Source organism: Lepidochelys olivacea, assembly GCF_965140295.1.
Source record: "Lepidochelys olivacea isolate rLepOli2 genome assembly, chromosome: 6".
Taxonomy (NCBI): domain Eukaryota; kingdom Metazoa; phylum Chordata; order Testudines; family Cheloniidae; genus Lepidochelys; species Lepidochelys olivacea.
This window is the reverse complement of record NC_140416.1, coordinates 43,792,762-44,946,194: the sequence shown is the minus strand read 5'-3', so window position 1 is coordinate 44,946,194 and position 1,153,433 is coordinate 43,792,762. Positions and strand designations below refer to the sequence as shown.

General features: G+C 41.2%; 8 protein-coding genes and 3 long non-coding RNA genes across 15 annotated transcripts; 3 read left to right on the top strand and 8 right to left on the bottom strand.

Annotated features, from left to right (window-relative positions):
* Positions 1–120,410: 120,410 nt before the first annotated feature.
* On the bottom strand, positions 120,411–177,470 carry TPCN2 (two pore segment channel 2). Of its 2 annotated transcripts, XM_084632344.1 has the most exons (25): positions 177,208–177,470; positions 170,808–170,872; positions 170,061–170,137; positions 169,261–169,438; positions 164,330–164,446; positions 160,458–160,564; positions 157,364–157,436; positions 156,269–156,368; positions 155,789–155,854; positions 154,640–154,704; positions 149,733–149,830; positions 149,253–149,334; positions 143,392–143,478; positions 141,869–141,988; positions 141,366–141,425; positions 141,154–141,282; positions 139,650–139,699; positions 134,390–134,489; positions 129,590–129,661; positions 127,525–127,598; positions 126,936–127,026; positions 126,748–126,830; positions 125,660–125,741; positions 123,866–123,951; positions 120,411–123,184 (listed from the first exon to the last, which is right to left on the bottom strand). In XM_084632344.1, the coding sequence occupies exons 1-25, from the start codon at positions 177,338–177,340 to the stop codon at positions 123,106–123,108; spliced, it is 2,274 nt and encodes a 757-aa protein (XP_084488470.1). In that variant the 5' UTR covers positions 177,341–177,470; the 3' UTR covers positions 120,411–123,105. The 2 variants fall into 2 exon arrangements, with proteins under 2 accessions (XP_084488470.1, XP_084488471.1); XM_084632345.1 differs by lacking the exon at positions 177,208–177,470 and having other exon boundaries at positions 170,050–170,137; positions 170,808–170,870.
* An 8,370-nt stretch (positions 177,471–185,840) lies between these two features.
* On the bottom strand, positions 185,841–214,055 carry NADSYN1 (NAD synthetase 1). Of its 2 annotated transcripts, XM_084631099.1 has the most exons (21): positions 213,871–214,055; positions 212,607–212,667; positions 211,976–212,092; positions 209,922–209,975; positions 209,395–209,484; positions 208,764–208,815; positions 207,932–208,020; positions 203,319–203,436; positions 202,057–202,188; positions 201,197–201,271; positions 200,870–200,994; positions 198,340–198,388; positions 196,610–196,712; positions 195,211–195,379; positions 194,659–194,794; positions 194,296–194,402; positions 192,147–192,278; positions 191,034–191,103; positions 190,071–190,199; positions 188,859–189,035; positions 185,841–186,394 (listed from the first exon to the last, which is right to left on the bottom strand). In XM_084631099.1, exons 1-21 carry the CDS (start codon positions 213,953–213,955, stop codon positions 186,341–186,343), a joined length of 2,124 nt encoding a protein of 707 aa, XP_084487225.1. In that variant the 5' UTR covers positions 213,956–214,055; the 3' UTR covers positions 185,841–186,340. The 2 variants fall into 2 exon arrangements, with proteins under 2 accessions (XP_084487225.1, XP_084487226.1); XM_084631100.1 differs by lacking the exon at positions 202,057–202,188.
* A 3,561-nt stretch (positions 214,056–217,616) lies between these two features.
* Positions 217,617–246,715, top strand: DHCR7 (7-dehydrocholesterol reductase). Its single transcript, XM_084632289.1, has 8 exons — positions 217,617–217,722; positions 232,543–232,643; positions 233,949–234,171; positions 236,064–236,154; positions 236,729–236,942; positions 237,323–237,527; positions 242,716–242,847; positions 245,158–246,715. Exons 2-8 carry the CDS (start codon positions 232,549–232,551, stop codon positions 245,620–245,622), a joined length of 1,425 nt encoding a protein of 474 aa, XP_084488415.1. The 5' UTR covers positions 217,617–217,722; positions 232,543–232,548; the 3' UTR covers positions 245,623–246,715.
* Positions 246,716–269,262: 22,547 nt separating this feature from the next.
* Positions 269,263–291,692, top strand: ZDHHC13 (zDHHC palmitoyltransferase 13). Its single transcript, XM_084631957.1, has 17 exons — positions 269,263–269,396; positions 271,021–271,157; positions 271,621–271,743; positions 273,095–273,172; positions 274,585–274,729; positions 276,244–276,308; positions 278,036–278,198; positions 279,140–279,265; positions 280,382–280,515; positions 281,383–281,492; positions 284,371–284,489; positions 285,543–285,605; positions 285,989–286,082; positions 286,979–287,062; positions 288,898–289,055; positions 290,516–290,613; positions 291,390–291,692. The coding sequence occupies exons 1-17, from the start codon at positions 269,355–269,357 to the stop codon at positions 291,526–291,528; spliced, it is 1,878 nt and encodes a 625-aa protein (XP_084488083.1). The 5' UTR covers positions 269,263–269,354; the 3' UTR covers positions 291,529–291,692.
* Positions 291,693–292,693: 1,001 nt separating this feature from the next.
* Positions 292,694–318,285, bottom strand: CSRP3 (cysteine and glycine rich protein 3). The gene is made up of 6 exons (XM_084631214.1): positions 318,149–318,285; positions 307,613–307,744; positions 297,078–297,246; positions 295,524–295,656; positions 294,520–294,613; positions 292,694–293,463 (listed from the first exon to the last, which is right to left on the bottom strand). Exons 2-6 carry the CDS (start codon positions 307,722–307,724, stop codon positions 293,390–293,392), a joined length of 582 nt encoding a protein of 193 aa, XP_084487340.1. The 5' UTR covers positions 307,725–307,744; positions 318,149–318,285; the 3' UTR covers positions 292,694–293,389.
* Positions 318,286–328,490: 10,205 nt separating this feature from the next.
* Positions 328,491–348,735, bottom strand: E2F8 (E2F transcription factor 8). 2 transcript variants are annotated; one of them, XM_084630756.1, is made up of 14 exons: positions 348,616–348,735; positions 347,943–348,075; positions 345,468–345,740; positions 344,869–345,025; positions 343,928–344,230; positions 343,501–343,662; positions 340,403–340,540; positions 339,970–340,182; positions 338,385–338,472; positions 337,589–338,114; positions 335,266–335,484; positions 332,057–332,189; positions 331,199–331,590; positions 328,491–329,123 (listed from the first exon to the last, which is right to left on the bottom strand). In XM_084630756.1, exons 2-14 carry the CDS (start codon positions 348,021–348,023, stop codon positions 328,935–328,937), a joined length of 2,874 nt encoding a protein of 957 aa, XP_084486882.1. In that variant the 5' UTR covers positions 348,024–348,075; positions 348,616–348,735; the 3' UTR covers positions 328,491–328,934. The 2 variants fall into 2 exon arrangements, with proteins under 2 accessions (XP_084486882.1, XP_084486883.1); XM_084630757.1 differs by lacking the exon at positions 348,616–348,735 and having other exon boundaries at positions 338,385–338,469; positions 347,943–348,321.
* A 59,631-nt stretch (positions 348,736–408,366) lies between these two features.
* NAV2 (neuron navigator 2) lies at positions 408,367–1,079,663 on the top strand. The gene is made up of 38 exons (XM_084631659.1): positions 408,367–408,682; positions 841,516–841,633; positions 851,787–851,839; positions 881,519–881,591; positions 889,361–889,628; positions 896,245–896,402; positions 931,708–932,815; positions 936,454–936,566; positions 940,798–940,906; positions 942,744–943,133; positions 966,097–966,219; positions 1,005,980–1,006,118; positions 1,012,801–1,013,092; positions 1,014,043–1,014,745; positions 1,021,010–1,021,477; positions 1,022,214–1,022,279; positions 1,023,847–1,023,891; positions 1,027,540–1,027,700; positions 1,031,719–1,031,907; positions 1,034,147–1,034,199; positions 1,035,779–1,035,802; positions 1,035,924–1,035,998; positions 1,050,842–1,050,925; positions 1,051,759–1,051,870; positions 1,052,573–1,052,718; positions 1,055,224–1,055,396; positions 1,058,787–1,058,940; positions 1,060,320–1,060,479; positions 1,060,970–1,061,070; positions 1,063,339–1,063,434; positions 1,063,840–1,064,008; positions 1,066,444–1,066,679; positions 1,067,702–1,067,856; positions 1,068,388–1,068,459; positions 1,068,724–1,068,920; positions 1,069,360–1,069,478; positions 1,074,639–1,074,842; positions 1,076,047–1,079,663. The coding sequence occupies exons 1-38, from the start codon at positions 408,608–408,610 to the stop codon at positions 1,076,170–1,076,172; spliced, it is 7,107 nt and encodes a 2,368-aa protein (XP_084487785.1). The 5' UTR covers positions 408,367–408,607; the 3' UTR covers positions 1,076,173–1,079,663.
* LOC311521591 lies at positions 659,029–666,665 on the bottom strand. 2 transcript variants are annotated; one of them, XR_014711924.1, is made up of 3 exons: positions 666,498–666,665; positions 663,862–664,064; positions 659,029–659,587 (listed from the first exon to the last, which is right to left on the bottom strand). It is a non-coding gene; the product is annotated as an uncharacterized lncRNA (long non-coding RNA). The 2 variants fall into 2 exon arrangements; XR_014711925.1 differs by lacking the exon at positions 659,029–659,587 and adding an exon at positions 661,991–662,201.
* On the bottom strand, positions 857,714–882,809 carry LOC311522387. Its single transcript, XR_014712112.1, has 4 exons — positions 882,691–882,809; positions 877,501–877,668; positions 860,188–860,249; positions 857,714–859,323 (listed from the first exon to the last, which is right to left on the bottom strand). It is a non-coding gene; the product is annotated as an uncharacterized lncRNA (long non-coding RNA).
* Positions 951,626–972,012, bottom strand: LOC311522388. The gene is made up of 3 exons (XR_014712113.1): positions 971,900–972,012; positions 954,216–954,364; positions 951,626–951,898 (listed from the first exon to the last, which is right to left on the bottom strand). It is a non-coding gene; the product is annotated as an uncharacterized lncRNA (long non-coding RNA).
* Positions 1,079,664–1,108,454: 28,791 nt separating the features above from the next.
* Positions 1,108,455–1,114,348, bottom strand: DBX1 (developing brain homeobox 1). Its single transcript, XM_084630536.1, has 4 exons — positions 1,113,880–1,114,348; positions 1,113,179–1,113,280; positions 1,110,931–1,111,133; positions 1,108,455–1,109,834 (listed from the first exon to the last, which is right to left on the bottom strand). Exons 1-4 carry the CDS (start codon positions 1,114,247–1,114,249, stop codon positions 1,109,457–1,109,459), a joined length of 1,053 nt encoding a protein of 350 aa, XP_084486662.1. The 5' UTR covers positions 1,114,250–1,114,348; the 3' UTR covers positions 1,108,455–1,109,456.
* Positions 1,114,349–1,153,433: the final 39,085 nt, after the last annotated feature.

Genomic DNA, 1,153,433 nt, shown 5'->3' with positions numbered 1-1,153,433 from the left:
AGCACCTTACAAGGAGGTAAGTACCAATTATTCCCCACAGAGCAATTTCTCCTGCACAGAGCAACGTAGTGACTCACCCAAAATCACTCTGAACCAGTGGCAGAGCCTGGAATAGAATCCAGTTCCCTGCTGTAGGCCCCCGTGCTTCTTTTAAAGACTATTTTCAGTTCTCCATCCCCCTCGGTTCTCTCAGCTGCAGCACTCACCCTCTTTCGACGCAGAACTTAAATATTCTTTTGCAGCTAATCCTCTTCATGAGGTTCACTGTCATGTTCTTTCTACTTAATTCCTCAGGAAGTAACAATCATTTTCTTAAATATTTTACAATGCTGAGCTGTGCACAGCCACTGCTCCTTTTGGCAACCATTTTCAGCAACTACCAACAGAACAAAGTCAGAGGAAATTGTTTTCTTCTCCCCCCATTCCTACCCCCACTGGGTTTGTTAAGGACAAACTTTCATGCTCTTGCCTTTTTATAGCTGATAAATGTACTGGCTATAGATCCCACAATGGGAGAAGGAAATGCAAACAAGTTTGCCAAGAGAAAGCATGTATGGGGGGTAGGGGGGAATGTTAAAGGAACAAAATGAAAGGGAACTAAATGGGATGCAAGAAAATAGGACGGCAAGTTGATGGCACTGGAAAATCCACATGCTTTCCACAGTTCCCCTTCTTCTTATTCTGGACGTTAGAGACCAAATCCTGCCCACTTTAGAAAATAAATTTGTTCTGAGACTAATTACTGGAATTTAGAAATAGGCCAAGGAAGCTGGCTTGCAAAAGCTTGGTTCATTTGGTTTTGCAAGCCCAAATCAGACCTTGGTTCCAATTCTTCTAAACCACCAAACCTCCTGATTTTATCTAATCTCTCCCAGAAAATACTACCTGTTGCCAGCCCTCATTGACTTCAAGGAGGCGCTTGCTTCAAAAATTATACCAACCATTTGGAGAAGTCAGTCATAAGAAAAGCTCAGCTTTCATGGTCATTTGTTGCCTCTTCAAGGGGCCAAAATAAAGCACAAAATAAAAAGGAATAGCCCATTGTTTAACAACCTTCTGAGTTTCTCCCCTTCCTTCCTATACCCAGGAAGGAATGACAATGAATTGTAGTAGCTTACATCTGTCTATAGCCTTTCATTTCATGCACAGAGACCTAAATTCAGCAAGATTCTAAGCAGGTACCTAACTTTTGCAAGAGCTGGAATGCCAAGAGTCAATGCGACTATTCATGTACCAGAAGATAGGCACAAGCTTAAATAACTTGCTGAATTCATGCCAGACTGCCCCTCCAATTCTGGTCTAGCAAGCCACTACTTTCTTCTCATTCTAATCAATCCTTAAGACTCTCTTTTTCTACAATGTTCATAAGAAATAAGTCAGCAAAATTAATTATTTTAAGAAAACTTTTTAGTTGAACCACCAAGTTGTGTATACCTGAAATAAGCAGTTGTGTGATATTATTGCCATAAAGACTCTCTTTTACTTCATCCCTTCCCTACTATTTGTTACTCCCACTTGTAGCATCATGTTTAAAATTAGATTGTAAAATCTTTGGAGCAGGAATCTTTGCCTTTATATTAGCTCTGCAAAGCACAAATACATATATGAGCACTTTAAAAAGTAATAATAATTCCATGTGTCCCAAAACACCTTTGCAAACAATACACAGAACTAAAATACACTCACTGTTGAGATGCAGCCATCTCTGGGGTGGAACACAGCAGCTGTTAATGGAGAACAAATAGTTTGGGACAAAAAGCAAAGAAGAAACCCTTTATTTGAATGAAGCTACAGAAAGAATTTTTGGTAATCACAATTTATTTACTGAAGCTGAAATTTGGCTGGGACACCCAAACTCTTGCCGCCACCGCCCCCTCCCCCTCCCCCTCCAAAAGGGCCATGGGGTCTTTAATGCATACCAATGGTCAGGTCTTAATTTTATGACTCTTAAAATAAAAACCACCATTCTGAAAGTGAAATCAAAATGAAAACCAAACAGATAAGAATGACCGTTCCTACCTTCTCATGGGTAACGTAATTAATCAGTTAATAAACAAACTAGTATGTGGAACTGTGTGTAACAAAATATTCATTTTGATCTTAGCTCAGATTTATATTATCCTTGAGACACACACCAGTTACACATATGCATTTAGAAAGAAATAGTAAGTACAGTAAATCTCAGACATAAAGAAGATTTTTATAGAAGGGGGACAGTTGAAAACTGATACCACATTTAAAAAGAGGCACAGTGGTTGTGTCTGAAAGCTATACTGTACCATTTTGTTACCTGACAAAAACGCAAAATTATCCAGGTAGCGTCTGTCTCCCCACAAAAAATAGATTGGTAATGGGATATTGAGGCTTTCAATTCTAGGTCACCAATTTAAATGAGCACCAACCACATTGCTAGTGACCAACTGTTCTTGTTCCCATCTGACAGCTCTTCACTAGCCTACATGAAATGAGTTGTAAGTCTCTGTTTTGTTCCTAATGGACAGGCGTTCACAACACACACAAAAACATCATTACATTTGGCACTAACCGGAGTCCTTACTGGCAGTCAAAAAGGAAGACAATGGATGGAATTGGCATGAAAACTGAAAAACTCTCTCATCCCTACAGATGGTCACAGGTCACGAGTGAGGCACATTTGTGGGACAGGGTAAAAGCTTGCACTAAGCTTGGGCTGGAACTGTTGTGTCTCTCTGAAAATACAACATATCTGAGGAAAAATCACCTAATACAGAGTTATTCACTTGGAGGTAGAAAATCTTAGTGTAATAGTGTCCAACATATTAAACATCAATTAGCAATGTGAAAAGGCAGGGAAGGAAAAAGGACAACAGTTTGACTGTTACACAGCAAGGAGTAGACAGGAAAGAGTGGATATCCCATGCCATGTAGCAGGGTGGAAATGGTTCATCTGCACATGGCTTTAATGCAAACACACCTGCAATTATGCATTCACTATTGGTCAATTCATCACCAAAAAGATCATGTCGTGCTAGAAGTTGCTCAGAGAAGAACAAAAATGATCAGAAAGCTGGAATAATTAATTTTAAAAGATTAAAAGGGCTAAATTTGCAACGCTTGATTTGATGGATACTTAATTATTTGAATAACTAATTGAATAACTACAGTAATAGCATTTACAAATGTTTGAAAAATATAAACAGCATGAAGGAAAAGCAGTAATTTAGGATGGTATACGGGGGGAGAGTATAACTAGGAGTAAGAGGATAAAATTAAGAAAGGGAAAAATTAGACTGAATTTTCAGAAAATTATATGACAGTGGAATCTATTAAGCTGTAATATAATCTCACATGGAAATAGGTAGTTACGCCATAGATTGAGGGTAACATTTTCAAAAGCACCTCAGTGATTTAGGACCCCAAGTCCCATTTTCAAAACTGAGTTAGGTTTGACTACAATGGGAGTTAGGAGCCTAGGTACTTCTGAAAATCCCATTAGGTGCCTATCTGCATCTTTAGCCACATAAATGTCTCTAAAAATGTGGTCCCTGGCCCTTAGACTCTTTTGAAAATTTCACCCTTAGGGCTGGATTCACAAGAGGACTTAAGTGCCTAACTGCCATTTTAGGAACCTAAATCCAGAATCAGGCCATATTGGGCTTCACAAAGCCTCCACTCAGCTGCCCCTGAACTCTGTAGATACCTAAATGTGCTTGGCACCTAAATTTTTGCAGTCAGTTCCCCAGGGACCTATGCTTATGCTTCTGAGCATGAACAACATGCAGCCCCATGTGAGGCATCCGGACACCTAAGTCCCAAAGCGCAGCACAAAAAGATAGACAATGCTCTGCCTAACTTGCTTGTGGGGACAAATGGGGTAGGCATGATCAGAGAAGCCTACACAAAATGCCAAGGCAAGAGGAAGAGGCATTCCCTCATAACTTTTAGTGATTAGGGTACGCACCTGGAATGTGGGAGACCACCAGCTCAAGTCCACCCCCCGATGCTTGCTCTGTCTCTGGCCCAGTGATTCTTTCTTTATCTACAGTGGATCAGCTTCAGTGTTGGGCCAGAGAGAGAAAGAGCTAGCAAGCAAGCATTAGAGCACTCACCTGAAAGGTGGCAGACTCAGGATCCAGGTCCTCTTCTCCAATTACTTTTTAAAATTATTTATGCACAGTGGAACAGCTTCAACAGGAGAGACTGAGGGAACCCCACATCAGAAACTCCCACACCCCAGTTGTTAGGGCAAGTGCCTCAGAGGTGACATGTTCCAGTTCAAATCCCTTCTCCCATTTAGGCATCTCCTACATCACAGGTGGTTACCCTAACCACTGGGCTAAGAGTTATGAGGGAAGTCCACCTCCTCACTTAAACAGCAAATGTGCCTATCCAAGAGAATGCTTGCAGCTGAGAAGGAGGTATCATGTTCCTCTGTATCTCATATGGACTGGCTACAGAGCTTGCTTATATACACCAGATGTGTTCATCATAAAATCTTTTAATACTCTGCCAGGTATGGCTATGGTTAGCTTTAAATAAGGTATTTTACATACAGCACCACCTAGTGATTGAACAGTATAATACAGTTTACGATGGCAGCCAGACTTTGGCGCCCTCTCCAAGACAGGGGCAGGCCTTAATACACACACTCCTGGCTTGGCAGCTCCCATTGGCTATTTTAGGCAAGGCGCTGCTCAGCATGCTGGCTTTGGTGAATCCCTTTCTGAGGCACCTATTTCTTCTTCTTTGTTGCATATGGAGCCTAGGTGCCAAACTCAGGTCTTGGTGAATCTCAGTGATTCTCTAGACACTTTGAAGATATTGAGTGTTGCCACACCTATCATCATACCTAAGGGCTTGACTCCACAAACAATTGGTTTGCAGCATGCTGGAAGGTGAATCTACCCAACTCTCGCCTTCTGCAGACTCATTGTCTGTGTGGACCCTGCTGATGCACATTAACAGTTTGTGATTCATAGATTCCAAGGCCAGAGAGGACTATTGTGATCATCTAGTCTGACCTCCTGTATTACACAGGCCAGAGAACTTCCCCAAAATAATTCCTATTATGCATCCTTCAGAAAAACATCCAAATTTGATCTAAAAATTTTCAGTGATAGAGAATCCACCATAACCCTTGATAAATTGCTCCAATGGTTAATTATTTTCACCATTAAAAATTTATCTTATTTCCAGTCTGAATTTGTTTAGCTTCAGCTTCCAGCCATTGGCTTATGTTACACATTTCTCTGCTAGATTGAAGAGCACATTGTTAAATATTTGTTCCCCGTGTAGGTTCTTATAAACTGTGATCAAGTCATCCTTATCCGTCTATTTATTAAGCTGAATAGATCTAGCTGCTTGTGTCTATCACTATAAGGCATGTTTTCTAATCCTTTAATCATTCTCATGGCTCTTCTCCGAACCTTCTCCAATTTGTTAACTTCCTTCTAGAATTGTGGGCACCAGAACTGGACACAGTATTTCAGCAGCAATCACACCAGAGCCAAATACAGAGGTAAAATAATCTCTCTACTCTTACTCGAGATTCCCCTCTCTCCTTACTCGAGATTCATGCATTCCAGGATAGCATTAGTTCTTCTGGACACAGCTCATGTTCAGCTGATTATTCACCACAATGCCCAAATCTTTTTCAGAGTCACCGCTTCCCAGGATAGGGTCCATCATCCTTTAAGTATGATATACGTTATTTGTTCCTAGATGCATACATTTAGCCTATTAAAACACATACTGTTTGCTTGCACTCAGTTTATTAAGCGATCTGGATTACTATGATTTAGCAACCTGTCTTCCTTCATTATTTACCATTCTCCCAATTTGTGTCATCTGCACACTTTATCAGTGATGATTTTATGCTTTCTTGAAAGTCATTGTTAAAAATGTTAAATAGTGTAGGGTCAAAAACTGATCCCTGCAGGATCCCACTGGAAACACACCCACTCGTTGACCATTTTTAATCTATTTAATGTTGCCATGTTAATTTTGTACTGTTCTAGGGGTTGGGGGTTTTTTTTGTTTTGTTTTTTTTACTCAAAATGTCATGCTGCACCAAATCAAAGATCTAAGTATCGTATGTCAACACTATTACCTTTATCAACCAAACTTGTAATCCCATCAAAAAAAGATATCAAGTTAGTCTGAGAGGATCTATTTTCCATAAACCCATGTTAATTGGCATTAATTACATTATCATCCTTTAATTCTTTATTAATTGAGTTCTGTATCAGCCACTCCATTATCTGGCCTAGGCTTGATGTCAGGCTGATAGGCCTACAATTACCCAGGTCATCCTGTTTAGCCTTTTTAATAATTGGCACAATATTTGCTTTCTTCTAGTCTTCTGGAACTTCCCCAGTGCTCCATGTCTTCTTGAAAATCAACATTAATGGCCCAACAAGCTCTTTAGCCAGCTCTACTGGGACTGTTGGATGCAAGTTATCTGGGTCTCCTAATTTAAAAATGTCTAACTCTAATAACTTCTGTTTAACATCCTCCAGAGACCATAGGGGAATGAAAAGAGTCTTATAACCATATGATGAGACTAGATTATCTGTTTTTATCCAAATATAGAACAGATATATTTATTGAACTCTTCTTTTTTTTTTGAATTATTACTCATAATTCTATCATTTCCATCTAATAATTAATCAACAGCATCATCAGGATCCTTTTTGTTCTAATATATTTTTTAAATTCCGTATTGTCCTTATCTCTTCTGGCCATAGATTTCTCCTGGTGTCCTTTTGCTTCCCTTATCAGTTTTCTACAATTCTTAACTTCTGATTTATATTCATGACTATCAACTTCCCCTTTCTTCCATTTGTAATATATATAGATATTACAAATATAGAGAGATATTACAAATGGAAGAAAGGGGAAGTTGATAGTCATGAATATAAATCAGAAGTTGGAAATTGTAGGAAATTGATAAGGGAAGCAAAGGGACACTAGGAGAAATCTATGTCCAGAAGAGATGAGGACAATATATAAAATATAGCTGCCTTCACTTTACCTCTAAACCAGGTTAGTTTTTTAACCAGTATGGCCTTCTTACTCTGTTGTGGAATTGTGACATTGGGAGCATCTAGTAAGTTGTTCTTAAATGATTCCAACTGTCATTCACATTTTTCTGGTTAAATTCTTTCTCCAGCTGTTCTATCTTAATTCATTTTGATCTAGTCCTATTTCAAAGAAGACTAAATCAAAGTGTATTATCAAACTGTTAATGCACATCAGTAGGGTCCAAACAGTCAGTCTCCAACAAGTTAGTTGCCACAAAGTAATTGTTTGTGTAGACAAGCCCTAAGTCTCTTTGTGACTGTAGCCCTAACTGCCTACAACAGTTTTGAAAATGGGACTTAGGGACAGATTTTCATAGGCGCCTAAATATTCAGATAGGTACCTAGTTGGATTTTCAAAAGTGCCTAAGTAGGTTAGAACTTAGGGCAAGATTTGTAATGGTATGTAGGTGCCTAAAGATTAAGTCCCAAAGGGAGTTAGGCACCTAGGTGATTTTGAAAACCCCATTAGGAACCTATCCTCATCTGAATACCCTTAAAAATCCAGCTGAAATCAATAAGATTTAGGTGCTTAACCTGATTAGGCACTTTTGAAAATCCCACTGGATGCCTATCTGCATCTTTAGATCCCTGAATACCTTTGAAAATCTGGCCCTCAGATGAAAATTTTACTCTGAAGCTTTTAACTCTAAACTAGACAGCACTCGGTAGTATATTGTAGGGACCAACCTGCACAGGCAGGGGAATGGACTAGATGACCTAACATTGTAGTTATTATCAATTTCCAATTTATTTTATTCTATGAAAACAATTAGACTCATCTACAGACTTCATTTTCTATTGCTGTCAATTTGACACTTTCATGAGCCCTAAATTCATTTAAAAAAGAAGAAAAAATATCTTGTGAATGCTTGATATAGAAGAGAGTTACAGATCATCACACAAAGTAAAATTATGCAGGTCTGAAAAGTGAGAGCAGAAGAAAATTCAAATTGTGTCCATGCAGGTTTAAGGAAGAAAAATGTGGTCCAGTTTTCCTTGATGGGTTTGAGAGATATTCTTGTACTTTAGGCTTTAGTACATTATTCCTTAGCGGTGTTTCCACCCTTGTTGTTAAAGCCTGCTTCCTGAGAATGCCAGATTTAAATTTAAACTCAATCCTCTAGACACCTTTTTCATTTTCCATGGTGTCATTGTTTTTGTTCTGTACTATTAGTTGCATGACTCGAAATTAACAATTTATCATGCTGCCCAGCTAAGAAAAAATGTGGCTGTACAATGGAAAATGTTGCAGAAGGTTTCACTTTTGTAGCCAGACTGTATCTAAAATCAGCTTTCAAGCTAGGGTCAGCCCTTTATTTATCTGTTTCAAGAAAAGAAAAACAACTTGGCAAGAATCTGTTAACTACTGGGGCAAAGACAAGTCAGTTACCAACAATCTGCAAGGGCATCCAAGTGTTCCCAGATATAGCCATCATTGGTACTTACATATGTAACTTACATTTATGTATCACACTGCTTGGCCTAAAGGATTCCAAAGAACTATGTGAAAATATTTAAAGAAATCACTTTACCCACCACTGAAACGTTGACAGCTCATGGATGGACCGTGGCAGTTCTTTAGTAGTTCAACTGCACAAACTCTTAGGACATTGAGGAATACTGTATTCAGTTTAAATTTCCTGGGGAATTTAGGAATGCACAGTATAGAATTGCAAGGATCTCCTCCCCATCTCTAAAGCTGCAGTAACCTTCATAAGCCAGCAAAGAGAGAAAGAGATTCTAGATCCATTCACAACTACTGTTGGGAAGAACTGAGAGAGGTTTACAAGTGAGCTTTCTTTTCACCCCCAAATAGGTACTACAGTCCCCAACAGCAGACTGAGCACAGATTCCCTCCACTATTCATCAGGCCCAGCCTTGCCTATAAGCAAAGTTTGCACATGTGATGCTGAAAGGTTACCACACCCTTTGTGCTGTGTAACTCAAGCCCTGGACTGGCCTGTTAAACATTAATAACATGCTCAGCTATGAAATATCTGTAGATATCAGTCCAAATGTGCATCATTTTTTTCCCTCCCAAATCCAGGTTTGCTGTGCTGAGCTTTGTGTGACTTCCTATAACACTGTGACCCTACATTGTAAATACTGAAGAATGAAGGTGAGGTTGAGCCATGTGGACAAACATCTGCATCCGCTCACTGCTTCACAAGAGAAATCACCGCAAGCAAAGTAGCCTGAGGACAGAGAATAAAAAAAAGAATGTGAAATATTTCTTCAGCTCTGATTTCTGAATTTAGAGCATCCTTCTAACATTCAAAGGCCGAGTTCGCTTTGTATAGGACATCTACAGGAGGCCATAAGACAACTTACACTATGCTAAATACGTTTCCTTCCAGACTGAAGAGCAGAACCTTTGACGTAACAGACATTTCAGGGTGAACAGTGTATGCTCTCTCATCATCCCTTTGCACATTCCATATATGCCCATATCTCCACTCCCCAAGATTTCCACCCAAGCAGAAAATTTTCACTTTGACTTCCCCTATATTCTAAAATCTTATATATTAGTTCAATTCTCAGTATTTAAATAGAAATTCTTAAATTACCCAGGATAAAGAAGCAGATATTTCACAAATATCTTATCATTGTGTGCTATATGTACACACACATACATACAGCGAGATAAGTATGCATGTATATACACACACATTTACAGTTAAAGACATACACATTTTTGTAGTCACACACACATAAATATATACCACATACACAACAGTGAAATCCATGTGATAAATTACAGAACCTGTGGTAATTTGAATTGATCATGCATCTTGACCATCTCATCTGTGTTTAGCCCACTAATCTGTCTTGTTCCAGATTTATTCTAACGTTTCAACCTCTCAGCGCAGCAGTTTCAAACAGCCACCATTTTTAAAGAAAATTAACAAAATATTTCAGTTTTTTCTATCTCACTGTGGATTTTCCACACACCCCAACTCCTCCTTCCCCACCCCCCGCCAAAAAAGTTACACTAGCCCACAACCCAGGCCAAGCAATAAGCAATTTTGGACCAGTGACAGTTTAAGGTCTGATCTTTCACAATGCTTCAAGGGTATCAAGCTGGAAATTTGCCCTTCCTAGTGGGATATACAATGCTTGCATGTAGTCCAGACAGGTCATTAGACATCATATTTTAAAATCATATTATTATGTATACAAAATGTATTTCAAGTCACTTTTTGATATATGTTGAATACATTACCTTTAATTTTTCTCTCTTTCTGCACATTTGGTTTTATGATACCTAGGGCCTACTCGGCTTTACAGGTGGAGCCATAAAAGAAATCGTGCCACATGTACTGAAAATCTCTAAAAAAAAATTCTAAAATAGCTGTTCTGCAAAATATGTGGCATATATAGAATGCACGATGGTGCGGAATAAAGGTTTTATTCATTTTTTGTGATGCCATGGATATTTATGACTTTGCCACTTATGAGTAACATGAATACTCAAATTCATGCTGCTAAACCCTTAATACAACACAATCCTGTATTCTACATATATTGGAGCGCGTGCACGCGTGTAACACTTCTGTGTTTTGGTGACTTAGAATTGAAATGTGTTTTAAGGAGAGAGTTGTACACAGAGATAGCAGTTGTTTGACACATTTAGAGGGCATGAGAGTCCAAGGAATGAAATGTGGAAAAAGGGAGTCTTGGGCAGAGCATAGACAGTGGAATAGAATAAGGAACACAGACAGATGCAGGTGGGAATGGTGGTGTATAGCTGGGAATGGTATCGTGTAGAGTCTTAAAGTAAAGACAAGAAGTTTGAATATGATGTGGAAGGTGAGGGGCAGCTCCCCTACATATGCCCCCTTTGAACATATACAGTCCATTTTGGTGAAATGTTTGATTCATGCCATATGGATGATTTTAGGTATTGAAAGTTTACGTATTGATGTTGTAGGAAATATACTGATATCTGCTTTTCTTTTGTTACTCTTGGCAAGAAATATTTGTGTTTGATTCCAATCAGTTTCCAATATTTCAATAGTAGGTAATGACTGAACTATATGATAATGTGCCTATATTACAGCATGAAATACAGTCATGATCAGACCTGCTGAATGAAAACCAAGCAAGCAGTCACATCTATTAAATAGTTAATGCTCAAGTACAGAAGTTTGATTATAGGTTAGGAGTAATGTAATCTAGGCAGGTGGAAAATCAAGTATGCATTATATCTGTACAGATGGCTAACAGTCAGGGAAGGAAGTATTTCATTTCTGTTAACTCAACCCATTAATTAAAGTATAATTTTTTTTTAAAAAGTCTCAGCCAATTCCTCTATTTTTGGCCTGAAAACTAAGGGATTATCTCACTTGTGACATTTATCCCATAAGGAGCTTTATGGTAGACATGGGACAGTTCTGAAATACTTGGCCTCATCTGGGTACCTAGGACTACTCCTAAAGATGTTATACTGCCCACAAAGAGCAATTTACAATTATTCTCCTCTTCCAACCAAAATTACTTGAAAGAATTCTGGTGTGTAAAAGCAACAAATGACCCTTTCTTAGTTATTCATTTAGCAGTTAGGCTTGAAGTCACTCATACCATTATCCTTACCCAGTCATGATCATTTCATATGCACAAACCAGTGACTCACATTTGTATCATATCAGTCTGGAAATGGAAAGATATTTATTTTGCAATCTCACTAACGCTCCATTTCTATCCCTATTTAGGGAAGAACTTAACCACATGCTGAATTTAAACATTTCTATCAATGCATGTGTTTAAGTGCTTTCCTGAAACAGAGCCTAAGTAATGTGTTAACCATAGGAAACAATGGTTCAGTGTCAGTGTCCTTTTAATACACACAAACATTGTTAAGGAGGTTGGATTATTTTGTGATCACCATAAATTTAAAAGATCTGAATACTTCCCTGACACACTTCTGCATTAGTAACTTTACAATAGATACTAATCGATCAGTCTCCATCAAGATGAATTTCAGTGCAACAGTAGAATATTTCCTGGGTGGAAAAAGTAAGCTGATAAAGTACATGTACTGTTTATAGTAAATTCTTCCCACTCCAGTGTGCATCCAGAAGAAATGACTAATGTATTATATACAGCAGCATCTAGATCAATGCATTGCATACATATCCTCAGCTGGTATAACCAAATATTTCACTGGACATGCTCCAATTTACTCTATGAGGATCTGGCTCAGTAGTACCTTCTGTAGGTGGTATGAACAGTTTGGAACATGCTATCATTCACAGATAGCACTAATCATCCACTAAATTACATGCACACATACAACATGGCAGGACATTTTGATCAAAACACAGCCCAACCCCGCCTTTAACTAAGGATACTCTACTGGTTGACTATATCGCAACAGGGCCAGCCATTAGAAGGCTGAGACACACGTACACACTATCCAGTATTTCACAGGCATTTTCTGGTAAGTACAGTAGCATGTTTGGGAGACTCATTCAGGTCAGGTTTCAGAGTAACAGCCGTGTTAGTCTGTATTCGCAAAAAGAAAAGGAGTACTTAGAGACTAACCAATTTATTTGAGCATAAGCTTTTGTGAGCTACAGCTCACTTCATCGATGCATACTGTGGAAAGTTTAGAAGATCTTTTTATACATGCTTTATGTGTATAAAAAGATCTTCTACACTTTCCTCAGTATGCATCCGATGAAGTGAACTGTAGCTCACAAAAACTTATGCTCAAATAAATTGGTTAGTCTCTAAGGTGCCACAAGTACTCCTTTTCATTTAGGTCACACATTCCCTGTTCATTCTGTCTGTAATCTCTTGATATGTTTGAACCATACATAATGGAATTTGTAAGAGATCTAAGTGTTGGAAGCTTTGGAATTGTGTGTGTTTTAAATGACTTTCCCACATGTTATGGCAAACACAGAAAAATAGACTGGCAGGATTTTGTCAGATGTCTATTTCACTAAATTTTAGGGCTTTGTATAAATGTCTGATCTGCCTTAAGGATCACTACAAAAAGGACATCCTTGGCTAGGGTAATATACCCTTTTTCACTATTCTCTCTCAGTTTATGTAGTTATACTAGCCTGAGATTAAGCACAATCCAAATCAACCAAAACTTTATCCATTGTGTTTGGCACGGGTCCTCACATGATTCAGTTATATTTATTATCTAATTATTGTTGTTATTATTATTATGGATTGCTGTAGTGAGCCAAGCATATAAAGAGATGTGAGGTGAAATCCTGGCTCTATTGAAGTTGCTAAGACTTTTGTCAGGACTTCAGTGGGGCCAGGATCTCACCAATGGTCCCTGTCTTAAAGAGCCTTCAATACAAGCAATTCATGGTAGAACATTGGCGGGGAGGGGGGAAGTGTCAGCAGACACAGCATCAGTATGGGGTGTCTACTCATAGGTATTGTGCAGCACAGTTGATTATTTGTTCCATAAATGACAAAAGAAAAAAGGGTAAAAGGAAACTTGGTTGCCATGAAATTAGTCACCTAAATCCAAACTACATAAATAAATGACTCAATTTTCAGTGCAGCAGAACACCGACATGTCCCAATGACTTCAATTAGAATACTAGGCGCTCAGTGCTTCTGAAAATCATGCTACTTATTTAGGTAGCAAAGTATAGGTTTAAGTGCTTCACCTCAAGTTTGAAAATTTTGGTCTCCAACCTCTCTGTGCCTCCGTTTCCCCATCTATCAGCTGGGATAATACACTGGGCATCCCTTTAGTTTTACCTTTTCCTGGCCCAAATAGGAATTTAGGAGCCTAATCTAGGCATCCAGGCTTCCAGATCTTAGCCTAACTGACTTGCCTAGCCAGCAAATCAGTGACCTAGAGGGAACAGATCCTAAGAGTTCTGAATCCCTTTCCCCTAGTCACACTGATAGTTGAGAAGCACCTATTCCCAGCCATGTAATAAACAGCATATATTTCACACAAGCCATGTTTCTTTGGGGAGAGATGAGGGGGGAAGAAATAAAGCTCTGCATCTCTCTGATTGTTCAGTTAATACGTTTTAAAATAGAAGAGAGGAAGGAACATGAAGAGCCATCAGTGAATAACCCCAAACCTCCGGCGCTGAACTGTTCATCATGGTCTGAACTTGCCTATTGTGGCTGCACTAAAATTTATTGAAGTCTAGCATGTGCTCACTTTTTCCTGTCCAAAATGAACTGAAAGGGCACTTCACATCTGTCCCTCCAAGAAAAAAAAGTGTGCTTATTTGGCAAACTTTGTTTAAAAATCTGTTTCTTCCAAAGATTTGTCCTTTGGTTGGTTTTTTGTGTGTGCATGTTGTTGCTTTTCCCCTCCATAGTACCTCTCTTTTCCCATCTGTTGACCTCACTTTAGCACTTAGTTTCCCACTTACTTTGCCAAAAATGTATAAAACTTGGGGCGTCTGCTCCGATCTCTTTGTGACTTGTAACTGTATCATTAAACTGACATTTGCTCCATTATAAAGAAGTCCTTGTAACTTTAATTAGACTCTTCTGCTCCATTTGTTCTTGTGCAGTAGCAAGTGTGAAGTAATGTCTCCAAATGGAAATGATAGGGAATGGTCTTGATTAACAGGTTGTGTGAAGTGCCAGAAAGCTGGGTAGAATTTCTCCCAGTAACTACATCTGTTTTTTCCTCAGACAAGATCCTCCCCACGCAAAATAATAACTTTAGTTATCATACATAGCTACGGAGGCCACCTCTACCGTCTCCCATTCATAGAGTCATAGATATTTAGGTCAGAAGGGACCATTATCATCTAGTCTGATCTCCTGCACAACGCAGGCCACATTCAAGCACTCCTAGAACGTTTATATTCTCCCGGCAACAACCTTCCAAAAAGTAGTAGAACAGCAGGCAGGGAAAGCATTCCCTTCAGTCTCAGGACTCTAGCCATGGATCTGGGGAAAATGGCAACTCAGCCGTAACTCATATTTTCATGTGCATATGGCAGTTATTTCCAGCTTCTCCTACTACTCTGTCAGTGATTTATCATTATTATATGCTATTTACTCATCAAAAGATGGATTTAAAAAGCAAAGAATCAAACAGAGGGTTTTCATCTTCATCATCTGGTTGCTGGTGTCACCCCATTGTCCCCTTTACCTCAAGGGGACAAGTGCATAGAAAAAGAACCTATATCAATGGCAGCACTAGTCAAGTTTTGACTGGACAAGCTTCGGAACTAGAACAGAAAGTGGGACTGAAGTAGACAAATGCCATTGGTACCAGACTCAGAAAGAAGACTAGCAAGATCAGAATAATCCCAGTGTGCTGATAGTTTACACCTGAACCACAGGAAAAAAAGGAAGGGGTGAGAAGGTAAAAATGGAAATGATAGGGAATGGTCTTGATTAACAGGTTGTGTGAAGAGCTAGAAAACTGGGTAGAATTTCTCTCCGTAACTACATCAGTTTTTTCCTCATATAAGATCCTCCCCATGCAAAATAATATTACTTTAGTTATCATACATAGCTACAGAGGCCACCTCTACCATCTCCCATCTACCCAGAAGGTTAAAAAAAAAGTTCACTAGAGCTTCATCCAGACTTCAGAAATAACTAAGATCACCAGCTCTGCCATTTTCACGGCTTTGAATGCTACAGTAACTACAAAAGACACAGTGTGCTGCCATTTCTACCCACAGCTGAGTCATGAAAGTGAGAAAGGGTACAAAAAGTCTTAATTTTACTAATCAAAGAAGATTTTCTACTCATTGTTATTGATAGTTTTGATTGTCATAGTCGAAGGGACTTCATGATTTCTCAAGTGGCGACAACTATCTGCCAGATTGGTGGAGACCTCAGCATCAGGACGTGAGCGTCTGACATTTTTTTTAATTGGCGGCACACTCAAAACTCAGTGAAGTAGTCAGCTATTTGGGTACTCGGGGGATGCAGAACTGACCCATATTGGTACCTTAATTATCAATTATGCTAACTCATGGCATATGTCTCTAGACTTCCACTAGGGTCTTTTAAAGAAGTTATGAAAAATAGGTAAAGCAAACTAATGAATGTTTACACCTCCAAAATGCGTTAGCTGAAATCCCTTACCAGAAACAATTAATGAAACTGTTTAACCACTGAGTGAAAGGTAAAGTCCCTTTATGGATTAAAAAAATCTGTTCTAGAGATAGAAAGCAAAGAGTGTGAACACATAGTTAATATTCTCTCTGCAAAATATCATCCATAAAGATCTTCAAGAATGAGTTGGCAGAAATCAGCTTGAACTTGAACCACTTTTCATAGCACAAAAGTAGTGGGGATACACTAGAGATTATGTAGCATCCCAACTAGTGTTCTAGAAAGACATCACTGATGGTTTTTGTTTAACAGTTTCTGGATTCTCTCTGTTTCTATTACCATATCTCCTTTGAGATCAGGTGTTTACATCACAAGCTGTTCAAATTACAGTGCTTTACAAAGCTGTCTCGGCACCCGGCTAGAGGTGTTTCTAAGTGGGAACCCAGAAACAAAGGAAACCAAAATTAAAGGACACTTCTGAAAGCTTTGATCTTATTGACTTCCCTGAGGTCACACAGGAAGTCCATGGTAGACCTGGATAAAGAAAGCAGATCTCCCAGTTCCCAGTCCAGTGCCTAAGCCATAATATTGTGTTTTGATGTTGAAAAAATAATTTTCCCAGTAGCTCCCAAAGTTTAAGTGCTGTACACATCCAGAAGGTAGAGTACCTGCCCAGAAGAGTTTACATTTTAAAATGACAAAATATAAAAATAAACTGGCCAGGCCTGACAGGCCACATCCTGCAGAGAATTCCTCTGGGCAGTGGAAATTCTCCATCGGCCATCTCTGGTTGTTTTATGGCTTATGCAGCACAAAGTGGCCACAGCAGATCAGGGACTCCAGTTCTGCAGTCCTACAACTGAGAATCTCAAAGCACTATATCAACATTAATGAACTGAGGATCACAGTGTTCAAAAGTTAGCTAATGATTCTCAGTGCCTCATTTTGGGGATTCACATCTCAAGTTCAAAACCCCTACACTTCCCCAGTTGCGGTACCCAAAAAAGTGGCTACTTTTGAAAATGTGCCCGGGAATACTGAAGTAAAGATGTGACTGGAACCCAGATCAGCTTTGTCTCACTTTGCCTCTTAGCCACAAAGCCAGTTTTCCTTGCTAATTTGTTTTTTTTTTTTTAAAACAAATAAAGGGATGTCTCAGCTCTAATTTGAACGTGAAGCATGATCACATCATGATTTCATTTTTTCCCTACATTTCTCACACACATAAGCCATACTTTTTTGGTTCATTTATTAACATACCAGTGTCAATTTTCCCATTTTACACTTCTATAAGGACTAATATCCAGGCAACTACTCAGAGACTGAGAAACAAGAGCTTTCAGTTCATATGTGCCTCTTCCTTCAGAGTTGCCTTTCACCACCAAAGAAAATCCCAAACAATAACAAACCAAAAAGCCTAAACTTTTGGCTGGGTTTCCAGCAACTAATTTTATCTGTCATGAGCTGCTATTTTCTGTCTGAGAAATGAATTGTTCCTAACTTTAAAAAAAAAAAAAAAAAAAAAGAAAGGAAAAGATGCAAAATATACTCAAAGCAACATCTGTGTTGTCTGATTTTATTAAAGCATTTTGTCTTTGTTACCCAGAAATAACAAAATACCAAGCCCTTCCCATCAGTATTCATGATGTCTGTCTTTTCATACAAAACCCTCTGAAAGAAAATTCCCCCTGGAAAAAAATACTTTATAAAAAAAGCAGATTGTGAGACAGATGATTGTATTGTTTAATCAAATTTCCATCTGAAAACTCTTCTCCTAGAGTTAGAGTTGGCTCGACCAGTTAGGCACGGGCACAGTGAGGCACGTGGAAGTATAAAATAGCAGCTCCTCCATTTTATTATCTCCCCTGAGTTTTGCAATTGGCAAATGAAAAAGAAACTGAGGAACAAAGGTACCGGACATAAATTAAGCCCCAGCTTTTAAAGTTCAAACTGAATTTTCTTTATTTTTCTACAGCTGTCAGATAAGCAGGGTAAAATCATTAATGCATGTTTAATGTATAAAAACTCATAATGTTCAGTAATACGACCTCCATTGGAGACATTAGTTCAGGCCAGTGCACTTGGAGGAAGTCGAGTGTGGAAATGTGGAATTGGGCCAGTGACCCCTACCAGTGCCTGTCATATCTGCTGAAAGCAAACTTGTCAAATATATAAGGGGCAGAAGGAGGACAAGTGTATCCTTAAACCAGGGAGCAAGCGGCAAAGCAAAGATGTCCATAATTTATTCACTTTTGTCTGTTGTTCAGTAATGGCCTGAGCAATCCCAAGAACAAAACGTCTGGTTATGGTCAACCTTTCAACCCTGTCCAGCCTGTGGTCCTTTCCTTTCATAAAATCCCCAAAGCTGGCAAGTGCACTCTTACTGTATGTAAACATTTTTTGAAACTTTGATCATAAAACTATGATATGTGCTTTGCTGTTATCATCTCTTGAAATGTACTCTGTCAAGCAGAAGGGGGGGGGGGTATTTCCAGGACTGCAAGCCTGATATAGGAAAGAGAGAAAAACTATTTAATAATAATTATGGAGCTGTTGTTCATAATGTTACTTTAAGATATTACACCCAAAGAATTGAAAACATCTGTTTTATTTCTTAACCACTAGATTTCATTCACTTTATGTATGTCACTCTACTTTGGCCATGAAATGGAATTAGTCTGTAGCCAGGAATTAGTCTCTACTCAGGTTCATTTTCTAGTTTCCATGCACTAGTACAATGAGGCAGGGGCAGGGAATGTGAAAATCCAGTAGGGTTATGTCACTTCAATATTACCAAGAAAATAATTATGTTATTGATCATCATTTATAGACAAAAATTCATGAAAACATGTCCATTAATATGTTTTGTGAAATTTTTTAAAAAGCTACCTAAAGGTGGCCCTTTAATTTTTACCACAAGTTTTCCCAGCATGATGATAAAAGATTTTCTTTTAATTTATCATTCTATTAATTGTATTTTATTGGAACCTAAAATCTATATTCAAAGTACTCTTCTGGAATTAGCCTGCCTCAAGTAAGAGCAACCAGACTGCAGTGTAACACTTGCTGCTGAGTTCACATTGTCGCTGCATTCACAGGTGTGCGATGCGCAGACTTCTGAGAGCTCAGCCCATGGTTCTAAATGATGCAATAAGCTCAATTCTATTATTTCTTTCCCAGGGAATCGTGGGAGAACTTTTTTCTTCTTTTCTGGGCTCACAGGGGACAAGTGAGAATCTATTGGAGGATTAGCCGTACTCAAATGACACTAACTTACATCCACATTTCAGAGTGGTCATATCCGCAGCTGATGAGTTATGCTCACCTGAGTTTTAACCCATACGTCCTCTCAAGCCAACTAATTCAAGTTAAAAGCACTACCATACTTGAGTTAAGGGGTTTTGTGTGTGGACAGAACTCAAGTTAGGAGCAACACCTTATTTATGATGTGAGTTAACTTTTCAGTGAAGACAAGCTCTCTGAATATGACTGATAAACTATCATTACCACAGAATGATTTTATCTAGCATAAGAATTACAAAGAATTTCATATACACATAAATGAAATTTAACAGGAGGTCTGAACAACAAGAGGCATGGCCACAAGCTAATAATCTTACTATGTCTGGAGACATTTAAATCTCTCATATTTCAGAAAAGAATACTCAACTGGAGCTCACTGAACTGGAGCTCACAAGAAGGGATACTCCATATGAATTCAAAAAGCCAAATGCAGAAGAAGGGATACTCCATATGAATTCAAAAAGCCAAATGCAGAGGTTGCACCTGCTTACGCCATGTCTCAGTTTAGCTGATGTTTTCAAACACAGAGTTCCTGCGTGAACAGAAGCTTCGTCACTAACTTCAACTGGACTCATTGGGAATAGATGTAGGCATATCACATGCATTCATTTCACAAGGAAAAGTATCTCACCTATGCTGCTCAGCTTCATCAAATTCAGCAATGCACCCTTTCTACAATAGTCATATGGTGACATTGCCACTTGTATCTGGCATCCAATTCTCCACAAGCCAATTCCTATACTTTTTTTTGGCAGCATGTGTCATCTTGCTATACATGGTGTCCAATGAAGGATGAGAAAAGAAGAGGTTAGTTCTCCAATCAGACAATATGAATTTTTAGGAAAATTTTGGCAAAATAATTAACAATCAATTACTGAAAATACATATTTTCAAATGTAAATTCCTATGCCAGGCAATGTGGAATGTGGTTTTTTTGGCTTTCACACCAGTTGCCTCCTTGAGGCCCATTGCAAGGAAATCTGACAGCTCAGCTTCACATATGTGGGATGATTTCCAGGATACAGGCAATGAGCAGTGAAGTGGCCCTTCACCTTTTGCCTTCATCTCTGAGAAGCCTGGTAGTAACCCTATAAGGAGACAAGGAGTGTATTAGAAGATGTTAATGGACCAGTTACCAAACGCTTGTTTCTAAAACCTTATTATAGGCAGGACTTGTAGTACCACCTATTAAGGTTGCCTGAAACTTCCCATTATAAGACCCTTTTACAGTGACTTATAATTTTGCCAAGCTTTAACCATTTGGCCTGAAATTTTCTATGCCAAGTGTTTGCCTCAGGCTGTTTATTTGGAAGGTTTGCACCAAAGCTGTTTAGCCCAGTCTAAGAATGAGGCTAAGGGAAAATACATAGTTTTACCCATGTTAAGAAATGTTAAAAAAATTCTGGTGATTTTTCTTTGAATAACTCTAGCATCTCCATGTTTTTGAGTAGGGCATGATATTTGGCAGGGAGTTAGCCTTACTATCAAGGATGTGCTCTTTCTGTTCCTGTGGAAATCTGCCCAAATTTGGCCAAGTTTCAAGACTGAGAGCCTTTGAAAAAAATATCAGTTTGCTCATGCTCAGTAGAGACTTCTTAAATTTTGATAGCTAAAATCTCTGAAGATTTCATCCTCACTGAGCTTCTCACAGTTCCTAGTGCTGACCAGATTGTCCATGCTCCATCACTAAAGGATGACTGAGCATGCTCCAGCCCAGGACTAGAGGAGCCAAGCTAAACTTCTCCTGTAATGTCGACTCCTTACTGCTCCATAGTGGGATGTTCCCAGGTGCTAGGACTGAGAGCGAGGTGCCGGTCTCTCCTCTGTTCTCAGTGATCCTACTTCACCCCAACCTGCTGGGCCCAGGCAACTTGAAAGAGGAAGCCTCCCAACTCAAATGTAGAGGAGACAAGAGCTCAACCAGAGGGTGGTGTGGGGAGGATTTTGGAACAAGACTCCTGGTAAGAATGAGACTGGGAGGAAGAAGCAGGAAAGGAGATATTGTGACTGGGAGCCAAGGGAGGAAACTGACACTGTTTGGGCAAGGAGACTGGGACTGAGAGCATAAGTGGGTGACCTGAAAGGAAGGCTGGAAATGGTAAAGCAAGGGCACTGAGACTGGGAGCCAGGATGGACCAAGGGGAGTCTGTGACTGGAGGGACAAGGGGGCTGGGACTGGGATCTGAGGTGGGTGGTGGGGAGGCTGGAACCAGTTGAACAGGAAGACTAGGACTGGGAGCCAGTGGGAGTGGGGAGAGAGAGATCAGATGAGGACCTGCAAGGTTAAAACTGGGACTGGATGGGCAAGGAGACAGGATGAAAAGTTGGGGCGCGGGGGGGTGGGGGGGACTGGGACTAGCTAAACAAGAAGACGGGAAGGATGGCGGGGAAGACTTGGAACTGAGTCTGGGACTTGGATAGGGAGCACCGAGGGGCAGAGTAGGACAGGTTGGGCAAGGAGAATGAGAATGGGATGAGAAACCAGGGTGAGGAAGAGACAGGACTGACAAAGACAGATTGGAGGGTATGGGAAAGAAGGTATCAAGCCTGGTGAGGAGCAGGCAGAAAGGGAGCACTCTCCGCTCCAGAGCCAGGAATATTACCCGAGACTTATGACTCTCACCACTAACTCTGCTTTCAGCAAATATCTGTGAAACCCAGTGGCAAAGTGTGTGTCCCATCCCCTTCTAGTGCTAGGTCACATAGGGGATGACAACCTACTATTGCTATCAGTTACTCCCATAGCACAAGTAGCAGAGGTCATGGTGGAATTTCTGTTCAGTCAGTTTGTTTTTTAAACAAAGTAGGAAATTACACACAAACCCCTACATTAATAGTACAGTCGGGTTGAAAAGTCAAGCACTCAAAAGTTAGGAAATGCCAGGATTTTTTTCAGAAAAAGAAATCAAAAGTTTTGGTTTGACATATTAAAAACAAAGTATTTCAACTCAAAATTACTTTTCATTTCAAATTTTACCTCAAATTTATTTGAAAAAAAGTTTTTTAAAAATGAAATGAAAGGTTTTGTTTGAACCAAAACAGGTTTTGGTTTTTTTCCAATTCACCAAAAAAAATTCAAAAGAAATGTATTTTGGGTTAAACTGAAACAATGTTTTCTTCAATTTTTCGTTCAGCAACCAAACAAACAAAATCAGTTATTTGCACAGCTCTAGTCATGACGACAGTCTTGGTCGTTCCTTCCCCCAACACTCCCACAGATTTCTCCATTACAAAGCTCAGCTATTCAGGCTGTGGGCAAGAAGGAATATCTGGCCCAATAACTTTCATGAGAGTTGTGTGGCTCATCTCTCCAGAGGTCTTTAGTTGTGTCATCCAAGGACGTCAAGGTGCTTTACAAAAATTAATTAAGCTTTGCTACACGCGTCAGCTTACCCCCACTATACCAGTAGGGAAACTGAGGTACAGAATAGTAAAGTTATTTGCCCAAGGTTACTGGATATGTCTACACTGCAGCAGGGAGGTATGATTCCAAGCACAGACAGACAGACCCATGATAGCATATCACTGTGGACATTGAGGCGGGGCAGCAGCTCTGGCTAGCCACCTGAGCTCACAGCCAAGGAGAAAGGTAGACGTGGACTTCGGTGGCTAGCCCAAAGTACCTGTACTGCAACATCCACACTGCTATTTTTAGTACATTAGCTCAAGCTAAGCTAGCATGAGTCTGTCTACCCATGTTGGGAATCACACCTCCCAGCTGCAGTGCAGACATACCCAAAGTAGTGCAGACATACCCAATGGGAGTAGAAATCAGGACTTTGTGGTGTTTAGATGCTGCTTGTAATTATTAGAACTGGGAGCACTGGCTGTTGGGAGTCTGAAATGACAGGAAACAGGAAGGCGGCGGGGGAGCAAGGGGGAGGTTGAGGAGGCAGAGTGAGAGCTACCGAGGATGCAGCAGCAGCAGCTTGGTAAAGAGGTTTCCACTTTAAAAATGAAGTCCTGTTGAAGTTTGTTAGTACCTTGCATGGTTGCTACAGAGTTGTGATTCTCAGGCCCTGTTCTAACCAATAAAGATAACGTGTCCTTGAAATTATAGGAATTCATGTTCTTTTAGATGCTGATTTTAAATATTTAAGCACTTCGTTAAAATTGATCTTTAAACATCGTAAAGCATAGAGGTGACTCCCATTATATTCCCAGCCTGCAGAATAGTGATTGAATTATGTCTCCTCTACCCCACCTACCAATTCTAACCAGAAAACTTTTTGTTTGGGTTTTCTGGTGGCTTATTTCCACAAGAAACATTGGCACCATTTGGAATTAACATGCAAGAATTCACCTGGCCTGCAGGTTTTCTGTACTTGTCTGCAGAACACAAGGATCAGTCTGCCCTAGCACAGCATATGGTGTCAGAGAGGTAGCAGATTAGGAGTATGGTGCTGATGGATGAACAACAACATAGAACCACAGCAGCCTTAAGGCTACAGTAACTGCAGTGGCTTCTACAGAGTAGCCAGACATATGTATGGACTACTACTCCCACCACAAAATTCCCCTCCATAAAGAGCTTATTGGACACTTATCGAGAAATACTGCATTTAATGCAAATACATATTTCACCCAAGTCTTTGGGTTTAAACAACAGCAAGATCTGTAATTTTGCCTTTTTTGTTGATTTTATGGCTTGAGTTCTATTATTTGGTGTAACTAACCTAATTTTTAAATGTATATCAATTTGAAATTTCCAAGTTCTGTTCATGGACAGTCTTATTTTTCAGTTGTATCTACAATGAAAATATAGACAGGAATTTCTATCTCAAAAATCATTTCAGCAATGCAATTGACTTTATTAACATTTATAATCTCTTTACCCATCTCGCTCAGGAGTCCTCTCTTTTTCTTCACACAATATCACCATTGTTAGCCAAAGAGCCTTCTTCTATGCAGCTCATGCTGTTTGGAAAAATCCATGAGTGGGATTATCAAAGCTGCTTACAAGGTCCAATTCCCATTTTAATGACAACTGGGCACCCAAGTCCTTTAGGTCACTTTGAAAATCAGCCTCCTGTTTTTAATCAATTAATATCTAATCTGAATAGGTATCTTTTTCTCCCTGGGCAACACCTCTCAATTTTTCTGTTTGCTTCCGTTCTTCCTTTCTGTAATCACACTATTTAACACACTAGAGCATTTTGGAATAGTTTGTATGAAAGCAGCTATAGCAAATAAACTTGTTTCTCATTGACTTCCAATTATCACATGAAATTTGTTAATTTCCATATGGCTGATCTGGTCAATCTGCCAATTTTGCCATTTTTGTGAATAAATAATTTGAAATTTACAAGAATAAATTCTATGAGCCAAAAAGTAGAACTAAAGAATATGTATAACAGAAGCAGATGTACCTATTATAGTATTACCCAAGATCTAGACAGGAGACAGCATGGATAAAATTAATACATTAATAAATTAATTTGAATATGCTTGACTTTAGTTTTTTAGCATCACTCATGTTATTTTTTGAGAGTAAAAACAAAATTCAAACTTTATCATGTCAAACTTGCTAAGCTGTGGTCATACCATCAGAAACTCTGCATTCCCACAGCTATAAAAATAATTAAGATGATGTTACATATTTACAAACATAGCTGGCAGCAGTTTTTAACTCAGAGGCAGTAACCTCTTACGATGTAAAATTCATCACTAAAACTAACTGATATATTCTGTAGCAAACTTTAATTGGTTTTCTGAGTGACATTTTAACACAATAATGCCAGGATCAATAGCTGCTGTCCAGCCTGTATTAGCAGAGTAAACATTAAGTTCTTATGTTACTTTCAGAAAGTACAAAAGTTACTTTAACTTGAAGCCATATGGCCTGGAGACATGTTGATATATCTCAGCAATAAAGGGTTATATTACAGAAGGACTGTGTAGAGGAGATCAGAAAGGCTAGGTTGGCTCCTTGACCAGTGTCACATCACTGAACTCCATATAAAGAGTCTGAACAAAGTGACATGAACTCATCTGTGACCACTGTCTAGAAGCTGAGACCTTTAACAATGGCAGCACCTGCCAGATCCCCATTCTTCTCCCCAATAAAGTTACCAACAGCCCCCTCACTGTTCTGTCATGTGCCTGGCACAAGGCCCCTATTGTTACGATCCACTCTCACTCCAATAATTTCTCCTCTAAATGACACTGCAACACCACAGGTCATTTCAAGGAGACTGAAAAGAAAGATTTTGCATCTGTTTTGAGTTTTAGGCACCAGGGGGGTGGAAAAAAGGGGGGTGAGGGGATTCAAAACCCCTTGATAGCTGGCAAATGGTAATAGCAAAATGTCTCTATTGTTTGTGTCTGAACAAACAACCATACTACATGAGAGTTTTTATTGTCCTCAAGGCAATCTGCCACAAATGTTCCCCTTTGCCCATACTCTACAAAGAAGAATAAAAAAAACCCACCACAATAGTCACAGTTAGAAAATCTTAGTGAGAGTTTAATGACCAGCTACCAACTAATGGCTGGTGGCTAACATATGGCAGCACTTGGGCCCTTCACATATTGATTAAAAATAATTTGAAACGTAACGTCAAGTTTGTTTGACAAGGTTCCAGTTTCTCAGCAGCCACTTAACGGTTATAAAACGAAAGGGGGAAGGCTTAAATACTAACCCAAGGCACAGCAGTTACAAATTCATTGTCACATTACATAATTTAGTGTATTACATTCACCCAAGGTTAAAGCCAACATTTCTTCCCCCACCCCCTCACATTGTAAGATTTGCTGATTTGGAAACAGCAAAGCAGCTCCATGCAAACTGCAAACTGTTAAAAGATTATTTTCATTATACACAAAAGTTGGTTGTAATAAAACAAACAGAGTATTTTATTTTATTCACACAAAATCAATGAATGCTACAGCACAATTCTATTCTTATCTCCCCCACCCCCGACCACTGCTGCCATATTTATACACATCTTTGTGTCTTTTTCTGGCTTGATAAATGTTAGACGCTTGGGCATTTCAGATAATAGTTTTTACTGAATGGATTTAAACAAAGTCTAACTGGATTACTTTTTATTTGCTTTCAAAAACAGCCACATGCACTCTAGAAAATAGATCAGATAATAGCATATAGATTACAGTATCTGTGTCCACCAAGAATCAGATGTTCAGCCAAATATAGTCAAATTAAACAATTTGCAAAAGTAGCAAAAAAGTTTTGGCATTGTGTTCTGAATGCCAGTAATTTGAAAGTGAAACAAGTCAAAGCCACAAAATGAGGATCTGGACCAAGGTTCAGATTCTGAACCTGGCCAAAATTTGGGAAGCGACATCACCTAATGGATAGCACACTGTACTGGGAATCAGGAGCTCTGCATTCTATTACTGGTTTGATCATTGACTTGCTGAGTGAACTTGAGCAAGTCACTTCACTGCTCTTTACCTCTATTTCCCTTCCCACCCTTTATCTGTCATGTATGTTTCGACGGTAAGTTCCAGGACTGTTTCTTACCATGTGTTTGTACTCTGCTCAGCAATGGGACTCCAACCTTTTGTCAGCTCTAGGCACTACTGTAATACAAATAATAAAGTGTTCAAAGCAGAGGTGTTGGTTGAGATCCATCTTTCTTTTGTATTACAAAGGCAGAATTTCAAATGGTTGGTGGTATAAAGATGACTACCTGTCAGACTGGGAAATGTTGAGCCCAACTACTCCACTGGATACAGGGTGCAATGAGCACTTAGATGTGAACCCTGAGCTCAGTACGCAACCCTAATAGTGTGCCCGGAGCTGGACCGATGCCCAGCATTTGCCCTTTAAAAGACCTTTATTTGGATTGTAAACTATTTAGGCTGTAGGTTGGAAGAATCATTTTGTGATTACAGTGGTTTTCTCAGTTGCTTCAAACAATAAAGAAAACAACAACAAAAGTGACCTGCAAAGGATTTTAATGGGTTTAATATGATTGCTTAAACGCATTTTTTGTTATGAAATATTTTTTATTCACAGGGCTTTTCTATGCTGCCCATCACTATAGTATCTGAGGGCCAGATTTTCAAAGGTATTTTGGCACCTAAAGATACATGAGCACATGTGGCCACAAGTGCCTGAGGAGATTAGGTCCCTATCTCCCATTGAAATCAATGGGTGTTAGATACCTAAACCAACATCATTGTCTTTAAAATTCCCACTTAGCGACTAACTACATTTTTAGATGCCCAAAGACCTTTGAAAATGTGGCCCAGAGTGCCTAACATTCAGGAGTTTATCCTCACAATGCTCCTGTGTGGCAACGACGCATTATTGTTGCATTTTAACCATGGGAAACGGAGACACAATGAGAGTCTTGTCCAAGGTCACATAGGAAAGTCTGTCAGCAGCAGGATTAGAACTGAGATCTTCTTGCTTCCAGTTCAAAGCCGTAACCATAAGCTCATCCTTCCTTTCAAACAGTTGTTTTTATTTATTTTAAATGAAAAGAGTGGTAGGAAGGGGTTCTGCTTGTTTTACTTTAGAAATATTAGGAATGTCAGCTCTGGTCTTCCCTGGTTTTTGACATCCTTCTCTGAGGACATCTTTCTCTCTTACTGTGCATTCTCACCCTTGAGTTGATGGGGAGGAGTGCTGAGAACCTTTAAATACAAATAAACCATTGAGTTTATAACAACCTGACTGAAAATCTTTTGCCCCCTCTCTGGACTTTTGCAGTTCACCTTTGGAGTGCAGCTAGAATAAACTGCCACACACACAATAAGCTAAGAAAAATGGATCTCTCAGTCTCCATTCAAGCCATAGATTATTTTAGGATCTGATTCTGTCCTGTAAAGAAGCCAAAAGCCTCCAGTCACTGGCAGTTTCCTTTAAAGCAACATTTCTCTTTCCTTGGAGAAATGTAAATACGAGTTTCTTTGATAATTAAGCAATCTATCAAGTTCTGTATTGATGTGAGGAAAAGCAGGAGAGGTTTTCATGTCAGGCAGGAGGTCCAAACATTTTGGGCATTCTGAAAAATTGAAAAATAAATTGCTTTGGGTCAAACCAAAAACAAATTAAAAAAAAAATAAATTCAGCAAATTGAAAAAAATTCATTTAAAACTTGAAACAAAACAATTCTTTTTTATTTTGATCATTTTTCATGTTTTTTTTAAATTTTCGACTAAAATAATCAAACCATTTCTTTCTGAAAATATCAAAACCAAACATTTCAGTTTTTTTAGAATATTTGAACAGTTGTTGAGGTTATTTTGTTTGTTTTTTTGTGGGGCAGCTTTGGGGGGGTTACTGAAACAAATTCAGCAAAATCAGCACAAATCGGCAAAATGCCACAGAATCTGCTTTTTTCACCAAAAAAAAGTTTTGTTTGAAAAGTTTTGCTCAGCTCTACTCAAAATACCCTTTGCATTACAGTAACTAAAGTAAGGGGCAGATATACAATGTTCTCCTCTCAATACACTTGGGTAATGCCTCTGAACATCAGTGGGTGTTGCATGCACACATTCTGAAAGATGAGTATTCTCCAGAGAATTTCTGCAGTTAAAATTAAGATGTTCTGCCTGGAAAGAAGAACATACAGCTCTAAACTGCATTTGGGGCTATTCTCTTCTATTCAGGTTCTTATATTAGGCTCAGCATCATGGTACCTGAATGCTTTATCATAGCAAGTATTTCTCAGGGAAAAAAGACTGATTAAAGGAGCCATCACTTGAAATAGCCGCAGCTGAACAGGACATGTCAGGCGGAATCACGCATGGTGCTGAGTGTCCCCAGGACAATGTTCTTATTGATTCAGTGGGATCTAGGGGTGCTGAGCACTTTCCAGGCTGGTGGCCATTAGGAGCTGAGGACCCTCAGCCCTTGCATTATTGCTGCCATTTGTAAAACTGCTTCTACCATAGATACTTTATGGCCACCTAGGGGTTGGGGTTTTTTTAACAACATGTCAAGTGGAGGGCTGTTGACCTGAACTCTGCTATCTTTCTTAGCAATCTGATTAACATATGGACACACTCTGCCTCACTAAAAACAGGAAATCAATTTGAAAGGCAAGACAAATATTATTTGCTTTCTTCCCATCTGCTGTGATATGTGAACACGCCTGCCTTCAGCAGTGATACAGGATTATTGATTTAGGATATTTATAGTGCATGTGCTGTTATCAGCACAGTTATCAAAGGGCTGTAGGAAGCAGAGTTTGACCCTACAGGCTATTTAAATATGCAGTCACTTTAAAAAATGTCAGATTTTCTGATTCAAGGTGACAGCAATACTATTTCATGTCATGCCTAAAGATACCATTTCCTGTTTTGCCTTCTACTTCTGTTTGATTGCAAGTCAAATTAAATGTAATTTTAAAAGGTCTCTCCTGCCCATACAGTGACCCCAATGCACTTCCAAGCTACTGCTTTGACCTTTTGTCTCTGCAATAAGGTGGCTTTCACAGCTTGTACACAGTGGGGTGTCTTGCATTTCTAGAAGCAGTGCAGAAAACCAGAAGGATGCCTTGCTCTACAACTCTACTCTAAGGTGCCACAAGTACTCCTTTTCCTTTTACTCTACGACAAACTGCATGGCTGTCTCTTAAACAGACAATGTAAAAAAGACACTTTGAGGCGGCCATGTACATCCAGCTAACTACAGAGAGATAGCCCTGTATTTCCCAGCAGCATCCTGGGCTGTAATGTGCATCAAATGCAAAGCACTGCAATACAATTCAAACAATAATTTTCTTAACACAGCCGCAATCCAACAAACCCTTGCTCATGTGAGCAGTTCTTACTCACCTGAGCAGTCCTTTTAAAAAATCAACAGGACTACTCAAGTGAGCAAGCACTACTCATTAGAGTAAGGATTACAGAATTACCCTCTCATCTGTCACTTTGAGCCATGTTAATTGACTGCTTTGAGCATGCAGAATCCCACTGACCTCACAGGGGGGCTTTGCATAGGCTGAAGATCTGCCCACATGGATCAGACTGTGGTTTTACCAAGTTTCATGATTTTAACGTGCATCTCATTGATGTTAGTTATTTTTCCTTAAAGCTCCAGCTCCTGAAGTCAAGTGCTTAATTAAGAATCTAAACTTCCCTTTTTTATTTGAAATACCCAGAAGGCATAGTTCTAGTCCTCATATTTGCAGAGAAAAACTTGAAAAGATGAAGCCTAAAGGGTAAAAAACCAGAAGGGAAATGAAAAGAACCCAAAATGTATTATTTTTCATTTTTAAAGGTAAACTCCTGATTTTGGAGGGTCTGACTTATGGATTCCATAATTAAAAAAAAGCATAACAGCTCTTCAAGCAAAATCATAGGCCACATGAGCAGGTAAATGAAAACCAGTGCCAAAAGGAAACACTAAGTACACATGGAACACATAATGGATATGTAACTAACCATACCAGGACCTACAATACACACACATACACAAAAATTCCTTTCAATCACATAAAACTAAAAGGAAAACAAAAATCTCCAATTCTTATTAAAAATAATGCCAGATATTATTATATAATAGTAGTAACAGTATTGCTAGGTCTTAGAGGCCTCCATCACGATTGTTATTGGGTTTTCACAGTACCAGGCGTAGACGCAGACACTGTCCCTGCCTCAAAGAGTTTGCAGTCTAAGATGACTCCCTGGAGAGAGTCTGCATCCTCCCCCTTCAGCAGCCTGCCCAGACTGACTTGGGCTGCTTCCTTTTATACTCTGCCTCCAGGCTGAGCATGCCCAGCAGAGTCAGAGGGGTGGGGCTTCCTCAGCCTGCAAAGCACAGCTAACCCTTTCGGGGCTGGTGCGAGGTAGGTACACCCCATCACACTTTCCAGGAGTGGCTAAAGGCCTACCCCCCTAATTTATACATCCTTCATTCACATCCCACTGCTTGTCCCTCACACCCCATAATTCAGGAAATGTAGATGTAGATCTTCATAATATGATACTTCTCCTTTCATACATTCTTTGATGAGCAGTTAAATAGATAATATTGGCATTTGACCATCATTACTGCCATATGAATTAATACCACTTGAAATAATTCAGGTAATTTTAACTCAAAGTTATTGTTTCAGGATCTTTGCAAACTCAGGCAGACATTTCTACATTGATTCCCCTCATTTTATGTTTTGAAAATTTTCTCTTCAACCATAACATCTAGAGACAGTTTTTTAAAATGAAAGCTGGGAGGCTGGAAAACAGTTAAGACGTATGCCTGTGACTCCCCCATATAATCCTTCTTACCCTCCCTCCCCCAGGAGGCATGTCCCCTACTTTGGGATATATAACTATAAATCAATAACTCTTCAGACATTCAACAAATACTTCTGAATATTGAACACATTTGAGAAAATCCTAAGTTGTTGGAAGACAAATCAAAACCCCAAAAGAAGATAAATTAATTGAATAAACAATTTTTAAAGCATTATTTGCCCACCTATAGTCATAAGCTCTTGATGAAGTGTGTAAATAATATACATACTGTATTCTTGCCAGCAAGTTAAAGAAGTATGGGCTGGATGAATGGACTATAAGGTGGATAGAAAGTTGGCTAGATTGTCGGGCTTAACGGGTAGTGATCAATGGCTCCATATCTAGTTGGCAGCCGGTATCAAGTGGAGTGCTCCAAGGGTCTGTCTTCGGGCCGGTTTTGTTCAATATCTTCATAAATGATCTGGAGGATGGTGTGGATTGCACCCTCAACAAGTTTGCAGATGACACTAAACTGGGAGGAGTGGTAGATATGCTGGAGGGTAGGGATAGGCTACAGAGGGCCCTAGACAAATTAGAGGATTGGGCCAAAAGAAATCTGATGAGGTTCAACAAGGACAAGTGCAGAGTCCTGCACTTAGGACGGAAGAATCCCATGCACCTCTACAGACTAGGGACTGAATGACTAGGCAGCAGTTCTGCAGAAAAGGACCTAGGGGTTACAGTGGACGAGAAGCTGGATATTAGTCAACAGTGTGCCCTTGTTGCCAAGAAGGCCAATGGCATTTTGGGATGTATAAGTAGGGGCATTGCCAGCAGATCAAGGGACGTGATCGTTCCCCTCTATTTGACATTGGTGAGGCCTCATCTGGAGTACTGTGTCCAGTTTTGGGCCCCACACTACAAGAAGGATGTGGAAAAATTGGAAAACGTCCAGCGGAGGGCAACAAAAATGATTAGGGGACTGGAACACATGACTTATGAGGAGCGGCTGAGGGAACTGGGATTGTTTAGTCTGCGGAAGAGAAGAATGAGGGGGAATTTGATAGCTACTTTCAACTACCTGAAAGAGGGTTCCAAAGAGGATGGATCTAGACTGTTTTCAGTGGTAGCAGATGACAGAACAAGGAATAATGGTCTCAAGTTGCAGTGGGGGAGGTTTAGGTTGGATATTAGGAAAAACTTTTTCACTAGAAGGGTGGTGAAACACTGGAATGCGTTACCTAGGGAGGTGGTGGAATCTCCTTCCTTATAAGTTTTTAAGGTCAGGCTTGACAAAGCCCTGGCTGGGCTGATTTAGTTGGGGACTGGTCCTGCTTTGAGCAGGGGGTTGGACTAGATGACCTCCTGAGGTCCCTTCCAACCCTGATATTCTATGAGTCTATGAAATATTGCACATGGTTTGGACACTAGACTGGGACTCAGGAGATCTGTCTACAATAGCCTTCCTGTGTCAAATCAAGTCATTTGGTTTGTCTGTGACAGAGTTTCCCATTTTTACAAATGTGAATAACAAGTTTCTCACCTTACAGAGGTGTTGTGCAGAAGAACCCATAGGGGCTGGTTCATCCCAGCATCGTCACAGTGAGAGACAGGCAACTTGTGCTTCTCCAATTAAAAGTCACCCAAGGGCCTGTAGTAATGACCTCTTTTGGGAGCTGATGAATAGCCAGCAAAAAACTGGAGGAATCAGCTCTGCCAGGGGCACTCCCATGGGGAAACAACGAGGCTTATGCCTGACCGATAGCTCCTTTGCATGAGCTTAGTTGGCCAAAAGGGCTGAAGGGAAATGTTGAACAAGGCCTTTAAAGTTTGTGAGTGCCACAAGGTGAGCTAGCCCTTTAAGGGATTTGGTGCAGCCCCAGCTGTGCTTTGTCAAGTGGTCCCAGATGATGGGTTTAGGCTTAGGATGGTGGTTGAATCAGGCATTACATCTCGGGGTAGGGCTTCTTATTACAGGGACCTTGGTCCCTCAGAGAAGGAAGGCTTCTGTAGAAGACCAGGGTGTCATAAATGTAAAGGGAAGGGTAAACCCCTTTAAAATCCCTCCTGGCCAGAGGAAAAAATCCTCTCACCTGTAAAGGGTTAAGAAGCTAAAGGTAACCTCGCTGGCACCTGACCAAAATGACCAATGAGGAGACAAGATACTTTCAAAAGCTGGGAGGAGGGAGAGAAACAAAGGGTCTGTGTCTGTTGGTATGCTGCTTTGCCGGGGATAGAACAGGAATGGAGTCTTAGAACTTTTAGTAAGTAATCTAGCTAGGTATGCGTTAGATTGATTTCTTTAAATGGCTGAGCAAAGAACTGTGCTGAATAGAATGACTATTTCTGTCTGTGTGTCTTTTCTGTAACTTAAGGTTTTGCCTAGAGGGATTCTCTATGTTTTGAATCTAATTACCCTGTAAGGTACCTACCATCCTGATTTTACAGGGGTGATTCCTTTACTCCTATTTACTTCTATTTCTATTAAAAGTCTTCTTGTAAGAAAACTGAATGCTTTTTCATTGTTCTCAGATCCAAGGGTTTGGGTCTGTGGTCACCTATGCAAATTGGTGAGGATTTTTACCAAACCTTTCCCAGGAAGTGGGGTGCAAGGATTGGGAGGATTTTGGGGGGAAAGACGTGCCCAAACTACGTTTCCCAGTAAACCCAGTTAGAGTTTGGTGGTGGCAGTGGTTATTCCAAGGACAAAGGATAAATTAATTTGTACCTTGGGGAAGTTTTAACCTAAGCTGGTAAAAGTAAGCTTAGGAGGTTTTCATGCAGGTCCCCACATCTGTACCCTAGAGTTCAGAGTGGGGGAGGAACCTTGACATAGGGGCTAGGAAGAGCCTAGGGGAGGTCTCTCCAGAGAAGCCCAGAATCTGCAATAGGGTCTGCAGAGCTCCTCTGGTAAGAAGGATCTGGAGAGCTGAGACCTGGAGCGTGATACATTTATGCATGGGTAACTGGGAAAGAGACAGACCTGCAGGGAGGCTCCTGCGGGCGATCCTGAAGGGCCCAGAATCAGAGAGAGGACTGGGCGAGGAGCTCTCTCTATACCACCCAGATGTAAAGGTCGAGCTGGAGCAAACTCAGTGATGGGCAAAGGCAGGAGCAGAAGCTCTCCATAGCTGCCAGAGAGAGAGTCTGGCTGTAGCTACCTGTGGTAAGGGACAGGAGCAACAGTCTTAAGAGGGAAGAGGCTTGAGGAAACTCCAGGCAGCAGGACCTGGGTTTTAGAAAGAACTACAGAGCCCAGCAAGGAGTGAAAAAACTATGGAGTAGGGGAAGAGACTTATTTTGGTTTAAGATGACATTTGAATTGTGATGTTTTAATATACTAACCCCAGGAATTTATTATTTGTTATTTGACTTGGGAGCGGCTGGGTGCAGTTTTTAAGAATTCCAAGAAGGGGAATCTAATGCAACAGCAGAGTACAAAGCCAAACCAGGTAAATATTATCATGGAAACCTCCTCTCCAATCCCCTCGTCCCAACTGGAAGCAGCATGTAATAGGAAATCCTGACATCTGGAAAAGCACATCTGGTATCCATAATGTTTGCAAGTTAGACAAGGGTTCGTATCAGCCTTTTACACCAAATTCTTCTCAACTTCCTCATTTTACGTGTCATCTTTTCAAGGTGTGTACATCTCTCCCCTGTTTATACCCTTCAGCCACATGAATTATAACAGTCACCCTGACAGCTTTTGCACAGTGACGCTTTCTGGAGGATATGCCTATTGCTTGTGAAAACTGTGTTCTGTAAAGCAGGATACATTATCCTTCCCAGTAGTTCAGATGTATATTGTGAATGAGAATATCCAGTTATAATAGCTCATACTAATAAAAAAAAAAGAGTATTGGAAGGTAGATAAATGATTCAGAGCATAAGCCAATCTCTAACAATTAGTGGTAGGAGCTAGATTACCTCACATTCACTTGCATGAGGTTTCTTGCATGTTCCTTTGCAGCATCTTATGCTGGCCACTGTCGGAGACAGGACGCTGAACCAGATGGACCTCAGGTCTGATCCACTACGGCAATTCCAGTGTTATTCTGAAGCAAGAGAAGGAGCATTATTCATCCCTGGAGTAAGTGCTCAAAAGAAAGGAAAGTGTGTCTATACTGTAATGGTGTTTCATAAAACAATCTGACACACAATAAAAAAATGTTATCATGGCCCTACCACTGAAATACATTCCTCTGGTCCTCCACATCCTCTGGACCTTTCCTACCTCCAAGTCCATCCCTCCTTACAAAACACATCTCCCACCAATCATAGGCTCTCAGATACTACAGCAATGAGGACCACTTGAGTACCTAGATAATATTAAATCTTTTACTCACCCTGATTTTTTTTTGCCTTCTATCCCTATCCCCTTTTTTATGTTGTCTGTTTAGCTTGCAAGACCTCACCACAGAGAACATATTTTATGCAACTGACAGACAATTACAAACACATTGTTTAGGCTGTACAAATAACTAACAAATAAAATGATAACCATAGAAACTGTATCTTCCTCTGTGTTCCGTACAGCCACCAAGCATGCTGCGGGAACTCACTCCATAATAAATTATGGTGGGCCAACTCCTAGAGACATTACTCAGATTTTCCTCAGTTCTTGCTCAGGCAAACGCCCATTAATACCAAGGACTGAGTAGAATCCCAGAAAGAATCTCCATATTCAGCCCAACCAGAATTAACAGTACCTATGTGCTGAATATTTGGGATATTTTGGGGTTGATCTGCAGCGTTTCTATTTATTTGTGCTGAAGACACTGAAGTTATGTAATGCTGTTGAATGATGCATAGAGCCCCAAACTGACCAAACATGTGCTGCCTACCCTTTAAACCCACGTAATTCTCCTCACAAATTACCTTGAAGTATCAGTGTCCTGAAGTTTCAAGAAATACCAGAGATACTTTCCCTGACTCAATGTGTGTTCCTTGTTCAGACAGAGGGCATTTCACAGGAGTCAGTGGAACAGAAACATAAACAAACCTCTGTGCCCTAGTTAGGCCTCTGAACAGGAATGCCAAACACCTCCTCCTGCTCGCTGACACTGATACCTGCATCCCCATGGGTTACTGCCGGTGGCTGCAGCTTTTAATCACATGCTGGGCCGCCAATGATTTATCACCCTTTAATAGTTTTTCTGTTGAAGATTCCCAGTTGGCGGTTCAGCCCTCCTAGCGCAGCATTGCTCTGGGAGCTTCAAAACCAAAGCAGGAAAATATACTATAAGTGTGGAAGGGGGATTTAATGCTATTTATGAAAAATATCTGTCACTCACAGACATTTTCAGGAAATAATTAGTGGCACCATAACTGTCCTTCGGGGTTATTCAGGGGCTATAAAGCTAAATATTTTAATTCTTGTCTAATACTCACAATAGTGAGCCTCGATAACTATTGCTTACTGCACCGCACATTTAAAAAAATCCAGTGGATCCTGCTAATGGAGAACCCCCATTTACAGTGAAGTCCCAAATTGTTTCGGTGGATTTTCATTCCAACTATAGTGAACAGAAACTCTGCTCATGGGGCAAATCTTGATTCTGTCCAAGAGGACCAAGTCTGGCTCATAGTGAAGCACTGATACAGCTCTTTTCATCCACTGAACTCATAGGTGAGTATTGTTACTCCTATTTTACCAATGGAGAGCCATCACAATAGAGGCTGAGATTCCACAGTTTCTCCATGTTTTTAGAATCAGAAATAATTACGCTAACTGTATCACATTATTTGTGGGAAATACAGATGATGCAAGGGTGACTATTGTGCCATCCACATTCAGTTCTTTCACAGGATTCTGCCTGTTACTTTTGTGATAACATAATGAAATGTCATATTCTCCGAGGCATGCTTGACTAATAACCACCCTCTTTTAGTAGCTGCCCCTTACCTCTGCTCCTTTGCTATGGAAACCACTGAAGAAAGTAACGGCATACAGTATATGCTGCTCTCAGTTTAAACCTGAAGAGGGAAGAAATCAGACACATCAGGAGGCAGAACACTAAATGAAAATATACATACATCATTTTTTTATGAAGATGGGAGAAATAAGGGGTACCATGAGTCTCTAACCTAAGCCCACAGGATTACATTGCAAGGCCAGCTAGGAAAACTACAGCTGATACCCCGCAAACAGGGGCTGCAGCCATTGACTCAGCAGACTAGCAGCAGACTACTGACTGGACATCTCTTAGCACAAAGCTTCCTGTTCCTGCCACGCCACCTTATCTGAATAGCTGGTTTGTAGGTCTGCTGCTGATCAGACCCCTGAGAGCAAGTTCCTGTCTTCTTTCCTGGCTCCCGTTCCTTGTTCCTATTACCATGCCTTGTTGCTGCTTCCTTGCCCGAATTCCATTTACTGACTCCAGCTTGACCCTTGGCTTTACTCCTGGTTATGACTTTGGTGTGACTTCTGACTCTGGCTGTGACCCTTGGTGTGATGCCTGACCCTGCCTCTACTCTGGGCCCCAGCCACTAGGTCGGACCTCCCGCATTATGGGCTCTGCCCCTCACTGAGTCAATACACTTTGACCCCTCTTTGACTCAACTTCCCATTCTGTAAAACTGGGATAAAAATTATACCTATCAACCTCCCAGGGCTGAGGGGAGTCTAAACTTGATAATTTGTGCTAACACCACATTTGGGATCCTCATATGGAAGATTCTAAAGAGTGCAAAGTATTCTTGTTATGTGAAACTGTATTCTTGTCCTTATAGTAGGCTCTATGGCCTTGATTTCAGAGGTGTTGAGTATCCACAGTGTTAATTAAAGTGATGTGGGGTTCAGGGTGATCACCACCTCTGAACATCAGGGTCTACACATTATAGAAGACCCCAACTGCGTTCCTGCTTAGCAAAATACATATCTGTCTTACAGAGGTGTTGTGAGACGTAATAAGTTACAGTCTGTAGAGCAGTTTGAAAATGGCCAAGTACTATATGAGTGCTGTACAAACGTTGTTAAATCCTCACAACACTGCTGTGGAGAACCACCCCCATTTTACAGATAGGTGAACAGACATACAATAAGTAATTTACCTAAGGCCACCCAGTAAGTCCACGTCCAACCCTGGATTAGAATTTGGGAGTGCCTGGTTCCCAGTCTCCTACTCAGTTATCTCGATCACAGTGCTTCACTGATGTGATCAATCAATTCACAGGCCATTAAAGGGGGAGAAGTTGAATAATTATGTTGGATAGATGCACTTATCTGCTTATACACAGAGAATCAATGGCATTTTGGTACACTGGCATAGTAGCATGAGGGCCCTGAGTGAGAACAGGTGTCAAGCAAATATGTACATATAAGAACAAGAATAGATCATAACCCTAACAAAGCAAATGCCTTTTCCTTACAGTTTTACTGCTCATCATAGACTGAGATGGAAGTGCTAAAAACTTAAGTTAATACACAAGAGGCTTGTTTATTGTATTGTACGGACCAAGGAAGAATTTCCTGCACATGACGCCAAAAGTGCACAAAAATTCCTCCTAAGTCTGTGGAGAGCATTGAACAGACTATCCTCTGTATTAGCTTATTCCTCGCATATCTGTGTTTCAAATTTTAACACAGCTGTGGAAAAAACAAGATGCCAACAATCTTGCCAATTGGGCACTTGAATATCAAGGAAGAGGGGAAGATTGGTTAGGGGATGAGTTTGCTGGGGGAAATTCTAGTGTCAGACTTAAATGATATCACTCTGTGCTGTCTCCATCACGATTTTCCAGAACAGGATTATAGTGATGACAGATTCCATTCCAAAACTCCCAGGCAGCTCTTTACATAGATGTTAGCAGAACAAAAGCATTACATGAGATTTCCTCTCTCCCTCAAACAGCATTTGATGTTCTTTAATCCTCACCTTGGGAAAAGCATTCAAGAGCCATATGGGCTTGCTGAAATCACACAGGATGTCTTGTCTCAGAGCTAAACCTTATGAATTAAGAATCGGGGGAAGTAGGGGGAGTAGATTGTGTCTTCAAATCAATTGCTTTCCTTCCAGGAGGAGGGCATGTACACACTCCATGCAGGTGCAATCAGAAGATTCTCTAAACCAGACCACACATGTAACTTAGGATCTGCCCATTAGGAGAAAAAAAATTGATAAACTCTGGCTGATTTTCTTAGGTGATCTTTTGAGATCATTCTACCTGGGAATCAGAAAGAAATGTTGCACTGACTCTTATGATATGCTGCTCTTTGCCTATGAGTCCTGCATGGATTTCCTATTGCGCTACCTGAACTCCAAAAACCATGCCAAACAAATGTATTTTAAAATTTTTCTACCTCAGTTTTGAGATTTTTTAAAACTTCTTTCCTTTAGAAGAAGAGAGAAATTCTAAGTAGGAGAGACTTTATTCATTTTGAAATAAGAATGGGCTGTTGATGAATTGGAAATTATTACCATATTGAACGTAAGCTAAGATTAAAAAAGAGAAATATTAAAAACTTATTTTATTTCATCTTTGAAAAAGTGCTCAGCTTATACAGAATTGTGACTACAGCTGGTCAAAAAATCAGCAAATATTATTTGAAATTTTGATGAAAATGTTCATTCAAAAAAATCAAAATTTGAACCAGATCTAATTGTAACTAGAATTGACTGAGTTATTCATAGTAATTTCAAATAATTTAGTCTCCTTTTCTTGTTGTGACACCAGACATCAATTTTTATTAATTTGTTATAAGTAATTCACTGAATGTTTTATGTAAACATACTCCAGTTTATGAATTGCTTGCCAACTATGTCACCTCAAAGATTGTCTCCCGTAGTCACTATTCAAAATCTGACGTATCATCTAAGACACGGTATTGTTCACTCTCCTTTGGATGACTGCCAAATGGACTAACAGCTTTCAAGACAGCCACATGAAAATTTCCACCTTGTATTCTGGTGTAATAAAGGTTAGGTAAAGTAGGCAAATTCGTGCACACTAATTTTGAAAACATGACAAAAACCACCAAAAAATGCCACCACCAGTTCAGTTTCTAGTTACCATTTTAAATTTTGCCTTTAAAATATGATGCCTGAAGATAAAGATACAAACCTCTCTCTCTCCTCCTCCTCCTCCTCACTAATGTCCCTCTCTATTGGCATTCATGTAACAGAAAATGAATAAAGCTCAGCAGGTGTTGTTGCAAAGAACCCTCCACATTTGCCATTTCTTAAAGCCAGAGGCCCACAAGGGCAGCCTTGTGGGGCATTATCCAAGTAGTTCTCATTGCTCCTGGTATTGCAGTTGAAAGTTTAGATTTCTCACAAAGCTTGCGCTTAGCTCTTTTCACCAATGAATGCTTATTATTCGAGATAGAACCAAATTGCACCACTCAGTTAGGGACTCAGATTCAAATACCTCCAAAGTTTAGATCCTGGGTTTGGTTCAAGCCCACCTCTGCTTCTTACTGTTCATCACTCCCCTTGTTTATGTCAGTTTTTATACTCTTGTTTTGCTTCAAAAAGTTGTAAATGAGTCTTAATTTATGGTATTGCTATTATTATGCAGTCTACCCCGCATTGACTCAGATTTTTTTGGACACCTTTTTTGTTGTTCCTATGACATCTCAGCTCTCTAAAATCCATCAGAGTGGACAGCATACCCATAATTCCTTACAAAGGTCAAGGTAGCAAGGAACATATACTGCTAGAGAAAAGTTTGGTACTTTTAAATGCAAGCAAAGCATTGTAGTGAAAAAGCACTGGCATTAATAGGCATGTCATTGGAAGCAAAAACAGTTTCACATCTTTGGAAGCAGACAAATGACATGGCTATCTTTTTTCTTCTTGATGTCCTCATATAACTGGTCTTGAGCTGGGAACTTTGCATTCCAGCAGGAGCCTGGATTAAAGAGCTAGAACAACAGTAAGCCATCAATCTTTAGGCTATCTATCCTATCTACAACCATTTGTATCAGCTATTAGCTGTGTCGTAACTCTAAATCTCAGCTAAAGAGATCATCTTTCAAAGAGAAAAACATTCATTAGATCTTTTCATTCATTCCCTCTTTTCCTTTGCTAATTCCCATCTATTATTCCCTCAGTGCCTGCAATAAAATCCCATGCTCATTTGTTCAGTCATATTTATTTACTATGTTACTCAATGTCAGAAGGAAGAGAGCTCACTACTTTTTTTCTCCTAATGTGGTTGCCTACAGAATGGCTTCAAATGTGAATTTACGAAGCATTGCAGCTCATAATTAAATGCTTAGTGATGCATGCAGTGCAAGCACATAATCACTCTCGGCTTGATTCTCATTGACACTAAGGCCCTTTTACACTGTTCTGGCAGTGCAATTGGAGTGGCTCTACATTTACACCCACTTTCAGGACCCTTTTACACTGCCAAAGCGGTTTGTAATTTATCCAAAGCTCTCATTTAGTGTGCTCTGGTGAAGAATTCTCCTGCTGAGCTGGTAAGGCTAACAACAGAATTTATATTACGCCTTTCTTCTTAGCATCTTAATGTGCATTAAAGGCAGACTTCTCAGACGCACCCGTGTGATTTAGGAGCAGTCAGTCAATCAATAAGACCTGTGCTGCTCAGTCTCATAGGCACTTCTGAAAAATCCCACTCTAAGTACTTCCGTGGTTCTTATTACTGTAGCATCTGAATGCTTCACACTCTTTAATCAACACAAATCCCCTGTAAGGTAGGGAAGTGCTATTATTAGGGCCCTACCATATTCATGGCCATGAAAAATGCATCATGGACCGTGAAATCTTCTTTTGTGTACTTTTACTCTATAGTATACAAATTTCATGGGGGGGACCAGGTTTTTTAAAAGGAGGGGTCACAATGTTATGGGGGGGGGGTCGCAGTATTGCCACTCTTACTTCTGCACTGCCCTCAGAGCTGCGTGTCTAGAGAGCGGTGGCTGCTGGCCAAGGACCCAGCTCCGAAGGCAGCAGCACAGAAGTAAGGGTGGCAATATTATACCATGCCACCCTTACTTCTGCACTGCTGCTGGCGACAATGCTGCCTTCAGAGCTGGGCTCCCGGCCAGCAGCCATCGCTCTCCAGCCTCCCAGCTCTCAAGGCAGTGCCACCGCCAGCAGCAGTGCAAAAAAAAAAAAAAGGGTGGCAATACCGCAACCCCCTGCCCCTCACAACAAGTTTGTGACCCGCCCCCCCACCATCACCACACAACCCACCTTTGGATCAGGACCCCTACAGGTACAACACTGTGAAATTTCAGATTTAAATATCTGAAATCATGAAATTTGTGTTTTTTCAAATCCTATGACCATGAAATTCACCAAAATGGACCGTGAATTTGGTAGGACCCTAGCTATTATCCCCTATTTTATGGATGATGAGCTGGTGCACAGAGAAACAAAGTGATTTGCCAAAGGTCACACAGATAGAGAAGTGAACCTAGGTCTCACCAGTTCCAGGCTACCACTCTTCCTCCACCACCATATAAGTATTAGTGAGCCTTACAATATTCTGCATGGCACGGAAATATCCCCATTTTACAAATGGGTAAGCTGAGGTACAAAGCAAAAAAATAGATGCCTAAAGTTAGGTTCAGAAACCCACATTTGAACATCTAAATGGGAGATTTAATTTTCAAAAGCACTGACCGCTTCGCAGCCCCCACAGAAAAAACTGATTGTGATTTCTGGGAGTGTTTTCTAATGACTTATAAAATGAACCCAACTTTTTCAAGTCAATTGGAGCTGCTGCTTGCTTGGCACTTTTGAAAATCAAGGCACACATTTAGGTGCCTAAATTTGGATTTAAGAGCCAAACATTAAGTACCCAGTTTTTAACATCTTGGTCTACATGACTTGATCAAAGTCACAGAAAAACAACAACACAGGAGTTGGAAGCGATAACTGACTAGAAAACATTCCCCGAAATCATAAGAAGCATGAATAATTTTGTATAAAGAACTCTAGTTAGCATTTTTTTAAAGGAGGTCTTATGTGTGATTGAAATATTAAACACGGATCTATTCACATCCCTTGATATTCAAATATGCTAATACGGACCAATTACTGCTATTTAATGGTTCTTCCTCTAAAATAATCATAATTTGACATTAGAGCACTGAGAAAGCTAAAAAGGATTTTAAGAGTTGGAAAATGATTTTTATTTCCAGCCTGGTCTGAGTACTGTACATTCGTTGTAATTCTGAATGCAATGTGACCTGTGAAACTGGCAGCTCTTCCACCCATAACATCTTAGAGCTGTTTGTAGTGGATATTTTAATTGCCTGATGACATAATTATTCAGAAATCTATGATTTTAACAATGTGCTTGCTTCATATATTAAGCAAAAAGTATGTTTAAATAACACAAAGAGCCAGACTTAAGTCCAACAAAGCCAAGAAAATTAAAGCAAAGGAAGCTATTCCCCATCACCCGTTAATACACTCCAATAATCCACACACTTCTGCCTAGGCATTACAGGGACATGCCCATCATATACAAGACATAGGCATCATGATTGAATTCCTGGTTCCATTAACGTCAATGGGAGTTTTGTCATTGGCTTCAGTGGGACCAGAATTTACACCATGTCACAAGACAATGGGGGAGTAGTAGCCTTGGGGCTGAATATCCTTCCATCATATTATTTTTAAACTGTTTATATTTGTATTTTATAATTTATTATTGTTTGAAATAAATAGTTTGAACAAAGGAACACAGAGGATTTGAGATCTATACATAGATATTTAAGGCCAGAAGGGACCATTATAATCATATAGTTTGATCTGCATAATAAAAGTAATAGAATTTTATCCAACACACCCTGCAGTGGAGGAAACTATTTTTCTATATTCCTATATATCTACAACGGTGGACTGCTTGTAAGAGTGCTTCAGCCTCTGGATTAGAGCTGGTCAGGAATCCTTCAACAAATTGTTTTTCATCAAAACATGCTGATTAGTTGAAACCAAAACTGCTCGTGAAACAGGGTCAGGTTTGACAGATTTCCCAACTCGACAAAATGTCCAGAAAAAACATTTTTAAATTGTCAAAACATTATGTTTTGACTTTTTGAAAATAATAAATTCTGATTTTCCAGGTTCAAAATTTCTTTTCTTTTTGAAGTTTAAACTAATTGGACTGGGAAAAAAGGCTAAAGAAGAAATGTTGGAATCTAAGTAAAACATTTTGAAATTATTGAAATAAAATGTTTTAGTTGACCCAAACCAAAAAAGAATTGTTTGGTCAATTTGCAAATATTTTTTAGATTGATTTTTTTTGTCCCAATTCAAGATAGGAATAAAATGTCAAACTCTCAAAAATATTCAAAGCACAGAAAAAGTTTCTCACTCAGATCTAATCTGGATTAGCTGTCAGTTGGCTTCCAGATGCAGTTTAAGATGCGGATTTTGATGTACAAAGACCCGGTTGGTTTGGAATTTCCCTACTTGAGAGACTGCCTTTTCTCCCTGTGCCATACTGCCCAAAGCTGCAATTAAGGGAGGCAATGGAATTCCCTGAGTTTATGAGAGAGGGAATTACTGACAGGGCTTTCTCCAGAAAGCCCCTCAATTTCGGAATTAACTCATTTTCACCTCCGACATGCTCATGGATTGAAATAACCCAAATGTGTTGACCTTCAGTGCACATCACAAAGCATTTTTTTTTTTTTTTGGATAGATGGATGGATGGTTCAGGAGGACTGATGTGTTTGGTGGACAGAGGGGGGGGTATTTTTGGGGTGTTATTTGTTATGTTTTGTTGTAGCTCTTTTTGTTGGGATCATCCACCCTTTTCCTAAGCTTTTTACTATATTGTATTGACCTGTATTTGCAATTTCTTATCAGGGCATCTAGATTAGGTATCTCTATATGGAAAGTTAAAATGAAATCTATAGAAAAATCTTTGGCTGCACAATCCATTACAAACTGAATATCTCCCACAGGATTTGGGGCCATTTTTAATGGCTTCTGAATAAGTACATAAAATCATTTGCATGTGCAAATGGAATTTCTCATTGTTTTTATTTACATAACACCCTAAATATGCATTGCAGATACAAGAATACCGAACCATGTGTGCTCTGAATCCATTTGTGCACTCAAATGACTATACACACAAAATTGTGCAGGCAAATTTGGTGTCCAGGTTGAGGTGCTATTGGAAATATGGCCATTAATATTAAATAAATGCATAATCAGGATAGTTATCTCTATATACAAGTTGAGCAATATCTTCTGATGGTGCAAATCTCTAGTCAATGAAACTACACTGATTTACCTCAGCTGAGGATCTAACCTGTAATATCTGTATACTGACTATTATTAAAAAGGACCCCATTCCTACAAAGGGACTTCAGTAGGACTCCATTGTGGAGAAGGAGCTACATTCCTGATCTTTGCAGGATCAGAGATCATGGTTTGTAAGTGGCAACTGACACTTAATTATAACAACACTAGTAGGTGTCACTATAATTTATCCCATTGTTGGGATGTCCTCCCTGTGCCTGTGACTCCCCATGGGTATGGTCTTGTTTACTGGCTCAGTAGCCTCTCTCTCTCTCTCTCTCTCTCACACACACACACACACTCACACACACACACACACACACACACACAATGTATACCACACTCTTATAAAACCAGGGGATAGCCGAACTCCTTGAAATATGGAATGTGCATTAGCAAATGTGGTCCATAAAATTTCAAAGCCTAAGACCTTTTCACAGCCTGACATATTTTACCATTTAGCTTTCCACATTCCTGCCGTAACCCAATACAGGCATTGCAGGCTGAATGATAAACAGAGACTCCTTCAGGAAACGTTGAGAAAGCAGAGGGTCAGAATGTTACACTAGCCCAAACTATTCCACAGGTGATTGTTAAAGCTGCATAGCCCATTTTCTCTACTCTGCAGAGGAAAGGTAGAAAATATAAGCATCAGACAGAACAAGTAGTAACAATATATCCCCTTTAATGGGCCGTCTCTACCCTTGAATACCATCTTTTAAAGAAAGTAAAAATATTTGTGCTACTTTCTAGCCCAAGAGAAAAATAGAAGAGGAGCTAAGCTTTTAGATTAGTCATGCACAAGCTTTTTTTTCCATTGTTTTTGCTTTAGACACACCAGTAAATTTCACTGTAAAACTTGCCGCTAGTACTGTATGCAATCCAGGAAAAGTGTGAAAAGATATTTATGCTTGTTGATTCATTTGGATTTCTTTGATGCGTGCACTTACGGAACATGGCTCATAGTACTTTGCAGAGTTCCAAACTGCAAACAGTGTGAATAGGAGTGCTCCAAAATCCAAAGCCTTCTTGTAGCAGGGGAATATCAAGCAGGGGTAGAGAGGTTATTTTACATCTGTATTTGACACTGGTGCAACCACTGCTGGAATATTATGTCCAGTTCTGCTGTCCCCAATTCAAGAAGGATGTTGATAAATTGAAGAGGGTTCAGGAAAAATCATGAGAATGAATTAGGGATTGAAAAACCTGCTTTATAGTGATATTCTCAAGGAGCTCAATCTATTTAGTTTATCAAAGAGAAGACAAGGAGTGATTTGATAATAGCCTATCAGTCTCTACAGGGGGAACTGAAACTTGATAATGGATGGTTCTTTAAGCTAGCAGACAAAGATATTCAAGATCCAACAGCTGGAACTTGAAGCTAGACAAATTCAAACTAGAAATAAGGCACAAATAAGGTGATGGTAATTAACCATTAGAACAATGTAACAAGGCTTGTAGTGGATTCTCCACCACTGGAATTTTAAAATAAAGATATGCTTTAGTTCAAACAGGAATTAATTCATGGAAATCTGACAGTGGTCCCTTCTGGCTTTATAATATGCGAATCAATGAAAAGCCAGCATGTACTCACAGAGCCAGATCCTGGACTATCTCCAAGCAGCACACAGAACAGCTCAGCCAATTTAGATGTACACCACATTTACTCCCCTGGATCTCAGGGCTGGCCAGACCCCCACATAAAGTGGAGTAGCTTCGGAGTTGTTCGACTTGATATCAGCTACCAATAGCATCCAGGAATTGCTGGGGGTGCCCCTACCACATGCCCTCATCTCCAGCCAGGTTGCCTGTGTGGCATCAGAACTGTAATGGCAGCCATGTGACACCAAAGGGTTTCCCTGAGCTTCAAGAACTTGTCACTGGCTGGATCCAACAGACCAGTGCACAGTATCTTCAGCACAGCCAAGAGCCAGGGCCATGACGACGAATGCTGGGCCTTCGCAGCAGCACGCGAACATAAAATACAAATATGCATCAAAAAAAAATTTGAGACAAAAAGGTGCACCGTATCCTGCACATGGCAAGGTTAGGCATAACCTTGTAATTCTGTTAGATAGAATAGATAGAAATAGAATAGAATAGATAGAAAGCCCTGGCTGGGATGATTTAATTGGGTATCGGCCCTGCTTTGAGCAGGGGGCTGGACTAGATGACCTCCTGAGATCCCTTCCAACTCTGATATTCTATGATTCTATGATACATATTAGAGCCAGGGAAACGATTTGTAATCATTTACTTGATTAACATTGCCTTTTTTCCTTGTTCTCAACTAATTCATTAATAAACTTTGATCTAGTGTGCATTATTCAAAATTAAATGTGTCCATTATGCAAAATTATTTGACAAACTCTTTGTAAATCATATTTCAGCCCATGGGATTTTTGCAATTGAACCGTGCCTTCACCTACACACTATTCGTTATAACTGCTGTATGACTGGTTAGCTAAGTCATACTCCCTTGTTTCTGCTCCCCAAACACGCAACTACATTGTATAAACAAGAAGAAAAACACCAGAGATTTTAAAATGGCTGTGCAGACATTTCCAGCATGAACCTTTGTACAAACACGTATTTGCATGAGTATTCAGGAGACCAGCAATGTATATTTTTGCAACCAAACAACATTGTTGCAAATGTTTGCAGGAAATGACTAAAAAGTCAATGTCAGCTAGAGAAATAGTCACCTTTTCTCCAGTATTCATTCCGCTCGCTCTCTCTCACACCCACCCACATACACCCCAGAGGCATACAGTAAAAGTGACACATTACATGATGTGAGGTTTCACCTCAGATGTACTGTCAGATAGGTTCAGACAACTCTCATTGAAACCAATTGGCACAGCGCATGCTTATTTGAGGGCAGAATTTGACTCAACGAGAACAGCAGCAACTGTTAATAATCAAGATAGATTGTGGCATCTTTTTAACTTGGTGTGCTTAAAAATAAGTTGTCCGTGTATGGCAAATAAGTATAAGCCAAAATTCTTCACATAACTACACCATGTGCCATCCCACTGAAGCCAATGAGGTGGGATCAGAGTAGGCTAGTACAGAATTTTGGCATAGAGCACACACCACAGACACAAATACATGCCAATTTCATTTTTAAAATTTTGCAAACCACACTCCATATATAACAAAATGAAGGGAATGGAAGGAATGAGTATGATCCCTCTTCCAGAAATACTTTTAGAGGCTTTCTTCTGGATCAGGAGTAATTCTGTTGAAGTCAGTGTAAACAAGAGAAGAATCAGATCTTGTGTGTGTGATGGCATAAAATGCAGTCTGCTGTACATTATATTGCTCCTGATAGAATTAAATATCAAGAAGTAAGAGACAAATTCTTCCATGTCAATGGTGCCACTCAGGTGAGAAGCATTAACCTGCTACAGATTCTGCAAGAATTTACTTGGATTTCCTACTATGCTATAAATAATGCCACCCGTAGAACTGTGGAGTTTGAATGCAAACACTCGCCTTTGAGTTAATCAAGCAAAAGAAAATTAGAGATCATTCTACCTTCCCACACATTAGGCTAGATTGTGTCTATAGATGATGAGGCTCATGGATGCCTAATGCTATACAGCCTATGGAATGATGCCCTGTTCTCTTCATTCCCTATGAATAGGGCCCTACCAAATTCACAGTCCTTTTGGTCAATTTCACAGTCACTGGATTTTTAAAATAATAAATTTAATCATTTCAGCTATTTAAATCTGAAATTTCATGGTGTTGTAATTGTAGGGGCCCTGACCCAAAAAAGAGTTGTTGGGGGGGGGGTGTTACAAGGTTATTTTAAGGGGGGTTGCAGTACTGCTACCCTTATTTCAGAGCTGGGCATCTGGAGAGCGGCGGCTGCTGGCCAGGAGTCCAGCTCTGAAGGCAGAGTCACCACCAGCACCAGCGCAGAAGTAAGGATGGCATGGTATGGTATTGCCACCCTTCTGCACTGCTGCCTGCAAGCTGGGCCCTCAATCAGCAACCGCCACTTTCCAGCCGCCCAGCTCTGAAGGCAGCAGCACAGAAGTAAAGGTGGCATGGTATGGTATTTCCACCCTTCTGCACTGCTGCTGGCGGGGCGCTGCCTTCAGAGCTGGGCGCCAGGCCAACAGCCCCGGCTCTTGAGCTGCCCAGCTCTGAAGGCAGAACAGAAGTAAGGGTGGCAACACCATGTTCCCCCTAAAATAATGCAATCCCCCTGCAACTCTCTCTTGGGTCAGGATTCCCAATTTGAGAAACGCTGGTCTCCCCTGTGAAATCTGTATAATATAAGAGAAAAGCATACAAAAGACCAGATTTCACCAGGGGAGACCAGAATTCACAGTCAGTGATGCGTCTTTCATAGCCGTGAATTTGGTAGGGCCCTATCTATGAAGCATCTGGCACTGGTCACTGTTGGAAGACAGGATATTGGCTAGATGGTCCATTTATCTGACCCAATATGGCCGCTCTTATGTTCTTATGCTGGATATGTTCTTTAGAGCTGCGCAAAAAAAAATTTTTTTTTTTGCTTCACTTGTCAATTCAAAAAAAATTATTTCAGATTGACTCAGAAGGAAAATGCTTTTGAATTTTTGGGCAAACCAAAAAAATAAAAAATAAATCATTTCAGGTTGAACAATAATATTTTGTTCAACCCAAAATGAATTTTATTTCATTTCTAAGATTTTTTATACTCATTTAATTAAAAAAAAATAAAATTGAAATAAATTTCTAACCAAAAAGTTATTTCAAATAAAAAAAAATTTTGTTTCAAAAAATGTCAAAATGAAACATTTTAACTTTTTGCAATTTTTTTTCAGGGTTTTATTGTTGTGTTTGGTTTTGGTTGTTTTGGTTTGGAGGTTTGGAGGGAGGTTTAGTGAAAGAATTCAGCAAATTTGACCCAAATTCACAGAATTTTGATGCAAATCTGCAACTTTTGGTAAAAAATGTTTCATCTGAAAAATTTTGCCCAGCTCTAGCACTCTTCCTCAGTGGCAGCTTGTAGGGGCACCATGACTTTGGGAATATAGGTAGTACATGCACAGTCAGCATATTCTTACCCCATTAGAGCCTGCAACTTACTTATCTTTTACCCACTTATCAATTTGGCTTCTAGAACTGCTGACACTGAACTTTTGCCTTGTCTCTCCACAGAGGCACAAGAAAAGGTGAGGTATCTCCTTGTGCTTCCTGTGTACACCCACCCAGAGCTAGTCATAATCTAGCTCAGGGAGAGTATGTCACTGCTAGAATTTTAGACTAGCTCTCTTACATTCTAATAGTAGACTAACAGAGGCTATAAGCTCTAATACTACTACAGGTAATAAAGATTCTCCATTACCTCATATATGAGGTTCCACTGTTTTTGGAGCTGTAGTCTTTGTCGGAGAGAGACTCCACATATACATCTCACTTTATTTATATATAGTATCCAGTACAGCAGGCCCCGATCTTGATTGAGGCCTCTAGGGGCTGCTGTAATACAAAAAATTATCAAGAATATAGGCTCCTACATGGAAGAGATCTTGGGAGGATGGACAATTGCCCAGCAGTATTCTGGGAATTCTCCAAGATGAAAAATGTGATAGGACCATAGTCCTGCCCATACCCGCCAGAGTCTGCAAATCATTGGTATCAAAGACAGCTGATACAGACCTTAAAAGGATCTGTATGGAATGATAATCATATTTTATCATCCTGCAGATAAGACCACAATAGATAACACCTACATGTGACTTCACCACTGGCAAATGATAGTACATGCTCCACAGACTTCAATAGAATTGGACTGGCTTACACCAGTAGGAATTTTTTCTCTGTTTTGTCCCAGGAGGCCTGTCCCTTGAACTATTATTCACTTTTTGAACTCAGCCTCAAACCTAAAGCCTTCCCTCTACAAAATGACATCAACAGTAAGTCTCAGAAGACATCAGCAAAGAACTTTTAAATTCTCATAATTGAAGAAACACATAGTGGGGAAAATTCACCTCTGGCTATGATTCCTATCAGGTAACACCATTAGATTGGCTCTGTTTCTATATCTTGATGGTGGGTTTTTGTGTGTGCACACGTTTTTCTTTTTGGAGAATAGCATTAATATTTGTGGTACTGAAGCACACTCACAATAGGTGGCTTTTGCAGTAATCAAATGCCTCAAATTTGCCTTGGAATTTAATCCTCAGCAAGAGACATTTAAATGCCTCAAATAATCTTGTGACATGATTAATATGCCTTAAATATAGCTAATGGCAGCAGGCAAAACTGACACAAAGTTGTATTCACAGCCAATCTCCATCAGTGAGTGAAGTGTATGTGACTTTAAATACTGTAGGCAGTGCTACCATGGGGAGCTTCAACTGCTTAATGAGGTCAACTGACAAGCATTATTCTGAAGCAGGAAACTGAGATAGAAAGAAGAGCCAAAGTTGGAAAGAGAGGTTGAACAGCATCATCAAGGGCACGCTCCCTTTGTGCTTGAAAACAACGAATTTGGACATCTGTGCACTGCCAGACATGGTGTACAGAGCAGGAACGTGAGTAGTCAGTGAAGCATGGGAAAATGCAGTGTGTGTCTGGTTGGTGTCATACTCAAGACAGAGGAACAAATAAACTAACAGAGAGTAGCCCTGCAAAGTCAGGTGAAAGGTATTCCACGGAGTTGCAAGAACCAAAAGACAATACAGAAAGAGAACTGGTTTCAGAGTAGCAGCCATGTTAGTCTGTATCCACAAAAAGAAAAGGAGGACTTGTGGCACCTTAGAGACTAACAAATTTATTTGAGCATAAGCTTTCGTGAGCTACAGCTCACTTCATCAGATGCATTCAGTGGAAAATACTGTGGGGAGATTTATATACACAGAGAACATGAAACAATGGGTGTTACCATACACACTGTAGGACGACAGTGATCAGGTAAGGTGAGCTACTACCAGCAGGAGAGCGGGGGGAGGAGGGAAACCTTTTGTAGTGATAATCAAGGTGGGCCATTTCCAGCAGTTGACAAGAACGTCTGAGGAACAGTGGTGGTGGTGGGGGGGGGAATAAACAAGGGGAAATAGTTTTTATGGCTGATTTAGAACAACGCTTCCTCACCTCTCGTCCCCTAATGCCCCTACTCGCGCTACATTGATGACATCTTCATCATCTGGACCCATGGAAAAGAAGCCCTTGAGGAATTCCACCAGGATTTCAACAATTACCATCCCACCATCAACCTCAGCCTGGACCAGTCCGCACAAGAGATCCACTTCCTGGACACTATGGTGCTAATAAGCGATGGTCACATAAGCACCACCCTATACCAGAAAGCTACTGACCGCTATGCCTACCTACATGCCTCCAGCTTTCATCCAGACCACACCACATGATCCATTGTCTACAGCCAAGTTCTACGATACAACCGCATTTGCTCCAACCCCTCAGACAGAGACAAACAACTACAAGATCTCTATCAAGCATTCTTACAACTGCAATACCCACCTGCTGAAGTGAAGAAACACATTGACAGAGCCAGAAGAGTACCCAGAAGTTACCTACTACAGAACAGGCCCAACAAAGAAAATAACAGAACACCACTAGCCATCATCTTCAGCCCCCAACTAAAACCTCTCCATCGCATCATCAAAGATCTACAACCTATCCTGAAAGACGACCCATCACTCTCACAGATCTTGGGAGACAGACTAGTCCTTGCTTACGGACAGCCCCCCAACCTGAAGCAAATACTCACCAGCAACTACACACCACACAACAGAACCACTAACCCAGGAACCTATCCTTGCAACAAAGCCCGTTGCCAACTGTGTCCACATATCTATTCAGGAGACACCATCATAGGGCCTAAGCACATCAGCCACACTGCCAGAGGCTCGTTCACCTGCACATCTACCAATGTGATATATGCCATCATGTGCTAGCAATGCCCCTCTGCCATGTACATTGGCCAAACTGGACAGTCTCTATGTAAAAGAATAAATGGACACAAATCAGACGTCAAGAATTATAACATTCAAAAACCAGTTGGAGAACACTTCAATCTCTCTGGTCACTCGATTACAGACCTAAAAGTGGCAATTCTTCAACAAAAAAAACTTCAGAAACAGACTCCAAGGAGTGACTGCTGAATTGGAATTAATTTGCAAACTGGATACAATTAACTTAGGCTTGAATAAAGACTGGGAATGGATGGGTCATTACACAAAGTAAAACTATTTCCCCATGTTTTTCTCCGCCCCTCCACCCCCACCGTTCCTCAGATGTTCTTGTCAACTGCTTGAAATGGCCCACCTTGATTATCACTACAAAAAGGTTTCCCTCCTCCCCGCAGCTCTCCTGCTGGTGATAGCTCACCTTACTTGATCACTCTCATTACAGTGTGTATGGTAACATCCATTGTTTCATGTTCTCTGGGTATATAAATCTCCCCACTGTATTTTCCACTGAATGCATCCGATGAAGTGAGCTGTAGCTCACGAAAGCTTATGCTCGAATAAATTTGTTAGTCCTTTTCTTTTTTTAGAAAGAGAACTGTCACTTTATTTTAGCATTGCATGAGGCAATATCAGTACATCTTTCCAGGAGATCTTAGCAGAACCTCATTCCCATAGGTCTTCCTCACAGCTCCCTCTTACTAGCTTTTGCAGCTTCTTCGCCCTCTCTCCTAACTACAGTCATTCCTCCTTCAAGAGCAAGCCAGATATTATTTAACAATGTTATTTTTCCTCTTTCTTTGTTTGTCCAGGTGGCTCTGGATTTTCTATAGTGCTGACCTGTGGCCATGCAGGCATTTAAATTCTGCTATTTATTATTTTTTAAATAAAAGCTAATTGACCCTCTTCCCAAAGAGATGCTGGCCAAGCCATTGTTTTGGTTGGTAAAGAACCATGTTCAGGCGCAAGCTAAGAGTTCCTCACACTTTGGCTCAGCAGAGGATGGAAGTACTCATTACAGGTCTAACAACTTCAAGGCCAAATTCAGACCTTCGTAACACCAGGGTTAATCCAAAGTAACTCTATTGACTTCAGCAAAATTACTCCAAGTATAAAAGAGAAAAATGTGGCCCACACTGTTCAAGTAGACAGCCAGCTCTCTCTTAAAGCAGCACTTCTCAGTTGGTTCAAGAGTGTAGTAGACACAAACATCTCTCGACTGTCCTTCATTAAGGCCTGATCCAAAGCCCACTGAAGTCAATAGAAAGATTGCCATTTACTTCAGTGGACTTTGGATCAGGCCCTATATGCTTTAATTTACCCGAATTTACCCTATATGCTTTAATTTACCCGGTCAGCTTCATGCTGACCATATGTTTTCCTACATTTGATGGAGGCTGGGGGAGGGAGCCTTGTGAATTATTTAGAATGGAAATGCTGAATTGTGTAGTGGAGATTATTAAAAATGTTGTGTATGTTGAAGTAATTCAACTTGTATTCCTTCAAGCTTCCCTGTAAAGGATTCATTGCTTGCTTTGGCCTTCTTTTCATGAGTGAGCTAAGGTACTCAGCACCCCTGAAAACCAGGCATTAGCCTGGACACACAAAATCTGAGGAAAACACCTTTGGAAATTCAGACCCACATGACTTGGTCCAGTTCACACAGCATGTTAGCAGCATAGCATGGAACAGACTCAAGGAATCCTGACTTTAGCTAAGGACCTGACTGTAATCAGTAACACAATATCTTGAACCCAAGAAGCCTAGCTCACACCAAAGACAACATTACCTCACCAAGTGTTCTTTAAAGGGACAATCATAGCTCAAAAATTGCAAAACAGTGGTCTGATCTCCTGCACAAGGAGACTCAATGGTGGTTCCCAACTATGATTGGGGAAGTGAATGGAAAGATGGGAAAGAGGAAGTAAATAGGATGAAATTCAATAAGGACAAATGCAAAGTACTCCATTTAGGAAGGAAGAAACAATCAGTTGCACTTGCACATATACAAAATGGGAAATGACTGCCTAGGAAGGAGTACTGCGGAAAGGGATCTGGGGGTCATAGTGGACCACAAGCTAAATATGAGTCAACAATGTAACGCTGTTGCAAAAAAAGCGAACATCCTTCTGGGATGTATTAGCAAGAGTGTTGTAAGCAAGATATGAGAAGTAATTCTTCTGCTCTACTCCGCACTGACTAAGCAAGCCTCAACTAGAGTATTGTGTCCAATTCTGGAAGGATGTGAACAAATTGGAGAGAGTCCAGAGAAGAGCACCAAAATGATTAAAGGTCTAGAAAACATGACCTATGAGGGAAGATTGAAAAAATTAGGTTTGTTTAGTCTGGAAAAGAGAAGACAGAGGGGACATGATAACAGTTTTCAAATACATGAAAGGTTGTTACAAGGAGGAGGAAGAAAAATTGTTTTTCTTAACCTCCGAGGATAGGACAAGAAGCAATGGGCTTAAATTAAATTGCAGCAAGGGAGGTTTAGGTTGGACATTAGGAAAAACTTCCTAACTCTCAGGGTGGTTAAGCACTGGAATAAATTGCCTAGGGAGATTGTGGAATCTCCATCATTGGAGATTTTTAAGAGCAGATTAGACAAACACCTGTCAGGAATGGTCTAGAATACTTTGTCCTGCCACAAGTGCCGGGGACTGGACTAGATGACCTCTCGGGGTCCCTTCCAGTTCTATGATTCTGGTGCCAGAGGCCTCCAGCCACTAAAAAACTATATCTGTAGCATAGATTTTATTTTAAAAGTCACTGTTCACAGCATTGTCAATGCTTGTCTGAACAAAGGTGGGTTAGGTAATATCTTTTATTGGACCAACTTCTGTTGGTGAGAGAGACAAGCTTTTGAGCTACACAGAGCTCTTCTTCAAGTCTGGGCACATACAGACTGATGAGAGGTAACTCCAGGGTTTTTTTTCCCCCTCTTTTCAAGCACAGTTGGCAGTTGATCCTGCTCATGGTCAGTTGCTTGGCAACAAAACAAGTTTCTCTGGCTACAGAATAAATATTCCACATCTGAAATATTTGAGAAAAAACAGTTTTCCCTGACTACATTCCATAGTACTTGGGCCACAGGGTTTCCCAAAATAACCTAAAATGTTAGTTAAAGGGGGATAATCACTCTGAGGCAGAGACAAATATGTCCCCCTATGCAGTTTTCATGTCCTTAAAATAATGTGTTAAATCTACTTTGTGATTTGGAGAATGTATAAAGTAGTTTAACTGGCTAGGAATGAATTAGCTAACTGGATCCCTTGCCTTTTTAAACATAGGTGTGGTGGGAGGCATTTTGCAGGGCCAGAAAATCTGGAACTTGCTATATTCAATCCTATATGGGTGCCAAAAAAAGCACTTCTAGAGAGAGAACAAGCGAGCATAGGCATAAGATCAAATATCTCATGAACCACCAGAGCCAGAAAGGGATGCCACTGGAAAATGGGGATTCCTGGATCTGGCTTTGGTATATAAAACATTCATTTAAAGCCATATCAGGGGAAAAGGTATCAACTCATAAATTCTCATCATTCTAATTACCATCGTGCTTTCTTTTTTCACGACTGCAGTGAAGACATCATTTAGTGAAAAACACAGCAGATAGAATCCAGTTCTTCCCACCCTTTGAAAGCACCATTCTCATAGGCCAGTTACACACTAAATAATTGCTGCTAAAATAACATGGGAACATTTTGCTGGAGAGATGTTTAGTTGCCAGAGCCATACAAAGGGTCCTAGCTGGAGATATCAATCTCTGCATTTTGCTAATTGTTGATCTGGGGAGATTATTCACAAGAAAAAAAGCAAAGGAGGAGCAACACCCATCAGTAAGAAGTGGGGGGAAATCTGACTAAGTTGTGGAATGACTACAGGAAAGAGGGATTTATATTACCCACCAATTAATGATCTATCTACTTATTTATTTTTTATTATGATGACCTAGAAAAAATGTCAGTTATTCAGGGGTTCTTGGAGTTAACAGAAGAAAGAGATAGGGTTTCATGTATTATGACTAATTTGAGATGCTGGGTAGGATTTGCAGAAGTGCCTAAGTCTCATTTTTAAAAGGCACTTAGGACTCCTTGAGAATCAATAGGATTTAAGAGCCTAAGTCACATTTGAAAGTGGAATTTAGACTCCTAAGGCACTAAAGCACTTTTGAAAATTTTACCCTTACCCTTTTTTGTATCATTCCCTTTCAGCAGACCACACTACTCTTTCATCATCATCATCATGTTCCTATTATGCCTCTGGCGTTTAGGGCAGTGATGAAGCTCCTCCACTCCTAGGGTAACCAGATATCCTGATTTTATAGGGACAGTCCCAATATTCAAGGCTTTGCCTTATATAGGTGCCTATTACCCCCCACCCCCACCCCATCCCGATTTTTCACACTTGCTGTCTGGTCACCCTATCCACTCCTGTCTGTTTCTGGCAAGTCTTTCAATGGTTCCCCAGCTGTGCCCCAGGTTTTTCAGCTTGGCTTCCACAGCTCTTCGCCATGTTTTCGGGTGGCCTCATTTTCGCGTGCCTTCAGGTGTCCATCTTATTGCTACTCTGGTGATGGAATCAGTTTCCATCCGAAGCACACAATGAACCCATCTCCAACATCTCCTGGCAATGATAGTGCTCAGATCTTCTTGGCTGCACTGTGTCAATAGATCTTGGTTTGAGATTGTTCTGGCCAAAAGATACAGAGGATTTTTCTGAGGCAGGTTGTATGGAATGAAGACAGTTTGGACATGTCATACTTTCTCATTCCCCAGCATTCTGCACTATAAAGTAGTGTTGAAAGTACGCAGCTCTGATAAATCTTGAATTTGGTTTTGGTGTTGTGTTCTGACGATTTCCAGACTGTATTTAAGCTCCTGAAGGTGTTCCTGGCTTTACTGATTTTGTCCCGGATGTCCTGGCTTGTTCCACCATCCTGGCTGATGATGCTGCCCAAGTATGTGAATGTTACTACATTGGTGAGAACATAATCCTCTATCTGTACTAGTGAAGGTGAGTCATGATATCTGTCTTATTGCAGTTGATTTTCAGCCCAATTTGCTGGCTGAATGCATTGAGTCTTTACTCACTATTCTTTAGCTACTTTTATTTTCATATTGTCACAAATATACAAGGACCTGTACAATGGGGGAACCCCAGTCACAGTTTCCTGCCTCAGAGAATTTACAATACATTTAGCAATGTAAGTGTGCGGGACTCACCCCTGCGGCGTCTCCTGCTGGTGTCCTGAGAATTAGCTCTACTTCCAGCCTTGGAGTGCCCTCTGCAGGCCGGTGTCCTGCTTATGCCAGGCCCCCATGTACCTCCCGGACCTGGTGCCCCTTGTACGCTGGGGTGCTGCCCCCAGCAATAATCCCTCACTTGCAGGGTCTCCTTTCACCGGGGGACCCCCTACCTCCTATCCCTACCTCCCCTCAGTCGTAGGCTACTGCCAGTCACCAGCTAGCTCCCACGCCCTGGGGCAGACTGCAGTATAAGCCACTCATCACAGGCAAGGTTGGGTTTGGACCTGCTGCCTCTGTTTAACCTTGGGCTGTCCCCTGAAACCTCAGTACCTGTTGGGCCTAATACTAGGCTGCAGCCTGGGGCTTTCCTGACTGGAGCTCCCCAGGCCCTTCCCCAGCCCTGCTCCAATCTAGGTACTTTGCTTAGGTCCCTGCAGCCAGGTCCCTCCCTCTCAGAAGCTAGAGAGAGTCTCTTGAGCTTCAGCCCAGCAGCCCCTTTATAAGGTCAGCTGAGTCTGCTTGGGGTGTGGCCACATCTGAGGCTGCCTCCGAATCAGCCCAGCCAAAGGCTTCCAGCCCCAGCCCTCTCCAAGGGCTGGCTTTTAACCCCTTTGGTCCAGGAGCGGGTGACCACCCCACTACAGGCATCTTCCCAGATACACCATACTAGCTCCCTTCAATCACCATTTCCAGGACACATTCACAGTGCTCAAAATGGGGAGAGAAAGGATGATGATTGTTTATGTCAACTGTGCACAACTTTTTTCAACGGGCAGCAGTAAGATGTGGAAAGTAGGGGGAAAAAGAATGACAGCCCTAAATCAAGCACTTCTCAACTACCTCTGAAGCAGCTTTTTCCAACTGGGCAAGAGCCATTGCATCTCCATCAGTCAGACAGGAGAAGGGTTTGAAGGGGCTGATAAAACAAAGACAGATTTTTGTGTTCTTCACTGGCTATGGACCTCATTTGCCCATGGATCAAAAAGACTAATCAGGGGATGCCACTATTTCCCACAAGATAATTCCCCCTTTTCATAGCTAATAACAATGATCCTTATCTAGAACAATACAGAGAGACATATGCATGTGCGTGCACACACACAATGCTCAGAAAATACTATTAAGAGTGCAAAAAGTCAAGCACTCCAAATTTAGGAAATGTGAAAATTAAGGTAAGCTATATAACCATAATTCACCCCTCTTGTGCTTATCTGTTATTGTACAGTCTTTAATTACATGATCACATATTATTTTTTCCACAGGACCCCTACCTATGCAGCTGTTGTGGCCTGCACAGGATGTGCCATGTTTATCTTTCTCCCAGAGGATACAAGCGACTTCGTACAAACAAAGTGCAAGCTGATCTTCATATTGAAAGGAAAGGTTAAAGGACTAGAGACCCAAGTATCACTCCTGCGTTGCAACAGAGAAAATGAAGGCTTTCTGGATAGAAGTCAGCGTCTGGTACTGCAGGCACAGCATGCTGAAGAATCCGAGAGGGCAGTGCAGAACAGGGAAGAAAATTGGCAGCATGTGACCTCCAGAAGACGAAAGAGGAGAACCCATGTACCCGCAATGCAGATAGAGGAAAGAAACCATTTTCAGACTCTCTGCACAGGTACTACGGAGGAGAATCGTTTGGAAGAGTCATCTGAGGGAAGGGATTGGAAGGAGACCCCATTGACCAGAAGGCATGGGATGCATTGTCCTAGGGATGGGGGTTCCATGACCACCACTCCCAAGTGGAGGAGATGGGTGATGTGGTTGGGGACTCCCTCCTAAGGGGGAAGGAGTCATCCATCTGTCGTCCAGCCTGGGAAACTTGAGAAGTCTGCTGCTTACCTGGAGCTAGAATTCAGGATGTGACAGAGTGTCTGCTGAGACTGATCAAGCCCTCGGACTGCTATCTCTTCCCACTTCTCCATGTGGGCACCAATGATACTGCCAAGAATTACCTTGAGTGGGTCACTGCAGACTATGTGGCTCTGGGAAGAAGGATAAAGGAGTTTAAGGCACAAGTCGTGTTCTTGTCCATCCTCTCTTGAAGGAAAAGGCCTCGGTAGGGACCATCGAATTGTGGAAGTAAATGCATGGTTACACAGGTGGTGTCAGAGAGAGGGCTTTGGATTCTTCGACCATGGGATGGCTGTTCCAGGAAGAAGAATTGCTAGGAAGAGATGGGGTACACCTAATGAACAGAGGGAAGAGCATCTTAACCTCGTGAGGAGGGCTTTAAACTAGGTTCTCTGGGGGATGGAGACCTAAGCCCTGAGGTAAGTGGGGAAGTGGGATACTGGGAGGAAACATAGGAGGAGGGTGCAACAGGAGGCCTCTGATTCATACTGAGAAAGTAGCACAATCGGCTAGTTATCTTAGGTGCCAGAACACAAACACAAGCAGCCTGGGAAACAAGCAGGAAGAATTGGAAGTCCTGGCACAGTCAAGGAACGATGATATGATTGGAATAAAAGAGACATGGTGGAGTAACTCACATGAGTGCAGCACTGTCATGGCTGGATATAAACTGTTCAGGAAGGACAGGCAGCAGAGAAAAGGTGGAGGAGTTGCACGGTATGTAAGAGAGCAGTATGATTGCTCAGAGCTCCAGTATGAAACTGGAGAAAAGCCTGTTGAGAGTCTTTGGGTTAAGTTTAGAGGTGAGAGCAACAAAGGTGGTGTCGTGGTGGGTGTCTGATATAGACCACTAGATCAGGAAGATGAGGTAGACGAGGCCTTCTTCAGACAACTAACAGAAGTTTCCAGATCACAGGCCCTGGTTCTCATGGAGGACTTCAATCACCCTTACATCTGATGGGAGAGCAATACAGCAGTGCACAGACAATCCAGGAAGTTTTCGGAGAGTTTTGGGGACAACTTCCTGGTGCAAGTGCTGGAGGAACCAACTAGTGCCGTACTCAGGGAAGAATTGGTAGGGGAAGTAGAATTGGGTGGCAACCTGGGCAGCAGTGACCATGAAATGGTCAAGTTCAGGCAGGATCCTGACAATAGGAAGAAAGGAGAGCAGCAGAATACGGACCCTGGACTTCAGAAAAGCAGACTTTGACTCCGTCAGGGAACTGATGGTCAGAATCCCCTCAGAGGCTAATATGAGGGGTAAAGGAGTCCAGGAGAGCTGGCTGTATTTTAAATAAGCCTTATTGAGGGCATAGGAACAAACCAAACCATTCTGATGTGCAGAAAGAATAGCAAATATGGCAGGTGACCAGCGTGGTTTAACAGTGAAATCTTCCGTGAGCTTAAACACAAAAAGGAAGCTTACAAGAAGAGGAAACTTGGACAGATGACTAAGGAGCAGTATAACAAATATTGCTCGAGCATGCAGGGATGTAATCAGGAAGGCCAAAGCACAATTGGAGTTGCAGCTAGCAAGGGATGTGAAGGGTAATAAGAAGGGTTTCTACAGGTATGTTAGCAACAAAAAGGTCAGGGAAAGTGTGGGACCCTTACCGAATGGTGAAGCAACCTAGTGACAGATGATGTGGAAAAAGATGAAGTACTCAATGCTTTTTTTCGCTTGGTCTTCACAAACAAGGTCAGCGCCCAGACTGCTGCACTGGGAAGCACAGTATGGGGATGAGGTGAGCAGCCCTCTGTGGTGAAAGAACAGGTTAAAGACTATTTAGAAAAGCTGGACATGCACAAGTGTATGGGGCCAGATGCGATGCAGGGATTTGGCTGATGTGATTGCAGAGCCATTGGCCATTATCTTTGAAAATTCGTGGCGATCAGGGGAGGTCCCAGATGATTGGAAAAAGGCAAATATAGCGCCCATCTTTAAAAAAGAGAAGAAAGAGAATCCAGAGAACTACAGACCAGTCAGCCTCACCTCTGTCCCCAGAAAAATCATGGAGATGGTCCTCAAGGAGCCCATTTTGAAGCACTTGGAGGAGAGGAAGGTAATCAGAAACAGTCAATATGGATTCACCAAGGGCAAGTCATGCCTGACCAACCTAATTGCCTTCTATGATGAGATAACTGGCTCTGTGGATATGGGGAAACCGGTGGACCTGATATACCTTGACTTTAGCAAAGCTTTTGATATGGTCTCCTGCAGTATTCTTGCCAGCAAGTTAAAGAAGTATGGATTGGATGAATGGCTAGATTGTCAAGCTCAACGGCTAGTGATCAACAGTTCAATGTCTAGTTGGTAGCCGGTATCAAGTGGAGTGCCCCAGGGGTTGGTCTTGGAGCTGGTTTTGTTCAACATCTTCATTAATGATCTGGATGATGGGATGGATTGCATCCTCATCAAGTTTGCAGATGACACTAAGCTGTGGGGAGAGGTAGATACGCTGGAGGGTAAGGATGGGTCTAGAGTGACCTAGACAAATTGGAGGATTGGGCCAAAAGAAATCTGATGAGGTTCAACAAGGACAAGTGCAGAGTCCGAGAAGCTGGATATGAGTCAACAGTGTGCCCTTGTTGCCAAGAAGACTAATGGCATTTTGGGCTTTATAAGTAGGAGCATTGCCAGCAGATCGAGGGACGAGATCATTCCCCTCTATTCAGCATTGGTGAGGCTTCATCTGGAGTACTGTGTCCAGTTTGGGCCTCACACTACAAGAAGGATGTGGAAAAATTGGAGAGAGTCCAGCGGAGGGCAACAAAAATTATTAGGGGACTGGGGCATATGACTTATGAGGAGAGGCGGAAGGAACTGGGCTTATTTAGTCGGTAGAAGAGAAGAGTAAGGGGGGATTTGATAGCAGCTTTCAACTACCTGAAGGGGGGTTGCAAAGGGGCTGGAGCTAGGCTGTTCTCAGTGGTGGCAGATGACAGAACAAGAAGCAATGGTCTCAAGTTGCAGTTGGGGAGGTCTAGGTTGGATATCAGGAAACACTATTTCACTAGGAGGGTGGTGAAGCACTGGAATGAGTTCCTAGGGAGGTGGCAGAATCTCCATCCTTAGAGGTTTTTAAGGCCCAGTTTGACAAAGCCCTGGCTGGGATGATTTAGTTGGGGTTGGTCCTGCTTTGAGCAGAGGGTTGGACTAGATGATCTCTTGAGGTCTCTTCCAACCCTAATTTTCTTCTATGATTCTTCTTCTTCTGCCTCATTCAGTACACAGGATGGATGGTGCTTGCTTAGTGAGCAGCTATTCAAAAGTTTCTTTTCTCCTCTCATTCAATGTGTAGCCCAATGTCTTATTTGCCGTACTCTATTATACTCTAAGCCCTGCTCTGGCCAAATTTGGGCACATTTTCACAGAAACAGCAAAAGGCACATCACTGACACACAGGCCACTCCTCTACCAAATTTTAATTCCCTGCTCCAAAGCACTGGGACACTAAAACTTTTAACAAAGTTTGCCAGATTTTATTTTCACATGGACATAATATATTTTTCCACAGGATTTTTCTATGACCCATTTTGGCTGAAATTTTCATAAAAGTCAGATACCCATAATAGAAAATTGCAGCCCAGTTAAAGTTTGTCAAACCTATAAGCAATGGAAAGCATAGTCTCATAATGGGTACTGTCGGGCAACCTTAATAAGAGGTGGTGCTGCTAGTACCATCTATAATTGGAGACAAAAGGCCATATTCTGATCTCAGTTTACTTTGGTGTAAATCCAGAAAAACAACTGAAGTCTATGGAGTTACTCCAGGTTTTCACCAGCATAACCGAGATCAGAATTTGGCCCTTTAATTGTCCAACAGCTTGATGACTAAGGGAACATAGATAGATTCTAGTGATGTTTTCCAGTTCCCTAGTAATGTGCCTTCATATATGAACTAGGGTAACAACCCTAGTCAGTTGCCCAGTTTCTCCTCAGCCATAGTTCATGATTTGGCAGTTCATTGTAAGCAATTGGCGGACCAGCCACTGGACCCCCAGCTGTTCAGATTCCTTCTGTGAGAGTCAACATAATTGTATCCCTGCTTATGTCTTCAGCTTTTCCTCTCTGTTGTTTGTTAAAATGGACCTACCTAAAGTAATTAGACCACCTGCTGCATCGCCAGATTCATTTAAGGGAGCCCTGCTGTAGTTTGGTTTAAATGGTTTGACAGCAATTGTGTAAATGGATCCCATTGTAATGACATTGCAACATTAAACTGTAGATTTATTTTAATCAATAAATATAATTACATGCTCATCAGAGCACAAGTATGAGCTTATCTGTAATTAGTTTTCCTTACCATAATTTAGCCCATAATGCCAACTTTGTGCACATTGCAGAATGTTGGACAGAAATTACATTTGCAGCAGACTGAATATTTACAATTAATTCAATTTTACAGTTCATAAACTTTTAGAGCCCTGGAAAAATATTCCACAATATTAGTAACGGAAGTTTAAAGCAGATGCCCAAGTTAGACCAAATTTGTTTGAAATTACATAACCGCAAATCCAGAGAAAAAAAGTTCTTTGATGTAAATGAATCTACTCCTGATTTACACCAACATAACTGAAAGCAGAACTTGGCCCTTCATCTGTAACATCCACCACCTGAACAAATCCTAGTAATCTTTTTTTGCAGAACTATGTGTGGCATTACAGTGCAAATGAGGGGCAGGGTTTGTTGCCTTAAGGTGTAAAAATATTAACAACATACTTTGTATTTAAATGTGAACTCTTAACCAAGGATCTCAAAACTCTTTATAAAAACTCTCACAAATTGCCCTAACGCCCCTCTCCCTGCCATGAGACAGGATTATACCCCTTTTACAGATGGGAAAACTCAGGCATGGAAAGGTCCAGTGATTTACTCTGTTACTGATTTATGTGACCTGGCATAAGAAAAAGAACCCAGGCACATTGACTCCCATTCCTTGCTCCAATCACTGATTAAAACAACAAAGCATAACTTTATAATTGCAACAAAATATAAAGTTATGTAATGGAAAGTGTAGAAGTAATTCTACAACTATGCATAATATGGGCCTATTATAGTCTGAATATGTAGCATTATGGAGGTTGAAGAAACTACATCACTCAGTGAAATATCTTTACTGATTTCTTACACTGGTTTTACTGTAATTTAAGGCATGGCTTAGTATATGGTTATCATATTTGTCACTCTGCAATACAAAATGTTAGAAAACACACTCATGATACTTTATTGGTATTTTTGTTTCTTTCCATCCATCTCTGTTTTCTTATCTTGAAGACTTAAGTACTGTGGACCCAGTGATTAACTTTAAGCACATGCTTAAATCCCACTGAAATCAATGGGATTTAAGCACCTTCTTAAATGCTGTGCTGAATAGGGATTAATTTGAATATGTGCTGAAGTGCTTTCCAATCAAGGCTATTAAATTCTCATTGAAATAAGGACTATAGGGATGGGTTTTAAACAGAGTACCACTAACTGCCAAGTTTCAAGTATTCTCTGCATCTTTCAATCCAATATCATTAAATATGCTGGTAATCGGAAAATAACTTGCCAGTTACTAGCTATATTTTTTTAAAAATAGGTTTATTGAATATTTTCCAGCAGAAAACAAATATACAATAAAATAAAAGGAATAAGAGGGCAATAAGATGAATCACTTAAGCTTTTTATAATTCTTCACTGAGTAAATCAGAATTACAGATACTTTTTGGCATGATTTTGCAAGGCGTTGAGCACCCTCAGTTCCCACCAACTTTGACAGCACCTGAGGCCACTCAGCAGTTCAAAGGACTAGGTCCTTTCTCCATATCTCAAAGAGAGCAAAAATTAATATGGGGCCAGATGCTGCTACACAATGGTGTTAGCTGCTGCCTTGAATAGTCTTGTTGACTTCAGTAGGACGACTTGAGAAGAAGATGCTACCAAACATGAGTATGGGTGTCAGAATCTGGCCCTTAACAGAGTAACACTTAATATATAAAAAAGCCCCTCCAAAATTATTTGAACAATTGATTCTGGCTTCTACAGCAGAGCCCACTTTTGAGAATAGGCAGGTGGAGAGGGGCTGTGTGCAAGATCTCTGAGGCACCCTGTATGAGCCAACCTGGGGAGCATATACCAGAATGGGAGCTGAAACAGCCTTTTAAAAAGAGTGCTCCCAAATGCACCAACTCTGCTCCCTTGACCAGTATGGTACAGCAGTTAAGACCATTGCCCTGACCTATCTCACCTCCTTTGGATTGCTCAGCATGACTGTCAGCACTGGACAACTTCAACCCGACCAAAATAGAAATACAAAGGCCTAGACTGTGGTAACCGCTTATCTTGGTGCACGAAGAGAGAGAGTGAGTGAGTGTGTTGCTGGGAAGCAGAATATGGGAGAGCTCATGGTTCCCTGATCACTTTGAACACCCATAGTGTGGTGGTAGTCACAGTTTCACAGTGACTGTATAAATGAGATGTCTGTCCCTATAGAAAGGTCCTATAGAATTCTCCAGGGATGAAACCAATAAGGTTCCACAGAAACTGAATAGGATTCTATTTAAATTACTCTAAGACATGCACGGGCTGAAATGGTGGAAAAGCAGCATCATTTGCCCCATAACCTCAGCCATGCAGAACACAGTGCCATCCACAGCCTCAGAAACAACTCTGACATCATAATCAAAAAAGCTGACAAAGGAGGTGCTGTCGTCATCATGAATAGGTCGGAATATGAACAGGAGGCTGCTAGGCAGCTCTCCAACACCACATTCTACAAGCCATTACCCTTTGATCCTACTGAGGGTTACCAAAAGAAACTACACCATCTGCTCAAGAAACTCCCTGAAAAAGCACAAGAGCAAATCCGCACAGATGCACCCCTAGAACCCTGAACAGGGGTATTCTATCTGCTACTCAAGATCCATAAACCTGGAAATCCTGGATGCCCCATCATCTCAGGCATTGGCATCCTGACAGCAGGATTGTCTGGCTATGTAGACTCCATCCTCAGGCCCTACGCTACCAGCACTCCCAGCTATCTTCGAGACACCACTGACTTCCTGAGGAAACTACAATCCATCGGTGATCTTCCTGAAAACACCATCCTAGCCACTATGAATGTGGAAGCCCTCTACACCAACATTCCACATAAAGATAGACTACAAGCCATCAGGAACAGTATCCCTGATAATGCCACGGCAAACCTGGTGGCTGAACTTTGTGACTTTGTCCTCACCCATACTATTTCACATTTGGGGACAATGTATACCTTCAAATCAGCGGCACTGCCATGGGTACCCGCACGGCCGCACAGTATGCCAACATTTTTATGGCTGACTTAGAACAACGCTTCCTCACCTCTCATCCCCTAATGCGCCCCTACTCTACTTGCGCTACATTGATGACATCTTCATCATCTGGACCCATGGAAAAGAAGCCCTTGAGGAATTCCACCATGATTTCAACAATTTCCATCCCACCATCAAACTCAGCTTGGACCAGCCCGCACAAGAGATGCGCTTCCTGGACACGACGGTGCTAATAAGCGATGGTCACATGAACTCCACCATATATCGGAAACCAACTGACCGCTATGCCTACCTAAATGCTTCCAGCTTTCATTCAGACCACACCACACGATTCATTGTATACAGCCAAGCTCTACAATACAACTGCATTTGCTCCAACCCCTCAGACAGAGACAAACACCTACAAGCAACCATACACCACACAACAAAAACACTAACACAGGAACCTATCCTTGCAACAAAGCCCGTTGCCAACTGTGTCCACATATCTATTCAGGAGGCACCATCATAGGGCCTAATCACATCAGCCACACTATTAGAGGCTCGTTCACCCGCACATCTACCAATGTGATATATGCCGTCATGTGCCAGCAATGCCCCTCTGCCATGTACATTGGCCAAACTGGACAGTCTCTACATAAAAGAATAAATGGACACAAATCAGACGTCAAGAATTATAACATTCAAAAACCAGTTGGAGAACACTTCAATCTCTCTGGTCACTCGATTACAGACCTAAAAGTCGCAATATTACAACAAAAGTCGCAATATTGCAACAAAAAAACTTCTAAAACAGATTCCAACAGGAGACTGCTGAATTGGAATTAATTTGCAAACTGGATACCATTAAATCAGGCTTGAATAAAGACTGGGAGTGGATGGATCATTACACAAAGTAAAACTATTTCCCCATGTTTATTTTTCCCCCTACTGTTCCTCAAACGTTCTTGTCAACTGCTGGAAATGGCCCATCTTGATTATCACTACAAAAGGTTTTTTTTCTCTCCTTCTGGTAAACTGATCACTCTCGTTACAGTGTGTATGGTAATACCTATTGTTTCATGTTCTCTGTATATATAAAATTGTCCTACTGTATTTTCCACTGAATGCATCCAATGAAGTGGGCTGTAGCCCACGAAAGCTTATGCTCAAATAAATTTGTTAGTCTCTAAGATGCCACAAGTCCTCCTGCTCTTTTTGCGGATACAGACTAACACAGCTGCTACTCTGAAATCTAAGCACCTAGAGCAGGGGTCCCCAATGTGGTGCCCGCTGGGGCATTTTTGTGTGCCCGCAGGACACCCCACTGCCGAAATGCCGCCAAGAAGTGTAGCTGTTTCCCGGCGGCATTTCGGCAGTGACGCTACTTCCTGCTGCTGCTTTTCGGCGGCGGCATTCTGGCAGCGGGCTGTCCTGCACCTGCCAGTCTTCTGAGAATAGCAACATGCTATTCCCACAAAAAAGGTTGGGGACCATTGACCTAGAGAATCTAATAGAGAAGGATACCCTTTCTATAGAGTTTTTGAAACATTGTGTAGAATTCTGTAGTCGCATTTAATTCTTTATCCAATTCTTTAGGAGGCCCAAAAACTATAACAAGGTGATCAATCTCTACTAAGCTCTGTAGGAATGTTGCCTACGGTCAATGGACAGTTTCGGCACAGAAGGAAGCAGAGCAGGATAGTGCCAAACACTGGCTGCAGTGTGTTTTTAATGGGAGTGAAATTCATGTCACCCATGCAAAGCCCAAATAAAAGGATTTAGCAGAGGAGCACCTCTACAGCCAGGCCACCATCACTACTACAGGCTATTGGCTACATTCAACTGGGCTGAATAGTTTGGGGTCAGTAGTCCTGTAGAATGTGGAAACCCACCATCCACACCTTCTGCCAATCAATAAATTCACCCACAACTCTTTCGTCAAAATCATTTAAGAGAATGATTAGGTACTATAACATTGTAATCTAACAACATCCTGCTGACCCTCTGTATTTACATCAGTCCACAGAAGTCAGTGAGAGAGTTTTGCCTGTGTTGGCATAAAGTCCAAAACCAGATTGATAGTCCTATTCATGTAATATAGTCCCATACACTAAAACTAGACCTACTGAAGTCAATTCATTATTTGTGGAGTAAAGTGCTATTCAATGGCAGTAAAGGTATCAGAATCCGGCCCCATAATGTCAATCCCACATGCTGACCTTTTCCCCATATTAACAAATATCACAGGCATTAATCTAAAACCTCTATCACAAAACCTCTCATTAAATTGATAGTTTAAGTGATTAATTTAAAATAGATGTAACCACAATCCTAAAAGATAAATTAAATACTTAAAATAACTGAAAAAGTGTAGGAAATGAAATTAGAGGAAGCCTCATTTTTAAAACAGACACACTCACTTAAAAAAAAAAGTCACACTTCTATCAAAACATTTTTTAACCTCCTTTTGTTACGGATAACACCTGAGATCACTGTAACTGAAATAAAAAAAATAATATGGACTGATGTATTTTCTTCAGTTTGCTTTCTTTGTGTGTACGTCAGCACATTGTGTATAGTCAGTTTCACTGTTTCTCTCTAGGGTCAGTCAGTAGGTTTCCCTAGTTGCTAGTGTAGATTTTTCACACAACAACAAAGGAGAGAAATATTTCAAAAAATAGGAAACACAAAAATGGGCAGGGGGACTTGGGTAGGTGTAGAAACTACTTTTAATTTGTTTTTTACTGACTAGATTTCAAGTTGACCACGTGTCTTTAAATAGCAGGGACTCTCTTTCTCAGGCTGGTCACCCAGCAGCAATAGAACAGAACGTGAGCATGAACTATGAAGCCAGTTGACCTGGCGTTTCCTTTTCATCACATTGTAGGGGGAGGACAATCCCCTGGGTCTGCATTATAGGAGATCTGAAAAGACCACGAATTAAAGTTGCTGATTCGTGGTTACCGATGACACAGCCTATGATGGTAATGTGAGTTATACAAGGGTGAAAGACATTCTGTATGGGTGTACTATGGTTTTCCCGAGGCTGAACTCGGATATCACCATAAATGCCATCAAGAGATATGGAAGTCAGTCTATGAAGTGGCAGCATCCACTTTTATTTACCACAATGAACCAACCCAGGATTTTTTTTTTTTAATTAAGGTGGCCTTGCCAAGGACAACCTGCATTTTAGGTTCTCACATGGGAAAATATTGTTTTCCTAATTTTACTGTAGATAAAATATAGATATGTTGATTTGGATTAATTTGTGATACACACAGGGCCGGCTCTAGGTTTTTTGCCGCCCCAAGCAAAAAATTTGCCCCTCCAAGCGCCGAGAGAGCGCAACTGACCAAGTTAAAAAAAAAAAAAGAAAAAGGAAAAAAAGGGGTGGCCGGAATGATGCCACCCCTAGAATTGTGCCGCCGCAAGCATGTGCTTGCTTTGCTGGTGCCTAGAGCCAGTTCTGGATCCACATATGTTATATGCTCTCTCCCAAAGAAAGGCTAAACTGCCTTTAACAGTCGTAACCAGGAAAATCTGGGGGTTTAGTCCTGGCTGGGCCACTGATTTACCAATATCCTGGGACCAACACAGCTACAAAAACACTCCACAAAATGAAGGAAAAGGAAGCAAAACTTAACAGCGACATCTACTTCCAGAGCAAATTCAAGAAATAAAACATCATCCCTAGAGATCTCACCATATATAAGCCTCTGACCACGCCATATAATTCCAAATATGCTAAACAGCTCTACAGATACACTTCGGAGAAACTGAGAAGCCCAGATCTGAAGAACTCTGTGTGGCTCAAAAGCTTCTCTTTCTCACCAACCGAAGTTGGTTCAATAAAAGTTGGTCCAGATATTTGTCCACCCACCTTGTTTCTTTCAAAATCCTGGATGTCCTGACCAAGTGAAAAATCCAATTGGAGGTTGAAAATAAAATCCAGTCTCCTGTCTCACTTTCCATATTGAGCCAAGCATACATAACCAGGAAAATCTGGGGTTTCAATCCTGACTGGACCACTGATTTACCACGTGATCTTAGCCAAGTAATTTAATTCCTCTTTGTATATTATCTGCATTTTAAATATCGGAAAACTAACCTACCTCATGGAGGTGTCATGGAGATTAATAAACCCTGTGCACTGTGCTTTGAAGATATGAAGTGTCACATATTAAATGCCCAGTTGCCTGCCTGGCTGCGCTTGCTGGAGTTGGCCTACAACTGTTGGATGTGTAGTGATGATTTCCACTGAATAGGTTATTCAAGTTACTAACTTGGTGGGGTGGTATTCAGCTCACTTTATTACTCAGATAAGTCATTTGATGACTAATGGCAACATTCATCAAATAACATTTTCATTCTACCAGCTCCGGGCACAGTTGAATCAGAGGAGCTAGAAAAGGAACTCAGCAATGAGTGAGCTAGGCAGGTAGACATGTTACTTCTGCTGTTCAGTCACATACACATGGATGCTGAGGCGGGAGGCTAGTCTTCATATTCATCCGGACACTGGTCAGTTGCTGCATGCAGGCAGTCATTGCAGCTGGCATTTTTAAGAGCAGATCAGCAGATCAGCCAGAAGGCAGCAAGCCATTACATTTCACTTATTAATATACGCCATTGGCTGCCCTGGGCTGCTCAACAATAGGATTTCTTTCAGCTCATCCAGATCATTTAATTGGCAAACATCCACAAGCCTGTTCCAGATGCAACTTAGTGACCTACTTTTATAAGAAGTCAGTTGAGTTAGTTTTTCCCTCTGTAAGTGTGAGACCTCCTGAAAAATCCTCACTGAACTCTTGTCTAGAGAAGGTCATTCAGCCAGGGAAAGAGCCACCTCTGATCCTAAAGGTAAAATCTAGTTCCATTCTGTGAAACTGTCCAGTCCTCTCCGTTGTCAATTCAAATGTATTCAAGCGCTTTCGAGAACCCTATTCCTTTTCTGTCTTGTCAGGAAATCTTCGGGACAGTTTATAATCTAAATAAGCACTGAGACAGGACCATAAAATGAATCGTATTAATATAATTATAACCACTAAAATCATCAAAAGGCTGGATTCCATATTTAAACTAAAATAATGAGGTAATGTGAAAAAAATACTCTGGGTGATCTAATTATATAATGCAGCATTCAGTGCTGTGTGGCCAGCCCAGCAATTCCTGTTACATTCCAATCAAAGTGATCTCACTAGCATGTGAGAGAAGAGTCCAGCTGACAGATTTGGGACATGTAACGTACTATTTAGTCAAGAGGCCCCATGTGCTATTCATAAAGAATTAACAACTCTTATATTGACAATGACAGTATTGTCAGAAGACCTTTGGAAGGAAAAAAAATCTCCATAAACTCCATCTCTGTGAAGTTGGACTTTTTTTTTTGCCCCTTTTTTCCAATGCTGATGTAATCTCCAAACATCTCCAGCAGCAGCTGCTCAGCGAAACCGGGCACCTTCTCCCTAGGCTCTTTCAGCAGCACACGCAGCACTTTCCAGTTCCCTCAAGACAATCAGGGCCTTTCTTTCACCAATTAGCTATCACTTCAAGAGCCCCGCGCTGTCCAACAGGCTCTTAAGAATGGTCTTTGCAGGAAACAACACTGGAGAGGATTTTTTGCCTAGACAAATTAAAAGGGGAAGAAGGGAGAATGAGGGGAAAAAAACCACAACAAATCAGAGCATAGAAGCTGTCCAAAATGCATTGCTCAATTAGTACATCAACAAATGCAAAAGCGTCCTCAAGACCAAGCCCAGAGCAAGGCACACACACACACAAAAATGCTCACACTCTCTTTAGGAGATAGTTTGCTTAGTCCAGTGTGTTAAGCAGGTTTCACAGAAAGGATTCTTGTTATAGTAAGTCTCTGAGTTCTAAGAATTAAAAGGGAAAGAAACCCCTAGAAGATTATGTTATGTCTCCCTATTCAGCTTGCAGCATTATTTGCAGCTGACATGATAGGAAGGAACTTGGTTTTGCTCACTTTAAACATAGATGGATTGACAAAATGTGTAATTACTGGAACTGCTAGAATCTTATTTGAACCAGGCACAATTAGCAGGATTCTTTCACCAGAAGTTGTGCTTTCCATGTAAAAGGGAGATTAAGGTCTGATTCAGAGCCTTAAAGTTGCGGGAAACGTAGAACTTCAGTTCTTTTTCTTTTAAATTAGAGAACAGGCCTGAACCAGAACCTTCTTATTATGTATTATTTATATTACAGTAGTGCGTAGAGGTCCTGACTGAGACCAGGACCGCATTTGACGAGGCAGTGTGCAAACACATAGTGAGAGCCAGTCTCTGTCCTCAAAAGTTTACCATCTAAGGCCCAATTCAGGACAAAAAGAAAAGGAGTACTTGTGGCACCTTAGAGACTAACCAATTTATTTGAGCATAAGCTTTTGTGAGCTACAGCTCACTTTTTTCTTTTTGCGAATACAGACTAACACGGCTGTTACTCTGAAACAATTCAGGACAGTATCCCTGTTCAGAAAGAGTACTTGAGCATGTGCTTAAGTGCTGTCCTGAATAAGGATGAACTTAAGCAACTGCACTTAAGTGCTTTCCTGAATTGAGACCAATAGGCAAGAGACACAAATGGTGGCAAGGGGGGGGGGGCAAAAGGCAAAGACAAGCAAAGTGACTTGGCCAAGGTCACAAAACCGTGCAATGGCAGGTCAAGAATAGCATGCACATCTGCCGACTCCCAGCCCAGCACGCCATGCATTAAACAACTTTGCACCCCAAAATTACCAGTCCAAATGTTGTGGTTCAAAATTGCTCTGACCAAGAGAACCTTGTGAGATCCAGCACATTATGTTTCCACACGGACAGTGAACAGCAGCAGGTAACCACAGACATGGCATAACTGTACACACACTTAGACATGCAATCATTTTGCAGAGAGAAACCTCAGTCTAGTCACTGTTATACCTACAGTACATCAAGAGCAAAGCTTCAGGCTCTGTAAACTTGTTTTGTAATGGCTCAGTGACATTAGTGCTCTAAGAGGGTCCAGGAGTTCATTCTCAGTAGCGGGGGGGGGAGGGGGGATAAGAAAAATGTTCCCTTACCTACCCTGGGGGCTTTTTAAAGGGAGTGAGAAGGTATAGGAACTGATCAGATTGCTTAAAACAAAGAAACCCTGATGAATTACCCTGGTATGCATTTATATAGGAATGTGAGCCAATTGAAATTCCTATGCAAGGAAATTCTCAGCCAAAGGATGAAAAAGAATAATCAGGATTAAGAAGGAATCTTTGTAGAGATGCATAGAATAAGGCATATTTTATATATACAAACTTCAAAGGGAGCTGACTTTAACGGGACTTGTTCTTGCAGGTAGTTCATATAACACAAGGTAGATTTTTCTTTAAAAAATGCAAGGAACTGCAGAGAACAAAAATATTTTGGCTAGTGCTGCATAATTCACTTCCATACAGGTGATATTTTAATTATGATAAATAATATCTTCATTGTAGATTGATGGGTAAAAAATAGCTGAAAAATCGTTGTGTCAGAAGATCTCAGGTCTAATCCCAGCTGTGCCACTGCCTCATTCTTTGACCTTAGGCAAGTAATGCTTGCCTGGGCCTCACTCACCCTACCTGAAAAATTAGGCTAATGATACTTACCCTCCTTCAGAAAGGTGTAAATCTGCGCCACTGCTTCCTTTGGGTGAAATTCCCAACAACCCAAATAAATGAATCCTTTGTGTCAACTACTTTTCATTAACGGGGAGCTAATCCTGAAGTCCTTTCTCAGGCAGAATTCTCGAGAATGGACTGCTGGATTTTATTCACTGAGTTCGAGCCTGGGACTGCATTTTCCATTTCTAGGTCATCAGACCCATCTCAAGTTGCTAATGACCAAGAATCACTCTCTTCTGATGACCATTTAAGAGTTATGCAAAATGAATTGTTAAGTCTCATTCCAGCCCCTAGTGAACAGGTGTCCCCTCACACACGCACACAAACACAACTGGTTCTAATCTAGGCCTTGTTGGCTCCTCAGCAGAGATGTCAAAAACAGAACAGACAGAGAGACTGCACAACAACTTCTGCCTGGAGCAGGGGTCCCTTTGGGACAGGCTGAGGCATAGTGCTGGGTAAGTGTGCACTATTGCTGCCTGGTCAATACCTGTGCTGTGGATAAACAGAAGATTCTGTATGCCAGAGCGTTGGCACCTTTCGTTCATTCTATATTTATTCACACAAAGGAATTCTACATTTTAATTGCTGAAGAGGAAAAGAAAAAGGCTTTCCTGATAGTAGTATAGGCCCTCAGAGTAAGGTTACACAACAAGAAGATTAATGGTATGGCATAAGCAAGATAATTCCATATTCCAAATGAAAACTTTATATGGGTAAACTGCATAAAATAGGGTTTAACATGGATGATGATTCCTCTTCCTCTGTAAAGTGCTTTGAGATGCACTGATGAAAAGCACTAGATAAGTGCTAGGTATTATTATTTGAAATTTTCCATGCATCTCTGATAGGACAATTTTTCCCTAGTGCTGGCATCATTTTCAATAACTTACCTTTTCAAACAGTCTGCTCTGTATCATACATGAAAACGGTATTCAGTCATTCTCTCTGGCCATTGCTGATCAGTTAAATCATTCTTCAGCTGATCATCTCTGCAGAGATTAAATAGCACAAAAGAATAATGCCCCTAAATAGATGGGTAATATTTATTTGTCCATTTTCACTTGACTGACATCTCCACCATTTTCTTGCCACAGATATTTAGTGCAAATCTTTAACTCTAAACTATTTCCCAAGACAAATTCAGCATTGACTATTTCAGACAGCATTTAGCTTAAAACTATCATTCAGTAACTGAGCGTCTTGATAATTGATGGTACCTGTGGAAGCAATAAAGTTCCAAACCTATGAATTATGCATCATTAGTGACCTTCCAAATGCAATGGTAAAAATGCATATTTCCTGTATTACTTTTCTGAATCCAACTACACTATTATTTCCTAAGCAGAGTTCCACCACATTGCTAAAATAGTCAGTGAGGTTACATAAGCAATAAGCAGGTACAGCAGGTAATAACTGGTATAACAGCTGGTGGCTGCTGTAGTCATTTCTATGAAATATACAGAGACATAACATGAATTATGATTAGAAAATAGGATATTTGACTTACTTGATATATCACACATTCAAGAATGGTGATATTGCAAAGGGAAACCTGCACAATTCAGCATGGCTAACACATTTCATCATAAGAAAAAGCCCCAGGACCAACACTTATTACTTAGCATGGCACGTCCGCTGTAGTTATCACAGTGGAAAGGTAAAGGAATCTCATTTCAGTTTACTTATGTAAAGTCTCTTGCACAAAGTACTCTACGTCAGATTGAAAACAGTGTGACCTTTTAAAAGAGCAACATTAAAAACTAGCTCAAGGTATTTATCTTTAGAGGACAAAATCTGACATGCAAAGTCAACTCGTTCAAAATCTTGTGATTATATGTACATACCAAGTTCTTTCAGTGTTGTACAGGGTCACAATACCTTTCCTATTGCTTTTCCACTGTAATGGATCTCGTAGAAAATACATGGTAGGGAACAATATATTAACATCATCAGGAGCCAAATTAGGTGCATTAATTTTTCCCGTCTCTAAATCAGATGATTAGAGAGAAGAGTGGGGAGAGGATTACAGTCCTTACCTTAGTATATTATTTATTATTTTGACCGTGCCACCAGTATTCTTGGAACTATACTGATGAATTTTAAAATGAGGTCCCTGTCTTAAGGTAGATCAAAGATACAAGGAAAGAACAACAGACATGAACAGTATAGGAAGAACAATAGCAAACAAAACAGAGAGAAGGGACTCGGAGGAATTGAAAGGACTAAACTGAGAAATCTACCTTTAAAAGAGATTTTCTGAAGCAATTGGCAGTTTAACGGATTTGGGGATACCTTAAAAACTTGGACTGTATTTTCACATTTGCCTGTTGCTACAAGGTATTATGCTAAAAGAAAAGGAGTACTTGTGGCACCTTAGAGACTAACCAATTTATTTGAGCATAAGCTTTCGTGAGCTACAAAAATTTTCTTTTTGCGAATACAGACTAACACAGCTGTTACTCTGAAACATGGTATTATGCTGCATATTATTCCTTGGAGTTCGTAGAATTTGCTTTTTTCTAAGTGTGGCTGAAATGCAATCCATAAGCAACAAATTGGACTTCTAAGCCAGAATCAGAACATGTCAGGCATGTGCAATGATATTTAATTAATAATATATTAATAAATGAAAAGGACAGCAGAGTCTATACAAAGAAGCTCTAGTGCTGAATGAGGATGAAAATACAAAAATATTTAGGCAACCTGAGGAAAACAAGCCTCAGGTAAATACTAATACAGTTGGACCTATACATCAGCTCTACTGTAATGATCATTCAGTACTGTACAAGCAATTTATTAAGCATTATAACGTCCCATGAGGTAGGTATTATTATGTCCATTTTTCTTAAGGGTCTGAGAGGTTAAGTAACTTGCCCAAGTTTACACAGTAATTTAATTATAAACCAAGTATGCCTTTTTTTTTCTCACTTACACCAGTTTTACACTTGTGTAATTCTATTGTCTTTAATAGTTACTCGGGATTTCCACCAATGTAAGTGAAATCAGACTCAGGGTATGTCTTCACTACCTGCTGGATTGGCAGGCAGCAATCGATCCAGTGGGAATCGATTTATTGTGTCTAGTCTAGATGCGATAAATCAACCCCCCGAGCACTCTCCCATCAACTCTTGTACTCCACCACCACGAGAGGCGCAGGCAGAGTCGACGGGGGAGCGGCAGCAGTCAACTCACTGCAGCGAAGACACCACAGAAAGTCGATCTAAGTACATCGACTTCAGCTATGTTATTCATGTAGCTGAAGTTGCATAACTTAGATCGATTCCCCTCCTCCCCACCCCCCAGTGTAGACAAGGGCTCAGGCTTTAAGGGTCTGATACAAAGCCCATTAAAGTGGATAGGAGACTGTCCAGTAACCTCAAGTGGCTTTGGATGATGCCCTAAGTCTGTCATTTCCCAGTCCTGTGCTTTCATCACTAGACCACACTTTTTCCCTAGTGAATTCATTGTGTTGCATGTCCTTGGGAGATTAGAACATGTAAGGAATGGGCTACTACATACTACATTTCATCTAGTCTAATCCTAAAGAATGCCTTTTTTTTTTTTTTCAAAACGATATCTGGTCAAAATCTAACTCTGGTTCACCGTTAAATTTCAATTTCCAGTTTATCACTTTGTCTTTATCCCACCCTAGAAAGCTTTGACAGCATAAGTCTGAAGTTACGTCTACCAGGAGGAGATAAGCATGGAACAACTGCAGATTCCACAGTGTTTCTAGCGTGCTGCAAAAATTGCTGTTATAAAGTTTGCATGTGGTAAGGAAAGGTCATAAAACACATTGTGAGCAAAAATTCTGAATTTCGTTTTGCCAGAATGTTCACAGTAAACCAGAATGTTTGGGGAAAATGGGAACCAATTTCACACACACAGACACACAGTAAAATGTCGTCAATGAGTAAGTTGTCTATATTCTGTTAGAGTGGGGGAAGGACCGTGAAATTTTCCACATTGCAATGGAACGGCTCCCAATTTTGTTTCCTCATTGCAAAATAAAGTGCCATTGGTTTCAAGGTATAATCAAGATTTCTTCCATAAACTTTAAACTTGGAAATTTTGTAAGGGTCTCTGAAACTTTAAAGGTGGAGGATCAAAAGTGTGGCCCAGTTCAGCAAAGTGTTTAATAAACACTTTATGCAATGTTAAGTATATGCGTAACCCCACTGATGTCAACAGGACATAATACCACAAGAATGATAAATAAATTATCAAATTTACCATAACTACAATGAATCACAAGCAAATATAGACTGGAGGTGGGATCCTCAAAAGCAGCTAAGTGAGTTAGGGGCACAAGTCTCATTCTCATTTCAAGGGAACTTTTGTGCCTAAGTCTCTTGTGTGTTTCTGAAAATCTCACCCTCAATACTTATTGGAATATTTCTGAAAGCTATTTTTTTTTTAACAGATTGGCAAACAAAAATATTTATACACAGATCTGAACAGCCATGAACTTTGGGGTGCTCTTTGTTTTGGACCCAAATTCTGAACCATGCCCATTTCTCTATGAGAGGCTGAAGAAGATTTACAGATTCAGACAATCATAGATTATGGAACAGTTCCAAAATTTTGAAGCTTGACTATATTTCTAATTTTTGTTCTATATATCCATCTCCCTTTCCTCTGATTGTACATAATAGCTTTCATAGCACATTGACTTACACTGGGATTTGCCAAAAATTTTATCATCCATTTCAGACAACACACTAGTGGAGAAAGAATTGTATGTTTATTATGATTCATTATATCTTTACTAATACAAAAAGAAAAGGAGTACTTGTGGCACCTTAGAGACTTAGTCTCTAAGGTGCCACAAGTACTCCTTTTCTTTTTGCGAATACAGACTAACACGGCTGCTACTCTGAAACCTTTACTAATACAGTTCACTTCACTGTGCCCCAGCCACCCAAATCATGATGAATTTAATTCATTTCCTTATTACAAAGGAAGACAACACCCAATGGAACAAAAAGGTTTTGGTAAGGAAAATTCAACATATGATATGGTTTTCTTTGAATAGATTTTTCATTCTATTAACAGACAATCCTGATTATTTTTAACATCTCTCTGAAGAAAGAAAGAAAGAAAGAAAGAAAGAAAGAAAGAAAGAAAGAAAGAAAGAAAGAAAGAAAGAAAGAAAGAAAGAAAGAAAGAAAGAAAGAAAGAAAGAAAGAAAGAAAGAAAGAAAGAAAGAAAGAAAGAAAGAAAGAAAGAAAGAAAGAAAGAAAGAAAGAATCCATTTGAAAAAAAATACACTGCTGGATTACAAGAGTTGAAAGCTGGTATGTAACTTTGCTCCGGGTGATCAAACTGCTAATCAGGAATGCTGTCAGGAACAGAATGGAATTCCAAATAAATTAGCCATGTCCAAGAAACCAATACAACACAGGATTAAGGCTTACAAAGAAAACAAATTTATTCAGCCTACTTTATCAGAATTCTTAATAATGTCTATTACGTTTTCTCATCTCAGTCAGAGATCTTCCATTGGAATAGTTTGGAGAAAGAAAAAAATGGGTCACACTTCATAAATCATATTTGTACGAGGTCTTTTAAAACTACTATAGAGAGCTACACACACACAATGATTATATTTGTATGTACATAAACAAACATGTACACATACACATTAGACAGTTATTAGTGAATCCAGCTACTGTGGAGCTTTGTATATTTATTTTATTTCTTCCAAATTATTTCAAAAGCACCTGCCAAAGCACAAGGCACTTTGACAAAAATTTACACACCAGAAGGAAAAAGACAAACTGCAATGACTTGTCCATCCAAACCAAGCCCAAATAGCAGAATATACATCACCCAGTTAAACAATCAACCCTAAAATAATTCTCTCACCACCCCATATTTCCCACATCTAGAAAAGAAGAGGAGAAAATCTGATGTTCATATGCAACTCCACACACAAACTGAATGAGAACAAACTTGTGGTTGAGGACTCAAATTATCTCTGGTCTATTCTCAACTCTGACACAGTCTTCCAGCGTGACCTTGGACAAGTCTCTTGTGCCATAATCATGGAAACACTTGCATGTGTGCTTAAATTTTAGCACATGACCAGTCCCTTAATCTCTCTGTGACTCAGTTCCCCATCTGTAAAATGGAGATCGTAATACCATCCTACCTAATAAGGAGTTAAAGAGCAAATTATCAGTATTTACAAGGTGCTCTGATACTACACTAATGGAGGCTATAAAAGTATTCAGAAGGTCACGTTAACCAGAATCTATCTGTGCACAGTGAAAGACAAAAGCTGACTTGACTACAGAAAATTCCTCTGTATTCACAAAGATACTATAACTCCAGATCATTTTACTTATTTATTTTGATGCGTTTCAAAAAGTGTCCCTCCACAGCCTGAGAGCACATACAAAGTTTACAATCTAAAATCCACTGGAACTTAAACTGAAAGCAATACAGCAGGCATTTAATATGTCTGTTCAATAGGACCTGAAAACCATGTGCTGGAGAAAGCTTCCCTTGATAAGATTCAATCACCAAACTGAAAGGAGCACTGGGGTGATTTCCCTGCCTCTTCTGGACTCATTCATTCTGTGGACACTGCCCAAGATGGCTTAACCCTGGTGCCAGAATTTCTTATGCTCAACTTTTTCATACCTTTGTCATGTTCAGAGCATCAGGTTTTTGTTCTAGAACTCACTCCCAGTGCTTCCCTTCCTCTCTGTTCCAAAACCAAACACATTAAATGCTGCCCCATCCCATCAATATAACAGTATATTCCTCAGGAACAAAGTTTAAACATTTCCAGCAAACTGCACCTTGATCTAAGATTCTTTGCCAAGTACGTTTGCCTCCCTATGAGAAAATGTTTGTATAAATGGGAGAACAAATGAAGAGAGTCTTTGGTCCCTAACCTCTCTTCTCTGTAAGTATGTGCCTCCCCTACACAGAGGCTAAGGGGGAAGAGTTTTGTGAGACCTCTCATTAAAATATTAGAAACACATCACTGGAATGGAACTTCTTATACCCTAAGGTCTCAAACCAGCAAATATTTATATACTTGTTGTACTGTAATGTGCATGTGTGTAAGTGTTAGCAGGATTGGGACCTTGGATTTCTGTATTTTCATATTCATTCTGAATGAATGACGGCTGATGATACTAGCAGTTAGGAGCACCCCTCCGCTGTACTTCTTATAGTTGTGGAAAAAACTGCATACAGCATGATAAGACTCAAGTCATATGCTGGGTTAAAACAAGAAACAGCCAGCCTTATGAAATGGTGTCATAAATCATACTTTGACCAGCAAGGCTCTTCTGTTGGGTCTCTGAAAAAAGAATATACTTGAATTACTTTTCAACTGTTTTTGCTTTAAAAAAAAAGAAACCACAAAATACAAGTAGGTGAAAGGTAACTGTATCACTTTACAGACACAAGCTACCCTCTGATTACAACTAATTAAGATACTCAGTGGCCTAAAAACAATACTTTTTTTTAATCAATGAACCCAGACTGCATTCACAGCTTTCTGCTGTGACAAATGCCCTTTGAAAGAGTTAATAGGCAAAGATTTGTACTGGCAATGAATAGGGCTACCTTTAATTGATCCAAGAGCCTTAGAGAGGTGTCTTATAGCACGATGATGTATTTGGGTTGCAGATAGGCCAAAATAAGCATAAAGAAAATCTGTAAGACCATGGGACCTTTTATATTTCAATGAGGGGGGAGGACTGCTGTGGTGGTGGTGAGGAATAGGATGGAGTTATCTTTGTGTTGAGGCATTTGAAATAGATAAAACAACAAGAATTTTGAGAGGAAAGGAAAGGAAGTGATCAGGCCATAATTCTGAGAATAAATGTCAGGATGCTCAAGAAATATACAAAACAAGGATTCTTCAGGGGGAAAAAAAAAAAAAAAGAGGAGATGACCTAATGGTATAAAGAAACATTGATTAAAGAAATACCCTGAGGGGAAAAGATATTCCATCCATTTTAACAAGCACTGCATGGCCTGCATTCCCTCTCAACTTCAGTGAGTAAAAAAGATTCACGTCTGGAGAAGATGCAGTCACATGGATCCATTTATAATTTTTTCCCTTCCTTCTTTATTAATCTTTTACATGTTTTTGTTAAAGATGAACAGGAAATTTGCAAATAAAGTGCCTCCCTAAACTAAATGAGGAGAGCTAATATCAAGTGATCCCCCTTGGATAGTCAGAAAAGAAGGAAGATGAATGCAGTTTCATGAGCAAAACAAAATCAATCTACTTGTAAAAGTTCTTTCTGGGTCTGATTGTAAGTTAATATTATGTAATAATTATGGAGAAACTAGAGTCTCCTCATATTCAAACTAACTTTCCATTTTAAGCCTTATTCTGGCAGCATCCCACTTCATTTACCATAGGTGTGAACTTCTGCCAGGCTGGAATTTTTCTGGAAAGTTTGAGGTAAATCTGACATGGAAATTCCTGGGCTAACAACTCCATTAAGATGGAATTACAATTGTAAATACATCATCAATAACAAAGGAGGAAAAGAGCTTAATAGAATATTGCTTTTAAAAAAACAGATATTTGAAAACTAGGAAAGAATTATTCTAAGGTTAGCCTTTGAATAAAATAGAAATGCAAAAGTAAGATACATAAAACAACATTGTCTTCCCCACCTGTCTACCCACACCGACTCTGTTCACCAGCCTATTCAACTCAAGTTCTTAACCATCCTCCTCACTATTGCGCCTGAGTGCTTTCCAGCAGCACTCTGACAATTGGAGCACCATAAAGATAAGGACTGAGACCTTGGACTTGACTCAATATTCTCTGGGAATCCAGTGTAGCAAGTGGAAGACAAGTCTGATATGCTCCTTGTATTGCTAAGGAGGTGCACTGAAACATTATGCAACATTGACAAAATGAGCCATATAACTCCCTAACACTGTTCCCTACTCATCATATATATGTATGCAGCACCGACCTCTTACATCTATGCCACTTACTCAATCAGATACTAACCTCCAGTATTCACTCCATTCAGAAGGCAGCAACACCTATGGCTAGACACAGAGAAGGAGGAGAAGAATCTTGTTGCTACTTGTAACCTGTAAAGGGAAGAATAAATTGGATTTGGTCCTATTTTATTTCTTTCTGATGCATTAGGGAGGCCAGAATATTGTGCTGTAATTAGGTTTGTTTTAAAGCAAAGATTTTTTTTTAGGGGAAGGGGTCTGCTTTTTTTATCCATTACTAATGCAGATCTGATACATCATGGAAGATACTGTAGAAGTCTGCAGAACCAGTAGGACTGAGTTCCCAGTACCAAGATACTACAAACTGAGCAACTCAGAGGGGAAGTGATTTTTTTTTTATTAACTGGTATAAAATTCTTTGGATTTTTGTTTGTTTTTGTCAACACCTGAACTCCTGAGAAGCATCCTGCCCTCCTGTGAGCACTATGGGTACTAGCTGTCCTTATGCAAACTTTAGCAAAAAAGTAGTCAGAAATTACCATCTCTCATCTAGTCACGCACAAATGTAGAAGCTGGGACAGTCACTTACACTACCTTGAGCTACAGGTAAACTCCTTTTCCCTGCAAGTTTCCTATAAACAACCACTGTATAATACAAATATAGAGAGTCTTCATAAGACATCCAGGTTTTTGCTGAGGTCTTTAAGATTAGCTGATTTTTGTAGTGAGAAAATCGGATGACCTTTTTTTTAAGCATACTGTTTTTAGCATACATATTTTCCAAAATATCTTGATACAACAACATACACCTTAATTGAAAACAATGGGCCAGACTCTGCTATCACAGCCACTACTGCCAGGGACAAGGGAAAACAGCCAACAGTGCCTGCCATGTCTACAGATCCCACGATTCCCAGGGTGGCTGGTGGGACTTCATAGACAGCTCTGGGAGAGTCTCACCAGCAAAACACAGCCTCTTCAAAGCTGCCCAACCTGCGCTCCTCTGTAGCTGAAGCAGATTTGGAGGGAAGAAGGGCATCTACCAGAGGAAATCGAATGATGGTAGATCAGCTGAAGGAAAAGAGTTACTTCTAAGATGTATGCTTGGGAGCTTATTGACATATTATCCTGTCCCTTTTTCCTATGTTGCTGGAATTCCATACTGAAACAACTCTCATGATCACCATGGCAGCCTCTGCCATAAACTTTTCTCCAAAAAATGACATAATCAGCCAGTTTGTGGGAAACGTGTATTGTCCTGGCTCATACATACCACTGCCTCCCTTGTGGTTGGCCTACAGAAAATAAAGGCCCAAATTCAAATCTTGTACGCAGGTACAACTCCACAGAAGTCCACATTTAGATGCCTCTATGGCCAAAATCAGGAGGGTGTGATGGAGCTTCTTAAATCACGCCCAAAATGTATATATAGATCACATTACACACACCAGTGGAATGCATCCCACCTGGGTTAGCATCCAATTGCTGTTTAACAAGGCACACCAAGACTACACATGACAGTTAAGGATAGGAAGTGAAGGAGATTACTGCATCCAACTGAAATTACACAGGGAATATATGCAGCTATATTCCTAAAGCTGCCAACATTGCATTATGAGCTAAATTAATGAGCCCTGGCAGCACTGCAGAGCAACTCTGTTTGCTACATTCGACTATATTTTTACTCTGTGTGTCAAATGGACTGATACTGTCATTATGTTTATCATGAATGTCTCTCTCTCTCAGCTCTTATATGATCCCCATCACCACAGCATCTTCACTTCTCTCATATATTAATGAATTTATCCTCACAACACTCCTGGGAGATAGATACACGTAGTCCCCACTTTACAAATGGAGAACTGAAGCACAGAGCGGTTTAAATGACTTACCAAAGATGAGACAGGAAGCCTGTAGCAGATCTGCGAATTAAACCCAGATTGGCTGATTCCCAGTCCAGTGTTTTAACCACAAGACCATCCTTCCCCACATAACCTGTGTCAATATTTCACAACTGCCTCTAACAATGACCAGTTACAAACAAACACTCCTTAATAATAATTAGCATTTACTCACCAAAGCACTATACAAATATTAACAGGCTAATCTTCACAACCCTGCCCTTCTGAGGTATTATCATCCCTAATTTGGGGGGTGGGGAATGCAGGCCTGAGCAAAAGAGGTTAAGTGAACTTTCCAAGGCCAAAGAGGGAGTCCACATCAGAGCCAGGATTATAACTCAGTAGTTCCTGGCTCCCAATGCAGTGCTCAGTCCAGTCCTCTTGCAATTTATTTATGAACTGAAGGCATTCATCTGCATTTCACAATCGCTTGTTTTTAAAATTAATCCCACATGAGCGCTAGCCCAAAGCTAGTTCAGTCTATGGTAAGAAACTTGCTGTTTAATTGTATTAATCATTCTCCTTCACTTGAAAGGGACCCATTTCCAGAATCCTTAGACAGCCTAAATATATGTGAGGGGACAAAGACCCACAATGAGCGGTAAAGGTAGAGGAGGCAGAAGAGGTTTTCATTCTGTTGTATAAACAGCAACAGGCCAAACTGTGCTCTGAGTTACACTGTTGCGAATGCTGCCTGACTCCAATGTCTTCAATGGAGCCACTCCAATTTTACACATATCCCAACCAATAAGTAACTGGGCATCACCAATTCCCACAGCCTTCAGTGGGGGCCCTGAGAGAGCAGAATTTGATCCTTTATCTAAGAATCTGTTTCATGATTCAACATTTTTTATGTACATTGTTTAAAGGAGCGGGATGGCAGCAAGTCATGGGGAGATGGAGGGAAATTTCCTTCCCTCCATGAGTAACCGTTGAGAGGTAGGTTAAATCGCTTTGGGCATGCACTCAAATTCAGTTTTGTGCCAGTTCCCGCCAGGGGTTGCTTTGCTGTCACCCTGAATTGGATGGCTCATCCTCATCTTTCTCCCAAAGACAGCTATGCAATAGAAGCATGACAGACTGCCTGGGAGAAATGGAAAGAGAATCAAGTAATTAACTTATATGGGTAAAATATGAAATAAGCAGAGGGAGCCCTTAAGTTGGGAGAGAGATAAATTTGCTATACATGCAGCTCTAAGGCTGGGGAGGAAAGGAGCAGGAATTTGGACCTTCCCAGTATGTGGATTGCAGCACTGAGACAGCAGTGAGTCTAAACAAGGCTGGAGTTAGCATTCAGAGCACACAGTGCAGCAGAGTATGGGAAAGGGATAGAGCAGCCCAAAGAGCTGGCGCCACTAACTGACGAGCAGAGCGCAAGTGATAAAGATTTACTGCGAGAGAGGAGGAAACAGTCCGCTGGCCCGATTAGAGCTGTGAATACAGAGTTGTTCAGGGAGGATTTTGCAGCTGACTGATCACAGGCTGTCGGAGCAGGCCCCGGACAACAGCTGCAAGGCTTGCTGGGCTGCAAAAACAAAGGGCGCCTAGCACGGTGCAAAGAAAGAGTTGACAGGTTGTTGTTAGCAGTGGCAAATGTGTGAGGTATGTCAGTGTGTGCGAGACGGGGTGGGTTGAGTTGGTGGCAAGGAAGTAGGGCAAGAAGCACAGGCCATGCTCAGAAAACCGGGAGGCGAAACAGACTTGGTCAAAGTGTTTTCCTAAAATCAGGCCAGTATTTGTAAGGAGGGCAATCACAAGGTCTGTTTACCACTGCCAAGATAAATTAGCCCATCGTCTCATTTATAGGACGAATCCGGTGGCACAGACTGTAAGGTGCATGGGCACTAAAGGGACTAATTAGACAATTCCGGCAAATCTGAATTAAGAGCCCCCTTTTCTTTCTTTGAAAGTTGGAAAGTATTTTCCAGGACTCTAGTCAGATGGTTTAGTGCTTCCCCCCACCCCCTCCTCCTTTTCTTTCTTCCATCCTAAGAAAAAAGCTTGTGCGACTGCTCCCAAGACATAATGGTTTGGTCTCTTTCCTACCCTAAACCCTGCTGGTGTTTACATCGTATAAAAGATGGGCCCAAACCAAAACCCTAGATTCTGGGGGCATTTGGCTCCTAGTCCTGATAAAAGCTTTGCAGCTGGTCCCTCCTGTTATAATGTGAACATCCTGGGCTTTGAGAAAGTTCAGAGCTGAATTCTGTATTATTCATCCATCAAAGCACAACAGACGAAGGCCAGATTTTCAAAAGCACCCATTTTGCCTGTACAACTCTCTGCTTCCTGGAGCTCTTGTCCACCTAATTTGTGAACGCAGTATAGGCACCTCTGTCTGACATCGGGCTTCTATTATCACGAGAGGTGAAAATGCTAGAGGTCGTGAACCACAGAAACTGTAAGATGGCGAAACCTTCTTTCTGCCTCATATGTGGGACATTTAAAGCTGGATTCTTGAAAACTGACATTTTATTCTGATCACTGTGATGACAAAAAGCAACAAACACTGCTGAGCCAATGGTGGAGCTGTCAGCACCCACCCACTATATTACAGTGATCGCTATTAAAATGTTTTGCAAATAGATAATGTTGCCACAATATTCACAGTGCACTGAGAATACCATAAATATCGCAGCAACATTCAATATATGTAAGTAGTAAAAGTCAGCTTTTTCATCACCAATACATTCACTAAGTTATAGGCTCTGTATTTTTTGCATGCAGTATTTAACAATATTACATACCAAATAATAAGAGTCACTAAGACTGCAATGCCCTTTAGTTCAAATTTATTATACATACAAGCCCTATTCTGGATTTCCTCTTCTCAAAGATTTGAGGGAGCCAGTTATTCCAGCCCCAGTAGATAGTGCTTAGTAAACAGTAAGGGGAATTCAGAACAAGAGACATTTCAAGGCTTCTAACACACAGCTCCATTCTCCCAAAATGTCAAAAATACCAGTGTGCAGAATACTCCATCTAGGGGCAGAAATTTCATCCAAAGTTTCCTTAGCCTTTGCTTTGACATGTGTTAACCTCATTCTAGCAGGACTGAGTGCATGAGAAATAATCAGACATTTCACAGAGGCTCCAAAAAATTCTTCTTCAGTACAAGCCTATAGTAGCGTTTTGTTTGGGTTTTTTAAATACACAGTTCTCAGTTTAGACACACACAAAAAGCCACAGAGGATTTCCTCTAATTTAGGAAGATGACAGACAAACACTTTTATGTCTACCAACAAATGGATTCTATTTTAAACTACAACAATTTATCCTTGTGGATTAATAATCCACCTTGTGTATATGGTGAGAAATTTTAGCTGAACTAGAGGCTGGTTCAACTGCAAAGAATAATGACAAGCATGATGGACAATTTAGGTAACTACATTACTGGGCACAACCCTGCTGCTGCTCTGCAGTCAAAACGTGGTTTGAATCAGACTTCAAAGGGAGCAGTATTGAATTCATGGCCTCGGCATGTTTTTGGACAGGAATGGCTTTGTGGACTTGGATAGTCCAACATAATGCAATATTCCAATTTAGTATTAGCATATATACGTTATTCAATAAATACCAGCAGTGTCCAATGCATTTGAGTGCAATATGCACTGTAGTGATACAGAAGAACAATGTTTGACAGTGCAGAATATTGATATTTATGCAATTGTGTTAATTTGTATTCTTTTTTGGGGAGAAAATACGACAACAACTATATCTAGCTTTTTAGGTAGTATTTATTTTCAATTCAAAAGTTCACTTTCAGATGGCAACTTTGCATGAATTTCCTTGAGTGAGCAGTGGGTTACATTTTGCCTGTGACATTTCAGCTTTCCATCATACTGTATCTTGTTCTTTGTCTCTTCCTTCTCCAGCGCAGGGGAGCTGGTTCTGAAACCAGTGTAATCTTCTTGAAAGGAATCAAATTACTTCCTAAAGTCACTCTTCCAAACTCCTGTGCAAACAGCCTGTTTGGTCACCTACATTCTGCATGCTCAGCCTACTCAACTGCAAACTTCATACATTAATGCAAAGGTTCGAAATTTCTAGACACCACTTCAATTTTTCAAATAGCAATCCAATTACCGAGCAAATTGGCACAAAGTGCCTAGTTACATAGTGACTTGGCACTGCCTCCACTTGCTGCTGGCAATGATGAATGTGTTCCCCTTAGCCCTCCTCCTCTATCTGCTCCAGCCTCAGAGCCAATACCAGTGACCACATAAGGAGAGTGCCTGGCAGCTGCAAGACTAGGTGCCAAGAGACAGATTGTATTTTGTAGCAGCAGGATCTGGGTCTGCAACTGGCTTCCTGGCTAGTCTTTTGTAAGACCTTTTCCATGGCCTCTAGGCTGGCTTTAACTGAGCCTGTAGAAATGCCTGTGTGGAGCTGGTATAGAAGTGGGTAGTCAAAGGTTTAATTTGGTTTCAAAGTGATATGAGTGTACATTGCCTTTCTCTCTACTCCCCTGCAATTATCATCCTGTGGTAGCTATGAGGAATTGCAGTATTCAAAGAGCCAGGAAGTTAGCCCCAAATGTTCAAGGTGTAGGGGAGCAATTTGCTGACCCTTCTACAAACTCATTACATAGTATGAAAGTAGCAAGGTTATAGAGAAGGTTGCAGTAGATATATTCTGTTCAGGATCTTGTCTACACTGGAACTTATTCTGGAATAAATAGTCTTGATTAATATCCTGTGTGGACGCTCTTATTCTGGAATAAGAGTGCCTTATTCCAATTTACTTTAATCACCTCTGGATGATGATATTCCAGATAATGCACTCAGGAATAAAAATATCCACACATGGAGCTAATAAGGAATAGTTAATCTTTAAAATTCACACACTACCTTATTCTGGATTATTTTTCATGTTTAAACAACCCTTATACTCTCCCCTATCACCATGGTATCTGAGCATCTTTCAGTAATGCATTAAACATCATGATTACTATTTGTCATGTGTGGTACTTTCCATCTCTGTCTCTTCCTGTATATATATTTAAACTATCTTTCTTTATTTTTAAACTTACATTTTCTGACATTTACCTTTTTTTTTTTTTTTAAATGGTCCTTGGGGCCAAATTATCTCAGCACACAAGTATATTTCTTTGGCCTGTTTCAGAAGCCATTTTTAAAGTATTTAAATGTGGAAGATGAGGTTTTTTTCAGAGAAGGATTTTTTCCCACCTATACCTTTTGTGCTCTGGCTAGTTAAGAAATGACTTTTCTAAAACAAAATAAATAAATACCCAACCCCAGGGATGCATTCTGAACCTAATCAGACAAACAGGCTATTGCGAAGAAAACAACAGCCAGTCACTCCTTTTTTGGAACCCCACCCCAAGCATACCATGAAACTACTGGAGAGAATCAGAGTCATTTGACCAGCAGCTTTCCGATGCGGATGGTAGTCTCGAAAATATCTGTGTGGACTCTGAACAGCACATGCTAGAATATCTTGCAGGGCTCACTCACTTGGACTTTACCTATGAATACAGTTGTTTGTTACTGATGGAATTTCTCATATCCTTCTGTATTCTCCTTTTGCATGGTATGCTGTTGTCAGACACTGAAGTTACTTAGTATCAGATTTAATCTGTTACACTATGACCATGGCATTATATTCAAAAGTTGGTAGATGCTCTATGTCCAACATCAAAGAGCTCTAATAATTGCACTGTAAAGGCTCAACTGGGCAGCCATTGCTCATGTTGGTATGCACTTACATAATTATTCTGAAAGAGTCAATAAGACTACTCATATGACATGAACACAGGTTGCATAAGAGAGCCCTAACATCAGTGGAATGTGGAATCTCAAGCAGCATGTTAGGGTTTCAGGAATCACCATCAAGGCTGCTGTACCCCCTCCCCCAACCCAAAATCTAAGCCTTTCATCCCCTTGTTAATAATGTCCATCATTCTATTTTGACACATTGTGATGCAAAGATGTGACATTGTTTTGCTGCAGTGCAGCATCTGCAATTAATTCAGGACTATAATTGTCTTGCTGGGCGTGGCTTGGATCCACGAGAACTGGAACTGTCCTTAAAAATTCAAGAGGAATGGAGAAGGGTTTTGGGGGTGCTTCCAGTCAGCCCTAATTCCATAGGCAGATCAGGAACAAAATGATTTTGGTGGACTGGCTGTGCTCTGTGATCCCCTCAGCTGGAACAGTGAGCACAAGTGGAAATGAAACTAGCCATTTAAACCCTAACCAGCAACGCATGTAAGCATGCGCTTAACTTTATACATGTGAATATCACCACGGCGCAATTAGTCACATGCTTACAATGCTTAAGTGCTTTGCCAGACTGGGGCCATAACCCAGGGATACAACCAGTAAAGGAACATATAGGCAGAGCTTTTCAGTGATGGTCACACTGAGTTCCTTGCTTGAAAATGAATTTTTAAAAGGTCATTCCAAAATGAAACACAAATATCCTCCTCTGATTGCCACTCATCCGCCTGCAGGTGTATCATTTTGCCAGCAGCCCTTAGTTTACTGCAATTCTTAGAATTCAGAGTGAGATGAAGCACTTGTGCTCAGTTACAAAAATTAGTTAAAATCTGGCAATCTGTTCCCTTTTCTCTTTTTGCCTTGCCTCTTCATTTGCTTTCATTGAAGATGTTGGTCAACGTTGTTCACATATAACAACCACCATTAATGACCGTTTGACAAATAAGAGGAAGGAAGGAGAGAAAGTGGGAAGAAAGTCAACGGGACAGGAATATGGGATGCTTTGTTGTCTATGGGGATGGCCACTAGCCCTATGTTGTCTGCTTCGGTCATAATGCAATCAGTGCATCACTGTGCCACTGCCAAAAAATGCACCAGGGATCAAAAGGTTAAGGCACCAGCTAAATCCACTGCCAGGAGTGCAATTCTATAACCACAGCTAAGGGTCTGATCCGAACCCCACCACTGCAGTCAATGGAAGTCTCCACTCAGTGGACTTGAATCAGACCCCTTATCCACTACCAGGAGTGTAATGGGATGGTGCCAACTAATTCCACTACCAGGAATGTAATGCCATGGCACTGCCTCTGTAAATCCAGCACAGGTGCCAAGCACATATACTTGTAAAATGCTTACTATTTTATATTTGCAATATCAAGACATCCTGTTCAAGATGAACTATTAAGGAGCTTATGGTTCCATTCTCCCCAGCATATTATAAAGACAGCTCTTTGCCAGACAGCAGTCACATGTCCTAGAGGTGCCAAGCTGGCAAAGATCTTCTCCCAGCATTTGACATCTAAACTCCTGGCAAGCTCCTCAGCAGTTGTGCTGGCAGCTTTTGCATCTGTCATGTGGTGAGGCTACTGATAGCATATCAGGAGCCTTCATCCTCTGGGCACCATTTCACTTTAACACCTGTCTGACTCAGAGGAATGTGTGCACTCAGAGAGTAAGATCTCAACACAAATCCTTCCAGAGGCCCAGAGCACATGCTCCATTTGTTACTGAAAGAGGTTATTTCCACAGACCCACAAATGCTTTTCTTTACAGATCTGTATACAGCCCTTAAAGGGACCCACATCCTGCTAAACATTCCACATGTGTTGGACGTTTGCTTTGTGGACTAAAATTCATAGCCTTTTTTTTACCTAATGAATTCTCATATTTTACTATGCTCACATAAAGCCATTTCTTTGTGACTCAGGCCTTTCTGGTTTGTGACATTTTAACTACTTACAAATGTTTGGTACAGATGAAAGGAAATGATTATTTCCAGGTCACCATGCAGTAATACTTTTTGATGGGCACCATAATTCCAATTAAACTGAGGAATAAGGGACAAAAAACCCAAACATTTAAGATGCCATTCAAGCAAGATATGTTTCAAAAGAAAAAATATGTCACTTACCATATGGCACAAAACATCATCAAAGTAGGTAGATAAAGAAATTGAAAGGCCTTTCTCCTTTAGGAGCAGGTTTAAACTCCAGTTATTATGAGGAGATGCACACTATGAATATATTACCACACTTCACCCTCCTCACACTATGCACCCCCTCTGTAAATACATTAGTTTTTCATGTCATAGGTTCAAATTAGACTTGGGCCATGAATGCAATGAGCAAAAATCTCAATCCACTCCCTAAAAGGTACTTGTCCAAATCACAGCTACCACTGCAAATCTGGCAGAGACAGCACTGTGTTCTAAACAAAGGCCAAGAACCGCAATAGTAGAAATGTGGCAGGTCTGGGTTGAGGTGTTCTGGGAAACTTGCATAGTATCTATCTGAAACTGTGCCTGTCCAAAAGCAATACAATCAGTCTTTCACTTGCATAAACAACAACATCCACTGATTCATCCGGTGACTAGTCTCAAAGTGTCAGAAATTATCTTTGGATCAGATAATCTTTAAAGCCTGTGAAATGAATGCAGTTCCTGCAGTTCAGTTACCAGCACAGGTTCATAATCACAAAAGAACGGCTATTGTTTGTTCAAATAGGAAGGACTAGCATACCCACCTGATCTATTTAAGATTTTACGAGAGAGAGAGCCAGGATTTCTGAGTCCCAGCAGTACTGCCCTCTTGTCATGGTCCAATCATAGATCCAGGCCCCATTGTGCCAGAAGCTATACAAAGATATCACAAATAGGGTTCCTTCACTTTGACCTTGAACAAGTGCCTATTCCTCGGTTCCCCATCTGGGTTGGGAGTCTTTAATGAAGGTTTGTAAAAGTGCTTTGAGATCTTCAGATGTCAGGTGATATAAGTGCAAACATGACAACTATCAGAATTTGCCTGGGGACACTGACTGTCCAGGTTAAAAGGAATTTTAAAGTCAATTGTACAGGGGCTAGTGAGGAGGGCTGAAATTATTCTAATGTTGCAAAGAGACTTGTTTTCAAGCAAACTACTAAAGAAGGACTTTCTTTCCTCTTCAATCCCCAAACTTACACTGTCTGAAGCACAGGACAGGGAAATGGACCATGACATGTTTAAGGTCCATCTTGCAACCCATCATGGCTAGAAATTGGAGCTTGATAGCACTGGAAGGAGATATTCCCAATCTTTCAGTAGGTCACACAGCAACTAAGCCTTGAAAGGTATCAAACCTTACAATCATGACACTGTTAGCTATACAAAAGTTATTTCAGGCTATTTTTAAGAGGTTTCTGTAAATATATTATTTACAATTTCTCTTTCTCTCTGAGGCCTGGAGAAGTAGGACTTATTGCTACTGAAGCACCTGCCTTTTGGAGGGAGATGGAAAACAGTCCCATGCAAATTCATAACACTGTCTAGCAGCATTCCTAATACAGTATTTCTGTAGCATATGTGGCATGTACAGAACATATGAGGGCTTTGCATAAGGATTTTATTGGCACATATAACTTACTGTGGCTTCACCACAATAATGGGGTCATCTCAGACTCATGCCAAGAAAACCTTTCTATCACACCATACCATCATTTATTTTCTTTCTCTGTATATACACAGACACACACACACACACAGGCAAATTCCTAATTATTTAACAAATGAATGAGCTGAATCTGTTAAATTAGTTTTCCTTTAACAAGATATTCTGAGAACAGGGCATTGGATGCTACTCCGGGCAAATAAATTTGGAACAATCAAGTACTGAATTTCAGGCTGACAAAAATTAATAGCTGGGACTAAGGACCTGCTTCTGAAAGGTGTCTGGCACCTTCTTTCCTCAAGGATTTGATACTCAGCACCTCCTACGATCAGGCCCAACTCCCACAAAAGTCTCATTCAGATTGGATCCCTGAAGGAACGTAATGGACAGAGAAAGTGATATGGTCTGAATTGTGTACAAGATCACAGAATAGAGAAAGAGAAATTGTAGGTGTGAAACAGAAAAACCTCCACTTATAATTTTGCATACACAAATCTTTGAATCCTAATACAGCCCTGCCAGCTGTTAGTTTATCATAATGCATTTCTCATCACTAAACACGTAAAATTTACCCAAACTCCTTATTAAGATCCCAACTCTTAAAGTTAATGAACTTCACTGATTTTATGTTCTCATTTCAATAATCATTTAAAGGTTAAGTGACTATGAAAGTTGATTACCCCCTCGTTATATTTTTATTGTTTGGGGGTTTGTTTGTTGTTTTTTTAAACAGCAATAGTTATCGTGCCATGACGCAAGGGTAAAATACTGTTTAAAAGGGCTGCTGACTCTGGCCAATTTATATGCTAATTTCAGAAATGAGTCTTCCTACATTAAATAAGGAGCTAAGGAATGTTCCAAAGGTCTAGATGGACCACACCATTAACAGATTGGGTAAATCAACGTTAATACTGCCCACAGGACATTACACCGTGTGAACTTTCTTCACTGCATTCACTTTACTAATTTTAGTTCCACGTGGTTCTTCAGCTGACTTGCCAAAATATAAGCTACTCCAACTTCTAAAGCCTGCCTGTGCCCATCTTGACCTTGGACTTGTCTTTAATATTAACCTTGAAGGAAAAATTAAATGGTCACTTTTTTTTCTTTTATTAAGGGTACATTTATAAATGGTTTATAAAGGGTTAATAAATGATTAATAGATGCTGAAATACATTAATAGTATTTGTTATGGATGGATATAAGCCACGATTATTAGCAATCTATTGACTTGTTAGACTAACAATTGACTAACCTATTAAAACATCTATTAGGTTGGATGTAGGACCTAAAATTCTAGACCCATAACCCCATGGGTGGGAAGATCATGAAGGACAAATCAAGTATTTTCAAGCCACTTGTCTGAGTGCTGAAAACTCCTCCAGGCCATTCATTAACAGTTAGCAAACTCCCCAGAAGTCATTATTGCTTTAAAGGACAACTCGTATTTGGCCTCAAATGTAGATTTTGGAAAAACAAGTTTTTTGTAAAATCTGAGAACAACAAATATTTCTCTGTGTGTTTTTTTTCTTTAATTCCAACCAAAACAGTTTCAAAAGTTTCCCTACATTGTTTACAGAACTGAGAACCCCACAGTGAAACGGACATCACTAAGTTTCACCATCCAGGCAGAGAAAAATAAAAATAAATAAATAAAGATAGCATAAAGTAGCAAGAAGTAAATTGTATTTTTAAATTTCTGTTTTAATACTCTATAATATTATTAGTAACTAGGTAAAACAAACTGTTTTTACAACACATGATTTAAGATGACAGTGACCTTGTAATTTGGAATGCTAAATTGTTATGGAATAAATTATTGCTAATTGTAGTTTTTTGGATTTTATTGATCCAGATTAATCTTCAGAACCTTTGCTGCACCTTCTTCATTAACACTAAATGATAAGTTATGATCTCCCTTCACCAGTCTATCAACTGTGTGGATTCCTCAGTGCTCTGAGACGCTATTATATTATAACGATTGTTTTTCCTCAAATAGCGCTAATCATAGGAGATTCTGGTTGGCAAGGAGGTTGGCTTTGCTTTTGACCGTATCTTCCAGTCAAGTGATCTCGAAGTTAATGTAACAAAATGGGTGTCCAAAATAGCCACAGAGTTAAAAAAAAAATCAGTGAATTATAAGAAAGCACAAGAGTACTTAGGCATTCTCTTGTGCCCATTGAAGGCTCATTCAATTCCAAGAAACAGGATAAGACTTTTCTTTATAGAATTGGTGCAGAAATTTACCTCTCTACTGATCACAATGCTATGCCCTAATTGCATTATAGGAGTTATCCTCTCTCAGAAAAATATATCATGAAGAAAAGCCTTAAGGGAAACAAAACACACAAAAGCAGAATTTGGTCCCAACTGTGCAACAGCTAAAATATTACATACAGCCAAGAACATGCCTTGCTATACATCAGATAATTCAGTCAAATGAATACTGATAATGATCAATGATGGTAAGTTGGCAGCAAGTCTTCTGGAAAAATTCCAAACTTTACCTTCAAGCTACAGGAATGTGATCTTTGGCAGGGAAAGGTACATTGTTTCAGTGCTGTGGGAAAATGCTTAATGCTCAAACATTTCCTTAAAATGAGATTACAATGAAACATTAGAGGTTGCATTATTAAAGATAATCAACTTTGCTGGCTGGATGAAAAAAATGCCAAACCCATCTCTCCATCCCCAATCTGCAGAACAAATCTAGTATTTCATGCCTTCATGTTTTATCTGAGTGCTGGATAGGAGATATTTACTGAGAGGAGAATAGGCCCTTGTGAGTTTTGGTTTTTGAAACTCAAGAAAATTCCCAAATTACCTGTTTTTTCCCCAAATGAAGGAAAAAGCAATTAAAAACACTTGTGACACAGTCAGACGATAACACTGATGAGATATTGAAAGCATTAACCTTGTACAGCCTTAAACTGTTACTGAATGAAGAAAAACATCCAGTAAATAAACAGTTATAGGTGGACATCATATGATGACACACACAAAAATTAACAAGTTTTTTGAGCTCAAGTTGCTGCTAAACTCAGGAAATCTGGGTTAGTTTAATATTCTTAGGGTGAAATCCTTGCCCCACTGAAGTCACTAGCAAAACTCCCATTGACTTCAATAAAACCAGGATTTCACCCCAACACTTTGGGGTGTTTTGCCATTGACATGTTGATTGTAAGGACTTTTGCCATTGATTTCACTGGGCCAAAATTTCACCTTGACCAGCAGCGAATGAGAGTGTTGAGGAAGGGATGCACTTTTGACAACTATGATTAGATGTGTTGGACCTCTCAGATATTATTTATTCTGTCTTTGCGAGTTTTACAGGGTGAAGATATTAAAGATTTAATACGCATGCTACAATGATGCATGGCACAGTCAACAGCTAGAAAGATGATGTTGTGACATTCCCCTCTGGTGGTATCTGGACCAGTGATCTGATAGGTCACCCCAATCCTTGACTCTGGGAGCCAGCCTTACCCTGCTCAGCTGTGAGAACCCCCACTCCTGGGCCGGGCCGTTTACGCACAGCCTCTGGCATGCAAGTAGCTGGGAGCAGCTTACAACCGAATGACACTAGCCAATATCTCCAGTCCCAGAAACAACCTTAGGAACCTGCGTCTTGCAGTGTTCAGTTATGCCTGCTGGATGCTGCAGGCTTACATAAGTTCAACAATGTAACAAAGAAATTGATAGGTACCAGGCTTGTTATCCCAAGGGCAGCCTCTGACACACTTCAAACCAAATGCACTGCTTCAGGTAGAATAAACAGATTTATTAACTATAAAGCTAGATTTTAAGTGATTATAAGTCAAAGCATAACAAGTCAGATTTGGTCAAATGAAATAAAAGCAAAACGCTTTCTAAGCTGATCTTAACACTTTCAATGCCCTTACAAACTTAGATGCTTCTCACCACAGGCTGACTGGTTGCCCCTCAGCCAGGTTCTCCCTTTGATCAGCCCTTCAGTCACTTGGTGGTGATGTCTGTAGATGGAGGTGGGAGAGAGAGAGCATTGCAAATGTCTCTCCCTTTTATCATGTCCTTTCTTCCCTCTGGGCTTTGCTCCCACCCCTTCAGAGTCAGGTGAGCATTACCTCATCGCAGTTCCAAACTGACCAAAGGAAGGGGGGTGACTCTCTCAAGGGTCTAACAGATTCTTTTGTTGCTGCCTAAGCCAGCGTCCATTGTTCCTATGAGGCTGGGCTGGGCTTGTCCCATCTATGCCCTGATGAGGTGTGAACTGCCTCTCTGTTCTTGGAGAGTTTTTGCAGGGGCTTGCTTTAAGCCATGAACCTATCAACTATTTTCAGCCTCATAACTATATACATGAAATTATAACCTATAACCTTACTATAACATTACTGTAACAATTACTATAACATCAGTATAACAACCATGCTCAGTGCATCATGAGCCTTCCGAAGACACCCAACATGACAAACTTTGCATTGGATACCACACAATCATTTTATAAAGATGAACATGGGGGTGAAGGGTGTTCCCCTGAGGTACAGAGCATCACAGATGTGTTCACCTAGAAATCAGGAAAATAGTAACATGCAATTCACAAGAAGCGAAGAATGAATTACGCTACCTTTGCTGCAGTTAAACTCTCTCTAAAATGGAAATAATCCTACTTGAAAACAACTTAACCACTTTGCTAATGAAATCCTTAAAAGAAATGAATTATATACATGCAAAATATAATATGAAATATACTACCACTACCTTTGAAAATATTATAAAAAAGGATAGATGCTTTTCTAAGGAACATTAGTCAATGTATTTATATTTTCATTAATTATACAGTTGCAATAGCAAGTCTTGGTGGCATGTGTGTTTTTATTAAAGACTTGCTCATTTTTATCAGCTCAGGGAATCATAGGTATTGGGTCAGATCCTTAACGACTATACATCAATGTAGCTCCATTGAACACTGATTTACACCTTCCCACATTCACCCATTCGCCACACAGAGATGTCTGGATAAACTTCAAAATGAAGAAGGGTTTTAAAGTGGGAAAGCACTCCACTCCTCCAAAATTGCTAGATTCTAATGAGAAATGTCATATTTGGACATAATAGAATTCCAAGAATCCAAAAGATTCAGCCAAACTAGCTGTTTTTAGGATGACTGGAAGACAAATTTGAAAATCCAATTTAAAAAGTTTTCTATAATTTTTTTAAAAAGTGTTAAATCTTTAAATAATTTTTTACCATTAACATTAATTTTGTTTGCACGGTAATTTGGGATTGTAAAGAGCTATCTGATGGGTACATTGCCAACTTGTTTTATTCTTCCATGAAGTTTGAACCCGTGAAGTCCACTACTATTTTCACATTTCATCAATGGTCTGATCTAAAGCCCACTGAAGTCAGAGGGAGTATTTCTATTGGCCTCAATGGACTGAAGATCAGGGACCAAATCTGTCCATGATCTGTAGAATTAACTAAAAGCCCCTAGCAGCAAGTCTCAGAGCCCAGGTCAAATGACTCAGGCTCACAGGGCTCGGGCTGCTGGGCTCAAAATCGCAGTGTAGACATTCCTGCTTGAGCTGGAGGCTGGGTTTCAAGACCCTTCCCCCTTGCTTGGTTTCAGAGCCCAGGCTTCAGCCTGAGCAGGAATGCCTACACTGCTATTTTTAGCCCTGCAATCCAACCCTGCAAGCCCAAGTCAACTGACCCAGCACCATGGGTTTTTCTTTGCAGTGTAGACATACCCTAAGAAATCCAAAGGTGTCAGATGCCACCAGCTCTGTACATTGTGCATAAGCTCACTGAGTAATACAAGTGACATGATAAATTTATGGCTGCTTTTATTCTGCCTTTGTCTCCTTCTCCCTCTCTCTGCTTTTTGCCTTCTATCCTGCAGCTCCCTTGACTAAAACATCGAACTAGCATCCCCTCCACCTCCTAACTTCATGCTCAGTGTGACAGCCTATGTTTCATGTAGGAAGCATATTACACCATTGCTCCAAGAGCTGCACTGGCTTTGAACATTAACAGCTTGGGTCCTTGATGCCTCAGCGATTGCCTTTCCCCATGTATTACCATGACAGTTGCAATCCTCTGAGACACTTGAGCTAATACCTCTTCCATACAATTTAAATCACAAAGGAGCAGGACAAGGTGTAGTTGGTGGGGGGCAATTTGCTTCCTGCCTAGGTTTTCCAGAGTCTGAATCTGTTGACCTTTGGTTCACACTGCAAGGCCCCATTTGTTCTCCGGGGCTTTTTCTGGATGAGAAGGAAATATTAGGTTGTTGGTTGAGAATTTGTGGAATATGAAGAGCCTACTATTGTTCATAGAGTTTTATTGAATAGTTGTTTTAATTGAGGTGTTTATACAGGATGAACTCCTACTTGCTTGGGATGAGTGCATACATCTAAGAAAACAAAATAATATCATACCATGCCTTATCTGAAGTATTCTGCTGTGCCCTGTCTTGTCTGACTTAGTCTGTAAGCTCTTCAGGGCAGGGAACGTCTTACTGCTTGTTTATAAATTGTGGTGTTAATTTACAGCATTATTATAATAATCTTCTACAATAATACATGGAGATAACACAATGGAATCATTTTACAGACACCTTTTTTAAATAGTTTCCAGAGAGAACTGTTTTTCTTAATGTATGAATTTTAAGTTAGGCCTCCCAACCAGACCAAAATCCAAAACCCTCTAGCAAACTGCATCTCCTCTGTCGCATTGCTTATAGCTTTTGGGCCAGTAAGACAGCAGAGAGAGAAGCTAAATGAAATCCATTCAGACACTGAGTTTCCAGCCATTAAGAAGGCAGCTTCAACACCTACAGTGGTGGTGCATATAAAGTACTCAGCTGAACACTTCCTCACAGTAAAAACGGTGGGCAGCCATAAATTGAGATCTTTATTGTATCTTATACACTGTAGAGCTATATTTGTGTGTTCTCCTTAATCCTGTAATACATTACCTTTCTATGATGGGTACAGCATCTGCATTCTTCAGTATGTACAAATAGAAAGGTTTTAAAGGTGAACACAAAGAAAAAAGGGGCAGGGGGAGGGAGATTCTTTCCTGCCTTTTTTTTCCGTATCATATATAAGTGTGACCTAAAAGTTTTGTTTGCTTTTAAAAATAAATCCAGTAGACATACAAGTTAGAAGTATAAGCTTCTAACTTCCAGCTACAAGATGGAGGATCTCATTATCCAAGATTTCCAAACATTGGCAAAGTCCTCCAGCAAAGAGAGAGACTTGATATTTATAATGCATAACAAGTGCTGGTGTTGTCTTTCTACTTCCTAAAGATGCAAAGGGCACAAATGTTCTTGCCTCTCAAAAGACTCAGCTCTATAAAGTAGAAAACTTCACACTAGACTCAGTTCAAAATATGAGTAGAAGTTGGGAACTGAAACTAGCAAATGCTGGTCATAATCACAAATCCACCTCAAAACTTGATTCTCTCTAATGGAGACGCAATCCAGGACTGTAACACCTGGGGCAACAAACAGGATTAGGTACACTGGCAAGCTAGCTCAGTAGCTAGGGAAATTTAAACAAGTTCAGCTGACATTTGTTACATATGCTTTGCCTAGACCTCCCTCTAAAGCCTAATCTACTTGAGGAAAATTATCTGGGATATCTTATTCTGTAATAATCAATGTAGTTGTCACCATGTCAGTCCCAGGACATCAGAGACAAGGTGGGTGAGATCATGTCTTTTATTGGACCAAATTTATCAGTGAGAAAGACAAACTTTTGAGCGTACACAGAGCTCTTATTGTGTGAGGAAGAATCTATAAACTATTCCACAGTAGCTATTCCAGATTAGCTTCACATACAGACCCTATTCCGGAATAAAAATCACTTTATTCCAGAATTATTACTCCACTCTCAAAGCTGATTCCACAACAGCTATGCCAGACAATTTTCCTGTGTAGACAAGGCCTTAGTAGTCCTTTCCCTGTTAATGACTTGTCCATTTGAAATTATGCAATAAAAGTTTATACAAATCAAATCCCTGATTGGCTGACTTCCTTCCCCTCTCCCTGCCTGCTTGCTCAGGAGTGGGAGCCACAGCAGGGACACAGTACCTGCTTATCCCACTGCCCCAGGAACCTAAAGCGCTGAGGCCATGTAGGAACAAGGAGGTGCGTGCACATATGGGAGTGGGGGTGGGAAAGAGAGGTTCTTACTCTTCCTCAGGCTTCTCTCAGCACATAGGCCATGCTGAAATCTTGTCCTAGAATATGAGATTGTTCCCAGCTACCTGCATTAAAATGATGCCGAGCTACAATCCTTTTAGCTTAACCCTGTAGGAGCTTTAATACTCGCAACACAAACTGATAAATGCTTTGCTGCCATCCAATGACTTTTCTTGGTATTGCCCATTTCTTAAGCCTCCCCCACTTCCGTAACTGGCCAGGTAAGACCTTCTCTCAAGTTAATTAAAAGACAGTGCTCACAGCTGGAGGCATTTTGCATACTTGCAGTGACTTGGACTGCATGGCACATTGCAGCCTCTCTTCACCTGTATGCAAATACGTCTGTTCTTTCTATCAATCTGCCAACAGAAGGAAGACTTCATCTGAATCCCCTGTCACAAAAACAGCATTGTACTCTGGCAGTTAATTTTTACTGGTTTACAATGTACTTACTTTACACAAGAGATAATGCCAGCTAACCACAGCAAACCTTGCACACAGCTGTTATGCTTTATAGTTTGATCAAAGCATTGATTTCGCAGTATTATGTCAATGCCAGACACACTGATTCCCTCACTGTTTTCACTTAGGCCCTGTTCAGTTTCCTTCTTTGGTTTCTTTACAAAGCACAACTTGTTTGAGTCCTTATTACTGCACCTAAATTAAGTTGGCAATGTTATATGAATACAAGTAATACCCCATCAGATATAAGGGACAAAAGGAAACCACCACTGGTTGAATCTTGGGATTAACCCCACCTCCAATCATTTTTAACGGCAGTCTTCAAAAGTTGTTGTGAAACAGTTTAACAGTCCAGCTTTGTTAATAATAAAAATCACATAGAAAATTAAGAGTACTCATGAAAAATATATTTTAAAGGAATCTAAGTAAATGGCAAAGAAATGCTATTGTAATACATATGTATCTTAATACATAGGTATACACATAGAGAAAGTGAACCAACAAGTTATTCCAATGTGAAGTAATTTTCTTTTTACAAGGTTTGTGGCATGTTTGTAAAATGCAGACATGTATATCTGCTCAAATTAGTGGACTTTAAAATGTACAAAGTTATATATTGAATTCTTGGAAAACAGTTTTCAATTGTCAAAAGTGAATTATGATTTTCGGGGTCTCTGTTTTTGGCTGCTCAGCTTGAGACACATTTAAGGGGCTTGATTCTCAGAGGGTGGGTGCTCAAGAGCTGAGTAGCCTCACGTTGAGTATCCAAAACCTGATGCAACAAAAATCTGTTATTTTGGAAAGTTTAGGCCAGTACATTTAAATAGAGCCTAAAAGGGCTTAGTTCATCTTTAAGCAGATTTTTCATGACTGCTGTTTTCAGTAGCACCTAAAATATGCTGGCAATTTCCCAATGTAAAAGAGAGCCCGGGTCCCTAGAGTGCTCGCTGTGTTTTTCCCAAAAGTGTGAATTAAAATCTATACCCATAAAAAACAAAATAAAATTGCTCGTTTCTCTAAAACTATCCATAAAAGGTGTGAAGAACGTTTACTCTTTTATCTGTGATGCTAATACCTTAGATTCTTGAAAGTGAAGATTGTTTTGAAGTCTCATTTACTTTTCAGAGTTTATACTGTTTGTTTACATTTTACTCAGCTAGGGCTATGTCTGGACTACAGTTTATGCCAGCATAATTTATGTCACTCAGGGGAGGTGAACTGATCACCCCCAAAGTAAAGTTACACCAACACAAGTGCCGGTGTGGACAGCTCTATGTTGGTGGGAAAGCTGTCTCTCGTCAGCTTAGAGTGGCTACATTAGAGAGTTTACCGCAGCGCAACTCCATCAGTGCAGCTACGTTGCTGAACACTCTCTAGTGTAGCCGTGCTCCTAGGATATTGAAACTATACTGGGCTGTTGATTGTGGGGTTCATTTTTTGGTTTTTATGCTGCAAGCACAAATGCAGTATTTGGGCTAGAAATGCTTCAGCAGAAACAGACACTTCGTACTGATATTTTTTTGAACTGTGTGAAAACATTTCTATTAAGATTTGGCTTTGTAAAACTTTAAATCTTGTGTTACACTGAACTTCAGTTTGGACCTCAGCACTTAACAGTGTTGACAGCATTCCGTTAAGCGTATTCAGATGGACTGATCAAACAGCCTAATAGCAGCGGAATACACTGCTTGTGGAGGGTCTAAGCTGGGGTCTGAAACACTCTCTGCGGACAACATGCACAGGGAAGTGAAATCTTGACTACCCCACGAGTATAAAATCATGAGCCAGAATCCAAAAAATCCTAAAATTGGAAAATCCTAAGATTTGGTGTGTACTGTGTCTTCCAATTTCTCATTTCTCCTTGCCTATCTCCAGCATGTGTGGACAACTAGGGTTGAAATTCAGCCTTGAAATACACACAAAAATGTTCACACACAAATGCTGGTCCTGGCTCACACAACCCCCTGATCCCCCTAGCAGGCTGCTGCACCTACCTACTCCTCTGGCAGGCTCTCACAGCAGTTTCATCTGTCTGCAGGACAGCATCCTCTAGTGGCCAAAAAAGGAAACATTCCTGAGCCTCCTGATTTCTTGCAAAAACCTCCCATGCTCTCAAAAAAGGCCTGAAATTGCTCAACACTGGAAATGGGTCAGTCCCTCATGAGCAGCCTCTTCCACCCAGTCATTGATGGGCCCCAAAGGTCAGCATGCCCAGCTCTCCTTGCGCAGACAGTCAGTCATGCACTGAGCACACCTTTAAGGGAGGAAGCATGAGCAATGTTGGAAATAAATACACCAACGTAGAACTGACAGAAAATTCAGACACGTTTGGTGGGGACCTCACATCACAAGCTTGGACTGATCTCTTCTCAAGGAGTTTTATGAGACTCAGGCCATCTGGGTTCAATGCCCAGTTCAGCCACAGACTTCCTGTGTGACCTTGGGTAAATCAACTCATTTCCTGTGCTTCAATTCCCTATCTATAAAATGGGAATAATCATCCTTCCCTTTCTTTTGTCTATTTAGACCAGCATCATTTTACACATACCTGGCACAGGCGCAAGTGACAAGACATGGTGCAAGGCAGATGAGAATCAGGCCCAGGAACAAAATAATCCTAACGAGGGCAGGCATTTATCCCTATTTTACAGGTGGGGACACTGAGGAATTGATTTGCCAAAGGCCATAGAAAATCAGTAACAGAGCAGGGTTGAAATGCTTGAGCGCATGGCTCCCAGTTCTGAGCTCTTAAAAGAAGCAGTTGACTCTAGATAAGGAAATTAGAACAGTGAGATTAAGACACACTGAGAACAGCTGCTCTTATTGGAGTAAATGGCCTCTTTGTGTTGCCACTGCATACTTTTCATCCTCACGGGACACGATCACACCCTTTCCGACTCTTACATGATGGCACCAGTTCTGGGGACAACTTCACAACGATGACGGAGATTCCAACTTTATGGCTGCAATGGGTGGTAATTGGCATGAACTAGGTGATACAGTGTACAACTCTGCAAGTACTATATCAGGAGTTTCTTCTATAAAATGGGCTCTTTCCTGACAGCTGTATTTGCACTAACATTATAGTAACCATTCAAAACAGAGCTAAGATAGTAATGTTATATAGCTAGGGGGAAAGTATGCAAAAGTCCCCCTTATACATACATCAGTGGTTCTTAACCTTCTCCATGTAGCAGTTACATGGAACCTTTTCCCATCTAGCCAGGACTTAACCAGGACCTCCCTCCCATTTAGCAGGGTGGTGATGGCCCTCCGAACTCTGCCCCAACATCTGTTCACGACTCCTGGGTGAGAACCTATGTAACACACCAGAGTGCATAAAGCAGAAATCCCATGTATGAAATAGAGGGATGGAACTGAACAAATAGACAGAACTGAATGTCACACACCAGGGTAGATGGTATTACATAGTGGTTAGAAAAGAACCAGAAAGCAGAAACAGAGTTGTGGTTGAGAGACAAACCCAGGAGCAGTCAAAGCCAGGATTCAGAGGACAATAGAGACTAAGCTGGAGCAGGAACAGACGCAGGACTGAGCAAGGACTGGTACAGGAAATGGGAAGCAGGACTGGTGCAGCTGCAGACATAGAATGCATCACGCAGCTACTGTGCTGCTGTTGCAGTTAGGCTTAAATGATGATCTGCTGGCTCTTCTGTCCAGTCAGGGAGCAGAGTCACTTAATGAGAGCTCATTGGACCTAGCCAAGCTCATCGGGATTCCAGGCGACAGCACCTGGACTCCGGAGCCAGCTGAATTCCTGACAGTACCGCTCCTTAGCGCCCAACCCAAGGACTGCTCCTAGGGGCCCTGGCTTCTTGGGGTATCTGTGGTGAAATTCCCATAGGTCAAAATCATTATTGCTCTTCTGACCTGTGCCCCTTCAGTCTATGAGATATTTTCCCCTGACCTGTCAGGAATCAAAGAACTGATGGACTTCATATTCCTCATACTCCTGGACTATTACTCGGGGGGGGGGGTGTGGAGATGTGTCTACCCAGTCAGGAAAAGGGTCATCACTGAGGCTTGAGAAAGGAAATATGAAAGACAGGGTGAATCTTGAGGGATTCTGGAAGTTCAAGTTTGAATTCCACTGGGTTTACTTTCTCAGTGATCCAAAAGGACCCACATACTGATCATAGAATATCAGGGTTGGAAGGGACCTCAGGAGGTCATCTAGTCCAACCCACTGCTCAAAGCAGGACCAATCCCCAATTTTTGCCCCAGATCCCTAAATGACCCCCTCAAGGATTGAACTCACAACCCTGGGTTTAGCAGGCCAGTGCTCAAACCACTGAGCTATCCCTCCCCCTGATGATCAAGCTTGGCAGAAGGGTGGTCCATTCTCAAGTTCTGGGTCAAGAGCCAAACTTTATCCCCTACGGCAAGGCTAGGGGCAGCTTGTGTCTTGTGGTCCATGTAATACTTACTGCTAAAGAGTCTTATAAGCAAGTGCTCTTTGAGCACCTGATGTATTTATTGAAGGTGGAAGACCAAGTCCATAGCTGCCAAGATAGTAGAAGTCTTCTGGTAGGTCCAGATAAAACCAGGAGTGAAAACCAAAATTTGCAAAGAATGGAATCTGTTGAGCTGACGCATGGGATGAATTGTTGTATGCAAACTCAGCCAAACACAGCAATGGAAGTCAATCATCCTGATGACAATTCAGAAAACAGCAGAGGTACTGCTCCAAGGTCTGACTGACTCTTTCAGGTTGGCCACCTGTCTGCAGATGGTATGCTGTTGAAATGAGGCGCTTGGTACAAAGAATATAGAGAAATTCCTGAGAAATTAATTGGGGCCCTCAATCTGAAATTATGCGTGTCTGCATGCCGTGATACCAGAAGATGGGCACCAGGAAGACACGTGCAATTTTATGGGCAGACAGAATGACACAGTAGAGAATAATATGGGCCATCTTTGTCAGGAGGTCCACCACAGTCAGGATAACGGAGTATCTTTGGGAGCACGATAACTCCCCAATGAAGTCCACAGAGAAGGTGAATCATGGGTATGGAAGTGCTGAAGGAGGCCCATTGTCCTTGCTCACGGTTTCTTCATGCAGGCGCAGAGGTTGCACAACCTAACATTGTTTTTAAGAACAATTCCTAAGATTGGCCACCAGAAGTACCTAGTAATCAGATTTTAGTTTTTAAATTGGCCAAAATGTCCCACCATGAGTGAGTCATGGCACTACCTTAGCACCTGGAGCCCAGAGCTGCCCTCTAAAATGTAGAGGTGATCCCCACAATAGAGGAAATCTTGTTGCAGGCAGAACCTTGCATCTGAGGAAACATTGGTGGTTCTTACAGCCCATGAGATGTGGGCTGCAAATGGACCACCTGGGAGAAGAGAATGGATAGTACTTGTCAGATGACCACTGATGATTCCACAGACAAAGTGGGAGGGTTTAAACATGGCAGTTTTCCTGCTCCACTTCAAAGTACTCGTCCTTGCAGGACGAGGCATCTGCTTTCTTAGTCCCTGGACATAACTGTGAAGTCAAATCAAAAGAGGAAAAAGGCCCATCGAATCGGACATTGGTTTTGCCATATTGTTTAGAGATGTTTCAAATTCTTGTGATATGTCCAAACTTAGACAGGGGCTTCAGCCCCTTCAAGAAGATAATGCCATTCCTCAAAAAGCAGCCCTGATGGCCAGGAGCTCCCTATCCCATAAGTCATAATTTTCCTCTGCAGGAGTCAGTTTCCAAGAGAAGGCAGCACAGGGATGGAGCAACTGGTAAGGACCTGTGAATTGTGAAAGAACAATGCCTACCGTAAAGTCCAAAGGGTCAATCTCAACTATGAAGACCTTTGTGGGGTCCAGCTGAGTCAAAATGGGGCTGAAGTGAATGCCTTTTTCCAAGCAGCCAAAAGCCACTTGTATGTCAATGGACCAGCTGACCTTAGCCTCCTTTTTGAGTAGGAACATGAGAGGAGTGACAAGGTTGAAGAAGCCTTTGATGAAACACCAGGAAAAATTTGCAAACCCGAGGAACCACTGCACCCCACGTACATTCAAGGGCACCTATCACTCAGTGATAGACCACCAACAAGGCTATTGCCATGGCAAATCCTGCCAGAGAGATAACATGGCCCAGAAATTCCACTGTATCCTTGCTAAAATTTGTGTTTCGCATAAAGTTGATTTTGGTGAAGCCAATCAAAAACTATACAAACATATGGTCATGGAGCTCTTGATTCTTGGAAAAAATGAGAATTATCATGTAAGTAGAAGATCACAAATTGGTTGCGGATATCTCTGAAGACATCATTCATAAAATGCTGGAGGGTAGCTGGGGAGTTACGTAGGCCAAACACCATGAACAGGTATTCAAAATGGCCATATCTCATTTAAAATGCTGTTTTCCATTCATCCTCCTGCTGGATTCTGACCAGATTGTATACTCCATGCAGGTCTACCTTTGTGAAGACCTAACCGAACAGAGTCTTTCCATGAGTTTTTGAGTGGAAGGGGTATTGATTGTGGACAGTGATCTTGTTGGGGGCTCAATAATAGACACAAGGTCAGAGCAAGCCTCTTTCTTAGCCAGGAAGAAGATAGGTGCCCCCACTAGGGAAGTTGAAGGGGTGGATGAACCCCTTCTTCAGATTTTCCACCAGATATTCCGAGGACTTGCACTTTGATTCAGATAGGCTGTAAGTGCATCCAAAAGAAACCTCCATTCCTGGTTGGAGATCAATGGGGTAATCATAACGACGGTGAGGTAGTAGAACGTCCACTTTCTGTTTGTCAGATACCTTGAGATATTCCCTGTATTGGCAGGAATTTTGGGCACTGCTGATGAACCCACACTTTGCAGCTCTGTATCCTTCAGAGGCTGGAGCAAGCACCTCACAAAGCTTGATCAGTCTTGGCTGGCAAGCCATGCTCGTTGGCACCACAGGGAACAGAAGAGCATAGACCATGATTGTCAGTGGATTCAGGGGTCATGGGTGACAAGCCAGGGCACACGAAGGACAACCTGCAAATGCGGAGTATGGATAACCCGATGATGTCTTGACAACCACCAAGGGTTATGACCTCCAAGAGTCCTGTTTGATGTGTGATGGGACCTGGAGAAAGGACTGTCAATAGCCTCAATGAGCTCAGGAAAATCCTTGTAGAAGATTAGGATCTGATGCCTCCTAAAGTTCTGGTCAATGAAATTGTTAGAGGCACTCAAATTTATCAAGGCTTCTAAGTGAATATCGGGTAGGGTAGAATGCCAGAGATGAAGAGTGGTAGTGTTCAGAAAAGATGTTGCTAAGTTTCTGGTGGATGGGCAGTGGCACGCTTCACTATGGGGAGGAGTGGGGAATTGGCCTGACCCAACCCTCCTGGCATTTCCCAACCCAGGGATTGGCCAGCTCTGGGCCGGGCATCCTGCTGCAACATGCCTGGGCATTCCACATTACAGGCACAACCTTAACACCTCGCAATGGTTCTTTTCATCAGAGAGATGGGGCCAGACTCCGTCGACTGGCATCAGTTCAGGATCTGGTAAGACAGCTGAGGCTCTGGGAGATGGAGTTCTGACTGTCAGAAGTTGGGGAACACACCTTTTTTGGGGTCCACTTAGTTAGCCAGTCATCAATCCTAATGCAAAGATCAATTAAAGCTCTCAAGTTAGGCAGATGTCCCACCTGTTCTAGTTCATTTTTGAGTCATTGAGACCCTGCCCAAAGTGGTGTCACTGTGAAGCTCAATCCAGTGGCTGTCTGCGACCAGACATGGAAATTCAGCTGCATACTTAGCAATGGACTGGGGACCCTGTCAGAGGGCATGGAGAGCAGCTTCTGCAGTACATTCCCAATTAGGGTCAAGACAGATACCCGCCATTGCCTGTACAAAGTTCTCAAAATGTTCAAGGAAAGGATTGGACATCTCCAGCAGCAGGGACACCCATTTCAGGGTCACTCCACAGAGCAGACTCATTATTAATCCCACTCAGGACTGATCCATGTGGTACACCTGTGGCTGCAACATAAACAGGAGACAGCACTGATTAAAGAACCCATGACACTAGACACAGTCCCCACCGAACATATTGAGTAAGAGCATGGGGGGAGGGATAGCTCAGTGGTTTGAGCATTGGCCTGCTAAACCCAGGGTTGTGAGTTCAATCCTTGAGGGGGCCATTTAGGGATCTGGGCCAAAAATTGGGGATTGGTCCTGCTTTGAGCAGGGGGTTGGACTAGATGATCTCCTGAGGTCCCTTCCAACCCTGATATTCTATGATTCTATGATTCTATGTTGGACTCGTGGGATGTGGATGCAAGAGTTGGGGGAACAGGAGCTACTGTCTGGGCTTTTACCTGCACCTGAAGGACTACATTCTGACCACACAGCATGGTAACCTGAGCCCGCAATTCCTGCATGAGCCCAACAACTTCCGAGAGGGTGAGTTGGGTTCCTACCAGGACCCTTCCAGAGGGGATTTCCATGCCACCGGATGATGTCCCTTCTTATCTTTCAGTGGGCTGCTCAAACTGTCACACACCAGGATTTAGGTGGTGCAATCTAGGTTTTGGAAAAGGAGTCAGGCCTAGAGGTCTGAGCAGAGCCAGAAGGAGGAACTGGAGTTGTGGTCAGGAGACAAGCCAGTGGTTGGAGCCAGGAGTTGGCCATTCAGAAGAACGTAGAGACTAGGGATGGAGCGGGAATAGGTGGGGGTTGGAGCAAGGACCAATGCAGGAAACAGGCCTTGAGCAGCTGCTATGCTGCTGTTGCTATGAGGCTTAAATGATGATCTGCTGTCTCTGCTGTCCAATCAGGAAGCACAGCCACTTAGTGAGCGCTCATTGGGCCCAGCACTGGGTTGCCAGGCACCTGTGCCTGGAGCCAGCTGAGTTCCTGTCACTGAAGACCTCTAAATGTTGGAGAAGTTCAAATCTTAATTTCACAGCAGTGTCATACTACGATACGAGCCCCACCAAATCATGCTGAAAGCTTTAGAAAATTTGATTCTGGATCTAAACTCTCAGCTACACTTCACTTTCCAACATCACCACACAATTAGGTAGTACAGGAGCCTATTTTACAGATCCCAGGAGGACTACATTAAAGTCACTCAAGAGACTAAACAAGAAGCAGGGATTTTTGAAAATGTCTCAGACAAAGGTTTAACAGGCACTGTGGAGGGTCTCAAACATGCAGCTGTTTCAAATGTGAGCCTAAATTAACAGTGCAGTGCTTGATGGCAGTAGATATTACAACAAGAATGGAGGCAGGAGGAAGGGCCAGTGTACAAAGGAAGGATAAACACAAGGGAAAAGGCCTTTGAAAATTTTTAAAAGTGTTCTCTATTAGCCTATGTAATCTACCTAAGAGAAGCCCCAGAGAGCAAGTTAACTTCAAACCTCATTTACAGCATGTGAGCAATTTTATTGCTCAAGAAAAAGCACATTAGACATTTATGATCTCATTTTATTAAATACTCCTATTCATGATGATCATCATTGGGCCTGCGTGTGTGTTTAATATAAAAAAAGCCAAGAAGGTGTATTATATTTGGTATTAATAAGGTTAAACGCTCACCTGGATGACAGGTGGTGTTGGGGCCACATGCCTGGGTTATGGATTAACCAACTGCTATCAGACAACCAGGGTCTGTCATCCAAACCTAAAGCAAGCAAGGCAGGTGCTTTTCCTGCTGATCCAGCCAGGGGTGCCGATTGAATTACATTAGGAAAGAATAGCTTTGCGTTTTCATGAAATTTGATTAAAGAAAGAGAGAGAGGTGGCACCTTGCACAACATGGTGAAGTTTAAAGGACAATCTGCTCTTCTTATGACCCCTTCTGTTGGCTACTTTGATCTGAGTTTTATTGTCTGGGTTTAACACCTTCCCTGTAAAATTAAAGTTGAAGTTCTTTAGAGTTGTTTTTCTATAGCAGCCGATTGTTCAAGTCTTTTAATAGGAACCATCAATTATCCAGGATGCTGGAAACTAAATACATGTAGTTTTGGTGAAATATAAGATTATTCTCAACAGTATTAAAACAGGTACGAGAGGCCACATTAAAGACTCAGGTTTTGTTTTCTAAGACCATTACTTAATAAAATGAGCACTGGCAACAGCTCAGCACATTAGATTTGGAACCAATTCAACCCAAAACACAGAAAAGAAACTTAAGCAAAATAATACAGGTTAGACTGGCTCTCCTGCTCACCTCAATAGGATCTTTATTATAGAGAACCCTGCCATACTGACATGGCCCAATGCTGCAGCAGTTCGATGCCATAGCATTACAGATTTGCACCACAATTCTCGATAGAACAAAATCAGACTCCTCTTCAGGAGTGTAACAGAACCCACTCTGTCGACCATAAGCCTGCGGTAACACCAGAAGCAATTATGATCATGTAGTGTGACATTCTGCATTACACAGGCCTTAGAATTTCACTCAGTAGTTCCTGCATCCAGCCCAACATAAATGTGGTTGAATTAGAGCATATATTTTAGAAAGATATCCAATCTGGTGTATTGCCCTCACTGTTAACATGCATCTTATTTCTAGTTTGAACTTTGCTGATTTCAACTTCCAGCCATGGGATCTTGTTATGTTTATGTCTGCTAGATTCTGCAGAAGAATTCAACAATTTGGATGCAAGCCCTGAGCACACACAGAGGCACAGAGCCACAGTTTCCATTGATTGACTTCAATTTGCAATTGTAGGTGCTCAGCACTTCTGAAAAAAAATCAGATCCTTTGCTTTTATGTCCCAGGTGTTAGAATATGAAAGCTATATTTTAAAAATGTAACACAATATCAACCGAATGAAGTGCAGATGAGCCTGGCCCACATCCTGTAGAAGTGGATCTAAAGGTTCCTAAAGCGAGTGTGTGGGCTGGGGATGAGAGTAGACTGACAAGTATTTGTGTTGGGTGGTATTCAACCTTCAGTTTTTGTGTATTCTTAATACAGTATTTGCACAAATGACTGAATCTTGGATATGCGCTAAGTTATAGGAGATGGGGATCTGGTGTGCCAATCCCAGCCCATCTGCAGTCAAAAGCCTAAATGCTTGTAAATCAGATGGTAAATCTTTAAAATGCTCCCTTTGGTAGAACAGACACAACTAGTTTGGAGGTTCCAAGATATTTATTCCAGATTTCCTTCTACTCCTCTACCCTGATATGACGCAACCCGATATAACACAAATTCGGGTATATCAGAGTAAAGGGAGGCACTCTGGGGTGTGGGGCTGTGCACTCCGGCAGATCATCAGCAAGTTCGATATAACACAGTTTCACCTATAACGCGGTAAGATTTTTTGGCTCCCGAGGACCGCGTTATAATCGGGCTAGCGGTGTATTGTCTAAAAACCAAGCTTCGTCGTGGGAAGGACTTAAAATAGAACAAAATGCTACACAAAAACAAATGAGAGTAACATGGAAGACTTAAGGATGCATAGTGGCAAAATTATGAACCACTTAAGATGGAAATGTCAACATCTTTTTACAACATAACACCTGAAATTCACAGGTATAGTCAAGAAAGAAAGAGGCCTCTCTCCTGGATTAAGGCTGTGAACTGGGACTCTGGGTTCGATTCCTAGCTCTCCCATGGATTTTCAATGTCATCCTGGGCAGACCACCAAATATCTTGGATGATCCTCTGCAAAAGAGGGATAGTAATACATTCCTACCTCACAGGGATGTTTTGAGGAAAATCCAGAAGTAGCTGGGAAGTGCTGCAATATTACTGTGAAGGGGGCCATCCAAGTATCCACACAGAACAAAGCCAAGACCTCTGCTAGCTCACTGCAATATAGAGGACCCAGTATTTTTTAAGAAAATGTTTAATATTGAGCTTTTAAAAAAAATAAAAGTAACAGGACAGCCTGGGACCTGTCTTTGTGCATTTGCTGTTTTAAGTTACAAAAATTCATGTCTCAAATTCAGAGCAAACTTTTTAATACGCTTGGTATGAAAATTTCAAAGTTTAAAATTGGATATAAGAGTCCACTCTAATAAACTTCATGAAAACCTGAGATTCTGACAAGTCCAATTTAATAAAACCACCGACAACCCTGATTTCTTGCCAGCTTGTTTCTTCTAGCATTTGCAAGAATGTAACTTTAGGATTGCTGTATTGTCTGTCTCACTGAAACCACAGAACTGAAATCTAAATGGCTCTGGAATGTTTTCGAGCCTGTGTGTTTCATTTGTACTTTCAAGTAAATATTTTTGTTGGTTGGAATCATAATTGTGAGCAATAGCAGACATTTTGATTTTCCCCCGTAGTAAGTAACATGGGTAATTCATGACATAGCATAAGTTCCATCTTTGGCAGCCACATGCATGCCCAGTGGTGGCAACTGCACACCATCATTTTCCCCCAGGAATGCAATAGGTTATTAGCCCACTAAGGCACTTTTTAAAAAACCCACACACTTATTATACCTAGCAACTACATTTTATACTCAGTCTTGAAATTCTTCACATACTCTGCAAAGGAGGTAATTATAGGTGGCCATTTAAACAGTTTGCTACATACATCACTATATATTTAGTCTTAAAAACAAATAAAGTCTCTTAGGCTTGTGTTTTCTGAACATTTTCCCTAGCTTCATGTTGGGAAAACAACAGCTCTGCAGACACAGAGAATAATTCTGGCACATTCTCCCTGTAGATTGGAGTGTAAGGCTAGGCTTGTGGTTAAGGATGTCAGGAGATCTGGGATCTATTCCCACCTCAGCCACAGACTTCCCATGTGACCTTGGGCTAATTACTTAGGGCTTGTCTACACTGGCAATGTTAAAGCGCTGCCGCAGCTCTCCCAGCTCTCTAAATGTAGCTCTCCCAGCGCTCTAAAAAAAAAAAAAAAAAAAAAACCAACCACCTCCACAAGGGGCGCAGCTACCAGCGCTGGTGCACTGTCTACACTGGCGATTTACAGCGCTGAAACTTGCTGCGCTCAGGCGGGTGTTTTTTCACACCTGAGTGAGAAAGTTGCAGCGCTGTAAAGTGCCAGTGTAGACAAGGCCTTAATCTCTCATGCCTCACGTTATCTGTAACATGGGGGAAATAGCTTACAGGGATGTTGTGACGCTCAACTAATGATTGTGAAACATGCTAGTCTAGATTTTCACAAATGACTAACGATTTTGAGTGCCTCAACTTTTGGGCGCTCAACTTGAGAGACTATAAATGGGGAGTGATTTTCAGAGGCTATATGCACAGCACTTACTGAAAATCAGGTCCCCAGTCTAAGGTATCTCAAGCCAGGCCTCCAAAATTGTTAGTCACTCTTAAAAATCTTGGCTGTTAAGATCAGCAGGTGGAAAAAATGTTTTATTTAAACCCTTACTAAAAAAAAACTATAATATTCTACAGTTATGATCCAAAACATCATACATTACATTACTGTTCGTGATTTATGTATCTTTTTTCATACGTATTAACCGAAAAACATAGAAAATTTGCACATAATTAAAAAAAGCTTTAAGGGTAAAATTTTCAAAAATGCCTATGTGACTAATTTTCAGGAGTGTCTCAGGTTCCTAAGTGCTTAGTTCTCATTTCCGGTTTAGGAAACACAGTTTTATCCTAAATCTTAATTTGGTTATTGTCATCAAATGCCTGTTGATTTTTGTAGGGTTTCCGTTGTGTACAAATATGGACATTTCACGTTAGAAAAAACAATCATCAATAAATTGGTGAGCCAATGAACAATTGGGAGAGTGGGTTGGGGGAGGAGAAGACAAAACAGAAAAACTATTCAAAACAAATTTGCAGAATAACCCAACTACACACAACAGGATTAAGGAAGGATGTGAGAAAATGACCATTTAGGGCACACCCATTGCTCTTGACAGTTGGTGTATAAGGTTTATGTGTAACTTTGTGAAATATGAGATAGAAACAAAAGTAAATGACTTACCAGTTAATGCTTGCTTTGTTTATAGCAGTTAGGATTTCATTCAGCAATAACCAGGAAAATTAAATGTTGAATTAAGATGCTCAGAGTGGAAATATGCACAAAGCCCCATCTACTTCCCCCCACGCCATCCCCCACACACTATCCCATTCACATACATCCCAAATCCTCCTCCTCAGAGTTACAGGTTTACACTGAAAGCTTGAAAGTGTTTGCCTAGGAATGCAGATATAGGACCTGAGCCAATGCCCTTTAAATCAATCGGAATGCCCCCCACCAATTTCAACAGGCTTTGAATTGGGCCCACATACAGTCAAGTTAAGATGGTAAAACCCTATGAAAAGTAGAAGAGCAGGTTGACACATTCTACTTTTATTTTGGGTGGTTGGTTGGTTTTCATAAAAAGTAAAGATGCAGGTGAGGCAGGTGGAATACTTGAAACAGTTTCTATTTCAGCAGTTTTCAAATTTTTGAGCTGAGCCCCTCTTTGAGTTTCAATTTTTGGTTGCCTCCCCCAACCCAGACAAAAACAGACATATGCAAAGGCAACCCAGACAAAAACAGACACATGCAAAGGTAAGACTGATGGCCTACTCATACACCTAACAGAGACCTTAACATAGCTTTAATTAAATTATGTACACCTGCAAGTTTCAAATACACAGATACTTACCAATGGCACAGCCAAGGCTTCCGTGGCAGCCGGACTACTTTTACCTTGCAGCCAGACTGCACTGCTAGGGCAGGGCCAATACCTGCCCCTCTGCCCCTGCCCACTCGTGTTTTCAGGGTGGGGCAACTGTCTCTGGGGGTGGAGCCAGTGTTGGATGCAAAGACTGCCGGGAGCGGAAATCGGCAGCCATGGCAGATGTTGCCATGGACCCACAGGCTGAGCGGCCTGCTGAGGTGAGTCGGGGTGGAGGTGGCACTCCCTCCCCCGCGGAGCCTGGCCCAGGTCCCACCTCGCTTGTCCCCCGCCCAAAAGTTCTTCCACACCCCCTAAGGGGGTATGTCCCACAGTTTGAAAACCTCTGCTCTATCTGGATTAAGGAATTTTAAACCGTAGTATCAGCTTCTAAAACCATAACAGTATGCACAGCTGCCAGCACATGTGGTCTATCAGCAAGTGAAAAGATAAACCCTGTAATTTACACAGGATAAAAGATAGCACATAAGTGTTTAAGCCAACCTGACCTTGCAGTTTGGGGATAACTAATGGATACTGGGAATCATTTTTAATATTGCTCTAAAAACCTAGAAAATAAATGCTCGCCAAAAGCAGCAAGCTGTGCAGCTGAAAAAAATTTACACACAGCAACACAGTACAGATATTAATAAAAATGTGGAGAAACTATAAAGTCCGTTTCCCCCATCTCAATCAATCCCTTATGATTTTACCTGCTAATGGTAGGCTTTTCTCTATGCATTGTAACATGTGCATAGTAACGGGAATTATACTGCCTGTCTCATTTGCAGCTCTGAACAGAATCTCTTTTATACATGTCTCCATAGTGCAGTGTGCTTGTGCTGTCTCCTACTGAATGGAGTCAGAACTTCTCAGCTTTATTCCCTAAACTCTGATACTGCAATAGCTGCATAGATGTTTTTCCTTAAGCTGAAGTGGGAGGGGCTACTGATTTTGGAACAGGAAGATCTGGGGTACAATCCTGCTGTCACTAAAGCTTTTTAGTGTGGCAAAAGCAAGCGAAGTAATCACATGTCAAAGTTCTCCCTTGGTCATGGATTTGTTACAATGGAGCTGATGAATTTTTTTATTTTTTTTTTTGCCATTTCCACAGAACAGCTTTGTACTTACTAGAAAGCAAACAAGAAGAAAAAAAATCTGAAGATAGAAAACCAAATTTGTTGCTGTATTTACATATGAGAATCCAAACTATGGTTTTAATACATTTTTCCAAAGCTTTCAAATGGTCATTTCTTCCAGGTGTGTGTCTGTGTCTCATCTACCCACCCTTAACAAGAATAACCACCTATGTCCAGGTTATGCAACACAGCATAAATAGAAATTCTATATAGGTTCGAGCCAAAGAAGTGCTGAGCACTCAACTCTTACTGAAATCAATGGGAGTGGAAGGTGCTCAACATGTCATGGGAAGAGCTCAGCCCTTCAGATGATCAAACCACACATGAGGTTCTTCAACATTTAGAACACGTAAATGGAAGAAAGGAATAAAAAGGACATTTTTACCAATTAAGCCTTCTGTTTTACTTCTATTCAAGTCTCTGTGCATTTAAAGCATAAGAGTTGTATCACACAGTAATTTACCTCTTACAGTACAATTTATATTAGACACGCTATTTCCTGTATGTAGTTCTGCATTACATTCCCAGTCCAATATATAAACAAACAAACAAGCACTAAAATAGACTGTTCTCTGCACATCTGTCCATGTGCAAGGATTGCATACAAGAGACATGATTTATGAAGATTATACAAATATCACACCAAGTTATGCTACTTTGGTAAACAATGGAACATAATGGCCAAATAAAACATGAAGAGCCAAAATAGAACATCCCAAGCATACAGGAACGGACAGGCTCACTTGGCAGGATGAACATACATAATTCACCAAGTATACAGAGTATAGAAACAAGACGGAGTTAAAGGAATTATGAGTTATGAGGAGAGGCTGAGGGAGCTGGGATTGTTTAGCCTGCAGAAGAGAAGAATGAGGGGGGATTTGATAGCTGCTTTCAACTACCTGAAAGGGGGTTCCAAAGAGGATGGCTCTAGACTGTTCTCAATGGTAGCAGATGACAGAACGAGGAGTAATGGTCTCAAGTTGCAGTGGGGGAGGTTTAGATTGGATATTAGGAAAAACTTTTTCACTAAGAGGGTGGTGAAACACTGGAATGCGTTACCTAGGGAGGTGGTAGAATCTCCTTCCTTAGAAGTTTTTAAGGTCAGGCTTGACAAAGCCCTGGCTGGGATGATTTAACTGGGAATTGGTCCTGCTTCGAGCAGGGGGTTGGACTAGATGACCTTCAGGGGTCCCTTCCAACCCTGATATTCTATGATTCTATGAATGCTTAATGCGGTTAAAGAGTGATAACCAAGAGTAACTGGCTTACACTAAAATAAGAAAAAATTAGGCTAACTTCCTACTGATGAGATGCATCAGATAGTGGAAGCTGTTCAACTGTGCGAGTGTCTTGCTGTGGAACTGTATTGGAAAAAAAGCTAGAAAATAGGGAACAATCCTGTGTTGATTCCAAGGTGATGGACTAGATGACCTAATAGGCCCTTCCCCCCATCTCTGACGTCTATGATACAATAAATGTTTAACCAGAACTGGGGAAAACAGCTAGCACAAAGGATATGATCTTGCATGATTCTAAGCACCCTCAAGCTTCCATGGACTACAGTGAGAAATGAGGCAGCCCAGTACCTTGCAGGATTTGTCCCATCCAGCTCAAAAAAAAAAAAATGATTTTGGTACCACATACTATCCTAAATCCACTCCCCTGAATTAAAAATCAATTTATTATATACAGGTATAGATTATAAGGGGGAAGCCTGAACATTACTGCCTGCTCCCCATCCACCCAAGGTGGATACATGGCTATATTTTGCACAGGATTTCCACTAAAATTCTTGCAAAAGTAAACAAATTGTGGCTCAATATGAATCCAGGGAAAACAAGACTTGTCAGAATGCAAAAAGGAAGAGCTCATTTTCAAAACAACATGAGCATATTTTCTCTGAAGTAGAGCTTAATTATTCCAGATTGTAAAACAAGGGCACGTTTGTTCCATCCAAAATTATACTGACCTTGATAATGTTATCAATATAATGCAATCACCACATGGGCACAGCCCTTAACACCGGCCAAAAAAAGGAAACTGTGATACAGACTATCTCCACCTTCGACCTGAACTTTTGAACAGGATTGTACAATTATGAACATTTAGTAAATAAAAGAATGCTGGCATCATATTTCAATAAAAATAGTGTTTCGATCTCCCTTATTACAAAAAGGCTGAGAATCTAGAGCATGACTCTGCCTAATTCATTCAAGAATTTCAAAGCACGGTCCTTGGCACACACTGAATGCCAGAATAGGCAGTTCCATTATTTATGGTACAAAAAAGCAGCAAGCATAGTGGTTAGAAGTGTTTGCATTAAAGTGCACTGTCATTTTAATACTCTCTTCCTTCTTAAAAAAAAAATGAAATAAAATGGTCTACAACTCCTTGTCCTGACACTTAAAAAAATAACAGCTGCATATTCCCATAAAATGACTAAAATCAAGTCACATTAGAAGAATTTAATGTTTTTTTTAAAAAAGGAGCAGATTATTTAAAAAAAAAAAAAAGTTCTCCCTGCAGTTCTCTGCATTGTAGGTGGTGTTCAAGAGTAAAATCAAAATGCCAACTAAAATGTTACATGCTTTCCTGTAAGCTTTCAGGTTAACAGCACTTTACAGAAAATACATTCAATTTCACTGCAATAATCAGTCCTCCAGCTGACAACCTTATTGCAAAAAAAGGCATAAATAAACTGGTCCTCCCACCAATCTGTCATCTACACAGTTGCAGGTGTGGATGCTGGTGCAGTTTTTCCATCAGCTCTTCCTCTGTAGGTTCTTCCAAAACATCCCTACAAAGAAAAAAGCATAAGTTGCTTAGGGCAGCAAAGGGGATTTTTCAACATTTTTTTACTGAGATATAACATCCTTATTTCAAGACTGAAGAAGAGAATTACAATTACAACAGGCTGATGCTTCCTAATGATGCATCCAGTTCCAAGTGATCCATCCTTCTACACTACAGACGTGTCATAGAAACCAGCAGCTGTTTTCCCATAAGGAGAAGGAAAGCAATTTCCTGCATGCAGTACAACATAACTGAGGTCAATGGATGTGCTTTCCTGAAAAAAAACTTGTCAAATGAGAACATGCTCCCAGTGAAGCCATTGCACATTAAATCTGTACCACAAGTTCTACTTATGCAACACGATCAACTCTCCACCCACAGTCGAACACAAAGCCAAGAATGTGGATTGTTTTACCCTTCCCACCCAGAGTAGTCCTTCATTATTAGCACCTCTTCTCCCAGCATCATATTATGGAATGTTCCAAAAGGTTAGGCTATTAAGCCAGGGCAGGGCAGGCATAGGTAAAGCACTTTCAGGACTGCTCCCGGCTAATAGCTAAAAGATTTGTACTCTTACTCACCAGGCTTGAAGCAAACCCTGTTCCCACCTGTAACGCTGTCTTTGAAAAGGAGATTAGCATCCTTAAAAATAGGCTATTATCCACCTAGTCCTAATGTGACTCACCTGAACATTAATTCCACCGTTGTCTGGTATTCAATTTCTGAGAGAGACTGCCGATGGGAGTGACGGTCCCACTTGTGAATAAAGTTCTGGAATTGGAAGGAGAAAGAAAATAAAAGGCTAGTTTTAGCATCTTTAGACATAACGTTTTATATTTTCCCCGTGGTTTAGTTTTTATAAATCCCCCTAAAGCCCAGAACAGAAATGTTCTTCGAGCCAGTTATACATATATATGAGGTACATAATAATAAACCAAAATACCAAATAATAAAAATATTCCTTCTGCACTTCACTGAATTAACTTAACACTTCAACACAACGCTTCGAGGTAAATCACTGTTTACGTTTCTGTGCCTGAAACAGGGATGAGTACCTTGCTCATGGTCACACAGTGAGATGGTGGAGGTAAAAATAGAGCAGAGGGACTAAAGGACTCCTGGGTTCAATACACTGTACAAACTGCATTCCCTGATTTAAACATCCACATTTTTAAAATGTCCCTACTAGCGTTCACCTGCTTAGGTTCCCCCCGGCTAAAAAGCAATTTCTTTGACTTACTTCAAGTTAAAATGTCACAGCTTTATCAAAGAAGGAATGATTTTCGGGCTTGTCTCTTTGCTTGCTTTGATTTACACAATGACAAGAGGTAGATGGACAACTCATGCAGAAACAAAGTTTCCTGCCACACAGTGCCACATCCAAGCCATTACACCAGATCTATGCCCCAAATCCGCAGAAAAAAAGTCAATGGATCTCTCTGCTGGGCTGGTCCCCAAGGGTAGAATACCTTCCCGTACGCTCGCAGATAAGGCTCAGACTTGATGTTGGCACTCCAGAGTCTATTTTGTAGCTATTTAGCCTTCCAGAAAGGATGCAGAGGCAAGTACTGGTAAAGCTGCAAGCTTGTCATGACAATATTTTTATATACTGATTTCAGCACCATCTTTAAAACCTGCTTCATCATCACCATGCTTTAGAAGGCAACCTCTTTAAATCAGGCCAGCCTCTCTGGACTTGACCTCAGTGCCTCTTCAGGAGTGGAAAATCATGGCACAGCCTCTTCAAACGAGGAATAGCTTTTTCTGGAATCCTATAGAGCCAGCTCTCTCTGCAATGGGCATGGCCACCACAAACCTGCAGCCTAGGTGATTAGTACTAGAGACACACAGTACAGTACAGTACAGCACACAGGCAAGTCTGTGGCTCTTATATAGTAAATAAGAACACCGTACATTTATACCCTTGAAAGCTGTTTACAAACTGAAATCATTCAGCACCAATAAAATGCAAACCAGCTCTGGGGCAGATAGTGATGACCAACCAGCAAATAGTATATCATACAACAAGGGAGCATGAAAAATGCAGTCCAAAAGACTCTAGGAAAAATACTTACTCTTGCAGTGAGTGCTCTGGAGTCTTTAACATCTACACAAAGTAAGCGGGACTTTGGTTTGTATGACCCCATCCAGAAAATACACCCTCCAGCTTAATACAGTTCTCGTGTGCCAAGGGTGACCAGACATACACAAGAATAGTTGGGACAATTCATGCTAATAATAACTGTTCTCTTTTCATTCCCATTAGAGGATATTGGATGGACAATATTCTCTAAAGTTAATTAAATTATGTCCATAATTACTCTTATCACTAGATGTCCTCTTACACCTGGACAGGCTTTGGATTTATTCCATCACTGAGTGCTCAACTTCACATAATGGCAAAAACTCTACTTCCAATAGATCTGCATAAAAATTCTCACACCTTTCAAGAATCTACAGATAAAACTCATTCCCTTACCTCCAGAAGTAAGGCTACGAACAAATTGACCCAAATGACAGAGGAAATTAGCCACCAGGCTACAAAATAGACCTTTGACCACCTGGAGAAGGAGGATATTAAAAAGACAAAAAATAAAGATGTGTACGATATTATGAGACTAACAATTCCACCTTATAATGAAAATGATTATCCAATGCCTCCATCCCTTAAAAAGCCATGAAAGTTCATAGCTGTGGACTTACATTTTTCCCTGTGAAAAGCTGCACCATTTTCATAAATAAAACAGTTGTCTGGGAGAAACCATTTGTTAAGTTTGGATCTCAATCAGTTGAGAGATAAATGTACTGTCCTTCATCAGAATCCATCCCCAACCACCCCTCACACAAACACACACTGATATCACATCAATTTCTGAGTCTGAATTCTGAAAATGAAATATGAAGTGAAATCTTGGTTCTACCAAAGTCAATGGCAAATCTACCACGGTATAGCGCATTGTGCTTTAACCAATTGGGACACCAAAGGAAGGGAAAATTAACTTAAAGAAAAATCAAGATTCTTAAACTTTACCTATGTTTATTTAATGCAAATGAAAGATGCTAGACTGACACCACACGAGACTGAACACCTCCGTTTATCCACAGAACTGATACAGCAGCAACACAAGCTTCCCCACAGCGATCTACCAACACATCTCAAGGTTGGCCATGAAGGAGCAAAGGTGGGTGAAGCAAACTCATATGGAGTCCAATCTCCATGGTCAATTCAATTCTGGGTCAAGTCAACTGCCAACAAAGATTCCAAATTATTGCTAAATGTGATGCCCACTGGACATTGGACTGAGACTATGAATTTACATAGACAAATAAACAGCTGTCCATTAAGTGACAAGCTTTGGTTACTAGATACTTGGGTGGATTTGAAGAGACGCAACTCGGGATAGCAGCTGGCAGGCAGTAATTTCATATGTAATTCCTGTTCCCAGATCATAAGAAGTGAACTCTGTCTATAGTTTCTGCCCATTTACTTTGAAGAACTATGTTGAATAGAACACAGGATAATACCCCCAATGGAGGGTCTCCTTAGGTACCAGTTTTATTACTTACGGACTTGAGTATCTTGAAAATGCATCCAGGAAAACTTGCCAATTGTTCACCACCATGATATCCCAGAGAGTTACTACCGCAGCCTAAGCAACAAGATGAAACAGAGGTTGAGTGGTTATTGCACTAACTGTCACTATTTAGACATCTTCAGAAAACACAGAACATATTCCACTAGCAACCAGACTCACAGCAAAGTCATCAAAGTTGTTTGGCCAATACTCCAACTGCTCGTAGGTCCCACACTGCAAGGTGCTGTTACCAGATGTTGCATTGACAACACTACAATGAAATTAGAGTGCAATGTTATTATAACATGCTAGACACTGTTCTATAGGTAGAATGCTTCCATTGAGTTGAGTACCTTCTCACAGGCAGAAAGGGAGCTCTAGTTAGAGAGAAAGCAGAAAAGGGGTCTGAAATTTCCAAGATGGGGATGAGCATTCCTGGAGACTCAAAACAGTGATGGGAAGTTGGAAGGATAGAATAGTGAGCAGGGGAGGAAAACCTGCAAGATTTAAGAGGTTAGTGACAGACTGGAGAGAAAGGAAGAGAAAGATAAGGAGGGAAAATCAAGGGGCTCACAGTAAGAAAGTCAAAGATTCTTGGCCCACCACAAATTAAAAATTATACTATAATAGTGAGGAGTGTACAGAAGAGGAGACTGAGGATGGAGGTACTTATCAAAGAGTTCAGGGAGATAAGAACAGAGGTATACAGTGGGGTTTAAAAAACCAAGAGGATCTTTCCAAATACTGAACATTTAGAGTAAAGCCTTACCTGATATTTCCCATAGGAACAACAGCACCTTTAAATAGCACTATGCCAGTTATAGCAAACGCATAGAAAACCACCTGGAAAGGAATACACATTAACATTAGTCACTAAAATACTCAAAAACTAACTTAGGGTGTTGTAAGGTAAGCTACTCAGAGACCATTCAATGTTAAAAAGAATACAATCAACTTAAAACTCATGGAGTAACGGAGGTAACGGAATTTGTTTAAAACAATGCCATGGGTTATTAAAAGTGAAAACTTTTTAAAGCACACTTATTTTTCACTCTATGCTGTATGCTTTCTCTCTATAGTCCATTCAGTGGGGAATTGTTAAAAAAAAACTGATGAAGTCACTTTTCTTTATGAAAAGTTTCACCTTCTGGTTCTCAGTGTGGTGATGGCTGAACTGCAAACACTACACAGGAGTGGCGGTTAAAAACAATTTCTATTGCGATTTTTAAAAAGTTATGGGAAGATTGCTGTTGGACTTAGGTTTCCTAAAAGCAAGCTTCTACCAAACCTAAGCTATGGCCAAATTTAAATCAGCTATTTATATTTAATCAGAAACCTCTGTAAAAGCACCGCTGTAATCGTGCTAAAGTTAAATTTTCAAAAGTGTTTCAGTGACTTAGGAGCATAATTCCCATTTTGAAAAAGGACCAGCTCCCACTGATTATCAATGAGCACTATGTGCCTTTTGAAAATGGGACTTATGTTTTGAAATCACTCATGTACTTTTGAAAATTTTACCTTATGTCAGGAGTTGCCCTAGAAATAACCTTCAGAGAGTTGTCAACGCTTTACAATTCTTACTGAAGAAAGCATCACTTGCTACTAGGCTGGCTTGAGACAACATGAGCTTTCTAGTGAAAATGCCAGGATAATTTCAGTTCTCATGTTTCTATATTGTTATTTAAAAAGTCCCAGGAAGGAAAAGGATATTCTACTTTGAGCTACACACAAGAGGATTTTAAACATGTTGGATCCAGTTGATGCTACACATCCACAGTCTGCCACTAGGTGGGGCATCTGGCTTAGCAATAATCAATCAGTTTTATTCCCTGTAACACCAGCTATGAAATTAACTCTAATATATACAGTAAACACTCAAAAGAGAAACGGGCCAAAAAATAATTAACATGATACTAACAGTATATGTTGCAGACTAACGTTGGAAAAAATAAGTCTCAACTCAACAACAAATGTAATAAGACCTCATCATCCAAGGAGATCAACTGAGCATCCTCAACTCCAACTTAAACAAAAATATTTGAAATTAATGATGGTTGAGGGTGCTCAGCCTATCGCAAGATCGGTCTCAGACTGTAAGCTCCTTAGGGCAGAGACTGCGTGTATCTCTGGCCGAGAGCATGCGACCTGCTTGCACACTCTAGCGCAACCAGGGACAGCTGCTGGTGAACCTGGTGCCAGCCCCAGTGGGCAGGGCTGGGGACACTACGGTCATGCTGGAGGAGCTGCCCGGGCTGGACGTTGGCTCCTGTGAACCGAGGCCTGACGTGCTGCTGCTTTCACCGCTGTGGTTCCTGGTAGAGCCCTGCAACTCCACAGATATCCGCTTTATATCCACAGATATAAACTTTGTATCTGCGCAGGGCTCTAGTTGGTTAGGGTGGTTTTTAATGTGGATAACGTATATTTCCTTAACCTTCTTCTTGGACATGGCTGAACTGTTTCAGCTGAAACTTAAAAAAAAATTAAAAAGCCTGAGGCAGAAACCCAGGACAGGAAATTTCAGCCTGAATGCTTAAAGTTTTGTAAAGTTATAAGTAACTGAACAGAGGGTCTTATAATGGAAAGTTGCTACCAGCTCCACATATAATAATCAGCTAGTTTGTTGATCCCATAAGGAAGGGTTGCACTGCTAGGGGGCAGGATAAACACTTGGAAGCAAATATCTGATGTGCTGTTTCATGAAAATTAGTCATGTAGTTTCTGCTATTGTTAGTGGGGACAATGCATGTACCTTCGCTGGTTTACTCTGTTGAAAGTGTACCCTAGACTGCAGCATATTACAGAAAGACTGACAATCTCGAATTGTAACTCACCACCAGCAGCCCTGCAAAGGCTCTTAAGTTTTTCACCAGATCCAGCAATGTACTGGCAACCAAAGCCATGAACTAAAACAAAACACAGAATTCTTATCAATATTTTATTATACATTTTTTAAGCCCCATTAATCTATTGTAACTAAAATGATATAGAATGATGGCAGGCTGGGAAAATGAAGTGCAGTTAAATACTTTGCACTTCTACTACAGCATCTAGTACAGTGAGGTCCTGACTCATGCCTGGGACTCCTAGCTGCTACGATAATATAAATAATAGTAATTTTCATCCACGGATCTCACAGATTAATAGATTCATAGATATTAAGGTCAGAAGGGACCATTATGATCATCTAGTCTGACCTCCTGCACAATGCAGGCCACAGAATCTCTCCCACCCACTCCTGCGATAAACCTCTCACCTATGTCTGAGCTACTGAAGTCCTCTCATCATGGTTTAAAGACTTCAAAGTGCAGAGAATCCTCCAGCAAGTGACCCATGCCCCATGCTACAGAGGAAGGCGAAAAATCCCCAGGGCCTCTTCCAATCTGCCCTGGAGGAAAATTCCTTCCCAACTCCAAATATGGAGATCAGCTGAACCCTGAGCATATGGGCAAGATTCACCAGCCAGATACACAGGAAAGAATTCTCTGTAGTAACTCAGATCCCACCCCATCTAACATCCCATTACAGGCCATTGGGCCTATTTACCATGAATATTTAAAGATCAATTAATTGCCAAAATCATGTTATCCCATCATACCATCTCCTCCATAAATTTATCCAGTTTAATCTTGAAGCCAGAAAGGTCTTTTGTCCCCACTGCTTCCCTTGGAAGGCTATTCCAGAACTTTACTCCTCTGATGGTTAGAAACCTTCATCTAATTTCAAGTCTAAACTTCCCGATGGCCAGTTTATATCCATTTGTTCTTGTGTCCACATTGGTACTGAGCTTAAATAATTCCTCTCCCTCTCCGGTATTTATCCCTCTGATATAGAGAGCAATCATATCTCCCCTCAACCTTCTTTTGGTTAGGCTAAACAAGCCAAGCTCCTTGAATCTCCTTTCATAAGACAGGTTTTCCATTCCTCAGATCATCCTAGTAACCCTTCTCTGTACCTATTCCAGTTTGAATTCATCCTTCTTAAACACGGGAGACCAGAACTGCACACAGTATTCCAGATGAGGTCTCGCCAGTGCCTTGTATAACGGTACTAACACCTCCTTATCTCTATTGGAAATACCTCGCCTGATGCATCCCAAGACCGTATTAGCTTTTTTCACGGCCACATCACGTTGGCGGCTCATAGTCATCCTGAGGTCAACCAATACTCCAAGGTCCTTCTCCTCCTCCATTACTTCTAATTGATGCGTCCCCAGCTTATAACTAAAATTCTTGTTATTAATCCCTAAATGCATGACCTCACATTTCTCACTATTAAATTTCATCCTATTACTATTACACCAGTTTACAAGGTCATCCAGATCCTCCTGTATGATATCCCAGTCCTTCTCTAAACTGGCAATACCTCCCAGCTTTGCATCATCTGCAAACTTTATTCGTGCACTCCCACTTTTTGTGCCAAGGTCAGTAATAAAAAGATTAAATAAGATTGGTTCCAAAACCGATCACTGAGGAACTCCACTGGTAACCTCCCTCCAACCTGACAGTTCACCTTTCAGTAGGACCCATTGTAGTCTCCCCTTTAACCAATTCCTTATCCACCTTTCAATTTTCATATTGATCCCCATCTTTTCCAATTTAACTAATAATTCCCCATGTGGCACTGTATCAAATGCCTTACTGAAATCTAGGTAAATTAGATCCACTGCGTTTCCTTTGTCTAAAAAAATCTGTTACTTTCTCAGAAAAGGAGATCAGGTTGGTTTGGCACGATCTACATTTTGTAAAACCATGTTGTATTTTGTCCCATTTACCATTGACCTCAATGTCCTTAACTACTTTCTCCTTCAAAATGTTTTCCAAGACCTTGCAGACTACAGAGGTCAAACTAACAGGCCTGTAGTTACCCGGATAACGTTTTTTTCCTTTCTTAAAAATGGGAACTATGTTAGCAATTCTCCAGTCATACAGTACAATCTCCACATACTAAGTACAGTTAATGAATGAAGTCATATACTCTTGTGAGGTGGATGCTATTACAATAGTCCTGTCACAGTTTCACAGTGACTGCACCTGTATTCCCCCTCTGTGGTCCTTCCAGGGTATCTACTTAAAGCTTTCAAGCTCCCAGCCATCACCTGTCTTCAGCAGAGACCCTTGTCTTTCTCCCTCCTGACTGGGGGTTCCACAGCTCCTTGGGTTTCACGGTGATATCCCCAGCAAACCAGATTGCCTTAACAGGCCAGTATCTGCACTTTGCTTTTTCTCTGAAGTGTACTGCCAGTTATGTTACCACACAGCTCCATCTAAGTAAACACACCTATTCTTAAGGTAAACAGACTACAGAGAAAACATACTGAATCAATAAAAGAACCTATACACATGCGAAAAACCCTACCATAGGTCGCCCCAGCTCCAGCCAAGGGCAGCCACAACTGGGTCCCCCCCATTCCCTTGGACTGGGCAGAACAGCCGTTTCTTTAAATGGCTTGGACATGTGATCTCGGCCTTCATTAACAGGTAAATAAGCAAACAAACACCAATTCAGGGCAAAACTTCAAAAGGCTGGGGTTTTGCATAACCAGAGTTGTGGAATTTGCATTAACCTCTCCCTAGCGAATCTGAAGAAAATCCACTTAACATTTATTGTCCCAAAAGTCCACACTTGTCTGGCACATTTTCAATAGTCTTTTGTACTCCCAGGAGTTACACAGGTTACCTCTCCCCCCCACTCCAAAGAGTTTTAGACAATCCCAGCCCAGAATAATACATAAATTTCATAACCAAGGATACTGCAGGAAATTGTCATTTCTGTCAAAATTACAGACTGGGAAACTGAGGCAAACACCTTAAGTGACTTACCCAAAGTCAGACGGTGACCGTAGGTGAGCCAGGAATGGAGCCCACAACTCCCAACTCTTGGTCCCATGTCTAAACCATTAGACCACACTTCCTCACTTTCCAGTTTGCACTTCACCCTGACATTAGCTAAACATTTGTTTTACTGAACTGGGATGCAAGTACAAAATAGTCTCCACAGCAGCTGTCATGCAAAGGCTCCAGGGATCTCCCAGCCTAGGCAGCCAGACAGACCTCACCCAATTCTGAATAGGGTAATGTCTCTCTTGGAACTACCTAAGCCTGCTTTCTTCCCAGGTGCAGTCTACAGTCTGGTACTAGCTCAGCATACCATATGGGTATGACAAGCAACAAGGCTGAGCCAGATTGTTCCCTGGCTGATCTGTCCCTCATATGAACTCACCACTGCTATAAGCAGCTTCACTATTTCCAGGTGTACAGCTCCAAATATTGGCTGTTTTTGCCTTTCTACAGCAGGCTCGTTTGCTATGCACTACCCTCTGTTGTCCAGGACCAAAGCTTTGAACTGACCAGAGTGCTGAGAGAATTAGAAGGACTCAATGTTAGAGCAACACTATATCATCATCAATGGTTAATCCTGGCATCACTTGATACAAACCTGAAATAAGAGAGACAACGTGGGTGAGGTATTATCTTTTATTGGCCCAACTTCTGTTGGAGAGAGAAAAGCTTTTGAGCCACACAGAGCTCTTCTTCAGCTCGGAGTACCTTTCCCAGACCTGAAGAGCTCAGTGTGGCTCAAAAGCTAGCCTCTGTCACTGACAGAAGTTGGTCCAACAAAAGAAATTACCTCACCCACCTTGTCTCTCTAATATCCTGGGACCCATACAGCTACAGAGTCACTGCAAGCCAGAAATAAGTAAGATTTGCACTTTTAATGGAAAAATTTCCATATACTGAATCAGCTCTTTGAACCTGAGGTGAAATTGGGCCTGGGTTGTAAGTAAGTAGGGTTGGGTATGAGGATATGGGAAGTAATTTCAGTTACAAGGATCAGTGCACAGGCATTTCACCTTTGCGAATCTGCGTTCAAATCCTGACCTAGACTGCAAGTGAAAACAAAGTGATTGTCTCATCTAGGTTGCTGTTTATATGGGGATTTTGTCGTTCATACAAGGCCCTCAAACACCGGGTCTGTTAAAGAAATTAGGTGGGGGAGCCAACATAGCACCTAGAAACTATTATAAATTCCTCATTGGAGTTGTATCCACTCAGGTGCTCAAGAGTGGGAACATAAGGCAAAAGGTCACTTATAGGGTACATATACAATGCAGCTGGAATTTCCACCTCGGGTAAACATGTGTGCACTAGCATTCATCCAACTAGCGTGCTAAAAATAGCACTGTGGCCACCGCAACTTGGGTGGCAGCTCGGGCAGCTGCCCTAGTACAGAGCGAGGCTCTCTCACAGGACTGTACTTGAGTTACTAGCCCATGCTGCCACAGCTACACTCAGGTCCAGATTAATCAATGGGCAACTCTGTGAACTTGCAAAGGCCCCCATCTTAGGCAGGGCCCCCGATCGCTGGCATAAAAAGAGATGGGCGACTGGTGGCTGCGGGTCCACATCCAAACCACCAGATCATTGTATATAGCCCGCCCCCACATCACTCCACATGCTGGAAGGGGACTGAGAGTGAGGAGTTTCCAAGTTGTAAACCCAACTCAGATGCCTCTTCAATGCAATCAAATCCATCCGCGATGAAAAGGGTTATTATTCTGAGAAGGTTCTAGGAAGTTTTATAATTGGACTAGTCGAGAATTCAGGAAGTGGGAAAAAGCAAGGTACACGCACCTTCATGTTCGGGATAATCCGCAGAAATCTGAATACGATTAGCATATTCACCAGGCGCACCATATCCCACAGAGACAGCAACCCCATTATTTCAGGTCTCCTACAAAAGACACATGAATAATGCAACAAATTAGAACAACTAGTGACATAAAAAAAAAACCAACAGAGAAGCAACTGATGATAATTTTTTATTTGTTCTTCACAAATTTTGCTCAGCATTTGTGGGTTAATAATTTTTAGAAAAAGGAAGTTCTATTTCATCATGTACAACCTCTTTATAAACCTAATGCTGACAGTTACAGGGCTGAGAATTTACCTGGCAGGAGTCTCAGCCACAGGAAATATTAATGACTGAGGAGGAAGGAGATCCACCGATAGCTGCCATCACTTAAGCTACAATTTTAAATGTGGACATGACATAAAAGCATCTCCAGCTGTTTCAATGTGTATTGAAATGCCTGGTCAACTGATCTTGTTTCTACCAGACAGCCCTTCTCCTGTCTCCTCAAAGGAGATTTGACTTTGTGTAGTTTGAATCCTCTGGATGGAAGTGAAAGAAACAGGTTGGATGCAAGTCCCTTAGGAAACCCGAACCTGCCAAGGAGTATGCTGCATCCATGCTGAGCCCAGCTACTACTAACTCGTGAGGGAAGAGAGAAGCTAGAGTCACGGCACTGCACTTCATTACTGACAGACTGGCAGAATGCTCTACCCAGTTAGATTCCTTTTCTAAAGTCCATGTTAAAAATGTGTGTAGATAGCAAGCAGACCTCATAGGATATTTCAATTAAAATACTCCAAGAAACACATTCAAACTCTTCTTCTATTTTCAGTGATAATTCCTTACTCATAAGGATTTCTTTTTATCCTTCCAAGTAGTAACTGACTTTCACAGTTGATGAATGGCAATGAAAAATATGAAGAGTGCTCTGCATATAATAGATCCCAGAGTAGGATAGTGCAGTTGCAGAGGGATGTGCATTATTGGCTACTAATACATTAATATAATTGGTTTTGCTGCACTCAGGCTTCAAACTACACACTAAATTCATACATCCTACCATGCCTTATTGCTTAACTAAAACAGCATTCTGCGCATTACAGGGTCACATTTGAAAACTCAGTGCTAATAATAGTTGGCTTTTACATTGGAACAGTATGTGCTTCTGTTGCTGGGAGGGGAAAAAGGCTACTAGAAAATGGAAAACTCTCCAACAAATAAGTGAAAATTCCAAAGCCATGATTCAGGTAGCAAAGATACTCAATCCAAATCCTACAGCAAGAACTAAGAAATACCAGCACAGAAGGCATATTCTGGAAATATTTTAATACACTTCCAGTTATGTCTACACTGTGATAAAAAACCAGCAGCACCAAGTCTCAGAGCCTTGGTCAGCTGACTCAGGCTCACAGGACTCAGGCTGTGGGGCTATAAAACTGCAGTGTACATGTTCAGGCTCAGGCTGGAGCCAGGGGTCTGAGACCCCCAAGAGCGGCGAGGGTCCCAGAGCCTGGGCTCCAACCTGAGATCGAACATCTACACTGCAATTTTATATTCTCTTACCCCTAGTCAGCTGACCACCTGGGCCAGCCATGGCCACGCCATAGGTTTTTTATTGCAATGTAGATATACCCATGCAGACCCAACAATCAGCTAACACACTGTAACGGACATCTCAAGATTCATTCTGATCCACCTGGGTTGCATTTTCTTTGGGGCAGGGACATTCCTTTCACCTGGTGGTGGGTGGGTGTGTTAGTGCCAAACACAATAGAGCCTCAGATCCCTGACTTGTGCCTGTGGATGCTATTGCAATACAAATAGGATATCAAATAATTAGCACTGTCAAACGATTAAAAAAATTAATCGCTATTAATTGCACTGTTAAACAATAACAGAATACCATTTATTTAAATATTTTTGGATGTTTTCTACATTTTCAAATATATGGATTTCAATTACAACACAATACAAAGTATACAATGCTCACTTTATATTTTTTTTTTATTACAAGTATCTGTACTGTAAAAAAACAAAAGGAATAGTATTAGGTGAATTGAAAGATACAAGTACTGTAGTGCAATCACTTTCTCATGAAAGTTGAACTTACAAATTTAGAATTATGTACCAAAAAATAAACCTACATTCAAATATAAAACAATGTAAATTTTTAGAGCCTGCAAGTCAACTCAGTCCTACTTCTTGTTCAGAAAAATTCTCAGCCAAACAAGTTTGTTGACAGCAGGAGATAATGCTGCCCGCTTCTTGTTTACAATGTCATCTGAAAGTGACAACAGGCATTCTCCTGGCACTGCTGTAGCCAGCGTCGCAAGATATTTAGGTGCCAGATGCGCTAAAGATTCATATGTCCCTTCATGCTTCAACCACCATTCCAGAGGACATGCGTGCATGCTGATAACGGGTTCTGCTCAATAACAATACAAAGCAGAGCGGACCGACGCATGTTCATTTTCACTATTCGAGTCAGATGCCACCAGCAGAAGGTTGATTTTCTTTTTTGGTGGTTCATGTTCTGAAGTTTCCGCATTGGAGTGTTGCTCTTTTAAGACTTCTGAAAGCATGCTCCACACCTCATCCCTCTCAGATTTTGGAAGGCACTGCAGATTCTTAAACCTTGGGTCAAGTGCTGTAGTTATTGTTAGAAATCTCACATTGGTACCTTTGTTGCATTTTGTCAAATCTGCAGTGAAAGTGTTCTTAAAATGAATATCATGTGCTGGGTCATCATCTGAAACTGCTATAACATGAAATACATGGCAGAATGCGGGTAAAACAGAGCAGGGGACATACAATTCTCCCCCAAGGAGTTCAGTCACAAATTGAATTAACGCATTTCTTTTTAACAAGTGTCATCAGCATGGAAGCATGTCCTCTGGAATGGTGGCCGAAGCATGAAGGGGCATACTAATGTTTAGCATATCTGGCCCGTAAATACCTTGCAATGCTGACTACAAAAGTGCCGTGCAAATGCCTGTTTTCACTTTCTGGTGAAGTAAATAAGAAGAGGGCAGCAGCATCTCCTGTAAATGTAAACCAACATGCTTATCTTAGTGATTGGCTGAACAAGAAGTAGGACTGGGTGGACTTGTAGGCTCTAGAGTTTTATATTGTTTTGGTTTTGAGTGCAGTTATGTAACAAAAAATACCTATCTACATTTGTAAGTTGCCCTTTCATGACAGAGATTACACTACAGTACTCGTATGAGGTAAATTAAAAAATACTATTTCTTTTGTTTATCATTTTTACAGTGCAAATATTTATAATAAAAATATACACTTTGATTTCAATTACAACACAGAATATAATATACATGAAAATGTAGAAAAATATCCAAAATATTTAATAAATTTCAACTGGTAATCTATGGTTTACCAGTGCGATTAAACCTGTGATTAATCGCGATACATTTTTTTTATCACGATTAATTTTTTTGAGTTAATCACGTGAGAGTTAACTGCAATTAATTGACAGCCCTACAAATAACAATGATGTGCATTCACAAATCAAGGGGCAAAATTAAGCCCAAATTTATCACATGCATTTGTGTGGGAAATTCATTAAATTCAGATTTCAGAGTAACAGGCATGTTAGTCTGTCTTTGCAAAAAGAAAAGGAGTACTTGTGGCACCTTAGAGACTAACCAATTTATTTGAGCATGAGCTTTCGTGAGCTACAGCTCACTTCATCGGATGCATACCGTGGAAACTGCAGAAGACATTATATACACACAGAGACCATGAAACAATACCCCCTCCCACCCCACTGTCCTGCTGGTAATAGCTTATCTAAAGTGATAATAAAGTTGGGCCATTTCTAGCACAAATCCAGGTTCTCTCACCCTCTGCCCCGCCCCCCCACACACACACACACAAACTCACTCTCCTGCTGGTAATAGCCCATCCAAAGTGACCACTCTCTTCACAATGTGTATGATAATCAAGGTGGGTCATTTCCAGCACAAATCCAGGTTCTCTCACTCCCTCACCATGCTCAAATAAATTGGTTAGTCTCTAAGGTGCCACAAGTACTCCATTAAATTCAGAGAAGCCACTGTACATAGCCTGTTCACAGCTATTAATATGCTTCTGACAGAGTTTATTCAATCATCACGTTTAACTCCGATATGTCATTTGAAAGGCATTCCAAACCAAACAGTTTTTCTAGCTCTGACAGCTAATTACCAGTTACCTAATGCCACTCAAAGACTGCTATACGAAATAAGACTCTGAAAATACCTACACTAAAGTGGGATAAAATTCATATGAAAATTTCTTTTAAAAGTTGGCCCTTCAACTCAGAGGGAAGTAAGTAAGTGCCGGAGTCCATTAAAAATGACTGTCACAATAAGATGGAGACAGACTATTTTTCCAAAAGTAAGCGGAAGCAGATCACAAGTATGACTGTTTAAAGCAAGAGTCAGCTGCAGTAGCATGCAATTTTTAAAGGAGCATCTATGATTTTTTTCTTCTACTTAAGCGAAGAGAGTCACTGAACAGTCTTAGCTCATGAGCCATGAGAAGCAAAGAGCAGTAATTACACCACTGCTTGGTTACTGTGTGCATATATTTTAAAAATCTTTTACTCCAACAGATGAGAGATAAGAGAAATTCTGTATCTACATCAACTTATTTCTACAACAAAAGTCAAACTTAAAGCTACAGTGAAAGTTGTGATAAGAGTCTACACAGTTAGGTTTAACTGTAGCCTGTTACAGAAACAGAACAAGGTTAGCACCAGTTAATGTTTGCACTACATTAAATTTCATTTCATACACTTTTTAGAAAACCGCTAAAAAGGGACACAAGCTATTTCTCCAAATCTACTCTGCTTTCATTCTAAGCCAGCCCTCAAGGTACATATATTCATCCTTCTATCAGAACAGCAGAATAGCTTTTTCAAATTCTGTCAGAGATCGAACAGAACAGTATTCTCCCAATTCTCTGTATTGCCTGACCTCTAGTGACTGCAGAAGTGAATTATTGAAGCTGCTTTTAACAGGTTTGGCACCTTATGCTAGGTAGCGTTGTTTTGGGGTTTTGTTTAGTAGGTCTGGCAAGTTAAGCAGCTATATGTACACAAATACCTAATGTGTATCATGTTTATAAATAGTTGTCCCTGGATACTGTACCAATGAGAGTACATGTGAGCCATGCAATTTTTGACCAGGATCTTTTAAGTCCCAACACCTTATGCTACAATTTTCAGAAGAGCTATAAATGCTTATGAAGAATACATACCAGCCTGGATGAGGAAATCCATACACAGCAAAAGTTGAGACCTCCAAAACCTTTTATTACAAAAGAAAAGAAGCAAAACTGCAGCAACTCTGATGTTTGTTTTGTGAATTAAAGTCTCAAGAACTTTGACCTCAAAAAAAAAAACCTCAAACTTCTTCCAAACCGACAGTGACAGCAGTTTTAGTCAGTAATTTGACTTGCTATAAAGCTAGGTAATTGTCAGTTTCAGCTAGCAGATCACAAAATTACTCCTGCCTCCCCACCCAAGTCCAGTGGTGGGAAGTAAACCTTACTTCTTGTACAGAAATAAGTTAAAGTGCATGCAGGGATTTTGTTTAGGCATAGGACTTAGCAGCAGACAGACCAGCAGTTTCAGAGCTGCAATAATAGTTTCAGAGAAACTAATTCTATGGAATCCAAGTTGAAATAGCAAGTTTTAGAATTTAGAATAAATTAGAATTTTTCACCTAATCTTTGAGAATACCATTTGTGAAACAACTTTGAAAATATAAACAAAACAAGGTTTTTACTACTGTTCTACTAAGAGATCTTATAGAGTATTGAGAATTGGAGGTTTTCAGAGGTGCCTAAGAAAGGTGCCCACATTCTATTGTATTTAAATGGAATTTATGCCCCAACGTCCTTCAGCACCCCAGTCTGGGTGATTACAAAGGGCAACTGAAAAATGTTCTCCATTTAAATCCAGTGTGCATGAACAATTCTCCTCCCCCCACATTAAACTGGAAAAGGCTTCTTGTTTTAAAGCCAGAAGTTTAAACACCAACCTGTTGGCCTCTTGGGCAAAAACTATCTAAACAAACATACTTTGCTAGCTGGGCAAAAAGCAAAAGGTGGCTCTTAAGTGGGTACAGAATACCAAATTTAGATCTGGTCTAAGAAAGTGTAAATCCTTGTATTACACAAGGCTTGAATCTGGTCTCAGCTGTCCAGCGAATTCCCTTCTTTCATCAAATAACTATAAGAATGATTAGTCTGCTACTCCCCACCCAAATGGTAAGGTTACTACAGATTATGTAAAATGCAATACCTCCTCTCATTGTTATTTTTGTTTGAGAGACTTGAGCTTTTCAGATTTAACACGGAGGAGACTGCATATGGAGAAGCTCACAACTCCAAATATCTATCCAAAATGAGCGGTAAAATATATCTATTGATATCCTGGAATATCAATATGGTTTGAGTGTATATAAATATGTAGATCTCATCACTGAAGGGTAAATTTTTGACCTAGTGAAAGCTACATGCCAACCAGTAGTAGTGAAAAATGCTTCCACAATGTTGTATCTCAGAACAATGCAGAACCTTTAGCGGACAAGGATCAAGACAAAAATTTAATTTCAATATGAAAATGTATTGATCAGTTTCTCACATATGCCAAGACTGTATAAATCATTATCTCTCTGACTCAAACAAATAATGTTGACATTAGAGCTGGGTCATCCTAGAAACTCACTTTCAAGAACTTAGTTACCCAGGAACTTACCAGCAGAATAACAGTCAGAAATCCATCAAATCTATTGCTTGGGTACGATATGTATCTTTTAAATCCCATTGCCAGTATTTTCAGCAGCATTTCCAGCAGATAGTACAGGATAAAAAAACAATTTATAGCCTAAAAGGTGTAAAATGAAGAACATCCTTAGAATTAAGCTTTGAGAAGCAACAGCAACCACATAAGACATTGATACTTCTTACCCCCAAGAAGTAGTCATCCCGTTCAGAAAGCTGCTTATCTGCATCCATTACCAAGATGACCTGGAAAAACAAAAAACCTCTGGTGAATCAACAGTTGGCTGCTGTACCCTAGAGAGCAAAAATGCACCACATCAAATCAAGACTAGCTCCCCGCCCTGGCCCTGAGATAGTAGGGCACTTTAAACACTAGGGAAAAAAAAATACAATTGCTTATTCACTTCTCTGTGCCTCAGCTTCTCCATCTGTAAAATGGGGGGCAATGATATTGATCTCCTTTGTAAAGCACTTTGAGATCTACTAATTAGAAGTACTATGCAAGAGCTAGTTATTATTATACTCTGCAGACTCCTTTCCAAACAGAGAAATTATTCCTTAGTTTTAAATATTCTGGGCAAGATTAAACAATGCATAATAGAGACCTCTACACAACGTGGTGGTAGGAATACAGAGTAATGTACAAAACTAAATCCTGTTCTGTTTTTGATGCAAAAATCAATACTTACACAGATAGAAACAATGTTTGCTAGTGCTACAACGTTCCCTAAGTAGCCAAAGAAGTGATGGCCAAAAGCAAACTGCACTTTCTGCAGAAAAGGAGACTGGTACTCTGGTGTGGGAGGATGCTGAAAAGAGAAGAACAGTCATTTTTGAGATTCAGAGTCTAAATCCTTTGTTAGAAGGAGTAGGGAGAAAGGCCCAATTTAAGAGAAAAATAAAGTATAAACTCAGCCCCAGTGTAAGCAGGGAGCAAAACTCCACTGAGCTCAAATTTCAGAGACATTGCATACGTTTATGGCAGGACTGAATTTGTTCCTAAAACCCAGTCTATACATAAAGTTGTATCAGTTTAACTAAAGGTGTGATTTTTTAAACCAGTTCAGTCATATTGGTGCCAAAAACCATGTGAATGCTGTTATTTTGGTTTAGGAAAAGTTTGTTTTGATTTACTTTATGTTGATTAGGAATCTGTTTAACCTAAACCAAAGTAAGCTCACCTTAAACCGAAATACGAGTGTCCAGACAAGGGTTTGCACCAGAGTTTATAATGAGTTTTTAAAACCAGTTTAAGTTAAAATCAATGCAGCTGGGTGCAGACAAGCTTTAAGCCCAGTAAAACTTTGACTTCATTCAAGAACTGGGAGGCAAGACTTCTATTGAAGAAGGCTTTGACATCATCCTCCAAAAGATAAACATATGGGGACAATGAATTGCCTTAAAATGGGACTCTCTCACGGTGGTAAAACTTTTTAAATGCCTCACACATTTCATCACAAACCTATTTACCATGTGTGTTTTTTGTTAGTTCCCCTACGTATTTCTAATGATCAAAAATGGTGCACCATTTGCTCATCTTCTTGTTAATCCTCCCTGGAAACAATAATTATAAATTTGCAGTACTGTTCCTTTCTAGTGTATTTATTGGTCTAGAGACCAACTGCTGAGGAGACTGAATAAATGCTCTTTGATGTAATGCTATTGACAGATTATTTTTTTAAAATGTGAAATGGTTTAATTCTTCTAGCACAGTCCAGTCACTTAAACATAAAGTTTATACGTGGTAGTTTACATTTCCCCAAAAGTTTGTTTGTAAGTTAGCTGTTCTCTCTTATAAGTGCTGGAAATGCAAAGTCTCTCTCCAAATCATCTTCCATTTGCTTATTACTAATCATATCTTCTAATATAGGAAAATTTACACCCATTTTGCTTAGTCGAATCACTTAAGAATTCCAAAGATAAGAAGTATTACAAACATTTTTGTTTGGCTTTTATTTGGATATGTTTTTTGGGGGGGATGCATTTAATGTTTTAAAAGTGACCATCTGACTGAAAATCAATGGAATCTGCCACTATAAAAACCATTTACAAATAACACAGTGAACACACCATGTAATCGATGACTCTTCACCGCTCCATATATATGTACTGTCTGCTCAATTTCATGTCTTCACAGCCAAAGCTTGCTATTTACTGTTGTGCAGAACTGCACAGATTAACAGTGCTATATAAATAATGGTCATGCACATACCTGTTTAACAGGATCTTTGTCGAGTTCATCAAAGAGTTTCTGAAACAGGGCAGCTGACAGTATGCCATGAGGGCATGACCGAACTGTCTTTACATACAAGAGAAACACAAATCAACATCTGTGTTTAATAGATCTGCAGGGAGGGCAGATGCCTGAAGACTATATCAGTACTTAGGGAGGCAGCAGGCTCCAGTAGGCAAGGCACTGGATTAGGAGCAGTGGTGGATTAGCCACTGCGCCCATGCCCAGGGGCTCTGGCCACCAAGTAGGTGGGGAAGAGGAAGCTCCCAAGCCCAACCCCGCTCCACGGCAGCAGCTACAAGATGGAGAAATCTCCACTCCAGCGGCCCCCAACCCCGTCCCTGGAAGCAGCCACAGGATGGGGGAAGCCTCCTCCTGCCTCCATTGGCCTCCAACCTGGTCCCTGACAGAAGCCCCAAGATGTTGGAATCTCCCCACCCCAGCAGCCCCTGACCCAGTCCCCGGCAGACGCTGCAGGGCAGTGGGAGAAGTCCCCACCCTCCAGCATCTCCCCCCCTCATCCCTGTCAGAAGCTGCAGGGCAGCAGGGCAAACCCCCATGCCCAACCTGCTGTCCAGCAGTAGTGCCGGGCGCGCAGGAAGGGAGAAGCCCTAGCACCCCGACCCTGGTCCCCTGCAGAAGCGCGGGGAGGTGTGTGGGTGGCAGAAGAAGCCCCAGCACCCAGACCCCCGCTGCGGCCCTGAGACTGGAGGAGCTCTCACTCCCTGCTGCAGTCCCCATGCCGTGGCGTGAGGACAGAGCTTCTCTGGTCTTGTGGCCACAGTGCGGGGGTGGGGGGGGAGGGGGGGAGAAAGGAGCAAAAGGGGTTGCGGGACTGCAGTGGTGAGGGCAGAAGGGGTGGGGCTATTGGCGGGGCCACAGGCAGAAGAGGAGTGGAGCCGCAGACAGAAGGGGTAGGGAGGGGCCCCCCACTGAGGGGTGAATTAATTATGACAACAGGAGAGCTCTCTCCCTTTGGCGTAGAGCGGCTACACTAGAGATCTTACAGTGGTGCAGCTACACTGGTACAGCTGTGCCGCTGTAAGCTCTCTAGTATAGACATAGCCTTAGACCAGTAGTTCTCAACCTGCAACCTGCTTGCGACCCAACCAGCACACAGCTGTGCAGCCCATGTGACATCCTCAGGGCCATACAGGTAGCGTATATATTGTTTGGATGCATCCCACATAACACACAGAGAGCTGCATATGCAGCCCGCAATGGTAAACAGGTTGAGAACCACTGCCTTCAACTCTGAACTTTCAAAACACAGGTGTCTAAAACACTTAACCAATAGTGTGATTGACTTTGATGCTGACCTCCCATTTGAATGAGTTGGTTGACTATGGATACCTTCTGTCCTATATTCCCCCACGTACTCCTGCTCTGAGTAACTGAGACTAGAATGGACAACCAAGGGAAACAAAATATATATACTTTTTTTTTTAAAACAACCTCCATTTCATTTCATTGTGACATCTGGCTCCTGCTGCTCTTTAACTAAACCTACTTCAAGAGTCTTTAATTTGGTTTTATGTAGAGTTTAATACACATATGTTCATATACAACGTACTTTCCTAAGATGTCACATGCAATACCTGTTGCAAAAGTGTGTCCCTAGAAAAGGCTGTGACACTGACAGAAAAGCCAACTTGGTATGACCCATTACATTTCAACGCCTCTTGTTAAACTGTTATCAAGACAATCTACTTGTATGTGAATTTCAAAGAGATGTACTAAACCGGCAATCATTAGCCCATTCATTTGTAGTAATGGGAATCAAGGGTAGATGCTAAGTGTACTTGTTTATCTATATATTGTAAGAAATTTAACAAAGTCACCAGATTAGCTTGTAGAGGCTACTTCCCTTTCATGTCTTACTTGTTTTATATTATGCATGTGGATGGTTTAGTTTAACCTTAAGATCAAAGATGTAAGATACAGCAGATTAACTATGCTATATATCTTTTAACTATGCAAAAGAAAAATGCTGCTTTTAACCATCCTAATTTAAATGAAACAAGCACAGAAACAGTTTCCTTACCTTGTCAAATCTTTTTTTTTTTTTAAACTTTCCCTTTATTTGTTTAGTAGTTTACGTGTAACACAATACTGTACAGTATTTACTTTTTTTTTTTGGTCTCTACTGCTGCCTGATTGCGTAACTCTAGTTCCAAATGAGGCCTGTGGCTGACCTGTCAGTTCATAACTCTGGAGTTCATAACACTGAGGTTTTACTATACTGCAGGAAACTAATAATATTATCTATATTGTCTTCAACTGAATTATCTATGCTATGATGAAGTACCAGCTAATTGCCTTAATTGAATGAAATATGTAACTAGTTTACCTGTGTATGCCTATGGAATAGAAGATTAGCTACAAAGCAACAATCTGCACTGCCTAGTCTATCTTGGGAGGTCTTGCTGTGACGAGAGGCTCGCCTGCCATCTCAGATCTGCTTAAAAAACTTTAACATGGAAGGTCTAAGCCAAGGGTCTCAAACTCAAATGACCACAAGGGCCACATGAGGACTAGTGCATTGGCCTGAGGGCCACATCACTGACACCCCACCCCCGCTGACCCCAGCCCCGCCCCCACTCCACCCCTTCTATGAGGCCCCGCCCCTGCCCCTTCCCACCCCTTCCTGTCCCCCTTTCAACCTCTTCCCTAAAGTCCCCACCCCAACTCTGCCCCCTACCTGCCCCCAGGGGGTGCAGGTGGTGTGCAGGGTATGGCAGGGGCTAAGGGCAGGGAGTTGGGATGTGAGATGCAGGAGGGGTGAGGGGTGCGGCAGGGGGCTCAGGGCAGGGAGTACAGGAGGTGTGCAGGGTGCGGCAGGGGGCTCAGGGCAGGGAGTACAGGAGGTGTGCAGGGTGCAGCAGGGGGCTCAGGGCAGGGAGTACAGGAGGTGTGCAGGGTGCGGCAGGGGGCTCAGGGCAGGGAGTACAGGAGATGTGCAGGGTGCGGCAGGGCGCTCAGGGCAGGGAGTTGGAGTAGAGGGTGCAGGAGGGGTTCGGGGTGCAGGCTCCGGCCTGGCGCCACTTACCGAGAGCGGCTCCAGGGTGGCAGCGGTGCACACCGGAGCCAGGGAAGGTTCCCTTCCTGCCCTGGCCCAGCTCCACTCTGCTCCGCTCCAGGAAGCGGCCAGAACCACATCCCTGGGGGTGGGGGGAGAAGCTCCATGTGCTGCTCTTGCCGCTCCTCCAGGTACCTCCCCCGAAGCTCCCATTGGCCGCAGTTCCCTGGTCCTGGCCAATGGGAGATGTGGGGGGGGGGGTGCCTGGAAGCAACAGCAACACACAGAGAGCCCTCTCCCCCCCCCCCCGGCCAGGTCCGCAGGGACATGGTTCCGGCCACTTCAGGGAGCGGCGCGGGGCTCGTGGCACCACGGGGGGCAATCCCACCAGCCAGATCCGGCCCATGGGCTGTAGTTTGCCCACCCCTGGCCTGGAGGTAGGCAGAGGGGTGGATGCGGCCCTTGGTCTCAGCCATAAGACTGAGGTCTCCAGGTTTACCCTGGAAAGACTTTTACAACTCAGCAGCCTCACCATCTCTGGTATGAAACTGACCTAAGGACTTTACATATATCTGTATGTATATTGATCTTTTAACCACTGCAACTCTCTTCTTTCTTTTTCCTTTTATTTTTAAACCTTTAGTCTTTTAGTTACTGAAGGACTGGCATTTGCGTGAATACTGGATAAGATCTGAGACTCATACTGACCTGGGGATAAGTGTTCCGTCCTTTGGGATTGGTGAACATCACATAGGGCGAATCAAGCTTTCAGTAAACCCTCACTATATTAGACTTGCCTGTCTAAATGGGGACCAAGGGCTGGACTTCTTAAAGGGGACTGTATACAGCTTCTTGTTAACCAATGTGGTGTTACAGAAGCTGTTTTGTTACTGGCTTGGTGAATCTAATTATAGAATAAACGACCAGTTCTGGGGATTGTCTGCCCTATTTCTTGCAGTCTGCCCATTCTCAGCATGGCCCATCCAGGCACCCAGTCACAAAAGCATTACCAGGTAACATTGTTAAGGATGTTGTGACAATGCCTGTGACAGAATACATGCACTGCTGGTTTGTTAAGACCATCACTGGATCAGAGTTTACGTCTTCCACTCTTAAAAAATGGCGTTTGAACTGTGACAGAAGTCAGGCCTTTACAGAGTAGATTTTCAACTTCATTGCTTAAACTTAAGCCTCCAACAAGCCTTACTAATGCCAAAAAGGAGCTAACCATGGGCATGCTATCACCTATAGTTTAGCCCTGGTTCTCCTTAGGGCATTTCAAATGCTAGAAGAAAATACTGTAGAAAGCCATGTTTAGCACATCTAGGTTTGCTCTTCTCCTAGAGCTAAAATGTGCTTTGAGGCATTCAAATGAGCAAGTCTGACACTAGGACAGTGTCATTACTTTCACTGACCCATCATTATCTTTCACTGACCTTTGCTTTCTCTGTCCCTTCACATGGGAGAGACAACACTAACTCCTCCCTCCCTGCCCACTACACTGAAGAGTGCATAACTGTAAAGGAGCGGACTCACCCCTGCGGCACCTCCTGCTGGTCGTCCTTGGGAATTAGCTCTTTTCCAGACTGGAGCGCCCTCTGCAGGCCGGTGATCTGCACAGCTCTGGCCCCCGTGTCCCTCACAGACCCTGGTGCCCCTTTCTCTGGGGTTCTGCCCCCTGGCAGTACCCCCACACTCTGCCTCTGGGTCTCCCCTTCCTGGGGAACCCCCAACCCACTATCCCTACCTTGCCTCAGTCTGGGCTACTGCCAGTCATCACCAAGCCCCCGCTTCCTGGGGCAGACTGCAGTGTAAAGACCACTCATCATAGGAAAGGGAGTTCAGACCTGTTGCCTTCCTCTAACTCCCAGTACCTCTATGGGCCTTGGACCAGGCCCTACAGCCTGGGGAGTTGCCAGCCTGGAGCATCCCTGCTCAGCCTTCTCCTTCCCCAGCACTGCACCACCCTCAGTATCCTGTCAGGCAGGAGCCAGGCCCTGCTCTCTCCCAGACTGGAGAGAGACTCCTTGGGCCTCTGGCTCACAGCCTTTTTATACAGGCCAGCTGGGGCCTGACTGGGGCGTGGCCCAGCTGCTTCCCCAATCAGCCATCCCCAGCCACAGCCCTCTCCAGGGCTGCTTTTAACCCCTTCTGTTTTAGGAGCAGTGTAGCCACCCCGCTGCAGTAACCCTAACATCTGGTCATGGCTTCAGAGAAGATTTGAGAGCCACATTACACTGAGAATCATCTGCTCAACTGGTCTAGTTACCATTTTTACACAGCTGCCCTTTTCCATTATAAAATCCTAAAAAACTGATATTATAAGACAGGGTTTTAAAAAAAGAATTTGCAACAAAAATGTTTCATGAAAACAAAATAGACCAATACTAAGAAGTGACTGAATGGCTCTGGGGGGATGTAATGAGAAATGACACCTTCTACCCTCAGTCACTGGTTCAAATAGAGTTTGCCAGCAGTGACCAAAAGTTGTTTTTATCACTAGCTGCTCACTAACCTATTAGAGAAATGAGTCTGGTGGTCCAAGACCAGCTGAGAGCAGGCTGGACCGTTTCCACAACACCATTCAGAGTTTCAGCAAGAAGGCCAAGAAATAAATGGTCTTGCAGCCTGACCTGACCTCTGCTCTCACACTCAGAGGGGATTCCGATATTGGCAGGGCAGTGGGAAGAAGCTTCTGTTGATGTGACCATTCTCAGACCTGCTCTGTGGTTAAACAGAAGACTTCAGTCTCCAGGGCTATCAGGCCAGAATCTTTAACAAGCACAGACATGAATGTAATCAAACAAAATCAGATTCCTACCCTCAAGATGGCTTGCTTGCAGCAAAAATCCATTTCAACTTTTTGAAGCACTTGTAGTAAGGTATTAACATTGACACACAATCTGTTTAAAAATAAAATTAAAAAAAAAAAAAGACAATTAACTCTGACAGACATCCTGAAACATAATCTGTCTCTCCTGCCTCTCATGAAGGCACCATCAAACTGCTGCTCTTAACTCCAGCCCAGTGCTTATTTGTTAAAGCAATTACAACAGATATGGAAGATTAGGTGTGAAAGCAAGAACCAGCTTCCATCCTCCCCCACCTGTAATACAGACACAAATGAGAGCCTCAGAACTGTGTTTAAATGATATGGCTATAATATAATAGGGGGCGGGAGAGGAGGCAGCAGGAAAACCAACCCATTAAATAAACAGATGGAGCAGTAACAGACACAACTGGAGGAAAAATATTGCTCTCTTCCCTGACAGCAACATCCACTGTGGCATTCTTCACTTACTCATTTGTACTGACAGGACACTCTTTCAGGGAGCACAGGACTTCGAATGCAGCCCGGATTCCTAAACGTCTCCTCAAGAGCGAGGACTGAACCGATTTCTATACAGTGAAAACAACACAGAGGAGAGAAGTTACCTTTCAGTAGCTATTACAGAGGCAACTCATGTAGCTGAAGTGAAGAGTGGCCTGAGTCATAGCCCATATCAAACCAAAGCAAACTGCAAGCCTCAACAAGAGCCATTTCAGTTCAGTTAAGGGTTTCAGGAAGGGCAGGTCACCCACTCTCTGCCAATTCCCCCACCACTAGCCACCAGCAGTCCATCTACAGGGACAAACTGTATATTTGCTCTGCAGTTGAAAGAGTAACTTTAAAAAGTTTCAGAGGCTGAGATCAGTAGAGTCCAAGAGAAGACATATTGTTAGGAGAGAGTAAGACGACATACGAGTCCTGCTATTGCTAGGAGAGAGCAAGAAGACAGGGTACAGAGGAGAAGAATGCCACCCAATCTCCCTACAGGACCAAGACTTCTGGCCAGAAAACACACTGGCCTTCTGGCATCCCCAGAAATCATGGATCGTTTTGGAGATTTCCTACCCCCTCTTCCTTGGAATAGGGCAGTAAAAGTAAAAGGGAGAGAAAATGGGGGACCGTCTGAGTTCACATAAAAATCCAGGGCCTGATTTTAAAGCCCTGGCCTCCATTAGTGTGAGCACACTTTTGGAGGAACTAACCCCAGAATGTGCAGGTGATGAGTGGTATTAGAGTATCCAAAAGCATAAATGTGCACCACCATCCATGTAGAAGAGCAGGGTCAGTTAAGATCCCACAAAAAGCAGGCCCCCAGCCATTTTTGTCTTATCTGTACTTTTTTACATAAGACTTTTTCACACGAGTGACCATCACGGTCAGTGCGTGCATTTCTCCACTATCTTTCTGCAGGCCAAACTGCGACAGGTGGGGAGTGGTGAGCAGGAAAGGAATATGCATGGTATTTCCCCACTTTTTGTATCTGTCACATTCACAGACCCCTTCCCGCACGGAAAGTCCAAGATTGCACCCCAAAGAGCGCACATTGCCTCCAAAGGGGTGTGGGAGCCTGGGAGCAATATCCCCTCTGTACAGGTTCCTGGAGTGAGCGGGGTATCGCAGGGAGTATACTGCACTCCACAAGGGGCAAAGAAGCAGAAACATTCCCACTGTGCACTTCTGAGCTCCAGGAAGAATTCAGCAGGGCTATGTCTAAATGATAGGATTGTGCCTATGGGAGGAGAGATCATGATCTGAGGAAGAAATATCGAGGAAGCATGGGCAATACAATGGCCCACTCAACCACCTCATATAAAGAGGCACTCACCTCACATGGGAGCTCCTCCTGCAGTTATAAAGAAAAATAACTGAGAGGGTGGGTAGGGGAAAGAGGAAGCAGAATGAATGCTGTGGGAGATTCCAAGAACTGATCTTAGTCACTTCCAGCCTGTGATTTCTTGTTCATTCTTCCTTCTCCTCAACCCCACAGTGCCCACTCAGAGTATTCTTAATTAATGGCCTAGAATTGGCAGCCTCTTTCCCCCTAAAAGAGTAATATACATCAAAATACAATAAATCAGTCCCAGGAAAAGCTCTTCTATGGTAACGAAAGCAAGAACCCAGGTTAATTCAGAGACACTGGAAAACCCATCTTCCAAGATCTATGCTCAAGAAGGTGGTGGTAGCAGTTTTAAATAGGGCTGTAGATTAATCGCAGCCAACTCACGCGATTAACTCAAAAAAATTAATTGCGATTCATCGCAGTTTTAAATCGCACTGTTAAATAATAGAATGCCAATTGAAATTTATTAAATACTTTGGATGCTTTTCTACATTTTAATATATATTGTATTCTGTGTTGCACCTGCAATCAAAGTGTGTATTATTTTTTATTACAAATATTTTCACTGTAAAAATGATAAAAGAAATAGTATTTTTCAGTTCACCTCATATGAGTACTGTAGTGCAATCTCTGTCACGAAAGAACTTACAAATGTAAATTTTTTTTTGTTACATAACTGCACTCAAAAACAAAACAATGTAAAACTTCAGAGCCTACAAGTCCACTAAGTCCTACCTCTTATTCAGCCAATCACTAAAACAAACAAGTTTGTTTACATTTACAGAAGATAATGCTGCCCTCTTCTTACTTATGAAGTCATCAGAAAGTGAGAACAGGCATTTGCATGGCACTTCTGTAGCTGGCACTACAAGGTACTTATGTGCCAGATATGATAAAGATTCGTATACCCCTTCATGTTTTGGGTACCATTCCAGAGGACATGCTTCCATGCTGATGACGACCGTTAAAAAAAAAAAATAACGCGTTAATTAAATTTGTGACTGAACTCCTTGGGGGAGAATTGTATGTCCCCTGCTCAGTTTTACCCACATCCTGCCATATATTTCATGTTACAGCAGTCTCAGATGATGACCCAGCATGTGCTGTTCATTTTAAGAACACTTTCACTGCAGATTTCACAAAATGCAAAGAAGGTACCAATGTGAGATTTCTAAAGATAGCTACAGCACTTGACCCAAGGTTTAAGAATCTGAAGTGCCTTCCAAAATCTCAGCAGGATGAGGTGTGGAGCATGCTTTCAGAAGTCGTAAAAGAGCAACATTTCGATGCAGAAACTACAGAACCCGAACCACCAAAAAAGAAAATCAACTTTCTGCTGGTGGCATCTAACTCAGATAATGAAAATCAACATGCGTCGGTCCACACTGTTTTGGACTGTCATCGCGCACAACCCATCAACAGCATGGATGCATGTCCCCTGGAATGGTGGTTGAAGCATGAAGGGAAATATGAATCTTTAGTGCATCTGGCATGTAAAAATCTTGCAACATCAGATGACATTGTAAAGAAGAAGTGGGCACCATTGTCTCCTGCAAATGTAAACAAAACTTGTTTGTCTGAGTGATTGGCTGAACAAGAAGTAGGACTGAGTGGACTTGCAGGCTCTGAAGTGTTACATTGTTTTATTCTTGAATGCAGGTTTTTTGTACATAATTCTACATTTGTAAGTTCAACTTTCATGACTGCACCACAGTACTTGTATTAGGTGAATTGAAAAATACTGGTTTTTTTACAGTACAAGTACTTGTAATAAAAATAAATATAAAATGAGCACTGTATACTTTGTATTGTGTTGTAATTGAAATCAATATATTTGAAAATGTAGAAAACATCCAAAAATATTTAAATTAATGGTATTCTATTATTAACAGTGCGATTAATCGCGATTAATTTTTTTAATCGCTTGACAGTCCTAGTTTTAAGATAAGGTAAGAACTTCTCTCTCCAATGTCACCAGTGTTGAACAGTCCCAAGACTACCTACATTGCAAATCAGGCATCCTCACTTACTGTTGAAAGTTATTCAGCTGGAAAGGCAATGAGTGTAAAAACCCATGTACAATCCTGTTTGAGGGAGAGCCTTTCCCAATTCCTCTCACAGACTCACTCTTACCCATAGCTCTCTCTCAGCCTACCAAGGACCAGATGTGGTACAATGTGCAAGAGACTCAAAAATCAGGGACACTAACATGTCAAATGCTGTGGGATTCATTCCTTTATAGTGTTAACCTCTTCCTGTATCCACTGTTTCAGGATTTTTCATTTCTGAAGTAGCACTCATAGCACTTCCTGCTGAAGCGATCCAAGCTCACCTCCAGTGGAGGGCAACAGTGACACACATAAGGTAAAGCTCATCTGGGCAGGAGACAAAGCATGCTCAGCGGTCAGTCCAAGACTGTGCAACAAACTCCCCCAGGAGCTAAGGACCATTACAAGTCTCACTATCTCCTGCTCCATGGGCAAGGTATGTTTCTTTGACCTGCCTTCTCCAATATAAACACTGAGCAGCATGTACATTTTAAAGCAAACCAAAACAAAGCACTACACTGAACACACAACTCTCTCCTAGAGGAGAGGATAAGAGAGAACAATCCCCACGTTGCTTAATGCACTACTGAAAGGTACTCAGGTACTATGGGGCAGAGGAGTTAAAGTGTACAACTGATTCTTTATATGTCATAGACTCCTTTTATTTGAATTTAAGTATCCATGGATATATCTGCAGCTCAGGCAGTAACTTGCTTTAACACCTCCCCCACCCAAATGAATAAATGGTAGCAAAGGGGGAATGAAGATTCAGCAACAAGCCAAAGTAATGTCTCCTTCTAATTTACTGGCTAGTCACTTCCACAGAACTCAAGTTCTGCAGCAAGTTCAGTGGTTTGCACTTTAAAAAATTACAGCACATGCCACAATACGGTCTAAGCATAAAATAAAAATGAAACAGAGAGAAAAGGTTCTTTTTACAGGCAGAAGTTATAGCAACACGATTTGTAGCGAGGACCAGTCACCACTTCTGACTTGAGGATTTCACATGCTGTACCATGCAGGAGGAATATATAACAGTGATTTTTTTATTATTGTTATTTTTATCTATTAAAATAGCACCTAAATGCCCCAACCGAGAGATGGGACCTATTGTGCTAGGTACCATAAACAGTAATACACCTAGGCCTGAGCCACATAGTTTTTGTTCTGATATAGCTATTTTGGTTGGGGTGTAGATTTTTTACAATAGTTAAATCAGTACAAATTCTAGTGCAAGAACACAATTAAACTGGGTTATAGCTTACTCCACTTCCCATACAGGAAGAAGGTATACTAGTATAAACGCCTTTATACTATTGTAACTGTGTCCCCAATCAAAGAGGTTGTGCCGCTTTGACAATACAAGGTAATTTCAAACTCCACTCCCATGCATTTCAGACTTAGAGTTATCTTGAGAAGCTGTATGTTTATGGCTCACCAATAGCGTGATTAGCACATATCAGCACACAAAAAAGGCATGTTTTACTCACCAGAAGGTATCCTCGAAACTGATTGTATATTATCGCTGTCAGCAAGTTCATCAGAAACAAGTTTCCTTAAAGAAAAGACATACATATAGTGAGATCCGCTGGACATTTAGTTCACTTTCTTTGAATCATATCATGTTTGCCTGACTAAGCCACACAATGAATAATTTGGACCTAGACAGAGTCATTTTTGGTGAAATAACAGTCCTATAGAATTCGAATATTGCTAACTCATAAAACAGGACCTACAACAACACTTTTACAATAGCCACTAAGAGAGAAATCAAACTTAACATTTCTATAGTTCACTCAAGTATATTCCTTAAGTAATAAGCAGAGCTATAACAGGAAGTCAGGTTTTAAAACAGAAGTATTTGTAAATGCAGAAACTAATGAAGACTTTTCAACTGAATAGAACTTTACATCTTAAAACTTTGATAGAAAAAAATAAGAATTAAATTACAACGTTTGTGTATGTTGCACAGTAAACTGGTAAAGTGAATCTAAAATTCAACACAATTAGCTTCCTCACAACAAATATCTGATTCTTGCCCTCCCCACCAGCCCAACTAATACAATTTGCCAATAGTTTGTATGTATGGTTCTACATAAGTTTGAACTAACAACTGGTCATGGACTAACCTACCTAAAAATGAGTAAAATTGCTGTAAACATCTTTCATGAAAACTATACTTCAAGATACTTCAGAGAGGTAAATAAAACTGCAGCGTTTAAGTAAAAAGAAACACAAAGAAAGACTATTGTGGTTATAAATCCCAGAAAAAAATTAAAACAACAGCTTTTCCAAACTCCAATTCTAAGGTTCCTCTGTCAAGGTGTGGTAAAATGATTAACGAGTAACTTAGCACTCTACAGGCTAGTCTACACTAGAAGTGCTGCAGCTGTGCCACTGTAGCATGTCTGGTGAAGATGCTCTTTGCCGAGGGGAGAGCTCTAATAAAAATCACCTCCATGAGAGACGTTAGCTATGTCAGCGGGAGAAGCTCTCATGCCGATATAGCGCTGTCCATATCAGCACTTAGCTCAATGTAACTTATGTCACTTATTCACACCGCTGAGCGACATAAGTTATACCAACATAAGTGGTAGTGTGTACAAACCCGAAGTTACTGAAGAGAACAGGTGACTTACCCAACACAGTGAAGAGTATGAAGAAGATAGAATAGGCTCGATTCTTAGAATATGCAGGAATCATCACTGTATAAAAGTTTTAAAACAACTGGGAGTTAGTAACGTTGTGTCTGAAAGAAACAAACACTTAAAATCCTGATCTAGTATCGGTGGAGACCAAGGGACAGATTATCTGGGGTAAATGTCATAGCTTAAATCAATGAAATTATGACAGTTTAAATTGTTTCAATGGGGGCAGAAGTTGGAGAAATCTTTAAAGGCTTTAAAGAGTTAAAAAGGACACAAATTTGGAGCAGTCCATGCAGTTTCCTCACTAACTGCAGAAGGAGCCATTATACGGAAGAATAGTACGAATATTTAGGATCATTTGATAGTGGTCAGGCAGTAAATTAAGGAGAGCAATGGAATCCATTCCATCAACTATTTTATATTGTTAATAAGAGAGAGGAGATGAGAATGACTTTGGAATGGATTGCTCACCGTCAGGGTTATTTGCAGTAGTCAGCAGCACCAGCAGTGAAGTCAGTGAATCTGGCAAATTGTGAAAATATCCCACCCATTCCTTGTCCTGCTGCTTATCCTAGACACAGAGATCCATATTTTTACCAAAGCAACACTAAGGTGTCAACAAGCCTCTGTCTTGCCAGGGAAAATCAGTTAAGAATCACTCAAGAACACTTTTCACTGCTTGATACAATACAGACAGCCAAGTCTACCAAGAGAGCTGTGAGAGTAGTGTAGAAAATGTAGGCAACTTATATGCAAGGTTCTAATACAATCAAATCAGTTATGCTGCTGTAGCGCCTTCAGGCAGACATCTGACTGATTAACAATCATTAAAACATAACAAAGAACAGTTAAAAACAAGCAAGATGTAGAAGTGTTAATACAGGATTTAGGTCTTCCTAAAGGCTATGGACATGGGAGGGAAGACAGGTAGGTCGGTCGGCCAGTTGGTCTCTCTCTCTCTCTCTCTCGATATATATATATATACACACACACACACACACACGGCCCTGTTTCCATGTTGTGATTTTAGGGCCTTTACTACACTAGCCTTTCTGTTCCTACTTTAAAATTCTCACCTGTGCTAATACCAGCACAACTTTATCAACTGTAACACTGGAAGCTCCTGCATGGATAAGGCTGCTGGCATTTTTACCACCATGTCAGCCAGGATAGCTATAAACAGAACTAGGCAAAGGGATAAAAAAAAAAAATGCAGTAGGGAGGTTAGTGTAGTCACAGCTCAGAAATAAAGACAAAGTTCAGTTTTGGAGACATAGCATTTAGAGATGGAGAAAGAAGAGACTGTAAAACTGGTTTGGAAATGACCTTCCAATGCATTCTTAAATATATAGTACAGTAATCATTAGATTGAGTACATTTTGTAATTCAGTTTCTAAAACCAACCCTCCTGTAAGAGATTATAAATTCATCCCAAGAGTTCTGGCAAAGAAGGCTGGGGAACGGGTTTCTCTGGCTTAGTCATACAACCAACATATGCAACAGCCACTCAGGCCAGAAAAAATAATATTGGGATTTGTCACAGCATAAATGTTAATTATTAGTTACCTTTGATCGAGCAAACAGCAGCATACCAAACATGGTAAAGAGACATAAGTGAACAGCTAGCAGCAGAACAACGCTATCAGAGAGAAAATATATATGTCGACATCAGTTTTTTGCTAAAACACTAGAGGATGCAGTCCTAAACAAAAACAATGTTTTTAAAAAAAGCTAGAGCAAAGTAGTTAAACAAATCATACAGGCCTTATTCGGAACAGCATCCCAATTCAGGACCCGTAAGCATGTGTCATTGACTTTAATCAAAACTGACTGCAGGACTGAAGTCAATGGGACTTAAGTATGCATCTAAATGCTTTCCAAAATCAGGGTCATAGTCTTCTGTCACCGAATTATGAGGATTGTTTCTATAGCATTAGGCCTTATGACCTCCTTTGGCAAAAATATATAGTCTTAGTGGGTTTGTATAGATCTTTGATTCTAAGATTAATATGCCCTGTCTGAATCAAAGAGATGTGACGGGATATAGCAAAGTCTATATACCATACACACGCATGTGCAGGAACAAGTCTCTTTAAAAAAGCATCATGCCGTTTGATTGCACCCCTTACTTTGTTTTCTAGTTAAAGGCTTCTAATAAGAACATACAAATCAATATCTGTACTGATAATGCTCCCCCAAGAATGAAAATACTGAAGTAAAGCACCCTGCAATAAATGCATCAAAGGAGAAGGTAGCCTAATGGTTTGAGTTCATAATTGGGACCCAAGAATTCCCTATGTTCTACTCACAGCTCTGAAACAGATTCTCTCAGGGGTCCTGGACAAGACACTTAACCAGTTGATGTCTGATTCCCCTAATGCAAGGGGGTTATGAGGATTAATGTACATAGTTGTGACGCATGGCTAGAAAGGGTTAAACATCCTGCAAAATAAATAACCCTCAAAAGACATGTGGGGAGATAATGTTTGTGTTTTTGTGTATTTACATATGTATGAGTAGGGTCAACAATGTAATCAACAGTCCCTGTCTATGCTGTATTCTGATATCATTTAAATGAATTGTAAACATGGGATGTCTCAGTATTCATCTGTCTTTGAAAAGCACTGTGAATGATGGAGGAACAAGCAAATGGCCTTATGTTAATTCATATAGCTAAGTACTGGTGATGGACCTCCTTCAAAGTCCTTTTGTTCCCCGAAGAACTCCCAACTTGTCAAAGAGGACATGAAATTGTATAAAAGATCCTTGGGTCCTGATTCTGTCATCTCAGATCTGCATAAGCTTCTTCGGGGGAAGTTTAAGTTGCAAGATTGAGGTCCCAGTTATGCTGGTACGCCCTGAATATGAGATTTGGACATTGGACGATGACCCATGAACTGAATTCTAAAGGAACTCTTTGCAACTACAAAGCTCACCATCCCTGCTGTGAATCTGAACCTCAATGAGTTGAACTCATGTCTGTATGTATACTGATCTTTTAACCATACTCTCTCTCTCTTGTTTTTTAGTAAATTTTAGTTTAGTTAATAAGAATTGGCTGTAGCATGTATTTGGGTAAGATCTGAAACATTCATTAACCTAGGAGGTAATGTGTCCGGTACTTTGGGATTGGTAGAACCTTTTCTTTTATATGATGAAATAAGATTTACAGAAATTTTCATTATATTTGACATGGGTACCTGGATGGAGACCAGAGGCTGGATCACTTTAAGGGAACTGTGTTGTTTGGACTTCTGAGTAACCCGTAAGGTAATAAAGAAGCTGTTTTATGCTGGCTTGGTAAATCTAAGTATTGGAATAGCCACCAGCTTTATGGGGATTGTCTGTCCCATTCTTTCCATTTCCCTCTAATTGAGTGACCACAGCTGGCTCCCCACTAGGACCCCAGTCACAATAGTACTTTCAGTATAAAAAGATCTGTATGAGTACCAAGTATTATATAAAAGTGTGAGAGACAAACACGTTCACATGCACAAATCATCACTACTGCTACTTGTTTTATAGGCACCACATGCTTGCTGGCAAGACTTAAAATAGACAAGTGATCTGATACTGAGAAGTGATCATACCCACAACTCTCAGGATAAGGTACACAATCACCAGGCCTCAAGCTCCCAGAAAGGAAGTGAAACTTTGAGAGCCTTTGGCCATTGTGATGGGAAGCATAGTAACATGCATAGTTAAAACAAGCAACCAACCTAACGAACCCTAAAAGCCTACCAAAACAAAACATTCCACTGCTCATGCCTCTCCCCCAGGAAGAGGAAGAGAAAACAAACAACACATGATAGTTGCAGATTTAGGCCTTGTCTACACTACAAAATTAAGGCGACCTAAGATGGGTCGACGTACAACCACTGCAATAATTACTGCAATGGTTCATGTCCACTCTACACCCCCTCTGTTGGTGGTGCATGTCTTCACTAGGAGCGCTTCCATCGACTTAACTGTGTGGGGCATTGTGGGGCACTGAAAGCTGGAGCACACACACACACCCTTGCCAGGGTAGAAGGTTCCAACTATGACCCCCATGCAGGGCTGACAGCTGGGACTGTTAACCCTGGGGTATGGGGGCTCCAGCTGTAAGCCATGTGTGGGGCTGATAGCCAACAGGCAAAGTAAGTAACACAGTGTCTACACAGACACTGTGTCACCCTAACTACATCAACCTAAGCACTACGCCCCTCGCGGAGGTAGAGCTATTAGGTCGGTGTAGTGGGTGACTTAAATCAGCGGGAGCAACGTTGTAGTCTAGACACCTACAGAGTTAGGTCGACCTAACTCTGTAGTGTAGACCAACCCCTAGTCACATAACTTAATGCACTACTGGAAGGCACTCAAATACTACGTTGATAAGCGCAGTATGAGAAACTATACAGAACAGAATTAGCTCACCTCACCACTTGGGTAACATTTAAGTTACTGCATAGATAATTTTCCCAGCTATAGGTAGGCCACAGCCTGCTCCTGTAAGGGATTTTCTTTCATCCGCTCAGTGGCTAATCATTTACCTAGCTGGTCTCTCTCAACATAGAACCTGTCCAGACTCCACACTCCCAGAATAATGAGACTACCTAAAAAGCATGTTCAGGTACAAGGCTGCAACAGATCTGAGGGAAATTACTGTGCTGTTACCTACCTTGCCATTTCTGGCAGAGTGCTGTTGATGCATTTTAATGTCTTTTTCATCATAGAGGAGTTCTGAAGGAGAAAGAAGGGCCGGAGAATTCGTCTTATTCTTACAGTCTGTGAAAATAAAATAGTGGATTTGGTATTGAGCCCTACAAAGTTTCACACAGCAGACACCACTAATTTTTTAGGCATTTTTGTCAGAAAAGATGAAGAAAAAGATGGGTTTCCAGAAATAATGACACTTCATAAAAGGAATTTTTATTATGCAACAGCTAAACCCAGTCCAAAGTTCAGACAATAAATGAAGGCGATTAGAATACTTTGTACTTCTAAAGCCCCTTGTACACAAGGATCTCAGTGTGTTTTACAAACACTCATGAATTAGTCTTCCATCATCTTGTAAGGCACCTATTGATCATTCATTTCATTTTACAGCCAGGTAAACTGAGGCTCACAAAGGTTAAGGGTGGAATTTTCAAAGCAGCTAATACATAACCTGCTCCAGGACACAGAGTGAATCAGTGGCTGAGCATGCTATTACCCTGGATTTTTGACTCAGTCCCTTGTTCTAACCATTAGTTGTCAAACCCTTACCAAGTATATGATTTTACAAAGCTTTATTCTGCAAGCAAAAGGCAACTTGTATTGCACACAGGGGAAAGCAACTTACAAAAATCTAGTGTTTTTTTTAAATCAGCCTTTATGTAAATATTTTTTTAAACAAATTCTTTAATTTTTTTAAAGTGATCCTCAAAAGGGAAAATAGTTTTGTCATTTGATTTTTTTTATTATATATGAACACAGTAACTTTTCATGCTGTATTTATCTTTTACTTCTGCTTCCCCTCTCCCCTACAGACCTTTTTTAGGTTAGAAATATAAAGTCTTTACTTCTCTGATTTTGCTGAAGGACTCCTTAGGCCACTGAAAAATCATCAGGATCACTACAAGGATGAGGGATGGAGGTAAACGTACCATTTTAGACACACACGGTTTTCTTTAGTTTACAGACAGTTGGGTCCAGGATTTGTACATTAGGGTGCATCGGGTTTTCCCAAAAAGCTTTTCTATACACAAAAACTATACCATTTTAACTATACCTATATAGTGAAAGTAGTACAAGCCCACCACCACCGAAGATTGGATGCAGCTATATTGGTATAAAGGAGCTTATCCCAGTACAGCTCATTCCCATAAAAGGAGGAGAATAGGTTATAATACGATAGAGCACTACTGTGCAGATTTAACTCTTTCAGTAGAAAAATCACAAAATGTACAAAAACTATGTACAGACCAGGCCTAAATATTAACAATGGTTTGGATTCAGAAGCAGTTGCTAGCCAATATAGAGACTAACTTGCATTAACTTGATGCAGCAACAAAACAAGACATTTACCTCATTCCCTCAACCAGGGTTTTGGTCTGATGCCTTTTTTGTTGTTATTATTATTGTATTTAAACCTGCTTCAAAAGTATGCAGCATTGGTACCAGCATATTAGCAAGACAAGGTGGATGAGGTAATATCTTTTATTGGACCAACTTCTGTTGGTGAGACACACAGAGCTCTTCTTCAGGTCTGGGAAACGTACTCCGAGGCTATGTCTACACTACGCAGATTTTAGCAACATAGCTGTGCCACTAAAAGACGCACAGTGTAGCTGCTGTTTGTCAGTAGGAGAGCGCTCTCCTGCCGACAAAGCGTTGTTCACACCAACGCTTGTCATCAACTTTTGTCTTTCGGGGTGGTGGTATTTTTTTAACACCTCTGAACGACAAAAGTTTTGTCTCTCACTTTCCAGTGTATACAAAGCCTGAGTGCCACAGCTAAATACAAAGTGGAACAGATTGTTTAGCATAAGTAGTTAACACGTATTTCAAGGGTCCATTCAAGATGAAGTGACCTGTTAACACCCCTCTTGTCACAGGAGGGGACGGGGGGGGGGGGCTGTTAGTGGGTTACAGATTGTTGTAATAAGTCATAATTCCAGTGTCTTTATTAAGTCCATTAAAAGAACGAGGAGCACTTGTGGCACCTTAGAGACTAACAAATTTATTTGAGCCTAAGCTTTTGAGGGCTAAAGCCCACTTCATCAGATGCATGCAGTGGAAAATACAGTAGGAAGATATATATACAGAGAACATGAAAAAATGGAGGTTGCCATACCAACTCTAACGAGAGTAATCAATTAAGATGGGCTATTATCAGCAGGAAGAAAAAAACTTTTTGTAGTGATAATCAGGATGGCCCATTTCAAACAGTTGACAAGAAGGCTGAGTAACAGTAGGGGGAAAATTAATTTCTAGTGTCTAGCAAAGTTATGAATTTAAGCTCCCAAGCTTGTCTTTTGAAAGTGTTGTGCAAGTTTCCTCTGAAGATGGGGTTTGATGAGTCAGATATAGAACTCACACACAAAAAATGATAAAGGACAAAAAACACTATCACCCACGGGTGAACACTCCTCACAGAATGATTACTCCATATCTGAACTCTCAATCCTCATCCTCAAAGTAAACTTGCACAACATCTTCAAAAGAAGAGCTTTCATTCATAACTTTGCTAGACACTAGAAATCACAAACTTAATAAACACATTGGATTTATAGTTTACTATAACAATCTGTAACCCACTAATCCCCTCTTTTTTAGTCCTATGATTGCAGCTAACTGGCACTTCACCTTGGTCTCTTACAATATGGGTAAACTATTTATGCTAAACAATCTGTTCCATCATGTATTTAGCTGTGACATTCTGATTACCTTTCCCAGACCTGAAGAAGAGCTCTGTGTAGCTCAAAAGCTTATCTCTTTCATGAAGAGAAATTGGTCCAATAGAAGATATTACTTCACCCACCTTGTCTCTCAGGTAAAACATAAAAAAAGAAGCTAGCTGGGACAGCAGAACACTCCTGCTTCATATGCAAGTTCAGCTGTTATGTCCATTCAACATTAAAAATTCTTTCTTTGCCACTGCACCAGTATCCTAGTCACTAAAATATGCATTACAAAATTGTGAGGCTAACAGTTTGACACTAACAGTGCCAACTGCATTCAACCCCTGGCTACTCCTGCAAATGACCTGAAGCAAGGTTTACATGCTTTGCTGGGGGTGGGTGAGTCGTGTTTGACAATGGCTTTGGCACAGGAATCTGCATTAACACAAAATGCAAAACTCCAACCTCATTCTCTTCCTGTACATTTGAATATTTTGTAATCACTGATTGATGATGATTCAGTGCGAGTGACTTGCAGCCAGGGGAGCTGTTGCACAGTGGAGGAAGATGAGTGAAAAGCTAGGTTACTATCATTAGGATATGTGTGTTTAGAAGCATATCACAAGATTTATCATCATATTGCTCTTGTAAAGTCACATGGTTAAAATGACTGCAACTCCCTCTGAAAACGCAAGATTTGGCACTATATTTATCTCGACATTTTGAAATGGAGTGCTGGCCATGGGCAGCTACCCTCCGTAAATCCTACACAGTTAAATTCAATGGAAAATTCTGTCCTCTCCCTCCTGCAAAATGAAATTTCTGCTAATGGCCAGATTCTTTTCTATTCCATTCAAATTATCACAAAGACTACTTATACTGGCAAAGCTTTATTTAATTTTACAGAAAGCATTACATCCTTTATTGAGAAACTCAAATTAAGAGTCCCTAAAGACTAGCTTTGCTACAGCAGGTGTTTCCTAATGTCTCATTATGTTCACTCCAGCAGCAAACACAAGACAATAAAAGCAAGACTCCCCACCCTGCACTGAAATTTTTAGGCACCACACAGTCCAGGCCCTCCTAACTGCCTTCCCTGCAGTAATTCCCTCCCTGCCACAAGCCTGCTGATAGTTTGGGGAGGGATGGAGGTAAAAACAATTCTTACCTCTGTACAAGAAAAGCTCAGTGACACAGTCCAGTCGATAAGGGAAACCACCAGTGTCAGGATATAAGCCAGCAGCCATTTCGTTTTCTGAAATTCTTCCCAACCAATTAAATAACTCTGGAAGGCAAACAAAATTTAAACATCTGTTAAACCATAACAAGTTGAGTAGGGGCTAAACTGAAAAGGAAACTGATCCAAATACACTGTCAAAGATGTGTTATTTTTAAGGGTATGTCTACACTGGCAGAGTTACAGCGCCGCTCAGAGAGCACTGAAGGGAAACTGCTGTTGCGTGTTAATGCTGTCAGCTGCCTGCACAATAGCAAGTTCACACTTGTGGTGCTTGCAGCAGTATTCGGAGCGGTGCACTCTGGGCAGCTATCCCACAGAGCTTCTCTTCCTCTTCTGCCACTAAGAGTTCTGGGAAGGCGGAGGGGATCGCAGGGCAACCTGGGACCTGTACCAATGCCCTGTGATGCATTGCTTCACATCCCAGCAATCCCTGTGCTTCCGTCCGCATTTGGCACATTCTTTCAACAGTTTGTGTACTGCACGCTCTGCCTCTTTGGTCTGCAGGAATGGATCCCGCACTGTTTATCAATATGCTGCTCACTCTCACTAACAGCAGTGAAATATCTTCCATAATGAATACAGCCTGTGGAAAATGTGGGGACAGGAATGATTATAAGGCCCCCCCCCAGTGCTGGCTCTCCCCAAGAGCCACGTGCCCCACATACAGTATGGTCCTGGAACACTGATTTCCCCTGCCCCAACTCTCCATTTTGGAAGTCTTGTGGCTCATGTGTGCTTGTCTGGGGTCAGCCAGTTAGTGACAGGTTTGAGAATAGTGGCCGTGTTTTAAATCATTGGTCTGTGTGTTGCAAATAATACTACTTCTGTAAAATGTTGCATTTTGGCTTCACAGATGTGACCTGGGGAGCCCAGCCTCCCTCTGTTATCGCCAGCTGAATGGCTGCGCAGAATTAGAAAGTGGCCATGAAGAACTAAGGAGGACTTGCTGCATGATGTCATGATGCACTCCGCAGCCGAAAAACAAGAATTGAAGGAGTGGCAGGACACCGAGAAGAGGGACAGAAAGGAGAATGTGGCGCGCCAGAACGAAGCCACGGAGCAGCTCTTACACATTATGGAGCGCCAAGCAGACATGCTCCAGGAGCCACTAACACTGCAAACTGAGTAGCTCCGCACCCGCCCTCCCCGGCAGCTGTTGTTGCAAAACTCTTTCCCATGCGCCCCCCAGACACTGCCAACACACCTCTTATCAACCTCCTGGCTCCAGTCTGTACTCGCTGCATTCAACTCCTGCCCCGTCACAGTCCAGCCTTGCGGACTCCCAGTACCCACTGCACTCAACACCCGTCCCTCTGCAGTTTAGCCCTGCTGAAGTACAGTACCTGCTGCACTGTACTCCAAAGGAGAGGCTGGATATGATACCTGGACATACACAAATCTTTAACCATCCTGGGACCCAACCTACTGCTGGGACCCTCCCTTCCCCCTTCCCCCTCAGTGGTAATGTGTTTTTTGTTTCTCTCTCCTCTGGCTGTTGTTTTTTTAATAAAATAATTCTTTTGGTTTGAAAGTAATCTTTATTACATTAATTGAAAGCAAATAGAGCCCTGCAAAGCAACAGGCAATTTTCTTACACCTTCAAAGTGCATCATCTACACCAATCACAATCGTCTCCTAGCATTACAAGCACTGCATTCCCGAGCATAGCAACAAATATTAGTGGCTTTCAGCTTCAGATTGCTGCCTCAAGGCATCCCTGATCTTTATGGCCCACACGCAACCCTCTAATAGCTCTGGTCTCTGGATGTTCAAATTCAGCCTCCAGGCACTGAACCTCAGCGGTCCAGCCCTGAGTGAAACTTTCACCCTTCCCTTCACAAATATTATGGAGCGTACAGCATGCAGCTATAAGCATAGGAATATTGTCATCGGCCAGGTCCAGCTTCCCATAGAGGCAGCACCAGCAGGACTTTAAACAGCCAAAAGCACACTCAACACCCATTCTGCACTTGCTCAGCCTGTTGAACCACTCCTTGCTGCTGTCAAGGTGCCCCATGCATGGCTTCATAAGCCACAGCATTAAGGGGTAGACAGGGTCTCCCAGGATCACAATGGGCATTTTGACTTCCCCTAGGGTGATCTTCTGGTCCAGAAAGAAAGTTCCTGCTTGCAGCTTCCTGAACAGCTCAGTGTTCCAAAAGATCCGTGCATTGTGCACCTTTCAGGACCAGCCTGAGTTAATGTCCACGAAACACCCACGGTGATCTACAAGCACCTGGAGAACTATTGAGAAATACCCTTTATGATTAATGTACTCAGTGGCTAGGTGGTCTGGCTAGGTGCCAGAACTGGAATATGCGTGCCATCTATCACCCCTCTGCAGTTAGGGAAGCCCATTTGTAAGCCATCCACAATGAAACGCATGTTCCCCAGAGTCATGGTTTTTCGGAGCAGGATGCGATTAATGGCCCTGCATACTTCCATCAACATGAGTCCAACGGTCGACTTTCCCACTCCGAACTGGTTAGCGACCGATTGGTAGCAGTCTGGAGTAGCCAGTTTCCACAGTGCAATCACCATGCGCTTCTCCAACGACGGGGGGGCTCTCATTTTCATGTCCTTGCGCCACAGGGCTGGGGTGAGCTCATCACACAGGCCCATGAATGTGGCTTTCCTCATCCGAAAGTTCTGCAGCCATTGCTCATCATCCCAAACGTGCATGACGATGTGATCCCACCACTCAGTGCTTATTTTCCAAGCCCAAAAGAAGCCTTCCACTGTGGTCAGCACCTCCATGAATGCCACAAGCAATCTCGTGTCGTAACTGTTATGCGTTGCGAGATCAATGTCGCACTCTTCTTGCCTTTATAGTTTAGGGAATAACTTGGTGAGCAGAAAATCACGGGAGGGTCTTCTCCAAGACTGCGGCTTCCGCCCTGACCCTTATGCAGCTCGCCTGTGTGCAGCAATGGTGTCCCCCCAGGCCCCCAGTGACAGCAGAGTGGTGCAGGAAAGTTACCCTTAATGGGGCAAAAAACAAAGCAGCTCTGCCAAAGAACCTGCAGCAGCGGATTGCCCAGTATCTCCATGAGAGTTTCATGGAGATCTCTGAGGCAGATTCCCAGGAAGTGAGGGAGTCAATCAACACCCTGTTCCACCACTCAGATTAGGCATGTGGTGGTACGCGCATCATACCGACACAAGCCTGCTTTCTGCAACCCTCCTGCCCCCAACAACTCGCTTCAGCGATTCCCAAATCAAAGCCACTTACCAGGGGCCTCCTCTCCTGTTTGTGCTTCGCCAAGATCCGACAGCTGTGACTGCCTAGCCTCCTGAGGGGTAGAGAAGAGCTCTGGGCTGCATGCATCTCTGACCTCCAAGTCGTCCTCTGCCTCTGGGTCCCCCTCCCTCTCCACATCCTCGTCCAAGATTTCCTCCTCCTGGTTCGGTCCACTCTCGACTGGCAGGCGAGCCACTGAAGTATGCACAGTGGCCTTCGCAGTGGAGGTGGAGTCGTCACCAAGTACTGCGTCCAGCTTTTTGTAGAACCGGCAGCTCATGGGCGCAGCACCGGAGTGGCGACTTGCCTCCCGCGCCTTGTGGTAGGCGTTCTGCAGCTCCTTCACTTTGACCCTGCACTGCAGTGTGTCCCAGTCATGACCCCTTTCTGCCATGCACTGTGAAATCTGTCAGTAGGTGTCATAATTCCTACGGCTGGGGTGCAGCTGGGACTGAACAGCCTCCTCTCCCCAAATGCTGATGGGGAGCTTGGCATTGCTCCAAGCGGGGGATCGCCTGGTGCATGGAGCAGGCTTGCTCACCTGGAAAGATGCACTGAGACCACTGCACGCATCACTGAGCAAACAGGAAGGGGACTTTCAAAATTCCCAAGGAATTTACGAAGTGGGGATGACAGTTGGTCACCTGACGGCAGGGCAGTAGAGTTCAAACCGATGGCCAGAGAGGCGAGAACAGGCATTGTGGGACGCCTCCCAAAGGCCAATCACAGCACTGTAATTGACCAGGGTGTCTACACTGGCACCGTGGTGCTGTATCCCCGGCGCAGAAAACTGTATACCTCTCATCGGGGTGGTTTGTTTAGAGCACTGCAACTGCGCAGTTTCTGCTCACTCAGTGGCTTGGCAGTGTGTACACCATGGGAGTTACAACGCAGAAATCTGCTTTACTGCACAGAAACTTGCCAGTGTAGACAAAGCCTCAGTCTTTGTTGCAAATATTTCCCACGGAATGTGGCAAACACACCTTACACTGAATCCTAGAATTCTTCTACTAGCGGAGCTAAGTAAGAGTCAACAGAAGTTGCAGGTGCTCCTCACCTCTTTGAGTAAACCATATATATATACACACACACACACACACACGGTAAATATCTGTGTAGTGATCAAAATGCTGATCCTTCAAAAATAGGAAGCACTTAAGGGTTCAAACTTCAGAAATTAGTCTGAATCTGAGAAAACTGGATCATTTAGGGCCCAATTCTACAACCCGAACAAAAATAGCAAGAATACCTGGCCAAATAAGGTCAGCCAGATCTGGCCCTTAGCAACACAATTATCAATTTATTTATTGTCAGTGAACAGCTGTCTGAATTTAAGGAAATATGGTTGTATTTCTTGGAAATGTATGACTAGTATCTCCCTAATTTTGAAGTGTTTTTGCACTGTTTTTATACATCAATGTGAAGTTGCATTTTTTCCAAAATTTAAGATATAAACACCACAAATTCAAAAACTGCAAACCTCAATATCCTTTCAAATCACACCATCTCCCAAAATATAAAGGAGGGACAGACACATCACTTTGACCGAGTCTACCATAAATATGCTGAGCAAGCACACATGCTTCTTACATACTGTACAGACCATGACTCTGCTCACCTTCCCAGAGACGTCAGCTATAAAGACGAGGAAACAAAGCAGCTCTATACTTTCAGTCAGGCCACAAGGAGGCTCCCAGGCTGTGCCGCGATATCGTACATCCGACGTGATCGTGAGCGAAGAAGGGGTTTCAATGAAAGCCAGAGCCAGGATTAGAGTAATGGTGAGACTCAAAACCCTGGAAGGGTGGGGAACATAAAGACAGGAATTAAAGGGTGCAGACACCAATGACAAAATTAAATGAGATCAGAAGGATATCAAATTTCATAATGGTATTAAGCTTAATGCATATAATGGACACCATCTGAAAGCACTATATCACACCTCTAAGCAGTACAGGACTTTTGTCTGCATTTAGAATAAAAAGGCTGGCCTCAAACCAAATACCACAGCTTGGAAAATGTTGGACTTTTAATAGCACCCACTGGAAAAGAGATGAGCTAGAAGACACACAGTTGCTGCTGCTTAATTAAATGCTAATAACAAATACAAGTTTGAATAACTGTAGTGTATGATCCTGCAAACCCTTAATTCCTGCAAACAGTCTTTACTCATGTGACTAGCCCCACGGAATTCTATAGAGCTATCTGCAGGAGTAAGAGTTTACAATACTTCTTACTGTCCATTCTCATCACTTGCACATTTATTCTTCATTTTGATTTGCTGAAAAAGTTTGTTTGGGAATAAAACAACAAGTATTATATTAGCTACTCAAACTAACAAAAAAGAAAGACAAGAAGTCATTTCAAAACCCACTGCTAAATGAGAGAGACAAAAAGAGCAGAATACCAAGTTCTCACCACTGGCAAATTTTTGAATAGTACCATCGATAAAGCCACAGCGATTTGGAGTCCACTCGGTGGTTTATGGAACGATACTGGAGGCAGGAGACAAAGCACAGAAAAGTAATTCAGACACTGCATTTGGTCTATACCTCAAAGAGGGAGAAAAAGCTATTTAAAACCTAATTTGAGACACTTTCAGCATAGAGGCAACGAAAAAAGAAAAATTACTGTTCATGTAAAGTGAAGTCCACCAATGACTACCCCTTAGCTTGCATACATGTGAAGAAAAAATGATATGGGAAAGAAATTGCTTTTATAAAGACCTCTTCATCCAAGGACCTCAAGACATGTTACTCTCATAAATTATACCTCAGCACCTATAGGAGGTAGACATCATTACTGCCATATATAGCTCAGTTAATTGAGGCACAGAGAGGCTAATTACCTTGCCTAAACCCGTGCAATTAGCCAATAACTGAGCAGGAAATAAAACTCAAGAGTTCTGACAGTAGTCTCCTGCTCTATTCATTAAACTCTCACCAAGTATAATTATTACCCTCACTTATTTAGCGTTCCTTCAATCAAAGTTTGTTCAAAATACCCTAAGTAAAGTAAATGTGGAATAAACAGATTCTGAAAATAAGAGCTAGCCTAAGAGCTGTGACTTCCATGACCTCCATGACTAAATTGTAGCCTTAATTTTAACATGTAACAAATACGCAGCACTGTAGGCACAGTAAGAAAGAAACAAATTCTATTTACCTGTATTGCATCTTCAATAAATACTACAGCTTGGTTTATGTAAAGATCATGGGCAGCTCCAGCAGCTGTGAGGTTAAAAGAAACAGTGGTCATTTATGTTACCTGGGCAATGCCTGCCGCACCAATTATTAATTATTATTTATGGTAGCAACTAGGCATCCCCATCACGGTCCAAGACCCCAGTGTGTTAGGTGCTGTACAAAACACAAAACAAAAAGATAATCTGTGCCACAAAGAGTTTACAATATAGGTATAAGACAAGAGACAACAACGGAAAGGGGAGCACACAAAAATCAGATAATATAAGTCAGCACAATATGCAGAGGTCTAAGCACACCAACTTGCTTACCATGGTCAAATTTTATCGTGTTTTTGAATGTGGATTATGAAGAGATGAAGCTTCCTTTCCTATCTTATAGACACTACCTTAACTGAGTGAATATGAAATAAAGAAATCTACTTTTCTTTTCACACTTCACTACAGAATCTGTGAGTAAACCCAGCGTAAACACAGACTAGTCTATATATACTCAATTTCACTTTCAGGTCCTCCTGTAGCTTGTTTCTAAAATGAAGTGGTTGGGTTACAAGATTCACAGGTCATTTGTTTCAGGAAGAGAGGGCAGGAAAAGAGCAACCTTTCCCCATCAAAATGTCAAAAGATATCATATAAAAATAAACTTTTACAAAACCAAAGGCCAATAGAAAGGTTTCCAAAACTTAAATTTGGAAAAAAATTTGTCCGAACGGTGTCCCTACAATCCCCCATCTCCTGCAAAGAACAATGCCTCTCAACTTAACAAGGCCTAAATGTGGAATGCAATGTGTGGCAGTGTGGCAACGTGAGGTATACAAAAAAATTATTAATTCAGGAAATTTAAAATGCTTTGTCAGTCTTTAGACAGTTCTTTAGAGTAAATAGCTCTTTCTATAACCTTTTCATTATTTCTGATGTAAACATTTTCAACAAGGGGGCATAAAATTTGTGTGGACCATTGGTAACCCTGGGGCCAAAATGAACAATACTGCTCAAAATAAAGTATAAAAATCAGAGATATGTAGGGCTGGAAGGGACATCATTTAAGTCCAGCCCCTTAAGCTGAGGCAAGACCAAGTAAACCTACACCATCCCTGACAAGTGTTTATCTAATCTGTTCTGATGGGGATTCCACAACCTCTGTTGGCACTTAACTACCCTTATAGTTGGAAAGTTTTTCCTAATACCTAACATAAATCACCCTTGCTGCAGATTAAGCCCATTACAGTTCTTCTTGTCCAACCTTTAGTGGACATGGGGAACAACTGATCCCCATCCTCCTTGTGACACTCAATGTATCTGAAGACTTATCAGGTCCCCCAAGTCAGTCTTCTTTTCTTAAGACAAACATACCCAATTTTTTTTTTAACCTTTCCACCTAGGTTTGGTTTTCTAAACCTTTTATCATTTTTGTTGCTCTCCTCTGGACTCTCCAATTTGTCCTCATCTTTCCTAAAGTGAAGCACCTAGAACTGGGCATAGTACTCTAGCAGAGGCCTCACCAGTTGCTGTGTAGAGCAGGACAATTACCTCCCATATCTTACATAGTTAAGAGTCTGCAGGAAACCATAAAAAATAGGTAGTCATGGCTTTAAAAATCTGGGAGATAAATTGTTTATAATACACTTGCTATTTGAACCCTCACTTACTCTGTAGGAATAATCTCAGTCCCTATTAATGTTACATACTCCCCCACACATGTGGTATAAGAATAAGATTCTTACATTTACACTGCACCTTTCACAACAAAGGACGGACACCAACATCTATCACAAACTATACACAGAGATTCACTGAAAATCAGCCATGTGTTGGCAATGATGGTCACCATCAGCTGAACACTCCCATTCCCCCCACAACAGTATGGGGAATGGGAGAGGACATTATGGCCAAGAACACAAGGATAACCCCTCTTTCAAAAAGAACTTTAATGTCTATGCAAGCAGACAGGATTTCTATTTGCAAAGTCTATTCAAAAGACACACACATCCACGGCTTCTCTATAAAGGGAAATTTACTGGCATTACTATTGTTAATTATTTTTATTACCAGTCTCTGGAAGCCCAAGTCCTGGGCCAGTACCCTATTGTGCTAGGCACTGTAAAAACACAGAACATACTGGCATAGCTTTACTGCTATAGTTATAATTCCCCATTTGGACACTCTTATTCAGAGTAATAGTGGCCTTTTTTCAGTTTACTTGATGTTGCTAAATTATGTTGATAATTGTATCATGCCAGTAAGTTGCCCCATGTAGACATTAAGCTCTGAGTAACTTACATAGCACTCAGTGTCAGGATTTCTTTGTCAGGATTTGAGTATTTGATTCCCAGAAGCCTACTGTTTTGCTGACAAAGACATCCCCTCCAGTGCAAGGGCTCATAGAGAGGTTAATCAGAGAAAAGGAAAAGTGAAATAAATCCTGTTGGAATGATTTCTAAGTGACTGACTCTTACCTAGTTGTTATTACAGGCACAAAGGGCTGCATTTCCAGTCAGCAAAAATCAGAGATAAAGAAAATCAGAACAATTCCTATTTAATAGAGTCTCAGCCAAATTCCTTTTTGGTAGCATCTATAGTCCAACACAACTTCAGTCTGTTATGCAGATTTACATTTTTTAAAAAGATAAATAGCTTCAAAATTCTAGGCCTGACCTTGATCCCACTGAACTCAATGGAATGGTGCCACAGATTGAAATGGGAGAAGGACTGGGTCCTCTCTTTTTATATCTACCCGCAGCTTTTATTACTACATCCACCAGGGCAGGATCCAAAACAAGGGAAAAACTGACAGCAAGTAATGAAGTAAAATAAAGCATCACTACATAACCGTTATATTATCATGGCAATGTAGGACTGCAAGAGACCTTGATAGGTCATCTAGACCAGAACCCTTCACCAAGGCAGGACTAAGTATTATCTAGACAGGTTAGACAAATGCTTGTCAGGGTTTGTTCTTAAAAATCTCCAATAACAGAGATTCCACAACCATTCTAGGTGATTTGTTCTTGTGTTTAAATACATTGACAGTTAGGAGGCTTTTCCTAATGTCTAACCTAAATCTCCCTTGCTGCAATTTAAGCCCATTATGAAATTATCAATCCAAAATTAATTAACAAAGTCTGCAGTAAGTTATATATACAGCAAGAGTGAAGAATGAGCACTTCCACCTTTATTTTGACTATATGCCTTTGGCATCAAGGAATCTTTGATTGCCCCAGTAATTAATCCAGTAAAGGGAATCAGAAACAGTCCATGCCTGTGGGGGAGGAGGAGAAGTCTCTCCCTCAGAGAGCAAATGATGACGGGGCTCAGAGACGCACATAATACACGCTAGTAACAGGTTCTAGAGCCTGAATTTAAAAAGAGAAGATGCCATCTCCCCTGACGTTCCTATAGCCGACAGAAGTTCAGTACCAGCACCTCCAAACTATCCCTGCAGGACATAGCAGTCAAGGAGGCTGACTGGGACGTTATGAGAAAAAAATTGATCCCATAGGTAGTATAGCTTTGCCCACATCCCTGGTTCAAAAGCATAACGCATCACTAAGCAATATGCACCACTGAATTGAATTCCCAGATGACTGATTTGAATAGCATTCAATTTCCTAAGAGGTTAGCAAACAATTTAAAACTGTCACCGCATATTTGTGTGTATCAACCACATCTTTTTTAAACAGACCCTGACATCACCCATGAAGACAAATGCAACAGAGATTAAATTGCTTTACAAAAAAACAGAGGCTGCTTTCAAACTGCAGAAAAGGCCTTCAGTAGTCTTATCTTTTTAAATCTTAGATTCCCCATTTAAGTGACCACAGAATAATAATGCCAAAGTTGATTACAGGAATACTGTCAGGAACTGGGGAAAAAGGGAGGAACAGTTAGGATGGGATTTTTAAAAGCACCCAGCACTGACTTAATTCTGCTCCCAGAGATTTCAGTGGGAGTAGTGTTAAGCCAATGCTGAGCACTTTGGAAAAATCCCACCCTTAGGTTTTATATTAAAATAAATGTGTTTGCAGTTCTAGTAAAGATAATTTGTGTGTGATTTATGCACTACCGAGAATGCGCTACTCAAAGGCCTAGTCTACACTCAAAATGAGGTAGACATAGCTACAGCGCTCCGGGGTGTGAAAAAAATCACACCCCATAGCACCATAGCTATGCCAACATAACATCCAGTGTAGGCACAGCTAGGTCAATGGAAGAATTCTTCCATCAGCCTAGTTACAGCCATTCAGAGAGATGGATTACCTACAGTGCCCAAAAAAAACCCTTCCGTTGATGTAGGAAGCATCTACACAACGGCGCTACAGAGCCATAGCTGTAGCAACACAGCTATAGCGCCCAGAGCATAGACATGATTGGGCCCAATTATTCTACCCTTATAGTGAGCAGTATTTAACACGAGTAGTCACACAATGGAAGAAGTCAGAAAAATGACTAGACAAGACACCCTCTCACAAATAATCTAAAAAAGAAGACATCAGTGGCTGGGACATGTGCTGAGAATCGAAAGAGAACACTTACCAAATACCATCCTTGAATGGATGTCAGCAAACACAAGAAGAAAGAGAGGAAGATCATGAATAACATGGAAATGAACAGTTCTGAATGACATCAAGCACCTCAACATGAAATGGGAAGATTTGGAGAGAAGGGCAATTGACAGGCAAGAATGGCAAATGTGGGTAACCCAATGTACAGCAAAGCATGGGATGGACTGAGATCTAAGATCTACGTCACACAATGATGAGTAATTGACAGGTTTCAGAGTAACAGCCGTGTTAGTCTGTATTCGCAAAAAGAAAAGGAGTACTTGTGGCACCTTAGAGACTAACGAGTGCTACTAAGTTCAACACAAAATTGGGCTCTTAGAAACAAGTATGTAAAGTGCCTTGCAATATAAGGCTGGGATTTTCAAAAGAAGCCTAAGGGAGTTAGGTGCTCGATTCCTACTGAAATTTGATAAGAGTTGTAGAGTTAGCCACCCAACTCTTGTTGAATTTCAAATAGGAAATAAGCACCTCCCTCCCTTTGGCTCCTTTGAAAATCCCAGCCTAAAGACAGTGTGAAGTTTAGTTTATACAATTTTCCATGACACCTTCCCTTTAACATAAAGACGTCTTAAGCGCCCACTTAAGACGTCTACATCTCTTGTGGGGGGGGGGGGGCGGAGCATTTAGCCCTTAACATAAAATAAATTCTGAAAGAAAACACCATGATGCAGGAGTGGATGATTGAAAACACGTTAAACCTCAAGTCTTCTTGTTTTTGTTCACTCATTATCCCCAGTCAGCTAGACTCATCCAAAACAAGTAAGTAAATAAATCAGTGGCATGGTGAAGGTAAGTAATGCAATGTGACAAATCAAATTGAAATCCACATGCCAGCTATGTATATACACTATCAGTCTATGGGCATTAAACCTGATACACCAAGGCTTGTCTACACTGGGAAATTGACAGAACTATCTTATTCCAGGACAACTAATTTGGAATAGCTCCCTGTGTGGACATCCTATTTAGGAATAAACAATCACTTTATTCTGGAATAAACAGTGCACTTCCAAAGCACAGCAATCTGTTCCAGAATCAAATCACCTTTATTCCAGAACAGACTGTCCAGATGGGGAGCTACTCCAGTGCACTTTATTCCACCATCAACTACTTCATCAGTTTCCCCCTGCAGACAAGCCCTCAGTCTAGAATGATTACGGGCATCACTCTATTGGCCCTGAATCTTTGCTCTGCAGCTGCCACCCACCCTAGTGTCACCAAGGCCGAGGTCCTGCAGGCACTAGTCCATATGCTATAAGCACCGCCCAGCAGGCGCTGAAGTCCATGTTCTATGGGTTTTTCATAGGCAATACCCCCAGGCACTGAGATCGCTGATCTAAGGGGTCTTTTAAGCACCATGCTCTAGATGTTCCAGCTCCCCCACACACCCACGGGCGGCAGTGCCTACGCTCTATGGGGCAAAACCCACCTACTATGCAAAAAAGAACAGGAGGACTTGTGGCACCTTAGAGACTAACCCATTTATTTGAGCATAAGCTTTCGTGAGCTACAGCTCACTCCATCGGATGCATTCAGTGGAAAATACGAAAGCTCATGCTCAAATAAATGGGTTAGTCTCTAAGGTGCCACAAGCCCTCCTGTTCTTTTAGCGAATACAGACTCACACGGCTGCTACTCTGAAACCTGCTACCTACTATGGACTCCCCTACAGGCGCTTATACAGGTGCCACTTTACAGAGCCCACTCCCTGGGTACGCCGGGAACGCCCCATAATCTCCCTGCCCCTCTGCGAGGCACCAGCCCGTGGCACCATGCCCGAGGCTCCCCGGGCGCCACTCACCGTCCTCGACGGTGCAGGAGGCCGCGGGATCGGGGCAGTCGCCGGCCCCGAAGGTTCCCCTGTGCGGGTGGCCGCGGCCCGCTGTCCGGGCAGGCAGCAGGGGCTCCTTCTCGGTGCCAGCTCCCTCCAACATGGACAGCGGCGGCTGCGCCAGGCGCTCCCCGGCAACACTTCCCGGCCGCGGCCGCCCGGCTCATAGGGAGAAGGAAGGCGGCAGCAGGGCCCACCCCGCCGGGGCTGGTCTGGGGCTCTGCCCCGGGAGAGCCGGCTCCGCCCGCTACACGTGACCCGGCCGCCGGCGGGAGGAGGAGCCGCCTGACCCCAGCCCGGCCGCCTCTTGCGGAACTGCAGTGCAGCGGCCCGGCCTGCGGGAGCGGCTGGCGGGCGCTCGAGGGGGACTCGCGGGGACTGGTAGCAGGGGCTCCGGTGTGCGAGGGGCTGGGGCTCCGAGGGGTCCTGGGTGCAGTGGGGTGCGGGATCTGCCAGGGAAAGCGGGGCATAGTAGGGAGGCTGGGTCTCGTGGCTGCTGTGACGCCCTGGAGCCCCTCTTCCTGACTGACTCCCAGCTGTCACCAGCGTGATCACTGCTGTACCAGGCTCTCTCCCTCAGCTGGTGCAGGGGAGTCAGGACATAGGTGATAAACATTTCATCTGTCCACAGGAGAGTATCCCACAGTCACTCCTGCGGCCTTGGTTCACACTCTCTGATAGTGATTGTCAGCCTACAGAAAAAGACAATTCCCTTGTCTCTGCTCTGGGCCCAAATTAAAGCAAAAAACCTCCAACTACTTGGAAAACTGCTTACCCAGCCCAAAGAAAAAAAAAAATTTCTTTTCAAACCTGTGCTCCTTGTAAAACAAAAAAAAAATCAAAATCCTAAAAAAACCCTGCCACTTTTGTCAAGGTTCCTCCCCCACTCTGAACTCTAGGGTACAGATGTGGGGACCTGCATGAAAAACCTCCTAAGCTTATCTTTACCAGCTTAGGTCAAAACTTCCCCAAGGTACAAAATATTACCCCCGTTATCCTTGGAATGGCCGCTACCACCACCAAACTAATACTGGTTACTGGGGAAGAGCTGTTTGGACGCGTCCTTCCCCCCAAAATACTTCCCAAAACCTTGCACCCCACTTCCTGGACAAGGTTTGGTAAAAAGCCTCACCAATTTGCCTAGGTGACTACAGACCCAGACCCTTGGATCTTAAGAACCATGAACAATCCTCCCAACACTTGCACCCCCCCTTTCCTGGGAAATGTTGGATAAAAAGCCTCACCAATTTGCATAGGTGACCACAGACCCAAACCCTTGGATCTGAGAACAATGAAAAAGCATTCAGTGTTTTACAAGAAGACTTTTAATAAAAAATAGAAGTAAATAGAAATAAAGAAATCCCCCCTGTAAAATCAGGATGGCATATATCTTACAGGGTAATTAGATTCAAAAACATAGAGAACCCCTCTAGGCAAAACCTTAAGTTACAAAAAAGATACACAGACAGAAATAGTTATTCTATTCAGCACAATTCTTTTCTCAGCCATTTAAAGAAATCATAATCTAACACATACCTAGCTAGATTACTTACTAAAAGTTCTAAGACTCCATTCCTGTTCTGTCCCCGGCCAAGACGACTACAGACAGACTAAACCCAGGGTTGTCAGTTCAATCCTTGAGGGGGCCATTTAGGGATCTGGGGCAAAAATTGGGGATTGGCCCTGCTTTGAGCAGGGGGTTGGACTAGATGATCTCCTGAGGTCCCTTCCAACCCTGATATTCTATGATTTAGCAGATGACATCAGTTTTTTTTTTTTTTTTCTATAAATCTCCTAAGGCGCTGGAGCCTACACTGCTAACACATCATCGTTACTGTGATTATTGTCTGTAAATCGCAACACTATAGCCACAGCTACACAAGACAGAAAATCAGGATCCAATTTTTAAAAAATCTGCTTAACTGGAGAGTACAAATCAATTTCCTGGCGTAGTTCTGGTGCCATTGGTCTCTCCAAACCACTGTATAGCTAGACAGCACAGTAATTCATTTGCCCTAAATATGGCCCAGATCCTCAAAGGTATTTAGGCACTATTGGGGACTTAAGTGCCTAAATATTTGAGGATCTAGACCTCTGTGAAAGCCTTTGGCTAATATTTGATACTTGGCGTTAGGCCAACTTCTTTAGAGTAGAATCCAATAATATGAGGTAAGAGTGGCCTTACTGTACACTGAGTGACCACAGGTAGAATTAAGAACCTCATTTATTAACTGTCATATCATCCATAACATTTTTTCCAGAGGACTGAGCACTGGATTGGGAGTTGGAAGGTCCTGTCTCTGCCATCTACTCACTGTATAGGTTTGGCCAAGTCATTTCACCTTCTGTCTCAATTGGTACTGTCTAAAATGAAGATATGCACACCCTTCACAGGGGTGTTCTGAGAATTAGTGACAGTTGGTTGTGTGAAGTGCTTTGAACATGTAAAGCACAATATACATTATTATTAGTATTACAGTATCACCCAAAATTCCCAATCAGGATCAGGACCACAGAGTACTGTACAAACACATAGGATGACACAGTCCCTGCCCTGAAGAGTGTATGCTCATTATTATTATAAAATGTTTTGAAGCATGTACTGTACTTACCTGCAACATTGTTTTTAGAAACGAACAATCTATGGAAGCCAAGGAGTTCACTGGAAATTGCACTTTCCATCAAAACCTCTCTTTATTTTCATGGAAGCAAGTATTTTCCACCAGGCTGTGTGATTCAGAATAATTAAACATTCCATTCTCACTCCTCATCCACAGGTTGCATCAGATTTCCCTTCTATTGTATGCCTTTAAAGTTCTAGGTGACTTTGTAGGATTACACAGTTTTTTGTTGTAATTCTTTCCTGTGCAGTTTGGAAAGGGTAAAATATAGTGTGAACTATAGTAAAATTATCCATGGGCAATATGTCCAGTGTAATGAAATTAACAGTATGTCTCATCTGAACAAGGTTCTATGCCTCTCTAGATGCTGACTCAGTATAGTTCTGATGGACTCTATAATGTATCTCCAAGATTTAAAACAGAGATTGAGAGACTTTAATTTGTAGAAATATAGGTAAATTTGTGATATAAAAGAATTGAAAGATCAGCAAAGAACTGATTTTACATAAACAAAATATAGTATTTAAGAGAAATCTTCCAGCTGTATGAGAATGTTGGGGGAAATGACTACATATAGCCATGATATTTTTAGGATGGAATGTTAGTATGAATCCGTGTAGTCACAGCTGATACTCAATTCATTTTACAACCTGCCCATTTTTCTAAATCTATATGCCCTCCATATTCATGTTCAGATGTCTACTATGGTAAGCAAAGATGACAGAAGCATTACCTAGAGGAATGCTCATCTGACAGATTTAGGGGAAATTTTTGTATACGTTTCATGGTTCAGTATCTTCAAACTGTGATTTGAATTTTTCTGATAATGTATTAATGTTTGCAGTGTTGTAGCCATGTTGGTCCCAGGATAATAGAGCGACAAGGTGAGTGAGGTAATATCTTTTATTGAACCAACGTCTCATCGTGAAAGAGACAAGCTTGTGAGCTTACACAGAGCTCTTCAGGTCTGGGAAGGGTACTCAGAGTGTCACAGCTAAATAAATGAAGTGGACATTTAACACCCTTGCAGTAGTAGTCCTACTTCACCTTGAATGGTCCATTCTCTTATGCTTAACAATCTGTTCAACCTTGTATTTAGCTGTGACACTCTGGGTAGCTCTACACTGCAGTTACACACCTGTGTCTGGCCCATGTCAGCTGACAGGCTGCAGGCCTATAAAATTTCAGTGTAGGCCTTCAGGCTTGGCCTCGAGCCCAGGCTTTGAAACCATCATGGCTCCAGCCTGAGCCCAGACAGCCATACTGCAATTTTAGAGATCTGCAATCTGAATCAGCTGATGTGAGTGTTCAATTGCAGTGAAGACATATACAGAGTGCTTAGTTCTTCCTAACTGGTTTTTGAAAAATGCAATGTTAAAAATATTCTTCCACTGAAATTAACTGATGGTCTGAGATCATCCTTAGTGGACAGGTACTACTATTGTAATTGGTACTGGGGCTGGCAGTTTCAACTCAGTCTCAATGCCCATGTAGTCCTTGTTATCTCCCTAACCTTGGAAGCAATTCCATCAGGACAGAATTGAGGTATATCTGCAGAGAAGTAAGGGAAAGCTTGCAATGTCACTATGTGCTGCACTTAGTTAGTGGAACAACTTCAGTCTCTAGCATTATCTTGCCACTATTTTTCACCATCTCAAATGTTCACTTAAAATTGTTTGGGATGGTTTATTTGCTTTAACAAAGAAAAACTTTTCCACTATTTAAATGTTTTCAATTTTTAAAGCCTACTTTGATATGTCGGACAGCATCAAAAAATTTTAAGCCAAAATCCTACTGTGAGAAGTAGCTTTTTCATCCTCAATGGTACTTATATAGCTATTTGTGTGGGAGCATCATTGAACTGTCAATACATTTTTGAGATGTAATTGTTTTGCTCATTTTGTTTTTAAAATGTAAGTTACTGCCTTATGAAAAAAAAACCCTTTCTAAAGCTGACTGAAATTTGTGTAATCATTTAGGCCATTTTCTTTTTAAGATTGAGCAACAAATTATGTGATTGTATTACTGAATAACAGTTCAGCTATAGTGCATGTTGGGCAACAAAGATCTCTTCTGTTGTAGAAGTCAGTGTTCCAACTGCAAAGTACTTATAGTTAGAAACAGTAACTTTTCAGAAATATATTCTCTAGCTTAATGAAAGCTGTTCCTGAACCAAACCTTGATGTATGCTCAGATCTGAACTCAGATGTCATTTTTTCACATCACCTGTTTTTATAATGGGACAGCCAAAATCCTTGACCTGGACACAGTCCCAAACTCAAAAATTAAAGTAGACCTATATACCTCAAAAAGAAAAGGAGGATTTGTGGCACCTTAGAGACTAACAATTGTATTTGAGCATAAGTTTTTGTGAGCTACAGCTCACTTCATCCGATGAAGCTCACAAAAGCTTATGCTCAAATACATTTGTTAGTCTCTAGGGTGCCACAAGTCCTCCTTTTCTTTTTGCAAATACAGACTAACACGGCTGCTACTCTGCAACCTGTATACCTCAATTTCCCACCCAGTGTGCTGGTTTCTAACAGCCATTGGTTTGATGCTGCAGTCATTATTGAGGTTCAGAGTCTCATTAACTTCAATAGTAACCACACCTCTGCTCCAGGCATTCTACCAGGTTTGTTCTGTGTTTGTTCAGCCTCAGCAATGATCCCTAATGAGTCCAAGAGGAGATGTGGTTGATTTCATAGGAGGAGAGAGAGAGAGAGAGAGACAGACACTTATCAAAGGAGCAGGTCTGCAAGAGTAAATAGGCAGGAAAGATAAAACTGCAGACAATCAATTAGTCTGAACACTCAATTACTAAACACCCAATGGTGATAATGGGATTGTGACATCTGAGGTGAGTTGCCAACTCTCCCCCTTTTCTTTCTCTTTTCTCTCCACCACAATCAGCTCACAACAAGTCCAGGCCAGCCAGAACTTGAACTCAACTATTAGAAATGACGACATGGTGCTAACATGCCATTTATTTAAAAAAAAAAAAATTAGAAAAAAAAATTCTTAGTGGAATTTTGAAAGATGTTATCTTTTTCTGTTTAATTTGACATTTCACCAGGGGGAAAATGAGTTGGCATACTTTGGCACTAGAAACACAGCATTATCCCACACTGATTATGGGCCAGAACTGGCTCTCATTAGGTTTTTCCATTGACTTCCAAAGGAGCAGCCGCAGGCCTAACACTTTTCTCCACCTGTTTCTTAAACATTGGAAATAACTACGTGACATTCCCTTTGGTGAGTTACTGATAGAGTGATCATGATTAACTTGACATTTGCCAACAGCTGACCACAGTTATTTCCCTTTACAACAGAGGGGGAAATGGTGCTATGGCTAACAGCACTGAGGGCTAACTGTTGGTAAATACTGAAGTAAGGGTGTCTGCTGAAAAGGCAACACGGAGAGAATTTCAAAAACAAATGTTAAAATGATAAATCTGATTGGTTCAACCAGCAGCTGACTATGGTGTGGTAGGGGATGGTCATGTGCAGTGTGTGCATGCCACAATGGAAACACAAGAACAGTCTGACAGTCATCTTAATTGTTAAGTGTTTAAAACGCTCAGTAGTATAGGAGTAGTAGCAGAAAGTCTGCCTGCCTGCTAGTATTCAGTTATGTGATTCTGGCTGTTCTTGCTCTCTCTTTTGTAAGTTGGAAACACACTGAGGACCCCTGCAGCCAACAGCCCTTCCTTGTTCCTTTTTTCCTATGATTGTCAAAAGTGGCAGGAAACAATAGCTTTGGCAAAAGAGTGAAAGGAGAAGAGCTCTCATTTCTGACTGAGGTTCCTGGCCATATGAAAACGAAAACGCAAAGTTAGATCAGAACATTTGTTTTTAAATTCTGCTGCTTCTGGCTCACCGAGAGTCAAGTGTTATACCTGCAGAGGCAGCTATATCCAAACCAGATTTCTCCCCTAGAGGGAGGGTAGGTGGCAGTAGTGCTCACCCTCATGTCCCACCCTGATACCAAATGGAACCGTCTACCACCTGTGGAGGGTGAGGAACCCCGGTGGGCCAGCCTCAATTCCACCCTGGGCCTACGGCCCGCCAGGGATATTGGTTAGCAGCTCCCCCATGGAGCCATGAACACAGGCACGTACCTGTTACGGTTCACCCTCATCTGTGACGCCTGCCCCTTTTGCAACGTGAGGGAGAATCTGGCATATGCTTATCTTGAATGCACCAGGTTGCAGCCCCTGTTGAGGTTCTGGCTTGACTTTTCCCCACACCTGTTTATATTCGCACACCCTGTCTGTGGCTCCACAAACTCACAAGACCTCCTCGTCAACCTCCTCCTGGAACTGGCCAAAGTGGCTGTCTTCAACACCAGGAGGAGGATGCTAGATGAGGGGGTGCTCTGCAACTGCGGGGCCTATTTCTGCTCCTCCCTGGTCACATGCATCCAGGCAGAGTTCCTCTGGGTCTGCTGGTGCTCTAGACAGCTTCGAGGAGCAGGGGTTCTCTGCTTTGTGTGCCCCTCTGGATCCCTGGTTTTGAACCTGTGACCTTCACTCCTGACCCTGTTATTCATTTGTTGTCCCCCATATTCAGTAGGTTCCCGGGTCCAGTGGTCGCTCCTGCAAGACTGGGGGAGGGGCCTTTAGATGTGGATGGGCTTGTGCCCACCCACCTCCCAGGATTACAATAAGGACACCTGACTCTGAATGGGGAAGTCAGCTTTAGACTCCAACCAGGATTTTATGGGACCCTTGCCAAAAGGCTGACCAGCCTCCCCTACTCCTGCTGTCTCCATGAATAGCTTCACCCTCTTTTGGGGCTGCAAGAAGCAGGGAATGGTGGGAAACTTGCCCTGTGTCCATCCACCACCTTGCCTGCAGTATATTTCAACAGCAGAAATCCAGACATGATTTAGAATTCCCTACTGTAACATCACAACATTGTTATGCTCAGAGCTGGACAAAGGCCCTAATAAAAGGGCATCATACGTAACTTCAGTGAATGCAAGTAAGAAGTGGCTAAACATTAAGGCAACAGGTTAAAAGGGTAACATATGACAGTAAGACTCTTGCCTTCATTCCCTTTGTGTTTGTCTACAAGTTAGGACACATTTCTGAGATGGTGAAGCTTAAAATAAGCGAAGAGCAAGAGGAAAGTGGGTAAGGCAACCTTACTGAATGCTAAGGGGAAGCTGGTTCTATAGCCATCTCTCCTATGCTCATTCTGTCCCCAACTGTTTTACAGAGTAGCAAGCTCAGTTTCAATAACATAATGACTACACAGGCAAGTAAAAGCAGCCATTATTCACTCACTGATGACAGTGCATGCTCAGTCTTGGACAGTAGCACTAGGTTAAGTGGGAACAGAAATGTTAGCCAGAACACCAGGCTTATCCCCATCTCTTTTCAAAAAGTGCCAGGCACTGAGCGAACATTTTACATGTCACATATACCAAAGCTTTCTTTATAAATCATAAAGAAGGAAAAAAGGGTACAAGCCAAATTTTATATGCAGCTCACCTTTAAATAATGTTTTACAGATAATAGTAGAGTACCTTTTATCTGAGGATCTCAGAGCACATTCAGCATTATATCAACTAGGCAGTATCCCTATTTTAGGAATGAGGAAACTGAAACTCACAGAGATTAAAGTGAATTTCAAAGTTTACACAGCAAGAAGATGGCAAAGCCAGAAACAGACCTTAGGGGTGCTGATCTGGGCCTCATTAGAAACTACTCATGTATGTACAATTTGGCCAGTACTCAAATACGTTGTTGAATTAGGATCTTACTCTGCTGTTCCAATCACTAAAGCAGACAAGTTATTTTTTATTTACATAGAATTAACTATGTTAAGAACAGAGCCAATTAGCATTATAAAAATGCGAATTTATTACACAATAAAATGAAAATTTATTTTTTTCACAGCAGCATGTGCCAGCGACTAAAAAGATTTTTGCTTTCAGTTCAACATGTTAGATAAAAATCACATGCAGACCATTCATTAGGCCCAATCAAATTTTATATGTGCACACATATTTCCACACAAAAGCACTGAGCTGGGTTTCTATGATTGCAGGGGTCATATCACTTGTTATTTCCAAATATTCAGACAATCTTCAGGTATATGTGAAAATACTAATGAATCACGAATGATTAATCATCCAAAAATTAAAACACAAAAGTCCAACCTTCATTTTTACATTTTAAAAGTTTCAGCCAAGACCATCTGAATTTTGTGACCAATCACACACCATGAACAACAAATAGTGAATAGCTGAAGCAAACCAAACCATTCAGAATCATGAATAATACAGCTTGAAACTTATTTGTCCAAACTAATTTGGGTTTGATTAATTACAAATATAACTGGTAACAAAAAGATAGACCAGCTCTATAGTCTGTTCAAACACTGGAACCGTGCTGATCTTCAGAATATACTCTATCCTTGAATGTTGTGTTTGTAGACCCATATTAAGTCAGTAGTATAAGAGTGGAGAGTAGTCAGTCCACATCTTCAAGTACAGGCTTCCCTTCTTTCCTTTCTAGATTGGAAACCTGTAATTAAACAAGGTACAGAAGTAAAAACAAATTTGCATTTAATTTCTGCTGTTAAATTTAGATTCTCACAAGGAATTGGGGTAGTCAACAATGAACAGAGGAACAATAAGCCATAGGTCAGATTTTCAGCTGTGCCCAATAAAAAAAGCAGAGAAAGGCAGATGCAAAGGATTTGCATCCACCTTCAGTCCCTGGTCCTTCCGACAGTTCTGTATCAGCCCATGCCATGCCCCAATCACCTCACAGCTGCTCTAAATTATGCCAGCTGCTCAAGACCCCAGGGGCCATTTTGGAAGCCAGGTAGTAGTAGTGTGCAGAAGAGCTCTGGACACACAGCCTTCTTCCCAAGACAGAAGGGAGGCATCATAGCTGCACCACCTGGGAATTCCCTCACACTGGTAGATCTACCAGGGCGACAGCCCCTTTGTGCTGGACGATGAAACAAGCCATAACTGCAGGTCTGGCAAATCTGAATAAAACCATTGCCTCAAGCTCTTTCCAATTAACATCATCTTATCTCTGGACTTTGTGCTACAAATACAGGAACACAACAGTCAACACATGACATTGTCCTGAAGGATGATTCTCTTAGGAATTACAGCTGCCTGGCCTGCGAGTGCAGAGTTTCCAGGCCAAGGGAAACCCTTAGTGCACTCGCTTCCCAAAATAGACCAGCCTTGCCTTGCAGTATTACATCTGCACCACACTTGGTTCTAAGAGGTTAATAGAGCCCTTGGGAGGCTGCATCAGAGAAGGGCTGAAGGGAGCAGCCAATCAGGGCCAAGCAGGCCCATATGACAAGGGAACTGCAGGGCCCAGAAAGGCAGTTCTCTACGGGGAACCCAGGGAGGAAGGACTGTGTACCTGGAGGGCTGAGAGAACTGCCAGCACCCTAGACTGGGCTAGGGGAGCGAGAGAGAGCTCCTGGCTAGCTGCTGAGGTTTGCAGGTGGAGGGCCTGAGGTAAGGATAAAGAGGATGCTGTGGCCACGAGGAAGTGGCCAGATAATATACTGCAGTAGCCACTAAAGGAAGTGGCTGAACAGTGGACTGCAGGTCCCCCGGAAGGGGGAAGCACAGAGTACAGCATGGCCAGAGGGTTGTGCCACTAAAGAGGACGCCGCGGTCCTTGTAGAGACGTGGGTCCTAGAACAGGCGTCACAGTGGCAAGGCACCACCAGAGGAGGGTGCACTGGTGAAGAGAGCTAATCCCCAGGACAGTCAGCAGGAGGTACCACAGTGCGGAGTGATCCCTGTTACATGCTCTTATTTTTGAGTCTTCTGAAAAACTTTCTGAAACAGTCACCAGCACAGGCTGCTGCTGTAACCTACTGGATAAACAAAAATATAAGGAATGGATTTTTTTTTTAAACTGGCCCCCCTCTTTGCACACAGTTTGCAATGGCAAATACCTGCAGGCCCAAGTAATATCACAGGAAGCATATGCCAATACACTGGGTCATTACAAGTCTAAATGATATTCACTGTGCCCATAAATATTTACAGGCACAAAGAGAGAGGCCAGATTTTTATAGTCTGTTCCTACAGAAATATCCAATCCAGCTCCCACTGAAGCCAAAAGGAGTTTTGCCCTACACTTTAATGGGAAAAGGCCCAAAATTATGAGTTGTGGGGTGGGGCTAAAAAGGGAATGCAGCATATGGTACCTTTTATCCTAGGTTTCCAGAGAGTCAGATACTATTATAGCATGCCTAACATTTCATAGAGATGGGAATTAATATTTTATTGCATATGTAAACATATTCTTAAAAGCAACTGAAATTTAAAATCTTTGGCAGTGAAAACTCCCATGTGTTAAAATTCCTCGGCCAAGCACTTTTATGGTAAAAAAAAATGTAAGGTGCCACAAGTACTCCTTTTCTTAATGTTAAGGTTGTGACTGAAGCCCCCAAAAAGCCAACCAAACCATAGTTACAGCTACCACTTGATCCTTTACACACCTCACAGTGGCCAGTCTAAAAACAGTTGCCATATCCAAGCATGCAAGGTCAAATTAATCCCCAGTGTAACTCCACTGACTTCAAGGTTCAAAGAGGGGATTGCTGTAAAGGAAGATGGGCAGACACCTTCACTCTGAATTTCCCAGCTCTTACTGAATTTGTCACACCATTTTAGGTCCCAATCCTGCAATGAGGTCCGTGTAGATGGACTCCTGTTACTGTGTGCTGGCCCGTTGCTCTGAATGGGCATAGAGTTCATAAGCATAGACCAGTGGTCCCCAAACTTTTCACAGTTGTGTCTCCCCTTCATCCTGTCTCTTCTTCCCCATCTTACCCCCTGGGAGCTGTGGCAAGGCTATGGAGTGGGGATACCTGGACAGAGGTAAGATCTCCTAAGAATTAGATCATAGGAATCTATGTCTATGTAGACATACTGGAACTGGGCTTATCATATCACAAATGATTTAAAATAAACCTAGAGCAGAAGTGAACCATGCATACCTGTTTATCTATAGACCTGAACTGCCAGGACCAGGTAGAGTTGTAAAGAAAAGGTCTCAAGTCAAATCGGTTGTCCTCAGGACTGTAGTTTTCAGCATGATAGGCAGGTGTGAGGGTGGTCATTTTATGTCTGTTAATTGAGTACATCCTGAAAAAATGCTTAACCTTGGATGCCACCTGGTGTACAAAACACATAGTTTCAGGTCAACTGAAATTTCTCAGAACTGAAACACAATTCTAGATGAGCAAGTTACTCTGGAGTGAGCTAATTCACAAATCCAAATGTATATATATCAGTTAGCACTACTAATGTCTGTTACCACAGAGGAAGTGAGGCATGTAATATGCATTTAAAGTATCAGAATGCACAAAAGTGTCACAATGAAACACATCTATACTATTTTGCTGTAAATGTTTCTTATAAGGGAGAAGATGGATATCCCAGGGGTTGGGACACTGGCCTGCATAGGAGACCCAAATTTTATTCCCTGCTCTGCCACAGACTTCCTGTGTGACCTTGGGCAAGTCACTTAGCTTTTCTTTGCCTCAGCTTCCCATCTGTAAAATGGGAATAATAGGACTTTCCTACCTCACAGAGGTCCCAGAAAGGGCACTGCCAGGATAAAAGCAAGTGCCCATTGAAATGTCATGGAAATGACACCTCTCCAACCAACTCTGTCACAGGATATATGGATGTAGATTTCTTTTAGGTGTTTTGAAAATCAAGAGCCACCTTCTCTCTTACAATATATTCATGGCACATCCATTAGCTTCAATGGGGGCACAGATCAGGGAAGGCAGAATTTGGCCATGCATGTATAGATCTAAAACTAAACAAACAGTTCCCTTCAGAATACCTAAGTGTTGATCTAACAGTCTGCAGTATAGACAAAAGGCTGGAATCACTCTAGGATCTGTGCCAGCTTGTACAAGCAGAAGAACGTCTTCTGGGAAACAGAAAACAGCAAAATGTAACACAGAGAGTGGGCAGTGAGCGTGTGATCAGTGTCGGTGGACAGGTTTCCAGAGAGAGATTTCTCTTGAAATTTGGTCTTTTCTCCTTTAACATGTTATGACCTCTCTAGGGTATTTCTAAATACAAGAGACTGATTAAGCTGTTCCTCTTAAGTTATGAAAACTACATGTGATCTTTTTCCAAGCGTAAATTCTGTTAATGGAGGATTTTAAACGCAAGATTTTTTTAATTTTTACCTCTCTTGGGGTACAGATCTCCTTCCACATATTGATCAGCTTACAAAACATGCTGTAAGGTCCAGCCTTGGCCATCTTCCTTAGTTTTCCATAGACTGAGAGCTCAGTGTATGTCATCCCCATATCTTCCTGAAATCACACACACAAAAAGGGCACTGAAAATGTATAACATGAGTCAGAATGAATTATTTTAGAGGAGACTATAATACATTCAGTTAATCAGAGAAATACTAAATTGAAAAACCAATCTCCATTTAAAATTAGGACTGCAATGGAATTTCTGAATTGTTGTATGGGAATATATTGCATCTAGCTAGCAAGAGCACTTCTTGAAAAAAAGGATTTTTCCTTCTGTGGTATTTGAACACAGGCTTCATATCAGCAAGCTAAACCTAGATGTTGGCCTTCTGCTTGAAAACAAGAAACTAAATTGTGCCGTGACTTACCTTCCACCGTCCTAGAAACACAGTACAGTTCCCTAGAATTTAGACCAGCCTTGATTTCAATGGTGTTCATAAGTTTGAACAGTGATCTCATATGCAACTAAATAAATAAAATGAGGAAACAAAGTTCTGGGGCCAATATTTCCAAAAGTGACTAGTGACTTTGAGAGACTCCCATTTTTGGGGGGCCTTGAGGGGCCTTAAAGGGAACTGATTTGCAGAAAGGACTATGCCCTCACCCTCTCAAATACAGGCCCCTTACAGATATCTTGAGTGGAGCACCAAAACTCAAGGCATCCAAAAACACCAGTTACTTTTGAAACTCTTGGCCTGTATAAACAAGTCTGCTGCCAGATATTAATGTTTACAGAGCTGTTTTGTGGAATGGCTTATGAGACCATTCAAAGGGAGAGAAACTTATCTTGGTCATAGTCCGGCGATGCTGCCCCTCTCCACTACTGAACAAAATACAAGTTGTGAATAAGGCTTACCAGAGCTTTTTAAAGTCACTGCCCATTACCTCATCAGTTTGAGACACTTGTCCATCCGCAAGGGGCTCTAACTCTGCAGTTGGTGGAGCGGACATAATACTGTGTAGGAAAAAGCATTCATTCAAACCAATCACGTTAGCTGCTAAACATCAAGTGCTTTATTTAAGTCCATTTCGGGAGCACAACCTGCAAAATGACTGTGAAAAGAAAATGGGACATCTACTAGACTACTGCTATTTGTGCCAAAAGCTCTCCCAGGTGCACAGGGTGATGCCTATAGTAAAATCACAGTCATCATATATTTGCCTGAATCAAATCGGAGTATAAATGGAATAAGGACCTCAGGATTCAAGCACAGCAACAATCAGTTATGCAACTGAAGTTTTCAATAGTTTGTGCTACATTCACAGAAACAGCAAACAGTCTTGCATCCATCTAAATCCCTGTCCAGGCTAAGGCTGAAAAAGAGCTTAGCCTTGCCTACAATGAGTTTTTGCCAAGAGTCTCTCACGGTTGAAGCTCCCCTGATGGTAACAACATTGGGAAAGCTATTATAGAACAGCTCCTGAAGCTGACCACATTAACACCGTCCCATTTAAATAACATCGTGTAAAAACTTAGGCCGTCACGGCAGCATTGTCTCCACTAGCACCCCCAATGGTGTTACGACCAGTTGGCGTTAGCAATGATAGAAGAAAAGTTGCCAAAAAATAAACCCTAGTGTAGACACAGCCCTAGTAGCAATCATGTTTAAATATAGTTGCTAGAACATTTATGACACAACTTCCTTGACAAATATTCACTTGGATGTATTTTGCAAGAACCATCATATATCCTTGTTTTAAAGCTATGCTAAAGACAAAAGAGATTTGGTACGTATAGATGGCCAATATTAATAGTGCTACTAGGCTGCCTGGGTTTCAGAGAAAAATCTCTGTCCACACTGATAAGGAAAAATGTACTAGCTGCAACCACATTTAAACACGGAAGTTATTATTATTTATCACATGTATTACAGTGGCATCAGAGATTCAGAATTGGGGTTCCTTTATGTTACAGATGAGCACACACTGTAGGAGAGGAAGAGGAGTATGGATGCTAGCACAGTTTCACCAGTCATGAATCATTACTTTACCACTCACCTTCTGAGTGCTGTAAGCTGGAAGTTTTCCATACAATACTGTATGAAATTTCTCAAGTCAGTCTTGCTGATTCCACCAATAGGATTTATATCAGCACTGGAGCAATCGTACTTAGTCAAGTATCCGTGAAGACTGAAAGAGAATAAGGAACTTTATATAACAACCAAAATCCTAGAAATAGGGCCTTTTATGTTTTCATGTGTATTTATAAGGCTATCCGTTTTTTAAAGTCATTGGGACATTAAGAGGTAAACTGATTAATGTTCGGACGTGGTAGTGCTACTCTAATGATCATTAGGTCTCTGGCAGGGAGGTGATAATATTTTAATACCTACTGCAACCGCAGTTAGCATTGTATGTATTAATAAAATAATAAAATAAAAACAAAATGAAGACTGTATTTTCTGAAGCAATGTAGGCTGACTGCCTCCCAGGACTAGCACTTCTTAGGGCCCTTCCCTCTTGACGTCTCAACTTTCCTGGATAATCCAACCACTCAGAGACTCACCTGATCTCACCTTCTTGGGAAATCAGTGGGGTAAGTAATTTACAGGCTACTCTGTGGAGAGGCAAGATGGTCCAGTGAAGAGGACACTGAACTAGAACTTGGGAGCTGTGGGCTCCACCTCTGAGCTTCACCATGACTTTGGGAAAGTCTCTATGCCTCTGTCTGGACTGTAAACTCTCTGGGCAGGGATAGTTTCAATGCACAGTGTGTCTGTACAGAGCCTGGACTAAAGGGGCCCTGATCTTGGTTGGGGTCTCTAATGTCTACACTGCAACATAGGCCTATGCTTGAGCCCAGGCTTAAGCCAATGCCTCCTTGTGTCTGCACTCCAATTACACTGACCCAGGGTCCCAGGACTCTGCAGAGCTCTAGGGTCAAAGCTCTAGTCAAACCAGGACCAGGGTCCAAGCCCTATTGCTTCGCAGTGTAGATGCAGGGCTGCTCGACTTGGGTCCTGGAACTCATCCAAAAGTATCCCACAATTCCATGGGACAACTTCCTTAGTCCTCTCTATCCCAACAATCTGTAGTCCACGCTACTGAAAAGGGAAGCCACTCCCTGCTACCCTTAGCGAACAGTAGCAGCTCAGGTCAGCATTAACCCATTCTCTTCTGATCACCCATCTACAAGCATACCATCAGAGAGCCTCCTGGGTTTGCAATGGGTTTGGTGGGCTATTCCTGTAACAACAACCCCTCAATTCTCCAGCATGTAAAACATGCAGGGCAGGCAGTAAAGTTTTCCCACAGTGCAGCACAGTCCTAGTACTAGAGTGGCCACATTTTAGGAGACTTTGGGATATGGTAACTTTGACTCAGGTCTGCGCACTGCAATGTGGATGCCCGAGCCCTAGGTTAGAGCATAGGGTAGACAAGTCTTAATATAGGGTTTAAATACAATGTAGACACTTAAGCCCAGGGTTCTGTAACACAAGTCAGCTAACGTGAGTCCCACTAACCCTGGGCTTACTTAAATATGTCTGACTGTTGGTTTGTATTACACTGCAGTGTATTCACGCCCAACTCCCACATTTACAACTTGAGGATCTGCAAACTGTAAATCTAACTGTGATGCCTCCACCAACCAATGAAGCAGGGCATTTCACACAAAAACAACTAAAATACTGCCTTACTTACCTCAATAGCAACTAAAATCCCACCTTTTCAGGCTCCCATGGTCACAGGTCACCTTTGTCCTTTGTGATGCCCCACCATACTATGACCAAGCTACTAAACTTGGTCCTGATTTTTTAAAATATATGGCATGGCTTCCAAAGTTGTTGGGGGTTTTTTGTTTGTTTGTTTTTTAAGTCTCTAATAACAAAGTCATCAAAAGACACAAAATATTAGTGTCACTTTTGTTTTCTATTTACTATATGGGTCACCTTCGCTACAGAAGGTTGCTGAGAAAGGAACAGCTGTTCTTTTTATCAAATGACTGCACCAATTCTCAAATGGGCATCTAAAAAATGTCGACTGATTTGGTTCAGTTCATAGTTTCATTGATTCCAGTACACTCATTTTATTCTTAAATTAAGTATATTTCCTGGGGCATTGGTATATACTGGCATCCAGTGGAGTTACAAAAGACTGCAGTGAATTTGACTCCCGATGACTTAATAGATTTCCAATATTCGCCCACCTTTCGTCCACATTGGCTGATCCGAGCACTAGAAGCCCGCCAGACATCCCGCGAGCCCAGTGACTCAGCTGAGCAAACAAGTAGGCAAGGACCATTCTTATTCTAGCCTACAAATCAAATTGAGAAATAAAGCAGATTTACAAAGCAAACTACTTTCTCCTTCATAACACAGAATTCAAAGTCAAATTAAAATATCCACTAATAACTACGATGAGCCCAGTATACTTCAGAACTAAGCCACATGTAGAACTGCAGTCTCTACAGGTGACTAGTGAACACCACAACCCAGTGTCACTGAATCCCCAAATGTTAGTATAAGAAGGATTATGTGGGCTGAATCCTTTGGGGAAAACAAAAGCATACCTGCACATTCTGTAGTGCCAGATTTTCCCTGCTGCTCCCTCCACAGACACGAAACTGGGGAGATCTGCCCATCACCATACTGAAAATCCCCACAATGGCTTTCACTGCCACATCTATGTTTAGATTTATATGATAGCTGAGAAGATTACAAGCACAAGTAAATCACTTTGCATGCTTCGGACTAGGTAAAACAGTATAAAACAAATGATTTTAACTTTGTCTTCCTTATGTGAAGAAAATAAGCAATCCCTCAATTCTCTAGCATGTAAATCAAGGACAAAGGGGTAAGGCACTAAAGCCTGCCACCACCTAATATCTGGCTTCTAGACTTGGGGAGCCTGGAGCACAGACTTTTCAAGTTCAGTTGATTGGTTTCCATGTTCTTCCCCAAATGTTTCTAATGCCCACCCCCACACATACACTCAGGTATTAAGGCTGTAATATTCTACTTACCACCCTTATTACTCAGATACTGGTCTTTTAGAAAACCTGAAGCTGTATATGAAATCTTAACTGCAACATTATTTAATCCAAGCATTTCTTATTCTATACCTGCCTATTTGTTCAGCCAACAATTTGGCCCTATCGTATGTATCCTGGGAGGAGTTCTCGCTAGCCATGTAACAAGTGGTGAAGATATGTCCACAGAATTCCTGGGAATCCTCAGGAGTGTAGGTCTCATCATTCACTATCCTACGTACGTCGGCCAGCACATCTTGATCTGCAGGAAATCCAGTAAAAGGAGAAAGGAGATGAACCATCACAAATACCTTGTACTACTGCTAATTATATTTTGCTCTTCCACAGCATGAATCATTAGAGAATTTCAAAGCACTTTACAATCATAAAGGAACTAAGCCTCACAACAGCCCTTCACAAAATAAGGTAACACTTCATTTGCTTGCATTTCAAACGTTCTCAATTCCATCAAAGAGAATTATTGAGTTTGCTGCTGGTTTTGCGTCTATAAATATAAAAAAGTTTTGTCCCATGTATTACAAAGAGGCTTCTTAAAGGATGAAATGCTAATCCAATACAAAGGACTAGCTCTAAGTTTATGAACTATTTCAACACAATTTCAGGGCTTAACTTTCCTTAAGCACATGTGTGAGACTTAAGCGCTGCTTAAGAACTGTGCTGGCCGATGTACACAGTTGAATTTCACCCAAAATGAATAAACTCTCCCACAATAAACTGGAACACCAGACCCAAACATCCCAAAGTTTGGATAGTAAATCCAAAGAATAATCCAGATCCATGGCTGTGTATTCTATGCACTGCCCATAAGTGAAGACATGCACTACACATGTAGCTACACACGGCAGTGACAGGCCCTGGCAGTGGAAGGCGGTGGGGCAAGGCTCTGGTAGCTCCCCTCTGCCAGAGCCCTTCCCTGCTGTCATCTCCTGCTGAAGCCCATCTTCCCTGCTGCTCTTCCCCCTTCTCTCCCCCCACTGCAGCTTTACACTATGGCAGGGAAAGGTTCTGGCAGCAGGGAGGCAGTGGGACACTACACTGTTAAAAATAGCAGTGTTGACGTGGGAGGCACTACTTGGGCACATAGAGAGTCAAGGTTCAGGCATGCTGGGCGCTCTATTCTATTCACCTAAGCCATGCCTCACTATTTACACTGCTATTTATGCCCCCGCTAGCAGGCATGCTGCATGTGTACTCCACACGCCATAAGTGTAGACATAGCCTGAGTTTCATAGCTGACCAAACCCCATAAATACAATTTGGGGGATCTTTGAAATCTGGATCCACATTTTGGCTGGGTTTCTCAAAAGGCATCTAAGACACTCCACTGAAAAGGTAGGGCCTGATCTCTGATTAAGCACATAACCAGTATGTTGCACCTTATGTACTGTACTAATGGCTAATATTCATTTACCTCTAACCATTAGCAAGTTTGATTACTTTGACAAGGACACACACACACACCCCAACTTACTTCCATTCTTGACTGCAAGGCAAACCTGGCGACACATGGAGTACACAATGCAAGCTGTAGCAGAGCTGTCAATTCCACCACTAAGTGGTAGGAGAAATCCTGCCTTAAACAGCAAACAATGGAAAAGCTGTGAGAACTGCCATTGTAAAAACATATTTTACCCTTCAGAAACAATATTTTGAGCCTATTCCTGCGTCCTCCCTCAGGTGAGTTATGCATGCTCCAGCCAGCAGGGCCAGCCAATTCTGGTAGTACTTCATTGGAAAACAGATCTAGCAAAGCATTTCACACCCTTATCACTTTGCATTGGCTAACCAAGCCAAGTCTCAGGTTAAACCCTTTACTCTGATGGCTAGAAAAAGCTGCTGAACAGGTCCTCACTCTCTAGTGTGGTTAAGGAAAGCTAATTAAGAAGGATGGAGTTCTTAGCGTCCAATCCACTCTGTTTAATTTGGATCATTGCTTAATGTGATCCTCTGCTTATTTCAAAACATGATCTTTGGAATCAAACTGCTAGTATGTGTTTCAGAGTAGCAGCCGTGTTAGTCTGTATTTGCAAAAAGAAAAGGAGGACTTGTGGCACCTTAGAGACTGTTTGGCACTTTTCTTTGTCCATCTACTTAAAATGGCTTTTGAGAAGCTGGAAGGTGCTTTTACCATTCCTGAGAAGGAATGGTAAAAGCAGTTACCTTGTAATGGATGCTGTATGTTTTCTTTATAGTTATGGACCTCCTATTTTTAGAGAGCTGTAACTGGCTAGTACTTTTTCCTGTGTCTCTGTAGGCTCTCAACTACTACTGAGATTTCATCTGTGTGCGCGTTAGCAATGGTTGAATAGGTTGCAGATGCAATAAACTGGTGGTGTGGGTTAAATCTTAAATCCACTGTCCTATTCATCAATAGTTTATATGATAGTCACCCTCCATTTTCATGTTACAGGGAAAGCATGAGTAATACACTTATCCCCATAACAGCCATAATGGGCCCAGTCTTACTCCCATAGAAGTCAATATGAGTATTCTACTGGATTTCAATGGATGCAGGAGCAAGCCCAGAACTGGCATGAATACAAGCAACACAATTCAGTACTTGTGTGATAGGATTGCATTCATGTTGCTGTTGATTTTTTTTTTTTTTTTGCTTAGGGTTAGGGATGAAAAGAGGGCCCAAAACCAAGCAGAAGCAAAAGAAAAAAATCAACAGCAATATGAATACACAAAGAAAACAGATTCATGAATGAAGCTCTTAGAAGGAATTTCTCTTGAGGGATCCTAAACAATCTGGCCAGATTCAGTGCTGATTTACACCCTACACAATTCCATTGAGTTTAATCAGATTGCAAGGGTGTAAGTCAGCAATGAAACTGGTGTATTGTTTCTGAGGACAGTGTAGAAAGGATGCCATTTTTTATCATGCCATTAAAAGTATGTTGCTTGCAGGAAACTGGAGCACCAACTTAGGTTACCAAAAAAAAAAAAACCCCCCAAAAAACCCACTTTGTCAATTTTTTTTGTTTTGTTATTGAATTTAAAGAAAGCAGGACTGAGCACTAACAGATTTGAAGAGAACAGTTAGACATACCTTGAATAAGTGCTTTAAGCTTGAACTGAAGATACTAGTGAAAAGTCTCCCAGAATAATCTTGCTCTAAAGAGATCTAGGTAGAGGCAAGCTACCTATACTGTTCTTATGGTTAAAACATAGAAAGACAATGTTGAAAAGAGTTCTTACCTGCTCACTGCGTCTTAAGTAGTCCCAAAGCCAACATGCAGGGCCAAGGCTGAAAGTTACAAAATACAAATATTAAGGCTGTCAAGAGATTAAAAAAATTAACCATGATTAACCGTGCTATTAAACAATAATAGAATACCATTTATTTAAATATTTTGGATGTCTTCTACATTTTCAAAAATATCTATTTCAATTACAACACAGAATACGAAGTGTATATTGCTCACTTATATCTATTTTTAATTACAAATATTGCACTGTAAAAAAACAAAAGAAATAGTATTTTTCAATTCCCCCATTAAAGTATTGTAGTTGAACTTAGAAATGTAGAATTATGTACAAAAAAACTGCATTCAAAAAGAAAACAATGTAAAACTTTAGACCCTACAAGTCCACTCTGTCCTACTTCACATTCAGCCAATCGCTCAGACAAACAAGCGTGTTTACATTTGCAGGAGATAATGCTTTTCGCTTCTTACAATGTCACCTGAAAGTAAGAACAGGCATTCGCATGGCATTGTCATAGCCGGCGTCACAAGATATTTACTTGCCAGATGCTCTAAAGATTCATATATCCCTTCATGCTTCAACCACCATTCCAATCCAAAGCAGTGTGGACCGACATATGTTCATTTTCATCGTCTGAGTCAGATGCCACCAGCAGAAGTCTGATTTTCTTTTTTGGTGGTTCGGATTCTGTAGTTTCTGCATTGGCATGTTGCTCTTTTAAGACTTCTGAAAGCATGCTCCTCACCTCATCCCTCTCAGATTTTGAAAGGCACTTTAGATTCTGAAACCCTGGGTCCAGTGTTGTAGCTATCTTTACATTGGTACCTTCTTTGCATAAATCTCACATTGGTACCTTCTTTGCATTTTGTCAAATCTGCAGTGAAAGTGTTCTTAAGAACATAAGAACGGCCATACTGGGTCAGACCAAAGGTCCATCTAGCCCAGTATCCTGTCTACTGACAGTGGCCAATGCCAGGTGCCCCAGAGGGAGTGAACCTAACAGATAATGATCTAGTGATCTCTCTCTCCTGCCATCCATCTCCACCCTCTGACAAACAGAGCTAGGGACACCATTCCTTACCCAATGAACAACATGCTGGGTCATCATCCAAGACTGCTACAATATGAAATACATGGCAAAATGTGGGTAAAACAGAGCAGGAGACATACAATTCTCCCTCAAGGAGTTCAGTCACAAATTTAATTAACGCATTATTTTTTTAACGCGCGTCATCAGCATGGAAGCATGTCCTCCGGAATGGTGGCCGAAGCATGAAGGGGCATATGAATGTTTAGCACAGGAGTGGCTAATCTGAGCCTGAGAAGGAGCCAGAATTTACCAATGTACATTGCCAAAGAGCCACAGTAATATGTCAGCAGCCACCCCCATCCGCTAACCCCTTCCAGCCCCCAGCGCCTCCCGCCCACCAGCAGCCCTGCCAATCGACGCCTCCCACTCCCTCCCACCCGCTGCAATCAGCTGTTTTGCAGTGCGCAGGAGGCTCTGGTGCGGAGCAGGGAGGAGCGAGAGCATGACAGGCTCGGGGGAAGAGGCAGGGACTTTGGGAGAAGGGGTGGAGTGGTGGCAGGACCTGGGGCAGAGCAGGGGGTTGAGCAATGAGCACCCCACACCACACTGGAAAATTAGCATCTGTAGCTCCAACCTTTGAGTCAGCGATTATGCAAGGAGGTGCATATTAACCTCTGAAGAACCGCATGTGGCTCCGGAGCCACAGATTGACCACCCCTTGTTTAGCATATCTGACATGTAAATACTTGCAATGCGGGCTACAAAAGTGCCATGCGAATAGCTGTTCTCACTTTCAAGTGACACTGTAAGTAAAACACAGGCAGCATTATCTCCTGTAAATGTACACAAACTTGTTTGTCTTAGCCACTGGCTGAACGTGAAGTAGGACTGAGTGGACTTATAGGCTCTAAAGTTTTACATTGTTTTGTTTTTGAATGCAGTTATGTAACAAAAAAAAATCTACATTTGTAAGTTGCACTTTCACGATAAAGAGATCGCACTACACTACTTGTATGAGGGTAGTTGAAAAATACTATTTTATCATTTTAAGAGTGCAAATATTTGTAATAAAAATAAAATATAGTGAGCACTATACACTTTGTATTCTGTTGTAATTGAAATAAATATATTTGAAAATGTAGAAAAACATCCAAAAATATGTAATACATTTCAATTGGTATTCTATTGCAATTAATCGCGATTAACTTTTTTAATCGCGATTAATTTTTTGAATTAATCACGTGAGTTAACTGCGATTAATCAACAGCCCTAATAAATATTCCAGAACAGTTATAAGATAAGAACTATTTCATATTTAAAAATCCATCTTTATTGATCTCCTTTGTTTAGACACTTCTCCACTAGAAGATGGTCGCACACCATCAAGAAATAATTTTAGTCTCCAAATTTTTTTAACCTTACCAATAAACTATGCAACAGACTATATTTTTATTTTGAGTAAATTCATTTCCCCACCTCATTTATGCCTACCAGATTTCTTCCTCAGGACTATGATATCTCCACTGGATTGGCTCACAGGTAGGTACACATATATCATCAGAACACGACAGAGCAAAATTCACTTTTATTCTGGGATAGGAATTCACTTTGCTTGCCTAATTAATAGAATAGAACATTTGGGAAGTCATCAGTTTTAATGTAGCATTTATCTATAAAAGCATGTTCCCAGATAATACTGGAATACTGCAGAAACCAAAGTATTTCAACAGTCTCTTTCAATAATTGAAAATGTGTTGACTCAATGACTTATTGAAATTCATCAAAGAGCACAAGTTCACACATTTGAAGAATGCTTACCTCTAGGTTACGACATGAAATTTCTGCCCTATAACTTCGAACATCTTCCAAATCCAGTGTAGCAACCAAGACTTCCTGGGGAAAGGCATTTAAAATTAGACCTCTGACACAGGTACAGAATGGCTTTTCAAACCCAAATATATGGTACAAAGAACTGTTTAAAAAGGGATACAGCCATTTCCACTGCAGATATTTCCTGCTCAATCTACTCATGAGTGAAGGACCAGTGACTTCAATAGGATTCCTCACATGAATTAAATAAGAACAATTTATACTGAATGCACTGGACAAATAGACTATCCCACAATCTCTACATGAGAAAGTTCATACTGACTTAACAAATTTCTTGTTTGCATAAGGGTTTGCAAAATTAAGCCTATAATTATTACATTCTAATTGACACCTGTGTGTCCAACTGCTTAAATAAGCACATATAAACCAACAAGGCCTGCTCCTCAGCACAATATCCAAACCTCCAGGCCTCATCTACATGAGGCTTTTCAGAAATTCTTCCCCTCCTGCAGCTCCATCACTGCAGACAAAAAAAGAAGTGCTGGTGTGGATTGGGGGCAGGCAATTATTTTACCAATATGACATCTAGACCCCCTTAGAGCAGGGTTGGATAACTTGGTAAAAAGGTACTTGCTTGGTCTACATTAGGGCATCCAGCCAACCTAGCACCAATGGAATTGAACCTGTGCTAGACCAATGGCGGGAGAATTTCTGAAAAGCCTCAGCATAGAAGCAGTCCCACTGACTTCACCTTGCAACAAGGTCTGAGAAAAGGATAGCAATGCTAGGCTGAGGGAGACCAAGGAGTGAAATGAATCTCACAGTGTCAGTCAGCCTGAATTTATTACCACATCATTCAGTGAAAACTGGGATCCTTGAGCAATAGTGTCTCCATTCATAGAAATCATGGCACAACCATCATAGTACAGACGATCACCATCACAGCCTTTCTGATTGGCTAAGACATAAATCCCACCATTCTAAGAAGAAAAAAATGTATTATATTTTTTCCCAAAATATAACAGTTTGAAAACTATGGAATGTTAAAAGGCAAAACTACTGGTTTCTTTTGACACCCCCCCCCCAAGTCCACTCTCCATCTTTACACTGTGGCTAATTTAGGGACCATTCCTTCCTTTTCATTTGAAAAAAGTGCTCAGCACTTTGTAGGGCCCTGTGAAAACAAATAATACAACACACTGGCTACATATGTTACATCTCCCTCAGATGGCTGTTACCGCCAGATGGAGTTGCCCCTTTAGTTCAAGTAGTAGAGGCCTATACTTTAGAACTGAAATTCAAAATTCAGGATGTGGGGGTGTTACAAAAACAACAATTCTTTATAACAGAGGGCTTGGCAAAATGAGGAAGAAATTATGTTTGGATGTCTTGGGGCACAGCTGACATTGTTAAGCAAGCAAAGCATGTTAAATTACTATGAAGAGACAGTCATACACATACCAATCACTTTTCATGGCTTAGCTTGCCATTCATGGGTTTGTTTCCCCCTCACCCCAATCTCTATTAAAAACAAATCTAGTTTTTGCCTAATGACTGAATATGTATTTTTTCTTTTAAAATAAGGTGAGTTTTAGATATAAAAAAATGCAAAACATCTTAACATCTTTATTTTTAAAAAATAATTTCCTTGAGAAAAAATCATCATCTTGCTCATCTCCACCGCAGTTATAAACCTCTGAAGGCAAAAAGACAAGGTGCGGTGGCATAAAGTGGATAAAACATTTCATGCTTTCAACAGTAAAATAATTAGTCACTTTGAATGGTGGTTTTGTCTCTTTATTGTTATAGTTTTTTGTTTGTTTGTTTTTTTAAAAAAGGAACCAAGATAGAGAAGAATCAAAGGTGCCCAATCTTTGGATCTCACATCCCTGGGGCTTGGTTTAATTAAATACATCCTGGTTTAAGATTTTGCTGACTCTCCTTTGTAGATTATATGAAAAGAAGAGGACGACAGATTCAGCTTTCCAATGCCATCAAGCTTAATTACTAGCACAGGCGCAAAACACTATGCCCTGTCAGAGTAGAGGAGACTACCCTGAAAAACTGGGCTAAGTAATGAAAAGATGAGTTGGTCTTTAAAAAGACCTACCTTTGCTGTTGCAGAATTTACCACATTCACACGGGTGTGAGCTTTCCGCAGCACATGGTGACTCCCTGACGAATTAGTGAAGATCTCCACCCCATCAAGCCCCATTTCAATATGAGGGCTGTAAAAATAAACGACAGTACAATACTCATCTGGCATTTCCTCTGTGTCACTTAAAATTAGTGGCAACTAATGACAACTCTTTGCCATGCCTAGAGTAGTCCACTGCCAGTTTAATATGTGTCTTGGTTAGTTCAAATAATGGAAATATTTGCTAAAGCATCATATTTATTTCCCTGCATAGCACTATTCCTTTGTCATGGATGGACTGGTTCCCAGGGAAAAGGAGGGGCTTTGATCATCAAATGCCATCCTTCTAATTCAAAGGAAGTCACCTGTTCCTATATCTGAATATCTTGATCCCAGCGAAGCAAAAAGATAAGATGATCCTTCTTTGAGACGAAAGAAGATTTCTAACATTGAGGGAATTAAAGCATTCCTCCAAGGTCCATAGGTCTCCTCTCTCCTTCTCAGCAAACCGCACAACACAAATAGATCGACTACAGTCACATGACATGGAAATGAGAAAACGAGCATGTTGCATTTTTTAAAAAATTATTTTATAGGAAATTGGTTGAAAATATACTGATATTAAAAGGACAATCAAACACATCTGAAAATTTTGCACCTTCTATAGCTACAAGGAACAAAGGATGACTAGAACTGAAAGAGTTTAGAGAAACATTTACATTTTTTTTTCCTATTTGTTTAATTTATGCATCTGACAGCATTTTGTATTATAGTCAGTTTCACTGTTTCCCCTGCATGTCAATTAGTTCTCCAGTCCTGCCTGCTAATCTGAAAAGACCTGGACCCTAGGTAGTTTCTCCCTTATAAAGAATTTTAAACCTCTACAGGAGAACAGAAAAAACTCTTATAAAAAAGTCTAAGGAATTTAAAAATTAAAACAACAGAATTCAGGACACACTATTTAAAGGGCACTTAACTGTGCACTGGAATTCACTTTCCCCATAAGCAGGAAAGAAATTTCCAGAGCTTCAACTGAATACCCTTTAAATAGTATGTCTTGAATTTTGCATGTCCTGAGTTAGCTTCAGCTATTTCGCTATGCACTGCCTGCACTATTAAATTTAAAAAAAATAAAACTGATCATTAAAAATGAATAAAACCTAAATTAAAGAGTGAATAATACACCTGTAGGTGAGTGTGCAAGTGATATCATGAGGGAGGTAAAATTCTGCAGTGTGGAAATTAGTTAGGTTCTCTGAATATGGTACAATGATTGGGAGTCTCCTTTGCAGATAAGTGGCCTGATAGTGATCTCACTTACACCACTGTGATGTTAAAGAATTTCTCTTGATTTACACCAATGTAAGTAACACCACTATCAGGCTCATCATTCGAGTGTGACATTCTATACCTTGGGGGAATGTGCTGTAACCCTCATATTCCTCATTTTCATATAATCGTGATCTTACGTATAAAGCATGCCTTGTAAGGTATCAGGGGAAAGGTTATCTGCTGCTCAATACATTTCTCTATCCATATATGTATATCATTAATTCATATGAAGTTATGAGAATTTTGTTGTATGGTGGTCACTAAAGCATGCTGTAAGTTGGGGAATCAGCCAGACATTAGCTCCCCAGAGGCAACAGCAAGGAAAGTAACCAACGCCCAGGTGCGGTGTCAAGCAAGGGAGCTACGATGCAATGACTCAACTGCATGAGGCCACACCAGGGGAATTGATCAACCTTGCTTGAAGAGACTAAGGGCATGGCTACACTGGAAACTTTCAAAGCGCTACTGTGGGAGCGCTCCCGCAGCAGCGCTTTGAAGTGTGAGTGTGGTCGCGCACGAGCGCTGGGAGAATACTCTCCCAGCGCTCCTGGTAATCCACCTCCACAAGGCGATTAGCTCAGAGCCTGTCCACACTAGCGCTTTAAAGCACTCAGATGTGCTGCACTCAGGGGGGTCATTTTTCACACCCGTGAGCCAGCAACTTAGAGCGCTATAAAATGTAAGCGTAGACAAGCTCTTATGCTCACCTAACTCTGGGGGGAGTGAAAGGGAGCAGCAAAGCCAAGAGGGAGGAAAGGACATGATAAAAGGGAGAGGCATTTGCCATGCTGCTCTCTCTCTTCCACCTACATCTACAGACACCACCAAGCGACTGAAGCGCTGATCAAAGGGGAGAGCCTGGCTGAAGAGCAGCCAGCCTATGGTGAGAACCATCTAAGTTTGTAAGGACACTGAAAGGGTTAAGAACAGCATTAAGAATGCGTTTTGCTTTTATTTTATTTATTATTTATTCTGACTTCTTATGCTTTGATTTATAATCACTTTAAATCTATCTTCATAGTTAATAAATCTGTTTATTCTACCTGAAGCAGTGCATTTGTTTTGAAGCGTGTCAGAGACTCCCCTTGGGAGAACAAGCCTGGTACATATCAATTTCTTTGTTAAACTGACTCACTCATATAAGCTTGCAGCGTCCAGCAGGCATAACTGGACGCTGCAAGACGGAGGTTCCTATGGTTGTTTCTGGGACTGGAGATATTAGCTAGTGATATTCACTTGCAAGTAGCTTGGAGCAGCTTACATGCCAGAGGCTGTGCATGAACAGCCCAGGACTGGGGGTTCTCACAGCAAAGCAGGGTAAGGCTGGCTCCCAGAGTCAAGGATTGGAGTGACCTAGCAGATCACCGGTCTAGATAACACCAGGTGGGAATGTTGCAATGAGTATCTTTCCTAATTCTTCAAAAGACACACAAAACCATAGTGGAAAAGTTTGGTTCCATATGTATTATCCTGGAAGACACTGTAGTACAATGAAACTCCTGATACATAAACTGGTTAATTAAAACTCTCAGGTTTATCTGTCATCCCAAGGAGTGACTTGGGCACACAGAGTTCTCAACACTGAAACTGTAATACATAAAGACAACAAAATTCTTTGTCCCATTTACTTAGACCCCTCCCCCACATGCATTTCTTGCTCCTTGTTATGTTTTGATAATCCAAATTATGCCGGTACTGTCTGAAAGATATTTTTTCATAGAAGAACATTAACTGAGCTTTGCAGAGGCATCTCTCCTTCTGGCAGCTTCAGGACATGTTTCATCCTGTTTTTCATTCATCTCTTTGTCTTCATAGAATCATAGAATATCAGGGTTGGAAAGGACCTCAGGAAGTCATCTAGTCCAACCCCATGCTCAAAGCAGGACCAATCCCCAACTAAATCATCCTAGCCAGGGCTTTGTCAAGCCTGACCTTAAAAACCTCTAAGGAAGGAGATTCCACCACCTCCCAAGGTAACCCATTCTAGTGCTTCACCACCCTCCTAGTGAAAAAGTTTTTCCTAATATCTAACCTAAACCTCCTCCACTGCAACTTGAGACCATTGCTTCTTGTTCTGTCATCTGCCACCACTGAGAACAGTCTAGATCCATCCTCCTTGGAACCCCCTTTCAGGTAGTTGAAAGCTGCTATCAAATCCCCCCTCATTCTTCTCTTCTGCAGACTAAATAATCCCAGTTCCCTCAGCCTCTCCTCATAAGTCATGTGCTCCAGCCCCCTAATCATTTTTGTTGCCCTCCACTGGACTCTTTCCAATTTTTTCCACATCCTTCTTGAAGTGTGGGGACCAAAACTGGACTCCAGATGAAGCCTCACCAGTGCCGAATAGAGGGGAATGATTACATCCCTCGATCTGCTGGCAATGCTCCTACTTATGTAGCTCAAAATGCCATTATCCTTCTTGGCAACAAGGGCACACTGTTGACTCATATCTAGCTTCTCGTCCACTGTAACCCCTAGGTCCTTTTCTACAGAACTGCTGCATAGCCACTCGGTCTGTAGTGGTGCATGGGATTCTTCCATCCTAAGTGCAGGACTCTGCACTCGTCCTAAGTGCAGGACTCTGCACTCATCAGATTTCTTTTGGTCCAATCCTCTAGTTTGTCTAGGTCCCTCTGTATCCTATCCCTACCCTCCAGCATATATATACCACTCCTCCCAGTTTAGTGTCATCTGAAAACTTGCTGAGGGTGCAATCCACGCCATCCTCCAGATCATTAATGAAGATATTGAAGAAAACCAGACCCAGGCACTCTGCTTGATACCGGCTGCCAATTAGACATGGAGCCATTGATCACTACCCATTAAGCCCAATGATCTAGCCAGCTTTCTACCCACCTTATAGTCCATTCATCCAGCCCATACTACTTTAACTTGCTGGCAAGAATACCATGGGAGACCGTATCAAAAGCTTTGCTAAAGTCAAGGAATAACATGTCCACTGCTTTCCCCTCATCCACAGAGCCAGTTATCTCATCATAGAAGGCAATTAGATTAGTCAGGCATGACTTGCCCTTGGTGAATCCATGCTTACTGTTCCTGATCACTTTCCTCTCCTCTAAGTGCTTCAGAACTGATTCCTTGAGGACCTGCTCCGTGATTTTTCCAGGGACTGAGGTGAGGCTGACTGGCCTATAGTTCCCTGGATCCTCCTCCTTCCCTTTTTTAAAGATGGGCACTACATTAGCTTTTTTCCAATCATCCGGGCCTTCCCCGATCACCATGAGTTTTCTTACCTTTTTGGTGCCCACAGCTCTTCACAGATTTCACTCCCGAGGCATGTATCTTTGGTTGCTAGCACTGCATCACCAAAGGGAACAGTTTCCTGAGGTAAACAGAGAACACAGACATGCATGTTTAACAGGGGGCATTGCCTTATAGGAGTTAAAAAATTAATCCCCAAAAAATAAAAATATTGAACTACATAAAATTAGTATCAAAGCAAAAGCACAATGCACATTCTCTAATCTCAAACTGATTTTACTTCGAGATAGGCCCAAACTGAAAAATCCAGATCAGGTTCTTACCTCTCCCAGAGTTCCAGTGGTGTTAGGAGCTAGGGTTTTGGTTCAGGCCCATCTCTTTTTAATTAAAGATCCTGGAAAACAGGGGTAGCCCATGCAGTTCTAGAAGCCACCCTCAGATTTAACATAAAGGTGCGGCAATAAGTCAGAGCTGTCTACTTAGATCAAGATGGAGCACTTTGTGCTGTAACATGCAACTGTTGCAGGTTGCACCTGTGCATGAAGCAAGGGGAAAAAGCTGTTCTATTTTGGGAAATTCAGGTATGATCCTCCAGCTCCTGGTAAGCAGCCAAAGTGATCCTCTGTTGGGCAAACTTTGGACCCTCTTGCCTTGCCGCAGAACATTAACATTTAAGTAAATAAGACTAAATTATTCACTCATTCTCACAAATAACTCAAACTTCACTGAAACCACTGAATTTGCACTATTGTGACTGACAGCTGAATTTGGCCTAACAGTTTTTACTGTCATTAAGTTCTTTTTTATTAAGTTATGCCTAGTTGACACTAAAACAAAATCAGAAAACACATTCCTTAAACTCACCTGTCCTGTCACCTCCTGTATCATCCTGGGGAGAAAATATTCTTCCACAAACCTAAAACAATTATACAAATCAGCAATGCTCAGAAATAAATTTTCTGCTTGAACTCAATGCTACAGTCAATGCTAACCTGATGTTTCATAGAATTCGTCAGAAGGGACCATTATATCAATGCATGTGGATTGTGCCGCAAGGCGGCCAGAAATCCATGCTCCATTCTTGAGGTAGAATCTTCTGTAAACATCTAGAGAAGATACCCAGCTGGAGGTGGGTTTAGATCCCTAAACAGGCTGGGGACCCTTCCAACCCTAGACTCCACGGAAACGATTCTGCTTGGTTTGAAGGCAGTCAGGGGAAGTGGTATGGAGGGGAAGGACACTGCCACATTGGCAGCAGATTCTCTATTCTTTAAAGAGCCTCCCCTCCATGCATGGCTGTATGGGATACAAGTTTAGTCCTATTTAAAGAGCTTTCTAAATGAAATACCATTAGGTGGCTTAAATGAATTTCCCTTGCTGCTGAACCTGCAGTAGAAATAATGAATTGGCATGGGGATTTCAATCCCTTTGCTGTAACTGCAATGGCAAATCCATGCTTTTTAGCAGCCTCAGTAGTACATTGTACACAGCCCACCGTGCTCTGCTCCATGGGGTAAACCATCGAAGTTCCCTGTAATTTCCTGTATTTGCCAGTATCATCTTTGGCCTGATCAGAAGAATTTTCCTTTTAAAAAAAAAAAGGTGGGAGAGAGGGTTTAAGTACTTACACTGTAACAAAGGCAAATGAGTATTAATAAATGCCAAGTTTCTATTTATTTTTTCAGTATGTTTACTTTGCATATTTGACAGCAATTTATATACAGTCATTTTCACTGTTTCCCCTTGCATAGTCGGCCTGTTTCAGCTTCCTCTCTTGGCTTCGTAGGTCCATCACACAGCAGTGGGAATCTTTGATATTTACATTAAGAAGTAAGACGTGATTGTAAATAGAAAGTTCACAAAAATTGCCCATCTCTTTGAAATTAACAGGTATGAAGCTGGTGTTGCCCCTTTAAATATAAATGTGTTCACATATGATTTGTTTTCGATTGATAACTATATACAAAGAAGTTAACCTAACCTGTGACTATAAAAGGTATTATCTAGATAAGAAATACATACTTGTTTAAAAAGATCACTCTACAGTTGTAGCGAACATTTCTGCACATAACAGGCCTGTACAAAAAAAAGAATCAGTGTTACCTGAAGCTAAGTTTATTAAATAAAACAAGCTGATTATTGAAAAACACTCCAATTAAAAATATCTACCACATTCCAGGAGATCTGCTGCACATGTGATATATATTTTAGCATCCTTTGCCACATTTGACTGGTGTGGAATCTCCAGCGGTGTCAACAGAGTAGAAAAGCTGACCTTATATATTTAATTTTAAAATGATGCAATTCAGAACCACTTAACCTAATACAGCACATAATTGAAAACATTTTCCCTAATGTCAATGTAAGGTTGCTTCTACTCATGAAAGTAGTTTCTCTGTGATAGCTAGTTAGGATCATAAAGCCCTTGACATATATTTATAAATAGAGCCTCAACATTCCTGGGATAGATGCAAGTATTAATCCCATTGGACAGATGGGTAAACTGAGATACAGAAAGGTTGAAAGAATTGTATATGATCACACAATGAGTCCATGATCACCTAGAAATAGAACCCAGACTTTCCGTTTCCCAAGAGTATGCTCTAAATCCTAGTGATCCTTCCACTCAAATCTCTTTAAAAAAAGAATCATCAGAAATCTCTTTTTTCCTTCTGGATACAAACAGGGTCGTTTCACTATTTTTAAGTTTGAAAAATAAAAACCCCAGATTTTTATTTTTTACTTTCATACTACAGCTCTTCCCATGTAAAAACTTCATGTGCAGGAGCAAAGCTCCTGGTACTGTGTAGGATTCATACAGGGTTCATGCGCTTGGCAACATTCAGGGCACACCCGGAGTGTTGTATAGGAGCTGTGCACACACACCTCCTCTCAAGGGCATGAACCTTGGAATCTCGCCCAGATGACATGAACCGTGGGAAGCCTCCCAGGACTGGGCTCAAGGCCCGAGAGCAAGGAATGCGGTAGATAGAAATTGGTAAATAAGAATGTTAAACAAAGCCAGTGTATTCCTTTTATCTGTTGGAGAATGTAATGCGTGGGGGGAGAGAAAAGAATAAAGGAGAGAGTGGAAAGCTGACAGGCAGAAGTCCGTTGGCGGACCAGCCTGTTTGCTTGCTTAAAGCTTTGTGCTGTCTTGTCATTGAACCGCAACAGTACTGGACAACAACATTAAATACAGAGGATAAGTTTTCAAAAGTGCCTTTGTGACTCAGGAGCCAAGTCCCATTTTTAAAATAACTTAGGCACTTTGAAGCCTAAATCACTTTTAAAAGTGGGGCTTAGGAGTCTAAGTCATTAAGGCACTATTGAAAAATTTTCCTATCTATACCTACAACTAAGGTCAACTAGCTACATCATTTAGGGCTATGAAAAATTTCACATCCCATTCAATGTAGTTAGGTCAACCTAACCGTCACTGTATACCCTTCCTTCGACCAAGCTACCACCTCTTGATAGGGTGGATTTACTAAAGCAACTGAAAACCCCTTTCTGTTGATGTATTAAGTGTCTATGCTACAGTGCTAAGCAATGCTATGACTGGGCCACTGTAGCTCTAGAGTCCTTACTATCCAGTAGTGCAGGGGTGGCCAACCTGTGGCTCCAGAGCCGCACACGGCTCTTCAGAAGGGAATATGCGGCTCCTTGTCTAGGCACCGACTCCGGGGCTGGAGCTACAGGCGCCAACTTTCCAATGTGCTGGGGGGTGCTCACTGCTCAACCCCTGGCTCTGCCACAGGCCCTGCCCCCACTCCACCCCTTTCCATCCTCTTCCCTGAGCCTGCCGTGCCCTCACTCCTTCCCCTTCCCTCCCAGGGCCTCCTGCATGCCACGAAACAGCTGATCAGGAGGTACGGGGAGGGAGGGGGAGGCGCTGATTGGTGGGGCTGTGGGTGGGTGGGAGGCGCTAGGAGCAGGGGCGGGAGCTAGTGACATATAAATTCTGGCTCCTTCTCAGGATCAAGCTGGCCACCCCTGCAGCAGTGTCTGCTCAGGCACCCAGGTCACCTTTTTCCCGTGCAGCTGCCTCTTCACAATAAGTACACAACACTTACATTCCCACATCACAGATGATGTCTTGAGTGGCAGGAGATTCCAAAAGCTTTGCCAGAACTTCAAATGAATGTAAGAGTGTATCGGACTCATAATAGTGATCTGAACAGCCATAGCCACTGTGTACAAAAAGTTACAAAGCAAAAAATTCAGATGAGATCAGTAAGCCACTGCCACTTAAAATAAATAAAAACAACTCTCAAACAGATGGAGATTACACAGAGTACAAACAAACTATATAGTTTACCATTTACATTGACAGCATTTAAAATTCTACAGTATTGTTGTTGAAGTATTCTTTTTCACAAAAAAATAACATGGTTTAAACTAAGAACAGAACTGAACATTACATTTACCATCTGGAATTTTCATTATAATACACTTAATAATTGATGCCACTGTGAGTTGTAAAACGAAGGACCCAATCCTGCACCCTTCACTACCATTAATACATTTTTGCTCATAAAGCCAACCCTGGGGTTTAAACTGCAATTTGCATACTATTACACAGAGTATTCTGCATTACGATTTGTTCTTGACCATTCATTGTTGTTTAGTTATTCTGTTGATGAGCAATATACACTTCTCCCCCTTGAAAAGATACCAAATATACAGGAATTAAGATGGTCTCACCAAATTTCAAGCTCTGGTCCAAGTCTGTATCTTGCTCCTTTGTATTTTGCTATTTCAATACCTATAAAATGGTTGGGTGGGGGGGGGGGGGAGAAGATGAGTCCATTCTAAACAGAAAACATTAAATGGTAATCTAACCTGTCAGCGTGCGGAGGGGATCCCAGTATTGGACATAAAGTCTCAGGTTGGTTTTAATAGTCTCCATCCATATAACAGTGTCATCCTGTAATCTTTTAGTCCTTTTGAAGTGTCACTATCCCTTTTGGCTCAAGTTTATTTAGAGGCAGATTTTTCAGAAGAGCTCAGTTTCCATTTAGCACCTTAACAAAATGGCCAGATTTTCAAAAGTGCTTAGCAATAACCATTCATTTACATATCTAACTGGGAGCAGAGCTCTTTTGAAAATCTAGCCATTAGAGCCTTATAATGACAAAAGGAAGCTAAGAAAAAAGGAAATGGGTCAGAAGGGGCTGTACAAACTGACGCAGTGGTTCGGTGCAGTGACTTCTACACACGTGAGGCTGCAGCAGCTCCTCCTCACAACTATACCATACTGGGAGAGCTCCACAGGTGCAAGAACAAGGAAACAGGCCTTGCACAACAGATCAACTCCTGGAAAAGCAGGGCTGAAAATCTACTGTGCGAACACTGATGCTGGCTTGACCACTGAGAGCTTCAGCTGCCTCTGTGCACTGCCACAAAGGAGGGCATCATAGAAGCAATCTCTGAGCTGCTCAGAAAGGGTCCTTTCTGCCTGGTCAGGAAGGGACTGGGCTTTTATCTTCACTCTTCTCCTTCCAAGCAGCACCCTCCTCTTTTCCCCCCATTCTTCCTTTCCCACTTTGAGCCAGAGTGGGTCAGCTGGCAGGACAATCTTAGGCTTTCCAGGTCCTCAGAGCAGTTCCTGGTGTCACTTTCCCATGGCTCTCTTCCCTGTCATGGGAAAGGGACACAGGGAGCCACACTGGGGACCAAAAAGCCTAAAACTGTCGGCTGACCCACTCTGGCTCAAAAAAAAAAATAATCCCATTTTAATTCAATCAGGGCAACAACATCACCCCCTGCGCTGAGTTTAGCTGGACACCAGTGGGGCTCAAGAGTTCATGGACCGCCTGCATGGGGCTCAGTTCTCTAGTCACCACCCACTTTGCACCAGCTGCAGCCCCAAGAGGTTGAGAGAAATCTCCCGCCCCCAAGGCCAGGGAGCCACCGCTTCCCCGCTAGGTGATGGCTGAAGCCTTGCCCCTAACGTGCCCCCACTTGCTTTTTAAAATCCGTGCCAAATTGCCATCAAAATCTAGAGCCCACTGGTTGAGGGCGCAGGTAGCCACTGTCACGGTCCTGCCCATGGCTGCAGCTCCGCCCGGGGCGCCGCTCCTCCCCTGCAGCTGGCCGCACGCGAAGCGGCTCCAGCCCGGCCAGCAGCAACACACTGCACCAGCCCCAAGCGCTTCCGGCGGGGCTGACGTTTTCCTTCCTGCCTTCCCTCCTCCCCCCAGATCAGAGCACAGCCTCCAAGGGGCCCTGTCAGGCTTCTCTTCCCCGGCTGCTCGCGTCAGTTTCCAGCTCTCATGCCCTAGCAGCAGGCTGCAATGTTTGGGAAGGGATCTAAACGCCGCAAGGGATTCCAAGCTCATTGTATCGGGAGGGGCGGGAGTGTTCATGAAAACGTTTGTATTCATAGTAGGTTTTAGTAAATTTTTTTTAAAATGACCCATTCCCACTGCTTTGGGTCTAAACTATCTTAGGGGGCCCCTTTAAAACAAGCAGGCTTTTGCTTGATTTACCAATCCATGTAATATTTGGAGTTGTGCCATTCATTCAGTGTATACAAGGTTCTGTTATAGAGCTTTTCAACTGAAAAAGCTTATGTTTTGTTATTTAAAATATAAGGTGTAAGGCACCTAAATGCTTTAGTGGTGGCCACTGACATTTACATTTCTAACAAATAAAATGAAGGTGAAAGATTGAAAATACTAAATCTAATCCTGCTCCCATTGTAATCAAAGACAGAAGTCCTCTTTGACTTCAGTGGGAACGGGATTGGGTCCATTTTTTCTTTTGTGTGCCCTCTGATTGGTGCTGAACATACCCAATTCTCACTAAGTTAAGTGGCAGTTGATATGGGTGTTCAGAAGATCACAGAATTATTAAACTTAATTGTACTCCCATCTCACACCTTGCTCTATGAAGTTTCTCACCCAGACAGTTTACATGACCAATTATTAGGTATTAAAGTGGTTTGTGCAATAGCACCTTATTGAAGAATGCAGCCAAAATCCTGAGTGCGACTTCTTCTCCTGCTAGAATCTTTATTCATGTGTTAACTATTTCTCAGCTATTGTAATTCCCTCACATAGGGGCTCCCTGAGTCCACTGGGCCCAGAACACTGACAATACTACTCCATTGTCTTGTCCTTTAGCTTCTTTAATAGAGATGAACCCAAAGCAAAACCTAAGATCCAAAGGCTCCAGATTTTGGGAGCAATTCAAGATTCCAGAAGTTTGGGGCTTAGGCCCAGACTAATTTTGTTGCTTCTAATCAGTCTCTCAGTCCAGTTGCCCTCTAGGTTTTCAAAGCCCCCACAGATCTCATTATCATCCTCTCTTCTACAGTTGGGGGTCACTCTGAGGGCTTGTCTACATGGTAGGGTAATGCACTGTATGGGGGAGTGGTTTCTAAAATGCACTAATGTGTTGTGCATTAATTGATCTGTGTAGACCCTGCTGGTGTGTACTGAAGGTTCCATAGTATGTTGAAGTGCACTAGGGAAGTTTTTGTGTGCATCAGCAGGGTCTGCACAGATCAATTAATGTGCAACTCATTAGTGTGCTTTAGGAATCACACCCTTGTAGAGTGCATTGCCCCCACCCCATAGATAAGCCCTACATTGTGCTGTCCCATCTATCACTTCTGTCCTCTTAAAACCTTTGCGCCTTTCAGTGCTTTTTCCTCTGACCGCTATTTACATTGAATCAAGCCCTTAAGGTAGCCATTGTATTGTAATGTGCCAACTCTGTGGATGGTAGGATTGTAGTGGCCATCAGCTGAGCCGTCAAATCTGGAAGCAGCATCATTATTTATTTCAAAAGTATAAACTATGATTTTTTTAGGTATGGACTGATTATAAAGTTATGTTAGTTTCATAGTTACAGTCCAGTGAAAAAATGGTATAGTTTGGTGTGGTTTATGTTTTCATCTCACCCTTCATTTGATATGGAAGTAATCTCTCCTGGTTCCCTAGCTGAGTGACCTTCTGAACACAACTTAGTTTGTAGTGGAAAAGACAGTGTAGTGAGTCAGTGTGCTGTAGTCAATTACATAGGTCAGGAGAGAGGGAGTCAGGGAACTGAGGTCTAATTGACTCTGCCTCTCCTTGTTATGTGACTTTGAAAAGTCACTTCACTTCTGTTTCCTCTCTCTCTTTTGTCAATTTAGATTCTGATCTAAACTCTTTGAGGCAGGGACATTCTCTATGTGTTTGTACAGCCCCTAGCACACATACGTTCAGTTGGAACCTATACATGTTACTGTAATAATAGCAACAATAATAATAGCAATGTAAACATTATTTTAAAAATATTTTACATTTATATGATGGTATCCATTCCCAAAGAATCCTAAAGCACTTTATAAATTACATACAAACAGTGTTGCCAAACCCAAGCACTCAAAAATCATGAATTGTGCCCCCAAAATCATTAGATTTCTGTAAAAATCATAAGATTTTTTAAAATTAATAATTTGGAGATCTTCATATTTGCCTTCTGAGGCTGAAAACTCTTCAGGTCACATTTTCAGACTTTTCTCTGCAACTATAAAGGCTAGAAACTTACTAGGGTTTTTAATGAAAGCTGAGAATCTCATGCAATCACTTTAATTCAGAAGTTGTGACTTTAAGAAAAACACCAGATGTCACAGGGCTCATGATACAATTGCAAAAGTAGCAACACTGAAACTGCACCACTGAAATGCAGCCAGTTCTAGGGTGGAGGGCAACAACCAACTAGCACAAAGTATGCTGCACAACTGAGTGATTATGGGCAGTGGAAATTTTGGCCAGCTAGACTGGGATTTATGCTATGGGATCTTTAATCCACACAGAGCAGACACATCCTTGGATTTTGAGGGTTTGTTTAAATAATTCTGAATCAAATCTGCTATCCAGTAGAATACGGTAAAATACTTTGCAGGTTGAAAGAACATAGCAGCTTGCAAGGGACTCAGTGAAGCACAAAATGTCACGGATGAACACAGAAAACAGCAGCTTCCCTAGTCACCGATCTCTTATATGTGAAGATCAGCATTTTCAAAATGTCCATTAATGTTGGGCACCAGTTGGGTGCCCAGATTTAATGAACACTTCATAAAATGTAGGACTTAGTCTCTCTGTGATTCAACTGGTTAATAACACCAATGTAGTTTTATGTTACTTTTTTATTCATCATTAAGTGTCTTGTGAGACTTTTTTAATTGTTTGTAAATCACAGTGAGATTCTCAGATGGAAGGTGCTATAGATGTGCAAAGTATGATGACTTCAGAAATTAAATGGATTATTCCTGTAATCATTAACTTAAAATTTGCACCACAATGCGCAGGCAAAGATCTCTTCTGCAGTCATAAATGGCACAGACACAAATGCACTACTTCGAACTAACCTTAAGACTGCAAGTGATAGAGTGCTCAGATTAAAAGATAAATAGTTCATTTTTTATCTATCTACGTACGTGCTGGAACCCGGAGTGCTGAGGGTGCTGCTGGGATAGGGTTTACAATGTGGTTCAATGGCTCCCAGCAGTCCCCCCCATCCCCCCGCTATACAAATTGTTCCAGCATCCCTGTCTGTCTAGATTTTTTTCTGTAAAATATTCATAGGGTGGTGGTTGTCATGGTTATTTCATGAGCTCGCTGGTGGTTTGAAACAGTTGCACCAATCCAGCTGTGTAGCACCATGTGATGTTTGAGAGAACATGCAGGTGATTGGACACTAAGCTTTAATATGTAATTCCTGAGGGAGTGGCAAAGACTAAAAAGAACTTTAACCAGCCTGAAGTAGCCTGTTTTGTTGGTACTTTTAAGAGTTCAGCTGGGTGGAACCACAAGCAAAGAAGGGGGTAAGGAATATTTATATTATAATCGGGTTTCTAATTAGAATTGAAACTTAGATTTGAAACAGATCAGAGTCAATAAGTAAATCAGATAATCAGTTATATAAATCCTGTCTTAAGCAACAGTATGCATATACGTGTTGCAAAATGTATTACAAGAGGTTCATAACGATAATGGATAGAATATGGTTAGAAAACATGGACAAAAATGAAAATTTGACCACCAAAAAACGATTTTTGTTGTGATTTCCTCAATTTCTGTCTTAGATCCAGTTTTCTGACCTGCGCTAGAAATGGGGTAGCTGTGGTCCTTTATAATGTGACCATTTTGCATTGCTGTTTATTTCTGAATTGGTGGCAGTCTGCTCCATATTGTGAGGCTGTTTTTGCAGCTTCCTTTCTCTGCCTTGCCTTTTAACAACATCTTCCAATTCTGATAGAGAATTACAGCTTTTTTTTTTTTTTGTAAAGCAGATATTCTGTTTGCAGAGTTAAATAAAGCAATTTGAGCAATACAGCAAGGGAATAAGAGACCTTTCTTACCCAACTGGTGTTGGAAAAGATGTGCTACCTGATCTTAGATTTCTACAGGAAAATTGGAAGAACATATGTTTATGCAACTTCTGTTTTAAATGTATATTCAAACTGATCACTGTGTAAAACAAGCTTCATGCTTGCAGGAACTATTTGATTCTTGATCTGTTAAAGACTTATCTGCACATACACTGTATGGTTTTTGTTGTTAAATATTATGTTCGAACCCATATTGGTCCTTAGGAGGGAAGGGAAAATAGCATTTAGCAAGACAGAGTGAAAGAAACTGGAAGATTAAACTGTTGTGTAATAAACAGACAAGCTTTATGTAGGGGTGTTCTTTTGTGGGGGGAGGGTTGTTGTATGACATGCTAAACAATTCCTCTGCTTAATACATACAAGACTGGTGGCAAGTAACAATGGTTTCGCTAATCATGGTTTTTAGTTAAACATCCATGATCCATTAATCTTTATTGAATGAGTCTCTTGCATACAGCTGCTATTTTCTTTCAACACGCAAAATAGTTTATAGTATTCTATAGGAGAGCTGATGTGAGTCAGGATTCATTTAAAAACAAAATCAATAAATAACTAAGGTTCTGTCTTATTTTTGTGAATTAAAGATCCCATCACACTTCATGCAAATGTCCTTTGTCAAAATTTCTCCCCCCTCTGTTTTGCAGCATTTTTTTTTTTTTTTTGTGACCTTTGTTGAAGGCTTCCGGCCATTCCAGAGGTGGTTGCATTTCAGTGGTGCTGTACGTCTTTTATAAAGCACTCTGATGAGATGGGTCTGAAGCAAACTTACAATCCTGAACCACAATGAAAACCACATTAACTATCAATATTTAAAATGACTTACATATTTTTTACTCTACGATCTTTGTGCAATTCTCCTAATACAAAATCACAGTTTGTGCTTATATAATAGATAGAGTAATTCTTTATAAAGATGAAAAATATTTTCAGCTTCTGGACATAGGAATATGATCACTGTAGCCCAGCTCTGACTGACAAAACTTAGGCCTTGGCTACATTTGCGAGTTACAGCACAATGAAGGAGCCCTGGGCACACTAGCTCACTCCCCGTCCACACTGGCAAGGCAGATAGAGCACTCTGACTCTGCGGCTACAGCGCTGCTGGTACTCCACCTCGGCAAATAACGGAATAACGTTTGCTGCACCCCCGCTGGAGCGCTGCGGCGCCAGTGTGGACGCCCTGGTCCTATTGTGCGCTCTGATCGGCCTCCATAAGTGTCCCACAATGCCTGTGCTAGCCACTCTGGTCATCACTTTGAACTCTACTGCCCTGCCCTCAGGTGACCAACCGTCAGATCCGCCCTTTACATTCTCTGGGAATTTTGAAAAATCCCTTCCTGTCATATGTGTTACTTGAGTCGATATCATCGGAGCCCTCACTGTCACTTTGGATCGTAAGGAATAACTCGATTGCCAAATGTGATGCGTTGGCGAGACTCGTCAGCATACTCCTCAGCAGTTCAGGCTCCATTCCCGCAGACCAGAAGGGAAGACAGAGCACGCAGTACAAAAAACGTTGAAAGATGGCGCCAAACGTGAACAGAAGCAAAGGGAATGCTGGGATGCAAAACAATGCATCACGGGGCGTTGGGACAGGACCCAGAATACCCCACACTCCCCGCCCCCTTCCCACAAGCCACGGTGCCAGAATGGGAAGAGGTGCTCTGTGGGATAGCTACCCATAATGCACCACTCCCAATGCTGCTGCAAGTGCCGCAAATGTGGCCACGTCAGTGCGCTTGCAGCTGTCAGTGTGGACAGACTGCAGCGTTTTCCCTACTGCGTTCTACAAAGGCGGGTTTAACTCACAGCGCTCTACATCTGCAAGTGTAGCCATGCCCTTAATATCATCGCATCTTTAAAAGCTGATGCTGTCTTTCCAAAGGGGAACAATGAGCCAGTAGCCACTCTAGTCACACCTCCTTTTAAGAATTTGATTGGATGTAAGAAGTGGTCACAGAGGAAACAGCACTAAAAGGAACTAAAATTTAGAAGGTTTTCTGAGGAGGGGAAGTATCCACTAGAGCAGAGTTTGCAATAGATAAGGTTGCATAATTTTAAAAGTCTGCCCCCCAACACACACACAGGTACTACACAGATACCTGGATGGGAAAGATTTCAGAGTAGCAGCCATGTTAATCTGTATTCGCAAAAAGAAAAGGAGTACTTGTGGCACCTTAGAGACTAACCAATTTATCTGAGCATAAGCTTTGGTGAGCTACAGCTCACTTCATCGGATGCATTTATCCGATGAAGTGAGCTGTAGCTCACAAAAGCTTATGTTCAGATAAATTTGTTAGTCTCTAAGGTGCCACAAGTACTCCTTTTCTGGATGGGAAAGTGGATAGAAAGAGGCCTATGCAGAAACTTTAAACACCAAAACCAAGTGGATCGGGATACCTGATAGGAAACCTCAGAGATTATAGGTGGGCTTGATCCCATAAGTTTAGATCCAAATGAAAGTGAAATGAAATTTTCCATGAATTCCTCCCCCACTGTGGTTTCTGGATTGTGAGTTTTACTTCAGACCCATCTCTGGTTAAGATGCTGAAGGATGCGTCAGAGAAGTAGCATGTTCACAATGTTCAGGACGCACTGAAGTTCAGAGAGAGAGTTTCAGGAAGTCCCTAGATGAAGGAATTTAAATAGCTAAGAAGCATTTAAGATGAGAATGAAGATTCCAGCACAAACGAGAGTCATAATCAAGAACAATTAGCAGTTTTTTGTGCAATATTAACTTGATTAATTACCTTTGCAGCCTTGGAACTAGTTAGGTAAACTGTGTGTTGGACAGTTTCTGGAGCAGTAGAGATTTCCTAACTCATTATTAGCGTGGCTGGCTGCCTGTCGAGTGAGTGTTTGTTCGTTTTTGTTTTGTTGTGTTTGTTTTTATTACCAGAGTTTGGTTGAAAATGTGGGACTTGTCTACATGGGAAAGTGAATTTAAATCCATATTGTTATATCTGTAAACCCCAGCCAAGTAGACACTTATTCCAGTGTAAGTAGGCTTGGCAGAATTAGATTTTAATTGTTTTATGATTTAAATGGTTAATGTAGGTGTTTTATAATTTAATTTAAATGGTTAATATAGGTGTATGTTTTAAAGCATTTTTATATTTTTATTTATTTAAATTTTCAAAGTTGTGGGAAATTGCAGTTTTGCTGATGAAGGTGTAAGTAAGGAGTATGGGGCCCATTGGGAGCGTTAAATCAACAATTACCCCTTTACATATATAGAAGAAAGTTTAGGTGAGCAACACCCAGACAGCTAACTCCTCCGGACAAAGGTATTTATGAACTGACATCTTGTGACAATGCTAGCTGTAGTAGCAACCTAGTCACTGACATTTCTGCAGCACAGAGAAGCCTGCAGGCTTATTTAGAAGCAATTAACCAGCTTCGGGGAGGAGGACATTACAGGGTGGTAATTGCTAGGCTAATAACAAGACCGTTCACTCAATAACAGGGCAGATACATATTTGGGGGAGAGAAAGTCATGGAGAGTTAGGGTGACCAGATAGGCACCTGTCCTGATGCTATATGAGAAAAAGCCCCGAATATCAAGACTGTCCCTATAACATCGGGACATCTGGTCATATAAGAATGGCCACACTGGGTCAGACCAAAGGTCCATCCAGGCCAGTACCGTGTCTGCTGACAGTGGCCAATGCCAGGTGCCCCAGAGGGAGTGAACCTAACAGGAAATGATCAAGTGATCTCTCTCCTGCCATCTCTCTCCACCCTCTGACAAACACAGAGGCTAGGGACACCATTCCTAACTCATCCTGGCTAATAGCCATTGGAGAGTTCAGAAGGTGAGCTGAGGAGAAGAAGGAAGCTGTGTGGAAATCTCTTCTAACTGTATACTTTTCATATGATTTGTTATGTGTTGAAACTGAAGGTTAAATACATGGGTGCTGGAAAGGAAACAGCCTGAGAGACCACGAAAACAGGCTAAGCAGCGCTGCTCACTTGGGTAGCTGAAGAAGCACCTTGTGGCACTTCTACAACTAGAAATGTCAACCTGACATTTCGCTAGTGCTAACAGGAGTCCTAATGAGATTCAGAGTAACAGCTGTGTTAGTCTGTATTCACAAAAAGAAAAGGAGTACTTGTGGCACCTTAGAGACTAACCAATTTATTTGAGCATAAGCTTTTGTGGGCTACAGCCCACTTCATCGGATGCTGTAGCTCACGAAAGCTTATGCTCAAATAAATTGGTTAGTCTCTAAGGTGCCACAAGTACTCCTTTTCTTTTTGCTAATGAGATTGTTTTTTTTTTTCCCCCTGGTGTTGCAAGCTGGGCATGTGTGGAGAGGGAGATGGTGTTATCCAGGCTGTTACTCTGGAGAAGTAAATGTGATTTTTGTTTGTTTGTCTTGTTTTTAATTCTGCTTGGTAATAGATTACAGCTTGATTAGTTGGGACCTTTTCTGTGTTTCTGAATGAATAGAGATTGTTGCCAGCACCCAGTGCCGAGAGGCTAAACAACAGCTGGAGTTGGTTCGCTACCCGGTGTGATTACACCCAATAATCACAACAGGGTGGAGAAGCAGAAAAGTTTATTTGCAGCTGCAAAAAGGTACAGGGAGAATAGAATCTCAGATCCTGCACACAGAGCAGGAAGTTACACAGGCTTTTATACATCCTTTTTCCCAGCATACTTATCCAATAGCAAGCTGCCCCAAGTATCCATGTAGCCAGCCAATCCAGTTCCCAGCTAGTTCCCTTGTTCTCTATCATTTGTTAAACCATACATAAAGCTGCTTTATTCAGCATTGTTCTTCCATATCTGCCCTGTTTGGCCTTGCTTAGTTTCAGGCAGTCTGACGCTGCAACATGTTGCAGATCCTCCGCATAACTGCTGCGAGTGCCTCCAGGCGGGGGGGCCAAGGACACTTGGGCCTAGTACGCAGAGCTGCTGCGAGTGCCTCCAGGCGGGGGTGGGGGGGGCGCTAAGGACACTTGGGCCTAGTGCGAGGGGGCTTCATCGACACTCATGGTCTTCCATCCCCTCGAGTTACCTAGTGGCCATGCCCCAGTGTCCCCAACAACTCCCTCCTTTGAGAACACTCAACAACCTTGGCTTCGAGTTTTCTCACTTGAGCTACTTATTTCTTTACAATAGGACTTTGCATAAGTACTTTGTGATAGCTCTGAAGAGAATGACATATTAACTTTTGCAAAAGAGCCCTAACACATGATACTCCACAGCATAATACCAGTAATACAAGCAATACAGGAAAGAGAAGTTTCAATAACAGGCTAAATAAACCACCAAGTGAAAACAACAAACCCCAGCCTGAAAACAAGGCTTGCAATTAACCAGTTTCGGGGAGGAGGACATCACTGAGTGGTAAACCACCAAGCCAAAACGACAAATCCCAGCCTGAAAACAAGGTTTGCAATTTAGAAGCAATTAACCAGTTTCGGGGAGGAGGACATTACTTACAATTGCTCTCTGGGGCAGTATAGGCAACCTGTGCTCCGGCATGGGCCTTAGCCTATACCACCTTTTCATAGATCTCATAACTGCTATCATTTACATATACACAACATCGGGGCCCGACGAGGGCACAAACCCCTCCTTGGGATGCCAAGAGATAGTCCAAAGCCAGCCTGTTTTGGAGGGAAAACATCCTGAGCTGCTGTACCTCTTTATTTAATGTTTTTACTGCTGATCCTAAATCGCTAACCGAGTCCTCTAACTCTAAGGCCACTTTCTCAAGTACCATTTGCAGCCTTACAGTATAGCGGCCTATGCATGCCATGGCTGGCCCGGTAAACAGTGGCGCTATTCCCAGTACAGAGCACCCTACAAGCTTCTCGGTCGTGAGGGAATTCTTCATATTGCCCTCCAATGCCGTAGTCAGTCGCCGCAGGGTCTTTTCTCGTGACTCAACAGAGGTGTCTCGGGCATTTCTAATCTTTCCTTTGGGCAGTGTGGCAGTTATTGACAGATGAGGAACTCCATGAGCTATATAACAGCTACCTGTCCAGTTGGCTGGCAGCACCTTGTAAGCCTTTCGGCCACATACAAAATAGTGACCCTGTAGGGCCCAGTAAGGACCGTTTCTTAAGGGGATTCCTGGGATATTTAAGGCTGCTTTGGCTGCTTTTCCAAACAGTTCATATGCCCCTAAGGGGGCATCCTATCCTCCTGATTGGGTACAAGTGGGGGCGTTTCTAATTGTGCCGTTCAAATTACACTCACCATAGGGACCACTACAAACCCACCATTGGCTTGCTACATTGGAGATATTAACTGGATGGCAAGTTATATTTCCAAATCTTTCTTTTGTGGTAAGATTATTTGTAAGAGTTTCCCTAAAAGGGGAGGAACCATTACACCCACACTGCTGTCTTCCCCTTTTGGTCTTTATCCAATACCCATCAGCCCACTGTGTAATAACACAGGAGCTTTTTCCCACAGGACGCCCATAGTGATCAGATTGGTTTCGGGTAAAACATAACACTCCCTCAGTGAGTACTGCAACTGAATACTCCTGGTCCTGATAGGTGGCTTGCTGTAAAGAGGTCTTATTTCAGAACGGCGAGTCCGTTCTTTCCTACTCTTTGGTGGCGGCTAATTCTGCTAGGGTCAGGGGCAGCATGTCAAGGGGCATTCCCGTTTTGGGGGACAGTGGAGTTGGAGCACATACCCAGCAATCAGTCTGGTTTGTTAAAGTAGCAACATGGTGTGCAAGCGAAACAAAGGAGTTATGCTCCCGATATGCACAGTTTGGAAATACCAATTCAGAGAATAACAATGTTACCCAATTAATTATCGCCAGAGTCTTTTTAACCCAGGGTCTCCAGTACCTGGGTGGGCCCATTTTAGCGTAAAGGTGCCCACTATTTGTGTCTTTTAAATAGTAGCTTTAGCCCAAGATCGTCACTAGATGAGGAGTCAGCAGATTGGACGGTCCACTGTTCTGCTGACGAGGGGGCGGGTACTGCCTTCAGACGAGAGTGATGGATCCAGTTCTTGTGTCCCTCGATCTTTGCTGCTGTATGGGAGATCAGCAGGACGGTATAGGGTCCTTTCCATTTTTCCTGGAGAGGCTCGTCTTTCCAGGTACGAACAAGCACGGAGTCACCGGGCTGTAAGGAGTGGACGGGAGAGTCCAAGGGGAGAGGCTGGGAATCCTTAGTATACCTGTGAAGAGACAAGAGAACAGCAGACAGGGAACACATATACTGTGACAAAAAACCATTACCCAGCTTCCATTCCCCTGACAGAACCGGGGTGCCATTCATAGGCCATGCCCTTCCAAACATAATTTCAAAGGGACTAAGCCCTAATCTACCCTTAGGGAGAACGCGGATATGAAGTAGGACGAGGGGCGAAGCATCAGGCTATCGCAGTGAGGCTTCTTGGCACACTTTTGAGAGATGCCGTTTAAGGGTCTGATTGGTACGCTCCACTACCCCACTGGCTTGCAGTCTCCAGGGCGTATGGAGTTTCCAGGGGATCTGTAAGGCATGTGAGATGCTTAGAATGATTTTTGATGTGAAGTGTGTCCCGTTGTCAAATTCCATCCACAAGGGGAGTCCAAAGCGAGGAATGATCTCCTTAACAAACTTGAGGGCCACTGTTCTGGCAGTGCAGTTACGGTATGGGAAGGCTTCTGGCCATCCGCTGAACCGATCCACTATGACAAGGAGATATTTGAACCCTTGGGTCCGGGGAAACTCAGTAAAGTCTATTTGCCACACTTGTCCGGGGCCCGGAGTGGGTTCTAGGGCAGCTGGTGGCACAGGATGTCCCGGTCGGGGGTTATTCTTTTGGCAGACTAAGCAGTCTGCTTGTACCTGGGCAGCCAGGGGTCGGAGTCCGGAAGTGATAAAGTATTTTCCCTTTAGCTGGATAAGTGCTTCCCTGCCAGCATGAGTGGTTTGATGTAGTTTCTGCAGCACTGGCCGGATCAGGCCCTTTGGTAAGAGGACCTTCCCTTCCGGGGAATGGAGCCATCCCTCCTTTTCCCGGAGACCAAGTTTGTCAGTTAGCTGTCTCTCCTCCCCAGAGTACTGAGGGGTGGAAGCTCCCCTACTGATGGGATAAGGGCATGCATATGGACGTTTTCAGTCTGAGGGGATGGCAGGGTGGCAGCATGCTTAGCCTCTCTATCTGCCCGGACGTTACCTCTGGCCACATCTTGATCTTCCCTTTGATGGGCTTTACAGTGTACCACCGCCACTTCCGAGGGAAGTTGTATGGCTTCTAGGAGCCGGAGGATTTGGGGCCCATACTTGACTGGGGAGCCTTGGGCTGTCAGCATTCCTCTTTGCTTCCATAGGCCAGCATGAGCATGCAGCACACCAAAAGCATACTTTGAATCAGTAAAAATGTTGACCCGCTTTCCTTTTGACCGTTCAAGTGCACGGGTCAGGGCTGTTAGTTCGGCAAGCTGGGCAGAGGTCCCAGCAGGCAAACCTTCAGCTTCCACAGTGTCATGGAGGGTCACAACAGCATAACCCGCCCTCCTTTGCCCATCTATTACAGTACTGCTACCATCAGTGTACCACTCATAATCTGCATTTGGGAGGGGTACATCCTTTAAATCCAGACGGCTGGAGTACTGGACATCTATGATCTCTAAACAGTCATGTTTCTGTTCCTCTGTTTCTGGCAAGAGGGTGGCTGGGTTAAGGGAGGGGCAAGACTGTAAGGTGACTTCAGAGTTCTCTAACAACTTAGCCTGATACCGAGCAATCCGAGCCTGGGTGAGCCGAAGCCCTCCCTTTGCATCCAATAAGGCTCGGACCATATGGGGAGTATAGATTTGCATAATCCCTCCCAATGTTAGCTTCTCGGCTTCCTCAAGCACTAGGGCAGTAGCTGCGACCACCCGTAAACATGCCGGCCAACCCTTTGCAATCTGGTCCAGTTGCTTAGAAAAATAAGCCACGGGACGTCTCCATGTTCCTAACAGCTGTGTGAGCACTCCTAGGGCCACCCCCTTTCGTTCATGTACATACAACTGAAACAGCTTACAGAGATCCAGCAGGCCCAGAGCTGGTGCTTCCATCAATTTTCTTTTCAGGATTTTAAATGCCCTGTCAGCCTCTGGGGTCCAATAGAAGGGGTCATGATCTGCTCCTTTTACACAGTCGTACAGGAGTTTAGCCCACAGTCCAAACTCTGGGATCCATATCCTGCAAAAGCCTGCCATACCCGGAAATGCCCTGAGCCGCTTACGATTACTTGGGGTAGGAACTTGACAGATACCTTCCTTTCTTTCGCTTGAAAGCTGACGCTCCCCTTGCCTTATGTGAAACCCGAGGTACTGTACCTCTGGGAGGGCGATTTGAGCCTTACTCCATGCTACCCGATATCCCCAGAGTCCAATAAAATTCAGGAGGCTCACGGTGGCTTTAAGGCAGGGGGTTTGGCCCACAGTGGCAATTAACAAATCATCTACATACTGCAGAAGGAGGGTCTCCTCATTATCCCACTCCTCTAGGTGCCTGGCCAAAGAGGGTGGGGGAGTTTTTAAATCCCTGGGCCAACACTGTCCAGCAAAGTTGCTTTTTAACCCTTTTGCGGTCCTCCCACTCAAAGGAGAAAATCTCCTGTGACGGGGTGGCAACTGGGATGGTAAAGAAAGCATCTTCCAGAGTGAGGACTGAAAAATGGGTATACTGTCCCCCTATAGAAGCCAATAAGGTATACGGGTTAGGGACAAGAGGGTGCAAAGTCTTAACCCGTTCATTGACTGCCCTTAGGTCCTGTACCAGCCGATACGTGCCATTAGGCTTCTGTACGGGTAGAATGGGAGTGTTCCAGGCTGACTGACATTCCCGGAGAATACCATACATTAGGAATCGATCTATAGTTTCCTGTAAACCTTCTCTGGCTTCCCTCTTGATTGGATACTGTTTTACTTGCACTGGGCCTTTCCCTGGTATGAGCTGAATAGTAACGGGGGTCTGGTGGGTGGCCTTTCCTGGAATCCCTGATGCCCACACGAGGGGGTATACCTGGTCTTCCCACAGGCTCCATTCTGGGGCTTGCGTGGCTGAGGGCTCAACTGCAAGGGTCATGATCCATGCATTCTCAGGGGTAAGGTAAGCGTTATTTCATCCTCAGTAAAATGCAGGGTCGCACCAAGGCAACAAAGCAGATCCCGTCCCAGCAGAGGTGTAGGACGCTCAGGGAGGTATACCAGCTTGTGGGATATAGTTCTGTTTCCCAAAGTGCATTCCGCTGGGGCATACACTGGGCACTTGGTGTCTTTGCCTGTGGCTCCTACCACAGTAAGGGAATCTGCTACTGGCAACTGAAGGGGTCGATTTACAGCAGTTCATGCCGCGCCAGAGTCCACTAAAAAATCTATTTATGAGCTTCCCACCCGCATCTTTACTCGGGGTTCCGGGGGTAGGGTGATCCGTCTCCCCTGACACCCCTATTCCTGCTCCGCCATCACCATCATAGAGGCACTCCCCTTTTCTTTCCTCTTTGGGCACTCATTTTTCCAGTGTCCCTCTTGTCGACACAAGGCACACTGGTTGCGACCCAGTCGTCTCTCCTGCGTGCCCGGACGTTCGTGTCCACGGCCCCTTCCTCCCCGGCCACTTCTCTTAGTACCGGCCTGTACCGCTGTTACCATCAGTCTCACTTGCTTTCTCTCCTTCTCTGTCTCTCTCAGACTATAAGCTCGGTTTGCAGTCTCTATGATTTGTGCCATGGTCATGTCCATTAAATCCTCCTTTTTTTGTAACTTTCTCTTAATATCAGGGGCTGCTCTGCTTGTAAAAATTCCCTTAATAATTGACTCAGTTGCCTGATCATCAGGGTCTGCATTAGTGTTCTGTCAAATTGTGTCCCGAATACGCTGTAGAAAGGCCCCAGGGCTTTCTTTTAAATCCTGCATTACTTCATATGGCTTTGCCCAATTATTATGTCGGACAGCCGAGTGACGAAGTCCATGCAAAAGCAACTCCTTATAGGAGGTAAGGCGGGTCATATCCCCATGATCATTTGGATCCCACCTGGGGTCTGCTCGGGGGACTTTAATACGATCCCGGCCGTACCGTCTCTGCGCCTCTTCCCTTGCCTTGGACACAACCTGTTGTCTTTCAACCTCAGACAATAGGGTTCGCAGGAGGATGTTACAGTCATCCCAGTCCGGCTTGTGACTACTGAGGCACCCCTCAAAGACTGATATAAACCTGCTTGGGTTGGTGGAAAACTCTCCTGCCTGTGCTTTGAAAGCAGCCAAATCCACAGGATTAAAGGGCACATGAGTATAAACCTGCATAGTCGTGGCCGGACACCTGTCCGATCCAGACCGGGCGACTTTAGTTTCGGTGATTAAGGGGTATAGGCCAACCATTGGGGACTTACAAGGTGTGGGTGTAGGGGCCGAAGGGGACACCGGCTCTGCCATTTCAGTGGAGGTGGGGGTCTGGGGACTAACATTAGCTGCTACCGAGCCAGTTGGAGTCAGATTACAGTGCTGTAAAATATCTGGTCGAGTACATAAAGTCAGAAACAAATGCGCATACATATGTTCGTTCCATTTCCTTGTTCTCTGACAGAACAGGAGTAACTGAAGGATCGTGTTGTAATTAATTGACCCTCCTGGTGGCCACTACTCCTGGTCCTCTAGTTGATATTGAGGTCAGTCAACTGTACAGAATCGTTTTAATTGGCTCTTAGTCATCGGATCTGCACCAAATACCTTCCAGTTTGCTAGAATACATTCTAGGGGCATACACCATGCCCTAACCCCCGAGCTCTGTCCCTGTCCCATACCTACAGGGTAACTCTGGGCGTCCCCAGGTTCCAACAGAGCATACAATCCGGATTTCAAAAGGTTCCTACCTTATCCAAGGGACCGGTTCCTCACCGTCGTCCGCAGCTGCTCCGCCCCTATGTCCAAGGGACCGGTTCCTCATCGTCGTCCACAGATGCTTCTCCACTATATGGCGTTGCACCGTTGTGCCCTCCGGGGTCGATCAAATCGCATCTCCTCTGAGGCCCCCGATGAACTCACCGGTGCGCGCTGGGCGTTGGTTCTCACCGCAATCCTCAACCTCTAGGAGGGGTCCGGGCAAGACTAAATTGCAGCCTCGTCGCCCACCCAGGGACGCCAAAAGCTGTTGCCGGCACCCAGTGCCGAGAGGCTAAACAACAGCTGAGGTTGGTTCGCTACCCAGTGTGCTACACCCAATAATCACAACGGGGTGGAGAAGCAGAAAAGTTTATTTGCAGCTGCAAAAAGGTACAGGGAGAATAGAATCTCAAATCCTGCACCCAGAGCAGGAAGTTACACAGGCTTTTATACATCCTTTCTTCAGCATACTTATCCAATAGCAAGCTGCCCTAAGTATCCATATAGCCAGCCAATCCAGTTCCCAGCTAGTTCCCTTGTTCTCTGTATCATTTGTTAAACCATACACAAAGCTGCTTTATTCAGCATTGTTCTTCCATATCTGCCCTGTTTCGCCTTGCTTAGTTTCAGGCAGTCTGACTCTGCAACGTATTGTTGCAGATCCTCAGCATAACTGCTGTGAGTGCCTTCAGGCAGGGGGGGCCAAAGACACTTGGGCCTAGTACGCAGAGCTGCTGCGAGTGCCTCCAGGCAGGAGGGGAGGGGGCCAAGGACACTTGGGCCTAGTGCGAGGGGGCTTCATCGACACTCGTGGTCTTCCACCCCTCGAGTCACCTAGTGGCCATGCCCCAGTGTCCCCAACAGAGATGACACTGAAGGTGAGGAGACTCTATTAAAGAGGAGGTTGGCTGGAAAGCTGGTGTAGCCCACTGGCTCCTAGCAAGGTCTCAGTTGGGCAAGGGGTATGTGCCACTTGTTGTATCCTTGGGGGCAGCAGTTTTAAGAAGAAATCACTTGACACACAGAGAGCTGTGAGCCATGAAAGCAGCCATTTATTTTCCACACACTGAACTAACCAAACCAGCCAAAACTGGCTGGGCTATCCCTTAATAAGCTAACTCGATTGCCATAGCAACAACAATGTGCAATTACCACAACACCACTACTTTGAAAAATGGTGTTTGAATACATGAGCGGTGACTTGCACAGGAAAACACACTGGGTTTGTCCACTTTGGATGCTCTCTTTTTGATGACCAAAGGTCTGAAAACTTGTTTTTTGAGGCTGGGGTAAACGGGGGGGAAGGGTAACTACTACATGCAATTGTCTTCCAAGGATGACTCTGTGGTTGACTGGAGGGCTATTATAACGTTCTGCTAGTACAAAGGAAATGAAACCTGAGCACCTGAGAAGGTAAAGGATCATTAGGGTCTGGCTACACTAGAAATGTTACAATGGAGCCACTGTAGTGCTGTGGTGTAGACACTACAGTGATGGAAGGGGTAATCACTGTAATAAATCTACTTCTCCAGGAGGCGGTAGCTAGGTCAACAGAAAATTCTTCCATCAACCTAGCACTGTCTATGCTGGGGCATAGATTGGTTTAATTACATCTTTCATGGGTGTGAATTTTTCAAACTCCTGAGTGATGTAGCTAGGACAACATAAATTTTAGTGTAGATCAGCCATAGTGCTTGAAACTCTGGCATTGTATTAGGTGTGACTATAAAACCTCAAACAACTATTTAACTTTTGTTAAATGCCTGACATACTTGTGAGATGGTGTGATTTGTTTGTTTTAAATAAAGACTCAATCTCACCCCTTCAGGCTATGCCTATACTGCAAAGAAAGTGTGTTCTTTAACTCAGGTTAAAATAGCAGTGAAGACATTGCTTTGCTTTTAACAAAGGCTAGCAACTCGATTTAAAGCCTAGAGGGGAAATGATGGTTGAACTCACAAAGAGACTAGATATCAGGGTAAAGAAAAGCAAGCAGGATAAACCTCTTTGGTTGGGACGGGTGGAGGGAGGCAGAACCATTTCAGGCAATCTCTGCAAGGCACTAAAAAAACCCAAGTGTGTGTGTGTGTCGGAGGTGGTGGGCAGTTAAGGTACAATCCCAATCTAATTTTCCCTTTGCAGGTCATCTTTAACAATGTTCCCAGGTATTATACAGTGTTAATAAAAATTTTGGATTGGGCAATAAGTTTTACAGGGCCCTTTGGCATCAACAATATCTTAGGTTACAATCTTATATGCAGGAAAATGTAAGGTTTTTTTGTTTGTTTTTAATCAGAGTCCAGATGCCTGATACAGTTCAAGATTATCAAAAATGTAATGTATAAAGGATAATGCAAAACTCATTGTTGGGGGGACCAGATGGTATAACGTAATGTAAACCTCTTTCATGTAGGATCCAATGGCAGCCTTTCCTGAAGGAAAATCTGAAGAAAGGAAACATCAGAACATCCCAAATGGTTCTGGAGCATCTCAAGGCCAATGGGGAAGAGCCTGGTGAGAGAGGCTTGTCACTCTGACTGAACAGACTCAAAATGTGATACTAACCCAATATTCAAAAGACTAGGGCCCCTCAGTAAACAAAGGCTGCACCAGCCTTCAATTTAGACTTGCAGTATGAATGATCTAAACACAACATATCTGAAGTACAGCTCGACTTCAGACTTGCTATTGGGAGTTATTAGATGGTTTATATCCTTCGGCCCGCCCACCCTAAGGGAGTCTTTGTGGGTTACCCTACCAGTTCATCACAGCTTCAGCTCAGAACAAGCAAACTCATAACAAGTATTGTCCAGATCAGGGGTCTTTGATCTGGAGTGTCCAGAAGCAGGTAATTTAATATACAGTGGGTCTCTCTCCCAAGGGTGTATCTTCAAAAAGTTGGCTTTGGAAGGGAGAATTTGTATTTCCCTCACTTTGAGGTACTTCCTTGGAAATCCGCTTCACACACATTGTTCCAGAAAAGACTGTTGAACTTCCTCATCCCTCCTGAAGACTGCATTAATCTTGTGCTCTGGCTAAAGAAGTTACATACAATCTCACAATAGGACATAAACATTTGTGTTTCTCCTACAAGGTACCCTGGAGGTATTAACCCTAATTCAGTAAGGTTTAACTTAATTCAATAAATTCATTCAGGATATTGTCAGTCTGTCATAGTGCCCACCTTATAACTTTTAGCCTAGTGGTTTCCACCCTCACCCTGGGATGTGGGAGCCCCGTGTTCAATTTCCATCCCACCCCCTCTGCCAGAGTGGGAGAAGTGAGTGACCCCTGTTCAAATCCTCGGTGAGTGCTCTGACCACTGAGCTACGGAATGTGCTAATGTAGGTTTCTCCAATTAAAGCTGTTTCATTGTGGATTAAATAATTAGACCTCAAACCACCTTTTTGGGATGGAAAGTTGTGAACTGGGCACAGAGACACAAAAATGACTTGCCCAAGGTCACACAGCGAGTCTGTGGTAGAATCAGGAATTTGAAGCTGAGTCTCCTATGTTTCAGCCCAGTGCCTTAAAACACAAGCCCAGCCTTCATCTCCTGGGCTTGGCAACAAATAGCTACTTCCTAGAGAGCACTTCACAAACTATACAACCTCTCCCTGCTTGCTCTCTTCAGACTTCTGTTTTTACCATAGTAGTTTCCGTGCTGTATACTTTTGCTAATGTGCAAATGAACTTATGCTTTACAAAGCAGTACATTTTAGTGTAACTGACAAACTCTAAAATTGAAACTCAATGGGAACAGACCCACTGTGTCAATGCAAAATTCCCTTCAGAAGATAACCCATGTCTCTGTTACAGGGAAGTAGACTGGTTTTCCTTGGCCAGCGTCCTCTTCCTCCTTACGTTTTCTCCATTCATCGTATATTACTTTATAATGTCATGTGATCAGTACCATTGCTCTCTGACGGACCCCATCATTGATGTGCTCATGGGGAATTCCCATCTCTCTGACATCTGGAACAAGACACCCTCCCTGAGCTGGAAAGCTGCTAACATCTATATATTTTGGGTCACTTTCCAGGTAAATCTTTCAGTTTCTGTATTACAGACTGAAGTCAGATAATTACTCCACATATTTGATCTAGGTATGTGTTGCTTATCTCCTTTCATGACTAATTTTCTAGTGAACCCTATTATGTGAAAAGGATATAAGAAGTAAATTAACAATCTTAAATGAATATAGTTTCTGACATCCAAATAGATCTTAAGCACTTGGCAAAGTGTAATGCACATTAGTAATGCACATGTAATGCACATTATCACTTATGCCACACATGTGATGGAAGCCTTCTATAATAGGGCACCATTCCTCCCCAATCTCATTCCACACCCTGTGGAACACTGGGGTCAGTACTGACTGACTCAGGGGGAAGGATGACATCAAGTGAATCACTAACATCACTTCCTGCAGAATGTGAATTTTTAAAAAAACAGAATATCTCATCCAAGTTCAGACTCAGCCCCTCTGTCAAGAACTGCCAAGATCACAGCTTGAAGCGTTATGACTGCAAGGCAATGTAATGCGCTCTGATGGGGGTTACACAAGATAACTAGGTGATGGCAGGTGGATTTAAATCAAGGCGATTTAAATCACCAAGTGGAATCAGTCTAAAGCATTGATTTTAATCAACTTCTCCATTTGTACTTCAGTTATCTTGTAAAGAAAGGTGCGTTCTCTTTGATGAAACCATTATAACATGTTGATTTACAACTAAATAGAGCTTTTCATTAGATTTGGTACACTTTTTTGCTACTTAGGACGGTACATTGTAACATACATTTACTGAAACAATTATATAGCTTAATAGTTTGATTGTTAATTGTACATTTTTACTATGTTAGCTAATGGTGAATGATATATTGGTTATTTACTAGCCAATTCATTCTTTGCTTATGATTTGTGTCAAGCTGCATTAGGATGGTAACTGGAATTTAATGAAGCACACAAAACAGCATATACATTTTACTTTTTTTTTTTAAAACAACCTGAAATATTTTGGATACATAAACTTCTCTTATCAAAACATGTTTTACATTTACAACTACAGTATAGTAAGGTTAGGCCCTAACATATGTTGTATTAAGTTCAGATTTTATTTTAACAGGTCTATTTTAAAAAAAGAAAAACTTACTGTCATTTAAATAACAAAACCAAAAATCTGATTTTAAATAAAAAATCAATTTTTATTTTTTTTTTCCAAAAAAATCAATTTTTATCCAGCAGGCCAGGTGAAGTGAGCTTAAAGGGTCACAGATAAGTTAAAAATCAAGCTTCACAATTTTGTGCATTACCCAGAGTTCTCACTTGGGCATAATCCCAGTAGTTTCTATAGCTGTATAAGTAAAGGCTAAGTAAATATTTCAGGATTTGGCTGTTGTGGTAGTAGACTATTGCTATGTTTAGATTACTAAAATTGAGCTGCTTTTACATCTAATATACTTGTAATGTTGTATGCAGTTCTTTCTTTCTCTCTTTATTGTACTTTATTTTCTCATCTTCTTCAGTGAAAGTAGGTTAGTTTCAGCTTTGCTTATAGTCAGCTCCTAATCACTTCAGGTTCTTATCCATTAACACATGATTGCAAATACTGAAGGAAAATATTTATTTAAAAATATTCTTCCAATTTTTTCCTCTAATTTCCTGGAAACATTTCTATTGTATTAGCTTTTATAAAATATTATTTAGGATAAATTTGATATAGTTTTAATTGTATACGAAAATTCAATTCTGTAAGGAATTCTGGTTTATGACATTTAAAGTGAATTGGCCTTTTGGTGGGTCTGCATATCTGCATTTTCAATGTTGGGGTCTTTTACAAGTTAATATTTATGCACAGTTTGTGTGTGTGTATAGGTATTCGATATTTTATGCCCTGCCAATTATTTATTACTCTTACATTCTTTGCAATGTAGGTGATGTTATATATATTAGTTCCTGATTTCTGCCACAAGTTTCTACCTGGATATGTAGGAGGAGTACAAGAAGGCGCTCTGACCCCTGCTGGTAAGGGTTTTGTTTTTTCCCTTAGCACATACAATGTGTATTTCCTTTTAAATGACAGTTCCTCCATTAGATCTCTTACCTGCTATAGTTAATTGAATTTTCCAAATATATATCTGGATTATTGTAGAAGTGGGAAATATAGACGAACACTCCCATAATGTACTTTAGAGAATTAGATTGTGTGAAAACTACATACTTCCTTCTGTTCACTGGGATTTTACCTTGAGCTATTTAACTTCAGTTAAGAAACATGTTTCCCTGCCCACCCCCCTTCCCCTTTCTGAAGTAAAGAGCAGGCCTAGGCAGCTATGTTGATGACTACACTAGAGTGTCATCAGGTCTTCATTCATTTGAAGGATGGAAGCCACAATAAGACTTGAGTGTTTGGGAGAAGGAGATCTTTCAGTGCTTCAGGATGAGCAAAGAGGCCAATGGAAAGACTCGTTTTCATAATGGGCAATGGATTTGCACTCCTGGATAGGGCTACGCCCAGAGCTAATAAAAGGCATGTTCCCTTTATACCTAATTCATGCAGTATCACAGAATGTTGAACAATTTACCTCTTCCTCTTTAGGCACAGTAAATAAATATGAAATCAATGGACTTCAAGCCTGGATCATTACCCATGCTCTCTGGTTTGCAAATGCTCACTACTTCCATTGGTTCTCACCCACCATCATTTTTGACAACTGGATTCCTCTCCTATGGTGTGCTAATATTCTGGGATACGCAGCTTCCACATTTGCAATGATTAAAAGCTACTTTTTCCCCAGTAACCCCAATGACTGGTATGTTGCTGTTAATACTCATATAGTACAGTGTTATGGAGAACTTTGACATGTGAACATTGAATCTTCTTCAGTACAGTGATAAGAATGCATTTTTGACTAATATCTTAATCTGGCTAGAAAATGGTATGACTGGTCAAAAGAAATATCAAAACTAAACTAGGAAGATCTTAGAGGCAGAACTTACCTTTATATTACCTTCATCGGATCAACTTGTATCATCTTAATAATTACTTGGTTTTATATATTAACACACCTTCAGTTCACAAAATGACAGTAGTTCATGTATTGGAAAATTAACTGAAACCTATATTCAAACTTAATTTGCTACTGTTGCATGTGAATGTATTACCTCTACAATTTTTTTTATACCTTTTTAGCAAATTCACTGGCAATTTATTTTATGACTATATGATGGGGATTGAATTTAACCCTCGAATAGGGAAGTGGTTTGATTTCAAGCTATTCTTCAATGGCCGGCCTGGTATTGTAGCCTGGACTCTAATTAACCTCTCCTACGCTGCCAAACAACAGGAACTGTATGGTCAGGTGACCAACTCAATGATCCTAGTCAATGTCCTACAGGTAAGTCTAGAATGGTGGAATTAAACCTGGTTGAAAACTATGGATATTAAAATAGACTAAATTCTCATGATAAAATTGAATGCACAGTTATTTCTTGTTGACATAGAATAACCTTGGCCATGATCATGCTTTGGGACCTGCTAGCATGGGCTTTTACACTCATGCAGAGTCCCACAGAAGTCAGTGGCACAACCGTGTCCACATCTGCAGAGCTTGATGCAGGATCAGGGACCTATTTAATCTAAGAAATACATTTGTCTTTCAGTCTGTATTCTAGAAACAGGCCTGATACTGTTTCCTTTGGACGCTGACGGAATTCCACTTGACTTCAATGGGATCAAGATTGGGGCTACATGTCCCTTCCCCCGCCCCTTTTCCCCCCTAAAACCACTGTTTTAGGCTCCATGCTGAGACAGTGGAGACACTGCACCTTCCCAGCATGGAGCCTAAAACAGTGGCAGTGGCTGCTAAAAAGATTTGTTAGTTAAATGTTTCTGTGTAGATGTTTACGCCTGTGGAACTGCAAAATCCCTTTAAAAAGAACAGGAGTACTTGTGGCACCTTAGAGACTAACAAATATATTTGAGCGTAAGCTTTCGTGGGCTACAGCTCACTTCATTGGATGCATAGAATGGAACATATAGTAAGAAGATAGATAGATAGACATAGATATACATACAGAGAACATGAAAAAGTGGAGTAAGAGGCTAATTAAGATGAGCTATTATAAGCAGGAGAAAAAAAACTTTTGTAGTGATAATCAAGATGGCCCATTTAGACAGCTGACAAGAAGGTGTGAGGATACTTAACATGGGGAAATAGATTCTTGGCGTGACTCCTTGTATCCAAATGATTAACTCATATTTTTTAAAAATATTCTCTGCTTTGTTTATAATCTAGGAGCCAAAAAAAAAAACTCAAGACTTCCAGATTTATAATGTATTTTTTGTTTAATCAAGAAAAGCACACTTTTTTTGGTAAATAAGGTTAATAATTTGGATTTATTGAATGAAGACTGATATTGACTGATAACAGCTAGAATCCCAGCCTTGTGCAGGCACAGAACTTTTTCAATTTAAAAAAAACTTGTTATCATTTTCAGCCATGTGGCACCAAAGATGTTAGAATGGCTTGGGAGCCTAAAATCATCACATGACTTTTTGAGTAAGCTAGCTAGTGATAAAATAGATGTTTCTAGGGGTTTGAATCATAGAATATCAGAGTTGGAAGGGACCTCAGGAGGTCATCTAGTCCAACCCCCTGCTCAAAGCAGGACCAATCCCCAACTAAATCATCCCAGCCAGAGCTCTGTCAAGCCTGACCTTAAAAACCTCTAAGGAAGGAGATTCTACCACCTCCCTAGTTAACGCGTTCCAGTGTTTCACCACCCTCCTAGTGAAAAAGTTTTTCCTAATATCCAACCTAAACCTCCCCCACTGCAACTTGAGACCTTTACTCCTTGTCCTGTCCTCTTCTACCACTGAGAATAGTCTAGAACCTTCCTCTTTGGAACCACCTCTCAGGTAGTTGAAAGCAGCTATCAAATCCCCCCTCATTCTTCTCTTCTGCAGACGAAACAATCCCAGTTCCCTCAGCCTCTCCTCATAAGTCATGTGTTCCAGACCCCTAATCATTTTTGTTGCCCTTCGCTGGACTCTCTCCAATTTATCCACATTCTTCTTGTAGTGCGGGGCCCAAAACTGGACACAGTACTCTAGATGAGGCCTCACCAATGTCGAATAGAGGGGAACGATCACGTCCCTCTATCTGCTGGCTGTGCCCCTACTTATACATCCCAAAATGCCATTGGCCTTCTTGGCAAGAAGGGCACACTGTTGACTCATATCCAGCTTCTCGTCCACTGTCACCCCTAGGTCCTTTTCTGCAGAACTGCTGCCTAGCCATTCGGTCCCTAGTCTGTAGCGGTGCATTGGGTTCTTCCGTCCTAAGTGCAGGACTCTGCACTTATCCTTGTTGAACCTCATTGAACCTCATCAGATTTCTTTTGGCCCAGTCCTCCAATTTGTCTAGGTCCCTCTGTATCCTATCCCTGCCCTCCAGCGAATCTACCACTCCTCCCAGTTTAGTATCATCCCCAAATTTGCTGAGAGTGCAATCCACACAATCCTCCAGATCATTTATGAAGATCTTGAACAAAACTGGCCCCAGGACCGACCCTTGGGGCACTCCAATTGATACCGGCTGCCAACTAGACATGGAGCCATTGATCACTACCCGTTGAGCCCGACAATCTAGCCAACTTTCTACCCACCTTATAGTGCATTCACCCAGCCCATACTTCTTTAACTTGCTGACAAGAATACTGTGGGAGACCGTGTCAAAAGCTTTGCTAAAGTCAAGAAACAATACATCCACTGCTTTCCCTTCATCCACAGAACCAGTAATCACATCATAGAAGGCGATTAGATTAGTCAGGCATGACCTTCCCTTGGTGAATCCATGCTGACTGTTCCTGATCACTTTCCTCTCATGTAAGTACTTCAGGATTGATTCCTTGAGAACCTGCTCCATGATTTTTCTGGGGACTGAGGTGAGACTGACTGGCCTGTAGTTCCCAGGATCCTCCTTCTTCCCTTTTTTAAAGATTGGCACTACATTAACCTTTTTCCAGTCATCCGGGACTTCCCCCATTTGCCATGAGTTTTCAAAGATAATGGCCAATGGCTCTGCAATCACAGCCGCCAATTCCTTTAGCACTCTCGGATGCAACGCATCCGGCCCCATGGACTTGTGCACGTCCAGCTTTTCTAAGTAGTCCCTAACCACTTCTTTCTCCACAGAGGGCTGGCCACCTACTCCCCATGCTGTGATGCCCAGTGCAGCAGTCTGGGAGCTGACCTTGTTCGTGAAGACAGAGGCAAAAAAAGCATTGAGTACATTAGCTTTTTCCACATCCTCTGTCACTAGGTTGCCTCCCTCATTAAGTAAGGGGCCCACACTTTCCTTGGCTTTCTTCTTGTTGCCAACATACCTGAAGAAACCCTTCTTGTTACTCTTAACATCTCTTGCTAGCTGCAGCTCCAGGTGTGATTTGGCCCTCCTGATTTCATTCCTACATGCCTGAGCAATATTTTTATACTCTTCCCTGGTTATTTGACCAATCTTCCACTTCTTGTAAGCTTCTTTTTTATGTTTAAGATCCGCAAGGATTTCACCGTTAAGCCAAGCTGGTCGCCTGCCATATTTACTATTCTTTCGACACATCGGGATGGTTTGTCCCTGTAACCTCAATAGGGATTCCTTGAAATACAGCCAGCTCTCCTGGACTCCTTTCCCCTTCATGTTATTCCCCCAGGGAATCCTACCCATCAGTTCCCTGAAGGAGTCAAAGTCTGCTTTCCTGAAGTTCAGGGTCCATATTCTGCTGCTTACCTTTCTTCCCTGTGTCAGGATCCTGAACTATTCGACATTGGTGAGGCCTCATCTGGAGTACTGTGTCCAGTTTTGGGCCCCACACTACAAGAAGGATGTGGATAAATTGGAGAGAGTCCAGCGAAGGGCAACAAAAATGATTAGGGGTCTGGAACACATGAGTTATGAGGAGAGGCTGAGGGAACTGGGATTGTTTAGTCTGCAGAAGAGAAGAATGAGGGGGGATTTGATAACTGCTTTCAACTACCTGAGAGGTAGTTCCAGAGAGGATGGTTCTAGACTATTCTCAGTGGTGGAAGAGGACAGGACAAGGAGTAATGGTCTCAAGTTGCAGTGGGGGAGGTTTAGGTTGGATATTAGGAAAAACTTTTTCACTAGGAGGGTGGTGAAACACTGGAATGCGTTGCCTAGGGAGGTGGTGGAATCTCCTTCCTTAGAAGTTTTTAAGGTCAGGCTTGACAAAGCCCTGGCTGGGATGATTTAATTGGGTATGGGTCCTGCTTTTGAGCAGGGGGTTGGACTAGATGACCTCCTGAGGTCCCTTCCAACCCTGATATTCTATGATTCTATGAACTCAACGAACTCATGGAAGAGGAGTAGGTAGAAACTGGAACAGAGGAGCGACAAAGGCATGAGGTTGACCAAAATAAAGGAGGGGGCAGATGAGCATGTAGCAAAAGAGAACGGCCAGGAGACTAAGGGCAGGTCTACACTACCGCACTACATCGGCGCAGCTTCACCAATGCAGCTGTGCCGCTGTAGCGCGTCTGGTGAAGACGCACTATGCTGACGGGAGAGTGCTCTCCCATTGACATAATTACTCCACCTCAATGAGAGGCAGAAGCTGTGTCGGTGGAAGAGCGTCTCCCTCCAACATAGCGCTAGCGTGGACATCGATATACATCGCTCGGAGGGGGTGGCTTATTCATACCCCTGAGTGACGTAACTTACATCGACTTAAGCAGTAGTGTAGACAAGCCCTGAGGCTTTGAAAGCTGTTGGTCCTGTGAATCAAGACCACTGGACCAGAGCAGTTTATTCTGGTCCATTTCGGGGAATAAGGAGATGGGCTAAAGACCAGGAAGTCACTCCATCTCCTGTTGTGGCTGCTGGCAGTCCTGCTGTGACCAGGATATGTTGAAATCTCTGTTAGGCAAAAGCTGACAAACTAGATAGATTAAGGATCTAACTTAAAACAACACAAACAAAGTCAAAGACTAACATTCATATGTGTCTTGAAGTGCACCACTGTGCCTTTGTGTACATTACATTAGCACTGGATCTCACGATCAGATGATCAACATTACCTAGGTACAGTGAAAAGAAAAGGAGGACTTGTGGCACCTTAGAGACTAACCAATTTATTTGAGCATAAGCTTTCGTGAACTACAGCTCACTTCATCGGATGCATGGTGAGATGCCTAAAGGGTGTCTGTGGGTTTAAGCTGGTTTTGTTTGCCTGCCACATTCCATTCCACAGCAGGGCCGTGCTGTTACTATTGTCTGTCTAGAATGGGTTGGCCCTAATAAGTAATAAGCTAGGAATTTTAGCATTGGTTTAGCAGTCACCTTGAAAGTACTGAATTCAAATTATACGTGTACGCATTACTACAATTGTGGTAATACTTAAAAAAAAATACTCTGTTTTGCCAATGTAAAAATGCAGAAAGGTTCTCAGGCTGTTGCCACAAGATAAAACCAGCAGCCTGATCCTAGTACAGTGAGACTGGGTGACTACGACAGATGTTTTAATAGCAACAGAGCATTGTTCTAAGCATAAGACATTTATTTCCAGGGTATTTATGTATTGGACTTCTTCTGGAATGAAGCTTGGTATTTGAAAACTATTGATATCTGTCATGATCATTTTGGATGGTACCTGGGCTGGGGAGATTGCGTTTGGCTGCCTTACCTCTACACTCTGCAGGTAAAAATACAATTGTATTGAGAATAGCATTTGCATGGAAGCAGAACAAGTTAAAAGTAAATATAGAAATCCTAAAAATGTGTTTCCCTAGCAGCATGACTAGCATCCTAAATAACTGGCTTCTAAGTAAACTTAGTTGAGTAATGTAATAGATAGTTAACAATAGTGGTTCCAACCATTCCTTTGTTAGATGTATTGTGACACAACAGGATACAATCCAGATTAATGAGTAGCTGTGTCACCCCTGCCCGGTAACCTGGGGTGCTCTTTACAATGCCTTGCTGCTCACAAACAGTCTCCAGCATGTAATTTACTCCCAGCTATGACTTGGGTCTTACTAGACTTAAAAATTACCACAAGGTAACCCCAACATGTTCCTAGTCCCAGATCTTCCCCCAGAAATGTATGTCCTGTACTGGACAGTACAGATATATTGAGCCTGTTATTCCTTTAAGGGAATAATATGCATGCACACAAATTGTTACCCCAAATGGCATTTCCCAGACACTTCAACTTTGAACACACTGGATTAGATAAAACAAGTGTATTAAGTTAATTAACTACAGAGAGAAAGAGAGATTTTGAGTACAAATAATGAGGCATAAGAGTCAGAAATAGTTACAGGAAAAATTAAGATAAAATGCCTCCTGATGCCTTACTTAACTTTGCTTTAAATCTAATGTAGTTTGTTTTCTCACCACATGCTTTCAGCAGTCTCACTGATCAAACTCTTTAGGTCAGGACGCCTCCCACAGAGCCCACGATGAGCAGAGGGAGAGAGAGGGTGCCTTGGGATGTTTGTCCCTTCTTTTTATAATTTGTCACCCTCTTGGAAAAACATTTCCAGCTGAGACCCAGGAGCCAGAGTCTGTGTGGAAGGATATTCCCTGCTTTTTTCCCCACCTGTTTGAACTTCCTTGTCTTCCCTTCCCGCTTGAGGACTCTATTTACTGCTTAAATGCAAATTAAGCCACACACATTTCTTTGTTTAGGACAGACCTGTTTGCCAGCTTTTGCTTGGGCAGGGCTGTGGGGTTTGAAACATGTTAATAACAACAACACACAGGGGTATCTTATAACTTTACATGCAATGTTCCCACACATATTTTAACAGGACAGTGCTGACCAGTAAATTATGAGTTTTCACATGGTACCTTACAAGGCACACTTTGAACAAAGGTGATTACAATAGTGTGTAGGGTGTGGATACAGGGGTGTATTCTGTCACACCCCTACATTGGGATGATTTAGTGCAGGGGTGGGCAAACTTTTTGGCCCAAAGGCCACATCTGGGAATAGAAATTGTATGGTGGGCCATGAATGCTCACAAAATTGGGGTTGGGGTGCGGGAGGGGGTGAGGCTTTGATTGAGGGGTGTGGGCTCCAGGGTGGGGCCATAAATGAGGAGTTCAGGGTGGGGGGGGTGAGGGCTCCGGCTGGGGTGTACGGGCTTTGGGCTGGGGATGAGGAGTTTGGGGTGTAGGATGGTGCTCTGGGCTGGGACGAAGGGTTTGGAGGGCGGGAGAGGGAATCAGGGCTGGGGCAGGGGGTTGGGGCATGGGGAGAGGCACTTACCTCAAGCGGCTCCCAGAAGCAGCAGCATGTCCCTTTTCTGGTTCCTATGTGTAGGCGCAGCCAGGCGGCTCTGGGTCCCGCCCCGTCCGCAGGCACCGCCCCTGCAGCTCCCATTGGAGCACCGGAGCGGGCCATTGGAGGGCGTAGGAGCTGGAGGGGGGCCATGCTGCGGCTTCTGGGAGCTGCATGGAGCAGGCCCTGACTCTGCGCCCCAGCTGGAGCGCCGGAGCAGGGCAAGCCCTAGACCCCACCAGCAGGAGTTCGCAGGCCGGCTTAAAATGGCTCATGGGCCGTAGTTTCCCACCCCTGATTTAGTGGATAAGGGCCCTGCTGTGTCTTATTATTTCTGGGGTGTGAAGATCACTGGTACCATCCAAGATTGAGCTGAATGCCATGATAGCAGAGTACAGCAGGCAGGCTGCTTGCTGCTTGAGCCTTTAATGCTGTTCATATGAGTTGTTCCTACAGCCACCTACAATGCCATCACAGTGAGAGAAATGGGTGGTTTTCTAAGAACCACCTGTGGCTTTACCTGGAGAGATGGCCATACATTTGTAGCGTGGGTCTGGGTCTTGCAAGTTTCCCTGCTCTCACTGATCCTCTCCTCTACCTGGGTCCCCATTTGCTTAGAGAAGTAGTCTAGCATCCTCCAGGCAAAGGGGGTGCCACTCAGCTTGGAGGAAACATTTGTTTACAGAAATTCACTGAACCCTCTAACTCTTCCTCACTCCACAGGGTTTATATTTGGTTTACCATCCTGTACAGCTCTCAAAAGCTAATGCAGTTGGGATCCTGCTTTTGGGGCTGGTTGGCTATTATATCTTCAGGATGACCAACCACCAAAAAGATCTCTTCCGTCGCACAGATGGGCACTGTAAGATCTGGGGTAAGAAGCCAGAATATATTGAATGCTCCTACACGTCATTGGATGGGACTAAATACTACAGCAAGCTGATGATTTCAGGATTCTGGGGAGTGGCGCGACATTTTAACTACACAGGTGACCTGATGGGCTCCCTGGCATACTGCTTGACTTGTGGCTTTGGGCACATCCTGCCGTATTTCTACATCATTTACATGACCATTCTGCTGACCCACCGCTGCATCAGGGATGAACACCGTTGCTCCAGCAAATACGGCAAGGAGTGGAAGCGCTACACTACTGCAGTTCCTTACCGACTAATACCAGGGGTATTTTAAGACTGAGAGTTCCAGACAAAACATATCCCTTTTGGAAGACAGCAGTGTTCACACACTCTGCTTGACACCAGCAAAAACTGTTTCCAGTTTTCTGTAAAACATCTTGTGGGGGAGAAAGCGTGGTTTGAAGAATAACTCTTCACCTTCTAATGTAACGTGTTCCCAGTAGCTATTTAGAACATGGTAGCACTAAAATGGCCAGGTCTCCAAATAAAACAGAAATTAAAGATTGAAGAACTTTTGTTATAATCTAGCTCCTGAAATGTTCTTTCCCACACTGTGTATCTTTACATGAAAAGGATGAAGGCATGTGTCGGGGGGTGAGGAATATTGGGCAAGATCCTCAGCAGTTATAGACAGACATCGCTGGAATTAGGCCTACAGAGACACCAATATGCAGCAGTGGAAGGTGTAGCCCGGATGTTCCCATTTTAGTCTGGCACAGTTTGCTTGCAATGTGAATTAGTGTCTAAACATATATTTGATAATGGGAAACAGTTTTTTTTCCACTGCAGGTGAAAGACTTGAATATTTATCACTTGTGACCAAAATCATATCTGTAAGTGGACACGACAGTGGAGGATTCAGGATGAAAGGGGGGGGGGGGAAATGCTATTAAATACATTTTTAAAACAATGGATATGTTCCCCCTCCTCCCCCCCGCCCTGACTTTCTGAGCATCCCCTCCTCCATTGGACTACCTCTTACTGCATGAACAATGTCATCCACTATGGACTAGAGCTGTTCAAAGAGAGTGGATACAGTCCTTGCCCTAACCAGTATATGCCCTAGAAAAGGCAAAGACAGATACATTATGCAAGCAAAAGTGAACAAGCCAATAAGCATATGTTTTGTCAGATAAACCTGTGGTGGTTGCATGTACATTAAATACTAAGTTCTCCACTTACATGAACAGTTAACTCATACAGTAAACAAACAAATACATGACTTAGTCAACTAGGTTCTTGAAAGCATCATAAAATAATCTTGGTGAGGGATTTAAATGAGGAGACGGTGGCTTTGCAATCTGGTGTAGAGGAGAGACTGCAATAGTAATGCAAAAGTGATAATAAAAATTATTGTGAAATATTAAGTCATTAAACTTGCCTGTGCTTTTACTGATGTTTACAGTGGGAGGTGGGGTTGCTCCATAGCCGCCACGGTAGGGCCAAGCTTGGTATTATGGGCACTCCCTGCCTTAGCCCATAAATTTTAGGCCATCCGCTGGGCATAAGGTAAGCTTGGCATCAGTCTAAACACTTGAGTAACAAAACTCAGAACTGGATGTCAATGCCTTTAAATGAAGAAAACAATCAACTGAAAGTGCTTAGTTTCAGCATTTAAAGGCAAGGCCCTGGCCTGGGTCAAGGCTAGCACTGAGCCACTCCTCCTCTCTCACCCAACTCTGCTACTGAGAAGAGGCAGTCAAGTGTTCTTAACTGGCCCGCTAGCTCTTGATCTGTCAGTATTTCCTCTAGGCCTATTTTCTCTAGGACTACCTTGTTGGTAGCCTGATTCAATTTTCCTTGATGAGGGAGTATTAGGGCAATGATACCTCTAGCAAGGGGCAAAGACAACTTGAAAGACCCCCATCACACCCTCCCACCCACAGAATGACCCCCAGGGCCCAATCTCAGCCCCTTATCCTGGGAAAAGAAGTCTGCATTCTGCTACTGAGAACCCTGTTAGTGTCTCACAGGAAAGGCACATAGTTGCAGTGCCAAATACCACCGAATAATGTGAGAATTCATGTCCTTCATCACTTGCAACCATTTAATGGGAGTATTGTTTGTTATTAGGGAGCCTCTAAGGGTATGTCTACACTATGAAATTAGGTCGAATTTATAGAAGTCGGTTTTTTAGAAATCATTTTTATATAGTTGATTGTGTGTGTCTCCACACAAAATGCTCTAAGTGCATTAAGTGTATTAACTCGTCAGAGTGCTTCTACAGTATCAAGGCTAGCGTCGACTTCTGGAGCATTGTACTGTGAGTAGCTATCCCACAGTTCCCGCAGTCTCAACTGCCCATTGGAATTCTGGGTTGAGATCCCAATGCCGAATGGGGCAAAAACATTGTCGCGGGTGGTTCTGCGTACATGTTGTCAGGCCCTCCCTCTGTGAAAGCAACGGCAGACAATCGTTTCGCGCCTTTTTTTCTGGCCATACCACGGCAAGCATGGAACCCACTCAGCTCACTGTCACTGTATGTCTCCTGGGTGCTGGCAGACACGGTACTGCATTGCTACACAGCAGCAGTTCATTGTCTTGTGGCAGCAGATGGTGCAATGGGCCTGATAACCATTGTCATCATGTCCTAGGTGCTCTTGGCCGCCTCGGTAAGGTCGGTCAGGAGCACCTGGGCAGACATGGACAGAGGGACTGAAACAGAAGAGACTAACCAGGTCATTCTCTTTAGTCTTGCCGGCAGTCGTATTGTACCATCTTCTGGCGAGCAGCCAGGAGATGAGGATGGCTAGCAGTCCTACTGCACCATCTGCTGCCAGCCAAAGATGTAAAAGATAGATGGAGTGGATCAAAACAAGAAATAGATCAGATTTGTTTTGTACTCATTTGCTCTCCCCTCCCTCCCTCCGTGAAATCAACGGCCAACAATCATTTTGGTGAGGTCTGTCGGGTACCTTGAAAAGTTTAATGGAGATTCAGTGTTGGATCATATTAAAGAAGTTCTGTATTAAAATCACAAATGAGTTTGATTCCCCATAGTTCAAATTCCAGGGTATTACTAATTAAGAGGTCTCTTGGTTTTTGGTACTGTTTCTCTCCCTCTATGTGTGAAACTTGCAAGCTGCTAATTGTGTTAGTACATTCTAAGACAGAGTCTGTTCTCAAAGCAATTCACAGAGAGAGAGACTCAAAGCAATACTCTAACAACAGAAACAGCACCCAGAGACTCTCCGCCCTTTTGTTGTATTAACAATTGTGATTAAAATAGAGATAGAGGATGTATGTGGATGGATGCTTGGTGTGGATAATAACTGAATGATCAGGGAGGTGCCAGCCTAAGAATCCAGTGTCCATCGGCTGAAGAAGGCGTCAAGTGGAAATAACCAGAGGACCCCACCCAGAGGGCAGACTGGAATCCACCCAACAGCCTCAAGAATGGGAGAACCAAAGAACAAGATAACATCTTGGAGCCGTCAGGAATGTGCTATCTGCTGATTGATTCAGCAACAGCATGATGAAGCAATTCCCATAGACTGGCATAGGAAGAAATTCCTATAAAAATAGACTCTAAAAAGTGAGAACTTTGGGGTCTGATTCTGCAAACCAACTTCCAGGAGCATCAGATGAGCATCTGACAAGGCCCTGCTCCCTCCTCATGTCCAGGCCACCTGGCCAGTGGCTTGGCATGAGCAACTCTAAGGCTGGTAACTATGATAACAACCTTGCAGAACCTGTGTGTGTGTGTATGAATGAATGAATGAATGTGAGAATAAATTTGAGATTGAATGGAATGTTATAACTATAACTAACTGCTTACTATGATTCTTTCTGTATTCACAATAAATGTGGTATTTTGCCTTTTTCCCTTTAATAAGATCCTGCTGGTTTTTATTTTATTGGTACAACATCAGTCCTGCCTGGAATAGTGGGGGGAGGGATAGCTCAGTGGATTGAGCATTGGCCTGCTAAATCCAGGGTTTTGTGCTCAAACCTTGAGGGGGCCCATTCTGTATGACAGTTGTTTTTGTTTCTCCTTGATGTAAAGCCACCCCCTTTGTTGATTTTAATTCCCTGTAAGCCAACCCTGTAAGCCATGTCGTTAGTCACCCCTCCCTCCGTTAGAGCAATGGCAGACAATCGTTCCGTGCCTTTTTTTCTTGCAGACGCCATACCACGGCAAGCATGGAGCCTGCTGAGATCACTTTGGCAATTAGGAGCACATTAAACACTACGTGCATTATCCAGCAGTATATGCAGCACCAGAACCTGACAAAGCGAAACTAGGCGAGTAGGCGACGTCAGCGTGGTGACAAGAATGATAAGGACATGGACACAGACTTCTCTCAAAGCACAGGCCCTGGCAATGTGGGCATCATGGTGCTAATGGGGCATGTTTATGCCGTGGAATGCCAATTCTGGGCCCGGGAAACAAGCACAGACTGGTGGGACCGCATAGTGTTACAGGTCTGGGACGATTCCCAGTGGCTGCAAAACTTTCACATGCGTAAGGGCACTTTCATGGAACTTTGTGACTTGCTTTGCCCTACCCTGAAGCACCAGAATACCAAGATGAGAGCAGCCCTCACAGTTGAGAAGCGAGTGGCAATAGCCCTGTGGAAGCTTGCAATGCCAGACAGCTACCTGTCAGTCAGGAATCAATTTGGAGTGGGCAAATCTGCTGTGGGGGCTGTGTGATGCAAGTAGCCAATGCAATCAAAGATCTGCTGATATCAAGGGTAGTGAGTCTGGGAAATGTGCAGGTCATAGTGGATGGCTTTGCTGCAATGGGATTCCCTAACTGTGGTGGGGCCATAGACGGAACCCATATCCCTATCTTGGCACCGGAGCACCAAGCCGACGAGTACATAAACCGCAAGGGGTACTTTTCAATAGTGCTGCAAGCACTGATGGATCACAAGGGACGTTTCACCAACATCAATGTGGGATGGCCGGGAAAGGTACATGACGCTCGCATCTTCAGGAACTCTGGTCTGTTTCAAAAGCTGCAGGAAGGGACTTTATTCCCAGAGCAGAAAATAACCGTTGGGGATGCTGAAATGCCTATAGTTATCCTTGGGGACCCAGCCTACCCCTTAATGCCATGGCTCATGAAGCCATACACAGGCAGCCTGGACAGTAGTCAGGAGCTGTTCAACTACAGACTGAGCAAGTGCAGAATGGTGGTAAAATGTGCATTTGGACATTTAAAAGCACGCTGGCGCAGTTTACTGACTAGCTTAGACCTCAGCGAAACCAATATTCCCATTGTTATAACTGCTTGCTGTGCGCTCCACGATCTCTGTGAGAGTAAGGGGGAGACATTTATGGCGGGGTGGAAGGTTGAGGCAAATCGTCTGGCCGCTGGTTACGCGCAGCCAGACACCAGGGCGTTTAGAAGAGCACCAGAGGGCGCGGTGCACATCAGAGAAGCTTTGAAAACCAGTTTCATGACTGGCCAGGCTACGGTGTGAAAGTTCTGTTTGTTTCTCCTTGATGAACCCCCTGCCCCTTGGTTCACTCTACTTCCCTGTAAGTTAACCACCCTCCCCTCCCCCTCTTCAATCACCGCTTGCAGAGGCAATAAAGTCATTGTTGCCTCACATTCATGCATTCTTTCTTAATGCATCACACAAATAGGGGGATAACTGCCAAGGTAGCCAGGGAGGGGTGGTAGTGGAGGAGGGAAGGACAAGGCCACACTGCATTTCAAAACTTATTGAATGCCAGCCTTCTGTTGCTTGGGCAATCCTCTGGGTGGAGTGGCTGGGTGGCCAGAGGCCCCCCCACCGCATTCTTGGGCGTCTGGGTGAGGAGGCTATGGAACTTGGGGAAGAGGGCAGTTGGTTACACAGGGGCTGTAGTAGCAGTCTGTGCTCCAGCTGCCTTTCCTGCAGCTCAACCATATGCTGGAGCATATTAGTTTGATCCTCCAGCAGCCTCAGCATTGAATCCTGCCTCCTCTCATCACGCTACCGCCACCTATCATCTTCAGTCCACCACTTACTCTCTTCAGCCCGCCACTTCTCCTTGCATTCATTTTGTGCTTTCCTGCACTCTGACATTGTCTGCCTCCATGCATTCGTCTGTGCTCTGTCAGTGTGGGAGGACAGCATGAGGTCAGAGAACATTTCATTGCGAGTGCGTTTTGTTTGCCTTCTAATCTTCGCTCGCCTCTGGGAAGGAGAAGATCCTGTGATCCTTGAAACACATGCAGCTGGTGGAGAAAAAAAAATGGACAGTGGTGTTTAAAAAGACACATTTTATAGAACAATGGGTACACTCTTTCACAGTAAACCTTGCTGTTAACATTACACACATAGCACATGTGCTTTCGTTACAAGTCGCATTTTGCCAGCGTGTGGATAACCCCTCCCCCCACCACGTGGCTAACAGTGGGAAACATTTCTGTTCAGCCACAGGCAAACAGCGTAGCAGGAACAGGCACCTCTGAATGTCCCCTTAAGAAAAGCACCCTAGTTCAACCAGGTGACCATGAATGATATCACTCTCTTGAGGATAACACAGAGAGATAAAGAACGGATGTTGTTTGAACGCCAGCAAACATACGCTGCAATGCTTTTTTCTGCAATGATTCCCGACTACATGCTACTGGCCCGGCGTGGTAAAGTGTCCTACCATGGTGGACGGAATAAGGCTGCCCTCCCCAGAAACCTTTTGCAAAAGCTTTGGGAGTACATCCAAGAGAGCTTTATGAAGATGTCCCTGGAGGATTTCCGCTCCATCCCCAGACACATTAACAGACTTTTCCAGTAGTTGTATTGGCCGTGAATGCCAGGTCAAATTAATCATTAAACACACTTGCTTTTAAACCATGTATACTATTTAAAAAGGTACACTCACCAGAGGTCCCTTCTCCACCTGGCAGGTCTGGGAGGCAGCCTTGGGTGGGTTTGGGGGGTACTGGCTGTAGGTCCAGGGTGAGAAACAGTTTCTGGCTGTCGGGAAAACCGGTTTCTCCGCTTGCTTGCTGTGAGCTATCTACAACCTCATCATCATCATCTTCCTTGACCCCAAAACCTGCTTCCGTGTTGCCTCCCTCTCCATTGACAGAGTCAGAGCACACGGTTGGGGTAGTGGTGGGTTGACCCCCTAAAATGGCATGCAGCTCATCATAGAAGCACCCCCTTGGCAGTGCCTGGGCCCTTGATCGCTCTTGCAGCTTCCCCCTCTAACCAGAGACCAGCCCCTCACAGCTAACCAGCTCCACCCCCATCATGCCCCCACAAGCCATGGGTGGCAGCACCTGCTGCTGTTCTCCCTGCAGCTCCTGGCTTTGCAGCTAGCCGTGCAGGGAGAAGTAAGGGGGCTAAAACACAGTCCTCCTAGCACCTTTGTATAAGTGAGAAGTGGGGAAGCCCCTAGAAGTCATGAAGGGGCAAAAGCTCCTCCATAATTTGAGCACCAGGGACAATCAGAGGAAGGGAAGGTATTGTCAGCAAAACCATTTAAGCTCCAATTTGCTGAGTCCTTTCTGAATACTTGTTAATCAAGCTCTGTTGGATCAAGTTTTGCCTGTCTAAGGGTTTTCTATAGCATCTCTCACCACAGTGTCTAAACACTTGTCATCTGCCTCTCTCGTCTTTTGATCCACGTTCTGTCACCATTAGTCTCACTGAGTAATACTTAACTCTGCAGACAGTCCCATTGCCCCAGCAGCAATACTTACACTGGCAGTTACTCACATGAGTAATTCCACTGCAGTGAATAGGATCATTTATGTAAGGGTTTCACAACCTGTCCCACATTAAGGTGGTACTTATTATAGAACTGTTAGATTCTGGTTCTTCCTTCCCTCCCCATCAGTTTTCCTGATGGATTTTATTTACCTTCCACTTTATGGTCAGTGCTTAATTTGTAATGAAAGAGCTGCTGGAGCTGAAGCAATTTTTTTTTACTTTCATATCTGACACAGCAAGCCAAGAGGTGCTGGGGCTATGAACTGCCAAGTTTAGAGGTGCCGGGCTTAGCCCTGGCAAGCTCTGGCACAAATTAAGCACTGCTTATGGTACATAGATAAGAGCTTGCACACTTACTTAGTTACCTGTACACATGGATCTGTATAGCTACATTTGGCTAACCTAACTAATTCCAGTCAGGTTGATATTTCTCAAGAGCATATGACTCTTAGAGAAATATGAAAGAGATGTCTTAAAATACATAGTCAAAAGGGATGCTGTAAGCAAACGTTATTTGACTAACATATCGGTGTTTAAAGCTGAAACTTTTAAAAAGTTAATGATTTTTTGGCATTTCTCTCAGACTGAGCAATGTCACTGTTGGTGGGTAGCAGTCACTGCAGGGGAATGTGTGTGACGTTGTATTCCAGTGGACACAAACAAATATAGGTTTTGGAGGAAGCCTCTGTAAAAAAAAAGTTGGCCCCAAGATTGTTTTTTGTTAATGGCGAGCAAGCAGTGTTCCCTTTTCACCTGGAGAAATATACCCCTGTAGTATTCCAAAGAGAAATCAGGAACTGGATCAGTATATGCATAAAATGGTTTTGATTTATGTTGAGATGAAAATAAAACTATAGTGACAATGCTTCTGATAATTACCTGGAGTGAAAAGAATCTTATGTTTACCAAATATTAAGTGACTAGCACAACAATTTAATATACTGACTTCTATGGGACTATTCACTATGCGTTAAGACAAGCGTCTGTGCAGAACCGGGGCATAGCTGGCTAACATTGTTTCAGACTGTCTTATCCCAGGAGGTCAACTATTTTTTCCTAATAATATTAATAGAACGATTGCATGTACTTTTTGCAGTTCATCAATATCCATTTTATAAGTAGGGGAGGGGAAGGGAGGTCTTCTCATGGACCCTAGATTAAGAGATTAGAGGAAGAAAAGTACCCATCTGCCAACAGCAGGTTTCTAAAGCAGGAGAAACAGCTTTAATTCAAAATTCTCACACTGAGTATTACCTTACTCTGTAAGTAGGTCACTTGATTTCAAAGGGGCTATTTGTAGTATCAGATACTATTCAGCATGAGAAAGGGTATCACATTGTAGCCCTTAGAGAATAATTACAATTCAATACGATTTCTTTAGATCAGACTTTGCTGACTTGAACTCAAGATTGGGGCATTCTGTACATAGTTTACGTTTTAAATGTTATAAAAATGTACAATTATATCATAAAATCTGTATCTCAAAGCAGCATAGAGACTAGTGTGAAGCATTGTGTTTGGAATATAATGTGACTGATTATTTTAAGGCATTCTATTTATCCAATACAGTCCATGGATTTGATTCAATTCTATTGGTAAAGTGTAGTCCAAATTACAGCATGGCATTTCACACTCTTGTCACTTGGTGGCAGCCAAAAACATTTTCTGCTGTAAGTTAGCATGCACAGTTGTGATCATGTGCTGCTACCATCTAACCCATAGACAGGGTTGCCAGAAAAAATACATTATCAGAGTGAGTTATAGGTGGCCTGTACAAGAAAATAAAATTGGGTTGGTACTTTTTATTTTTCTACAGGGAAGGCCTGAACGGTGTTTGTCAAAAAAACAAAACAAAACAAAAAACGCTGCTTGTTTTTCACATGACAAATGCAGGTCTTCCCTATCCTATGGCAACTGGAGAATCAATTAAATTATGAAGGGATATTTAGCTTGAGTGTTTTTTCTCTCTCATTTTTTTGTTTTTAAAAAGCATGAGAGAGTTTACAATACTTATCATCTGAGAGTTAAGGTTTAAAAAAATCTAAGGTCTTACTTTTACACTATAAAGCCCAAATAAAAAAGCCCAAGTTTAGTCTAAAATAAATGTACAGTATTGGTCACCCCATCTCTAAAAAGGTGTTGCAGAACTAGAGGGGGGTTCAAAGATGGATGAAAAGAATGATCAAAGTCATATGAAGAGAGACTGAAAAGACTGGGAGTGCTTAGCTCAGAAAGGAGACACATAAGAAGGGACATGATAATGTGGTTGAGAGAAAGTAGATGAGGAACTTCCACTCTCCCTGTTTCATAACACAAGAACCGGAAAGCATGCAACGAAATTAAAAGGTGAGAACTGAAAACTGATCAAAGGAAATACATTTCCACATAGCATGTGATTAAACTGTGGAACTCACGGCACAAGAAGTTGTTGAGGCCAATTTAACAAGATTCAAAAAGGGAGTAGAAATTTATATGGATATCTAGAACACCCAAAGTAATAATTAATTATAACAAAAATGTTGGAAAAGATACTATAACTTGTGCTTTACAGTTTAAAAAACAATCTCTAACTATCAGGATGAGACCTATGGTTCGGGGTAGGTTGTCCCACATCTGCTAATGCAGGATTCTTATGCCTTCTTCTGAAGCACCTGTACTGGCCACTGTTGGAAACAAGACACTGGACTAGATGGACTTCTGTCAGACCTAGTCTGTCAATTCCTATTTTTAAAAAATAATTCTTTGCAAGACACCTTTTGGGCATGAGTCAAGCAGCAGTAATAGCCAATATTACCTGCTTTTGTTAGAAAATTGAATTATTCTTTTAGTCTCTTTCCCAGAAGCCAGGGCCCTTCTTTCTGAATATTGCACATGTATGTATGACTGGAAATATGAAAGATTTTTATGTTAATGTCTGAACAGCATTTTAAAGTTGAGTCTTTATATAAGGGCTCAGTGCACTTGTGGATTGATACCAGATACTTCAGTCCTACTCCCAATATTAAATGCCATATGGTTGCTCAGGCCACTAGAGAGAGAATTTTTTGTTTGTTTTGTTGTGTTTTCTTCTTAGGTACAGTGGAACAAGTTGTGTGCTTCTGGGACAAATGTAAGGCCATTGCCCTCTGTGTTTCTCCCTGCACCTCAACCCTCCTCTTTTGCAGCATCACTCACTGAGTGTAAATGCAATGAGGTGCCTGTCTACATTAGAGAAATTGGCACTGGTGTAATTACACAGATGTAGTTCAAAATCTTGATATACATAAGCTTCATTGATGTAAAGTAGAGCTTACAACAGTGCAACTTTATCCAGTATCCAGTATTTCTCTAATGTGGACAGGGCCTTTGATTTTGTTTCCCTCTGTTTAAAAAAAAGATGTTTGACCTCATCGATTTCTTTACCTTTTTATTCAATGCTTCTTATGTGTATTGAAACTTTGTGAATGATAATAAGGAATTTGAAAATACTGAGGAAAATCTACATTATTTGTTCTCTCATTTATTAACCCAGTGACCTTTTAAAGCTTTTTTTCCCCCAAAGCAACTAATGCTGTCTGTTAAGAAACAGTACCAGTTCTCTGTTTTGGAGTATTTATTGTGTCATTCACCAATATGGAATGCTCAAAAGCTCCCATTTTTAGAGATTTTACTGAGCACAGAATTTGGCCCATAGTTTTTAGGATAATCTCACAAGATCCTGAAACGTGAAGTTTTGAAGACTGCAAAGATAGGAAAATTTCTGCTGAATGTAAGTCCTGAAGGGCTGGCAACCATTTTATAGGTGGTGTTCATATGTCTGAGCTTTATACTAGTTTTGATTCATAAATGTGACTTTTTTTTCTTTTGTAGGTTCTGTCAGTCTTGCATACTAGGAGGTATGACCTAACCAGACCAGGATGAGCAAGTCTTCTTCACAGGACACAGATTGTTGGGGGAAAATACAGTACTGATCTCACAAAATGGAAACTAACTCAAATGTAAAAATGAAATAATGGTGGATAGCAGGTTTTTGTGGTGGGGGTTGCATGTGATTGTTAGTGGTATTGGACCCCCAGTTCAGCAGAGCAGGTAAACACATGCTTAAGTTGACTCTTATTCATCAAAACACTTGTGAGGTCAAAGCCCATTCAAGCCAATTGAAAGACTACCATTTACTTCAATGTGCTTTGGATGAGGCCCTTAACCAGATGCTTTAAACATGTGCTGAAGTCCCCACTGATTCCAGTGGAACATCAACCCATGCTTAAAACTAAAGCATCTACTGACATGGTTTGCTGACCAAGGATGGACTTGTGAATCTGGACCTGAGAGAGAAGATAATGCACTGGGTTAGGGAAACATATTTATCTGTTCAAAATCTGCAACAGGTTAATTATATGTTATGCAATGAGTTGAATCATTTATAAGAAAAATGCAGGTGCAATAAGGAAAATGCAACGTGTGGTGAAATGCTGGCCCCATTGAAGTCAATGGGAGCTTTGCCATTGACTTAGCAGGGTCAGCATTTCACCCATAGCAAATAACATGACCTTATTAGGTGGAATGTTGTCAGAATGACACAAAGCATCTTGAAATGTGACTGTCCTTTTTCAACAAAGCAATGAGAAGTAACTGTCTTGGTTTCTGGAAAATACGTTCTTACGCTAATTCCAAGTAATATTTGGCTGTGTAGTGGTTTATTTCCTTTTCAAAAGCTGCAGGTCATGTACAAATGAGCCTTTTCCACTTCGAGTCATATATAAACAAGGCTTTTCCTCTTCAAGGTAATAGATGATTTTAGTTCTGAGGAAGATGTTCTGATATTGCAATGTAACTTATATCTGTTATGTTTAGAATCCTACTGTCTAGTTACCTACTACATTAATTACTAGATTTTTTTTTTATTGGAATGGCACATCCTTTCTTTAGTGATTTGCTGAAGTGTACCTGGACCATCGCTTGATTATTCTCATGAAATATTTTTCCATTCATGTTTTTGACTGAGTGTGCATTAGATTTTTTTAAATGTTTTAATGTGAAAGTAGCCAATTCACATAAAAATAAAACAGGAATAGGAAATCACCCCAAATAAAAATGGCAAAAATGTGTTTACAATGTAATAACTCTTGCACAGCTCTAGTTGTAAGGTTTGTATTATCTCAGTCATCAGGCAAGTATCCTGACTCCTGAGGGTAAAGGGTTAATTCCCTCCAAGCAAGTGATGTCATAAATAATTGTCAAAACAGTAGGCTGCAGCACAAATTTGTCAGTCATTGCTATCAAATGAAGAAGAGCAATAACATCAAAACCAATAAGGAGAATCCAGCCAAAGAGAAAAAAAAAACAACTTATGGTAGCTGAGGAAAATCAAACTTAAAAGTATGTCACAGTTGCTTTGTTGTTTGCTTGTCAAAAAATTGACAAGTCCCACTACCTTGTGTGTCACTAATGATCAAAGCACTAATGGCAGCTGAAATGGCCATGGGGATCAAATGATCAAAGCAGCTGAAATGGCCATGGCAAATAGGTCTAGTATCAACTTTGCCAGCATGTTACAGTAAATGTGTTTAACCCAGTATATAAAATAGCAGTATACAGTAAATCAAAGCCAAAAATAAATGTATTAATTAAAACAAGTGTCTGGAGCTTAACAATAGAACAGCTAGAAACTGGCATTCTTTTTATAAAAGGTGCAAAAATTCAAGCTTGGGTTAATTAATGCCAGTAAAGGTACAAAGAGACAAGATGGGTGAGGTAATATCTTTTATTGGACTAACTTCTGTTGGTGACAGAGACAAAAAGATAGTACCTCACCCACTTTGTCTCTCTAATATCCTGGGACTGATACAGCTACAACAACACTGCATATAGTAAAGGTACAAACAAATTAATGGCTATGGCCAATATACACTTCATAGATGGAATACCTGTTGAAATCACTGAGAGTTTAATATGCTGAGGGATTGCAGGATCATGCTCCAATTTGTAGAATACAAAGGTAGCAGATCATCAGCATTCTGTACTTCCAGGTCCAAATTCTGCCTTCCACACCACAGTAGGGTTACATGTATGGATATGAGGACAGGATGTGGCTTTTGCTGTTTACTGCAGTGATTTAGTTTATAGCTGACATGTTCTACTGGAGTTTGAGTTGCTTGATCTCAGCACTAATGTTGCCATTAATGCTAACTGCCTCGGAAACATGGCTCTTTCCCCTCAATGAGTTTACTTGCATTGCAGCAAAAAAATGTCCACAGGCTTAGGAACACTTTCCTCGCCACAAATATGTCAGTTCTTCTGAGATATGTGGTGTTATTATTTAAAACTTCATTTTTTAATTCTATATTCACTCAGTGTTTCTTTACCCCGGTGCCTCATTCCTATATCTTATCCTTTTTTTAAAAAACACATTTCCAAGTTTTACAGCCTGGGTCGCTCAGCTACAGTGAAGTAGCTCCCTAGTTTCTTTGCCATTCTTTAATAGTTCTTTGGTAGACAACATCATCATTCTGCACTGAGAGAACAGGAGTACTTGTGGCACCTTAGAGACTAACCAATTTATTTGAGCATGAGCTTTCGTGAGCTACAGCTCACTTCATCGGATGCATACCGTGGAAACTGCAGAAGACATTATATACACACAGAGACCATGAAACAATACCTCCTCCCACCCCACTGTTTCATTCAGGAGGTTCTGGCCAACTCCCCTGGACAAGCCAGTTGGCAATATGCCTACCTTTCCACAGCACATTAGCTGAGCTATTTAATAACTGTGCCCTGCCCTGCTTGTCTAGAGTCCATGAATACACACCTGTTTTTGTACTATGAGTTGTTTCAGCAGCAAGCTCCATCTACTAACACCTGACAAGATCATGAGGAATAATTTGTTTTTCATGCTGTCCTAATATAAGGAAAAGGAAACTGGGGAGAGCAAACATTCTGAGACCACATTTGCATAGTATTTCAGGAATCAGTAGACTTACCTTGGATGAATGAACGTCTTTAAATTAAACATTTTTCTCAGTGCTTGTTTCTTTGTTGTAGTCTTCTTTAAGACAGTTGGAAAATCTGGCTGTAGATCACATGTACAGGCAATCTGTACTGGGTAGTTCTCTTAAGTAGCTGGTAGTACAGTGGTTATAATGGGAGACAGAGTTAGGATTCTTGGTTTATATTATTTGAATTTTTCCCACTGACTCACTTATGATCTGGAGATAGTCATCTAATGTATCTGTACCTCAGTTTCCTCCAGCTGCACATTACCTATCACAAAGATGTTGTAAGCAGAGATGGGCAAAGAATGTAAAGAAAGTATTTAAACGTTCTTTAGTCTAGAACCCACGAGTCACTCTGAGAATGGATGTACAACCCCTTTCATTTGCTTTCATGAACATTCATGCAATCCAAATTTTATTTTCACGGGAAAAAAGATCATCAATCCTTAAACTAATATGTTTTGACATTGGTAATGTTCCATCAGCTAACTCGAAAGCTCCTTGAGAAACGCAGAGTTGCAAAGATGTTTTGGGCAAAGGAGCTGGAAGGACAAAAGTTTATCCAAATAAAATGAGCTCTAGCAGTACATTTTGAGCTCCTCAGGGAAAGACACATTATAAGTGTAAAGTATTATACATATCATGCCCCATAAAGCAGACATTAAAGCCATTAAAGGAAAATGGAAAGCACATTATACAGTGTGTCACTATAGTTAAATACTTTTTATTACTTTTTAAATTATAATTTTCAAGTGATTTAATGTTTTTTTCTACACTTTCTACTTCTCATTTACTCAGTGAAGTGTATGCAAAATGCTACCTCAAAGCTGCCTAAGACCTGAATATGTGCCTTACCTTTTTCTAATCAAAATGAATAGTCACAGGCATTGGCACTTATACAAAAATTAGGGAGAGGTTGATTTTAGTTTTTAAATGCTATTCTCTTCGGGCTATTTCTCTTGAAGATTTCACTGTGGTTGTGGGCTTCTCATTCTAGGGAGAGTTGAATTCACTCTTGCAAACACTTAAACACTTTGAGTAAATGTACTCACACATGTCATCTGTGGTGAGCTGGAGCCGGTTCGCACCGGTTCACTAGAATCGGTTGTTAAATTTAGAAGCCCTTTTAGAACTGGTTGTCCAGCAAGGGAGAACTGGTTTTAAAAGGGCTTCTAAATTTAACAACTGGCCAAAAGTGGCGACTTAGGTGCCGACTCCTTGGGTGCTCCAGCCCTGGAGCACCCACAGGGAAAATTTGATGGGTGCAGAGTACCCACTGGCAGCTCCCCGCCCCGCCCCACGCCCAGCCCCAGCTCACCTCTGCTCCGCCTCCATCCCTGAACGTGCCGCTGCAAGTAACCTGGGGGGGGGGGCGCAGCAGGGGAACCGCTCCCCACCCCAGCTCACCTCCGCCTCCTGGGCCTGAGCGCGAAGCCACCGCCTGCTTCTCAGCCCCCTGGCTTCCCGCATGAACAGCTGATTCGCAGGAAGCCAGGGGCGGAGAAGCAGAGAAGGGTGGCACATTCAGGGGAGGAGGCAGCGCAGAGGTGAGGTGAGCTGGGGTTGGGCACGGGGCGGGGAGCTGCCGGTGCGTGCTCTGCACCCACCAAATTTTCCCCATGGGTGCTCCAGCCTTGGAGCACCCACGGAGTCGGTGCCTAAGGCGCCACTTTTGATGTAATTGGTGAGGGGAGCAGCCGCTCCCCCTGCTCCCCCTGTAGCTACGCTCCCCCACCCCTAGGAGCCAGAGGGACCTGCCAGATGCTTCCTGGGAGCTGCCCCAGGTAAGTACTGCCGAGACTCCCCAACTCTCCCCCCAGCAGGTCCCTCTGGCTCTTAGGGGTGGGGTGGGCACCCACTACGGTGGCCCACGAGACTCTCCTGCCCAGTTCTGGGGACAGCCAGGTGACAGGGGAGGGGGGTGGATGGGGCAGGGGTTGGGAGGGCATCAAGGAACACAGGAGGTTGGATGGGCAGGAGTCCCTGGGTGGTGGGGGTGGGCCACGACCCTCTTGTGGGGTGAGGAGGGAACCGGTAGTTAAGATTTTGGCAGCTCATCAATGCATGTCATCCTATTGAAATCATAGCTTAAGTAGTTGCAGGACCAGATCAGTAGCAAACAGTTTCTGAACTGCATTTCCTCACCCAGGTCAATGAGTTCCTTTTGTGAAACTGTCTCTTGGACATGAGATGACTTAGCAAGAGCTTGTTTCACAACAGATGGTTGCAGGGTGTGCATACTGCAAAATACTTCAAAAGTGTTTTGAATTCACACTAAAACATGATCCTTTCATCCAGCTGCATATTGGGATTTAGGCAGGATTAAGAAAAGCATAAGAATAAATGCAAAAAAATATATGGCTATGGGAGACAGGGAGATTATGCTTTTTTTAGGGGTGGGTATCCTTTAAAAATGTATGGTGACATGCAGCAGGAATTACTATACTACTTTACAACCTGCAGTAGAAATAGGTTGCTAGTGATCCAAATGAGCTGTGGACAAACTGTATTAAATAACATAATGTGATTACAAGATAGCAGGGGGTTGTATTTGTAGTATCTAGTATAAAATGTAAGGTTTCAGAGTAACAGCCGTGTTAGTCTGTAGTCGCAAAAAGAAAAGGAGTACTTGTGGCACTTTAGAGACTAACCAATTTATTTGAGCATAAGCTTTCCATGCATCTGATGAAGTGAGCTGTAGCTCATGAAAGCTTATGCTCAAATAAATTGGTTAGTCTCTAAGGTGCCACAAGTACTCCTTTTCTTTTTATAAAATGTAAGATACTCCTGAAACAGTATAATGGTATAACTGGGCATTTATGATTAAATCTAAGGTACTTTGCTATCAGAGGATGAAAGAAAGGGGATGGCAAGAGATGGAGTATCTCTGTGCACATTAAGAGGTTAAGATTGTGTTTCCATGCTAAAATATTATTATTCAGTGATTTAATTCAGTGAATTTAAACTTCAGTGATAACAATTTTCTCTGAGATTAACACTGACAATAACTTCATGACAAGAGAAAATTATATTTTAAATTATGCACATGCAAACTTTATAAATCAGCAGATCCAGACAACTTGCATCCAAGAGTTTTAAAAGAGTTGTTTGAGGAGCTTGCTGTACCGTTAATGCTGATTTTCAATGTCCTCGAACTTTGCGAAAGTTCCAGAAGACAGGAAGAAAGCTAAAATTGTGACAATTTTTAAAAAAGAGTCAATTGGATGACCTGCATAATTACAGGCCTGTCAGCCTGACATTGATCACAGGTAAGATAATGGAGCGGCTGATATTGGACTCAATTAATAAAGAATTAAAGGAGGACACTGTAATTAAAATAGATCTGTAATAAATTGATATCTTTTTTTGATGACATTGCAAGTTTGGTTGATAATGGTAATAGTGTTGATGTAACCTAGTTAGACTTCTGTAAGGAATTTGAGTTGGTATTGCACAACATTTTGGTTAAAAAACTAGAATGATACAAAATTTACATGGGACACATTAAATGGATTAATAAGTGACTAACTGATAGGTCTCAAAATGTAATTGTAAATAGAGAATCAGCACTAAGTGGATGTGTTTCCAGTGGGGTCGTGAAGGGATCAGTTCTTTGTCCTACCCTAGTTAACATTTTTATCAATGACCTGGAAGAAAATATAACGTCATCACTGATAAAATTTGCAGATGACACAAAAATTGGGGGCATGGTAAATAATGAAGAGGACAGGTCATTGATTCAGAGTGAGCTGGATTGCTTGGTAAACTGGGTGCAAGCAAACAGGACTGGGGCTCTATCCTGGGTGACTTTGAAAAAGCAGTGACTTTGAAAAAGGTTTGGGGGTCGGTGGATAATCAGCTGAACAGGAGCTCCCAATATGACACTGTAGCCAAAAGAATTAATGAAATCCTGAGATGAATAAACAGGGGAATCTCAAGTAGGAGAAGAGAGGTTATTTTACTTCTATATTTAGCACTGGTGCAACTACTCCTGCAATACTGTGTCCAGTTCTGGAACCCATAATTCAAAAAGGATGTTCACAAATTGGAAAGGGTTCAAAGAATGATTAACAAATAATAAAACATGTCGTATAGTGCTAGCCTCAAACTAATTAGCTTAACAAAGAGAAGGTTAAGGGGTGACTTGGTTACAGCCTATCAGTATCTGCATGTGGAACATACATTTGATAATGGGCTCTTCAATCTAGCAGAGAAAGGTATAACATGAACCAAAAGACCGGAAATAAGGTGTAAATTTTTGACAGTGAGGATACTTAATCATTGGAACAATTTACAAAGATCATGGTGGACGCCTCATCACTGACAAAAATGGATATTTTTCTCTGAAAGACATACTCTAGGATTTATTTTGGAGAAGTTCTATGGCGGTGGTACCCAAACTTTTCCTGTCACGCTCCCCCTTACCAGGAATGGAATCTGTCCGCACTCCCCATTCATTACAGCACAGATGGCTCAGCAGAGGAGCTTGGGCTGAAGGTGAGTTGGCGGCAGAAGCGGGGGTGTGGGAGGAGCTGGGGCCAGAGGTGGAGCTGACCTGGGGGGCAGAAAGGGAATGACAGCAAAGCTGGTCTGGGGGGCGGAGCGGAGCTGCACCTGGGGCTGGAGCTGGGCTAGAGGCAGAGCAGGGCTGGGTGGTGCTCCCTCCTTTCCCCCCAGTGTGGGCTAGCCCACTGCGCACCCTACAGTTTGGGGACCACTGCTCTAGGGTCTGTGTTATATAGGAGGTCAGACTAGATCAGGGGTTCTCAAACTTCTTTTCGTGGACCACTTGAAAATTGCTGAGGGTCTTGGCGGACCACTTCATGATCTTTCCAAATGCTGTTTGTACCACTAGCTAACTATTGTAAAGCGCTTTGGATAAAAGTGCTATATAAAAACACCCTTAATAATAATTAACATTTTTTTGTTCTACAAATAAAAGCACACAACTCATATTTTAATATCCATAATCTTACCTTTCTAATGTGATGGATGTGCCCTCTCTCCTCCACAGCAGGAGCCCCTGAGCTGGGGTTTGGAAGGAGGGGGGGTCTTTCCCCCACCACAGTAGTCACAGAGCTGAGGCTGGGAAGGAGGGCTGTCTCTCCCCGGCAGCTGCAGCCCTAGAGCTGGGGAAAGTCACCTCTTTCTCTGGCTGCTGCAGTTCTGCACATCCCAAATTCCCCCCAATCTTCTCACCCCACTGCCGCCTCCCATCTACCACCTATTCCCCCCAAGGCCACGCCTGCGCAGCTCCACTAATTAGGTGGGTGGCCCTTCGTTCTCTCGTGTGCGGCTGCCCAGGTGCGCACCTTAGAGGGAACTATCCATGGACTACCTGAATGGAGCTCGCAAGCCACTGGTGGTCCACGGACCACAGTCTGAGAACCTCAGGACTAGATGATCACAAGGTTCCCCTCTGGACTTGGAATCTATGAATTTATGAAAATGAAAGTTTATTGCCTTCATGAACCAAGACATTTGTTACCCAAATTAAAGACAAGGCCACAAAAAGTCTTGCCAAATCAGTCATCTTCAATGCGAAGGAAAACAAAAATAACATAGATAAATTCAGGGACAAGAAATGTTTTACTTTCTTGTATTCAGTTCTAAATGTGCAATAAAAAGATTACAATGCTGCACAATTCAGCCTTGGCTATTGTCCTAAGGGTTTTATTAAAGTCCATTCTGAGGTTACTTGGCTCACTGACACTGTTAGGTAATGCTTGTTGATCAAACAATCCTAGGGAAATCAGTATGCGCTGTGCTGGCTAAAGATCACCAATGTAAAACTTAGGTTTAAGAGGTAATGTCCAAATGCAGCAGCTGCCTGAAGACAAAATTTGCTAATTTCTTCCTCAGAGAACTCTGCATTAACCTAAACAGGATCAGAATTTGGCCTTAAATGAAAAGCTAGCCTGTAGAAATTGGGAAAAGCCATTTTTGTCCTGATAATATCTTTGAGGTTTCTCATAGATGCTAAAAACTATGAGATACAGATTGGTAAGTAGGATGTAAACATTTTGTTGATTTTAAATGTAAAAATAGCCAACATTGCTATAATAATCCATTGCTGATTCTATCTGTTTTGCAAGGTCATCATGAGATCGAGGATTTGTGCATAGATTTAGATAAAATAACACAGAGAACCCCCCCACTTCCATTTAACTTTCACCCCAACATCCACTGGAACCCAAATCAAACCTTATTTTGAGATTATAAAAATCTAATTTATTTTCTCTTTCACCTTAATTTCTGTACACCTGCATTTGTGGGTGTCCTCTGACACTGAAATACCAGAATACTGTGGAAAAAAAAGGTTGTTTTTGTGGTATTTCTGACATGACCAGAAGCAGGAATTATCACACAAAAGCCTGTTCTCAAGAGCTTCCAATATGATTTTTGTACCCAAGAGTCAGATACTCCAGAGGTGTTCATCCAAACCAAACTTCTGAACCTTTTATTGAGCAGAGTTGCTCCTCATATCTCACAAATATATTATATAGAAGTTATGCAAAAGAAAAGATACGCTATGTGTATTAACTTGTCAACTAGCGTTTGTATTTGCTTTCATTCTGTAGCATCTTGATCACTGGCCAAACAGTTATTTACCTCTTGTAGGCTTACGCTAGCTACACTGACTTCTCTCCATAGAACAGTGGCAAAACAAGTAGCAGCATCCTAGGAATATAATAAGTACCTTACCTTGAGTCATTTACAGTGATCTGCCATCAATGTTGTTTGAACCAGGTTCAAAAACACTTTGTTCTAGACTAATTCCAAATGACTTGTGAAGGAAATAATCTCTATTAGCGTCCAGCAGTAAACAAACTACTGCTTGGTAGTAACCATGGAGTGCAGCAGGAGAACATTAAAGGCCTTGTCAGCTTTTGAAAACATCATTGCTTCCACACACTGTCACTTCCTTTGGCCCTATCATCTGCAAAGAGAAAGGTGGAAGGACCAGATTTTTTAATGCTGATTTAATGTTTTAACCAAGGTGTGGTACTACTTTGGTACCTAGGATTATTATTAACTGAACTTGTTCACAGTCAGCCACCCCCTGCCATTTAATGTTCTCTGAGACCAATAAATGTAGCAGAGAAGTCAGTCTGAATTTGCTCCCTGACACTGACTTCAATGAGAGCAGGATAGGGCCCTGTGTAATATTAATATATACAACAGATATTACATTAGGTAGATAAGACTACTGCCTAAGAAAAGAAAAATGAACTTCCAATCACAACTGGGGGCAGATTAAAATTGGTGACCTAGAGCGCACTCAAACTAAGTGGGATCTGAGGCAGGGGTTTATTTAAAGTGGGAAATTTCCTACCCTGCTTCTAAACACATTCCCTGGTTCTAAACATTACAATAATATCCCAACTCAGGAATGGATTTATTCTCACTTTTACTAATTTTTCTGTGGTTTGCAATGTTGTTTGCTAGATGCATTACAATATGCCATTTAGCTTCATCTGAAAGTCAGATTCAAAAATTTTATCTGGCTTTTCACCTCTAAGAATTTCTCAAATAAATCAGATTAATTCCCCTTACTAACATAATTAGCATATAGAAGAACATTCTAGCAGCAGTGACTGGTGAGTGTGGACCCACAGTAGTGACTTTTACATTTGTGTCTTATGAATAACTTATGACCAACAGGCTGATTGTCATGACACTGACCAGTAAAATATTAGCTATCCATAATACAAATGTAGTTTTTCAAAATCACAAAGACATACTTTAAGAAAAAGAGACTCTGTTAGCCATTCACAGACAGAAATGTCACACTGCATAGCATAAACTGTTGTACAGCCAGACACACATACATCTAAGACATTTCATAGTGGTGATATTCTGATAAGTGTTCAACTTAGACTTTGACATCTTTTTTCATTTCTCTGTTAAAATATTATCAATAGCTTGCGTTGTCATTTTGACCCTACATTTGCCAATATACTATGTGTTTTGTTGAACCCTGTCACTTATATTTCTGATGCTAGTTGGTCTGGTGTTTTCTTCAGTAGAAGGAAAGCCAGGACTCCTGCGTTCTGATCCTAGCGCTGTCACTAACTCACTATGTGATTTTGGGAAAGCGATTGAATTCCCTGTGCCTGTTTCCTCATTTGAAAAATGAGAATAATAAATAGGAAAACTGTGAAGCACAATTAATTATTTATAATGCAATTTCAGATCTTTGGATAAAAGATTATATCAAAGTACAATATGTTAATAATAATGATAAAATTCAGTAAATGCAATTAATTTAAAACATAATGCACATTCACTGAGCCTCCCTTTTCAGGGTTTGTCCTGATTTTACACAGGCAATCCTATGAGCTGCAAACATAATCCCAGAATAATTCTGGAGTCATCAAATGACACCACCTTTCAACTTTGAGCTGCTGTGTTGTGATGTACAGATGTGACAGGATCATATTTTGATGCATCTTCATCATGCAACAGCCCTCGTATGCGTGATAACATATGTAATTCCATTGTATTGTCATAGTGTAAAGGAATACTGACCTCACACAATACATTGATGTGGCTTCATCATGGTGTCTTCCTCTGCAGCATGATGCCATTGCCATGCAACTTGAGAACACTGTAGCGTGTTGTGGCATGATGATGTTTCAAAGTAACATAACTTTGTGACAGTTTGTTAAATTTTTTTATATGGATTAGGGCCATAACAACCTTTGGATGGAACTGTTCAACATTCCAATACAATGTGAAGCCTGGATGAAACTTTTCACTGTGCTCTGCATCGTCGTGATGGTGTACCAATACTATGCGTGGGAAATATTTATGTGATGGGGTGATGTTGTAGACGAGACATGATACTTTAATGGGGTGTGCTGACATTGTGAGGCAAGTCATATGTGGCACAACAGACATTCTGCTACGTGGGTGACACCGGAGAACCACATGACAGGGATGACGTGGGGGAGCCACACCTCGGAGAATATACATGGTTGTCCTGGGAACGTGACATGTGGGCACCCCAAGGGTGAGGGGCGACATGAGGATGCCAGGTGTGGGGCTGGGGTTATGTCTGGGTGGGCCCTGAGCTTGCTGTGGGTTTTGACTTGTGGGTGCCACGCATGAGGGGGGTCTGACATCTGGCTTCCACGAACATAGCGGGGCAACCCGGGCCCCATGACCGACCGCACCGCCCGTGCGTGGGGACAGTGACCGCGCTTCAGGCCCCGCCCACACAGGGACAGCTCCCAGCCCCGCCCACCCCAGGGAAACTCCTCCCGTGATTGGCTGCGCCGCGGGACCGGCCGGTAACCAGGAAGCGGGAGCCGGAAGCTGGAGGCGGCCGGGGGCACGGAGAGTCCTGGCCCGTGTCCTGAGCAGCCGGCATGGAGGGCGGCGGCGGCGGCGGCGGCGGGGCCGGCCCTGCGGTGAGGGGCGGGGTCTCCACACTGGCTCGGCTACGGAGAGGAGCCGCTGTGGCGCGAAGGGGTGGCCGGGGATGGAGGAGAGGCCTTGGAGCGGCCTGGGGGTCCGCGGGATGGGCGCGCGGTGCCGCTGGGGAGTGGAGGCCCTTCCCCTCCCCGTTCCCACCCCACCGGGGGCGGGGGAGGTGCTGGCTTGGTTTCCCCCCCCCCCCAGCCCCGAGGCTTTGGTTCCCCTCGGTACGGACAGCGCTGGGGGGCTCATGTCAGCCGTGGGTGAGGGGGCAGGCCGATCTGCTGTCCCTTTCCCGGCCGGAATGAGGGTTCACGAGAGACAGGCACCTGTCTGCCTGTCCCGGTACTGCTTTGTACCCACCTCCTGAATACAGTCACGGCACATCGGCCCTAGCACTATTCTGGATGTGCTGGTGGTCAGTTGGAGAGGAGGTAGCGATGGTGTGTTCCGTGTTGCTCCCCGCCCCTTGCCTTTCTGGAAGCTTTTTTTTGTTTTCCGTCCCAGCCTCTTCCCCTCCCTCCCCCCCCCCCCATTTCACTCAGTAGTTCAGGTAAAAGGCTGAGAGAACCAACAAGTGGCCTCAGTCCTTGCAGGGAAGTTCACAGGAGTTTGGAATGTGTGTGTTATCTTGGAGCAGCGTGAAGATGGATGAGAGTAGGGATGCACCTGGAAAGAAAATATTGTACAGCTAATGAAAAATATCATCCTAGCCAATCCCAAAGATGGACAGTTGTAATGAAAAGTATTGTGGGTTAGCAACCCCTTACTCACTGAGGACTGACAAACAGATCATGCTGTGAATAATAACTTTTTCCTTCTTGAAGCAGATTTAACCATATTTTCAAACAACTAAATGTTTACACACCAAAATTAAAGTGATCCAATTTTCAGGGTCCTACAGGTGCTCAGCAGCTGTGGAAATCAGGTCACTGTTATTTAGGTGCCTAAATATGTATTTAACTGCCGAAGTGGAGGCACCTAAGTTTCAAAATCTTAGCCTGTTTGTGCAGGAATATTCTCCAATTATGGAAATACAATCTTCTTTGGAAGAAAAAACAGCAACTGATTTTCACAAAAGGTTTTAGGAAGGGAAATGAATAAATAAATATACTTGTCACTTTCATTAGGAAATGAGTACAATATATTATAATATTTTTATAACTGTGTTTTTGCATGTTTGTTGATTGGTTCTTGTGCATGACAACACAAAGTTATACCCTGTTTGTATAAACTTTGAAACCATTGTTATAGAGTAGCTTTATTATAAACAAATCTCTTTTTTTGCTTAGACATAATCTTGCAAGGTGCTGAGTGCCCTGTAGATTTGAACCCAGAGTACCTGAAACTGTATTCTTTGTGTGGTGCTACTCACTCCAAAATGTTATTGGCTCCATTGAGAGCTTTGGACACCCAAGAAATGCAGAATTAATGTCTTAATTGATGAACATTAGTGATGTCTTTTTAAATTTATTTATGTGTTTATATTGACATAGTGTTCCCCTCACCCCCTGGTGTGTTGGGTGCTTTCTACTTAGATAAGAGACAGACCCTTCCCCAAAGAGTGTTGAATTGAAATAATATTTATTGATAAATATTTTCATTGTTAACCCACAGTGTAAACATCACAGCCATGGCCCCCATCAACCTCAAGCACAGAATTGGCATAGCATCCATAAAGATCAATCAAAAATACAAGCAGCATTTCCACTTGTGGAGGACTACAGTAGCTGTGATATTGTCAAAGCTACACAGTAAGTCAGTTGTGTATTCTATGCTATATTAAATAAGGGAATTTGTGAACATTGTTTAAATTTAAAGCTATTTGTAATATTTATTTCTTAACAGATCAGAATATATGATTCCCCCCCAACCCCGTTAAATAATATCAGAAAACGAACTGTAAAACCATGCTCTACAATGTTTTTTAATCATAAGCAATATAAAAATAGCTGTAGCTAAACCAGATCAGTTTCAGTTGGTGTAAGGTTGTGTGTGTCAACTAATTTAAGGTTCAGTCCAGCACCTACCCTTGCTCAGGAAAGATTTCTACTGAACACAACTGGAAATTTTGCCTGAGTAGGAACTGCTGGATCAGGCCCTTAATGGGAGATTTTTATTATTATTATTTATTATTATTTTTTGAATATGTGAAAACCTTTAAATTAGAAAATACTAAAGAATCACAACTAAAACTGAATATTTTTCTTACCTGAGATATGGCATATTGGAGCGGTGCAAGGAATTGGTGGAAGCAGGATATGATGTCAGACAACCAGACAAAGAAAATGTGACACTTCTTCATTGGGCAGCAATAAACAACAGACTGGATCTTGTAAAGTAAGCTGTAGTGTCTGTGTCCAAATGATCATATAGTTGTAAATAAATAACTTAGGCAGTATATTTTTCTTGTCTTTCATGTTCTCTTCTGTTATATTTCATAACAAGTGAAACCAATAGCATATACTGTTTTAATAATATAAAATACACCTACCTATATCCAGTCTGCATAGGTTATGCCACTGAAATGGTATAGTATTACTATTCACTTTCTTTTAATGTGAATTTGTGAAATACATGAAATCCAGTATGTTTCTGAACACCCAGGTTTCAGGTGCAAAATAAAATTTTAAAATCTTTATTTGAAATGAACATCTCCAAATTTTTATCTGTCAATAGCTATTTCAGATAGGAGTTCTTACTTTCTGGAACTTCTAGGTGCTTCCCTGGAATAGCAGAGAAAGAGGCCAATTGAAACCAATTCTTTCTAAATAGTAAAATAGAGAATTACCGCTCAACTTTCAACACAGATTTCACATCTTGGGGTCCAATGCTGCTGAAGTCCATAGAAATGGAGGGTGCTCAGTGCCTTGCAGGATTTAACCCATGATATGCAATTTTAAATACATATATTTCTATCCTTTTGCTATCTCTAAGGGCTTGGCTACGTGGTGCATAAGGACGTACCAGCGAGGGTGTAAATTCTAGTGCACACCAGCATATTGCGCACTAACTGACCAATGTGAACCCTGTTGATGTGCACTAAAAATTCCCTTCTGCAGTTAACATAGTCCTGTTTGTTTGAATCAGGACTACATCAGTGCACTCTAGGGAACTTTTAGTGCGTACCAGCAGTGTCAACCTGAGCCAGTTAATGCATGACATGCTGGTGTACGTTAGAATGTACACATCTCGGGTCTGCACTAACACGCCATGTAGACAAGCCCTAAAAGATGAAATCCATGCAGACGAACAGCTGTTGACTTCAGTGGGGCTTAGCACAAATGTGGGAGTCCACTCACATGAAGCAGCGTGAAGGACTGAAACCTAAGGATCCAATCCAGCAAATACTTAAGCATTTGCTTGATTTCACTATCAAGAACGCGCAGGGCAGATTTTAATCGGGGGAAGGAGGTCTAGTTAGTGTGGAGCTAATAAATTGCATAGCTTACAAATTTCAGTAGTGTAGTGCTTGATGTCATAAGTGCATTGCTAATTACTGTATTTCTTTAAATGCAGCATCTTTTTCCAAACAGCAGTTGTTACAGTAAAAGTATCTGTGTGTTTGCCTGTCCAGTGAAAGTATCATTATTACAACAATAATCATTAATAGGGCAGTCTGTTCTCTAGGTATTAGTTTTTCATGTATCTCTTATTTACTCAACCATTTTATTTTATTGCTGTTACACAGGTTTTATATTTCCAAAGGTGCAGTAGTGGATCAACTAGGTGGAGATTTAAATTCAACTCCACTTCACTGGGCCATTAGGTATGGTACTTATAGATGCCAGTTATACTTCTGTCGATATTAAATAATACAATACGTCTGCTGTTTGTTTATTAGTTAGTATCTTCATCCTGGTTAGTTCTGCATTTCTTTTATTTAGGAACAAAGAGTTTGTAGCTTGTATGTGTATATTAGCACTCAAACCTGTTGTCAGATACCCAGGTTCATACCGTTGTGGAGCTTGAAAAATAAGTTACTATTTAGTTACGTATTTTAATCATGTACATCCATGTTTTGGGCCTATGCTATGGATGGAGCAATACTTAATATTCAGAACTTGTGTCTGAGGTAACAGGCTAACAGGCAAAAAGGATTTTTTAATTCCTATTATCTTAATAATATGACTGAAAATTCCTCTTAAGGAATGCCTGTTAAGACACAGGCCAATGCTTCTGAAAGCAAGTTAGCTGGCCAAGTTATAGCCAAGACCACCCAGGATGCAACATGGCTAACTAATACTGTTTCAAATGTGTTAGCTGGATTTAAGGGAGTAGCCCAGGCTTGAACTTGACCAATTTAGCACGTATTAAAGGCACTGTGCTGTGTCTATACCAGACTTCTAAAAATGTGTGAGTTATTGTTAGCTAAATCAGTTGGGTTTAACATAATATAAGAACGTACCCTTTTTGCCCATCAAGACAGGACTTCAGTAAGCTGGTCAGGAAAGGAAATGGAGTGCTTGTCTACACAGGAAAATTAACTGAAATAGCTCTCTGTGTGGATACTCATTCTGGAATAAGAGTATCTTTTGCTGGTTTAGCTTAATCCATTTTGAAATAAATGTGTCAAAACCGGGAGCTATTCCTGAATAGCTGTTTCACTTTAAATTCATATCCTACCTTAATCTGAAATAACTTTCAAATTATATTAGACTAGCCCTTAGTACAATTTATAGTAGCTCAAACTTGTGGTCAAAAGTTAGATTTCCCATATCCAGAGATATGATTCTGGTTTAAATAACCAAATTGAAATGTTCCATAGATGCGTTAAGTACAAATGAATGAGAATAAAGTATCAATGATTGTGTAAGCAAAAGATATAGACTTCTTGGAGTGACTTATACATTGTATTCATATAAAAGGGTTGTTTTAATTCACTTTTATTAACAATATTAATTGAAATGCCAGCATTTTCCACACAGACAGCAAAGTAAATATTCAGCACTGTTCCAAAGGTTAATTTTAATCATTGGTTAAAAATACTTTTAGAACATTGTCTCAATTAAACTTAACAAGTTTCTTTAAAGCTTTCCCTGGGGTTTTCCACGTTATTGGATAGTCAGTCTGTCAGTCTCAAAGATTCTTTTAGTATGAATTTGAATAGAGGTCTTTCATAACTTCTTGTTGTGTCTACATGTTAAAGAGTTCTGAAAAAGATTTTGTATTTCTTTTCAGGCAAGGGCATTTATCTATGGTAATACTGTTGTTAAATTGTGGAGCAGATCCCACTCTTATTGATGGTGAAGGGTACAGCAGCATTCACTTAGCAGTGGTCTTTCAGCATATGCCCATAATAGCTTATCTCATATCAAAAGGCCAGGTATGTTTTAGTTATGCAGCAGATATCCCAAATGTTGTTTCCTATCTAGTTGTCTTTTGCTAATACATTTTATCGATATTGGTTTTTGTTTTTTAAATGAAAAAAAAACTTTATTGACAAGCAGTTTTTAAGCAAATATTCACTATGCCACAAGTTCAAAGAGATACACAGTAATGCCTTTCCTGCTTTTTTACCTCTTCCTGTCTTTTTAGAAGTAAAAATAAATTAGCAATCCTGTCCAGTATTACGCAAACCTATAGTGCAATATGAATAACTGGCTTTTAAGTGCAATAACTGACCGTATATTCCTGAAACACATCCTAGAAGATAGTATTTCATTATTCAGTTAATAACTGGAACTCTGTGTAACAGTCTGTTATTTGAAGCTCACAAAACACATGATCAACCTGACTCTGTATTTTTCGTCATCTCTCAACTCTTTTTAAAACTTCGCCATTAGACACCTGTGGCAAGCTAAATTTAAAGGTAGAAATGAGACAGTGTAATGTGTGTCAGAGAATTTTTTTTGCTGGATAACATTGTGATCAGACCAGCTGTGTCATGCAGGACTGCCTAGAAAACTTTGGTCCCAATCCTGCAAGCCCTTAAATGTGTGTAACTTAGCTCGTGTGAGTAGTCACACTGAAGTTAATATGTTTAATCTTGTGAGTAAAATTAGGCATGTGTATAAGTGCTTGCAGTATTGGACCCTTTGCTTAGATAATATTTTGCAATAAGATTATACAGTTTGATAAACATTTTCTCTCTATTCTAGAGCCCATTGTAGTAAAATAATTGTAACCTGTGGAGTCTAGGTATAGATGGTATATGCCACAAACATGCTTAAGAAGACTCTTCTGCTACCTCAATTGCTATGGGAATCTTCTAGCAATTAAAAAAAATCCCTTTGATTCAATCTACATTATACTTCATTTTTGTACATGAACCTTAATTCTAGCTTTCAAATTGTGAATGTGTAATTCTGGTAGGCCTACCTGTGTGTGAGAAGGGAGAAAATAGCACAGGGAAAGAGATCAGTGAACAAGAGGTAGAAAATTGGTTATTTCCTTATTTGCTATAGCTGACTTCCTTTTGTATACTGATTACTAGTTCACCTCCTTCCCCCCTCCCCCAACCTCTCCTGATAAAAGGGAAAAAATAATCTCTTTTTCCCTTCCAAAATATACTGATGTGGTAAAGCTATTTTAACTTATAGAATTAGATAGGCATAGGCAGAAAACTAGTAAAGAATTTTCTCTTTAATTATTCTTGTTGGAATATACCTACCTGTACTAAAAGAAACTACATACAAGAATTGAGAGAAAGGAAGAGGAAAGGAATTCCTTCTAAAGTGAGTTCCAGGTTCTCAGCTGGTGTAAATTGGCCTAGCTTTCACTAACTTTAGTAGAATTATGTCAGTTTGCACCAGCTGAGCATCTGGCAGAGTATATTTTATTTTCTGAAATCTACGAATAATTCTATATCTAATAATCTCAATATCTTTTCATACTCAGAGTGTAGACACAACAGATTTCAGCGGACAAACACCTCTTATGCTGTCAGCACAGAAAGTAATTGGGTAAGTAATGGATAACTAAAAAGTTACCAATCCTCTTGCACCAAGATAACTCATAGGCTTTTTAGAATAATGAAATACATCTCTTTTAATCAGAGGCTACAAATGCCAAAAATTTCATCCCAGAACAAATTCTTTCAGCTGATTGGTAGAGCCTTTTAAAAAAAAAAAAAAAGTGGGGGGCGGGCTTTGAGGTATCATGGAAGTAGTGTGTCCATAAATACAACGTGTGAGCACCTCTATGAATCTGTATTCATTTCTTATTTATGAAGACTCCTACAGTCAGTGGAGCCTTGTCTATGCTAGAAAAAAATTTGTTAAGTCTTTTCTACACTAATGCGACTGCATTAGTACTGGTGGTCTTCAAATGTCAGCACCTATAAACCATCTCCCAGAATCCAGAAAAATAGGTGAAAGTGGGATCACAGTAGGAAAAAGGCAGAGCCCAAGGCTAGTACAAAATCAATTTGATACTCTGGAAAGCTATACATATAGCTCATACTTACCAGCATTCAAACAGTGAGGCATTCCATCCATTTGTCACATACTTGGGAGTAAAACTTGACAGTGGTTTGATATATCAGCCTCCTCTTCAACACCTAAAAATGAAGATCTCTTCCCCTACCTCCTTGATCCGAAAACTCTAGGAAACCTCCTGGGGAGCAGATCCTTCAGTCCTTTCTACATCGTTATTGTCCCTAGTGTTTGCTCCAGCTGAATACCTGTCGAACATGCAGCCACCACAGTCAGCTTGTTGATACTCCTGCTATTAGCTGTTTGAACTATACTCTGACCTCCAGACTGTATGTGCTAGTGCACATAGCTCCACCAGACCTTCCACAAGGTGTGATTACTGTTTGCTCTGCCTGGAGAGCTGTGACACATGAAACCAACTGAATACGTCTCCAGCTGATTGATTGCCCTGTCCTCAGATAGGAAACAATGCACAGTGCCAACTCAAAGGCCTGCTCATATTCAGGGCAGAAATCCCACTCCTGGGGACTGGAAAGATCATCCATGGTGTCACACTCAACACCCCTTTGCTACAGCATCTCACCTGCTTCTGGACAAGAGAATGACTGGCCTTTTTCCATACACAGATGATGCCACCAGGGAGCAGAAAACTATGTCCTTGCAGAGTGGAAGCATTGGTGGGAAATTTACTTACACACTAAATAAATTTGAGAGTCCACTGCTGCATCTGCTTCCTTGTCCACTTGACCGCAGATTCAGGACCAGGCTCAACAAGGCTACTCTCTGGCTTGTCCAGAGTTGCCATACCTGTACACTGGCTTAACTTGGTTTCATCCCCATGCTGTGCTTGTGGGACAGCATTGCAGACAACAACACATGGTGGAGGAATACTCAGCCTGACATCTCAAGGGTGGTTTACAATTTCTAGCCTCCCCTGATACAGAGGTCTTCCTCTGGTTGTGAAATCTGGACATGAAGCTTTGACATTTGCATACGAGAGAAGTACGTGGCAGCGTATTTTGGAGAAATAACTACTGGGAAGTCATGAATTCTAATCCTGATTCTGTTACTGACTAGCTGCATAACCTGGGCAGGTCACTAACAACTGTATCCATCTTTGTTCCCACCCTAAAATGAGGATAGACACATGATGATGTGAAGATTAATTTAGTTTATAAAGTGTTTTAAAAATGTGTTTAATCTAAGTTGTCTTCTGTTTGCTAACTGGTCTGTATATCCTGTTTATTTTCATCTAGACCAGAACCCACCGGATTTCTTTTAAAGTTTAATCCCTCTCTCAGTGCTGTAGACAAAATTCAGAAGAATACTGCATTGCATTGGGCAGTTACAGCAGGAAATGTTAATGCTGTAGAGCTACTTCTGGATGCTAGATCTAATTTGGACATCAAAAATGTCAAGGTACAATTTTTTTTAAATTCCATTTCATTTTGTGTAGTACAACAATGTGAAACTACTTCAGAAAGCAATCTGAGGGCTCTGTCTAATCCTGTTTCAGGTAATTGGGACCTTGATGTCCGTTATAATGGGAATCTGAATACAGCCATAACAGTTGGCATTCGTATTCAGTTTTTCTAAAATGTAGATGGGGATTTGTTTGTGTGGTGCAGAGGTTGAATACACACATTCATGGCTATGTTACTTCAACAAACACCCATGTCCTTTTATCCTAGGCAAGCCACTTTATATTTCTGCCTCATTTTTCTGATCTATAGAATGTGGATAATAATACCTACCTCAGAGGGAAATTGTGAGGAATAGGTACTAAGGCAGAGATTTTCAAAAGTGACTAGTGATTTTTTGAGTGTCCACTCTGAGACCCTTAAAGGGACCTGATTTTCAAAAGTGCTGGACATCTTCCCTCTGAAAACACAAACCCCTTTTAAGATGGCCACACTGCTCTTTTTCACATGCTATCTTGAGCAGAACTAGTGCATGTCTGCCTACCCACACTGGGAAGCATATGATATCTTCTTTCATTTTCATGTGAGAATCCTATAATACCATCCTTATTTATACTTTTTTTTTGTCTTGCCCTTGTGGTTGGGAATGTAAAATTTCTTTACTTTGACTTTGCTAGAACTTCAGATTATTGCATCTCCTCAGAGACAGTACAATTGATAATTCAGATTTGTTAGCATTGAAAACATTTGCAACCAGAACTACTGTCTACTTGGTTAACTTAATTTTATTGTGGCTCTGCAGTTAACCTGCCACTGGTAACCTAAATTAGTTTGAAAAATAAACATCCACCAAATAATTCCAGTTTTCTGTTACTTCTCGGTAGTTATTTAAATGTACAACACATTTAGAAAAATAAACTTTAATTTCTATTTTTAAAGGGAGACACACCGCTTGACCTTGCTCACCAAATTCAAAATCGCTTGATTATTCATATGCTAACTCAAGAAGAAAAAATGAGAATCAGAAAAAACTCCAGGTTACTCAGGATGTTAGCGAAATATGAGGTATTTTCTTTCATATTGGAACAAATCATGGACTGCAGCAGTGGACATTTTTACATATATATTAATGTATATGATTTATGTGATCTAATCTTGCCTCCATTTAAGCCATTGAGAAGAGTACTGGGTTTATGTTCGTCATTTAGGCCTAAATTTTCAAGTGACTTTTGAGGGGGAGGCCCTCAATTTCTAGGAGCCCAATTTAAGTCATCTAGAAGGAGTCAGGATTTTAAGTCGTCTAAAGTTGGGCATCTAGAAATTGAAACTCCTCAAATCCCTATCAGCTTTTGAAAATTTAGGCCTATGTCCTTATTCTTGTATGAATATTGTATAATGGTTCAGCACTCTTCTGTATCTATTTTGGGGTTTTGTTTAGTCATAGTATGTAAATGGTTTTAAAGTAAATCAGACATGCATAGCAAGATCCATGGTAGACTTGGTAGAATCTTAGGCTCATATTCTAGTAAGCTAATTGAGGTAAAACTAATGGAATTGCTTCAGTACCCTTTTAAGATGATGCAAAACCATCTCTCAGTTTTTTTTAAGGTTCAGCAATGGTTTAATTTCTATAGGAAAAAAACACCAGGTTTTAAATGTAGCATTAGAATTTTTTGAGATGTGCAATAGGAAATTAATATTTGTTGAAATTCTAATACCTTTCATTGGGTGTGATGTTAGACCTTTTCTCAACTAATGTGGTTAATAAAGAGCTGGAGGTTTTTATAATTGAAGAATGGTTGCAATTTAATTTGTATTTTGCTATTTATTAGAGAAATAGTACACTTACAGTTCCTATGGCATAATTTTTTAAGAGAAACTTCTGAAACTTAGTAATATTCTATAGAAGTTGAAGCATTTGGTTTAAGAAGTTAAAAATAGTCTGTGTTCTAACTCTGTTCCAAAAGATTGAGGAAGAGATGGATTAAAGTTGTAGAGAAAAACTTGAATGCAAAATGTATTGAGATTGCTTTCCCGCTTGTTTTGTTTGTCCTCAAGGAATTCTTTCTTTGCCTTTGAACTCCCATTAATTTTTGGATATCGCATTTGCTGTGTCAAGTGCTATTTTGTACTCTGTGTAATATTTTAGATATAGTGTTGTAACAGTAATCATTTTGATAGTTTTTCCTGCTGTTGCTGTCTTCCTTGACACTGATGTGGGCTATAGGATACATAATGGACTTAAATTCCGATTCTTGGCTTTTGAAAGGAAGTCTGCTTCTCTTCATATTTTTCGGGATAAGTCTGCTTACAAGGTTTGTGCACTTAGCTTTTCTGTGCATGTATTTATATAAGAATTATTTTTGTATGTCTCTTATACAGTATTCCCTTCAGAGGGTCTTATAAGTTCATTTTAGCTGTAAGTAAATTAACTGGTTAAAAATAATTATTTCCTACTAAGGTTTTTGTTTTGTTTTGTTTTGTTTTGTTTTTTTGGTATTGGTTTTAAAGAATCCTATGGTTAAATGTTTATCAAAACAATTACAGAAGGTAACAAAGTTACAAATGCAAAAACTGTTTAATCTCCCAGTAACAGTAAGCCTAAGTGGTAGATAAGAATTGTTCAGACGTCCTGTTCCATTTTAAATGAATTACACACAAAAAAAGAAATTTAAACATAAATATTGAGGTTCTGATCTTGCTACACGCTGATCTTACACTCTAACAGTAATTACAAAAATGTACGTTAGCTTCAACCTTTTTTTCCCCTTGGGGATAAGATCCTGGATTGTGTTTGAGAAATCTTCCTCCCCCCAGCATCACCCCCAAACTCTGATCCACTGCAACACCTTGAAACCAGTGTCTGTTGAAATGATATTGGTACTACCCTTGTGTAGGAATTAGCATAGATGGTACACTTCGAATGTTAGGGTATTCATCAATAAAGAAGCCAATTCTCTTGCCATTGTATTAGATTGGAACACAGTGTTCTTCAGGACATTTCCTTTACAGAGCTGCACTGTAGGTGGCATGCCATAGAAGGCCACAAGCTTTTTGAGCAGTAGTTTATAATTCAGTTTAAATGAAGACTTGAACATGGGTAAAGCCTTTATAATAACTTTTTAAATATTTGACTGAATTGATATGGCTTAGAAATAGATGTTTTTAATAATGTCTTTCAGGCAATTTGTGGGGCTCAAGAACCTAAAATATTTACCAGCAATTTTCATGCTAAGTTCCATTTTTTGGGTGTCTATGACCTGGTTTGTCTGGTTCCTGCCTGATATCCTTTATACTCGAGGAGTGAAATGCCACATACATTTTGTCCCCAATCCTGCAAATACGTATGCTTTTGCTACTAACATGTAAGTGTACATAGGGTTGGTGTTTTGCTTCCCTTAGGAAGGGATAATGTAATTTTGAACTACTTCTGAAGGCTATCAGAGGACAGAAATTGAGGTTTACATGGTTAGAGAATAATTTCTGAGTATAATATTTAATTTTGGGGTGATAGTTGATAGTATTGAGATTGGGATTTTCAAGCTTCATCCATTATATTCAAATATTCCTTTAAATAGAGTTATTAGTTGAGTAAAAATGTATGAAAAGCTTTTGTTCATTACTTCAAAATTACATTTTGCCGGCATGTTAAAATGTCTTTTGAATAATATTTACCTTTAGTAAGCTTCAGTTTCACTTATTCACTTATTTTTGAGGTGGTTAGAGAGCTACAATAACTTGTTCTGTGTGATTGCTAATAACAAAGAACATATATTTGTTTATAAGATTTGCCTTCTTATCTTTTGGACATTACAGGGCTACCAGGAGATGGAATTCTGGTTTCCTGTGATTAAACTTAAGCAGTGCCATCAGATAACAAGCAGGTTTAAATGTGAAGGCACAAAAGTAGATTTTTAAAAATGTTTTGTCAAATACAAATTAGTGTATGCCATTTTTAAACCCAGTTTTCCTTCCAGGTTAGTTCCTCATGTGGCCACTTACCTTGCTCACCAGGGCTCTGATCAAGCACAGTGTTCAGACACATGCTTAAGTGCTTCTGGATTAGGGCCCCATAAATAAAAAGTAAATTACATCTCCACGTTCTGAAAGGACAGTGATTCAGAACTCTTTTTGCTGCTGCTTTAGGGTTTTTTTTAAATAGAACTTCCAAAGTTTCCTGCCTTCATATACATTCAGGGGTTGAGCTGCATTCTCTGTGTGTGGTACATGGTTTTTCTTTAACATACTTCAGTTCTTATAACAGGCTATGGATTGATAGTATGTGTAAAGCGATGTACAAGTGTTGCACTCACTATCCTGTATTCTGCTTTGTTGTTACACAGAGGGCTTTATCTTTTTAGTTTTGTAAAACATTTCCATTAAAACAGAAGGCCTGTAAGGAGATATTTGTAACTGAAAATAACTTCTGTATTAAACCAGCAATAATATATTCCTACATTAAATAGCATTACATTTTAAATTACTTCATTCCTTAAGTGGCATTTTCTTTTGTACTATTTCTAATGAGATCTCCTTAATATGATTATCAGGATTAATTTCTGTGGTGGGTATATTCCAGCTGAGAATGCATGTATATATTTGTGTCACTTGTAAGTAAGTTATTTGTTGTTACTGCAGTGTGTAAATATGGAATTTGAGTTTCTGATTGTACTTAAAAAACTTAAGTTTAAATGATTTATGTCAGTTCAATGCTGTGTTTCTGGACTTTAAAATTAAAACTTTTAACTGGTCGTACATTAGAAATAGTGAACAAAATTAACACAGAAAGCCCTGACCAGTACTGGAGAAGTGGTGGGCAAGTACGTCCCATTCCTTTTGTTCCCCCATCCTCCTATGTGTGCACATAATTCCTTTCTGGGAGTGCCCACAGATCCATGAGTGTGGTATAAATGTTTTGATTGATAGAGCCAAACTCTTTGGACGTACTTATACATGTTTGCTGAACCTTTCCCATACACTTTACTGAACTCCCAGCCATTATGTTCTGGATTTGCTCCCCCAAATCTACAGAAATGGTTGCAGAGTATTAACAATATCCACAAGGAAGTACAGTACCATATGGGCCCACAAGAGAATGTCCTGCAGTTGCATCATGACTAAACATGATATGACCTATGGAAGAGATTACATCTTAAAACACAAAATATCAATATTTGTTAGAGTAACATTTTTGGTTTTAGCCATTGAGTTACCTCATTGTATTTGTAATATGCAAGAGAGAACAACTATGAGTTAAAAGTGCACCGTGCAGTACCTAGAAGATATCAGTTTTAACTTGGTGTGATTTGTTTAGGTGCCCTTCTCTGCCCCTCCCCCGAACCGCTGTATAAAAGCTTATAATAGAGGGGTGTAAAAATTCTGTATATAATACACATATATCTTCCTTTATATAAAAGCTTTACACCTGTTAGTGTAACAGTAGTGCAGCAAATCTTTCTCTCTCGCTCTCTCTCACAATACTATACCTAAAACCTGTGTACCTATCTGTATATTTTGTACAGTATATATTTACTTGTAAATATTATTAAATTGGTCAGTCATGGGGTAGAAATAGAAAAAGATCAAATACGAGATCAGATCAGGAGTAGTTCTAGTCCAGGATCTTGAGTTGTAACAGAATGCTGATAGAATTTTCTTTTTCCATCTATAAATTCTTTCCTTTTCAGGGTGATTGGTGGTAGAATTATTGTCAGTTGGCCTGTGACATCCTCCACTAGTGGATGTCGTCTTAGCACATGTTCATTCTTACTGTCATTCCTTATATGCAATATTCCTTACTGGTGGAGAAGGGATGTGATTCACCTTCACGTTCCAGGGTATAGTCAAAGGCAGGAATCTGAACTCTGTAGAGGGGGAAAAGAGAGATCTTTGGTCCTGAATTTGGCTTGTAAGTTCTAACTAGTGATAGTAAATCTCTAGATCTTCACTGGAAAAAAACAGTAAAGCCCTTGCTGTGTGAGAGCCTATGGAGTACAAAGAGTGATGTAATACAAAAAGTGGAGTCCATCCTTTTTTGTTATTAGTGAAATACTTATAAAATTACAACGATGCAATGCAAGTTAATTTTAAAGTATAATAATTGTTTGTAAGAACAAAATGTTGATAAATTTATGTAAAACAATATTCCTTAACCTGAATGCTACATTTAGCAGACACAATTTTCCAGATCCCCTTCATCCTCAGTGTGGTGGGTCTTCTCTACTATTTCTACAAAACATGGAGAACTGATCCTGGATACATTAAGATTTCCGAAGAAGAAAGAAGAAAGGTATTTTATCTCCATAAAACAACTTAAAATATACCACAGTATAATCTGTGTTCATTTGGTTTTTTTTCTGTGATTTTATACTTAAACAGTGAACAGTAATATTTCCTTTAGTGTTCAGAGATTTATTTTAACACTTAGTACCATAAGTGGCAGCTAATACTTATCTATTTTTATATATTATAAATTATTTCTCTTATCACTGCTTTCTTAAAAAAATAACTTCCTCTCTGCGTCATCTCACATACATGTAATTATCTGTTGAAGTTTGAGATGCAGCTGAATTCTACACTGGTTTCACCCCATAAAATGCCATTGGTGTTGTCTGTAGTATAAATTTAATAGAGAACTTGGCCCACAAACTGTGACTGTCTCATGTGGTTTCCATATGTTTATAGTGCATTATGCATGTTTGTGTTTCTAAGTGATATTGATGCTCAGCGCTAGGGGTGCTGTAAGTTTTGTTAAGAGCATTTTCATGATCTTCTTGTTGAACATTATGGAAACTTGGGAAAAGTAATGGGGCAACTGTTGCCCCTGTGTACTAAATGCAATTGGGTAAGAAGTTGCCATGCAATTAACAGGTAGCTTACTATGGTCTGCTTCATGGGCACTTGGGATTGTGGGGGGAACACCACATGTGGCAGCCTGTGCCCTCATTATCGTCAGAAGTACTACTAACTGCTTGAGAGGTACTTCTTAAAAATTGAGAATGTTTCTAATATATATTAATTGTTTTAACTATTCTGGACACTACTTCACAAAAAAAGGAAAATAAAAAAACAACGTCCTGCATGGATGGGGTACTAGAGGACTAAATCAGATAGGTCTCTTTCATATTTGCATTTCCTTGAATCTCTGTACCTTTCTTTGTCTACTCCAGGAGATAGTTTAGCTTCATCTCAGTGTAAATATTTTGATTGCATACTTTTAATAATAATACTTGACACTTGAGGAGGACTCATCATCGTGTTAGTATTTAAGAAGCCCCTGGTCTTCCTGATACCCCTGGAAAAATTAGATAAATAGAATTGTAAAATAACTTGTGTCTTTCAGAATATTGTTACTCTTGCAGAAGCTGGCCACTTGGATTTCAGAACATTTTGCACATCATGTCTTGTAAGTGAGGTTTTTATTTCATGTTTATTACTCCTTTTTTGATGCACAGGGTGTTATGTGCAAAGTTCTCTGAATAAGAGGACTATAATTTTGTTCTTATCCTTTGGGTCTGACTTCAGTATTACTTGTCACATGAGTGAGGACTGCAGGCTCTGTGCCTTTAACCTTAATTTCAAATAATCCTTTAAACTACTATAGATAGGTTTAGTTGACCTATAAAAGGAAAAATGCATAATTGCGTCATTTAAATTATGTTGAAACATTAAGTCTGTAATGGGAACTGCATTTTTTAATTATTTTTTAAATGTAGAGCAAAAATAAGTGGTTTACATGATTTATACATGTAATGAATGACTGCATTTTTCCCTTTCACTTTCAACTAGGTAAAAAAGCCTTTAAGATCCATGCATTGCATTGCTTGCAACTCATGTACTGCTAAATATGACCAACATTGTTTGTGGATTGGACAATGTATAGGTGAGTTTGTTTATTTTAGCATACTTAGAAACACCTTGTGCTAATCTCCTGAAAGACAGCACCTAATATCACAATCTAGTTAACTTCTGTGATTGATAGATGAATGGGTATTGACATTGACAGCCAGTGAGAGCTGTATCCAGCCCTTCTCCTTTGTTGTGTGGTCTCTGAAGTGAAGCTATTAAGGTGAGGGAGCTAAAATGGTTCCTTGGGGCTCTGAGCACTATCATTAGGGAGGAAATGGAGAAAAAAATAGACAAGCTTGGATTGTTATGGACCTTTAAAGCTTCAGGACTGTCTTTTTAAAGCATATGTTTAGGTAAATCAAACTTTACTTGTAAACTGGGAAGGTAAATATTTAGAATTTCCACTGCACTGTCTGAGGTATACAAAGTTATTTGTTAGACTGAAGTAATTCTGATGTAAAGCTTTGAACACATTTTATAATCAAGATTGAAAGAGAGATTATAGTTTGTGTGATACGATACACAAAATAGTCCATTTTGTCTTTTACATGTGAGTTCATAATGCAGAAGAACACAGAGCTCAGATAGCTAAATTCAATAGCAGTAGTACAGATTTATTGTTTTATAATGAGGTGATTATCTTGAGCTAGAGCAGAGCTGGGGTTGCTAGTTAAAGCTAGCTGCAAATACAGACTAAATACTTGTCACCTTTCTCATCAGTTCCATTGATGTAACTGGGATTACTAGCGTGAGAAAGTTGGGAAGGAATTAGGTCAAGCTGTGGTAACATTTACTGAGCATGGTGGAAGGGATAGTCAGAACTTTCTTTGAATGATGTTGGATATCTTTCTACTTATGTTAATTTTGGGAAAATACTAATGGTATTAAGATACACAATAAAAAGTATTTTCTTCATCCTCCCAAAAACAGGTGTTGGCAACCATTATTATTTCATCTTGTTTCTGCTCTTCCTAACTATGGTGGGAGTCTGGATGGTATATGGAACTCTTCTCTGTACGTATTCATACATTTCATTTTAATTTCATTTTCAAGGAGCTATTGCATACTTTCTTCATTTTCTAGCATTTCATATATTGTCGTTTTGTGGCTCAATCCTGATCTTGATTGTGCAGGAACTATCATTGTAACTCTTTAAAAAAAATATCAGCATATCTGAAATCACAAACAAGCTTTTGGTTTCATTTTTGTCTTGTATTAATAACAGTTAAAAATTATATCTTTTTTTTAAAGGTATTGCTATAGAGATCTGCATTTTTAGGAAATGTGACATCATAAGAGAAGTGGAGGTTATACTAGAAACAAAATTCAAGAGGCGTAAGGAATAAAAGCGTGTGTACTCTAGTGGTCTTGTACTCTTCTGCCTGCAGTAGAAAATGTGGTCCTGAATATATTATCACAGACACTTACTGATCTTATGGTTACTGAGAAAAGTCTGTGTTAAAGACTGGTGCCAAGAGTATCTTTAAAAATGTAGTGATAGTTTCAAAGAAAGGGCAAATTATTTTCCTGCAGCTGTTGCTCCCAGGAAGCATCCTGCATCCATTTCATACACAGCCACTTTCCTGAGAGATGTGATTTGTGGATTCAATTTACAGTATTGACATCTTTGGTTAAAAAAATAAAGCTGGTAAATTATGAAACATGTTTCATCTCCTTGGAGCTCACAAGTTCTATGATTGGTGGATTCAGAAATTTTTTAATGCACTAAAAGCCCTTACGGTGTGACCTCCTGTGTGTGAACTGCGATATTAACATCCAAACAAAGGATAAAAATCCAAACAAGGAGTTGGCCTTTGTGTTCTGCGTAACGTTATATGAAAATGAGAGGAGTACTAACATATAGGGAAGTAAAGTGGGTATATGACAATGTAAGAAATGAGGCCTGATCTTGAATTCTTATCCTGCACCTCAGTGAGAGCCTTGAGTGTGCAAGAATGTAGGGTTCTCCTAAAGTAAAAATTGCATTTGATCCAAAACCAGGGATGGCTCTTAGCTGTCTAAATCCTAAAACTAACTTAAATCTAAGATTTCAGTGGGATTTAAGCATGTGCTTAAAGTTAAGTACGTAATTGTTTTGCTGATTTGGAGCTTAAAAAACAAACTTGCCTAGTTTTGTTAGATTTTTATATGTAAAAGCACGTAACCCAGGCTGTAGATGTCTCAAAGACTTAAAAAAATCCACTTCATATCTCTGTAACTTTGGGTGAAGCACTGCTTAGGCCCTTGGCATTGATTGAATATGTTCTCCATTAACTTCATTTTTTATTCCCTTGGATTTATAAATGCAAACAAAAAGGTGACTGTCATAAACTATAGATGCTTTTAATTATTATTTAAACCCACAATTTCAAGTAATACTAACCCAGTGAAGTAGTAGTCATTGCCTTGCAGTATCATCATTTAATTTTATAAAAACTCTTAGGTCCATCCAATGCACATTTATTTCCATGAAATAAAAATGCACATTAATAACAATACAATAAAGGTCTGTTTATCCCATCTTGACAGACTGATCTTCACATGTCGTTATGATGATGTTTCTAGGACAGGAGCTTCAATTCTTCAGTTTAAATTGGCTCACTGGGAGGTATCCTGAATAAGTGGACCATACTACTGTAGGATATTGCATAGTGTGTAATAAATTAACTTGATACTAATTGTAATTTGTTAAATATGTAACTGCATCTGTATTGTTTTTGTAAGTGATAACATACTAGAAGTCTTGTTTCTAGAGTTAGTAATGTCAGGTTCCATGCTAGGATGTCTTAATCTGTTCTTAGGTAGTTCATTAATTTTTTTTAGTAAAGGCTCACTTTACTCATTCTCAGATTGGTCAGAACATTGTGCAACAACTTACCAGCAAGATGGAGCGTGGACTTACTTTACACAGATAGTGTCTTGTTCTCCATGGGTTTTGTACATTTTTACACTAGTGTGTTTTCATACTTCCTGGGCTTCGTTGATGCTAATTATTCAGCTTTATCAGGTACTTTTTTGCTTCATTTATATGCTTTTCTTGAGGACTTCTGAATTTTAAAAATTTCCTTGGCAGATTTGTCTTATCAAAGGCCTTATGTTGCACCAACCTTCCTAGGCCCATCAGTACCAAGCTTCAGTGATGTGCAAGGCTGACCCACAGCTTAAACCCCCAGGGCTGAGCCTTTGGTTCCATGGCTAGTTGTGCAGAAATCACTTCAGATTTTCAGTCTGAAAAGATTCTCAAAATCAAAACCTTGTAACAGAAGTCTGCTGTTTATAGTTTTTTCTCTTTTTTTATGCGAATCAAAAATATTTAGGGAAATTGTTAAGAAATAAAGTAGTTTTTGGAGGAAAAGATTCTAAGTGACACATAGAACTGGTGTCAATTTCTAAAAATATTGTATGGTTGATCATTTTGCCTAGTAGTGTAATTAGTGCTGAAAGTGAGAAATGTGTGTTTTAGCTCAGCAGTGCTTCGTTAATCCATTTAAAATCCAATTAGGATAAAAATATATGACCCTGGCTCTACCCTGATTAGGAGTATCAAGCAATTTTTTTAAAAAACCTTGCTTTTCAAAGATTCATAACTTGGCTTCCTATACAGAATTGTTCCAGGCTGGTACTTATCCAAAAAAATGATTTTTTTTTATCAGTGTTCAGAAAACTAGGGTCTGCTGTATACACATTTGCATATGTTAAAAAAATTTATAGAGCTAAGATTATTTTTTTAATGAGCTTTCTAGGTTTCTTCAGAAACCACTGATCTGTATGTGTTTAAAAATAGATTAGACTATATTAAAGGATATTAAAATTTTTTGACACTGTGGAAAAATATTTGGAAACATCCAGAATATTTACAATCAACTTCTCTGCTGTGCACACCGGTAGCTTGTCAACCTATATGACTTCTAGAATTATATTTGTTGAGCTTGCCCAGAAGCCGGACAATAATTCTTAAATATCTCTGTGACCTAACATTTAATGTTACACAACAGAAAAGGCAATGGGAAATTATAGGCAAAAATACTTAAATGGAAAGATGTCAGACAACAAATGCAGTTGAGGAAATTTGAAAACTAAGGCTCAGACTCAGTCCTCTTCTTGCTCTCTTGTGCCAAAGTATTACTGCACATTGTTCTTGCAAGGAGATGGCTTCAATGGTGTAATAGGTCTTTTCCCATCTCTGTATTCTGAGTGGTAATTTCATGCATTTTCACCTCTGCAAATATCTAGGCACAATGACCCAATTAAGGATGAGTTCTCAGTTTTGGCACTGATACTCCCAACTTCTTGGTTTCTATCACAGCCTTAGTTGCATGTTTATAAATAACTTGGACTCTAGTTTCTTTATTGTGTTAAATATGCAGAAAAAAAATAATTAAATTATTCGGTGTCTCCATTATTTTAACTGCTTTAACATATCCACATTTCAACTGTCTCCTTCCCTCCACCACACTCACCTTAAAGATTGCATTTCTGGGCTTGACCTCACATGAGAGACTACACCTCCTAATACAAAGCAAGTGTTCTAAGCATGCTGTTTCTCTAAGGAAAACTCCATACAAGTAAGTATTTTTGGTAAGAGAATTATTTTTAAGGAAATGGGATTAATCATCTTTAATTATAAAATGTTTAACTATTTTGTATGTGCCAAAGAAAAGGTAGTTTACTAGGTGTATGCTGAATATGCCTCTTCTTCTGAGTTATGCAAAGGGGATGGAATCTGATCCACACCAGGGGGCTCTCCAGTAAGGGAGATAAGGAGTGATTTCAATGGGTGAAGAGCCAGAATAGTCAGCTACTGTGGAACCCTTCTGTACAGCCTTGGGTGCAGGGAGGAGATATAGCCAAAGTATCTGATTCTCCGCAGCTGACGGACACTCTTTGGGGATTGTTGCCCACTGTTTATAGGTTAAAGAAATCCCATGGGGGCTCTAACCTGCCCCATGGCCAAGCGGAGAATCAGGGTGTCATAACCATCTACTGTAAAACTTGGCATAACAGAGAATCTGGCCCTCAAGGGTTTCTGTTGAAGTAGAAATCTTTACTTTCTCACTATCTTTGTGCTAGTGGCTGTGATTTCAGATCAACCCTAATATTTCTAATTAGCACTTACTGAATTCTCCTTTTTTTACATTTAAGTGTAATATGGGCTGGAAAGAGTCTATGAAAATATAATAGATAAGGCTATTTAGGGGGGAAATATGTTTGTTTTTCTATTTCTTCTGCAAGAGCTCTCCTTGTCAGCTTTGTGCTTAAAATGCTCTTTAGTGTACCATATTTTCTGTGTCGGCCCTCTTCTTTTGTTAAGTTTATTAATAGATATTTCTCTGACTTCCAGTCACGGATGCTTCCAGAACCTTGCAGACTTTTTTCAGTGCAGTTGCTTTGGTATGTTCAAGCCCAACATAGTCGACTGGACTAAACAATATACTCTAACATTTCATCCAGCAAAAGGTAAAAACGTTCACTCTGTATGAAGAAAAGCAACATCAAATTCTTTGAGCTGAGCTGAAAGCTAAATAAAACTGGATATTCTTTATATTGTTTGCAAGTTATTCTGAAACTCTCTTGCCTTAATTTTTTATATTCTTACTATTGTTTAAATAGTAAAGTTAAATGATCATAAATTACAGCAAAACAGAAGTGAAAGAATTGCTGCAGTGGTATGTACTTTCAACTGAAACAATTTGAAATTTCATATAACTGAGATGTCACTCAAAATATATTTTTATGAGAGATTTTTATACAGCACTCCAGAATTTTTATTTAATACCTCTTGATTAATTTTTCAGATTCATATGTCTACAAAGAACACATTTGTTAAGGGAAATAAAATATTTTTAACATTTTTGAATTGGCTATTTCAAAAGGTTTTTAATACTAGTTTGTATTTTGGTAACTTATTTGTCTTTATACTATGTAAATCTGTACAGAATCACTGTTTAGACTTACTGTTTGCCTTCACATTAAATAAATTAGCTTTCATGCTTATATTTATTTATTTTATTTTAAATATTCAGGGAAAGTATGAAACTTATATTTAAAAATCATTAAACGTAACAGCAGCAAAGGCTGATCTTGCTACTTTAAACATCTAACAAGAATTGATCATAAGACTAAATCTTGCACTCATTTACACCAGTGACACTTGGAAAAGGATAACTCAGTCTCTAGTAGGTACATGACCAAAACCTAATGGTACAGGCATAAGATTGTTTCACATTATTTCAGGCCACAAGCATAGGGCTGCCATAGTCCCAAGTGATATACTTGTGTCCTTGATAAATTTAAAGGAATTAATACTGTATTTGGAGAATATATATTGTGATGTGAGTCACTTTTCAGAGACGTCAAATGTACTTCACACAGCATGAGCCCACTGTATCCTACTGGGAGGTTTATGTTGCAGTAGAGAAGAACAAAAGTGACATTTTTGGAAATAGAGGAAAAAAGCCCAGATCGAGAGCAATAAGCTGAGGAGATTCAAAATATGATCTATTATTAGCAGTTTAGCAGTAAAATAGAATGAAATAAAACCAGAGAATTCTCACAGTTTCAATATAGGAATAGTTTGTTTAGCCTGGTGAACTAGATGAGCACATTGAGGGTTAAGAGTACAAAACAGGAGCAAAATAATGTAACCAGTCATAGCATAAAAGCAGTATCTACAGTTTATTGTATCTAGAGAAACCTACAGTGACAAAACTAGATTTAACATCCACTTTGATTTTACCATCTTGTATGAAAATATGACTTCCAATTCAAGAAGTCTGTCTTTTACTCCCTTTCTCTTTTACTCAGGAGGATGGAGCTGAAATTGTTAGCTATTGTGACAGATTAGAATGTGCCTTTTAAAAAAAAATTTCCTCCCATACCATAGCACCACCATAACATCAGAATGTATTTCACTAAGGAATTAGGATAGACAATATGGACAAGATTCTGCTCTGTTGGAGTGGTAGAAATCCAAAACACCTTCCTATGGCCCCTTACCAAGGATAATAACCTCTTAGTAGCAAAGTCCACAGAGCTATTATAACCTCATTTTTTAACACGATAAGTAGTAGTGTAAGAAATACTATTGTTCACAACTAAGTTAGAATTTAGCAAAATATTAGGCTCTTTTTCAGTGTAGAATAAATCCATTTTATCAAAATGTATTTTCTAGCTACTGCAATAATTTCTTAAGAAATAAGCTTACAAATCACTCCAGTGAGGTCGGAGAAGCAGAAGTTATTTTAAAATGCCCTAGGTTCTTATCAATGCATCACTGTTTTACTTAGCAAACAATCAATCTGTGGCATCAACAGAAGTATGAAATGTCTGATATAGAAAGTTTCACTCTTTCTTCTCCACTTGAGTGAGGCCACCAAACCCAATTCCTTTAGGACCAAAATTCTTTGCATAGCAAACTGCAAAAGAAATGGAGAAAGAAGTTAGTAATTAATATTTTGAATATTTTTATGTATTTTAAGTAATACTAAAAAAACTCATTGGAAATCATAGTAAATTAAGTACAATGACTTGGAAGGCTGTAAGAATAAAATAAACATGGATTCTCTTTCTCAGGCACATCTACAACTCTGGCAATGCAACTTTATTCACTCTTGTTGCTTTTGAGATAGACAAACTTGTTAGCTCTGTCTGAGGTCCAGTCAAGCTCCTCTCAGAACAACTTTCAGTACTGTAAAATACTCAGGAAAAAAATAGGTTATAGATATTAGAGGCAATTCTAACTCACATGAATGCTTTTTTTTGCAGAGCATGTGGAATAAATATTAGGGCTGTGATTTTTAAAGGGGGCCTAAGGGAATTCCTCTCGAATTCTCCCGTAGGTGTCTTTGACAATCCCAACCTAGAACGTAGACATAAAAGGCTTTATACCCTTTTCAGACTATTTAAAAGTGGATTGACTCTGTGGACTTGCGTGATCTGAGAGAGAGAAATCCAAAGTAAATCCATTGTCTTCAATGCTGTTGGCATATTTGTGAAGGTCTTTGATTCCCAGTGTAACATTCCTTGGAAAGAATCTCAACTAAGACCATGATCCTATAATGAGAAGCTTGTGTGCAGACACCTGTGTCCTTGTGGAAACCCACTGAAATCAGTGAGGACCAGTTCAGATGCAGGGGTTTGCCCACATAAATCATTTTGCAGGATCAATGTGATTCTTAGTGGAGAGAGATCCCAAACTTTAGAAGACTTAATATTTATGATGGAAGATATAGAATAATTTGTTTTTTAAATTCACTCCCAATAAGCGATGAGACTGTGGTGTTGCTGTGGGACTGTACAAATTATAGATCTTTCTTTAAAGCAAAGAAAGGGGGTAAACTAAATCTACTTTCCCCCAAGTTCAGGTATCTAACAGATAGGTGGTGATGCCTACGCTTTGTCCGAGTAGAGCAGTCTTAGAAGAATATCTTCAACCATATGGCAGAAATATCTTATAAGTAGATTGTACTTACCTTTACAGTAGATTTCTCCATCCTTGTCTGTAACATTTGTAGATTCTAGGCTCTTTCCACAAACAGCACAACGGAAGCAAGTCTTATGCCAAGGCTAAGAAAGAAGGCAGAGCCAAGTAGCTAGTATAAAACTTTGACAAGCAACATATAAAGGGTTATAGCTTTATATTTTCTTTGGATGAAAAGGCTGAAATTATGTTTCATTAATTTTCATTTCATCTCAGTAACATGTTCCATTTTAGTCATAATAGGTCACTATGCTGATTTTTGTCATTGCACCCTATCCTAGTATGTGACTCCTAATGACCTTCTTACTAGCCGAAATGTCTCAGATGGTGGTCAGCGCTTGAATCAGACCCCGTGGGCTATACAGCAATTGCATGTTAGCCATTCCTTCAAACTTCAAGACTGCAGAGAATTTGCAGTGAATGATCCTAGAACAGCAGTTCCCAAACTAGGTCCACAAAGTGGTAGCAGGTGACATGACACTGGCTTCTCTTTTTTTTCCCACTACACAATCATTAAAAGCTTAAATAAACAAGCATGTACTGTGGCTGGCACAGGGATGTTAGGGAGAGGAGGTGGCCCCTGCAATAGCGAACAGTGACGAGGGGCCACCAAACCCAATTAAGATGTGGTTCATACCATGAAAAAGTTTAAGAACACTTATCCCAGAGAATGAGTTTGCAACCTGAGGATTGTGAACAGATTTCTTCAGAATCCCTTTCTTCAAGGGGAGCAGCTGCAGGGTGTGGGGGGGAAAGGTGTCTTAGGGCACGTCTACATGTACAGAGCTGCAGTCGGCGCAGCCGCATTGCTGCAGCGTGTCTCGTGAAGATGCTCAATGCCAATGCCAGCATAATAAAACCGCCTCTGCGAATGGCAGAAGCTATGTCGGGGGAGGAAGCTCTCTCAATTTGGTATAGTTCAGCAAAACTTAAAACCAAACAATTTTAAAAGATCTTTTAAAATAATAGAATAAAAAACATGCAACAATCCCTTACTTTCCCTCCTCCCATTATTTTCTCTGCAGCATATACTGATTTGCCACAGCGGGGACACTTATCCACATCTCCAAACTTTTTGGCGAACTTTGAAGGGTTGGTAGGCGTAGAAGGGCGAGCAGGCTTTGGTGAGCTGACGGAAACATAGAGATTTTCAGTACATTTAAACATTGCTTGAAAAATCATGTTTCCATTCTCAAAATCTTCCTTCCAATTCAATATACTTTTTGGAAGGGTTACAGTATTAAGTCACGGGACATGAAGCTTGATGTGTAATACAAGAAAATAAAAAAATTCTACAGAAGTAAGTGCATTTTACAGTGCTAAGGAGCTATTGCTATGGCTAAGGTAGCAGATGACATTGCCTTGGTTTTAGTGAATAGCAGCTGGGCATAATATTACAGCTAGCCATAAGGATAGCAGTGGCCATGTGCACAAAAAAGACTGTATTTAACAGAAAGGAGAGGCAAAGGGGGAGTCTAATAAAAATATCTGTATTAAAGATATACTGAAAAATACAAAGCAGCAATATTCAGTGTTCTTTCTCTAATCACCTAGCTGCTGGGATTTGTTAGTGAGAGGTTAATAAAAAGAGACAGGAATCTGAAATGCTGTCCTCTTTGTTCATTGTAAAGCATCAGCAAGTAGTTTTTGTTTGTTGCCTTCAAAAGGCCTATACTATGTCAAGGTCAGATGCAGAAATATAGGTTGAAACCATTTTTCTGAACTATCAGTCCAACCCAGTGTCAGTTCTTAGTCATTCATGGAGTGACCTTTGAATTCCTGGATTGTCAAACTGCAACATGTCACTAAGTCTACAGAAAGTTAAAAATTCCTGGTGTGACACTCTCAGTAATGAATGCACCTGTGACAAAGGAATACTGATAAAGATGCTCTCTAAGTTTGTACCTTCAGCATGGATATATTAGCTTCATTACAGTAATGCCAGAGGAAAATGTTGGAGTCCTTTAGAAATTTGCAGCTTTGAAAATCACAAAAAAATATTATAAAAGCGTAGTGACATAGGCAGTTATCTGCAGTCAGGATTCTATTCCTCTGTTGAGTCATATATCCTCAAAATGGTATGTGACCCATGAGAGAGGATTTATAATGGATATTTTCCTGTAGAGAGAGGAAAGTTAACAGCACAGCGTACTGTGACTATTACTATATTAGTAAAATATAAGTACAATGTAGCCACTCAGAGGAAAATATATTTGATTCTATTGTTCTATGGTGAACATGATTGTGGCATTGTGCAACTACTAGCAAATTGTAGCTGTAGTGACTATCTAGGTCTGTGGTGATATGTAAAGCAAGGTTTTCTGTACCATAATTGCCTATTGGAATAGGAAAAAAATTAAAAAGAAAGCTTTCAAGAGACTGAACATTATTAAAAATTGGCAGAAATGACGAGACTCATGGAAGAAAAACCTATGATTGCGTTTATTGTGCCACTTATGTTAGATGTTGTTATGGAAACCTCATGAAGTGTCCGATAGATGGAGTATATACATTTTAAAAAAAGGTATAATCAATGAGATTTTAACTCACTGTTGCAGATCCAAGCCTAGATGTTCGCCAGTATCTGTGCTGAGACACCCTGCCCCTTGTCCAAACCCAATACCTTTGGGACCATATTTTCTCCCATAACACGTTTTGCAATAGATTTCAGATTCGTGAGCTGCTACTGTAGTACTGTCCAGAGCTTTTCGGCAAGCCACTAAAAATAGAGAATAAAAGTGCATATAAAAATTTGTATTTACAAATCTGGGTATTAACATACCTCAGAATTATTGTAATACCAGTTATCATTTTGTTCTTGAAAATGGTTGATATAAATCAATATTATGCTCTCATCTGGAACACTGAGTTTATTTCTGGTAATCCAATCTAAAAAAGAATATAGCAGAAATAGGAAGAAAGGAGTTCTGATGTATAGCTATTACAGGGTAAATAAATGTTTACAAATTTGGATATGGGATAAAGTTACTCTGTGGTCTCTCACTGAAGTAATCAGTATGTATCTGCAAAAACAAATAAGGAAAGTTATAACCCTTTTAATATGCTCTCCATTGGATCCTGGAAAAACATGAAGCAGAAGATTAAGGGCTATATTTAACCTTTGATCTTTGTGCATAAACCTCTTTAGCATTAATGGAAGTTCCCTGCATAAAGGCAAATAACCTATAACACATACATCTGTTTGGAAGCCCTTAATCATGATTGAACTGAAATATTATGGGAATTCACTCAAGTGAAATTTCAGTTTTGGAGAAATCTGATTTCCTTTTGTTAGACGGGACAAAGATATGGGTTACTAATGTACACACTCCCTCCTTCTCCCCGCCCCAGTTTCTTATCCTTTAAAACTGTAAAAAAATTAATCAGCTGTCAGTTATAAGCACAAATATTAATATATTTGAAACTCAGCATTTACCAGTATTTTGAGATTGTGCTCTTGTTTGTGATGCAGAAATGCCACTCAAGTCATGTTTGAGTCCCTGATAAGTAAAAATCATTTCCCGAGGATATCTAATTTATTGTTGAAATATCCAAGATGAACAGAATGTGTCATGAAAGGGAGTAAAGAGCCAGCTTAGTCACCACTGTAAATCTAACCCAATTTGGTACTAACCAAAAGTGTCTCTTGACTGCTCTATAGAAAGGAGTTGACCTAAGCCTTGTTCCTGGTATAGTAGTGACCGTAGTAGTAGTAGTAGCCATCCTGCCAGGCCTGAGCATAGAAGCCAAAGATTGAATGAGTCCCCCTCTTAACATTAGAAGAGGTCCCTCCTGGAAGTCAAGGCCAGCGCAGAGAAGCTTAAATGAATTTTTGGCATCGGCCTTCACTGCAGAGGAGGGGAGGGAGATTCTCATAGAGCCATTCTTTTTAGATGACAAATCCTGAGGAACTGTCCCAGATTGAGGTGTCGATAGAGGAGGTTTTGAACAAGTTGATAAACAGTAATAGGTCACCATGACCAGGTGGTATTCATCCAAGAATTCTGGAGGAACTCAGATATGAAATTGCAGAACTACTAACTGTGGCATGTAACCTATTGTTTAAATACCCCTGTACCAGATGATTGGTGGATAGCTAATGTGATGCCACCGTAGTGTCGATCCTCCAGTAAATGCAGACAAGCCCTTAGAATTGGAAAAAGTACAGAGATGGGTAAGAAAAATGATTATGGATATAGAGCAGCTTCCATATGAGGAGAGATTAAAAAGAATGGGACTGTGCAACTTGAAAAAGAGATGACTGATATGATAAAGGTCTATAAAATCATGAATAGTGAGGAGAAAGTGAAGAGGGAAGTGTTATTTACCTCTTATATCATGCACAAACCTGGGGCCACCCAATTAAATTAATAGGCAGCAGGTTTATAACAAACATAAGGAAGTGCTTCTTCATACAATGCATAATTAACCTGTGGAACTCATTGCGAGAGGAATGTTGTGAATGCCAAAAGTGTAATTGGGTTTTTAAAAGAATTAGATAAGTTCATGGATGATAGGTCCATCAATGGCTATTAGCCAGCATGGTCAGGGATGTAACCCCATGCTCTGAGTTTTCCTAAACCACTTGATTGCAAGAAGCTGGAACTGGATGATAAATTGTCCTGCTCTGTTCACATCCTCTGAAGCATCTGATACCAACCATTGTCAGAAGACAGGATACTGAGTTAGACAGACCATTGGTCTGACCCAGTATGGCCGTTCTTATGTCATTATCTCTGGAGCAGTATGCGCTGCATTTGGTGTACCTGTCCTATAGATAAATAGAGCAGTAAGCTAGAGAAGTTACCTCCTCTAAACTATCTGCTTCCTGGCTCTAAACATTTGGAGTCAAATGATCAGAGAGAAGGGGTGGGTGGTCCCTTTTGTGGGTGAAAAAAGGGACCTGATCACAGTGAGGCTCAGCTTGCAAGCTACATATTTACAACTACTCATGGATAATATTCCAATCAGAGTGCTGTCCAGAGAAATAATCCCACTCTGATTTTGCCAAATGTTTCAAACCCATTTGTTGGTATTAACTTTCAAGAAGAGCTTCTGGGTCCAACCCAGAAGACTGCTTACCTGGTGGTTGAAATAGGTATGGCTTTGGCAAAAATTGTATCACCACAGAAAATATTTGCAAAGATCTAAAACTTGATTACATTTGTGGTTTCCTGGCAATATTTAGAATTGCTGGTGCTATGCATTGGTATCATGTGTTGGATGAGATTCCACACAAGTTTTATCTCCAGAAAATTCTTCTGAAGACCTGGAATCACTCACCAGATGTAATGCAAAGTTATCAGTCATGACTCTTCTCTGAATGACCCTTAGATACTCACTATGAAAAAAAAGCCCATGGGGTGAAGACAAGATGGCCATGGGCCACGCTGAGAAAAAAGAAAGCATCAAACTTCTTGAGTGTACAGCTTGTGCTGCCTAGTTTTCTAAAATCTCCTCAGCTGTAACCTTCTGATTTACTTTGAATGCATCACTAGTGGCATTTCTGAATAGAAAGAAAAGAATAGCCAGAAATTGAAAGCTCCTCTCAGAAGCAGTGTAAGTAATAGCTAAGGCAGAGAAGAATCTGGTGCCTTTCAAGGCAAGTCACATAAGGGGTACACTGAAACAGGAAACAAGACCTTTGGTCATCCTCCTGATTCCCACCAGCCCAGAAGCTTGATTTTGGGACTTAATAGAGCTAGTCATGGAAACTCTAATGAACCATTAGAGAACACCAGACCTCATGAATAAGAGGTCCCTTTCTTATGAAGTGTAGTTCAGCAGGGATATCAGGACTGGAGGGGAGTTCCTGAGCAGTACTTAATTTATGCCAGGGCTTGCCAGGTCTGAGCCCCGGCACCTTTAGGCTTGGCAGTTCATAGCCCTTGCACCTCTGGGCTAGCCACGTCAGTTATGAAAGGAAAAAAATTGCACCAGCGAATTGCTTGAGCCCTGGAACCTCTTTCATTACAAATTAAGCACTACTTCTGGGTCATCAACTCCAGCCCCTTGCACGGAGGCAACCCATCATATAATCCCATTCATAAATTTATCAAGTTCCATTTTAAAACTAGTTAGGTAGTTTGATCCCACTATGCCTATTTGGGAGGCTGTTCCAGAATCTCACTCCTCTGATGGTTAGAAACCTTCTTCTAATTTCCAGCCTAAATTTGTTCATGGTCAATTTGTTCTTGTGACACCGTTGTCCTTTAGCTTAAATAGCTCTGATCGCTTCTGGAGTTTACTCCCCTGATGTATTTATAGAGAGCAATCATATCTCCTCTTAGCCTTCTTTTTGCTAGGCTGAGCAAGACAAGCTATTTTAGTCTCCTCTCATAAAATAGGATCTCCGTTCCCCTGTTCATCCTAAAAGCCCTTTTGTGCACCTGTTCCAGTTGGAATGTATCTTTCTTGAACATGGCCAACCAGAATTGTACACAGTATTCCAGATGAGGCTTTACCTCGGGTACTTGCCTTAATACTTGCCTATCTTTACTGGAAATACATTGCCTGATATAGCCTAGGATCACATTTGCCTATTTCACAGCTGCGTCACAGAGACTCATACACTGTGATCAGCTAATACACTTTGGTCTTTCTTTTCCTCAGTAATTTCCAACTTATGAGCCCGCACTTGCAGCAGAGATTCTTACTGGTCCCTATGTATATGACCTTATACTTTCTTGTATTACATTTATTCCCATTTCTATTACTCCAGTCCTCAAGGTTATCCAGTTTTTCCTGTGTCATCAACAAATTTCATTAGCACACTCCTACTTTTGTGCCTGATTCTTAATGAAAATATTAACTAAAGATTGGTCCCAAGACCAAGCCTCCTCCTAGCCCAACAGTTCTCCTTTCAACACAACCTGTTGTCATCTCCCCTCTAGCCAGTTCCTTATCTAGCTTACAGTTCTTGTACAAATCCCTATCTTCAGGTTAACTAATAATTTTGCAGGTGATACCATGTCAAATGTATTACTGAAAACCAGATCTACTGCATGTGCCTTGTCTAAAACATCAGTTATCTTGTCAAAGAAAGACATGAGGTTAGTCTGGTATGATCTACATTTGATAAACCCATGTTACATTTTATCCCATTTTCCATTTACCTCCACATCTTTAATTATTCTTTCCTTTGAAATTTGTTCTGCAGTCTTGTATTCTATTGAGGTCTAACTAATTGGTCTATAGTTGTCCAGATCACTTTTTCTCCCTTTCTTAAATATAGGTACTATATTTGCTATTCTCCAGTTGTATGGTACAACTACCGATTTTGATAGATTTATTAAAAATCCTTGTTACTGGACTTGCAATTTCATATGCCAATTCTTTCAGTATTCTGGGATGGAAATTATTCTGTCTTCCCATCACAACAGTAACTTGAGCAACACTAGAGTCATTTATATGCTTAAAGCACCCAGATAGAACTCAACCAGGAATTCTGTTCCTTTATCTTGCCATATTTCACATCTGGTGTGAGAGAAACAACAAGAATCTCAAATATCTGGTGATCTCAACTATACTAGAGTTTCTTTGGGGTGGTTTAGATAAGGTTCGACAACCAAGCACCAAAGAGAGATAGGTACCAGCTCTGTTCTTTATGCAAGGATATTATAAGGTTTAACTCCCTGCTAAATCTCTTGGAGATCTTTGAATGGAAGGTGCCATAGAAATGTCAGACATTGGTAATAGGATACAAATTTTTATCCTCTAGGTCACTAGTATAAATCTAGCCCAGACTGAAAGAGACTAGAAGTTAATAAGAGCTGACAGCTGTTAGTGGTCTAAGTTCAGTTCCCAGTGAATAGGCGTCCATGTTATAAAAAGCCCAAAGTACAACTACCACTAATTGGCACCACTCAGTGTCAGCAGAGTAGCCAAAAAGTGAACGGGCATTGAGAGTAGACTACCCTCTCATCCTAGAAGTTACCTCCCCAGGTGAGTCACTTTGGTGAGGCAGTTTGAGAAATGCTACACTGCGATTGCTTCTGCTGTCCCTGTCCTGTGGATAAATAGCTCTGGAAACTGAATTCCAGTATCAATCCAGAACCTTTCAATAGCATTAATACTATGAAAACCAAGCAGCAATAAAGTTTAGCAAATAGTGGCCATGTTTTTTCAGACGGGACTAGTAATTTTAGGTGCCTCAAACTTTTTTCTCGAGGGGGGGGAGCGGAACCCAAGCTGATACTTGGAAAGGCATGATTTTCAGAAAGTTCTGAGTACCTGTCTCATGTCTCAAATATGGCATGTGAAAATTGAGGCACCCACTTTTGAAAAATCTCTACCATTATGTGCAAAGCCCTTTCTCGGATGCCCTTTGGACAAGGGTGATCATCACTTCACCCCCTCCCCCACCTTAGTATGCTTGCAGGTTTGTCAAGACTACCATCTAATTTACACACTGACTATGTGACTTGAAGAAAAAGGTAGATTAGCTCAAGTGACTAGCACATAAAGATAAAGTGCTTAGTGAGTAAAGAAGAGCTGGGAGTTCAAACTCCAGAAAGGTTAGTTGGTTATTTTCAAACACTCCCTTTAATGAAAAGAAAAAGTTATGGATCAAACTGTGTCACTAGGGACCTGATCTAAAACTCATTGAAGTCAGTGGGAGTCTTTCCAGTAACTTCAGTGGCTTTTGGATCAGGCGCTAGTTGCTAATAGGCAGTACAGTGACAAAAATAGACAAAGCTATCCAGGAAAAAGAAACATATTTGCAATTATTTTTTTTAATTAATGCCAATAAAACTAGAAGCTTCTGTTAATTTGTGAACCTGATCACTCTTTGCTGAATTCTCATCTGTTCTGCAATGATAATTATGTTTACTGTGGGAGTTGAGGGATGATGGAAACTCCAGCAGCAGATAAAATGGTTCTATTTTTGGCACCATACGGATAGAGTATCTATGTACCACAACAGATGGAGCAAAAGCCCTTGAAGTGCTATTGTTGAAATAGCTCTGAGACCTGTCATCTGCTCAGAGACCGTTCATAAACCATCACTAAGTAGTTTCAGGTTTATAAAGCGAGATCCTGCCAAATATCCACCACAGCTGTGTTTTAAGTAAAATCCAAGAGGGAAACAAAGTATGTAAACAGCAGTCCACACAAGGGAGTATTATTTCACATTCTTCACAGGACAAATTCTACTCAGTGCAGGTAAGTGCCACCTATAATTAAGGTTGCAGGACACTTCCCATTATAAGACCCTATTTTCATTTTCTGCCAAACTTTAACAGTTTGGGCTAAAATTTTCCATGCTGGGTTTGTGTGTCAGATTTATTACAGTTTAAGCTAAAACGGTTCATCTGTTTCTAATAATGAATTAGGGATAAATATTGTTTTTCCCCTATTCAAAATTTTTTTTTTTACAATTGTTTTATTGAGACGGTCTTGTGCCTCCCTGTTTTGGAGCAGGGACGTGAAATTTGACATGGGTGTGGGGGAAGGGAGTGCCTTTTGCCATCCTGGTGAAAATGTGCCCAAACCTGGCCCAGTTATAAGCCTCTGAGAAAACGCCATTTGCATATGCTCAGTAGAGATTTGTTAGTTTGACAGCTAAATTCTCTGACGATTCCATGTGGACTGAACATGCACCATCCCTGTAGAACAACTGAGTGTGCTTCAGCCCAAGGCTGCAGGGATGGAGCAGGATTTTCCCTGCAGTTGCTCCTTCCAGCTACTGAAGGACTGCTATGGCACTGGGGGTCAGAACTGAGAGCAGAGAGGCAGTTTCTCCTGTGATCTCAGTGCTTCCACTGGGTCTGGTTCTGTGGAGAAAACAGGATGTGATCACGTAATTATGTAATTAAAGACTGTATCATAACACATAGGTAAAAGGAGGCTGAATGACGGTTCCACAGGACACCGTAATTCTGGCATTGCCTAACTCTCGAATGCTTGATTTTGCAACCCTAGTGTTCTTTTAACATAGCTGGTTTTGCTTGGATGTACTATGTAATGTGTTGGTTGAAATATTTCCCTATACTTGTACATCTCCAGTCAAGAAAAAAACGCCGTGTTGCCAGCGTTCCTGTCAATGTTTATGTACTAAAATATGGGTGCTACATCAAACCTAAGAAAGACAGCTATTGATACAATGAGGTAAACTATTATGACTAATGCAAAACCAAAAATTTACTGTTGGGCAGAGACCAAGCCTGAAGAATTTAAACTTCAAAGGAGATTGTCATAGCCTAAAAACAGGGCTATTATGGAAACTACTTTGCAGCCTTAATTATACTGGTTGCTACTACTCCATGCTATAATGACTTGCTTATAATAATGATATGTACACAATATCTGCTTCCATTTGTAGCGTTTGATTGGGTCTGTAATGAGATTTAAGTTTTAAAGGGGAAAAGATTTGCTATAAGAGATATGTTCTAGTCCTTTCAACTAACAATGTATGAAGAATAAAATGTGCCAATGTTTACATGATTGGGTTACATTTTCTATACTTGGTGCTTACCATCTTCAAAGGACTTTATAAACAAACTAATCACACTCGCCGTGAAGTAAGCATTGTAATTACATGTGGAGAAATAGAAGCAGGGAAGTTTAAGGTCAGTTTTTTCAAAAGTACCTTATCATTTTGATTATCTCAATTTTTGGTTGTCCAATTTGAGTCTGCTCAGCAGCCACAATTCCAGATGCAATCTATCAGAATTGCAGGTGCTCGGGACCTCTTAATATCAACCTTGAGATATCTCAAGCTGAACACCCAAAAACTGAGGCACACACAAACAGCCATTTTGGAAAATTTGGGCCTAAGGGATTTGGCCAAAGCTTCAGAAGGAATCATTGTTGGAGGCAGGATTCCAAATCCCAGCCTGACTCCTACACTGCTTTTCTTCATGTCTGTGCAATCTCTTATTTTACTTGGAAAGCCTGCCATGCCTGTCATGAGTGATGATGTGTGTCCTAGCACCCAGTACGGCCATAGAATATCACATGAAAGCGCACAAACATGATACTGACGCACCTACTCCAGGGCTGATCAGTATTACCCGGAACTAACTGTATCACCAGTCAGCATACCTCTCAGCGGCCAATTGTTATAAGGACTATCTCTGACTTTTTTACCTAAACATGCTTCTGTCTCAGATGTTCACTGCAGTATCTAACTTATTAATATTTAAATTTGCTACCTCAGTGTGGGCCAAATTCCAAGTGGATGCATTAAAAAAATGTGACTCACAAATATACACATTGTGCCTGATCCTCCACTACTGTGCACTTTGTGTTGTCATTTACACTTGTGCAAACCACTACCCATCTAAAATTCTCTACTGCCACAGGTGGTGGGTGGAGATCAGGCCAGATATTTTCTGGCCAACCTATTCTCCACTCCCACGTTGGAGTTACCACTGTAAAGTTCCTGAATCTCAAGCCTGACTGCAAGGTAAATGCTATGACACTGCTGCCTCTTCCTCTTTTCACACCACCGCCTCCCTCCTGTAGGGGCAGCTGCTGCTGAACTGATGTTTTCTCTCCCTGCATTCCCAGCTCCTCCACTTTCCCCTGCAGCTCTTAGATTGGTAGGTCCATGGAGAGGAAGAGCCCATTTCACAGAGCTGGCTGTAGGGAGTGAAAGAGGGAGCTCTGATGAGCATTGCATAGGGAAAGGAGCGGGCGGAAGGAGGACATGGCAGGGGAAGAGGCACTTTGAAGGTGTCTATACAGAAGGGGGGTAACTTTCAACTTCTGTTTGTGGGCCCGTCCAATTCCTGTCGGCATCACTGGACTCTCACGGCAGCCATCCCCTGCAATCGCCTATTAAGCAATGCCTTCTTGTGTGACTGGGTGAGTTTAAAAGAATTGGTGTTTGCAGTTATAGACCTGATTTTTCAATTTGAAACCTACTCCTTTGCATATTGTATCCTGTGATCAGTGGTAAAGACCCTTGGGGAAGCCCAGGTTCATGGTTCTCCCACATCCCAGTTTCCCTATAAAAGCACGCCATGCCTGTGTGGAAAGGGAGAGGCTAGAGGGTATTGCCCTCCTGTGCTGAAGGCAGTATTTAATTTGTGCTGGGGCTTGCCAGGGCTGAGCCCTAGCACCTCTAGGCTTGGCAGTTCATAGCCCTGGCACCTCTGGGCTGCTATGTCAGTTATGAAAGTAGAACAATTGCTTGAGCCCTAGCAGCTCTTTCATTGCTAGTTAAGCACTGGCGGAAGAGGTAGGAAGCTGGAGCAGCTGGACCCAATTACTAGGAGCTGCTACTAAGAGGTAAACTGACACAGCCCTTCATTTCCAGATGCAAAGGCTTTCTACCTGTAAGCAGTTTGGTTGTGATTTGTTTTCTGTTAGGAACCTTGCCTTTAGAGTAAGCACCCACATGAGCACCATACTGAAGAGACCCTTACTGGCTGTTGGCTCAGAGAACAAACTGATTGCTTCTCCAAAGGAGGGTCCTTCCCACTCACCCCCAGACTGACCAAACTGCTCTGATTTACAGCAGCTTTACCTGAGCTACCTGTGGCTTGCTCTGCAGTCTGGAGAAAGCCAGAACCTCTAGTTTTCAGTGCAATGGGGATTCCCCCTTCAGCCCCATATGTGGGATGCTCCCTATACTGGAAGTAGTATGCGGGGCAGCCTAGAGCTGCTCATGGTGGCCTTATGCTGCTCCTGCAGTGAGGGTGGGGATCTCTCCTGGCTTCTTGTGGCTCATGTAGGCCCTCTGTACAGCGCTGGAGCAGGGAAGTAGGGTGACCAGGTAACTTGTGACTGCTTTCCCCTTGGGGGTCTCCCCAAAATGAGGTGTATTGCTGATTAAGCTGGCTCAGGGTGAAATCAATCCTGCTGCCAGGGGATCGCTACAGTCCTCTACTCCATACCACTTAAATCCTCAGTGGTGTTAAGGGCCTCTGTCCAGGGCTATGTTTCACACCCACTGAACAAAAACGCTAAATGAATAACAAATTAGAGCAAGTCTTCTATTCTCTGGTTCTGAGCAGATATGACACTCAAGGAGCTTGTTGCTGCAGCACTAAGTTATTGGAATGAATCATGTTAAAATGAGAGTTAGACTGAGCCATGGAGATATTGCGAAGTTATAGCAATGTAGCTCAGCTTACTGCAGTGGAAGCATGTCTTGTGAAAACTCCTGCCATTGCACTGGATTTCCTCAGCATGATACACCGTCTTGTCACAAGCACCACATTTGGCGCCACCTCCCCAGTTCGGCATCCTTAGGTTTGAAGCGTTACCTAAAAAAAGCAAATAATTGAACTGTCAGCAGAAATTGCCCAGTCTTAATTAGAGCAACTTGGATTCTCCCTTTTTGTTCACTCAGCCCCAAAGCCAGCATAGCTGCCCACATGAGTAACGCCCCAGTAATTGAAGATTCTCTGGTGGCAAAGAGCTAGCGTAGTGACTCCTATACCACTCTGTCTCCCCGAGGTTGGTATATGGGCATCACTGAGGGAGGTGGGGGAAGAGGGATTGCCAGGACTTCCATATGCCCCTGAGAACTCTGGCTGCTATAATGGCCCTTGGGGACCTTTGGTAGCCAGCCTATATTGGGTCAGCCTTTAGTCAATGGCTGAGGTGTGATGGTCCAATAGACCATGATCAAGAGGAAGGATATTCCAGTGGTTAGGCTGCTAGCTGGGGCCTTGGACACCTGCATTCAATTCCCTGTTCTGCCACAGACTTCCTGTGTGATCCTGGGCAAGTCACTCCATCTGTAAAACAGGAAAATATTATAGTACTATGCCTATCTCACAGGGATACTCTGAAGATTGTGTATGCTCAGATTCTGTGGTAGTAGGGGGCCATATATAAATATCTAGGCTATCTAGGGGCTGCATTTTCCAAAGATTACCCTTTTCTTTCAATGCGGCTTTTCTGCAGTGTTGGCCTTTTCCTTGGTCATTAACTTTCATATAACTTTTGTGAGGCAGAGAGTTATGGAGGATCTGGATCCTATACAGAATGCAAAGCTTTAGTGGAGTTTTACAAGTGAATCGAGGACAGAATTTGGCCCTATAAATTTTCTAGAGATCAATATTCCAAGCTTATCTGTCAAGGGATACCATGTTTTACTGTTTTATTACCTCTCTCCAAAACAACTGTTGTTTTATTCCAGGCTACCATGTGTTCTTGTTCACTGACAAAAGGATAAAGGAAATCTCCTGTACCCATATTTCTTTAAACTTACGAAATGATTGATTGTGAAGTTAGATTAAGGAATTCATACCTACAGAATTTAGTCTTACATTTAATGTTATTTTTGGTGGCTTTTTCATGGATACAGGTTGTTCATCCTTCTGAATTATGCAAACACAACAGATGCAACAGCACTATTAACCAGTCAACAATGAATAATAATATTTCATTTTTCTGAGGTATTTCACTCAGGGATCTCAGAAGTGGTTTGCAAAGGAACGTGAACTTCTTATTCCCTTTGTACAGATGGGGATACTGAGATACAGAGAGGTGAAGTGACTTGCCCAAGGTCACATGAGGTCAGTGTTGGAGCCAGAAATAGAACCCAGGTCACCTGACTCCAACCCCAGTGTCCTCTCTGCTGAAAAATGTTGTACATCAGATTCTAAAACAACTAGAGCAAATCTGGTTTGCCCTGGAGTTTTCTTGATGTTTCTGAGTCACAGTTTTTAGGAAGACTGGAATGTCCTCTTGTCATTTGCATGTCACATTATCAGACTGTTTTGAGCTCCTGGCTCAGGCCTTTCTTATCCTTCTTGGAACGCCAGTCACTTTCTTATTATAGTTAACTGTTCTTTCAAAGCCAGCTTTGGGTCAGCTTGTTCCAGTTTGGCTCTGATAAATTCACAGCTGAGATACATACTTAGCTAAGGAAAAGATGTTGAACATTGAATGATTCATCAAGCCTACTATGCCAAAATTCCTCTTCAGCTGTCAAACAAGAGATAGAGGAGAATTTCTCGTACCAGTGTAGCACAAACAGCTGATAGTCGTTTGGTTCACATTTTGAAGTGTAGTTTCACCTTGAAAATCAACTATAAAAAGACATTGTGAAGTTTCATGTTTATAATCTCAGTGATGTTTAGATCAAGTGTCTGAGTGAAAATAAGCTGTCTATAGCTTCCACCTCTGCAAACTCAACCTGAAAGTCAAGCTGGCTCTTTCTGGTTTGAACATCACTAATATTTAAGATTCTGCAACTGAAACATAGTTAAGAGTGTATGTAAGAGATGGAATAGAATCCTGCTCAATTTCCCAAAACTATTTTAGCTTAGTGGTGTTAACAGGATTAAAAACATGATTTAGTTGGTGAAGTAAGTGGAAGTGATAATGAGTACATACAAGAACAGATCTGTTCAGGAAGAAGGTGCCGATTTTACAGAGTAGAACTGGACTTTAAAATCCATCATTTTCCTTGTCTGGCAACTCTTTCACTTTACAAAAATCATCATTTCCCTCCTTGAAATCTTTCTCCTGTCCTCAATACTTTCTTTGATTTTTTTTAAAAGTACTTTGTATCAAACCCATTCATTTAGATTTGTTGTTTTGTCTTCGCATGAACAGAAATCAACTAATTTAATTTGGAATATTCTGTTCCCCTGTCACGTATATATCAGATGACTCAGCTCTGCACAATGAAAATATGATAGATTGTTCTTATAACAGAGATAAAAAATAAATAATATTTCAAACCTGGGTTTTAAGATAATGGAAAACAAAGAAATAAACAGTATGATGACACAACTGAGAAATTAATAAATGATCTACACTTCTATCATGCTCCCATTACAATTAGTGATAAATTTCTAATTGACATCAATGGAAATAGAATGGGGCCTTTAACAAATAATGGGGTTGCAACTCTATTGAACTGAATGGAATCTCACACCCTCTTGCAACAGTCCAATTATCTGCACTGTTTTCAAGTGTGGAAATTAAAAAGCCAGAATTCAGAGCAATATCCAATGACAATGCTATCAGTGCTTGATCCTGCAAGGTGCCGAGTGACTCTTGATATTCTTCAATTCCCTTTGGAATTAAGGGGCTCAAGCATGCACCAGTTGAAGTTAGGGAATTCAGCGGAAGCCGAATTGGGCCCAGTGGTAACTGAAAGTGCAAAGCACCTTGCAGGATCAGGTCCCAGGCCCTGACAAACTGTCAAGAGGGCAGTTGGTTGGAACAGATTGAAATTACGTCATTAGCTGAGTGAAGGAGCACGCGTCCCAGAGAAGGGCTGATAAAGTTCAATAATGAACCTCTCGCTGTTACAGGCAGTGGTTACATCTCTGAAAGGGACCCTTGACACTGATGTTAATTATAGCAACATAAGTACAGTGCTGCATGTGCTTACACGTTTTCCATGCTTTTCATTGTCACCTGATGAAGAGAAAAAGAGTCAAGCTAGAAAATATCCCCGAAATGACACTGAATCTTTTGATGGTACCACATGCTCTGATCTCTGGGCTGGCCAGCTCTGCAGGCAAGTGCAAAAGTGAGGTAAGGAGGCAGGTTGCTAGCTCTTCCATTTCCATTTCGAGGTGAATTGCAGCTCGGGTGACCAGAGGGCAAGTGTGAAAAATCAAGTGTGGGTTAATAGGTGCCTATATAAGAAAAAGCCCCCAAAATCGGGACTGTCCTATCAAATCGGGACATCTAGTCACCCTAATTGCAGCCCCTTCATGTCTCCAAGTATATGAACTACACCTTGCAGCATCCCCTTCCTACATGTACCTCTGTGCAATGGAAGGGCCATGGACAATCTGACCCTTTAGTTTTGTAGGATGGCTATTACCTGAATCTTAAATATTTTATCTTAATCTTAGGACAAATATCTTATCTTAATCTTGAATCCTGGCAAGAGTGCCATAGATGTGGGAAGCAAATTCTGCTCTCAGTTACATGAATGCAATGCTCTTTCTCCCTGCTGAAGTCAATGGAAATGAGTAGAAGTTAGCTCAAGCTCTTTCATGTCCATGCAGAGCAGAGAAGGACTCAGTTTTCAGGCTTAATCCAAAATGATCACACACAGTAAATTTTACTGCAATATTCTTGTTCTACACCATTGTGTCACGTAGCTCCAAGGCAGTAAACAGCTGCTGCATTACACCCCAGAGGAAGACGTGTTTCATGAGTGGGGGAAGCACACCCTCTATGTCCGTGTCTGTAAAGCACACTGAAGTCATTGTATTAAAGACACTATACAGGTGCAAAGTCGTATTATTCCCATGAAGACAGAGTTGACTTTTCTGGGGTTCAAACCAGGAGTTGCAGGGAATCCACACATTTCAAACCATATGTCAAAGTTCCTTCCCCACTCTGAACTCTAGGGTACAGATGTGGGGACCTGCATGAAAAACCCCCTAAGCTTATTTTTACCAGCTTAGGTTAAAACTTCCCCAAGGTACAAACTATTTTACCTTTTGCCCCTGGACTTTATTGCTGCCACCACCACGCATCTAACAAATATATAACAGGGAAAGAGCCCACTTGGAAATGTCTTCCCCCCACCCCCCCAAAATCCTCCCAAAGCCTACACCCCCTTTCCTGGGGAAGGCTTGATAAAAACCTCACCAATTTGCATAGATGAACACAGACCCAAATCCCCGGATCTTAAGAACAATGAAAAAGCAATCAGGTTCTTAAAAGAAGAATTTTAATTGAAGAAAAAGTAAAAGGATCACCTCTGTAAAATCAGGATGGTAAATACGTTACAGGGTAATCAGATTCAAAAACAGAGAGAATCCCTCTAGGCAAAAACCTTAAGTTACAAAAAGACACAAAAACAGGAATATACATTCCATTCAGCACAACTTATTTTATCAGCCATTTAAACAAAACAGAATCTAACGCATATCTAACTAGATTGCTCATTAGCCCTTTACAGGAGTTCTGACAGGCATTCCTGCTCTGGTCCTGGCAAAAGCAACACACAGACAGAGAGAACCTTTGTTTCTCCCCCCTTCCAGCTTTGAAAGTATCTTGTCTCCTCATGGGTCATTTTGGTCAGGTGCTAGTGAGGTTATCTTTAGCTTCTTAATAACCCTTTACAGGTGAAAGGATTTTTTCCTCTGGCCAGGAGGGATTTAAAGGTGGTTAGCCTTCCCTTTATATTTATGACACCATGATATCTTCAAAAGGCTGAATCTCCCTTGCTAAGGTTCCCAGAATGCTCTTTAAGAATGTTCACCACAGTTATCTGGGTGAATTTTGTACTGGTAGTAAAGTATATTGATTTGTACACCCTCAGGTTTGAGTCCATTCCTAAACACGGAATCCAGTACAGATATGGAAGCTGAAACCACATAAGCCTTAGACAACTCCTGTTGGCAAACAGTGCACTCCTGCATGCCCCCAAACCTTCAGTTCCTGCTTATTCAGGGAGGTTAAACCCTGGCTATGTTTCCCCCTTATATGGTCTGTGTATTCAGAGAACAGGTCCATGACAGGGCAATTCTATTCCAGCTCAGTGCTACTGTACAACCAATGGGCCTCAAACCTGAGTTGAAGGAAAAACATGTACTGTGCATTAGTAATTTGGGATACAATTTTCAAAAATGACTCAGTGCCTTAGGAGCCTACGTCCCATTTTCAAAAGCATTAGGAGTTCCCAAGTGCCTGAGGCACATTTGAAAATAGACTTTGTCTCCTAAATCACTTTTGAAAATTGTACTCTTAGGCTGGGATTTTCAAAGGATCCCAAGGGATTTAGAGGCCTAGCACCCAAATTCCGCTGGTATTTGGATGACTGACTCCTTTAAACTCCATTGAAAAGCCCAGACTTAGTCTCTATGGCCCACTAAATCTGTTGTCAGACAACTGTGACTGCCAATCATGGTGGTGATTTCTGTGATTTGTAGAGATTTCTGTGACCATAGGGAATGGAATGTGACCACCATACTTGTTTCACATGAGCCACTGAACTGCCATTGGACAGCAACAGCATTAGACCTGAGCATTTCTGTACAGTAGTACTGAGCTGGAGTAGCATTCTTGTTCTTGGCATGCCAACTAGCACTCAGTGTCCCACCTTGTTCCATATCAAAGCTCTGCTATCATATGAAGTACAACTTTCACATGTCAGGCATGCAGCCACAAACACATGATTCACTTTATTTAGGGCTTATCAGAATGCCAAGGCAGCTGGACCCGAGGTTTTAGGGCAGGATCCAAAACCCAGAGAAATCAGGAGTCTTTCTGTTGAATTCCATGGGCATGGGATCAGACCCATAGTCAGGATTCCCTTCTTGCTCAATTCAATTTCATAAAGGAGCAGTATTAAAAATTGATGACATGAGATGGCCCTAAAATATAATCTCTGCACTGGACAGGGCTACCAGAAACTTAAGGCTTTAGCATTTCACCTCTAAGACCAGGATTCACAATGGGTTAGGGTAACCACTGCATGAATTTGATGGTCTAGACCTCATCGTATCTGTCTGAAGTGCAAAAACCACTTTACTATCGGGTCTAACTCATAAGATGTTCAATAATGGAAGTCTACTGTCAGAATACCAGGGTTGTTGCACGTTATCTTTGAAGTGAATAAGCAGAGCAGGAAATGTAAGGTATTGTCGTGGCTGGATAGTACAGTGATAGGCACAGTAGAAATGTCTAGACCAGGGGTCAACAACCTTCAGTACGTGGCCCATCAGGGTAATCCGAAGATGGCCTGCAAGACATTTTGTTTACCTTGGCCGTCTGGAGACACAGCCCCACACAGCTCCCGGTGGCTGCAGTTCACTGTTCGCTGTTACCCAGATTTAGGCACTTAAGTCCCATTTGTGGGTGCCACTACAATCCACAAAACTCCTGTTCAGCTGCTGCGTAACTCTATAGATGCCTATTTTTGCAGTAAAAGTTCCCTAGGTTCTGCCTGTGGGCATGTGCACTGCTGCCTCCCTCAAGGAGTCCAGACGCCTACCTCCTGTTTAGTCCCCAGTGCAAGCCACGAACCACTAGGCTGGAGGTTCCAAACTGTGAGGCATGCATGACAAGGTTATCAGGGACTTGCGAGATCCTGACAGGACCGCACTGAGAGGTGGGGGTCAGGAGTGGACTTTGTTGGGCAGGGGAAGTGGATGTGGCTCTGTTTGGGCCAGGACTAGGCTCTCTGCCTCTCCTGCTTCCCAACTGCTACAGCTGCAGTCACCATCAAGCAGCAGTTACTCTCCTCTGCTGGGGAGGCTGTGAGCAGGGAGTGGAAGGCAGCAACCCAAAAGTACTAACTGACCCCTGTCCCAGGCAGAGCCCCCTCCTGATTCCAGCCCTTCAGCGCAGCACCAGGGCGCAGAGCCCCATCTGCTTCCCCTGCCAGACAGAACCTATGCAGGGCAAGCAGACAGGACCATGCTGAAGGGTCAGGAGCGGGCTCTGTCTGCCAGAAGGGCCACTACTCACAGGGTGCAGCCTTCTGCTCTCCTCCTGACCCCAGCCCTTCAGCATGGGCCCCATTTGCTTCCCCTGTGTGAGGGGAGGGCAGGAATAAGCCAGCTCTCGGCACCTGAGATTGCCCAACCGCTGCGGGCAGCAAAGTCTTCCTCTGCTGCTACGTGATGAGTATCCATCCCCTGCCCCCTTACAAAGGCACGGGGGGTGGGGGGGTGCACATGGACATGAATCTCCAAAGGGGAGATCAGCAAAAAAAACTTTGGAAACCTCTGCACTAGGCTATGGGATATTCTGATGTGGGCTCCCTCAATCTCTCTGATTGAAGTTGTTCCACATTGATTAAATATTAATTGGGCCACAGAGAATCACTCTATAGCGTTGTGGTTAATACACTGACCAGAGAGGTGTCAGTTCCCTGTTCAAACGCCTTCTCCTCCTTAGGCAGAGGGGGAATTTGAATCCTGGGGTCTTCTACATCCAGGTAAGTACCCAAGCCAGTGGGCTAAAAGTTATAAGTAAACCAGGCCTCCTCCTGTACCCAACTGTTCTGTGTGGAGTTAGGCCACATATCTTACCTGAGGGATCCAATCTGGTAGGTTTGCTCAGAGGCTGCCTATCTTCCCTCTTCCAGGTCATGGAGACAGGTACCTCCCTGCAGGCTGCACTTAGGCGCGTATCTCTGAGAGTGGGGTGGGACTTAGGACACACCCCTCTCATCAGCACATCTAGTGAAATGGAGCCACCAAGAGTGCTGGCTTTTGTGGATCACAGCCTAACGGTATGTCTACACTTAAAATGCCTCAGCGGCACAGCTGCGCTGCTGTAGCGCTTCAGTGTAGAGGTAGACACTACCTACACTGACAGGAGGGGTTCTTCCATCGACCTAGCACTGTCTACTCCGTGGGTTAGGTCAGCTAGGATGACCAGATGTCCCAATTTTATAGGGACAGTCTCAATTTTTGGGTCTTTCTTATATAGGCTCCTATTACCCCCCACCCCCGTCCCAATTTTTCACACTTGCTGTCTGGTCACCCTAAGGTCAGCATAGCTACATCTCTCAAGGGTGTGGGGTTTTTTTCCACACACCTGAGAAGTGTAGCTATACCAATGTAAATTTTCAATGTAGATCAGGCCTCAGACTTCTATCTCTCACCATTCATTGTACAGGGAGTTTAGTTGCCTAACTCAGGATTTGTGGATCACAGTGTTGTTCCTGTGATCTCCCAGGTGCCTAAGTTAGGTATTGTGATGCTCAGCATCATAGTACGTAAATCCCTTTGTGGATCCAGACCTTAACCTTCCTGTGCCTCAGTTTCTCCTCAGTAAAATTGGGATAATGATATTTTTGTTCCTTTATGAATAACTTGGAGAGCTTCAGATAAAGTGTGCTATAAAAGAGCCAGGTATTATTACTAGGAACTATACTGTTCTTCAAAATATTAGTTTTATAGCAATTTCTAATTTATTTAATATTTTAAACTACCAGCTATAATATGGTCTTGCTGGCAAAAACCTAGCACCTCTCAACATTTGTTTATTTAATAAAAATATTTTAAAATATATTAATACTGTACTAAAACCTGACCGTTAAAAAAAACACTTTATTTTATTTCTCTTCTGCCACAATTGACAGAGTAAATTGTGTTGAACATTTAAGGAGCCGCAGTGCGCCACACAGTCACCGATGGTTTTATGTGAAAAAGCGTGCAGGTATTTTGGTCAAAATCTAAAACAAGTCCTTCACAGAAACCATATGTACTCAGCAAAATGAGACTGCAACACAATGAACATTTCTATTTGCAGAGTGAAATCACATAGCTGAGTGTGGCAACATTGTGTCACTTTCATAATGACTTATATTCACACACATTCAAATGGAATATGAATAATGTTTTCAACTTACATAGCATTGACTAATTAATGTAACTAATTTAGCCTCCCAACATCTTTGAAATAGGGAAATATTATAATCTCTATTTTCCAGAGTGGTAAACTGAAGCATATAGCCTAAGGGTGGGATTTTCAAAATGGCTTACGTGAAGCAGGCGCACAAGTCACACTGGCTTTTCTTTCAAAATCACCAAAATGACTTGTTGAAGAATTAGCCAGAGTTAAAACTGGCAAAATTACTCAGGAGTCTTGATTAGACACCCTACCTACTGGTCTGACCTTCTCTAGCATGCTAATATTACAGTTTTGTCAAAACCCCCTTTATTGCATTACATGTATTTGAAAAACACCAACAAACTCCCCTACCACTGACACTGGAACCAAATACTTTGAACTGGCTTTAGAAAATGAGAACCATGTGATTCACTTGTGTCTTGGAAGTAGTGCCCCACATTACCAGTGATCTGTATGAATCAGATTTACGCAGTATGTTCCTCCAGCGCTAATGCCACAATATCAGCTGTTGCTTTTACTTTCACAGTTGTCTACTTATAAATCTTTGTCATAATAATGGAGCCGTTCCTGGTCCTTCACGCCTTATGCAAAATTCTCATTGTAGAGTTTTACCAACATATGGAGACAGAATTATTGTTTTCCAGGACGAGCCAGGCTTCATTAAAATTATTTTCATTTTACACTTGAATTTTTAAACACGCACACACATTTCTAGAATTATTTCCCCCCTAGTGTTCAGAGTTCCCCACAAGCTGGTTTAATCAAACAACCTTTAGGTGCATGTTTAAAGCAAGTCCAAAAGAAAAAGACATATCTGCATCCTGTGAATTGCTTCATCTTGTACCTATGCTGTGTTATTCAGTGTTTTATCAAGGGAGCATGTGTTGAATTTGATTCCAAATCAACGCATAAACAGCTGTTGCCAGAGATTAAAAATATTTGTTCTGATTTTTTTTTAATTTAAAATCCTTTTATCTAAAAAATTGTGTAAAATCAATAAATATTACCAGCTGAACTGAGTTTGGAGTCTTTTGAAATTTCCAGTAAAGTCCATTCATTTTTGTCCTGCTATCTTATTAAGTTTGTATATTAAAATGTTGAGTGTGCCTGGTGGAAAATATGATTCCATTGCTTTTTAATGAGACACCCTGCATCTTCAGTTCTATTAAACTATTAAATGCCACTACGTCAATCAACTCCTAAGGCCCCAGTACAGCTGTCAGCCCCACAAAGCTCACACTTCCGCACTATACCTATAAATTCCTTTCAGTAAAGCAGTAAGCCACAAATAATCCCCAGCAGAGAAAAATTTATTCCATAGGTCCCTATCAGCCAATAGACCCACCAGAACCCTTTGTGACTACACCTACCGGATTAGGTTGTCTTGTCTTGTTTGGCTTGATGAAGAATCTGAACTGGAGGGCTCCTGCACTCTTTAAATATGCCTGAGTGGTCACCAGCATTGGCTTTATAAGAAGGGGGGGAGGGAAACGGACAGAGGGGGAAAGGGACGTGAGCAATGCTGCTGCTATCAGCAGGCTGAAAATAACTTCTGACAAAGGCCTTGGATTTTTTTCCCCTAACGCCAGTTGTGAGTAAGGTGGAGAACAATGCATCTCTTCAGATTACACCCAGAATGTAATTTCTAAATGCAGTTTTACAGATCACAAATAAATTCATTGAGGGGACACTCGAGCTGAAACTGGAGTAAAGTGAAGTATGATTCAGTCTTTAAAAATAAAATTACAGACTGAAATCAGCAAACTCCTTAAATATAGGTCATAAAGCAAAGGCCACTGAAATGGTGGAGGAATGGTCAGACAGCTATTCACACTGGTGAAAAGAATCTATCCAAATTACTAGAACTAAACATGAGGACAATGAACACTGAGAGTTGAAACTCTACTGTTACAGCATTAAGCCAAATGGAATTTCATTAATCTAGTAGCTAGACAACCTTTAGTCCCTGACGAAAGTTTTTAAAAAATCAGGGATCCGTTCTTTTCACCCATTTTTATTTTCCAGGACACACCTTTTAGTCTAAGAATCCTCAAATGCTTTTACAAACATTTGCTAAGCCTCACAACACCACTGTGACATGTATTATTATAGCCTTTTTACAAATGAATAAACTGAAGCAGAAAGAACTTAAGGATAAAACTTTTGAACGTGGCAAAGTGATTTAGAAACTAAGTCCCATTTTCAAAACAGAGTTGGGCACTTAGAAGCCAATGTCTTATTGGAAGTCTCTGGGACTTAAGCTTCTTACCTGGAATTTTCAAAGCAGCCTAAGTGAGTTGGTGTCTAAATCTCAGTGGGATTTAGATGCCTAATTCCTTTGATAATTGCAGTCTTGAGTGCCTAAGTCACTTTTTAAAATGAGCTTTAGTCTTCTTCAGTACATCTGCAAATTTTGCCCTAAATCTTGCTCTGCCTTGACTGACCCACTTACCATTATATAAATGGGTACTGTATGTCCTCAGCACTCTGGAAAGTTATGAGTAGGGTTGCCAAGTGTCCGGTTTTCAGTCAGAATACCTGGTCAAAAAGGCACAGTGGGGCAGGCTTCTTACCCAACTCCGCATGGCTCCCAGGAAGCAGTTACATGTCCCTCCAGCTCTTAGGTACAGCCAAGGGGGCGTGTATGCTGTGCCCACCTCGAGGGCCGGCTCCGCAGCTCCCATTGACCAGGAACTGCAGCCAAAGCCCTCACCCCCCCCCACTCCAAACCCCTCAGCCCCAGCCCGGAGCCCCCTCCTTCACCCCAAACCCCTCATCTCCAGCCCCAACCCAGAGCCCCCACCAGAGCCCTCACCCCCGCCCTAGCCCAGAGCGCCCTCCTGAACTCTGAATCCCACATTTCTAGCCCCACCCCAGAGCCTGCACTCCCAGCTGGAGCCCACACCCCACACCCTGCCCCAGCCCGATGAGCCAGGGTGGGGGAAAGCAAGTGATGAAGGGAGAGGGAATGGAGTGAATGGGGGACGGGCCCTTGAAAACGGGGCAGGGCAGTAGCGGAGCCTTGGGGATGGGGCGGGGGAAGGGTGTTCGGTTTTCTGCTATTGGAAAGTTGGCAACCCTAGTTATGAGCCCTTTGTCACGTCTGGCTGTGTGCCCAAAAATGGAGGCACACATAGTTAATGGCCACTTTTGAATACTTTGCCTGAGGGCCAGATTTCCATCTTTAGGTATTTAGGTGCATAAAGAGGTAGGTAGAACACTAGTGGGACTTGAGTGCATAATGGGAGTTAGGCACCTAACCTGCTTGACCCTCAGTGGGAGATAGGCACCTAACTGCTTTCTGTGCGTTTGTAAATCCCACAATGCATAAGTTAGGTAACCAGGCTCCAGTACAGTGCCTGGGGAGGTGTCTCAGAATGGGGTTCACAAAAAGCAACATGCTGAGCCAGGAGCTGCCTAAGCTAGCCAGTAGGCAATGCTGAGGAAAATTAGGCATTTTGGCTTGAGGCTAAAGAGGCTGCCTATCTCCACTTGAGATTCGCAACCATGAACCTTCCTCTCCTGGAGTTATGCAGTTAATTCTGGTGAGTCTTTTTTCAAGAAAAACCCTTCCTCTTACAACTGTTACAGGCTATACCACTTTGTATATATAGTCATGGGACCAGAAAAAGAGAGACTGACTGTCTAACCCAGTAGTTATCAACCCGGGGTACATGTGCCCCTGGGGTACTTCCAGGGGGGTCCATCAGCTCATCTAGATATTTGCCTAGTTTAAAAAAAAAAACTTACAGAAAAAGCACCAACAAAGTCAGTACAAACTAAAATTTCATACAATGACTTGCTTATGCTGCTCCATATACACTGAAATGTAAGTACAAGATTATATTCCAATTGATTTATTTTATAATTATATGGCATAAATAAGGAAGTAAACAATTTTTCAGCTATAGTGTGCTGTGCCACTTTTGTATTTTTATGTCTGATTGTGTAAGCAAGTAGTTTTTAAGTGAGGTGAAACTTAGGGGTAATCAGGAGATCTTCAATGATCTTCAATGATCTAAATATTTAAAAAGGAGTCCTACAAAAAGTGGAAACTAGGTCAAATTACAAAGGATGAATATAAACAAATAACACAGGTATGTAGGGACAAAATTAGAAAAACCAAGGCACAAAATCAGACTCCTGAAAGGGGGACAGTAGTCTCAAAAAGTTGAGAGCCACTGGTCTAGCCCAGTGGTCAGGGCCCTCCCCTAAGAATCAGGAAACCCAAGTTCAAGTCAGTGTTCCAATGATTAATATTTATACGTAGTGGAACAGCTTCACCAGGAGACTGAGCCATCCACCCCAGAACACTCTGCTAGGAACACAGGTCTTTCACAGCGTGGGGAAATGTTCTTACCTTGAAGCTAAAGTTTGTAAGTAAGTGTATCTTCCTCCTCTGGCTGTTTTGTGTGGGTGTAGACATGTTCAGAGCACATCTACAAGATAAGGCCCCACAGTCAAAAGATGTAGTGGATCACCTAGTGCCTGAATCCCACTGAGGCTTAAGTATGAATTACGTATTGAGCGGCTGGGCAGTGTAAGGAGTTAGGCAGCTGTGCACATGATAGTAAATAAACACAACTATGACATAGTTGGCATCACAGAGACCTGGTAGGATAATACGTATGACTGGAATATCGGTATAGAAGGATACAGCTTGCTCAGGAAAGACTAGCAGGGAAAAAAGGGAGGAGGTGTTGCCTTATATATTAAAAATGTATACACTTGGACTGAGATTGAGATGGAAATAGGAGACAGACTTGTTGAAAGGGGTAAGGATAAAAGGGGTAAAAAACCAGGGTATATAGTAGGGGTCTTCTACAGACCACCTAACCGGGAACAAGAGGTGGATGAGACTTTTTTTAAACAGCTAACAAAATCATCCAAAGCACAGGACTTCATGGTGATGGGGGACTTCAACTACCCAGACATCTGTTGGGAAAATAACACAGCAGGACACAGATTATCCAATAAATTCTTGAAATGTACTGGGGAAAAAAATTCTTTCAGAAGGTGGAGACCGCTACAAGGGGAGAGGCTGTTCTAGATTTGATTTTGACAAATAGGAAGGAACTGATTGAAAATTTGAAAGTGGAAGGCAACTTGGGTAAAAGTAATCATGAAATGATAGAGTTCATGATTCTAAGGAATGGTAGGAGGGAGAACAGCAAAATAAAGAAAATGGATTTCAAGAAGGCAGACTTTAGCAAACTCAGGGAGTTGGTAGGTGAGATCCCATTGGAAGCAAGTCTAAGGGTAAAAGCCATAGAAGATGGTTGGCAGTTTTTCAAAGAGACATTATTAAGGGCACTGTGTAGGAAAGATAGGAAGTATGGCAAAAGACCACCCTGGCTTAACCAGGAGATCTTCAATGATCTCAAATTACAAAGGATGAATATAAACAAATAACACAGGTATGTAGGGACAAAATTAGAAAAACCAAGGCACAAAATGAGATCAAACTAGTCAGAGACATAAAGGGTAACAAGAAAACATTCTACAAATACATCAGAAGCAAGAGGAAGACCCAGGAAAGGGTAGACCCTTACTCAACGAGGGGGGAAGAATAACAGAAAATGTTGAAATGGCAGAGGTGCTTAATGACTTCGTTTCAGTTTTCACCAAGAAGGTTGGTGGTGATTGCGTGTCTAATGCATAGGCGCCGACTCCGTGGGTGCTCCAGAGCTGGAGCACCAATGGGGAAAAATTAGTGGGTGATTTGCACCCACCGGCAGCCGAGCTCCCCTCACCCCCCACCCTCCTCCTCCCCTGGGCATGCCGTGTCCCTGCTCCTCTGCCTACCTCCCAGCGTTTCTCGCCTGGCTGCTGCCAAATAGCTGTTTGGCAGTGTTAGCAGGCTCCAGGAGGGTGAGGAGGAGCAGGAATGTGGCGCACTCAGGGGAGGAGGTGCGGAAGAGGCGGGGCCGGGGTGGGGATTTGGGGAAGGAGTTGGAATATTGGCAGGGAGGGGGCAGAGTTGGGGCTGGGACTTTGGGGAAGGGGTGGAAAGAGGCAGGGCAGGGGCGGGGCCTCATGGAAGGGGTGGAGTAGGGGCGGGGCCAGGGCAGAGGGGGGTTGAGCACACATGGGAAAGAGGGGAAGTCGGTGCCTATGGTCTAATGTAGTGAATGCCAATGAAAATGAGGTAGGAACAGAAGAGGCTAAAATAGGGAAAGAACAAGTTAAATATTACTTGGACAAATTAGATATCTTCAAGTCACTAGGACCTGATGAAATGCATCTTAGAATACTCAAGGAGCTGACTGAGGAGATATCTGAGCCTTTAGCAATTATCTTTGAGAAGTCATGGAAGATGGGAGAGATTCTAGAAGACTGGAAAAGGGCAAATATAGTGCCCATCTATAAAAAGGACAACCAAGGAAATTACAGAGCAGTCAGCTTAAATTCTGTACCTGGAAAGATAATGATGCAAATAATTAAGCAATCAATTTGCAGACACCTAGAAGATAATAATGTGATAAGTAACAGTCAGCATGGATTTGTCAAAAACAAATCATGTCAAACCAACCTGATAGCTTTCTTTGACAGGGTAACAAGCCTTGTGGATATGGGGGAAGCGGTAGGTGTGGTATATCTTGACTTTAGTAAAGTTTTTGATACTGTCTCACATGACCTTCTCATAAACCAACTTGGGAAATGCAACCTAGACAGAGCTATTAAAAAGTGGGTGCAAAACTGGTTGGAAAACCATTCCCAGAAAGTAGTTATCAGTGGTTCACAGTCATGCTGGAAGGGCATAACGAGTGGGGTCCCACAGGGATTAGTTCTGGGTCTGGTTCTATTCAATATCTTCATCAATTATCTAGATAATGGCATACAGAGTACACTTATAAAGTTTTCAGACGATACCAAGACAGGGGAGGTTGCAAGTGGATTAAAATTCAAAATGATCTGGACAAACTGGAGAAATGGTCTGAAGTAAATAGGATGAAATTTAATAAAGACAAATGCAAAGTACTCCATTTAGGAAGTACTGCAAAAAGGGATCTGGGGTCATAGTGGACCAAAAGCTAAATGTGAGTCAACAATATAACGCTGTTGCAAAAATAGCAAACATCATTCTGGGATGTATTAGTAGGAGTGTTGTAAGCAAGATACAAGAAGTAATTTTTCTGCTCTAATTGCCGCTGATTAGGCCTCAGCAGGAGTATTGTGTCCAGTTCCGGGCGTCACATTTCAGGAAGGATGTGGACAAATCGGAGAAGAGCAACAAAAATGACTAAAGATCTAGAAAACATGACCTATGAGGGAAGATTGAAAAAATCTTGGGTTTGTTTAGTCTGGAGAAGAGAAGACTGAGAGAGGACATGATAACAGTTTTCAAGTATGTAAGAGGTTGTTGCAAGGGGGAGGAAGAAAAATTGTTCTTCTTAACCTCTGAGGATAGGACAAGAAGCAATGGGCTTAAATTACAGCAAGGGAGGTTTAAGTTGGACATTAGGAAAAAATTCCTAACTGTCAGGGTGGTTAAGCACTGGAATAAATTGCCTAGGGAGGTTGTGGAATCTCCATCATTGGAGATTTTTAAGAGCAGGTTAGACAAACACCTGTCAGGAATGGTCTAGTTAATTAATTCTGCCATGAGTGCAAGGGAGTGGGCTAGATGACCTCTCGAAGTCCCTTCCAGTTCTATGATTCTATGCCCTGCTGCCAAAATAAAGGCACCTTGGGTACATTAACAGCAGAAATGTAAGTGTCTTAAGGAATTTAGGCAGCAGCTGAGCTGGGGTTTTGTGAATGCCAGCAGCATCTAAATGTTGGACATAGGTACCTAAAGTGGGAGCTAGGCACCAAAGGTCCTCCTGTGAATACCTGTGTCTCTATTTTAGGGCAGAACTACTGTCATCTACCAGGCTGAAGGGATTTAAAGGAAGACACTGGAATGACTTTGTGATGTATTGCATTAAAGTTTTGGAAAAGAGACGATGAGGCCAAGTGCAGAGGCAACTGCAGCAATTGTATCTGGTTTGAACATTTCTTCTAAGATTATGGAGCAGGGGAATTAAAGGCACTGCTGAGTTCATGATTAGAATACATGGAGGAGTATCCTAGGCTTATGACCACCAGGTACTTATATTCTTATTATTGGTCAATTAATGGTATGGCTCTACCTTGGAATCTAGAAACATGAACAAACCAGCTGCTCATCACTTTTGTCAGCAGCAAGGCTAGGCTAGGCCAGGCCAGGCATATGTAAATTTCAGCCTGGGATTGCAGGGGCCTCACAAGGGAGGAATGGCTTAAATGGGATGTCATTTTCCACAATATTCAGGAGGATTCGTCTCATAACCACTCATAGGAAAATCGACATAGGTACAGAAAGCCCAGTAAACTTCAGAGGTACTGACTAATGCTCCCTTTGAGAGGATGGGTCCAGCAATTTTCTCGATGAAGCAAAGGATACGGCTTCTAATTCTTTCAGAGTGCAAGTATAAGCGCTTGGGCGAAAAGAAGAATTGGGCTTTTTATGTTCACAGCAGATACAATCTCTGGCCAGAACACTGATTTGGAAATGGAGACTTGGAGTGTACGATCAGTGAGCAAGTGCTTTAATTTTTCTAATTCAGTGGTGATGTGAGATGCAATTCTTTGGGGAAGAATGCGACAATTCAAACGTGTAGGGACTAAAAGCACTTCTCATGCTTGAAGGCAGCATATCAAAGAAAGTGATGGCAGCCAGGAGATCAAAGGAAGTTTGCTAGTAGTTGCAGGAGAGTGAATCAGGTAGTCAGGCCATGTCTATGAATAGGTTACACAGGTGGAAGGAGCAGTGAGCTCAGCTGAGCAGCAAATGAAATTCAGATCTTCAGAGGAATGCAGGAATGTCTCACTTTGAGTAGAACTCTAGTCTTCAGTCTGCAAAACGAACAAAGCAAAGTGCTGGAACCCACAAAACTGACTAACTGAATTTTGACAACAACCAAGAGTCACAAGAGTGACTTGACGTCAGAAAACATATACAAACTTTCATAGCTTGGACAGGCAGAACTTAAAGGCAACACCCTAATAGCTAGCATTGACCATTCATGTGGTTTATGATATACTCCTACCCACTCTGACAACATATACAAAAAAGTTTAAAATGATTTGTTTTCCCCTTTGTAATATAAACTTGATTTTTTTAACCTTACAGGTATGAGTCATTTCTGCTTTTTCCTAGCAGAAGGAAAGGCTAGGGAGTGGGGAGGAGTTTGAAGGTGTTGAATCTTTGACAAAGACATCCTTTCTCTAAAGTGTTAGGCATAGATGTTAAATTTGTTTCTAAAGTTTTAAATGCTTTGAGTAAAAATGCTTTTCCCACTCAGCTAGGGATGTAAAATGTTAACCGGTTAACCTATAAGCATGAATGTAATCAGTAAGGTGTTCTGGTTGTTTAAAGTCTGCTGCAGGACTCCACTGCTGGCCCAACACCGGGGGTCCCAGCTGCCGGCCCTATGCTATAGGATCCTGGCTGCCAGACCCATGCCATGGGGTCCCAGTTGCCGGTAGCCGGGACCCCAGGTGCAGGCATGGCTGGCAAGGAGCAGAGTATCCAAGCGCGCAGCCAGCAGCTGGGATCCCGGGCACATGGGGCGGCAATGTAGCCTAATGGTTAAATGTTTAACCGATACAATTTTAATAAACATTTACTTTTTAAAAACACTATTTACATCCCTGTGCTCAGCTTTCACTCTCTTGCATCTTGTGATGTTACCATTTCAGTATTCTCATTATCCTGTTCTTCCAAGTTAGACCAGACCTGAATTTCTCATATAAAAAACAGGCAGGAAAGAATCCTTTCCTTCTTTATAATTCTTAAAGCAGAAGTGGTGGGGGGAGGGAAACCACACAAAAACTCCCCCTTCTCCCCCAAACCAGAGGATTCAGCTTAAGCTCTTTATTTCCTGCCTTAGTGGGTTCTTAAATATGGAGAAAGGTTACTTGCTCTGAAATAATACAAACAGGTGCAAGGGGGGCTGCACATATAGGGGGTAGATTTGCTTAAATTGAAAATTTTAAATATTAATTCAAAAGATGCTGAAAACAGAAAATGAGTTAGGAATGTTTTGACCTAAAGCCTTCTCCTAGGAATTCTATGTCAAAGTGAGGGAGGGGAAATAATTTTGGTATCAGTGAACAGAATCCTAAGGGAATTTAAGCAAGGTATATTTTTAAACTGGGGGCAGTTCCTTTACCGTACAAATATGTTTCAAGAGAAAACTTTCAAACAGGTCCACACCACCAGTAAACTTCCATCGTGTAAGATTTTTCATTTCACATCAATAAGGGTTAAAGTTATTTTTGAGAGAGATGGGCCCAAATGCCATCTACTTTCCGATCCAGCTGAGCTGTCTGATGGGCTAAAACAGAAAACTGATGCAGGCATCCTTATGTTTTGGAAGAGTTCAGATTTGGATCTGAATTTTGGTTCTTGTGGATCATTTATTTAGGGCCACATTCTTCCTTTACACAGACGTCAAAGGGAACTCCGTGGGCTGTAAATCAAGGCAGAATTTGACTCTCAACGTTTCTATAACCCAGTGTTTAAGAAAACATTTGCTATGGTGAAAGAAGCTACAGTAGCTATAGACACAGAACTGTATTATAAAAAATAAATTTTGGATCGTTACACACACAAAATGCAGGCCAGATTATGTGAAAGTTGTGCCAGGTTCTCAAATCTGCGCAATAGCAAGAGAAGCTATGCTGATTTATAGTGGATTATGGAATTTGGAGATTGCCCGTTTGTAGTTTGGCTCCAGTCGCAAACTTCGCAGAGGTCAGTGGAGGAAGAAAGTAGGTTGTTGGCCATAGAGTTTCAGTTTGGTCCACAAAAAGTTCTTCAGGTTCACGCGGAAGAGGGTTCTGTCCTGAAGCAGGATGAGGTCTCAAAACTTCAAATTTGTATTTATTCTCTCCCCAGGATATTACAGAAAAGGTGTTTTGTTTTTTTGGCTTCCCAGCTTCTTTTCCACTTGTGAAATTTCAATGACAAGAGCCCCATCCTCCTAGAGAGGCAGAGAGCCCAGGAGTTCTGCCTCTCCACTAACCCACTCCAGCTCTAAGAGCCAGGGAACTGTCTTTTTCTCCACACACCATCTGGAAAATTCGAATAAAAAATTGTTAGCAAAACCAAAATTCTCTCATAAAATTTCAGTTTTGCAAAATGGCTGTGTTTTGTTGGAAAATTCATCCCAATGAAAAATTTTCAACCAGCTCTAGTGAGGGGTTTACCTAGCTTGAACCTGAAACCATACAAAACTCTACAATTTTGACTGTTTTCCTTTGAGTTCAATAGTTAATGTGAATTCAAAACTTAAAAGGGCACCGTTATTTACACCTAGTTATTTGCAGATGCAAAACGATGAGGGCAATTTCAAAAAGTCTGTCTCATATCTATAAGATATCAGCCTTCTGATAAAGATACTATTTTCCTCTTCCGATAATGCAAATTATAGCGAGAAGCTCTTACCACAGAACAACATAAAAAAGATCTTACTTGACATACAATGTGTAAGTTACTGTGGTTATTTCATTCGATTAAACAATACCCTTATCACTTAAAATTGGAAAGTTTAGCCTTAAATTTAATGTGAACAAATTGATTAAAAATACATTATAAATAATTCTTAATTTACATACTTGATTACTTTTTTTTTTTTTTTTACTAACTTTACAAGATCATTATTGAAAGAACGTAGGAGTAAAAAGAAGTAGAAAATATTTAACTATAGCCTTTTCTATTTAAAAATACAATATATTACATGCTCACAGTACTTTCATTGTGCAAAACATGTACTGATACTGTGAGGTTTTGTATTTACTCAGTTTCTGTACACAACAAATTATAACCAAGAGCTTACTTTGCTCTGTACTGTTATTCAGAGTAAAACAGACAATAGGTACATAGTTGGTTGTAATGCTTTAAACAAGTCATTTGCAGAAATTAATGGACATTAGTTTGCTTTTATAAAAAACAGCCAATTTTACTCCTAAGCACTAAATAAGGGTTTTCCAGTATTGAGGACTTCTTAATGCATTTACAATTCATTTCCAGGGTATACATCCTCCAAATCACAATGCTAAGATGCATGCAACATGTTGTACTGGCGAATATATCCACAAAACAAGTTTAACAGCCAGACATCCCAGTCAAAGTTGGTCCTCTGACACTTCAAGTTTTCTTTGTGGGGCAAACAAGTTTCCTCGTGAAATTCTATCAGCACCATCTGACGCTGCAGGAGACGAAGCAAAACTAGAAATTGCATTTGGCCCTCCAGGCGTATGGAAAAAATTTTCAGTCACTGCCTGTTGCTCTTCAGGTTTCACTGGAATAGTAGTCTGATTGGAAAGGAAAAGAACATTTGTTTCATTAGAGACACTTAAAACTAGATAGAAACTTAAAGCTAGAATTTTCAAAAACCTTGTTAAGACTTTATAAAAAGAATCTGACTAGTCTATTCTGACACTCTCGGTATATTGGAAAGCGTGTATTTATACCTGTTTTATGAGTGTCATTTGTCCCTTCTAATCCCATGTATTATTTATAGAGCAAAGATTTATGAACATCCCTTAGGCAACACGACGTCCTGCAAAACATGCAGACTAATTCTGCCCTCAGATTAACTATGCATAATATCCTACTCCATGGATTAATCAGGAGTAGGCAACCTATGGCACGCGTGCCGGAGGCAGCACACAAACTGATTTTCAGCGGCACACACACTGCCTGGGTCCTGGCCACCAGTCTGGGGGGCTCTGCATTTTAATTTAATTTTAAAAGAAGTTTCTTAAACAGTTCAAAAACCTTATATACTTTACATACAATAATAGTTTAGTTATGTATTATGGACTTATAGAAAGATACCTTCTAAAAACATTAAAATGTATTACTGGCATTCAAAACCTTAAATTAGAGTGAATAAATGAAGACTCGGCACACCACTTCTGAAAGGTTGCTGACCCCTGGATTAGTGCACATCTGAGGTAGAACCAGGAGCTGACACTTAAAATTAAGTACATAAACAATAACATGAGCGGAATAAGAGTTCAAGGAGAAAGAAATAGAAAGTAAAATAGAAAATTTCCTTCTTTTGGCCTTGAAAAATGCCATCTTGTCCTCTCAAGTTCATTCAAAAATGCTATTGCTAAGATGTCTTGGATCCTTGCTAAACCTCACTCTTTACATTCCCCCAACTGGCTCCCTGTTCTCTACAACAAGTTCCTTGTCTGTCCCTTGAAGACTCCTCATGGCTTAGTCCCACCCTACCTACCAAGGTATCGAGTTAACCCCTCCATCTATTCTAGCAATCGGGGAGGATAAAAGTCGATTAAAAATTAAAAACAGTTTATTTAAATAGGATTCTTTTTATTAAAGTTATAATACAAATTTAATTATTTTTAAAAATAAATCATATATTAAAATCATTTAAATTAATTTAAAAAGTAATGTATGCTTCCAAGTTTCAAAGGAAGTCAAACCACTCAACTGCTGGAAGTCACCCCTAAGCACCTGGACCTAGAGTTTATTGAAACGCTATGCCAGCTTTTGTAGGTGCAGAGAGAACATTTTCTTCATTTCAGTTTACTGAACTAAATTAGTTCAATGATTGGCTCATTCAAAATTAAGAAACCAATTAGGAGTTGAAAAAGCAGAAAAGCCCGTTTCGTCAATCTATGAATAAATATTAGATATAAGAGGATGAGATCTACTAATTAGAAAATCAGTTCAATTCTCTAACTACAGATACTTTGTTTAATGGATCAGTTAGTTTTAAATGGCAAAACATGTTTTAATAAACTTTGATAAACTTTTTTTACTTATGTTTCCAACACATTGTTGTTGGTTAAATAAAACTACCTTAAAACAACTTAAAGTGCTCTTTTGTGCTTTTTAATTTACTTCTAAAATTTCCAATAGTTTGACACTAATCGCAATTACAAAAATGAATGACCTAGTAAATAAGAAATACCTCATTCCCCATTTCTTAACAAATAAAATGTAAAAATTAAGAGTCTGAATAAAGGTAAGTTAAGCTATATAATATAGCTTTAATATGTATAGATATTGTGTATCCTGATGGGTAGCAAAAAAACAAACACCAAACTTCATGTAAAGGCTATATTTAGTTGCAAATCAACAAGTTTTAACTAATGAGAATCAATCTCGCAACAAATGCAAAATAAGATTAAAATCTATTATTTAAATAAAGCTTTCCTGATTGCTGATTTAAGCCATGATTAAAACAGGTGATTTAAATTGCTTTGATTTAAACCAATCCACCCTGCTAGCAATAATACCAATCTGTATTGTGCATTACTCAAATTTTCCGTGATTCTTTTGGGCACTACTATACTATAAATAATATCTAACACTTAAAATAAGATGGAAAACTTGTATTTGATAGTTATCTTACCTGCTGTAAAGGAATTACTGCAACTGATTTTCCATTTAAGTCACACCCAGTTATCTGTGATTCATTTTTAAACACTTTTTCTTGTTGCAAGCTCACATTCTGTGAAACAGGACTAACATGCTCTAGTTTTGGAGAGATTGGCACTGGCTGAAGCATAGGATTTGAAGAAACTTGCACACCAGCAGGTATGAGTCCTAAGTGTTGTAGTGTAAAGTTCAGAATTGAAGAGCTTGGGTTTTGGACAGGATTACTATGGCTTGAATTAAGATATGAGCTGTTTACTACAGGTGCAGCTGCTATAGAAGACGGTGATACCATTAACTTCAAGGGTGTGACATGAAAAGCAGGAATATTAACTGCTGTAAATTCAGAAGCAGTCACTGGAATGACACCTATAAAAGAAAAATGGAGGTGGAAATCAAAAATCAACCTTTAACAGATGAAGGTTTGTCTTCACTGCAGTAAAAGACCCATGGCAACGAGTCTCAGAGTCCAGGTCAATTGATTCAGGCTGGGGGGGCTAAAAATAGCAGTGTAGACATCCCAGCTTGAGCTGTAGCCCAGGCTCCAAAACCCTATGAGGAAGGAGGGTTTCAGAGGCCCAAGCCCAACTGTCTACACTGCTAGTTTTTTTGCCTGGCAGCCTGGGCCCTGCAAGACTGAATCAGTTGACCTGGGCACTGAGACTCACTGCTGTGGGTTTTTTATTGCACTGTAGATACACCCTGAAACTCCTACAGGGTGAAATCTATCCCTGGTATAGTTTCACTGACTTCTGTTGTGTGAAATTGCTCCACAATGCTCAAAACCAGAGATCTTAAATGTATATAAATAATTATGTATTGTATATATACACACCTGCAATGGGTGAACTGTAGGTCACGTGTGGCAGCGAACATATCCCAGACTTTTCCTCATTAGAAAAAATGGCCTCGTTGCCATGTTGCGTGCACTGAGCAAGAGGAATAATATACCCTGAAGGAAACAAGGTCTGAGAAAGAAAGGATAATCTTTTCGTACAGGTGCAATAAGAAACATATTCATGATGTATTTCTGCAGGGATAATTTTTATTCCTGAGGAAGTCCTTATTTTTCATTCTCTCTAGGTCCTATGCTGCATCCTTTTCTGTTGATTGACTTCTGCCAGAGGCTTGGACAAGACCCCCTCGAACACTGATCTTTAGTTGGTGGCAGTCTCCATTATGTCATTCAAAGCCCCCCTTTCCTCAAGAAGTAGAGTGTGCTGCATTTTTGTTAACCTCCTATTAGGCCAGACATGTTTTTAAAGCAAACTTTGATCATTTTTTTGAATGCACAATTTGACAAACCAAAGTCTGGACTCAGATGGCAACATCATTCCATTCTCAAGTCAGATGAGACTTTTGATGCAAGAGTCCAACATGAGTAAAATACCTTTTTGATATAAAAATCTGTTTGTGCCAAGAGAACTCACATCTCATCCCAGACACAGACAGACACATTAATGATGAGACCCACTGTGGAGTGCTGGAAAAAGCAAACAAACAAAAGTAGATTGCTCATTTATTTTGACAGGGGGTTTATAGATATTTCATATTCTATTAAGAAATATATATAACTGTTTTTAAAAAAGGAACCAGGTTTTAGAATTACAAGATCTCACTATATGGCAATGCCATTAAATTTGAACATTGTCCTATGCTGATCAAAAATTTTACAAGTTAAGAACTATAAGAAGTTTTTGGATTAGTCATGTGAGAATTCACATGCTTTTACTCTAAACCAAATAAACCTTTGAAATTAAGTATAAGAGGAAAATTAAAGACTCTCCAGCAGAATTTCTAATGAAGTCAACTTATCAGATAAGAACATTAGAACATAAGAATGGCCATTCTGGGTCAGACCAAAGGTCCATCCAGCCCAGTATCCTGTCTTCCAACAGTGGCCAATGCCAGGTGCCTCAGAGGGAGTGAACCTAACAGGTAATGATCAAGTGATCTCTCTCCTGCCATCCATCTCCACCCTCTGACAAACAGAGGCTAGGGACACCATTCCTTATCCATCCTGGCTAATAGCCATTAATGGACTTAACCTCTATGAATTTATCCAGTTCTCTTTTAAAACCTTGTTAGAGTCCTAGCCTTCACAACCTCCTCAGGCAAGGAGTTCCACAGGTTGATTGTGCGCTGAGTGAAGAACTTCCTTCTATTTGTTTTAAACCTGCTGCCCATTAATTTCATTTGGTGGCCCCATGTTCTTATATTATGGGAACAAGTAAATACCTTTTCCTCATTCACTTTCTCCATACCACTCATGATTTTATACACATCTATCATAACCCCCCTTAGTCTCCTCTTTTCCAAGCTGAAAAGTCCTAGCCTCTTTAATCTCTCCTCATATGGGACCCATTCCAAACCCCGAATTATTTTAGTTGCCCTTTTCTGAACCTTTTCCAATGCCAGTATATCTTTTTTGAGATGAGGGGACCACAACTGTATGCAGTATTCAAGATGTGGGCATACCATGGATTTATATAAGGGCAATAAGATATTCTCCATCTTATTCTCTATCCCTTTTTTAATGATTCCTAACATCCCGTTTGCTTTTTTGACTGCCGCTGCACACTGCGTGGACATCTTCAGAGAACTATCCATGACGACTCCAAGATCTTTCTCCTGATTAGTTGTAGCTAAATTAGCCTCCATGTTATTGTATGTGTCGTTGGGGTTATTTTTTCCAATGTGCATTACTCCACATTAAATTTCATTTGCCATTTTGTTGTCCAATCACAGTCTGCTTTGGTCTTAACTATCTCGAGCAGTTTAGTATTATCTGAAAACTTTGCCACCTCACTGTTTACCCCTTTCTCCAGATCATTTATGAATAAGTTGAATAGGACTGGTCCTAGGACTGACCCTTGGGGAACACCACTCATTACCCCTCTCCATTCTGAAAATTTACTATTTATTCCTACCCTTCGTTCCCTGTCTTTTAACCAGTTCTCAATCCATGAAAGGATCTTCCCTCTTATCCCATGACAACTTAATTTACATAAGAGCCTTGGGTGAGGAACCCTGTCAAAGCCTTTCTGGAAATCTAAGTACACTATGTCCACTGGATCCCCCTTGTCCACATGTTTGTTGACCGCTTCAAAGAATTTTAATAGATTAGTAAGACATGATTTCCCTTTACAGAAACCATGTTGACTTTTGTGCAACAATTTATGTTCTTCTACGTGTCTGACAATTTTATTCTTTACTATTGTTTCAACTAATTTGCCCGGTACTAACGTTAGACTTAATTGCCAGGATCACCTCTAGAGCCCTTCTTAAATATTGGCGTTACATTATCTATCTTCCAGTCATTGGGTACAGTAGCTGATTTAAAGGACAGGTTACAAACCATAGTTAATAGTTTCACAATTTCACATTTGAGTTCTTTCAGAACTCTTGGGTGAATGCCATCTGGTCCCGGTGACTTGTTACTGTCAAGTTTCTCAATTAATTCCAAAACCTCCTCTAGTGATACTTCAATCTTTGACAATTCCTCAGATTTGTCACCTACAAATATGGCTCAGGTTTGGGAATCTCCCTAACATCCTCAGCCGTGAAGACTGAAGCAAAGAATTCATTTCGTTTCTCTGCAATGACTTTATCATCTTTAAGTGCTCCTTTTATATCTCGATCGTCCAGGGGCCCCACTGATTGTTTAACAGGCTTCCTGCTTCCGATTTACTTAAAAAATATTTTGTTATTACCTTCTGAGCTTTTGCTTAGCTGTTCTTCAAACTCCTTTTTGGCTTTTCATATTACATTTTTACATTTAATTTGGCAGTATTTATGCTCCTTTCTATTTACCTTTCCTCATAAGCCACCTCCATTACAAATATTGATTATGAGTCTTTTCTACCTCCCCTGTTTGTCTGCCTAATACAGTAGAGTCCTATGAGAAACAAGAGCTTAAGAGTAGACTGAAAACCAAATGCATCACAGAGGTTTCCTGTATGTATGCTTTGACTGATAGATTTCTGCTTCTGAAAGTAATAAATCTTTGGGAAGTTGTACTTCTCCAATCAGTGGAAAGTATACCTCATGAGCAGGAACAGCAAATGCAACAGGCATCTCTTGTGTAGTACTGGCTCTGCTTTTATCTTCTGAAAGACCTTCTCTCCTTTCATGATCAAAGCAACATTCCACATTTTGATCTAGTTTCTCAGATTTGTTCTGGCTTCCCTCTTGGAAATTATTTATTTCAGGCTCCAAGTGCACAGCTCTAGAAGATGGTCTTTCACCCTTAAGAGAATCTCCCTGAAAAATTATGTAGTACATACAGACAAAAAAACAAAGACATTTTAAAGATGGGTTTTAGATATCTACAGTAGGTGTAATTAAGAAGTATATATTTTTAATAACGTATTTACTTTCATTATATTAGATATTTTAATTTTATGTCTCAAAAACTGATTTCATTCATTAATCTTTTGTGGATACTACTACTAGGAAAAAGCCCCCTATTAAGAAGCCATAGCATCAAACCCCACCCTATCACTCTGCACTGCAGGAACCTAAAGTACCAGCACGGCAGGCTCTACATTACCCACTTTTGCCCCCACCAGCATACTAGATGTTCCATGGTTGGGAAGGGGCATGATCAGATCACATTGCACTGATGATCTAGATCTGTTCTAGCAAGCACAACTTAGAGAACAGCCTAAGGACTGCTAATGTGCATTAGGAGGCCAAACTGGTCATCAACTGGTCTCCAGGATTGAGAAACAAGGGTCAGAAAGACATCCATGTCCCCAGTCCCCAAGAGCACCAGCGCAGCTCACATATACCTAGAGATCTGGCACAAGAAGTTTCAGCTTCTTATTCTCTTAATATTTTGGTTCATGGTATAGCCATAGCCATAACCCATTATATAGGGTGTTGGGAATTAAGAACACTAGATAAGGGGTGAGTAAACTTTTTGGCCCGAGGGCCACATCTGGGTATGGAAATTGAATGATGGACCATGAATGATCATGAAATTGGGCGTAGGGGTGAGACAGGGGGTGAGGGCTCCAACTGGGGTTGTGGGCTCTGGGGTAGGGCCAGAAATGAGGAGTTCAGAGTGTGTGGGGGGGCTCCAGGCTAGGGCAGTGAGTTGGGGTGCCCCTCCGGCTGATAATATGGCCTCTGGTGTGGGGCCGTGGATGAGGGGTTTGGGGTACAGGAGCGGGCTCTGGTCTGGGATCAAGGGGTTTGGAGGGCAGGAGGGGAATCAGGGCTGGGACAGGGGGTTGGGGTGCGGGGGGCCTCAGGCATACAGGCTCTGGGTGGCGCTTACCTCTAGCAGCTCCTGGAAGCAGCGCCATGTCCCCCACTCTGGCTCCTATGCGGAGGTGCGGCCAGGCGGTTCTGCGTGCTGCCTCATCCACAAATGCCGCCCCCACAGCTCCCATTGGCCACAGTGGGCGGGGTTTGGGGCAGTGTGCCTGACTGCGCCAATGCATAGGAGCCGGAGGGAGGACATGTTGGCTGCTTCCAGGGAGCCGTGCGGCGCCCTGCTTCCCGGCAGAAGCTCAAGGGCCGGATTAAAAGGTCTGAACGGGTCAGATGTGGCCTGCGGGCCGTAGTTTGTCTACCCCTGCACGAGATAAAATTTTATATCCCCACTTTCCCTCTCATCATCCATAAAGCCAGCACTGAATGCCTGCCACTATGTGAGCTGAGAAGTGCTTGAACTACTCCCGAAAGACTGAATCACCTCCCCTGGCAGACAGCAAATCAAGTTACCAGATTTAGTTTTTGGTTATGCTTTTAAAATGCTCTGTAAACACTTCTAGGTAGGTTCTTATTTTTCTGAATCAAACTTTATTTTTTAAAGAGACAACCTGATTCAAGGTTCAGCCTTGCAAAGATATGCTTTGATTGATAGAACTATATATTATATCTGAATGTATTCCAAGCACCAGGCAAACTATGAGCAAAGGACTGATGGACATTCACTCTCAAAAAAGGCAAGTTCAAGATTCACCCTTAAGTGCAAGTCTATTCACAATTATTACAAACACTTAACATTTGCATAAATCGGAATTACATGAATTTGAGCAGCCCCTTAACTCAGTTCAATCTTTCTACCTATCTCTCTCCCCACCACCCTCAAACAAGAAGCAGCACTCACTCAGTAAGACTGGTATGATATCCCTTTGTGCAGCCAACCACAGATGGGCCTGTAGAACAATGTACTTCCATCAAGGTTTAAGAACATTTGTACAAAACTCAATCAAAGGATTAAGAGTGTCCATGATTGCTCCTGAAACCATGTTCTATACAATGAATTTATTTATGGCTTCTACTAGGATCCCAAGCACTTTGTACACACTACAATATTAAAGTAAAAAACTATACCTTTTCTTATATTACTTACTGTATAAACATCTTCAAGACTTTTCTCATCACTTCTACATTTTTTAATGGAACTGTTCTCCTGTAATGCTTGAGATCTTTTAAGGCACTTCTCTGGTATAAACTCAATTTTTGTAACTTGTCTCTCTTTAGCCATCAGGTTCCCAGCATCACCTTCACCTGTATTACTGTCCCCCTCTTCAGTGGTCATTTGATTAAGTAGTATTTTTGAATTAGCATTGAAAACACTTTTAGTTCCAGTCACATTGGGACAGGGCACAGACTGTAATGTAAAACTTGGGCTGTAGGTAGTCACAGTCTGGGCTTGGGAAGGATGTAAATATATTGCATATGAAATACCAGAATGGGTTTGAGGTAGCATTAGAGGAGAAACTGCATTGTGGATAAGAGGCAGGACCCCCAATGGCTGAACAAGAGATGGAGTTTGACAGGATGATGTAATATTAGGTTCACATTTTAGAAGAGATTCATCACTAGAGGTCAATTTACATTCTAAGGTAGATCTTGTCAATTTCATCTTTAATTCTCTAAAAAGGAAAAAACAAGAAATACACACTTAAATACATTCAGAAGTGCCCTCATCATTATATGTCATGACACAGAATAATAGGAGTAACTTGATGCAATTTTCACTACTCCATCCATTAAATAAAGTGAAAATGATGCTACTGAAAATTATTGAGTTTAACAGTTACCAACTGGCTGACTCTAGTTCACAATAGCTGACTAAATACACTTCAAGCTTGTTGGCCCAATGATGAAATAAGCTTCCCGCTATAACACTAGTGTAAACATACCTTGATTGTCCTTCTAACTGCTGTTTACAAATTGCTGCAAGCTGAGCCATTTTACTTGGCAAGGATGATGAATTTTGATCATTATCTGCTTCGGGGGGAAAAAAAAAGCCATAAATAGAAGTTGGATTCACTTTTAAGAATACCTATTTATACAGTTTGCATGGTTTAAGTGTTTAGTAACAGGGCCTTTCATCTCCATGTTGCCATTCAGTTACAGTTCAGGCTGGATATGTCAGTTGGATAGTGGCTTAAGTTGGCGACCTCAGTTCAGTTCTTTGTAGAGAACAATCCACAAAAGACAACATGAGGCACTAATTAATACTTTGGCTGGCAGACTCTGAGCCCAAGAACTGCATTTACATGAAGAATAAATAGTCATCTCAACTTTAAATGTGGCCCTTTCAGAAGGGCTGCACCATAGTTAGGCTTGACAGGATTGGATTTTTATCAGTAAATGTCAAGAAACGTTAGTTTCGCTGACAAAAAATATTTCCATCCATAATTGAAATGTACAGATAGGCAAAGAAAGAAAAATGCCACTTGAGAACTTAGAATTTGATTTAAGGACATTTACTTTGTATATTTTGGCACGTGATGTTGACAATATGTGTTTTAAGGCTGCTTAAAAATGATCAATATTATCAGTTGAAGTTATAAAAGTATAAAAATCTAATTATGCCAAACCTAGCCACAGTGCAGAGAAAGGTCTAGTATGTATATTCATAGAACATATTCCTAACAGAATACTTAAGGCTATTAAACACAACACTATAAAAAGTCAAAATGAAATATGAAAAAATTAATTCATTTTCTTCTTTAATAAAAAAATACTTGTGAAAGCACACAAGCTATGTAACTCCTAATAACAGGAGCAGGCAATTACAAATTGTGAGCCAAATTTGGACCTGGAATAAAATGCCTGCAACTCTATTGTTACACCTACTAACACCAGGTCAAGATTTGATCCATCAAAGAGTGAACGGCTTCCTATATTTTGTTATATGGATTAGCTTCAGAAGACAAAGCACTTGGAATCTGTCCTCATTATCCATCTTCTCAGACCTCAGATGTAAAGCACTGTACATATATTACTAAGTGCCAAACTTCTCTGTTAGCCCACATTATGCCTGTTTTTGACTGTATCAGTCAACCAGAACTTGTGTTTCTATTTCAAGCATGCCTGAAGAGGTTAAATATCAATATCTATTTAACAAGAGATCCTATACAATATGTTAATAGCATATCCATTGTTGTATGCACTGTTGTTGTAGCTGTGTTAGTCTCAGGATATTAGAAAAACAAGGTAGGTGAGGTAATATTTTCTATTGGACCAACTTCTTTTGGTGAGAGAGACAAGCTTTCGAGCTACATAGAGCTCTTTCCCAGACCTGAGGAAGGTACTCAGAGAGGCACGTTAAATACAATATCATAAGCCTGGAAGGGACCTCAAGAGGTCATCTAGTCTCTTCCCCTACACTCATGGCAGAACTAAGATTGAACTATCTGAACTCTCTCTCTCACCCACCTTGTCTGTCTAATAGCCTATCCAGAGTAAGAGACAATAGTTTGCTTTTCAACTACATACTTGTGCTTGTCTTGCTGGGGCTGCTTGGAGCAGAATGGATCTTCCTCCGGTCACTTTCTATAGTTTTTACTAGCTTTATTAGAGATGGATGCCGAGTGAAGCTCTGCTTGCCTCTTAAAGGGAAGAGATTTTTTGAACACTGCTCTTTGGGAGATTTAGATTTTGCAGAATTAGATGGAATCAAGGAAGTGGTAGTAGTTACAGGTTTTGTATCTAAAACAGAAAATGTAAAATAATATCATATATAACCTGAACAATAAAACAGTTCTTTTAATATTTGTTTGGTGATTACAGTGCAGGAATTATTTGAAAAACTGGAAAAAAGACCCTTTAGAGAAAAATTAAACTGTCTTTTGGTCTAAGCTTTTCAAGGGTAAAAACTGCAATTCATGCCAATCGGGACAGCAAAAAGAAAGCTAAGTAGTACACCTACCCTGAATGCCTGGTAAAACCTCTGGTCCTGTCCATTTGAATGCTGGCTTTCTGCCTCTCTCTTCTGTAACATGAACCTTCTTGATAAGTTCGAGACTACTGAGAACATTAGCTATGTCATACAGTCTCCTAATTTTGGCTGAAATAAAACAAATATGTTAATGAATTCTGTATAGCATTTCTGGGTTCAATAGACGCACACTTTAAGTCATACTTATTTCACATTAGGCTAAAGATGTTTCCCAAACCCTGAACATGCTCTTGTATTTATGTTACACAATCCAAAGCAAAGGCTGAGGTTATTGGAGCCAGACTGCAGTCACTCATACGAGAAACTCTGTTTTGGATTCTTTAAGAACAATTTAGTCTTCAACCAAGCTTTTTTTAATACCTGGGCCTCTATATTGTGGAAACGTGGAGAAACCTTACACTGAAAGCCAGCAACTAGAAATAGGTGGGAGGAGGAAAAGAAATATCCTAAAATACACAGGATTCATCATTCACCTGCAGAATCTTTCGATACACCACCATATCCTGATTAATAATTTCAGATACCACCACTAGCTGCAAGTTTTAAAAGCCAATTGAACTACCACAAAAGAGCTTGACTTCAACCAGAACTCGTTCAGGCCAAGTTTCTCCCACTGAAAAAAAAAAAAATACAAAACCTGGCAAATCATCCACAAAATTCAGGGCTATCCTTGTTAATCAAGAGTGTGGTAATACATTAGTTACGTTTACAAAAAGATACTATCTCCCTGAATATAACCAAGGCCCTTGGAATGCTTTTTGTCAGACACACCAGTTCCTGGGGGAGAAAGAAAAAACACACAGATCCTAATAATTTTAACATGATGCAGTGGAAAGGAAACTACTAATTGAAACTACTGAGACCTGATCCTGTCATTACTCCACATGCAGAATTCGCACAAAAGCCAATGCGAGTTTTGTCTGTGAATCAATAGCAGGATGGAGGGTTTACAAATAAAATCACAATTAAGGAGATATGAACTATTAGTGTATACACAGACTTAGAGTTGACAGAGAAAACATTTTAAGTTCCACTTCCTCCAATGAGATTAACGACTGCCTGAACTTCTAGAAATCTCTCTAGATTTCAACCAACAGAGCTACATGACCAAAATGAAGACTTGTCTAGTGCAGGGACACTCAAATCTTTGTGGCAGATGGTGGGGGAAACAAAAAATAAAAAAAGTTTCATCATGAAAAAGACAGTTACCAATAAGCAACATGATGATGTCACTTCATAATTAGGGCCCTACCAAATTCACAGCTGTGAAAAAATGCATCATGGACCTTCACAGTCCTCTGATCTCCCCATGAAATCTGGTGCGCAGCTAGGGGCTCTTCCTCTGGGGAGGGCTCCAGCTGCTAGTCCCACGTGGGGATGGGAGGGATGAGACTTTCTCTTCCCCTGCAGGGATGCTCCCAGGGTAGGTCAGACCCACCTCCAGGATCTCCCCCAGCTGCAGAAAGGTCCGCAGTTTCAACTGTTGCCTCCCTGCACAGAGAGGCTGTGGCTCCCGCTGTCTCACCCCGCCCCCCAACTCCAGCAGGAGTGTAATAAAAATAAAGGGAAGGGTAACCACCTTTCTGTATACAGTGCTATAAAATCCCTCCTGGCCAGAGGCAAAACCCTTTCACCTGTAAAGGGTTAAAAGAAGCTAAGATAACCTCACTGGCATGTGACCAAAATGACCAATGAGGAGACAAGACACTTTCAAAATCAGGAGCGGGGGAACAAAGGGCCTGTCTGTCTGTGTGATGCTTTTGCCGGGAACTGATCAGGAATGCAGCCTTACAACTCCTGTTAGTTAGTAAGTAATCTAGCTAGAAATGCATTAGATTTCCTTTTCTTTAATGGCTGGTAAAATACGCTGTGCTGAATGGAATGTATATTCCTGTTTTTGTGTCTTTTTGTAACTTAAGGTTTTGCCTAGAGGGATTCTCTATGTTTTGAATCTGATTACCCTGTAAGGTATTTACCATCCTGATTTTACAGAGGTGATTCTTTTACCTTTTCTTTAATTAAAATTCTTCTTTTAAGAACCTGATTGATTTGTCATTGTTCTTAAGATCCAAGGGTTTGGGTCTGTGTTCACCTGTACAAATTGGTGAGGATTTTTATCAAGCCTTCCCCAGGAAAGGGGATGTAGGGCTTGGGAGGATATTTTGGGGGAAGACGTCTCCAAGGGGGCTCTTTCCCTGTTCTTTAACACGCTTTGTGGTGGCAGCACAGGGTTCAAGGACAAGGCAAAGTTTGTACGTTGGGGAAGTTTTTAACCTAAACTGGTAAGAATAAGTTTAGGGGGGTCTTTCATGCAGGTCCCCACACCTGTACCCTAGAGTTCAGAGTGGGGAAGGAACCTTGACAGGGAGACTGCAAGAAAACCGGACATATGGTAACCCATACCCTACGACCTTCACTTCTGTGCTTCGGCTGGCGGCGGATTTACAGCTTGGGATCCAGCCAGCTGCCTTCCTCTCTGGCTGCCCAGCTCTGAAGGCAGCACCCCTGCCAGCAGCAGGGCAGAAGTAAGGGTGGCAATCCCATGTTCCCCTACAATAGCCTTGCAATCCCCCCCGCACCCTCCTTTTGGCTCAGGACCCTCATGATACACCATGAAATTTCAGATGTAAACATCTGAAAATGTGAAAGTGACCAATTTAAAACCCCGGCTGTGAAATTGACCAATGTGGACCGTGAATTTGGTAGGGCTTTGTTCAAGTCTTTATGTGTGTATATATATATATACACACACACACACACACACACCCACCCCCTTTTGGTTGCCCCTCTACAAATAGATCCTGGGGACACCTAGTGTTAAAGCTATAATTAGTTCCTGTATAACTTAATTAGAAATATATTATTGGAAGAGAGAGATTCTCATTACATTTCACAATATGCAACATTGTGTTTAAGGATTACAGTGTGCAAGAATCCCCAGAAACAACAGCTGTAATAGTAAATCAGATGAAATATTCCATTTAAGCAAAATCAAAAACAGATTATCAGAGACAAAACTTGCGTAAATACAGACTCAACTGAGACAGCTCCAGCAGCATTTTACTTACTTTTAAACTTGCTTTTATCTAAATCTTCTATATGGTCCTCTCCAATCAAAATTTTAGCAGCAACTTCAAGGCTCACTATTTGAGGAGTTGATACAAGAAACAGCATCACAAATTTCTGACTCATCACTCGTAAAGACTTGTCTTTCCTGCTGTTTACTGAAGCTATACGGAAAGGAGACAGGATTAAAATGTATCAAGTGACATGCCATCTGAAATGAAAGTTCTGAAAAATATTTCAGAAATTAAGTAACAAAAATGTTTGTCAACAAGGATCTTGGTCTTAATTAAAAGAGCTGAAAAAGAATGACACTTTTGCATAACTTTTGGTGCATTTCAGGTTTTAGGATTTAAGAGATTTGTTTCCCTGTGTTTGGATATTTTTAATTACAGATGTATTCTCTTCCTGGCATTAATAAAAAATCATTACCTGCCCGAAATTCCATCCCTGGGAGTTCAACAAAACACATTTCTGAATGCTCATTTGGGCCAACAGGTTTTGTCGCCATCTCCTCATTTTTGTCACCATCTAACTCAAACTCATACTCTCTCTTCTTGATCATCTCAATTTGTTGTGTGTATTTGTTCTCTTCGCCAACTTTTTTCAAAGTCTGCAGTGTTCTGTTGAGATTATGACGCCCGTACCAAGCATATCTGTTTTTGGCAAGGCGACTCACCATATGCAGGCTCTCTAGCACGTTCACAATATCATATATGCGTCTACGTTCAACATCTATAAGGAGGAGGAATATTAACACATTAATCTTAAAATTTGGATCATGTAGTATTGTTCTTAGCATATGTTTCTTTAAATTGGTTTACCCAGCATGGTGATTTAAGGAACTATCATATTCTGTTAATCTATATAGTCTACACCAAATCATATCTTATTTTGATGTCACACTTGGGCAAGCTTAACTTGTGGGTGCAGCTAGAGAACCACCCCATTTCACACCCATCCCAATCACTGATCATACTCATAATTTGGAGAACCAAAAATTGGACTCAAGTTATTTCCAGTAGTTGTGGTAATTATTTATATGTTCTATATAATATATAATTTAAAGTTCTTTTTCTTAAAATGTTCTGAAATAAGACAGTATGTACAGAGGAATAACAATTTTGTTAAAGAAACAGATTTCTATTTCAAACTTAGAAAAGGATTGTTATAAAAATGAAGGATTTCTTTCTTTTCTTAAAAAAAACCCCAAAAACAAACTAAAATTAGTTTGAGTTTGCATTCTGAAAAGTTTTCATCATTTAACTGTGAAAATACACACCAAAAATGAGATGCTGGCTTTACCAGCATATTCATAGGAACAGGTCAGTACATATTCCCAATCATAAACACTAGTACACGAACAGACTTACTAAGCTCTTCTGCTACTTCATCAAGACAAATATCACTATTCTCTGCAGTGCTGGGGTAATTAGGATATCGAGCTAAAAATTTGTGACACAATAATCCTAGACTTTTCTCTTTACGGCTTGGTTGAGATTTCTCATATTCATCTCCTGATAAATGCTCCTGCACAGAAACAAGGAAACCGGAATTTAATGTTTTACATAAAAATGTTAAGTTTGACAGATTTACTGCCAGCATCTGGGACTGATGAACAATACCAAGTGCCTTATCCTCAACAGCTGGTGAGCCTCAAAATAATAAAACTATCAGTGTTTGCTAGGTCTAACAATTAAAATGGTATCATAAATAGCTAATATTCCAGAATTAAAATCTAAACAAAGATCGTGGTATATGTTAAAGTTTTCAATACTGAACAAATACAGATTCCTCGGCCAGAAGATACCATTGTGATCATCTAGTCTGACTTCCAGTATAACATAGAACTTCCCCAAAATAATTCCTTTTGAATTAAAGTATATCTTTTAAAAAAGAAAAAAAAAATCTAGACTTGCATCAAGACAATAGGCAACCCCCAATTTAATTTACAAAAATCTTTACAACATACATGTAAACAGTGTTTTGCTTCTACGATTTCACTTCTGTCAAAAAGTCCCTTTTTTTGTTCTCTGTTTCTAATCTCAGGACTAGCCGCGCTGATCAGTATTTTAAGGTTAGCAGTGGGTGTCCATGGATCTCCATAAGGAACTTCCTTAGATTTAGGGGGTGTTGTCAGAGGTCCAGAATCAGGCTGAATTTCCGTTAATACTGAATATGAGGTAGCTGACTGTTTCAGAGGGGTTTTCAATATCCTTTTTTGTGGCTCAGAAGAGTGATTTTCCTGCACAGAAAGTAAAATAAATAAATAAAATTGTATCTCATAAAATCAGAATAATGTCATATATAAGACTACACTCCAATACTGTTCTTTATTCTAGTCAATTACCGATCTGTTTATTCTCTAGAGGGGCCTATGGACAAATTTTTGAAGTCTTTACTGAAAATAAGACTTCTATTAAGCCAATGAAGTCTTGGCTAAATAAAGTCTGCTAAGTTGACCCTGGGTTTATAGCACGCAATATAGCCTTTTCCTGCTTGCATCAAGTAAAAAACAAAAAAAAATAAAAGAACTTAAAATAAAACTCAGACTGACTGAATCCAACGCAAAAATGCTAGTTTACCCATTTTGGGGGGAAATAATGCCAAGGATTGTCTGATAAATGTTAAATACTACCGTTGATGAACAATGTCTGAGGCCCCCCATCAAGCTGCCGGTTATCCCTTTCACTGAAGAGGGGTAGGGTGGGTGTAACTACCAGTAAAAGGAAAAGACAAAAAATAAGGGCCATGAATTACTGACATAGTGACTTGCATTGCTTTTGCTTATAGCAGGCCATGCTAAGGAATGGGCATGCTTGTTTAGATGTTCAACATTTCATAGGAAAGAGCTGCCTCCTTTTTTGATAAATAAAGCTAGTGAGTTTCCAGCACAGGGCCGATCTTCTTGCTATGAGAAATGAGACATATGGCAAATTTAAAATCTGTTGCACCACTGTGAGCTAACTCTTGCTGCAGGATGGAATGCCTCGTATCAGGCAAAAAACAAAAAAATCAAATACTAACCCTGACGTCCAATGAAAGTTTCTCTTGGCTTAATGCTTGAGACATTTACTTATCACTTTTGTATAACTGCAAATAATAAGTAACATGCATATAGCTCCATCTGTACATTTCAAGCTGTGTATTGTTTCTTCTATGTGCATTTGATATACCTCGGAAAACGGGGCTCCATTTTAACTGGGCCTTTTTGTCACTACAATACTATAAACGTTAAAGACCTACCACACCTGCCATCAATTTTCCCTTTTCTTCCAGACACTTTAAAATAAAGTTATTCAGACAGCTGTTACTTTACTTTACAACACATGACTATATGGAATTGGTTAAAAAAAATCCCACAACACAATCCATTTTGGACCTAGCCCTGTAAACCCTCCATTCAGTGAAGTTTTACCCACTTTAAATGGTGTTTAACACACACAGCTTGGAATACATTCAATATAAATTCAATTACTTAGTTGCAGTAGCAAAATCTTAGCAAAAAAGGACAGTAACTAAAGTGGGTTCAATGCACCTATTGCAGTTTGCTGGGATCTGTGATTTAAAAAGGTTTTATTCATAATTGCAGGATTTTTCTTGTCACCTGTAGAATCATACCAGGGAAAACTTCAGCACAAGCAGAACAATCATGTTTGCTCTCCCCATTGAGGCTCGCTGTCAGCCTGACTCACTAAGGTGGGGCAGGTCCGTTCTAGGACAGTGGGTTTTACAACAGAGCCCCAGCAGTTAAACAGTCACATCTGGCAGGATTAATACATGACTAAGGCCTGGTCTATACTATAGAGTCAGTCGAGGAAAGGCAGCTTACATCAACCTAAGTATGTGAGTGTCTACACTAAAATTTCACTCCTGCCAAAGTAACTACCCTGACTTAATAATTCCACCTCCAGGAGAAGCATAGGGCTTGTCTACACTATCACATGGGGTCACTCTAAGAGACGCTTACGTGAATAGTGTAGCTGAAGTCGACCTACTTAGATCTATTTACCGTGGTGTCTTCACTGCGTCAGGTTGACAGCGTACAGTCTCCCATCGACTCAGCTTATGCCTCTCGGTGAGTATCGGAGTCGAGGGGAGAGTGCTCAGCGGTCAATATACTACATGCGATAAATCGACCTCCGCTGGATCAGTTGCTGTCCGCGGATCCAGCCGGTAGGGCAGACAAGCTCCTAGAGTCAATGTAGTTAGGTCGACAGGGCTAGCTTACTTACACTCCCTGTTACTGGCTTTCAGAAACTGTCCCACCAGCCCCACGCTGACAGTACAACCACGCCTGGTGGGGACGCACACCGCCCGCCCCAGGAGCCTTGAGAGGACACACACAAGTGATGTAATGGCTGTGGCAGCTGGATGCCCACCTAACTGAGGTCACCCTAATTTTGTACTGTAGCTATGCCAGCGCGGCGTCAGACTCGCGAAGTACCTTCTCTTCGGTCCCCATTTCATCCCCGGGCTCTCGGGGTCCGCTCACCGCTCCTGGGCCAGGCGGGCTGCGCAAAGTCATCGAAGGCGCGGGGCTCCGGGCAGCGGCGATGGCATTTCAGCACGGACAAGCCCTGGCGAGGAGGACGCACCAGCGGGTGAGGCGGGCAGGCGCGGGCACGACGCTGGGCGGAGACCTGCCGCCGGTAAGTACCGAGCGCAGCCCGGCCCGACAGGAGATTCGGGACGTGCCCGTCGGCGCGGGGCGCCCGGCACCTGCCAAGGCCCCCCCGGCAGAGCCCCGCGTCACCGGCACAGCGAGCCCCGCGCGGTGGAGGGGACGGGCTCCGGGATCGCCTCACGCAGCTTGGCCCGCCGCCGCCCCGCTAACCCGCGCCCTGCGAGCCCCAACTGCTCCCCCGGCCCCACCTCGGGCCCCCGCCCGGCCGCGCACCAATCACACAGCAGCCGCCAGCAGGGCGCCGCGCTGATTGGCTGGTGGGGAATGGGCGAGACTGTTCCGGGATCCGGTTTAAACGTTTGGCGCCACTCGCCCCGCGCCCCCAGGAGCCAGCCCCGCTAGGTCCAGATGGGCTGCGCCCCACCTGCTCCGGAGTGAGGCCCAGCTAGGATCTCGCAGGGACCGCCTAACCGGAGGCGAGGCCCGCACCTACCTGTGCGGAGGCTGTAGGGCGAGCCCCGCTCTAGCTGCCGGTGCCGCTCGCTGCCGATTTGAATTTAACCCGCTGTAAGAGAGACGCTTCGTCGCTTGCTTACCCAGCGAACGCTCCCCACTTTCCTGGGGCGGGGGCGGGGGACAGAGCCCAGCCAATCACAGCTCGGCCGCTGCCCGCCCAGCCAATCACAGCTCGCGGCCCTCTCTGCCACGCCCACGCCTGACCGCCGAACTGGGGAAAGTTTCTTAACCTGAAGTTTGGCGGGTGCGGGGCGCGGGAAGTGGGCGGGTGTGCAACAAATCGGGTGTATGTGTGTGTGCTTGAAAACCATGGGGGAACACCTGTTTCTCTTCCGTCCACACCCTCAATATGTGTGCAAGTCGGTGGGACCCTCTTCTCTTAAGTGCTAGTGCAAATAAGGGAATGTCTTCCCCCAATCTGGGTATCCGTGTAAATGTAGGGGAAGTCCTGCCTTTCACCCCAGCTATGTGTGGACACGGAAGGGGTGTACTAATGAAGCAAATCTCCCCTCGCGTGTGTAAATGGAGAAGCTCAAATGAGTGTTTAAATGGGAATCCTCCTTTGTGTTTGTGCGAATTGTGCTTATTAGCTCGGTCCCCTTGGATGTGTGGGCGGATGTTACTGGTTCATTCATGTGATACTGTTTTGCAAGACAATATGTATTTTCAATTTAACTGGTCCTACTTCATATTGTCCTACCTTTCTTCCTTCCAGAAGAATAACATTTAAAAATGCAATAGGATACAAAGATTTGAATACTACAAAAGAGTATTAATGTGGTAAACCTTCAAAGGGCTCAGCACTTGCTTTAGTGGAGTTTTTCCTTTTCTGAGTGCCAGTGACATTCTGTAGCACCTGGATGTTGGGGTCTATGCAGGTTTATTATATCCATTTGTTTGAGTTCCTGTATTCTCTGGGTTTTTTATTTTAAATTACCTACCAATAATTTCATTGCTCTTTTCCCCTGGTCAATTCTAGTACATCACTGTTCCACACTGTTTTTGGTTGGATCTGAGTGACTATTTTTCCTCTTTCAGGGCCTGCTTCTGACTCCTGTAATTCTTCCACATGCAGATTTTGCATTGATTTAAATTCCTTGTGAACAGGGTTTGCAGGATTAAGCTTTTAAACTACATTTTTAATGCCATTTATCATCTTTCCTATTCTCTTTGTGCTATAAATCTTAACATCTAAATCTATTTGCAGGGCCTTGATCTCTTGCAGTCTCTAGGCACCAACTTTACATTAGGAAAAAAGTTAGAGAAATTTAAATCTTCTCAAAACTTAGTTTATAGGGGTTAGACGTGCTTATCATGATCCATCATGCCCAAAAAAAAAAAAAAAAATGCAGAAAACATTGCCCAAGAGAAACCTGATTAACTGGTATTAGCTGAACCTGTTTTTGAAAATGGATTCAGACGAGAGGGATTTTTTCCTTTATGTGCCCTATTTAGCTGGTTCTCTAGCTGCCACTGCCAGCAAAAGCATTTACAGAAAGAATTTAATAACTCACTGATTACGCTATTTATTGTGGAAATGAATAACTAATTATTTACTTTGTGGAAAAGGGACTTCTTTCAAGCTACTTGAGATAAGGATGCAAGAGTTGTCTGTCTGGTATCCAGATTGGCTATATTATGTACTATTAAGAATGCAGGCCTTACAGCATTATTTTCAGTTTGCAAGCTGTATTGATTGATATTTCTGTTTAAAAGTTATATCCCAGACAAAATGCTTCATTAAACTGGAGCTAGGGTTGTGAACATTAATTATTTAAAGATTTTAAAAAATCTTTAATGTTTGCTCAAACTAAATAAAAAAAAGTCATTTGAAAGCCTAGAAATTCAAAGTGAAGATCACCCAAACAACTAACTCTGTGGAGTATTGCAATCCACATAACCCAAACCAAGAGATAATCCTATCCCCATTCAATGCATATCTTCACATCAGTGACTGAAAGTTGAAGTGATATAAATTGGGACCAGTGGGGTTCAGAGAATCGCCCCCTCCCCAATCCCTGTGGTAGGATTAACTTGATTTGTCTCTAGCCAACAAATATAGGACTATAATTCTGATATATTTGCTTTTGCGGTAAAAGGTGATCTGCAAGACACAGTTCCTACATGCTTTACTAGACAAGGTTATTGCTTGAATGATGTGATGCGTAACATACATAAATAGTATTCTAACATTTAAGAAATGGTGGGCTTTTTAACAAGGTAATTGTGATGAGAGTGATGCCAGGAATGATGGAATTATCCAAAGTAATCTAAATTCATAGCCAACATGCTCTTGTGTTCAAGAATCAAACAAAGCTGAAACAATTCAGGCTTTCAAATTAAAGCTCATCCAGAGCTGTTTTCATTTACACTGAGCTTTGGAATCTATTCTCTGTGTAACCCTATGATCCTTACACAAACATATATACAACCATACCTCTCATGTGTCCTTCATTCTGAGGGACATCGCTTATTTTAATCCCAAAGTCACCTGTGTTTCACATAGGCTTGGCATCCCCTCACTTTAACTGCAGAAATTGTCAGAAATGAATCATGACACTGAGATTACAGGAAGAATTGTTAATTTTAAAGGAATGAATCTCACAGCATTCTAATTTTCCTGCTCAAATAACTTTTGTATATCCCTCTTTTTAGGTCCTTGTTACATATTGCATCCTACATTTGGGATTTAGCAGTCATAAATATACAATGTGCAAGTGAATGACCAAGCAGTGACAAGTACAGATTTCTCCAATATAACATTTTAATTAGTATGTTTAGCAGATTAAAATATTTTCAACCATGTTACTGTATTTTCTTTATATGTACCACCTTTCCTTTTTTCATCACTTGAACAGTCTTAGAATCACAGAAATGTAGGGCTGGAAGGGACCTTGAGCTGTCAAGTCCAGCCCCCTGCACTGAGGCAGGACCAGGTAAGCCTAGACCATCAGTGACAGGAGTTTGTCCAGCCTGTTCTTAAAAATCTCTAATGATGGAAATTCCACATCCTCCTTTGGAAGCCTATTCTAGAGCTTAACTTCCAGTCTAGTTAGAAAGTTTTTCCTAATGTCTAACCTAAAAATCTCCCTTGCTGCAGATTAAGCCCATTACTTCTTGTCCTACCTTCAGTGGACATGGAGAACAATTGATCCCAGTCCTCTTTAGAACAGCCCTTACCATATTTGAAGACTATTACCAGGGTCCTCTTCTCTCTCTTTCCCCCCCCCCCGCCCCCCGGCTTCTTTTCTCAAGACTAAACATACCTAGTTTTTAACCCTTCCTCATAGCTCAGGTTTATCATTTTTGTTGCTCTCCTTTAAACTCTCTCCAATTTGTCTATATCAGGAGCAATGGAAGCTCCCTAAATGTAGCGGGGGGGGAGGGCACTGGTGCCTGAACCATGGTCCTGACACCCATACCCCGTGAGGTCCAGTTCCTGCACTACCCCTTCTCCCCAATCCCCTGCCCTTGCACTGCCTCTTCCCCCAAGGCCCCTCCCCCATGCTGCCTCTTCCCCCAAGGTCAACTCCAACGCTTCCTCTTCCCACCAAGACTGTGCCCCCCACTCATTGCTCTCTGTTGCTCGCCCTTACAGCCAGTAAAAAGTGAGATGGCATAGCCCTCCCTTTTAAAAGTGATGGGCCCTTGGCCCCTGCTGTTCCAGTGGCCCGGTCTACATCTTTTCTAAAGTGTGATGCCCAGAAATGGATGCAGTACTCCAGTTGAGGCCTCACTCATAATAAGTGGCGTGGGACAGTTACGCCCATGCCTTACATACAACATTCCTATTAATACATCCCAGAATAATATTAGCCTTTGTTTATCTAATTTGGACAACTTTTGCATGCTCTCTTCGAAGAGCCATACTTTTCAGATCAATGTATGTTGTCAACTATATAATTTTTTTTAGTTTAATCAGATCAAATTTTTGTGTTTAAGGATTTTGCTTATGATTATGGTGCTGCACTTGTCAAACTAAGTTGTAATTAATGGTTCCCATAAAGATAAATGAACACAATATGTTTAAGGAATTTCTCCAAGATCATTCTAATCAGGAAATTCCATACATTAGATGCAGTTACTATAAATCCATCACTGCCAGGAAAAATACAACAAATCAAATGATGCCCATAATCCTTTTCATTTAAAAACAAGACAAAATAGCAGTTAAATGTAACCTTCAAAGATGAAACAAAAAGTGGAAGGGAATTGGGCTTGTGCCCTTTTTTACATAAATGAGGGGAAATCAAGGGCCTGAAAAGGTTTTTGTCTCTCTCTCCCGCACCTTCCCTGGGCCCCTGCTTGTTTTTTACAATGGAAACTCAGGTCTTGTCTACACTAAAGAAAAAATAACCTATGGTTTCTACAGTTTCTTATAGCAACTTTTTCCCAACATGTCTTTCTGGGCCTGGCACTTTAAATCTGGCAGAGACATTCACCTGCAGACACTTTGCAACTGGCTGCTATTTGCTGAGTTTTCCTCTTTTTAACTTCTGTCACATTTTAATTCTAATGCCTAATGGACACATTGGAGCAAGAGAGTCTTTGTTAAAGATTCAATACCTGACTCAATTACAGTGTGAGAGCTCATGATAAATATGCTCAAAAACACCCAGAAGGTCCTTCAGCAAAACTAGGGAATATCAGACTTGACATTCCTGATAGTTCTAAGATACATAATAAGCAGGATAGAGTATAGAGGAAAAACCTTTCATTTTCTATATACATCATAAGGGGGGAGGGAGAATGGGCAATAGCCCAATGTTTAAAAAAATATGTTTAGGCTACCTTTAAAGAATGGCATTAAGTCTGGAAAACGGGAACTGTCTCACTGAAATGTAGGCTGCCTCGCCTTTCTGTAGAGAGCATGGTTTTTGAAACTCACCCTACCTTCTTAAGATCACATCTGCTGGTGGTGGCAATAATGGCAGCTAAGTGCTTAATACACTGTCACTATGAAAAAAAAAGTGAAAGAAAAGACAATTGTCTCCAACATGGGTTAATATGAGATGTTGTTGAAGTATCTGTTGTTCTCACAGCTTTGACATTTTTAAAGCTGGGTTCCTCAGTGTGAGAGTGTAACTGGAGCCAATAGGGCAGCACTTTAAGACCATTCAGACACATAAGATAGTATAGTCTGTGGATGCTGGCTTTGGTGGAACTCTGGAAGCACATTATACCAGGGCAGCAGGGCATATGCTTTACTCTTTGTATCAGTGCACTGAGTTTTTACAGGTGCTTTATAAATCAAGACACAAACAAGGTCATGGACTTTTATTCACAGTAAGCAGTGCTTATTCATGCTAGTCATCCCACTGATTTCAGTAGTGTTACACATAAGACTGTACTATTCAACATGAGTACAGGTTGCAAAATTAGATCCTAAATAAATAAAATTAAATAGTCAGAATTTACCTAAGTTTCTACCTCTTTCAAATCCTTCCTTAAGACTTACCTCTTCTGAATAACAAGAACTTACTGCTATAACCCTTGTCCTTTCTTTGCCCCATCCTTTCTCTGTTGTTTGCTTCCATTCATTATGTTGGACCTAAAATCAATTATAAACTCTTCATTGCAGGGGCCATGGTTAAAATTTTCAAAGCATCTACATGATTTAGGAGACTAAGTCCCATTTTCAAGAGTGGTTTAGGCACTTAAGAATCAAGAAACTCAATTTCCAGTGATACTTAGACTCCAAGGTGCCTAGCCTGCTTTTGAAAATGGGACATAGGCTCCTATGTCATTTAGATGCTTTTGAAGACTTTACCCCATGTCTTTTTTACATATCCAGCACTTGCACATTTTTAAGCAGTTTTATAATAGTAATACATAATTATTAAAGTCCCCAAAGTAGCAATCTAAAAGCAGATAGATAAAGCTAGGGGCGGCCATTAGCCAGCAGGTGGCACTGTCAGAGCCACATGCTGGCATGTTTCACACAAGCATGGGATGCGGTGTGGGAGGAGGGACACCTCATTTTTTATTCATTAGACTGGGTAAAATTAAATCAGAAGTCATATTACTGAAAGGGTGGATTCAATTTTATTTTAATTTCATTTATTTGTCTTTAATTGTTACATGATCTTTTAAAAGTGATCAAATTAAACCAATTTGTGTCAGAGCCTCCTGATGCAGAGGGAAATACCTTATAGAAATTCAGATTCCTATGTAAATTAACACCTCCAGTGGTTAATAATAGGATCCTTGCTTCTCTCAGGAAATGTTAATGAAAACTTAATTCATACACCAGAAACTATGCTGGAAGAATGCTAAGGAGGTGGCACAAACAAGGAAATGCAGCATTAACAGCTTCACTGCTGCAGGTATAGTCTGGTGTTCTGTTGATTTGAGTGGACAGAGAATTAAAGTAATAGCACAGGAATGTGCATGTATGCCCAGCACCAGATGGGTTTAAGGAGAAAATGTACCATTTGCCTTCTAACATCAAGGCATGAAAGGGCACGTTCTTAACTGCTTTCCTAGTGTGCCTTATTGTTCCTCAACACCACAGGGCATATGGTGTGTTTCTCCTTCAGGTGTTTTCCATTTCTGTTGCTGGTGGTTTGTTTCATGGATTGTTTTTTAGAAGGATCTAAAATTATTTCAAGGCATTTTGTGTGAAGTGCTATAGTGAGAACCCGGGAGACTAAAGTCGTCATCTTCCCCAAAAGTCAAGCTTGTATGGTTTATGGCCATTTGAAGGAATGAGGTTTTGAAAAAGGATGGAGATTTTTACAGACCACAGTGAAGCATGCAGCAAAATCTTTCATCACACGAGACAAACTGTAATAGCAGCCTGAAAATCAATCCCAGTTAGGTGTAATTTATTATTTCCAGTGAAAAGTGTGTTGTGGGACAAGGGCCTGTTTAACATGTGTACTGTGAGTACACACATTATGTTAAGGGAGAGCAGTATACTGTACAGCCTCCTCTAGACTAAATGAAAACAGAAAAGTTCAGGGATCAGGCAAGGATGGAATAAAAGAGTATGGATCTAGAGGGCAATAGATTTAAGGAAGTTGATCTTCAAGCTAGATAAGAGACCAAAGGCCCAAACCATTTCAAGCTATTCTGAGAAGAGACGATTGCAGCTGTGACACAAACCACAGCTTGTCACTTATACAGAGAGGGCCTACTGGTCCACCAGGGTTAAAGGGGCGCAGATGCAAGCTGCATAGTCCACTGGCCAAAGCTGCTTTAATTTTCTCTGTTCTCATAGTACTGCCCCCCTGCTGAGCAGCTTGTCGTTTACTGATGACGGAGGGGAACAGAAGAAGAAAAAAGACAGAGAAAAAAACAGAACAAGATTAGAATGGAAAGAGAGAGAGAGAGAGAGAAACAGAAAAGAACAGGAAAGAGAAAAATAGCCAAACACGAGAGAGAGAGTTACAATTGTGCAAGGGTATGGAGGAAGGGGTTGTGGGAAAGGGGTGTGTGTGGTTGCAGTCTATTTTAATCTATTGCAAAAAGGGTTGTAATATTGGGAGCCATCAGAGAGCATTATTATAGGTAATGTTACAAGTTCTGTTTAAATTAATGCTTAGGCAGTAGATCTTGGAAGAAATGGTGATGCACTTCTTTTTTAGAAGTTGAGCTTATAACCAATAACATTCTGGTTTCTTGCCTGACTCTATCTGCCTTGGTCTCTCTCTAAGAATTATTCTTAGGTTTGGCTGTTGTCTACAGATCGTACCCATACACTGACATGACAAGGTGACAAAACATTGCTGCTCCAACAAAAAAAGACTGGGAATTGCTTCCAGTGTCATTAAATATAGTAAAAAGAAAAGGAGGACTTGTGGCACCTTAGAGACTAACCAATTTATTAGAGCATAAGCTTTCGTGAGCTACAGCTCACTTCCTCAGATGCATATCGTGGAAACTGCAGCAGGCTTTATATATACACAGAGAATATGAAACAATACCTATTCCCACCCCACTGTCCTGCTGGTAATAGCTTATCTAAAGTGATTTCCAGCACAAATCCAGGTTTTCTCACCCTCCACCCCCCCACACAAATTCACTCTCCTGCTGGTGATAGCCCATCCAAAGTGACAACTCTTTACACAATGTGCATGACAATCAAGCTGGGCTATTTCCTGCATAAATCCAGGTTCTCACATCCCCCCCACCCCCATACACACACAAACTCACTCTCCTGCTGGTAATAGCTCATCCAAACTGACCACTCTTCAAGTTAAAATCCAAGTTAAACCAGAACATCTGGGGGGGGGGGGGGTAGGAAAAAACAAGAGGAAACAGGCTACCTTGCATAATGACTTAGCCACTCCAAGTCTCTATTTAAGCCTAAATTAATAGTATCCAATTTGCAAATGAATTCCAATTCAGCAGTTTCTCGCTGGAGTCTGGATTTGAAGTTTCCACCATGATTTCAACAATTTCCATCCCACCATCAACCTCAGCCTGGTCCAGTCCACACAAGAGATCCACTTCCTGGACACTACAGTGCTAATAAACAATGGTCACATAAACACCACCCTATACCGGAAACCTACTGACCGCTATTCCTACCTGCATGCCTCCAGCTTTCACCCTGACCACACCACACGATCCATCGTCTACAGCCAAGCTCTGCGATACAACCGCATTTGCTCCAACCCCTCAGACAGAGACAAACACCTACAAGATCTCTGTCAAGCTTTCTTACAACTACAATACCCACCTGCAGAAGTAAAGAAACAGATTGATAGAGCCAGAAGAGTTCCCAGAAGTTACCTACTACAGGACAGGCCTAACAAAGAAAATAACAGAACGCCACTAGCCGTCACCTTCAGCCCCCAACTAAAACCCCTCCAACGCATTATTAAGGATCTACAACCTATCCTAAAGGATGACCCAACACTCTCACAAATCTTGGGAGACAGGCCAGTCCTTGCCTACAGACAGCCCCGCAACCTGAAGCAAATACTCACCAACAACCACATACCACACAACAGAACCACTAACCCAGGAACTTATCCTTGCAACAAAGCCCGTTGCCAACTGTGCCCACATATCTATTCAGGGGACACCATCACAGGGCCTAATAACATCAGCCACACTATCAGAGGCTCGTTCACCTGCACATCCACCAATGTGATATATGCCATCATGTGCCAGCAATGCCCCTCTGCCATGTACATTGGTCAAACTGGACAGTCTCTACGTAAAAGAATAAATGGACACAAATCAGATGTCAAGAATTGTAACATTCATAAACCAGTCGGAGAACACTTCAATCTCTCTGGTCACGCGATCACAGACATGAAGGTCGCTATCTTAAAACAAAAAAACTTCAAATCCAGACTCCAGCGAGAAACTGCTGAATTGGAATTCATTTGCAAATTGGATACTATTAATTTAGGCTTAAATAGAGACTTGGAGTGGCTAAGTCATTATGCAAGGTAGCCTGTTTCCTCTTGTTTTTTCCTACCCCCCCCCCCCAGATGTTCTGGTTTAACTTGGATTTTAACTTGAAGAGTGGTCAGTTTGGATGAGCTATTACCAGCAGGAGAGTGAGTTTGTGTGTGTATGGGGGTGGGGGGGATGTGAGAACCTGGATTTATGCAGGAAATAGCCCAGCTTGATTGTCATGCACATTGTGTAAAGAGTTGTCACTTTGGATGGGCTATCACCAGCAGGAGAGTGAATTTGTGTGGGGGGGTGGAGGGTGAGAAAACCTGGATTTGTGCTGGAAATCACTTTAGATAAGCTATTACCAGCAGGACAGTGGGGTGGGAATAGGTATTGTTTCATATTCTCTGTGTATATATAAAGCCTGCTGCAGTTTCCACGATATGCATCTGAGGAAGTGAGCTGTAGCTCACGAAAGCTTATGCTCTAATAAATTGGTTAGTCTCTAAGGTGCCACAAGTCCTCCTTTTCTTTTTGCGAATACAGACTAACACGGCTGCTACTCTGAAACCTGTCATTAAATATAGTAAAAGCCATTCGTCCACCAAAATACAGTATGTGCTTTTGAGTAAGTGTCCGCTTGACTGTTCTTGTTAGGGGGCTATTCTGTTATTTGGATGACCTTTGGGTCCTGAGTGATAGGTCTAACAAAAGTGGTTATACATAAACCTTGTACTTCCTCTGCCACAAGTCTGAAGTGAAATGTAGTCTGGAGTCTTACAAGTAGGATATCAAACAGCTTGTCTATGACTTAATCAAGAATGAAGCCTTGCAGCAAGGAGTGTCTGGGCCCTCTTTCTGCAGGATGAGACACATGTTCTCTATCCAAATGTTAATAATCACCCCAAATACAAGAAAGTTTTTCATAGACGCCTCCACCTTGGTCTAATATTTTGGTCTGAGCAGTGTCACATTAACATTATACAGCACACTAATGTCCAGAAAATCTTTAATGACATGAAAATCAAAAAGGAATCCTACAAAAAGTGAAAAAGTGGACAAATTTGCTAAGGAAGAATACAAAAGAACAGCACAAGTATGTAGGGACAAAATCAAAAAGTCTAAGGCACAAAATGAGGTACACCTAGCAAGTGACATAAAAAGCAATAAGAAAGGATTCTTGAAAAACATTAGGTCAGGTTGCTGGAACAATTTTATAGTTGGGATGCTGAGAGCCATTAAAAAAACTGTAAATCCTGTACATAATGGAAGCCACTTCCAGCCAGGGGGTGCTGCAGCACCCCCTGCTCCCGCACTCCTAGTTCTAGCACGTATGCATCAGGAGCAAGAGAAAGACAAAGGAAAGTGTAGATCCCCTACTTAACAGGGAAGGAGAACTAATAACTGATGACATCAAGAAAGCTGAGGTATTTAATGCCTATTTTGCTTCAGTCTTCACTAAAAAAGCTAATGATGCCAAGACACCCAACACAAATTATATTAACAACACCAGGGAAGGAAAGAAAGCCAAAATAGGGGAAGAACAGGTTGAAGAATATTTAGATAAGTAAGATGAATTCAAGTCAGCGGGGCCTGATGAAATTCATTCTATACTTAAGGAACTAGCTGAAGTAATGTCAGAACCATTATCAATTATCTTTGAGAACAGATGGAGGACAGGTGATTTCCCAGAAGACTGGAGAATAGCATAGTACCATTCTTTTAAAAGGGAAACAAAGAGGACCTGGGGAATTATACACCAGTCAATCTAAGTTTGGTACCCTGAAAGATACTGGAACAATTAATTTGTATGCAGCTGGAGGATAATAGGGTTATGAGGAATAGCCAGCATGGATTTGTCAAGAACTGATCATGCCAGACCAATTTAATTTCCTTCCTTGACAGGGTTACTGGTCTAGTGGATAGTGGGGAAGCAGCAGATGTGATATATATCTTGATTTTAGTAAGGGGTTTGACACAGTCCCATATGACATTCTCTTAAGCAAACTTGGGAAATGTGGTCTAGATGAAATTACTATAAGGCGCATGCACAACTTGTTGTAAGACCATACTCAAAGAATAGTTATCAATGGCTCACTGTCAGACTGTGAGAGTGTTTCTAGTGGTTTCCTGCAGGAGTCAGTTCTGGCTCCGGTGCTATTCAATATTTTCATAAAGACGTGGATAATAGAATAGAGAGTATGCTTATAAAATTTGCGGATGATATCAAGCTTGGAGAGGCTGCAAGCACTTTGTAGAACAGGATTAGAATTCAAAACAACCTTTACAAATTGGAGAATTGGTCTAAAATCAACAAGATTAAATTCAATAAAGACAAATGCAAAGTACTTCACTTTGGAAGGAAAAATCAAATGCACAACTACAAAATGGGAAGTAACTGGCTAAGCAGCAGTTCTGCTGGAAAGGATCTGGGGATCACAATGAATATGAGTCAACAATGTAATGCAGCTGTGAAAAAGGCTATATTAACAGAAGTGTCATATGAAAGACATGGGAGGTAATTGTCCTGTACTACTCAGCACCAGTGTGGCCTCAGCAGGAGTTCTGTGTCAAATTCTGGGGGCCACACTTTAGGAACGATGTGGAGAAATTGGAGAGAATTGAGAGGAGAGCAACAAAAATGATAAAAGGTTTAGAAAACCTGACCTATGAGGAAAGTTTTAAAAAACTGGCCATGTTTACTCTTGAGAAAAGAAGCCTGAGAGGGGACCTGGTAACAGTCTTCAAATATGGTAAGGGCTGTTCTAAAGAGGACTGTGATCAATTGTTCTCCATGTCCACCAAAGGTAGGACAAGAAGTAATGGGCTTAATCTGCAGCAAGGGAGATTTTAGGTTAGACATTAGGAAAAACTTTCTAACTAGACTGGTAGTTAAGCTCTAGAATAGGCTTCCAAAGGAGGATGTGGAATTTCCATCATTGGAGGTTTTTAAAAACAGACTGGACAAACACCTGTCACTGATGGTCTAGGTTTACTTGGTCCAGCCTCACTGCAGGGGGCTGGACTTGACTTCTCAAGGTCCCTTCCAGCCCTACATTTCTGTGGTGCTATGAATAAATGTAGCACATTTCATATGGTAGGATTAATAAAAACAAGTATCCGTAGTGACAAAGCACAGACACCCTTAATTCTTCTGGTTCAAATAAACTTTTTAACAACATATGTGACTAGATTCCAGTCTGGATTCATCCATCTTATTACAGTAATGTCACTTAGTTTTTTCCATATAGAGGACCAAAATCTCCTCTGGGATAACTTCAATGGAGTTACATCAGGAATGAATTTAGCCCATGAAATGTTCACATTTTTATTTTCAAAACCAAAATACCTTCTGCTTGAAATGCTTTCTCCTTTCTTTGTGTACAGTATTAAAATTCTTCCTAGTTCTTCTTTTCCCTGGATTCTTGCTTTCTTACCACATTAATTTTGAAAGCTGTCTTCTTCAAGTTTTAGACTTTGTTCTTCACATCTCTTATTTTAATTTTTTGGATGTATTTTCCTTTATAGCTTCAACCATCCTTTCATCTTCAGAATCTGCTTCCCCTATAGGTTCTGTTCCTCTAACTTTTGACAATTCATTTGTTTCACACTGATTCTTCTTTTAAGCTTGTTCTTAGATAGATCAAGTCCACAGGAAATATGCTTTCCTTCTTACAGGCTCTCAGAGACCATAGTTATGTGCACAGAATAAAAACCTGGCTAGAATATGTATAATACTCAGCTCTAGGTTCATGATCTAGTGGTCAGTGTACTAGAGTGGGTACCAGGATTTCTGGGTTCTATTCCCCATTTTAATGATTACCTGCTGTATACATTTGTGCAAGTCATGGATAGCTTGACTTTCAAAGGTGCTGAATATCAATTCCTACTGAAATTAAACTTAGCCAATAGTCTCAATACCACAAGCCATTAATTTTTCTGTGCTGCATATGGTAAAATAGGACTAATAATACTTAATCTGTCCCTTAGAGGTGATGTGAATTATCACATAACAATAATAAAAGATTTTGAGATCCTTACATGTAAGGTACTATGTAGAGATAAATATAAAATACTGTTCTGATTATTTTAAACCAGACTTTTCTTTCTATTAGCTAGTTTCCCCACATCTTCTGTACATAACAGGGGTTATTCAGTATCACATAGATAAACTTTTTTTTCCCCCTAAGAGAAGGTTGCTGGAGTGTAGCAAATCCCCCACAAAGCCAACAAGATCTGAAATAAACTTTACTTGTACCTGTCATATTCTATTCCAAATGCCATCTCTACTGAAACACTTTTCTATATACTGTATATATTTCCTTAACCAGGATGAATTATCTTTATCTGCCACAAAGGGATCAAACATGTCAACAGTAATTATCTTTCCCTCATTCTCTGACAGTTGTTCTGCCTGAAATATGCTCTAAGGTTCATTTTAACTTTCTCACTAAATCTCTTGCTGAATAAATCTATCAAGGTATTATTTGCAAGCACGACAGATGCAGATAAGTGTGTCCACTCTTGCCAACAGAAGATGGTCCATAGTTTTCAATCCCAAATGTTATTCCACTGTCTCCTAACTAAGATGCTATCTAAGCATATTTCCTATTTGGAATCTCATAAACTTAATACTGTTGCTATCTCGGAACCATCAAAAGGCAGTTCTTCCAACCCACTAAAAGCCTGAACGTGCAAGAGGATAAATATATCCTAGGAGACACATAGTGCTCCCGACTCCCACAGAAGACAGGGTGGGACCCTAAACCAGCAAAGAAAGAGAGATGACCAAGATCACTCTTGTTATAAACATGGACAATCTGCTGTTCAAAGAGATATACTAAAACCCCACACCCATCCACTGCAGTGGCCTACTGAACCCTTTATATTTCAGTTTCTAGACTATAACTGCAGAGTAAGTTGCAGGCAAAACATACCAGGCACATCTAGTCAAAAAAATATTTTAAAAAAATATTGTTGCAATTTATTTTTAAATTTATTTTTATTTATTATTTAAATTTGGTTTTGTTTCATGTTATCTATCAACTTTTATTTAAATCAGAACTAAAACAATGATAACGTTTCATTTACTGAATCATTTAATGATAGATTTCAACTAAAAATATAAAAGAAAATTTAGAAAGAAATGAAAATTGTTGATAATTGTAACAATTTTTTCAAAAGCAACTTTTTTAAAAAAAATAAAGGCCATTCCTCAAAAGATTTCCTTGGAAAAAATTTGACCAGCTCTAATACTGAGCTATTTAATTGGGTCAAATGTGAATAAACCTGGAACCCACTAGGAAAAAAAATCTTAAAATCATCAGCATAATATAGTAAGAAAATTTGAATTTCTTTAGTATTGTTTAAATAAAATGCTTCCCCACTCCAAATGGTGACATTTCCCCAGTTTCCTGTTCATAGAGAATATTTAATGAAAGACTAGTAATTAGGCACATCCATTTAGGACCCCATCTCTGCATTACAAGTACCTTAAGCAAGATGATCTACAATTTACAGGATTCTTATATACCCAAAACACTGTGATAGTCCATACACCAAAAAAGGCACAAAGGATGATAATACCCACAAAAACATATGTGTGTCCATCAGAATAAAACCCAGTGTGTTTTGTTTGGCAATCTCATCAGTTTTTCATAGAAACAATAGATCTCTAAGAAAATTTTCATACTCAGATTGAAAGAAAAAAAAACTAAAATGTTTTTGAATAGTCATTTTTCTGCCATTTTTCTTGTTTTTTTTCCAGGGGAAAATGCAAGGAAAAGCACAGTCTTTTCACAAGAACCTTATTTTTTCCTGCATAATCCTGGCACAGTGAAATTTTGCATCCATTGAAGATTATGATTGACTCTAGGTTTTCACTGTGAATGCATGTCTGGCTTTCCTCCAGATCCCAGCCTGTCAGTCAGGTAAACACAATTCTGTAGAGTCTGCTCCATTTCACCCTGAAGGGACCAACGCAGTATTTAGTCACAACGGAGAGTTGTCCATTAAAATGACAGGGGGCTGGGAAGACACACAGCATGCTGCACTCACGATATGAAGTATAATAGACTGTTAACAGCCATGTCTGCACCTTTTTCAAGCTCCATTTGAATTGAGGGGAGCTCACTATGTCCTTTCAAGTAAGAAACACCTTTTCATTGTTGTTTCAAATAAAGGAAAATCCTCCCTTTTAATATGAACGATGTTCAGTTGTATGTCTAAATGACAAGGTCACATTCTGGACCACTGCACAAAGCCGAAATAGTCAAGCTATGTGCAGGGGTTCACCAATAGGATTGGAAAGACAGTATTCTCCCCCCTGCACAGCCACAAAACACCATTGGAACTGCTTGATGCTTACTGCTACAGTCTCAGGACATTAGAAGCATTAGTGTCTCCTATCTCATGATCAGTGGGTGTTGCATGTACCTCTGGATCCACAGGCCCACCTCTAAGTCCCTTCCATGTTGTACATAGAAAGCTGCTGCAGGATTCTGGTTCATGGAATGCAGGGGATGTGCAGCAACCCTGCAAGGCCGCTCTGCAGCCTGCCTCAGGGCTGCTGCAGATCTAGCAATTTTGCTGCATTTAAGGACTTCAGTGGCTGCAGAAAGGGGCAGAATTTCACCCATAAACCTTGCCTTTTTGCACCTATTTGTCTATTATTATTATTATTATTGTTGTTAGTAGTACTACTACTACTACTAAGTAAAGAAGGATGGTCAAGTGGTTATGTTTCTTAGCTGGTACTTTTGGACTGTGGTTTAATCCTCTGCTTCGCCACACATTTGCTGTGTGACCATGGCCAAGTCACTTAGGCCCAGATCCTGAAAATATCAGGTGAAGTTTGGAGCCTAAATATTTTGAGGATCTGAGCCTTAGTCTCTCTGTGCTTCTGTTCCCCATCTGTGAAATGGGATAACCCTCCCTCCCAGGGTGTTGTGAGGCTAAATACATTAAAGATTATGAGATGCTCAATTACTACGTTAAGGTGGACCATACCAGTACATAGGATAGTTAGCAAGTCCCTGACCTGATAAGCTTACAATCTAAATAGACAAAGGGAAACAGAGGCACAGTGAAGTAACTTGCCCAAGGCCAGACAGCACATCAGGAGAAGTACTAGGCATAGAACCTAGATCTCCCAAGTTATTGTGCACTGCTCCAATGGTGGAAATGGTATTATAGCTGTTTTCACCACTTTTCATCCAATCCTTCTCCAATGGTAACATGACAGAGGGGTGAAAACAGTTCCTTACAGTGTACACAAGCTCGTCCGCCTTTTGTAACTCTGATGTAACTGTTCCTATGGTAGACAAAGAGTACAAAAAGTCCTAGTGTAGAGAAGGGCTACTTTCAAACTGATTGCCAGTCGAATCTGTGCATTTGGTCTCACGTTGAGAGGAAATGTGACAGCTTTATATGTTCAAGCCATATAAAAGCCTAGAATCCTTATTTGGAGTCATGCAATTAAAAAGTCTCCTAACGCTATTTGTGCATCATCAATATTAATCTGAAAGCATACATACCTAAATTGTGTGGAAAATTGTACTTCTATATACAGAAGCAGCTTCCAGCCATTACATGGATTAATTATTCAATCAAATAAATTATCCACATACAGGGAAGTCTGCTTTCTGCTAGCTAAAACCAAATATAATGAATTTCTCAGGCATGGAGAAAATATAACACAGGCTTTCTGTCCATGGTAAAATAATCTGATTAAAGATGGGTTTATACGTTTTGGCTACATGCCGCTAGCTAATTTTTTTTACTACACAGAGACTGACTCATTTATCTGATTTCCACCACATTTAATGAGGATACCAACCACAATTAACAGCTGTAGCAGGAGAGAATAGTTACCAAGCTATACACACTCCTGCAAGTTGTTCATTTCAGCCCTTGTTCATGATTAATAGGGCTGTCAATCAATGTGACTAAGGATCATGGATATGATCTTCGTTGACAATATACATGTCACTTTGAAATGCATTTTAGTCCATTGATCTTGGAGGGAGCAGAAGAAGTGAGGGGAAAACAGTTATTCAGGTTTAAAATGTTAAAAGACACTCTTACAGCTGTCTGTACAGGAATATTAAGTTATACCCTCCCTTCCTTTTCCAGCAATGTTTCTTTTTGTGGATCAGCTTTTCAGCATCCGCTAAAGTGAGCTGTAGCTCACGAAAGCTTATGCACAAATAAATTTGTTAGTCTCTAAGGTGCCACAAGTCCTCCTTTTCTTTTAGCATCAAAGAGTGTTTTCATTTGCAAGAAAACTTTCCTCTCACACTGGGATTCACCAAGCGGACGCTGCACAGAGGACTTTCCTAAATAACTCCTGGGGTACTTATCACACGTCAGATCCTGAAAGGTGTTGAGCAAGTGCTGGAATATCCTCACCTGGGCCTCCTGACCTTCCACTAATGTCAGCAAAGTTGAGGCTGCACAACACCCACAGAGTCTGGTGCTAAGTCCAGGCATGAAGAGACTTAGGTGTTGGAATGCTGAGTGTCCTGGCACCTCATTTTTAGGTGCCTAGAAAAATCACAGTATTAACACTGTGATCCACTAAGCTGAGTGGAGTGCTTAGGCTGCCTGTACAATGAATGGGGAGAGATAGGCACCTAAGAATGTGATCCACAAAAGCCAGCACACTAGGCAGGGAGGTTTCTAAGTTAGCCAATGGGAGATGCTGACTAGACGCATGTATGCTAAGCCCTGCCCCCCTCTCTCAGAGATAGGCACCTAGCTCTGTTTGGCAATCCACAAATGGGAACCAACCACATAGTTGTCAGGCGGCTTAGGTGTCTAAGTAGTTTCTTGCAGGAATGAATTAGGTGTGTGCCTTGCTCCACAAAACTCAGTTGAAGGAGGAGGTGCTGCTGCCACGCACACTCACTTTATAACTTTTAGCTCAGTAGTTAGAGCACTTGCAGGGGATGTGGGAGACCCAGGTTCAATTCTTGTATGTCTGCCAGAGGGAGGGCACAGATTTGAACAGGTTCTCCCACCCTTTCAGGATAGTTCTCTAGCCTAAGCTATGGGATATTCTGATGTGGGGCTCCCTCAGTCTCTTCTGTTGATATGGATAAATCATTAAATACTTAGGCTAGAGAGAGAATGGGAAAAGGAGTGGGAATGACTCTGTAGCCAAGTGGTTAGAGCACTCACGGGGGAGACTCCCAGTCCAGTCTTCCTGCTCCAATCAGTCTTTCATTATTTAGTCACAGTGGAAATAGCTCAACAAGAGAGACTGAGGGAGCCCTACATCAGAATATCTCATAGCTCAGTGGTTAGAGCACATTCCTGAAAGGTAGGTGGCCCTTGTTCAGTTCCTTTCTTCCCTGACTGTAAAGGGGGAATCAAGAGAACCTGAGTCTCCCACATCCCAGGTGAGTTTGGTAACCACTGGGCTAAAAGTTGTAATGTGGATGCTACTGGCTTCTTCTGCAGCCAGATCTGGTGGGCATGCTCAGAAGCCACCTGCCGGATTGGGTCCTACATGGGAGATAAGTGGCCAAACATGATTTGCTCTGAGGCTTAGGCAGGAGAGAAGCACCGCCAGCACTAGGCATAAGCAGACTAAGCAATTGCTTAGGACCCTGAGCATGTGTTATTGGGGGCGGAAGCGGAAATATGCCTGTGTAAGGCCTCCAGTGGGCAAGCACCGCCTCTGCAGAAACAGAAATATAGGTGCCAAGGGAACTTTCCCACACAAAACTTAGGGGCCAAGTGAGATTAGATGCCTACAAGTTTGGTGGGAATTTTGTAGATCACAATGAAGCCAAAAGTGGGACTTAGGTGCCTAAACAGAAGACTTAGGTACCTTTGTGGATTCCACCTGTGGAAAACAATTCCAGGTTAAGCCATTTTAGATTCTGGATCTGAATTTAGATCTAAGCTTCCTGAGATGTTAGGAGCTAGGTTTTGGCTCAGACCCATCTCTATGAATAACTCATTACATTTTACAAAAATTGCCCAACAAATTGTATGAGCATGAAATGACTTGAAATAACATGTTAATTGCTGAGCTTCCTGCTGTCTCATAAACCCCGGGGAAATCCAAGAACATGTCCCACTAATGCATTTAGTTAGCATGGCCATCACTTTCTGAGTCTTTTCAAATTATTATCTTTATCTTGAAATGAGGCAAAACCATGGGTGGCTTTTGTCTTGCAAAACCAAAAACCAGACTGAGTTTGGACTAGTCTCCTATTTCATCCAACCCTCCAAATTTGAGAGGGTGAGGGAGAGGGGAAAAGCCATGCACTACTTGTGTTTCTAATTTCAGACTCCTTAAGGACAGGTTTCACATGCAAACTTGATTAAAGAGATACTGCCAGCTAGGCTAGGTCCAATACTTAGGTTTTCTTTAAAAAAAAAAGTATAAAATATCTAATACCGATAGGCATGTTTTAGCCAATTTTTAAAAGTAAATTAATTGAAAACAGAGTTTAGTTTGAATTTTAATGGGAGATTTGTATGCTTTAGGAATTCAGGATCAGGCCCATTTAAATAGGAAGGAGCATGTGCTTGTTTAAACATTATGCACCCAATCCTGGGAATTTTGCCATTGACTTCAGTAGGAGGGAGGTTTCGTCCCCGGAGTCAATGAAGTCTCACAAAAGAACTAAATTTAGCTCAGACACCTGTGGTAATTATCAGACCTACACAATGAGAGCTTGCTCCTGCAGAAATCATTGAGAGTCTTGACATTGACTTTAGTGAGACTGGGATTGGATTGAATGGATTTATATGTAAATCTGATAAATTAAAAAGTTTTATTTCCTCTCACAATGGAAGTCTTCCTTTAATGAGTCTGAGGAGGAACAAAGCGAAGGCAAATATCCATTGCTAAAATAGGAATTGTTTAGTGGGATGATTGGCAGCCTATCAGTTTGGAGATAAACATGTTTCTACAGTGTTTACAGAAAGTCCTGCCTCTCTTCCTAAATCATTTATTCCAGTAATCTGTGAATCACAAAGCAAGATAAACATTCGTTCAAAGTTAATAAATCTAATTCTAATTTTTATAATTACATTTTAAGAGCCACCTGATTTTATACTGAATCAATCCTATAATTTCAGGAATAAACATCTGATGTTTTACTGTGATGAGGAAGCTATGAATGAATAAGACCACTTTTTTGATTAATTAGAATTTTGTTGCTAAGGAATTAATCTGTTTTCCCTTCTCTATTGGAAAAAAAATCCTCCTCTAAAATGAGTTTCTCAGCAGGGATAATTATAGAAAATGTGGAGTGAACTCCGGCGGTAGACAACATTTTTCAACATTACATTGTTTTCTTGGACCAAGAGGTGGGAGGAAAAATAACCCGGAGATAGGTAATTTTTAGCCTGAGCATTAACTAAGCAGAAAGCAAGCACTGGGTCTGAGATCTTCTGGTCAAAGACTGTGTCCCTCTTGGGTGAAATGGAGAAGTGGTTCATCTCAGATTGTAACTGCCTGTATTCAAGTCAGAAATGGCTACAGGGCTGAAGTCCATACCAATTAACTGCTGCTGTAAGACTGATGGGTCACTGCAGCACAAGTACACAGAACTACACTTCCTTAGATGATCCTTTGGGTTGATTCCCACCTCCTTAATACCTAAGGGAACGGAGATGATGATCATTGAATTGATGGGCTGAAAAGTTAATTAATAACACCACAGTGATTCCATTAAAGCCAATGGAGTTACTCAGGATTTACACAGATGTGAAGGAGAAATGAATCCATCTGTGTGTGTAGGCATTGTAAACTAATATCTAACCTATGTGTATAAATAATACATATAGACTTGGATGGTGTTTTAAATTGTTGTGCAATGTTGTTGTGACTTGCTACACTAGTAGTGGCTGCATTTCATTGTTTGATTGTAAGCTTCCTAGGACAGGGACCTTTTGGTTTGTTTGTTGTGTTCTTTTATTCTCTGTGAAATGCTTATCATACCTGTGAGCTTCATAATAAATGATGTAGTGGCTCCTCTATATATAGATTTATGACACTTCTTGGAATGTATAAAGTGCTATATTCATATAAGACATTATTGTATATTTTTTATCTTTTGGAATTTCTATAGAGTCAGGAGGTGTCCAAGACAAACACAGCTTTGGAAAATTGTGAAGGATAGTGACTGTGTGGCACGGGCTGGGATCTCAATGCTGTATCTTAGGCTCATTTGTGTTGGTAAGTATTTAGTTCAATGCACCTGCTAAAATCACATGCTTTTAACAAAGTGTGAAATTGAGTAGCCTGAAGACAATACCATAATGCACAGATGCATGACTGCAGTTTGAGTACTTGTAGGCAAGCGAAGCATTTTATTGCTTAGTTAACACTGGGAATAACAACAACGATACACTTAGACACCAGAGGTCCATATGGCCGAGTGTCCATGACCACACTGTATGGCTTTATTGCAGGTGTCTAAGAGCTCCACAGGGTTATTACTGATCTGGTGTAGCCAGGTTAATCCTGCTATCATGTGACCGCTGCCAGTCCATGATCAGGCAGTGTCCTCTCCTGACCTCAAGTCTGATCCTCAGGGCTCGATGTGTGGGGACTTTGTCTCCGAGGTGGGCAACATGACCAAAAAGGGCCAGCCAGCAGTGTCCAATAATGACTTCAGTCCTCTCAAGGCCAATTCTCAATGGTACATCCCTATTACTGATAAAATCAAGCCATCTTATTCACTGTAGTCCCCGCTGGCAATGCATACAAAATGCCTTCAGTCTCCTGATGTCTTGTTTAAGCAGCGTCATGTTTCTGGTCCATATAAAAGGATTGGAAGTATGCAGGTTTGACAAATCTGTACTTTTGTATATAGTTTCACTTTCTTTTGGCTTCAGAGCCTATGCAGCTCCTTCATGGTTGAGGCTGCTAAACCAGTGCTCTGTGCCTGTTTGATGACAGTTTATTGCCTAGATAGATGAAGTCATCCACTATTTCCACAGTTTGTCTGGAAGCACAGCTGTCTTGTATCACTTTTGTGCTGATGCTCTGGAATTTTTGTGTTTGCCCAAGAAGCGCTGGAAATGGACAGTACACAAATGTTTTGGTATGAAAACAGGTAAGGAATCAGGCTTCTTTTTTATTTTATTTGTCTGCAAAAAAATTCTGTGTAAGACTGTCAATCAGTGCAATGAATAAGTCTGGCCCTGTCCACACTGCAGCTGAAACTGTGCTAGCCACATCTGTTTAAATGGCTATTTCTAGCAGAAGTCTAGCATGATTTTCCAGACTCTCAAATATCATGGTGATGGGCAGAGTATAAGAATCAAAGCAGAACAGATAGGAATATCTTCCACGAAGCATCCTATGAATAAATCTATGTATCTTAAGGTATGCCTACACTTCGAGCAGGAGATGCAAATTTCAGCTTGATCAGACATACCAGTCTGATGGAGCTAGTGCATCAAAAATAGAGTGTAACCATGGCAGTGCAAGAAGCAACTGGCACAGCTTCCCAAGAACGTGCCTTCTGTCTCAAACGGGTCTGTACTCAGGGTGGCTAGCCCCTCCCACAGCTCGTGTTGCTGCAGCTACATGCCATTTTTAGCACAATAGCTTGATCAGAGCTAGCATGAGTGTGTCTGTGCAAGCTGGAATTTACACCTTCAGCTCATAGTGTAGACATACCCTAAGGTATTTATATGGCCCCCATCACCATAGTATGTGAGTGCTTCACATTCTGGCATTTACCAGGGGTGGATTCTCCAGGCTAATTTGCACCGTGATTAGAGAAGGTCATTGGAGAATTCCCCCTTTCCAGGGGAACTCTCTGTTGGTGTAAAGCTGACAGAGGGGTAGAGATGCTTTCTTTACCAGCCAGCTCCCCGCCCACAGCATTGGGGAAAAGAGGGGACATGGTAGATCTCAGCTAGTGTTAAGGCTGCTCCAGGGCAACCTTAACTTGTAGCAGGGCTGGATGGCTTTGAATCAGGGAACAGCCACCAGCTCCTTGCAGCTGCACCTCTCCACTATGTCCAAGCAGAGTGAACATAGTAGAGAATTGGGGCAATGGAGGTTTAGCCATTGACTTCATTGTGCACAGGATTGGGCCTCAGATATAATTTTTAACATGATTCTGGCAAATAAAAAACATTGTCCATGGTATCAAGGCAACCACGCTAGAATCCTATTAGCTATAGCTGTTTAGATGTAGATCTACAGGTGCACAGAATCACCCATAATATGGAAATGGGCTAATAATAATTAATTTGCCCTGCATCAGAAAAAGGATAACTTCTTGGAGACTTTTCCTGTTTGGGATTATTTGCTTGAGACAGACAGTGGAATGAGTACTTTTCAGCTTTCACCTTTGCTGGAACTACAGATGATCAGTTACTTGTAATCAGCTATTAAATGTTTATAATCAAAAGAAATATATCAGAAATCTGCAGGCTACACTAATGTGCATGAAATCTATTTACAGAACATCTTAGTCCATGACTGCAGGACCTGGGATATAAATCAACATAGAAAGACACAAACAAATTTAATTTATGACTTACCAATTTGAGCAGAACATGCTGTAGTCTGCTTGATCTACAAATCGTCATATCAGCACCGTTTTGTGTATTGCGTGGCTAATCTTGAGTATCTTATTTGTTCTGCTTGGTAAAACTGTTTACACTATTTGGCAATGGTGGCTAACCCAAGCTGGTATTTGTAGCTTCAATTCAATACATATTCCTCCTTTTATTTATTTATTTAAATATGATGTAAGGGTGATTTTAGCGGGGTGCTCCCCCGCTCTGGCCCTGAAGGGGTTAAAACAGCCCTGGGAAAGGGCTGCCTCAGAGAGCCAATACGCTAGGCTGATTGAGGAAGCAGCCACAGCTGGGGCCACGCCCCAATCAGGCCACAGCTGGCCCTATAAAAGGGCTGCTAGGCAGGAGCTAGGTCAGTTTCTCTCTAGGGGTAGAGAGAGAATGACCTGGCTGTCTGAGAGCTGAGCAGGGTGCCTGAGTGGAGCAGGGTTGGGGACCTCCAGCCTGCACAAACCCCAGGCTGCAGGCTTTGCTAAAGGCCGAGAAAGATACTGGGGTTGCAGAGGTGCAGCCCAAGGTTAGGTAAAGGCCACAAGTCCAAACCCCTCTTGCCTATGATGAGAGGCTTTTACACTACAGTCTGCCCCAGGGAACGGGAGCTCGTTGCTAACTGGCAGTAGCCATAGACTGAGGCAAGGTGGGGATAGAGCATTGGGGGAGACCCAGAGTGTGGGAGCACTGCCAGTGGGCAGCACCCCAGGTATAGGGGCACCAGGGTTCAGGGGAGGGACATGGGGGCCAGAGACAGGTGAGACCCCAGCCAGCAGAGGGTGCTCCAGAGCTGGAGAACAGCTAATTCCCTAGTCAACCAGCAGGAGGTGCTGCCGTGTGAGTCTTGCCTCACTGCAGTGATATAAAGAAAACAAGAGGTACTCCTCAGTTCGAACCAATAGTTCCTGCACTTACAAGAAGAATTAAAAAAATTAGAATCCATACCAAACACACATAGATGACCTTTTTCTGATTAATGGAGCGTACCAAAACTCTGGATCTAAATGCCCTGAACTTTATAATTTTCAAAATCATTACTCAGATCCATAGTCAAATGTTATGTGCCAAACCCTTATGCATATCCAGATGTGAATCAAGCTGCCAATGGCTAAGAATTCAGAGCTCATGCTCAGCTGCCAATTTACTATGGACCATATATTCTACCTATTCTTATTTACTTTGAACAGTATGTTATTCTTTGACCATTCCTGCTAATATCAGTGAGACTCTCAAAGAGTAAGGACCTGTACAATAACAGACTGGCAGAATCTGGCTTAAAGGGACCTCCGGGGTGAGTTACTTCATGGTGCTTGAGTTTCTTCATCTGTAAAATAGACACCACCATATGTAAAGCACTTTGAAATCCCCAGATAAAAAACACAATATATTTATGATGTTCTAAAATCAATATTGGTAAACAAGAAAGCTCCTCGGCTCCAGAAAGTTACATTTTATATCCCAGCACATTAACTAAAACCACAAAAAATAGCTGAAACATCAACTGGCTTCAGTTCCTGCTTTCTGACTAATCTGCTTCTTTCTCGTAACCTAAACCTGGGAAGGTTCTAACCTCCCCAGTGCTAGCACTGAAACTGACATTTCTAGTGGAAAGGACACTTTCAGTGCACAGTGTCAAAGCACCACTTCATTTCACAGTCCATCTCCTTAAAAGGCTGTCGCAGCAGCAATAAGCCCAGGATCAGTTAAAGTCGGTGACAAAAATAGAAGTTTGTTTTTAACATTTCTACATATGAGAAAACAGGATGATGAAACTGATTTGCAGCTCATTGAAAAGTCCTGCTCTCTTACATCTTCCCAGCTGACACTTGGTGCTCAGATAATAGTCAGAACACAGGGGAAAAAAAGGATTATAGCTTTACGTTAGTGACACTTTAGTTATGGTTGAGGAGGCACTTTCTTTCTAAGCCCTTATTTTCAGGCACTTATAGCTTTCTGAATATATTACCCTTTGAATTCCCATTTCTCATGCCTGTTTTCATCGCAAAGGTGTGTTGTGGTGGTTTCTGATTAACTTTTATAACATTTTCTTTGGCTATTTCTTCAGGTCTCTAAACACGGGGTGGAGAGAAGTGTATTTCTTCCTTATTTCACAAACTTTTCAGATGTGTAGGGGATTTGTTTGTTTGTTTGTTTTGTTTTGTTGCTTGCATTTGGATAGCTCACAAATGACAGGCTATGGCCTGATCTTCAATTAGCCCCTCAAAAGCTGGGAGAAATTTCATTTGTAAATAATCATTATAAGCCCTGAAAACTAGCCTGTTGTATGTTGTTTATTTACTTTTTGAAATAAATAAACAAAGAAAACGAAATGCAAAAAATTCCAGTATTGCAACAATGTTGTTAAAAATTTAAGCATATAACAGTCAAGTAACTAAAAGTTAGAGTTCACACACAACTGCAGTTTGCTCTGCCCTGTTGCACCTATACAATATAATCCACTTTGCTCATATAAACGTGAGTAATTGGACTCCATGTGAGAGAGCTAATTGAGTTGGGGAGGAAAAACCCATGCATTGCACTGCATCCTTGCCACTTCCATGGCTACTGCTCTAGCCCAAGATCTGGATTAGCATTTGCAGGTCCTCTGGTGCTGTTTTCATGCAATGATGTTAGGACTATTGTGTAAAGAGCTGTGGAGTAGTATCTAGGTCTGTTGAATGGCTGATGTTCCCACAGAGCCACCAGGAGGACACAGAGAACTGTATCCAGGGAGCACTGTGGAAAGTAGGTACTGCAGGAAGTACCACCTAAAGGACGCAGAGTGGCAGTACCCTGCAGCCCTCTGATTAGCCAAACTCACTATTTAACCCTGGCTGGTGTCTCAGGAAGTTGTCTTGCTGTGACTCCAGCTGTCACCTTGGCTTCTGATATCTGGTCTCTGACGCTTGCCTCCAGCTTGGTACTACCTCTAGCCCTGGCCTCACTCTTGCTTACTGAACCTGGCTCTAGCGATCCTGTGATCCCGGTTTACCAACTACTGTCCAGCTGTGACTGCTAAGCCAGACCACCTCTGTCCTGGTCCCTTATAAACATTGATCTTTTGGCCCCTCCACTGATCTGCCCGTAGTGTTGTTCTCTGCAGCATCCTATGCAGGGCTAATGCAAAGAGCCTTCAGTGGTATGCAGCACTGCAAAAGAACCTCCAGGCCTTCTTGTAGCCATTATGCAGTTCTAGCGAAGAGCTTAAGTGATGAGAAGGGCCTTGCTCCGGGCTCCATATCATAGGAAAATGTTCATGTGAGGTGGAGGAAATGGGTGTCTAGTAGCTAGAGCACAGGACCAGGTGCCAGGACTCCTAGGTTTATCACTGACAAATGGTGATGTTGAATGAGTGACATAACCTCTTTCTGCCTCAGTTTACTCATCTATAAAATGGGGATGATGATATTTACACAGGGTTGTTCTGAGGATAACCAATTAATGTTTGTGAAGCAGTTTAAATCTCCAAAGAAAAGAGCTACGAATACCAAAGTATTATTGCTCTCTGCATCAAGGCACTAAGAGCATATGAGGCCTGATCCAGCAAACCTTCCTCCCAAGAACTCTCAGTGAGGTCCGAGGGAGTTCCACCTGTGGAGGAATTGCAGGCTCAGGCCCACCATCAAACACAAAGTGCTCCACGACCTTATATGCCATGGGGCTGTGAGAATCACAACTTTCAGCATGCTGACTTTGTGTATAAAAATGGCAGCACCGAGCATTTCATTAACAGAAGGATTTTTCTGCATTTAATTCAGAAAATTGTGTGTGTGTGCAGAAAGAGAATGGAAGATTAGCAAAAAGAACAGAAGAAAATAGCAACCCTGCAAGTGGCAAATTCCAGTAGGAACACCAGGCCCGATTCTTTTTGCTCGCTCTGAAGTTATCTGAAGGACTAAGCAGCAGTGACTAAAAAAAAAAAATCACATATGCGATTAGTAAAACTATGGCTGTGTTGGGTGCAGGTCCAACAATGTAGCAAAGTAGTTCCTGGTCATGTGAGATTCAAGTTTTGAAGGGAGAAGACATCCACAGAATGTGGGAAGATTCAGTGTTTGACTTGTGCACATCTCTGCTGCCTCCTCCACAGGAGTGGAATTGGTGTTGGGGATCTGAGGTAACTGCACAGGGGATGAGAAAACCCTCAGAGAGTTCATCACCAAGACAGCACACAACAGGCATGCAGAGGCAGTCAGGGGAGGGATGGGGCTAGAGGATTCACTGCTGCACAGGTCTTCAACTCCTTCGCTCTTGCAGATTAGGGTCACATGGGCTACTGAAGCCTCAGGACTCCAGTAGTTCCTGTGAAGCAGTTCCACAGTCAGTCTCTGGCCTTGGGGAAAGGACTTACATCTATGTGCCACTCTTCAGAGATACCTAGTACATGGCTGGATACTTGGGATTTGCATTAGTTGGGAGCCTATATATAGACTGTACTGTCTGGGTATAAGGGCCTGATCCTGGCTTCCTGGGGCTACTCACATGAGTAAGACAAGAGGGGGCTTGGATTGTAACATCCTTGGGGCAGGGACTGTGTTTTCTTCTATGCTTTACACAATAAATAATAAATTAAGATCTTAGAATTCCCAAACCTCAGACCAATAAGTGCACAGGTAAGGTGGTCACTCATCCAAAGTACAGCATTGCAACTGTGATCAGAGAAGTCACCATGTTCTAAGGACTACTGTAAGCCATTATGAAGTTGATGGAGGAGGGACAATCAAAGGCAGCCTAGCACAGTACATTGTGAACAAAAGCCCTTGCTGATATGCTGAAGAATGCCAGCCAGCTTCCACACACACAAAAAAAACCCCAACCCACATCTGTTTTGGAGATAAAGTCAGTTACAGTAGAGAAGATGTAAAAGCGATGGCCTTGAAAATATGTTTGAGGAAAAAATCAAAAGGAATATTAGCTCTGGTGCTAAGGGATAGTTTCATCCTTTTTTAAAAAAAAGTCTCCCAATAGCATGGTCAACAGCATTTTCTTGCTTCACTGATTTTAAAAAGGACTCACTGCTCCCTGTTGTTAGATTATTTCCAGGAGACTGTCTCAGGTCAATAGTCATAACATTCTTGCTCAACAGTCTCTCTTTGTCACCGTTTACACACGCACACACACACCCACATACACACCCACACTTCATTTAAATGACCAACCTAGAGGCATTTCAGTAGGCATCGTCCTCATTCCTTTACATTCACCTGCCCTCTGCACACAGCTCCCATGGGGAAGATGTTTATATTGGAAGCGGGCAAGAGAAGACAGGTTTCAGATGAGATCACACAGAGAGCAGGGGTACTAGTGTTGGTATTTATTTTACTTTTGCAGCTCTCCAGAGAAAACCACAGGTCATGAAATGACCACTTCATTATTCAGTAAAAAAAAAAAGATAATCTAATCGCAGGATTATTGATCCTGTTTCTTCTGCTTTACAAGTCTGTGGGCCATCTTAAGTTCCCAGCTCTAGATGACTTTTTTATCAGTCTGTTTTTTAATCCTGCGATCTAGTTCCTACCTCCTTTACTTTTTTTAACAGTTTTAGAAGCAAACAGATCATTTGATCCCTAGTGGTCTTCTCCTTCCACTAAGGTGTCTATTTCTACTGAATTATGTCCATTGTCTTATTATTGCAGATTAGCAATAGGAACTCAGGGCTAGATCCTCAGCTGATGTAACTTGGCATATCTATACCAGTTTATACCAACTGAGAATCTGATTCTCAGAGTATGTTGTGATAACTATTGCAGATTCTCTAACGGATTTAGTACGAGTGAACTTTAATTTTTATTGGGGTGGGTAGTGTGGAAGTATAACATTGTATAAGTATAACGTTGTATAAGGGGACATGCTGGATACATTGTATATGAGAGGGCATGCCAAAACATGTTACAAAGTATCTGAGGGAGCACACCTAGGGACAGTTAGCTTTTGAATGGAGAAGCAATTAAGATAGAGCTAGCACGTCTAAGAAGCAGGCATCAGAATGGAAGGTGTGAAGGGCAATTAGTTAAGTTAACTGGAAGCTGTTAAAGGAGATTGCTAAGGGTGGCAGGTAATTGAAGATACGTGACTGGTCTCAGGGATCTCGAAGGGTGGTGACTAAAATCTTTTTCTTCTTTTGTCTGTAACTTGTTCTCCAAAAAACTGTATAAATTAAAAGACACAAGCCCCACTCGGGGGGCTCACTTCTAAATGTATTAGCAGAGCAGCTTTGCTAATAAAACAGAGTGGTCTGATAAATTGGAGTCTGAGTCAAACTTTGACAATTTGGAGGTTCCACCGAGATGGCAAGCAGCTTCACTGAGGCTGTGTGATCCCTGACTGCCTTGCAGGACGATCGTGGCAGCCGGCGCCTGGACGCTTAGTCCAAGCGATCCTCCACAAGACAGAAAGGTACACAGCAGCAGCGCAGTCTACGCCATTGAACTTGTTGGTTCCCACTCCGTTCGGGTAGGGGTCTTTGGATCCAGCTTCTGGAATCAGACGTCTCAGGTAATTATTATTTTTGTGCTTTAACCGATTTGAGGACTGTCTTGTCTTTGTGTCTATCTGTCTTCCCTGTGGTGTGTGTGTGAATCTGGGAGCCATCTCTGTTCGGAGACTGGCTGACCAAGGGTCCCCGTCCCCACGGTCTGAATAAGTGGAATCTGCACAGCTGCAGCCGCACCACGCCTTGGGTATAACCCCTGGTGTGAAAGCAAGGGCAGTTGAGGCAGTAGACTGTGGGCTCCTTTCTGTGTGTTGCACCGGGTACCACTCTGCTGAGCCCGAATTTCCTTCTTGTGTGAGTGCTGTGTGAAGTCCTCCTGGATGGGTAATCAGAAGTCTAAGGTAGAACAGTTCTTTAAGGGAACTCCAGCTTATTTTATGTATTTTAGGAGGGGTCCGGACTCTTGTAGGTTTCTTGAAAAATGGTCCAAATTAGCTCTAGAGAACCCCAAATTACAGTGGCCACTGTTAGGTTCTTGGGACAAGGATCGAGTGGACGCTTTAAAAAGCAAACTCGTCCTCCCAAAAACCAAACTGGAGAGAGGAGAAGTAGACTGCTTCATGCAGTGGTGGAAAGAGGCAAATCATAGATGGACTGAGTCAAAACTCACCTCTCTTAAAAATTCTATCAAAAAACCAACAGTTCAATTGGATGCAGTCTCTCCCACCACTAGTCCGAGCGCTCCCCTTTGCCCAGTCCTGTGCAATGATCCAGATCAAACCTGACCCCCACCATACTCCTGCGCAAATAAGAAATCAGAAAAAGGAAAAATCTTCAGTGACTACAGATAATGAAAGTGAAGAAGATACCCTCGTTGGCCTCGCAGCTCTGCAAAATATTATGAAGAAGAAATCCAAAGCAGTCTGCAAAGATTCTCTTGACATCTCTTCTTGGAAAAGAGAACCTGATGGGAGGTTAATGAGAGACTCTGATCAAACTGTTGTGGCACCCTTACGAGTCCTTAAGATGGGAGAAAGTGAGTCCATATGGGATTATAAGCCCTGGACTCATACAGAACTTTTATCTATAGTTAAAAGTTTTTCCAAACCACAGGAAAACTCTGTCAAATTTGCTGAGGAGTTTCTGTTAATCTGTGAAACCTATGAACCCTCTGAGACAGATCTCCTCCAACTGTGTAAATTGTTAGCTCCTGCCAGTTATTATGAAAAATGGTTGGCTGCCGCAGACTGGCCAGCTGAGGCACGCCACTCAACCATAAAAAGTACTGGCCCAGATTCGGCATACAGAGACCGGTGTGTGGCTCTTTGGAAGCGCCTGCATCAAGCCATTCCCAAAGTGTGGTCTCCTAAGACAAACTGGACAGCAATACGTTGCTGTAAGCAAGGGCAAGGAGAAAGCCCAGGCGACTATAGGTCCCGGCTAACTGATATTTTCCTACAACATTCAGGAATACAAGAGCCCAATGTAAATGGGCAGGGGGCCTTGGCACATGCATTTGTTGATGGTCTTCTCCCTGCCACAGGCAGCATGTTAAAACGAATAAGTGTGGGATGGGAAACTGAAACCATGGACAAATTGCTGGCAGTAGCAGAGCATTGCCACCGCACTTTAAAAGGAAAGGAGGAACAGTCCTCCCAAAAGTTAATGGCTCTGCAGATACAGCATTATTCAGAACTAAGCAGACCACACCGGGGACAGGGACGGGGTTGTGGAAGGGGGCGGGGGGCTGGATTAACTGGGGTTTGTAACTACTGTAAACAGCCTGGACACTGGAAAAAAGAGTGTCCAAGACGACCTAATAATTGTATGGGAAATCAAGTGAACCCCCCGCTGGTTCCTCCAACTGATTCCCAACCCTATTTTTCACCCCAACAATGACGGGATGCTGGGGAACCTCACAAAGTTTTAGCTCCCTTATTAGCTCTGTCCCCTACTGGAGAATGTGGCCTGACTGTAAATGATCTCTCTCTCCCTTTCCTTGTTGATACTGGAGCTTCTCTTTCTACAATCCGCACCACTGACTTGCCTGAGGTTCCCCGATCTGGAAAATCTGTGTCTGCTGTTGGCATTGCAGGGATCCCTACCTCTTTTCCCCTCTCAAAACCTTTGTCTGTTCAGGTCGGTCCTCTCTCTGAGGAGCATGCATTCCTCCTCTCTGATTCCACCCCTGCAAACCTTCTGGGACGGGACTTGCTATGCAAACTTGGCTGTTCTATTTACTGCTCCCCAGATGGTGTCTATCTGCAAATCCCTCAGTCTTCCTTATGTGATTCTGTAGCCTCCCTCATGTCTGAAACTTCCCTCTCCACTCCGGTCCCTTGCTGTCCCTTAACTCCGTCCCTAGAGCACCTAATGTCTCAGGTTCCTTCCTCCCTATGGCCATCTCACCCATCTGAAGTGGGCCGATTAAATACTGACCCAGTTCGGATTACTGTAGACAATTCCAAACCTCTGCCTCGCCTGTCTCAGTATCCTTTGAATCCTGAGGCAGAGGCTGGGATTGCTCCAGTTATATCTGCATTAAAAGAACAAGGAATTATTGTCCCTTGTTCCAGCCCCTGTAACACGCCTATCCTCCCAGTTCAAAAGGCTGATGGCAAATCGTGGTGATTTGTTCAAGACCTTCGAGCTATTAACCGTATTGTCATACCTTCTTTTCCAGTGGTTCCTACCCCTGCTACTATACTAGCGTCTATTCCTCCAAATGCAACCCACTTTACTGTTGTAGATTTGTGCTCCGCTTTCTTCTCTGTCCCAGTTCACTCTGAATCCCAGTATCTCTTTGCCTTCTCCTACAAGGGTCAGCAATATACGTGGACTACCCTTCCCCAGGGGTATACAGAGAGTCCATCCTATTTTTCTCAAGCCCTAGCCAGGGATCTCGCTGATCTGGTTTTCCCATCAGGATCCACACTGATCCAATATGTGGACGACTTACTCCTGTGCTCCCCCTCTCTGTCTGCCTCAGAAACTGATTCACTAACACTTCTCACAGCTTTAGCAAACAAGGGTCATAAGGCTTCTCGCACAAAATTGCAGCTCTGCCAAACCTCTGTCACATACCTAGGCTTCCTTCTCTCCCAGGGCTCCCGTACACTCTATCCAGCCTGGGTACAAGCCATCCTTAGCTTTCCCCAGCCTTGCTCTCCATGCCAGGTCAGAAAATTCTTAGGCATGACAGGGTTCTGTAGGCAATGGATTCCCCAATATGCTTCTCTGGCTAAACCACTCCAAGAACTCACTCGATCCTCTGTACCTAACCCCATGCCATGGCCACTTGAAGCAAATGCTGCTTTCATATCCCTTAAGCAGAATTTAGCCTCTGCCCCTGCCTTAGGGTTACCTAACTATGACAAGCCTTTTACCCTACTGTCACGAACAATCTGCTTGTGCCCTTGGGGTTCTTACTCAGGAGCACGGTGACAGAAATCGCCCGGTGGCTTATTTTTCTGCAACCTTGGGCCCTGTAGCCCAGGGTTTACCCCCTTGCCTACACGCTGTAGCTGCTGCAGCGCGCCTGGTCGAGATGTCTGAGCCCCTTGTCCTCCGCTCTCCTCTCACTCTCATGGTTCCCCATTCTGTGGAAACTCTCCTTCTGCAATGCAACACTGCTCACCTCTCCTCTGCTCGCCTCACTAGGTATGAACTTTTGCTGCTTTCAGCCTCACATATCACTATTAAGCGCTGCTCCCGGTTAAACCCTGCTACCCTCCTTCCTTTACCTAGTGATGGTGAACCCCATGACTGCCTTGCAACTGTCTCCGCTATCACTGTCCTGCGCCCCGACCTTTCAGATGTACCTCTCCCTAACTCTGACCTGGTATTATTCACTGATGGGTCCTGTTATAGAAATGACCAAGGCCACCTTCTTGCAGGGTATGCTGTGGTCTCTCTCTCTGAGACCATAGAAGCTGCGCCCTTACCCTCTGTGACCTCTGCCCACGTGGCTGAACTGATTGCTCTAACCCGTGCCTGCTTTCTAGCCGAGGGGCTGTCTGCCACTATTTTTACTGATTCTCGGTATGCCTTTGGGGTTGTGCATGACTTTGGCACCCTCTGGCAGGCTCGAGGTTTTCTTACCTCTACTGGTACCCCTATCAAGAATGGCCCCTACATTGCTGCCCTCCTGTATGCAGTTTTACTACCGTCTGCCTTGGCAATTGTTAAGTACTGGCCACTCAGCGGCAGACACCGAGGTGGCAAAAGGTAATGCACTTGCTGATGCTGCTGCAAAACATGCCGCCACTATAAAACCTTCACCAGAAGTGTTTCTTGGTCCCCTCCCTGTCTCTGTAACGCCACCATCCCTGTCTCATCTTGCTCAGCTCCAGGATTCTGCCCCAGAAACAGAGAAAGACTCCTGGAGTGCTTTGGGTTGCTCTTTGCATTCTGATTCCCTTTGGTGATCGCCTACCGGTACCTTTGTAGCCCCCCCTCTCAGTCTCTAGCCGCCCTGCTACATGGTGTTTCGCATGTCGGCAAGGAGGGGATGGTCTCTGCTATGAGTAAGGCGGGGTGGTGGGCTCCCCATTTCAGCTCCTTTGCAACCAGCCACTGTGCTGCTTGTGTTACTTGTCAAAGCCACAATGTAGGCAAATCTGTAAAAGTAAGACAAGGGTTCCGGGGTTTGCCTCAAGCACTTTTCCTACACTGGCAACTTGATTTTGTACAAATGCCAAAGTGTCAGAAATATGAATTCATTTTAGTTATAATATGTCTGTTTTCGGGTTGGATTGAAGCCTTTCCCTGTCGCAAAGCTGATTCATTGTCCGTTGCAAAAGGTCTGTTAAACCACATTATCCCTACCAAGGGAATTCCTGCCACTTTGTCTAGTGACCGGGGAACACATTTTACTGGAAAAATTGTTCAACATCTAAACCAGGTATTACATGTCACCCACCTGTTGCACTGCCCTTACCATCCACAGAGTGCAGGGGCAGTTGAAAGACGAAATGGTGTGCTTAAAAATAAGCTGGCAAAGATCTGTAGTTCCACAGGGTTAAACTGGCCAGCTGCTTTACCACTGGCCCTTATGGAAATTCGGTCATCCCCATCCCAGAGACACAAATTGAGTCCATTTGAAATCATCATGGGACGCCCTATGCGAACAATGGCTACTATTACTCCAGCCCCAGACCTAAACCTAACTCACAGCACACTCCTCCAGTACTGCAAAGGGTTAATGCAAGCTGTGAGCTCCTTCCATTCGCAGGTGCGAGCGGCTTGGCCGACGGAACCCACCTCTGCTGCCTGTCACCTCTTGAGCCTGGTGATTGGGTCTACCTGCGGCACCATCTTCGGAAGCACGCCTTGGAACCCCAGTGGAAGGGTCCATACCAGGTACTGCTCACCACCTGAATATTTCTAATTGCTGGGTCTGCAGCCACATCCCAGCTCACTCACAAGCTAGTATCCCCACCATGGCAATCCCTTTGAATTCCTCAGAGCTTGCTGGAGAACCCTATCCACTTAAAAGGACATGGAAGGAAAATGACACTTGGGGACTGGGAAAAACATATGTTCCTAAACTTATAAGTGTGGTGAAAGGAAAGGGCCACTGGTGCTGGGTGTGTAATGGGACAGGGCTGAATCTAGGGAGGAGCAGCTGTCTCCAATACATCGTGTCCCATGGTGTATGGGACTATTCAAACAAGGCTGGAGAATGGCGAACCGGGTATGGAAAGATAAACTTCCTCTCAACCTGGGATCAAACCAAAGATTCAATCTCTTGCTCCCCCTACAGCCTCCCTGAGAAAAACAGCACCATCTACAAATGTCATGTGAATGCTACCTCTTCTCCCAGTGAAAATCATCCTGTGCCCTTTGGGGGATACTATTCCTCCTTCGTAAATTCTTACATGTCAAAGGGTTGCAGTCAACCCTTCCCAGCTTTAATGGGACATCATTGGGTTTGTGGGGAAAATGCTTACACTGTGTTACCAGCAAATTGGTCAGGTATCTGTTATCCTGCTCAGCTTTTCCCACAATTCCGGGTGCTTCAATCCCTCCCACGAAATCGCCTCCATAATTTCAGGCGAAAAAGGAGGGACTTGCCAGATGCTAAATGGTATGTGGATAACATAAGCCCTCTAACTTGGGAAGAAGCTGTTGGCATTTCTTTAGTCCCAGTAGGGGGGGTAATCCACCATGCAAAAAGGCTTTTAAGGTTACAAGCGGTGGTTGAGATCATGGCCAATGAAACAGGAGAGAGCTTAAAAGCTCTAGCCAAAGAAGCAGGAGCGGTCCGACAAGTGGCCCTCCAAAACCGTCGGGCATTAGATATAATACTGGCAGCCAAAGGAGGGACCTGTGCTCTAATTGGAACAGAATGCTGTGTATACATACCTGATAATACTAATGAGGTAAATCGTGCTAGCCATCTGGAGCAAATTGCATACCTTCCCCACGAAGAACCAAGTTCCTTGTGGAACTTGGATAAGTAACTTATTCAATTTCTCTAGTCTGGGAAACTGGTTGTTCCAAGGAATCCTGACTATCCTATTTGGAATTCTAATAATCTTTGTGTGTTTTCAATTGATTTCTTGTTGTATCCAAAACTGCACAAGACACACATTAGAGCACAGGTCCCTCCTTTGGCTGCCAGTATTATATCTAATGCCCGACGGTTTTGGAGGGCCACTTGTCGGACCGCTCCTGCTTCTTTGGCTAGAGCTTTTAAGCTCTCTCCTGTTTCCAAATTCCTGAACCAAGCAAGCTATTGTGCATAAGATGATAACTAACACCTCCCCTGCAGCCTTCAGGTACAGCATATCATTTCAGAAAATTAGGTTAAAATAACATAGGAGAACTTTCAAAAACTGGATTAAAGAGCACAAATTAATCAGTTTTTGCCTTGCACAATTGCATGACCCATCCAAGTACTTCCTTTCCTCAGCAGTGGATAAGCAGTGACTTCACCAAAAAGAAAAGCAATACTATGCAGGGCCTTAAGGAAAAGTCTACAGCTTTAATTTACTGTAAATGTATGAGGCAAAGAACCCTAATCTGAAGTGTCAGAGTTTCCATAAATCTGGGGCAAAGAAAGCCAAAAATCCTGTTAGCAAAGGATTTGGTTGATACCGCAGGTGTTGACAAAAGTTTGCTAGAGCAGAATAGAACATGTGACAATCAGTAGATCAGTAAAATGACTGGAAACAAGGCCATGAAGGATTTCAAATCTAATCAGAACTCAGAAATTAATATGTTTAAAACTAAAAGGGACACCACCAAACTTGTTAGCTTACTTTCCTCAAACTGTAAAAATGATTACATTTGATAGAGAAAGTCATGCCGATTTAACTTCAGTGGGGATTTGTGAAGTCTGCTGCTTCTGCACTTCAAAGTCAATGGAAAAACTTCAATTATCATATTGGTGTGCACCAAAATACAGTTTTGGATTAGAAAGTATAATTTCCCCTGTTTATCCAGATGCATATATAATACATAACATAGATGTCACGTATTAGTGGCTGGATCACACAGAAGATAAGAGCCTACTCTACCACAAGCTAATGGAGTTACCTCTTTAACTCAATTGACTAGAAGCCTGTGCTCTGCAATTTAAGGGTCTGGGTTCTATTCTTATTAACGATCTGTGGGGATTGTTACAAAGTGGTGGCTTACCTGGGGATTTGAATTTTTGGGAACTCAAATGCGTAAGATGTACTTCTTCCTACAAGGAGAGTATAACATATTGGCTGCATGTATGATGTTTACCCTTTAGTGGCTGGACTACATAGAATACAAAAGGAGAAATTTTGGGTTGGTTTTTGCTAACTGCTAATAATTAGTACTTTAGCTCAACTTGTCACCTGTCCTTTGAAGCTGAAGATCACACGTTCTAACCCTGCTGATGAATTGTGGTCATGGTCTTTGCAGATTTTTGCAGTATAATAATGACTGAATTTTCATTCAGATTGATACTGTTAATGGTAGTTTTGCCACTGACAGGGCAACAGGGCAGGGACTAATTTTATTTTGTTAGAAGAAACAGTGCTATATATTAAGCACCTGCTTTGTTTTCTTCTCTACTTTATAGAGCCTGATCCTAAGAGTGCTGAGCACTTACAACTCCCAGTTAGGTCAATGGGAGTGGTGGGAACTCAGCTTTTCTTTGGATTGATATTGATTTCCTCCATTTGGAAAAGCAAAGCAGGTGTCTGACTATAAGACATTCTTTCTTCCAACAAAGGTCTACATATGGACACATGTTCATTAGCATGTGCCTGATCCAGCTCTATAAACAGGAACTGTACTCTGGTGTGATTATGCCAGAATGATACTCAGAAGATTTTTCCACTGATGTTAATTTACAGAAGAAACAAAATGAAAACTAGATGATAGAAATTAAACCATCATGATTTTCTCTGTTATATTTAATTATTTTTAAGGTCTGAAGAAATTAGGCCTCCATTTTCAAATGTGAGCACCTCAAGTTAGATTCTTAAATCCACACTTACGCAATGAAATAAGTGGTCTGATTTCCAGAGATGCCGAGCACCTTCAGCTCTCATCGGCATCATTCAATAGGGATTAAGGTGCCCAACTCTAGTTGCCTATATTTGAAGGTTTTGCACTGAGACCTTGGGACCTGCTATGGTTCCAGGGTGAGGATGCTGCTTGTTTTGCTACACTACTGCTTCCCATATGTCTGCTCACCCTTCAGACTGAAGAATAAGAGACATGCGTCAGGAAGTGAGGTAAGTAAAGGAAGTTAAATAGAGCTCATTTGAACCAGTCATTGGCCACAGCTCTCCAGGAGGTTCTATACTTGAATGTTTGGGGCAGTGCCTTCTTACAGAGAATTCTTTTTATCTGTATATCTTGAAACTTGATTAACATAATTGTAAATAAGGTGTGATATGCATTCATAGTAATTCAGCTCTTCATGTTTGCTATATAGAGAAAGTGTGAAATGAGGTTCTATTTATAAAGCACACATTTTTTATGACTGAAGTGAACCTAGTCTCCCTGTGTAAGCAGATAGCTCTCAGTTTCTAGCTCTGTTTAAACTATGAATAATAATTAAAAATCTGAAAAAAAAACTGAATTGCAGAAAGCTTGGTTTCCTGATGCCCCAGGACAACAGGAACTTCTGAGCCAAGAAATTACATGCACTTTACTTGACGATAGACTCTTCTATGGAATGAAAACTGCACATCAACAGGGATTTCTCATTACATGGTTACAGCACATCTGCTACTTCGGAGATATGAAGCACCTTCTTTTTGGGTTCTGTTTGTGCATTTTATACAGCTTAGAGAAGTACAAATATGCATAGAGAGTACAGTGCATATGTGACCAATGGAAGTAAAAAGTAAAAAGCCAGGCTCTGAGGCTTCACAGAAGACCTTCTCAACTCACCGAATTCCTAAGCTCATGCATCAAAAACAATGCATGCTTTCTAGAAGATACTACCATTTTTATCATTGGGAAAACTTTGCCGCTATTACATCCCAAATACCTATCTCTGCACTTTTTGGGCTAAATCCCACTCATTTATGTAACTATTTAGTTATGTAAAGTGATCAGAATTTGGCCCTTACATGTACAAATAAGTGATTAAAGAAACACACACACACTTGAATTTGACATGTAAACTACACATTTTTCTAATTGTAATTTTCTGTAAAATTGCTGCTCTTCCATAAGCTGTACTTCACTGTGTGCCAAGACTCCTTCCTTTTGCCGTAATAATTGCTGGACAGAAACTTTGCGTTTGATTCTGTTCTAATGATACTGTAAGTCTATTGACTTCAGTAGAATTAGTTCAGATTTGCATTAATGTAAATCATAGCCAGATCAGGCCCTTTCTTTTAAACCTGTGATTTACTTCTCACTGGCTTGCTGGGCCAGTTAGCAATACCATCTAATTTGTTTTCATTTTGAGGCGGGATGGAGAGTAGGCATAGATTTCTCTATCCCCACCAGCTTAGTGTTCTGGCCAGGGGAGCTGACTGGCCCTGTGCATGTGAGGGCATCTTATTGTGCACATTGAGGAGGCAGAATGTCTCTGGTGCTCCCTTTGGGTATGTCTAAACTGCAATTAAACACCTGCAGCTGGCCCATGTCAGGCCAGAGCCTGGGGTCTCAGACCCTCTCCCCTATCCATGATGACTCCACTATCTCTATCTTGGAGTGGTAACAGCTAATTTAGACCCCATCATTTAGTATGTATAGTTGGGTTTATGTTTTTCAAAGTGCATTATTTTGTATTTATCAACAATGAATTTCATCTGCCATTTTGTTGCCCAGTGACCAGTTTTGCAAGATTCCTTTGTAACTCAATGCAGTTTGCTTTGGACTTAACTATCTTGAGTAATTTTGTTTCATTTGCAAACTTTGCAACCTTACTATTTACCCCTTTTTCCAGAACATTTTTTAATATGTTGAACAGCATAGGTCCCAGTACAGATCTTTGAGCGCTCCCACTATTTACCTCTATCCATTGTGAAAACTGACCATTTATTCCTACCCTTTGTTTCCTATCTTTTAACCAGTTACCAGTTAACCAGTCCATGAGAGAACCTTTCCTCTTATCCCATGACAGCTTACTTTGCTTAAAAGCCTTTGGTGAGGGACATTATCAAAGGCTTTCTGAGAGTCCAAGTACACTATATCCACTATATCACTCTTGTCCTCATGTTTGTTGACACTCTCAAAGAATTCTAATAGATTGGTGAGGCATGATTTCCTCTTACAAAAGGCGTGTTGGCTTTTCAACAAATAGTGATCGTCTGTGTTTCTGATAATTCTAGTCTTTACTATAGTTTCAATGAATTTGCCTGGTACTGAAGTGATCTTACCGGCCTCTGCTTGCCAGGATATCCTCTGAAGCCTTTTTTAAAAATAGATGTCACATTAGCTATCCATCAGTCATCTGGTACAGAGGCTGATTTAAGCGATAGGTTACATATAACAGTTAGTAGTTCTGCATTTTCATATTTGAGTCCCTTCAGAACTCTTAGGTGAATACCATCTCATCCTGTTAACTAATTACTGTTTATTTTATCAACTTGTTCCTAAACCTCCTCCACCAACACCTAAATCTGGAATAGTTGCTCAGATCGGTCACCTAAAAAGAATGCCTCAGGTATGGATTCTCCCTCACATCCTGTGCAGTGAATAAAACAACACAAAGAATTCATTTAGCTTTGCTGCAATGGTCTTGTCTTCCTTGAGTGCTGTTTTAGCACCTCAATTGTCCAATGGCTCCACTGATTATTAGGCAGGCTTTCTGCTTCTGATGTACTTCATTTTTATTTATTTATTTATTTTTTGCTGTTAGTTTTTGTGTCTTTTGCTAGTTGCTCCTTCAATTCTTTTTTGGCCTGCCTAATTATACTTTTACACTCAAGTTGTCAGAGTTTATGCTCCTTTCTATTTTCCTCAGTGGGATTTGACTTCCAGTTTTTAAAGGATGTCTTTTTTGTCTCTAACCACTTCTTTTACTCTGTTGTTTAGGCGTGGTGGCATTTTTTGGTGCTTTTACTGTTTCTTTTATTTAGGGTATACATGAATTTTGAGTCTCTATTGTGATATTTTTAAAAGTTTCCATGAAGCTTGTAGGCATTTCACTCTTGTGACTGTTCCTTTTAATTTCTGCTTAACTAGCCTCCTCATTTTTGTTCCCCTTTCTGAAGTTCAATGCTACAGTGGATTTTTTTTTTGCCCCCTATAAGGATGTTAAATTTAATTACATGTCGCTATTACTGAGTGGTTCAGCTATATTCACCTCCTGGACCAGATTCTGTGCTCTACTTAGGACTAAATCTTAGATAGAGATTCTATGGTACTGTTTGATTCATTTAAGATTTTCACTATATTTCACTCTATGCTTTCTTTCACATATAATGTCTCTTCCCCACCAGCATGATCTACCCTGTCATTCCTATGTATTTTTGTACCCTAATATTACCATGTCCCATTAATTATCATTGTTCCATCAAGTTCTGTGATGCCTATTATATCAATAGCCTCATTTAATATTAGGCACTCAAGTTCATGCATCTTAGTATTTAGACTTCTTGCATTTGTATACAAGCACTTATAAAATTTGCCAATATTTAGTTGTCTACCTTCATGTGAGGTTAATTGAATGGAGCTCTTTTTCGTTTGACTTTCTCTCAAGCTCCTATCTGTACTTTATCAACTTCTATCCTCTCCTCTTTACAAGAATATAGAGTATCGCCTTTAATAAATCCTTCCCTAAGGAATGTGTTTGTCTGAACTATGTGCTCCTCCATGCCTGTCGGCTTTCCCCAAGCCTTTAGTTTAAGGGGCAAATAGTGCATTTTACATATGTTTTAAGTGCTATATGAAATTTTAGGATTGCTATTCCACACTTTTATTCATTCATCTATTTGAATTTCAATCTCCAAATCATTACTTCTTCTTCTCTTATGAGTGCGGTGAGGCTACATTCATTAATATCTTCAAATTGCTTTGAAATCCTCAGATAAAAAGGATTATAAAAGTGCAATGTATTAATACTAAAGCAAAAACGTGAATTCACAACCACCCCCATCAACATGTCTTAGACTTGAAAGACAACCATTTTTTCCCTTTGATAATGTACAGATTGTAACATCTTGCTAGAATCTATTTTAAATAGTATCTTTTTGTAAATAATTGTCCAGCATGTTCTTAGGCTTCTCTGTATTATTTCTCTGTTTCTTCAATAAAAATTATATTTTTGGCTAAATCTACTTGAGTTTTCATAATGTGTGGTAGACTTGCTGTACTGCTTCAAATGTTGAAAGACTTGAACTGATCTTTCTATATGCCTATAAAGGGAAACAGCGGTTCCTAAATTAGGTTACATCCAAGTTATGAACTGTATTATGCCGAATTGCCCAGTGTGTATGAATAATCTTTTTAAAATGTATGTGGTGTTTTTGCCAGGGAGCCTTGTGTCTAGACACTGAGCAATATATGAACTACAGATGTTGAAATGAGGACAGCTAATGGTTTAAAAGGAAGAGGAGTAATCCCTCTCTCTCTCTCTCTCTTTATATATATATATATATATCTTGCTGCTGGTATGTTAATATATATATACAGGTGCAGTAACGTCATAACTAAAATGATAGGTCAGATCCTGCAGTCCTTACTCAGGGGGAAAATCTTTTAATTTCATTTTAAGTCAAAGGGAGGTTTTCATGATTAATGACTACAACATCTTTGAAAATCTTCCCATGTCAAGCTGAGCTGATTGAATAATGCTTGTAATATTCTTTGAATACAACTGCAGATTTATGAAGGGTTTAAAACTATTGGTCAATTTCTTTTGAATTTTAACCCAGAGCAACTCCTTTGTGTAAGAGAGATTTACTATGCCCTGGTGTCATCACAGTCTAGGCCTCACTCTGTACCAGCACAAGCGCCGACTGTTCCCTGTGGCACCTGTTAGGGCAGGAGTTCATCACCAGCATCTTCCCAGTAACCTTTTCCACATCATGAAAATTAGAGAGAGGACAGTATTGAAAAGTAAGGCTGTTGATGTCATGTGACAGCCTTTGTTCAAGAAAATGGATTATTGCATTTAAGTGCAGGAGTTACACTAAGAGGGAGTGGGGGGTTGTGTAGCTCTCCCATATTTCCCTGTCTCAGATAAACAGTGCTCTTCCACAGCTCCCCCTTCTCCTTGGCTGTTGGGGTAAGAAGTCTCACTTCTGTTTCAATCTATTTTAACCACCATTCAAGAGATATGGAACCTTGTTCACCTCAGTGAGGCATTAATGATTTCCCTTCAGCAGTAGGCCCAGATATTGCCACCTTGGCTTTCATTGTCTGCAAGAGGAAAGGGTCCATTTCATGTTTGCTTCTGAACTAGCAAGAAAAGTCTGACCTCATTCAGGGAGCATGCAGCTATTTTCCCTCTGATGCTGGTCTTATGTCTGCAAACTGGGCAAGTGCCCCGCATTAGATCATTTTTTTCTAGTAGACAGGATGAGAGTGCCTCCCAGTGGGAAATACTCCAGTAGGGAGCTAGGTAAAAGTAGTCCATGTTGACTGGATTATGTGCCATCCAGGACAGTGCTGGTCATGTCTTTACAGAGGCCACAGTGACAGAGAAAGATTCCTTAGTCTTCCTCACCACCACTATATAGGGTTATGTGAACTTCTCAGGCCACATTAGATTGGTTTCAAAACTGGTCTTTTGTGTCATTGATGGGCCAGTTATCCTACCCTTCTACTTCATCTGACACAAGTCAGTGGAGAATCCTGTCCATTTGATGCAGAGGGAACAAAAGTCTAGAGGCCAGTGCATCAACAGATGTGGAAATTAGCCACCTGAATCCTGTATTTGAATACTCACTTAATCACCCAGATATCTGTTTTAGGCACCTGATTGCTACTATGAGATGCCCAAATATAAATGTTGACACCTAAGATAGGTGCCCAAATCTTGAAGATTGATCGCTGAAATTGATCGCTGAAATTTACTCTTAGGAGACAAAGCAAGGGTGCATGTGCTGATGTGCAGTTAGAGCACTGGAATTCTTGAATTGGTTGCCACTAGATAGTTAGACCAAGACTTCATTATAACACCATTTTTCTCTCAAAGGTGATTTAATTACTGATTAACTAGAAATATTGTGTTGTGTTGTAATGTATAAGTGCATATGTTGATTCTGAGTCTCATAGGACCCTCTTGAAAACAAACTTAGCCAAACAAACGAACTTAATAAGGTTTTACTGGATTGTACGCTAATGTTAAATAAACAAAATTACTTGTTACTGCTTATTCTTGCAGTTTTTGGCATCATTAAGCATCATTGTGTATATCCCAGACTCTGATATGATACAACAGGCTGAACGACTAAACTGTGAGACAGATTTGATTAAAAGAAGAGACTTAGAAAAATGTGACTTGGAGATACTTGTTAAAATATGGATCTTGTAATATTCTGCCTTTGTAATATTCTACCTCTGGCCTTAGCAGACTCCTTAGAATTCTTGAATGCCATTAGATATACAACAAATCAGAGTCTGGCTTTCATTAATTCAGGTCAATCAGTTTTCCATTGCTTAGAATAATAAAGAATATTTATTTTATAGTATTTAAGTCTACTTAAATGGTCTACTGAAAGACAGCACTTTGCATTACCAAGCACAAGACTCTGGTTTAATAACCGGTCCCAGTCTAGTCCTGGAGTTAGCCCAGGCTGAGGTCTGGTATGTCCAATTCCCTTTGACAGACTTCGAAGGGATCTTGTTTTCAATTAAATAGCTGTAAGATAGGCATTCAGGGGCTATGTGTTGTAACACATAGGGGATAATGTAAGTATGTTGGGGGCACTAAAAAGAATATGTGGAGAGCTTGGGAGCGTAGGTGAACAGTCAATGTTTTCTTGTGCCTCTCACATGATGAAATCAACATGGCAAAGGTAGGGAAAGTGATTTTATTTTCAAGCATCTAGACTAAGTGCCAGATTCTGATACCATTATTCACACTGAGTACCCTCTTACTCTGAGAATAATCCCAATGAAGTCAACAAGGCTATTTGTGGAGGAAGGTGCTACTTACTGTGATAAAGGGCTAGATTCTGATACCGTAAGAGTATTGCCAGCAATTAAAATGGGATAGCAGGATGGTTCATGCAATGATCTATTAAATCTTTTGTATAGTCAATCGTTCAAATTCAGTGTGAGATAGCACCAGTGCTTAAAGCATTGTAGACCAAAAGGGGCTGCAGACCTGCCAAATAAATCTTCTACAGCTCAAGCCAGGTAGTTGAAGTGTGTACATGTGAAAACACCCTTGATTGACTACTTTCCCCATTGCCCCACCTCCTGGGTTATAAGCAGGCAGAGCTCTCCTCCCTCCCCTCAGGAGCCCACACCAGTCTCACAGAAGGAGAAGAGGGAGCAGAAAGAGTCCAGGCTCTGTCATCACCTGTGGGCAATGGGACTTCTTCTCTGCTCCTCCCTTCTTTATCCCGGCCCTAGGAAAGGGGAACAGAGGGAACCCTATTGCGTCCCCCCTGGGCCTGGGAGAGAGGGCTGAAGAACAGCAGAAACAGGAGGAGGAGCAGAAGTGAAGCTAAGCGGGGGCAGAACTGATCAGGGCTGGGCTAGCAGATGTGATGTTGCTTTCATTTCTGTAGAAAAATGATAGACACATTAAGCTCTGGTTAGCATGGGGAGGTACGGCGGAAGCTCCCTACGAATGGGGGGCAGAGAGATAGGAGGGGAGTAAGAGTAGGTTCTGTGACTTGCAGGTGAGCCTCTAGGCTGGAAAGGAGGGTCCTGTGGGTTCCTACCTGCTCCTGGGACCTGATCCCTGTTCCCCAGCCTGATCCTGGGCCTGGGATGGCCTCTCCAGCCCTTCTGGGTCCTGTTCTCATCTACCCCCTCCCCAGGAATGCCTAAGTTTAAATGGGGGAAGAACCCCCCCACAATATTTCCAGTGTGGGGGTGCTCACCCCTTAACCCCTCTCTGTTTCTGCCACTCCTAGTTAGCACTGACAAAAGGTGACTCACTATAGTAATAGTGCTTCTCTGAGATGCTTGCCCAGATAGATACAAGCTATGGATAAAGCTGGCAGCACTGAGGGGGTATTATTCCAAGAGTGGGAATATGCAGAGATCACCCTGAAGAAGAAAGAGAGATTATTTACCAATAACTGCAGATCTTCAAGTGGGTTGCCTCTAAATATTTACACTCTTTGGATAAGGCACCAAGAGGCAGATCCTCAGCACATGTAAATTGTCATAGCTGCATTGGTTTCTGTGACATTTTACAGTAGTTGAGGATCTGCCTCACCAATAGGAACTTCTTAGAGGAGATGCAAAGGTTACTACCTTCTCATGGGAGCTTGGTGAGCTCAGTTCTGGAGTACAACTCTCTTCCATCATAAAACCATCATTTAGATTTGCACTGGAGTTTGAACTTTCTTCTTATTCTTGGAGACGGTCCCTTCAGGTCATGGCAGATTGGTGGGGCATCTTGCACTTTAGCTCTCTGCATTGTTTTGGTTTGGTGAATAACAGTGGATTTCATTCTCCAAGCAAGTCAAATATTCTGACAGAATCTCCCAATACTAAACTCAGGCAAAAAATGAAGGAAAAAATACAAAAAAGGATTATAACCAGAAAAGTACAATAAATGGCAGTGTCTGATGAATGAAGAGACCTGCTAGTAGTGTAAAGAGTTAATCCTTCAAAGGAAATAGTGCTAAAATTATTATGATTTCAGAGTCAATAGATTGCTAAGAATACATTCTATTCAAAACACAGCAATTTCTTTTAATGTACATGTCTCATGGAAAATATAGCAGGAATGTGAAGGAAGAAGTTTTCAGGAATTCATTGCCTTATGTCATAGCTGATATGAAAATACAGCTTGATGGGTTACAGCCAGGAAAATTAATGAATGCCCTGCTACTGTAGTTTGACGTCCCTGTTTCCTGCTCTCTTAACCTCCCTACCTTGCAGCTATCACAGTCTTGTAACAGGACACTTTACCCAGGCCCTGAGGCAGACATGTAGACAAATGAACTCCGAGATAGCCCTGAAAGTCTATAAAATCTCTCATGAAATGTTGACTTGCAAAATATGGAGATCAAAGCTAAAGTGTCCAAAGTTAAATGACTAAATTTCTTTATATGGTGGATTACCTGTAGCTGCTAATGATTTTGTTTTCTAACTATGGCATTTATTTTGTTTGGTCTCAAATTAAAATACTGAATGCTAACCATGCACACACAGTTACTCAGCATTAATTAAGTTTTGATTTATATGTTTGTTTTATTTCCATTAGCCCCTGCCCCCTCCAGCATATCCGGTTTTATTTTGAAATGACAGGTCAGATTCTGCCTTTGATTAGGTGAGTATCAATCCAAAGTAATTACATTGCCTTATTATTTGCATTACAGTAGCACCCAGAGGCCCTGTTGTGCTAGGTGCTATACAGACCCGTAGTAAAATACAGTTGCTGCTCTGAAGAGCTTGTAATTAAAGTAGGCAAAAGGTGGAGAGAAAGGAAGTATTATCCTCGTTTTACAGTGAAGTTAATGACTCAAAGACTCTGTGGCAGAACTATGGATTTAACTTAGAGCTCCTCAGTCCAGTGTCTTAATAACAAGAGCAATCCTCCTCTCCAAAATCTGATCGTTAAATATAGGTACTTATAGTCCCCTAATCACAGTAGTGGTTATCCATTGGATTACTCTGGATTTATGCTGATCTAACTAGAGTAGAATTTGGCATGGTAATGTTTGGGTTAGTCTTTGTGCCCTTGCTAAATCATTGCTATGTGTGTATTTTGTAAAATGCAAAGGACATTTCTTGTGGGTTTCAGTCATTCAAAGACACCAGGAGACTGTCTAATCTTTATACCGCCTTCCCATGAGGGATGATTAGTCTTTGACCCTGGTGCTGCACACAGATAGCACCAGCAAATTAAAAATGTAACCCTGTTATATTTACCCCAAGGGTATTAAAATGTTTATTTTCTGGATTCTGTTTATGTGAATAACATTTTGAAATTGTGAAACCTCAGGGATGTTTTACACTTAATTAAAAACTGGATTTTACTGTGGACATTGAAGGATTTTACAAGGTCATAAAACAATGTACATGTGGAGGAAACAATATTTGAATAAATTTGCTACAGAGAATGTGGTTAATTATGAATTTATACCATGTTTCATTGCTGTGGTAACTAAAATGCAGTAGGCCAGATCCTGAAGTTGTTACTAAGGGTATGATATGGAGTAGTGCAGAGTGTTATTTGTATTCCATTAGTGGCTGGAGGACTCCACAAACACATAGTAAGAGACTGTCCTTGCTTCAAAGAAGAACTTACAATCAAAATTGACAAGACAGGCATAGGAAGTACTGTATTATTATCCCCATTTGACAGATAGGGAATGGCTGTAGATCCACAGAGACATTAAGTGATTTACCCAAGATCACACAGAAAGACTGTGACAGACCCAGAAACTGAAACTTCATCTCCAGTGTCTCAACCATGTGCCATTCTTCTTCACTAATAGATGAGGGAACTGTACACATGCCTGGAGTCAGGCAAATGATTGGGATATCTTATAATACTGAGTGTAAGGCTCATGGCAGAAAAGTGAAGAAAAAGATACAAAAATACTTGTTCTGGAAGTTTGGAGTTTAACACTGCTTTATTTCTTAGAATCCGGAATCCTAACCCAACAACCAAAACAGAGAAAGACAAAGCAGGCTGCTTCCTAAAATAGAAACACAACTCAATCCACCTTGCTCCAAGACGGCTCTTTGCAGACTGCCCAACAGGACCCTGATCACAAACCAACCCTGGTCTACACTGGGGGCGCGGGGGATCGATCTAAGTTACGCAACTTCAGCTACGTGAATAACGTAGCTGAAGTTGACGTACTTAGATCGACTTATTGTGGTGTCTCCACCGCGGTGAGTCGACTGCTGCCGCTCCCCCGTTGACTCTGCCTGTGCCTCTTGTGACGCTGGAGTACGGGAGTCGACGGGAGAGCATTCGCAAAAAGAAAAGGAGTACTTGTGGCACCTTAGAGACTAACCAATTTATTAGAGCATAAGCTCTAAGGTACCACAAGTACTCCTTTTCTTTTTGCGAATACAGACTAACACGGGTGTTACTCTGAAACCTGTCATTTTGGGATCTTGTAACTTTCTAGTTATTATTGCTTATCATCCCTGTTACTAGTCTTTCGTGAGCTACAGCTACAGCTCACTTCATGCATCCGATGAAGTGAGCTGTAGCTCACGAAAGCTTATGCTCAAATAAATTGGTTAGTCTCTAAGGTGCCACAAGTACTCAAGATCCCAAAATGATTTTCAGTAGTAATAATGAGCCAAATCCTGCAGCCCTTATTAAGAGCCTGAACATAGGAGATGCTGAACACCCAAGTCTCCCAATGTGCAAAGTGGTTTTAACACATGAATCATAGAACTGGAAGGGACCTCAAGACATCATCTAGTCCAGTCCTCTGCACTTGTGGCAGGACTAATTATCTAGCCATTCCTGACAGGTGTTTATCTAACCTGCTCTTAAAGTGTTGATGATTTTTGTTACTGATTTATAGGGTGTCACATTGTTCTCAATGTTCCCTTCCCAAAAGAATCATTATAGAATATTAACCTTAAGCCTATCTACACTAGCAAAACTACTTACCATATTGTGTTGATGGCCAATGAAGTCAATAGAGTTACTCCAGATTTAAGCTAATAGCAATGAGATGAGAATCTACTCTCTGATCATCATCTTTCTGCTTCTGAGAATCCCTACCCCATGACATATATGATTTTCCTCTCCTGCAGACTAGAGCATGCCAGCAGAATAGGAACCAACAAGAGGATAGCTGAGCCTGTGGTTAAGGCATGAGACTTAGGAGACTGGGGGTCAACTCCTGATTCTGCTACAGTCTCTTAGTCTCTCAGTGCCTCAGTTTCCCATTTGTAAAATGGAAACTCTAACGCTCCATTTTTGGGGTCATCTTCTATGTAGACTGTAAACTCTTCAGCACAGGGACTGTGTGGCGCCTGTATATTTGGGCTTTTAGAACTACTGAAACCTTTACTGAACCAAAAGGGAAAAAGGCATGTTTTTATTTACTAACATACTGAATGTCCACTTAGCCAGGTTAGTGAGAAACAGTAAGTGCACACAGCTGCAAGCCATGTTTAATTGGAAATATGAGAAGATCACTTTGGTTCTTCTTTAAAGTGAGGAACATGAATCCAGAAATGCAAACTTTCAGGCAGGCTCTTGCCATATAAATGAACAAAGAAGTTGGCAGTACACCTGTCTTTTCAAAACACAAAACATCACACATACAAAAATAAAATACATTACACTTTTGCCATTCTCTACAGTCAAGCGTTCTTTCAAAGTGAAAATCCATCACTTTGAAGAATTACAGGAAAAATTCCTCAGAAACCAGTGCTCCAGAGATGCAAGCAGTAGGCAAAATACTGCTGCTCAGAAAAATAAATAAGAAGGACCTTTGGAGCAGTCTTGTTGTATTGCAATTTTACTTTATCAGGGACTAGACTATATTAGAAACTGTTTTTATTTTTTCCTTCAAATATTTTGAGAGATTTATTTTCTACAAACAAAAACACATCAGAGGAAATGTTGTTATTGAATAATATATGACTATGTATCTCTTTCTTTATGAAGATGGCTTCTCATTCACAGTTCAGGCAGGACAAAAAACACTCAGCTTAGTGTCTCAGCCTCTTGGTCTTGCCTGAACTACACCTGAGACACCATTTGAACATGATGAATCAAATATGAAATATGAAGTTACAGAAATGTCAGCTTCCACCAGTGACTGTATGGGTATGACTACAATGCACCAAAACAGCCACAGCTACCCCACCTCAATGGACTTGGGTACTATGGGGCAATAATATTGCAGTCTGGAAACTCTGGGTCTAGCTCCCCTCAAGTGGGGAGAATCCCACACCCCAGGCTCTACTCCCCTTTGCTGGGTTCTGCTTGTTCAGATAGCTTTGGAAATCTATTATCTGTGTATATAGTTGAATTCTATTCAGTCTGTTTTCAGTCTAAGTCTTTTGCAGAGCCCTTAGATGTAGTCCACAGACCACAGGTTGAGAACCATTGTACGAAAATACCTACAGCTGTTCCATGTTAGATGGCTCAGGCTCGGCCTCAGGGTGTTTGACTTTGGACTAGAGCAGGGATCAGCAACCTTTGGCACGTGGCCCGTCAGGGAAATTCGCTGGCAGGCTGGAATGGTTTATTTACTTGCAGCGTCCACAGGTTTGGCCGATCGCAGCTCCCACTGGCCGCAGTTCGCCGTTCCAGGCCAATGGGGGCTGCAGGAAGCAGTGGCCAGCACATCCCTTAGCCCACGCTGCTTCCCACAGCCCCCATTGGCCTGGAACAGCGAACCGCGACCAGTGGGAGCTGCGATCGGCCGAACCTGCGGCGGCTGCAGGTAAACAAACCATCCTGGCCCGCCAGCGGATTTCCCTGACGGGCCACGTGCCAAAGGTTGCTGATCCCTGCTCTAGTCCAAAGTCAAACACCCTGAGGCCGAGCCTGAGCCATCTAACATGGAACAGCTGTAGGTATTTTCGTACAATGGTTCTCAACCTGTGGTCTGTGGACTACATCTAAGGGCTCTGCAAAAGACTTAGACTGAAAACAGACTGAATAGAATTCAACTATATACACAGATAATAGATTTCCAAAGCTATCTGAACAAGCAGAACCCAGCAAAGGGGAGTATGGGATTCCTGAACAAAAAAAAAAGTTGACCCTGCCAGGCTAAAAAGTCAGTATGTGGAAAAGACTAATTAAGTCCTCACAAAGAGAATATCTTATTTTGAGTATTCTGGCCTGAATATAAATCAGCGTAAAGAACTAAAGGAGACTCAGGGAGTGCTCTGGACCACCACCTACCTACAGCATTTTAGGAACTCTTTGATGAACAAAGTCCTACAACTGTAGGGTGACCCTATGTCCCCATTTTATAGGGATAGCCCTGATTTTGGGGTCTTTTTCTCACACAGGCACCTATTACCCCCACCTCCTGTCCCAATTTTTGACACTTGCTGTCTGGTCAGCCTATACAAGCCATGTGAGGTAGGTGATCAGATGGGAAAGTGAGGCATGAAGTTTAAAGTGACGGTTAGTCGGTGATAGAATTGGGTATTGAACCAACAGGTTCAGGCTCCTAGTCTCTCCCCCCCCCCCGGTCCCCCCTTACCAAGTTCCATCGGGGGCTAGCAAAAGCTGTTGCACTGACAGCTCTGGGACCTGGCCGCTGCTGTTTATCGACATAACAGGCCGGGCATGAGCAGGATCGTTGCAAGCTTCCCTCCGGCTGCTTGCCAGCATGGACTTTCTAGGAGCTCGAGGGAAGTTGTCCCAATGCCTGTTTAACACGGGGACGCTCTGTGAGGTATTAACAAAGGGGCTAATGGCGAAGGAGGATTTTCGTGGCTAGGAACTGAACGGAGCCCCCCATGTCACAGGTGGGGACCCCTGCCGGGGTGCTGAGGGCGAGTGCTGACTTTCTTTACGTGCCCTATAGAGAGGAACTCCTGCTGCCCTGCACTCGGGGGGCCCGTGGGGCGGCCCGCAGTAATCTAGGAGCGGAGCCCTGAGGCGGGGCAGGGGGAGGTTTTTCCACTTAGGTAAAGTCTGGCTGCAGCTTCTCCGCGCCGCGCGGGACCCTCCTCCCACCAGCCCCGTCCCGCCGCTTCAGCTGCCCCGAGCCCAGCCCAGCCCAGGCCGCCCCAACCCTTCCTCCCCCGCTGCCCCTCTGCGGTCCCGAATTGAAAGTGCCTCGCGAGCCCGTCGGGTGCAGAAAGCCCCCCTCCCATTGGGCGCTGCGCCCCACGTGAACACCCTGGGGTTGGCTGGCGAGGGCGGGCGGGGGAGGGAGGCGGTTGCTCAGGCAACGCGAGTGAGTAGCAGCACCAGCGAGTGGCGAGCAGCCCCCGAGCCGGGCTCCCGCCGCAGCAGCCCCCATCTCTCCCTTGCCCGTCACCCCCGGGGGCTGCAGCCCCCCGCTGTCCGCGAGGAGCAGAAAGCGGTGCGGGCGGCTTCTCCGGAGGAGCAGGTACCCAGCGGGACAGGTATCGCTCCCCCTGCCGCTGCATGGGGGGAGTCTCCCTGCCTTGGAGAAGGGTGCGAAAGTTTTTTTGGGGAGGGCTGGGGAGAGCCGACGGAGGGAGGCGCGGTGTGTCTCTTGCCAGAAGATGCACAGCCCAGGGGAAATCTGACCCGCCTGTCGCCCTCCTGCGAGACTGGGCAGAGGGGACCTACCCTCCCCGCAAATACGCTTCCTCCAAGAAAAGGATCAGGGAGGCAATCCCTGCCCCTCCCTTAGGTCCCCCCTGCGAAAGGGATCAAAGAGATCCCTAGCTGCCCCTCCTATAAGGATCACAGGGGAAATTACTTCTTCCCCCAGCTGCCCCCTGCTAGTAGGTGCAAAGGGGAAATCTGCCCCATCGATAACTCCCCCCCCCCACAGACAGATCAGAGGGGACCCCCCATGCCTGCTGTAAGGAGGTGCAATGGGAAATCTGCCCCTTGCAGAGGAAAAGGTTGTGGGGAGAGTCCCCCTTCTTCACTCCACGAATAGCGTGTGCTCCTCCCTGCCCCTTGCACAGGAGGCACTAGGGGGACCTACTACGCGAAGGGGTCCGGGTAGGTCCAAATGACTGATTCGGAAGAAGGGTGGGGGGGAAGGACACCGCCCCTCGCTGTCAGCAGCTGGGTCCGATCCCTGAATGAAAAGGGCAACAGCAGCCACTCAGCCTGAGTGCACTGACAGAGGCTCCGCGGAGAGCAGGCGGCTGCTGCCGATTCCCCAGCCAGCCGGTGCAGCGGGTGAGCGAGAGGGGCTTATGCGCCGTAGATCAGCAGCTGCTGAACTGAAGGCAGAACAGTAGCAGCCTGGCTGCATCTCCATCCCAGGCACTCTGCAGATTTGTCATTTCTTGGATTCCCCTTGCCTTTCCTTCCTCTTGCTCCTTAAAGCCAAAGGTGAGGAGAGCAGCTCCTCTTTGCTTTCTCCTGTTGGCACAAGAAGACTAATTACAAATGCTATATTGGTAATGAGTTAATTAGATCATTTGAAAGACTGGATTGTATTAATGCTTCTGAAGCTTTAACTTCTGTTGGAAGATTAAACAGGTCTGACTTTTTAATTTCTGATTTGTAGCCATTCTTGTGCCGTTGCTGCTGTTGTGTTTTTTTGTTTTTACTAGTTGCACATTTGCAAAGACAGCACCTTAAAAGAAAGCAGTTAAAAATCCAGATTTTTTTTTCTTTTTTGGCTTGGGGAGGGAGGTTGAGTTGCTGTTGCATATTTATTTTGTAAAGAGAGTGTTCAAAGGAACATATGGCTTGGATAGTCTTGCTAGGATAGCAGTTCACTCATTGACAGACGTGGGTTCCCTTTTCTTATTTAGAATGGTTTTGCACTCAAGAATTTTTTTTTTTTTTTTAAGATTATGCAGTGTTGATGTCTGTGCCACCAGAAGACAATACCGCTGGAGAGAAGCATCCCAATACAAACAAAATATTTCCCCCCTTTATTTTATGGTATATTAATGACCAAGAGCAACTTCCTACATATTTTTTTCTGGAAAGCTACTTTAGGATGGCAGCCCATGGCTATATTTTTGTTTTTACAAAGGAATTGAGGTTTGTTTGGACATTGTAAATTATTGTGACTTTTAAGGTTATTTGTTTTAAAGTAAAGGGGGATGTTTGTTTTTTTTGCTTAGGGTGAAACAATTACTGACCTATTGTTTGGCTATAATTTGTTTGTAGGCCCTGATCCTGCAACTAGATCTTTGGGTATGACCTCCTGTGCCTGTGTGCAGCCCCATTGAAGTCAGTGGGCTGTGCAGGAGCACAGTGGCCCACCTGCACAGATCCAGTTGCAGGACTGGGGCCTCTAGATTCCAATCCTGCAAAGATTTAGTCTCACTGAAGTTCTTTGGGGGCTCATTGAAAGGCTTAAAATTAAGCCTATGGGTAAATCTTTGCAGGACTGAGGCTTTAGGTTGTAAACTCTTAAAAGTAGGGGTCATGTCTCTGTATCTGTTTACAGCACCTAGCATTGGGGCCCCATTGTGCTAAATGAGGCTTCTGAGTGTTATTAAATAGTCATCTTCAGAAGTGTGGCACTATATTACCTTTAAAATTGTTGACTGTTCTGTGATGTCTCAAATTCATATTTTTTCAATAACCAAAAATTAACTCCACTTGATCATAATAGACTCTGGTTTCAAATGTATTTATTTGTTCTGTTTTTATGCTGCCAACTAAATTAACACTTTACAGCTTTGGGATTAGAGCTGGGTTGCGATAGGAGAGCAGAAACCTCCTTAGTTTTTGTTGGGAGGGAAGGGGGAAGTGAAACTGAACCTCCAATTATTTGAAATGTTTTGGCTAGTGAATCCTTTTGTTCAAATCTTCAAGCACCAGGATTTCTATTCTCATGCATTAACATTTTTTTAAAGGAAAACAGTCTTAAAAAAAAAAAAAAAGCTTAAGTGCAGCTGGATGCAAATTAACATCAGCACAAAGGGTTGGAAACATGACCTTAAGGGGGCGTTCACTATATGTCCACAGGAAATATGAATGGCAATGAAATTGGCATGTGGTCCTATGGATTCCGCCTGAGCTGGTGCTGAGATGGTTAAAAACTAAAAATTGGAATATAAAGAATCTTTGAGAGACTGTGTGCTTTTTATGGTTCAGAGGCCCTTTCATGCAGGGAGACATTGTCCTTACTTGCACTGGTTATGTCATGCTCTCGCAGCATGGCATAACATGATGTGACTGATGCAGTCTCATGTGCCACATTACAGTGAAATCATTGGAGGAAGAAAAGTTTTCAGCACTGTTGTTTAAGGATATTTGTAAAGTATTTCTTGCGTGTGCTGCTATTGTTGAGATTAAAGGTGCTGTACAGGCTTTGAATTACACGCACAGCTCCCATTGATAACAATAGGAGTGCTGCCACAGATCACGAAGAATCTGTAGCTCAGAGCTGAAGTTGGAAACCCCTCACTACTTCTATATGAAATGAGTTTGGTGGACTTAGATGATTTCCTAGTGATTAGTATAAAGGCATCAACACAAGTGCATTAATAGTCACTCCTCTGTGTGCAATCTCAACAGAGGGCAATGGCTGAATGGGCCATAGAAAGTGAGCTAATCACTCATGCCGAGAGGTGGTCCCTTCAAAATAGTGTGGAGGAACATTTGTGCGGTGAGTGTCTGAGGCTTCACTTCCATTGCTTGTGCTATTGTTTTTCTTTGGATCAATGGGGCAGGGGCCCCTTACTCTCTAGGAAGACAATTTTGCACCTTTTGTGAGTACTAATTCAGTTAGAAAAACCAGCCAACCGACAAAACACCATTACCTGAATCCAGAGGCTTTACAACGCAGATGTTCAAATACATTTAGGGCTGAAACTTTGCAGTAGGCTGGGGTTTCAACCCAGAAGTCAAATTCTTACCAAATTTAAGACAGAGACAAGATTTTGTAGTATGCAAAATTGAGAATTTTTTTTCTGGGGGGGGAGGGAATCCTTGCTCTTCAGTAGCTTAGGGTGTTATCTCTTGTTATGAATTTGTACACTACCTAGCACAATTACTGGGGTTCCCAACCAACACAAATAAATAAAATCTCCTCCTTAGCTGAAGTGAATAGTAAAACTCCCATTGACTTAAATGGAAGCAGGGTTCAGCCTTTTGTCATATTATAAACCAGATTTAATAAATGCACTCCCTCTAGTTCCCACCTTATGGAAACCTCAGCAGATCCTGGCCCTACTAAAAAATTTAACCTGGGAAGTGATATGTCTGTTACTTTTTTGTACAGTAAAATCAAATGATAGTAATATTTTAAAATTAGCGGAGGTGCTAAACTATTAAAAGACTTCAGACTGTGAACAATTTTTCTCTCTCAAAGTAATTTTATAGGCTGTTCTTTTATGTGCTTAAATAGAGGCCACATCCTTAGAAGTATTCAGTACTAAAACTCCCACTGAAGTAAAAGGAAGTTATGGGTGCTCAGCACTGCTCTGGATCAGATACTACACCACAGAGTCCAGATAGCTATGGTCCAATAGAGCATAATATCCCAGCAGATTTCTGGTTTGAAATTTTAAAAATAAAAACATACCTTGTACCTTCACTAACAAACATTTTCCTAGGACTTAATATTATAGTTTCTCCAAGGCAAAGAGAGACTCTTCCTCTTTCTCCATCACAGCAATTATAATGACTGGAGTTCATGCTAGTGCCATCTTGAGGTTGTGGAAGTAGTATATGAGCAAAGCATTTCTTCCTGAGACTGACCTTTCTCCTGAATTGAGTGGAAGTTTGAGTCCATTTGTGTTCTTTGGTGGCTCAACTGCTATTCTAGTGATTGGCATCACCTATTAGCTACTGAAAATTCCTTCCATTCTGCTATTTATAACATTCCCTTTAATCACTGATCTGTGGCTTACCACATTTGTGACAGATATTTTTGTAATGTTTTATGTGAAGGAGAACCAAATCCTCTGAAATTCCCAGGGAAGTATGGCATGGACAGTAGCAGTGTTAGCTTCACCAGAATGCCTTTTGTCGCTTATGGGCAGGGATCACCTCTAAGGCTCTAAGGGCAGTTCAATCACCAATCTATGTTCGGTCCTTGATGTATGTATTGAGACTGCCAAGGAGTTCTATCTGTGGTGTAGGTCTGTGTGATGTGGATGCTCTTCCATTTGGAACTGGATTGACAGCACCAAATTCATTTCAGGTTCATATTCAGACCACTGAGCAGCGATTAGCTGGTTATTGCTCTCACTCAAGATTTACTTGGGATGGATACAAGCTTGTGATGTCAGTGAGCTGCACAGATATTTTTGTGAGATAGGGCATGAGCTTACAAATACTTATTACTAGATCTAGTTCTCACTGGCATGAGTGTCCTACTTATTTAGGTGGGGACTTCATGCCTGCACCAATCCTAATGGTACAAGGACAGAAATGAGGTTTTCTATGCTTTCTATCTTCAGAGGTGAGGGTTCAGTCCCCTGTAACTTACACTACCCTACTGCCATGGTCTTGTGCCTTCATCCTTCCCCACTCCCACACTCCTTTCTACTTTCTTCCTCTGACTTGCCCTCCTCCGCCAACCCCCCCACCAATACATCCTTACCCATGGGCTTCTGTGGGGATGGCACAAAATTGTTGTTGAACCTGGTGAAGAGGCTCTCTGTGCAAAAAACCATAGGCCACTAATGAATCTGGCTATAGGTCCAGTAGTAAGAGTATGAAGGATTTGGCCTTGAGTTAGTTTTTCTAGTCATCAGTAGGTCAAGTACCTAGATACTATGACAGGCACCTTTAAGAATATTGTAGGCACATAGTGATTCTTAATACAACAAATAGGCATTAATGTTTGTAAACAACTTTGAGATGCTCAGATGAAGTGGTTATGTATGTACAAAATACTATGATTACACCTCAATTTTGACTTTGCAACTCCTGGTGTGACTGAAGAACATCAGTAGCTATATATTTATCACATGGGTAAAATATCATTTCTTCTTTTAGGCATTTATTTGACTATGTGGAAGAAGATGACAACCGTGCATGGATGATTTGATGTAATTTACACCTGCAAGATTTGCAAAAGGCGATTATCATTGTGAAGTGTTGACAGAGATTTATGGGAGGAAGGTGGCCCAAGAGAGGGATGCTTATGATATCAACACAGTGGATTAAATGCACTTTTATACCTTTATTGACATATGAATTAACCATGCTAAAAATGCAATGAAAAGGGAGTTGATGGAGCAATAATGTGGCACAAACTACTGGATATGGATTCAGCTCTGCCATCCCTCTATAAGGCGCACAAATGGTATTCTACATCTGATCTAAAATAGGATGTTTAGGTTCTCAGAATGCTTGCTTGTTAAGATAATGCACAGCGATGGCAAACAAAATTTTTGAAAGGATAAGAAACGAGGAAGAGATTTGAAGGAATTCTTTTGTTTTTTCATTGGTATTTGTTCATACTGTGGATTTTGAGGGAAAGCTTAAGGAAACTCAAGGAATATTTCTAACTGGGAAATGGAACCTGGATCTGAGCCTAGCCAACATCAGAAAAGAAAGCCTGTGACGCATGGACTGGAAGATCAAAAAAGGGTAGGTGACAAGACTTTACCAGTGGCATTTTGTGCTTAAATTGCTGGGCATTATTCAGGGATCTCAAGTGCAATTTATAATTTTTGTATCCATTGATACTGTTTTCCATTGTTTAGCCAAGTTCTGAGTATAAAATAGTTCTGGCTTTTCTGGACTTGTTGCTGCATGGGGAGTAAAGGGCTGAAAAAGGTCCTCAGGTCTTTATTTCATTCATTGTGTCCCATCTTCCCTTATTCATCCTTAAAGTGGGGGGGGGAAGCTTTTTATTAAAAGACTGCTATCCTGGGGTTGTTGATAGTATAAATGAGATATGGTGACACCTGCTTTATCAGGTCAGACTGATTTATTGTATTTGTTTGTTTGTGTTGTTTTTTTGTTTTTACTTTTACAATTTACCTTTAAATGGTTATAACTCTTCAGGCTTGCTTGTCCACTGAACTGAAAGATTCTGAAGATTATTGTACTGTCATTCTGAGACCAACTTTATTTTTATAATGTACAATAGAATTCAGTCAACTGACATTATTTTGATAGAAAAACACCACAACAATATGTAACTAATGTTGACCAGCAGTTCTCTAGCTCATATTGGCAAGTTTCTGGAAATGTGTGTGTTAAGGAAGCATTGCATTATCGCCTAAACAAAACCACCGTCTCTGGCAAACTGATAGTCTGGGAGCAACTGGGGGTTTCAAGTTGTTGTTGTTGTGTCAAGACAACAACAAGTCAAACAAATTGTTAAACTTGACAAGTCTGCTGTATAAATTATTTTATATTTTCTAATGAGGATTTGGTTGGTGAAAGAAAATATTACATGTTCTGGTTTCTGTGGGGAGCTCTTTCAGCATTGCTTTAACATGACATTTTTTTTTTATTTATGCTGAAATATGAGAGCTGAAAACTGACCAACTATTTTACTATTTCGACAAGGCCAACTGATTTGGGAAGGAGCCTGTATATTATTTTACTGAGTCTGTCAAAGAATAAAAGTGATTCTTTGTTTTTAGAAATCAAGCCAGGCCAAGGAGCATTCAGAAACTAGATAGAAATGCATCTCTTTTGTTAGCCAGAAATGACATATTTAAGGAACCCAGAAGAAGCCCTGAATGGATTTTAATGCACTCAGTTCAATCTATTAGCTGTAAAGCTGTCAAGATCCTCCCTCTCCTATTTTCAAGGAAGCATTCTGGGACTGAGATAAATCAATAATGGTTGAAAGAAAATCCCTCTCTTGACTTCGTTTCTAAGAGGCTGTTAATATTTTTTTAAATGTACATCAGTACTGTATACAAGCCCTAATGGGGAAACATTTGGGACCTGTGACACAAAGGTATATTCTAATTGTTCTGTTACACCAAAATTAATAAGCAGTTATGATTGTCTGTCCTCGCTGATAGGTATAGAAGCCTACATCTCCCATCTGCTCTTGGTGCTGGGTGTTTGGTGCACATGTAATATGGGGCTTCTGAAAATATAATATAACCCCAAGTGAGGCTCAGTGGCAGCTGGGATAACATCAATTGGTCATGCTTAGCTGACATTCATTTTAACTTGAACTCTAGCTGTCATGGAGATTATTAAATTTATAATGATATATGTAAGATCCATTTTAATGACTCTTCATGCTTGGGTGATCTCTCTGTCACTTCTGTTTGCAAAACAAGTCTTAATAGAGTATTAAATTTCATTTCCTATTGAATTTTCTAGGGAAAGGTTACTTGCAAAAACTTTGCTCAGATTTATGTTTACTGAGAGACAGAATCTGGAAAATAGAGATGCAGTCTTTCTGTTCTGGATGTGAATAAAAATATTCTCCCATGCAATTTCTCACATACGGTAAATCCAGAATCCTTGAAAATGTGACTTAGAATATTGTGCATCTGATCAAGGAGCATTGAAAATTAGACTTGTACAGTACAGATTGGATATTAAAATCAGGCAGAAATAGGAAGAAATAAGGCCAAACTCATTTTAAATCAGAAAAATCATATACTCTCCTGTCTTTGAAACTCTGAATTTTTATCAGCACTAAAAGATGACAACATCTTTTTTTGCATTCTTCAGACAACAATGGGAAATGTATCAATGTGTATGTGTTTATAAGTTCTTTTGGATGACCTATATTGCCCAAGCAAAATAAGGAACACTGAAGACTAGGCTTGACTTTGTTTTTATTTCCTTTCTACTTTTTTTGGTAGCCAAATTACTGGCCATCTAATTTTATTAGAGTGCTTAGTCCAGTTCCCAGTTTTCTGTCTTCTGTTTGGTTTTTGTTTAATCTTCCAAAAAGTTTAAAAATCTGGGTGCTGCTCCAGTCCCCATTCAATTTGATGGGAGCAGGTTCTTTCCAGTTGTCAATTTATTAGCTTCCCAGACAAAATTACAATGGGATTGACACTAATAATGTTCAGAGTCGCACTGGATTTAGCCACAACACTTTCATTGGCTTTACTGATGTAAGCAGTGTCAGGATGAGCTCCACCCTGACATCTGGTGGTGAGGTGTGGCAAGTTGTGGAAAAGAACTTCAGGGGCCGATCTCATTTGCATAGGCACACCCACCACGCCTAGAATGAGACCATAGCTGCCCAAATGGTCACTTTGGCTGCTGTGGGATCCCCAGTGTCTCTGTTATTGGGGCAGGAAGAATAAATTGTTATTACCCTGATTATGGGAACTGTGCTTGGAACTGTACGTGGCCTTTTGTTATGATGGAGGGATTCACCATCAACTAAGTAGCACTCGCTAGGCAAGGGTCATGGGTTCCAAAACTGTGTGAATGGAGAGAGGCTGGGGACAAGTAGTAGTACTTGGTGGCATGGGCCCCTTGGTGAGGGCCTTACATGCTGATTGCACTTCCTCCTCTCTCCACTGTGGAATATCAGAGCTAATTTTGATTTCATTAGAAGTCTAGTTATAGGCTGCTGAGCTCACTTTGGGCTGACAGTGCACCAGCACTGGGGCTCCCCTACTATAAGCTGAATTCACCTAAGAGCTGAAATCACTGAGTGTTGTGTTAAGTAGTGGGGGAGCCTGAAGATATATTGTGGAGCAGTTTGCGGGACGGCTGGTGAAGCAGTTCGACGCGGAGCAGTGTGTGGATGGCAGGAGCTGCTTGTGGGCCGTGGAGCTGAGTTCGTGGGGCAGCTGAGCGAAGGAGTTCGTGGGGCGGCTGGCGGAGCGGAGCGCAGCTGAGCGAAGGAGTTCGTGGGGCGGCTGGCGGAGCGGAGCGCAGCTGAACGAAGGAGTTCGTGGGGCGGCTGGCGGAGCGGAGCGCAGCTGAACGAAGGAGTTCGTGGGGCGGCTGGCGGAGCGGAGCACAGCTGAGCGAAGGAGTTCGTGGGGCGGCTGGCGGAGCGCCGCTATGGAGCTATGGGGCGGTCAGCTTCAGATCACGTAAGGTGCCTCTTACCCCTGTCCCATTTCCACCCAGGTTGGGAGGTAAAGCTCCGCCGATAAACTTTCGAACTCTGGGGCTGCCCTGACCAGGGACAGAGATTTTTGGGGCATTGGACTTTTGGGACTTTGGGTGATTTGGGGTTGCTGGACTCAAGAACCAAAGGGAAAAGGGCATGCCCCAATTTGCCTGGGGTGGGGTTGTTTTTTGCTCATGGGTTGTGTTATGAATCCTGTTGGTGGTGTTTCCCCAACATAATGCCACATTGTTTCTCTCTGTTATTAAAAGACTTTTGCTACACTCAGACTATGTGCTTGCGAGAGGGGAAGTATTGCCTCTTGGAGGCGCCCAGCGGGGGTGGTATATATTTTTCCCAGGTCACTGGGTGGGGGCTCGAGCCGGTTTGCATTGTGTTATTGGAATGGAACCCCTAGATATTGAACCCGGCCCTTGTTGCTGCCAACTCTGACGGGCAGAAGGGTTACACTGATAATTAGCTAAATCCTATGCAACTCCTAATTTAAGGGTAAAAGTGGATCAGCTTTAAGAACCATATCTTTACTCGTGTGCATAACTCGGCTGAAGCCAGTAGAACTATTTATGTGAGTAGTGAGCAGGATTTGGTCCTCTTTATGACCAAAACAAATGCTTTACACTGGGAATAGCAGTGGTACAGCCCTGTTTGAAGCTTGTTTGCAGGTTATTGGTTTGATACCAGTTACAGATGTCCATTTATCCATTATTAGTAAATTCAGAGTAATCTTTTCTGAAGAAGGTGCTGTGGAGAAATCACTATAGAGCAAGTAAAAATTGCTGAGGGGTAATCTAGTTAGGTAAATATTGTTTAGCTCAATAATAATCCATTTAACCAGTACAGATGGAAGACGTAAATTTTCTGGGACACAAAACTATTGATCAGTGAAAGGGAATGTCTCTTGGATTGATTTCTCCCTCCCCCCCGAGTTCTCATTCAGATTTAGTAGCTCTTTTGTACTGACAAATATGGAATATTGTAAACAAGCATGGGTTTTCAGTATACCTGGCACTGATGACAAAGGAGTGGTTTCTCTGAAACTTTTACTTTTCTCCTATCTGTGAATAAATGGGCCTTGATTAGATGATTAAAACTGATTAACTTTATTGCCAATCATCAGTTTAATTCAGACTTGAAAAATAAATTGAATATTTTTCCCTACTTGTATGTATGCTCCAATTTGACTCAGAAATCAGCTGCTTACTTTGGTAAAGCACATTGTGTCTAATAAAAACTCAGACTCATTCAGTTATTTTACTTACAAGAAAATTTTTCCTTCTTGCCCTTACTGATTCAATGAATATGTAAGAACTGCAGGGGTAAACAAGCCCTTAGTCAGTTTAAGTCTACATTAAAAGCAGGCTTGAAATATTTTATTATAATGTGATACATTTGATGCATAGCTTTCCTCCCATTTCTTCTTATTAAACATTCTTCATGATATGCGTGGCTGGTTTCATATGCTGTGGGGGTTTTTATGCTTTTTATTCCCCCCCCCTCCCCCTGGGTTGTTAAGTCTGTATTACCAAGCAAACCTGTGGTACATTGCCACTACCTTACCATCAATTAATGGTAGTTTCATGAGCATAAATACTCACATAGGTGTTAATTTATAGCTTGAATGCTTTAAGGTGTGGTTAGATCTGTTGGATGGATGGATGGTTTTTTTTTTTTTTTTTTTTTTTTTTTTAATGCTGAGATCTCAAAGCACTGTGCAAATACTGCAAACCTGAGTCAGTGTGCAAGCACTGAAGTGTAGCCAGTTCTCGAGTGCAACAAGAGTTGCTTTTATGCAAAAGCCGAAAGCTGTTGTATGGTGTGGGGTGCTGGTGTAACCAGACTGTCTTATTGTGGTTCTATTGGAAAATGAACCAGAGAGAAATCCATCCAGCAAGACACAGGTTTGGAAAGTAAACTCACGTAGACTGTAAAACAGGGTTTCTATTTTATTAAGGATCCAATCCTGCAACCTTGCATTGAGTGGGAGAAGACAACTCAGATGAGTTAGGGTCAGGCTTTAACTTTGTATAATTTTTCCTGGATGAAAAAATCCATGTTTAAATCTCACCTCCAATGTTATATTTGCAAACATAACACTTACGTGTTACAGCAGATGACCAGTTTCAACATTTGTGTTTCCATTTAGAAAAGAATGGGCTGGATCCTCACATGGTGTATAATCTCATATTTGTAATGGGATACAATGGACTATGCCAGTTTATACCAATAGAGGATCTGGCCTTGCATGTTATAAGCAGTTAAATTAGGATTTGATGTGCTTGAGAAGTACATTGTTCAATCTTGTCTGTGCTGAAGTCAGAATGGAATGCTCTCAGTTTAATAGTTTTTTCTTCCAATAATTATCTGTAAAGTAAAAGGAACTTTTTGTGTTTTTTGCTTTTTCTTTTTCTTAGATTCAGACTTGGTCAGGTTGATTGTTACTTGTACATTCTGTTGCTTTTAAGTGAATAAGGCGTGTGTAACAGTCTCTTATGATTACTTTGATGCTCATGCATCAAAGTGAAAGCTTAAGATTCAAAGTTTTATGAGCAGTTTACTTCTACCTCTCAGGATATCAGAAAAGGGGTTCATTATCCAGAAATTCTTTCCCTTACCAAGGAGATGATCTAGAGTTTTAGCTTAGGATTTTCAAAAGCACCCAAGTGACCTTCCCTGATTACAATGAGGTGTGTGCTCCTAAGTCACTTAGGTGCTTTTTGAAAAGTCAAAAGAATAAGGGAAGGATTAATAGCCAGGTCAGTAGTAATCTGCATATGCTGGTGGGTCAAAGCCTACATCAGAAGACACTGAAGAGTTTTTTTGCAGAGAAACAGAGGGATTAATAAACTAAGGCTAGTTACTATAGTTTAAGTACTAAAGAAATAATTAAACAAGCATGAAACATGACATGACATGCTGTAGTAATCTGAATAGCTTCATGTAAGTATCTGTAGTATCTTTTATTTAATATGGCTTAATGCACAATTTAGCAGACTGTCCAGTTGTGGATCTTTATCTTTACTGAAGTCCAGGGTACAGGGGAGAAATTGCGATATGCTCACAGACTAGACTGATTTTAATCAGAAGAAAGCAGGGGAATTCCCCCAGTGGTTTGATTCCAAAAACCTTACATTTCCAGTGGCATGCTATCTCTTGGGAGGAAATGGACACAGTGCAGAGATACAAATGCAGCTTTAAATGAAACTGTACAAAATGAAAAGGAAATCATTTAGGCATGAATGTACTGGTCCTGCGGATGCTCAGCACCATGAAGCCATGGAACTGAGGTTGCTAAGCATCTTGTGCGATCAGGCTCTAAATCAATTTCTACCATGAGCTTGTCCACAAGAGCTCTTCTGCTCATGAGTGTATGTCTGTATAATGTGTAGGCAGCTGGACTTCCTTCTCTCCTTGTGGAAGATTAAGAATGTATTGTAGGATTTGCCATAGCAGATCTGACTGATAGTCCTCTGGTCTGGTATCTTGCTTGTGGCAGTGATCAATATCTGATACTTCAGAAGAAGGTGGGGTGGGGTGGGGGGGAGGGGAGGGGAAAAAAAACCCAACCAACAACATAATGCACTCAGCCAGTCGTGTTGTATGTGGGGAAGAATATCCTTATTTTATATTGCACAGTTATGAATATTAATAGTCCCAGAATTATCTAGCCCATCACAAAATCCAGCCAGGCTATCTGATTCTGTGAGATTCAGCCTGTGACAAATGATATTCTGTGTAAAATACCATTTCCTTCACCACACTGAAAGTGAGTTTTTCAGGGCATGTCTATGCTATGGGCACGAGAGCAGCACAGATGTAGCTTCCTATATCAACAGAGAAGGGGATTTTACATTGCTGTAGATAACCCACCTCTGCGAGTGGTTGATGGAGGAATTCTTCCATTGACCTAGCTTCCCATTCAGTTTAAGCAAATATCCACCCGCACCCCCATGTAGCCCTGTACCCCCGTTCCCATTCAGCCCACACCCCAGTCTATCACCCCACTAGCCCTTCTGAATCCTCGTCTGTGACCCTCCACCCCCCCCCCCCCAGCAGCCCCCTGTGCCCTGCTCTGTCCATCTTCTCCCCCTGCACCCCTTTCCCACCCACATCCTGTGCCTCCTGACCTGGCCCCGCGGGCAGCATGCTGTGAGGAACACACCCTCTCCTCCTCCTCCCTTTCCCCTCTCCTCAGCTGCCTGCTCCTATTCTACCTCACTTGCCCTCTGTTTTGGTGCCACAGCAGCCTGTGGTGGGTCTAAGTGCAATGCCTCCCCAGCAGAATATATTTTCTCTGGAGGAAAAAGAACCTCCCAGGGGGAGAAGGAGAATGAATTCTGCACATGCGGAGTTGCACAGAATTCCCCTGGGAGTAACTAGAGGCTAGGCTAGTTTAACAACATCACTCATGAGTGTGAAAAATTCATACTCCTGAGTGACCTAAATTTTAAGTAGACTAGGGCTAAATAGTGAAGTGAAAGGTCTATGTTTGGAATCAGAGGTGCAGCTGTTTCTGATTTTTAATGTACCTTTAATTAGAACTGAGACATAACATTCATTGTTTCTCTAGAGATTTTTTTTTAAGGTATGTATAGCTTGATTATTATTTTCCCCCCACCTTGCTATGAACAACAAAATGCTGTGTGTAATCCACTCTGGCACCCTTCAGGTTGTTCATCTTGCACTGTGCCCTTGCAGACTGTTTCCTCACCACGGAGGATTATACTCTCTCTTTAACTGAGAGTTTAAACTTACTACCTCACTCCTGCTTCAGACTCCTATAAGGTTAGAGTTCGGTTCACTTTTTTCTGAGGTACTGACCATGATTTTTTCTTCCATTAAGGGTCTAATCTGGCACATCCTGTGGTTAGTCACTTGTGTAAATAAGGGTTTCCTGGATCAGGCCCTAGCAACCTGCCACTTCCAGGTATTGGGAACAAAAGCATAGGCTAGGAAAAAGAGAGAAACTACAAAATAAGAATTATGTATATAAACGCATCTAGTGATAGAGAAAGCATGGCTAGTTGAGTGCAAAAATTGTGTTCTAAAGTATGGAATATTACCCTCGTAACAAATTATTTGTTCTTGGCCTAAAAGCTGTAAAGGCTTCTCCCCACTTATCAGTTTGCAACATATTATTGGATGCGAGTGTGTCATTTTCCAGTAATGAAACGTCTCTTCCATCCTTCCTCTCGTTCAGTGAAGCTTGTGTTGATTATAGCCAACTTTTGAAGTGAAATACAAAATATTTTCCCAGTTCAGTGCACCCTTGTTTGGTATGCAGTAAAATGTTTGCTGTGCCATTTTAAAAAAACATGCTCTCTGATGAACAATTTAAGAGCCTGATCCTGTCCTGCAGCCCTTACTCATACAAGCAGTCCAACTTAAGTCAATGGGACTCCTTGTGTAAGTAAGGATTACAGAACTGAGCCATAATTATTGTTTCCTATTGTCTGCTAGCTTCTTGTTTCCTTTTCTATTCTAATGTTGACCTAAATGGAGATTTTCATTTAACAAAAATATTTTTCTTTCTAACGTCTAAAGAGTGACTTTCAGATTTTACACATAAAACTCCATTACTGCGTTGATTTCCTTTGCATCTCTTTGGAAGAGTACTGCCATTATCATGCAAATAGATAGCCTCTGGCTGCAAGTGAATTGTCATATACTATAACATATAGACTATAATATTAAATTTCTCAAGATTTAGATAGCTAGTGCAATTCATATTGGGCAGCTAGACACCAACTGTCTCAGTGTCTCTGCTTTGAAATCTGTTTGTTATTCCTGATGTCCCTCACCTGGTTTGATATTCCTGCAAAGGGGGGGCGGGGGGAGAAATGATTATTTTCAGGGCATGCTGCACAACCCATTTTCAAGGCATTTTTGGGATGGAAGGGGTACGAGGAGAACACAAATATCTGGGGGGGTGTTATTTCTAGGGCCTGGGTGGTTATCTTCTAGCTTGCGGGAGGCTGGGTTTATTATGATTCCATTTTTATCATATGCTTAAGTCACCTAGAGTATTGGATCAGCGCTTCCTAATGTAGCCTATAAATCCAAACAAACTACAGTGGTACACTAAACCTTTATTACCAGTTTTATAGTAGTGAGGCTCAGTGTATCTTTGGTATTTATAAACAGCCTTGTTGTAACATGCATCTTGTTACACTGTAAAACATAGAGTAGGTTGCTGCATGCAGCTGAAAATCTGCAGCAAGGGCTGTGAGAAGGGAAGCTATATATACAATAGGGAGGTATGAATATAATTTAAATTCTAGCTTCTTACAAAAGGATGTCATAATTGCTAGAAGGGGTATATGGGACGTTGCAGAAATCTGTGATTAAACCAAGGTTATTACAGATAATATGTGGTACTTCTCCTTTTATTCACCAAAGGTTCCTCAAGGTTACACTGGTTTAACTTTGAAGTAACTCACTGGAGAGGCTGCAGATTTACACTGGAGTAAGGGAAAACAGAGGCCTGTTTTATCCCTCTTCCCTCCCCCCACCAAGATTTATATGCAGAGCAGCACCATCTCCACCATCCTTTCCCTGGTCTTTGCAGAATTTGGCCAGGAAGGATAATGTAACGTAGGGCTGTATTACCTTTTTCTTCAGCACGTTTCCCTCAAGCCAGATCTCCCTAAGTAGGTCTCAGGTAGTCTGTCTCTGCTGAGAGCCAGGGAACCTGATGAGAGAACCACCAGCACCAAGCCCCCGTAGAGACCTGGGACCTTTTGTGATTTTCCCCCAGAACTCCTCAAATTTGTATAGGTGGGGCTTGCAATATATTTTCCATAGGGGAAACCCCTAATCTCCAAAAATGAGGGAACTCGGTGAGGGGGATCTTCACTTAAGTTTCCTTCAGAGCTCCTTTTTACCATTATTTCTGAGGGAAGAGATTAAATTGGTCCAGTGCTTGTGGCGTTAAGAAAATGGCATAGTACTGAGGTTGTGATTCCCATGGATTGCTGACAGGATGTGATGCTTAGATATCTCGTGATGCTATTTTATGCCAGTGCTGGTGTGGGCAGCTTTTTTTCCAGACCTTGTCACTAAAAGAGGAATTGCAGTAAGGAAAAAGTGCTTCCACAATATCACACTGTACTAAGTTGATGAATCTATGATGGGTTTTAGCAGAGTATGTATTTATTTTGTGTCTCATTCACAGGTAGACATGGGTAGAAATCAATCAAAGTGCTATAAGCATTCAGCTAGCGCTAGGCTTAATTATTTAAATAAATCTGCTTTTAAAGGTTTCACAATTCTTTATTGTGATGACAGCAAGGACTCTCAGATCTTCACTAAGATGGGGGGTATGTTTGGGGTAAACAATGTACCTCTGAAGACGTAAACAGATTGCTAGAGTTGCCTCTGTTATCTTGATGTATCTACATCTAAATCTGCCATGCGAATGTCTCCTGTTTCTTCACTACATCTCATCTCAAACACAGTATATATTTGATGCTACCACATTTGTGAACACTGCTTCAGATTCAATATTGTGATGAATCTTCTTAATCCATAAGGAAGAGAATTTACTTCTGAATGTTTTTTGGGGGGAAAGGCTCTAAATGCTAATTTAGCAAGTAACTCTAGCTGCTGATTCTGCATTCAGATGAATTTTTCACACAGACTTTTTTCTCTCCTGTGTTAGTTTTGCTAGGAAAGCTTTCATCTAGTCAAACAACATCAGCTTCAGAATCAACCAATGCTAAAGGAACAATAAACCAAGCAAACATCTTAATGCAAAAATGGGCTGAGTTCTTTCTAGTCCAGGGGTTCTCAAACTTCAATGCACCGGGACCCTCTTCTGACTGTAACCCTTCTGCCCGTTAGAGTTGGCAGCAACAAGGGCCGGGTTCAATATCTAGGGGTTCCATTCCAATAACACAATGCAAACCGGCTCGAGCCCCCACCCAGTGACCTGGGACAAATACATACCACCCCCGCTGGGCGCCTCCAAGAGGCAATACTTCCCCTCTCGCAAGCACATAGTCTGAGTGTAGCAAAAGTCTTTTAATAACAGAGAGAAACAATGTGGCATTATGTTGGGGAAACACCACCAACCGGATTCATAACACAACCCATGAGCAAAAACAACCCCACCCCAGGCAAATTGGGGCATGCCCTTTTCCCTTTGGTTCTTGAGTCCAGCAACCCCAAAAGTCCAATGCCCCAAAAGTCTCTGTCCCTGGTCAGGGCAGCCCCAGAGTTCGAAAGCTTATCGGCGGAGCTTTACCTCCCAACCTGGGTGGAAATGGGACGGGGGTAAGAGGCACCTTACGTGATCTGAAGCTGACCGCCCCATAGCTCCATAGCGGCGCTCCGCTCCGCCAGCCGCCCCACAAAACTCCTTCGCTCAGCTGCGCTCCGCTCCGCCAGCCGCCCCACGAACTCCTTCGCTCAGCTGCGCTCCGCTCCGCCAGCCGCCCCACGAACTCCTTCGCTCAGCTGCGCTCCGCTCCGCCAGCCGCCCCACGAACTCCTTCGCTCAGCTCCACGGCCCACAAGCAGCTCCTGCCATCCACACACTGCGCCATGTCGAACTGCTTCACCAGCCGTCCCGCAAACTGCTCCACAATATATCTTCAGGCTCCCCCACTACTTAACACAACACTCAGTGATTTCAGCTCTTAGGTGAATTCAGCTTGTAGTAGGGGAGCCCCAGTGCTGGTGCACTGTCAGCCCAAAGTGAGCTCAGCAGCCTATAACTAGACTTCTAATGAAATCAAAATTAGCTCTGATATTCCACAGTGGAGAGAGGAGGAAGTGCAATCAGCATGTAAGGCCCTCACCAAGGGGCCCATGCCACCAAGTATTAATACTTGTCCCCAGCCTCTCTCCATTCACACAGTTTTGGAACCCATGACCCTTGCCTAGCGAGTGCTACTTAGATGATGGTGAATCCCTCCATCGTAACAAAAGGCCATGTGCAGTTCCAAGCACAGTTCCCATAATCAGGGTAATAACAATTTATTCTTCCTGCCCCAATAACAGAGACACTGGGGATCCCACAGCAGCCAAAGTGACCATTTGGGCAGCTATGGTCTCATTCTAGGCGTGGTGGGTGTGCCTATGCAAATGAGATCGGCCCCTGAAGTTCTTTTCCACAACTTGCCACACCTCACCACCAGATGTCAGGGTGGAGCTCATCCTGACACTGCTTACATGACAATAAAAATTACTATACGACACCAGGAGAGGGGACTGAAGCCTGAGCCTGCCCCAACCCTGCCAGGTTGGGCGGTGGGGAAAACAAACCCCAAGGGCTTCAGCCCCAAGCAGGGGGCCTGTAACCTGAGCCCCACCACCCAGGGCTAAAGCCCAAGGGCTTCAGCCTCAGGCAATGGGGCTCGGGCTTCAGCTTCAGCCCCGGGCCCTAGAAAGTCTAAGCCAGCCCTGATGACCCCTTTAAAAAGGCATTGTGACCCACTTTGGGGTCCTGACCCACAGTTTGAGAATTGCTGTTCTAATCTATATAGGAATTTGGGGCCTGATTCAGCAGAGTATTTAAGTAGTTCCACTGAAATCAATGGGAGTGTACATATGCTTGAAGTTAGACTCCCATTGACTTCAATAGTCTTTAGATCAGGCTCTATCTCAGTCTTTAGATCACACTATTTCTGGGGGCTGAAGTAAACTCTCTTTACTACTTTTTTTAGCACTAAAAATGTGGCCAGCATTGGACAGGACTCAAATATTAAGACAGTCCCTGCCCTGTAGCTTGAAGCCTACAAAACTGGACACTGTGTCACTGCTGGAAAAATTTAACTGCATTTGTTAAACAAAGAGCTTGACAAGTTGGTCTGAGTAGCAGTGTCCTTAATTCCACGCCCCCAGCCCCCATGAATCCTGTGGACATATTGGATAACAGACGAAAAAGTAGCCTTCAAATAAGAAAAGTTAAGTCACAACTGGACTCCCTAGGAAGGGTGTGTGTGCATGACCATAAGCGCATGCACACCTGTGTCATCTAGTTGCACGAATGTTGGAAAAAACAAGGTTATTTTGTGTTGTACACTGTCATTATTTGGTCCTTCTCCATCAGCTGGTGTTAGACCTGGTACAAGAGCCATTAAAGAGAAACATTAGAAAGGAGTGACTTGTGTAAATCATCTGTTAGTTATGTGAAATGATGCTTAATGTGAATTTGGCTGCTTACATGCCAGTAAATGCAAATGGTATTGTAAATACCTCTGCTGGTGTTCAATTAACCCCCCCCCACCACATTTTTCAGGTTCTGAATGTTCATTGTAGTGAGTTACCTTATTGCAGCACTGCATTAATATCACGTGTACTGTACTGTCACATGTGTCACATTAGACCTCTCTGTAACATGGCTGAGGCATTTGCAAGCCTGCGGTTTCTGGTTGTTTGGATTAAAACTCATATTTGCAGGAATTTGAAATGATGCTCATCAGGTTTTGGAAGGCTTAGACTCAAAGTGTGCTGATTTTTAGAGTGAAACTCAGTATCAGCAGTATTCTGATCTCAAAAAAATTTTAAAGATGCTTGAGGAAAGAAAAGGAAGATTAGTGGTAGTGTATATGTATTGGAGTAAAGCCTCTTCATAAATATTTATCAACTGGAAAAAATAAGTGCACAGATGCCTTCTCATTTAAGCTCAGATATGTCATGAGTATATCAGCTAGTCGGGGATGGGGATTTAGGTTAGTAGACAATATATTTTCACACTGCTCAACATCAGAGGAGGTGAACTTTGAATGCAGTACGGTATGTTAAATGCTAGACGCAATGGGGACTTGAGACCTGGGCTTTATTACTGACACTGGCTCTGGTCTGCTGGGTGTCCTTGGACAAGTCACTTCACCTCTGCGCGTCAGTGTCACCATCTGTAAAAAGGGGGAATAATACTGACCTCCTTTGTAAAGTAATTTGAGATCTGCTGATGGGAAAGTGCTATATAAGAACTAGGTATTGTTAGTGAAGTGGTCAGTACCTTTTGGTTTATGTGTTAGCCAAAGATGGCACCCATCAAAGCACAGAGCCCTCCAAAGCCTCACCAAGTCCTTGCATTAGTACAGACTTGTAGGATGGAATGTTGGTTCTTGCAGTACCCACTTGCTTGTTGGTAGTTTCATATCCAATTTTGGATTCACCTGACTTTACATAAGCTTAGAAGATTAGAATGATCACAGTACGTGGTTATACAGCTACCAGACTTTTCTGTCCGTTTGAACATGTTTAATTAAAGTTGACAATATCAGGTCTCAGTACCCAGAACTAATAAAAGGAAACACATAGCCATTGAACTTTAGAACAGTACGTGAAGTGCAGAAGCTTAAACAAAACACAAATCCTTCCCCATCCTGTTGCAGTGCTGAGTTTCTAAAATGTGGCTGTCTGTTTCTGGCAACTAACCTGACGGATACATGTTCTGATAATAAATGTGAACTTCAGAGCTTTGCTAAAATGTAAAAACAAAAAACCTACTATTTAAGATTCCAGTTCTACACAATACTGGGGCATAACTTCATCCCCGCTACAGCCCTCTGGGCCATTTCAATAGCACAAAAGCCAGTTTATACAATCACTTGGGAATTTTTCCTGTATAGGCGGGGATCCCTGAGTGGCTTAAAGCCAGTGTACCAGCTTCACACCAGTTTCTAGTATAATATTCTAGTCCTGTGCCTCCATGATCCCAGGTTGTTGGCAAAGTTCCTTGTGCCTGGCTGCTAAGGCCACAATGTAAAACAAGGCAGAGGACACCAAATCAGGGTGAATATGAAGGTGACAAAGCCATCTTTGTTCCTTCCCTCCATGCCCCTCTTCTCCCCCCCCCCACTATTGCACCACTATTGCTTGGCTGGACTGGAGGATCTTTTCAAATACTTGGAAGTCTGTTTCTTCTGCCAAGAGTACAAGGTGAACACCACAAATACACTGGTGGCATTAGAAACGTCTTAAAGAATGCCAGGAGCATTTCCTTACACTCCTTCCCCTGTTTAAGGTGTGTGCGTGTGTGTGTGTGTGTGTGTGTGATGCCAACAGCTGTTGCAGGTGGAACACAATGTTCTTAACACAGCCCTTGTGGCCTAAGCAGTAAATAGTTTCTCATGGGAGTACTCCTATTGCACCATCTCCAAGCTCTTGCTCCCACCATCCCAACAGGAGGGGAAAGTGATAGCAGTGTCTGGTTGCTCTAAGCACCTTAGACGTGTATTAGACCAGGAGCCGTCATCAAACCAGAAAATAACCAGCTGAACAGGAAATAAAAATCAGCTTCCTGCCATCCTGAGAATTTAGTAAATAATCCTTTTGCCTCTGCCAATACATCAGTGGGAAGGCACATATGGCTACAAGTTATGTACAACTTTCCATATCTTTTATCCAAATAATTTCTTCTTGGCAAATATTTCAAATCATTGTTCCAAAAATTAAGTGTTAAAAATACCAAATGTGAAAAGCTGAGGGGCAGCACGGCGCAAGTCTAGAGTGTGTGCAGAAGTGGGGTAGTGCTCACCTTTGCATTCCTCTGGTGTCTGAGAGCTGTGGGGAGGGCCAGTCCTTGGGTGTAAATTAAGAAAGCTTGAGGATTGCTCTAATCTTGCACCAATTGTTAACAGCTCTGAGGGGATGGAATGGCAACAGTAAGGGCTATCTTGCCCAGGCCCCCTTTCCTGTGTACTGAGGAGATGTACAGTGGCTAGGTAGGTCTGCTTTACAGAAAAATCCTCTAGCTATGCAGTACAAAATGGGTGCTTAATACCTCAGTATCTGGTCCTAGATATTTTAATGGTTACTGATACCAACTAGAAGAGAGTGCACATTTTAACAGGTACCTTCAAAACATCAACTGTTCTTTCATTTATATATATTTTTTAAATTTTTAACATTTTCATAATGGTTTGGAACAATTTCTGTAGACCTTTTTGGTTACAATTCTGCTTCCATGGAATTCTGTGGAAGTCGTGCCATGGACTTTGGTGGGAGTAGGATTGAGACGCTGTGGGAAAAGGTCATTCAAAGAAGACTTATTTCAGATAACTAAAACATTAAAGGATTTGCCTCTGTATTTATAATGTTTCAGCTGATCCTGTTTAGGTGGGGGGATTCTGGGCTGTTAGGCTGGTTAAAAATAGACATTACCTTTTGTCTCAAAACCTTGCAAATACCATGAAGTATAATAATAGTGTTAACCTGACTTCATTTATCTCTGGGGTTAAGCTATGTAAGTCTGCTATAGTAATTAATCGGGGTCACCATGCATCTGTGGAATCCTGGGAAAATTTTCTGAGATGAAGTGTAAAGAAAATATGACCATTCTTCTCCACGGAGAGGAGTTGCCTGACTCAGGAAAATCACTTGTTTTCCTTTTTGTAACTTGTATATATCCTAAGGACAACCCCATGCTGTAAAAAGTACATCAGAGTCTACTAAACTACTACTGTAGTTGGCCAGCATGGATATGCCTATTTAAAAGGGCTGTTAGTGTGGTCCTTGGAGGTTACAACAGGATGTAATTATGTTTCTTTAAAAAAGCTTGCATATGTTTTTTCAGCAAACTTAACATATGCCCGGATGTAGTGTGTATATTCTTTTGGGAGTCTGGAATGACTAATTTTTCTTCTCTAAAATTAGTGTACATTAAAATTACCCATAACAAATCAATTCCTGCAGTACAATTTAATGAAACCTTTTGTCGACAATTAAGAACAGTAATCTAGAAATGCTTTTTACATTATCAGAATTAATTTCTGATCACCTTTCCCATTTAGTAAAATGGGATGTGTATGTTCCAATTTGGGATGCCTTACGTTAATTGTAGTTAATGTTATGTTGGATTATCCACTAGTGTTGTTTGTTTAACAAAGCATTGATATGTGGGTCAGATCCTCATCTTGTGTATGTTATTGACTTCAGTAGACTAAAATAACTATGCTGGTTTACATTAGGTGAAGATCTGTTACAATATTTTTGCATTGTTGTTTAAGTCTCTCCTTCTGCACTATCAACAATCCATCATAGACTGGGTTGCTTTCACTGAGCTCATTATGGATGAGGTATTCCTAATAATAAAAAAAGCCATGTTTAACAGCACTGGTTTTTTGGGTTTTTTTGAAACCTTTAAAAACACTATGACAGAGACTAAAATTATATATGTAGCTCAATTTAAAAAAAAACTTAATAAAAGGACCATAAAAGTGCCATTGTGGCTAAACAAATGAAGTAAAGAAGTAGTTAGAGGCAAAAAGGCATCCGTTATAAATTGGAATTTTAAATCATACTGAGGAAAACAGATAAGAGCACAAACTCTGACAAGTCAAATGTAAACATATAATTAGCCCCACCCCAATGTGAAAAGCAACTAGCTAAAGACTCAAAAACTAAAATTTAAGGGCATCAGAAGCAGGAAGCTTGCCAAGGAATCAGTAGGGCCAGTGGACTATCGAGGTGCTAAAGGAGCATTTAAGGAAGACAAGGCTATTGCAGAGAAGCAAAATGAATGCTTTGTGTCAGTCTCGATTGCAGAGGATGTCAAGGACATTCCCATAATGGAGCCATTCTGTTGAGGTGACCTCAGTCTGGGAGAGTTCCTCAGATTTTTATCAGTAAGAGGAGGTTTTGGAATAAATTGATAAATCAAACAGTAATAAGTAGGGACCAGATCATCCAAGAGTTCTGAAGGATGTCGATATGAAATTGCACAACTACTAACTGAGGTATGTAACCATCATTTAAATCTGCTTCTGTACCAGATAGCTGGAGGACAGCTAATGCTCCCCCCCTTACTTGCTGAGGCCCCCCCACCCCAGTTCACCTCCGCTCTGCCACCGCCTCCCACGAGCATGTCTCAGCTCCGCTTCTCCCCCCTCCCATGCAAGCCTGGAAGTGGGGAGAAGCAGAGCTGCAGCGCACTTGTGGGAGGCAGCGGAGCTGAGGTGAGCTGGGGTAGGGGGACCACAGCAAGTAAGGGGGGGCACAGAGGAACCGCTTGCGGTAACACAAATTCGGATATAATGTGGTAAAGCAGCGCTCCAGGGAGCGGGGCTGCTTTACCTTGTTATATCCGAATTTGTGTTACATCGGACCGCATTATGTTGGGGGAGAGGTGTATAGGACAGAGCATGTTTGCCTGAGTGTCTGATAATTCTGATTTGTGGGGGAAGAGTCAACACAGCTTTTGTAAAGGAAAATCATTCCTCACCAATCTATTAGAATTCTTTGAGGTTGTCAACAAGCATGTGGACAGAAGTGATCCACTGGATATAGTGTATTTGGACTTTCAGAAAGCCTTTGACAAGGTCCCTCACCAAAGGTTCTTAAACAAAGTAAGCTGTGATAGAATAAGAGGGAAGGTCCTTTCATGGATCAGTAACTGGTTAAAAGACAAAAAGGGTAAGAAGAAATGGTCAGTTCTCTGAATGGACAAAGGTAAATAGCGGTGTGCCTCTGGGGTCTGTACTGAGACCAGTGCTGTTCAACTTATTCATAAATGATATGGGAAAAGGGTCAACAGTGAGATGGCAAAATTTGCTGATAATACAAAATTATTCCAAATAAGTCCAAAGCAGACTGTGAAGAGTTATCCAGTTTTGTGAGATCCCTTTGTGACTGGGCAACAAAATGGCAGTTGAAATTCATTGTTGATAAATGCAAAGTAATGCACATTGGAAAACATGATCCCAGCTGTACATACAAAATAATGGGGTCTAAATTAGTTGTTACCATTCAAGAAAGAGAGCTTGGAGTCATTGTGGGCAGTTCTCTGAAAATATCTATTCAAGGTGCCAAGGCAGTCAAAAAAGCTAACGACATTCGGAACCATTAGGAAAAGGATTTATAGTGGCGTTGTGATATTTACTATCTTAGCTATCCATGGTACACCCACATCTTGAGTACTGCATGCAGTGCTGGTTACCCCATCTCAAAAAAGATACGTTAGAATTGGAAAAGCTACAGAAAAGGGCAACAGAAACTATTAGGGCCATGGAACAGCTTCTGTATAAGGAGAGATTAAAAAGACTGGGACTTTTCAGCTTGGAAAAGAGACAACTAACAGGTGATATGATAGAGGTTTATAAAATTGTGAATGGTGTGGAGAAAGTGAATAAGAAAGTGTTTTAGTCCTTCACATAACATAAGAACCAGGGGTCACCCAATGAAATTTATAGGCAACATGTTTAAAACAAAAGGAAGTATTTCTTCTCTCAGTGCACAGTCAACCTGTGGAACTCATTGGCAGGGGATGTTGTGAAGGCCAAAACTATAAGGGGCTCAAATTAGAAAAAATTAGATAAGCTCATGGAGGACAGGTCCATCAACGGGCTATTAATCAAGATGGTCAGGGATGCAACCCCATGATCTGGGTGTCCCTAGTCACTGATTGCCAGAAGCTGGGAGTGGATGACAGGTGATGGATCACATGATGATTACCTATTCTGTTCATTCTCTCTGAAGTGCCTGGTACTGGCCATTGTCAGAAGGCAGGATGCTGGGCTAGGTGGACCACTGGTCCAACCCATATGGCCATTTTTATGTTCTTAAGTGCTTTGTGAGCTTTTAACTTTTGAAGGCTCACAATGCCCCTGTAACGTAGAAAAGTTATCCCCATTTTACAGCTGGAAAACCAGGGGACTGATGTAAAGTAACATGGACAAGGCCACAGATAGCTCTGAAATTTTGTTAGGAGTAGAAATTAGGAGTTTCTGATTCCAAAGCCGAAATGTAGATCACTGACCACACTTATCTCTACTTCTAGATGAATACAGAATTACTTGTGGCTATTTCATGACTGGATGAAGACCAGTTTAACTTTCTTGCACCAAGTGCAGGTATTTCTATTCTGCAGATTGCATGCAAATATCTTAGTGATTGGGCTTAGTGGGTTAGAGTCATCCCTTGCTGCCTCGGAAATAAATCTATCCCTATGTATTTAAGAATCACAATTGTATAACTTTCTAAGAGTCTAATGTCTTAACTATATTATGTGGCTACAGTATCAGCACAAGGTCAATGGCACCTCACAACAACTGTCACAGTAATTGAGAACCAATTAGTTATGAAAGCCCTTGACTTCAGAATGGTTTATGTGGCAGAATTATATAGTATGTCAGATGTTTGGTCACTGACCTTTGGTAGCACCAACTATTCATAACTTTTGGTGATGATTTAATACCTATTGATTTTTTTTTGTTTTGTTTTCTTCTTTTGCTGGCCAACTGCCCAGTTTCTGTAATGGTGAGTAGTTGTCTTTGCAACGTTTCACGTTGTTGACTATATGATGATTTATTGTGCACATTTTCACATTGCATCAAATACCAATTTCAAGGTTATGGAGAAAAATGTCTAATTTGGGACATAATTTAATTCTGTTCACAGATTAGTCTGCAGATTGGCCTATACAAAAGCAACATTGTGAATAACCTTGTACAATAGCATTCTAAATAGTTTAAAGGGGCAGATCCTCCGTTGGTGCAAATTGTCATAGTTCCCATGGAAGTCAATGGGACACTAACTAGTAACACCAGCTGAGGATCTGTCCCATAATGTAGTAAATGGTTTTCAAAACAAAAATGTTTACTGTGGGGGAGAAAATGATAATGGTTCCTCTCTTTGTACAATGGATATTCAGTGCATTTTTTTTTTTTTTTTGTATTCAGGAACCACAAAACTAGCAGTATGCTGTCAAAAACAAAAATGGTATGGTGCAGAAAAATGTGACCACTGTGTGCAAAATTTTCCATAATTCCTAATGTAGCTCCCCCCTCGCAAACACACACATAGGTACACAGTGCCGAGTGCTGCGTTTTTTTTTCTTTTCTTCCAGACTCTATCTAGACAGCTGATTGCAAGCCAGATGTTGATTTAACAGCCAGATTCTACTGTTACACTGGTGTAAATTCAATGTAATTCCATTTACTTCAGTTGATTGACCAATTTTATGTTGGTGTTACTGAGAACAGAGTCTGGCCCCAAATCTCTAGCCTTTCCAAACAAAGCAAACTTCTGTCTTTGAGTAATGAAGTCAATTTGAGCACATGTATTTATTGTCCTGAGATTTGGTATACAGGATGCAAGAGAATCTTCCAGCATCAATTTGTGGGTGAAGCCCCATATCTGAAGGATTTTCATATCCTGCATGCTACTGAAAACAAATTAACATTTGCTCATATGGTGCTTTGCACAATAACTTCCTTTAAATCTCTCTGCTCTCTAGGATCCAAAGGTTTTTAGTGCTGATATATCTGAGCCATTTACTAATGCCGAGTCTGCAGTTGTTTTGTGATTGAATTTTTTTTTAAAGATAAGAGGCTGTTTTTGTATATTAGCCATTTATTTATACACATAATTCCCTACATCTTTAACTGGTGGGATTTTTTTTTATTCTGGTTTATGAGATGGTTACTTCATAAACCATATTGAGCTCTTACAAATATTTGCAAGGGTCCAGTCCTGCCCATTGAAATGAATAAGTTTTGTATGCCGAAGCCGTGCTTGATTACATGTCTTCTGTCATTTGGGCATAAAATTGAATGACAAGTGTAAAATAACTACTAATATAGGCCTTGATACAAAATATTTGACTTCAGGAGGATTTGGATTGGCTTTGGTGCCTTTTTATTCAAATCATTTTTGGATAAAAACATAGGGTCAGAATTTCTAAGTTAGGCACGTACATAATAGTGCATATATATTTACTTGCACCTAAATTATGTGTGTGAATACCTAAGGTACAATAATTGAGTTTTGTGCATGTGCAGTTACGTTCTTTACTTAACAGAGTAAAAAAGAAAACAGAAGAATTTTGTTTTGCGAACTGTAAAGGTGGAATTGGAAAGGGGGTTTAAAAGGCTAGGTGGGAAATTTTTGTTTTTCTGTCTCTTGAAAATTTATCTCATCTCAAATTGGAATGAGAAGGCAATCTTGAAATTCTTTGCATCAAAAATCTCAATGGGGGGGGCTAATCGAAACATTCTTTCTTTGATTTTTTTTAACCTCTTCCTTTTTAACCTTTTAGTTTAAATTTGCTAAAATTTCTAACCAGAAAGTTATTTCAACATCAAAATGTTAAATATTTTGACAATCTGAACTTTTTTTAGCTGAAATATTTTAATTGGGTATTTTGTCAACCAGTTTTGGCTTTGATTAATTGGCGTTTTTCAGTGAATAAACACTATCATTGAAAGGACTGAACTGTAAAAGTGTAAATGAGGTGAACTGGACAACAGATAAGTAAAATTGGTGGGGGAGGTCACCTCATTGCTTTCTCTTTTCCTGAGCCTTTGAGCCCTTTTGAAGACTTACTCAAGTTGAAATATTCTAAAAGATTTTAACACATTCTAGGGCTAGGGGCAAATTCTCTTCACTCTAGCTGTAGGATGCATGCTTAGGATTTCCAGTAAAAGGTGAGCTGGAAAAGATGATGGATGTAGTAAATCAGCTGTACTACACTGCATTGCATCTGTGCTGTCCTAGGCCTGAGGATTTGGGTACAGTCCCAGTGGAGGATATTGATCAAACTGGGACTGCAGTTCTCTGTTCATTCACATAACCCCATCTTGGATTTTTACATGATGCCAATGATGGAAATAAACACCATACTAGCCAGAACTTTTCTCAAGCCTTTCTTCTTCCTGTCACCACTGTTTCTAAATCATACTCCTTCTTAGTGGGTGTAACTACATAATAAATCAAGGCATTTGAAGGCTAACAAAAGCAAACCCTTGTATGTTAATATATTGCAAAAAAAGATGGGTGTTCTCATTTGAGGCTTGGCATAAGAGAGAGCTCTTAATTTGTTCCTTGGTTTGTCAGTGGAGCTGGTTGAAAAATGGTATAATTATAAAGTTCATCTCCTTCTGTTGTTGAATATTGAATTTTTCCAAGCAACTCTGAGGTAGTGTTTGAAAATGATGAGCCCTTTTCTCATCAGAAATTGAGAAACTGCATTGAAATTCGCAAATTTCAAATATTTTTGATCAGCTCTTATTATTCAGTGTCATCCATAAGAATCTATAGAAGCCTGCAGGGATCCACAGTTGGAAAGAGCAACGTGAGTTCTAAGTATTTATTGTTAGGAAATACCCTCCTGGGGTTTCATCAAGGTTTGCTAGCATGAAGCATTCTCTGATTAGGAATATGTCACTTTGGGTGAAATTCACCCTTATGCAGAGATCCACCACAAGGCCGGTGCACCACCAAGGCAAGGCTAGGGCTTAATTTTAAGAGGTGTTGGGCACCCATGATTCTAGTTTATTGTGCTGTAAATCTGGCTGTAGTGTACAAATGGGAATATGTGTCGCACAAGCGTGAAACTCACTCAGCCCAGTTTTTCAAAGGTATTTAAATGTTAAATTGAAATCGGTGGATGTTTCGGTGCCTAAATTCCTTTTGAGGCTCTAGGCCTCAGTGTTTAGAAATTTCTGCTTGGGACCTTTACTAGTTATGATTGATCTGTCTTGTGTCCTCTTTCATTCTATTTTTCTCAGAGAAACTGTAAAATAGGATGAAGAATCAGTGTGCTTTAAACTTTATTGTGCTAGAAAATAGGAGTTAGTTTAATTACCATATTTACACTCCTCCCATTCCAGCAGAAGGCTCTCCTATAGCTTTCCAGTTCACTGAGGACGGGACATTTCTCCCTTTAATAGTATTGTGTGTCTAGCCTTCCCCACACTCCACATCTGTCTGAATTTACAGTTCCCTTGCTGCTTTCCATTAAATTGGTTATTGCAAATATCCGTCAGCTTCTCTGGCATATTGGAATAATATTTACATTCATTATTGCAAGTGCATACTGTGTTAGTACTCTTAGCACTAGAGCTACTGTCCTTGTCTGGCACAAAGAGCTAATAAGGAGTAAAAGCACTTCTGTTGTTCCCTATTCAGCTTTGTTGCTTGCTCCAGAAATTGGTTCTGTTTTCTGCATGTCTGTGTAATCCGCTGGTTAGCATGTATTCCAAATCCCTCTCTGTATCTGCTCTGCAGAACATATTTTTTACAGCCCCAGGTAGAGAGCTTTGGCTCTACCTGACAAACTCCTTCTTGGTCATGGAATTGCCAGGCGTCCAGTTTTCAACCAGAACACTCGGTCAAAAAGGGACCATGGTGGTTCCGGTTGGCACCGCCGCCAGGGCAGTTAAAAGTCTGGTTGGCGGCACAGCGGGATTCTTGGATAAACAGCAGGCTCCCTACCTGCCCTGGCTCCGTGCGGCTCCCAGAAGCAGATGCCTAGGGGCTGTAGGGACCTAGCGCATGGGTGGCCAGGGAGGCTACGTGCGCTGTCCCAACCTGGAGTGCCGGCTCCACAGCTCCCATTGGCTTGAAACTGCAGCTAGTGGGGGCTGCTGGATAGCACCTGTGGGGGCGAGGGCAGTACGCAGAGCCTCCCTGGCTGCCCATGTGCCTGGAGGCCGCAGGGACCTGGTGTCCACTTCCTGGAAGCCGTGGCAAGCACCTCCAGGACCCTGAACCTGCTCCCACACCCCAACCCTATGCCACAGCCTGGAGTCCCCTCCAGCACTCAAACTCCCTCCCAGAGCCTGTACCCCACCCAGCCCTGAGGACCCTCCTGCACCCCAAACCCTTCATCCCTGGCCCTACCCCAGGGCCCGCACCCCCAGCTGGAGCCCTCCCCCGCCCTGCACACCAACCCCCTGCCCCAGCCTGGAGTCCTTTCCCACACCCAAACTCCTTCCTGGAGCCCCCTCCCGCACATCCCAACCTGCTGCCTCAGTCCAGAGCCCCTTCCTGCACCTCAAACCACTCATCCCCAGCCCACCCCAGAGCCTTCACCACCTGCCCCAGCCTAGTGAGAGGGTGGGGGAGAGCGAGCTACGGAGGGAGGGGGGATGGAGCGAGTAGGGGGCAGGGCCCTGGAGAAGGGGCAGGGGGTGGAGCAGGAGTGTTCGGTTTTGTGTGATTAGAAAGCTGGCAGCCCTACTTGGGACCTCCAGAGCTAAAACCATGAACTGCTACAGCTTGATCTAAAGCTCTCTAGCTGGGGCAGTAACAGACTTCGGCCTTGTCTACGCTACGGGGTTAGGTCGAATTTAGCCGCATTGGGTCGATTTAAAAATGACTGCGTCCACACAACCAACCCTGTTCTATCGACCTAAAGGGCTCTTAAAATTGACTTCTGTACTCCTCCCTGACGAGGGGAGTAGCGCTAAAAACTACCTTGTTGGGTCAAATTTGGGGTAGTGCGGATGCAAATCGACGTTATTGGCCTTCGGGAGCTATCCCAGAATGCTCCATTGTGACTGCTCTGGACAGCACTTTGAACTCTGATGCACTAGCCAGGTACACAGAAAAAGCCCCGGAAACTTTTGAATTTCAGTTCCTGTTTGGTCAGCGTGGCGAACTCAGCAGCACAGGTAACCATGCAGTCCCCCCAGAATCTCAAACCAGCTCCAGCATGGACTGAACGGGAGGCACTGGATCTGATTGCCGTATGGGAAGAAGCATCTGAGCAGGCTGAACTCCGATCAAAAAGAAGAAATGCAAATATATTTGCCAAAATCTCACAGGGCCTGGTGGACTGAGGCTACAACAGGGACACACAGCAGTGCTGCGTGAAAGTTAAGGAGCTCAGGCAAGCCTACCAAAAGACAAAGGAGGCAAACGGTCACTCCAGGTCAGAGCCCCATACATGCCGCTTCTATGATCAGCTGCATGGCATTCTAGGGGGACACCCTACCACTATCCCACCACTGTCCATGGACACCTGCAAGGGGGGAGTCTCACACAACAGGGAGGAGGATTTTGGGGATGAGGAAGAGAAGGAGGTGAATGTGCAGCAGGCAAGCGGTGAGTCCGTTCTCCCCAGTAGCCAGGACCTTTTTATCACCGTGGAGCCAATACCCTCCCAAGGCAGGATCCCCGACCCTGAAGCCAGAGAAGGCACCTTTGGTGAGTGCACATTTGTAACTACAGTACAGGGTTTAAAAGCAATTGTGTTTTAATGTTTGGTTTGCCCTGAAGAATTGGGATGCTCTCCTAGAGGTACTCTGAAAGCCTTTGCAGAAGGTTTCTGGGGAGGGCTGCCTTATTTCGTCCTCCACGGTAGGACACTTTACCACTCCAAGCCAGTAGCAAGTAGTCTGGAATCATTGCAGCACAAAGCATGGCAGCGAATGGTCCTGGGTTTTGGTTGCATCCAAGCAACATTCGGTCTTTATCTTTCTGTGTTAGCCTCAGGAGAGTGAAATCATTCATGGTCACCTAGTTGAAATAGGGGAATTTTTTTAAGGGAACAGTAAAAGGACCCCGTTCATGCTGCGCTGTTTGCACTTGGCTAAAAGGGATCACCCCAGAGAATAGCCACTTGGCGGGGGGGAGGGGTGAAGGGATAATCCCAGAGAATAGCCACGTGGCGGGGTGGGAATAGGTGTGTGCTGCACATCCACCCGAAAACCACAGCCCCTCCTTTTAAATGTGAAACCCAACCCATTGCTTGCTCTGGGAAAGGAGGGTGCTGCAGTTTGAAAACATTTCCACATGTAAGAAGCCAACCCTGTGTACCAAAAGGCTTACCATGGCTGACGGGCAACAGAATTCGGTTTCCAAGCCGTGCGTGATATGTCACCATGCCGATAGGTGTTCAGTATAAAAGGCAAAATGCGACCTTGTACCCAAAGCACATGTGCTGTCTGTTGTGAATTGCTTGATTCACTGTGAAAGTGTCTCCCTTTTGTTCTCAGAAATGTATCATCTTAAATTTTACTCTCCCTTTTCATCTCCCCCCACCCCCCCAGGTGCAAATGTTTCTATGCTCCCCCTATCATCCCCATTCCAGAAGTTATCGCAGATTAGAAGGCGAAAAAACCTCACTTGCAATGATATGTTTTCCGAGCTCATGCAGTCCTCCCGCACTGATAGGGCACAGCTCGATGCATGGAGGCATTCAGTGGCAGAGGCCAGGAAAGAATTAAGTGAGCACGAAGAGCGGAAGCAGGACGCGATGCTGAGGCTAATGTGGGAGCAAATGGAGATGATGAAGTGTCTGTTGGAGCTGGAGGAAAGCCAACAAGAGTGCAGACCCCCCCGCTGCATCCACTTTATAACCACATGCCCTCCTCCCCAAGTTCCATATCTGCCTCACCCAGATGCCCAAGAATGCAGGTGGGGGAGGCTCCAGGCACCCAGCCACGCCACTCCAGAGGATGACCCAAGCAACAGAAGGCTGTCATTCAAACAGTTTGTTTATTGTAGCCACACTAAAAATCAATGTGGCCTTGTTCTTTCCTCTTCCCCCACCCCACCTGGGCTACCTTGTCTGTGATTTCATTTTTTTAAATTAATAATGAAAGAATGCATGGTTTCAAAACAATAGTTACTTTATTTTGAAGGGGGGAAGGTGGTTGGCTTACAGGGAATTAAAATCAACAAAGGGGATGGGTTTGCATCAAGGAGAAACACACACAGCTGTCACACTGAAGCCTGGCCAGTCATGAAACTGGTTTTCAAAGCCTCTCTGATGCGCAGCGCACCTTGCTGTGCTCTTCTAATCGCCCTGGTGTCTGGCTGGTCAACATCGGCCACCAGGCGATTTGCCTCAACCTTCCACCCCACCATAAACATCTCCCCCTTACTCTCACAGATATTATGGAGCAAGCAGCAATAACAATGGGAATGGTGGTTGCGCTGAGGTCTGACCTAGTCAGCAAACAGCGCCAGCAAGCTTTTAAACGTCCAAAGGCACATTGTAACCACCGTTCTGAACTTGCTCAGCCTATAATTGAACTGCTCCTTCCTGCTGTCCAGGCTGCCTGTGTAAGGCTTCATGAGCCATAGGAGCAAGGGGTAGGCTGGGTCACCAAGGATAACTATTTGCTTTTCTACATCCCCAACAGTAATTTTGTGGTCTAGGAAGCAAGTCCCTTCTTGCAGCTGCTCAAACAGCCTGGAGTTCCTAAATATGTGAGCGTCATGCACCTTTTCCGGCCATCCCACGTTGATGTCAGTGAAACGTCCCTTGTGATCCACCAGTGTTTGCAGCACCATTGAGAAGTACCCCTTGCGGTTCATGTACTGGTTGGCAAGGTAGTCTGGTGCCAAGATGGGGATATGCATTCCATCTATCGCCCCACCATACTTAGGGAACGCCATTGCAGCAAAGGCATCCAGTATGACCTTCACGTTTCCCAGAGTCACTACCCTTGATAACAGAATGTCAATGATTGCATTGGCTACTTGCATCACAGCAGCCCTCGCAGTAGACTTGCCCACTTCAAACTGATTTCTGACTGACCGGTAGCAGTCAGGCATTGCAAGCTTCCACAAGGCTATCACCACTCGCTTCTGAACTGTCAGGGCAGCTCTCATCTTGGTATTCCTGCGCCTCAGGGTGGGGGAAAGCAACTCAGAGAGTTCCAGGAGCCACTGTGAATCATCCCATACCCGCAACACTATGCGGTCCCACCAGTCTGTGCTTTTTGCCTGGCCCAGAATCGGCATTCCACTGTACCCACTGCTGCCATGATGTCCAAATTGCCACAGCCTGTGCTTTCAGGAACGTCTGTGTCCATGTCCTCATCAAAATCCTCCTCGTGCTGGCGTCTTTTATCCCGGTTCTGCATATACTCCAGAATAATGCGTGAGGTGTTTACAATGCTCACAACAGCAGCGGTGATGGCAAGCATGCAGCCCGCTCAGCTCACCGTGGTATGGCATCTGCATGGGTAACTCAGGAAAAAAGGCGTGAAACGATTGTCTGCCGTTGCTTTCACAGAGGGAGGGGCGACTGACGACATGTACCTGAAACCACCCGCGACCATGTTTTTGCCCCATCAGGCATTGGGAGCTTAACCCAGAATTCCAATGGGCAGCGGAGACTGTGGGAACTGTGGAATAGCTAGCCACAGTGCACCGCTCTGTAAGTCAATGCTAGCCATGGTAGTGAGGTCGCACACCGCCAACTTAATGCGCTTAGTGGGGACATATGCAATCGACTGTATAAAAATGATTTCTAAAAATCTGCTTCTATTAAAATCTATTAAAATTAAAATCTATTAAAAATTTGTAGTGTAGCCATACCCTTATACTGTATCCTCTGTAGATCAGCCATAGAAGAGGTCCTGTAACACACACTGATCACTAATGGCTAAGAAATGAATGCTGTTAGGCACAGAAGCAGAACTGAGCTGGAAACCAGAACTGCCCTGAATATTATATTATACGAGCACTTTGCTCCAATGTTTCACATTGCTTTGAATATAACTCAGGTGGCTAACGCATCCTTAGTGCCATTCAAATGAATATTAATGCAATCTGAAATCCTAATACACTGTAAAGATAGCTAATCTGATAGAGTTACTAATGTGGGAGACTGGGTCTCCCATTAGAGAAATGGGTTACAATAAGTGTTCTTCCGTTATTTTCGATTGCTTGGAAAGAGAGAGAATTGGAGGAGAAGGGATGCTGGTATTGTGGTGGGGGAAAGAACTGTCCATAGCCTGCTGTTTAATACTACTTTGAGAATTCAGGTTACTGCTTCAGCAGAGACAGTTGATACTAGTAGGAAAACTTCTTTTGCATTGTCCTCTTAGGCCTTTGTCTACACTACAGAGGAAATTCGATCTAAGCTATGCAATTTGAGTTATGTGAATAGCTTAACTCAAATCAACATAACTTAGATCTACTTACCGCGGGGTCCACACTATGCGATGTCGAAGGGAGATGCTCTCCCATCGACTCCTGTTACTCTTCTCGATCCGGTGGAGTACAGGAGTTGACGGGAGAGCAATCTGTGGTCCATTTAATGGCTGACCCGCTAAATAGACCACTGATGCATTGAGCGCCACTTGTCGATCCCCTGGTAAGTGTAGACAAGCCCTTAGAGGATTCCTTTTGAGCAGTCTGCACAGTACTTTGTTTAATTTTAATAATACATTAGAGTACTGTGAAAAGGCATCATGCCAGTTTACAATAAATAGGGAACAATTTTCAGTTACAGATGATTTCATGCGTGCTGGTGGGTGCTCTTAATTAGCTAAAAGGCCACTCCTAAACAGATATAATATGGGTGACTGTCCCTGCCCCCATACCTTGGAGGAGTTCCACTTTCACAGTGGACCCCCAGTCAAATTCCTTCATGTACCTCTGATGCTACTCTCCATTACACTGTGCATGGGCCTCTTCTACTGTTTTGGTGGAGCAGCAATGTTTACTTCTGACCCTCAGAGCCAGACAATAGCTGGGGTTGTGGGCAGTCAAGGGGAGGTGTCCTGTGAGGAGATTATGGGCACTTCATGTTACTTAACATAAGGCTCTGAAAAACTTTTGTTAAATGAGTATCCCTCTAACTCATGTTCATGTATGATTCCAATCATCTTAGTGTCTGAGCATGGATTTAAGTATTCTGTATTGTCTTCCATTAGCTCTCTAAACTATATAAATCTTTTCCTATATTCAAACAGTAACCCTTTGGACTAGGCTTTTGTGAAAAACCAAATAAGGACCCAGGGTCAGATTAAAGCACAGGCACTATGTTTCCTCCTCCCCTGGAGTCATGTGATTACATTGGAGTTTCACTGAATTTCTTTAATGCAGTGAAGTCTCTAGCCCTTGTGGTGGAGAAAAGTTGGGAAATGTGACCTGAGTGTAACCATTGTAGTAATGTCTGCCTGAGGTTTCAGACCAGTCAGAACTTGTTTCAGGCTGAGTGAACTGACCCAGGCATCTTAGAGTATCTGCCATCCCATGGCCCAGCCCCTATTTGGAATCTCCCACACCATGGTGTGCCTTGGGCTGTAGTTTTGCTTAATCCAGCCCTGGTTAGGACCTACACAACCTATAATTTTGAAGTGACTATAGCTATTGACACAATTACACACTCATAATGACAGGTTTCAGAGTAGCAGCCGTGTTAGTCTGTATCTGCAAAACAAAAAGGAGGACTTGTGGCACCTTAGAGACTAACAAATTTATTTTGAGCATAAGCTTGCATGAGGTACAGCTCACTTCATCGGATGCATTCAGTGGAAAATACGGTGGAGAGATTTATATACACAGAGAACATGAAACAATGGGTGTTACCATACACACTGTAACGAGAGTGATCAGGTAAGGTGAGCTATTACCAGCAGGAGAGCGGGGGCGGGGGGGTGGGGAGAAAACCTTTTGTAGTGATAATCAAGGTGGGCCATTTCCAGCAGTTGACAAGAACGTCTGAGGAACAGCGGGGGGAGGGTAATGACCCATCCACTCCCAGTCTTTATTCAAGCCTAAGTTAATTGTATCCAGTTTGCAAATTAATTCCAATTCATCAGTCTCTCCTTGGAGTCTGTTTCTGAAGTTTTTTTGTTGAAGAATTGCCACTTTTAGGTCTGTAATTAGTTCACTTCATAATGAACCAAAGATTACCTAAAAAAAGAGAAGGAGTACTTGTGGCACCTTAGAGCTGTAGCTCACGAAAGCTTATGCCCAAATAAATTGGTTAGTCTCTAAGGTGCCACAAGTCCTCCTTTTTCTTTTTGCGGATACAGACTAACACAGCTGCTACTCTGAAACCTGTCAGTAGAACTTCAGAGTTATGAACTGACCAGTAAGCCCCACACCTTATTTGGAACTGGAAATATGCAACCAGGCAGCAGCAGACTAACACGGCTACCCCTCTGATATTAAGCAATGGTTATTCTTTTTCAAGGGGGATGCTGCAGGGTTCTGTGTTGTCCCATCTCTTGTTCAAAGGGCTCAAGGGCCGGGCAGGATGGTCCTGTGGGCCAGATGTGGCCTGCGGGCCATAGTTTGCCCACCTCTGGTGTAGATGAACCATTGAACAATGACCTCACTCCCTCATGGAAACACACAAAGCAGTATATTATACAAGCTGTGAATGAGGAATGGGGTTTTGCTGAATTTGAAACATATTGGCTGAGAAATCAAGTTAATAAATAAGTCAGAATAGTGTATTGCATAGAGCTGTAGAACATCATTGTCGTTATGCATTTTAAGGTCATGCTAAGGGCCTACCTCTAGATCTCTCTCCACCTTTAGAACTCCCATTAAGCTTATCAGGAAGACTGTGTGCAGAGTGGAGGCAGAACGGGGCTGCAGGAGAAGTTATATACACGCACAATGTATGACTGGCTATCTGTACATTGAAATAAACTCATTTAATTACAAACTGGAAAACACATACTTCATGCAAGTAGGTGAATCTGAGAAAAGATGAAAAAATGAAGTATAAATTGTTTCCGTGAAAAGGTAGAAGAGTGTGTGTGTGTGTTTGTATTTATTGATATATACTTCCTCATTAATTTTATAAAACCTACTCGTCTATAAATATTTGTCTGTTTCACGTATCTACATGCTTTAAACCAAATTATCTACCAAATCAAATACATTTCTAGCCCTTGGCAGACCTTGCCGAACAATTATTTTCACCAGCTGTTCCCAGTATGGGGGGAACCATGAGCTTTAAATTTAAGAACCATAGTTTGCTACTTCCCTGTGAAAGTGTCTCTGAAAGATCTGAATATTTTCTTTCTAGTTAGTTGCTGACTTATTTTAAAAGTTGTAATTGCAAAGAGAATTAAATACTTATATCAATACAATATCTGTTCAGTCCAAACGTCTCTGGTTTCTTGTGAAAGAAGTAAATATTCTTTCCAGTCATGTAAATCCCACATACAATCTAAGCAGAATGACTGAATTTTCTTTCATTTTACATGAGAAAACCCAACCTCAAACACCCCCAATTACCTTTCTCTCCCTAAAAATTCTTTAGTACATACTGTTGAGTTCCTTAAAAACCGCATGCAATAGAGAAATGAGAATTTGCAGACTCTGAGATGTCTAGGCTGCTGTGTAAGTTTGGGGTTTTAACTCAGGGTCAAGCCTAACTTCCTCCCTTTCCATCTGCACAGAAATTGCACTGACAGGGTCCCAGGATCCCACAGGGAGGAGGGTCTGAGCCTGAGGCAAGCCGGGACCCAGGGTTCAAGCCCTATTGTCTAGCAATATACACATATCCCCACTGGATTTATGCTCTGGGAGTGTGCCAGAAGTATCCCACGGGCTGATTTATCCTCTAGACAGTCAAGCTTAATGGACATTGAAGTTTTCCCACACTGCATCACAAACAAAGAGCTAGAGCGGACACATTTTGGGAGGGTGCTAGGAAGTCTGGGATATGGGTGGTTGGACTCAGTCCTGCATAATGCAGTGTCTACACTGCAGCACCAATGGGACCAAGGGTTCAGCAGTTCCTAACTTAGGGATACAAATGAAAGTAGATGCTCAAGCCCTAGGTTAAGAAGTTCAGGGACTACCAACTTGAGCTCTTCTAACCCAGAGCTTACATTGCAGACATACCCTCAATTTTCTCTGACTTCAACAGGAGTTGAGTACTGAGCACCTTGTAGGATAACTGATTAGTGTTTTGCCACTGACTTCAAACAGAGTGGGATCAGCCCTAAAACAGTACATACAACCATTATAAAATTAAACATGGTAACAAAGGTGATACTATATTCCACTGAATCTAAGCTTGGTTACAGTGAGTGGTTGAGAGGTTTTAAGGGGTTAAGAGCCTGATCCTGCAACTTGTGAACACTCCTTACTCATGTGAGTAGTCCCTACCTTATACGTAAAGGTTTGTGTGGTGGATCCTATAGGCTTGTCAAAAGAATTACGTTTAAATTGGCCACGCTTTTAAAAATGTTGATTAACAATCTCACTTAGGGAATTGTGTGGAACTGGAAATTCTCAATATACACAGTTCAAGACAGAATGTTATTTCAGTTATTTGTTTTCTTTTCAAGTGGTGAGGGCCAAGTTTTCCCCTGGTCCTGCTGATGCCGCTCTGTCTCTGCGTGGTTTGGAGCTTGTTCTGAGGCATTCTGGTGTTTTCAGGGGTGCTCTTTATCAATATTTTCTTTGCTGTTTTGGAGCTTCTAGCTAGGAACACTAACAAAGGTATAATAATGCAAGATTATTCTGTGTTCTGAGAAGCTTGCTCTGTTTGTTGCCTGGCAGGATCGATTTCCCCTGCCCCGTTCTAAACTGAAAGCAGTGCCAGACTGACAGCTCTGCTAGGGCCTTCATCCTACAAACACATAAACATGCAGGTAATTTGAAACACATGCGTAAGTTAAGCATGTTCATAAATGTTGTGGTACTGGAGCCCTAAAGACTGAATTGTACAGAACCAGTACATCGGACAGTGGAAGCTTCTCCATGCTGCTCTTGAATCTGACAAAGTGGTACCATCTCTTGAGCAGAGAGCATAGTTCATCCATACTCATTCAGTTTTTAGTCTCTCTGACTGCTAACTCAGATGCTAATTATAAGGGTGGGTTTTGTGATTCATGTTATTTCCAGTTTTTTACTTACGTTTAAAGAGCTCATTATCCAATATCTACAGGAAAAGATAAGAATATTAGTAAGTGTTAAATACAGCCAGTGTTTTCATATTGTACTGTGAAGTGTTGCAAATGAAAACAATAGCAAACGATTAGTGTCAAAACCTGTTGTTCCCTTACTCCTGAGGGTATGTCTACACTACGGAATAAGGTCGAATTCATAGAAGTCGGTTTTTTAGAAATCGGTTTTATATATTCGAGTGTGTGTGTTCCCACAGAAAATGCTCTAAGTGCATTAACTCGGCGGAGTGCTTCCACAGTACCGAAGCAAGCGTCGACTTCCGGAGTGTTGCACTGTGGGTGGCTATCCCACAGTTCCCGCAGTCTCCGCTGCCCATTAGAATTCTGGGTTGAGATCCCAATGCCTGATGGGGCTAAAACATTGTCGCGGGTGGTTCTGGGTACATATCGTCAGGCCCCCCTTCCCTCCCTCCCTCCGTGAAAGCAAGGGCAGACAATCGTTTTGCGCCTTTTTTCCTGAGTTACCTGTGCAGACGCCATACCACGGCAAGCATGGAGCCCGCTCAGGTAACCGTCACCCTATGTCTCCTGGGTGCTGGCAGACGCGGTACGGCATTGCTACACAGTAGCAGCAACCCATTGCCTTCTGGCAGCAGACGGTGCAGTATGACTGGTAGCCGTCCTCGTCATGTCCGAGGTGCTCCTGGCCACGTCGGCTGGGAGTGCCTGGGCAGACATGGGCGCAGGGACTAAACTTGGAGTGACTTGACCAGGTCGTTCTCTTTAGTGCTGCAGTCAGTCCTATTGAACCGTCTTATGGTGAGCAGGCAGGCGATACGGATTGCTAGCAGTCGTACTGTACCATCTTCTGCCGGGCAGGCAAGAGATGAGGATTGCTAGCAGTCGTATTCTACCATCTTCTGCCGGGCAGGCAAGAGATGAGGATGGTTAGCAGTTGTACTGTACCATCTTCTGCCTAGCAGCCACGAGATGTGGATGGCATGCAGTCCTTCTGCACTGTCTGCTGCCAGCCAAAGATGTAAAAGATAGATGGAGTGGATCAAAACAAGAAATAGACCAGATTTGTTTTGTACTCATTTGCCTCCTCCCCTGTCTAGGGGACTCATTCCTCTAGGTCACACTGCAGTCACTCACAGAGAAGGTGCAGCGAGGTAAATCTAGCCATGTATCAATCAGAGGCCAGGCTAACCTCCTTATTCCAATAAGAACAATAACTTAGGTGCACCATTTCTTATTGGAACCCTCCGTGAAGTCCTGCCTGAAATACTCCTTGATGTAAAGACACCCCCTTTGTTGATTTTAGCTCCCTGAAGCCAATCCTGTAAGCCGTGTCGTCAGTCGCCCCTCTCTCCGTCAGAGCAACAGCAGACAATCGTTCCACGCCTTTTTTCTGTGCGGATGCCATACCAAGGCAAGCATGGAGGCCGCTCAGCTCACTTTGGCAATTAGGAGCACATTAAACACCACACGCATTATCCAGCAGTATATGCAGCACCAGAACCTGGCAAAGCGATACCGGGCGAGGAGGTGACGTCAGCGTGGTCACGTGAGTGATCAGGACATGGACACAGATTTCTCTGAAAGCATGGGCCCTGCCAATGCATGCATCATGGTGCTAATGGGGCAGGTTCATGCTGTGGAACGCCGATTCTGGGCTCGGGAAACAAGCACAGACTGGTGGGACCGCATAGTGTTGCAGGTCTGGGACGATTCTCAGTGGCTGCGAAACTTTCGCATGCGTAAGGGCACTTTCATGGAACTTTGTGACTTGCTTTCCCCTGCCCTGAGGCACATGAATACCAAGATGAGAGCAGCCCTCACAGTTGAGAAGCGAGTGGCGATAGCCCTGTGGAAGCTTGCAACGCCAGACAGCTACCGGTCAGTTGGGAATCAGTTTGGAGTGGGCAAATCTACTGTGGGGGCTGCTGTGATGCAAGTAGCCCACGCAATCAAAGATCTGCTGATATCAAGGGTAGTGACCCTGGGAAATGTGCAGGTCATAGTGGATGGCTTTGCTGCAATGGGATTCCCTAACTGTGGTGGGGCCATAGACGGAACCCATATCCCTATCTTGGCACCGGAGCACCAAGCCACCGAGTACATAAACCGCAAGGGGTACTTTTCGATAGTGCTGCAAGCTCTCGTGGATCACAAGGGACGTTTCACCAACATCAACGTGGGATGGCCGGGAAAGGTACATGACGCTCGCATCTTCAGGAACTCTGGTCTGTTTCAAAAGCTGCAGGAAGGGACTTTATTCCCAGACCAGAAAATAACTGTTGGGGATGTTGAAATGCCTATATGTATCCTTGGGGACCCAGCCTACCCCTTAATGCCATGGCTCATGAAGCTGTACACAGGCAGCCTGGACAGTAGTCAGGAGCTGTTCAACTACAGGCTGAGCAAGTGCAGAATGGTGGTAGAATGTGCATTTGGACGTTTAAAGGCGCGCTGGCGCAGTTTACTGACTCGCTTAGACCTCAGCGAAACCAATATTCCCACTGTTATTACTGTTTGCTGTGTGCTCCACAATATCTGTGAGAGTAAGGGGGAGACGTTTATGGCGGGGTGGGAGGTTGAGGCAAATCGCCTGGCTGCTGGTTACGCGCAGCCAGACACCAGGGCGGTTAGAAGAGTACAGGAGGGCACGGTATGCATCAGAGAAGCTTTGAAAACCAGTTTCATGACTGGCCAGGCTACGGTGTGAAAGTTCTGTTTGTTTCTCCTTGATGAAACCCCCCGCCCCTTGGTTCACTCTACTTCCCTGTAAGCTAACCACCCGCCCCTCCTCCCTTCAATCACCGCTTGCAGAGGCAATAAAGTCATTGTTGCTTCACATTCATGCATTCTTTATTCATTCATCACACAAATAGGGTGATGACTACCAAGGTAGCCCAGGAGGGGTGGTGGAGGAGGGAAGGAAAATGCCACACAGCACTTTAACAGTTTACAACTTTAAAACTTATTGAATACCAGCCTTCGTTTTTTTGGGCAATCCTCTATGGTGGAGTGGCTGGTTGGCTGGAGGCCCCCCACCGCATTCTTGGGTGTCTGGGTGTGGAGGCTATGGAACTTGGGGAGGAGGGCGGTTGGTTACACAGGGGCTGTAGTGGCAGTCTGTGCTCCAGCTGCCTTTGCTGCAGCTCAGCCATACACTGGAGCATACTGGTTTGATCCTCCAGCAGCCTCAGCATTGAATCCTGCCTCCTCTCATCATGCTGCCGCCACATTTGAGCTTCAGCCCTGTCTTCAGCCCGCCAACTCTCCTCCCATTTTGTGCTTTCCTGCACTCTGACATTTTTTGCCTCCACGCATTCGTCTGTGCTCTGTCAGTGTGGGAGGACAGCATGAGCTCAGAGAACATTTCATCACGAGTGCGTTTTTTTTCTTTCTGATCGTCACTATTCTCTGGGAAGGAGAAGATCTTGTGATCATTGAAACACATGTAGCTGGTGGAGAAAATAAAAAGGGACAGCGGTATTTAAAAAGACACATTTTATAAAACAGTGGCTACACTCTTTCAGGGTAAACCTTGCTGTTAACATTACATACACAGCACATGTGCTTTCGTTACAAGGTCGCATTTTGCCTCCTCCCACCGCGTGGCTACCCCCTCAACCTTCCCCCCTCCCTGTGGCTAACAGCGGGGAACATTTCTGTTTAGCCACAGGCAAACAGCCCAGCAGGAATGGGCTCCTCTGAGTGCCCCCTGAAGAAAAGCACTCTATTTCAACTAGGTGACCATGAATGATATCTCACTCTCCTGAGGATAACACAGAGAGATAAAGAACGGATGTTGTTTGAACGCCAGCAAACATACACTGCAATGCTTTGTTGTACAATGATTCCCGAGTACGTGTTACTGGCCTGGAGTGGTAAAGTGTCCTACCATGAAAGACGCAATAAGGCTGCCCTCCCCAGAAACCTTTTGCAAAGGCTTTGGGAGTACATCTAGGAGAACCGTGAATGCCAGGGCAAAGTAATCCTTTCACATGCTTGCTTTTAAACCATGTATAGTATTTTAAAAGGTACACTCACCGGAGGTCCCTTCTCCGCCTGCTGGGTCCAGGAGGCAGCCTTGGGTGGGTTCGGGGGGTACTGGCTCCAGGTCCAGGGTGAGAAACAGTTCCTGGCTGTTGGGAAAACCGGTTTCTCCACTTGCTTGCTGTGAGCTATCTACAACCTCCTCCTCCTCATCATCATCTTCTTCGTCCCCAAAACCTGCTTCCGTATTGCCTCCATCTCCATTGAAGGAGTCAAACAACACGGCTGGGGTAGTGGTGGCTGAATCCCCTAAAATGGCATGCAGCTCATCATAGAAGTGGCATGTTTGGGGCTCTGACCCGGAGCGGCCGTTCGCCTCTCTGGTTTTCTGGTAGGCTTGCCTCAGCTCCTTCAGTTTCACACGGCGCTGCTTCGGGTCCCTGTTATGGCCTCTGTCCTTCATGCCCTGGGAGATTTTGACAAAGGTTTTGGCATTTCGAAAACTGGAACGGAGTTCTGATAGCATGGATTCCTCTCCGCAAACAGCGATCAGATCCCGTAACTCCCGTTCGGTCCATGCTGGAGCTCTTTTGCGATTCTGGGACTCCATCATGGTCACCTCTGCTGATGAGCTCTGCATGGTCACCTGCAGCTTGCCACGCTGGCCAAACAGGAAATGAGATTCAAAAGTTCGCGGTTCTTTTCCTGTCTACCTGGCCAGTGCAGCTGAGTTGAGAGTGCTGTCCAGAACGGTCACAATGGAGCACTCTGGGATAGCTCCCGGAGGCCAGTACCGTCGAATTGTGTCCACAGTACCCCAAATTCGAGCCGGCAAGGCCGATTTAAGCGCTAATCCACTTGTCAGGGGTGGAGTAAGGAAATCGATTTTAAGAGCCCTTTAAGTCGAAATAAAGGGCTTCATCGTGTGGACGGGTGCAGGTTTACATCGATTTAATGCTGCTAAATTCGACCTAAAGTCCTAGTGTAGACCAGGGCTGAGTGTTCATTTAATGTCCCATTTGCACACAGTATCTTGGCAGGGAGCAGGAACAAACTCTGCATAATGTACATGTGCCAGTGTCTTGCCTGTGTAATTCTTGATAGTTTGACAAAGTTTCATTGGTGTGTAGTAAATGCTCTTTACATGGTCAGAAAAAGATGTGGTTGTGCATTTGAAGACCTGGGGAAATTCACTGGGCAACTTGAACAACAAAGTCAGTTTAGAAAGAAAACCTTGTATGTTTCTTTTTTCCCTTGTGTTTTTTACATGGATTTCCTGGTACTATAATGTTGAAATATTACGTTGTGTAATTTGGGACATTTAATTACTAAGGGACACAGATAGTGGCTGGATTTTTGTTACTTTCATTTATGTATTATGATAGTATTTACAGGACCCAACAGAGACTGAAGTCCCATTGTGCTGGGTACTTTATATACACATAGTAAGAGGTAGTCCATGCCCCAAGGAGCTTACAGTTTAATTGACAAGACAGGTAAAGGTGAGCAGGAAAACAAGTTGCATTACTCCTCATTTTACAGATGGGGAACCAAGACAGAGAGAGATTGTGATTTACCTGTGGAGACCTGAAGCAGAGCCGGGAACTGAACCCAGACTATCAGTGCAGGGCCTTCATGACAAAGCCATCCTTCTCTGTTAATGGTAAAGAGGTTTTCTTTTGAGAAAACAATGGAAATGTATCTCCAATTATAATATATTACTCCTTCCCTACAAAATTATTCTATATTGCCAGTGTTTTTCCTGAATTAAGGATCTGTATGTCACATCCTGTGTGTCCATATTAGAACATGTACTAATGCACATACACATGGTTACTGGCTAGGCTGCTTTACAACATCATAATTTTTTATTGCTAAAGAAAAAAACAGTTTGTGATCCCCCCGGTCCTGCTTCCATGGCTGGCTGGCGCGCATGCGCGTGCATGTGGTTTTTTTTAAAAACCACCCAGAAACAAAAATCTCATCATACTTGTATCTTGTCAAGTGATTAAATATGTAGACTGTAATATAAGCACTCCCCTCCCTTGTCCCTTTCATAAAGCTTTTGTTGCTCCGAGGGAAAATATTCGATATCTGTACATTCCTTCCTGGATCTCTCTTTAGCTGAAACTGCCACTCTATTGATAAATAGAGGTTATCAGTCTAATTTTACTCAGGACATTGGGATGGCCTTGAGCAAAGGTGGAAGACGTGTGTGTTTTATCCACTAAGTCATCCTTCCCTCCCCAAGAATGAATCTTACATCAAAAGCTGGAATGACTGTTTTCTTGCTTCAGAGTAGCAGCCATGTTAGTCTGTATCTGCAAAAAGAAAAGGAGGACTTGTGGCACCTTAGAGACTAACAAATTTATTTGAACATAAGCTTTCGTGAGCTACAGCTCACTTCATCAGATGCATTTAGTGTTTTCTTGCTTGTTTGTCATTACTGAAATGGGCTGAATCATGAATCTAAAACACCTTCAATCCTCACTTCAGCAATTTAAAGGAGCTGTACCTTTTGTATATTCATGGCTGTTTATAATAAATTTTATTTCTGTTTGGCATAGCTATGTGCATCAAATTTATAAACTTCAGAAACAAGCTCACTTACATTTTTGCAATTTGTTAGATTTAAATAATTATTTCCCATTCCAGGAGCTAGTGACTTTTGCAGATGAAATACTGTGAATAAAAGTAATATAGTTATATTCTCAAGGCTTTTTATTTAATCTTTCCCAGATGTAACTGTGCAGCAATAGTTTTTCTGTATTTGGGATCTTAAGTGTGAGACAAATAATTTTTAGAGGCCCGCGTAATTTCATTTGCAATATATTTTACTGGAGCAATGACTTTTGTTTTTGCTTAAATACAAGGTCATATCTGAAATATAAAATTCCCAGGAAAAATATTTTTAAGCTGGAAATAATGTTGAAGGTGCATAACAGTAGCTTAAAGGTAAAAACTTTGCTGGAATGTTGTAATCATAAAGAAAGAGCCACCCAAAATACAGGACATTCAAAACTAAGTTACAGTGTTGGCCAGGCCCATGAGAAGTTTTGCAGGCTGGGGGTGTATGGAGAATTTAGCAGCTCGATGGGGCTACAGGATTCCCTGGAGCCACAGGACGTTGGAGTCCAGCTGTCTTTATTTGGCTCTTCTGTTCTGCTGCTGTGTGTTTTGCTACTTCCTTCATATTCTTCACTTGTACATATGGTAGCTAGTTGGCAATCTCACAATTTTCCAATCCACTATCTGTGATTTCCTTTCCATGGCATCACAGTTGTTGAGGATTTCTTTAGGGACAGGTTTTGTTTAGGCTAGTCATTCACCACAGTTCTGAGATTTTTTGTGTCCCTTTCCAGATAGCTTTTCTATCACACATCTATCAGACCTATCCATCTTTGAGAAGAGTGTAACCTTTCCTTCAGTGGAGGTCAGAATGGACTGTATTTTGCTGAAGCAATTTTATTACCACTAGAAAATCCACTGTATTGGATGAGAGTGAGTGTGGATAATTCCGCTGTATGGTGGAGGAGGGAACCTGTTTTAGAATTTGAGAGGTAGAGGCAGGTGGACAAAAGAAGTAGCTGTTTGCCCTACTTATTGCTGATTTTGGTTCTGTATTCCAGCAGCGTGCACTGGTGCTCCCCACTGAACATGATATTTACTGTCCCACAGAAATGTTTATAAAGCACTTAAATTGGCTGCTCTTTAAGAGCTTGGCAGGAGTTCTGGGGAAGCACTCCTGCTCTGAGCAGTAGGCTTCCTCTCTCCTCACGCTTAGAGAATTAGAATGATCCACTTAATGTGTCAAATTTACATCCATTATGTTGCTAGAACTGGAAAAAAGAGCAAGTCTATCTGGCTTCTCGGGAATCTCATTTCCTCATTCTCTCATTGACTCCTTAAGTGTCCTTTCCGGTACCATCTCCTGTGGGTCAAATAAAACAGCTCCTAGCTATTTGTTACTTATCTGATGTAGTAAATGTGCTCCCCCAATCTTTTTTCATTTCTCCTCCGATGCCAACTGATTAGGTGACCCACATACTTTCCTTTCTCTTGTTTAGAACACATCTTTCCCAGTGTTTCATCTGTTGTTTTTTCAGAGTAGGAAGCTCTCTGAATTAGCAGATCTTACAAAACTGCAATCTTTAGAGTTTTACACAGATCTGATGGGTGTGCTAAGTACTTTGGATGCTCAGGGCTTCTGATTATTCCCTAGCTGTGTACATAGCAAAAACAAAACCAAGTTTCCCCCCCTTGAATGAAGATAAAATTAGAGAGCAGGTCAAAGCCATCATGAATGTAATGGTACTAACTCTCGTGGAGTTACATTGGGGTGAAAATTGTTCCAGTTGTTCGTTTTTTTGGTTTGCGAATCCTCTGTTTATATTAAGTATGAGAGTAATAAAATTTGGGAACAACTTTTTTTTTCTTAAGCTTTCAAAGCTCTTCTTGTTTTTCCTTTCTCAGGTGCTACTTTTTGAGGATTTCTGTTTTGCTCAAAAGAAAGACCGCCTGCAGCCTATGTGGCCTTCTATCCGACGCAGAACATTCCATATCTGACCTTTCCCTGTATTGCATGCAATCTCTGCTCTGTCACACTATTCTTCCTCTCCTAGGGAACAAGTCCCATTAGAGCAACCCCGCAGTGATTTTGGTGCAGCAGACTTCCCTTTATTCTCTTCTTCTGCATTGTACTGCCAGATTGAATAACTCAATATGCTTCTCAGGAGGCCAAACAGAAACCTCTCATTTTGAATTGCAAAGGTTGCTAGACGTGGCAATCCCTTGCACTGTTAAAGCCACAGTCCAGTACTAGTCTGACTGTTATGGCTGGATCTCTGCCTTGCTTCATGGGAAATAATCTGTAGAGGAAAAATATTATACGCCATATCAAAGTCTCTGTAGAAATGGCGCCATTTTAGAAGAAGCAAGGTATCCACAGTTCTAAAGCTCAAGACAAATACACCCTGTGATGTCATAATTAATAGAAAAGCCTGAGACTGATGATGTAGAACAGCTGGTTTTGCAGTCAAGGTACAGGATGGGGAAGCAGGAGAACTGTGTTCAGTTTTTAGTTTCTTTTGTGGGACATTGAGTATGTTGCTTAGTCTGTGCCTTAGTTTTCTCATCTGTAAAATGGGAATAATGGTACTGACCTACCTAACAGATCACCCGTGTGGTATCTTGAAAACTAGAGAGAGACTAATCGTACAAGGGGATTGCAAATAAAGACAGCAGAAAAGTCTGGGCAAATGGCCAGTGGTTCTTGGGACCATGAATCATGATCAACTGAAATGTATCGAGCCTTCCCCTCTAACAGATGCCTAAACTGTAAATCTAACAGTAGTTAAGTCTATCCTAGTCAACCCTACACCTGATTTCCCCTAGACCACCAAAGGATTCAGGAGTACTTTAAGGTGTCAATTCAGGAAGGGCGCTTAATTTGACTTCAGTGGCACTTAAGCCTATGCTGAACTTTATGCAGATGTTTAAGTGTCCTTCGAAAATAGGAATGCTTTCCTGAATCAGGACCTATGAACAGTAAGGTTCAACAGGACATTTTCAAACAGAGGCTTGGAATTCGGTTACACACTGAGCCCTCATTTCTATGCTTTTGTATATAAGGTGTAGTATCTTCCATTATTAGTATTTCTCTCCCTCTTTTCCCAGAAAATTCAACCATGAGGCAGCCATCTGGAAATCATGTGAAGCTTTGTAGAGCAGGGAATGTGAAAACATATTCTAGCATCTCATCAGCAGTTTCTCTTTGTCTGTTTTGTGCACAACTCTGGTTCCCCTAGGATTCTGCATCTCAGCAGTGTTAAATGAATACAGTCAATGAAAATGAAAGAAAGCAATGTTACTGCTGATGATGGTTTCTATGTCATTTCTCAATACAGGCTACTTTAGTGCATTTTTACATAGACTTCGAAAAATAAACTAAGAAATTAGTGTGATGCTCATTAAAGTTCCAAATTGACAGCCCAGTAGACTGACGTCCTCTAGCACACACCACACAATCTGTTTTATAAACGGACAAAGCACGGCCAGCGACAGTATAAGCTCATCTTTGTTGCCTTTTAAGAGCCTCCTCTAGAGGTGAGTGGCTAGTTTATTCTTCACTACCCTTCACTCCTTGGTCTATGCTGAGAAAATCCAACAAGGGTGCCAGTCAGTTGCAGTATAATGACATTTGGTCATTATGAAGTGAACTAATACCAAACTCCCCACCAAACGGGTGCGAGACGGGTGCTGGAATAACTTGTGTAGTGGGGGTGCTGAGAGCCATTGAACCAAACTGTAAACCCTGTGTGTGATGGAAATAACTTAAAGCCGGGGGTGCTGCCTCACCCCCTGCAACCTTAGTTCCAGAACCTATGGTGTGAAATGTTAACATATTTTGGTGACTACAGACCTGGGGTACATTCAAGCCAGTGTGTTAGAGGTAAAAGGCTTCATATCTGTGTTCCATGAGCTGTCCAGTCCTCCTACAGATACTTTATTTAGAGAATGGAGAGGTTGTGTCAGCACTTTATGGGAAGCTAGGGTTGCCAGTTACTGGTGGCAGAGAGCATTTTCTCCTGTTTATCTTAAGGTAGGAGTTTCAGAAGCCAAAACTTGGGAGTTGAGACGTACTGAATTACAAGAAAAAGTTCTAGACATGCCTCTCTCTCAGCAACTATTTCTACTTCCAAAGGCACTTGTCAAGGTTCCTCCCCCACTCTGAACTCTAGGGTACAGATGTGGGGACCTGCATGAAAAACCTCCTAAGCTTATCTTTACCAGCTTAGGTCAAAACTTCCCCAAGGTACAAAATATTACCCCCGTTATCCTTGGAATGGCCGCTACCACCACCAAACTAATACTGGTTACTGGGGAAGAGCTGTTTGGACGCGTCCTTCCCCCCAAAATACTTCCCAAAACCTTGCACCCCACTTCCTGGACAAGGTTTGGTAAAAAGCCTCACCAATTTGCCTAGGTGACTACAGACCCAGACCCTTGGATCTTAAGAACAATGAACAATCCTCCCAACACTTGCACTCCCCCTTTCCTGGGAAATGTTGGATAAAAAGCCTCACCAATTTGCATAGGTGACCACAGACCCAAACCCTTGGATCTGAGAACAATGAAAAAGCATTCAGTGTTTTACAAGAAGACTTTTAATAAAAAATAGAAGTAAATAGAAATAAAGAAATCCCCCCTGTAAAATCAGGATGGTATATATCTTACAGGGTAATTAGATTCAAAAACATAGAGAACCCCTCTAGGCAAAACCTTAAGTTACAAAAAAGATACACAGACAGAAATAGTTATTCTATTCAGCACAATTCTTTTCTCAGCCATTTAAAGAAATCATAATCTAACACATACCTAGCTAGATTACTTACTAAAAGTTCTAAGACTCCATTCCTGTTCTGTCCCCGGCCAAGACGACTACAGACAGACCCTTTGTTTCTCTCCCTCCTCCCAGCTTTTGAAAGTATCTTGTCTCCTCATTGGTCATTTTGGTCAGGTGCCAGCGAGGTTACCTTTAGCTTCTTAACCCTTTACAGGTGAGAGGAGCTTTCCCCTGGCCAGGAGGGATTTCAAAGGGGTTTACCCTTCCCTTTATATTTATGACAGCACTATAAGTCTTGTGCTTTATATAAAGCATTCAAATTTAGTCTTAGCTTGTTAGAACTCCAAACTCCTGTACTTTGTCCCTCATTAAAATTACTGTGTAAATTGTGTTGTTATTATTTAGCATGTCAGTAATATATCTGTGAAGAGTATTATATCAATATATTCTTCATTAAATAACTGCAGTTAAGATGTGACGATCAATATCTTTAAAAAGAAAGGTGCTAGATTGTAAGTTTACAACCTGTATTAATACAATTTAACTCGTAGTTTTCTGTCATCTTAAACATGTTGGTAGAAGGTATTGTTGAGAACTAAAGTTTTGTTTTGTTCTCATTTTAACTTTTATCCGGCAAACTGATTTTTTTTCTCTCCAGTATTTCAGTATTTCTTGGCTTACATTTTGATAGCTGTAGTTTGTAATGGATCAGCACCAGAGGAAGTCCCTCCAGACAATTAAAATGTAATATTACTGCAAAAGAGACCTTGAAGCACATATTGTAGGCCACAAGTGAAACATGATCTTTTGATGTTAAGAGGCTGTGAGCATGTTCAACTGGCTGTTTTATGAGGGTAAATTAGGAGCAAAAATGGGATATATCAGCTGTGACAAATTTAGTGTGGGTGCCCCCAGATGTGATCTGACCACAAGCCAGTTTTGAGTGGGATAGTTTTATTTTAAAAAAATTGGGTACTCTTTGTTCTGGAGTTAGCTCTGTGATAATTTAAAGGCCATTGTTAATCCTATAGTCTTGTTGGATCGTAAATATTCCATCCTCTTTCTGGATATAATGTTTTGAAGTTCATATAATCAATCACTATCTAAATGTGTTTGGAATATGTATTATGCTGTGGTAAATGATACTGTTCTAGAGGGACAGAAGTTCAAGTTCTGTAACCTGGTTTCTGTCTTGTGGAATTGGTGAGGGAGTGGATAGAATAAGCATTCAGTTTGAAGAAGTGCAAATATTCGCATACATTTCTCTACATATGTTTATATGGCTACAAGAACTTGCAGCAGCCTACGTATCTCTATCTCTTGTGCAATGATTATGAGTTCAGAATCATGTTATTGATCTTTTGTTAGAGCTCTGTGCCTCCTGTTTTCATCAGGATACACTGTGTTCATTATCCTAATTCACTGTTGCATAAAATAAGTGTTTTTGTAAATAGTTTTGAGCAAGGGAATTCATATGTCTTCATTTCCCTTTCTTACTCCATTTTTTTTCAGTTGTCATTAAGTTCTGTCTGTACCTCCCAGCATGATTTGGAGAGAAGTTACTTTCTTTGGTAGTGTTCCATGATTTTAGACATGCGTTCTTTCGCTCCTTCCCTACTCCCCTCTTCAATTAATGATTTAACACACTCCTGATTGCATATTCTTTTTAATCTCATTGCCAAAAGATTCTATGAGATTGAAGTTCTTTGTTAATGAACAGTGATCAGCTCAGGTGTCCTGTAATAGATATGCAAAGCTCCTACCTCCAGAGTTTAGATAATGTGATGTTCTGAGTTGCTCTTATGTAATCATTGTCCTTAGAACAGTGCCTTGACTCTTGAAGAAAATTTAGTTTAAATCAAGAACTTTCTCCCACCTAATATGCTCTAGCATCTCAGAGAAGTTGATTCATTTTGATGTGCTGAGTAAGGGCTTAAAGAGACTTTAATAGGCACAAAAGACAGTGATGTGCCCAACTCTCATTGAAAGTCAATGGGAATTACACATCTGGAGCTTGATCCAGCTCCCATTAAAGTCAGTGGGAACCTTTTTGCTTACTTCAGTGGGAGCTGGATCTGTAATGTGTGTGCGTGCGCACGCTTATGAAAATCTAAAAGCTTATAGTTTTCTGACTCAGTTAATATGGGAACACAATCATTATTTAAGGCAGTGAGCCCACTGTACTAAATTCATTCCTGGCATAAGTCTCAGTAACTCTGTTGCAGTGTGTTGCCCCCATTTAAACCAGGGCTTACGTTAGGGCAGAAAGAAAGAGGCCGCTTTATTTAGCGAAACTGCACTGAAGTCATCTGCCTTGCAAGTTTTAAGGACTATATGCTGATTTTCTAGAACACTAGCACTCACTGAGATTTCTGGCTGATCATGGAATGGAGAGTTAGATCACAGATGTATCTTCACTTAAGTTACGGAGCTCTGTACCATTCCTACTTAAAGGAGAACCTGCTTATAGTACTTAATTCATCAGGGGGGTCACTAGTTTTGTTAAAGACGATGAATTTCTAGGAATGGTTATATGGAAGAGAATTGGAATAAGCAGGTGCTGCACTCCCTACTCGTTCGACTCTGTTACAGTAGATTTATACCTGCTGCTGGTAATTAGCTCATTTCCAATCTTTACATGTCACTTTTTCATAGTTGCTTTCAGCTATTGCCAGTCTCCAATGTGAGAACCCTTGGAAATGTTTTAATCTTCAGTTAACCCATTTTCCTGACAGGAATTGAAGGGAGTATGAATTCATTCATGTTAAATCAGAACAGGCACCCAATTCGAGGTGGGTTTTTTCAATCCTCAGTTAGAGACCAGTATAGTCACTGTGTCCAATCAATTATTTCAGAAGTGTTATTTTCCATTTCAGAAATGTAATCTAATATTCTGCTACCAAAATAACTAATACTGCTTTGCCTGGATTTCCTTGCAGACTGTCTCCAGCTATTTTTGCTCAGAATAGCACCTAATGGGTTTAGGAAGTAATCAATAGTCCTAAAGACTCTTGTAGATCATAACACATAAAATATTAATACTCTATTTGTCTTTTAAGAATGTATTTCATATTGTTAGTGCATTATGAATATGCTCTTATCACACTAAATTACTCAAGATGCTTGCAACAAATATGGGATGGGTCTTTATTTTACTTTTGTATATTGATGTAAATAGATTCATTGGTACAAATTCTCCTGTATTCCGTGGAAGTAAGTGAAGTTGCCTGAGAGAGAACTTTACCCATTAATCTTTATGCTACTGACATGCTGATATTTTTCTGTAAGACTGGAATGTACACGTAAAGAACAAAAAGTTCATTTTTTTCTTGTACTTATGACCATTGTATAACATTCCCCACCTAATAAAATGTTTCATTGCTGCATTTACTGGACATGTTTATGGAATAATCTCTGTACAGCTAAGTTTTATTTTAGTTAAAAGGCACAATAGTGCATAGGGTTTTTTGGTAGCTGGGCAGCTGTTCAAGGCATTACAAACTGGGTAGAAGGAAGATTGTGACCTGTAGTGGGGTCTGAAGAGTTGGATGCACTTCCAAAGTCATGTAGCAGCTTAGAAGTCACACCTTATTGCACCACAGAAATGGAAATTGAAAGGGAAGTTTTGAAAGTGCGTCAGGGCTCACCATGAGGGTTTCCAATTTTGGTTGGCCATATTCCTGGAGGCTTCATCACATAACATAATCTTTAAAGATTATTCTTTAATTCCTGGAGATTCCAGGACAATCCTGGAGGTTTGGCAACCTTACTCACCAGGGAGCTGGATGGGGGAGGGCAGGATATTGTATATAATCAGTGAGTCCATGGTGATTTTGGTGTTAGAGGCTGTGACGTTTAACTATTGCAATCCTGATGTATATTCAACAACTCTTGCTTGTGTCAGAGCAGAGGGAATCTAAAAATACTGCCCTTGTCTCTGTTGTGGTAGATTTTCTTTGTTACATTTAAGAATTCCCAATTCAGTTGTCAGATTTTTTTATCAATATTTCTTTATCCCTTCAGTTGAAATCTTTTAATTTTAAAGACTTTTTTTGTTTTCAAAAGAGTTTTCAGTGCTATCTGCTTTGGGTCAAATTCTGTTCTCAGTTGTACTGTTGTGACGGCACACAAGTAAGCACAGGGACTCTGCACCACAGAAAATCAAGCCATTGATTTAGGGTCCTAGCTTTAGGCCCTTGACAGAAAATGTTGACCTATCTTTGTTAAAGAACACCATGAAAGGGTTCCTCTCAAAGAGCAGTATTTGTATTTGTTTGGCATTCACCATGGATGATTAGAAGAAGAATTACATTAAAAAGATGCCATTACCAGTATTATCATTCCACAATACAATAAAAGTAGATTAAATTCAATATTTATTATACAGTACCCAGTGTATGCTCATCTAATGCATTTGCAGTAACCATTTTTTCACATTGCTGGGACAGACTGTTACTTTTATCAATAAATTTATCCACAGTGAAGAGAGAATTTGAGGGCATCTACGGCAGAACTGACTTCTGAAATCCGTGGTCAGGGTCAGAGCAGCTGATGCTGTTTTACATGCAGTAGAATTGTACTTGTTGTGTGCACGTGAAGGCGGTGGGGCAATTAGGGATTCTTGTACTGTCACCTGCCTGAGTCCATTCTTCATCTTCGTCCTTATCCTTCTCAGTGGAATACATATTTAGGTCCCAGATCTGCAAATAGGACACCTTGGAAAATTCTGGCCTCAATATCAGTGAGAGAAAGTGGGACCCTGCAGGATGCAGGGGTCTCCTGGTCCAACTACCCAAGTCAGCAGACCTGGTTGCAACATTGCTATAATTGGCAGTGTGGATTCATAGGGTTGTTTTTTTTTTTAAGCCAGAAGGGACCATTGTGATTATGTAGGCATAATACAGGCCATAGGATGTCCTTGAATTAATTCTTGTTTCAAGTCCAATAGCTATGATTGAACTAGAGCATATGAGATCTTGATTTAAAAATTTCCACTGGTGGAGAATCCCACCACAATACTTCGGAAGGTATTCCGATAACTAATTATCCTCACTGCGTGCACCTTATGTCTAGTTTGAATATGTTTAATTTCAGCTTCCAGTCACTGGATCTTGTTATATCTTTGACTGCTAAATGGAAGAGCTATTATCAAATTTCTGTTCCTGCATAGGTACTGATGTATTGTGATCAAGTCACACCGTAACCTTTTCTTTGTTAGACTCCAGGAGCTCAGTATATTTAGTTTATCACTATAAAGGCCTGTCTTCTAATCCTTCCATCATTCTTGTGGCTCCATTTTTTTCAACATCCTTCTTGATTTATGGGCAGGAGAACTGGACATGGTATTCCAGTAGCAGTCATACCAGTGCCAAATATAGAGAGGTTATTTTCCTATTTATACATCCAAGGATAGCATTAACTCTTTTGTCCACAATGTTGCACTGGGAACTCATGTTCAACTGATTATCCACCATGATCCACAAGTCTTTTCAGAGTCACTGCTTTTTGGGATAGAGTCCCCCATCCTATAACTTTGGCCTATATACTTTGTTCCTAATTTTATAACCTTATACTTGGCTATATTGAAATGCACATTGTTTGCTTGGTAAGTTTGGTGCAGGCAAGCCAGATTGATCTGTATCAATGATTGGACCTCATCATTTCCCCCAACCTTTGTGTCCTCATTCATCATTTCACCCAATCTTTGTGTCCTGCAAATTTTATCAGTGGTAACTTTATATTTTCTTCCAGGTCATTGATAAAAATATTAAATAGCATAGGGACAACATCCAGTCCCCACAGGACTCCATTAGAAATGTACCTGCTCACTGATGATTGCACATTTGCATTTTGAAATGTATTCTGTTTGAATCCCTTTAATGTACGTTATGTTTTGTACTCAGTTTATTAATCAAAATTTCATGCAGTACCAAGTCAAATGCCTTACAGAAGTGTAAGTATATTTTAAATCTACACTGTTACCTTTACCAACGAAACTTGTAATCTTATCAATAAATGATATCAAGTTGGATGATGAGATCTGTTTTCCATAAACCCATGTTGATGGGCATTAATTACATCACCCCTGTATTTAGTTCTTCATTAATCTAGTCCTGTATCAGCCATTCCATTATTTTGTCCTGTGATTGATATCTGGCTGTGACAGGCCTATAATTACTTGAGTAATCCTGTTTTACCCTTTTTAAATATTGGCACTACATTAGCTTTCTCACAGTTCTTTGAAACTTATTCAAAATCACCATTAATGGTCCAGAGAGCACCTTAGCCAAGTCTTTTAAAACTCTGGGTTGCAAGTTATTTGGACCTGCTGATTTAAAAATGTCTAACTTTAGCTGCTTAATCCTGAGTTGGAATGGAAGGTATTTCATTATGGACAGGATTTAGCTCTATTTTAACCATTTTCTGACTAATACCTTGAATATGTCCATGTGGTAACCAGATCATGGGATAACTGTTGTAACAAGGTCCCCTACCTCCATTATATTTGTAATGCAGATGGTCCATTAAGGGAGTGTTGCAGTTTCTATTGTAAATTTTCTTTAAAAATTGATAGACTTTAATGATCGCTTTTAAATCTGTTAGCAGTTATTGAATTATTGCCCTTGCTCATTAGTGGAAAGTACTCACTTTCAATTTTAAACTGATTGAAAGATAAGAATTAAGGTCCCGATGTTCTGCTGATGCAATTTTTCACATAATTTCCCATCTTTTGCTGAATTTGCCGTTTCAGTATATTGTGCAGTATCCCTTTGTTTTTCTCTAATTCTGGCAGGAAGAGTCCTATGCTTTCAACCTAAGTTTAATTTGGTCTGCTTTTGAGTTAATACTAAAGGGGCTTAGGCATTGATTTTTATTTTATATATGGATCTATGTGGTTTAAATCTTTGCCACATAAGTAAATTTGCAAATAAAAACAGAATAAGGAGATAGACAAGTTCACAATGCAGACTCAGTGCCCTCATTCCTGTAAATGCCTGTCTGAGAGAGGTATTAAACCTAGGAAATAATTATAAACAAGAACTAAACTGGTGTGTGTGTGTGTATAGGGAGGCTATTAGACTTGTTAAAGAAAATGCACATTTGAGGAAGAGTTCATCTTTCAAAAGCAAAGATCAATTACATATAATTAGAGAATACAGTGAGAAACTAAGGGATGATAAGCTTTCGTCTAAAATAATAATTTAACAGTGTACTTTTGACTTAATTATCTAAGGTCAAATCCTGCCATTGGCCCTCCATTCCAAAGAAGGACATACTATTAAGAACCTAGGCTCTTTCTGAGCTTCTAACTCATTATTTTTGTTTTGTTCTAGATAGCTAAGGAAGAGGCTCTTGCCATTTTGTGGGATAGTATTTGTTTTGATGGGTGGTTCCAAATGCATATTTGGGAATGGCTTGTTTTTTGTATGTGGTTTGGCATGATGTCTTGCACCTATTTAGAAGACTTCCTAATTTTAGTTAAGATCTATACATTTTTGTACCCAAAAAGGTGTGAGATGACAAATTTGACCCAAATCTGAAATGTGTTCATTGTGGTTGGACCCCTTATTCTGGGTGGAGCTCTCTTGACTTCAGTGGGGCATGATGTGGGTACGAATGTCCCCCCTCCCCAGTTGGCCATCTTGAAGGATCAGAGCCTGATGTATTGCTGAAACTTCTTTTCAATGCATAAATCCACTGAGTAGGTAAACAAAGGTGTAACAACAATTATTTTGTGAATGGGCAGAAATCCACTGGAACAAAGAGTCTCGAAGATACAGACATTTATTGGGGCAGTTAATTTTATAACTTGGTAGGATTCTCTTAGCTTCAGCTCCATGAAGATATGCTCTTAATTTAGATCAGGTAGGGGGCTATGGTCCTGACCCACAGTGCATAACATGAAGCATATGTTAAAGCCTTTGCAGGCCTGGGGCCTAAGTAATTGGTCTTGTTAGAAGATCATGCTGTTATGAAAGCAAATGTTATCAAACTCCTCCTGTCACTGCAAAACTAAGACTCTCCATCCTACTATTATTGAGCAATTTTTAAAATTTTTATCTCTAATGTAGATAATAAAGCATCTATAATTGTTTTTAAGAATGTTTAAAGGAAAAGGGCTATTGATCATGGCAGTAAAAATAGTTTCTGTCTAATTATTATAACAGCTATTTTTGTCAAATGAGCAGTTTTTGTTTAATGGCTTTTCAATCTCCATGCTATGTACACTAAATGAAAATTATTGTAATTCTTCTTTTTTATTGTTTAAATATGTATCTATTATCTGGGTGGAACTGATACAGAAAATTTGTGTAGCTTCCACAAGATATGTCTTGACCTTAGGAATATACTGGATGCATACTCAGAGCAAAATGTATGAAAACGCATTTATTACGTTGCTTACCTAGGACTTGCTTAGATTTAAGTAATTAAAACAACAGAGAACCATCAGTCAACACCTGCCAAAATGGCATTTTAATGAAGAGAGCTTTAACTAATTTGGATACCTACTGAGTTTCCTTATCATAAATGTCATTATGCATGTGGACACCTTCATACAAGATGAATGATTTTTTTTCCTAATGGTAGATTTGCACTAAAATCCAATAGATGCCTTAAGTTTTATTTTTTGTCTTTGCTAATTGGATAGTGATAATTATTTATAATCTGGGTTCCAATCATGTGGGGTGGGGTGATGACAGATTGTACCATCCATTCTATCAAGATATTGAATAGTTGCTTGAAAATATCAGTGCTTGATTAAGCAGCAGTAATTATGTGCAGTCACTTTTTAACAGTTATTCATAAGAATATTTAATGGGACTGTTCAATTTAGCTTAATCTGCTTCACCCCTCATTAAGGCAAAAAAGCAATTAGTCTCCAAGTTTAAATTTTCTGCAATATTGTTTCTTCCATCATTCTCTGTGTTATAAACACCAGGATTCTAGTTATCTTCCTCTAGCTTGTGATACTGTTATCGAGGTGTTAATACTACTTCAGGCGAGATACTGGTGCTCGTGGAGATTTAGAATCCTATTATGGCTGTAAACTATGAACCGTGGAATATCGAGGAGGACAGAGGTTGAGGGAATCTCTCGCTTATCTGCTTTACGTTTAGCTTTCTTTATTCTGCTTATTTTCAAATTAAAGTCTGCCCTGTTAATTAAATAAAAGGGAAAATCCCTCCCTATACATGTTTCAGAGGCAGTGACTTCAATTAAACCTATAATAAGGGTATTAAATCATATAATCACAAGTTACTCTTCTTGGATATCAGCTCTTTTTCTGTAATTGTCACGCAAAGAAAATATCACTTTAGGGACATAAACAGCGAGGAGTCCTTGTGGCACCTTAGAGACTAACAAATTTATTTGGGCATAAGCTTTTGTGGGCTAAAGCCCACTTCATCAGAAAGTAAGCATTCTAAATATATTTGGTGTAAAGAGCAATACTTTAGCATAAATCAGTTTTTAAAATTTCTATTTAGTGTCTTGTCTTGTTTTGTTGAATAATTTCTCCATTATCAAAGCTCTTTTGTGTCCCTTTTTTTCTTATTTGCTCTTGCTGCTGCTTAGCATAGCTGAGTTGACTCATCTCTAATTGTAGAGAGAGAGGTTTTACTAGCAGTTTAATGGGAGCTTATGACCTCCCAGCTCTTTCTACATAGGAAATTCTGGCCGGCTTTTTTTAGGATCTTCAGTATAAAAGGACTAGGTTCCTTCCCTTGCAAGTGAAAGTGTATTAACCAAGAGATTTCACAATGCCCCATATGTAGCTTGGGAAATTCTGCCTCATTCTAATAAATTTCTATCCACATGCTCTCTCTGCAATTGTGTATGTATATTCCACATTTTTCAGCTTTTTTTTCCTTGTCAGATACAGATGCAGTTGGTTTAGTCTCTGCTGTCAGGTATTTCTTATCAGCCAGAGAGACTATGGAGTCTTCTTTCAGGATCAAGATCACTTTTTGAAAATAAGATCTGATGTAAATCATGTTATAGTAAAATAATGAAAAACAAGGGGGAGAGGGGTTGGGGGCATTTTATTTTGCATAAAGTGATACAAAACTTCAATTTGTTTCAACCTGGCTGTCAGTAATACTTAGTGTTGTCACGCTACCAGAGTCAGTTCTTTCCTTACATCAGTCTAGTTTGAATTAAAGTAGGAAAACATTAGTGCCATAGATATAATTTGATATGATGCCACCAGAAAGAAGTATGCTAAAGTTAAAATCATATTTGTCAAATTACCCCACGATATATAAAGGGTATAAATCATCTACATCAGTGGAAATCAAATTTTAAAAAAACTAGGTTTATGCACTTTATAAATAAAAAAGCTCTATTGTGCTTTAGTTTATACATGCATGTTTTCATGACTCTTCAATATCTGAATTTATTGTGCTTTTGAATTATTTGATGGTCAAGAGAAATAATGTTCTTAAATATCAGTCAATTAGAGAGGTTAAAGTTAGGAATGGCCACAATTCAAGTAGGAAAACAGTATACTGTTTCTGCAGTGCTTTGCATCCAAAGCATTAATGAGCTAAGCCTCACCACTTTTCTGTGCGGTAGATAATTTTTACTATGCCTGTTCTGTAGATAGAATCATAGAGTATGTCTCCTGCAGCTGGAGGTGTAATTTTCAGTTTGAATAGACATACGCGCCCTAGGCTTGACCTGAGCTACAGTGTAGCCATGGTGGCCCAGGCAGTGGTCAGGCTAGCTGCCGGAGTACAATCCCATCCAAGACCCTAGATAAGTGCTTGAGCAGCTAGCCTGCACTGTCGCAGCTATGCTGCTATTTCTATTGCTTGGGTTCAGTCAAAGCTAGCATGTGAACGTGTACCTGAACTGGAAGTTACACCTCCAGGTGCAGCATAGATGCATCCATAAAATGTAGGGCTGGAAGGGACCTCAAGAGGTCATGTAGTCCATCTGCCCCTGCGTTAAGGCAGGTATTTTTAACCTGTTCTTAAAACTGTCCAAGGGTGAGGATTCCTCAACTTCCCTAGGTAACCTGTTCCCATGCCTAACTACCCTTACAGTTGGAAAGATTTTTTTTGTTGCTAATATCCAAACTAAATCTCCCTTGCTGCGAACTAAGCCAATTACATCTTGAGTCTCCATGTACACGGAGGAGAGCACAATTGATCACCATCCTCTTGTGACAAAGTTCCTGCTCTACCTTGGTGGGTCTTGCGCTTATTGGCGGATTTGCTTTCCTTGGAACTTCACGGCAGTCCTCAGCTTGGCCGTTTTTCTGAATTCACAGTCCAGATCGACTCCTCCTGTGTCTGACCAGGAGTTGGGAGGATTTGTGGGAAACCAGGCCTGCCCTCTACTCCGGGTTCCAGCCCAGGGCCCTGTGGAATGCAGCTGTCTAGAGTGCCTCCTGGAACAGCTGTGTGACAGCTACAACTCCCTGGGCTACTTCCCCATGGCCTCCTCCCAACACCTTCTTTATCCTCACCATAGGACCTTTCGCCTGGTGTCTGATAATGCTTGTACACCTCAGTCCTCCAACAGTCTGCATTCTCACTCTCAGCTCCTAGTGCCTCTTGCTCCCAGCTCCTCACACGCACACCACAAACTGAAGTGAGCTCCTTTTTGAAACCCAGGTGCCCTGATTAGCTTGCCTTAATTGATTCTAGCAGCTTCTTGATTGGCTGCAGGTGTTCTAATCAGCCTGTCTTAATTGTCTCCAGAAGGTTCCAGAACAATCGGGAACCTTCCCTGTTACCTTACTCAGGGAAAAGGGACCTACTTAGCCTGGGGCTAACATATCTGCCTTCTATTACTCTCCTGTAGCCATCTAGCCCGATCCTGTCACACTCTTTAAAACAACCTTTTTACATATTTGAAGACTGCTTTGGTGCCCCTCCTCAGCCTTCTCTTCTCTAGACTAAACATGCCCAATTTTTCCCACCTTTCTTTTTATAAAACTCTCATCATTTTTGTTGGTCACTTCTGGACTCTTTCCAACTTGTCTGTCTTTAAGTATGGTGCCTGAAATTGGATAGAGATGATAGAAATGGGGAGATAAATAGTAGAATGGTTTGCCCATGTTGCAGAGGAAGTCTCTCCTAGAAATGAAAATAGAGCCAATACTCTAGAATCCTATTATTGTAATTTAACCATCAAATCCTCTTTTTTTCCCCTCAAAGACCACGTGGAAAATGGAGGTTTCAGTCAGTTCCTGGTTTCACTGCATTCAGCAAGTGCAAACTGGAGTCTGGGGCAGTTGCAAATCCACATGGAGCATGAGACACCCTCCACACCTGCTGTGATCGGTAGGCTGCAATTGGCCATCACAGTCCTCAAAATGGGTACCAGTAGCAGCAGAGGAGGGATATGACTCCAGGAGGTGCTTTGATTCTCCATGTCCCTTGGACAGCTTCTGGAGCTCCTGCGTAGCCCTGGATATACATCAAAGTGACATTCTCCTGGTAGACCTCCAGCAATCTTCCTTATGGGCGAATCTCCACTTGTGCCTGTCTCTGTGTGTGTGTGTGTGTGTGTGTGTGTGTGAGAAAAATTTATACTTCTCTGCACCAGTGGAGGTGGATAGAGCCCTATTGTGCTAAACCACATACGCCAGCCAGCTAACCAAAATGTATAAAGTTAATCTAATTTTAAATTAAATTACTCATGCCACTCAGTTTGAGCTCCATATTGTCACTGATAGTCCTCCCTAGGACAGAGGTCGCAGTGTTGTGTTTTTTGTGCTGAGAATCCCATTTCCTTTCTCAAGGGCAGTTTCCATAACACAGCTGGGTAATTCCGTGAGAGGGCAGGAAAATCTTTCCAGGCTTGCTCACTAGCCTATAACTTATCCCCATTTGCAGAGGAAATCATTAGAGCCTGAATTTCGCCAGCAAAATAGCATCGAAGTTCAAGATTCCTAGAAAGAAACTGGGAGCGACTATGTGCTTTGGGAACAGCAGTTAGCATCTCCATTCAGTGATTCCCTTCCTCTCCCTTTCCCTGCTTAGTTCCTTTTGTTGTCAGTAGCTACTTGTGTGGTGTTCTCCTCTTGTTCGAGGATGATAACAGTCGGCTGCGTGTGTGTTCCCTCTGTGTGCTGCCCCAGCTCTGCTTAGATAGCTAACACAGCAGACCCCGAGAGCACCCCCGCAAAACCATGGACTCTAGTAAGGTACGAAGGAATCCAAGCCAGGTTTATTGTCAAACAAAGCACAGTAATAGTTCCCTATAGACTCTACAGGGCACACTACGAATTTGTGCTCCCTGGCAATGGACACAGCTCAGTCAATGGCGGGACGCTCCACTGCCCCCTGGGCTGGACAAAGATATGTGCTCCAGGACCTACTTTTATACCGTTGCAGGACAGATTACTCATCATAGTTCAAATGAATCTATCCATCATGTTGTCCTTTTTACCCTGTCTTTAGATACACCTGCCTGTTCCTTGTTATGTCTACAGAGTGTCTTGCCGCCATCTTGGCACAAGTTCCTCTCATTAGCACGTGTGTGTGTGTGCGCACGTGCTTCTAACAACCTTTTCTTGCCAACTTCTGTGAGTGGGACCTGTCTCTGGCTCACAGCCCAGCTTTGCTTATCATTGCCTGGAAGTACTTTGGTTCAGGCTTTACTTTGGTTCAGGCTTCAGGCCTCAGACTGGGCCTCTGATACAGGAATTTGTTTCAGGGCCTCCTCTTACTACACCTTTCACTGGACTGTTTCTGTTTGCTTTGTATGGATTGTTAGATTTATAGCATCATACAGGATTTATGGTGGGACGGAATAACTAGGATGATCTGAGAATGAGGATAATGGTAAAAACTGATTCCAATGTCTGCATGAGTTTAAAACCTAGAGCGTCTCTAACTTGTTTGGTTATATGTCATAACTGCTGAATTGTAGACCTTTCGTAACAAAAGTCTGAAGTGACCAGTCCCTCTGATGTGTGCATATAACTCTCTTGAATGTTAACAAGTTATCCTCATTCATTTACTTATCTACTTTATAGGTGCAGTAGATTTGCTGCCAACGGGAGATGTAATAGACTGATTCTGAGCACAGCAGACTGGACTGACCTTGCAAATTGAAAACAGCATCTTCAATTCTTTGTTCTCCTTTCAGGACTAGAGGTTGGAGATCTTTTATTCACCAGTTACTTAGCTGAGATTCAGCTTCACACATCCTTCCTTTCAGCCTGGATGTGCTCAGAGTCATACAGAATTTATAGTGCATCTGACTAATTGTTTGTGTTGTGGATAATGAGAACATAAAACTCCAGATGAATACCCTAATCTTTCAGTTTGCATCCTATGTGAATGTATTGGGGGGAGGCAGTTTCCATGCCAAGACTGGTTGAAAATTTTCCATAAAAACTGTTTTTAGTGAAAAATTTGGTTTTTAGCGAAACGAAAATTTCGTGAGAAGTTTTTTCTGCGAAAATTGATATTTTTTTGGTCAAACTTTTTGGCTGTAAACTGAAAAAAATTAAACCTATTTTCACCCAGTTCCACTCAGTATCCCTACCACAAACCGTCTATTTCACTTGCTTTCACACTCCCATGCTCTAGGCCTTACGTTGTGGTCCCTGTAAACTCTGTCAACACCAGTCCTTAACTGGCCATGGAGGTAGCTATTGAGTAAGGTGAGGCATTTGCTTCCACAGCACTTCAAGCCTGTTTCTGAGGAAGTGACAAGATGATGGATAAAAGAGTGGAAAATATTAGTGATATTGTATGAGAAATTAGATCAAACGTACTGCTGATGAATTTAAGTTGGTGCATGCTGAAAGGAATGAATCTCCTGTAGAGAGAAGAGCCCTTTACTAAGATTTAATCTTATCTTGGGACAAGGAACTGGAATGACCTGAACTGCCAGTAATAGCCTTCTGAGAAAATTATCACTTTCCTTTCAATGATCCATTCAAATGGAAAGTAATCTAAGAATCCCAAACTACTTTTTTGAGTCTGAATCTGAAAGCTCCTGAAGCCCTCAGTTCCCATTGTTTGCAGTGGGAGCCAAAGGCTGTCAGAGTCCCCCCCATAAAGACCTTGGCACCTCACTGTATCAGTCTCTCCTTTCTTTTTTGGATAGGCTCCCAATTTCTCTGTTATAGAACAGAGTTATGGAAGGATTATCAGAATGTTAGAGTTCTTCTTCTTAACACCTTGCACAAAGGCTGAAATTTTACATGCACACTCAGGCAGCTGAGCTGCTCTGGGAACAAACTGGTAATGAACAAGTCATTCCTATGTTTCTTTTTCTATTTGGTTTATTTGAAAAGTCTGTGGATATTTCTCACTGTGGCTCATGTATGGAGAATGAATCCTAGATATTGCAGGTGGAAAGAACCCACTTAAGTGATTCTGTTCACCCTCCTCCTAGCACAGAAATATTACCTATAGTATATTCTATTTTTTTTTCTAGTATTGGTTGAAGGGAATCTAGTGACATAGTTTCTTCCTTGAGACCCTATTCCATACAGTCCCAGACCTTATCAGGATATTTTCCCAGATAACTGGCCTAAATTTTACTGTGCTTATCATTGACATGATGGTAGTCCTGCCATATTTCTACCACCTTAAGCTAACCAAGACAATTCTGTTCCCCCTCTAATATTTTTCCCAGTCAAAGGCAATAGACCACTACCATGATCCCCATTAGTCATTGTTCAGCCAAACTTGCTCACCTTCCGCACGCTCGCACAATAAAAATTGTTGTAATGATGTTGAGCACTTATTGCTAGACGTCTCTTAATTTTTTTTATTGGATACTATGAAATGTTTTTGATACCAACCTTGCACTTACTGTTTTAAAATTCATTCCTAAAGAATGTCTGTATATTGTATGCTTAATTATACTAATTTGCTTGGCTTTAAAGTTAAGGAATTTTAAGGAAAGATGATACTTAGTGGTCTATTAGAGCTACTAAGATGTGAAATAATTGTAAATGTAATGCAAACCTAAACAGAATGTATGTCATGCACTCCAGAATGAGGTTTGAGGCTGTGAGCTGGCTGGTATTTTAAAAACCCAAAGGCAGCTTTACTAAGGAGTGAAATCTAAAGTTCTGCATCAACATAATACACAAATTGACTAGAAGCCAGTGTTGCGTGTGTGTGTTTTGGCACAATGGATCACGTTTTAGGGGAATGTGTTAAAAGCAAATGGCAAAACAAATAGTCTATACAGAAATGAAATAGCTCTTTGGAACTTGGATTTTTGTACTGTTGAGTTCACTAAGATAGAAATATAAAGGTTCAGAAACAAGATGCTGAGTGGGCTGCCTCTTTTGGTTGCTTTTGTGGCTGCTCATTCTGATTTGGGGATAGATTCAACTGGAGTTCTTCACTAGTCTTCATTGAGTGTTGACATTTAATTAGAGGTTGCGGGGGTGGTTATTACTCACTGCGGCAGCCTCCAGTGGGGACTGAAGTCTGCCTTGACATAAAGTGGTGTTCAACAGGCTGCATGGAGGTCACATCTAGTTTAAAATCTAATTCCGATATAAAAAATTAAATGAACTGTTGCATTAGACTGTTACCTGCACACATTAGGGCCCTTTTCCAGTCTGTAGGGCTCCAGGCATAACCTGGTTAATTTAGGCACCCCCAACCTTTTCCCAACTCGTAGGGCTCCAGGTGAAAAGCATCTACCCTTACCCAATCCATAAGACTCCGGGCCATCCATACCCAATTTGTAGGGCTTAGGGTGTAACTAACCTGGTCAATTTAAGTACCCACAACCTTTCCAAATACGTAGGGCTCCGGGTGTATACTACTTCTGCAGGTTTTTAGGACCTTTTACCAGTGAAAGAGCCTTACACAGTAGTATACTACATAACCTCTATTTATTAACAATCACCAAAACCAGACTGCACACGCTACACATACAGTGCTCACCACTCCCAATAAGACAGACAAACTTTCCTTGATGGCCAGTCAGGATTAGGTCCATCTGGGGGAACTCCAGTTTCTGCTCGGTGTCATTGGCAGAGTGTTGAGGTCTGGCAGCTCTGATCTTTGGGGATGTGTCCTGGAGTTGGTTCCCAAAGAACTTCCTTTTCGAGTCCAGTTTATACAGTGAAATTTGAGTTCTTTTCAGCTATACCGTAACCAATTATTGTACTAAAATTTTACTAACCAATCCTAAAATAGTGTAACTAAATTCTTTAACCAATCCTACCCCACCACCTTAATTTACACCTAGTAAAATTAATTATATAACTCACAGAAACCATACAGATAAACAATAGGGAAGTGGGGACCATAATGACAAAACAAGAAAGAAATGAGGATTTCACAACCACAACTATTGATAAGTGATTTCTTGACAGACAGGATGCTATCAAACTAAGTTTTCTTTAACCATCTTAAGATCTGTTTCTTTATTTGGTGATAGTGGGTGCCATTAGGATGGGGTCTCCTTCTTAACAGCCTGATATTACATTGTTTTAATGTAATTCAGATGGACTGTGAGGATGTGACTTCCTGCTTCTCAGCTAATGGCTGCTGCTTGGCTGTTTTCTTAATCTGGCTGCAGACGAAGGCCTTAGGCTTTAGTCCTTACAATATGGCTGCAGACGAAGGCCTTATCCTTACAAGACCATACCCTGGCTTCAGGCTATCCATACCCATAGGTGCCAACTTCCCCTCTGCCCCGTGGCCGCGCCCCTACATCACCCTCGGCCCGCCCCAATTCCACCTCCTTCCCCTAAGTCCCTGCCTGCCTCTTTACCAGCTCCTCCCCAGAGCATGCCATGTCCGTAAGCACTGCCAAACAGCTGTTAGGCAGCGGGTGGGAAGCACTGGGAAGGGGGAGGAGTGGGGACGCCCTACTCGGGGGAGGAGGAGGTGAGGAGGGAGTGAGCATAGGGGGAGCTTGCCTCTCAGTGGGTGCGGAGCACCTGCTAATTTTTCCCTGTGGGTGCTCCAGCCCCGCAGCACCCACAGTTGGTGCCTGTGCCCAAACCCCCACCCCCAACTGTAACTACGTGTGCAACTTCAGGGTGTCACTACTGCTTTCTGATCCTGGCTTCCTCCAAAACACATAGCATGTGAGCGCTGTGGGTATTCTGGAATATAAACTGGGGAGGAACGTTGTGGAGCAGAATTTAGGGGGTCAGAGTATATTTTGCATATTTTGGTAATAGACCCCTGATTCACCCACAGGCTCTCTGCACCTTCTTCCACTAGTACATGTTGGCTTCTTTTTATTTGCATTCTGGTCTTTGACTTTGAGCCTTTAGCATGTGCATTTTCAAGCTTTTCACTGCAACTGTGATTGCTAAAAACCTGCTTGTTAAAAAAGTGAAAGCTGACTTCTCATAATCGCAGAGTTCCAGGAGCTGAGACTAAAAACATCAAATATCACAAGACTTCCAGTAAAATCATAAAATTTGGTAGCACCATAGAAGGCTGTGCGGGGTTTTGTGAAGACCATCTTGGGCTGGCCATATGCATAAAAATAAAGATAATTTTGATGCTTATTTGGCCCTTTGTTTTTAAGTTACTCTTATAGTATTAGTAGTGGGCACAATTCCAGGCTCTACTGCAGCCGCATTGTGGCTGGGGGATGTGTCAGGACAAGGAGTGAGTAGCCATAACACACAGAGCAGCCTCTTGGTCGCTCTGTGTAACTGCCATAATTTAGAGCAATTCTACCTTATGCCAGTTCAAAATCCCAGGGGATCGATCTTCAGTTGATGTAAATTGCCATTGCTCCTCTGAAGCCAATGGCAAGATTACAGGCCACACCAGCTAAGGATCTGCCCCCATAGGTATAAGAGGTGTAGCACAGTATCTGGGTCATTTTTAAATGTGTGGGTATATAATATTGTGTTAAACATTTGGGCCAGATTGCACAACCATGCAGGGATAGAAACTAGGGTTGCAAACCCTCCAGGATTGTCCTGAAGTCTCCCGGAATTAAAGATTAATCTTCAATTCAATATTATGTCATGTGAGGAAACCTCCAGGAATACATCTAACCAGAATTGGCAACCCTAATAGAAATAGAGAAGAAGAAGGGTACAAAGAGCTTTGTGTAGCGAGATGTGGGGGCGCAGACCATGTTCTGTATGCTGTTAAAGGGTATTGCATGTGTTTTCCTGCTGCTTATGCCAGGATGGTGCCCATCTATGCTCCCCTACTGTGGAGCTGTACCTTAAAGGGACAATAAAGCCTTTAACATTTTTGAAAAGGTTCAAAATAACTTGAACGCTTTTTAAAGCTCAGGTTGGTGGTCGTAGGAGCTGATTTCCCTTATTTATCTAGCCCAGGGATCGGTCTATGTACTAGTAAACTGCTAATAGCTTTGGCCTCAGAAGTCCACTTACTATGGGCTGTGGGTGGCTTCAGGTCTTGAGCAGTCCCATGTGTGACATGCCATTTGTGATTTTGTTACATACCACGAGATACTGTTCAGCAAAGAACGGGCTGAAATCATCAAGGCATTTTTACTTCAGCCAGATTTGAACCATTTCCCTGGAGATGACAAGCTAATGGTTTGTCCACAAAGCCACAGCTTTTCTTATTTCTCTTTGAAATGAATAGAGCGGGAATGGAGTCATATGCTGCATTGTGATAACATAATGCTCTTATAAAGCTATTCATTATACAAGCTGCTTTGGTAGACAAATTAGACATGCAGAATTTTCAGATTTTGCCTTATTCAAATTTTAATTAACTTTGTGTAATAAGCTGTAAGCACATTAATATCAACAAAATACTTTGTACTGTCTCTGTAATATTCAGATGAAAAAGCCACAAGCATTGTTTTTATACAAAGACCAGTGGAGCTTTAAATAGTATTTTCTAGTAACTGGGAACATGCATGTAGGAGAGAAATTACATTTTCCCAGCAGATCTCAAACTGTAATATAGCAACGGAAGGTGTTTTTCTTTTAAAAATATTCATGCAATATCATTTATTTTAGAATATATTTTAAAAATTGATGGATTAATTTGCATTCTCCAGCTTGGACAGATGGTGTGATCCATAATAAAATACTCAGCAGCATACTAAAAAGGATTGTTTCAGGATCTACCATTTAAAAGCATGTTTCATCCAAATACCCAGGGAAAGTTTTCAAAATAGAAAGGTCTGCACTAATATGTTTTAACCTTGAGATATTATTTGAAACTCTCCAGTTATCAGCAGAACAATTTCTTTGCTGTGGAGGAAGTGGTGTCTCCTGACTTGAGCAGGGGTAGGGAGACATGAATCCTGGGTTCTGTTCCTGGATGTGTTGCTAATTCACTGCATGACTTTAGCTGCTTAATTTCTGTGTGCCTTTTCCCCCATCTGTATATTAGGTATAATGACATCTGCTTAGTTAATGTTTTGTGAAGTGCCTTCATATATTTGGATTAAAAGATAAATGCAAAGTATTATAATAAGTGTTGTTGCTGTTGTATCCACCACTTCAGGCATTTAATTTGCCATGCTCCATCCTTTCCTCCACCCCAACCCCCACCTGTTGTCCAGGGATCTTGCAACAGTTTCTTTCTTTTGCAGTAATTCTGGGTTTCAGGTAGTAGTCGTAGCAGTCTGATCTCTGTCCTGTACATATTGCACAGAGTCCAGGAAAGGACCGATTACTACATGACTTCTGGAAAAACTTCTTCACAGAGTGGATAAATAACATAAGATTTAATTTATCAAAAGTAATACTGGAAGCTTGCAGTTTCTAATAGAGTTCTATGTTCGTTGTATCTCATTGCCTTTTTCATATTGTTTACAATTAATGGATATTTTACTAACTGCCAACCCAGCAAACTTGCACTGGGCCCAAGAGTCCAGTTGGGATCTTTCATCTTGCACATTATCACCAGTAACTGAGGTGTTTTGGACCAAATTAGGTTCTCAGTTCTACCTTTGCAACCCCATCGTCTTCAGATTGTCTCACTGACGTTCACACAAACCTACTAAAGGAAGATGGGGTTCCGTTAGTAGGTTTGTGGCTCAGTGAGGGGATAATTGGAAGACCTTTCACCAGCTCAAAATTAATTTCAAAAAGCCCCAGATAAAACAGAAGCTCTTGCTCAATTTAATTGAGTTTCACTTAGTATCCAAAAGAACATGCACCTGCTGGATGTATTGCTAAGTGGAAAGTAAGTGCCTTTAACATTCTCTCTCTAGATAGAGGAATATTGCTAAGGCATAAATCAGCTCGGCAAAATATCACTCTTGCACAAGGTGTAATTTTGTGTCCTCTACCCTTCCTGAAGATCTGCAATCAGTTTAGTGTCTCAATTAATAAATAGCGAATTAGAACCCATTGTTAAGCTTTGCTGTTCAACTGGGCACTTATGCTGTTAAACAAGGCATGATATGAGTATAATTCTGTATCTCACATATATCTTGAACAGGGTAATGTCTGTGTTCGGGGTGGATTGTAGATGAGCTGTCAAACCCAACTGGAATAGCCTCTAAAATACATATATAGAATTAAAAGAGAGAATGATTAGATTGCTATATATTTCTGTTTTTTAAGACTTTTTTGATCCTTATAAGAGGGATTTTTATATTCTGCAGCAGTCAAAGATAGAGTGCTTGGAGCTAGCCTGCCTGTGCATACATCCTGGACATCCTGCTCTGGAAGGTTGCCTAATTACCCTATTTCTGTTTTGTTAAAACCCAGGAAATGCTAGTTATAGATAGGTATCAGAAACATTTCACAGCACCCAGTAAGGAATTAGAAGCAGGCTATGTCCAGGAATAAGTGCAAGGCATATTATTACAACCTTTATTATCTTATATGTATAGCTTGTCTGAATGAAGACTAAGGGAGATGTAATTATCCACAACTATTTAAAGGATAGAAATATTAAGGCGTAGAAGGAAACATTTATGGTAGACGTATGTAATATAATACAAATAAATAAGAAGAAATTAGACCTGTAACTAATACCCTAACAAGATCTATTAGAGTATGGAATCATCTCTCAAGAGGACAGCTGTTTGACATGATTTAACTATTTAGGATTATGCTAGAACAATTATGCTATCTAGAGGGAGGGGCATTGGCTACTGATTTTAAGCGGTGTGGTTTGGAGATTTGAGCCTGGTTTGAACACTGATTCCATCTGCTGCCTTGGTTAAGGTTAGTGTATGATTTTGTGAGGGGCTGAGTAGCCTCAATTCTTATGAAAATCAAGTGGGAGAAGAAGGTTCTCAGCAACTTACGGAACTGGGTCCTAACCTCTATGTGGGGTCCAACACCTCACTTTCTCTATTTCTAAAGTGGAGATTCCTCACGGGTTATTGTATGGATTAAAGAGCTTTGGAGAACGAAAGCACTATGACAATGCTAGATGTAGTTGTTAGTTTAGTCAACACACACGTGAATTTGGTGGTCCCATTTACTGTATTTGGGAAAGGGAAAGATTGATCTTGCTCTTGTTGTGTGAAGAATAAACTCGTAAGAATTGTCTTAGAGTATTCGGCTCCATCTGGCTTCCATATACCAAAGGCCTGCTCAGACCTCCAAAATCCGTGCCAGATGCCAACCGTGGTTACATTCGTGAAAATATGGAGTAATTCAGTGGATATCTTTGGAAATACCCCAGACTGACATCACCGTAAGTGAGAGCAGAATATGTTATAGTTTTAGGATCCTCTAACTTTTTTTTTTTAAATGGACTAGAAGCTTAGTCTTAGGCGATATTGAGTAATCTTTGTTCCTGAATTACTGCTGATCCAAGGAGCTCTCCCACTGGACAGCGTAAAGCTAGTTAGGTGATTTTTTTCCCCAAGTAGGTAAACTTTAAAGGATTTTAAATTGGCAAGAAATCTCTTAGATTATTATAATGAACTGGGGTGTGTGTCTGTTCATCCGTCCATTCCCTTATCCTCATCCTCACCGGGTGGAATCAGAATTGTTTGTAGAACCTAGGCCCTTTAGCTCCAAATTACGGAACTCGGAATTTTGAAGTAGGATGATTTGAGTAATAATATCTTGTTTTGCTTTGAATTTCCAAGTGGTCCTGGTGTGCAGAATAGTGACAACTGTGAAGTGATAGGTGGCCATGGGTTTGTTACCGCATTGGGTTTAATAGAAAAGGGATATTTTTGCATCATATTGTAGTGTCAGTTTATAGAACATCTTTTATTAATACAGTGATGCATTCTTTACTCATACTATAGTATGATCCTTCAGTTTTGGTTCAGCTGTATGAATTCCTGTGAACACACAATCTGTTTTGGTGCCTGATGCCAAGCATTTTCTCAGGTTTCCGGACCATGACCAGAACTCGAATAAAAAGTACAGTACACAATTATTTTTTGCTCGTCTTAGGAACACTGCCTGATATCAGAACATGCATTTGACAGCTATCTTGATGAGACTACCTAAAAATAAAAGGTATTTGTTGTATAGACTCATTATAAAAGCTGAGTAGTTGTATTATGCATTTGAACCTTTCACTTCATTAAGTAGCTATCGCTTCTGCTGTCAGGAAGGGATATCTAAATTAGAAAGAAATGTCTCTCTCAATTAAAAATTAGCAGTTTCTTTTCCAGATTTTATGCCTCTGGTTTCCAGTTAAATATAAGCACCTAGTTGGTTCTAGGGGACTCTAAAATGCCCTTTTGGTTTTGCAGCTAAGTCAATGGACTGAGAAGATCAGAGTTCAGTTCCCATTTCTTGTGGGATTTCTTGTGTGACTTTGGGAAAATCACTTAATTGCTCAGTGCTTTGGTTTTCCATATGTGAAATGGGGATAATACTTGCTTTCCCTCACCCTTTGTCTGTCTTGTCTATTTAGATTGTAAGATCTTTGGGGTAGGGGCCTGTCTCTTACTCTGTAGTTTGCAGTGCCTAACACAATGCAGCCCCAATCTCAGTTGAGACCTCTAGACAGTACTGTAATATAAGCAAGGTGTTCAGTATGTCCCATAGTTGTCCCTAATTTTTTTTGCAGTGCGTTACTACTGGCATTTACACAAAGCAGCCATGTGAACAGAAGAGTGGCAATAGTGTGTCAGACCAATGGTCCATCTAGCCCATTGTCCTGTGTTCCGACAGTGCCAGATGCTTCAGAGGGAATGAACAGAACAGGGAAAATTATCAAGTGATTTATCCCCTGTTGTCCAGTTCCAGCTTGTGGCAGTCAGAGATTTAGGGACATTCAGAGCATGGGGTTGAATCCCTGATCTTGGCTAATAGCCATTGATGGACCTGTCCTCCATGAACTTATCTAAATCTTTTTTGAACCCAGTTATACTTTTAGCCTTCACAACATCCCCTGGCAATGAGTTCCACAGGTTGACTTCCTTATGTTTGGTTTTTAAACTGCTGCCTGTTAATTTCATTGAGTGCCCCCTGGTTTGTGTTATGTGAAGAGGTAAATAACACTTCCTTATTCAGGTTTCAGAGTAGCAGCCGTGTTAGTCTGTATTCGCAAAAGAAAAGGAGTACTTGTAGTTTCTAAGGTGCCACAAGTCCTCCTTTTCTTTTTACTTCCTTATTCAGTTTCTCCACAACATTCCTGATTTTTATACACCTCTATCATATCCCCCTTGTCATCTCTCTCTCTCTCTCTCTCTTTTTTTTTTAAGATGAACAGTCCCAGTCTTTTTAATTTCTCCTCATATGGAATAGCTTCCATACCACTCATAATTTTTGTTGCCCTTCTCTGTAGCTTTTCCAGTTCTAATATCTTTTGAGATGGGGCGACTTTACAGAACTGCATGTATTGGAGCATACCGTGGATTTATATAGTGGCATTATAATATCTTCTGTCTTCTTATCTATCCCTTTCCTAATGCTTCCTAACATTCTGTTGGCTTTTTTGACTGCCACTGCACATTGAGTAGATGTTTTCAGGGAACTATCCATGATGACGCCAAGATTTCTTTAAGTGGTTATAGCTCATTTAGACCCCATCATTTTGGATGTATAGTTGGGATTATGTTTTTCAATGTGCATTACTTTGTATTTATCAAAAGGAAAATTGTTTTCCTTGTAATTTTTAAGGCTCTACCATTCAGAAACCATCACGTTGATCTTTTCAGTAATCATGATCTTTTTAAAAAGAAAAGGAGTACTTGTGGCACCTTAGAGACTAACCAATTTATTTGAGCATGAGCTTTCGTGAGCTCATGCTCATGCTCAAATAAATTGGTTAGTCTCTAAGGTGCCACAAATACTCCTTTTCTTTTCGCGAATACAGACTAACACGGCTGTTACTCTGAAACCTGTCATGATCTTTTTAGACTGCTAATGTGATGTTTCTTGGGGCTTCAGCCACTAAAATTGTAACTCATAATGTATAGATTGTATAAAGTAGCATGTCAATCTGTTCATCAGGGTTCAATAACATACATCTGATAAGTGGATAATGCCTTTTCTGTGTGGTGAGTAACTCTTAATAGTAATCTGTAACAGAACCCAATTAGGTGGTGCATCATTTACTGAAATTGGGGCTGGCAATATTTTTTCAAACCTCTGTCTTTCTAATATTTGCATTAGCCGCAGAGAGGCTAAGTGCACTAAAGATTTTAGCCATCTCTTACTTCAGTTTGGCACAACAGGCAGTGGGAGAGAGTAGCCTCTTTGAAACAAAAAAGACCATTTTTCTGCAAAGACCTTACCTTCCATCTTGATTTTCTATGTTAACAGACTGCATCAGCCTTCAGCAGCTGAGCTGGCTTTGAGTTTCTAGCTGGTAGATGGTTGACGCCCCTGGTAGAAGCGCTGGGAGTGGATATGATTAACTGCTTGCATTTTGCCTTCCTGGACTTGTCTACACTGTATAACGATATTAAGCGCAATCCTGGCTCCAGAACTCCCATAGACTTTAGTGGAGCCAGGATTTCACCCATTGTGTCTGAACATGACCTAGAGACATTATGTTAACTAATACGACAATCAGTGGCAAAACTCCCAGTTTATTATTGTTAGTTTCCATAGTGTTTCTAGGTTATGTTCAAACACCATAGAGTTTTATTATTGTCTTCAGTGGAGCCAGGATTTCTCTGTGTAAACTGGGACCATTGTGTTTAACATGATGTTACCTAGGCATAGTTAAACCTGCATTTTTCTCCCACAAAGAAAAGGCTAGAAACTATCCGAATGTCTGGCAGCCCATGATAACCCAAACTCCAGTCCAAACAGGTGAAACTTAATTATTGTTTTGCCCCAGAAACTGATGACCCAAACTTTAAAATCCTATTTACATTAACAGAACAACATGTCCAACCTGAGGCCAAAAATGAAACTGGCGTCTTGCCTCACCTTCCTTGTCAATGCTATGGATCACCATGATGAGAAAGAAATAGATTTAATCCTTCTACCTCTTTGTTAAATTTCTCCTCAGGCTCTACTCAGCCAGATGTTCTTCATAAACGTTCGTGGATGTAATGTCAGTGTTCTCACTACAGTGCAGCATGGGGTGCAACTAGCACTCGGTGCTCTTTACAAGAATCCTGAATTCAAAGATCTGTTTTAATTTTCAACCTCAGGTCCATTCCATTAGTCAGTCAATGCATTCAGGATTTTTAACTTCAGATCAATTTATGGGAGGAACATGCAACACAGCATTTAACGTTAAAAAAAAAAAAAGTTGTCTACCAGATAAATAAAAGCCACTGCATATTTTCTTCTTTGATTTCCAAATTCCAGGTCTTCCGTAGACAAATCTCTTTAATATAAATTTTCTTCTTTTTCCTTGCAAGTGTGCTCAGTAATACTGAATATGTAGTCTGGCTAAGTGATGACTAGGTGGAGTAGGGAGGGAATATGATAGTAGCCTGGGTGAAAATTTTTGGCCAAAACTTTTGCAAGCACAAAATGTAGATGTGACAACGCTAAAATGTTTCACAAATTTGTTTTAGGTTGAAAAAAATCAGGAAAAACTCCCTTTTGTTTCATTACTTTCAAAACAATGTTTTCATTTATAAGTTTGGAACAACTTGTTTCAGATTTTATTAAACAATTTAAGAAAATTAAACTAAATTTTTAGTTTGAGTAAGCAAAATGTGGTGCTCAACCATGAAACCAATTTTTCTTCTACTTTTGCTGAAAATTTAAAAAAAATCATTTTGGTGAACCTGAAATTAATTTTTAAACTTTTTTTGGTATTGCCAGTGAACTGAAATCAATTATTCTCACAGCTCTACTTTCAAATAATGGAAAGGTGTAAAATCAAAGAGAAAAGGACCAGTTTCAGGTGGTTCAAGGGGTGGGCTATAAGTAATGAGATGAAATAAATAAATTTAAAGTTAAATATTTATAAGAAGATGGAGACAGAACAATTTGTTAGACACTCAAGTCTGGTTGACTCTTAATCTGCTACCGGAGGAGTTGGAGAAAGCACCAGCAAAAGAAAGGATTCCTCATGTCTCTTCTGTCAGTCCTTTCTGTGATTCCATAATTGTGTATATCTTGGCATTGGGTAAAAGCATTTAGGAAATAGTCTTTAATATTAATGGATTTTATCAGCCTGATATAGCATTGTATATGGTGCAGATGTTAATCACTGTATTTTATTCCTTTGTACAAGTGATCAAAAGGATGGCAAAACATCATATCCCTCTTCACACCTTACAATAAAGGAGACGGAGAGAGAAGGTGGATGAAGTCTCTCACCAACAAAAGTTGGTCCATTATAAGATATGACCTCATCCACCTTGTGTCTCTCATATCCTGGGACCAACACAGCTACAACACTACATATAATAAAGGAGACCTACAGTTTGAATACTTTTTGTATTTAAACATCGCACTTACTTTACTGGTATTTCCCTTTAGCGCACTGTTTGTCTGAATTAACTTAAAACCATACATTTGATTTTATTCTCTATTTTAAGAAAGATTATTGCAGGAAAAAGGGACTCCTTGAGTTGGGTTATAGATTATAGCGATGTTCCTAAATTGTACGTTAGGTAGTTGACAGCTGGGGACACTATTTTATTTTATAAATGCTGTTTTATGATTATGATTGAAGACCTGAAATGTGAGAGTGTTCTTCAGAGCAAACTGACAAACATGAGTTTGAATGTAGGGACATGAGTATGTTCTCAAAGTTACTTTCCCCAGGAGGTTAAATTCTTCTTGCCCTATTCATACAACTAGTCGAATTGGCTTCAATGTCTTGGGGTTCATGTGGCTAGAATGAGGTGGCAGACTCTCAATTTTTTTTTAATGGGTAAAAAAAGTCACATCCCAAAAGAAACCAAGGTTATTCTCCAAACCAGAAAAGTGGTAGTCATCAGTAGAGCGTTGTAAAGCACTAGCTAGTGCATGTGTAATACTGCCCTCTACTGAATGGGATTGGGAACTTTCAACTGTATGACAATCTGGAATACTATTACAACAATAGTTTTCTTAAAAGCCTGTATGTTTGAATCGGAAGGATCTGAGCAGGTTTTAACCATGGTTTCCTAAATAGTGCTGAACATGGTTTGTCCTTGGCTAAATTAGATTCTGCACTGATTCAGCTGCTCCTGTTGACACAATTTGTCAGCAAAGGGTAGTTTTTCTAGTGTAGACAAGGGTTCAGTGATTTTAACCCTTTATTATAAGTTTCAGGAATCAACTCTGTGGCAGTGAAAGTTAAAGTAAATAAAACTATGGCCTAAATTTTAAAAAAGTGACTAATAATTATGCTCAGCATTCACCCTCTGCACATCAGTTCCCTTTAAAATGTCTCAGGTTGGGCACCCAAAAAATCTTTGGTTCCCTTTGGAAAAAAAAAGTCTATAGTGTTATGTATTGTATTCTAAGTCAATGCCAGAGACCCATGTCTATTATCCTTACTCTGACTATACCAGTAGAACCCTTGTTATACATGTGGCAATATGAAGTCTGACCCTAGCATATCCTTACTGAAAATACCAATCCAGACAACACTTTCTAGAAACTATGGGGTGTAGATGTAAGTATTCTGGGACTCAGTTAAACATATAATCATTTGACTCCCATTTTAAACTCTGCCCAAACTACATTCAGTTGATTTGTTGCAAGATGTAGTAATATTTGATATTTAGATTTACTGGGAAGAGAAGGTGGGTATGACAGAGAGCTTATTGTTTAGGATGCTTAATATGTTAATTTGTTTAAAAAAAAGAAAAGAAACAAAACCAATATACCTTGCAATATAATTGTTTTCCTTATACTTTTGTTATCAGATTCAGTATTTAGGTACTCTGAGTTGCATGTAGCTGTTACTCCTTTTGTTTATCTCAAATGCAATAAAAATAAAATAAAACACCGCTGAACTGTGTTCTTACCTCATGTATTATTAAATGACCTGGGTTAAATGAATTCCATTCTCCATTCTGAGTTATATCAGCACACTGTTTTGATGGTAATAGTCGTGATAACCTTTATATGCTCCAAATGACTTGGCAGATGGAAAAGAATCTTCTGTACAAACTATTGGCTTGGCTATTTTTAATTCTTTAAAACTCTCCAAGCAGAAATGTTTCAAACCTTTCAATTACAGCATCAGGACAAATCATAGATGAAGACCTGCCAAAGTCCTTTTCGAAGAGGAGCCACAAACCTTTAAATGTGTGATTTTTCTCTCCCCACCCTTTTTCCCCCATTGATTCCACTCATGGTGTTTTTATATGCTAACAAAGCCCTACCTCCTCAGTTCAATGGTAAAGGAAAGCAGGAATCATAGGTCTGCAGTCCGGCCTGCCTTTCCCACCTGACCTCTTCCAATGCCTCAGCTGTAGCCTTGATCACAGTAGTAGCCCTGCTGAAGCTGAGTGGACAGGCAATTTCTTCCAAGTCCCTTAGGATTTTCTTAGCCTAGCTGACTGTGACAGCACAGCACAGCACTCCACTCTCTCAAGGCCATGATTAGAGATGGTCGAAAAAGGAGGAACATTTCATGGGGGGAGAGGGTGAAAATTCCCCAGTTTTTGTTTTAAATTTGAAATATTTCTGGTAGCTCTGTAGTTAGTGGGGTGGGTTTTTTTTTTTGTTTTTTTTTAAGAATGGATCACTGAAATGACTTCTAATTCCTCAATTTTTTGAAATTTTAAAACATGTAGTTTTGTTGAAATTTTAAACTAGAGAAACATTGACCAGCTCTAGGTGTGGTGCTCCTAGCTCTCACAAGCTAGAAGCTTGCCATGCTCAAAGTTGTACTTGAGCCTGTGTCTTTGGCATAGCAGTAATAGCCTAGTAGTTAGCACTGTTTATCAGGGGCCCCTCTGCCAAGCGATATCACCCCTAACTCTTATTACATGTTACTTTATGCATTCTGGGTGGGGTAAAAAGTCTCTAATGCAGACTGACCACTTATTCTGATTGTCACAGCCCAGTGCAAGGTGCTGACATTATGTCACAGAATATCAGGGTTGGAAGGGACCTCAGGAGGTCATCTAGTCCAACCCCCTGCTCAAAGCAGGATGAATCCCCAGTTTTTTTTGCCCCAAATGGCCCCCTCAAGGATTGAACTCACAACCCTGGGTTTAGCAGGCCAATGCTCAAACCACATTGTACTTCACAGCTCTGCACAAACATAATCAATATAGGTTTCAGAGTAACAGCCGTGTTAGTCTGTATTCGCAAAAAGAAAAGGAGTACTTATGGCACCTTAGAGACTAAACAATAAATTGGTTAGTCTCTAAGGTGCCACAAGCACTCCTTTTCTTTATAATCAATATAGTGACTTCCAAGTCTTTGTCTATACAGATTTCACTCTTGCTGCATGTGTGTCCATTGTGACCCAAAAATGGAATCTGGGGACAATAGATCTCAGAACCAGTTATGGTAAATTAAGTAATGGTTCTTTAACATTATGTTGGGCTCCCCTCTGCATCCTCACCAGTCAGTTATCTGATTACCTTTGTTGCATTCGTGTTCCCACATTGTTAATCTGTTGATTAACAGGTAGTGCAGTGTGTGCAGTTTTCAATGGGAAGGACTTGCAGGCAGCCATAATTCCTTTGACCAAGGCAGCACTTTCAGGTCCTTCTGACCTGGAGCTGTGCATGAGCCAAGTGGCAGCTGGAGAAATTTTCTTTTGTCAGTTCCTTTCTGTGAATTACCAGTCTGAACCTGCTCTCATTGTACTCCTGATTGTAGTCTTGATGCATCTAGTTCTTCTGTGGATTTTAATGGGAAACAGGCAGTGTGTGGATTTTGTAACATTTTTTACATGGCACATTGGACTCTTACCAATTTCTATAGAAGTAGGGTGTAGCCAGTTTTTGTGTGCGCGCACATGCAGTTTTTGTTATGTTTCAATCATAAAAATCATGCTATGACATTTTTGTTCCTTTTCTTTCCCAGAAGGATTGTGGGTTGGAATTTTATGGCCCAATCTACAAGAAAATATCTGGTTCCGGGCGGGTGACTGATGGCTCTGTGCCAGTTCAGCCTATCCAGGGAAAGATGTCCCATTTCACTGACCAGGTTAGTTGAAGAAGCCTGGTTCCATGCAGGCCAATAGTCTCTTGATTTAAGAGAGTTTAGATGGCTATGCAATATCCTACTAGGCAATATGTGGCTGCTACCATAGTGAAAGTTAACCCCTCAGAATACAAAGTGTCCTCTCTTGTTGTGTACTCAGGGAAGCCTGCAAAATTTATGAGACAGCAGGAGGCAGCTTTGCATTGTGTTTATAATCATCGTTAGGACCAGATTGAGGCTGGCTCTTATCTGGTGTACAGGGGTTAAAGTGGGGAAAAGGAACTTTCTCCTTTCACGCCTACTCATGTATTCAACAAAGACATTTGCAGGCCTTGAGCTCTGGGAAGTGTAGGAGTGGCCCCCTTGTACACCCTAAGAGGTAGAGGAGCCTGGGCTGTACCCCGAGCTGTCATTTTTCACTTGGTTACATATGGATTTGGATGCATACGAGAGAATAAGCTGTATTGTAAAGAGGTGTAGCCTGTGCAGGTTTACACACAATGTGGTACTCTGAGAGCAATCATGCCTCTGTGTGGCTTCCCATTGCCTCCAATTACTGCCCCCCCCCCCAGTGATTTTATTCACCTGTTAGCAACATAGATTATATTTTTTTTAGCTAAATCCATTTTGCAAGACATGATAGTTGGGCAAGATGCAATTTTGCTTTAATTATGATTAAATTACTCCATGAATTAACTGGAATATCTCCAGGGATTGGAAACTTTTGACACATGAGAAAATTGTCTATCTTTTAACAAGCTGCTTCAAGCATGCAAGGCAATATTAACAGTTATAGCTTCAGGGGATTAAATAATAAGGGGAGTATTCTACCTAAAACTGTGTATGTGTGTGTGAGAGAGAGAGAGAGTCTTCAAATCCAGTAGACATTAGAGAAAGCAGTTGAATGGCTGAACCAATGACATTTTCCCAATGCAAATGTGGGCTGGGATATTTTAATGGCTAAATTGCTTGAGTTTTTTAATCCCAGATTTTAAAAAGGATCTACATGTTTCTGAATAATAATCAATAATTGTAAATATTGCAATTGGAAGGCATATGGCAAAAAATGTTGCTTTAACTTTAAATAGGTGTATCAGGCTTAGGCTAGTGACTTGAAAGCAAGTGAATGCTCTGGGTTTTTTTTCGTACATGTACGTAATTGTTTTAGCAGCAAGTAGTTAACGTTAAAAGATGTACTACGTGATTCAAATGTCTTTCATAAAACGGAAAGCGCTGAACTCTGGGTAACAGTGCCTATTATCAGTAGCTACATATGTACAATCCATGTGCACTAATCCTGGAACTAAGGATGCATTATGTTCCATTTACTTTCAGGACCTTACTCACGTGCTTAAAGTTCAGCACGTGCTTTAGTGCTTTGTTTGATCATGTCAGAGTGCTCAGCACTTTGCAAGATGGAGCCTTTAGCAACTTTTTTCGTGTTTACAACCGAACTTCTCCGATTCTTTCCCATGTTGACCATGACCTGTTTCATGCAAGTAAAGTCTACTTGTCTTTTATTCACTTGACTACTGAGAAGTGTTATACATCTGCTCTGTTAGTCCAGACATAGCACACCAGTTAGGCTATGTAACATTCCAGATACATCTTCGCATACCATTCACTTCACAGTTGACCTCTCATCCATTGTGAGGGAGCACTGACAATAAATTATTTTAAACAACTACCACTTCATTTGCCATTTTGTATTTCCTTTGTACTTTTCATCCAGTACTGAGTGGCTCAGTTAATTTAGTCTCAACACGATCCCATTAGGAAGCTAAGAAGCATTAATGGGTGTAATAATACTTTGTCTTTTAATGATACAATAGAATTTTACCATCCCCAGTTAGTTATGCCTCACAATATTCCTGTGAGGTGGGTAAGTTTACTGCACTCATTTTAGAGACAGACACGAAGGCAACGAAGGAGTTATATGATTTACCAAAAAATCATGAAGTGAGTCAGTGACAACCTGGAATAGAACCTGGGTACCCTGGCTTTCCAGTCATGTGTCCTAAACACTAGACTTCCTTTTCTCACCCACATATCAGCAAGTGACACGAAACCTTTCTGTGCAAGTGAGACACATGGTTGCACATAAGTATGAAGAAATAATGTTCACATTTTTCTCTTATATTAATGTCTGAGATGTAATGCACAGCAGCATGCACAAATACAGTAAATTAATTTTAAAGAACTAACCCATCTACACTTAGTCACAGAAACTAGTTCAGTCCCCTTACAGGTAATACCTGCTACAAAGCTGGACCATGCTGACAGAATAGTTTATTAGCTATTGCCCACAAGATGAATGGCATAAATTACAACACAAATGTTATGCAGACTAGATCAATATGGTGCTGATATTCCTGTGGTCATGTACCACTGTGACATTTATAAGAAATCTTTAGAAAAATCACCCACAGGCATATTTTGTGTTACCTCCATAATTACACAGACATTTTTTTCCTTGTATAAAAATCAGTCCCAAAAGCTAATGTGTAATTTGTAAATCTGCAAGATTTTTTTGATTGCGATTCTCTCCTCCTCCTATTTTTAGAACTTCTTTTCATTTGTTGTTTGTCACCACAAGTCAAAGACTCTCTGGTTCTGTGGTGAGTGGAACTCAGTTGGTCTAGGGGACTGAACCTGTGGTCCTACCCCAAAAAGTTTACAGTCCACATAATTAATACAGATGTTAGATATGACAAGACCTAACCCCTGTTCTTTTGGCAACCACAAATTGCTGTACATGAACAGCTGTGTTACCGTGATTACTTGTTGTTTGTAGCCCATCAGCCAGGCAATCAAAGTGCAAGTGTTCACATCCAAGCCATTTGAATTAATTTTGCAGGCCTCCATAAGACACTGCATTAGATGCTTTACTAAATTCAGATATATTACATCAGCTTCGCTCCGTTCATCAACTGATTTTTTTTTGTAATTGTATCAAAGGAAAAGAAGTCAAGTTGGGCTTGATTTGTGCCTTGTGCTACAGTAATTAGGGGCTTTATTCTGCAAGAATGTTAAGTGAACTGAGGCTGTCAGTCTGACTTCGACCCTCCATCGGTTATTCAACAGTTGGGGTTGGCTGGACAGAGCTGTTTTGGCTGAGATCCACCTTTCCCTCCTGTGTAGAGTCAGTTGAAGCTGCAGATTTATTTAAATGATTATCTGAAGTCCAACAAAGGTCTGCTCGATTTACCACTGCCAAATGTTTGTCCTCTGTAAAAACTGTTTGTTTCCCCCCCGCCCTCTTTTTTGACTGTTAATCTGGCTTCAGGATGGAATAACCACCTTTTTGCAAAACTGCTTCACACAATCTCGGTGCTAGAGTTCTGCTGCAATTCTCAGTTTATGTCTCTGATTGATATTTTAAAATTTGTTTTTGTTTCAAGACTCTCTGGCTAATCAGTAGCTATTTTTTGTGTGTGTATGTCAATCTTCCTTGAAGCCCAAATCCTCTCAATAGTGGGGTATAATTAGCAGAGTGCTTATATTATCCATTGTAGCTAACATCCCCTGATTCCCTGATACTGGCAGAGGAGATTGTTTTACAGATTTAAGTATTTCCTCCTCTGTCCCACCCTCCCTCTCTGAGGATAGAGAGACACATGATACTGAAAATCAGAGGAAGAGATTCGTTGTATTCTGTTTGTACAGTTTCTGCCTCCCCAATATTAAGTTCTGTATTGTGTGTCTGTTAGAAATGGATGGCCATAACCATTGATTTTGGATCTGGAACAGAACGTTTCCAACATGTGAAGTGGGGGTCGTATTCTTCTCTACACTTTGATATTTTATGAATGCAATAAGAGGAGAATTTCTGGAAGCCAGAAGCATTTGAATTTTTAAAAAAATTGAGATTGGAGTGGGAAAAAAATCTGTGTATAAAGAAGGATTTAATTGTGGCCTTGAGAGTTACTGCAACATTCAGGGAGTGTGGGGAAGGCATTGCACCAGAGAGTCATTCTGCCTGTACGGGATACAGTCAGATGTCAAGGCAGCTGGAGGAGCATGCTTAGGATGGCTTTTGCATCACCTTCTGGAGGAGCAGCATGTGTCCCTCTTCCCTGTCTCCTCCAAATCTGCCAGCTGGTGCAGACTGGGGGGTGAGACCTTGGCTTTGCCTTGCCATGTGCCCTTCAGGTTTTCTGGCACGGGTGGCAGCCGAAACACTCGGTGCTTGTCTCTGCCCCTCCCTGCATTCTTTTAACACCTGTGCATGGCCAGTCACAATCTGTCACTAATAATGGCATTTTTTTAAAATAAACCTTGAATTACTTGTTTAGCAAGTCTCCAAAGAGTGGAATGTCAGCCTGGCTCAGGCTAGCTTGTTGGAGTGGGTGGTGATCTGTTTATGCTATGATCCAATCTATCACCTCCAGAGAAAGGGAAGAGCTTAGAAGATGTAAAAGGAAATTTAGTTTGATAGTTTTCTGTCTGGTAAGAACTCATTTATCAATAGACACAGCTGGGAACCCTTATGTCTTTATAGATGTAGTTGTGAAATCCTCACTTCTGTATTGTTTTGTCATTATAGTTCCCACTTTGCGATTGTTTATTTGCATGGTCCCTGTCTGGTTCTGTAATTGTTTCTGTCTGCTGTATAATTAATTTTGCTGGGTGTAAACTAATTAAGGGGGTGGGATATAATTGGTTAGCTAATCATGTTACAGTATGTTAGGATTGGTTAGGTAAATTTCAGTAGAATGACTGGTTAAGGTATAGCTAAGAATATTACTATATAAATTAGGGGCAAACAGGAAGTAAGTTGGGATTCGAAAATAAGGAAAAAGGAACTTGGATTTAAGCTTGCTGGAAGTTCACCCCAATAAACATTGAATTGTTTGCACCTTCGGACTTTGGGTATTGTTGCTTTCTGTTCATGTGAGAAGGACCAGAGAAGTGGGAGAGTGAAGGAATAAGTTCTCTAACATCTATGGGTACCCGCATGGCCCCACAGTATGCTAACATTTTTATGTCTGACTTAGAACAACGCTTCCTTAGCTCTTGTCCCCTAACACCCCTACTCTACTTGCGCTACATTGATGACATCTTCATCATCTAGACCTATGGAAAAGAAGCCCTTGAGGAATTCCACCATGATTTCAACAATTTCCATCTCACCATCAACCTCAGCCTGGACCAGTCCACACAAGCGGTCCATTTCCTGGACACGACTGTACTAATAAGTGATGGTCACATAAACACCACCCTATACTGGAAACCTATTCACCGCTATACTTACCTATATGCCTTCAGCTTCCATCCAGGACACACCACACGATCCATTGTCTACAGCCAAGCTCTAAGATACAGCCACATTTGCTCCAATCCCTCAGACAGAGATAAACGCCTACAAGATCTCTATCAAGCATTCCTACAACTACAATACCCACCTGCTGAAGTGAAGAAACAGATTGACAGAGCCAGAAGAGTACTCAGAAGTCACCTACTACAGGACAGGCCGAACAAAGAAAATAACAGAACGCCACTAGCTGTCCCTTTCAGCTCCCAACTAAAACCTCTCCAGCACATCAAAGATTTACAATCTATCCTGAAAAATGATCCCTCACTCTCAGAGATCTTGAAAGATGGACCAGTCCTCGCTTACAGACAGCCCCCCAACCTGAAGCAAATACTCTTCAGCAGCCACACACCACACAACAAAAACACTAACCCAGGAACCTATCCTTGCAAAAAAGGCTGATGCCAACTCTGTCCACATATTTATTCAAGTGACACCATCATAGAACCTAATCACATTAGCCACGCCATCAGGGGCTCATTCACCTGCACATCTACCAATGTGATGTATGCCATCATGTGCCAGCAATGCCCTTCTGCCATGTACATTGGCCAAACTGGACAGTCTCTACGCAAAAGAATAAATGGACACAAATCTGACATCAGGAATCATAACATTCAAAAAATGGTAGGAGAACACTTCAACCTCTCTGGCCACTCAGTAAAAGATTTAAGGGTTGCAATTTTGCAACAGAAAAGCTTCAAAACCAGACTCCAACGAGAAACTGCAGAGCTTGAATTAATATGCAAACTAGATACCATTAACTTGGGTTTGAATAGAGACTGGGAGTGGCTGGGTCATTGCACATATTGAATCTATTTCCCTAAGTTAAGTATCCTCACACCTTCTTGTCAACTGTATAAATGGGCCATCTTGATTATCACTACAAAAGTTTTTCTCTCCTGCTGATAATAGCTCATCTTAACTAATTAGCCTCTCACAGTTTGTATGGCAACTTCCAATTTATCTGTATCTTCTTACTATATGTTCCATTCTATGCATCTGATGAAGTGGCCTGTAGCCCACGAAAGCTTATGCTCTAATAAATTTGTTAGTCTCTAAGGTGCCACAAGTACTCCTGTTCTATTTATGCTGTGGGCATTCTGAGAGAATCCCAATCCAGGCTTCTGGAAGTTGCATTTGTAGGTAATCAGCCACGTTTCTTTAAAAGAGTCTATGCTGAAAATCGATCTCTTTAGAACCCCTCTCTATTTTAAGAGGGTTTATAAAGATCCTTCTGTGAATAATGTGCTTAGTTTTTTATATACATTACTGTGCAGTGGAGCAGTCTTTATTTGGAAAGCCATTGTAATGGTTTTCTGTGTACTCTCCCTCAGTAAAGTATCTTCAGTTGATGTTTGCAATGGAGATGGTTTTCTCCCAGGATCTAGGGATAACTTGTTTTAGGAGACATGCTAATAATCTCGATTTTTATCTGACAATAGTAGGTATATGAAAGAACTTCCCCAAATGTACATCTGTATCTTGTAGATATTTATAGTTCCAAAAAACTGAATGTAATCCAGGGCTGTGAGAACAGTGCTGGATTGACAGAGTGTACTTATGTCTTCGAGATGGGAGTGTAATTCCCATTTTGAGGAGACATTCATGTGCTAGCTCAATCAGTGCTAGTGTGCTAAAAGTAGAGGGTAGCCCTGGCAGTGTGAGCAGCAGAAGAGGCTAGCTGCCAGAGTACATACCTGAGGGATTGTACTCTGGGCAGCTAGCCCCTCCTGCCACTCAAGCTGGCACGGCTACACTCTGTTTTTAGTGTGCTGCCTCAGTCACAGCTAATGCAGATATGTCTCTTCAAGCTGGGAAGAACACTCAAGAGACTAGGCCCTCTCTTTTTCCAAAGAGTAAGCTGTCATGGAGTCACGGGGCAATGCTCTGGAACTACTCCATATGAAGCCAGTCAGGACTCCAGGGGAGCATGCCTCCTCTCTCTGAGCATACTATCACCAGGGCAAGAAGCTTACACAGCTTCAACCTTCCTGGGTCTGACCTCAGAGCATTCAGCATACACTTCCACACCATGTGCTTCCTGCAGCAAGTCCACCCGGGTGGAGCTTCTGGGAAAACCAAAAGGTCCTGCACCCCAACTCTGCAGTCAGACATGACTCCCAGCTAGCCAGTAAAACAGAAGGTTTATTATTCGATAGTAACACAGCATAGAACAGAATTTGTTAGCACAGAAATAAGTGACTTTCAACCAAGTCCATCTTGGGGAGTCCTGGGCCAGAAGCCCTGGACTCCTGCTCTTTCGGTCCCACCCCCAAGCAAACTGCCAGCTTCCAGCGACCTGACCTCAGACCGTTGCTCCTCCTCTTGGTCTTTGTCTTGCTTCCCGGGCAAAGAGTCACCTGGTCGTCACCTGGTTGCATTCCCCTCCTGGGTCTCAGGTTACGAAGGGCACCAGTCATAACGTACGTGCAGGCAGCTAGAGCAGTCTCATCTGCCCCAGAGGTATCAGCCCAAGTCACACCCCCGTATTCCCACCACAGAGGATTGGTGCAGCACACGGAAACTGAGGCACACACAGTATTCATGCAAAACAGTAAAACTCTCATAGGCTCAACAGTAAGACTCACAACATAACAAGGGAAAATCCCCACTTTGTCACATCAGCACAGCAGGGAGAGTGGCAATACAAGCTTCTCTATACAACTGTACTGTTGTGCCTCAGTAACAACCCGGTGAGATCTCCACCTCAAAGGGGTAGAAAGCAATAAGTTCTCCATGGTTGTTTAGTCCTTGCCCACTACAATGAGGCTCCAGGCAAGAATGCCAAGAAGTGTCAAATATGAAGCTGACAAATTATACCTGTCCAGTAACAATTGGACTGAGCATTGATTCATTTCACATAGTTCACTGAAGGGCTTTTTAGTAGTATTGACTGTTGGTCACTGGCCAGAATTGAATGTTTAGCCTAAGCAAAAGGCTTTTTATCTCAATTCAGTTGTCCTTTGAGCCATCTCATTCTACACTGTTAGCAACCACCAAATCCAACTTGCCTGTTGCAAATGATCTATTGACCTAATAGGGGCTCCTCCTGTCAGTAGAACCAATCACAGGGGTACTGACGAGGGATGTCCCTGAAATAGCTATGATTTATGGTAATAGCCACTGTAAATCCAGAATAGCTTCACTGAAGTTACTAGCCACTCTGAATATACTGTAGCTATTCTGGATTCACACCAGTGCACCAAGAGCAGATTTTGTCCTGTCCCCATAGCTGTTTCATAGTTCTGTTCCTTCCTCTCCTCAACTATGCTGTGAGTTGAGGGAATCTTTTCTTCTGCAAAGATAAGCCTTTAGATTTTTGGTAAACAGGATCCTAGATTAACATTTTACAAAAATGTAGGCAATGATTTATAGGAGTAACATGCATATTCATAGCTTGTGTGTGAATCTTTTTAGTAATACATTTTTATGGTGGTAAATTGATCTAAGAATTTCATAATTTGTATCTGCCCTTTTGGGACCGATGTAAAAAACCTACTGTATTTTAGCTTTCTAAATGTGCATAGCCCAAATCTGATATTGGCTATACTATACTAACATGTTGTAACCAGTAAGAGACTGATCCAGAGTCCACTGAAATCTTTAATGCATGTATGTGATAACCGATTATTTCCAAGGACCACTAAGAACACTTTACTAGCTAATATAAGTCTACTGTGCCAAAATTATTAGCTTACATAGCAGAATCACTCACATTCAGCACTGAAGAACAGTCAGTTGTCAGTTGTGCAATATCATCTAATTTCTCCACCTATCAGCTTCTTGCTTTCCTGAAAGCAGCCTTGTCACTAAGGTAAGCTTTTGATCTAATGTCTAGAAAACTATTGACATATTTTATGACTTGAAAGGATCAGACAGCCCATGTAACCTTTGATATTAAGGGACTAGATCACAAGGGATTAGAAAATGTTACCACCTTAGGCTTTGTAAGGTAACTGCAGTGGGTCATTTTGGGAGGCAGTCTTTCACACAGATGTTCGTATAAAACAGAAGTAGAGATTGGGATTGCAGTAAAAGCAAGGGGCTTGAAATACAGCGTAAACCACAAGAATTGTTGATTTTATAACAACACAGCCTTCACTGTCACTACTCACAGTATTTATCTATACAAGATTTAGAGGTATATTGGGTTGTAAAGCTCTACCCTAAGCACCCCTGTGGCACCTATCTTAGCCTAGTGGCTTTGACTAATAGATCATTAGTGGTGATTGTCTTTATTAATAGGTGGGGTGTTTATAAGCAGTAAAGGGTTACCCCAATAGTCCTTCAGTCTGCATCTTGTCATCAAGCAACCCACACATTTCCTTCTCTTTAGACTCCTGCTTTGCACTGTAGCTCAATCCTTCCAGCAAACTAACATACATTGCAAAATAATCACCGCCCCACCTGTAATCAGTGATTCATTCATCATATTTCACTTGTGTCTGAAGGAGTACTTCCCCCTCAGGATAACCACTGGATTAAATGAATTGTGCTGATCAGACACCAAGCCTGACTCATTTGACTCATCACTCCCATCAGCGTAGTCTGGAACAAGGTAATAAATGTATCCCCTAATTCCTGTGCAGTGATCTCTAATTTCAAGCATTACATCACTAATCAAAGGTATAGCTAGTTGGACATTTTTGATGAAAATAAAAATCTGAACAAAAGTTTTTTGCATCAATATTTTCAAATCCCCTTCCTTTGCCCAATTGTCTGATCATATTTCACCATGAAGTTAATGATCTGACTAAGCTTTCTCCCAAATAGTTGCAGTCATCTTTGTTGGTGATCATCTGTCCTAAATAAAAGTACAATCACTGTTAAGGTCAGAGGGAAATCAGTGAATGGGGAGGTAAATAACACCAAAAAGCTTCTAATCTGCGTTGCCCCAAAAGCCATTCAGTAGATCCATCTCTGACAGCAAGGTGGCTTTGATGGTCCAGTTTTCAAACATGGCCTCCATTTGTGCATGTGTTCTTGAGCAGTTTCTCCTGCTCATGATGATCCCACTTGGACAAATGGGATTTGAATGCCCCAGTTCATTTACAGAAGCATTTTCTCACACACAGCTTTAAGCTTGTACAGATGAAGATCAGGTGGAGGCCCCTTTTGAAAACTGGATTCTGATTTCTCACACATGGCCCTAGCACGTTCTGCTTGAAGGCGCTCCCTTGTTCTCTTGCTCCTGTACTTTTCCTGTGTACTTGAATCCTTTGTGGGTCTTCCCTAAAGCAGCAGTATTGTCAACCCCAAGCATTCAAAAAGCATGAGTCAGGCCCCTGAAATCATTCACCTAGCTTCAAAATAATAGGATTTTATTTTTTAAAAGTTGGGGTTTTTTTTATTTGCCTTCTGCATTTTGAACCGCTAAAGTGCAGTCTGGTCACTTTCATAGCCTCATTTTTGCAAAACAAAAACACCCCCCCCCCGAAACTTACCCCTTCCCCTCCTTTTTAAAAGATTCCCATGTATTCACAGGACTCCCGAGGCTGGGATTTTATTAAACCACCAGATATCGCAAGACTCATGATAAAATCATGAGAGTTGGCAGTGCTGCTGTTTGCTTCAGTCCTTCTTCTGATAGGAACAAAACCCATTCACATTTTTTCTGGGCCTTCTTGCTCATCTCCAACTCACGTTTCTTCCACCCATAATTATAAACCCATTGTTGGAACAAATCCCCTATCTCAAAATGTGAGTACACATGTACATGCTTGTGCTTCCACACACATTTATATACATACACACAATCATGTAGTCCATTCTGACGGTTATTAAAAGGCTTTACATTTTAAACCACTCCATCACATGGGGCTGCCCTTTCATATAGGTCTGGATTTTCAAAGTACAGTTTAGTATCCTGTATCTTTGCTTGCCTGGAAACTGTGTCTAAATCCTATTCGATCCCCTAATTCAGCTGCTGCCTCTACTGGATAATTATTATTTTATTTACAATATACTGCTTCAGTGCTTCATCCACTCATTCTAGTTTTAAATGTCTAGAGCAATTCAGCCCTAATAAAAAGCTACCTTGAAATAACACGGCTTTGAGTGTTTGTCCTAATTATTCACAATAAAACACATGCCAGATTTCTCTTGATCAATGTGCCAGACAAGCACAGACTGTTTATTATTTGCATGCAGATAATATTAGAGGCCTAGCAGGCTGCATGACAGGTGATCTGTTACTTGTCCAAAAAGGTTACTGTTCCCTTTGTTTGTTTGTTTGTTTCTGTGCCTGGCTACTCTATGAAGCGTAATTAATCCAACTTGAATTCTTTGTTTTGCCTTAAGTTAATATTCCCAAAGTCAAGCAGCAAACGCTAACCCTTCATCTGGCAGTTGAAATAGACCCAGGGAAACAGCTTGAATTTGGAACGAAACGTAGTATACGTATAAATACACGGGGGTGGCAGAAGGAAGAGGGGAATGTTTTTCTGTTCAGAAAATACCAACCTTCTTATATGGACCACGTTTGGATTCATTGACTATGCAATTGGCCCAGGTTTATCTGAAGTCTTGAACAGGAACACTCCACATACTAGCACAGATGCTGAGCTGCAAATTAGTCAGCCTGGTTATTCCTCTCAGCAAATGTGGCACGTAAGTAACCATTACAGTCCCCGAGCAGGTACGATGACACGTTTCTCTTCATAAATCCCAAGCGTTGGTATCAGGCTTTGAGTTTTACAAATTCATCAAGTTTGCTTAGTCTTCAATTTCCCTTTGATGGCTCTCACGCTTCTCTTTCCCTGAACCCCTCTGTTAGGGGGCTTATTCCTCCACCCACTTCCTTCCCTGGTCCTTCTCGCATGAACAGAGAGCAACAATACCCGAAGTCCAAAAGTGCAAACAATTCGATGTTTATTGGGGTGAACTTCCAGCAAGCATGATTCCAGTTTCCTTCCTTAGTATCCTCCTTCCCAGCTCTGACACCACAGAGCCTTGCACCTGTGTCCCTGTTCCCATTCCTGCCCTTAGCCAAACATGATTCCAATTTTCTTACCCCCATTCCCTGTTCCCATTTTCCCCCCACCCACACACCTACCCCCCCACTTCCTGATTGACTGCAGACTATATAGTAAAACTTGAGTTCTGCTTTGCTATACCTTAACCAATCATTTTCCTGAAATTTAACTAACCAATCCTAACATATTGTAACATGATTATGTAACCAATTATATCCCACCACTTTAATTAATTTACACCCAGCAAAATTAATTATACAGCAGACAGAAACAATCACAGAGCCAGACAGAGATTATACAGACAAACAATAGCAAAGTGACAGGTTTCAGAGTAACAGCCGTGTTAGTCTGTATTCGCAAAAAGAAAAGGAGTACTTGTGGCACCTTAGAGACTAACCAATTTATTAGAGCATAAGCTTTCGTGAGAAGTGAGCTGTAGCTCACGAAAGCTTATGCTCTAATAAATTGGTTAGTCTCTAAGGTGCCACAAGTACTCCTTTTCTAATAGCAAAGTGGGAACTATAATGACAAAACAATACAGAAATGAGGATTTCACATCCCAGCTATTGATAAGTGAATTCTTGCCAGACAGGATGCTATCAAACTAAGTTTCCTTTTACATTTTCTAGGCACTTCCCTTTCTCTGGAGGTGATAGGCACTATCAGGACAGGATTGTATTCCTAACAGCCCAATAGCACCTTATTTCAATGTGACTAGTTTGGAATGTGAGGATGTGACTGTTCGCTTCCTAGCTTATGGCTGCCTCTGCTGCTTAGCCAAAGGCCTTAGCCTAAGCACAGGGCCTCAAACTGTCTCAGTAAGAGAAGGCCCTTACACTGGCAGACAGTGATTTTGATTCTCTCTTTTGTACCTCTATAACTAGCCACGTGATAAGAATACACCTAAATTCTTAGAGTATAGGCCTTTACAGACAGACCTGAATATCTATATCCTAACACCCTCATCAATTGCTAATGCAAGCCTGGTGCACTTCTGGCTGATGCTTATTTCTTCAGTCAGGCACATCACTGATCTTTTACAGTACGGAGACTTTCACACGCTATCTCTTTCTCATTAGTCAAGTACATACAGCAGGGGAGTAAGAAGTTATTCAGCTGGCTTGCTGCCCAGGGCTGGTGTCCAAAGATTGGCATCATTATTTGGGAACACATGGAACAGGAACATATTTTCCCTATGGTCTTGGGGATTAGTGCCAACAGAGCAGCAGTAGAAGCTAGTTTACCAGTTGAGGGCAGCTGCAGAGGCTGGAATAGTTGGGGGGAAATTGGAGGCAGGGCATCACTATCTAAATATACCATATGCTGATCTTCAAGTGTAATGGAAGGAATATTCTAAAGTAGAACAGGATATATTTAAATCCTTATTCATACAGGCATATTAGTATTAGTTGCAAAAGAAAAAAACAATCCACGTAGGTAAGCCAAATTTTCCTTCCAGGTGATGCTGTTGCAACCCCATAGAATAGTATTGAACCAGTGTAACGGGGAGAATTTCTTCCAATGCATTAAATATTAATTGAGGAAGTGTTCTGAGCTGGATAGAGCACAGGACTTGGTGGCAGGAAATCTGGGTTCTAGTCCTTCCTCTACCACTAATTCATTCTATACTCTTGGGTAAGTGAATCAGGACTTGATTCTGCTTCACCCTGTGCAGGAGAGTGGGTTCAGTACCGTTAGAGATTGCAAAGACTAATTCCTTGTTCTAGCCCCAGAGCTCATGTTGGTTACCTGTTGGGGGATGGGCTGTGGATGCTGCATCCTTTTAAAAGGGTGGTAAAAGTTGCATTGCACCGCACCCTCTCAAGTGCAAGTCCTGGTTTAAAGGCCCTAATCTGGCTTTAACATCTCTCTGCCTCTGCAGCAGGGGGAAGGAGACAGGTGAGTTGAGAGACTGACCTTTGTAAGGCACATTGTGATTCATGCAAGAATCACAAATAGAAAGGCTGTCTGTATTTTTAATAATCATTCATATTAATTAGCTCCCTTCAAGATCTCAAAGGGAAATAAAACCCTTCACGTTCTGTGCCCCCCCCTTAACCCCTCCCCCTCAGACCCCCAAAGTGTCAGTCATTAAATCATGGAAATAGCATTCTAAATACTAAAATTTAAAATTCATATGGGGGAAAAATCCTTGTCTGATGACATAAGGGGTCATTGGATGTCATGCAGCTAAAATTGACCTTATTACTTTGTAATGCCCCATCTATAAAGAAAAAAGGGAAATGTTTGCTCCTTAAAAATCCTATAGTATTCCAAAGTAATGCTCTGCAACACCTCTGCTTATAACAGGGGTGCTATATCATTATTAGCCATTATTGTTGCTCATTGTCATTTTTTATTTTATAAGGGCTGCCTTGGAGGGGAGAGGGTTGCTTGCTGCCGGTAGATAATAGTTGTATAAACGAAATAGGCCTGGGTCGTCCAGCAATCCAAAGGCTTTCTAGCCTGAGGTTAGTAATAAAATATTCCATAATAGAATTGGAACATTTTCTCTTGTGATAGAGATGTTTTCAGTTAAGGTTAAAAGGTGAAGCTGCTAAACAAATATTTATTGGAAATATCTATGAAGACAGACAATATAAAGGAACACAAAGGATCTATGTGAACTATTAACATACTGGGAAAATTATTTGTAATGAAAACAAGGACAAGTAAAGTTACAGCTCTTCTTAGCTGTTAACGTATTTCTGCACATTCATTAATCTGTCCTTTTACCTTCCATTGTTGGTTTTAAAACTGTGCAGTTTGTGAAATGTTCCCTCTCTCTCTCTCTCTCTCTCTGTGTGGATTACTTGTGATATTTGATACTGAGAGAGGAAAATTAACCTGAAAGGGAATGCAAGTTTATTTACAATAGGTTGTTTTTTCCACAATGTATAATGGATATTTTGATTTAATAAAATGATTGATCGGTGCTTTGAAATGACATACTCAACGTTCTAGAGAGCTTTAAAAAACAAAACTTGTTTTGAGAACAATCCTATCTGTCAATATGCATCTTTAGGGAACAATCCTTTTAATATTTACCAAAACTTGATTATTAATACTTAGTGCCTTAAGAAAAACATAGAATCCAGTATAATGTGTGCATTGACAAGCAAGTTTTGCCCGTGTCAGTGTCGGGTGCAATCCACACCAGTGGGGTTTCTGTCACCGCCCGCCCTGCAACTTTGGGTGCCTCACAATACTTTGCTATTGTAGCTCCCACCCAGAGCTGCTCACAAACAGCATGCGGTCACACCCTGAGTGCCTGTGTGTAGCTGCAGTCCTGGTCCAGCAATTCTGACCCCAGCAGCCTGTCATCAACACTCCTGTTACACTCTGGTTTCCACCAGCCTGGGTTACTACTTTCAGGGTGACCCCCAAAACAGTCCTAGTCCCAAATTTTTCCCCAAAATGTGTGCTCTGCACTGTCCTGCCCTATCCTGGACAGTTCAGATAGTAAAGGTCTGTTGCCCCTGTAAAGATTAAATATTCCATGGTTTGCAGTTTCAATTGGAGCTACCAAACAGTGCAGTTTAAACACGACACTGGATCAATTTATATTAATAATAAAACAAGTTTAACTATGGAGAGAGGTTTTAAGTGAGCGCAAGTATAAGGTATTAAAGTCAGAAATGGTTACAAGAAGAATAAAGATAAAAAGTTTCTAGTAGCTAAAACTTAACAAGCAAGGCTTGGTTCAAGGTAAAATCCTTATCACAGGTTCCCAGCAACATGGCTGACCAAATTCTCAGGTCAAGATTTCTCCCCAAAGTCAAAGGGCTGATTTCTTTGTCATAGCTGAAGGAGGGAAAGCTCTTTTATAGTCCAGTGTAACAGTGTTGGCACCTGCCTCTTGTGAGTGTCCCCTCTCTGGCCAATACATGCCTGCACTGACTCAATTTTGAATGGATCGGCACTCACCTCTCGCAGGCGCCTCCTTTCTGGCCAGGTGTGAGCCTGCTTTTCTTTCAGTTCTTACAATGGGGTGGTGCCTGCTTCTCGCGAGTGCCCCCTCTCAGCCGATGGTTCTTTCGACAGGTCTTCAGTGATTCAGCCCTCTGGCCAAGTGACGCACAGTACCCTCTTCCAGGGTATACAGTCTCTAGTTCTTTCTCATGGCCCTGGTATGGGGCTGTAGCACCAAGGCTTCCTTCCTGGAGCCACTTCCTTCTCTAACAGCCCAACAGGGGCCCATCTTGGTACCCTTAGTTTGTGTCCTTTCTGCAACCTTCGTCTGGGCTCAGTCTTCAACCAGACCAGCAGGGCCCATCATGATACCCTTGCCCGCTCTGGCTAGGGTCTGGGCTCAGCCTGCCCATGGTCTTGCTGCTGTTCCAGGCACTGAGTCTTTGGCAACCTTCCCTGGGTTCAATCCTGCCTGCAGTGAGCTGTTCGTGGTCCTGCTGTTCTTCCAGCCAGTCAGGCACCTGTTTCTTCTTCTTCAAGCTCTAGGCAGCAACTGACTGCTCTGCTTCTGTGGCTCCTTTTTATAGGGCCCTTCTGGCCCCTGATTGGCCGCTCCAGCAGTCCCTCTGGTTGCTTCTCTGCAGCCACTCTAGGCTGCTGGATGACTTCTCCTCTGCTCTTTTCTAGGGCAGGGTGAGGCAGGGCCATAGGCCTCCATCAGGAAGCCTTTGGACCTAGTCCACCCTGTCGCATCCAATCACCCTTTGAAATATATTTTCTTCTCGGTTACCCCTAAATAAAGTTCATTCCAGTTGTGTGGACAGAGACATGGAGTGTCATAGTGAAAGAGGTTTCATGTTTGCTAAAATGCAGATTGATCTGTTCCTGCCCTCCTTCGTTGCCAAAGAATGGCCACTTGACAGGTGATTGCCCATCAACTTTAACACTTGGCTAGAGGAATCAGCTTGTCCTTTGTTTCTGAGAAACTCTTTTACCCCCTCCCCAGACTTGTCTGGTAAACACATTCTAGTCATAATGTTGGCTTACATTCATAACTCTTAATTCACATTTTGTATGTACGCTGATCGTCAATATTCTTGTGTAATGTGTTAGTTTTTAAGAGATCCCTTCCAAGGTGTATTTTTCATTAAAAAAAAAAATACAAAGTGTGTAGGGTGTGAATATATGGTGCTTTTGGTAATACTCCCTTTCTCTGGTATACTGATCCTGTCTCATTGAAATTAGTGGAAAAACTTCCTTTTAATTCAGTGATATTGAATCAGACGTGTACCGCAAAGTCTCTCTCAGCACACTGCACATTGTGTTCACTATTGGTCTTACAGTAAGCTTGTGTATCTTTTCTCCTTTTCTGATTTTCAGTCTTGATATTCCACTTTGCCATATGCTAATATTACACCACAGGGATGTTTTAATCATAACATATTGGGATAATTTTAGGAAGTTAATTAAGTGCATTTGGAAGATTTTTTTCTTGATTTTTATTATTTTTAATAATCTTTTATAAGTCAAAGTGAGTAATTTGTAGCATCACACTGAGGATGTAGCAGTGGCATTGTTAGCACCAGAACTTGCTATAATTGTTCAGTAGAAAGCTTTGCTGAACAAGTTGCACACTATTTCCTGTTTTGAAAGTATTTATGTCTAGAAAATTTCTCTTGATTACAAGTTGTTGGGCACCCTGCCATGCCCAAACAAAAATCCTCATCAGTGATATTTAATCTTTGAGACCTTGGAGCCACTGTGGAAGATTTAAGGGATAACACGAACCTTGTGCTGTTTTTATAAGGCAGTAATCCAGATCCCTCAGGATAAACTATAAATCCAGATTATTATCAAGGAAAAGCCATACGTTGCTACTGTTATCTTTGTTATACTGCAGGTTTTTAAAATGTAAGGTTTTAACTTGTTGTTCAACTCCAGTGCTACTGACTGGAGGTGAAAAAGCTCAGTGAGGACAAGATTCTGCCATCCTTACTTGCAGAATAAGGTGTTGCTAAGTAAGAGCTAAGGTGGATAAGGTACTAATGTGAGAAAATGTGACAGACTGTAACCCCAAGTGTGGAGTAAATTAGGTGTATTGGGTAGCCTCTTAATGAAGGGATTTTCATTTTTGATTTTCATCGGGTCTAGTAGTGAGTCTAGAGCCAGGAATGGCAAGGCTGAGCCCACATTCGGTGCTGAACTGAAGCATGTTGTGGCACTGAGATAGGATGGGATGTCCGACATAGGATTCAGTTATGAAGTGGGGGTGTTTCTATTTCAGAAAATCTGGGATTTCCCAAAAGACTTTCAGGAAGGGAGTGAGGTGAGCCATGAAATGATCTCATATTTGACAAGACAGGCCTGGAGAAAAATCAAATGATTTTGGGTGCCACAATTTTTGGTTTCCTACTTGGCGATACCTTAAAGAAGCCTGATTTTTTTTTTTTGAAAGGTGGATACTCAGCACTTGTTATTCTTCTGCCTTACCAAGAGTGAGAGCTTTGCTGCTGCGAAGCGATGCGTCTGCTCCCAGACACACAAGCCTGTCTGCCTCCCTGACAGGACTCTGCCAGTCCAAACCTTGCCTTGCAGGTAACAACCAGTGAACCCCAATTCCTCAGTTCCCCTGAGATGTCTCTCTGCAGGGGCCAGTCCCCTCTTACTGGACACTCACTGAAGTTAGCTACCTCCAATGAGACAAAGCACACATCAGTCTGGTAGGCTGGCTGAAAACCCACACTTCACTTCAATATAATAGCACTGAGATGGTTTTGTAATAAAAAAGAATACGTGTATTACTAAAGAACATAACCTATGTAATTTCCAGTAAGCGTGAAAGATATACAGACCAAATATGCTTCATAATGCCTAAAACTTAACCTCAGCAAGTTGCAATCTTTGAAGATGATTTCTTACCCATAGTCAGTTCCCAGAGACTTCAGCTCCCTTGGATGAAGGACCCATCTTTCCAGATTTCAAGAGCTCTGGCCTTTTGTGTCCCTTAGCCGATGGATGCCAAAATGGCTTTCAGTTTCTGCTTGTATTTCCCAAAGTCCATTGTCTGTTTCAAGAGCCAGGAAGGATTCCTGGGGGTACAGCCTCTATCCCCCATTTGCTAGTTTGATGGCTTTGTATATGTAAATATATTTTCATTGTTTATGGCCTTACCTTGCTCAATTTACACTGGAGACCCAGACAAGTAGGCAAACCAGCGTTCCTTTGTTTAGGGTGGGCTAGGCTTATGCATGCTTGAAGACCATGTTTCCAGCACACATCCATAATTCTTCATGCACCTCCCGTACATGACGCAATAATATTAATGACCAGCATGTTACCAGTTGGCATACAATACCTTACATGAAAATTTTTAGATACAGATTATGACAACAGTGTGTTGGGGCAGTGAGCGTATCAGACCTCAGGTCAGTGAGTGTATCATCTGAGTTATGGTATGGTGTGTTCTCTGCTAGTTGGCATTGAGGGGCTCCCTGGGTGTCAGCACTTTCTGAAGATTAGGCTCCTGTAAGATATCTTAAAAATAGCACCCCAAAATCACAAGTCACTTGAAAAGCTTGGCCACAAAGTACTGATCAATAAAGTTTCTCCCAAGTGTAACACTGCTGAAATTAATGGAGAAATTTCACATGGGAGTAGTTTTTGCTCAAGTCTTTTTGGTGTGTGTTCTTTTCCTCTAAATTAAACTTGTGAGGAGCTTTCTAGGAATCATGGGGCCAGAAAATGGTTCTTACGGCTTTTGGATAAAGTCCTGAATTCTACTCTGTATTCCATTAGGAAGCAGCGTGAACACTAAGTTTCTGCTAAACTTGTTTTCTGAGTTTCATGAAGCCATTATTATTGTAAGTAGTAAGATGATATCATAATATGCCTTTGGAGATGGGGCAAAGGATAATAAACATAATAGATTTTTTAAAAAAAGTAAATGGGAAACTTTTCACAGAGATTAAATTGCATTACCTTCCAAATGGATAGGGCTTTGGGAGATATGGCACTCTGGATAGTGCCAGAACATGCAGACGTGATTTGGGTGGAATTTACAGAGCTGAATTCCTTGGGCCTACTTTGTTTTGCATTTACTGTGGTGTAAATAAATGACATTGAAATCAGTGGGGATACTTACAGTGGTTTTATACCAATGCAAGAGGAGAATATAGTCCCTCGTTTCCATGAGTGAACGATGATTTGGTTTTTTAAAATTAAATCTTTATATCTATGTGCCAAATAAGTGAATGGACTGTCTTTGTACCCTATCACTGTTTTGAATAACAGATCAAAGTTGGCACGCTTGCGCTCTCTTTCTTTGTATACGTGTGTGTGTGTGTGTATAGTGTGTTGGGAATATTTTCCATGCTGTTTCATTGCAAAAATCCAGTCTCTGTTGATGATCCCTTGTTTCTTCCATGCCAAATGGCACTGTCATGCATGTCAGAAGGCAGCTAATGCAAGTTAAACATTCGGAAGCAGTGCAGAGGGTTTATCTTAGCAATCATTCCAAGTTTAGCAATTTATGTTGTTTACTGGCTTTGTCATTTTTAGAGACCTTTATTTGTTTTTCCCTAAGGTCTTGCAGAAAAGGTAAATTTCTGTGCAGGTGCCACGAACAGAGTCATGCTGAGAGCAGATGGCCCTTTCTTGGAGATGGTTCCAAACGATGGATTACTCATCTGATGCAGAATGATGCACCAGAAAATTGCAGATTCACTGTGACCACTCTTTGACTTTTTAGTGCTTCGATTTTTTTTTAGTCTAGTTTTTTTTAATTACTCTGGTGGGTGCTGCTCAAGAAACCTTCAGTAGAATAATACATGTTCAGTCAAAGCTGGAAAGATATTTATCATTGAAAAGTGAAACCATTACAGTACATCTAAAGTGTGTGGGGGGAGGGTAGGGGAGAAAGATTCAAGATGCTCTTATTGTTGGTAGCGCAGTACATTAAATTTTCCATTAGGGAATTACCCATGAGAGTGTGATTTTTGGATAAGGACAAAGATTTAAGAATATCTGCTCTAAGCCCACAATATAATGGATTTCTTTGATACCTCTGTAAGTAGGATCAGTTACTGTCTAGCTGATATTTCAATTTCTTAAATCTACAGACTGGATCATTTACTCTGTGTGCATTATTTTACATTTCCATATGACCCATTATAAAACTGCATTGATATAAGGACACTGTGTGTATTTGATTTAATGCACCACACACAATTTTCAGAGAGATCTCCATGTGTGGTTGAGAAGTTATTTTTGACAACTGATTTTTTTTTAAATGCATAAAGTGAATTTATTATTTTGGAAGTTCAGAGCTCAAGGCATCATACAAATGAGATTGGCAGTAGTCCAGAGCTAAGGGGCTGATTTTTCAAGTATTTTTCTTCCTTCCGTCCGTCTGACCTGCCACTTTGTTCTCAGTATTCCCTTCTCTGTGAACAGCTACATTTGCAGCACTCACCCTGCAGCTGGGCGACTGCAACTTCCCTAATCTCTCTCCCAAAGCTAATGTTAGCTGCTTGAGGTGTAACAGAGCCATATAAACAGGGTCATTCTCAGCCAGAAGGAATAATTCCTCCAGAACAGATTGAACTTCCACTGGCCTAAAAGGGCAAGAATCATGATGTAATTCCGAAGCAATGCACTTGGTGTTATTGGTGAAGTCACATGGACCGTGGAGAAAAGGGGGTTATGTAATTTTACATATTTCTTTATTTTATTAACTCCGCCCTTCACTTCACTCTTAGTTTGATTACACAACTGATCAGATTGACACCAGCTATTGAACAGCTCTGCAGCATTCTCCCTAGCAGGCATAAGAGGGGGAAGAAGGGTAGCATAAAAGTGAGAAAAACAGCTGTTCTTCCCAGTTGTGTTTTACTTGCATCCAAGTCGTATTCTTTTCATGATCAAAGAAAATAATGAGTTTAAGATTCAATAACTGACTTCTACACCCAATGGCTAGGCCAGTGTGAGCTAGCAAGATGTCATCGCACCAGCATAACAAGAACTCATAGGATCACTTTTCTCCCCCATTTCTATTTTCTGAAATTATTTTCTCAAAATCATAGCAAAGCATGGAAAGGCAAGTTGAAACCTGATATCATTTACATCCAGCAATAACACTGTTCATTCCCAGATTATCAGCAGTGCTCCATTCAATTAGTGGTTCTTTAGCTTTTTCTTTCTGGGGGCTGCTTTTGTAAGAGAGAGATCCTCTTGCCAACCCACCCGTCTCAACTTTCCAGTACATTAGATATGGGGTGGGTGTTTGCTCAGCTGTTGGGAGTGATACAAGTTCTACATAAAATATCAGAAATCATCAGATATCTTGAGCTACCAGTGATAAGCCTGATTCTGCTCTTTAATTTACACCTGTTTAACTTCATCAACTTCAGTGGAGTTACCTCTGATTCTCACTAGAGTGTGAGTGGAATCAGGCCCAATACTCTTAATGGGTTGGCAAGACTAACTTTTCATTCCTCTGCTCATGGGGTTCCTAAGTTTTGGGGATATAGATCTATATCTAATCACCCCAAGACTTATAAAATTTTATATTAATGTAATTTGAAGATTATAATTGGGGCCCTACCAAATTCACAGTCCATTTTGGTCAATTTCATGGTCATAGCATTTTAAAAAAAATGTAAATTTCATTATTTCAGCTATTTAAATCTGAGATTTCATGGTGTTGTAACTGTAGGCATCCTGACCGAAAAAGGAGTTGTGGGGGGAGTGGTCCCAAGGTTATTGTGGGCAGGGGGGTTACGGTGGTACTGCTACCCTTACTTCTTGGCTGCTGCTGGTGGCAGCGCTGCTGTCAGAGCTGGGTGGCTGCAGAGTGACAGCTGCTGGCCAGGAGCCCAGCTCTGAAGGCAGAGCCGCCGCCAGCAGGAGCGCAGAAGTAAGGATGGCATGGTAGGGTATTGCCACCCTTCTTCTGCTCTGCTGCCTTCAGAGCTTGGCCCTTGGTCAGCTGCCATGCTTTGGCTGCCCAGCTCTGAAGGCAGGAGCATGGAAGTAAAGGTGGCCTGGCATGGTATTGCCACCCTTCTGCACTGCTGCTGGCGGGGCGCTGCCTTCAGAGCTGGGCATTCGGCCAACAGCCATGGCTCTCCAGCTGTCCAGCTCTGAAGGTAGCACAGAAATAAGGGTGGCAAGACTGCGACCCCCTTAAAATAACCTTGCAACCCCCCTGCAACCTTTTGGGTCAGGACCCCCAATTTGAGAAACGCTGGTCTCCTCCATGAAATTGGTATTGTATAGGGTTAAAAGCCCACAAAAAATAGATTTCACAGGGGGAGACTAGATTTCACGGTCCGTGACACACTTTTCATGGCCGTGAATTTGGTAGGGCCCGAATTATAATACACATCAAGTTTCTTTAATAGTTTTAGAAAACTGTTATGTAAGGTCCATATATAGAGGGGATTGGAATTTTTTTATCAAAGAGGTTGCTATTGCTGGACAAAAATTTTCACTAAGTTCTGCTGCTTTCTGTTGAGCTCTAGTTATGTGTAAATCTTTACTCAAATATTTTTAAACTAGATGCCACCTTATCTTTATTTAAAAACATTTTAAAAAGGAAGAAATTGCAAAAAGGGGGAAAATCATATTTTTCTCTTCTAGAATTCTTGCTGTTAGTATCACAGTTGACTATGCCAAATAAAGAAACTCAACTCTGTTGAATTTGGTTTGTAAAACTGTATGCAGTGACAATACAAGAAATCAGTTCACGGTTTTTAGAAGAACACAATTCCTTGGAGGAACACAACTCCATTATAATAGATGAGCAATAAATTGAGAATCATGAAGGCTGAATGTCCTGCAGGCATTATGATTTTATTGCAGTTTCTCTGCTACTGTATTGTATACCCAGGACTCAAGTGATTTAACTTACCGTGAGCCAGTAAACCTGATAATTCCAGGAGGATGGGTAGAAGTAGTATCATTCCAGGGCACATCTTACAAAACCGTTACTCAATGACAGAGGAAAATCAATAACAGAAAATGTGGAAATGGCAGAAGTGCTAAATGACTCTTCAGTTTGTTTTCACCAAAAAGGTTAGTAATGATTGGATGTGTAACAAAGTGAATGCCACTGAAAATGAATTGGGATCAGAGGCTAAAATAGGGAGAGACCAAGTTAAAAATGAAGACATCTAACTTGTGTAAGTAAAGTCAAAGGACCTGACGAAATAAATCCTAGAATACTCAAGGAGCTGACTGAGGAGATATCTGAGCCATTAGCAATTATCTTTGAAAAGTCATGGAAGACGAGAAAGATCCCAGAGGACTGGAAAAGGGCAAATATAATGCCAATCTATAAAGAGGGAAATAAGGACAACCTGGGGAGTTACAGACCAGTCAGCTTAACTTCAGTACCCGAAAAGAAAATGGAGGAAATAATTAAGCAATCAATTTGCAAACACCTAGAAGATAATAAAGTGAGAAGTGCAGTCTGCATGGATTTGTTAAGAACAAATCATGTCAAACGAACCTAATACCTTTCTTTGACAAGGTAACAAGCCTGATGGAAAGGGGGAAAGTGGTAAATGTGGTATATCTTGACTTTAGAAAGGCTTTTGATACTGTCTCACATGACCTGCTCATACAATAAGTAGGGAAATACAACCTAGATGGAGCTACTATAAGGTGTGTGCATAACTACTCTCTGGGAACAGTTTTCCCAGAAGTTATCAGTGGTTCACAGTCAAGGTGTAAGGGTATATCGAGTGGGGTTCCACAGGGATCAGTTCTGGATCTGGTTCTGTTCAATATCTTCATCAATGATTTAGATAATGGCATAGAGAGTACACTTATAAAGTTTGTGGATGTTACCAAACTGGGAGGGGTTACAAGTGCTTTGGAGGGTAGGATTAATATTCGAAATGGTCTGAAGTAAATAGGATGAAATTCAGTAAGGACAAATGCAGTGTACTCCACTTAGGAAGGAACAATCAGTTGCACACATACAAAATGGGAAATGACTGCCTAGAAAAGAGTACAGTGGAAAGGGATATGGAGGTCATAGTGGATCACAAGCTTGCTTAAAGCAGGGCAGTTACAGCCCAAGGCTAGGGGTCCTTCACTGCTAAGGCACACCAAACCAGCCAAACAGAGAGGACTTTGGTTTTACCCTTCTGGCTAACCAGAAGTCATACAAGCAATTCCCTCTGATACTTCAGTTTTCCAGTATCACCACCTGCACCACTCCTTATGGGGATGAATGGTTATGAAAATCAGTACCCCAGTAAAAGAAAAAAAATGTTCTCCGATCCTAAAGGACCAAGCCCCAGACCCAGGTCAATATACAAGTAAGATCTTACCCACAAATCACGCTCTTGCCAATCCTTTCGAATTTAAAATCTAAAGGTTATTCATAAAAAGAAAGGAATATAGATGAGTTAAAATTGGTTAAATGGAATCAAATACATACAACAATTGCAAAGTTCTTAGTTCAGACTTGTTTCAGGCTTGATGTGGTTACTGCTGATTTTAAACCAATCAAGTCTCTAGAGTACAAACATCCCAGCTTGGATGGGTCGTTCAGTCCTTTGTTCAGAGCTTCAGTTTCAAGCACAGTTCCTCCAAAGGTTAGAAGCAGGATTGAAGACAAAATGGAGGGGTTTCCAGGGCCTTTTATAGCCTCTGCCATGTGGAAGGACCCCTTTGTTCTTACCGTTGGAAAATTACAGCAGCAAGATGGAGTTTGGAGTCACATGGGCAAGTCACATATCCATGCATGCCTCAGTTTGCAGGCGGCAGCCATTGCTCCCATGCTACCTTGAACGTTCCCAGGAAGGCTCCTCAGATGTGGATTGGAGGCTCCCAAGGTCCATTGTCAGTTAAGTGTTTCTTGATTGGGCACTTACTCAGAATAGTCATTTTTCAAGAAGCTGACCAAATGCTTCACTGATGCTACTTAGAATTAAACACACAGAGATACAAGTACGTACCCAAAATATTTATAACTTCAAATACAAAAATGATACACACATACAGACAGCAAATTACAACCTTTTCATAGACTGCTTACTTGACCTTCTTTGTACAAGGCTTGGTACAACTATAGGACCTTGGTTGCAACAATGATCTATACAGTCACAGTTCATGTCAATAACGTCACACAAAACGTAATTCTTCTGCTCTACTCCGCGCTGATTAGGCCTCAGCTGGAGTATTGTGTCCAGTTCTGGGGGCCACATTTCAGGAACAATGTGGATAAATCAGAGAAAGTCCTGAGAAGAGCAACAAAAATTATTAAAGGTCTAGAAGACATGATCTGAGGGAAGATTCAAGAAAAAATTGGGTTTGTTTAGTCTGGAGAAGAGAAGACTTGAGGGGATCATGATAAGCTTTCAAATACATAAAAGGTTGTTACAAGGAAAAGGCGAAAAAAATTGTTCTCCTTAACCTCTGAGGCTAGGACAAGAAGCAATGGGCTTAAATTGCAGCAAGGATAGTTTAAGTTGGACATCAGGAAAAACTTCCTAACTGTCAGGATAGGTAAGCACTGGAATAAATTGCCTAGGGAGGTTGTGGAATTTCCATCATTGGAGACTAAGAGCAGGTTAGACAAACACCTGTCAGGGATGGTCTAGATAATGGCATGAGTGCAGGGGACTGGACTAGATGACCTCTTGAGGTCCCTTCCAGCCCTAGGATTCTATGATTTACAGTGTGAAAGTCAGCTGATGTTTCAGTGCAAATGTCATTAGTAAAGAAGGGGAATGCATGAATGTCCTTATGGATTTTTGAATGAATTTACTTTGTTCTTATGCTCCTTTTTTGTTTTGTTTATCTGCTTACTCTTTGCAAAGGGTCTGGTCTCGCAAATGTTTGCACCCATGCTTAATTGTCCACACAAGTCCACAAACATATTCATGCTGTGAAAGGCCTGGGCTTCTAATCTAGCAAAGGAGCTCATTGTCAGGAATGTTTACAGAAAGAATTAAATTTAATCAAAAATATTATTATTGTAGTAGTGCCTAGGAGGCCCAGTCATCGATCAGGACTCCACTGTGCAAACACAGAACAAAAAGATGATCCCTTGAGGGACTAGCAGCAGAAAATGAAAGCTGAATATGTATATGAGTATCCTACTAGAAACTTGATGCCAAGAGGTATATTCAAACAATCAGGAGGGAGAAAAATACCATGTAATGCATGTCCAATCAAAACTAACAAATCCTGTTGAATTTCCAATACTCCAAAGGAGCTGCTCGTGAACAATCTACAGACCAAACATTACCCACAGTGGTGTTCTGGCTAATAACTGTGAATAAAGGATTGCCTGCTCTCAGCAATTTATTTTAGAAAAAAGAGGAGAAATTTGTCATAAATATTTATCACAAATTATTCAACCAGTTCTTGTCAGAAAACATCCTAGCATGTAATTCTTTTTGTTCATAGTGGTTTACTCAGCATTCTTTAATGAATTTTGGACTGTATTTTTCCCCCCAGAATATATTTCATTTACTAGAGTTGTTCCTTGTGTCTCATGCTAAATTGGTACTTGCTGGAAGTGGTACAGTTGCATATTTCCCCCCTAAAGACTTACAAAGGTTTTGTCGAGATATTGATGGTCTTGGTGGGATGCTGCTTTTCCTGTGCTATAAAGCCCAACATTTTGAGCATCTAGACTATGTTAAGGATTATCTTTAAAAACCCCAACACCACATTCTGAAGGTAAAAAGAAACTCTTTACATCAGCAGATCAGAAAGATTTTGAAATCTGAAATGTAAACACTGAGATGCTTTTGAATCTAATTAAAGGCTAGGCTGATGAAATTAACATTTTCTGTAAATATAAAGTTTAAAATTTAGAAGCAAAATGTTGAGAATTTTGTCTGTTGATAAATAATCACTCAGTAGTAGTATATTTTTGTTTACATTCACAGCCCATTCAGAAATCACATTAGCTCAAACCTTGCAATATTTGCTAAGAAAACTATTGCTTGTGGAGGATTTTTGAAAAGGCTTATTTCTCCAGGGAACGGTCCATAAAAAACTGGTGGAGCAATACCTTCTTTTTGCTACATATATAAATTGTACAGTTCCCATCTCCTGTGACACTTTGTATCCTTGGATTTCTTATCTCCTTGCTGTTTAAACCCAAAAGATTTGTTTCCTTTCATGCTAGAGTGGAAGAGATTGACAGATGAACCACTGCAAAGATTGCATGGCAAAGTGTAATGTCTCATAATGTTTTTACTTTAGGGGACTGAATGGCACTCTGCCTGTGCTCAGGTTAGTTACAAAATCTGATCAGCATCTGTCTGAAGTCTGACACCCTTTGTGAGAGGAGTGCTATTGTTAAGCATCAGCTGGGTGCTTTCAGCCTAGCATGGCTAGGGTTGTGCTTAATGTAGTGCTTAAGCAGTGACATTCTGAGGCATTCTGCCTCTGCAGTTTGGAGGCATGCAGAATGCCTCTGTGAGTGCTGGGGGCAGAGTGATACTCATCACTTCCCAGTACTACTTTGGGACAAGAGAGGTTCTGCTACTCCTGTACAGCCAGAGGGATCCTGAGAGGAACTGAGCACTCTCAACTCTTGAACTTCAGTCGCTGTTATGGATGCTCTCAGGAGTAAGAGCCAGTGTGCCTCCAGTACCTGACATGTCACTCTAGCCAGGACATGAAGAGGGTTGGGTAATGGGGTTGGAGTCCAAGAACACTAATAGGCATGTTGGCCAGCTAAACAGCTTGGTGATCAAGGAGGCACTAGCTGTATTTTGGCTGCTTCTTGCTTAGCTGTGTTTGGGGAGGAAAAATGCTCCTTGGCTACATCTATGCTGGCAAAAGTGAGACCCTGAATTCTCCACTGGAGGAAGCAGGGGTGGAAACTATAGTTCAGACAGGGCTAGGGCTCTTTTTATTACCATGTTGTATAACCCTACATAGAGGTAAAACTGCCCAAGTCCTGTCTCTGACCTTTGGATGAGTCATTATTCATAATATATCCTTGGTGTCATGTAACACTGTAAATAATATGATTAAGCTTAATAACAAAACTTCTTTGTCAAAGAAATATTGCAATATAAAATAGAAGGGATTGATTTTTATTAAAACTGCTATAGATTTTTTTGAAGTATTCTTCATGAATTTCCTATTTATCTTGTCTCCATTTCTCCCAACACCTTTTCCTTTATAAACTGGTCACAGTGTTATTGGTGGACACTCACTTTTTTCTTCTGCAATACCTTGTCAGATCAATAAATCAGATACAGATGTAATGTCTGCTTTAAAAAATAGGCTGTTTAATGAGATAATTAAATTGGGGGCTCTGCTAGAGATGAAGATAATTGCTTTTAATTACAGAAGACAGGTGCACATTTTTAGAATATCTCCTAGTTTATTAAATACAGCAGTTACAGTGAAGGTTATTCAATTCAACAGCAATATTAAAGATAAAGTCCAAGCAAGTGCAAGTTTAGGGAACCATGTGTGGATGGGGAAAAGAAAGAAGAGGGCTTTTGTTTAACTGAATGTATAGCTCTTTAATAATCAGTGGGTTTAAAAAATACCTTCTAGGCAATTCTTGTGCCCCCATCCCCTGTCTACTCAGTGAGCCAAAGGAGGATTGTGTGGTTATTACAAAGAGAAGATAGGGGAACTTTATGTTTCCAAGTTGTTCAAAGATTAAAAAATCCCAAACATTTGTGATCACATTCATTAAAAAATTCCAGTACATCTTTGCAGCTGTATTTTTTGCAGTTCCTTCATTGACAGATATGTTAGTCACTGAACTCATTAGTGAGCTCAATATCCTTGATTCTTTATAACACACTAGACAGTTCTGCCTTTCCAAGTTCCTAGGACTTCAGTTTTAATGGAGGTGGAGTTTACATCATCCTCTTTAACACTGAAGTATATTTACACTGGTGTAAGACAAATGTGTCTTTATAAAGGCTTTGTTGTTTCTGAGGCCTAAGTGGAGGAGGAATAAAAAAGTGTGAGCTTTAATCAATATCATCTGACATTATGGGAATTGAATTTCTACCTTTCTGCTAATACATTAAGTATATTCTGCCTTATCTCCTTTTGCAGAATTGATTTGCCACCATTCAGTTCACTTGGCTCTTGTGATGCAAATTGTGGCATTTCTCCCCCATAGACTACTGCACAAGCTGAGATTAGAGTTGAAAATCAAGTCTCACTAACCAGCTGCTGTGAATTTTTCATTTTATCCCTTCCCCCCCCCCCCTACGTACTAGTTCCATTCCCTTGTTTTCACCTTCTTGGCTGGTAATGTGCTGATAATGCTGTCTCTAGAGACTGGAGGGCAGGAAGCTGTTGGGAATCATTTGTGCAGCTGTGGCTGGAGGCAGAGAGAGTGAGTGAGAGTGTCTGACTGTGTGGATATTTATGTGCAGTTAGTGCATCAGGATACACCACATGAAAAGTGTTTCTCAGGGTAGTTCTTGCCAATGATCCCTAGAAGTTTGTGGAGCATGAGGGTGAAATTAGAAGCAGTTCTTTGTTTGCATTTTAATGGAGCACATAGGATATGCAGGAAGGAGGGCAGGCCATGGAGTTTATTTTCTCTTCTTATCCAAAGACTAGGGACTGGGTAGAGATTCTTCTCTTTGCCCTGCGTGATTCTAGAGGAGGGAGAGAGCCGAGCAGCAGCTAAGACCAAAGCAGGGCGAGCTGAGTACTGAGCAGGGCATCAGGATGGGTCTGTCGCTGAAGCAATCAGAGCCCTTGCTATTCTGAATATTTTCCTCGGAAATCTATTGTCAGTAATATGGGAATATGCTTCTGAACGCAACAGTTGTTTGTGTAGGATAGCTGGTCAGTGAAACCTTGGTCCAACTGCCACTCTTTACACATATCGGGTTTCCTACAGTAACCTGCTCAGTTCACCAGCCTGATGTTGCTCCCTCTGAAGAAAGGGCATCAGTTACTTACTGTCCCCCTTCTGACCCATACTGTGTGATTTAGTTTCAGGGCAGTGATGGGAGAACCAGTCAGGTTTCCCCTGCAAGATTCTTGTTATGGAGCTGCTAAATGTACAGAAGCAGTGGACTAAAATATTTTGAGAAAGGAGAAAAAATTAGGAGTAAAACAAAACGCCTTTTTTTCCTACCTCAGTCTTTCACTGAGAATGCCTAGAGTGAATTAAATTTAACTTTGCTGAAATATCCTGCCCTGTTATATTGAATATGGTAGCTGATAACAAATTCTAGCTCCTTTTCCTTGGCTCGTAAAGGCTAGCACTACTTAGTACCTTCCTACCTATCTACCCGTCTCTTTTTACCTCAGCCCTTCATGCTACCCAGTCTTGTCTCTTTCCCACACTCCCTTCTGTGCCTTCTTCCATTTGTCCATCTTAGGTACTTACGGTTCCCACTACTGGAGTGTCTGAACAATTTTTAATGTATTTATCCTCACAATACCCCTGAGTGGCAGGAGAGTGCTCTTATCCCCTTTTGAGAGAGGAGGAACTGAGACTCTTTATTGCCAAAAATAGAATTTTGCTGTAAAAAGCACACTCATCATGCTGTAAAATCTTAGCTAAGACAAGGCACAGATAGTTTTTACCTCAGGGTAGTCAAGAACAACCCCATGTGGAGGGTATAGCGTTGATTTTAACTGGTTACACTGCGGTAAAAACTATTTGTGTCTTGTGTACAGTAGGATTTTACAGTAAGATAGTGAACTTGTGGTAGCTCTCTTGCTCTACAAACACGTTTTTTGCCAGTGAAGACACAGATTAAGTGACTTGCCCAAGATCACACAGGAAGTTTGTGGGAATTGAACCTACGTCTCCTGAGTCTCTGGCAACCTCCCAACCACTGGACCACCCATCCAAGGAGCGCTTTATGTGCAGAACATCTATGCTGAATGCAGCAGCTTGGGATCAGACCGATCTGTCATCCTGATCGCGTTGCTTTTGCTTGGCTATATCCCTGAATTTCCCACTTGCCTGCTTAGTTGGTTTGTGAGGCCACTTGAGAACACCAGAGTGGCTCAGATCAGCTTTCATAGGTCTGAAGGATCTGACCCAAAAAGCTTACATTGAACACAGCTGGACTATTTGTGCAAATAAAAATGGTAGGAGCAGACCCTTAAATTGCAAGCTCTTGTGGGAATGGATCTTGGGCTTAATTCTCCACTCCATTGCACGTACATTTGCCACTTGAAAATTTGAGAGTAAAGTGATTCAAAATTACTATCCACCTGATTTGGCCGCATTTATACTCCATTTTGCAGAGGAATAAATGATAAAGCAAGGTATAAGACAATGGGTTCATAGATTTCAAGGCCAAAAGGGACCCAATGATCATCTAGTCTGACCTCCTGTATAACACAGGCCAAAGAACGGGGTGGCCAACCTGAGCCTGAAAAGGAGGAGGAATTTACCAATGTACATTGCCAAAAAGCCACAATAATACGTCAGCAGCCCCGCATCAGTTCCCCCACCCTGCTCCCAGTGCCTCCCGCCCACTGGCAGCCCTGCCGATCAGCGCCCCCCCCCCGCTCCCCACACCTCCCAATCAGCAGTTCTGGTGTGCAGAAGGCTCTGGAGGGAAAGGGGGAGGAGTGAGGGCACGGCACACTCAGGGGAGGGGATGGAAAGGGGTGGAGTGGAGGGAGGGCCTGTGGCAGAGCCAGGGGTTGAGCAGTGAGTACCCCCTGGCACATTGGAAATTTGGTGCCTATAGCTCCAGCCCCGGAGTCGGTGTCTATACAAGGAGCCGCGTATTAACTTCTGAAGAGCCGCATATGGCTCCGAAGCCACAGGCTGGCCACCCCTGCCATAGAATTTACCCAAAATAATTCGTGAAGCAGATCTGTTTGGATGTTTTTCTATCTTGACATAAGAATTGCTTTTGGTAAATAGGTCAAGTGTCAAATTTATGCCTTTTGGAGAATCAGGCTCCTTTGGCTTAATTCTCATGTGCAAAGTGAATGTAGAAGGCTACTGTTCTATTTGGTAGCAGTTTACCCCTACTTTGCACAAATGTAATTGACTGTACATAATGCAAGACAGCTTTTCTTCTTGCTCTTCATATGTCAAGCGTCTAGTTCACTGCATTCTGAATCAATTCCCAGAGAAAACTATGTTGAGATGAAGTTAAGATTCAGAACGTATCGGTAATTTGGAGCAGAAAAAACAAATTACAGGGATCTTGTAATTACCCTCAAACCAAGTGTTGTTAAACCCAGGAAATTCAGACTTACGTTTGGATTTCTTTAAAGTTTAACTTGCTACTATATGGACATACATAGTTAGGGCACCCAGACAACCTTAACTCTGTCCATTAGTTATACTGTACCATAAAGACATTAGATTTTTTTCCCCATATTTTTCACCTCATGGTGTCACTATAAATGTAGCCAATACACATGATTTTAGTGTGTTTTAGCCACATGGGAATCTTGAAGACTGGTTTATTCCATTACTGAGCTCGTTTATGAGAGAGGGAGAGGAGGAAAGTCTGACACCTGATGCTAAATTTATAAAATGATTGATTTTTTTTTAAAATAAACTTTAACTCATAAGCTTAATCATGGATTTTCTTGTAATTATCAGAAAATTCATTCTGTATTCAGAGAAAGTCCTATAATTTTGGGGAGGAAAGAGTACAGCAGAACCTCAGTTATGAACACCTCGGGAACAGAGGTTGTTCGTAACTCTGAACAAAACATTATGGTGGTTCTTTCAAAAGTTTACAACTGAACATTGGCTTGATATAGCTTTGAAATTTTACTATGCAGAAGAAAAATGCTGCTTTTAATCATCTTAATGTAAATGAAACAAGTACAGAAACAGTTTTCTTACCATGTCAAATCTTTTTTTAAACGTTCCCTTTATTTTTTTAAAAGTAGTTGACATTTAACACAGTACAGTACTGTATTTTTTTTCCTTCCATTTCTGCTGCTGCCTGATTGTGTATTTCTGGTTCTAAATGAGGTATGTGTTTGACTGGTCAGTTCGTAACTCTGGTGTTCATAGCTCTGAGGTTCTACTGTATATTTATTATGCATAACAAAGAGATTATATCCCCGGTTTAAGTGAAAACCTTAGTTGCGGAGCTGTGTTCTTAGAATTAGTAATAGTAATAATGCAATTGCAATATTTAAATGATCCTGTTGAAACTCTCTTGGATCTTGAAGTTGGGCAGTAAATATTGTGTTCTTGGGCCCCAATTCTGCAAAGATTGACAACTGTGCTTAATTTTGCATGGTATGAGTAGTCCTATTGAAATCAATGGGATCATTCATAGTGCGTAAGGTCAAATGGGTGAGTAAATCTTTGCAGGATCGGGGCTTGGAGTGTACAGATCAACTCTTGTGACACAGTAGGAAGAGGTTCTTTCCTAACTCAGTGTTCTACAGCAGCATATGTAGTCACTTTATTTAATGTTAAGAAATGTGATCTGAGCATTTTCACTTTTTGGCTTTAAATTACATTGTTTTTGCCATAAGTGGCAGTCTTCTGGGGGCAAGCAAACACCCCCTATGCCCCAGAGCTCATGATAGAGGTGGAGTGGCTGGTGGTATCCTGGTAGCCTAGTCTCGGCTCACTCTCACTGAATCAACAGGCCAGAAGTTGCTTTGCCCTAGAAGATGATCACTCAGGTTTCTAGGCAACCGAGCCCATTTTCATTCCACCCCATTGAGAGCTGACTCCTTGTGCAGAGAGGTGAGGAGGAGATGATGATGATGATGGATTTCAGCAGCCTCTAATTTGAGCTGAAAATTAAACTTAGCCCCTGACTGGAAGGCCAAGTCCACTTAAACACATAGCGTTGGAAGTGATCAGAAGCAAATTTCTCCTGCTAATTAAGCAGAGGCACGAAGGAGCTGTGATGACAGATGCCCATCTCAGGTGTGCAGAAAAGTGTGTGCCAGTGTTCATGAACCCTGCTGCATGCTCCGTTATGTCCTACTGCAGGTATCAAATGCAAACTGAAAGGGGAAGTATTCTCCCAATGTTTAATGCTCTGCATTTATATATATAAAAATAAAAATTGGTAGGATATTTCCCCTAATATATATTAAATGTACCTTAACCACACACAAATAAGACTTTCTCCCTGGAGAAGGTTTTGCTGGTACTTCCACTGTCAGAGTTCATTCTAGACTGGTTTTTCTTTTCTCTGAAATGCTCTGGCTACCACAGGGCTCCCAAAAGCTCCCCTGCTGCTCAAGCCACTCCATGCCAAGTGAAAACTGCAGATACCGACCCATGACTGTTACAATGTTGCAGAGTGAACTAAAAGTGGATATAAATGCACCTAGATCTGTGGGGCATCGGGTAAAAGTGGCCTGTTCATAGACTAGAGCCAGAGGGACGTGATGCTAGGGAAGGGAACCTGGGAAGTGGCAGCTTTAATTGGAAGACCATGAAGTAGAGTGTGAGCAGTGGAGTGAAAAGTGGTTCAAGCAGCTGGTGGGTTTACTATTTGGACCACCAGACTCAACAGTTTCCCTTTATTAGAGGGATTCCACTGATTTATAGGCAAAATGATAATTAATGATCCTGGAATAGCTGCCAATTTTATTTTAGTGGGCAGGGAAGGGCACTTGAGTAATGGTTAATTTGATGAATAATAATTAGTTTGAATTTCCGTATACTTGGCCCAGTGCTGAGCATCCTCAGCTCCCATCAGTGAGCTTTTTGAAAACTGAGAAGTCGGGAAAGGACGAAAGTTCTCATTCTGTGTTTGTCCTTTGATTATTTTGCCTGATCTGAACTTGTTCCACTTGAACCTTGATTGACCAAATGAAGGAAAACCTGTTTAACAGGGCCCCTCTTCTTATAGAGCAATAGCCTCCTGCTAAATAAATAAATAAATAAATAAAATGAACTAAAACCAGTAGCTACATATATTTAATTAATGTTCTGCATATTTTATAAATCCTCTTAACGGAGAATTATTTTATCTGTGCCAACTGCTGTGTAATACAGCTGCAATGATGACAAATATTGGCTTGGTGCTAGCAGACAGATTTTAAAGAGCAATGACCTGCAGGGCCACTATGTTGGGGTAGCAGATGAGCTGGGTGCCGCAGGTGCTCGAGTGTTCTTGCTGATTTAACTCTTTACAGGCTACTTAAGCCTGCAGATGAAAGAATTTCGATTCCATGCACTTCTGCAATCTGAGAGACAAAGAGCAGTATTGTTGGGGGGGAAAGGTTTTTGTCATTATATCTGGGCTTGTGTTTGTCCTCGTTTATTGACATATTGGTATTCATTTACTGTCTTATAGGCTCTATATTGAGGGCAAGGGGTTAAATGTTGTAGCTGTGTTCCATTGTTCATCACCCTTCTGAGACATACATCCTTGTTTTAGTCCTCTGAATCACTTCTAATAAAAAATCCTTTTGTTTATTTACCTTCATTTGAAAACTGTACTTTGGGCGATTTTCCAAATATATGTTTTCTGTTTTGAAACCAAACGAAGAAAAAAATGTAGCCGGCAGTGGAATATGACACTGCGCTGCAGTTGTCATTGATGTGTGGTGTTCATAAGGCTAAGGCATTACAGCCTCCTTCAGATCTGCACTTAAAGGGATCTAGTCATGTAATCTTGTGAACCTGAATGCATACTGACTTTAGTATTGCAGGAAACATGTATACCTTGAGCCTGATTCTACATCATCTTCCATGCACTCACCCACATGCTATCCTTTGTACTTTTCTAAGTAGAGCCAAGAGAAGAGGCTAATTGTCTGTTGATGATCTATAAACAGCATTTCTGCCAGGGCATTTGGCCATTCTTGTGATATGAGCTTAATGGTGGTGAACCAACCACCCAGATTTTACTATGTCTCCAATTTGGACTACATTTCAAGTCCGAGTGATACAAAACTTATATCCGCTAATCAGAGCATTCTTTGTTTGCTCATCAAATATGATATTTGACACAGTTTTCTTCTTTCCTGATATTGGTCTCAGTCTCCTCCTTTTTTTTCCCTTTTTTTATGAAATTTGAAAATTGCCTCCTGGGTAATTTTGGCTTTTCAAAGATCACATTGAATAACAAAGTGAAAAGCAGTGTGCTTGGTACAGGAATTGTATTGAAATGAAGCCTTTGTGTTAGCAGAGTTGGTGAATCTAGTCTCTCTTTAAATTACCACAGCAGGGGGTTAGAAAATGGGTTGCGCAGAAGGAAGTAGTAGTCAAAATTGGGCAGTTAGACCCTATACATGTGGGAATTGGTTGTTATGTGGTTCTCTGACAAGCTCATATTTTATGCAGTTCAAAAACAGAAAAAAGAAATGCAGTGGCCATCAGCATTGTGGTAGTTCAATAATATCTTAAATTCATAACATCTGACCTGACCTGTTTAAAAAAATAAGTAAAATAGAAAGTCCTGAATAAGGAGTAATGTTCTGTAGGAATATCAAGGTTTTGAGGAGTAAAATGTTGTTGGAAAATATCCTAACAGTATTCTCATTTAAGTGCCCAAAGGATCATCACTATCAAAAATCTAATTATCTAGAAACATTTAACTAGTTTTATTCCATTTTAGTGGGGGTTGAATCCCACTTACGCTTTTGTCTCCAGTGTGTGCTGGGCTGCTAATGTTGAATGAACTCATTGCTTTCTATTGCTACTTTACTAACCTCTATAGTAGGAATGCCCCAAATGTGGCTTTTCAAGTGCCAAAATGCAATTCATGGCCCCCAGTCCTTAAATATGGAGATTCTGATTGCAGGCTACTGTTTCCAGGATCTAGTGCTCCCTCTTGTACCAAGCACAGACTAGAACCAGAACATAATTAGAAAAAATTTCGACTAAACATTTTGGTCAGAATTTGCTGATTCATCAGGCTACATGTTATGCAGAGAGGAAGTTGCAAGAAAACATGCCAAGTTACCTGCCAGGCTCCTCCGCAGTCTGTCTGGTGAGCTGGCAAGGAGTCAAGAGCCTTGATGCCTCACTTGCTGCTCTTTGGCAGCCTGGGCTACTGTGGCTTCCTGGATTCTCGGCAGCCTGCCTGGTAGATTGATAGGAAGCCAGAAGGCTTGGGAGTCCCAGCTCCCAGGCTCATGCTCCTTGGCAGCCCAGGTGATCAGAATCCATGACACTGGGGCAGCCTGCCAGGTAGACTGCCCTGCAGGAAGGGCTCGATTCCCTTTCAAAGAGAATTGCAAACTTTTTGGTTTTCAAATTTGGTACAGAACCAGACTTCAAAATATCTAAATTCTCTACAAAACACTCCCCAGCTTTACGTAAAATCCTTGTAGGGCACACCTCCCTATTCAAGATGAGGACTATTGCAGTTTGGTCTTTCATGCTGATCAGGCACAACCCTTGTGATCTTGGCAAGTTGGCAACATGTCTCTGATGCAGGCAAAATTTGTCGTATTAGAAAAATAATAAGCCTGTGTGCAGAAATTTGTACCAGATAAAAGAAAATATAGCTTTCTTTATTGTAGTCTGACACACTTCTGCAGCATTTGTATCCACATGCCTTAGGGACAAGCACAAGCGAGTGTGAGAGGTAAACTAGATCAGCAGTGATAAGGATAAACTGATATGCTGCTTGATCCCACTAAACAGGTTGAATAATGCAAGAATTGGATACACAGTGATATTCTGTCGGTAATTCAGCAGGTGAAAGTAAATGGCAGGTAGTATTTAAAATGATCATTACGTAGTCTATACCAGGAAGGGGGGAAAGCTGTCTGTGACCCACACTCTACTGTGCAAGGTCTAGACCAGTGGTTCCGAAGCTTGTTCCGCCGTTTGTGCAGGGAAAGCCCCTGGCGGGCTGGGCTGGTTTGTTTACATGCAGAGTCCACAGGTTCGGCCGATCGCAGCTCCCAGTGGCCACGGTTCACTGCTCTAGGCCAATGGGAGCCGCTGGAAGTGGCGCGGGCCGAGGGACGTACTGGCCACCGCTTCCAGCAGCTCCCATTGGAGCCACTGGGAGCCGCGATTGGCTGAACCTGTGGACTCTGCATGTAAACAAACCGGCCCTCCAGGAGCTTTCCCTGCACAAGCGGCGGAATAAGTTTGGGAACCACTGGGCTAGACAGTTTCTGGCCATTATGTTGTAAAGCCTTTGGGGCATGGCCCATGTACTGTTTATACTGTGAGGTGCCTATAAAATGCTCTTGGGTCCTGAAATTAATCATAAAGAATCTGCAATATTCACCATTACCATGTATTTTTAATATATTGTGACTTGTTAAATAACCAACCCAAGAGCGATAGCCTGCAAACTCCTAATAGAAAGTCACAGTACTCCATTCTACCAGCTGGAAGAGAGGATGTCAGAGCTGCTAGAGGAGGATTGCAACACTATAAGTGGCCTGTCCAGTTAAGGGCCTGGGACCAGCCAGCACTATTAACTAATCTGATCCAGCTGAGAAGGCAACAGATGTTCCCTACAAAGAGCTGCAAGAAGGGGGCTAAGGACTGGAACTGTAGAGAGAGATGCTGCTGGATGGGACAGTCTACTGCACAGTATCTGTGAGGAAGAAAGACTCCATGTGGGAAGCCCTGGGAGTTGTGGCTAGGCAGAAAGCCCCAGCTGGAAGTTTTGCTTTTCTTTTGTGGGAGTATTGGTTATTTGGACAATAAACAGCCCCAATGCAAGGGTTAAAGACTAAATTTGGGTGTGGATAATGATTCCCCAGGCTGGTGAGGAAGGTTGTCAAGGTTACAAGGATGCTGGCTAAACCAAATTAAAAGTCAGGAATTTTACCATTCCAATCCCTTACCTCTCTGCTGACATTGCTAACATGGATAACAGTTAGAGTTGGTTGGTAAACAGAAATATTTTTGAAAATTTCCACACAATTTTTTCATGGATCATCATATTTTATGTGGCAGTGCCCAAGGGCTGACTGAGAATGGGACCCCCCCTTGTGCTATTCACAAACCCAGGGTATAGGTAGTCTTTGCCTGAAGAGTTTACAGTCTAAATAGACTAGTCGGACACAGGGTGAGGGAAGCAGAGTGAACAACGGAATGGCGGCAATCATAATGTTAGTTCCACACTTTTTCCTCCTTGTGGAGGAGTTTAGTTAGGAGGAGATTAACTAAACAAAATGAACAGGAAAAAGACAGGACGCTGAAGGGAAGAGGCTAGGGGGATCGGGCAGAGCAGGAGGAGGGTAAGAGATGTTGAGCGAAGCTGAGGTGAAGAGATTGAGGCAAACAGTCAATCAAAGCGAGCCAGAGACAGTCCAGTCTAAACACTAGAAAGCTCCCTGACACCACCAGTGTCCAAAGATCCCTGTTTTGGCAGCTTCTGTGTTTGCTCCCTCATTTGGTGTCTGTATGGCGGCTCCTCCTCCCTGCAGTTTCCCCCCAAGGTCATGGGGCAGGTGGAAGGAGACGTGCTTCTGAGTTCTGCTGCCCCCATGGCAGGGGGTCTCCCCTAGACAGTTTTGGGTCTCCAGCATGCTGGAGGAGAGGAGAGGCTCTGGTGGGGCTCTATTTTACCTTTTCCCCCCAGCACAATAGTCCCTGCTATGGTTGTTTCTACCAGCTGGAGTATTTTTTGTTTAAATTTCTATGTGGCTGAACTGTCAGTTGAGATGGTGGCTTTTGTGTGTGGACATCTGTTAATTTAGAAATGTATTGAGACCAATTCAGGTAAACTCGCAAATGGCCATTCCATGGTTCCAACTTTTAGACCTTAGCATAGTTTCACACTGACAAGCCAGATATGAAAGGTCCTGTAACCTGTTAACAATTCCCTGTGCCATTAGCATCCTGGCACTCTCATTTGGACATGAAATGCTCCTGTGTTCCTTCATATGTTTCTGTACCAGTTTTTACTTCTTGTAAGCGTACTTCCCAATTTTTACTGTGCTTTAGTTATTTTCCACCATGAATGATGTAAAAATAAATGTTTCAGTTGAAGCAGGTACAGAGTTAATGTAGATCTGTAGCACCTGTGTTTTACAATACCACTAATAATAACTAAGAGTGAAAAAGAGATTTTCAAAAGTGACTGATTCTGAGTCTCATTTCATGGGCTCTGGACTTCCTGCAAATCAGACTCTTTTTAAGGCATCTCAAGTGGGGTTATCTATTGTGGATACATCGGTTTATAACTAATCACTTTTGAAAATCTGGCTTGAATATATATATAATATATATATTTTAAAAAAGTCTAGTAAACGAACACCATGCATTAGCCTCACTTGTATTTATAAACTGGGAAATGTAGATTCTTTTAGTAATTGCTAGGCTCTGGTTGTAATTTGCTTAAAAATTGAAAAATTAATGTACTGGAACAACTTTGAAAGGCCCATAAATAAAGAGCTGAGGACCAAAAGCTTGAAATGTATCTGAGGTTATGTTAATTATGATTAATTACTTCTCCTAAAGGTTTGTTAGAAGCCTGTTTGCAACCATGAACGATAATAGTGTAAAATAGCTGATAGTGTAAGGTCCTAGATGCTCTGTAAGCCATTGCAATTTATTTGTATTACAGTGGGCAGCCAGGTCTGCTATAGTTAAGGTATAGATCACCTTTCTGTTTAAAGCTTGACTCTTAAGTGCTCTAAAATCCACATGGTTACTCAGATTGCCTTGAAATTTGATGTTAAGTTACCTAGTTGTGGTTCTGAGTCAGTTCCTTAACGCATCTGATCTAAAAAAAAAAACCAAATGCTGGTGCTAGATATTTTGCCCAAACAATTTAAAACCATTTCTACAGCAGAGTGATATTACAGCAGAATACCAACTCAGGAAAGGGGCCTAGGCATCATTGTACACAGCTCCATGAAGTCCTCTGCTCAATGAGCAGCTGTGGTGAAAACCATAAACAAGATGTTAGGATGCATAATGGGATGGTGACTAATATGGTGAATATTATAATGGTTTTATATAAATCAGTGGTGCCAATGGACTTATCTGAAAAACAATGTGCATTACTGATCACTGTGATGCTTCCTGGGGATACCCAGTGTTTACAGGTATCTCTCTTCTATCTGCCCTTAGCATCAGAAAGCCTTGACTCATGGTAGGTGCAGACCACTCCCCAACTCCTCTGGCCATGGTTAAACAAGCACTCCCCTCTAGGCCTGTGCTGGCCCCGCTCTCTCTATAAGTTAGTGACAGGGACACTTCAACCCTGAAGCTCTCTGAGAGGCTCCCTGGCGTGTTTGGCCCCTGTTCTAGGGACACTCGCAGTATTCACAGATGTGCAGCTTCCAAACGAGCAGTACGCCTCATCTTACTAGTTACACCTCAAATCACCACTCCGCTTGACACCCAGTGGTGATTTTTGGAAAACAAGTAGACATTTATTTAACGAAGTATAGAAATTCACGGGATAGCAAGTAGAAATATTGGAAACAAACGATTATACATAAAACAAAATCATAACACCACATTCTAGAACCTAGGCTTACTTAACTAGATCTTTTGTGTCGTAGAAAAATGCTCACCAAAGTCCTTCCAGAGTTTGTCAGGCTTAACTGTGATCTTCCAGTCATGAGGCAAGCCACACTGTCAGCTTGCCTCCTTGGTGAAAGATGCCAGTTGTCTCTTGGTACCGTTAGATTTATCAGGATAGGCCTTTGTTCTTTTTCATAACTAGGACACCCCCTGCTGATTTTTTTTCTGTGGCTTTCCTCTCTTGTTGATTTTGCAATCTTTTGATTAGCATCAATATGCAAATAGACCACCAATGTGGAGTGGACAATACACAACAAGATAAGCATCTGTTATCCCCTGCCCAAAAGGAACCTGAGACATGTCACCTCCTGGTTACCTGCCGTAAGAACATAATTTGCAGTACAGTATATACCCAACTCCTTAAATATCATTAGTATATACATTTTGCAATGATTATGATGACCAGTGGGGCAACTGGCTCTAGTTAGAGACCACACATGTCACCCTTTGGTGAATTATTATGGATATATCTGACCCTGGGGATCCCTCTAAAATTCTATGTACTCCCTGTGCCCTCTGCCAGTTGGCACCAAGAAGTCCCTGGGTCACAATCACCCCATCTCAAAAAAGATATTGCTGACCTAGAGGGGGTTCAGAGAAAGGCAGCAAGAATGGTTGGATCTCCCACTATGGCAATTCCTGCGTACCCAAATTAGAACAGAACAGGTACTTCTTTGTGGGTACCTTTTTCTATTAATGTAAAATCACACATTGAGTGTATGAATTTCATGATTAAAACTGGCTGCAACAAATGAGTTCAGGACATTACCTATATACAAATTGCTCACTCATTTCTCTCTTTAAGAGCAAAATACTGCAGGAAAAATAGATTTGACAGCTCAGAAAGAAGTAGAAAAAAATTACTTAATGCAAATGAAACCGGAAAATGTGACTTCATGAATAAGAAATAAGCAGAAGCTTTAACTTCCCATAGGCAGTATCATGCACTTCGAAATTAATTGCACTATTCACAGCAACAAAATTACTCCTTTGTCAGGAACATCATGTATAAATATAAAACTTTTCCCTCGATTAATTGGGGTGATGAGGAGAAAGGGGAAACGTTTCAATTTTATTTTGGCTGTATGTTTAAAATGAAGAGTCAGTATTACTTGCAAAGATGCTGTATTCTAAAGAAGCACAGTCACAACGTTTAGGATTACTAGGCCTAGCAGTAAGAATTTAAAAGACAATATGGAATGCACAGTATTATAACAGTTGGCACTTGTAGTGTCATTAGAGGGAGTTTCAGAGTAGCAGCCATATTAGTCTGTATTCACAAAAAGAAAAGGAGTACTAGTGGCACCTTAGAGACTAACCAATTTATTTGAGCATAAGCTTTCGTGAGGTACAGCTCACTTCATTGGATGCATCCGATGAAGTGAGCTGTAGCTCATGAAAGCTTATGCTCAAATAAACTAGCTAGTCTCTAAGGTGCCACTAGTACGCCTTTTCTTTTTATTAGAGGGAGTGTGTCTAGTATTAAGAGTGGGTAGCTGGAAGTCAGGACTTTTGGTTTCTGTTCTTGGTTCTGCTACAGAATTTGCACAAGTCATTTAACTTCTGTGACTCAAATATACCCATTTTCACAAATGGGTAAACTATCTGTGTATTTATTACAATTAAAGATGCCCGCCCAACATATCTAATCTTCAGGTATGTCATGTTACCATGATATGAGTGATATTTTAAATGAAATGACTAGTGTATTCACATATCTCTGTTGGATTGAATCAGAAATAAAGTGTACATCATACCAGAATCAAAATATGTGCCATCCTCCTATACTACTAATGGAGAATTTCCTTTTCACACAACTGGTAGATGGCTGTGCTTCAAGAGAGAAGGATCTGAGGTCTATCTATGCTTTTGTCATGAAGGAGCCACATGCCTATGGGGTACAGTATAGAGAGTAACAATTGTGCCACAATACCTCCTCAAAGGGGAATTGTAAGGATGAATGAATAAATGTTAATGAATTACTTTAATATATTGAGATGAAAGGTGCTCTGTAAAAGCAAATTGTGTATATTTGTGTGCAGAAGGCAAATGTTCTGTTCAGATCCCCAGATAACATTGCTGGCATCCTGATGAGAAATGAAGACCTATGTGCCAAACTATTCAGCTCCCAAAAATCTCCTTTCTGATCATTTTAGTCAAAAAAATATGTAAATTGTCTCAACTGAATCTGGGTCCTATCCTGAAACGTTGAAGTCAATGGCAAAACTCCAGTTTTTGCTTGGAAAATATTGTGCCTTTGAAAGGCTTATTTTTAGGGGATTATTCTCCCATTCAGATTTGAGGGTGTTCCTAATGTAGCTCCCATTAGTGTTAATGGGACTTACATGGGTCAATGTGAGGCTACAGCGTAAGGCTAGATCCCCTCGTCACTAGTCTGTGATATGATGGGGTTTCTGCCATTTATCGTTAGCTGCAAACACCTATAGTATTTCACAGTCTGTGCACATTGATGCACCAAACAATGACTGCATTGCCCCTTGAGGGGTTTCTAGTTTGGGGGCATAGGAGAAAGCAGATACAAGTAAAACTTGCATTTTTGGTCCTTATTGGATTAATAGCTGGCCTGGAAACATGATTATATTGCACGGTGAGCAGTGATGGCATTACTGACTGGCAGTGCCTTGAGGCAACTTGGACAAATCTAGAGGAGGAGAAGGAAGAGGAATGGGGGAAAAAAAACCCCTGCAATATCTGAGAACACAAGAGAGAATCTCGGATCACTATCCCACAGACCTTTACTTTTTGCCAATTAAGCACAAATCGCACAATGGTCTAGAATACCGGGGGGATTATTTGATTTTTTTTTCCATGTGAACATCATTCACCACGATGCCAAGCTATACTAGAGTTAGTCTGGCAAAAGTAGGAGAGGGGAGAAAGCATATTATAATTGGAATAAAAATTCCTTAAACTGTGTTACAAGCAATGTTATCAACACCTGTGTGTGTGTATGTATATGTATATATATTGTGATAAACTCAGGACAGACAGCTGCAATGGGGGTGGGGGGTAGAAAACAGTCCCCAAAGGTTAAAAGACCCTCCTCCATATCAACTGAGGAGGGGTAACTACAGGGCAATCCGGTTCAGCTGAGAAGGGAGTTACCTGAGATCAGTTAGGATCAAGCTAAGGGCTGCCTGAGACCTTTTTTAAACCCTCCCTTGTTGGGAGAAGGGGTGGGGGAGAAGTAAAGCTGCCAGTAGGTGAGGAGCAGCAAGACTTACAAGGATGGGAGGCTGCATTCCCTCCCACAAGGGAGAAAAACCAACCTAAAAGACTGGCTGAGAGAAGGAGCGGACTGCTCCTGTGCAGACAAGAGGGACTGTTTTACCCTAAGCCCATCTCACCAAGGCTGAAAACAGCTGAGTCTGGTGAGACCAAGAAGGTGCCTTGCCACAATATATATTTTGTTGACTGGATACAGTCATAGTAGTGTTGCTATGGTGACTGAAAGTGACAGCTGTTGTCTTGTGTTCCCCAGAGGGACTGTATGGTAACAATGGTCATTCCTCTTGAGGGATTGGCTGGTATTAAGAACCTGAAAATAGATGAACAGGTAGTATGTAAAATTCCATTCTGATCAGCAGTAATTCACCAGGTCTTATAGAATTTTAATGGGAAATGGCCAATTTTGTATGAAAATGTATCCTTGGGGCATTGTAAGTCCCCTCATTCAGAGCTTGGTTCCACATTCTGTGGTCTCTTTGAGGGCCCCTCCGGTCCTCCAGACTGTAGTCATCCCTTGCTTTCTGCTTACTTGCAGGCTATCTTCATTCTTGTACTGCTGCTACTTCTGGACCCCAGGAGGTCCAAGACTGCTTCCCAGATTGGCTTCTGCTCTGTGTAGACCTAACCTCTCACGCCAGATCCCAAGTGGCTGCTTCCAGCCTTTTTTTCCACCCTTATCCTCCAGCTCTCTTCGAGTTGGATGTATCCCTTCTGCCTTCAGCATGCCACTTCCTTTTCCATTAGGCAAAATGGAGCCCGCTACTGGCTAGCTACTGAAATGGATAACACAGTGCTCTCTATTTCCTGCCAGATCATTCTAAGGGGGAGGGAGGAATACTTCGTAATGAGCAATCCAACTTAATTACAATATTAAATCTAGGTTGGTAAATAGATTTTTAGATTTAAATCTTCAAATTGCAAATAGGTAGGGTGACCAGACAGTAAATGTGAAAAATCGGGACAGGGGTGGGAGGTAATTAGAGCCTATATAAGAAAAAGACCCAAAAATCGGGACTGTCCCTATAAAATTGGGACATCTGGTCACCCTATAAATAGGGGACCTGATCCTGCAAATGCTTGCTACATTGACTTTTGTGTGACTACTCATGAGTAAAGATACTCGTGAGTACGTTTTTGAAGGATCAAGACCATAATACTGATCCTTTAACTTCTTCAGTCAAATGTATAGTTGGCAGTGAAGGAAAGATAATGGCTAACCTCAGTTACTGTATGTATCTGTCTTCTGCATACTTGTGTGTGCAGTCTCTTTCAGCTGTCTCTTACTGGGCTGGGCTGTTGTGGGGCTGCAAGGTGACATAAAAGTTCAAAGTATCCTTTTCCTCTCTGAGACTTTCTGATTCCTATAGAAGGATAAAATGAGTAATAGGGATGTTAAGTGACTTGTCTAAGGTCACACAACTAAACAGTGAGATAATTTTGGGAATAGAGTTCTGAAGTCCTCTCTCCTAATCCCTTGTTTTAATCACTTCACTACATCTCCTTTATATTTGTGATTGATCTAGTTTACTGTAACTGTTTCCCTAATTTCCTTGTATTTATGATCATCTGATATGAAATCTCAGGTAACTGTTCTGTGGGTTTGTCTCTATTTTCCTTTGTTTAGATCCTGAAGCTTTCCAGTCTCTGGGCCATTTGTACCTTTTTCATTTTGCTGCAGTAGAGAACATCGTTTTTCATTAGATGTAACTGAAACCTGCACTGTGAATTCTCTCATTTAAAAAGCTGACAAGCAAATGTGGCTATGATTTAATTATCTGTTGAAAGTGTATAACTAAGAGCTCTGGGGAATCATTTGAAACCAAGAGGGAATTGCTGTAAGTAGGTGCAAACTGAACAATAATCATAGGTAAAAACAATCAAAGGATGTGATCATTGAGGATAGCATTGGAGGGATAATGCTTCACTTTGGTAACAATTTAAACTAATATTCTAAACACAGAATGATACACTAAATTAAAGTCTAGGTAGCTGAATAATGAACCATCCGTTTTAAGTTATCAAAGCATATTTTTTCCTGTTACTGTTGTGAGAATTTTTGAGATCAAGTATAGAAGATCCCAAAAAATTAAAATACATTTTTTGCTGTGACTGCAAACATACAGCTTCTAGCCTTCTTAGGAATCTCCACTTCGTTGCAGCTGTAGTTTCTGCCTAAGAAAGTGCTGGCCCTTAGGAGAACTGGGGGCATTATTAGATTATGGTAAACTGAACAGAATCTCTGAGCCATTTGTTAACCTCTTAGTGATTTTGTTCAGGGATTTCACAGATCAGCTAAAAGCTGTCACAATTCTCATTCTTCATAATGTTTAGACAATTGAAACATTTTGTCTGCTTCGTGGTGCCTTTCTCAAGTGGTATCTCTGTTCAGACATGATACTATCCTGTAAAGGAGGCATGGCTTCTTATCAGATATAAACCAAAACTGTTGATAAAGTAGCAGTTGCTGTTCTTTGGCTATTGGAAATGAAATTTGTCATTAAAACTTAGGTCTTTTAAGAATGAAAATTTGTATACTTATTGCAGAGGAATGGTGTACAATAGATAGCTGTGTCTGAAGCTTTGGGGCTAGAAACTCAGTTGGAGTAAATCAGCATATGTAAATCAAGTTATTTCAATGGAATGACAGTGATTTACATCAGCTGAAATTCTGGTCCCTAAAGTCCGGGATGTTATAGTGCAAGTCCCTACCCCTTTCCGGTCGATGTGCTTTAACCCTGACCACATGGGATCCTGCATGGGTGAGAGGGACAGTTCAGTCTTGACGTCCATTCTGTTTTTAACATTTAAAATTGGGTTTTTTATAAAGCCCACGCTCCCCTGCAAAATCTCCTAGGGTTCTGCCAAAACAATCACAATACAATACAGCTGAAAGATTAACACAGTAAAAGTTCGTTTGTTTTTTCTCAGTTGATGATGTGGTGGTTGAAAGGGTGGGGGGGAAAGAGTAATGGGACCTCTTCTGAGATTCTATGTATGAGCAGCTGCTCACACATCTGAGTAAGGGGTTCACAGTCTGGCTCTCTGAGAATTGTTTATACTCCTTGGGTGAGATTCTGTGCATTGTGCCTCTAAAAGGCACAGCACAGAACTTTTAGCTCAGAGGGAGGAGGGGTTAAGGTGGCTGTAAGCCTGATCCTGGGCTGCTTCAGGGACAGGAGTGATCCCTGGTGTAATTTAGACAGCGCTGGGGTGGTAAATTATGGCAGCCTCCTCAGGCTGTTCTATGGGCTGCAGAGACCCCAAGTCTGCTCCTGGTTTGCCCCTGTTACTGGGTTTGAAGGTGGGGTCCTCAAGGCTGTCTTCCTCTATTCCTGCTCCAGAAGAATGAAAATCCCAACTCTGCTCAGGGAATCAGAGCCCCTTTATGCCACTGCTGCCCTTTTACATGGTGTAAATAGGATGTAAGGGGGGTGATAATCTTACCCATTGTATTTTAATATTATGCCTCCTGTGCTAACTGGAACCAGAAAGGTTGGTGGAACCTGAAATGAAAATGAATAGTTTACTGTGCTCTTTTTGAACTTCAGGATTTAGGTTTAGTTCATCTCAGCTCAAGGGATGAGTGAAGGTTTATTTGATCAAAACCACACCACCCATAACTAGTTTCATGATGGCTTTCAGAGACTTTATGATATAGAAAGCAGGATTAGAGATTTAAATCTGAACAGGAATTGGTATGCCAAATCCAATTTTCTGTGTAGTAGAAAAATCTAAGGGAAAAGGGAGTTCAGCAGAACTGTCATTTTCTCAGACACATGATATTTAGGCACAACAGCAAGCCATCCACTGTGAAGAAAAGAGAGCCTGTGGCCAATTTGGCTGCATCAGGAGCTCTTTAATGATCTGAAAATCAAAAAGGAATCCTATAAAAAGTGGAAACATGGACAAATTGCTAATGAGGAAAACAGAAGACTAGCAAAAACATAGGGACAAATTTATAAAGGCTAAGGCACCAAATGAGTTACATCTATAGCAAGAGACATAAAAGGCAATAAGAAGTTCTATAAATACATTAGGAACAAGACCATGAATAGGGAAAGTGTAGGTCCAGTACTTATTGGTGAAGGAAAGCTAATAATGGACAACACCAAGAAGGCGAGGTGTTTAATGCTTATTTAACATCTTCAGTCTTCATTAAAAAGTTTAATTGTGACCAGATACTTTACACAATATTGATGACATAGGGCAAGAACAGAAGCTGGAATAGGGAAAGAACAGGAGGAAGAACATTTAGATAAATTAGATGTATTCAGATTGGCAGAGAGTGACAAGATTAACCTTAGGTTACTTAAGGAACTAGTTGAAGCAATCTTGAAACCATAGCAATTATTTTTGAGTACTCCTAAAGGATGCATGAGGTCTCAGGATTGAAAAAGGGAAAATATAGTACCTATCTTTTAAAAGAAGAACAGAAAGGATCTGGGAAATTATAGACCAGTCAGCCTAACTTCGATTACTTGGAAAGATACTGGAACTAATTATTAAACAATCAGTTTGTAAGCATCTATGGGGTAATAGGGTGATAAATACTAGCCAGCATGGATTTATCAAGAACTAAAATCATGCCAAACCAATCTAATTTCCTTCTTTGTTAGGGTTAACTGGCCTAACGGATAAGGGGAAAGCAGGACACGTGATTTATTTTGATCTTCGTACAGCTTGTGACAGTCCCATGTGACAGTCTCATAAGCAAACTACGGAAATATGGTGATGAAATTACTATAACGTGGGTGCACAGCTGCTTGAAAGATCATACTCAGAGTAGTTACCAATGGTTTGCTCTCAAACTGTGGGAGGACTTATCTATTGGTGACCTACAAGGGTCTGTCCATTATTATTCAATATTTTCATTAATGACTTGGATAATGGGGTGGAGAGCATGCTTATAAAATTTGCAGATGACAGGCTCGGAGGGGTTGCAGACAGTTTGGAGGAGATGATTAGAATTCAAAAGATCTTGTTCCAAATCTCAAATTTATCAAAATAAACAATGAAATTCAATAAAGACGATTGAAAAGTAGTGTCAATAGTTGTTATAAAAAGGAGAGTGATCAGTCATTCTCCATGTCCACTAAAGGCAGAACAAGAAGTAATGGGCTTAATCTACAGCAAGTGAGATTTAGGTTATATATTAGGAAAAACTTTCTAAATATAAGGATAGTGAAGCTCTGGAATAGGCTTCCAAGGGAGATTGTGGAATCCCTGTCGTTGGAGGTTTTTACCAACAGGTTGGTCCTGCCTCAAGGCAGGAGGATGGACTAGATGACTTCTTGGTGGCTTCTCTGATTCTATGATTATGTAGTAAAGATGGGCTCAAGCGAGAACTCAAATCCATATTGCAGGGTGTTCATATCTTGGGTGTTGGTTCAGTTGTATGGGGAAATAGTTCTGAAAAGCAGTCATGTTCTATGCCAGCATTTCTCAAACTGGGGTTTCTACCCAAAAGGGGGTTGCAAGGCTATTGTAGCGGGTTGAGAAATCACAGAAAATATTCTGGGTGGAAGAGTGGGAGGGGAGATACAGCAGCTGCCTCTCTGGCCACCCGGTTATGAAGGCAGCACCACTGCCAGCAGCAGCACAGAAGTAAGGGTGGCAATACCTATGTACAGAGTAATTTGCGATTGCTTTTTGTGGGTAGGTGGGTGGGTGGAGTCATCGCAGCCTGAAATATTTTCAAAGGGGAGCCCAACAAAAAAGTTTGAGAACCCCTGTTCTATGCAATTCATTGCTTATCTAGTGCAATGTGATATATAATTTTATATACTCCTGATTATTGAGACAATGGAAATGTGTGTTTGACCTTTGCTTCAGCCTTTCTCTGTTTGGTTATCTAAAACTAGCTGCTCTCATATACTTATGTTTCTTTTTGGATTGACTACTGATAACATTTGTTGCACCAGGATCCTATAAAGCATGGAGATTGTCATTTTCACTATTATAAACAGTTGTAACGACCCAGCTACTGTGTGTACTACTCCCTTCACCTGGATGGAATCAAAATACTCACCTATCAGTCACTGGCCCTAACTGGATAACAGCCAATGGAAATTCTTTTAGTAGGAGTCTATCACATGGTGCAAGGGGAGAGGGGAAGACCCATTGTTATATAAAAGTTTCTAAAGCCATGGTGTATGCAGCGTAGTGACAATGTGAAGTCTTAGTTGGTCATGGATTTGTCTATCTTATCTCTAGGTTTTCATGTTTAGCTTTTTAAAAAGAAGACTGAGATGACATTAGTGTATAACTACCTTTGTGGGAAGAAAATACCAAGTTTAAAGGGCTCTTTAATCTAATGGAAAAAGGCATAACAAGAACCTATTGCTGGACGATGAAGGCAGACTAATTTTGACTAGAAATTAGACACAAACTTTCAACTGTAGAATCTTAGGACTGGAAGGGACCTCGAGAGGTCATCTAGTCCAGTCCCCTGCACTCATGGCGGGGCTAAGTATTATCTAGAACATCCCTGACAGGTGTTTGTCTAATCTGCTCTTAAAGATGTCCAATGAGGGAGATTCCACAACCTCCCTAGGCAATTTATTCCAGTGCTTAACAGTTAGGAAGTTTTTCCTAATGTCTAGCCTAAACCTGCCTTGCTGCAATTTAAGCTTTTTGCTTCTTGTCCTATCCTCGGAGTTTAAGGAGAACAGTTTTTCTCCCTCCTCTTTGTAACAACCTTTTATGTACTTGAAAACTGTTGTCATGTCCCCTTTCAGTCATCTCTTCTTCAGACTAAACAAAGTCAGTTTTTTCAATATTCTCTCAGAGGTCATGTCTTCTAGACCTTTAATCATTTTTGTTGCTCTTCTATGGACTTTCTCCAATTTGTCCATATCTTTCCTGAAATGTGGCACTCAGAACTGGACACACTGCTCCAGCTGAGGCCTAATCAGAGTAGAGCGGAAGAATTACTTCTCGTGTCTTGCTTACAACACTCCTGCTAATACATCCCAGAATAATGTTAAGGTGAAGCGATTTAACCATTGGAACAAGCTACTAAGGAAAGTGTTGGATTCTTCATCTCTTGATGTCTTCAGGTCATGATTGGATGCCTTTCTGGAAGGTATGTTTTAGCTAAATACAAATTATCAGGCTCAATATAGGGGTAAGTGAGTAAAATTGAATGACCTGTGATATATAGGAGGTCAGCCTACATGATCCAATGGTCACCTCTTGCCTTAAATACTATGAATTTATTAATACTGTGCCCATCACCCTGATATTAAGCACTATATTCTAAAGGGGCAATGACTTGCCATAGCTGGAAGCTCACCATTTTTTAGTCTGAGCAGGGACTTCGCGACTTTGCTCACACTTCTATTCTGGACAGACATTTTTTTTTCCAGTATCCCTTTCTTTCTGCTACCATTGTTTGTCAGAAACATGACCTTCCCAGGACCATTCCTACCTCCTAGCCTTCTCTTGTTCCTGAGAGATTGAGCAGAACTTCTTGATATGATGATCTTAGTACTCTGGAACCTGAGGAGCAAGAATGCTGTTGAATGGTCAGTGAACTGTTCACATTAAGTCACTGATTTGACAACATGTAGAAAAATAAGCAGTTTGTATGTTTGCTTGTAAGTGGGATGAGAAATACTTGGGTAAACTGCCTACTAAGGAAAACTAATTAAATATATGAGAATAAGCAGAATAATTATGCTATATATGTTTATACCAAAATGTGAGTCGGGGGAGGAGTTCTTGACTACTTGTGGGATGCAACTGCTTGCACTTGGTGATGTGCTTTTGATAATTCAGCCACATCCTGACCCTTGTTAATTAAGGCTGTTTGTTTTCTGCTGTTTAAAGTTTATTTGTTTAAGTGAGGTGGATGACCTTTAATAATTGTTTAAAGGAATTGTTGATTAATATTTGAAACAATATTTTAGAGACAGGCAGCAATGCAGTCTTACTGTGCCTCTTTTTGGGAAGGTAGATGTACAGGTAATATCAGGAACAGAGTCATTTTTTGATTTATGGATCTGGTGCATTTTATAAGTGTTAACTGTTGGTGTCATTATGGATGAATGTCTATCAAAGTTTTATTTGCTAGTAAACCTCTATTTTGAAAGGCTGTAAAGTTCCTGGATGAAACCTGCCATATAGGAGCTCTGCTCACAATCCTAGTATCTGTTTCTTCAGTTCGTGATAGTTGCCCAGTTGAGTTTAGACCTCTAAGGCAGTGATTTTTCAAACTTTTTTAACATTTCGGTCGGTGGTGCTGACCCCAGAGCAAGATGACCCAGTGCCTTACATGCCATGACCCAGTACTGGGTCGCAATCCATGGTTTGAAAAACAATGATCTAGAGCCATTAGGGCCTGAACCAAAGCTCACTGAAAATAATGGGAGTCTTTCAGTGCACTTCAGTGGGCTTTGGAACAGGCCCGATCTCCAGAAGATGTTCAGCATGGGCAGTGGCAGCTCTCCCCATGCTGGATGTTCAACATGTTTCTCTTCCAAATTAGAGGGTGATAGGGGAGACATGAACCTAAATGTTGTACTTTAACTACATACCAGTGTCCCCTTTAAAACTCTTGTATTATTTTCCCTAAAAATACTTGTAACCTGTTTCACATGCTGATAATTTAAGGTACCAGAGACCCCCCAGTTTAGTGGATAAATGGCCCAATTCAGTGGAAATCTAGGCACATTGTTCTTAAGGCTGGGAATTGGTCCTGCTTCGAGCAGGGGGTTGGACTAGATGACCCTCTGGGGTCCCTTCCAACCCTGATATTCTATGATTCTATGATAAGGCAGAAATCCATTCAGAAGGTAGAGGGATTAAATTGGCCAGAAGCAGCTGTCTGTGAAGGGAAGTGGGGAGCCAGCAGGGTTAGCACAATCAAAGTGTAACCAGCACTGTTTCGTAAAGCAACTTGGTTGAGTGATGTGTTGATTTGTTGCGTTGAGCATGATATAGATGTCTGGGTTAGATAGACTGATTCAGCATGGCCTCTTGGCAGTCTCATCAGTGGGCTGCACTCCTGGTAAACCCTTGGCAGAAGTTAAAGCAGTCTCTCCCCAAGAGAAACTGAAGGATATTTTGTAGAAACAGTGCCTGCCTTCCCAAGAGCTGAACCTCTGCTGAAGTGCAGTGGTGGCAGGATGACACAATGAGGTGTCAGTCACGTTTCCTTGCCTTAGCATGAGTGAATCTGGCCAAAAGGAACACACTTACTTCAGAGATGATGAGTTGAAATCCTGATTTTTATCTTTAATCTAGCATTGGCAGTGGGATAGACAAGGTGATCTAATAGATCTTTTCAATGGGCTTCTGTTTTTGTAGGCTACTGTATTTGGATTGAAATTAGAATCTTTCTTGTACTTGTGCATTTGCAAAGTGGTACATAGCCATATAAATCCTGTTACATAAGTAGGACCAGGGGTGAAAGTAACTTAAAGGACTTACTGGTACACAGGGAGGCCAGGGTCTTGGGCGGGGAGAGGGCGTGGCTCTAGGCCCCCAGAAGGGGTGGGGCCTTGGGTGGAAGGGGCGGGGCTGGGGCCAGACTCCCCCAGCTAGCCCTTCAGTGCTGCCTGGCCCGCGCCACCCAGGGCTCCGGCAATGATTTAAAGGGCCCGGGGCTCTGGCCACTACTGGGAGCTCTGGCTCCTTTTAAACCGCCAAGCCCCCCACTCCATCCCCCCCCCGCATCAGCAGTTGGCTGTGTACCAGCAGCCACTTTATTGCTGGTATGCCATATCAGCTTATTTTCACCTCTGAGTGGGAGCTGCATAGTTAAATCTCATGGCTCTTTGTTGAGAGGTCGATCTTGTTTGAAGTTTTAACTTTAACATATAACATGTATGTGAAATCACCTTGTACCCAATGTCACCCCTATTTAAACTTGAAAAGTTTCACGTGCTCACATCTTCCTTGGTGGAGAAAAATCTTTTTGAGCAGAAACTTTCCACAGTAGTTCTCAAAACTACAGCCAAAAGAGTGATTTCTTTTTGTGTGTGTGTCTGAGTTAAATCTGCTATTTTAGAAATATGCAGGAGTATAGAAAAAAAATTCTTAATTTTTTCCCATTCCTATAACCTAAAACATCTAAGCTATGAACTTGACATGACCATTTCCTTCACTGAAGGGGGGAAATCAAGCCATATTTGAAGAAAAACAGCATTGTGTTTTTAAAGTTATGAATGATTAAATATTACAGGCTTGAGTATATATAGAAAAAGAATCAGTTTTCTTTAAGGCACCCTAATTTAAAACTCTGGCTCACATTTTAGATTAAGGAACCTCTTCAGTGCTAAATGATTGTGTACTTATTTTTAAAGAATAACAAATAGGGAAATTAAATCAACAGAAAGTGCATTAATGAAACATTAAAGTTGAGAAATTAGACCTGCAGTAGAGAGGAAATTCGAAAGTTAAGATTCCAGCACCAACATTAACTTGGCAATGTTGCACATACACTATGTAGTGCTTTCTATTCCTGTTTTCTTTTGAATGAATAGCATGAAATACAAAGTGTGTGCAACATGGTTGAGTTACGGTTGCTGTGGAAATTTATATTTCCAGGTCTTCACTTTTGTGTGACTAATTTCTTATCCTTAATATTAAATGAGTATAATTTTTTGTATATCAGTTGCTATACCTGCATAGATATGTAGTGGTGGGTGTGTGTCTCTATCTGTTTTTAAAATGTGCTCATTAAAGTCCAGGTGTTAAAGGCTGAATGTTGTTGTTTATATTTTATTGGTTTTTAAATGATTAAAAATCTATTGCTGGGAGAAAATAAACTTGGATTCGTACCCCATTTACTGATGTGGTAAGAGCATTCGTTTGGAACTGAATGCTTCATCCGCTCAGAGAATTATGACTAGGATTTTCAAAGGGCCCTAAGAATGTTGTGCAGTTGTAAAGGATGTTTTTGTTGCTTTCAGAAAATGAGTAAATGTATTTGTTGGGAATATGCTGACTGGCTGTTATAATAAGATGCCTAATACCCCCTCACTTTCAATAGGAGTTTAGTGCCTGCCTCCCTTAGTACTGCTTGAAGAGTCCAGTCTAAATCTCTTTGACCCTCTTACTGCTGTGCTACAGACACAGTACTAAAATCTATTGCTAGCAAAAGCTGCAATTTCTAGTAAATATATTTAACAACAAAGGGTCTGATCTTGCAAATGCTTATTAGGGAGTGTAGTAGAAGCTTCTACGCCTACGAGTCAGTGTTTGCGGGATCAGTCTCTAACGTTGTTAGGTTTTTTGTTTTCTGTGTGTTCTGTATTTATTGAGGCCCTTCCCCCATTTTTTTTTAAAAAGAAATCACCCAACTGACTAGGAAATGGACAAAGGATGAGGATGGAGTGCATGAATTAATTAATGATCCTTATAAAGCTGGTAACCAAGAGTGTTGACTTGCTGTAGAGTGGAAGCTGACAGCAGTGTGTCACTGGTGTTTCATTACTCATCTGTTAATTGTGGCAAATAGCAATTTTATAGATCCCATGGTGCTCATTCTATGTAATGTCTACACTTGGAGGAAAAATGGAAGTGTTGATTTTTAATACCACCTATTCTGAATAGAGAAATAGGTGCAATTCAAGTTTGTTAAAATAAGTCCTTTCCCCGCTTGGTTTAAATGAGTCCTAAATTCTGTTTTCTGTGGTTTTCAGCACCTTGCTCCATGATCAGCAATTGTTGTGTGCTCTTTGACCAGGCAGTTGGCAAATGGCACAAAAAATAGGCTGAAATGCTGAACAGAACTGGGCTGGATTATGTTGCTCTAATGCAAAGAGGAATGGTGGGGGGTTGCAGGTTGTGGGTTTGGTTTTAAAACAACAGGGAGTTATTTTCAAGCAGCATTTGAGATACATATTGTGGGGAGTGGGAACAATGCCTAATTCTTTTTTAATAGAGAGAAAATGTCCACAGGAACCCTGTTTCTATGGTTACAGGATTGTGTCCTCTCGTGGACTGTAATGCTGGTGATAAATGGATAAGATGATCCTGTACTACACCGCAGATGCTTACAAAAACATGAACATTTTCATGTGCTGAAGAAACCTGTCTAGTTTATTGCCTTCTCAGGAGAATATTTATAACTCCTTTGTTACTCGATTATAGTATAATATGAGTTTGTTTTCGTAAATGTTAATGACTAGAAAAAATTGCAAGTAAATATAAAAAGCTAATAATGTATCCTTTTCCAAAATGTCACATTTTCGGTTATTAGACTAGAAATGAAAAGTTCCCCATTCTGAATGAAGAGAAGCTCTGTTTTGTGATTGTTGTTTTGTTTCAGCTCTGGTTTTTGTACCTGAAATGAAAAAACCTCACCAAAGAAATAAAGAAAAATTAAGTCAAAATTAATCTGAAAATATTCTGTGTATGACTCCTACTTCAATTTCATTGCTATTTTAATTGTTAATAATGATTCTGTAACCCTCCAAACACTAATGCATTGGTTACAGTCTAATTAATGACTTTATCAAGTATAGTGGTAACAGAAAGTGTGCAGTTGTAAAGGATGTTTGGCTTGTGTTCAGTGACTGAATGCATCTTATACTAATGTATGGTTCTACTAATTAACGCTGCATAAAATATTACAGTTCATTTTCATGCCTGAAATTCAAATCTTATTCATTAGACTTGCAATTAATGCAACCATGTTGTTGCAGACTGTAGAGGTCACTGCTTGAATATATTCCTTTCCATTTGGCTTGAAATAATGACTGGGCTAGTGTTAAATATTTGCATACTATGTCTCAGATCCTCAGCTGGTTTAAATCAGTGTAGCTTCATTAACATCAGAGTGGAGCATTGCTGATTTACACCAGCCGAGGATCTGGACCTCTGAACGCATTAGGTTTTACATACAAACGTGTTTGACCTCGGAAGGCTCTGTGTAAAGACAATTTGGAAGATTCCACTGTATTGACTAGCCTATGAAAATTTTAGTATGTTAGTGGCTAGTTTGAGAGGATTTGGGTCTATATAAAAAAAAAAACACAGTGCAGTTTAACACCAGTGCCCAGAAGGGTTCTAGTTAGCATTGTGTGTTTCAGGACAGGTTTGAGGAGGTACATCATTAGAAATGTGTGGAGAGGATGCGTTCTCAGCAAATGGTCATAAAATACCTTATTCAAGCCATTCTATTGTTTCCCCACATTAGAGGAAACAATTCAGAATAAGTCACCAAACACTGCCAATATCATAAAAATATAGATATTTCTTGCAGTCAGCTTAATTGCTTAGCAAGAGGGCAACCACTAGAATCTTTGGGTTGTGATTGTTGCTTAGAGCATCAGGGGTATGCAGAGGTCTTCCGGGAGGGGGCGTGGGGGTGGTAGATCAACTCATCTAGGTAGTTGCCTAGTTTACAGCAGGCTGCATGAAAAAGCACTGGCAAAGTCAGTATAAACTAAAATTTCGTACAGACAATGACTTGTTAATACTGCTCTATGTACTATACACTGAAATGTAAGTTCAATATTTATATTCCAATTGATTTATTTTGTAATTACATGGTAAAAATGAGAAAGCAAGCAATTTTTCAGTAATAGTGTGCTGTGACACTTTTGTATTTTTATGTCTAATTTTGTAAGCAAGAAGTTTTTACGTGAGGTGTAACTTAGGGATAAGCATGATAAATCAGACTCCTGAAAAGGGTACAGTAGTCTAGAAAGGTTGAGAGCCACTGGCATATAGTATTTTATTTCTGTAGTTCATGAAAATAGTAGTTGAAAGAACTTAATTCACTACAAAAAGAAACTTTATTACATAAATTTGAGTTTTGGTAAAGGATCTTTACAGTTGACGCCACTGATAATTTTACTCAACTGCTGGTTTGCGTTCTGGTTTAGTACCCTGAATCTGATTACTTGTTAAGTTACTGAAATGTGGTCTACGCTAAAAACAAATTATACTGTATATACATTGCATTTTAAGCCCTAGTATAATGCAGTTAAATCCATTTATTTTTCCCTCTGAACCTCAGTGAAATAAAGATGTGTAGAAAATGGGATCTGTCTTTCTAAGGTGGTTATGCCAACTGAAGATGAATCCTGAACAAAGCTGGGTCAAGGGTAGGAATTACTGCATCTCTGGAAGTGGAAAGTGGTGATGCTCTTTTACTAGAATGAAATATTACAGGGTTACAGTGTTGACAGAGAGCTGACATGATACTACAGAGGTTGATTGGATTATAAAGGGATTAAGTAATAAAGGGCTAGGAAGATACTCCTTCAATGAAAAAGCGTCTGTAGAGGATTTTTAAAGGAAGGTTTATAGGGTCGAACAAGTTCAGTGCTGTGGTCATAGTCCTGTCCCTAATCAATTGACTTCAGGGAGATTTGGCTGTGTCCAGCAGACCACTCAGAAATTTGAAAGTCTGAGAAATAGAATACACAAGTTAAAGCAACATCTGAAGACTACATGATGGGTTGTATAATTACCTTAATAGGCACATTGTCCTGTACTGTACATGCTAAGAAAAGTAAGCCTGCACAAATGATTATGCGTGTTTAACTAAGGTAAGGATTATTAGAGACTGTACCAAAAAAAAACCGAGGAGTACTCGTGGCACTTTAGAGACTAACACATTTATTTGGGCATAAGCTTTCGTGGGCTAAAACCCACTTTATTGGATGTATCAGTTGCATGCATCTGATGAAGTGGGTTTTAGCCCACGAAAGCTTATGCCCAAATAAATGTGTTAGTCTCTAAGGTGCCACAAGTCCTCCTCTTTTTTTTTTCCTGATACAGACTAACACAGCTACCACTCTAGCGACTGTACAGTAGCACATTCTAAAGTGTATGCATACTAGTATTCTTATTGGTGTTAGTGACTTCATTATTTATAAATACTTATAATGATAAAATACATTATAAAGTGCCCATTACTATGATATGTCTAGACCCAATTTACCTCCACTTAAAAAAAATGGGAGCACGTACCCTGCAACTCTCTGCAGCAGATCAATAAATTTATCCGAAGGGGGGATTATTTCCAAAAGCAAGGGCCTGGCACAGTAAATGCTCTATACATAGCACCCTTGAGCAGTATAATAGTCAAAGCATCCCTTCTGTGTCAAGCCAAAGCATCCCTTCTGAACCCATTTGTGTTATGGGACATAGTGGCAGTCTGTTAGACTGGTGAGGTGGTTAATTATGGGAGTTCCTAGATCATGAACAACCCTTGAATTTCATCCAGAAGTGAATTGGTGGGTGGTGTTAGAGAGTTTGCGGCTCCTATGTATGATATACTCTTATGGGTCTATCCTACCAAAAAGAGAGGCTGCTGCTGCTTCCCCGTGGCCTTTGATGGTAAGGTGTGCATCTTGGAGGCATAGTCATAATCTTCTGGCCAGCTGGAGATCAAGGAAGGCATTTCTAAACCTTTCTGCTGTGTGGCCATCCAGGAGCACAATCAGGCATCCAATAACAACTGGAGAACATGAACCACTTTGACAATTGGTGGGCATATGCCCTCAGCTGAGGGAGCAGTTGTTTTTGCTAGTTCTTCAAAGTACTTCCTTCTTCTGACCAAAATCACTGCTATCTTATATGAGTTGAGTCTGAACCAGATGGCTCTCGTGCAGGTCCTTTCCTCTGTCAAGCACTGGATGAGCAGGAATACATTTCAGTCAGGAGCTGCAAGAAAGGAGATTAAGAGCTGAGTGATGTCAACATGTTGATGACACTGTAGCCTGTTCCTCCTCACAACCTCCATAAGGTTGTCACTTTCTGAATGACTGTTGCCAGAAAGGAGAGGTTAGAAGTTGATCAGTAGCTGGTGACATTGTTGCTCTCCATTGTTACCACACTGTATGTTAAACATTACTGGCCATTTTCCTTCCCTCAGGGATGGTTTTCCAGCTTCTGTTTTCTTTAAGTAACCAAGAATGGTGATAATCTTACAAGTAGTTCACCCCTTGCCTCTGGAACCTCAGATTGACACTAGATGAAATTCAGACAGTGAAGACAAGGAACCTCTTCTTTCAAGAGTTTCTACTGCTTCTGTGGCTCCAATGAAATTGCTTCAAATTTAATTGATTTTCTACATGAAGTATAATAAGAGCGCCTCACAATGGCAGACCCACCTCACATTTTGCTTGGAGACAGTCTGCGTTAATCAGAATTGCCCACTACTTAGAAAAATTCTGCTGCCTGGGCCTCCAGTTCACCATATGATAGGACTGCAGCCTCCTCTGTTCCCTCCATGGTTCAGTTGCTTACAGTAGAACCTCAAAAAGAAAAGGAGGACTTGTGGCACCTTAGAGATTGACAAATTTATTTGAGCATAAGCTTTCGCGAGCTCACTTCATCGGATGCATGCAGTGGAAAATACAGGGGGGAGATTTATATACACAGAGAACATGAAACAATGGGTGTTACCATACACACTGTAATGAGAGTGATCAGCTAAGGGGAGCTATTACCAGCAGGAGAGAAAAAAAACCCCTTTCGTAGTGATAATCAAGGTGGGCCATTTCCAGCAGTTGACAAGAAAGTGTGAGGAACAGTGGCGGCGGGGCAGAGGGGGAATAAACATGGAGAAATAGTTTTTCTTTGTGTAATGACACATCCACTCCATGTCTTTATTTAAGCCTGTTAATGGTGTCCAGTTTGCAAATTAATTCCAATTCAGCAGTCTCTCGTTAGAGTCTGTTTTGGAAGGTTTTTTTTTGTCGAAGAATTGCCACTCTTAGGTCTGTAATGGAGTGATCAGAGAGATTGAAGTGCTCTCCGACTGGTTTTTGAATGTTATAATTCTTGATGTTTGATTTGTGTCCATTTATTCTTTTACGTAGAGACTGTCCAGTTTGGCCAATGTACATGGCAGAGGGGCATTGCTGGCACATGACGGCATATATCACATTGGTAGATGTGCAGGTGAATGAGCCTCTGATAGTGTGGCTGATGTGATTAGGCCCTATCATGATGTCTCCTGAATAGATATGTGGACACAGTTGGCAACGGGCTTTGTTGCAAGGATAGGTTCCTGGGTTAGTAGTTCTGTTGTGTGTGGTTGCTGGCGAGTATTTCCTTCAGGTTGGGGGGCTGTCCGGAAGCAAGGACTGGCCTGTGTCCCAAGATCTGTGAGAATGATGGGTCATCCTTCAGGATAGGTTGTAGATCCTTGATGATGCATTGGAGAGGTTTTAGTTGGGAGCTGAAGGTGATGGCTAGTGGCGTTCTGTTATTTTCTTTGTTGTATCTGTTCTGTAGTAGGTAACTTCTGGTTACTCTTCTGGCTCTGTCAATCTGTTTCTTCACTTCAGCAGGTGGATATTGTAGTTTAAGAATGCTTGATAGAGACCTTGTAGGTGTTCGTCTCTGTCTGAGGGGTTGGAGCAAATGCGGTTGTATCGTAGAGCTTGGCTGTAGACAGTGGATCGTGTGGTGTGGTCTGGATGAAAGCTGGAGGCATGTAGGTAAGTATAGCGGTCAGTAGGTTTTCGGTATAGGGTGGTGTTTATGCGACCATCGCTTATTAGCACTGTTATGTCCAGGAAGTGGATCTCTTGTGTGGACTGGTCCAGGCTGAGGTTGATGGTGGGATGGAAATTGTTGAAATCATGGTGGAATACCTCAAGGGCTTCTTTTCCATGGGTCCAGATGATGAAGATGTCATCAATGTAGCGCAACTAGAGTAGGGGCATTAGGGGATGAGAGCTGAGGAAGCGATGTTCTAAGTCAGCCATAAAAATGTTGGCATACTATGGGGCCATGCGGGTACCCATAGCAGTGCCGCTGATTTGAAGGTATACATTGTCCCCAAATGTGAAATAGTTATGGGTGAGGACAAGGTCACAAAGTTCAGCCACCAGGTTTGCCGTGACATTATCGGGGATACTGTTCCTGACGGCTTGTAGTCCATCTTTGTGTGGAATGTTGGTGTAGAGGGCTTCTACATCCATAGTGGCTAGGATGGTGTTTTCAGGAAGATCACCAATGGATTATAGTTTCCTCAGGAAGTCAGTGGTGTTTCGAAGATAGCTGGGAGTGCTGGTAGCTTAGGTCCTGAGGCAGGAGTCTACGTAGCCACACAAACCTCCTGTCAGGGTGCCAATGCCTGAGATAATGGGATGTCCAGGATTTCTAGGTTTATGGATCTTGGGAAGTAGATAGAATTCTTCAGTAAAAAAACTTCAAAAACAGACTCCAATGAGAGACTGCTGAATTAGAATTAATTTGCAAACTGGACACCATTAACAGGCTTGAATAAAGACAGGGAGTGGATGTGTCATTACACAAAGAAAAACTATTTCTCCATGTTTAGTCCCCGCCCACCCCCACTGTTCCTCACATGTTCTTGTCAACTGCTGGAAATGGCCCACCTTGATTATCACTACAAAAGGTTTTTTTCTCTCCTGCTGGTAATAGCTCACCTAAGCTGATCACTCTCGTTACAGTGTGTATGGTAACACCCATTGTTTCATGTTCTCTGTGTATATAAAATCTCCCCAATGTATTTTCCACTGCATGCATCTGATGAAACGAGCTGTAGCTCACGAAAGCTTATGCTCAAATAAATTTGTTAGTCTCTAAGGTGCCACAAGTCCTCCTTTTCTTTCTGCGGATACAGACTAACACGGCTGCTACTCTGAAACCTGTCAGTAGAACCTCAGAGTTATGAACTGACCAGTAAGCCCCGCACCTTATTTGGAATTGGAAATATGCAACCAGGCAGCAGCACCCCAGACCAAAAAAAAAAAAAAAAAAAAAGGGCAAGTACAGTACTGTGTTAAATGTAAACTACTTAAAAAAGGAAACAAGGTCTGAATGGTAAGGAAACTGATTCTGTACTTGTTTAAATTAAGATGGTTAAAAGCATAATTTTTCTCATTTTTTCTTCTGCAGAGTAAAATTTCAAAGCTGTATTAAGTCAGTGTTCAGTTGTAAACTTTTCAAAGAACAACTATAATGTTTTGTTCAGAATTACAAACATTTCAGAGTTACAAACAACCTCCATTCCCATGGTGTTCATAACTCTGAGGTTCTACAGTATATATCGCTGTTGCTTTGTTACCAGAACTTTACAACCCAAGAAACTTGACAAACATAACATAGTTTTTAATAAGATGATCTTCTGCCAAACAGTTTGAAGAATTTTGTCACCACATTAATCCTACTGGTTTGAACTGATTCATGGATCATTTCCCTTGTGTGAGTCTCTGCGCTCTAGCAAGGGAAATAATTGAAATTATTGCTGTTTTTCCAGGTAATAGATCTTGGGTCTTAGATGAGAGTAAAATGAACATCTTATATTAATCCCTATCTCTCTAGCTCTGTGGAGAGCACAAACATTTTTTTGTTGTTAACCAATATTCAATTGTGACTTAAAGCATTAATGTAGGAACATAAGAATTGCCATACTGGATCAGACCTCTGGTCCAGTATTCTGTCTTCAGCAGTGACCAGTACCATCTGGCTGAGAGGAGGGAATAAGTTATGGGATAACCTACTTTAGGGAAAATTTCTTTCTACCTCTTTCTCACCTACCCCCACCCCCATTAGTTGCATGTTGGCTTATGCTCTGAAACATGTAGGTTTTATACCTCCCCAAACTCTTTCCCCCCTAATTTTCAGTATTGTAACTGCATATTACGATCCATCTAAAGATCCACTTTGAATCTTGCAAAGCTCTTGACTAAGTGGTATCTTGTGACAATGAGTTCCACAGGCTAATGTGCATTTTATGAAAATGTAGCTGTTTTAACTTCATTATCTGTCAGTTTCACACAATTCTTGAAATATGAGAGAGAGCAAATAACAGTGTCCAATCTACCTTCTGTACCCCATTCATTATTTTGTGTGTCTTCATCATGTCCCTTTTAATTCATTTCCTATTTTATGTATTCAATTCTATTCTTGCAGGAATATTTAGCCTAATCAGGGCGGTAAGGTGTCATGATGAAGTGTGAAAGTAGAAAATGTCTTGGTCAATGGACGATTTCTTCACCTGTTGGGACCACAGGGTTAAATAGCATTTGTTACTAAAGCATTTGTTTGCAACTAGAGCTGACCAGAGGATCACAATTGTGTTTCACAGAAACTTTCATTGTTTTGAAACTTGTTTGAATGAGAACAAATCCTTTTTGAATATCTTCAGGAAATGGGAATTGTGTTGAAATGTCCGTTTTTAGATCAGACTCTAATCTTTTCCACTGAGGAAGCCTGTTTGGGGGAACTGATGGGGATGGAGGGCATCAAGGTTCAAGTCTGTGCTCTGTCTGATTCAGAGCAGAGTTTTTCATATCTTATCACTCTGAATCAGGCAGAGCAGAGACTTGAAGCTCGATATCCCACATCCCCAGGCCAATACTCTAGCCACCAGGCTATAGTGTGAGAAATATAGATTCATAGAAATGTAGGGCTGGAAGGGACTTCAAGAGGTCACATAGTCCAGCCCTTCGCTGAGGCAGAGCTAAATATACCTATATACCCTGCCCAGTGTTTGTCTAACCTGTCTTTAAAAACCTCCAGTGATGGGAATTCCACAGCCTCCCTAGATAACCTGTTTCAGTACTTAATCCTTAAAGTTAGGTGTTTTTTTCCCCCTAGTATCTCCCCTAAATCTCCCTTGCTGCAGATTAAAGCTAATTATTTCTTGTCCTACCAGAGGACATGGAGAATGACTGATAACTGTCCTCTTTAAAGCAGCTATTGATATATTTGAAGACTATTATCAGGTCCCCCATCAGGCTTCTGTTCCCAAGACTAAACATATCCAGTTTTTAATCTTTCCTCAGAGGTAAGGATTTCTAAACCTTTTGTCATTCTTTGGACTCTTCGACTCCCTCTCCTCCTTGCAAAATGAAATTTCAAAAATGAAAACGTTCAGCTCCATTCACAACCTGTTTTATACCATGGGCTCATGTTATAATAGAAAAAGTTTCAGGACTCTTCTCCCTTCATTTTGGGACTCCACATCCATCTAAATGTTTAATAAAAAAGGGACGATAGTTTGTTTCCCCTCTCCCCTGCCCTGATCTGCTTGTGACACCCTGTGTGTTGCGACCATCAGGTTGATGAACCATCTGCTAAAAAAATACAAATGATCCATGCCTTTTGTGCAGTAACTTTGCTAACATAGGTAAGATCGTGTGGGAAAAATAGTACAGCCTTTTAAAAAAAAAAAAGGTACTTGCTCAATTATACCATAAATCAAACACTCTTTGGCCAGTGTTTCCTTGTCTTTAAGTGGTCCCTTGGTGGTTTACGGTTTTGTTTCACCTTGGTTTTATAATAAGCTTTTAAACTTTAGCGTTTGCAGCATAGTACAAAATGACACCTAGTTCTTTTTTGGTGTCATGTGTTTTCTTAAAAATCCTTTTTCTGTTCCTGATGAGTTAAATGCTTTCAGGATCACAATTTTGTTATGATTTAGCTAAAAACTTTGAAATACATTTTGTCTTGGTACTAATACCTGATGTGTGGGTAGACAATGAGGAGACATTTGCCACGTTTTTGACAGATTGATGCATGTTTCATATAACCTTTAGGTTGACAGCTTGGAAGTCTAATGAGACTGAATTATTCAGAAGCCGGTTAAGATTAGCTCGATGGTAGTGATATTATGTCCTCCCTTATTGATCTGCGAGTGTATGTTCTGCAGTTTTGATCTTCCAAAATAAGACAGACCACATATTAAACAATTCCTACATGGGCTTTTTACAACGACAAAATGCATTGTGTGTTTGTGTGTGAGCAATGTTGATTTCCTTCTTGCTCAGGTATTTCCGAAATTTCTGTTTTCTTCACTGGAACTTAACCCATTTGCTAAGAAGACTTAGTTGTTTGGGGGAGCGGGGTGTGTGTGTGTGGACTTTCAGTATCAGGGCTTAGTTTATGCTTTGCCAACCATTTCACCTCAAGGCATTTTTGCCAGGAGGGCACTTGCCCACTCAGCATACTGAACTATTCCACCCCTTTCTCCTGCTCCTTTCTGCAGTTAGCAGCTTTTCAGCCTGTAGCATAAAGGGCAAATATCAGCTTGAGTCCTATTAGTAGCACTCTGTGAGCTTTGGCTGCTGGAAGGGAAGTGGAGAACCATCTGTATGTATCTTTTCCTCCCAAAGCATGGAGATGCCAGCAAGGCCTCAGGAGTGACCCAGTGACAACTCAGGGAACAAATTGCATAACAATTTTCTGATTTTAAATGAAGGAGAAAAGCCTAATGCACCCCACCCCCCTCATCTCTAGGTGTAAATAAAATTAATGAATCTGTTACTGCAGCGGCTAATGATAGAGCATGTCTGACACCATCTTATATCTCTACACAACAAGATCTGTTACATTCAGGCACTTACCAGAGGGTCTTTCAGATCAGATAGACTGTTTATTGAGTTTCCCACTATGTCATTACAGTTTTAAGGAACTGATTACTCGATACAAAAGGTATAGATGGTAACATGGAATTTACCTCAGTAGAACATAGTGAGAGATAAGAAAAGGAGTACTTGTGGCACCTTAGACCATCATAGGGCCTAATAACATCAGCCACACTATCAGAGGCTCATTCACCTGCACATCCACCAATGTGATATATGCCATCATGTGCCAGCAATGCCCCTCTGCCATTTACATTGGTCAAACTGGACAGTCTCTACGTAAAAGAATAAATGGACACAAATCAGATGTCAAGAATTATAACATTCATAAACCAGTCGGAGAACACTTCAGTCTCTCTGGTCACGCAATCAAAGACATGAAGGTCGCTATCTTAAAACAAAAAAACTTCAAATCCAGACTCCAGCGAGAAACTGCTGAATTGGAATTCATTTGCAAATTGGATACTATTAATTTAGGCTTAAATAGAGACTGGGAGTGGCTAAGTCATTATGCAAGGTAGCCTATTTCCCCTTGTTTTTTCCTACCCCCCCCCCCAGATGTTCTGGTTTAACTTGGATTTAAACTTGGAGAGTGGTCAGTTTGGATGAGCTATTACCAGCAGGAGAGTGAGTTTGTGTGTGTATGGGGGTGGGAGGGTGAGAAAACCTGGATTTGTGCTGGAAATGGCCCACCTTGATTATCATGCACATTGTAGGGAGAGTGGTCACTTTGGATGAGCTATTACCAGCAGGATAGTGAGTTTGTGTGTGTGGTTTTTGGGAGGGGGGTGAAGGGGTGAGAGAACCTGGATTTGTGCAGGAAATGGCCCAACTTGATTATCATGCACATTGTGTAGAGAGTTGTCACTTTGGATGGGCTATCACCAGCAGGAGAGTGAATTTGTGTGGAGGGGTGGAGGGTGAGAAAACCTGGATTTGTGCTGGAAATGGCCCAACTTGATGATCACTTTAGATAAGCTATTACCAGCAGGACAGTGGGGTGGGAGGAGGTATTGTTTCATATTCTCTGTGTGTATATAAAGTCTGCTGCAGTTTCCACGGTATGCATCCGATGAAGTGAGCTGTAGCTCACGAAAGCTCATGCTCAAATAAATTGGTTAGTCTCTAAGGTGCCACAAGTACTCCTTTTCTTTTTGCAAATACAGACTAACATGGCTGTTACTCTGAAACCTGTCATAGTGAGAGATGTCGCTGTGTATTTTGGTTGTTCTAAAACACACAGTTACTGCACCACTGTAACTGCGATTAATGTCACTTCACTACCTGACAGAAAAATCCAAGATAGTTCTCCTACAAATCAGTGACAGTGAGAACTGCAAAATTAATGGATTTTCAAGTAAGGAAAGTATTTTAAGAAGGCCCAGCCATTAGTTTATAATATTCAAACCCTTAATGAAGGACAATAGTAAAACTGAGTGTTACAAAGGGAATTTTTGAGGCACCACCTGAAACATCTGAAAAGCTGGAGTCATGTGGTTGAAATCCTCTCACTCATCACATTTACAAAAGATTGTTAAATGTTAGAGACCCAAAGAGAGTCTCATTCATATGCAGACACTGTGCTCCCTGGATTAGCATTCCATTCTCAGCACTTCAACTGCACTAGGATTTCTTTATGGTGGTGTTGCTTTTAGAAGGTAAGTGTAGTTATTTTAAAGTGGTTAGCAAGCATTCATGCTAATTATATAATCACAGATGCCTTTCCATTAGTTATATTTTATCCTTGTATCATTATCTAGTTCTGAAAATCACAAGCAGTAGTTCTAGCTTTGTGTTCTTGCACATCATCCATATTATGCTTGTGTAAGTTACAAGCTTATGCAAATGTTTTTCATACTACCATTATTCCTAAGGCTGAACATTTAGTTAAGCTTTGGAAACTCTGCTTTGCTATTTTGTGTTGTACATATATGTGTATGCGGGAATTGGCATTTTATTATATACCTGATATATTTGTGCACATAACTAAAAATGGACAAGATGGATAAAATGATGTTTGGGTCTAATAAACAGAGACGTTCCAATATACAAGCTTTTGGGCCAAAAGCTTCTGTATTCTAATTTAAGAAAAAGGTCTTATATTATCCCCATTGGCCCGTATTTTTCACTGGAACCAATAGGATTACAAACACTGCCTGCATGGATAGAGAGACTGACTGGGAAAGGAGAGATAATATCACTACACCACCTGGGATAAATCCATTGGAGCCAACTCCTATGTGCTTTGAGTCAGTTGGAGTTTTAATTAGGCCGATGGTAGAAGAAACCTGTTATCCCACAAAAATACTCTTGTAGTATGACTAGGTTTAAAAACAAGGTGGCTGGATAATTTTATCTGCAATAGTAACATTTGCGCCCTTGATTTATGGCATGTGTGTAGAGCTTTGAGGATTGTGGCCTAAATTTGGGCATGTCAGGACAAGAGTAATCAAATCTCATGCTGTAGGGAATAAGTTGATGGTTACAGGGCTCATGAAAGAATGCCCTTGCATGTCTTTCCTGTATGCTGCACAATTTTATAATTTTTCCATCTTCTTGTGAAGCATCACATATCAATTTCTACAGGATGTAGGAGTACAAGACTTTATAGCGTAATGGTTTGAAACAGAATGCTCTTCTAACACTATTTTTATATGTTGTGCCATTAAGAAGTAGAAGTGTACAACACCTGTAATGTCCTCCTACTGCAGAATGGGAAATACTGCAGATAGCTCTGTAAATGTGACTGATGGTGGTGTAATGACAATACCCGGTGTAATGACACCTACATCTTTAATGGTATTTATGCATTTTACAAGCAAGTATAAATTTATTATCTGTCTATGTAACTTGGATAAATAAAGTTAGCTTCTGTTAATTAAATTATGAAAGAGCAGAGTTATATTGGACAGTGCAGAAAGGATGCTTGCATAGCTTTGGTGACCGTACAGTGAACCATGCTCTTCAGTGATGTGTTTGTTTTACTTAGATTTGCACTGTCAGGGTTCCTTCCCCACTCTGAACTCTGGGGTGTAGATGTGGGGACTCGCATGGAAGACCCCCTAAGCTTATTTTTACCAGCTTAGGTTACAAACTTTCCCAAGGCACAAATTCCACCTTGTCCTTCAACAGTATGCTGCCACCACCAAGTGATTTAGACAAAGAATCAGGGAAAGGACCACTTGGAGTCCTATTTTCACCAAAATATTCCCCCAAGCCCTACGCCCTCTTTGCTGGGGAAGGCTTTAGAATAATATCCTCACCAATTGGTACAGGTGAACACAGACCCACCCTTGGATCTTAAGAACAATGAAAAATCAATCAGTTTCTTAAAAGAAGAATTTATTTAAAAAAAGATAAAAGAATCACCTGTGTAAAATCAGGGTGGAAGATAACTTTACAGGGTAACAAAAAGATTCACAAAACACAGAGGAACCCCCTCTAGCCTTAGTTTCAAAGTTACAAAAAACAGGGATAAACCTCCCTCTAGCAAAGGGAAAATTCACAAGTTGAAAAAACAAAGATAAACTAATACGCCTTGCCTGGCTGTACTTACAATTTCTGTAACATGAGAGACTGGTTCTGAGTGGTTTGGAGGACATGGATTGTTGTCTGGTCCCTCTTAGTCCGAAGAGCAAATGAACACAGAAACAAAGAACCCAAAACAAAGCCTCTATCCGTCTGTCCCCTGTCATAGCCTGGGCTGAATTCCAGTCTTTCCAGTAGGCTACATCACAAGTCATTTATGGCTTTATAGGTCCAACATCTTAAACTATATCTGGAAGCCAATAATAAGCCAGCGAAGATCATGGAGAACTGGTGTTCTGTGATCATGGCAGTGCCTTCCACCTGATAAGCAGGCCACCATATTCTACACCATCTTCAGTTTCTGAGTTGATTTAAGGTGTAGCCTCACACTTGCATATTGCAGGAGACTGATTTTTGAGGTGACAAAGGTTTGGATCATAGTAGCAAGGCCTGAACAGTAAAGAAACAGTTGCATTCCTCTGAGTAGACATAGGTGGAAAAAGTCCATCTTGATCACTGTTGCTGTATGACTGTCTAATAGAATCTGGGAATATAACAGGTTGAGAAGTCTAATAACATATGACAAACACATCTGAAGGGGAGATAGAATTCTTGCTATTTTCTCTGGCTGCCTCCCCTATCCTTACAGCATCACTTCTGTCTTATTCAGGTGGAGCCCTCACTTGAACAACAAGAGTGCCTCTGTACCCATGCTAGATATGGGCCTAACGCCCCACAATCCAAATGTGACTGACTGAATTTCCCCCTGATTTGGGGCTTATTCAGATCTGGGCTTGTTATTCAGCACATTATAGATAGCTATAAACCAGAATTTTAAAAATTTGGATTTGAATTCTTCACCTCCCAGCCACAAAAGTTCTGGAGTTCAGATATGAAGATTTGGTTCTGGTCTGTCTCTAGACCAAACTTGATCCAAGAAAATTCAGGTAAAGGAAATAAATATGGAAGCATGGGATCTGATGCTCATACATATGAAATGAGATTTCATCAGTTCCTTGAATATGCCAAGATTTCGTGGCACCTGTAAGTCCATTTCCTGACCATTCAATTAGTTTCCTTCTTTTGCAAAACTTTAGATAAAATTAGGTAATGGAGGCATACTCTAGCAAGCCCCTTGTTTTAAGGTTCTCATTTTCAGAAGTGCAGAGCACCTGCAACTTCAGATGAAGTCAATGGGAGCCTAACACTTGAGAAAATCTGTCTGATCATTTTCAGTACTCATGCTAGAGCTTCACTGAGCTTGTTTTATTTTAACAACCATTTTTTTTCTGTGAGGAAAATCCTCTAGTCACTGACAATCCCACACCTGTCATTATTGTTGCAGTTGTTAGAACTAGTTAGCCACTTCAGCTCCATTCTCGGCTTTTGCCCTTTTGGAAAACATTTCTTGACCCCTCTTACCTAGGATTTTGTATTGACACTAGAGGTGACTGACTAGTTTTGGTTGCAATGCAGTTTGCCCCTCCCCCATTGTGAGCTACAATTTCATGGTAAATTCTCTTTCCCTCCCTTCTCTCCCTCTCTCTTTCTGCCGCTGTAGTCCCTGCAGATGTGGTAAAGTGGACTACCAACCCCCTCTGATGTCCCCTTTGAAACTAAATGGCTCCTGCATACATTTCAGTAACAATGTGTTTCTCACCCTCACTCAAAAATCCAAACTTGGATTTTTTGTTTTACTAATAAGGGATGTGGAACAAGGATGGTAACTCTGGACTGTTCTAGGTCTGTCAGTTCTATCCTTCTCTCCCTTGTCTATATATCTGAATAGGAGCACTCTAAGTGTGCTGCACTCCAGCTGTCTCCACATGAATAAAATTGAAATAAATCATAAATTCTTTCCTTGAAATTAAACTTCAGAAATAATCTCAGTAACTGGACTGGTTCAATATGGCGCCTGTGTGAAACAGGTTTGTAACATGATGTGCTTCCTTTTAATATAGAATTAATTCTGTATAGTTCAGAAGGCTGTTTTTTCTTTTTACTGAGCAGTAAGATAATTGCATGTTTGAATCCTGATCTAATCCTGCATAACTTCAGTAGCACTCAAATTCATGTGTCATCTTGTTAACTTCAAGGCCAGCACTTTTATAGTGACATCTATTGCATTTTGTAACCTTCATGATCCCAATCATCCTCTTTTCAAAATAAGAATTCAATTAAAAAGTTAAAATAAAAGCAACTGTTGTTGTTCCCACTAAACCAAGACATGTTCAAGTTAAAGATCTAAGTGTATCCTTTTGAGATTGGACTCATGTTTCCAGACAGTTTGGCAAATGTGCCAATGCATCCTGATTAACAGAGCATTTGCTGTATAAACTGAGGTGATTTCAGTGCAATAAAAAAGAAACACAGTAGTGGCAAATCCAGTTGTTAACTTTTCCTCCTCTGATTTAATAAAATGTGCTTTATGATGTTGGAGGGAGCCAGCACTTTGCTGAGAGAACACACAAGTCTGGGGACATGCAAGTCTAGCCTTCTAGGCAAGGCTGAGAGCTTCTTAATGAGGCTTTGAATCCTAAACCCTTTAGCACCCATCAACCCTTAACCAGGGGGCGGGGCTACTCAGGAAGACAAGAACTTTAAAAAGACGGCTCCTAAAACAACCAGAGGAACTAGTGAACAGGAGTGGCTAATGGGGGAGTGTGTGGGTGGGGGCTAGATACACTTAACATTCTTTAAACTTAAAGCCAAAAACATCCCCTGATAAAAACAAAACATCAACAAAGGAATGAGCTGCAGGAGTAAAAAGAGAATGCAGGAGTAAAAAGAGAAGTCCAGCAAGAAAGTGGGGGGTATCCAGTTTATTTCACTCAATGCAGCATGTATAATTACCTGCCCTATGGGCAGGTGGCCTGTGTGATGCGGGGCAAGGAGCTCCTGGTCCTCAGAGACCGTTTACGGGCCTTGGAGATAAGAGTGGTGGAACTGGAGGAGCTAAGGGAGACAGAGGTACATAGATTAGACTTCTGGGACAGAGTAGACCGGTCCCACACCACCTCTGTGCTATTGAGGAGGATGAAAGTCTCAGGGAAGAAAAACATCCAACTGGAGCAGAGGGAAATGATTCCATAGTTGGGACCCTCGTTCCAGATGATGATGTGGTGTCTTCTTGCACTGAGGATGCCTCTCCAGAAGAGAGAACTCCAGTTATTAGGAAGAGACAGGTAATAGGTTTGGAGGATTCGATCATTAGAAACATAGATAGCTGGTTTGAAATGACCAGGGGAACCCCATGGTGACTTGCCTGCCTGGTGAGAAGATTGTGGATCTCTTGAGACATCTAGATAGATTTATGTATCGTTCTGGGGAGGAGCCAGTGGTCGTGGCACATGTAGGTACCAACGACACAGGGAAGGATAGGGGAGAGGTCCTGGAAGCCAAATTTAGGCTGCTAGGTAAGAGATTGAAGTCCAGGACCTCCATGGTAGCATTCTCTGAAATGCTTCCAGTTCCACGCGCAGGGCCAGTGAGACAGGCAGAACTGCAGGGTTTCAATACGTGGATGAGACAATGGTGTAGGGAGGAAGGGTTTAGATTTATTAGGAACTGGAAAAACTTTTGGGAAAGGAGGAGCCTATACAGGAAGGATGGGCTCCACCTAAACCAAAGTGGAACCAGATTGCTGGCACTTAAAAATAAAAAGGTCATATAGCAGTTTTTAAACTAAGGGCTGGGGGAAAGCCGACAGGTGCGGAGGAGCACATGATTTGAACAGAGGCATCCCTTGGGGAGGATCTATTAATGGAGACTCTCTATGCCCTAGTAAAGGGGAGAGGATGGAAAAGGATAAAATATGGGTAGGATCTGATGAGAAACTGTCACATGAAAGAGTTCCATTCAATTATGTTATGGAATGGCAGACAGATAAAAGGGGCAAGTTTTTAAAGTGCTTATATACCAATGCTAGAAGTCTAAATAATAAGATGGGTGAACTAGGGTCCCTTGTATTAAATGAGGCTTTTGATTTAATAGGCATCACAGAAACTTGGTGGAATGAGGACAATCAATGGGGCACAGTAATACTAGGGTAATAAATATACTGGAAGGACAGAACAGGTTGTGCTGGGTGGGGGAATGGCACTATAAGTGAAAGAAAGCATAGAATCAAATGAAGTAAAAATCTTAAATGAACTAAACTGTACCATAGAATCTCTATGGATAGTAATTCCATGCTCTAATAATAAGAATATAGCAGTAGGGATATATTACCGACCACCTGACCAGGATGGTAATCGTGACTATGAAATGCTCAGGGAGATTAGAGAGTCTATAAAAAAATAAACTCAGTGCGGGATTTCAACTATCCCCATATTGACTGGGTACATGTCACTTCAGGATGGGATGCAGAAATAGTTTTCTGACACCTTAAATGACTGCTTCTTGGAGCAGCTAGTCCTGGAACCCACAAGAGGAGAGGCAATTCTTGATTTAGTCCTAAGTGGAGCATAGGATCTGGTTCAAGAGGTGAATATAGCTGGACCACTTGGTAATAGTGACCATAATATAGTTAAATTTAACATTCCTGTGGCAGAGAAAACACCATAGCAGCCCAGCATCGGAGCATTTAATTTCAGAAAGAGGGACTACACAAAAATGAGGAAGTTAAACAGAAATTAAAAGGTACAGTGCCAAAAGTGAAATCCCTGCAAGCTGCAAAGAAACTTTTTAAAGACACCATAATAGAGGCTCAACTTAAATGTATACCCCTACTTAAAAAACATAGTAAGAGAACCAGAAAAGTGCCACTGCCATTAAACAACAAAGTAAAAGAAGCAGTGAGAGACAAAAAGGCATCCTTTAAAAAGTGGAAGTTAAATCCTAGTGAGGAAAATAGAAAAAAGCATAACTCTCACAAATGAAGTATAAAAATACAATTAGGAAGGCCAAAAAAGAATTTGAAGAACAGTTAGCCAAAGACTCAAAAAGTAATAGCAATTTTTTTTAAGTACATTAGAAGCAGGAAGCCTGCTAAACAACCTGTGGGGCCACTGGATGACTGAGATGCTAAAGGAGCACTTAAGAACGATGAGGCCATTGCGGAAAAACTAAATGAATTCTTTGTATCGGTTGTCACGGCTGAGGATGTGAGGGAAATTCCCAAACTTGAGCCATTTTTTTAGGTGTCAAATCTGAGGAAATGTCACAGATTGAGGTCATTAGAGGAGGTTTTGGAACAAATTAAATTAAACAGTAGTAAGTCACTAGGACCAGATGGTATTCACCCAAGAGTTCTGAAGGAACTCAAATGTGAAATTGCAGAATTACTAACTGTAGTTTGTAACCTATCATTTAAATCAGCTTCTGTACCAAATGACTGGAGGATCGCTAATGTGACGCCAGTTTTTAAAAAGGGCTCCAGAGGTGATACCGGCAGTTACAGACCCGTAAGTATACTTCAGTACCAGGCAAACTGGTTGAAACTATAGTAAAGAACAAAATTGTCAGACATAGATGAACATAATTTATTGGGGAAGAGTCAATTTATTTTTTGTAAAGGGAAGTCATGCCTCATCAATCTACTAGAATTCTTTGAGGGGTCAACAAGCATGTGGACAAGGGGGATCCAGTGGATATAGTGAGTTTTAGATTTTCAGAAAGCCTTTGACAAAGTCCCTCACCAAAGCTCTTAAGCAAAGTGAGCCATCATAGGATAAGAGGGAAGGTCCTCTCATGGATTCGTAACTGGTTAAAAGATAGGAAACAAAGGACAGGAATAAATGGTCAGTTTTCAGAATGGAGAGAGGGTAAATAGTGGTGTCCCCCAGGGGTCTCTACTGGGACCAGTCCTGTTCAGACCAGTTCAACATATTTATAAAGGATCTGGAAAAAGGGGTAAACACTGAGGTGGCAAAATTTGCAGATGATTCAAAACTACTCAAGATAGTTAAGTCCCAGGCAGACTGCGAAGAGCTACAAAAGGATCTCACAAAGCTGGGTGACTGGGCGACAAAATGGCAGATGAAATTCAATGTTGATAAATGCAAAGTAATGCACATTGGAAAACATAATCCCAACCACACATATAAAATGATGGGGTCTAATCAGCTGTTACCACTCAAGAAAAAGATCTTGGAGTCCTTGTGGATAGTTCTTGGAAAACATTCACTCCGTGTGCAGCGGCAGTCAAAAAACAAACCGAATGTTGGGAATCATTAAGAAAGGGTTCGATAATAAGACAGAAAATCACATTGCCTCTATATAAATATATAGGGATGCCCAAATCTTGAATACTGCATGCAGATGTGATCGCCCCATCTCAAAAAAGATATATTGGAATTGGAAAAGGTTCAGAAAAGGGCAACAAAAATGATTGGGGGTATGGAATGGCTTCTGAGGAGAGATTAAGAAGACTGTGACTTTTCAGCTTGGAAAAGAGATGACTTGGGGCGGGGGGGCAGGAGATATGACAGAGGTCTATAAAATCATGAGTGGTGTGGAGAATGTGAATAAGGAAGCGTTATTTACTCCTCATAACACAAGAACTACAGGTCACCAAATGAAATTAATAGGCAGCAGGTTTAAAACAAACAAAAGGAAGTATTTTTTCACTTCACTTGCCAGAGGATGTTGTGCAGGCCAAGACTATAACAGGGTTAAAAAAAGAACTAGATAAATTCATGGAGGACAGGTCCATCAATGGCTATTAGCCAGGATGGCCAGGGATGGTGTCCCTAGCCTCTGTTTGCCAGAAGCTGGGAATGAGCGATGGGATGGATCACTGGATGATTACCTGTTCTACCTCTGGGACACCTGGCATTGGCTACTGTTGGAAGACAGGATACTGGGCTAGATCAACCTTTGATCTGACCCAGTTTGGCAGTTCTTATGAGTTCCATCTGTAATGAGTTGTTTTCTGGCTGACTTGAAGCCCTTGTCTCCGTCCTGTACTAACAATGAAAGGGACATAGTAAAATAATTCTGGCAACAGATATATCTAGGCCAATAGACCTTGAAGAAACAAAAATCTTAAGAATATTTCCAGATCTTCACTACAGTACAAGACTACTGATAATGTTTAGAAGACTTAAGGCTTGCCTACACTACCACTTAAGTTGATGTAACGTACACAGTTTGAGCGATGTAAATTACATTGACTTAAAGCAACATCCACGCCGCTTTATGTCAGCGGGAAACATTGTACTGCCGACATAGCTTCCACCTCTCATGGAGGTGGAGTAATTATGCTGATGGGAGAGCACTCTCCCGTCTTCACCAGATGTGCTACAGCAGCACAGCTGCATTGGAAGTGTAGACCTGCTCTTAGTGGGTGAAATCCTGGCCCGTTTGAAGTCAATGGCAAACTTCCATTGACTACAGTGGGGCCATGGTTGAACCCAACATTGCTTTTAATTTATTCTTTCCATAATGAACACTAACCTAAACAACAATATGTTTGAATTCATTGCCCCAGAGAACATGCACATATTATTGAACACCTGCATAAGTTTGGAGGGCAGAAAGGCTTGATGTACTTCAGGAAAGTTGATTTACTGCTATTTTCTGTTAGAAGTATTTGTAATCTGTTTCTCAGTGGGACTCAGACTTGGACAAGAATAACTTTAAGTACTTGTCAATTTTGGACTACTTGGATGCATTGTTGAGGATGCAACTTAATGAAAGTGTTATGGTGACTGCAGGCATTTCAGTTTGTTTACCATGTATTTTTTGCGAAAGCCCTGGGGCTGATTATATTTGAGACCTATTTGAATTGCTTGGTTGTTTGAGGTTGTTTTTTTTTTTTTAAAACCTTTTTGTTACTGTTGAGTACAGAGACAACCCATTGCCTCCATGGTAGCACCTCTTAGTGAAAGAAATGTGAAACTGGTATATGATTGAAATACTTGCCACCTATCTTTCTGTATCTCTGTAGTGGTATAGGTTCCAATTCAGTAAGTTTCTTAGGCTTTAAGGACATGAGTAATCCCAGGGATTTCAGTGAAACTACTCAGGTGTTTCAAATTAGGCATGTGCCTCTGTACCTTGCTGTATTGAGACCTTAGTTGTTGAACAGATTTTTTAAAAATAAATAAATACGTGAGCAGAATGCACATTTTTTTAAAGTTTGCTTTCTTCAGATCAAATATTATGCTGTAATAATTGTAACAGAATGCTAAACTGTGTCATACTGTTCACCCAATGTCTGGGTAAATTACCTTATTTAAGCTAACCTCAGCCGTACCTGGAAGTGCATTAAAGGATCTCAGGATGAGCACATTTGGTGTGTACCAGGCTAAAAAGGAAGTTCTGGAGCTGTTCCATATCTTCTACTGGAACATACATTGAACCGTATTGTCCGTAGCTGTCAACTAGTGTAGCTCTATTGATGTTGCCTCATTTTAACCACCCGAGAAGTCCCATTGAAGCCAGTGGGACTACTCAGCTTCTTAAAGTTAAGTACACATGTAAGAACCTTGTTGAAAAGGGGCTCAAGTCACTACAGAGGTACAAAAAGACTTAAATGGAGCTATGTTGATTTACACCAGCCGAGGATCTGGTTCGGTCTGTAGAAAATATTTTTCCACATAGTTTTCTATAGCACCCGCTGTCTAAGATAAATCTCTTTGCTATTGTTAGAGCTAAACATTGTTACATCTTTAAAAAAAATTGCAAGATGTGTGACCATAGATAGATATGATAGATAACAGCAGTGCCATATGGCTGTGCGCACAGGCTGCACTTTGACACAGATGTATAGCTTCACAAATTATTGAGAATGTGGTTTTCTAAGACTTCAGGTTTTTATTGCAAGAATCGCAATGCAAAAAGGGAAGGATTTTTTAAATTTAATAGAAATACTTTTTCAGCTTCTATTTTTAGGAGCAGAATATAACTCTCTTTCAGCTTCTTAGTCTTCGACCTGATCCTGTGTGGTACTGACTTCTCTCTATATCCGTTGAAGTCAGTTAGAGTTAGGGGTGGATACCGAGTACCTCAGAAGATCAGGTTTTTTGTTTGGTGATTTGTGCACAGCATACATATAAACAGAAAAAGCCTGTGTATGTGGAGTAACCCACTAGCTCTTACACTGAAAAGTATGGGCTTGATGCAAAGAGAAAAGATACAGCATCTTCTCACTAGGACACAGAATCTCTGAATAATCCATTCGGGGAGGGAGGCTTTTGTAGAATGGAATCTGATCAGATTAATTGTGTCAAACTGAGGCTCAATTAGTATTCTTCGTACATGATCCTCAGTTGAACCTCAGTCTTCAGAAATGCCTAATCAGCCATAGTTATTGCTGTATTCTTAGCTTTAGCACTTAGCACCTGACTCGTTGGGTGCAGGTAAATCAAAGATGTGGGCAATTCTGTACTTCACATGTTAGCTATATTAGTTAGTTATCATGTAGTTAGTAGTAGTTAGTTAGTTATTAGTAGTTAGTTATCATGTCATCTGTATTTGGCTATATGTTCTTAATAATTATAATCATTTGAACATCGCTTAAAATTTTACTTTGAGAATTTCCTTCTTGCAAACCCCATTTTATAATTAGTTTATTTGCATTCTCTTTATCCCTTAATAATAAACCATATTTCAGCAGTTTCAGCCATCTCCTTTGATCACAGTGTCTTGGTAATTTACAAAGTGAGTTTCATTCCCCACTGACATTTAAAATGCAGGGTTGCAGACAAGCACAGATCACTATGGTTTGAAGAATTAGTAATTCTGCTTATTGTAAAATAGCTATGTATTGCTCTCTTTTGCTCACACGTGGATCTTCATCCCTGCACACAGTGTTAGGTGAGGGCCTTGCTTCGTAACTCTTTGTGACCTGACCTCAAGATGGACCTTTGAGAACGGATATAACTGCTATAGCTTCTGTCACCCATTGATTTTAAACCAAAGAAAAAAGACATAACCAAGGAAGAGAAACAAACACTTTAGTTATTTGTTACTGGCAAACTAAATATTGACCAACAGTCCCGTAATGAGGAAAAGAAGGGTGAAGAGGAAAACAAAAGATAATATATAACAAAACTCTTAAGAGCCCAAACACTCTTAAGGAAGACGCTTTTGATCACTGTAAAATACTTTGAACTGCACTGAACACTTACTTTCCGTAGGCTTATTTGGTTGACCTCTTGTGGGTAGATTCAACATGTGAATTAACTTGGATTCAGGGCATATCGTATTCTAATACAGCTGGCTTGGGTCTGTCTTCTTACCTTAATGCTAATGAGGTGGTACTTATCTCCCCCATTACCTAGGGCCAGATCCTTGTCTGGAGTCAATTGACTTTGTTGGAGCTATGACAGTTTATAGCAGCTGAAGAGCTGCTCCCAAATGACTATGCTCAAGGCTGCAGTCCCGTCCATTTCCTGACAGAGATGCCACTGTTCCTGGCTGAAGCATGCTGCTGCCTCAGCAGAACTAGTGAGCACCAATGAGTATTTTCAGTGAAGGGTCTGTTGCTGGCAGGAATAGATTGATTTTTTTCCCCTTGGGATCAAGAAATAGCACCTCTATTTGAGATATTTATACCAACCCACTGTCGCTTATAGTAGTTAAGGCTTGGAAATACTTTAGAGGCTCTTGCTCCTTCACTTATTGGAATATGTTCCATATTTGGTAGGTAATAAACATGCTTTTCTGGTTAAGAACACACATGTTATTGTGGCTCCATGGCACAAGGTGAAGGGTCAGGGATGCTGTGTCCTATTCCCAACTACGCCACTGACTTGCTGTATGCTCTTGGGTATATTGCTTAATCTCTCTCTCCCTTGGTAGTAAAAAGAAAAAATACTTATTGCGCCTACCTCTCAGGAGTGCTGTGACATTAATTCATGAATATTTGTAACATACTATGAGTCCCATGTTTGGAAAGTACTACAGGAGTGTAAATCTCGGCTTGTTGTTCATTTACTACTGCATTGCATGTGTGAAGGTGAAGACTTTGATGTAAAAAAAAGGTTCTTTATTCATATGTTAAACATTATGATAAATGCACTGAATTGAAATAAGACAGAGCAAAAGTATGTGAGCTCATCATTGCTCAGTAGTATAAGGAGAGGCCAATCTTTATGCATTTTGCTGAAAGATTACAGTTTTGATCAACAATAGCTTGAGACGACTATGGAGTGAGTGTGTACACAACAATAGCTCGCTTTTAATGATTCATGCAAAAGTTGTCTCCCACAATTACCCAAACCGTAATGTTATCCAATGGCTTGAAAAGCTCTGAATAAAAATGTTTCCCTCATGCAGAGGCAGCATTTCAATGTTTTCACATTTTCCTGTTAGGTTTTGTTCATATATAATGTGGCATACAATTGGAAGAAAGTGCTGTCAAGTGATTGAAACAAAGGACTTAGGAGATGACATTCCAGGGATCTCTTCCTGGTTCTGGCACTGAGTTGCTGTGTGATCTTGGGTGAGTCAGATAACCTTTCCTTGTGTTCAGTTTGTTCTTGTAAGTTTGCCTACTTGTAAAATGGTTCTCATAATACCCCCCATATGGGAATTGTGGGGCTTCATTAGCTGAAATGTTTACATATCTTGAGATCATTGGATGACAGGTGTTGTATATGTGGAAATGCAAATGACTTTCTCTTTTTTGTAGGTAGGTAGGAAGAAAAGAAATACCACAGCTTATTTTAATTTAGTTCAGTGGTTCTCAAACTTTTTTTCTGCGGACTACTTGAAAATTGCTGAGTGTCTCAGTGGACCACTTAATGATCTTTCCAAATGTTGTTTGTACCGTTAGCTAACTATTGTAAAGTGCTTTGGATAAAAGCGCTATATATAAAAACACCTTAATAATAAACAACATTTTTTGTTCTACAAATAAAAGCACACAACTCATATTTTAATATCAGTAGTCTTACTTTTCTAATGTGAGGCATGTGCCCTCTCTCCCCTGTCGCGGCAGCCCCTGAGCTGGGGCTGGGAAGGAGGGGGATCTCTCTCTGGCCACAGCAGCTACAGAGCTGAGCCTGGGAAGGAGGGCCACCTCTCCCCGACAGGTGCAGCCCTGGAGCTGGGGAAAGTTGCCTCTTTCTGTGGCCGCTGCAGCCCTGCACATCCCAAATTCCCCCCACCCTTCTCACCCCACTGCCCCCTCCCACCTACTCCCTATTCCTCACAAGGCCACCACCTCACCTTACATGTGCGTCTTCTCCAGGGTCCAGCTCCTAATTAGTGGACCCACATCTGTGTGGCTTCACCAATTAGGTGGGAGGCCCTTCATTCTCTCGTGTGCGGCCGCCCAGGTGCGCACCTTAGAGGGAACTATCCATGGACTACCTGAATGGAGTGGTCTGCGGACCACAGTTTGAGAACCTCTGATCTAGTTGCTTCAGTTTTGCCTACATTTTAAGTGGGTTTGAACAGCCTCATACTGTGTGTCAAAGCCAAAATGAGTAATAGCAGAGCAACCCAAACCTTAAATTTAAATCACTGGAATGATGAATGATCAGTTCATTCTTGCCATTAAACACATTCCCTGTGGGAGGTGCAGCACTTTTGAAATAAACCCGTGTTCGTAGAACTGTTACTGAATTCTTGGTGGCTATTTCCATAAAATGTAGTAAGAAATATTCTGTCCCAGAAGCCAAGGAAGCTTGTTTAACTGTGTGCATTGAGAAAGTTGCATGTAATTGGAATATTCTTTTCAAACAGTGAAACAAATTTCTGTGGTATGTTTTGATTTTGGGATGTAAAATTAAGGAAGATTTCACCATTGTACATCAACTCTGTGTGCTGATTTTGGTAGTAGTAGGTTCAGATGCTCTTCAATGGGAATTCAGTAAGATTGCAGTTGTAGTTGGGGACTGGTCCTGCTTTGAGCAGGGGGTTGGACTAGATGACCACCTGAGGTCTCTTCCAACCCTGATATTCTATGGTTCTGTGGTACTCATTGTGATTAAGAATGACACAATCTGGCTTGCAGCAAGAAAGTATCCTAGTGTGTGTCACTTGATGAGAAGATGGAAGCAGGTTTCAGTATCTCGTTGATGCCCTGTAGCTTGGGGAGCTCCCCTGCCTTTCTTTCCCCTTACTAGATTTATTTAATTTCTTTAGTTAAATATTTTAACACGGGAAAGGGGGAGTGTTTTTCTTCCTCACCTTCAAATCCTAGGTCTGTATTTCTTTGGGAGAATAATCCCATTAGTGTCAATGGTCATTTATGTGCATGTATCAGAGAGAAGAACTGAGCCATTGTGTTGAGCCCGAATACCTCAGTGGTGGTGTCCTAGCACAACTAATCCTGCGTCAGATCTGAATTTAGAGGGTACGGAGATCAAGAGGCACCTATAGAGTTTCCTAGCTTGATCCTCAAAACAGATATCACCTTTGATTACTAGAATGTTAGTTGGACATTATTTGGGGAAACATTAGCTATTTGAATGATAAATTTATTTCAAAATGACACTGAAATACAATTGCACCAGATCTAGACTTCTTTTAAATCAACGTTTATCGCTTAATTTTCAAGTTGGTGCATAGAATTTGATCCATGCACCTTCCATTAAAGTCAGTGGGAACTGCTAACTATTTATATATTTAGGAAGCTTTAACAGGTTTGCAGATTTTGGCCATATAAATATCGGAGACAAAACAGTAATCATTACAACTGAGCTTTTGTTTAGAGAAACATTATACAGTAATACAATCATCAGCTCTTTATTGATCAGGATGTTTCCATATTAGAGTGAGCATCTTTACTCTATTCATGATGTGCTGTTTCTGCTGATTATATTAAATTGAGTGAAATCTCTCATTTCACACATTTAACAAGCCAAGCATGTCTATCATGTCTATCAAATTGAACAGGCGTACTGGTTTTTTGCAGATGTGTACTTTGGCTGAGTATTGAATAAATGGTAACCAAATATCTAAGTATGTATTTGTCCTCTGTCTATTTTGCTGGGTAGGTAATTGATTAGTTAATTTTTCCCATAACAGCAACCTCCCCTATTTTTGAAGCCATTCCTCTAGGGCTATGCTATCAGTAGCCGACCAGCTACTTCCAGATGAGAGATTAATTCTTCATTTCCTTTTGGGTGACTATGTCCACTAGAAAGCCCCAAGAGGATTACCCAAGGATCATCTGGTAATTAATATCCAACAATTTGTAATATTTGGTTACAAATTGCATCTCGATACACTCTGACTGGAATGTACTCTATAAATGCACAAAATCTCCTGTCTCACTCTACAACTTGAAGTTAAAGATGAATTTTCGACAGGATATTCAGTGATTGCTGGTACACGCTCCCAGTATTCCTGTTGAAACTGATATACGTAACACTGTACTATTCAATATCAGATATTCCTATAGTGAAGTAATGATAAGCTTCTTTACAACAAGGAGCAGGAGAGAACCATTATTTTCATTATGGCATATAATTGAAGGATTACATTTTTTCCTGGAGTACAATAGGGTGGAGATTCTTAAAGGAACAATGGCATTTCAAAGGAATTAAGCACCTAAATGCCTTTTGTGTCTTTAAGAATCTCCCCCTAGAGCAGAAGATAATACAGTGGAGTGGGATTGGGGGGGGGTGAAAGGGGGCGGCTTCATTCACTTCTGTAAGTGGAACTGTAAAGCAGACATGCTCCAATAATAAAAAATAAATTGTTAATCATGTAATCTGGCTGGTAAACTACCAAAGATGGTAAAGAGGGAGCACGTAGTATAGTATATGCAGCATGTCCTTACACATGAAACGGTAGTTGCTTAGAGCAGAAACTTATAATTTGTTCAAATTCAGGAATAAGATGACAGGTCTGTAGCTGCGTTAACAATCAGAAAGATTTAGAATGCAGAATGTGCCAGAAGAAAAGATATATGATCCTGGGATTTGTAGGGTCCACAGGAACCATTTCCTCAGTGGGTCATTTTATTTTGTTATTGATCTCTACTGCATGGCACCTGGTGTCCTGTACTACTGCTTGATTCCACAAAACCTTACTCACTTGAGAAGTCTTATCTGAGTGAGCACTACTCTTGTAAAAGTGTGCAGATTCCACTCCCTGCTAAGACAGGCACTGTATTTTAGTTCAAAAGTATGATAAGTCCTTCTCGTGTTCAGGCAATGGTTAGATGGAACATATTTTGTACCTAAATAAAATGAATTGCATTTCATCTTACAATTTTGATTCAGCAACACTATGACTGTATAGCTGTCATAAATATAAAGGGAAGGGTAAACATCTTTAAATCCCTCCTGGCCAGAGGAAAAACCCTTTCACTTGTAAACGGTTAAGAAGCTAAGACAACCTCACTGGCACCTGACCAAAATGACCAATGAGGAGACAAGATACTTTCAAATCTGGAGGGGGGGGGAGGAAACAAAGGTTCTCTCTGTCTGTGTGTTGCTTTTGCCAGGACCAGAGCAGGAATGCCCGTCAGAACTCCTGTAAAAGGTTAATAAGCAACCTAGTTAGATATGTGTTAGATTCTGTTTTGTTTAAATGGCTGATAAAATAAGTTGTGCTGAATGGAATGTATATTCCTGTTTTTGTGTCTTTTTGTAACTTAAGGTTTTGCCTAGAGGGATTCTCTGTGTTTTGAATCTGAATACCCTGTAAGGTATTTACCATCCTGATTTTACAGAGGTGATTCTTTTACTTTTTCTTCAATTAAAATTCTTCTTTTAAGAACCTGATTGCTTTTTCATTGTTCTTTAGATCCAAGGGTTTGGGTCTGTGTTCACCTATGCAAATTGGTGAGGATTTTTTTTATCAAGCCTTCTCCAGGAAAGGGAGTGTAGGGCTTGGGGGGATTTTTGTGGGGGAAAGATGTTTCCAAGTGGGCTCTTTCCCTGTTATATTTGTTAGACGCTTGGTGGTGGCAGCAATAAAGTCCAAGGGCAAAAGGTAAAATAGTTTGTACCTTGGGGAAGTTTTAACCTAAGCTGGTAAAAATCAGCTTAGTGGGTTTTTCATGCAGGTCCCCACATCTGTACCCTAGAGTTCAGAGTGGGGAAGGAACCTTGACAATAGCATCATAATAGTTGGCATCGAAGGCAGGCCCAAATGAAAATCCTGCATCTAAACTCCACAGATATGAAAGCTTGAATCTAGAACAAAATTTGATGGCTCATTCTCTACCTAGCATTTTTATATAGTGTTTTTATCTTCAAAACCCTTTCCAAACATTATTTAATTAGATCTCAACACTCCTGTGCGATGTATGGCTACAGACAGGCAGGGAACCAGAGGACAAAATGTTAGGTGGCTTGTCTAAATCTACAGAGAGTATCAGGTTTGGGATTGGAATTCAGGAGTTCCTGGCTGCCATCCTGTGCTCAAAGCACTATCACACGTGTCTCCAAAATCATTTAAAGAGGTGTAAAACCAATAATTAGATTCGAGGCCACCAACAAAAACCTTCTGAAGGTATTGCAGAAAGTAGTACAGCGGGTGTATTTTCCTGTGAATTAGCACTGAAGCAATGACACATCTTAGTGCTAGATATTGCTGTGCTTCTTAAAGTGTCATATTTCAGATGAAACAGAAAACTAATAATCTCACTTGAGCTTTAGTGACTATAAATGACTATGGCCCCTATATGGTTCTTTTCACAAGAGAGGTCAATCTCAAATTCCAGACAGGAAGGACTGGTTAATTCTGATATGGATTAACTCCTAAAGTATGCTTTTTTGGATCTCCTGGGCTGGTTAGAAAGCAAGTAGAAATAGAGATATGAGAGAGAGATTTCAAGTCATTCTAGGTTTAATATATTCCTCCTGAGGGCATTCTGCACCAAAAACTTAAAAATTGTGCACAAGGTATTTTAAAATTATGCTAAATTCTGCAATTTTTGTTTGTCAGATAAATGTGGAGCCTCCAGCATGGTATTGGGGAGCACAGGCCACTGACTGCACAGAGGTGGGAGATCACTGTGTAGCCCCCCACTCCCTCCTCCAGGACACAGACTCAGCGGTGACCAGGCTGACACAGTGCCAGGGTGACACAGTGCAAGAAACACCCCAGGGCCCTGCCCGTCCATGCCAGAGCACCAGGTGTGGGCGGGCAGGCTCAGCAAGGCAGGATCCAAGTGTGGAGAGGCTTAGTGTGGGGGGATCCAGATGTGGGTTGAGAGGGTTCTGCATGGGGCAATCTGGGTGTGGGCAGCTCAGTGGGGGATCAGGGTGTGGGGGGGATCTGAATGCACAGGGGCTTGTAGGGGGTTCTGAGTGCAATGGGTAATAGGACTCTCTGGGGGGTCCAGGTGAAGGTGGTTGGGGCTCACCAGCGGGTCTGGGTGTTGGGGGGGGGGGATAAAGCTCAGCAGGGGGGTCTAGGTGTGGGGGTTCAGATGCTGGGGGAATGGGGCTCACTGCAGTGGGGATTCAGTTGCAGCTGGTTGGGGCTTGGTAGGGTGGGGAACGAGGTGTGGGTGGCTCATTTGGGGGGATGCAGGGGGAGAGGGGCTTGTTAGGGTGTTCTGTGTATGAGGAGGTCTGGATGCCTGGGGGCTAAGCGGATGGGGGATCAGCTCCCTATACAGTGATCCATCCCCCTGCAGCTGAGGAGCGATGGGTGCAGGAAGTGCTGGCGGGGGTAGTTTTCAGAGCTTCCTGCAGTTGGGGAAGAAATCTAGGGATGGGTCTGATCCGGCCCTGGATGCCATGCAGGGGAAGAGGAAGTCCCATCCTCCCCAGCCGGAACCAGCAGCTGAGCCTGGTGCAGGATAAGAGCCACCAGCTGAGTCTTTCCCAGTCCTGTGCCCTGCCCCACAGTGATTTACATCGCTGCCCTGGGCACCCAAAAACATACTGCTGGAGAAGGTCGTATGATCGCTCTAATGGCTTCCCCGTCAGAAAGTCATTTTTCTGTGGGGAAGCAAAGAAATCTGTGGGGGACACAAATTCTGCGCATGCACAGTGGCGCAGAATTCCCTCAGAAGTAATATGTTGTCCCTCAAGGATAATAAATTTAAAGAATCACATTTTTGTATTTATTTAGATTTAACTCTAAAAGAAATTTCACACCGAAGAGCATTCATTGAAATCTCCAGTGTCCTTGATTTATATGTAGAAACACAGCAGGAAAGCGGTTACAGAATGTAAATTCTGTAAAGCAGCAGCATTTCTCCTTCCTCACATCTCATCACATATGACTTAATCACCAGTCATGTGATCTGTGCAATTGAAAACTCCATCACACAGAAATTCCACTCTCAACTGCCACAGACTCCAATATTTGTGCTTTAAATTGTCCCCAGGAGGTCAACTCATATGGGCTATTTCAGATTTTGTTGGGGGAAGGTAAGTATTCCAAAGGCAAAGGGCCCTTGCAGAGAATGCTTTGCCAGTATATTGCTTTTTATAAAGAGAGGGATCAAACTTACATATGTGATGGTGAGTCTCTTTAAAGCTACAATACAGGTATAATTTCAAAACCCTAATGCTGCTAGTAGGATCAGTAAGTAGTTCATGAACTAGTGCATGAAGCCAGTTATTAGAGCTCTTCCAAAATAGTGTTGGATCTATTTCTGTGTTTCAGTGTCTGGATTTACTTGCCACAAGGCTATACAATGTACGTAGGATAATAACAATAATACCAATTTCTTATATAGCACTTTTCACTGTGAAGCACTACCAATCTTTAATGTATCTATCAACACCACTGGAGGCAGGATTTCCCATTTTAGAGATTGAGAAGTGGGGCACAGAGAGGCTAAGTGATTTTCTCAAGGTCATGGAGGAAGTTTGTGGCAAAGCAGGGAAATGAAAGTAAGTCTCCAAATTCCTGAACTAGTGCCTTAAACCACTGGATCACATTCAGTTAAATTCCAATGGTAATTGTGTGGCTTAATACTTTGTATCTGGAATGTATTTTGTGTGACTGTTACTGGATTTTAAAAATAAATTAGATGTTTCTGACCTATGAAAAATTGCAATTATCATACCTGATTAAGTTAATTAACGGGCTGCTGCTACTGCCCTTACTCATGTCGAGTAATACTTACTCCTTGCCTGAAGAGGTTGTGAAGGCTAGGACTAAAACAGAGTTTAAAAGAGAACTAGATAAATTCATGGAGGTTAAGTCCATTAATGGATATTAGCCAGGATGGGTAAGGAATGGTGTCCCTAGCCTCTGTTTGTCAGAGGGTGGAGATGGATGGCAGGAGAGAGATTACTACATTACCTGTTAGGTTCACTCTCTCTGGGGCACCTGGCATTGGCCACTGTCGGCAGACAGGATACTGGGCTGGATGGACTTTTGGTCTGACCCAGTATGACCATTCTCATGTTCTTACTCACATAAGTAGTCCCAAAATCAGTGGGACTACTCATGTAAGTAAAAGCCACCCAACTGTGAGTAAGGATTGTGAATGTGGAAGGTGTTAAAGGAGCTCTAGCTATAAAAGGATGCTGGTATTGTTGCTATAAATACTGCTGCTTTGTAACTGACCTGTTGAGGACTATGTGGGGAGACAACTAAGACATTTCAGGACATAGACATTTACCGTGTACATTGACTCTGTCCCCATTGTTCTGATCAAGATGCAGTTTCTTAATTCCAAGTTTATTTCCACTTGCATTGTTGTGATGATTTGAGCTGTCTTCATTTATCATGAATCAGGGGTAGGTTAGATTCTTCAGCCTTTTCTCTTTCCTTTTACCATCGCCTCTTTGGCTCTTTACCTCCCCTCTCTCCCTCAATGAGGTAGACTCCTCCTCAGAACATCCTTTGTCCTTTGGACTGACAGGGCTACTGGGTCAATCCTGCAAGCCCCCCAAATCCTGTACACCCATGGAAGGACTTTCAGGATAGAGTCTTGAGAAAGATCTTGTGAAATTATACCGGGGGAGAAGAGGATGTATACGGATTCGGCTTTTCTTTGAGAAGCAATCAATTTTAGCTAATGTAATCCTCCCCCCTGCAAACAAACAACTCCCCCATTTTAATTCAGGTAAAATCTGTGTGAAGTAATCCATTTAATTTTTGTGTACACATCCAACCTCTTATCTTTCTTTATTTTCCCTCTAATGAGTCCCCTCCTCCTCAAGAAAGAACAGGGATGAAGATTACGGGCCTGATTCAACACCCATTGACGTCAGTGGAATAGGAATTGTCCTACTGAATCAGACCCAGGATCCTATCCCCAATACTGGCCAACACCAGCCACTTCAGAGGAAGATGCAAAAAATTCTGCAATAGGCAGATTTGGGATGATCTGCCTCCATGGAAGCCTGCCTCCTTGCTCCTAAATCCTAATAATTAGAGATTTGTTTAAACCCCTAAAGAATGAGGATTTTAATTCCATCTAAACCTTGTTGTTGTTTTGGATCAGGCCCTATTTCTTAATTTCAATTTATTCTCAGTGATGCTTTTGTGATTAGCTTCAGCACCTGTACTGGTTCATGCTTCCTTTTTTTTTTAACAAAGGATTTAGTCAGTTTAATCTCACATTGGGGATCATCAGTATTCTAAAGTTCTGGTCAATTTGCCTAATACACATTGGATTAAATTCTTACAGCACAGTGCAGGTTGGCTGGAAAGCTTTCTTATGGTCTTAGCCTATTAGTCTATATCCCTTTAATAACCACGCTTTTGTGGGAAACTGACAAAAGTGAAATACTAAGTACAAGGAAAATGTCATAATTACTGGATTTTGTTTATATTTAAGATCTACAATCTGTTTATTACTTTATTTTTTGTTAAATACAAAACTAGACAGCTATGGCTAGAATTAGGCACTCTGTCAGTTATTTAAAATGACAGTCCATTTGGAAGAATAACTGCTCAGTGACTTATCAAAAAACCCCACGTCAAAGGGGTTCAATAATTCAAAATTAAAAGTACAGCCAGCTGCCTATAGACCCTTGTGCCATCTGTACTCTGAGCCTTCCCCAAGTGGCTTAGCAAATAGATGGACTTTTCAGCATACCCTGCAGGTTAGTTTTCAGACCAGGGTAGAAGGCAAGTTCTAGAAGCCTCCTGGAGAGTGCCCTGAGAATAATCCCCTCTCTTTTAATCTGAGGTGAATGTAATTTGAGCACCTTCACTGATCACAACTGGAGCAGTATTGCCTGGTGAGAGACGTGCTGCAGCCTCACATGGAGCACACTACCTTAGTTACGTCTTGTGATGACAAAGGTGGTGATCAAGGTGCTCATCCATCTCAGTGGATCTCTGATTCAGGATTCATTTTATTTTCTTAGGGACCAATTCCATAAAGGGATATGAGCCAATTCACTAAGATCTTCTTGATGATGTCTTTAAAAAAAAAAGAAATTATATGAATCTGTAAGGTAAAAGTAACCTAGCCTTGTTCCTGAGTCAGCACAGAGGGCTGGTCTAGATGTCTCCTGAAGTCCCTTCAAGCCCTACATTCTATAAATCTATGAAGTCAGGGCCCAAAATGATTCCCATAACTTCCATGAGCAAAGGGGAGTGAGATCCAGTAGATCTCTCCTGAGCGGCAGGGACAGGAAACGTGGGTCTTGGAATCCAGTGAATCCTTCTGGGAATACCTCTGTGAAATATAGATTGTGAGGGAATAGATAGTCTGGCTCATTTCCTATTGTGCAGCACCAGCCCTTGCTCAGCACTGAAATTTTCAAGCATCACTACCTCCTGCAGAGCCCCTCCACTGGATCTACTGAGCAGTCTCAGGGAGGTCCAGTGACCACAATGGCACTTGTAACCCTGCTGACAGAAAAGAGTCAGAGCAGAAGCACAAAAGAGCTCACTCAGATGGCTCCTGCTTCTGCAGAGCTGATTAATCCCTTACCTGATCAGCTCCTAGATAGGCAGTGTTGGAATGCCCCTCCCACTGCTAGTCAACCTGCCCCCTCACCTCAAACCCTTTCATATTGTGCTGAAACCACAGCAAGGCAAACATCATGGGATTTTCAGTTCTCTCTAGCCTGTGTTTGTCTATGGGAAGGAGTGATCTGGCCCAAGGTAATGTATTATTTCAATATGTATAGAGAAAGGAGTACTTGTGGCACCTTAGAGACTAACAAATTAGTCTCTAAGGTGCCACAAGTACTCCTTTTCTTTTTACAGATACAGACTAACAAGGCTGCTACTCTGAAATAATACGTATAGAGTGCATTCTGCTTGGGCTACAATGACAGACAGGGAAGGATTTCATGTAATGAGATAAATGAAATAAATAAGAACCAAATTCCCAGGAATAAAAATGCCTTGCTTCTACTGTTCTAAAAGATCTTTCTTAAATATATAAAAGAACAACCTTCCTGGATCTATTATCATGTCCTCGAAGGAGGACTATTTATTAGTTTCCACGTAGTACATAGTATGGAAGAGGCCAAGTGTACAAAAGTCCAGTACTCAAAAGAATGCAGTAAGTAGGTGTTTACAGAAAAATCGGTGGTAATATTATCATTAATGTGTTATGTGTACATTTAAATTAGGTATATCCAAAATGGCAATATTGCATCATAATTTGCTATTGGGTGCTGTGTATTAAAATATTCCAAACTTCCTAAACAAATGGACAGTACGAGAGTTTAGAAATGCTGAACGTAAAAGAAAAAGGATCAAATCTGTTTTACGCAGAGACATTGGTTTCTGTTGGCTGAGATAGATATTAAATGAGACATCATATTAAACTACATTACACATTTTAGAAAATGTTTATCAATGCAAAGCTTGATTTTAAAGATTCATAGGCACAAACAGAGGGTTGCTACATAGGGAACTACCCATGCCCCTTACAATTGTGTAGTTACAGAGTCACCGGTGACAAGTCACCAGCTTTATTCTAATCTAAACACCTGTTTAAAATATAGTTCAACAAAAATTAATAAAAATACGATTTGACTGTGAAATGCACTTCCAGAAATGAGGCTAATGTAGTATTTGACTGCCTTTTAGAGCTTGCGGCAAGACCCAAGTTTCATTTATAATGGAAACACTTTATTAAAGGAGGACATAAAAGATGGAGGTGAGAATCCATCCAAGCCTGGCTTGGACAACAACTCTGGAAGAAACTCTGGGGTTGATGTGAAGAAATACCTATATTAAGATAGTCTGGACATTTCCCTGTGAGGAGATGTGAACCCCCATGTCTTTTGCATTCAAGGTTATTTAATTTGTTTGGAGGTAATGCGATTTGAAAACCCATGTATTTTTTTTTTTAACATTCTTGTAGGTTGCCAGTTTGTTCCCTGTACAATTCCTATCCAGTTTTAGGTTTCCTGAGGTACTTTACTGCAAAAGCAACATATTCTAGGATTTAGAGACAAGGTGGGTGAGGTAATATCTTTTATCGGACCAACTTCTGTGGTGGGAGAGTCAGACTTTTGAGCTACACAGAACACTTGTTCAGGCCTGGGAAAGGTACTGAATGTCACAGCGAAAAACAAGATTGAACAGATAGTTTAGCATAAGTGGTTAGCACATATTGTAAGGAACCATTCAAGGTGAAGTGGCCCATTAACATCCTTGTACGGCCATAGGACGAAAAGGGGGGTTAATGGGTTACAGATCGTTGTAATCCATAAATTCAGTGTCTTTATTATGATCGTGATTTTTAGTCTCACTCATCTTGTCTCTCTGATATCCTGGGACTGATGTGGTTACAACAATACTGCATATTCTGGGAGTAACAGTTATGGAATAACAGCCACTGTCTAATTTACAATGGTCTGTCTGGTTACTGTTTGCCCTTGTGGTGGTATACATAAGTTGTTTAGCAATACACACAGTGCTGTACATCTTTTTTATGAGAGGAAGTGAACAGGCATATCAATTGAAAGATGGACTGATGTAGGCTGTATGCAGTTACCCAAATTACTTGGATTAGACAAGATAGCAGAGTTAACAAAAAGTGCAAAAATAGTTGCATGGCAGTGACCTCAACTGATTGAGACCCAGCTCCATGCTTTGATTACATTGAGTCTAGGTTATTCCAACACACGCTTCCTCAGGCTGACCTTGAAGGCCATGTGGAAACTGGTTCAACATACAGTGGCTGTTCCACTAATTGGAGCACATTGTCAGGAGCATAACATCCTGATTCCACACAAGATAACTTCTTATCTAGTATCAGCTCTCTTTTCGATTAATCTGATTAATCTCTTTGCCGCCTTAAATAGTCAAGGACCTGAAAGACCTCCTCTTCCTGCCATCCCACCAAAGCAGCTGTATTCAACAGGGATGCTAAGTTCCAACTTGCTGGGAACAGGTCTTTCTCAGTGAAGTGCCCTTGTCTCTGGCATGCACTACCACTGAACATCAGGCTGAGCATCTGTCTTGGGGTTGTAGGAGTGCTATGCAGGACTCCTCTTTCACCGCAAACCTTTTCTTATGGAAGTGCCAGTTGGTAGTCATACCCAAGAGCATGATCTAGGAGGTATGTAACCTGTAGTTGACTCCTCTTAATCAGAGGTTTAAAACTGCGTGGGTTAAGAGGTCAGAGAGTCCTCTCATTTGAGGAATATATTATTGTTTCTAAATGTATGTAATGAACACGAGATACTATGGTAAAGAGTGGCTTCAAATGGATGTATAATTATCAATTGCATATTTTACAAAAGATGGGACTTCCAGCAAGACAGTGCTTTCTATCACTATTCTGGGATATTCATTTGCTACTGGTTTAGTGGGAAGCATTCCATCTGCTTCATCGGAAACAGTACCTTCAGGTCTTTCCAGATCCCATCCAAATACTGACCCAACCTACTCCTAGATCTGATAAGAACTGCAGGTCATAGCCAGTAGCAAGCTCCAAACCATGTTATCAAGAATTACAACATTCATATTGTCTGCTTAATTTCTGATGGGGACTGAGGTAGGTCTCTCTTACCCTCTCACTTTGGTCTCTCACCTCTGACAGTGAACTATAACAATACTGTTTTCTAACTAACCAAATAAAATAAATAAAAATAATTGCTGATTTCCTCCATAGATGTATAGTTCAGTCCATGTATTCTTGTTTTATTTTCCAAAAATTAGAAATCAGTGAAAATAGGAATTAATGAACACCAATTGGTTACAAAAAAATAAGATAAGTAGATATCTTGTTAAAATAGCAACCACAAAAGCAATAGGCTGTGTGAGAATCTTTCACATTTCAAATTCCAAGCATTAAGGCATTCAGAGCAGTAAATTATATTCCAGTAATCTGCTTCACCAAAATATATATTTTAAATTTAGTTTAGACTGACAGCTTGTGACAAGCTATACTCCTAAATATACGTCTGATCCATATTTGATTGCTAGTCTTGATTCCCGTGATGTTTAGTGCCAATTAAACAGTTCTGTCTTCCACTAATTTTGTATTTGATTATTCATACCCTTTGCTACTTAGATTCACACTGCAGCTTCCCTGCATTCAAAATCTCAGTGTTTTTCTCATCTCATAACCCCAGCAAAATCTGTTTAGACTCAATGTAGTATTATTAGACCCTTTTCTTTGTCTGAAAAAGCAAGTGGGGAGAGGGTTTGTCTCTTGTATTCATCTGGTAAATTATTAATGAAGCTGCTAAATGGAACCCACATGGTCAGACTGGGTGGGTGGAGTTAGCTTTAGAGGATGATGCACACAGGGGAAGTTGGGGAGCCTTAGGCAGTTGATGCAAAGAGTACAGATGGTAGGGATGCACAGCTAAGTGATCTCAGGATTTGCCCAAGTTGATTTTTTGCCCGAGGGCAGGACGAAAGGGTGCTTTCCACCAGCAAAACAAGAAATAAAACAGATGGGTTGAACGTAGGAGAGGAGTGCGTGGCACTGAGAGTTCACAGTTGATAGTCATTGAAAATTCAGGGTTTTTCTTCTACCTTCTCTGATTCAGTTCCCAGAAAATTGATCAAGGTATTATTTGGAATGCCTGTTTACTGGGTTAGCAAATTGGAAAGGAATAGGAAAATGCACAGCACACTTAATTATGTTTGTATACTGTTCAACTGGCTGTGTAATTTATTTTGTTGGTAGATAACATTATATACAGGATTTATGAATACTGGTGAGGTAATCCGGAGGCGGATCTCTTTCCACCCAAAAGACATATACACAACTGTTGGCAAAATTTTCAGCTTCCTCATTTGCTGCAAAACCCTTGAGGAATCCTGCATATGCATCAAATGCAGCTGCAACAAACTACCAAGCACTCTTCAGATTTTTTGAGAGTATGGATGAACGTGCTTCCTGAATTATTCAGTGTTACGGATTTTACGAGATTATACTTTTTTTCTTTTTCTTTTTGGTGAGCTGTAACAACTCAAGTGCATAAACTGTCAGAATGTTAGAGGATTGTCACTCCCAAAGCAGCATGGTTCAATGTGCGATTCCCTGGGGCAACAATAATATAAATAGAGGAATTTACTTTCTAACCATTCTTGTAGGAGATAACATAGAATCACTAGTCACATGCTTATTTGGCTATAGTGTATGAGAAGGAGCAAAATAGCCAGGGGTAAGTGGTGGCGAAGAGGGTTAAACCTCAGGTTTGAATTATTTATACTCCGTGAAACAGTATCTGCAAATGCCAGGAGGCTTGACTTAGCCCTTCAGCCTTACAAGGTATATTTGAGTACCATAGATCCTTACAGCAGATTATTCTAAGGTGTTCTCAGAGACGTTAAAAATAAGGTTCTGTTTGTTCACCATGGATATTAAAGATCTCCTGGCATGTTTTGCAAGAACAGGATTATGCACTGGAGACATTAGAAATTTTTTTCCAGATCCATGTCTGTTGGGCTGAGAGCCTCTCTCCACCCCAGCAGTGGCTGCATTTCAATGGTGCCATATACATTTAGGGCTCTATTTTGTCCTTTTGTAGTAAAAACCCATAGGAAGGAGACTGGGAACTCTGTGAGCTGAACTTTGTGGAGTTTTGTACAAATGCTTCCTTTTGGGGGAGGGTGTCAGAGTAGAAATGGGATTCACCCTACAAACCCCAAGGAAGTACTAATTCAAAGGAGGGGTTGTCTCCTTGTAGCATTGTCTGCCCTTCTGGGAGAATGGCTCCTGAAGGAGATCCAGAATGGAAATCTCAGACCAAAAGATCTTTCTTTGTTGAATGAATTGATAAACAAAAATCTATCCTGTTATCTCTATCATATACTCATTGACAATTATTTCAATGATGGTCATGGTCGTAAGCATGTTTAGAGCTGTGTGTAAACAGTGGGGTCAATGCTCACTAGCTTGAGGAGGGTACCATCCAGAACAGAGAGGAAAATATAGTTCAGCCAAGCCTTATAAATTGGATGAAGAGGCCCATATTGTTGAGGGATTGGGGTGTTTGGTTTTCTCATGTCTTCTCAGCATGAATTGTAGAGGTCTGTGGATGTCTCCCTGGACAGGCATGTCTAACTCAACAGAAGCAGCTGAGAGAGGAGCAACACACCTCACGCTTTTTCAATATTGATTCTCATCTTTCCTACACTTTCTTCATCTCTCTAACTGGAATATATCTTTCCCAATAAAACATGCAATCAAAACTGCCATGTGTTGAAGGAGCCTTTTCGTGGGATATCTCATTTTAAAAAAGAGACTAGTTCTGGGACCAAAAAATGACATTAATGTATTAATGACAAATGTATTAATGCCAAGCTTTGGTTGGCCTTCACTATGGTGCTTTTTAGGGGATTGTGATGGTTTTGTTTTGGGTCGGTTTTTTTCCTCCTTCCAGTCTTACTGAACAGAAGGACTTGATGACCTTTGTATACATTGTCTGCTTATCCCAAGTGAAGAAATGAGAGCTAAATCATGTGGGTAACAGCAGCTGTAACCCTGGTCTTCTGTTAATCTCAGGCCCGATGATGGGCTCATGAGTACCACCAATTTACCATGTAAAAATAACTAAAATGTATTACTAAATGGGTATTTGGCCATAGAAAGGAAGATATAATCATTAGCTTAGTTCCAAAGCAACAAAACTCTGGCTAGAGAAATTGCTTAAAGCTTAGAAATGTCTAGGTGTGTATTCCAGTTATCTGTTTGGCAGGGGCATTTTCTATGCGAATCACAGAGAACAGTACTGTTAAAAGGAGGCTAGTATTGTTCCTCACACTGATTTTCTCATGAATGGCTTAGAAAAGCATAAACTGCCCTCTACTGGGTTTTGCAGGAAATGCCCACAGGTGTAAGGAAATTGCTAAAGGGAAAGCTCAGTTAATGACTTGCTAGTGAATTGCATACCTAACTTTAAACCAATGTTGCAAAACTACCCTGAAAATCTACCAGCCTAGGCTCAAGTCTGCTCTCCTGTGCTTTACCATGGTGATAATTACATTTAAAAATTTCTATTTTACAGACTCAACAAACAAGCAAACGAAACTATTCACTCTGGGCAGTGTTCAATCGGAATTTTGCAAAGTTGTTTGAAACCCATTAAAATGGCTTCAGATGGTTTCATTTTTGAGTACAGGGTTTTAGGGTAGGACAAATTAAGGATCCAAAATAATTGATTCCTTTTTTCTGTTCTTTAATATTATCTCAAGTGTTTAAGCCCCACCTCACCATTTTATTGCTTGTTACAAAGGTTCTAATGCCAAATCTGCATCATCTTGTCCGGTCAGTAGCCTAATAATTTATTCTTCTGTCATGTTTCCATGTTGTTTTTCTTTCTCTATCTTTTTATATTTCTTCTGTTACTGATTCTCTCCTCAAAAATATGGGTTAAATTGTCATTGTATATGAGTTGAAAAGGTCAGTGAAAGCATCATTGGGTGGTGAGTTTGTAAAGTGCTCTGGAATTCTTTAGAATGAAAGGTCGTAGATGATGATGATACATTGAAAATAGTGAAAAATCTACACAAATTTATGCAGTCCAAAAACATTCAGTAACACTATTTCTCCTTTTAGCCTCAAAGAATGGATAGCCACTATGCAGATCTTTTGCTCTCAGAGAGTTGTTCGCTTGGGAAGTTGTTTGTGTTCAATTTTGTATGCAGCTTGTGGATCTGGTTAGAGCCATTGCATCTAAAGAGAGAAATTTAGGAAGTAGCTAAAAGAGGAATCCTGGTCCAGAATTTGGGTAGAAAATATTCATTTTCAGAAAAAGAACCATGTGTAGGTTACACCACTGTGCTGTTAGACTTCCCCTTTCCTATAGATATTGTAATCTATAACACCCATCTCAGTGCTAGTGTTTGTGGGAGACTGGAGTCCCTGCAGTGATGGTTGATGGTACCTCAGGGCTTTGGAAAATAGGTATATCTATCATTTTCTGGCCAGTCTGTGCCACATATCTGAGCTCATTAATGAACCAGCATCTAGAAGCCAGCTTTTAACGTCAGAACCAAGAAATAGCTCAATAGATGATCCATGCAGCTAACCACACGATCTCCATGGTGGAATCCTAAAACCATTAATGATCTTTGGAGTCAGCAGTAGGACAGTCCTGTGATAGGGAAATTGACTACTCTCCTTTAGGATAAGACAGACAAATATGACCAGCAATGATCATTTAAAATTAAATGATTTGAAAATCTAGGAAGGGGATGATCACTCCTAGTCTAAAGAGAGAAGCGGGGGCTGCTAGTGGGAGTGATAATCAATATTTCGTGTCCAGAACCATTTGTACCAATGTGAAGTAGGACTATGCCAGCTTTATTCTATAACCTTAAAATATGGCCTAGCAACAGAAGAATAGATCAAGTTCAATTAAACCTGTCCCATTTATGATAACATAACCCATATATTCTCCATCAAGTACAATAGCTCAAAGAGAGAGGCAAAGTGTCTGCCATCTTAGTCTCTGTGGCAGCAGGGACAAACTTAGGAACCTGTGTTAATTGTTCGTTTACTAATGCCTGCCCCATTTAACTTTACAATGAAATAACTAAAAACATCCACATCCATTTATTGTACTTCTCAGCCTTTTGCGAAAGCATTTGGTGTTAATTTAACATTGATAAACAATCTAAACCTGTAAAATAATATAAACCCCAGAAATTAACCCAGGGCTCAATCCTGCAAGGTGCTGACTACTCGGGGCCCAGTCCATCAAAACATGGAAGTACTCACAAGTTGAAAGTTAAGCATTTGCTTAAATGCTTTGGTAAGTTGGGGCCGAAGTGCCTCAGCACCTTGCAGAACGGAACCCTAACTGTGAAATATCAAAACTGTGAGCTGTATAGGAGTCCCAGCAGCAGGTTTTGGGTGATTGAAGGTTCATGAGCAGTAGCCACCTGCTTCTCACTAAAATCAGTTATAACCGGTCTCTGTTTGTGGTGATGTTGTTCGGTTGAATCTTACAGCCTACAGTGTATCTCACAGAAATGAGCTGCAATAGATCTTTTAAATGACACTTTTATGAAATCCCAGCAGCTGCTACTAAACATTTACTAAACATACTAACACGGCTGTTACTCTGAAAACTAAACATTTTGTTGTTGTTGCTGTCCCATATTGCTCTTTTGGAACTAAAAACAAAAGTCAAAAACATTGCATCTGATTTGTATCCATGGCCAGCCATCTGATTTGGGGGGGGGGGCGGGGGGCGGGGGCGAAATCCCAACTAGTGTGGAGAGTTCTCTAAAAACATCCACTCAATGTGCAGCAGCCATCAAAAAAGCTAACATCGTTCTTCAAGTAGTGTCCCTAAGGATGCTCCACTTGAAGTGCACACGTGCCTCTTGAGCCCTTGATCAGACTTTTTTTTTTTTGGTGCGAGCAGTGCCTGTTTGGCCCATACATGCACGTTTTGTCTTCTTGTGCCAGACCCCAAGGCTATATAGGGATGTGCAGGTGGACAGACCTCATTTTCTTTGCTACCCCTTCAGCCTGAGATGGCACTGTAGTGTGCCTCCTTGAGTGTGCCTCAGCTATTTTGTGGTCTTCTATCTGTTTAGGTTTTGTTAGTATAATTAGTTGTTAGTAGTAGTTATAGTTAGTAAGTCTTAGTGAGTGAATAGAGGGGTTTTATTCCTCTTTTTTGTTGAGGAGCCTTTTCTTCTTGGCAGGGCTCACCAGGCTTCAAACACTGCTTCTCCTGATGAGAGGCTGTATCTGTGTCACCCACTCTGTGTGTCTATTGTTTGGGGGAGTCCCACATCTGTCAGAAATGCAATTTCTGCCTCACCCTCAAGGTGAGGACAAGGAAGAACAGGGGAAATAAACTCAGACTGTTAATGATGGAGTGCTCATTTTGACCAGCATTTAAGTGAGGTCAGGAGACCCTTCCTATACATCTGTCTCTGGACAGATCCAGCACCTTCCACTTGGACTCAGGCTTCCTGTAAGAAGAGGAGGTCTTTTGAGAGGGCTCTCAAAAAGAGGAGTATGGACTCTCATCGGAAGGCGACTGCTCCGAAAAAGTCCAAGTCCCCTACAATCTCCAAAGCCTTGACCTCTCAGCATGGTACCATTGAGTCAAAGGACTCCTCCTCTGGTACTGGCAGTTATGAACCTGTCTAAGGGAAATTAGGCTCTGGCTGTCGATGAGTCCAAAAGAAGCCCCTATAAACTGTATCTTCTTTACAGGGATGTCCTTACAATCTATTGGAGCTCAGGGCTGTCAGGAATGCCTGCTTCCATTTCCTGCCTCTCATTGGGGCAAATCAATCAGTCATAGAATCATAGAATATCAGGGTTGGAAGGGACCTCAGGAGATCATCTAGTCCAACCCCCTGCTCAAAGCAGGACCAATCCCCAACTAAATCATCCCAGTCAGGGCTTTGTCAAGCCTGACCTTAAAAACTTCTAAGGAAGGAAATTCTACCACCTCCCTAGGTAACAACATTCCAGTGTTTCACCACCCTCCTAGTAAAAATTTTTTCCTAATATCCAACCTAAACCTCCTCCACTGCAACTTGAGACCATTACTCCTTGTCCTGTCCTCTTCTACCACTGAGAATAGTCTAGAACCATCCTCTCTGGAACCACCTCTTAGGTAGTTGAAAGCAGCTATCAAATCCCCCCTCATTCTTCTCTTCTGCAGACTAAACAATCCCAGTTCCCTCAGCCTCTCCTCATAAGTCATGTGTTCCAGACCCTTAATCGTTTTTGTTGCCCTTCGCTGGACTCTCTCCAATTTATCCACATCTGTCTTGTAGTGCGGGGCCCAAAACTGGACACAGTACTCCAGATGAGGCCTCACCAATGTCGAATAGAGGGGAACGATCACGTCCCTCAATCTGCTGGCTATGCCCCTACTTATACATCCCAAAATGCCATTGGCCTTCTTGGCAACAAGGGCACACTGCTGACTCATATCCAGCTTCTCATCCACTGTCACCCCTAGGTCCTTTTCCGCAGAACTGCTGCCTAGCCATTCGGTCCCTAGTCTGTAGCGGTGCATTGGATTCTTCCGTCCTAAGTGCAGGACCCTGCACTTATCCTTATTGAACCTCATCAGATTTCTTTTGGCCCAATCCTCCCATTTGTCTAGGTCCCTCTGTATCCTATCCCTACCTGCCACCGTATCTACCACTCCTCCTAGTCTAGTATCATCCGCAAATTTGCTGAGAGTGCAATCCACACCATCCTCCAGATCATTTATGAAGATATTGAACAAAACCGGCCCCAGGACCGACCCTTGGGGCACTCCACTTGATACCGGCTGCCATCTAGGCATGGAGCCATTGATCACTACCCGTTAAGCCCGACAATCTAGCCAACTTTCTACCCACCTTATAGTGCATTCATCCAGCCCATACTACTTTAACTTGCTGACAAGAATACTGTGGGAGACGGTAAGAAAAGCTTTGCTAAAGTCAAGAAACAATACATCCACTGCTTTCCCTTCATCCACAGAACCAGTAATCTCATCATAGAAGGTGATTAGATTAGTCAGGCATGACCTTCCCATGGTGAATCCATGCTGATTGTTCCTGATCACTTTCCTCTCGTGTAAGTGCTTCAGGATTGATACCTTGACGACCTGCTCCATGATTTTTCCGGATGAGGCTGACTGGCCTGTAGTTCCCAGGATCCTCCTTCTTCCCTTTTTTAAAGATGGGCACTACATTAGCCTTTTTCCAGTCGTCCGGGGCTTCCCCCGATCGCCATGAGTTTTCAAAGATAATGGCCAATGGCTCTGCAATCACAGCTGCCAACTCCTTTAGCACTCTCCGATGCAACACATCCGGCCCCATGGACTTGTGCACATCCAGCTTTTCTAATAGTCCCTAACCACTTCTTTCTCCACAGAGGGCTGGCCACCTGCTCCCCATGCTGTGTTGCCCAGCGCAGCAGTCTGGGAGCTGACCTTGTTCGTGAAGACAGAGGCAAAAAAAAGCATTGAGTACATTAGCTTTTTCCATATCCTCTGTCACCAGGTTGCCTCCCTCATTCAGTAAGGGGCCCACACTTTCCTTGGCTTTCTTCTTGTTGCCAACAGACCTGAAGAAACCTTTCTTGTTACTCTTAACATCTCTTGCTAGCTGCAGCTCCAGGTGCGATTTGGCCCTCCTGATTTCATTCCTACATGCCCGAGCAACATTTTTATACTCTTCCCTGGTCATTTGTCCAATCTTCCACTTCTTGTAAGCTTCTTTTTTATGTTTAAGATCCGCAAGGATTTCACTGTTAGGCCAAGCTGGTCGCCTGCCATATTTACTATTCTTTCGACACATCGGGATGGTTTGTCCCTGTAACCTCAATAGGGATTCTTTGAAATACAGTCATGGTGGACAACATGTCTTGCATGTTCTGTGTCAAACAGGGAGGACAAGATCCCCCTTGCTGTGCATTGAAGCCATGAAGCTGTGGAACTGGTTCATAGCTCATCACATCCAAATTTCAGCTGGCTACCTCCCAGGCATTCAGAGCACCACAGCTGATGTTCTCAGCAGTCACTTCTTACAGGCCTATGAATGGGAGCTAGACTCTCAAGTCCTTCACAACAGATTCCAAAGGTGGGGTCTGCCAGGGATAGGTCTTTGTCACCTCTAGGAACAAGAAGTGTCCTCTTTTCTGCTCAAGGGAAGGCTGTGCCATCACTGTTTGGGGGATGTCCTGGAAGAAGGCTTTCTTCTGTCCTGGAAGAAGGCTCTGGTCTATGCATTTTCTCCAACACCACTGATACGGAGTGTGATGAACAGAATCAGACAGGACAGGGCTGGAGTTATCCTTTATGGTACCAACCTGGTCAAGCTGGGTGCCCTTATTTGCTTCATTTGTGCATCCATCTATCACTCAAGCTCCTGACTACTCATAATGTCCTCTCATAAGATGCAAGTTCTGTGCTTCACCCCAGTATAGGGGGTTCTCTTACTTTGGGTGTGGTTCCTTAATGGTTCTCAGTGTTAGACTCTTCCTGCTCTGAGGAAGTGCAACAGGTGTTACTGAGTAGTAGAAAGAAGTTAACCCATACTACTTACCTACAGAAATGGAAGAAATTCTCCCATTGGTGCTGTCGTTGCCACTTCCTGCCTGGATCTGTGTCTCTTTCAATCACCCTGGTTTATTTGCTGGATCTGAAGAAATCAGGATTATCAGTTTGCTCAGTTAAGATCCATTGGGCCACAGTATCAGCCTTTCATCTGACGATAGAGGGTTTTTTTCATATTTTCTCATTCTGTATTGTCTATTGGAGAATTCCTATCCCCAGACTAGAGATCCCTCTCTGATCTGGGACCTGAACCTAGTACTCAATTACCTTATGAAACATCCATGTAAACCTGTGGCAACCTGTTCTCTACTCCATTTATCTATGAAGGCAGCCCTTTTAGTCGTCATCACATCAGCCCTTAGAGTTGGGGAGATTGGTGCCTTGGTGGCAGATCTGCCCTTTATGGTGTTTTTCAAGGATAAGATTTCTTTATACTCAAATCCTAAATTCTTATCTAAGGTTCTCTCGGAGTTCCACCTTAACCATTCCATTCATCTACCATTATTTTTCCTGAAGCCACATAACTCTGTGGAGGAGTCCTGTTTTCCTATTCTGGATGTTAGAATGGCTCTGGCCTTCTACTTGGATAAGACCAAGCAATTTCGAAGGTCACCCAGGCCATTCATCTCCTTCATGGGTAAATCCAAGGGAGCCATAATTTCTGTTCAGACTATTGAGAAAGATATCTGTATTGTCAATTGTTGCGAGATTGCAGACATTCATCCTCCTAAAAGGGTGATAGCACATCATACCAGATCACAATCAACATCCACAGCATTGGAATGCACTGGTGTCTCAGAGATGTAGAACTGTTACGTGGGCTTCAGTACATACGTTCTTTGAAGCACTATGCTTTTTAATCTATGCTGTCAGATATGATGTGGCTCTGGGTACTGCAGTGTTATCTTCAGTTCTGAAGCTCCCTCCTCCCTCTGTGGAAACTGCTTGGAAGCCAACTGAAGTGGAGCACCCATAGAGATGCCACTTGAAGAAGAGGTTACTCACCTTGTGCACTAACTGCATTTCTTCAAGATGTGTCCCCCTATCGGTGCTCCACTACCCATCCTTCCTTTCCCCTTTGCTTTGGACTGTTCTCAGTAGAGGCAGGCATTTGGGTAGAGAAGGAATGGAGAGCAGTTTGCCCGCACCTCCCTATATAGTCTTGGTGTCTGGCATGAGGAGGCACAGGGCATATGCCCAGGCTATACAGACACTGTTAGCAGAAAAATCTCAGATCAAGGACTTGAGGCCCATGCACACCTGAATTGGTGCACCTATAGAGGGATGGACACATCTCAAATAACTGCAGTTACTGCACAAGGTGAATAACCTCTTCTCAGGGACCATTAGGAAAAGAATAGATAATAAAACAGAAAATGTTTTACTGCCGAAATATAAATCCTTGGTACACCCACAACTTGAATATGCCATGCAGTTTTGGTCACCTCCTCTCACAAAAGATGTATTAGATTGGAAAAGGTAAAAAGAAGGGCAAAAAAAAAGATTGAGTAAGTAACAGCTTCTGTATGAGGCGAGATTAAAAAGACTGAGACTGCTTAGCTTAGAAAAGAGACAGCTAAAGTGAGACTATGATAGAGCTCTGTCAAATCATGAATGGCATGGAGAAAGTGCATAGGGAAGTGTTATTTACCTATTCTCATAACACAAGAACTAAGGCTTACCCGATGAAATTAATAGGCAGTAGGTTGAAAACAAACATAGGTAGTACTTCTTCACACAACGCACAATCAACATGTTGAATTCATTGCCAGGGGATGTTATGAGGGCCAGAAGTATTACTGGGTTAAAAAAAAATTAGATAAGTTCATGGAGGATAGGTTCATTAGTGACTATTAGCCAAATGATCAGTGGGCACAACCCAATGCCCTGGGTGTCACTAAACCTCCAACTACCGGAAGCTTGGACTGGATGAATGGATGGATCCCTTCAGATAGCCTTGTTCTGTTCAATGCCTCTGAAGCATCTTTCACTAGCCACTGTCAGAGACAGGGCTAGATGAACCATTGGTCTGACCCAATATGGCCGTTCTTATGTTCTTACGTTTTTATGATTTATGTTACTATATGTAAGACTGTGACCAAAGACAAGCAGAAATAAGAGCTTTACTTCATGGATAATTACTGTCTCTCATATCCTTTCTGAATAGTATTCTCTAGTATTTAATGCTTCCGGTTAAAGCATTCTTGATAAGAAATCTTCTTGTAACTTTTTGAAACTATGACAGGTTTCAGAGTAGCAGTCGTGTTAGTCTGTATTCGCAAAAAGAAAAAGTGTACTTGTGGCACCTTAGAGACTAACCAATTTATTTGAGCATAAGCTTTCGTGAGCTATAGCTCACTTCATCGGATGCATTCAATCACTTCACTGAATGTATCCAATGAAGTGAGCTGTAGCTCAAGAAAGCTTATGCTCAAATAAATTTGTTAGCCTCTAAGGTGCCAAAAGTACTCCTGTTCTTTTTTTGAAACTAGTGATTCATGACACCCTCCACCTTCCATTTAGGAAAAAGTGTATGCACACTTTATGTGCAAATACAGACCCGACTCTGCATTTGCATCCGCAAAGTTGAATCCCTTTGCCTACATAAACACCCCCCCATTAAGTTGTAAGAGTGGGACCTTATAGCTAGAAGCTCCACAGAATAGATACAGTATTGGGTAGTGACAATGGAAGTTTTTCCTGTGTGTACCTCTAAAGTGACTGCATTAGTGAGTCCAGGAGTTCCTTCCACCAGTTCTGTGCTACTCTCTGAGGAAAAAGTTTAACTCGCTGCGAATCATGCTTTTACATGGAATGGTCTGAGTGGAACATGTCAGAAGTGCAGGTGTCTGTCTGGAACCCTGTACAAGCTCAATCTACAGGGTTAAGACTGACAGATGCTTTAGACCAGAAAAGAGGGGGCATGGAGGGAAGAAATGTTTTTTTCTGTCTTTATTATAAAAAAAAAGGGGGCAGTAGAACCCTCCCCCCTGCCCCCAACACATTGTTATTCTTTGTCTCCTTCTCTGGTGGACACAGTGGAAAAAATCAGTGTCCTTGCCCCAGTAGACAAAGATGTATGTCACTTTTCCAAGTGAGCTGTAGCTCACGAAAGCTTATGCTCAAATAAATTGGTTAGTCTCTAAGGTGCCACAAGTACTCCTTTTCTTTTTGCGAATACAGACTAACACTGCTGCTACTCTGAAACTTTTCCTTCAATTTATTCTAATTATAGTTTGTTTCAGAGGTAGAGACAAGACTGAAGGTTCCTGCCAAGGAAACCCACTGTAGTTACATAGTACTTATATTTTTATAAAAATAAAAAATAAGTATTTTTTCTTTAGTAGAAGATATATCTCCGTATTCTACTGTACTTTCTGTTACCTGTCCAGTCAATAAAGGTAAGCCTTATGGAACCAGCAGGTGGCAGTGGAGAACACACTGCAAAGCTATAAGATTGCCAAAACGATATCTCCTGTGCTTTCTCTGTTCACTGCAGAAGTGCATGTTACTATTGTGTAGTGAGTGTTCCTTTTCCCCCCTAAGATTTGTTTCCAGAATCTCAGCCTTTTACAAACATTAATCGGATGCCAGCTCTAGAATTCAGCTTCCAGGACAAAAGGAGGCCCTGCTTTCATTTAGTGTGACCTCCGTGAAGAGTTGTAGCGGGGAGGCTCCTTCTTGAATTATCAACCCTGCAATAATTCCAACCCTGATGAGGACCCCATCCAGTACACTCAACAAAGGGGTTACATCTGCTCTGCTCTTTTGAAGTTGTTTAATCAAGCACATTCAGTGTTAGTTCCTTGTTACATCTCTCCCATATATCTGAATGGTGGTTCAGCTGTCTGTTCTCTTTCATCTGACTGTGGGAGAATGCAAAGTTTGAGCCTGTACTGTGGCAGAAAATCCAAAGAAGGGAGGGGAAAATCTCTTGACCCATGTATATTGCTAATCAGGTGCAGCTGTTGTGGGATCTACCTGCATCTCCTGTTCAGGACACAAATCAGCCTCTCCTTGGGTGTGACACAAAGTAGCCACAGTTAGGCACTTAGTTACTGTCACCATCACAGCAACAATAAAGTGCTCTGCTTTCCTATTCGTAGTCTGAGGCTTACTGGCAATGAACCAAGTCACAACAGCTGTCTAGGAAACAGCAGACTTAAATGTCTTGGGAAGGCCTTAAATTTGGAAATGATCTGTTGTATGGGGCGTTCATGGGTATACCACCAAGAAAAGAAAGAAAATACAGTCCTGCTTGGTCTCTTTTAATGAGAAGGTCAAATTTGGGACAGTGGGCAGGAGGGTACGAGTGCATTATGTAATAGAGAGTTTCAGATGGGGACTTAGTTGGGTTGGGGCTAGTTTTTTAAAGATAAAGATTGTGTCTTTGCTAGTTAGTTTTCAAGCACCTAAGTTTATAGTTTCAGAGTAGCAGCCATGTTAGTCTGTATCCGCAAAAAGAAAAGGAGTACTTGTGGCACCTTAGAGACTAACCAATTTATTTGAGCATAAGCTTTCGTGTGCTACAGCTCACTTCATCGGATGCATGCAGTGGAAAATACAGTAGGTGGATTTTGTATACACAGAGAACATGAAACAATGGGTGTTACCATGCACACTATAACAAGAGCAGGGGTCGGCAACCTTTCAGAAGTGGTGTGCCGAGTCTTCATTTATTCACTCTAATTTAAGGTTTCATGTGCCAGTAATACCCATTAAAGTTTTTAGAAGGTCTTTCTCTATAAGTCTATATTATGTAACTAAACTATTGTTGTATGTAAAGTAAACAAGGTTTTAAAAATGTTTAAGAAGCTTCATTTAAAATTAAATTAAAATGCAGATCTTATCAGTTTAGTGCAGTGGTTCTTAACCTGGCTTGCATGCACCCCGTGGGGGTGCAAGATGCCCTTTCTGAGGGTGCGAGACATGCGATATTTTTTTTTTGAAGGTGGATCATCGAAAACACAAATTAAGCACAGGCACATAAGTACAACTACTTTGTTTCATCAAACCTATGTATTTATTAACAGTATACATTTTTAAATGATTACTGTAATATACAAAGTTTTTAAGTTTTCAAGTTTTTAAGATAATTGTAGTGTAATTTTTGATAAGGGGTGAGAGAACATATTTTAAGAACTCCAGACCGTCAGCAGGCTGAGCGGGACTGGGTGTAGTGTATTAAACTGCTCCCCTTAGGAATGTGCTACTTATGGTGTACTACTTACGGCTGCCAGTCCTGATGCTCTGAGCGGCATGGCAAGGGGACAGGAAACAGGGGTGGTTGGATAGGCGTGGGAGTCCCGGGGGGGCCTGTCAGGGGTCGGGGGTGTGGATAGGGGTCGGGGGAGTCAGGGGACAGGAAGCAGGGGGGCTTGGATGGGGGAGTGGGGTCCTGGGAGGGGACGGTCAGGAGACAAGGAGTATGGGGGGGTTGGATGGGTGGAGGGTTCTGAGGGGGGCAGTCAGGGGGCAGGGGGTCCCGGGAGGGGGTGGTCAGGGGACAAGGAGCGGGGGGGGGCAATGTGGTTAGCCTCAATAGAACATGTATCCAATCCCCCACCCCCAAAATTCCCCCAAATCCCCCACCCCCAAAATCCCCCATTAGGTTTGTTCTTTTGCATTTAACTTATCTAGTACAAAGAAATTATTGCTAAATCTTATTACAGTAGGTCAAATACTTGTGCTAACATAACTACAAGACAGGCCTTATTAGGCCTTAGTTTATTGCCAAGCCTATCTTAATGTTAATATACTTTTATGCATATTCTCCTACTTGAATTTCAGATGTATTGGCTTTAATCATAACTACTAAAAAAAAAGTACCCAGTATATGAATTAAGCTAGCCTAACAACTGGATTAGGTTAGTGGTCACAAGTCAACAAGAACAATTACTGTGACTCACAAGTGCAAGATACACTCCCAGTCCTTTCACCCAGCAGTAAGAAGCCTGGATGGACAGAGTTTTTTGTTGTTTTTCAGTTTGTTTGCACCTTGATCCAGGCAACTTGAGATGTTTTAGAGCTGTGCACAAAGTGAGAGGCTTCCAAAGGGTACCTGCCAGCTTCTTGGATTTCAAGCTGCTGTTTCAAAAGCTTTTCTTGGATTGGTCTTTTCAGGTGATCGCAGATGATCTGTGAATTGGGAGTTGCATCATCCTGTTAAAAGTTTCATCTGGAGAGCACTGTCTATCCTGTTTGTTTGTTTTTCCTTCCTACAATTAATTGAGCTTGTCACTTTAAATTTGACAGTCCTGGCAGTCTTTTCATCTGGATCCTGACATTTTGGGACAACACCTCTGTTTTTAAGGCAAGATTTCAGATTTTGTGTTCCTTTAAAAAGAGGAACATTTAAGCTGACAGTGTCTGTACGAATCTGTTCCTGACTTAACAGAAATAAGAACCATAAGGTTCAAGTAATTATTTCCAGGTATATTAGAGTTTTGTATTCTTGAACCTTATAAGGTTTGAGAAGAAGTAGGTGAATGCTCACATCTCCTGGAACTGTCAGGCCATTCTACCTGGTGCTTGCAGTAGGGTTCTAGAAAAGTACTAAAAGTAAAACAGTGGCTCCATTGAATTCAGTGGTAAAGCTGCATTGACTTCAGTGCAGCCAGGATTTCACCCCAGTAGTTGAACCTTCTGAGGTAAAGGAGGGCATGGAAGGGAAGGAGGATTAGTTCCATGACATAATCTATTCCCCATGATCCCACGGAAGACCTTCTACCCAGTCAGGGTTCTATGGCCATACAGGGGGTAGCAGGGTATCGTTGCTCCTTTGGACATCTGTGTGGATGTCAGCAGCATTTTCTTCTGTGGCCTCCTGGCCAAGTTATTGAAACAGTTCACTGCAATTGACGCTCATTGGTCTGAAGGGTTGCTAGAGAAATGTCATCAGGCACGCTTCCTTTAGTGAGGATGCTCCCATCCCTCCTCCTTGCTTCTGACTGCCTATATGGGAGAGCTCTTAGCCATCCTTTGATTACTTCATTGTTTCCTTACATACTCTTGTTTGTGTGATTGCTGATCTAAACTAGTGAGAATATTTTTCTGACATACATTTTACTCCTTGCTGCATCTCCTGCCTTTTAAACTGCTTTTGAAAATGCTATCAAAATTATCAACATTTTCCTATACCAAAATGCTGGTTTTTAGTAACATTTTTGCTACTATTTTTGCTAATGTTTTTGACCAAAGATTTGATATGTATTTTGATGAAAAATGTTGCAAAAATTATCTGAAAACTAAAACATTTCAAAACAGTCAAGTTCTTTTGTGCAAATTTCAAGTAAGGCAAATGCCATTTTTTGTTGGAGAAAATCTTGGTTCAAAACATGTTAAGCTGCTCCAGTTCTTAGACTCTTCGCTAAACAGCCTACAGGTTCATCGAAACCACAGCTCAGCTGGAACAGCGCTTTCCAAGTAAACATGAGGCCCTGTGTAAGAAGCCAGTCTAGATTGAAGCCAGAGCCTGCTGCTTAGATCCTCTTCCGTGCTTTAAGGCCCTAATCCTGTAAACGGTTACGACTACGAGTCTCCTTGAAATCAGTGAAACTACTCGTGGCAGTTAAGCATGTGCCTAAGCATTAAGAGGCTCAAGACCTAAATGACCAGTTCCATGTAAGAGGAGGGAAACCAAAATGGCTGTTTGGAATAATCTTATGTACAAACCTTTTAGCTTTGAAATTATATTTCTTTTTATTTTTGGGGTAGCTGTAACAACATGTTAATGCAAGTCTCAAGAACATTAGTATTTGGGATGTGTGTGATACAATATAATCCACATGTATTCAACCAATCATAGGACTAGTATATGTTATGACAAACATTTCAATAATCATAATAATAATAATGCTTTTTCCTCTAAACTCCCTCTCCCTACAAACTATGTATGAAGGCGTGTTGCCACCTAATGGGATTCAGTAATAACAGCAGCAAAACGTGCTCTCTCTCTTTTTGGTTTTCTTTACGTGTTCTCATTTATATCCTGTATTCATATGTCTGAAAGAGATAATCCAGGCAGGGACTTCTGTGAATGTTTTACTGCCAGATGCCGTTCCCAGGGGCCAATTCATAATGCAGACTTTATGACAATTTAAATGCTTTGCAAGTAAAGGTAAGGATTGCATGTAATCTGGGATATCCTCTAAATCCCCCTCCTTCATAACACCTCCCTCTCTCCCATGATGCTCAGAAGAGGCTCCTTAGAACCAGTTTATAAGAGAATACTAATGTGTATTAAGGGTATCAGCCACAGTTGGGTAACTTTTCATTTTATCTGGGAAGAGTCAACTGCACAAGAAAGCAAGGGAAAGAACTATTGGAGGCTTAAATTTTTTATTTGAATTATGGCTAGAACATTTTTTAACTTTTCTGATGCAAATAGTAGGCTAAAGTTATGACCAGAATTTCCACCCATCCTTTCTATATCCTGTTTTACTGGCAAATGAACTGAGGGATATGAGCCCTCTGATGTTAGTTTACTGGGAGGAGAATTAATGGGATACAACATCGAACGCTACTGAATTATATTCATACGTTGTCAGTTTCCTCTCCTGAAGGAAATTTGGTGGTGGTTAGAAAAGCAATTTTTATGTATGTATTTTTCACTTTGTACAGATGTTTTCTGCTAACACAATAGAGATAAACAAGGTATGTGCTCAGTCAACTTCAGATTACAGCAGCAAAAAATCAATACACACAAGAGAATTGAATACATCCAAATACCGGATCAGGCCCCCATTTTTTAAAAAAACCATCAGTTTGGTAGAGGGGAGGGGATGAATGGAGGAAGAGAGCATTGAGAATTTCCCTGATGTGGTCATATTTTTTTTTATCTTTCCTTGTTATCTATAGTCTTGTCATCAGAAGGCAACTGTCAGTATTTGTTGTCTTACAGATTCTAGCAAAGAAGAAACATTCTGAGCATACAATTTGACACGGGCCATGGCCAATGCATGAATCTCCTCCCCTAACGGAAGGCCGGTGTATGTAAATATATACAACATCCTGCAAAAACTTAAGTACATACATAACTTTGCAGATATAAGTAATCCTGTTGCGTTTCATGGGACAGCTCATGTCTGCATAGTTATGCATATACTTAAGCATTTTTGGCACTGGAGCCATAGTGTACACAGAGAATACTGATATACAATCACCTCTGGGAGAGAAGAGTGGCAGCCAAGGGAAGAAATGAAACTATGGCCTAGGCCAGCAGGGCAAACCCCTGCTCCTATAAATAATAATGTTTATATTTAATGTCCAAAGAGAGCGAGCAAAGACTCCCTTTTCTTAGGGTCCCTTCTGAAAGATACCATGTCCCTGCCCGCCCCCCCCAACACATACACATAGTAAACTGTTTGTGGAATTCAATTTATCTGAGTTGGAAAGATGAAGAGCAAATTGGCCATGCCAAGATTTAAACCTGTAGAACCAGGAAGTATTTTATTCTAGATGACTCACCACTAAGCCCTCCATTCTGGCTAAACAATCTTATCCCGGGAAGAATGTGCTAGTGTAAATGTTTTATTACTGTACATGGTATATTTTTCATCATGAGCAAGTGAATATATTTGGTAAGCATTGCATTCTCAAGAGTTTGGGGGATGGGTGCTTAGAGATAACCCTGCCTTACACTTGAAGTATAACTGTAGTTTAGACAGTTTTTGTTTCTGAATTAATTTGTGCTATTAGAGTGTACTTTCCCCAAAGATGCACAAAAGTTAGTTGACCATTTTGCTATGTATTTCCAAAGCAATGGGAAGAAATGACAAAGGATTTTCAATGCTCCGACATTATTTTTGCCTTAATACTCTATATTATCCTTGGATGCATAGTCTCCCTTCCATATGTGTGCAAATCTCCCACCATTGCAAATGGGGGTTGTGTGTGTATGGAGGAGATCAGACTCCCCCTTAGTGTTCATGAATTCAAGTACTACAGATGCTTGAAGATGAAATCCTTTATATGTCCCCATGCATGTTTAATTATCCATAAAGCTTAGCCATTACTGCAGCTTCTGCATTAATACTCCGGAAGGGATGATTTGGGTTCATTAGCCCTTTTTGTGTTAGCTCTTTAAACAGGCTTTACAGAAGGCTGAGATTTCTACTAAGCTCTTAGGAAAATCATACTTCAACATGATTGTTACCTCTGTGGTGGCTTCACTGGCTCTAAACTGAGCATATCTGCAGCCCTGGTGGCTTGGATGGAAGTGAATTGTGGCACGCTCATGTTGAGGATAAGGTCAGAATTTAACTAATGTGGACTGATCAGGACTTTAGGGAGAGGAGAGAGATGCAGTGATTTGAGATGTGGAGAGAAGATAGAGCTCTTGGTTTCTTGAAGAAAGGGGAAGCTCGTATCATTATGGAGAAGCTCCTCCAGTGGCTGCCATGGATTCTGACTTGCATTAGTAGCTTTGCATTCTTGAAGAAACTGCACTTTTGACTTCAGAATAAATTAAGCCTTTAACATGAAGTGTGAGGACAGCTTTGAGCTTTTGGCTGCATCTGCAGAGCAGTTTGGTATTGCATACTAGTCTCCCTGACATTACTGAGTTTTATGTTACAGTCAGTTGCAGGCTATATGGAAGAGATCGATAGTGGGAATGAATCCAAGAGCAAAATTTTGCCTTTTTTGGGTGAAATTCTCACTCCATTGTAGTTCATGGGAGTTTTGCCATTGACTTAAGTGAGGCCAGGATGTTACCCTACCTGTGCATCAGTGGATGGCTAAACAAACTGGCATTAAACGATGGCTCACGAGGGAATGGAATTTCACATCCTCACGGAGATTGGCTACAGGTAAGAGGAGTATGAGAGAATGGGTAAGGAGAGCCCACATTTGTATGAGTGCCTCTTGGCCATTCTTCCACAGAAACAGGAGCTAAAACAAACCATGCTGGTGGTGTAGTGTCATTTAGTACTTGGATAAGGCAACAGGAAGATTAGGATTCCTGGATTCTGTGAATTCTCATTTTAGACACTTGGACGAGGCATTTAAGGTAAATTTTCAAACATGAGTACCTAAAGTTAGAGACCAATGTCTATATTTAGGCACCTTAATATGTGAACTGATTTTCAGATAGGCTGAGCTCCAGCTGCCTCCTTTAGCCCTTCTCCCCAGCCCACCAACTGCCTCTCCTTCCTGAAAAACCAGACGTGGTGACCTGTGAAATAAAATTTTGTGCCTGTCACAAATAGCAAAGAAATATACCAAGAAATGATTGTTAATGTACAGCACTTTGAACCTAAAATAAAGGACTATGTAATTATGACTGTTACTATTTATTTATAAACTTATTTTATTGGTCTGTCTATGAAATTTCTAGAAATCTGCCATTTTAGCCTAAGAACTTAGAATCCTGTTGGACGATTAAAATACAGCATTGTATAGCAAGGAATCAGCCCCTCTGAGTATTGTACATTATTTTCACTAACAAAGGTCAGGTTCCCTTTCTATTAAATATGATCTCCATCAGATTTGAATTTGGTGACTTTCCAACCTGTGACTCTCTGATTATCCATTGGTTTAAGCTGCTTTTAATTGCTGTGCCCAGCTAAAATGCTAATTCACTCTCATTCCTCATACAGCCCTGGACCTTGTTTCTATAGATATTGCCAATTAACTTGATTTGTGGGTTTTGCTTTTATAAAAAATGATTCCAGTGCACATAGGGCCAGGGGACTTCATAAACTTAGTTAGGCCACAAGCCAAATGAGTACATAGATGTGTTCATCCATTATGTCACCAAACTAGATGTTCCATGGATCTTACCCTAGCCACCTTCCCCAAAAAGGCAGGGTCTGATAGAGCAGTTGTAAGGTCAAGTTTCATTGCTGTATAGAGCAAGACTGCTTTCCTCGTTGCATCATTTTGGAAACTAAAATGTAGTAATTTGTCATAGTCACTTTTTAAATGTGAACTTTTTTTAATTGCAGAGATTCACAATAATTGCCACTAATTATTTCAGAATAATAACACAGCCCAGCATAGCCAGCTGTCAGTTAAACAGATGTCGCTATGTAGATGCCTTTAAATAGTTCTGTTCTTCAATTAGAAATTGTAATGGAGATGTAAGGGCAGTTAGGAGCCACATCTGTTAAATTTAAACATTGCTATAACAAACCAGAACTGTGACTATTCTCTGGCAGGGCTTAGTTCAAACAGAAGCATGCTAGCAAATTTGAAGGATTCAAGCTGATAAATAGGTCATTTGGATTCAGAAAGAATCTGTAGCAAAATAAATTGTTAAAGTTTAGGATTACAAAGCAACCCATAATGAAAAGACTGAGTTAGGTTCTGTTGAAGTTATTTGTGGGACAACAATGAGGCCCTCCAATTACATAATTGTTCAGTGTGAATGTAAAATAACAATAGTCATTTTACTATTCTGGAATAGTGGCTACTATTCTATAATTATATTGCAGCTGAGTTTCCATGAGAATTCTGATGTTTGGCTCCCTCTAAGGAATATCAGCTTTCCACATTGAAGATGGTTTGGGGCTTAGATTGATTTATTTTTTTCTACCAAAATTCAAGTGAATTGGACAAGGAGTTAGTTAATTAGATCACACTAAAAATACTCATCTCCACCAGAGTCCAAAACGTCTCCTAATTAGACCTGGTTGAAAAATGTTAATTTTTCACAAATAGCTTTGAATTTTTTTCAGAAGTTTCTACAAAATGTTTGTGTTAAATTAAAACTGTCTTCCCCTCCCCCCATTTTATCCCCCTTTCTCCTCTCTTGTGAAATAAGAAAGATGAACTAAAAAGGAGAAATGGGGAGAGAAAGGGGAGGGGGTAAAAAAATTAAAGAAACTTTTTTTTTTGTTGGGGAGTGTTGAGGTGGCTATTTATTTTTTTGGTCAAATGGTTTTTAACAAAAAATGTTGGCAATCTGTCCTAATAGTTTATGCTCCTCTGTAGCAGGACATTAGAAAGGATGAGACTTATTTGTGAATTGTCATGGACTCATCTAGTCCAGTTTGAGTGCTCAGTAGCAAAGTTTAGTCAGTCAAGGGGCTAAGCATGAGTTTAAATAGGTTCTCCAGAAAGGCATGTCAGGTCTGGCAACCCAATTCACCTGCAGCTCTGGAACTAGTCTACAGAATAGAGGAAGGTGGCTTGGGAAAGTGGATTCTTTATTGCCTTGGACTCTGGCAGCAATTGGAAGCAGCTGGGGTGAGCAAGAGAAATAGTCTTCATATGTTGGGTCTTGTGCAGAGGCAGAGAAATGCCATATTGCTGTGCTAGCTTCCATCTCCCTACCCAGAACCTCCTAAGGTATAAGAGTGATGCTCCCCACCTGGCAACCATTGGAGATATGCAGAAGTGGAGTTTCCTTCTGAAGACCTCTACTCCCCACAAAAATCCCTGCTTCTCACTCTGTGACCACTACTGAAGCCCAGCCTAGGTGATTGCTATGCTGTGCCCCCTGCCCCCTTCAATGTGAGGCCTTTGTTGGCTTTACCCTCTTCTTCCTCCCACTCCTGTGATGCAAAGGAACTGCTACAGAATGTTACTTATGGATGTGACGTGGCCCCCTGTGTGAGCTATTCTCATCTTTCCATTGTGTGATGAGGGGAGTACTTTTGTTCTTGCAGCTTTAAGAGTCTGTAGATGAAATTCTGACTCCATTAAAGCCAATGGCAAAACTCCCATTGACTTCAATAGGGCCAGGATTTCACCTGTGTCCTCCAGGGGAAAGGAAAGATTTTTCCCAGGAGGTATGCTATCAGCTTCTCAGTCCTGATTTGTTGTTCTCATCTCTTCATCAGAGGCTAGCTGTGCCATGAATTGGATGATTTTGTGGTATGGACAAAAACCTACCACAAACCAGGCTGAGATTGTTATGCTCACGTCACTTGCAACTGAACAAAACGGGCATTGAAACTCTGACTCTGTAGGTAGGAGGCTAATGGGTGAACACGCTGTGCTGCTAACCTTCCCTGTTACCCAATTGAGTATATAAATTCAGAGATTTCTGAACTTTTATTACATTTTCCTTTTATTCATGCACACAGCTGATGTGTTGGCTTTCTGCAGCAATTGATTTTAATACCTACAGCGTTGAGAACTTTTAAAAGTTGTTGTATATGAATATATAAATATGGTGTCATATCCTTTCTATTTTCATGGAATCATAGACACTGAGTAGGGAAAACAAACTGTTTTGGCATGTCTGTCTCCCTGCAAATAATAATGCAGGAACATTCTTTAACATGCAAATAAACATCCTGAAACACGTCTGTGCGACCTCTTTGTTATAAATATACATTGATATTTTAGTCACTCGGATCCTGCCATTTGCCTGTTGCTGCAGGGTATAATTTGTAATTTGCTGACAACAGGGGGCAGAGCAAGTTTACGTTCTAAAGGGGGAGGCTGACTTTCAGAGATGAGTCAATGATCTGTTCAAATGAAAGCCTCCTCTCATTGAGAGAGATAATAGCAAATACTTTTCTGTATACATTTCCTATGTTTAGTATAACTTGTGGTGCTCTAATCATTGCAGGGCCTCAATTTGTATCTCAGAGAGTTTTTTATCAAGCAGATAAAACAGTTAGTCAATAAGTTTGTATTCATTTTGGTTGACTTGAAATCTTTTTATTAACTGTTTATTTAATTTTAGTCACCCAATATGGCTCTGGCAAGCTCTCAGCATACTTCTGGCTGCCTTGACTGTCTAAAGAGACTCTTGGCAGGGTCCTAGGTCTGGGATTTGCACGCTTTTTCCATCCTAACAAGCATGCTTGAGGCGCCGAACCATACTTAGAAAATAAAAAAGGAACAAACTTTACTTAACCATGAAAGGAGTAGGAAGGGAATCTGTTGCCTCCATTATTACCTCCACGAGCCTTAATCTAATTTGGATTCTGATATTAAAGAAGAAATGGCCCCCAGCTCCTACTGAACACAAAGAAAAGCACAGAAATATCACCAAGTATCACTGTTTTATATTTTTAAAATATAAGCCATAATTTAGGGGGGAAGGAAGAGGGGACAAAGGAGGGAAAGCCATAATGATTTTAAGAACATCTTCACATTTATCTAAGTAGATACCACATTGCTGTTGGGAAAGGCAAATTTGCATTTTATTTGATCCTTTTCTAAAACAATCCATCAGCTCAGAGCGCATAAGGCACTATTGGCCTGATGCTTGTATTGACCCCGAGGCCTCCTTATACACATGAATAAAGACTTTATCCCCAAATAAGCATTTGCAGGGGCAGGCTCCTTTTATGTTAAGTGTCAAAACTGGCATTAATAGCCTACAAATAATCCCAAATATATAAACTTGAATTTTAGGATTTTTTTTTTTAATGGCTGTTTAGCAAACAAGTTATTTGCATTATCTGGTTTCTGTACTATGGTCATATTGTTTTGTACTGAACTGAGCTGTGTCATTACAGTGACATTCTTAGTGGTTAAGGATAATCTTAATTTAGAATAAGACTTTGAAAATTATATAACATAAAATTTTCTTTATATGGAAATGTTTATACAATATAAACGTTTGCTTAGTAAAGCAGCTCTTTTTCATCTGGATAGTCTCTCTCTATACAGTACATCATGCCAGACAATAGACAAAGTGTTTTAGTGGTGGCGGCAGTAGATAAATGGAACACGGCTTCATTTCCCTCCTGCTACAGGAGATATTATCACACACTTAGCACCAAACTGCAGAGTTTAACTCCTACTTATAAATGCACCGTATCTCAGTATTGCCAAATGAACAAACGATGGGTGGTAAATACAGTTTACAGGTTATGGTGGCGCAATCCATTTATTCCTTGCCATTTATAATTAGGAGTTATTGATCTTGTCAGCTGCAGCAGAAGGTATCAGGAAATCACTGGTGATAGTATCTTAAGTCATTATTTAAATTAAAATAATAACACTAATAAAGGCATCCTGAAGGTGATGCTAATCCGTTGTATAAAATTCCAAGGAGCCTTCATGTAGTTGCAGCAATTTGTTTCCTAAAATTAGCTTAATCGTTTTTTTCAAGGATTCCAAAAAAATTATTATAAATAGTACTGCTATCTGTGCTTACAGAGTTGTGACCACTCAATCTATACAAACTTGAAGTGCTTTTGGTTTGAAGGGGAGGCTGAAGACAGCACAATGGAATGCTGTTTCTGTAATATTTATAATTGCTGTATAAATATTTCTGTCTAGATTATATTCCAATATTTCCTTCTCAGTTTATTCATATTTTAAAATGAAAATATCACCCCCTCCAAACACGGTATCTCTGACTGTGGACTCTTCTCTATTCCTGTTATATGTTGTTCCAAGTCAATGTTGTGTATCCTCAGGAAGCTCTCACCTTCTTGAGCTGAGGCTTAAGGGTATCTGGGATGGTTCATTCTCTGTTACATTTTTATGTCAAATGCTTTCGGTGCTACATCTAAAAGGCCAAGATCTGGCCATTCTGCATTCACGTGACAATCGAAGACCAGGTTGGGAACCACAAAGAACAATTATTTGCGCCCTGCTTCTGGCTTCCTCAAAACCTGCAGGGTAAACTCTTCAGAGCTGTTCTCTGTGACATTGTAGCACAGGGCTTAGGACTCAAGGGACATGGTGTGTGTGCTTAAGCATGGGTTCAGGGTGTGTGATTTGTGCAGTTAAGCATGGACTTTCCTGATGGGCTTGTGAAGCCTTCCTTGGTGATGGCACAAACATCTATGAGATCTGCCCTACAAAGTATTACATGCCCTTAGCTCCTGTTGTCTTATAATGAAAATTCAGTATTATTCTTAATAAAACAAAAACACCTACCAATATTGCATGCTATGGAAGAGCTATATATGGTATTTTTGAAAGACTTATGTCACCATAGTGTCTACGGGTATGTCTACACTGCAATAAAAGTCCCTCAGCTGGGCTGTGGCAGCTGACTCTGGCTGCCGGGCTATAAAATTGCCATGTAGATGTTCTGGTTTGGGCTGAAATCTGGGACTTGGGACCCTGTGAGGGGGTAGGATACCAGAGCCTGGGCGCCCACCCAAAATGGAATGTCTACACTGTAATTTATAGCCCCTGAGCCCGAGTCAGTTAACACAGGCCAGCTGGGGGTGCTGCATTGCAGTGTAGGCATATTCTGTGTGCCTTAAAGGCTTTACGCAGGAAAGCACTTAAACACATGTATAAGTTGTGCCATTAAAATCAATAGGAAACTTACCATTGACTTAAATGTCATCTTGACCAGCCCTGATGGCCCAGGTTCAGGAAAGCCCTTCAGCTTGTGTTTGACTTTAATGGCACAACTTAGACATGTGTTTAAGTGCTTTCCTGAATAGCGATACGTTCCTGAATCAGGACCTAAGTGACCATCTACGTGAACAGTGAACCTATGTTACATATCTTAAGTGATCATAGTGGTGCTGATCTTGGAGTTCCTTGGCGGATAAAATGCAGAGTCAGTAGATGATACATTTTGCACATTTAAATCTGCCCAGGAAATGTTTTGGACAAACATAGAGGCTTAGCTCACTAAGTGAATTTGTACAAATGGGCATTTAAAGTTGAAGGGCTTTAATCACAAGCCTATATATCAGTATATTTTAAAAGCTCCACTATTGTGGCACATATAAAGGCATCAGCACATTCCTTGCAGACTGGAGAATCAAAATAACCTTTACATTACGCAGATGTACTCAGGTTGGCTTGTTAATGTTTTGACTTCGCAGGTTCTGCAGCTGGTATATATGCAGATACAGAAATAAGCCCTGTTGTGACACTGGATGTACATCATGCTTCCTGGGGGTACCTATGTTTGCAAGTCACCTTGCTACTACCTGCTGTTAGCATGCGGAAGCCTTGTCTGTACCTGATGGGTCAGCTCGCCAACTCCAATGGCCATTGGCAACAGATGCACTGCCCTTTAGGCCTATGCAGGCCCTATTCTCTCTACAGGTTACCGATACATACACTCAAACCATTGAGCCCTTTGAGCATGCCCCTGGCATGATCAGCCCCTGGTCCAGGAGACATTAACAGATTCACTGGTTACAAAATGACAGGTTTCAGAGTAGCAGCCGTGTTAGTCTGTATTGACAAAAAGAAAAGGAGTACTTGTGGCACCTTAGAGACTAACAAATTTATTTGAGCATAAGCTTTCATGAGCTGTAGCTCACGAAAGCTTATGCTCAAATAAATTTGTTAGTCTCTAAGGTGCCACAAGTACTCCTTTTCTTCTTACTGCTTACAAAGGAACAGTACGCACCTGTTTTTTTGTTTGTTTGTTTGTTTTTGTTTTTCAGATCAGTGCTCTGCTTAACACTCAGTACTGAAACTTTTATTTGTTTTCACTAAAATATAGTTATTTAACGAAGTATAGAGATTCAAGAAGTAGCAAGCTAAAGTATTGGAAACAAATGATTATATGTAAAATAAAATCATGACACACCTTCTAGATCCTAGACTTAATTAACAAGATGCTGTCTTCTAATGAATTTAGCTCACCCAAAATTTTGGCAGCATTTTCCAGCCACGTTGTCTGTGACCCTCCTTTTATAAGACAGAACATGCTGACAATTAATCTCCTCGGGGAATGATCCTGGGAGTACTCCAGGACCTCCAGATATACCCTCCAAATCCATTCTTTACTCTAAACAGGATGGTCCCTTGCTGGTTTTTTTGTTTTTTAACTGCAGATCTTTTCTCATTAATTCACAATTTCTTTATTAGTATCAGGCTTAGGAATGGAAATAGGTGTTCTGTGTGTCTTACAATGTAAAATGACCAGCCAGATATGTGTGTCTATTACTCCCTTCCTGAACAGAACCTGTTTATCGCTTTCTGGCAACCTCTATTAACTCCCATATCTTAAGAATGTAGTTTTCAGTATGGATTCATAACTCCTTAAATATTATCTGTACATAGATCTTGCAATGATTAGGATAACCAGTGTGTTACTGGCTGCCACTCTTTGGCATGCTCTTATGTAGACATCAGATCCTGGGGATCCCTGTAAACCACTATGTGGTTTACGCCGTCTGCCAGTTGGCACCAAGGAGGTCACAGTACATCTGTGTACTTGCATGCTGGAAAGATTTGCTACTTGGAATTATTATCCACTCCATTCCCAGTGGGTCACTCCCACAGATAAAGAGCTTCAGTTACAACATCAAGCCTAAATAGGTCCATTGCAAAGTCTCCTCTGAGTGACTGTCTAGGTTTGACCACACACAAAGGATAAAGTTTACAATATTTCTCACCACTTCATTGATGGAGGCAGTGTCAGCTTGGAATGAAGTGAGGGACAAAAAACATTGAATGTTCATGAATTCCAAGAAGCCCATTTAAGGGATTAGCAGCAAATCTCCAGAATGGTTCCTGACTGGCCAATGCAATACAACCAATTTTAATGCTAAATGCACCATTAACATGCTGTAGATGAAGCTGTGACCACGTAACAGAGAGAGGTTTTCTGAGTTACAGGGTGACAGGAGGGAAGCCAATGGGAAAAATGAGGGACTGACAGAAGGAAGGTGAAAATTGGCCAAGTGAGAACTGTTATACCTGGGGCCATATTGTATTACTTTCATGAGCAACATTGATCATGCTTCATGATAGCCTCTTAGATATCTTATCACTCCAGAAAAGAGTGGTGCTGATGAAGTTTCAAAGGAAGGGGACTCAGTTTTCCCTTCCTACCCAACACACATGGAAGCACCTTTTGTGCAGTTCTAATGCATTCATTGGCAAGTGTCTTGATACCAATGTCATTAGAACTTCGGGAATTACTAAACAAATATGAAACCCAGACCTTAAAGTTATTTGAATGGACTAACTTAAGCGGGTACAACCAAGAAAACTCTAATTCATGGTGGTGATTTCCTTTTCAATCCTTCGTCTGTACTGCTGCACCTCTAGTACAGAAGAACACCCAATTGTGTGAGATTCCTCCAGGAGCTAAAATTAAAGGGCTGAGTGATGGACAGAGTTGCATCCTTTAGTATGTATTTCCCTGCATTTTTCAGATTAGTCATGTTTTGGTGTCATTTTTCTATGTAATTCTCTGTAAGTGGCGGAGGTTAATTGCCTCTCTGTTTCTGCTTGCAGCAGTGCCAAAATAGGACTTCTTTGCAGATCTTAGTTTAAATGCACATTGTTGTTTATTGATGAGATTAGATTTGACATTGATAAACTATTAACCATTTTTGAAGTCAGAGGGAAAACAATAGGTGGTTGTTGCTTATCATGTTCAATCCAGAACAATGGCAGAAAGATGGCCAAATAACCCAGCAGGTGGAAAACAGAGAGCACACAATATAAGTATTCCAGTTTGCACTACTTCTTTTTGTGCAACTTCCATTTCCAAGTTCAGCTGCAGCAACAAATTAGTTGTCCTGTTCGAAAGACACTCTATATTACATCTATAAATGGACAGTATTTGGCAAACAAAGAAGTAATCTGAACAGGACTAGCTCGTCTTCCAATACTCTTGTGTTTTAAACCATTACAACTAGGCAAGCATGCTGTCAAGGTTCCTTCCCCACTCTGAACGCTAGGGTACAGATGTGGGGACCTGCATGAAAACCTCCTAAGCTTATCTTTACCAGTTTAGGTCAAAAACTTCCCCAAGGTACAAAATATTCCACCCTTTGTCCTTGGATTGGCCGCTATCACCACCAAACAAATACTGGTTACTGGGGAAGAGCTGTTTGGAAACGTCTTTCCCCCCAAAATACTTCCCAAAACCTTGTACCCCACTTTCTGGACAAGGTTTGGTAAAAAGCCTCACCATTTTGCCTGGGTAACTACAGACCCAGACCCTTGGATCTTAAGAACAATGAACAATCCTCCCAACACTTGCAAGAAGACTTTTAATAGAAATAGGAGTAAATAGAAGTAAAGAAATCCCCTCTGTAAAATCAGGATGGTAGATACCTTACAGGGTAATTAGATTCAAAACATAGAGAATCCCTCTAGGCAAAACCTTAAGTTACAAAAAAGATACACAGATAGAAATAGTTATTCTATTCAGCACAATTCTTTTCTCAGCCATTTAAAGAAATCATAATCTAACACATACCTAGCTAGATTACTTACTAGAAGTTCTAAGACTCCATTCCTGGTCTATCCCTGACAAAAACAGGATATAGACAGACAGAGACCCTTTGTTTCTCTCCCTCCTCCCAGCTTTTGAAAGTATCTTGTCTCCTCATTGGTCATTTCGGTCAGGTGCCAGCGAGGTTACCTTTAGCTTCTTAACCCTTTACAGGTGAGAGGATTTTTCCTCTGGCCAGGAGGGATTTTAAAGGGGTTTACCCTTCCCTTTATATTTATGACACATGCAAACCACCATGGTGTAAAACAATGCTAAATTAAAAGTACTCCACCATCCATAGATCTTTCTCTCCTGCATCATTGGACGGGACTTGGGGCTGCTCATGGAGGATGCTAAACATGCTCAATTCCTGTTGACCTAGAAAGATCAGGCCCTTGTCAGAAAGGATGAAAGAAAATTCAGATTACATATGAGATTTTCAGATGGCAGAAGATCTGTGCAGGTACTTAGGCCAACTTGGGTGCCTAAAGTTAGGTACCTAAATCCTTGTTTAGTCACCAAAATAAGTGGCTTGGTTTCCAAAGGTGTCATAAATATAAAGGGAAGGGTAAACCCCTTTGAAATCCCTCCTGGCCAGAGGAAAAAATCCTCTCACCTGTAAAGGGTTAAGAAGCTAAAGGTAACCTCGCTGGCACCTGACCAAAATGACCAATGAGGAGACAAGATACTTTCAAAAGCTGGAAGGAGGGAGAGAAACAAAGGGTCTGTGTCTGTCTGTAGTCGTCTTGGCCGGGGATAGACCAGGAATGGAGTCTTAGAACTTTTAGTAAGTAATCTAGCTAGGTATGTGTTAGATTATGATTTCTTTAAATGGCTGAGAAAAGAATTGTGCTGAATAGAATAACTATTTCTGTCTGTGTATCTTTTTTGTAACTTAAGGTTTTGCCTAGAGGAGTTCTCTATGTTTTTGAATCTAATTACCCTGTAAGATATCTACCATCCTGATTTTACAGGGGGGATTTCTTTATTTCTATTTACTTCTATTTTTTATTAAAAGTCTTCTTGTAAAAAACTGAATGCTTTTTCATTGTTCTCAGATCCAAGGGTTTGGGTCTGTGGTCACCTATGCAAATTGGTGAGGCTTTTTACCAAACCTTGTCCAGGAAGTGGAGTGCAAGGTTTTGGGAAGTATTTTGGGGGGAAGGACGCGTCCAAACAGCTCTTCCCCAGTAACCAGTATTAGTTTGGTGGTGGTAGCGGCCAGTCCAAGGATAACGGGTGTAATATTTTGTACCTTGGGGAAGTTTTGACCTAAGCTGGTAAAGATAAGCTTAGGAGGTTTTTCATGCAGGTCCCCACATCTGTACCCTAGAGTTCAGAGTGGGGGAGGAACCTTGACAAAAGGGGTTGAACATCTGTTGCTCCCCTTGATTTCTTTTAAGGAGGGATGATGTAAATGTAGGTGTCACACTATTTGGAGTGGTCCATGACCAAGAGTGCCAACCTCAAACTGGTGGTATGTTCTATAATGACATTTTACTAACCCAGTAACAAAGGTGAACTCCCAGAGTACTACATTAGTCTTATAATGGAGTCACAGACCATCCCCTTAGACATCTGGCCTCTCAGGCAAGCTGTACTTATTGATAAATGGTCACTTATACCAAAGATCACAAAATATTCAGTTTGCTTCCATTCTGAAGAGACCAGTCGCTTATCCCAGATTAATTTGTACCTTAGATCTCACACCAGAAAGAATGCTGGTAGCCAATCCTGTAATAAACTAAAGGTTTATTAATTAGGAAAAAGAAATGAGTTATTTATAGGTTAAAGCAGGCAGCAAATACACACAAGTGAGTTCAGTCTATGGTTTCAACAGGTGACAAATGTAGTAATCTGTCAGCATTGAATGTCTTTTAGGGCTAACCCATGCCAAGCAGCATGGGGATCTCTACGCTTACATTTAGGAATCCTTGCCCTTGGAATCCAGACAGGATAAAAGAGCCCCAGTTTCTCCATCAGGGATTTTTATCCCCTCCACCCCAGAGTCCAAAATTGATGGGATGAGCTCATGCATAAATTTCTCATACCTGGAGGGAGTTAGAAATGCAGTTAACAGGGTCTCTGTCCTTTGATGCTACACAATACCTCAGTTGCTTCCAATGGGCCATTCTTGTATTCAGAGTGAGCACTTGACCTCAATCAATGTTTCTTTTTCCTGTTTGTTGAGTTACACAATTACAGAGGTTTATAGTGCAAATACTCAATATAACTTTATACCATAGGCTATAGAGGTTATAAATGAGATTAATACATGCAGCATCCTACTAGCATTTTATAAAGTCTAAACACATTCTTATCAATTTAACATCTAACATCTATTTTGATGATGCTAACACACAGGTAAGCAAGACTGGTTTCCAGCTGTGCAATTGCAAGTGTTCAGTGTGGCCTGGGGCCTTGGCATGAGCTGGCACCTGGTCTGCCAGCATCACAATAGGGTTCCAACAAAAATAACCTACAGGCTTTTAATATTCTTGTCGTTAAACTGTTGACTTATTCAGTGCATGAGATTTAGTAAAGAAATCGAAGCTCATGAGTAGTGGGGAGAGACTCTGGTGTGTGAATGGGTTTGTTTACTGTGCATCTCAAAGAAAGCTGCATGTCTTGTTTATTTTGACCTTCCTGGCACTGGAAGAGAGGCAAATAGGCACTGGAAGAGAAGCAAATACTTAAGGGCAGCTCACAGCAATGGGCCCACTGCCAAGTGGAGACCAGCTTCCTTTGGAGCTCTACCAGCCTTGAATGTATATGGCAATGCCTGTGTAGCACAGAAAGAAAAAATGCATTTTCTTTGCCAGATCTCCTGCTGTAACCAAGTGAATATTTCCCGCCCTCTATGTGTTGCTGCATGTTCTATCTTTTTAACAGCTTCATTTCCTTTCTTTTCAACATATCTACCAACAAAATGCTTTCCATCATTTCAGACTATTTTTATCCTCTTATCATAGTTATTTCCTTCAGTAAATAGTTCCCTGGCATTGCCGTTGGAGCATACTGCTGGGACCTGGAATGCACATTAGGGTACAATAGGTGCTGCGTGTGTGGGAGGTGTGAGCCAGAGCAATAGCAGTGTTTTTCTTTTTGGCTGCTTTGTAGAGAACAGTTCCCACATCTGCATGATGATGCTAATTTTAATTTTAAAATTACAACCTTTAAGAAAGCGAAAGATATTTATAAAGTCAAAGATGACAAAGCTAATAGTTCCAGGGTGCCAAAATAGCTTTGATATCAGCCTTTGTTTTATTTTTCAGAGGTTTCTTTTATGGAGAGTGCCCCCCCCAATCACTTGGTAGGGGGGACTACACAACATAGAACCATGATTAAAATATCAAGTCTGTAAATATGATTTAACAAATAAAACCAATGGGGGGGGGTCCGGTCACAAAAAAGTGGAAAAAGAAAATGGGGAATGAATATGGAAACTATAGTGACTATAGATCTGGCGCTCCTGTAGCAAGTGGGACTTTATATGCCACTTTAACCGTGCATAATATAATTCGTTATATTAAATGTACGGTTTAACTTAGTCTTTTCGGTGGAACCAGATCAGTGTTTCTCTATGCCATCCCATGCATGAGAAAAATAGTAATTTTCACACATCCCCTTGTTGAGATTATTCCAAGGGAGTTCAGGGAAGAGAAAGTTCTGCTTTCTCACTTAGACATAAGGGATTTATGAGCATAACTCCCATTACCTTTAATGGGAGTGTGTGGGGAGGGAGTTACCTCAACAACTCCCACGCGTCACTGGAATTATTGATCCCCCTAGTCTTGTTTAGCAAGATTGTGCTATAAAATGTGTGTGACCCTTGTCCTGGCCTATATACTAGTTCAATAAATTAAGTTTTAACAGAGCAAATATTGATTTAATGAATGTATATTATATATAACACTCATTTGTGGGGGAGGAGGGTGTAGGAGCAGTTTCTAAATTGACCACTTCAAAGAAGCTCGCTTAGATTATTAGAAGGTAAATTTTATAAATATTTATTAACTTATGTGACTTTCTGACTCAGGATGTTGATATAATCACTGTTACTTAGTACTATAGTCCATTCTGCCAGCCACTACTGCTCCTCAACCATTTTTATGCAGCTGATCTTAAAATACAAAATTAGTGTTGACTCTTTGATTTATTTATTTATTTCTCCACCCTGGTTTCTGGCCCAGAGGGTGAGCAAGGATTTCATTTTAGACCCCCAAATTCAGTGCTGATGAATAACGCCAGATTTGTAGCACTAGGGACTGAAGATCTGTCCATACAGTAGGTACGTCAGAGCGGTGGCTCTGTCAGCTTCCCATCCAATGCTCTGCTAGTGTACCTCAACCTTGCTACAGAGGGACCCTCTCTAGATAGTACATTAGTGTACAGTAGGTCATTTGCTATGCCCATTCAATGCTGGGCCTCTGAGTCTGATCTTTTTTTTTTTTTTTTTTTTATAAATCACAGGGCATCTATCCACTAGGAGATGGAATGAGACGACCAACTGGTTCTATAAAACTGGGCCATATTCAAACTAAGAAACCTACTGAGGGAAAAGTTCCATCTTACAGTATCAGCGTCTCTTGCTATTTTCTTAAAGCCTTGCTTATTGCATCAGAATCTCAGCTTTCATTTAAAGAAAAAAGTAAATTTTCTAACCCTCATGGTTGCAGAGAAAAGATTGACAGGAAGAAAGGAGTTTTGACCCAAAAGCTTTAGGCTAATAAAAGAGCCTATGTATTAACATAATCTCATGGTATTTGGGGTCTGGATGCATATTTTTGAACATTTGGGATTGTTTCCATGTCCAGTCAAACATAGAGGGCCCATTGCAAATGGGACAAAAATGATTCAGAATGACTTCTTTTTGGGAGAACCTGATTCAATTGAAAGGTCTACCACCACACTTAACACAGGATTTGGAAAACCTTTTTAAAAAAAATATAATCCCCAAAAGAATATTACTCCCAGGGGAATTTCTTGGTTCAGTAGCAAAACATAGTGGTGCTCGCATTTTAGAAAGCACTGTATGTGACGCAAAATGCACTGCTTCTCCTCCTAGTTAGTGTTCAGCATTCTTTGAATTTTTCTGAACTCTTCAGCCCATTTCTTCTCCTAACTTACAACAGGCTGCTGCTTTGATAGATGCCGTGTCTTCCACCTATCCAAATGTCAGTAGGGAGCTGTTTAGTGTTGCTGATGCACTCTGTCTCTGCCGCTTTGGAGCTCAGCCTTTGCTATTATCCCAGTGCCAACTTGCACTGCTCCGTGAACTTCAGTGCTACACTCTTTTCATTTTGTGTGTCTGTTATTTATGCTTCCTCCCTAGTCATGCCTTATTGCATTGTCTCTCTCTCCTGGCATAAAAAGTTAAGGGTTAAAATCTCATTTTTGTCTGATCATATCAGATTCTGGTGCCCACACTATTCTGTTTCTTCATTTTTACCTCTGCTTGATTTTTAAACTTGGTTTTTGGTGTTGAAACGGTGTTAAATTCCTCTAAGTGTAAATGCATGTGTTGTTAATCCTGGCTTTTAAAAAAAGAGGATGATGGTAAATTCAAGATGATACTTCGATGGAACGGTCTGGAATCCAGCTTTACTGCCATTTGCCTCATTACCTTCCTCTTTAGTTTTTAGAATTCTGCTGCTTGCAGTGCATTATGTTAAATATACAAGCCTTAATATTGTCCTGACATTTTCACTTACAACACAGTAGCGGCTTTGATGGATCATGTTTTGCAAAATACTGCTCTATTATAATTGGCAGTTTCTAATAGATAATTGTGAGTACGGGTACTAAGGGAGGGGCATTTTATCCCATCATGTGCTATTCAGAAAATCTTAGCAGGTGGGCTAGGGTCAAGTCCCTGTCCTTTTCTATTGATCTTTCTCTTATGTAAGCAAGTACAGCTTAAGTAAAACAAAGACCCAGCTGGCTTGTGTTAGTGAAGTTGCCCCTTTGGCTTTAGTTTCCCTCTCGTGGCTCCTGCTTTTGGAACTTAAAATATAGACTCTAGCTCCAATAGCAGCTCATTATAATTTATTAATCACATGTGCAGAGTATTATAGATCTATGAAGAAGTGTATGATGCCATTAGGATTTGACATGGGCCATAACTGATATTCAGACTCCTTTGAATTCTCATGAAATAAATGGACCCAAAAGTGTACAAAAAAATCCCCAGACAAAAATACAGTTCTTAAGATTAACACCATTTATAGAAATGCTATTGATATAATTGATATTGAAAAGAATTGGCCTGTTGATGGAAAAATTAGTCTTTTTCAAAATATCAATTTTTAGTATGCATAAATATCACCAGCACATAGGAGTCTGTTTGGAATTTTGATTCCAGAGCTTTGTATGAACTGGGGATGGGATGGAACCTTGGCTCTGAGGTCTATAGAACTTTGCTGAAGTCTGCTCTGAGAGAGAGAGAGAGAGAGAGAGCTGAACTCCACAGCTTGGGCCTCTCTGTATAATGGAGCTATTCTGAGCTCTCTGGACCTGAACTTCCTGAATCTTTGGCAAAGTTCTGATCCAGATCCGGTTCTGCATCTGAACTTCATGACTTGGGTTCATCTTGACAGATGAATCCGAGAACTTGAACTTGCAGTTGTGATGGAGACAAAGCTTCCATTGACATCGGTATACAACAATGCCAATGAGAGTTTGGCTCTTCTGGTGTCTGCGGGGTGGGGACGCGGAATATGTTCTTAAAAAATAAAACAAAAAAACCCCAGCAGCAGCTTTGGAAAACTCGGCAGCACAACATGTTGTATTTGTTTTCATGCGGTGCCCTAAAGGAACACACCCTTTTTCAAAAACACTAGAGTTAGATTAGTTTAATTATCATTACATCTAACTAAATAGGTTTTGCCACAGATATTACAGATCCTAACGGTGGTTTGAAAACTATTTGCAACAGCATTTTGGAAACTGTACTTTAAATATGCCTGCCCACCCCCAAACAGCATCTCTTTCATTTGCAAATTTAAATTAGAAATGTTGGCACGTTTATCTGACCTCTAATGGGATTCTCTTCCCAAAGAGATTTGCCTGCCAGACTCAATCATTTTAAAATCCAAATTGAGGACCTTTCCTCTCAATGTATGGTTTATAGCTTTTTGCTGTGTTTCAGTGGTCTTTTAATGTTGTGGAACAGCGATGCTTTACATGATTGAATTCTGTTATGTGGATTGTGGACCAAATTCTGCCACCATCACTCTCTGTCAGTAATACCACATTTCTTCAATAGTCCAATTGATTTAAAAGTAAAGTATTGGTCATGGTGAGTAAGGGTGGCAGAGTCTAGCCTTAAATAAATGTTACAGCAAAGGTAGTAAATAAAAGATTTGAAAGAAAATCCATTATGGGATCAGAATAGGCTAATGTATCAAGATGATAGCTCTTTTAGTCCAGTATTTTGTCTCTAGCAGTAGCCAATACCAGATTTTCAGAGAAAGGTGGCAGGGATTAGGCATACCAGGTTATACCTCCTGGGCAAGAGAAACTGAAAAGCAGGCCTCAACGGATTAATTTCCTTTCCCAAAGAAAAGAAGCAAAGGGTTCAGGGATCCTCTTTAGACTTCAAGCAGGTCGCATGAATGTCCGTGGGCCCACGTGAGAATCTTCAGTATAACAGCGAGTCTTTCATGATGGGCTACTATAAAGAGAGACCAAAGCATCCCAGATACCATATCACATGAGCATAGAACTGAATTCAATGTCAAACAGTTTGAGCAATTTTTACATTCAGATGTCCTCCTCTAACATACTTGGAAATCAATATACTTGTAACTACTTTTTGTAAATCAAATCCATTATTCTCATGCTGGAGGACTAAAACAAACAAAGAAATTTACTTAATCTGTTTCACTGTCCGAAAAGAAAAATACTACCTGAATTTGAGTATATTAGTGGTTGTAAAGTGCAGAGGATCAGAAGATTAATCTGTGGCCTAGATAGTAAGGCTCGGTCTTTGTTACTTCCATTATACTGTTGCTAAAATATTTGGAAATTGCCAAACATGCTGGTTTTGTACAATGATACAATGGACTATGTCTAAGAATGGGTGTGGGGAACTGACTTAAGAGAAGAGTTCAGCTCTGAAAAAAGTGACATATTTAAGAGTGCCAAATAGACCGGTAGGTTTCAAGGTAAGAAGGGACCATTTTGATGATCTAGTCTGCTCAAATACTTGGGATTAGCTGGATAGTCTTTCCCTTCTGGGTTTTCATCAGAATAAAGTGCCCAAAACTCAACCTGAAGGCCAAATGCAACCTATGGGAGCTCTAAAATGTGGTGCACCTTTGCTTGAAGCCTCTTGAGGAAGAAAATGCTGCTAGCCTGCAGATGTTTGTTTGTTGTTTGATTTACACAGCAATCTGTTTCCTTTCATGTCTGAAAGAAACTACAAATTCAGGCAATTGCGGTGATTGTGGTGAATTTAGTTTTGCTAAAAATATACATGAATTGTGTGATCCTTGAACTTCTTGCTGCTTTCCCAAGGATCCATTCACAGTATGAAGCATTGGCTTGATTTAAGCCAGTAAATTCAGATTGAATGTTATAATTCTTGCTTACTTCCCGATCCGCTAATCTGCTTCTAGCTGATCCTAATTTAAAAACTCGAGCCATATAGATAATAATTCTTAACTGACCGAACCATCTAGAATGTCTAATTTTTAATGAGCTTTTGTTAGCATTTAATTGTACTCTTTTGCTATGATAATTACTGAGTCCAGAAACAATCATCGACTGTGTTGTGAAAATGAATCTTTAGTAGGGGAAAGGCTGAAATCAGATAAAGCAGTGCCTGCTAGATAGTACTTGGCATTTCTCTAAGGCTTGTAGCTGCAGTGACCTCCTGACCAAAAGATAAGGTACTGCAATCATAGAGATTGCTTTAGAGGGGGATAAAAGGACTATTTTAAAAGTCTGGGTAAGTAGGAAACTGACTTCATCATATAGTAGGTGAATCAGTCTGATAAGAGAAGGTGTTGCAGAAAGGTAGTGGATTTTTCAGAGATAAGAATGGGGAAAGACTCTTGGGCTGGTATACTGATTGGTATCTTAGGGCCTCTTACACCTCTTCAGCAGTGCAAAGCAGCTTTAAACCCAGTTTGAACTGGCCATTGAGTAATTTTCCCTCCATGGGGCCTCTGTGGATATCACAGAGCCTGTAATTCACGCTGGCGCTTGAACAACCCAAGATTGGGGGAAACACACAGGTGGTTTTGAGCCACCTTTGCGTGGACCTTTAATCCTCCCCCACACCCAGCCGCACTGAGTGCTCCTCAGCCACATCTGCGGAACTGCCCCTTAATCTTTAATTTTTCCAGTCTCAGAGGGATTTATTTCAGGTGACTGACAGCAGTATTCACAGTCTCTCTCTTCCAAAGAATCTGTTTGTAATCTCAAATATCTAGGTATCTTGTGATGTAGTCTGGTGCATATGCTGTGCAAGACACACAATTTTTGTATCTGAGATTGGGTGTTAAATGTTACTATACTGAGTTATTACTTTTGTAAAACTCCAACCAGAAATGCATTCTGCTTCAAAGTATGGCCACTCATTTCCACATGGTGAAAAGACTTCAAGCTAAAGAGCTGTAAGAGTCAAATTAATTAGCAAAACTACAGTGAATCTGCGTATTTGTTTTTTTCATCTTAGTTTCACCACTTTTAAACTCTTAATTGCTCAAATGGTTGTAGCTTGGGACCTAACAGTTACAGTATTTCTCATTGTTGTTATACAGTTCTCTTATCTTTGGTATTATATGAAAATGACACTTATTCAAAAGGATGTTGATATTAGTTGTACCATCAAGAATTGCGATCACATTGTTTGAAATTATATTTTAAAACTATGTTCATCAGGGAGATTGTACAGTAAAACCTTTGACACCTTCTTTAGCTGCAGTATACCATTTTTTTCATTTTCCAACAGTTTGGTGATCTTATATGTTCTGAGATAAACTTATTTGAAGTTACATATTGGGATGTAAATTACTTTTTAAAAGTGTCAAAGTAGTAGATTTTGAGGCCAGAAGTGACCACTGGATCATCTAGTCTGACCTCCTGTATAATACAGGCCACTTGATTTATCTCCGTTACTCTTGTATTGAGCCCAATAACTTGTGTTTAACTAAAACATATCTTCCAGGATGGCATCCAATCTTCAAGATTTCAAGAGTTGGAGAATCCACCATTTACCTTGGTAGTTTGTTTCGAAGGTTAATCACCCTTATTATTTAAAAATGTGCCTTATTTTTCATTTGAATTTGTCTGGCTTTAACTTCCAGCCATTGAAGTTCTTATTCTCTGCTAGACGAAAGAGCCTTTTAGTACCCAGTATTTTCTCCCTGTGAAGGTTCTTATACAGTGCACTCAAGTTGCACCAATTTGGAGCTGATCTATTGTGCAAAAGGAGTCTATCTTCACTAAGGCCCACTCCAACTTTCAGCGTAGTCAAACCCTTGAGTGACATAAGTTTTATGCCGACATAAGCCATAGTGTAGACCTAGCCTTAGTTATCTAGGGGCTGGAAAGGATGAGCCTTACTGGAATAGGCAGCATGGTCAGTCAGAAAGAGGGTGTTTCAAAGGCCAAAGTTCCCCTGGAAATAAGCTGCTGAAAGTCACTATATAAGTATTGTTGCCAAAGCAGCTATACTGTTCTTTTAATTCACACCCATAACACTGCAGACAATGACATCCTTACTGCTCCTGGCAGCACACTCTGACTAACAGGAGGCTTTCAGCAGGGCCTTGAACAAGTCTCTTCATGTTACCTTTCTTTGTGTGGTGGCCTGAACAGCTGCAAAGGTTGCTTTTCCTCTTCTCTTTGGGCTCCTTTGGGTTTAGGTGCCAGCCTGTCAGAATTGCCATCTGCTATGTCAGTGAACTGGTTTCATGTTTGGCTGTGCGAGCTGGGTTGTAAAGCATCCCTAAGTTGTAGTCACATTTCAGTCCCACTTTCACTAACACCTATTTTAGACCCTAATTTTTGCAGGATCAAGACCTTATTTTGCCTCACTGAATCCTAATTTTGATGTTCACCCTTGACAGTGTCTAAGTTTGAGCTGCACCCATTTGCACTTGCATTTCTGAATTTGGCCCATTACCTCTAGATGTTCTTGCAACACATTAGCACCAGAAATGTTCAGTGTGGTCATTCATTTCATTATTAGATTTTGAGTTTGTTTAAATTGACACTTACTGGAACTAGGTTGCCCTGGTTAATGTAAGAGATTACTGGTAAAGAGTTAGACTTGGGGGGAGGGTGTTCTACCATTATGACATTATGGGGTGCAATCCAGACCAGTGAAGGGCTGTCATCCCTGCTCTGCTCCCTGGAGTGCCTTTCAATGCTTTGCTGCTATAGCTCCCAACCTGCACTCTTCACAAACAGCCAAACAGCAGGCAGGTCATGCCCTGAGAGATTCAGCAACTCTGACCCCAGCAGCCTGTCAGCACTCTGGCTTCAAGCAGCCTTGGTTACTACTGGCAGGGTGACCCCATCACCCTCCCACTTCTGGATTTCCCCCCAAAAATGTGTGTCTTATGCTATCCAGCCCTCTCCTTGATAGTTCAGATATATTAGATCTGTTGCCCCTCTAAGGGGATCAACACACAACAGTCTGCTAGTTTAAATGGAGTTACCCAAACAATTCTCAACACTGGATTACTTCTGATTAAAGAATAAAACAAGTTTATTCACTTAGAAAAAGAGAGATTTTAAATCAACACACGTAATAAAGTATTCAAGTCAGAAATGGTTACAAGAAAAGTAAAGATAAAACACGTTCTAAACTTAACAAACTAGACTTGGTAAGGTGAAGTCCCTTATCACATGTTTCAGGACAATGCTGACCAAACTCTCAGACCAGAGTCCAATAGCTGTCATCTTTTTTGTTGTCTTAGATGAAAAAATAGAGATGAATACAGAAAGAGAACTCGGGGTGTTTTTGACCCTCACCTTTATAGTTCAGTCACTCTTTGAAGTGCATTTTCCTGAGAGTGACCATAGGCAAAATTCTTTCCAGCTGAGAGCAAGGAGACACTGAGTTGGGTAGGGGAGAGGTTTCACGCTAAGATGCAGATCTGTTTGTTCTGCCCCCTTTCCTTGCCAAAGAATGGCCACTTTATAAGTGATGGCCCATCAGCTTTGATGACTCCTAGCTAGAGATGTCAACTTGTCCTTTGTCTTTGAAAAACAGGTTTACCCACTCCCCACACTTGTCTGGTAAACACGTTTCAGTCATTGTTTTACCTTAATTTCATAGCTTTACATATAAAGTTGCTACATACATTTCACTATGATATTATTGACCAGCAAGTTGTTAGTTTTTAAATGATACAAGGCATATTTTGTACAAAGATTACTACAATAGTCTGTAGGCTGTAAATACATGCATTTCATCACAACCCTCACAGCAGATGTTTGAGACTAGATTAGGGAAGAAGTGTATGGGAGTCTCAGAATCATAGAAATATGGGGCTGGAAGGGAGCTCAAGAGGTCTTCTAGTCCATCCCTGTGCACTGAGGCAAGACTAAGTATACCTGAATCATCCCTTACCGGTGTTTTGTCTAACCTGTTCTTAAAAACCTCCGAAGACTGGGATTCCACACTCTCCTTCAGAAGCTTATTAACTATCCTTATAGTTAGAACATTTTTCCTACTATCTAATTAAATCTCTCTTTTTGCAGATTAAGCCAATAATGTCTTGTCCTCCTTCAGTGGACATGGAGAACAGTTGATCGTTGCCCTCTTTATAACTGTTTACTTGACATATTTGAATACTGTTAACAGCCCCACCCTAGTCTTTTTTTCTCATGACTAAACATGCCAAGGGCTTTGGGTTTTTTTTAACCTTTCCTCAAAGGTCGGGTTTTCTAAACCTTTTATCATTTTTGTTGCTCTCCTCTGGATTCTTTCCAATTTGTTCACAACTTTTTAAAAATGTAATGCCCAGAACTGAACACAGTACTGCAGCTGAGGCCTCACCAGTGCCTAGTAGAATTGGACAATTATCTCCTATATCTTATAGTTGACACTCCTGTTAATACACCCCAGAATATTAACATGTTTAGCAACTTCATCACATTTTTGCTCATATTCAATTTGTGATCCACTATAACCGTCAGATCCTTTTCAGCAAAACTACCACCCAGCCAGTTATTCCCCATTTTGTAGTTGTGCATTTGACTTTTGACTGCCTAAGTGTAGTACTTTACATTTGTCTTTATAGAATTTCATCTTGTTGATTTCAGACCAGTTCTCCAATTTGTCAAGGTCATTTTGAATTCCAACCCCTCCCAGCTTGGTGTCATCCACAGGTTTTATAAGCATACTCTCCACTCCATTATCCAAGTCATTAGTGAAAATATTGAATCCAGGACTGATCCCTCCAAGACTCCCCCTCTGCCCCGACACATCCTGCCAATTTGACTGGGAACTCTTCATAACTACTTTTGGATTACTCTTTCAGCCAAGTGATAGGGTAAAAATGCAGAGGTGATTAAGCTGGTCTTTTCCACTGGTACTATGTGCAATTCCTTTTTTCTCACCGTCAGACAATTTGTTGAGTATTCTCCCAAAATGTGAAAGCGCAGCAATTGATTAAAACATCAACTTTATATCATTTCATGTCTAAAAATCATTCTGAATGTTTGTGACTGCTCTGAATTCAGAATGTGTAAGAATTGGTCTGTCAACAAAGAACAGCTTTGTACAATGTAGTCATTAGTTCTAGCACCTAGACTTGCAATCATTACTCACATGAAGGGTGCCAATAGGTTTTAATGGGACTACTGGCATGACTAATGGTGGCAGGACTGGTCTCTCAACTTCCACTTAAAGGCTGAGGTTTTAACAGAACTCTTCAGTTCATTTGTTAATAACATGAAATCCCATTACCAGTGGGGAAGTGGATGTTCTTGAAACATTTTTGTGGATCAAGACCTTTTCTTGTAACAGAAACTCAAAGAAATGCTGCCACAGAGGAAGTGGTTTATGCCACTATGTAAGCTTATATATGCTATTTAGCATTAGTAATAGCCAAAGATCTCAAAATCAAGGTCATTTTGTCTATTACAGGCTATCAACTTTTACACCCTGCTTTCTTTTAATTCTATTGGTTGTTGATTTTGTAAATTGATTTCTGTAGTTCTTAAACTGTGATACTTTTGTTGGGTATCTTTTGCCTCAGTTTAGTGTAATGAATCAGGTGTAATGAAAAGCCAAACTCGCAATAATTTTGATTCTGTTTTCAAAGTGAACTGTGAAACTTATTAGGACCTAAGTGGTCTGGCAGAAGGTAAAACAAATTTAGGTTGCTCCGGTTGTGATTGAATGGTTTTAAAAAATCCTGACTTTTTTTTTTTAAAGTCATGCAAAATGCTAAATTGAGAGCATTAAGGTAATAACAAGGTTAATCACTCAAATGTCAGGAAATGTCACACAATAAGATTTCACAGTTGAACAGATTGGGCCTTCAGTTCTCAGCTCTGCTTCCTTGTTTGTGTCTGATTACCAGTGTAACGCTAGGCTGGAGGGAGACTCCTAGCTCTACTTGGGATTCACTGCTGTGTATCCTCTCCGGGAGTTGGGCAGCTAAGTCAGGTCAGCCCTTTCTCACAAAGAAAAAGAAAGAGGTTGTGATGCTGCTTCCTTCTTTAAACCCAATAGCAAGTGATTTGAGGATGTGGGAAAGCCAGTTTCAAATTCCCATTCTGCCTGAATCCAGGTCTCCCATCTCCCAAGTTGGCCATAACCACTGGGCTATGGGGTGGGTGTCTCCCCTGTTGAAATTGTTGCACTTTGTATAAAATATTTAAACATTCATTGGAGCAGGGACTGGAACCTGGGTCTCCAAGGTAAAGGTCCTGATCATTAGCTTATAGAGTCACTCATTCTCTGTCTGGCCCAGTAAATATTTAAGTATTTCATACAAAGTGGAACAGTTTCAGCAGGCACTACTGAGAGAGACTCACCTTATAATACTTTATAACCCAGTGGTTCTCAACCTGCGGCCCATGGGCCAATTGGGGCCCAATCAGCACACAGCTGTGGCCCATGTGACATCCTCAGGGCCAGACAAGTAGTATATATATTATGTGAATGTGGCCCACATAACACATGGAGAGCTGCAGATGCAGCCCACAATGGTAAATAAGTTGAGAACCACTACTATAGCTCACTGATCATGGCACTCACCTGGGAGCTGGGAGACCTGAGATCATTGCTCCAAATAAGGCAGTGTGTGTCTCCTGTCTGGGAGCATGTGAGCTGCTTGCACACACTAGCGTGATCAGGGACAGCTGCTGGTGACCCTGGTGCCTGCCCCAGTGGGCAGGGCTGGGGGCAGTACAGCCATGCCGGAAGAGCTGTCCAAACTGCATGATAGCTCATGTAAGCGGCAGTCTGACATGCTGCTGCTGCTTTTGCTGCTACTGTTCCTGGCCCGGTCGCTGGTGTCTCTGCTGATCTCACTTGTTGTCACTAGAGTCCTGCAAATCTGCAGATATCTGCTTTATATCTGTGGATGTCTGCATCCCTGGATATAAATTGTGCATCCACACAGGGATGTACTGCTCAATGCAGTCAGAACTTATGTGGTTTTGTACATGTCCACTGGCAGAAATGTAGGCACCTACAGGGTTAGGCAGCAGCTAACCGGGGGATGGGGAGGGGTGCAGGGTTGAGTATGTAAAGTTTGGACCTAGGCACTTAAAGTAGCAGTTAGGTGCCTAAATCTCTATAGATCTAGCAGAGTCTCCTTACAATAGCCTGAGAAGACCTTGCTCTAGTTTTTAAAAGCTTTGGGTTCTGTCCTTCCCACGATGAGTACAAGTTACTCTTATTAAAGTTAATCAATCAGCACTTAATAAAAAAATGCTTTGACCATTAATGGAAGTAATCTGCGTGCATAGAGAGGAGGATGAAGTGGCATGTGTAGTGACAGCATACAGAATATAAGAATTGAAGGAGTAAAGTGGGTTGCTTGGTGTGCTTGTCTGTACCCTAGATATTTTTTGTGGTCCTTCGGCATGGCTGAGCTTTGGGAAAGACTGACAGATTTAGAGCTTCTGGTGAGTGGAGTGTTGCTGTCAGTGCTGTGCTGTGCATACCAGGAAATGGAAACAGAACAAGCTTTAAAAGAATCGGTGAAAATTACATTGGGGTGGAGGGAGGGAAAGAATGTCTTATTTTAAAAGAAGTATAATACACACTTTTCCTTCCTTCCTTGACCTGCAGTGCAAGTTTGTTTTTAAAAAGGCCTCCATTTGTACAGAGCACATCCATGTAGTCACCAGCCGTACCATATATAGGCACATTTCCAGAATATTCCACCTGAGATATTTGATAGTCTCTAACAATTTAGATTGTTTTGGGGGATAGAGCCAGAGACCTTCACCTCCGAAGCATAAGACTTTCCACACCTTCATATAAGGAGAGGGCTGCATTAGTGGGTAATACTATGCTCTTTATTCTTTGTGTACCTTTACTAGGAGGACCTGAAACACTTAGCTATAGGACCCAATGAAATGCCCATAAATGATCCTCTGAGGTCAAGTGGAATTCCCTGTGATCACTAATCACTATAGAGGAAAAAGCTAAGGAGGCTTTAACTCACTTGCTCTCCCTTTAGCTTAGAAATACCTCTCCATTAATGAATTCAAGGAGCATGTGGCGAGCATCAAGCATGCTCACATATGACCCCACTACTCTGGCAGTGTTCAGCACTGCAATAGACACTGACATTTGCCACAGCCTCTTTGGCGGCTACAGTGTGGCACAGAGGTTGTACAAGTTGTGAACCTCTGCTTTGCTTTGTTTAGTTGCAGGTGTTAGTTTCAGCCAAAAGAAATAGTAATTAATTAAAAAAAAATTTTTTTTGGCAAATTGAAGTGTAAGATAAAAATTAAAGGTATGGGGCAGTGTATATACAGTCAGTACATGGCCCAACATTGCACAGTGTGCCAGGCAGAAAATAGCAGGCCTGAGACAGATGTGGCCAAGAACATACAATGACATACATGGTCACATTCAGGAGTGATTTGCAAGGAGAAATAAGTGACATATCAGTATATGAGAGTGAGGGCATCTAACGTAGGGTGACCAGATAGAAAGTGTGAAAGTCAGGGCAGGGGATGAGGGGTAATAGGTGCTTATATAAGAAAAAAGCCCCGAATATCAGGACTGTCCCTATAAAATTGGGACATCTGGTCACCCTAATCTAACGGAGAGTAAGGGAGTGTAAACTGGTAATTTAAGTGTCAGCATGCTAGAGGAATGGCTTGATTCTCATCACTCACACCAGCTTTACCCTGGTGTAACTCCATTGACTTCAGTAGAGCTAACACACTGATGTAGGTGACAGGAGATTCAAGTCCATAAGAAGGAGTTGGCTAACTTTGCTTGCTCCTTTATGCACCTTGTTAGCTGTTATCCTGCCATACTCTTCTCTTTGCAATCTGTCTGTGTGCATAATGCATCAGTTTAGCCTCCCTCAGATTCAGTTTGACACAGTGGGCCAATTTCAGATTTTATATGAAAAAAGCAAACAGTTACGTATAAGCAAGAGGGTGTAAGTCTACGGATGTCTAATTTGATGTCATTTACATGCTTAGGGTTTGAAGAAGGAGCACGTTGCATTGTTACTGTAGATACCCAGGGATTCACCTCTGAGTATGGCCCATCATGACACAATTTCTTTAGTCAGGATTCATTAATTGAAATTTCTTAGAAAATATCAGTTTGTGTGTATATGTACAAGTACATGTTATGTATTCAGTTTTCCAGCAAAGTCAGTGGAGCTGTACCTTCTACACCAAAGCTGTACCTTCTACATCAAGCCCATAGTTAATTATGAGTTGATGAAGCTGTAATTGTAAGCAGGCAAATGAAAAAGGTATCAATATTCACACAGTGATGGTTTTATTTTTGCAGTACTTATCATGGCATCCAAGCAAATCCATATAGTGTTGTTTGTAGCTGCAAGTGTTTCACTTTGTGACGAAATTTTTTTACAATATAATAAACTTGGAGGTGAAGGACTTTTTTCGGAGGCTGAGATTTTTCTTGCTGTTTTTAAATTTAAAACTAATCTATTCCCAGAAAATGAATTCCTACTAAATGTGTACTAAATGTTGTTTTTCTGAGTTTGAGCAACTTCTTTTCAATATACCATATTTTGTCTTTGGAAAGAAATTTAAAGGATAGGGGCACATCTTTTGATTTTTATCCTTTTCTAGTAGATGACTTACAGCAAATTTATTTTTAGAAACTATTTGTTTCCCAATAAAAATAATAAAGATGACATTGGGCATAATTTTATTAACTTATTATTTCATTCCAAAGTGGAATTTTATGAATTAATTCAGTTGACCAGAGTCTTTCCTTCGTTGTGTAACTTAATAACTCTGCACTCAGGATAGAGAGGAATTTCCTGTGAAGATTTTTTTAACTGATGCTAAGTTGAAATAGCATATGAATTTTGAGTCTTTTTTATAGTAAGGAAACACTAGTGCATTGTCTCACTTCTATAGTTTTAGTTCTGTGCTGTCTTGAATTATGTATGAGTGACTTAAACAGAAATCTCAAGCACGACAAATATCTGTTGCAGGAACTATAAAGAAGCCCTTATAATCTCAGAAAGCAAAATCTCAGAATGGGATATATGAGCAGTCACTGATTGCAGGCTAAGGTTGACAGTGGTGCCAGCTATCCTTTAATTACTCCCTGCAGTACAGGTTTTTGATAACTCCCAGTTTGTTTCTTTTGGTTCAGAAAAAACTACAGATGCTGCTCTTTTGTAGAGCTGGTTACCAATTTTCTGATGGAACATATTTCTGTTGGAAAATGCTGATTTGTCAGAAGTGAAAGATTTTGCAGAAATGTGTCAATTTCAATGAAAAATCAATTTAGAAAAAATTGAGATGGCTTGTTTTAATAATTGTAATCTGTTTCGAAATTTTTGGATCATAATGTTTTGATTTTTCATTTCAAAAGAAATTTCAAAATGAATAGTGACTTTATATTTTAAACATTTAAAATGTCAGTTGGATCAAAGCATTTCAATTTTATCAAAATTAAATGATTTTTTTCTCCATTCATTCTATGGGAAATTTTGAATTTTTTTGGTTTTTGGTCCATTTTGGAATAGAAAAGAAGTTCAGACTCACAGAATTTTCCTCTAAATGGAAAATCTGCTTCCTGGCTAGTTCTACCTATAAGGCTCTTGGGGTTTATTAAATAACAAAGCAGTGAATGAGAGAGGAATAAATCTTTAATAAAACAAACTGTAAAACTACTGTGGTGAACTGCCGCACACAGCAATGCGGTGTCCCCCTTTCCCTTCCTCCCCCACCCGCCGCCTGCTCTAGGGCACATCAAATTCCCACACTCACAACTCTCTTATGAGGGATCATCTCCAAATCATCATCTTTTATAAACATACCTCTCCATTACACTTTTGACTTTAAAATGTTATTGAAATTGCCAGGATATTTTGTGGCTCTTGTGAGCATTTTATACACTAAACCATATTTCTAGGACCCCCATCTGGGAGACCCAGGTTCCAGTCCCTGCTCCAGTGAATATTTATATATAGACCAAGTAACATCATTAAAACTGTTCATGTCACCTCAGATCCTTTCATCGGTGATATTCCAGACTGATGATTTATCTGCTTCTTCATGTGCAGGGAAGTAATGATTTCCATCAGGATAAATGTTTTACCTCTTTCTGGCTGAACCTTGGCTTATACCTTGCCTTCTGGATGGAATAAGAAAAGAAATCCCTCTTTGCTTTCACTGACACCCACAGTATAGCATTCCATAATTGGCCAAATGCATTACAGGTGTCTCTTGTATGCTTTTTAAAAATGGATATGCATATAATCCATTGTTCAAGTACAGTTCATGTGTGCAGGGTGTCCCCCAGTGTGCAAAAGCAGTGAGACATGTATCATATATCAGTTTCATTCTGCGATTTAAGAAATCTTAGAGAACAGGTTAAACCAATCATTACAAGTTGTGGTCCATGGACCGCAGGTGGCCCAGCAAGCACTTATTGGAGATCTGACTGGTTATACTGGGTTTCATTCTGTAAGGTGTTGAACACTGTGGCCCTGATCCAGCAAAGTATTTATGCACATGAGTAGTCCCACTGATGGCCTATATTCCCTGTATGTATTTGCCACAAAGATGTGTCACAATCACAAGTTGAAGTGTCACCATGAGACCATCTCTGTATTACGATGTGGTTCATACTAGGAAAAAGGTTACAGTCATAGAATTTAAGGCCAGAAAAGGCCACCAGATCATCTAATCTGACCTACTGTATATCATGGGCCACCAACACCCCACAGTTCCCACACTCTAAATCTAACAACCAAAATTAGACCATAATATTATAGACCATAATATTATAGCCCACAAGCGGGACTGAGGTGCACCAATGCCCGAGACCCGGCAATAGCAGGAAAATGATTAAGTGAGATATCCCCAGCTAACCCTGGCACTCACACTCTGCAGCAGAAGGCAGAAACCCCCAAGGTCACTTCCAGTCTGACCTTGAGGAAAATTTCTTCCTGACCCACATATGTCAATCCCATTCTAAACATGTGTGCAAGAATGAGCCAGACAAGCCCCTGAGAGAGAGAATGCCTCCTCAGAGTACTGGCCCACTGGTCAAGGGACCTTGTTACAAATGTTAGTCACATCTTTGAGTTAGTTCTTCCCTTTTTCCTCTAGTTTTGTTCAACTTTGGAAGTATGTTGATTCCTCAGCTTCCATAAACCTGGCAATGTTCCATGTGAAGCCCTAGAATTTATAAGGGAAATATCCTTCCTTTTATGCCACTAAACAGAGAAGAAGAGGGAAAAGAGAGAGAGAAATCATGAGAGGGAGAAGAATTGAGAGTTTGCAATTGATGTAGAAAACAATGGAAACTGCCATCAAAATTTCATTACCTCTTTTTCCTTGATTACTGCAAAAAGTTCACCTTTGAAATCTTACCATCTAATTTGATAGATGTAGCATTGGTTGTGAAAACAGCATGTGCTCAAATTTATACAATGGTTTCTCTTCTCCCTTCTGTTTTTTTTTTAATGCAATTTGTTGCGTGAGAGCATAGGAACATTGCATAGTATTTTATGGATTACAGCTTCATGGAACAATAAGATAATACAGGAATCACTGCAAAAGAATAGTAATGTTTAAACCATCTGTGAAGGACATCTTAATTCCATTTAGTTATTTCCAAATACTATACTGTAACACTGGAGGAACAGAAATGTTGAATTTTTGTGATCCCAAAATACTGCAAGCTTCATTTCACCTGTTAAATACAGTTGTCTTTGATTATATTAAAAACAGTCCTTTTCTGCTTTCCAATTAGAGAATTGGGCAGTTAATAGGAGAATGCATAAAATAATTGTGGGTTTGGAGACCTAATTCTGAGAAGTACTTAACAACAGGCTGATCTCAATGGAAGTTTTTTATTTTTAGTTTATGATTATTAAATATTTGTATTGTGGCAATGCCTACAAGCATTAAAAAGGGATTGGGGCCCCAGCATATCAGGCATATACATGTTACAAATAGAGAACACATTATCTCAGGATGTGAATGTTTCCAAGCCATAAGCAATATTCAACATTATTTTTTTAAAAAAATTTGTTTAAAAAAATGAAGGCACTGACCTGGGGGTATAACATTCAATTTAACACTATGATTTTTCCAAGCTATAAATCAAAGCTTGAGTTTTCATTATGGCAACCTTTAAAAAAAAAAACACACACAAACCAGGAAATGTTCTAACCTGGAGGCTTTATTGTTTTCAGTACCCTAATGGCCTGGGTGCTGCTTCCAATCTATTGATACATTGTAGACCTCATCTTGTTAAGTCATCATGCTGACTCACCTAATGGGGAAGTTGTTTTCCTGATGCACTGATGCAGCACCCACATATAATGCATTCACATCCCTTTGATTCAATTTCTCTGTGGTCAAGGGGTGGCTTTGCTGATAAAGGTTTGAAATCTATTATAGAGGGGTTGTGCTGATGAAGACTTACGAGCAAATTAAATTCTTGGGAAATAATGAAATGGCCACTTAGCAATAAAAGCAACTTCTCTCTCTATTTTCAGTATTTTGGCCAGGTGCAGTTTAAAAATAGCTTTGATAGATTTCTCTTTCCAAATGCTATACTAGTACATGTTGACTAGAGTAGCACTATCAAGATATTATGTACTACTCACAGAGCTTTTTGAGGAAGCTCTCATTCTTGCTGCTTGTTTGTACTGGCCCAGAGAAGGATTCTTTTGTTGTTTGTTTATAAGTCTCGTTAAGGATTTCCAGTCTCCTGAAGGAACGATCTCAGTCCTCAACTTATTACAGCAAAGAAACAAACAAACAAAGCGTTAACATCCTACAATTGCTGATTTATGTTCTTTGTTTTTTAACTAAGCACATTGCTAAAATATGATAAAGTATTACATTAAACTATAACATATAGTGTATGAGAAGAACCCAGGATATAATGAAAGGAAAGAAAAAAGAACAAACAAACGTACGCTGTTTAATACTGTTCATGCAGCAGTTAGCTATCTCTCATTTTTTATACTGCATTTGTCACCATAATATCTGAGCACCTCAAGTAAGAGTCACCTCAGAGGAAAAGGGTGTTCTTCCATGATGATCCTTTTCACCTCTCTGAAACCTGTTTAGACCTGTTCATCCTTTTTGTCAGTATTTTTAGTCTGAAGCCTTAGTCTAATCATATCAAGTTCAGGGAAGTTCAACGGGCGGGATAGAGGAGAGTCAGGGTAATTTCCATGTTTATGATTATCAGTTCCAGTAATAACAGCAACTGTTACAAGAAATGGAGATGCAGTTTTTACTCATGGGACTAAAATCTGGCAGGAGAGCAGGGTCAGACTGCTCTGTACCCTGAAAGAGGCTGGTTGTGCTTTTTCTGGCTTCTCCATTCTGTCACAGGCTCTGTGATTAAGACACCGAGTAAGTTCGTTTTTACAGTGTGAATAGCAAGTGTTTCTCAACACTAGTAACCACACAGAGGTTCTGAAAACAGTTTTACGCTGTATGCCATCACCTCTGTCTGCCAGAATGACTAAGTATTCCAATCAGCAAGTTAAGACTCCCTGCATCTGCTCATACATCTTCCACAGAGTGGTAATGCCCACCAGTTGGCTGGGTGCCACTGACAGATGAAAGGGAAAGCTTTATTATCTTGTGAACATCTGAATGTGGTTATGCCTACACTATCACTTATGTCGGTGTAACTTACGTCTCTCGGGGGTGTGAATAAGCCACCAACCTATGTGACCGTCTCCAAGGAAGCTGCCTTCTCCTTCACTTAGAATTGTTACTTATAAGCTGTCTACAAGCACAGCATAATAGCATTTTCATTCACACCACAATTGTTTAAGTTTGTGTCAGCTGCTTGATGTATAATGGAAATCTGGCAGAAAATAACTGGATTAATTGAAATTGCTATTATAAAAGGTAGCCAATAAAAAATGTGCTTTTATCAGTCTCTGTGTTTGGCATCCTTGTGCGGTATTTGTATTTTACAGTTATCGCTTCCAGAACAGCACAATAGATGAGAGCAGTTAGTGGCATACTGTTTTTACAATTTATGTTTGCGTTAACTGTATGTTGCATTGAAATTCGGAAACATGTCTGTCTCCTTGATATGTCATGTCACAATAATACATCAGCTTGTAAAAGCTTCATTTTATGCTATATTTTTTACAAATAAATTTGAAAAGTACTGATGTATAAGCATCAGGGTGCAATTCCCTGCCACACAAAAAAAACCCCTGTGATTTGACACATACATTTACAAGTCATTGTCTTATAAGCTTTGTTACATTAGGGTTGTGATGGGTTCCACCCAGGGTGCCGCCTGGAACTGGGGTACTACTGAGCCCCCGACCTACCAGTCTTGGCTCCCTCTAACTCTGTACTGCTGTGACAATCTGCAGAGCCCTCCAGCCTGCACTTTCACCAGCATTCATACAGGTAGGGACACACCCAGCTGCAGTTACATGCAGGCTCTCTGACCAGCCCTACATAGGAAGGCTACACCCAAGGCAATTCCCAGCTTCCCAGGCATGTAGCCACTCTGGAGTATAAACGCAAAATTATACCATCTTGTGCTGCACCGGGAACTACACAAGGTAAGCTCATAAAGTTCACCCCCTCCAATGTGGACAGGAATATGCCTCTTGAGCTGTGATTCCCATACACTTCGCTCCAGCTCACTGGTTTAGATAAAGCAAAAACAAGTTTATGAACTACAAAAGATAGATTTTAAATGATTCTACGTGATAGCAAACAGATCAAAGCAGATTCCATAGCAAATAAACAAGAAATGCAAACTAAGCTTAATATATTAAACTGATTGGAAATGAATTGGCAGATACTTACGGGGCAAGCGTTTATATCTTGGAATCCCCAGGTGTTTCATTCACAGGCTAGAAATCCCTTTAGCCTGGGTCCAGCACTTCCCCCAGTTCAGTCTTTGTTCCTCAGGTGTTTCCAGGAGTCGTCTTGGGAGGGAAGAAGCCAGATTATGTCACTCCCTACCTCATTTAGCTTTTGCATATGGTGGGAACCCTTTGTTCCAAAGCTTGATTCCCAGACGAGTCTGTGGAAAAACACTAACGTCCCAAATTGGAGTCCAGCATCATGTGGCCTGGTCACATGTCCTTACAGAGTCATAGCAGCCATTCCTTACAGACTGTTCGGAGTGTTCTCAGGAAGGCTCACCAGGTGGGAGATAAGCTTTTCCTAAGGCTTATTGTTCTTTCTAATGGCTCATTGCCCTGAATAGGCCCTTCCCAACCAGCTATCTAGACTGAAAGCATCTTGTCTAGTGGGCGTTACCCAGGTGTAACTACATTTGAGGTACAGAGACATAGTCAGTATTTATAACTGCACATAAAAAATGATACATGCATACAGATAGGATAATCATATTCAGCAAATCATAACTTTTTCAATGACACCTCACATGACTTACCTTGTACAAAATGCATCATAATTATGTCCTAATCATATCATTAATATCACTGTGAAGAATATGTCACAAGGGTTACTCACATAACTGATTGGATTTAATGATGGAGAAACTGAGGACTCTGCATGGCATGCTTGGCAATTCCACAAGGATTCTCGCAATTCAGTAAGAAGCCTATCTGTTGGCTAATCATAGTATTCAGCGCATATAACCTTTCCTGTCAGAGGAAGTGCTCTGAGGCATTACAATAACCTAGGACATGTAGTAATGTTGCCACTTAAAACAAACTATAGAGACATTACTAGTGACGTGAACAGTTTGTCCTCACATTTTACTGTTGTAAAATATTCATGGCTGAAACTAAGGATCGTGAGCAAGTTCCAGTTTCAAGAATTACTAAACAGCAAGTGTTTATCCCCAATTAAGCTCTTATGATACAAAGACCATCTGTGATGTCCCTGTGCGTGTGTGTGTGTGTACACCTTGTCTGAGAATTTGGTCCTGTGTATGAATATTCTACATCTGTGCTTCACACAGAACCAAATTCTCAGGCATTATATACATACAATATTAAATGTGCATATTTTTATTCTAATCCTGATATTTGAATATCTTCTTGTCAGCAAATGGCGACGTTGTGAAGGACATAATTTCCCTGTATAATTTTGTCTTCATATTTCAGAGTCCCTAGTTTCTTTGGTCACCGATGTTTATTTTTTATTACTACACAACTGTCATCAACTCCTCCGCATATATGTATATAGGCACACGTGCAAAAAGGACAAAGTTGACACAATGTGTACACTGAAGCACTCAGTCCACAAAATCTGAGGCTCTCCCAAACTCTTCCTTCCCCTTTAACACAGGGTTTGCACTATGTGCTGAAGGCCAACAAATTAAGGCTCCTTTGTACTACATTGGAGAGTAAGTTCCAGAGTCAAAGAACTTTCATTGAGAATATCCATTCCCTTCACACATTTATCTAGAAGTCTAGCCTTTTCCTGGGCAAGAGTTCTCAGATCTTCACTGCTAAACATCTATATGAAAATCATAGGACATCTAGACACATTTGACAAAAACTGTGGATTGGGCATGAGAACTCTGTCTGAGGCAGAAAAGTTGCACAATTTTCCCCCAGATAATTCTGTACTATTTTGGGAAATGCCAAGTGTCTGAACTATGTTATATACAGTGTGGCTGTAGGATACTAAAGAGACAAGGTGGGTAAAGTGATATCTTTTATTGGACCAACTCCCCTTGGCAAGAGAGAGAAGCTTATGAGCCACACAGAGCTTTTCTTCAGGTCTGGGAAAGGAACTGCCAGTGTGATAGCAAAATACAAGGTGTAACAGATTGTTAAGCATAAGTAGTTAGCACATATTATAAGGGACTGTTCAAGGAAGAGTGGCCCAGTAACACCTCTGGAGTCATAGGACAAAAAAGGGGGTTACAGATTGTTGTAATAAGCCACAAACCCAGTGTGTCTGTTCAGTCTGTGGTTTTTAGTATGTAGCAGAGTAACAAATTTAAGTTCCCAGGCTCGTCTTTTGAAAGTGTTGTGCATGTTTCCATTGAGGAGAGGACTGATAGGTCAGGTATAGAGTGATCACTCTGTGAAGTGTTTACCCATAGGTGATAGGATGCTTTTGTCTTTTATCGTTTCCCTGTGTGAGCTCATTTCCCTGTGTGCATCCGATGAAGTGGGCTGTAGCTCACGAAAGCTTATGCTCAGATAAATTTGTTAGTCTCTAAGGTGCCACAAGTACTCCTTTTCTTCATTTGAGAGTGTAGTGATCGTCTGGTTTCACCCACACAGTTGTTATTGGGATAGTTAGTGCACTGGATGAGGTACACCACATGTTGTGATATGGAATGTGTAGGATCCATGCATCTTGAAAGGTGTGTTGTGAGGGTTGTTGATCATTGTAGCAGCAGAGATGTGTCTTCAGGTTTTGCATCTGTTGTTCTGGCAGGGTCTGGTGCCACTTTGAGTTGCTGTGTCCCACTAACCCTCTCTCTTTGTCCTATGACTGCCACTCTACCTTGAATGGTTCCTTACAGTATGTGCTAACTACCTGTGCTTAATCAGCTGTTCCACCTTGCAATTTGCTGTGACACTGGAAGATCCTTTCCCAGACCGAAAAAAACCCGAGGAGTACTTGTGGCACCTTAGAGACTAACAAATTTATTTGGGCATAAGCTTTCGTGGGCTAAAACCCACTTCATCGGATACAGGCAGTGGAAAATACAGTAGGAAGATATATATACACACAGAGAACATGGAAAAAATGGGTGTTGCCATCCCAACTGAAACGAGACTAATCAATTAAGGTGGGCTATTATCTGCAGGCGGAAAAAAAACTTTTGTAGTGGTAATGAGGGTGGCCCATTTCAAACAGTTGACGAGAAGGTGTGAGTAACAGCAGGGGAAAACATTAGCATGGGGAAATAGCTTTTACTTTGTGTAATGACCCATCCACTCCCAGTCTTTATTCAAGCCTAATTTAATGGTGTCCAGTTTGCAAATTAATTCCAATTCTGCAGTTTCTCATTGGAGTCTGTTTTTGAAGTTTTTTTTTTTTGTTGGAGAATTGCGACTTTTATGTCTGAAACTGAGTGACCAGGGAGGTTGAAGTGTTCTCCAACTGTTTTTTGAATATTATAATTCTTGATGTCCTGATTATCACTACAAAAGTTTTTTTTCTCCTGCTGATAATAGCTCACCTTAATTGATTAGTCTTGTTACAGTTGGTATGGCAACACCCATTTTTTCCATGTTCTCTGTGTGTATATATATCTTCCTACTGTATTTTCCACTGCATGCATCTGATGAAGTGGGTTTTAGCCCACAAAAGCTTATGCCCAAATAAACTTGTTAGTCTCTAAGGTGCCACAAGTATTCCTCTTTTTTTTTTTTTTTTTTGCTGATAGAGACTAACACGGCTACCAGACTGAAACCTGTTTCCCAGACCTGAAGAAGAGTTCTGTGTGGCTTAAAAACTGGTCTCGCTCACCAACAGAAGTTGTTCCAACAGAAGATTTTACCTCACCCACCTTGTCTTGACTCTGTGTCTGGACTAGCATACAAAAACCACGAGAGTGGTATAATTCCTTTTTATGGGCTTTTGTTTTATACCAAATCAGACACCAACCTTTATCCTCAGTCAAGAAATTACCATATAAGGGAGTGTTTGATGTATAGTTTGTGGTTGTTTTGCAAGCCTCATTGTAGGATTCTGGCCTGATAAGCCTATTTTGTACAGACAGCATTAGTGCTATATTATTTTTTTCTATGACTAACCTCACCTAGGGGCTGAAGGGAACATAATGCACCTCTCTGACACCTCCTTCCATGCCAGGTTGACACAGCAGGGCGAGGTGGCACCCACAGAAACAGAACACCTTTCTTATAATCTCTTATCCCTCCAGATGGACCCTCCCCACCAGGCAGTGGGGTTGGGGTATGGACATGAGTGTTCAGACAAACAGACTGTAATGTAAAATACATGTGGGTAATAGATATTCAGCTACATAGCTGAGGTATCGCAAGACACCTTGCCAAATGTAATTTTATTAGGTTATATTTATAGTTGAGATATTGAATTTGACTTTGGAAACCAGCCTTCCATTTTCAACCCACAAATAACTCACAGGTCACAATCACAGGCACAAATGTTGGTAGGTATATATCTACGTACCTCTATTTAAGCACACTTAGGAAGTTTAATGCCTAATGGCCTTCCTTGGCACCTTAGGACCTAAATAGAACTTTATTCATGAAGAGGCCTTGTGCTGGACCGTAGGTCCACTGTGCAGTGGTACATTTCACCATTACTAAATAATATATGCCTTTCTGGGACACTTTCCAATACATCCTTGATAAACAGTTGCTATAGTTTTTTCTCTCTCTGCTGTGATTTTCCTCCCATTTATGCTTAACTAAAAATAGATTTTGATGTCATTACTTACCTCAAACTGAGCAATTCTTTACAAGGTTTGGCCCTTTAAAGGATCTGGTAAATACTTTGACCTGCACTCTATGTAGTAGATATTTGTAAGCTGCTTTTTCAAATATCACATTAAGGTGCAGGTTGGGCTGATATATTGTTGGTTTCTTTTCTCTCCTCACTATTTTGTGCCCTCCCTCCCGATTCCATTCTCGTAATCAGTAATTAATTCATGGAATGAGAGTGGTTGCTCCAATGTGAATATAGTTCCTGGGGAACAAAAGAATGAAGTAGACTTTGAAAAGAAACCAGATAGTGAAAAATGATTACAGCTTTCGTAATCATAGGTTTTCACAGCAGCAGGTTTCATTTTGCACTACTTCAAAATCTAAAAACAAGACAGTAAAAAGAAATCTGCAGTACATTTTATTTATTTATATATAAAAGGGAAGAAAGAAGTAAATGGAAAAAACCTGGGATTTTTTTACTGTATCTGGAAAAGCTTAGTCTTGAGCATAATTTAAATCACTACATCATTTTACAAAAAGAAAACAAATATCCACTCAAACTACAACAAACATGATTCACCGTTTCCACCCAGCTGTTTGATCAGGATTGTGGTTTCTGATCCTGCTTCTATTCATCGTGTCCTTGACTTCAGTGGGAACAGTTCAGGCCCAGGGTGAGGAAGATTTTGTGGGACTGATTTGCTTTTACTTCCAAAACCCCCTGTTCCAGTTGAAACAGAACATTTCCCTCATTCAGGGCTGAGGGTTGGGTGGCAAAAGTTTGCCCTGAGCACCCTTTTTGAGAGGGCCCCCAAACTGAGTGGACCAGGTGCACAGGGTCACAGTGTCACTCAGTTTTGGCTTGCCTACCTCTTGTCCCCATCTATGTAAGGGGAACACTTGCCATCTGCTGGGGATTCTGCCAGTATCTGCTAGTACCAAAGGGGTGCAGAGTCCGCATGCCAACTCCTGCATTTCCCTGGACCATAGATAATGTGGGGGACTTGCTAGAGTGCTTTGGCACTGGTTATTCCCAGCTGGTGGATGGTTCTTTAGGAACTATTGCTAGCTCACGCAACTTAGAACAACTCCAGAGATACTCACCTGCTCTGCTGCTGGGAGCCTGAGGCAGAGAATCAGGGAGCCATATCTGGTTGCTTTCCCTCTTTTCTGTTGTCCTGGGCTGCCTTCAGTAGCTGTATAAGAGAGAAGGAATCATCCTTTTCTAGATACTACCCTAGGCTCAGGCAGAACCACTTGACCAGGGATTCTCAAACTGGGGGTCGGGACCCCTCGGGGGTCATGAGGTTATTACATGGATGGGGTCGTGAGTTGTCAGCCTCCACCCCAAACCCCGCTTCGCCTCCAGCATTTATAATGGTGTTAAATATATTAAAAAGTGTTTTTAATGTATAAGGGGGGGGGGAGGTGCACTCAGAGGCTTTCTGTGTGATAGGGATTACAAGTACAAAAGTTTGAGAACCACTGCACTTGAGCTTCTGTCCTCTTCTCTTTGGAGTTTCTACACTGTGAGTAGTTGCTGTCCCTTCTCGGTTGCAGCTGCTCAGTAGCTCCCAGCTCCTACCTCCTCCCCATAAAAATGGGGCTGATTCAAGCACTTCCCTTTTAAAATCACAGGTGGAGCAGGGAACACATTTTCAATTGATCAAAATAAATTTTTCTTAACGTAGTCACCCTTGTGGATTACAATGTAGAGGTCTGGAAGTTGTTCTCAGGCCACATACTGACCAACAATTACCTAAACCTTTTATACGGCCTCCTTGTCAGGGGAGTTTATTTTTCTGGATAAGAAAACTCTCATCCAATGTAATGTTCCTAGTTCCACTCTGTTCAATCAGGGCAAATTGGGCTGATCTTCACTAATCTTCCTGATCCAGGTGTGAGACTCCTAATTTTCTTGTGGCGCCCTAGTCTCTTACCTGATTGTGCACATTCCCTTCTTCAAAAATTGCGGTTTTACTAACAGGTTGACAGACTTTTATTCACACTCTCCCTAATGATACAGGGTGCTGCATGGGTGCATATCCCAGTTGAACATCTTACAGATCTTGGCAAGTATGTGATTTTCATAGAATAGAAAAGGCACACGTGAGTAATTTAAACATATCCTTATTCCGGTCACTGTAGTCATAGAAATCACAAAAATGAAGGTCTGGAAGGGACCTCAAGAGGTCCATGAGTCCATCACCCTGTGCTGAGGTAGGACCAAGTATACTTAGGCTATCCCTGACAGGTGTTTGTCCAACCTGTTCATAAAAACCTCCAATGGCAGGGATTCCACAACCTCCCTTGGCAGCCTATTGCAGAGATTAACTAGCCTTATAGTTAGAAAGGTTTTTCTAATATGTAACCTAAATCTCCCTTGCTGCAGATTAAGCTCATTAGTTCTTGTTTTACCTTCAGTGAACATGGAGAACAATTGATCACCGTCCTATTTAGAACAGCCCTTACTATAGCTGAAGACTGTTATCAGGTCCCTCCTCAGTTTTCTGTTTCTTGACTAAACATACCTAGGTTTTTTAAACTTTCCTCACTAGTCAGGTTTTCTATACCGTTATCATTTTTGTTGCTCTCCTTTGGACTCTCTCTAATTTGTCTACATTTTTCCTAAAGTGTGGCACCCAAAACTGGACTCAGTACTCCAGTTGAGGCCTGACTAGTGCTGAGTAGAGCAGGACAATTATCTTCTGTATCTTCATATGACACTTCTGTTAATATATCCCAGAATGATGTTTGCCTTTATAGCAACTGCATTATATTGTTGGCTCATATTCAGTTTTGATCCACTATAACTCTCAGATACTGTACTGCAGTATTATCGAGACAGTTATTCCCCATTTGTACTGTGCATTTGATGTGCAGTTGATTTTTTCCTAAGAACAGTACTATATGCTTTGCTGAATTTCATCTGGTTGATTTCAGACTAATTCTTCAATTTGTCATAGTTTTTTCAAATTCTAATCCTGTCCTCCAAAGTGATAGCAACCCCTCCCAGCTTGCTGGTATTCACAAAGTTTAGAAGCATACTTTCCATCCCATTATCCAAGTCATTATGCAAATATTGAATAATACCCAGCCCAGGACACATGCCTGTCAGACTTGATGAGATATGTTCTCCCATTTTGACAACAAACCATTGAAAACTACTCAGTACATAAATTGTGCCGGGAGTTGCCAGGGCTGAGCCCTGGTACCTCTAGGCTTGGCAGTTCATAGCCCCGACATCTCTGGGCTTGCCGCATCAAAGTAAAAAAATTGCTTGAGCCCCAACACCTCTTTGATTACAAATTAAGCATTGAAGCTATTCTGAGTACATTTTTTTCCAACCATCTTTTAGAAATGGTACATTTTTCAGTATTAGAATTCAGCAGCTGGAATGGGCCATTTTCACGGAGACTGATCTCTGAGCACAGGCAGGGTGTTTAGGGGGAAAGCGGGGCTCCTTAAATTACTGGGACTCAGCCTAGTCATCATTCAATTGTTGGTTTAGCAGGATCCTGTGTTTGCCAATAGCTGAATGCTCAGGTTAGACTCATGACATTAAATCTTTTATTCAAAGAAACAGGATATCAGACTAACTGCTAAGTGTTGTCAAAAGCTGTATTTTTCACTGTGTTGTTTTATACCATGTAATGTGCTCTGATATGAATCATGCAGACAGGTGTCATTTTACATTAATTACACAACTGCTGCTTCTAAAATACCATTGTAATGTTCACTGATTTCGTGGTACAGCATACCGAGTATATGTGAGGTGTGTGTTAAGTCCCAGTTTATTGCAAAAAGTGACTGAAATTTGATGAATTGAGAGGAGCTGTGATTTTTTAAAAATCAGACTGTTTAAACCACTTTTGTATGTAGTGGCATTGTAGCCATGTCATTCCAAGTCTCTCTCACCAACAGACATTGGTCCAATAAAAGATATTACTTCACCTTCCCTTGTTTGTCTCGAACACTTTTGGGTCTTTGGCTGTTTTTGCTAACCATCATTTAACACAAATGGCTGCATCAACAGGTGGGGAAAAACTCTTTGTTAAACATTCAACCCTGCCCTAGCTCTTCAATGAGATACTGAGGAGGCTCACTCATAATCCCCATCTAAGACCTCCAGCACGTGCCCTAGAAAAAACAATATTAGACTTGACATTCCTGATATTTACAAAGTAAACAAGAAATAAAAGAGGGGGAAACCTCCCCTCCACATCTTTTAAAAACCAACCAACCAACCGACCAAAAAACATTTCAGATTCTTTTCTTTATACATCACAAAGAAACAAATAAAATAAACATAAAATAAAAATCGCACAGCCCTCCTCCCTTTATATGTAAAATGTGCAGATCACCTTTAACACAAAATCAAAAGGGGCAAGCAAGTTAATTAGTTTTAAGATTGAGTTGGACACATTTATGATTGTATGATGGGGTTGCTTGTGATGGTAGGCAGCAGGGCTCAGCAGCCCTCAGGCTCACTTCTAGTTTGTCTTATGTTCCTAAAAGCTCATGCTTCAGGGCTTCAGCTGGCCACTGGCAGGGGCCTCTCCATGTACTCTGGAAGGATATTTGAAAAAAAATTCTTTCCTCTGTAGCATTAGGGATGGCCATAGCTAGAGATGGAACATTGGAAGGGCCTGGACTCTGAGATGGTACCAAGCATTCTCTCTTGCAGGTGCCTGTCTAGCTGCTTCCTGCTAACATGCTTAGCCTTTGATTGATTGCCATGTATGGCAGGGGTGGCCAACCTGTGGCTCCAGAGCCACATGCGGCTCTTCAGAAGTTAATATGCGGTTCCTTGCGTAGGCACCGACTCCGGGGCTGGAGCTCCAAGCACCAACTTTCCAATGTGCTGTGGGGTGCTCACTCCTCAACCCCTGGCTCTGCCACAGGCCCTGCCCCCACTCCACCCTTTCCCACCCCCTCCCCTCAGCCTGCAGTGCCCCCGCTCCTCCCCCTGCTCCCCAGAGCCTCCTGCATGCCACAAAACAGCTGATTGGGAAGTACATGGGAGAGAGGGGGAGGCACTGATCGGCAGGGCTGCTGGTGGGTGGGAGGTGCTGGGAGCGGGATGGGGGAGCTGATGGGGGGGGTTGCTGATGTATTACTATGGCTCTTTGGCAATGTACATTGGTAAATTCTGGCTCCTTCTCAGGCTCAGATTGGCCACCCCAATCTATGGTGTTGGGAAAGAATTTTCCCTAAGTCAGATTGGCAGTGATCTTGGGGTGATCTTTTTTGCCTTCCTCTGCAATGTGTGGGTGCACATCACTTATCAGGATTATCTGGGTATATCTCACTTAACATTTCTCTGCCATTTCAGGGGCCTCTGGCACTGGTGCACCTCAGTCCCTCCTGTTCTCTGCCTGTGGCCTTTCCTATGTGACCCTAGTCACATATGAGCTGTAATACTATGGTCTACTTTAGTTCCTTGGGTTTAGTGTGTGGGTGCTGAGTGGTGCTGGTGGCCTGTGTTATACAGGAGGTCAGACTAGATGATCTGTTGGTCTCTTCTGGTCTTACACTCCATGACTCTGACATTCTTAGCTCCCATCTCTGCATCCAGGTACCAGCTTCAGCCAGTGCAATAATTGTACATAAGTTTTATGTAGCAAAGCCCTTTGTTCACCTTGCGTCAAATATGCAAAGTTTCTATCAGTTTGTAAGGTGCAAATCACTATTGTACCTAGGTACGTATAGTACTATCAACATGGAAGTTTTATTTTACAAATGTACCAGTATAACTGCAAGAGAGGGGGAAAAAACTTAATGAATAAAAATTTGTATTCAACCAACCATGTCAAAATACCCGAAATTTGTTTGGATAAGTCAGTATTTTAGCAAAACATAGCTTGGCTGACAAAGGTGCTTAAAAATGAAAGTAAGAACATGGAATCTGTAATTACCTTATGAAAGACTAAAAAAAATACCATTATCCCCCCCCCCGCAACCAAAACACAGCACAATGCAGTTATTGCAGTCACTGTCTGACCTTCCAAGTTGCACGCATAGCCACATGCATTGCAAATTCAGGGCCTGATCCAAAATCCAATGAAGTCCATAGAAAAACCCATTAGCTGCAGTGGGCTTTGGACCAGGCCAGCATGAAAACCTTGCACAGCATTGAGGTGAGAATTCTGGCTTCTCTGTGAGATAGTGTTTGAGGAGGCCACAGGTGGAGAGCAGGGAAGGACTAGGTTAAGGGAACAGTGGTGCTGGAGGATAGGAAAGATTGTCTGTTGGTTAGGATTTTAGCCTGGGACTTGCGAGACCTAGGTTTAATTCCCCCGCTCTCCTTCAGTCTTCTGATGTAACCCTAGACAAGTCATTTATCTCTTTCTCAGTTCCCCATTTGTAAAATGAAGATAACTTCCCTACCTCACAGGGTTGTTGAGGATAAATGCTTTAAAGATTGTGTGGTGCTCAGGTAAGATAGACAGATTTCCTACTTCTGCTTTTGCCCCCCCTCTCAGGCTGGTTGCTGGAGTGAGGGTTTACTCCTCATGAACCAATGTACAGATAGGTGTACATGTAGGTTGTCACTTGCTGCTCCCCCCTCTCCCCCCATTATATAATGTCCTAGCTTTTCTCTCCCAGCCTTCCAGGCCCTCATGTTCATAATCGGGGCCTCCCTCTTCTCTAGCAACATACAGCCCCAAAGGACTGTCACTTTCAAAATTCCAGGAGAAATGTTATTCTGGAAAGGGGTAGGTTGGCAGGGGGAATTTTGATGGCACACAGTAATAAATGTCAGTTTCCCACACTGAACTTCAACCTCTAAGAACTTAAAACCCTCATGCTGACAACATCAGTAAAAGCAGGAGTTAGACAAAGAATATAAATGCTGCTCTCATTCATGTCATGGAAATTGGGAGGGATTCCACTTTCAGTGGTGTGACTTAGATAGTAACTGTGAATAGAACATGGTCTTGCCTCTCTGCCATTGGCATCTTCCTATGAAAAGCCTGGAAAACATTTATAAAATGTGATGCTTTGTTTCTTACTGCAGTACAAAGGCCAGTGTTTATGTTCAGTGCTATGGTATTCTGCAGGCTTACCCTTTTTTGATGGCATCTAGTCAGATCTCAACAAGCTTAGGTCACTGTGCCTGCATTGCCAGAAGGGCTGGTTCTTATGTACATCTCTGTGTGGGGGACGTAAGTGTCAGAAAGCTGAGTGAAGCTTTATTTGAACTGACATGTTTTCTTAAAAAATGACTCTGGAGCTTTAAAGCAAAACATTGTGTCCCTTAAGAGAGCCATAAGAGTTGTTTTCTCATGAGGGAGGTGCCTCTATTTAGGGGTGGATACAGACTGCTTACACAAAAGGGGGACAAGAACTGATAAATAATCCAACCTGGAAGTGTGTGCTTGGCAGGCTCTGTACTACCTGTCCCTCTACAAGGCTGATTACCATGTCATGCCAACTCCTAGTATTTGGCCCCATGCTTATTTTCCCACACTGTAGTCCTTTGTGGCTTGGGAGCATGTTTGTCTGTTTGCATGACTTTGCAATTACAAGCACAAAAGTGGTATGAATAAAGGTAAATGCAAAAATGCTTCTTGAATTGAGCATAAATTGGACTAAGAGCTCTCAAAATACCCATCATTCACTTACCTACATTTCTGCGATAAGCCTAAATATCATGTTGGCAGATTCAAACTACTGGGCCCTCCTCCCATGCTTAAAAATAGTCTGGCATGTATATAAGGCCTTTCGCTGTAAAAGTTCTCAAAAGCACCATGCAACCTATGGGCCTAATCCGGAGATCTGAATTTTATTTAGTCCTTACTCAGGCAAAGTCCCTTTGAAGTCAATGGCTGTTTCCCGCAATAAGGACTGAGTGAGAATATCAGGCTTTTGCTCTGAATGTACATGGGAATTTTCTCTGGTCTCGGAGAGCAGCAACAAGGTCCCCCAGGAAGAGTGCATTACATCCTGTAACAGTGGGGAGAAGAGGCAGACAAGGCCATTTGGGAAAACTCGAGCTATTGTGAAAGGAGCTGTGGGATCTTTGCCGTTCATACAGAGTGCACAGGCCCTTGGTTTTTAAGGTCTCATCTGAAAGACCCACCACCACAGAAATTGTGTGGAGCATGATTGAATGATGTGGGTAGAGTGGACCTTGCCAGATTTGAATGACTGAAGAGAAATAATCTACGCTTTTTAAACCTGGTGTTTAGACCCACTGTCCAGAACAATAATACACAAGAAAAGAAACACACCTTAAAGAACAAAACTCACAATATTAAGTTCTCCTTGTAGTTACAGTGTTACACCAGCTTAACTGAGAGGAGAATTTAGCCCTCTACAGCTTAAGGGAGCCGGTCTTGAATGAGCCACTGTTCCTCCCTTTATGTTTTGTAATAATAGCCTGAGCTGCTGCATTTGAGGGTCATTGAGAAGGTGGTGTTAATGTATTTGAAGCATCAGTTCTCAATGACTTTACGCTAAATGATAGATAGTCCTGAAGCCCATTGCTGACCTTAGGCTGAGCTGGTCTACTGGGCACACATTGGGCTGTAAACATTATGGAGATTCACTGTGTCTTAAATAATTTTGTTTTTACAACTGGTTGCAAAGTGCCTCTGTTTGTATTTAATTATTTGTGTGTAATTCTCTGTTTAGACGTCTGCATTCAATGCAAGACAAAAGTGGAGTGAAATATGCTACCTATGTAAATAGGGAGAGATGTTTTGATAGGGCTGAGTACAAGGGGCCACGCTGGTTCCTGGTGTAACTCCACTGAGTTGAAGGGATTTGGCGCAGTATGGTTATCACAAGATGAACTTGTGTAACTGTGTTTATTGTCCATGAACAGATTTATATGTTGTAAACGTATCAGTATCTAACAGAGCACAAACATAGACTTTTAACAGAGGGGTTCTCTCAGTGGGAGAAAAAGGTTGAATCCATTCACTTGTGGACAAATTTGCTGTGCATTGTAATGGACAGGAGTACATCGATAGTTTAGGGAACAGTGCCATTCCTGTACCTCCAATCCATTTGACATAATCTTCCCTTACATTAGTAACTACTTGATCCATAGGTATAAGGGTAGGCATAATGGAGCTATTTGTCAAAATTGTCATGCATAGCTGAACTGAGGGGGAAAAGATGTGTTTTGTCAGATTTGTGACCAGTGGAAAATGTGGTTTTATTGCCTCTGTGACTGTCCGTCCCCTTTTGCTGGAGAAACCATTCAAAATGCACAGCCAGAAGAAAATTGTTTTAAAAATTATTTGGAGAGGAGACCATGCCACTCCCATGTCCTACATTGTGATTTTGGAGGTCCCCCCGCTAATGAGAGTCTAATGAGATGTCCCCTAGCCTCCTTCCAGTTGTTAGCCTGTCAAGAATGAAGATAAATTACAATGAACTACCTCTCCCAACAGGCACATGCAATACCATCTGCATTCTCAATACATTTTCAAAATGCTTAAAAGGACAGGAATGAAAAAAAAAATAGTGATTTGTGACAGCGTGATTAGTAGAGTTAGCCTTAGTCTACCATTTCAGAACCCTGGAGGCTTCAGTCCTTTTATGTTAATTATTTTAATTAAATGGACTTACAACTTTTAAAAATAGATCCTAATTGCATTGTGAGCATCTCCTTTGAGTGCAGGGCTGGGGCATTTCACTGAAACACAAGCTGTGCTTTCAGCATTTGAATTAGTGTGGTGCTGCCAGTGTCTTTCATTGTTGGCTTTCCCTCAATGACAGTCATAAGGTGATTTCAGAGTTCCGGTGAATGCATTAAATGGTTTGGAGAGCTGCCTGCCTCTCTTTATATCTTTTTTTTCCTTTTGAGCATGACATTTAAGAATATAACTCCTCCCTCTCTTTCTCCCCTAGTCTGAAAAAGGCCTCTTTGCTCAAACTTTGCCTCTCACATTCTGTTCTCCTCCTAACGTTTGTTTTATTAACCCGCTTCTTTCTCTGGCAGCTCACACAATGACGTAGCACCCAGGGCACCTTTCCAGGCTATGAAATTTTACAAGCAATACACAGTGGAAACATTTACAAATCAGTTCCAAGACACACATACACTGTGTATATATACTCAATTGTAGATGTTCAGAGCTGTTCCTTAGAATTTCTATTTGTTAGCTTGTTAAGAGTTTCTTTTCATGTGTCCACTGGGGAACTTTTCATTCTGCAGGCGGAGGGACAGCAGGTTCCTCTGAGAAATGAAATGACCAGTACAAAACTTGATGTCTCTCAAAGCAATACTAGAATCCTTGAGCACCAGATTGCTGTATGTTGACAAGGAGAGAATTTGCAGTGTGACCTAGTCCTGCATTGCTGGATTGTCCTTGCTATAAAATAATCCGTTAAAGTGATTGGCTGCTGCAGGTTTAAGGTGCTGACTGGGCACTCAGCCGATTCAATCTCTTAATGAGATTGTTTTCTATTGCTTCGGTGAATCAGAACTTTTGCTGAAGAGACAAGACTTTCTTGAAGTTCAATATTTGCTGAATTAAAAGATCTTGCACTTTTAGACTCTTCGGAGCAGGAGAGATTGGAGGCCCTGTGCCAGCAAGGGGAACGGATGTAATTACTATAAAAAGTAACACTCTACCCTCCACAAGGGGAAAATGACACTGTTTGGTTTTTAAGAGGTCAGAGTAATTTTAATAGTTTGAAATTTGATTTTATTGTGTGTGTTACGTGGACTTTTTAAAAACTTGCAATTAAGGTATTGATTCAAATTAGGCAGAATCCCTTTGGTTTGGGGGCAGATGATCAGATTCTCTTTAGAAAGATCATCAGAGATAGGTTTAAATCAAAACTGCGTATCTGGAAAAGCAAACATTTTGCAGAAGGTCCATTCCAGATTCGGATCTGACTTTTGCAGGTGGGCTTATTTTTTCTAATGGACTGAACCCAACAACCTGCATCGAAAACTGCTTGAATTTTTTAGATGACCAGGTCCTGAGCTAAATGTTCTTGTTTGAGCCCCTCTCTGGGGTTTACTGTGGGAAACTGTTCTGTACCTGGAGTACCTTTTTAAGAACCCCTGGGATTTTACTCATCTAGTCAAGTGCCCGTGAACAGTATGTTCCTTTTTTGAGAACTATAACTGGCAGTTGTTCAGGATCCCGTATGTCAAATGGCAATGAATACAGAAGTGGAGAAGCTAAACCAACTTTTTTGGCACAAGATTGCTCCCAAGCTAATTTGAATCCATCAGAGGTAAATCAATAAATGTAGCAGCATGTAAATACATCCTTCTTTATTGTCATACTGCAGTAACCCAAGTCAGCTTGCTCCTCTGTAGCTTTACCAGGAAGGCTGTGATTTAATTCCAGAATAAATGCAAAATAAGGGAAGCGTCGTCAGAATGGGAAATAATAATAGGAAAGCTTGGAATAGTTGCAGTAATATATATTTTTAAATTCACAAACATTGCTGTTATTTTGAAGGCTGAATTCCAGGCATGTTGTAGGATTTATGTTTTTACGCTGGCAACTAATGGGCTGTTGCCCAGTTCTGCATACAGAAATCTGTTAGGGAATCTTGAAATAAGGAAGATTAACCACCTAGAGTCAGACACAGAGAGTCCTTAATTATAAGCTCTTTGGGATTTGGCAGGGGCCATCTTTTTCTTTTATTTTTGTATGGTACCTAGCACAATGGGGTCCATGACTAAGGTTCCTAAGTGTTACTGTAATACTAGTAATAAGCCATTTGCAGTTCTTAACCACCCAGGAATATATTGTTCTTTAGAATGATTTACACCAACCTACAACAGTGGTGATATCTTACAATAGTTTACAAGTACTCTGTGGTACCTTTCTATTCAGACTATTCTGGTCCGGTTTAAGACAATATTGCATGCTACTGCTGAAATATTGACCTACTGGTGTCATGGAAAAGCAAGGCATAGCCAAGGCATAGCTAAGTTTTCCTTTAATTGCCAGATCAGCAGCATCTGCGAATAATATGAAGTCCGCATGCTGGGGTCTTGCTTCAGCACAGCACTTAAACATGGGCTTTAAGTCCCATTGATTTCAATCTGATATATGCACTTGCTTAAAGATAAGCACATGCTTAAGTGGTTTGTTGAATCATGGCCCCAGGCTTGTAGTAGGAAGGGAAAACAGTGGTCTTCCTGTTAGGAGTGCCCTCTGATCATCAAAGAATTGGTTTGACTAACATGAGTAATATTCAGCTCTCTTGGCTGGGAGTGAAGGTGCATCTTGAAAGACTTTCTTATAAAGAAAAAATAAATATGTAGGTTCCAATTTTCAGTTGACCTCCAAATTTTGCAGGCAGTCCAGATGGAATGCACAAAGTACAGATAATTACCCATTTTGGCACTCATGGACACAGTTAAACCTGAAGAAAAACAGTCCCCAACTGCCAGGTATTTAGACTGGTAGCAAAACACATTTGATTAAGGCTGCCATTGCATTTTTTATTTTCTGGTTGTGCCTAGGTTTTAGAATACATGTGTTATGGTGGGCTCACCCAAACACAGAAGTCCATATGTGCTGCAAGACATCTAATGAAACAGAATCTTCTCAATACACCACAATGTTGAAAAATGTTTACATTATTTATGCTGTATCCATCTGCACGCAAGTTGCACAGCAATCTTGCCTCTTAGCTTATTGTTTTACTAAATTCAAATGATGCCTGTGCACACCTGTAATCTTTTACTGCAAGTATGTGTAAAGGAAGACATTGCCTGCAAAAAAAAATCTAGGGCACCCCGCCTACCAAGGGCTCAAAGTGTGACCCAATCAATTTAGACACCCCCACCCTTTCCCTTCTGAGGGCTCAAGGTGTAAGGCACCTATCCTTACCCACGGGACTCAGGAAGAAACCTGGTCAATGTAAGTACTCGTCCTTTCCTTTGGGGCTCTGGGCTTTACGGGTCTGCAGAACCTTTTCCCAGTGAGAGAGCCTTACACGGCTGTGCTCTAAACATCTATTTATTAGCAACACACACAGAATACATATACCAAGCAAATCTCTTATGCTCGCCACTCCCAATATGCAGACAAAATTCACCTTATGGCCAGTCAGGATCTTCTCGTCTGGCGGTTCCGGCGATGCCTCTGCATGTCACGGTCAGCTTGATGTTAAATTCCAGTCCGGAGATGGTTCCCAAAGAGCATTGTTTATTTGTTACGTTATATAGGTAAAACTAGCTACCTCCTTTAACTTCTCTAAACCCATCACATTATTCAGTACCCCTAGGTAACATTGGTAAAATGTGACCAACCACATACTGGCACCTATGTTTTCTCCTTCCTGCTCAACTCTTTTTACATTTTATCTCTCATGCCTAAATTGTAACTTATTTATGTCCTTTGTTTGTGCAGATGATCAGCATAAATTCACTGGTCAGAGTTTCTCTTATCTATCTTACCAATTCTTGGGGTCTTTCTGTTTCCTCCCTAAACTTCCCGGCGCCTGGGTGTCTCTACTTTACAACCCATGGTGTTATAACTCTTGTTGGGGGCATTTCTGAAGTTGGGGCACCTTAGCAGCAGTGGAGCATTTTTTGCCTTAATTTTAGTGGTCAAATCCCTGAGTTTCACCCAAGGCTGGTTTCGTATGAGGTGAGTTAAATCTCAGGCCTACACACAGGACACGATTAGAAGGAAATAACTAACAGGCTGCAAATTTATAGAAACAGATCGGGTTACAAAATAAGCAAAAGCCAACAGATCTTATGGCAATGGAGAGTCACAGTTGCAGAAACCTGATGGTCCCAAGACCGCTAATATGGTCCCAGGACTATTTGGCTGTCATCCTCCCTGAGTCTGGCCATTTAAACTAGATAATTGTGTACTCTTGTGGAAAGTATTGGAGTAGCTACTAAGTTAACTGGAGGTTTTTTTCAAACCCTTGAGGTTTGAGATCCAGAACCAGGTTGGGAGGCACCTCTCCAATTTCAAGTTAAATTATGGCTAATAATTTAACTCTCCTTCATGGCTACTGCCATTTTCCAAATAACACAAGTTGCAAAAAAGTTTCATACCAACAAGTAGAACCAAAGGAGAGAACTACTGACATCCACACAGTGAATTCACATTCCTGATATAAAAACAAACAAAAAAAAAACATACTGTAGTTTAGTACAACAAATAATAAATTAACTACAATGTGACACAGTAATATAGTGCAAACATGGTAAATAATACAAACATACCGTACATATAGATTAGGTGTTTTGTTGACTTCTCCAAAGCATCCTACCCTATGACCATATTTAGAGTATATTGGCATGTGTGGGGATTCCAGAGCATCTCACTGAACTCATAACGAGCCTCTGCTGTCAACAACAGATCATGGTACAAATAGCAGTGGGTGCCAGTGATTGTTTTTTCCACTGGGCAGGATGCGAGACAAGGGTGCATTATGTCCCCAGTTCTTTTCAACATGACCACAATTTATTGTCAGTCAAGCATAGGAAGGTTTTAATGAAGTGGAAGGACCTGGGATTTCCAGTGGCAGGCACCTTCTAAAAGATCTGAGATATGTTCATATGATTCTCTTTGCTGTGACCATCAGTGCCATGCAAAGAATATTGGAGTCTGTAAAAACAGTTAATGAGGGATATGGACTATACCTGAATGTGGTGAAAACAATATGGATGTATGTGGACATGATCAATAATAGCAGGTGTGACGGGGGGCCCTGTTTGTGGAGCCAGGCCGCCTCTGTTGTCCCAGTGTGAGGTTGATATACTCTGTCACCCAAGCGTCGGGATTCCCTGTTAGATCAGGTAATTGCAGCAAGGTGAGCTCCAGACCCCCTGGGTGGGGCTGAGCAAACAAACAATCTATGGCCCCTAAGCCTCTGGGCTGGGGCAGGCAGGAGCAATTGGGGTTCTGGCCCTCTAGGCAGGGCAGAACAACAATCAGTCTATAGCCCATGGGTGGGGCAGGACAAACAGTCTATGCTCCCTGAGCCTCCGGGATGGGGCCAAGAGCAAACAGCAGCCACACCTAGTGGCCCGTAGGGTGTGGTAGGGGAATCCGGCCCCGCCCGCTCCACTGGGGTCTGACCCAGGGCCCTATGAAGTCAGGGATTTCCCCATTAAAGGTTTAGGCATCGGCTTCTACTACATCCCGTGGGCCACTTCCTACCACAAGTTACATCCCAGGCATTTCCTTGGCTGGCGGCAGCTTGGCATCCCCATCTGTCTCCACAGTTGGAGAGTCATCTGCAGCATACTTTGGGTCCACGGGCTGTACTACCTGGAGTGTCTCCAGTATCTCTGCAGAAGCCTACAGTACATGTCCCTCCTCAGCCAGCCCTGACTGAGCTGGGCTGCTTACTTTTATCTGGCTCTTACATCTGGAGTATGCACAGCAGGGGAAAGGGGGCGTGGCCTCCTGGGCCCACAGTGATTGGTCTGTCCCTGTTGGCCCTGTGCGGGGTTGGTACACCCCATCACAACAGGATACAATCCAATGTCATGGACAGTGGTCAAAGTGTAGAGGTAGTAGACGCACTTAATTATCTGGGATCATGCAACCCAATCAAGGAGGCTGCTTCAGAGAAATGATTAGGGATGGCTTGCTCAGCCATGACCTACCATACTAAAATGTAGAAAAACTATAGCATCTTGAAATGTACAAAAATTTGACTTGTGAAAAGCTTAATTTTGTCCATTTCCATAGCAACTCATGGATGTGAATCCTGGGAAACTAATGCTGCTAACAAGAGGAAAATTGAAGACTTTGAGATGTGGTGCTGATAAAGATTCTTGTATCTCCTGGGTGTAAAAGAAAATAAAAGCTCCTATTAGAAATATTATTAGAGAGAAGTGGACTGCTTTTGGAAATCAACAAGTGCAAACTTATATACTTTGGGCACAACAGCATAGAGATGGAAATAACCTCGACAAAGTTATCATATAAGGAATGGGGAGGGGGGCAAGGCATTGTAGTATGGTGTGATCAGCAAGGAAATGGATACATGGTAAAGGACAGATCAGTTGGGAGGTCATCTGCTGCGTGCCTGAAGGTAAAGATGGATCAAGAAGGCTTCAGAATATTCTACTATGATGTCACCAGCATTCAGACATGAATAAATGGACTTCTGTATTCCTAACTAACACTGTTCCACTCTAGGGTAGGCAAGCTTGCTCAAAGGTGGGATAAAGGAAAATGGCTTGGTGTTTGGCAGCCTTGCTCATGTACAGAATCTGTCTCTGAGCCAGCCAGCCGATCAATTGCTGTTGCCCTTCAGGATAAGTAATAGGGAAACCAAGTGGCTTGACTTTAAAATCAGTGACAGTGATTAGTTAGCTGGCCAGGAACCTATTGGATTACTTGTGTTGACTTCTCCGTCCATGACAATCCCAATAATACAGCCGTGCCTTCCAGGATAGGCAGGACAATTTAGCAGCTCATACATTTCCTTGTTTGTTTGTAGGTTTCGGAGTAGCAGCCATGTTAGTCTGTATCTGCAAAAAGAAAAGGAGTACTTGTGGCATCTTAGAGACGAACAAATTTATTTGAGCATAAGCTTTCATGAGCAACAGCTCACTACATCGGATGAAGTGAGCTGTAGCTCACGAAAGCTTATGCTCAAATAAATTTGTTCGTCTCTAAGGTGCCACAAGTACTCCTTTTTCTTTTTGTTTGTTTATATGTTGCTATGTAGGCCAAATAGGGTTATGCTGCTCTTTCCAAAACTTAGTTTTTCTTTTAATTGACAATAATTTATTGAATTTTAAATATAGTTAGCAACACAAGAAATGAGATCTCATTTGAGGCCAAGACAGTATAACAAATAACAGAGCATTCATTGTATCAGTCAGTGACAGATAACTGAAGATATGCCCATGTAATTGCATACAAAAATATGCCTAATAAAATAAAAACACAAATTGAACTCTCTCAGCTAATCCACATGGTCCATAAACCCATCTATTCAAAAGAAACCGGTTGCCCCTGTTAACAGTTTCTGGTTCAAATAGATTCTTCATTTGAACTGTGCATAGGTACAATGCTCTTTGCTGCTGCCTAGTTGTAGGGATAGGCTTTGGAGACTTCTAACAGGTCATAATAGCCTTTAAGCAGCAACTAACAAATAGGGTAGGAGCGTTTTTGATGTTAGGGAGCAGATGAAGTTTTCACAAACAAAGCCAGCAAAGCCAAAAGGGTTCGCATCTCACATTCTGACTTGAAACATAGTTCAGAGTCTTTAAACTATATCCTTATTTTTGCAATGACGGGTGGCCTGAATAATCCTGGGAGCTAATTCTCTGGGGTGATGGGTTATGTTTTCGAAGTCAGAGAAAGGAGGAGGTCTGTGTCCTGAACCCAGGATTTGTGTAACCCAAATATTATGGGGACTGTTCACTGCCAACCTTTGCAAAGTATTCGCTTCAATTCAGGATTCAGAGGGGAATCCAAACTGATCTGCAGATGGGAAGGCCATCTTCTTCACTTTCCCTGGAGCTGTGATTGATGAGGATGACGATAAAGCCAAAAATAAAAACATTGTTAAAAAAGAAAGTTCAGTTGCTAAGTGACGACAATATAATTCCTTAGCACATCATTTACAAAACCAAAGCACTTAAAGGTCAGGAAAGCAGTAGATAAGGACAACATAAGATCTACTTTGCCAACATGGTAAAGGAAATATTCTTATCTCATATAAAGAAAGGCTAGTAAAGGCTGCTCTGGGGCCCTCTTCAGTTAATGCATGTCTTACAAAATGTGGCAGGTAAGTGTTAGACCCAACCTCAGAACACAACTTACTTGGTTCTATAGCCAGTATTGAAACCACTGGGTTGCTGTACCTCACTGCCATGGCACTCAATTTTTCTGTGCCTTAGTTAGCCCATCTAAAAACATGTAGCTAATACTTCTGCACTTTCCTGGTAGCTCTCTGGCTGGGCCCTTTACTCAGATAGGTTAGCAGTATTATCCCCATGGTACAGGTGTCCTAAGCACAGAGATTGGAGCTAGCTTCTATAAGGGGCATTGTAGGTAAACAAAGATAAACAGGTTCTGTGCTCATCTCAGCCGCAAGTTTAACTGTTGGCAAACCATTTAAACTGTGTTCCTCAGTTATCCTGCTATGAAATGGATCTTTGCACATCCTCTCTAGCAGAGGTGGCATTTGACTAAAGAATGCAGGAGGAAGAGACATTTTACCAGATCTTGGAGCTTCACGTTCCTTTTAAAAAGTAACTCCAGCCTGCCCAGAGGAGACACTAAAATTTTGCATTTCTGTAGCATTTTGTCTCTGAGCTGCCTGAAGTTCTATAGCAGTACAGCGCTTCACATATGTTAATGGATTAAGCCATTTGTATTCCTATGAGATATGTAAATATTATTATCCCCATTATATGGAAGGGAAACTGATTTTCTCAATGTATAGCAAGTGAGCCGTCATGGAACCCAGGAGTCTTGGATCCCTATTCTAACCACTAGGTGGCACTTTTTCCCTATAACTACCCAGATGGTTGGTCTGAAAATTCATCAGAACATTACCATGTGATTTGTCAGTAAAACCACTTGGATATAGATAGTTTTTCAGCATGGCATACTGAAGACAAAGGTTGTCATGGACCACAGTCTTCCTTACTTTAAAAACAGCAAGAATATGATTAGATTCTAAATGTACATCATTCTAAATGAACATCATTCGCTCATTACATCAAGGTATGGAGGCAACTGTAGTGTCTGAAAACAAAGAATCAGATGCCTTTGATATCAACACTAGGGTGTCATAGCTCCTGTGCTTTTTAACATCTACTTTTCATTCCTGCTTCTTCACACAGTTACGGACAGGAGTGATGGCATTTATCTCCAAACCAGACTAGATGGAGGCTTATGCAACATCGCAAGGTTGCAAGTGAAAAGCAAGGTGAAGGGTAGTTCTGAGAGATTTCCAGATTGCAGATGATGTGGTCTTGGTTGCCCACAGTGAATCTTCTCTGCAAAAGCTCTTGGGCAGTTTTTCTGTGTCATGCAAGAGCTTTGTGTTGACAATTAGTTTCAAGAAGACTGCGATCATGTTCTCGGGGGTGGAAGAACCAGGGCTGGCCCTACAGTTTTCGCCACCCCAAGCAGTGAAAAAAACTGCCACCGCGGATGGCAGAAGGGAGAAGCTGCCGCCGTGGCCAGCGGGACAGAGAAGCTGCCAGCAAATTGGCGCCGCCGCGGAAACACTGCCGCCCCTTTCTAACTGCCGCCCCAAGCATCTGCTTGGAATGCTAGCGCCTGGAGCTGGCCTGGGAAGAACCAATGCCTGACGTTCTGGAAGGTAAATTGCTTGGCGTCATTGACAGCTTTTGCTACTTGGGGTTTTATGATCAGCAGGAATCTTGACCTTCAGATTGAACTAACAGAATCGGAAAAGCAGCCAAGAATTTTGGGCTGTTACAGAAATGTGCATGGAATAATGGCACGCTATTGACTAAGGCGAAGATGCAAATCTACAAGACTTGTGTGCTGTCATCAGGGTTCTGAAACGTGGACTACGTATGCTAGGCACATCAGAAGACTGAACAATTTCCATGTGAAATGCCTGTGCAAGATCCTGAAAATAAAGTGGGAAGACAAAGTACCAAATACAGAGGTGCTAGAGTGCTCAGGACTGGCACATTTAAAAACCACTAGTAAGAGGAGGAGGTTGCAATGGCTTGGTCATGTCAGAAAAATGGGAGGAGACCGAATCCCTTGTACAGTGAGATTCGTGATGGCTATAGAAAGTGGAGTCACTCTTTAGGTGGTACCACGATTTGTGCAAAAAATTATATGAAGTCGTTCAACATCAATGTAGAAAGCTGGGAGGAGCGTGCAGAATCCCGTCCAATCTGGAGGAAATATCTGACACTGGGTGCAGCTCAACATGAAGTGGCTTTGATCCAGAGGATGGAAGCAAAGTGAGAAAGAAGAAAACAGTGTACTGTAATCTTGGATTCCAACTCAGACGACACATGGATCTGTGAAACTTGTAGCAAGTTGTGTTGCTCTCGAATTGGGCTTGTCAGCCATAAGCTGATTCATCAGGCACGTGACTAGACCCCTTACACGTATGATCCAGCGGATCGACGGTTGCCTACAATAACAAATGTGCAGACTGTGACCTTAAATGAATGAGGAGACATTATCGTCTATTCAAATGTACATAGAACGGTCCCTGCTTCTCTTTGAGCACACTTGTCTCTTTAAGCTAAGGAAGCTGGAACTTAATGGTCCAACAGATGAAAAGCTCAAGGAAGCAGGGGGAAAGGAGGGAAAGAAAAGGGGGGGGGGGAGTTAATTTATTTTGACCTGCAATAATCTAGAAAATTTTAGACAGTTGTTTAGACCATAGGTACTAAGGTGATAGGCGCCATAAAAATACCTTGGATAGACAGGCAGATTTGTGTAGCAAAGTGTAAGGGCTGGAATGTTCAGAATGTTTTGATGTTATAGAAGCAGCCATGGTATTTTGCCTTTAATGATTCTGGGACTCTGTGAAAAGATTGGCCAGCAGACTGACCTTTGGCAGCGTTTAAAACCTGTCTTGCAAATCTTCCTTACTAAAGGGTATTTATTTGTTAAGGTTAAACTAGAATCCACTTAAAAAAAATCCATTTATCTGAAATGGGCCTGGTTAGCTCTTTAATTGGTGTGGAAGAAAGTATTTGTTTTTGCTGTAGGGGAAATGAGTAGGTTTATGCATTTTAGATACATAGTTAATTGAATATGCTGTTCTGGGGCTATTTATCTCAGTCTTCAGATAACCTCAAGGTACTAAAAGCAAGGTAATAATACTGATGAAATATTCCTTGCCAAGCTTAAGTGTCTCATCTGCATTTCTGTCCCTCTTGCCTTTTTCCCTTCCCTCATGGAGTAACTTACACAGAAAGACTAATTGGTATAATTTTTATGTGCCATCACATTGTGTTACTCTTCTGTCAGATCTCATGCAGATCAGGTTTGGGCTAGTTTAGGCTTTGAGCGGAAGGCCTAGATGCAGAAAATTGTGCTGGCAATTTACTAGCTCATGTCCTTCCCTCCAAGTCAGAATTATTCCATTGGTGTTTGGGGTTGGTGCTCTGCTGGAGGACGTGCTGCTCTGGTGGTAAGGCACAAAGGATGTAAAGTTTTCAAGTGTCATACTTGAGCTAACTCTAATCTGACTAGCAGGGTGCCAGTAACAGTGAAACTGCTGCAGCATGTAGGCTGTGCAAGCCTGCCTGTGACCCTAGGTACATACTCAGGCTGCTCGCTCATGTTGCCACAGCTTCACTGCTATGGGTACCTGAGCTAGCTAGAGGTGTGCCTACATATGCTGCAGTCACACCTTCTACTGCCATGTAGACATACCCTAAGTGACTTAGAAGCCTGAGTCCCATTTTCAAAAGAGACTTAGGAATCTAAATCTCAATGAAATCCAGTAGGTCTTAGGTGCCTAAGTAGCTTTTGAAAATGGAACTTTAGGCTTCCAAATTACTTGGGTGATTTTGAAAATTTTACCCAATACCAATTTCCTGATCACTTATAATTGTTAAAGATACCCAGGGCACTTTCTGCAAGACTGTGAATAACAGGCCTGATTGTCCTGGGCAAATTTCAGCTCTAGTTAAAAATGCTTATTTTAAACCCCACCCCATCCCGCATTTAATTTTTGGCTTCTAAATGCACCTAACACACAATCACTTGACAAGTATTTTTTTTTTAAATGGCACATGTACACTTGAGTCAAATTTCCGACCGTGCTGAGCACTCACCTTCTGAAAATCAAGTTCCTTTAAGATGTTTCAAGTTGGGCCTCCCCAAAATTGAAGTACCAAAATCACTTGTCACTAAAATCAATATATCTTAAATTGCATGGTGATGCACATTTCACCTCACAGGCTGCTGCGTTTCTTTGTGGAATGAAGGGATCCCTGCATGTAGTTTGTATATCAATTTGTAAAGGACCCTGGGATACCTGAGAACAAAAGACAGGCATAAGGTGATTGAGTCAAAACAATGATTTCTCAAGGTTTGTTTTTTTTAACTGAATCCTCTCAACGGTGCTGATTAAATGGAGCTGTCATGGCCAAGCCCTTTGTATATTTTTAACGTATTATAGAAACATAATTGCACCAACAAGGTTACTTTAAACCACTTAATCCAGTGCAATCTGACAAAAGAAAAAGCGTCTAGAATCACTTTGTCTTGGGCTTGTTAATAAATGATCACTTTCTGCTTTTCTTTGTTACCTGCACTGTATGTTTATGTGCTCAGTTTCCAAATGCGAGTATTGTTCTTAACTGCATATCTGTGCAGAATTTCATTGTCTTTATTCAGCCCCTTATTTAAAAATAAAATAGTTATGTGCATCCAAGAGTCACAATGAATTGCAAAGTATTTACATGAGGTATTTAAGGAGAGAAGACAGCTGCATGCAGATGGATTTGGAAATGCTGGTACAGGAGATAGTGCGCAAAATGATTACAGTGCTATCAGTGCACATAAACTAATTATTAATGTTTGCTGCCTACTGTGAGATAACAGCAGGGGAAAATGAAAAGGTAGTTTTGTTGGGTCACTGTGTAACATTAAGTAAAAAAAATATATCAAACCATCTGTGTTTAAATTTTAATTCCTTTGCTTCTTTTCATTAAGAAAACTTGAAGGGGGTGGGTGTGTGGTTAGCTCTTTTATCTATGGTCAAGAGACTAGAACTGAATGTAAAGTCGTTTTGAACTGTAGTTCATTATTTTTGCTTTGGTGTAAACTACTTGTGTGGGTGTTCTGTCATCTTTAGCCTTTTCCGTGAGCTTCGGCATTAAGAAACTGAAAAAGAAGTCTTTATCCTTGACCCTCTGATTCATGATTTGCAGCCTTGTGCTTCTCTAAGATGCATTTGTTCACTTGGAGGTCTTTCAATATGGGAATATTCATTTATGCGTCAAATCTCAAATTCCTTGGTAAGGAACGATGACTGAAGCTTTTCAGTGCTGTAAAATGATGTACAAAATGAGTCATAAATCAGTCTAAGAATTGTCTTATTTTTAATCCTTACTTCTGTCACAATTACTACAGAACATGTGTTCAACTTCGAACAGCCTTAGTGAGTGTTTTGTAAGGTAGCCAACACTTACTATGATGAGAGCTTGATCTTGTGCCTGATGGAGGCTGCAGGATTGGCTGCTATCTGAAAAATTTATTTCCTGCTTAACATAACTTGAGGTTTCCTTATAGTGCTGGCTTTTCTGTGCATCATCTACTTTTATTAGAACACTGGAATTATCCAAAGGTCACAGCAAAGGCTCCTCATTTTGTGTGTTGTTATGATTTCTGAAAGTGATCTATGTGTGTGTGTGTTACTGTGATCACCTGCTAATTACACATACCAGTAAATGCACACTCTGTCTTTAAATGCTACTTTATAAGAATGTGGTTTGATTTTCAGTTGTCTATAGTTACAGAACTTCTGTGTTTTAGTGAGCTGTAGAGAAAGATAAGAGAAGTGGATCTCCCGGTGTGTGCTAGGTTCTAGCTTCATTTGTTTAAACAAATGTATGCTCAGATGTACATAAATCTTGTTTTGTCTTAAGCCTGGAGTGGAGAAACTAAAGATAAACCAATTGGTTCAGGGTCCAACATTCCTCAAGCATTTTGTGACAACACAACTTTTAAATTTGAATGTGGCATAAATAGAGAAATTTTTTCTACTAGGACATGTATGTGGTGCCCATATATGGACATTCTAAACACTCAAGAGAAAAGTTGCAAAAGGCAAGTGCTGGTTAGAGCTGAATGGATCAGGGAATTGGTAATGGGATCTGGAGCTTTTCACTTCTAGGTCACTGGTTTAAGCCCAGTCTGGGTCAGTAGTGATTAAAAAGTTGTTTTTTTTTTGAATAGTGTAATGGCTCTTCAGTGGCCTCTATAAAATGAGCTGGCAGTTTCTGTCTGGTTTCTAGTGGCAGAGTGTTGACGCTGCACACATAGCAATGACATTAGCACTAAACAATCTCTGCAGAGGGGCAAAAATGGGTATGAAGACTCTTTTCTTATCATTAGATATGACAACTACCGGGTGCCGGGGGAGGGAGGGGTGTTACACCTGTCTGTGCTGTGGATAGGGATTTTCCCCCTCCATTACCATCAGTCTGGGACCTGGGGCTATAATATTTCAAGTTAGTTACTTCCCACAGATAATGCGTTATTTTAAAATATCTAAGTTCCTAATCCTCCAATAACCACTGGGCTCCTGTGCCCAGGCTGCAAATCATGCTCCGTTCTAAGAACCAGAGGATCAAAGACAAAGACTTTCTTTTTCAGATTGTTAATGCCAAAGCATACAGAAAAAGCTAAAGATGACAGAACGCCCACACCAGGGGTTTACACCAATGCAAAAATAATAACTTACAGTTCAAAACGATGTTACGTTTAATTCCATTCTGAAGTCAGTGGGGTTGTGCCTGTGTGGAGTCATTGCAGGATCAGGGCCTTTGTCTTCCTTTGGTATCTGGTAAAAACTTGTTAGTGTCTAAAGGGCATTTTCTTGCCAGGAATATCCTGGAGAATCATAACGCCAAGTTGGTCTCACAGCTAACATAGGGTTGCCCATTAAGGCCTCTGGGAATTGTGGATTGTTAATAATTTGTCAAGGAGGTGGTCACCTTTGGACTGCTTTCAACTGCCATATGATGAATGCTGTGTGGATGGTATAATTCTTAGTAAGTACTACTCTGCTGTAACCTCTCATTTAATCAATTCTTGTCCTGTAGTAGACATTTAAAAAAAAAAACCTGTCTGATCCAGATGGCTAGTACTAAAGTTATCTATGTGTTTAATCTAAGCCGGTATGGTAATTTATGAGCATCATTTAAACTTCTCCTGAAATTAGTTTGCTTTGCAATAAGTTGGTTACTTAAATATGATCACCACTCTGTACTTTAATCCGTGTGTATATGTACAGAGGATGGGTCATTATTGGAAGGAGATGTCCTCTGTGCAATGAATCCTATAGAAGAGAGGTTTAATTTGTCAAGGGTATCATGTGAAGATACATTTTAAGAGACTTATTGTTATTCATCTCTGCTGTAAGTGCCACAGCTGTATCCTTTGCATACCAATATGCTGCTGGAAGGTTTAAGTCAGTCACACTTACAGAATACTACCTCCAAAAGTCTCAAAGCAGCCATTCAGTGTTTGTGAATAAGCATGCAGGTGCCTAGGCATGCTTCATTAAGTAGTGGGTAAAAAGAGGTGTAGAAGAAAAGAAGACTTTGATGTTCATCCTTGAAGGTCAAAAGCATCTCTAAGTGAACTAAGAAAGTAAGTTGCATGGAACATTTGGACCAAAATATTTTAATTTTTAATTGCAGAAACTGTAAGACATGTCTAGTTTGGGATGATAGCTAGGAAGATGCAGGTTGGAGTTGTGAATCCAGCAAGTTCTCTCCAATTCAGATCTTCTCTACCAGGCAGATGAAGATATGCAAAGCTGTGTGTATAGTGTTTTGCCCTAGGTTTGCCCCATCTTCCTAGCAATAACAACAGTAATCACAGGAGACTGGCGATTTCTAGCAAGTCCACATAGTTCATTGTAGATTTTCACTTTGCTTGTTTTTACAGTCATGCTGCTGACATTGCATGGAAAAATGACAACATAGATCTACATGGGAGGTTGTGTAGATTCATTGCTGTCATCTGCTTGTAGATGCTTTTCAAAAGCTATTGTTTTTCTCTTCATGGCCTCAGACAAGTGAATCTCCTTGAGTTATTATGGAAAGTACCAATATTGATCACAAGCTTGTTGGAACAATGTATTCAGGGTTATGGTGGATTCTCCATTGCTCGCAATTTTTAAATCAAGATTGGATGTTATTCTAAAAGATATGCTTTAGGAATTATTTTTGGGAAGTTCTCTGGCCTGTGTTATACAAGTCAGACTAGATCATCACAATGGTCCCTTCTGGCATTGGAATCTGTGAGCAAATATCACCCTGTGAGAGTTAATTGAGGTGCAATTAAGTGTCCTGTACTCACAGCACCTTTTGCTATGATCATGTCAAATCTCACATGCTAAGTAACATCAGTTTTTAAATGGGAGACCTCTAAGGAGCACCTTATTACTGTGGATGGTACGATAAGTGGTATTCCTTGAGTGCTGGTTAATGGAACACAGTACTGCTGCAGTTGCCATCTTTTGGATGGGATGTAAAGATCTTGGTGTCATAAATATAAAGGGAAGGGTAAACCCCTTTAAAATCCCTCCTGGCCAGAGGAAAAATCCTCTCACCTGTAAAGGGTTAAGAAGCTAAAGGTAACCTCGCTGGCACCTGACCAAAATGACCAATGAGGAGACGAGATACTTTCAAAAGCTGGGAGGAGGGAGAGAAGCAAAGGGTCTGTGGGTCTGTTGGTATGCTGCTTTTGCCGGGGATAGACCAGGAATGGAGTCTTAGAACTTTAGTAAGTAATCTAGCTAGGTATGCATTAGATTATGATTTCTTTAAATGGCTGAGAAAAGAATTGTGCTGAATAGAATGACTATTTCTGTCTGTGTGTTTGTTTTGTAACTTAAGGTTTTGCCTAGAGGGATTCTCTGTGTTTTGAATTTAATTACCCTGTAAGGTATCTACCATCCTGATTTTATAGAGGTGATTCCTTTACTTCTATTTACTTCTATTTCTATTAAAAGTCTTCTTGTAAGAAAACTGAATGCTTTTTCATTGTTCTCAGATCCAAGGGTTTAGGTCTGTAGTCATCTATTCAAATTGGTGAGGATTTTTACCAAACCTTTCCCAGGAAGTGGGTTGCAAGGGTTGGGAGGATTTTGGGGGGGAAAGACGTGTCCAAACTACGTTTCCCAGTAAACCCAGTTAGAGTTTGGTGGTGGCAGTGGATATTCCAAGGACAAAGGATAAAATTAATTTGTACCTTGGGGAAGTTTTAACCTAAGCTGGTAAAAGTAAGCTTAGGAGGTTTTCATGCAGGTCCCCACATCTGTACCCTTCAGAGTGGGGGAGGAACCTTGACACTTGGTCTTGACCATTTGTTGTCAATACATGTCTCATTGCATTTTTGAGAGTCTGAGCAAAATCCAGTTCGGGTTGAAGTTCCAGCTCCCCTGTCATATTCTGTCCTCAACTGTTGCATTGTGTTGCTGTGTGTTGTTAAACAACCACTCCAGGCTTCATCTTAGAGGTGGCTATGTATGTGTGGTGGGTAGGGTGACCATACATACATCACCTTTTGGGGCGGGGGCAAAGCTGGGCATTAATCGTCAGTTGGCAAGAGCAAATGGGACCAATGCCCAGTTTTGCCCCCCAAAAAAGTCGGGTGTGCCCCCCTAGGGGGGTGTGAAGGAACATTTGGGGGGGCTTGGGCAAGCAGTAGCACCATGCTGGGGCTCCCTCAGGCCAGCCCCGCTCAGGGGGGCAGAGTGGATGGGGTGACCCTCAGGCCAGACCCACTCAGGGGAGGGCTGGGAAGGGGAATCCCTTGGGCCAGCCGTGAACAGTGTCTCGTTTCCACTTTGGGAAATATGGTCAATCTAGTGGTGGGTGAAGTGAGCTCTACCCAATAGCACAAGTGTGTTGTAATGGTAAATTAATGTTTTGAGATCATTGCCTGGGTGGTGCTGTAGAGCTGTATACATTGACTTTTGTTATATAGCACAGCAAATCAATGGCAGAGACACGTGTAGAACCTAGGAGTCTAGAATTCCAGTCTTTTCTGTAACAATGAGAAAATGTTCTCTCCCTATCAGTATAAACCCCATAGTATAATTTTAAATGGCTGCACTTCTGTGTCTCTTATGAGGAGTGGTACATCTTGCACCTACAGTTTATCAAGTTTCACACCTCAAGACTGTGCCTGGTGCCACTCCTGACAGAGAGGGAAAGCACATCCATTGAGAGCTTCTTTTCCATTGTGATGATGTTAGAAACTCTGTTTTTGTTAAAGTTTTAAGGTGGGTTTCAGGGCATTAGGAAAAGTACACCAAAAGTGACACTGAAGTACTTGAATCAAACTGCTTGAGCTTACTCGTTTACATCCCGGTCTGCAAAGCATCCCTATTCAGGCAAGTACATACTTAACTTAGGTCACCTGAAGTCAATGGGCCGCAAGCATGTGCTGAAGTTCATTCCCAAATTAGGGTCTCATTCAGTGATACTTTAGTGCTTCCAGAGAGGTGTATGTAGTTCAAGTTATTAGTAATAACAGTCACCTCAGTCAGTAAGGCATTCCCAAAGGTCCATCATTTGTATCAGTTATGGGAGTGTTAAATTTTTCTAGTTACATGCGTTTGTTTCATTTGCTTTTAATTCATACTGTCTGTTGGCAAATAATTTTTCCCATGGACTATCTCCTTTCCCCTTGTGGCAAACACTTCCTTTTCTGAATGTTTTGTATGGAGCTTTAAGCTGTTTTTTGCTATTATGTCTTACGACTAAATACCTTTATGCGTGTACTAGCATACCAGCTGATGTCTATACTGTACTTTGTAAAGCACAGCCATTCTTGTTGGCATGCTATATGTCTTAGGTACCAAAATGTCTACCCAAATGTTCACAGCCTTACTGATTAGCAAATAGCATCTACTTTATATGTATATAGTCACCTTCACCGTGTGTTTTAAGTCATAGATTCCTTTAACAGTTCTCATAGCATGAGGTTTGATGTACTATTTCACTGTACTTAGATTCTGATCACTTAACTCAATAAATTAAGGGGAATGTTAAGCCAATACAACTTCTTCACTGGGAGTTGAATGCTGTTCCAAATTCTCCAGATTACTTTTAACTTTTATTTATCTTTTTTGAGGTTTCACTAGGAGCTGCTTTGTGTCCAAGATCTATGAAGATCTTCAAAAGATTTCTTGCTATTGGAAAATTAGAGTATTCTCCATCTCCAGTACTTATTTGTACTTCACAGCCTCTCCCCAGCTCAACCCTGCTGAGTCTGCTTACCTCTGATTCTGAGGGAAGTTTGCATAGGCTTAATTCAAATTCTCCATGCCCATGTAGCTATTGAACTATAAGTCCTACATGGTAACTTTTATGAGCATGGCATTCTTATGAGTCTAAAATCAAAATATTCCTTACATCAGAGCTGTTGGGTGGACATGTTACATGCTTTATTTCTACCCAGTTCTTTGTATATTTATGGTGGTTCTTAGCTATGTTTAGTTTATATGATTGAGTTCTTTTAACGTAAACAAAAAGTGTTTAGAAAGAAAATGTTCCAAAGTGGACCGCATGCTTTCCTCTTGCATGGTATTTTTGTTCGGTTACCCAGCATACTGTGTCAGTGGAACTGGGGTATTTAAAGAAAATACACATTATAAACTCCAGAGAATATTGATTTACGCAGCAATGTTAATGCTTAACAAATGGCCTTCCTGATCACAAGTAAACAGGGACTGAGGAATTTTAGAAGTCTGTTTTAATTTTGTATTTTCTTTAACATTGAAAAATATATATAATAGTATGGCTCTTTGTTCCATGCTGCCTTATAAGTTTTAAGAGAAAGAGAACTGAAGAGCAGTGACTCAGTTTGGGGACTCAATTGTGAATTCTAGAATATCTTCAGTTTTGCCTACACAAATCACTGAGAGAATTTGAGTTGCCCAGCTTGTATAGCTGTTATCTAAATTTACATGGCTAAATCATTATGCACCACTTTGAAAATTCATCATTATCTTTCGCATAGCTGAGAATAATTGACTAATCCTAGTTCATGATAAGTAGTGCTAAATGGCCGATAGTGGTTTTGGGTTACACAGATGTCTTAAACACTGAGGTCTGGTAAGGTATGGCATGGGTTGTTAGCTATCATAACAATACCAAACCAGTGGTATCATTTTATTATTGCTTAGGACTCTGCCTTGGCTTTTAAAGTAAGCAAAGTGTTGCCAGAGAGGTGCAGGACCTGACTGGCAGCTGCATTTGGCTTGTGGACTGCTTCAAGCAGACAATTCTAGGGACTCTGCTTAAGAGACTCTTACAGGTCCTGTCTGGAGATTCAGTATGCACTTCCCTAGAATGCCCACTGATGCAACAGAGGGAAAGGCTTTGGCCATGCCCCCACTGTACCTCAAAAGCTGTGTAGCTGTTCTTGTAATCCCCCCCCCCCCCGGTCTTGCACTCAAGGGGCAGGCAGAGGGAGCTTGGTTCCCAATAAACAAATGCACCAAAGAGGAGGAAAGAGACCCAGAACCTTCTATCCCACCTCTTGAATAATCATGACAGCCAAGATATGGCCTTTGGTGTTTTATGGTCTTCTAAGATACAGAGTTCTAGCTCCTTAATTAAAGTGGTTGTGCTCGTGTTAGTCAAATGGAATGCACCTCTTGGATTTTTGAATTCAGTCCCCCGAATCAAGCAGGAAGGACCCTACACTCCTTACTCCCGCCGTTTATCTAACATTTCTTCAACACTTCCAGAGACACAACTACTTCATTAATGTTAGTTGGCAGAATCTCAGTGGTAGGTAAATCCTGTCTTAGACAAAACGTAGCCTCTGATACACATCACATACACAACCCAGTAAAGTTTTGCAGAGGTTTGGGGTGAAATCTTAGCCACATTGAAGTCACTGGCAAACCTTTTATTGATTTCATTGGGGTCAGGTTTTTGCTCCAGATATCTTATTTGCTAATTGTGTTGAGATTAGTCCATAACTTACATGGAGCAGGGATTGCTAATGAGGGAGATGCGTTTAGAAGTCATACCATTTTCACAGAGACCTTTGGAGGCCTGAACGACTCATGGTTTGTCATGACCAGTGTGACGCGTGCCCCATATCATCTTCTCATATCTTTTTCCATAGCATCTTGTCTTTTGTCATAGTTCCACTTTACAGAACAGATTGGGGGTAGTGTGGGGGAAGTACTCCTGGAACATGAATCCTTACTACTCCCCTGTGAGGGAGGTAAGCATCCTTAGATTGGAAGTTCTTTGGAGCAGGGACTATATTTTTGTTCTGTGTTTGTACGGCACCTATTAAAATTGGGTCCTGGTCTGTGATTGGGGCTCCCAGATGCAATGATAATACAAATAATAAATAATTATTATCCTGTTCAATTTACAGATGGGGAAACAGAGACAAAGAAATGCTAAGTGACTTGTCCAAGGAAATACAGGAAATCTGTAGCAGAGCTGAGTATTTGTTGTTTGACACATTCTGCTATAACTATTAAACCACCCCATCCCCTACGGAATATAATGTACCTTATATCCAGCTTGAAAAGTTATAGATAATGGCATTTTAGAGCTAATATTTGAAAACTTGCATGTCTGTGTATAACTGACCCCATTTTAGCTGTCATCCAGGTTTGAACATGGAACCTGGAGAGCTAAAAGCATGCGCTTCTACCACTTGAATGAAAGAACGAAAGATGGGGTTTTCCAAAGCACCAAGTTGTCAGGTGTAGCAGAATCATTCGCATCTTACTTGGGCCAGCCACTAGAGGAGAATAAAGACCCACTTACTTCTAGTATGAGTTACATGTGCATTTTCTGTGTAAGAACTGATGTCATCCCAAGCACATAAAATAAAGTGTTTCCCCATACGCCCTACCTTGCCTTGCCAGTCACTCTGTAAAACTGCAGGCAGGTTGAGACTGTAATGCCATGAGTCAGTTTAATAGTGATGCAAATAATAATACACTGTGCTTCTACAGCACCAAAGGAAAGTGTTCACAACATCCACTGTGAGGTAGGTAAGAGGGAATCTTTTCACCCACCGCTGAAGTGCAGCCACCTCTGTGGTAGAATCTAGCAGTTGTCTTCAAGGCATAAAACAATACTACATGATGTAAGAGGATGTGAAGAACAAATTCAAACTGCCCGCAGTATTTATGTACATTATGTACTTATGTACATTACCTGACTTGGAGTTTTCTCATGCTCTCACAGAAAATGGCAAATGAGAAGCGCCTAGTGGTTAGGATATCATTTTTGCATCCCCTTCAAAGGTCATCTATATGTGAAGACAATAGATTAGTGCCAACTCACTCACTAAGCCACCACCATCACTTCCTGCAGCACGTAGGCTTCCCACAGAGATCTCCCAGCCAAGTAGCATTTCAGCTGGGCACTGCTTCTTTTAAGATCTGACAGAATCATAGCCTGACATGGTATGGTTTGCAGGAGAAGCTGCTGTTTGCTTAGTGAACTGTAGAGCTGTCCAAGAGTTGGTGGTTAACACAAAAGATAAATTAACCAGGGTGTAATGCAGTGACACTCCTTAGGGGTGCCCTGGGTTGTGAGGCACCTCATCACCACCTGTCCGTAGCAATGTCTTCAGTGGAGCTAAGATTTTGCTCCAGGTTTATAGTACCAATGTTTTTGTAAATGTGTTAGAGATTCAAGGTAGTTACACTCCATTGTTTTAAAATGTGCAGCCATCCTTGAGAGTGGAGCATTTGGAGCAATATAAAGATCTAGTGGAGAGTAATCTGGCTCTCTATAAGAGAGAGTGATCAAGTAGGAAACTCAGGTAGTAGAGCAGAAGTTAAGTATCAGAGCGGAGAGAGGAATGTGGGTGTATATGATGTCTTGTCTTTGCAAAGTTGCAAAGATATATGCTGCATATCGGCCTTGCTGTGTTGCAACTCTCCTGCACGTGCTGTGTGCCCAGAGTCAGTGTTTTCTGTTATGCTTTGGGAGGTAAGATGAGTGCTGAGCAGCACTAACTCCTTATGCTGCGTGTGAGATATGGTGCGAGAGCAAAGCGCTCAGAGCAGTGACTTTGAAACACAAAACTAATATATTTTTTCTGCTAACTTTATTTTCTTTGTGTTTCTTAGACTTCTTCCACGGAATCTCTCTTCTACTCTTGTGTTTTTGTAATGTTGTAATGTTTGTCGCTGTTCAGTTCTTTAGATCGGGGTTGCTCATCTCTTCCTCACCTTCCCCCTTAATTTCTGCTAGCAGCTCAACAAATGATGTCTTTGTTTGGCTTTACATCTGCAAATGTTAACATATCCTTATCACATCAGAAATGCTGGTTTAGCATGTGTCCAGCTGCCCAGCTGTATATTTCAAGCCAGCAGTTTTGCTGTGTGAGTAGGTTTCTCTTTCAAAGTATGCTAAATTAGACTCAGGCTGATTTTCACAGTAGGTCAGCCTGCAGCTTGTGTGTATGAAAGCATTAGATCAGCAAATAAAGATGGTCAACCAGCAAGATGTAGGTTTGCAGATTCATACAGTATTTATGCTGTTAAGTAACATGGAAAACAAATCCACAGAAGCCAAATTTGCCTTTAACAAAGATGATTGTCGATCTCTAAAACTAATTGCAGGTTGCCAACCACCAGGATGAAGAATTAAATTATATCAACCCAGCTGTACTAGGAAGAAGAGATCTAAAAACAGAATATCCACTAAAATTATTATAGTTACTTGTATCATCTACACAGTATAAAATTATATAAATAAATGGCTTTGTATAATTTATGGCAATGTCTACTTTAAGCTTCTATGTATTGATTAACACATTTCAGAGTCTGCTGTATGCAGAAATTTCTTAAACAGAATAGAATTTTTGTAGTTTAATAAGAGAAGTTGACTTTGATCAGTCCAGTTACATTTATAGAACAACTATGTCCCTGAACAACCCCCCCCCCCCAGATGTTCTGGTTTAACTTGGATTTTAACTTGAAGAGTGGTCAGTTTGGATGAGCTATTACCAGCAGGAGAGTGAGTTTGTGTGTGTATGGGGGTGGGGGTGATGTGAGAACCTGGATTTATGCAGGAAATAGCCCAGCTTGATTGTCATGCACATTGTGTAAAGAGTTGTCACTTTGGATGGGCTATCACCAGCAGGAGAGTGAATTTGTGTGGGGGGGTGGAGGGTGAGAAAACCTGGATTTGTGCTGGAAATCACTTTAGATAAGCTATTACCAGCAGGACAGTGGGGTGGGAATAGGTATTGTTTCATATTCTCTGTGTATATATAAAGCCTGCTGCAATTTCCACGATATGCATCTGAGGAAGTGAGCTGTAGCTCATGAAAGCTTATGCTCTAATAAATTGGTTAGTCTCTAAGGTGCCACAAGTCCTCCTTTTCTTTATGTCCCTGTAGGTATTGATAGAATGCGATGAAGCTTTTAAAGGTACTTCATAGCCCAATAAATAGGTATAATTTGATAATTTATTTTCACACAATCTTGCAAATTCCAAATAAAATTGTTTTAATGGTATTATTATAAGCTTCTTTCACAGAATATGTTAGTGGAAGGGAAAAATAAGGTAACCAATGAGGAAAGGTTAATAAAGATTCAGCCTTCAGGTTGCAAACAATTAAGTGGTTAACTTATGGTTAACTTATATAGAGATGAGCAAATAATAAAAGAGTACACTTGATACATAATCTCCGCTGCAGCACAGGAGAATGGAATCTGTTTTCTTTACACAGAACAGTACAACAAGCCAACATAGGCTACATTAAATATTATTGATGATAATGTTGTTAGGGCTAGATTCCAGGAGAAGGCCTTTGGACAAAGGACCATAAGCTAAAGATTGCTGCTTTGTGTCACTTAATGTTGTTTGGAAAATCATGCATTCTGTATTTAAAAATAAATAATTGTTGTTCTCTGTGAAAGGGATAATTATCATATGGTTACTTTTGAGCCCCACTGTGAGGCTGTATTTGAAGTGTGTGTTTCTGCCTCCTGCTTCTTCTGTTGAAGTGAATGGCAAGTATAACTTGTTTCCTAGTAGCTGGATTTATGTCACTGGCATCTCAGCAGGGTGGCTTATTCAAGGAGTCATTACATTATTTGTATTAAACCTCTTAGATGTTTATGGATTTCTTTTGTCTGAATATTCTTCAGAATAACTGAGTTTTTCTACAGCAAGTAAGGAAACCAGAATTACATGGATGTTCTCTTTGTCTTGATGCATGGCATAGCTGCCAGCCCACTGTCCTCCCACCTCACGATCTTCACCTATCACTTTCAGCCGGAGGAGGGTAAGGCACCACTCATTGCAGAGTGCGTCAGCTGGCCATGGGGCATACGGATGGTGGCACGTGAACAAAATGAAATATTCCCACCCGAGTATTTCAGGCTGCCTCCATAGTGCTATTGCCACAGAACCAAGGAAATGAGATCTCGGATCCCTGGAATGGCAGTATGTTTTACTGCCACGAGCCCTCCTGTCCAGTCTGTGTTGCTGCATCTTTAACTGATCTCAGGAATACTTTACTAAGGTTGAGAGTCCCACTGTAACAAACAATACAAAGCAAACCTCAAAGCAAAGAACACAACGCTACGATGTTATTTTCAAACAGAGTGACGAGCCCTGTAGATAAATTTGTGCACTGGAACTAATATTGAATCTGAAAGCTTATGCAGCTGGGTACAAGAGGAGCCTGACTATCAGCCTTAGTTTATCATTCGTAGTATATTTCTGTATTCATCTAGTAAAGATCAGTGTGTCTGAAAGGCAGGGGGCTCACTTTAAATCAGTCTGGGTGTTCATGACCATTTGAAAAATGTGCTTTGTATAGGAAAGCTTTTTCTCAGCACGCAATGTGGGGTGGTGCCAACCATGGAAATAGGGGAGCTTCTCCAAGAATTGTCTCACTACCAATGAAGTTAGAGAGTTTTGACACTGCAATTGCAAGGTGGGCGTACCTGCACTAACTTTAATCTAGTTTGCACAGCTAAAAATAGCAGGAAGATGTGGTGGTGCAGAGCCCAGTGTGGACAAGCAACACAAGTAGGTAGCAGGGTTCTGGGCAGACCTGTACAGCCAATGCTGAAACCTGTGCCACTGCAACTTCACTGCTGTTTTCACCCACGCTAGCTAGATTACAGCTGGCACAGGTGTGCTTGCCCAGGCTGCAGTCGTACCTCTGATTGCAATGTAGATGAAGAGCCAGTGAATATGTCTCGAAGGTACTGGCCCTTTAAAAACTACAAATTCCTTTTGCTGGTATTTGAGGGGAGGTGTTAGTGGTGGTTAATTTGTTTTTTGCCAGCATTGCTTGGTATGAGTGGTTTTTGTTCACAAGAATGTTTGCAGATGCTGAACTCTTTACAATGGCTCTGCCACAGACTTTGAGTGAATCTCTTAATCTGTCTGTGCTTCAATTCCCCATTGGTGAAATGGAGAGGATACTTCCTTTTCTCTAGCCTTTATCTGTCTGTTTAAACTGTAAGCTCTTTGGGGCAGGGAATGTCTCTTACTCTGTGTATATACAACAACGAGCACAATGGGGCTCCAATCTTTGTTGGGGCTTTTACATGCTAACATAATACTAATGAAAGGACTGGTCAAAACTGTTGTTAGATGTAAAATTCGTTTTTCAAATAGATATTTTTCACTGTCCTTTGCCACTTTTGTTACTGTTGTTTTGGTTGGGCTCAAAACAGATTTAGTGTCAGAACATTATGTTTCAATAATGCTGAAAACTTCTGTTTTGATTTTATCATTCCTTTTATTTTTCCCAACTTTTATACTGTATTAAAATATCAGTTAAAATATTTAATATTTTATAACCTTTATAATATATTTAAACATTTTGATATTATTGAAATGAAACATTTATATGTTTATAAATCAGATACTTTGGAATTTCCATTCTATGATAAATTCAAAAATTTCAACTTTTCCAATTCAGGACAAACACATTTCAAAATGCTGGAATTCCTGCAGAATGGAAATTGTTTTCTGACCAGCTCTAACAACAAGGTTCTTCAGGAGGGTGTTTTGAAATGAGTGTGGACTGGAGGAAGATGAAAGAGGATGAGGAGAGACATGACAGCAGAGATGTCACTGCCAGCTGGCAGTGAAGGAGTTATGCGAAAACCTGATGATGAATGTTACAGCTATAGGGCTAGCTGCACCTCTGTCCCATTTCTGGTTTCTCTGAGTGCACCTATGTCACGTCTTTGGCTTCTTCCCATTAACTATCTCAGGGTGGAATCTCTGGATTCTTAGATGATGACCTGGTAGCACTACCCTTTTTATACCAACCACTATCATCCAGAAGGCCCTATGTGGTCTCAGCATCTGTTTTTCTTCTCTTTGGGAACCTGTGACCAATGATACAGTGACCAACAGCCTTCTTCAAGCCGAAATATGTTTATTAGCAATTGGAACAAAGCATTCGAGGAGAAAGAATTTTAAAACAAGAAGCAGACCTCATGTGTGCCTAACGTCCCATAATGGCAACCTAAGTAGGCTATCTTCTTCTTCAGTCACCCCATGGGTTCATGTGTCTGACCGTCTTTCATTCTGGTTCTCCCCTTGCACCTCCAAGAGAGTGTGCGGCTAAATGCTACAGGTTTTCTTTGTTTCTGAGGGAATACTTATTACTGCATTTGTGGATTTTATGCCTTTCCTGGTGAAACCAGTTTGGCAGGCTGGCAGGAGACTGAGCCAGAATTGTCAGAATAAATAGTTGTGGCTTTGACTCTTAATATCTCTAAAGTGGAATCTGATATGTGACCAGCTTGATCCATCTCCTCCTCTTTTCTGCCTACCCCATCACACAGACCCTCATCTAGATGCATTTTAAACCAAAATATTTATTCAGAAAACACCAGGCCAACACACAGTATTAACAAATTATTACAGAGCGGCTTCGTGTTTGTCACTGTGAGAATGAGACACTTGAATGTGGTGCACAAGAAAAGGGGAAGCCATTTACGAGAGGGGGACGGTGCAGCTGGGTCCATACTATTTTCACGGGACAGGAGTGGGGAGGAGGACTATAATGGAAGCAGGAGGAAAGGCAGCCCTCATCTGTTGCGCTCTTTCTGCCGCCTTCTTCCCCATTTTCTCCTGTGAAAAATGTGTGAGCCCCACCTGTCCCCTTCCTATTGAAAATCTATTATTGTCTCCTTCCAGGCAGTTGGTCTCCTTCTCATAGGCCTCTCTCTGCTCCTTGGAAGGAAAGGGAGCAAAGGGCTCAGAGCTATTGGAGGAAGGTCTCCTCCTTCCCTCACCTCCTGGCTACTCTCTGTCCTGTGAAATGTCACCTGACTATGCAGTGAAAGGCAGTAAGGAGACAGAATCCTCTGTGATACAGGGTATACTGCCTAATGTGATACAGTGGAGAGTTCTGTTTATAGAGCAGTTACTTTAAATTCCTATTGGACAGGATGCACCCCTTCTGTAATAGTTAGGGATGACTGTGCTCTATTGATTGTATTTCCAGTAATAGTGAGTAAACTGAAATGCCAAATAGTAAACAAATCTGCTTTGTTCATCATGCACTGGTGATAATCCCTTCAAAATTAGCTATGATTGTCGCTAAAGGTTGGTGCTTAAGCCACAGTTCTTGACCTCCACTTGGGCATCAAGGGCCAGATTTTTAAAGATATTTAGATGCCTAAAGATGCAGATAGGCATCAAGTAGGATTTTCAAAAAATATTTCAGTGAAATCAGTTGGAATTAGTCACCTTTTGAAAATCCCAGTAGGCATGTGTCTGCATTTTTAGGTGTCTAAATACCTTTAAAAATCTGGGCCCAACTATCTAGAGAATAACTGCTGCTCATGTTTGTTTTCTAGGGTTTCTGTAATGCAGCTAAAAGTTTTACTGCTGAAAACAATATGTTGCTGAGTTTCTGTGATGATAATTTGAAGGCAAAATTCTATTCTTTGCCTTACATGCTTTTCCTACTCAATAACTATATTGGAAAATGCAAAATAGAATATATTGATTATACAGCAGAAATTATTAACTTACAATTGTTTTAGCTGAAACAAAAAATCTGCTGGTTATGGAAGCTAATATCGAATAATAAAATATTAATATAAATAACAAGGTAAAATAATGTATTCTTATGTAACATTAGAGTTGTTTTTAATGTCATTGAATTAACAGAATCAATCTTTGTTTCTTGACCTTGTTAGACAAATCAGGTTTCTCATTTCTCTGGCAGCCAATGATGATGTATTTGATTATTTGTTTCAGAGAAGGTTTTGACAGGTCACATTTAAAATGTATCCTTCATGGCTCAGTGATCAAGGTATAATTGAGCTTTAAATAATACAGTCAAACATGTCAATCCTAACAAGTTCCTTGAAAAGAAAAATCTGTTAACCTTTTCTTAAGACTGGGGCTTCCCATACTGTAATGGCCATATCTGTCAGGTTGCCCCAGCTGACTTGTATACCAGTTGTCTGTATACAAGCACCATCTGTTTAAAACCTTCTGCTACCAATGTAGGCTCACCTTTGAAATGGTAGCAGGTCAGCACATTGCTGTATTTCTGGGTGGTACAGTGGCTCGGAAGCAAAAGCCATAAGGGAGGATGCTATGCTTTTACCACTGGATGTATAATGTACCCCTGAATTGCCACTGGACTTTCAGAAAATGTAATACTGTTTGCAGTGTACAGACTGAGAAACAGCGACAATAGGAGCACACCAGACCTCAGACTTTTCTTTCTTTACACCCTAAAAATATCTCTTTATAGTACAGAATGTTTGGAGATTCCTTTTTTAAATTAGGGAATGATTCCTGAATGTTAAAGATATTCAAGCTACAGTATATCAGGTGTCAGTCAGTTTTTTCCTAAACCAGTGAGGCTGATTCCACAGTGAAATGAATCTACTTTACTTTCCCCCTTTGCTGAAGTAGTTTCAGAAAATCTTCTTTCTCATCATTATTAAGAAAAATGCTCCAACATCATGAGCATCACAAGTGAAACTCTTATGGTAAGGTCCCAGCAGGGAATAAACTCCCACGAAGCAGAGAATAATGCCACTCATAAAATGAGCAAATGGTCTTGCCTCTGGAATCAGCAACTCTTTTGAAGGGTATTATCCTTTTACTCATTTGCTAAACTAGTCATCCACTTTAAGTGCAAGTTGGAGTGAAAATGTACATATATTTCTTAACATGCTTTTCAAGCATTCCTACTCCACTGTGTGTGGATTAGAGATCTAAATCTGCTGCAATTTCACTGAATCTTTAACCATTCTTAAGAATTTTACCATTCTTAAGTTTATATGCTGGTAAAAGCAGCTGCCTCTATATATAGTAATAAGTGGTGTGTGAGCCAAGTAAAAAGAAACGTCCTGATTGGCCTGACTATTAACCTTCTTCAGGAATTCAGTTGTTTCTTAAGAGTAGTCATAAAATATTTGACACCTGTATATTGAAGAACATAGGTGCCAGATTGGGTATGGAATAGATAGATATCGAAAAGATGTGGGTTAGGTGTTCACAGGGTTATTGGTTAGAGTGAGATTTCCAAGTTTCACAAGAACATTCCAGTCAATTAGTGCTTGAATCATGTGACCTATGTGACAGGCCTAGTAAAAATAAATTGAGGAAGGGCCTCTGTTCCCTTTTCTCCTCTGCTGCCAATAATTTGTTGCCCATGTGAGTTCCTTCTCTTATCCTATTATAGCCATTTTAAAGTTATCTGTATCCAAATAATGCCAATTAGCTCCTAAATACCAGGAGCAATCTCTCATAGTCATTGGAGTGTGCCAGGCAACATTTTGGAGTCTGAACTAAGGGACAAAAACCTGAAATAAGAGCAAACTGTTATTAGCAAGGCTGCTTTAAACAAGACACACACTTTCTCGCTCTCTCTCTCTCTCTCTCTCTCTCTCTCTCTCTCTGGTACCTATAATATTTAATTGTTTTTATGTGTATGCATGCGTACTCAGCTACTTAGGTGATCTACCTTATTCCTTGAAGTAGTTAAATGTCAGAGACTATAATATACTAGCAAATTATTTTTTCATTGCACAGTACTGATGGGCTGACAGAAAAGAGAAACTTTGTAGAAGATCTCTCCACCATGCTTCAGAGATCAGGATTCTAAGGGTATGTCTGCACTGCCCACGTTACAGCACTGTGACATGGGCAGTGTAGTCACGCTTTATCACCGAGGGGAGAGCTCTCCCCATGATTAAAAAAAAAATAACCACCCCGAATGAGGGGTGGTAGCTTTATCGCTGGGAGATAAAGTGCTGTCTATACTGGTGCTTTTCAACGCTAAAACTTTTGTTGTCGCTCAGGGGGGCATTTTTTCACCCTGAATGACTAAAGTTTTAGTGCTGAAAGTGGCAGTGTGGATACAGCCTAAGATTCACTCTGCTGTCAGCCAATCATTCAGAGCAAGGATAATGAGTGAAGCTTATCCTCTTACTTTTACTCCTGGGCAATTGAATATACCTTCTAGTAGAACACATACAACAAAACAAATCTCTGATTCAGTTCTCTTCATGTATTCATCCATTCTACTTTAGTATTTGTGTGAAAAATTCAGTAAAGCCTGTGAATTCCACCTACTGTATATCTTCCCAGGATATCTCAGCTGAATGTTAGGATGATCATTATGTAGAGTCAGCTATCACCATACAAATCCACTACTTTATAAAACAAAAAGCACATGGTTCTCGACTTAAGTCAGTGAGGATTTCATGGAATAACACAGCACACTCAGAACAGTGTATCCATTTTAAAGTTGAAATGTGCCACTGTGAATAAACAGAGTAGAAGGTTTCAATTTTTAATAGCACAACTTCAAATGATGCCTGCAGCCATACCACTCTGGGCTTTGATCTTGTCAGATTTAGCAAGCTGAACAGACTCGGAACTGCTTTGTATATGGATGGAGGCCACCAAGGAATATCCAGTAGCTACAGCTAGTGATGTAGGTGATTTAACAAATACCCCTTTTCCTTTGAATGGGAATGGAACCAGTGCCCCAACTTTAGTGTAAAGGTCCCTGTTGCTAGAGATGCCATCTGTTAGATAAAATGAAGCTGGTGGTGGTTTGTGATCATTAAAGATTATGGCACTTTATATAAGAACAGGGATCTAATGCTATCTTGGCTAGATTTCAGTGTGGATAATTACATTTTGCTTACCTAAAAATCTTCTGCAGTTTCCAATGGTTATGGCATTTCTCTTTCCTTAGTGTTCTGAACTGCAGAATATTGTTTTTGAAAACTGTTACACAGCTACTGAATTCACTTCAAAAATGGCTGCATTTTACATATGTAGCGTGCAAAAGGAGTTACTAGTGAACTAGTCCCCTTGGGGGGTGAAACCAGTCTGCTTTAAAATTTTACAGTAATCGAATAACATCAATGTAGCTAAACTGATAGTGTGAGTCCACACTGCTGTACATGCACTTGTTTAAGATACCTCATGTGAAGCACTGTGTCTGCACAGCACTGTTTTGGCATAGGTGCATTATATTCTGGGTGGGTATCCCAGGGTGCCAAGTACTGCAACAAGTGTCTATGCAGTCTGGGTGATTTTCAGGAACATGTTAGCTTTCATAATTTGTACTTGTAATGAGCTCAAGTCGCAAATAGGGTGCCTGTGGGTGTGTGCCAGCAAAATTTAAAGAGAGCGGGGACACCTGGTCCAGATGACTTCAAAAATTCATAGCAGTAGGGTGCATACAGGAAACCTGAGAGAAGACCACTTCAGGTGTGAAATGATGCAGAGTGGTAGTAGTGGGAGGACTACATGACTCGTGGGGTAGTATTATCAGAAAGGTGAAACATCCACGTGGACCTTACACCAGTATAACTCCTGTTGAAAAAAAATGAAGTTGGTTCCAAAGCAATTTAGTAATTTTATTTTAAGTGTAAAACAAATTGGTATAAGATGATTTGTGCCTAGACTCAAGGCAATTTCTGCTGAAAAATGTAAACTATATCTATGCAACTTTGCCGTGTCGGCAAGCCCTCCACTGAGAACAAGAAACTCAGCACATCCTCATCCGATCTCTAGCTATACCCAGCAGAGCCTGGCTTCAAACCCATGACAGAAACATGGAAGGGGTTACTCAGTGCTTGAAGTTAGCATGCCAGCTTCTTTGAAACTGAGCAATAGCTTATGGAAGTACAGACTCAGATAATTTTAGGTGTGTGTCTGAGGACAGACAAGTGTTCCCATAGGGCAAGTAGTAAATAAATAAAACTAAAATAAAAATTTTCCTTGCATATACTTGCAAGGTTGTGGATCAAGTTCTTTGTCTGCCATTATATTCCTGAAAATGAGTGGTGAGTGAGGAATAATTTACATATTGACTTATGATTGGTGAAAGGAGATAGTTTCATTCCTTGACAATGGTGCTTTTTAAGTGATGTATTGGGGTCAGACATAGGCAAACACCATTGTAAAAATATATAGCAAAGATTGAAAGTTCATGGCAATAATTTTAATGTTCTATTTTATCGATTTTCATGTCATTGGTTCTCCAGAGACAGTTTCATCCATCCTTTTATGCATACAGAGCTAATTAGGCAAATGTATTTTGATATGGGCTACTTTTAGCAACGAATAGATTTGCCTCCAAAATCATGTGTATGGTTTTGCTGCTTTAAACACCTATATATGCCATTCACTTTGCATAAAAAGATGCCTATAGACTCCTTTTGTGGGGATGGAATGCATAAGCATTTCTTCCCTTCCCTTTCAGTTAGTGTTCATTGCAATCCATCATCAGAAGCACAGGTCACATGCCATTCTTTCCTTATTACTGACAGTGATTAGAGCAGCTGTGTGCCAATTAATATAGTCAATAGTTGTACTTTATGTGAACCCAGCACAGAGATGATTGTGAAGTAGGGATCAGATTTTCTTTCTTTAGCGGAGTCTGGTTTTAAATTTAAGTGGCAATGATATTTTTTACTTTATTCTCTCTGTTGCCCTGGAGTTGTGTTGAAGTTACTAATGCTCATCTCTGGTTAAATTAGAGCTGTTTGATAACCCCAAATTATTAGACAATGTTTGTGCCTACAGTGGGAGTTATCCATCCCATGAAAAGAACATACTAGTTGTTTTCCTGCTTCAAGTGTGAGCTAATGACTCCGAAGCATCATTTTTGCTGGTCATGCTGACCAGTTTTGGCCCATGATCACCAGGGGCTCCCCATTGCCTGTCTGTTTCTATCTGTGGTCTCTTGTCTTGCGCTTAGATTGTAATCTCTGTGGGGTCCAGGATAGTCTTTTTTGTTCTGTTAGTAAACTGCCTAGCATAGTGGGGCCCTGATCCAGAATAGGGGTTCCTAGGTGTGAGCCCAGTACAAATAGTAAATACTACTGGTGGTAAGGGGGTAGGGATTGTTTTGGGCTAACCAGTGGGAATGGAAAACAGCTTGAAACTGTGATGGTGAAAATTCTAACACAGATCCTTCCAGTGTGGTCATGTGATTAGAACCAAGGACCGGCAATCAGAATTTGTGTGACTATTCCTAGCTCTGTCTCTCCCTAGCCCCATCCGTTTTTCAGAATGAAAATGAAGGTGATATACAGGAATCCAAGGGTACAGGGAAGGGTGTCTGCATTGGCTACCCAAATCCTGACAGCTCCCCAGACAAAATCTGGGAAATTGTATTTTCTCTCCCTGGAAACAGTTACGCTACTGTACTACTGTGTCCTAGATCATCTGCTTTGAACAAAGCAGACTGCTGTGATTTGGGTTGCGGGGTCTCCAGTAAAACTCCTGATTTTTCTCATCCATTCATGTGTCAGATGTTTGAAAGAAGAGTCTGCCCCTGTCTGCCTGACATGATTAGTCCTGAAAAGTTGCTGCTCATCACATTGATTTCCAGTATGGCTGGTAGCAGCAGACAGCCTAGTGCTACCAAAATGTGCTGAATTATTGTCCAGCCTTAGTTCTCAGAGGATTATAGCAACTTGTTCAAAATGGGAGATTAGCTATAGTAAAAATGCACATGTCCAGAGCACTGATTCATCACTAATTGTTGGGCATTGTCTAGTACTTTTTGCATTTTCAATAATAATGTACATCTCTTAGGCCCTTGTTGGTCCATTTTTTAGAGTATGTCACCTCTGTCCCCTCTCGCTCTGAAACCATCTCTAGTTACAATGCAGTTTCACAGAAAAGGCTTTGACTTATATAAAAGAAATTTGCAGAAATCACTACAACATAGAGATATTGGTGGCTCCTGGCCAAATCCTCCCCACTATTCTGCATTGGTCCTGAGTAGCTGGATTTGGCACAGAGGAATCCCGTGTGGGAGTGAAAGAGTTGTAGCTGTTAAGCCCTTGCTCAACAGGGGGCAAAGGCTGGTGGAGTCACATATCCGTGAATATACCTTTGCCCAGCCTGCCTCTGCCCCACCCCCCAACCTGGCTGTGCAAACACACATGGAGCCCCTAGGGAGGTGGACTCCCAATTAGGGGAGTGGATTCTGTGTCGGCTCCTTGAATCCTGACTGCCCCAATGCTGTGGAACTGCACTGGTTCTGTTGCAGGTGGAAGTCCTGTGGGAATGCAAAGGAGGGACCAGGATTTGCCACATGCCTTCTTGTGGCCTAATCTTATCATCAGCCTGCCTATGGTACTTAATATATGATAACCATTACCACAGTGTCTGAGCACCTCACAGTGTTTAATGTGTTGACCTTTAGGAGTAAAATCAGTCCCTAAATGAAAAGAAGCTGAAAGCAAACTGCTTAAGTGGAGACAGATCCCTAAAAGGGGAAACGTGCTGCTCAGACTTGAGACTTGGTGAGATCCCAGAAGCCCACTGAGTATTACAGAGCCCGACATGATGTCTCTTTTATTACTTACTTGTCAGAAGACTCGGTGCTGGCTGTTAGTCATTTAAACACTAATGCCTTTGATCATCAAATGCCAGATGCTTTTCCATAATGCAGCATTACAAGTTCTTTGCATTTTATAAAAATTAAAGGGCGCTGTGCCCAGTGGTGTGGTTACTCCTCAGATGAGTCAGAGGATTTACAGTTTAACTGACTAATAGAGTGCCTGTTTTCTCAGATGTTTTCAGTACATTATAGTCTGAGCAGCCTTCCTGAATAACTGTTTTTATTTGAATTCGAGAATGTCAGGAGTATACTGCAGTATCCAAAAAGGTAATTGAAGGTGGTAGACTTGTTGGATGCATATGGAGTATAATTACATTTTGCAGTCAGATCTGTGAAGTTGTTTTCTTCTTATTAATTATTATTGTTTATTATTTAATTACCAAATTTAATGCTTGTGAAAATTACCAGACTTGACAGCCCTGGAGACTGGGGTCTTGTATATAGCCTGGATAGCAACAGTACCTTGCTAATAGACCTCATCCCCAATTTAGAGGGGGCCCAGAGGGTAGTTCAGGCTCCGGAACCATTCAACTCTTGACCATTCTGCTGAGACTGCCAACAAATAGCGCCATTCATGGTGGTAGCTTTGTGAGATGGGACACTTGTCCACTAGGAACTGGGCTCTATGATCCACTAAGTCATTTCACAGGGGCCACTCAGTAGCTATTATTATGTGATGACTTTTTTTCACTACCAGTCTAGACTGGGATTTAAATGGTGACCTGATTGTGAAAGTTTCCCATTACCAGTCCCAAGCCATCTAGTCTCAAAGACATGGGATACTGCACTGTGTACACTAACAATGTAACCAAGAAAGCCTGTAAATATATAGGTGGAGTGGAGGCCGAGTGGTATTGCCACCAGACTTGAGTTCAATGCTCACCCTTAGCAAGGAGAAAGTGCCTTATATCGCTCACCAGCCAATTCCTATAGAGTATTATGGTCTTCACTGTGATCCCATGGAGAACTTCTTGACCAGAAACTGTGTCCATGATATGGGGTCAAAGTTGGCCTTAATCACAGCCAAAGCAAGCAGACGTGAAATGCTGCTCCTTTGTGGGCTGTACATCTCATGCAAGCTCTAAAATTTTCAGGTTGGCCTTGTCTCCCTCTCGGACATTAGAACCAGTGGGAGAGCTGACTTCCCCTTCAAACATCTTAGGGCCTTGCTCTCTTGATTGTGGGTGGCTCACAAATTTTGTAAATTCCTATTTTCTACCCTTCTGGTTTTACAGGTACAAAACAGTATAAGAAAAACAATGGAATCATTCTAATATGCAGGTAATATTACACACCCAATATGGAATGAAAATAGAATCTGTGGTTTTTACGTAGGGCCTATTGAATTGTTGTGGTAGGACTTTTACCACCTCAGCCATCTCCTCAAGACCTCCTTATGTATATTACTTATTCTAAATAATTTCTTCTGCAGCATTAAGGTTTCACTGTAAATTTCCCATCAAAGTACTGATTTAGCCCTATGTTTCTTACTTTGTGAGAGCTGATAATGTTGCAGCTAGAAGTTGTGTGACTGCAGGCTATCAACTGTGCCCAGCAAAGAGGTATGTGGATTAAGAACTAATAAATATTTGTCTTAGCTTTAATCATCTATATACGTATATGGCAATATCATAAAATGGGGATGATGATGATGATGATGATGATGATGAAAAGTCTTATTTGCACCAAGTCACACGAGAAAGCATTTGTTTAAATATTTCATTTTGAACTACCCCTTGTTTTGATCTGTCCTCTTCATAGCCAGGCTGACAACTGGTTGAGAACCACTGAACTTGCCTCTCTCTGCCGTTCTTCATCGTCTGGAACTCTGTAAACAAAGGTTTTGTTCTAAAGGGCCTTTCCTGGCATTCCTTCAAACACAGCAGACATTATTCTCTCTCTTTTTATGAAGGATATAGCGGAAAGACAGCCCTGTGTAATTTCACTGATGATATAAATCTGATAAAGTGTCCCATAGAAGGCTGATTTACTGGAAAGGGAAGTCTTGATTTAGTTGTAGATGATTAAATAACTCAGTCCTAATGTTCACTGAAGTCACTGAATGACCAAGGGATTAAGTCCTTTGGGCCAAATCCTGAAGCAGAATAAGGATTCATTTAGCAGTTGGCTCAGGTAAGGAGAGGTGGAGCCGCTCTATCCCAGAGGAGTGCAGGAAGAGATTGTGTCTCACCTACTGAAAGACCTGACATGAACAGGAAACTGTACATTATTTAATATGGTGCAGCCAAGTCCCCCTGCAGCTACCCAGGAGTGGAAATCCTCTTCATAGTCAGGCTGACAACTGGTTGAGAACCACTGAACTTGTCAATGGTAGTTTTGCTTCAGTAAGGACCTCAGGATTTTGGCCCTTTACAGATTGTTTGTGTATACTGACCTTGGTTCTCACACATTATAGATGGGATTTTCAAAAGCACTTACTATTGGTCTAACTCTGCTCTCATTCAAGTCCAGGGAAAAGCTTCCTTTAGTTTCATTGGGAGTAGAGTTAGACCAGTGCTATGCATTTTCAAAAGTCCTACCCACCTCAGAAAATATGTACGTTTTGGAGAGTCAGTGTACTCTACTGAATACACTGGAGTGGGACTCAGAAGACTTGATTTTTATTCCTGGCTCTGCCACTGACATTGGACAACTCACTTCACTTTTCTGGGCTTCTGTTTTTGGCTTAATATAACAGCTTTGAATGAAACCCTAGTTTAGTAACTGTGGATATTGCGGGCAGTGAATAAGGGGAACAATGTGCATCATGTGACCATATAACCAAATTAGGTTGGTGCTTCTAAGTAACAGTTTTGAGAAAAAGCTTCCATTCTGTGTGAGAGTCTTTAGAAACCAGACATTAAACCATACTAGGGGACTCAGGATCTCACAGGCAAACTTTAGTAAAGCTTTTGCTACTGTCTCACCTGACCTTCTCATAAACAAACTATGGAAATGCAACTATAGATGGAGCTACTATAAGGTGGGTGCAAAGCTGGTTGGAAAACCTTTCCCAAAGAGTAGTTATCTGTGGTTCACAGTCATGCTGGAGGGGCATAACAAGTGGGGGTCCCGCAGGGATCAGTTCTGGGTCTGGTTCGGTTCAATACTGTATCTTCATCAATGATTTAGATAATGGCATAGAGCGCACACTTATAACGTTTGCGGATGATACCAAACTGGGAGGGATTGCAAGTGCTTTGGAGAATAGAATTAAAATTCACAATGATCTGGACAAAACTGGAGAAATGGTTTGAAGTAAATAGGAGGAAATTAAATAAGGACAAATGCAAAGTACTCCACTTAGGAAGGAACAATCAGTTGCACACATACAAAATGGGAAACGACTGCCTAGGAAAGAGTACTGCAGAAAGGGATCTGGGGGTCATAGTGGACCACAAGCTAAATATGAGTCAACTATGTAATTTTGTTGCAAAAACAGTGAACATCATTCTGGGATGTATTAGCAGGAATGTTGTAAGCAAGACACGAGAAGTAATTCTTCCGCTGTACTCCGCGCTGATTAGGCCTCAACTGGAGTATTGTTGTCTAGTTCTGGGCACCACATTTCAGAAAGGATGTGGACAAATTGGAGAGAATCTAGAGAAGAGCAACAAAAATGATTAAAGGTTTAGAAAATATGACCTTTGAGGGGAGATTGAAAAAATTGGATTTGTTTAGTCTGGAAAAGAGAAGATGGGGGACGGGACATGATAACCGTAAATGTAAAAGAATGTAAGACGTTGTTACAGGGAGGAGGAAGAAAAATTGTTTTTCTTAACCCCTGAGGATAGGACAAGAAGAAATGGGCTTAAATTGCAGCAAGGGAGGTTTAGGTTAGACATTAGGAAAAACTTCCTAACTGTCAGGGTGGGTAAGCCCTGGAATAAATTGTCTATGGAGGTTGTGGAATCTCCATCATTGGAGATTTTTAAGAGCAGGTTGGACAAACTCCTGTCAGGAATGGTCTAGATAATACTTAGTCCTGCCATGAGTGCAGGGGACTGGACTAGATGACCTCTCGAGGTCCCTTCCAGTCCTATGATTCTATGCCATTCCCATAACCATGAAAGGGGATGAATGGGGGTATTTAAGTTAATTTATTTTATTGAGGACTCTTAGGGATGGCTGCAGGTTTCATACTTTCCCACTGATCCACCTCTGTACCTTTTTTAAATGTGGTTGCGCTTCTGGTAATGGACTCCTAAATTCCCACAGTTGAGCTGGGCCGGTTCTGGAAAGAACATTGGTTTCAAAGGATGGAGGAAACTAGTGGAAAGCGACGAATCAAAATAAATATCGGAGACAGACTTTCTGCCCCCTGGCAAAAGTTTCTCTTTAGGAAGATATCCAGTAAGTTTTTCCTTTAGATGTTGTGCAATATTTTGAGCCTATTAGAGTTTGTGGGAGGAAAAATTATTGGTTCAAAGATTTATTTAACAATGCAGGCTGGAGCTCTAGTGTTCAAAAAATCTGTGTTAAGAATATTTACAAGGCTGCCAATTAAACAGAGATCCTGAAGGTCATTACTAAATGTCCTTTAGGAATAGCGGGTCTAGTCTCTCGGAGTAGTTTGAAATTCAGGTAGACTTGGCACTGGCTCTTTCCCTTGGATCACTGTTGTTCAGGGGCTTTTTATATCCCCTGTATGCTTCCTTTTTTCCATTTTTGATGTCCCGTGGAAAATCCTGACCCCTATGTTACAATATAGTACATATATACACACGGATTATACATAGAGGGAAAGGACAAGAGAAACTTTGAGCTGTAGCTTGCCATTAGGGTTTGCATCCTAATTTTCAAATAAATCTGTACATACTTTTAAAATAAAATTTTAAAAAATGCCCCCTCACAAACACAATCTTTTTGTGTACTTCTATCTTCTTTGGTAGATTAATAGAAGTTGTTGTTGTTTGAGTTCACCGGTAGCAAACACCAAGGTGCTGATAGAGCCATTCAAAAGGAATAGTAAGCTGAGTGGGAGGTGTTCAAAGGCACACAGGGCAGTTAGGCGCCCAACTCTCATTGATGTTGACCCCTCTGAATTTTAATTTCAGGCCTCATTTTAAAAGGTTTTATACACAGCTTACAGTTAGATGCCCTAATGTGTACTTTTAGTTTAGGATCCTTTGCAGCAGCTGTAGCTGCTGTATATTCAGGGAGCTATATTAAAAAATAAAAGGCAGAAAGCTTTCTTCTTAGGTTAGCAATTTACAGATTTCTTCTTTGCTGCCTAATCTTCTCATTTATATGCCATTCTTATATTATCTGTGTTGCGATTTAAATTTTTTTTTTCAATTCTAAAGAGAAGCTGAAACAGGAGGTTAGTTTTCATATGGCCCTACATTTGCAGGGGAACTGAAAAATGTGTGCAGCTTTGCAATAATCTGGTAAGGATAGAACAGTGACTATGCTGCAATAAATAGAGTTAAAGGTTAATTTTTGTCATGACTTTCTGGACCATGTTTTAAAGGACCTCCCATCTGTGGTGCACTCATTGGTTTAAGCAGTTACAGCTCTTGCACATTCAAATTAGGAAACGGCATCCAGTTGACTTTTCGCACATGTGATTGTGATAATTGCCTATGCACATGGATGCAAGTGCAAAATCTTCACATTGACAAAAGGGAAGTTCTTTCAAAATGGAGCCCTTTGCATAGCACTTATCATCACTTTATATTGTTACATATCATCAGACACGCTCTGGGATCTCCTGGCTAATCAAGAATGTTTCCTTGCAGGTTTTTATAGGTGTTTTCTAAATCATTCCAGACTCCCTTCATAGCAACATATGTTTTTTGGTGTTTGGAAAAGATGAAAGATTCATGTGCATAGCAGGGACACTTAGGGAGAGTTGGATTATCCCAATGGAAGGACCATAATTGCATCTTATGGTATTTTTTCTCCCTTTTTGAATTAAATGATGATTTTCACTGCTATCTGATACTAATATTTGTATTTGGCATTTATATGGCATTTTCAGTGCTCAAAGCACTTTGCAAACATCGTAGCAGCCTGATGAGTTTGAGGTATGAGATCATGGTATTATGTACATTAGCTGATTGCTACATAAATGGATCAAATGAGAAAAATACCAGGGCAGTGAGTTGAAGACACACCCCTCAGTTTGGAACATAAAAATTCTGTGATCATTCAGTAGTGTAATGGTTCTATTCTTTTCCCTCCCGGCATCCTTTGTCTGCCATGTGTATTTAGATTGTAATTTTTCAGGGCAGTGGGCTGTTAGTCTGTGTTTGTATGGTACACTGATATAACTTTTCAGTGTGGACCAAGCTTTACTGTATCATGTCCTCTATATATTAACAACATTTTTTCTACTGAGGCAGACCCGTTTGCCTACGCAGTCTGCGGCCTAACCACTGCTTAGCTTGTTGCTTTGGAAAATGTTTGAAATAACCAGAGCATGCAAGGTATGTTTAAAACAAATTCTGTTCTCTCTGTCCCTCTCCTCACCCCCCCAAAAAAGTTCTTTTGGTTATAGGAGTCATCTTCGCCCGAAGCATGTTCTATACTACAAAGTTAGGTTGATGTAAGCCGCCTTGCATCAACCTAGTTGTGCAAGTATCTACACTTAAATTTGTCTCCCACCGATGTAAGCACCCCGGTACACCGCTTTCCCGACTGATGTTAAGCCATGGTCAATGCACTGAGGTCAATGCAGAATGAGTGTAGACACTCTGTTACTTATGTTAACACGAACAGTCTTCCAGCAGCTGTCTCACAATGCCCAACAGTGATCGCTTTGGTCACAATTGTGAACTCCACTACCCAGGGTCATAAAGACCTTAAGGTGCACCCCCACCCGACCTTTAAAGCCCCATGGATTTTTGAAATGCCTTTTCGTGATTGTCCAGCTTGGTGAACAAACCTAGCAGCTCTCCATTGTTCTGTGCAACTGCCCAGATAACCAGGCTGGCTACACACTCCAGACTCACTCTGGCTTGGTATAGACAGGAGATATTGAATCTCCTGGACCTGTGGAGAGAAGAGGCCGTGCAGGCACAGCTCTGAACCACACACACAAATGTCAACATCTATGAGAAGATTGCTTGGGGGATGCAGGAGAAGTGGTATGATAGGGACCAGCAGAAGTGCCACATGAAAGTGAAGGAACTGCGGCAGGCATATTAGAAGGCCAGGGAGGTGACCAGACAATCATGTGCTGAGCCACAGACCTGCAGCTTTTACAAAAAGCTGCTTGCCATATTTGGCGGAAATACCTCCCTCTCCCATACACACACCACTGAGCAGCCCAAGCCAGAGGTCTCTGGCATGCACAGCGAGGACAACGAGGAAGTGGAGGAGAATAAGGAGGAGGATGGGGGATGTGACCAGGAGGTCCAGCTATGCTGCGAGCTAGGACCTGTTTGAGACTCTACTGCAATTCAGTCAGTCCTGGCAGTTGAGCATGGGTGAGCCTGATGCAGGGGACGGAACCTCGGGTAAGTGTATAATTGTATTTCTCATTACAATGATATATTGGTGATGCCCCCAACTTAACAGGACAAAGCAATTGGCTTTTCATTAATTTATTCATTATCAGAAGAGATAGGAGTACAACAAAGAGAGGTAGTGTTATCTGCTTCTTATTCCCCTGTAGAGTTAGGTGGGAGAGGATCATGTGGAGCAGTTTATGTACACAGGGGTGTCCCTTGAATTCTCCTGAGAGAATTCGATGAAGCTTTCATAGACCTACTCTGCAATCCTTTTCCAAAGGTTTCTGGGGATGGCAGCCTTATTTCTTCCTCCACAGTAGGACACTTTCCCACACCAGTCAGCGATAACTTCAGCAGGCACCACTGCAGTAGACAGGCTAACAGCATGCAGGCCTGGAAAGCTTCGGGATGCCAGCAGCAGCTGTGCTCTCTCTCTGCCTCCGTTACCCTCAGGTATAAGATATCAGCTAAACTCACCACTGCCTGTGGAAAGTGGAGCCATTATTTAGTGCCATTGCCCTGTACTCATAGTTTTATGCAACTGAGCAATTCCTTCCTCATTTCCCTGACCCCGGTGGGCCATAACCATGCACAAGCACTCCGAAGTAGAAGTGTCAATAAGCATTAGGGTTGCCAACCCTCCACGATTGTCCTGGAGTCTCCAGGAATTAAAGATTAATTTTTAATTAAAGATTATGTCATCTGATGAAACCTCCAGGAATATGTCCAACCAAAGTTGGCAACCCTAATAAGCACGTCTTGTTTAAAACTTTAGGGGAGCTAGGGAAGGTAATGCTGAATCTTAACTTCCACTTTCCATTGTGACCGTACTGACAATGGTACCTCTGTGTTTATCCACAGCTGCTGCTCTTGCAGCCTGGCGGGGAGGGGTGTCCCCTTCCATACCTGTGGAATGCCTGAGCCAGATAAGGAGGAGAAAGAAGAGGATTGCATCCCTCTCCCTACCATTCCACCCCAGGGAACATTAAGAACAACCACAACTTCATATACAGTGATCTATGAAAGCCACAGTTATTGTATGTGTAGGTGAAATGGACATGAATGTTCTTTCCCCTTGTTAAGTTAATTTATTAAGTTTTTCATGTATTTACTTTTAAACTGAACTGAGTTTTCTTTGCACTGATATTGTTACTAAATAAAATTATATTATTTGGAAAATAATTCATCTTTATTCGTTCACAACATATGCTGCAGAATGCCTAGCAGCACTGAAAGCATCCATTTACTTGTTACTGTACAGAGTGACACAACTCATAGGATCAGTGACAAACACAGTATAATAATTATAAATGTACAGCAAGCAGTGTAAAATTAATAGGTGCACTGATGGTATACATCTAGGAATATAACACTAAGCATCACACAATTCCTAACAGTCCCCAAAACAGCAGGGCCAGGTAGAGCACAGTACACCCCAACACATTACTGTGGATCACTCTTTCAATGTCTCCCTGATCCATATAGCTCTGCATTGAGCTCTTCTAATAGCCCTTGTGTCTGGCTGTTCGAACTCAGCTGACAGCTGCTCGACCTCCACCCCAGCAGCAACCTTTCCCCCATCGCTTCACAGATATTTTGCAGGACACAGCAGGCAGCTACAACCATTGGGATGTTTTTTCACTGAGATTCAATCCTGTGAGTAAACAATGCTGGCATCCCTTCAATCTATGAAAAGCACATTCAGCTGTCATTCTACACCTGCTGAGCCAATAGCTGAATCTTTCCTTGGTGCTGTCGAGGTGGCTGGTGTATGGCTTTATGAGCCATGGAAGCAAGAGATATGCTGGGTCCGCCAGGATCACTATTGACATTTCAACGCTGCCAGTGGTAGTTCACCTGTTCTGAGCAGGCCTGTGTTCTTAAAGATGTGAGCATCATCTATCTTCCCTGACCAGCCAACACTGATGTCGGTGAAGCATCCCTGATGATCCACCAATTCTTGCTAACCATAGAAAAGTAGATGTACTCTGTCTTTTGCTCCACCGCAGTTCAGGAACCCCACTGCTGCACATCTATCCACTGTGTCCTGCACATTTCCAAGAGTGTCAGTCTTGTGTAGCAGGAGATGATTAATGGTCCTGCACACTTACATGACAATGACTCCCACAGTGGATTTTCCAACTCTGACCAGTAGCAATCTGGCATTGCAAATTTCCACAGTACAATCACAGCCACTTGCTTCTCCACTGTCAGTGCAGCTCTCATTTCGGCGTCCCTGCACTGGGGGGCTGGGGTGAGCTCAGCACACAGATCCAGGAATGTGGCCTTGCACATCTGAAAGTTCTGCACCCACTGCTCATCATCCCAACCTTCCATTACAATGCAGTCCCACCAGTCAGTGCTCACATTGGGGGCTCAGAAGTAGCATTCCACCATCTACAGATGCTCTGTGAATGCCACCAGCAACCTTGAATTGGTTCTCACTATGTCTCATAGCAATCTGTCTTCTAAGAAATTGTCTTGTTCCCCACTGATTCATTGGTTCTTAGTCTGCAAATACTGGAGGATCATGTGTCCTATGCTTGCAATGCTTATGACAATAGTGCAGAGCAGTGCAGGCTCCATGCTTCTGTCAGACGGCAGACAGCAAGGAAGTCCATGTGGGTTTGTGGAAATTTTATTAAAGGCACAAAAATTATGGGTGGAGACAGCTGCACGCTGGGAAGTTGCTCCTTGCTTCCAGTCACCACTGTGTGACTTGTTTCTACCCCACCATGTATTGCCAAAACTTCCCAAAAGACAATCCACTGGATGGTAATGGGTTGCACACTGGGATACCTATCCATGATGCACTGCATTGTGCATCAACACAAGCCCTCCTGGTGAGTATGCCCAGTACCAACACAAGGAGCTATGTATACATACACACAAGCATTATTACTAACTGTGGTGGCTTTATACTGACATAACTGGCATTGATCAAAGTTCGTAGTGCAGACATGGCCTCAGGAACACAAGACAGGAATCAAGATTAATGGATCAGGTGAGATGCACCCGCTGCATTCTCCACCTTCCCCCACCCCCAATCCCTGTAATACGTTGGGAGGGAAGAAATTCCTTCCTGACTCTCTAAATGTAGTGATCAGTTCAACTCTGTGCATGCAAGCAAGGATCACCATGGTTAATCATCTAATCCAATTTATCCCTGGGGATATCACTGGTATACAAGTAAGCATCCATTTTTATTTTCTTGAATCTTGGTCATTTGGATTCTGCCATTGTTTCCTCAGGCTAAGAATTCCATGTGGTACATTGATTTGCTTCTTAGGGGAAAATAGCCCCTATGTTTAGATTAAAACGAAGTACTTTAATTTTAATTTCTAGAAGTGTCCACGTTTCGTGTTGCTGCTTAGTTCAAATGTATCCAACCCTAAATCCTTGTGATCCCCCTTAAGGTACTTATATAGTACAAGAAGATCCCCCCTGTAGCCTTCTCATCTTCAAACTGTATACGCTTAAGCTCTTCATCCAGTCATCATAGCTAAGACCCTCCATACTTTGGTCAGTTCTGTAGCTTCTTTATGGATTTTTCTCCAGAACTTATACGAAACTGGACTCAGGAATCCAGCCAGGGCCTCAAACATGGCCTTTTATGGTGGTATAGTAACTCCCTTCATTTTGTTTAAAAACAATCCTTTGCTGCTCTACTGGAAGCCAGACAGTTTCTCTTAGCACTGGAATAATGCGCTCTGAGCTCCTGATTCTGGCAAGTACTCTGGTGACACATTTACTTCTGCACTGCAGTCAGGTAGCAGGGTTGGGGAGTCTTGCAAAAAAGTAATCACAATAATTCAGCCAGGGCATGCATTAGGGATCAGAGCATCCTAGTGAGATAGCTGCCTTAATAAGACATAAAATCAACTCAGTCCTTAGTACAAGCTGAATTACAATGCAGAAAACAGTTTTTGTTTGGGCCCAAAATATAGGGTTTGAGTAAAAACAAACAAAAAAACCCCAAACAAACATTTTTCTTGTCTTCAAAACCCAGTGATAAAAATGTTTTCCTTGTTTGCACTGAAGCTTAAGAAAACTATTCTTTGTATTTAGACATTTCCTTGCAGCATTTGTAACCTATGTGAATCGCTTTACTCCTTCACAAGAACCAGGAAGTGAAACTTACGAGTCTGTTTCCTTTGGGCCAAGCTGGGTGAAATGCATAAAGTAAACAAACTGCATGAAAGGTGATAGATTTTAAATAGGTGTCATTTGTATTCCTATGAAATTTTTAAAATAGGATTTCAGACATAACATTATCCCATTTTTTTAGTAACGAGAAACAAAGTAAAGGAAAGATGAGGCTGACTGTGCAGCCAGGGGTGTCATAGCAACTCTGCCTTGTTCAGTGTGTCTGGTGCCCTTCAGCAATTTTTTTTAAAGACTATCATGGTTTTGGTGACAAATATTGGCCTGTATTCTCAAGTCTATTTCCTAGTGATCATATAGTTTTAAAAAAGAGCTACAGCCTCTCCCTACTTCGATAGTAAAGTAAAAGAATATGCATCAGGTGGGAACCTACAGTGATAGTATGGGATCAGGATGAGAGATTTAATGGGGGATTAAATGAGAAAAGCGGTGGGACTGGGGGTGGGGTAGACCTGTAACTGTGATAGAAAAGGCTGACAGAGGCGTGTCACAGATCTGCAGTGCTACCAACCCCAGGTGTTCAAAAATTACCAGTCATTCTCCCCAAATTATGACATTGTCTTCAAAATCATGATATTTTAAAAAATAATTGATTTTTTTGGGTTCTTTTTATTTGCCCTTTTGTTTTGGAGTCTTTTGCATGCACTCAGGTCACATTTTCAGGTTTTTCTCTGTGTTCATGAGGACTCTGCTCCTCACCCCCCAGCTCTCCCCAAAAAAGAAGGCTGAGATTCTCACCTAATCACAGGATTCCACAAGCTGTGGCCTTAAGAGAAGTTCCCATATCATGAGACGTGTGATAAAATGGCTATTTGGCAACACTGCATTCATTTGGAGAGATGTTGACCAGTGGAGCTGGTCATTTCTTTTTTGGAGACAAGATTCTCTTCTAGAATTGCATCTCCAGTGGTTTTGTAGCCAGGGGGCCTGTGCCATTAAGAATACAACAGACTGTTAGGAATGCCGTGCACAAATAAGATACATGGCAAAAATAAATCAATCCCTGATTCTGTCACTGATACCTAGCTGTAGCATCAGATAAGCATGAGCACAGAGCCAGAATAAGAGGTACCAAAGTGAATGAGGAATATGTGTTGAAGATTTGCTCCTCTACCCTTGCCCTTACCCAAAGTCAGGCCTTGTTGCTTTCAAATTTAATACAACTATTAACACTGCCTATGCTTTTAACTATGTAATGACAGCTATGCAAGCCCCTAATTGTTGATGCTTACAGTTAACAGAAGGAAGAAAAAGGGTGGGTTTCCATTGATCTCTCTTCTTTGATGTCTGATTAAACCTATTATTTTGTTTGATGATCCTCTCCACCCACAAAACTCTTAAAACTCTCTGAGTGCACGCAACCTATAATCTAGTCTCTATTGGGTGCCAAAAGCTTTAATGCCAGCTCTGCACAAGCATAACCTTGCCACTGAAAATGAAGCATCTTGGAGACAAGGACATTTTCAGGCTTCTGGGACAGTGACTCTACCAAGCATTTGGGTAATTTAGCTAGTGATTCAGCTATTTGAATGACCCATCTCAGTGAGCTGAGAGCTCCATAAAACTACAGCTCAATTTTATTCAGGTTTTAGGATGTGCCAACAAATTGAGAGGGGCCTGAGCTGCAAAATGTATGTCCGAATCCAGTCTTCTCCAATATCTGGGGCTTTTCTGATCTGGAGTTTTGTATCCGGGTCTCCCCTACCCATAAATAACTATCTTCTTCTGTCCTGGTCAGTGTAGCTCTGTGTGGAAAACAAATTCAAAGAGACATTAATGAGATGGGTAAAGATTCTATGTTGGGTTCAGCCTGGTTAACCCTATAATCAATGGTCTGTGTAACCATATGAGCCTGAGATTTTGGTCCAAAATGGAAGTGCTTTTAAGGGAGCATTCCCAGGGACTAGGGGAGAGAGTTACTTGTACCATCTAACTGAAGTAGGAATGGTGCTGATGGGCTCTGAATGGGAGCCCTTAGATAGGTAGAACTTTGAGTGGGAAGTAACAATGAGGAGAATGCTGGGGCCCTTCAGAGCCAGATGGGGAACATCTTTCCAATAGCCCTTTAAAGGGTTAGTTGGAAGAACTTTCAGAAGGTTTGTTGTTTTAATTTTTTTGATGGGAAAATTTGACCTTCTTTAACACAAACTAATACTTATAATTCTGAAATACTGAGGCCATTGAACGTATCAGTCACTCACCTACAGTAAACAGAAAAAGCCTGAGCTATAGGTGTGTCTGAGAAAGTCACGTTCTGAGCACAGGGCTGGATTCAGTAACAGCTAGTCTCTAATCCCAGCTCCAATACGGACACATTCTGTGACCTTGGGAAAGTCACTTAAATTCTCTCAGCCTCTCTTTCCCTTGTAAAATGGGGATAATAAAACTGACCTGTTATGTCTCACAGGGCATGATGAGGCTAGCTTTTGCTAAGGGCTTTGAAAGGAAAATTCTATATAGTTGCTAAATATGGTGATTTACTCTTCAAAAATGTTCTGCCCACCCTCCAGCCCAATGATAGCTGGGAAATGGCTGTGTTGGTGTCTTTTTGTTTCCTTCCTTTCACTTACAGCACTTGCAACTGAATAAACAGCACTGTGCTTTCATGTCTGTGGCACCCAGCTGCTGCTTGGAGCTTACCGAGCTGCTGTTCAGCCACCAGTACAGTCATTATAGGCATTTAATGCAGGCTTCCAAATCAAGCAGCTATTTAAGGCCCCACTGTTTTGGGCACTGTCTATAGTACAAGCACTGCAGCTCACAGATCAGCTCTGTGTGCTTCTTCAGTCTCCTTATCTGTTCTCCTCCCTCAGCAGGAGCAGAAAGGAAGAGAATGTTGTGCTGTCAGACCCCACACGCTTTCCCCCCTGCAGCAGAATTGGGGTAGAAAACCCCAAGATAGGTCTCACATAACTTGGGGGTTGGTCTTGATGTTGTACCTTGCAACTAGTTTTTTGATAAGAAACTATCATGGTTGACAGGTCCCAAAATTTAATTGGTATCAAAATTAATTTGGTTTACAATCAGTCCGCTGCACCTTCCCTGCCCTGAATTACTGGAACTTCAAAGACACTCCCGAAATTGTGGGCAGCAACTCTGTGAAAATCCCAGCATTGGAGCTGGATGCCCTGCCAGTAGCAAACTCTGAGTACTGGTTTGCCTGTGATCGTTACCTGTGCTTTTCCATGGCTCCGTCATGCTCCTCTCCTTGCCCTCCTCATTCATGTGAGCAGGCAGGCAATTGCAGTTCATGGATTGTTTCCATTTCTGTTTCAACTCCCTGCCAAGCTCACAGGAGCAAGGAAAAGCACTATGTGCAAAAACACGGCTGTCAGAACAAACCGAGGGTCGACATTTTTGACATGGTCAGGTGACCCAGTTCAGGAATGGGAATTTTTCTCAGTGTTGCTGTCTTTTTTGGAAACATACACACATTTTTTTCCAGTAATGGGGGACAGGAGTGTAATCTTATTTGCAGTGTTGTTCTAGCCATATTGGTCCCAAGATATGAGAGACACAAGGTGGGTGAGGTAATACCTTTTATTGAACCAACTTCTGTTGGTGGAATGGACAAGTTTTTGAGCTTCAGAGAGCTCTTCTTCAAGTCTGGAGAAGAAAACTAGTGCCCAAGCTAAAGACAAGATGGGACAGATTGTTAAATATAAGCAGTTCACACATGTTGTAGGAGACCACTTAAAATGAAGTAGGCAATCTGCAGTCATAGGATAATGAAGGTGGGTAGTAGGCAGCAAGGTGTATTACTAGTTATTGTAAGGGGCCATAATCAATGTCTCTGTTAAGTTCATATTTTTTAGTGTTCAGCAGAGTTATTAGTTTAAGTTTCCAGTCATAAGAACATAAGAATGGCCATAATGGGTCAGACCAATGGTCCACCTAGTCCAGTATAATGTCTTCTGACAGTGGCCAGAGCTAGATGCTTCAGAGGCAGTGAACAGAACAGGGCATTTATTGAGTGGTCCATTCCCCTGTCATCCAGTCCCAGTTTCCGTCAGTCAAAGGTTTAGTGACACCCAGAGCATGGGGTTGCATCTCTGACCATCTTGGCTAATAGCCATTGATGGATCCATCCTCCATTAACATTCTATTTCATTTTTGAACCCAGTTATACTTTTGGCCTTCATAATATCCCCAGCAATAAGATCCATAGGTTGACTGTGTGTTGTGTGAAGAAGTACTTCCTTTTGTTTGTTTTTAAACCTGCTGCCTATTCATTTAATCAGATGACCCCTGGTTCTTGTGTTACATGAAGCAGTAAATAACACTTCCTTATTCACTTTCTCCACACCACTCATGATTTTATAGACCTCTATCATATCCCCTCTTAGTCATCTCTTTTCTCAAATGAACAGTTCCGTTCTTTTTAAACTCTCCTCATATGGAAGCTGTTCCATCCCTCTAATAATTTTTTTTGCCCTTCTCTGTACTTTTTCCAATTCTAATATAGCTTTTTTGAGAGGGGGTGACCAGAACTACATGCAGTGTTCAAGGTGTGGGCATATGGATTTTTATGTTGTAGTTATGATATTTTCTTTTTATCTGTTCTCTTTAATAATGGTTTCTAACATTCTGTTAACTTTTTTGACTGCTGCTGCACATTGAGCAGATGTTCTCAGAAAACTATTCATAATGACTCCAAGATCTCTTTCTTGAGTGGTAACAACAGCTAATTTGGACCTCATCATTTTGTATGTATAGTTGGGATTATCTTTTCCAATGTGCATTACTTTGCACTTGTCAACATTGCATTTCATCTGCTATTTTGTTGCCCAGTCTCCCAGTTTAGTGAGATCCCTTTGTTACTAACTCTTCAGTCAGTTTTGGACTTAAGTATCTTGAGTAATTTTGTGTCATCTGCAAACTTTGCCACTTCACTGTTTACCCCAGTTTCTAGCTCATTTTATGAATATGTGGAACAGCACAGGTCCCAGGACAGATCCTGCTATTTATCTCTCTCCACTGTGAAACCTGACCATTTATTTCTGTCCTTTGTTCTTATCTTTTAACCAGTTACTGAGCCATGAGAGGACCTTCCCTCTTATCCCATCACTACCTACTTTAAGAACCTTTGGAGATGGGCCTTTTCAAAGGCCTTCTGAAAGTTCAAGTGCATTATATCAGTGAGATCACCCTTGTCTAGATGATTGTTGATACCCGAAGTCTAATAGAGTGGCGAGGCAAGATTTCCCTTTACCAATGCCGTTGACTCTTCCCCCAAAATATTGTGTTCATCTAGGGTTCTGATAATTCTGTTCTTTACTATAGTTTCAACCAGTTTGCCTGTTACTGAAGTTAGGCTTACTTGCCTGTAATTGCCAGGATTGCCTCTGGAGGCTTTTTTCAGTGTCACCTTAGCTATTCTCCAGTTATCTGGTATAGAGGCTGATGTAAGTGATAGTAACATACCACAGTTAACGGTTGTGTAGTTTGATATTTGAGTTTCCTCGGAACTCTTGGGTGTTTAATTTATTAATTTGTTCCAAAACCTCCTTTATTGATGCCTCAATCTAGGGTAGTTCCTCAGATTTGTCACTGAAGAGAATGGCTCAGGTGAGGGCATTTCCCTCACATCCTCTGCAGTGAAGATTGACGCAAAGAATTCATTTACCTTCTGTGCCACAGCTTGTCATCTTTGAGTGCTCCTTTTAGCATCTTGATCATCTAGTGATTGTTTGGCAGGCTTCCTGCTTTTAACATTCTTAAAAAAATTGTTGTTAGTTTTTGTCTTTTGCTAGTTGCTCCTGAAATTCTTTTTTGGCCTTCCTAATTATACTTTTACACTTGATTTGCCAGAGTTAATGCTCCTTTCTATTTTCCTCAGAAGGATTTAACTTCCAATCTTTAAAGGATGCCTGTTTGCCTGTAACTGCCTCTTTTACTCTGCTGTTTAAGCATGGGGGCATTATTTTTTTGGTCCTCTTACTATTTTTTTTTATTTGGGAGTATACATTTAGTTTGAGCCTTTATTATAGTGTTTTTAAATAATTTCCATGCAGCTTTCAGGCATTTTGCTCTTGTGACTATTCCTTTTAATTTCCATTTAACTAGCTTCCTCCTTTTTGTGTAGTTTCCTTTTTTGAAGTTAAATGCTACTCTGGTGGATTTCTTTGGTATCTCCCCCCAAGAATGTTAAATTTAAATATATTATGGTTGCTATTACAGAGCAGTTCAGCTATACTCACCCTCTTGGACCAGATCCTGTGCTTCACCCAGGACTAAATCAAAAATTGCCTATCCTCATGGGGGTTCTAGGATTAGCTGCTCCAGGAAGCAGTAATCAAGATAATCTTTTAAAGGTGTTGTGCAGGTTTCCTTTGGGGATGAAGACTGAGAGGTCAGATATAGATGATAGCTTTGCGAAAAGTGTTCACCGAACAAGTAAGGTGGTGTTTTTTTGTCTTTTATCATTTTTCTGTGCAAGTTCATGAGAGTGTAGTAACTGTGTGGTTTCACTCGCGTAGATGTTGTTGGGGCATTTGATGAACATGTTGTGATAGGCATTTGTCGTACCCATGGATCTTGAAAGGTGTGTTATGGGGGGTATTGATCATCGTAGCAGTGGAGATATGTTTGCAGGTTTTGCATCTGTTGATCGGGCAGGGTTTGGTGTCACTTTTGGTATGTTCTGGCCTACACACTTTTGGTGTGTTCTGGCCTACAGGGAGCTTGCTTCTGATGATGAGCTTGGTGAGGCCAGAAGAGTGGGTTCAGGAAAGATTTGTCTGAAGATGTGGTCCCCATCAAGTACAGGTTGTATAGTTTGGTGATACCCGATGTGGGGTAGTACATGAGAAGTAGAGGTATATGAACAGTGGCGGGTTTTTCTTTTTTCTGTGTTGAAGCAGGTTCTCTTGGGGTATTTGGGTGGCCCGTTCCATGATGTGATCTGTTTCTTTAGTATAGTGTCTTTTGGTGAAGGCAGTTTTAAGTGCATTAAGGTTCATATCCTAGACTTTCTGTTTGGAGCATATTCTATGGTATCTGAGTGCCTGGCTATAAAGAATAGATGTTTTTGTGGTTTTGGGGTGGTTACTGGATCTGTGGAGGTAAATGTAGTGATTGGGTGGGTTTCTTGTATGTAGTTGTGTTTAGAGTTCCATTGTTGAAGCTCATCATGGAACTTGATACTGGTGTGGGAGTATACGAGAGAGTTTGATGCATGGGTGATGGTGATTGAAGTTGTGGTGGAAATCTGAGGGAGTTTAGGTTGTCTGTCCAGAGGATGAAAATACCATCAGTGTATCTCAAGCATCACTGATTTTGTGGTGTATTTTTCCAGAAATTCTTCCTCTAGGTGGTCCATGAAGAGTTTGGCATATTGGGGAGCCATCCATGTACCCATGGCTGTTCCCACAATTTGGGCAAAGTTTTTGTGTTAAATGTAAAGTTGTTATGGATGAGTTTGGCGATGCATTTGGGGTGGATTTCTGAGCATTGTTTATCATCTTGTAGACAGTGGCCTCCCTGAAATATCTACAAGACAAAGAACACCACTCAGAAATCCCCTCCGACTCATTGCCCAACTCATCCACATCTTGTGGTCTCCTGCATCCTGTGTGAACCCCTTATGCTTAACAATCTGTCCCACCTTGTATTTAGCTTGGACACTCTAGTTTCTTCTCCAGACCAGAAGAAGAGCTCTGTGAAGCTTGAAAGCTTGTCCTTACAACTAGCCACAGCTGGTCCGATAAAATATATTACCAGGAGTGTAATTTGGCAGTTAGAGAAGGTGACTGGAAGGCAGGAATCCTGGGTTCGGTTTCCGATTTCCTACTGGCTCACTGGATGAACTTGGCCAAGTCATTTGAGGATAGACTGTGTGATTAGGACACATCATGAGAGTTATGGAGCTGAGCCGAGGCGAAGGGAGTTCCCAAGGGGGTTGTGCTTCCGGGCAGTGCAGTCTCTTCCTTATCTCCCTGACAGGGAGCACATCCCTTAGGATTCTATCCGGTTCTATCCTACCTAGGACCTTATACCGTGTTCATCATCATAGTGTCTGTGCACCTTCCAGTAGTGCATTAATCCACATGGCTTCATGTGATGGGACAGCCTTCTGCAGAACAATGCTCTGTGCTGGTGGCTGTGTCTGCTCTTCAAACTTCATACGCCTTTGAGGTGCAGCCTCTGTGATCTCCTGAGTAGTACAAGGACTGCAACTGAGGCCTGTCTTTTCATAGTGGGGGCAAAAGGTGAAAGTCATCTTGTCACCCCAGCATCACCCCACAATGTAACCCTTCTCTGTACCTTATTTAATACATCTTTCAGAATGGGTATAAATCCTCATTGTAGAGGCTACTCAAAATAGGTAGAGTGTTTTGAGCACCTTGTGTAAAAGCACAGATAGAAATGCAAAACTGTACAACAGGTTTTCTGTAGACCCCATAGTAGACCCCAAATCTGGGGGTCATTCATACTGCTCTCTTTCCCTGCTTCTCCCACTCTTTAAAAAAAAAATCCTACTTAGCTGAGCTCATCTGTGACTCTTGGAAGCTGGTATAGTCTGTTGACTCATTCTGATGGGAATATTTGCTCCTTCTTTCCCTTTGTGACTTTTTCCCTGCCTCAAAGGTGCACAGAGTGTATTTTAGGCTGTTCAACAATACTGTTCTGATATTCTTCACTATCACTGAAATAACTGGACCTTTTGTTTGTGTGTTGTTTTATGATCTGAGAGTACCTTCCATACGATATGACCATTACTATTTAGCTGACAGAAGTCTTCCACCTCCACTCATGGCTGAGATAAGAGTTTATGTATAAAATGAAAAGAAAAACTACCATTGGACATATCAAGGTAAGAAAAATAGTGTAAAATCCTCCACGAAATGTAAAGGGGTCAGTTTTCCCCTCCTACAGGGTGTATAGCTCCCACTAAAATAAATGGGAGTGGTAAAGGCAGATATGTAATTCTGCTATGAAGTGCTTAGTATTTGGAGAAAAGTAGAGACGAGTAGTATGTGTTACAGGAAAGAGTTGCTCAAATGCACGGACCAGTCACCATTACTAGAGGAGAGACTTTGGAAATTTGGCTTTGAATTAGTGTTATCACTGATATTTGTTATGATTTATTATTTGTTAAGTTTCAAGAATATGTATTAAATGTTATCCGAATTGCACTGTTCTGCATCAACTCACAAACAGCTTGGGTAGAAAGAAATCCGTTACTTTGCGTCAGATTTCAGAAACTAAACCAGGTCAGGGAGAGGGAAATACTTGGATGTGCAAGCAACACCTGTTGGAGGAAGTTTAGTAGTTGTCATTCTTCCTTCTTAGTCTGTACTGTGCTAACAACCTAACCATGGTGCTAGGGCGGTATTGACAGGGAAAGCAAACTGCTGTCACAACCGCGGTCTCTAATCTTATTTTCATGTATTTATAGTGTGTAAGATAATGTTCGTCTTCAAGTGCCACTGGACTCCTTGTTGTCCTCAAGCGGGCTCTCTTGTTGGCCTCTTGGCACAAAGGGATCATTTCATATTGACATATTATGGAGCAATACTCTTAACACCCTTAGTACAGGGGCTTTTACTGCTGCTTTACTAGATTTCATTGAGTGAGTTTTCAGATTGGACCTGAGAGCACTAATTGTCTTGATTATATTCTAACAAAATTGCTCAGTGCTATGTTCAGACCCCTGTGTATCATGAATTCTAAACTGTGATGGAGCTGAAATGTAAGACTTCTGGGACAGTTTCCAGCCTTGCTTTATGGTGATTCTTTCTGTATGTGACTCCATTAGTTATTTTGTATGGGGAAGAAAGATTGTATTAATATCCTGGCTCTTTGCATCTCAGGGCTGTTTTCACCAATCAACCAATGTCCTTAGCTACTGGATCTGCTTTCACATCATTATATAGAGGGATTCATTTTCTTTTTCTCAGTTATCTGCTCCTAGCACAGGTCCTAGCACATTCACAGCTTCAGACTGTATTTGAAACTGCTGCCCTTTTTGCTCTTGATTTATACCTGTTGAAATGTCTAAGGGGAAAGAGGATCTATTTATTATGCTGTTTCGGGTCAGGCAACTGGGAGGGTTATCTAGTGACATTTGAAACTTGAACTTTTCCACTATCCTAAATTTGGGGCAGGGACTCAAAACACCGAGGGTTAAAAGAAAAATAAACTATAAATTGTCATGTTTTTTCCTGCCCTCATCAGCATTACCTCCATGACCCTCCCTAATTTTCATCTTATTTGTCTGTGACTCAGTTGTGCTTTAAACAGAAAGCATCCAATCAGTGCAGATTTCCACATGAAAAGAGACTGCTGTTAATGTTTGTTTTTATAGCTTTATATTTTTGTTTTTACTCTTCAGTGGCTACAGTTCCCTCCCAGAAGCCTGACCATATTTTTTCCCTAATGATTTTGTCTTTTTCCACGTGGCAAACTTTAATTCCCTGCCCCACTTCCAACCTCTCCCCTGCTGTGCTTTGTACAGAGATTAAATTAACATGGTTGTTTTGTTTAGCTACTACATCATCAGTTTGCATAGTTCTCCCTGGTTTGTCAAAACACCTTTGTTTATGGGCCAGCCTGGAGGGTCAATGTCTGCTGTATAGATCAGGAAGTTACTAATACGCTGTTTTTTGTGGATCAAATTAAAAATAGTAGCTGTTTTAAAAAAAATCTTGCCAACGGAGAGGTGATATTTTTTAAACATTCTTTTTTACTACAGTGAATTTAGGCTGATGAAAATTGCCAGATTGACCAACCCCAGAGAATAAGGCCTCTAACTTAGGCACTGAACAGAATCAATAGCAGCACAGCTTCCCCATACTATCGTGACATATCTGGTACATCTACACCGCAAGCAGCAGCCCACGGCAGTGAGTCTCAGAGCTGGGGTCTTGCGGCACTCCTGCTACGGCGCTAAAAATAACTGTGTAGACATTCAGGCTCTGAAGCCCACCCCCTCCCTTGGCTTCAGGTAGGAGGATGAAGAACCCTCAGACAAACAGGTTCTACAGATTTCAGAGTAGCAGCCGTGTTAGTCTGTATTCGCAAAAAGAAAAGGAGTACTTGTGGCACCTTAGAGACTAACCAATTTATTTGAGCATGAGCTTTCGTGAGCTACAGCTCACTTCATCGATTCTACAGAGAAAATGTTAAGTACGGCCACGCTTGTGGAGAAAGATTAAAATAAGTTTTATATTTTGATTTTGTTACTGAAGTTAATAATTAAATCCCAGCCCCAGGAAGTAAAAAGTTTGGACTCTATTGTGTGTGTGTGTGCATGCGTGTGCATGTGTGTGTGTACTTTCTTTAGCGCAGGGTGGGAGCTCCAGCTACTTACTGGCATTTTTAGACAGAAGAGAAGTCTAAAGGGCAGCTGTGTCTTTGTTGGTGTTTGTGTATAATAGATTGTCATGGACCCAGCAAAACTTTCAAAATGTGCATGAAATCTTAATCTTTCTACATCTGTCTCCCTCCCCATTGTTTCTTGTTCTCTGGTTGTGTCTGTATAAATGGGATGGCCTAGATCCTCAGCTGCTGTAAATCCATGTACTTCCATTGATTTCAATGAAAACTGAGCATCTGGCCCTGCTTTGTAAGCACTCTGGGGCAAGGTCTGTCTTTCTCTTTGTACAGTGAGGCACTTAGCATGCTTTGGAACACTATATTAAGTTATATACCAAAACTAGATTAGCAGAACATTAAGGTTGCAAAGTCAACATGCAAAAGTTAAGCAATGCCAGAATTAAGGTTGCCAGTGCTACCTTAATTCAGCTCCCTTGTGAGTGTGCATTATGCTACAGTCTTTAATTACATGATCGTATACTAATTTTTCCATAGGACACCTGCCTGATTAAGAACACAGGATGGACCTGCTCTGAAGATGAATCAGGATTGTGAATCAAAGGAAGCTGTTGTGTGTAAGATCCCTGCCTCATTTGTTGCAAATATTGAAGGGTGTTTAGTTAATGAGGCAGGCGGGGAATGCAGGTAGAGAAGGAGGGTCTGTCTCATGGCTAACACAATTCAGTGCTGCCCTGGAGAATGAGTTTATCCCTGCTTCTGCCACAGAGTTCCTGCATGATTCTGGGCAAGACACTTAAACCAAACTTTTCACAGGTGTTCACTAATAGAGAATACCTCATTTTCTGGGTGCTCAGTCTGAGACCCTGAGGTCTGATTTGCAGAAGTGCTGGCTTCTCACAGCTGTAAGTGAAGCCAATGGGAGCTGTTTTTTGAACATATGAAGTCCACATAGGGCTAAGTACTCTGAAAAACCAGGTCCTAGGTGTCTCAGATAGGATGCTCAAAATTAATGGATACCTTTTAGCTTAATCTCTCTCTGCCTCAGCTGGTCATCTGTAAAATGGGGATAGTAGTTCACAACGTTGTGAAGGAAAATTAATGAATGGTTGTGAAGCACTCATAGTGATGTATGCCATAGAAAAGCCTATGAGGAAATGAATAATTCTGTATTCAGAGCAGCGTTTGAATAACATGCAGTAAAATAGGGCATAGAGCCACACATTGAACAATGAGAATAAAACAAAATATTGAGTAGCTGTTTGTTAACTGAGCATCGTCCATTCTGGACACTGAGTGAGGTACTGGTCCCATGGAAAACAGCATGTGTTCATGTCATTACAGACTGTCATACAGTCAAGGGGGCTGAATTAATTCTGGCATTTCCTAACTTTTGAGTGCTCGACTTTGGAATCTTAATGTTATTTGAACACATATACATATATTTGTAATTGCCTAGTTTTTTTTAATGAAAAACCAAAATTCCATTATGTGGCATCATAATTACACTTGCCTGATTCATCATCAGGATTGGAACCTGTAGAATACATACTCCTCTGCCACTTGAGCTAATTGATAACAGTACTAGGTTGTCATCCTCTATGTGAACCTGCACTGGAGGGGCATGAGACACACACTTTGCCAGTGGTTTTCACAGATATTTGCTGACAGCAGTGGAATGGTGAGACTAGAAATCTTAGGTTCCATCCCAGGCTCTAGAAGGAAGTGTGCTCTAGGGAGCACAAACTCTTCTGTCTGTTTCCCCAAAGATTGATCTCTTCTGCCCTGTCCCCTCCAATCTATCCCTGTCACAGTCCAGACTCTTCACACATCTGGGGTCTTGTCCTAATGTTATTCCCATTGTCTGCCCACTCCCAGTCTCCTCAGGCTTCAGATCCCAGTCACAATCTCTTTGCCCAACCAGTCCTAATGTCCCTCTCCTGTCTCGCAGCTGAGTCCATAGCCACCAATTCCCAGTCGTAATTTCTCTTTTCTCACTCCCACCTCCATTCCCAGTCTTCCCCAGCTCTGTCCCATCTACTTCTTTCCCTCCTTCCGGGTCCGGGTCTTGTCCCTTTTGGATTTGAGTCAGGCGACCAGCAGGGGAGGTCATTGAGAGCACACAAGAGAGAGACTCCCTGCTATCAGCTCCAGTGTCCAGACCCCAACCCAGCCCAGAGCCATGAGGAGGAGCAATTGCAGGGAAAGTCCAGCTTCTTTTCTGTAGCACTGGGCAGGAACATGCTTAGTTCTCTTAGGGTGGCTCATGTGCAGGAGCCGTGAGGGGGTGGAGCATGCTCAGTGAGGATGGAATCTTTGAAGATTTTAGCTGCTAGACTCTAAGAAGTCTTTACTTGAGTGTGTGTGTGTGAAATCCGATTTTTTCAAAGGCTTATAACTTGGCAAATTTGGGCAGATATTCACAGGAATGGCAAAAAGCACATCCCTTCCACAAAGGCCACCTGCCTTCCAAGTTTCACTTCCCTGCTCCCAAGTATGAGAGATGTTAGAACTTCGCAAGGAAAAGGTAACCACATTTTTTTTTAATGGCAAAACAATGTTAAAGTTTGGCAGAGTTATAAGCTGCTGAAGACAGGGTCTTATAATGGGAAGCGTTGGGCAGCTTTAATAATAGTGTACTTTAATAAAAGTGTACCAGCACTACACTAGTAATAACCTGGAACTCCTTTAACTAAATATTACCAGCTGGGCTGCAAGTTTCCTATCAGTAACACTTCAGTGTTATAGACACCACACCACATAACCTCCCATGTTTGAGTAGCCAGTGCTAGTGAGCTTATAGTGCTGAATTCTCACTGATCTTTCTAATCCAAGGTTAAAGCTTGCGTATTTGCCATGCTCTAATTTTTATATAGTATGCTAATTACTCTTTTGAATCCAAAATGCCTGTTCAGCACAATGTAAGAGAAATCTGAAATGATGTTGCGATGCTGTGTTTTGAATAGCCTCCAACCTTTTCCAGTTTATATAGAAATCCTGGTCTGGTTTTCTTAGGCCTAATTGAACATCAGTCTCATTTTTATTAAGTTTACAGCACAGACACACATGTTCCACCATACTTATTTTCTCATTGTTTCAGCAAGGATGCTGTCCAGAAGAGATTTTTTTTTCATAACACAGTATTGGAATTAGGAGGGAAAATTTAGAAGTGGATGTAGCTCTCTGAAGATGAAAAGAAAACACCAAACAGAAATGGGGGGGAGGGGAGGAGAATGTTGGGAATTAAGCAAACGCAGCTGATTTGGATTGAGCTGGACATTAGATTTTATTGCAGACCCAGAGCCTATTCAGAAGGATTTATGCATGACGACACCCCTATGTACAACATTTCTGTTCTGGTTAGGAATTCTAAGGCAAATGGTTGGCAGGCCAGTCTGGAGAGAATGTTGCATGTAAGGTAGGAAACTCTGCTACTCCCCAAAGTAAATATTATTATTTCAGTTTTAATAATAATAATTATTAATACTTCATTTTTAAATTGCTGTACAAACATTAATCCTTACAACAAGCCCATGAGATAGGTTAGTGTGCCATGTATACCAGCTCTACAGATGGGGAAAGTCAAGCAGAGAGAGGTTAAGTAACTTGAGTGAGGTGATTGCTGGAGTCTGTTTCAGAGCTAGAATTCAAAGTCAGGAATTTGTCTCCCTGTCCTGTGTTCAGACCACTAAATCAGGGACCTCCTGAGGTCCCTTCCAACCCTGATATTCTATGATCATCCCTGTTCACACAAACATTTTGTAATTGCAGTTCACTGCCTTGATCAACTAGTCCTTCAGCCCTCATATAGATTGCGCCGATCACAACACATCTTCCATTCTTCTCTTATCCTGTCCTTGTTTCCCCATGTGCGGCCATGTAAGGCCGTAATTGCAGTTAGCACGAAAAGATTACTAGGCCCGACTCTTGTTTTAGTTACAGTGAGGGAAATTTCCATTAATATCATCCAAGTCACATATTAAGAGGAGAATTTAACCTCCAGTCCAAATCCTATAGGAGTGCTATGACTGATGCAAGATAACATATCTTTAAAGATTAATTTTTAAATGACCTATATATATTTCACACCCTAATTTATTGATGCCACTGGAATAGCATATTTTAGACCCATAACACTGGTACATTCTCACAGAGCATCTCTTGCACCCTTCCATCTGGTTATTAATATGTTTCTGACTGACTGCTTTTTCAGTGGATTCCAACTACGTAACCCTTTTCTGTTGTTAAAAAAGATATATAGATGGTTCTGGTTCAGATCAAGCTCCTCTGGAAGCAAGGGATTCAAAGCAGTATTAGTGATCCAATCAGATAGCAAAGATAATTCAGTGATGAATTTGGTATAATTGCTAGATAGATAGAAACATCATTGTGGAACATTGTTAACAGTAGGTTTTGTGTTTTGCCAATTAGATTTCAGACTGAGTTAAATACCCATCTGTTTTCGAGAGGGGAGGAATTTATGTCAAAGTAATTCTTAGCAGATAAAAGAAATTTTGAAATTCAGCTCTTGTAGCTTCAATAGTACATCCCTTTTTGGGTTGTAAGTGACATATCAGGGCACCCCAGACTAGTGTCCTGTAACCTGGGGTGCCTTGCAATGTCTTGCTTCTGTAGCCTGCCTCTAACCTGGACTCCTCAGAAACAGCCTCCAACATGCAGGTCACATCCAGATCTGTTTGTGTAACTGCAGCTTGCTAGTCACATCTTGACTCTCACCAGCCTTGATTATGCGGCAGGGTTACCCAAATATATTCCCATTCCTGGATTTCCCTCCAGAAATTTATGTTCTATACTGCCAGCCCTCTCCTGGACAGTCATCCATTATTCCTTTAAGGAAATACACAACAGCTTAATAGTTTAGAGTTACCCAGACACTTTAAGTTAAACACATTGGATCGGATAAAACAATGAAACAAATGTATTAAACTACAAAGAGACAGATTTAAAGTGAGTACAAGCAATGAGCCATAAGTGAGAAATGATTACAAGAAAAATAAAGATAAAACGTTTTCTAGTGCCTAACTTACCAAACTATATTAGGTTCAAGCAAAGTTTCTCACCACAGGCTTCCAGCAGCATTACTGACCAAACTCTTCAGGGCAGGACTCCACCCCAGAGTCCAATACCTGTTTCCTTTGTCTTCTCAGGTGCCGAGAATGAGATGGGTAGGGAGAAAGAGGGTGTGTCTTGGGGTGCTTGCCTTTTCTTTTTATAGTTTTTAGTCCCTCTTTGAAAAGCATTTCCAGCTGAGAATCAGGAGACATGCAGTCTGCTGGAATAAGGAGATGCCATGCTGCTGCTTTGCTAAGATGCAGGTCTCGTTGTCCCTACCCCCTTTCATTGCTAAAGACTGGCCACTTGATAAGTAATGGCCCATTAGCTTGGTTGACAACTGACTGGAGCATCAGCTTTCCCTTTGTCTTTGAGAAACTGGTTTAACCACTCCTCAGACTTATCTGGAAAATGTACTTCAGTCATGATTTTAGCTTATGTTCATAACTTTACCTATAATGTTGCTATATTCACTTTACCATATTACTGATCAGCAAGTTATGAGTTTTCAAATACCACCTCACAAGGCATACCTTGTACAAAGTTTTACAATTGTGTGTAGGGTGTGGACATGGGTTAATTCCAACACAACATACTAACCTGGACATGAGTGGAGCAGAGACTACAATTAGTCTTGACCTCTAACAAGCCATCTTGCATTATGTCAGGAACCAACTGAAGAGAGAAAATGATTGATCTAGTATTCCATTCCAGTCAGTAATGCATGGTCTGTACTTTTCGTTGTGGACCAGTGTGAAGGCAGCTTAATTTAGCTGCTCAATGGACTGAAAAAAAGCTTTTTCTGACTCCAAATCAATCTTAAAAAATACTGGAACTTTTGCCACTAGGATGCAGGGAACCTCCCCCCCTTCCCCCAATCAAATTAGGATCCCTCTTTTCTGGATAAGAGGAGTTGGTGTCCAGTGCAAGTGTAAGTATGTCTTCTACAACTAATGTGCACCTACAGATACTGCAGGAGGAAATGTATATACAGAAAATTGGACCTTTCAGTGGTGTGTGCCATTTCACTGTTTGTTTACACGCACTAGGTTTTAGTCAGATCTCCTTTGGGGAAATTATAATATACCAAATTTGTGAGATTTTTTGGCATTGATAGCTCTTGTGGATATTCCATCTCAGACGTAGAATCATAGAATATCAGGGTTGGAAGGGACCCCTGAAGGTCATCTAGTCCAACCCCCTGCTCGAAGCAGGACCAATTCCCAGTTAAATCATCCCAGCCAGGGCTTTGTCAAGCCTGACCTTAAAAACCTCTAAGGACAGAGATTCTACCACCTCCCTAGGTAACGCATTCCAGTGTTTCACCACCCTCCTAGTGAAAAAGTTTTTCCTAATATCCAATCTAAACCTCCCCCACTGCAACTTGAGACCATTACTCCTCGTTCTGTCATCTGCTACCATTGAGAACAGTCTAGAGCCATCCTCTTTGGAACCCCCTTTCAGGTAGTTGAAAGCAGCTATCAAATCCCCCCTCATTCTTCTCTTCTGCAGGCTAAACAATCCCAGCTCTCTCAGCCTCTCCTCATAAGTCATGTGTTCTAGATCCCTAATCATTTTTGTTGCCCTTCGCTGGACTCTCTCCAAATTATCCACATCCTTCTTGTAGTGTGGGGCCCAAAACTGGACACAGTACTCCAGATGAGGCTTCACCAATGTCGAATAGAGGGGAACAATCACGTCCCTCGATCTGCTCGCTATGCCCCTACTTATACATCCCAAAATGCCATTGGCCTTCTTGGCAACAAGGGCACACTGCTGACTCATATCCAGCTTCTCGTCCACTGTCACCCCTAGGTCCTTTTCCGCTGAACATATCACAGGAGTGGGTTTTAAATGCTATGGTTGGCATGTGATGGGATGCTTAAGATCAAATGTAATCCACTAGGTCTGTGCAGCCAAATGTTGAGCACCATGAATTCAGCATAGCATCATGGGCAAAATATAGATTGACAAAAAGGCTTAGAGTAGAATAATATGCCACCCTCATTCAAAACTGTGATTAAATTTTTAAAAAACATAGCTGTTGAGGAAACAAGTCAACCATCATCTCATCCTTTGGTTTGAGATGCAGCAAAATATTTGTGCAGACACTACCCAATAACATTGACTTTGGTTGTGAGTGCTTAGTTTTGACATTTTTAATTTCATTATAAAATGGGTGGGGTTCGGGGGTATCAGCTGTCAATTCACAAGTGGGAAATAGAAAAGGTAAAAGATAAGTGAGCACAAAAAGCAATTCTTCAGATCCAGAAAGTAACTGGCCATTGGGTCCTGCAGTGCCCACAGCTGTGAACACTCTGATTTGAGGGAAGTGGAACTGGGGAAAGAAAGAAGAAAAGAATACAACCCAGCTTTCTTTGAAAAAAGATTTCTAACCCTTTTCTTTGCAAAGAGATCTTGAAAACTTAAACCAATGTAAATCAATTACAAGTTGTCAAGGTTCCTTCCCCACTCTGAACTCTAGGGTACAGATGTGGGGACCTGCATGAAAGACCCCTAAACTTATTCTTACCATCTTAGGTTAAAACTTCCTCAAGGTACAAACTTTGCCTTGTCCTTGAACCCTATGCTGCCACCACCAAGCATGTTAAACAGAGAACAGGGAAAGAGCCCACTTGGAGATGTCTTCCTCACAGAATATCCCCCCAAGTCCTACACCCCCTTTCCTGGGGAAGGCTTGATAAAAATCCTCACCAATTTGCATAGGTGAACACAGACCCCAACTCTTGGATCTTAAGAACAATGAAAAAGCAATCAGGATCTTAAAAGAAGAATTTTAATTAAAAAAAAAAGTAAAAGAATCACCTCTGTAAAATCAGGATGGTAAATACCTTACAGGGTAATCAGATTCAAAACATAGAGAATCCTTCTAGGCAAAACCTTAAGTTACAAAAAGACACAAAAACAGGAATATACATTCCATTCACCACAGCTATTTTACCAGCCATTAAACAAAAGGAAATCTAACGCATTTCTAGCTAGATTACTTACTAACTTAACAGGAGTTGTAAGGCTGCATTCCTGATCTGTTCCCAGCAAAAGCATCACACAGACAGACCAACCCTTTGTTCCCCGCCCCTCCAGATTTGAAAGTATCTTGTCCCCTCACTGGTCATTTTAGGTCAGGTGCCAGTGAGGTTGTCTTAGCTTCTTAACCCTTTACAGGTGAAAGGGTTTTGCCTCTGGCTAGGAGGGATTTTATAGTTCTGTATACAGAAAGGCGGTTACCCTTCCCTTTATATTTATGACACAAGTGTTGAAAGGTACAAGCAAAGCATTTTCATGTAAAATGCGTCAGTTACATGAGGGTGTGTCCCAGAACCATCTCTTTGACCCTCTCCGAAATCCCTACCAGGCACAGGAGTATAATCACGATGGATAGGGGTTGGTTACATTTGCGGAGAGGGTGGCAAAAATTGTTTTACAGGCTGGCTATGCCATCACATTCATCTGAGACAGTGAGCTAGAGGCTTATCTGATGCATGTACATTCAGAGTAAATCCACTGAAGTTCTTAAGTGAAATCATGGCCCCACTGAAATCAATGGCAAAACTCTCATTTACTTCAATGGGTCCAGGAATTACGTAGCCTGTGTCTTTTGAAGTTGCATTTTCATTTTCTGTAAAAGTTACAGCAATATCCAGTGTTATTTAAAGGAGCTCTGGAAACACTCAGGCAAATGTCCTAACAATATCTTTCGCGTAAACCCCATAAAGCTCTCTGTTTCCTTTTCCATCATTGCTGATTATCCAGATATTTGAGAGAGTCTTTCTACACATTTCTCTCTAAATAGCCTGCTTCACTTTCCTGCTTCATTCAGCATTCACTGATCCAGTGTTTGTAAAATCACAGTTCATCACCATGGAACGGGATGATGTGCAGCAAGCAAATTCCAGCTGAGTGTAGCTCCCAGTGGCTGTGCTAGGAGAGGCTTTCCTTTTTGGGGGCTCCTATGGAAGAGCTGTTATCTACTGATCAAGGAGGTCCAGGATTTGAGTCTTGGCTATGGAACATGAAGGATGTATACTTGGCAGGTTCAGGATGTGGGGGACTCTGCTAATTGTGCTCGAGTATCTGGCTGCCAGTTGGCAAGTATAACAGGAAGCATTTGTGATGGTTCGAGCACTGGGCTGTGCATCATTGAATGGATTGGGCAGGAACTGTCTGAATGGACAAGAGAACTCCTATTTAACAAAAATTCCTTGATAATCAGAAATTCTGGGAAAGGAAATAGAGAATCAGTGCTTGAGAGTTTAATGGGATTTTGATAAATTATAACATTTTTAGGGCCAGATTCTCAAGTTGGCATCAGTGGAGCTACGCTGATTTATGCTAGCTGAGAATTTCTCTCCATTTTTTTCCTTGTATGGTGTCAGTGATGCTTTGATCTTTAAGAAACAGGGTATATCTGAGTCCTTATACTTTAAGGACTGGCCATTTTGATGGGATTTATTGGAAACTTCTAGGGTTGCTAATGCGGGAGGGTTTCTGGCTCTTGGGCTAGGTTGGTATAAATGAGTGCTGCCTATCTCTACCAGGTTATGATCTCCTTTTCCTAGGCTGTCTTCCAGATGTCCCCAGCACTGGGCCCTGACTGCTCTCTTGGGCAACAAAGCAGCTTGATTTGGTGCACATAAGCAGAAGAAGGCAAGTTTTGAGAGAAACTGTCAGGGAAACAGTTTGGCAATGAGACTATCAACCCATGAGGTGGGGTTCTCTTCCAACATTTCTCAGGGAGATCTGTGGAGGTAAGAAGAACAACAAAGGGAGTACAGGGAGAATAAGAGAGAGCATCCATGTTTTTCAGCTCCTGTCTCTCAGATTTGACTTAATCTTGAGGGTTCTTAGGATTAAGGATAGTTTGATATTTGGCTCACTGTCACTTTCTTTCTGTGACGTGTGTGTTAGTGTGAGCCTAGTTACCAATGTTTTCTTAGCTTTCCCAAGCAGAGGAGGCTAGAGGCAAAGTCATATCAGACATAAAATAACATTTAAACCAGTGCTGTGAATGGAGGGGGAAGAAGGGGGAAAGAAGAGCACATCTGTGCATAGGACAAGAATGCCCAGACGTGTATCTTTTGGGAAGATGAGATTTGCAAGGATCATTCTAAAGCGGTGTATTGAAATAGTTATTCTGGATGCTGTTAGAATATGGAGTCACTATAATAATGCTTCACATCCCTGTGGTGTTGCAGATCGCAAAGCACTGTATAAGCAATAATGAATAAAGCTTCACAGCTCCCCTGTGAGGTAAGTGCTATTACCTTATTTTACATATAGGGAAATTGACTTCCTTAAGGTCAAACTCAGAGTCTAGTTGAGTGCCTGTGTGTCTATCTGGAGCCTGTTAGGAACATGATTGTGGGATATCTTCTGAGAAGACATGATCATGGGTCCAAAAATGACTGGAAGACAGTGAAATCACAGAAGTGGCTGTTGGTCAAAAGGTGCTTGGCATTGTAACTAGTATTTGTGCAGCTCATCATGCACAAGTAAAGTACTTCCAGGATTTCTACTGACTACAGAGATCAAAAAGTGACCAGATAAATCCATTAGGGAAATTTCAGGGGTATTGTTGAATGGGTTGGCTGGAGCAGTTGCTTGGATGCAACTGCAATACCTGCTGTTACTGTCCTCACTGGCACTACCAGGTGCAGAATGGCTTCATATAGGATACATTATATCAAGTATATATATATAGTCAGGAGTATTCCTCAGAGCAATGGTGGTGCCAATACCTTTACAGTGTTTCTTGTGCTGTTGCAAGAAGTTTTGTGTGCAGACATGGTAGGCCTGCTTTGCACCTTGTGTAGTGATTTACACTTGTACAAAGATGATGCAAAATGCCACCATTATGATTTATTTGTTCATACCCACTTGGCAGTCATTTTGCACAGTTGTGAATGACTGCACAAAGTGCAAGGCGGTGGAGAATCAGCCTGATAGGTGTCAAAAATGTTCCAAGGGTTTACAAAGGTGCTGACAGGAACAAAATTCTGTAGTGTAGGCAAAGCTTCAATGACAGAGCTGGGAATAGATCCATGGTCTTCTAATTTCCCCTAAGTACTATACAGAAAACACCCATGCAAAGACTGATTTCCCTGGTGCAAGACATAGGGATGCCAGATCAGATAATTCATGTACATGCCTATTTTCTAACCACTGTGCCATGCTCTCTCCCTCAGTATCATAGCAAAAAAATTGGGGCTTGATCCTGCAACCCTTATTCATAGAAGCAATTCTTATTTACATGAGTCTGGACTTCTTTCATGAGTATGACTTCTGGTATTAGGCCCTTGGTTTTTAAATAATATGACAAAAGATTGATTTAACTATTTAAAATACCTGCAGTGCCAAAAATCGTCCCTGGCAGAACTCAACTGAAGTTAATGGAATTATGCCAGGGATGACTTTGTCTACAGGAAAACTAGTCTTCTGGCAACTGTAAATTTTGAAAAGAGAGCCTTTGCGGGAACAATACTGGCGGCAGATGATGACATTTTAGGTAGTTTTACACAGACTTAAGTTATTAGGCTGAGATTTTAGAGAGTTCCATAAATGCTTCAAGGAAAAAGAAAATATTGATAATGGTATCTTTAGTCTGGTGAATGACTGAAGCTCAATCATTGCTGCTGAATTATCAGCACACTTAGCCAATGCATCATTATTATTATTATTTTATTAGTTATTTATTGTTGTTTTTACTTTTTCCGATTCCCCTTTCACCTACGCTGGTGTAACTCTGTTGCCTTCATAGAAGATGAGAATTTTCCCTAGTGAGAGAAGAATCAGACCTACTGCTTCTAAAATGTCCTATAAGGAAGAACATAAAATCCCTGCACATTGTGTCCATTTATGTTTGTCAGATTTTGATTGTCATTCTCCTCCGCCCTCATGTTTTGGATGGAGCTGAAATCAGCACAGCTGTTTGTGTTTAACAACTGCATATCATAAAGCTTCTTGTTGTGCCTGAAACATCCTGTAAAGTATCAGGGGGTAGCCGTGTTAATCTGCATCCACAAAAACAACAAGGAGTCCAGTGGCACCTTAAAGACTAACAGATTTATTTGAGCATAAGCTTTCATGGGTAAAAACCCCACTTGTTGTTTCTGTGAAACATCCTGGTGCACCAGCATCAGTGTTTGCTTTCCACTCAAGTCTGAGGACAGTGCTTCTTGGTTAATCTATACTGCACCACCAGCAGAGGGAGCCCCAAAACATTAATTTTGCATAGTCTGACGGAAATAACATCTCTTTCAGTTTCTTAGGGTCCAGTTGGATCCGCTGTGGGAAACTTGATTTTTTTTTTCTGTTCACTGGTTTGTTTTTGCAAACGTAGTGTACGTTAAGAGTAGGGCTAGTCAAAATATTTTCATCTCAACTGTTTTTCACTGGAAGATTGGGTTTTCAGATAAGTGAAATTTTTCACTAAAAATGTCTCTTTTTCCACAGAAAATATATTTATTTATGTCAAATAATCAGATGTCTGAAAACCAAAATATTTCAGCCAAAAGCCATGCTATTTTGATTTGGAAATGCAGCTGCGGTGCCTCATGGGATTTGTAGCTCAGTTGCCTCGTGTCCTCATTGTCATCTGTGGAGATAACATGGCCAAGAACACCTCCCCTCTGCAAGAGAGGAGACCATCATGCATCATGGGAGATGTAGTCCAATCAGAGAACTCAACCTCTAGAGAAGAATGAGGGGGAGGGATAGCTCAGTGGTTTGAGCATTGGCCTGCTAACCCCAGGGTTGTGAGTTCAATCCTTGAGGGGGCCATTTAGGGATCTGGGGCAAAAATTGGGGATTTGATCCTGCTTTGAGCAGGGGGTTGGACTAGATGACCTCCTAAGGTCCCTTCCAACCCTGATATTCTATGATTCTATGAATGAGAGCATGAGGCACCCAAATGACAGGTCCCATCAGGCATCGTGGCAACTTTTCCAAATTGAAATATTTCATTTTTCAGCTAAATATTTTCAATATTTGAATTTCTTCTGAAAATCACCCCGCACCCCTAATTTCTGAACCAACTTTAATTAAGAGCGTTATTCATAAAATTAGAAATGAATTAGATTGACGATGGGATATGGGTCAAACTTAATGCTGCTTTTACAGTATAAATGTATGCTTCCTGGGGCAATTAGTTTTGACACAGGAAGCATACATTTATACTGTAAAAGCAGCATTAAGTTTGACCCATATCCCACCGTCAATCTAATTTATGGCCTCATACAGAGTCCCCCTCCACAGATTATTTTTGTTCCTGTCTTGAGTCATTTGGTAAAACATACTCCTCATGCCCTCGGGTGGTGGAGGAACTGCTCAGTGTGACCCCCTCATGATATGGGAGTTAGGTTTTAACCATTATAACACTTTTTTCCTTACTACAGAAAACATTCCTGCACCTTAAATACATAGAAGAGGCAGTTTGGTCATAAAATTAATTATTATAATTTATTTTAAGGTAATCCTGGCACCATTGTTGCCACTAGAGGTGAAATTAAGTTAAGCTTAAACTACAGGAAAATTGCTATGCTTGTTGCTTTTTAAAAGAAATTTAATAATTTCTTATTCTATAAAAGGAAGCACACAGGAGGCAGACAGAAAGCACAGGAACTGACATAGTCCACACAGAGATTTTGGATACCAAACGATGCTCTTTCCAAACTCCAAATAGAGTATCGGAGGGGCAGAAAGAAGGGAAGCCCTTATGAGTATACCATAGGTTTGTCCAAAATCACAAAAGTTAGAAAGTCTGGCAATTCCAAGTTCAAGACCTGTGGCCTCAGAGTCTAGGTGCTTCTCCAAATTCAGTACATACCTCACTGGGGCGAGAGAGATTAAACAAACACTACATGTGTTTAGGAACAGATTCTCTGCAGCTAGCCTCTCTGAGGCTTCTTGCTATGAAGGGAAGGTATTTAAGTTTGTGGCAGACCTTCTTGGGCTCCCAGAAGCCCTGATCATCCCCTTCCTGGCTAGTGCTGCCTAGAGGACTGCTTCAGTACACCACACAGCAGCCGGGGGGCATCCATGATTCTCTGTTCATGGCAGACATTCCATTCCCTAACTCCCCTCCTTCTTGGGAAGCTGCACTTTGACTTACTGCCTAGTTTTTGGTTCATTTGGTTCAGTTTTTTGGTCCCAAAGGACCTTCACAGACAGACGATGACCATGATCACTGTCTGAACAGGGCTGTAGGAATGAAAGAGGGGTCTAAGAAGGGTGTTGTGCAGGGGAAGGAGGGCCTAGACAAAGGTGGAATGGGAGCCCTGCACAAGAGAATTGAGTTAAAAGGTTTCTTGCACTTTCACCTTTTCCCTTTGTGTGCATGGGTAGAGGCCAGTCTGACACATATGACAATCTCCAGGGAAGATAAGGTTTGAGGGTTTTGATTTGGATGATTTCAGCTGAAATATCACCTTTTAATCATAGTTTATTCTTTCTTTAGTATTGGAAATTAACCAAGGTATTGAAATTGGGTGATTGAAAGTCCCAGTCTAAATTGTCTTTCTAAGGAGGCTGAGTTAGATGCCCAACTCCCATTGACTTTCTGTTGTAAATAGTCACATTTGAAAATGCCTTAAGGAACAACTGAAAATAACTAATAATCTCCAAAGATGGTTCAAGGCTGAGGGATCAAACCTCAGGTTCTCCACCTTTGCAAATGTAGTGTGTAAAGTGATGTGTTAAAATGTTATGACATCATTTTGTGACATGGTGATGTGTCTTGCCAGCAGGACACTGTATCTCAGTGACATTGGGTTGCATTATTCGGAACTGGTAAAATAGTTACAACAGAATACACACACACAAAGGGGACCTAGATTGCAAGGGATTAATAATAGAAGTTTCTACTTTTAGGTCCCCAGTCCATATGTGACCAATAAACAAATCAGAGACCAAGTTATTTCCATTTGTTGGCTGTTTAGTTGCCTATGTTGAAGTCAGGTTAGATCATGGTGGACAGGTGTCCACATCATTAGACCACCAAAACAACTGGCATTCAGCAGAAGGCCTGGATTGGATTCTAGAGTTATTCCAGTAGGTAAAGATAGAGACAGTAGGGAGTATTCTGTGGAAACTTGACCTGTTTTTGTCAATGAGCATGGCCATTCTAGGAAATTCAATCTATCATCTTTGAAAAACATGACATTCAATAGCCATTAAAAAATTAGCACTAAAAGGATTTGTTTTTCTTTACTCAAATTAATTTTGTGTATTTGTTTGTATCTGCAAGCTAGGTAGTTAGCTTTTCAGGATGCAGACAGATCCCCAAAAATTGGCAGAATCCTATGAAACTGGGGGGAAGGTGCGCTGAACCTAATCAAACTCATAAGCAAAAGACAAAAAATAAAGATATAAATTACCTTTTCTGCTTGTTCAATTGTTTATGAATATTGCAACAAAACTAAAATTAGCCTTGCATTTGGACCTGGATCTTCTGCAGAGGTTTTTTGTTTCTTTTTCTTTTCAATCTCTGCTTCTTTTTGTTTTAGCTAGAAAGATTTTCAGCACTGAAACGATGCATAAAGTATTGTAGCATTAAATAAATTTTAGCTCCCACAACTACCAGTCCTTTAATCTGGTAAATCTGACATTGGTTGTCAAGTTTTATGCTTTGAATTTTTTTTCACAATAATTTCTAGCCAGAAGCTAGAAAACATTGGAAGGCCTATCTCAATGTGTTGGAAGAACAGAGATGAGTTTGTAATCTGAGATTTGTGGATAACAAGACTAGAGGGAAAATACATTTACTGATAAAAAAAAATACCCACTGAGAGTTAATGCAAAGCATCGCACAAACCCAGTGTATTTGAGGGTAGAGATGCCAAAATCAAAATAAATGTTTAACATGTTGACTTTGTGCAAAATTATAGAAACATTGCAGAACTCACTTTAATTATGGAGTCAGTAGCAAGTGCTAAGCAGGAGACACAGGAGTTTGCAATGATAAAGTGTCCAGGCTTTGTATTTGTCTATAAATAACCTACTTGATATGAAACCTCTTGCAAAAATACTCCATGGTTTAATATGATCTGAGCTTAGGTTATCTGTTCAATGAGGCAGTCGGTAGGGATTGTTTTACATACAAATGTTAGGTGGGAAGTATTGTGGATAGTGGTTAGAACAGGAGATGGGTTTTATTTTTAACTGTGCCACTTACCCACTATGTGACCTGGAGCAAGTCACTTAGCTCTTCCAGTATCTTGCTGTAAAATGGGACTAATCATCCCTTACAACCTTTGTCAACTGTTGGTGTGGTGGCCACCATCTTGGCTAACTTGCTAGGAACTGAACAGGAGACCTCCAGAAGATCCTTAAATGCAAGGTGCTATACATGTGCAAAGTACTGCTAACAGCTTAAATTTGTAAGCCCTTATTCAGACAAACTCCTTTATACTTTCAGAGGGAGTTTTCCTAAACAAGGAGTGAGTAAAAATTGAGCGATGATTCAGTCCCATGTGTTTTTATTTGAAAATGCTTTTTAAAAAAAATATGGGTAGGAAACTCAAATGCATCCTTAACATTAGCACAGCTCAGCTGTGAGTGCTGCTGCAGAGCTGCTACAGATCCTGCTTTGTACTTGAGCACAGTCACACAGTTCCCTGCCAGTCACAGGAGTTGAAGCCACTCCTCTTTTGCAGAGATATTTTGTTTCTGATTTGAGTTGGGAGGACCAATCAGAGGGCCGCACTGTTTCACTGTACTGTCAGATTGCAACCTTCCCCTACTCCAGCTAATCTCTGTAGCCTTCTTTGGGGTAGGCACAGCAGGCTGCCTCTAACACACACGATATATTAGCAGTAGTGCTGAAACCTGTGTCAGTGCCGATGTTTAAAATGAGGTGGTGGCTGCTGTCCCTCCTGTTTGACAGCTGAATTTTTACTCCGTGTTTCACGATCATCACTGGAAGAGCTGGGAAATTTTGTTGCCACTGGCATTTTTTTTATTTACATGTCCTTAATGGGCGTTTCTCCTTCTGCTCTAGCATCATTGTCCTGTTCACAGATATTAAGACTAAGAAGCTTGATTCTCTAAGGCTCGTATCCAAGGGCATCAGTCATTAACACACTGAGCTACATCTGCTTCTTGGCTAAGACTGAAGAAAGACATCTTAAGCTGGAAATCCTGCTTGCTTGCTCTCGCTCTCGCGCTCTCTCTCTCTCTCTCTCTCTCTCTCTCTCTCTATCACACACACATACACAGAAGGCATATGCTGCAGCAGGTTCTTTTTCTATTCCAAAAGGCTGCCTCACTTTGGAGATGCAGTGACAAGATAATGAAGTAAAAGTCTTCCGTTTCCAAGAAAGAAAATTATAGGAGTCAGCAATCGAAAGGGAAGAACAAGTTAAATAGCAGTAGCAACAGAAGAGGAGTGGAAGGAGGACAGTGGTTGAGAATTAAAATAAAATCAGAGGAAACAGGTGGAAGGCTCACAAGACACTGAGATAATTTAGGCTTAAAAGTGTCTGTTTCCTTCATTCTGTTATTTTCTAAGCAGTTTTTGGAGATTCCTAAGCAGGGCTGCAGCTTCCTGAACCTGCCTTTTCACTCTCGCTGACTGCTGCTGCTACTACTGTTGCTGTTGCTGACAGAAACGTGTTAGGAAAGCAGAAAGAGAAAATGCCAGCCATCCTGGTGGCCTCCAAAATGAAATCGGGACTACCTAAACCCGTACACAGCGCTGCTCCCATCCTGCATGTCCCGACGGCCAGGACCATCCCGCAACCCTGTTACCTGAAGTTTGGGAACAAGGTGGAGGTGACCAAGGCATCATATTCCAGCCAGATCCCCCTCAAATCACCTCATGGACATGAGAATGCAGGGGATGGCTTCCCCCCCAGGAAGAGTAGCTCTCTAGAAAATGGATTTGACACACAGGTTAGAAAAGTGTGGTGTTTTGGGAGGGGTGTGTGTGTGTGTGTAGTGGAGGTGGTGTGTGGTGGGGGTGTTTCTATTTTTGGTGGTGCCATGTGGTTGCAGGGGGTGATCTTGGTTTTTTAGTTGGGGTGGTGGCGGGGTGTTGGTTGTTAGGTGTGCTATGCTGTGTATTTGTGTTTGCTTGTGTGTTGGTTGTTTGCAGGGTTAGTATTTGTGGGGTTTGTTGGAGGTGGAAGGGATGTTGGTTATGGGGTATGTGATTTGTTTTTACAGGGGTGTTGACCGGTTGGGTGTGTTCTGTGTTTGTGCTGGTCTCTGATGGTGGCAGGGCTTCTAGTTGTGGTGGGTGTATTTTGTATATGGGGGTGTATGGAGTATTGGTTAGTTGTGCGTTTTGTATTTGTGATTGTGTGAGATGATGGGCAGGTTGACATGTTCTATATTCAACTGCAATGTACAGAGAATATATTATCAGTCAGATTGTACCCTTGAATGCAACTGACTACCTAGGAAATTCATGCTAAATGGAATTTTCCGTCTTTGATGACATGTATATGCAGTCTAGAGACAGCACTTCATTTTTAATGTGCAGTATTTAGATTGCTCTTAAATGTGCATCTGGGTGGTTCTTTAAATATGTTGATTTCCATGGTGAGAGAAGAAATGTACGTTCCACCACTTGTTTTATTTTTGCTAGTGTACATCCTAGTTTATTTCAGCATGGATCAGATTGCCTCTGTAATGCTGATGCCCCAGTGTGCTTGATAGCAGTGTAAGCACATAGCAGTATGTTAGAGTACTATGGTGTGAGCAAAGCAGATGGTCTGCTGCAGCAAACTGAACTGATTAACATTATATAGAGGTTGCTATGTAGGCGGGTGGTGTATTTTGAAACCAGCCGTCCATATCATGAACCTCCTCTGCAGGCATTTGAACCTGGGAGAAGTGGGTGATACACTGGAAATGGAGTATTTTTGAAAGAATCTTAGCTTTTCCCTCTTTCCCCCAGAATACTCGGTCATCTGTGCCACCTAGGGATTGCACGCTGTGGCCTCACAACCTCTTCTCTTAGTGATAGCATGACTGCTGATTGGGTGCATTTGGCCTCCTGCTCTGCATTTTAGGATTTGCTGCATTTTTCTGGCAGACAGGTGACGTATCGGGCTAGTCGGGCCAGACTAATGTGACTGTCAGTTCCTGAGGGACTGAAAGCAGAAAAGGGAGACATGCGAGTGGTGTCAGGGAGGTGGCAGCAGACAGACTGACCTTTGCATCACATCATGCTCTTAAGAGAGGAACAAATGTTATTTCTTCTAATTCTTGAGTTTTCCCTTCAAATTCCAAAATGTCAGCAAAATCTCTGCATACGATGCTCACTTTCTCGCTAAGACATGCCTTGGTTCTGTATTTAAGTTTTGATTGCTGCATAAATGTTTCTTATTCATAGGTATTGTCTCATTTTAAATAGTAATTTAGGCATAAAGAGACTACTAGAGTTGTGGAGTTTTGGGAGGATAGTATGTATTTTAACCCATATATAGTTGTGAAGCACACGTTTGTATATCATGATACTGAATTGTCAAGCAGGGCAAGATTTTGGCCAAAAAATGTAGGAGTTACTTATTGAGTTTGAGATAATTTCTTGCCACAACCTGTGGGAGAAATCCTGATTTGTTAGCAATGCCCAATGACTTATTTGGGTCCAAATCTCAGCAGGTGACTAGTACCTCTTAGGATTGGTCCAGACTGTATGATTACGTATTTTTGGTGTTATGTTAACTGGTTTAAGCTCTGGTAATCATAGAATCATAGAATCATAGAATATCAGGGTTGGAAGGGACCTCAGGAGGTCATCTAGTCCAACCCCCTGCTCAAAGCAGGACCAATCACCAATTAAATCATGTTTCTCTTATGCTCTGTTTATTGTTACCACCCTAATTACCTCCATGCCCATGTGGGTATTATGCACGGCTGTTCCCACCCAAGATACTGACTCGGGACATTGATCTACACCTAATGAGTTTTTTCCACACCGATTATATCAGAGCTACTGTTCTCTTCCCCCTTCCCTGCTATGAGGGTGTCTCCTGTCAGATGGCAACAGTATTTTCCTCCTAAAAAGCCTGCAGCTGCATCCAGGTATAGAATCATAGGGCTGGAAGGGACTTCAAGAGGTCATCTAGTCCAGTCCCCTGCACTCATGGCAGGACTAAGTATTATAGAGGATGTCGAGTCTGATAGTCCTACACAGATTGATTCTAGTACAGTTCACCCAGGACTAAATATCTCTAGGAGGTTCCCAGAGCCTACTTCTAAGGAGTGAATAGCCATTTCCACAGCAATATTTCTATCTTAGGTACTCATATAGCCCCCACTACCAGAGTATCTGAGCACCTCATCATCTTTGATGTAGTTAGCCTCACAACATACCTGTGAGGCAGGGAAGTGTTTATAGATGGGGAGCTGAGACAGAGTGAGAGACTAAATGATATGCCCAAGGTGACAAAGGTAGTCCATGGCAGAACAGGGAATTGAACCCAGGTCTGGAGTTCTAGGCTGGCACTCCTTTCTAGCAAATTTGGTCAGTGACCTCTAGCCAGGGGCTTTGCCAGTGCACCTCAATCCCAAGCCCTTGTCCATGGCTGTTTTAGTGTTGGGCACCCCTAACTTGACATCTTAGATCCCGTATGGTACTTTGGAACATGACTGCTGAGCCTCTGGCCTAGCTGAAATACTCTTTGTTTTTAATTTGACGATAGTTTCAGTAGTCACAAGTCCTAGGCCTGGTGCCATGTGCCCTCCTGTTCGCTCTACAATTTGCTACCCTCCCTGACTGCCATGATGACACCTTTCTTGAGGCCTGGGATGGGCAGCTTCTAACCAAGCCTACTCTCCGATCTGGCCAGCAGTAGCTCTGAAGGGCTGCAAAAATCAGACTCTTTTCATTGTCACCTTGTGGCAACCTGTAGTGTGAAGTAGCCCGGGGAGTGGCAGCCATAAGGGTGTTCTTAGATCTTGTCTCAATCATGGCAGAAAAGTGAGCTGGTTGGGCCTGTCTGCTGGGTCTTTCATCATGTCCTGTTTTGTAAATGTTTTTACTGTGTTGTTGCAATTTTCATTGGGCAGAATTTTGGCTGGCTGTGTAAATATGCATGTAACAAACTCCCAGCAGGCAGAGGAAGCATTGGGAGGAGACTGACTATCCCACTTCCGGCACCTTTGAAACACTGCACAGTGTTGCTTTGCAGGTGCTGCACTGGAGGAGCCGGGACCGGGCATATTGGGATGTGGTCAAGGGGTCTGGAATGAGGTACATGTGTTAATGGCTGCTATGCCCAGCCTTCCTCCTGTATAGGTTTTACAGTAAGGAAACAGGTGCACATTAGTGATGCATAAATTCTCACCAGTTTCTCTCTGTCGAGGAATTTATGCCTTTATCGTAGTATCTGAGCTCCTATTGGAGGATGGTTATGCCTCTTTCCCTGCACTTGGCTTTGTGATTTATTGTGGGGAAGGAGCCCTGTTTAGTGTTTAGAGCAGGAAATTAGGAGTCAGAACAACTGGGTTCTAGTCCAGGCTGGTTTCCATGTGTGTCAAGTCACTTGAATGTAAATAATAATGGATGCCTCCATTTTTGAGTGCTTAACCTTAGATATTTTGAACTTGATTTTCAGAGGACCTGTGCAGTCATTGCTTCCACTGACATTAAGTGGAGTTTCGGGGTCACACAAATTCTGAAAATCAATCCCAACTCATCTCAAGATGGGAACACTGAAAATCAGTGGCCACTTCTGATTATTTTGACTTTGTCTTTCTCCCTCATCTGTAAAATGGGGAAAGCACCTATATTTCAGGCATATTTTGTGTCTTAATTAGTACCATATAAGTGAAATGTAGTAGTTACAATCTATGTAATTTTTATAAAAGCAATTTTAGTCCATTTTAGAGGCACTTTCTAAAGAAAGATCCAAAATGCTCAGCTTCAAGTTCATTACCATTGCTAGACTGAAACCTTAAATTGATGAATCACTATAATGTCATTGCTATTGTATTTTCACTGATTTGTGCATTCTATTCATTCTTTTGTGTTTAATTCCCTGTATGGTGAACAATGGCTACCTCCTCTTGAAGTAATACTTATATTGTCTGACATACCTACCAATAAATTATACCCATATTTAGAGAGCACTGTTTTGGAAATATTTAACTTTGTTTCCACAGAAACTTCCATCTAACAGATAACAAGATAGGGATCTGTCCTTTACTAAATGGGATTCACTAGTTATTTTGTAAAAAGCCATTTGCACTTTGAGGAATTATTAAATTTTTACTCATTTCTTAAGACAAAAATCACTGTTGACTACAATTCTTCTGGGGAGAAGAGTGTTTTAGGGATTCAATAATGAGACCATCAAGAAGATAATATTGCCTCAAGAATACAACCAGTTGCAACCTTGCTCTATTATGTTAAAATTAAGAATCTTGCCTTAACCATAAAAGACAATTATGGATTTAATTAGTGCATTTTTTTTGCTATTGTGTAATCGTCTCTAGCTTCTTGCTCTTAACTCTGTGGGGAGAACACAGAGAGTGGTTATCTGCTAGTATCTGAGAACATTCATAGTTCAGACATTGTTTATTATTATGTTTTTATTAATTTTATCAAAGACACTTTATAGCTCCAAATCATTTTCTCACTGATTGTAAAACTCGATAGGCGGAGAGATGAAAAAACATGTTGCTGAGAAATTAAACTCCCCTACACACACAAGAGCAGCAGCTATCATCCCCCTAGGATTTGCTCTTTCTGCAGGATGGCTCTGTAGTGGCTCAGTGGAAACACAGAGCATAGCTACACTGCGCCTGGACTATGGGGGTGTAAACCATAGTGTGCACTAGCGTGCTGCACTGTAACAGCTCTGCGTAGACCCTGGGAGCGCAAGCTAAATGGTACCTAGTTCGGGTTAACGTAGTCCTGTTTTCAGCGCGGCACTGCAGAGCCATCTTATAGGAGGGGGAGAAGTAAACAGAGCCTAGGCCCAATTGTGACCTCAGCTATGCACATACAGGTCCCACTGACACTAGCTAAAGTTGCCAGCAGGTACTTGATTGTAGAATTGGGCCTCAGATATCGCCAGAGCTATCTTGAGAATTATAACCAGTAATACTGGTAACACAGACATAAAGGAGGCAAACTTAGTAGGAAACTTTTTATCATGGATAAAATGGAGAAAAAATGATAGGAAAGAAATAATATTTTCAAACTTTTGTTAGGGAATTTGCAACCAGTGGTGGAGGAAAAATCCCCAAGAAATAACAGTGGCCCCAATCCAGCCAATACTTAAACCCATGCTTAACTTGGAGGAGCATAGATTTCAGTGGGACTCCCTATATGATTAAAATTAAGCATGTGCTTAAGTACTTTCCCTCAATCACAGACAATGTCTGTAACAAAAAACTTGTCAACATTATAATTGTAACTTTCTTTTTGAGGGATTCCCACTAACACCTGTCACCAAGAAATTCAAACAGAAGTCATCAGCTATCCCCCAGCCAAACTGTGTGCCCTATAATTGTGTTTATGATAGCAGTTTTGATAGCACTTTAATAGCTGCATATTAATGAATGCCAGGAATTATTACCACATAGAAACCAAAAAAAAAAAAGAAAAAAGTATTCATGATTTGTTTTATAGTGATCACTAAAGAGAGTATAAAGAGCTGTCATGTTCCTCAAGCATTTGTACTAAAGATGAAAGATTTACAGTGTAAACTCATGGGGTTCTTTTGGGGCTTTTTTTTCGTTAAGACCATGAAGCGCCACTTGTTCTCAGTGTCCAATTCAGTTTTCACTCACAGTTAGTTCTCTATCTAGTCCATTATAGGTGAACAAGCAGGCACTCATCATGACTATCCTTCTGATTACAGGATAATTGGGGCACTCCTTCAGCATGCCAGTAAATTAGCACCTGGTCACCATAAATACAGTCTTCCAGAAATTCACTGCCCTCCATGCGAAAACATCCAGGGTGGGATTTTCGAAAGTCCTCAGTGTTGACCTGACTCTGCTTCCATTGAAGTCAATGGGAATTTTACCTTTGACTGTACTGAGAGAAGAGTTAGGCCTATGTGACTGTTTTTGAAAATCCTTCCTTTAAGCGAAATATTCTTCCTATTTTCCACTTTCTAGCTATGTATGATACTTCTGTGTCCTTTATTACTGTAGTTTCAGAGCATCTTGCAATCTTTAATGTATTTATCCTCACAACATTCCTGTGAGGCAGTGTAGTACTATTATTCCCATTGTATAAATGGAGAACTGAGGCAAAGAGAGACCAAATGACTCGCCAAAGTCACACAGGAAGGCTGTGGCAGACCAGATAATTGAATCCAGCCCTTTAGAGTCTCTGTGTAGCACCCTGACCACTGGACTATTATTTTCCTTTCTGGTATTTGCTTATCATATTCTCCCTGTATATTCTCACTGTGCCCTTCAGGCTTCAGCCCTTGAAACTTCTGTTTTCCCATGAAACTAAATTTCTCCAGTGAGTACAGCCCCACTTTTATTACTCCTAATTTTTCAAATAATTGTTATGGCTCACACTTTAACCCTCTTGTTCTTTCTCTATAACAGTGCCCAAACTGGACACCACAGTCCAGCCGTGCTCTAACCAGGAATGAGTTCATTGTGGAGAATAATTTCTTCTTTCTTGTTACTCTGTTCCCCTGTTTTTACATCTCAGTATTCTGTTTTTCTTTCAAGCTGCAGTGGGATATTTCTCTGACAGCTTTAGGGATTTCCTTTCTGGCATGCCTGCATTTTTTGCTCATTCTGTGTTCTACAGAACATCACCCATTTAATGTACGTTTTTTGTTTTCTTTAATTCTTTTAGACTCCAAACTTTCTGATTTAGGCTCATGTGCACTGAAACACATCAGCTATTTCTCCACATGTGCCCCAAACCTTTTTAACTCTTTATGGGTTTAATTCCATTTCACTATTAGCTGGTCCATCTAGTCTGGTAGTACACAGAGAGAGATACCATCCTTCAATGTATATACAGAGTGAGAGAGCAGAGATGGTGAAATTGAGAGAGAACAAGCATTCTGAGTGTGCCAGAAGATTGGCCTGACTAGCACTTCACCCTCCATGAGTATTCTTAGCAAAATAAAACCATGCCACCCCAGATGATGGAGACTGTCATAAAGTAATTTTCTCTGCCCTGATTCAAAATGCTGTTGTGAAAAAATTAACAATCTGAAATGTAAAAGATATCACAATGGTGGACACTGTAGATCGGGGTGGGCAAACTACAGCCCAGGGGCCGCATCTGGTCCTTAAGACGTTTTAATCCTGCCCTCGAGCTCCTGCCAAGGAGTGGGGTCTGGGGATTGCTCCACTCCTGCGCTCCAGCCATGGAACGGGGTTGGGGGCTTGCCGTGGTTTCATGCGGCTCCCAGAAGCAGTGGCATGTCCTCCCTCTGGCTCCGCACGCTGCCCCCACTCCATGTGCCACCCCCGCAGCTCCCATTGGCTGGGAACCATGGCCAATGGGATCAGCAGGGTCAGTGCCTGTGGACAGGGCAGTGCACAGAGCCACCTGGCCGCACCTCTGTGTAGGAGCTGGAGAGGGAACATGCTGCTGCTTCCGGGAGCTGCTTGAGGTAAGCTCCGCTCAGAGTACCTGTACCCTTGATCCCCTCCCATGCCCCAAACTCCTGCCCGAGCCCTGATCCCCCTCCCACCCTCTGAACCCCTCAGTCTAAGCCCGGAGCACCCTGCTGCACCCCCAACCCCTCATCCCCAGCTGGAGCCATCACCCCCTCCCACACCCCAACCCCCAATTTCGTGAGTATTCATGACAATTTCCAGACAGACAATTTCCATACCCAGATGTGGCCTTGGGCCAAAAAGTTTGACCACCCCTGCTGTAGATGCAGGGAGGGGAAAGGGGGCTGTAGGAGAAGGGATAGCCAGATTTCTGTTCATTCCCACTGTCAGAAACCTCTAAGACTGCACCTGTAAATATTAAAGACTAACACCTCCAGATGCATTTTCTGGAAAATTGGAACTACTTACCTGAAACCTTACTGTCACCAAATGGGGGGGAGAGGAGGGAAGGGTTGGATAAGTAGGGCCTGGACCTTTGTCTGTTTTCCACCTGGATACCAAGGTAACAGGCACGTAAAAGAGATGGAGTGAGCCAGAAAACATTCTTTCCAATAGAAGTTTGTAAAACCCCAGCCACCCCATTTTTGGTGATCTCTGTGTACAGAGGGACAAGAGTACAAATATTCATTACCTCCCCCCAGTTTTGTTGAGGGGGTGAAGAGGGATTTAGTTAAATGGGACCCAAATCCAAACCACACCTATTTTTTGCTTTGGAAAACCAAAACCTGAGGGAGGATGTTTTGTAAACCTGGGGTTGCTTTTACCCATATCGACTTTCCAGTGATCAGTGCTTTGAGAATCATTGTCCACGCCATAATCTTGGTTCCAAGATTGTTAAATCAGAGGTGAGATAATGTCTCATTTTTGTCACTATAGATTTGTAATAGTCTTTGCCGATAGATCCCTTTCACCTTTTGCTACCAAAGGGGACAACATTATTTTTTATATCAATAATTAATTTCTTATTAATTTTCATGAGCCTGTAACACAAAATCAGTACTTTGAGAGACCTTAAGAAGATCCAGTTTTGAATAGTCTGACTGATGGGCCTTGAATGATACATGACTTTTTCCATTCATCATTTCAGTTTCTGCCTATTCCGGATTTTGGGCCAAATTCTGGCCTGGAATGCTGGTGTAAATCAAGGGACACTCCCCATGAAGTCAATGTCCTGAAGGCCTTGCTCTGCTTTCATTTATATCAGTGAGTTTAGTGGAGGTACTCTGGATTGATACTCTGGTAAGTGAGAGTAGAATTTGGTCTTTAAATTGAGTTTAAATTGGGGCGAACTGCAGAAACACAGTGTGACTCAGATTTGTTCCCAAGAGATGTTTACCTGGCTAAAAATACACGGGTAAAATATTATTTTTAGAAAATTTTATATTTGAAGCATATAAATTGCCAGGCTCCATGTGTATTATTAGTCATGAACTGTTGGTACATTTTGTAACCGAGAGCTGCTGGTTTTCCATTCACCAAGTACTGGCATTCAGTCAAACACTTGTCACTTATTTGCAAGCGTCTAATTTTATCTGAAAATTGTTCTTTGTGAAATAGTTTGTGGAAACATTTGAAGTTTCTATAGTTATGCAAAGAACGGGCATGGAAATAATTGCTAAAACATAATAAATAAAACATAAAACAAATTGATAAAACAGGTTGTTTTATATTTAAATCAGCCTCAGATCCCAGTTCTGGCAATGGTTGCACCGTCCTATTTTTTCCCCCTTGACAGTATTTTTAGGTGTTAACCATGGATTATTTTTCATCTTGTACTTGGCTTATTTTAGAACTGGAAGCAGCATGTGGGAAAACAATAAATGAGAGGAAAAAAATCTAGTTTTCAGATCTCAAAAATATTGATACCTTATTAAACTGCCTTTACTTGTTTTGTCTCTGTGTTTGGTACCGTTTTGGATTGTGATCTCATAAGTCTTCGTTTCCTCCTAGACCTCCTCTTATATTCTACACTGTGTCCAGTCCATTGTCTTGAATGATCCTTTGACCCCTTCTCCCATTCTCCACTTTGTCATTTTTCTCTTCCCCCCATATGGCTAGAGTAGCCTCCTTATTCCTGAGTGTCAAGCAACCTCTCTCTCCCTCTTCAAATCTGTCCTTATGTACCCTTCTTTTCATTAGTCCTTCACTGCTATGACTCCATCTGCTCCTATCTTCCTGTCTTGTACTTTGTATCACATCCAGCCTTTTATACTGTAAGCAGCATACATCAGGGACTTTGTTTGGTTATGTGTTTTGACAAGTGCCATACACACATGTGGTACTGTGTAAGTACTGAATAGCAGTTTGGCAGTAGATAGAGCCTAGGCATGGCAGAAGGCACATGGATAAGCTATCAGCTCAAAAAAGAACTCAATGACTCCTTCCCAGGAGTTGGTTTGCTTGTGAGTTTACTTTAATATTCAAATAGGCAGGGTAACTGTCAGACTAAAAAGACTACATTGGGGACTACATTTCAGCTTTATAGAACCTAGTGGGTCTTAATATGGTAATAATGCTTAGGAGGAAACATAGCCAATGATGTGAATCATGAGACTTAGTGCAATGGGTTCATAAATTCCTCAGTCCTCAATTTGGAATCAGTAGTCCTTCCAGTCCCAAGACTACTCAATCCAATTAGTCCTTCCTTCAGAAGCAAGGAGGGAATAGAGATAGTGTTAGAGATGTTTCACTTGACACCCCCACCCACCCACTGAATAGTGATACGGCAGATGCAGTTTTGACAGTGAGGAGTACCTTGGAGGCTCAAGAGAATCGGGGCCTAAAGTGTAGATCCAATGGCAATCAACACAGTCAAGTCCAGAACAGTGTGACTCGCTTTGCTTCACTACAGGAGTCTGGCCAGGCATATTCAGACAGAAAGTATCTCTATGACGGTGGGTATAAACAGTCAGGGAGGTACCTAAAACTGCTGCATGGCGTTGGAAGCAGTTGTTCACGTTGCTTGGACTTTGTGGGTTACTTGGTGTTTGGAGGAGGGAAGGGTACAAGGGGAACCCTCCTGGTCTTCCCATATCCACCCTCTTTTTCTCCTAGTAGTTGACCAAGTGTTGTAACTTTGCAGTAATTACATTTTCAGAATTGGGTAAGGAGAAACTTTCCTATCATGCACAGCTGAGGACATAATTTCCCTGTTTTGGGGGCAAGAGGAAGTGGGAGAAGATAAGTTTGTGGTGTTTAGTTCCTTCAGAATCCATGTAGTATATAATCTGCGTGTCTTCAATTCTTCTTCTTTATGTGCTTTTCCTCAGACTGAGAGGTATTTCGGGGCGGTGAGAAGGATGACAGTGGTATCTTAACTGAAAATGCTTTTTTTGCTGTACAAGAGAAGAGGGGAGTCTTTCAATGGAGACATTTAGTTTTCCACTTAGATAAAGTAGTGGTCAGAAATTGCCTTGTGTTTTATTCTATACACCATCTACTAGTTCTCATTGATTATAATGAACTTTTTGGTAAGACAGCACTGATTAACTTTGGGATCCATGTTGTTGAACTAGATCGGGGTTCTCAAACTTCATTGCACCGCAACCCCCTTCTGACAACAAAAATTACTACACGACCCCAGGAAGGGGGACCGAAACCTGAGCCCACCTGAGCCTTGCCGCCCTGGCTGGGGAGCCAAAGCCGAAGCCCAAGGGCTTCAGCCCTGGGCAGGGGGCCTGTAGCTTGAGCCCCATCATCCAGGGTAGTGCAGCTCAGGCTTTGACCCAGGCCACAGCAAGTCTAATGCCAGCTATGGCGATCCCATTAAAACAGGGTTGCAACCCACTTTGGGGTCCTGATCCACAGTTTGAGAACTGCTGAACTAGACTGATTAATAGCATATGATGGCAAAAGTAGACTTCTAAGCCAAATTTCCCTTGTGTACCCCCAAAGCAAAGGACATTTGGAAATTGATGACCTGTTCATTGGTATTGAGACTTCATAGCCGTGTGTATTACTAGAAATTACTATTAGAACTGTAATGAGATGCAAAGTTACATTTTCTTACAGAAACTTTATTACAAATGGTGCTTTAACTGTGTGCCCCCACAGTGAAGAAGTTCAGAACAGACTTAGGGAACATATTTACAAATTGAAAAGATCAGTGCACAATTTTGATTGCAGCTGGCTAGCTTAATTGTCAGTGGAGCAGTCCATTGAGACAAATTTGATCAAGGCATAAAGTCATCCTTACTCAAGAAGATCATGTAAACATCTTATTCTGATTTCAAAACTAGTTTTAAAGACAACACACTTACGATGAAATCAAGCAACCACTTCACCATTTGAGGCCAGTTGAGGGAATATATTAGCGGTGGGTTTGTTTGTTTTGCTTGAGGGCTAATCAAGGATTACTCAGGTTTTCAGGATGGGTTTACACATACTGGGTTCTTCTGTGACTTTGCTGGGATTGATTACTTTGAACAAAAGTGAAGATGTATTTATCCTCCTATTTTCAGCTTTGCCACTTTACTCCTCTCCAAACTGCTTTGGAATGCACCGGCTCCAGTGTCTTGGACATACTGTCCAGTCTAAAAAAACAAACCCTGCCAAAAAAACTGACTGTTAAAAATCTGGGAAAAAGGTATGTTTCCTTTAATTCAGAGAACAGAGTGGAGAGTTAGCATCCTATTGCTAAGCAACGGGCTAGCAGGGGAATTCTAATGAACTTGCTTTAATTTACAAAACCAAACCACTTTTTGCTTTTTTTAGAGGGAAAAGGAGCTGTTGCCTAGGATCTCATTTCCAAGCAATCCGATACAAACTCTCCTCTCTCTTCTCTGAAACAGGGCAGACTTTATGTTCTGTTGGCTTTCTAGGAGGTGTTAGCTTTTTGGCCCTTCGACTGTATGGCTTTTAACTGCATGGCATAGTGATCTTTGGAGATTCAACCATTTGACCCCAAACCAATGAGACGTGTAGTACTGACAGGTTTCAGAGTAGCAGCTGTGTTAGTCTGTATCCGCAAAAAGAGAAGGATTGCTACTCCTTTTCTTTTTGCAGTAGTACTGAGAGACTCTGCTCTTGATTGCCATAGAGCAGACCTTTTTACAATCTTCCCGCAGACAGGAATCTTTCTTGCACTCAGGAGAAGAGACAGACTCTCCCTGTGACTGCTTTTCAGAACAGTTAAGTGATGGGAAGGAAATGCAAAACTGAAAGGATATGGAAACAAGCTCATTAGTTTGACCAGTGCCTACAGTATCTTTGTATAAAAAGACAGACATTCCGTTTTGTGGGAGTGCACCTTTGAGCACATCCCCTCGCACTGAGTCTAGACAGATTGTCAGTGCAAGAATACTTGCTATAGACGGAGCGTTACGCTGCAGTAGAGCTATAGCCACAGATCATTGCTGCTGCAGCAGCAGCTTGGATTCTTTCTGATCTGTGACCAGGAGAACTTGGCACATTGTCATGTGCTTAGTCATTCCAGCTGAGGTGTGCAGGGGAAGATTGGCCAGCTGTATTACTTGTCAGCACCATCTGCTGGCCTGCCTACAGATTTTCAGTCGTGCAACCCCAGTGTCTCTTCCCAAGAAGGCGGTGACATTCTAAAATGAGGGATGTCTCTGAAGTTTCCAAACTGAAGAAGGAAGAGGGTCTCCCTTCTCCAAAGTTAAAAGTAGGAAAACGAGAGAGAGAATGATCCAACTTGCCCGAGGGGGCTGGAATCTGGGTCTTCCTGTTCTTATCACACTCTTACAGCTAAGGTTATATAAGAGGTTCAAAGAAAGAAAACCTGAATGAAATGTTTGAGCAATAGCAGCTTTTCCTAATTGACCACTGGAGTGAAAAGGTGGGGAATAATGAAGGAGACTTCCTTTATACTGAAGAAAAGTTGGTAGTGGGTAGGGAGAATGAAGGCCACTCAGCACAATGCCTCTTACTTGCTCTCCATTCTGTTTCTTCCTCACTGTCCATTTCCTGTTAGAGTCTATTTTGAATGGTTAGATTTGCTGTGTTCTTTTGGGAGACATTGGACTGGGGCAATGGAGATCTGGATTCATTTCCCTGCTCTTATGCAGACGTCCCATGTGACCTTGGAGAAGTCACCTACTTTGTGTCTGTTTCCACATCTGGAAAATGCAGATAATAGGGAAGAATTATCTCCCAGGAGTGTTTGAGGGTAAATCATTAATGTCTGTCAGACTCTCAGATACTAAAGTGATGGAGTATGTAAGTACCAAGAGAGATCTTTTCCCTCTGGTTCATCAGTGGGAGGTTGCATTGTACTTACTATAACTATCGGTGAATGTTATTCTACCCTTATACATGACCTCTGAGAGCCCCAGTTTGTGGTGCTGTGACTTGGTTTTTCAATCAGTCAAGTTAGCTAGATCAGCTATTTTTTGTTTTTAACATAAGTGCTCTCAAATTCACCTGGTGAAGTAAGTTTGTGGCCGCCTTAGACTCTTAAATCAGGTTCAAAAGAATCTGAAATAAAAAAGTAAATCTACGAAGGCCCAAAATATATCTTGGCAAATCAGCCACTCTATTGTATAGTTTGAGGTTTGGGATGAAGCTTAATCTGTTGGCCACAACAATGTGGACCATATAAGATTTAACCCTCACTCCTGCCTCCTGGGTTCTGTGGGATTCCGCAGAGGAAGAATTTACACTGAACTGTGGAATGAAAGCAGAAAAAGCACTATAATTTGCAGTTGAAACACAAAAGGCTACAGAGAAATAGCCGTTGATATTGGGCACCATCATTATGACAACACCAACTTCTGCCAGCCCAGTGTTGCTGTGTCATCATATAAGGGCTGGCTGAGTGACTGATCCAATTTATATTTATTCCAAAGCATTAAGGAGGGACAAGTTTGAAAGTTCAGTGTCCCTGTGAGTAATAATTTTATTTTAAATAATTTTGCCCTGGTTCTTAGCAACTTGCATGAATCCATTTTCAAAAGCAACCCCCTCTCCCCAGTGTCCCCATCCCCGCCGATTTCAGCCAAAATAGCAGTAGTGGGGGTGGGATGAAGGAAGTGCCCTTTAAATCAGAATTGTAAATGTTGTTGCAATACTTCTCCCCAATTGCAGTTGTCCTCCTGCCTCCTTTTTCAACAGTGGCTGAGGTGGTAGATGTGGTTTGGTCAGTGCCTCACATCATTGTAAGAGTGTTGTTAATTTAGAGCTGCAGGTGTACACTTAACTCCTTCAGGAGAAGACTTCACAAGACTCGGCAAGATTGTATTCCCTGAGGCGGCACTCTTCATTATTTTTTAACTATTTGTCCACTCTCTCCACAGTTGCCTAGAGAATTTGAAGAGATTATTATTTACACCATGCCACAGTCATGCGTTGTGCTTTACAGCGAGGTCCCTGCTTCAAAAATCTTAGTCTAAAGGGTTGAGACTGCAAGATGGTGAATATCTCCTGTGAGCATCATTCAATTCCTATTGACCTTGCAGGTTCAGACCCTAAATTAAGACATGACATAATTAAGGATGGTCAGCTTAGCGGGAGGGAGGACGGGTGTACAGTCCTGGATCACATGGATTACTGTATATACGCTGGGTCCAACAGTTAAATTTCAAGGCGGAGGGTGAGTAATTCCATGGCTCATGGCATTCTGCAGCCAGCAGTGGAACATTGTGACGGCATGAAGAGCTGAGGAAATTTCTACTCTGCCCTAAATAATTAACAAAACCTCAATGGGAGTATGGCGGCAACGTAATCTTTTAATACCCACCCTCTTTGAAACAGATCTTGTCACAGCCAGGTTCTGCTTGGGAGGAGATGACTGTGACAAACATATTCTCATTATAGGTGAAGCCCCCTAGAACTGGTTATATGTTATTTCAGAATTCTCTCATCCTTCTTTCAGCAGCTGGCCCACGTGTGTGCAACAGAATTCAAGGTATCCCTCGAACACATCTTCTTAAGATTTTTCTGCAACTGAGGCCAAAGCTTAGCCAAGGCAGCTACAGTGAAGCTTTCTCTTTCTAGTGAAGTCTTTTATTATGTTGCACAATGAATGAGGCATGCAGCGGAGTTTCTTCTGGGAACAAGATTTTAAGTTTTCAGTTAAAAGAGCCTCATTAAATCCAAATAAACTTCATTCAAGATAGGGCAGAAACAGCATTCTTTGTGTTCTTTTTAAGTAAGCAAGCCATCCTATACTGGATCTGAACTGTAGGCATTTTTATTACCCACTTAAACCTTTGTGTTAGAAGATCTGCATAATTATGTCAATGCTGATTTTAGTGTATCATTGTGAAAAACATGTCTCAGCACCAGAAAGGCGAATTCTCTTGAACAAAGACTGGTTGTCTTTTTTTTGTCCTGAGAATGAAACGTCTACGAAGATGACTTGCTATGATCTTCCTTCATGAATGAAGGCAAGATAAATTGCCCTTTGTGGATGAGACAGTCTGTCATTTAGTCTTACCTTGTGCATGCAGGAGTAAATTATCTGATGGTCATTAATGTGCATGTGTGCTGTGGAAGATGTGAGGCTGTATTTAATGAAATTATGGCCTTTTTCCGTACCATCAGATTATTTAGTGTCACAGGCAATGCATTTCCAATGCAGCTCCCTTAAAACTTTGCAAATTTTCTGATGTAGAAAACAAAAGATTTTGGAGATTTAGAAAGGAAATCACAAAGTTATTCCAGAGGCAGTAAGCACATGTAAGCAGAGTTTACCTGTCCTTTAAACAGATAAAAACTATTTGGTGAAACATTCGAGTAGGTAATGCTATAGGTTAGGTGGAATTGTTTGGTGGTTTTATTATTTGGATAAATCTATGTTAGGCACCGGGAGACCACTGAAAACTCATTACACTTTTGTCCTATGGCAGATTTGATCCTAGGTTTCTAGAAAGGAGATAGACGTCATAGGTCCTTTCCATCTATAAAGTCTGAGAGATGTGACAGACTAGTAAGTGCATTAACTCACCATACCACTGGGATGTTTATGTTCTGTCAATAACATTATTTTATGTCGAGAAAAAAAGTTTAATTTATTTTGTGAAAGACCTCATATATATAAAATTTCCAGGAATCCAGTCTTAGCTTTTTGATCTCCAGCTCTTAGCTTTTTATTTCTGTTGTCCACCAGAAATTTTTAACTCACCATTTTTAGCAACAAATTACATCTTGGCTTCTGGTTTTTGTCCAGGAGGTCAGACAAACCAATCCAACCATACCTGCCATCCAAGCTGCTTCACAGTAAGTGTACTAAGAGTCGTGCTGATGACACGCTCATCTTGTGTTTTTACGAACTTCACGTTGCTGAGGTTTAGAGAGGAGGGATGAGCCAATGGGTTAAGGCACTAGCTTGAGGCTCAGGAGATCCTGGCTGAATCCCCTGTTCCACCACAGACATCCCGTGTGATCTTGGGCAAGTCACTTGATCTCTCAGTGCCACAGTTCCCCACCTGTAACATCCCTACCTCTCAGGGGTGGTACGAGGGTAAATACATTAAAGCTTGCAAGGTGCTCAGATACTGTGGTAATGGGGCCTATATAAGTATGATCGATGGATGCATGTCTCTCAAGGCTTCATTCCCCAGTGTGGTATGCTGTCTCCATAGCATCAGTTCTGCCTTAAGATAATATTTGAATCAAAACAAAGGGGATTTGTTTTAAAATCCTGTTCCACCAACAATTTATGGATTTTTAATAAAGTGCATGGAGATACAAGGTATATAATCACTTCTCTGCGGTATGGGGGAAAAAGTTTCCAGCTTTAAACAGAACAGATACTATTATTTTTGGCCTTGTCTCCTGAGAACAACAATGTGTCCTTTAATGCTAAAAACAATTTGAAGAAAAGATAAGAATCCAAGGACCTGGACATGCAATTTCAAACAGTAATGAGAAGCTTGTGGGCTGGGGGTTACCATCTGCACACCACTTTGATGCCATCTGCCAACAAGGAGAATATCACTATAGGGGAAAATAGTAGGATGTCTTGCAGTTATCAACCCACAAAACCACCAGTTACACATGAAGATCTTCTGAAATTTGCCATGAAATCCAAACCTTTGATAACATCACTCTGAAGCGGAGAGAAGGGCTGGGATGAAAAAAGCAGATCTTTGAAATTGTGGAAGATGGGGAGGCCTGTGGAGGGGGTTGGGAAGGCTCAAAAATTGCCACATGAATTTTTTGGTTGACCACATTAAGGGAAACATATAAGTAGACAATTAATTTATACAAAGTAACAGCGAATACTGGAAACAGTTTGTGAAGGCTGAAATTATGTTAATTTATGCAGCTCCCACTGCTACAGTGGTTTAAAAATAGCTTCATTTCTAAAAAACTGGTGCTACTGTATATCTTTCTGTATGCTGCAGGTTGACTTTGTGTTTAGCTTTTGCCAATTTTAACCGATTGAACACTGAGTGAAACCCCAATTATGTGAGTTTTTTGTGTGCAGGTTCAAGAGGTATTCTGCCATGTATGATTTCCATTGAAAAGGCTGACAGTTGAGTAAGAACACAAACAAATTTGTGGCTGCTGTGAGTAGCCTGCAATGCTGTGCTTGAGACTAAATACCAGAGAAATTGTTAAAGTTAAAAAAAAAATCAATCCGGTTTCTTCGGGTCAGGTTTAGTTTTGCAGAACTTGACAACCACCACTCGAATGCATAGTCCTCTGGAGCATATACCTTTGGGCGGGGCGGGGGGAGTATTTGACTTGTGTTCTGCTACAGTTCGTACTCATTTTCTGCATTTATGGAGGTAGGGAACAAGAAGAGAAAAAATAATACCTCAGTTAGTCTTGTGATTAAAATCAATTTTCAGCTTGTCTGTCAGACCTAAGCTGAATTTCCAATGTTTATGGATGTAAATCTTAAGTTGAATAACACACGTATCTCAATTGGAGTCAGTGGGTGAAAGTGTTATTCTAATAAACTGTTATGTGGAAAGCACAGTGATAATGATAAATTAAGGACTGTCAAACATTGGTACAGCATATGTTGAATGGTTACAAAAAATATAACTGCGCAGCATAGTAAAAATGAAGTATTTTAGTAGCAGCATCCTAGTATTCCTTTAATAATGCTATACATTTTTTTGGCACCGTGCATTTGATGATCTCCAGGTGCTTCACAAAGGTTCATTAATGAAAACACGCCACCACCCTGTGCGGTAGGTAGCTGGTGTTACAAAATTGGTACAAGAAGAAAATCATGGTTTGTGGTTGGCTAAAAGCAATCATGTGACTAGTCATTAGTAGTCTGTTTACCTTCTCAATCAGTAATACTAAGGTCTAAATAAATATTAACCAATCAGATAACATATGGAAATAATACATCCTGACTGGATGTGGTGAGTTCCATTAAAATGATTATTCTTGTCATGGACAGAATGGTTAAGGGTCTAAACAACAGGTTAGAATCCAGGTTACCACATGTTCAATCCTTCATCCACCTGAAGAAATACGTTGAATTGTTGTGCCATCTGCTGCATGTGGGTTTTTCAAAATACAGCTCAAAAAGTAGGGTCCTGTCTACTAAGAACCATGGCACTTTCGGTAAGAGTAGGAGTTTGGCTCATCATATTTGGTCAAACATTATTTTCGTCCCACTCTTCTGCAGCCTTCTGTATGCCAGTTGGCTGATGCCCTCCATATCAAAGAGAGGTGCATTTCAGGAGACTTGCTTAGGGAACCTTATGAATGAAGAATGCTCTCTACAGTAAATGTGAAATATTACTGCTTTATTCATAAATATTAGGATATAGTCTAGCTGCTTACAAAAACCCACACACAAGTGGCGAGCCCTTTTCAGAAAAGGGCCAGGACTGGCAGTAGTGATGGCGAACTATGCCATTTATCAAGTATTCCAGCATTATAGATCATGGCTGAAGACCATTTTCAGCATTCTGCGATAAAGACTTGTACAGGGTCTACCTACATAATGTCTAGCAGTAGCTGAGCCTATTGTTCTTCTTCCAGAGCTTGCTCATGACCATTCCATGTTAGGTGTGTACACGGCATGCACCATTGCTGGAGATTTTTCCCTCAATGGTATCAATCGGGCTGGCTATGGCACCCTCTAGAGCCACATGCTTAAGCCCTACAAAAGAAAAGGGAGAGGTTATAAATGGCGACAGCCACTCCTGTCCATCTCAGCTTCCCAGTGGGCATCTCAGAGATACTCTGGTGTGCCCAAGCAGGCCTTTGGAAGGTGCACCTGAGGGCACTGTACCAGTCACTGCCCCTTTTATTTATCCACTGCCCCTTTTATTTTTGGACCATCTATCGCTCTTCAGCCCAGCATGATAGTTCAGAACATCAGACCATTGGGTCCTGAGTACAGTGACAGTCAGATAGATATACCCTTCAGTTTTTATCCACCCTTCTCTCCCATCCCTGTCCCTCTTCAGGGACCCTTCTTATGAGCAACTCCTTATCCAGAAGGTGCAATCCCTCCTACGTATGGGGACTGTGGAGGAGGTTCCTCAAGACTTGGGATGGAAGGGGTTTTACTTCCAGTATTTCTTAATCCCAAAGACCAAAGGGGGGCCTTCAGTCCATTTTGGATCTGCATCACATCAACAGATATCTCAAAAAGCTAAGGTTCTGCATGGTCTTCCTGGCCTCCATCATTCCCTCCCTGGATCCAGCAGACTGGCATGCCGCCCTGGACTTAAAGGATGCATACTTTTGCATTTCTATCTTCCATGGCCAGAGAAGATTTCTCAGGTTTATAGTGGGTCAGTGCCTTTACCAATTCACCATGCTTCCTTTTGGCCTATTGCAGCCCCTTCAGTTTTCATTACATGTATGACAATCATAGCAGACTTCCTCAGACGGCGAGGCATACAAGTTTATCTGTACCTCAGTGACTGGCTGATCAAAGGTCAGTCACAGGCTTAAGTACAGAATAGCATCAGCACAGTCCGAGCCACCTTCCGAGCACTGGGCCTGCTGATAAATGAGCAGAAGTCAACTCTAGTTCCAGTTCAGAGAACAGAATTTATTGGGGCAGTGCTCAACTCCACCCAAGCCAGGACCTTCCTGCCAGAAGCCCAGTTCCAGATTTTGTCAGACTTCATATCCAAGGTCATGGCCCACACAATCACAACAGCTCAGGTTTGCCTCAAGACACTGGGGCACATGGCGGCATCTACTTACGTGGTTCAGTCAGCACGCAAGGCTGCCTCTCAGGCCCCTCCAGATATGTCGAGCATCAGTTTACTCTCTGAGCAGACACCACTTGGACTCAGTGCTCACGGTCCTTCCACTGGTCCTTGACTCCCTGGACTGGTGGAAAGACCTGAGATTGTTAATGATGGGGATTCCCTTTGTTACCCCTCAACCATCAGTAGCCTTAGTCTCAGACACGTCACATCTCGGGTGGGGAGCCCACCTCAACAATCTCAGGACTCAGGGTCTCTGGGCCCAAGAAGAACTCTCCCTACTCATAAACATCAAGGAGTTCAGTGTGGTACGCTTATCATGCCAAGTGTTCCTTCCCCAGATTTCAGGTGAAGTGGTGCAGGTCCTGACAGACAATACTGCATCCATATTTTACATCAACAAGTAGGGAGGAGCTCGATCTTTGACCTTTTGTCAGAAGACCATCCATCTGTGGGACTTCTGCGTGAAGCATTCCATTCATCTTGAGGCATCACATCTCCCATGAACTTGGAATGTACTGGAGGATCACCTCAACAAATCCTTTTTCTCTCCCCAGGAGTGGTTCCTTCACCCAGAGGTCACCAGATCCATCTTCCAAAGGTGGGGGTCTCCTCAAGTGGACCTGTTCACTACGAGGCAGAACAGAAAATGCCATTAGTTTTGTTCGCTGCACGGACACAGCCCAGGCTCCATCTCTGATGCTTTCCTGCTCCCATGGCTGGATCTCCTTCTTTATACCTTTCCCCCGATCCCCTTGGTTCACAAGGGCCTCCTAAAAATCAAATGGGAAAAGGCAAAAGTTATTCTGATAGCTCCGGAGGGGCTGTGCCAGCATTGGTTTGGCACGCTCCTGGATCTCTCGATGACAACCCCACTCTCACTCCCACTCTGTCTGCACCTGATTTCACAAGACCACGGCCAGTTGCTTCACCTGAACCTCTCCTCCCTGAACCTAACTGCATGGATGTCGCATGGCTGAACCCTGAAGAACAGGCCTGCTCGGAACAGGTTTGGCAGATCATGCTAGGCAGTAGAAGGCCTTCCACCAGGGTTACCAACTTGGCCAAGTAGAAGCATTTAACTTTTTGGGCTTCTGAATATGTTCTCTGTCCATCTCCATCTCCCCTCATTCTATCTTGGACTATTTGCTCCATTTAAAGCAATAGGGCCTGGTCATCTTGTCTATTCAGATGCACTTAGCAGCCATCTCAGCCTTCCACCCTCCAGTGAATGGCAGGTCAAGTGTTCTCCCACAAGATGACAGTACGTTTTTTCAAGGGGATGGATAGGCTCTATCCTCAGGTCTGTGAACCAACCGCCCCGCACATGGGACTTAAACCTGGTTCTGTCAAGACTCACAGGTCCCCCCTTTGAGCTGCTACCATCATGCCCTCTGCTACTTCTCTCTTGGAAGGTCACCTTCCTGGTGGTGATCATCTCCAGCAGAAGGGTCTTGGAAATCAAGGCCTTGCGTCAGAACCACCTTACACGGTGTTCTTTAAGGACAAGGTCCAACTGCGACCCCCACCTGGCCTTCCTTCCAAAGGTGGTGTCACAATTCCATAACAACCAAGCCATTTTCTTACTAGTCTTCTTCCTGAAACCTCACAGGAACTCTGAGGAATGGTGGCTTCACTCCTTGGACTTCAGGCTTCTCCTTCCTTTTTATATTGAGATGGACTAAACCCTTCTGCAATTCCACGCAACTCTTCGCAGCAATAGTGGAAAGGATCAAAGGGCTTCCTGTGTCAGCCTGGAGGATGTCATTCTGGATACCCGCCTATATTCAGACTTTCTATGAGCAGGTGAATATCCTGCTTCTGGCCATCTTAACCACTCATTCCAGAAGAACTCAGGTTTCGTCAGCAGCATTTCTCGTGCAGGACCCAATCCAGGACATCTGCAGAGCTGCAACCTGGTTGTTGGTGCATACCTTTGCTTCCCACTACGCCATCACGCAACAGGCCCTAGACGACACCAGTTTCAGAAGAGCAGTGTTGCAATCAGCATGTCCATGAACTGTGAGCCCACCTCCTGGGGTACTGCTTGTGATTCACCGAACATGGAATGGACATAAGCAAGCGCTTGAAGAAATAAGTTACTAACCTTTCGTAACTGTTGTTTTTTGAGCTACATTGCTCATGTCCATTCTGTGACTCACACCCTTCCCCCCATGTGTCAGAGTTAACTGGTAAGAAGGACCGGAGGGTGTGCGTGGCCAGTGGGGCCCCTTATACCGGTGCATAAGCGCATAGCCCAGCAGGCGTTAGAGCTGGCCCAACAGATACCACTGAGGGGAAAATCCACAGCAGTGGTGCCCATGGTGTGCACATACCTAATGTGGAATGGACATGAGCAACGCATCTTAAAGAATAACAGTTATGAAAGATGAGTAACCATTCTGTTTTTCACTTTCCTGAACTGAAAAATGTAAAAGAAAAGAATGGATGGTTATAGATATAAAAAGGCTATAGGTAGATAGAATGTGCTTAGGGTGCTTCTCTCTTCTATATTTTGACTGATTTGTGCTGATCTACTTGGAGATTTCCTTTGCGTAAGCAGTTACCCTTGTTTATAGACAGTTCAGTTGCTCTATGGCTCCTGGCAGAGGGATTATGGCTGGAGAACCACTGTGTTCCAGCAATCCATAGCTGTTAGAACTGTCCTTTGAGGTCATAGGCAAGTGGGTACAAGTTGGAGCTCAAACAATGAAGACCAAACTGGTCTACAAACTAGGGAGCTGCAAAGTTGCGGTATAAAGCCCCTATTAACTAACACACACACACACGTCCCGCACTGAGTGTAGCTTAGCTAAGAATCTGGGCTAGTTTTTCTGAAGGAGATATCAATTGTGATCATTGAGAGGGAGATGCACAGCTACAGGTTCATGCAAAGTTTTGAAGATATTACTCTTCCTCCCTATGCCAGTGGGTTTAACAAGGACAGAGCATTAATTATGCAGCCATATAGCTGATTGTAAAGTAAATATTTTTATAACAAATAAGAAACATCAGCTGGCATGCATCTTGCAGTCTAGATCATAATGTAGCTTTATAAACAAAATTACACACAATACTGGAATTGGTATTAAAAACCCAACCAAGTTGGGTCAAATAGTTGTAGTGTGTAACTTTCAGCCACAGAACTATTCCTTCAACAAAAGATCATGATGGGTTTTGCCTACCACCCTTAGCACCAGGGACTATGGCTGCACTACAGAGCTTACAGTGGTGCAGCTGCAACATGGCTAGTGCAGATGCTCTAAGATGACCGGAGAGAGCTCTCCCGTCGACTTAATTACTCCAGCCCCCGTGAGTGGTGGTAGCTATGTCGGTGGGAGAAGCTCTCCCACCAACATAGCGCAGTCCACACTGGCGCTTAGGTCAATGTAACTCTTGCTTAGAGGGATGGCTTATGCATATCCCTGAATGACATAAATTGTACCCCCATAAATTGTATTGTAGACTTCCAAGGATGAATGTACTTAGCCTTGGGATTCTGATGACGGATAGGAGCCAAGAAAACTTGGTTCACAACTCCTCTTCCACCACCACCCCCTTACTTTTTTCTGCTTACAGTAATGCTTCCTTCCTTAGTCTCTGCCTCCCCTCCATTGCAATGCGCCCTTCCCAAAGCATCAGAATTGCCCCCGAAGTCTCCTGCTCTGCATCTGCCTTATTTCCCCCCCACACACTGCCTTCTTCCCAGCTAGTTGAACTCTTCAGCCATTTTTGGCACTCTCCCAGGTCTGATCAACTTCAACAACTCTCTAATATATGGGAGCTTATTTGCCCCCTGTTGCTTCCCAGTGGGACTCAGCAACAGCCAGTTTTCAGGGCATAGCAGGGATATGTGATGGAGGAAGGTTTCAGGCAGGTGGAGACTGGCTCTGCCAAGTACTTAGCCCTAGCTCCTCTTTCCCTTTGGCACAGTGCCCCTAGAGGTTGCCCCATGCTGCAGAAAGCTGCCTGGTCCTGGTGGTCAGAACTGTGTGAATCACTGAGTTTTTTGGTTCACTGGTTGTATCAAAAAATTGAAAAAAGAAATTGTTTGGAGTCAAACAAAGCGTTTTGTTTGACTCAAAATGAAATACTATTTTTTTGGTTTTTAAATCTTTTTCAAAAATAGAATTGTAGTAAAATGTGAAATGACAAGTCATTACATCACTGTCCCTATTTCAGATCAGTAGGGACTGGAAACGTTATGCTCTGATGGTGGCCTGTGTGATCTGCGCCATCTATTCAGTGGCATGTGTGAAATGTGATGGTGGTCTCAGTCCAGTATATTGGGACTAATATCTTATTAAAGAAACACCACCACAACTAGAACTAACTGGCATCCATCTTGGAATTCAACTGAATGTGTCTGAACTGGACCAACCCGATGAATTGGCTCATCCAGACCAGGGTGAGGGCATTATGGGTAGAGTGTGCATTGTTGGTCCCTGTGCTGGTAAGATTCATTGTTACTGTCATTCTGATACCTTCTAAAGCATTCAAATTTGCCTTTTTAATAACCCTTGCACAGCCCACTTGAAGGCCACAGATTGGTAGCTCTTGGACCGTTCCCTCTCTGCCTTCCCAGGTGTTACCAGAACACTATATACAAGCAGGGTGTGTATAGTGAGCTATATATATAGTGAGCATCTATCGGCATATAAGATTTTGTGGCATTGTCTATAAATTAGCGGGTTTGATAATGTTGTTATGCAGAGCTAATGGCTTCCTGTGTACAGCTGTTACCATCAGAGGATCAGCTGGTGCCCTAAAAGAGAGTGGGATGATGCAGGGCCATGTTCCCCCCACCCTTGCACTGGTGCCCAGAGAGAGGGATCCGTTTGGAAGAGGAGTAAGCTGCATCTGATAATGGGCTGATACAATGTGCACACTATTGCTGAACATTCTGAACATAGTCCAGGATACGGTGATATTAGCCAAATCGGACTTTATATTCAAAGATTCTCATTATTGCCCAGAAGTGGTTAGATCTTTGGAATCCCAAGTACAATAACTATGGTCATATGGTTTCCTTTTTTATACTTAATTAGACTGACATAGAGTTTAACTGCTAGCAAATTAAATTGAGCCTTATTTTAGAAGGATATGGGGTAAGAATAAATACTTCCTAGAGTTCACTGCTTCTGCACTGGTTAACTGGGCTGCTATTGCCACCTGGTGGCTTTAAGGAAAGCCACATGAGCCATTATGATTGATCAGTTTTACTTTAATGTTCACAGTGTAGTTGCACCAGAGTGGATAGATACTTGACACCAATTACAAGCATCAGTTTGTGGGTATATAAATGTGTTCCTTTAATAGGCAAACACTTCCATTATATTTAATCCTGTGGGTTTAGGCTGGGTGCTGATAATATCTACAGTCAACCTGTCAATCTTTTTTAAAGTAATTTCAGATTCAAAGGAACAGCAAGTCTGGGAAAACTGGCTGGGATGTGGAAGAACTGACTCACGTGTGTTAATGTGTAATCAGCTGTTTTTTAGCCTTTTAAAGTATTGAAAGGAACTAGCATGAACTTGATAGAGATCTGGCACATATCTGGACAAACAGGCTGGCTTAATTTTTTTTTTTTTCAGTAGAAGTAAACTTCGTCTCTACCCAAGGGCAATGTCCTTAGTTCTTTCTAGATACTGTCTATCAGTAAAAAAAAACATTTTGCCCCTCTTTTAACAGTCTTCTTGGCAGAGATCTGCTCTTTCCCCTTTTGATACTGGCCATTTCTCTCTTTGACAACTGCAGATGTTGTAACACTTTGCACAAGAAAGGAACTGTACATGAAAGGAAAAGATCCTCGGTGCTATACCCATTTCTGACCTGTCTAGTTACTAAATTCTAATTACAAAGTTGAAGCCAAGAGATCCTTGTCACTTTGCCATTGTGGCTGAAAAGCTGATACTTAATGGGCTTCCTGTCTTGTGGGGACAGCACTGACAATCTCCAAGAATTAGTGAACCCTCCAAGGGCCTCTGTTCTCCCCTCCATCCCAGGCTCAAATTACTAATGTCCTTTGAAGCTGAATGAGATTTTACCAGGTTGGATGGGGAGTAGTTCCATTCCATCAGTGTGAATTTGGGAGAAGCACCTCATGTACCTCATCGCCTTCTATGATGAGATTACTGGTTCTGTGGATGAAGGGAAAGCAGTGGATGTATTGTTTCTTGACTTTAGCAAAGCTTTTGACACGGTCTCCCACAGTATTCTTGTCAGCAAGTTAAAGAAGTATGGGCTGTCTAGTTGGCAGCCGGTGTCAAGTGGAGTGCCCCAGGGGTCGGTCCTGGGGCCGGTTTTGTTCAATATCTTCATAACACTGGTGTGGATTGCACTCTCAGCAAATTTGCGGATGATACTAAACTGGGAGGAGTGGTAGATACGTTGGAGGGCAGGGATAGGATACAGAGGGACCTAGACAAATTGGAGGATTGGGCCAAAAGAAATCTGATGAGGTTCAGTAAGGATAAGTGCAGGGTCCTGCACTTAGGAAGGAAGAACCCAATGCACAGCTACAGACTAGGGACCGAATGGCTAGGCAGCAGTTCTGCGGAAAAGGACCTAGGGGTTACAGTGGACGAGAAGCTGGATATGAGTCAGCAGTGTGCCCTTGTTGGCAAGAAGGCCAATGGCATTTTGGGATGTATAAGTAGGGGCATAGCGAGCAGATCGAGGGATGTGATCGTCCCCCTCTATTTGATATTGGTGAGGCCTCATCTGCAGTACTGTGTCCAGTTTTGGGCCCCACACTACAAGAAGGATGTGGATAAATTGGAGAGAGTCCAGCGAAGGGCAACAAAAATGATTAGGGGTCTGGAACACATGACTTATGAGGAGAGGCTGAGGGAACTGGGATTGTTTAGTCTGCAGAAGAGAAGAATGAGGGGGGATTTGATAGCTGCTTTCAACTACCTGAGAGGTGGTTCTAAACTATTCTCAGTGGTTGAAGAGGACAGGACAAGGAGTAATGGTCTCAAGTTGCAGTGTGGGAGGTTTAGGTTGGATATTAGGAAAAACTTTTTCACTAGGAGGGTGGTGAAACACTGGAATGCGTTACCTAGGGAGGTGGTAGAATCTCCTTCCTTAGAAGTTTTTAAGGTCAGGCTTGACAAAGCCCTGGCTGGGATGATTTAATTGGGGATCGGTCCTGCTTTGAGCAGGGGGTTGGACTAGATGACCTCCTGAGGTCCCTTCCAACCCTGATATTCTATGATTCTATGTAGGCCAACTAGTGTTAGAATTATGCCAGTTGATCCTGGTAATTCAAGGAGTCCTCTTATAATGGGCAGCGAGACTGACTGAAGATTTTGGCAGCTGAATTTTGGTTCTAGGTTAAGACTGTATATAGTTTGTCCCTAAGATGCACCTGTACCAATGGTTGCTTTCGAACAAATCCACAGCACTCTGAGGTTAGGGGGAAAAATCCCCTTTGTGTTTATTATTGCAAAATTTCATGGTGGTTTTATTATGGTGGTTCCTGTGGTGAAACTGGTACTAGTCACTGCTGGAGATGGGACATGAGTCTAGATGGACCATTGGTGTATAGTATGGCAACTTCTGTGTTCCCACGATGTACCTCAGGTACATTTGTTCAGTTCCAGATAAAGAACTGAACAGGGCTGCCCAGCTGTTGCTTTTAGCCCTTTGGTTCCCAGTATAATACCTGTGACCTGAAAGTCTATCACCTGTTAGTTAGTGTTTGCAAAATACATCTATGGATTGCCTTCTTACCTTTTGGATGTAGCTCAAGAAGACTTTTTGGGGAAAATTCTGCATATTAAGCATTGTTTCTCAAAAGTTTCACAGTAGGCGATCTAAATATCAGACACTTTTTTCTTTCTGCATATCATCCAGTACTCCTGTGTGAAGTAGGGCACTCTTGTTCCTGTAGGAAACTGGAGGAGGTTTCCTCCTGAATTTGGAGGAGATGGAGTGTCTAGCTCCATGATTCCTGGCTTGAGAAAATAACCTGCACTCATTCCAATCGATTATTTCACAGCTGTTGATATTATAATTGCAAATGTAAAGTGGAAAAAAATCCCCACAGGACTCAGGTACATAGCATGTGAACTCTGAGATAGAACTCATTGCTGTCCCATAACTTGAGACATTGCTATATAATGGGCACAGGCTGGAGTTGTCTGCTTGTTTACATTGAGGATGGGAGTTTCAAAAGCGCTAACTTCCCCTTGAAGTCAGTGGGAACAAAGTGAGGACAACACTGAGTGCTTTTGAAAATTCTACTGTTAACTGATATTGTTTTATCTGCTTTAATACTGGTAATTATTTGCTTCATCAAATACCTAATCTTCTAATTGCAAAATACCATTAGACCACAAGTACTTGCTGTTTTGTTTGAAAACAGAAAAATGAATACCGTATGTCTGAGATCGAAAGGTGCCCTTTCTAATGTAATGCATGAAAACTGTCACATGATGTAATGTATTATAACTTGATGTCAGCCAGCCTTGGAAGCTGACAACAAACCGTATTTTGGTGGCATGTGGAAGCAAACTTAACATATATCTCCTGACTCACTTCAGAGTAGTGTGGTTCAGTACCATTAGCAGAGCAAATTTGATTTTCATAAGTGATTAGTGTCTGATCTTAATTAAGTTCGTGGATGATTATCAAATTATGAGTTTTTGTACTTAACATTAATTGCCTCTTAGTTATCCTTTTAATTTAGACAAAACTTTATTGCAGTATATTGAGTAGAAGAATGTAGATAAACTGTAAAGTTATAAAAATCTACTCTGCAGTCTAACCTATAGGTTGTCAGGTCCTACAAACTGCATGCATGTTCTGCAGTAACCTTTTCAGTGAAGTACAATGTAGGTTACTATGTGTGGGGCTTCTAAAGACAGCACCTTAAACACTAAGGTGCTCTTTGTTCTGTATTGACATTAAAGTTCCCTGTGCAATTTTTGTAGGGGTTTGGTCAAAATTTCTCCTTCCTTCTGTTGCACTGTGGTCTAGTTAGCTGCCAGTCTTTACCCTCTGATTCAATAGTGAGGCATATATGGTCAAGTGTATGTTGGTGTAGTAATTCCATTGAAGTCAACAGGGTTTTTCCAGGAATTTAGCCCAGAGTTTGTACAGCATTTTTTGATCCTTGAGAATGAAGGGCTCCATTTTAATGGAAAATAATATTGCCTTTATTGTTATACCATTACCCACATTCAGTCCATCAAAAATGATCTTCCTCAAAGATGGCCCAGAGATGTTTCAAAGGAGGTGACAGATCCTATGACGCCTCAAGGATGGTGTCAGTGGAACAAGCATAACAGTTTGAAACATTTTTGGCACCTGAGCAGGACACTGGTTTCTAGTGGCTGAGCAAAATCTCAGTACACAGAAGAACAGAGATACATAGTGGGAGTCAACACATGACTACCATGAGACAATTGCTTGGGACCACTTATGGCAGTAATCACCCTTTGATTAAATTTCTTCCTTATTTTTGTTAATTAGTCTTTCTCCAATTTCCCTGTTCCTTAACATGCTAAACACCTGATTTTGTAGGACCTGAAATGTTTCTGCATAGAATGCTTCACATTAGAATTCACTTCCTCCACAAATGTTAAATGTTATTTTTATTTTGTTGTTCTGAACAAGGTTCACAATATATTATTCAGTGTAAGAGGCTGTTTTGACTAGATGGCATAGTTACTCCTTAACTTTCTGCCCTTTGTAGTTAAGCAGTAGTCACAGTTTCACCAAAAAACAACCACAGCATCAGGAAACAGAGCAGCCACTCTGTCCACGTGTGTGTACGTACTACTTGAATTAGTAACATTTCCTGTAATGGAAGCCAACAGTAATTCTCATCTGTAGTCTCTTTTCTTCCAGCCCAGGTTTGCCTGTTCCTTGCAGTACCTGAAAATTAATTGGGTCGTGATAATACAACACATGCTGTTTACAGTGGGCCCAGATTGTAACATGTAATTATAATGGACCAAAGCAAACATATTAAATTTGATACAAATTTCTCTCAGCAGAAATGTTGCTTTTAATGAACACTTCCTTGCCTTTTATGGGGCATTGCTAGTGCACCAGAGGGAAGTGAGGGTAGAAGCATTGGAGAGAGTTGGCAAGTGAGTGGAAGGGGCTGAATAGGTTTTCTTGCCCATGGAATACTTCTCGGCACAAGCTGTGTAAACTTTCTCTATCCAAACAAATGTTCCAGAAGACAGGGGATGTGATCCTGCAAATGGCTACTCTCGTGACTAGAAGCTATTTGTGTGAATAAAATGTTTGCAGGATTGTGCCCCAAAGACTATACAAGCTCTCTGAAATGCTTACAGTAACAACTGCCTTTGTTCTGTTATCCAGGAGCCTCAACAAACGGTATTATTAAATCCAAGCTCTGATCACATACTCTGTTCTCTCATTCAGTCCATGTGTTCTGCTCCCTCTGGCTACAACAGTCAAAAGGTGGGGGAACAGATATATCCGTTAGAGCTGGCAATGCAATGTGCATTTTTAGCTTCCTATTATAGGCTGTATTAGAGTATGTGGCTTCTCAGATGGATTATTGTTAAAGCTAAATGGCAGGCAGTGGAATAAAGGCACTGATGAAACAAAATAAGAACTCTCCTGATGATCTAATTCTGTGAATCACGAATACTGAAAGCCTAGGATGAGGTATTTAACTGAGCTGTCAGTCATAAATAAAAGTAGATTGGAATAAACTTACATAAGCATACTTTTTATTGTACTTGCTCCTTAAGTTTCAAACTATCCAATGTAATCTTCTTAAGGGAACAATATCTGACCTAAATGTTTCAGATGAAGACTGCAGTTAGCATGATGGCAAAGCTTCGATCTCCAGCTCATGTAATCTTATCTGCATGTTTCAACTTAACCAAAGAGAGCCTTAACTTTGTATTGTACAGGAAAACCCTGCATCTGTAAGGAAAGTATGGTGGTGCACTTCCAAAGTAGTGCCTGGAATATATTTTTTGGAAGCAGTCCCTAGGCAGATGTGTTATTCTTTTCCTAGCCCTCCTCCCTCACCCCTTAGCACTGTGAGTTTTATGAATCAAAACACAAGGTTCGCAAAAATCTTTCAAGTGTAATTTTGAAGAATGTTTTCCACATATCTGTGGGTTTGAGGAAATTGTGTTATGTCCTGTCAGAAATTTTCTCTGTGTGTTGGTGGATCAGATATGGGAATGAGAGTTTGTGGAAAACTCCTGCTCCTGGATTAGATATTCATAGCATAGGCAACTCCATGGGGGCTCTGGGGCTCAAGCACCCACAGAAAAAACATAGGGGCTGCTCAGCACCTACCAGCCACAACTATTTGGTGGGGCCACCAATCAGCTGTTCCATGGGGCTGCCAATCAGCTGTTCGGCAGCTGGCTAGAGATGCTAGAGGGAGGGTGGAGAGCAGCGGGTGGGCTGGGGGCCTTTTGGGAGGGGGTGGATTGGGAAGAGGTGGAGCAAGGGTGGAGTCTTGGGGGAGCGCACGGAGTAGGGCAGGAAGAGGTGGAGTGAGGGCAGGGCCTCAGGAGAGGGGGCAGAGTGGGGCGGAGCATCCAGGGAAAAATAAAAGTTGGCACCTGTGATTCATAGGATAAATAAAACAACGCTAGACTGCCTCAAGAGACAGATATTAATGGGATGATCTTATGTACACATGTATAGTGTTCAATTTTTACTAATTCTTTACTGAAGTGCAATAATAGTAATGATTCTGGACCTGTGATTCCCGTGTCAATCTGGTCCATATTGGTTTTAACTCTCACTTCTCACAAGCAGGATAATTTTGGAAACTAGTTATTTCTTCACCTGCTGGAAGTGAGGAGCGGTATCTCTGCAGTGCAGATGGGTGAGTTACAATTCTGACTTCCATGTGTGTTGCTAAAACCTTTTTCTCACTTGAGCTGGACTGAAGTTGCCTCTGTCTAGTTTAGAATTGTTCCTGTAAGGTTGTCACCCATTCCAATTTGCATGTGTCCTCAGATAGCAGTCCTAAAATATCTTTGGAGTTGACATAACTTCTGTAAGTATAGCGGTGCTATGCCCCGACATGGTGATGGAAAATCACAGTGGTCCCAAACAGCGAATTTCAAAAATTGGCATCCCTCACTGAGAGCATTTTATGGTGCATTATGACTGTTTGCACTGGTAAATGGAGCTGAAGTATGTAAATCTCAGGCAAATAGTGTTAGTGATCTACTTGGTGTTGGCTACACAGTCCACCTTCGTGCCCCAAACTTCACCGTCCTGGAATTCGAAAGATTTTTGTCCCATGCCGGTTCTGCACCTCCATCATGCCTGTCCCCAAGTGGAGCAGAATTCCTATTGCCTTTTGTTGGTAAGTCCTCTGCCCTCTTGTGCCTTTTCCTCGGTGGAGAAAAGGCTGTGGGCTTCTGTCTGCACACTCAGAAGACTTGCTGTATCTTCTCTGCACTTGTTGCTGTTTAGCTTCATCTTCTCAGCATAGCATCTTCTAGCTATGTTCTCAGTCTGCACTGGCTGCTTTTTGGTGTTGCATTTAGTGGGGTTTTGAGACAGCTTTTTTATTTAACTGAATCCCCTCTGGAGAACTTCTGCAGGTTTTTCAGAACCTTGTGGACTGTTTTTGGAGAACAATGTATATTTCCCATATTCATTCTTTTAAATGTCCTCTTACCTCTTCACTGCCCATCATCTTCAACCTCCCAAGAATTCTATACTTTGGAAAGGTCCAAATAATAATTTCTAAGTCCCTCCATCTCTAATATTTAGCAAAGTTCTAGCGCACAAAACTTAGCCCAAAGAGGTAGCACCTTAGTACTCTGTATTCACAAAGCAAATGGAGAAATCAAAGGAGATTGAACAGATAATCTGTTTTAAAATATAAAATAGCCTGCCCCTGAAGTTTTAGAGTGAATTGGGTGTATTTCAGTTCTTCCCAGGCTTGAGAATTAAGCTTAGTACTTAGCATTTGAACAGGCACACTTTGAAGTTAATGACCATTTCAGACTGTGTGGCTATTTTGAAGATGGGGATCTTGGTAGTTAACACTGAGACGATTACCACTGTGTTCACCCTTTGACAAAGCTTTCCTGCCAAATTGAGTAAAACTGCAATCCTTTCCACAAGGAAGGCAATCTAATAGAGACAGGAAGACAGCCTCTTCTCACATGGAGTCCATGGAATATAGCAGAATCTTGTGAAAAGCTGCAAGCCAGTAGATTCCAGAGATTTATCCTGACCCTTATAGTGTCAGAGTTAAAGACTTTGACTAGAAGGGACCACCAGATCATCTAGTCATCACAAGCCATCAACACCATCCTGCACCCACACACTAAACCCAACAGTTGAAATTAGTCCGAAGTATTGCAGCCCACAGGAGACTAGACTATTATGTGCCACAGTTGTTGTAACAGGTTTGGGGGATTTCCCCCTGCTCGAACTTCCCCTCTAAGCTTTCAAACAATGCTGTGACACACTTAGAAAAGAGCCAGTTTTTGTAGTGCTCCCCCTCCACACCCAAAAAGCTGGGCACTTGCAATGAAAGTTAATATGGACAGTGCTTTCCACCTTACATGTTTGTAAAAGTAGAATTAGAGTAACAGTGAAGGATTAAAAAAATTAAAATATATAGATTTCATTTGCTAAAACTTTAGTTTTATATGGGGGAGGGTGGGGGAAAGAATTGCATCTAGGGTATAATTATTTTTACAAAGTACAGATTTACTATAACAGCCATATTCAGATTAAAGATCCCACCTTGTACATTGGCAATAAAGTTTCTGAAGATTCATATGCTTAGTAAAAAAGCCTACAGTGGCCTGTTTTTCAGTAGTGAATGTTGTGGCAAGAGTCAGTGGACTGGAGTTGGGAGCCAGGCTAGCCCCAGAGAACAGGAGTTGCCACTGTGGGGTGAATGTAGGCGTGCGGGGTCTTCCACCCCAAATCTCCCTGAAATTAATTTGAAAATGTTGGTCAGCGTTCCAGTGGGCTGCACACGCAGCTGACAGTGAGGAAGAAATCTTTCCTTCAGGCTGCTGATCGTCTTCATACCACACTGTGGCTGCTATAGAGTCCTGACGCTGCTATCCCACCTCACCACTATCTACCTCCTTGCTCTTTGGTGGGTGATGGCCAGGGCATGTCCATAGCTCCAGCACTGTCACCCTGCCCCAATTCCTTGCATATGGCCAAACAGGATGCTTTAGTGAAGTCAGATTCATAGTTTGCACCCCTTTCACAGCCTCCCATGCAAGAGAACTCCATCAGTTTCTGAATGTAGGGACCTCGGTATTACAGTGTGACAGGAAGGATTTGCCCTTTAATTACATTGCAGCCATGTGTGTGTTTCAGGACCTTTTTTCCAGTATAAAATGAGTGGATAAGTTAGAGGAAATAGAAGAAGAAAACCGGGAAAACTGAATGGCTGTTGTAGGAGTCGGGTTTTTTCTCTTAACCTTTTGCCCTTTGGTCCAAGGCCCTTTCTTATGAACTCCAGTCTGACTCTTAAGTTCATAAAAAGTTACCCTTATTAGCCGTTCTTACTGCCGTACGTGAGAGAGAGAGAGAGAGCGCAGTTCTTACCGTCATCACCATAGAGCAGCCTCAGCGTCACAAACCCACAGTACAGCATAAAGCTGTATTCTGGATGCCATGACATTCCCCATTGAAATAAACCTTTCACTGAAAGGAAAATACCTTTCCAGCCCTTCTCGTTGGGAAGATAACAGCTGTAGACAGCTGCTGTCATTATTTTTCTTGAATGGGGAATGTAGAAATCAGGACCTTTCCCAGGAGATTGTGTTAATTATTTGTTTTATTGAGTTTCTAAAGATGACATTTTAAAATGTATTGTCACAGAACATAAATGCTGACTTGGACAATAGATTTAGCCTGGAGAACTTACAAAAAAAATTGAATTATGGCCTAAATCCTCCTACTCTTCTGACTTTATCCTTTGCACATCCAAATTAGTGGGTATTTTGCCAGTGAGTAGAATGGGAGCAGAACTGGGCCCTGGAGCAGTATCAGGGCTTATTTCAGTGTTGCCAGCTCTAATGATTTTTTCATGAGTCTCATGTTAATTATTGTTTTCCTTAAAGCCCCAGCTGCTGGAGTCATGTGGATATGTGATGATTTCAGCCTTTGTTCTTAAAGAAAAGGTAAGTTTCTAGCCCTCGTGGCAGTGTGGAGAAAGCTTCAAAATATGACCCAGGTGAATCCAAAATGCTCAAAGAGCAGAAGGCAAATTAAAAGAACAAATTTGGGCTGTCAAGTGATTAAAAAAATTAATTGCAATTAATTGCGCAATTAAAAAAATGATTTGCAATTAATCGCACTGTTAAACCATAATAGAATACCATTTATTTAAATATTTTTGGATGTTTTCTACATTTTCAAGTATATTGATTTCAATTACAACACAGAACATAAAGTGTACAGTGTTCACTTTATTTTTGATTACAAATATTTGTGCTGTAAAAACAAAAGAAAGAGTATTTTTCAATTCACCTCATACAAGTACTGTAGTGCAATCTCTTTATCATGAAAGTTGAGCTTACAAATTATGTCCAAAAAAAACCCTGTGATCAAAACCAAAACAATGTAAAACTTTAGAGCCTACAAGTCCACTCAGTCCTACTTCTTGTTCAGCCAGTCACTCAGACAAACAAGTTTGTTTACATTTGCAGGAGATAATGCTGCCCACTTCTGGTTTACAATGTCACCTGAAAGTGAGAACACTGAGAACAAGATATTTACATGCCAGATGTGCTAAAGATTCATACTCCATGATGTCCCTTCACGCTTCAACCACCATTCCAGAAGACATGTGTCCATGCTGATAAGGGGTTCTGCTCGATAACGGTCCAAATCAGTGCAGACTGGCGCATTTTTACTTTCATCATCTGAGTCAGATGGCACCAGCAGAAGGTTGATTTTCTTTTTCGGTGGTTTGGGTTCTGTAGTTTCCACATCGGAGCGTTGCTCTTTTAAGACTTCTGAAAGCATGCTCCACACCTCGTCCCTCTCAAATTTTGGAAGGCACTTCAGATTCTTAAACCTTGGGTTGAGTGCTGTAGCTATCTTTAGAAATCTCACATTGGTACCTTCTTTGCGTTTTGTCAAATCTGCAGTGAAAGTGTTAAACGAACAACATGTCCTGGGTCATCGTCCTAGACTGCTATAACATAAAATATATGGCAGAATGCAGGTAAAACAGAGCAGGAGACATAGTATTCTCCCTCAAGGAGTTCAGTCAAAAATGTAATAACACATTATATTTTTAATGAGCGTCATCGGTATGGAAGCATGTCCTCTGGAATGGTGACCGAAGCATGAGGGGGCATATGAATGTTTAGCATATCTGGCATGTAAACACCTTGCAATGCCGGCTACACAAGTCCCATGCGAATGCCTGTTCTCACTATCTGGTGACATTGTAAATAAGAAGTGGTCAGCATTATCTCCCGTAAATGCAAATAAACTTGTTTGTCTTAGCAATGGGCTGAACAAGAAGTAGAACTGAGTGGAAGACGGGAGACAGATAGCTCAATGGTTTGAGAATTGGCCTGCTAAACCCAGGGTTCAATCCTTGAGGGAGCCATTTGGGATTTGGGGCAAAAATTGGGGATTGGTCCTGCTTTGAGCAGGGGGTTGCACTAGATGACCTCCTGAGGTCCCTTCCAACCCTGGTATTCTAACGATTCTATGACTTGTAGGCTCTAAAGTTTTACATTGTTTGTTTTGTTTTTGAGTGCAGTTACGTAAAAAAAAAATCGACATTTGTATGTTGCACTTTCACGATAAAGAGATTGCATTATGGTACTTGTATGAGGTGAATTGAAAAATACTATTTCTTTTATCACTTTTACAGTGCAAATATTTATAATAAAAATAATAAAGTGAGCACTGCACACTTTGTATTCTGGGTTGTAATTGAAATAAATATATTTGAAAATGTAGAAAAATATCCACAAATATTTAATAAATTTCAATTGTTATTCTATTGTTTAACAGTGCAATTAAAACTGCAATTAATGACGATTAATTTTTTCGTTAATTGCGTGAATTAATTGCAATTAATCAACAGTCCTAGAACAAATCTATTATTTTTACATAATCTCATGATTTTAGTCAATATCATGATTTTTTTGTGAGGCTGACTCATGAGTTTTGAACCTTTGGTGTTGACAATACTGTTCTCCTGATCTTGCCAAAAGAAGGGTATAGGATGAGTAACTCCACTAACATCAATGGAGTTACACTGATGTTAAAGTGATTAGTGATATCAGAATTAGGTCACTGACTTCAGAGGGACAACTCATGTGAGTAAGACCAGCAGGAGTTTGCTCTATGTATTACAGTATTTTAAAATTTTTATTTAGTTAGTGTGTTAAAACAACTTATAAGAGTCTTATACATGCCACACAGGGCATACTGGGATATGGGAGTCAGAAGAGAAAGAAGTTTAGGGTTGCAGGTCTAAAAATGGATGAGAACCCCTATCAAAGAATTTTGTGTTAGTGATTAATATGCTGAGCTAAACTATTGAAAGATTGACCTATTAATCACAACAAATCCAGCTCCTGATGTGAATTTAAAATACTGATTATGTGGGGTTGTTTTTTGTTTTCTGTAAGTTCCTCTTACTGAGCTCATTGCATACCATTTCACCTCAAGCAGAAAAACCAGGCACCTTGAGAAGTAGGGAACATCAGCTTCTTTTGTTGTGGTTTCCATAGGGAGTCCGTGCATCTGTGTTTACTCTTTTGTAAAGGCAAAAGATTCCAATCATAAGGCAAATGAATCCCTGCCAGCTGGAAAACTTTGAAAAAAAATTCAGTGTATTGCTTCAGTCCATCAGTTGGACAGACATCTCTGTTTTGAAGATCACTAAAACCATAGGTCATCTTTGGTGGTTGGAGTCATGGGCTTTGCCTTTGTTGCTTTGCCAACCCCTTGATTGACCCAAAAGGGAGCATGTTGTGCTTAGACAAATTTGGCCTGTATAAACTTTCAGAGGCTTGTCTTTTCTGTCTGTTGTTTTCACATGAATATCTTAGTAACATACGAGACTTGTTTTTGACAAAATTCTGGGGTTTTCTTATTTATCTAACTTTTGATATACAAAAAATATAAAATTAGTACCACAGTTACAGCGCAATACAATGCAGGACACTCAAAGCATGATTTAACACTTTGTCCTTATACCTGCTGAGTTGCATGTGAGTATTACTAGGGCCTGTTCCTTATGGGAGGGTCTTTCATATCCAAGATCTATATAACTGCTGCAGTACCTATTTTGTTCTTATCTATCTGTTTCTTATGCCATGCCTATCAGTGTGGCATCAGAGTGTCTGCACATAATAGAGAATGGAAATTTTTTGCAAAGCCTTAAATGTATACAATTATACAGATCTGATTCTCTGCTGTCTTGCACCTTTGGAGTCATTAGCTGTGCAAAGTAGTGTAAAAATATCTATCCAGTCCAAATGGTGTGTACATTTTGCACTCACTTTGTAGAAAGTGCAAGGCAAGGGAGAGTCAGACTCAATATGTTTTAAGTATATTTCTTTGTCAATTGTAATTTTTAATGCTTATTTTAAGGTAAGTGCTGGGGAGATCGGGAAGCTTTATCATATCTTGGGTAAATAGCTAATTAGGCAAAGAAGACATTAGTAATACTTACCCAAGAAACATGAAGGGCACAATTAGGAAAAATATTACTAGCACTATTTACCTGAGAGTCAGCTTGGTGACTTAAGTGAATACAAAATTAAACCAAACCCAAAGCATCATTCACTCCAGGTACTCCCTTTGGGGTGTCCTTGAAATTACCCAGTGAATAAACTCCTGGTTATATATAATTGTAATAATTAATGAAAAATGTTATATATATGCATAGCATCCAAGTTTAAGCCTGAATTTCTGTTTTTCTCTGGGTTCCTCAAACTATTATGAATGTGGATCAGGGAATTTTTGAACTATTACCTAGTACTGACTAGAACTTAATAGATTGTTTCCTGAACACTTCTAGGGTGACCAGATGTCCTGATTTTATAGGGACAGTCCCAATATTTGGGGCTTTTTCTTATATAGGCACCTATTAACCCCTGCACTCTGTTCTGATTTTTCATACTTGCTATCTGGTCACCCTAGACACTTCCCCTACCATTTGCAATCACATGAACTACCTCCCCTCCCATTCATGATGGTGGCACCCACTTCTTCTCCACTTGGCAATCACACATCACTGTAGCAACAACTGCAACTGTGTACTACAAAATATAATGTTAAGGAAGTGTTTAATGTATATTTTGCCATCTCTGAATGTGATTTAGCAGCTGAGAGCAGAAAGGAGAGTAAGTTATATATGACCAGGCTAAGCCCCAGGGCAAACCACAAATGTTTCTGTTGGAGGACAGGTTTCAGAGTGGTAGCCGTGTTAGTCTGTATCAGCAAAAACAACGAGGAGTCCTTGTGGCACCTTAGAGACTAACAAATTTATTTGGGCATAAGCTTTCGTGGGCTAGAACCCACTTCATCAGTTCATCGGAAGCATGTAGTGGAAAATACAAGAGCAGGTATAAATACATGAAAAGATGGGAGTTGCCTTACCAAGTGTGAAGTCAGTCTAACAAGACAATTCAATTAACAGTAGGCTACCAAGGGAGGAAAAATAACTTTTGTAGTGTTAATGAGAGTAGCCCATTTCAAACAGTCTACAAGAAGGTGTGAGTAACAGTAGGGCGAAATTAGTATGGTGAAATTAGGCTTAGGTTTTGTAATGACCCAACCACTCTCAGTCTTTATTCAGTCCTAATTTGATGGTATCCAGTTTGCAAATTAATTCCAGTTCTGTAGTTTCATGTTGGAGTCTGTTTTTGAAGTGTCTTTTTGTTGAAGAATTGCCACTTTTAGGTCTGTTATTGAGTGACCAGGGAGATTGATGTTTTCTCCTACTGGTTTTTGAATGTTATAATTCTTGATGTCAGATTTGTGTCCATTTATTCTTTTACGTAGAGACTGTCCGGTTTGACCAATGTACATGGCAGAGGGGCATTGCTGGCACATGATGGCATATATCATGTTGGTAGATGTGCAGGTGAACAAGCCCCGATGGTGTGGCTGATGTGGTTAGGTCCTATGATGGTGTTCCTTGAATAGATATGTGGACAGAGTTGGCACTGGGGTTTGTTGCAGGGTTTGGTTCCTGGCTGGGTTGGTGTTTTTGTTGTGTGGTATGTAATTGCTGGTGAGTATTTGCTTCAGGTTGGGGGGCTGTCTGTAAGCGAGGACTGGCCTGTCTCCCAAGGTCTGTGAAAGTGAGGGATCATCCTTCAGGATAGGTTGTAGATCCTTGATGATGCACTGGAGAGGTTTTAGTTGGGGGCTGCAGGTAATGGCTAGTGGCATTCTGTTACCTTTTTTTGTTGCGCCTGTCTTGTAGTAGTTGACTTCTGGGTACCCTTCTGGCGCTGTCAATCTGTTTCTTCATTTCACCAGGTGGGTATTGTAGTTTTAAGAACACTTGATAGAGATCCTGTAGGTGTTTGTCTCTGTCTGAGGGATCGGAGCAAATATGGTTATATCTTAGTGGTTGGCTGTAGACAATGGACCGTGTGATGTGGTCTGGATGAAAGCTGGAGGCATGTCGGTAAGTATAGCGGTCAGTAGGTTTCTGGTATAGGGTGGTGTGTTTATGTGAACATAGCTTATTAGCACTGTAGTGTCTAGGAAGTGGACCTCTTGTGTGAACTGGTCCAGGCTGAGGTTGACGGTGGGGTGGAAGTTGTTGAAATCCTGGTAGAATTCCTCAAGGGCCTCCTTCCCATGGGTCCAGATGATGATGATGTCATCAATGTAGCACAAGTAGAGTAGGGGCATTAGGGGACGAGAGCTGAGGAAATGTTGTTTTAAGTCAGCCATAAAAATGTTGGCATAATGTGGGGCCATGAGCAGGGCCGGCTCCAGCGTTTTTGCCGCTCCAAGTGGCAAAAAAAAACAAAACAAAAAACCTTGCCACCGAACACGGAGGCGGAGTGATTGTACAGTCGCCGAATTGCTGCCGGCGACTGAAGAAGAGTTGCGTCCCCGCCGCCGAATTGCCGCCAAGTGTGAAACGTGCTCTGACGGAGCGGCCGCCGAATTCCCTCCACCGCCGAGGGCGGATTGCCACCCCAGAGCACAACGTCCTGCTGCCCCTTACATTTGCCACCCCAGGCACCTCCTTGTTTCACTGGTGCCTGGAGCTGGCCCTGGCCTTGAGTGTACCCATAGCAGTCCCGCTGACTTGAATGCATAATTGTTCCCAAATCTGAAATAGTTGTGGGTGAGGACAAAGTCACAAAGTTCAGTCACCAGGTTTGCTGTGATAGTATCGGGGATGCTATTCCTGATGGCTTGTAGTCCATCTTTGTGTGGAATGTTCATGTAGAGAGCTTCTACATCCATAGTGCCTGAGATGGTGTTTTCTGGAAGACTGTAGTTTCCTCAGGAAGTCAGTGTCTTGAAGATAGCTGGAAGTCCTGGTAGCATAGGGCCTGAGGAGAGAGTCTACATAGCCAGACAATCCTACTGTCAGGATGCCAATGCCTGAGATGATGGGGCATCCGGGATTCCCAGGTTTATGGATTTTGTGTAGCAGATAGAATACTCCTGGTCGGGGCTCTAGGGGTGTGTCAGTGTAGATTTGTTCCTGTGCTTCTTCAGGGAGTTTCTTGAGCAAATGGTGTAGTTTCTTTTGGTAATCCTCAGTGGGATCAGAGGGTAATGGGCTGTAGAACGTGGTGTCAGAGAGTTGTCTAGCAGCCTCTCGTTCATATTCTGACCTATTCATGATGACTACAGAACCTCTTTTGTCAGCCTTTTTGATTATAATGTCAGAGTTGTTTCTGAGGCTGTGGATGGCGTTGTGTTCTGCACGGCTGAGGTTATGGGGCAAGTGATGCCACTTTTCCACAATTTCAGCCCGTGCACGTCAGCGGAAGCACTCTATGTAGAAGTCCAGCCTGTTGTTTCGACCATCAGGAGGAGTCCACGCTTAATCCTTCTTTTTGTAGTGTTGGTAGGAAGCTTTCTGTGGGTTAGTGTGCTGTTCAGTGGTGTGTTGGAAATATTCCTTGAGTTGGAGATGTCGAAAGGAGGAAACGATTGGGGGGTGTCTCGATTAGCATTTACAAATATATTGGATAGCTAAAGTAAAATGGCATTTAATTAACTCAAGTTACAATAGGACCACAAACTTTAGTCTAGACCAGGGGTTGGCAACCCGCGGCACGCATGCTGATTTTTAGTGGCACTCTGCTCCTAGCCAGGGTCCCGTCCGCCGGCCCCGCTCAACCCACTGCTGGCCTGGATGGACTGAACCCCGGGTCGGCAGCAGGCTGAGCGGGGCTGGCGGCTGGGACCCTGGCTGGCAGGGGCCGGCGGACAGAACCCCAGACCAGCAGCGGGCTGAGCAGCTCAGCGTGCTACCAGTCTGGGGTTTCGTCTGCCATCCGCGCTGCCAGTCTGGAGTTCTGTCCGTCGGTCCCGCTCATGAAAGCTTATGCTCAAATAAATTTGTTTGTTTCTAAGGTGCCACAAGTACTCCTTTTCTTTTTGTGGATTCAGACTAACATGGCTGCTACTCTGAAATCTAGTGACTCAGAGCTCTGTTCTAACAGGCATTCTGGGGCTCCCTACCATGGCAACTAATCATTCATTCACCCCTTTAGAGCAATAATATTGTATCAGGATGCAGATATGCATATCCTGCATCATAAAACAGAATTTGGATTTATATAGCACTTTTTGTACTGAATGAATCCCAACGCACTTTGGTGATGAATTTGATCACCCTCATTTCTGTGTTTGTCAGTAGTGGTAGCTGATCCACTTCCATCTCTCTTCCCCAAGTCTCCACATACACACACTCCACCACCTCAAAGAGGGAACAGTCAAAGAGTAGCTTTGGTTGAGTCTAATCTGCTAAAACTCTGCTTAAGACTTCAGCTATCACCCTGTATTTTATTTTGGGTGATTGAGGGTACAGCAGTGTGTACAGATGGCAAGATTAGAGACAAAAATTGAAAGCAGAGGGCATGGAATTACCCTCAATAATCCTGAGAAAGAAAGGTGTGGAAGGCAGGAAAGAGAGAGATTCCATGCATAAACACCAAAGTGAATGAATTTAGTTCCATTTTGTTTAAAATCCAGATGAAATGCAGACTGTGGTGGTAAAAAAACACCACCACCCCAACTGAGCTGCACCTGAAGAAAAGAATCCAAGTTGATGGATTGAGGGTACTGAGGAAAAACATGTAGCATGTACCAACCCCTGATCCCCCTCTTCTCTGTCTCTCTCTCTCTCTCTCTCTCTCTCTCTCTCTCATTTTGGCTATAAAAAATGCAATGAAGTGAGACTTTCAGATCGTGAGAGAAAAGAGCTGGAAGGTAAAAAGGTAAAGGGGAAAATAATACAGGCAGTAATGCGTGGAAAAGAGTAAGGAGGAAATGGAAAAAATAACAATCATGTTTAGCAAAACATGGAGACACTGAATGGAAATAGGCTGAATTGAGTTAACTGTATTTTGCAGTCAGATTTATTAACAGGAACAAAAACATGAACCTGTAATAGCTTCAGCATAATCTGGGACGTTCTTCCTAAATCATGCATCAGTCAATCTCCTCCAAGCTATCTGAAACATAATCTCACTCCCTGTCTCTCCGGTGCTAGTGAAAAAAATGATTCTAGGCTCTCCATCTTCTCTGAGATTTAAGCAATACTGCTGCACATGCTGCAACACATACATTTTCAAAGCCATTCATCTTAATTTTGTACCACTGAGTTTCCTCAGTTTTATTACTGGCATTTTGTTGTTTTATAAAGTGTATGCATCATCTAGCAATCTGTGCTCTGCAAGGAGAGACCTCCTCAGGCTATTTCTCTTACCGTGGTATCTTTTGATGATGTACTTTTCATTTCTGTTCCAAGCTGTCTGGAATATTTTTCTTTATGGTTGTTGAAAGTTTATGTTCAAATTGTTTTAACTTATCCAGGGCTTGTATTCTCTTTACCTGTAAGAAATTCTATGTCTTACATAGAAGGTGACACAGATCTTGTTGAGTTCTTCCCCACCCCACTTCTTGGATGCTCATCAGACTGCTGTGAGGGAATCAACCGCTGGATCCCATGTACTTTAAGCCTCTTGAATCTGAACAGACTCTCCCATTTCAAGACTCTGCACATTCTGAAGGTCAGGCAGGCCGGACAGGATGTGGCCCGCAGGCTGGAGTTTGCCCAACCCTTTAACAACCGGTTCTAAACTGGCTTCTAAATTTAACAACCGGTTAGTGTGAACCGGCTCCAGCTCACCACTGGCCCTACACACATTTCCCTGCCTCTGTTCTCCTCACTATGTCAGAGCATTCTTTGGGCTAGAGTAAGAGTCCTTAGGGGCCATCCAGTGTGGTCCTTCTACAGTACATTTCTTGTCTTCTCAATCATGGAGCCTCTCTCTGTTTCTCCCCCCAGGTCAATTTGCTTTGACCTTGTTTGGTCCTGAATGTAAATCGGGCCTCCCCTGCTATGAAAGCATCCCTTCTCTTCTCCTCTCCTGCCCAAGACTTCCTGTATTTCTCTGAGAGGCTTCCCCATCCCACCCAGACTGTTTTTTTTTTAGCATCAACAACTTGGAGTTTTTGTTCTATATTTGGGAATTTTCCATTCTCTCTCCTTTGCCAACCCAATGTAGAGAGGTCGGACAAAACTAATTCTTCTAGGGTTCGGTTAACTCATTGTCTCAAGATGCTTCCACCTGAATAGTTGGTCACTGAGTTCTAACAACCCTCCACCCCACAATTGTAGCTGGTCGGGGGGTGGGGTGGGGGGAGGTGACACAGCCCTTGTCAGCAACGGTGCAATTGACATATAGGTAGAGGTAATAAAATACAGCAGTTTCATAAAAACAATTTCATAGCGTTAACCGGGATTCATAAATTGAACATATTCCCCAAATCATCACAGAAGGTACTCTATAAACCTAAGTTTGCCAGTAGTGAGCACTGAGAATCTTTGTGTTTGGGTTTATCTGAGAGATGCAGTGTTGCAAACGACTGAAGCCAGTGTAGTTTTCCATGGGTCATTAGCAACAATGTGAAAGTCAGTCCCAACCCTGGAGTACTGATGATTAAGGGCTGAGTAAGAGGGGCAGCTAGCTTCTCCACCTCACTAGAGCCCTTGTCAGCTAGAGAGCAGGTAGGAAATCCCATTCCTACTTCAAGCTTTCCTTCTATTGGAGGATGGGAATGCTGCTCTAGAAGAGACAGTACAGTGGAGGCGTGCTGCGGATGCAGGGATATGGATATCCCGGAGCCTGAATTCTTAGGCTGGAGACAGGGCCAGGGAGCAGCATGTGTATGCAGCTGTTGGGGGCTTGGACTGCATTGCATGCACGAACTGGCTGCTGCCCAAAGGTAAGGAGATGCCTGAATCTGAGGTGAAGGGCCAAGTTTGGAGGGGCTGTTGTGGATACTTTGTTACTGATGGAGTGGGAACTCCTTTGTTAGACATCTTGAATTTGTTTTATTATACCTCAAGTAACCCTTCCATTTAATGTCAATGTAGTTCTTTTGTTCATTCTGTTAAAGGTGTTGCAATGATGCTTGACTGACTTCCTGGCTCCCCAAAAGTTGTAGTGTAGCCAGCTCTCAATTTTATCATGAGTTTTACAATATTTGGTTGTTTTCTTAAAGCCCCAGATCCTGGAGTCATGTCACTAAATGAGAACTCCAATTTTCATTTACAATAAAACTATGATCTTAGCTCTCAAGGTTGTAGAGGAAAAAATTGAAATTATGACACATGTACACCTTGAAGTTGAAAACTAGAAGGCAAAAAAACCCCAACCCAAATGTATTTTTCTTAAATATCCTGATTCTGGGGTTCTGACTAATGATTTTTGAATGCTTTGTGTTAGCAGTACTGAAATTATACATGGATTTTCCATGCCAAGGCAGGTGATTTGGAATAACCCATTTCTAAGAAGGGATCCTACACCACACCAGTTTCAAACACATGATTGAAAGCAGCATCTAGCAGAATCGTTCTGTAAAAATGCACTGTATTATGTATGCAACTATGAAACAATAGGGTCTTTTTCTTTCTGTGCGCTGTACCTTTAAATTTCAAAGCATTCTCAGGTTTCAAAGTAGCAGCCGTGTTAGTCTGTATCCACAAAAAGAAAAGGAGTGCTTGGGGCACTTTAGAGGCATCCAAAGAATTGAGCTGTAGCTCATGAAAGCTTATGCTCAAATAAGTTTGTTAGTCTCTAAGGTGCCACAAGTACTCCTTTTCTTAAAGCATTCTCACTATGTTCAGATTTCAGCAGCCATTTTGTTCTCAGTTCATGGCAGACCATCAAAGGAGACACACACACTGTGCTCTCTCAGAAAGACCATGCTTTTCTTCTTCCTTGTTCTTTTAATGTAAAATAAAAGGTGTTTCTGATTGTAGGTGTGTGTTTGCTCTATGGAAAAAGGTAGCAAGCTGAGATATACACAGCATTCCTTGAAACTAATATTGGATTCACTTCATTTCATGCTGTTAACAATTCATGACAGAGTGTTATTTTTATATACAAAGATGAATATAAAGATAGAGAATTAGTGCATTCATCTTTCAATGCACCAATATATGCACATTATAGCCCTTCATTTCTATTTTATCTGAGCCTACCAAATAATTTCCAAGTTTAGACTTTATCTCTCACTTACTGTCCTGTTACAAGTTACAATAAAAGTTATACTCTGTAAGGAATCCTTCCCAGTTTCTGACTGTGTCAAGGTTCCTTCCCTACTCTGAACTCTAGGGTACAGATGTGGGGACCTGCATGAAAACCTCCTAAGCTTACTTTTACCAGCTTAGGTTAAAACTTTCCCAAGGTACAAACTATTTTACCCTTTGCCCTTGGACTTCCACTGCCACCACCAAACATTTATCTGGGTTTATTGGGAAAACGTTGCTTGAAAACGTCTTTCCCCCCAAAATCCTCCCAACCCTTGCACCCCACTTCCTGGGGAAGATTTGGTAAAAATCCTCACCAATTTGCATAGGTGACCACCAACCCAAACCCTTGGATCTTAGAACAATGAAAAAAGCATTCAGTTCTTGAAAAGAAACATTTTAATAGAAGAAACAGTAAAAAGAATCACCTCTGTAAAATCAGGATGGTAAATACCTTACAGGGTAATTATATTCAAAACATAGAGAATCCCTCTAGGCAAAACCTTAAGTTACAAAAAAGACACACAGACAGGAATATTCATTCTATTCAGCTCAGCTTAATTTTCTCAGCCATTTAAAGAAATCATAATCTAATGCATATCTAGCTAGATTACTTACTAAGTTCTAAGACTCCATTCCTGTTCTGTCCCCGGCGAAAGCATCACACAGATAGACACAGACCCTTTGTTTTTCTCCCTCCTCCCAGCTTTTGAAAGTATCTTGTCTCCTCATTGGTCATTTTGGTCAGGTGCCAGCGAGGTTATCCTAGCTTCTTAACCCTTTACAGGTGAAAGGATTTTTCCTCTGGCCAGGAGGGATTTTAAAGGTGATTACCCTTCCCTTTATATTTATGACAGACTGTAATCTGGTTTCTTCCGATCAGATGAAAACCTCACTTAGGTACAAAATGCCCATGTACATTTTATTTTCAAATACTTTCTGGTATGGCTACAGAATCTATGTCCTTTTAAAGGCCACAAATAAGAGAGAAGACTATCTAGAGTAAGCAGCAAAGTGTGTTTTCATTAAATGAATTACAGTCAGATATTGACTTCTGCTTAAACCTCAGCAGTTAGTCCCATGTGTGAGCTGATTGTGGCTGATGTCTGAAATGCATCTCTGCAGAGATCTCATCTGTGCTTTACAGGCTGGGGAAACTGTGAATACAATGAAGGCAGTGCTGTCAGGTTATCAGCAGCTCTGACTAATCTATATTTGAACATGGGAGGGGTAGGCAGCAAAACAGGTCTTTGAAGTGCATGGAACTGTCCAACTCTCAGGCTGCTGATGTCATCCCAGGGATCATTGAGAGATAAGCTCGAGTAAAGCTGATGACTCAGTGCTGCATAATGAGGAGGGCAAGGGAACACTGAAATATTTCAAAGATAATGCTCTAATAAACAACCAAAAATAAGTGGATATGCCTGTAAATCCATTACAGCAACAGATACTGCTTTGGTCATTATCAAGCCAAGGAGCAAGCATGGATAGGACATTGTGGAAATCTTTTCCTGTTTAATATCAGAGTTCCAGTCTCAGGGGAGATTGATGGTACCCGGACACTTAAAGTGTATATTCTGTTCATAAACCGATCCAGCTCCGTTGCAACCAGTGGGAATATTTCCATTAACATCAATGGGGATTGGATCAGGCCCAAACAGAGGGCTTCACAGCTGTAATTCTGGCACCCTAAACCACTATTAAATTGACTAAAACATTTCTGCCTGGACTTAACTCCCACTGCTACCCTGTAGTTAATAAGGGGATGCAAGTCAGGGCAGAATATAGACCTGATTATTTTAACATACCAAAAAAATCAGAATTTAAAGTTCTAGAAGATGGTTAGGCCCCTGCCTGCCTATCGCTTCCAGTGATTTCACAGTGGTTGCAATTGATGGGTGCACTTAATTTAGTAGCACCCAGGTTTAAATTATAGGGCTGTGCAGAGAGGATGTTTTGAGCATGCAGTACCCTCTCTCTGCTCTGGCAGAGACCTGGTATGAAGAACTCCATGTAGAGCTGGTCAAAAAATTCAATATTTGAAATTTCAATTATATATTTTGTCAAAGTTTCAAATTTTGATTTTTTAAAAAAATGTCATTCTGGTTTTCAACCAGCGCTAGTTTCTACATGTATTATAAGGTCCATGTGTTGTTCCAAGCTTTTCTGGGACAGGGACTTGGTTTAGTGTGAGATTCTGGAGGCATAGCTGAGGGAGTCCTTTGTTATTACGGAGCAATTTTGTTAACGGTTTGTGGTTTATTTACTTTTCAGAAATATTGTGCACATCCTTAAGGAGTGCTGATCAGTTCTTTTTAAATTATCGTTTGTTATTTTGTGTCAAGTACTCATAGTTTTGGGTGACATAGGACATAGACAATACTGCCCAGGAGATGTTAAAGCATTTTGAATCCATAGCGTGGTTTCAAATGTAGTAAGAGTATTTGTCCATTTTCTTTGAATGTGTGGTTCATCAGTACAAAATGTCTCAATGCCAAGCATAGTTTTTAATTTTTGGAAAGTAAAATTTGCCTCAGCGTGATATCACTGTGTTTTATCTTTTGGAGAAAACATAAGGCTGAAAGAAAGGTATCAATTACTGAGTAACCTTTTGTGCACCACAGCACTTTATAGTTTACGGTATATAGAGTTCCACATTATGAAATGGGTAAAACAGATGGTAGGTCTCTGTGTGTCTGGGCAAGGGTCCTCAATATGCTCAAGGATAGCTCCTTAATCTGTGCCTCTGGCCCTATTGATCTGGGAGGGAAAGCAGAGATTTCATTACAATCGCTAAATGACTGGCTTCTGTTTTCTTCATCCATGGCAGAAAAAATGAAGCAAGTCATGCTTTGATAGCAATTAGATTCCCCATTAATAGGTTCCCTTTCCTTTCCACTAAATATAAGTTGAGTACAGAACTGTATCGTTATTGTTTTCATATTTTCTCAGTAAACACAGTTCTGTGATTAAAGTCCATTTTGTCCAAATGGCATTGCTAAAGGCCAAGATTGATCCTGATCCTGAGGAAATGCTCAAGGTGATTCAGCAGAGGGGCCAGGGACAAACCACTGGTTGCTTTTGGGACTGGATTCTGCAATGTGTGGCGTGTCCCCAAGTCTTGTTGAATTCTGTGAGAGCTGAGGGTGCTCAGGATCTTTCAGGATCAGGTCTCTGGCACGCAAGGACTAGGGAGTTTAGTGCTGACTTGGAACTGGAATCCCCAAAGGGGGAGAAATGAACCATGACCTTGTTCTTTCTTTCACACTGGCCACTGCGGCAGGACTGGGGTGTGAAGATGGAGTGCACACATTGCAGCTGTAAACTGGTTTGGAAGGGCTATGGAGCACAGACTACTGCATCTCTCACAGAAGGGCTGTGCGCTCCACAGGCACAATTCCTTTGCAGTTCACAGTTGCTCCTCAATTTCAGTGCAGGAAGTGATTTACAGCTAACAGAAATTCATTAAGGCTCACAAAACCCCTGTGAGAGAGGTAGTTTATTATATCTATTTTAAAGGTTGGAAAACCAAGGAACAGTGTATTTAAATGACTTACTCCAGATCACACAGCATGGCAGTGGCAGAGCTGGGAATAGAACCTGGGAGTCCTGACTCAAAGATCCTCTGCTTTCTATCTACTAGATACCGTTCATTCCTATATATAGCAATTTGGCAGCAGAGCCCCAGAACATTCTCCATAAGTCAGATTCCTTGGCTGTCATTTAATTCAGTGCAACTTTAACATAATTTCTTATTTATTATGAGAGTATTCTTGTTAATATTTGCAGTGAATATAAGTTTCTATAGCTGTGTCATGTTATGGTGTAATCTGTCTGAAACGGAGGAAAAACATTACGCAGTTTTACATTTCCTCTCGTTTTTCTTTGGCTGTAGTAGAACATGGCTTATTACTGTAATAAAGGAATGACTTTGACAATTTCTTTAAATTGTGCCTGCTTAGGAACAACGTGCATCTTTGGTGTCTGAGGATTCAGCTTTCCCTTCAATATTAAAACATTGAAGCAGCAGTGTGGAGAAAAAATGGACTTGCACATGTATCTTGCCAGTTGGGGGATGTGGTATCCTGATCACTACTGCGACTTATTTACATTAGTGATAGCACAGACAAAAAGAGTGTCTCATGCTTAATCAGTAGATAAGATGGTTCATATACCCTACGTGAAAAATCCTGATGGGAAAATCCTGGAGGTCAGATAAATGCTGTCTCAGGCCTTAGGTGGTACACAGAAGAAAGTGTAATGGGGTTGGGAGGAAAGGGGTGCTGAAGGGAAAGAACATTTGAAAGGGCTCCTTCCTACTGCCAATCTCCCCACAACTCTCACTTGAGGTTCATAGAAGTTCTCCGGTTTCCAAGACTGGTTAGCCTTATTAAATATGGCAGCTCTATCTAATGAATGGATATACACGGTTTCATTTATTTTGTCTTTCAGTGACATTACTTTATTGGTGTAATTCACGATGTCACTGGAAATGTAAAGAAATGCTTGCTTATTAACATGCTGATGTATTGATGGGGACATTCAGGGCTAGCATTTGGGGTTGGGAGTAAAGATGGCTTTATGCTACATTTACGTCCTTGCCAATATTGGGGACTGCAGCTCTACCTTGTGCTGGCAGATAGTGCACTCTGGCCTTGTTCCCTCCCAGGTAATTACATCAATGATGCCTTTTTTTGCTGTTCGATTAGGGTAAAGCACAGCTACTCTCCCCAAACCTCCTCTCTCTGATAGAGCCAGTTGTAGAAATGCTTTTCTGCTGTAAGCTTCAAGTGATTCTAATTGCACGTATACCTATTCTCCTAGCTAAAACCACTTATACAAGGAAGGATATAGTCTCCTGTCATCTTGCAAAAGCAAGAAACTCAGGCTTAACTATGGGGCCTCATTGTACAGCGGATGATCTACACAAGGCTTGCTTCTGCACTTTTTATTAGCCTGAGGAAAATCTTTCACGCCCTTTCACCTTTCTGAAATTGATGGAACTAGGAACACGTGCAAGATTTTTCAAGCAACAGTTCCATAGAGCTAGCCTACGCTACGGCACTACGTTGGCACAGCTGCACCGATGCAGCTTCGCTGCTGTAATGTGTCTGGTGAGATGCGCCACGCCATGCCGATGGGAGAGCGCTCTTCCGTTGGCATAATTACTTAGTCAGCGAGAGGCGGAAGCTATGTCGGCGGGAAAGCGTCTCCCACCGACTTAGTGGTGGTGTGGACAGCACTTGCATCGCTCAGGGGAGTGGCTTTTTCACACTCCTGAGTGATGTAAGTTATATCGACTTAAGCGGTAGTGTAGAGAAGCCCATAGTTAACTAATGGAGTTTCATTCTAAAATCAGAACTGGATTTGTTTTCTTAGTTTACAGTCAGATAGCAAACTTAATACAGCATCTTTGAAGGATTACATTCCAGGATTTTTGTACAAAAAAAAATAAAAAATTTGCACTGATTTTCTTTCACAGTATTCAAATCAGAATAATTTTTTTAGAAACTGGATTTTTTAGGCGGGGAGATTTTTATCCAAAAGTTATCTAAATAGTTATTGACAACTTTATTTACCACGCCCATGCCCAGTTGAAGTGAAAAATTTTGATCATCACTCTGGTACTGTTTTCAGTAATTCTGATACAAATTTTGACCAAAATATTTAAATAAAAATTGAAAAAGCCACACCATTTTCTGCAAATACAGTGGATTTTTTTTATAATGTTGACAATATTTTGCCCCCACCCCCACCGCCCAATTCACCTCTCAATTCAGAAAAAAAATATTTTTGGGACCCAAACCCCCTTTTAATTAAAAAAAAATATTGACCAGCTCTAAAATTTACATAAAGGATCGCAACAAAGAGAAATAACTAAATGTTCTATTTGTCAAGCAGTAATCATAAATGAGATAGTGATATGTGATAAAAAGCAAAAGTAATTGTGACACGTTCAGTACTGGAGAATTATATGCAGTGGTCAAAGAATAAGCAGTTATCATACATATTTTTCCTTAGCCAAACAATGGATTATTAGTTAACGGATTTCCCTGAGCTTTCCTTGTAGTAACTGCTGTACTGGCAATGATTGTATGCACTGAATTCATTAATAATGTTTCCAACATCTGTTTCCTCCTGTTTTCCCTACAATTTTGTTCAAAGAGCAATGGAATCTAGAATTATATCTCTTTAGGGTGCTGTGTATGCTGGAGTCAAACATACTTCATGTCACTGAAGACCCACAAGCAAATAACAACAGTATTGTTTAGCACATTAATAAGGATATTTAGATGCCCATTAGAGGTGTAAACAATGTCCTTGTAGGAAGATTGCATTGTGGGGAGTGGAAGGAGCTAATATTTTGCTGCGTCATCATTTGCAAACAGTCAAAGTTCATAATAAAGCTTTTGGGAACCCTCTTGTGCATTATTTTTAGAGAAATCAGATGCAAGCATGTATCCTGCCTTCTTTTTCTTTTAAATTGAGAGCTGTATGTAAAAGGCCCCTTTGAGGTCAGTCATGCCAGGGCTCCAGGGATTTTACCAACTTCATCTCAAATTGAATCTCTTTCACTTTGTCAGGAGAATCTGATGGAGAGGTGGGAGGATGAAAGGTAGCTCCCACGTCATACTTTTTGATAGAACAAATAAATACGTGTTACACCTGGCAACCCTATCAGGATCCTGTGGGTAAGAATTCTTCAGCCCAAATTATGGCTTGAGTTCACGCCAGTTTGTTAAATAAACGTCTAACAGCAAAATGCATTTGAATGCAGGATATTAGGTTCATGTGTTGTTATTAAAAGGGAATGGGGATGGTACAGATAGAATTTGCACTCCAACCTTGGGAGCATCACACCATCTGAATAATATCTCAGACAAACTGAGAACTTCCCTAGCCCTCATTCAGCATAGTTGAGTATGTTACATGCATCTTGTAGTTACACACATCATTGTGCTGAAAGTCTGCCACTTAAATCCCTATCCATCCATCTTCTGGACATAGGACAGATTCTGGCCCCTATTCACTGCTGCAGCATATATATGGGGCTACAATTGTGCACCAGGGGCTGAGGGAAAAATTCTCCAGTGGAGGCCCAGTGTAGAGCCTCTTATTGAGGTCTGCATTGTGCCCCTTTTCCCCCCACATTCTCCGGCACAGGGAGCAAATTGAGAGTGGGAGGAGAGATTCTGAGCTGCTCCAAATGCAGGGTAGCTCTTGGGAGGATGCTCTGAATGAGAGCATCTCTAGGCAGCTCTGCTAATTTATGCTGTGGGTTGATTTGGCTCTCAGAATAGGGCAGAATCCTGAGAGCACAAAGGTGTCTTAAAGTCACTTTTTTGCCCCCTTGCTTTTCCTGTGCTGAACCTTTTGTGCTTCCTGGAAGCACAATATGGAATCTCCAGCCATGAGATCTAGCCAGCAGCTAGAATACTGACAGGAAGGCCTTTTTGGTGTTTTCCTTGTGTCAGCAGCATGGAAGGAACAAATTAAACTCTGTTAAGGGAATGAATGGAAGGCACTGGCTGTTCATGTGAGAACTGGTGAGATAGTCTTACATAATTCTTTTATAAGTCTCTTTGGCTTCACATCCAAGCTTCTTTCTAGGAGTGCATTCATTCATTCATGGGCTTGTCAGAAGGTTATTGTATCTGCCCTTGACCCTCCTTAAAACCATACATCTTATTTTCAAACCTTCCAATAGTCCGTGACCCCCTCTGATTTTGACTGTTGTATGAGTGACCTTTCAGCAGCGTACTCACTTATGTAGAAGGCTGATGAGGAAGATTTTCCTGTGCTGCAAGTGCTTTGGTCCATGTTGTCGCAAAGCGAAGGAAAAAGAGGCTTTTATTCTCAAGAAAGGTCTAAAATTTTACTTCTAATGTTCAAATATAACTTACTGAAAGAATTTAAGTCTCTGTACATCTGTGCATCTCTTTCTCTATGTGTAGCTATTAAGTCTGCCAAAAAAAAGTACAGGTAAACTTTTTTTGTTTAAGGGATGAGAAATGGTTGGGCCCTTTTTTAGCAGTTTTTCATACACAGGCAATCAAAAAAAAATTTTTTTTCCAGAGTAATATAATACAGTACAGAGTTAAAGGATGAAGGTAAAGGCAGAGAAATATGTGGAGGCATAGTCACTGGAGAGAAGACTTGGTCAGTTAGGTGAGAAATGATTCTTTTCCTCTCAAAAATTTAGGTGCACATACAAAATTATATTGTAAATGTTCCTTTATTGATTTTGGAAATATTTTAGCAGCAGCAGCATCCTCTTGATGGTTGCATGCTAAATTTGATGAAAGCAGTAAAGTCACAAGATGGTTTTCAACTAAGCAGCCTCACTTAGTTGCCCCATTTGTATATCTGCAGTTGAACAGAGGGCATAGATTTGAGCGTGTACTCCTTTGACCACCTGGAGTAAGCACCAGTTTTGGCTGATAGAGGCACAAGTAGTCCAATTTGTGCCTGCAGTTGAGTTTTTCAGGTGCAAACAGAGAGATGTAAGTTTTGTGGGTGTAAATTGTGTTCTGAGAAAGAGGTAGGACTTCCTCTTGTTGAATGGTATCCCACTCTGTTTAATGCTAAAGCGGACAGTTCTTGAGCTCTAGAAAGCATACTTTCTATCTAAGGATTATATATTTTCCCTGGGAAGTTACTTATAGGAGTTCAGATTATGTTCAGAGTGAGTAACTCTTATAATGCTAAGGAAGGTTCATGGTCCAAGGTGTACAATAGGACATGGGAAACATAGACCTGTTTGTACCCCCCTTATCCATATGAAAAGGGTCTCACATGTCCTTGTAACACTGTTTCTTCCACCCTGACCCTGCAAAATCCCTATTACGTGAGCAAGGCTTGTACTGAGAGAGAGGGAGGGAATTGGGTGGCCCAGGGGCAGGGCTGAGGTATCTATTGTTCACCCTCCAGTTTCTTGTACAGGTAAGGCATTTCCATGCTGTTACCTTTTCTTTGCACACTCTGCAGTGCTCCTGGGGGCTGCTGAGAGCAAAAGAGCTGTGATGCCAAGGAGGCAGGTGAGGATGCATGTGGGGTTACAGTTGGTGTAGGAGTATAGGGTCTTTGCTTGAGTTGCCCTCATCTTCTATAGAGCCATTGGGATCCTCCATATTTGGGTGAAAGTAATATGCTTTTTTCCATTTAGGGGGCAAAATCACCTGCCCAGTCGAGATGGCAGCCGGGTGGTGGGGAGGAAGGAGTGAGGGAAATCCTTGAAGAGATTTCACAGGAATTGCCATATTGGATCAGATTCAAGGTCCATCTAGTCCAGTATCCTGTCTCTGACACTGGCTCATAGAGACATGGCTCATAGAGACATGGCTTCAGAGGAGGGTGTAAAAACCTCACAGTAGCCTGATGGGATAATATGTCTTCCACATAAGTTTCTCCTGATATCTAATAGAGATTGGCTTAAGGACCTGAACATAGGGTTTAATTTTGCTTCCAAAATTATTATTGTTGATTATAACAACTCTGAATATTCTTAATATTCGTATGAATATCAAGTTCTTAGCCTCAATGACTCCTGGGTCAATGAGTTCCACAGTTTAACCACATGTTGTTAAAAAAAAATCTATTTTCTTTGGCTTTTACTGAGGGAGGGGACAATCTGGCCCCATGTAATCTAGCAAGTGGGAAAAAAAGAAAATCCAAGTAGAAGCTGTATAAGATTCTCTAGTTGCACTAACTAGAAATAAAAAGAACCAGCTTCAAGAATCAGTCTCTTCGTCAGTCCGGGTAAATGGAGAAGCACTTTGTAACTCAGTTCCTCAGGATCTAATGAAGAGAGTGGGTTCCTCCATAGATTGCTCCATTCCTTTTTATGTTTTCTAATACATATCACCTGGAACTGCTTTTGTTCCAAAAATGTTTCTTTAAGGAGTTATTAAAGTTAATCAAAAGGGAAAGAAATGGTCCATATTTATCTCCCTGCCCCTCTTTTTTTAAATAACCTAATTTGAATGCCTCATCCAGTTTGCAGGGCCAAAATAAAACCCATCCCTGAAGGGGTTAAATGCAATTCTTTTCTGAAATGATGAACGGCCCATTGAACCAGGAATGCCCAATCTGTGAAGTGCTTGTGGTTGCCGGGGGAGGGGAGACTTCCTTGTCCTGCTTTCACTCCTGCAGTTCCAGCTGCCTTCTCAGAGCTCCTTTCAGGAGTTGTTTGATTTGGCTGAGAGGGGGGTGGGGGGAAAGGCAGAGAGAGTAGCCTGTGCATAATGTTTCTGGTTTCCCTCTATCCACAAGAAATCTAACTCTCCAGAACAACAACATGAAAATGACTTGCCTTAAGCAAAAGGGGAGAAAAGCTTACTGTAACACCTGGATTATAAGGAACTGGAGACATGCATGAGATGGATTTGTAGCATTCCCTGGTCGAGGCTCCTCTGGCAGGTGCTTGGTTGGTGCTCTGTAAGGAAAATGAGTGTGATGCTGTGGCGCTGGGAACAGAATAACATGACCATGAAACTGGTAAGAATTTCACGTGCAAGAATTTCAGAGCACGCACACATGGATTGATTAAGAAGTAAAATTTCAGTTTATGTGGAGAGTTGTTCTGTAACCTATTTGGATGGTATTGTTTCCTGAGTGTTGATCACTGGAGGAAAACAGGAGTTTTTGTCCAAGTGACATAGCAATCTTAGTAAGGTGAAATAGATTGTTTTACAACAGCTGATGCTGAAGTGAGGCTTCTTCCCGTAGTCTGGTGTATTGCAGGAGGGACCAGTTCCGGAAAAATCTGTTAGTTATTAGTTCATCTTTTTGTACTGCTGTAGATTTCTGTGTATGTTTGATCTCTGTGGTAATTAAGTTTATTTAAAAGTAAAAATAGAAATGTAGACTGAGTATATGGTCCTTTTCTCTTCCTTTGGGGTGGGGGGAAGTGTAGTTGGGGGAGAAGTTTTCTTTCTCTTTCAGTCTTTCGGGAGTAATTTTCCAGAGAGGAGCAATTTTAGGTCCTGGGTTTGTTGATCAGTTTGTTTATATCTCCCCATTATTCTTCCCAGAACAATAAAATAAACCACAGTTTCTTGTAACCAGAAAGTGTGTGGATTCATCCTTCCTGCAGCATAAATAAGCTTAGGAAACCCACGCATCTGCCTCTCTTTTCAAATGACTGTCCATACCAAGACTTAAACTGTGGTCAAAACTTAATGCAGTTGCACTTTACCACGTTTTTTAAAGCTATTTGTTGAATAGAATATTGAGGCAGTGACACTGCGAGAGAGTTTAAATGCTGTTCTCTGTTCTACTAGCTTATTACTTTAAGCAACAAAAATTACAGTTCTGTGCAGATTTTATTTTAAAGATTTTTCCTTAGAAGTTTATAATCAGTATCAAGGATTTGTGATGGGCCTAATCCTTTAGTCTTCATACTTGGAAAACGTTTTCTGAACTCGGTGGGGCTGAGGGTGCTCAGCCCCTTGCAGCATCTGGCCTTGTGTTGACAGAAATGTATAATGTATCGAGCTGTCGTTTAAAACTCTCTGGTCTAAAATGTTTTCCTGTTTGATGAAGAGATGTCACCTAAGGAAGATTGTTCTTGATAGAGAAGCGGCTGTGTGCGTGGGATCAGATAGTGTCAGATGCTGCATGCATGAGTACCTCCTAGAATATTGAATTTTTGAGCTGGTAAGGAAAATGTGCCACTTGAGCGTGGGGGTTGCCCAAGCCTGGTTCAAACTGCTGCCTGGTATGCTCAGAAGAGAGGCTAGTGCAAGCCCCATCTGTTAGCTTATTACTTTAAACGACGAAAATTACAGTTCTGTGCAGATTTTATTTTGAAGATTTTTTTTTAAGTTTATCATCCGTACCAAGGATTTGTGATGGGCCTGACCCTTTAGTCTTTATACATGGAAAATGTTTGCTGAACTCCGTGGGACAGAGAAAGCTGTCTTCCGAAGTAGAGAGAATTAGATTCACAGGTGTATCTGTGTGTATTGCACACATGGACTTCTAAGCCGCTTTTTGAATGGGCTTGGCAAATAGAATGGGTTTTGGTCAGCACCTACATATCTCAGCCTGGGGAGAATGGAGCAGTTTAAATCAACTAGGGAAAATCAGACTTAAACTGAGAAGGGAAAATAGGAACATATACTCAGTCATGAAAGACTCAGAGAAATGTCATGAAAGCAACCTCTCTGCTTTCACGACAAACCATCTCAAACAGATCGTGAAAAATAGGGTAAGGTTGAACAGTCTGAAAAAATATTGATTTGACCTCGTGCTACTTTAGATGGTGTTATAATGTTTCTCCTCCCTCCACATACACCAGACACAGTTGCACAGGGGAATGCAGGGATTGTTCCTTCCTAGTGTGGTGGGGAGGGGGAGGTGAGTGGGTGGGTGATGCAAACTTGCAGAGGGTTGGAAGGAGGCAGGGTCAGATAGTGCAGTGTTCACATTATTCCCCCAATTGCCAGGGAATTCTGGGAGGGATTGTGCCTTAGGGTCTGGAAGAGATTGTTTCTGAGCAACCTTTCGGCTTTGTGTGTCTCTACTGAGCCTAATAAACCCAGTCTGGTCTTTAGTGATAAACTGGATCAAAGGCAGATTTGTAAACAAAAACCAAACCCAAACAAATACACATGTAGGGTGTCAAAAGAACACCCAATTCAAACAAAACAATAAACTTAAAATACAAAGCAGAATTGCTTTGATAGGTAAGAATGTTAAAATATAAAGTCATAGAACAGAATGAAAACTTAGAACCATATGTAATAGGAAATAATATTGTAATGAGTGTACATGTGTAACGTGTCTGCTACTGGACCAAGTGAGAACGGCTCAGGGGCATGCCATAGGCCCTATAGTGCTGTCCACTCATGGAGATTCTCCCTTTGCTCAAGTGGTAGAGGACTGTGCTTTTTCTGTTCATTCTACAGCCGTGAAGAGTAGCACAGTGACATCTATAACATTCATAGTTTGATACAGATTTGTTGCAGTATTCGGTGATTCTTGAGCATCTTTCATCCAAGGATCTCAGAGCACTTTACAAACATTAATTAAGCCTTGCAACATCCTTACGACTACTGTGTAGATGAAAAAGACATAGTGATTCCATAATCTGCTATTGGAATGCCGGCAGTGCTGGGGTAGACTGTAGCAACATCTGACAACCCACAGCAATATAACTAGTATTGATATACCATAGACAGAATATTTTAAAATCTTTATTGTCATTATCAATGGCAGAGGGTGCACCTAGGGAAACCCTGTAGAATATGACTGTCACTATTTTCTCTTTCCTTTTTTCCATCACTTTGCTTGTTGTTTATCTCAGTGAGGATTATGTAAAAAGAGGGTGAGCACTGTTCAGGATGAGCTAATTTTGGTTATCCTATTGAAAATAAGCAAATACATAGTAATAGGACTTCAATAATAAAGTTCATTTTTTATACAGCCTACTTAATAATAATTACATTTTAATATATCTTTAAAACTGATAGCAGTAAATGATGATTTTTCATTGTTTATTGTTTGTATTACAGTAGGCTAGAGGCCTTGACTGAAATCAGAGTCCTGTTGAGTTAGGTGTTGTACATACACCCGGTAAAAGCTTGCAAACGAAGGGCCTACCCCCACTGAAGCCAATGGCAAAGGTCCCACTGATTTCAGTGATGCCAGATGAAGTCTCAGATGGATCTGTCAGACAAAGCAGGAAACAGAGGTGAAGTGACTTGCTTAAGGTTGTACAGCTGATAAGTGGCAGAGCCAGAAATAGAACATCAGGTACAGGAAAGAAATAATGCTGAAAACAAACCAATAGGGTAGCACTTTCTCAAATGAATAGTAGCTTAACTATTACGTTATATCAAAAATTGGTTCTTTTTACTCAAATCTTTTTAAAGGCAAATTACAGTAAGAGTGCCACACAGCAGAGAGAGTTTGTTCTTTCCTCAGTCACATTGATTGGCATATACATTTCAGCTGTTCGCCAATCCACCCATCCTCCTTGACTTCGCTGAGAGCTGAGGGTGTTCAGTACCTCACAGAATTGAGTCCCAGGTTTGGCTCCCTCCAGCTGAAGCATGAGTGGAGGATGCAAATAGTCCCACTTTCTAATTATCAATCATCTGGCTGCCAGCAGCATCACCCCAGCAAGGTTAGTCCTCCCATTTTTATGGGTTGGCTCATGGATCTTGTTTGGTTCACGTGTTGGTGAGTGGCTTTAAAATTTCCATGAAAACTGCAGCTTTTATGACAGCTGTTTCTAACTGCCTGTGTTTATCATGTTTTTATTGGGACTGAGATTCTTTCTTGTTTCCTACTCCTCTCCCCCTCTGTCAGGGTTCCATATGCTGGTACCACCTTTCTTACAACATATTAAGCAGAGCACAGAACTGGAAGTGTATGGAAATGGATCCTCCATTGTGTTGTAACTAATGTATATGCAGGTTTTGCAATTAGATGATTTACTGCGTGGCTTAGTATTTTAGAATGTATTTGTCCTTGGCAGGAATCCTCAGAGCGTTTATGCCGTACTGATTTTGTTGTAGGTTTATTGGCTAGTGAAATAGTAGTAATGGGGGGTGGGGGGGGTGGAATCATTGTTCTTGTAATGGTGTAACACCATTCTCTAGTTATGTTCAGTAGGTGCTTGTACAGCATGTAATTTTTTGGATTCCACATTTTTGGTGAAATTCACCTCCATGTCAAGTTGAAGGTGGCCTGCAAAGAAAAGAATGGTTTTATGTCCTTTTAAGAAATATATTTGTGATGTATAAAGAAGGCCTGAAGGTGATTTGTTTTGTGTTGTTTCTTAAGTGCGGAGGGGATGGTTCTTTCTTTTTTTTCCTTTCAATCTTAGAAATATAAGGAATATCAGGATTCATTCTCCATTGCTTTGCAGCCTGTAAAGTCATTTCAATGAGTACATAGTGTACATAAAATGCTATCATAACAGCATTCTACATTGCTACCTTGAACTCATTAACTATGAGGGAGGGACCAAAACATTTCCTTTGTGTCAGCTTGATTTGGGACCTAGCATAAATGAGAGCAATTTGGGGGCTGCTCTTACACCCATCTACCTACAGCTCCAGGAGGGAGCTAGGAACAGCTGGAGCAGAGTGGCATTACAACTTCCTCTGTTTTCCCTGATCGTTGTCTTACCCCAAGGACTACAAGGGGTGATGCAGGAGCCATTACAACAGTTCTTTGCAGGAGCTGCTTCCAGATGGCTAGATTCATTGGCTTTCTGACCCCTTTGTGCCATTGAGTGGTGCAGAGAAGTTGTATCATAACTGAGAAGTGGTCCTGTGATGCACAAGGAGAGATGACTACTTTATAAGGTGCAAGGCAGTGAAGAATAGGCCCAATGAGTTTTAAAGAGCGTGAATAACAATCACTTTCTCTACCATGTTTCACTTCCTTGCCTTATGTGATGTGATAATCATACTAGTTTTCCAGTTGTCCATATAGTCTTCCAGGAAAAACAGGATAGGTAAGACCTGAATTTCTAATATAAAAATAACTAGGACTAGGGTTACCAACTTTCTAATTGCACAAAACCAAACACCCTTGCCCCACCCCCTTCCCAGAGACCCTGCCCCTTCTCTGAAGCCACGCACTCCAGCACCCTTCCTCTGTTGTTTGCTCTCCCCCACCCTCACACTTTCATTGGGCTGGGGCCAGGGGTTGGGATGCGGGAGGGGGTGAGGGCTCCAGTTTGGGGTGTGGGCTCCAGGGTGGGACCAGAAATGAGGGGTTCAGGGTGCAGAAGGGGGCTGGGCTGGGGTGGGGGTTGGGGTGCAGGGTATGGGCTCTGGGAGGGGGCTCAGGGCTGGGACAGGGGGTTGGGGTGCAGGAGGGGATTCCGACCTGGGGAGGAGGTTGGGGTGCAGGCTCTGGCCGGATGGCATTCACTGCAGGCAGCTCAGTGGGGCTTAGACGGCTCTGTGCCTGCTCTGGCTCTGCACTGCTCCGAGAAGCGGCTGTCATATCCGGCCCCTAGGTGGAGTCATGGCCAGGCAGCTCTGCGTGGTGTGTGCTGCCTGTGCCCACAGGCGCTGCCCCCGCAGCTCCCATTTGCCGCAGTTCCCAGCCAGTGGCAGCGCTTGGGGTGGGGGCAGCGTGCGGAGCTTCCCTGATCATACCTGTGCCTAGGGGCTGCAGGGACATGCCGGTCACTTTCGGGAGCTGTGTGGAGCCAGGGCAGGCAGGGAGCCTGCCTTAGCCTCACTGCACCGCCAACGGACTTTTAACGGCCCGGTCAGCTATACTGACTGGTGCCACCAGGGTCCCTTTTCGACCGGGTTTTCCGGTGAAAATCCAGATGCCTGGCAACCCTAAACAAGACATAAATATTTTTAGAAAGGAACAAACTTCTTTATACATCATAAAAAATTTAAAAGGACACAACTGAGATGGATAAAAATCAATAATTAAAAACAATGGATTTTAAAAATTTAAATCAGTTTTTTTATTTGAATATGTTTTTCATTTAAATTAAATATTGGTTTATTTTAAAAAAATAAACCTGCTTAAAATTAAATTTAAAATTATGAAAATCTATGTTAAGGTCTAAATTTACTATAATCCATTAAAATAATTTAAATTAATTTAAATATATTAATCAGAAAATGTTTGTTTCTAAGTTTTAAAGAAACTCAAACCACTGAACTGAGGAAGTCAGTGGCTAAGAATCTGGAACCAGTTTGTTGAAGTGCTAAACCAGGTTTTGACCGCAGTAAGCTCTTCTGCAGTTGCATAGAGAATATTTTCTTCTATTCAGTTTATTAAACTGAACTAGCTGAATAACTAGTTCGTTAATAGTTAAGAAACCAAATGGGAGTTGGAAAAAAAAAAGCAGGAAAGCGGGTTTTCCTCTTCCAGTCTATGAATAAAAACTAGATGTAAGTGGATCAGATCTACTAATTCTAAAACCTTGAAGGATATGGTGACCAGAAACTGAATTAACTAATTACAGTTTAATAAATCAGTTTTAAAAGTAAAACATGTTTTGATGCATTTTTTCTTATTTATCGAGCAAATTTAAGTGGATATTTATTTATTATTATTTAATTAATAATAATAAATAAATAAAATGCTCTTTTGTGCAGTAATTCAATTTTAGTTTCCATCCAAGTAGAGCTTGACACAAATCACAAGTAAAAAATGTCATAAATAAAAACTGCATCATAAATAAAATGTGAAAATTAAGAATCTGAATAAATATAAATTAGCTATCTGATGACTTACACTTTATTCTATACACATTTATTTATCTGTCTAGTTAGCCAAAGTAGTGCCAAATTTAATGTAATAATTACATTTAGTTGGAAATCAACCTTATTTTACTGGGTACCAAGGTTTTCGGCTTTCTGTTTTAAATCATTATTAAAATAAGTGATTTCAATAGCTGTGATTTAAATCAGCCCACTCATAATTTCTCTTTGCTGAATTTATTTTCTTTCTGTTGGAAAGATTGTTCAGGTTGAGGTTCTTTTTTCCCTTTTCCTCTTGGTTGGAGCCCACAGTTCATTATCTGAAGCCTACTTAGTGTATGAGGAATGATTGTGTCGTGCTGCATGGTACTGTCATCCGCAGTGTCTTTCCAAGGTTTACTTGCATATGAATAATTAACTGTAATTTGTTATTAAAATAAACTGTATTATTTCAAGAAGAAAATACTGAAAGTAAATGTCCGAAGCAGTAACTAGTATTAATTTGATGCCTGGCTAGAAAAGCCATGTTTCTTTGGCGATGCCGTAAGAACATGTAATCATCAGCTATCAGCTTACATACATGCAGATAATCCTTTCAGGAAAAAATGTTTAGGTGAAATTCTAGACTTAAAAAGGCACAAAGACTAAATTTCTTTCCATGCCTTGTAAACAAACAACAAAAAAAAGTCTAGCCTTTTATCTCAATGATAACCAGCAGTGTGTGCCTATGTTTTCATATGAAATGGAATTATTGCTTCAATTGATCATGAATGTGCATGGAGGAAGTATTAATAGTGTGTCATATAGATAAAGGTATGGCAGAAGTAAGGAAGTCCAGCCACCATTTTCCCATGCAAACTGCACTTCCAGTGTAGAACTCGGTGCCCACACAAGCATGACCAAACCTTTCTGTTTGTTCCCAGGACTCTCAGCTAGCTGTGAACTGGAAATGTGTTCTTGGTATTGACATGCAAATGAACATACCAAGCTTCCCACTTCACGTCTAGAATCCCCTTATCCAACACTGCCACGAAACATAGACTTCTATAGGTCTGCTGTTTGGGAGTTGGGAGACAAGACCAAAAGGATTAGACAGGTGGCTTCCCTTAAGCTGCTGCTACTACAAAAATATGGTTTCAAATCTCTTTCTTTTCAGCTGTTAGATTTTCAGTGCTGATAATTGTCCTTCTGGCAGATTTCCTTACATTTTGTTTTGTTGCACTTCTAAATTGGTATAGTGAATAAATAATTATCAAAATGTGTTTGGGAAATAATGTGTTGTCTTTCCTAGTATTCAGAATAAGTGGCAGAGGGTTACAGTGGTAGTTCAGATGTGATATTAAGGTCCAGTGTAAAATAGCCAAAGCATATGTAAGCACGAGAAGAAGGATCATCTTGAAGCTGAAAGCATAGCTTTGAGAATCAGGAGGTCTGGATTCTATTCCCAGTTCTGCCACAGACTTCCTGTGCGACGTTGGGCAAAACCACTTGAGGTGTATATTAGTGTCCCCCCACATAAAAGGGCAATAATAATAGAAGATGTTGTGAGGCTCATTCGATTATTGTTTGTAAAGATCTTTGGTAGGAGCTGAAAGGGCAATTGCTGTAGGAGCTCAAAGTGCTGTAAATTGCTGTAGGAGCTCAAAGGCCAATTAAGCACCTTACTCCCATTGAAAGTCTGTGGTAATTGAGTTCCTGACTTCTCCCTGTGCTTTTGAAAATCTCCCCTGAAACATTTTTTTTAGTAGTATAGGACCTGTTATATACAGCTATAGAATACACAAGTGACCTGCTTATGGTTACTTTGTGTGTATCCCTTACTATTTTTGTCAAAAAACAAAAGGAAATATGACACTGAGAGTGCATGTCAGTTACTTATTCAGGTAAAAAGAACAGGAGTACTTGTGGCACCTTAGAGACTAACAAATTTATTTGAGCGTAAGCTTTTGTGAGCATCCGATGAGGTGAGCTGGAGCTTATGCTCAAATAAATTGGTTAGTCTCTAAGGTGCCACAAGTACTCCTTTTCATTTTGGGAATACAGACTAACACGGCTGCTACTCTGAAACTTATTCAGGTAAAGATAACTTAGTTTAAAGAGAATTTTGTGATGTTTTAAGGGAGCTGGCAGGGCTTATAAAGGTGCATCTCTGATTAGCTTATTTAAATATTTGTCTTGCTATTTCTTTGGGAGTAGAAAAGGGTTCTTAAAGTTTTAATTAGTAACAGAAAAGCAGAGAGACAGAGGAGAGTATTCACGTTTTACAAAATACTCTATAGACAGCTGCAAAGAGACATTGTCATGCTACTGATATAACATTTTATTTTCCAGCTTTGTTTTTCTGTGGGATAATTGCAGTACCTTATTATAACACATACCTGTAAGTCAGTGCAGAGTTTGCCCTTCAGTACTCTCCAAACAACATATGCAGTAGCAGTCCTTTTCAAAGACAAATGCAAACCAGCTAGAAATGTGTCAAAGGTGCTTTATAAATAGGATTTTAAAATGGGGATGAATTAAAAAAAGATGTTTTCGTGGTAATCCTCCTCCAGTCAGCCTCTTATCCTTCCAATGACTAGAGCTAGTTGGAAAAAAAAAGGGGGGGGAGGGAATTACACACACCAAAATCAACATTTTGAAGCAAGCCCATTTTTTATATTAAAATACTGTGAAGTCTTTATAAAAATAGTTATTTAAAAAATTGTTTATTGAAACCAGGTTGTTGGTAAACAAAATATTTTAGTAATGTTTTCATTAACATTTTTGATTTTTAAAAATCCTGAAAATGAAAAATTTAAACAAAAATGTAGTTTTTTGTGAAAAGTTTTGTTTTCCTAAAAAAGACCAATTTTCAGTGAAAAGGTTTTTGTTTGGAATATTTCAACCAGCTCTACCAATAACCTCAGAGTACATGAGAGTGACGACAGATGTGGTAGGTTTCAGAGTAGCAGCCGTGTTAGTCTGTATTCGCAAAAAGAAAAGGAGGACTTGTGGTAACTCAGCTGATGTAACTTGATACAGCTCCAGGATCTGTCCCAAGGCCTTCACAAGAGACCTTTATTTAGTAAGGCCTTGTCTACACTGCCACTTTACAGCGCTGCAACTTTCTCGCTCGTGGGGTGTGAAAAAACACCCCCCTCAGCGCTGCAAGTTTCAGTGCTGTAAAGTGGCGGTGTAGACAGTGCACCAGCACTGGGAGCTACTCCCCTCGTGGGGATGGGTTTTCTACAGCGCCGCGAGAGATTCCCTCCCAGCGCTGGTGCCACGACCAGCAGCAGCAGTGCTTTAACGTTGCTAGTGAAGACGTGCCCTAAGACAAGGTGGCATGAACTCGAGATCATGTCCTTCTTTCTTTCTGTAACAGGAAGATGTCTTTAAATCCCACAGTAGTTTGAGCAGAATACTCTATTTGAGACAGTACAAGCATGTTATTCTTCATGCTCAGATTAGCACTTTCCACCTTCCACAGGGTACAGTATAATTCCTAACCAGTGTATTCCTGGAATACAGTGTTCTACAGTATATTATAAATTGCTGTAACTTCGTGTTCAATCAATACTATACAGCTCATTTTTTTTGGAGCAATTTGGACTTTTTTCTAAAACCTTATGGTTTGATCTATTTTGATCTATTGAGGAACTAGAGTATTTCAAGTGTCCAGCTGTTTCTGGAAATTTCAAAAACCTATGCTATATGACAACAGATAATTATTTAGTTGAGGATAACACAAACCACACATAGTGCCATGTTTGAACCATATCTTTTTTGATAGCCAAGGTTTAATTTTAGGCACCATGTTTATTCATTTAACGTAAGAATCCAAGCAGATGCCTTTCACAGAAAGGCAAGCACACAAAGCAAATACATTATTTGTTAATGTTAAACAAGTAAAGGGAACAAAGTCTTGGAGGTGTTTGTGTCTGATCTCCATAAAGTCCTCCAGACTCACTTTGAATATCTTGATTTTTTTAAAATGGATTCAATGCTTTTTTGTTTGTTTTTTTTGGATTGGTTCCCAGCTGATAGAAGCATGAGGCAGAGGCACATTGATTCCTTAGATCTTCCAGACTTCTTTCCGGGCATCTTAAAAAGTCCTAGTTTTACTTCTTTTAGAAATCTTCTGATGTGACCAACAAAAATAGTGGTGGTGTGCGGAGAGGAAGAGGACAAAGAACTGGAGAAGAATATCTGTTCAAATCTACTTGTCATCCTGAACCCAAGGACTTGCTTTTGTTGCTAGGAAAATTGCTAAATCTTAATTGTGTTCTCAGAAATGTTGCCATTTTCGGCAAGTCAGTCCTGACTTTAAGGCCATCATGCCATGGTAACAATCCCCTAACTGATCATGGGGGGCTGCATGCCAGTCATTCTAGAGCACATCTGTGCTACCCTTGAAGCAACCAGAGGAGCAGCTAGAGAGTAACAGGACATATCTTTCTGCCTGATGGATTATGTGCTCACTCTCTGGAGTACTGCCAGTCTAGGAGAAAAGATTGAATTTCTCACTCAGATTCTTCCTATGGTAGCCCATTTATGCAGATGCCAGACCACTGGGCTGATCACTAGTTATGCATTATAGCCCACCTTAGTTAAACAGTGGTGATTCTCCAGTTCTTGAGCCACTAAACACTGAAAGAACCATTCAAATCATACTGATGTTGTTACTGTGTTGTAATCAACGTAGGAAAATAAAATTAACATATAATCTAAAACCTGCTACTTCCGAATTTTTAGATGAAAAAAATTAACAGACTACATGCCTCTTGCCAACTCCTTCTTTTTAACTTGACCAAAACAAGGATCGGTCTCCTTCATTACTGTGTGCTTTGTGTAGAGATGACGTATTGTTTTTATGCCGATTGTTAAAGGTTGTTGTCAATAACACGTGATCCTTTCTCTTGCTACAAGGTTTAATGATCCTTTTTTTGGAGCAGTGACCAGCCTTGTAGTGTATGCATACAACTGTGAAACCTGAGAAGGATCCTGCTCCTTTATAGGTTAATCTTTACCATTACATCAGTAAAAGAATGATGACAAATGTAATTGGATATAACCGGCATCAGATAACCTTTCCTGCTTTGGTTGTCTAATCTGTTTGAGTCTGCAAGCAACTGCTGAAGTAAAGAAAGTGGCTGCATTTCAGCAAGTAAGTAGCTAAAGAACCTGGGTCTGACCCATGTTAAAAGTTTGATATTTACCAAGGAGTTGTGTAAATTCATTTAAACGGTTACTTTAATGGCAGCAGCGATTCTTAACAAAAGCATTGCAGACAATGGCATTTTATTTTATTTTTTTAACAGCAATCAGATGTAAACAGCTGCACCCTGGTCATACTTTTCTTTAAATAGTTTATTTTGAGCTAAATACTTCACTTATAGGTAAGTGAGGAGTACCTCCTTCTTAGTGCTCCCCTCAAATTGGATTAGGTTATGTGAGACTCTTGTGTGGTTAGGCAGAATTGAAGGGAGGGGATTTAGCTTTGTTGTTCACCTCTGTTCTCTGTACCGTCATCCTGTGACCCCAGGAGTTGTCTAGGTGCTTCTTGTTCAGGGCATGGAATTTTTTCCCTCTCATAATCTTCTTGCATTGTAGGTAATATGCTTAGCAGCACATTGTGCGAATGATGCAGAAGTGTGTTTGCCCTTGCTTAAAGTTCATTTCCATATAGACAGAGATGCAGTTTATTAGTCAAAGACCTAGGGCCAGACTCTAATTTCAGTAGCACCAGTGTAAATGCAGAGTAATTCTATTGACTTCAGTCTAATTAATCTGGATTTCCACTAGTGAAAATGAGATCAGAATCTGGCCTTTACTTTAAGTATACTGATTGGGAGAGCAATGAACAGCAAAGACATGCCTGTTTGTGTGTGGCTCTGCATTTGTGTGCAGCGAGAGGAAGACTCAAGGAACCTTTCCTTCTGCCCTTGCTCACCCTGAGCAAGGACCATGTGCAGTAAAAGACCCTGAACTGAAAAGGGTGCAAGACTTGTGCCTTCCTAATTTCCTTAAGGGTCCAAATTGTCTCCTAGGGTCAGGATGTACAGAGAGGAGCTGGGCCCTCGCTTCATTTCATCTCCACGTTGCCGCTGGAGCTAGACAGGCTTTTTGAGGGGAGAATGCTGTATCAGCCAAAGGGACAGTGCAACTTTCACATTCTTTCCTGCTGGTTGGTGGAGAGGAGCCTCCTGCTTGTGCAGTGTGGCATTGTACCGCCGCCACAGGAGCCAGATTGTGTTTGTCTATAGAAGTGTGTAAAACTCAAGTGTAAGACTAGCCTACTGTCTGCTAAGTATCTGTGTGTATGGAGGTTGGTGTTGTGCACTAAAATTCCCTAGTAGAGGTAGATCTAAGTGCACTAGGTAACTTGCCTCGTGCTATAGTGGGGTAGATTTACACCTCAGCTTGCTATGAACTAAGTGTTTGTATAGACAATCCATAAGTTACACAACCTGGCCTGGAGTCTCGGTTCCGCAGAATTTCACTAGCTGTGAAGTTGGATGGAATATTGGTTTTTAAAAAGTCACAGTTGTGTTCATGTGAAATTGTGAGGTAATTAAGAATTCTCTCTGTGAAGACAGTTTCAGAAGGTTTATCACTATGTATAGGATATCTTTTCTGGTTTACACAAGACTTCCCCTTCTATTAAATATTTCCCTTTAATTCTCTTATCTCAATGTACCTTCTGGGCTAATGTGGAGCATACCGCAAAGAAAATATGCTTATTTGGAAGTAACATTTAGTTCTGGAAGAGATTTTAAGTGCTTAACTCTAAAACTGCAATAGAAGAATTGACTCAGGGGATAAGGGGTTATGCAGTTTGGAGAGTTATGGCTTGATAGATCTATTTTTGCCAGCTGACTTAGCTATTACTTTTTATTAAGGAAAGGGAAAGAATATCTGTTGTTTCTGAAGCTTATTCCCTTCTATATTAGTGGCCTAAAGGAATTTTTTGGGTCATATCCTAATATCAAAAATTAATAATTTACTCAACATTGAAATTGGACTATAACTGAAGTTATAGAGATGTTTCCAAGATGCAAAGTTTGGATTCTAAGCCAAACTCTTCCAAATCTGTAGAGCATGCAGATATACGGCTTTGGTTTTAGCCCTCTATAGAGAAAAAGTTCAGCAGCAAAGTGCAGTTCCCTACTTGTCCGAAGTTCAGGGATGTTTGTGTAATATACTTGTTTAGTGCATATGATCATGTCTCCATGTATTGGCTGGCCTCAACAATTATAACAGCCTTCCCTTACTCATAGCTATAAGGAGTTCTCCTTTTGTCTCGGAGGCCTGTGATTTCTGTGCTTAAGTTCAGAGTTCACTGGGTACATCTACAATGTGTTTTAACAGCAAGTCTTAGAGCCCAGGTCTACAGACTTGGGCTTGTGCTACAGTGCTAAAAACAGCTGATGTTTGGGTTCAGGCTGGAGCTCAGGTTCTGAATCCTGAGAAGGGGAGGTGGGCTTCAGAGCCCTGAGCTCCAGCCTGAGTCTAAACAGCTGATGACTGCAACGTTTGTATGTATTTGGCCATGGCTCATGGGTTTTTGATCCAGGATTTGGTGCCATGACATATAAATTAGAGAGAATATCTGGAAGATGCAATTTGAACAAGAGAAGCCCATCTTGGTATAAAAGGCACCAAAGATATTACAGGAATCTGTCCATTTTTCATTGTAAATGTTGCACTAAATGGGAATTCTTAAAAGTTGGATTTTCAAAGGGATCTGAAGAAGTGGGTTTTTTACCCATGAAAGCTTATGCCCAAATAAATCTGTTAGTTTTTAAGGTGCCACCGGACTCCTTGTTGTTTTTGTGGATACAGACTAACATGGCTACCTCTCTGATAAAGGGATCTATGTTAGTTCCCCAGATCCCACTGACTTTTCATTGGAGTTGGATACCTAATTCTCCTAGATTCCTTTGAGAATCCCAGGGTAATCAGTAATCTGTCGTAATTTGAGATTTTAAGTATGCAATATACAAGCCTCAGTTAATCCTACTTTGTAAGTATGGTGATGGTGGAGAACAGAGGCTTGAAAGTGAATTGAAGAAAGTTACTGATCGAGAAAGGTATCACTTATGTGATGAGATGTGCATCTGCGGAGGTGCTTTTTGGAAGTACAGTTGGAAGTGAATGCACAGAGGTGGTGAAGAAATAAATCAAACTAGAAGTTTTCATAGAAGGGTGAGGCTGTGGGAAAGAATGACATAAATTGTTGAAAAAAGACAATGTTTTTCTTGTAAATTGCCTGACCAGAGCTGTCTCTGTGTGTGTGTGTGTTAAGAATCATTGTGGAGAGCACTGGCATAGCTACTGTTGCTAAGTATTTAATGTATCAGTTTTCCACGGAATGCATCCGATGAAGTGAGCTGTAGCTCACGAAGGCTCATGCTCAAATAAATTGGTTCGTCTCTAAGGTGCCACAAGTCCTCCTTTTCTTTTTGCGGATACAGACTAACACGGCTGCTACTCTGAAATGTATCAGTAATCGCTCTCAATCTGTTTGAATGGCAGCAGATCCAAATACTAAAGATTTACTGATACGTTCCCTTGGCGGTGGTTATGATCATTAAGATGAGAGTCTACCCATGAAGGTTTCCCCCTATTCCTCAGAAGTTATATTTGGAGTGCCAAGAGTGCCCCTCTGAGGATACTGGCATGTTCATTTCCTGTAATGTGTCTTTTGTTTCTGTAATGCTACACTCTTTTACTCAGAATACATGACAAATGTACTGCAGACCTAGAACTCCATCTATACAATTTTTAGGTTTTATTAGAACAATCCTACTCTTGTTACCAAAGGGTAAATAACTTTTTGTAAATAATCGTTCAGAGTGATTAGTACAAAGGTGAGAAAACCTGACCTGGTTTTGATAGAGGAAGTGCATGTCCTATCAGAATAAGGAAAGACTTCTAACTAAGCAGCTGCTGTGCATCATGTAGATATTTACAGTAGTATTTTTTCAGCAGTAGAAAGCTATGTTAAAATAACACAAAGGATCTAGTTTAAACTGACCAATGGGTTCCCCCATCCTTCCTACACCCTGTCATGCTGCACATGTTGTAGTATGCGGAATCCCTGCCTATTTGGAGAAGAGCCATATAATACATAGTCATAAAGAGGTGAGTTAATTTCATCCTCTGTGCTTCACATTTTGAATAATTGGCATTTGATAGGCACCATTACTTTATTTTGTTTTGTTTTTAAGATCTTGAAAAATAAATCTTTATTTATAGACCAAAATATGCAGAAACAATCTAAGCTAAAGAGAGGATTCCCACTGGAGTCAATGCTGGAGAAGGCTGATGGTCAAAATTTTCGAACCTCAGTGCCTAAATTTAGGTTTCTAAATGCACTTCAGTGGGAGCTGTAGAAGCCATCATGGTACTTTTTTATTAGGTGTCTATGTATGAATTTTGGAGTCTAACTTTAGTCACCAATGTTTGAAATGTTTTATTACTTATATTACAGTATCTATCATCTAATGGCCTTGCTGGGATCACAGTCGCATTGTGCTTGGTGTTGTACAAACAGGTAGTAAATGACTGCCTCTGTCCCAAAGAGGCCCAGAGAAATGAAGCGTTTTACCTAAGCCTAGTAGATCAGTGGCAGAGATGGGACTAGACCTCAGATCTCCATACTCCAACGCCAGTTTTCTCTACACTTGACCATGCTGCCTCCCAAAATGTTGGCCTGTGCTTTTAATAAAAATCCTCTAATGGAAATACGATGGCTCTGGAGATATCACTGAAGCTGTTGTGGGCAGTTATGGTCCCTGATATTTAACTATAGAAGCACAAATGGAGGGTTTAATCCAAAATGTGAAAAGGAAGAAAAAAAAAAGCTGTCATGGAAGATCTGATGCATGTTATTGCGTGGATGGATGACATTGATGAACAAATCTTAGTAGAAATACTTTGGGCCTCATTGGCCTCTTTTACCAGTTCAAATTAAAAATAATTCAGGAAAAGTCAATAGAGTTGTGTAATGAAACTGGCCCAATAATGGTTGGTTAGTTATTTCAAAGCCTTCACATGTTCGCAATGACTAACTTCTTTGACCCAAACGGTCTGCAATGCCTCCGCATGTATATTACATTTTGATGCTGAAAGTAGCTGCTGTTCTCAAAATAGACCTTATGAAAGAGCAGATACATCTGCCACCTTTTGCAGTTTATGGTGCTCTTATTTAGATGCAGCTTTCTCTAAAAAACAACAACACCCTGTTTTGTAAGATTCATCAAGACATTGCCTGCTTTACTTTTTCTTTTGTTGGGAGAGAGTCAGTGTGTATCCCGGAGCCCAGCCCCCACACCCCTGCCTCCGCCATCCCCAGATCTGCCATCCCCAGATAACCTGCAGTTAACTGCTTAACAGCTACTGCACTGAAGTGCCAGTGGTGAGCTGTAGAGAAATGCCAATATCAAGCTTTTTACATTCTTGAAAGCATCTGCTGCACTACAGTATTTTCATGCTTTGGAATCCCCACGTCCAGGACCCAATCCTGTTTCTACTGAAGTCCCTTGCAATGCTCCCATTGGCTTCATGGGAGCATGAGTGAGTGAGGCATTCCTCTCTGTGATTGTTTTCTTTCATGCTGTGAACAAACTACTGCAGAGAGATTGAGAATGAGGATAATGGAGGCTAATACACTGTGACATGAGCCTGGGCTGTAAGTGTGTGGGAGCTGGAGGGGGCCCTGAGTAAGTGTGTGTGTGTGTGAGAGAGAGAGAGAGAGAAAGAGAGAGAGTTATATTTCTAATATACAGGTACATACACACAGTATGGATGTGTGTGTACTGGAAATGTATTTGCTGTCAGTTTCAGTAGAAGGGAAAATAACTTGACATAAATCTACTGCAAAATGAACAGCAGAAATAGCACCATAAATTGCTATTGCAAAAAAAAAAAAAAAAAAGACGTTCTGAAGTAGCCCTTAAAATAGTTTTAAATACTAAGCTGACTTTCACTTCTTGAAGCTAATCTTTTGATATCATTAAAACTGAATAGTAGCAGCAGACATTTCCTTCGCATCACTTTAAGCTTCTTTAGAGAATAAGTTGGTTCATTTTGGAGGTGGAGCTAGTGGGAACTGACTACTTATGTTTAGCAGCGATGTGAATGAGGTCATGTGTGGGGTTCTGTTGGGTGCCAGCTGTTCACTGCCAATTTTAAACTGGTTAATTTAAAGTTTGCTGACATTTCCTCAAGAAGCTTTTTTTGCTGGCAAGTGATCTCCAATGAATTGACTGATTGGAAAGCAAGAAAGTCTCAAGATGAGCAAGAAGCATTGAGCAATACATTTTGCGGGCTCAGGGATTCTTTGCTAAAAAGAGGAAGAAGAGAGTTATTTTTCATTAATGAAAAAATTACAGGTTTACTGTTTTCAAGATAGCAGTCTTATTGACCTCAAGACAACTGATGCTAATTATGTTTAATCCTCTCATAAGGAGGAGGCAGGTCCTTTTGCCAATAAGCACTTTTTAGGAGGTCTGTCAAGTCTTGGCTGGCCTCACAACTATATCAGATTCTGATAATCTGAGCCCCCATTTGTTTGCTTTCTGAGACAAGCATCTGCAAAGAGTTGGGAAAATAAAACGTCAGCTGCCAAAGATAGAAGCAGGTGTCCCTGGAGCATTCCCAAGCCCCTTTCTTTACTTGAGCATTATCACATCCATGTTTATAAAGATAAAATTTAAAGGCACCTGCTTCGTGTACGTAGATTCAAGTGTTAAAAATCCTACACAGAAAAACTCATTTGTCTGTTTAAAGATGTTCAGAGTACTTCAGTTGATTTTTTTCTAACTAATAATTATATTGAAGTAAGAGAATTCAACAGTATAACAATACAAAAGCAAAGCACATGTGCTGAATAAAATTATATCACCTTGTAAAAATCTGTTTCTTTCTGAAAATTACTGTACTCATAATAATCTCACATCTTCCATCAGAGGCTTGCAAATCATTTAATTTGCCTTTAATTCCCGTTTTACAAGCATAAATGTATTAAACTTCATAAACTCCTTGTGAGACAGGCAAGCACTGGTTATACCCACTTTATAGATGGGTAAAATGTGATACAGAAGGTTGAATTGTGGAGTTACCATGAAGCTATGAGTGAGGAGCATTGCACAGTTGTGTTGCACCCAAAAGTAGAACAGGGACCAGATTATGACTCAGAGAATTACAGACTGGTTCCTGGATTTCCCTTGTTCCAAGGTAGCAATAAGATTTACCTGACCTTTACCTGTCAAAGCTTATTTCTAGCTCACCTATGTGTGCATTGGTAGGGTGGAGTCCAGGCTCAGCCCTCTCCTTGCCCACATGCATGGGAGTGAGTAGAACAGCCTCCTCCCCACACCGGAACCTTCAATGAGATTATTTCATATAGAGGATTAAGAAGACGTTGATACTTCCTTGCTCCCTTTTGCAGGCACATATCTCTGGTCATGGTTTGGCCTACAGTGGTTAAGGGCTTAATTCCAAAGGTTTGGAGTGGCCCTGGAAAGCTCTAAGCCCCTTTAATTCCGTTTGAGGATGCAGAGAATTTTCCAGAGAGCTCTCAGCATGCTGCAGTTCTGGGTTCTGGTGACTTGTTCACGGTCACACAGAGAGTCAGCAGGAGAACCAGGAATAGAGCCGAGGGGATTTCTCTCTCCAAATCACTTTCCTCTAAGCCACGTACATGCTTACCATGGGCCTGATTCATGCAAGTATGCCCACTGAGTACTAATCAAGTTGAAAAAGCACTGGAGAATTAGGGGCTTTCCATTGGAACCTTTGTCATCTTCATAAAAGTCTCCTTTAAACCACTGTTTTTATTATTACTAAATATGGTCAGACAGGACACATCCAAAATCCTAAATCAAGACCTAAACTTCTTATCACTTTATATGAGATGAACCAAAACACTGGATCCAAACTCTCCTGAATTTGAGACTGCAAAATCAACTTAAGAATGGCTATAATGGGTCAGACCAATGGTCCATCTAGCCCATTGTCCTGTCTTCTGACAATGGTCAATGCCAGGTGCTTTAGAGGGAATGAGTAGAGCTGGCAATCACTGAGTGATCCATCTTCTATCATCCACTCCCAGTTTCTGGCAGTCAGAGGCTAGGGACAGCCAGAGCATGCGGTTACATCTCTGACCATCATGGCTAATAGCCATTGATGGATCTATCCTCCGTGAACTTATCTAGTTCTTTTTTGAACCCTGTTATCCTTTTGGCCTTCACAACAACCCCTGGCAACGACTTCTACCGGTTGACCATGTGTTGTGTGAAGAAGTACTTCCTTTTGTTTGTTTTAAACCTGCTGCCTATTAATTTCATTGGGTCACCCCTGGTTCTTGTGTCATGTGAAGGAGTAAATAACACTTCCTTATTCACTTTCTCCCTATCAGTCACAATTTTATGTCCCCTCTTAGTCATCTCTCTTCCAAGCTGAAAAGTCCCAGTCTTTTAAATCTTTCCTCATATGGAAGTTGTTTCAGACCCTTAATTGTTTTTGTTGACCTTCTCTGTACCTTTTGCAATTCTAACTTATCTTTTTTGAGATGGGATGACCAGAACTGCACACAGTATTCAAGGTGTTGGCATACCATAGATTTATATGGTGGCATTATGATATTTACTGTCTTATCGATCCCTTTCCTAACGGTACCTAACATTCTGCTAGCTTTTTTGACAGCCGCTGCACATTGAACAGATGTTTTCAGAGAACTAACCACGATGACTCCAAGGTCTCTCTGCTGAGTGGTAAAAGCTAATTTAGACCCAATCACATTGTACGTATAGTTAGGATTATGTTTTCCAATGGGCATTACTTTGCATTTATCAACATTGAATTTCATCTGCCATTTTGTTGCCCAGTCTCTCACAGTTTTGTGAGACCCCTTTGCAACTCTTAGTTAAGTCCAAAGATGACTATTATCTCGAGTAATTTTGTATCACCTGTAAATGTTGATCCCCTTTTCCATATCATTTATGAATATGTTGAACAGTACTGGTCTCAGTACAGATCCCTGGGGAACTCCACTATTTACCTCTCTCCATTCTGAAAACTGTCCATTTGTTCCTATCCTTTGTTTTCTGTCTTTTAACCAATTACTGATCCATGAGAGGACCATCCTTTATATCCCTTGACTGCCTACTTTTCTTAAGAGCCTTTGGTGAGGGACCTTGTCAAAGGCTTTCTGAAAGTCCAAGTACGCGATATCCACTGAATCACCCTTGTCCACATGTTTGTTGACCCCCTCAAAGAGTTCTAATGAAGCATGATTTCCTTTACCAACTCTTCTCCAACAAATATCATGTTCATCCATTTGTCTGATAATTCTGTTCCATTACTGTAGTTTCAATCAATTTTCTTGTTACTGAAGTTATGCTTAGAGGCCTGTAGTTGCCAGAATTGCCTTTAAAAAAAGGAGAGCCTTTTTTAAAAATTTATGTCAGATTAGCTATCCTCTAGTCATCTGGTACAGAAGCTGATTTACATGATAGGTTGCATACCATGCTTAGTAGTTATGCAGTTTCATATTTAAGTTCCTTCAGAACTCTTGGGTGAATACCATTTGGTCCTGGGGACTTATTACTGTTTAATTTATCAGTTTGTTCCAAAATCTCCTCTATTGACATCTCAATCTGGGGAAGTTCCTCAGATTTGTCACCTAAAAAGAATGGCTCAGGTGTGGGATTCTTCCTTACATCCTCTGCAGTGGTGATGCAGACTGATGCAAAGAACTCATTTAGCTTCTCTGTAATGGCCTTATCTTTCTCGAGTGCTCCTTTAGCACCTTGATCATCCAGTGGCCCCACTGATTGTTTGACAAGCTTCTAACTTCTGATATACTTAAAAAAAATTTTTGCTATGTGTTTTGAGTCTTTGACTAGTTGCTCTTGAAATTTTTTCTTTTTGGCTTGCCTAATTATACTTTTATACTTAGGACTTGCCAAGTTTATGCTCCTCCCTATTTTCCTTAGTAGGAATCAAAATCTGAACTTTCTCAAATGTCAGGATATTTGGGTTTGTCCCATCCATTCTGAGTATCAAGCTTTTATCCAAACTAGATCTGGATTTTGTTTTGGGTCCAAATCTGAATGAAATTGGCATAGTGTAGCTTGTACCTGCTTCTACCAGGTCTCAGTTGGACCCAAAGAGCAGAATCTAGCAGCTTCCCTTTGTATTTTCTCTAGTTATGGTTGCTATGATTAATAACTTGTTTGAAACAGAATTCCAAACTTTTGCAATGAAAATGGGTAAGCCAGCCATTTAATGACGTTAGAGATGAAAGCTTAGTGCACACTAAGATAAACTTTATTCTCTGTCAGATTTTGCACAATAATTTTTTTTTCTCTGATCATAATTGTAATATTGAAGACAGCTTGGTTTTGAAATAATTCCATCTTTGATCAGTGATATGTCACCTAAGACAACTCAGTTTTACTAACTATACCTCAGGCTAGCCAGTTTTGCAATAGTATTATTCTTTCTTACAGTAATGTTGTGCCTCTCTAGTACTGATTGATACTGCAATGAGACTGATCTAATATGAACAGAACTAAGGTGCTCATATTACTGTAATTTTTCTTTGCCCAGGGGGATTTTGTAGCTCAAACCAATAGTGTGGCTGTCTCCTTCTAATGGCTAGTCCACATAAAGAGGTTTATGAGTCTGCTCCTGCCTTCAAGCTAAGAGACCATGTCCTTATAACTCCAACTGTAGAATCCCATGCCGTTAAAAGTAGGAGTACTGTGTTTGATCCCTTCAGGTGACCAGTTTTGGGCATTTTTACATGACCAAATATCTAAATAATTGTCACAGAGTTCATTCACCACTAGGGCGCCTCCTCCTAACTGCTCTGGGCATTAGCCCCTTCCAGGTCCAATACCCCCGTCTGCCACTCGTTCAAGCGCCCTGTCACCACTCTTTCTCTCTGCAACTCAGGGTGCAGTGTGTTTGTGACTTGGCCCTCCCTCCAGGTCACTGTGTGTTTTCTCCCTTTGAGGGTATCAAAGTTTCTTCCTCCAAGATGGGAGTCTTCCCGTCAATGCCCAAACTGTGCCACCTCTTAGCAGCAGCCAAGGTCTGCATCATCTTAAACCTTGCTGTTTTTTTCCCTGAGCCTTTTCCTATACCCTGTCCACCAAGTTTCCCTTCTTTCTTTTTCTACTGGTTAGAGTGTGGCTACACCCTCCCTTACTGCAACCCCATTCTACTGCCAGCTTCCTGGCTTTATCCTAGCCCCGACTGTTCCTTCCCAGCTGGGTTCTATCATTATTCAGGGGTTACTTAGGCCAGCTAATTCCCCTCAGCTGTGGCCTATCTGGTTAATTGGCCTTTCCTCAACCTCATTAACCCCTTATAGGCCAGTGTGGGGTGAACACCCCATTACAGTAGGCCTTATCTGTCTTCAAATGTGATTTAATGTTTTCATTTGTAAAGTTCCAGATCATGAAGTCATAGTAGTTAGAAATGGAAAAGATCCACTTGATCCTCAATTTTATTACCCCTCCAAGTGCATTTACTCTACTCAATATAGAATAGAACAGTTATTAAACTAATACTAATTTCAGCATTGCCAGAAGTCATATTAAATAGCATACATCAGATCGTTTAAGTAGCTGACCTTGACAGTTCTTCCAGATTCACGTATGAGCACAGCTGCAATTCCGTATAATCTGTACTGACACACAAATAACTATGTTAAAGTAACACAGGGTCCTACGTGCTCTTGTTTTTATGACACAACTGTTTCTGCTCTTAAGGGTGTATAATTCCTATTAGCAACTGCAGATTTTAGGAGAACAGGAGACCTTAAAGAGTTTGTTTCATAGCAGCAAAACTCAGTTAAATCGGCTGCAATACAACCACCATTTAAGCACTCATTTACAAAACCAAAATTAGGGTGGTGGAGGTACTGTGTTCTAATATGATAGTGCCCCAAGTATGTTATAACAGGATTTGATTGTGCCTTGCATCATGTAAAATGGTTAACTCACTTTCTACACAAGCAAATTGTTCAAGGCACTCTCTTGTAATAAAATCAAAACATGCCATATTTGGCTGGGCATAAGGGCCCTTAGCTTACTTTATCACATCTAAATATTGCATTTGCTTGCACTTAAGACCCTTAGTATAATAGAATCTTCCACGAGAGGATGAGCTCAGCTATATCCTTCCCCAAACAGGTATGGACCCTGTAATGGACTGTAACTAAAGTGGTACTCACTGGCACATGTGTAAGAGTTTGAAATAGTTTTACTTCGGAGACACCATGAAATAGCCGTGCCATACACAACAACTCTATTTATGTATTAATTCCATTTAGAACATCAGCGTCATTTAAGGTTCCCTTAGCCAAACCCAAGAGAATGACCAGTGTATTATATTTGAAGATCTTTGGGCAGCACTACTTTGGTTGTTCTCAGACATTGTGCTGTAGTAAAAGGAACGGTTCCTTTTACAAACATTAATAGGCATAGGGAACAGAATTCCCCTACAAAAAGCAGTGTGGCACTTGTACAAACTCTGCCCCCCCCCGCCCCCAGCACTTTAAAGCATTTGTGACAACCTCTTCAGAACTATTACTCTTGCCATATACTGCCAAGGTTGCGCATGTGCTTATGCTCACATTTGACACAATAGGCGCCCTCCAGGTGAGATTGTTTTGCATGGCACAGTTTGTCACAGTTACAAGCTGGAGTGCATTGTAATTCAGGGTCAGAAAGAAAATCATGTTGAGACAGTTCCCCATTTCTTCTCAGGGATAGGAAAGTTTCACCAGGTGAGGAGGTCATTCTTTCATCTTCATTTATGACTAATAACATGTTACACTTCAGTAGCTTCCAGAGTTGCTGTATTTAATTGCAAAAGCAGGTCCTTTTCTAAATCGTTTCAACACATGTAGGGCAGAAACTGTACAAGCCACTTTTGCTGCTTTGGGTTTCAAGCAGAGATGATATTGAGGCAGAACTCTTAAGACTTTGGGTTGTGGTAGCATTTCCATGATTAAGCCTGTTTTTTTTCATGGTCATAAAAGTTTGCCATGGGCTAAAATCTGGCACACAAGGGTCTTTGTTTTGTAATTTATAAAATAATAAAACCCTCAGCTGTCTTTTTTGAAATGTTGTCATATAAAAGAAAATCAATAAAAATAGGTTATTGAGTTCAGATGCTTCCATTCTACCCTACCCAGCCCCTTACTTTAAAAACTAAAATTTGAAAGTGGTTGGCATTGTGCTCTAGTTACTTCCAGTCTCTCTTTGAAAACAACCATTCCGTTTCTTACCTGATACTGTGGCTACAGTTGATTATCTGAAACTAATTTCCATTAGTATTTATTTTTTTCCACAGCTCACACTCTAAATACAAATTTATCCTGCGGAGCAGAACAGCTGACAATTGTAACAGCTCTCATACAGTTCACTGAGAGAAGTTTTTCTTCATCTTTATTTTCATTGGCCAAGGTGTTACAGCAACGCTAATGGGGTATATGCTCTCCTTAATGCATGCATGTAACTCCCATTAATCTGAAATGGCCAAGATGAGCTCCATAATTTCTGAATTTCTAGAAGTGTCAGGGTAAATTCGGTGGGCCCAAGTCTGAAGTCATCCTCTGTTTAAAGACACTTTGCAATTACTAATCACATCAGGGATGGTGAAGGACTGACTCTGAGCTTAAATCTAAGTTCCTAATTTATATTTAATACAGATGAAAGTTGCTTGTTTGAGAGCACTAGTTGCTATTATTATTTATTATTTGTATTACTGTCAGGCCTTGAAGCCCTAGTCATGGACCAAGAGCACATTGTGCTAGGCATTGTAGGTCCTTGTATTGTGCCCATCACTGAGGTATCTGAGTGCTGAAAACTGAAGTCCTCAGTTTAGGTAAATAACCGGTACAGCATAGGCAGAATGGGATGAGTGCTTTCAGATGGTCATCATGGAAACATAGCCTGTTTAGGAAAGCTGGGAAGAAGATTGATACAATACTTTTTGGACCACATAAAGGTGTTTTGATCTCTGCTCCACCACCCTCTCCAAATCCCTCTCTTGTTTGGTCAGCTTTCCCAACCCCGATGAATGCACCCGACGAAGTGGGTATTCACCCACGAAAGCTTATGCTCCAATACGTCGGTTAGTCTATAAAGTGCCACAGGACTCTTTGCCGCTTTTACAGATCCAGACTAACATGGCTACCCCTCTGATACTACTACAATACTATTCCTCTTCTTCAGAATCCAACAACTACAGCTCCCAGAATAACCTGCAGGAAGCACATTGCATTGGCAGGGGAAATTATTTGTTGAATTAAGAATAAAGCATCAGTCAATTTTCAGGGTATTAAGAGACTGCAAAGATTAAACCTTTATTGGAACAAATCCCTGAGAGGTCATCCAGGTACTGGTGTTCAGTGCTCAAACACAGCCCTGCAAAACCACGTGTTCTACAATAGAATTTCCAAACCATTTACAGAAATCCGATGTCCTCTTCTATTACCATTTGCCTCTGATTGAATCTTTTCGATACAATTCCATTAAGGTTCCCAGTATCACTCTTAACTCCCAGTTGAAAAACTGACCCCAAACCAGCCATTTCCCCCACCCCTATTCCTTTTCCTTCAAAATCTCGAGTAATCCAGAGCCTTAACAATACTGGTAGAGTGTCTATAGTAACTTTTCCTTGTTGGCCTATTTCCAAAGATTTTAAATTGAGCAAGTAAGATTTCCGGAACAAACCACTGGAAAAAATAATGTGATACGGTACAGTCTTACTTTGGTAGGGAAACAGACTAGATGATCTAATAGCTCTTTTTCATCTCTAAATTCTGCAGTTTTGTAGCTAATTTTTGAACAAAAATTAGAGCAAAATTATGTCGATCAGGCCAAATTCTTATATTTCACTGAAAGCAATGGAATTGCATGGTACAAGCAGGGAATAATTTGATCCTGTATATGACTGCACTCAGTATATTCTTTTAAATTTTAAGTGGAACTCTGAATTCCCTTTTCAGGAAATTTCTTTAAAATATGTCCTTGGTCTGCCTTTCCCTCTCTCCTCCAATCCCTGCTCCAAGCTCAGACAATGGCTGATGTCCTTAAGCATTGTGTCAACATGAACAAGTCAGTCTTTCTTCTTTGCCATTTTGAGTGATTACTGGTAAATTGCTCTGATTGTTTCTGCAAATAAGACAGTGCTCCCATTTCCGTGTTTCCCCATGTACACATTCAGTTTCATGTCCAGATGTGCTTTCACCTATACCATGTGTGCATAATTAAGCACATGATTGAACAGCATATTACCATTTGGTATCTAAATGTGAAGGTCCCTGTGGAGAATTGTGAAGTGCTTGCATAAGTCCTATATGGAGAAGAACAAACTCTAAGACAGAATTGTTGCAGTAACAAAGCCTGCAAATGCATGCTATCATTTACTACTGATGGGACCGCCTCATTAAAGATGCACATGTGATCTGGAGTTAAAGGGACTCATTTTCTGTAGATTACATGTGCTAGTTTCCTGTGGAATAAAATACACTGTTAGCTGAAGAACAGTAAAAAAAATAGATTTTAGATGCAGTATTCTTAGTCGTAAAAGTAATCTATCCAATAGCAGAAATCATACGGAACTAGGATATTAAGTCAGGTCTTAACTAACCATATTGTTTTAAAACTTTGCGTAGTGTGGTTTTTTATGGGACTTGTATAATTCTATGCGCTGAGAAAAAAATACACCTGATTTTCCTCATGACCTTTGTTCCAGACCATTCCATATATATTTATGTATGAAATCTCAATAGCAAGCCAACGGTGAATGCAAAAATGGTGTTGCTCGCTTAGGGTCAATTTTATGCAAGTCCAAAAGGCTTGCAGAAGACCCTTACGTAGTGCCATTGTGGCAGCTCTCAAGGACCCAATGTGCCATTCTTGGGCCCCCGGCACTTGTGGGGATTTTAGCTGTACTTATTCTCTTTATCGGCATTTTGATATTGTTTCTGCAAATCTATGACTTGCAGAAATTTTTATTTGGATGGATTTTTTTTTCTTTTTTAGGCCAATAGATGGTTTGTGTCAGATTTTTGAGCTAAACCCCAACATCATCAATTTTAATCACTAGCTCAATGAAAGAGTAGTCTAGTGTCACTCTAGCAACCCTTTCTAATTAAGAGCATAGGATTTCCCATACTAGATTAGACCAATGGTCCACTGGGTTTAGTATTCTGCCTCCAGCAGTGTCCAAAGTCTGATGCTTCTGAGGAAAGTAAACCCCCTCTTCAATAAGGCACTATACTGATTACAGAGTGGAGGGCTGAATTTTTCCTTATACCCAGTAGAGGCTGATTCTTCATGCTGAAGACTGAGAGTTGATAACCTAGATTTTAGCTTGTGTATCTACAAAGATAAATTAAGGATATAAATTATCCATCTCTTTACAAAATCCAGCCCATGGTTAATTATGGAGGCTAACTGTGCCCTGTGTGAAGTGGTATTTCCTTTAATTTGTCCTAAATTTACAAATACATTTAACCTAATTGACTCTCTGTTTTTGCACTATAGACCATGGTGGAAAGGAAGATTGATCAGTTTCACTATGCCCTTCATAATTTCAAAGTCCTTGTAATGATCCAAATTCTTATTTTCTGTGTCCCACTGTACTTCTAATCATCTTCACTGTCCTTCTCTGTGGACATTTTCTATTGATCTCATGCCAAGTGTGCTGTGTTAACACTTACTGATTGTATCCTAACCACATAATGCATTTAGCAAGTCCACCATTATCCAGACAACATTTTCAAAAACTTTAAGTGGAAGGAAGGGAAACTGTGCTAAAAGCAGTGTCACAATAGGCAATTTAATTTAGAAAATTATCAGTCAATAGAAGATTCAGTTAGATTTACATCTGTGAAACAGATGGCTGACCACAAACTGATTACATTAGGTTTATTATGTTTGTGGAAATTAATTTGGCACTTTTTTTTAAAACTTATGAGATTCTGTTAACTGTCTAACAGAAGAGATTTATGGCAACAACCTTGTTCTTTAATGTAAAACATGGCAAGTCCCAGGGAACATCAGATATGCAGAAAGCATCAAGCTGCAGCCTAATTTCTAGTGCACACCATGATGTAGTAAATGGTGTTATAGAGTAGAAATGCTGCCACCTATTGATACATAGCTGATAGCATTTTCAGTCTTCAGGACTTCATGTAGGTAAGATCTCATTAACAAAACATTTAGGATCAGATTTATAGATTCTAAGGCCAGAAGGGACCATTATGATCATCTAGTCTGACCTCCTGTATAATACAGGCCATAGAATTTCCCCCAAAATAATTCCTAGTGCATATGTTTTAGAAAAACATTCAATCCAACTTCACCTCTCAGGTGATGCATGAGCTATGCTCTGGCCTCAAAACCGAGGCCTTGAGACCATCAGTGTACCATCCGCAAACAGACAGCCGTGTGGAAAGATTTAACAAGCTATTGAAAGAGATATTGAAATGGTTTGTTGGGACCGAGCCTGGGCACTGGCACCAACTCCTCCCGCTGCTGCTATTTCCCATGTGAGAGGTACTCCAAGCCTCCTCAGGGTTCTCACCCTTTGAACTGCTCTACAGATGCCAGCCCAGGGGAATCTTGAATGTGTTGTGAGACGGTTGGGAGGAGTAAGATGCAAACATGCTCGAGGGTATGACCCAATACATCATCTGCCCACAGGGTGCTTTTACTAATGATAGTTCCATCACAAAATTTGACACTTACCCAATGCCGAGGACAGACGAGCTGTTAGAGTGATTAAGCCTGGTGTGACATCTCAACATATTTGACCTTACTAATGGCTATTTGTAGATTCCCCCTGACTCCTGTCTCCATCCTCCAGGAGAAGACAGTGTTTTCGACCCCCTTTGACCATTTCCATTTTAAAACCATGCCTTTTGGCATGCAAGAGGCGACAGCAGCTTTCTAATACCTTATTAATTGAATTGACTGATCCCGCTAGCAATATGCTGTGGCTTACATTGACATTCTAGTCTATAGCCGTATGTGGGAAGACCACTTACATTGCTTAAGGGTGGTACTGAGATCCCTACAGGAGGCTGGCCTCACAGCTAACCCTGCCAAGTGTAAGCTGGGCATGATAGAAATGACTTATTTAGGGTATCGGGTAGGAGGAGGGCTTGTGAAACCGGTGCTTTTACTAATGATAATTCCTAATCAGAATCCTTGATCCTGCCCCATACTCAGATGAGAAGACAGATACATTGCTCTTAGGTCTGGCAGGCTATTATCTCTGGTTCATCCCCAACTTTGCGAGGCTGCTAATGAGCTCCAGTAGCCAGGGGAGCCCAGCCTGAGACAGTGGCTTTCCTTCCCACCCCCTCCTCTTGTTTGGGGACAGACTGACACTACAAGCCTGATACGAGCCAGGAGCCCTGGAGAGCTGCTCCCAGCTAGCAACCTGTGCTGAGACCTGGAGAGCACCTCCGGGGCAAGAAACTCAGAGACTATGGCCAAGCCCAGGTTGAGGGTTAGCTGACTACAGACCCCACTTGCTTTTTATCCATGACAGTGCCCTTTTGGCTGCATCCTGCCTGATGCCTCTTCAAGCTGTGGAGACCTTTGTGCCCATCTCTAAAGCCACTGGTGATTGCCTATCATACAAAGTCTGAGCCAAAATGCAGTATGTAGAGTGAGGGAGGTGAGGCAGTATTCATTGTCTCTTGGCTCAAGAATCAGACATCCTGTTGATAGGGAGGCTCTCTGGCTGGCTGTTTGGGATTGTGAATGCAGACATAGGCCTACTGTTGTCACTCCTCTGGTTTAGAGAGCACCAATTCTGGACTTGGGAAGGGACTCCTAGCCTGTCATTCTTGGCCAGAAGAGGGATGTGGATTGGGTCTCCAAGATGGTGGGTGTAAAGGCAGGGAATGTATTGGAGAGGGGATTCATAGAGATTCCTCCTCCTCCTCTTCAAGGAAATGACTGGAAATAGTCAACGTGAAGTATGGGGATCGGTCCTGCTTTGAGCAGGGGGTTGGACTAGATGACCTCCTGAGGTCCCTGCCATCCCTGATATTCTATGATTCTATGATTTTCCTTTTCCCCCTTGCACTATTTCTCATGCTAATGATTATGAAAGGTCTTTGTACTGGTTCTGTCATCACATTTTGGATGAGCTTAGTTAGCTGTCCTCATTCTATGCACAACTGGGAGGTGAAGTGGATGAGATAATTTACTTCTGAGACATGGACACATTAATCGACATTTTGAGTTACAGTTTTTCCTTTGTTCCTTTATGTTCTTGTAAAATTCTTATTGGAACAATCCTTTAAGAACTTAAACCAGCAATACAAAGAGAAGGGGATAGGAAGAATAGCTTTGTGCTTAAGGTCCAGCACTGCAACTCAGGAAATCTAAGTTTGGTTCCCAGCCATGCCTCAGACTTTCCATGTGACCTTATGCAAGTCATTTAATCTGTGCCTCAGTTTCCCATGTGTAAAATGGGAATAATACTTATCTCACGGGCATTGGGAGAATGGATGCTATGGTAATGGGGAGCATATCGCCTAGTTTTACAGGCAGAGCTCCCCTTAACATAGATATTATTATTATTTATATGACTAGCTCTTCATCAGTAGATCTCAAAAGAGATAAGAATCATTATCACCCTTTTACAGATGGGAAACTGAGGCACAGAGAGGTGAAGTGACTTGGCTAAGGTCACCCAACAGGCTAGCGGCAGAGCTGAAATAAAACCTAGGTCTCCTGAGTCCTTCGGGCAACAATGCTTATTAAAATCTAAATTTGTCTTTATGGTTCAAAGAGATAATGAAGCACTATCACTTGTGAAGGATCTCACTCATCTCCTATTTGTCTTTATGATCCTGTGTCCCCCCAATGACAGTGATATTGAAATCATGTGGAGCTGTAAGCATGAGGTGCCATAGGTGGGAAAGATCAATTAAATGATTGTGCCAGCTGCCAGTAACATTCGCTGGTGCTTTCCTCACTGAGTTTCTGAATCAGGAAGCAGAAGGCCATCAGATTTAGAAATGGTCAGGAGATTTAAGTGCTGACAGTGACCAGACGATGACACATTTCATTACGTTTTTACTTCCTGCCAACTCAAGTATTTGACCCCAGATATTTCAAAAACACCTGCAGTTGAGCCTTTAACTTCTAAAGCTGATCTTTCCTCTGTCCTCTTTAAAGGGTTATTTTTCAGAAACTCTCACTTAACCCCCTAACCCCTCTCTCTTACACATCCTGATGTCTATCAGTGGAATACTGGAACTACTGCTCATAGCTTAGTCAAGTTGTTCTCCAGTCACCACAGAGGCATGGCACCTAGCACTATGTGAGTAAGGCAGCTAATTCATTTCTTTGACAGTTGCAATACATTAGGTCCACTTCAAAGTGCAAGAAATCTCTATTCCCTTAAAAACCGTTAGCTATGAGTGGGCCGTACTGGAAGGGGGAGTTGCTTTGGAGACACTGTTGCTACAAAATTAGTTTTGTTTCATGAAGCAGTTAAAAGAGACATTCAGATTTTATACTGGGAAAAGTGTTCTTTTGAAGAATAAACTGTTAAACTGTCAGGCTGCTGTCCTTAGGCTTGCAAGGGAAGCAGAGGTGAAATTATTCTTGCTTCTCACCCCATCAACTGCTTCAGCATTATTTAAAATACAAAATTCAAGCAAAATAGTTTACAAGAGGGCAATTAAAAAAAAATACCAGAGATATGGCCCAACCAGGGCATTACTGAAGAATGATAGGCAGTCTGAGGATCGTAGGACTTCTCTGATCTGCATTTCAGCCAGAGCAAAAATTAGTGCCCAGTTGTTAATCTTAATTAAAAGTGTTAAATGATTAAATGAATCTATTGAAAGATGACCTAAATATTGTACCACACATGACAGGTAAAGCTAGCAGGGAGCTAAGACTGTAGCGACAGAGACTCTCTTTTTGTGGTGTGTCCAGTGCCTAGTGGAATTGGACTCTAATCCCCAGTTGGGACCTCTGAGTTACTGCAATACAAATATTTAATAATGTGATCTGAAGTCAGGAGCAGAAGGCACAGGCATATTAAAGGACAGATTGCACCTTTAAATTGAAGGCCTTTGATACGGACACTGCAAAACTACCCCACCCCCAGTTCAGAGCTCAAGGAGGCCTCTGTCTCAGATGTCTCCAGCAGCAACATTGCACAAAGGGAAAGTTGACAGACTGAAACATCCTTTCATAGGGTACTGTATGGTTAGGATGACCAGATGTCCCGATTTTATACGGACAGTCCTGATTTTGGCACCTATTATAGGCACCTTATATAGGCACCTATTACCTCCCACCCCCATCCCAATTTTTTACACTTGCTATCTGGTCACCCTATGTATGTTCTCCTCTGTGCATCTGACGAGTTCTGCTGACCATGGATTGGGGCATAATATTGTCACCACCCCTCCCCATAAGGGTAGAGCTGGCTCTCTAAGGGGTACTTATGAGGGAGTAGTTCCTGCTGTATGTACCTGAAACCTGGTGTGAAAGAGAGAGCGGACGAGTCCTCAGGCATCTGCACAAGGGCCAAGCACAGTCTAGCCCTAAATATTTATCTTGCACTAGAGATGGAGATCCAGATCTAGAATGTGAATGCGCCAATGGTTTGGGGTGGATAGATCTGAGTTTTTACTTGGCCTATTATAAACCATTTGCAAAGTTTGAATCTGGATCTGCATTCAGACTGAATATCCACAAAATGGGGCGGGGGGGGGGCATTTAGATCAGGGATTTTGGTTAGGAACTATCATTAGTAAAAGTTTTTTGTAATTATGTAATGGTTATGCAACCCCATATGCCCTTTCTAATAATCCTTTCTGTGTGCCTGTTTGGTTGAACTCAAGAGAGAAATTTTTCTGTAACCAAGTGTCTTCTTTTTGGTTGCAAATAGCTTATGTCAAGCTGTAGATGTGCGATCGTTAAAGAAGGTGTCCAGAGTAAACACAAATATATATGCACTGTTTGAACTTTAGGATGAAATACATTGAACAGGAAGAGGAGGTGACAAAGGGAAGCAAATTTGCTGGGATTCGGGGAGGAGTGGGAGTAGAAGAGCTGCAGCAGGGGCGGGAATTGCTAACACAGTAAGACATTAACTGTGTAAGAAAATCTGACCACAGTGTGTGCTTCAGCTAAAATTAACCATCCAATCTTCACATGCCAGTGGATGTCATCATTTAACTGTAGACCCCCCTGAGAAGGAAGAACAAGTTGGATTGTGGCATTTCTGCATTCATGTGAAATACACCAATATGAACTTTCGTGTCCCTGCTCGTGGGAGAAGTAAATTTTCCTGTGATCATTATAAAACAGTAAGCAGATCTTGGCTCCTTGTCAATGACAATGGTGCTGTAAAGAGCTTCAGAAATCTTTTCTCCCTCTGTTCTGTTGTTAGAGATTTCCTAAGGTTTTCTGTGATGATTGGTTGTTGGGTTTTTTTTAGTAAGAATTTTAAACTTTTTATATAGGCCCTTTATCTATTTGCTAAACAGATATGGTTTTAGGGATTAAAGCCCCATTTATATCTATATTAAAGTTGTGGCATTAGAAAACATTATGGTATAATGTTATTGATGGCTTGTTAGAGATGGTTGAAAAGTTCTTCAGTAAGCTTGTTGCTGTTCTCGTTCAAAGGACAATTAAATTTTGTGGACAGAAAGTTCATCAGATCAGTTTCTTCATTGTGGCCAAGGAAGATCCTAAGATTTCAAGGGTTGGGAGAAGTTACTTTGATCAATTCAACTATCTAAATCTGTTCCCTTTTACTTTTGGATGCAGAAGGGAATGCCTGCGGGCTTTAATGCTGTCTCACTTCAATTCACGATTAGCAATGTTGTGTAAGAGTGAGTATAAGGAAAAAGGGCCACCTGCTTGCCTTGGTGTGGCATGTGGCTACAGCTTGAAAGGGATTTGTATGTGGAAAATCTGAATAAAGGGGAGGTGTATTGAGAACAGGGTTTTGCAAATACCGATGCAATTGTTAGTGTCATTTCACATAATAGGTGGGCTGCTGTTCTGACAATGTCACTTTGTTGATGTAACGTGAAGGCTGCTGTATATAGCCAAATTCTATCAATAACAGGAATTCAGAAAGTTAGTGATACGGGGTAGAAGTAAAAAATGTCTTTCCCCCTGTACCCCTTTATTATATTGTATATAGTTAAATATTCATCACTATGGAAGCAGTCACTAATGAACAGGGGAGCCTGTACAAAACACAAAGCAGTCCCTCCCCTGAAGTGTTGACAGCCTAATGCTCCAATCCTGGAAGGACTTGCAAACATGCTAAATTTTACACACATGCTTCACTTGTATGCACTGTGTGTCATCCCACTGAGTTCAAATGCAACTCACATGTATGAGAATAGCTCTCCCAGTTGGGAGTAAAAAGGGATTTAAATAAATAGCTGTGGTGGTGTTTGTTTAAATTGCCCAGTGTACATCTAACTTTCAAAGAATGCTGCATGTATGTGACACATATGAATGCCTAATAGAATGTAACACCCATTGGGATAGCTCATCTAATTTCTAATTATTTGGGACCTGATAAACACTTGCGCAGGTGAGTAAGTTAAATCACATGAGTTAGTTCTGCTGAATTCAATAGGTAAAATTACTTCTGTACATGTGAGTATGCACGATCAGGCCCTTAGTCTGCTACAGTGCTAACCCCACTACATGATGTTGTGTAGAAAGTCATGCATTTTTGAAAAGTAAAATTTTGCATTTTATTTGCTATTTCAGCACCTATTACACCAATATTTTCGGTGGATTGTGGAAATATATTTTCCTTTCCAAAACTCGCATTCACTTCCTTCCATCCCTCCCATATGCAAAAGGGGTGTCTCCTCTCCCACTGAGTTGGACTGGTCATCTACTCTTATTTGAAGTCTCCCGCTATTTTTCTCATGTTGGACTACTGATTCCCTCCCTTTTCCTAGTAGTTACTAGCAGGACACTGTAAGGATGGTTCGTCCCCAGAGAGACTGAAATCTTCAATTCATGATGTTTCCAACTTGTCTTGAACAATAGCAAGATAGATCTAGCCTTAGGCAAAAACAGCCAGTTGGGGCTTCCTGGATCTGTGCTGACTTAATCACTTACCATCTGCCCCTGTTCCCTGCCTCTGTCAGCAATGTGAGACGTCACTAATCACACTGGACTTGTACTAAACCCCAATGATGCTTTATTTTATCTCCACTTAAAACCCTACCTTCCACATCTCTTTCACAAAAAAGGACCAGATAGGGCTATTTCTTTAATAGGCAGGAATGTGCACCCCATATTCTGTTAATCCCCTTTGTGGATCTAGCCCTGTGCTGCATTGAAACGGCACCAGCAGTTGATAACGTTGGCCCTTGTCTTTAAAGTGCTTTGAAACTAGATGACATTTTCATGGGGCAGTTCTTTTGGCTAAACCTTTAGGGTTAACTCGTTTATTCCTAGACTTTTTAATTTTAAAATTCTTTGAACATAAGATTTGATCATTTACTGTATGGTAATGAGGGTTGGTAGGAGACTGCTGTTAACGTTATCCGAGTCAGAAATACATAATCTGTGGCTATGTGTGCCTGTGTATGTAGCATATTCAATGAGCATTTGATGGGATTTTGCTTTACACATAACACACAATAAATACAAATATTCCCATGAGGATCAACTCAATGCACTGCGTCTAATTTTAGGAATATTGTGAATCTCAATAGCCCTTTATGGTTTGTTTATCAGTGAGATAGGCATGGCATTGTAATGCATGTTTTTGTGGGGATGTTTGGTGTGACTAACCCTGTCAGCCAATAATGAAAAACCCGTTGCTCAATTCTAATTATGGTATTTGCTGCTTAAAAAAAAAAGAAAAAAGTGTTCAGCTGTTACTGTGGTGTCTCCTTGAGTCATACTCATGAGAGCCTGATTCATAGTAACCTCTCCAAAGGAAACATTCAGAGGCAGCAAATGTCTGATGAGTTAGTAACTGACAAGGAGAGGGTGGGAGAAGTTCAAATAGGAAATTGAACATTTATTTTAACTAGAAATTGTTAGTGAAAATTAAAATGATCTGAGGAGGAAAGCCTTTTCTTCTACAATAAATAAGTCAGAGAACAAATCTAAATCCCATCGCTCTAATTATTCACACATTTTAAAAATACCTACAAGCAGTTATGAACCTGTAGCTAGTTAATAAAACTCCATCTTCCTATTCTGGGCTACTGTCTCAATTAAGGGAGACATCTGTTGTAAATGCTATGCTGTGGTACTAAGGTCTAGGAGGAGACACATGGATAGAAATTCTCCCCCCATTTACTATTTCCTGCCTGCCTATCCTAGGGTGACCAGATCATGAGAGTGAAATATGAGATCACATTGGGCGAGTGGGAGGGCGGGGGGGTGGAGAAGAGACAGACACAGGTGCAGGGCCCTGACTGGAGCCAGAGGCACACTGGTCTGCCGGGCCCTGTGCTACCAGCGTGCCCCTTCCTGTTTGGGGTGGGCCCATGCTGCGCCACACAGCTCCCCTGCCCAGCGCCCCCTAGATCCACTATGCCCAGAGCCCCCCTACAACCCTTCCACCACAAATGCACAGTGCTGTGCACACACACACCCCGCCCAGCGCTCCCCTGCCCACAGCCCCACCATAGTGCCCAGCACCCCACACAGAACCCCCCACTCGCTAGTTTCCCAATACACACAGATTTTCCCTTCCTCCCTCCCAGTGCCCTTCCCCACAGCCCCACCACCAGAACTACACAATGCCCCACACAGACCCCCAGTGCCCTGACACACACAGATCTCCCCCCCTTCCCAGCACCTCAAAACACACAAACCTCCCCCACTGCCCAGCGCTCTCCACACCCTCACAGCCCAGCACCCTCCACACACACCTCCCAGACACTCACCTTCACACCCTGCCCCCTTCCCTGGCTGTACTCACCAGCGTGCTGTGCCCACCACAAGCATGAGCTCCGTGGCTCCCATTGGATGGGAAAAGTGCCAATGGGCACTGCTGGAGCTGTGGAGTGGGGCTTGCAGGCGTTGGCAGTGCGCAGAGAGCCCCTTGCCCCCTGCCCCGCTCCGACCCTAAGAGCCAGAGGGACCTGCCAGGGGGCGAGGTGGGGAGTCCCAGCGGTGATTACATGGGGTGGCTTCCAACCCAGAAAGCATCCGGCAGGCAGGTCCCTCTGGCTCCTAGGGTCGCGGGTCGGGTGGGGTGGGCGGAGGGCTCTCTGCCCGCTTCCGGAACCTGCAAGCCCCGCCCCTGCAGCACGCAGTGCTCCTGCCAGTGGGCGGGCACTGGGAGCTGCCCAGGAAGCGGTGAGCGACGGTGCCGCGGCTGCAGTCCGGACGGTCCCGATATCGGGACAAAGGACGTCCCAACTGATGTAAGGTCGGGATGCGGGACAAGTCCCCTAAAATGGGGACTGTCCCAATAAAATGGGGACGTCTGGTCACCCTAGCCTATCTCCTGATCCGTTTGATGAAATGGAATAAATGTCCCCATTATTCTTTGGGAGAGCAACTTTCTGGTCCCTGTTTCAACTGCTTGTGGTGGTGGGAAAGTGTAGCCCTCCAGATTGCTTTATTAGAACATTTCCACTGGCAGTGCAAACAGCTCCTGCCCTTTGGCACAATGGAGTTATATCAGTGTATAGAGTTACAGATGGCAGCTTCTCAAATGGCACTCTAACAAAGTGAAACTGGGACACCAGCTTTGAACTATTGTATTCAAATTAAGTGGTTTTAAAGCTAACTAAAAAAGGTCATGTCAAATGTATCTGGTCTCAACTGGAAAATCTAAGCAAAGCATTCCAAACCAAGCTCTTACTGTTGGTTCTTCCATTGTTAAAAGGGGCTTAATTTGCATCTTCCAGGATATACCCATTTTCTGACCCATTTGCTCCTCTCTGTGCCACATGTGAGCAACCGCTCTGGCAATGGATCATTGTTGCCCTCCTCCTGGTGCCAAGAAAAGTGAAACTCATCTCTTTATGGAGCTTATCATTGCTCTTCTAAGTAGCATCCGAAAGGAATCAGCTGAGAGCAATATGAATCCTTTCCCCAAGAGTTGATTATATGGCTTCCAAAGCACTTGATTCTTGCCGGGCTAGGAATGACATGCTACAGTTATATATGGCATCAATGTGATGGCTATACAGAGAAGGACCATCCTGCTATTTTCAAAATTTACTCTGTTTTTTGAAATTCTCTCTCTAGACCTTTACCTTTAGGATAAGGGCTATAAACAAACATGTATTTTTACTAGTTAGTACAGTAGAGTGGAACTGTCAACCAGCGTGCCAACTCACTGGCCAGTTCACCAAAGAAAGCTCTCAATAGCAGCAGAATTTCAGTCCCGTTCTTCAGAGATGGGTTCATTTATCAAAGCCACAACAATCCATCACAAAGCAAACAGATAAAACAGGTCCTTTGCCCTGACCTAGGATAAGGTAAACCTGCCTGTAGGTCTCTCACCAAGCTGCTTGCTGGCTGTTTTTCTGAGGACCAGGTACCTTCGGACCTGATCCCGGGCCTCAACGCTGCTTGAAAGGACCAGCCACCTCGTGACAGGATTCAACATGTGGACATGGTGTAAGTGTTTTGAGTATCACCTCAGAAGTGATATCCACATTCTCCAAGGGTAAAAGGTGGTGTCATTTGGATCTACATGTATGAAGTTATCTTCTGACCTCATGAAACAGAACAGCCCAATAGTCTCCTAGCTGATTCTTTGAGGACTCCTTTTTTGTCTGTAGAGATTCTCTGCAGCTTGTTTAAACTAATGCTAGAGCAAGTTGTTATGAATGTGTTTATCTCAGGCTGATAAAACAGAAGAGAGAAAATCATGAAATTATGGGGGTAAGTTTGTTGGGAACTGTGCATAAACTTCCCCATACTGCATAGACAGCAAAGGAGACATTCAGTCAAACAATGACATGCAGTCAATTAATTATTACAGGTTTGCCAAAAGGAGGTAAACTAGTGTTTACGGTTATGACAGTCAAGCAGTTTCACAAGAACGGTCATTTTGGAAAGCATTGTGAAGCCTAGAAGTTCCTGGCATATTTTCACAATTCATCAAAGAAAAGAAGAAAAGCTTCCAATTTTAAAAAGTACAATTACTTATTCATTCTTTGTTCCTTTCTCTTGACAGACAATGTCATGTATTTGTTGACTTTAGAAGGATATTTCTCAAAACCTTGTTTGTCTCACGCATGGTATTTTGGCTACGAACCGCAACACGTTGAATATTTCCAAAGTCAATGTTTATCTGACACACCCCTAATTCAAACCCAGTGAACTGAAAGAAAAGAAAAGATACCATTCACACTTTTCTTTGCTTTGTTTCCATATAAGTGGAATCCAAGGATCATTGAAGTTAGAGATGGTGGGGTGGAGAGAACTACTATGACTCTGAATCCATTCCCCAGCAAGAGCAAGTTCTGAGATTAAACTGATGCTGTACCTGACTGAACTCAGGCACAAAGGCATGCCTTGGCCGCAGTGCTTGCTCACTGCTATATGTTTTTGAATAAAATAAGGAAACTGTCCGCAATGTTGTTTATACTATGCACACATTATTGACCCATTTTACAAGAACATGCTGATTTATATAAAAAAGCAGTATGTCATTATCCAGTAACTTACTTTTTGATTTATTGGGGGGACTGAAAGGGAAATAAATTGCCTACTTAGAATTGAATGTACAATTCACAACAAATAATTTATCTGATTAATTTAAGAATTTTAATTATTTTACTTCCTTGCAGAATATCCCTTGTCAGATTGTGGTTTTCTCAGATGTATTCGATTTTGAAGTAGTAAATTAATTTGTTTTCAATTTTTAAAAAAACTAATCTCTATATAGTGTTCCTGACTAGATCTCTGCAGGTATTTAATATTTGCCTTTTGTGCTTTGTTTATTAGTTGTAAATGGATGGATAAGTCATATGGCATTTCTGTTTTCTAATTGGATGAGTGTGCAAGTAGTTCCACTGCAAATATTCACACATCAAATTTGTTTTCTGCAAACATTTATGCTGGAACAACTGAATTAACAAATGTATGTGAACAATTAATTCACTTACAAATCTGAGCATATGTTATTGAAATTTTCTTAGCAGTGTATTCCTAGCTCTCTTTTATTGCTGTTTTTCCCAATTATTTGACTGTTTTTGAACATTTGAAACCATTGTGTGGTTTAAAATATTTTTCATGCATCTCAAAATTAGCAACCATTGTACAGGTTTTCTGCTTGTTTACGGGAAAAGGAAAAGAAGCATTAGGAATCATGTTTGTGTAATAGGGTACAAAGACTGGCAACAAGCAGCTTTTAAATGTACTCTGGGAGGTTTACTCAATGAGCCTAATTTATGTTATGAGAGCAAGCAGTGAATGTAGAGTGAGGAATTGTTAAAAATGATCCATGACCTTGGTAATGTTGCATTCACAAGAGTCCTAAAAAGCACAGAATTCTATACTCCTTCCAGTTAAAAAAAGAAAAGAAAAGAAAAAAAAAACAATTGCAGGTGGTCTGCATATACAACAACTTTTGTTGTAGCAAATGAGTGGTTCAGTTAGATTTTTTTTAAAAGTAGATCTGTATTTTTCACAAGAAGCTTTACTAGTTCAACTGGTTGATTAAAACAATACTCATCTCATTTAAATTCCCCTTTGAAGCATTCTTGCCCCACTGGCATGCATTATTGATGGTTTGTATTTCTTTGACATGAAGTTTTAAATAAAAGGTAAAGCAGCATTTTTTGTAATTCTACAAGCAATCATAAAAATGGATTTCAGTGTACAGAATAGCAGTTGTTTACTTCTTTTGCATAATATGCTTCTCTCCCTGGCATGAAAAAGTGAGAGCCCCAAAGTGGTGTAAACATGACAGGACAGGAGGCCAGTTTTGTGTATCTCATTGTGGGATACGATTAAAGCTATGAAAATCATAGTGGGGAGAGAGAAAAATGACCTGTTAAACCATTTAGTCTGTTCCTTTGTTGATGTAGGATTGTTACTGTACGAGTATTATTTAGTGCTTTGTCCAGTCTAGTTTTTGCTGAATCTCAAATGACGGTCCAAGAACACCATAAGTTTGATTTTGTATTGTTATTTTTCCTTTTTTAATAATAAAACAGAAAAGAATATTCTGTGCATGCCAGACAGTGGGAATGCTAACAATCAGGTTCCATTGTGTTGTGTATCAGTGTTCTCATACAGTTATGCATGTGAATTCTCCACACTGTGTCTATTTTAATCTCCTGATTATTCACCTACTCAGGTATGTATTATGTATCTGCATTAATTGCTTTGTTTCATCTGTTTGCTTTGCTTTTTTCACTATATAGTTATTCAGCTTTGCTGTGCAGTGTTGTTTTGTAAAGAGGTTTAGGTATCGGAGACTCTTTTGGAGCAGAATAGTAGTGAAGATTTATTGGCATACTAAGTGTGAGAGGGGAAATAAGTTTATAAGAGCAAGTCTTCAAGGATTTTTTTAAGTTATCAGGGTAAGGAATGGATGAAGGGGATTATATAGGAATATTCATACCAAATCAGACTAATAGCCCATCTAGTCTAGCATCCTGTCTCTGACAGTGGCAAGCACCATATATTTATGATAACGGTACAAGAAACTTCTCAGTGGACAGTTAGGGAATAACCTGCCCATAAGGGATAGGTATCACATTTCCCCTTTTGACCTGAGCAGCTTACCAATATTTGGGGTCTTGTAGGTTATATATGTTAGGAAGAGGTATTAATGATGGAGTCAAGTATTTCTTGATGCGATCCTGTTTATTTAAAAAGAATGTACCCAAAATGTTTCCATGAACACAGTAGGAATCGAACAGGAAGCAGTTGCCTTATTTCAGAGTTCCCAGCTTGCCTTTCCAACCAGCACTGGTTCTAGGTATAAGCAGCCTAAGCAATTGCTTAGAGCACAGAGCAGCTCAAAGTGCCCCCCCCACACACACACACTTTCTCTTTTGGTTATAAAAACTTGCCTGTTCTAGTATTGGGGAAGGGGAGGCACCAAAATATTTCTGCTTAGGGGCCCCAATGGGCTAGCACCGGCTCAGTTTCCAACCAGCAATTTGTCTAAAAGCTTTTTCTCAGGGCCACATTGGCAGTACTTCTCTTCCAACTCCATGGCTTTCCTGTAGTCTTCTCTTTTTTGTTTCTGGCTGCTTCTTGCTCTGTCTTGCTACTTCTGCCCACAACACACCCCCTCATCCCCACTTCCACCAAACAACCTGTAGAGGTATTCAGCCCCCTAGTGAAACCAATCTACCCACATAGCTCAGCTTCTGATTGGCCTTGCAAATGGTCTGTGTTTTGAGTGATGGGTCTTATAGTTTCAGCTATTTTACTCCAAAAAGGAGCTTAGTTGCTTCTTAAATTTATCCTGAAGGAAGGAGGCTATCAGTGAGGTTTCACCCAACTCCATCCTGACAATAACCTCCATCACTTGGTGGTTGGTTTATAACACAAAGCAAGAGTGTTTGTCCATTCTTTCCAGATGATGTTTCATCCTTTCTAATCGGCAATGTTTCCGCCTCCTCCCTTGTATATCTTGTCACTTTCTTTTCTCTGGAATACTCTTGCTGAATGAGCTAGCTTAACATGCAGTAAATGAATCAAGTATGTAGATTACAAGAAAGTAGAAAGGCCGGTTAAGGAAAAGTGCTCTGTTGACTGATGCATATGGTGTTTGGTGTCTTTCTCTTGTTTGCCCATCACTGGAAGGTAATATTGAACATGTGGGATCCTAACTGCATATGATGATGCGATTTTACAGGTGAAAGTTGAATGAATTGTCTTCAGAGATGATAAAGCATCATGTGGTGTTTCTGACACAACTGTGCATTTATACTAGCCAGTGTGTTGCACCAGCAAATGGAAACTATGTGAAAACTGTATTAATAGAATCTGCTCCTCTTCCCATTTTCTTTCAGTTTTCTAATTTTCACACACACTGGCATCGTGAATCAGGCCCACCAAGTTCAATGAAAACATGGGATGTAGTAAGCATAAGCTAATGAGTTGCCAGTGTTTGCTCCATTTCTGATTTGTGCATAGCATGAAGTAACAGGTAAAGATACTATTCCCTCATCACTCACATTTCAATGCTCCCCACTCCCTCCCAGCAGACATCCAGGGGAGAACAGATCCCAGAATTAGAGCTGGTCAGAAAATGATGATCCATAGAAATCTCAGTGTTCTTCAGAAACTTGGCCATTTTGATGAACTTTGGATAGAAAAATGCTTGGCTTCCTGCCATCTCACCTCCCAGGCTCCCTGCCAGACTTCCCCCCCAAGAAATGTGGAATTTCCCCTCAGCCGGAAATAGCTCTGTCCAGAACACAGATCAAAAAGGGTACATTATTTACCTCTACCAGTCTTCCTTTTAAATACAAATCCCAGAGGTGCTGAGATTAAGATTATATTGTTAATGCAGAAAATACTAATGCAGATTCTAACACAAGTACCAGGTGTAAATATGTGGATTTCTAGCTAAAACCTTCCAGTGTTTTGTAAATTAAAAAGAGGTCAGTGCAAAGTTCAGGTTTAGGATTCTATTCATTATACAAGGATGCTTTATTTAATATATTTCAAGCCGTAGTCTCCTTAGTTTGTAATGCAAATTTCAGTTGTTTCGTTACAATTAGGTATATTTTTGTGCTGTGCAATTCTGGCTTATTCACAGCAGCAGCAGAATTCAATGGTAGAATCAATCTTAGTTCTTTAAAGTCCTTACACATTTAAAAATGTCTTTTTGTTTGTGAAGGGGTACTTCTTTGTGGCTAGGTCCGGGTATTAGCTCTTGCCCTGTCTGGTGCTCCCTTCTATAAATTGCTCACACCTTGGCCCCTCTCTCTCTCTGTTGGGAGCATCTTGGGATGCTCCCTGTTTGTGACTTGGGCCTCCAGCCAGGCCACTGTACAGTCCCCACCTTCTGGGGTAACAAAGTCCCACCAGAAAAGCTGTATGGACACTGTCTCAGATGGTCTCCTGTTCCAAGACTTTAGGTCCTTGTGCCATTTCCCCAGTGGCTGGTCGGGGAACTTCTGGGATTCTAGCCCAGGGGACCCTACAGCTAGCAATGAAGGTCTGCCTAGTCTCAGACCCTGTTGCTGTTTCTTTGGGCTCCTTCCTACTCCATATCTCAATCTCCTTGCCTATCTCTGGGATTACCACCAGAGATTCCTCTGCTCCCCATGGCTACCTCACCCTTCTTGGTCTCTTACCAGACTGCCCAGTCCAGGGCAGGACCCTGGGGCTTACTGTTCCCCAGGATCTCCTCCTTTTCCCTAGTCAACTCCCTTCCCCCTCTGAGGAGTGACTTCAGACCCCCTTCCTGCAGTCTTTTCCGGCTCTCACTTCCTGGTTTAGAAGAACAAAAAAACAGTCATACTGGGTCAGACCAAAGTTCCATCTAGCCCAGTATCCTGTCTTCCAACAGTGGTCAATGCCAGGTGCCCCAGAGGGAATGAACAGAACAGGTCATCATCAAGTGATCCATCCCCTGTCGCCCATTCCCAGCTTCTGGCAAACAGTGGCTAGGGTCACCATCCCTGCCCATCCTGGCTAATAGCCATTGATGGACCTATCCTCCATTAATTTATCTAGTTCTTTTTTGAATGCTCTTATAATCTTGGCCTTCACAACATCCTCTGGCAAGGAGTTCCACCGGTTGACTGTGCGTTGTATGAAAAAATATTTCCTTTTGTTTGTTTTAAACCTGCTGCCTGTTAATTTCATTTGGTGGCCCCTAGCTCTTGTGTTATGAGAGGAGTAAAATCCTATCTCAGCTCCTCCCCCAGTTCGGCTTCATCTACCATTAGGTCTTATCCAACCTTGGTTCCCCTCCAGGTGAATGAGGTGAATTTGCACCTTATGACCCACATTACCCTGCTCACACCCCATCACACTGTTGTTAAAATGTTTTCCTCTGAAGGCATCTAGGAAATACAATTTCTGGTTTGCTGTTTTGGGTTTTTTGTTTTTTTTTTCCAACAGCAAAGTCACTCCTATAGTCAGTAGGCAGCATTTGTTTCACTGAGATGTTTGTCACTGAGACGTTTCAACCTGTTTTTCTTTCAAAGTTCACAATAATGCTGGCCTAATAGGAAATGCACATCCCATTTAATATAACTTGTAAAGGTGGAAGTGGAGGACAAATGAGGGAAAGCCATGAAATATATTTCAGTTCATGAGTGTTATGGTCAACACAATCAACATTGTTTTGCAGAATTGACACCTGAAAATAAAAATAAGCACGTGTTGTTTTATTCCAAGAGAAAAATAGTAAGAAGTGTAAATATTATTAATGAGACTGGTAGTTACCCTTCAGGCAGTGCCAGTTCTGATCAAAATAGCTGCACCTTACCTTTCTGCATTGACATCAGATTGGCAACAGCAACAGGGAGTCTAGGTTGTGCTTACTCTTTTTTCAGGATTCATCAGGCAGGGAAGAAGGAACAGTTAGTGTTAGACTTGGGGGTTGATTTGGAATTCTCATGGAGAAGGAAGACATAAGCCTTGTACCTGCAGTTTGATTCTGAAGGTACTTCTGAAATTAGTAGGCCTGATTCTGCTCTCACTTGACACTGGTTTTATACCAGTATAATTCTAGTAACTTCAGTAATTTACATTGATAAAAGATGAGAATCCAACCCACTATATGTAGATTCTGCCCTTCACCTCCTGAGAGACATTGTCCAGTAGGAGAGGAAGTAAAGGTGGTTATGAACCCCTTTTGTACATGACCATGTTTTGCCTACACTGGGGGCTATCAGAATCCTATTATACTAGCTCTAACTTACAGCAGCTTCCCTGTAGCTGTCAATGGGATGCTCCATAGCCCATAGTCATAGACATGAACAGTATGGTCACCCCTCCTTCCCCCCCAGTACCCCCTTACATTAGAGGCTGTGAGGGAGGGCAGCATAGGGCTGCATACACTGGACCTATGCAGTTCCTCCTGCACATAGGAATTTTCCCCTGGGCTCCTGGGAGCCCCTATACATAAGGCCCTGTGTAAATTGCAATTTTTTTAAAAAGAAAATTCACAACAGGGTAAAATGAGTATTCAATTTCATAGACTATCCATGAAATTAATTTTAAAACTAAATCAGTTTCGAGGAATATGCACAGAATTAATTTCACAATTAAATTTAATCAATTTTACAACTAAAATTGTTAGTAAACACAAACATATGTATTCCACTAAATGTTCAGCTATTTCTGTTTACAGTTTTTAATTAAAAAGTTTGAGTATCATTAGTTGGTTTACTTGTTTCTCTTTTATGGGTTGCCTTTGCGCAGTAAGAACTGCCCATACGCCAAAACACTACGCTTGGCATCCACAGAGTCAGGGACAACAGACAAATATCACTTGGCCAGTTTTGCAATGTTGGGAATCATAGAATCATAGAATATCAGGGTTGGAAGGGACCCCAGAAGGTCATCTAGTCCAACCCCCTGCTCAAAGCAGGACCAATTCCCAGTTAAATCATCCCAGCCAGGGCTTTGTCAAGCCTGACCTTAAAAACCTCTAAGGAAGGAGATTCTACCACCTCCCTAGGTAACGCATTCCAGTGTTTCACCACCCTCTTAGTGAAAAAGTTTTTCCTAATATCCAATCTAAACCTCCCCCACTGCAACTTGAGACCATTACTCCTCGTTCTGTCATCTGCTACCATTGAGAACAGTCTAGAGCCATCCTCTTTGGAACCCCCTTTCAGGTAGTTGAAAACAGCTATCAAATCCCCCCTCATTCTTCTCTTCTGCAGGCTAAACAATCCCAGCTCCCTCAGCCTCTCCTCATAACTCATGTGTTCCAGTCCCCTAATCATTTTTGTTGCCCTTCGCTGGACTCTCTCCCATTTATCCACATCCTTCTTGAAGTGTGGGGCCCAAAACTGGACACAGTACTCCAGATGAGGCCTCACCAATGTCGAATAGAGGGGGACGATCACGTCCCTCGATCTGCTCGCTATGCCCCTACTTATACATCCCAAAATGCCATTGGCCTTCTTGGCAACAAGGGCACACTGCTGACTCATATCCAGCTTCTCGTCCACTGTCACCCCTAGGTCCTTTTCCGCAGAACTGCTGCCTAGCCATTCGGTCCCTAGTCTGTAGCTGTGCATTGGGTTCTTCCGTCCTAAGTGCAGGACCCTGCACTTATCCTTATTGAACCTCATCAGATTTCTTTTGGCCCAATCCTCCAATTTGTTTCTGTATCCTATCCCTCCCCTCCAGCGTATCTACCACTCCTCCCAGTTTAGTATCATCCGCAAATTTGCTGAGAGTGCAATCCACACCATCCTCCAGATCATTTATGAAGATATTGAACAAAACCGGCCCCAGGACCGACCCCTGGGGTACTCCACTTGATACTGGCTGCCAACTAGATATGGAGCCATTGATCACTACCCGTTGAGCCCGACAATCTAGCTAGCTTTCTACCCACCTTGTAGTGCATTCATCCAGCCCATACTTCCTTAACTTGCTGACAAGAATACTGTGGGAGACCGTGTCAAAAGCTTTGCTAAAGTCAAGAAACAATACATCCACTGCTTTCCCTTCATCCACAGAACCAGTAATCTCATCATAAAAGGCAATTAGATTAGTCAGGCATGACCTTCCCTTGGTGAATCCATGCTGGCTGTTCCTGATCACTTTCCTCTCATGCAAGTGCTTCAGGATTGATTCTTTGAGGACCTTCTCCATGATTTTTCCAGGGACTGAAGTGAGGCTGACTGGCCTGTAGTTCCCAGGATCCTCCTTCTTCCCTTTTTTAAAGATTGGCACTACGAAAGCGTGGTTCTGCAAACTTTCGAAAAGCAGTTAGTGAAAGCTCACTGCTGCATTCCTTTGCATAAAACCAGTAGCCTTCTAATTCAGTTTTCCAGCTTCTGTTGAAACGAGTTATGGAATCCAGTGGGAAGGCATCCAAGTTTAATGTACATGCTTGAATGGGATCAAACACCGTACCGCTTTTAAGGAACCAGAGTGCTGGCTCAGTGAAACAGGGTTTTCTTTCACTCATATCAGGGAGATAATAGTTTGAAAACTTATCTGCAATTTCAATAAAAGTTTTAATAGATTGGTTTTGAATCCCTGCTGTTACTCACATTTATATGCTTGATAAGTGTTAATTAAGTCAACTTTATTTGTTTTTTATTTTAAGCTTGACGAACATGAATCTCATGTCTTTCAAACAATTTGATTAAATTAACAAAGTCTTTGTCATACCTCACGATGAAGTTGAGCTGTATCTGTAAAATTTCTGAATTCTCCAGCAGATATTTCAACTCCTTCAGCTTCTGTGTTTGGTGTAATTTTAATTTCCTCCTCCACAAAACTTGAGTAAAAAGTAATGTAGTATGAATGGTATTCAATAGCAGCATATCAGCTTCCCCATCTCACCTAAGAGGGCAATTTCACATAAAGATTTGATCCCCCAGCTTGGACTATGATTTGCAGATACTCTTTAAAATGCTATTTTCTGCTTGGACAATGTTTAAAAAGCTTTTTGACTGTTGCTGGTGGCTTGTCAATGTCAGGGAAATGGTCAGGCGCTGCCTTCTGCTAATCAGGCCTAGTGGTTGGAGCAGAGGTCAAAGCTGAGTGGTCAGAGCCCAAGGACAAGCCAAGTCAGTACTGTGGCCAGAGTCCAGGTGCATGACAGGGGTCAAAGCCCGCATGGTCAGAGTCCAAGGATCTAGAGAGGGTCAGGAAGTGGAGGCAACCTGGAGCAGGTCAGTAACAGGGTAGGGCAAGGACAAGACTGGTACAGTCTCTGGTAAGGCTGGGGAAGGAACAGGATCAAGAGCAGGCTGGGAGTTTTGAGAGTTTGATACTGTGAGGCAGCAGAAGGGTTCCAGGATGGATAGTGCTGTTGCACAGACTGATCTGCAGCCCATGGGGTTGGGGAAATACCTAAGCCGGAGGGTCATCTAACCCAGACTTTGCTTCTGGATAGGCTGCGTCACTGCAGGCTCTGTGGGAAGAGTAAGTTAGTGCCTTATTGGTGACTCTGCACAGCTCTGTTGGAGGAGCATCTATTGAGTGAGCAGTCCCTGGTTTGGCTGTGGGTTTGTCTCACCAATTGGTCTTCCGGACGTCAGTAGCAAAAATATGTGAGAACTGCAGGTGAACTGAATGGCTAGCCAGTAATCTCTTAAACACTTTTGTAAGCTTTTGAGGAAAAAATTAATGCATTGATATTATCAATATCCACCCTACAGGTATTCAAACACTTCACAATAGCACAGTGTGCAATGGTGTTGTAATTAACAGCCTGTAAGTAAACTGTATCAGTGAGGACAGCTTTCATTTCCAAGTCAGATGCATTGTCACCATTTAGGTCTTTCTAAACAAATAAAATATGTTACACATACTTATCTTGGCATCAGTCAATATGTCAGTGACCAAGGAGGCTTCACCAGTTACACAATCTGCTGCTTGTCCATGCGGCAGCTTTAGGTAAGTGTTCACGTCTCAGCTGATTTAGGGTTGCCAACTTTCTAATGGCCCCAAAATGAACCCCCTAACCCTGCCCACTCCCCACTCACTAAATTCCCCCTCCCTCAGTGGCTTGTTCTCCCCCACCCTCACTCTCACTGGGTTGGGGCATTAGGTTGGGAGGAGGTGAGGGCTCTAAATGGGGGTGCGGGCTCCAGGGTGGGACCAGAAATAAGGTGTTCAGGGTTCAGGAGGAGGTGAGGGCTCCGTCTGAGGGTGTGGGCTCTGGGGTGGGGCTGGGGATGAGAGGTTTGGGGTGCAGGGCTGGGGGGTGGGGGCGAGGGATTTGGAATGTGGGAGGGGGCTACAGGTTGAGGTAGGGGGTTGGGGTGCAGGAAGGGGTGAGGCGTTCAGGGGGTGGGAGGGAGCCTGGGCTGGGGCAAGGGTTGGGGTGCAGGGGGAGTGAGGGCTCTGGGCTGGGGGTACGGTCTCTGGGGTGCAGGAGGACGCTCTGGGTTTGGGAGGGCTGGGGGTTGGGGTGCAGGAGGGGATACAGGCTTTGGGCTGGGACCAGGGATTAGGGGCTTGGAGTGCAGGAGGGGGCTCCGGGTTTGGGGGGGCTCAGGACTGGGGTTGGGGTGCGGGCTTACCTCTGGCGGCTCCCAGTCTGTGGAGCTAAGGCAGGCTGCAACCCAGAAGTGGCCAGTAAGTTCGGCTCCTGGGGCGGGAGGGGGAGGCTCCATGGCGCGCGCTGCTCTTGCCTGCAGGTACCACCACCCCAGCTCCCATTGGCCAGAAACCGCAGCCAATGGCCGCTATGTTGGCAGTGCCTGCAGACGGAGCAGTGCACAGAGCCGCCAGGCCATTCCTCCGCGTAGGAGCTGGAGGGGGGAAACGCCACTGCCTCCGGGAGCCTCTTGAGGTAAGCGCTGCCCGGAGACTGCACCCCTGCCCCCACACCCCTAGCCCCAGCCCAGAACCCCTCTATCCCAGCCCAGAGCACACTCCTGCACCCCAGAGCCCTGACCCCTAACCGCCCTGATCCCCCTCCTGCCCACCGAACCCTTCGGTCTCAGCCCGGAGCCCCCTCCGACACCCGAAACTCCTCATTCCAGCTTCACGCCAGAGCTCTCTCTCTCACACACACACACTCCAAACCCCTCAACTCCACCTCCCAGCCTGGAGCCGCCTCCTGCACCCCAAGCTCCTCATCCCCAGCCTCACACCAGAGCCTGCACCTCTAGCCAGAGCCTTCACCCCCTCCTGCATCCCAACCCCCACAGCCTCAGCTCGAAGCCTTCTCCTGCACCCTGAACTCCTCATTTCTGGACCCACCCCGGAGCTCTTACCCCCTTCTATACCCCAACCACCTGAGTCAGCCTGTTTCCACCCTAGATTGCGTTTCGGGATTAACAGCACCCTCTGCTGCACGTGCACACAGCACTCTTCTTCTGCATGCACACGGTGCTCTTATGCCGCACGTGCGGAAGGATAGAGCACACAGGCGTGAAACAGCTAAGCTGTACAGTTTGTACAGTGATTATTTTGTCTGAAATACTTTATTAAACACATTTTACTTTTGTATAAGAAAATTGAAAAAAATCATGATTTGGGGATATTTTCCTGATTTCCGTGCACTCAGTGAACTTGTGAGTGTCACGGGGCCTGAACCCATACACCATTGGCATTAGCATGTAAGCGCCAAGCTGAGGGCCAGAATCTGTCCCAAAAAGTGTTTGAGTGCTATGCTTCTAAAGAAAGAACTGATCTTAATATAGAAATGGGGCCTTTACAGATATTTTTTAACATGACTCTTTAAAAAAAATAAGTCTCTCATGTTTCCTTGTTTGGAATGAGAACAAACAGACTTTAGAGGTCTGGTTCTCTTTTGACCCTGTTTTAATGTAGTATAGTAACAGCTGGTACAGTTATCTCTCCGAGAATGAATACTTCCTGAGCTACCAATGCCAACCATTAGTACAATGTTTCAGGAAGAAGGAACCAAATTAATAATGGGGATGAACATTGTAAACTGTGGTTTGTTTATGAAGATTCTGAAATTAAATTGAATTCTACCATAAATAGATAACCAACTGTGCAACATTAATACAGATGTCCCAGATTACCTGGCTGTGAGTCTAGCAGCTATGTGTATAGAGTACTCTATCTGTTAGCTTGATATTATCTGTTTGATCATCTTTAAATTTATATGAAAGACAGACTTTGTTTTAAAAGCAGGTAGAAATGATTTCTACCCTGCCAATCTCCAAATATGGAGGTAATGATCCTGATTCTCACTTATATTTGTGTAAAACTGGCAGAAGTGAGGAGATCTGCTTGTGTGGCCCACACAGATCTCTAAAAGCTCTGCCATTGCTTAGCATTACTGTCATTTAGGCCATGTTTTACACTAGTGAGCTTATTGCAGCACAGCTGTATCAATTCAGCTGTGCTGCTGTAAGATTGTTCATGAAGCTGCTCTGTGCCGACGGCAGCTGTAGCTATGTCAGAAGGAGAAGCTCTCCAGCCGACATAGCGTCCTGCACACTGCCAGTGAAACTTACATCACTCGGTTGTTGGGTTTTTTTTCAAATCCCTGAGCAACATAAATATTTGCAACATATGGTAGCGTAGATATACCCTGAGAATCATTTAGTTTTGGTGGTCAGGCACATGCCCTAGTCATATAAGATTCAGCTCAGGGTTTTTGGTCCTCTTGGGTTTACTATTTAAGATGTTACCTGACTGTAAAAACAACAAGGAGTCCTTGTGGCACCTTAGAGACTAACAAATTTATTTGGGCATAAGCTTTCGTGGGCTAGAACCCACTTCATCAGATGCATGGAGTGGAAAATACAGTAGCAGGTATATATACATAGTACATGAAAAGATGGGAGTTACCTTACCAAGCGGGGGGTCAGTCTAATGAGACAATTCAATTAACAGTAGAATACCAAGGGAGGAAAAATCACTTTTGTAGTGGTAATGAGGGTGGCCCATTTCAAACAGGTGACAAGAAGGTGTGAGTAACAGTAGGGGGAAATTAGTATGGGGAAAATAGGTTTTGTAATGACCCATCCACTCTGTAGTCTTTGTGAGTTCATAAATTCATTTACTTTACCCAGGAGTCCTCAGGGTTCATTTTGAGATATCAAAGTTTCACCCTAGCATTTTCAGGGACTTTAAAACTAACAGGTCCAAAGGAGAAAGGTGGTGGCTACTCCTCCTCATCTGGTATAGGAGTTGGTTCCACAAGTGTCTGGACTCCTCCCGCTCCAAAGAACTGTAAAAGAATCATGGGCCTCCTTTACAAAACTCTAGGCACTGGGCTGCATTCTTTGACTACTGCTGAGAGAATAAAGAGGGAGATAGAATCTCTCACAGAACATATGTAAGGCACAGGTGCGTTGAACTAGCAGTATTGGAACTCTTTCGTTTTTGATGCTATACACCTTCGCTGAAATAGGATGACTGGGTCCTTTAATAGGCTGGATACCCTTGAGAGTAAAGTTGGAATTTAAGGTTGACTTGGGTACCTTTATAAAAAACAAAACAAACAAACAAACAAACAAACCAAAAAACCACCAACCAAAGGACAAAGTTCAGATGTCTAGATTTTTTGACTTTATTTGTTTTGAGCTGAGATAGATCATAGAGGGTGCTTTTCCCCTTTAATTTTGTCCTATATGGGAACAGGGAACAATATTGGGCTCATCAATGGAAGTTCCTTAATAGGTTTTTCTTCTTTTTGATAACACACTCTGGAAAGGTTATGTGTTTGACAAATAAGTTATGTATCCTGAATACTGTATTTACTGTTGTTAAAAGTGATATAGTGTGTGATGAGCACAACTTGGCCCATATATAAAAATATATTTAAAGTCTTGTGGTTTAATTGCTTGATTAATATTTGCTTGGATTTCAGATAGAGATGTATTTTAAAGGAAGTAGCTGTAATTACAAATCTGTAAGGGAATTTAAAATCAGTTTAATGGACCTAGTAGATCCCATGCACTAGGACTTATTAGAGCAGTTAAATCTCATGCATCAGGGCTTATTAGTTAACATTTAAAAGGAACTTCATCCGTAGAAATTTCCCTTAGAAATGAATCTTTAAGGTTTCTCAATAACAGAAAAGGAATGGCAGAGGGAAAACACAAAATCCTGAGTTTGAAAATAGAAACCAATTCCATAACCTTGTCAGTGCTGCAAAATATTTAGTTCCATGTCTGATACTCCATTCATGCCATAGCATGTATAGAAGCATGCTATAGTTCAGGGGTTCTCAAAGTAGGGGGTCGTACGGTTAATACATGGGCGGTCGTGAGCTGTCTGTGCACCCCAAACTCCACTTTGCCTCCAGCATTTATATTTGTATTAAATCTATTTAAAAATGTTTTTCATTTATAAGGGGGGGTCACACTCAGAGGCTTGCTATGTGAAAGGGGTCACCTGTACAAAAGTTTGAGAACCACTGCTTTAGTTTTTTCCTGAGCTGTGATGTCAGTTTTTTCAATAGAAAAAAGCCATACCCCATAGTAAGCAGAATACTTGATCTGCACAATGCCTTGAATTGTAATGGTGCTAAATTGTTTCAAACAGCTCACAAAGCAGGGATCTTCTGTCCAAGGTCTGAAAATGTGAGAGGTTGTTATGCATGGACTAAGAGATGGGATTCTCATTTTTAAGTCTGATCAAATACCTACAATTTAGTTTTTATGTATTTCTTTTCCTCCTAATAGATTTACACGGATTGGGCTAATCACTATCTAGCAAAATCTGGTCACAAACGATTGATCAAGGACCTACAGCAAGATGTGACTGATGGAGTCTTACTGGCTGAAATCATCCAGGTTGTAGGTGAGTGAATTTCTCTTTTCCTGTTATGTACACGCCTACTTTGTCAGAGCCACAGCTTGTTTTTTCACATAAATATGGGGAAAATAAATAGAAACTATATGGAATTCAGATGATAATTCTGCCTCACAGGCTTTGATAATTAATTTGATAAAGCCTTATGTTAAGGGATTGCAGAAAAATATTTGACGTTCTTGATAAGATCTCCTGACACAGCATTATCACCCAGGATAGCTGAAGGGAAAAAGCAGGTGATGAGCTTTTTTCTGGTAGGTGACTTGTAGCCTTGCTTGTTATCTTTTCGTTATCTTTGTTCCTGTTCGCTTTTTTAGACTGGTCTGGAAATAATTCACCAATACAATGGTGTGTTATATTAAACCTGCCACTTCTAGTTGGATCGGAAAAATCCCAGTGTGCAGTTAGGATTAGGGAAGGACATGATTAGTATATGGAAGAAAAGAAACCCTTAACAATCTGTTTTAAAATAAGGAAGTTCATTTATTGTCAGGATGGCCCCAGGCGCTAAAGGAACTGATGTCAATGGGAGTTGAAGGTTCAGATTGGGCCCTGTGCAGGGCTCCACATTCCCCCTGTTCTGGGTTCTTCATTAGTTCCTTTAGAGACTCATCCATCTGGTGTTTAGGCTATCACAAAACTATGGAGCTATGGAGAATGACAGAATCAGGAAGTCCATTAATAGGAATTAGAATGACTGTTGTTGACAACAAGACTGACAGACTTGAGATGCAAACGTAGAAGACAGTAGTGAAGTAACTAGACACCAAAGCTTGACCAGTTATTTCTGTTACAAATGCTGTGCAAAAGAATTAGAGCCCTGAGTTAAGTTTATGAATGTATGGGTCAGATATTCAGCTGACATAAATTGCCATAGTTTCTATTGACTCTAACTGAGCTAAATTGATTTTTACCAGATGAAGATCTGGCCCATACATACTGAACAAACAACATATTCATTGCTGTCTGAGCATAGCACTCTGAAAACTATCCATGTAATTACATATGTATAAAAATTTCGCATGAATTACTTATGTACCTGTGTATAACAAAACTCCATCCAATATCTATGTAACGGTGTATACCAACACAAATATTTTAATGGGGAGATTTTCAGAAGCATAAGGCGGAGGAAGGCACTCATCTCCAGTTGACCTTCAATGGGAGTTGGGCACTTACCTGCCTTTTGTGCTTTTTTAAAATCTATCCCTACATACATACAGTTACATATATGTAACAATGCTGCAGAAAATCCTGGAGTAGAAACATGCATATCAGAACACTACCAAAAACAGTGTATCAAATACTTGCATGCATATTTCCATGTGTGAATGCTCCCATATGTTTAAAATATATCCCTGTGAAAAAATTCAGAAGAGTTATTGTTTACTAAAATGCTTGATTTAATTCATCTTTGCATTTTTCTTCTTTTTCTCATTGCTGCTTTAGTATTTGGATTTAGAGTTTTAAGACACAGCTGTGAAAGGTTAATACCTAAGGTGAAGGATTTTCTTTTTCTTAGATTTTTTCCAAACAAAAGAAAATCCATGTTTAAACACACAAATTCCACTTTAATCCCCCAAATTGGCACTGAAAGGAAAATATTCATTTGCATCCCTTATGTACTGGCCTTAGGCAAGCTGCATCTCATTGTCACATTAGAAGTGGTAACTTCCACACATGAAAACAGCTTCAACTGCAGCTATAAAACCATGACCTGTCCTCATAAATAAGGATTTGTACTATGAAAGCTTCTGAATGGTAATTTCTTTTTCCCTTCTGCATGCAGTGCTCTCTGTTATGTGTGGTGGTGGGGTACGAGAAAGCAGCAGTACCACAGAGACATCTCTGTTCTTTTATGGGCATTGGTGGTGTATTTAGAGATTATCCCAGGTTAACAAAATCTTTTCAAGTGAATTTGTTGATTATGAACATTCCTTTTGGTCACTGCATGAGTTTTGTATTCAAGACTTAAATTGCTGCTTCAGTGCTAACGGTGATCTGCAAAGGGAAATATGTTTGTGCCTTTTTATGAAGAAAGAAGAAGAGCTTTTGAAAGGTTTTCTGTTCTCTTCTGAATTCTCTTTTCTGCCTTTTTTTGTTTTAAACATTAGAAATACAGGTCTTGTCTTCTCTTTTTTCCCCTAGGAAATCCTGTAGATGATTAGAGAACTGGTAGGATTATGCCATCAGAGATGCCATGTAGTTAAACATGATTAATTAAGAAGAGATGTAATTTTTATTCCGCTTCAAACTCTGGTTTTTTTAACATCAGTTTAGCTCAAATGCCTAAATAGCCCAGCTGAGAGAAGCTGTTGTTGTTAAGGATATAACGCCTCTGCCCTTTTGGGTAAGGGCTCAGAAAGCTCATGATCTACAATGAATCCTCCAGCAAAACAAGAGAAAAACAAGCTTGACATGTCTGATATTTCTAAGGAAAAACAAGCAGAACAAATCCTAAAAAAATGTGAAGCCTTTGTTAAACTTCATAAGGAAGGGGAAAGGGCAGAAGTGCCTTTTAAGACCTTATAAAATCTGAGCTGTGTATTCTTCTTGTTGAGAGAGTTTGCTAAACTACCAGCTCTCCTTAACAGGCTTAGATTTTCTTCCTGTGGCACCTTTTCCTACAATTCTCCAAGTTGGTTAAAGTCTTCTTTTTTAAAGTCTACTATCCTTTTTCTGCTCCGCTCACTCCTTCCTTTCCTTAGAGTTGTGAAATCTATCATTTCATGATCACTTTCATCCAAATAGCCTTCAACCTTCAGATTCACTACCAATTTTTCCCTTTCTCCCCCCCATTAGTCAAATCAAGACTAAAATATCTGCCCCCCAGTTACTTCCTCCACCATCTGAAACAAGAAGTTGTCCCCACTACATTCCAAGAAACATCCTATTAGTGAGATTATCTCTTTGCATGTTGAACACCCCGGAGACAGTCAACTGTCACCACACATCAGGGCCATCAGAGTGAATTATTATCAAGGTTTACAAGGTCCCTCGTTCTGTGTACATTCCTGTCATTCAAAACCAGATGTATATTTCTGGAAAGAAAAGAAATCTGATTTAGGAATTTATAACTTGGTAACTTTCATTCACTTTTTATTATAACTTAGCATCCATATTTTGAAACAATGGGCAATTCTAAAAAATATTTGAAACTTGATAGGGATAAATTTGACACCTAAGAGCATAGATATGTAATCTTCAGATTTAACTACCAGCAATAGTGTGCTGAAATTATTTTGTGTGTTGCACAGTGACAGTTTGTCATAATATTCTCAAGTCAACTGGGAACTTTATTGACAAAATGCTAGGTTATTTTGGTTCAAAGGTTGCAAAGATTTACACATCTGTGTAACTTCATGTATATCCATAATCCCACTGCAGTCAATGGGACTGCTCCCATGTGTTACTGTTTGCAGAACCTGGATGTCAGATTGTAAACACTTTGGGTCAGGGAACATGTCTTTTGGGGCCAGGACTTACAAACAGTGAAATGCCATTGCATAGAGTGCTATGCCTTTCTTCACTTGGCCAGATAGTGGTACTGGTACTCTGAAAGGTGGAATATATACAGTAGTGTTGCGCTGGTTTGGGAGCACAGAGTTAAGATGTACATTGGCACTGATGATTTTGACATTGTGAATAAACCAACATAGTGAATGCATGTCTACACACACACACAAATACAAAGTGATATCAAGTCTAAATGGCAAAGAATCACACCTGAGAAACTGAACTTAAAAAACCGGAACTGGCAATCAAACTTTTGGCTTTTATTTTGTTTGAAGTTTTTACTGAGAGATCAGTGGAGCTGCCAACATAACCAAAAGGCGCTTTCCCCTCCTTGTCTCTTGGCCAACCATTTTTTAAAAAATTAGATACAACCACCACTGAACTATTTAAAAATGGATCAATTTACTGAACATAGGTGTTCCAGGATAATTATGATTCCCCTGTGATAGGGGAGGAGCTTCAGGAGACTCTTAACACTACACACCTGGGAAAAGCTCCAAGGGAAAAGAGAGAGAGTTTTCCTGTGGACTGTCAATTTCTTCTGTTTATCGAATCTAGCATTTTTTTAAGAAGAATATAACATGATATTCCAAAAGTTACAAATGTAAGGACTGATGGAACAGAAATTCAAGTCCTTTCATTTAGGCACGGGAAAGGATTAAGTTGTTTGCTAAAACGGTAGCTAGCTTGAAAGATTCTGTGTTATATCCTCACACTACCCTGCACTACTTATAAATCTCTTTTGTTTCCATGATTGAAAGTCTATGTTAAGATGACAGATTTCTACTACCATACTCACTAAGTGGAGCACTTCGATTGACAAAAGCATGCTCTACACTTACAAAGATGGGTCACTTACTCTTGTTGGCCTTGTATCGTCATTTTCTATAATATACTTTCACTTTGTACATTTTGTAGTACATTCTCTTGATCTTCTATAGAGATCTAAGTATTCGGGGTCTGCTCCCATTGAAGTCAATGGGAACTTTGTCATTGACTTTAATGGGAGCAGCATCAGACACTCAGTCTACTTTTAGAAAGCCATTTATTTAATAGCACAGAGTTCTTGGTATCTTAGTTTTCTTGATTGAAAGCAATTGCAATACTATTTTCCAAGCATGGTAATCTTCATAAATAATGGACAGTAATGTCCTCTTTTGCCAGACTGCTGCCTCTGTCATGTTAGTGATCCCTCAGTTAACACTGTTGCTTACTAAGGGCTAGTCTGTTCCTGGAGTTATTTAGGAATGGCTATTCAGGAATTTTCACCTGGACATATGTCAAATTAAACTAGAAAACAACTCCCCTATTCCAGAATAGATGTATCCAAATACACAACCTCTTTTATTCTGGAATAACTTTTTACGTGTAGAAAAGCCTTTATTACTCTCACCTTTGGGCCAGAAGGTTGTGGGTTTATGTTCCAAATCTGCATCTGGGCTCATATACAGTCAGGAAATGACAGAATCACAATTTATCCTGTGACTGAGACATTAAACAAAGATTTCTTCTGCTCGAGTCTGGATAGCTGTCCAGGTAAAAGTTTTAGCACTTTATGAACTGTATTGGCCAACACCCTTTTAAGAGGAAAAACAGGAAGAATTGTTGTAAGATCCAAAGATGTGGCTGAGGCATTGATTAATGCTTAATAGCTTTGTAACAAAGCTCTTTGTAACAAAGAACGTAACTCATTGTACAGTGTGCTGGTTACTTTTTGTATAAAAGGTTCTCTATATCCACCCATGTTCTGCTCTGTATGGTCCAAGGCAGTTTAGAATCATTCCTATCATAACTTTTCATGTAGTTTATTGAGTGTCATTTGTTGAGGATTTTTATTTTTGCAGGGAATGCATATCTATATCTGGGACACCAGCAGCTGCCTGACCAACAGATTTAAAGAACACTTTACAACACTTTGTGGTAGAGAGACCCTCTTTCCCCCTCATGTTTCCATATACTTTTGACTCTAATAACCTGTCTCACAGTATTATAATGTATGTGTCACAGAAGAAATAAAACGAGACCTTCCTTTAAGTTCCCTTCTCTCTCCTTTGATTCAGATTCTATCTATGAAAAAATGACTATTTCTGTTCATACTACTTTTATCACTGAGTTAAGCTGCTTTTGCTATGTCTAGCTTAATAAAGGGGAAGAGAGAAGCCATCAAACATCCTCAAGTGTATGCATCAAAAGTGGCAAAAGTCTGGAAACATTTAAAAATCTCAGGGTGAAATTCATTTCACTCTCATAAAAGCAATGTAATCTGACTATATATGGGTAAAGTGCCATGGGGGAAAATGGTGAAATATCTCTCCAGCCTTGGAGCTGTACTGCTATAAGCCCATAGTGTACAATGTTGGTTTTAGAATAATTTTAGGCCAAGCTAATGGTACAGAGACCCATTCTGTGCAGGGAAGAGCCTAGGAAGAAAATGAAAGCTTGATGGCACTGCAGTAAATAAGGGTTAACGGGAAAGACCCATGTAGTCCGGATTCTGAGGTTGCAGAATTTGTGATGGAGTTTACTTCCTGCTGAGAACTGTGCTCCAGAATCTGAAATTGTTTCAAGCTCTTATGGTTGCAGAGAGAAGCTCAAAATTGTGAATTCTGTAAGTGATGCAGTGTCATCTGCATGAGTCTGCAGAGAGCCACATTCCGCTGTTCTCTAGGCAAGCAGAAATGTACGGGTTAAAGTTCAGCCAGGCTACCACCAAAGGCGACTGCAACTACTGCTGAGCAAGCTGCCAGTATGCTCCTCTGCCATCTCTTCTAGCAGCTGTCTCTTCCACCTGCTATCCCTAGCTACCTGGAGCCACTGGGTGGTGTGGACAATGCTATGGGAGTTGAGGCCAGAGAGTAAAGCAGGAGAGAATGGTGGTGGTGGAAAAACTATCCTTGAAAATAACCATTGACAAATTTGGGGCCAGTGAGTATCTTCAGCTATGATCTATAGTTGTGTGTGCTTGTGGATGGAGGGGAACGGAATACATTATGTTTCTGTGACTTACAGAAGTTGCTGCCACAGAGTTTAGGGGTTGTTGGTAGGGAATTTGGTCCCATTCTGCTACAGAGTACACAGGACCCTGTTTATGGGAAAACTCTGAGCATAATCTAGTTCTTTTGTTCTATAGCCCAAAGATTTCCTCACAGAAGATATGTGACTACCAACTCCAATTATTTCTTCTAGTTTATATTGTATTGATACCTGTCCCATGATACCAAATCAGCAATATATACGCCTGTGCTTTAAAGGTGCCAAATGCACAAAGCAGAAGAGAATTATGCGACAAATGAGCTGAGAGAGAATTTAAACAGAAAAATGTGAATCAAATTAAAAACTATTTAAGAATGTTTTCTTAGATGCCCAAAGAAAGCACAGAGCCACAATTGGGAGAAAGCTACACTGGTTAAAAAACCTGTCTGGCTTAGTGGAGAAGTGAATGAAGCTATAAATTTTTTTTTAAAAACACAACAATCTATAACAAATTGGAAAAGTGGGATGTTGATAGCAATGAATATAAATTACAAACTAGAAATTGTAGAAAATTGATAAGGGAAGCAAAAGGACACTAGGCGATGTCGATGGCCAGCAGAGTAAAGGACAATAAGGAGTATTTTAAGCATATTGGGAACAAAATGAGTCCTAGCAATGGTGTCCAAATGGTAGAATTGTCAATAATAATGCAAAAAGGCTGAAGTCATTGTAGTCAAATGTTTGGCTGCGTGTGTGTGTTTTCCCTGTGTGCTGTCCCAGCTCTGCACAGACAGTTGGCACAGCAATCTCGAGTGAACCACCCAATGACCACAAGATCCGTTAAGGTACGAAGGCATCCAGCCAGGTTTATTGTTGAGGAAGCATGGTAATAGCACCTGGCAGACTCCATGAGGCTACTAAGACATGTATGCCCCTGACAATGGATGCAGCTCAGTCAGTGGCAGGACTTTCCGCTGCCCCCTAAGCTGGTGAAAGATACTCCCTCTGAGATACATTTTTATACCCTGATATAAACAAGTTATGTACTGTCATTCTGACCTTATCTTTTAGGAGGGGTCAGTGTGTTTCTGTTATCCTTGGGGAATGTTTTTGTACCATGCTTGATATCAGGATGTTCTGGTACCACTTGATATCACGATGTGTTTGTGTGAGTACTCTGTGCTTAGCACTTTTTAGGAACGTGTATTTCTGCAATATAAGCACTGTTCTTGCCAGATTCTGTGAGCAGGTTCTGCCTCATAGCAGGTCTCTGATACAAGGGCTTATGTCTCAGGCTCTCTTCCTACTTCAGTCATCAGTAAATATTTCTATTCTGTGTTTGGAGGAAACAAAAAAAAAACCAAAGCAACAAAAAACAACCACCCCAAAAAACAAAAATACTACAGGTTTCAGAGTAGCAGCCGTGTCAGTCTGTATTCACAAAAAGAAAAGGAGTACTTGTGGCACCTTAGAGACTAACAAATTTATTTGAGCATAAGCTTTCGTGAGCTACAGCTCACTTCATCGATGAATGCATCCGATGAAGTGAGCTGTAGCTCACGAAAGCTTATGCTCAAATAAATTTGTTAGTCTCTAAGGTGCCACAAGTACTCCATTTCTAAAAACACTACAGTTGATATATTGATAGATGATGATGATGAAATACTTTCCATTTCAACAGTAATTCAGGAGGATGTTAAACGGTAGCTACTAAAGTTAGACATCATCAAATCAGTGGATCTGAATAATTTGCACGCAAGGGTTTTAGAAGAGCTGGCTGAGGAGCTCTCTGAACTGCTTATATTACTTTTTCAATAAATCTTGGAACACTGGGGAAGTTCCAGAGGACTGTGAGAAAGCTAATGTACAAAATCTGCAAAAATATAAACAGGATTACCTGGGTAATTATAGGCCTGTCAGCCAGACATCAATACCAAACAAAATAATGGAACAGCTGATACTGGACTCTATTATTAAAAAATTTTAAAAGGGTAATATAATTAATGCTAATAACATGGGTTTATGGAAAATAGATCTCATCGAACTAACTCAGTATCATTTTTATGAGATGATAAATTTGGTTGATAAAGGTAACAGTGTTGATACAACAGACTTCAGTAAGGCATTTGACTTGGTACCACATAACATTTTGATTAAGAAACTAGAATGATACAAAGTCCACATGGCACACATTAAATGGATTAAAAACTGACAAGTCTCAAAATATAATTGTAAATGGGGGATCATCATCAAGTGGGTTTCTAGTGGGGTTTCGCACAGATTGATTCTTGGCCCTACGCTGTTTAACACTTGTCTTGGAAGAAAACACAAAATCATCATTGACAAAATTTGCAGATGACCAAAAGAGTGGGGGAGTGGTCAATAAAGAGGACAGGTCCCTGATACAGAGCGATCTGAATCGCTAACTAAACTGGGCACAAGCAAACAACTTGCATTTCAATATGGTAAATATGTAAATCTAGAAGAAAAGAATGCAGCCATACTTGCAAGATGGGTAATTATATCCTGGGAGGCAGTGATTTGGAGAAAGACTTGGGGGGTGGGGAGGTGTCATGGTGGACAATTAGCTGAACATGAGCTTGCAGGAAGATAGAGGCCTAAAGAGCTAATGTGATCCTTGTATGTATAAACAGAAGAATATGGAGTAGGAAAAAAGGGAACATATATTATCTTTGTATTTGGCATTGGTCAACTGCTACGGGAATACTGTGTCAATTCCACACTTCAAAAAGGTTATTCCTAAATTGGAGAGGGTCAGAAAAGAAAGAGAATGGGTAAAGGATTGGAGAATGTGCCTTACAATGGTAGATGCCAGGAGCTCAGTCTATTAGTTTATCAAAAAGAAGGTTAAGGGGTGACTTGATCACAGTCAGCGCCTACATGGGGAATAGAAATTTGATGATAGAGGGCTCTTCAATCTGGCTGGCAAAGGTATAGCAAGATCCAATGGCTGGAACATGAAGCTAGACAACTTCAGACTAGAAGTAAGGTCTAATTTTTTAACAGTGAAGGTAATTAACCATTGGAACAACATACCATGTGTTGTGGTGGATTCCCCATTAATGGAAATTTAAAATCAATATTGAATGTTTTTCTAAAATATATACTCTAATATAGAGAGTTTTTGGACTCAGTTAATTCAGGGAAGTCCTACGGCGTGTATTAGATAGCTGTCGCTACCTCAGATTAGATGACCACAGTGGTCCCTTCTGGTCATCAAATCTATGAATCTATGATATGCACATACACTTTATGAAATGAATGATCCCTGCGCGCACCCATCTACACACATGTGTGTGTGCACCTACGTGCATGCACACACACCAGTGATGCAGTGCAGTACCCAGTTTTTAAGCATTTGGTTGCATAAGGAGTTACCTGTCACTTTAAGAAATGTCAGCCCAGTTGTCTCCTTTTGAAATGATGATGACCGTGCTCCAGCTGTCTCTGGAGGAATGACCCATGAGAAAAATCCAGCCACTGCATGGGTCTCAATGTTTCACACGTTTGCTTTGATTGGACAACTACAATCTTAGGCCACTTGATTTAGCTAGCAACAAGTGCTCTGGAAATAACTGGTACAAGTGTCCTCACTACGCTTTTTGCATTACTTTTTGTATTTGTTTCTCAGCAAATGAAAAGATTGAAGACATCAATGGCTGTCCAAAGAACAGATCTCAAATGGTAAGTGGCAAAGCAGCAGTGCATGTGTGTGTTACTCAATTCATAATAGGTATGACAGTTAATTTAACTGAGTGTTGTGAAATGCTTGCACCAATATAATAGAGGGGGAAATCTGGACTGTTATTAGAACTAATGATCCATTTCTCATCCTATTGAAGTCAAAAGGAGAAGATAGGATCTGAATCTATTAGCACAAGGTACATAACTTTTCTTTCTGTGATATTTTAATGTTTTTGTGATACTCTGTATAAATAAGAATATACAAAATGTAAATACTGTGCTTTTATTTGAAAACAGTTTTTACAGAAGCAGGAAAGTAGATGTGCAACTGGCTTTTTGTCAAGGTTGCTCCAAATAAAATTAAGAATTTCAAGGCTAAAGGACTACGATCTCTTAGGCTCTATTAAGATCATCTCGATATTTTAGGTCCTTCCCAAAAGACAGAATTTTTTCATATATTAACAGTGGTTACGCCAAAATAGAAAAGAATTTGCAAATGTGTCTTTGGAAGTTGTAATGAAAAAGTTAAAATGTCTATTGTCTTTTTTGATTCAGTGATGGGTTTTTATCTGTAAAATGTTCTCACTTATCTGGTTTGTATTTAATCTTTGAAAACAAGCACCAAAAGATACAGTAGCAGAACTCAAAGTATACAGTACATGATGAGTATGTTTGCTATTAGGGACAGTGCAGTTAATATTCTAGACAAGATATTTGAGAATATTGGCAGTAATAAGATTATTTAAAATGTACTGTAAGAAGGAAATTATTTAATTTATGATATTTTAAACAGATGCCTTTGTTCCTCTGTATTTTTATACAGAATCAATGTGATGACATTAAATCTAAAATATGTACAAATTACAGCTGGATACTGAATTTAGGATTATTTTAGTATAACTTCTATACCATTTTTTGTGTGTGGTTTTAGTTCTTAAATTTTTTTGCTGTGTGTTCAATTTGTTTCTATCTGGTGATGGAACCCATTGAAGGGTTAAGGGTTTGGCAGCAGTTTTCCATCCCAGAGCCTGAAACTGCTTTGTGTTTTACTATTCCATCTCCCTCCCCCCGGTCTTTGAGGTTATCCTCTTTTTATCCACAGAGCAACCACTCCTTAAAAAGAAAAACATCTTTACAGATTTATCTTTGCTACTTTTACTCCTTGGTAGAGATTGGCTGCTATTCTTGCTGTAGCCACAGCAGCTGTCTAAAGTATAAATAATTGAGGAAACTTTCAAGATCAATGTAATTTAATGTTTCACAAGTGTATTGTAAGAACTGAATTTCATTCATGAGCTACAGGCGATACCAAAATACATTAAAAAAATCCATTACATTGTAACTGAAAGTTAGATTAACTCACTTTTTCTCTATGAACTAAAGTATCTGTTCTGGTGTTTGCAGCCAGAGCTGACACCAAGGGTTGTTGCATAAGTCAGGTTTGGACATAATGGTTGTCAGCGTGCGTGCTAGAGCAGGAGCTGCGTAACATGTGAAAAGGGGGTATTCTTGCTTCACTTCCTGCTCCAAGGTACTGACCCTGTGCTGGTGTGTGCAGAAGGATGGACTGGGGCAGGGCTGTCTACCCTGTCCCACTCCGTTTAGGATGCTTAGCACCATAGTCAGTGCGGGACACTCCAGTTCTTTACCAATGGAAACACAAAATCATCATGGCTGTCCCTTGCATTGATGTGCATATCCATGGGGTTATCCATGATTGAACACTAAAGGCCAATGTTTATCAGTGTCTGTGCTCTAAGAATATAATACATTATAAACCAGAGGGTGTAATGTTTGTAATCTTTTGCCTTGGGTCAGTGGGCACAACCTTTCTCTAAGATCAACACTGTTAATTTGGATGGTGCAGTCTGCATCCCTTGATGCACTTGATTGGGCTTCATCTCCACTCATCCCATTTGGGTAATTTCCACCTCTGATGACACTAAGAGGGAGCAGTCCCTGCCCTCCCCAAAGCGCAGGGACTCTTATTGTGCCTGGCCCTTGTGCAGGTGGCATCATGGGGGAGAAAGTTCCTTGTGTCCTCCCAGCCCTCCCACTCACACCAGGACACACAGTTTTGCCCTAGTTTTTTACCTAATTGTTCAGTCACAGCTGTGTATAACTACATTGCAGCTTCTAACAATTGGATGTTAAAGTTCAATAGTTGGAAAAGGCACATGACAGAAGCTTTCATCTTTGCCTCTCAAATAGAAATACAGCACAGTTTACTATGAAACTGTACGACTTTATAAATACTATTAAATGCCTTTTCATAACTGTCCACTATATAAGAACTGATTTTTCTGGATCATATGTATTTATGTAATGTATATTTATTTAAATAGAACAACAAAGGCCTGCAATTGACAGTGATTAGTTCCAACTGACATGAAGACAATTTATGGTAAATTGAGCATGTATATAAATTCAGAGACCATCCCTACAATTGTAGTTTTTCTGCGTAGAATGAAACATGTCAGAAAATGGCTTCATTCTTGAAGAACCAAAGGAAAAAAAATCTATTTCCTGTTTGTGTGCATGTTGTAGAAAAAACTATTGTAAACAAACATGGGCCAGTGAAGCATGGCAAGGGATGCCCTTCTCTTAATACTATTGCATTACAGAAGCAAGACAACTGTTTTCGTATCTTATATTGATCTATTTTTTCACTGTCCAATGGCTGACATTAAAGACTCGATATCCGCCACTCTGCAGAGTTTACGATACCATAGTATCATCTGTTGTACTTATAGGAAGTCACTGTACCTTAGTTCCTTAGGGAACAGATGCTGAGTATTTAATGATGCTTACAATCTTTGAATATTGACATAGTGAAACTTCCTTCAGAGTAAAGTACAATGAAAGGCACAGGTTATTTCAGTGAATTGTGATGTATAAATAGCAGTTCTGCTGATAGAATGAAGTTCTTCTGTGACACAGTGATGTCATTATACAGATTCAGCTTTCTATATGTGAGCATATCTAATGTACAGTGGTCTCCATTAAAAAAACCCAGCATTTGCAAACTTCAGTGCACAGCGATATCTGAAATCATCTTATTCTGTTTCATATTTATCTAGGGCCTTCCATCTCCATGTCACTAAAGAGAAAACAGAGATAAAGCTCTTTACCCTGAATAGCTGAGGCCTTGATCCTGCCATCTGGTCCCTGTGGATACTAACACTAGTCCCAAACCTCAATGAAGTCTGTGTGTAGGGCTTGTGGGGCTCCATGTGGGCACAGGCATCCACCCACCCTGATTAGATTGGTGGATGGGGTCCTCTGTTACATAAACATAGGAAATTACGACAACACATAAGAAAGAGTGAAGATAGAGATGATGGTTACAAGACATAAGGAACATGCAAAGTGTATATTCGTCTGAAGCTTGAAAGATCTGAGTATTAAACTGGAGAATAAGACAGAGAAAAGAAAAGAAGCACAATAACACAGGAGTAGAGGTCAGTGGTGGAGAGCTATGTAAAGGAAGAGATTTTTTTTAAAATAGGGATTTGAAGGTAAAGGCTGTTTGGTGTAGCGGGAGAATGAGGATGTTGCAGGCATAGGCAGCAGATGATAAAAAGCCTGAAGTAGGGGGAGATAAGTGGAGCATCAGAGTAGGAAGTCGGGAGAAAGAAGGTGTTGATATATAGGCTGGGGCAGAGCTGTGCTGTACCTTCAACATCAGGATGAGGAGTTTTAAAGAGATGAGGAGCTGTAAAGGGATTTAAGAAGGAGGCTGATATGGTCAGAGAAGTGGGAAAGGAAGATCATTTATCCAACAGTTAAAATAAAGAGGCACAAGGTAAGAGACCAAGAGGCCTAAGAAGGGGTGTTAACAGAGGTTGAGATCAGAGAGAACCAGAGTGTGAACCAAGATTTTGGCAGTGTGGATGGACAGGAAGGGACAGATGTTAGAAATGTTAAAGAGGAAGTAGTATAGTGACAATATTTGGCAAGAGCATGGATAACCAAAGACAACCCCAGTGTCATATGAGTTTGAAGGAGTGGGAGGAGAAAGGAGCTGTTAATAGCGAGGAAGAGGGAAAGTGTAGAGAGAATGATGAGAGGGTTTGATTGATCCATGCTAAGTCTGAGGAAGCAGAGGGACATCCCAGAGGAGATATTGGAGACACAGGAAGCAATGTAGCCTGGGCAGAGAGACTACACTTTTCCCATTTTCTCAGAATAGGAAATAGCTGTGGTAACCATGAGGTATCTGTGGTCATATGTTGATTCTTCATTTTTAATGGTGACCACTCTTGTGTATCTGTCTATGCAAAAGAGGTCACGACAACAAGGAGGGAGTGCACTCTCCCCTCTATGCATTGACCTGTAACAAGTTGGCTTGTAATACTCTGAAATATCTGTGATGCAGATATCCTATCATGTTGCATGGGTAAAAGGAGGGAGTTCAGTCTTTTATTGTTTATTTGGCTATAGATTGTGCAGAGTTAGTCTGTTTTCGTCCAGTATGGGCTAGAGCCTGCAACACTTATTAACATCATTGGCACGACTCATTGAGTAATGATCAGGCCCATATTATCAATATGTTGACTTTAACTTGCAAGGAAAACCTAATTCAGCAATGGGAAGAGGAAGATGTAGCCAAATATAAAAGATATCAGGTATATTTAGGCTATAGAGGTGAAACATCAATATTAAATAACGTTATAACACAGGGCGTACAAAACTCCGGCCTGTAAAATATTTAGCTTAGCAAAATTAGGCCATCGGACACAGGATAAGTTAACATAAGCAAGTTAATAATAAACCTGCGTAGCTTTTTTTCTGTGTTTGTGATATGCTGATGTTCTGAAATAATTGCTGAGTTTGGATAACGTCTTGAGAGAGATCAGTAGACACCAAGGTGAAATGTAGCCAAGGTGAAATGTTGGAGACTTTCTTAAGGTAACTGCCTATTAATATGGTGATAAGGTGGTGGAAATGTTAATGAGTATAAGGGGAACTAATGAGTTAGCCTATGAAAAACAGGGCACTCCAAAAGTAGAGGGGCATGGAAATTCAAATAAGGAAAAGGAGTTAAAACCTTCAAAGGTGTGTATGGACACCAGCGGGCATCAGCATAACACATTATAAAAGGTGTTGTGGCCTGCATGCCTTGGTATGTGGGAGATGCCAGGACGATGACCATTGGTGGTGGTGGTGATGAGGATAACACTTTTGGTTTTTCTGCAAGGCCTGGGGTGAGTAATGCAAATATTATGCATTTTGTAATGATCTCACTTTACCAGATTGTAGTGTGTGTATTTTTTGGTTGGCTACTAAAAGTAATGGTTGTAGAAAGAGTACTGTGTAGACTCTATTGTGCACCATGCGGTTTCCATTCTATTAAATACTTCTCTCTACTGTAGTTGATCTTGGGGGCTGAACTCTCCCACATTAAAGTAGGTGTAAACCCTCACTTTGGGTGGGTAGTTGGTTAAAGTAACCTTTCACTATATAGGTGACTACAAAGGTTTGTTGTAAAATACCTTGGTTTTAGTGCAGCACAGATTTGGTGCAGTAGCATAACAGCTCTGAAAGATATAGATTTATATGGAGATGAGCTGTCTAATTTGTACTTCAAAGTGAACTGCTAAATAATGTGTGAGATGCCCTCTTGCAGTAGGCCTGAGTGGAGGGCTGTGGGAAGCTGAGCCCAGAACAAAGGCTCAATCCTGGAGGGATGTTATCTGAGCTGAGATAGGACTCTCAGGGTATGTCTACACTACAAAATTAGCATCAGGGGGTAGCTGTGTTAGTCTGTATCCACAAAAACAACAAGGAGTCCAGTGGCACCTTAAAGACTAACAGATTTATTTGAGCATAAGCTTTCGTGGGTAAAATCCCCACTTCTTCAGATGCAAAATTAGGTCGATTTTATTTAAATTGACATTGAGTCTCCGATTTAAGTTGATTCTGCATGTCCCCACTATGCACATTGGGTCGGTGAAGCGCATCCTCACAGAGCAGGGCTTGTATCAACTCACAGAGTGCTGCTATCCCACAGTGCACGGAGCAGAGTGGAATGTTGGGTTGGGCTTCCAGGGCCTCATAGGACCAAAACATTTGCGCGGCTGGTTATGGGAACATGGCATTAGCCTCCCATGATGCACTTTCCTCCCTTCCCCTCTCCCTGAAATCAATGGCAAACAATCCAAGCCTTTTTTGTGCCTTTTATCCCTGCGCAGACGTCATAGCACGGCAAGCATGGACACCGCTCAGCTGTACACTGTTGTTTTGAGCATTGCAAACACCTCATGCCTTATCCTGCAGTAGTTGCTCAGCTGAAGCAGGAGCCGCCGCACGGAACAATGTGATGCTACCCAAGCAGCCCTGCTGGAAGCTGTGAAGTGGAGCAATTCGCAGATGCTGGTGACAGTTGCGCATCACCTTGACATGGTGGAGCACCGCTTCTGGGCCTGGGAAATAAGCACTGACTAGCGGGACCGCATAGTTATACAGCTATGGAATGACGAGCAGTGGCTGCAGAACTTTCGAATGCGCAAGGCCACTTTCATGGAACTGTGCAAAGAACTTTCCCCAGCGCAGCAATACTAAAATGATAACTGCTCTAACAGCTGAGAAGCAAGTGGCGATAGCTCTGTGGAAGCTTGCAACGCGAGTCTGCTACCAGTCAGTGGGGCATCAACTTGGAGTGGGTAAACCTACTGTGGGGTCTGCTGTGATCCAAGTTGTCAGGGTAATCAATAGACATCAATTCAACATTAAAAATAATAGCATGTAACCCCTGCAGATTGATTGAAAATGTGTACTCACCAGAGGTGCCTTTGCGGGCATCACGCTCTGCTGACAATTGGTCCTGTGGGGGGATGGGCTCCAGAATTTAAAAAAAAGTTCTTGGCTGTCAGGGAGAATGGATCCTCCGCTTGCCTGCCACGCATTCTCCTCCTCCTCCTCTTCCTCAGCAACAATGTCCTCCTCGTTGTTGCCCAAGGTCACCTGGGGCTCCTGGGAGATATCCACGGAGCGTTTTGGGGTAGTGGTAGGGTTGCCACCTAGAATTGCATGCAGCTCCTCATAGAAGCAGCGTGTCTGTGGCTGAGAACCAGAGTGACTGTTCGCCTCTCTTGTCTTCTGGTACTCTTGCTGAAGTTCCTTTATTTTCATGCGGCACTGCTGCGTGTTTCTGGTGTAGTCCTTCTCCCCCATGCTGTGTCCAATTTTTGGCATAGATGTCAGCATTTCTTCTCCTGGTCGGAGCTCTGCCTGCACAGACTCTTCTCCCCACACAGCAATAAGATCCACTACCTCCTATGTGCTCCATGCTGGAGCGCGTTTGCGGCCTTGAGCATCCATTATCAGCTGTGCTGACGAGCTATCCACACCGATCGAACAGGAAATGAAAATTCAAACGTTCTTTAACAGGGGGGCGGTTGTTTCCTGTGTACCTGGCTGAAGTGCAGTGGAGTTGAAAGTGCCATCCAGAGCAGTCACAGCAGAGCACTGTGGGACACCTCCTGTAGGCCAATTCATTCGAATTACACAGCACAGTGTCTACATTATCCCCATGTCGACACGTGGATGTCGACTGAGCCCTGTGCCTCTCACGGAGGTGGAGTACAGAAGTTGACTTTACAAACCCTTTAAGTTGGCAGAAGGGACTCGGCAGTGTAGACACATACATTATTAAGCAGACCTAACTTTGCCTGGTCTACACTGGGGGGGGGATTACGCAACTTCAGCTACATGAATAACATAACTGAAGTCGACGTATTTAGACCTACTCACTGCAGTGTCTTCACTACGGTGAGTTGACTGCTACTGCTCCCCCATCATCTCCACCTGCGCCTCCCGCAGCGGCTGAGTCGACGGAAAGCGCTCAGGGGTCAATTTATTGCGTCTAGACTAGACACGATAAATTGACCCCCGCTGGATTGATCGCTGCCTGCCGATCTGGCGCGTAGTGTAGACCAGGTCTCAGACAGGGAGGCTTGGATGAGTGGAACACTGCAGGGATTCTCACTCAGGAGACCTGACTTGGGGCTCTGGGAGATGAGTCATAGGGGAAGAAAGTGAATCTGGGAGCTCTCAGGTGGCTGGTCTGGATACTGGGGCCCTGGAGCAAGGGGAGAAAGAGTAAGGGGACAGACGGTTAATGACTCTCTGGTGCGTGAGCTGGAAAAGATATCCCAGGAGTGGGCGTGGAAAACTGTTGTGAACCTGTTACATTTTGGGAGAATGGTTTTATCATGAGGGTTCTGTGGGCTGTTGTACATGTACAAGAATAAATATATTTTCCCCGGCAGACTTTTGAACTGGACATTGAGAAAGACTGTGTTCCTTTCATGGGAGGAAGAAAGGGGAAATGGAGGCAGACATACCTGTTATGTTGTGTCCTGTTGCATGTGGGTGCCCCAGGTCACAGGGGAAACCCTCCTCTTCCCTAAAAAATAAAATAAAGACACCTTACAAATTGCCTGAGGGTCAGTAAAGTTGCATCCGAGAGTGCTAAAGGAATTGGCGGCTGTGATTGCAGAGCCATTGGCCATTATCTTTGAAAACTCGTGGCGAACGGGGGAAGTCCCAGATGACTGGAAAAAGGCTAATGTAGTGCCAATCTTTAAAAAAGGGAAGAAGGAGGATCCTGGGAACTACAGGCCAGCCAGCCTCACCTCAGTCCCTGGAAAAATCATGGAGCAGGTCCTCAAAGAATCAATCCTGAAGCACTTACATGAGAGGGAAGTGATCAGGAACAGTCAGCATGGATTCACCAAGGGAAGGTCATGCCTGACTAATCTAATCGCCTTCTATGATGAGATTACTGGTTCTGTGGATGAAGGGAAAGCAGTGGATGTATTGTTTCTTGACTTTAGCAAAGCTTTTGACACGGTCTCCCACAGTATTCTTGTCAGCAAGTTAAAGAAGTATGGGCTGGATGAATGCACTCTAAGGTGGGTAGAAAGTTGGCTAGATTGTCGGGCTCAACGGGTAGTGATCAATGGCTCCATGTCTAGTTGGCAGCCGGTGTCAAGTGGAGTGCCCCAGGGGTCGGTCTTGGGGCCGGTTTTGTTTAATATCTTCATAAATGATCTGGAGGATGGTGTGGATTGCACTCTCAGCAAATTTGCGGATGATACTAAACTAGGAGGAGTGGTAGATACGCTGGAGGGCAGGGATAGGATACAGAGGGACCTAGACAAATTGGAGGATTGGGCCAAAAGAAATCTGATGAGGTTCAATAAGGATAAGTGCAGGGTCCTGCACTTAGGATGGAAGAATCCAATGCACCGCTACAGACTAGGGACCGAATGGCTAGGCAGCAGTTCTGCGGAAAAGGACCTGGGGTGACAGTGGACGAGAAGCTGGATATGAGTCAGCAGTGTGCCCTTGTTGCCAAGAAGGCCAATGGCATTTTGGGATGTATAAGTAGGGGCATAGCGAGCAGATCGAGGGACGTGATCGTCCCCCTCTATTCGACATTGGTGAGGCCTCATCTGGAGTACTGTGTCCAGTTTTGGGCCCCACACTACAAGAAGGATGTGGATAAATTGGAGAGAGTCCAGCGAAGGGCAACAAAAATGATTAGGGGTCTGGAACACATGACTTATGAGGAGAGGCTGAGGGAACTGGGATTGTTTAGTCTGCAGAAGAGAAGAATGAGGGGGGATTTGATAGCTGCTTTCAACTACCTGAGAGGTGGTTCCAGAGAGGATGGTTCTAGACGATTCTCAGTGGTAGAAGAGGACAGGACAAGGAGTAATGGTCTCAAATTGCAGTGGGGGAGGTTTAGGTTGGATATTAGGAAAAACTTTTTCACTAGGAGGGTGGTGAAACACTGGAATGCGTTACCTAGGGAGGTGGTAGAATCTCCTTCCTTAGAGGTTTTTAAGGTCAGGCTTGACAAAGCCCTGGCTGGGATGATTTAATTGGGGATTGGTCCTGCCTTGAGCAGGGGGTTGGACTAGATGACCACCTGAGGTCCTTTCCAACCCTGATATTCTATGATTCTATGATTCTAAAGTTAAGGGAGAAAGTAAATTCAAGAGTCAATGGTCCTCAGCTGCCAGGATCAATAATTAAAAAAGGGGGGTTGCCACCAGGACACAAACCATAAAGAGATGTAACAATTAAAAGAATTGTTCTTCATTTGCATCCCAAAACAAATAGGAAACCAGTGGAATCTTGGAACAGGTGTAATATGATTCATATGTCAGGTGTATATATGGTGAATATAAGTGTACATTATTGAAATAATTGAATCTGCAGCCATTTACATGAGATGAGGATCTGACCTTATGTGTGTAACATCACTAAGTGGGCAGTTACCTTCTTCACTAACCCCCAGGTATTTAATTGCTGCTTTATAGGTATCAAAAACAGAGACTTAGGGCCCTGCCTTCCAGTTTGTCTCTCAAGTCATTTTTGTTATTTAGAGACCTGAAAATTTCACCTCTGCAGTTTCTCACTGTTAGCACTACAGTTACCCTCCACCCCGCATAGGGAGATTGCAGAGGACACACCTTCGAATTTGTCAGTTAACTGCAGGGGTCACTTTTAAATGCTGTTTGGCATTTCCTATCTGATGCTGATGATGCTGTCACATGTCACTCAAAGCCAAATTCAGCCTTGGTGTAACTCCATTGTCTTCAGAGTAGTTGCACTTGGTTGCGCCAAGGTTGAATCTGGTTTCAGGAGTGGAAATTGCACTCAAGCTCTAACATCCTACAGAGAAATTCCACCAAGCTGCCTAGTTGTCCCCCACACTGTCTTTATTTTTGGATAATCAGCAGTCACTGGAGCCTGGTCCTCCGAACACTTTTATTCCACTGTTGTCTAGATGAGCGTGACTGGTCGCAATAAATCTTCTGAGGGTGCCTCTCCCAAGAACCTCTCACTTTGTGGGGGTCTAGTCACTAGAGCACTCCCTTCCCAATGCAGAGTTTTGCTGCCTAGAAATGTGTTTTTAATTCAGAGACACAGCAGTGCAGAAGAGATCAAAAACATCACAAACATTTTTTCTCCATAACTTCCAGGCACTGGATTTCTTGGAATCATAGTTCGATGGTTAAATAAAGATGTGTATTTTCAATAATTCTTTTTGAAGGTTGTCCTGAGAAATCTGATGCAGGGAACTTTTGTGACTTGGTTTTCGTTAGGCATTATTATTATTACCTTGACTTTGTGACTCAGTAAGTTTGTGTTTAAATATTACATCTGTTTGGTGTTCCTATAGTAACAAATGGACATCTTTTGACTTTAGCGTGGTATTTTTCAGCACAGCTGTCTGTTAGTCTGAAGGAAAAAGCATTATCTGGATCAATGCCAGACTTACTATGGCAGCCACTAGCTTAACTCCTTCAACTGCATGCTGAGACACTTGGCTAAATATTGAGTATGGGAATGTCTAACACTGCATTTTTTTTAAGGTAGCCTCAGTCTCTGTTGATCACAGTAGGGGTCTAAAAAAAATAGAGCCCTCCGGGTCCTCACTTGCAAAGTGCACAGGATGCTTTCTCTTGCCTTTTGTCCTTTAAGGGGAAAAAAAAGCATAGCTGCAGTGTGCATGAGTTTCTGTGTCTTGCTATATTGAAAGGGGACTTTTTGGAATGGTCTTCCACCCAGGAATAAGCAAATATGTGCTTAACATGTGTCACACTCCTGGTGATAGCTTTGATGTGCTATAGATGGGACTTTTTTCCCCCAGTAAAAGTGACTCACATTTTGATGGATATGATTTTATTCTGTGACTGCTTAGTTTATTTTAAAATTTGATTATTTAATGCAACCAGAAGCGTAAAAGAGAATTAATATATTATAACAATTCAAGGTTTAACATCATACTAGGATTTTGACATAAACCAAAAAGGACATCAGAGATGAGGCCGTCCTTAAGTCATCTTATTGTGCCTACATATTATAGCATATCTGTTATGTAAAATTACCTATTACTGAGACCCTTGTAGGCACAACAGACACTATTAAGTTCAGTGTGGTTTCACTTGCTTGCACCAAGGTTGAATTTGATCTCAGGAGTGGAAATTGTGCTCAGGCTGAATTGTGCAGAGTGAATTAAGGAAAGATTCTTCACGATACATTACTTGTCTTTGGTCCTCAACATTATTTTCACTTGACCTTTATGATAAAGGCCTTTTTAAAGCTTCCTTGCACAGAAGAAAAGATTAAAAGCAAGGGGCTGGGGAATCAATTAGACGGGAAATAAATTGTAGCTATAAATTTATCTCCCCTTATAGGATGAATTAATTCATTCCCTTTCTGAGCCCCAGCTATGGGGAAATCTTTGTAGATTTTCTAAATGGGATGGGTCTGAGTAATGTAGGTTTAAAGTATATGTTGACAACAAGAGATACCTGCTCATGTTTACATAGTTCAGCTTCTGCTTTCTGAATTCCACATAGTGACTTTACTTTCTGAACAGAAACCCTATTTTCTTTATCCATAAGAAAAAATGTACAGTGAGATACGTCATGAAACTCCTCACACTAAACCAGAATGTGACAAAGATTCTGTGTCAGGTTTGTGATTTAATAGATGAAGCTGTTTATACAACTGTTTCTTTTGCCACCTGGGCTTCTGTCTCTATTTGAATATATCTCTATTTATAGAATACCTAGTACTAAGCTCTTCACACTCAAATATCCAAAGTGAGTCACACTTTTGACAAAGGATTATCCAGTCCAGAGAAATTAGCTTTCACCTCTGTTAGAGTATCTGTTTGTAGATCTTTGATTTCAGGCTTCTGCTGATGCACTTTCCTTGTGTAAGTATGTTTAATTTGGTTATTTTAAGTAATTAAATAGTCTTACTCTAAAGCTGCTGTGATATATGTCCAGGACAGTTTATTCTCTGGTTTTTGGCTGAATTATTTTTATAAATCCCAAATCTAACTTGCTTATTTTGGGCTAAACTGTGCCTTCATCCTGGCTTATGCAGCTATAATGGCGAGTGAGGAGGAGTAAGATCTCACACTCCCCAGTGAGACTGTGTAGCACCTGGTTGCTGGATCCAGGCACAGGAAAGAGAGCAGGGACTGTACACCCCAAATGTTCCCTCTTCTACCACCCCAGCAAGTAGGCAGGCACAGAGTAGGTAGAGCCATGGACTCCACCCTCCTTACAACCCCCAAACACACATGTTTACCAGCCATGATGGGGAGGCAATGCTGTGTCTGGTAATGGGCTCTCACAGTACACTCCTTCTCTCTTGCTACCATGGAAGAGAAGAGCTGTGTTCTTCAGAGAGGTGTATTCTTACCAGAGCTGTTGCTGGAGTGGGTAGCTACAAACTGCCCCCTACACTGGGTTGAGCCTAAATGCTTGATCTAGCCCATTAATATCGAAGAACATGGTGCTACATCATTTTACCAATGATGTTCTTTCCTTGTTTGAAATTAATCCATGCATGCTATTTTAATTTTGAAAATGAAGTAAGCAATTTATTTATATAAAGAAAGTAGCCCAAAGCAACTTACGGACAGAAAATGTTTTATTTAGAGGAACGAATTCTAAAGCCAGTGGAAATGTTTCATGTGGTTATTATAGTTCTTTGTTTCAGGGTTTGATTGATTTCAGAATTAATTTTACACATTCAGGTTACAGACTGATATATCGAATCCTTCAGTACTTGAGTTCCTGGATGGGGATGAAAAACACTGTGTACAGTAACCAGTACCATGTATTTCCATGCCTTCTGCAGGCATTTAAGCTCTTAATTCCAGTTTGAATTTTTTTTTTTATATGTACCCTAAAGGTTGGTGGTTCTTACAGTGATTGTTCTTATGGATTCTTTTTGTGGTACACATGCACCATAGAACAGATTCTTTTTGGCCACAATGTCCGTTGGGGCCACACTGGTGCCTGGAAAATCCTGACGCCCCCTCTTCACCCCCACCTAAGTATATAAAGGGCAGAGCAGGCCCAATTGACCATCAGTTCCTTCTTACCATCTATTGCAGCGAGATGGAACCTCTGCGGTGTCCCCTTACTCAGTGCACTGTGCAATCTCTTGTTTGGCTAGTTAGTGGTTACTAACTCATGATTTCTATAGTTAGTGTAGTTAGTATAATTTTAGTTGTTTGTATCATTCCCACTAGCCAAAAAAAAAAAAAAAGGCAAACTTATAATAGATTTGGGGATATCCCTGATACTGGGACCCAAGCTGCTATGGCTGAGTCCTGTTGTATTGATTTGAAGGGTCAGAAGAGTGAAACATATTTATAAACACTTTAATTGTTCAACATGAAAACAGTGATAGAAAGGTTTGGGTTTTTTTCTACAGCGACGGCAGTTTACTTGGCTGCTTGGAATACATCCAAAAGCATTCATTCATTGATCAAATTCAAGAAAGAACAAGAAATCAAAACAAGCATTGATATTGAAACTGAAACTGAGTAATTATGCAAAACAAACTTCATAAAAGCCTATTAACGTCTCTCTTCTTTTGGAGGCAGAATGTCAGTCTCTTTTTTTCACTAACACGCTTTTCTTTGATGAAAAGGAAAGGGTTAATTTCACTCTGTCTTGCTGGCTAAAGTACATTCATGTCTCCTGTTTTTAATAGACAGGCACAAGGTGAAGGAAATACAGGATAGAACTGGTGGGGGAAATATGTCCTTTTTTGATGTTCTTGGAACACTGGATGGCTGGTCAGTAATGAATGGATTTTTAGGCTGGCAAGTCGGCCACAGTACCTGTTGCTTGGACGCAAGCTCACATTACAGTCAAGGACATCATCTGATTTGGGTCCTTTCTCAGACAAGGCAGGGCTGGATGTGGTAATGCGTGTAGTGCAGTTGATTTCAGAATCTGTTGAAAAGCTGGAGTGAGAGAGGGGTTAGGAGGAAAAATAACAGTGGAGCTGAAAGTAACACAAAGGGGGAGGATGACAGAATGGGATCTTATGTGCCTCTGTAGTGCTGACAATTGAGTGTCACCACTGATGGGCTGAGGATTGGAAGTCATGAGGGTATGATGACTTTCAGGACTCTCAGGTGAAAATAAAATTCCGTAAACAAGAGCAAGGCCTGCTGGCCTTCCTTGCGGGAAGAATACCTTGCGGTTTGGTCTGCTGTTTCTGCTTGGGATCGAGGAAGTTGAGACAAGATGTGATAAGCTGAGCTGGAAAGCCATGCTGCTTTTTCAAAATCTCCTTTTAAGGACCCCAGAAGGCGGGAGAGGAGAATGGGTGGTGTAGTTCATCCCCTTGTTATTTCATTCAATTAAATGCATTTCTGTAACGCCAAACTTGGTATAGGGAACGTTAAGTCCAATCTCTACATAGTCCTTGACCCCTGTCAATAGGCCCTTTTTGTTTGGACTAATTCAGTCTCTGTCTGGTTTTCTTGCACCTGTTTATAACATTCTTTTTTGAAAATAGCTTGACCTATTTTCATGGTTAATTTTCAAGCAGGCAAAAGTTACAGACCAGTTGTCACAACAGTCCCCAGGATTTAAAATTTGCCCCTCTTGAAGGCTGCTATCAGGTGAATGATGGGCACTTTAAGTGCCTGTTTTGTCTGGGTAAAGGGACACATTCCTGATGTGTTCAATTGTTCCTTCTCCAGGAAGACACAAAGTTAGGAAGGCCTGCTTCAGGGTCTTTCTGCTGGAGCACTCAAGGGCTGGGGGGTTGATTCCAGGTTCGCTGTCACATGCCTTTCTCATCTCATGGGCACTGTGGCTCATGTAGGCCTACCCACCAATCCTATTAATATTGAGAATCTTGAGGAAACTCAGACAAGACTCAGTCTCAGTGATCATGGTAGCCCCAGACAGTTCTGGTACTCAGAGCAGGTGAACCTCTGTCCTGACAGACTCTGATCACACTACTTGCTCTACCATATATCATTTAGTAAAACAGATGTTTGAACATACACCTGGATCCAGTATCATTACATCTGACAGTCTGGATGCAGGTTAGATAGCTGCCATGAAAGAAGTTGTGCAGCTGACGTCCAGACATCTCGGTACATAGCAGAAAAGCCTCTGCTAGACTGTCTTGTATTGTTAAGCAGCAAAATGCAAGATAGGTTCTATTTGGGAAGTACAGTGTCACCTGTGTCCCTGGGAAGCACCTGTTTTGCTATTCTGAACTATCTGCTAACCCCAAAATATTTAAGACTATCCATCAGCTCCCTAAGAATACATTTAGCAGCAATAGCAGCATATCCTCCTCCTATTCAGGGTCATATCATATTTTCCCATCCTACAGTTGCTAGATTCCTAAAAGTTCTCATGCATGTTTTTCCTTATTCTGGGAGCCACCCCCTTCCTGGACCTCCACAGTGTTATCTGGCTTAATGGAACCTCCCTTTGAGCACCTAGCAACCTTCTCTTTTTACCTATGAAGGCTATGAAGACTGCCTTTTTAGTAGCCATAACATCAGTTTGGGGAATTCAGGACCTTATGGCTGGTTCCCCTTATGCAGAGTTCCATAGAGATAGGGTGACTCTTAGGCCGGACCTCAAGTTCCTGCCTATGATTTTTTCTGATTTGCATTTAAATCATTTGGTTCACCTCCCAGTTTCTTCCCCAAACCACTCAAACCAGAGGAAAGCCAAATCGCAGTCCTTTAATGTGGCCAGGGCTATTTCATACTAGCGGAGAGGACAAGTTCCCTCAGGAGCTCCTCCAGGCTGTTCAAAGCCTTTGCGGATAGGATTAAGGCTCAAGCCACTTCCATTTAAAGGTTGTCTAAATGGGTATCTCACTGTATTAGATCCTGTTATGAGATAGCCAGGTTAGATCTATCCATGCAGGTTTGCGACCATCCCATCACGGTTCAGGCAGCTTCTGTGGGCTTTTTCATAAATTTGCTGGACAGCTTCACAGGGATCAGTCCACATTGTCACCCAGCACTACTACTTAACTGTGGCTTCAGGATCAGATGCTCTCTTTGGTACAGCTGTCCTACAATCCTTGTTTACATAGGACTCCCATCATCCACTTTCTACCTATGAGATCACTGTTTGATAGTCACCAGAACTGGGATCCATGAGGCCAATCACTTGAAGAAGAATGGTTACTTATATGACAGTACCTGTGATTCTTCAGGATGTATTGTCCATGTGGATTCCAAAATCCATTTTCTTCTGCTTTTACAAAGTCCTATAGATACAGGATTCTGAACTGGCGAAGGAACTGAGGGATGGTCGGGTCCACTCTGCCATTTATGCTCTTGGGTGGCAAGGTGCAAGGATCCAATGGACATTGCTAGCCAAAAGTATCTGACCTCATTTGCACAGGACACATACTCACCAGATTCAGAATCCATGTGGACTACACTTCTCAAAGAACCACAATTACTGGGGAGAAGTTGCCATTCTTTGTTTAAGAAAAGGCCACTTTTTTCTGATTGGCTATAAATCATGCTTTGCTGCAATGTCTGATAAAGACTGACAACAGATGAATCACATGCTTTGGGTATTTCCTGAGACATTTCTCCTATTTTGGGGTTGAATATTTAATGCTCAAAAATGAGACATTGATAGGACTAGCTAGAGCCATACAGCTTTGTTATGGCATCTTAGTCTTGACCTCCAGCCTGCTATTCCTGTCCTGAGTCACACCTAAGCAGAGACTCTCTGCCATTTGTGCAAAGTTTGTGTTATGAGCAAACATTCACTATGCGCTAGGTTGAGACCAGCTCTGGGCAGGAACTTTGTTGGTACGTGTCTGTGTTTAACAAATCATCCTCATCATTTTATCATCAGAGTCAAGAGTTCAAAGGATAAGCATAATAACCTAGTGCACTACTTTGACCTCTTAAACATTGAACCTGTGAGTATATAGCACTTCTCATGATCAGACCTACTCAATGTTGAAGATACTCATCATCTTTCTGTTGCAGGATTGGGCCTTTAGCGTATGTGTACACTACAGTTAAACTCCCGCAGCTGGCCCATGTCAGTTTAATCAGGCTTGCAGGGCTTGGGCTAAAAGGCTGCTTAATTCCGGTCTAGTCGTCCAGGCTTGGGCTGGAGACCTTTGAGAGCTGAATGTATAGATGAAAGAGAAGGATTTTTTCCCCCTACCCTTACTCCTTCCCCTTCCCCACGCACATACAGAATCATATTTTAGCAGTTTTAAACAGAAAAGACATCCTGGCTTGGGTTGCCCAAAATCATTCTGAATACAAGAATGCCCTTTGAAGGGAATGGAAACTTAGACATCATGAATCAGAGCTTTCTCCATGGTGCTTATTGAATACATTTCTAGTGCTATTTGGCAGCTGCAGATATGTTTGTGGAAAGAAAAAAATCAAATATTGATGGGGATTTGGTGCCAGCTACGTATTTTGTGGTTTACATAAGAACCATGTGAGCAGCACACAGTTTGTGTCTTCAGACTCTGTACCTTCTAAATACAGACCCAGCATCAATCATCCTGCCTTTACACTGTGAAAATGTTCTATCAGCACCAAGCTCTTTTGCTGTTAACATCCTGTAAACTTAGGTTTTGGGGACATCCCCATCAAAATATTCATTGGCCTGTCTAAATTTGGACTGATAGCAACCTTACGTTTGGTTGCAAAAATGAAAATATATTAGCATTTATACAGATAAGAGGTGCATTTTGAGGAAGGTAATATTATTTATATCATTTATATCCTTTGACAGCAAGCAGTATTTTCCATTTTTCCTTGCCATTTCCTATACAACGTATAGGAAAGTTTTTAAGGAATAATGCAAATATAGAGTAACTTTGTCTGAAACAAAACTGACAGGATTTTAAGAATTGCCAGTGTAATGAAACTTTTTTGGTTGTTTTGTCTTTTAATTGCTTTTTTATGTAATGAAGTAAACTGTCAAACATAACACTGTGGCCTTGAAGTGTGTTTTACCAGAACAAACAGGTTTAGGGATATAATTCAGTGTGCAGATTGGGGCCTTCGTTCTGTGTTCTCTCATTGTGTATCATGAGAGGGCACTGAGCTTTTTAAAAATGCTTCAGAAATTAACATTCATGAAAGTTTTATAGTCAAGACTGAAAAACTTTTACTGTTCCAGATACTGAGATTGAAGGCATTAGAACTTAGTTTGAAATAAAGAATAATTCTAGTGGAGAGACATTCCATAAAAGCCAAATTCCTAGTGCTGTGAAAAATTGAGGGTAGAGTTTCTGAGGGAGAAAACCTATAGTAAGAGTCTGAGTCTGACGTTTGTTTAGGGAAAAAGTGCTGTATCTCAGCATATCACAAGGGCAGCACAATTTACAACTTACCATGTTGTTTTTTACTGGGCAAAGCTGTGTGTATGCTCTGGCTGTGGACTGTTTCCATGTCTAAGCTTCTGTCAAATGTAGTCCGTGTTCAACATATATCTGTGCCCAGAGATGGGTCTTTATTTACATGTTTACTGGGGTATTTTTCGTACCATTTGCCTTGTTCTGCCTATACCGAGCAGGCAGCTTTCTTTTTCTAACACAGACAAGAGTAGAAATTGAGATTGACATTAAGTTACAAGCACAAAATCGTCTGTGGCTGTTTGTGTTCATACTTGTTAGAAGTGCAGAGCTATTCTAAAGTACATTTCAGCATACAAGAATAGTCCTGGGCCATATATCTGGGAAAGCAGTAGTGGGTGTGAGCACAAATGGGAATCGGAAAACCTTATTATTCCTGTCCCTTATACAGAACTTCAAGGAAGTTCTCCATGCCTCAGTTACTGTATCTGTAAAAATCAGGAGGTGGAAGGAAGGGGGAAAGGAAGGATGATGCTTGCCTACATTTGTAAAGCACTGTAAGATCAGTGGATGAAAAGAGCTATAGTTTGTATAGTAATATTTATTACCACCTTGTGGAGGAGAGACTGATTGTAGCCCCTCAAATGCACAGCTTGTTCCTCTTTGGGAGAGCAGGCTTCATAGATTAAGATTTCAATTTAGAATTGACTCCTAAGACTAGAAGGATAAATGGTACAGAGGATAAGGACCCTGAAAAAGAAATTCTGTGAGTCTGACCCAAAAATGAGCGATACGTGAATTAGCTCCCATTGTAAAGGGAAAAATATTTACAATACAAATTGTATTTAAATGCAAATTAGGGTAGTGCCAAACATACAAGGCCACAGGCCATATCCTGCGTCATGTCAGAGTGGTATTTGGTGCAAAGATACTTTGGGTCAGTTCTGCATACCCCTCCACACCCCGACCTTGGCACCTGTCCAGTGCCTAAAGCAGCTGGATGGCTGATCTAAGTTGCTCATGGCTGTCCACTGCCCCATGGGTCCATTCTGGTAGCTACTGATCACTAGGACACAAGATTCTCCAACCTCTACCCGTTCTCTTGCAGTCATGCCCCCTACACCACCCAGAGAGTCCCTTAGGTATAAGGAGTACTCAGGTAGCTGGTTAAACCGGCTTTCCAGCTGCTTTGCAGTGCAAATAGCATAATGTGTGGTTAAGGGTTATTAAGGTTATTCTCCAAAGTTATTCTGAACAGAATCTCTGGCTTTCACATCATTGTGGATAAAAAGAGATTTCTCTCCTCACTTAATTTAGAAGAAAGGGGAATTCATGACAAACAATATTTATTTTCCCTCTCAAGTGACAGAAGAAGCTTAGTTTGAATTTGGGAAAAGATGATCACCAGAGCAATTAAAGTAAATTAACTTCATGCAGAAAGGAGTTCACATGTTAACTAAATTACCATTTGCAGCAATCGGAACAACTAAGCAACAAGGATTAATCAGTTTTTATAAAGAGAAACCTTAATTAAATATAGGGAAGTAGAACTGCCAACCCAGCTGTCCATCCTACCCACCCTCCAAACCTGTATAGTTTGCCTGAGCTCCTACATTTTCCCAAGTTCATATTTATAACTCTTTATGACAATGTGTTATCTGATGACTGTGGAGTTTCTTTATTACACTGCCTGTTGCCAGTGGAGTTTTAGAATCGAGACTTCCTGTATAGGGGCAGGACCTTTCAGGGTTAGAATCAACTGTCCTCTAATTTGTGTTTAGTTTTAGGAAATGTCAGAACAAATAAGTGTCCTGCATGTTGTGGAATTGGTATTGTACAGCTGACCATGCCACGGACACTTAATATGCTACATCTCCTCATAAAAAAGGATTTGTGTATAGTGTTCTAAAGAGCAACACTTATGGCTCCTTTGGGGAGCAAGGGGGGTGGTGGTGGGGATGTCACTTTTCTTTTTTTGGACATTTGATCTGACTGTAGCTGTTCTTTTCAAATAGCAAGTAATTCAAATCACATGTTGATCATTGCAGTGGATGACTGTACTCCCATTTATCACCCATCCCTCCCCTCTGTGCCTACCCAGCTTCAGAAACCTCCAATTTCTCCTTTTCCTCTGCTGTGTTAGATGTTGCCTGCGGCAGAAGGCAGAGCAACTGAGAAATCAGAGCTGCCTGCCAAAAGCCAGTCATGGCTCACAGTGAAAAAGAAAATACACACTCCCTTTTGGCAAATCAACAACCTTATGTCTGCTTTAAAGGGCTTAAACAATATATGGGCTTGGCCCAGAAAGGTCCCTCTGAGTTCAACAACAAGTAGTCATCGAAACAGTATAATTTTAAGGGGACAGCGACACATGCTCTGCTGAGAGTCGATGCAATGCAGTGTCATTAGATTTCTATCAGTGTACGCGCTGGTGCTCAGTTGTGATCTACTCAGGAACTTTAGTTCCACCCTAGATATTTACACCTATGTGATCTTGTTACCATGCCACTTCAGAATCCTTTGCACCTCCATTACTGTAGGTGCAAAACTAGATGGCTGCATGAGGCAACAACTGTTCTGCATAGATCATTTGCATGGAGTTCATAGTCCTAGCTACATTAGTATTCCTAGAAAAATGCCATAACAATTGCCACAAAAGAGATTGGCTCTGTCTCTATGGCTGTGTCTACGCTACTACTTATGTTCGCAAAATTTATGTCACTCAGGGGTGTGAATATTCCACCCCCCAGGACGAAATAAATTGGACTGGCATAAGCATTAGTGTGCGCAGCGCTATGTTGGCGGCAGAGCTTCTCCTGCCCAACATAGCTACCACCGCTCATTGGGGGTGAATTAATTATGTTGAGAGGAGAGTTCTCTCCCGTTGGCATTGGGTGGATACACAAGAGATCTTACAGCAGCGCAGCTGCATCGGTACAGCTGTGCCGCTGTAAGCTCTTTAGTGTAGACATAGCCTCAGATACAGAACAGATGTTCCTTAATATCCAGTACTTTTGTAATTATTACAATGTTTTGATGCTACATCAAATATTGTGAACCCAAACTATTTTATTGAGGAAAAATGTGATACATAAACATTTAAGAATTAGTTTTTACAATGTGTTAATATTGGGACCATAGAGATTGTTCAGAGTCTTGTCTTTAATACTTTTTATATCCAAAATTCATGAAATGTTTATACGGTGTGGCAAGGCACCTCTTTTCTCTCACCAGCCTTAGCGTTTCTCCCCTCTGGCTATGGTGAGCTTGGGGTAATCAGTCCCACTCAGGAAGGGTTTGGCTTCTCCCTTTGATGTTCCCTTGGTTGTGTCTTCAGGGTAGGCCTGAGGGTAAGCCTAAAGGGTGCTCCTTCCCCACTCAAAAAGGGAAATAGTCCCATAGACCCAAACAAAGGGTGATACCTTTCCCTGCCTCGTCGCTGGGATGGGGTGTCATCCTGTTGATTGTCCTGGGATGTCAGTCCTCCCCTAGCCAGCATGCGGGCTTGTCTGCTTCCCCTATGGGAAGGAACATAGCCTCTCCGCCTGGAGAAGCTACTTCCCTGCTGCCACTAGCCTGGTAACAGCTGGTGGGTTGGTGGCTCTCGCTCTCTTTTTCTCTCTCTCTCTCACTGGAGGAGGGGTTTTAAAAGGTCTCAGGCAGCCCTTAATTGGATTCAGGTGTCTCTAATTAACCTGAGGTAACCTCTTCTCAGTTTGTAGGAAAAAGGGCCTTTAACATTCTAGGGCTAACATATCTGCCTTCCACAAAGTGATGGGCACAACTGTGGACCACTAATCCTAAAGAAACATATTTACAGTATAAAGACATCAGTACTGTAGAAACCACACAAGAGGCTCTAACTACATTTAGAAGAAAAATAACAATTCTTTTAATGAAAGAGTCAGAGAGCGAAGAGGACTACTGCTTACACTGCAATTATGTGACTTGCAAATTAAATAAATAAATAATGACATGATGGTCCAGTGCGACTCTTGTAAGAGGTGGGCACATATGCCGTGCCTTCCAGAGGGAACCAATGAAGAAAACCTGACTGATGAGAAGAAACATTACTACCTACCCTCTTGCAGCCATCCAGCCTGACCTTATCACAGCTGCTAGAGACTTTCCTATTTAAATAATCCTCATGCTTTTTTTGGGGGGGAGGGTGGTACCTTTGCCTAGTTCATAGCATGGTGTGATAAACCACGCCTTGGCTCCTTCACCCAGGGTGTCTTCCACAAAGAATCATACTGTTCCTATATTAGACATTATTTGAAATGTGTCCCCTTTCTTCCAATTTTTTACAATACGTAAAAATACAGACAGTTGTAGAGCCAGCTTCCCTCATGCAGCCCCACTAGGGTGGCCTCCTTCCTCACCTTCTCGAGGAGTAAGAGTATCTGGAGGCCTATTCGGTAGCTGGTACCTCTCAAGATTGCAAACAGGAGCCAATGTAATCTAAACACATCTACGTTGGACCTGAACTGAGATCACAGACTCATTTTATACCAAATAATACTCACATGGGAACTAATTTAAGTCCCTACCAACTATAACTTTGTCATTTTACCCTCCATACTGTGTTACATTTTCCTTCTGATTTCTTAAATCTTTCCCTTCCTTTATACTGACCTCTATTTCCGTATACTAAAATCATCTTAATTATTCATATCATACTGCCATGTACCCTTCTTATTTTTTAATCACCAGAAACCTAATGATAGGATATAAATAATATCAGTTAGGCATCCTTGCTATATCTTTGCCTCTGTTGTATTTTCCAACTCCTTCCCTTCCAACTGTATAGAATCTTATTATCATATTTTATCTCCTGACATAAAGGCTGGCTTCTGCAAAGTTCTGTAATTAGCCTTTTCTATTTTCCGTCTTCCTTCTCTGTTGAACTCGGCTATTTCCCTGTCTTAGAGTATTTAGTTTCTTACTATTTCTTGACTCTAATCCATCTTATTGTGTTCCATCTTATTGTGCAGTTCATGTAATATACCTCATTCATCTGTATCCTATATAATTATTATTTACCTCATTTTCTCTTCATACTACAATTGCACCGAGAATGGCAACATCTGTATGGATCATTTCCCATTCATTCCTTTTACAAGATTGGGAGTTTGCTTATGTCATGTTAAGCTCTTTTTACAGCCTCTGGAGCAAGAATAAAATGGTAACAAGGCGGTCTGCCCTCTTTAAGGTAGTGCCAGTGGGCCCTGGCCAGCTCACCCCTTATGGGCATGTGCCCATAAGATAAATGTTCAAAGGGAGCATCAGCAGTTAAACCGGGAATGGGGGCCAGATGTTTTAGTCAGGGGAGTATAATGCTCACCAGGTAAAAACACTTTGTGGAGTTCAGTGATGGGGGGGGGGGGGGGAGGGAAAGCCTGAAGTCTTGAGGCACTTGGAAGGAGGCACCCTGAAGCAGTACCAGAACCCTGGTGAGGGTGAGCTGGGGAGGTCAGTGAGGACTCTAGCCTAGCCAGAAGAAGGAGGGCTGTCTCAGGGGAAGAAGAGGATTACAGCACAGTCCCAGAAAGGACGGCAGTGGATATCCAGTTTCAAAGAGAAGCTGGGGGTTGGGTGAAGCCTGCCATAGTAGGGGATTGGTCCTGCTTTGAGCAGGGGGTTGGACTAGATGACCTCCTGAAGTCCCTTCCAACCGTGATATTCTATGATAGTAAAGCACAGTCCCAGGAGTGAGGGCTGTGATAACCTTGTCTCAAAAGAGAAGATGTTTGAGCCCAGAAGACAGTCAACAAGTATAGAATGAGTCTCTGGAAAGGAGAAGCAGGGCATCTTTTGGCTCCAGGGCAGGTGGGGGCGGGGAGGAGAGATAGTCCAATTATTTAGGGTTGACAGAGCTGGGAACCCATGGTAGAGGGCATGCATGTATTTTCCACTATGCTACCACTGAGGCAAAAGATGCAATGACCCCTGCTAGTAAGGGGAGGAAGAAGGAACTCACCAGAGCTCTAGAGCTGGAAAAAGAGAGATCAAAGATTGTTGCATGCCTGGCACAGGTCTGGTATGGCAGATTGGTCGTTTCCTTTTGATTCTGATTACCCCAGAAAGGGTGGACTTTTGAGGCTGGAGGGTCAACTCACCTCAGCAAATGAACTGTGATTGGAGGCCAAGAGAGTCATTGAAAACCCAGGAGGGACCAAGAGGCAGGTTGATGCAGTGCTGCACCAAGGGCCTGCTCTGGGACTGCACTCTACTACAGGCATTAAGGCTGGAGAGTTATGGAGCATATATTTTTCCATTAACACACAGTAAGATTAGTAAGAGTTGTGGCATACATCGCAATGATGATAATTAGTGAAGCCTTCTGTGGGCCTTGTACAATCCTGATTATGTGGCTCTTCTGATTAAGGGAAATCATTTAAAAAAAAAAAGTCATTGGAAAAAAAATACAGTTGGGGGCACCCTACACTGGAAATTCTGTCACACTAACTTCACAGTGTAGTCTTCGTTGTTACCTGAAAGGACATGGGCTATAAGCCAGATTGAGGGAGTGAGGTCTTGGAATCCCACAGAGTCCCTAGGATCTATGAACTTCATTTCTGCAGTTTTCAAGGCTGAAGCTGAAGATGTAAGAGAACAGGACCTCCATGTTGTTCTCTGATCCACCATTGGCTGCACAGCTCCTAAAAGAGCAAGAAGGGGTAAGTGTGTTGTATCAGGCGTGTAAGGGTAGTTAAAACTGCAGAGAGAGGCCTCTGTCTTAGTTTGCAAAAAGAAAAGGAGTACTTGTGGCACCTTAGAGACTAACCAATTTATTAGAGCATAAGCTTTCGTGAGCTACAGCTCACTTCATCAGATGCATATCGTGGAAACTGCAGCAGACTTTATATATACACAGAGAATATGAAACAATACCTCCTCCCACCCCACTGTCCTGCTGGTAATAGCTTATCTAAAGTGATCATCAGGTGGGCCATTTCCAGCACAAATCCAGGTTTTCTCACCCTCCACCCCCCCACACAAATTCACTCTCCTGCTGGTGATAGCCCATCCAAAGTGACAACTCTTTACACAATGTGCATGACAAATAGCCCAACTTGATTGTCATGCACATTGTGTATTTGTCATGCACATTGTGTAAAGAGTTGTCACTTTGGATGGGCTATCACCAGCAGGAGAGTGAATTTGTGGGGGGGGGGTGGAGGGTGAGAAAACCTGGATTTGTGCTGGAAATGGCCCACCTGATGATCACTTTAGATAAGCTATTACCAGCAGGACAGTGGGGTGGGAGGAGGTATTGGTTCATATTCTCTGTGTATATATAAAGTCTGCTGCAGTTTCCACGATATGCATCTGATGAAGTGAGCTGTAGCTCACGAAAGCTTATGCTCTAATAAATTGGTTAGTCTCTAAGGTGCCACAAGTACTCCTTTTCTTTTTGCGAATACAGACTAACACGGCTGTTACTTTGAAACCTGTCTTAGTTTGATTACCTGTAAAGTGGAGGTAATAATACTTCCTTGGGGTATTGTAAGGATTAACTAACTAATGTTTGCAATTTGCTTTGAACATGGATAGGCCTAGATGTGTTACGTATTAACTGTTTTATTGTTTACTGGGCTACTGATTGCTTCTTGATTTCTTGTACTGGCTCCAAATTGAAGGAGTCCAGTTCCATCTCTGTTACTGATTTCTGACACCATGCCAAATGTGAAAAAAGCCCAGTATTCTATTTCAAGGTCTTCTGTGTGTAAAAGGGTTATACAGATCCCTCTGTATGACTTATCTTTGCTGTAATTCCTGTTAATTGCTAGACAGGAAACATTCTCATTTTACTACGGATTTGTCTTCCCACCCCTATTTGTCCATTTCATCTACCTTTTGCGTCTTATCGTAAACCTATGTCATGAGCTTTCCAGGGCAGGGATTGTCTTATTACTGTTTGTGCAGCACTTTAATTGGGCCCCCATGTGCTACCACACTCCTAATAATAACCATAATAATAACAGAGGGCTTTTATGATCTGGAAACATATTTGGGAGTCTGATCCTACAATGGATCTGCACATGGAATGCCCAGTGACCACTTTGGTTGTTCATACAGAGGTCTGCAAGGAGCCCTGATGGATTAGAATTTGCTTACTCAAGCTTGGACTTTTGCATATTGGTAGGATATGTTGCTCAGGGCTTCTAGGAAGGGGAGCACATTATATGTATGTGTCTCTTCCTTTAAGAAAAGGAGTACTTGTGGCACCTTAGAGATTAACCAATTTATTTGAGCATGAGCTTTTGTGAGCTACAGCTCACTTCATCGGATGCATACTGTGGAAACTGCAGAAGACATTATATACACAGAGACCATGAAACAATACCTCCTCCCACCCCACTCTCCTGCTGGTAAGAGCTTATCTAAAGTGATCATCAAGTTGGGCCATTTCCAGCACAAATCCAGGTTTTCTCACCCTCCACCCCCCCCCCACCCAAACTCACTCTCCTGCTGGTAATAGCCCATCCAAAGTGACCACCCTCTTTAAAATGTGTATCATAATCATGGTGGGCCATTTCCAGCACAAATCCAGGTTTTCTCACCCCCCCACCCCCCTCCAAAAACCACACACACAAACTCACTCTCCTGCTGGTAATAGCTTATCCAAAGTGACCACTCTCCTCACAATGTCTGTTACCAGCAGGAGAGTGAGTTTGTGTGTGTGGTTTTTGGAGGGCGGTGGGGGGGTGAGAAAACCTGGATTTGTGCTGGAAATGGCCCACCTTGATTATGATACACATTTTAAAGAGGGTGGTCACTTTGGATGGGCTATTACCAGCAGGAGAGTGAGTTTGTGGGGGTGGGGGGGGCGGAGGGTGAGAAAACCTGGATTTGTGCTGGAAATGGCCCAACTTGATGATCACTTTAGATAAGCTATTACCAGCAGGAGAGTGGGGTGAGAGGAGGTATTGTTTCATGGTCTCTGTGTATATAATGTCTTCTGCAGTTTCCACAGTATGCATCCGATGAAGTGAGCTGTAGCTCACGAAAGCTCATGCTCAAATAAATTGGTTAGTCTCTAAGGTGCCACAAGTACTCCTTTTCTTTTTGCGAATACAGACTAACACGGCTGTTACTCTGAAACCTCTCTTCCTTTAGTAACACAAAGACCAATGTTTCAGCTCCCAGGCAAACCACATCAGGCCTCACCTCATGAAGAGAGGATGGGTCATTGCAGCTTGGGACTTCAAAAAAAAAAAAAGACAAAGGTGAAAAAATGAGGGCTCCTCAAGGGCTCTGAGGAGGATTCTGTTGATCCTCATTCCTGGGGGGTAACGGATCCTTCTGAAAATTGACCAAGAGTGGCTTCTTGGCCACTGTGCAGACATACCCACACAGTGAGATTTTGAAGAGAACTGGTCATTGGCATAACTCTGTTCTCACTGTAGTCAATGTAAATTTCATCCTTGAGTAATGAGAGCGGAGTCAGGACAACTCAGCACCTTTGAAAATCCCACCATATACCAACTCTGTAAATGTTCTGATGCACACTTTACTGGTGCCCTGCCTCAGTAGTACGACTGGAAGGTGGTGATTTCCATAGAAGAAAAGGGAGGATGAATCCTGTTCCCTCAGGCCATGGGATGGATATGGGGCTGCTTCACTGAGGCTACTTCAGTCTAGTGAAGTAACTTTTGCAGTTGTAGCACTCCACAGTGGAGTAGTGAATATAGGCAAAATAGGGTTCTCGAGTCTCTCCCGAATCAAAGGTTAATCTTTAATTATACATTATGTCATGTGATGAAACCTCCAGAAACAGGGCCAACCAAAATTGGGAACCCTAGCAAATAATCATGGCTCCCAAACAATTTGCAGGGGATCCCTAGAGAGCTGGATATGCATATCCTGTCAGGCCAACTGAAATCCTGCCCCCTCCAACTCAACACAATTGCACCAGCTCATTGCACCCCCGAAGAGGCAGAATTTGGTCCACTGTGAGTAACTGCAGCCTGTTTCAGTATGTAATTTCTAAAATCCAGGGAATTTTGTGAGTAAACATTTTCTAGATTCCAACTGAGGTTTCTAGTTACCATTCTTACATTTTACTGCCTCCATGACTGGAAATTTCTGCCAGCTGTCTGCTTAAGAGCAAGTGGTAATCTCTCTTCTCCTCAGGCAAATTTGGCACCATGTTTATTTTCAGTATCATGTTTGTTATCATAGGACAAAAATCCTAGCATGTTATATTTGGCCCTCTACTGAGATGCAATGATCATCTTTCTTGGACCTGCATGGCTAGAGTATTAAGTAACTTGCTCCATGCAAGTACAAACTGAAGAGGAGCCCTGACCAACACAGTGTTGATTGTCTAATAACTTTGGAGTTTCCATGTTGTTATGGTTCCAATATTAAGAACCTTTTTTCCACTGCAATGAACAAAGGGGCTTTTTCTGTGATACAAAGGTTGTGTGCAATAAAATGTGACTGTAGATTAAGGTAAACATTTACTACAACGTGTATTCCTTTGTCTCCTTTTTTCTTGTTTAGATTGAAAACATAGATGCATGTCTGAGTTTCTTGGCTGCCAAGGGAATAAACATACAGGGTCTATCAGCAGAGGGTGAGTCAATCTGTCATTCCAAAATTTATCTTCTAATGAGGGACTTTCAATTTAGGATTTTTTCCTCCAATTTTTAAAAAAAATACAACCAGGATCACTGGAGATTGAATAGGACTTGTGCTGTTGTGTTTTCTTCTCTTTTCCGCATCCACTGTAGGAAAGGTAAGTAAAATACATGCTGGACTCAATGCTGTTAACTCTTTCACTTTAAAAATAAACAATGGAAGGGCATTAGATTCATTCACTTGTTTTAAAACAAAACAAAACACATACATCAAAGCAACTAACCTCGCAGCTGAGTTCTAGAAATGACACAGTGAAAAACCAAATCCTATGTATTTATGGTTGTGACAAAAGCAAACTATATCTGAAATAGCAGTATGTGAAAAAAGTACAGAATTAAATAACTACAGAAAAATACATCTGTAATCCTGTCATGCAAACATCTGCTCACATGCATAATTTTACAAGTACAGTAGTCCCGCTGTGGTTGAAAAATAAAGTTATGCATGTGTGTAAATGAATGTAGGATCAGGACCTATATTTTTACCACATTGATTCTTTAGCAATGATGCAATTAATCATTAAAGTTTTAATTTTAAAGTGAAAAGTGGACTGTTAACACCTCATGACTTGATATTTTACGAAACTAGAAATGCTTTGGCCAATTTTTTTAAACAAATGTTTTAGTAGTTCTGTCCTGAAACGAAATGTTTTATTGTTTTGTGTTGGATGTCTATTGAAAAGTGTCTAGTTACATTTTTTAAAAAGAAACTTCTGTTTTGCTGTACTATTTATTTTTCTTTAGTATGTACATTTTTACATGTGCCTCTGTAAGCGCATGTAACAATGAAATAAATTCAAATGTTACAAAGCAAAACAAAAATAAGTGCCCCCCCCACTTAATCAGTCCACCCGTCGAGACCATCCGTCCCCAACCACATTATATTAATAACCACCCACTGCACAGACTGTAGTACCAGCGTCTGGTACATCAGGTTTCACCTTTACTTTCACTTAAGTATGTTTGAAAAAGCAAGCAGGTGCCAACAACCAGAGTAAGCAGAGTCAGACTGTGAATGTATTAGGTTACACCTACCTCAGTATTTCCAAGAACAAGTAATCTGATTTGCAAGTTCAGGTGAGATGACTTTCTTGGTTCAACTTCTCAAATAAGTTTGCTTGCAAGCTTGAGTTTGGAGAGCTGGTTACTTTGCAAAGTTTTTGTATGTGTATGAATAACTTAGTTACCTATGTGCTGAAAGCTATGATTTCTCCCTCTCCGCTCATGTGACTGCTGAAAAAGCAAGGTGAATTTGATAGCCTGTCTGATCATGTGATTGACAGTTCTTAAAGAGAAGAGCTGCAGGCCCTCTCGGCTGGAACAGAAAAGCTTTTCTCTCTTGGCTTTGCCCGCCTGGTTGCCAACAACCAAAATCTGCTGGCTGGCTGTAAGCATTAGTGTGCATAGCGCTGGGGGATTCCCAACTCTTCATGCCAAAAGGATAATTCTATTCGGTTTCTAGCTGTCTCATGCTCTTAGTGGAAGACTAACTGATTTTATTTATGCTTGAAGTACAGTACTCAATGGACGAGCAGTGACTACAAAATTCCTGGCTTCCTGCTACCCACAGAACCGAGTGAGAAAGTTTAGAAACAAGATGCATTTCTTTTAATTTCTAAACAATTGGAACATTAGCATTCCTCCCTTTTGGGGTTATACTGTGTTGTTACGTACATTCATAATATGAGACACGAACTTTGAATTAAGTGTGTGTGAGAGAAAGAATTCCCCTTTCGGAGAAGTAGATTATTATCTGCAAAACGCAGATGCCTTACTGCAGTCTAAGGGTCTAAGAGGACAGCCAGTTTGTTCAGAAGGAAGATCCTTATCATAAACGTGGTTTAAATAGAAGTATTTTTATGATGAGTTTGGTACTCACAAACTACTAGTTCCACATTTGTTTCTCCCCAAAGTGGATTTTCAGTGGGGTGATAATTACCTGAAATAATTGCTTCCTCTGAGTGTAAAGTCATATTTAATGTCATTTGCTTCAGTTTCAGGATTTTCCACTGAAGTTTCTTTTCACAGCACTTCACATATTACTAGGCTCTGGCTGTGCGCTTAAAACTCTTTTCTGACCTGAAGTCTTAAATGAAACAAACCATCCCCTATTGAAAATAGGCGATGTTATTAAAATATACCCCAGATAATCCACAGGTGATGAAATATATGGGAAAACTGTTGTGTACATAGGTTTTCTGACTGTAAAGTATATTCAAGTAACTTAATAAAGATATAGCATCACCCAGTTGCTAAGCATAAGTGGCCAGCAACATTTGCAATGTTCACCAAATGCACCTTGCCACTACAGCATATTAAAATATGCCATATTATAGGGAGGAGGGAGCTAGTGCAATTCCTGCTTCAAACTAAACCTGCTCTTTTGAGATTCAGAAAAGATCTTAAAGGCCCCTTATCTCCCTCCCAGTCACCTTCATTTCATTTGCACCCAGGACTTATTGTCTGGGGATAACAAGGTGACGCTCTCCCTCATTGTAATACATGAGGATTTAACTACCACTTTAAAATGTTGTGTGTTTAAAAAAATAATAATTTTATTCATCTTGATAATGCTAATATGCAGAAAGCAAGTCAGCAGACCATTAATACATGCAGTAGTATTCTGATGATATGAGAACAGTTGGCTCAGTGTAACAATCCTTTCCTACCGACTGCCCTAAATTGGATTCAGACAGAGGGAACAGAAGTCTTCTTCCCCTCCTAGGAGAAGCTTTAAGATGATGAGCCAAATCATGTCTCCCATTTTCACCGGATAGTCCCCTTGTAATCAGTGGGGCTACTCAGTTGAGTGAAGTGAGTGGGATTCAGCCTAAAACCTCTAAAAGGGGACCTGCATGTCAGTATATGATGATAAAACAGAAAAGGCGAACCTGGCTGCTTCTGTACAATAAACTTTCCTTTTCAACTCAGATGAGAGAGAGACATTCCCATGCACGTTTCACCTCGTGTAACTTTGTCAATATGTTGCAAAATCCCAGACAAACCAGCTGAGGTGATGAGAAAAGTGTCTTGAGTAAAATTCTTTACTCAGCTAACCTTAGAGGTCCATAGGCTCTCCCACCAGATCACGAGCCACTCTCAGCAGAGCCCCAGGGTATCCCGTTCTGATGGCTTCTACTAATTTAGTATTTATATACCATTCACAGTGACACAAGTCAGTCTCCAATGGATACAATAGCGCAAACTCGATGGTAGCCATGGGGATGCCACTAATTGCTACCACAATAGTAGTGGAATGAATTGCCTGTCTTACTGTTCCATGTAAGGGAATAAATATTACTACTGCTAAAAAGAACATATTGAAGATTGAAATTTTTGGGCTTGAAAGCAACATTTAATTTAAACCTTACTCTGGGAGATGCATGTTAACCGTGATAGGAAGCAGGCATCTCATAAAAAACAAATAAGAACATTGAACCCGGTTAAACAATGCCATAACCAAACAAGCCAGTAAAGTGTTGCTAAGATCCAGTGGGTCAAATGCAAATAATTTTATTTACTCCCTTTGCAAAGCCAGGAGGAAGTACGAGTTTATAATCAGTTCAGAATGGTAATATAAACTGAAGCCTCCTCTGGAGTGCTCTAGAGTGAATCCATTTTTTTTTCTATACCTTTACTATAAGGAGGAGGTTCACTATGACTGGAAGTGTAATCTGTACTCCTCAGTAAAGTAAAGCTTCACTTAAATAAGTGGGCTCCAGTGTATGCACACTTTTAATAATTCTATTACCTTAGGAGCCCGAGCCATGGACTAGGACCCTGTTGTGGAAGGAACGTACAAATACAGGACAAAGAGACAGTCCCTGCACCAAAGAGCTTACAAACTAAGACCTCAGCTACTAGTACATGTTTAACAAGGGGAAGTTTCTGTGGAGATGTGGAGGAGCTCTTGTCTCCTATTTCCACTGCCATTTTCCCTCTTGTTACTCATCAGTTTGAGCTTTGTATGCATGCCCGTGCTGTTCCCTGGACTGATGCAGACCCAGTTTCTGGCCTGTTGGAATTCCAGCTCTCTACTTATTCTCACCACTTTCCAAATAGTGTTTCTAATCGCCAAGGCTTTGCAGGTTACAGATGCTGTGTATGTTCAGTAGGAACTAATACTTTCTTTGTAGATAGCAGTTGCACCACCTGTGAATTAATAGATTAGCTGGATAGAGAACAGCTGAGCAAATTGTGAAGCCATAAAGTGATAAAAGGAAGCATTTTACTAGTCTTCAGAACAGCCACTATCTAATTTTGGCCATGTCTATATTTTTTCCCATCTGTACTGAAATTCATGCTTCTGTAGCTAAATTACTTTCAGCTCAACTGCAGCTTGTACCTTGCAAGCAATTTTTTCTTTCTCTTTGATTGACAGAGTTCTAAGCAGAGTCTGTGTTTTTGCAGAATGGGTTTGAATTTATTGGAAATCTGTCAGTGCTGTTTCCCACCTCTTCTTGGTAAATTAAACAATTTTCCTCCTTTCCCTATGGCTAAATCTCCTAATCCAAGTGGACTTTCTGCATATAGGGTTGTCACATCAGTCTTGGCTACCTTCTAACGTTATTCCCTGGGTGGGATTAATCTTTTCTAGAACACACACAGCACCACTAAAAGGAAAGTGGTAGCAGCTGGCTTTCTGGATAGGTTCTGAAGAGCGTCCACCCATGAAATGTTTGGTCTCCCAGACATATATTATATGCAGTTATATTGACCCTTTTTTTTTGGCAGGGTCCCCTTTTGTTTTCCTTAACAGCCTATCTCAGCCTCACCTTCTCTCCAGCTGAGAAGGGATGTAGCTGCCTTCAAAGACTCTTGGTGTCGGCCAGAGAAAGGTTCCTAAAAGTGATGTGAGCATCACTCTCCCATCCCAAGGAGCTGCATGTGTTGCCTCTGCAAGAGGCCCACCCTCTGTCAGCCCTAGAGTTCAGAACCAATCTGTGCACCTGAATTCTGGTCCATTGTGTAGTGCTACAAAGTGCTCTTGCTAAACCACCTGGCTAGCCTATTCTGATCATTGTAAATCTGTTCATTTTATTCTCATAGTGCTAGATGCTTTAGGGCATTGGGCAGAAAACTTCAATCAGTATTTTTTCTCCTTCCATTCTTTCTTGGCTTCAAACTTCTAGATTCCACATGTAGTAACTTTTTAACTCTTAACTGCTCAGTATAGTCCTGACATTTCATTGCTGATTGTCCCAGAAACTAACATTATTCCTATCCTATCTATTTACTTCCTTGTTTTCTGTGGATTTCCCTGTTGCCTTGCCACTGAGTCTTGCATACTTTTATGTCAAGAAAGAGAGTAGCTTGGGCAGCTTTTCAAAATTGGAAGTCAAGGCAGTAGGAGCAACAAACAGCAGCAGAAACGTCACTGCATGGAAATGTCCAATCAACAGATTGGGAGGGTTCTTTTTAAAACCCTGCCTTTCCCTGAAACCAGAACATCTGGCAATATTTGTTTAAAACTTAAAATATAAATAAAGAACCCTTCTTTTTTGTGTGCGGCCAAAATGAAAATGATTGGGTTACATGCTCGTGCTCTCATAACTCAGTATGTGTGTTTAAACTGACACACAACAGAGAAGGGGAGTTTGAACAGGAAGTAATTCAGACTGTACTCACTGGCAAAACAAAGTGAGGCTGAAGTACTCTCTGTGTACAAAGTCCAGTGGCAAACTGCCAGGTGAATTACCTCAGTCCATCTTTCGAGATAAGAGAACCAGAAGTGCTTCTAAAAGGCCTGTTTGAAATATTTTGCTTATTCTTAAAGGGCCATAACCTGCTCCCTATGCAGTTAATGGAAGTTTTTCTTTTACTTCAGGGAAACAGCATTGAGTCCAAAGTCTGTGGGTATAATTTTTGTTGTATCCTGTTTAGATGATACATTTTGCTTAGGCAAATTATAGACAATGTGAAAATATTGTCAAAATATAGAAGAGGTTTTTTTTTGTTTCTTGTTTGCTTTTCATTGTTTTAAGGGTATATTTTTGTGTGGGTTCTTATTTTCTGTGTTTCTAAGAAAATGTTAAAACCAGGTTTATCTTTTGATAAACTCAGCAGATGGGCATGCACTCACAAATATCAAATTATACATTATAGGTGGGGCTGATAGCACCTCTTATTATTAAGGTTGCCTGACATCTCCTATTATAAGGTCCTGTTTTCAGTTGCTTATCACTTGCTAAACTTTAACCATTTGGGCTGAATTTTTCCTTCCTGAGTGTCTGTCTGCTTCATGCTGAATTATTTTGAAATATTTTGCCAAAACAGTTCAACTATTTCTGAGAATGAGGTTAGGAAAAAGATTTATTGAAACAATGTTAAAAAATTCCGGCAACTTTTAGTGTCCCCATGCTGTGAAGCAGGAACTTGATATTTGGTAAGGTATGTTTTCTGCTGTTCCTGTGAAAACCTGCCCAAATTTGGTCAAGTTATAAGCCTTTAAAAATTGCTGTTTGCACATGCTCAGTGGAGACTTCTTAGATTTTAGCAGCTATATTTCCACAAGATTCTGTCTACATTTGGGCTAAGAAGGACTTTCCCTGCAATTGCAGCTTGGGTGAGGAGTGGCCCCGCTCCCACAGAGTCCCGTCCCTCACCCTGAACTCCTCATTTCTGGACCCATCCCAGAGCTACACCGTCAGGTCAGAGCCCACACCCCCTCCCAGGCCGTAATCCCCTGCCTCAGTCCGGAGCCCCCCTCCCACATTCTGAACCCCTCGGCCCTACCCCCAGCCTGGAGCCCCCTCCTGCACCCCAAACTCCTCATCCCAGCCCCATCCCAGAGCCTGCACCCCCAGCCAGAGCCCTCACCTCCCTGCACCCCAACCTCCTGCCCCAGCCCAGAGCCCCCTCCTGCACTCTGAACCCCTCATTAAAAACACATTAAGAGAGCAAAGTGGAGCACTCAAAAGTTAGGAAATAACTGTTTTAAAGTTGTCTGTGCAACCTTAATTCAGCCCCTTGTGCATATGCATTATGATACATAATCACATACTAGGTTTTTCCCACAGGACCCTTGTTCTGTGTGTGTGTGTGTGTGTGTGTGTGTTATAAAATATGCAAGATAGGACATGTGACAATTAGGAACTTAAATATTTACAAATTCAGTGCTAATTTCTTCAGATGTACTGTGTATACCAGGCCCTTATTGCCTTGTGAAAAGATCAGACTAGTAATTATCTAGTTTAAGAATAGCCACTAATATACGCACTAATTCTATTTCTTAATTCGAGTATATTAGATTTTCATAAGTGAAATAAATTAGACTGACATAATGAAAACAATGCAATTCTGTATGACTGTGGTTTCTCCCCATCATGCACATTGGGGACTAGAACATACAGCTAATCATTTGCTGCATGATGTTGCTACATTGCATTTGATTTTTGCGTCTTAATTTTGGCTTAAAGGAATTCTTTATTAAAATGCACCATCACGCAACATGTCTTTCATTTCTAATACATTCACTGCAATCACTGTAGGGGAGAAATAACTAATTTACTTTCTGGTTGATGCCCAATGTTAATCAACTGTGATACCAATTAGTTTTGCAGGGAGTCTGTCATATCCTAAAGGAATTAAATTCAGGCAGTATTATGAACAGCGTGAATGCTGAAATAAGCCATTCTACTGTAAAAAAAAAAAAAAAAAACTAAACTGGTAGTTGACAAGTGACTTTTAAAAAATTGCCTTACAGAAATCAGGAATGGGAATCTAAAGGCCATTCTAGGACTTTTCTTCAGCTTGTCTCGGTATAAGCAGCAGCAGCAGCAGCCACAGAAACAACATCCGCAGCACCATCCATCCCAGCAACCTCCAACAGTTTCCCAGCAAGCAGGGCCTCCATCCCCGTGTCCAGTCGGGGTGCAACAGCAACAGATGCCGGCTTCACCCCAAACACAGTGCCAACAGCCCCAGCAAGCTACACATCATCAATTAAAAGCACAACCAGAAATGCAGTCAAGGTGGGATGTTTTCTCCATTTTTTTTCTGTTTTAAGGCATTTCAGAAACTAAAACAGCCTCTATAGTAGTTTCTCCTTAGAACAGAAGGTATTTAGCATCTCAGCTTATCAGAAGATGAAAGCTGCATAGCAATCGATTTCACACCCCTTAAAGTCGAACTAGAAGTAATAGTGAAATTTTGTCTGTGTCAGCAATATTCATTTATACAGGTTTAAAATGCCTGCTACATGAGTAAGCAGGATTTAGTTGTTGTTCTTTTAAGTGTGGTGGCTTTATTTCCTTTGTTTTATGCTAGCAAAGCATTTAATTAGGTATACTTGTCAGGCAACACCACAGTCATTTACACAAAACCAAGGATGGTGGCCTAGAGGACACTATCAAGATTAAGTCTGGACTTTATATTAAACGGATCTTCACAGGGATTCCACTAAGCATGGTGATTTGTGTCTTATAATTTTTTTATTTTAAGATCCTTGCTGAAGCATTCAGGTGAAAAGGAAAGAAATCTCCATTGAGGAATACCTTCACCATTATTTTTGCTTCAAATCCAGCCTAAGTTTGTTGTCCAAAAGTCACTACCCGTCTGATAGCTCTTTCATGGCTTATATGAAATGAGTCTCACTCTGGTTGTCTTTAGACAAATGTCCACATTACAACTGGCACCTTTTTTGTTGGCAATCCCAGAAGAGAGACCAGGCGTTGAATGTACTGTGAGGATTGACCTATCTTCTGATACTCAGAGATGGTCCTTCCAAGTTAGATTTCATGCAGAATAGTGGAGACAGTGCCCATGCTGTACCTATTTGGTATACTTCTGTCTATTGGACTGCATACCCCTGTGAGGGCAATGGGACTCCAGACGGGAGTAAAGTGAGCAGGATTTAGCACCACTGAAGACATACTTGTACATCTCTTTTATCTCCTGTTCTAAATATATGGGCACTGATTTGTTTTCAGTGTAACACTGCAGATCAGTTTGTAATTTTAAATTGAGTGCTACAGCAAGGCTGGTTTCCAAATACCAAACATACCACCAGAGGTATAAATCCTTAAGATGAGTCTGGCCAAGTGGGACAATTGTCAAAGCTTGTTCCATTTTTGGCCTTTCAGCATAAACTGGCTTTCTTTTTATTCAACAAAGCAGGGATTTTTTTTCTGTAATTGAACATAGCCATTTTTCTTAACAGCCATATAAAATCGTCATAAGCTTCAGTGCAGAACAATTAGTGTAAAATGAAGTTGAGCAACAGGAACTTGTTTCAGTGATCCTTTCTCAACACTTGAACATTGGTCTGGTGCCTGCAAAGTAGTCTAGGAATTGAATTAAAATCAAAGTAATTTAAAAAAAATCAGCCAAAACCAAAACATCTAACTCGAGGATTTGTGTATTGGGAGAGTTGTGAATTAACTGTAGCATGCATTAATGTTACCAGTTCGTTCAGTTTCTTCAGAGCATTGTATAGAATAAAAAGTTCGAAAGAAATGAATAATGAAACTTGACTTTGCAGTAACATACAAACCAGATCATTCTAGGCTAGTGCTGCATCTCACTTCTGTATATGAATCTAACACGCATTATAGAAAATGAATCAAGTCTGAGGAGTTATGCTGGGGGAGAAGCTCTTTGTCATGTGAAACATATGGGAAAAACTCCCTTTTCTAAAGTCATTGGCTCAGCTCAGTAGCGTTTTGTGAATGTTTCTTCTTTGCTCACTCTTTTTCTTCCGCTTTTTCTTTCCTGTTGTACAGTGCATCACCCAGGGACTCATCTCAAAGCAAAATCATCCGATTCACTCTCGGTCAGAAAAAGACTTCTAGGTTAGCACTTCTTCCTCTTCTGTGAAGCATGGTTAACCCTCCTTGCAAGATTTCCAACTGCATGTTTAGGGTTCATCTTTAAATTATTTATCTGATGGTTTGTAGCCAAGCATTTAGAATAGCTAAAATATATGCAGGATTAGAGAGCATTACCTTGTGTACTCTCTAATACTGTGTATATTTGGTCAACTTTTCTTTTTTTAAGTAGGAGAGAGGGTAGAGTCACTCAGGTTCACAATCATGCTGGAAGGACGTAATGAGTGGAGTCCCGCAGGAATCAGTTCTGGGTCCGGTTCTATTCAATATCTTCATCAATGATTTAGATAATGGCATAAAGAGTACAGTTATAAAGTTTGCGAACGATACTGAGCTGGGAGGGGTTACAAATGATTTGGAGGACAGGATTAAAATTCAAAATGATCTGGACAAACTGGAGAAATGGTCTGAAGTAAATAGGATGAAATTCAATAAGGACAAATGCAAAGTACTCCACTTAGGAAGGAACAATCAGTTGCACACATACAAAATGGGAAATGACTGTCTAGGAAAGAGTGTTGCGAAGTCAACAGTGTAACGCTGTTGCAAAAAAAAGCAAGCATCATTCTGGGATGTATTAGCAGGAGTGTTGTTAACAAGACACGAGAAGTAATTCTTTTGCTCTACCCCATACTGATTAGGCCACAACTGGAGTATTGTGTCCAGTGCTGAGTGCCACGTTTCAGGAAGGATGTGGACAAATTGGAGAGAGTCTAGAGAAGAGCAACAAAAATGATTAAAGGTCTAGAAAACATGGCCTCTGAGGGAAGATTGAAAAAATTGGGTTTGTTCAGTCTGGAAAAGAGAAGACTGAGAGGAGACATAATAGTTTTCAAGTACGTAAAAGGTTGTTACAAGGAGGAAGGAGAAAAATTGTTTTTCTTAATCTCTGAGGTTAGGAGAAGAAGCAATGGGCTAAAATTGCAGCAAGGGAGGTTTAGGTTGGACATTAGGAGAAACTTCCTAACTGTCGGGGTGGTTAAGCTCTGGAATAAATTGCCTAGGGGGGTTGTGGAGTCTCCAACATTGGAGATTTTTAAGAGCAGGTTAGACAAACACTCTCAGGAATGGCCTAGATAATACTTAGTCCTGCCATGAGTGCAGAGGACTGGACTAGATGACCTTTTGAGGTCCCTTCCAGTCCTATGATTCTATGTTGGCAAGAAAATAATGGACCTTGGTCATTCTTCTGAGCTTTTCATTTTGAAAAGGGAAGGTTCACACAATTTCTGTACCAGTTATTCTTTTCATTTCTACACTGTTGAAATTACTAATGTCAGGGCTAGTTTTCTCTTAGGTAATAAAAGGTGGAACTTAGTCAAGTGTGTCAGATGAGACAAAACAACAGGGTAGATATGTATCTCATCACTGTTCCTGGACTCCCTAGTGCCCTGTAGCAGAGAACATCTAATCTCCCTGAAAATGAATAATAGGTATTTCTGTCCATTTTGTCCTTAATCACAGCTTGACTTGCATGCCAACCCCTATGAGCACCTCACAGCAGCACTTAAAAAGGCTGCTCTAATCGTTATTAATACCTTTGGTATTAATCATGGACTTTCTTGTGATTAATATTACTCTTGGTATTATTATGCTGTCATATGTACTTAATTAGGAATTCCACTGTAGTTCTGCATTAACTACTGTAGTGTATTTGATATTTTTACTCATTTTGTGCACTAACCAGTAAATTGTACCCCTTTCTATAATGTGGAAATGTAACCACATTACTCCTGTCCTATAATTTGGATTCACATCCCCCAAATCTTGTCTTTTATTTGGTGAAGGGAAGGTCTAGGCATCAGGAAGATGCTTTGCACTAGAACCCATATTCTGAATAATCTTTTAAGCCTTGTTGATTCTCTCTACTCTGTTTCCTTCCTAACACTACCTTGACACCTGAGACCCATCAGGTTCACGCTCAGGCATGGTTACAGTCTGAGTTAGTTCACATATTGCCTAGCTAAAGGTGTTGAAGAGCAATAACCAAGAGTGTTCTCTTAACTTTGTACCTAATCTCTGATAACAAGAAGCCAGGAGGTCCATCCTGAAACTAGATTTTTCCCTACAAAGGCTGTGGCTACAGAGCTTACAGCTGTAGTGTTGCCATAGCCAAAGTAGCTATATACACTTGCAAAGTGTCCTGGGGAAGTAAAAAGATATGTGCTTAAAACAAAACTAGTCTGATAAACACACATCAGGAATCTGATGGAAGGATAAGTGCTTTGACAATATATCTTCTTCGTAAGTGTTTTATTCTTAGTGTATTTTCTATTTTATACATATTTATATAACTAGCAATTACAATAATGACTGAATTGAAAACCTGTGCTCTCCTCTGCTGGTCAATGTGTCTGGGCTGCCCCCTTCAGCATACTGTGCTGTTGAGGTTCTGGAATGCTGGCTTTTCTGAGCAATGCATTTTGGTCCAAATCTTTACACCACTATTGAGGACCGTTTAGGAAGAATAATTCTTTTCTCATCCACCAATCCTACCAGGAAAAAAAAAAAAAAGAAAAGAGTAGGGAACGAATTCTAAAATAGTCCAGTAGCTCTATTATTAGAACATACTAGATAACAATGTGGAGTCTTTCTTTAGAACAGACTGTCAAGTGATGTAGCCTGAAGGCTCTCCCTGCCTGCAAAAGATTGGATTCAACACCTATTAAATAGTATGGGCTCTGCATGAGCTCTCTTGCCCTGCCAACTTCAAGGAAAACATCAAAAATGGGACCGAGAGCCCTAAGCATTCATGTTTCCCATCTTTTCTCCCCACCACCTCTTCATTTGTAGCCTTCTTTTCAATAGATAAAGTATTCCAGGGTGTTCTAAGTTTAATTTGTCTTTGATCAATGCCATATATAATTTTCTAGCATCCCCTAGTGTTGAAACTGGCTGAGGTTCTTCATAACCAGTTGAGAACTTAAGGCTGTTGTCTGGGATACAACAAAGTAAACCTCAAAACCCACAATGTTATGTGCCAGAGGCTGTGGTAATGTGAATTTATAAATACAATATTTTTGTTTTTAGTGGTGCCCATATATTTTGTCCTCCTCTGAGCTTTGGAAGCATGTGCATGCATCTGTTAACATTTATGATTTTCCCTTTTTTATTTTTTCATTTTCCCTTCACTAATCTCTGAAGAGTTGGTTGATTTGGAAAGCAGTTCTAAAGCCCCTCTCCCGACTTTCCAGCACTAATGGTGCTACAGATGTAACAATGATTTTGCACATTGCATCCCCCCATGGCAGTATTCCCTGAGTAAAGTTTTACTACACTCTGATAGTAAGGGCTTCAGGATTAGGCTCATTGGTGATACACTTCGTTTAGGTCACCATGATTTTATAGAAACATTTTTTTTACTTATGCTGAAAATAATAAAGGTTGAGAGTAGCTCATGTCTTTCAATGTTGCTACCATACATGATGTGAGCGGATTCTGGCTTTTAGCCTCAAAAATGAAGGTGTCACACTACTTTCCAAGGTACTCAAAAGTCTCAACAACTCTCTACAGGTATGTACTTTGAGGGCATTATTTCATATTTTGTTTTTCTTGTATTTCATTTATTTAGATTCATAAAAGTGTGCTATACATATATTAAGACTATGATTTTCAAGGGTGCCTCATCTGAAGGAATGAAAAGCCCTTATCTTGTTCAGATTCACTGGGAGTTGGTCATCTAACTCCATTGGGCTTTTTTTTAAAATACCAGCTACCCCAAAAAAATCACAAAATAGAAGAAATCATTCCCATCATCTACTCTAAAACCCCAATCTCCTCTCCCCAGAAAAAGCCTGATAAAGCAGATAAAGCTTGCAGCCTGGGCTCTGCTGGATCAAAAGGGAAATGTGTTCCAATGAGGACCCTTCGTTGACAAAACTTGACTATCAGCATCCTGTAGTTTAACCCGGGAGCTGTTCAGTTCCTCAAGCTCCTGAGTTGATCCCACTGCCGTGCTACTACATGGGGAGAGTGGTGGTCTCTGAGGCAGCCAGAACTCAAACCTTAGAAGGTTTTGTAGATTCAAAAATAAGCAATATTAACCTTCCAGTGAAAATCAGTTGGTAGCCAGATCAGTTCCCAGAGCACAAATGTAATGTGCTCCCTACAGAGAAATGCCAGTTGTTAAGCAACAGACACATTTTGTCCCATTGTCTGTTTTTGAATTGGATGTAGTCCGGTGTATAATGCATTTCAGCAATCGAGTTTAGGAACATAAGGCCAAATTTCTTACACCACTTTTACAGCAGCATAAATCCATTGAATTCACTGGAGTTGCTTCTTGTTTACACTGGCATAAGGGAGAGGAGAATGAGACCAAGGGCTATAGCACTGAAGAAAAATGATTGAGGACCTGATTCTGCCACCTTAACTTAGATTGCGTAGTACTGCTAGTAGTCCCATTGAAAGCAATCAGACTACTTGCCAAGTTCAGTACTAATCAACTTAAATAAGGATGGCAGAATTGGGTTCTGAATGTTTTAAATCTGAAAATCACATCTTAGAATAGTACAATATCCAGCTGAAGGAGTTTTCTTGATGTAAAGCGATTCAAACTACAACTGTAGTCACAGTTATGTATATTTTTATCCAGGATGTTTTGTGGTGGCTTGGTTAAATTCCTTACAAAACCCACAAAATTCTCTTGCCTTGCGCTCTTTGTTCTTGGATTACGCATGGTTTTCAGTTGTCTTTTCCTCTTCCAAATTGTCATGGTTTTTCTTATGAGTACTTTGTCCTGTTTTCTTATTTTTCTTAACAGACTTCCAGGTCCCACCACAAGGGTATCTGCTGCAGGCAGCGAAACCAAAACTCGTGGGTCTATCAGTGCCAACAACCGGCGCAGCCAGAGCTTTAACAACTACGACAAATCCAAACCTGTTAATCCACAACCACCTCCATCAAATAGCAATGAAAAAGGTAGGTGCCATGAATCTTTTGTACTTCCTCAGATCTGCTTTGCTTTGGTTTTGTTCAGTGGAAATGAAGTATGACTGGAGCTCCAGAAAAGGTGAAAACATTTCTTTGATATGTGGTCTGTTGTAAATATAGGGTCAGATCCTAGGGCCCTTGCATAGCTTTCACTCAGTCCTTCTGTAGCACACTTCCACTGAAACCTGCAACAGTCCCTCTAGTAAGGACTCCTTAACTGATCACTCTCGTTACAGTGTGCATGGTAACACCCATTGTTTCATGTTCTCTGCGTATGTAAAATCGTCCTACTGTATTTTCCACTGCGTGCATCCGATGAAGTGGGCTGTAGCACACGAAAGCTTATGCTCAAATAAATTTGTTAGTCTCTAAGGTGCCACAAGTCCTCCTTTTTTTTTTTTTGCAGCTACAGACTAACACAGCTGCTACTCTGAAACCTGTTAATAAAAACTGTGTCTGAGATCCTTTTCCCACTAAAGTTGGTAGTGTCTTCTGCTGTCAACTTCAGTGGAAATAGATAGTCATTGGGATGTGGCTGGTAGTTATTTAACAAAAAGAGATGACCAAAAAAAATGTGCCAGAAGGAAATACACTTGAATGATTAAGTGGCAATCTCATGTATGCACAGGCATTTTTAAAGCCAGACTAGGGAAAACCTGAGTAAGAGTCAGAGTAGGTACCTGCGTTTGAGACCTTCCCTCCCCAAAATCTATTTGTTTTTCCTTTTAAAACAGTCCCACTGCTAGAGATGTGCCTCTCTCTTTCCTAGGGCCCTCTATGGTTCCATGCTTGCAAACTTGTCTTCAGGCCTGAGATAAAACCAATTAAAGTCAATGGGAATCTTTATATTGACTTCAGTGAGCTCTGGATCAGGCCCTCTTCAGTGCATGCTGCATAGATGAGGATTTCTGTTAGCAGTTTTTTTTTTTACTTTGCTGTACATCTTCATTGTTCCTAGCCTCCTACAGTGCTTTGTTATCTTTTTTTTTCTGGATAAATTATCTTTCAAAATAATTCCAGTCACCACTCCTTTATTTTTCTTGTTGACAGGCATCCCTAAGCTATCACAACACATAACAAGCACTCATGCTTGATATCCCATTGTATTACCTTCTGAGCTTGTTGTATACATAATAGAGAAAAAACAGACTTCAAACTCATTTTTTCAGCCAAAATGCAAGGAGGCTCTCTCAGTGGTGTTAAACTTAAACTTGATAACATAACAGTTTAGTTGTAAATATGACCGTAGTGATTCACACCAGGCATTATGTTTCAGCATGAATTTAAATATATTCCTCATACTGAGGAACTGTAAATAAGTGTGCCTTTTAGTTAACGACTGTATGATTCAACTGTTGCTTTATAGATTAATACTGCAGTTTTAGGTAGTGTGACAGGGTAAGGCCAGATGGCAACAGGGAGAGTGATAGAAGGCAGATATATTAGCCCCAGGTTAAGTAGGTCCCTTTTCCCTGTGTAAGGTAACAGGGAAGGTTTTTTTTCATGTTTTTGTATATTTATTTCTACAACCATGATGGCTAAAAAAACCACTATTTCATTTCAAACAAAATTGTACAATTAGGAACCACTGAATGTTCCCTACAACACACAGTTTTTTAAGAGTTGTAACTTCTCTTCTTCCCCCTCACCTACTATTAAGGATAGATTGCACAAAGAAGAACTTCTCCGATAGATAGCAGTACATGAAGCTGTAACAATCTGCTCATCGAAGGCAGATATATTAGCCCCAGGTTAAGTAGGTCCCTTTTCCCTGGGTAAGGTAACAGGGAAGGTTCCAGAACAATCTGGAGTTTTCTTGAAACAATTAAGGCAGACAGGCTGATTAGAACACCTGCAGCCAATCAGGAAGCTGCCAGAATCAATTAAGACTGGCTAATCAGGGCACCTGGGTTTAAAAAGGAGCTCACTTCAGTTTGTGGTATGAGTGCGAGGAGCTGGGAGCAAGATGTGCAAGAAGCTGAGAGTGAGAAGTCGTACTACTGGAAGACTGAGAAGTACAAGCATTATCAGGAGGAAGGTCCTGTGGTGAGAATAAAGAAGGTGTTGGGAGGAGGCCATGGGGAAGTAGCCCAGGGAGTTGTAGCTGTCACACAGCTGTTACAGGAGCCACTGTAGACAGCTACAATCCACAGGGCCCTGGGCTGGAACCCGGAGTAGAGGGTGGGCCCGGGTTCCCTCCATCCCCCCAACTCCCTACTTGATACCGGAGGAGTTGACCTGGACTGTGGGTTTCACCAGAGGGGAAGGTCTCTGGCCTGTTCCCCGATCGACTAGGTGGATCAGCAGAGACTGCGGGGATTGTTTTTCTTCCTTTGCTGGCCAGTGATGAGGCTAACTGAGTGAACGGCAGATTTGAGCCACGAAAGGGGCCAAACTGAGAATTGCCGTGAACCTCTGAGGTGAGCAAATCTGCCAATAATCACAGGACCCACCAAGACAGAGGAGGAACTTGACACAGTAGGAAAGAAAAATGTTCCTTCCTGTTCTTTAAGGTATTGATTTTTTTCTCTCCTGCTGCTGCAATTCCATCTCTCCTTTTTGGTTCTTCACTAGTCTTCCTGCTATTTATCTTCCCACTGTGTCAGTTTTATTTTCATCTCGATCCCTGAAGCCTTTTACAAGGGGGAGATCAGAGGTCCATGTTGATACAGTCTACAGCTCTGCTTCCTCCCGTGAACTCTGGAGCTGAATGAGCTTCACTGATTTAGAATGTTTATAAGCTTGGGAAGGAGGGAGTTGTGGTATTTTTAGATTTACTATTTTCTTTGCATTCACGGAAATAAATTATTTATCAATTGTTTGTTCAGTCAGAAAACACTCAATTTCCTACATTGTAACTAATTCTTTACAGAACACTGCAACATCAGTACTATCAAGAGATCATCTTACTGCTACTAATTGTGCCATCCAAGATCCTACTTGCTCAGGTTCATCTAATAAGAGCAGACAGCAAGTTAACAGTTCTGGGACTAAGGACTTATGGGCAACAATTCTGACCTCCCTGAGGCCTGGTCTATACCTAAAACTTAGGTCAGCCTAGCTACATTTCTCAGAGCTGTGCAATGTAGTTTGGTTGATTTAACCCACACTGTAGATGCATCTAGGCTGATGGAAGAATTCTGTCAACCTAGCTACTGCCTCTCAGATAGGTGGCTTATTAAACTGACAGAAAAATCCCCTCCATCTATGTAGGGAGCATCTACAATATAGTGGCACAGCTGCACCTCCATAGCTATGCTGCTATAGTGTAACATACCATTATATAGGAGTTAGACCCCAGTAATCAAGGGCAGAATTGGGGCCATGGTTTTGATCTGTAGCTGTGCCGGTGATTCTCTGAGCCTTGGGCTGGTCATCATTAGAAGACATAATTTCTAAGTGGTCACTGTTTTGGGTGCCTCAATTTTGGGGTGCCTCAATAAGGGGATGTCTCAGGCCCACCAAGGGAATAAAATTCTTGTTTGCTGTCACAACATTAAACAGTTAAAGGTGGTCCAGAGTTTCATGTCAGTTGATCGTTGGCTTACTCCCATTGTACCAGCCACCATTAAAAGTCTTTGTAACCTTTTATTAAAGACATAGAAGAAGAAAAACAAACAGTTAAAGCATTTGAAGTGTAAAGTATTAAGTAAGGCTTTCATTTTAACAGTATTCCTTATTCCCTTTAGCTGTATAAATTCTTTGATAGGGAAATCTCCTGTTTGACAGTCTTTTAGATGGTATTAACTGTCCTCTTGAGCAGGAAAAACAAAGTTTAGTTGAGATGGTTAGGAGCAACTGCCCTTCTTGGAGTCCAATCCTGCTTACTTTAAGACAAAACAAGACAAATGCACACAAAAGGGTAGAGAAAAGAAAGATAGAAAATGCAGATTCTGATCTTTGGTGCTGATTTTCACTTGCAACTTTGCTGCTGGAAAAACACAGGCCAAGCACATGGACTTATCAGCCACTCTGAGGCCTGGCATTAGGCTGTTTATGATGTTACTTTTAGCTGTCTTTTTGGTTTCAGGCTCACAGCCATTTTGCTAAGGTGAAGTTGTCTTGGCTGACTTAGTCAGACTCTTATTATACAGAAGGCAGCAAGAGAAAGACAGGACGGAGAAGAAATTAGGTGAGAAATGAGAATAACACAGGAGGGAGGGAGCCCAAGTTTCAGGTTCCGTTCATTATTTAGCTGTAGCTGGTGGAGGTGGTAATGCCATTTGGTTTCCAGTCTCTGGCTCGGACTGGTTCAGGTGTTTTTCAGGATGAGGACAACAAAGGCCCGACAGTGTCCTGTTGGATCTCAGGGTCCCCAGAGATGGAGGGGGTGGTAGCCATACTTGTAAAGTTTGCTCCCTCCAGTTCATGTGTTCCTCTGCTCCCATCGGTGACCCACAGATAAACAGTGCCCAAGAAGTTGTAGCAACCTCATCACATTAAAAGTAACCAATCGAAGCACATTTTGGTGCTTTCAGCTATAAACATTTCTCACGTTTCTAGAGGTGTTTTTTTTTATCTTGTTGTCATGATAACCCTGATTTTACCAGGAGCTTTGTAGACGCTTTATTAGATTTTTTTTTAACTTAAACAATCCAGTTTGTACCTGTCTATTTGTCTCCAACTTCTGCTAATTTTTATAAACAATTTTATGTTGTAGGCTGAGTTGGACTTTTGTTACCTTAGTCAGCCTAGAGCCAACGCTGCACAGCACTTCAAGTTGGGCATCCAAAACCCGGGCCTCTTTTCAGAATACGGCTGTTAACCTTCCTGTGTTGTATGTAGGGTAGCTACAGAAGTTGGTCCAATAAAAACTATTACCTCACCCACCTTGTCTCTCTAATCTTCCTATGTTTCAGTTTCCCTGTTCATAAAATGGGGATGATAATACTTCACTGTCTCACAGGGGTTCATTCCCTCCCTCACAGTTTCTTCAGTTCAGCTTTCTTTCATACATACGCTCCTGCCCTTTTCTCCCCGACCTGTCCCCTTAACCTCTTCCCTTCACTGTCCCCTCTGTTCACTTTTCTTCCCATTTAGCGTATCCCCTTCTAACTAAACCCACCAAAATAAAATAAAATAAAAAATATGGAACTAACATGATGTTTGCCACCACAACACTTTATGCTTCTTGTGTGTTGTTCTCCTTCCCCTACTCTGTGTCTGTCTTGTCTATTTAGATTGTAAGCTGCTCAGGGTAGAGACTGCCTAATAGATGTTGAAATCCTTAGCTACAAGGCACTATAGACATATAATTTATTTATGATTTATTAAATTCTGATAGTGGAAGAAGGAAAATGTTGAGCTGTTCCAAATGAGTCCTCCATATGTGAGCTTATATTTATTATATTTATATTTATATTATCATAATTTATTTGTAATGGAAAAGGCACAAGAAGCCACAATCAAATTTGGGTCCCATTGTGCTAGACCTTGTGTATATATATATAAAAAGAAAGAGACACCCAAGGAGCTCTCAAAACAGATGGATGAATGAAGGTCAGATCTAGAGGTCTGCCTTTTCTAGCAGAGACATGTGGGCTGAAGATAGCATTCTTGGTTCTGAAGGGAAGACGTACCTCTTTGAGCAATTCTCTCTTTGGATACTGTTAAATCAGCTCTTCCAGAGATTACATATCCCGGGTTCCCTAGGACTCATAAATTCCAAAAAACAAATTTTTACCTTTGGAATTAACCAAATTTGACCAAGAACCATATATTTTTATGGTGTCCCAGGATAATACCCCGGGTTCCCTACAAGGGATATTCAGTATAGTTACAAGAAATACAAGGAATGAAGTATTAACCTTCCTTTCACACTCACTTCATCTACTGGCCCCACACTCTGAATCTATACTTAGCATTGGCAGCATAAATGGGAAGACTATATGGGTTGGTGAGAATTTCCCCAGTGCAGGAAAAGAATAGAGCCAGCATAAGTGTCCCATTTTTGCTCCTCCCCCTGTTACAGTGGGCATTCCAGAGAAGATGGGGATGGGAGCAAGCTCATAGTATTGTGTTCTACCTATGGAGCAACCTATAGCAGCCCAGGTAAACCTCCAGGGTTGCACTACTATGTTTTAAGGGACTGCACCAGTCCCAGTGCAGGCAGCATGCGGACTACACAAAGATGGCATAAAGCTGCCTTTGCCTACCCTCCATCAGGCCCACACCTTCTGTTCTGTCTTTCTCAGGAGACACTGCACAGAATCTGCCCCACTGGTTTTCTTTCCCAAGGGCCTGATTCCAATTTACACTGAGGCCCCTGTATACTGCTCCAGCATTGTAAAGTGCCTTAAAGTTCATGTAAATGTAATTTACCACCACTTTATGGCCTCTTTACACTGCTCTGAGTGTGTAAAGGGGTCATGGGGTAAATGAGAATAAAACCTCAAGTGGCTTTCCTTTCTCTTTTGATTATGGTTAGGCGATAGCATTTTTTGAGAAAACAAATTGCCCGTCCTCTTTGTAACTGTGCGCCCACGTGCCTACCCTTCTCGAGCTATCAAGGTTGGGGGGCATTTGGGTAAGAGTCCCTTGGTAAAGTATTGGTACTGTAGCACTGGCATGGAATATGATGTCATAATTGTTAAAATCGAACCACGTTCAAAATTTACAGGTTAATAAAACATGTACATTATAAACGGAGCCTTAATTTTGTTTTTAACTCCTTAGTTGTTCACTGTGCTGATATTTCATAGTACCATGGAGTCTAGGGCGGCAGCTGAGTTCTAGGGCAGGAGCTCTCACCATGCATTCAGCTCTAAGTGGCACTGGTGTTGCTGGCTCTGAAAAGACCCCCTCTGCACCACGAAGAAGCCTTTCAAGGGGAAGATAAATTAAGACCTTGTGTGTTGTAAATGCATGACATTTACTATTTGAAAACCAGCTGGCTTTAGCCAGGAACGGTATACTCCTGCTTCAATGTAATTGACGCAAATCCCCTTGCAATAAAGGTAGTTTTGTGACCTGCCGTCTTGAGCGCACACATAAAAAGTAGGTTCAGTAGACACCGGTTCCTTGTCACTTATGAAACATGCCTTTCCCCTTTTGTTGCTTGGAAGGCTGCATCAGTCCCGGACAAGGGGGAACAGAAAATGAATCAGCAAGTAAGGTATTTTTGATGAGTACTGTGACAGGAATGGAACATGGCCAGTGGAGGCTTCCTTCGCGTCTTCATGTGATAAATAGCTCCATTTAGCTTCCTCACCCCTTTTATAACTAAGGTGCCAACTGTGCATGATTTAAATTTAATTTCAAGGGTCATTTAGTGTCGTTTTTTAAGATGGAACATACCCTAGTTTTATGGATGTTGCAAAGACGGCTTATATGTGTGGCGGCTCCTCCGAAATGCCAGGCTCAAGGTCCTCTCTCTGACAATGCTCAGCTGAATGACATTTACTGAAACTGTGTTCCCTCGCTATGTTAGTAATTTGACAGTATTCATTAGCTTGAGTTTGCATCTCAGAGCTCTATAATGGAATGTGCATCTATGGTGTTTTAAAGAGGTATGTAGCCTGTGAGGATTGAGCAATTTATTTGCAAGGTCACTCTAGTCTGATGTAATCAAACCTGTGGCTCAGTGGGACAGCTAAACTGGCGTCCCTAATAAAGTCACTGCACCAATACACTTAGAACAGCATTATAGTTCAATGATTTTAATATCAAAACATTTCTACCTCCTGCCCCCATGGGTTCTAGTCTTCTCTTGGTTATGTATGCATAACTTCCATTAACATTAGTGAGAATTTTGTGTAGGAGGTGACTAGAGCCCTGGTCCAACATGCCTGTGGTTCTTCATGCTGACTTGTTTCTTTTCATTAAAGAGTATTTTTTCCCATTTCCACCCACCATCAAGTCCTTTGACCGAGCTTCACTGATCTTAACAATATTATCCCAAATGCAGTTGCAGTAGGGTCCAAACCTCAACTCTTGATGTCAATGGGGTGTGCTTAGCACTGTAAAGGAGGCACTCAGAACCGTCTCATCAGGAGCTATATGAAAAAAGACTTTGTATTTACCATAGAAAATGCTTATATGTCAAAAAGTGTACAGTATTATATCTTGGTAAATCAATTTTCAGGTCTTTTAGAGGACAAATTATTCTTTACTTAATGATTTAGCTGTCTTTTCTATAGGTGACATTAACCCTGACAATCTGAGTTACAAACATTTGGCTGTTTTCTTTCGAGAAAATTTTATATACAGTGTATGGATCAGGATGTTTTAATTGTTTTAATATTATAACAGTGCAACGTGTCTGGTAATCTTATAACTATTTGCAATTAATCCAAGAATTTGGTGAAGCCAGTTGGTTTCATAGTTCCATATTTTCCACATGTGGACCCAATTGGACAGTATAGTAAAACTGAACTCAAGTGAAGTTCTGGAGACATTTGAAGTCTTCATAAAATCAGGGTTCATGACAGAATTTTGGTTTTGATAAGAATTTGAGTATTTAATAAACTATATAGGGGTTGGAAAAACAGGATTTACCTGTCATTTTGAAATAAAGTCAGTTATCTTCCAATCCATTTTAATATCTCATGCGAAGTAGATCCCACTGTACTAGATAGATTATCTGTTTAAGGGGTAGGGAAGTTAAGAGGTGTCAAGGTTCCTTCCCCACTCTGAACTCTAGGGTACAGATGTAGAGACCTGCATGAAAACTCCCTAAGCTTATTTTTACCAGCTTAGGTTAAAACTTCCCCAAGGTATAAACTATTTTACCTTTTGCCCTTGGACTTTATTGCTTCCACCACCAAGCGTCTAACAAATATATAACAGGGAAAGAGCCTGCTTGGAAATGTCTTTCCCCCCAAAATCCTCCCCAAACCGTACACCCCCTTTTCTGGGGAAGGCTTAATAAAAATCCTCACCAATTTGCATAGGTGAACACAGACCCAAACCCTTGGCTCTTAAGAACAATGAAAACGCAACCACGTTCTTAAAAGAAGAATTTTAATTGAAGAAAAAGTAAAAGAATCACCTCTGTAAAATCAGGATGGTAAATACCTTACAGGGTACTCAGATTCAAAACATAGAGAATCCCTCTAGGCAAAACCTTAAGTTACAAAAAGACACAAAAACAGAAATATACATTCCATTCAGCACATTTAAACAAAACAGCCATTTAAACAAAACAGAATCTAATGCATATCTAACTAGATTGCTTATTAGCCCTTTACAGGACTTCTAACCTGCATTCCTGCTCTGGTCTGGGCAAAAACAACAGACAGAGAGAACCTTTGTTTCTCCCCCCCCTCCAGCTTTGAAAGTATCTTGTCTCCTCATTGGTCATTTTGATCTGGTGCCAGCGAGGTTATCCTAGCTTCTTAACCCTTTACAGGTGAAAGGGTTTTTCCTCTGGCCAGGAGGGATTTTAAAGGTGTTTACCCTTCCCTTTATATTTACCCTTCCCTTTATATTTATGACAAGATGAGTACATGTTCCGAGCACCCTCTGCCTAAAAGTGACTGATAATAAAGGTGTAATATAGATAAATTTTATTATCTCTGCATATATCATCATATATCCTAGTAACAAGTAATGTTTTGGACAGCAGTGCAAGAACTCTTGGTTTTCAGTTTTAGACTATCAATTCACCTTTGTCATTTCACAGTTATAGTTCAGCTAATGCTTGTAAAGTTTTAACCCTTGAACTACACCTGCTGTTCTATCTACTGTCCTTTGTTGAAATAATGAATAAAGCTGGCAAGTTCAAGAGCACAACAGGTATATTTCTCTTGGACACAAGGGATGGGAGATTAGGGCTTGTTAATATTTTACAATACGCCCCCTACTTCATTAAGTGTTTGTGGAATGGGGAAGGGAGAAAGGGAAGTCTGCCTTAAGAGGTCCCAGGCTTGGAGGGACTTTTGGGACACGTGATGACTTTATGGTATAAATAGCCTTCAGGGTAATGCATTTATATTGTTTATTATTAAGTATGTTTGCAAATTGTACCTTTTAGTAATCTATGGTCTTTTCCCCCCAGATGTAAATTGTCTTGTTAGTCAATTGTCTGTGTCTTGTGGCAATGAAAGTGAATTAACTGAAGCAGAATAGAACTGAAATGAAAAGGACAGTAAATGGAGCATAGAAGAGTAGCTGGCTACTGAAAAAATAAATAACCCTAAATTTTGAGGCGAGATTCCATTAATCAATAAAATTATACAAATGTTTTTTAAAAGACTTAGGGAATGGCTTTATCCAATATCCAATAATGTTATACTGTGTCACAAAAAGCATAGGTTCTTAAATTACACATATATCACTATCACCTATCCACCCAGCCTTAGCAAAGGAATACATATAGTGACTGGCTGTATCATCAGTGTGTTTTCCCCATTAATGTTGATAGTACTTTGTACTTGGTTAGAATCCGACATAGAATATAGGGCCAGAAAGGAACATTGTGATCATCTTGTCTGACCTCATGCATAACACATGCACCTACATAACACAGACCATAGAACTTCCTTGCATTAATTTCACCAGAGGATCTCTACAAACATTGAAGTAGATTGTGACTTGGACTCTGCAGCATCCTTATGCAGGCTGATCAGACTTGAATCTGGACATGCAAAATGAAGCAAAACGAAAAGGAGTACTTGTGGCACCTTAGAGACTAACCAATTTATTAGAGCATAAGCTTTCGTGAGCTACAGCTGACTTCATCAGATGCATATCGTGGAAACTGCAGCAGACTTATAGTGACTCACGAAAGCTTATGCTTTTTCTTTTTGCGAATACAGACTAACACGGCTGTTACTCTGAAACCTGTCAAAATGAAGCAGTCAATGTACACCTGCTACTTCCCATCCTGGAGAAAGTGGGTGGGGCATGATTAGAACCTTGGCTCCATGTGCTTCTGCCTCTCACACATACCCCCCCAAACACAGTGCACTGTCCATACAACTGAACCAGCATGAGCCAATTACTTCCATCCTTCCTCCCTTTGGAACAAGGAAGGAGCAAGGAGGTAACTGTTCATCAGAAGGGTTTCTCAGAGGCACAATGCCTACCAGGGCTAATTTTGGCAGTTTACATATCACCCCTTGCTCAGGGTTGTGTCTAAAAATACAATCTAGCCTGTTCTGTCCTTTACAGACGTTAATGAAATAATTCACACACAACTTCAGTAAGATAGGTAAATGTCATGATCATTCCTTTTTCTGTGAGAAAACTGGAGTGCAGGGAGGGGAACCCAAGACATTTGTGACAAAAACAGGAATAGAATCTCTCCACACCTTGTGCTGTGGTCTACGAACTAGCTCATGATCCTTTTCACTTCATTTATCCATTGTGTAACTTGACATTGCCCCTGATTACTTCTTAACATTAGGCTTAATAAACTCCAGTTTGCAAGACATGGAAGAGAATGTGACTTTCACTGGCAAAACAGATAAAAAATAATCCATTAGCTCCTGTCTCGTTTCATTTAAAGTCTGAACAGCTTGCAAGAAAAGAAACTAAGGTGATGATAAGGACTTAAATATAGGTGTTATCTCTCATCACCCTGCTGTCCCATAGGGTGTGAAACAAGTATACAACTGTTATGTTTTTAATCTTCATTTTCAAATACCACTGCTGTCACAAGAAGAAAGCTAGAGCAAAGTCTTTGGCAGTACTTCACTGCATATAAAAGTGAAACCAGACTCTACCTGAAGTTTATAGGTCAGTTCAGTACAAAGATTGGCCAGTTTGGCGTAACTTGTTAAACACCAGTAAAAATGAGAAAGAAAAGAGATGCACTCATTTTATCTCTATTGACAGACCCCCAGTATAACCTCTTCAGCAGCCACAATATTCAATTTAATATTTGCAAACAGTAATCCTACATTTGTAAAGGAAATTAAAAGAAAGCAGACTTTATTAGGTGTTTTGTTTATAATTCATTGCTCCATTCGATTTTTTTTCATTTTCTTTCATTTATATATAATATGTATCCTGTTCCCCAAAAGTGTAAAATAGCTATGCAGCCAAGTTTTCAAAGTGGCCACTGAGCTTGGGTGCTCCAAGTTTTGAATTCCTAATTTGAGATACAGATGACCAGAATGTTCAGATTTCGGAGTAGCAGCCGTGTTAGTCTGTATCCACAAAAAGAAAAGGAGGACTTGTGGCACCTTCGAGACTAACAAATTTATTTGAGCATAAGCTTTCGTGAGCTACAGCTCACTTCATCGGATGCATTCAGTGGAAAATACTGTGGGGAGATTTATATACACAGAGATCATGAAACAATGGATGTTACCATACACACTGTAAGGAGAGTGATCAGGTAAGGTGAGCTATTACCAGCAGGAGAGTGGGCGGGGCTTTTGTAGTGATAATCAAGGTGGGCCATTTCCAGCAGTTGACAAGAATGTTTGAGGAACAGCAGGGTAATGACACATCCACTCCCAGTCTTTATTCAAGCCTAAGTTAATTGTAACCAGTTTGCAAATTAATTCCAATTCACCAGTCTCTCATTGGAGTCTATTTTTGAAGTTTTTTTGTTGAAGAATTGCCACTTTTAGTTCTGTAATGGAGTGACCAAAGAGATTGAAGCGTTCTCCGACTGGTTTTTGAATGTTATAATTCTTGAAGTCTGATATATGTCCATTTATTCTTTTACGTAGAGACTGTCCAGTTTGGCCAATGTACATGGCAGAGGGGCATTGCTGGCACATGATGGCATATATCACATTGGTAGATGTGCGGGTGAACGAGCCTCTGATAGTGTGGCTGATGTGATTAGGCCCTATCATGAATAGATATGTGGACACAGTTGGCAATGGGCTTTGGTGCAAGGATAGGTTCCTGGGTTAGTGGTTCTATTGTGTGTGGTTGCTGGTGAGTATTTGCTTCAGGTTGGGGAGCTGTCTGTAAGCAAGGACTGACCTGTGTCCCAAGATCTGTGAGAGTGATGGGTCGTCCTTCAGGATAGGTTATAGATCCTTGATGATGCGTTGGAGAGGTTTTAGTTGGGGGCTGACATTCGTCAGACATTCTTGTCAACTGCTGTAACACTCGTTATAGTGTGTATGGTAACACCCATTGTTTCATGTTCTCTGTGTATAAAAATCTCCCCACTGTATTTTCCACTGAATGCATCCGATGAAGTGAGCTGTAGCTCACGAAAGCTTATGCTCAAATAAATTTGTTAGTCTCGAAGGTGCCACAAGTCCGTCCTCCTTTTCTTTTTGAGAATATTCAGAGGTGCTGAACACTTGTGGCTCCTATTGACTTCAGTTGGACTTTTGGATGCACAGCACTTTTGAAAATCGGACCCAACATGTCTCAGGTAGGACATCCAAAAATGGAGGGAACCAAAATGAGTGGCTACTAATGAAAATTTGGCCATAGTCAAAAAGGCATCACTTGAAGCATGCTGAGCACCTGAAACTTTTATTAACCACCTACTGAATTGTGGAATCAGAACTTCCTGTCATCAGGCCTGTAATCTCCCATACTTCACAAACCGTGGTACACATTTCAGTATATTGTATTAGTTATCAGAGGCGTAGCCGTGTTAGTCTGTATCCACAAAAACAACAAGGAGTCCAGTGACACGTTAAAGACTAACAGATTTATTTGGGCAAAAGCTTTCGTGGGCAAAAAACCCACTTCTTCAGATTCATGGATCTGAAGAAGTGCGGTTTTTACCTACAAAAGCTTATGCCCAAATAAATCTTTTAGTCTTTAAGGTGCCACTGGACCCCTTGTTGTTTTTACTGTATTAGTTGATTTTGTACTGCAACTCTGAAAACAAGAAGGGAACAGAATAAAGCAAATTATAGGCCATAGTATCTGTGATATAAGAAAATGTGTGATGTCTGGTGTTCAGGCCTTCAAAGTTTTTATTAGAACCTTCCCAAAATTTACAGCAATAAAGCTTTATTGTAGCCTCCCCACCTAATCCCCCTATCCCTGTATGTACATATTATACGTATCAAAGGCCTTGGAAGGGGGTGTCAATTCTGCAGTCTGTATGTGGAGATTTATGTCCAGAACTCCATTCATATTAATAAAAAAGAAAAGGAGGACTTGTGGCATCTTAGAGACTAACAAATTTATTTATTATGCTCAAATAAATCTGTTAGTCTCTAAGGTGCCACAAGTGCTCTTTTTCTTTTTGCGGATACAGACTAACAGGGCTGCTACTCTGAAACCATTCATATTAATGGAAATTCAATGCACAAATTTACCCCGCAGCACTATGATAATATACCCTTCTGTGCTGAGATGTTTCATTCATTTTCATGATGATTAGCCATTTATAATAGCAATAGCATTCTGGGCAGTGCAATTTGATGTAAATTATTACTCTTCTTGTGTTGGTAAAGGCTCTTTTAATAATAATAAAAAAGGAACAGGGCTCTAATTACAACTTGGGGTTGTGAAGAAATGATGAACCATTTAAGCTTGTGATTTCTGATGTCACCAGAGCCTCTCATGTAATTACAGCCTTGTAATTCACATCTGAATTGTCAGTTGTCATTTAATCCATGTATATATAAACATTCTCCTCTCTGGTTTATTTTTATGTCCTTTTACAAGTAAAACTGTGAGTAAACTACAGCACAAATAACATCTGCCACTGTACAATGTCACTGTTGAACTCATCTTAATTATCCAAGACACTTGTAAGTAGTCCAAACAAATGTAGGAGTCTTGCATTCATATGCCTATTCTGTGAATCATTGGGGAGTGGATATCTTGGAGTTCTCTCATAGTCCTATTCCCTGTGGCTGTTTCACTGATGTGATCTCTAAACAAATAAACAATTACCTTAATCTGAAATCTAATTTGCATAGGCAATGTGCAATGGAGAAATATTTTCTTTCTCCTTTGTACTGGAGGAGCAGAATTAGCCCCTGGCCAGAAACAACACTGAAATTTATAAGTACATATGAATTGAGTAATGGGCCTGTTATGTCAGGTTCTCTCCTTCATACAGCCTAGGGGTTCACACAGCCATTCAGCATTTGGAATGTTGCAAGCAATGCACCAGGAGCTCAATACTGCAAGATGCTGGGCACTTTTACGAGGTGCCGAGTGCCCTCATTCTCCCGCTGACTTCATTGCATTTCAAGGACCACTGAGCACTTCAGAAGAGGGCTTTGAATCTTGCAGGATCAAGCCCTCAAAGCATATGACAGCAATCCTGTATGTGACTGCTCTGTTTCCCTGCCCTCCACAACTGAAAATTATACTAAACATAATGTAAAGATATAGTAAACACTGATGTCTTTGTGTTCCAGCTATCTTCCATGAAGTCCTGGGTAATACTGTAAGTGGACTAGCCCCAATGCTTAATTTGTGACCGTTCTTGCCAGGGCTGAGCCTCTAGGCTCAGCATTTCATAGCCCCAGCACCTCTGGGCTTACTGTATCATTTATGAATGTAAAAATATTGCTTGAGCCCCGGTACCTAATTGCTTAAGCCCCGGTAGGTCCTTTCCAGCTTTCTTTATAAATATTGCTTTTTTAAAAAAATAATCCTGCAGAGGGCAGTAGAAGTCTGTGGGGAAAAAACTGTCCTCTAGATTTTCTTTCAATATAAATGTAAGGTAAAATGATAGTAAAAAATAAATGCTGTTAAAGTAAAATCTAGGCAGTTTACCTCTCCACTCTCAAGGCCAAAGAAGATTTATATTTTTCAGACTGTAAAGAAGGAAACTCAATTAGTGCTCGGTTCCTAGTGGACAGGTGTCCAAATCAGAAAATAATGATGATAATACTTATTATTTCATATCTTCAAAGTATTGTAAAAGCATAATGAATTCACCGTTTAATTGCAAACACTGTCACACTTAATCCTGGCACCCCTGTTAGGAATCTCATGAAAGAGGCCCAAAGACTGAATAACTACAGGTTTCAGAGTAGCAGCCGTGTTAGTCTGTATCTGCAAAAAGAGAAGGAGTACTTGTGGCACCTTAGAGACTAACAAATTTATTTGAGCATAAGCTTTCGTGAGCTACAGCTCACTTTCAGCTCACGAAAGCTTATGCTCAAATAAATTTGTTAGTTTCTAAGGTGCCACAAGTACTCCTTTTCTTTTTGTGAATAACTACAGTGACTAAACTACCATTTCAGCTCCATGAATGGGAGTTATCCTATGTGTGACTAAGGCATATTTGTGCGGAAAGCTCTTGCTGTTACTGCTTATGTTGTACCTCTTCTGGGAAATAGTAGTTTAGTCTCCAAAGCTTCCATTCAGCATATATCAGTTGGAAGAAACCATATTTTTAAAAAGATGCTCAGTTTCTTGGCATATGTTTACTATATATTTATATAAACTAAAGTAGTTTTTAGGAAACAGACTAAATCTGGCTGTTCTGCAGATGATTCACAGATAGAGACAGACAGACAGAGACAGATTTCATACCTAGGAGTGTTCAGGATAGATCAGATTCTGTGGAACGAGAATTTGCAGCAGTAAGGGACTAGATTCACCTTTGCTTCTGCAATAGAGAGGATCAGGATTTTGTCTATGTTTTTAACTTTAGGTTTTGACAGATGTGAAATTACCACACTTTAAAAATCTCTAAACAGTGTCTCCCTTATAAAAAGAAAACAAAAGATAAAGTATGAAGAGAATAATAGAACATTTTAAAAGACATTTTACAATTTCTAGGTATTTAGAAATGCAGCTTTTTTTGCTCATATTGCATCAACCTTGTCTGTGTTTTATAAAATGGCCTGATAGTCATTTAGCAAAAACACGCTAAGGAAAAGTGACCTTCAGTCTGCTAATCAGATAGTTCCCATAGTATGTTTGTTTGCCAAGCACATTATTTGCACATACCTAATTATTAGCAGGTACAGGTAAATGGTCAGAGATGTATTACCCTTGAGCCAAATTTCAGAGGCTAAAATGCATTCTTGATTTGATAACTAAGGTCCTCCAAAATGGAAAACACTCATTTTTATTTATACTTTTATTATTAAGAGCAAGAGAATTTGTAACACAGAATACAGGGGGCATAAAATCCATAAATCCAGTGAATGACTGTACAGTGTGTGTGTGTAATTTGCTTAATTGAATTAGCAACAGGAGCAACATCAGCAACAGGCAAAGCACCAAAGGTTCTTGTTTTCCACTATTCATTTACCAGGTAATCCCCAAATTTTAGTGACGTAGGGACAAAAAAGGGGAAAAAAATGTCTGCATGGCAAATCTGGGTTTTGTTTGTTTGTTTGTTTTACCCAATTGGCCTGTAGTCTCAACAACAGAAAATTCTAAATTTGAAGCCAAACTAGTTTAAAAAAAAGAGAGAGAGAGATTGACAAATTGGAAAAGGATTCAGAAAGAAGCTACAAGAATGATTAATGATCTGGAAAAGGTGCCTTTATAGTGAGAGATTTAAGAAGTTCAGACTATTTTGTTTGTCCAAGAGAAGGTTAAAAGGTGACTTGATCACACTCTACAAGTACCTAAGGGATTTTTGATGGTAGAGGGCTATTTAAACTATCAGAAAAGGCACAACAATATCTAACGTTTTGGAAGCTGAAACTAGACAAATTTAGATAGAAATAAGGTGCAAATTTGTAACAATGAGGTCTTTATTCAGGTCTTCATATCAAGGCTGGGTATCTTTCTAGAAGATATGCTATAGTTCAAATGATGCTTGATGCAAAAATTACTGGGTAAGATTTTATGGTTTGTATTATGCAGGAGGTCAGACTAGACAATCATAATGGTCTCTTCTGCCCTTAAAAGCTGTGAAAATGTAGAACTAAGCCCTCTCCCATAGCTGCACATATCTTACATATAAAATATTTGTTAAATACTTGGATTCGCAAAGGTCTCCTTGCCAGCAAGTGCAGAATCACCAAATATTTTGTCTTCTAAGATTGCAAGCTCATGGTGGAAAGGACCTGATCTACTTCATATTCTGTACTGCCTCAACCACTTTTTCCAAAACCATAATAACAAATAATAGAACCAAAAAGCAAGATATCTTTTTTTCCCCAGTGGTATATGTGACTTGACCATGTAAGTCAAGTAATATTGCAATAAAATCTGTTATGAAAAGTGTGTCCTCATATTTATTCTCCACATATATATTAGCGTTCTGTTCAGGATTATGATTGTGACGTTGAAGGATTCTTCCTTCTGCGTAGGTAGCAGCACTCATAATTTCCCAGCATAAGACAGTTAGGGTGGCAGATTCAAATTTTGTGACATTTGGCCAACTTGACTCAGGGCAAGCAAAAAATAGGATATACGGTCAGCCTTTTCAAGGATTCAGCTCCTCGCTCCCAAAAATGTTTTCTTTTAAACTTGATGGTTGAGGTTACATTATATCAATGAATATAACTCTGTTAAACCATAAGTAATATGACAGACTTCAAAAAAAATCAAACCCACCTGTGCTTTTTTTATCAGATGAAATACAGGTCACAGACACATAGCCACAGTATGCATCCGATGAAGTGAGCTGTAGCTCACGAAAGCTTATGCTCAAATAAATTGGTTAGTCTCTAAGTGCCACAAGTACTCCTTTTCTTTTTGCGGATACAGACTAACACGGCTGTTACTCTGAAAGAGGTCATAGACTGTAGTTTTTAGATGAAATACAGGTCATAGACTGTAGTTTCACTGTTGGTGAATGTACCAATATGGTATTTGCCAAGCTTTCAGAGCATTTCCAAAAATTGTATATATCAATTATTATTTCCCTGCTTAAAAACGTTTAAATAAATGTAGTTTACCTTTCTTAATATCAACTTGCCACCTAGCTGTGGGCTGTTCCATATTAAAGAAACAAGCATATAAACAAGAGGAGAAAAAGAATATGTATCAAAAGCAGATAGTGCTAAATTAATCTCTTTAGGCCTAATCTGGAAGTCCTGCTTACTGTTTTTGCTAATTCTGGTAATTTCCCAGGCAGTTGATAGTGGTAGTGTGGCTGAGTTTGGACAAAGTTAAAATCAAAGCAGGACCTCTGGATTTGGTCCTTTAAGTGTGGCATGCTATATAGAACATATATTTTTAGACTTTTTGTTTGGTTAGTTAAAGTAATGCAGAAAATATTCTATCATCACGTTTGTCTTGAGTAAACCAGATTTTTTAGAGACTCATCAGGATTGTTTGTCAGTTACTCTGACGTTCAGAAACTGTCTCCTAATCAGTGTAATAAAGGAAAGCTATTCACAGCACCACAATGTAGCTTCTTCTTTTTAAAAAAAAAAAATAAACAAAAAAAATCACCCTTAAAATTCTTATCCTGTTCCATGTCACAAAAATCATTCCACTGTTGGTTGATTTTATAGGTCTTGATCAGATGTTTGCATTTTGAGATCATTGCATTTACCAACCTGATGAACTTGTTTGGCTCATCTATACTGAATAATCCCAAGATTTTCAAGAATATGAAATTTAGGAGAGTTACTTTGTACAAGTAGTTCAAGTTAATTTATATTTGTTGCAATTCACTATCCCCAAAATATTCTTCTGCTAAGTCAATGAGCATAACTTACTGTTGTAAATAGGTTTCAGAGTAACAGCCGTGTTAGTCTGTATTCGCAAAAAGAAAAGGAGTACTTGTGGCACCTTAGAGACTAACCAATTTATTAGAGCATAAGCTTTCGTGAGCTACAGCTCACTTCATCAGATGCATATCGTGGAAACCGCAGCAGGCTTTATATATACACAGAGAATATGAAACAATACCTCCTCCCACCCCACTGTCCTGCTGGTAATAGCTTATCTAAAGTGATCATCAGGTGGGCCATTTCCAGCACAAATCCAGGTTTTCTCACCCTCCACCCCCCCACAATTACTCCTTTTCTTGTTGTTAATAGGTATGTTGTTATATTCATATAGAAATGTGAAATTGAAAAGCCTGATATCTCAACAAATGACCCTTACATACAGTATGTTACTGTGATTTCTAAATGAGAACTCTGATATACTTTAATTGATCCTGAAAAGTCAGTGACCCTTTTTTAACAAACTGCCAGATCATCACTGAAATTGATTTTTAACTGTGCCAAATTCGGTAGCATCCAGTCCAAGTCTGTGAGGCAATTGAGTGAGGGTGGGGGGAGAGGTGGAGTGGGAAAGTCCCTCTAACCTAGGGAACAGTTCACTAGAGACTGAAAATTAAATAGAGGATCTTGAGGTGAAAAGAAGATCATCCTCATTAATAATCAACACAGCATGAGCAAGAAGAAAACTGGAAAGAACTTTTATAGAATGAAACATTTGGTTCATGCAACAAATAGCAGTAAGTTGAAGTATTTTTTCTCAAATCCAGCATCCATGTTCATTAGTCTTTGCTGTTTGCATTTTTGAGCTTTTTCTTTCTTTGTAAAATTCATATGAATCTAATGTTTATGTTTAGAGGTTGAATGAGCACCCTTTTGCACATGCTATTTAATGCTAACGACTGCAGTAGTGGGTAGAGATTTTAAAAGGAAAGCATAAGTACATGAGATTAAAAACTAAGTTGTAAATTGGCTATCCTTTTGAGTTTGCTTTGTAATGAAAATGTTTAGCTGCAATAAAATGGGAATATCTCCAGACTTGGAGCTTCACAAATTTTAGCAGTTTCACTGTGTTACAACTTTTTTTTTTTTTTGAGGTGCTGAATGCAGGGCAGGTGCTAAATAACAATTTGCATTATTTTTATGCATTGGACTGAGTACAGCCAAAAGCAAATGTGCTTACAATCCACAAATGTGTGCTACTTAATTCAGTGTAGTTAGTAATTTAACAAAGAAGTTGTGTCTCAGGTTAAACAGCGGAGGTTACATTTATATTGGAAACTAATATTGTTTAAAATTAAAAAAAATGCTCTAATGCAAAAAAAATCTCAGGCCACAGGTATACTGTTTAATACAAAAATGCTTTTAAAAATAAACTCTATATCGTGCATAGAAAACACACACACAAATTTCTACTTCATAAAAAAAACCCAAAAACTATTTTAGAATAATTGTTTCAAATCAAGTGTGAAAGAGTTACAAAAAGTTGCTTCTGACTGATGATCTACCTCTGCAAATCAAATTGTTGATCAAAGCAGTTTAAATGACTGGTCTTGATAAATCCATAATTTCAGTGATACGGATGCAAAATTACTGGCATTTTTCTTCAGTTGTGCTGTGTGTGTTAACAGAAACCAGAAGTGGTGAATAATCCTAACCTGTTTTCTGCACAATAATTTATGTTGAAAGCATTTGATAAATAGAAAAGGAGTACTTGTGGCACCTTAGAGACTAACCAATTTATTTGAGCATAAGCTTTCGTGAGCTACAGCTCACTTCATTGGATGCATAAACTGGAAAATACAGTGAGGAGATTTATATACACACAGACCATGAAAAAATGAGTGATCACTTAAGATGAGCTATTACCAGCAGGAGAGTGGGGTGGGGAAGAGAAAACCTTTTGAAGTGAACCTCAAGGTGGGCCATTTCCAGCACATTTCCAGGAGTTAACAAGAATGTCTGAGGAACAGTGGGTGGGGAGGAATAAACAAGGGGAAATAGTTTTCTCTCCTCCCATCCCACTCTCCTACTGGTAATAGCTCATCTTAAGTGATCACTCTCCTTACAATGTGTATGATAAACACCCATTTTTTCATGGTCTGTGTGTCTATAAATCTCCTCACTCTATTTTCCACTTTATGCATCTGATGAAGTGAGCTGTAGCTCACGAAAGCTTATGCTCAAATAAATTGGTTAGTCTCTAAGGTGCCACAAGTACTCCTTTTCTTTTTGTGAATACAGACTAACACGGCTGCTACTCTGAAACCTGGCATTTGATAAATGTTTGTAAGGTGCAATTTGATCCTCAGTATAATATGACCGACATGTCTTGACCAAAAACATGTTTGTGTGTGTATGTGTTCTGATTTGAATGATCTGTTTGTCTGATGCTGGAGATTTCTTCTGGGAAGCCAGTGATTTTTTAAATTTAACTAAAAGAGGTGTAAAATCTTCAGAACATATTTATTTCTGGTGTTACTTGTTTGATCCTTTGCATTTACATAATAGAATTTGCTTGGGTTCATGTAGTTATTGGCCTTTGTTTAAAGGCATAGGCCATATTCTATGACCATTACCCAAGACTAGATTGAAAGGAATTATGCCCCAGAAACACCCCTCTGAATCAAAATTTCTCTGGAATGCCTCTTTTCCACAGAGGAGAGGGAGGATGCTGTGTTAGCCTTTTACCAGTTGCAACTTTCTCTCCATCTTGCATCCAGCCAGCTGCACTAGCCGGTGCATGGGAGTCTGGGTGTGGCTTCATCTGCTGTCCATCTCCCCCAAGCCTACTCCCACAGCCCCTGCCCACCTTCACCCTGTATCCTGACCCAAGATCCAGGTTGGTCTTACGCAGCTGTGTTGCAAGGAAAGCCATTACTCCCCTGAATGGATGCTAGTCATGATCTAGCTCTCAGTTTTTACTTTGTCATTCTTCAGGCAGAACTCTCATGGACTTTAGTAAGAATTTGCCTGAGTGAGGGCTGCATTACAAGGTCCACAGGATTTGGCACATATGGGTTTGTGTGTTACAAACAGTTACCAATGAATGTTGTAGGAGTTGGTTTTTAAATACAATTTATTCCTGTAATTTTAGGGGCAAATTTCATAGTATTTTTCATGGGTGGATTTAGTAGTTTGATTTCTGTTGGTTTTAATTACAGTCAAAGAACTGAAGTACCAAGGCTTCTCTTGGGAAACATACTCCTTAGTGTCTATGGGATCACCCTTCCACGTGCACAGCATCTTTAATAGCAGCAATGGCTCACATTCTTGTGTCTCTGTTTACAAGCCTGCATTCCCTTTACAAAAAGGAACAGAATAGATTGGATTGGGTTAGTAAAAGTTGAGTTGGTAGCGCTAAACAGTTGTTTAGAAATAGCTTTATGTACATAAGAGTCTCACACTCTCACAGCAATCATGGATCCCGCAAAATGTAGCAAATTGCTGTACACTTCTGTATCCGCTACCTAGGACACATGTGGTGCTGCCATTTTGGTCTGCACAAAGAGTAAAATTTCTCCTCAGAAAACGGTAAGAATTCTGTTGCAAGATTTTGATAAAATCACCACAGCTTTGCAGCATATATTCCCAGATCAAAAACAGTAAGGAGAGTTCACTGACTCCTGTCATAAGGTTATCTCCCAAGGCTGATGAGTTGCCTCAGCAAATACCTATATTAGTGCTATACTAATGGCATTGATTTATACAGTCCTGAGGGATAGCACCCCCTCATCTGTTAAAAAACCCTGATTTAGTCCCTTGCATTCTCCTGCCAAACTTTAGAAAGTAGTTTGACATCAAGCAGTTTCACTCAGTTGCCAGTGGTTTTACTGCTCTGCTCAGTTCCAGCAGGTAGAAGTAACATGGATATTGACAAGGGCCTTTACAATGTTAAGTAGTGACCTGAAGGTGACCAGCTGGCAGCAGCTTCAGCTGAGCTTCTCTATCTTTTGGTTTCAGAGTAACAGCCATGTTAGTCTGTCTTTGCAAAAAGAAAAGGAGTACTTGTGGCACCTTAGAGACTAACCAATTTATTTGAGCATAAGCTTTCGTCAGCTACAGCTCACTTCATCGGATGCATACCGTGGAAACTGCAGTAGACATTATATACATACAGAGACCATGAAACAATACCCCATCCCACCCCACTGTCCTGCTGGTAATAGCTTATCTAAAGTGGTCATCAAGTTGGGCCATTTCCAGCACAAATCCAGGTTTTCTCACCCTCCGTGCCCCCACACACAAACTCACTCTCCTGCTGGTAATAGCCCATCCAAAGTGACCACTCTCTTCACAATGTGTATGATAATCAAGGTGGGTCATTTCCAGCACAAATCCAGGTTCTCTCACTCCCTCACCCCCCTCCAAAAACCACACACACAAACTCACTCTCCTGCTGGTAATAGCTTATCAAAAGTGACCACTCTTCCTACAATGTGCATGATAATCAAGGTGGGCCATTTCCAGCACAAATCCAGGTATTCTCACCCCCCCACACCCTCATACACACACAAACTCACTCTCCTGCTGGTAATAGCTTATCTAAAGTGATCATTAAGTTGGGCCATTTCCAGAACAAATCCAGGTTTTCTCACCCTCCGCGCCCCCCCCGCCCCCCACAAACTCACTCTCCTGCTGGTAATAGCCCATCCAAAGTGACCACTCTCTTCACAATGTACACATTGTGAAGAGAGTGGTCACTTTGGATGGGCTATTACCAGCAGGAGAGTGAGTTTGTGGGGGGGGGCGGAGGGTGAGAAAACCTGGATTTGTGCTGGAAATGGCCCACCTTGATTATCATGCACATTGCAGGGAGAGTGGTCACTTTTGATAAGCTATTACCAGCAGGAGAGTGAGTTTGTGTGTGTTGTTTTTGGAGGGGGGTGAGGGAGTGAGAGAACCTGGATTTGTGCTGGAAATGACCCACCTTGATTATCATACACATTGTGAAGAGAGTGGTCACTTTGGATGGGCTATCCAGGAGAGTGAGTTTGTGTGTGTGTGGGGGGGGGGGGGCGGAGGGTGAGAAAACCTGGATTTGTGCTGGAAATGGCCCAACTTGATGATCACTTTAGATAAACTATTACCAGCAGGACAGTGGGGTGGGAGGGGGTATTGTTTCATGGTCTCTGTATGTATATAATGTCTACTGCAGTTTCCACGGTATGCATCCGATGAAGTGAGCTGTAGCTGACGAAAGCTCATGCTCAAATAAATTGGTGAGTCTCTAAGGTGCCACAAGTACTCCTTTTCTATCTTTTGGGTGCAGCAGGAGAACTGGCCAGAGCAGCTGTATTTTTGTAATGAAAATGCACCTCATACCATTCTTAATTCTGTCTGTTAAATCTTACTTGCTGAACTAGGAAATCCCTATATTCTACTTCTTATATTGAGACTCCTAATTAGAGCAAACCTAATGTAATAGTGGTGAAGCATTAAAACGCTACTTAAGGAGCCTGGAAAGGAGTTTTGACTACAGTGTATATACATTTCTAATTCTCAATTAAGCTTCAAATTCCTTCGTTAGCCTAGAATCTTACTCTACAACTTTTCATTGTGAATTCTTCTTTTAAATTTATTTATTTATTGATGTAATTTTAATTTTGTGTTATGATTTTTGTTGCACTTTAATAAATCCACATTACGCAGTTTTTACTAGCCACTATCCTACTATTTATTTCTTATTCATTAAACATCTTTTTAGAGGACACTTGGCCCATCTCAGTTAATCTTGACAGTATGTTTACATTGTGTATATGTCCATGGGGAAGCTTAAAGACATTGCAGAGTAAATCCAGCAGTACAATACAGTTACAGGACAAGATACAATTGTGAAGTAAATCATGACCGTGTTTAGTCTTACAACTGTTTAACTGGCTGAATTTGGCATTTCAAAATATGCCCAGATCTTTTTACCTAAACAGAAAGAGTCTGAAGTTTCAATAACCACTGAAATAGACTTATACAAGACAGAAACTTTGCCATAGTTGGTATAAACTTTAGAAATATTAAAAACAAAATAAAACTATATTTAAATAACGTTTTGAAACAGCCGGCAAAAGCCAGGAAACTTAATTGGTGTCCTTAGTTTGCACAGTTCATCAGGAAAATAAATCCAAACCCCATAGTGAAGCTTAAACCTAATCTTGAGAACCTTGATGACAATGGAACTACGCTGATTTATACCAGCTGAAGATCTGGCCCAGAATGTCCTGGTTGTTCGATCAGTGCTGCAACAATTATTACACATTTCCAGTTTTTAATTTTTTTAATATAAATTTGCATTTATTTACTGCGGAGTGAATTGATTCAGATGGGCAGCCACAAAAACTGAAGTCCACTACTCAACCACAGGACAGCCACAGCAGTAATGCTAGCTTCCAACACTGCTGCACAAATGCCAGTGTGTTTCCACCCTCACCTAGAAGGGACATCTCTAAGGCAAGAAGATAGTTCAGTCTGCATGGTCCATTCAGTCTTTGGGCTCTTTGCTGAGCCTGCATAACTGTCTTCCCCAACATTCAGTTCCTGTATAGGGGCCAGCTATAGTGTAGCTGAAAAATGCATACTTGCTAGTATCATAACCTCCCCGGGAGGGGCAGGATGAGAATGAAGCCATGGCCCCACCCTTTCTTCACATCAGTTTACAAAGTTGCAGAGGTAGAGCAGAGTGCATGCTGCACTGTCTCCTGGAGTGGCAGATCTGCCACTGCTGTACTCACACCCCAGCAGGAAATCTGGCTCACTCAGTAAAATTCCTCCTTAGGACTGTTGCTTACGGTATGCTTCATCCTTCCCTCCAGCGCAGGCTGTGGCTTTGAGGCACAGTCTGGACCTTTATGTGGTGGAGTACCCGAAAGTACATAAAATGTCCATGCTGAAACTCTTCTGTGCTTGCAGACTTTTTTCTCCACTCCAGCTACCAGACCTTGTATAAACCAACTAGGTCAGGGAGGGAAAGGCAGTCTCATTGGTCAGAAAGCAGAGATGGAAGAAATCCTGGCCTATAAGAGGGAGTTGCTCATAAAACTACAGCAGGTGCAGCAGAAAAGACCACGCCTGTGAGCACTGGCCATTTTTGGTAGCCAAGATTAACAGATTTTGTGTTTGTGAGTGTGCATTGGTATGGACACAAACATTAGCCAAGTATTTGTACAGATACAGATTTCAGATAGACTTACTCACTTAAAGTGACAGGTTTCAGAGTAACAGCCGTGTTAGTCTGTATTTGCAAAAAGAAAAGGAGTACTTGTGGCACCTTAGAGACTAACCAATTTATTAGAGCATAAGCTTTCGTGAGCTACAGCTCACTTCATCAGATGCATATCGTGGAAACTGCAGCAGACTTTATATATACAGAGAGAATATGAACCAATACCTCCTCCCACCCCACTGTCCTGCTGGTAATAGCTTATCTAAAGTGATCATCAGGTGGGCCATTTCCAGCACAAATCCAGGTTTTCTCACCCTCCACCCCCCCCCCCCACAAATTCACTCTCCTGCTGGTGATAGCCCATCCAAAGTGACAACTCTTTACACAATGTGCATGACAAATACACAATGTGCATGACAATCAAGTTGGGCTATTTGTCATGCACATTGTGTAAAGAGTTGTCACTTTGGATGGGCTATCACCAGCAGGAGAGTGAATTTGTGTGGGGGGGTGGAGGGTGAGAAAACCTGGATTTGTGCTGGAAATGGCCCACCTGATGATCACTTTAGATAAGCTATTACCAGCAGGACAGTGGGGTGGGAGGAGGTATTGGTTCATATTCTCTCTGTATATATAAAGTCTGCTGCAGTTTCCACGATATGCATCTGATGAAGTGAGCTGTAGCTCACGAAAGCTTATGCTCTAATAAATTGGTTAGTCTCTAAGGTGCCACAAGTACTCCTTCACTTAAAGTGTAAATTCAGTCTTTTAGAATGTGTTGATGTCTTATATCTAGAGAGAGTTTAAGGCATATTAGTCCATCAGATCATCTAGCCCAGGGGTGGGCAAACTTTTTGGCCCGAGGTTCCACATCTGGGTGGGGAAATTGCATGCAGGGCCATGAATGTAGGGCTGGGGCAGAGGGTTGGGGTGCGGGAGGGAGTGAGTGCGTGGTGTACAAGGGGACTCAGGGCAAGGGGTTTAGGGACTCAGGGCAGGGGTGCGGCTGGGGTGCAGGAGAAGTTCGGGGTGCGGGCTCCAGCCCAGTGCCGCTTACCTGGAGCGGCTCCGGGGTGGCAGCAGGGTGAGCAATGGGAGCTGCGGGGGGCAGTGCCTGCAGGTGAGGGCAGTGCACAGAGCTCTCTGCCTCCCCTCCCCCAGGGGCCGCAGGGACTTGGTGCCGGCTGCTTTCAGCAGTGGCACAGGGCCCATGCTGCCACAGGGGTGGCAATCCTGCGGGCTGGATCCAAAGCACTGATGGGCTGGATTCGGCGTGCAGGCCGTAGTTTGCCCACTCCTGATCTAGTCTGATCTCCTACCTGTTGCAGACCATTACATCTCATGCAAATAAGCCCAAAGACTGCAGTTTAACTAAAGCATTTTAGTCCTCAGGAGATTAAAGTTTGTGTTCCACAGGCAGAGAACAAGAGAGAGAAACTAGGCATACCAATATTTAGGGTTGTCAACCCTCCAGGATTGTTCTGGAGTCTCCAGGAATTAAAGATTAATCTTTAATTACAGATTATGTCACGTGATGAAACCTCCAGAAATACATCCAAACCAAAATTGACAACCCTATCAATGTTATTATCACTTTATTGTTACTGTTGCATGTTACACAACTTCACTGATTGGCAGAGTAAGTCATTCAGTAACAAATATTGTCTAGTTTGATGTCTGAGTGCGTGCTCGGTATTATCAGTCTAAATTTTTCCTAGTGCCTGCCATTTCTATATCAGTGTTCTGACTGCAGTTAAAGTGGGCCCAGATTGGAACACTGAATATTAAATTATGTATATCATCCAAGTGAGAGGGTGCAGTTACAGCCCCTTGTCTGCAGCCTATTAATGCCTTTTGATGGCTCTGTCACCCCAGGCCTTCAGGGATTTATTTTTACAAATGAGAGAAATCTTTAAGAACAATGAACAGGGGTGGTATTTGTTTAGGTTTAAATTAAAAACTCACCGGTTTCGAAAGCAGTCCACTTGTTTCTTTATTTCATAATGGCATAACTTGTATCCGGATGATAAAGGTCCCTCTGGCCTTGTTCTTAGCCAGTCATGTGGAGAGTCTTTTGAGTTTTACTGTAACTAAACAAAAACAAGGAATTCAAGTGTCTTAGTCAGTTATGTCAAGACAATGAGAGAAAAGTGTGGTCTGGGCTCCAGCTTCTTCCCCCTCTCCACTCTCAGAAACTGCTGAATCTTAATTAAATAAACCCACAAACAACTGAACTGTTGTTTCAAATACTGCAGCTCAATGTGAACAAAAGAGGACTTTGCGGAAATGTGAAAATTTCCTGAATGACATTTCCACACATCTTGGGGTCTGGTTTTCAGAAGTGCTGAGTATCCAACACAGCAATTGAAGTTTACCAAATAGAGCTTACCTCCTGTTGGGGGAAAATAATGCTCCAGATTTCAAGGAATAAATGTGACTTTTGTTTCATATTACAGTAAATTAAATCCCTTCTAAAGGGGGAAACATCTTGATAGAAATCCAGTGGGTTAAAGTGGAAGCAAACGATTCTATCCAGTTCAGTGAAGTGTATTTCTTTTCAGTTAAATGAGATGTTTGTTGTACACTTCACTATGGGATCACAGAGCATTTCCCTTTCTGGGAATCTCTGCTTTTAAAGAAAAAAAAAAAATGATGGTGCACCTCATGTGGTTGCTGTTGCCCCTGCCGCTGACACAGGCTCAGTCACTATTCCAGTGCAGATAGTGCCAGAGGGCCTGCCCAGTCCAGCTCACTACAGCTCCATAGGCAGCAGCATTACTATTGAAATGGTACCTTTTTTGTTAATCATAAAGTTGGCTAATTTTGACAAAGGCCATGTGCAGAGCTAGCTCATTAAGCAGATTCCTCTGTACGTGGTCTCATTACTTAGGCTTGTGGAAAAATTCTACTTTTACAGTAGACTCCTGATAGAAATATGTAAGCCACAATAACCCCTAAGCATTGTTTGCCGAGCATGATGAATCACTAATACAGCAGAGGTCTGAAGCTGCCTTTGCTGTACTCATTTGGTACTGCCTGGAAAGAGGATGGTTTGGTGGCTGGACGGGGGAGGAATCAAGATACACCAGTCATTCCTCTACCCTGGGAATGGAGCAGCACAACAGCCTTCTGCCATTCTGAGACTACAATAATGGCCACAGAACAGGTCTACTACCACTTTCTAACCTGGACTTGGAGTGTGGATTTCTCTCTTCTCTGCATCTATTACACAGAATGTAGCCTGGTTACTTAAGCTATGCACTGGACTAAGGATTTGTCTTTTCATGAGAACATTTTGTTTGTTCCCCATAGTTCTGAAATCAAGGGACATACCTTTATTTGCTTTAATGGAAAGGTACTGTAAAGATCTTGACCTTTTTACTGAGAACGTTGAGAACATCATCTGTGTAAGTGCTGCTTTTTGCTGCTTCTAGAGACTGCGTTTCAGACGGTTTTCAGTTGAAACAAATGAGAATGCACTTGTTGAGATTTAGCTTGACAAGTCGTAGGAAAGAGCATATATTTTCTCTATACCTTATTATAATATGTGCTCTCAAAGATTTAAGTGGCTAATTTAAATCATAAGACTCTAGATTTTCTTTTCTCATCACAAATTGATAGGTCTGCAGATGCAGTTAAGGTTTTACAAGAGCAGATGAAATCTGATTTACCCATATTACAGTGTATATTGGCATTGGTACTAGACCACCAACATCTTTTTAACAGAAACATTGGGAATAAAATGGACTTCAGGCCAACATATTGTCTTTGAAATGAGGAGAGAAATGATTATTTAGCCTATGCTGTCTTTTGATTTAGGACACATTTCTTTTATTGTCAATTTAGTTAATGTAGGCTGCCGAGGAAAGAAAATATCTCCCCCACAAAGGAACACAAGGGAATTAATAAACTGAGCATAAAACTCACTCAATTTTTCATCAGGTCTATGCTCTTTTGAATTAACCTTTCCCTTCATACTAGTGTATCTGCTATGCTGGGGTATCTGCTTTTTTTTTTTTTTTTTTAAGGAAAAAGAACATTTTAATACACACTTTTGGAGCAGAACCCAATTCTTTTACCAATATAAGTTGTTGGTTGTAGTAGGAATAAAAACATTTGGCAAGCTGGTTGTAACAAAGGAACAGATAATTCTAGATGATTGGAATTTTCTTATGTTGAAGCAATTTTTTCCCCCACAGAACAGTTTTAATTTGGCTATCTGGCTTCATGAGGTTTTGCACATCTTTTAATAAAAGCAGAGATGCAAAGTCAGACGTTCATGGACATCAAATGGTTTTCCCTAAAAAGTATCAGATACAGAAACTAATAATAGCATTATACTGGTTCATAGATTATTCCAACCCTCCCTCTCCCCCCCCCCCCCCCCGCCCCAAAATCTATTACAATACTCCCATGTTTCACAACAGGGACTAATTCTAATTTCATTGACACCGGCATAGATCAGGAGTAACTCATCTGAAGTTACTGGAGTTACACTAGTTTTACATGTGTATAAATGAGAAGAGAATTGGGTCCCACATTTAAGTGTGTGTGGTGAGGGACCGGTGGCTACTGTATGTGTGAGAGAGAAGGTTGGGCAGGGGGGAGTTGGGATTGAGTAGACAGGAAAAGGGAGAAATTGAAAGAGGGGAACTGAGAACCAGGAACTCCTGAGTTCTAACCCTAGCTCTGATACTGTTCCCTTTGTAGCTTTTTCCAAGTCACTTAATTTCTGTAACAAAGTTTTCCCTTTGTTAAATGGGGATAATACCTTAGGAGTCTCCCTGAATGTACAAGGCCACTCCTCCAGAGTATTGGTGAGATATAGTCCGGAGGTAAGGTTGCAGGAAGAGTCAGATAAAGCATGGTCTGGTGGAGTAATCTAATCTCAGTACTTGGCTAAAGAAGCAGGGAAAATGTACATAGATTAGAGACAGACCATTTCTTAGATGCCATTTTTTAGTATCCTCATTTGAAATGACTTAACAAAGTGATTAAAAGCTACAGTATATTCAAACAAATGTAGAGTTAACTGACCTATCTTTAAAAATCATTTATTGACGCCTGCCTAAAATTGGTGGTCTAAATCCAATACCTTTTCCTTTTATTTGAATGCTGAATTAGTTTCTTTCCATAACTTTTTACTTTCTGCCTTGTAGCAGAAAAATGGCAGCTTTCATGCCATAAAGAAGTTTTACTTTTTTCTTAATTTTTTAACAGCTGTCCCTCCCCCCCCCACACAATTTCTAATGTTCACAGGTTTAGTTGTGAAAAAAAAAAAAAGCTGGAGTGTTCATCAATATTTTCAAAGAGCCAGGTTCTTTACACATGCTGAGCTGCATCTTACTCCATGGTCCCATTGGGCTAGATTGTTACTTTAGGGACAGCCCTCAGCAAGGTGTAGTTCAGAAGCTGTACCACACCAAGAGTAACCCTTAGGGTATGTCTACACTGCAATTAAAAAAACCATGGCTGGCCCATGCCAGTTGACTCGGGCTTGCAGGGCTTGGGCTAGGGGGCTGTTTAATTGTGGTGTAGAGGCTGTGATGGGAGAGGGTCCTGGAACTCAGGCTGCAGCCTGAGCCTCAACATCTACACCGCAATTAGCCCAAGCCCTTAGCCCAAGCCCAAGTCAGCTGGGACAGGCCAGCCACCGCTGTCTAATTGCAGTGTAGACATACCCTTAGGGCGCATCTACAATGCACCCTTCTTTCGGCAGTATGTAGTGTACATACACATACGGGTCCACCTAATATGGGTATAAATAATGTAGATGGTGAAGCATGGCTTAGGTGAGTAGATTAGACACACATGAAGGGTATGTGTATGTACCCGAATACATTACCCTATGTGGCTCTCTACTCGCCCCAGTCCTGTCTCTCTGTCTACACTGCTATTTGTACCAGAGTAGTGTCCTGCTGCCTCCTCGCAGCAGGAGCCTTTATCTGCTACAGGGAAGGCTCTGGCAGTTCTCTGCTGCTGGAGCAACTCTGGCAGTACTGAAAGGCTCTGGCAGCAAGGAGCTGCTACAGGTTTTCCCCCTACTTTCCTGCCAGAGCTTTTTGCTGATGTTTAGCTACGCACCGCAGTGTGGACGTGGTATGCTTTCCATTGAGGAGTTAGCTACATGTATGCTACGCACCGCTGCCAGTGGTGTGTTGTGTAAATGTAGCCTTAGAGGCACGGTGATTCAGGCACAATTCTTACCCTGCTTCCTCCTTGCTATGGTGGGGGAAGTGGCAGCAAAAAGAACCAAGTTACTGCCAGAAACATGGAGTGAAAAGCAGTGGCATTGCTCCCCCTGTGACTCCTACACCATCCAATGCATTTGCTCCACACTCCCTAATCCATATGATTGAGCCTGGAGTGCTGAGCTCAGGCAGAGAGAGTGGCACTCAAGCACCACCTGGCAGAATAGGATGTGGGACACTTGGGACTTGATTCTGCTCCCACACTGGAGTAAATCAGGAGTAACTGTATTGAAGTCAATAGAGTGGCTCTAGTTAAACCTGTGGTAAATGCGTTCAGAATCAAGCCCTAGGTGGCCCTGTATGCTGAGGTAACTGTTGCCTCTCTCCACCTACCTGAGAAACGCTTTCCAGAAGAAAGGGCTAGAAAGACCAGCCACTCTAGTAGTTGATAGTTAATAACAGAGCACTGGAAATCTTCCCATTTAAGTTCTTTAAAAAAAAGTACCATTAATTTCTGTTATTCCATTTGATACATAACAATGTGAAATGACTCTGAGTATATTATAAAGGGATCTCCAACACTCCTAGAAACACAGATCTACACTAAGTCATAAAGATGTATGTGCGTTAAATCTTCGGGAGGTCTGGTTTGGATCATACGAGTGAGGTTAACAAAGCTATATCTTCAGTGAGCAGCTGAAAGTGAAGTAAAACAGCCCCTGTGTGGTTGCAGCGGTTCATGATTTACAGAACTGAATTCACAGTGCTGCTCCTGCTGCTGAAAACGTACGTTCTCAACTGCTGTTTATTTTTAAATTAAAAAAAGCAGCTCTATATTGAGTTTACTTTATTGCTAGAGGGCAGGGAAATATAGGTAAAAGCCGTTAATCCCCAGCAGGCTGCTGGGCAGCCGAACAGTTAGGGATGACAAAAGTTAATTGGAAACATGAGCCGTTTAACAGAAAACATATTTGAGATAATCGAGAGAGTAAAGTCTCCAGAAGGGAAACTTTGCAAAGAAACACTTCAGAAGAGGAGAAGTGGCCACTGATAGGTGAGTAAGCCAGTGTGATTTTCAAGCTCTCTTGAACTTATTATTTAAGAAAAGCAAGTAACATTAAAAAAAACTAAATAAACAAGAGATTCATGCTCACTGAAGAAGGATTTGCAGTTACTGACACTAGCTCTTCTTACAGTTGGATGTAGTTATTAGATAAAAATGTCACTTAGGTTCACTCCATGAATAAGGACACAATTGGTTTTATTTTTGCAGAATGGGATTGCCTCTGGTTTTAATGGATATCAGAATTTGAAACCACCATTAACTGGAAATAACTTCACGGTTGTTGTTTTTTTTGTTTTGTTTTTTCCATGCAGTTTTTCTTTTTAAATACACTTGAGGTTTTTCTAAGAAATGAATTTGAACAGTAAGGATTTTTCTAAAAGCAGAGGGAAAGGCTTGGTCAGATAATAATGCAAATGTAATTGCTAATGAAGATGCAGTGTAGATCTACAGGAGTCTCTCAAACACATCTGCCTTTTGCATGTTTAACTTCATTTATGTACATTGGTCAAACTGGACAGTCTCTACGTAAAAGAATAAATGGACACAAATCAGATGTCAAGAATTATAACATTCATAAACCAGTCGGAGAACACTTCAATCTCTCTGGTCACGCAATTAGAGACATGAAAGTTGCTATATTACAACAAAAATACTTAAAATCCAGACTCCAGCGAGAAACTGTTGAATTGGAATTCATTTGCAAATTGGATACAATTAACTTAGGCTTGAATAGAGACTGGGAGTGGCTAAGTCATTATGCAAGGTAACCTATTTCCCCTTGTTTTTTCCTAGCCCCCCCCCCCCCCGCCCCAGACGTTCTTGTTAAACCCTGGATTTGTGCTGGAAATGGCCCACCTTGATTATCATACACATTGTAAGGAGAGTGGTCACTTTAGATAAGCTGTTACCAGCAGGAGGGTGGGGTGGGAGGAGGTATTTTTTCATGCTTTGTGTGTGTATAAAAAGACCTTCTACACTTTCCACAGTATGCATCGGATGAAGTGAGCTGTAGCTTATGCTCAAATAAAGCTTATGCTCAAATAAATTGGTTAGTCTCTAAGGTGCCACAAGTACTCCTTTTCTTTTTGCGAATACAGACTAACACGGCTGTCGCTCTGAAACCTTCATTTAGGTGTGTTTGTAAAACTATGAATACATTTAAATTGCCATAGTGAGAGTTTGCTACTTTACTGAGGGGAGAAAAAAATCAGAAGTCTTATTTTGTTTAGTGACACTGCTGTAGTTTGTAATACAACTTGTATTGTAATACAATGAGAAATCTCTCTTTCTTTCCTAATAGTAGTAGTCTAAAACATCAGCCCTTTTACCGTGGAAAGGAATTGCATTAGTCAGAGCTGTTTTAATACCAGGTACTACTGTTTTTGTTTGTTTTTCCCAGAGCCAGCAGACAGTACAGCCTCCCAGTCCACGGGAATGAATGAAAATGTACCATCTTCAGTTCAAAGCAGCAGCAGTACAAATGCTGTTAGTTGCAATAACTCATCAGCCATACCCCAGCCCAGCTCTGCCATTAAACCCTGGCGCAGCAAGTCCCTTAGTGCGAAGCACACAGCCACGTCTTCCATGTTATCTGTAAAGCAGCCAATTCCAGAGTCTCCAAAACCACCTTCAGAAATGGTCAAAGCAACTCCCAATGGTCAAAAATCCATGCTTGAGAAATTAAAACTCTTCAATAGCAAAGGAGGCTCCAAAGCAGGAGGAACATCCCTTGAGTGCTCAGGGTCTCGGGACACTAGCTGTGAAAGACTAGAGGCACTTCCCAGCTTTGAGGAAAGTGAAGAGATAGATGCTGTAAATCGAAATATGAACAACCCAGGACCAACATCCAGTAGCCCAAAAATTGCACTGAAGGGCATTGCACAAAGAACTTTTAGCCGGGCACTGACTAATAAGAAAAGTTCCCCAAAAGGCAATGAGAAAGAGAAGCAGAAAGAGAAGGAAAAGGATAAAAGCAAAGACATTGCAAAAAGGATATCCGTAACGGAGAAGCAGGAGATGAAAGAGGAGCCAAAAGAAGAACAGACAGCACCAGCTACAACAGAGATGCCAAAAAAGTCCTCCAAGATTGCAAGCTTTATCCCTAAAGGAGGAAAGCTGAATAGTGCCAAGAAGGAGGCCTCTGCCCCTTCGCACAGTGGCATACCAAAACCAGGAATGAAAAACACCACAGGGAAATCCTCAAGTGCCCCAACTTCTGCAAAGGAAGGTGAGAGAAGCCGCAGTGGGAAACCTGGCTCAGGGCTCTCTCATCAGAAGACCCAACTAGACAGCAGGAATTCCAGTTCCACTTCAAGTTTAGCCTCCTCAGAAGGAAAAGGGATAGGAGGGGTGTCTGCTCTTAACAGTAGCAGCAGCACCCAAGCTGTCAATGGGCTAGTGAGTACCACACAGACTACCGGAAGCAATACTGTGAGTGTTCAGCTACCTCATCCACAACAGCAATACAACCACCCGAACACTGCCACAGTAGCTCCTTTCATGTACAGGTAGGGTGTTTTGAACCTGAAATTTTTATCTACTTATGATATGGTTCCTTGGAGGCAGGGGGAGAAAAAATTGTACAGCAGTTGCATTGGTGCTGACAGTTCTTTTTAAAAAGTGACATAATTTATCAGGTTACTGTTAAAACCCAACAGTCATCGCTGAGATAGTTATAGTTCCCAACAGTTAATAAGTAAATGATTGCTGCCTCAGATACCGTGTTTGCTTAACGCTGACTTCATGATACTGACGTACTAATAGTATGTATACAGCGTGTGTGCTTTAGATGTAATGTTTTACTTTAGACGTATGGTTCAGCTGCGGCAGTCTGAGCCTGTGGTGGGTAGAGTGGAGTTGCAGTGTAGCACTGGGAGCTTCTATAGGCGTTGTGCCTTTGGTGGGTATGATGTCTGCAAGGCTCTGTCTAAAACGTCCAACTGTTGGAGACACCAGTTCAGCTCCGCTGGAGTTTGTGCCCTGTTCGGTGCCCTCGTGTAGATAGTCCAGCTGCTGCTTTGGTCATTTTTAACATTGTGTTGATTAGACTGGCTTTTATATGTCATCGTGTTAAAGATGGTTGCAGGAGTTGGTGGCCCCTCTACACCGGTGCTCGTGATGTTGCCTACAGTAGTGAAGCTAGCTCAGTGTTTGCAATGCTGAGATATGTTTAGAAAATGTCCGTAGTGGAGATGAGGCCTAGGAGTGAAGGAAGAGCATGGCTGCAGCTCGATCCTTGGTTAGGGTCAAGCATTCATTTCCCCATGAGTGGGTTTTGCTCTGTTGGTAGGTGTTGACTCAGGGGAGCTGGGCCACAGCCTTGCTTCATCCATAGATCTGTAGCAAAGGTGCATGGAACAGTCCTTGCACTCGGGGAAGCAAAAGGATTGATAGTGTGCTTGGCCCCTATATGGGAACATAAAGTGGGATCCTTGTGCCTTCTGCCCCCTCCCCTTGGGCACCTGCCCATTGCTGGGCACAGTCAGGCCAATACTGTTTTTCTGCATTGTACAGGATATTTGTAAAAAGCTGTGCATGCTTTCTGCTGTACCAGCGCATGAAAATGAGCCAGCTAGGCTGACCAGATAGCAAGTGTGAAAAATCAGGATGGGGGTGGGGGGGGTAATAGACGCCTATATAAGCAAAATATAGGGGGGAGGGATAGCTCAGTGGTTTGAGCATTGGCCTGCTAAACCCAGGGTTGTGAGTTCAATCCTTTAGGGATTGGGGTAAAAAATGGGGATTGGTCCTGCTTTGAGCAGGGGGTTGGACTAGACGACCTCCTGAGGTCCCTTCCAACCCTGAGATTCTATGAAAAGCCCCAAATATTGGGACTGTCCCTATAAAATCAGGATATCTAGAGCCACCTGTGAGTGATTAACCTGATTAAAATACATATTAATATTTCATTCTTCTTGGTGCCACTATTAAAATACATAGTAAAATTTCTGGATTCACTCTGCTCCAAAACCCACTATTTTCAAATCTTCACCAGTGCAGCATCTTAGGTTTGCCTGATGGCAAGCTGGACCAAGCCCGCTGTTAGTTTACAAGCCCATTAGGGGTACAGCTCTCTGTTTTGAGCTGGAGCGTGCCAGTACAGTTCTTAGCATTATAATGATGTAGATAAAGATTGAAAAGACCTCTGTGTTTGAGCCTGTCCCGCAACACAGGACATAACAGACGTTAAACTGATTTGCATAATAGCCAAAAGGCCAAGTAGTACTCATTATGTATATATACACACACAGTTTTGAAAAAATGGGCACAAAATTAAAAAACATTTTGAGCTGGCCTCTCAAATACTCTCCCAGTATCCATGATCAGCTCTCAATTGTGACATTTCGTACCCCCATGAACATGCAAGGGTGAGTTAGGCATTGGATTGGTGTCTGTTTAGGACTATAATGTCCTGATGAAAAAGCTAAAATAAAATCCAGGGTAATAACTGACTTGGAGCTGATCTCCATTCAGTGTTTTCAGTACCAGTATCATCTGAAGCATGAAAGCAGCTGAGCTGCTAACCGTACAATTTTTATAACTCTAATAACAGATCGGTAGTCTCAAGGTAATATTTATTTGACCTTTCAAAAGAATGCAAAACAAACTGTACAACTCTGCCAGAAAAACTGCTGTAGACTTGAAAAAGATATCATATTTACTTGCCCAGCCAGAAGTCAAAGTGAAAGGTCAAAATGTATCATCTTGTTTTCTTGAAAAATGAAGAGGAAAAGTAAATCCATGCTTAATAAAAAGGGATTCAATCACTAATAGTGTGTAACTATTTGGAAGACCTGAAGAATAGAATGTGTAGCATCATTTTAAAGTTTATGTTCCAAACTTTAAACTCTGCCTTAGACTGTTATTGTTATTTATTCATATTACCATAGTGCCTAGGAGCCCCAGCCATGGACCCAGACCTCACTCTGCTAGGAGCTATACAGATGCAGAACAAAATGATGGTCTCTGCCCCAAAGAGCCAGTATGTGCTAGACACAGCTGTAGGGGACTCCCAAAGGAGCTAGTGTATCTTCTTGATCTTGGGGTCCTGCCCTCCAGGGTGGGATGTCAGCAGCAGGGTTTGAATCTGGCACATCGGGATGTTAATGCATGGGTCTCCACTGCATGAATTCAAAGATCCAGCTCTGTTAGCTAAGTCTATGTTAGGCTCATCAACCTGTATCTGTGGCCCAGCCAGCACTAGAAGCGGACAGACTGCTACACTGAGATGTTACAAGAGAGGCCTCAGGTTTGTTCTAAACTATCTCAGTAGGCGATAGCTGTAACGGGGCAGTTCACTATTTGGGAATCACTGGAGAGCAGGAACAATCTAGCCATCCCCTCCCCCTGTTCACAACCCCTACACAAGGAGCTGAGCAGCAGATAATCTGTTGTAAATATACTTCTCCTCCTATTTTTTTTAAACTGCAAACAGAGAAATTATTATACCCTCCTGTATGTTTCCACGTGGCCTTTTAGCTGAGATCAAGAGCAGTATCAGTAACATACCTTCTGTGTCCTCCTATCTAGGAACTCTTTCTTGCACTTAAAGGAGGCTGCACTTCTAACTGCTAACTGCTGTGGTCCTCTGATCCAAAACACAGTGTAACCAGTAAAATGAAGTGATCACAGATTTATACTAATACATAACTGAAAAGCAGATTCTTAGAAAATTAGCTTCCACTGAATAATCCCATGTCCAAAGTTCTTCTTGCAGTCAGTTGTTATTGTTTTATTTTAACTATTTGTTTCTTTTAAAAAAAGAGCTGGTGGCATTGCTAGTTAACAGATGGAATTCTGCACAGGTGTGAAGAACTGTCACTTATAAACTCTATTGTTAAGGAAGATCAGGGTTTCAGCCCAGTGTGTGCTGCTGAAAATCTGAAATGTCTTAGTGTCTGGGGGTCTGTGAAGTCTACAATTTGACTATGAATATTTCATTTTTTTTTTTTTTACAGTTCAGTGCCTGTTTCCGTTTCTAGGACATAGCTCAACATGGGACTAATGAATTATGTAAAGTCAGTCTGCTAGTGTATTCTAGAGAAAAGGACACAGTGGATGATGGCGGGTGCAGTTTTATCAATGTTACACGTGATATATTTTTGGTGGTGAGTGACTGCATATCTCTATTTGTGTTGCCTTTAAGATCACAGACAGACAATGAAGGGAATGTAACAGCTGAGTCCGGCACGGGAGGGGTGAGCATGGATACTGCTCTTTACACTAAAACTGGACAGCCTGGTCTCGAAGACCTTTCAGGTAGGTCCTGGAAGATGTCTAGGTAACTAATTGTGTGAATTGTATATAATGAATGAGACTGGGCTAAATGAAGTTTGCTTCTCCTCTCTTTAGGGAGCAATTTAACATATGTGGTTATTCCTAATGCCTTGTTTTTGAAGAGTTCTAATATTTGGTCCTTCAGAAACAGAAACTGGGTAAAGATCAGATTTTGGACACCAGGGGCTTAGTTCTACAAGATACTGAGCATTGAAATCATTGGGAATTGAGGGTAATTAATATCTTGCTTTAGCACCTTGCAGCAGACATTCAGCATCTTGCCAGATTAGACTAAAATATTCCTCAAGAACCCCTAAGGAACCATGTACCTGATATGTTTTCCATTTTTTAATATATCAGACTTCAGAGACTGTGGATTAGATAAAGCTCATTCCTTTGGCATTTTGCATTAGTTTATAACTTTGGGGAAATCCCAACATTGTCACATTCTGTCTGAATAATTTGAGAAGTAGTGTACTTTAGCTTCAACTCATGTTTGCATTTCCCAGATTTAAAACAATAGGTTAACAAGCTATTTCTTGTTTTGAAAGTTTGGAGTTTTGGCAATTTCTCATTCATCATAAAATCATCTCTCTACAGCATTCATCAATTTGATGACTAAATTAATGGGAACACTCCCATTGCTGCAATGAGAAATATAAAACCAATTTTAATTTACTGTGTCTATTGAATAAGAAGTGTGCTGAAATTGATTGGGATTAAGATGCTAAGGGTTGTAAAGTAATTTCATGTGTTGTGTGTATTCTAAAATTCCTGCCACTGCCAGGAATAGCTGATAATTAACAATACATGTTCACCAAGTGAGTTTTAGCAACAACATTGCAGTACAAATGTGAGTTGTGCTTGTAAATCTTTGATGTGTCTCCACCCTCCATCCTTCTTTCTGTTTTTAGAGAACTGTGTGTCTTTGTTTATAAACTAAGTATGTCTTTAACATGTCTCACAATTGAGGTATCACTGTAGAATTCTTTATCTAGTTATTTTGTGCATTCTCCAGTCTAATGTTAGCTTTGGAACTGATCCTTCTGCTTGGGAAGTCATGTGGCTATAAGCTTCACAATTGGATTAATTTCATATTTCAGTTTCATATTAATTTCATTATATATTCTGCCTTTGCCACATTTATACCTGCATGCATGCATGCATGCTGGCCACAGAACCAAGAGGAAGAGTCATTGGGGAAGAGGAGAGCAGCAGGAGTGCACGTATGCACATATCTGCATATATAATTTATATGTAAATGCATGAAATATTAAACAGACAAACAAATGGCATTAGGAACATAGTCCTTGTGAACATTCCTGCAGTGATACATAAATATAGGAGGCAGTGCATTGTTGGTTAGAATAGGGGGAACAAGCATTGGGCTTCCTGAGTTTTCTCAATAGTGCTTCTTAATCCGTGTGTTATCTTAGGCAGTCCTCCCAAACTCTGTATATTATTTCCATTTTACAAATGGGTAAAATGAAATATATATCTCATTTTACCCATTTGTAAAATGGTAATAGTATCTAGTTTACAGAGGGTTTTCAGAGCTCTTAATGGAAGATAATATTTAATTTCAAATATTAGTATTTTATTATGCGTGTTAGTTTAAGATCCAACAGTACACAACAGCAGGACAATCTCTATATCAAACAGTATGGATCCAAAGAGGAAATTGTTTAAAGCCAAAGTCAACAGATAGTGGTATTCAATCAAGGAGCATTAATGGAGAACAGACAAAACAGTTCCTCAACTCCAAAAGAGAGGAAAATTTTAAGAAATAAATAAGTCTTTTATGTCTCTTGTTTTGTTCATTCATGCATGTAACAAACATTGATGCTAATGAGTTACATGTGTATGTGGAGAGGGAAGAGTGGAGAGAGAGAGAGAGAGAGAGAGAGAGAGAAATGGAAGTAAACAGTTCACAGACAATATATACAGAATATTCATGAAGAAAAGAATCTTGTAAAGAAGGTGATTAACGTCTTAAGTGTAGTCTAATTGGATATTTTCAATGAAAGTCAATATAATGTCTTCTAAAGAGCTTAAAACTGGTGTCTGAATATGACTTTCTCTTTGGAAAAACATTGTCACAATTTAGTTTTGTGAGTCTCAAAGCAAACAACTTTAATTGCTTTTACCTCATCTAAGCCTCTTGTCTGTGCTCTTAATAGCTTATCTAGAACTTGCCTTCATAGTTACAAAAGAAATAATCTGTGGAAAGAGCAGATATCAGCCATAGTCCTAGAAATATTATTTTTAAATGTTCTTTAGTGTTGCGATAATTTGCAGATTAATGAGTGTATAAAAATGTTTACATCCCAGAGACTCTATGGCTTAGAGAATTGAGCTCTATTAAGTTTCTATTTCCAGTCTTGTCAGGTCAGTAGTAATGAAGCCGTAACTATCTGATGGTTAGGTGGCCTATGTGAAATGCATTATTGGCATCAATCTGGTTCCCAGAGAGCATCCACATCATGGAAAAACATCACTAACATGGACAATAATTGGCCCCTTCTTGTCTATCTCAGAAAGGCCAAGGGCTGGATGAACATGAAATTACTTTCTTTTCCCTAGAGATGATCCCTACAAGTCAGAGCTGAGGCAGATTGGTGGAGCAGCATAGGACATTTGCACTGATGCCTTGGAGGTCTTCATCCTCCAGAGCTAGCAATTTGGCACCTTGCACAAGCACTAAATTTACTTCAAGGGTTGAGAGAAGCTTTCTTAAAGAGCAGCAACTGTTTGGAGGCTGTTTTCAGTCTTTACTTAAATCAGAAATTTTAATTTTAATGTGTAGATTCTCATCTGAACTAACCATTTGGTGGATTAGTTCAACTCAGTTTCATGGGAGCTTTTAGGGAAGAAGGCTTCACTTCAAGAACATGCAAGAGTATTAAGACTGCACGATTATCAAAAATAGCTAAATTTCGGTTATGAAGCATTTTGCTTTTTAGCTGTCTGTTGTAAACCTTTTGAATGAGCTCATTGCCTGCTGTGAAATGATCCTAGCTAATTAGCAGGGTTTTTTTTCTTCTATATCCTGTGTGGAGGTTTTCTAGTTCGGTTATGCTCCATGCTGACAGCAAGCACCTTGGTACCATTAACAATCATAAGTCACTTCTTTTTAACACCTACGGAGCTTTTAAGTAGATAAAATATATCTGAGCTAGCAGTGAAGTGGTTATGAATCAATTTCAGAGGACAAATAAGCAAAATAAATTCCACTGAGGCCACTAGGAGGTTTTATAAAATGGAAGTAGATTCCTTTTCTGGTCCAAAAACAGGGAATATGCTGTTTTCTAATGGACCATCCTGGGGAATTCCTTAAGAATTTCCTTAGGGAAACAAAAATGGCAAAGAATTCTTATGCAAAGCCAAAAAATAGTGGTTATGGCCTTGAGGATTCAAGTAACATATCAATGTGTTCTTGACTATTGCAGGTCTAATTTGGAAGGTTTCTATACTGTTATACGCTAATTCGCTTCTGGAACATGAATCATGCTGACCTGAATTTGTTACAGCCTGCAAGGGAAATTAATTTGAGTTCCTACGAAAAAAACAGAACAAAACTTTCTCTGTATCATAATGCATTCTGGTGACCATACCTCCTCTGTAAAGCTCATTTACACAAATGAAATATCAGGATGAAGCTGGGCAGGCTGCATTTGCTGGAATACCTGGTACATCATTCATCTGTGGAGCAATTAATAGACATGGTTTAGTTTGTTCCCAAAACAGCAGCTTTCTAATAATGAATTTGATTTATTTAAAATGAGAAAAGGATATCTACTGAGATGATAACCTTGCAAAGAACAGTCTTCATCAAGTACGTGGTCATCATGCCAGTATGGGAGGGATGGAGTGGACTGCCATATGCTCTAACCATTCTGGCTATTAAGCAAAATTGTACCTGGGAGGTTTGACTAAAGTCCAATACAAAAATATTTGATTACTTTATGGTTCAAAGAAAGCCCATGAAATGAAGTTAACAATGCAGCGCTATTCCTCAGTCTGGCCAAGGCAATGGAAAACTCCTTGCAGCAGCGAATGAAATCCTACATCATATTTAGTGTGGGATATTAAATAATGTAAAGGCAGGGATTTGTGCTTGACTCAGAGCCGTGAAGAGATGATAATGCATGTCTTTGCTATTGCTAATTAATGTGGGCTAGTTCTTTCCTTCTAAAGTTCTGTTGTTTCATAGGGGAGGATCCAGAAACTCGACGATTGAGAACCGTCAAGAACATTGCTGATCTTCGACAGAACTTAGAGGAGACCATGTCCAGCTTAAGGGGAACCCAGGTCTCTCACAGGTAGTGGCATGAATTGCTTCTTTATTGAACAGTGAAATAACTGTGTTCTTATATTACCTGTCCCAACTCTGGCTGGGTTGTGCCCCTGAAAAAATGATTAACACTGACAATGGAGGAAATTAAGTTGGCTAAGCATTTATTGTTCTTTTTTCTTTTACTGAAAGCACAGCTTCTGATCCTTGTTTAGTATTTATCAAGATTTATGAAGAATAAGTGGTGGTGGTGCAGGGAACAGGATGGTTGGATATAGAAAAATAGTCATGGAAAGAGCAATGCTTGTTAACTACATTAGGTGGTGTTTGAATAAAATTATGCAAAGGTTACCATTTAAAATGTTACTTTGGTTTAGTTATGGGTGACTTTAATGCATTTCCCTCCCCAGATCTATAATATGCTGTTTAAACAAGCAGGTGAACTGTGTTTGACCTACTTGATAAAGTGCATAACTTGGATTCCTAACTGGTCTTTGGACAAACAAAGCTTTATAATATTATTAGTGATGCGTATGTACAATTTTTTTAGTAAAGCAGTATTTAGAAATCTCCAGTAATATTTAAAATATGCTCAAGATAAGCAAAAGCTGTGATTACATTTGAACGTTCTATGAGCTGTTGTTTTAAATGTTCAACAAGAGGCTTAGGAGAATATGATGTTTGGCCGCATGAAGGGCCTGATCCTGTGAGGTGCTCAGCTCCCTCAATTTCAGTTGACTAACGATGCTGAACCCTTCATAGGATGAAGCCCTAAATGAGCTCAGCAGATGAAGGTTTGTAGTTTGGCTAAGCCAGTGCCAGTACCTCCACAGATGAACTCCCAGTGCATCTATTCTGCTTTTAAAGTCTCGATTAAAGTGACAGCTCATTATGATTTAATTACTGTAGCCACAGGATACTAAGGCCTGCTCATGGTTCCACAGGATTTGTCATGCTGTGAGTAGCCTGAGCCCATTTAGTCCATTTTAGCCAGAGTCCAGTATAACTGAGGGTAACAGTATGTATATTCAGCCTGAAAGGAAATCGGGGTTGGTTTGGGAGAGGGAAACTGCAGCTCTCGAGGAGGAGGAGAAAATAGACAGCCTATATTAGCATTTGTCATTGAAGGGAAGCAATATACTCGCCTATATAGGCATGAAGAATATAGTGTACATTTGAGCCTTAGAAAATGTATTTAGTGGTCATGAGGTGAAATTGAAAATCAAAGTACTGTGTAAATAGATACAAAATCCTTAAGTTTGGAAAAACATATGAAATTAGCCTAATCTTTATATAACTATTTTTCCCCTTAAATCTTCATTGAGAGAGGCAGAAAGATTGTTAGCTATCTTGAGCATCTCCAAACGGATAGGTTATTTTGTTAATGCAGCTAGAAAGGAGAGAAGGAATCATAAAAATATCTGCTCAAAATCAAAAGTGGTCTTTTTATCAGCTTAAGCCTCCTGCCTGGAATGGTGACAACATCAACTGTGGGTTAGGTTTGACTGAAAAAGGAAAAGTTGTGCTTGGATACTGGGAAGAACCCATGCCAAAAATGAATAAACATACTAATAAGTAAATAAATAAGTAAATAAATAACCCCCTCTCTTTCTGCTCCCTTCCCCAACATAACACTGATGGCCTGGCTAAGGAGACCCTTTATTTTTAAAGTAGTGTTGTTAAGGTGTGTAAAATACATGAAGAGATTTGTTTTAGGCAAATGCTGTTAAGTGTGTCAACTGCAGTTTATACCTTTGCCGCTATTTGGAAGTTGCATTCTTTTATGATGTATGCAGTAGCATGACCTGAAATCTAATGGTTCTATACCATGTCAGTGAAGACTAAATCAATTGGGTTTTTTTAAGCACATTGGAGACCACGTTTGACACCAATGTCACTACTGAAATAAGCGGTCGCAGTATTCTCAGCTTGACTGGAAGACCAACACCTTTATCGTGGAGACTTGGGCAGTCCAGCCCCCGCCTTCAGGCAGGTGATGCTCCATCAATGGGAAATGGGTATCCTCCAAGAGCCAATGCCAGCCGCTTCATCAACGCTGAGTCTGGGCGTTATATGTATTCAGCGCCTTTGAGGAGACAGCTAGCATCCCGTGGTAGTAACGTTTGTCACATGGACATCTCAGAGAAGGGCGGTGATGAAATAGATCTTGAAAGCATCAGCATGGATGCCACAGGCTATATGAGTGATGGCGATGTTCTGGGCAAGAATATAAGGACTGATGACATTACGAGTGGGTAAGTAAAAGTAATTTGGCTCTTCGTGCATAATGGAACTGTGCATTTTTCAGTCTTATACTGTTGCTTTAAATTGATCCATTTAAATGGCTACTTAAAGGTAGCAAAGGGATTGTGCCCATTTTTAATGGGAATATGGAGAGCAAGCTCTCAGCCATACTTGAATGAGTGGTGGCTAGAGTCTTACTCATGCTATCTCTATCTTCCTTTCACACTTAAATCAGAAGTTTCTGTGATTAGTTCTGAATCTCTTGAATCTGCCAGCCTGACCTAGAACTCTTATAGGAAGAGCCTTTCCCACGGAATCTTGGCACCTAAGGTCTGGACAGAATCTCAAATTGTTAGACGTGTTTGAAAATGGTGGGGGGTAAAATCCCAACTTTTTTCAAACTTCGACAAAATTTCCGTTTGAGTTGTAATCAAAATGTCAGGTGAGGAAAAAGAAAGGATTTGTATTTTAAGTGAATTAGTCACATATTTCTAGTAAATGTCGCAAAGTGTGTAAGTAGCACAGGTTCTTCTCTCTGGCGCCATTTTCAGGAAAGCATTCGTATACAGCAAATCATTTAATCGTGTGCTTAATTCTTCTTGAAGTCAGTGGGATTTTGGCACATGATTAAAGTTAAGCAGGTTTTAGTGTGTTCCTGAAAAAGAACATACTCATGGGCTGCTTAAATGCTTTCCTGAATTAGGGTCAATGGTTGTCAGATGTTTGCTGCAGTATTCAGTGTCCCCACAAGATGGTGAAATTGTGGCATTTTTTACATTGCAACTGAAAGTATTTGCTGTCTGTGGATCGCAGTGATTTCTCTGAACTTGCAGTAGAACATCCATGTGTTTTCAGATCACCAAAGGGATGTGTTTTTTATATTTCAGTGGATGGGGAAAAAATGAGTATGCAAGATGCAACTTAAGGAACAAGTTGTTGATGAAAATGCAGAAATTCTAAATGATGGACAATTTTTAAACTTTGCAAGATTTTATGTCAATATTTTAGCATTTCTTTGGCTGGGAAACTCATTTTTATGTAAATACATCAGCATTTGATTTATGTTATAAAACTCATGATCATTGATGTGAACATGATAATTTTTCTATACCTAGTCTTTTCCTTTTTTGGCAACATTACATCCTTTTTAAAAATCTTTAACAGTTTAGTATTGTTTATAGTAGCAATGGCTTTGTCACAAGATTTGGAGCCTCTTACTGAAACAGAAAGCTAGAATCCAGCTGTTTGTTTGCCAATATGCAAACATTATTATGAAACAAGATTCAGCAAATTTAACCACAGAGGACCCTGGAAACCTCCAATTCACTCTGTTCTATCAGAGAGTTTGGAAGTTTTACTTACATTTTCTTTTTTCCTTTACGGATCATATACTAAAGAATCCAATGGGAAAGCTATTTGGAGAAGTAGTAAATTCTCTATTTTATGTAAGGAACTTTTATGTGCTAGTATACAAAGACCCTAAAATCACCCATGTTTACACAAAATAAAGCAGCTTATACCTTTGTTTTGCAGTGTTTATTGTGCTAAAAGTTACCACTCTTTCCTCAAGACAAACAACCTTCACCCCAAACTGGATTTGTAAAATTGACGAGAAGAGGAAGAAAATGATTTTGACTATTGCTGGGGTCATTATAAAAGACCCTAGTGCAAGATCTGTGTGGGTTCTAGACAGTGAATGTAATTTGAAGGGAAGGGCTGGTTTTAGCTATATAACTGAGAGAAGTTTATTCTCATTTGGTAAAATACCCCTGTGTAGCGGGAAGACCGACGTCACCACCTTAGTCCTACTTGGGCCCTATTTTGAGAATTTAATTGGTGCATGGGTCTAGTGCTGGCCCTCTGAACATCTCATCTGTAGCAAGTCATGGATTATGATAGGAGTGGACAGTAACAAGTTTAAGGCAAAAACATCTATTCTCTCAGGTTATGCCTGCTGAACAGTAGGGTAGGCCTGTCCAGTGAAAAAGAATGACCTTGGTAGAACTGTGGTTTTCTCTGTCTTTACACCTTTTTCACAATATAAATGAGCCTGTCTGCAGAGAGCTGTCATGGTTTTCTCTGTCTTTACACCTTTTTCACAATATAAATGAGCCTGTCTGCAGAGAGCTGTCATGGTTTTCTCTGTCTTTACACCTTTTTCACAATATAAATGAGCCTGTCTGCAGGGAGCTGGCATGTGTTCTGGACCATGAGTATAAGGCTACTGTGTGTGGCTCCATCTAATGTTTTGCTCAGGAAGTTCATTTCTTTTATCTGAACTAAAAATTGTCCTCAGCAGAATCATAAGCTGATATTTCCAGCTTCAATACCTCACATTCTAAAAGTTCATCTTACAAACAAGGATGTATTTATGAAAGGAAAAAAAAAAGGGGGGGGGGTTTACGGTCCTGGATGTGCATTTCCAGAGACACTAGTGACTGTAGAGATCTCCACATATCATTTGTTACTTTGTACTAACTGGTCACCCTGCACTATATAGTAGTGAACCTGCTGAAATTCAAAAATATAACACTAGCCTTTAAAATATTGAATAACAATCTAGAATGGAGCTCACAATGCAATACACATAAAATAATACAATAGATTAAAATTTACCAAGCATTTCTCTCATTTCAGGTATCTCAACATAATAAGTACCAGTGGTAGCATGGCTGCATAGGCCAGTAGAGCAGCCATTAAGTACTCAGTAAGAGCTCACCTGTTGTATGGATATTAGGGAGACAGACTGTGAGACAGGACTCTTATCTGCTACAATTTTTCAAAAGGACTGTGGGATCATTGCCTTTCACTCGGACAGCCAACCAAAGACTGATAGAAAGGACCTCAGTTTCAAGCATAGGATCAGAAGCATGGCTGTATATAAATGGCATTTTCCTTTCTAACGTATATGTGTCCTTAATGTAGTGAATCATGTATGCTGCCCTTGCTGACTAAAATATGTTTTTATTTATGTGAGCACTGCAGAGCCAAAATAGGTATGGGAGAGTGAACTGGACTCTTTTCTGGGCCACGTATCATTATTTTAATGGTGAACTAAGTTCCAATGGCAGAATCTTTATTATTGGTGATGTCAGAGCCAGAAAGACCAGGTTCACTTTGAGATAATTTATCAAGTTTGAGGTTTGAGCAGTTGGGGGGAAAAAGCCCTACCATATTTACTTATAAATGTGTGCACATTTGAAGTTTGAGCAGTCACAGAGACAATGCAGTACCACAGAATGCTGACTTTGGAGACACTCTTTAGAATATAATCACATGGGAAGGTTTCATCAGAAGGGAGGCAATCCTCCAATACTGCATTGAAATTACAGCATTGGATGTGATCCCAGGACCAACTGGGGGACTTGAACCTTCTGTCTTTGAGGCGAGGGTGTTACCCTCAGTGAACCCTGCTGACACCTAATAATGCTGGATTGCTGTCTTCGGTAAGAAAAGATTGTTTTGTAACCTCAGTGTCATGAGTCATCTTCCCTGATGTGAGTTATTCACAACAACAGAAAATGGGATAGCAGTGTATCTCAGTGGGACAAGGGTAATATAGGATTTAGAAGTGAGAGAGCTTGCTTGTAAAGACAGCATTGATGTGGTTTGCTGCACAATGGCTCTTTAAGATAAACTGGAGGACAAATAAGCCCAATATTTTCCTAAGTTATGCTACAGAATGTGGAAAACAGCACAAAAAGGCATTTATAGCATGAATAGCCCTTTATTAGTTGGTATACATTTCACTTTGTCATTTTCAAAATTGCTGCAATGCTGTAGTTTGAAAAACCTTGGATCTGTGTTTTTATTGGCAAACTGATAGGAAAGGAAGCCAAAATATTTGTTACAGCCAAAATAAATCATTTTAGCCCTTGGTTCCTGAGGCTTTCTTTTAAATGCACCAGGTCATGGGAAGTTCCATTTTTCCTGCCTTCCAGTTCTGGTCAAGAAGGGTTCTGGCAGAAATTAGTATTGATTTCATAAGGTTAGAAAGAGTGCCATTCCTTATGGCCTGATCCAGCAGAAAAATATCTGTGGTCTCCCAAACCTTTGCTAACATAGGAAGACCACAGGTGCTGGATCTGCAGCAGGCTGACCCATCCAGGTAAGAAATTGACTTCTCCTGGAAACCAAAAAGTTGACAAAACAAAGCAGCAGTGGAGAACTTGAATTTTCCTGAAGCGGGGAGCAAACAAGATTCTGTATCACACTCCTCGGTTATTAACTCCTATTGGCTGTGTAGCTCCAGGCTTTTACAGGCCTTGATGTGAAATAATTCGTTCCCCCTCAGTGGGCTTGGAATCATGTAACCTGTCTACTTCAAAACCAAAGCAGTAATTTTAGGGAGACTTTTAACTTCTCCCAGAGCTGAAGAGTGCTATTAACTGGAAAGGGCTTGTGACCTGATGTGACGATCCACAAGTCTTGAACCCAGATCTGCGAGCAGCATTGGCATCCCAGCCACCATCTGGCAGTTTGCTAGTGACTGGTGAGTGATGTGGCACTGCCCAGGAAAGTCCTGATTGTACAAGCACCCAGTCCCACCAATTGGTCCGGCTGCACTATTTAAGCCAGAAGGAGACACCGGAAGTTGTCTGTGCATCTGAGTGAATTCTGTCTGGCTGATACATAGGCCCCTGCCTTCTTGCCTGACTCCTGAGCTCTGCTTTCCTGACTTGTCCCTGATTCCTACTTCCCTGCCTGTTGCTGGTTCTTGCCTTCTCATCTTATTCCTCATCCCTGCCCTGGTCTCTGGCTCTGACCCTTGGCTCGACTCCTGATTCTCACTCCAGCCCTGATCCTTGACTTAACTTCTGGCTCTGAGCTTTGGCATGACTCTGACTCCTGCTCTAGCCGTCTGAGTCCTGGTTGTGACACCCCCATCCTCCCCTTGATTTTGGTTTAATTGTCAAGAAAGGGCAATTTACCCCAATCTCCCTTTTGCTAGGATGTTCATTTTCCTTCCATTTATGTATGTATGAATTTATTTGTGTGTTTGTACACATGCGCACACGTATTGGGGGGTGATCCCTCTTTGTTTATTTGAGGCTTTGTGGTCTCTAATAATCTTCCTACAAGGATTGTAAAGTGAGGATGTAGAGCTGAAGTGGAGGGAGATTCAAAGGGAGAGCAGGTAGGAGCAGTTTGGGAATTCAGGCTTTCTCGTGGTCTGCTGTCACCAGAATTAAACAGGGTCACAGATGCGGAATTGGGAATGACATTTTAGCTGGCAGATTGTCTATCTTGTGCCGGGTCCTTGGAAGAGATGTATCCACATAAACTACATAGGCCAAAGCAATCACTGAAGCAGAGTTTTATCAAAGCTGAATTTTAATACCCTGTGCCTATAGTACAGCAGATAAGAGTGCCTTACTAGAGAAGTGAGTGAGAGGATGCATTTGCTTATGTGTTGCCTGAGATTAACAAGATTTTTATAAAAAGAAAAGGAGGACTTGTGGCACCTTAGAGACTAACAAATTTATTTGAGCATAAGCTTTCGTGAGCTACAGCCCACTTCATCGGATGCATTCAATGGAAAATACAGTGGGGAGATTTATATACACAGAGAACATGAAACAATGGGTGTTACCATACACACTGTAATGAGAGTGATCACTTAAGGTGAGCTATTACCAGCAGGAGAGCGGGGGGGGGGGGGGGGGAGATTTTGTAGTGATAATCAAGATGGGCCATTTCCAGCAGTTGACAAGAAAGTCTGAGGAACAGCGGGGGTGGGGGAAGATAAACATGGGGTAATAGTTTTACTTTGTGTAATGACACATCCACTCCCAGTCTTTATTCAAGCCTAAGTTAATTGTATCCAGTTTGCAAATTAATTCCAATTCAGCAGTCTCTCCTTGGAGTCTGTTTTGGAAAGTTTTTTGTTGAAGAATTGCCACTTTTAGGTCTGTAATCGAGTGACCAAAGAGATTGAAGTGTTCTCTAAATGGTTTTTGAATGTTATAATTCTAGATGTCTGATTTGTGTCCATTTATTCTTTTAGGTAGAGACTGTCCAGTTTGACCAATGTACATGACGGAGGGGCATTGCTGGCACATGATGGCATATATCACATTGGTAGATGTGCAGGTGAATGAGCCTCTGATGTGATTAGGCCCTATGATGGTGTCTCCTGAATAGATATGTGGACACAGTTGGCAACGGGCTTTGTTGCAAGGATAGGTTCCTGGGTTAGTGGTTCTGTTGTGTGGTATGTGATTGCTGGTGAGTATTTGCTTCAGTTTGGGGAGCTGTCTGTAAGCAAGGACTGGCCTGTGTCCCAAGATCTGTGAGAGTGATGGGTTGTCCTTCAGGATAGGTTGTAGATCCTTGATGATGCGTTGGAGAGGTTTTAGTTGGGGGCTGAAGGTGATGCTAGTGGTGTTCTGTTATTTTCTTTGTTGGGCCTGTCCTGTAGTAGGTAGCTTCTGGGTACTCTTCTGGCTCTGTCAATCTGTTTCTTCACTTCAGCAGGTGGATATTGTAATTGTAAGAATGCTTGATAGAGATCTTGTAGGTGTTTATCTCTGTCTGAGGGGTTGGAGCAAATGTGGTTGTATCGTAGAGCTTGGCTGTAGACAATGGATCGTGTGGTGTGGTCTGGATGAAAGCTGGAGGCTAGTCGGTAAGTATAGCGGTCAGTAGGTTTCCGGCATAGGGTGGTGTTTATGTGACCATCGCTTATTAGCACCATAGTGTCCAGGAAATGGATCTCTTGCGTGGACTGGTCCAGGCTGAGGTTGATGGTGGGATGGAAATTGTTGAAATCATGGTGGAATTCCTCAAGGGCTTCTTTTCCATGGGTCCAGATGACGAAGATGTCATCAATGTAGCGCAAATAGAGTAGGGGCATTAGGGGATGAGAGCTGAGGAAGCGTTGTTCTAAGTCAGCCATAAAAATGTTGGCATATTGTGGAGCCATGCGGGTACCCATGGCAGTGCCACTGATTTGAAGGTATACATTGTCCCCAAATGTGAAATAATTATGGGTGAGGACAAAGTCACAAAGTTCAGCCACCAGGTTTGCCGTTACGTTATCGGGGATACTGTTCCTGATGGCTTGTAGTCCATCTTTGTGTGGAATGTTGGTGTAGAAGGCTTCTACATCCATAGTGGCCAGGATGGTGTTTTCAGGAAGATCACCGATGGATTGTAGTTTCCTCAGGAAGTCAGTGGTGTCTCGAAGATAGCTGGGAGTGCTGGTAGCATAGGGCCTGAGGAGGCCAGACAATCCTGCTGTCAGGATGCCAATGCCTGAGATGATGGGGCGTCCAGGATTTCCAGATTTATGGATCTTGGGTAGCAAATAGAATACCCCAGGTCGGGGTTCCAGCGGTGTGTCTGTGCGGATTTGTTCTTGTGCTTTTTCAGGGAGTTTCTTGAGCAGATGGTGTAGTTTCTTTTGGAAACCCTCAGTGGGATCAGAGGGTAATGGCTTGTAGACAGTGGTGTTGGAGAGCTTCCTAGCAGCCTCTTGTTCATGTTCCGACCTATTCATGATGACGACAGCACCTTCTTTGTCAGCCTTTTTGATTATGATGTCAGAGTTGTTTCTGAGGCTGTGGATGGCATTGTGTTCTGCACGGCTGAGGTTATGGGGCAAATGATGCTGCTTTTCCACAGTTTCAGCACGTGCACGTCGCCGAAAGCACTCTATGTAGAAGGCCAGTCAGTTGTTTCAACCTTCAGGAGGAGTCCACCCAGAATCCTTCTTTTTGTAATCTTGGTAGGAAGGTCTCTGTGGGCTAGTATGTTGTTCAGAGGTGTGTTAGAAATATTCCTTGAGTCGGAGACGTCGAAAATAGGATTCTAGGTCACCACAGAACTGTATCATGTTCATGGGGGTGGAGGGGCAGAAGGAGAGGCCCCGAGATAGAACAGATTCTTCTGCTGGGCTAAGAGTATAGTTGGATAGATTAACAATATTGCTGGGTGAGTTAAGGGAACCACTGTTGTGGCCCCATGTGGCATGTAGTAGTTTAGATAGTTTAGTGTCCTTTTTCTTTTATAGAGAAGCAAAGTGTGTGTTGTAAATGGCTTGTCTAGTTTTTGTAAAGTCCAGCCACGAGGAAGTTTGTGTGGAAGGTTGTTTTCTTATGAGAGTATCCAGTTTTGAGAGCTCATTCTTAATCTTTCCCTGTTTGCTGTAGAGGATGTTGATCAGGTGGTTCTGCACTTTCTTTGAGAGCGTGTGGCACAAGCTGTCAGCATAGTCTGTGTGATATATAGATTGTAATGGATTTTTTACCTTCAGTCCTTTTGGTATGACGTCCATCTGTTTGCATTTGGAAAGGAAGATGATGTCTGTCTGTATCTGTATGAGTTTTTCATGAAGTTGATAGATTTCCACTCCATATGGCTAATTCAGTGCATTGCATAATGACAGGTTTCAGAGTAGCAGCTGTGTTAGTCTGTATTCACAAAAAGAAAAGGAGTACTTGTGGCACCATAGAGACTAACAAATTTATTTGAGCATAAGCTTTTGTGAGCTACAGCCCACTTCATCGGATGCATGCAGTGGAAAATACAGTGAGGAGATTTATATACATAGAGAACATGAAACAATGGGTGTTACCATACACACTGTAATGAGAGTGATCACTTAAGGTGAGCTATTACCAGCAGGAGAGCTCTGATGCCTCGATTGATTGATATTGCAATATGCTCTCATTGCCTATCTAGTTATTGTCTGGAAGGCATCTTAGATTCTGAATTTATTTTCCATTTGCACGCGGTTTGTCAGTCCTTCATTAGGGTCAAGGTGAGCACATTTCTGGGAGAAGGAAAAGAAGGGCTTATATATTTCACAACCTAAGAAAAAAGTTCTTGCTAATAATGGTTGCTTTCTTAGCTATTCTCAGTAAAAATGATTGCTGCTACAGATAATGAGTGGCTAACAAGAAGTAAGGAGAGGTGAGTTGGTGAAGATTAAAATAAGAACCTATTTGACTTGCACATTATTTGAAGTTCAGTTGTCTCTTTTTCCTTAGGTTTCAGAGTAACAGCCGTGTTAGTCTGTATTCGCAAAAAGAAAAGGAGTACTTGTGGCACCTTAGAGACTAACCAATTTATTTGAGCATGAGCATCCGATGAAGTGAGCTGTAGCTCACGAAAGCTCATGCTCAAATAAATTGGTTAGTCTCTAAGGTGCCACAAGTCCTCCTTTTCTTTTTCCTCAGTATTTTTCACTGTTTATGTAGCTGTGTAATTCTCATTTTCCGATGGCACTAAAAGCATAGGTATTGCCATTTAGCATGAGAAGCCTATTCCAGGACTGTATGATTTAAGAAGATCTACATTCAAACTTTTTGTTGGGTATCCATTATGCAACTCTGAACCTTTTGCTTTCTACATCTCAGTATGTGTACATGCTGGTTCAAATGACTCCCTGAATTAGAATACTAAGCCCTGGTCTACATTACAAATTTATGTCGGTATTACTACTTACTTACTATTTTCCATACCCCTGAGCAACACTGTTATACTGACCTAGGCCGTGGCATATACCATGCTATGTCAAGCCTTAAGCCTTAAAATTCACTTTGTCTGAAAAAACCCATCAGTGCTGAATTGGCCGTAGCAAAAATCCCATCACTCTTCCAGTAAATTTAATAACCAAAAGCCTGTGCTCTAAAGGGCCAATCCAAATGCCCCTGAAATCAATATTAGTCTTTCCTTTGACTTTGGGGGCCCTAAGGTGGAATTGTCCTCTGGGGCACACCGAACATTTTGGTTCTGGTTTGTGCCATATCTAAGGGCATGGCTACACTTGCAGATATAGTGCACTTTGAGTTAAACCAGCTTTCGGAGAGCGCAGTAGGGAAAGCGCCGCAGTCTGTCCACACTGACAGCTTCAAGCACACTGGCGTGGCCACATTTGTGGCACTTGCAGCAGCATTGGGAGCGGTGCATTATGGGCAGCTATCCCAGCATGCAAGTGACTGCAACGTGCTTTTCAAACGGGGGTGGGGTGGGGTGGAGTGTGACAAGGGAGTGTGTTGTGTGTATGTGGGGGAAGAGAGAGATGGTTTTTGGGGTGCTCAGAGCATGTCAGCATGCTGTCTTATAAGTTCAGACAGCAGCAGACCCCTCACCCCCCACGTCTCTCTCTCACACACAGCATTCCACACTAATGGCTTGCTTCGTCTCAGAGCAGATAAGCTGCCGGCTGTCAGAAATGGAGCTTTCAAAGGGCATATCCGCATTTCTGCAGTGATTCAAAATCAATGACAAGAGTGGCCACTTGACTTAAGGGGATTATGGGATGTTTCCGGAGGCTGATCAGAGTGCAGTAATACAACATCTCGTTCACACTGGCACCATGGCACTCCAGCGGGGGTGCAGCAAACATTATTCCACTTGCTGAGGTGGAGTACCAGCCGCGCTGTAGCCAGGGAGTCAGAGTGCTCTACGTGCCTTGCCAGTGTGAATGGGTAGTGAGCTAGTGCACCCGGGGCTCCTTTATTGTGCTGTAACTCACAAGTGTAGTTATGCCCTATGTAAACTATGAAAGTACTCAGGGATGGGATCATGTCTTTCTTTGGGTCTTTTACAGAGCTGAGCCCACTGCTGCCACTAATGAATAATGATGATAAGAAGATGGAGTATAAGCCATCAAAGTCCTGCATCCAAACACTCCTCATCTTTGGAGTGTTTAAAATACAGATATGGATCAAGACCCAAATTCTGAAGCATGGGCCAAATTGCAATGTTATGGCCTATTCAGTGCAATATGAACTTTGTAACAGTTCTCCTATCCATGCTCTGTACCTTGATTGATTCAAATTAATTTCAGTGGTTTGGTCATTTCATTAGGCACTGCAGTTTAGCATGCATGATAGGACTTGATCTAAGTATGAATAATGAATGAAGTTGAAAACTACAGATACCATATATGGCTGCAATACTCCAACATGATGAAAAATCATTAGAATTTAGTTTATTTTATATTTTCTCTTTCTCTGAATGTGCTATTTGTTCGAACTTCTTTCTGGCTTGCTGGAACAGGTTTCTTACATTTTGATCCTTTTAATACTGTCGCACAGTAAATACTGTGAGGGTAGGTAGTTAATTGATTTCTTTATTTTTACCTGTGCTAGCCCAAGAAATTCTAAGTAGACTCAGAACAACTCAGCCCGCTATCAGTGACCTTTATGAAATGGCGTTAGGAAATTCTGACTCCTCAGAGAACTGTCGAGATATCCAGCTTTGGATGTAGGGAATTGCAGCTGTCCCCATGCTGTAAAAATGAAAAGACAAAAATAAGGTAATATTCAAATATAAAGTAAATCACGTCCTGAGAGCCATGCCGAAAAAGAAAATAAATCAAATATTACATAAAAAAGCTATTCTGAGAGTGTTAATATTACCCATTTAAGCACGCAAGTCAGCAATTGTCAAAGTTAATGTTTCACACTCAGCATTAATTCTGTCTCTTGTGAATAGCAGCACAGGTTTTAATCAGTTATGACAAACTGCTTCACACGTGATACAATTGGATATCACAGAGCTTTTCCTGCAACACTAGGGCTCAGTCCCAGAGGCTTGAAGGCATAGTGCTTACCAACAATAGAGCCTTAGGATACGACGACTCTGCAAAGGAAAACCTGCAGCATTAAGACAGGTTTCAGAGTAGCAGCCGTGTTAGTCTGTATCCACAAAAAGAAAAGGAGGACTTGTGGCACCTTAGACACTAACCAATTTATTTAAGCATAAGCTTTTGTGATCTACAGCTCACTTCATCGGATGCTTCATCTAAGCAGTAAGTTTCACAACCTGGGTCAATTGACTTGGGCTTGCAGAGCTTGGGCTGCAGGGCTAAAAATAGCAGTGTAAACGTTCCTGCTAGGGCTGCAGACTGGGTTCTGAGACGACCTTGCTGGGTTTCAGAGTCTAGGCTCCAGCCCAAGCCTGAATGTCTACACTGCCATTGTTAGCCCTGCAACTCAAGTCCCATGAGCCCACGTCAAGTGACCTGCGCTCTGAGGCTTGGTGCGGTGATGCGGGTTTTTTGTTTTTTGGTTTTTTGCAGTATAGACCTATCCTTAGAAATCAATGGGACTACACATTTTAAGAAGTACTACACCAAGTCATAAATGTTTGCAGGATCCAGACCCTTAAATAACTTAGTTGGAGTTACTCGACTGCACAACAGTCAGGAGTAGGAATGTTTTAGCCAGTGACAGCCAGAAAATCCCTTATCATTATGGGAGAGGGGGAAGAAGCTCACTGGATAACACTGTGGCACCTGGCTTCCAACACCCATGTGGGCTTTCTGCTTCTTCTCTCTCTGGTCCCTGGTCAGAGTGAAGGAGTGGGGAGAGCAAGGGGGAGGATGTCTTGATCTCTCCCAGTTACCCTCAGATTGGCACTATGCCATAAAACAGAGTCTCAGGGTTTCTCTAACACCCACCCACACCAACTCTCCCAGGAACCTCCAGCCCCTCAGCAATTCCTCTTTGAGACTTGCCCATACTAACTCCCTCCAATATTCTGGAACCCAATGGCTTTGCCAGGACCTTTGGCTGTGCTAGCAAGCCCATAAACCAGGGCCTTCAGCTCCCTTCCCAAGCCTCATTTGATTCTGGCTGGTTTGGGAAATAGTTTCCTACCTGCCTAGCAGGTTCCTGGGGGCAGGGAAAAATCAATTAGTTTGTTCTCAGAATTGAGAAAAGTCACATATGGAGCTGCACAAAATTTGTCAGGTGGGAAAGAGTTACACTTCAGGAAGGGCAGTGGGGGGGAGCTTGGTTCATAGTCCTGTCCAAGAATGCCACAGGTTGCTTTGCCTTCTCTACAGCTGGGATAGAGCAGGCTGCTACTTACGCAGGCTACTTCTACACTTTAAACACTACAGCAGTGCAGCTGTACTGCTTCACTGTAGACATTACCTTCGCCTACGGGAGCGTTTCTCTCATTGGTTTAAGTAACTCACCTCCCCAAGAGGCAGTAGCTAGGTCGACAGAAGAATTATAGTGAAGACCAGGCCTCAGGCAGCTGTCATGCCATAGGTGGCTATGGTATGGCAGCTGCCTGAATGAGGCTGCCAGGGGAACTCCTCTCCTGTCTCCCACCAGCACTTCTAGGAGCACATCATCTAATTTCCAGGCTCCTCTTCTCAGACGGCTACTCAGCAGCATCCAGAAGAGAGAGAAAGCCAGTGTGTTGCTGTGCTGAATGGGAGCCCTGAACAGCTGCTCTCCATGCCAATGCCTGCTTACTTAGCCACAGTTGGGAGTTGAAAAGTCTGGAGTCCCCCACCTCCAACAAATGCCATGGTTGCTCTCATCAGCCAATGAAGGAGTTGTATTGATGGATTTATATAAGGAGGCGAGAGAATGGAATAGTTGTTTGTTTTGTTCCCAGGGTCAGGCTGGAATGTATAAGGAACAGTATTTTAACAAGGGAGTGTCACATTTATCGCCAACTGAGGTGAAATTTTTGTGTATGGATTCTGATGGCACATCACTGTCGTGAAAGAATGAAGGGAAGAGGTGATGCTGCTGGGATCTCAGTGTGATATTTTGGCTAGACTGTGTATAACAACCCTGATTCTTGGATTTTTAGATCACCCACTTTACTGCAAACAGTGGGGAATCCTTCCTCTCACACTCCTGCATCCTGTGTCACCTTCCCAAATCCAGCTCATTCCACCCTTGCAGCTCCCCCACAACTGGACTTCTTCCCCACCACCCTATAAGGACTGGGAGAACTATCTGCTGTAGTGTTTAAGTGTTGAAAAGGTGAAGGGAAGTGGAAAGTGATAATCAGCTGCAAACGTGAATGAAGCCACACCAGAACGAAAAAACAGAATGGGCAAAAAGAACAGAAAAGAGCTCAATTGTGATTCATGGTGGGTCACCTCTGGGTCACTTTCATGAACTGAGATCTATAACATCAAATGACATTTGCTATTGTGGGCTGCTGCTTGGTGCAAGAAGAAAATGAAAGGCAATTAGCCTCCACCTTCCTTCCTTTTCTTTTTTGGATCTGTAATAAACCCCTATCTACATACACATGTAGACACCAGAGCAGGAATTGAACTGAGGGCTTTCTGCACCAAAAATACAGGTTTACTATTTGAGCTAAAGGACACCTCATTTAGCTGTAAGAAAGGAGAAGGCTGTAGGACCAGCCACAAGAGGGAGATGCAATCACATACACTAAACCAAAGGATTACAACTCCACATAATTTACAAATTAGATTGTCTGCATTGAAGAATTGGATATTAATGCAATTTGAAATGCAACTACTTGTGTCTTTCTAATTGTCTTTTCCCTGTTTTTGAAGAAACAGCACTGCCCTGATTTTTTTGTATATGTTTTTCTTCAAAAGTAGCTGGTTTTCCTGATACCATTAAAAGGGAGAGCTGGATAGTGGGTCAGTGTATTTAATCTTATCATTTATATTATAATGGCTTAGGTTTGAATAGTGCTTCAAAGATGAATACAGGGCAAACTCCTTCCCTGTGCAGCTTACAATTTAAAGCAGAATTGGCAAAGGGAGGCTGTATCAGTGTCTGAAATGATTGCCTAATGTCCAGTACGGGAACAGGATTTTGAACCAGGACAAGCATGTGCATTTTAATTTTTTTAAGATCCTCTGACCCCAAGAGAGGCCTGCAGAAATAGGGACAAATGGACTCATTTTAATAAAGGCCCAGTACTACTGTTAGTATGACAATTATCAAAACTGCCACTAACTCTGGTTGTGCAGGATTGGACCCTACATAGGCAACTGTGACTATAAAGCATACAGAACATATGACTCATATCTGAGTTCTAATCTAGTACAGCAGTAAGCACCAAATCTCTTACAGGAGATGATGTGCTTGATACCCATTCTTCTAGCAAAGGGAAGATCTCTTTACTGTAGAATATCACCAGCACAGCTGTGGACTTTATAATAAAGTGTGAACCCAGGAGACCAGGCAAGCAGAAATATTTTTAGACCTCAGCTGAAGTGACCAAAAATTGTTACCATGTGAAGGCTGTTCAATGGTGTATGGGAAATGTGTCCCAGTTCTATTCCCAGTGGAGAAGTATCCTGGAGAAGTATGCATTTCACAGAAACCACCTCCCCATGTTAGTGCCTTTCCCAGCAGAAAGGGTCAAGATTAAATTGGCATGGAGAATGAGCCCTCCATGGGGGAGCTGCTGCTTCCACTGCTAATGATATAAGTATATTGCATTTACCTGGTTTCTCAAACTAAGCTGTGAAATTCACTCATGAGATTTTATTAAAAGAAATTGCCTTTCTCACCTATCTCTTAGATGGCTATCTCCTTCTTCGCAACCCCAAACAATGATTGCTATTCCGGAGAATGCAAGGCATGGCTGGGGGCAGAGGGGTTATTCCATACTCAGGGCTTGTTTCCCCCCACCCCCCAAAGTTCATCTGTATTGCGCAATCTAATTAGATGTAAAGTGCAGTGCACACTGGGTATGAGCTGATGTGAACCTGAAAGGAAATATTTGGATTACAAGTTGAGTATTTTGGCCTTGTGACAACAGGACCGTGCTGAAAAAGCTCAGGACCTGAGCCCACTCCTGAATGCCTTCGCTGAATTTTGAAATGTATGTGAATCAAAACTTGGAATTTAAACCAGAGACAAAACCCAAGCTGACCTTGCTTGGCTGGTTATTTATTTCTTTATTTTTTAATTTAAAGGCAGGCTTTGTGGGCCGGGTGCATGTTCCAGCCTTTGGCGAGAAAGATAAAATGCTGTGCTGATAGTTGGCAGTGGCAGGATGATGGTGGTCAGGAAAGATTGATTGGTGACAAGAATTTGGCAAAAAGTGAGAGACAAGCATATGATCCAATACCAGAATATTGTCAGAACAAAAAAGGCAAACCAAAATTATACTAAACTGAAAAGTTTCTGGTTAGCAGTGGTCCTTCAGTCAGTCGAGCAGCAGTAATGATCTTCAGTTTAGTCATATTTTAAGACAATTTCCTGCTTTCATCAACAAGCATATTTTGATCACATTTATCATACTTTGTAAGCAGTAGTAGAGATGTGCTGTTTACACACATCAAAGCTTTAATGGGCTTTGTTCTTGTCTAACTAACCACATTGACTGGCTGTTGTGCACTGACACTTAGCAAGTAGTAATACCCATGACACTGTAAGTGAAGCCTAGAAGAGTAAATGTTTGTATTGCCTGATTGGAAACTTCGATATGACCTATCTTTTGGATTCACTATCCTGTTTGGAGTTTGATTTATTTGAGATGATTAATTTAATTTTATTACTGAGGCAAAAAAGTTCTTGGAATGTCAAGAGTGTATGTTGAAGCCTAGACTATCCCTTAGGCTGTATATACTCACAATTTGAGAATTCTGCTCTCCTGGCTATCTGTTTTGAAATTTAGCAGCAAAGTTGAATAAGTATGGGAGCTGTCAGATGTGTAGCCATAAGCATGTTGTTGGTGCTCTGTATACATGGGCAAGTACAGAGTGCATACAAAAGTCAAGTGACTTGGCCTGCTAAGTAAGACTTTGGTTGATCTGTGGTATAACTTGATCCTGTTTTCTGTATGTGCACTTAAGGAAGGGGAAAAAAATCACTTAGGCATCAGAAACATCCTAAAAATATTGAACTTGGAAGAATACACTACACCATACAAAGTTTCAGGGACACCTACGGGGTGTAGTTGGCAAACCAAGAGAGCAAATCAAAGATCTAAATTGCCAAGGGAACTGAAAAACAGTTGAAACAGAGGAGAGCGGGGCACTTTTTTCCTTTTGCCTAGAAAGTACTATGAATTGTTTTGTTTCCATTTGTGCCATGCACTTTTAATACACTATTAAGGACACTTGTGTAAACAACACCTGTGCACAAGTGTGGAGAGGCACAAAGTGTGGAAAATTAATTGTTTTTCCTTGTTGTTGAGAAGTAAAAATACTGAGATGAGTCCTGAGGGATAATCTACAGAAGGTATGTGGATTAGCTCCTTATTATCAGTGCTTCATTGTCCAGTCGTTAAAAGTCTTCTCTTAGTTAAGTCTAGTAAAGGCACTCTCTCCATTGCCTGTTGTTAACCTTGTTAAAGCATGGCTGTCAGATTCTCCTGAGGAACTGCAATTTACACATCTGCATAAAAAGTGACAGTGTTTGGAGACCTCTGGTTGTTATTACTGAAATGCCAGAAAAGTTCCTGAACTATGTCATTTGAACTTTTGTTCAGCTGCCATTTTTAAGATATTTAAAAAGTGTTTGACATTGAATGTGCTAGTGATGCAGTAGTCTAATAAGGCAATTAATATATTGTCGTGTAAAGACAAGTAAAGAAATTAAAGAATACCAGAAGAACTATGGGTAAGCATACTGGAGACACTCTATCACAAGGGAATAAGGAAACTTTCCCTGGGCTAATGGACACAGCGAGTATTGTGGACGAGTTGTGGTTAGTCTCAGGCTGGGTGAAGAGGAAAGAACATCTTCTTAGGTGTAAGAACCCGTTGCCACACACCAATAGCTGATGATTTGGGACACACACGGCACTGAACTAGAGGGTAGGTCAACCTTCACAGCGTCAAAGAGGAACATATTTATGTAGTTGCTTATCAGGAGTTCTACGGGGAACATAAAGACCAAAATACGCATGAGAGAGAAAATCCTCCCTTAGGCTATTCTAGCATCCTGCATTTCTGCTTTGGAGGTACATCTGCTAGATTCCCTTAGTCAGCATAGTGGATAAGGCTTAATGTTCTTCCTCATCACTAAAAACACTAAATAGGCATATCACAATATATTATAAGGTTATTAAATACAACCCCTTGACACTGGCTAACACAAATCCCAGCTGCTATTACAGGTGCTTAAAAGTAGTGAATTGTGATGTATCAGGACATGACTAGATAAACGTTAGTGGTAGCATAGGCATTCAATTTCTTCTTGCCCTGCTTCACAATTTCTTTCTTGTGAAGGCAAGAGTATGAGAGTCTATATTCCACCCCCTTGGACAGAGTGTTGTGAATTTGTTTCAGAGCCATTCATCTGTACAGCCCAACATACAGTCCAACCTGTTTTAAGTGACCAGTGATGGCATGACCAATGCTTAACAGAGGTAGACAGGTACTTAATAATAAGGTGTAGGATTGGCCCCTAAATTATAATAGGAAGCAGTTATGGCCAGTAGTAAGTGTTTGCAGAATTAGGCTCTTAATGATATTTGTGCTTCATAAGAACACTTCTGTAGGCCTGCCTTTTTTCTTAATTTCCCTAATATCTTTATATTAGGGAAAGGGGGTCTCATAGCCAGTTGGCGCCTCTGTTTCCCCTCCCCCGCAGCCAACCCATAGGAGACAGAAAAACCCACTTCCCCATTCCTCCATGCACAATATACTAGATGGGGCCCTCTGCAGCTCCCCCATTTGGCCCCAGTTTGGCGTTAGGGCATCACTCCTTTTAGTCCGACCAAATTTCCCCCTAACTGGGGGTGGGGCACCCACATTCTTTGATAGAATTTATGTATAGTAGCACTCCAGCTGTAAAACTTTTAATTCTACAAGCTGTGCTACCTATTTGACAATGTTAACTAAAACTCCTGTCTATCTAATATTTAAGAAAACAATCCCATGGTGCCATTTTTTTTATAGAGCGAGGTGAGACTACATAACTTGTAGCTGTTATAAGATTTGAGTTCACATATTTTCTTTTTAGCACATTTTAGTTTTCCTTTAAAAAAAAAAAGCAGTAATAAAACCTGCACACATCCTTATCAAAGGTGTTGAGCACCTGCAGTTCCATTGACTTATATTGGGTGTATGGATGCTCAGCGCCTCTGAAAAGCTGTCCATGAAAAGCTATTGTTTGTTCCAGCTGGCACAAGTACAGAGTTATTTGAATGTATCTGATTGCTGCACATATATACAGAGGGTGAACTCCTGGCCTCATTGAAATCAAGAGGAGTTTTTCCATTGACCCAGGTTTCATCCAGATTCTTCATATTAAGATTAATTAGTGTATGTAGTGTGTATACACAGTATCATAATTTTCAAGTAGTATCACATCTATTTTAACTTTAAAAAAATAATCTTGGAAATTAGTTTATTTTATTTAAAAGGATTAGTTATATGCCAGATGAGGATGATGATGACAAATGCAAACCTACATGCTACATTTTCAAAGTGTGTAACAGATACACTCACAATAATGTTTCTGCATTTGAGATGCAAATCGGTCACTGAATGTGCAAACGAGTAGTTGCAATTAGCTGATTTGCATATGCAGGTATGAGTTTTTGCAACATGCCAGTAATATGCACATTTAATGATATGGGTTTAAATAATGAGAATGGTATCTTTTTTCTATCTTTTGTTTTTCTTCTGTGATTGGCTCACAACAAAATTTGCTCTTCCATTTTAAGGATTTTATGAGTTTCTGACCAACAGAATGGAAGACCTGATGTAAGCTATGCTATAGCAGTTCCGGAGGAACAGTTATAATTCTTATAAGCCTACTTGTTTATTAAATTTGGAGAAAAGCATTGTATCTTGTCTCTGTAGACACTGGAGAACTGAAAATAACCTTGTCCCTAGTTTTACTAGCTTAGCAACCTCTTTGTAAAACTCCCCACGGGGACTCTTCTGTTGTTCTTGAACAGGCCCAGTACAGACCTATATAGCTAAATCACATCTAGTGCAGGGTTTTTCTTTTTTTTTTTTTTTTTAACCTTCCTGTCTCATGTAATTGTAGTAATTGAGTCTGGCTGCACAGTCAGCTAGGTTTGTTACCAGAGACATTGTGACAGAAATGATACAAAAGTGAGAAGACGCAGCCAGTGCTCTCTGCATCATGATTTTTTCCCTCTAATCCATGGACATATTATGAGTTTAAGGCTGGATTGACTGTTCTTTCTTCTTGTGAGCAAAAATATGCCCTAGTAAGACAAATCAGTAACTGGTTTTGGTACTTTTAAAACAGAGGAAGAGATCCTATATATATATATAATTTTGGTGTTGTACCACTATTTCCTTAAGAGTGACAAAAGAATTGAGAGAATATAGCCATTTCAATTTACAAGTCAATAAGGTATGTTGAACTGCATGCCAAAGATATCAACTCTACCACTGTAGTTGTCGCATATTTATTTGATTATAGTGTTATTAAATTGTTGCACAAATACGTACAGATATAAAGCAAGAACAAAAATATCCTGTTTTCTTTGGACTTTATGAACTTCTTTGCATATTATTTTCCAGACAATTTTAAAAATCTAGTTCAATTGTTCAATGTATTTGTATTATTTATACCACTGTTAGTTGAAGAGTTATTCCAGAAGAAAAGAAATTGATCTATGTATTATCTTAAATCTTTGTATTAATGTGCCATGCCGTGTTGTTTTGGTATTGTTGGGGATTTTTTAGAAGATTGGGTATGAGATTATTGCATTTTTTAAAATTTACCAATTAAACAGAACATTGTTAAAATATCTCGCATTGATTTAGTGCAAATATTACACAATGTTTGTGTTTCTTGGGGACATGCTTTACTTGCTTTGGAGCATAACTGTTACACTCATTGAATTCAGTGAGAAGTTTAAAAAATATTGATATTTGACTTAAATTTTAAAAACAGTCTCAGATCATGATTCATAATATCAATAATGAAAAATATATTAAGGGTATTTAAAAAAACAACACAACATTTGGGATCGGGTATCATCTGAGATGTGTTTCAGTTCTTCATTTCTCAAACTGCCTATATAAAGATGTGTTGCACTCACTGTCAGCAACTCCATTCATTTACTTTTTTTAAGCTATTAAGAAGAAATGCTTTCCTTTTTTAAGGCAGAAATGTCTTTTAACTATGTTACTATGAGGCAATAAATTCGTTCTGTAAGTTATTGATCTGTAAAGCTGGTTTCTAGATAAACATTCAGAGTATCTATGTCCTGAGGTTTTAAGTCCTGTTGTTCTTTATACCCCAGGACTATATAGATACTTTGAATTGTTTATCTAGAAACTAGCTTTGCAGATCACTAACTTACAAATGAATTTTTTGCCCTCTTATAGCATAGTTGAGAATGTTAAAAAACACAATTAAAGTAATGAGATCATGAGTATAAAAATCTCAGTGAATATGTTTAAGGTTTATATTCTCATGCTATTTAAATACAGAGAATATGATGTTTTTGTTCATTTGTCCTGCTATATAATTATATCTTTTACCAGCATATATATACAATTGTATAGGCTGTATGTGTACAAAATACACCTACACGGGGCATGTTAGTTAGGGGGTTCTGTCAACAGGAATGCTGTTCCAGGGGGCAGGAATTCCAAAAGAGAAGGTACTCTTTTGCTATCTCGACTTCATACTGCCCTGGGCCAACCCCAGTGAGAACACTCATGTCCCGTTAAGACCATAGCTAGATTATTGAAAGAAGAGGTGGTGAGGTTCGTCCTCACCCGGCCATCATTTCCACAGCAGATTGCAAATAAATCTACTGCATTGAACCTCACCCTATAGTACAGCAGGTTCCAATTTCAGCAGTTGTCATTTTAGGATAAAATCACAAGTCAGGCTGGTATTTTCATGCCTGCGCTGAATCAGGGATCTCTAGAATGTTCCTATAAACCTCCAGTATAAAGCAGAAGGGTTGCTTTCAGTACTTATACTATACATACCTGTTCCTAGTTGCATAGCAAGTTTCCTACATTAGATTCTCTGCAGTGATCTAGAAAACAATTGGGCAATGAAAATTAAGTTGGATTGCTTCCCCCATCATGTCGAGGGTGGAGAAAGTAAATAAGGAAGTATTATCTCATTATTATCCTTCTCATAACGCAAGAACTAGGGGTCACCAAATGAAATTAATAGGCAGATGGTTTAAAACAAACTAAAGGAAGTATTTCTTCACACAACGCACAGTCAACCTGTGGAACTCTTTGCCAGAGGATGTTGTGAAGGCCAAGATTATAACAGGGTTCAAAAAACAACTAGATAAATTCAGGGAGGATAGGTCAATCAGTGGCTATTAGCCAGGATGAACAGGGATGGTGTCCCTAGCCTCTGTTTGCCAGAAGCTGGGAATAATCAACAGGGAATGGATCACTTGAAATCCTTTCTGAGTTCTCTTCATTCACGCTGGGGCACCTGGCATTGGTCACTCTTGGAGGACAGGATCCTGAGCTAGATGGACCTTTGGTCTGACCCGGAATAGTCATTCTTATGACAAAGCTAGATGCAAAAGGATTTCTGTTTGCATTGTTGGCCATGCAGAAGTCCACAAAATACAGACTTATTTCATGTTATTTAATTGTCCAACATAATACATTTCAGACAGATCTCTGTTTAGTTTTGACCACTTCAGGACAAGGATGTTGTCTTGTTCATTTGTAAAGTTCCATATACACACACAGTCCTTCATAAATATTTAATAATAACAACAACACTGAAATGCAGCCACCTCTCCGGTTGAGGAGCATAGTTACAGACAGCACAGTGCACAAAAGTAGGAGAGCAGCCACTTTTGGCCAGTGGGACAAATCCCCTTTTTCACACAGAGTGCTATGGGATCTTTAATGTAAGTGTACAGCAGATACGACCTTGGGTGAAATCCTGACTCTACTGACATCAGTGGGAGTTTTGTGAATAACTTCAGTGTCTCCAGGATTTCACCCTCAATGTTTTAAATAACACAAAATAGCTGGAAAATGAGGAAAGAGAGCTCAAATCACAAGTCATTTAGGAATGATGCATGTGCGTTCTTAATGAAAATTGTATTCCTCCTTCTTCATATTGGTCTCATTTTGCCCTGGGGTGGAAAAGAGAATGGGGAGGGCTGAGTTCTGGGCCAGAACTCAACAAAATGACTCTGGAGTAACTGAGAGCAAAGCTTGCTCCGTATCTGAGTACTAGGTATAAAATGGATATACAAACACCACCAAAAGTGTGGAAGTGCTTACAGATTGTTTTACTGAACCTTTGATATCTTGATATCTTATTTTGTTTTTTAAAGGTACATGACTGATGGTGGTTTGGGCCTGTACACTCGAAGACTGAATCGGCTACCAGATGGGATGGCTGCAGTGCGGGAGACACTGCAGCGTAACACCTCACTGGGACTAGGAGATGCTGACAGGTATGCTTGTGTCAAGCAAATGAATGTTTAGATTGTGCCTTTTTACAGTGTCATAATTTGCAGCTGCTAATGCATGTTGAAATTCAGGTAAATAGCTGTGTAGTGGGATTTCAGTGGTTGACTATGTGGTTGTAAGGATCTCTAATGCTGTGTACCACTTAATGCGTTAGGAAAAGGGAAGAGACACAGCGTAAACCCTTTAAAATATTGTCCTCTGATTGTAATGTGGGTTTCTCAAGTGGGTTTTTCTGAGCTGGAAAGAACAAAAGCATATTTAAAAAATTCTACGTTTAATACATTAGACTTGAAAAAGAAAGGCACAATTCTCTTCTCACTTTCACTTTATTAACTTCAATGAGGAGAATCAAGCCCAAAGCCTGGTATAAGGGCTTTGTCAGGTTATTAAAAGGAACATGATTAACTGGAGAAAAGAGAATCTAAGGAGGTTGATCAAAAAGGAAACTTCTGGAGAAGATATGTGACATGTACATAGCTAGGGTTGTGATGAGTAGAAAAACTTTTGCTTTGTAACAGGATTTGATTCGAAGGACTTCCTATCCCCTCCCAACCATTGTGCCTGATAAATTTAACATAAGCAGTTGATCTATTGCTTGAACCTAGCCTTTGCACTGAGAACATCTGCAGAAGGGCCCATGCATGGCCTGTGAGTTTGCCTCATTGCTTCCATAAAGTGCCCCTAAGTAGTATATGTGGATATTGAGCTTCACTTTTTAACCAGATTTTGAAATTAGCAAATGTTTTTTTCACTGCTAACGGTAAACGTTTCCTGGAACATACTGTAATAGACTTCATTTGCTGTGGTTGAGATCTTCTGGTTGGTGACAACTAGATTAATAAGGGTATATAAGTATAGGAGAATCTAGGTGTGGTTTTTGAGGAGAGCAGAAATGGATTTCTTTTGATGCTTCTTTAATACTAGAAAAGGAGCAGAACAAAAAGGTTGAATTCAAACACCTAAACACTGTGAAGAAATTCAGTTTAGTTCTCTGTAAGCAGTCACTGCTTTAGGGCCAGAACATGCCTATATTTTTCAGGAGTTCATATCTTGTGCTGAATTTTGAAGCTTAGACCCATTTCTACTTAACACCACTTCTAATTGGTCAGATAGGGTTGTTTGTGAATGACATAAGGCTTGGGAACTGACAAGGAAGCTGAAGACTGTTAGCACAATGGAGTCTTTGCCCATGACTCTAGGGCTCCTAGGCACTCCTACAATACAAATAAATAATAATATTTTCAAAAATACTAAAAACTTTTTAGGGAGCTGTTGATTCCCTCCCCCTTTAGTGTTTACAGCATCTGTCATACTTTCATTTGGTCTGAAAATCTTCCTGAGTTCTATGTGCTAAGTCACTTGCCTGAAATCTAGCCTGCCTGTGTGTGGTTTTCTTATTTCTTACAAGAGCTTTTTATTTCAGCTTTAAATAAATTCCAGTTAGAGGAATCATGTCACATTGCAAAAGAAAAGGCAATTACTTGCTAGTAGTAACTTGTTACAGAGAAACCAAAGAACACATTTGGTGAAAGAGCTTTCATCATCCTCGTAATTAGAAACTAAGGAGAATGGGGGAGAGAAGGAGGGTTATTATGAAAATGAATCTTATAACTTAAGTTGGAAGAAGAAACCATACAAGTACTGGAGGTTGGATTCATGTTGCTGATTCAGGAGCAAAACAGGGTCATGAGCACTCGATAGATTACACTTAGTCCCATATGCTGTGGCTTTATTACGAATAGTTTGATTAAATCCTTTCTAATTAGAATATAGTAGTTGTATTTGCCTATCTGTCTTAAACAGAAGTTCAGTGCATTCTGCTAGAGGCTAAGACCCAGAGTTTAAAGGTATTTTGGTGTTGCTGTGCTCAGTGTTGCAATGCCTAATGTATCTAGGAGCCTACAATATCAAAAGGGATTTAGGCACTTAGGATCCAAAATCCCATGGACAGCTGATGGGAGTTAGGGTCCTACTTATCTAAATCGCTTCTAAAAATGAGATTAAGGCTTCTAAATCAGTTAAGTGTTGCAACATTAAGCTCAGCAACGCCTATGTATCTTGAAAAATTTGAGTCTGTGATTTGAAAAAAGCTCCTTGAGCATTTAAAACAGGGGTGGGCAAACTTTTTGTCCTGAGGGCCACCTCAGGGTTGCAAAGCTCTGTGGAGGGCCGGGTAGGGAATGCTGTGTCTCCCCATACAGCCTGGACCCCACCCCCTATCTGCCCCCTCCCACTTCCCGCCCTCTGACTGCTCCCCTCAGAACACCCGACCCATCCAAACCCCCTTCTCCTTGTCCCCTGACCGCCCCCTCCCGGGCCTCCACCCCTAACTGCCCCCTGACCGCCCCCTCCCTGGGACCTCATCCCCTATCCAACCTCCCCTGTTCCCTGACCATCCCCCCAGAACCTCCGTCCCATCCAACCGCTCCTGCTCCCTGTCCCCTGACTGCCCCCCGAGACTCCCCCCCCCCGTTCCCCACCCCCTTAGCGTGCTGGAGCCAGCCACGCCACCGCGCGGTGGGCCAGAGCACTGGCGATGCAGCAGGCTGAGGCTGCGGGGGAGAGGGACCAGCAGGGGAGGGGCTGGGGCGAGCCTCCCCAGCCGGGAGCTCAGGGGCCGGGCAGGACGATCCCACGGGCCGTAGTTTGCCCATCTCTGATTTAAAACATGGGATTAAAACCAAGGGCTTGTCACAATGTGACAGGGCACTAGCTTGCTGCTCAGTAATGTCCCATGTGGACACTGCACAGCACACTGGAAGTTCCATAGTGCACTTTGACATGTTGCTGTTTGAAATGGGTGTTTGTCAAAGCACATTACTGCACTTTCAGCGTTCTGTAGCAGCGTCCACATGGGATGTTACTGTGAGGCAACCTGGAGCACTGCAGATTCACACCCTGGCGTGTGATGTAGTAATGTTTTCTGTAGACAAATCCTAAATTTTAATCCATTTCTCAACTGAACTTTTACTGCAATGAAGGGTAATCTAATAAAATGATACAACAAAGGGTTAAAGAGTCTACTCCATCTATGAACAGAGGTTAATGATCATGCAGTGTTGCTCAAGTAGTCTACCTAGAAAATATGTATGAAGATTAAATTTAGCTCACCATAAATAGCTGTAAACTGAATACCATGAGAGAACCCAGTATGAAAATATAGCAAATCACACCTAAACGGTTATTTAGTTAAAGAATTCCCAAAGGAGTTTTTGCAGTTTGCTTACTTGTTTTACTTACTTGTGTTATCTCATGAATTGTAGATGGCTAGTAGAGAAGATTTTGTACATTAGCTCTATTAGCATAAAACATAGCCCTCACAAGGTACATTTCCCCCTGCAGCAGGAGAGGAAATCTGAATTAGGCAGTTTAATTTAATGCTTGATTGCAAGGTTAATGGAATCATCACACAATGCAGCTGAGTTTATTTACTCACTTGAAGAAAATTTGTGTGTGTGGAATAAACAGCAATTTCAATACCTTTTTATTGAGTATTTGTTTGTTTTTTTTAAGTTTGTAAATTAACCACCTATGGTTTCATCTCTTCCATATTTATGGTTTGGTGTTTACCAGCTGGTTGCATAAGTTTTTGTTTCACATTGTCAGACAGAGCTGCTTGATCTAAGGCTACATTAGATTCGTGCTCAAAGCTTCCAATTACTAGAGTGCAGAATATGGATATCCGAGTTGAGAAAAAAGTTTAATATAACTGCGTACAAATATTCCTTGTTTCTTTCTGTGTAGATAATTTGAGACCGACATCTAGCTAAATTAGTGTATCTTCCCAAATAGCTCAGAAGACTATATTAGTGAATATGACTTTATCAAGAATAACTTTAAAGCTACTATTAAATATGATAAGCAAATATCAATAAATCTGTCTTTTTTTAAAGCCTTAATGAACGAGTGCTTATGAAACTATTTTTGAGTATGATTTACTTGGATTATTTTACTTTTATACTTTAGATTGAGATTGGAAAAATTAGAAATATTTTAATATGAAAAGTAAAACAGCTAAAGGGATTCTTGGACCCTTCCAAGGTTCTTCACACCTTGTCCTCTTGAATGCATCCTTTCAGCTCTGCTGGGGAGAGAAATTTCACCTCAATTTAAATTACATCCCCCCCACTACACAATAAAAGCTACTGTGTTGTGGGCTGCAGTTTAAAAAGTGGTTCAATCTTCCAGCATAAATGGGACCAAACTGTGTTTTAACTGTGTTTTTGAATCATGCTTCACGTTTGCAATGGCCAAGGTTGTAGCACAGTCCAGGAACACAATTATTGAAACTACATTTCTGCGGTACTGTGGGAGCAGATTGAGTTTAACTATGTCACAGAAGTGTGCCATGATGTAACTATTTCCTGCAACTCAATAGCATTTCACAGCATAGACAAGAGTCTCAGATAATCTTATGATGATTATAGACATGGGAATGGACCTAAGAGAGGAGATACACTGTAAAATACAGGAATTGAGAGTTAAACTGAACCAGAGCAGAATAAAATCAGAGAAATACAAACCACAAATGTAGTGATGTTAATATGAAAGTCGGTCAATGGAGAGAAACCCAATATTTTTAATGCAGTCACCACTAGGGAATCTTTTGGATAAATGTGTATAACTCAGCAACATTAATTTTGTTTCACTAATACCATCTTAATTCCTCTCACTTATACCTGTGTAACATTATCTACTTCCATGGAGTTAATCCTAATTTACAGCAGTGTAAGAGGGGAATTAAGCCTAGGGACTTTTCCCCATCTGCTCCAACTCCACAGTAAAACTTGAAATAGAAACTTCAAATTTGCAACCACCTGTAGGTATCAGTGATTAAAACTATAGATGTCACTGGTTCTGTATTTTTACAGTGCCTTTCACAATGGGGTCCTGGTCCATAACTAGGGCTCCTAGGTGCTGGGGTAACACAAATAATTAACAAAAATTGTTGCAAGATAAAGATTTGAGCTAATTGACGCACACAACAGAATGAAAAACTAGAGACCTTTTGACAATGTCAGAAGACAGTGGCAGAGGACAGGGCAAGTAGTGGAATGCAGACAGCCATAACCAAGGAATAGATGTCTATGACTGTGGAGTGCAGAGGAAGAAAATAACATAATTGCCAGCCCACTGACCCCGACAGCAAGTTATAGATTGCAAATAGCTTACTGTAGCCCCAGTACTGTTTAGACTCTAAGGCACTATGTCCTGTCATTATTCATCCCATGGAACTGCATGTGAATTGATGGTAGGTTGTGACCTTTATTAAATTGGCTTTAAACTGTACTATTGAAAATGTTCATCATGAAAATGTTGCCATTTACCATTTGCAATCAACACAATTCCACCACAAGTTCCATACTGTTAATTACTTGTAAATAGCAGCATTTTAGTGGAAACTGTCATGGTATCTTCCTTAGCTAAAATAAGAGAGACAAGGTGTGTGAGGAAATATCTTTTATTGGAACAACTTCTGTTGGTGAGAGAGACAAGCTTTCGAGCCACAGAAGAGCTCTGTGCTGCTAGAAACTAGTCTCTTTCATCAACAGAAGTTGTTCTAATAAAAGATACTACCTCATCTACCTTGTCTCTGTAATATCCTGGGAATGACATCTCTACAACTACACTGCATGCCACAATGAACTGAAATAGTACACTTACTGTTACAGTAAGGGGTCTCTGTAGATCGCGGCAAACAGGGTGATGAAATTATTTTCAGAGCAATGGTGAATCAAAAAACCCTGTTATGCACCACAACAGTCATACTCCTTTCATCTTGGATTCAGTTTTATATAATTATGCTACTTTAAGAAGGGCAGCATTATATTGCTGTCTGTTACTGAAGTGCAAAACACCTATTGAAAACGTGTCTGGAATTTAAGACAGCCTTTATCCTAAAATGTTAAAGCATGACTTGTTACATTTTAACCTTTAGGTTGTCAGCACCTTGATTCTTAGAGTCTGAGTGCACAAGCAGATACAGAACAGCTTTCAAGGTTAATGTGTAAGAAAACTATTTCAGTATATTTTTAACTCTAGAATACTCGTGACAGTCTCTCTCCCCTTCAATGGCTTCTCCATGTGCTCACATGTTAATCCCTTTTGCTCAGAGGCAGGCTGTTTCAGTGCCTTTCTTATCTGAAATTGTGAAATTGCATCCAAAGTCTTGTAGTTCACATCAGCATTTCCTAATTTTTGTTAGACTGGAGAGATCTGAGTTAACCAGAGACTTCATCCCACAGCAAAAGTGCAGCTGCTCTTCCAGCTAGTAGTAGCAGCCACAGGAGTTAAGATACTACAGTTGTTGCCATTACAAAGCTGTCATTTACCTCCTGGATTCCACTTTCCTACCCACAACCCTTCACCTGCTTAAAGCCCTAAAAATTGCAAGTGCATTTGGTTGTGGGACAAAGCAATGTGGAGCAGGATACCTTCAGTCAGGTATCCAATATAGTAGACAAAACATATTTTCACAAAAAATAGTGAAAAAGCCATAAATCTGGTAGATTTCAAATCCATCAAAGAATAAATATATATTAACATCTGTGCACTAAGTCAGGCAAACTATATGATATAACTGTATATACAGTTGCTTAATAGTGAAACCAAAGGATTACTCAAATGTTCAATCCCACCAGATCTACCACTCAGCCTCATAGTCTGCTTGGATTTTATCAGTAGGCTCAAGAAGAAACGCCACTCCAAAGATGTAAGATGTACTTTGGTGCATGTCGATAATCATCCCTCAGCCTTTGAAAGATACCATGTTTATCTTGAAAAATCAGATACCACAGCAACAAAGAAACAAGTTTCTTTGAAGCTTTTGGCCTTGGAATTTTGTAACAAAGATCAGCTGATTAGAATTTCAAGTTGTAACAATACAATATACCTTGATTTTGTATAAAGAAAAGGAGGACTTGTGGCACCTTAGAGACTGCTCAAATAAATTTGTTAGTCTCTAAGGTGCCACAAGTCCTCCTTTTCTTTTTGCAGATACAGACTAACCTGGCTGCTACTCTGAAACCTTTATTTTGTATAGTATCTTTTTTACAAGCTGTAAACCAAAATGCTTCTTGGGGCTAAATAATACAATTACTATATTAAACAACAAATAAAAGCAGAAGGCAAAAGAGTAGATGCCAGCTCTGGGGGCTTTGGGGTAACAGGCCCTGACAGAAGAAAAGACATTCTCCTCTCAGTCCAAGGAAAATAGGACAGTCATAGGGTAGGCACCCTTGGCCATAGGTCCAAATGAGAAAATAAACACAGGGCAGCTTCCTTGTGCCTAGATCAAATGGACAAAACAAACAAAAATAGGTACTGGTTAAAGTCCTGGGCACAAGCACAGACCTCATCCAAACAGGACAAGCAGATAATTAGCAAGTTGTTCTTCTTCCCTCACCCGTATCTGGTTCAGGAGTCTCCTGGGCACAGACGATACTAGAGAACAACTCCTCTCCTTTCTGCCACTGCAGAGCTACAGTACTACCACTCAGCAGTTTAACAAGCTACTCCTGCCAGATGCTCTCTCCAGATGCTCACCTCAGGTAGTCTTTCCAGGCTAGATTGGTCTCCATAGTTTAAAACTCACGTGAACTGGCTTCATCACAGAGATAGATACTAAAGACATGGAGTGGATCTGCACCCCTGAGAATTATACCTTTCTTTACTCCTGGTCTATGCAGTCCACCCTCATGGATAGCCCTTTTGGGCCTGATTCTCCATTGCCTTATACTTGGTGTTTTCATTTTACACTTATGAAAGTGGGTGTAAAACACCACAGATCTTACCTGTGTACATTAGGAGGGACATCTCACTTTTTCAAAGTATTGGGTATTTGCTTCCAGCGGAAGCAGACTATAAAACCATGTTAACCACTCGTCTGATCCAGTATGACTAATCTTATTTCCTACACGTGGGCCTAAATTTTCCTAAAGTGTTTTTGTGTGTAAGCACATGTATGTGTATGTAACTACAGTGATGTATATGCAATTTAGAGGCTATGTGAAGCCAGTGATATTTTGTATTTCCAGTGCCATTGCCTGGAACTAGCATTGCCTTCTCTGTTACATGCAATTTCTTTTAAAAATGCTTTGGGCATTAAGCTTGTATTCCACGAGTAAACAAGTTTTGCTGACACAAAGGCCATTTTAAACTGTATCAGGGACTTCGTGCTTTGCATGACAAACCAAAGAATGTGCAATGTTCGCTGACACAGTGCAGACCCTGTTATTTAGTTTTTCATGTCTAATAGCAACAATGTCAACATAGTCTCAAGATTGACCTACTCTAGTAACCTCTGAGTTTAGGATTTGGAGATTGGATAGATAAAACTAATGACAGTTTTCAAACTCCAAAAGCAGATTCAGATGTTTGTACTACTTGACCAGCTTGAAGGTTTTGGTATGGCTATCGAGCAAATGTAAAGCGAGTTGGGGCTGAGGGTGGGTTCTTTTTCGTTCTGTGTGCAGTCTGAAATGTCTCATTTTTAAAAAGGTGAACACTACAATCACAACTCCTATGGCCTGTGTTGTATTTTTGGTAGTTGGACGTTACACAGTGCAAAGGACTTTTTACTTAAAAAAAAACCAAACAAAACCAAAAAGCCTCAGTGCTCAAGAAAGGCTCCAGGAGACTGAAGACTTTAGCCATTGTCAGGTATAACTTGGGTGATAGTGGTGCAAGCTTTCCCACGCTGTTCTGCAAATATGTGCCACTGCTGACCTAGAAAAATGTCTAGGGGTGAGGAAGTAATGTAGTTTCCATGCCCATTCAATGATTGGCTTCCCTGCTGAGGTGACCAAGAAAGCCATTTAGTTGGTGTTTTTTTTGCAATGGGGACACCTTTCCATTAGAAAATGGATAAAGACTGCCAGCTCATTTCACTTACTGTGATATAATGACCTATGTGACTCCTGTTGATAATCAATGGGAGTGGCATGGCATGAAGCCCATCCAGCACTTGGAAAATGTACCATTATGGTTTCTAATTTACCTCACTTGGACAGTGCATTAGGCTTTTCAGTGGAATTGTCCACAGTTGTATATTACACTAGTGTGGGATGACAATTATATGTGCTTGTATACCGCAGATATCATCAGTTTGTATGTGATTCCATGTGATTTGTTAATAAACAGATTTAATCTCCATAGCCAGGAGATTAGCATTTTACACAGTGACTTTACTTCTGCAATAATTTTACTGCTTTGGAGGTTATATAAAAAACCAGGCAGTCCATACCCATGATAAGCTTGTCTCTCATCTTCCTTGCTGTGCTTCTTTTGGCTCTTTTATCTCCTTATCTTGAGTTGTCTTCAGCAGACTTGCTCAATTTTCAGTAGATTTACACCAAAACTTGCTTGCTTCAATTCAGTGAATAAGAATTGTCTTAGGAATTAGGACACTAAATGTCCAAGAGAAACTATAAGGGTTATATACCAGTGAAGTCAATCCCTGTATATTTACATATTTCATAAACAACCACAACAACAAGTATACATTAGACAATTATAATTAATTACACACTATATACTGGAAAATCGTTGTCAAGGCAGCTGCTGTAAGACCGTGTAACTTATTTTTTATTAGTAGCAGCTTATTCTATTCAGTTTTTCAGTGAAAAATAAAGCACTTGATTCTGATTTAGCTTACAGCTGTGTAACTTGAGGATAACTCCTTTGAAGTAAATGGAGTTATATTATTGTAAAATGGGTATAAACCCCAAAGAGCTTCAGGGAACTCTCTCATTGTGGGAGGCCACACTCAAGTATATCAGGGTATGAATGGTCAATAAGTAGCCAGAGGGTCACACTGGACATTGGAACTCTAACCTTTGAATAGTATCTGAGCAAAGCCCCAGGTCTGAGTTTAAAGAATTTTAGCTGCTTAACTTTTCAGTCCTTAACTGACAAGGGCTCAATTCAGCTGATACTGCTGTGTTGCTGCACGCTCTCATCTGCCTCAAGTAATTTTTTATCTTCTTAATCTAATTTTAACTTTAAATTGCATCTTCACTAATTATTCTGTAGTTTGAGTTTACTTTTCATTTGCATCAACTAATTAATCAGTCTGTTTTTAGAGGAAATGAGAAATTCCTTTGAATTTTCCAAACGGATATCTCCCCCCACACTCCCCGCAATTCATGTTCTAGCATAAGTGATTTATTCTTGTCATGAAATTTGCAACCAGGAATGTTCATAGGAACATTCCTGGCTGTGCTTTGCATTTGTTTGAAACTATTGATACTTGGTAGGTGCTATCTGATTTGCATTTAAACAGTTCTGGGTTTCACTTGTTTTTTGTTAAGTTTTTTATTTTCAGAGATAATAAAATGCAGGCCCAATACTAGATTCCATGTGCACTCAAATCTGAAGTTGTAAAGCTGTTTTGGATGTGTAAGGAATGAGGGATCAGGACTGTATATTTTTTGTAGAATAGTCAGAGATGAAAACATAGAAAAAGGAGAGGAAAAGGAGGAGGGAAAATCATAAATGAGTAACCATCACAAACAAATAGATATTAACATCCTCATGCTGGGTGAAGTTCAGATACTACTCCTGTCTTCAAATTGGAGTAGCGGTGAGGATCGTACTGTTCCGTGTCTGACTACAATAGGTATACAATTGCTGGTTTTTTAGATTATCTGTATGTGATATCTCATGACACCTAATGTGCCAGCTCTAAGTTTTGCTGTGTTTTTTTTTAATATCACTAGCTACATAGTGGTGCCTTAGGATTAGTGGCAAACTGTAATAGTCGGCATTCTTTACTATTGTGGAGGAGGGTTGGGTTTTGCCCATAGCCCCAAAATTTAGACAGTGAACTCTGATATCTTCTCTGTAGCTCAGAGCTCCTCTTAGTTGAGTTTCTCCAATAACTGCGGACTGTTCCTTGATTTTTCCCTCTCCCCCACTCCCTGCCCCATTTCTGTTCTTTACCATGCTACATGGTCTGCTTCTGCATTGTTTACAGTCAGTTCAACATGAGGGTCCTAAACTTTTCTTTCCCGTGAATCTTACCATGTGTCATCCATCCTCTCTCCCTGGCCCTGCCCTGGTTGCTTAAAACAACTCTTTCATCCCCTCCCACATCAACTGCTACTTCCTCCATTCTATCCAAGCTGGCTGCTTCACTGTCCCATTTTCCTTCCATCTCCACACGGTTGTCTCTGCAGCCTGATTTGAGCACTAGCCCCCACTAGCAATTGCTAAGATCCCTCTGCCTCTACTTTCATGAAACTATTCAAACCTTCTCTGTTAAACAGATGTTTGAATTTAATGGTCATACCCCACTTTGTATATTTTGTTCTCTTGTGGACTAATATCAGTCACTGATTGGATCTATAGATTTTAGCCTTTTGGGATAGAGACCCACTTCATGCTGGGAATTGACCTGCCGCTATAAAGGGTAAAGAACATTTGTGGCATTGCATGCATTTTCAGAAATGATCACATTATAGGAAGGATTGCAATTAAGAGAGCCAAACATAATTTATAACTTATTACTGGGCTAAGCAAGGATGGGTGGGAAGGTGGGAGGGAGGACATAGCTGTCGACAGATATTTAAAGGATACTAGCACATCATAATTTAGTGTTGTTTCACATAGGAGTAATGGAATCAGATTAAGGCAGGGAACATTTACACTGAACATAAGGGAAAACTCCCTGACACGTAATGAACTGTGAAATAGTCTCTTAAAGTGGGAGAGGTGGCAGATCTAGTCCTTGGAATTTTTAAATCTGAACTGGGCAAAACATTACAGAAGAATTGCACATTGACAGGAAGGTGGACTGGATGACCTAGGACATGTTTTCCAGATCTAACTCCAGGGAGTTCAATATTAATATGAAGCTATTATTAAAACACATTACTTTGCATTTGATAGGTTAAAGTATTTTGCTAGTCGTGAGCACAATTCCTGAGTACAATGCAAGGTGGATAATTATCCATTAAACCACCCAGTGGAATAGATAAACTGGTACTACCTGAAATAATTTAGTACGGTGCCATCTTCCATTATTTTTGATTGATCTGAAGATGATACACATCCTTTTGTAGTCCTTTATGCAGTTCACTTCATGCCAGAACTTCTCCAATAGCTGGTGTAATCCCTTGGCAGTGTTGACGTGTAAAATATTATCAATCAGTTGCAACTATAGTAACATAGATCTGTTAACACATTCATCTGTCTAGTGAGCTTGTGTAGAAGATGTCTAAAAATAGGCTGCAAGAAATCAGAGCTTGCACCCATGTGTTGGTGTCTGGAATGATCTCAGTATGCTGTATAACGCCCTTGACAAGACCTAACAGCAGTGGAACTGTCTATGAAAATTGCTTTTAAATTTCATAGGAAACAGTTTAATTCTGAAGCACCTTTCCTTCTAAAGGATTCCTGACCACTTCCCCCTTTTCCACTGACCACAAAGATGGGTCTCCATGGGTAGAAAGCGGGGAAAGGGCTGAACAGATGTTTACTCTCAAACACATTGACCAACCACTGTAATCCTGCAGCGATTTACTGAGTTAATGTTGGCTTTGTCGGCATTCATTTATGACAGTTCCCCAACCACAGCATGAAACCTCACTTCTTAGTCCATTGCAGTTAGTATCAGTAGTGTGGCTGTGTTCTGCTACTTTTCAGATAGAACAGAGAAAAGAGAAAGCACTGTGGAGATACAGAGCCTCCATAGGGTTGCCAACTTTCTAGTTGCAGAAAACTGAACACCCTTCCTCCACCAACTTCCCTGAGGCCATGCTCTTGCCCCATCCCTTCTCTGAGGCCTGCCCATTCCATACCCCCACCCTCTGTCACTCACTCTCCCCTACCCTCACTCGCTCACTCACTCATTTTCACCAGGCTGGGGCAGGAGTTTGGGGTGTAAGAGGGGGTGCAGGCTCTGGCTAGGGGTGCGGGCTCTAGGGTGGGGCTGGGGATGAGGGGTTAGGGGTGCAGGAGGAAGCTCCAGGCAGGGGCAGAGGGGTTCAGAGTGCAGGAGGGGTCTCAGGGTTGGGGTAGGTGGTTGGGGTGCGAGAGGGGGTGCAGGCTCTAGGAGCGAGTTTGGGTATGGGAGGGGACTCGGGGTTGGCGCATGGGAGGAGGCTGAGGGTGAGGGCTCCAGGCAGCACTCACCTCAGGCAGTTCCTAGAAGTGGCAATATCTCCCTCTGGCTCCTAGGCAGAGGCGCTGTCAGGTGGCTCCGCACACTGCCACTGTCTGCAGGCGCCGCCCCCACAGCTCCCATTGGCCATGGTTCCCAGTCAATGGTAGCTGAGGAGCCGGCTCTCGGGGCAGGGACAGTGTACAGAGCCCCTGTGGCTGCCCCTACGCCTTGGAGCCAGAGGGAGATGCTGGCAGTTTCCTGGGAGCTGCACGGAGCCAGGTACTGTGGATGACCAACTGGACTCATGGTTAAGAAAGTTGAATGCTGCTCTGGAGAACTGGGGTCTATACCTGCCTCTGCCACAGAGTTCCTGTGTGATGCTTGGCAAGTCACTTCATCCAGACTTTTCACAGGATGACACTAATTATGTGTTCCTCATTTCTGTGTGCTGAACTTGAGACTCTGGGGTCTGATTTCCCGCCCCCTCCAAAAAAAGTTCAGCCTAAGGCAAACATCTGGGAGGGAAAATTTCAGACCAAACTGTTAATGTTTGACGAAGTTATAAGCAACTAACAACATGGTCTTATAATGGGTAGTGTTGGTAAATCTTAATAACAGCGTAACCAGCCTTGCCTCTAATACAACAATTTCTTCACTGCTGCATTATAGCTAGCTATCTCTAGACGTATCCACAGACAACAAACATGCCCAAAGCTCAACAGGGGTGAGACAGGAGAGGGAAATACTGGATAAGAGACAGCTGAGCAAACCTCGACTCTTATGAAAATGAACAGAATCTTTAAGCATCTTGCAGAACAGACAGGACCTCAGTCTTCTGCAAAATGTGGAGGGGAGAGACATCACCCAAGAAATCCATGATATGGAATATTTCTGGAAGCAGATGGCTAACAAAACTGAGCCAACAAGAGAGCTTTGTTCAAAACTAGTTAATAAAATGAATTTATCTGCAGAAATTCATTGTTGGAGTAATTAAATGATTACGTTTATTAGGGGTACAATCTTAGATGAGAAGGGTAGCAGGACTTAAAGGGTTTATGATCTTGCATAGCTGAGCTCTTATTGTTGTTATTAATGTGATTATTTTATTATGTTAAAGAAAAAATGCAACTGTTTGTATCTTTATATCAGTTTGGAAATAAAGAGAGAAATATAATCTAGGCAATCGCGCATATATTATCTGAATGAGTTACTTTTAAGCAGTTTGCAGTTTAATGGTGGTGTGGGATACTGTACCATGGGAGTGAGTCCACTGGGCATTGAACAGGATCAGATGCTTCAGGGCAATTAAATACACAAGATTCTCACTTTAAACAAGGCACTGAAGGGAGGCTCCCAGTGTTCTGTGCAGTTAATCATCAAGAAAAGAATGAGTAGGAAAAGAAAAAGCACCATCTTTTATTTAAGGAAAGGAGGTTAGACCTCTGTAGGATGTCTGATTGAGTTGCATCTCAGTAAATAAAAAGCACTTGTTATGTTAATGGCCAGTGTGTTCAGTAACGCGGTTTGCCTTCAGATTATAGGTATATTAATTAGACTGTGCACATAACCAATGTTGCTGCTAGTCTTTCTCCTTACCAATGTTCTTGCTTTAGCATTTTTATTTATAAAATAGCACCAGATATTCGTGATTATTGCATATTTTTAGTTTGTGAAAGCACAGGTAATGTATGGATTCTAGCATTCTCAGACAGGAGCCCATTGATGACAAAAAAAAAAAAGTACATCACAAAAGTTTATGGAACAAGACCATGACACATCTCACCTCTGGTACTGACTGCTTCCACTGTTGCACCTAATTATAATGAAACTAAAACAATTTAAAAGATTATACAAAACCAAAAATAATTAAAACAGCCATGAAAGCCTGAATCTGAAATATAATAAATTAATCTAATACCTAGTAATAGATCTCTGCCACGAGCAGCTTCCTTTTCTCCTAGTTTTGTTATCTCCCCCTGCCTTCTGTTGCATCTTATGGAAATCTTATGAAATCTTATGGAAATCATTTTTCATTTTATTGTGTCTTATTGAAGGCCAATTCCTGCTCATCTTTCTCACGCAAGCAGTAGCGTTAACTTCACTGAGTAAGCCAAGTAGGAATTGGCCCATAGATTGAAAGTGCCTGGCCTGATTTTCCTGCTTGCCTGAAAACTGCTTTGGTGCTCCATTAATTAATTAATTGATTGAATAGATATAGGTTATTAGCAGAAACTTGCACACAGATCTCCTCTACAGTGTTCTTTCCTTGTTTGAGAATAGCATGGGTGACTTTCACATCAGCTTGGGTGTCTAAATATTTATCAGTGTTTGGGAGTATAGGTTACCCTGACTATAGTATTTTGACTCCACTGACCTCTGCTTTCTGAGCCTCAGTTCTGCAGCTCATTAGTCAAAGGAAAGAATGATTATAAGGAATTTTTTTAAAAAAACAGTATCTTGGGGAAAGATCTGAGATTTGTCATCTGGCACTCCAGACTAAATATTTAACATAGTTCATAAGGTATATAATGGAAATATTTACTTTATAGGCAACTGAAAGAATATAATTTACAACTCTTTATCAGATTAGCTTTTCAGGTATCGGGTAACGATTATAACCCTCCAGGACACAGAGATTTGGGGTAAGTAATTCTGTAAAAAAATCAGAATCTCCAAAGTAATTCTGTTACAGAGAAAATAAAGTTGTTAAATACAATAGCTTGCCAGATACTACCTTGTCCTTTTTGTCTACACATTCCTTTGCAATATATGTTCTCCATAAAATAACTGAAGAGTTGTTTAACCTGTTGATTGCATGATGGTATCTCCGTTTTTTAAAACAGTGCTCTCTTCTGGGAAAAAAAAGTCCACATTGTTAATCATTGCTAAGGAGGAAGTGTACAGCCAGAGTAATGAAGCTGTGTACTGGAGAGAGCCTCAGGAAGAATGAAAGAGGACAGCCTCTCCTTTTGAGGATATGAAGCACTAGTGAAGCTACTCCATAGCCACAAATGCAGTCTCGAGCTAGTCTTCCTCACTGAACTGCCTGGAGGGAATAGCTCATGGATGATCCAAATAGCTGCAAAATCTCTATCCTTGCTTCAGCCCACACATCCCAGTTTTGTTGTATATGGGTTTTTAGACTCTGCCAATCACTATGGTAGCTGAGCACTCAATACATGGGTAGGAACTTAAGTGAAAACCATTGTTATGCCAACCCACTCGCATCACAATTAGACTTTGCAGTTCCTGTTGCTGATTCTTAGCTCCCCAAATCCTGCTTCCTTCTGCAGTGGAATGGCACTGGTCCACTGTATCTGTGGTAGTCTTCACCCATGAGTGAAAGGAGTGAACAGGATTTGCCCAGGCCTCCACTGCATTGCACGGTCTGTGGGAAGGTGTCTTCACGCCTTACCCCTAGGCCAAGAAATGGTGGTCACAATTGCATCCATAGGCTGCAGTAGACCCCACAGATCCTAGTGAATTATTATTGTCTGTGAAGGGAGGGAAGTTGGCAAGATTTACATATCTGTGGATCTTTGAACCCAGCTCATGTGCTGCTGTACAGGCAGTCACCACAGAACTAAGTGCCATGCTGCAAAGGAAGTGTACAACATCAGTGCAAAATCACCCAAACATCCTTTGCAGAATGAAACACAGCCAGTTCTGCCCCTGGAGGCCGTCTGCACCTGCAGAGAAGGGGAGTGAGTTTGCCCCCTACGTGGATAGTCATGAGTAAGTGCTGGAACATACGTTTTCATCTTACTGACCATAAAAGTGTAAAATGTTAGCCTTTTGATCATTACACTTCTACAGGCTGAGGTTTCTTCCAGTCAAACTCCTTGAAGCTGATATGTTAGCTACCTAAACAGTTTCACTACAGTACTATGATGAGAAAGGGCCATTAATATTCTCAAATGATCTGAAGGCCTTGACTGGGAGCATTATTACAGACTAGTTCTCTTTGTAACAGTCAGGAGTTCATATGTGGAAGTGCCGATTTACACCAGATGTTTATGGGATAATAAAGGAGCTTCATTTATGGCATATGTCTGATCAGTCACACTTTTCAAATATTATTTTAAATTCTAAGCTTTATTTGGAGAGCTTAGAGTTCTCTTATTGATTCATTAAGAGTTTATAACTCAAAAAGGACAGGAACGTAGAGTCCATGTTCGTTACTAAAGGTCAGACATTACATTCTAATGCAGAATTAGAAAAGGCTTTTGTTTAAATGCGCTCACCAGTTAAAGTCAGTGTTTGTAGGCAGATAATACATATCAGATTTTGAATAAATTCCTTTTATTGTGGAAAATTGTAGATTGAAAGGAAACTCCGGGCTGTTCTTGCCCAGACATGAGTGAAAATGGTATGGGTGAGAAAAGAAAGGAATCTGAAATCTTGACTTAGTTTCATTAATATTCTGCTCAAGAATTTGGAAATGGAAAGAGAGTAGATTTGATAGGCAGGTAACAGTGAGAGAGAGAGAGAGAAACAATCCACAAGGGAAAGGATGCGAAAATTCTTGATGAAAAGATTTTACAAGATAATCTGAAGAAGAAACCTGCTTTTGGCTCAGATGCACACTCCAGCTCATTCATCTCCTGTGCAGGTAAAATGGATTATTTTGTTTTATTTACAGAACACAGATGAGTTTTTGAAATGTATGTGGTTGTGGATTTGTATATGGAGATCAATTGTGTTAAAGGATGAAAGTTTGTGTGTGTGTCCTTTCACCATAATACATTTTTGGGAAAAAAATCTTTTGTTTTGCGGTGTCTAGACTGCCTGAGAAGGAGGATTTCCACTGGGATATAGAGCCCTTTGCTAAACAGTTAAAATCCAAAACATTAAACATCAGTCTTATTTGATGTTAGCTTGATTTAATACTTATACTTTATTAATTGAGGTTACCTCTGTGGTGCAATGCATTAGCTTGTTAACAAGAATGCTCCCCAAGTACGAAAAACAGAGAAGGGTCTGACTGAAAAGGCAGGTGGAATTTAAGTGGGCAGATTGTAATTATGACAGTATCTGAGCTAGGATTTAATCAGGACATAGTTAGCACCTCTGCTCATACGAAAAGTGCCATGACGTTTTTAATGACCACCAATGGTTAAGGCCTTTTGTATCTCATGTGAAAGATGGCATATTCAAGAGCACAGCACGCTTCAAGTAGCACTGATGTAGCACTGACTCAGATAGTGCTATTTATTGACAGCTTCAGCACCTAAGTATTCCCTAGCGGTTAGGTATGTCAGATTGGCTGAATGCATCCTCTTGACATTGTCCTGCAGCTCCTAACTGTTTATGCAGCAAGAGACTAGGATTCAAATTTATCTTCCCCTCCCTGGCAATGCAGAGCATTACTACTAGACTTCTGGATTTTTATAACCTTATTTGTATATTTTGCTTCTGTCATTTACTGATACAGAAATTATATTACTAGTCCCGGAAACTGAAAACAAGCTTATAAATCATATATACAGATAAGCTACCATATCCATCCCAAATCCTTTCTTCAGACTCCTGATAAGAGAATAACACTTCAAATTTCACTGTTTTTATAACCCTTTTGTATTTCGGGAATCAAGCTAAAATCTTAAAAGCTGCTGAAGACAAGGATATCTCATAGCATTAGAGAAATAAAATAATGTTCTGTTCAGCAGCTTAAACCAGAAGAATAGAATGTTTCTCTTTAGTCAAGGAAACTTAAATTGAAATCTATCATTTACAATGATATATTCTTTACAGCTATGAGATACTGGTAAAAAAAAGAGCGTATCTTTTGGAAAGACAGATTAACTTGTATGATTTGGAAGAAGGAAAGTAGAAAACTGTACTGAAAAAACAAGGTGAATGATATGAGCAAATATAGTGCCCATATTTTAAAAAGGGAAGAAAGAGAACCCGAGGAACTACAGAAGGATCAGCCTCACTTCAGTCCCTGACAATATCATGGAGCAGGTCCTCAAGGAATCCATTTTGAAGCACTGGGAGGAGAGGAGGGTGATCAGGAACAGTCAACATGGATTCACCAAGGGCAAGTCATGCCTGACCAACCTGATTACCTTCTATGATGAGATAACTGGCACTGTATGGGGAAAGTGGTGGATGTGATATATCTTGACTTTAGCAAAGCTTTTGATATGGTCTCCCACAGAATTCTTGCCAGCAAGTTAAAGTATGGATTGGATGAATGGACTATAAGGTGGATAGAAAGGTGGATAGATTGTCGGGCTCAATGGGTAAGTGATCAATGGCTCCATGTCTAGTTGGCAGCCAGTATCAAGCAGAGTGCCCCAGGGGTCGGTCCTGGGGCCAGTTTTGTTCAACATCTTTATTAATGATCTGGCTGATGGGATTAATTGCACCCTCAGCAAGTTTGCAGATGACACTAAGCTGGGGGGAGAGGTAGATACGCTGGAGGTAGGGATAGGGTCCAGAGTGACCTAGACAAATTGGAGGATTGGGCCAAAAGAAATCCTGATTAGGTTCAACAAGGACAAGTGCAGAGTCCTGCACTTAGAAAGGAAGAATCCCATGCACCGCTATAGGCTGGGGACCGACTGGCTAAGCAACAGTTCTGCAGAAAAGGACCTGTGGATTACAGTGGATGAGAAGCTGGATATGAGTCAGCAGTGTGCCCTTGTTGCCAAGAAGGCCAACAGCATATTGAGCTATCTTAGTAGGAGCATTGCCAGCAGATCGAGGGAAGTGATTATTCCCCTCTGTTCGGCACTGGTGAGGCCACACCTGGAGTATTGCGTCCAGTTTTGGTCCCCCCACTACAGAAGGGATGTGGACAAATTGGAGAGAGTCCAGCAGAGGGCAATGAAAATGATTAGGGGACTGGAGCACATGACTTACAAGGAGAGGCTGAGTGAACTGGGGTTATTTAGTATACAGAAGAGAAGAGTGAGGGGAGATTTAATAGCAGCCTTCAACTACCTGAAAGGGGGTTCCTCAGAGGATGGAGCTAGGCTGTTCTCAGTGGTGGCAGTTGACAGAACAAGAAGCAATGGTCTCAAGTTACAGTTGGGGAGGTCTAGGTTGGATATCAGGAAACACTATTTCACTAGGAGGGTGGTGAAGCACTGGAATGGGTTACCTAGGGAGGTGGTGGAAACTCCATCCTTAGAGGTTTTTAAGGCCCGGCTTGACAAAGCCCTGGCTAGGATGATTTAGCAGGTGTTGGTCCGGATTGGACTAGATGACCTCCTGAGGTCTCTTCCAAACCTAATATTCTATGATTCTATACTGATTTAATTCTTTTTCTCCTTTCTTGGATCGATTGTTTACATTTGAGGGGATTATTAAAATTTTTGGCCTTTTTATGTAGACTCTATTTGCTAAGTGACCATTTGTCTTTCACAATTCTTATTCTTATTATTTATGGTTTTATTTAAGTGACATTTAATATTATTTTTATTTATATGCCATATACATGCAAGACACTTTATACACCTGCATGCACGCGCACACACACAAAGTGTCTAGCTGTGTATATATAAGCAGACAAGGTCCCTGCCTCAAGGTGCTTGACATGTGATAATGTTTAAGACTTTAGGACAAATCTTATTCCCTTGATTTGTGTAAGCAGTATCATTGGATTCAGTGGTCACCTGGGGTTTACTTAAGTTAAACTACAGGAATAAGTGAAAATTACGTGTTTGCTCAACTGCTTTAGTTTGGATAAGACCTTTCCTGCCTTCCCCTTTCCTCATTCCGTACAGAAAGAAACCATTTACACATGAGGCCAGATTCTGCCACCCTTGTTCATTTGAAAAATGCATCAGTGAATGTGTACCCAGCACTTAAGTGACACCAACTTCGGCAGCATTGCAGGGTCAACCTTTAAGTAAAGATAAAGTGACGTTAACCAATTTCTCCCACATACTCCGCACAAGCAGGCTTTTCTTCTCCATCAGGTATATATGTCCTATTGCTGGAGTTATTTGTTGTCTTGAACAAACAGTTTGATTAGTAAAAGGAAATTCCCAGGATTTAGAGACTGAATGTCTCTTACAGTATCCCCCTTAGGCATTGTCAAAGCACCTGATCTTATTCCAAACATACATGATTTGTCTGTCTGAAATCCTGGTCCCTTGAAGTCAATGGGAGTTTTGCTGTTGACTTAAAACAGGACCAGGGTTTCACTACAGGACTCCTTTGCTATAAAAATCCCAACGTTCAGGGCCCTTACACACCAAAAATCCTGTCTTTGAGAATTTACAATAGATCTTCATTGTGCCTTTAAGAGAAGATACTCCGCTTCTTGCTTGAAAGCATTGGATAGCACCATTGACAATGGTATATGTTTGCTGCTTTAGTGGAAGCATCTCCAAGAAATCTGATAAAATAGGACTAAGGATTTAGAGTTTGAGTGGTTCTTACATGACATATTGTGAAATAGATCACATTGCTGGAGGCTTTGTACCTTTCTTGCTACATTTGAAATCTTTCCCTAAAGACATGCCTGGCCAGTTCCTACATGTCATATGTGCAGCAGTGTACTACAACGTATCAGTGACTCTTTTTTATTTTCTGCAAGTGTAAAGTTTACCAATATTCAGAACAGAGCCCCTACATTATTTTGTTAATCTTTAATTATATTAAATCCTCATAGCAAGCCAGTACGCAGCCTAAATCAATGGATTGGTTGCCAGAGTACTCTACAGGGCCAAAGCAGGAAGAATCCTGCCCCCAATCTATAACCTGTACCGTGAATAGGTTCTGTGACTCTAGTGCCTCTTCCATCCAGTGGTGTGTGAAAGAAACAGAGGGTTGTTATTGCTTAGATGTACCCCACCTGGCTCCCAAGCTCCTTTACCTGAACACATGCAAGAAGCTCTCATGGCAACCACTGCAAGACCACAGCAAATGTGCTCTCTATATCTTCTCCCCCATTCTTGTACAGTGGAACCACGCTGGTTCTGCTTCACCTCAGCATTTCATTAGAAATATCTGGTCTGATTCTCCTGTCACTTACACCAACTTTATGGTGGTGTGATTCCACTGATTTGACTCCTGCTTTACTTCAGTGAAGAGCAGAGGATCAGGCAGTCTTATTTACCATTTCAGTTTCTGGTTTGAAATTTGCTTCTGTTTCACACATTCTAAAATAGTAAATGAGGATAGGAAAGAGTAAATTTAAAATATGCTTATTTCATTAGTTAAATGGATAGTTTATTTCCTATTGATAAGTGCAGAAATACTGTACCATTTTTAATCTGATCAACAATCGTCGTAATAGGTACAGAAACCTTGCTACATTTATTTTTCTCATATAATAAATACGAGCACAGTGACAGCACTGAAAAATGATTAATAATAATTTTTATTTTACTTTTAAAAATTGATTTTTGTTCTAAATTCTACTAGATTAACAGAGGGAAAGTACAGAAGAGCAATAGGAGTACATGCAAGTCTCCTCAGAATATTTTGTGTGTTGTAAATATTTAAAACATCTCTCATCCGAAGGGGTGTCAACATCCTTTTAAAAGCGGCAAAGAGTCCTGTGGCACCTTATAGACTAACAGATGTATTGGAGCATAAGCTTTCATTGGTGAATACCCACTTCGTCAGATGCCTTTGCTGCTTTTACAGGTCCAGCCTAACACGGCTACCCCTCTGATGCTTAACATCCTTTTAAAAAATTAACAAATTGATATGTGGATTATTAAAAGAGATCACTCTACCAAATTCTGAAATGCAGCTCTTCTGAGATGAAATACTGCAGACACTAAATTAGAGACACGAGGTAGGTGAGGTAATATCTTTTATTGAACCGACTTTTGTTGGTGAGACAAACTTTTGTCCTAGGACAAAAAAGAGGATGCTGTGATCCTTGGAGTATCTTTCCCAGCCCTGAAGACGAGCTCGATGTGACTCGAAAACTTGCCTCTCTCACCAACAGAGTGGGTCCAACAAAAGAGATTACCTCACCGACCTTGTCTCTCTACTATCCTGGAACTGACACAGCTAAAACTACACTGCACACACTAAATGGCATACAGCAACAATCCATAACAATGGTGTCTTTGCAGTCTCTATTAAATGCATTGTGGGATCCTGCCATGCTTTTTACTTCCACTGTAATCCTCAAACCCTACTCTAAGTGGTACAACTTGAATAATTGGAGAAAAATGTAGAGGGAAGTGGTATAACAAAATAAAAATCAATTTTCAAGTGTTACATTGCTCTCTAAGGCAGGGTTTGAAATGGGATAGGCTTATGCATTTTTAACCTCACTTGAATAGAATGTGATCATATAATTGTAGTCTTAGAATCTGGCACTTTTCAAAAGAGACGTAAAACAAAGATTTACTTTTTATACACATGTATTAAGTCACATACTGTTTTATCTCCTTTCAATGCATGGACATAACTCCAATTAATGTTAATGGAAGTTACACACATGCATAAAGAAGAAAATGTGCCCCGAAACTGGTTGCTCTTTTATCGTTCTGTGATTTTATTACCCTAGGTATGTATGACACATTGCAGTGTTTTCTAAGCAGCTGCTCTTTAGGTAAATTAATATCTGGGGTCTCTTTACTTCTCTCTCGAACTTTAACTGCTGTAACAGAGCTTAATGTAAAGCTGCTCATAGCTTATCTCACCAGATTGCTATTTGAAAGTTCTAACAAAAACACCTTCATAAACTGCTTCCATAACACACTAATCTCCTAAACTTCCTGACACTTTAAACTATGATTATTACTAAGTGTAAAACCAGTCCTGAAATGTCCCTCTCTGCATCTTCAGTACCATGGGCGTATGCTGCAAAATCCCTCTCACTTCATGGTTACAAAATAGGAATTATTAAGGAAATAAAGACTGAGGCTGCAGCTTTGGGTATGGTGAATGGCATCATTCCTTAAAACTATGATCTTGCTTTAATTTGGATTTAGAGAATTAGCAGATCGGATGCCATATTGTTGTTCTTTTTATTTGCTTGGCTGTAGTTTCAGATTTGATTTGACTCTGAAAGGAACAAGAATATGTCATGCAGAACTCCATTATTTCCCCTGAGCATAGACTTTTTAAAATGCGGTGTGGGTATTGAATAGCAGACTGACATCGTTGTTGTTCCCTGTGGTAATTACACTAAGAATACATCATAGCGTATTATATAGTTGTAACACTCGGATAAAGGTTGTGTCAGGACTTCCATTCTAAATCCCCATTTTAAGTGCTTTGATCACTATTAGAAAAATCATGTTTGATTCAGTCCTGGTACATAGGTTTTCAAAATAAAATGGAATCTAATCCTTCCTTTACTACTCTGATTAAAAAGAAAAGTCTTAAAGAATTTCAAAGTGCTTTATATAAATTCAATAGGAATTACTTTAAAAGTGTTTAAGGACTCTTTCTGTGCTCTGTTATAACAGTTCTATGACAGAGGGGCTCCAGTGATGACATGCCAGTGTAAAACTGGTGTTGTGGGTGGAGAATCGGGCCCATTGAATTTAATAGACAGATAGGGTTTTTTTAAGCTATCGTGTAAAATGCTGTAGCAGGGATAAAATTTAATACAAAATTGTATGGGATGGATCTGAAAACCTAAAGAAATGCTCTAATTTTCTATAAAATCCCATAGGGCTTTCCTATGTAGGCAGGTAACTAGAAATTAATGTTATTGTATTATAGCTTATAAAAGAAAAATGAGCTATTTCAGATTGGTTATCCAGCATAATAACTTTTGTATGATCAAACTAATAGATGACACACAAATTGTTCATCAAGGACTGCTACCACCGGCATCAACAGAGGCAGGAGCAGGGTATGAATAGCACATCATTGTCTTCTCTCTCTTTTTATGGGTTCTGGATAATGCATATTTTGTTTAAAGTACTACATGCTGCAACTACATTAATATCTCTCCCACGTAACGCTCAACAAGCTAATGAGGCTTCTAGCCTTGTCATTATACAAATATGCAGTGAAAGAGTGGGTGACTATGCTCCAAGTTGGAGACACATTAAAAAGCATAAGAGTGATGCTCCTACCTTTTATTCATCACTAATCTAGTTTAATACAGATAATGCTCTAGCTGCAGAAAGAAATTACATTAACAGCCTCTCTTTTCTTGCTAAAACACAAACGTTTATGTTAAATGATGCTTTTCCGAGTTTCTTTGATTATTTGTATTTGTTCTAAATAGCAAATTGTCACATCCGCCATCCTCTAAATAACCAGTCTTCTGTGTTACTATAGTAACATGGTACCCACTAAAATATAGGCTCCAGAATAGAAAGGGAAGTTTGGGCTTTGACTCACTTATTTGGAGGTTTTGGCAGGAGAATTTATCTCCTAGAGCCTGTATTTTAGAACCTTTTGAACATTTGCATTTTAAACCTTTCAACCAAAAAGGTGTCATAATGCAAAAAAGATATATATTTATATGCTGTAGAATATCTAGTCTCTAAAGGGTTAATACTCCACTATGGTAGACTTCTTCTGACTTCTGTTCTTTCCTTCTGTTCTCTTTGGCTTTTAGATGAATGATTGGTGTTTTTCTAGAGATGAAACTAAGGATACAGCCAGTATTGCCTCTCCCTGACCCCTTCATGTGAAAGTCTGCCCATCTTGCTTCCACAACACACTCTCTCATCAGTAACCTGAATATTTGAGATCTAACCTAGATAGATTAGAAATCTAACACTAGTTTTTAGCCTGATGAATAAGTTGTCTTGCAAAAATGAATGAGTGTGTCTGTTCCTATAAAGCTGAGAGTCAGTGAGCTTGATGGTGGGCAGTAACAGTGTAAACTACAGGAAATGTCATTTTTATACAACACAAAAAACTATGTTAAAAGAACATCATTATGGGTTCAACCTTGATTCACCCCTTTTATGTATTATGATTCAGTATTTAATTGCTCAATCACATAATATTTTTTCAGACTTAGTTGCCCCCAGCTCAAGTCTACTTGTTCAGTCAGTCCAAGTTCCCCCCTCCTGGTTTCTCATCCAATCTCTCTCTTCCCTCTATGACTCCCAGTCTCCCCATCCCATCTCAGTCTTCCTTGGCTCATAGTCCCAGTCTTTTTGCCTAGCAGATCGCAGTTCTCCCCCTACCCACCAGCTCCTTGTCAGATCTCTTTCCCTCCTCACTGCCCCCATTTCCCTGTCCCTGCCCACTGATTCTTACTCCCAGTCTGTTCCGTGTTTCCCTCTCCGGCTCCAGCCCCAATCTCCTGGCCCAACCACTTCCAGGCTCCACTCCCCATCAGTTACCAATCCCAGTGTCCTCACCCAACCAGTCCTAGCTTGCTTTACCCCAGCTCCCCAATCTCTCTACTAATCCAGTCCCAGTCTCCTTGCCCAAACATTTCCAGTCTCATCCCTCCAAGTCCCAGCCACAGTCCACCTCCATCACAGTATCAAGAATTTTTTAACATGGGCAAAACAATGTATTTTTCCCAGCCTTGTTTTCTGAAATGACTACATCATTTTGCTGAAATTTCCCAAAAAGTTCAATCTGAGGCAGAAATACAACATAGAAAATTTCAGTTCAAACAGTTAAAAGTTTTGCAGAGTTTATAAGCAACTGAAAACAGAAACTTATAATGTGAAGTGTCAGGCAACCTTAATAATAGGCAGTTCTACCAGCCCCACCAATAGTTCCTCCCAGGCTCCCCATTTTTCAAGGGAAGTTCTCTCCCCAAAAACTGAACACACTTCACAAGTGTGATGTTCTTTCCTGGTGAGAGCTTGAACTCCTTGGAAAATATGCTGTACCGTAATGGACTTTATTTATTGTATGTCCTGAACCACATTAATTATACAGGCATTGATTACCCTTAGAAAAATTACCAAGTTAATCATTCCTCATAACTTGCTGTGTTGCGTAGATCCAGAACAGATAGCATTTATTAACATATCCTGTCCATGTGAGTTATTTCAAACAGCAACAAAAACTGGAAAGCCTCCAAATTGTACACTTATGGTCTGATCTAACCAACACTCAATGCAGCCAAAGGGAGTCTTTTCACTTACTTCACTGGGCTTTGGATCAAGCCCTTAGCTGTTCTGTGTAACTTTGTGTTACTATTATTGTCTTTCTTGTCTTTCTCGTCCTCTCTGTATTGAGTTCCACGCACGAATAGGCGTTGTCTTGATCCTACAGTGTTATCAGAGTCTTCTGTGAAAATGTTAAAAAGGAAAAACGTTAGTCTAATTTTTCAACATTATTTAAATCAAAATAGATTAGGAAATGTGTTTTTCAGATTAAGGGGTTGCAGTTGTGATCAAACTATGCTGCCTAGCTAGTAGAAAATACAAAGTTACAGGTATTCTGACTTGGGCTTTTACTCTGTACCTTATGATATCTGATCTAAAGGTCTGCATAAGCTGTCCCCTTCACTGCCACCACATTACAACTTTTCACAGATGACCTAGTACCAGCAGAAAGTCTTGACCTCTCACTCCTTCAGCACTTCAGAGGTTAATTTAGTTGAGGGATCAGATTTCTTTCCAGGGAAGTTTGATGATCACCTTCTAACTAGCCCTTACTTTTAGTGTCTTTAAGAGCTGCTAACTGTTGAGTGCTCTGCTGAAAAACAACCTTGCTCAGCTTCTTAAAATATCTCTTCATATATTTAAATTAAAAGCTGGTTTCTTTAGCAGAGTTTTTAATGGTAGCCTGATGAAGGTATCAACGTGTAAAATCAATCTAAGCCCTTTCTCTGGAACTCGTCATGGGCAGCAAAGTGGAGAAATGCTTTGGCCTAGGAGTATTACAAGGTAGGAAGTTTTCTATACTTTCAAAAGCACGAACTCTGTGTAAGAACTTTGTTTAAACGGAGTCAGTTTTTACACTGGCAGCAACATTGGAAGCAGAATATGCGATGAATTATGCAGAAAATCTTAGAACTTTGTTTCTTTCTCACTTCACTCTGTATTCCATTTTAAGTGCAGAACAATAAATTAAATCAGGATTTTATTGTTTAGGTATATTTTCATAAAATAACAGGGAATTTAATATTCAAGAATTGACAGATTGTTAGTATATTTTTTTCATCTATGCCTCAGCCAGTTACAAATATATTTATTGACTAACTGTTACCATGAAGTTGTTGTTAAATTATTTCATTATAAGTAACTTGGTTTAGAAATCAGTATCTTTCCCATTAGAGTTACAGACCTTTCATCCCTCTCAGGAAGCTATGTTAGGGGCTTTGTAATATTCTTGCACTGTTAGGTTGCTTTTTGTGCAAAAGTAGGAACCTGCTTTTACAAGAGTGAGTGCTCTCACTGTAGGCACTGTGTAACAATAGCTTTTGGGGCTGTTGTCACGCCATTGTGAGTGCAGTCTGCTCTTTGACATTTTAAGGTTTGATCTGCAGTCTTTTTTTCATGCATGTAGTTCTTACTCATGTGCAAAGTGTCACTGGCTTCCATGGAAGTACTTCTCTGAGTTAAAGAGTAAGATCCTTTACATTTGCAATTTCTTTGAAACAAGCCTAAGACTTATTGATGCTACTTAAAATGTTGCAGTTCCACCAGAAAACCAGCTGCTTACTGAGCTGATACTGACATCTTCAGCGCAGTGTGTCTGTGTAATTAAGTAGTAAAATGGATTCGATTGATTGATTGTGTGTTTGTGTGTGTGTTTGTTCTTTTAAATTGTGCCATGGTAAGTCATTCTTTCTTCAGTGATTGGCTTCTTTGGGGACAGTCCTGCTCCCAGTGATCAAATTAACTACTTTTATTTTCAAGTTTGATTTTATTCAGAACATATGTTGGCAAATTCTAATGTTTTAGCAAGGCCAAATTTAGTCTCTGCCCTCTTTTTACTGTGGGAGTACAGTGCAAGCGTGCATACATTATCCCTGTGTCTGTGTGTTCAGCTGCCTTTCATCAGCATTGTATGTTCCAAATGTGAAAAAGCTGTGTTTGACTGTATGCAGTTTGGGGCAGGAGCTGTACCTTAATTATTTTATAAAGCACTTTTATGGTCCATTATAAATAATGAAGGAGAGCTTCAGTGATTGGCAGTTACTTCAGTTCTTGGCACACAGGAGTTCTGCACTGTCTCTCTGCAGTTTCCTATGCTGAATCCTGGTTGAGGCGTATAGCAATGGGCAGACCTGAAGAGATTGGAGAACTTTTGTATAATGCTGTCATTCTTCTCAACATATGTGCAACTAACTCAGGTGGCATGTGACCAGGATTCATCACCAAATTTGGTCCATTGGTTGGATTATTAGCTTCCCTAGCCCAGGTACTGACGGGCAGTGCGACATGAATGCTGATCCATGCCCCCTGTGCTGTCATTGCAATACTGCATAAAGGCAGGAGAGGAAAAACGGGGTGACAGGGAAAGAAGAGGTTGCATTCTATCATGCCATTTACAGGTAGGTTTGAGTTATGTGAGTGTATGGAGTGTCCATCCATCTTTTGCGATGGCCTTGTCAGTGAGTTCATGCCATTTGCCACACATGTGCATATAGGTTGTCCTATTTAAGCATAAGCAGAAACACCAACGTGGGATGATAATGCTCAGAGCTTTTCCCACTATGCTGGCTATTCTATCCATCTAAGTCTGTATCACTGTGGAATCTGAATACTTGTTGCATTTCAGGATATTTTCGTTTCTTTACTGTAGTTCATACCTTTCTTCCCACATTTTAATGGTTGATTTACATCAAAACTATAAGAATCCAGCTCACTAAGTCTTATTCCATATGCCTTTGCATTATGGACAATATTTTTATATTGTATCCGAAATGTGGATCTCAAATGTACAATCATTGCTTGATCTGTGAAGCAGAATTTCCACAACTGTATCTCCTTCTGATGTGATCTTATAAGATTTGACGGGCTAAATAAGGTCTGGAGCTGGTACTTGGATGGGAGATGACCAGAGAAGATCTAGGTATTCAGAAGGCATTGTGTCAGGAAATGCTGTTGGTATTTCAATGACTCTCTTCTTTGAGACATTATTGAACTAATGTCCTAGTACAATGTAAGAGGGCACTGTGATCCTGGAGGAGTCAGCTTTTGGATCTGGAGAAGTGTAAAATCTGGAGAAGTGTAAATCTTTGCCAGGGGCAAAATCAATGGACAACTACAGAAAGACCCAAAGATTCTGAAATTCACAAATAGTCTGACGTTCTGCTCAGGTAATTCTCAACACGGTGGGAATTGCTCTGATCAGTCATCCTGGAGCATGTTTCTTAGCCCAGCCTCTCTGCTCCAGTCAATGTAGATGTGCTCTGCATGTTTAGCTGTGAGTGTTCACACTGTTGATTTCTTCCAGTTGGAGAGAGGTGGAGAACATTTAATGAAAAAAGAAAGGGCAAATCCCAATTGTGATCCACATGCAGAACTGCCATATATGTCCATGGGGAAAATCCTGCACTCTCTCTTTGGATGTGGAAGAGCCTGAATACAGTAAAAATACTACAGATCAGTTATAAAGGGGAAGAATGCAGAGAGTTTGTGCAGTGGCTTAGGGAACGCAACAATTGCAGGGGCCACTACAGCCCTCAAAGCCACCTCTTTCAGCTCTGTGGGTTTCCTCAGTTCACCACCCATTTACACAAACTGTACACTGAATCAGAGTTTATCTCTTCGGTTTGTATGTGTGTGAGCATACATATATGTGTGCGCATTCGGGTGTAAATAAGCTTGATTGATTTGCAGCCTTGATTTGTTGCTTTTACTGTTCGGAAAACAAAGGACTTATCTGTTACTAAAACAAAAGTACAGTACAACATTTTTGTAGGGATTATTATCACTAACAGTAGAGCTTAACCTTGATCTCAGCAATGGTACAAGAGTTCTGATTCTCCTGCCAACTTCCAATAGGGTAAATCAGGAGTAAGTCCAGGGGAGTCAATGGAGTTGCAAGAACCTGGGGTGAGATCCAGACCCTAGGCATTCTACTGTTGGCTAAATTAAGGCCCTGATCCTGCAATTGACTATGCAGGCAGATTCAGAGGCTCAGGGACCCCTTCCTGTGCTCTAATTTCAGGATCAGTCCCTTATATATACACTTCATAGGTGCTCAGAAACTACAGTAAAGGGGACTGTGCAATTACTTATATAAGAAGATCTACAAAATATGAATGATGAAGTGCAACTCCAGCAAACAAGAGTTAATAGCTGACTAAAAACTTTTTACAGGATTCTTTTCACTTTGCTGTGGGTTAGGGCTAATCCTACATTTGGGTCAGACGCACTAACTGATTTATCTCCAACCCCTCGAGGCAGTGTAGGTTCACAGGCACAATTGTGTTGAACAATGGCCAAAAAACAAGTTCCACCAGTCAAATGTTTGCAACTTAATACAGCAGTCTGGCTGCAGTGCTTAGTGGTTATATATAGTGACTAGCTGATGATTCTTTGACTCAAAATATGGTCAGGTAAAGCATGATGATATCACACTTTAAATTTCTGCTTTTCAAGGAGAGATTATTAGTTTCTGTAGAAACTGACATAGTGTTTTTTTTTTCTTTCTGAGAATCTTCATTCCATGGGACAAGCTCGGATGGGATAAAAATCCCCTATTTGGTGTGTGCTTGATTGTGCACACAGAAAGTCTGTCAGTGGCTGGTCTTGTTCAAGTTTTAAAAGAGCAGGAAAGAGAGAGAGAATACTATGTCACTGCTGATAGAAGAATTTTGATTAGGGACTAAGAAAGGGGGCAGAGTAAATATGAAGAGGGCACCTATAACTTTTATAAATCTTGTAAATGTCTTTTGCTGGACTAAATATTATCGCCTGCTGATTACTATTCTTTTTCTAATATAGCCTTCAAAAATATGCCTGAAATCATATCTTAGTTAAAATGAATGTTAAATAAAATTTAATGAAATGGAATGTTTTATTGAATAAAAACTGTGTGTTCCCTAAAAACTAAAATGGTTTGAACAGCTTTGGCAAGATTTCTGAAAGTCTAACTATACAGCGTGATATGGGATGTCATTAAAAGGATTAGATTCTGTCTCAACAAGACCAGCTGGAAACTTGCTATATGATGGTCAGATCCTTCATGGTTTGCTTTTTCTAAATGTTTTGGCATTCTCACTTTTCAGAACTGTTCCAATGTAACATTGGTGTCTCTAAACTCCAAATTTGGTTGGCTCTGAACTGTTTCATTGTAAAATTTAGGTAAACATACAGAATTGTGACAAAGGGGACTTACTGAAGAATATTGTAGATGATTCATATGCACATAAAATATTTTCATTAAATTCACAGTTGCTTTTTCAAATAGATGCTCTCTTCATCCACTCTTTTGCAGACATTTATTTGGCATACTGATAGTAAAACATTTTTTGGGGGAAAGCATGCAAGTGATTTTATATGGTTTCTTGAATTCCGGATACAATCATGTCAGTTTCATGGTGGATCCCAAGGAAACAATGGAAATTTAATTTTTCAGAGTAGCAACCAAGTTAATCTGTATCCGCAAAAAGAAAAGGAGTACTTGTGGCACCTCAGAGACTAACAAATTTGTTAGTCTTTAAGGTGCCACAAGTATTCCTTTTCTTTTTAATGGAAATTTAAGTATTGCTTTATTGTGAGGCTTTCTTCTTGGAAGATTTGATGAGTTTTAAAGTTTTTATTTGTTTGTTTTTTAATTTTGTACTATGAAGTTTTTCTTTCTCAATCAGCAAATAAACAGTTAAAGCTTTAGGTGGAAAAGGGTAATTGCCATGTTTCCAGCTGAAATACTGTAGATGCCCCAAGGCTCTGCTTCCCCTTTTTGACAAACGATCCTTTTGAGCTGTTCATTCTAATTTTGTTTTTGATTTTGAAGCTCCAGAGAGAAGTTATAAAATACACACATCAGCATAAGGGCAAAGTTCAAACTTTGACAATGGCACTAGTTAGTAATGATTTAATTGATCATCATAGAATATTAGGGTAGGAAGGGACCTCAGGAGGTCATCTAGTCCAACCCCCTGCTCAAAACAGGACCAATCCCCAATTTTTGCCCCAGATCCCTAAATGGCTCTCTCAAGGATTAAACTCACAACCCTGGGTTTAGCAGGCCAATGCTCAAACCACTGAACTATCCCTCCCCCCTCTTCATAGTAGCATATTTATAATATGCTAATATGAATGACGTCTGCGGTGATAGGTTGTCCTGAGGATTGTGTGGTGATACTTATGCACCTTCCAAATAGACAAAAGCAGACAACTCTATGGACAAGAATATTGTTAAATGGGAATATGCTGATAGATTGTTTTAAAAAAACATACAACTGCAACAAGCTGGAACCTAACCATTAAATGGGTTTGCAGTCCTGACTGCAAACCAAAAAGCTGCTTTGAGTAGTTAGCCTAGTGATTTATGTGGGAAACCCACAGGAATAATCTTAGAATTATAGAAGTGTAGGATTGGAAAGGACCTTGATAGGTTGTCTAGTCCAGTCCCCTTCACTGAGGCAGGACTAACTAATATATAGACCGTCCCTGACTGGTATTTGTCTAACCCATTTTTAAACTGACAGAGATTCCACAACCTCCCCAGGTAATTTATTCCAGTGCTTAACTACTAATGTTCTTAGTCACTTTGGAGTGAGAAGAGTGGGGGAAGGGAGAGAGTGCATCCCACTCTACTCTAAAGCTGTGGTTTTCAAACCGTGGGTCACGACGCAGAACAGGAAGGGCCTGGGTCGCTGCCCCCACCCCAAGCACCAGCTCTACACTGCCATTGGGCAGGACCCGGCCAATGGGAGCTGGGGGGACAGTGCCTACGGGTGAGAGCCGCACGGAACTGCTTAGCTGTACCTCCACCTAGTAGCTGGACCTGCTGCTGGCCGCTTCCAGGGCGCAGCATGGTCCACAGTGCCAGGATAGGCAGGAACCCTGACTCTGCATTCCCGCTGCACTGCTGACCGGGAGCTGCCAGAGGTAAGCCCACGCCCCAACCCCGCACCGCAATTCCCTGCCCCAGTCCTGAGCCCCTCCAAACCTGGAACCCTTCCCACACTGCAAACCCCTCATCCCCGGCCCCACCCCAGATCCTGCACCCAGAGCCCTGATCCCCTCCTGCACCCCAACCCACTGCCACAGCCTTGAGCCAGCCCCCCAAACCTGGAGCCTCCTCTTGCACCCCAAACCTCTCATCCCCGGCCCCACCCCAGAGCTTGTGCCCCTAGCCCAGAGCTCTGACCCCCTCCTGTACCCCAACCCACTTCCCAGAGCCTCCTCCCACACTCTGAACCCCTCATTCCCGGACCCAACCCTCTGCCCCAGCCCTGAGTCCCTCCCACACCCCAAACCCCGCATTTCCAGCTCTGTTGGATCGCGGACATCAACAATTTTCTTCAACTGGGTTGCCAGAAAAAAAGTTTGAAAACCACTGCTCCGAAGCAGGGGCCCTCAACTTTTTTCTTTCTGAGGCCCTCGCCAACATGCTATAAAAACTCCACGGCCTACCTGTGCCACAACAACTGACTTGCCGCATATAAAAGCCAGGGCCGACATTAGGGAGTAGCAAGCAGGGCTATTGCCTGGGACCCCATACTACAGCGTCCCCCGCGAAGCTAAGTTGCTCAGGGCACAGGGCTCAGCCTCATTTGGTGGGGCTTCAGCTTTCTGACCTGGGCCCCAATGAGTCTAACCCTGGCCCTGCTTGGCGGACCCCCTGAAACCTGCTCACAACCCCCTGGGGACTCCGGACCCCTGGTTGAGAACCACTGCTCTAAAGCACCTCTTAGGAGCAATTGCTGCTATGGAAGAGATGGTATTCCTGTGCTGGCAGAGAGCATGAAGGCAGCTTTCGAAGGAGCAGCAGTGTATGTGGGTGAGAGAAACAGTAACTGTGGGAGGGTGAAAACCCAAGGACCCTTAATTAATTAATCATTTGGGTCAGCTTCTTGTATATGAAGTGCTGAGCCACACAGTGGAACAGGGTAAGGTATGAGAGCATTAGGCTGACAATTGGATGCCAGACAGGAGTCATCCCCCGTACTTCAAAAGTAGACATGAAAATATTCAAGTTGATATGTTGATACTAGGCTATTCAGGTTCTTACATATCCCAGCTTTCATTGTTAAACTTTATTTTCAATTCAGAGCATCAGAAAACAGATTATGTTCAAATATAACATCAGCCAAAAATAATTATTAGTGGTATAATAGAGTCTGTTCCTCAGTGCATGGTGTAGTCCTGATCCGGACCGATAACTTAGCACCCAAACTCCCATTGATTCAATGGTTCAGAGTCTAACTGATCTCCACGTATGGGGTTCGGAAAGAATTTTCCCCCAGGTCAGTTTGGCAGTGACAGTGGGCATATTTTGCCTTCCTCTGAAGCGCGTGGGTGTGGATCACTTACCAGGATTATCTGGATTTATCTCATTAATTATTTTTCTGTCATTGCGGGGTCCTTGAGCACTGGTGCAAATCAGTCCTTCCTATTCTCTGCCCATGGCACATAATAATCTAGTCTTCTGTGGTTTGTAGTGCTTTTTTTCTTATTTCAGTTATTGGGTTTCGTGTGTGGGTGTTATGTTAACATCTTTGGCCCATTTACTCCATCTAAATTAATACAAGTATGTTGGATGGTGTTGGTGGCCTGTGATGTACAGGAGGTCAGACTAGATGATCTAGTGGTCCCTTAAACTTGATGGCCCTGTGTCTCTTGAGAGTTCTGAGAGCTCCAAGCCTCTCAAGGGTCTTGTTTCACCCTTTGGATGTCTCTTATCTCTTCAGATGTTACAATATCTGAAATCTCAGACTATATCTTGATCGCATTTACAATCTGATGTTTTCAATTGTGCTGATATCCTTTGAGAACATCGTTGTACTACTTCCATGCACATGGAGCAAGAGGTTGAAATAAATATACTTCTAAGAATTCATGTAATTTTGAGTAACCCAAGTAGAGTTTCAGTTGATTGATCAAATGGATGAAGGAAAGCCCAAAGGCTCCAGCTTTGCGTTATGGCTGAGTTGACTTTTGCTGACATCAGAAATTATTAATTGCACCAGCTAAATTACAAAGAAGTTATCATGGCTCAGAGAGCCAGGAATGTTGTAGTTGTGAGGGCTGTTAGATTTCCCTTTCTGCTTCCTCTCTTTTGACTTTAACCATCAAGACACGGACGCAAGGTAATAATGTGAACTAATTTATGTGGGTTTTGGGCATCTTTTAAAGAAACATTGTGAAATGGACATTTATCAGTTTGGTAACTGATTAGGTCCTCTATGAGGAGACTACACCCTGCCTTTGCAGGGGGGTGTACACAGTGATTCAACTGATACTTTTTTAGAGCTCTACGTTTTTTATGACCTTGTGTATATGATAGGATATATTATATAACATATTTAATGCAAAATGTAGGATATATTATAATGTGTACTACTCACCATATTATTATTTCTTTAGAATACTGGATGAATAACTTTACATATGCTGGATTGAAGAAAGAGGTTAAAATATGCATGTATTTTAATTGGATCAAATGAATTCTCCTACTGTTTGTACTGAGATGTATGTTGTACAGATTTTATTTTTGAAAGATTTAGCCAAGTAACAGATAAAACTACTTCCATGATGATCTTATCTACAGAGTCCAGAGTACAACAGTTATATTAAAACAGTGGTTCTCAAGCTATTGTACTGGTGACCCCTTTCACATAACAAGCCTCTGAGTGCAACCCCCCTTATAAATTAAAAACACTTGTTTATATATTTAACACCATTATAAATGCTGGAGGCAAAGCAGGGTTTGGGGTGGAGGCTGACAGCTCACAATCCCCCTGTAATAACCTCACAACCCCCTGAGGGGTCCCAACCCCCGTTTGAGAACCCCTGTATTAAAATAAAGTCAAGGATCTGTCTTGCTTGAAGGTATGGTGCGAAGTAATTGCTTGTATAGCCTTTTTTAAAAAACTATCTTTTAAATGGTACAAGGTTTCTTTTTCCTGCCCATCTAATTCTTTCCCTTTTTGTTGAAGACTGATTTCCCCCCACTCTGAAGTACTTTGGAGTAAAGCTGAAATTGACCTGGCTGATTTTAGCTTATGTCGCATCTTATCCTGTCAAAATAGTTTTGCTTCTGCATCAGTATCATTTACTGATGTCATCAGCATTGCTCCAAGAATAGTGTAATTTAGCTATTAGCAGACAAAATGCAAGATATTCTAGCTCTGGGCCCCACATGTTGCAATTCTGGTTTTTTGTTTTGTTTTGTTTTTTAATTTGGTAATGAAGTAGTATATTTTTTAATACATAAAGTTTAAATGATTAACCTTCTCCATCTTAGTACCACAAATTTAAGGTAGATCAAATATTTAAACTCAAACACTTTGCAGTCTCTGTTTAAAGCCACAACAGCTAGTACAGTCGCATGTTTCTGACTTTATTCGTAGGCCTTATGTCTCCAATTCAGCAACCACATGCCTCACAGTAAGCATGTAAACAGGCTAACTGAAGTCAAGGGAACTGACTAATGTCAATAGGGCTACTCAGGTGTTTAAAATTAGGTACATGCTTAAGTGTCTTGTGAATCAGGGCCTATTGGAGTACGAGAATGCTGTGTGGTCATACATAATGAGCTGTGGTATATTACAAGGAATACTAGAAAACAGCAATTGCAACAAAACTCTTGTTGTCGGGTCTTTTTGCTTATTTTGTTATATTCCAAGGATTCTTAGATTTAATTTAAAAAAGCTTATATCTTTGTTTTTCTATTACTAAGTGCTCCTCCTTCAAAATATAATCAGATTAAACTAGTCCTAGAGGGAAAAAAATCTTTTTCTTCTAAACAATAGTAACACCAAATATGTGAACTTCTGTTTTCCTTTTGAACTTAAGATTCAGGGTCTTGCAAACTTCTCAAATTATGTGTGGAGTTTGCAAAACGCGGGGCTTGTCTGCATGGGGACCCTCAGGAAAATTGATCTGAATTAACAAGAAGTGTGAATTTAGCAATTAAACTAAACCAAAATTAAGGCCACTTTAATTCTGAATGAGAGGTTCCATACAGGGATTTATTGTGGTTTAACGAATTCACTCTAAATGCATATCTTCAGTTAATTTGGATGAACTTTTAATGTGCCCATGTAGACAAGTCAGCCCGAGTTTGCAAATCCTTTTTCTTGTAATTTTAAATGTTGCTTTTATATACTCTGAGCAAAAATCACTTTAAAAGACATTCTTTTAAACTTCATGCAACACATTAGAGTAGGTATCTTTGTAAACACAAATAGGGAACGTGAAGCATATGATGGAAGTGGTTGCGAAAGGGTATACAGAAAGTCAGTGGCAGATCTGAGAATATAATACATGAAAATCTGGCTCCCATTCCTCAACTCTAACCTCTACAACCCATTGGTCTTTGGGTTTATGTATAATCATACAATTAAAAACAAAGAAAGAAACAAACATACATTGTGTATCCTGTGTATCCGTTTGTGAGTGATTTCTAAACAATGGTCCAGCAACCCTCATTGATCTTAGGGAATACAGGACCATGAAAGCAGACAGGAAATGTTGTAAGAAAAGTAGGGGATTGGATTTCTCTAAATCTGTGGACCATATTCTAATATAGCTGGAGAAGCACTGCCATAGATACCTGGGCTTCTTTACAGCTAACACTTTGTCTATGAAATATTTGTTTATACATTTTCTGAAATGTGTATTTATCAGTAGGCTGCGAGGGCTCCAAAGGCATCTTTGGAGAGTTGCCAGTAGGACAGTTATTCAAATGGGGTTTTATTATCCTTAGAAAAGAAGCCATTGTATACTAGTTCGTAAATCTTTACTTCAGCAGTTTACTGTAAGTGCACGTTAAAGGTGAAGTGTCTGTCTTGATGTTAGAATTTTTTTTCTTTTGTCTGTTGTGACCTTCCAATTGATTTAAATATGTGGTTATTTTTTGTGCTAAACTTCCAGTTGTGTCTTTCATATTTGATGGAAAAAGCTGCAGCTAACGTGCTGGAAAAGCTAGTCCTAAATAGTAACCTATTGCCTTACCGAACTGGCAGGAGTATTAATGTAAGTGTCAGCAGGGTTATGCATTAGTTAAACAACAAATGAATTCTTTGATTAAAGCTTTAAAAACTACAACCAGCTGGCTATTTCTAAATAAATTTCTGTCCCTTTGTCCTCTTTGGCAACCACACAATATAACTAGGTGCTGATGATGGTGATGCTGGGGATGGAATATGATAGTTTGTTATCCAGGTTCAGTTAGTAAGACAGAGTCCAGAAGTTTGCTCAAAAATTAATTTCACCACTGAATTTGAGCTCCTGTACCTGCTGATGAGTCAGTAAAATCCTGCTTCATCTGTCAAGAGGTATCTTCTTAAGCCTACCACTTCTCCTCTTCTGGGACTGAGGAGGTAGGGAGTGATGTTTAGTTTAAACTTTGTTTTGCTATACGAACTGGGGGCTGAGCCAGGATCCTGGTGTCAGGATGTTGTTGCTAATACAGAATAGGTGATCATAAAATGATGATCTATAGTATTGAATAAGATATCCAATAGAAAGTAGGTCACCAAGAAGCACAGCCTGATACCGGTCAAAAGTTGCACTTTGGATATATCTGTATCAATAATATTTGTCATCTTGAGACTTTGTTTTATCACTTGTATGTCTTTTGATTCCTCAACAGCTCTAGTATTGTCTTGCTTGGGTATAAAGCATGTGTTCTTTCCACAGCTGGGATGACAGCAGCTCTGTCAGCAGTGGGATCAGTGACACCATAGATAACCTCAGCACCGATGACATTAACACCAGCTCCTCCATCAGCTCCTATGCCAACACACCTGCCTCTTCCCGTAAAAACATAGATGCACAGGTAAAATTTCTGTTCGCTTCTAGACATAGAGCAGCACTGGTGGAGTTATTTTCTCTAAGCAACAGCTACAATCCCTTAAAGTGAATGAGCCTGTCTATTACTTCATCCTTTCAACAGTTCAGGGTTTTCTTGAAATGAAGAATGAAATGCATCAGCATATTTCTTATAATAGTAACCCTAGACTGTGATATTTGGCTCCTTTACAGCCTTTCAGCAACTCACTCTGAAATTGTTGAAAACCTGACCAGAAATAAAATAACAAACTCCTGCTGTCAGAATTTGTCTTGATCAATGTTTAATATTTTACTCTCAGCACTTTCAACCTTAAGGGCTCAATCCTGCCCCCTTTACTGATGTTGAGTAGTACCGTACCTGCACAGCTGGTCCCACTGAAATCAGTGGGGCTACTTGCTACTCAGAAAAATTAAGAGTGGCAGAATTGATCACTTTTTTCTGTACATTTTTTTAACCTCTCAAAATATTATTTTACTTCCCAGTTTATTTTATTTTTTTTACAGACTTGCTACTTGGGAAGGCAAGTCTGATCTTTCAGTGTTCCTTTTCTTTTTTCAGAGTAAGAGCCGTGTTAGTGTGTATTCGCAAAAAGAAAAGGAGTACTTGTGGCACCTTAGAGACTAACCCATTTATTTGAGCATGAGCTTTCGTGAGCTACAGCTCACTTCATCGGATGCATACCGTGGAAACTGCAGCAGACTTTATATACACACAGAGAATATGAAACAATACCTCCTCCCACCCCACTGTCCTGCTGGTAATAGCTTATCTAAAGTGATTATCAGATTGGGCCATTTCCAGCACAAATCCAGGTTTTGTGAGGTTGTGAGAAAACCTGGATTTGTGCTGGAAATGGCCCAACCTGATGATCACTTTGGATAAGCTATTACCAGCAGGACAGTGGGGTGGGAGGAGGTATTGTTTCATATTCTCTGTGTGTATATATAAAGTCTGCTGCAGTTTCCACGGTATGCATCCGATGAAGTGAGCTGTAGCTCACGAAAGCTCATGCTCAAATAAATTGGTTAGTCTCTAAGGTGCCACAAGTACTCCTTTTCTTTTCTCTTTGACTCCTTTATATCTTTTCAACAGTACCCTTCATGCTCCCTTGCATCAAAATACATTGTGCCATGTGTGCATAACAAGTATGTTTTCTGGAGAGTACTTGGTGTAAACATAATGATCAGATAAGGATTTCTGATATTCGCTTATAAGAAGGTCACTTTAGGAGGAGTTTGCATAGCGATTATAATATTTTTTTGCTTTAAAAGAGGGCATATATATTATTTCCCACATCTGCTCTGAATTGTGCTATGTGCTACTTTGGCTGCTGCCCTCCACACTAAAAGTGATGCTGTATGTATGATGTTCAGAAAGGCTGAGCACCCACAACTCCCATTGATTTCACTGAGGGTTGTAGGTGCTCAGCACCTATTGAGAACAGGCTTAGAGTTGGTAAAGTGCTGTGGGACCTTACCTGCTTTTTAGTCTTTATTTTAATGAAAAATATTAACACTAGTGGCCTAAACAACTTCAGCCGGGATCAAGCTACGAAAGGAGTTCAGCACCTTTGTAAATCAGGCCATAGGTCACTAAGGTAGTTAGTAATTATTCTCTCTGCAAACACCCCAATACAATGGTTATCATTAATGCTTATCACCAGTTACCACACTGGTGTATGGAAGATACCACCGTCTTTCTCTGTACGTGAAATTTGCGACACCTCTGTTACCACAGTGTGGTGACAATTAAGTGTTGATTTTTTTAATAGACCCACTGTACATACAACATTTTAAGTAACAGATGTGATTTTTCTTTAGCACTAGAAAGTATACCATACCATTTATTAAAGAACAGAGTTTAACTAAGTTACTGCCAGAGTTTAGAGTTTATTACACTTTCAGCGGAAATGTAAACACACATTGGCTAAGGAATTGTATTATCTTAAGCTTCCTGGGCTGCACATTATTGCAGGCTTTCTACTTTTGGCAATATTTCATAAGACCGTAAATTTCATATCCATATGCATCATGCATACAACTCTTAGTGCTCAGAAGCCACATATCTAGTGGATTCATAAAATAGATTGTCATCACTAAGGGGTGCAATAACATAAATGGTTTTCTTTTCATTTTGATACTAATTTTCTCATAAAAAGTTCAGGACTGTAAACCCATTTTTGTTCTTTCTAAAACAGTTTAGGAAGCCAAGGTGTCTCTGTTATCACAAATGGGACACAAGGTGTCTTAATTTGATATCACATGTGGCGTTGCAAAGGGACCCCTATATGGTTACAATTTTTTTAAGAGGGGAGGGGGCAGGTTGGACTGGGATCTGAATCTTTATTTAATGGCTGTTTTAATGTAGAAGTGTAGTTGCTGTGAAGGGTTGCACTGCCTAAAGTACTGTGTTGCAAGAGTGTATGACTCTTTGTTACCTGGCCATGAGGTGCGTATCTGAGCCAACATTAAAGATTTGTAGAGTGAGCCTCTGGTTGTGTCAGCGATTTCATGTGTGTTTGAAATGGCTAATGCAAGTCCTCCACTGAATTGGAGAGAGGAGTTACGGTCATTGAAGCACTTCTTCAAGCATGTTACAAAAGCAGTTACACAGGCAAACTATGGGTTCCCCCACAATTGTTAAATTAGAAATGTCTGAACATTAGAATACAGCGAGGAAAATAAAGGCAATTGACTAAATATTAGTCTGTAATAGGTGACTGAGTTTGACTCATGCCTTTTAGTGGGTCAGATTCTAGGAAGTATTTCTAAGAGATCACAATCGAATAGTACTACCAAACTTACTTCCCTTTCTCCCACAACCATTCTAGCATCCAAGGGAATGCAAGCATATGGTAGAAGAATAGGGCCCAAAACTTGCACAGGCAGTACAATCCAGTGATTGGAGTAGGAATGCTCCCCAGGGATGCCCAGGGTTGTTGGGCACCTCACCAGCACCAGTCCTTAAGCATCAGGCAGCCTTGTCTGTGCCTGCTGTGAGTCATCTCCCTGAAGCCACTCACCTCTGGCAACATAAGTACTACCTTCTAGACCCCCCGCAGGCCCTGCTCCCTCTTTGCAGATTAGTGAATGGCACACACCAATCCCCAAGCCATCTCCAAGTATTCCCTGTAGTGTCCAGACCCTTATCCACAGAAATACCAGGTCCGCTGTTCCTAAAGGAACAGTATACACACCTGCTTGTATCATGCCACTTAGGACCAGCTCTTGCTTAATACTAGAGCACTGACATATAGTTATAGTGAAAACAAGAATAAATTTATTATCAAAGACTAGAGATTCAGGTGATAGTGAATAAGGATATTGGAAACAAATGGATATATCTAAACAAGATCATTACACACTTTCTAGAGGCTAAACTTAAGTAACAAGTAAAGTTACTGAGTAAAGAAGTTTATCTCATCCAAAGTTATCTTTGGTATTTTCAACCAAGGTTGGCGAAGCTCCTGTTTTCATGAATGCAAACGTGATGTCAGTTTACTTCCCTAGGTGCAGGATCGTCTTTGTCTTCACTCATATACATGATAACCTCCCATGGCTTGTTTTTTCTTGTGTGCTCCTTTCCTGTTGATTTCATCTCTCTTCATTAACATTTGACTTTGTATGTAAATAGACATCCATTTTGTTACCTTACAATGCTTAATATACATCCCAACAGAGAGATACACATTTCTTACCTCCTGTCTGGAGGAAAACCTGATTTTTCCCCTTTGCTGGTGGCTATACCTTGTACAGACTCTTAAGAACATATTTTCAGTACATCTGTACATACATTTGGCGATGATATTGGTGACCAGTGTAACATGAGCTTTCATTTGAGACCTCCCATGACATTCTTTGGTCAACTAGAATGAGTTCTTGTAACCCACTTCCCTGTTAGTATTAATGGCTTCTTGGGTCACACCAGGATACATGGGTTATATTTGTAATTCTGCCATTTACTTGCTGTAACCTAATTTAACTGCTCCTTGCTCAGTTTACCATTTTATAATGCCTGTGTGAGAGAATTATAAGACTATCTCACAAAAATATTTAAATTCTTTAAAGAATTTCTGTAAAGTGTTCTGCTGTCCTAAAATGAAAGGTGCTGTTAAATGCAAATTGTTGTTCACAAAAGACTTTATTTCATCTCTTAAAAGCCAAATCCTAATCTCACCAACATAGAGCAAGTTAATGGGCTTTGACTGTGGGAATCATGTTTAGTTTGGGAGTGGACTCAGAATTAATGCCGCAGCCTATGAAAGTGGAGTGTTATGTATTGGCCACTGTGCTCCTCCCTCTCTTGTATTCTTTGCTTAGACTCATGTATTACGGTCTTTGCCTGTCCATATTTGCCTTCTTCTATGTGGTGAGCCACAAAGACCTGGCACAGAGATCTTCACAGCACACAGGGATGTGGCGTACCCGTTCTCAGGGGTCCTACTGCTTTGGTCCCCGTGTCACAGGTTCATAGCTTTTAAGATAGTTGTGGTCTTACAACATCTGTTTAAGGGAGCGCAGGGTTTGGATTTCAGATAATTAAAGAGAGATCGTGGAGCTCCTGTATATGAAACTGGGAGCCCAGACCAACAATACAACATACCAAAGGGGGAGGGCCCTCACATGATAGTCTCTGTAGATGTAGTCAGTAATGCATATGCAGTATTATCTGAACAAAAGAAACAAGAAAGGGAAAACAGAAACAAATCTAATTGTGCTAAATACAAGACTAAGGAACTGATATTTAGATGTACTGAGCACCCACAACTTCAACTGAAGCCAGTGGGAGCTGTGAGAATTCAGCACCTCTGAAAAACAGACTATAAATGTGGTAAAAGTTTAAATCTATGTAGAAAATTCATGGAGGTCGTCCCTTCCCACAACAATGGGAAGTAAGAATTAGGAGATATATGAAAAGGACTCAGACTGCAACAAGAATTGGGAGAGAGAATGAATAAAATAGCTTGGAAGTTTTGCTGGCAGTAGATTAAATACTAAAATAGTTCACAAGAAAAAGCAGTTCCTTCACAAGGGTAACAGCAGCAGTAAATTATCAGATGAGTCAAGAAGACTTATCTAAAATCAAGACCCCATTATTTGGAAAGGAAGGTAACTGAACCTTTAAATGGAACCTTTTTAAACTGAGCAAATCTCTGGGTTTGCTATTGTAGTCATAAAGTTCTAAGAGTCTCATTAGCTGGTTAAGGTTTCTTCCCTTCACTCATGTAATGTTAGGGATGTGACATAATGATAAAAGAAAATAAATTATAAAACCATAGATAGATTCAGGGCGATGGGAGGTTTCAAAATAAAATCTAATATCTTCCAGAGAGCATGTTAAATTGTCATGTACTTTTTTCTGTATTTCCTTTTGCCACTTTGCTGATTACCCAGGTATCTGACGGTGTTTTTTTAAAAAGCTCTTGGGGTAGTTAAGACCAGATCTTTCTAAGTGCTTGAAAGCCTAATACAAGGTTCTCACCACCATCACCTCCCCTGAGGCCGATGGGATGAAAGCACTTTTCAGCGTGTTGCAGAAACAGGCCTTAGTTAGCCTCCTCCTGCACAACTCAGTTCAGTGAGACACAAGCCAGTGTGGATTTACAGTTGCTTCCATGAAGGTGCTGTGATTAGAGAATAACCTTAGTTATCGCTTGGAGTTCACATTCTCCGAGGTGTGGGTGGTGGTCAGCTTCTATAGTTGGTTGTGATATTACAAACTTCCAACTGTTTATCACAAAATAAGTTTGGCAGGGGAAACCTAATTCAGTAAGAGAAGTTTTAATAGATGTATCTCTTAGTAATCATTCGTAATGGGAAAGGGAAAGGAAAAGGATTATGGGGTTGGGAATATATAGGATAATATAATGGGATATTGATAGGGTTGTCTGGAGTTTGGCTGTGGTTTGGTCAGGGGGAAATTCCTTCCTTGAGTGTGGTAGTTGCAAAATTCTCCATAAAGCATCTGACTTTATAAACGGTATGTGCAGTAGGATTGGCAAAATATAAAAAAGTAAGAGATGGAGTTTCAGTGCAAACTGTGAACTGACTTGCTTTGTGGATTTAAGTCAGATTTTAATGTGTTTGAAAGTGGTATAATGGGGTTTTATTTCTCTCCAGTTCTTGGGTGTCTTTCTAATGGGTTAGATTAAAACTAACAGCATTCCACATCTTTCAGTCTATGCAAAAAGCCACCTCATTGTGCTCTTGAGATCAAATTGCCAGACGAGAGATAGGAAAACAGCAAGAACAAAGAAAAGCTAGCTGCACATGTTTAAAATGATTTTTATGCATTGCAGTGAAAAGGTTCATATAAAATTCAAAGAGGAGGTAAATGGCAATGAACTGAGTATTTTCCTTATTGTTTATTAATCAGGTGTTTGGTGTGTGTTGGATAGTTGGTTCGTTTTTGGTTTTGGGTTTTTAGTGATTGTTCCCCAGTGTATCAGAAAGCAAACACAGCTAGTAGAATTCATTTATCTTGGGTTTTCGCTGGCAAAAAGCAGGCTCAACAAACAAACAAAAGTAAAATGTCTCAGTGTAATAAAAAATTATTTGTGAATTTTTAAATCAGCTTGGTGGTTCTAGATTTTGAACCCTAAAAAAAGGAGGGATTTCAAAAAGACATTTACAATGGAGATTCTGATATGATTTATTGTTTCCCTTAGACTGATGCAGAAAAGCATTTGCAGGTCGAGCGGAATTCCCTGTGGTCCAGTGATGAAGTCAAGAAATCTGATGGAGGATCAGATAGTGGCATAAAGATGGAGTCTGGATCTAAATGGAGGCGAAATCCTTCCGATGTGTCTGATGAATCTGATAAAAGCACTTCTGGTAGGAAGAACACTGTCATTTCACAGACTGGTTCCTGGAGACGGGGCATGTCAGCTCAGATTGGCATTACTACACCGAGAACTAAACCTTCAACCACCTCAGGCTCACTGAAGACACCTGGAACAGGTGAGGAAAAATTTAACACACAGGCAGGCCAACAGTTTACATTGGAGAAATGAAGTGCTTAACTGCTTTCCTGTGGCAGGAGCTGAACTTCAACTAGTTCTATGTTTAATCGTAGATTGTGTGTGTGTGTGTGTATACAATATACTAAATCTCTGTGTTTCTGTTTTATGGCTCAAAGTGAATTTTAAATTATACTTATTATACTAAAATGCTTTGAGTATTGTTTGCCTGTTTTGAATGTCCCTTAAATTAGATTGTTCATTGGACACAGTGTTCGCAGTTCAATATTCTGGTTTCTTGTAATGGTAATTAGTGGAACTCCATTTTCATAGTCCTGGATTAAGAGTAACTCAGAATCTAGACTTTACGTGGCTAAGGATAGTTGTATGAAAGAAGCTTTTTCAATGATAACATAGCAACTGCATCTTAATTTATGTTAAAGCAAATTTTCAGATGGACTTCATCAGAGCTCTTAGTACATGCAAATTTGTGCAAGAGCATTAATAATATTTGTGCATGCCAATAGATGAATTACGCTTTTACTCACACTCGGTTGTATACCCTATTGTGAATGGAAATTTCAAGGTCTGTTTTGAAAATGTGGCCTTCACCAGTTATATACACTTTTTTTCTGAAGCTTATTTATTGTTGCTATATCATATCACTTCATTATTGACAAAAAGGGATCCAACCAATGGTAGTCATGAAGGAAAAACACATCTTATTTATCTGTCACTATTATTTAACAATCTGTTCACTGTTTTTTGTATTCTCAAGGGCAAACACACCAGATACTCTCTCCTGGCAAGCCTGCATATATAACTCTCAGTAGTGCAGTTTAATACAAACTGGATCATAATTGCATATTTTTGTATCTCATGATGCTTTGATGTTTACCATTTGCTTAGCATTTTCAATTTAAGTATTAGACTTCTTTTTCTATTTTTTAGGGAAAACTGATGATGCCAAGGTATCAGAAAAAGGTAGACTTTCTCCTAAAGCTGGACATGTTAAACGTTCTCCATCAGATGCAGGACGCAGCAGTGGTGATGAATCCAAAAAGCCTCCGGCAAGTAACTCTAGAACAGCTGCTGCTAATACAAATACATTTGGATTTAAGAAACAGAGTGGGTCAGCTGGAGGCATGACTATGATTACTGCCAGTGGTGCAACTATCACCAGCAGATCAGCCACACTGGGCAAAATCCCCAAATCATCTGGACTCATTGGTCGGTCCACTGGTCGGAAAACTAGTGTTGATGGCTCACAAAACCAGGACGATGGCTACTTAGCACTTAGTGCCCGCACTAATCTTCAGTATCGTAGTTTACCCAGACCCAGTAAATCCAGTAGCAGAAGTGGTGCTGGTAATAGATCTAGTACCAGTAGCATAGACTCCAACATAAGCAGCAAGTCAGCTGGGTTGCCTGTCCCAAAAATGAGAGAGCCAGCTAAGGTATCCCTCGGAAGCTCTCTGCCAGGTCTGGCCAACCAAACAGATAAAGAGAAAGGGATATCGTCTGACAACGAAAGTGTGGCTTCGTGTAATTCTGTTAAAGTGAACCCTGCATCACAGACTACTTCCAGTGGAGCTCAAAGCACTCACCAGCAAGGAGCCAAGTACCCTGATGTGGCCTCCCCCACTTTGCGCAGGTAGGCACAACATTTGTTCATTGTGGAAGTACATTAACTGTAGTTATACAATTGTGGCTGTTCAGGCTAGGGACTGGCTAAGTTTTGTGGGCTCTTACTAATGTGTGTGCTAGGCTGAGGCCTTTGTACTGAAATTCAATTTCACAGCTAGTAAATATGTGCGCCAGGAATATTGTAAATATTTATTGCATTACAGGACAGTAGCAGACTTAAACATTTGAAATTGATTGTTAAGCCCTCCCCCAAATGATCGCAGTTGTGGCTAATTCAGAATAAAGTTAGTACTTGAAAACAGTATAAAGGCTGAAATATAAACCCACAACAGCAAGGTTATAGGCTCCTGTAGAACTACTAATTCCACCTAGGGTGACCAGATGTCCCGATTTTATCGGGGCAGTCCCGATTTTAGGGGACTTGTCCCGCGTCCCGACCTTACATTGGTCAGAATGCCCTTTGTTCCAATATCGGGACTGTCCAGACCGCAGCCGCGGCACCACCGCTTACCGCTTCCTGGGGCAGCTCCCGGTGCCCGCCTGCCGGCAGGAGCGCAACATGCTGCAGGAGCGGGGCTTGCAGGCGCCAGGAGCGGGCAGAGAGCCCCCCGCCCACCCCATCCGACCCACCACACTAGGAGCCAGAGGGACCTGCCTGCCGGATGCTTCCCGGGACGGAAGCTGCCCCAGGTAAGCACTGCTGAGGCTCCCCACCTCGCCCCCTGGCAGGTCCCTCTGGCTCTTAGGGTCAGAGAGGGACGGGGGGCAAGGGGCTCTCTGCGCACTGCCAATGCCTGCAAGCCCCACTCCACAGCTCCGGCAGCGCCCATTGGCGCTTTTCCCAGCCAGTGGGAGCCACGGAGCTTGCACTTGTGGCAGGCACAGCACGTGGAGAGTGGAGACCCCCTCCCTCGCCGCTCTCACCCTAGGAGCCAGAGACCTCCCAGCAGGGCTGGTGAGTACGGCTAGGGAAGGGGGCAGGGTGTGAAGGTGAGTGTCTGGGAGGTGTGTGTGGGGGGGGTGCTGGGCTGTGAGGGTGTGGAGGGCACTGGGCAGTGGGGGAGGTTTGTGTGTTTTGGGGTGTTGGGAAGGGGGGCAGATCTGTGTGTGTCAGAGCACTGGGCAGTGGGGGTCTGTGTGGGGCATTGTGTAGTTGTGGTGGTGGGGCTGTGGGGAAGGGCACTGGGAGGGAGGGAGGGGAAATCTGTGTGTATTGGGAAACTAGCGAGTGGGGGGTTCTGTGTGGGGTGCTGGGCACTATGGTGGGGCTGTGAGCAGGGGAGCACTGGGCGGGGTGTGTGTGTGCACAGCACTGTGCATTTGTGGTGGAAGGGCTGTAGGGGGGCTCTGGGCATAGTGGATCCAGGGGGCGCTGGGCAGGGGAGCTGTGTGGCGCAGCATGGGCCCACCCCCAACAGGAAGGGGCACGCTGGTAGCACAAGGCCCGGCGGACCAGTGTGCCTCTGGCTCCAGTCGGGGCTGTGCACCTGTGTCTGTCTCTTCTCCACTCCCACTCCCACCCCGTTCACCCAATGTGTCCTGATATTTCACTCTTGTGATCTGGTCACCCTAATTCCACCCCATTGTACTTACACATTGTGCAGGAACACAGCGAACCAGTCCAAAGTTTGGCCAGATTTACACATTGAAGTCAATGGAGTTACTCCAGATAGTGTGAGAATGTAATGTGACCCAGTATATTTACATTTGTTCACTTACTTGGCCCAATACAGTATCTCACTCGGTTACATGTAACGTTGTCCTGTGTGGGGAGACTCTTTACCTTAGGTGCCCGAGTATGTAGGTACAGAACAGCTTAATTAAAGGTACTATGTCAGCCGCATTGAATTTTCTTATTTTTTACAAAAATCTTCTTTCATGTAATGATTTATTTCCTAGCTTTTTCTGACCTTATATATTCCCTTCCCTTCCCCATTATTTTTAACACAAGTACTTGGGTGAGTGGGAGTTAATTTCCTTGCTTTTCTGCAGCATTTGCATCAATGTCTTGACTGTAGCAAAGATATGCATTAACATTATTTTCCGCTTTAATTTGACATCATAAGTAACATAGTCTCTTTTGAGTTGCAGTGTTCTGGATTTCATTGTTGTCTTGACATCATAATTTCATCTCTGTACAAGGACACTGACATCATCCTACTTCAAATGAAGTGAGGATGTCACATTCTGTTCAACTTGCCAACTTAAGCGTAACTCCTGTAATGGTGGTTTGGGTTCCAGCTAGGCACAAAAGGAATACTTCATTTCTTTTGAAATGAATGGCCATCTTTGAAAAGCCTGTGCAAGTATAATTCAGCATGACCTGTGTAGTTTAGTGATTCTCCTATTTCTGGACATCGTTAGAAAAGTTATGTCTTGTTGAAAAATTAATTTCTAGCAATTCCTATTTTAAAACAAAAAACTAGAAGATTGTTTGTTGTTCTGATATTATACTGCAAATGAAAAATGTCCATGTTGCTTGCCTCAAATATATTAATAATCAAAGTCAATTGTACATTTCTGTTGATGACCAGAAAACCATTTTGCTAGACCCGTCGTTGGTATAACGTTTGAACTACATGCAACTTTTAAGAATAGACACTGAGAGAATGTCAGGTGTCTTAGAGAGATTTTTGTGGAGGAGGTTAAGGTTCAATCTAAACCTTCACTTTCTCGGTTAGCTATTTCATGTTTCAGTTGTCACCAGACTATGTAAATAAATGTGTCCCTGGCAGAGCTAAATCGCTTGTAGTGGAATTTGCCTAGTGTGTTTATTGCTGGGCACTAGCTCTGTCATTGTGTAATATTGAGAATGTTCTTGCACTCTTTGTGTTTAATTAATATTCCATGCTGATTTGACATGCAAATAAGCATCTATAACTATAAAAAGACAGCAGTAAAGACTGCTACTTCTGTATGCCAGTCAGCCTCACCTCAGTCCCTGGAAAAATCATGGAGCAGGTCCTCAAAGAATCAATCCTGAAGCACTTGCATGAGAGGAAAGTGATCAGGAACAGCCAGCATGGATTCACCAAGGGAACGTCATGCCTGACTAATCTAATTGCCTTTTACGATGAGATTACTGGTTCTGTGGATGAAGGGAAAGCTGTGGATGTATTGTATCTTGACTTTAGCAAAGCTTTTGACACGGTCTCCCACAGTATTCTTGTCAGCAAGTTAAGGAAGTATGGGCTGGATGAATGCACTATAAGGTGGGTAGAAAGCTGGCTAGATTGTCGGGCTCAACGGGTAGTGATCAATGGCTCCATGTCTAGTTGGCAGCCGGTATCAAGTGGAGTGCCCCAAGGGTCGGTCCTGGGGCCAGTTTTGTTCAATATCTTCATAAATGATCTGGAGGATGGTGTGGATTGCACTCTCAGCAAATTTGCGGATGATACTAAACTGGGAGGAGTGGTAGATACGCTGGAGGGGAGGGATAGGATACAGAAGGACCTAGACAAATTGGAGGATTGGGCCAAAAGAAATCTGATGAGGTTCAATAAGGATAAGTGCAGGGTCCTGCACTTAGGATGGAAGAATCCAATGCACCGCTACAGACTAGGGACCGAATGGCTAGGCAGCAGTTCTGCGGAAAAGGACCTAGGGGTGACAGTGGACGAGAAGCTGGATATGAGTCAGCAGTGTGCCCTTGTTGCCAAGAAGGCCAATGGCATTTTGGGATGTATAAGTAGGGGCATAGCGAGCAGATCGAGGGACGTGATCGTTCCCCTCTATTCAACATTGGTGAGGCCTCATCTGGAGTACTGTGTCCAGTTTCGGGCACCACACTACAAGAAGGATGTGGATAAATTGGAGAGAGTCCAGCGAAGGGCAACAAAAATGATTAGGGGTCTAGAACACATGACTTATGAGGAGAGGCTGAGAGAGCTGGGATTGTTTAGCCTGCAGAAGAGAAGAATGAGGGGGGATTTGATAGCTGCTTTCAACTACCTGAAAGGGGGTTCCAAAGAGGATGGCTCTAGACTGTTCTCAATGGTAGCAGATGACAGAACGAGGAGTAATGGTCTCAAGTTGCAGTGGGGGAGGTTTAGATTGGATATTAGGAAAAACTTTTTCACTAAGAGGGTGGTGAAACACTGGAATGCGTTACCTAGGGAGGTGGTAGAATCTCCTTCCTTAGAGGTTTTTAAGGGTCAGGTTTGACAAAGCCCTGGCTGGGATGATTTAACTGGGAATTGGTCCTGCTTCGAGCAGGGGGTTGGACTAGATGACCTTCAGGGGTCCCTTCCAACCCTGATATTCTATGATTCTATGATTCTATGTTAAATACTACCCCCCTTGAATCTGAAAGCAAATATATTTTCTACACTCATGTGAAGGGTAAAATTCCATAATTAAATTATTTTATGAAAGTCTAGCACTGTCTTAATTGTTCAAGCATATCTCATCTATCACTTTCTGTCATGTGAAAACAATTTATATTACATAGAAGACAATGCATGTTTTTATGCCACTTGTTTGTGAGCCTTAGTGTTCACTCTTCTCTTGATGCATCCCTAAGGACACAACCCAATAGTCAGCTTAGTTATGCCTGTTTCTTGTCAAAACTCGGAGAGGAGGAAAAATATTCTCATTGTCTGTAGGATGTCTCCTTCCAAGGTTAACCTTTAGACTGACACTGCCAACTTGCTGAGTTGGGCTGGTTCTGCATTCAAAAGGTAGATTCTTCAGACCCCATCCTCCTTGGATGTCCAGCTCCACGACTCTTTTTTATTTATTTAATTATCTCATTTAATTAGGTTTTGGGAATCAATATGCCAGGAGACATTATCCATACGACAAGATCATCCCAGTGGGGCTGGGAGTCGTACATATTGACTATATTCTAGGTGGTGACAATCTGTTTTAAAGAAAGGAATTTGTCATTGTTCTACGGTAGCACTATGAAAATATCCTTATCTCCCTTCCTATCTAGTTTCTTTTGCGGTATTGACTCCAAGTTCAGAGAAAAGTTAGCATTAGTTTGACCTCAAAAATCTCCATTACTCAAAGACATTCTTCACCTTCTTGGTCTGATGGCATGCTTGTTGTAAGTACGCTCAGCAAATTAAGCTAAATTAAGAGATAAACACCCTCATAGTACATTCTAGAAGCAGGGCTTGCTATATAAATTGCAGGGATCTCCTCTGTTAAATCGCCACTATGTAGTGATCATATATGCTCCTAAGAAGAAATCTAGGACTCCCTTAAGGAAGTTGTTTAGGGATAATAGAAGATGGTATATTGTTATGTTCCTAGCAGAGTGCTGTTTGAAATCTCCCAACCACTGATCCGAGTGGGTGACATTTTCAAAAGCACTTAAGTGATTTAAGAGCATATATCCAATTTTCAAAAGTGATATAGGCACTTAGAAGTCTAGGTGCCACTGACTTTCAATGAGACTCGGGTTCCAAAGTGCTTAAGGCCCTTTGAAAATGGATATCTTGAATAGTTCAGGTGCTTTTGAAACTTTCCTCCAATAGCTCTTCTGAAGGTAATAGAGGCTATTTGCATGATTTAGACAGGGCAGTGTTTTTAGGGGTAAATTATCAGACTTTCCCTTGTAGGTGTCATTGACTTTCGTAGGGGAGTTCTTCAGATACTTACTTTTGTATGGGCCACTCGGTGATTAATGCAAAAGTCAAAATCTTTTCCTCAGAAATCTGTGTTATCTTTCAAAATATGATTTGAGTAATCTGTATTTATAGATCTGAACAAAGGCCAGTCTAATATTCCATGTTTTAAAGTCATCAGTTCAGTATTATCACAGGTAAAATCCATTTCCTTCAGGAAACAGAAGATAAAATGGCTAATATATTTTAGTTCTGTGAAAGTTATGTTTGAAGTTTCATAGAAGGAAAAGTTAAGATGTGTCTGAAATTGGCATAATAATTTTCTTTGGGTTTTATTAATGGCAAGGAAGGGAAAAGGAAGCCCATCAATTCATGGTTGTCGATATGAATCTAAGAAAGACAATTTACAGGCAGGAAATTTCTTTAAAGCAGAGCCTATCTTTCTCTCTCTTTTCGATTTAGCTAGCAACAAAAAATTCTTTTTCTGAAGCACCAGTTTTCAGTCTATTATCATAGTTACCATTGTACCATTTCCTATAGATGTAACATCTGAGGTCTCATTATAATTGAATATGTAATTTTCCAGTAATAGTTTTTCAGGTGTCTAAGGACAAATAATATATGTATAAAGTATCGTTAAGTCATTTTACATTCCATTTCATGAAGTTTTTGTTACATTCTCTGAACTTTTTTCACAGACTTTTTGGTGGAAAACCAAGTAAACAAGTTCCAATCACAACAGCTGAAAATATGAAAAATTCAGTGGTGATCTCCAATCCTCATGCTACCTTGAACCAGCCGGGTAACCTTGATTCTCCTTCTGGCAGCGGTATACTGAGCAGTGGGGGCAGCAGTCCTCTTTACAGTAAAAACACAGACATGAACCAGTCTCCATTAGCCTCTAGTCCCAGTTCGGCCCATTCAGCTCCCTCCAACAGTTTAACTTGGGGTACCAACGCAAGTAGCTCTTCCGCTGTTAGCAAGGATGGCATTGGATACCAGTCTGTCAGCAGTCTTCACACCAGCTGTGAATCCATTGATATCTCTCTCAGCAGTGGAGGTGGGCTGAGCCATAACTCATCCAGTGGCTTGATTGCAGCTTCTAAAGATGATTCTTTGACTCCCTTTGTCAGAACCAACAGTGTTAAGACAACTTTGTCTGAGAGGTGAGTAGGTTTAAATTTAGACTCCATTAATATGTAGTATATGTTCATATCTTAAAAATCAGTGATGTGACAACTGTAACTAACAATTCATGATTACAATTCAGATTGCCATTCCTACAAGGTAAATATTGAATGATACTACCACAACATACAAAAATAGCCATTTCAACCAAGGAATTCAGTTCTGAATTACATTAGATGTGGGGATGGGTTCAGAAGAGTCTTTCATTTGCACTTGCCACTGCTGTGGGACATTTTTAATTACTCAGTGCTACCTCCTATTTGAATTTCACATATCTTCTTATCTTTCTGTATCAGCTGATCTAGTAGTGGTGTACAATACCAGCATTTTAATCTTGTCTTGAGAAGCCAAGTATTTCTGGTTAAAATTAATGAGTTTGTTTTAATAATATTTCACACAATTAGGGTCTGGACAATAAGTGCTTGGATACAGTGGTGATTAGTCTGGTATATGAACCGAAGTAGAACAGAAAATTTCTTTCAGAGCAAACAAGAGTGCACTGTCTGTAGAAGGCAGTGTCTGAAACCTTGGAATTTAGCCTTACCTTATTGTATGACTTTATTACTAAAACTTTGTTGCATCTTTGTAACAGAAAACAACTACTAAAAAAAAATGTTCTAACAGTTTTTTGTTTTAACTCCTTCCCCTTTCTCTCCATTTTTCATGCTAATATTCCTTCTCTTGTTTTCTGTCTCATTGGACTTGTTCTTCTAGCCCTCTCTCTTCCCCTGGTGCTAGTCCCAAATTCTGCAGAAATACTTTACCCAGGAGACAGGACAGGTAATGCTGTCTCAAGGCAGTAGAATGCACAAAGGCTCTGGGTTTTGTTGCCCACATTTATAAAGCAAAGTGTCTTGTGAGAGATGGGCTCAGTTGAGACCTCTGCTGTGTTTGTTGTTCAGATGTAAATTGTGACACAGACATGCCAGTGAGAGTCGACTTAATTAAATCTGGGGGTGGCATACAGAGTTGACAGATGTAGTTCGTGGGGTTTTTGTTGGGTTTTTTTGTTTGGTTTCTTTTGTTTCTTTGACAAAGGCAATTTTAAAATCCTGCAATTCATATCTACCATGATGAACTCTCACTAGCATTTCAGCATTCCTATGGCATGCTGCTTTTTTCACTGCGTTTCAGGCTTTTCACCTTTGTCATGAAGTTCAAGTGTTGTTCAGTACACTCAGTGTTGTAAGTCCTTTACTCCAGTTTGATTCGTAGGTGTCTTGCAGGCTTGTGTGTGTGTCCTTTCTTGTAACAATGAATGCAGGAAGGTGAGAGATGGTGGACATGAAGTTAATGACTCCAGCTTGCTTTTGCACTCAGCTATGATATGGCCACTCCTACATCTAGGAACTGACAATGATATTAGCTAGAGGGCTAGACAGTAAATTAATGTATTTAAACAGGGTATTTATTTCAGTTAAAAACAAACCCTCCTCATAAAATGAAAAGCCAGTTGTCCATTTGCCAGTTAAGTGAAAATACAACACTTTAAATATTTGCTTTTTGCAAATTCTAATAGATTGATTTCAATCTGAAGATGGAATTTAAGTTGAAATACAGAAACACTGAAAACCTCTGTGCCCATTTGAAAAAGCAGCCACTATATTTACATTGCAACTAAGGCTGTGTCTACACTACAGCTTACGCGGACATAACTTATGTCGCTCAGGGGTACTATAAACCACCCCTCTGAGCAACGTAAATTAGGTCGGCATAAGTGCTGGTGTGCACAGCGCTATGTCGGCAGGAGAGCTTCTCCCGCTGACATAGATTCTGCTGCTCGCAGAGGTTGGCTTTTTTATGCCCTCTCCCATCAGCACAGAGTGTTTTCACCACACGTGTTGCAATGGTGCAGCTGTATCACTACCGCTGGGCCGCTGCAGTGCTGTTTGCATAGACATGGCCTAAGTGACCGTAATTGATTGCATTTGCTCTGTGATGAAGGCAGAAGGAAATGGTATGAAGGCGTCTTTTGACTTGGAGATATTATCAGTATTCACAAGTCGGTGGCTGCACACCTGCTTAAATATATATTTTTAAGCATTCATTTGAAGCATGGTCTTTTATTTTTTAAAGAGCCATTTTTGTTCACTATGTAAAGGAGAAATAGCAAGGCCACCATTGTGAGCAGATGAAATTCATTAGCATGATACCAAATGCATGTATCACACGATCCACACATGCCTAGGAGGCTTTTGTTGTTGTTGTTGCATGTTTACTTAGATAGGGTGCATCACTTTTTCCTCTGAAAATGTGATGCAGATGTTAATACTTTTCTCCTCGTCCTGATTTTTAATCCTCCCCTTTTGTTCTTCTCTGAAGTTCTTTTCTTTTAACTTTTCTACAGCGACCCACATCTTGATAGGAACACTTTGCCTAAGAAGGGATTCAGGTATTGGTGTTTCCACATAGTATAACAGCTTTTGTTGTGGTTTTGGAGCTTTGCTTTGTGTTTCTGTTGTGGCTGTTCGTGGTGGTCTCTGCTTTTGCAGGGGGTGGCAGCAGTCTCTTTCTTTCTTTCTTTCTTTCTTTCTTTCTTTCTTTCTTTCTTTCTTTCTTTCTTTCTTTTTAAACACCTCAAAGAAGGCCCTTTTCCAACATGTTTCTTTTCTTCATCCAGTGGCTTCACTGCTTGAGCAGGAACTGTGGCTTTTGCTGGCTGAATTGCTGAATAGCATCTCATAAACCATCATTGGGCTTGATTTGAAAGCAATAATTTGCAGCTTTTATGGCTAGTGCACTAAACTAGGTGTATCCATTTTCACAATGCAGTTCCTGGAACCTTGAAGATTTATTTAAGAAAAAATTGATTTACAACATCTTAATGAACTTCTTAGGATGAAATTGAAAACAAGCATTTTAAAAGTGTGTTTGCTTCAGAATACACTTTTAATGGATCTCTAGAGAGACAATTTTTGGCATGATAGAAAAAAATACAACCTGACAAACATTTGGTAAATGTCTGTTCCTGAAACACCATTGATATGTAGGGAGTATTGAAATCTAGAAAAAAAGCACTGAGAAACATTTTTCCTCCCTTAGTAAACAGAAGCAATTTTAGTGAAATTATTAACTTTAAGGCTACAAATTAAATGCTTTAAGTCGATGTTACAGACTTCACGGAAAATATCTGGCCAGTTTAAAACATTTAAACTTTAGACTTGCTTTATGCTGCTTTTAGGTTCACTGAACCAATGGCTTCAAATTGCAGCTGCAATTTATTCTGCACTATAAACACATTGTTCTTTGTGTCAGCTTTATCACACTGAGCTGGGTGCTAAAAGCATTTCATAGAATGAAATTTTTGTGTAAAATGTGTCTATGGCTGTCAAATGCGCATCTAGTTAATAAACACTATCTTTTAAGATTGAAACATTTGAGGGCTGAAGAGGTAGGTATTAATTTTGTATTATTTTTATTTTAAATAGGTGTTAAAATAAAGTGACTATTAAAGGCCCCAGTCCTGCAAAGATGTATGCATGTGCATAACTTTAAAGATGCAAGTAGTCCGAAATCAGTGACTATAACTATAGGATTGAGGCTAAGGCATAAGAAAAGAATGTACTTTTAAAAAACTCTCTTGGCCAAGTTCTTACAATGTTCGTTGTTCTTAATTGCCAAACAATATTTTACTATATTTAATGCAATGTGATCACCTGTGTGCCTAAATTAGATGTTAAATAGAACTCCAAATTAATATGAGTTATGTTTGACTGATTTTTTTTTAATTTGAAGCCAATCCTCTTTATAAAGAGATTAATTCCCCATAAATATTTACTTTCTAAGACCAGATGACATATCTTAGCAAAGATACAGAAACCCATAAGTAAAATTCCATTGAGCTTAATTGGGTGCTATTTTTAAGATAAAAGGGACAATAACATTAGGGCTATTTTTGGACAAAAGTTATACTCTTTGAGTAAAAACAAATATAGCTATTATTTACAAGCAATTAGACCTCATGTAGGTTTGGCCACTTTGACTTTTAAAAAAAAGTTGAAAGTATCTTGTCAGTTGTCATCTGTACCTGTTTGGCACATTTTATGACATTCTATCTATATATTATGTGACAGACCCAGAGCAGTGGGGTACAGGAGTCTGGTCTTATTGGGATCCAGGAAGTGGGCGGGCGAGGCTCGCCCACTGCTAAAGGATCCCCCCCCAGCCTAACGGGCAGATCCACAGGACCTGGGAAGCCAAATAATTACGGGGGACAACTAATGAAAAACAGGGACGGGAGTGCGGTCAAAGGGTCAAACGAAGGGAACCGGACGGGGACACCGAGCAGAGAACTCCAGACAGCGCCCACCGCTCCTCAAAGGCATCAAGGGAGTCAGTGGACGCCGCCCAGAGGAACTCCGCTCGGAGGCGTGAACGGACAGAGGATCGGAAATAGGCCCCGCAGTCGCAGGAGACTCCATCGGCCAACCTCCTCACCCTGGTTTTATAGATGGCCACTTTAGCCAGGGCCAGGAGGAGGTTGACCAGGATACAGGAGTCTGGTAGAAGGCAAATATACTGGCCACTGGATGAATAGTTTTCTGTTCCCTGAGTGATCAGAGCAGGGTCAGGAACCTGCTAGAACCAATTAAGACAGGCAAGCTAATTAAGACACCTGGAGCCAATTAAGAACATACTAGAATCAATTATGGCAGGCAGGCTAATCAGGACACCTGGTTTAAAAAAGGACCTCCCATCAGTTAGTGGAGTGTGTGCGAGGAGCAGGGTGTTAGAAGGCATGCTGCTGGAGGACTGAGGAGTACAAGCATGATCGGCTTCAGGAGGAAGATCCTGTGGTGAGGATAAAGAAGGTGCTGGGGGAGGCCATGGGGAAGTAGCCCAGGGAGTTGTAGTGGTAGCTGTTACGCAGCCGTTACAGGAGACGTAGACAGCTGCTATCCACAGGGCCCTGGGCTGGAACCCGGTGTAGAGGGCGGGCCCGGGTTCCCCCCATCTTCCCCAACTCCTGATCAGACACAGGAGGAGTTGACCTGGTTTGTGAGCAACACCAGAAGGGAGGTCTAATTTAGAAAGGGATCTGGCTTGTTCCCGACCCACTATGTGGGACAACAGAGACTGTGGAGATTGTTCTCCATTTTCCCCATGCTGGCCAGTGATGAGGTTAGCTGACTGAACAGCAGGTTTGAGTCTTAGCAGAAGCAGCCAAACTGAGGGCTGCCATGAAACTCTGAGGTGAGCAAATCCTCCAAAAAGCGCAGAACCCACCAAGGTAGAGGAGGAACTTTGTCACAATAAACAAATACTTCTCATACGGTATTTCAAAGTGACATCTGTATCATTTCACATCTCTCATTATTATTATTATTAGTTGTATAGCACTTACAGTGGACTAGTTACTTCTAACACAGGTATAAGAACGGGGGAGAAACCCTGGCCCGATTAATATCATTGAGAGTTTTGTTATTGACTTCAGTGTAGCCAGGATTAAACCCGGTCCTTGGCCTGAAGAGAAGGGTAAACACAGTCTCCTTCATAATGATGTAATACTACGAATTCTGAACAAATGTGATATATTTCCAGGGGCCTATGTATTAATGTCTCCCTAATATGAATCATTGCAATACACATGGTTTAAAGGTCTACCTTTTAGCGGCTCCATTGATCTGAATCTGATTATAGTATGCCAAAGAGCCATGCCAAGGGACTTCAAAGATGAACTGAGCTGTTAAAATAGTGATAAAATTGTGGTATAAACTAAAACAAGCAAAGAAATTCCAAAGTAAAGTCACTGATTCTGCAAACACTGACTTATGTGCTTGACTGTAAGCATACATGTGTTTGCCAAATCAGCTCTTAAGGCTCCTTCCCTTGTACTTACCCATTGCAGAATCCATAGTAAAAAGATGCACTTTTTGAACTCCAGTGGAATGAGTTGGGGTTGGGATAAGAGCCTTAATTCAGAATTATATATCTTTTATATCACTTAGTCCTTAAATTTTATCTGAAGATTTTTTTCCCAAATAATATTTCTTCCAAGTACATCTTAAGATAAGTTTTGAAATAATTTCTGGTTTTGCAGGTACACCCCTTCATCCCAACTTCGTAGTCAAGAGGATGCAAAAGAATGGCTACGTTCACATTCGGCAGGAGGCCTTCAGGACACTGCTGTCAATTCTCCATTTTCATCTGGCTCCAGTATAACATCACCCTCTGGAACTAGATTTAATTTCTCCCAGCTTGGTGAGTAATTAAGCGTTATGATCAGTGTAACATAATGTGACAGGGTGTGCCTGGCCTTTGCAGCTCCCTGCAGGAGGCCCCGCAGTCCTACTTCATCCCACCTCAAGAAAGGAGCAGTGGAGCTGCCTAGAGAGGCCTCATGGAAGCAGCCAGTCAGAGCCCAGCAGACTCAGATAAAAGGAGTTGCAGGGCCTTAGCCGATCAGTTCCTGGCTGGGACCAGAGGGGCATGGAAGGGTGCTCCTCTTTGGCCAAAGCAGCTTGAGGGAAACCAGTGTGTGGTTCTGGCTGTATTTGCTTAAACTGGGAAAGACAGGACCTGAGAACTTTAACCCTGAGGTCTGGGGTGAAGATAAGAAGCTAGGTGGGAAGAGGCACAGGGAAATAGCAGAGTATTGCAGTAAGAGGTACATGGCTGTTGTTTATAGGGTTCCTGGGTTGGAACCCGGAATAGTGGGCCAGCCTGGGTTCCCCCACTGGACACCACTAAAGTTGTGTAAACCCTGAGAAGGTGACAAGGCTCACTGGGAACCCCAGGTGAAAGGCTGAATTTAAAGGGCCCAGAGCTGGTGCTGCCCAGAACCGGACAGGGCAGATATACAGGTTTTGTTGGACTTTTTGCTCACCTGGAAGGGTTTCATTTTGACTGTGAGCCAGCTGAAGGGCTGAGCCACTGAAGCAGGAGCAAGAAGTGCTTAAGAGGTGAGTGCACCCTGTTACACATATTGTCTATTTTGAAAGTAGTGAATTTAACAATGTACGTTTCTTCTCACAGGCCCAAATGCCCTACCTAGCTCTGGGTACAGCATGCTACCATCTAGCTTCAATTCAGGAAATATTTATCTTGACTGTGATAAGATAGGCCTTTGGGTGCTGACCAGTCAGCACTGTTCTGTGGTGTGATCAAAAGTGGTACATCTGAATTGACCCTATTCAGAATGGTGCTGTGCGTATAATCAAATGCCCTACATAAGCTATTCACCTAAACTTCCCTACATGCTTAGATCTACTTCATCTTTAAACTCCAGGCACATTAAAAAATGTGATCATCTAAGCATTTGAGTATCTTTTATCATTGTATAGACTTTCAGTCAGCTTATTATGAAACCAGACAAAGCTTTATCCAACACAATCACAGACAAGCCAGTGGAATTTTAAGTTGGAAAGTTTACCATCCCTTCATTTGGTAACTTGGATTAAAATAAACACATTTTTAAATGGAAGAAATGTTAAAGTTGCTTAGAAGAAGCTATAAAATTCTGCTAGCTTTAATTAAATGTACTAGCATATGAAACAAAGTAATTTAAAGTTCTCATAGTCTTGAAATTCTATCCAGTAATAGACTTGCTTTCAACTTAAAAGCAACTGCACAGTAATTCCCTGTTCATTTAGGGCCCAGTTTAGATACATAAATCAGTACTTAGGCACTCAAGCTGGAACATCTGAATCAGAGGGGTTTCAAAATATTTTATATCAGAAACAAATATATTATGTATAACATTTTATTGTCTTTAAAGATATATAGATATAGATATATATACACAACATATGAGAGTTTTTATTGTCAGGGTTGCTCAGTTACTGGTTTTTGTAGGCACGGACTGTTGCTGGAACTCTTACCTGACACTATTTAAAACAGTTTATTTTTCTGTGTAAGTATCCATTTATTGTACGAGTTAAGCTTTCAGTGTGGTGTGTGGGCAGTTGTCTGTAGAAATCCTGTTATCACAAACACATCTGATGTCTGGTGCACCAGTTTAAAATATTTCTTAGTTACCTTTGCAGTTTATTTTGATGTGGAAAACATAAATCCTATGAGGTGACATATGTATACTTAATGTACTCTAAACAAAGGTTGTATCTCCAATAATCCGTAGTTAAGTTTTTAGTTTTTGTGTTAATTTTTAAAAATCTGTATGCTAGAAAGATAAAGCAAAATATGAAAAAAAAACCACAAAAAAACCCAAAAGTTAAACCTATACCTGTGAGCTATCTGCATCCTAGTATTTATGGAACAGTTTGTGTACTATGTGATCTGTAGAAATTTGCTTGGTCACTTATTTCCAGTGCAATTTTGAGCTCAAGCAAAACTGTCCTAGCAACAATTTGAATGCACTGAAAGAAACAAGCTATAAACCAGTCAAAAATAGTTTTTGTCAAATCAACATCTAAAACAAAATTCAAGATAAATAGAGAGGGGGGGGGGTAACTTCCTAAAGTGTTCACAGCAAACAAGCTGCATCAGGTGCATGGAATTATATCACGAGTCAAGCAAAACCATATGACAGTCTTTGCAGGCTCACAAAGTAAAAATGTTGGGGCTTTTAGCTACTTTGGAATTTACATGAAGATCAACTATATGACCATATTTCATAAGTAATGCAGCTACCAGAAATGAAGTTCATTAAGATGTTGTAAATCAATTATTTCTTCAAGGTTCCAGGAACTGCTTTGAGGAAAATGAATACAGCTAGTTTAGTGTGCTAGCCATAAAAGCTGCAACGTATTGCTTTCAAATCAAGCCCAATGATGGTTTATGAGATGCTTTTCAGCAATTCAGCCAGCAAAATGATAGTTAACTTTATCCTCAATAGAAGAGGAAGGTGATTGATTTGGGCTTTATCCTTCAGGACATTTTGGGCTCAAGAGACGCACTGCAAGGGAAGTAAACTTCCACTGACTTCAGTAGCAAGTGCTGACATGCAGGGCCAAACCCTTTTGGACACAGGTGTAATTATAGCTTTTTTCAAAGAAAAAAGAAACTGACCTTTTGTAAGAGAAATATGAACCATAACTCCGATGATAAATGAGCCCAAGATACCAAGAGAACATAATACCAGATATGAAATCGAGAGACCAGGGAGAGCTAGGACTCAGCAGTCCAATCTTCAACTTGACTCCTAACCAACTGTTTCTCAGTCAGAGGAACAGGTGAATAGTAACAAACCTAATGGAACATCAGACTGCTGAGTGGCAAGTTTGGCGAATGTTATCAAATTTTTTTCTCTGCAAAATGACTGAATAATAATAAAAACCAGACATAATTTAGCGCATGCGCGCGCACACAAAATCCAGAAAAAAGGTGGTCCTGGATGTAGAACTTACATATTCTAAACAACATTGGTCCTCACAGGGTATTTGAGGCAGGGGTAATATTTGTATAAAACCCTTGATCTATGTGTTCTGTATGCATGCAAGTATGTATGTCACTCAGTTGTAACTTACTGAGATCCCTTTCTGGAAAACACCAGTTGAAAATTGCAGTACTATTATGAAACTAAAGTTCTTTGAATTTGTAGCTACTCTTATATCCACATGAGAATGTCAGTCTTTCTGAGAGCTTTGAAGCAAATACTTCACAGATTATGCTGTTTATGAAAAAGATCAGGGGTTCTCAACTTCGTTGCACCGCCACCCCCTTCTGACAACAAAACTTACTTCACGACCCCAGGAGCGGGGACTGAAGCCCAAGCCCTACTGCTTCAGCCCTAGGCAGGGGACCTGCAACTTGATTCCTGCCACTCAGGGCTGATGCCCTAGGGCTTTGGCTTCAGCCCTGGGCAGTGGAGCTCAGGAGTCAGCCCTGGGCCCCAGCAAGTCTAAGCCAGCCCTGGTGACCCAATTCAAAGGGGGCCCCCTTTGGCGTCCCAACCCCCAGTTTGAGAACCGCTGCAAAAGATCATTTAAATTAGTTTGGGCTCTTTACTCCAGTTGGAGAGAGAACTATTCCAAATGAATTTAGAATTAATTAGTTCCTGCCTGTGTGGTGATATTGACTTGACTGAACTTCCAGTGTAAACATAAAGACTCAAAGGCCTGTGCCGAAGCTGACCTTTTTATTTTTAACTTAGTTTATATAGCTCTTGTATGAATCCACTGCATTGTAGGAAGGAAATTAAGCCAAGAAGATATGCAGGCAGAAATTTATATCTGATTATAAGAAAACAGTCTTTTTTCGGTAACTGCACAAGAAATAGGTAAGTAATTTCCTGTTCTACTATATATTCCTTACTTTTCAGCAAGCCCTACTACTGCGGTCCAGATGAGCTTGTCAAATCCAACCATGCTACGGACGCACAGCCTTTCCAATGCAGATGGTCCTTATGATCCTTACAGTGACACACGCTTCCGGAATAGCTCAATGTCACTAGATGAGAAGAGTAGAACTATGAGCCGCTCTGGGTCATTCCGTGATGGCTTTGAAGAAGGTAAATCAAGCTTGTGAAGGCACTGCTAATGGACTGGAAACCATTTACACTGAAGTCAATGGAAAAAGCTTCATTGACTTAAACAGGAATAGGATCAGGCCCATAATCCTACCAATTAAATTATTTAAAATTGAATGTTGTTAAGTGTCAAGTTATTTTGTTGTACCAGTTTTGAAAATGAAGGAGAAAAAGAATGTAAGGCAGTATCCAAAGCCCCTTACCATTAATGGAAAGACTCTCATTGATTTCACTGAGTTTTGGATCAAGCTCATAAAATGTAAGAAGAAGAGAAAGACAAGCAGTTACTAAGTATCAGGGGGTAGCCGTGTTAGTCTGTGTCCACAAAAACAACAAGGAGTCTGGTGGCACCTTAAAGACTAACAGATTTATTTGGGCATAAGATTTCGTGGGTATGTTTTACCCACGAAAGCTTATGCCCAAATAAATCTGTTAGTCTTTAAGGTGCCACCAGACTCCTTGTTGCTTAAGCAGATACTAAGAACTTTGCTGATTTCTGTAGACATGGGTATATTGTCCAGCTCGTGTGTAAGATTGAAATTTAACTAGAGGGATTGGTGGAGGCAAAAGAATAGCCTATTTTAATGGAAGAATTTCAAACATGGTTTTTTCTTCTGGGTACATTTTGAGTTTCAGTTTAAACGGCTAAATCAAAGATAGGCTAATATGATTTTCTTTTTTCTCCCCTTTCCACAAACCTACCTTTCAGTGTCAACTAGTTATGTGTTTACTTTATTTCATATTAACATTCAGGACTATGATACAGAAGATTTATGACAAGTATGTAATTAGAAGTGTAAAATTTTTAGGAGTATAAGAAAAAATTGAATGCATGCAGATTGAACTATGCAAAATATTTTGCCATAACAAGATTCATATTGGACCAAAAGTGGTGGAACTTAATATACAGGTTGGAAGAGAAAAACTTACTATTAGTATTGCAATTTCTTGAAATGCAAGCATGTTAATCTTTTAAGAGGTTACAGTTAAATTCTAGGCATTTTCTATGGTTAAATTTCATTTTTCAGGATACATTATGTTGCTACTGTGGGGATATGGTAGCATGGAGTTTATGTTCATCCAAAGGTCCTTTGGTATCTGCCCACTACCATCCCTGCATCCCCAAAGCCCTTCCCTCTTGAAGGAAACAGCCTCTGAAAACCTTTACAAAATAAATGATTTCCTGGGCTGGTTGCCCTTTCTGCCTACAGGCTTTGCTGTGGGAGAGGACAACATTATTAGGTCACTGAGGTGACACACACACAATCCCTAATGGTGAAATTCTGGCTCCATGGAAGACAATGAGAGGTTTTTTTTTTTAGTGGGGTCAGGATTTCACTCTTAAGGGTTGATAAAGACTGGTAGGTTTTACTTAGGATCAGATTCTACTCTGGATTTATAGTGGGATTACTCCAATGATACTGGTTAATTACTCCACAGTACAATCATGTAACCAAGCTGCATTTGGCCACTAATCTTGTATTTTGTTTCTATTATTACTTTTTGTCCCAGTCTTTGGGTGTCTCAGTATGGACTATGTCTGTTAACCTGAATGAGACGTGTAGAAGGAGAATTAAGGTCCTAATGATATTCCCATTCAACATTCCTTACTAAATTCTTCCTCAGGCAAAAAATACATCAGCTTCAGTGCAAATTATGCGTTAGGAAGAAGCAATGAGTGGGTTCCAAAGGGCCTGATTGTGCTTTCTGTGAGGTCTTTAGTCTGAAGATTGAAATACAGCCAGTGCACATATGTTCTCAGTCAACATGTTAAAATGTGTTATCCCATAGGTGCTGAATAGCTGCTGCCTATTTGAAATGGAATTCTTTTTTTAGTAGGGCCATCCTGGGGTCAAATTCTCTCCTCAGATACAGGTGATAATCTCCCACTCACTCAGAAGGCCTAATGGATTGGATGTTGTTGTTTTATATGAAAAATTATTTGAGTTATAGGAGCCAAATGATTTTTTCCTGTGTGAAGGCATTTTATATAACTCTTTCCTTTGTGTAGCAATTTCAACTTACATCTGCAAACTTTACATCTGCAAAGATTTATTTTACAATAAAAAGTTTGATGGATGATGCAATTTTGTTTGCATTCTTATGAAAATATGCTCTCAGTAGGTGTAAAATCTGCAGTGAATGCTCTGTATATGATTCCACTATGTGCTTACTGTATTGCAAACAGATATGCAATTTGTTTATTTTATCTTTCCTTTAGTGCATGGATCCTCTCTCTCCTTGGTGTCCAGTACATCATCTATTTATTCAACGGTGAGTGTCGTGAAATGTAAACATTCAGCAGGAGCCTGCTGAGAAATGTAGTATTAAATATTATTTTGCAGTTGTATAACTTTTTTTAGTAAAACAAATTAATTGATTGGACCAAGTGCGCTAATTGCTTTTTCTGTGTAAAGAGGATGGCTCTTTGCATGTAAACATAAGGTATTTATTTTTATGTTCCCAAAAAGGTGTTAATGGATGTTTATCACAATATTCATGTTAGCCTGATAGACCCTAACGGCCCAGAAGCAGGAGTTAGTCTCTTAAATCAGCAATCCACAACCATTCTAAGGAAGTCTTGATAGAAAGGAGGTAATGGATAGTCCTGGTCTTTTTTGCCAACACCACCCACATTGATTCAATAGATAAAGCCATTTCAGTCTGATAGTTTAGTGATCTGCTAATTAAGAATTCTCTAAGTAGGCCTTAATGCAATGGATTTAATGATCACAAAGGAGCCATTACTTCTCATTTTGCCAAGAATTTTTGTATTAAAAATCTTAATTGCATAGTCTCTTAATAATCTGACATTGAAAGAAGATTTAATGGTATTTTGGGACAAATAATATAATTATAGTGTTTTTTAAAAAGTGTATTATTATTTTCTTCTAATACTTTTACAAAAGCATCTTGCTTCAGAATATGTAACATTAAAGGTTACTAAAGGAAAATATATCTGAACTGACACTCCGGTCTTTTAAAAACAACGGACAACAGTGGAATCCGGTGATTGTATTAATAGAGGATCACCCTACAAATTGGTATGAAAGTATGATACAACCACACAACTACCATGCATCCATATTTGAAACAAACCTATACTTAAGAACGTTATCTTTAAGGGCATGGTCCTGCAGTTTTTATTCAAGCAAGTAGTTCCTTTCAAGTTAGTGATACTAGCTGCATGAAAGAGTTGTAGGATCGGGCCCTAAAACAGAGAACCTGTTACCTTTGGTTTAAAAAAAAAAAAAAGGGAATTACAGCTACATCACCTTAGACTGTAATCCAATTACATGAAATTAAAATTCACAAATGACTAGATTGTAGAGCCCCTACTCAAATTGATGAACATTTATTCATATAATTAATCCCATTGAAAACAATACCACTACATAAGTAAGTGCTCACTATGTGAATAAGCCCTCCACCTTCTCCTCCAAAAGTAATTATGGTCACAATGAATGGTGCATATAAATGTAAGATTATTTAAAGTGTATTATTCTAACCACTGAATAGAATAGGCTTTGGGGGGAATTAGGATATTAAAAGTTTTGGAGTATCAGAATTACTGCTAGTAAATTTAATTTCCATCTAAACAGAGCCAAACATGTTCAGAAATACAGAACTAAGATAATGGATTTAGATTGATATAATGTCAAAGTTTTTAATGGTGGTACTCAGTGGAATTATTAATGTGAATAAAGTTGCCTGCAAACACCTATGTATGCTGAATCAATAAGTAATAAATAAGAACTCCTATTTTGAATTTACTTGTAAAAAATTTGACATATGCTAGTAATGAACTATTGTAAGTTCCTCATATTTTTTTTCCTGATTTTTTTTGTTGTAGCCTGAAGAAAAATGCCAGTCAGAGGTAAGGAGCAATATGGGTTTTATAAACAAACTTTCAATCTAGACACTTTGCATGAGTGTTTTACTCCTCTAATTCTGTAGATTACAGTACAATAAACTAATCTTTTAAATACAATATTTAGATTCGCAAGCTACGAAGGGAGTTGGATGCATCCCAGGAGAAGGTGTCAGCTCTAACAACTCAGTTGACTGCCAATGTGAGTACAATTCAGAAAAATGGAGGCTGATAGATAAATTATGTAGTGCACAAACCCTAAATTATATAGTGCACAAATCACCATCCCAGCTTTCCTAATTAGCAAAAAGATCACTAGTCTGTAATAAGCAATTCAGGTCACACATTTGTGTTAAAAATAAATATATGCATTTTATGTCATTCTGAAAAGAAAAAGCCTTCTATCCTAGTGTTCAATTGATCATTTTTTAAAAAAAAACATTAAATACAGTTATACTGATTTGACTGTTCCTTTTGTATATGTACAACATGCAGGTACATAGGTTTAGTTAATGCTGAAAGAGATTCTTTGAAGACTAAGGCATTATGTTTTCCCATAGCATACAAACCATGCAACAGTGTGGGTTGATGGCAAGGGTAGGCAAAACTGACACACAAAAGGTGCCCTGAGAGCCAGTTTATGGCAGGGTCTAAGAAGCATAATGCATCTGATTCAAATCAGTCAGAGTATGCTGTGTTTTCACTTGTTTGCTTTGAGGAATATTCACTGCCATGAAATAACTATCTTTGCGCGCTGTTTGGGACAAAGGACTGAAAACCAAGGATACATTGGGGTTTTAATCCCCATTGAGTCAACACTGTGTAATCACAGGTGGCTGAAATCCTGGTTAAAAAAAACTCTGAAGCTCACTGGAGAAATAAGTGATTCCAGTGCAAATAAGACAAAAATGACTAGGGACCATTTAAAAATCATTTCATATTTGTATTCCAGGATTATGGGACTGGGTAGATGTGAGAATTTACAGTGACCAAAGAGGAAATCGCGGCCATTCCCTCTTGAATGGGTGGTAATAGCAAATACACCAACATGAAGAATGAGTTTGGCCTAAGTGATACTATCCTTCACAAAGTAGAAATCAGAACTAGAGCTAATGTATGTCAGTGTGTTGGCCATACATGATTTAATCTAATCTTCTGGCTGCAGGCATCATACTTCTTCAAACAACTTGAAAAATAGAAACAGGAAGGCAGCTGAATGGTTAACATATAGGTTAAGGAAAGAAAATTAAGGCTACATTTAGTATTTTGCCACATTCCAGGAGCAAAAAACAAAACAAACCCAAAAATGAAAGTTGTTAACTTTGCCCTGCAGATGCAAATACCTGACTAGATTAAATGATTTCATTTGAACCACCTCATTTGTATCTAATATCTTTTTTAACTCATCTTAATGTGCAATGTCTACAGAAAAGTGGGCTTTGCTTTCTTAAATGTAGGCCAATTCTTTTACAGAGTTTTCTTAAGTTTGTTTTTTTGCTGACAGACTATTCTTGAATTACTCTAGTTTCTGCTCCTTACAACAAATTACACAACTGTTCATGTAAGTTAGGCTAAATTTTGCACTCAAGGGGCTGCTCTGCCTACTGATTTGGAAGAGTAACCTCTTCAGACTGTAGAGAAGAAATGTTCTCTCCAGGGCAGCAATTACTTCCCTTCTTTGTCTATATTAAGAAGCCATTCAGCATCCCTGCCGCTATTCCTCCTTCAAAGAGGAGAAACTGCTCTTTCCAGAAACGTCTAGCCTCAAAATATTTCTTCCTGGTACTAAGGGTACCATTGTCTGAACAGATTGTCCTCCATGTTGACACTCCATTTGCTTTTTATAAAATTAGCAACATTTCTTTCTTCCATTTCATTTTCTCCAGAGTGAATTTAGCACTGCTGTAATGTGCTAAGGCCCTGACAGCCCTGAGCACTGAAGTCCCTTGTATATCCACAGAACAGGTGCAGCTGGGTCACTGGCAGAACAACCTTCTCCAGACTGTCCTGCCAGTGTGCCCCAGCCTGAACCTGGGGTGGACCACCTCTTTCTGCAACAGGGTACTTTATTTCCTTTGGCCACTTGGCTGAGACTACCATTATGGGTGTTTGTTGCGGTGATAATTTTGTGGAAAGGGCTTGCTTTCACTAAAAAGTAAACCAAGGCCCACCAACCTATTTCCTATAGCCCACTGATAGGGTTGCCAGTTTCAGTTGGACATATTCCTGGAGGTTACATCACATGACATAATCTTTAATTAAAGATTAACATTTAATTCCTGGAGACTCCAGGACAATCCTGGAGGGTTTGGCAACCTTACTCACTGAACAATTACTAGATAGTAACAACTTGTGGTCACTTTAAATGGTTTCAAAAGGGCAACTGAAAATGGAAAGGCTCTGTATCTCTTTACTTATCCCTTGACCCATGCAGTCCCGTTCACGGTATTTTTTTCACTTTCTCAAAGATTTTAAATGATATTCCTCATTGTTACTGAACACAGAATCTCCCCCCCCAACCCCAAAAGAAATTATTCAGTCCAGTGTTTTTAAAATAAACATTTTAGTTTTCCAGCACATGTAGTGGGTATTTAACTTGTTTTATTTTCAGCCATTTTTCTCACAGTCTCAGCCCTGTTTATTTTCTTAGGGTCTGAGGGGAGTGACAGCCACATATATCCTCATGTTATTGTACTATTCATGTTTGTTTTCATTGTGAGTGTGAGAACAGTTATTTGGGATAAGTCGGCTATGTGTTGATGAAGAACAGTCTGGAATGGCTACATGAAAGGTTTTACAATTCTGTATATACATAGAGGAGAGAATGACCTTTTCTCTAGTGGACAGATTTAAAATATATATATACAATTTGTACTTGCTCAGTGTATATAATTATTTTTGATCTGAGAATAAAATATCATTAGTTTATTTTGATTATCATCAATTTTCGTGGCAAAGGGTGGGCAAGTACGTATTCAATATTATGTATATTAAGGGTTTGTCTACACAGGGATATATTCAGGATTAACTTTTTGCATGAACACACTTATTCTGGAATAAGAGTGCCTTATTCCAAATTAACTTAATCTAAGTAAATTAAGATAATTTGTTATAAAGCACTCTTATTCCAGAGTAAGAACATCCACAGATGGACTATATTGGGAATTGTTAATCCACTTTAAATTCACACCCTGCTTATTCTGGCATGGCACTGGGAGAATGATTCTCCTGTCTCATCAAGTTAATTTTTACTATTCCAGTCTCTCTCTTCTGGATGGAGACTGTGTAGTAAATGTGATTATTTTTTCTTGCAGATTGTGAGAATATTTAGTGTGTTATAGATGGTATATTCTGTTGCTACCGCTCACTGATGTTTTGTTTTTTTAATGAAAAGAATCAGAGGAAGGCTCAAATCAGAACTTTGGAGCCATTCAGATACAGGTCTAAAATTCCAAACTTCATTACTCCGGCCCCTGTCATTATAATGACCCCAATAAAAAAAATAGATCTGAACACCACCTAAGTTCAGGGAAGTTTGAATCAGAAACTCAAAAAATAACACATAGTATAGAAGTAGGGTAGGGTATGGCAAGAAAGAAAATGTCATGTTATTAAAGGAAGTGGGTCCTGAAAAATGGACAATGAGCAAAGCGTTAAGATTTCAGGATTTTGCTTTCCTTGGGCTAAACACTGCAATTTATTAAAAATAAAAGCCTCCTGCACAGTTCAGAGTTAGAATTAAAACTGATTTAAGATGAAAACTCCATCCTGTGAGACCTAACTCCTTCAATTTATAACGAGGTGGATTATGTATCATTGTGAAGACTCCTGGGTAGAAGTGTATAACAGAAATATTTCTTTTCATTTAGCTTCAAGCAATGAGACTGGACAAGTATCTCTCAGAGAATAGGTTTTCAGTGATTACAGCTGCCAACTCCAGACATCATCTGGACAAAGATGAAAACTCCCCTTTCATAAAAAACTGGGGTAGATAGGAAGTGAATGTTGAATTTACAAGTTGCAGATATATGGCTGATAACCTTCATGTCTTCCCTAATTTAAAGCAGCTGTAGTCTTACTGCTAGCACTTTTGTCCTCCCCACCCCACCGTCCCTATAGTTTAGACTTGTACAACTTCTGAAAATACACGTTCTTCTCCATATATAATATTATTATATTATAATATGTTGCAGTCATCAAACAGACTCCTAACAACAAATATTATCATGTATGACTCTAGAGCAGCAGGATTTCCTTTGCTGTTAAAGGAGGTTGGTTATCACACTGATCACCAGTCATTTAAAATATCCTAGATAATTATTTCCTGTGTTGATAGTACATTGAGTATTCTATCTATATACATTGTAACAGCACTTGCATTTATGAGTCTATAAAAGTGTCATCTAGACAACTGCAAAAACCCTACAGAAATACAGAACTTCCAATTACCCACATGTTGGTATCTGTTCAGTTCTCTTCATACTGGCTTATCTCTGCTCTCAAACCCTATATTTCCAGTACAAAACCTTGGGGAAATTCACATATTTGCATTGTAGCCATCTAAGTTCAGGGACCACAGCACTTCTCTGATCTCAAGGCAAATTGAGCTCCAATCTTTGTTTTCTTGGTGGATGTGCAAGAAAGTCAGAATATTACAGAATTATTATTTAATCGAATAGCAAACATTTCCAAGTCAATTTAGCAAATTTACAGCAACTTTAAACAGTAGTAGTAAAATTATTTTAGCTACATGAATACCTCTAACAGAAAGTTGAGGAAAACTGTTCAAAGTTCATTCCTTATTTGTACAGTAGAGGATTTTGCACTTCTACTTGCTTGCTTTTCGAAGCTGAAAATACGCATTTCAAAATGATAGTGGATGTCAATAGTAATGAAGGGGAAAAACAATTGAACTTCATATGGACCCATGCATGAAGACCTGAAAATGAAGAAATTTGAAGGATGTTGCATCTTTTTCTATTAGCATCAGTTATTTTATTTTCAAGGCTGAACTATATTTTTAATGTTGCATTCCATGAAAATAGGAAAACATGAAGAAAAACTGGTCTGAACATCTGGAATGATATTTAGTCAATGGCTTTTCTGGTCCTTCTTTCGATGGCATCTCCATCAGCCTTAAACTTTTCTAAAGAACTCTTTAGCTGAATGCAAAATGTGAGCTCTGCAATTCTCTAGTAAATTGGCAGCTCCTTCACACTGGCTGGCCTCAACCATTATCCTTTTATGCAAAAAAGGCACGTTGGACCTAAACTGACTGGCAATATTCTTCCTATTTGGCAGTAGGAAAACAATCTTAGCCTCTGTTACCAAAATCAAGCTGCAGGCTAGTGAGGTTCAATCTTGCTTTCTTAAGACACTTATATTATGAATTCTGCAGATGAATTATTGACTATCCTATCTAAGGAGAGGATAATTATCCAACTCAGGTTTAATATTTGTTACTAAGCATTTCTGTGAGTTGATTAGTTACTTAGCCATGTATTGTTTTTTATTTAACTTCGTAGATTTTTCTAGTAAAATATTAATAGAGATCTAAAATATTAAGCTCTGTACAATTTTAATATTATACATAGTTAGAATGATGACTTGGTAAGAAATGGAAAAATCCTGGTAATGGACTTTTGCTTTAGACTATTTGCGTGTAAAATTCAACAGTGCCCTGTTACTTTGCTGAGTGTCTGCAAGCCTATCTGGGTTAAGAGGTTTTTTCAAACCCCTACACTGTTAGTTTATAAATAGATTAATAATTAGACAAAAGCGCTCTCTCTCTCTCTTTGGTGAGTATTTCTTTTAAGGTAAGATTAGCACATCAATCTGTGATAGCATTTTTGCAGCTTGACTTAAAAGCAGTTGTGAAAAATGCATTTGGAATTTTGTTGTGTCTTAGAAATTGAAACTAACTATATTTTAACAATTTTTGAAGATAATGGCTGGTAAAGCAGAAGGCAGCAGCAGCTGTATGTGCGGTCACTAGCTTTTGCCAGCAAACTCAATCATTGCCTTCCCCCTTCAAAAGCATGTAATTGTCACAATTGTATCTATGCACTTAATATTTATGAAAAACATGGCACAGAATCCTAGAAATGTAGGTCTGCAAGAGACCTTGACAGGTCATCTACCCTGTGCTGAGGCAGGATCATATATACCTAATGCATCGCTGACAGGTGTTTGTCTAACCTGTTTTTAAAATCCTCCATTGACGAGGATTCCACTACCTTCCTTGGAAGCCTATTCCAGTATTTAACTAGTTTTAGAGTTAGAAAGTTTTTCCTAATACCTAATCTAAATCTCTCTTGCTGCAGTTTAAGCTCCTTATTTCTTATCCTACCTTCACCGTTGCTCTTAATAACAGCCTTTAACATATTTGAAGACTGTTATCGGGTCTCCCCTCAGTCTTCTCAGGACTAAACATATCCAATTTTTTAACCCTTCCCCCTACATCATGTTTTCTAAATCTTATTTTTGTTGCCCTTCTTTGGACACACACCAGTTTGTCAACATCTTTCTTAAAGTGTAGGGCCCAAAACTGGAAACCATACTTTAGCTGAGGTCTCACCAGAGCTGAGTAACGTGGAACTATTACCTACCATTGTGACATTCCCAGGTATAATCTGGATTGATGGACAGCTGTGTCCCTTCAATTCTCCAACCTGGGGTGCCTTTTACACTGCCTTTTACACTGCTTTGCTGTGAGAGCAACCACTCCTGGCCTGCGCTCGCGCGCTCTCTTGCTGTCACACACACACACTCACGCGCGCACACACACACACAGCCTCTAGCATGTAAATGACTCCTAGCTGAGTCATATGAGTGCTGTTAGCTAGCCACTCTTGAATTATATTGAAGAGTGACACCAGCAAATTCCAAGTTCCAGACTTTCCCTGAGAAGTACATCTCTTGTACTGCCCAGTACCTTCCTAGACAATACAAGCTTATATAAGGTCAGTCACTTCATTAATAGAAAATGATATGCACAAACCTTGTTATCTCAAATGAAACTTCCTAAAGACTTCAATCCCAACACATTTGCGTAGATAAAACAATAAAACAAGTTTATTAACTACAGAAAGATAGATTTTAAGTGATTGCAAGCAATGAGGCATAAACGTCAGAATTGGTTACAAAGAAATAACTAATACTTAATGTATCAAGCTAAGTGAATTCAAAGCAAAAAGGTTTCTCTCACCGTATGTTTATAGCAGTCTGGCTGGATTCCTCCCCAGTCAAGACTCCTCGCACAGTTCAGTCATGCTTTTATTCTTTTTCAAATGTTGATGATGATGTGAGTAGAGATAAGGGGAGAGAGGTGTTGCTCACTTTTATATCTTTTTCCTCCACTTTGAGAATCATCTCCAGCTGGGGTTCAAGCAACAGCCAGTCTGTTTACAAGGGAACCCCCAGCTGTTCCATTGCCAAGATGTAAATTTCTCGCTCACACCTTTCTTCCTACCAAAGAACGACCGCTTAATCAGGTGATAGTCCATATGATTGTGTTGAGACCTGGCTGAGACATCAGTTTGTCTTGTCTCTGGGGAACTGGTTTGAAGTTGTTTCCTCAGACTTGGAACATGTCTTCTACAGTAGAATTTTATTACTCTACGTACAATGTTGCCACACATATTTTACCAGGACAATACTGTTCAGCAGATTTGAGTTTTCAAATGATACCTTGCAATGCATACAAAATCTATTATGGTTTTGTAAAAAGGATGAACACATGGGTAGACTATCAGACCCGTGTATTGCATATGATCCTCCTGCTAATATATCTCAGTGGTATTAGTCTTTTTTGCAACTGCATCGTATTATTGACTCTCATTCCACTGTAACCCCCAGATCCTTTTCTGCAGTACTACCGCTTAGCCAGTTATTCCCCATTTTGTAGTTGTGCATTTGATTTTTTCCTTCCTAAGTGTGATAGTTTTCACTTGTCTTTATTGAATTTCATCTCATTTATTTCAGACCAATTCTCCAATTTGTCACAGTCATTTTGAATTCTAATCCCATCCTCCAAAGTGCTAGCAACCCCTCCCATCTTGCTGTCATCTTCACATTTTATATGCAGACTCTCCACTGCATTATCCAAGTCACTAATGAAAATATTGAGTTGTACCAGACCCAGGACAGATACCTGCAGGACCCTACTAGGTACATCCTCCCAATTTGATAGTAAACCATTGATAACTACTCTTCAAATATTTGAATATGGTTTGTCAACCAGTTCTGCACCTACTTTATAGTAATTTAATCTAAACCACTTTTCCCTAGCTTGCATATGAGAATATCGTGTGTCAAAAGCCGTACTAAAATCAAGTTATATCATCGTTGCAAACTGTTGCTTTATGTGAAACCTGCAAATTTTGGTCTTATTTTAAAATCTTGAAACTGAAGTATTTAAAATGTTTTGAGGAGTATCTAGTATTTTTGAATCACTCTACTGGCTGATTTCCCAGCTGATTTTTAATGGCAATTCAGTAAAGGGAAGATGCTACTGTTTCTGATTTTACCTGACACAGAATTAATACATATAGTTTGGGATATTTCATAGAGACAGCATTGGTGTTTACACCTTCAGAGCATTATCATATGCCCTTTAGAGCTCCATCATTGCAGTTATGTACAGTTTTTATGTAACCACTTCTTTATTATTTAATCCCATTGTTTAAATAATGGGGGGCACTTCCACGTCATTGACAGAGACCTGGAGATTATTTCCCTCTGCACATATACTCACACCCCTCTTATTCCTCCTATTTTAATCTTTCACTCTCCCTTTTCCACCCATAAACAAAAATAATTCACCATATCATGGCCACCATGGCGTCTTTATCTTTTTGTAAAAGAATTCATGAATAAAGCAAGATGTTGTCTTCTAATGGGATAGCGGGGGTCAAGGTTTCTGGGTTCTCTTCCCCACTCTGTCACAAACTTGCTTTATGGCTTGGAACAAACCATTTAACCTCTTTATGCCTCAGTTTCCTCATCTGAGAAATGTCTATAGTAATACTTAACTACCTGGGATGAGGGTTACCGTTTGTAAAATGCTTTGAAGTTTTCTGGTAAGAAGTGCAAAGGTACTGAAAATTATTAATCTATATAGAGATTGTGGTGGTACAATACAATGCTTTTGTATTATTCCTTAATACTCAAAGGACAAAATTTAGTCCCTGAAATGTTCCTAACAAAAAAATTAAATGATGACAATTAAATGTTGTCTCTCAGATTTCCAACACTGGGTCTAATAGTTCCTTCCAGCTGAACAAAGCAGCAGAATAAAAGTTTCCCAGTTAGAATGAAATCCAAGCAGCTTTAAACTACTATGAAAAATACATAAAATGGACTGAACCTATTATGAGACTCAGTGTTTCTCAAAGGCATTTTATTCCCATTTACTCTAGAACAGTTCTCACTCTGTTATCCTCTTTGTATTTTCTTTTCAGAATAAATAAAAGCTCCAGTCCAGAACAGATTGCAATTATTTGCTGATCTATCTGTCCATTTGAGATTCTTGCTCTGTCCACTGATCTCATAGTGAAAAATTGATGTAGAATATTAATCATAGATTCATAGATATTTAGGTCAGAAGGGACCATTATGATCATCTAGTCTGACCTCCTGCACAATGCAGGCCACAGAATTTCACCCACCACTCCTAAAAAAGACCTCACACCTATATCTGTGCTATTGAAGTCCTCAAATTGTAGTTTGAAGACCTCAAGGAGCAGAGAATCCTCCAGCAAGTGACCCGTGCCCCATGCTACAGAGGAAGGCGAAAAACCTCCAGGGCCTTCCAATCTGCCCTGGAGGAAAATTCCTTCCCGACCCCAAATATGGCGATCAGCTAAACCCTGAGCATATGGGCAAGATTCATCAGCCAGATACTACAGAAAATTCTTTCCCGGGTAACTTGGATCTTACCCCATCTAAAAACCCATCACAGGCCATTGGGCCTATTTACCATGAATATTTAATTACCAAAACCATGTTATCCCATCATACCATCTCCTCCATAAACTTATCGAGTTTAATCTTAAAGCAAGATAGATCTTTTGCCCCCACTACTTCCCTCGGAAGGCTATTCCAAAACTTCACTCCTCTGATGGTTAGAAACCTTCATCTAATTTCTAATCTAAATTTCCTAGTGGCCAGTTTATATCCATTTGTTCTTGTGTCCACATTGGTACTGAGTTTAAATAATTCCTCTCCCTCTCTGGTATTTATCCCTCTGATATATTTATAGAGAGCAATCATATCTCCCCTCAACCTTCTTTTAGTTAGGCTAAACAAGCCAAGCTCCCTGAGTCTCCTTTCATAAGACAAGTTTTCCATTCCTCGGATCATCCTAGTAGCCCTTCTCTGTACCTGTTCCAGTTTGAATTCATCCTTCTTAAACATGGGAGACCAGAACTGCACACAGTATTCCAGGTGAGGTCTCACCAGTGCCTTATATAACGGTACTAAAACCTCCTTATCCCTACTGGAAATACCTCTCCTGATGCATCCCAAGACGACATTAGCTTTTTTCACAGCCATATCACATTGGCAGCTCATAGTCATCCTATGATCAACCAATACTCCAAGGTCCTTTTCCTCCTCCGTTACTTCTAGTTGATGCGTCCCTAGCTTATAACTAAAATTCTTGTTATTAATCCCTAAATGCATGACCTTACACTTCTCACTATTAAATTTCATCCTATTCCTATTACTCCAGTTTACAAGGTCATCCAGATCCTCCTGTAGGGTATCCCTGTCCTTCTCTAAATTAGCAATACCTCCCAGCTTTGCATCATCTGCAAACTTTATTAGCACACTCCCACTTTTTGTGCCCAGGTCAGTAATAAAAAGATTAAATAAGATTGGTCCCAAAACTGATCCTTGAGGAACTCCACTGGTAACCTCCCTCCAACTTGACAGTTCACCTTTCAGTAGGACCCGTTGTAGTCTCCCCTTTAACCAATTCCCTATCCACCTTTCAATTTTCCTATTGATGCCCATCTTATCCAATTTAACTAATAATTCCCCATGTGGCACAGTATCAAACGCCTTACTAAAATCTAAGTAAATTAGATCCACTGCGTTTCCTTTATCTAAAAAATCTGTTACTCTCTCAAAGAAGGAGATCAGGTTGGTTTGGCACGATCTACCTTTTGTAAAACCATGTTGTATTTTGTCCCATTTACCATTGACTTCAATGTCCTTAACTACCTTCTCCTTCAAAATTTTTTCCAAGACCTTGCATACTACAGATGTCAAACTAACAGGCCTATAATTACTTGGATCACTTTTTTTCCCTTTCTTAAAAATAGGAACTATGTTAGCAGTTCTCCAATCATACGGTACAACCCCTGAGTTTACAGATTCATTAAAAATTCTTGCTAACGGGCTTGCAATTTCTTGTGCCAATTCTTTTAATATTCTTGGATGAAGATTATCTGGGCCCCCCGATTTAGTCCCATTAAGCTGTTTGAGTTTCGCTTCTACCTCAGATATGGTGATGTCTACCTCCATATCCTCATTCCCATTTATCATGCTACCATTATCCCTAAGATCCTCTTTAGTCTTATTAAAGACTGAGGCAAAGTATTTGTTTAGATATTGGGCCATGCCTAGATTATCCTTGACCTCCACTCCATCCTCAGTTTTTAGCGGTCCCACTTCTTCTTTCTTTGTTTTCTTCCTATTTATATGACTATAGAACCTTACTATTGGTTTTAATTCCCTTCGCAAGGTCCAACTCTACTTGACTTTTAGCCTGTCTCACTTTATCCCTACATATTCTGACCTCAATAAGGTAGCTTTCCTTACTGATCCCTCCCTTCTTCCACTCCCTATATGCTTTCTGCTTTTTCTTAATCACCTCTCTGAGATGCTTGCTCATCCAGCTTGGTCTACAACTCCTGCCTATGAATTTTTTCCCCTTTCTTGGGATGCAGGCTTCCGATAGCTTCTGCAGCTTTAATTTAAAATAATCCCAGGCCTCCTCTACCTTTAAACCCATAAATTCTTCAGTCCAATCCACTTCCCTAACTAATTTCCTTAATTTTTGAAAGTCAGCCCTTTTGAAATCAAAAACCCTAGTTGCAGATTTATTTTTGTTAATCCTTCCATTCAGTTTGAACTGAATTAGCTCATGATCACTTGAGCCAAGATTATCCCCTACAACCATTTCCTCTATGAGGTCCTCATTACTCACCAAGACCAAATCTAAAATGGCATCCCCTCTAGTCGGTTCAGCAACTACTTGCTGAAGGAATCCATCAGCTATCGCATCTAGGAAAATCTGAGCCCTATTATTATTACTAGCACTCGTCCTCCAGTCTATATCGGGGAAGTTAAAGTCTCCCATGATCACACAGTTTCCATTAGTATTTACTTTATTAAAAACATTAAAAAGGGCTCTATCCATATCCAAATTAGATCCCGGCGGTCTATAGCACACCCCAAGCACTATCCCAGGGGAGGCTCTAATAGTTTTCTTCCCCAATTTAATTGTTGCCCAGACAGACTCAGTCATATCCATTTCATCGCTTCTTATTTCTTTACATTCTATCTCATCATTGATATACAATGCTACTCCACCACCTTTACCTTTATTTCGGTCTTTCCTAAACAGCACATACCCTTCAATACCTGTAGCCCAGTCATGACTACTATTCCACCAGGTCTCTGTTATACCTATAATATCTGGTTTCACTTCCTGCACCAGTAACTCTAGTTCCTCCATTTTGTTACCTAGGCTCCTTGCATTAGTGTACAAACATCTTAATTTTTGCTGTTTGGCCTCACTCACATTCTGTACCCTATTAGGCATGGTTATTTTACTACCAGTATAACCTATTAGACTTGTATCTACACTGCCCTTCCTCCTACCTACAGCTGTATCCACTCTTACTTCATTTTCTTTCCACTCTATGCTAAATTCTGGCGTGGAGATTACCTGGACATCTCCCAACCATCTCCCCCAAATTCCTAGTTTAAAGCTCTCTTAATCAGTTGTGCCAGCCTCCATCCTAGAAGTCTATTTCCTTCCCTACTCAGATGAAGTCCATCCCGAGAGAACTGTCCTCTATCCATGAATGCCTCCCAATGGCCATACATCCCAAAGCCCTCCTTATAGCACCACTGCCTAAGCCATCTATTGATAGTCATAATCTTGTCACACCTTTGTTGCCCTTCTCTAGGAACAGGCAGAATCCCACTAAAGATCACCTGAGCCTCAATTTCCTTAAGCGTCCTCCCCAGCCTAGCATAGTCTCCCTTAATACTTTCCAGCGAGAATCTAGCCGTATCATTTGTTCCCACATGAAGGATAATTAGGGGATTCTTTCCCGCTCCCTTTAGAATCCTTTTCAACCTCAGGTCTACATCCCGTATCTTAGCACCTGGAAGACAGCACACCCTCCTATTTTCTGGATCAGCTCTGGTTACAGGCCTATCTATTCTTCTCAGTAAAGAGTCCCCAATCACATAGACCTGCCTTTTCCTAGTGACGGTGCTATTCTCCAGTCTATCCCCTGTTCCCTCTGGCTGCAAGTTCTTTCCATTCCCATTCTCCCTTGTAATCCTTTTTAACCCATCCTGTATCCTCCTGGGGCTCATATTTGGTGTAATCTCCATTAACTCTTCCCCTTTTCCTATAGGACTAACCGCTCTTCTCTTCTTCCTTGCCCTATCACCTTCAGTGACTACCTGCTGAGCCCCTTCTTCATTTTCCAACTCTGCAAACCTATTCTGAAGCTCTATTTCTCCTTCACTAGCCCGTCTTTTCCTCTGCCTAGTTCTTTTAGTCACATGCTTCCACTGACCACTTTCCTCACCCAGTCTCCCCTCAGAATTCCCTAGTCCTGCTTCCATCTGCAAGTCTGAGCTTTTCCCTTCAGATACCTCATGTCTTTGCTCCATAATCTGCTCAAACCCCTTCCTAAACTCTACCAGACTTTCCACCTGCATCTCCAAACCTCTGATCTTTTCCTCCATCAGCTCTATCAGACGGCATTTCATACAGACAAAACTCTTACCAGGTGCCCGCTCCAGGATCATGTACATACCACAGCTTCCACATCCAGTCATCTTCATTGTGTCATCTGCTACATGGGTCACTCCCACTGCCACCTCTGTATCTGTCATTGCCTTCCCACCTAAATCCTGTTAATCTGGGAAACACAAACCACACCAAAACACCACCACCCACAGCAAAACCAAACCCCACACAAGCACCACAAGACAAACTCCCCTTTCAAACTCCCACTCAAACTCCCCTGTTTACAGCTCTGTTTGCTAGCTCCTGTGCCACTGCCTGACTGGCTGCTACCTTTATAGGACCCCCAGTCAGTGAAGCCCCGCCCCCTAATCAGGGCTCAGCTTCTCTCCCAGCACAAAGCCCCTACAAGCCTCTACACATACAGATACTACCAATACAAAACCAAACACACACAAACACCTTCTCCTCCAACAGAACTCCCACTCAAACTCCCCTGTTTACAGCTCTCTTTGCTAGCTCCTGTGCCGCCGCAGCTGTCTGTGCAGGGAGAACTGTAAAGAATGTCTTTCCTGTAAGCAATATGTCTTTAGGAAACCTAAGTACTGCCATGCCAGATCAGTCTAATAATCCTTCTAGTTTAGTATCCTGTCTCCAGCAATGACCAGTATCAACTGCTCCGGAGGAAGAAACACTGCAGTTGGCAATTGTGGGATAATCTGCACCCCAGGAAGGGTTCCTGCTAACCTCCGGTAATCAGAGGTTGGTTTATGTCTCAAAGCTTGAGGATTTTCAAAATTTTTACCTTCTGGCATTGCTGACTCTCCCACACATAAGGCACTCCTAGAAGTTTTGGTTGTAAACAGATTTGGCAAGAGGTGTTCTTATTTTACCAAGCCTACTCTAACCTCTGTATTTCTCTTTGTGGTATCTAGTTAACAAACACTGGAAGACGCCATACAACGTTTTTAAAATACTTAGATAAGCACACTCTTTTATTTGGTGGAGAGAACAGTATTCATTCTACAATGTCATTTAATTTTCAGGCTCACCTTGTGGCAGCATTTGAGCAGAGCCTTGGAAACATGACCATTCGACTACAGAGTCTGACTATGACAGCAGAACAAAAGGCAAGTTTGAGAAACATTTGTTCTGTATGCGTACATGTAGATGCACACATCCCAGTGGGAAGGAGAACCAAGTGATTTTTAAAAATTAATTCACAGTAGTGGTGTTTTTATGAAACCTGTCTTACAAACTCGGTAAGTTGCCCTGTTCCATTCATTCACTTGGAAGCATCTGGAGCTGGCCACTGTCCAAAGACAGGATACTGGGCTAGATGGACCATTGATCTGACCCAGTATGTCCATTCTTATGGTCTTGTGAAAGAGGATAATCCTTTCATTTGTATTTTAAAATAGAAATGTGCATGTGATTGGTGGGCTAACAGCACAAGAATGGGAACCTGGATCTTTCCTAAGTTCTATTTCAGCTCTGACACTGTGAGTCCCTTTGTAGCCTTGGGCAAATCACAACCTTTCTGCTTGCTTACCTCACAGAGGTGTTTTGAGGACTGATTAGATAATGACTGTAAGTTGCTTGGAACAAAAGAGAGGCTAATTATTGCTTTTTATTACAGTTTGTCTTCTTCCCAACACATACATGCATACATCCAGTAAAAACACTATTAAAAATTACTGCACTATGTACAATCACCAATGTTTAGTGCTACTTTAATGCACAATAATTTCTCCACATTGTGGAATGACAATATCTGAACCCCTAAAAAGTAGTGCTTTCAAGGTCCAGTCAATCGTGCAGTATACACCAACCCTCAGCACATTTCTCATGCACCCCAGACCATTCACCAAGTACCTAAACCCAGATTGAAAGAAGGCTGCCTGGGAACAGTTACATAGAGTCTAAATGTATGGACATCTCATTGGTTTCTTTTTCATTTCAGGATTCCGAACTGAATGAGTTAAGGAGAACCATTGAACTCCTGAAAAAGCAGAACGCTGCTGCCCAAGCTGCCATTAATGGAGTAATTAACACACCTGAACTCACTTGCAAAGGTAAAGAGGCAAACTATACTTTTAACAGCAGTGTAGCACTCCTGAGACATTTGTCCTCTTGGTAATATCTGATGCAATTTACCTTGCCCAGAGACTGGCTTTGTATATATCATCAACTGTATTTGCTTCTGCTTTGATGTAACATGGAGATGTATACATTTATATCTCAGTAGAGCCCTATGATTTTTGTTGGTACCTTCTATTTAAATAAACTGTTATCAGACCCTCCTGTGCTGTCTAATAAACCGTTTAATAAAACTTTGCTATCTGTAGTTGCTGTATTGCTCAAATTCACTGTAAGCATTTCAGAATTCTCACAGCAGCACAATAAAGGAATAGAATCCTCCTTCTGAGAGTTGTGGGTACTGTGAAATCTCTAAGTAATTGCCTGATTCTTTAAAAAAAAAAAATTAATTTCCAGTGCAAAGCAAGGGCCTGATCCTGCAAAGTCTCCTTCACATTACTTGTCTCACTGACTTAAATTGAGACTATTTGCATGAGGAAAGGTTTGCAGGCTCATATGTGAAATATTAATTGTGCCATGAGAAACAAGGAATATTGCTGTGAACTATGCAATGCCATCATTTTGTGCAAGTGATTCTAAATGCACTTAATTCCTAAAGCATTTTTGCCGGGATGAGTGACCAGTGGAGATATTGAAATGTCTCCAGTAAATTTGACTATATCGCTGTTAACATTCAGGTACTGGGACTGCCCAACCTGCTGACCTGCGAATCAGAAGGCAACACTCTTCAGATAGTGTCTCTAGTATTAACAGTGCTACTAGTCACTCCAGTGTGGGAAGCAACGTAGAGAGTGATTCAAAGAAGAAGAAGAGGAAAAACTGGGTGAGTGTGCTTCAGGAGATTGTGTGAAACGGATATAAAATTGTCCTAATAACATCCAGGTTGAAATTCTCCCTTGTGCATCAGGTCAACACAAGGACTATGGACCACTTAAATTACACCTAAGCCCTATTTTGAAGACCTAAGTGAATCTTAAGTGATGCCTATGTTTGTGCTGGCCCTCTACATGGAAAAGAATTTTACGTTCACTAGCCAAAAGGCCAGTCATAAAACCTGTAGTTGCAATAGCTCTCAAAGACTAATCCTGGCTAAGAGACATACATTGCCTAGTCTATTAGTGTAAAACATTAGAGAAAAATCCAAGTAAATGAAACAAATTCACAATGAAGGAAGATTAAGCCTCTTAGCTCATATTGCTTTCCTCTTCTGAGTCCATTCATTCCATTTTAACTTGGGCTGTGTTCTGAATGAAATTTTTAAATCAAATAAATCCATTTTTAAAATTCTCTTGTGATAGAAGTTTCTTCCAAAAGGTTTCAAAATAATCATCTTTCACTTTCCACTTCTCTTTATTTGCTCATCATGCGTTCTATACAAGGTGCCATGCACTGGAGGAAAGGTACACAGTATTAAACTCCATTTTTAATTAGACCATTGCTGCTGTAGTAACTTTAGCTTTATTTTAGTTTGGACTAAAATACTTAGTTCTTGTAATATAGTCAGTAAAGCAGTCCACACCCTCCTTCCCACTCAATGTAAATGTTCCTGGACCTAGCACACTGAAATTATAAATATGTTGCTACAAAATGTTATAGTTTGCTCTTGTGAACATTTATTCTGAAATTATCGGTGATCCTGTTACGGTTATGTATGAAACTCCCTTTGTGCCATGAGACTGCAACATTTTACTTGAACAGACTCTCATTTTAATGTATCTTTTCTATCCCAATGGTTTCACTTCTATATTTTAATCATAACACTTTCTCTCCCCTCCCCGCATTGTCCAAAACCTTGGATTCAATGAAAGCAGTAGCTTCTCCAAATCCTCACAGTGCTGTCTTGTGTGTTACTTGTTGGGGTACTCTGCTGGCAAGATGGACTTTATTTTCTCTCCTCCTTGTAAACAGTTAATGAGTCTTTTTCATATCAGCTAGATTAATCCTATATGATCAGTAATTCCTCAGTCATGATCAATACCTCATCATATCTTTTCAGTCCTATTTTATTAGTTGTTTTATGTTTCCATGGTCTAGAAGATTTCATCCTAGCACCAAGCTATATATCTCATTTGTCATTCCACTATTCTTAGTGTGGATTAGGGGACATTTATTTATTGTGAAAAAGATGAATATATAGGGTCTTAGTGCAGTTCGGGTAAACAGAGGAAATAGCATCTTGATTTCATCAAACGACCACATTATAGCAGAATGAAGAATGGATATAAAATTAACTCTTTATTTATAAACTGGATATAAGTTGCACCCAGTGAATGTAGAATGCTTATTTCACAAATATTTGTGAGATCTTTTCTAAACTCAGAATGTCTAATTACATAGTGAAACATTACCTTCAGGCTAAAATAAAAGTACTTCAGAGACATGTTGCCACTGAAAACTTAGTGCAATTTAAAAAAATCTTATTCACCTATAAAACATGTGAGTTACACTTTTGTAATGAACTGAGATCACAGGGACCCACCAGTTTAGTCATCATCATGCTTGATTTTTCAGTCATTTTGTAAGTGGGAGTCCCATTCAAAAGACTTACAAGTTGCAGATAGGTAGAGAAGGCTGAATATTTTAACCTGATGAAATATTTATCCCTTGAAGGAAGACACGATGTACCAGTGCCTCAGCAACTCAGTTAAGAGATTACTAGCCATGGAGAAAATAAGATTCAGGCAGTATTGAGATTCAGATCTGTGTGCCATCCCTCATGTAATGTGAAATGACCATGTGTTTGAAGGTCCCATTTTTAGATAATATAGTTCCATGTACTCTGATTCCTGTTTAAAATTATTTCTGGTGTGTTTGTTGTTTATTGGTCATGTTTGTCTGAGAAATCCAAAGCTTTCCCCGTCACTGGCTTTCTCTGTTAAAACTTGTCTTTTTTCCTTTCCCCTTCCCTTTTGCTTGCGCTTCCTCTGGCAGGTCAATGAGGTAAGGAAGACCTACTTTAAACTATAAAATACAAAGCTAATCCATCCATTTACATGACTAACCCCATCAGCATCAATAACCTTGTCTGAGCCATGTTGCTTTATAACTGCAAGTTGTAATAACATTGTTACAAAGTTTCTTGTGCTAAATGGAATTCAGTATTCGTTGTGAGGGAGACACCCTAAAAACAGGAGGCATCAACATCCAGCCCTTTCAAGAGCTTATTCTAGATTCCCTTATTAATCTTATAAAATGGCTAAGATTAATGTGAAGTATTTGTTGCCATTTTGTTGGAAAGATTTGCATGCTATAGTTTGTACTTTGTGACCTAATTTTACTTAGCTGAATTCTTTATGATGTCTCTATGGTTATGGTTTTGTTGTTTCAGTTACGCAGCTCCTTCAAGCAAGCATTTGGTAAAAAGAAATCCCCCAAGTCAGCATCTTCTCATTCAGATATTGAGGAGATGACTGATTCTTCTTTACCTTCGTCACCAAAGCTACCACACAACGGCTCAACTGTTTCTACCCCGTTGCTCAGAGCTTCTCATTCCAATTCTCTGTAAGTGGCATTTTTATTTTTTAAAATCTTTTAAAATGAGTGGTTTGGAAATGTAACCGCAGGAAATGTACTGTAAGGAGCAGTCCTGCATTGACAGAGAAATAGGACTGGATTAGCTAATGGAATGAGGAGTGCCATATATTATTTAGTGATATTACCCCAAGATGAGATCGGAGCCCCATTTTGACATACATACACACAAAACACAGTTCTGGTTGAAATTCCGAACTCAGTGTTTTCCCACTGACTTCAGTGAAGCCAAGATTTCACTTAATGTCTGCCCTGAAGATTTCACAGTCTAAGTAAATAAGATAAACCAAAGGTGGAAGAAAGGAAGTAGTAGTATTATTATCCCTGTTTTACAGCAGGAATACAGAGAGATTAGATGACTTGCCAGGGGAGTCACAGGAAGTCTGTGGCAGAGCTGGGAACATATATCTTGAGTCCCAATCCTGCATCTTAACCATAATACTCTGTGAAGCCAAAAGACATCAACTCTCTTCTAAAGAGTAATTCAATATTTTCACCATGTAAGGGAAGTAGTTGCAACCAAAGTGATCTTGGACTGCAGAACTAATTGAAACTTCTCCTTGTGCTATCAGCTGTTCCAGCACAGGTTGGCATCTGGGGTTTCATATTTTCTTTTAAGTAAAGACAACACATGTTACTATAAACGTCAGAGAAGTGTTTAATTTCAAAGTGGTTGAACTAGTTCAAGTAACGATAAGAATTGTTTCAAACATTTATGCCAAAAGCCCAATTCTCCACTCTGTCATTTGACTCCCTACGTGACCTTGGGCAAACCACATAATCTCTCTCTGCTTCAGTTTGACAATTTGTAAAATGAGGTTAATGGTACCTCCCTGAGAGAGGTGTTTTGAGGATAAATTAATGTTTATAAAGTGCTGAGAGAACCTTATAAAGCTGTTTTATAATTATAGTACATCAGTAACTTCTTCACTTTGATTTGGATCAGTAGAAATAGAGATGCCACCTAGCTGAAATCAGGAAGCATTGAAAATATTGTAAGAGATCCTGTCTCATATTGATTTCAGATCAAATACATTTGAATAGTATCCAAACTTCAAGTTTCCCATCATTTGTTTCTATGTAAGGAGGTATGATTCAAGAGAACAATGGCAATAAGATGCAGCTAGCATGAAATAATCCCCCCACCACATGTAAAGGTCACAGTTCTACTTCTTAATTGCAATATCATCACTTTCAAGCAACCTCAGCCCATAATACTATGGAATAGTCAAAGCTTAAAGCCAGCTTTTAATGTTGAAATTGATTATATGTGTCATCAATTAAAATACTCTGTGAATATGGCTAGTCTTGACAAGTAGCTGGAGAGCCAATGGGCTGGAGATGAATTGAGGAAAGGTCAAATACTTCATCTGTGGGGAGGGCTTCAAGCAGGGCACCAGTATGAGTGAGGTGTACATGTTTTGGTTTATTTGTTTTCTGATGGGAGGGAAAACTTTGCTCATTTACTTAGGGATTTAGGCAGAGACATTTTAAACTGAAACCTCCCTGAAAGCATACAGCTCTGGTGCTGATCTTCCTATGTACAAACTCCTGCACCTGAACATCAGCTTCAATCTGCTTAATCGCTTCACACTGAGTACAAGGCTCAGGCAGAGAAAGAGAGGGGCCAGCAGAATGAAGAGGCAGCAGGGCAATCTTCCAGAAAATGTATGTGCTGAAAGGCTGTTCACCCAGAGTTTTGGGGGAGAACAACAAAAATGCCATTAAAATAAACTTTTAAGCATGGGTGGTTTAAAGCAAGAAGGAATTTATCATGTCTGAATAGGTAGGGTTCCAAAGCCCTCCAGAATCATTCAGGGAAGCCCAGCTGTGCACACCTGTTGAGCTTTAAATCTTTCTGTAAACTCATCAATCTCCAAGTGACTGCTGCTACTCTCTGTACTTCCTTAATTTATTTGGATTTTTTGCATTTAAAAGATTTCCCGCATGATGACTACTTTGAAAGAAATACTAATGTTGTCCAAGGATAGGTAATGGCCAGAATTTAGTTTCATGTACAAATTTTATTACCCTCAAAGCATAATTCCTGTGCTCGTAAAGCTAGTTTCTGATGTTTCAGAGTCATAGGTTCATAGTCATAGATTCCAAGGCCAGAAGGGACCATTAGATCATCTAGTCTGACCTCCTGTGTAACACAGGCCATACAACTTCCCCAAAATAATTTCTAGCACATCTCTTTTAAAAAATAAATTTAATCTTGATTTTAAAATAGTCAGTGATGCAGAATCCACCACGACACCTGGTAAATTGTTCCAATGGTTGATTACTTTCACTGCTAAAAATTTATGCCATATTTCCAGTCTGAATTTGTCTAGCTTCCACTTCCGGCCATTGGGTTGTTTATACCTTTCTCTGCTAGACTGAAGGGTCCATTATTAAATATTTGTTTCCTGTATAGGTATTTATAAACTGTAATCAAGTCATCCCCCTTAACCTCTTTCTTAAGCTAAATAGGTTGAGCTTTTTGAGTCTCACTCTAAGGCATGTTTTCTAATCCTTGAATGATTCTTGTGAACCCTCTCCAGTTTATCAACATAAAGGTCAACAGATACTGGGCTGGATGGGCCCATGGACCTGATTAGGGGAAGCTGGGGGAGGGAATTTAACCCCCCTGGTACCTCCAGTGGAGAATGACTCAGGGCAACAGGTTCACTCCAAAAGAGGAGAGGCCAGCATTTAAAATACATGGGGAACGCCTCCAAACCTGAGAGGATTTTTTCAAATCAGTACTTGGTAATTACATGAGAAATGTTAAAATCTGAAACTTGATATTAGTGTTCAACGATTAAAAAGAAAAGGGTACGAATATGAGATCCATTGTCATAAATTAGAGGAAAGTGGGAAAAGTTTGAGGGATTTTATAGCCATAGTTGATACATATAAAGCGGTAAAATTTGAGTGTATTTTATATCCGTATATGATAATTAGAGAGAAAATTAGCAAAATTTGCAAGGATTTTATATCAATCAGTATTCAAGAATTGGAGAAAAGGGCAACATCTGAGGAGATTTAATGTTAATATCAGATAATTAGATAAGAAAAATCTCAAGGGATAATAAAACAGACATAGATAACTAGAGAGAAAATGGGGTGAAATTTTGCAAGAATTTTATATCAGTATTTTAGAATTGAGGAGAAAGTGGGGCAAAAACTTCTACATAGAACTTTATCTATGTCATCATTGGTGCTGTAAGCAGCAATGGATTTTTGTCCATCAAGCTCATCTTGCTGAATCAGGGAAAATTGTTTTTGCTTTATTAATTAAATACTCTGAAACAGCATTTGAAAGTCATGCTCCCAAGCTCTCTGGTTAAGTGACTGTTTTACAACCTTTCCCAGTATTTCTGAATGTACTGACAGCGAAGCTGAAACAGTCATGCAGTTACGGAACGAGCTGAGAGACAAAGAGATGAAACTGACTGATATTCGTCTGGAGGCCCTTAGCTCTGCCCACCAGCTAGACCAGCTTCGGGAGGCTATGAACAGGATGCAGGTAGGAATGGAACAAAACCCCCAAAAATTAAAATTTGCTTTTATCTGTTAAGGACTAACAGTCCACCACACTACATAATTTCAGAGGATGTATAAAATCAAGGTCCAGTGATGCCTCATGGCGATTGAAGGTCCCAGGGCTCTTCTCACCAATGTAGACATGGCAACCCAGGCCTCTGGCATTAAACTTTCAATTTTACAGCTACTTATCTAAAGAAATCACTTCATCCACCACCAGTGGTCACTTAGACAGTTGCCATGCTCTACCCAGGGGTTACTGCATGTCAGTGGGGGTGGTGAAGTGACTTGTAGTGTGCCTTGGGAAACTCTTATCAGAATGTTAAGGATTTTCATTGGACAAACTTTTAAAAGCTCTACACTTAACAGCATTTCTCTTTCTGCCTGTATGTAACACAATAATGTTTGAATGCTGCATCCAATCAATTCAAACATTTCAGAGAATATTCTAGACATCAGTGGCCAGAATGCTGTTGATTTGGGGGAACACTGAAACTTCAAAAAAAGGAGATGAGGGACAGTATTTCTGAGTTGAGTGTAAGGCCTCTGCAAGCTTAGCCAACTAGGATGGTAGGGCTAGAGAGAAATGGAGGGGACAAGGGAAAATGGGAACATGTACACAGACCCTGACATGGTGAGGAGGATGTGGGACCGCTGGAATTGGAGGGAGGAGTAGGGGGAGGACCCCTAGAATGTGGGGGAGGGCACACAGCCCCTGGTGTAGGGGGAAATGGGAAATGGAACACACAGAATCCCTGGTGTGGGGGAGATTGCAGGATCCTGGTATGGTAGAGGGGTGAATGCAGACAGAGCCTCTAGCATGGGGGGAATATAGGGGTGTACACAAAGCCCCCAGCATGCGGGAGAATTGCAATAGAGTGAAAGGGGGTACGAGAACCTCTGGCAGGAAGGGGATATTGAAGAACCTTGGTACAGGTGGATGGGGGAATTGGGACATACACTGAGCCTCTGCCTTGAAAAGAGAGAATGGGGAACCGAGGAATGAAAGGAGGGGAAACGGGGAGGCACACATAATCCTTGGCAGGGAGAGAGATTTCAGGGAATCCCAGAAATATAGGTGGATGGGAGAATTGTACACCAGGAGCTTGTGGGATAGAAGGGAGGAACCCAAGGAGCCCCTGGTGTTCGCATGCACTTGGCCTACAGTCACTACAAAGTGTGTGCCCCTTAGATTTCTTAATATGCAGGGTTTTCAAAGGGATTTTGAAAAGTGCATCTTATTAAACACCTGGCATTTATTCTTTAGATATTTTAGGTAGTTTCTTGAAATGTATACTTGCAGCCACTCATAAATGAATTGAGGTAGTATGTGCCTCTTGTCTACTCACTTTTCTTTTCAAGAGCGAGATTGAGAAGTTAAAAGCAGAAAATGACCGGTTGAAGTCTGAAAACCACGGCAGCTGTAGCAGGGCTCAGTCTCAAGTTTCCATTTCATCCTCGCCAAGACAGTCCATGGGTCTGTCTCAGCACAGCCTGAGCCTCACAGAGTCTACCAGCCTCGGTGAGCATCCAGTGAAAGGCAATGGGCAAGTTTTATCCTGTAGTTGGAACATTCATTTTGGTTAGCCATGAGAAACAAAAGAGTAAGGATTATTAATGGTTATGGTGTGGATATGTGTCAGCCACTGGGATAAACCCTTCTATTAGAATGTCGTCATCGTTCTGCTGCACCCTAAAATCTAGCTTTCCAATTATGACCTCAGCTACACAGAATCATGTTCAGAGCCATTTAATTGTGTACATTTGCCAACATGATATTTTGTAGGAAGGAAAATATGGGGTAACTGACAGTGGTAATTTTCTGTGACTTTTCCTTTTTGAGAATCATCTGCAGATTTGGCAGGGATGTCAGTAACAATATTCTCATGTTATGCCTCTATGCATGTGAGGACTAAGCTGTGTCCCGTCCCAGTGTAACAAAAATATTGGTGTAAGGCTCTTCATTGTTATCATTGTAAAACTAAGAGACTGTTGATATTTGCCATTCATAGACATGCTGTTAGATGATCCCGGTGATGGCTGTGCCCGGAAGGAAGGAGGCAGGCATGTTAAAATAGTTGTTAACTTTCAGGATGAAATTAAATGGAAGGAGGTGAGTTTCATTCTATATTAGGCCTGTACACCCTGTCCTCAGTTATGAAATGTGACGGGGTTGGGGCTTGATCCTGAACTCATGTCTTTACTCCTTGGAATCTGTTTTGCATTTTTTTTGGCAAACATTTTAAAATTATTTTAGTAGTTCTCCAGTTCTCATACTAATTTAGCATTCAAATCATTCTGTTGAGATAGGCAGTAAAAAGATGATACTAAACTGGGAGGAGTGGTAGATACGCTGGAGGGCAGAGATAGGATACAGTGGGACCTAGACAAATTGGAGGATTGGGCCAAAAGAAATCTGATGAGGTTCAATAAGGATAAGTGCAGGGTCCTGCACTTAGGACGGAAGAACCCAATGCACCGCTACAGACTAGGGACCGAATGGCTAGGCAGCAGTTCTGCGGAAAAGGACCTGGGGTGACAGTGGACGAGAAGCTGGATATGAGTCAGCAGTGTGCCCTTGTTGCCAAGAAGGCCAATAGCATTTTGGGATATATAAGTAGGGCATAGCGAGCAGATCGAGGGACGTGATCGTCCCCCTCTATTCGACATTGGTGAGGCCTCATCTGGAGTACTGTGTTCAGTTTTGGGCCCCACACTACAAGAAGGATGTGGATAAATTGGAGAGAGTCCAGCGAAGGGCAACAAAAATGATTAGGGGTCTGGAACACATGACTTATGAGGAGAGGCTGAGGGAACTGGGATTGTTTAGTCTGCAGAAGAGATGAATGAGGGGGGATTTGATAGCTGCTTTCAACTACCTGAGAGGTGGTTCCAGAGAGGATGGTTCTAGACGATTCTCAGTGGTAGAAGAGGACAGGACAAGGAGTAATGGTCTCAAGTTGCAGTGGGGGAGGTTTAGGTTGGATATTAGGAAAAAAAATTTCACTAGGAGGGTGGTGAAACACTGGAATGCGTTACCTAGGGAGGTGGTAGAATCTCCTTCCTTAGAAGTTTTTAAGGTCAGGCTTGACAAAGCCCTGGCTGGGATGATTTAATTGGGGATTGGTCCTGCTTTGAGCAGGGGGTTGGACTAGATGACCTCCTGAGGTCCCTTCCGACCCTGATATTCTATGATTCTATGATTAAGAGTGGCCTGCTTCGCAGCAAAACTAATGGATCCAGTCTGCGGAGACCCAAAGTTTGTCATTCCAGCCCAAACTGTCTAAATTTAAATCAGGGTCACATTTTGAAACTATTCCAGGCTTAAACACCCGTATCCCCTGACCTCCAAACACACCTGGTTAATTTTAAACTGATTAAACAACAAACACATTTCAATTATTGTGCCTTGCAGTCCGTTTAATAAACTTGTGGTGCATGTGTAAATCTGCTAAATTGCATTTACAGAGCACCAATCAAACCAAGTCATTGTGTAGTTGTTCCTTAATAAACACTTAAATAAATAAATAAATAAATAAATATTTGAGGAATAATTTGTGTCACTCAGATCTGCTTTCCATTACATGCCAAATGTACTTGAATAAATTCTGTGGAGAAATGAATCCACCAATTTGTATAAGCAAATTAACTATAAAAATTATTTGTTTAATTCTATTTGACTAGACCTGTGTTCATGGTCAGAAAAGTAATTAAATAGAAATGGTATCCTTATGACTCCAAGACCCATAGTATAATATCTGTTGTCTTTAATGACAACAACTATTTTTAATTCTGTTAGCAGTGCAGATCCCATGCAGTTGTTGCAAAAAATGTTTTTGGTTTCTGTTCTTTCTGTTTTCCCTTAGACAATCATGAACAAAATTATCAGCTAAATTCTCTTAGTATAATGTTTATTGCCAAGAGATACAAAAAATCTAACTTGATTTTCAGGTCCCTGGTGGAGTTTTCCGAAATGGAGAGGGGAAAACTTTTTTCACTTGCAAATTAAGCATATTTGATCTGGAAGTTATTGAGAAAATAAATATGGTACCACAATCTCAGTTTCTGATTATAATGGCTATAATTTTCTTCTTCTTGCTAAGCTCTATTTTCTGATATTTAAAACTTCTGGTGGATTGAATTTTAAGTGCCCTCTACATTAATAACCATTATTTTAATTGTGCATTTAACAATGCAATGACTATTCAGTAGAATAGAAAGAGGATCTTTGTATGGTTTTCAAAATTTACCATATGTTGGTATAAAGTAGAGACCAGCTGTGGTAGAGACAAACCAGGATTTTAAACAAATCCATTTACTTTGGACAGTCTCACATCATTAGCTTTCTTTTCACTTAAATTAATACGTTTGTATGCATTAGGATTCCAGGCCCCGCCTCTTCCTCATTGGCTGCATTGGAGTCAGTGGCAAGACAAAATGGGATGTACTGGACGGGGTTGTTAGACGGTTATTTAAGGTAAATAGTGACAATTTATTGTGTATTTGAATCTTCCCACTAAGTAATAAATGTTTTCATAGTTAGCAGTACATCTAACCACAATACCTTGTGGACCTCCATGGAGGCTCAGATTTGCATATTGGTCTGAATGTGAACTTGGCTCCAGGGAGCACTGAATTCTAATCTTGGCTCAGAGAGACATGTTGTGTGACTTTGGGCAATTCAATTAACCTCTTTCTACCTCAACTTCCTGTTTGTAAAGTAGAGATAACAGTTACCATCCTACTTCACAGGGATGCTGTGAGGATTAATTAGATAATGTTTGTATAGCACTACATTACATAAGTGGTGGTGGTGTGTGGTGTTACTGTGACATAGAATCTTCAGGGCAAGTAGATTTTAGATGTTATTTTTTCACCCCAGGAATATATCATTCATGTGGATCCAGTGAGTCAGCTAGGACTGAATTCAGACAGTGTTTTGGGATACAACATTGGAGAAATCAAACGCACAAATAGTGCCGAGACACCTGAGCTGCTGCCCTGTGGCTATCTGGTTGGCGAAAACAACACCATCTCAGTTACTATCAAAGGTAATTATACTTGATACTGCCATTGTAGTTCTCAGTAATTATATCTGATAATGCCTATGGTTTTAGGAAGCCCGGAGAATCGGAAAAGTTTTATTACATTTCTTTTTCCCTGTTTCTCGCTTTAGCCCACCTGTACCTTACTTCTTTAGTGACATTTGTTAATGTAAGCAGTAGAGGCTGAAGAGTTTTAGGACATTGGGCCTGTACCCAAATTCAGTATCACTGTATCTTCTTAGTCCTGTAATAGTAGTAATAATAATTGCACTTGTAGCAGATTTCATCCTGGATTTGGAATTCACCTTGTGCCAGACTCTGATACCCTTACTCCTGTTGATTAGCACCATTCTCCCACGGGGCCCATCGACTTCAATAAAGGTCCCTCATTGGGTTACAGGCAGAACCAAGAAAAGATCCCAGGATTCATGGTTTGAACTCTGTTGCGTTTGTTCTTTCCTTCCTTCTTTCTTTAACTTGCTTGTGGGGGAGGGGGAATCTGTCATATTTCTTTTGGCGACTCATTCTGTCCCCTCCCTGTCTTCAGATCTGTGCTATAATCAACTTCCTTCCAGCTGAGATGGACCGTATGGGAGTTCCTTTATTGGCTGACAGTGCTGCTCATTTAATCAACCAGAGGTGCTGTTGAGCAACAGAAAATGTTCTCTTCCTACCATATAAAGGACTGAACAGGCTTGCTGTTATGAAAAAGAGGGAGCAGGAATGAAATCACTTTTTCTTTCATGGCCCTATACAGCAGCAGTACCATTAAGTTACCACCACAGCCTCACCTCTGTAATTTAGCGCTGGTGTGCACTAAAAATTCTGAAGTACGCTTGAACCTAGTACTGTTTGAAACACTACATGCGAAGGACTACTGACTTAAGCTATTGTAGGAAAGCAAGAGAACCACATTTTCATTGTGTTTATCCAAAAGTAAACTGTTAATATGTGCAACAAAAATGCATTTTTTCCACTGTGGCATTAAATGCAAAACTTTAAGGGAACAGTGTGCTTCTTCTCTCACCTCATAACTACACAAAATCCACCATATTTGATAAAGAAGTTTTGTGTTTTAAACATTGGTGCACTTTAGAAATCACATGCCCGTGAAGCATATCATCCCACAGAGTAGACAAGCCCTTAGTGTTAATGTTAGCTGTAAAGTAGGAAAAACATAATCACAAAAATACTGAAACATTTCAGTTTATTCAGGTTTATCCAAGAACCAAGACATTCAAGTTGTACTGTGGGGATTTTAGAAGAATGAAAATGTTGCTTGAGAACTTGTCATACTAAATAAGTTATATATTCAGTTGTAATAGCTTTACTTGTGCTTTGTAGACTCATTTATGATATACTTCTGTTTTTATTTTAAAAATTCTATTTTAATCAATTTGTGTGAAGCCAGTAATTCATTATGCCTTCAGATCTAGAGCTGTGCATAGAAATGTTTGATTTTGTAAGTAATCAGTCAGGTGCTAATGATTCTGTCAGCCATTGATGTGCTAACATTCCCTTCCTTCAGTTTATTTTTAAGCTTTGTGTGCTTGCCCTGAGCCAGTTCTGCCTAAAGTGACTGCTGACATTGCACAAATGCTCCTCTATGGAAATTTTTATGCCTGAAGCTGTGTCTATCATACTACACAGAAGGAGTTTAATTGCAAATGGTTTGGATGTTTGGTGAAGGCAGGGGGACTTGATGATAGATAGGTTTGTTTTGTTTTGCAGAGCAAAAATAAATGGCTAAATTCTGGGTAAATGTATCTATTTCTGTGACTGTACTTGACAGTGAAATGGCCTGTGAATAGATTTGTCTACAATAGAACTGGAAGCCAGGCTTTACCCAGCAGTTCTTGATAGACAAGATAAACTTTCACTGCTCCCTGGTGGAGGAAATCCAAAGAATGGAGATGGCTCATGGGCATATCATTTAACCAGTAATTATATCTATGACCATTTGTCCAGGGCAGGACTTAGGCAGCGTAGCCTGTGTTGGCTAGTCTGGGAGCTTGAGAGGTCCCGGTAAAGACACTTTGCATTCAATATAACTAACTGATTCATTACTCTTCTCTTCTCATATCTGCCATGAGAGATGCTATAGTGTAAAAAGGAGTCTTCATCTGGGGTCCGGAAGGTTCTGCTTATGATTGGTGTGGGTGGAGTCTGCAACTTCTGAGTGAAGCTTTTGGGTTGTTTCCTGGTATAATTGGCCACAGGGTCACACACAATCACATTTTCTATTTTAGATCAGTGCTTTCTTTTACCCTTTAGCTCTAATTTAGTCTAAACTTGGCAGTTGAAATACATACATTTTCCTCAATGGGAAATGATATTTTTGCTACTGAGAGAGAAGTTTAAAAACGCACTAAAAAAAAAATTTTTTTAGCAACTTTAGCAAAGTGTGGATCCCCTGAATGACGATGATTTTCTAAATGCAGGCATCTGTGAGAACAGTTTGGACTGTCTGGTGTTTGAGTCACTGATTCCAAAGCCTATACTGCAGCGATATGTCTCTCTCTTAATGGAACATAGACGGATTATCTTGTCTGGGCCAAGTGGCACTGGTAAAACGTACCTAGCAAATCGTCTGTCTGAGTTTATGGTACTTAAAGAGGGAAGAGAGCTGGCTGATGGAGTTATTGCAACCTTCAACGTGGATCATAAGTCCAGTAAGGTGAGGAAATGGAAGGTATCTTTATAGAAACACTACTACTATGTGCCAGAAATGGGGGACTCAGCTGTTAAACTTTAAGTAAATATCGGTAGGCTACTGTGATGTCAAACCTTAGTGGGAGCTAGTGGGCGCTTTGAAAAAAAGGTAACAATATAATTCACCTCTACGTTGTATTAACCTAAAAGCTCGAGTAGCTATGTGGCTACATATAATAGCAGCAGCATTTTTCTGTGTATACCTCTGGTTTGTAGGTTTGTAGGTAAGAAAACAAAGCTGTCCTGCCAAGCTATGTATGTGCTGGCCTCAGGTGGAGTAGGGAGTTCTTTGGAGCAAAGTGCTGGAAAGTGTGGTCACTAGCAACTGTTATAGTTTGGAGCATCCTGTTTAATGCACATGTTGGAGACGATGAGAGCAATCTCACCCAAATGTTTGGCAGTGGCACTGAACTCCTCCTTCTTTCATGCCACCGTCCAAGCCATCTAACTTCTGCCTCCGCAAATGAGCATCATGGCCGGGCTCATTTGTAGTTAGAGATTAACACAATGGCAAGAACATGATCAAACATGGCAAGCATAGACAGCTAAGGTGCACTGCTCCTTCTGCAACTTTCTCACCTGCTTACCCAATATACTGAGATATGAGGAAGTTCTTAAAACATCTCAGAGCTCTGGGCAGCATAGCTAGAACAGTGTAGCACAAGGTGCTTTAGCAAAAAGGCAGACCATGGCCCCTTGAAATTCCCAAATAGGTTTCCCAAACAGGACTCCTGGTACATCTTTGAGTCTGTAACACCCGAAAGTATTTGGATTAAAACAAAAGTTAAAAGTAGAAGTCATATGATTACTCCACTTGGAACAATATGACCTCTTGTGACTAAAGCAAAGCAGGCTATGTTATATTCGTTATCAGGAGCATTTCTAGAATTGAATCCAACAGCCAAATAGCAAATTTTTTTTCTCTGTTAACTGGGTATCCAAGGAATAATATGAAAACCAGCTTCCTTTTCTACATATGCTTTGCAGGAACTGCGCCAATACTTGTCTAACCTTGCTGACCAATGTAATAGCGAAAATAATGCTGTGGATATGCCTCTTGTCGTCATTCTGGACAATTTGCATCATGTTAGCTCCCTCGGCGAGATCTTCAATGGGCTTCTGAACTGCAAGTACCATAAATGGTAATGGGATATTAGACCCACACTTCAAACCCCTGAAAGAGATCCTTCCACAGAGTCAGACTTATAGCCTGATCAATAAAATGAATTCTAGACAACATTTATCAGATTATTTTTGATACTATGATAGGAGATGGCTAGAACTGATTCCGTCAGCAGAATCTAGTTGCATAGGACTGTTAAAAAAAAACTCTGTGTGTGTGTGTATATATGTAATAAAAATGTAGTAAAGTATTTGGGTAAATTGTATTCATCGCACACAATAGCCCTTGAATATTAATAACCCAGTTTTCAGTGAAGGCCTCTATATTTTGAGGTGTTAGTTTTGCACCCACAATTCATTGCAGGCACAAAAATGTGAGTGTAATTATTTGTACCTGCAGATAAACTGCACTGGTAGAGTAGGGGCTAGAGTAAACCTAGCTGAATATTAAGGTTGTAGAGGTCTTAATTTGAAGTTACTTATTAAATGTATTTTAATTATTGCCTAGAAATGAGTTTACAAATACTGATTTGTTCAATGTTTTCTCATAGTCCTTACATTATTGGCACAATGAACCAGGCCACATCCTCAACACCTAACCTTCAACTACACCACAATTTCAGGTACTGTATGTAAGTTGCCAAATTACCTGATGGTTATGGTTATACTGGTTAGCTGAGAATCTAAAGAGAATATCAGTTAGATAGGATGAACAAAACCCATTCCAGATCTAACCTGTCATAAAATCATAGAAGATTAGGGTTGGAAGAGACCGCAGGAGGTCATCTAGTCCAACACCAACTAAATCATCCCAGCAGTCCAGTAGTCATATTACTACTCTTTAGAGTAATAGGTAAATCTCTGACACTTCTCTTCTTCTGCTTTAGATGGGTGCTATGTGCTAACCACACTGAGCCAGTCAAGGGCTTTCTTGGTCGTTTCCTGAGACGAAAATTAATTGAAACAGAAATCAGTGGCAGGATGAGAAATGCAGAACTGGTTAAAATCATTGACTGGATTCCCAAGGTCTGGCAGCATCTCAACAAGTTCTTGGAGGCTCACAGTTCCTCTGATGTTACTATTGGTGAGAACTGAGAATTCACGTTCTAGCACCAAAGCATTCTCTGATGTTCCTGAGAGGATATATTCCAGTTCCACATACTCCACTGGAATTAAAGAGTCATTGTGGGGAAATGATTTATAAAAGCCACATTTTTAGACTGACCATACTATCAAGCAAAACTGTACCAAGGATTCATAATAAATAAGTTATAGACATAAAGGAAGATTTTAAAATTCTGATTGTGAATTCTTGTAATTGGTTCCTTCTTGAATGCATTACAGTATCAAGGTAATTCAGGGACTTTCAAATTATCTTAAAAAGAGCAGATGCTGACATTTGTACATTTCTTCTCAGCTCTTAAGTTACAGTCTCCAAAGAACTTAGAGTTGTTGTTTGATATTGCTTTTGAATTGACTGCTGCAAACCATGTTCATGATGTGACTTTAATTTTCCCTTCTAGGTCCACGACTCTTCCTCTCTTGTCCAATAGACGTGGATGGTTCTAGGGTCTGGTTTACTGACTTGTGGAACTACTCTATTATCCCATATCTTTTGGAGGCAGTCAGAGAAGGACTACAGGTGAGGAAGTCAGATGTGAAACCTAAATACTGTTTCCATCTAAATAGTAAGGAGATACTGGATGCAATCAAACCACATTAACACTTTCCTCGAGAAACAACTTGAAACTTAAAGGATAAAATTTTCAGAAACGATTTAGGCATTAGGAACTTAAATCCCTTTTGAGTTTCAATGACAATTAGGTTTCTGAGTGCCTAAACCATTTTGAAAATGGGACTTAGGCTCCTAGGTTTTCTAAGCACTTTTGAAAATGTTACCCCACATCTAAAATGCCATACTTGAAAGCATTCATTACAGTATTATCTCTAATTTTCCTTCTTAAAACTAAATGTGAATTTGCAATATGTTTACAATGGCCAACGAACTCACAACCTTTAGCTATCTGTCAGCAGAGAAACCACGCAGCATTTGGAGAGATTTATTGAGCGAGTGTTAGGATCGTTCTCTCAAGCACTTTGTCTATTTTTTTCTCACTCCAGGTGATGAAATATTGATTGAATTTCTTTGCAGTGCCTACGGGGTCTGTAAAGCAACCTTCATTAACTCTAATTTTAGCAGTTATTGAACTGCCTGCACTTAGCGTTTGATTAAAAATTCAGGTTCTCTATCAGTTTTAGAAAGCTGGGATAGTACTGACACTTTTAGTTTTTATCGGAGCCAGCATGTCTCTGGCTAGAGCAGGGGGTTTGGAGTCAGGAGATACATGTTCAGTTCAAGATTGCTACTGACTTGCTGTGTGGCCTTGGGAAAAGCACTTGATCTCTTTGTATTTCAATTCCCTATCCACAAAGTTGGTATAATAAAATACCTGCCTCACATGGGTGTCATGGCATTTATCTAATTAATGGTAGTAAAGTCTTACGGGTGTGTGAGTGACAGTGATTGTTCCACAGAACAAGCTTTTTATTAAAAATAATCAAAGTCCTTGCATTTAAATTTCATGGAACAACTTATAGATGTTATGCTGGCTGAGGAAATTTTTAGGATATGTCAGTGGCCCTGTACTCTTCCCCCGCCACTCCCAACTTTCAAACTAAAAATCAGCACAGTCACATTAAAACCAGGAGGGATGGCAACCTTAGGTTTTCCATGTTCATATCTCTGATCAGGATTGCTTGGTAAGGTGAGCTCATTTGAACATGTGTTCTGGTACACCAAGATCCTACATCTAGGAACAAAGTATTACAGCCTACAGGAGACTAGACTATTATGTGCTACAAGGACCAAGGTACATCAGTGCCCACAGCCTCTGCAGTGGCAGAAAAATGATTAAAAGAGAATCCCAGATGATCCTGGCAAGTGATCTCCAGCGTGTGGGTGTGGTCCCTCTCCAGCTGTGGCCATTTCAGAATACATTTGAGGAATGCGGGGTGGAGAATGCTCCTTTGTGAACACATATTGTTACATGGAACCACTATCTGAAAAGAACAGTGGAGTCCTGATTTCAGTCCAGGCACTATGATTTATGGGGCTGGACATGGACTGAATGAATACTGTATTTTTCATTGCCATTTAAAGACGCATTATGGGTGAAGGGCATGTGGGCCAAGTGGATCCTTTTAGCGACTGTTCCCATGGACTTGCTGAATCTTGATTTTTGGCTCTGTTCCCTAAAGCAGGGATGTGAAAATGTGAGATCTCTCTCTCCCTCCTGTTATTGTTATAGGCCATAGCTAGAGCAAATAGGAGGTCCCAGAATGCCTGCTTCCTGCCAGTCTGGTACATTCTTTTATGCTTTATCTTTGGCACTTGTGAATGTTAGCTAGGTACCGCCACCTTCTAATATGCACAGGGGGAACATTCCTAATTTCTTTGCAAAGTGAGCATCTGCAAAGGTTGCAGGAAGAAAATGTTAGTTCCTGTCTTGAGTTTGCTGGAGATTTGTTTTTCTTCTTTTCATCCCAAAGCATATTCACAGACACAGGGAGCAGTACAGCATTGCCATTCATTCCTATCTATGGCTTGTTTCTCCATTAAGCCCAGCCTGGTTATGTCCTTGCATACAATGTCCCACCATCTAGTTGGTGATCAGCCTCTAGGTCTGCCTGACTTTGGTTGTGTTTGAATTATTTTCTTTGTCATCTTATCATCTCTGTCTTCTGAGCATCCCTACTATTGTAATCCTTTTTTATTGCAGCCAGTCTCATATCCTAATTTCACATTCTACCCTCCTTCTAACACTTTGTGTTGTCTTAAAATCATTCAGTTTTGCACATGCCCTCAACTTTACTGCCTCCAGCCTTCTGCCTGTTTCATTTAAAGCAGCTGCTTTCAGATCATAGAGTAATACTATTAATACACTGGTTTGGTAGCACACTGGAGATATGGTAGTTACTTAAATAGGAAATGCACTTACTATATAATGATTTTTCAGAGCTGGACTAGGAATTAATGGAAACATTTGTCTTTTTCAATTCCCAGGAGCTTTATGTAGAGTTTACAAATCTCTCCACTTCTTAGCAGTTTAGCAGCTGTGATGAATGCTCCATATGTTGGTGGAACAGATTTAAATAGTAGACCCAGTTTACCACAACTTACATTGAAACCTAACTAAATGATTATGAAGAATATTTTCTTTTTGGGAAGGGAAAGGTGGGTTTAAGACTGGCTGGCACCACCTACTGGACAACTGTGCCAACTCATTTGATCACTTGGGCATAATTTCAGAATGAAATAAATGTTAACATCTAAAGCAATTAATCATTGCATAATTTCTGAATCTGCACTTTGCTGCCATATATTTATTTATATATATATATAAATATATATTTATACACACCACCATTGCACATAAACTTTAATCTCTTTGGTGGCTCCATTGGAATAATCCACTTGGCTCATATAATTTGATGGGATCAGAATCTTCCAAGAAGGAATTAGTCTGTTTGCTATATATGTATCTTTGTAACAAAGTCTCCTGTTATGTGATGTTGCTGTGGAGTTTATGTTGTGTTTCCTTCTGTATTTATTCAGGACATCATTCTGCTACCCTTACTCAGACTGAGTAGTGCCTTACTCCATGAGTAGTTTATTTTTGTGATGTGTCTTCAGTCTGCAGGATCAGTAATAGAACTGGACCTTTGGCTATTAATCTTCCTGATGTAATTCAACATCACAAACATGAGCAAAAATTTGAGAAAACATTTCTCTGATGATGTTCCCTTTAAGTTCATTAATCTCTGTAGCATGTTTGTTTCATTGGAAGCTCATTTTAATCATTGTACTGTTTCTTCCGCATAGTTAGTGGCATTCAAACACAGTTGTCTTGGTGCATATTTGGTGCCAACACTCCCCATCGCCATCCAGGAGAACTAGATTTGATTCTCTAACCAGGCTACTGGTTGGGACCATTCTTTTTGGATTGTTCTGGAGATAACATGCTGGACTAGGAGGGGAGGAGTTGTTGCTACCAGTACCATCGACAGTAATAGCCAGTATAAGAAATAGCACTGATAGGCTTCAGAGTTTTCCCTAACTAGCCCTACTTGGCCAGTAAGGATAGCAGTCTCTATGATCAATAAGTGGGGGAAAGTTGGAGGAAACTGAGCTATTCTTGAACTCTGAAAGAGTTGGCAAATCCCTTTATCCCCACCACTTCTGCTAAAGGAAAAGGAGCTGTTTAGTCATTGAACAGCTTTTGTGACAGTTACGAAGTGGCTTTCTCATTCAGATATTTTTAAGTCTTTAGTTTCCAAAATTGTCAGAGGAGTATGTTTGTCCAGAAATGAATGGAAAATCTGTGGTCTTGATTTTTCTCCTCACTTATCCCAGTGTAAATCAGGAGTCACTGCACTGAAGTTAGTGTGTGGAACTGTCTTTGTCCTCATTCATTCCTCTCCAGTTCTACCTATGAGCGCTTAATATATGGGGTTGTTGATCATTGCTACTTTCCGGACTATGATATGAAAATCAACAGATTCATCTCAAAATGCTATTTTATTTTATTTTATTTTATTTATGTCTTAATTGGTTGTGAGGAAATCTGGAGAATAATCTAAAATGAGGGATTAATTGGGAAAGAATCTCACAGCTCAGTTGCTTTTCAGCTTTCTAAAATACCAGTATCTCCATGTGTGGAAACACATTTGTCTTCATCGTAAAAAGTATTCTTAATGTCAATAAAGGGATTTGGGGTGATGGTTAGCACTGAGTTATACCCCATGGATTAAAGGCATTCAGATGTTCTTATAATACATCCATGACCTCCTACTGTTTCTTATTGCTTCACTGTTCACTGTACACTATAAAGAGGAGCCTGAATCCTTTGAGCTCAAGTGACAAAGAGCAGCTACTGAAATCCAATTCCTGAAGGGCAGTCAGCCTAGAGTACCCTATAGCAGAAGTGAAAACTTGAAGATCTCTTTTCATTTGGCGTCTGCTTTTGAAACCCATGTGGCTCAATAGTGAGTTTTCATCTAATGAAAACTAAGTGATCTGAATAGATCAAAGAGCAGTGTTTATTTAAAAATAAAACAAATTATATAACTGGCTGTGTTTTCCTGACCATTCTGTTCAAATCAAAACACCTTTCTGGAGGTGTGTGTGTTTCGAGGCTGATCATACGGAGCCAGATTCTGCTGGCACTCTCACTAGTGTGAGCACAGAGAAAGTCCAAAAGTCCATTGACTTGAAAAAGTATTTCTTTGGCGTTCGTTGCCATAGTTTCTGATTAAAGGCATCGAGCAGTTATACTTATATGTTCTAGCAACATACTGCAACTTCCTGATGACTTTGAAAGCAAATATTTGGTATCCTACTACAGATAGGATGTGTACACTAGTGACTTGGATTTTGTATTTTGCTTATTTAGTCCAAAAGAAATAGGAACAGAGAGATGGTGCACTCAACTTCTGAAGCAAGGTTATTTGTTCTCAGGTTCCCTTTCTCCCCAGTTGGTGGCAGATTAAGAGGGTTTGTGCTTTCAAAGGAGATGGCCAGCCTCCTCGGAGTCAGTTACCATTACATAGCTAGAACTTCACAGTCAGAGTAATAAGGATGAAAATCACACCCTGTTTGGCCAGCCTTCATTCAGAGTGTTCTCCACATTGGGGATAACCATGACACAAGAGCTCACTTTGATGAGACAAGCATGGATTAAAGTAGTAGAACCCATTATATTACAGACATATGTTAAGAGATGTATTTGCTCTTGTTTTCTAGTTGTATGGAAGGAGAGCTCCCTGGGAGGATCCTGCCAAATGGGTAATGGACACGTATCCCTGGGCAGCCACCCCACAGCACCACGAGTGGCCTCCCTTGCTGCAACTGCGGCCTGAAGATGTTGGATTTGATGGGTACTCAATGCCACGGGAAGGTTCAACTAGCAAACAAGTTCCCCCGAGTGATGCTGAAGGAGATCCTTTGGTGAGTTCTTCCAGCTAAAGCTCCAGAGCTAATTAGGATATACTTGCTAGGGGGCAAAAATAAATAGGAATGAAAGAATAAGTGACAATAAGTTAAATGTTCTAGAATTACAAGGAAATATTTCCTGCCACAGAGTAGAGTCAGCCTATGGAATGCACTGCCACAGGAGACCGGTGTGTCAGATGTAATTTTGCCAGATACAGTGAAGGAGAATACTCAGATCTCCTCGTTGTGAGAGTGTAGCTAAAATGGCTATAAGAATATGAAGGAAACTTTGTCCACCTCATGTAAAGCTTTGCACAATAAACTAGATGCCTTTTGCCTGTTTCTGGTGTTTGTGTATATATAAAGTATGCAAATGCATGATTTAATGGAACACATTTGTATAATGGTGTGGAAATTCTTGACCTAACCTGCCCGGCCAGGACCACGGGATAGCTGTGTCACTATGATATTGAGCTATTTTTCTGGTTCAGTTGCTATGTGAAAATTGAAGCTTACATAATTGGTGTCTCATTTATTAATCAGCAAATACCATGCAAGTGTATGGAAACCAAGATTTTAAACATTGTACACAATATATACAATAGTTTAAGCTTTGGATTTGCTTGTTAATGCACATTTTAATATGAGCGTGATGGTAACACTAGTTCATGCAGCTTTCTTCCTGGTGAAAACAGTTATTGCAATAATTGCTTATGTTACAGCTATTCTTAAACTATTGTTTGGAATCATGTACACCTCCAAAATAAGTTGGGTATATTGAAGAATCACCTTACATTTCCATTATTGTATGCACACATTCACAGAGATGTTATTATCCGTTATCTAATTTAATAGATCTCTTTTTCTGACCTGTTTGTAGAACTACAGAATTCTAGTTAATACATATTAAGACTGGTTAGCGCAAGAGGCTGGGAATAAGGAGATGTGGAATCTTCATAGCTCTTCCACTGACTCCGTGTGTGACCTAGAGCAAGTCATTTAGCCGCTCTGCATCTCAGTTTGTCTCTCATAGGAGAGGTGTAATAACAACTGTGCTGTGCGAATTGTTTTACATTTAGTATCCGAAATAAATATTCCCCTCTTCTCTTGCACTAGTTTCACATGAGTGATGTGAGTGCAAATCTGACTGTTCTATAGTATTAAGATTCTTTCGTCTCAGCAGACAAATAACCCTTAACCCTTTTCCGTGCTTTCTTAGATGAACATGCTAATGAGACTGCAAGAGGCAGCCAACTATTCGAGCCCCCAGAGTTACGACAGCGACTCCAATAGCAACAGCCATCATGATGACATCCTTGACTCATCCTTGGAGTCGACGTTGTGATCTTCAGCAGACAGAAAACAGGCGGTTTCCCACTGTCCCTCTCCTACTTAAAAGAATCTTTATCACAAACTAATGAAGATAACTTGTTACTGTACTGGACTGGGCAGATGTCTCAGTATTAGAGCTGCAAGAACAAGACACTTTATTTGAGTCAGTCTTGAATGTGGGTGCAGGTAACCCAAACAACTTTTGTACTGTTTTTCTTTTTACAATTATAAGAACTGCACTATGTCTTTGTTTTGTTCTGTTTAGTTACTGTAAGCCCTCATGCCTAAGATACTGAAGACATTTAAAAAAACAAAACACTTCACAGCTTTGAAACAAACAGCATTGTGCTATGTACTGTCCAGAAGGAGAAGGGAGGGATGTTTATCGCCTATGTTGCTTCTGACCAAACACATTTGGGTGAGGGCTGGATTTCTAATAATCAGCTTTGCAGACTAACCTCAGCTGCGGATAGTTCTGGTGCTATAATATATCGCTTGCCTTGCTAATAATGGTCCATAAAAGGCAAAGCTGCAAGACAGGGAAATTTAAAATAAATATTAAAATAAAATAAAAAAAGCTGCTCTCCTTGCCAGTCTGAGACCTTGGCTTGCTTTTCTCTATTTCACCATGTGTTTATAGAGATTTACAGATATATAAATAGAAATATATGTACAGTCTAAACAAATCAGGGTTTTTTCAAACACTGTGTAACAAACTATCGTACAGAATTTTAAAGACCAAGTACCCCTTTGATATTCAGGGCTTGATTCTCCTCTTACTTACACCAGTAAAACTCCATTAACTGTAGTAGAGTTACTCCTGATTTACACTGGTGTAAGTGAGCAAAATTCACTCCTCTGCAGAGGGCCTATGCCCCATTTAAATGCCATAGCTTAAGTGGAACTTCACTGGTGCATAGGTTGTCTGTTCGCCCTATGGATAGGGGTGAATTTCACCCAATTAGGGTATAGTCAGGCCTTCAGTTTTTACCGTTTGTATTAGAATTTTATAGCTGTTTTCTAGACTTTTTTGTCAGGGATTTCTCTCTCTGACCATTACAACTGCAAAAGGGGTTCATTAAAGCTAAGCTCTGCAGGCAGTCCGCTGCTACTCTGGTAAAATCATTTAGTCGTTTGGTTTTTAAATAGCAGAAAGTAGTATTTTTGCAGTTCATCGAAACTGTCTTATCCAGGTCTTAAAAAGGGGGGTACTATCTCTTTAAGGTTTAAAAGTTGCTCATGGGTTATGGCTGAGCTGTGAACCTGGTTCTCTATTTCTCCTCCTCCTCTCCACACGCACACAATACAGTTTCAGTATTAAGGCTTGTACTTTGGTTGGGGAGTAAGAACACCTCACTAAGAATTGCACTTTCCTTTCCTTGGGAGCAAATACTTTCACTAAAACCACCACACATCAGCTGTCTCAGGCTGTACTCAGCAAGAACCACAGTCCTCAACACTGATTTGTACAAGCCTTTCCGGCTCTATTTCGGTGCTGAATTTTAAAGTGATGCCTTACTTATTTTGTACTAACTGTATTCGTTACATTAGTGCTGTATACTGGGGGGTTTATGTAAGTGAACAAACAGGGCTAAAGAAGTCATCTCTTGGAATATAATAACAAATTGCTGTGAATATTGTTTGTGTGAAATATTAGATTTTGTTTAAATGTGACCGTGACAAAAGGAGGGAAATGAGAGAACTTTTCAGGTTCATATCAATCTGCAGCTACTAGGTCATTGGACAGCTGTTTGTTCAATGCAAGAAAAAAAATAAAAGCTTTTCTATGATGAAAAATGCCATCACTTCTAAACTACAGAAAAGCGATTGCTGTTTTTTCAGTGTACAGGTAGAAAACTTAGTACAAACACTTTTTGTAAGAGCTGGTTAATCCTTCTGGGTTTAAAATAATATAACAGATGCAAGCTCATGCTTCTGTGACTCAGTCTGAATGGATAGTTTTATTATCCCTCATGACTTTCTACTATCTGTGACATGACTGTAGTTACTTTTTTGTCTTTGTCCAATGAGAGCTGGTCGTGAATCTGCTCCCATTACAGCTTTTAAGTCTTGATGATCTTTTAAAAAAAAGAAATTGTAAAAGAGTAAGTAAAATATTTTATTGATGGCGAGTAGAAAATCCCCTGAGCTGGTGTCACTGCTTTTAACCTTACTGAATTCTAGTTTAGATTATGTCATTTAAATGAAAGGCAAAGGGTTACTCAATCAACCTTATTAAACCAGATCTTCTTACTGTAAAGTGGGCTACACTCATATGGAATCACATGCAGAGCGTGCTGAGGAGTCAGTGATTCATTTCTCAGCAATCCGACAATTCTGCTTCCCAGCACTGACTTTACCAGCTACTACTGTGAATCTGGGTAGAGACTGAATGCCTGAACCTGAGACTGAATCCATGCAAGTAGGCCCTTGTGCCTGTGTGGATCTGTTTGTGGGATAGAGGCCTAAGATGAATTAACATCACAGCATTTCTCAGCAAACTTTTAACTGAATCCTACAAATACATTTGAAATTGTCAGATTATATTTTGTTGTGAATCCTGTGCTCAGATGCAGGAAAGGGGCTCTATCCATCTGCTATTCTCTGATTGACAACCATTTGGGGTAATGTAAAAGAGGCGATTTGGAGTAGGTTAGTCATTTTAATCTTCACAAAACTCAGTGTCCTTTCTGAAACTTCGGGAAGCAGGGTTACCTGTTATGCACATTTCTTATCTTCATCATGATTTCAGTATAGCTTAGTAAAACTTTTTTTTTAATGAATTTGTTCTTCTTTTAAGGCTTTGTCCAAAATGCTTCCAATTTTTTTGCCTTTTTTCTACAAAGTTGGCTTGTTTAAAAAAAAAATACAAGATTCTATGCAACATTCATGTTGAGTTATAAATTGGAAGCTTAAACCATTTCTTTTCCTTCAGAACTGCCAAGAATTGTACAGGCCATAACTGAGACATGGAGACAGTTTTAGCTGAGGGTGCGTTTGGCTAGCTTTTTTTTTTGTACATTTTGGAAGAAAAAACTATTTCATTGTTGATGCTTAACTTCGATATTATGTGTATTGAATCTTGTCTAAATGTGGCAATTCTTTCAAGGAAAAAGAAAAGTCTTTGTGGATATTAAATGGAAGGTTGCTGTTTTGATCTAGTCGTTTCCAGTGGAACAGTTTATGAAATATGTTCTATAAGATGTACATTTTTTCACTGTAACATAGAAATGTAAATATTTGATTAAAAGTGCTGCATTTTGATGAATTTTTTCTAGCCATTTTTAAAGAGAAAACTAGGAATTGAGTATTTTGTGTACGGTATGATGTTTGCCATCTGTTCCCCTCCCTATTTAATTTTCAGTTGTCATTTAGGATTGGAATTTGCAAATGGTCTGTTTGAGATCATGGCCCCCGCCCCGAGTGTCATGGAAAATAAAGCTGATGATTGTACCAGTCTTAAATTATTCATGATTCAATAAAATTGATACTTATTTATTCATATTTGTGGTTTTGCTGCAATTTTGTGCCATGTTTATCAAGTGTATCTGTTTAGTATACTGGCATTTGGGCTTTTTAGTTCTTTAAAATACTTTTATTTTTAGTGCTTGTGAAAGAATGCTGGCTTGACAGCCCTCTAGACTGAAGACCCTGTGTCCACAGAACAAGGCAGTGGAAACGAAGTTTTTAGTCCATTTCTCTGAGAGTATAGTAAGATGACACGCTTCATAAGAGCTTGTCTACAAGGGGAAATTTTCCAAAAAACTGTACCACGGCCCAAGGACTATTCACGGTGCCAGGGACCTAGCAAGGAAATAGCTCTATAGAACGGTGGTTAGGCCACTCACCTAGGATGTAAGAGGTTCAAGTCCCTGCTCCGTTGACTTTATTTATAAAAAATTGAACAGGAAAGACCGAAGCTGTGTCTGTACATCAGCGTAGAGCTGCCAACTTTTGTATATTGCTCAGGCACGTGGGTGCTCGTGTCGGCACTGTGTGTCCTCACCACAGCTGCTTGTGTCAATAGAAAATAGGGTAGGTACACCAGTGTTCCTCACGTCCCCATCCAGCGCCATGCTTCGTGGAACGTTTTCACAGTGCGCTGAGGGACACCAGCAAGTCATCCAGGAATTGCTGGGAAAGAGGAGTCAAATTCCCACAATCTCACTCTTCCCATCCCATAAATGTTCAGACCTCTTTTAAAATTCCTACATGCCCCTTTTTGGAACTTCAGTGTGTACAACAACAAACAAGTGTGCAAGGAGGAAGATGAGCTGCTCACGGATGATGGACACAGTGAACAAAAGTGTCACGGGGTTGCTGGCCTTCACACAGCAGCTCCACAGCTGTGAATAGGAGCTTCTGGGCCTGAGAAATGAGCACAGACTGTTGGGTGGCAATGTAATGCAGCTTTGGGATGACAAACATTGGTTGCAGAACTTTTGAATGCAAAAGCCCACATTCCTGCACCTGTGGGCCGAGCTCGCCCCAGCCCAGACATACCAGAATTAGAGCAGCATGGACAGCGTAACAGCGAGTGGTGAGTATACTATGGAACCTTGCACAGGCACGTTGCTATTGGCCAGTGGGGAATTGGAAAAATCCACAGTGGGGGCCATTGGCATCCAAGTGTGCAAGGCCACCAAGTGTATCCTGCTGCGCAGGAAGTAGTAGCTGGATCTGAAGCAATGGGGTTCCCGAACTGTGGTCAGGCTAGATGGGGCAAACATCCTTACTCAGGCACCACCCCATCTTTCCCCGACCACGGCATTCTCACTGGTGATGTTGAAATGATAGCGATTCCGGAGGACCCTTGTTCCCCTGGTTCATGAAACCGTACACTGACCACCCTGACAGAGCCCAGGAAAGATTCAATTATCAGCTGAGTAGGTGCAAGCTCCCTGATGAACGTCCCATTGGTAATCTCAGAGCTCACTGGTGATGTTTAATTACTACTTGGCTCTCAGCAAGGCAAACATTCCTATTAGTACTGCTGCCTGTTGTGTACTCCAGAGTACCTGTGAGGTGAAGGGGGGAAAGGCTACCAGCAGAGTGGAGGGGTGAGGTGGACCAGCTGTCTTTTGACTTCGAACAGTCAGGCACAAAGGCTATTGGAAGAGCCAACCGTGGAGCCGTAAAAGACCATTTTAACTGTAAGCTAGAGTAGTGTAGTACTGTTGGGAACTTGTGTGCCTTCATGCAGGTAGACCTTAAATATGGGTGGGCGATAAGGCCAGATAGGACTTTTGTAATGTGGCATGGCTGCTTGGTGCAAACTAATGAATATACACTGAGTTTCAAAAACTAAAACTTTGTGTGCAAACAAACAGGAAACAAAGATAAAGTGCAAATCAACACGTTAAAAACATTTTAGCAGCACTGTAAGAGTGTGCCCTATCCTTATAAAAACCAATTACAACAATAAGTATACATGCTTACAAATAAAAAAATCCACATTACAACGGTTCATTCATGTTTAAACACAAGTAGTGCAGTGTGTGTGCTGGCTGAGCCTGCAGCTATCACAGGTCAGTGGTGCAGGTGTAATCATGGTTCTCCCCTGGCACTCATGCCATGATGCCACCTGTTATGCTGGGGAGTATGGGGAGCAGTGACCATGGAGTTTTCCATGGAATGGGAAGGCTGTTGTGAACAGGGTCTTTGGCCTCAATAATGGTCATCTGTGTTTGTTGCCTGAGCAAAGCCATAATGCACTTCGCTGTCCCTTTGCCTCTACTCCAGCAGCCAATCACTCCAGATCTAATCCTTCGTCCTGCTCTCAGCCCTTCAGCACCTCCAGTCCCTGAGGTCACGGTCAGGAGCAGTAGAAGACTGGCGAAGCTCACAGCCCAAATCCTCCTTGGGCCGCTTCTTTCTTCATCTAGACAATGTCAGGCATTCAGCAGATGCAGAGGGTATGCCGCTCAAGGCCACCATGCCAGAGGCAGATGAGCAGAGCAACAACTAAAGTGTTAGATTTACAATCATAACAGAAAGGGAGTGATGCTAAGGCTCAAACCTGCCTTACATCAGTCCCATCATGATCTTTAATAAAAAATGCTAATTGTCATTTTAGCCTCTCATTACAGAGCCACTCTGCAGCTCAAGCCATGCTGAGTCAGGACTATTGCATGGGAGTTTTATATGCTGGGCAGCCCTGGATTTGAGTACAGGGAAATGGCAGTGCATGGTGCCAATATTTTCACAGCCAGTGGTGATTTTGGCTGATATCTCGAGCCTAAGGATGGCAAATGCCCAGAGAACACAGCTGCTACTGGCATCCCGAAGCCACCCTAGGGCTGCCAGCCTGCTTACTGCACTGGTGCCAGCGAAACCCTTCAGAGAGTGGTATGGAAATTGGTACTACGGTGGGGGAAGAAAGGCTGGCGTCATCCCTAGAAACATTCAGGAGAGGTTGGCACAGTATCTCCATGAAAGCCTCAGCGTGGATGTTCAAGAAATTAAACACCACATAGGGAGACTCATGTCCCCAGCCCGCCACCCGCAACAAGCCAAAGAAAGGCAAAGCAAACACCACGGCTATCTCGTTCTTCTACCTCTGTCAGAGCACAGGGCAGTGAGCTGATGTAGATGGTGTAATTTGGACTGCTACACTCAACTGTTTGAATTTATTTTTGCCCATGTAGTAGTTGCTTGCTATACATTCCAAAGGGTAGAATTGTATGCCCAGTGCTGGTTTTAAAAGTAAATTGAGGCATCAAAAGTTGCTGCCATCTCTCACCGGTACAGATGGGAGGGAAGGGGGTGGGCAATTTTTAAATAGGGAAGAAGGGCACTGAAAAGGGAAACAAACATGCTCATAAGAAATAATGCATCCATACACTTACCTGCATGCCCTTTCCTTCATCAGCAGGCTCATCTGTGTGCAGCTGGTGGGACTGGCTTGACTCTGGCAGAGTTTGAAATAGCTCCTGGCTTGCCCTGTGGTTTAGGTCTCCCTCCTCCTTACTGTGTACTGCAGGGGCTTCCACATCCAAAGTGTCCCCAGTCACATTGAGGGTGCTGGTGGAGTCCCTGCCAAGTGTGGCATGCAGGTCATTGTAGAAGCAGCAGGTGTGCTGGGCAGCCACAGATTAGTTGCTGCCCTTATGATCTGCCTGCTGAAGTTCTGTCACTGTCACCGGCGATGGATTCTCACCCCTATTGTGCCCCAGGCTTAGCACATCCCCTGCACAATCTGCACTTAGATGGCTCTATTCTTTTGGCTGCTCCTTAGCTGGGCTTGTACCGTCTCTTCTCCCCTCACCCGCCTGCACATCCAAGCTGAGGAGCTCCAGGCCTCTGCTCCAGGCAAGAGCGCATCAGGTGTAGCTCTCTGTCTGCACGGAGCCAGCAGGGATGGAAGTGCACAAGTGGGTTAATATGTGTGCTAAGCAAAGCGGACAACCAGGAAAAGGCATTTCAAAACCATGCTGTGTTTTTTTAAGGCATGGGTGGGGAGGGGGTCAGGTGTCCAGTATTAGTGCCTCCCCCAAACGGTGAAGTTAAAAACTGTGACCAGAGTGACCACTGTTGCAAGCTAGCTGCTGGATGACTGGTAAGGTCGACAAAGGTAATGCATTGTCTACACTAGCTCTACATTGCCAGAAGTAGGTCAATTTTGGCTTGTATCATTCCGGGAGGTGTTGTAATTGCATCAATGAAATGGTGCTTATGTTGGCAGCAGACAAGTTTAGATGCAGACACATGCAAAACAAGTTGGCTTAACAAGTTCTAGTGTAGAGCAGGCCTTGGAAAACTCTGTAGCAGACTATCACATAGCCTAGTGGCAATGGCTCTTCTGTAACGTGGGAGACCTAAGTTCAGATCTCTTCCCCACATCAAGCAGAGGGGAGAATTGTGCAATAGGTTGGATCACAGAAACCCCCTGGGAGCTGCCACCTGATGTGCTACTTCTGCCCAGTCAGCTTAGGACTTCAGCGCCCTGCCTGGTTTGAGCCAGACCCGCTAGCCTGCTGCAAACCTAGACCCAGGTCTGAACCACGTCCCCTAACAGCTGTAGGCTCAATTGAGAGCAGCTTACAGAAGTGTTCCTGTCTTTAACACTCAGATGCCCAACTCCCAGTGGGGTCCAAACCCCAAATAAATCCGTTTTACCCTGTATAAAGTTTATAAATTCATAAATTGTTCGCCCTCTATACACTGGTAGAGAGATATGCACAGCTGTTTGCCTTGGATTAATACATACTCTGGGTTAATTAATAAGTAAAAAGTGATTTTATTAAATACAGAAAGTAGGATTTAAGTGGTTCCAAGTAATAACAGACAGAACAAAGTGAATTACCAAGCAAAATAAAATAAAACCCACATGTCTATGTCTAATAAAACTGAATACAGACAAAACCTCACCAGTTCCAGTAAGCTTCCTTTTACGGACTAATCTCCTTTTAGTCCGGGTCCAGCACTGAGCAGCCAGTAACAGAGTGTTTCAGTTTGTGGCAGTGTTTTCCTGAGGCGGGAGCAACTTTATTTCTAAAAAGTTCTTTTTAGCCAGCTGTTTTTTTCCTGTTCTGCAGACTGTTTTGATTCCGGGACACGCAAATTTGGGGCATGGTACTGGAAGGTGCTCAGCGCTCTGGCTCTAATCCTGCAAAGAGTGCTTTGGGGGATTGGGACCAAAGTGCTCAGCACCACGAACCTTTTCTTTCTTTCTCACCCGGCCCTCACCCTTACCTTCAGCCCCACTCTTTTTTGAACCCTTTCTCCTGGGTCTACATGTAGCATCCTCAAAACATCTTCCCTTCACCCCCACGTTCTCTTTAGCTGCTGCTCTGTCTCCCTCCTTCCTTCTGCTTCCAACAGTCTACAATGCCTCTCTCTTCCAGCTCCTTCCTGCTGGTAGCTTCCAGGTTTCCTACCTTAGTCCCATCCTCTTCGCTCTCTGTAGACAGCCTCACCCACCATTTATTACCACCTCTATCTTGATGACTCCTACATCAACCTCTCTACATGGGTGTTATTTACCTAGGCATGAAGGGTGGAGGGGAAACATCCCCCGCCCCCCCATCTTTCAGTTTGTGGGGAGCATCACTGTGTTTCTCTCCCAACTTTCAGCCCTCCTTGGAGGGGAGCAAAAGAGAGAACTGTCTAAGACCTGGTCTACACTAGTGGGGGAGGGGGAAATCGATCTAAGTTACACAACTTCAGCTATGTGAATAACGTAGCTGAAGTCGACGTACTTAGATCGACTTATCGTGGTGTCTTCACTGCAGTGAGTCGACTGCTGCCGCGCCCCTGTCGACTCTGCCTGCGCCACTCACCGAGCTGGAGTACGGGAGTTGACGGGAGAGCACTCAGGGGTCGATTCATGCGACTAGATGCAATAAATTGATCCCCGCTGGATCGATCGCTGCCCACTGATCCGGTGGGTAGTGAAGACATACCCTAAGGCATCAGCTCTCAATACACACAGTGGGTCCATTGGGGAGGGAAGAAGCAGCTTACTGCCACTAGGCCCGTACTTTCCCTTTGCTGGCCAGGCGGGAGACTACTTTCTGAAGCCAGTTCAGCTCTCTCTCTGCCTCCTTCCTTCCCCCACCAACCCACACACCATCAGAGGGAGCCAAGCGGGGCAGCCAAATGCACTGCACTGAAGAGAGGCTCAACTCCTCCCCTTGCAGCTCCAGCTCCTCCTTCTCTCAGCAAAGCTGTTTCCGGTATGAGGAAGAAGGGAGCTAAGAAAAACAGCCAGAGCTTGTGGCAATGCTCTGAGGGTCTTTCTGTCCCACGCCAATCAAAGCTGCTGGCAAAGTTTCTCCCCTGCTTTCAGCTCCCGGCTAGCACCCCTACCCGAGTTTCATTTTATGGCATTGTGTCTCTGGCATATTTGAACACCCTGCCTGCTGTCAAGAAGGAAACCACCAAGGCAGGAACAGCACAGCTAGTGCACCTGGGATTGCAGCAAACACACTGCACTGGGGAGGTGCTTGCTCACCCACCAGAGCTCTTACTGTAATGATACTGTTCTCCCTACCATTTGGGGACGGAGAAGAACGGATACATTTCCCAGCATTAGGAACATGCTCTCATTTTTTTTATGGTTGTTGAAAGCCTGACCTGATCTCCTGCAACTCTTGGCCAAGGCTTTCACAAGTGGCTTGTGATTTTGAGGACCTATCAGGAGATTTCTCAAAGGGGCCTGGTTCTCAGAGGGTGGGAGCTCAGCACTTTCTGAAGATCAGGCTCCTTAAAGGGATCTCAAGTAAGCCACAGATATTTGCTAGTCAAGTCTGGTGATCTTGGCCATTGGTAGTGAGACGCTTTCGCTTACGCTCATCAGAGGCTATTCTTTTTTAAGATTACACATTCTAAAAAAATGTTCCTGCTAGGAGATATTAATCAACAGTGGCTATTTTTTTTTCTCTTTCAGATGAAGTGTGTTGTTTTTGAAGTGTGTGGAACAGAACTACAGGCCTGGGGACCAGACTGGCTGGTGTGAAAGCAGGCACCACCGTTCCTCTTACTGCTATCTCTAAAGCCCCACTGTTTCATGCTGGTGTGACAAACATGCTTTTGTGCATATGGTGTTAACAGCTGTGGTTTATTAGCTGAAGCGTGTGTGTTTACGTATGCATCCTGCTAACTGAACATATTGCATTATGGACATCAGTGTGATGCTCAATGCAGTGCCGTGTGTTTTATTGTACTCACAGTACAATTCTGTAAGGGGAGCCGTCAATGTTTTTAACACAAAGGGCTCAGTTTTTCTCTACCCTGTTAGGCATAGCTCCTAGTGAGGTCATTGGCTCTGACGCTCCAGTCGGGGTTTAAACGTCTGCAACTCCATGACTTCAGTGAACTTAGAGTGGTGTTACACGGGGTAACACAGCGGCATCAGGCCCAGAGTGCTTTGAGATAAATGACAGGTGTGCCTGTGTAGCTGAGGCCAGACCTGAGCCCAAGGACTTCACACCATTCACACCTTGGTATCTGTTATTGAAATTCTTTTGGCCTGTGGCCCCCACAAAGAGAAGTGGAGCAGAGCAGGAAGTGACACAAGGCCCTTGACTCCGATCTTCTCCTGGAGACACCAGCCTTTAGTGAACTTACCAGCACTGACCTTAGCCAATGCCCATTATATTAATCAGCTCATGTGACAGCAACCTTGCCATTATGTCTAGCTGAGCACTTTTTCCCTGTATAACCCTTAGTTAATGGTGTTAATCTTTGTATAGTACAGTACTATGTATATAATACATGGTATTAACCGTCTTGCACTCCATCCCATCAAGATCTTTGCCTGTAGAGAAGAATCACAATCTCTCTTCACCTCAGTTCTCTGGCTGTAAACTGGGGCTAATACTACTTCCTTTCTCCACTTTGATTGTATTGTCTACTTAGGCTCTGATCCTGCAAAGACTTATGCATTGGAGTAAATGGGACTACTTGGAGCATGTACACACACATACTTTTTTCCAGGATGAGGGCCTTAGATTGTAAGTTCATTGGATAGGCACTGTCTCTTAGTATGAGAACTTGAAAGGTATTTAGGTACCTAACTCCAGGCTGATGTGTCTGTACAGTGCCTCGCACAATATGGCCCTGATCTTAGTTCAGGTTTGTAGGCGCTACTGTAATACCAGTAAAAATAATGCTCTTTTTTTTTGTTTGATGTACCAAACATACTATTCCAGGAGCCCTGCATGCCATGGAAGTGGGTGGGACAGAGGGGGAAATCAAATAATGGTACAACCACCGTTGTTGCAAAAGAATGTCTTTTTTCATTCAGTGTGAGGGAGGGATGCCTTCAGTTAATTACCAAAACATTGCCACCAGATGGCAGCAAAGACAAAATAATTGAATCCAAATCTCTGTCTGAAGCCCTCAATTCCAAATGTAAGCAAGACAAGGTTAGAAAAGAGGATGTATTTCTGAGATTGCCATTAACATCTGCTAATGACGCTGACTATGAAATGGCTTCACATGCAAAGCAGAGATGGTGCAGATTTTACTTTTTCTGTTTGGTGAGAAAATATTTTGCTTTGGCAACAATTTGCAGGAGCATATTTTTTTCATTAAAATTTGATAGAACAAAGACATACAAGCCAAAATCCATAGCAAAGATTAGGTATCCATTATTTCATATTTTGCAGGTGCAGGAGCTTGGGAGTCAAGGATTTTAGTTCTACCACTGATTCATTGTGACCTGGGGAAGTGACTTTAGTCCTTTCCTTGCTCTGTGCCTCACCTATAAAATGGGGATAATACCAGCTACCTTTCAATGAGGACTATCATTTGTAAAGCACACTGAGATCATTGTACTAATTAAATGCAAGGTACTAGTATCCATAACAACAGCTCTATGGTTAATTCAGCCTTTATACCTGGTTAACTGTGATTTTTATAAGTGTTTATATTCTCCTAAACACTTTGGGCCAGATTCTCACTCTGGTGTAAAGCAATGTCAGTCCCCTGACTTTAGACAAGCTATGCTGAGTTACATCAGCTGAGGATCTGGCCCACTGTGTACTATTTTTTCTGGTTTCTGTACTATGCTGAGTAAACTCTGGCTTTTATGTAAGGTCACTGGAATGGAGAAGTGTTGAGTGTTAGGTTTGCATAGACAGACATGTCTTGTCAGTCTAGCAGACTCACTTTAAACAAAGGCAAACTGCAGTGAAAAGAACAATAGAAAACTATTTTACACCTGTGCAAAATGCTACCACATCAGAGTTCTCAACTCAGTTACACCTGTAGTAGCATTTTACACCTACTTTGCACAAGAGCAAGGCAGAGGAAAATCACTCCCCTTGGGTTTAGCTCCACTCTTAAAAAAACTCTCTGAACAAAATGACCACTGTTTCTCCATGCAGCATAGTTCTGGCTGTGTTGGTCTCAGGAACTTACAGAGACAAGGTGGGTGAGGTAATATATTTTATTGGACCAACTTCTATTGATGAGAAAGACAAGCTTTCGCGCCACACAGAGCTCTTCTTCAGGTCTCAGCCCTGCGTAGCTCGAAAGTTTGTCTCTCTTACCAACAGAAGTTGGTCCAATATAAGCTATTACCTCACCCACTTTGCTTCATTGTCTCTGCAGAGAGGCAGAGTTTTAGGGAATGTCTACACTGGCAGAGTTACAGCGCTGACAGTTACAGCGCCACTCAGAGAGCGCTGAAGGGAAACCGCTGTTGTGTGTTCACACTGTCAGCTGCCTGCGCAATAGCGTGTTCACACTTGCGCCGCTTGCAGCAGTATTTGGAGCGGTGCACTCTGGGCAGCTATCCTACAGAGCATCTCTTCCTCTTCTGCCGCTAAGAGTTGTGGGAAGGCGGAGGGGGTCATGAGGCAGCCTGGGTCCTGTCCCAATGCCCTGTGTTGCATTGCTTCACATCCCACCAATCCCTGGGCTTCCATCCGCATTTGGCACCATCTTTCAACAATTTGTGTACTGCACGCTCTGCTCTGTCTCCAGGAATGGATCCCGCACTGTTGACCAATATGCTGCTCGCTCTCACTAACACGTCACGAGTGGCAGTGGAGTTATTCCTTAAACTACAAAGGCAAGAGGAGTTTGACATTGATCTCGCCATGCATTGTAGCTATGACACAAGTTTGCTTGTGGCATTCACGGAGGTGCGGACCACAGTGGACTGCCACTTTGTGGCTCAGGAAACAAGCACTGAGTGGTGGGATCCCATTGTCATGCACGTCTGGGATGATGAGCAGTGGCTGCAGAACTTTGGATGAGGAAAGCCACATTCATGGGACTGTGTGATGAGCTCGCCCCAGCCCTGCGGCACAAGAACATGAGAATGAGAGCTGCCCTGCCATCGGAGAAGTCTGTGGTGATTGCACCGTGGAACCTGTCTACTCCAGACTGCTACCGATTGGTCGCTAACCAGTTCAGAGTGGGAAAGTCGACCATTGGAGTTGTGTTGATGGAAGTGTGCAGGGCCATTAATCACATCCTGCTGTGACTGTTGGCAAAGTGCCTGACATTGTGGATGGCTTTGCACAAATGGGCTTCCCTAACTGCGGAGGGGCGATAGATAGCAAGCGTATTCCAATTCTGGCACCAGACCACCTAGCCACCGAGTACATTAATCAGAAGGGGTATTTCTCAATGGTTCTCCAGGCAGTTGTGGAGAGCATTTCACAGACATTAACACAGGCTGGTCCGGAAAGGTGCACGATGCACGCATCTTTCGGAACGCTGGCCTGTTCGGGAAGCTGCAAGCAGGAACTTTCTTCCCGGACCAGAAGATCACTGTAGGGGAAGTCAAAATGCCCATTGTGATATTGGGAGACCCTGCTTACCCCTTAATACTATGGCTTATGAAGTCATACATGGGGCATCTTGACAGCAGCAAGGAGCGGTTCAACAACAGATTGAGAAAGTGCAGAATGACTGTTGGGTGTACTTTTGTCCATTTAAAGGCCCCCTGGCACTGTCTATATGGGAAGCTGGACATGCCTGATAACACTATTCCTATGCTTATAGCTGTGTGCTGTACCTTCCATAATATTTGTGAAGGGAAGGGTGAAAGTTTCACACAGGGCTGGACTGCTGAGGCTCAGTGCCTGGATGCTGAGTTTGAACAGCCAGAGACCAGGGCTATTAATGGGGCGCAGCATGGGACCATAAGGATCAGGGATGCCTTGAGGCAGCAATTTAAAGCTGAAAGCCGCGAATATTTGTTGCTGTGCTTGGGAGCGCAATGCTTGTAATGCTAGGTGATTGAGATTGGTGCAGATGATGCACTATGAAGGTTTAAGAAAAGTACCTGTTGCTTTGCAGGGTTCTGTTTGCTTTCAATTAAAGGAATAAAGATTGCTTTCAAACCAAAACAATTATTTTATTAGAAAACAACAGCTGGAGGAGAGAGACAAACAAAAAACACATTACCACTGAGGGGGAAGGGGGAAGGGAGGGTCCCAGCAGTAGGTGGGGTCCCAGGATGGTTAAAGATTTATGTCCAGGTATCATATCCAGCCCCTCCTTTGGAGTACAGTGCAGCAGGTACTGTACTTCAGCAGGGCTAAACTGCAGAGGGACGGGTGTTGAGTGCAGTGGGTACTGGGAGTCCGCAAGGCAACACAAATGGGGCAGGAGTTGAATGCAGCGAGTACAGACTGGAGCCAGGAGGTTGATAAGAGGTGTGTTGGCAGTGTCTGGGGGGCGCATGGGAAAGAGTTTTGCAACAACAGCTGCCGGGGAGGGCGGGTGCGGAGCTACTCAGTTTGCAGTGTTAGTGGCTCCTGGAGCATGTCTGCTTGGCGCTCCATAATGTGTAAGAGCTGCTCCGTGGCTTCGTTCTGGTGCGCCACATTCTCCTTTCGGTCCCTCTTCTCGGTGTCCTGCCACTCCTTCAATTCTTGTTTTTCGGCTGCGGAGTGCATCATGACATCATGCAGCAAGTCCTCCTTAGTTCTTCATGGCCACTTTCTAATTCTGCGCAGCCATTCAGCTGGCGATAACAGAGGGAGGCTGGGCTCCCCAGGTCACATCTGTGAAGCCAAAATGCAACATTTTACAGAAGCAGTATCATCTGCAACACACAGACCACTGATTCAGTGATTTAAAACACAGCCACTATTCACATACCTGTCACTAACTGGCTGACCCCAGGCAAGCACACATGATCCACAAGTCCCCCAAAATGGTGAGTAACTGCAGGAGAAATCAGTGTTCCAGGACCGTACTGTACATTGGGCACGTGGTTCTTGGGGAGAGCCAGCACTGTAGAGGGGGTCTTATAATCATTACTGTCCCCACATTTTCCACAGCCTGTGTTCATTATGGAAGATATCTCATGGCTGAGGGTGAGCAGGAAATCAAGGGAGGGTCTTCTCAAAACTGCGGCTTCCACCCTGGCCCTTATGCGGCTCGCCTATGTGCGGCAATGGTCCCACCCCACCCCGTGACAACAGAGTGGCATGGGAAAATTACCCTTAATGGGGAAAGAAACAAAGCAGCTCTGTCAAATAACCTGCGGCAGCAGATTGCCCAGTATCTCCATGAGCGTTTCCTGGAGATCTCTGATGCAGATTCCTGTGAACTGAAGGAGTCAATGAACACCCTGTTCCACCGCTTAGACTAGGCATGTGGTGGTACATGCATCATACAGACACAAGCCTGCTTTCTGCAACCCTCCTGCCCCCAACAACTCACTTCAGCGATTCCCAAAATCAAAACCACTTACCAGGGGCCTCCTCTCCTGTTTGCGCTTCACCAAGCTCCGACAGCTGTGACTACCTAGCTTCCTCTGGGGTAGAGAAGAGCTCCTGGCTGCATGCATCTCTGACTTCCAAGTCGTCCTCTGCCTCTGGGTCCCCATCGAACTCCACATCCTCATTCAAGATTTCATCCTCCTGGCTTGGTCCACTCTCAACTGGCAGGTGAGCCACTGAAGTATGCACAGTGACCTTTGCAGTGGAGGTGAAGTTGCCACCGAGTATCGCATCCAGCTCTTTGTAGAATGTGCAGCTCATGGGCGCAGAACCGGAGTAGCTGTTTGCCTCCCGCACCTTGTGGTAGGCGTTCTGCAGCTCCTTCACTTTGACCTTACACTGCAATGTGTCTTGGTCATGGCCCCTTTCTGTCATGCATCATGAAATCTGTCCGTAGGTATCATAATTCCTATGGCTGTAGTGCAGCTGGGACTGGACAGCTTCCTCTCCCCAAATACTGATGAGGCCCAGCAGCTTGGCATTGCTCCAAGTGGGGGATCTCCTGGAAAGATGTGCTGAGATCACTGCACACATCACCGAGCAAACAGGAAGGGGACTTTCAAAATTCCCAAGGAATTTAAGGGGTGGGGATGACTGTTGGTCAGCTGAGGGCAGGGCAGTAGAGTTCAAACCAATGACCAGAGAGGCGAGAACAGGCATTGTGGGACACCTCCCAGACACTTTAATTGACCAGGGTGTCTACACTGGCATCGTGGTGCTGGACCCCCCGAGCAGAAAGCTGTACACCTCTCGTTGGGGTGGGGTTTTTTACAGCACTGCAACTGGGCAGTTTCTGCTCACTGCATGGCTTGGCAGTGTGTACACCATGGGAATTACAATGCAGAAATCTACCAGTGTAGACATGGCCATACAGGGCCATCTCTACCCATACACAAAGTATGCAGCTGCATAGGACACCAGAAAATTTGGGGCACCAAATTTCCTGGTTCTCTAGGCAGCTGCATGTTGCTCCATCCCTTGCTCTGCCACCGCCCCTCCTCTTCCCCATGGCCCCCACCCCTACTCTGCCCCAGCCCCACCCCCACTCCACCCCTTCCCCAAAGCCCCCACCCTGCTCTGCCCCAGCCCTGCCCCCACTCCCCTGAGGACTACTCCAGGGTCGAGCCTGCACTCACTAATGGCGGGAAGTGCAGCAACTCGGCGTGCCACCGGTGACTGCTGGGGGGCGGTTCTCCCCTGCCCCCCAAGCCAGCCCCCACCCCGTGGAGGCCTGGGGCCCCCCACAGTGTGGCTGCATAGGGCCACATAATGGTTAAGGATGGCCCTGGGTCCATAGACATTAAAGGTGCAGTGCACAAACCAAAGGCAGCATACAAGCTTTAAATTCCCTCAAAGAGCAATCACCAGTTCCAGCTGATTCAACTGCAGAGGCAAAACCACTGTGGTTGGAGGGTAAGAAATTCAGCATAGCCCCAGGCAGTCTCCAGCAGCAGAGCTCCTGCACATCTCAGATGCACTTTCAAACTCCCCTCTACCACTAGAAACCCACATGGCAGCATAGCCCACACTCCATGACCTATAGAACTAATGGGCTCAGGGGACGGGGTGCAATGTTCACTTCCCTGGGTCAGTGTAGCCCACAGATCAGTAGCCAATAAGATGATCCTTCCCAACACTCCTGTGCCCACAGGAGGTATTTACAGCAGTGAGGCCCCACATTCCACAGACTCTGGAAAAGGGGGTGTCATTTTGACCTCCCTGCAAAAGGGGATTTTTTTTATTTTTTGCTTTTAAACCCATCATCCAACATTGGATGAGATGAAGGTTGTGTCAGGCACAGAAATTGAACCATCTTGTCTCCCAGGACTTAAAGTGCTTTGGTTTTTCCACCCTTCCAATTAGTTTATGGTTTCATTTAAAAAGTGTACATCTCCAGCCCCTGTCAGTGTGAATGGCTGCTTCTGTGAGCAGATGTAATACTGCCTGCCAACAGACAGAGCAAAATAATAGGTCTGAGAAAGTATGAGCAGCTTCATTTGGTTGGGCTGAGTGTTAACTCTGAAGCCTAATGATGGTGGTGTACATTAACACTGGTAACAAGACCAAGTGTGAAATAGTTAACAAAAACATCCCCCCTTCAGACTGATCTTCTCTTCTCCTGCCTCCTGTCAAAGGGGAAAGGGGAGTTTGCTGCCCAAGGTTCAACATCTTCCCCACAAAAGAGTTTCAAGTCAGCACCATTCCTTCTGCTGAGATGGAATAACTAACACATAACAGCAATCCCAGCTGTGGTGTCCCTTAGACAAGTGGTTAAATGTTTTAACATGGGCCCTAGTTTGCACCTGTGCGTTAGACAAAGGATGGCTTTGTTCCAGAGTTTAGGCTTATACAAATATTGACATTAGGTATCAAAACAAAACATGGTGTGACTCTGAAACCACAGTCTCCCTTCCTCTCTCAGAATTGACAGTAACTAGCAATCTGAGCTCTGTATCAGAGGACCAAGCATTTATAAGGACCAGCACTTTAAAATTTCCTCATCAGGACTAGAAAGCTTCAGGCCAGGGGCAACATGGGATGGCTAATGTCTCTAGCTGTGTCTCCCCTATATAAAGAGCAAATCAAGAAGCCCTTCCTCTCTTCTAAGGGAAGGCCTAACCAGAATTCCCAGCCCTACCATATCCCTAACACAAACTCAGCTTGTATCAGGCTCTGGCATAGCCACAGAACTTCCTTCTTGTTTGAGGTAAGCAATGGGCCTTTTTGTTCCAGTGTCCTTTCACCATGAAGGAACAAGCATTGGCGCTTGAAACGCCTCACCTCTAAGGGCTTGTGCATGCTTGGAAATGTACTAAAATAGCTGGTGCAGAATAATTATTCTAGAATAGTTGTGTAAACACGCCCCAAGGAGCCCAACGGCAAGGGGGACTGTTACCCTTTGTTGAGCACTAGGTCTAAGGGAGCTACATTTAAATTACAATTCCCCATCCTAAATATGACATTTTGTGTATTGTGATCTGTGTGACTGTAGTTATATCTGTGACCTCTGAAGGAGCTGTGAGGGGGCCTTAATGGCTATAGGGTTGATTTGGTTTAAGGCTATTAGTATTGTTATGGTTCCATGTTACTGAGTCCTGCACGACTGTCATGCAGTGCTGCATCATGTACAACTGTGTGATGCTGATGGCCATGTATTTTTTTCCATGTGTGTGTTTTATGGGGGCTAAGGGTTCTTTTATTTAAGCTGAGTTGGAGCTGAGGCCCATCCTGCGAGTCTCTGTTTCATATACATCCATATAACCTTTTGAGTGATGCGGGGAGGGATTTTCTTTTGGCGGTGTTAGAGCTAGGCAATACTAATTTGGTCATGTCTCCCCGCCGCCCTTGTCCAAATTTTTGTGTGTGTGCGTGTGGTATTCTATCCTGCCTGAAGTTTGAGTGATTACTTGATTACATGAGCCTCAGCTGTTAGTGGTACAAAAGAATTAATGGGAAGATGCATTCTAGGTGTTATAGGTTAAAGGAGCATGTGGGGACATGTTATGTGTTTCCTAAAAGGTGTTATGCCACCACAGTCACCTGGAATGTGGATTATCCCATCAGCTACATTCATATTTTGTTGTCTGTTTTGCTGTTAGCCTTGAGAGGCACAGGTATACCAAGGGGAAAAGCTCTGTCATAGTCTGAGTATAGCAAGCAGAGAGTAAAGGAAAGGGCTATTTGTTACTACCAGATTTATAACACCCAAATCCAAGGGAAAGGGAGAAAAAATACCTGTTGGTATGTGTGTGGACAGAGAGTCACAGGCAGTGATGGGTGACTCTGTGCGATGAGAGGATTTTGCCCTGCTCTGAACAGTGTATACTTGATTAGACACAGGTTGCAAAGTTAGTCTTATCCTAGACTATAGCAGGCCTGGATCAGGTAGGGACAATGGCCTCTCCCATTTTATATTACTGTCTCCTGTTCCTTATTACTTTAATAACAATGGCACTTTCTCCACACCGACAGGCTGAGCAAGGATGTCTGCCATTGATACAGTACTCTGATCGTGATGATTTTATTCAAACTAGACAAAGCCAATGAACCAGTTTACTAGGCACAGTCCTGCAGAACCTTGAGGCTTTGCAGGCCAGTGTGAAGCTGAGGACTGTCACTCAGGAGCGGATTTACCAATAAACACAGGGTGCCCTGGCACGAGGCTTCCCAACAGCAGGGGGCCCCAGGGGTGGGCACTCAGGCAGCTCAGCACCAGCCGGGGCTGCACTGCGGGGGCAGCAGAGAGCGGGGAAGGAGGCTCACCTGCAGCCTCAGGGGAGCAGGCGGGAAGCGGGGGTGGCGGGAGTGGGCAGAGGACTCAGGAGGACCACAGGGCAGCTGTTCAGCTGGCCGAGGGGAAAACCACCGTTTCTTTCTGGCTGCATGGCCACCCCTGCTCCTCCTGAGTCCTCTGCCCATGTTCACAGGTTGAGGGCCGCATTCCGAAAGGGGCGTTAGAGCTGCAGCCTGGGGTCCCCTTAGCCCAGGGCCCTGCAGCCTCTGTGTTCTGGGCGGCCCTGCCGGGGGGGCAGGTACAGCTCCCAGAATCTCAGCCATCGGGGCGGTGCCGTGCTGCGCAAAACCACCTGCACCAAACAGGAGCTGCCTGAGGTAAATGTTCTGCACCCCCTGCCTGCCCCAGCCCTGTACCCCCTCCTGCACCCTAAGTCCCTAATTCCTGCCCAGACCCCGCACCCACATCCTGAGTCTCCTCCTGCACCCTAAGTCCCTCCCAGACCCTGCATCCCCAGCCCTGAGCCTCAGGAGGAGAATGGAGAAAAAAGGAATGGAAAAACAGGGTGTGTGTGTGGGGAGGAGATAAGAGAATGCTCCCCAAAAATGAAGCTGAGCACAGGGCCCCCACTAACTCTAAATCCACCACTGCTGTCACTGGTGGTATGTCTACACTGCAGCTGGAAGCATGTCTTCCAGTCTGAGTAGACAGACACAGGCCAGCTCTGCTTGAGCTAATGCACTAAAAATAACAGTGTGGCTGTTGCAGCTCAGGCAGTCGCTTGGGCTAGCCCCCGGAGCTTGGACCCAGGGGATGGGGCAGGCGTGTACTTGGGCAGCTAGCCCGTTCTGCAATGTCCACAGTGCTAGCGTGAAGAGACCTAGAGCATGTCTGTCTGTCTGGGCTGAGATGCACACTCCCATCTGCAGTTTAGACATGCCCTAGCATAGCATTCACATTGGAAGTATGAGTTTTGCCTCTGCTGTGTGTACTGTGGGTAAATAACCCTTCAGGGCTGTGCTCTTGCATGTGATTCAGTAGAAGGGATATGGAGATGTACAGCTGAAGGTGTCTTCTTGTGGAACAGCTTTCCTTCAGTCTCTCATTATCCTTTCCCCCTCCAAGGGCCCTTTATTTGGAATGGCTGCCAGAGGTGGGTTCACTTACCCCTAAGTAAATGATACAGGTTAACCGGGAAGACACCAACAACTGCTGAGGAGGATTTCTTTATTTCTTAGCTATTGATGGTTCATCAATATTCATTAGAATCAGAAAGAGATAAAATGCTAGTGATGGAGGCCTTTCCCAGGATTAAATCTCTTTGTGGAGAGAATTCCTGCTTTGTCTCTTACTCCTGTTTGACAACGGCACATGTGATCCCATTGTCAAGTCGATTTGTTCTATTTACTTAGAGCCTCTACAATTCTCTACTAGTTAGGACTTGATTTTGGTCAGTCAGATAAACAGCTACAGTATTTCCTTAGGTCCTTTAGGTACAGTAACAATACTCTTTAAATACTGCCCTATATTCTCCCTCCCCCACACACTATTTTTACTAAATAATATAATGTAACTTTTGTTGCCTTAAGACATTTGAATTCCTTAGAAAGTTTTCCCCCTTCTTTACCAAAGCCTATATATACCAGTAAAGGTGATCAGTTGTTTCTTTCACCACACAAGGTGCACATAGTTCATCTTTGTGTCTATTTATTTGAAAAAGATTTTCATTTAAGCCACAATGGCCAGTGAGTACGCTAAACAAAATAACTTCTTTTTTTCCTGTCCAGGCCCTGAAATGTGTTGTCATCCTCAACTCTAGGGCAAAATTCAAAAAGTCTCCTTCCTCTTTTTTTCATTAATCCAATTCCTGTTTACTCAAGGGTATTTCTATGTCAATCTTTCCATTTCTTATCACGTTTTCAGCTGCTTTGTCTGCAATTTTGTTCCCTGTTATCCCAATAAGTGCTAGGATCCAAGCTACTGCTACCTGTATCTGTAGCTGTACTAATTCTGTTATTAGAAATATAATTTCATTGATTACGTCACTTCTACATACAAGACACCATATTTATGGCCATATGGCCTGAGATGGAATTCAAAAAAATGACAGCTATTGCTGAGCGTACATCCCAGACCCCATTTAAAGCTAGCATAATTGCTACTAGTTCAGAGGTCATCACAGCTATGCAATGGGATATTCTTTTAGATGTACTAATTCCGATTTTGGTACACAATATGCTGTCCCTAGTCTTCCTGATTTTTCTGATTTGGACATATCTGTATATATGGGGGGGGGGGACCAAGTCCACTTTTCATCATGTACTGACACACTTCATTTTTAATACCTACTGTCTATTTTTTCCCCTAAAGTTTATAAAATACATCTAAATCCATGTCTGGACATGTGACTTTCCATTCATTAATTTCTCTATGACTAAAAGTTTGACATTGTTTTGCTTTTCCTTGAGTTTCTACTTCTGCAGCCACATTTTAACTCAAATGGCACATGCAGTTCTAACACTGGATGCACTAGTCCTCCTATCTATTGGATTCCCAACAATCCTCATGCCTTTCTTTGGTATCTTTATCTTATAGTTCCCATTAACTTTGGCCCAGAAAGTGAGGTCCAGTAGTTTCATTTGTAGTGTAACTGGCATTTCATCAGAAACTATCTGTAGGGTACATATAGGCGCTGCCTGCAATTCATAGTGCCTGGGCTTGTATTAATCCGAATTTTTTAAGTTCTGATTTTGAGGCTCACTCAAAAACTTGGCAGCCATAGTTAACAACTGCTCTGGTTAAGGCTCTGTGTACCATCACTAGCTATTCACCCGCAATTAGTCCCACCAGGACAAACAGGCTAATCTTTCGTATACATTTACCCATAACATGGTTTATATGATCTTTCCAAAGTAATTTAGTATCCACTATTACCCCTAGGAATTTGAAACTTTTTAATATGTCCATTTGTTCCCCATAAAGATACAGTTTACATTACTTTGTACCTTTTGTTTCAGTTCTTTGGCTTTGGCAGTCGAAACCTTGAAACCCCATGCATTTCCCCAGTCATGTCTCATACTGCTTTATTGATTCTCTTTTCTGCCACCTCAAATGCTTGCTCCAAACCCACAGAGCACAATCATCTGTGAATAGAGTGACATCTACCATAGCTCTTATTTGATTTGGGTGATCATTTTTCATCACATTAAACAAGGTTGGGTTGATAACACTTCTTTGTGGCATACCACTTTTTAAAAATTTTAAAAGCAAGCTGTTTAACCTACCATGTTTCCTTGATACATATGATATCTGGTTTCGTTTTCATTTCCAGGATATTTTCTTTTAGATCTTAACCATGTGCTATCAGATTGTGGACATTCCAGCAAGAGATTGATACCCATTCTAGTCATATTTCACCATTAACCTCATTCAATGTGGCCTATTGACAGATTGCTAACATGCTAGTATATTTCTGCTTGCTATAATTTTCATTTTTTTCTGATTTTTTCCCCACTATTCTAAATATGCAATTTATCACTGATGTCATAAATGCAATAAACTTTTCTTTTTTCTCTGATGGTATATAATCGCCTTTTCCTTTCACAGTATTTATCGTATTTTAATAGAGTAAGGCTATGTCTACAGTTCCCCTTTCCCTGTGCTGATTTTCTCCTCTTGATATTTTGACAGCCTCCTTACATCTTCTGCATAAGATATATTAACAACTTTTGCCTTTTGTATCTCCTTAGCCTGTCACTGTAAACCCTCCATATGCTGAACTGTATTTACCATTGCCGTTATGACATTTGAACTCCACTCCTTCAATACAATTTTGGTAGGAATGCCCTCTCCCACATTTACCACATCTTGTTTTCCCTTTACAAACATTTACTATGTGCCTATACCGTTGGCTCTGACACCTGAGGGGGGTGGTGGTGGTGGGTATATGTCTTGGTTCTAAGGATCTTGGTTCTAAAACTCCCCGTGGATTTCCTCCTTTCTCTCTCTGATGCCCAGAGAATGACTGCACCCCTTTTCTGCTACAGCAGCATAGCTGCAGCTCTGTAGCTGTAGCACTTGTAGTGTGACCATAACCTTAGTGAGCTATGGAACCTGTTATCTGCAGGTCACTGGTTTGAATCCTGCCCAGCTCAGTAGAAATTAAAATGTATTGTCCTTGAATGGATGTTTGATAGCCTCTGTAGGGGATGAGTCTGGTGGGTGCAAACCCCCAGAGTAGACCCATGGCACTGGATAAGTCACATCATCGGAGGCCTCATTTTGCATCAAGGCAGCGTGTCTACATTAGGGGCATACACCAATGTGAATTTCCCTGACCTAGATAAGCTCTTAGTAGATGCATGTAAGGGAAAGAGATGAGTTTGTAGAACATGTAGTGAGTGTGATCTAGTGGGTCCTAAATACTCCTTCACCTGTCTACTTTAGGGGGAATATGGTAAATGAAAGACCTAGTGCCATTTTAAAACTGTAGGTTCAAAGTCTGAAGGATGAAAGGTCACTTTGAGGCATTGAATGGGTGGCACAGCAACATATGAGGAAGATGTTAAGATTCAATTCAGAATGTATGGAAGTTCCTAATGAAGTCTCAGGGACCTCAATCAGTAAAGTCACATATGAAGGGAAGAAGAAAAGTTTGTAGTGGATCAGTTCTTAGGGAGGCATCAAATTGTTCAGTCAATTATGTTGTTGTAAGTCTTTTAGTCTATAACCAGCATACCCTACCTGATAAGCTTTATCTAGATTTCAAATTCCAGGGACCATCAATTATTCCTTATTTCACTTCTGTCTAGTTAGGATTTTGAACTAATGAATGCAAATATAGATTTGGAGTGGAGTCAGGATTCTTAATTATGTTGGCTGGATCAGAGACTAATAACTTTTTTGGCACAAGCCAATGTACAATATTTAAAGCTAGATGTTTCTTAGCAAAAAAATCAAAGGAAATCAAACATTCCACTTCTACCAGCCTCATGTTTCTATTGTGAGTAACCCACTGGCCCACATAGCCTCTCTTTGGAATTAATTCATGGAAATGAGGTAAGTGGACTTTTTGGTGTATTCATTATAATTCAGGAGAAAGCATCCCATTTCAGACAAGCACATTTTGGGGTGGTCATTGTTCAGAGAAGCAACTTTTCACTATTGTATTTCTGAGAGACCTACGAACAAAACCAGACATAGGGGTTACATCTTGATTACAGCCGCAGAACAGATAAAGATGGACATTTTGGATTCTTCATGTGAGGATCTTGATAGGCAAGTTTCCATTTTGTACCCTGCAAAATGAGGGCTTCTTAGTGGAAATGAAAGATACATGCTCTCTAGATATGCTCAACAATCCCCTTTTTCATTTTAACACTGTTTGAGACAGAACAACAGTTTCACAGCTGCTGAACACCTGCTGCTTCCATTGGTTTTGCTCAGGTTTGCGGGTGGTCAGCACTTCTGAAAATCTGGTCACTCACATTTATGTATCAAAATAAAGATTTAGGCTCTTAGCATTAAGCACTTAGGTTTGAAAATTTAGGCCAATGATTGTAGCCAAATTCAGACCAGGTATTTCTCTACAATGACATGAGACAATTATTTCCCCAAATTGCAGTCACAGATATTTTTCAGGAAGCTTTGTCACTGGGTTATGTGCTTGGTTAACTAGTGGATTTAAATCAATTGGACGGTCTCCCCAGCAGAACTGGCTGGTTGTCTCTCTAAGCCCCAATGATATGGTGTTTCAGATACTACCGCTACATAATTATCATCTCCCCCCCTTCTTTCATGTGCACACATCTCTGACCCCTCTCCCCCTCCAGAGGTTTTCCCAGCAGAAGTTACATCATCACTTCTGAATACAGTGGGTTTGTCTAGCCCCATTTCTTTTTAGTTAAGAAGAAAAAGTGGCCAGTCTTGAGACAGACAAACACTGCCTATAAGTAACTGATATTGCATTACTTGCCACATGTGGAGCAAAGACCAGAGCCCAGCATGTTTCATGCCTTGTTTTGCAAAAGCATTGAAAAAAGGTGAGACAATTTGGTGATTGGTTAGTCTCTAAGGTGCCACCAGTCCTCCTTTTCTTTTTGCGGATACAGACTAACACGGCTGCTGCTCTGGAACCTGAAAAATATCAGAAAGGGATGATTTTTGGAAATGTTATTTTTTCTGTATTGACCCATTTGTCATCAAACCACCATGAAAATTTCAAATATTAGTCAAAATTCAGATGCTCTTCCATTTTTGCCATTTTTACTATTTTTTCATGAAATAAAAAGTGTAAAATTCCTGTTAAACCTCTACCTAACTATATTGTCACAACCAGTTCCAGCATAATAAACAGCACTTATAGAAATTACATTTATGAGGACAAGTGGTTTATATTTTGTAATTTTTGTTGTTAAACTTAATGAATGGGAAGATTCTCAATAGATGGCATCTTTGGATGAAAGGTTCTATAGAAATGCAAAGGAATACAAACATCTCAAATTCATTTACAAGTATTAGTTAAACTTTTTGAAACTGTTGTGAGGTAATGCATGTAAGTTGTATATACATTTTGCAGATGTGTAAACTGAAGCCCAGAGTGGTTAAGCGACTTTTCCAAGTACGACTAGTCCTCTTGGATTGTGCTTCACTCACAATCATTCTTCTGTCACAAAGAAGGACAGAGCTTTCTAAATGAATGACATGCTGTGGTGATTACTATTTTCATCTTCATCTTTAGAAACAAAAATAATTGCTGCTAAGTGTGCTGGCTCAGAGGCTGATGCTAACGTGCTGTTTTACTTGCATATATGAATAATCTCTAGAGTAAGTGAGCCCAGGTAGGTGAGGTAATATCTTTTATTGGTCCAACTTCTGTTTAGTGAGAGGGTAAAGCTTTCAGGCCCACAGAGCTCTTCTTCAGGCAGCCTTCTTGGCTGCTGTTTCATTCTCCATGTCTGGACTCCTCATGCATACATTTTGTTACATTGGATGTTTATCATATTAGGGTAGGTTAAGAGACCTTGCTTTCAATTACAAGGCCTAGAACTTGGTATAGTGATATATCCCCGGTCATAATCCCAGATCTTCTGAAGTAGTCTTGCTAAATTAGGTACTAAGATCCTATAGGATCAGCATCTTTGAACATTAATCCTCAGACCTCTTGAACTCCCATTCAGGTGAAGATATTTAACTCTTTGAGTATCTAGATTGAACTTTCTTTGCAAAACATTAGCATTTGGTTTGATTTTTTTCAAGTTCATTTTTAAAGCAGATTCAGATGAATATTCATGATTCAGTGCCAAGGGTGGTATTTAAGCAGAGAGTGCAAACACTGATCCAAGCAAAAAAGTCATCTGTGGAATAATCTTTGAATGCATCTTTCTTGTTTTTTTTTTAAATCATTAGATACACATTGAACTTTCACGTGTGATCTGTACCCTAGTGTGGTTTTCTTTTAATTAAAGCTAATTGCTGATTCTTTTCCCCTCTTTGTTTTTGAATGCAAAAGAGTTGATACCAGAGAGTTGCCTCTCTTCTAGCACAAAGTAGGTAAAAGATCAAGGAACAATAATAAAGAATATAGACAAGAGAAATTTTACATAAGAACAGTCTCAGTGGAGTGAAATCATTTTGTGTATAATCTAACAGAAAAAATGACCTGCACTTCTGACTAACACCAAGAGGAGTTGGGTTGGTTTTAAAAACCATATACTATATGGCAGTGCAGTAGAGATCCAGGTTATACATTTATTCACAAAAAATATAGTTAATATATTATATATTTTGATCTGCCTTCACAGCTTCCTGTTAAAGTAGCAAGTGAATAATAATATCTTTGTGTAATATCCTATGTATTTGGATGAGACTTACAAAGCAAAGGTTAAACCTTGGCTCCACTGAGGTCAATGGCAAAACTTCCATTAATCGCAGAAGGCTGTCTGATGCCCATTTTAAGTATTAAGTATTTAAGTATTAATTAATAATAGTAATTAAGTATTTAAGTATTAATGGTATCATCTTCACGGCTGAATATTTTAGCAGAAATTATAACAATGCACCTATTTGACTTTCACTGATACAGTGGAGCTGGGTGAAGTCGGGTGGCTAATTTCTGTCAAAGACTGCTGGGATAGGGAAAGAGGAAATCAAACCATTCCCCTCATCCCCAGGAAACTGCTCTGTTGTCCACTCCCCATGAGCAATTCATATTACAATTCTTATGAAATTAATCTAAAAATTCAAGCAACTGTGCACCAAAAAATTACTGCAATATTCATCTGGCCTTAGTCTAAATTAATGTTCAGCTAGTTGGTCATTACCCTTAATATCTGTCTAACCCAGGGGTGGGCAAACTGTGGCCCGTGGGCTGCTTCTGGCCCATCAAATAGTTTGTATCTGGCCCTTGAGCTTCTGCTGGGGAGTGGAGTTGGGGGCTTGTCCTGCTCTGCTTGGTGCTCCCACCAGGGAGTAGAGTCAGGGGCTTGCCCCATCCCACCTGCCTGGCACTCCCCAGCCCTGACTCACAATTCCCTTGATGAGCACCATCTTCCGGCACGCAGAGTCTCACTGTGCAGGCATGACTTCATCACGCTGTTTCTGGGATCGGAAGCCTACCCCTATGCGGCAGTCCCTCCCCTACCCCCATGCAGCAGCACGCCCAATCCCCTTCCAGACTCCTATGGCCCCACCCTCGAGAGCCGCGAAACCACCCAGGGGCCGCACCCATCCCAGCTAGGGTGCCATGGCGGTGCCTGGTATGGCTGCCCTGGTGTCACTGCCAGCAGGGCCCTTAGGAGTCCCCTGGACTGCCCCTGTAGAGCCCATGGACAGTGCCACACCCCATGAGACCCCTCTCCCCCCACCTCGGTAACCCCCCCCACCATGCTACACCCCATAGAGTCCCCCTTCCTCACTGGGCATTCATGGCCTGCCATACGATTTCCATACCCAGATGCGACCCTCAGGCCAAAAAGTTTACCCACCCCTGGTCTTTTTAAAGACCAAACCTTGTAAGTCTGAATTAATTTCAAGCAGTGAAAAATACCTTGGTTTAGTGGTAAGATACTATTGAGCAACAATGAAGATCTGCAAACTCAATGAGCCTTGTGCTCTGAAGGCAGGTGCTTTTGGAAATCCCACTCATTATGTCTGTGCAAACAAGAATCTGGGTGAAATTTGCCCCATTGCAGAAATCCAGCACAAGGACAGATGTATTGTATGGGTCTCTTGCTGGTAGGGTGACCAGATGTCCCGATTTTATAAGGATAGCCCCAATATTTGGGCAGTCTGTCTTACATAGGTGCCTATTACCCCTCACCTCCACCCCCATCCCAATTTTTCACACTTGTTATCTGGTCACCCTATTTCACCCTTTGTGGTATTGTGGGTATCACCAAACTGGATCAGACTAATGGTCCATCTAGCCTGGGATCCTTTCTTTGAAAGTGGTGCAAAAAACCTCTTAATGCACAATAATGGAATAATCTGCCCATACAACAAGTCTTTTCTTAATCCCTGTCAGTTACAGCTTGACTTCGATGACTGTTTGTAGTTAATTTTTTTTTAAACACATGTTCATATGATAACTAAAGTAACTGCGATGGTCTCATTATACATATACCTAGGGTGAAATCTTGGCCCCATTGAAGTCCATGGGAGCTTGCCATTGACTTTAATAAGGCCAGGATTTCATCCCTAATCCTTTTTAGAAGCCTACTGAGCTTTTGTCTTTAATATGATCTCGTAGCAATCAGTTCCAAAGGTTAATTACGTATTTTGTGGGTTTTTTTTAAAAAAACTCTATCCAAATTAATCTCATTAATGCTATATGATGAAATCTTGACGAAAGTCCATTTTATGTTACATGAATTGAACTGTTCAACTGTGCTCAGTGGAGATAATGTAATGTACCCACAGATAATAGGGAGGGAGCAGAAGAGGAGGGGGATATTGTATACTGACCCTAGACTAATTTGTCTCTTCCAGCTGCTCCCCCAAAAAGGGAGAAATCCTCTCCTACTTATACTACACTCAAATGAAACACAAACTCCTGTTAATGTACAATTCTTAATTTTCAACCATCCTGTTCAGAGGGGCCTTGAGTCAAGAGTTTTAAAAGTAATTAGTGTTTTTGGGCACCTCCATTTTTGGCTGCCCAGCTTTAGACACCTTAATGGGGCCTGACTTTCAGAGGATGTGAACACTTTAAGGAAAACCAGGCTCCTTTAAGGCATCTCTGGTTGGACACCCAAAATCACTAGCTACTTAAAACTCTTGGCCATGATTATGGTCCTCTTATGTCATAAATTTTGGTCAGAAAACATTAATTTAAATAAAATATCAGAGGATGAGACAAAGGAAAGAGAATGCTCTCAGAGACTTTCTTTCCTTGTCAGTGGACAGGTCACCAATTAATCCTGACCCAAATTTAGTTATTGACAAAATGATAATATTGGAATGGAAAGGAGACAATGTATGGGGTGTAACTGTGTTTTTAGGATTTAAGCACATACCAATAAAGAGCCTTCACCCAATGCCAAATAAGTGCTTCAGCAATTGTCAATGCCTTTTTCTTTGTAGATCAGCTTTACAATTACTCAGTGAGTGAATCATAGAAATTAGGGATGAAAAAGACCTATTAGGTCATCTAATTCATCCCTGCAATCAATTCAGAGCTATTCCATGCAGTATAATCTCCATTCCAATTTTAAATATCTCAAGCAATGGGGCTCCCATAATTTCCTTGAAGAGATTATTTCACAGTTGTTAGGGATTTCCCCATCATTCCTGATATTCAGCCTAATTGTTCCCTTGCTTAATTTTATTGCTTTACTCCTAATTGTAAATCCTAAAGATTATTCTCCTTTCTTGGAACCTAATCCCGCTCTCTTTGGAGTCCATGGGAGTTTTGCTGTTGGATTTAATGGTAGAAGTATTGTGCTCTTGGTGTTTTAAATACTTGTGAATGGTTATCATGGACCTCAGTCTTCCTCTTTAGTGGAACACTGAGTCCCAAATATGAAGTTGAAACAGTTAAAATGATAAATAAAACATAAAAGGCACAGGCCCTACCCCAACTCTGCTGGGATTACCGATCTGAGGATGGTGTGGTATTACTAGCGTGGAGCCAGACCCTGGTAACCTTGTGTTGTAAGCCCTCCACCCAGTTGTGTAGGCAGGATGGGGCTTAAAACTTCTAAATTGTCTGCTTGTTCCAAACTGAGTTCCTAAAAGGGTCACAGACTTGATGTGGTGTTCTCACATTTTGAATAACAACTTGTTGTAAACCTGGAACTTCTCTTTTTCCCTCCCTTCCCATGCAAACATTCTGACCATATGGGACCCAGTCCAGGATTTAAGGGTGCTCAGCACCATGTAGGACTGGCCCATGGGGTCTAGGGTTTGCCCTCTGATGTTGGTTTGGGTGAGGGTTGGAGTTGGAGGAAAGAGGAATCATAATTGAGGCAACTAGTATAGAAGATGCAAATTCTTGCTCATGCATAGCACTGTAGTTAGAGAGATTATTTGTGATGATAGGGGCTACTCCTAGGAATAAGGGTTTCAGGACAGGTCCCATACCCTTTAAAATCCATTTAGTAACACAATTGAAATGTAGCAGTTTTAAATTAAGGTGCTGCTATGGGTGTTCTATAATCTCCAGTCCTGATATTTTCCTGTTGTTCACACATTCCTTTGTTCCCAGACACAATTTACAGCAGCCTGTAAACAACAGACTGACATGATCAACCACAGAAATCTACTTTTTATTTGGCATTCATTCCATTTATTATATATACATATTTAAAATCTGTACACATAAAATACAAAATAAGTGTTTTTTTATAAGTTACACAGTTAAACAGCTACTTTTTTAGTTTAAAAACCATGGGAAAAAAATGAGAGAAATCTTATCAGTCCATCTTTATACTCATTCACAATAACCTTGGTATAAAACATCCATACAGCGTAAGTGTACAAAATAGTGTACAGTTCATAAAAGCTGTGCAAAGACAGCAAAGTTCAGTCAAAAATCAAAGAGGCATATCCATTATCCTCCATCCACATTTAACCTATACTAGAAGCAATGTAGAAATTGATCACAGATGTGTGGACCAAAAGTGGTTTAGAGAGTGCTTTAATTGCTGCACCAATTAAAATATAAACACATAGATCCCAGTTTTGAAACCCTTGTTCATGCCAGTTAGTTCTTGCTTATGAGGGTCTAGGTTCTCTGAATTAAGTAACAACATACTCCAAATGTGTCCCACTGACCTACTTGGAGTATGGTGCTACTGGATGTGATTAAGAGGAGCGGGGTCTGGTCCATGAATAGTTCCACAGGGATTACTCACATGTGTAAGGACTACTCATGAAAACAAGGGTTCCAGGATCAGACCATACAGCTTCCATCATTTCCATAACTTAATAATAGCAAGGAGTTCTCTTGAAATCTAATAAAAGAATTACAGCGTTCACCACGATTTTGTCTAGAAACCACAGTCGCCGCTCCATTTTATTACTTCCCCCTTGCTATATACCAAGCATGCCTTCCAAAATAGGGTGTTCCAATTATCTTGTCTGTGGCTTGAATAGGGAAAATGCAACATCATACAAGTTTGGTTGCTAAACATACATACAAAGAGAGAGAGGAATGGATGCTATGTATACAAGGCCTGATAAGCAGAGCAAATAGACAAGGAAAGGAGTGTAAGTGTAGACAGACCTGGCTATGCCGTAAATAACCTGCATGTGAGAACGATGTAGACATTCAGGAGGGACACCACCTCTTCAATTTTATAGCACGTCTATATTTCTATTTGATTTACATCTTTGCAAAGTCCCCTGTTGCGGTGGGGGCAGGCAGGAGATCTAAGAGACTGTGATCTCCTCCTCTTCCTCTTCCCCCTCATCATCCTCTTCCTCCGAGTCTGAGAAGTCTGAAGGTTTGCTGGGGCTGCTGGAGTGGGATGGAGAGGGGGGCATCTGGGAGTCCAGTCTGTCCCTCAAGTGTAGGTGCTGTGGGGACTGGTGGTAGGTCAGGGTGTGCCGAGGGCTGGCTGGGCACAGAGGGGACACTTCTTCCTCCTCCTCCTCCTCCTCTGAACATTTCTTGCCCACGTCGCTGAGGTCTGGGTGAGGGTTGAACTTGGTGGGTAAGGTTTGTTCCCTGCAGCCCCCGGAGGAGAGGAGCTCCCTCTCTTTGGAGTTCCTCCACTTCATCCTTCTGTTCTGGAACCAGATCTTCACCTGGATGGAAAGGGATTCACAAAGCCCCGGGCTCGGGTTAGGGAGAATTGTAGCGTAGGCGGCGGGGCACGCGTGACTTACGGCGACTACCACCGCTCCAATGCGAGCTTGCCGCGGCCCAGAGGGAGTCTGATCTACTCTCAATTCATATCAGCTCCCCAGGGCAGGCATTGAAGCCTCGGGGGAGGGTGTGGACGGTGCCCAGCGCGCAGTGGGCACGAGCCGACTGTAGATGGGCAGCCCAGCTCTACTGACTCCCGATAGCGATGCCTCGGCTTGCTCTCCCTTTCGCTTTCCCCCACTCTGGGCTCTCTGCTTGTCTTTGAATGCCCCCCCCCCCAATCTGGAACAGCCTTCGGATCTCCCTGCTCCACCTGCCAGGCCGCTGCCGCCTCCCACTCCAGCCTTAGCGGTTACTTCATCCGCCCTGCCTTTGATCTCTTCTCCCCTGTCCAGCGCTAGCCCGAGCGCAGGCTGGATGCGGGGGGCGCCTCGTGTTATCACCCCGCTGGGCCCCAGCCAGCCCTGCTGAGGTCTGTGGGAGCGGAGAGCGCCCAGGAGCTGGCAAGATCGGGTCCTAAATTGTAAGAGCTTTGGAGTAAGGCTCTTGTCCCTTTCCGCCTCTTGTCTAGGCTCCATCGGTGTGCGTGCAGCAGGCTTGAGAGGATAAAGGTGGCGAAGCGATGACACGTGGGAAGGGGAGGAAGGATAGGGAAAGGAAACCCCATCCCAGCTAGCCAGGCGATCCCTCTTTGTGTACGCTCTGTAACTCCCCACCCAGGGGGGTCCACATTTCTTCTCCCTCCGTGTGTCTCTCTAGGGGCTCCGCCAACAGTTGCTGAGTCCACAAGGACAAGCTGTGTATCCTGATGGACAGTCGTGTGCTCAGTGCCCTTAAGGTGGCGCCCAGCAGCTAGCAGGATTGGTCCCAATGGGCCAGTGACAGACATCCCCGCCAGTGGCCTGCGAAAGGCTCTCCCCTTGGAGGGCGTGATGCTGATCACATGGCTGGTCCTTGGGCCCCCATGCCAGCTCGCCCAGGATGAATGCCGCCCCCACCCCACGCAAGCGCGCACACCCGGGGGCTCTTAATTACCTGCGAGTCTTTGAGCCCCAGTTTGGCTGCCAGCTTTTTCCTGTCTGGTTTGCTGATGTACTTCTGCTTCTGAAACATTTTCTCCAGAGCTTTGCGTTGCACGTCCGAGAAGACTGCCCTGCGAAGCATCCCTCTGCGGGGCTTCCCTCTAGCAGCCAGGGGCCAGGAGAAAGTGCCAGGGATAGGCACCACCGAGGAGGACGCTGGGGAAAGAGACAAGAGCAGAGACTAAGCTGAGCTAGCCAAGAAACAGCACGCTTTCCCCCGCTTTCTACTTCTTCGCTTCTCCCCCCTTCTTTCCTTTAACTTCTTTGCACTTTCTCCAGTTTTTTCTTCTCTTTTTCAACTTTCTTTCTGTCTTTTTCACTCTTCAGCCCCCCCCCCCTTCACTCTGTACACACATCCCACTGAATGGACCAGCACCTATAAACCTGAAGCAATGAAAGGAACTTTCCGCTTAAATAACTGTCCCTTTCAACAAGTGAGAACTAGGATTAGATACATCAACTGAAACGTGTAAAATGTATCAATAGTGGGCTGTTTTGTTATGTGTTTCAAAGGTTTGCAGCTTGAAAAGGCAAAGCGAGGCGTACCAACTAAGATAGAGGTATAATAAAGATTTCCGCCCCCCCCCCAAAGTATTTGATTTTTCAGAAGCTTTTATCATTTCAGTCACTTTATTATTCTTGAGATGAAAATGAGGGACTTTTCTGGTTTGAACAAAAAAGTCCTCTTTAGATGCAGTTTTGATCAATCAGTATTCATCTTTTTTATATTAATCTTCCCTCCCCCCTTACAAAACTTGAAGAATTCAATCCGAAGACATGAAAAGTAACAGCTAATTAGCACATTGACTGGTTCCCAATGGTATTGGTATGATAAAAAGGGCACAGTTTCGCCTTTAAAAAAATCCCAAAGAGAGACAGAGATTCTAATGAAGCGTGAATGGTAATTGTGTAGTAATGAACTAACAGAAAAAGACTGAGGACAAGCAGCTAAAGCCATATATTATTGGAACAAAAGAGATTTACACTTTCAAACTAAACACAACTGCATGCCAAGCTCCTTGGGAGAATACTGATGACACAGTCTTCTCTTCCCCAAATCATTTTCATTAAATGGACATGAAAAGCTATTTATAAAGCTCAAGTTGTTTTTGTTAGGCCATTCACATGCTGGAGAAAAGAAGCAAATTCCATTATCGGGAGCATGAATGGAAGAGCTTGGATTATTTTCTTCCTCTTTTTTTAAAAAAATATTAATAGCTTGTTTGTCTAATTAGATTTTTTTAATTGTTGCCCCAAATCCTGACTCTTTGCAGCTATAGGACTCGGATCTCAATACCCCGAGCCTTCTTGATTTTTATTTTTCTTAATCCGTGTAAATGTCATTACATTTGAATAGCCATTATTGGTTAATATATATAAATATATGAAATTGGAGACTCAAGAACGAAATGATGAATATACTTTCTGGTTTTAGGGGATAAGATTTGCATTTCAATCTCACTATTATTGAGAGAAGGGGATAATATTTAGTAATAATATGACACTGAAGACACAAAGTAGGCAATGAAAAGGTTAATGGACTTTTCATCGTAGTCTTGATTTGTTTTGTTTACCTGCCCAGGTCGTATTTGTAAATTTTCGAATGGACAGGGGTTTGGGTATGTATGTGGCTTTTTTGCCACACCGAATACCCCAAACAAGGGAACGCTCCATGTGGTCTTGTGAAAATACTGGAACACTGAATGACCCTTAATGGGAAATTAGCCCATGGCTGGTAAATGTCTATCAGCAGCATGGTAAAGTCAGCGCTAGGTCTGTGTGTGGCTGCCCAGAGGGAGCTGACCAAATTGGTCATGGTGCTGAAACTTTTGTTGGGGATCACCGGCAGAGTGCACTGACTCTGTGGGAAAACCGCAGCCATGAAGAGGATGCCAGCAGCTTCTCTGTGAGAAGGGAACCGCCTCAAATTTGGACCATGACAATTCCGGCTAATTTGTAGATCAGGGGGGAATTGGTACGAAATGTCAAGCAGTCACTGCTTGTGCTAAATAGGGCATCAAATTGGCGCGACGGATTCTTGAATGTTGTTTTCCGTCCAACCTCTGAACTAGAGCATAACCCCCAAGGGTGGACGGAGAAATATTACTGGGATATGCCTGGAACAAGTAAGGGGGATGGGAGTGGAGGAGAGCGATGAGATAGGAGTCAGGAGAGGGAAGGGGAGGGGCTTTAAGACCTACCTGGGAAATAAGAAGATCTGATAAAAGGCTGGAAGGATCCTTCAAAGTATGGAAAGGAGAATGTCTTTGGAGGGACACTCGGAAGCAACGCAGGGGAGGTTTCTGGCAAAAATAAAAATAAAAGCAAATAAAAAAGGATATTTACCGTTCACAGGATTCCACCAGTAGCAGGAAGAGAGCAGTGGAGATGATAAAGTAGCAGCTCAATACAATATTTCTTCCCTAAAGCAGATGCAGACGGATCAAATTAATCTGCCTGGTTATAGTTTAAAAAATAACCTTGTTCCCGGGAGTGAGTTTTCTTTTTCCCAGGGAACGGATACTAACGAGGCAGAGATTAGGCACTTTGGCATCGTTTATCAGACTCGACAAACCACTCTGCTCTCCAAAATTTAGAGGGATCCTCATCATTTCTGCAAAGATTCAAGATGCAATGCGGCAGAACGAACGGAGAGCCAGGGCCTCCCATCACTCTTCAACCAATGCTCTGCAGAAGGTCTCTGCCTCTGGATTGCAGGTCTCTCCTTCCCTCCCCCCCTTTCCTCAAACACTCAGATGATGATCATTTCTTCAACACTGGCAGTGATGTATAGGAAGAAACTCTTCCCCCCCCCTCCAAGACTGGAAAACAGTGCACAGGAATAAGCTCCCGCTAATCCCCCTGAAACACTAAATTGAGGCGCTAAAAGTTGGCCGCTTACCAGCTCTAGGAGTGGACGAGAGGATGGCGTTGACTCCAAACTTCAGGAAAGTGGAATCGTTATTGGATGAGACTGGAGTCTGCGGGGAACAGACCCTCCTAGCGCTAGAGGTGTTGCAGCTGACGAGCTCTGATGTCACCGTGTCTGTCCTGGCTGTGTTGGTCCCGGAGGCTGGAGGGGACATGCTAGGCGGAGGGCCGTTCCTAGGCAGGTAACTGGCAGGCCTGCTGATCCTGATCAAATCTTCCACCAAGAAGCTAGAATGGCTAGAAAAGGCTGACTGCAGAGATTGAGGCAAAGTTAAAGTAGGAGTTGGCCGCAGGAGACTCGGGTACACAGCCGGAGGAGCTATGAGACTTGGGAACATCATCGCAGAGGCTGAGCAAATACTTTTCAGGGTCCAAGGAACCTGGCTTGTTTTTTTTCCCCCTGCTTTGCAAACCTCTTTAGTAAAGATCCAACTAATAAGTCTGGCAGGGTTCTCTTTGCCCTTCCTCCTGGATGATGGGTTTTATAGTGGTCAGCCCTGCTAAAGCTCTTTCAAAAGTGACAGCTCGAACAAAGGGGTTCAACAAAGTTCTCCACTTGAGCTTCATTCATCGAGAGCTCTGGGCTTTCTGATTGGTCCAGGGGTGCAATTTATGATTGGATTAGACTTCATAAACAAGCAATGCACAATGGCCTTGCAACAAAGAAAGTGTAGTCATCAATTTTGCATATTGACCGCCTCTTTGGAATACATTTCTCCAAAAGCTCCCAGCAGGGTTTTGTTCAGAAGCAACACACACAAGCTAATTAAATGCCTATTTAAAAGTTTCAAATGACATCTTGCCTCATAGAAAAAGAATTATTTAAAGAAAGCACTAAATTTATTTGCCGCTCCCCTGCCGAGTTTAGGAAATAAATCAATAAATATTCATACAAACTTATCTACAGGCTGTCAAAAAAGCACCATTTTTGAATAAAGGAAGATACAAATTAGTGAACATAAAATTAAACTCTGCTGATGAAAAGATCCTGATATTGGATTTGATTTTTTCTGAAAATGTCTTCTGTGCTATCCTATGCAGTGAAGTTTGAAAGTATACTGTACGAATGTAAGACAATCTTTTCTGTCCACGAAATCAAGTCTACAAACATTTGGAATATAAACTGATTTGAAGGATTACATCTGTTTTTGTTACTATGCCGATGATTGGATAAGTAATTTTGTGTTCAAACAGGTTTGCAAATAAACCTAAATGTAATAGTTATTTTACTTTTTTAGTTCATAAGGAACTGCAGAAATATGAACATTAAAAATAGAAAAGACCTATAAAACTCTAGTAACACAACAAACAAACAACTGACATTTTAAATCGGCTGGTAGGGTTTATCCAATCTATTTTTTGTAAATAGTAGAAATAAACATTATTTGAAAGTGAAGGCGAGTGAAACATTCCGAAGTCTTTACCCATATTACTAACATAAGTATTCTTTGAGTTTGTGCCATTTTTTTTGTCAACAGCAGTTTTAAAAATATAGCTTGAATCCTTCTCAAGTCCCCCAAAATTCATATTCAATAGCTTTTTTTATCTGAGTCTCTGAAAGTATATTTAATGATGTCTTCCAAAACAGAGAGCCCACCACTTTTCTCTGGCAACAAATAATATTTTAAAGGAATAGTTTAAAAAGTGACTTTCAGGTAGCCCTTTTAATGGCGAATATGGAAATATATGAAATTGTAGTTGATTTTCTTTGGGGTAGGTTGCTGAAAGAGGCTATTGAAAAGTGGCTTTACCTGATTTCTCTGTTAAATAATATAACAGATGTGTTAAATGTTTTAAAAGCACCCTATTCAGTTCTTTGGTGTTGCTGAACCTTTGCAAGCAGAAGTGTGCAGCCTCAGCCATGCAGCCTTTATCCTATTAACCATGAACTAACTGTCACCTTCAGCTGTTTTCTCTTTTTACTTTTTAACACAAAGCTTTCTCAAAAATCTTATTAACCAGCTTTATTTCTCTCGATGGTTTTTGTCTGGGTGTTTTGTGTTGATTATCTCCATGTCGATGCTTTAACCATTCAATAAAAGTGCATCTGCGATTTATATCACATTAGGGAAGAAAGAAAGTCTGTTAAACTTCTCCCTTGATTCAAATCAAACAGTTATTTATTAGAGAGGACGGAATTGGCCATCGAAACTATATGATGCTGACAAGTTTTCCCAATGCGATTTCCAAGGCTCCAACAACCTATCGCTTTGTAAGAGTATATGGTGATTCAGAAGATCTTCAGGAACAGTTTAAGAACTCTGCGATTTTTTAAATTAGTGTTAATGTTTTGCAGAAGGAAGGAAGAAAGAAAGAACCCAGCAAGACCTACAAAGGAACCAAACTAAGCTCAAATGAAGCCCAGTTCCAAAACACCTGCACTTGGGAGCTGGCATAGTTTTATGCACTACTCCAAGTCACAGTGGGGAGGCTTGGTCGGCCGGTACCATATCCTGCTCTGTTTTCTGCATTTACTTTTCTTACCATAGCATTTCCCTACGGATAAGGCGAGACCATGCTGTATGCCTGGCTGCTCTCAAGGTGTTACTTTCAGGCAAGTGGAACAGTAACAAATAAAACAATCGAATAGAACGCTGCAAACAATAAATAATGAATTCTCCCCACTTCCCACCCCCAAACGCGGCATTTCCCAGCAGAACTTGAGTGTCTAGAAGAGCAACCCAGGCGGATCTGAGAACACAGTTTTTATAGGTTTCAGAGTAGCAGCCGTGTTAGTCTGTATCCGCAAAAAGAAAAGGAGGACTTGTGGCACCTTAGAGACGAACCAATTTATTTGAGCATAAGCTTTCGTGAGCTACAGCTCACCTCATTGGATGCAGTGAGCGGTAGCTCACGAAAGCTTATGCTCAGATAAATTCCTGCCACAAGTACTCCTTTTTCCTTTTTATAGTTTTTACAGTCATTATGTTCCACTGAGATTTACTCCTTTCTTTACACATACATCGGGGGCATTTTCCCTCACTATAGACCAACTGCTGCTAATTTCTCTGGCTTTTAAAAAAGGGGCTGACATCTTCTGGAAGGATGGGTCAAACGCATGCTGTGGTACACGTGGACCCAGTTCCTTGTGATATGTCTTAGCACACTCATAAAGAATTCCTTAAGCACCAAGGCAAAAGGGACTAGACATCTATTGAAAGGGAAGATAGACCATAAGAAACCAAGAAATCGGACGAAAGGATCTTATTTTAAGTGATCTCCTTTGGAAGTTTCTTTTCAAAGGCAGTGATCGTTTAAGAGAAGGGAATTCTAATGTCTGGAGATAAAACCTGTGACTAATGCCGTTTGACCTATGCTCATGTGGTTTTGTGCTTCCTGCCATTCATTTTAATGTCGTTATCTTCAAATTTATTTCTTAAAAGTCACTCACGTTCTTTGTCGCCCCCTCTTAGTTTAAAAAAAAATAATCGAGAGGAAAAACTTTGAAGTCTGTGTGTGTCTCACTCCCAGCCTGCTGGTAATCTGCACGGAATTGTCCGGGAGAACCAGAACTTCGCACTGCTTCACCTAATATACAGAATTTTGTTTGTGTCAGTTAGATCATCTCCTCCCGTTTAGTATCATTTGTACAATGTCACTCCGTGCCGGTCCTATTTACAAGGTCTCAATCATTTTGGAAGAAGGATAAGCGACGCCTGAAACGAAAGGCAGGAAATAACTTTTAAAGACCAGGGATTTGATGCTACAGAACCTCATAATCGATTGGTTGATTTTGTAGGTCCCTGTAAAAGAGAGATGGGGTAGGGTTTTGTTTAGAGCTCTGCAACGTTTTACTCAACTGGCATTGCCCGCCAAGATATTTGCACAGCTGCTCAGCTTGCAAATCAGAAACATGAATCAATTTCAGAACGGATCGCGGGCAAGTCTCTTCATGAAAATGGAGAGCCCAGCAGTATTTTAGAGGTTACGTCTGTCTCACTCACACAGTTACTGTGTCTTGTACCCGCCTTGGGCTTTAGAACAATTTCAAGATAATAAACAAATGAAAAGTTCTGATTTGTTTTAATTAAGCAGAAAAAATCAGACCCAAACCCAAACGCTTTAACTTAATATTCAGCTGTAAACTACCACAAAGGAAAATGATCGTGGAATATCTTTATAAACCGTCACCAACTTTAATGCACTATTTGACATGTGCAGCGATCAAAGGAGACAGACTGGTAGTCATCAGTTTGCTCCATTCTATATATTGGTCTTTATTTGCTAAACACTTTTTTGCAAGCACATAAACTCCTGAAGCTCTTTGTAAAGCGCTCAAGTGCAGCTGGGAGCCAGGTAGCAGTTTGTCGGGAGCCTCCCTGCTGCGGATTCAGAGAGCGGAAGGGCTCTGTATACTACGAACACTTTGACTCGTTGTTCTGAAAATCTATAGAGTAAAGATATATGTGGCTTTTATTTTTCCTGGGGGAGGGGAAGGTGGCTGCTCTATCCCTCGAGTTTAATGCGTTTCCAAGCTTTTTAATGATGCTTATCCACCTCGTTGAGAGCTTAAATGCAGGGCTGTTGGTGCGAAGCTGTATTAAGACACCTAAGGCGTTCACCTTTAGAATTCAACACAAGGAACAGTAACTGTTGGTTCGTTCAAAGCTTTTCTAGATCCCTCTTTTCTTGAAAATCCTTCTATTGTGCCAATCAAGCAGATGGTTTGCAGGAAATATAGCTTGGCCCCAGTGACCGAAACTAATTTTAATTAGCTTTCCAAGCCTGGCACGTTTGTTTTGCTCTTACAAAATAGCTAAAAAACAGCTGGCAAGGGTGAATTAAACCCATTAAAGACACATTTATAAGAAATTATATTCACATAGGTTGCCTGAACCCTCCCCCCACCCCAAGAGGGGAGAGAGGAGCGTATTGAAATGAAAATGTCTCCGAACACACTGCCCTCCTTAACATCGCTTGAAAGTCTCAAAACATTTTACTAAATAGATTAACTTGACTATTGTTTTGCATCACATTTATCAGCTTCATTAAGTGAATAGCTGAACAAATATATTACGCATGCATGAAAAGCTCTTTTGGGGGCTGCCTTATTGTGTCCTCAGCCCTGACAGGTGGTTAACTGTGTTCCCCCCCTCCCCGCGTAAAGAAAGAGGGGATCTTGGATAGAGCGCACAACCCAGACTTGGCAGAGAAACCTAGAGGGGAGAGCTACTTTCTTCTAACCCACCATTCATTCTAGCCGGCCCAGAGTGCACACAATCTGTAATGGAACCATATGATCTGATCATGTCAAAAGTAATTAACTTTAGTTTTGTCTTTATGACTTGCTTGCGCTTTACTAATGCATTCCAACCCTGTTTAATTTGCTTTTCTTTCAACTTTTGATTATTTTGTCGTTTTCATCTGTTTATCTTTTCCTCACCTGTCCCTTTAATTTTTTTTATCTAGTGTGTTCCAGTCTTTCTGCTCTTTTCTCCTTCGTTTTGTTTATTTATTTAAAAAAACAATAAAAGGGGAAATATTTCGGAGGATTGCAAATTGCTATATGGGATTTTCCTCTTTGCCTTATTATTGTTTTATCATTTATTTTATTGTGGGATCTACGGCTGAAACGACACAGGAATTTAGGAATTGCTAATTATTTGTATTCCAGTAATCCTGGAGGCTGTAAACTTGCTAGCCATTCTACAAGAGTCAAGATTTCTGCCCCAAGAGTTTACAATCTAAATAGACAATACATGCAAAGAGTGGGCGAAGGGACAGAACAGAAGCAGAGTGAGCAAAGTGATGGTCTGCAAAAAGCTTCATGCTCGTTTTTTTGTTTGTTTGTTTTTTAGTGGTGGTTTTTTGTTTTTGTTTTTTTAATTTTTTTGGTGATGTTTGTTGCTGGGTTTAACGCTTGTGTGTGAAATTTTATTTTATCTTCCTAAGGGAGTTTCTAAAAACAAACAAAAACTTGACCCCAACCTTTCTCACAAATCGGATTCCTCCTCTTCCCCTCCCTTCCCCTGATAAAACTCCCCTAAACAAACCCACAGCCCGTTAGTTGCATTTCTGGCAAGTTTCTTGTAAAGCCCTTCTCCAGACACACTGCTGCAATCTCTAGGGCGGGGGATATAGTTTGCCAGTAAAGTACCAGGACTTTTCCTGAGGAAAAAGGCTGTCTCGCCCCCCAAAGCCACATTTTCGTCCCCACTCGCCAGGTTACATCGCAAAAGAAAAAGGTCCCTTTGCAGATGGTTTATTGAGAGGGTATTGGTCCTGACTGCAAAGGCTCAGAACTGGTGAATGACTGTTTCCCTCGGTTCCTCTGCAAAGAGCCTGGGGACTCAGGATAATGAACTTTCACCTTCGTTTAAGGCATTTATTTTCAAGCAGCAACTCTGGCGCTAGTGCAAAGGTTGGGATGACCAGGATGTGAGGGGGCCGTGAGCGACCCAGGGCACCCGAACCTGGGGTGTCTCCTCCTTTGGACTCCTAAATGTGATCAGTTATCAAGTGAGAAATATGAAGTGATGATGCCCCGTTTGTTCCCCTTCAGCAGTTCAGTTCCAGTCTCAAGCCACGTCCGGCCTCAAAGCCGAGCTGTTGCTTTTCTGTCCTTAATTTACCTTGGTAAAGAGGTGGACTAAGGTGAGGTTAGCGACAGAGCTCAGGGTAGCAAAGGGACGGGGGTGGAGGGAGTGCTTTCGGTCTAGAAAATAGACCACTTTTGCCCCGGGAATGATCAGATGAAGTCTGTTCATTGTCTGTCTCCCTCTACACACCTTAGATGGTTCCTGTAATGGGACCAGAGGCTGATCTCAACCCCATGGGCTGCTGGAGGAGCACATGGAAAGCAGAGCCTGGCAGATGGGAAGGAGGGCAGAACCAGCCACTTTTAACCCAGAGTGGGACTGTCTTCTTAAAACTTCTTAAAACACCCCCGCCCCCCACGCCCCTCCATCCCCCATCTTGCCAAAGGAAAAAAGAGAAGTGAGACCATGACCCTTTCAGAAGCCTTGACTTTGACCTTTACAACTAATACCAGCCAGTATTTCCCTTCTTTGGGACGTAAACCTGAGTGGGCAGAAAAGGGCGAGTAAGGATGGCTAGTTAGTGGACTACCAAATTCAGTAGCTGGAGGGGAGGGGGAACGGCAGAAGAGAGCTCAATCTATTGCTGAGAACACTAGTTCGTTTGAAACACTTGTCTTCAGCCCAAGAGGAAAGAGCCTTGGCATCTGAAAGTAATTCTGCTGGGGCTAGTGGGTGATCAGGAAGGTGGCTGAAGAGAAGCCAAAGGAGGGGTTTTATTTGCTCCTTTAGCTGTAGGAAATACACATACACTGTGTGAGTCAGTGGTTAAATCAGCTCTCCTTTAGGGGGCTTTCAGGGCGCAGATGGTAGAGTGTACCCATAGGCTATGTATGAACGGGCTTTGCCTGTATATTAGATCCTCTGCTCTTAACCAGCAAGCGATACCATCAGGAAGTACTTTGTTCCACACCGAGAAGAAGTGTTTAGCACGAAATCATTCTTGGCGTACAACCATTAATTTCGGCGGAGATGTTGTACAGCTGGGATCAATGTGGAGTGGCACTGGGTGTTCTGGGAATCGGGATATCGTCTTCAAAACGTACCCTCTCCCCACCAAAAGCACAGTACTGAGAAGTCCATGAAAGTCTTGATTGGGCGGGAGATGGTCAATTACCACTTTTAACCCACTACATCTTTCCCATCAACTACCAACGGTTTTCAAGGGGAGAAAAATAAGAAATTCAACCACAGAGTAACTTTTCACTTGCAAGAAACTTTGACTTTTTTTTTAAACCTCTCGGATGCTGAAATTTTCTTAGCTCCCTTCTCTTTGTATCTTAATAAGCCCAGAGAAAAATAAATCAATTGGAGTTCAGCGGTTACACTGCCAGAGGCATTACCACTGGCCAATTTAAGATGAGGAAACAGAATATGTTGAGACGAAGTTCAATGGTTCAGTTTCAAGTTGGTAACTCAAACATAGTTATCTTTCTACACGTGGGTAGCTGGCAGCCATCTTAACTCCGCTATAAGAAAAGCTCTGGCAGCTTCAGGATGTGACATAAGCAAGATAGAGACTACTGGTATGTCCACACTTGCAGTGTTATTGCGCCGTAAGTTTCACCGGTGCTAGGGGGGAACCGGTGAAAGCCAAGCGCTGGTTTGTGTACTCACTCAATTCCTTAGGGGTCAGAGTGTTCACACTAGCTGCACTTCCATGGCTGATGAGAGCAGGGCTGTAGGGCAGCTATCCTTTACTGCAGCGCTCTCCATAGGCCTTTTGTGAGAAGGGGAGGCGGGTGAGCGGAAGGCATTTTGAGTCCCCTGCTCAGTGCCCCGTGGTGCACTGCTTCATGTCCCAGCAGCCCCTTTACTTCCTTGTTTCTTTGGCGGCTTTTTTCAACCCCCCGCTGTCTGGCTGCTTTCCCCACCATATCCACAAGCAGGAATGGATCCTGCACTGCTCTCCACTACTCTGCTAGCTGTCACTTGCACTTCGCGCTTGGCAGTGCAGCTGTTCTTCAACTTGCAAAGAGAGCTGCAGTCAGAGATGCCTGATGAGCTGCCTGAAATTGAAATAGGCAACATGCAATTGCTTTTGGCGTTAACTGAGGAGCTGTGCACTGTGGAACGGTGTTTTGGGGCTAGGGAAACTAGCTCAGAATGGTGGGATCATATCGTTATGCATGTCTGGGATGACGACCAGTGGCTTCAAAACTTTCGGATGCGAAGAGCCACCTTCATGGAACTGCAAAAAGAACAGGAGTACTTGTGGCACCTTAGAGACTAACAAATGTATCTGAGCATAAGTTTACATGAGCCACAGCTCACTTCATCCGATGCATGCAGTGGAAAATACAGTGGGGAGAGCTTTCCCCAGCCCTGCGTCTCCAGGACACCAGACTGAGAGCTGCAATCACTGTAGAGATGCGTGTGGCAATCACATTGTGGAAGCTGGCGACTCCAGACAGCTACTGGTCAGTTGCGAGCCAGTTTGGAGTGGGGAGATTGACCGTTAGTGCCGTAGTAACTCAAGTGTGCAAGGCCATTAATCGTGTCCTACTATGCAAGACTGTGACTCTTGGTAATGTGCATGACATTTTGGATGGCTTTGCAGAAATGGGCTTCCCTATCTGTAGTGGGGCGATAGATGGTACACACATCCTTATGGTTGCCCTGGCCCACCTTGGCACAGAGTGCATAAGTCATAAGGGGTACTTCTCCATGGTGTTGCAGGCACTAGTGGATCACCGTGGGCGTTTCACTGTTCTTAATGCTGGATGGTCCGGAAAGGTGCATGATGGACATATCTTTAAAAACACTGGCCTGTACAGAAAGCTGCAAGCGGGGACTTTCTTTCCAGACAAGCGGATCACCGTCGGAAAAGTAGAAATGCCCATTGTGATCCTGGGAGACCCAGCTTACCCTTATGTCTCATGAAGCCATACACTGAAAACCTGGATGTGAGTAAGGAACATTTCAACAACAGGCTGAGTAGGTGCAGAATGGCTGTCGAATGTGCTTTTGGCTGTTTGAAAGCACACTGGAGATGTTTGTACAGTAGACTGGAAATGTGAGGAAAATATTCCAATGGTTATTGCAGCATGCTGTACTTTACATGCCATTCGTGAGAGAAAGGGCGAAAGGTTTATTCATGCATGGAGTGTGGAGGCCGAATGCCTGGCTGCTGAGTTTCAGCACCCAGATACCAGGGCTATTAGGGGGGCACAACGTGTGGCAGTTAGGATCCAGGATGCCTTGAGGGAAAAGTTTGCAAATGAAAATCATTAAACTTTGCTGCTGTGCTTGGGAAAGGAAGTGTTAACAGCATGTGCTGTGCTACATGGTGGTTCTGTGTGTAATTTCAGTGAAGATGAAGTGCTAGTTGACTTGTAGCTGTGATGACATGTACAGATACGTGAACACACAAATAAAACTTGCTTCTTTTTGAAAAATGTGTCCTTTTATTTTAAAAACAGAGAACACCCGTATACCTCCCAACTCTGTATACCTCCAGCTGTTGTTTGACAAGCTATGTGTGGGTGTGGATTGTCGAGGAATGGAAAAATTTGCAGCGAGCCTAAAAGAATGTGCAGTGGGAGTTTGGGGAGTGCCTCGGAAAGAATTCTGCACTTGCCGCAATGGGGGGCGGACACAAATCAGGGCACTCTGCAGCGTAATGAGAGAATGCAACATGTCTGTCTGATGCTCCAGAACACTGATTAGCCTTTCCGTAGCTTCCCTATGGAAAGCATTATTCTCTTTTTGGTCTCGGTTCTCTCCCTCTTTCCACTTTGTCATGGTTTCTCTCCATTTATTTTTATAATACGTCTCCGCTTGGGAGTGCTGAATTACCTCAGGAAACATGTCCGCCACAGTGCATCTTGGCCACTTTCTTATACGTCACAGACTGTCTGCTTCAGTGTGTGTGGGGGGGTGGGTCTTCCACAGTCTTTTCTGGGGAGACAAAAGCAACACATTGCTGTGAAACATACCTACAGGAATCACTGTGTGTGTACATTGCAATACACCACTGGTAAGAAATCACTGTCTTGGTGACAAAAGTCAAGCATCCATGGTGCACAAGAACCCAGCAATGGTGAGGGAACGCAGGGTTAGACGGTTTATTGCAAACACCCATTCTGAAAAGGGCTAGCATGAAGGGAGGGCACCCAGCGCACAAACACAGCCACCTTAGTACTTTTCTGTGCCCTCAACCTGCTTTATGCATTGATAAAGCAAAGCAACATACCAGAGCTCTGCTCTCCTGCCTCTGCCTCAGCAGATAGTGGCCGCTCACACTGGCTGGACACCTCCAGAGCAGAGAAGGGGTCCTGAGTGCTTGCAGCAACGGGCTCCACAGCTTCCTCAGCCACCTCCTCTTCATCTATGATTCCTCCTCCTGGCTAGGGCCACTATCCACCGCCTCCAGACGTGAAGAGGTATCCACTGGACTCTTTGCAATGGAGATGGGGTCACCACTTAGGATTGCATCCAACTCACTTTGAGGTGCAACACCAGACCGACGGTTTACCTCCTTCGCCTTGTGGTATGCGTTCCTCAGCTCCTTCACCTTCACTGCAGTGTGTCCCTGTTATGCCCCTTCTCCTGTAAGCTGCGTGCAATCTGCTTGTAGGTATTGAAATTCCTACGGCTGGAATGCAGCTGGCACTGCACAGCCTCCTTTCCCCAAACGCTGATCAGGTCCAGTAGCTCAGCATTGCTCCAAGCAGGGGATTGTTTGCTACATGGAGCAGCCATGGTCATCTGGGCAGATGAGTACTTGCAACAGGAAATTGAGTTTCAAACTTCCCAGGGTTTACAGGGGGAGGGGTGGACATCCCTTTACCTGGTGTCTCAGCAGTGGAGATGCTGGCCAGAGTGGTCACTTTTGGAACTGTGGGATATCCTCCGGAGGCCAAATGGTGATTATACAGTTAGAACGTGTCTTCACTTTCACAACAGCTCAAAAAGAACAGCGGAAAGAACTGTGTGTGCCTCTTGTGAAAGTGGTTTTCTTTTTGCGGTGAAACTTCTGAGTTTTACTGCAAAAAGTCATTAACAAATGTAGATGCTCCCGCGGTTTTATGGCAAAAAGAATTTTTTTGCGCTTTAAATGGTCAGTGTAGACATAGCTCACCTCAATATAAGGAACCTCTCTCTGTTTTTGAAGGCATTAACTGTTTAACATCGTAGGCTAAGTAACACATTAAGAGAACATTAACTAGCACACCAGGAAATCATTTATCCGAATGATCTGATTGAAGATGAGGATTTGAAGCCTATGATGCATTGTTCCCCAGTGCCAGGATTTGGAGAATCGGAGCAGAATTTTGGTCGGATCCTTTGAGCTGCGTGAACCCACAACTCTCCAAACCCAACCAAAGCTAAAATCTGTGTGTGTGTGAGATAGTGGGACACTGTGGTTATGCTTTTTTTCCTAGTGTCTTCATAGTCATCTCTGAAAAGTGAAAATATGGGCATGATCGGAAATAAAAGAATCACAGCACTGTATTTCTGTTTCTGTCTGAGGTGCTTCGCAGGAGAAAGGAATTTACAACACTGAAACTGTGCATAAATAACTGTGCATTGTGGGGAGTGAATGCCTTTAGATTCCTCCATAGCGGGATGCCTCTTCAGATTTCCCAAGCTGAAACCTATTGAGTTGGAGTTATTTGTTGTAATGGCTTTTAGAAACCTTTTTGCACCTGAGAGCAACTTTGTTTAGGATACATTATCTTCAGAACAGAACTCAAAAGAGAAGCAGGGACAGCTTCAATTTGCAGGTATTTACATTAGGGAATGTGGGATCTTGTTCTTCTAGGCCTTGCATTGGTTACAAGTATAATTTTTCCCATTATTCAGATTCTGATCTCAGTTACTTCAGTAGAGTTAATTCACTCCAATATAAGGGAAGAAACTGAGATCAGAATAAGAACATAAGAATGACCATGCTAGGTCAGACCAATAGTCCATGTAGTACATCCTGTCTTCTGACAGAGGCTAGTGCCAGATGCTTCAGAGGGAATGAACAGAACAGGGCAATGCAGGGAATGATCCATCTGCTGTCATCCAGTCCTGGATTTTGGCAGTCATGTTCAGGGACACCCAGAGTATGGGGTTGTCTCTGACCATCCTGGCTAGTAGCTGTTGATGGATCTATCCTCCATGAATTTATCTACCGGTAATTCCTTTTTTTAACCCAGTTATACTTTTGACCTTCACATCACCGGGCAACAAGTTCCACAGGTTGACACTGAGTTGTGTGAAGAAGTAATTCCTTATGTTTGGTTTAAACCTGCTGCCTATTAATTGCATTGGGTGATGCCTGTTTTTTGTGTTGTGAAGGGATAAATAACATTTCCCGAATCACTTTTGCCATACCATTCATGATTTTTATAGCCCTCTATCATATCCCTCTCCCTTAGTCATTGCTTTTCTATACTAAAGAGTCCCAATCTTTATAATATCTTCTCAGATGGAAGCTCCTAATAATTTTTCTTGCCCTTCTTTGAATGTTGTCCAATCTAAAATCTTTTTTGAGATGGGGCAACCATAATTGTGCTTCATTTTCAAGGTGTGGGCATAACATAGGTTTATATAGTGGCATTATGATATTTTCTGTCTTATTATCTATCCCTTTCCTAATGGTTCCTAATGTTCTGTTATCTTTTTTGACTGCCACTGCACATTGAGCAGGTGGTTTCAGAGAACTCTCCACAATGACACCATTCAAGAAAGAGAGCTTGGAAACAGCTAATTTAGACCCCATCATTTTGTATGTATAGTTGGGATTATTTTTTCCTATGTGCATTAGTTTGCATTTATCAACATTAAATTTCACCTACTATTTTGTTGCCCAGTTTAATGAGATCCCTTTTTAACTCTTCACAGTCAGCTTTGGACTTAACTATCTTGAGTAATTTTGTATCATCTGCAAACTTCATTACTGCACTGTTCATAGATCATAGAATAATAGAATATCATGGTTGGAAGGGACCTCAGAAGGTCATCTAGTCTAATCCCCTGCTCAAAGCAGGACCAATCCCCAATTTTTGCCCCAGATCCCTAAACGGTCCCCTCAAGGATTGAACTCACAACTCTGGGTTTAGCAGGCCAACACTCAAACCACTGAGCTATCCCTCACCCCCTTTTTCTAGATTATTTATGAATATGTTGAACACCCCGTACAGATCATTGGGGGAGGCAGAGAGAGAACCCTGATATTTACCTCTCTCCACCTTGAAACTGATCATTTATTCCTACCCTGTTTCCTATCTTTTAACCAGTTTCTGATCCATGAGAGGACCTTCCCTCTTACTGCTTACATTGCTTAAGAGTCTTTGGTGTAGGACCTCATGAAAGGCTTTCTGAAAGTCCAAGTACACTATATCTACTCAGTCACCCTAGTCCACACATTTGTTGTTCCCGCTCAAAGAATTCTAATAGATTGGTGAGGCATGATTTCTCTTTACAAAAGCTGTGTTGACTTTGCCCCAACAGATTGTGTTAATCTGTGTGTCTGATAATTCTGTTCTTTACTACAGTTTCAACCAATATCCCTAGTATTGAAGTTAGGTTTACTGACCTGTAATTGCCAGGATCACTTCTGGAGCCTTTAAAAAAAAAATTGGTGTTACATTAGGTACCCTCCAGTACAAAGGCTGCTTATGTAGCACAGTTAGTAGTTCTGCAGTTTCATATCTGAGTTCCTTCATAACGCTTGTATGAATACCATCTGGTCCTGGTGGCTTATTATTGTTTAATGTATTAATTTGCTCAAAATATACTCTGACACCTCAATCTGTGATAGTGCCTCAGATTTGTCACCTAAAAAGAATGGCTCAAGTGTGGGGAATCTCCCTCACGTTCTCTGTGGTGAAGGCTGCTGCAAAAAATTCATTCAGCTTCTCCCAATGGCCTTATTTTCCTTGAGTGCTTCTTTAGCACCTTAATCGTCCAGGGCCACACTGATTGTTTGGCAGGCTTCCTCTTCTGATGTACTTCACAAAAATGAAAAGCAACATTTTGTCTTTTGCTAGTTGCTCATTCAATTCTTTTTGCGCCTGCCTAATTATACTTTACACTTGAGTTGACAGAGTTTATGCTCCTTTCTATGTTCCTCAATAGGATTTGACTTCCAATTTTTAAAGGATGCCTGTTTGCCTCTTACCTCCTTTTTTACTTTGTTGTTTAGCCATGGTGGCGTTTTTTTGATTCTCTTACTGTTGTGTGTGGGTTTTGTTGTTGTTGTTTTTTTTAAATTTAGGGTATACCATATAGTTGGTGTTTTTTAAAAAAGTTTCCATGTAGTTTCACATTCAACTTTTGTGACCATTCCTTTTAATTTCCATGTACCAAGCATCCTCATTTTTGTGTAGTTCCACTTTTTGAAGTTAAATGTGACTGTGGTGGGTTTCTTTTTGTATTTACTCCCCTACACTCATGTTAAATTTAATTACATTATGGTCGCTATTACTGAGCAGTTCAGCTATGTTCACCTCTCTGTCCAAGTGGAGCTGAGCCAGTGTATAGAAAGTGCCTCTTTACCAAATGACTATGCTTCCAAATTGCTGAGGTCACATGTAGAAGAATAGGAAACCTCATCATGCTCCATCATTTTGACTGTCTATCCCCATGGTTGATTGAAGATAAGGGGATTGTCTCCTATACAGTCAAGATGAAGAGCAAGAAAACTCCTGAAACAGGAAATGGGAATTCCCAAGAACAGAGGAGAGGGTTGAAAACTGTATAATATTCTAGTAAAGAATGCAAATCTTCCCATGTCTACAGCCTGAGACCCCTGCTTGGTCATTAAGGGCGTGATAATGCTCACACTGAAGACACTGGCAAAAATCTTCTTGATTTCAATGGATCAAGGTCAAGTTCTAAAATAATCTGAGTGTACTTGTCCATGCCCAGCACTTTGTTGTAGGAATTTTGATACCAAAGAGAAAATCTAGCATAATGGGGCCCTGGTCCATGACAAGGTCTCCTAGGCTCTATGGTAATACAAATAAAAATAATGGGGTTTGGGTTTGGTTTAGGAAACCATCCAAAAATTTGGATGGTTACAGTGTCTGAACTAGGAGAACCTCTTCGGTCTGGAACTGGCTTTCTTTAAGATTTCTGATACTTCCTGCTTCTGAATAAGCTAGAACTACTGCAAGAATAGTCTCTCTTGTGGTATTTGAGCACTTCCAGTGCTGGTCATTGCTTGAATTCTGAGGCTTGTTTTTTTTCTTTTTTGTTCTCTGTTAGATACAGATAACTTACATTTCAGTAAATGTAAGTTTTATCTGTTAACTAAAACTCCTCCAATAAAGCCACCAACCAATCCCCCAACCCTTGTATATTTCACGAGTACTGATCACTTTCTGTGGCCTAGATCATTCTTGCACTTAGAAATAACTGTTTTGCAACAGAGATTATCTTAACCCAAACTATGCCACTACGGTGGCTTCTTATTTCATATTTCTATTTTTGTATGAATGGTAGATTTCTGGCAGTTCTGGTAATAAATCATGTTTTAGATAACATCTAGGAACAACAGAACTTGATGTTGATAAGGACAGGCAGGCTTCATGGCAGAAATGCACCTGATATAAATATACGAGAATGTGCCAGTAGTAAAACCAATACAAGCTGCTAAAACGTTAAATGTGAAACGGGACCGGAATGATCAAATTGACTGAAGTAAACAGGTCACAGGATACAATAAGTATGGTATAAAACTTCATAGAATACTGCTACTGTTGTGCATTTTTATCCATGGTTTTTCATCCGACGACCACAAAATGCTTTACAAAAATGGATAATTATTAGCTCTGTTGTACAGATGGAGACACAGAGAAGTTAAATGACAGTCACACAATGAGTCAGTGACAGAGAAAGGAAATGAACCCAGATCTGTCCTCTGATTGCTAGTAGTGATCACTAGGCAACCCTTTGCTTCATGGCTTGTCCATTTCAGAAGTGTTTCCATAACGAATCTGAAGGGAACGGGGCACATGGTTTCTGTGAAATCTGGTAGCTGCTTATGTGTCCTATAAATTGCATTTCAAAATGGAAAAGATCTTTCTAAGTTAGTCAGATCTTCTGCTCCTAGAAAAGTTCCTTTGAGTTGCCAGAGTGGCAGGTGCAGTCTTAAAGGAGATAATGAGGATTTCCTTGATGTGAGGGAATCCTGGGCTGACGTAAAGCCAGGCAGCTCATCCCGACTCCATCCCAGTGCAGGGGACATGTGGGGTCTGAGTAGTTATAGGATGGGGGGTTCTGTACTGGGAAGTGCATGTGATGGGAGCTGGAGGAGGAAGAGCCAGAGCATGATGCACTTCACTAATCTCCAGATGGCAGAATGGTTCCTAAGGAATCAATCTAGACAGCACAAGTGAATACAGCCCCCAGGATTCAGACAGTTGTAAAGATGGCTTTAGTGCCATTTTTTCCCTCCATCCCCCTCAGCTACATGGAGAGTGAGCTTTACACAGCTGAGGATTCTACCTTACATTTCTGCGCTACTTGCTTCTGGTCACTAGTCTTGTAAAAGTGATACAGTTTGTGGCCATGGCCTAAAGGATTGTAAACCATTTGCCTTATGAATCGGCAAATCAATTTGAAAATTGACCTTTTAAAAAAAATTATTTTTCCAATAATAATTGGCTCTCCCTCATATGCAACAATGACTTTGTGTATTCTCTTGTGGCTGTATAGTCTGATCTGTGAGGCACAACATTGCGAATAGATGTTACATAGGAATGTGTAGATCACGCTGAAGACTTGTCATAGTGCTTGGTTCTTTTTTTCAATCTGTTTTTTGATCTGTCTTAAAGTGTTTACAACCATTATTGATTGTTGCTCTCCATTCAGGTCTGTCCTTGACTGTCTTAAAGTTATCAATATTTATGCGATTCTCCTTAAGGGCTTTTTTGGGACTGGACCAAATGACCGCTCAAGGTCCCTTCCAGTTCTATGTTTCTATGATATTTCAGTAGCAAAAATCACTATTGAAGTAGTGTGGGACCTGGTTATCCAAACATGTCACCTTTTAACATCAAGATGGCTGTGGGGAAGAGATTCAGAAATGCCAATTGCAATTAGACACATGGAATGAGATTCTGAGCTGCCTAGGTAGAGACAGCAAAGAACTAGCAGTCCAGAGGGAAGCAGAGGTTAAAGTAGCTTTAAGCCACCTTTACATCCTCCCAGTTTTAGGCCGCTCCAAGAGCTGAAGTAGCTCCCTAGCATAAAATTAGACCGTACTCCAGGGCTGCCTAAATTACAGCAGTCTGTCCCCACTGCTGCTCAGAATCTCCACAGTGCCATGTGCTTTGGCCCTGCCCTGACTCAAACTCACACCCTGCTCCCAGTACACCTCTGGGACTTGTTTGGGGGGTCTTTGGAAAACAGCCCGTGACGGTCTTCCTCAATTCCTGCATCCAGGGGAATTCTCCATCAGCAGGATCTGGAGTTTATAGAACTTCTTCACGCTGCTCTGGCCCTTTTACCAAAAGTAAAGGAGCTGGAACAAGGGTGCAAGTCTTCCAGTAAAATTAATTCATACACAAGGGACGAGAGTCTAATTTCAGTAAAACTGGAGTGACTCCAGATCAAACTGGTGTAACTGGGATTGAAATCCAGTCCAAGGTGAGTGTGTGTATCTGATAGCTGGATCAAGCTGAGAGGCTGCCTCACTATTACTGAGCCATGTTTAAAACATTTGTACAAACCTTGGGAGGAATCTTATCTTTGCTAGCGATGCATTCTCAATCAATCACCAGGCTTGCACCGAAATGAAAATTTCTGCAAATGACTGGATAAGAATGATCTGCACTTACATACTGTAGCACTTCTTATCCCAGGATCTCAAAAGCACTTCACAAACAACTGATTAAGCCTTGCAGCATCCCTGTGAGGTATGAAAATATTACACCCTATTTATGGCGGGAGGGGAGGGAAAGCTAAAAGCTAGATTGCTCCATCCTGTGGAAAAACCTGTGAAGGAAGAAAACCAAGGTTCCCCTTGTAAAAAGAAAAGGAGTACTTGTGGCACCTTAGAGACTAACCAATTTATTTGAGCATAAGCTTTCATGAGCTACAGCTCACTTCATCGGATGCGTACTGTGGAAAGTACAGAAGATCTTTTTATACACACAAACCATGAAAAAATGTGTGTTTACCACTACAAAAAGTTTTTTCTCCCCCCACCTCACTCTCCTGCTTGTAATAGCTTATCTAAAGTGATCACTCTCTCCTTACAATGTGTATGATAATCAAGGTGGGCCATTTCCAGCACAAACCCAACACTCTCACAAATCTTGGGAGACAGGCCCGTCCTCGCCTACAGACAGACCCCCAAGCTGAAGCAAATACTCACCAGCAACCACATACCACACAACAGAACCACTAACCCAGGAACCTATCCTTGCAACAAAGCCTGTTGCCAACTGTGCCCACATATCTATTCAGGGGACACCATCACAGGGCCTAATCACATCAGCCACACTATCAGAGGCTCGTTCACCTGCACATCCACCAATGTGATATATGCCATCATGTGCCAGCAATGCCCCTCTGCCATGTACATTGGTCAAACTGGACAGTCTCTACGTAAAAGAATAAATGGACACAAATCAGATGTCAAGAATTATAACATTCATAAATCAGACGGAGAACACTTCAATCTCTCTGGTCACGCGATTACAGACATGAAAGTTGCGATATTACAACAGAAAAACTTCAAAACCAGACTCCAGCGAGAGACTGTTGAATTGGAATTCATTTGCAAATTGGATACTATTACCTTAGGCTTGAATAGAGACTGGGAGTGGCTAAGTCATTATGCAAGGTAACCTATTTTCCCTTGTTTTTTCCTACCCTCCCCCCCCAGACGTTCTTGTTAAACCCTGGATTTGTGCTGGAAATGGCCCTCCTTGATTATCATACACATTGTAAAGAGAGTGAACACTTTAGATAAGCTATTACCAACAGGAGAGTGGGTTTGTGTGTGGCGGGGGGAAAGGGGGGGCGGGGAGAAGGCCCAACTTGATTATCATACACATTGTAAGGAGAGTGATCACTTTAGATCAGCAGGAGAGTGGGGTGGGGGGAGAGAAAACCTTTTGTAGTGGTAAACACCCATTTTTTCATGGTTTGTGTGTATAAAAAGATCTTCTGTACTTTCCACAGTATGCATCCGATGAAGTGAGCTGTAGCTCATGAAAGCTTATGCTCAAATAAATTGGTTAGTCTCTAAGGTGCCACAAGTACTCCTTTTCTTTTTGCGAATACAGGCTAACACGGCTGTTACTCTGTTCCTCTTGTAGGGAGTTTCTCCAGCTCAGTAGCAGCCATGCTAGGGATCCAGAGTGAGATAATACAGCTATTAAATGTATTGCCTCTCACCTAGAGATACTTGTGAAAGGAAAGGTGGGTGCAGAGCAGGAGATGGTACTACAGAGAGTGGTCTTCCACTACTCCTGGCCCCACTGACTCCTGAGACGCTCCAGGCAGCACCAGCAAAGGTCATAAGTGATCAGCCAGGGTGGAGGTGGACACTCTTGTGGGGGCAACTCAGCCCCTTTTCCCCTGTAGAAATTTAAGGAGGGCTTCCTCTGATTCTATTGGGGGATGATGTGGGCTAAGTTAAGGGCCAAATTCTGCCTCACTGAAGCTAATGCGGGGTTTTGGCATCCATTTCAGTGGGAGCAGACTTGGAAACTAAACCACTTGTCCAGTCAGAGTGAATCAGTGCAGAGCCATTCTTTTGTTCCAGCCACTAAACAACACACCTTTGCTACTATGCAGACTGTTTGTTATTATCATACACTTGTACTCTGGCAGCATTCACAATGTGCTAGACATTATCTGTGCACACACATACAGAAGAAGACTCAGTCACTGCCCAAAAGAGCACATAATTCAGCAGCATGTGAATTGAATTATGCATATATATATTTACCTACTGCCTCCAAAAGACCTTCACCCTGCAATAGAGATGCTGCATTCCATAAGCCAAACTTTAAATTAGGAATTACATGCGTGTGTCATTCATGTATGGGCTCAGATCCAAAATCAACAGAAACATTAAGCAACTCGAATCTCCTTGTTTGTGTTCACGTACAGCAGAAGTGGTTCCCATATCAGGAGCAGAAAAAATGAGGAGAAATAGGCACATTGGGAAGTTTGGGTCACACTGATCTCTAACACCCTGTATAATACTTACAGGTGTTCTTAGTCACAATAGAGGGACTGGTTTTTAGAAGTGCTGTGCCAGTCTATTGTGAGGTATATTTTAATGCAGACATAGAAGAGTTACATATCTCGTGTTTATGTTTCCAGCAGGTCTTGTGCAGCCTGTGCAACCACGCAGCTTGTGTTATGATTCATATTTTCAAATAATGCCTTGTCTAAATGGGACAGCCAAGCAATTATAGCTTGCTAAGTAATGGGAGCATTGTTTTATTTTCCTTCTTCATTTAAATTCCATGGTGCTCAGGGCTCAAATTTTTAAGTAGAATTTAACCATGGCTTGAGAAGCTTAGTTATCAATTATGCACAATAAACAATATAGAAGGGGGAAATGTTTGGATCAGAGCTTTTCAATTCTTTCCTGCTAATCTAATTACAAAGTGTAGGTTCCCTGACAGAGCTGCCTGCTTTCCTCACACCTGGCGGATTGTTTAGACAAACTTTTTAAATGCCTACAGTTTTAAAGGGGGTGGGGGGAGAAGAGATCTTTTTAAAAAACAAGTTCCTGTGAAGTGCAATAGAAAGAATTAAGTGGTTGTCAACATGAGTTTAGTATGAGGGTGCTGTGTAAAATGTGGGTTCAGTTTACGTTGACCTTTGGTCATAGTAGCCTAAAACATTGTTTTACTTTTTTTTTTTTTTTTAATCAGCGTACAAAAGAAAATAGACCTTGGTGATTGTTTTAAATTCTCTCTCTCTCTCTCTCTCTCTCTCTCTCTCTCTCATATATACACACACATACATACTCATGTATTTGGGGTATTTATTGTTAATGACTCAAGTGCTCAGTCGCTCTGAAAGGGCAGCTTTGAATTGCAGCCCCAGCAAAACAGTATTTTTGAACTGTTTAGTCCTTGATTCCTACAAACAAAATAAAGTACCTTGTCGAATAGGGCCCATTGAGCAGGGATGATGGGTTAAGATGGGGGTATGAGGTGGCAGCGTGGGTGCTTGTTTATCAGGGAGGAGTTGTCAGTTGTTAGCAGGGCTGGTGAAAGGAGGGACGCCAGAGTCTGATGGCTGGGAGAGCATTGATGTGAGGTAACGGAGTAATCGGATTGAAAGTTAGCCATGGTATTTATGTCAGTTCACATTTCGTCAAATTAATAATATGAGGTTGCTACCTAGCCTAGGCCTTGGCCTGGGGTTCAGTTATAAAGAGTCTAGGCCTCATTTGATTCAAATATAAATTAATTCTCACTGGAGCATTGGCTGATTAATTTATTTGCATAATAGTAGAAACACTGCAGTGTGGTTACTTTTGCAGGGATTTGGACAAGAAAAGCTTTAAATTTATTTGAAAGAACAGTGTATGAGAAGTCAGGGAAGCAAAAGCACCTCAATAGGTCTCCTGAAGCCATCTCGGCCCCCTCCTCCCCCACAAGACCCTGACGTGCTAAACTCAGGGGCTGGATTTGTTCACACAAGAAGTTTAATGCTTTTCTGAAGGAACATTATGTACTATCTGTCTGTTTTTTTGTTTTTTTTTAATTTATTTGCCTGCATTTGGTTTAAATAATTTTACTTCCCATGGTAAGAGATGTGGGGTATGATATTGTTGCTGTTACAACGTTCAGTTCACCTGCAATCTAAGGAATGCCCAAGTATGCAGAATAAATATTGAATTCCATCTAGGTTTTCTGGTGACATGATGAACCACGAGAGCCAAACTCAATTTGGATTCACATGTATTTAAATGGAGAAGTTTGTTATAAAGAAAAAGAGGCTGCTCTGTCTTCTCTTGCTTGCTAAGCAGGACTCTGCCAGCCACACGCATGTCCCAGAAACACTGGAAAATGCACTGAGGGTAGCAGCACCTCCAATAGAGAAATGGAACTTGTAGGAGAGAGAGTTTTTTTGTTTTTTTTTACAGCCTGTCTGGCCAGAATGGATGTGGATGAAACATGGCCAAGCAAAGTCAAGATGACTGAAAATGTAAGTCCTAATCTATCTGTAGCACCATTCTCACATTGATCTTTCAGATGAGACCTAAATCTGAGGCCCTTGTCACTGGAGATCATTAAGCCACTGGAGATCATTAAACAAAAACAAACCAAAATAACCCTGGTACCTTTCACAAGGGTAAAGGCATTAACTTTACATTACATTCTCCCTACCTAAATCTCCCCTGTATTTTTAATTGGAAACAGTGTGCTTCTTCACTTCCTGTCTTAAAGCATTATGTAGTGTAGCTGTGCATTATTAAAGCAGTTGCAGCCACTTCTGGGGTGAAGCAGTATTTCACAGTTGGGCAAAGTAATAATATACAAATATGTACACCTAGCACATTTATGAAGTACACTGGAATCCATTTAGATGAGAGGCATCAGATTAAAAATCATGAGAAATGGTAGCATTAGGGACAACCCAGATGTTCTCTGGAAAACTAAGAACCAAATCCTGTTCTCACCGAAGTCAAAGGGAATTTTGCTAGTGACTTCCATGGGAGTAGGATGAGGTCGTAGTAAAGCGCAAAATACAAATCTTCCCTCAAGAATTTTGGGGGTGGACTCAAGCATGTGTCTATTGAGGCATGCTAGATAGGCAGATGTTTGTTTGTGAAATCCTTGTACATCACCAAGGTGAGGGAAGATGGATGGTCTTGTGGGTAGGATACAGGCCTGGGCCTTGGGATACCCAGGCTCAAGTCCCTTTTCAGCCACAGACATCTTGTGTGAACTTGGGTAAGTCACACAGGGTATGTGCTCACTGGAGAGCTAGACTGTGTGATTGGTGTCCGGGTGTGAGCAGCCACACTGCAAAGTCCTACCTAAGTTGTTGTATCTTCACTGGTGCTATATTGCCATGGGATTTAGCCTGCACTTCACTGGTGTGAATGCAAGTGTTTATAGTCTGAGGTTATCAGTCTGAGTGAAAGCCTTACGCAAGCTCTAAGCCCGGTGATACTCAGATCTCTGTGGTCAGGAGCCTATATTATTCTCACAGTAAATAAGTTAATAACTTAGTGAAAATTGATATCTTAATTGGTTAATAACGTAGTAAAAACATCCTGATTGTTTAATAACTCAGACTGGTTAATAATCACACAGCATTTTAACATCATGTGCTGCAAAGAGCTCAGGACCCACAGTTTGAATATCACTGCTCTAGCCTGTACCTCAGGATGGGCCAGAATTGAAAGCACCACCAAACTTGCATGAGAGGGTTTTATGTGTGGCCAGAAGTGGGGTTAAGGGAAACAGTTAATTTAAGAGCCCAGGTTAACTCTGTAGTGAAGACATAATAGTGAAGCATTGCTCTGGCTGGTAATCCACCCGCTTTACAGTAATGCCTTAGGTTCAATCACTTGAATGCTGACAGTCCTCCAGTAACTTTCCACAGTTCCTCTTGTGTGCTCAGAAGGACAGGCAAGTTTTCACACAATTCACTGGGAAAGCCTCTGAGAGCAGCTCAACTTGCAGTGGCATAAAAAATCCTGGAGATACCCCAAGAAGTTCTAGCAACACACATGAGCGAGTGCAGCACCAGAAGGGACACAGTTACTCAGGTAGAGCATGGCACTGTGGCTGTAAACACTTGGGCACTGATCATCTAGTTAACTGTGCATTGAAGTCCTGTTAAGTGATGAAGCTGGAAGGGATTGAGGTGTCTGGCTCTCTGCAATGTTTCCCCTTTCCCTGGTAGGTGGTGGGACTGAAGGGCATTGTGGTGTGTGGGAATTCCCTGTGGGGGGCACTTCAGACCGCTCTGTGGCTCTTTTACACCAGCAGAGAGCATCCATGGACTGATAAAGTAATTTTTATAGAGACGGTTTAAAATTCTTTGACTTTTGTTGGTTTTGCTAATGCAAACCCTTCCCTTCATTTAAGGGCTGAGAAATCTCGGTATAGGCATCTCTGAGATCCCCAATGAGACATCAAGCAATACCACAGCTGATCTAATGTGATGTTCCTGATGTTTAAGATTAAAAAAAAGATTGTAGGAACCTTTCAGACATCCTTTGTGTCACAAAAAGCACATTTTTTTCCCTTTGCAGATCACCTGTAGGTAATACTTCCCCTCCTCAGCTTTCTGCCTCCTCATCTATTTCAGTGTTTCTAAGCTCCAGTTTCACTGGGACTTGTACCTCACTATTTGTTGCTGGGTACTTCCACGTATTTCCTGTGTATGCAACAGGGGGCCAGAGTCTCTGCTGGTGTTGATAGGCATAGCTCTGTCTTCAGTGAAACTTTACTAATGTACAGTAATTGAGGATCTCATTCTACTGGACTTATTCCTCAGGAGGAAGTGTGTTCTTTCTCCTTTAAGCCTGGTGCCTGCTTTCCAACTTCCGCTCATTCATAGTTAATGGGCCACCTTCAGAAAACTTGACATCAGGGAGATTGCATGTGTGTAACTGAGAGCAGATTTTGACCCAATTAATTTTAATGCAAAAATATTTACCTGGTGGTAGCACCTTCCCCAAAGCACTGTACAAAACATACACACTGCTTCACCTCTGGTTGCAGCCAGCTCTGGGGAGATCATGACAGTCACCACGTAGCAGCTGGAGACGAGAAAATCTTGGCCGAGAGCCCCTATTCTTGTAGAAAAATGATGTCATATCTTTTACATTCATGCCCAGCTGACAGCGCAACTGTTTGTTGTTGTTGTTTTTTTAAGGTGGCTATTGATAGATAATTTGAAACTACAAAATAAACTGTTCCGAGTAGTAATCAAAAAGCACCTACATTTGCGGTATTTGTGTAGTTAAATTCTTGCGGAGGGGGAAATGCTTGGGACCTGCAGAAGGTTAGGCCATACAAGCAAATGACATGCCTAATTAGCAGAACGTTGTCACAGGATAATAGTGACCCTGCTGCTTTGCTTTGGTATTTATCAAGAATAAACAAGACCAAAGCAAAGCCAAGACATCTGCTTTCCAAACAGAAGACAAGACCTCAATTCTGTGACTACATTCTAGTCCAATTACTCCATCTCTTTTACACCAAATGATTGATGTAGGTGTGGTTGTTTTGTTTGATGGAGGTTGAAGCCAGATGAAATAGGAGCTCAGTGCTTGTCTGACTTAGATAGCAGACCTATTTATGTTAGCCACAAGTAGTTTTTCTGTACAAATACAAGGTTTTGGTTCTTGTTTGCTAGAACACAGCAGGAAGAAGTATTGCCTAGTGGATGGAACACAGTACCAGGCATCTGGACTCCTGGTTCTATTCCTGGCTCTGATTTGCTCAGTGAACTTATGTAAAAGTTGCTTCACTTCTCTGACTTTCAGCTGTCTCATCTATCAAATGTGGCCATACTGTCCATATACTTATTAACTCCATGGGGTTGTACTGAGACTGAAATAAGTTTGAAAAGAGCTTTGAGGCCTTCATACAAAAGGCACCATTGATGTGTTTAAAAAAAAATCATCTTGTTATAATATTTTTCTTAACCAGCACTGTCTGAATGGATGCCTTTTTCTTTTACACTTTACAAGTAAACAAAGATCGAATCATCAACCAATCTGATTTTTCTAACACAGATTTCATTTTGTGCTATATAAAAATTAAAGAAACTATTTGTCAGGGTTTTACTACTTGGAGTTAATCTCAGGGTTAGGTTCTGTTGCAATCGTGTTAATCAGATAATAGCTGTATTTTGCTTTTAATGTCATCATGGTAAAGAAGGGAAGAGTAGAAGGAAAAAAATGTCTTTCTCGTCCACACAATCTCTCACAAGATTGTAGTAATACTTTGAATCAAAATAATAAGTGCTAGTAAGGGGCTGGTGTATGAATGATGCTCAAGTGGCAAGTTTGTTTAATGCCTGTTTACCTTAAGCCTAACTCCGGAAGTCCATTGCAAGGTAGACAATTGAGGTTTGTCCTGATATTTCTTGTTGATATAAGGAAAGCCAGTCCCACTGGTTTTTTCAGCTAAGTCTGTGCTGCACAGACAGACGAAGGCCAGCAAATGTGAGATGTGTGAAAGCACTTCTTTCCTGACTGCAGCAAGGCAGCACAACAGTAGTTTTGGGAGATCGTAAGGTCTGTTCTAATTGGCATATCGGCAAAACAGGCCAAAAAGAAAGCAATCAACACTCAGATGCAGGTATGGGGAAGTGTGCAGATGCCCTCTGAATTGGGCTTGTGGCTAGATGGATTCCTCTGAAAAGACCCACATAACGAAGATGTAATGTTGTTTGGGTGCCTCAAGCAAATTCTGAATTTTCAAAAATGTTTGGCTCAGGTTTGATTTGAGGGATGAGTAACTTTTCATACTGGCCCTCACCTCCCCAATCCTTTTGGTTCTGGTGACTTTTTTTTTTCTGCCCCAGATGTTCATCTAGTTGCCAGCAATGGAGGATGACAGTAAGAGAAGTGTGGTTAACCCAAATCTGGAGGCCAGCTGGACAATTCTAAAATGGCCTTGAAGTAAAGTTGCTTGAAAATCCTGTTTACATTCCATATAATTCTGCTCATTCACTGATATCTTCAGGAAGGGCTTAGGTTGGTTAAGCAGGCAGCCCATTCCTCTGAGGCAGAAAGGGAAGAAGAATCAGGTAGGCTTCCATATGCCTTTCTGGGACTCTTTTATTTATTTATTTATTTATTTATTTACATGCAGAAGCCTTACTGAGTATGCTGCAACTTATTTCAGTAACATTTATAAAGCTGGGTTTGAGCTCTGGCTGCTTCTGGTCTTCATCAACCCTTCTTTTATGTTCTATTTGGTTCCACATTTTTTGTTAGTTGGGGATGAACAAATCTGTGTTTGACATTTCCAGCACAGTTCATTACTGGTAAAAAGGGAACAAGAAGCTTGCCATGTCTGCTGGGTAAGTCAGATATATGACACTGAAAGAAATTATCTTCCACAGAGAGCTGTAGAAAGTTGAATGGCAGAAGTAAATAACCAACTATTCCACAATGGGATATGCTCAACAATATTTATGTGAGCTTTGTGCTCTCAGAAACACTTGGATGGCAGTGAATTGTCAGTTACTATATCAATCTGCCAAGTATGAATAGATCTCAATGAGCTTGAACGTTCTCAGTTTAAGGAATCTGTAAAGCTGATAGAGATCATGCATGATATCGATATGACCTCAATCTCAGGGCGTATAAATTAAACCATTCCTAAGACAGGGTGCCTGCTCACTCAGCAATGTTCACATGGAAACATAAGCCATTTTACAAACAGGAAAATGCCCCAGCCCTGCCTGTCAAACTATGTGTTTAGATATGTCATTTTTATATTGTACTCATCACCATGGTATCAGATGACAAAATGAGAAGCTTACAATTTCCAGGAAAGAATTTGACTTTGGCAGAGAATCTTTTTGGAAGATGCTGGAGTTTGTACTGTTTCCTTGATGTAATTTGATGTAAAATATTCCACATGCACCAAAAATGTCCAAATTAGAAAAATAACCATTCAAAATTAACAATGTGGCAACTAGAAAAACAGTCATATTTAAAAAAAAATCTATAATTTAAGGGCCTGGTTCTGCTTCATTCACACCAATTGGGAATTTTGCCAGCAATTTCAAGCTGGGGTTCACAAAGGAACATATAACATGGGAGCTCTGAGTGGATAAAATGTCTCCTGTTTGCATCATTAGTGTTACTGCTTGTAAACTGCACTAATCCTCTCTCCATGCCTTTTCCAAATCCTAGAAATGTCAAACTGGAAGGGACCTCGATAGGCCATCTACTCCAGTCCCCTGCATGGAGGCAGGACCAAGATCCTCCCTGACAGGTGTTTGTCTATCCTGTGCTTAAAAACCTCCAGTGACAACCACAACCTCCCTAGGCAATTTATTCCAGTGCTTAACTACCCTGCCAGGAAGTTTTTCCTAATGTCTAACCTAAATCACCCTTACTGCAATTTAAGGCCATTATTTTTCATGGATGAAGACTGATCCATAGCCTTCCCTTCACCATCTTGTGTGGCTCTGATAGGGCCAAGATACAAAGCTGGCATGGTTGTTCTCACATTTTCCCTGCCTTCCTTCAGAAAGAATGGCTGAGGGGACAATCTAGTGATCCAAGAAACAACATGCTATTGTGTGGTTAATAAGCTTTCCAAACTCATCACCTTATTTTCTGTTTTCCATCCCAGACAACCATAGCTGCACCACTGGTAAACTGTCTTCACCAGTGCAGCTTACCTCGGAGAGCATGTATCATCAATCATTCAACTGAGTTTCAAAGCAAAGGAATTGGCATTGATGCCAGTTGTAGTCTACACTAGTGCAGCACACCTACACTAGGCCTTTGCATTGGTGCAGCTATGCTGGTGCCATCCTCTAGGACAGACAAGGCCTTAGGGTGTTCTCTCTCTCTCTCTCTCTCTCTTTCCTAACCCAAACTGGATATATAAATAAACTCATTGTATTGTGTTTGGAATAAACAAAACATACTCTAGGTCAGATTTTGCCCTTCCATAGGAAAAGCTGGGTGGTGAATAAGAGGTGTTATATTAATTTTAGATGGACTATATGGGCCCAATGGCATTAACACAACCCAGTTACTGTCCATCAATAAACAGGGTTAAACAAGGTTTGGGGCTCAGTGTACAGAGACCTCAGCCTGCTTAGTACCACGGCAAATGCACCATTAAAAAAAATCCTTTGAACCCTTTTATTCAAGATGCAGAAAAGAAAAAGCAGTTAAAGCATTTTAAATACAAAATATTAACATTTCAGCATCCCTTATGCCCTTTCCCTTTAGCTGGAGAGAGTTTTAGATGGAAAAAGCCCCTTGTTTAACAGTGTCTTAGATGGTAATAATGGTCTTATTTGGGAAAAAGAGAAGATGTTAGATGAAGTGGGCTGGAGCTGTCATTGCTGCTGTTGTTGTTAAAGTCCAATCCCATTTCCTAAAAAAACAAAACAAAACTATACAAAAAAGGAGAGAAAAGAACAGCAAAGACACAAAATGCAGCTGCTGTCTTGGGTGTTGACTTTCACTTGTAACCTCACTGCTGCAAAAAACACAGCATACGGTCTTATCAGCCGCTCCGATACCTGGTGAACTTGTACCAACATTGGGCTGTTTAGAGCATTGCTTTTATCTGCCTCTTTCTAGTCAGGCTTACAGCAGCATTGCAAAATGTACAATCTTGGCTGGCTAAGCCATACTCTTATTAGATAGAAGGGAGAGAGAGAGAGAGAGAGAGAGAGAGAGGAAACAGAAGATATAAGACAGAGAAGGAAAAGGACACACGGGGAAACCCATGAAGTCTCACATACCAGGTGGTGGATGGGATTTAGCTGGAGCTGGTGGAGGTCGCAATGTCATCTGGCTTCTTCTTTCTGGCCTGGTCCAGTCAGGACACATCTCAGGATTAGGAAGAAGTGGGTCTGGGTTCCCAGGAGACAGCGGAGGTGGCAGTCATGATGGTGAAGCTGTCTCCTCATCTCTTGTCTTTCAGTCCTCCAGCATTGCGGTATCCAGCTTTTCCCCATCAAAGTCTCTATTTAAGGACCCGAAAAGGGGATTTATTTTGAATTAGGCTTAATTTCTGACACATCAATTTTGATGAATTGATGCCTGGTAAACAAAAGCAGTAAAAGACCAGAAATGTTCCCAACACAGTACTTAAATTATGATGGTAGACCGATTTGTTTTGACTAATTCAGTCTTCCTGTTTCTCTTTTGTACGTTTTTCCCCATTAATAAAAAAAAATTATAGGTTATTGTGATGTTTTATGAACTTTCACTCACTTGGAGCTCACAAGTATGGTAAATTTTTAGGCCCAGTTATAATAAGAGGATAACAGGACTGGAGGCAAATGGGAAGGTTCCCCTCAAAGCGGTCCATCCAAGGTATAGTAATGTTCCTGTGGAATCCCCACAAGTTTCTAGGGGAAATGATTCACATTCCCCCTCCTCGACCTCCTTCCCCTGCTCAATCCTGGCCTTCCCTTTCCAGGCTAGGTGTAGTGCTTCCTCATGTGTGGATGCTACAGCTATGGATTCAGGGATGAGTCCCACATAAGCAGCTGACACTTTGTTTTGTGCAGTTAGCTGGTCTATAAGAGCTGAGGGTCACCATTTATAACTATAGCACAGAATGGTGTTCACTTCTTTTGAAGCTCTTTATCCGCTAATCCTCATAGCAGAATTGCTTCTTCCATCATATTCACTAAATATGCAAACTAGCTGGCAAAACCTGCAATTATAATGGGTTACCATTAAATTGAGAGGCCAAAATCCTTGGCAAGCCATGAATTTGATTGAAAAGCTCTAGTGTACACAGATCCTCACTAGAAAGAAAGGTGTGTTTAACATATGGTAGCTAATGTGTTAAAATCCTAGCATAGACAGGACAAGTTGTAATTTTAGCATGTGAGGTACAGCCTAGGCTGCTTGGAGGGTTTATCTCAAAATCCTCAAACCAACATGTGTTAAAACTACAACTACCTTGTCTACAGTAGGATTTTAACATGTGTTAGCTAATGTGTTTTAAAATACACTTTTTGTGCTATTGTAGACATGTGGCTAAGTCAGACTCTTATTAGAAGGTAAAAGGAGAGGAAAGAAGAACTAAGGTAGGGAAGGAAAAGGACCCATGGGAGGAGGGGACCCCTGCAATTCCATATTCCAGGTGGTGGTGGGATTTAGATGGAGCTGGTGAAGGTGGCAATGTCATGAGAATGGGAGAATTGTGGGAGCCGAGGCTTTAACTTTACCGTTTTTGCACATGTGAAACGGCCCTCAGGATGCTAGACTTTTCAAACCTTAGTGTGTTAGCTAACATGTTCCAACCTTGCACTTTTTATGTCCTAGTCCAGCCACGGCCTAAGAGTAAGCACAAACTTTACAGTTTTGGCTTTTTTTTTTTTTAAGTTAACAATTAATCTGTGTTTGACTAGGAAACTGGTTGAAGTCAGACAGGAGACTGAGGCAAATGGATTCATAATGCATACTTGCATAGCTTTCAAAACATTTTTCTCTATTGAAAATAATACATTGAAAAAAAATTGTATATTGAAGCTATTCCAGTGAATATCCGTTCCTTTTTTTTCTAGCTGACTAATAATCTCAGGATATTCTAGAGAGAGAAGATGAAAATATGATATACAATCATATTGCCAAATTCAATGCTAATAAGAAGGTTGCACAAAGGTTCGGGGGTGAGAAAACAAAGAGCCTGTCCTCCTTTGTTCTTCCCATGCAGGGGACAAACAAAATTCTGTGGCCTACGTTGTGCAGGAGGTCAGACTAGATGATCATAATGGTCCCTTCTGACCTAAATATCTATGCATCTATGAATCTATGAATCATAATTACATCCCTTGCACTGCCCTGAACACAGGGATTGGTCCCTGCTTACTGCCCTCTGCGACATAAACCCACTACACAGTTGGGCAGCGAGGAGGTTGATCCCGTCCACACTTGGCTGGCCATCAAGTCAAATGTGTTGTGTGTTCTTAAATCATGAAAAATTAATTTAGAGTGATTATTCCTAGCAAAAAACATTTGTCCTTGCTTCCCGGCAGAAGATGACTAGAGCTTGATCGTAATTTAGTGCAAACATCTATTTTATCTGATCAGAGTATTTATACCAGGTTTATCACTGAGGTATCTCCGTGTCTAACATAATCACCTTCTCTTGTTCTAAAACAAAGCACTAAAAACAGTTATGCAGTGTTATCTTAAAGTTAGTGTTGGTGACAGTATTCAGTACATTAATTTTAGTGCTTGTTTGTTTTTGTTTTTTAAAATCAATAATTTTGGTAATCCAGCACTGATGCCGCAATATAAAATACATATTCTTCTATGATGTTGTTAACTGAAATGGAAGATAAAATTAAAACTGGCTAATAAAAAGTGGTCTATGCAATACTGAATAGTCTAATGATATCACAAGGAAGAACCACTAAAATGAAGAGGAGACAGAAAGATGAGTGAAGCTGTGAGGGGGGTTAGTTCATCTCTCTCTCTCTCTCATAGACTTTAAGAAGTGAACAGCCACACTGGTTCTTTGGAATTTGATCCTGGTCAGTATCACACAAATCTTACGGCAGAAAGGTCATTAACATTCCGTTAGGACCTTTTGAACTCTCTCCGCTCCACAAAAACATCCTTTGAAAAGAACCGATTGACTGGCCTGTCAGAACTAGGGCAATACTAAATTAAAACACCAATAAAGTCTTGTTTGACTAAGCATCTTGCCAGCAGTATTAATTCCAGTTGCTGTTGGATTAGTAGTAGGTGCTACTTCCAAAAACTTACTAGCACTTTCATATATAATATAAAACTCACACAAATATTAAATGTAAATAAACATTGTGCCCTTTTAAAAATCCTCAAAAGATAGGTGTTTTCCTGTTATCGTGGGGGACCTTAGTGGTATAATTTAATTACAAACAAAAATGGACACATTGTGAAGGCAGACAAAACACTGAGACATTTTTCTTTCCTTTTTCCATCATTCTCTCATTAATTGCTTGGATCTGTGAAGGAAAGGCCTCCAAGCCCTGGCTTTGCACAAAACTCATCCAAGAGTGAAGAGGGCAAGCTGAACACTTAGCCTCTCCAGCTGCCTTTAAGTGAATGGCTTTCTGAAGGGTATGAATGCTCTCTGTCTTCCCCCATACAATGTAGGTGTTACTGCTCTGAGGGGAAAAAAACAAAACAATAATCACTTGAAGGGGGGTGAGCACTGTCTTGGCAAGGGGAAAGACTCATTCTCAGTCATAAAATCATGCCTCCTTCATATCAGTAAGAGGGACTGGGCACAAAAGGTGACTTGGAATGGTACTTTCAGAGGGTTGGGAGCACTTGGAAAGTGACATGCTGTTCTAAATGAGATTGTGAGAGAAGCTGCATTTTGCAGTGAAATAGCCATCAAAAAGACCGGGCAGCACTTCTAAAGATTCATGTAGTGGATGTGTATGTTTTAATACTAACTCACTCCCTCTAACTGCCTGCCCCTACCTTCTTCATTAGCATCTTTACAAATGCCTGTGCACCTTACTACTGAGATCACAAGATGTACCATTTGTCTGCATAGTACAGAATTTCCTATGCTAAGTTAAGTGAGTTCCTTTGCTAAGTAAAGGAAATACCAGGGGAAAGATACTTAGTAGCAAAGGCAACACTGCAACAATTTTAATAGCACACATCTAAATATATGTGTCTGATAAATATCTGCTGTTTGATCTCTGTACAGCATTGGCAGGGATATGGACTTGATGATCTAATGAATGCTTTCTATCTGTAACTTCTAGCATTATGCTATCTAAGCATTTCTAATGCGCCCATCATTTTAGTATTTAGTGGGCACCTCCAGAGACAGTTGGCAGCAGCAGAGAGCAGAAAGGAAAAGTTGCTGAGATCAGATGCCTGCGTTTTTAGCTCTGATCTTGTTCAGTTTGTATTTAGACCCTCCAAAGCCCTTTCACATTAGTTACTTTTGGTCTGAGCAGACCTTTACTCTTATTTCAGCACAAAGGGTTTAGGTGCTGTGCTTTCTATGGTAAAAAAGCCCTTGCTGGGTCAGAGCAAAATCTCTGCTTTTTCAGGAGCATAGCAACACAAAAGATTTAAGGGGGAAATTGTTAAAAGGGAAGCCCTTTTCTCTTTGGGCTGAATGCAGTGGAGAGATTAAAACTTTCATTTGAGATTTTGCTGTATTCATAGTAGCAAGGCCATGAATAGGTCTAAGTCAGAGCCCACAGTGGTGGTGGTGTGCCCTTTTATTCTCTGGCACATCTTCAGACACAGGTTGTTTTGCACTTGAAAGAGGGGGAATGTGGGATTTTGACAGCTGATATTGGCCTCTGAGCTCTTGATGGGGATTTTCTAATTAACCCCAAGGGCCCCTCAGGTGGTCAAAATGAAATGATTTCTGTTAGAGAGGGCAAAAAGTTGAATTTGTCTATTCCATTTCAATTAAATGCACATGGGAAGATATTTTACATCACTTATGTAATAAAATCAATTTTGTCTCTGAAAAAGGAGTTTGGGAAATTTAGGACTGAAAGAACCCATACAAGTGTGGGATTTCAAGGAAATGAATTCCACAATTTGGAAAAGATCTTAGTATTTAGATAAAAATAATGCAAATGTAGTGAAACATTTGCAAAGCATCTTTGATCCCAAAGCACTTGCCTCAAATATATACATATAACAACATGGAAATGCAGCTGACCCTAGGATGGAGCACACCCACATCATGCTCCACAACTGTGGGGAAATTGTAACCAAGGATACTAGGGAAAACCACTACTCTTACCAAAAGTCCTATGATATCTCTATTGCAAACACAACAGATGGGACTTGAATTTTTAAGGCAAAGTAGTATTGCAAAAGACTCAAAGCTGCCAGTCAGCTAGAGTGATGTGAAAAGATTTGTGTATTGCACAATATTGGCAAAATCCACCTCTTTGTCAGTTTAAAAAATGCAAAAAATAAAGAATACTTGCCTTTGTTTGTAAAACTGACAAAAGATGGGGTTTGCCAATATTGTGCAATACACATATATATCATTTGCTTGTTTTATTTTTGTGGTAAGTATAAATTATGGGACAAAGAAGCAAAGGTAAGTGAAGCTACCTGCATCATGTTGTCTCCATCTGAATGACACCCATGTTATCACGGACTAGCACATTAGAAAGACACAGGAAGGACTGTGAAGAAAAGGAGGAAGGACACTGGGAAAAGAGGGGGAGAAGAATCATAGTGAACCAGTTAAAGTTGGAGGTGATTTAAAAAAAAAAAGTAACACAGACTAAGGATATGTCTACACTACAGAGACTATACTGGCATAGCTAAATCACTGTAATGTGGAAGCAGCCTACACTGGCAGAAGAGGTTCTTCCATTGATGAAGGAATACCACCTCCCCAAGTGACAGTACATTATCAGAAGCATTCTTCAATTGACATAACTGCATCTATGCGGGGGGCTAGGTCAGCATACCTATGACACTCAGGGATGTATTTTTTTTCTCACCCCACCCCACCCTTGACTGATGTAGCTTTGCTGATATAACTTTTAAGTGTAGACCTGGTCTAACCCCCACCCATTCCTTCCATTGCTCCTACACATGGAGCCCAGGACAAGAAATGGCACTAGTATCTCCAATACATCTGATCATGATTAAGGTCACTTCGGACAGCCATCTGCTCTGTCTGTTACTACTTTTAACTAAAGATAAGCCTCAACCAAATCTCCAGCTCAGACAGTCCTGAATTTTGTAAGGTTCAAAATGTGGAACTGAAAGTTGCAACTTGGGGTTGTTTATGATCCAACATTTGTGCTGAGTAAGGCAAAGGACTGAGTATGGCAAAGGGGGCAAAAGAAAAGCGGTAGCCACAGTTGCAGCGTGAAATGTGACTATATTTATATTGCTAATTCATTTGATGTTCAGCCTGTAAGTCAGGTTGGGGTCCGAGTCGAAATAAAAAATCTGAATAACAGATCAGCTAACTAAAGGCCTGGAACAAACGTGCAAAAATTTCATAGGAAATCCTTAAACCAGCAAAACTTTCCTCCATTTACATTAGGCTACAAGATCTTGGACCAGGATCAAAAAAATACAGTGAAATTGTGTTTGATTTTGAGTGAACATGGGCCAAAGCCATGCAAATGTATGTGGGCTCAACTGAGTTTTACTCAATGTCCATAGAAAAGTGTGTGTGTGTGGGCACGTTCATGTGAGAGAGAAAATATCCTCAAAACAATAAAAACTTTTGCTCCATCATTTGTAAATTAAAACTATCCAATTTCACACCAGTCTAGTGGGTCATCAGAATTGTAGAGGGGATGAGAGGAGGGAAAGTGGTCCTGTGCGGGAAGCTCAGGAGCGGGAACTCAGGAGATCTGAATACAATATAAAACCCCAGCTCTTCCACAGGCTTCTGCTGTGATGCTGATATAGTCACTTAGGTCCAGATCCTCAAAGAAATTCAGGCCTCTCGCTCCCAATGTTTTTTAGGTCCCTGGCGCAGCTGGGGCACACAAAGCACAAACCCCAGGAAATTAATTGAACACATCTGAAAATATTGGCCTAAAGCCCAGGTCCTCAAAGTATTTAGGCACCTAATTCCCAGGGCCTAAATACCTTTGAGGATCTGGGCCTTATCACATGTGTATACTGATTTGCAGTGGTCTGTGTGCCCCAATTGAATTAGGCATCTTAACACCAGTGAGAATTTGGACTTGATTTTCAGAGGTGCTGAGACCTCAAAGCTCCTCTTAAAATCAATGGGATTTGAGTATGATTAGCACCTCATTGGATAGAGCCCAAATTGCAGTAATATCTTTTTATTCAATAAATCTGTTCCCTGAGTGTGGTGGGTTTTGGGGTTCTTTGGGCTTTTATCTGCTCTAGCAACAAAAATAAGTGCTGTTGTTTCTTACTCTTGTTAGCTCTGCAGAGCCAACATAGCTAAGTGAGAGTGAGCTGACTATTCTTGTTCTACTATTTTGTGCATCAACAGAATTGTTCTCTGTAGTCCATTAATTTACATCCGTGCAAACCCACTGAAGCAAACCAATTTGCACTGGTTTCATTGGTGGCATAATCTGAAGCCATTGAGACTGCACCGGTGTCAATAAGAGCAAAATTTGACCTGCAAAACCATTTATGTTGATACATGAGATGAAAAGGACCCAACTGGTTTTCAAGTTTCAAGCTCAGTTTATATGGCTGGCTAGGGCTAGAAGTTAGAAGGCACATTAGATATGAAATCGTTCAAATGATAAATATGGAATCCCAAAATACCATTTATGCAGAGCCCTCTTTCAGAGTTAAGTTCCTTTAATTATGATAGCAGGTCGGAAACTTCCAAATGCAAATTAAGGAATGGTAATGGTTTTGTGACATTTGGATAGTGTGCCCTTAAATAGTATTTGATGATGACCTGAATAAACAGGTTTGAACTGTGTAAAGTCATAGAGTCACAAATTCCAGGCTCATAAGGGACCATTGTAATAATCTAATCCAATTTCTTGTATAAAACAGGCAATAGATCTTCCCCAAAATAATTCTTAGTGCATATCTTTTAGAAAAACATCCTATCTTGATTTAAAAATTGACAGTGATGAAGAATCCATCACAACCCTCCAGTAAATTGTTCCAGCAGTTAATTGTCCTCACTGTTAAAAGTAAAGGAGTACTTGTGGCACCTTAGAGACTAACCAATTTATTAGAGCATAAGCTTTCGTGAGCTACAGCTCACTTCCTCAGATGCATATCGTGGAAACTGCAGCAGGCTTTATATATACACAGAGAATATGAAACAATACCTACTCCCACCCCACTGTCCTGCTGGTAATAGCTTATCTAAAGTGATCATCAGGTGGGCCATTTCCAGCACAAATCCAGGTTTTCTCACCCTCCACACAAATTCACTCTCCTGCTGGTGATAGCCCATCCAAAGTGACAACTCTAGTCTCTAACGTGCCACAAGTACTCCTTTTCTTTTTGCGAATACAGACTAACACGGCTGTTACTCTGAAAACTGTTAAAAGTTTATGCCTTATTTCCATTCAGAATTTGTCTAGCTTCAACTTCCAGTCATTGGATCATACTATACCTTTTTTCTGTTAGACTGAAGAGCCCATTAGTTCCCCATATAGGTACTTATAGACTGGGACCAAGTCACTCATTAACCTTCTCTTTGTTACGATAAATAGATTAAGCTCCTTGAGTCATTAGCATAAGGCATGTTGTCTAATCCTTTAATCATTCTTGTGGCTCTTCTCTGAACTCTCTCCAATTTATCAACATCCTTCTTGAATTGTGGGCACCAGAATTGTCCTCTTTATTATTTACCATTCCCTAAATTTTGGTGTCATTTGCAAATTTTTATCAGTGATTTTATGTTTTCTTCCAGATCATTGATAAATAATGTAGAGCTAAGAACCTGTCCTTGAGGGACCCCAGTAGAAACATACCTGCTCAGTGATGATTCCCCATTTAAAATTACATTTTGAGATCTATCAGTTAGCCAGTTTTTAATTCACTTAATGTATGCCATGTTAATTTTGTATCGGTCTAGTTTTTTAATCAAAATGTCATTCAGCACCAAGTCAAAGGCTTTACAGAAGTCTGTTTACTACGTGAACACTATTACCTTTATCAACAACACTTGTACGCTCATCAAAAATGATATCAAATTAGCCTGATGGGATCTATTTTCCATAAACCCATGTGGGTTGGCATTAATTACATTACCCTTCTTTAACTCTTTGTTAATCGAGTCCTGTATCAGCTGCTCCATTATCTTGCCTGGATTCAAGTTGCAGTGGGGGAGGTTTAGATTGGATATTAGGAAAAACTTTTTCACTGAGAGGGTGGTGAAACACTGGAATGCGTTACCTAGGGAGGTGGTAGAATCTCCTTCCTTAGAGGTTTTTAAGGTCAGGCTTGACAAAGCCCTGGCTGGGATGATTTAACTGGGAATTGGTCCTGCTTTGAGCAGGGGGTTGGACTAGATGACCTTCTGGGGTCCCTTCCAACCCTGATATTCTATGATTCTATGATGTCAGACTGACAGGTTTATAATTACCTGGGTCATGCTGTGGCACTATGCCCAATATTCTTCATAGAGATATGCTTATGATATGAATATGGCATAACTAAGATATGTTTTGTGCTAGATGGGTCATTTGAGATATCATTGGGAAGGTTATGATTTACTGAAAGTGATTATCCTATTCATCTGCATGTATCATTTCTTGTATCCAAAGTTAGGACTTTGAACTATGTAACAATTTCAACTCTGTTTGGACCTTTGGAACACTCACCAGACAGAATGCAATCAGCCTGGATGGGCCATTAGGGAGAACAATAGATCTTTGAAGATGCTAATATCCCTCCTTCCTGAGA

What these genes read in the sequence shown, in the direction of transcription:
- ZDHHC13 (XM_084631957.1), top strand. Translation starts at nt 269,355, where the DNA reads ATGGAGGGCGGCGGCGGCGGCGGCGGCGGGGCCGGCCCTGCG. An exon ending in AACAGACTGGATCTTGTAAA is followed by an intron (nt 271,744 to 273,094) that starts GTAAGCTGTAGT and finishes GCTGTTACACAG; the next exon opens with GTTTTATATTTCCAAAGGTG. An exon ending in GGATGTTAGCGAAATATGAG is followed by an intron (nt 279,266 to 280,381) that starts GTATTTTCTTTC and finishes TCATTTTGATAG; the next exon opens with TTTTTCCTGCTGTTGCTGTC.
- E2F8 (XM_084630756.1), bottom strand. Translation starts at nt 348,023, where the DNA reads ATGACTTTGCGCAGCCCGCCTGGCCCAGGAGCGGTGAGCGGACCCCGA. An exon ending in AAGCAAAACACTGTTTACAT is followed by an intron (nt 345,026 to 345,467) that starts GTATGTTGTAAA and finishes GTTTCTGTGCAG; the next exon opens with GAGCATTTATCAGGAGATGA. An exon ending in TGAAGTAGCAGAAGAGCTTA is followed by an intron (nt 344,231 to 344,868) that starts GTAAGTCTGTTC and finishes TCCTCCTTATAG; the next exon opens with ATGTTGAACGTAGACGCATA.
- DHCR7 (XM_084632289.1), top strand. Translation starts at nt 232,549, where the DNA reads ATGGCAGCCTTTCCTGAAGGAAAATCTGAAGAAAGGAAACATCAGAAC. An exon ending in AGGCGCTCTGACCCCTGCTG is followed by an intron (nt 236,155 to 236,728) that starts GTAAGGGTTTTG and finishes CTTCCTCTTTAG; the next exon opens with GCACAGTAAATAAATATGAA. An exon ending in CCCAGTAACCCCAATGACTG is followed by an intron (nt 236,943 to 237,322) that starts GTATGTTGCTGT and finishes ATACCTTTTTAG; the next exon opens with CAAATTCACTGGCAATTTAT.
- CSRP3 (XM_084631214.1), bottom strand. Translation starts at nt 307,724, where the DNA reads ATGCCGAACTGGGGAGGTGGCGCCAAATGTGGTGCTTGTGACAAGACG. An exon ending in CAAGACATGCTTCCACTGCA is followed by an intron (nt 297,247 to 307,612) that starts GTAAGCTGAGCT and finishes CTCTATTTTTAG; the next exon opens with TGGCTTGCCGAAAAGCTCTG. An exon ending in CTAGGCTTGGATCTGCAACA is followed by an intron (nt 295,657 to 297,077) that starts GTGAGTTAAAAT and finishes TGTTTCCGTCAG; the next exon opens with CTCACCAAAGCCTGCTCGCC.
- TPCN2 (XM_084632344.1), bottom strand. Translation starts at nt 177,340, where the DNA reads ATGTTGGAGGGAGCTGGCACCGAGAAGGAGCCCCTGCTGCCTGCCCGG. An exon ending in GGATTTCCTCATCCAGGCTG is followed by an intron (nt 134,490 to 139,649) that starts GTATGTATTCTT and finishes TGTCTTTTGTAG; the next exon opens with GAGACCTGAAATAATGGGGT. An exon ending in TTTTCAAGATACTCAAGTCC is followed by an intron (nt 125,742 to 126,747) that starts GTAAGTAATAAA and finishes CTCCTTCTCCAG; the next exon opens with GTGGTCAAAGGTCTATTTTG.
- NAV2 (XM_084631659.1), top strand. Translation starts at nt 408,608, where the DNA reads ATGGAACCTGGATCTGAGCCTAGCCAACATCAGAAAAGAAAGCCTGTG. An exon ending in TTGCCTAAGAAGGGATTCAG is followed by an intron (nt 1,023,892 to 1,027,539) that starts GTATTGGTGTTT and finishes CTGGTTTTGCAG; the next exon opens with GTACACCCCTTCATCCCAAC. An exon ending in CAGTCAGAGAAGGACTACAG is followed by an intron (nt 1,069,479 to 1,074,638) that starts GTGAGGAAGTCA and finishes CTTGTTTTCTAG; the next exon opens with TTGTATGGAAGGAGAGCTCC.
- DBX1 (XM_084630536.1), bottom strand. Translation starts at nt 1,114,249, where the DNA reads ATGATGTTCCCAAGTCTCATAGCTCCTCCGGCTGTGTACCCGAGTCTC. An exon ending in CAGATCTTCTTATTTCCCAG is followed by an intron (nt 1,111,134 to 1,113,178) that starts GTAGGTCTTAAA and finishes CTCTTTCCCCAG; the next exon opens with CGTCCTCCTCGGTGGTGCCT. An exon ending in TGGGGCTCAAAGACTCGCAG is followed by an intron (nt 1,109,835 to 1,110,930) that starts GTAATTAAGAGC and finishes CTTTCCATCCAG; the next exon opens with GTGAAGATCTGGTTCCAGAA.
- NADSYN1 (XM_084631099.1), bottom strand. Translation starts at nt 213,955, where the DNA reads ATGGGCAGGACCGTGACAGTGGCTACCTGCGCCCTCAACCAGTGGGCT. An exon ending in AGAGTGATCTTTTTAAACAA is followed by an intron (nt 209,485 to 209,921) that starts GTATGTATTTCT and finishes TTTTTTTAAAAG; the next exon opens with GAAAATTCTTCTGATCAGGC. An exon ending in TACAGGAGGTGACAGGACAG is followed by an intron (nt 208,021 to 208,763) that starts GTGAGTTTAAGG and finishes TGTTTACCTCAG; the next exon opens with GAAACTGTTCCCTTTGGTGA.